This window comes from Macrotis lagotis, chromosome X, assembly GCF_037893015.1.
Source record: "Macrotis lagotis isolate mMagLag1 chromosome X, bilby.v1.9.chrom.fasta, whole genome shotgun sequence".
Classification (NCBI taxonomy): domain Eukaryota; kingdom Metazoa; phylum Chordata; class Mammalia; order Peramelemorphia; family Peramelidae; genus Macrotis; species Macrotis lagotis.
Genome location: NC_133666.1, coordinates 516097763 through 517251195, shown reverse-complemented (window position 1 = coordinate 517251195; position 1153433 = coordinate 516097763). Strand labels below are relative to the sequence as shown.

Here is a 1153433-nt window from a genome sequence, read left to right as displayed (position 1 = left end):
AAATTTGATCTCAAAATTATCACAATTTAGTTTGCCATTCCCATTTTAGAGTTAATAAGATCATAGATTTAGAGCTAGAAGGAAATTTGTTTGCTGTTGTTCAGTTGTGTCTGACTCTTCATGATTCCTTTTGGGGGTTTTCTTGACAAAGCTACTGGGAATAGTTTGTCATTTCCTTTTCCAGATGAGGAACTGAAGCATACAGAATTAAGTAACTTGTCTAGGGTCACATTAGCTAGTCAGTGTCTGAGGCTGGATTTGAACTCATGAAGATGAGTCTTCCTGATTCTAAGATCAGAGCTCTATCCACTATACCACCAAAGGAAACCTACAAATTATCTAGTTCACTCCTTCCTCATCTTACATTGAGGAAACTGGGGCCCAGATAGGTTGTTACTTACTCATAGTCATATAGATGGTCCATGGGAGAATATGAATTTGAGTGCAGGTTAGCTTTACTTGAGAGTCAGGACACTTTCCATTGTGACAATGAAGAGACTGAGACAAGGTCCAGGTTGAAAGGTGAGTGTCCAGAGCAGCTTTTATTATTAAGCTACTATTGATAATAGAACCCACAATCCTATCTTGTATTCCCCATCCCAATGCAATTCAGCACTATAAGCAACAAAATATTTGCCTACCAGAGCATTCTTCAAAAGGGGATTCTTCTGTTTCCTCTACCATATAACTAATGGGAGTAGAAAATTATAGTTAAGCAATGATACATTTGTGACATCCTGCACCTGCAGTTTAATAATGATCAGGCTTGTAAGCACTAGATTCAACAGGGATTGAAAGATAAGGGTTATGTATTTTTTCCTTTTGAAATATTATCTCCCATGACTCCAAATGGAAGTCAAAACCCACCAAAAACTGGGTCTGATTTCAACACCTTAACCAAAAGAAAAACTTCAGTATTCATTGAATTTCACTTTAAAATTTGAATGAACCTGAAACAATCCAACATGATCTAAAACCTTTCAACTCAGGGGTGGCTAGGTGGTGCAGTGGATAGAGCACTGGCCCTGGAGTCAGGAGTAACTGAGTTCAAATCTGGCTGCAGACACTTAATAATTACCTAGCTATGTGGCCTTGGGCAAGCCATTTAACCCCATTTGCCTTACAAAAAAGCTAAAAAAATAAAAATTTAAAAAATAAAACCTTTCAACTCAACTATTTAGGATGACCACACTATGCAGAGATTGGAAAATATAAGTTCACCTAATAAAAGAGAAGCTCCATGAGGGCAGGAACTTTTTTTAAAAAATCTGTAACTACCAACTAGCATATTGCATGGCATAAAAAGTACTCTATAAATACTTATTAAATGGATAGACAGATAGATGGATGAATATCAAATTGGACTTGGTCAGGCTATTTCTACTAATCATTAAGCAATTATTTCAGTTGTTCAAAAGGAGATACATCTAACATTTTCCCTAGCCCCCTTAAAAAAGAATGCTTTACTCTTGAATATTAATTCATCATTTACAAAGTCCTTACACATTCATTATCACAATGCATCAGCACAAATTTCATAATAACCCAAGATGATAATAAGTTGGATAAGTTGTTACTGCTATGTTAATTCTTAAGTCCATTTCACAGATGAGGAAACTGAGGTTCAGAGATATTAAGTGACTTCCCTGAGGTTGCACAACTAATAAGTACTAAAGATAGAGTTCAAATTTATTTATCTTGACTCCAAATCCAGTGTTCTACCTATTAGAGTTCAATACTTCTTTCAATCTATGAATTAACCAGTACAGATTACAACCTATCCAACCTTTATCATTCTATCATGTCTATCTTCCATAGAAGATCTGTCTATCATGCCAAATTTATGTTTCACTTTCTTGTTCACTCAGGGCAGCCCTGAGGTGTCAATGTATTATTCTTCATTCTCCATAAGAGTCTAGGCCACTCCTTTTTTCTAGATGATATTGGGGTAATTTCCTGAACATCTTTTCTGCCATTTTTTACATCCAAATCTTCATTGGTAGTGCACTACCCCTACTAATACCCATCATTTGTCTCTCTATTGCCCTTTGGATATTCTACAAGTTAAAATTTTTGGAGATTGATGTTCTTTCACGATTGTGAGCTATAAAATATCACAATGTTTCAAAAAGGGGGAATGGAAAGGTATATGTATGGTAGATATGGCTAGACTGCAACGCATAACAAATGAGGATTTATATAGGATTAGGAATATAAAGGATGTCATGAGAGAGATGCATGGAAAGAAAAAAAAGAGACCAATAGCAAAAAAAGAACAAAGGATGACCTGTATGGTCAGCCAATGACCACCCAATATCCAGAGATCTAGAGGAAAGCCTTCAGCATTTTGGGAAAACCTCCCATTAATGATTTATGGGAGGTCATATGTTTTGATGGGTAATGAGGGTCAGATGTTTTCTGAACTGATGCAATATCTCCACATGGAGAGACTAGGGAGAAAACTTCTGGAATAATCATGAAGATGTATAAGGGAAATACTTTGAAGAGAACTTAGAACAAGTATAGGTATTCTGTAACTGGTTCTGCATGACTCACCATGAGGTTACAAAGATGCCCCCAATTTGACTGATCTTGTCCCTCTTTCTCTCCTGCTCCCATAGAACAATAACTACTGCTACCATAGTACCTCTGTCACATACCATCTCCTCTCCATGTGCAGGAGTCACGCTCCATAGAACTGCCCTCTGTCTCCACTGCATTAACCACTGACTTTTTCTAGCACTGGCAAATTTAGCTTTTTAAAGAACACCAAGGACATGACAGATCTTTTGGCCAGCCAATGGTAAACTGCCCTGGGAATTCCATCTGGGAAACTTCTTCACACTTCATAAAATGAACAAGTCTTTGCACTTCCTTTAACATATTAACACCTCATTATTTCTATTGTCCTTATTTTCTGTAATTACACCAACCAAGCTGGTGGGGAAGGAGGGGAAGGTGGTGTGCCTGGCCTTGGATTTGTCAGGGATCGGATTCCCCACTCTGCAGGTCTGTGCTGTATCCCTTGATTGAATTTCGTTTGCTCCTTGAGGCCATAGAGCCTCAGTTTGGTCTTTGTATCACCAATGCCTAGTACATGACAGGCAAAGTAGTAAAAATTAAATGAAATTCTTGGTGATTGATCAGTTGATTGTGTAACTTTGAGCAAATCTCTTAATCTCTTGAGTCTTTATCTGAAATTCAAAGGAATTGTATTAGATAATCTCAATGAATCCCTCCAAGAATAGTTGGGTGGCACAGTGGATAAAGTAGCAGGCCTGGAACAGGAAGACCCGAGTTCAAATCCAGACAAACACTAGCTGGGTAACTGTAGGTATGCCACTAAACCCTGTTAACCTCAGTTTTCTCATCTATAAAATGAGCTGGAAAAGAAAATGGCAAAGCACTCCATTATTTCTGCCACACCAAAAAAACTCCAAATAGTGTCAAAAGAGTCAGCAACAATTGAAACAAATGAACAATAATAATAACATGAACCCTTTCAGATTTAAATATTATGATGATATCATAACCAAAGGGTTATTAATAACCAAGCCTTCAGCATTAAGACATAGAGAATCACACTCCAGAGTTTCTTTTGAGAACTCCAATTTTACAACTTGTGAATAAGCATAGACAATTGTAGTGTAACAAAAGGAGTATTTGAATCCTAATCCCAGCTTTTCCACAAAACAGCTGCTTCAGCTTGTGTTTAGCCTTCTTCCAGATAAGGAAACTGAGTATCAAAATGAGAAAGATCTATTCAATGATTGCTTCAACTTTCTAATTCACATCAGAGAGTGTCCTTAACTTTGTTCATCAATCTCCCTTTTCCTTCTTATTTTCCCTCTCCCCCTCAAAGCCATGATAGAATGCAGGGGAAGAAGAGGGAGCGAGGGAGGGAATGGGACTGGAAGAGGAAAAATAATCTTGGCTCTCCTCAATCACAGAACCCATCACAATCAAACTCACCAATTCTGTCTCTCTACTTAAAGTCATCAGGCTGAGCTATTATGGCACTGGGGAAAATATGTCAAGAGGAAAAAAATTGGTATCACAGGAACTAAGTACTAGTTATGTGATTGATGGGTATCTTATTTAAGTCTCATCTTACCTTTCTACACCTAGTTTCCTTCTCTGTAAAATGGGGATAATGATATTTATACCACTCTGTTTCTCAGAGTTGTTATAGAAAAAGTGCTTGGTGAAACTGAAGGCCTATTTAAATATAAACTTTCACCAGGAGTGTGCTGGAGCCAGTTTGAACCAGCTTGTGAGAGAAGATTGCTATATTTCCATTTATACCTCAAAAATCAACAAACACTCCAAATCAGGGCTTGACTTTATTTGTTTTGCTGATTTCTCTAGACTTAAGAAAATAATGAGAAAATGTCAAAAAAATGAAAATTAAACTTTAAAATGTTTCATACCTACCATTTTTTTCAGAAAGTAAATTATTAAACATTACTTAGCATACCTCCAATCATCACCATTACTTTTATTGGCTTGATAAGCTCTAGACATCCTTATCCCAACTCCTAACTCTCCCTGGCAAGTTGGGTGCCCAAAGTATTTTCTTCAAGTGTCTTTCTATGCTATTTGCTCCAGTCCCTGTTCCAATGTGTTCTCCCCCATATTAATTTCCAATTATGATTATCTCCACTCTAACATTAATTGACCCAGTGATTAGTGTCTCAGTATCATTTAAACATTATAACATTTAAACAAATAAATTAAACAAGTCTTTGACAAAATACTTAGCATATACAGCAATAACAGAAATACCAAGATATCCCCCCACCACCTGTGGGTTACACTCTTCCCCCTCTAACAAAAGCCCTTGGTAAGAGTGGGTTCAAAAAAAAAAGAGTGGGTTCAATGCTCCAAAGTATCTAACCAACAGAGTTCACGTCTGAATGTGTTATCATCACTGGATAAGTTGCTCCTTTGTGACAAGCATCATGTCTTAGCTGCTCTAATTCTGCCATTTTTATCTGCTGTATCCTCATCAGGTTCTACTGCTGGCAAAATCTGACATGAACTCTTGTCATTGGACCTCTCCTCTGATCTTTCAAAGTCTCACAAGGTGGAGACTTCGTGGTGGCTCTTGGTGAAAGAATGTTCCTCTTCTGCCCAGAGACCCACAGCAATTTGCCATGCTCTTAAGACCTCAACCAGCGAAGCAAAGAGTCATTGGAGCTCTTTGTCTGTACCCTCAGTTCTAGTTAAGCTGAGAGCTCCTCTTTAACAGAAGAGATAGGAAATGGTCATGGCATTCTTGTTTATATTCTTAAGTGGGGAAAGGAGCCCTCCATTTCAAAAACCCTAGGCTTATCAAACATCCACATAGAGGGGTAGCATCACTCTGAGCATACTCTTGAGGACTAAGTTCACTGTATGATCCCCTGTTACATTTGGAAAAGGAATAATTAGTGTTATTTTATCCTGCTTCACCTGATTAGATTAGAAAAGCTATGTTAACATCCATGTGTTTTTTGGAACTGACCTGCCCGTGAGCATAATGAAGGTGATCTAGTAGAATTTCTTCACAGCATCAAGGGCTACATCCTAAACTCTCTCAGTATTTAGTTAATATTAAGTTAATATCAATCTTCATCATGATGTGAATCTCTACCCCCCCACCTCCAGTGGAACCTAGTTGCTAAAGAATGACACCCTGCTCTCTCTTCCTTATGGAGAAGGGAGCTCTGGATGTGGTACATTACATATCTTGTCATGCTCAATTGGAATGGCTAATTTCCCCCTCTTTCTTTCTTTCTTTCTTGTTCTTTTAAAAGAAATGTGTCAGTAAGTAGAGTATGGGGAAGGGAGATTACTTTTATAGAATTGTGCATGTGTGTATGTCTATACATATATATATTTATAAATCCATTTATGTATATGTAAAATCTTCCTTCTCTCTATTCTACTCATTTACATATTTATTTCATATACATATATGAATTTGTACATGTATAAACATACAAGTAGAAATAAAAGCTAAAGATGTCAAATAATTTTAAAGGAAATAAGGAAGGCATCAAATAATTAATAATAGTCATTTATATAAACTGAGCCACCATCCAAACTATATTACTGATCTCTGCCTTCCATTCATGATTCAGGTTCAAACTACAGGCTCAGCTATGACTAGGAGCATGCATCATGGCAGTCAGGCACTTTGGGACCTTACAACCAGCACCCTTCCACAAACCAGGGGCACCAGGGCAATAATCACCCAGGCTGTGATGCTGGCCCTGCTGCTAGCCCACATGCCCTCATGCTGCTGCTGACTTTCCTTGAAAAGCCTGTGAAGTACCTTAGGATTGAACGACACACGCTGACAGCCCACACAGGCAAGAGGGGGAGGGAAAAGGGATTGGAGAAAAGCTGCCTATTATAGACCCATTAGTGGCCACAGCACCACTGGGCCAAAGTTAACAAGAGATGCTGAAGAATTCTCAGCCCTCAAATTGTGGCACAGTCACTTCAGAACCAAAAGTTGCCAAAATGAATGAGCCAGGATAGATGGTCCTTAGAATTCCAGTAGGCAGCAATTGGTTAATTGTATCCTGCTTTTCTCCTGACCTCTTAAATATTTGTTGATTTGATGTGATGTTATATTAAAAAATATCGAGTAGGCCTGTCTTATTGGGAAGTGAAGAGATAAATCACATGACTAGGTTTTATATTCATTCATTCAACTAATATTTATTGAGCAGTTAGTTACAGAGCCAGGCATTGCTGGGCACAATGAAGAATGCAAAGATTGAATTGAACAACAAATCTGACTCAACAACCATTTACCTCCTAGTAGAATGGGGCACAGAGGGCCCCATGTTTGGGGCAGGTAATACAGAAATGAAAAACAACAAGAAACTCACAATCCAGCAAGAGGCACAGGAAGTACACAAATAATTATAATACAAGTTAGAATGTGATTAAGACATATAGAGTCAAATAGAGAGGGCTGAAAAATTTCAGAAGGGAGGGAAACACTTTTTGCAGGGAAGATCAAGAAAGACGTCATAGAGGAGGTAGCATCTGAGCTGAGTATGGGGAAAAAATCAGTGTTTCAATAGACAGAGATATGAACGAAAGCCATTTGAAACATGAAGAACTGCTTATACAAATAAAATAAAAAAGCAACCCCCATGGTCTTCTCTGGATAGATCATTTGTGTGAAGATGGAGCATATACCAAGCTACCTTGGCTGCTTCCTAGAAGAAAGGGAAGGTAAAGTAAGGAAATGACCAGTAATCCAAATTGATTGCAGAATAGAAAATCTAAGGAAAAGTTCTGCAGAATAAGACCGGAAAGGCAATTTGGAGCCAAATTGCAGAGGGTCTTGAACAACAGGCTAAGGAGATTGTATTTAAGAGTTAGCTATGTGGTGCAATAGGTAGTGTTGGTCCTCAAGTCAAGAAAATCTGAGTTCAAATAAAACCTCCAATACATGATCACAGTTGTTATAAGAGGTGATTTATTTTATTTTAGTTTTTGCAAGGCAGTGGGGTTAAGTGGCTTGCCCAAGGCCACACGGCTAGGTAATTATTAAATGTCTGAGGCCAGATTTGAACACAGGTACTCCTGACTTCAGGGCCGGTGCTCTATCCACTGCACCACCTAGCCACCCCTATTTTCAAGAAAGAAAATCCTTCCAAAAAATGGCTGATATGAAAATTTAAATTGTCAATAAAACTTTTTAAAAAGAAGATTATGAAGAGAGGATTTGGAGAAGTAGATGAAGATTTCATTTTTAGAGATGCTGGATTCATGATCCAAGATAGGACGGCTAGGTAATGATGTCCTAATTGCAGATGGAAAATGGTACTAGAACTCAGGAAAAAGGTTGAGCCTAAAGACACATAATCTGGGGGGTCTCCAATATGGAGGTGATCATTGAAGCCTTGAGAGTTGATAAAATTGTCAAGGAAAAGACCAGAAAAAGAGGAAAAAAAGTTGGGAAAAAGCTGTTGTCAGGTCTTTAAATAAAATGTCCTCACTCAAAAAGGGAAAGAATATAAAGAACAAAGGGAAAGGACCTTAGACATAAGAAGTATCATCTGTATGAATGTTGATAAAAGGATAATAGCAGGATAAGAGGTGGAAAGGAAGGCTATAAGTCAGGTGCTTCAATTACTTTTGGTTTTTTTTTTTAGTTTTTACAAGGCAATGGGGTTAAGTGACTTGCCCAAGGCCATACAGCTAGGTAATTATTAAGTGTCTGAGGCTGGATTTGAATTCAGGTACTCCTGACTCCAGGGCCGGTGCTCTATCCACTGTACCACCTAGCTGCCTCTTCAATTACTTTTTATGGTGGGGTTTTTTTTAGATTCTACATGTTCAATCATATTAAATATATTTCCACATTAGCCCTGTGAAAGAAGAATAAGAACAAAAGAGAGAAAAAACAAAAAAAATGTTAAAAAGTAAAAATACTATGCTTTGGTCTGCTTTGAGGTGCCATAATTTTTTTCTCTGGATGCCGATATCATTTCCAATCACTGGTCTTCTACAATTGTCTCTGATCACTATTTTGCTGAGAAGAGTTAAATCCATCATACATGACTATCATACAATGTTGCTGTTACTGTGTACAATGTTATCCTGGTTTTGCTTACTTCACTCAGTTCATGTACATCTTTCCAGGTTTTTCTGAAATTTGCCTGCTCATGATTTCTTATAGAACAATAATATTCTATTACATTCACATATCACAACTTGTTCAGTCATTCCCCAATCCCTTCAATTTCTAATTCCTTGTTACCACAGAGTTACAATATTTTTGTACTTGTGAGTCCTTTTCCTCTTTTATGATCTCTTTGGGATAGAGACCTAGTGGTATTGCTGGATCAAAGGGTTTGCACAGTTTTATAGTCCTTTGAGAATAATTCCAAATTAATCTCCAGAATGGTTGGAATAGTTCAGCAATATATTAGTATTTTAATTTTTTCACATCTTCTCCAACATTTATCATTTTCCTTTTCTGTCATATTAGCTAGTCTGATAGGTGTGAAGTGGTGCCTCAGAATTATTTTAATTTGCATTACTTTACTCAATGATGATTTAGAGCATTTTTATATGTCTATAGATAACTTTCATTTCTTCATCTGAAAATTGCTTGTTCATAGCTTTTGATCATTTATCAATTGGAATCGGTGCTTAAATTATTGAGAAAGATTGAATAGTTAGTGATGATAGTCACTGGAGTTAGTGATGATATCACTAGTGATCAGAAGACAGTGGTACAATCAGATGCCTATACTGTTGTTTTTGTTCATCCTTCATCCTTGAAAGCTGTTGTCTTGACTTGCACATGAATTGAATATTAGTGAGTCAGAGCTGTTACAAAGTTATCATCAATCTTGTTCTCTCCTTCAGAGTCAAGGAAGTCCAGTGGCAAGAAGGACAAAAGGGTGATGACAGCTTAGCAAGAGTCTAGAAGTACAATAGTGGCAAGGAGGATCACAGATCTGGGATGTGAGGAGTCAGCATTTGCTACAATGTCTAGAGATGTAGAGTCTTCAGGGTAAAGCTAAATTAATGGGAAGAAATAGAAAGAATAGGAAAAGAAGAGGAGAATAAAGGGGCGTGGCTAGGTGGCACAGTGGATAGAGCACCAGCCCTGGAGTCAAGAGTTCCTGAGTTCAAATCCAACCTCAGACACTTAATAATGACCTAGCTGTGTGGCGTTGGACAAGCCATTTAACCCCATTGCCTTGCAAAAACCTTAAAAATAAAAAATAAAAAAGAAGTTCTGGAAGACAGTGGAGGAAATGAAAGACTATCAGGAGAAGTCAAAACTGAAGATATAGATTTAGCCATTATCCACATAGAAGGGATAGAGATACAGTAAATTGAAACTGAGCTGAAAGAGGACAGAGGAAACCTAGGGCTAAAATGGACAGAGATAAGAACAGGAGTAGAAGTTGTAGGGAGAAAGGTCTTACAATAGATTATCATTTTGGGGGCGGCTAGGTGGTGTAGTGGATAAAGCACTGGCCCTGGAGTCAGGAGTACCTGGGTTTAAATCCTGTCTCAGACACTTAATAATTACCTAGCTGTGTGGCCTTGGGTAAGCCACTTAACAACATTTGCCTTGCAAAAAAAAAAACCCTAAAAAAAAAACAGATTATCATTTTTGATGATGGGATTAGGGGGAGTAGAAGGTTGAGATATAAGTATATAAATATTCAAATAATGATGGCAACAATAATAACAAAATATTTATTATCACTTAGAGTTTGCAGAATAATTCTATTTTTTTCTTTTCATACTCATAACAACTCTTTGAGGTAGATGCTGTAATTATCTCCATTTTACAAATGAGGAAACAGAGACTGAAAGACCTAGCTAATAAATGTCTGAGGTAAGATTCAAATTCAAGTCTTTTTCACTCCACAGTCAGCATTAAAAATCATTACCTAATATGAAGGAAGACAATGAGGTTTCATCAAAAGAGCCATGAACTTTGAATTGGACATTGTCCACAACCCAGATCACAATCTTTCTATACATTATCAAACAATCTTCCTGTTGTCCCCAAAATTCATCACCTGGTGGTCAATTTATTCAGTACTGATGAGTCTTTCCAAATTTATCTAGATTAACCAGTCCTTGGATAGCAGATGATACTCAGCCTATATGTAAAAAGTTTATCCAGCCTGGAAGGACCTACTGGAGATTGTACTCTAGTGACACAGGGTCACCTCCTTGTCACAAAAGACAAAGAAAAAGAACTTCAATAAAAATTTTCTCTTTTATGAAGGGGCTGAGAGAAATGAGTTCAAAAGATAACCTAGGTGAGTGGTGGCCATGAGCAAGGAGGAAAATAGGGAGAGTGGGGTTCTTTAATGGGGGATAAAAAGGATCAATGAATCCAGTGATCAAACAAATTTTTGCAAGAATAGTTCCTACTTGTCTAATATAATGAGGGATGATGAATAGAGTAAAGTTTGTCCATGCCAACTAAGTTCTGTCAGCTGTTTGGGTGAAGTAGGCTTGAAAAATAAATGATTCTGAGTTTCTTTGGCAAACAGGCAACTTCTATAGTATTTATACCCCACAATCTCCCCTTGAAATCTTTTATATCTCTGGTGGTTCTTTGACCCCACATTGTTTGGCAAATGCTGCTGGCTCAAGCTTCTTTTCCCATACTACTGATAGAATGTAGTAAAACTCTGGGCTTGGGTTTAAAATCATAAATTTAGAACTGGAAGGGATTTTAGATCATCTAATCCAAGGCTTCTTAAATTTTTTTTGTGTCCCAAGCCCCTCTAATAATATGGCTAAGGATATTCTCAGAATTCTGTTTTTAAATGCAGAAAATAAAATACAGAGACTTGTAAAGGAAACCAATTATATTGGTATATATAATTAAAGTTCACAGACCTTAGGTCAAGAACTACTGATCTAGTCCAACCTCCCAGTTTGAACAATGAAAAAACTGAGGCCCAGAAAGTTTGAATAAGTTGCTCCAAGTCAGCTATATAGTGGGTGGCAGAGCTGAATCCTCTAAGTGCAAATTCAGTGTGGTACTTCCTTCCTTGCCAACTCTTCATCTTTGTTATCTTTTACTCTATTTCCCTGGCCCAATTGCCTTTTAAGGAGATTTGCAAGCAGGATGAGTAAAGGACTCAAGATGCCACACCACAGTCTGAAGCAGCAGCCTGGGCTAGCCCATGAGAGCAATCCCCAAAGCTTTTTTTTTGTTTCTGGGGTTGGCGAGTCAGACTAGTACTGGACTAAAGCATAGATTTTAAAGTGGGAACTTGAAGGAGATGGTTAGCTTGGAATGCTTTAAAATGCTGGGTTCTGGTTATAGCCTGTCAGTGGATTTTTGAAAATATTTATAATGCTTGTACACAATTTTTAGTCACCAGTTAAAGCAATCATTTCTCATTTCCTGTTGAATGTTTTTAGAACCAACATTTATTTCATTATCTTTAGTCCTTTTTAGGAAGGTTTTTTAAAATTATAAACTTAGTAACCATCATCAAAAACATTCAAGTAAACAAATAAAGTGAAGGGAGGAAAAAAAAAAGCAAATGATATATAAAGTCATAAACTTCAAATTGCTTACAATTTGATTTAAAATGTATAAATTCATTTAAATAGAGTAAAAACAAATGCATCTTGTTTGCTTCTATGTCCCTTTCTATTATCTTTATCTCTTACATAGCTTATCAGATTTTATTTTGTACAGCCTTTTTAGAAATAGTTCTTTTTTTGCAAGAAAGAAGAGAGATCTTTTTAATTACTAAAATTCAGAGCAGTTATTAAAATTTTCATGGAAATCTCTCAAATATAGATGTTTAAGGATATTTATTAATTCTAAAAGGTATTTATCTTCAATAAAAGCAAATGATTAAAAAAAAACTGAGTCAACTAATTTAATCTAATTTAGATTCCAGATTCCAGAACCAGCAAACCCTTATAGAATAAATCTTATTAAGAAATGTAAAATATTAATACTTAATTTTCTGACTTTCTGTATGAAAAAAAGAATACTGTGAACCAAAGAACTCAGTAAAAAGATCACTGAACTAGAAATTATAGGAGACTTGGGCTAGAGAGAGACAGTGTTGGTTTTGAAAGTAAGAGGACACAGATTTGAAGATATGATCTCAAATAAGTGACTTCACCTCAACCTCTAAAGTTCCCAGGCTACTCAGCTTCACCTTCTCATTGGGTGACCTTAGGTAAGTCACCTGAAGTCTCTGGATCTCAACTTTCTTCTTTGTAAAATGATGGAAGGGGGCCAGGGTGTGATGATTAGATGGTCTTTCAGATACAGTCCAGACTGGAAATTTTATGATTTGAGAAATCAATCCCAGTGAATTTCACACACATGCTGATCCCATTGGGAGACTCCCTCGGAGTCCCAGTGGATCCTGATTTATTTTTTAATAAACTCTAGTAACAGCAAAAGCATTTGGGAGCAATTGTTATACTGCTCTACTCACCATGATGTGTTTCCAAGATGAAACACAGTGGTTTAATTTATCTGTTTCCCAAGTAGACAGGTCTATACTGTATCTTTTTAATATGTCACAAATCCAAATGAGTTTCTTTAAAAATCCATTCCCCCCAGGGATCTTTTCTGTCTTTTATCAGCTTCCCTGTTTAATTTCCATGGCCCTTTTGTTTATTTCTAGGATGTGTTATCTAGGGAGCATTTGGTTTCTGTCAAATCTCTTTCACAGTACCATCAGTATTCAAGGTCACCCATGTCTTCAGTACATTTGGGGGCTGTGGAAGACTTCTTATTGAAGCTGAGAGCCCCACAGCAGTGACTCTTTCATTGGGCTGGCTGATTCCACTGTCAATGTGGGATTCTCTTGTATAAAAATAACCAGGCCTCTCTGATTGGCCATTAAGAGCTGATATTATTTTGGCTCAATACCCTGGGGCAATGGTGAAATTTACACTAAATTGCTTCCACAAACCTTTCTGAATTGAAAAAAAAAATTTTAAATCAACAGTTGAAACTAAGGAACCAAAATAACTATTGAATATTGGATGAATTTATTTGTAGGAGTTGTTTTGTTTTCAGTGAGGATCATAGAAAAATTGGGCTCTTTATCCCCTTTCAAAAGTCTTCCTTCAAAAAAAAACTGATTTGCCTTTCCCATTTCAGGGCTGGCCAGTAAAATTGCCCCAAGGGCACTGCAGGGAGTGGAGAGACAAGATGGAAGGGGAACCGGTAGCATCTAGGGGAATGGGGAACCCAGCACAGATGTGCTATATCTTCTCTGCATCCGGGAACCCAGAGGCAAGCAACCTATCCAGTCCCCAACCCCAGGCACCTACCCTTTGATATGAAAATTGATTACTGTGCATTGGTTAAAACTGGCAAGAGAGCAGAGACTCTTCAGCAGGCTTACCCATTACAAAGCTGCAAACTTCAAAGCCTGGTTTAAAGGGTTCTGGTCTAGTTCACCAAAAAGTTTTGTTATTTACAAAGAAGAAAAGGAAAAGCCCAACAAATTAGGGAGGAATCTTAAACACTGAAGCAGGGGCCCAGCTCAGGAATTAGGAACCAGTCCAAGTCATCGAAATGGCTTCTATCTGTCCTTAGGATGCAAATCATTTCCAGATGAGAACGTGCTTCTGATTAGGGTCCTGCAATAGTAGTTCTTTCCCTTATCAGGGTCTGATTGAAAGCTTTGCAGCATAGACCTGCTCCCCTGGAAACTATGGTATCAGAGACCCAGTGGTACTACCCTAGACTCAGGTCCCTTACTTAAATTCTAGCAGAGTGAGATGGCAAGCCAGCTCAGAATTGATCCCTCCACACAGTATCTGTCCTTCTCCAGCTTCCAAGTTTTCAGACAAGGTTTACTGGTGGATTAGTAGAGAAAGTCCAGAGCTAGGAGTAAGAAGACCTGGATTCACCCCAGTCCTGCATTTAATTTTATTGGCCACATGAATATGACCTCCTTCTACTTCCTATCCTTAATATGAAAGAGTTAGGCTGCTAATCAGCCCTTCCAGCTATCAAGAACTATTATCAGCAGTCACAGGATTGTAAAAAATTAAGGAGCCCCTCTACCCCAAAATATTTAATTGTCCTATTACCTTCACACAATTAAAGAACTTAGATGGGGTTTCCCCAAAGGATCAGATAGACCAAGAATGAATAAAGCAATTTCCCCCCCAAAAAAATTATAGCTTATTTTAGTTCACACAAGGGGAGGCACAAGGCCTAAGAAAAAACATTCAAAAGAAGAGCAGGGGAAGGAGCAACCAGGAAGGAGGTCTTAAGACAAAAAACAGAACCCCAAGAGCCACAACAGTAGATAAGTCAGTCTATGGGCCATAGCAGGAAGAAGGATAGGAGAATGGGGAGTTGAAAATTATTGAGAGTCTCCCAGAGAAGCTGCTCGTGACTTCAACACAGCCAAGGTCCTTGGTGTTCTATACTTTTCTTCCATATCCTTTTTGGGATACAACTGGGTCCTTTACCTCCTCATCAGAATAACTAACTGGAACAGCTGAAGGTTATAAATTTACTTCTATTGGTCTGACTAGATATTCTCACTCTTTGCTGGTTCATCATTAACTTCCTGCACTTTTAGACTGATTGAGTGTTTACTAAGACCTTGTCCCAAATATTTCTCTCTCTCTCTCTCTCTCTCTCTCTCTCTCTGTCTCTCTCTCTCTCTCTCTGTCTCTCTCTGTCTCTGTCTCTCTCTCTCTGTCTCTGTCTCTGTCTCTCTCTGTCTCTCTGTCTCTCTCTGTCTCTGGATATATAGATATATAAATATATGTATATATAGTTTCTTCTTTGGTGCCTCATCTGTTCCTATGGGTTCAATCATCACTATTAGTCTGTCAAATCTATGTATCTAGACCAGGTTTCTTTCTCCAACTGGAAGTCCCATCATCCTTTCAAATTCAACATGTTCAAAACTATCCTGATTATATTTTCCCATGCTTCACTTTATTCCCCTGCCATTTTCCCCTCTAATTCTAGAAGCATAATAATAGATTTTGAAAAGAATGTTAAGCATAATAATTTCACAAAACTATAATCCTGGTAAAAGATTGATTTCTTTAAAGAGTACTCAGCCTTCATTATCAGTCACCTTACCTCCCTAGTTAGAAATTAAGACTCCAAGGTATCTCCCCTATGTTAATTATAAACTTAGGAGGACAATGAGCAGGATACTGGGAGACTGTCCTGCCAGGAAGAGACAACAAGAGGCATTCAGATAGTATTATACAAAGATGATAGTCTTTGAGGAGTAGTACCCTTCTCTATGGTTCTAGACCATCTTAGCAAGTTTCCACACCATAGTATCCTTCCCTAACTTCCACTCACCTATGTGGGTTCTTTCAGTTCATTATTTTAAAAAGTTCTTTGAAAGAAGAGACAGTCCTCACTTTTATGTTTCTATTTCCAATCTAGCATGGCACTTGGAACATCATGATCTTTAATAAATGCTTTAGATTCATTCATTCATTTCCCTCTCAAACCCCCCATTTCTCTAAATTTCCCTATTTCTGTTGGGGACACCATAGTCCTACCAACTGCCCAGATTCATCATCTTAGTCCTCATTAACTTTTCAGTCTCCATCACCACCTGATCCCATGTGACTTGTCACTTCTACTTCTTCAATTCCCCTCTAATCTGGTTCCCTTCTCTCCACTCTCCTAGTTTCAGCCTCTCCATCTCTTCTCATCTGGACTATGCTAGAAGGTGCAGTGGATAGAGAGCCAGCCCTGAAGTCAGGAGGACCTGAGTTCAAATCCAGCTTCAGACACTAGCGGTGTGACCTTGGACAAGTCACTTAACCCTGATTATCTTGAATCCAGGGCTATCCCCAATCTGATTCCTGATTCCAATCTGGCCCCTGGATCCAGAAGACTCTGGAGGAGAAAGTGAGGCTGGTGACTTAGCACAACAAACACTCCCTTACTCAAATTCAATTCACATCCTTGTCAAGGTATCACCTCTCTGGTTTCATGGTCTTCTTAAAAAATAAAGGACAAACATTAAACATTAAATGGAAATAGCTTCCTAATCATTTTTTTATGTTGCTATTCTCTTAGCCTTCTCCAATCTTTATTTCACAACACTTGAGAAAATAATTTTCCTGAGGCCTAGTCCATGTTGTTTCTCTGCTCAAAAACTTTATAATTCACTGTTGCTTCCAGAATAAAATAAAAACTCCTCATATTGGCATGTAAAAGCGTCTATAATCTAGATCTGACCTCCCTTTCTAGCCTTATCTCACAATTATCATCCTTCACACACCTTTCATCCAGTTAGATTGAACTACTTGCTATTTTCCAAGCTCACTGTTATATCTTCTCTCTCGATGAACACATTGTGCATGCACATATGCCAATCTGCAATGTACTTTTTCCTCACTTGCACCTCTGAATCCTTCTCATTTATCCTTCCAGGCTTAATTTACCTTTCACCTCCTCTGTGAGAAATGGTCCTGATCTCTCCAGTCCTTAGGAAAGAGTTTAGAATTATGCAAAGAAAATAAGCAACATGTCAATACCCTTTGACCAAGAGATCTCACAGCTAGTCATATACCCAAGGAAACCAAGATAAGAAAGGAAGAGAGTGGGGGGGAGGGGGAAGAGAAGAGGGAGAAAGGAAGGGAAGGAGGGAGGAAGAAAGGGAGAAAGGAAGGGAAGAAGGAAAAGAAAAAAGGAAAGGAGGGAAGAAATGGGAGAGAGAAGGGGAGGAAGGAAGAAAGAAAGAAAAGAAGAAAAAGAAAAGAGAGAAAGTGAAAGAAAGGATACTATATATCAAAATACTTATTGTAGTGTTTTTGTGGTATTAAAGAATTGAAGGGGTGGCTAGGTGGTGCAGTGGATAGAGCACCAGCCCTGGAGTCAGGAGTACCTGAATTCAAATCCAGCCTCAGACACTTAATAATTACCTAGCTGTGTGGCCTTGGGCAAGTCACTTAACCCCATTGCCTTGCCAAAAAAACCCTAAAAAAAAAGAAATTGAAATAAAGTTCAAATTTTCCAATTGGAGGGATAAACAAATTGGGATGCAACAATATAATAAATATGCTATCTTAAGAAATGACCACTATGAGGAAGTTAAAGAAACAAAGACAAACTGTGAGGAATATGACAGTATCTTGGGTCCCATAAGAATGTGAAGGTAGATTGCTAGTTTACATTACAAGGACTGGGGTCTGCCTGTATTGGTGCCTATGGGCTGGTTTGTGAATATAAGACAAAAAACTTAGCCTCAACCTGATCAAAACCTGAGGTTAAATCAGGTCTATCCCACCTAGTTCTGAGTTAACCTAGCATCTGTTCCCTCCCCTGTTCCCTCCCCTGTGTTCAGTAATCTAAGGAGCAGGATGGGAAAAGTCTTGGGGGTGAATGTGATCAAATAGATTGCGACCCCAGCCAGTGACTGGTGTAAAGGGGGGAGGAACTAGCCTTTCAAAATGCATGTAAGACCTAGTATTTCTGGGATTTTGTGCCCCTCTCCCCTTAAGAGAGAGGTGGTCCTTTTTTGCAAAGCTATATTAAGAAAAGACCATTTTAATCACTCTGGACTAAGTATTCTCAAGCCATTTATAATACAAACTAAAGCAGAGAAAGGGAAGCAGGAAAACCATAGATAAGACCACCAAATAAAAAAGAATAAAAGCAAACAAAATATTCTTGAATGACAAGAACCAAGCTTAACTTTAAAAAAGACATAAGGAAAAGACTTCATTCCTTTTGACAGAGAGGTGGGGATTACTTTCTTTGTTACAAGAGAAGACTCATTGCCTGTGATATATAAAAACAAAAGGCATCAATAAAGCCTTTAAAGAAACAAAAGTAAGTAAATATGCATAAATGATCAAAAAAAGCACTTCAAGGGTTTGGGTGGTAGGAAATCAGTGATCTCCTTAGAATGCAGCAATTTTGAATTGTATTTTGTCAGGAACTAGTGTTTCCTTGAGAAAAGAGGACATTTTAGGCATAGAGGACTGCCTCTTGGTAAAGCCAGGAAGACAAGAAATGGAACTGTTATACACAGGCAATAAATAGAGTCCAGTCTGGAAGGCCCAAAGAGCATGTAAGGTCAGGTAAGGTGTGATAGGTCTGGAAAACCAGTGTGGTTTGAAATGCCAGGAAAGGGAGTTTTATTTCATCTTAAAGGCAGCTGAATGTCACTGAAACTTCTTGAGCAGGGGATTGGCATGGTCAGACCTGTGCTTTAGGAATATCTGTTTAGTGGAGTGTGAAGAAGAGATTGAAGGCAGAAGAGTTTATAGACAGGGAGACCATTTAAGGGGGAATTAGGCATTGGTTATAGAGACAGACAAAGAAAGACAGAGAATCAAAGACAGACTAACAGAGAAAGAGGCAACAAGAGACAGGGACTGAAAGAGATGTGAAAAGAGGGGAGGGAACTGATTAAAAAGATTCAAAGCTGCTGAGAGGGTAGAATGGATAGAATTTGGCAACCGATTGAATATAGTGTAAAAAAGTAAAGATAATTCCAGTAAGAATTTCTTCATCTGCTGCAGTAGAAAATAAATTCCAATGGGCAGGAGCGATCTTTAATTTGTATCTCCAGGGCCTAGCAAGTACACAGTAAGAACTTAATAAATGTTTATTGAATTGAATCTATAATTATTTTTAATCTAAAGATATTCTCTAGTGTGTCTGGCTAATAGGAAAGGGGTCTCCAAAAGGCAAAGTTTCTTCTGATAAGTCACAGCAACTACAATTAACCCCATTCTAAGAATTTCCCATGTGGAATTGGATCATAGGGTGGGTGATTTGGTTCACTCCTCAACAGGGGGTTCCTGGTTCTGAGGGGGAAATAGTGCTAGACTTATTACTGATGATTACTCCCTCCTCCTGAGTAGAACTTGTGACTCCTTAGAACAGCTGCTTCAGTTCTGAGCCCCACTAGGATTCCCTGGGGCATGTAACCTGTGAATGTTGCTCCTCCTTTGTCTCCTTAAGACAGAAAGAGAGTTTCTTCATTCATCTCTCCTATGCAAGAGCCAACCTTGCTAAGTAGACCTAGGTCTAGTGCACTGGCTTCTTAAACTCTCAAGCAACATAATCATTCTGGGGAGTAGAGTATACAACAATTAATTGTATAACAAAATTACCAAGCATTTCAGTGACCCTTGTTAATCTCTGATTAGATATAATATAAAAAGCAAGTCCACTGACAATTGAATCCCTGAGAGTTTCACATCCCAATTTACCTCTGAGTCCACTCCACCCACATGAATCTTAGCTAAGCATATTTCTAAAAATATGGAACTTGATCATTGTCACATGTTGCAAACTGCTCACACCCATTATTCTCTTCCTTGCCCTTGGGATGATCTTCCACTTTCAATTCTTTGGAGACTACTGTGTTCCAAGTCTTCCAGTCATTATAATTCCCATACCAAATTGGTACTGTATTTAAAAAGACAGACCTTAAAACTTCGGGTCATTCATTAGGTTTTTTGCACCAAATTGCATCAAAAGTAATCCAACCCATTCTTCTCCACTTTAATTCTGGGCCCAATTTGTGTCCATTGTTCTATCTATCAAGACATACACACTGATGGACAAGCTCTGTAGGATATCTTTACAAACATTGTCATAATTTGAACAATAGATGTTCTTCATCCTGTAATCTTTCCTTTGTGGTTCAGAAGAACTGGAGTCTTAGGAATGATTACTGATTGTTTCCAGGAGGCTCTTCAGTGATCCAGATCTAGACACAATGAGGCCTATCAGGCCTAAAGCCAAGCATTTGAAGGACCTCATCTGACTCTAGCACCAATCCTCCACACTACTTTTCCATCTAATACTAATGCCTGCAGTCCTGTAGCTGGGTGACACAATAGGTAGAACAAGGGACCTGGAGTCAAGAACACCTGAATTCAAATCCAAGCTCAGAAATTTAGTAGCTCTGTGACTTTAGGCAAGTCACTTCCCTCAGTCTGCCTCAGTTCTTTTAATCATAAAATAAGAATGATAATAAGTGTACCTATTTCTTAGGGTTGTTAAGAGGATCAAATGAAATCATATTTGTAATGCCTAGGCATTTAATACCTGTCTGTTCCTTTTACTTCCCCTTCCCTTCTCCCTTCTTTGAATTGATGAATTCCTCCATGGAATCTCCATTTGAGGAAGCCCTCACACCATCATGCTCATTTCCAATCTGATTCTGCACCTTTCCCCACTCCACCCTTTCCAGCTTCCTTTTATGTACCATCTCTCCCCCATTAGAATATAAGTTCCTTCAATAGGACTTCAGAAAAGCCTGGAAAGACTTGCATGAACTGATGTGGAGTGAAGTGAGCAGAACAAGGAGAACATCATATATAGTAACAGCAACATTGTATGATGATCCACTAAGAGAAACCTAGCTCTCCTTAGCAGTACAATGATCAAAGAAAATTCTAAAGGACTTATGATGGAAAATACTATCTATATCCAGAGATAGAACAATGGAGTCTGAATGCAGATCAAAGCATACTAGTTTCCATTTTTTAAATTTGTTTTATGCTTTTTCCTTCTTATGGTTTTTCTCCTTTTGTTCTGATTTTTCTTTCATAGCATGACTAATATAGAAATACGTTTAATATACTTATAGATGTATAACCCAAATCAGATTACTTGCTTTCAGGGGGGGCAGAGAAGGAGGGGGGAAAAAATGTGGAATTCAAAATTTTACAAAAAATGAGTGTTGAAAACTATCTTTACATGTAACTGGAAAATATAAAGAAAAATCACATTAAGAAAAGAAACTTGAGGGGCAGCAGTGGATAGAGCACTGGCCCTGGAGTCAGGAGTACCTGAGTTCAAATCCAGCCTCAGACACTTAATAATTACCTAGCTGTGTGACCTTGGGCAAGCCACTTAACCCCATTGCCTGGCAAAAACCTAAAAAAAAAAAAAAAAGAAGAAAAGAAACTTATGGACAGATCCTGTCTTTCTTTTTGTTTATTCCTAGTACTTGTTGTTTGATACAAGAATGAACCCCAAAATCTCAAATAATTTTAGAAATTTCTTTGGTAAAAGGAGAACTAGGAGAAAATGTAGTTCTCTGTGAGATTAAATTATATAGGTTTGGACAAGGACTTAATGACATTTGATTGATTGGTAGCAGTAGTTTGAAGAGAAAGTCAGTTTGAGGTGTATTGTTCAGTCATTTCAGTTTTATTGGCAGAGATAGAGTATTTCTTTTCCTTCTCTAGCTCATTTTACAGATGAGGAAACTGAGGCAAACTGGGGTAAGAGATTTGCTTAAGATCACATTACTAGTAAATATCTGAGACCAGATTTGAACTCACAAAAAGGAGTCTTCCTGTTTCCAGTCCCAGCACTGTGCCACCAACTACTCCTATATCAGCAGGTGAGTCAATCTCATTTAGGGAGCCCAAAATACAAGCATTGAGTGAACCCAAAACAAATCCTGGATGAGATTTTGAGCATTCCCTGCCGCTATCTGGTTTCCCTAGAGGGTCTCTGAAGTAAGGGAAATATTGGATAGAGAAATATGTTTTATAATTAATCTGTTCTCTCTATTCTGACCAGGTATCTTCCCTACTGCCAGCCCTTCCATTATTCAAGTTTTTGAGATGAGGTCAATGAATTTTAAGTAAAGTACCTGGCTTCTCCCTGAAACCTAATCAACAAACCAATGATCCCTTCGCTAACCTGAAAGGATTGTCTTTGAGCTACTGTTCCTCATCAACAAATCTCTCTTTACCTCATCTCGGCTCTCTGAGCTACCGCCCCGACATGTCTCCCTATATCTCCCTAAATCTTCCTACTTATCCTTTAAAACCTCACCCTCTATTCAGTTGGCTTGCTTGTCTTCCAGTGAAGCCAGCCCATTCTTGGGAAACATGATTCCCCACCTAACCTCTCTTGCTCCTAATACCTTTCCTTATTGCTCATCCCCTTGTGAAGGTTCAGATTGCTCAGGTTGCTTGGGATCAATGGTTTTCTGCCTTTAATCTTTCTGTCCCTTAGCCTGTTAATCACAGCAATACTTAAATAAACCATTTTTGTCCCTAAAATTTCTTCTGGATCAGAGTTGGTCTTTTACCTGAATTCTTTCATGCTCCTCCTGAACCTTTAGCTGGCTACAATTTTCCCCAGCAACAACTAACTTTTATAATAAATTTTTAAAACTTTTTTATTTATTTAAGGCAATGGGGTTAAGTGACTTGCCCAAGGTCATACAGCTGGGTAATTATTAAGTATCTGAATTCAAATACGAACTCAAGTTCTTCTGACTCCAGGGCCGGTGTTCTATCTATCCACTGTACCACCTAGCTGCCCCCCTCCTAAATTTTTGATTTAGATAATTTCTAGCTATATAAAGCTAGGTTCAAACATTAATAAATGATAAAAAAAAATTTCTATGTTAATACAATAACTGGCATATATTAAGCCTTAATAATTGATTTTTCTAGTCTAAGCACCATTCACAGAGAGTACGTTTCCAACTTGGTCTCTGCATTGGATCTTCTCCATAATGGTTAATATAAGCCAGTTTCCCCTGTCAATAGATCAATAACACAAATGAGTCTCTTTCCATGCTGAAATCTCATACACAGGTTTTACCATAAGTTCTTAAACTCTTTTATTAATTCTTCCAGAATTCCTCTTAACATGTGTGAGTCTTCTCCCAGTGAACAAAGTCTGAGATTAAGCACTAACCTCCTATTCTTTAAAATGTAATTTCTTGAAAGGAGACAACAGTTCCTTCACACTGGCTTTGGCAGGTCTTCTGATGATGGAAGCTTGCATTCCAGGCAGGCAGCCAGGTGTAGGGACAATGGTCTTACTTTCTTATGTTTTTAGCAGAGGGATTTTAGTTGCATTTTAGTCTCATTGATGTCTTTGAGGATACAGAAAATGCACATGAGGAAGTTTGAAGACAGGGTTGGTAGAGAATTTAATCTCATTGAATGAAAGTCAGTTTTACTCTACAGATAAACCTTCCATGTGCAGTTGACCTGTTGTTTTCTTTTAACATGTGAATTAGGAAGAGCACTTGGGCAGTATTCAACTAAAAATTTCTATTTAGATGTTGAATTGTAAAGTAAAATGTAAGCTCCTTGTGGACAATGGCTATTTTTCCTTTTATCTTTGCATCTCTAGCATCTAGCATATGCACATAAGATTGTTGATTTTTTCTGGAGTCTCTTATTTCTTCACTATAAATAGGAGCTTCCATATGCTCTGCAACCTATCACCTCAGAAAATTGTCTCGGGGTATTGAGAGATTAAGTGATTTACCTGTGGTCACCTCCCCAACATGTCATAGATTGGAATTGAACCTGGAATTTCCTGATTCCAAAGTTATCTCTTGCTTGCATATATGAGGTGCTTAATGCATGCTAGTTGGATTGCATTGGACCCCAAGATAAGCCACAGGAATTGCAAAGTAATGAGGTCTAGGGGCAGCTAGGTGTGCAGTGGTTAGAGCACCAGCTCTGGAGTCAGGAGGACCTGAATTTAAATGTGGCCTGACATTTAATAATTACCTAGCTGTGTGACCTTGGGCAAGTCATTTAATCCCATTGCCTTAAAATAAATAAAACTGAAGAAAATAAAAAAATAAAGAAAATTAATCTGTTACTGAAGTGAGGTCTGCTTTGAGCACAACATATTATATTTATTTTCCTCATTTGTGAAATGGGGAAAATTACCACACTTTCCTTCAAGGGTGTGCTGAAACCAGCTCAAACAGGCGGAGTCAATTGTTAAATTTTCAGTGTAAGCATTTATGCCTCAGATATTGGCAAATGTTATATATTAGGGTTTGACTTATGTTTTGTTGATTGTCTAGACTTAAGAAAGTGATGGAGAAAATATCAACAATGCTAATTAAACTTAAAAATGTGTCTTACTTTTCAGACAGTTAAACATTTACCAGCATTCCCCTCTCTACCTCCAAGGAGTGTTATGGTGATCAAATGAGATAACATAATGTGAATTACCTTGTAAATCTTAAAGCACTTTATAAATGCTTGCCATGATTATTCGTTATCATTACTAGGAAGTTCACATATCACATATAAAGTTGCTGTTCCCAAGAGCCCATTCCAGAAGTCACCCATCTTAAAACATAATTTGAGAAATAAGAAGTTAGTAGGATTTATAAACCTCCTCCTCCTGAGATAGTAAATTTAGGAATTAGAAAGTGTGGTGAACTGAAGAAGGGTGAGATTGTACTGACCAGTAAAAGAAGGAAGGGTGATGGTTACCATAGAGACTGGAAAGAAGAGAACTGGAAAGTAAGATTTTGTAGGTATTTTTTCCAGCACAGCCAAGGACAGTGCCTGGCTGGCCAACACAAATATATAGTATGTTTGGCAGGTATAGCCTTATAGTGGAGAAAGATGCTTCACCAGGCACTTGATGAAAATATACCCTAAAGGAAATCCAATTTCCTTTCCTCAGGTTCTGTTTTCACCACATAACCTGATCTTAATTAGATTTTTCAGGTAAGCTTCCTTATTGGAAAGAGAATGCTCTGACCAGCCAACACAAATATCCAGTCCCTCTCACAGTGATATTTCCTCTTTCTCTGTGACTATGTCCCTAATTGTCTGTACCACACATTTTGTCACTTCATTGTTTTTGTATTGTGTTAAGAGGTTCTTAATATCATCATTATGAGTTGACACTATTTTGCCTTCTGGCTAATTGGAAGAAGGCCATAACAAGGCACAGCCCTCCTCTGTTTAGATCTCTGGACCACAGTTTAAAATAAGAGTCAGGAATGTGGTATACCTAACAAGGTCAGATTTGTCTGCAGTCTTGCAAATTTAATCAAAAGGGCTCTGTGCTAAAAAAAGAAAAACTGCCTACCAAAGTGGACAACTTGATGGGAAACTGTCCATCAAACTAGATGTTATATTAAATAACTACAATGTAGAAAGAAGAGAGGAGGACCAGAAAGTCACAGAAGATAAAATTCAAGAAAGGATCCAGCAAGAAAAGTGGAGGGGGAAGGAGAAAGGAGAAAGGAAAGAAAAAAGCCAGACTCAATCTGGTATTATGGAAAGAATACTAAATTTAAGGTCAAACAGACCTTGGTTCTAATCTTTTCAGAAGTTTCCTAGTCAGTATAATTAGCCTCTGTAAACCTCTGGTTACTTACCTAAAAGATAGAGATAATAGTAATTACAGTGCTTGATTTACTTAATAGTAGAGCTCAACTGAGATTACATATGTAATATATGTATATACATTGTATTGAATATACATTATATATGTAATGTATGTATATACATTGTATTGAATGTACATTATATATGTAATGTACATTATATATGTAATGTACTTTTCAATCATTAAAGCACTGTGTAAAAATCAGATGTTGTTATAGTCAGAAAATATTCTCATCAACAGATTGAAGAACCAAAGAAGGAAAGTGTAGTGTAGTAGAACACTGGGCAAACACCAACAGAGAAAAAAACAAAGCAATATTGTCATCAGAGGATACTACATATAACCAGGAAAGAAAGAAGAAATAAAGAAATCTCAGAATGTGAACTCAAGTCCATCATGGAAACTTGTCAAATTCCTGAACTTATGCCAGAATTTTTTCTCTGACCAAAGTTGAGTAGCTAACAATTGGTTGGCATGCCTTGATAATAATTTCATATTTTAATAGATGGAAGAACTGATATTTTAGACTCAATTGTCACCAAAGTGAAACTGAGGTTAAAAAAAAGTAACCTTGAACAGAAGTGACTATTCTATTTTAGAATTTTGGTAGGAAGGGATAGGAAAGCTAGAAATAGTCTAACATGCACCCTAGATTTTTGGAGAGCAGATTTCAAAGAGAGCAAAAAAAAAAAAAAAGACAAGTAGAATCATGATATTAAAGCTTTTTATTTTATATCTTCAATGAACAAAAATGTTTTTGCTCTCTCACCTCCTCCCCTCCATTAAAAAAGAAAAAGAAATTCCTTCTTTGACTATATCCAAAAATATATCTTTGCCTTGACCCTATATTCTGAGTTCAGCACTTCTGTCAGGAGGTGAGAAGCATGATTCATCATTGTTTCTCTGAAACTGTGACTGATGGTTGTGTTGATCAGAGTTAAGTCTTTCAAAGTGTTGTCTTTAAAATACTGTTAATGTATAAATTGGTATGGTTCCATTCACTTCACTCTGCATCAGTTTTTAGAACATGAAATGAAGTTCTATGGAACAGTCCAAGTTCTAAGCCAACCCAAGAGTAATAAGACTTTCAGCAATGAGATTCTTTTTTTTCTGTATTTATTTTTTTTTCCAATTACAGATAAAGATAGTTTTTAACATATATTTTTGGTAAGATTTTCAGTTCCAAATTTTTCTCCTTCCCTTCCTTCCCTCCCCTCCCCTCCAATCAATCTGATATAGATTGTATATGTATAGTCATGTCAAACATATCTCCATATTAGTCATTAGTGAAAGAAGAATCAGAACAAAAGGAAAAATCACAAAGAAGAAAAAAAAAACCTAAGTGAAGATAGAATGCTTCAATCTGCATACAAACTTCATAGTTCTTTTGGATGTGAATGATATTTTCCATCACAAGTCCTCTAGAATTATCTTTCATCATTTTATAGAAATGAGATTCTGAAGACACCAAGATCATAATTCTGATGAGAAAGAAAAGGGGATGGGCTAAAGAAACATAGAAATCCAACCAATTTTCATTTTAAAATATGTACAGAAAATGGAACAAAGGATAAGGTAATTGAAGACAAAGGCATAACACAATCATGAGTGGTATCAGGAACTCGAAATAAGTTGAGACTGGCAAAAAAAACTAAGGAAAAATGAGTTGGGTTTAGTTGGGGGGTTTTTTAAGCTAAATTAAGAGATAGGATTGTTGCTAGATAGGGTGGTTGGGATGAAGAAAATAGATAATGGAGAAAGAATGACTATTCACCTCTTATTCTATTTGCTTTCTCTGACTCAAAAAAAAATGATCTTTAGACTGTATAGGATACAACAAAAAAAGGTAAAATCTAAGAGGGGAGGGGAGGGGGGAAAAGTGAAAAACACTCCTGTCACCCAATGATGAGTTCAAGTCCCATTCCCAGTTTGGAGTATAACAATGTCCTGAAGAAATAGGCATGTTGTTAATATGCTGTCAATATCTGAGCCACTGTTATTAATATGAATATCCTGAGAAAAGTACTGCAAAAATAGAGAAGAGAAAATATTACAATTAGGAGGGAGGGGAAAAGGAAGAGGATGAAATCTGCAAAAGATTTCCAAATTTTGACTTCTATCTCTAGCAAAATTCTAGAACATATTATTAAATGGATGGTTGATCAATACCTGGAGAAGGAAGCAGAGATAGCACAGCCAGAATTGCTTCATCAAGAACAAACAAACCTCATTTCCTCTTATTGACAATTATTAGACAAGTAAATTGGGGGCAAGTTATCAATGTCATTCACTCAGCTTTTATTCAATTATTTAACAAAATCTCTTATGTTCTTTTGAACAAAACAGAGTGAAATGGGCTGGATGATGGGAGGATTCCTAACTACTCAAATGTTAAACCCAAAGAAGATTTGTCACTGACAACATTTTTTGTGAAATAGAAGTCGCTGTAGAAATCCGTGTGTGGGTTTGTACTAGTTTTTCTCAGTGCCTAGGCTAAAAGCATAGATGGCATGCTTATCAGATTTGCAGATGGGTGATAACTAACATACTAGATAAGGGAGTTAGAATCCAACAAAAGATCAGAGAGTCATGAATTTAGGGCTGAAAGGGAATTTAGAAGACTATAACCTGGGGGCAACTAGGTGGCAGCTAGGTGGTGTAGTGGATAAAGCACTGGTGCTGGAGTCTGGAATACCTGGGTTCAAATCCGATCTCAGACATTTAATAATTACCTAGCTGTGTGGCGGCCTTGGGCAAGCCACTTAATCCCATTTGCCTTGCAAAAACCTAAAAAAAAAAAAAAAAGAGACTATAACCTACTTCTTTCATTTTACTGATGAGGAAACTGAGGTGCTGAGAGATTGGCACAACTAATAAGTACCTGGGATAGGATTTGAACCTAGATCTGCTTGACTCCCAAGTTCAATGCCCTGCCACTCTGCTAAAGATCTTGAGAGGCTGGAATATTATTAGTGTGGTGTGTCAGACTCATAGTCAGCCATTTCCATTTGAGTTTGATCCCACTGCTTTAGAGGACCGCAGGTTCAATAGGAGTCAATAAGTGTGATACAATAGCCAAGAAAACTAATCTACCTTTGCATTAAGAAAGGAATGGTGTCCAAGACAGGGACATTACAGGGCCTCTATACTGTGCCCTCATTCTAGTGCTGGCCTTAGGAAGGAACTGAACCTAGAGAACATCCAGAAGAAGGTGACCAGTATGATGAAGAGTCTAGAGGTCAGGCTATATGAGGCTCAGATTGATTGGACTGATGATGTTAAGCAAGAAGAAATAATGAGGGAAGGACATAATAGGCAAGGAGGTGATACCATAGGTAGAAGTTTGACATGGTCTGACCATCAGTCCTGTCCCTCTGATGCTTATTAGCTGTATGACCCTGGGCAAGGCACTCTTGGTTTCAGTTTCATTTCAGTAAAACAGAAACAATGACTTCACTTACCTTCAAGGTGGTTGTGAGGATCAAATGAGATAATATATAAAGCCCTGCACAAATCTGAAAGTGCTTTACAAATGCTAGCTCTTATAACAACTGTATTCAAGTGTTGCAAAGACTAGACTTGGGAGAAGCATTCACTTCGCTCCATTTGCCCCCAGAAAGCAGAATGCGGATGGGAAAAAATGAAAGGGAATTAGGTTTAGGCTAAGTTGTAAAGAGCATTTCTTAATTATTAGAGCAATCCAAAAGTAGAGGGATGGGGGTAGTAGGTTCTCCATCTCTAGAGGTCTTTTAAGCAAAGTATAGGTGATGAAATGTCAGACAGGTTGCCAAGGGAACCAAATGGCCTTGCCACCCTGAGATCCTTTGATCAAACAGCAATCCTGTAATCCTTCTACCATGGCAGATCTAGCCAGAGCAACTAAAAACCCAGAATTAGGAAACCAGTTCTCTCTGTCTCTGTCTTTCTTTCTCAATCTCTGTCTCTGTCTCCCCTCCCCATCCTTCCCTTTGTTCCTCTCTTCTTCTTCCTCCTTCCCAACCATACCATATGGCATATGTCAGTTTACCCCAGTAAGAATTACCCTAGGAGAGGTGTTGATTTGTGACATAATGCTATCGAAGGAATGCAATATAGTTATAATTTTAGGGTCATTTTTAAGGATCATAATCAGTTTATGTGTCATTCTTGATAAATATATGTTTATTATTGAATCAGAAATTGCTAAATGTCATATACTTGTTCTTCCTCATTAAATGCCCCACCTTCTTTCTTTAGGAAAACCCTTTCCATTTTACTAAAGGAGAAATTCAGTTCATCTTGCTCTTCCATTACTCAGTACAGGAAAGGGAAGTCATTTTAGTCCAGAAATCCCTTCTCAATGCAGTGTTGTTAACAATGTTCTCTAATTGTTTCATGTGTACATATTTTATCTCTCCAACAAGAAACTAATTTCCTTTGGAACTAAGACTGCTTTATTCTTTTTATTCCCCACTTTTCTCAGCATAATTCTAGTCAAATCATAAGTGCTCAATAAAAACTTCCTGAATAGAATTGAAAACAATTTAACGCATACACACACACACGTGTGTGTGTGTTTGTGTTCATGTAGCTCTCCACTCTGAGCAATTTCACAGCAGGTCAGAAAGGTCCCAGAAAATAGTTGATTATTATTTCCTTGAGTTCTACAGGTAACCCTGAGAGATTAGGGTTTCTTGCACTGTCAGTCACAAGCCCCCACCAACATGCTTCCCATTTTAATCAGCCAGTAGACATCAATTAGGCATCTGAGCTAAAGAATTTTACTAATATGAAATAGCAAGAATAGTTGCTTAACAATTCTCCACCCCTTAAACTAGGGTTACACTCTTCCTTTGAATTCATGAGGTCCTTAGAGAGAAAGGGTTTTCACTTGCATGAGAATGAAAATGAGAATTTCAAAATTCAACATTTTGAAAATAGAAGTTGGAACCAGACAGGGAATTTCGGGCAAATTCTATATACCACACCAGGAAAAGTATTCCTGAGCATGCTCAAAGGCAGGTGCTGTTAATCTGGAAACCATGAACTTCTTTTTAAAACTATTTTAATAATTTTTTATTAGAATTCATTTCTTTTTTTAACCTATGCATTTTATTTTTATGCACTTAAAAAATTATTCTAAGAAAGGGTCTGGAGGTTTTACCAGATTGCCAAAGGAGTCCATGACACTTAAAAAAAAGGTTGAGAATCTCTGTTCTGAGTAGAGAGAATAGCTCTTTAATGAAATGAGGACTTCCAAGCATTCCTAATGGAAAAAACCCCAGCTGCTAGAATCTTTGAAGTTCAAACACAGGAGTTAAAAGAAACATAAAGAGGTAGATATGAATGAATGCTATGGGACATAATGAACAAGAAGTTCAACTAAAACAACCTGACTACCCCTTCATAAACCCATTCAACTTTGGATTTCATTTCTAAGGTGAAAAGCACGACCAACAAATAGAGTACTTCCTTCTCAGATAAAAAGAGGAGCTGATTGTCCGTTGCATGATATTTCTCTGCAAGAATCAACAAAGTACTAGAACAGGTAGGTCAGTAAATAAAGTCATTTTCCTGATTCATGCTAGCAATCCTGAAATAACAGCAATGCACCTTCTCAAGACATATTCCTGAGAATGTGTCCCTCCAAAGGCACCCTTCTGAGATTACATCTCATAGTGACAAAACAAATGAATAAAATATTTCTGCCCATAAATATTTTTCACTAGCAGAAAATGGAACCAATGATTTTATAACTACCTCATAGCTTAATGTTTTTTCAGTGTATAAATAAGACATTGTATGATGGCCTGAGCCCTTCTAGCTTAGTAACCCTTATTTCTGCAATTATAATAACACTTAGCAATAGCTCTTATTTATATAACACTGTGCTGTGTTTTATAAGTATCATCTCATTTAATCCTCACAATATACTTGAAAGGTAATGCTAATATTTTCTTCATTTTACAATTGAGGAAACTGATGCAAATAGACATTATTACCCATGATTACTCAGTTAGGAAATATCCAAACTTGAATTTGAACTCAGGTCTTTCTGACTCCAGATCCAATGTTCTATCCATTGTGGCTCCATTGATGGAAACTCATTTACATAAATAACTATATTAAAGAGAAAGACCTTAGTGACAGTTTTTGCGATGTGTACCCAGATGTACCAATATTAAGTCCCTGTCTATTATTACCTAGGCTCCTTGCTTGCCTTTGATGGTGTCTTTGAATAAACAAAATTTATTCAGTACATTTAATAGATAAGAATTAACTTACTTGGTGATACAGAAGAGATATAGATTTATTTCCAATTACATTTATTATCAAAGGCTCTTAAGAGATTGGAAACACTAAGAAACTGCTCATATTTTAGGCAGAAAAGAATGGATCTTTTGAATTACACAAAAGTTATTTGAAGATAAACATTTTACCTTCCTAATTTCCACAACATTTCCAAGGGGAAAGATAGTCTTTTCCCTCTTTAATTCTGATTCAGCATTAAAGCCAAAACCAAATATCTCTATCTACTTTCAATTGAAAAAGAAATGGATTATTTCAAATGTCCAGGGAAACTAAAACCTAAAATCAATGATGATTTCATGGTTTGAGATCAACCAAAAAAACACCTTTTCTCTATTGAAGGTTCATCTGAAGCAATTTCATGATTTTCATAAAAAAAGTTAAAATTAAAATTAAAAAAAGAAAACATCTTATTTTGGATTTCCCAAAACCAAGATGGAACATATATTCACCAGAGCAGCAGGTGGAAATTGGAGAAACTGAAGGAATTGTCTGAATGCCAAATTCAGCTGTGTAGATTTATCTCCATTTACATTAGTGAGTAGTAAATCCTTTCTCCCATGAATGCTATTTAAACTTGCCACTGCATATTGATAGATGACCCCCTCAATAATCTTCCCTAGCTACCACATTCAAAACTGAATCCAAATATTTACAATGATCAGAAGCAAGAAGATTTTGAAGCCTATTCATAATAACCTGGGTTTTTAATCTGTCAGTACCTCAAGGACCTGTGATTTTGTCCATGTGTCAGTGTTTGAATTACCTCTACAGAGATTTAAACTTGTTTGTAATTTAGGATTGTCCATTTAGAGTAGGAAGGGGGTCTTAGAAATCATTCTAAACTGAATTCTCATTTTACAGTGGAGTAAACTCAATCTTAGTCACTTGAGTTTTCAGAAGGTTGACTTGTTCAGGATCACAACATCAGAGGCAACACACCCCACTGCTTCTCATGGATTTTTTTTAATTGTTGTTAAAGATTTCATTCAACTAAGAGATTATGGGAGAGGGAGGATTTTAATTGTCAATAAACTTTTCTTAAATTGTCCAGGCACTATGCTAACTGCTAAGATACAGATACAAAATTGAAAATACAGTGTCTGCCCTTGAGAAGCTTACAGCTAATTGGGCAAGATAATGCACAAAAGGAATTTGAAATAAGGTTGGAGGATGGAGATGGTAGAGAAGTCAGAGATGTCCCAAATTAGAACTGTTAGTTGAGAAATGAGGGGAAGTTCTAAGTTGAGCTTTCTCTTTAAATGGAAGTTTTGGCATTCATATTCCACCCTCTCATCCAAGTATCAGAGGATGGTGATAAGGTAGAATTCAAGACTGATAGACTTTTGTGAGGTTTTTCCAATCATGAACTTCCTTGGGGTAGTCAGAGTAGTGCAATCAGGTGAGGAAAAAAAGAGATATATACAACAGAGCACTTTACTTAATTAGTATCCTCAAACCTGTTCACTTCTTTGGAAATGGGAAACTCCATCCACTAATGCAGGGTATCAAGTCATCACTACAGAATTCTCTTACATATTGAAAAGATAAGGGGCAGAATTTGAACTGAGTCTTCCTGACCCTAGGGCTGACCTTCTAGCCACTACACAAAACTCTCTCTTAACTAAGCTGGCTACATTTAATTTGTTACATTGATAGCAATATTATTTTGATACCATATCAAAACTGTGCAGTTAATAGCATGAATGTAATAAAAATGCATTTTCCAACATTAATGTTGGAATGGAAGGATAAAATCTCCTCTATCTATTTCAGACAAGGTATCTTGGTGTGAAAGTACTGTACATGGTCTGAGGGGGATGGGGGGTAGGCAAGTTGGAGCCTTAATGTGAGAATTCTCAGACCCCTAGACTATGGATAGCTGGGTGTGTGTGGGGGAGTCATCTTTAAATTTGTATGGGAAAAAGGTTATATCTTTATTTTTCATTCATTTCTAACATTTCTTCCAATAATTCATTTTAAAAAATATGATTCTGAGAAGGGGTTCATAAGCTTCATGAAGCTGGCCAAAGGTCAAAGACACAAAATTGCTTGGGGTGGGGGAGAACGTCTATCTGGACCCTAATTTTAACACTTTAAAATCACAATTATGTCACCTTGGCGGGATTAATTTGCACTAACTAACCACACAAGAAACTGATTGAAAAAACAAAATTCACATTTATTGACTTACATGAATAAATATAACTGCCAAGGGGACCAGAATGCTCGGGGTGTCTGGCCAATATATTTTCTTCCCAGTAGGAAAACAGCACTATGATCAGAAGGCTGCTCAGAGAGTCCAGAGGCAGATTAAAAAGATTTGAATGACTTTTTTAAGGAAGTGTCATCAAGCTATAATATCCTGATTCACCCTTTTTTTTCTCCCCAGGGACCAGAATTACCTATCAGGTAATCAGGGCACCCCTTCCCTAGGTCTATGCTAAAAAAACTGACAAATTCTTATTCTCCAGTTCTCCTTATTCAATATTCCTTATCAGTCACCCAAAGCTGCTGTCATTATGGCATTGCCTCTTGACAGACATATTACAATTTCCAAGCTTGAGGCTTATCTTAACAATAGTTACATTTTAGGGGAGTTGCTTCCTGGTACCTTAATCCTAGGTAAATCCTAGGTGTCCAAATGACAGTATGATGGGTTAGAACTATTCCCATCCATTCATGGGCTGTTCCTTGTTGCCTTCAGTTTCCTACTTTATGTTCAAATTTGGGGGGTATACTTTACTTTTGTGACTTTCTATCATCCAATGACTATAGTAACTAATAAAAAGGTTCTTTCCAAACTTTCTCCCCCATCTTTGCCCATCAGTCCCACCTCACCCCCAATCTTTATGGAAGGTAATTCATGTAGGATCTAATTTCACAACATGACTCTCTTTGGGAAAAGGCTGAAATTCACTATTCCAAAGACATGATTTTTTAAAAAACTTTTGCTTTTTAAAAAATCAGTTTACAGGGTTATTCAATTCAATTCAGCAAATACTGAGTATTCATTTACTAAATATAAGGTGCCACGCTAGACCCTGAGGGACATACAAAGATAAAATGCTATTCAACATAATCAGATGGTGCAAAGAACAGAACCCTGAACTGAATCAGTAAAAGGGAGGGAGTGAGTATGCACCTACTATGTACCAGAGATTATGCTAAACTTTACAACTATTATTCACTACATCCTCCCAACAACTCTGTAAACTTAAGAAGACCTGAGTTCAAATCCTGCCTTAGATCCTTAAAGCTATGTGACCCTGGCATGTCACTTAACCAGTATTTGCCTCATTTGTCTCATCTGTCGAATGAGGATAATAGCATTTCCCTGCTGGGGTGTTTGTGAAGATCAAATGAGACAGTATCTATAAAGTCCTTTGTAAATCTTAAAGCATTATATCAATGCTAGATGTAATCTAACTGGTAAGTGCTCTTCTCTCAGATAGTCCCTTCAAAGGTGGTGCCATAGCCAGTGGTCTTGCTATAGGACTCTGATGATTCAGATTTATGTCTTGCCACAGTAGTCTGATGATTCAGGAACCTACCCAACAGGCTTCTTCCTCTCTTGCCTTGCCTTGCCCCTCCTCAGCAGAAGCCTCCAGGGTTTGCCCAGAGGGTACTAGGTGGTGTTTGCCCTGTCTATAAAAATTCCTAGGTAGGGCCCTTTTTCTTTAATAATAACTATATTTATAAAGCACTTATTGGGTGCCAGACACTAAGCACTTAATAATTATTATCTCATTTGACCTCAGGCAGGGTCAAATTTGAAATTGAGTCTTCCTAACTCCAAACCTGGAGTTCTGTCTTCTGGGCTTCCTAACTTACCCCTTCCCTGAAGTCTTGCCCTCCCTTTCACCTATTCATCCTTTGAAGAGCATTTCACATCCAATCCTCTCAGACTTTACTTGGTACTTAGCTTGTACCTAAATATGCATTCATTCTGTAGTAGAGACTTTTGCATACAACTCATTTTACTAGATTCTAAGCTTCATGAGGATAAGGGTCTTATCTTATCTAAACTGTATCTCTAGTTAGTGTAGAGCTAGTGTTAATACATAGTACAGAGGGCATAATTTGACCTCCCATGTTTTCTTTTTGTTTTGATTTCAAATCAAATACTTCAGTGTTTTGAATGACTTAAAATGAAGTCAGGAGAAAATGGGTCATTGTTAGACTTTAAAAATCTGTTTGAAACACTCAAGAGATTATCATGTAAAACATGATCTTAATAAAATAGCAAAGTGGGGGAGGGAAGGAAATGGAATCCAGATTAATTTCTATGAGTCTAGGAAATATTCAGTCTTAATAATAGCATGCAGAACTCTTTGGGCACAATACTGGAAAACTTGGCTTTAGGGTAGCTTTCAAGTCATAAAATATATGATCAAATATGATTCCAAGCATAAGTCAACTCCTCTTCCCTTACCCACTTTGAGTCCCATTTCATGCAGAATATTATTTTTTTTTTTTGGTAAGGCAAATGGGGTTAAGTGGCTTACCCAAGGCCACACAGCTAGGTAATTATTAAGTATCTGAGGCTGGATTTGAAATCAGGTACTCCTGACTACAAGGCCAGTGCTCTATCCACTGCACCACCTAGCCACCCCCAGAATATTCTTTAAATAACTCCATAGAAAAATGAATCAGCATTTGAATGTACTAGAGATGCATGTCAATATGTTGATTCTCCTTTATTTTTAGAGAGGATCAATGACAGCACAATGTTAGTGTATAGGGAATGTCTTGATTTGACCATGAATTGGTTTTAAGCAAGCAAAATTGCACAAGGATAGTAGGTGGCACAATGGATAGAGCAATGGACTTGGAGTCAGGAAGACTCATCTTCATGAGTCTTCAAATATAGACTCAGACACTAGTTAAGTCATCCTAGGCAAGTCATTTAACCCTATTTGCCTCAGTTTTCTCATCTGTAAAATAATTTGGAAAAGAATATGGCAACCCACTCCAGTATCTTTGCCAAGAAAATCCCAATTGGGGTCATGAAGAGTTGAATACAACTGAAAAAATGACTCAACAAGAATTATACAAACTCATAAGCCTTACTCTCTCTTCCAGAGTCATTCAAGTCCAATGGGCATGGCAAAAGTCAAGATAAGACCAATGATGGTTCAGGATGCAGTGATGACTTTGGCATCAGTGCCTAATAAAACTCTCAGCACTCTACAGTATCTGTTTCAGCTGCATTCATGGCCATTGGAACAAACTGTTCTCATCCACCCATTCTGCCAGGGAAAGGATAGCCATCCCCCTAACTCACCAACAGATTTGAGATAGCAGTTACCCTCAGAGTTGGCCTTGGAGCATTCTACAACTTCTGGGAGACGCAGATGAGAGATAAATATTGGTATAGTAGACGGGGTAGAGGTTTTCAAATCCCACCTCTGATCTTCTTGGCCATCAGGAATTATTTATCTTCTCTAAATTTCAATGAACTCTTCTGTAATATTAGTATTAAATGAGGCCTCATCCATTTATTATAAAAAGTTGAATGCTTTGCAAATTTAAGGTGCTATGTGTTTCATCTCATCCCACCGTCAGAGATTCTTCTCTTCCTTCAAGAGTAGCTAAAGGGGGCAGCTAGTTGCCCTTTAACCCTGGAGTCAGGAGGACTGAAGTTCAAATTTGAACTCAGACACTTAATAATTATCTAGCTGTTTGACTTTAGGCAAGTCACTTAATCCCATTGCCTTGGGAAAAAAAAGAGTAGCTAAAGCAGCATCTTCTAAATGAAATCTTACCATAAGATTTTAAAACCTAGTATCTGCCCTCTCAAGCTCCCATGTATTTATTTATTCTCTTTATATTTATCCTGCCTATATTTACATATGTTTATTGTCTTCTCCATTAGAACATAGGGTCCTCAGCAAGTAGGAATTATTTTATTTATTATCTTTGTATTCTCAGGACTTAACACAGTGCCTGGGGGATAGTAGGTACTTAATAAGTGATAGTTGATTGACTGATATTAATTATTATTGCCTTGAAAAAATTGTGAAGTTTGAATTTGGTCTCCTGCCTCCCTTCTCAGCACTCCTTTCAGATATCAATCAATAAGTCAAGCCAACAAGTATACATTAAATACATAATATGTACAACAGAGGCAGTTAGGTGACTCAGTGAATAGATCACAGGACTAGGGTCAGGAAGCTGTGTGATTGTTCAGTTGTTTCAGTCATGTCTGACCCTCTGTGATCCCCTTTGGAATTTTCTTGGCAAAGAAACTGGAGTGGTTTGCCTTTTCCTTCTCTAGTTCATTTTTACAGATGAGAAAACTGAGACAAACAGGGTTAAGTGACTTTCTCTGGTTCACATTGGATTTGAACTCAGTAAGATTAAGTCTATCCACTGAACTATCTAGCTGCCCCTGGAGTTGGGAAGACCTGAGATCTAATCTGCTCTCAGACACTCATTATCTTTTTTGACCCTGGCAAGTCACTTAACTTTCATTTGCCTTAATCTACTAGAGAAGGAAATAATATCTTTGTCAAGAAAACCCCAAACAGGGTCACAAAGAGTTGAACATGCCTAAAAATAACTGAATAACAAAAAATAGCAGACATTGTGCTAAGCATTGGGATCACAAAGAAAGGCCAGATCATGGTCCCTGCCCTTCAGAAGCTCATATATAGTCAAATAGGATAGACAATATGCAAACAAAAAGATAAGTAAAGTATAAATGGAAATAAGTTCTGGGGATATAAAGAAAGGTTTTTAAAAATATTCCTGCTTTCACAGTCTTTCATAGTCTTAAATGTAAGAAGCTTGCAAAGATTGGAAGTGACCAGGTTAGTAAAAGTTAACCAGAAGATATTAAATTTAATTCTGGAGGGAAAAGGTTGCTACTAGAATTGATGGAATGGGGATGAACAGGTATAGTTAGACCTATGTTTCAGAACGATCACTGTAACAGCTGAGTGGAGGATGAGTTAGGCTAGAGAGATATTTAAGATGGAAAACCAGCTAGAAATATATTCCAATGGTCCATTTATGATGTTATGAGAGTCTATCCCAGAGTGATCTCAGTGTCAGAGGAGAGGGGCATATACAAGAGATGCTAGGATGGTAGAAATAGCAGGACTTGGCTACCGATTAGATATGGGAGGTTAAAGAAAGCAAAGCTTAGAGAAATATCTAGGATACAAATCTGGGGGACTGGAAGAATGGTGCTTTTTTTCAATAATAGCAAAGTTAAGTAGAGATGAAGATTTGAGAAAACACAATGACTTCAATTATGGATATGTTGAGTTTAAAATGTCTATAGAACATACAAGCTTGAGGGGTCAATAGACAATTGGGATTTGAGATGAGTATAAAGCTAAATAGAGATGATAATTGAGTCCAGGGAGTTGGTGAGATCACCTAACAAAAAAAGTATTAAGGGAGAAGAGAAGGGGGGGGCGCAGGGGGAGGAGGGATCTTCACGGTTAGAAGATGTGACCTGAATAAAGATCCAGTAAAAGAGATTTTGAAGAAGTGGTCAGAAGTATAGGAAGAAAAACAGGATAAAGTCATGGAAAACTAGAGAGTAGAAATTATCAAAAATAAAAGAATGCAGGGCAGCTAGGTGGTGCAGTGGATAAAGCACCAGCCCTGGAGTCAGGAGTACCTGGGTTCAAATCCAGTCTCAGACACTTAATAATTACCTAGCTGTGTGGCCTTGGGCAAGCCACTTAACCCCATTGCCTTGCAAAAACTAAAATTAAAAAAAAAAAACAAAAAAGAAAAGAATGATCAACATTGTCAAGACAAGAAAAATCAAGGACAAGGATTCAGAAAAAAGTAAAATTAGATCTGGCAATTAAAAAATCATTGGTCACTTTGATTTTTTACACTGAATATGGATGGCATTGCTCAAAACCCCAATTTTTGAAGATCAAACACTGTCTGAGGGTGCCCCAAGACATTTTCTCCTTAACTAACTCAGGCAGGGCCCATTGCTTTGCTTTACCTCATAGGCAGTTAAGACCCAGTCCGGATGATGTCCTAGCTTTTTCCTAACCTGCCCCCAGAGATGAAGTTAAAAGGAGGAGTTGATCTCTTAATCCATCTCCTCATTACAATGTCCCCCAATCAGAGTTGCCAGAGAAGATCCAAATAAAGTATTATCATGACTCTCAGAAAGAAGACACACCTAGATATAATAAAGATTATCTCACTTAGAAAACTGCCTCAATCTGTTATTGCTGTTGTTCAGTCTTTGTAACCCCATTTGGGTTTTTCTTGGCAAAGATATTAGAGTAGTTTACGATTTCCTTTGCTAGTTCATTTAACAGATGAAGAACTAAGGGAAACAGGGTTGTGTCTTGCCCATATAGCTGGTAAGTGTCTGAGGTGAGACTTGATCTCATGAAGATGAGTCTTCCTGATTCTAAGTGTTGAAAGGTATGTTGGCTCAACATCCCATTGTTCTCAAACTGCTTATCAATCAGTTGGGGGGAGGCTCTGGTGGGCAAGGAGATACCAAGTCTGTAGTTTTCTGTATTACCTGCTCTTTGTCAGGTACCTCTACCTGCAAATTGTCAAGTTCCTGCTAACCTTGGTGGGGAAACTGAGATGGAAGGGTCCAAACAGCTGAGATGGACCTATCTGAATTGTATGAAAGTTACCTGTAAAAGTTGTCTCCACCTTGAAGCCAAATTGATCTTCAGTGATCTACCCCTCCACAGACTCTAGACACACTTATAATAAATTCCTTTTAATTCTCTTTGTCCTGATTTTTGTCTTGTTAATTAGGATGAAAGCTCAAATGAGGAAATATTCTTCAACACAAGCCCAGGGTTTTATTTACTGTGCCACCTAGCAGCCCCTAAATTGAGTTGCCTTACTCTGCCATTTGCTAAATTCTGGGTTTTTTTGTTTTATTTTATTTTTCTTTGCAACGCAATGGGGTTAAGTGGCTTGCCCAAGGCCACACAACTAGGTAATTATCAAGTTTCTGAGGCCACATTTGAACTCAGGTACTCCTGACTCCAGGGCTGGTGCTCTATCCACTGCGCCACCTAGCTGCCCCCCCCCTTTGTTAGAGTCTAGACCTTACATAACACAAGGAATGCATACTATGTCCTTCATTCTGTAAGAAGACTACTACATCAGGGAGGTGATGCCATGACATACATGTGCATTGGATTTGAGAGAGGAGGTGCTGTGCTAGGTCACCAACCTTATTTTCTCCTCCAGAGTCACCTGGGTCCAATGGCCAGATAAGAATCAGAATGACAGGAGATGGCCCTAAATGGGAGGAAATCAGATTTAAGTGACTTGTCCAAGGTCACAAAGCTAGGAAGTAGTAAGTGTCTGAGGTCATATTTTTGAGCCTGAAGTACAGGAAATATTGGAAAGAAAAGTATGTTCTATAATTTGTTTTTTCCACACTGACTTTGTATCTTTTAACTTGGCTCTAGGCAATATAGCCCCTCCCTCCCCAGCCCATTGTTCAAGTTTGTGAGATGAGGTCCCCGAACTTTAAATAAAATGCCTTACCCATTCCTGGCAAGGACAAGCCCCTATCAACAAAACAATGGATCCCTGTCCTAACCTGAAAGGATTAAGTCTTTGAACTTCTGCCCTTCATCAACTTATCTCTCATTAACTCCTCTCTGCCCTCAGAGCTACCTGTCCTCCCAACTATGACTCCCTATATCCTCCTTAAAAGCTCATCCTCTATTCAGGTAAATTGCTTGTCTTCCAGTGTGGCTAGCCTACTCTTGGAGAGCATAATCCTCTCATGCTCCTTTACTTTTCCTTACTGCTCATCTTCTCATGTCGGTTTATGTCATTGATGCAACTGCTGCTGCTGGCTTCCAACTATCCTTTCCCTTTCCCTTAGCCTCTGCCACACACACACACACACACACACACACACACACACACACACACACACACACACATTTTTCTGAGTCTTGAAGGAAATAAAGAATTCTAAGAGGTGAGGAGAGACTGCATTTCAGGAATGGGAGACAGAACAAAGCCATGAAGATAGATGAAGCATTCTCTATAAGGAACATTAAGAAAGCCAGTATGTGAAGAGGAGTAGGTATATTAAGGCTACAAATGGACCAAGATCAGAAGGGATTTTAAATATCAATAATGGAGTTGAAATTTGCTCTTAGAAGTAAGGAACCAAGGAGTAAGTAAATGAATAAAAATTAGATGGACAGCTAGGTGGTGTGCTGGTCCTCAAGTGAGGAGGACCTGAGTTCAAATTTGACCTCAGACACTTAAGATTTACTAGCTGTGTGACCTTGAGCAAGACACAACTGACTGCTTCACAAAAAAAGAAAAATAACAAATAAAATAAAATAGAAGCAGAAACCACTGGAGTTATGAGCAAGGGCAAGATTAGATCTGTACTTTAGATAAATCCCTTTGGAAGATATTGAAGGATGGATAGAAATGGGGCAAGGTGTGAGGCAATATTGCAGGCCAGATGTAATAAGGCCCTAAAACTAGGCTAGTGACTGTGTGGGGAGAGAGAAGGGGACAGATGCAATAGACGTAAGAGTTGGAAACATCAAAATTTGGCAACTGATTTGCTTTATGTGTCAAAGGAAAGTGAGGACAACAGCTGAGTTTCTAACCTGGTTCACTAGAAGGACAGTATCTGTGACAGTGGTAGAGAAGCTTGGAAGCAAAGATAAGAAAGCTGCATTTTGGACATGTTGAGTTGAGAAGTCTATGGGACATCTCATTCAATATGGCAAAAATACAGTTCTAGGTAAATAAACACACCAAAAAAAATGCCATATATTTCCCAATTCAACTGCCCATGTTGCTCAAAGAAAAATATCAACTTGGAGGAAATGGATTACCCAATGGAATGATATTAGCACAATAAAACAATGATTTTTTTTATTATGCCTCATGTTTGTTTTTCTAGTAGCTACAACAAATAAATGAATGAAACAAGGGGCTTAGTTGAATTTCAAAAGACCTTAACTTGTGAATTTTCAAATATCAAGATAACTTTTTTAAAAAAGAATACAAATGATCTGTATGACATAAATGCTCAGACTGAGAGATCATAAAAAAAAAAATACAGGGCTATTCTTCATTTATTGTGACAGGATTCCTCAATCTGATAATGAATAAATCCAAAAAGATTCAGGACATGAAGCACTTGAAACTGCATCAAAATCCCACCATCCCATCAGCTCCCATCAGTAAAGTGCTTTTTAGGAATCAAAGAACATTGCAGGAGCAAAGGATAGAGATTTTGAATTTACCTGGACTTCTCATTTTCTCCACCTCTTCTTTTGATAGATGTTTGCCTAAATGGAGGGCTCTCATTGCTCATCAAAGACTAGGTGGTGATTCAACAGCTAGCCAAATATTTTACTTAGATTCATGGTAACACAGTTCTGAAAATTATAATGTGAACAATGATAAATAAAACTCAATTTATAAAAATCTGTGATACAAATCACTCTTAAGAAACACCCGTACCTTCGAGGTATATCTATAACTATGGGCATAATTGAATGGGTCCTGATAGATCAAGCATTGGGTACTCAGAGCTGGATAGAACTATAATATTAAAAAAATTGAGAAGACTCATGATGAAACAGACTATCCACCTCCAGATAGTCAATTGAGTGTCAATTGACACATATTTAGAAGGTGGGAGGCAAAGAATATGACCATTGTTTTGCTTGACTGTACATGTTTGTAACCAGTTTTGTTTTTCTTGCTTTCTCAATGTGTGCTTGGGAGAGAAGTTAGGAGGAAGAAAACGCAAATCTGAAAATAAAATTAAAGTGAATTTCTGACACATAAAGATAAAGAAAGGAGGATCAATAAAACAGAGAAAAATATGTAAATGAGAAAAATCTAATGGGAATGACCTAGCACTAGAAGTTAGGAGGCCTCAACAATATATCATTCTAGCTCATTGCCACTCACTCTATGAAAACAATTTCATTTAATAGGTGAAGAAACTGAGGCCCAAAGAAGTTAAATCACTTATGGGAAGCATATTGGAAGCAAGTTTAGCATGGCCTTCCTCCCACATTCTACAAAGATGGACCAGAACTCATGTCTATTTTTCCATTAATCAAGTCTTTATATTAGACAGTTATATATATACATATACATATATATATATATATCTTACACCTAAAATAATGCAAAAAGAAAGTTAAATAAATAAAACACACAAATAAAATGTTGCATAAATTAAAATGACCAAGCTTAGCCCCAAGAGGAGATTTAAGGAAATTGTGTCTCCCTAAATAGTTGGGGGTCACTGATAAGGAATTTCACAAATTACTGAGTTAGACAGTCAGTCTGGTTGTTTGACAGAGAGAGAGAGAGAGAGAGAGTGATCTCACTGGGAGGGAATTTACCTCAATGATCCCTAGGCTTGCAGGTGTTGATTATCAAGAGATATATTGGAGCTAGATTCTCTTACATGTCTATAGCTCTGGGATCCAACTCTACCATTCAAAAGTCTGCAAATCTGAGGAGCAGCTAGGTGGCAAAGTGGATAGAGCACCAGTCCTGGAGTCAGGAGTACCTGAATTCAAATGCAGTCTCAGACACTTAACATTACCTAACTGTGTGACCTTGAGTAAGTCACTTAGCCCCATTGCCTTGCAAAAACAAACCAAAAAAAGTCTGCAAATCTCAATTCTCTCTCAATCAAACAGCATTAAATACCTTTCTCTGGCACATAATATTGAGGCTCAGTTTTCATTCAGTCAATCAGGAGTCATAATCCTTATTCACAGCACAAGTCAAATAGGTCTGTCCCTTAGGAAAACTTCTCTAGACTTGGCAGAAGTAGATTATACAGACATCATGCATATTTTTCTCTGCTTCTGTTTACTTCCTTCTGATGATTTCACACATTCAGAGATGTTTTTCTGAATTCTCAATATCAATTTATTTTATGGCAAATTAATATTCTATTACATTAATGTGCTACAATTTGTTTAAACATGTTCCCAATCAATGGGAATCTACTGTGCTTCTAGTTCTTTACTACCACCAGAATGTAAGCTCCCTGAGGGCAGGGATTATATCATTTTTTTTTCTTTGAATAGCTAGTATAATACCTAATACAGAGTAGATGTGTAATCAATATTTGTTGATTGATTTGGATGGGACCTTCCTTTCTGACTTTAATTTCTCTGAGCTATACTTTCATTACTTTTTAATATTCCTTGCTGCCATCTTTTATTAAATCAGACCTTCCTCCCTACCTAATTGGAACATTAAATGTAATTCACACCAAGATGAATTACTTCCTTTCTCTAATAAAAGCTTTAGGACATAAGGCGCATGAAAAGGTTAGAACTGAGAGGTTACATGTTGCTGTTTCCTTCAGACCCTGATAGTCAACAAGTCATAGCAACAGTGCAGCTACAGACAATATTTCTGGAGTTTGTAGAAGAGAGTCTGATAATCTGTGAAAGCTTCAGCAGTGTCTCAGCAGCAAAGCAACAGCTTTGATCGTAGGGTGTGTTAACATCCAGAAGGCACACTGTACTTGAAGTGTGAGGTTCAATTTTCCATTTTCATTTCAATTTAATTTTCATCTTAAATCTGTCCAAAGTCTGATTTCCTTTAGATCCTGAGCCTGTATTTATTTGCATGTGTTTAATCAGTTCACAGAATCGAAGAATTTTAGAGCTGGAAGAGACAAAATCCACACTAAATCCAATTTCATTTTACAGATGAGAAATCAAGGCCCAGAGAGGTTAAATCACTTGTTGGAAGGACGTTGGAAGCGAATCAATCGTGGTCTTCCTTCTACTCCCCACAAATATTGGTCGATCTCTTATAATATCTATTTATATCATCCATGAACCATGGCTTTATATTGGTTACCATACATATACTTATCTTACAACTACAACAATGAAACAGAAAGCATAGAAACACACAATTAAATGTTGTATGATTAAGATTACTAAACTTAGACCTAGAGAAGAGTAAAGGAAAATGTGTCTCCTTCCCTTGGTTACAGAGTTGGAGGTGACTAGTAAGGAATATTATATATTATTGCATCAGACACAGCAATCTGGTTGTTTGATAGAACTGCCTTTAGAGAGGGGGAGATCCTCTTTCTTCTTTAATCTTTATAATTAGCGTTACAATTTCCCCAAAGAAATCCAAATTCACTAACCTGAGAGATACTTTACTGACCCTTCCAGATTCTCTTAAAGAAAAGTTCTAACTTTTTGATACTACCAGGTCACCAGAGTTGCTAAGTGGTAATGATACATGTCATCCAACTGCCTTCAAAGACATAAAAGTGACCTTTTCACAAGGGGGATGAAGAGACTTACAGTGTAAGCAGACTACAATGTATGTATAAACATCAAGGAAACCCATGCAAGCACAAGTGTCAATAAATGTCATCAGAAAATTATAAGATAACAATAGATGAGTGATCTGGTTAAATGGCAAAAGCCAGAGATGATAAGAGGATAGCCAGAGCATTCCACTGACTCAGTTACATCATCAAGAGAAAGGAAAAAGATTGTCAGCACATTGGATGGATGCCTGTAATGAACTTCTAGGAGAGTATGACAACAGTTGAATAGAATGGGCAGGAATAAATGAGCTGCAACTTGATCATGGAAGAAAATATCTACATCAGTGAGATCACAGATCCATTTCAGTATCTAAGTTTTGTTAAACTTTTAAAAAATAATATAGAATTTTAAAGTACTGGAAGACAAAGGAGAGATAAGAAAAAGATCCCCTCTCTTCTTAGCAGAGGTGAGGGCCACAAGTTTGGAACACTACATAAAACATTAGGATTTTTTTTATAAAGCAGTAGGTTTTGCAAGGTATTTTCTTCTTACTAACTTTTTTCTTTAAAAAAGACTTTTTTTATATGGGGAGGAATAATGGGACAAAATAAGAACAAAGATATCAATAAAATGAATTTAAAATAGCAATAATGATAATTTTTAAACTAATAGGAGAAATAAGAGAAGCAGTCTGATGTGATAGAGAACAAGCAGCACAGGAGATCAAGCCCTGCCTCTGATTCATATTAGACTCTCAGCAAGCCCCTCTCAGTGCTCAAAGCAACTTTTTTAGACACTAATTTGTGTATCAGATGCTACTCTCCATTTAGAGGCATTTTTCTCTTTGGAAGTTCCACCACAAAAAAAAAAAAAACAACCCACTATCATCATCAACAACAACAACAAAAATGGGGGAAATCTAAATAACTCATTTATGCAGGCTTTAAGATTTACAAAGTATTTTCTACTCCAAAGAAGTGGTATAAACACATTTATCCTCATTATGAATGTAATAGAACATTAGGAATCAATGCTGATTGGTGCTCAGGAAATCCCAATATCCTGTTAGATGCAAATGAGGAAACCTGCTCAATAAGTTAAGTGACTTGCCAGGGTCACGAAAACAAGTTATTACTGAAACCAAGCAATCAAAACCTAGGTCCTCTGACTTCCAAGCCACTTCAATATACTTGCCACTTCTTATTTGAATAGGCAAAGAATAAAATCCACTCTTCTCCCCTTTGACGAACTAAGATACTAGTGAGGAATGAGTGGGCCCATAAGGATGGTGCTAATTAATATAACTAGCTAGTTTAACAATATTGCTGAGTCCAGCAAGATCACCAGGATGTTGCTAGTTTTGAGGTATAAGAGAACATTCTGTCAGCCCATGTTTCACTTCAGTTGTTACTACAGAGCCACAGGTGTTAATGACTGTTTTTATCTCCTGTTCTCTTTACCATGACAGCTGTATTTGTTCTGGGCCTGTGTTTATTTGACCAGCAAGTGCTGTAGAGTTTCCCCAAAATCATTATGGACACTGACAAGCATTTGTTTGAAGGCAGGTACAAGAACCAGCCGCATACTGTTGGAACATAAGGAATCTGCCAGAGATGACAGACTAGCAGAACTGAGAGAGAGAGAGAGAGAGAGAGAGAGAGAGAGAGAGAGAGAGAGAGAGTGAATGAGAGAGAGAAGAAGAGAGAGGCACTACCCCTCCCCCTCGATGCTTTTAGCCTTATCATTGTTGTCCATCACAGGCCTTCTATCAATAGGTACAAGACCTTGATAAAAACAGATTGAATTGTATTAAATACCAGATAGAGAAATACTTGAAGCCCCCTCCTCATACCCTCTAAATATGTGTCTTCAGATACACTAACTGTTGACATAATATATGTGCTAAAGCTGCTAGAGCAGACTCAGAATCAGAGATGTGGAAAGGACCTCAAGAAATCATCATTCCCTCCCTCTTCCCAACTGGTTCTTTCTCTGGAAGGCATTCAATTGATGGAGAGCATTGTGTGGAATGTTTAGTCCTAGAATATCAAGTCTGCCTTTTCTACCAAGCTATACATCATTGAAGGTAAGGATTCCTTTTTTTTAGGTTTTTTTTTGCAAGGCAATGGGATTAAGTGACTTGCCCAAGGCCACACAGCTAGGTAATTACTAAGTATCTGAGGTCGGATCTGAACTCAGGTACTCCTCACTCCAGAACCAGTGCTCCATCCACTGTGCCACCTAGCCACCCCTTTTTTTTGTGTGTGCTGTAGATCCCTCTTGTAGACTGATAAACCCTTCTAAGAATAATATTTGAAATATATAAAATAACACATGAATAATTTTTAATGAAATGAAATCAAAATGTCGAGGGTTTTTTAAGTTCATGGACCCCAGGTTAAGAACCCCTGATTTAAAGAAAATGATAGACCCTGCCAGTGTTTGTTTTCCTCAGTGGTTCAGAGTCTGGTACTAATGTGATCAAGATACTGGGCTTGATCCAAGTATGAACCAGTTAATTTTACTGTACCCTTCTCTATGATCAAAGACTAAACTATGAATCCCAAGCAGGTGGGTTGAAATGCTTGCTGTGGATGACAAGAGATTGTGATGAAACTGCTGGGATAGGTGAGTACAAATTCTTTACAAATAATGGGAAAATAGTTCAAAGTTCATATCTACATTGATAGTGGGTATATGTATTAAAAGACTACTTTAGATAGTTGCTCTTTTAGTTAGGTGCTAATTTACTTATTAAATACTTAATAGAGAGATCAAGATTGGCAGAAAAAGTTACTAGATTAAAACCAATGTTTATAGAGAATAAGAAGTAATTAAACTCTTTGAAATTATAATCTTAGTCAATGAGAAAACATGATTTGGCCTATTAAGATTCAATTTCCATTCAGCTTTTCATGAACATAACTATTGGGCAAAACAGGAATAAAGAGTCTTGCACAAAAAAAAAGATGCTCAATTTGATCCTGTTTGTTGAAGTGATACTAGTATGGTAGAGTGCAATTAAAAAAGCTGACTTCAAAACCTAAATTCTTGCACTGGATGTGCCCTTGAACAAATTGCTTATCCTCTTGACCCTTGTTTCCCTAATCTATAAAGAGTGAGAGTATTAGATTAAATGACCTCCAAGGTCTCTTCCAATTTTAAAAATATAATCTTATTGAGTTGGAAAGCAAAAGGTTTTTTTACATGTATCACCATGGATAGAAGCAAGACTTAAACTTTTCAATCTATAACTTTTTTCCATGGGGGTAGGTAGGGAAAGGTGGGGGTCCAGACCCATGGTTCCATTGGTATAGGGAATTTCATGTGAGGAAATGCCTTCTCTCCATGCTGCTAATGGATCAACAACTAAATTGCCTAGAGCACTGATAGGTTAAGGGTCACATAAGCCAGTATGGGTTTGAAATCAACTTCAACCCAACTTTCTCAAACCTTAGACCAGCTCTCTATCCACTACTCATGCTCTTTCTTTCTTTTTTTCCTTCCTTCTTTTCTTTTTTCTTTTAAAATTAAATGCTGTTTCTATTAACCAAACTCCAATGTAGAAAAAGAAGCCTAGTAAGGAAAGAAAGAAAATGGTACAGTTTGCAGATTCACACCTTACAAATTTTGTCCAACAGTCCAAAGCTTGTCTGAAAATTCCAGAAGATAAATATTCCCAACCTCACACACAAAAAATATATTACCTTTATTTTTTTTTGGGGGGGGGGTCATCGCCAAAGTACTTGAAACCTAAGTTCCCTAGCTCCTGACTTCAATATTAACTCACAAACTCTACACTTTCCCCATACACAAACTCCTTCTCCCTAATTCCTCCAACGAGTTTAAGGGAAAGCAGGCTTTTCCCTATATTCCCAAGCCTGGACCCATTCAGAGAGCCTTTGGGGGACTACAGATACACAGAAGAACTTTCCTCCCTTCTCAAAAAGTCTTATTGACAAAAGGTGAGTTGAGGGGATTTCTGAATGGCAAGGTGTTCTCTATTTACCAAGGTAGGTTGAATTCCTGTCTAAAATTCAGATTTTTTTGAGTGCAAAACCTATTTCTAGAGTATGGCAATATGAGTTACAGCCACTGAGAGTAAGCTGAGAAAGATTAATTAATGCACTTGCATTTGGGAGGACAAATGAATCTGACATAGCAACATGATAAATGTGTGTGGCTCTAATACTAATTAGCAATAAAAAAAATACTTATCTTTCTAAGTACATGGATCACATATTTTTTCCCCTGACAACTCATTCTACTCTTAATCCCTACACAAACATGTCTAATAATGTTCAGGTCAAACTGATGTGTCTTATTTTCTATCTTCTAAAATGTTTCACGACTTAAGCCACAAGGGGGAAAAACAGATACATGTTACAGCCCATTTATAAACATCTGGTCCACTAGCCAGGAGGAATGATCAGATATATACCTAGCTTAGCAGGTACAAATAGCTTTTGTTACTCACCAAGTCATGTTAACTGTCACCATTCCAAACCCACTCTCACCAAAAGGACAGAAACCACTGCTCCCAACTGGACTGATAGTAACAAATGCCCCAGATGCAGGATGAGCAGAGCCTAGAGGAAGAGCAGTTGACATGTATTTCAAAATATAGGCTATAGGAAACCAGGCATTGATCCTACACATTGCCAGTTCTCTTTTCTCATTTTTTTGGGGGTGCCTCGATTTACAAAATGTTTAAGCTCAGAGCTTAGACTATTGTTACAGAGGCAAGACCACAGGATTCACTATTGCTGCAGTTGTGGAAGAAATGTCCCTTTCCTCCAGCATTTGTTTCACATGCTAGCTTAAGTCACTTGCTTAGGACATGTTGTCTGTCATCTGTGTTTCCCTGTGGATGGAATATGCTGCTATGGCACACTTTTGTTTTACTGGTGTTGGAGACTGTGGTCCTTGAGCAACTAGCCTTAAGTTAGGGCAACTTGTATGACTGTGATGAGTCTTGATTTAAAAAGGAAGATGGAGTGATCTGAGCCCCCCTCACCTTTCCTTGAGAATAGTCAAGAGTACAGTTGGGGAACCAGTCAACTCATCAGTGTGCAAAAAGGCAGAAAAGATCCAAAGACAACTTAGTTCTTTCCTTGAATTCCTGTCAGAAATTCAGCCATGTCAGTTCTAAGATATAATCTCTAGAATCAAATATAAACTCCTCTGCTTGACTTTTAAAGCTCTTTACATCCTAGTCCTATCCTATGTTTCTAGCTTTATTACATATCATTTCCCTCTATAATCTAGTCTTCTTACAGATCCTCAAACAGGACCCTATATCTCTCCGTGTACTTTGTATTACTCAAGCCTCAGGCTATCACCCTGCTGAATGCTTTTCTTCCCTCATGTCTGAGGGAAGCAAGAACTCCTTGCTTCCTTGAAAACTCTTCTCAACCAACATCTTCTACACATATCCTTTTCCGACACCCCTCACTTCTAGTGCCCTGTCCCACCAAAATCACCTTGGACCTATTTTGAATATAATTCTATAAGTTCTTGTCTACCCTGATACAACTTCAACCCTATAAGTGAGGTTATAATTTTATTTTTGGTTTTGAACCCCCAATATCCCACATTGTCACCATCTACCAATGGCTGGCAAGTAATTGGAACTCAATATGTACTTGATAACTGACTGATTATATGCATGCTCCTTGATCCTATGGTCTCAATATATACCTAAGGAAATTACAAAAAAAGAAACAAAGAAAAAAAAGAAAAGAAGGAAGAAGGAAAGGAGGGAAGGAGGGAAGGAAAAAAGGAAGAAAGAAAAAAGAGGGAGATAGGGAAGAAAAGAAGGAAAGAACAAAAACTATACAGAGTTGCACTATTTGTAACAGAGAGAAAAATAAGAAGTGTTCTATGGGTCCAGCAAAGGAGAATAATTGAAAAAATTGTGGTATTATAAGACATAGCAAATATGAAAGATTCAGAAAAATACATGAGCAATTATATGAAGTGACTCAAAATGAAGCAAAGTCAACAATAAATATAAAGTCACAGCTATGTAAATTAAGATATTGTTAAATGAGCAAAAATTCAGGTCAAATTTAATAGACAACAATGATATCAAATCTTTAAAGTTAAAATACATTTTCTTCAAACAAATGATAAACTACAAAAATAGAATGGAGCATGTATACTCTTTTGTAATCAATTGTAGGTCATTTTGCTTAGCATTTTGGAGGGAATTATAGAGAGGTTATTTCTTTGAAGTGTCTGCTATATCAAATATACCAATGAAAAGTTTACATAGATTTTAAGGGGGAAGAGAGGGAAGGGTTTTTTTTGTTTTGAGTAACTTAGAAGAGTTTCTTATCATGATATATTTGCAAACAGCACAAGAGGAACAAGGGTTGAGAAAAGAGTACTGGGTAGTATATTCATTCACCATCTACTAAAGGTAAAAAGCTATTCAGAGCAAGGCAAAAAACCAGGAATACAAAAGACTGAGTATTTATAAAGAACTCAGGAACATGGAAGTAGCCATCTCAGCAAGTCTCATTTCTAGGTGCTTCAGTAAATCTGCAAAAGGACATTAACATGGCTTTTTCCCCTCCCATAAATACTTCAGTGTCATTTTAGGAAGTTTTAGAGGAAGAAGATAACTATCCCAATGATATACAAATTAAAACAACTTTGAGATACCATCTTATAGCCAATAAATTGAAAAATAAAAATAAAAGCAATGTAACTCAAACTTCTAGAAGTTTATAAAGAATTATTCTCTTCTGGTAGAGTTGCAAACTTGTAGAATCTTTTTGGAGAGCAATCTGGCAGTGCACAGAAAAAGTTACAAAAATAATCATAGTCTTTGACGCAACAATTCCATTGTTGGAAATACACTCTGAAAATGTTATCCAAAAAAAAAAAACCTAAAGAAACGATTCAAAAATTTTCATTGAAGTATAATTTGTAATTTTCTTAAAAAAGGCAACCCTGGAAGCAACCTAAATATCCCACAATAGCTCAGTAGATTATGCTATGTTAATGGAATGGAATATCATAGTGTATTTAAGGTTAAGAAGTTTGAGGGAATATAAAAGAATTGTAAGAAAGAATTCAAAATGAAAAAGCAGAAGTAGAAGAGGCAGTGAATGAGAAGAAATGGATAGCCTGACAGACACAGAGTGGGACCAAAAAGTTATATTTTATGTGTTCAAAGTATTTTATTTAAATGTAAATCATTACTAAGTAAATTGAATTAATTGTATTGATGTTCAATATGAAGTTTATCACTTGATTAAAAAGACAGAAAAAAATTACTTAAATGACTCCACTGCTGGTTCCTGCTACATACCCCCCTTAAAGGTACAGGCAGGATGCCTACTCCCCACCCCAAGGACTTTGCCCCTGTTGGGAAATGTTTGGGGAAGCATAGTAAGCAAGTGTGGAGGCTAGTCCTTGCTCTTATAAAGTGGTTTGACCTTTTATTTTCTTCCTGTCCTCCTTTAGGTACCTAAATAGAGTCAGGGGGTTATCCATCTTTCTACGGTGAGTTTTGGACTAAAGGGTGGATCAATGTTTTATTCATGATCTTAATTCTTACTATGGGCCAAACTACATAATCATGGTATCACTCACTTGAAATCTTGCACATATGGTTGCCTGACTGTCAGAAAAAAAGACTTTGAACTTTATGGTTGAATTTCTCCATTTATAAACTGACAATCAGATGTCACTTCAAATTTCTCTCGGAGTTAATTAGTCTTTGTAAAGCATTTTTAAATTCTTTGAAAGATGGCTGCATAGGCAGACCAAAAAGTACTAGTATGTCCATATCTGTGCAGATAATATTTCTATAAAATGTTTCTTTGTACTTTTCAAGATGTTTCTGTTGCATTTGGGAAACTACAGAAGATTCCAGCCTTCACTTCCTCAAATTGCACAATGTAGGAGACCAAGTGCCAACTTCCCACTTCATATTGTTCAAAATCAATGAAACTGAGAGTATTTATTAAGCTTGGAGTAGGATCTTATTCTCTGCCCCCCCCATACCCCCCAGCCTCACACCCTGAGATCCCTGACATGGCTGAAACGAATTAAAAAGTTTCCAGGACCATCTCCAATTCTGAAAAAGTATTTCTAAGCCTTCTCTTTTTTACTCTGTCCTTCATGTTCCTCCCTCACCCCTCCTTCCAACTCTCAGCACTCCTAGCTCCCTGCCAACCTGCCAATCCCCTTCTCTCCCTCTCCAGGAGTCTTTATCATTCTGAGCCAGGTGTGTACAAAGTCATCTAAACACTGTGTTCTGGACTGCCTGGGCACAGGAACAAGCAGGGGTGGGTGTTCCAGGTGCACCTGCTGAAGGTTCTGCATAAACATACGTCCTTTTTTGGCACCAGGTCCTTTTCCCTTAGCCAGCTTTTTCTCTCTCTCTGTCTCTGTCTCTCTCTTTGTCTGTCTCTCTCTCTCTGTCTCTCTCTGTCTCTCTCTTTGTCTCTCTGTCTCTCTCTCTCTCTCTCTCTGTCTCTCTCTCTCTCTCTCTCTCTCTCTCTCTCTCTCTCTGTCTCTCTGCCAAGATAGCTTGGATAAATAAATAATCAACTCTACTCAGCACTTTGAAATAGGCTATGCAGAAGAGTCTTGTCTTTCAGAATTCTCAGTTTGTTCTATTATATTTTTGAAATGATGGGAAAAATAATTGCTATTTGTTTACAAAAAATAACTCATTGCTTCCCCTTGATTGAACAGGTGAGTGATCATTTAACCAAGGTAGTTACTGCTAACAACTTTATTTCATAGACTTGTTCTTTCTGACCTGGATGGGTCAAAGACAATAGATGCACTAAGGTGGATTGGCAAGTACAGGGAACATATCCAAAGTACAAATTCACAAATGAAGGGAAGAATTGAACAATTCTCATCTTATATTGCTCTATGGAGTTTGAGAGGGGAAAAACAAAAGGGAGGACTTTTTTTCCTGTACTAGGAAAGAGTTATTCTGTTCAATTTGGGCCATGTGGGATCAGGATGCCTTGGCATTGCTCCTAGAGAATCATCCTAAAAGAAGATTTGGCCTGGGGAACTTTACTTAGAAAAAACTAAATCAATAAGCTTAGGTGTTGTTGATAAACTGGATTGATTCTCTTGTGTGAACTTCTTATTATCTCTATTCTTATACATTATTTCTAAATTTGTACAGACCTATGTCTTGAGAATAAACCCTTGGGGGGAAAAATGAGAAAAAGGGAAAGAAAGCAGGTTCTACCAAGCCTTTCTTCAGTGCAGAGGTGGGGACTATGGGTGTGGAATATTACACATATTATCTGATTAGGTGTTGGTTGGTTTTGCTAAACTGCTTCCCACCCTCCCCCCCTTTTTTCATTTTTGCTTCAAGTGATGTCTTTCTGGATAAAGGAGGAGGGAAGGAATATATATTCAAAATGAAAATATTAAAAACAAAAGGCATCAATAAAAACAGAAAAGGAAAGCAGAAGCTGGAACAGAGCCATAATGAGAGAGAGGCAGCCAAGGCTAAGATCCACATGCCAGTATTGGGGAGAAGGGGTGCTTTTGTCCCAGGAATGGTCGAGAAAATACTATGCTCAGTCTTCTGCCAATCTGTTCCCCAAGAAGGATTAGAGAAGGGAGGGCCTTGGGAGATTGTGAGGGAATAGGTCATGAGTCAGAAGCAGTAAGTGAAACTACCAGCTAGCACTTGACCTGAAGGAGTCAATGTGGGAAAAGTCAATCTTGGGGAGGAAAACAAGGGAGCAAGGCTGTAGGCCAGCAAGGGAGGAAGAATGGGCCAAAAAAAATGGGTTCTGCCATAGATGAAAATATTCCTAACGATACCTCTGTACTGAGCCAGGATATGTTCAAGTAGGAGAAGGGGAGGAAGGGAAGGAAACAAACTTTCATTTAAGTATCTACTATGCACTAAGCACTGTGATAAGTTTGTAAATATTTACAAATATTATCTCCTCTGATCCTCACAACAACCCCTTGAGGGAGATGCTCTTATTATCCTCACTTTAGGTACAGGAAACTGAGGCAGATAAAGTTACTTGCTCTGGGTCACCAACTAGAAAGCATCTGAGACCAGATTTGAACTTGGGTTTTTTTGCCTCTAGACCTAGCACTCTATCCACTGTGCCACCTAAAATACCTAAAAAGAAATTAGGGGCCAGATGTGATTACAGAGGCCATTTAATACAATCCTCTCATTTTACAGTGGAAGACACTCATGATGAAGATGTTTGTCCTTGGTTCTCAATGAAGATCATGGCATCAAGGAGATGATACCAGGACAAGTGAGTTGAATTTGAGTGAGGGGTGCTAGGCTAATTCACCAGTCTCACTTTCTCCTCAGGAGTCATCTGGATCCAGTGGCCAGATATAGATTGGAATGACTGGAGATAGCCCTAGATTTCACAGAGAGATCAGATATCTTGCTTGAAGTCATACAGGTTTAAATAACAGAGCCAGAATTTTAACCCAAGTACTCTAACTCCAACCTAGCATGTAACCCACAGTTCCTAGGGATGAATAATTAGAAAATAAATAGGGTGTAACTAGTCTCTAAATACAAGTGTAACTGGATTTGCCTATAGAGCTTGCCCAGATTGCCTCACTTGAAGGTAAACCTAGTGGGGGATTGCTTGGACATGCCCGGATATCCTATAATGGAGGCATTCTTCTTCTCTGACCATGGTAGGGGGTTAGGGGGTTGACCTCTAATTGACTGAATTACCAAGAAGTTGCATCTTTAAAACTGGGTAGACTGAGACTCTTTCTCTTTGTCTATTATTTTGTCTGGTATTAACTTTAATGGATCTTCTACTGTGCTCAGAGGGGGAAGCATGGACAACCACAAGCTTGGGCACCATAAACTCAACTGGGACTTCTTTCTCCTATTTTCCTCTTTTACCCTGGTTCTGAGAAATGGGCCTGGAATCTGTGATCTGTGTTGCTTGTCCTTCTCAGTTTTGGGTGCTGGTGGTGATCCCCACTGGACCCACTGTAGTTCAAGCCAGGATTCCAGGGAGGCCATGGCAGCCAGCCCAAATTACAGGGAAACCCTGAGAAGTCTGGTATCTAGGATTTGAGCCTAATGGTGGTTTTGGACTTGGAACAGGAACTACGCTCTCTAGAAACCAGTCTAAGCCGTGTACTTAGTTTCCTTTCTCTTCCCTGAGACTGAAAAAAGGGATTAGGGCAAAGGAATTATGCATTCCCCAGTTGGAGAAGTATGTTTCTATATTGGGGATTATGTGTTTTGAAGTAAATATTTCTTTATAAAAGCTACTTTGGGGGCAGCTAGGTGGCATAGTGGATAAAGCACTGGCCCTGGAGTCAGGAGTACCTGGGTTCAAATCTGGTCTCAGACACTTAATAATTACCTAGCTGTGTGACCTTGGGCAAGCCACTTAACCCTGTTTGCCTTACAAAAAAAAAAACTAAAAAAAAAGCTACTTTGGGGGCAGCTAGGTGGTACAGTGGATGGAGCACCAGCCCTGGAGACAGGAGGACTTGAGTTCAAATCCAGTCTCAGAAACTTAATAATTGCCTAGCTGTGTGACCTTGAACAAGTCACTTAACTCCATTGCCTTGAATAAATAAAAAATTTTTTAAAACTACTCTTAGTGGTTAAATGGAACTGTAGAAGGTCACTTCTATATTTAAGTGAATGTCATCAGTAGGAGCTGGAGCCATTGGAAAAGCCCCTAGATACCTCTACCTTTCCTTCAAGTTTATGGAAGAACCCTGTAGAAGGAGAGAAATGTAAACTGCTTGGCTTGTAAGCAATGAAGACCAAAAGGTGTTATAAAAGAAATCTCACAATCATGGGGTGGAAAGACCAAGAGACCCAGGGTTCATTCAGACTTGAGTGACCTTGAATAAGTCATCAACGGTCTCTTTATCTCCAGAATGAGGGGACTGGGTTAATTGATCTTGAATCCCTCCCAACTCTTATTCTATGGGCAAACTTTAGTTGGGTGGGATAGTTGATAGAACTGGGCTGCCTAGTTAGTTTAGGTTCCAAATAGTGCTGGTCAACAACTGAGGCTTAGAGATCAGCAAAGTTTAAATTAAAAATAGGGAGAATCTCAAGTGCCATAGGAGCAGTGTCCTCCTTTAATATGCTACACACACACACACACACACACACACACACACACACAAACACACAGACAGACATTATGCCATTTTCTTTCCTCCTAAAAATAGCTCTTCCTTACCCTACTGGTATAGAATTGGACTTAACTAGCTATATTATTAGCTAGATGACCTTAGAGAGATCACTTCATTTCTCAGTCTGAGAAAGTTGAATCAGGTAACTTCTAAGATTCCTTGGAGCCCCAGCATTCTATGATTCTCTCCTAGATACTCAAGGTCTGAAACTCTGTTACCCTTCCCCCATTAAACTCTGTGGCCAGGAAAAGAGCTTATAAACTCTCACTGTGATATAAATGGCTGATAGAGCTTTAATGCACTCCAATCAAGTGCTCCTCCAATGCCCCATCCTGGTTCAGAGGTGACCCTGGATTCTTGAAGACAGTGACAGTGGAACAGAAGATCTGGCAAATCCTAAGCAATGGGAAAGGCTTTGAGGGCGAGCCTAGTGACAAATGAATATGTGTGTCATCTGAGAACCAAAGTACCTAGATTCAGAGAGGGTGATAAAAAATTTAAAAAGAACTCCCAAAGACCAACAACAAAGTCATCCAGAGGGATTATTCTGGGTGAGTAAAGGAAGGACCTGTGCTATGAAATCACAGATGTTAAAAGTATTGAAATGTTTTTGTATATTTGCCTTTTAACCAAACAAAAGTCAAAGGAATAAAACTCTTAACTATGGCATTTGAGGTACTAGTTGTCAGGTTCAAGAGGAATATGGAAATGCCCTGGAGGTTTCTCAGAGCCTCTGAAATCAAATTTTTGTAGGCACTCTGCCTACTTGAAATGCCATTCTCACATTACCTCTTTTCTACACAATAGACAGATAACAGTAATAATAATATTATTAATTGATTGATGTTTGTCTTCATTCTCAAGAAAGACCATGACATCAAGGAGGTGATGCCAACAAGCAAGTGAGTTGGATTTGACTGGGGAGGGGGGGCTCTGTTAAGTCACCCAATCTCACTTTCTCCTCCAGAGTCATCTGGGTCCAGGGGCCGGATATGGATCAGGATGACTGAAGTTGGCCCTGGATTCAAGGCAATCAGGGTTAAGCGACTTTCCCAAGATTACACAGCTAGTAAGTGTCAAGTATTTGAGATTAGATCTGAATTCAGGTCCTCCTGATTCTAGGGCTGGTGCTCTACATGGTACAGTTGATAGAGCACAGCCCAGGAGTCAGGAGGACCTGAGTTCAAATGTGGCATCAGATACTAACTATGTGATCCTGTGCAAGTCACTTAAACCCAAGTGCCTCCAAAAAAAAAAGACTTAAAAATAATAACAATAGCTAATATATACTTTAAGGTTTGCAAAGTGCTTTACAAATATCTCATTTGATTCCTGGATCAACAGCCCTGGAAGGAAGGGGTTATTATTGTCCCTATTCTGCTGATATGGAAACTGAGGTATAGAGAGGTAAAAGGTCTTGCCCAGAGTCATTTAGTTAGAAAGTAGCTGATGTTCAGTATCTTAGATCTTGGTGCTTGAGTCCAATTCTATCCACTGTACCACCTCACTGTCTTCTAGTAGTCATCTTCGTTGTCTTTCCTTCTTTGTGGCAGCTAAAGATAATATCAAAGAACACACTCAATACCCAAGGAAGAACATAAACAATGGAACTACAAATTCTCTCTGATGAAGGCTTTGGTACAAATAAGAGAGGTCCCAATGTACCTTTCTTTGTGAGATGCTAATAAAAAACATGATGGGCAATGATAGCCAGGCATTTCAATCACAGAATGTTTGAACTGGAAGGGACCTTAGAGATCATCTAAACCAACCCCTCCGTTTTACAAACAGGAAAACTGAGACCCAGAAAGGGGAAGTTACTAAGGGAATCAGATTAGATAACATAACCAAGAGAGGCATTTTATTTTCTTTGTAAGGTTATTTAGATCTGAGATACTGGGCAATTTTCACTCAGGACAGGGATCTAGGGAAATCCCCTAAAATTATGACTCTTCTGAAAACTATAATCTAAGAAAGCCCTATGCCCTTTTCAACTTCATTAAACAGAACTTACTTAGTATAGATGTTCACTCAGCACAATGGAAGTAATGCTGGGGGTGGAAGGAGGGTACAATTGACAGAGCAAAGCCAACTCCAAAGCTTTTAATTGCTGGCCTAAATAATGTGGTACAACTGGCTTTAGTAATGTGATATATTTTATTAGGCCTGTATATGCTTGTAACAAATAGACATTAGACTTCATGATTTTTAAGGCATTGAGCCTTGGAATTATTTAAAAGAAGAAATTTGGGGGAGGGGAGGCTCTGGTAGCTATTTAAACCCCCATTTAAATTATCCCATGAGACCAATGAGGTTAAATTAACATCAAACATGTCAAACACAGCAAAGATATTTAATACACAATGAGTCTGCCAAGTCATCTAATGTGTTGGAACATTTCTGACCCATACTAAACCTGCCAGTTTTCCTGTATGCAATTTATGGGACTGACCTATGATGAGTTTGGGTGTCCTCTCCATAAATGTTTCACCCAATGATTCATGAGGAGAAGCCAATAAAGGCTAGTGATTCCAATATTCAGAAATGCTTGTCGTTCTTTGCTCCAACTCAGAGAACTTTTTCTTCCCCTATTTATCTATTCTGAAGGCTTCTTTGCCTTTGAAGGCTTCCATGGCAACTCCAAACTTGTATTGATGTAACCTGGGAGATAGTGGTGTGGAAAGGGACCCAGGGATGGAAAAGAGAAGTCATTCTCCAGGGATCCTTCCATTCCAAGCCTAGGAGGAGACTTTCCTGAGAAGGAGAGGAGGAAAAAAAGAAATAGATGTAAATAGAGATAATTCCACAATATGCTTTGGCCTATGTGGAAGATTAATATCAGGTCTTGATAAAGGACAAATGAAATTAAACCTGTATCCCTTTCCATACCTGTCCCCATGAGCACTGCATTAGAAAAAAAAAATGGCCCCTGAATCAAGATGAATGGTCTACTCAGTATATATTAAAAGGAGTGACTACACTTTGGCCCTCTCACTTGATTTTTCTTCTTTGTGTGGCTTGAGATAGCTCTCTCACCTAAACCTCCTTTGAGGGGGACAAAGGGTTCTCCCCTCTACTCAGCAGCTATGGGTGACAAAAAAATGTGTGGTCTAGGTTAAATGGGAACCTGGAACTTCCACTGCTAACTGCCCCTTCTACCTTGTGCTTCTTTCTCTAAGCATAAGTGATCAAAGAGCTCTTATGTGATGGCCTGAAGGCATTCTTGTGAGTTCGTGGCCACAAACTCCTGGGCCCCTCAGCTGGAATTGACTGACAGCAGAAAGAGGCAGTTCTTGTTTTTACAACTATTCTCTTCTCAAGAAGATAACCACAGATAGAAGGTTGATCTCAAACTAAGCACTGACTTACCAGAAAATTTTTACACTGAGAAAGTTACTCAGATTGTAAAAAAAAAAAAAAAAAAAGACAAAGGTAAAGGGGCTGTTCAGCAGTCCCACAAAATGTCTCATGAGCTGATGTTTTAAGTATCAATCTCCAGGCAAAAGACAATAGAAGTTATGGGTCATTCCGTTAAGTTTTGAATCTTTTGTCAAAAACATATATCTGAGAGATTCTTGTGTTTAAGTATTTCTTTTAGGAGGTGAAAATGAATGACCAGCCCTATACCTGATCTACATTTTACATTAAGTACCTTCCTATTTCCTTTTGATGACAACCTAAAAATAAACCAAAACTAAATTTTCTTTGTCTCAGGCTCCAGGGTAACAGAGTAAAGAACCAGAGTCAGTAACAAAGAGCCTGACTCCCCTTTTTTTGAGGTCTGACATTCCCCAGAACTGATACCAGTCCAGGTGAGTCTAGAGCTGAGGTTTCTTAAAGGGGCTGCTTTGGCCTTAAGGAGGTCTGCTCTTCTAAAGAAAAACAAGGATCAATTAATTGCTAGAGTATCTGGTGTCATACTCTTACTAATTGCAATGACAGGCTATGCAGTTGATTTGAGGCAACGAATTTGAAGTCCAAGAACTCAATCTTTGAAAACAAGAGAAACAAAATTGCTAACACATATATGAGTAACAAACTTCAAATGACTCTCTAATAAACCAAGCATTTGATAAGCAGCAGCCAGGGAAGTTGAGTACTTCACTTGGGATCCATAAGATCTAGTGTGAAATCCTTCCTCTATTTCTATTAGTTGACTTTGACAAAGCCTTTGTTTCCCCCAACTGTGAAATGAAGGGAGATAATGTCTGGAGTTCCTACCTCAAGGGATTGCTTTGAGGATCAAATAGATCAGATAGATTAAGCATTTAGTAAGAGATTACTTACCATGTACCAGTCACTGGACTAAGGGATACAAAGAAAGATAAAAGCAATCTTTGCCCTCAAGAAGCTTACATATTAATGGAAGAAGATAAGACATAAAAAAAGTAGGTAAAAAGAGCAGAGTGAGTTGCCTACTTTGAAGTAAGGCAGACAGTGTATAGGGCCATGGGTCAGAGATTGAGCTGGCAGGGAAATGTACTTGTTGGTAGGACTTCTGGTAATATGGAAGTTCTCTTGCAAGACCATCAACTGAGATTATATATGCACAGCACTCTATTGACTATAAAGCACTATATAAATGTCAACTAATATTGATATAGAGATTATGCTTCTAAGCAAACCAAAAATACCAAATAGGAATGATTCTGGCAAGGCCACTTTTTTTCCCCTCCCTAAAATATAGAGTGGCTAAGTTTGTTGGGGGATTTCTTGCAGGAAATGCTCAGCGATCCATCTAAAATTTCAGGAAATGGTACCACTAACCTCTTCTACTATTAAAAACCCTAATTAAAAAAAAGAGAGAAGAATTTGGGATACTTAAAAACCATACTAACTGATGGAATATAACACTATTCAGTCCTTCTATCATACTATTATGAGCATGGATTATATGTTTCACAGTCAGGAAGGAACTGCACAGAGTTCCCTCTCTGGACCATACAATGCAGTTTTTCCCCTTACCTCCCTTGACAAGGCACCAGACTCTTCATAGGATGGGTTCATTTTGATAGATCCCTCCCTCTCTCTTCCCCTTTCTCCCTGTGGTATTTAAGCATGAACTAGTCATTTGTTTGGAAACACTGTGCTCCACCACTACTCATAACAACTATTATTAATAATATATCTATAGCGCCCATCTCTAAGGAACTCAAAGTACTTTACAGACATTATCTAATTAGTCTTCACCACATCCCTGGGAGGAACAGAAAAACCGTGCTTGAGAGTGATCATCAGGGAAAAGAGCACTGAACTAGAACTGTTCAGGGACAGAGGCATCCTCAGAGCTCTTAGTGAGGGCAAAGAGGGATGAATGTGAACTCTCAGTTCAGAAAAGCAAATGGAAAGGAAGGCTATTCCTTCAAAATAGACAGAATCTTGGTTCCCCAAATTCCTCACTAAAATAATCCCAGGACCTCTTTCCTTTCCTCTCCCCTTATGAAAGAGTATTGGCTTTATTTTATTTTTTCTCCTGTCTTTGTGTATCATCTTCCAGTCAATAATATATCATCATGCTAGAAGATGTCATTTCTGTACCTAAGAAAGCCTTCACAATATTTCCTACTGCATGCCGTCATGGTGGTCCTTGTGATTGTTTCTCAGATATGGCTAGTCTTCCACCATTCTGAAGACTGCAGCAACCTGGGTTTCTCAAGTCCTTTCTATTGGGACTTATTTCTGCTACAATCTCCTTTGCAATCTCAGCAAACCCTGGGATGGGAAAAACATGTTCCTGCTAGGTGTGTCTCTGTTTCTTGATGCTGCTAGTAGAGAAGACATTTAGTAATAAAGAAAGAAAAGGCATGGCAGAATAGGTGATGATTTCCTGCTGAGGGATAGCTGATAGGGAGCCTCCCAGATGAGGAACATTTCTAGTGACTTATGTAGGGACGACTAACACGGTCACACAGTACATATTTATAGGGATTATGAAGTGCTAGGCAAGAAACTGAAGACCATAGAGGTCTAAGTGGTATTTTCATTAGTTCTGCTGATTGGGGTTTCAGAAAAAATAAGAGTCTATTGAAACTGAGCAGCTGGTTAAGAAGGTGGAGTCTGGTAATAAGATTTTAATTTCTGGACCAAGTCTTAAGATAAAGGAATAATGAACCCTTTTACTGAGATGGAGTACAGCCAATTAAAAAAACCAAAAAGATGACATGAGGTTCTGATTAAAAAGGCTTTAAATTGAAAATATAGGGGGAGGAAGAAAATTTCCCACATATACCTATTACAGATTCATGACAGAGGAAAAATGAATTCAGTAATATAGGAGATGACACCTGAGAAGAGCAATAATAACACACAGGGTTTCAAATGTCAACATTAGAATGTGAGTACTTGGATGATTTCTTTAAAGTAATCTAAAGATCTTATGGCAAAATCATTGTAAAGAGGTAAATTTGAATTCAGAGATATTTTGAGATTTTATTTATGACTCATTATTGGATCACAGTAGTGAAAAATTCAGCCTTATACCAAAAAAAAAGTTTCATTAAAAAGAATTATGGAATGAATGGAGCTGTTTATGTTTATTAAGTTATACTCACCCAAGATCACACAGGGTATTGATGGCAGAACTTTGGTTTTGAAAGCAGGTCATGTGTCTTCAAACCCAGACCCCTTTCAACTGTACCAGACTGCCTCCCTTCATGCCTGAAATTTTTAAATTGGATGCTTTTTCTTTAACTACTCAATGCTCTCAGCACTCTCTGGTGCTGATCTACCTCAGTAAAGGAAATTTCCACACCAGGAAGTAACCCATGCCAGTGAAATAACTGGTCTAGCCTTGATCCCTACCCTTTGGCTTAAAGCCCAGGTCCTTGTTAAAATGCAAATATCCAGGGGAAGGGGAACACTTTGAGCTTCATCTGTAAGTTATACTTGCATATGAATGGTTAGATATTTTAAGAAGAATAGAATTAATATGGAGAATATGAACATGAGAACGCTAAGTACCAATGGCTCTCAGAAGGTCATTGAAAGAGGAAAAGGACATAGAGAAGAAGCTGGGAACACAAAAGACAAACTTTTCTTGACAATTTTGCCTCAGAATAGCCTTGGTTGATGCTTTTGTGGTGTATCTCCTGAGACCTGGATTCAAATAGTGAACGGATCAGATCTGAAAATTAGGTTGATCAAATGAATATGGACCCTTGGCTTTTCATTTCAACTCACCAGAGATGCTTGTGAGAAAAACTTGTAGAGAGCCTTAAAAACTCAGTTTCAGCCAGTGGGACAACTGCTTGTACTCCCCTTTTTTTTTAATTAAAAAAAATTAGAGTGATATGGAATCATCATATGAACACTAAGGCTAGCAAAACATTTTTTCCAATCTATATTCAATAGCAACTGGAGCAATTATAAAATAAATTAGGTATCTTACCTGAGCTTTCTTGCCTTGGTGACAGGAAGAAAATTAAAACCAACTAGAAAGGGGAGGGGCTACCAATCTCATTTCATATAACTCAAAGATAAACAAATAAAAAAAGTAATAGACTTTTTCATTTGTTACTAGAACCAAATGGGGCAAAGAGAGGATGTTCAGTCAAGCCAAGTTATCTCATGACTAAAAAGATCATAGAGTCATAGTCCAGGGGAAATGTCAGCAAAACTAGGCCTCATCATAATTAGGCAAGACTGACACTGAATAGGATATAGACTTACAATAGAAAAGGACCTTATAGGTTATCAGGTTCCACCTTCTCTTTTACAGAAAAGGAAACAGATTGAGAGATGTTGTGATTTTTTTTTTTTTTTGCCTTATAAGGTCAAACACTTAGTGAATTAGCCAGGAGATTATCAAGGTCTGTCCTATAAATCCAACCCTCTTCCAATCGTCTCTGGGTTAGCAAGTTCAATATTTCCATCCATCAACTTCCCAAGTGAATCTGAAGGGGCAGCCAGGTAGTGCAGGGACTAGAGCACTAGCCCTGGAGTCAGAAGGACATGAGTTTAAATCAGACTTCAGATACTTAATAATTACCTAGCTGTGTGACCTTGGGCAAGTCACTTAGCCCCATTGCCTCACAAAAAAAAAGTGAGTACTCGGCTCTCTCCTCTAGGTCTCCTATTTAGACACCAACAGCCCTTTTGCAGGGATGTAGGATGTATGCAGGTAAGACTAGTATATCTGGTGTTGGAGCCACTGAGTCCTTCTCAGAGCTGCTCAAACACCTTTGATTTCCAACTGATACATCCAGTTCTCACCTGCAGCTTCAAGAAACTGCATCATGTACAGTAGCCAGACCCCAAGAAACCTTTTGAGCAGATGGACTAAACCAGGTTGAGGGTAACCACAGGGTCTGGAATCCTTCCCTGAATCGAGGTATAGGGTGTCTACCCCAAGCATGAGTAAATGAGAACAATTTGTTCCAATGGCCAGGAAGTTGACTGAAGCAGGCATGGTGGAGCACTTAAAGTTTGGTTAATTATCTAAGTCACCAAGGACTGCATCCCAAGCCATAACCAGTCATCATGAATTGGTCTTCCTGCTCGACTTCGATGACTCTGGAAGAGAGAGTGAAAACTTGGCACACCTCTGCCTCACTTAAACCCAATTCATGCTTGAATCAAAAGATATCACATATCATTTTACCATTTTTACCTATTTGGAATCAATTGTGTGACAGGAAAGACTGGCAAAGGACCACCCAGCATTAAAGAAGGCATTGTGTTCTATGAGCAAAGTAGGATTGCAATAGATCAAAAGAAACAAGAATTACACAAATCTAGAGGTATTTCCACTCCAAATATTCATATGGACTATTTGTGCTGGATCTTGTTAGAACTAGTATTGTTCAGACACGCACTCAGTACCTTGACTCCAGTATGGTGATGTCATTTTGGTCCTCTCCAAAAACAAAGGACAGCAACCAACCAGCCCTCCAGCTTCTCACCTGTTTGTCCCTCATTTTTACTCCACCACCCCCCCCACACACACACACACAGGTATACACACAGACACCAAATACCCACCTTCCTGGCAAGGGTTATTATCTTGGTCGTTTGCATCATAATGTGAATTTAAGTCAATAGATTGTTTCTATTTGCATTGAAAGCCTTATCTTTCTAGTAGAAGGAAAGTATTCTTCAGGTCCAGAGTTTCAGGTTTGCTTGAGAAGATAGTGAAGATTTTGTCTTTTTCCTAAATACAATCAATTCACCTCAAAGCCCTTGAATTCAAAATTAAATTGCCTTTAATTCCACTAATCCAGAGATTCTTAACCATGAGTCCCATGAACTTGGGTGTACATAAAAATACTCAATATCTGTCTATCTATACACATATATACATATGAATATTTGTGTAAGTATATGTGTATATAAAAATATATTTCAATACAATTTATTTTCTTTCTACCTATGTGTTTTATGCATTTAAAAATGTGATTTTTAGGATTCACCAAACTGTCAAAGGAGTCTATGACAAAAAAAAAGCTTCAGAATCCCCAAACTCCTAAATAGTTTTGGTTCTGGTTATGACTTCTTTGTCCCCCTAATCCATTGAGAGGTCACAGATAATTATTATCTATCAGAGTGATTCTACGGGAGTGGGGGCAGGGTGGAGGAGGATTCAGAAATAGCAGTTGGGATGTTTTCCCTCAGATTTATCCCTTGGACTGATCATCTAGGACCAAAGTTGGAAATCTGTGAGGATCCCCAGTGAGGTTCTATTAGAAAGTGCTCCCCTTGAAATACACAGCAGCTTAAGCTGTAGACTTTCAGGTACTCCAGCTACTGAGATGGTCATTAGAAAGGCATGTATGGACAAACTATGTAAAACAGATTGTGACTAAGTCCTTAAGGAATTTATTCTTTAGGCAGTTTCCAGTAGTTCACAGCTCAGAATCACAAAACTGAATTGATATGAATTGATATAGAAGAAAATGATTGTTGAAGTCCTTTCCAATTCAGAAACTCCATATTCCTGAGAATCTCTTAGAGCTAGAATCTTCTTTAGAAGTATCTAATCCAGCACATTCATTTTACAGAGAAGGAAACAAAGACCCAAGCAAGTGACCTGACCAAGATGGCAGAAAATGGGCTAAAACTCAGTCCCAATTTCTTCTTAATTCAAAAACTTTATTCTTATTTACCTATTCAAGTGTTAGTTTTGTTCCCCAGTCTAGCTCAGAAACTCCTTGGAAGGAGGGCTCTATGATATCTTTCTTTTCTATTTTGTCTGGATTTTGCACAGCATTTAAAAATAAACAAACAAAATAGCTAAATTAAAGTCATTAATACTGTATGTTGGATGTAATCCACTAAATGTCCTCAGTGGGATGACCATAATATCCTCAGTGGGATGAGAATTCCATTCACCTAACAGAATTCTGGCTGGGTAGGGCATACCACAGTAGTAGAAGGAAAGAAATGCATTTTAAATCTCAAAGTTATTCTTCTTCCTAACTTCTTTTGCTATAGTATAGAAAACTTTTCCAGAGAACAAGTCACCTTGGATAGGGGAATGAGATAGACTCTAAAGACTTGACCCTGGGTCCCAACTCTGATGCAATGTTACCTTTCAGAGTTTCAATTCCCTCATCTGTAAAATGGAAGAGTATTTGCTCTACTGACTTCACAGAATTGCTATCCAGAATCAACTTTGTAATGTAGAGGCAGCTTTGTAATTCCTGGGATAGAGTCCCGGACCTGGAGTCAGGAAGTGGTGTGTTGAAGCCAGTCTTAGATATTTACTAGTTGTATGAACTTGGGCAAATCACTTAACTTCTGTTTCAGTTGTAAAATGGGCACAATAACAGTACCTGCCTCAGAGGGTTGTTGTGAGGATCAAATGAAATGATAAAATGTAAAGCATTTTGGCATAAAATGTTTACTCCCTTGCCCTCTAATGTGTAGTATAAACATGCACAATTATTTAAATCCCCTTTTAACTCTTGTAAGGGATTCTTAACCTGGAATGCAAGAACTTAAAACTATTTAGATAACTGTATTTCACACAATTGGTTTCCTTGGAATCATGAATATCTTATTTTTTGCATTTAACAATTTCATGATTCTGAGGAGTCCCAGAGGTGACACCAGACCGCCAAAGTAGTTCATCACCCCCAAAAGTTTAAGAACCTTTGCTCTTCATCCAACTCATCTCTTCCTCTGGTTTCAGTTAAAGCAAGAACGACCCTTCTTACAAGACAGATGGCATCCTCTAAAGGAAAACTAGGCAAACCAAGGCTAAAGTGTGCAGGAAGTTAAAAAAGCATCAGGAAGTAAGCAACTTTTGGAACCTGGAAAGAATCTTGCTGGTTCGGTTTGCTTCTAGAGAGAAATTCCTGCTCTATTGTCATTCCATCTCTGCCCTTCCCAAGGCTTTATCTTTGCTTTCCAGGCAGACTGCCACCAGAGGCTGAGGTTGGTTTCATTCACTTATTTCCTAACCCATTGCTCTTGCCGTCTCAGTGGGATGGGTGTTCTTTGGGTTGGAACACCTTTATGCTGCTGCCGTCTCCACACAGCTTCTAAAAAATAAATAAACCTGCTTCTTATTCCTTCTTTCTTCCTCCCCATACATATACTCATGGCTCCTTAAAGAAAGAAAAAAAAAACACCCTCTCAGGGAATCATAATTTCCTTTCTCTGCTGAGAGAGAAGACTTTGAAGATATTGGTTGATTATCTGGGACAAGGCAGAGGCTGCCATCTGCCTACAAGCTGATGCTTTCCTGGAGACTTCTCTCAAGTCTATGCCCAATTCCAGTCCCACCTCCATCCCTAATACTTTTGGTAAGAGGGCAGGATTTGACTGCTACATCCACAGATTATAAAATTCAGACATAATGACAGCAACAATCAGAAGTATTCTTATATATAAGAAGTATTCCTGATGGGGAGCACCCTAGAGTTTTTTTTCTGGGAAAGGTGGGAAAAGGACTTAAAAAGTTTAATAAAGGCAGAAAGGTTGAATGACTTCTGAGGGGGAAGATCAGTGGGAGAGGCCCAGATCCATAATTATACAAGGCTTTTGCAAAATTTAATTAAAACTTGAGAGGAAACAAAAACAAGGGCCATTAATCATATTAAAACTCTGACAAAGGTAAACATTGAAACAAACTCAAAAAAAATTGGGGGGGGAAGGAAGAAAGAAAAATGGAAAGACTAGTGATCACTCTTGATATCAAGGAAATCAAATTACCCTGAAGCCCCAGCTAGACACATGCATTAATCATCGGTTATCCCAGCTGCACACCTGTAAAGAAAGGAGAACCTGGAGCACTCAAGATGACTACTGCTGACGGTCTGTGAAAGCAGCTTCTGACAGACTGGATAGCAGAAAGTTCTTTGCTAAAATGAAGGGCAGCAAGGAGATTTGGGGTGCTGAATATCTTCTCCAATCTCTCCCAGAAGTGGAGACGTTGGTTTCCAGAGGCAAGTGCAAATTCTCAGCTTTACAATAGGATATTTTTTTTTTCAGTAGGGAGATGGGACTAGAACAGTGCTAGTTTAAGGGACATTTTGTATTCCCCCTCAGAACTCAATAGATCTGCTTGACCATAATTGTTAAGAAACTTTGCCTGTGATAAGCATAGAATTAACCCAGAGCAGTTCCAAAAACTCTCTGCAATGAGGCAAGTAGCTTGGCAATAGGGAGTTCTTAGGACTAGAGTCTGAAGGGATCTTAGTGATTGTAGAGTTATAATAATAACTCACACAAGGGTCTCTTCTTACAAAAGAGGAAACTGAGGGCCAAGAAGGCCACAGAGGTTAAAAAAATTTCTCTGAAGCCTCTCACTGTGAGATAAGTTCATATTTTTACAGATTAGGAACTTGGAGTACTTAAATGACTTATGTATAGTCACACAGCTTGCAAATGTTTGGACTGGGATTCCCCAAATATGTCTACTGACCCCAGGTCCAGCACTCCACCCACATTCCACAATAACATATCATCTCTCTAATTAGCAAGAAGTAGCCCAGAAATCAAATCAGAGAGCCTCCTCCATTCAATGATATTTCCATTATACAAATCTATTACTCTCATTTTATCTTTCTTTGTTCATCAAATTCATGGTGGTGCAGGTGTTGGGGTCATGGAACCCAAAGAATATAAAGCAAACTTAAGTCAAAATGCCCTGGACTTCCTGATGAATATGATAGCCAATCCTTGCTCACCCATCCTCCTGGCTCCTACAGAAGGGGGAAGGGAGAGGAAGTGTGCACTCATAGTTCAGCAGTCAAGACTGGGAGCTATTTATCTTTGATGAGAAATTCCTAGTGGGAACCATCTGAGTCTATGGCTCTGAGAAAGCATGAGAAGGGAACAAATGATTTATTATTAGATTTCTACAAACTCTCATTCCAATAGGAAAGAAGCTTCATTTTTTTTCTTATCATTCAAACTTTAAAGGGATAAAATGCAGTTGTTCTCTTATCCTGATCTGTAAAGGAGTGAGGTCCTAAATAGTCAGTGGGCTTAGATCTTTTGGTCTCTGAGTATAACAATATGCACAAACTGACAAGATTCAAGGGAAGTCACTTTGATGTAAAGCAAGAGAAGTATTCTAATCCAAATGATATTACTCTTTAATGTCTGCTTTCCCTGATTCAGAAAAGACCTCATCCAGTTAGAAAGGGCTCAATGGAAATGAGTGTGGTCAGCCTTTTAGGAAGTAATTGGTTTGGAGAGTGTAGATTCCTCAGTTGGAATCTTGTAAAAATAATCTTACAAATAAATCTAGGGAAAGAGAAACTTGTCAGTAATAATAATAATAATAATAATAATAATATCTAGCATTCATACTGTGTTAAGCACTTTGCAAATATAAATTCATTTGCTCCTCACAATAACCCTGTGAAGTAGGTACTGTTATTATCCCCATTCCACAGTTGAGGAAATTGAGGCAGAGGTTAAGTGATTTGCCCAAGGTCACACTGCTATTAAGGATTTGAAGCTGGACTTGAACTCAGATCTATCCACTATGCCACTTAGCTGGTTTCCTGATTGCCTGGCCAATAAAACTAAACTCTTTAGCTTGACCTTCAAGGCTCTTCAAAATCTAGTATCTCCCTATCAGCCTAAGATAATATTTGTAAAGGGCTTAGCAGTGTGTATAGTATATAGTAGGTGTTTAATAGATGCTTATTCCTTTCCTTGCCTTTCCTTTCCAGTCTTAGAACATTCTACTTTCCATAAGTACAGTCATAATATTTATGACCCAATCTTTTCTGCCTCCAAATCTTTTCTCAAATCATTCCAATTCTATTCCTCATAAATGGAATACATCCTCCACATCCCCATCTTTGCCTTTTGAAAAAATTTATCTATTCTCCAAAAACCATCACATCCTCAAGGAAGCCCTCCCTGAGACAACTAGTTGAAACTCATCTTTTCTTCTCAGTCTTTGTATGGAACTTTATACTTCTTATCTAATATTTTGACATTGCAATTATTTCATTGCATTTCAATTAATAAGCACTTATTTTTTCCTACATTCCAGGCATCAGAAGCAAAAATAAAACATTCCAGGTGCTCCATGAATCAACAATGCGGAAACTGAGACCCACAGAAGTTGCCTAGATCACTTAGACTCTAAACATTAGGCTCAGTTTTTGAAGCCAGGTAGTTGACTCCAGCGACAATTCTCTTCCCAATGCATAGATGAGTAATGAAAAATATATGCAAAAAAAAGAAAAAATTAGTTTCAGGGTTCAGAGAACACTAAGTGGGAAGATCAGGAAAGGACTCATTTAGGAGTCAAGTCTTGAAGGAACTATTCAATCAACAAATATTTATTACTCTGTGACAAACATAGTTCTAAAAGACAGAGATGAAGATAGAGTGCATTCCAGCTTGGGGGACATGTGCAAAAGTTTGGAGGTGGGAGATGGACTGTCATGCAAAGCAAGTAAACCAGTTTGACTGGAATGTCAAGTACTGGATGGTGGGTAATGTGAAGTAATTCTAGAAAACTTAAACTGGAGTCAGATCAAAAAGGGTTTAAATGGCAAATAGAAGAGTTTGTTTTCTCTAGAGTCAATAGGTTGTACTGAAGATTTTTTTATTGTCTTAAGAAAAAGTCATTTGTCTTAATACCATAATTCATACCTTCCCCACCCCTGCAGAATACATACTGCATGAGGTCAGAGAGAATATCTCAATTATCTTTCTATCTCCCCCAGTAACCTAGTACAATGCTTTGTATATTGTGCATGTTTAATAAATGGTTGCTGAAGCTGAAACAGGGGATTGGCAAATGGAATCCTAGTTTTTAGAACATTTATTCTCTCCCTGCTGGCAACTTTGGCGGAGCCTTGTTGAAACTACTTCCAGAAAAATGTGATAGTGAATAGTGGAGGAGTCTTGCCCCTGTTCACAGAATGGAAAAATATCCTTTGACCTTTATCTGATTATTTTGTGATGACAGAAAGCCATTTAAATGTCTGCTAAGTTGGAAAAGAATGTGTATACAAAAAGCACAAACACCTTGCTCTCTTCTTAGTGGCTCTCCAGTGAAGAGAATGAAAAACAATAAAGACAGAAGAAACAAAAGGTGCCATATCCCAATGGGCATATGGAAGCCTGGGGTGGAGAGAGAAGGCAACCAGTGGTAGTACCTGCTACCTCTATCCGAAACAGATTACTTACACAATTTCTTCCTTCTTCCTTGAAAGTTGCTAGGGAAAAGAGCAAGCTTTCTTCTATGCTTTTCGTATTCACATTCAGTTCTGGTTTAACAGCCAACAGAAAGTCTTCACAAAGTAGTTTGACAGGAAGCAATCAAAGAATAACTATAAATGATCTGAATGGGGGGACAGGGTCCATTATGTGCTGTTGCTGTTGATTCTCTTCAGTTGAGTCTGTCTCTTCATGACTCCAATTGTGTTTTCTTGGCAAGGATACTGGAGTGGTTAAATTTCCTTCTCCAGCACATTTTACAGGAAACTGAAGCAAACAAAATTAAATGATTTGCCCAGGGTCACACTGCTAATAAGTGAGGCTGGATTTGAACTCATGAAGATGTTCTGATTCTAAGCCCAGTGTTCTACCCACTGCTCCTCCTAACAGTCCATAAAGTAGCATTATGTACTATCACTTATTTCCAGAAGCAGGATCACTAAACCTCCACTTGGATTACCTATAAGCAAAACATGCTCCAATGATCAGGATCCTTTTGCTTAGTCAGTCCCCTATTACATATCCATGAAATCGAGATAATAGCAAGTGTATATTAAGGACTTATACATGCCAGGCATTGTACTAAGAGCTGAGGATACAATCACAAACAGAAAAAAAAAAGTCCCTGTCCTTAAGGAGCTTATATTCTAAGGGGAGGAAGAGGAAATTCATAAAAGGAACCTCAAAAATGAGGAAGGAGGCCTTTGAGGAAGACCAGGGCATAATGGAAAAAGTATAAGTCAGAAACAGAGCCCAGAAGGAAATGAAGGTATAACTGGTCTGGGCACTTTCCCTAAAATGCAGGTCCTGGGAGACCAACCAATAAGAGGAAGGGGCCATAGGGACAGTGTAAACTTTTGGAGTGAGAGTCAGGGGTGAATGAACTTCCAGGGTAAGAAAACTGATATAGCATGGTGGAGAATAGCAGTAGATTCGAGACTGGAGCCTAGAGAGGAACATGCAAATGAATAACAGAATGAATAAGTAGTTCTTCCAGATAGCCAAAATTATCTGGAACCAAACCAAAATTTTAGTCTAACCATTTTTGATGGAAGTAATATTTGTTACATATGTTCCTTCAGTGCCTTCCACGGTCACTTGAATCTGGAACATGTCAACTCTTAAGCCAGGAACATAAAGAAATACAAATAGCAACGCAAGTGCCCCTCATTCAAATGAGAACAATCTAAGAAAATCTGGGAAAAGAAGGAAAATTATCAAGATAGACATTCCTTGAAATGCAGAGATGGTGCCATTAAAAAAAAATCTTGGTAATCAAAATATAATCAGAATTGAAAAACTTTGTTAAATTATAAAGTATGATCTAAACATAAGGTATTATTATTATTATTATTATTATTATTATTATTATTATTATTATGCTATAGTTTGTTGGGGTGGGTGGCTAGTGCAGAGAATACTATATTGTTTATGTTTCCTTTTCACCTCAAACTCATAACAGCCAATATTTCTAGCCTGCACCAGTGAAGCCCTTTTAATTAAAACCAAACCATTTTACTAGATACTAACATTTCTGCTTTGCCTTCAGGTCAGGCTTTGAAAACATAGGAAGTCTCAGCCTTGAGTGCTCTAAGAGCACACACAAAAACATTGAAGGAATTCATTTGACACCCGAACACTAGTACAGGTCAGATTCCATTACAGGGAACTCTGAAGGACTATCCTCATTTTCCTGTTGTGCCAGGATTTTAGGGTATAAAATTTGTCTTGAAACAAATGGGCCAAAAAGAAAAGAAAATTTTTTTAAAAAGGAAAGAAAGCAATGGGGGGAGGTGAGGTGAAGAAATTGGAAATTGTTATGTAAAACAAAGAACTTCATTGTTATATACTAGCTATAATAGTATTTTGCTTATATAAATTAGAGAGGAAATGTGCAATACCACCAGACCACTGAGTGTGGATGTTTAACAAACATTTTTTAAATACTAATACCTGCTGTCCTTTATCTCCTAAAGCCTGCTCAAACTCTATAAACATAGAATGGAATTTAGTATAAGATGGGTCTGTCTTGGACCCTATCCAGGGACTTTAGTTAATTACTTGAGAACCATGTTATAAAACTGTCTAGTCTCATGGGTTAGACTCTAAGGAATCATATTATAATAAGACTCCACTATAGCTTTTTTCATAATGTATTTTGATCATTGGAATTGTACACAGAGTCAATACGGATAAATAAGGCCAGACAATCTCACAAAAGTTTTTCTTTTGATTATGGCTTATAACAATATCTACCTGTCTATACTGCCTGGTCCAGGATGTCTAACATGTCTAAGAATAGTAACAATGATACAGGGGAAAGATGAAGAGTATTGTGAATGTAGAACTTCGGGAGAGATATTTTTGACTACCACCCACTCTTGAGATGTAAATTGACTTGAAGTAAAGGAGTATGATTGAAACAGAAACAAAGAATCAAAAAAACAAAAATCTTAAAAGGCTGCTCAAATTGGGTGGAGATCCCCATTACTATTGATTCATTGTTTAATGTAAAATTTGTATCCTTTTCCTTAGGCTTTACCCTCTACCTCATTCCATAGGGGAAGGGAGTTCACCTTTTGCCCTCTGGATGAGAGGCAAGACATTAAAACCTAGGTTTGACCAGAGCTCAGGGCCCCCTCAATCTTCTCTGACAATGGCCCAGCCAATACTGCTTGACTGCTTGCTATTCTTCTCTCTCTCTCTCTCTCTCTCTCTCTCTCTCTCTCTCTCTCTCTCTCTCTCTCTCCCTTCCTATATCTTGTAACCTTTTTAATAAATTTTTGCTTTATTTCCACCCATGCTTTCCTGAGTCTGAATAATAATTTCTTATAGGCAGAACGGAACTCAAGTAGCCAGCAGCTACAACAATGATAATAATGATAGCTAGCTTTTATATAATACTTTGAGGTTTGCAGAGTACTTTACAAATAGCATACATTTGATCCTCACAACAATCCTGGAAGGTAGGTGGTATTAGGTAGTATTAGATATATTTGGAACTATAAAGTCATGTGCTGAGAAGACTACCACCAAAAATGCAGAGGGTCAAGGCAGGGTGATGCATGAATAGAGCAGGGGGGAAGTCACCTTGAATAAGAACTTTGAGTGAGGAAAGACTTTAGATTCATTTTCTTGGTAGAAGATATCCTCAGGCCACTGAAGCTACAATGATTCCTGCTGTTGTGGGAGTGGTGCTTACTAGGGAGATAACAGCCAGCCTGGAGCCCAGATATGAACCCTTTGGAAACAATCAGAGTAACAATCCAGAGGAGCATTGTACCCTTTGATAATCCTGAACTTTTCTCACAAAGCAAATTAATAATTCTCTTTGCTATTCTGGATATGATTTCACAGAACACAAATAAGTGACTTGAAGGCCAAGGACTTAATTACAAAATGTGCTTAATATAAGACTCATTTTGAAGTAAGTAAAATTTCTGGGGCATGTGGTTCTATAAATGTACCCCTCTATCAAACCACCCCATGCCCAACTAAAACCTGCCTTTAATTCCTTGAAATAAAAACTTTTTATTTGAAATTCCAAAAAAGAAGAAAAGGCAGAATTGAGGACAAGGGACTATCTCTTTTTTTTTTGGCACAGTAGTAGATACTTTTTAAATACTTCTTGTTTGATTGGCAAGAACCACTTTTTAGCTTGGTTTCCCCCTCTCAAAAAAAAAAAACATAAGCAAATGGACCTCCATCCTTTCATTGATGGGATGAGGGATCTTGAACTCAAATATTGCTTATATTGTCAGATATGGTCTACTCCTTAGCTAGTTTTGCTGAATTTCTTTTTCTTTGTTAACCTTTGTAACAGGGGAAGGTTTGCCCAGCCAGGGGAGAGGAAAATATTTGGAAATAAATGTGATATCAAAAACAAGAATTTTAAAATAAATAAATATTTAGCTATTCCTGTTGTATGTGCATTTTTTTGGTAACAAAAGCACATTTCCTTAAGTCCTTTAATCAACAAGAATTCATTAACTGCCTACTATGCACCAGATACTGTGCTAGATAAGGAACCACAAATACAAAAATATCAACAAAACTGACTTAAAGGAGCTTATGTTATAATGGCAAAATATAAGGGCAAAATAGGTTTCTATTGCAGTTTTAGATTTACAAAGTGATTTCCTCATATGGAACCACCTTAACATAGTGGATAGAGAGTTGGAACCTTAAAGGAAAGAAGATGTTAGTCCCACATCTGACACATGCTGGTTTTGTGACCCTGGACAAGCAACTTAAAACTCTAAGGTCTCTAAAATTATAAATTACAGAGAAAGAGCTGTCTAGCAAAGTAGAAAACATTTCTTCATTTGGGAATTTATTCTGCCACTGAAATCACAATTCCAATCTCTATTCCTTTCCTCATATCAATCCTGCAAATGTATATGATACAAATATTTTTCCATTTTAGAAATGAGGAAACTAAGGCTCAAAGTCATGTTAGCAATTGTTGGAGCTACAATCCATATTCAGTTCACTTTTCTACTATTCGATTACAAAAAAAGGACTCAGCAAGCATGGCCATGATGGGTTTTACAAGGGGCCCTGATCAATGACTCCAAACATCCCTATGTACTTTCTAGTGCCACTACCTCCCCTACCCAGCATAATTACATACCACATGGTGAAAGAACAATCCTTACAAAAGCACAGTCAAAAAATATCAGGCTGACCTATCATATGCTAATAACACCAAGCTAGCAAAGCTGAAACAGCCAGTCTGTGTGATGGTGCTTGTGCATGGTTAGATATGTTCATATGTCTCCCAATAAGATTGTTTGGGGGAATCAGGGAGGTGGAGGAGAGAGGGCAGGAAAACGGAAAGGCCATTAGGAATTGTGAAGGGAAAAAATGGAGGCATTTACTTCCAAATGACACCTCTTCATCTTTGTCCATTCATAGCATTTGTTGACAAGCTGTTCTGTCAAACTTCGTTGGTCAGAGAAAGGGAGACCCTCATACTCACACAGGCAGCCTGAGCCTTGATCTTTCTGAGTGGGAATTCAGAAGGCTCCCAGTAAGCACTAAGATTCCTAATGGGCAGAAATACCTCCGGGACTCTGAATTTGACAGGGCTTGTCAAAACTGTCAAACAGTGCCTTAGAGAGTGGCTTTTATTCTCCCATTCCTAATACAGGAAGGGAACAACTCTGTGGGTTGTGTTAGTCCTTCGAGGACAAGAGCTAAAACCAGAGGGAGAAGTTGCTGCAGCATTAGCTGGCTTAGACATAAATCAGGTTTATGAAAAAACCTGGGTTGAATTAAACAGGTACAGCCCTAGCACATGGCGTTACCTCAGCAAAGTAGGCACCGAATGTGCTTTCGTTCAAAGGAGAGAGGGAGACTTGGAGATTTCCTATCACTGGGTAGCAGTAAATTAAAATTGCTTGAGAAATCAAGCATGAGGTAATCACCTTCCTGGTAGATAAAAGTTATCTGAGGATTCATCCCTGTGCCTGCTACATTGTCGTCCTCAGTTTCACAGCTCTGTGTGGATGAAAATCAGCAGTACTAAATGGTACTGTCTTTTTCTCAAAAGAAAAAGATACCTAAATCCTCCAACTGCAGATAGAGGAGAGTAAGTCAGAGGAACTGCCTCTGGGTAAAAAGGGTCAGATCCTCTCTCCAGCATCTGACCTATCATGAAGGTACATGTTGTTGGGGACCCTTGTGACCTTAGGTAACCTTACCTGTCCAAGAAAAGCTAAAACAATGTTCCAGGAGAGAAGGAAGGTGATTTTTTTTTTTAGGTTTTTGCAAGGCAAATGGGGTTAAGTGGCTTGCCCAAAGGTAGGGCTAGGTAATTATTAAGTGTCTGAGATCAGATTTGAACCCAGGTACTCCTGACTCTAGGGCCGGTGCTTTATCCACTGCGCCACCTAGCCGCCCTGGAAGGTGATTTTTTTAGGATTGGGGAGAAGGTTATGTTGGCAGTAGGGGTGCTGACTGGGACCTAAAAGATTTGAACATAAAAGTGAAAAAATGAGAAAAGCTGAAACCAGACACACACACACACACACACACACACACACACACACACACACACGGACATGCACATTTCCTAAAGAAAACCTGCTTTTTTTACTCTAAAACTTGACTTCCATTAATTTGAGCTTTAAGAATGAAGCTATCCCTGCTGACTGATTACAGGAACTTGCTTATTTTAAAATATATAGTTTTAGTGGGGCGGCTAGGTGGCGTAGTGGATAAAGCACTGGCTTGGAGTCAGGAGTACCTGGGTTCAAATCCGGTCTGACACTTAATAATTACCTAGCTGTGTGGCCTTGGGCAAGCCACTTAACCCCATTTGCCTTGCCAAAAAGCTAAAAATAAATAAATAAATGAAATATTTTTTCTCCTTAATAGCTTTCATTCCATGTATCATTTTTGAGGTTTTGCCACAGAGGCACAGAGAATAGCTAGTACCTTGGTGCAATTCCAGAACAAGAAAGAACTCCTATAAATACACACACACACACACACACACACACACACACACACACACATACACACAGACTTACAAGGCCCACCCCCTACAAATGCATAATATAAGACACAGCTGCATTTGGCTTTCTAATTGCTTCACTGTCTAATTCATGCTAACACAGCAATTAGTGATAAAGCTCAAAACACTCATACACATTAGCCTGACGACATTTAATTATGACATTAGATATATTGCACTTCATGAGATATGTAGCTTAGCAAGTAATAAGATATTTTCACGTAAGACCCATCTAAATGACAATGTAATAAAAGTAAAGGGAAGTCATGAAGTCCTCACTTTGCCATTAAAACAAAATGTTTTAACGGATGCATTTTTATGGGAAATATGCCATTTCCAGATGCTGACTGGGAACCTGGGCTCCCGAGCTCAGGGAAATTGTAGAAATTTTATAGTTAAGAATCTACTCAAGTCCACTAATGGGTAGATAATCAATTGTTGCTTGATATGAGTGTGTCTGTCTAAGCCTGCATCCTATACCTTAAGACATCTACACATGACAGGATAGAAAATGTGACTTTTTTTTTTTTGCTGTGACCAGCCCTGAGCTATGCCATTTATTGTTGGTTTACATGAGGCCCTATTCATAAGACATGATTAATAGCTCATAGACACTGCCAAAAAGCACATAAATCTGGACATCCACAATGTAATTGACACACGGCTTGTCTTGCGCTCTCTTATCTCCATCTAATCCCCAAGTGGCCACATGAGGCAGCTGATTATGCCATGAACAATTGCTGACGACTACAGTTTTGGGGTCTGTTACTTATAGGACCCAATTAGCAGGCATATAAAACCCAGCTCCCCTTGATCAACCTTGACCAGGTGTTAAACACCTTCAGAATGAACAAAGATCACTAGAGAAGTGGCCATAGGAACATCCAGGCCCAAGAGTTTAGCCTGTGCCCAGGGTTTAATTGGAGAAGCTGTGTGATTTAATGGAGAGGGACCCCCAGGTGAGACTTCAAGCCTCTTGAGTTGTGAAATGGGCCCTCCCCTTGACTTTCGGCTGTAGATATCCCATAAGGTAGCAGCTAGCGCAATTGTCTAATAACTACACAGTTGAACCAGCCAGATACTGCCACGAATATTTTCTTCTCTCTCAATGCCTCATTTCCTCACTGTCCATAACAAGTCCTATGTTGTTTTTTTTTAGGTTTTTTTTTTTTGCAAGGCAAATGGGGTTAAGTGGCTTGCCCAAGGCCACACAGTTAAGGAATTATTAAGTGTCTGAGACTGGATTTGAACCCTGACTCCAAGGCTGGTGCTTTATCCACTGCACCACCTAGCGGCCCCTACAAGTCCTATGTTTTCTAAACTAAAATCTAGCAGGGTAATGTTGTCTAGGTTTGTGATCATTCTTCAGAAATGGCCTTACCTTAGTATCAAAATTCAGAAGTCATGAAGACCAATTCTATCTTTATTGGAAATGAACAAAATCATCCTGACTTACCCACAGTCAGTACTGCAAACATTAAAGATTACATAAGAACAGGTATACAATCCTCTGAAGGTACAAAATGTGGTAGAAGGAATTATTATCATTGTTATTAATCACTTCAGCTCATCACATACAGTAAACATAAGATAATAAAGAGGGATATCTTAAATGCAGGATCAGCAACAGGCCCCATTTATTACAATGCTATTTACTCAGATTCCATTACAGTTATAAAATTTTAAGCTCATCTAGCACTTTTCAACTGAGAATGTGGAAGTGCTGTACAAGCACTGGCTCTAATTTCAATAATCCACACAACGGGACTCAGGAGAAAGGGCTCTCTCTCAGTTGAATAACTTGCCTTCTAAGCAAATCCTGTCCAAACTTCAAAATATCTTTCCACCTCAGGAGGTGGCTGAATGACATAGTGGAAAGAATGATGACACTAAAGTCATCAGGGTTCAGATTTTAACCCTACTTCTTGCCACCTTTGTGACGTTGGGGAAGTCATTTCATATCTCTTGGCCTCAGTTTTATCATCTGTAAAATGAGGAGTGTCTACTAGATGGTTTCTAAATTTCCTTTTAAGTTTCTCTGTGATTTTAGAAGAGTCTGATCAACTAATTTTGAAAAGTTTATTCAAAGCATATATTTCAAAATATTTGGTGCCACATAAGCAAGATATCTGAATATCTGACTGATTCCTAACCCCATCCCCAGCTTTGAGTTGAGTGTTGGGAATTGTGGTGGGTATGCTCAAGGTCTTTCAAATTACACACAGACTGAGCTGTACCTTTCTAGCTATCCTATTGTCATGTGCACCAGATAGGCTAAAGAAAAAGTCTTCTGTATAAATAATGACTCATAAATTCTCAAGGTTTGTAAAGCACTTTCCTCACAACCATACTGCAAAGGATGAAGATAAGAATTACCCCTACTCATTTTACAAATTGAGAAGCTGAGTTCCAGAGAAGTGATATTATTTGTGTCACAGACAGAATTTGAATCCAGATAACTTAACTAGAGGTTCAGAACCCTTTCCATGCTACCAGTTTCTACTTGTGGAAGTAATCATACAATTAATATTGAACCCAGATCACAATTCATGGTCATATAAAATTGGGAAGGCACTGAATCCACTATACAACCTGGAGGCTTAGAATCTCACCTGGGGTCCCCTCCATTAAATCAGACAGCTTTTTCCAATGAACTATTTTCTCCATGTAAGGTTCATCCTGTAAGTTCCAACTTCAGGTATTTTTTTGAAGTATTTCCAATTGTTAATGTTTTCATTGGTAGTCATATGGCAATAGGCAAATTGCCAGATATCAGTTTTCATGGTAACCCACTATTTTCAGCTCTAACATCTTGTCATCTGCCCTTCTGTTCCCCTTTTCTCACAGGAGAGAACATGCACAGTCTACCTTCTAGACTAGATCTTTAGAAACCACAAACCATGTCTCCTCCTTCCCAGTCCCTCAAGGTTCTCATCCACTCACCTTTGGATATCCACCAAAGGATTGAGCTGTCCTGATGGGTGAGTGAGTGCAACTTTATTCTAGCCACTATATTTAACCAACCCTAACTTTGTTACATATGTTGTCCAAACATTCTCCAAGAAACCTAAAGCTATTTTAGCACCATTGCTGAAATCCAGTCTCTCCCCAATTTCCTTCTTTATACCACATGCTCTAGGAACAGTAATCAAATAAATTATAAAGGACATGACAGTCAACTGCTTTATAGTTCTATTCACAATCTCTCTGACTCCCTGACCAAAACTTTCTTTCCAGATCCCTACTTTCCTATTCTTGCCCATTAGAGTATAAATTCCTCCTGGACAAGAACTATTTCACTTCTGTATTTGTATCACCAAAGCCTAGCACAGTATCAGGATAACTATGTAATAAAGTGGATGACTCTGAGCCTGAGTCAGGCAGACCTGAGTTCAAATTCAGACTTAGACAGTTACTAGCTGTGTGACTCTAGGCAAGTCATTTAACCTTGTTTAACCTCAGTTTCCTCATCTGGAAATTGAGCTGGAGAAGGAAATGACAAAACCACTCCATACTTTTGCCAAGAAAACCCCAAATGAGAGGTCATAAAGAGTTGGACACAATTTAACAACAACAAAGCACAATGTCTGAATTGTAATAGATAATTTTAAAAAATACTTTTTAAATTCATTTGTTCATATATTAGGGACAGATTATTTAAATCTTTGGCATTTTACTTCTCCCATGAAGTGCTTTCTTATTGAGCTGTGGTAAAAACAGATTTTTTAAAAATGCTTGTAAAGTACCTTTTTTGAAAATAGTTATATTAGGACAAGACTGTAGACCTATCTATTTCCCAGATTAGACTACTATATGGGGAAGGGGAAGGTTATGTAATTGTTAAATATATACATATATATATATATATATATATATATATATATATATTAGGTTTATTAAAGACTATTTATTTGGAAGAAAAGGTAACTTTACTAAATCAAACCTCAAATCATCATTTTAGGGCTCATCCATCTATAATTAGTAATGATCTTGGGTTTCCTTATAATGTTCCTAATCATATTGAATCACAATCAGGTAGGTTAATAAAGTAGTTTAGGAAACCAGAAACTAGAGTAGAACTGACAGGGTTGGGGAAAAGGGAATGTTAAGTCTTTATGTTCTCTCCATAGTGGGTGGGATGGACTGAACAATGGGAGTCCAGCCCTCAGCATATGCAAAGGACTATCTTCCCACTGCCAACCCACCTGGAGCATTTAATGAGTCTGCTTCTGCAAATGTGTTATGTCACGCAATTGGTGTCCAATTGATCCACCAATTGATCCCCAATTCAGAACATGTATAGGTACTATCATTGCTTCTGTCTGTTTCCTTTCCTATCCTGTATGGGGGGTGGGGGGTGGGAATTCCTTTTAATTGGTTGCTAAGAGTGCCTACAAAAAATATCAGTAGAAATATATCTCTTTTTTCTAGTAGTGATTGAGTTAAGAACTGTTATAAGTCTCTGGGTGGGGAAAGAAATGAAGTCTCTCTCCCCATACTCATCAACATATACCTGTGAACACACAATGCTTCATATTCTTTGTCTGTTTATGTTGGTTCTTTCTTCCCCTTAGGTGAATGAGTATCAAGACAGAATGGATCAAGCTGTGACCTTATGAGTTTCGAAAGTTTGGAGAGATCCCAAGAGATCTAGTGGTAGAAGCCAAAGGCAAAAAAATGTAACCTCCCATAGCCAAGCAAGACAAAAAACCAAGCATCCCTAAGAAGTTACCTATGTGACCATCTGGCAGTTAGGTAATACCTCGAAGTGAACTTGGTAGAGAATTGGTAGAGAATTACCAACCACTCTTAAATTCGATCCCACTCCCCCAGGGACCTAATTGATAGGGGGCAGTACATGTGCCACTTTGGGGGGGATTTATACATCTTGGTAAATATTCCTTTATAAAAGCTATTTCATATTGACTAGTTATCAGCAATGTTAAGGAGATATCAAGGGATAAAATGGCATTGGGGTGCTAATCCCTGGCAACGATATTGATGATACACTGCAATTAGGCTTGAGTCATTAGCATAACCCCTCTCACCTTCTATGAAACCCCCCAGAATCCTGAAGCTCTGGACAGTCAGCTATTCTTTGGGTAAATGACCTTCTAGTGAATATATTAGAAAAGTCACTTCAGGGGCTATAAGGGTTATACCTACATTTGATTTGGGCAAATGTGCTCCCAACAAAACGAGAGAGCTACAGCTTCCTATCCTAATTACAAATGAATAATAAGGAGGTGGTAATGTAGGGAACATTTAGAGATTTTTCCTCTTCTAAGACATTTCTTTGAATGATGCAAATCAAAGGAAATTAAAAGTCCCTTGTCTTCTATATTTCTTAGTGACTAAAAAACAAAATAAAGAACAAGATGATGATGGAACTGTATGAAGGAATTCTCATTTTGGCACATTTGCTTTCTCATTTTCAGGAAAGTTTAAACAAGTCAGGCCCAGTTAGTAATCACCTAGTGAAAAAGACTGCTTAATTTAGCCTTTAATTGAGTTCCCTAACTAGATCAGGGCAGAGCATCCATAGTATATAAAGGAAATTCCCCCCTCAGGTATATCCTCCTGGACCTCTCTCACCAGCCCTAACCTCCTAAGGAATATGCATATATGAGGTGAATCTACCCCAATTCCCTCTCAATTGTCAACTACTCTTCTCATTGAAGGATTCCCGTAGAGCAGCCACTGAGCTTGACAGAAAACAACAATAACAACAAAAACCCTGCCTGGAAAATGATGATTTTTGTACACAATACAAACCAGCTTTGGAGATAGTTTCCGAAACAATGAGCAGTCCACAAAATTTTTCACTGGCCCTGCCCCCCATTGGGGTCAAGTTTACCCTCAGGGTTCACAGCATTGATTGCCTATTATTCCAGTGTATTCAAACAAAATGACACACTAAAAAGCAAGCTGTCCTACATTCATGTCAACAAATACTATTATGGAAAGTAACCCAACCCCCACAGGATTATAAGAAGGGAAAATAAAGTTGGTTTCCTTTTTAAAAAAAAAATGTATTTATTTAATGCAATGGGATTAAGTGTCTTGCCCAAGATCACACAGCTAGGCAATTATTAAGCATCTGAAGCCTGATTTGAACTCAAGTCCTCCTGACTCTGGGGACTGTGCCATCTATCTGCTTAACATTATTGCCTAGTGACCAGGCTCTGCAACTTTGCAGTCTTACGCTTAACTACCCAGCTTGGGAAGTGATATCAATAGATTCATTGAAAAAAGATCTCTCTACACTTGAGTATTGCTAAGGAGAATGCTTATTCCATCAACAAGTAGTGATTTTATTAAGTCCTTCCTATATGCTTAGAGTCAGGAAGAGAGCCTGGTAAATTGAAAAGAATGTAAGATTTGGAGTAAAAATGCAAGAAATTAAATCCTGTTTGTGTCATTAAATGACCTTAAGCAAACCAGTTAACTCCTCTGAGACTCAATTTATTCATCAGAAAATCATTTAACTTCTATGGAGTTAAATTTGTTCATGAGTAAACTCTCTCTGCTTTAAATCTATCATACTAAGTCCTATCATACATATATTGGCTGAGTCAATGATATATAGTGAGGTATATGGGATATTCAGGGAGGACTAGTACCTCTGGTGTGAGAGCTGCTGAGTCCTTTTCAGGGCTACTCATCCACCTTTGGCGTCCATCTGTCACTCAATCTCACTTGTGGCTCCCAGAAACTCTAACATGCTCAGCAAACACACCCTGGTAAAAACATCTCAGGAGACAGGCTACATCAGGTTGAGGATAACCAGCAGGACTCAAACCCTTCAGTGAGTTAATAAAGACTCCCCCCCAGTAGGATGGGAAGATGAGAACAATTTATTCAGTGGCAATGTAGGTGTCTGTAGCAGGCTCTGAGGAATGCTTAGAGCTTGATCAGACATAAAAGACACCAAGTCATTCACAGCATCCTAAGTCTTCACTAGTTTTCCTGACTTTTGTCCAGCTACTGGACTTTAATGATTCTGGAAGAGAGAGTGAGTTTGATGACTTTATGCAACTCTGCCTCACGTAAATACAATTCATGCCAAAGTCAAATCATCACTCCCTATGTCATTGATCCTCTTTGAAAGGAAAAACAAACAAATGACTCTGTGATCACGAGCAGACTACTTAAACTCTCTCAGTATCCACTAGATAATTCTCTGAGACTACAAATTCCAGGTGAATTGCTAATCTGAATGACTGATGGAAAAAATGGAAAATAAAGGACATTTGTTTCTAAGATGAGCCTAGGGAAGCTGAGCCTTCCTACTCAGTATGCAACTTTGAACAAGTCATTATTCAATGCCTCAGTTGTCCTTTATGTATAAGGGTTGACATGAACAAGAGTTACAGAAGATGGATATGTAAAGGTGAGTTGCAATTTGTGTCACTGAAAGCCATGTCCAAAATAATGACTTCACAAATCTCTTTGAATTATATTTTCAAAGGCATCACAGATGTGATAATGATAACATGGAGAAGGACAAGTACTACCTGATGCAGATTGATTTTATTATCCCTCTGTTAAAGGATGCCTCAATCGCTTAACTTTTCAGTACTCTAGTAAATTCTTTAAGACTTCAAGTTACAGAAAAAAATGTCTACCTACATGACAGAAGAGGTTTGCTTAGGTGGAGTTTGCTAATTCTTATTGTTTGGGTCCCCCAATGAAATCAGAGGTGTGATCAGGAAAAAAAAAGCATAAGAGTACTATATGCTATAGCTGAAATTTTATCTGCCCTACAGGGCAATGTGAAAAATAAGGAAATGACATAGGTCATGTTCTTAGAACTCCTCAGAGAGAAGTATTTTGTAAGTGAATATTACCTGAAGATGCTAAAAGCCTTAGGGAACTTTAGGCACCACTCCAGGGTATCACATGCCATATCTGTCATCAAATTGATTACCTAATTACAGCAAATCAATTGCAATTCTTCCCAAAGGACAATATCTCTCCTCTGGCAAAGGTGGACAGGATCAGGGGAATTAATCTTTAAAAGTACTACTAGTCCCATTTCTGACATGAAGTTGGTAATTTAGTGTTTCTTGATATAGTGGAAAGAACCCGAGTTTGAGTCTGAGGAACTAGGTTTGAATCCCCCTGACCTTGAAGGTACTTAACTTCTGTGGGTCTCAGTTTCCTTATATGTAAAAGGAAGGGAATAGAAAGAAACCTGATGACCTCTAAATCTATGCATTTACAAAAGAGATCAGCATTCTCCTTTCTGGTAAAGAATGAAATCCTTTCCAAGATTCTTAAATAAATACAATGATACAGTTATAAAATATCCATCACATTTAAGTTAATCCCAAAGACAACATGAGAATCAATGTTCCAAAAGAACTATGAGGTCTTTATTTGAGAAATAGCAGGTAAAGAAAATATTATTAGGATAGTTTTCTGCCCAGAACCATACTTTGAGTCTTCTATTAATCTATGATCCCATTGATAAGAAGACTCTGCTCCAACCCCCACTGAAAGCAACATGTGACAATTCAACCATTCCTTCTTATCCTGTATGATTCTTGCCACATTCTCATATAAATCCTCCACAGAAGGTTACACCATTTTTTTCTGGGAGATATCCCCTAAATCCCTTGAAATTTAATGGATTTTGGAAGTATGAACTGATCTGGTCATTCTGGAAAGCAATTTGGAATTATCTACTATATGTCCTTTAATGACTTCCTCTACTTCTAAAATCAAATAAGAAAGAACTCTCCTGTTTGGCATTTAAAGCCCTTTATAATCATGTTACATCTACTTTTCCAAACTTATTACTCCCCTTTATATACTCTACCATCCAGTCAAATTGGCCTTTTTTGTTGTTTCTCAGAAAGCTTTTTAGTCCCCCTGGACATCTCTGAGATACTAAGTATAGGAAGAATACTGTAACTCCTGTTTGGCAGAAAGACTGCTAGAAGGGAGAAGCAGAGAGGATATGAAGAACCATATGAGCATGGAGAGATGCCAACACACCACCATGTCCTTTGATTTTCAGTACCTATAACTCCAGAGTCTAAGAATGCACTCCCACAATAAAATTGCTCTCTTCCCCGTTGAACTGAGATTCGACTTCATTCCTTTACTCTTGTATATTTAATTGCCTAAACTAATCTGTGTAACTTCCCTGATTACTGTTTTACTTGCTACTTTGATAAATAGGTTTGCTTGCTGTCCATGATTATCTTTTGTATAATAAGCACTTAGTGAAAAAAGATCAAAGCAATTGATTGAGAGGTTACCTTCCAGGTCTGGGGTGTAATTATTCTTCCACCCACCTCTCCAGTGTCCAGGGAAAGCACCTTTTATCCTGAGTCCCCAAAAAGAATTATACCCTTTGACTGCAAGTAGCTGATGTGTGATAGATATAATTCTAAGTTCAATATCCCTTTTGAAGCTAGAAGAGCAAGGGAATGATTGCTAAACTGTGGCCATCCTTTTGTTCCCCACAAAAACAGAACTTCAATCTCATGGAGATAAGAAATGGAACATTCTAAATCTATCTATAAATGCCTGTTCAACATAGGTTCCCCAGTCCTATTATGCAGTCCTTATATTATACTCACATTCAATATTCCATTTCTTAAATCTTTGCTTTTGTGAAACTGCCTTCTATGTCTGGAATCAATCAATATTTATTAAGTGCCTTTATATGAACCCTTATCTCCATTTCTTAGAATTCTAAATTCCTTCCATTTCTAGTACATTTCCACCAAAATTTATACAAATATATATATATATATATATATATATATATATATATATTGTTGTTGTTATTCTTCATTCTCAAGTGAATCAAAAAGGCATCACTATGTTGGGGTCAAAGTATAGTGTATCCAACTGTGGCTGATCAGAGAAATATAAGCTCTGAAGACTCTACCACAAGTTGGACACAAAGTCCATATGAACATTTAGAGTGGAGATGTCTCTAAATTTGTATATCTCATGTTTCTTTTGATCTACTGCATATACACACACACACACACACACACACACACACACACACACACATTCTCTTCCTCCTCTGCTCTGACTTCTGACCTCCCTAATTTCCTTTAAGATCCAATTAAAATACCACCTTCTGTAGGAAGTCTTCCCCAACCCCCTCTTAATTTCAGTGCCTTCCCTCTATTATTGATTTCCTATTTATCCTGCATATATAAGACTTTGTATATATTTGTTTCCTTACTGCCTCCCTCATTCAATTGTAAGCTCCTTTAGGGCAAAGACTATCTTTTGCTTCTTTTTGTATTCTCATCACTTGTCAAAGTACCTAGCACATAATAGATGCATAATAAATGTTGATTGATTGATATTTATTTCCCCAATAGAATATAAGCTTCTTGAAGATGGAAATGATTTTACTTTTGGTTATTTCCAGGCCCTCAAGTAATTCTTGGAGAATAATATTTGCTTAAAAATACTTTTGATTGTTTATTGATAGAGGTAAACTCTTTTGGACAACTTATGTAAAGCATTCCCCCAAAAAAGCTTACCTCAGACCTAATATTTCTATATATTTCAAGTATATGGGATGTTCAAGGAGGATTAGCCTTTTTCAGAGCTGCTCATTCACCTCTGGTGCCAGAAACAATGTAACCTGCCCAGCAGTCACGTTCTGGTAAACTATAGAAGCAGAAGGCTAAAACAGATTAAGGGTCTATCAATGGACTTCAAAACCTTTTGTGAGTTATGGAGATGTCTACCCCCAAGCAGGTGAAGATTTCCCTTGGCAGAATGGGTAGATAACAGCAATTTGTTCAATGGTCATAAAGAAATGCCTCATAAAACTATAGGCATATTGTTTTGTGAGACATGGAAGATAAGAGAGGCATTGGTGGGTGCTGCCAACCTGTTGCTTGCACTGTAGACAGTTGAGAACTTGGTCAGGGACTGAAGATAAGAAGATCATCCACTGCATCCTGGGCCATAATTGATCTTTTCTTGACTTTTGTCTTATCCATTGGACTTGGATGACTGGAAGAGAGTTGGGTAACTGTGCCTCATTCATACCCAATTCACCTATGAGTGAACACATTACCCCATGATGTCATTAGACCTCTTCAGAAATGAAGGGAAAACAACATATATTATTTTAACTTAAGAAAATGCTGGTTCAGCTACTTGCCAATCCTCCAAACAACGTAAATGTTCCTGACCAGTTGGTTGTGGTTCTCAATCTTCAATGTTATCATGGATCATAATCAGCCAGCAGCCACTCACACACAGGCCCTCACCACAGTTCACAGGGAGAGATACAGAGACAGAGAGACAGAGAAAGACAGAGACAAAGATGCGTCACAAAAATTTATGCATATTGTTTTGTGAGGCATGGAAAATAAAGAAGGCATTGGTGACTGTTGCCCACAAGCTACTGGGAGAGAAATCATATAACTTTCCATCCCTCTATTCTCATATTGTCGGCACTTTGCTCTTCCTCTTTCCCTCCAAGAGATCTTTTCATTCTCCCAAAACAATATTGACTCTTCTTGCCATAATAAATTTCCTTAATGTGGGTTTAACAGATGATGCTTACTAAGGGGAAAAGTTTGAATCGCAGTCTCATGTTTAGATTTCAATGCATTGTTTTCTTCCATTAATACAGAAGCAGAATTCTATTTCCCTTCAATGCTGTGAAAGATTTCATCAGTGTAAACACACTTTCCACTGAAACAGACCACAGTCAATATAGCCCAGTCATTAACAGGGGACCTTCACAAGTGACTATAGATGGAAAATTTGACAACTCATGACCAGCTTTTTCTTTCTGAGTTTTTCATTTAGCTAAGCTGATCCCCAAACAATCCACACAGCTAGGCCCATACTCAAAGTCATTGTCTCTAGTATGTGAAGACTCCACTTAACCTTTGAGAAATGAGCTTTGTGTACAATTAGCCATTAGATAAGCATTTATTAAATGGCTACTCTTGGGGGAGTTATTATGCTAAGCTCTGAAAATACAAACAAAGTAAAGAATTTGGGTCCTGGGCCTTTTGCTGAACAAAGGAAGATTCAAAGACCAAAATGAGAATTTTCCTGCTCTCAAGATGTTCATAGTCTAATGGGAATAGATCTAAAAGGTCAAGATATACCATCGTATCTAGGCCAACACTAGTCTTCCTGATCCTAATATATCAGGTCACTGTGTTCTCTGGAAGTGATAATAAGAATGGAATCTTTATAAAACATCCCTTCACTTTAGTCAAAATTATGTGCATGTTGTGACATCATTGGACTTGATGTCATGGTCATGTTTGAGATCCAAGAACAACTTACATATATATCTTGTACAAACAAGAAATTTTCAAGTTAAATTGGAGATCATCCAGTAGCATTGCACCAACATTGAGAGGGATAGGGAAAGACCTTTTGCACATAATGGGATTTTATCTGAGATTTGAAGAAAGTCAAGGAAATCAGAAGATGGAGATAAGAAAGGGGGGAAAAAAGAAAGCAAAAAGAGACCCTGCCTTCAAGAAGCTTACATTTGAAAAAAGAAACAAGATATATTAATCAAAACACGCAAAATCAAGAGGTAACCCTGAACAACCATTCTAAGAAAGTACAGAAATTAGATGATCTTAGAACAACCACTCTAAGTGTCATCCAAGAATAGAAGCTGGGGAACCCAAAAAAAAGAAGATGCATTTGAGCTGAGTCTTAGAGAAAGTTTGGGATTCTGAGAGGCAGAGGTAAGAAAGGCAGCTTTTCCATGCACTATTGTGTATGAGTCAATAAACTAGCCAATCTGGCTAGATTAGAAAGTTCATGTAGAATGTTCTAATATTAGAAAGTTAGAAAAGTTAGAAAGTTAGAAAAGGGTCAATGTAAAGAACTTTTAAAAGCAAACAAAGGGCTTTAAATTTGATCTCCAAGGTAATACAGAGTTTATTGCATAGGAGAATGATACTGTCAGATTCATGCCATAGGAAAATCACTTTGGCAGCTAAGTAGATGAGAAATTGCATTGGGGAAAAACTTGAAGCAGGGAGACAACAGTCCAGACTGAGACACAGCAATGCACAAAAGTAGGCAGAGTTTCAGTAGAATGCCTACCATATTTGTATTAAAATATAGTGGGCATTTCTTGAAAGCCAAGGTGCTGATCAAGTGGGATGCAATATAATGACTTGAGAATTAGTCTCTGAGTCTAGAAGATCTGGTATCAAATCCTATTTCTGAAACATGAAACATACCCCTGGATTAGAGAAAAAGCATTTATTAAACCACTATTAACTACCAGGCACTTTAAAAATAGCTAACATTTCTATAGCATTATGTGGCAACTGCTTTTGTAATTATTACCTCATTTGATCCTCACAACAAGCCTGTGAGATAGGTATTCATTTTACAGAGGAGGAAACTGAAGCAAGAGGTTAAGTGACCTGGCCAGGGTCACACTGTCTGAATTTGAATTCAGATCTTTCTGACTCCAGGGTCTGAGCTCTCTGTCCACTCTACCACCTAGCTGCCAAATCTGCTCCCCCAACTCTTCTATAAGACCCTAAAATTACACAGTAAGTACAGATCTGCATTCTTGAAAGCAATTGTCTCACTAAGAATTTCTTATATTAAAGAATAAAATTACAGATTAGTTGGAGATGGGGGGAAAGAGGGAACAGAAGGAATTGATACTATGCCAGAAATAATTTCTCCCTCCTTCTTTATTAATATTTGACCTAAGGGAAAGCCTTGACTACAAACCTCAAGGGATACATACATTTCTATTTGGCATGTGTCCCTGGCTTAAATACATTTCTAGGTACTTTTAAAGACTCTTAGCACTGTTTTGCAACCAGTTTAGGGGACCCAAAGAGTGATATGGAAGGGAGGGTTTCCTGAATTACAGCTGTTTTTTATTTAAACCAAGAAGTGTGGATGTCAACATTATAGTGAGTTTCTGAAATCAAACACCTTCCTCCCATCTATGTCAGCACCAACTGAGTTACAACTAAGTGAGGTCTGCCTGTTGGCGAACATTCTGGAAGCAGAAGTTATTTGACATTGATTTCTTTGGGCTTTTGGTTAAAAAAAGAAAAAGAAAAAAGAGAGACTCTTGTGAAATAAGTATTTCTGTTTGTCTTTTTCCCAAAGTAGGACTGAACCCAAGCTATAAGAAGCCTTTGTATGGGATCCAATAATTTCATTGACACCCTGTTGGCCTTGCTATCAGACCAATGTAACACAATTTACTAAAACTAAAAGTTGAGGTGTCCTTCATGTTCCAACCACCTCAGGTTCCATTGACTGACAAGTTGGAACCCTAGTGGGGAAAATTACTTAATCACAACCTTTCCATGCCAATTAGAACTATAAGAGGGAGGTTAAAAAAATGTGTATGTGTGTATGTATGTGTGTGTATTAGTGTCTAACCTTACAGGGCTTACATGATATATCTCAGCTCCCTCAGTGTAGGAATTTTCAAGGTTTTTTGTGCAGAAAGATGAAAGGTGGTGTTCCCCTTTGGCTACAAATCCAACCCCTAACCCCAGCCCCAGTGGCTACACACACACACACACACACACACACACACACACTCCTTCTATTATAGCCCTAAAGGTAATACAAACCCAATATAGATCTAACAGCAATAAAATACACTGACAGTTATTCTCAACACACATGTTTGTCCTGTTGATGGGGGAAAAAATAGTCAGTATCTAGCTCCTAGATGACAGGAAGGTTGGATTTCCTATCTCAATGTAGCACAAATATGGAGGGAAAATATGAGTGCAAATAGCAAGTCAACTTTTCATATCCTCATTACTAATTTCAGGGATAGCCTGCTTCTCTCCTGGATGGTTTGATTGAGCTGCTGAAAATGCCACTCACAGTAGGCTACATATGTGGTGACATCTCTATCACACTGAAATTGCTATCTCTAACACCTTTTTCCCCCTCCTGCTGTTTCCAAGGAAAGGGGGGGGGAAATCATGCAGCAGAAAAAAACAAGGAAACTGTTCAGGATTTAAGCTTTTTTGTCATCCTTTTCACTATCATCAAAAGGCACATTTTTTAAACAAGCATTTGCCTAGTATACCTGTGCCTAGTATAACATCCTCATGTCATACCCTCAAAGAACTTACAGTCTAAGATGGGCAACATTGAGAGAAGCAGGCATTAAAAAAAAGATGAGGTAGTGATAAGTACTAAAAAGGGATGCTAAGTAAGTAAATTAATAACATTTGGTCAGCACCACCTCCTAATGTGCAGAAATGGAAAATCAATAAGGATGACTGAAGACATGGTAGATTAGGAAAGTCCATGACTAGAAAGGAAAAGACAGGAAGAGCAAAATTGAGGTTCCTATTCAGTCAAGAAATAAATGATAGGAGATCCTAATCTGATAGAGATTAAAGCTTCTCATAGCTAGGATCTCAACTCTTTTTTTTAAGGTTGTTTGTTTTTTTTTTTGCAAGGCAAATGGGGTTAAGTGGCTTGCCCAAGGCCACACACCTAGGTAATTAAGTGTCTGAGGCTGGATTTGAACTCAGGTACTCCTGACTCCAGGGCCAGTGCTCTATCCACTGAACCACCTAGCTGCCCCAGGATTTCAACTCTTAATGGGGCAGGAAGCCTAAAATTCCATCTTTCAAAGTTATAATGTTCTCTTTCCAGATAAAAAGGGAGATCTGATTGAATCTCCTCACATCAAAATTTCAAAAACTTAGCTGATACTTGTTATAAAATAGAATAATAGATCAGTGGAACATACTTGATGAACAAGAATTAGAAATAATTGAAATCAATAATCCACTGTTTGATAAACCTGAAAACATAAATTGTCTAGGAAAGAACTCCATGTTTACAAGAATTTCTGGGAAAACTAGAAAGCTATCTGGCAGAAATTAAGTTTGGACCAACATTTATATCACATCCCCTGTTGTGAGCTGGTAAATGTTTAACAACTAGTTTTCTAAGAGGTGGAAATGTGTACACAACACACTTTTAAGTTTAATTTGCATCATTAACATTTCTTCCATCACTTTCTTTCTTAAGTCTAGACAATCAGTAAAACAATAAATCAAGTTCTAATTTGGAGGATTTGCCAGATTTCTGAAGCATAAATGCTCAGACTGAAAATTTAACAAGCCACTCAAGCTGGCAACAGCACAGCCTTGCATGACATATCACATAAACAAAAAAGAGACATGTGACCTGAATTTTATCCTACAATTTAAAAAAACAGATAGAAGAGAACAAAATCAAATACTTTTCTCAGCTATGGTTGGGGAGTAAATTCTGTTACAAAATATAAAATAGATAATTTTGATTTCATGAAATTAAAAAGTTTTTGCATGATCAATAATCTGGCTAACACTTACTGTCAGGGGTTCTTCACTGCTCAGAAGTTTCCCTGTATGGTAAGTCAAGTCATTTAGGAGATGAAGCACCTTCCTTGGGTGAAGAATGACTGCTTAAGCTTAGAGATAATCAATATAATGATATGGATAAAGTTTGTCTTAAAGTTTCTCAATCAGCCCATCTAATGTTGTTCCCCTCCCCCCATTCTTTTGAGTCTCTTCCTTCCCAAGTCCTCAAGGTCTTCATGATGGCCTTAGCCCTCCACAAACCTGGTGGCTCCTATTCCCAATTCTATGTGGTGCTTTTTCTCTGTTTTACCTTGATCAAGACTTGCCTGGAAATTGTCTTTGATCAGAAGCCTGTTCTCTAAAATATACTAATTTATTTTTGTCTTCCAGCCCTTAGCACTGTATCTGGCACATAAGTGTTTAATCATTGTTTGATTTATTGATATAGTACTGTCTGCATATTTTTTTCCTTTCTATACAGAATAATCTCAATTTAGAATTGAAAAATCCCTTAGGATCATCTCATCTACAACCTTAATAGACTTGCTCATACCATCAGTGCAATAATCAGGGACAATTTTAGGGTATCTGTGACAGAGAATACCATCTGTATCCAGAGAAAGAACTATGGGGTTTAAACAAAGACCAGAGACTATTACCTTTAATTTTTTTTTTTTAAATTGTCTTATGTACTATATAATTTTGCTATCTCTAATATTTTATTTTTTTCTTCAAGGATATGATTTTTCTCTCAACACATTCAATTTTGATCAATGTATAGCATGGAAACAATCTAAAGATTATCAGATTGCCTTCTGTCAGAGGGAGGAGGGAGGGAAAGGAGGGTGGGGGGAAGATTGTAAAATTCAAAACATTAAAAAAAATCTTAGGTAGAAACTATTTTTGTATATAACTGGAAAACAAATAAAATATTTATAAAAAAGAAAGATTAAAGATTTCAGCTTTAAAAAAAAGAATCATCTGATCTAATTTAGTCATTCTTCATGCGACAAGACTGAACTCAATACATATATAGGAACAGATAGAAGAAAAAGTATATTCTTCAATGTCCACTGCTACTTCCAATGGCATTCAATTATTCACCCCATACAGATTCTTGACAATGTCACCTACTCATCTCCAGGACAGTCTCCCACCTTCCTCAATCATTGTTTTTTTTTCCAAACTAGTTGACAATCTTCATCTCTATGACAAACTGACCTCAGTCAATTTCTTATTCACATGGATGCTTCTAACAATCTAGTTCCTCCATTTAAACAACCATTTCTGCTCCAATTAGCTTTCGTCCTTTTGCTTTAGCCACTCACAACAAGATCCAAAACTATTCTACCTCAAAAAGTATGATTTCTGAAATGCCTCTATTTAGAACAATAACAAAAATACCGCACAAATACATATATATATATATGGTGCTTTCTTCACAACAGCTCTGTCTGAAGATACAAATATTATTATCTGTATTTTGCAGATGAGGAAACTGAGGCCATGAGAGGGCAAATTATTTGCTCAGGACCACAGAACTGATAATTGCTGGGGTTGGTATTTAAGTCCAGTTCTCAACTCCAAATTAAATGTATTCCAACACACCTCAGTATCTTTGGATAACAATTTTCTGTTCTTCTATATCTCCCCCTACTTTATAGGGTCATACAAACAGGGATTACAGCTCTCTTTAATCATATTTTAATCCTCAAAGTGCCCTGTTGACTCTAGATCCTTCATTGTCCTCTCCCTCTATCACATTCAGTCTTATACCCTTCACAGGCTTGAAGAGTCATTAGAATCATTTCAACTTTTCATTTATTTATATAAGGCAATGGGGTTAAGTGACTTACCCAAGGTCACACAGGCAATTATTAAGTGTCTGAGATTGGATTTGAACTAAGGTCCTCCTGACTCCAGAACTGGTGCTCTATCCACTGTGCCACCTAGCTGACCCATTAGAGTCATTTCAACAAGACATTTCTCTACCCTGTTTCTCCTCTTATACTTCCATTGTTTCTGTATTGATAAACCCTCACCCTGCAAATTTTAGTCTTATTCAGTTGTCTGAATACTCCCATCAAATCATACATCAAATCTCTCCTCTTTTCTCCCTCCCAACCAGAGCTACCAAATATCATGGTAGCCCACCTCAAAAGATGTAGAGTAGTGAGTCTGAAGTCAGGAGACCAGAGTTCAGATCTAGACCTCAGAAACATCCCAGTTTTGTGACCTTTCACAGGTCATTTAAGAAGGAAATGGCAAACCAGTATTTGGCAAGAAAACCCCAAGGACAGAGATTCATGAAATAATGAAGATTTAGACATAAATGAAACAATTAACACCAACATTTCTTTTTTAGGATGCAGCTAGATGACCCAGTGGATAGAATCCTAGGTCTGGAATCAGGAAGACTTAAGTTTAAATCCAGCTTCAAACATATATGTGTGATGCAGGGCAAGTCACTTTAGCCTCTATATGCATTAATCCACTGGAGAAGGAAATGGAAAACCACTCCAGTATTTTTGTTAAGAAAACCCCATACTTTAGGTCCATGGAGTCAAGAAAAGTTAGAGACAGATGAACAGCAATGATAGCAACATTATCCACAGAGGCTATTCCAAAAATTTACCCCTTCACAAGCTTCAATGCCAACCTCATCATTCCATCACTTAGAAGATGACCTTACTTCTTTTACTTAGGAGTGTGAGACCTTCTGATGAGTTCATTTTTCTTTCCTTTCCCTCTGTCCATTCCTGATTCTATTTCATTGCTCTTCTTCATCTCTCTCTCTAGCCTAGAAGCATAATGAAACCTTTCCCCTTATCCAAAATGGAGCCTTTCTCCATTCTCTCTCCAGACTTTTCTATGTTAATCATTCTCTCTTGTTTTCCCATTCTCTCCTATCTCTCACTTTCTACTGGATCTTTCCCCTCTACCTATGAATAGGTTTGGGTTTCTATGACCTCAAAAAGAAACAAAAAAAGTCATATTTTCCTTTACTTCTGTTACCCCTTAAATCGTCATACTTCCTCTTTATTAAGAAATCTATTAAGAAGATGTCTCCCTTACTAGTTATCCATTCTCCTGAAACTGTTCCCTATAAGATATACAATGAACTCCAAATTGTCAGATGCAATGACTTTGTTTCAATCTTCATCCTTCTTGACATCCTTGCAGTATTTTGCAATACTGATCAGTTTCTTTCTCTTGATCCTGTCTCCCTTCTTCAACAGCTCCATTTTGGTTTGCATTTACCTGTCTGTTTTGCTTAACTGTTTTCCTTTATTACCAAGGACAGCTTAGATGTTAGAAAGGAGGGATGGGTAATTGGTTAAATACTATACTAAAAAAGCAAAAATCAATAGAACATTTAAAAATAAAGCATATAGAGGAGTGAGGCTTATGAGAGAGTAAAGTCACTAAACCATTCTGAGCCTCAGTTTCCTTGTTTCTAAAATGGAGAGGATGATAAGATATGTACTAGTAAAGTTTAAAGTATTATGTAAATTACTGTTGCTGTCATTGTTATCCATTGTGTCTTAGTCTGCTCTTGTGTATCTGGAATAATCTGGATACAAATCCTTCATTGGACCACTAAACCATGTTTATCTCATGGTGTGAATTAAGGCCAGAAACCATTTGTTGTTGTTGTTTTTATTTTAATATGTGAGAGTTGATGTAGAGTAGTGAATAGAAAGCTGTACAGTTTGAGGAGGAGTCTGGAGTAAAAAACTTCTCTACAGAAAATCATTTTAGAGACCAAAGAAATAGAGTTTGGGGGATTATGTAAAGAGAGTCCCTTGGACTGAATTTCAAGGACAAAATGAGCGTTACTGATTTCTATCAGAAGGCGGTCTCCCCTATCTTAGAGATTTCCTGCCCCACCAGGCTAAATTCAGAGAAATTCATTATATCTCACTGGAACAAACCTGATTTTTGCAATTCCTGAGACCCCAAGGTTAGCATGTTCTATTTCTAAGGTTAACACATTCTCTCCCAAATCATCTGACACCCTGAGGCTATTATTCAATCTTCACCACCACCACTCCCACCCCCTACCCCCAAATAAGGATAGTGGCTAAGGAGCCCTATGGAATAGCTAGTTTTGCCTCTGGAAATGTCACCCTAAGGCTATATAAAATTCCTATATAACTGTGTATCTCTCTTTCTTCTCTTCTTTGCTGTATGCTAGGCAATTGTCCATTAGTTTATGTTAAGTAAACTTTTTAATCTTCTGCCCTCCCTCTAGATTTATAGATCTCCAGTTAAATGGACCCTAGGTGCGAAGAATTATTTACTCTCCTGGAGGATCCTGGGATCTCTGGCTTGAGGATTTTCTCAACAGACCCTTCCTTGGCAAATCACTTAATTTCCCAACTTTCCAAGATTATAAATTGCAAAGAAGATAACAGACATGCACTGGTTCCTGTCCACAAGTTTCTTACACCTATGATTGCTTCTGCCCCTGATGCTATCTATTTCTATTGAATGGGTTAAAAAGTATGGGCATTGCTATTCTCTGAAGGTGCAGAGAAAAATACCCTTAGAGGTCTTTGCTCCCCAGTAGTTTAATATGTAAGACAGACAAGGTCGAAATAGATAAACATATGGAGAACATACAAATAATGAAGAAGATGGTATAAACAGAGATGACAAACAGGTAATAGATTAGAATAAATATTTAGATTATCTACTGGCCAGGGGTTAAGTACATTAATGGAGTGATGAGTTAGGAAGAGTCATGGAAATTCCATGTTTAGACAGAATGGGGGGTGGACTGCCTAATTTATAGAACTTCCTGTCCAAACAGCTCTCACGGCACTCACAGCCTGTGTTTGAATATGAATATCCCGTTGCCCTTTTTCAGAGAGCTCAGAGTGAACTACACAGACAGGCTTTCACTGAACTTTACAACATCCTGGTGAGTTAGGTCACCAAGACTATTATTCCCAATTCCCTTGAGAGGAAACCAATCCAGACAGGACAGTGGGAAATGTAGAAATCATTCCCAGTGACCCCAACACCCAATCCAGGTTTCTATTCCCTAGGAACAGTTCATGACTCCCTGCAGTGTTTGACCAATTAAAACAAGCATCAACAGATTCATATTATAATATCATTTGTGATGTCTTACCTCAAAGGAACAAAAATTACAAGTTGCCTTGTAATTAATTGTTCCCCACATGTTGTTCAGATGTGCTTTGTATGCTCTACTAGACAGGAAGTTTCTCCAGGGCAAGAATCAGGGCTTAAGTTTTTGTTTTTTTTTACTTTTTTATGAAGCTTTTTTTTTTGCCCAACTCCTAACTTAACTTGAAACCCCTTATACTGGGTGACTGGTAAGAATGCAATAAAAACTTGTTGCCTGAGTCAGCAAAAAACTGCAATGAAATAGCCATCCTCAACCCCATTCATTTTATCATCTCATATCCATTTAAAATTACTGTGATGAAGTAATAATAGGTCTGTGATTCACTTTGCTGCTCCTATTATCAAGGGCTTAACTCTGTTGTTTATAATGCCAAACAGGGGTTACTCAGGAAGAACTATAAGAAGGGCCCAGGGATTGTGTTTATATCTTATCTGTGCTCTTATCAAATAAACTCTGACTCTGAAAGAAAGCTCCAGGTTCAAATGTAGTCTGACCATTGTGTGTGCCTATTCCTATGTTCCAATGTTTGTCAAAACAGAGCTAGAACTGTTAAATTCTACAGGAGTCAGAAGAATTGGGCCCACCTGTATTCACATACTAACCTTCTATCCAGATACCCTCTCCCCAGAACAACTCTGAATTTCTTCTTGATACATATTTTATATAATCAAAGACTCTTCTTCTCAATTTTAATTAAAATATTTTTTTTCCACTACAGTACAATTTATTTTATGCCTTAACCTATGCTTTTAGGTTTGGGCTAATTTGCAAACTGCTTTTAATTGATTTTGGTATCTACTCACCTGTTATCTCCTATTATACAATCCAATTCTGCCTTAGTGAAATTAAATAAGGCAACTCACCTTTGCCTGTAACCAATCACCTTTGTTATTAGGATGTGATCCAGTCTTACAATGACTCAGATAGAATCAAATGTTCCCAGTGATTGCCAGGTGTGGGCAAATAGGTAAGTGACCTTTAAACACCCTTTAGTTAGGTGTAGTCTGCCTGGCAGTTTCCTATTGGTGTATCCTACCTGGAATATTGATATCTTCCTCTCAACCATCTGTTTCATTTTCTGCTCCTTTATTCTCTACCATTTGCTGAGTAAGATGAGTGGGTAATTTTTTGGACTTTTCTGCCTTTGTCCCCACCACTGCCATTCTCATAGCCTTTCTTCTAAACCTGATTTTCCAAAGCATTGACTTCTCCGTAACTCAAACTCATTTGTGATTTTGAAAATCATATAATAATTATTATTATATCCCATGAACTAGTTGCTGAACAAATTAAAAAGAAACATCATTTTCTAAGGTGCTTTGAAAGACTGACAAATGCCTTTTATGAGTCTACAAAAAGAAACCTTTAGTACAAAATGGCTCTGCTTCCTTTGGCAGTGCAATAGTGGAATTTGTTGAAGAGCTGTTAGGAAGTTCTTCACTAGTTAAAATATTTCTTGAAAATAAAATCTGGCAAACTGAGTTCATTGTTGTGGTTTTTTTTTTCTTTTAAAACTGAAAAATATAGACAGCATTCGGGTTAGGTGTTTTAAGAGTCCTTTGCACATCTGTTTTTTAAAAGCACAAAGGAAGGCATGCTTTCAACTACAAATAGATAAAATATGGAATAACAACTATGTCTTTCTGGGCTATGGATTTGCTAAGTAATAGGGATTTGCATGACTAAGCTTCTACTATGCTGACATATGCAAAACTCCCATGCAATCACTCTAGTTGGACAACATTTAAATGAGAAACAATTCCTCCACTTTGGTCCTGAACACTTCCCAATTTGAACAAGAACATCATTTCATTCTGCAGAAGTAATTTGAAAAGAGGTATATTTAAATATTAGGTCTCCTTATCTAGAGACCTTTGGGTAGTGATTCTAATTATGAGAACAAAAGGTCAGTAGGGATTAGACTAAGGCAATCAGCCCCAATTCATCTGAGACCTCCCCCAATGTCAATTCTGAAACCTTTTATTCTCTCAGCAAAAGGCTAAAACCTCTAATCTAAAAGAGGTTACATACAACCTGAATCTCTCTCTCTCTCTCTCTGCATATATATACATATATATAATATATATATAAATATATATATATGTATGTATAAGGGGTGTGTGTGCCTGTATACACATATGTATGTCTCTCTCTCTCTTACTCCCCCTTATGTTTGTATGCATATATACATGACATACTATATATTAAATTACTCTATATAAAATAATTATGCATTAAATGCATGGCATTTTTCTTCTTTTGAAAGTTCTTCCTAAAAAGTTAAAGTGGACCATCCAGTTAAAGAGTAAAATTAAAAATAAAAAATGCATTAGTGGAAGTATTATAAAACAAATGGAATGTCAGATTTAGAGGTGGAAAAACCTGGATTCAGCTAATAACAGGGAGGTTTATTCATTGTATGACCCAGATTGAATCTAAACTGGATGAGGACATTGTAAATTGTTCTTAATAAACGACAGTTGATTGATTGACCCTGGGCAGTCACTTAAACTCTATTTGCCTCAGGCAACTCCCTAGGATTTATCTACTAAATGATAGACAATTCTTCTAAAGGCAGTTTCCTGCACTGAAACCACAGATTATTTTGTTTAAGCATAAAAAGCAGAGGGGCAACTAGGTGGTGCAGTGGATAGAGCACCGGCCCTGGAGTCAGGAGTATACCGGAGTTCAAATCGAACCTCAGACACTTAATAATTACCTAGCTGTGTGGCCTTGGGCAAGCCACTTAACCCCATTGCCTTGCAAAAACCTAAAAAAAAAAAAAAAAAATACAAATAGAATACTTTACTATTTTAGCCCACATAAGAAGATTCACATGGCAAAGATATAGTTAAAACTAAAATTGACAATGAAGAATTGCTAAACCAAGTAGAGAACTTCCTCTGCCATCTCTCCCACTTAGCTCCTCCCAACAAGTTGTTGCTGGCCAGTGAGCTGCTGGCCTAGACTGAACCCAGATTTGAATTTTCAATCTAGGTCTTTTCTCATCTCATGGGGATATAAATGAGTAGTCTACATTTGAGACTTCTGAGTTCCTACTAGGAGAATCAGTCAATAGATTTATCAATAAATGTTCATCAATCAACCACCTACTCCAATGCCATAAATTCTGCAAAGCACTAGAGATACAAAGGCAAAAATTCCCCTCAAAGAACTTAGATTCTCTAAAAGAAAAAGCAAAAACATACATATACATATTTAATAAATACATATTTAATAAACACTAGTAGATGGGATAATTAGAAAAGGTCTCATACAGGAAATAGAATCTGAGTTGAGCTATGAAGCAAACTAGGGATTCTAAAAGGTCAGAGTTAATTTAAGTAAGGAGTATATTCCGGAATGGGGAACAAAAGCAAAGAAATTGGAGATTGAATGTTATATATGAGGAAAAGTAAGAAGTCCAATGTAGTTGAATTATAGACTATATTTTTAATAGATAGATAGATAGAGCATTCATTAAGTGTTTGCAATATGCCAGATGGTAGGCTAAATGTTGAATATAAAAATACAAGGAAAAAAGAAAATCAAATCCTACCCTCAAAGAACTTAATTATGATCTAAAGCGATTCTCTGAAAAGGATGAAGATGTAATTGTTTAGTCAATAGTGTCTGACTCTTTAGGACCCCATTTGGAGTTTTCTTGGCAAATATACTCTAGTGGTCTGCCATTTCCTTCTCCAACTCATTTTACAGATGAGGAAACTGAAACAAAGAAAAGTGACTTGCCCAGGGTCACATAGCTAGTAAGTATCTGAAGCCAGATTTGAATTAAAGTCTTCCTGACTCCAGACCCTGTGTTCTATTCACTGAGTCACTAGCTGCCTAAAAAGGAATCAAATTAATGGTCTCCAAAATATCTTCCAACTTTTAAATCCTATGATCCAGTTTGGACCATCTCAGACCCTAAAATTTACCTAATCTTTTATTATTTTTAATTTTCTGTCTTCTGGAGAGGTTTTGCTAACAAAGTTTATCTTATCCTATTAGGAAGGGCAAAAGTAAATTAGCAACATGCCAGTCAGTGTTCTTGGTCAAGGACTTCCAAAATTCATCTTTCCAGGGAAAGCAGGCTATCAGTTCATGGAATGACTAGAAGAGCTTTGTTCTTATTAGTAATCAATATTGTAAATTGTCAAAGTCTAGAGTTCCATCTATTCAACCTTCTGAGTAACCAACCTTCCCAAAAACCTATTCCTAGCCTACCATGCAAGTATAAAATAATATGGAAGGTCCTTTGAGTAGGGAGAATAGTCTGTCCCTTTGACCTCATTGATTTCCAAGACCTATCTGGTTAGCAAAACTTCACAGATTTATATTTGTTTCCATAGTGAAAGACCAAATCTTATACTCTGTACCTCAAGGTCTTTCTCAAGGTAAAGGAGATTACTTACTCCATTTAAATCTTTTAGATTTTATATTTTTTTCTGTGGAAAATTCCAGATCACTTCCCTGATACTATATTTCATTCTTGGCAGGATTTCAAGGCATTTCCATCTTGGTCAGGATGAATGCCAAATGATCTCAAATCTTGTCTATCCAGATAGCCTCTTGCTATTCTCCCAAGATTATGATGACTATGGGTCAGAATGACATTTTGTCATTCCTCCAAGACTGTAAGGCCAGGTCAAGATCAGAGTGGCCTTTTGTCATTCATTCTCCATGAACATTTGTTCCTCAGTGATCGTCCACTATACATCTAGATTTATTTGCCCATAAATTATATCTTATCTATTCATACTTCTGTTTTGAATTCCTATTACATAATTGTTTCAAATCTTGTTGTTATTTGTCCTTCTCAAAAAAGACCAAGACTTTAAGGAGGTGATGCCACAATATGCAGATGAGTTGCATTTAAGTAAGCAAGTGCTATGGAAAGTCACCAACCTCACTTTCTACTCAGGAGTCATCTAGAATCACTGGCCAAATATGGATCTCAAGACTACTGGAGATGACCCCAATAGAGTAGGAGACTTTGACTTTTTAAAGCTAGGTCTACCCCAGATTGACTGAGACAACATAGAGGCAGCTAGGTGGCACACTAGCTAGATTGCTGGGGCTCTAGTCAGGAAGATTCATCTTTCCAAGTACAAATCTAGCCTCATACACATACTATGTGACCCTGGACAAGTCACTTAACCCTGTTTGCCTCTATGTCCTCATCTATAAAACAAACTAGAGAAGGAAATGGCAAATCACTGCAGTATCTTTGTCAAGAAAACCCCTAAATGGGGTCACAGTGAGGTGAACATGATTAAAATGAATGAACAACAAGTTCTCTAAGCAGGAAATGTTTCCTATCCTACACATACACTTGAAGTACTAGTAGATATAGACTGCTGTGCTCAATTACATAGTATCTGCCTTATATCTTTATAGCATAGTTAGCCTCTAAAATAGATGGGTTTTTTATTCCTCTTAACACACCCCAGAATTACAACTCAGTGTGGAAAGAAAAGAATTGAACTTGGAGCTGGACAGTCAGTAAATATTTATTAAGCCCTTTCTATGGGACAGCCAAAGTGCTAAGCACAGTCCCTGCCCTTAATGAGTTCACAGTCTAATGAGGGAGATAACAAGCAAACTAATATGTACAAACAAGTTATAAATTCAAGATAAATAAATAATTAAGAAAGAGAAGGGACTGGAATTATGAGGGGTTGGGAGAGACTTTTTTTAGGAAAAGGATAGGAGCCTTTTTTCCTGTCAAGGGCTGTTTGAATATTTATAACATCATTCATGGGCAATACAAGATTAACAATTTAAAAATTAACCTGCTATATTTGCTCAAACATTTAATTTCCCCTAAAAAACTCCTAGATTTATTGAATTTCAAGTTCTGCCTGAGGTTGCCATGATAGGGCCAGACTAATTGATTTCATGGACTTTATATGGGTCATGGACCAGATGCTCTTTGCCTCATGCTTTAGAAGTTAGAGTTTTAGTTGGAACTTAAAAGAAAGCCAGAGAAACCTGGAGTCAACGATGAGAAGGGAGAACATTCCAGGTATAGAGGACAGCCAAAGAAAATGCCCTGATGCAGAGAGGGAATATCTTGTGAGTGAAACAGTAAGGATACCAGTGTCACTGGATCAAAGAGAACATGATGGTGAACAAGTTGTAAGAAAACTGGAAAAGTGGGGATTAGAAGAGCTAGATTATGGAGAACTTTCACTGACAAGTAGAGGATTATTCATTTGATTTTAGAGTTGACAGGGATCTTGAGTCTAATGAGTAGGAAAGTGACATGGATAGATATGAACCTTAGGAAAATCTGAATAGAAAATTGATTAGAGTAGGGAGAGACTTGAGGCAGGCAGGCCCACAATGGCCTGCACCAGGGTGGTGGCAGTGTCAGAGTAGAATAAGGGGCATATGTGAGAAATATTGTAAAGGTGAAATCAACACACTATGACAAGAGATTGAATACAGGGGATAAGATATGACTGAGTAGTCAAGGATGACACCTATGTTGAAAGTTTGAAGGCCTGAGATGATGGTGATGCCCTCAATAATAATCCAGAAGTTTGGAGGAAAGGGACAAAAGTTTAGTTTTGGACATGTTGAGTTTAAGATATCTACTAGATATTCAGTTTGAGATGCTGAAAGGAATTTGAGATGCAGTTAGGAAGGATAGGTAGATTTGAGACTCAGCACAGAGATGATGATTAAATTGAATCTCAAGAGAACTCATGAAATCACCAAGTGAAATAGGATGGAGGGTGAAGAGCAAAGAGACTAACATAGAACCCTGTGGGAAAACTTCAGTTAAAGGTTGTGAACTGGATAAGGAACCAACAAAGGAGACTGAAAATGAGAGGTCTGATGAGTAGGAAGAGAACCAGTGATGTCCCAAAAACCTAAACAGAATATTAAGAAGAAGAGGATAATCAACAGTGTCAAAACAGCAGAGAGGTCAAGGAAAATGAGAATTGAGAAAAGACCATTGTATTTTTTTTATTTTTTTAAATTAATTTTTATTAAAGATATTATTTGAGTTTTACAATCCCCCCCCATCTTGCTTCCCTCCCCCCACTTCCCCATGGAAAGCACTCTGTCAGTCTTTACTTTGTTTCCATGTTGTACCTTGATCCAAATTGGGTGTGATGAGAGAGAAATCATATCCTTAAAGAAGAGAAGTCTAAGAGGTAACAAGATCAGACAATAAGATATCTGTTTTTTTTTTTCTAAATTAAAGGGAATAATCCTTGAACTTTGTTCAAACTCCACAGCTCCTTATCTGGATACAGATGGCACTCTCCTTTGCAGACAGCCCAAAATTGTTCCCAATTGTTGCACTGATGGAATAAGCAAGTCCTTCAAGGTTGAACATTACTCCCATGTTGCTGTTAGGGTGAACAGTGTTTTTCTGCTTCTGCTCATCTCACTCAGCAGCAGTTCATGCAAATCCCTCCAGGCTTCCCTGAAATCCGGTCCCTCCTGGTTTCTAATAGAACAATAGTGTTCCATGACATACATATACCACAGTTTGCTAAGCCATTCCCCAATTGAACGACATTTACTTGATTTCCAATTCTTTGCCACCACAAACAGGGCTGCTATAAATATTTTTGTACAAGTAATGCTTTTACCCTTTTTCATCATCACTTCAGGTTATAGACCCAGTAGTGGTATTGCTGGGTCAAAGGGTATGCACATTTTTGTTGCCCTTTGGGCATAGTTCCAAATAGCTCTCCAGAAGGGTTGGATGAGTTCACAGCTCCACCAACAATGTAATAGTGTCCCAGATTTCCCACAACCCTTCCAACAGTGATCATTATCCTTCCTGAAGACCATTGGATTTTGCAAATAGATTTGAAATCTGACTCTGCCACAAATTAACTATGTGACCTGGGTCACTGATATAGTCTTTCATAGTTAAGTCACTAACCACTTCATAAGTGCCTACTGTGTACTGAGTATTGTGCTAAGTAGTCAGGATTCAAAGAAAGGCAAAATTCTACTCTCAAGTAAAATGAGAGAAGTAGACTAGATGATCTTGAACTTCCTTTCCAACTCTTAATCCTAAAGGACATGAAGAAGAGTATAAGTGGAATTTTGATCATAGTTTGTAGTTCCAGAACTGAGGGGAAAGAGGGAGGGAGAAGATAGGCAAAGGAGGAAAAAGGGGAGAACAGCAGGAAGGGGGCAAAGTGGTTGTGAAAGAAGAAGCAGAAGAAGAGGAAAAGATTAGAGTTGAGTAAAATTAGCTATGAAGGTATTTTTCTCAAATAACGGTGGAACAAGGGTGATATCCATTTTGTGAGACCTGCTTCCCAGAGTAGACGTTTCTCCAAAGTGGCAAGGCAGTTGATGAAGAGGAGAAGAAAGAAGAGGAAAAAGGGGAGAGTCGGGAACAAGTCATAATGATGTTTGTCCATTACCTGGGAACAGGAACTTTGAAAAACAGCAGATAGGTCCCACCTATTGCTGGTTATTATAGCCAAAGATTTGCCCCCAGAGGTTCATTGAATTATCTATTATAATAACAATTAGTTTGACTCATGTTAAATGTTTGTCAAACAGAACCATAAAATCTGAGAAATCTAGCCCCCTGCTCCTTCGGGGATACTCCTCTTTTCCTTCATGTCTGAGTTTCATGTACCCTCACTAGAAGCAGGAAATTTGGAGCATAGAGAAGTCATCAATATTCCCCAGAGAAAGAGAAAAAGTAAATATACCTAACTGTGTATGTGTTGTTTCTCTCTCTGCAGAATATAAACTCCTTGAGGGCAGGAACTATTTAATTTTTGTCTTTTAACACTAGAAACTAATGCACCATCTGGTACATAATAAGCATTTAATAAATGATTGTCCAATTAATTAAATGCTGATCTAAATATACTGGTAAAGGTCAGTGTCAGTCAGTGTCAGGTGTATGCAAGAAACAAGTACAAATGGTCTCTAATGAGGCTTGACTCACAGGCACTCATAAGAAACAGAGAAATCTTTACCTGTAGTCAGAAAGAGAATGAGAAAAAAAAAAGAAATAGAATGAGGAAACCCTAACATTAAGGAAATTTTTGTCCACTAGAATAAGCGGGAAAAGTTATCTGTGGGTGTTTCATGAAGGGTAATTTTAAATTTACTAAGAATAAATTTTAAATCCTATATTAGAAAGTTGGCATTCAGTGGTCCGGTAACCCTACCTTAACCATTAAAGTAATATCATAATGGATAACACTTCAGCATCTTTTTCCCCCCCAATTTCTAAAAAAAACCATCTTGAAAATAAATAATAATTCTTCAATAAGCTTAGAGATTTGAAAAGATGAAAATATACCATTATTTCATATTATCCTTCCCTCATTCTTCATCTATCAAATAAAGAAGTTAGACTAGATAATCTCTAAAGTTACTTCCAGCTCTAAACATTCTGTGATTTCTGTCATTCTCTCCCTTTTGGAGAACAGCATTCAACTAATTCACTTTGAAGAAATTTAGAACAATGAAATTTTCATTCCTTCTCTAAGGCCCTTGTCAACCCCCCACTCCCTGAGAATAATGGTTTTGTGGAGGGTTGGTTGAAATTTTCCCCTTAAAGTATTACAGAATGAAGAATGTCTATTACCTAAGTCCAAATCTGAAACAGTTGTGCAAAATGGAAAAGTTAGGACTAATACTAAATGGGAAAAGAACAAAGAACTGGATTGTTTTAGAGATTATAAAACTTCATCTTTGAATTCTAGACATTTTCAAGTATTCCAGACTTCTCTCATAGTTCTCCAATTTTGCAAAGATGTAGAGGAAAAACCATTTCATCTCTTCTTCAAGATACTCCATCTTCCAACTCCTGATTTTTTTTTATTGACTATTCCTTATTCCAGGACTTATCTCCTTACCTCCACCTTCTGACTTCCCTTGCTTCCTTCAAGGCTCTGCTAAAATCCTCTGCAAGAAGTCTTTCCCATTTCCCTTTATTCCCTTTCTCTGAGATTATCTACATTCTATCTCATATATATGTATGTATATATAGATATATAGATAGATGTGTGTACACACACACACACACACACACACACACACAGCTTATTTGTACACAATTGTTTACACATTGTTTCCTTTCCTAGTTTGTGAGTTCCTTAAGAGTTGAGATAGTCTTTTTCTTTATTTGTATACCTCACACTTACCACAATAGTAATATGAATTAGGTATTCATTAAATACATGGACCAAACTTCCTCATTATCACAGCATTAAGCTATGATATCTTTGTAATTATTCTTTCCATTTATATTTTTGTATCATTTTGCATATTGCTTCTCTGGTTCTGCTAACTTTACTTTGCATCAGTTTATACAATGGAATAATCTAATCCACTGATGTACCACAATTTGTTTAGCCATTCCCAACTGATGTGCAACTGCTTTGTTTCTAATTTTTTGTTCCTGCAAAAAGGGCTACTATAAATATTTTGGATTCTATGATGTTGAGTCCCAGTTCAGATATCATCTGTTGAGTCCCTGTCAGGACTCCCTCAATCTTCCCCAGGTGAGTGTTGGAGGAGCAGGAGACAAGGAAGACAAGGATGACAAGTTCTCCAAGATCCCCAAGTACTCCAAGGTCTCTGTTTATTTACAAAAACACCAGTGCTTAAATACCTCCCCAGTCTCTAATCCACCCCCTCTTCCACAGCACCTAGTAAAACAAGGCTCTGGTGCTCAAAGACAACAAGTGATGATAGTTTAGAGTGCTCCCTCACACAACAGTCCTTAACACTATGAGACTCATTTTTTTTTAAAAAGAGTTCAATTTTCCTGTCAGAGTTGTTATATATCTACAAAACATGGAATACAATAGACACCAAAGAACTGAAAATGACTATCACACAGAGGGCTGTGGAGAGGTATTGTGGTATGTGTGAGCAGACTACAACATTTAACAAAATAAGGAATTTCAAAGAACCAGAGTAATACATAACATTAGAAAAAAACATTATCAAAAAAGAATATTGGCTAGTCAGTAGTAGTGGCAAGGTATAGCAGATAGAAAGCCCTACTGTTAAAGATAAGCCTGAACTTGCAATTTGACTGGCAATAGGGGACTTCTATTCCAGGCAGTTATTTACAAAGACTGGTTAACACTATCTTTGCAATTAGAGTCTTATAGAGTTACCTAGAACTGCGGTGTCATAATGCAACCTTTGAGTGCCCCACAAAACTCCTAAGTGAACCATATTCCTCTCTGATTTAATGTGTTGTTTAATTTTAAAAAATAATAAATATATAAATGCATGGTTTTTATAAATCGATATGTGGTCCACAGGGATCCTTACATAAGGTTTAGTGGCCCTTGTTTCTATTTTAGTTGAATAGCACTGGTTTTAACCACTAACAGGCTAGATGATTAGCCACAATGTGTCAAAGGCAGGACCTGAAGCCATCTTGCTGGCTTAGAGATTTGCTTTCTGCCCATTTTTTCCATGCTTCCTCTCAAATCCTTAAATTGTAGGGATAAACAAAGAATGCCTCCAAATTAAAGCATGGCTCTCCAGTCATGAATTTATGAGTGACCATGGACAAGAATGGAGTAAGATGAGTAAGCATGAATGGATTGCTATCTGCAAAGTCTGAAGGAACATCCAAGATAATGAAATTGCTGATCAATGAGGATACCTAAGTATTTTAGTTTTCTCTTTCCAATTATATTGCAAGGCCCAGAGAACCTGCCTACCTAGTAGAGGGAGTTCCTCAATAATTATTTATTCATTAAATGAATGAACCAAGGAATGGGCCAATGAATGAAAGCAGAAAATGCCTGAGTGCTTGAAGGTGAATATTTATAATTGGGGGCAGAGGAAGTAATTTACTACAACATTAAGAACTACAGTGTTCACCACAAAAGTTTGAGTTTTAGGCTTTCATGGCCCATAGAATTTCTAACAGGCATAATAAACAGAGAACTGTTTTGCTTCTTTTTTTCATGATGGCAGTTTTAATCAAAATAGAAAATCACATTCATATTTATTTCCTCTGGTATTTGAGCAATAATTTCTAGCAATAATTTTGCTTCTTTCTAATTTATAAAATTGAAAGTATATAGAATTTAAATAAATTTGAAATCAATGTTAACCCCTGGTCAACCAAAGAAAATTGATAAACCCTATCTGCGATCACATTCCAGTTATGTGTTCTCCATACAGACTCATCTTTCTTCCCTGACTAGTTGGTTTTCTGCTATCAGTATATAACTATTAAAGCCAACTTTATCACATTATTACTAAACCCTAAAGAAGATGGACAGACTCCTTGATAAGGAGAATTTCAGTCTTGTAAGTTGGCTAGACCAACACCTGATTATTGCTTTGGTTGACAGGAGACAAATTTAGAAGGCAATGCAATAATTCAAAATATCTAGATTATATTTTAAAATTTCTCTTAACCTTTCCATTTTAACACTCTTCCTCCAATCACAAATGGAGTTCAGAAGGGTTAGCACCTTAAATGGATTATGCTGGCAAAAATGAAGACTCTGCAGCATTGAGTTTATAGCTATGGTTATTAGTATTATTGCTCATCAATATCTGATGAGATCTCAAGGACCTGATTTTCAACCAGCTTCCTGTCATGTGAACTGTGTATTCCATAAATTTAGCATACCAGTGCATTCCAGACAACCTCCTGCCACGCTAAGAAAATATACTCCTTTCCCTTTTTTTCACCAAACTGCCCTGGGAACAGTAAAAATCAATATTATCATTCCTGGATTGATCCATTGTCCTCCTTAGAGCCTCTCACCCACACTGGAATTTACCAAATCAAAATACTCCTGCCTGGGTTCTAGTATATATGTCATCCTCTATTAGAATAAGCTTCTTGAAAGCAAGGACTATATTGTTTTTTGATTTTTATATATTTGCATTCCCAAATACATAGTAAAGATAAATACTTTTTCACTCATTTACCCATTCTTCATTGCTTTCCACCCTCACTCCATTCCTTCACCTCTCTTTGCTGTCCATGTTACTTTTAGTTCGTTTTGAAGGCAATGGTGTTGTAACTTATCCAGAATCACACAGTTAGTAAGTGTCTGAGGCTACATTTGAACTCTGGTGCTCTTGACTCCAGGGCTGGTCCTCTATCCACTTTACCACTTAATTGTTCCCCCCACACCCATATTATTTTGTTAATTCTTATAAATTTTATTTATTCATTCATTATTTATTTATTTTTCCCAATTACATGCAAGGATAGTTTTCAACATTCATCTTTTTGCAAACTTTTGAGTTCAGCATCTTTCTACCACCCTCCCTCCCAAATTACTTTTTAATAAAGATAGACAAGAGGGGAAAAAGTCAGAGCAATATTAGCTGGGAAGAAGCTGAATTAGAAGAAGAAGATGTTTTCCCCTTCCTCTACTAGAGTCTCAGTTGCTACCAATAGTTGCAAGATAATTTTTTAATATGGTTTGGTTGTTTGTATATAATGAAATATGCCTGCATTCATTTTAATGGTTCCTGAATCTTCAAACTGATTCTCCCTTCAATTTAAAGATGTTTGTTAACTCTTTTGGTTTATAAATTTACTTCTAAGGGATAAGGCAGAAAGTGGCATAGTCCAAAAAAAAAAACCTGTTGGATAACACCTTCCAGATGGTGGTCTTACTCAGCAAAACATGAGGATGGATAGAACTGCTCTTTAACTACCACTGAGTATTAATTGTAGAACAGAGAAGCAGCTTGTCAGTCCTCAAAAAAGAAGATACAAAGTGTTAAGGTCTTGTTAGAAAGTACTTAAAGTTCTTTCCTTAGAATAATCAAAATAATTAAGTGCTGAAAAAAAAGAAATCTTTCAAAAGATATGACTATCAACCCAAAGTATTTTATATCTTATCTCTTAGTCCACAGAATTTTATATATGTATGTATGTATATATAATTATATAAAGAAGATATTGTCCAAAGCATTTCTATATAGGACTAGTATGCAAGAATTTCTCTATGTCTCAACTGTAGGACTTATTAATTCTAAGTATACTTATTGTACTTTCCTATTCTACAAATGCCTAGTTTGTGTAAATCATTAGTTATCTATTGGGAATACAAAGACAAACAAAACAGTACTTTCCCCTTTAAAAACATTTAATCCAATTCAAACAGCATTTATTAACTACCTGCTATTGCGATTTGTTGGGGATTGCTAACAATACAACGACAAATGAAAGAGTAAGAGTAATCCCTTCACTCAAGGCATTTCCATACAAGTAATTTAAGAAAAGATGAAGTGGTGACAATTGGGGCTCAAAAGAGAAAACAAGATAGAAGTGGCACCCCAGCTGAACTTTCTAAAACAAAAGCATTCTCTGAGCTGAGATGAGAGTTTAACTGGAAAATGTCCAAAGTCCCTTTCAGCTTTTAAGTTTATGATTCTAAATCTAGGACAAGATACATTCTATGCAAATAGAACTTAATGTCATGGGCCTTAAATGATGCAAAGCAAAATTTTTATTAATTTCTGCTTTACTCTTTCTTCTAGTTTCTTCTAAACCTTTTTCTTCCTTAATCCAATGCCCACTTCCCTTTTTCCTTTCCATTTCCCTATCCTAGTCGTGTTTTCTGGTTAACTCTTAAACCTGGAATGCCCTCCCTTCTCATCTCTTCCTCTTGGCTTTTCTGGTTCATTCAAGTACCCACTAAAATCCCACCTTCTTGTTGCTGGAAAAATGTGTGATTGGCTAAAGTTTTCAGGGGTTCAAGCAAATATGAAAGAATTCACTTAAAAGACTCTGACCCAGAATAATTTAGGGACCAAAAAAAAAAAAGTTTGTTTTCATATTGCTGTGATTAACCAGAACTAAGAAAAAGAGAGATTATTAGTAGCAGCAGCAATAGCAGCCAATATGAGAGTTTAAACAGTAAGGAAAAGTATAGGACCATGAAAGGGTATCTGGGAGATCATACTCCTCAAGAATGATTGGTCTCCCAAAAGAAGATGTGCAACTCAACTGAATAGATGGTGAGTTTTCAAAGGGGCAAGAAGGTGAGGTAATTAAGTTTGTCTTGATGGGGACAGTAACTCAGCAAAAGATGAGGTAATTGGGGATATGTAGATAAGGGGTGGCAGTTCATTTTGACATTTATAAATTTTATCCAATTTTGTCACATTATTTTTGAGCTACATGATCTCTTCAGTGGTATTAAATGACACAGAAATTAAGGCCCCTCCACAAAGAGAGCAGCTTTCCCTCCTCCCTTCTACCTCTTGCTTCCCCTAGTTCCTTAAAAGGCTCAATTCAGGTGCCACCTCCTCCTCACATTATTCCCTCAGATATGAGTAATTTCTCACACCCAAAGAACTGCTTTGTGCTTAGTTTGTATTTATTTATCTCTAGGTAAGTTTCGTCTCCCACACCACCCCCCAATAGACCTTAAATACCTGGAGGGCTGGAAGTATCTGTGATGAGCCTATGGAGGAGCTGAGCATTCACTGATTTATCATTCCCACAGGTCCCTTCCTAACCAGAAAAACTTTGCTAATATTCTTTCATTTTCTAGTCCTTTTCATTTTTCCTAAAACCACTGAAGAAATGTACCTTAAGCAGAGCATTTGTATTAAGTATCATTCCAAATTATAGCAATTGTGTTACAATGTCCTTGCAATTTTTTATCATAACAAAGTAACGTTTGTCCCTCATTCTCAAGAAGACCTCCAACCTCCACATCAGGGAGGTGAATTAAAGTGACCTTGAAATACTGAAGGAATTATAGTTAACTCAGAACTGAATTGAACTTTTCTTTTTTGCAAGGCAATGAGGTTAAATGATTTGTCCAAGATCACACAGCTAGGCAATTATTAAATGTCTGAGGTCAAATTTAAACTCAAGTCCTCCTGACTCCAGGGCTGGTGCTGTATCCGCTGCACCACTTAGCTGGCCCTAGTTGCCCAAATTCAATGTGAGAGGCAAAGCTAGAACTCCACACCTGTTCTCCCTACTTCCTCCCAATTACAGTTTCTGTTTCTAAATTGTGCTTCCCCACTTCATTCAACACTACTACATTTTCTAAGAGTCCTTAAACCTAAAAATTCAGGACTCTCAGAAAAACAACAGACATTCACCACCCTGGCTTTCTTTTTGACCAGTCTTATTCAGCAGTGATTGGACTGAAAGTTGGAAGGGATCTCATTAGTTATAAATTGCAACCTATACAGGAAAGGAATCTTCTCTAAGACATAGCCAATGAGTGCTCAACTAGCCTCTGTTTGAAGACTTCCAAGAAGGGTCACCTATCACCTCTGAGGCAGTTCATTACACTTTGAAATAGCTGTAATTTGTAGGAAGTTTTTCTTGACATCTATCTAATTAACCTTTTCACAACTCCTACCCAAAAGAAAGCAAAATAGTTCTCTGATGAAAGTTTTACAAATAACTGAGGAAAAAAGGAAAGGGAAAGGAGAAAGGGAAAGACATACCCAACTGAATGCAGAATTACAGAGAATATTGAGGAGTAAGATTTTCTTAATTGAGCAATATGCAAAGAAATAGAAGAAAATAATAGAATGGGAAAGAGAAGAAATCTCTTCAAGAAAATTAAAAGTATCAGAGGAACAAACATTTCAGGCAAAAATGGGTTTAATAAACAAGAAAAATGGTAAGGACTTCACAGAAGTAGAAGAGATAGCTAGAATATACAGAACTAGTGGAGAAAGATCTTAACATCACCATAGCCATGATGTAGAGCCAGACATCCTGAAGATTGAAGTCAAATGGAACTTATGAAGCATTGCTAACAATAAGGCTAGTGCAGATGATGGAATTTCAGCCGAGCTATGAAAAATTCTAAAAGATGATACTGTTAAAGTCTACACACAATATGCCAGCAAATTTGGAAAACACAACAGTGGCCAATGAATTGGAAAAGATCAGTTTATGTCTCAATCCTAAAGAAAGGCAATGCCAAAAAAGTTCAGATTTTTTTCACTATTTCACATGTAAGCAATATTATGCTTAAGATTCTGCAAACTTGAGCAATATGTGAACCAAGAATTAGCAGAAGTATAGGCTGTTTTTGTGGAGAAAGCAAGGGAATTCAAGAAAAACACCTACTTCTGCTTCATTGACTACACTAAAACCTTTGTGTGTATCACAGCAAATTGTGGCAAGTCTTCAAAGATCTGGGAATTCCATATCATCTTACTTGTCTACTAAAGGAGCCTGTACACAGGTCAAGAAGCATCTTGAACATAAAACGATTGATTGGTTTAAGATTGGAGAAAAGGTGTGACAAGGCTGCATACTGTCACCTTATTTATTTAACTTACATGCAGAGTATATCATGTGAAATGTTAGGCTGATAGGTTGGATGAATCAAAGGCTGGAATAATTTATGCTGGGAGAAATATCAGCAATCTCAGACATGTAGATGATATCGTGATAGCAGGAAGTGAATTAAGAAGCCACTTGATGAGAGTGAAAAGAGGAGACTAAAAAGTTGGTTTGAAGCATAACATTTAAAAAACCAAAATCTTGACACCTACTCCCGACACCTCCTGGCAAATAATAGGAGAAGAAATGGAAGCAAAAACAGATTTTATATTCTTGGGCTCTAAGATTACTGTAGACAGTAAGTACACATGAAATTAAAGGACTCATTCCTTGGAAGGAAAGTTATGGCAAATTTGAACAGCATATTAAAAAATAGAGACATCTTGCTGACAAAGATCTGTATAGTCAGGGCTATGCGTTTTCTTGTAGCAATGTAGATCTGTGAAAGCTAGAGCAAAGTAGAAGAGACACACTCTCAATTTCTGGTGCTAGAGAAGACTTTTGAGAGTCTCTTGAACAGCAAGATCTAAGCAGGCAATTCTTCAAGAATGAACTCAGTCTATTCATTGGAAGGATAAATACTGAAGCTAAAACAAATTCTTTGACCACATATTGAGAAGGGACTCATTGAAAAAGACTCCAATATTGGAAAAGATTGAAGGAGAAAGGATGAAATGGATGGATAGTGTTATGGAAGCAACAAACATGAAGTTGGACAGACTGTGGGTGGTAGTGAGGACAGAATGACCTGGCATAGTATGGTCATTGGGATAACGAAGAGTTGAACACAACTAAAGGGACTGATCTTCACACAACATGGAAGACTCCTTACCATCTCCTTCACCTTCTTCTGGACATTTTCTCACTTCCTTCCCATGTCCTTCTCAAACTATGGTGATGCCCAAAACTGAGTTCAGATGAAGTATGATGAGGACAAAACAATGTGGAATTATTACTACTACTGTTAGTGATTATTATTATACTACTTCTAGCATAAATAATCACCACTATTGTAACTGATTATAGATTATTAATACTGTGGTTGGTTGTTACTTTACTACTATCATAGATTAAAACTATTACTGTTATTGATTATTACTATACTCCTACTCCTACTACTATAGATTGTTACTTCTGTAAATATTATAAATATCAGTTAATTATTATATTTGTAATTATAATAATAAATAATAATTATAAATATTGTTACCCTACTATTATAAATTTCCCCAACTGTTATTGATTATTAGTTTAAATACTCTCATTAATACTTTTAGTTACTTTATGACTTTTAAATATATTACTATACTGTTATTGATTAGAAATTATTCCTTATAACTATTAGACTATTACTAGTAAAAATGATCACTACTACCTATTACTAATTATTAGTATTATAGAATAATTATGGTAGCGATAATCTATAATAGTAGATATCATTACTATTGCTAATATTGATTGGAGATTGTTATTACTACTGCTACTGATTATTACTATGCTACCAGTATAGTTATTACTATCTTCCAATAGGATAGCATATTGCTACTACCATCACTGATAGTAAATTAATACTATTTATTATTATTACTATTACTATTGTAGATTGTTACTACTACTCTTACTGATTAATCCTATCCCATTAGTAATACTGCTGATTACTACCACTTTTCCTGGCAGCTGTGCTTCTCAATGTGGTCCAGGCTGATATCAGCTTCCTTAACTAATAGTAACTTTTATAGACAAGGGAAGTGAGATCTAGAAAGCTGGAATGATTTCTTCCAAACTCCCAGGAGACTTCAACAAAGATAAGTTTTAAATGAAGTCTTCTTTGCATTCCAAATTCAGTTCTCTTCCAGGGATTCTCTTCTCATTTCATCCAATGAACAAGTATTTATTAAGTGTTCATGATGTAACCTCTTATTCATGATACAACTAGCTTTGGCTACTTTTCTTTCCTTTCAGCAGTCAATGTAAATGATGGTTTCTGTTTTGTTTTAATGTGGGATAAAGAGTGGGGGTGGTGAGAGTGGAGCAAGACATGCTCCAAAAGAAAATCTAGACATTACCCATTACCTCATCTTCCTGGGGAAGACCTATGCTATGGAGCTCTTTCATAAGCCTATCACTTCAGTATGGAGGTTCCCATGTGAGGTTGTTGGACTTGTTTTAAATTGACGTTATGTGTTTTCACACTCTGGCAACACCCGACAAAGAGTGTGTGCACTGATGCTTATAAAAACAATGATTCATTGTTAATCCTTTTTTTTTTAAATGAACCTATGTGACAGGAGTTCTCCTCCCTGAATCCACATCTCAGCCACTACCTCTTTATCTTCCAATGCCTTTTTATTCTCACTTGTGTCTGAATTGGCCTATTTGTTTTCTAATTCTGTATCTTTTTTATATTACACTCTAAATTTAGCATATAAGAATCATCTAATTGTAGAGATGCATACATTTTTCTGCATCTCTAATGAATGTATGTATTACAGTTATCTATGTTTTTATTTATTTCCATGCTAAATAGTAAGTAATCTTCTTGAGGAAAGAAATGTGCCTTATCTAAGTATTGAATGTCCTCTGGGTATAATGCTTTTACATGTGCTCTGATTCATGAAGAGGTTTAATAAATATCTGTTAAAAAGGGAAAAAGAGCCATAGAATTTTTGTCCAAGCCCTGCCTAATTACAAGAATCTCTTTGGCCACATCACTAAAAAAGGACTCATTCAGCTTTTTGTTGTGTAAGATTATAAAATCTGTAGACCAGGGGCTAAGATGTCATTTCCCACTAAGGGCGTCAGACTCCAGGTTACAGAATACCAGGTTTATCCTTGGGAAAGTCTGACCCAAAAGCACAGAGCATCAGGAATTTTCCCTTTTACTCTTTGGTTCTGTGAAACCTCTATTCTGAGTTGATGCTGATTCAGGTCAGTCTCCTAGTTGCTTGTGTTTGATACTAAAATAGAATGAGACACTCATAGGTCTTTCAAGAATTAACAAAAAGGAGACTTATTAAACATAGGGAGGAAAAGGATATTAAGCTGCCCTTGGTGGCACAGTGGATAGAATGCTAGCCCTGGAGTCAAGAAGATTTGAGTTTAAATTTGGCCTCAGACACGTGATGCTGGACAAGTCATCTCTTTGCTTTCCTTCCCCCTTTCATTTCCCCCTTCAGCAATGAGAGGCATTGAAGATACCTCAAACAGAGTCGGATGAGTAAAACTCCAATTGTATTGTGACCTTCCATGCCAAGCATTAGAGCCCACTAGGAGTGTGTTTTGTATTCTGGTGACTAGGAAATAATGTCAGCAACCAAACCCTTTAACCTTTTTAATTAACCAAATCTCCAAGATGGTCCCAATACCTTTTAAAGAAAAATTTGTCTAAGGAGTCAGTGATTAGGATATTTCTCGGGGCGGCTAGGTGGCGAAGTGAATAGAGCACCGGCCTTGGAGTCAGGAGTACCTAGGTTCAAATCCGACCTCATACACTTAATAATCACCTAGCTGTGTGGCCTTGGGCAAGCCACTTAACTCCATTGCCTTGAAAAATCTAAAAAAAAAGAACTCAGAATATTTCTTAAACAAAGCTTAGGTTTGTCATGTGTCTAGAGTATTATCAAAAGGGATTAATAGAATTCCTTCTAGAAATACACAAAGAAGTGTACAAAGTAGATTAGGTTTAGGACATCTATTTATTTCCTCCAGCACAAAGAAAAGCTTAAGACACAAAAGATTCATAAGCACACATTGACAAATATGTAAAAGGTGATCCAGTAACCCATCACACAGTATATATTCTCCAAGGAGGTTGATTATTTAAACATTAAAACATGAAATACTTTGTAGGACTACTAAGCAGGCATTTTCACTTTCACCTCCAATATGAATTACCCAAACAAACTCAATCAAGACCCATAACTTGTGGCAAGCCACGGATTAGTTTATGCTTTCTTAATTCTTTCATACGTAATATCTTCCCAATGGTGATGATTTCCCCTCCTCTAAGTTATTATGCAGATCACTTCCCACTTGGCAACAAGCTCCTGGATCTTGAAGTGCCAACCTCTCTACACATGGGGTTGTTACCTAGGCTAGAAAATTCTTTTCAGAGTTGCTATTCAGCCACTTGTGCTTGGGGGAAAGAAATACTTAGTAGAAAGCATATCTAGGGCTTTGAAGTACAGGCTTAGGTTAACTTAGGCACTTAGTCACCAAACTACTGCTAAGGAGGGGAAGGGAAATAATCTCTTTCCCATAGAAGTTCAAGGGAGTCTCATATTCAAAGAGTCAGATAGACAAACAGACATCCAGAAAATGGAATCACTCTTCAAAAATCTACTAAACAGCAACTCCTGTTTTAATGACCAATTCTCTTTGTTAAGGTCTCCCTCTTATCAGAGGGACAAAGGGGATCAATAAGGTTTTGGGGCATCATCCCAAAGTAAAAGTAGTTTAGCACTGGTCATGTATTTCTATAAAAGTAGTCCAGAGTATACCAAGAAAACTCTGTGGAATGCTCCAACCCTCAAAAGCTTCTGTCCAGCATAATGGGGACAAGGTTTCCCCCAGATTACTCCTAGTACAGCTGCACACCTCCAGTAACGGGAAACGCACTATTTATCCACCACTACCAAAAATTGTCCTTTCTATTTTATTTGACCTCAATTGTTCAACTCAGTTCAACATGTAAATATCAAATACCTACTGCATTCAAGACATTGTAACTTGAAGAAAAATGAATCTCTGTCCTCATAGAGTTTACTGTTTGCTTATGGTGGGGCATGGATAGAGATGCAGTATGTACACAATATTAATACGGGGGGGGGGGCGGCTAGGTGGTGCAGTGGATAGAGCACTGGCCCTCAGGAGTACCTGACTTCAAATCCAGCCTCAGACACTTAATAATTACCTAGCTGTGTGGTCTTGGGCAAGCCACTTAACCCCATTGCCTTGCAAAAAAAACTAAAAACTAAAAACAAAAAAACTAAAAAAAAATATTGATACAGTATAGAATTAATGGGAACAAAGAAGACATTCACAAAATGAATCTAAGAATGTTTGAGGAGGGAGAGATCCATTTTAGAAAAGGTTATTAGGGTATGTTCCATGGAGAAAATTGCAATTGAGAAAGGCCTTTGCACTAGAAGCAACATCTATGCTACATAATTTATGCAGGAGAGTAGACTTAAATTGGCTTACTGGTCTTCTAAGGCATAAAAAAGTTAGCGCTTGGGGAGCACAGTGGCTAGAGCACCAGCCCTGGAGTCAGGAGTACCTGAGTTCAAATCCGACCTCAGACACTTAATAATTACCTAGCTGTGTGGCCTTGGGCAAACCACTTAACCCCATTGCCTTGCAAAAACCTAAAAACAAAAATAAAATAAAAAATAAAAAGTTAGCACTTGAGGAGTAATAGATTCCCAGACTTGGCAGACAGGGTCTTGTGAGTCAGTACACCTTTCTATAGCAAGAGCTGCACCCAAGTAAACCAGTACCTCATTTTTGCTTAATATCCTTTTTATGTTATTTTTAAACTAACTCCTTTTGTAAAATGCAATATGCCCTATGAGTATCCCACTTCATTCCAGTTCTTGGACTGAACCACAGTACTGGCCTGAGTCAAGCCTAGCCCAGAATAGCCTTGAAAGAAAACAGAGATTTCATCAGTAAAGATTAAGAAGAGTGTCTTCCACAGGCATGGTATTTCCTGATTGAATGCAGAGGGGAAGAAGCATTTAGGGTAAGATTTGAGAAGTGCAGTTTAACTCTAACAAAAAGTAAAGGGAATTGTGTGAAACAAGACAGGAAAAATTGATTTGGAGCAAGACTATTAGAAATTTCTTTTAAATATTGGGCCGAAATCTAATTCCATGCAACTATCCATTTTCAAACTATCTAATTTCAAAGAAGACCATAAAAATGGATAGAGGAAAAATGCTAGGGTGACAGGAGATGCTGCATGTATTTGCTGTTAGACATAGGCAGTCAATGACTCCCAATAGGGCTCTTCATTATTCAAAAAAAAAAAAAAAAACAACTGTGTTCTTGGCAGGAATCCACCTCTATTCAGAAAATCAGGTTTGTCTTGGTTGGCCAAACTCCTCTTGAGATACAAACACAAACATAAATTATGTTGAGATACATATCTATATCTAACTTAAACTGTACATTCTAGAAAGAGTATTGGCTTTACAACGAGCAGTACTGAGTTTGAACTATAAACTTCTAAACTGATTGTAACAGATCAGGAAGAGGAGAGATGGGCATAGATTTGGAGCTGCATGTTTCCAATGAGCTTCATTCACTTTCTGACAGTTGCCACTAATTCAGGAATAAGAAGCAGGATGAAGAACTTATCATTCCTAGTATCCTATCTGATACACAAGCTGTCCCAAGAAGTTTTCAGTGTGACTACAAAAGATGTTTCCATTCCAATAGTTTTATTTCATTAAAAAAAAGCATTCTTTATACCCAAAGGGCTATAAAACTATGCATAGTCTTTGTTCCAGCAATATCACTATATACATATATATATCCCAAAGAGATTTTTTAAAGGGGATAGGGGAGAACCTATGTATATAAAAATATTTATAGCAACTCTTTTTGTGATGACTAAGAATTGGAAATTGAGGGGATGAACATCAATGATAGAATAGCCAGACACGATAAGATATATGATTGTAATGGAATATTATTGTGCCATAAGAAATAATGAGCAGGGTGGCTAGGTGGCATAGTGGATAAAGCACCAGCCTTGGAGTCAGGAGTACCTGGGTTCAAATCCGGTCTCAGACACTTAATAATTACCTAGCTGTATGGCCTTGGGCAAGCCACTTAACCCCATTTGCCTTGCAAAAACCTAAAAAAAAAATGTAGAGAAATAATGATCAGGATGGTCTCAGAAAAATCTGGAAAGACTTATAAAAACTGATACAGAGTAAAGTGAACCAGAATATTATACATAGCATCAGCAATACCATATGATAAATAACAGTATATGACTTAGCTATTCTCAGCAATAAAGCATTCCAAGACAATCCTAAATGACTCATTATGAAAAATGCTATGTGCCTCCAGAGAAAGAACTCTTCTTTCTTCTTTCCTTCTTTCTCTTTCTTTCCTTCCTTCCTTTTTCTCTGCCTTTCATTCTAGATTTTTTCTCAACAAAATGACTAATATTGAAATGTTCTCCATGATTAAACATGTATAACCAATATCAAATTGCTTACCACCTCAGAAAGTGGGAGAGAAGGGATAGATAGAATTTGAAACTCAAAATAAAATTAGGAATATTAAGTATATGTAATTGGGGAAAAATTAAAATATTAAAAAATTTTAAGCAGTCTTTTTTTCTACCTGTACAACAATCCACAAAACAACAAATATAAAAGAATAATAGTTGAATTTCAACTTGCCCAAGAATCATTTCTATCTAAACTCCATTGAATAAGGAGACCCCTAGTGAATAGAGCACTGGACCCTGAGTCAGGAGGACCTGAGTTCAAATCTAATCTCAGATAGCTGTCAGCTGTGTGACTGGGCAAGTTGCTTATCCCCATTGATTCTGAAAAACAATGACAATAAAATAAACTTCATTGAATTAAATCAAAAGAATGAAATGACAAAAAATAATAAGATGGAGAGAGAGAAAAAGAAAGATCCTGGAGAGAAAAAGAGAGACAAAGAAGGAGGGACAGAGGAGAGCAGGAGAGAGGGGGAAAAGAGAAAGAGAGAGAGACACACACATAGTCAGAGACAGAGATAGACTATCAGGGTCAGGAAGACCTGGATTCCTGTCTTGGCTCTGACAGGTACATATTGGCTATGTGCTTCTGAACAAGTCCCTTAAGTTTTCAGTGTCCCAGGCAATTTTCTAGGACCATAAATTGCAGAGCAATTGCCATCTGGATAGTACCTACACAGTAAAATCAAAGGTTCAGACAAAAAATACTAATAATAACTCATACTTATATGGTGTTTTAAGATTTGTAAAATATTTTACATACATTATCAAATTCAATTCTCCTATAACCCAATGAGGACGGCATAATTATTATCCTCTTTTACAGATAAAGAAGCTAAGATTCAGAGATGTTTAGTGAGTGGCTGAGAGTCAGTCACATAGCTAGTGAGTACCAGAGGTAGGACTGAACCTATGTCTCTTGTCTCCAAATCTACTATTCGCTTTTTATCATTTTTATCTTGCCTCTTCTCCTGGTATAGAGGGAATAATAATTCTTGCCAGGGAAAGGGAAGTGAGAGTATAAATTTGGGAAAGAGTGGGTATAATCTGAAAAAACAGGCTAGGTGAATGATCAAAGTGCTTATGGGGCACCTAGAACCAAGGTACTGAGGAGAGTGTGAGCCAGTCCATAGTCAAACAGAAATTGAAAGCTGAGAAGTTCAAAGGGAGATTAAAAAGTCAAAGTTCAAGGAGTATCAGGAAATTAAGATGTTTCTCCAATTGGACTTGTTTCCTAAACATATTAATCTTTTCTTGTCATACCTTGATGCCAGCTGGTACTGATGCCTCTTATCTAAACTGCCTCTGAATCAGCCATCCCCAAGAAACCTTAGATCCAACAATCCCAGTCATGCATAATGTAGTAGCAGGTATAGAGGGGTGACCACCTCATCTAGGCTACAAGAATGGAGTGGTTGACCCTGAAAAGGGCAGTTTAATAGACTTATACAAAAATAAAACAAAGTTATTGGGAGTGGGGAGGCAGAGGGAAAATACTGGTATTTGTAGGATCAGGAAGGCTGAACCTCCAAGGAAACTAGGAATTCCTAAAAGTAAAAGTGAGGACAGAGGGCATTCCCCAGTAGGAACAGGCAAAGTAAGGCACACAGACAGACAGGACATAGAGTCCTGTGTATGAGAAACAGAGAGAAGGCCAGAAGTATATGTGAACTGGAATTATGTGCAATAAGGATGGAAGGGGACTTTGGGACCAGATTATAAGAGAGAGATTTAAAATACCAAATAAAAGAAGGTGTGTAGGAGGGGAGTCATGGCCAATAAAACTGGAAAACTAGGTGGAGTCCCTCTTGTCAAGGACTTCAAAAAACTAAACAGAGGAGTTTGTATTTTATCTTAGAGGTAACAAGGTGTTTATTTAGTAGGGTTAGATTTATACTTATGGTATATCACTTTAGTATGCATTTATATAGTCATCTGCCTAGCCCATATCTAAAAGAAATCTCTTTCCCAATGAATGGTCAACCAGACACTTGCTTGATTAAACTCCAATGGGAGGGAACCCCTCTCACCTGCTCACTTTGTTTCCAGTTTTTTGTTACCACAGAGTGCTACTATGAACAATGTATTACACGGCATCTTTCTGTTATTGATCTCTTTGGAGTCTAGATTCTCATTGCCTCTCCCCTGAACTACTGTAATGTTCTCCCATTCAGTATCCTACTCAAGTCTCTCCCTACTTCACAACTGCCAAACTGATTCTTTTAAAACATAAGTCTAACCCTGTCATACCCCTGGTCAATAAATTCCAATGGCTCCATATTACTTGAAAGAGAAAATAAAAATTTTTCTGTTTGGCATGCTAAAAATTCTTCACAATCTGGTCCAAAGTACACTTTCCAGCCTTATTAGACATTATTTCAATTCCACCTACACCACTGGACTTCTTCCTGTTTTTCATCTGCCACATTGTATTCCTATCTCTGCCTTTACCTGCTTCTCTCCCATGCCAGGGATGTCCTCAGCCCCACCTCTTGGAATCCTTAGTTTCCTTGAAGACTCAGTTCAAATGCTTTCTTCTAAATAAAGCTTTTTCTGAACCCCACAGGTACAGTGCCTCTCCAATGCAACACACACACACACACACACACACACACACACACACACACACACACGGAAACAGTATTAACTTGTATTATATATACCTATGTAATAAAACTTTTCAGGGTCAATTACTCCATGTGGTTAAATAAATATTATTCATGGCATATAACCTAATCCATGCTCCAATGGTCTGAGAATCATTGATCTTTCACTGTTCCACTAGTCTAGAATTCTCTCTCTCTCTCTAATGGATCAGAGTCCTTATTCATTCTCATCCTATCTTCTAAGGTAATCAAGAGAATATTTTGATAACTCCATATTAATTACTAAAATTGCAACATCTTTCTCATTAATTAAATAATTAGTTCTGAGATCCCAACCCAGTTTATAAAATATTCATATTCATTATTTAATAAACTGGAGATAATTTTTCCCATTTCTGAGAGAGAGAAAAGAGTGTGAGAGGAGAAAGGAGAGAGAAAATAGAGAAAAATCAACTTCCTAAACTAATAGACTTAACATTAACAATACATTTATTGATTATTCTGTTGGTTAACAGTGCAAAAAAAGTTTTTAAAAGGCATAAATATTAATTTATGAAAAAAGTCAAAGTCACCTTGAAACATCAATATAAATTCTGACTTCTCAGTTCTGGAAGCACAATCCCACTATTCAATTCTTTTAATAAAATAGTCAAATTTTCTATGTTTCTTTATAAGCATTAAACAGTCCTTCAGGACAATTCTCTTCATCCTCTTCTCTCTTTACCTTATCCAGTCTCTGGCAAGTAATAGTTTCTTCAGAATGAGGGTTAGTTAAACCATCAGTCTCTCAAGAGTTTATTGTCCCTTAATCATAATCATAATATCATAATAGTATCTATTATGGGGACAAGCTCTGGAAGCTGGTGTTACACCTTTTTAAGAACCTGTTGTGTGTCCCCTGGCTAAATGTAAGCTCCTAAGGGCAGACAAGCTTTGACTGTTGTCTTTCTACCTCCTGCATCTACCACAGATTCTAGCAAATAGAGCTTAATAAATGTCACTTGAGTTAGAGTGAGATTGTCGAATCAAAAGATATGAACAATCACTTGATAGTTCCAAATATTCCTATCTTTGTATAGCCCCTCCAACACCCTTTCCATTTTTTTTATCATCAAGTATTTCCACTTCTCCATGTCTTGACTTTTCTAGGGTTTTCTCTATCTACAACAGACCCACACCCATCTTGAAGTCCCACCATGTCCTATAGTATATAAGTCTTTATGGAAACGGGATGTTCTCTGTTAAGCTTTTCTCCCCATAGCTACTTTATTGAAAACCAGTAGTATTCCTGAAATAAGTAATAATAGTTCACATTTACATAGCACTGTAGTATCACATTCTCTAGGCTCAAAAATTTTCAATGGTTTCCTATCCATTCTTAGGATAAAATAAACTTGACATTTAAAGCCCCTTTTACAATCCAATTATAGCTTGCCTTTCCAGGCTTAAAACATACCACTGACCTCGTGAGTCCCAGGCAAACTGGCCTCCTTGCTGCTTCTCACAGGTGACATTTTCTCTCTTATTTATATTCCTTTGCACTCATTGTCCCTCAAGCTTGAAATGCCCTATCTTCCACCTGTACCTGTAAAAAACTCTAGTTTCTTCAACATCTAGTTTAAATGCCCTATCCAATAAGAGACCTATTTATTGAATATCTAATTTGCATTTGCTTATATGTTTGCATGTTTTTTTTTCAACCATAGAATGTAAGTTCTTTGAGCACAGTTAATGTTTTGGTTCTGTCTTTGTAAGCTATAGGAGTTTAAAACTACTGCTGATAGATTAATAAAGCTCTTTCCTGACATCTGTGAGGTCAGTAATACAAGTGTTATTGTGCCCTTTATTCAATGGTGGGTGTGGGGAAAATTATTATATTATTTTGAAAAATTATTATACTTCTTAAATTCAACCTCATGTGATCTATATCTAGGGTGTCACCTGAACTCATTAACTCTCTAGGAATGTCAGAGATGGCTACAAGATATTTTGAATTCCCCCTGGTCCAGATCTTGAAGAATCCTTTCAGAGCCTAGAAAAGAGAGAGCCAGCTTACTCTTCTCTACCAAATGAACTAATATATTTCTCTCTAAAACTATTTCAGATTTGAGGCTTGTTATGGCAAACAAAGAAATCATAGAGATTTTAGAAATGTAAGTTATGAAGGAACAACTGTCAGAAACAGGACTGGAACCCATTTTCTGACTATTTTTTCAGGGGTGGGTTGCAGTAAGTAAACATTTTTTTATTATCCTAAAATATCAGGTCTATGAGATGACATGAAGCAAAGATAAATGACACTGGATTAATGATCAGTATGAGTTTGCAAACAGTCTTATTACATATATATATATATATTTTTTTTTTTCTGTGTGTGAGTGTGTGTGTGTGTATACTAACTTGAACAATTAAGCTTAGACAGTTTTTCTCTGAAAAAAAAGAACCAATCTCACATTTAAAAAATATATATATATACCTTTATAAACATGGGACATCTACTTTGGAAGAAAGTTGGGACATTAGCTTACTTTCTTTTCACATAGCAGTCCAATAAATTCTTTAAAATGTCTCCATTTTTCCTGAATGTACACAGTAACTGAGGAAGACAGCTAGGTTGCCTAACTCTTCATGTCTTTCCTCAAGGCTCACAACAGTATGCTGAGCAGCACAAACCTACAGAGCAATTTGTTCTTTATTGATCAAATATGACACACACATCAACATAGTAGGGTGAAGAATTTAATCCTGAGAGATCAGAACTCAAGAAATCAAGGGATTATCCCCCACCCCTCAACTCCACTCAGGGAAGAATTTCTACTATCTTTTGGTGGTGATCAAGAAGTTATTATCAAAACCTCTAGAATAGTCTTAATTAAGTTATTTGAATAACATACTCAGACCTGGGAGGAACTTTGGAAGTTAATTAAACCACTGTTTTCATTTTAAAGGAGACAACAAAGACCTCAAAAAATTTCTTTAGAATTTCCTTGCACTCTAGCCAAAATAATAATGATAATAGGAGGCACACCTTTATACATTAAAACTCTTATTTTTCCTGGTATTTGTTTCACTCTAATTCCAGCTTTTCAACCCCAGGTAACTAGAGAGAAGACATTGATAAAGTCTCCAAAAATTCAAGGCCTCATTTCTGTGATCTAGGAGAGAAAAAAACAAACAAAACAAAAAACTACACTCACATTTCAAGTCCGAACTTTATTCTCAGTTATCTTTGTTCAGGGAGGATGGGAGAGACACTAGATTCAGGCAAAACCCAAAGAGGATGGGTGCTATAATGAAAAGAGCAATTGAATTAGAGTCAGCTGACCAAGGTTTGAATCTAAATTCTATTATTAGCTGAAGGTGTGACCTTGAGTAAGTCATTTATTTACCTTTACTCAGTTTCCTTTATTCAGTTACTACCTGCGTGACTGTGGCGGTTACTTAATTCTCTAGGCCTCTGTTTCATCTCTGTAAAATGAGAGGATTGGACTGCTCCAGAGTGTGCTAAAGCCACTTTAAACCAGCTTCTCCTTATGATCGTTAAGTTTATAGTGTAAGCATTTACAACTAAAAATTGGTAAATCCTATAAATTAGAGGTAGATTTATTGACTTTTTAAAAAATTCTTTTTTAAACTTAAGAAAGTGATTGAAAAGATGTTAATAACACAGATTAAGCATAAAAGAGTACTTTGTATATATGTTTGTGTGTGTGTGTGTGTGTGTTTTGCTGGTCAGTTTAACATTTACCTGCATACCACTGCTTCAAACTCTCTTGTCTATGACATTAAAAAACATTTGCATTTTTCTTTTTCATTTATTGCATGATTCCCTTGCAAGAGAATTCCTTCCTAATTATTATTTTCGCTTGGATTAATAACTTGGTCATTCTGTCTATTGCTTTTATCTTACCAGATTTTCTATTTCATTTGCTGTCAAAGTTTATGAATTCTTTTTAGATTTGGACATCCCTTTTATAGTCTGTTCCAAGATTTATATGTTGGAAACTCCACAAAAATACACTATATTGAAAGGCAGTAGTTTCTGGTTGCTGTAGACATAGGTGCACTTATACATACATATTTTAATTTCTCTCTCCTTCCTCTTTGCATCTTTCTATCACTATGTATTAGATAATAATATTCCTTTTTTTTGGCTCTGATTCACAGGTTTTAAGGAAATTTTTAAGTATTATCTGTAACAATCCTTTTAGTAGTTCAGATGAGTAAAACTCCTCATCTTAAAGATGAGACAGATAACAGACTTAAGGACCAAAATCAGAATCCTTAGCCTGATGAGAATAAACTCTACATCTCCTGACAAGTTCTCTAAGCATCTGGAACTTTCTGATCTTAATGTTAAGTGGGAGCTCAATTACATAGGCAGCTAGATGACAGAGTAGATAGAAACCTAAACTCAAATCCAGTTTCAGCCACTTTAAAAGTTGCATGATCCTAGTCAAGTCATTTGACTTCTGATTGTCTTTGTTTCCTCAACTGTTAAAATGGAGATAACAGTAGTACCTACTGTCAAGGATCGATCGAATATGATAAAATATATTAAGTGCCTAGTATATGGTAGGTAATTAATTAAATATTTGTTTCCTTCCTTTCTCTAACAGAATAGGTAGGCAAGGATATTTTCATGTAAAGAAACTTAGGAGGGGCAGCTAGGTAGTGTAGTGGATAAAGCACGGGCCCTGGCATCAGGAGTACCTGGGTTCAAATCTGGTCTCAGACACTTAATAATTACCTAGCTTTGTGGCCTTGGGCAAACCACTTAACCCCGTTTGCCTTGCAAAAACCTAAAAAAAACCCCAAAACTTAGGAACCCTGTCTAAATGAAAGAACTCAGAGCTAAGATTTACTTAAAAGTTCTTCCAAAGAGACTGCTTATTTACAAAATAAATCGACTCAAACAAACTTCAAAAGTAGATTTGGGATTGGATAAGTTTTGGCTTAAATCCTACTCTATAAAAGAAACACAGATTTTATGAAACATCTTGTCTCTTTATTTCCTAATTTCTAGCCTTAAATATATATATATATATTTTTTTTTCTTTTTTTTTAAATTCTACTATTATAATTAACTTCAAAAGAATTTGGGGAAAAAAAAGAATTTGGAACTGAGAATGAGGAAAAGAATCATCCAATCATTCAATGAGTTTTCAATGTTTGCTCTTTCTCAAAGAAGATCATGACATCAGGAAGGTGATGCCCTGACAAGCATGTGAATTGGATATGAGTAAGGGGGTGCTGTGCTAATTCATCAGCCTTACTTTCTCCTCCAGAGTCATCAGGGTCTAATTGCAAGCTATGAATCAGATTGACTAGAGATAATCCTAGATGTGAGACAATTAGGGTTAAGTAACTTGCCCAGGGTCACACAGCTCATAAGTATCTGAGGTCATATTTGAACTCAGGTCCTCCTGCCTTCAGGGCACCATCTAGTTACCTATAGAGCCCGGATAGCATACTGGACTTGAAGTTCAGTTCAAATCTTTGAGTTCAAATCTTACCTCAGACACTTCTTTAGTTGTATAATCCTGGTCCTGTCTCTTAATGTTTCAGCCTCAGTTTCTTCACCTGCAAAATGCAGATTATAGCATCTATCTCACAAAATTGTTGTGAGGATCTATGAAATCACATATACAAAATATTTTGCAAACTTTAGTTTGCCAGTGCAGCATAAATGTTAGCTATCATTACATTATTAGCCAGATTCTGATAGACTCTGGGGATAGAAGTACAAAGAATGAAACTATCCTTATTCACTTACTTTCTAAATAGAAAAACTACATATGTGTGTGTGTGTGTGTGTGTGTGTGTGTGTGTGTTATTGTTGTTGTTGTTATTTAATCTTTTTTCCAGTCTGTTTGACACTTCATAACCTCTTTGGGGGTTTTCTTGGCAAAGATCAGTGTTTTGCCATTTCCTTTTCCAGCACATTTTACAGATGAGGAAACTGAGAGGGTTAAGGGACTTGACCAGGGTAACACAACTAGGAAGTGTCTGAAGCCAGTTTTCCTGCCTCTGACTCTGGGTCCAGAATTGTATCTACTGAGCCACCATCCTGTCACATATGTGTGTGTGTGTGTGTACAATATACAGCATAAATATAAAGAGAACAAATACAAATAAGTGCAAAGTAGTTTGGAAGGAGGGTGGCAGCAGTAGGGAGGATCAAGAAAGTCTACATATAAAAAGTGGTACTTAAAGGAAAGAAAGAATTCTATGAAGTTGAGATGGGAGAATGCATTCTAAGTGTGCGTAGAAGGCTAGTGCAAAATCACTAAGATAGGAGATAAAGAGGCTATATCTGAGGAGGATAGAAGAGCAACTTTACCTGCAGTTGTAGGAAGGATGGAATGAAGCAGGAAGAAATCTGAAGCAAGTCTAATTAGAAGACTTTTGCCATAGGTCAGATCTGAACCCCAAGGAGACCAGTAATAGGAACATCTTGGATACAAGATATTCAAAATAGCACTCCTTATGAAAGCAAAAAAAGGAAATAAAGTAGGGAGGTCATGAGGGTTCTCCTTCATTGGGGGTCATCAAGCAAGATGCAACACTTTCATATAAATACTGACCTAGTTCCAATCCTTTAATTCTAAAAATCTGTGATTCTAGCATTCTGGGCACCTAGTGATTGAGGAATAGTTGAACAAATCATGGTGTGTGAATATAATGGAATATTATTGCATTGTAAAAATGAAAAATATGAATAATTCAGAGAAATTGGAAAAGGCTTCCATGAACTGATAGAGCAAAATAAGTAAAACCAGAACAATTTACTCAATGTTCACAATAACATAAAGGAAAATAAACACTAAAAAATATCAGAACTTAAGACCAATACAGTAACCAATCTTAATTCCAGTGGTCATTTGAAGAAACATAGCTCTTACCTCTTCTTTGAGGAATGAGATATATGATTTTAGACAAAGCTAATATTATAATTTGTTTGGATTAATTTTCCTTCTTTGGCAAAAGAAAGGATTCTGGATGGGGTAGGAGGGGTGTATTGGGAAATGACCTAATCATTTCAGTCACCAAATAAAGGAGAAAAACATCAATACAGTATTTTCTTAAAAAAAAAAGAGTGGGAGGTAAAGGGATGAGGAATCTTAGTCTCATCCTTATATTTCCATGCTGCTCTGCTTGGACATCCCTGAATTGTGAGCAGTCAAGTTCTCCCCAACCCTCATATTGCCAGGTCCCAGCTGAACCCCCATGCTTTCCACTTTCAAAGGAGTTAGCTGCAACAATAGCAATGCAGATATTAGAAGCAGAGCTTCACCCCCTCTCATTCCTGCCAGAGCTCTGGAATGAGGGGGTGGAAGGAGGAAAGGATTTGGACTGTCTGCCTCCAGATTCTTCCCAGTTCCAGCCATTTCACTCAGGCGCTAGCTTTTTTGGGAACAAAGCCACATACCAATGCTGTCATCACCTTCACCTGTGTCATCAGACCATTTCTCTTTGTTTCAGTTCCTCCTCCTCCTCTCCTCTTTCTCTTTACTCTTTATTGGTTAGACTTGTTTGTTTCATGTTATAGAAAAACAAATCTCTTGGGAAAGGGCATTTCTTTATACAATTGAGTACAATGTGAGTCCCATGGCTCTATTTATTTATGGAAAATGCTTGTGGAATCGCTAAGAATTTCAACCAAAAATTCTTTTACCCTGGGTGGCCTATTGGAGAGACCCCATTTGAGGCAAAGTGACTTTCAGTCCAGGTCTGAACTGAGCCAACAATGCACTTTTGGGCCACCAAGGCTAGTTGTTAGATTCCGACACATACATAAAAACCTAAAGGTCTTAATCATTAGCAAATGAGAGACTAAACTTCAGTCTTTCCATGTTATTAGGAGTATGTTAAAATCGCTTCCAGACTCTTTGGATTGACAATTCTGACAAAAATTTGTCTTACAAAACAAGACACCTGGTATAATAAGAATTTAGGGACTCTCCATTTTCTTTGCATCTAGATTTGCCTTGATACTTTCATCTACTATATTTCTTTATCTGGAGACTGGGGGAAGAATCAGTAAATTGTCTAAAACTATATTTTTTAATATGACAAATTCTCCAGTGAGACTTCTGAAAAGTTTATCTTGTGGAATTTAAAGTGCTAAAGAATAAAATGACCTCAAAAGTTGAAATGGATATCTTTCTGGTTTCCTGCCATATTCTGTAACATCTGTTGAGTGACACTTTCCAAAAGGAGGACTTGTCAGTATCCATAAGTAATTCCTCTTTCTTGAATCAAGTATCTCTGGAATTGTTGAAATGGAAATAGAGCTATAATTTACACAAGGAATGGAATGGAAATAGAATAAAGAAGAATAAAGAAAGGAATAAAGAAAAAGGTTCAAGTATAGTGTCTACCTATAGCTTCTTTCTGAACCTTCAGGGGGTCTCTTGGAACTTAGTAAAAGTCAGTCAGCTAGTTGTAGCCTGCTCAAGATCTCTAACTTTCTGCAATAGTCATGGTGTAGATAAAATCAACAAGACAGTTAGTTATCCTAGATATTTTCTCAGGAACTCTCAAAACTCCCCCAAATAAGATATATGCAAGAGGAAAAGGAATTGAAGTTAATCCCACAGGCCAAGACACAGAGAACTTTAATAAGGTTCCATCTCTGTCTCAAGCTATTGCACTCCTGCTCATCTTCTCCCTGATCTGACAGTCCAATATCTGTCAGTAATTTATTTATTTGTTTGTTTGTTTGTTTGTTTTTCTTAGTTTTTGAAAGGCAATGGGGTTAAGTGGCTTGCCCAAGGCCATACAGCTAGGTAATTATTAACTCAAGGACTCCTGACTCCAAGGCTGGTGCTCTATCCACTGCACCACCTAGCCGCCCCAGTCCAATATCTGTCAAAAAAAAAAAACAACTCCAAAAACAAAAACAAAATGAGTTTTGATAGAGGCAACTTGATGGCACAGTGGATAGAGCCTTGGATCTGGAGTTAGGAATTCAGCAGGAATGTTTTATTTACATGCTTCATTTTCATGAATGATTCATAGTCATGCCTCATGAGAATTTCAGTGGAGGGCATCTTTCCATAAAGGTATCTGACATCCAACTAGAACCTCAGTCATCTGCAGAAGATGGACTCTACAGAAACTTCTCAAGATTCAAGAGGCAGAATTCCCTTTGTCTTCGGATGGTGGTGGTGGTGACTTTCAAACAATCATCCTAGAGACAGCAGGGATCTGAGGAGGGCTAATCAGGAAAGGCCTGGGCAAAATCTCTGTTCTTGGAATTCAACAGGGATCAGCCAAGGAAGACAGCCTAGCCTGGATGCCAGCAGTCACTTTAGGACCCTAGTGGGGTGGGGTGGGGTGGGGAGGCTTGAGGTACAGTCCAATACTATAAACTTTGAAGCAGATACCATGGAAATGTCAGAAGACTAGCTGGGTAGCAACTATTGTCCTTTATAGGTCAACATCATCAATTCTGAGTCTCTAGTTGAGATGTCTTGTTTTTGGCCCAGAGATTGTTGCTTCCTCCAGTGGCTCTTGTCAGAGACCTGACCCATTCCACAAATGGCACACCTTGTCTATTAACCTCCTATAATCCTCCCAAAGGGGTTCTGCTTGATCATGTCCTCTAAGGGTCTGGTGAAGTTGGACAGGAAAGAAAAAGGTAAGGAGAGGGAAAGGGAGTCTTCTGGGGTGGGGGTCTGGTAGGGGCACTCTGGACTTGGATCTTCTTCCTCCTGTTGCAACCCTGGCAGCCCACTTATTTCTGTCTGCCCAAATGAGGATAATCTCCTGACCTTTTTAAAGGCCCATTCCCTGTCCTTTTAAACATCAGTTTAAGAACTTGCATTTATGGTGTTCCAGCAGTACAAACTGCAAACCCATCCACACCTTCTAATCCTTGCAACTACAGTCCATATCCTACTGTAAATCATCCACAAAGAGACCACTTAACATTCTGTGAGGCTGCCTCCAGATCTCTTGACAGTATGTATGTACCAGTGGAGCACAAAGGCTCCATTAATCCAGTAATCCCTTTCTTTTGTTATTGGTCCACTTACTCTTTTTGGTCCTACATCTTTTATGATGTTTCCCCAGCACAATTCTTTATTTGTAACCTGCTGCAGTCTATTTACACCCCTCATGCATCTTTCCATTGCCCTTTGGATGACTTCCAACTTTCTTTGGAAACCATAGTGTTCTATACTTTGCCTCCATATTGTTTCACAAGAAGACTTTTAAGCTATTGTAATGTAAACAAAAAGAAAAGTAAAATAAAACCAGATGCTGAGAAATTGTAATAACCCCAGAGGAGAGAGGAAGAAATATCTCACTGGGGGGAAGTGGTAGACAATGGTGGAACAACTACATGAGCTATCCAATGGTGACAGTATTGGTTTGCTTAATCATTTTTCTTTGTTACAAGAAAAGGCTCACTTTGGAAGAAGAGAGGAATAATAGATACCAAAACTATGTTTGATACAAAAATAATAACTACAACTTTAAAAAAAAAAGTCAAAGCATAAGCTCAGTGGTTGAGATTGTAAAGGTCTGCAGTAACTTTAAACTGAAAAATATATTTTCACCTTTTATATTCCCCCAAAAGAACAAGAAATACCTAACTATACAGCAAAAACACTTCAATCTGACCATTGTGTTAGGAACAGATTTCACATTGAGGGCCAAATCTTCATAATTAAAAGACCTGCATAGGTGAAACTGTGTCTGCTGACTTCCAAGTTCTCCACATGAATTAAGGAACTATCTATAGATTGACTTGGCAATTGTATCAGGAAAGCTGGGGTTCAACACTTTTTTGTGCTACTGATTAGCCTAGACCATGAGAAAGAAAACCTGCTGGATTATTTTTTAATTGCATAATTGCACATAATGGGCATCAAAACATAAATAGAGCTCAAATTGTCCCAGTCTGAAACAAGTACATATTTGCAATGCTATAGCATACATACCTTCCAAATATCCTTCACAACAACTTAAAGGATGTTTTCTCCTATAAATCAAGTACAATAAGAAGATTTAGAAGTTTCAAATGATGTACAAAGAGGGGAAACAAAAGAGCTGCCTTAAGAGCAGATGCTTCAGTAGAGGATGAATTCAGACTCAAAGCCTGAAAATTAAGGAGGGTGTTTCAAGCCTCACCTAATATATTTCTTGTTTGTATTTTTTTAAACATTTCATTCTACCTTAACTTTCTAGGGAATACATGTTAAATAATTCACAATTCTAATAAAGTAGTTAGTTGCATAATGGAGGGTCTTAACTCAGGTTAAAGTCTCCAGGTGTAATAAGAATAATACCAGTTATGATTATAAGAACAATAGTGCTTCTGAAAAACCCTTTATCCAAAACTTCAGTGTGTCTGGTACAGCTGGTATCTTATTAATCTTTTTTGAATTATGGGGGTGTTGAGTATTGTTATTTCCATTTATTCTGGTGAAACCAAAACTAGAAAGGATTAAATAACTTATCCAAGGTCACAGAACTACACATATGTAAAGGGAACTGAGAAAGCTCTGCTCTTTTTGTGCTCTTGAGTTGAGATAGAATACAGAGTGGAGAGAGCTAACCCAAGTCAAGAAAACCTGAGTTCAGTCCTGCCTGTAACAAGACTTTTATTCATGTTTCCTAGATAAGGTCCTTCACCTTTCAAGGTCCCAGACCCTGAGTCTCCAAGACCATAAATTTCATAGCAATAGTAAAACTGAATTTATAGAGAAAATTTCCAGCCTGGGAGTTCCCTCTGTTGATAAAATCACAGATAGTAGGAGCGGCTAGGTGGCATAGTGGATAAAGCACCGGTCTTGGAGTCAGGGGTCAAATCCCATCTCAGACACTTAATAATTACCTAGCTGTGCGGCCTTGGGCAAGCCATTTAACCCCATTTGCCTTGCAAAAACCTAGAAAAAAAAATCACAGATAGTGGGGGAAACTGGTGGGGTGGAAGAAGGTAGAGATTATTTAATCAATTTAAAGATTCACTCCATATTCAATTGTATAAGTTGATCTGAAGTGTCATTTTTGTTATGGACAAAAGACAATAGTAACTGTTATGAGAAAGTTACACTAAGGATGCCTATGAGGTAATCAGGGAGAAGGAAGGAGAGAAGGAGAGGTATGTTATTACTAAAATCAATTACTCTTATAATATTTAGTAGCTCAACAGAAAAGAATTTTCAAAGTCCTATGAAGTTCCCACACAATTTGGGTATTCAAAATAAAGTCATGCTCTTCATTCTAAAAGCTTGCTTTCTTTTTCTTATCCCTTCCTGCTTTTCAAAAGATTTTCCTATTTTCTGTTTTTCTCAAAAGGGAGATATTTTAAATTTATTTCAAATGTGAAATGTGTCCCTGATACAAAAAGGGGCAATTATTAATTATACAGTTACATTCATATACTATATATACTTATATAAACATATAAAATAAATTAACTCAAGCACAACTCACATTCCTCTAGTATTAAAAAAATCACCCTGGGAAACAGATCATGCAATTATTATTCCTACTTTAAAGATGAGGAGATTGAGGCACAGAGAGATTATATCGGTTGCCAATAGTATGACTAAGTGTTGGGACTTTGAACCCAAGAACCCAAGTCTTCAGACTTCACACCTAGTGCTTCTCTTTCCAGTCCTTTCCTCCCTCCCCCTTCCCATCACCTGGCTTTCCTCCCTTTCTGCTTCCCTTCCCCCAGTTTTCCTCCCCACCCTATCCATTCCTCCCCTCTGGTTTATCTCCACCCCATGCTTCCCCACTTCAATTCTTTCCTCTGCCCACCCACTGATACTTTCCTTCCTCTCCCCCTTGCCTTCCCCCACTCCATAGTTTTCCTCTCCCTCCTTTCCCACCTTCAGCTGCATATTCAGATTCCAAATAGTTTGATGCAGTTCAACAAGCTCTGATTACAGATTCCTTAATATATTCTACTATTACTATTGGAGTTCTGGTAACAATTGAGCTCTCTAGGATATTCCATCAGTGATTCTGATTTTTTTTATTTATCTTCAAGTTCAATTTCCAGGTGAATTTAGCAGAAAACAAGAGTGGAAACTACTGACTCACTTTTTTATTCATGCGAATGGGGCAAAATTCCACACTGTCAGAAGAGAGTCTTTGACTTTCCCACTTCCTCTAGTGAGGCCGTTGTCCAGTCTAGCCACCCAGAAGTATTATTAGATTACACAAATTGGACTTTAAAAAAAACTGAAAAGGCTTCAGGATCCCAAGAAATGATTCATTAATGAGGAAATCTCAAGACACTTTGACAAGCTGAGAAACACCCTTAGTTAGGTGAACCCTATTGGCTGTTCCTTAAATTATACATCCAAAATGACCAGTGATTCCAATAATTTGTAAGACTTAGGCAAGGAGACAGGGTAGAGGAAGTTGGGAAATATTTGTCCCTAAGGATAGTCACAGACCAGAAATTTTCAGAACTCCTAGTCCTAAATCAGTGAGCAGAAGGCCTCATAGCCCCCATAGCCCCAAGTATCACACTGATTCTTGCAGAAGTGGATGATGGTTTAAGCTTTTATTTGAATCTGCACTTGACCACTGAAAAGGTAAATCACATTTATAATTCAAAAGAAAACTTTAATCTCTCTTTCAGCTTGATAAAGGATGAGATTTACAAAAGAAAGTCAATCCTTGCCCTATGCAGATCTCAAAACTCTGCAAAGAATGTTTAGATTGTTTTTAAAAAGTCTTTGTGTGGGGGTGGCTAGGTGGTGAAGTGACCCTGCAGTCAGGAGTACCTGAGTTCAAATCCAACCTCAGACACTTAATAATTACCTAGTCGTGTGGCTTTGGGCAAGCCATTTAACCCCATTCCCTTGAAAAATCTAAAAAAAAAAAGTCTTTGTATGGATAGATGTAAAATCTTGTTCAAAAACATGGTTTTCATCTTCAATGCTTCATTTCTTTAGGTCAGCTAGCTGGTGCAGTGGATAGAGCACTAGTCTTGGAGTCAGGAGGATGGGAGTTCAAATTCAGCTTCAGACTCTTGATACTCACTAGCTGTGTGACTTTGGGCAAGTCACCTAACCCTGATTGCCTTACATCCAGGGTCATCTCCCTTCGTCCTGATTCTGGTCACTGGACCCAGATGGCTCTAGAGGAGAAAGTGAGGCACTCCCTCACTCAAATCCAATCATGTACTTGTCATGGCATCACCTCCCTAATGTCCTTGTCCTGTTCAAGAACAAAAGACAAATATCATCATCTATAGTGTTAACTTCTAATTGAAAGATATGATACATTTTAGCATATCTTTCCCATACAATGAATCAGTCTATGATTTAATCATTGGACATCTGTTCCCAATTTATGGCCTGATAAAAGTCCTGGACTTTGTGAGGGGAAGAGAGTGAGTGAACTGGGTTAGATAGTCAATAATGGGGCAAAAGCAGAAACTTGAAGCAGATCTTCCTAACTTTGAGGCTAGTACTTGGTCCATTGCATTATATTTTGCTTCTTTCCTGAAGCAGAATCTAATCAAAAAAGTATAAAAGTATTATGCACACCAGTTTCTTCTACCATCACCACCCCCACTTTAAGAAGCCTTATGGACGCCTAAGATTCTTATTAACCTTTATTGAATAAAAATTTATAGATCTGTCTTGAACTCATAAAACTACATTAAAGAATTGAAGGGCTTGGAATATGATTTTGCAGAAGGCAAAAGAGCTTGAATTACAACCAAGAATCAACTACTCAACAAAACTGAGCAAATTCTTTTGGGGGAAAAGATAGATATTCAATGAAATAGGAGACTTTCAAACTTTCCTGATGAAAGTAAGGTAAGACTGATTTTCATCACCCAACTATACTTAGGAAATGTATTTAAAGCCACCTCCTGTACCTTCATTAGAGTCTTGACCTCTCCTTGCAAATGTTTATTCCTTTGTGGCTAGAAGTCAGACATGGGATATCTCTTTAAGTCTATATTTATTAGGTAAACTATTGACAAGCCTCTTTTGGTCACAAATTCGTGTACTGAGTTCTTCAGTTTCTCTCCAGTGAGAAGTTTTAAGTGAAGATAGAAAATTCAGGAGATCTAAAATATTAAACGAAAAAAAAGCTATAATCAGTCCTCAGCAAACAATTTCACTACTTCAAGCATGCCGGGGATTTTATTAATAACCTCATGTTGCTTTTCATGGAGACATCGGGGCATATTCCTGACGATGAGCACTAAAAGCAAAAAAATGAGAGGCACAATAAACACAGGTTTATATTCCTAATTCCTGAAATTGCTCCAGAAAGTGCTAATGTAAATGATGAGGGAAAATACCAACAACAAATAGCCACTAGGATTTGTGTTGATCAGTTGTCATTTGAATAGTGTCATCCTCAAAAGAGAAAAAGTAATTGAGTGTCAGTGATAGAGGGAGAATATGGAGGAGGCCATGGGGAGTCAGGAACATTCAGATCCCCCTACCACCATGTGACTAATGAGTGAGTGAGTAGGTTGGGTGTGGGGGTGGAAAACTGCAAAAAGCAGCTAAATTTGTAAATAAATGAGATGGTGGTCACCCCTGGCCTCCTGCAGGCACTGTGGAGCAGCACATCCCACCCTTGCCACATTCTGCCCTCAGAAAGCAGCTGAGGTCATAGGGCTTAGCCTGGTCAGACCTGTGACTGGGGAAGCAGCCTGAGGTATATGCTTTTCACTGGGGAACAGTTCAACCACAGAGCCAAAAGGAGATTAGAGATAGTAGGTTGTCCCTTTCTCTTTTTTAACCTCAGGGTTTTTCTGGAATTATCACCCCTACCCCTCCCAATCCTTCCAGAATTGTTGTTCTTTCTACCTGCATTTTATAAGTTATTTCATAGTTATTGTGTTAGGAAAAGTGCACATTATAAGAATTAATGTTTTGTTTAAAGAATTGCATGCAGGGGGTGGCTAGGTGGCCGTAGTGGATAAAGCACAAGCCTTGGAGTCAGGAGTACTTGGGTTCAAATCCGGTCTCAGACATTTAATAATTACCTAGCTGTGTGGCCTTGGGCAAGCCACTTAACCCCATTGCATTGCAAAAGCCTAAAAAACAAAACAAAACAAAAAAAGAATTGTATGCAGAAAAAGTATATTTTCAGCAAGGGAGCAAAAAAATTATAGTTTTGGGTAGTCAGTGGACCCCCCCCCCCCAGTTCCCATAGATTCAAGATATAAACATTTGAGTTTTTTTTAAATTTCTGCTATTTTCTAGCAACTTTACCTTGGCCAAAGTTGAAGACTGACAGTATCTTTCTTAAGAGTAAATGAACACATCTACCGCTAACGTTAAGTAACAGTTCCATTCTAACCCTGATAGCAGAAAGAATTTCCAAAAAAATAGTTCACAATTTTAAAATGAAGAGATTTAAGAGAGGCAAACATTTATGAGTGGCCTACTCTGTGATCTAGGGTAAGTGACAATACCCTTGCCCTCAAGAAGCTTAGATGGGAGGCGGCTAGGTGGCGCAGTGGATAGAGCACCCACCCTGGAGTCAGGAGTACCAGCTTCAGACACTTAATAATTACCTATCTGTGTGGCCTTGGGCAAACCACTTGACCCCATTTGCCTTGCAAAATACTTTAAAAAATAAATAAATAAAAGTTTAGATGTATTTGAATGGAGGGTTAGGGAAACAGGAAGATAGGACAGAGAAAATTGAAGAGACAGAGCATTTCCAAGGTCTTTCTAAATTAACTTCACATTACTGCCCCTTATACGCAATGCATTAAAGATTTACTTGCAGGTCTTCAAACAGACCATTCCATCTCCTAGATTATCCCCATCTCTAAAATGTTCTTTCTCCTCCTCTTTAACCTCTTGGAACTCATTCAAGGCAAAGCTCAGGTGCCATCTCCAGGGGTGTGGTGGAGCCAACTTGTAACAGGCTTGTGAGACCAATGAAAAGTCCCAGAGATAGAATTTTTGGGTAATTAATAATAACTTTATTAAATAACTAGTTGATAATCAATAAATTGATATTCAGTGGTTTCTCTTAGTAACCAAAGACAAAACGATTGGAGATTCCTGAAAGTTTAATACCTCCTTTGGAAAAGGAGGTGCCTCCAGCATCAGCAAATCAGTGCTGAGATGTGAACAATTAATGAGGGGATGGACATATTAAAGAGGAGGTGAACTAAAAATCTTTAGTTTGTCCTGCTGAGACATGAGACTCAGCCACCTCCAGGAACATGGACAAAGGAATCCATTGCTATCCAAACCACTGTGGTTGATTTTTTTCCATCATGAGCTGAGTTCTTTTGGATTGCAATGTACTTATAATGTACAATGCAATGACATGAGCTTATTTTCCAAGGGCAAGATTTCACCTGTAGCTCACTATAAACAGAAGTTGGGTGAAGTCTATCCAGGATCATGGAGCATGTATCCTGAAGATTAGACCAATATCATCCATCTCCTTCAGGAGACTGACTAAATCACCTACAAGGACTGATCCCTGAATGAGGAAATAGAAAGGAAAATCCTTAAGCCCTGATTTAATAATTGGTTATTAATATAATAGGAAAATAATTTCTCTCACTTGAGAGAATTGTTAAATTTTTGAGATCAGCATTTATATCTTGGAAATCTTCAAATGCTACAAATAGGGGTTTGATTTATTTTGTTGATTTTTCTAGGCAAAAAAAGTGACAGAGAAAATATCAGTAAGATAGAGTAAACCTAAAAATATGTCCTGTGCAGATTTTTTGGGTGAGGATAGCTGGTTGTTAAGCATTTACCAGAAGCACTAGTCACCTCCCACAAGAGGCCTTTCTTGATTCCCAGTTGATAGTTTTCTCCTACCCATACTCCCAAGATCACTCCATTTATTTTGTTTACATTTCCTCTTTATTTGCCTGTATATAGTATTTTCCTTCTAGTAAAAGGTAAGATTCCTGGGGCAGGAACTGTTTTGTTTTTGTCTGAATGCTCATTGTTCAGTCTTAGCTTCTGGCACATAATGGGCATATAATAAATTCTTGGTAAATTGAATTGGAGGAGAGGAAGATAAGGGAAGTGGCCCTTCATTTGAGTCCTGAATTAAGGCAAGGATTCTAAGATGGTGAGCAAAGAGTGAATTCCAAGCATGAAAGATGGTATGTGTGGATTCATGGAGCCATAAGGTGGAGTAGATTTAGGGGTATAGTTCTTTGTCCAGTTTGGCAGGAAGTTAGAGTTTGTGAATAGTTCACTATAAGTCAAGAGGGAAAGCTCTTTCAAATTCGTATTTTTTCATTGACAGATAGCACTTGACCAGTTGTAGGACTGAGGGAAGGATGGATCATGTGGGAAGTATCTGAAAATTGTTGGGACGAAAGCCAGCAAGAAGTAAGGAGAGGTCACAGTAGAAAGAAAGCTTCATAAAACAGAATTCCCTGTCAGATGAGTGACTTAACCCATACTCATCAATACAGCTACATTCTGCTCTAATCCATGTTGCTTAGCTCTGACTCACTTTAACATATCATTTCTCTATATTCTCAGTAATTTTATCTCCTGTTCATTACTTTGGCATCACTCCTGGTTATACCAGTTCTGACTTATTTGCCCCAATTTCTTTCTCTAGCCATTGAACCATCTATTCTGAAATTACCTTTTTCAATTACTTTTGATTAAATTACATCTTGCCTACTTGGATGCCCTCTCCAAGGTGCCCCCTAAGGGGGTACTAGTAACTGGCTGGTAACTCTCTTTTCCTAGAGGTCAACTACTCAGAGTAGGAAAAAAAGCATCTGATTGGCTTACCAGAAACCAAGATTCCCTTCCTTACCCTTTGAAACTTTTGCCTTATTTCCTTGGGAAAAAAAAAAGAGACCATCACATTATTTCAGTCCTTTCATTATGATCTTTCTGATCATCTCTACCTCATTGAGTTCTACACCTTGGGCTCCCATGGGCTCAGCTGTATTTCCCATATTCTCCCAAGCACATTCACGAACTAGTACCCTTTCTTCCCTTTTACCTCTTTCCCTCCCTTTCTAGTAACTCGTTAAGGCAATGGGGTTAAGTGACTTGCCCAAGGTCACACAGCTAGTCAATTATTAAATGTTTGAGCTGGATTTGAACTCAGGTACTCCTGACTCCAGGGCCAGTGCTCTATCCACTGCGCCACCTAGCTGTTCTCCAGTAGCTCTTTATGTGTTGTCTTTCTGCCTTAGAAAGTAAGTTTCTTGAGGGCAGGAATCACCAAGCTTGTTTTTATATGTATCCTAGTCCTAGTACAGTGAATGCTGTAGTACATAGTGAATGCTCATTAATAATTTGTCTATTTATATGTCTATCAGATTGATTATGTAAAATCAGAATTAATTCTCAGGGATACAGGGTACCAAGTTGAGGAGTCAGAGGCAGAAAGCAGTCAAGATTTAACTCAATTCAACAGATATCATTAAGTACATCCTCTATACCAGACACTTTGCTAGACATGGGGATGCAAAAATCATCCAGAAACAGTTCCTATCTTCAAGGAACTTATACTCTATTGGGAGGAAATACATGTACATTGATAAGAAAATAGTAAATGCTAATTAGTCAAACTAATTAGTCACAAGTTCTTGGTGAAGGAGAGCATTGACAAATAGAGAGTCAGGAAAGGTGACCATTTAATTCCCTGCACTTGTGATAAGGGATTCCAAGAGGTGAAAGTCAGAGCATTTTAGGTATGAGGGACAGCCTGGCAAAGGCACAGAGGAGGGAGACAGTTTGTCTGGAAAGTAGAGTATATTCAGGGAAGCGATGTAAAATCTTAAGTAGTTGCTGATACAAGGATCAAACAGAATTTGAGAAATGAGCCAACAGATGTGATCTGGGGATTACACCCAAGAGTTCTCTACTAGAATAACAGAAAGGATCTGAGGTCTGCAAAAAATTTGTGACACATCATGTCTTGAGGGAGATCTGTGAATAATTTTATCCTGAGACTCTTGAGACTAGCTCAACTTCAGAGATTGCTTTAAATTAATCATAGCTAGACCATTCCCATCACCACATTCTGAAGCAGTATGGTTTGATGGACAGTCAGTCCACAAGCATAAACACCTTCTATATACCAGACACTGTGCTAAGCACTGGATATACAAAGAAAGGCAAAAACACACACACAAAAAAATACTAAAACAAAACAAAACAAAAAATGGTCCCTACCTTCAAAAAGCTTACAATCTAATAGGGGAAACATTATGGAAATAATGAGGCACAAAGACCTCTTATACAATGTAAATGTAAATTCATCTCAGAGAAAAGGCATTAGTAGTTAGAGGAAACCAATAAGGGCTCCTGAGATTTGAGCTGAATATTAAAGGAAGTCAGAGAAGTGGAGAAGCCACATGATAATGGAAAGAATTCCAGGCATGGGGGACAGTCAGTGAAAAGGTTCAGAGCTGGGAGGACTGTGTGTAAGGAACAGAGAGAAGGCCAGTGTCACTAAATCAAAAAGTAGGAGAGCAGTAAGTTGTAAGATGACTGAAACATAAGAAAAGCCTAGGTTAGACTGGGTTTCAACAGACAGAATTTAAAGACAATGAATTCTATTTGGGATATGTTGATTTTGAGATACCCACAGTCTATCCAGTTTGAGATGTGTACAGAAGAAAGATTAGGATTGAATATATAAATTTGGGGATCATATGTTCAGAGATGATAATTGAATCCAGGAGAGTCTATGAAATTATACTAGGTGATGAGATAGAAAATGAAAAGAAAACTCGGGCAGGGTTTTAAGGACACTCAGAGACCTAGATGAAGATCTAATAAGGGAGAATAAGAAGGTCAAGTAGGTAGTAGGAGAGATGGGGTGAGGAGTTTTGAAAACCTAGAGAGGAGAGAGTATCCAGGAGAAGATCAAAACTATCAAAGACTGTAGAAAGCTCAAAAAAAAATGAGAAAAATCCATTAGATTTGGTTAAGAGATTATTGATATCTTTGGAGAGAACTGTTTCATTTGAATGATGAGGTTAAGAGTCAGACTGCAGAGGATTTCAAAGTCTGTGAGAGGAGAGAAAAGTACAAGAATTCAACATAAATGGCTTTATAAGAAGTTTAGTTTAGAAAGACGAGAGAGACATAAGGCTTTTGGCAGTGGCGGATTAAGTGGGTTTTGTTTTGTTGTTGTTTTTGTTTTTTAAAAGAGGGAGCCAGTCCACAGATGACCACAATGGCTAGAATGGGACATTCCTTTAGTGCATATCATATAGGGGAGAAGTCACAGCTTCCCAACAGAATCTCAACCTGGACTTCTCACTCTGGTCTCTCTTAAGAATAGACTTAGCTTAATGGAAGAAAAAATAAACTCTGCCTCAAGCATCAAACACTCTGGACTCCTATTTACAGCTTTCAGTGCTTTCCCTTGACACACTAACTCCAAACATTTAGCAACAAAAAACAAAAAACAAAAAAAGTCAAAAAAAAAAAACAAACAAACCAGAAACCACAGCAAAAAGACCAAATTAGACCAACTTTCAAATAGTCCTACTCCACAAACCCTTTGAGCTTCTCCAGTTTTGATTGATGGGAACTATGCTGATCTGAGGAGGCAAAAGGGAACTGAACAATAGAGATTTGCCTTTGTCTGGTTCAATTAATTAACATAATAACTAGTACCAGACATGGGGTCAAGAACTGGAAATACAAAAAGAGAGGAAAAGATAGTCTCTGTCCTCAAGGAGTTTACAATCTACTAGAGAACACAACATGCAAACAAATAGATATAGTAACTATCAATTATTTTTTCAAGGCACTTATTTTCTCTGAGCCTCAGTTTATTCATCTGTATAATGTGTATAATGAAGAAAGTAGACTAAAGTCTCTTCTAGACCTAGAGTTTATAATTTTATTGAACCCATTTCATTGTAATTACTGTTATGAGGATACTTGGGAGGGGGGCCTCTTCCCCAATAAGTTATCTGATCATCATTAGCTAACTGTGTATGTATTTGGATTGGCTATAAAATCCCATTCTTGTTTTTATCCAGATTGGGGCTTTATGGTTTTATTAAGGCTTACTAGCACAGAGCTGCAGAATGAATAGCAAATTTGTCAGTTAACATTCAACAGATTGTATGTTCCTGAAGGCATTGATTTGCATAGGCTTGGTTCAGAAGGTTCATCTCATTTGATTAAACTCTCAGGTTCCAAAGTCTTTGAAGGACTGAGGAGACCCAAAAGAGTGTGATCCTATGAGGGGACAGATGTGAACAGAGTATTCTCAGGAAATGAATTGCTTAGCCATGAAAGACCAGTTAACTCTTTCCAGACACCAAGATAACCTTTGATTTAATTATCTTATCCAAGGTACTCAATAACACTCTGGTGTTACAGGAGGTTATAATTTATCTCCCAGAAGGGAACAGTTTGCTTACCCACCTTCATCTTAGCCAGATCAATTATAATAGCTTTAGTTGGGGTCTGGATCACTGATTTGCTGCTTAAAGAATGTAAAGAAGAGTCCATCAAACTTATCAAGATTGTTTTTAATTAAAACATATTATTCCCAGATTCTTCAAAGTATTTGAAATAAATGGACTTTAAAAAAAATCTGTACCACTCATTTTAAAACAATACTAAATATGAAATTGAAAATCCATTCTATTATAAAGTTCTTCAAAATATTTTTCATGTGACTATTAATATGTCTAGATGTTTAGCTTTCAGGTTTCAAAACCTATCAGTTAGAATTTTCTTTAATGCTTTCATTCCTTCTCCCTGAAACTACAAAGAAATAAGAAATTGGAAGTCAGCAATGACGAAGTTCCAATAGAAACACAAATACTTACATGTCAGTATAAACTACAACTATGGCTTTATGAATGAATAGTGAGTGGACAATTCATCTATGGAAGGTCTCTGATTAGATCATTTTAATAGTTTAGTGTTAAACTGTGAATCATCAGTTCACTCAAAGATTGAATGTATTCAGAGAACAATCTGTCTGATGATGATTTGGTCCCTCTACCAATCAGTCAATTCAGTTGAAAGATAGATCTGGTAGCCCTGTAGAGGTGTTGCTTATTAAAGGTACCCTTCAAGGTGACCTTGAGAAAACAAAACAATTATTTAAGCCCAGGGAATGTTTCTTATTTATTTTTGTGTCTTCTCTAAGCCTAACAAAGTATTTTAAATATAATAGCAATTTCATTAAATTATTGAATGAATCCTGAATCAGTTATGTAATTGATATCAAACTACTACAAAATGACCCGAATTTATTTTGTTTCTTACATAAAGGCAGTATATACTTTTTTACCCTAGAAAAACTAGATAGAATCTCTCACAATATCCAACAGTATGAGGTTGTATTTTTATACATTTGCATAATTACCAAAAATCTTATCAATTGGTTAATCAAGTATTCAGTAATAACTAGTAAGTTTTCACACTGTCTTAGGCCCTTTGCCTCTCAGGAGTTTTTGGTCCAGTTGGAGAACAGAGACACAGCTGAGGGATATAGTGAATAGGTGTCTGGGTTTGAGGGATATAGTGAATAGGTATCTGGGTTTGAGGGCTAGTTTTAATTCATCTTACCTTTTGTGACCAGTGGAAATTCATAAAATCTTTCCTATCTTCAGCTTATTTATCTCCTAAAATGGAGATAACACGGTGAGCAGGATGTGAACCAGGGTGCCAGAATTTGGAAGTCACTTAAATTATGTACAGTCCTTCAATGGAGGTTAAAGGTAGAAACAGCTGAGTTTAGCACCTAATTCCGCCCCCCCATCTGTGATTTCATTGGTAAAAGGAACTCCAAATGAGAAAAAGCCCACTACCAATGGATATCAGATACTGTTATGAAGATTTTGGATTTAGGTAGTGTCTAGGAACACTCAGAGGTTCTGTGTTACTCAAGGACCCAAAGTATATAGGAAAGACTGAATTTAAACCTACAGTCTGCTCAACTCTGAGGCCATCAACTACTTGAGATTGTCTTTTAGTTAGTTAACAAAAAAAAAAAGAAACAAACCCAAAACTTGAGGTCCTGAAGGCATTCCTTTTAATACAGCATAGCCTACCCAGGCAAGCCCTTCCTGGGTACCCGGGGAAGCTTCCTCCCTGCCCTGACTTCCTGCAGTACAACTCCTCAACAGGGCCTCCATCTCCATGAACAAACACACATGAAATAATTGGAAAGGAATTAGGGATTGCACTGTATAATCTGGACCAAAGAGTGTTGGAGTTCAGAGAAAGGAGAGTTCAGAAATAAGACTGAAGCAGAAAGGCTTTATGGAAACATGACACCAGATATGGATCCTTCTGGAGTAGCAGGATTTGAGGAAGAGGGATGGGGGTGAGAGTAGGACACTTTATGAGCAAGGATAGAGAGGAAGAATCAAGTATGGATATATGTGAAGAGGCAAGATAGGCAAAATGGTCTGGAGAATCAAAGGCAGACCTAGATGGCTAGAAGGAACCTCAGAAAGAATCTAGATAATTGCTCTGCCTTTGATCATAATTTCTGTAAAATGAGAAAGTTGGAGGGAGACTCAATGTGATGTTGTGAATAGAACACTGAATTTGGAGTTTAAAACACCTGAAACCCAAAACTGACACTCTTCTACCTTTGGCAAATTCCTTAATTTCTCTTGACCTCAATTTCCTCATCTGTAACAGGAGGGGTTTGGGCTAGCTGACCAATAAGGTCCCTTCCAGTTCTAGAATCATGTGATCCTATGAGCTAAATCATTCCTGATGGATGTTTAGAATGTAAGCTATGAGATAGACATTGAAAACAAAAATTAAAAACAACTGGTAATTCAAACTAGGTCCTCAATCTTTCTAGAAGAAAGGTATCATATGCCATAAATATTCACTATCTCATTTCTATAGTCTGCTTGATATTCGAGTTGAACTATGAGTTCACTGAATTTCTTCCTAAGAAAGTTGTTTTCTTCTACATAATAAGCAAAAAATGAGTTAAGTTCCAGTCAAATTACAACAAACCTATTATGATACTAGCATCATGGAACTGAAGCCTTTCCTACTCCCTCCCTCCCCACAATTACCATTGCCTTACCTTTCAAACTAACTTGTACTTAACAACTTTGTATTTATTTGTATTTATTACTTTTATATATATGCTGTTTATATTTTTTGGATGTACTCATTGTCTGATTCATTAGGATGTATGCTAATTGAAGTAGAAATTGTTTCTTTGGATTTGTATACTGATCCATAATAAATACTTAATATTCACAAATCCTTGATGATTGATTGATAAGCCTCAAATTCCAAGATTTTCATGTTTCTCATTTTTCATAATGAGAGGAGTCCACCAGACAGGGAGGCAGGAGATTTGGGTTCTAGTCCATTTCTGCCATTAATTGTGGAATGCTAAGTGAGTCACTTCCTTTTAGGGGTTTCAATTTCATCCTCTCTGAAATGAGGGGATTTGAACTGTATAATTTCTAAGCTCCCTTCCTGTTGCATGACTTTTCCAATCTTAGACAATGGGTGTCCAAGAGTCAGTTGAGTGCAAGAGACTTGTGAGGATCAAACATTTATTTTTTTACTTCTTCACTTTTTAGTTTCCTCTTAAGTGAAAAGACAAAGAAAACATTCCTTGAAAAAAGCTTTCAATGTCAACTTAAAATGGCCATTATGAGCAATTCTTTGTGCAATGAAGGAACTTAAAGTTTAAGGCACCTTTTGAATCACCCCTACACTCCAAAACTCTTGGAGGGCACTCAATAAATATTAATGAATGGCTTAAATGAGATTTATACTATTTCATAAATATATTGTCCAGAGAAGTTTTTTTCTAATGCATTGCTTTTATTTGACTGGACTTTCAAAAGTTACCTAACTCTTAATGTTTACTTCTTTTTTTTTTTTTTAGGTTTTTGCAAGGCAAATGGGGTTAAGTGGCTTGCCCAAGGCCACACAGCTAGGTAATTATTAAGTGTTTGAGATGGGATTTGAACCCAGGTACTCTTGACTCCAGGGCCGGTGCTTTGTCCACTGTACCACCTAGCCACCCCTAGTGTTTACTTCTTAGTAAGCTCAAAGGCCAAATTTATTGAGCAGATCATTTGGATTCGGGATTGTACTACTAAACATGCAAGTAAACATGAATGAAATGTTGAGTGAGTTATATCTGCAGGGGCAAAACAGCCAGGGGAATAACCAGGGTAAAGAATTGCTGAGCCTTCCCACTCACTCACAAAAGACTTTGTAGCTACACAGTCAGGTTTCCCATAGACCATTTCTACCCATGCCTTAACTCCTTTATGAATCTAGCTCATTTCATTTCAAACTATCATCTGTTAAAGCACCTGCCTTATATAAAGAACTCTATGTTAGGTACTAGGGGAAATATATAAGATGTAGACATAAGATCCCTGTTCTCATGGAGCTTTCAGACCAATATGGAAATATGAGATAAGACATATATATATATATATATATATATATATATATATATATATATACAGAGAACTATAGTACAAGATAGGTACATTAAAATAATAATATAATAAAGTATAACATAAAATGTGCTGTGAGGTCCAAGATAGAAACAGATGCTTCCAATTAGAAAGATCATTTATATACCTTGTAGAGAAACACCTTGATTTTCTTTTCCCCTCCCTTGTCTCACATATCCTAATCTCATATAAGTCAGTTACCAATTCCTAGAGGTATAAATGTATCTCACAATTACATGCCTGTATTATTGCAATAGCTTCCTCCTTATAAATTTTTCTTCCACTGCTCTCTTCCCTTCTCCAATCTGCCTTTTTTTGTTTCTTTGATTCTTTTTTATTATTGAGTTGTTTCCGTCATATTAGACCCTTTATAACACCTATTTGGGGTTTTCTTAGCAAAGATCCTGGAGTGGTTTGCCATTCCTTCTTCAACCCATTTTACAAATGAGGAAATCGAAGCAAACAGGGTTAAGAGACTTGCTTAGGGTCGGTCACTCAGTGTCTGAGATCAGATTTGAACTCAGGAAGATGAGACTTCCTGACTCTAGACCCAGCATTCTATTCACTGTGTCATCTAGTTGCTACTCTTTTATTTATGTAGATGTTAATTCTTTTTGTTTTCAATTTTTTTTAATTTATTTAAGGCAATGGCTTAAGTGACTTGCCCAAAATCACATAGTTAGACAATTACTAAGTGTCTGACACCTGATTTGAACTCAGGTTCTCCTGACTCCAGGGCTGGTGCCCTATCCAGATGTCAATTCTTAATAAAGAATTATTATAAAAATATAATATAAATATAAAATATTATATATAATATATATAAAAACAAATTGTCAAGTGAAGTATATCAAAACATTGACTATGTCTGGTGTAGTGTAATGCACAACTATAATCCACCACCTTCCTGCTGAGGACTAAGAACTATGTGTCATCATCAGTCCCTCTAAGTCATAACTTTCTGTCACAGACATTCCTAGTTATAATGGAAATTCTGTAAGGGCAGATACTATAGCATGTCCTATCTTGGATCTCTTCTCTACCTCTAGCATGTTTTTTGCATATATTGGATAATTAGTGGTAATAGGCACAAATATCTAAACCCAGGAAAGGGACCTTATAGGGAGAGAGAGAGAGAGAGAGAGAGAGAGAGAGAGAGAGAGAGAGAGAGATAGAACATATAATACTCCATTCATTTTATGAATGAGGAAACTGAAGTCCAGGTCAAGTCATTTGACCAGGGTCACTTAGGTAAGTAAGTAACAGAGCCAGGTTCAAATCGAAGCTAGCTAACCCCAATCCAGGGGTTCTTTCCATTAGATCATTGCTTCTAGTCATTATTCTGAATGGATGTTGAATGTTGTTAAATTAGATTAAACGTCGAGTAGAAGTGAATGAAGGGGCAGCTAGGTGGTAGGGGCGGCTAGGTGGCATAGTGGATAAAGCACCGGCCCTGGAGTCAGGAGTATCTGGGTTCAAATCCGGTCTCAGACACTTAATAATTACCTAGCTGTGTGGCCTTGGGCAAGCCACTTAACCCCGTTTGCCTTATAAAAAAAAAAAAAACCTAAAGAAAAAAGAAGTGAATGAGGGTTTGCATCCATAGGTGTAATTGCTTTGGTTTAACCCATTTTCATGACTGTGATGCTAGCTGCCATTGACATTTATGTATCACTTTAAGATTTTCAAAACACTTATGAGACTTTTTTAAGTCTTATAAAAATCCTAAATAATGCCAACTATAAAGATAGCCTGCTATAGTGGATTGAATTAAGCAGAGGGGAATATCATAGCCCTGAATTTGAATTAGAAAGTCCATGTCCAAATATCATCTCAGATATTTGCTCGCTGCATGACCCTAGGAAAGAAATTTAACTTCTCTGAGTCTCAGTTTTGTCACTTGTAAAATGAGATGGCAGGAGGAGGGCAAGAGGAGCAGTTAGTGGTACAGTTGATAAGAGTCCTTGAGTCAGAAAGTTCTGAGTTCAAATCAAGATTCAGACATTTGCAAGCTATGAGACCCTGGGCAAATCACTTAACCACAATTGCTTTCCAAAAAAATAAATAAAATAAAATGAAAGGGTTGAATGTGATGAACTCTAAGATCTCTTCCACATCTAAATTCATGATGTTATAAGTCAATTGTTCTCCTAGTGGAATCATAAAATTTTCATGTGACTCATAATTTGTCCTTTTCTAGAATTAGTAATAAGTATTTATTTTTTTAATTTATTACATAAATTAATAATTTAACTATTTTTTTGAAAGGCAAACGGGGTTAAGTGGCTTGCCCAAGGTCACACAGCTAGGTAATTATTAAGCGTCTGAGATTGGATTTGAACCCAGGGCCTCTTGACTCCAAGGTTGGTGCTTTATCCACTACGCCACCTAGCCGCCCACAATTTAACTATAATGTATAATAAAAATCGTCTATTGCTCCATTTGTTTTTCATCAAAAGTACTCATTCTTCCCACTAAATTTAGGTAAAGTGTTTTGTCTATTTTTGTGTGTGTATGTGTGTGTGTGCACATGTGCCTGCATGCATGCATCTGTGATGATAAGCAGGAAAAGGGAGATTATGTTGGTTGCTTTTGTCTTTTCCTGTAATGAATGGCCCATTGGACAAAAAAGTTAGAAAAATACTTTATGAACGAACAATCCCTGAGAAAGTCCACATAAAATTCTCATCACATTAAACAGAGACTATTACAATAAGCTTCTGGTTGGCTTCCCTGCCTCTGGTCTATCCCTACTTAAGGCCATCCTCCACTCAACCATCAAATTAATCTTCCTAAAGCACAGATCTGACCATGTCACCTTCTATTCAATCAGCTCCAGTGGCTCCCTGTAGCCTCCTGGATCAAATATAAAAATATTCTAGTATTCAAAGTCCTTCATAATCTGGCCCCCTGCCTAGAAGTAACATATCTCAAACTATACTACAAAACTAATTGTCAAAACAGTTTGGTGCTCTCTGCTGTTCAGTGGAACAGATTAGGTGTACAATATCCTGAAACAAATGAGCACAGTAATCTAATATTTGATAAATACGAGAATCCTAGCTATTGAAATAAGAATTCATGATTTGACAAAAACTTCTGGGAAAATGGAAAGTAGTCCTGTGGAAAGTAGACATAGACCAAGAACTCATACCATATACCAAAACAAGCTGAAAAATGGGAATAGGATTTAGACGTAAAGGGTAATATCATAAACAGATTAGTGGAGTTTGGAAAAAAAATTACCTATCAAATATTTGGATGGGGAAGAAGAGTCCATGGACAAACAAGAGATAGAGAAGCTCACAGGAGGTAAAATAGATAATTTTATTTTACATAAAATTAAAAAGGTTTTTCACAAATAAAATCAAGGCAGGAAACTGAGGCGGGGAGGGGAAACCAGAATCTATGTCTTTCTTTCAAAGGATTCATTTCTAAAATATATAGGAAACTGAGTAAAATTTACAAGAATAAGAGCTACTCCTCAATTTAGAAATGTTCAAATGATATGAAGAGGAAGTTTTCAGATGAAAAATCAAAGCTATCAATAGTCATAATAAAAAAATTCTTTAAATCACTAATAATTGGAGAAATGCAAATTAAAACAACTGAAGTTTACCTCACACTCCTCAAATTGACTAAAATGACAAATGAGGAAAATGTCAAATACTGGAGGGATATGTGAAACTAAGCATACAATTGTACTATTGACAAAGCTATGAACTAATCCAACCATTTTGGAAAGCAATTTGGAACTATACCCAAAAAGCCACTAAACTTTGATACAGCAATGTTGCTATGAGATCAAATAAAAAGGAAAAAAACCCATTTATGCACAAATGTTAATAGCATTTCTTTTCCTGTAGCAAAGCATCTGAAATTGAGGAGATGATTATCAATTGATGAACAAATAATAGTAAATGAATGTAATGAAATATTAATGTGCTTTATAAAATGATGAAGAGAAAAGCTTAAGGAAAACCTGAGAAGATTTATATGAACTGATACAGAGAAGTGAGCAGAACCAGGAGAACAATTTATATTGTAAAAATAACCAATTCTGAAAGCTCAAAAACTCTGATCAATACAATAACCAATCACGATTCCAAAGGAACCATGATAAAATATTCTGGCCAGCTCCAGATAGAAAATTTTTAGACTCAGAATGTAGATTGAAGCATATTTTCCTCTCTTTTTCCTTTTTTAATTTTTCTATCAAGGCTGACATGGAAATTTGTTTTGTACAATGACAAATCAAAAAAAAAATCTGGTTTAAAAAAGTAATGGCCTCCTTCTGCCTTTTCTTACAACTTATTTTCTCTCAGTGACTTTGACCTCCTTGCTGCTCCTCATTCATAAAAAATATTCTGCCTCCTGACTCTGGACATTTTTTTCTGACTTGCCCCAGTCTTAAATTTTCTCCATCCTCATCTCCATCTCTTGGCCTCTCTGGTTTCATTTTGAGTTCCACTTAAACTCCCACCTTCTACAAAAGTCTTTCTCTACTCCTTGTAATTCTTGTGACTTCCCTCTGTTGACCATCTCCAATTAATTCCTTATGTACTGTATTTGTATTTAGTCGTTTGCATGTTGCCTCCCCTATTAGATAGAACTCCTTGAGATCAGGGAGTGTTTTTTGTTTATTTTTGGTTTTCTGCCCTTCGGTCCCCTGAATTTAGCAAAGTGCCTAGCAATTTAGTGAATGCTTAATAGATGTTTGTTGACCAAATGAATGACAAAGAATGATTGGTGCTAGTAGGGATCATAGAGTTTATCTAGCTCAGGAGTTCTTCACCTGGGACTTAAAGGAAGCCAGAGTTCAATAGATGGAGCAGAGAAGGGAGAGCATTCCAGGTATGGAGGAAAGACAGCACAAAGAATTATTCTCAAACATGATATTTAGTTTTTTGGAAGGAGAAGTAGGGTGTTAAAAACTCAAAATCTAAACTAGAGTGTCACAACTCCCAAAAGGTTGGAATTTCTACCTAAATAAAAAAGGTCTGTTTGGTTTGATAGAGAGTGGAATTAAATAAATATTAATTCCAGAGATTCAAAAGTGAATTGCTAACCTAGTATAGATTTATCTGAAATTAACAATATTATTACCTCTGATTATTGTACAGAATGGCAGATTACAACTTTGCATTTAGTCTGATAGGTGAAGAAGATGCTGAGTCTCTATGGATGAGGCATGTCTCCTGTTAAGTATAATTAGGCCTCCTGAATGGAAAGTTATCTTGGTCATCACAAGGATTATGATTGACTCATTAATGTCTTATTATTTTAATCAGTAGGGAACAAACAATATGATTCCAGATCACTTCCCCCCACCCCGCCCCAATTAGACATAAGAATTTTCTATAATCCATTTGTGGGCAGAATTATAATAATATTGACAATTTTTTAAAAAGTTCTCTTTCTAGGGGGCGGCTAGGTGGCATAGTGGATAAAGCACCGGCCTTGGAGTCAGGAGTACCTGGGTTCAAATCCAGTCTCAGACACTTAGTAATTACCTAGCTGTGTGGCCTTGGGCAAGCCACTTAACCCCATTTGCCTTGCAAAAATCAAAAAACAAAACAAAAAAAAAAAGTTCTCTTTCTATAGATTGCCATTGTTGACTGGATCGACTCCCTTAAGAGAACATTTGTGGAACATGTTACCAAATATTCTGTTGCTTTTAAAACATAATTGACCTAGTAAAGGAAGGTCATGTACTTTTGGCACACAGATCTTATACAATGTTTTCTTTGTCCCGAAGAAGCGTTTATGTTGAACATGCCTGTCGCAAAGAATGGTAAGAATTTTAAACAATTCAAGCCCTTATCTAGCTCTGTGCTTTCAGAATTAAAATTCAAATCATGATAATGTTAAAAGGGGAGACTGAGTTCTACTTGGTCTTGATTCCCTAATTTCTGACCAACAATGGGAGTAATTCAAGGTGGGCAAAACTAGCATTTCTTTAAAGGTCTCAACAGAAGACTAAGTTAAAGGAAATGGCCTTAAAGTGAAATCAGTTTAGTAAGACCCAAGGAAGCCCTTAGGAACTGTCAGGGTGATTTAACATTGGAAACACTACCAAGGAATGCTGCAAAGCCTCCATCCCTAGAGATCTTTAAAAATAGGATGAACAAGCACATGCCTTGGATAATTTCAACCCGCAGGCACCCAGAGAAAGAGAGAGAGAGAGAGTAGCAAGCACTAGGTCAGATCTTTTATGTCTCTTTTAGCTTCTTCAGTCTATGAAAATATTTAAAATTTCCCACAAAAAGGTGACCAACCTGTACCTGTATCAGTCAGTCAGTCAACAAGCATTTATTAAGCACCTACTACCCTGTGCAATGCTCTGTGGTACAAATGCACAGAGGTACAAAGACAAAAGAAAAACAGAAACTAGTTGGTATCCCTCAAGGATCTCACAGTCTAATGAAGGAGACAACATGCAGACAACTATTTTCAAATAAAATATCTACAGAAAAAATCAAAGATAATCAACTGAGAGAAGGCACTAGCATTAAAGGAGCATTGGGAAAGGTTTCTTCTAGAAGTCAGGATTTTAACTGGGACTTGAAATGAAGCCAGAGAGGCCAGGAAGTAGAGATGAGGAGAGAGAGAATTCCTAGCATAGGATAAGATAGAAAAATGCCCCAGGGTCATTTAAAGGTATGTGGTCCTTATATTACATATGAAATATGTCATTGGGATCTTAGAATGACAGCTCCTAGAAGGTAACCATAGTAAAACATTTGTGGAATCATTAAGATTATGAGTACTCATAAAATATTAAACCAGAAAATCAATTCATAATATTGATTAAAGGGGGCGGCTAGGTGGTGTAGTAGATAAAGCCCCGGCCTTGGAGTCAGGAGTACCTGGGTTCAAATCCGGTCTCAGACACTTAATAATTACCTAGCTGTGTGGCCTTGGGCAAGCCACTTAACCTCGTTTGCCTTGCAAAAACCTAAAAAAAAACAACAAAAAAACATAATATTGATTAAAGATTGATAATGAGCTAGGACTAGGGCCTATATCTTTTTAACTTTTCTTAATCCAGATTCATTTGCTGATTCAACAAAAATGTTATAAATTCTTGCTAAGTCTAAACTTAATGCTGGGCATAGTAGATAAAAAAAACAAAATTATCCCTGACCTCAAAGAGTTTGAATTCTACTGGGGGAGGGGAGAGGAAGAGGATAGGATCTGAAAGGATAAAAAAATAGTGCAAAATTAAATACAAAATATTATTAAATATAAAATAACTTCTAAAGTTGGGGGAAAGTACCAAGATAGAAGGGGTATATGGTTTCCTGTAGGAAGTGGTCCTTGAACAGATCTTTGAAGGAAGTGAAGGCTTTTGAGAGCCTAGGGATAGGAGGTGCTATGTCCCAGACATAGAAAGACAAAGAAATGTGCAAAGAAATGGAGAAGGGAGATAGAAGATGGGATGTCCAATGTGGGGAGGGGGAAGTAAATAGAGCAATGTGGTTGGAATTTGGAGGGTAAGGGGATGAGTAATATACAATAAGTCAGAAAAAGTTGATAGAAGTCACTTTTTGAAATCCTTAAAAGCCAAACAGAGAAGACTTACTCTAGAGATAGTTACTTTTTGAGCAAGAGAGTAATATGATCATACCTATGCTTTAGGAATATCAATTTAGCAGTTTGGATGGGAAGGGGAGATGCCAATGACTGTCAGATCAATGATGAGATTATATAAAAGTCCAGGTGAAAAGTATACACATTGGTGCAGAATGTAAGTCCCCCAAGGGCAGGGACAAATGTTAACATGGTGCTAAGCATACAGTAGGTACTTAATAAGTGTTTGTTGACTGATAGATTGAGATAATGAAGGACTGCATGAGTGGAGAGAAGGGAACAGGACTATTATGGAGATAGAATCAAAAAGTTCTGGAAATCAATGATATCTCAATTGCCAAATCTAATGATTTTTTTTCTCATTCCTCAATCTTATTGGTTTTTCTGCTCCTTTGACACAGTTGATTACCTTCTTTTTCCTCTTGATACCCTTTTGTCTCTAGGTTTTCATGACTTTACTCTTTCTTGGTTAATCTTTCTGACCATTCCTTCTCAATCTCCTTTACTAGGTCTTTGTCCATGTCACACCTGGGCTCTATCCTGGGCCCCTATATTATTTCACTGGGTGATCTCCTTGACTCCCATTGTTTCAATTACCATCTCTATAATGATGATTTTCAGATCAACTTATCCAGCTCTAATTTCTCTTCAGACTTCCAGATTTGTATCTTCAACTGCCTATCAGATATCTTAAACTAGAATTCCTGCAGACATCTTAAACTCATTATCTTTCTCTTTAAACTCTCCTTGTTGTCTAACTTTCTTATTATTGTTTAGGGCACCAACATCCTCTCAATGATCCATCCTTGAAATCTAGATGTCATCCTTAATTCTTCATTATTTCTCACTATCCATTCCCATCCAATCCATTGCCAAGTCCCTATAACATTTCTCTAATATAACCCTTTCTTTCCTATGACACAATTACCATTCTGATGCAGATCCTCAAGTCCCCAAGTTCTGCCACTAAGAAGCTTCAGGATCTTGAACAAGGCTAATTCTTCCATTTTTGCCTCAATTTTCTTAACTGAAAAATGAGAAGCATATTAGCCACCCCACTATTTCAGAATTTTTATGCCTCATTGTGGTCAAAAGGTGACCCTGGCTTTTTGAGTCTTTTTTTTAAGTTTTTTTGCAAGGCAAATGGGGTTAAGTGGCTTGCCCAAGGCCACACAGCTAGGTAATTAAGTGTCTGAGACTGGATTTGAATTCAGGGACTCCTGACTCCAGGGCCAGTGCTCTATTCACTGTGCCACCTAGCCTCCCCGACCCTGGCTTTTTGAATGCTGCCATTAAAGCAAAAATACCTGTTAGGTCCTCAGAGGGAGGCTTCATCTCCCCTCAAGTTTCAGGGAGGCCTCGAGATATTGGGGTATCCTTCTAGTGCTCTTACCCCTTATTCTAATATGCTCACCATGATATCAGTCACTAATACTAATTATTATCTTGTGTAATTATCATTTGTTCCCCAAATCATTATCCAGACCCAAAATTGTTCACCTAAGTGACATCAATCAGCTTTTAGAAAGGGAATATTTTACAAAAGGGATATTTACTGAAAAGTTAGCAAGAGAAAAAAATTCAGGCAATTTCCAGTAAATAATTCTTATGATTCACAATGTGCCATGAGTCTTCTAGATCTCTTTACATCATTATCCATTTTTTCAATACAAGACTTATTCCACTCATGAAGCAAAGACATAAGAAATATGACATGATTTTTTGCACATTCAAACAATAAATGCAATAATAAACACTTATGAACTGAATTGAATTAACATTCTATTTTACTTCATGGACATTGCCACAGCAAGAATTAAAATATTTTATATTAGGAAATCATGAAATGGTACAGGAGAATTTTTCTTTTTTCCTTCTTGCTTCATATTAACCTGAGTATGAGTCAGAACATTCTATATTTCAATTTATCATGAGTTATCTCTATTATAGTTGAATTTAGAAAAAATTTACCCTTATATATTTTTATTTGATTGTTTTTTGATGCCAGTCAATAAATTAAAAATCTGAATAAAAATGTAATTATTTGAAATTAAGCAACATTTTAATATTTCATAGCTGTTCTGAACAATCTGGCTTATTCTGTATGTTGTACCTTATTTTGATCACTTTATACAAAATTTTATGGCATAATGGAGAAATTAGGAGAAGAAAAATTTTAGGTGCTTTCTTTGCTAGTAGCTGAATGGGGATGGTTTCTTTTGAGTTTGTTGTGGTAAGTTACTAGAATAATAGAAGAGAAGGGAAAGTTTGTAATGTGAGCTTTTTGTGTTGTACTCTACTAAGTCATGACTTTCTATTAAGCATTGGAAGAAACAAGTTTCCTCAGAGTAATGATCAAAAATAATGGAATCTCCCTTACTAATTTCTAATGTTCTCCATCTGTTTTTGTGCTCTGCTGGACTAACTTGTGTTGTAAATCAATTAGAAATGGCCAGAAATATAAGCACGAATCCCTGCACAGACACGTACATGCATGAAAAAGAAATATGTCAAGTCTTCTGGCTTATGCTGGCCATGCCATTCTCTTCAATAACATATACCTCCTAATTTAAGGATAAATCCACAAGGAATTGTAAAGGCTTTACTATATTCACCAGACTAAACTGATTGTGATTTGGTTAGGAAAACGGCTGGTCTTAAGATCAGAATAATGCCACCAGAGGACCTTGAGTTAGACAAATGTGTGAACTAGGGAGAGCTTTAGTTTTCACATCTGTAAAACAGGGATAAAACTATATAATACGCATACTACCTCTGCCTCCCAGAGTTGTTGAGTGGTTCAGATGAAATAATATCTCTGAAAAGGCTTTGTCACTGCGAAGTGTTATCGAAATGTGAGCAATTATTGATATTATCACAAATAATAATACTACTCACCAAAAAAAACATGACTATTAAATTCATCCATTAAGTTCCCTTTTAGATTTAGTTTTCCATTAGGTCCAAGCTTGGTCCAGAGAAACAATGTAATTATTAATGGAAGTGGCTTGAAAATTACTACCATCTCTCTGTTCTACCTCCATTTCAAAAATTATTCAAAAATTTGAATTAGTATTAAACTCTTTAATAATATTATTCCAGCATTTTTGCACAGATAACCTTAATCTCCTGGCCACTTCTTCCTTACTAATAGACTACTCCTTCTGATTCTACAGAGAGTAGAAGAGATGGGTTACTTTAAGTACCCTAAAGTGAATTTTTGGCTGTTGGCCTAACAGAGATATGTCCTTAGAAGGATATATTATTTTTAAGTATCAATATTCCAAATCAATTCCCTCCTTTCTATTACTATATTAACTTTAAATTATTTTAGAGGAATCTTCATAAAAAAAAAACAACAGCATACAAAGGCAACTCTAAGACTTAATTTAAAACAGTTTGTCTGTGAAAGGGGTCCAGTTGACACAAAAATAGTTAAGAATTCCTGATTTAGTCCTACCCCTCATTCTGAGGATAACTAGGGTCCAAAAAGACAAGTCAAGCCAACACACATTTATTATGTGACTAACAGGTATCAGTTCCTGTAGTAAGTATTGGGGATACAAAGAAAATTTAAAATTAGTCCCTGTTCATAAGGAACCTACATTCTTATGGGGGAAACATGTAAACAACAATGTACAAATAAGATATACACATGGTGAATTGGAGGTAATCTCAGAGGGTTGACATTGAGGGGGATGGGGAAAAGGCTGAATTTGAACAGCCATTAGAAGGAAGCCAGGAAGGAGGTGGTCATGAGGAAGGAGAGAATTTTAGGCATGGAGACAATCAATGATAAAGCACTGAACCAGAAAACAGTTATAAAGTGCAAGAAGACTAGGTAAAGGACTTAGAAGTCAAACATTTGAACCTGGAGGTAACAAGGAGCTATTGGAGTTTATTAAGTAGGGAAGAGTCATGATCAAACCTAAGCTTTAAGATCACTGTCCTCAAATGAGGACAGATGAGTCAAGGAGATCAATCAGGTTGCTGAAAGCATGTAGGCATGAAGGGATAAGAGTGGTGATTGTGTAGAGAAGACAAGAGGACATAGACCAAAAAAATGTTGCTAAAATTGGTAATGGGACTTACCGAAGTTCACACAGTCAGCTAATGATGGAGTCAAAACTAGAATTCTTACAATTAATAGAAAATCTGGAAGGTGAAAATAAATATGCTGAGAAAATATGAATAAAAAATTAATAAAAGTAATAGGAATGCTAGATTGTATTTTTATTCTGTGCCCATACCTGAATGCCCTCTCAAGAACTCTCAATCAAAGAAACTAGAGATATACCTTATGCTGAGGAAGCACTAAGTGGCCCATTTCCAATTGCAGACTTTGCATTCTCTTATCTGGAGATTAAATGATAAAACCCATTAGAAATCACTTTACATAACAGCATGGAGAGGCAGTGTGGGGCTATGGAACAGGGCCAGAAGCTAGAGTCAGTGGTCTGAGTTCAAATACCAGCTCCTCTATTTGTCTTCTATCCATTCTTAAACAAGTCAACTTGCCTCCCAAGGCTCCCGGTTCCTCATCAGTAAAATGAGAGGGCTGGACTCCTTGACCTTCCGAAGTCTCTTCCAGCTTATATTTATGACCCAGTAATTCATGACCCAGTCCACTCCTTCCACTCTCAAACATGGGGAAAGGAGTCTTCACAATATCCAGCACACAGCACACACAAAGCCAAATTATATTTTCAATTGGGTTGCTCCCAAGTAGACTGCTTAATGTTCCTCCATTTGTAACAACACAGCAAAGCACATACCTGCTTGTATCTCTAAGGCTACAAAGCGTAGCCAGAGGGCTAAGCAGGGATCGGACATTTCAGGTCAGCAGGAGGCCAAAGCAGTGAGAGAACACAAAAGAAAAGTGACTTCTGGGTGAAGTGGATGTGATTAGGGACGACTGTCATCTAAAAAGCATCCTTTTGAGTCTGTGTGTGTTCATACATGTATGTGTATATGAAAAGGAATGAATTTGGGGAGATACCATTCTAATGGACTACATTCACATTAGCGGTGGCACCAATGTATGTAATGGATTTTGCAAAGCCTTTGAGTGATATATAAATGTAAGTCATCATCATTATCATAATTTACTTGTCAGACAAGAAGATGGGGAGGTGGGGAACAGAGAACAGCCCCAGAAGATAAAGAGACAACCGCTGGATATTAGAATGGGCTCAAGTTCTGGGGTTCAGAGAAGCTGGGTTTGAATTCTGCTCAAAATCTCCATTTCCTCTTCTGCAAAGTACAATTAATTGCATCTACTTCACAGGGCTGCTTCAAGGAAGGATCAACAGAGATGACCCCTATAGCCAGGTGAATGAAGTAGCAATGGAACCAGGAGTCAGAAAGACCTGAATTGAAAGTCCATAGCCATGGGACAGAGGTCCTTATATCAATAGCTCCTACAGGAACAAAGCTTTTTATAATAAATCAGCCAAAACAGAACAGGTGGGGAAAGTTCTCCAAATAGTACTGGAGACCACTCCAGTACCAGAAGAGAGAGAGAGAGCAAAGTCACTCCTTTGCATTTCAGAAAGTCCCTTGAATTCTTCCTAAACTGTAAAATAAGGTGGTTGAACTAGATGACCTCTGAAGTCCCTTCAGTTTTAAATTTATGAGCTAGTACTTGCATTTTCTTAATCTCAAATAAAAGAGGGGGGGGGAAGAGTCTTTACTATGCTCAGTGTATATCACACACAGGATCAGATTATATTTTCATATAGGAACTCCCAAGCCACTTCTTAAATTCCCTAATTCATTAGCATGGCAGAGAAAGGGAACATCTAGTTCATGCTTATAGAAATGCAGTTGTGATAGGAAGATTTCATTTTATTTGCCTGGAAAATAGGAAAGAAATATCCCAGATAGTGAGGCAGAAGTACAAAAATCCTTGAAGTACTGTGGTTTTTTCTGAATTTGTATGCCATTAAGACCCATATTCCTCATCAGTACCATGATCTTGTCATTCAGACATTTTTCAGTTGTGTCTGACTCTTCCTGACCCATTTGGAGTTATCTTGGCAGAAATACTGAAGTGGTTTGCCATTTACTTTGTCAGCTCATTTTACAGATGAGGAAACTGAGACAAACAGAATTAAATGACTTGCCAGGGTTACACTAGCTAGTAAATGTATGTGGTCAGATTTGAACTCAGGAAGATGTGTCTTTTTGACTCTCAGCCAGGTATCTACTCCCAGATGGGTCTGGGGGATGGAATTATTCCAAGAACAAAAGAAATGAAACAGGGCAGCCAAATATAACACAGTGAATTTATTCCCTTGGTCTCTCAGAAAACTTACATTATGGGAAATCAAGACTCTCTTGATATGATTTCAATAGTTTGGTTCTGATACCCAGATAATAAAAATGAGGTCTTTTAACATAGGTATGCATAGAATGTGCCAAAATAAGGTCTATTATCATAGATCTGCATTGGTGTGTGGGCTGGTGATCCTCTCCAGAGGATGGCCCCCAAAGGGGAAGGGGAAAACAAAACCACCAGTAAGTTGCCTCATATCTATGCAAAGATTATGCTCTCTGCTGGTTGGCCATGCTCCAGGGTAGATTTTTTAAAAAATTCTGATAATCTATAGTTCTGCTGTGTTTCTTCCCCTGAGAAGAATCCAAGTGGCAATTCTTATTTGTCCCAGGGTTTGCTCATACCCCAAGCCATGATTTTTTAATCAGCAAGCATTTATTAATAATCTACTACTCGCCAAAAACACTTCTAAGCCCTGGGATCAAAAGACAATATGAGAAAGTTGCCTGCCCTTAAGGGCAGGCCTTTAGCAAAGGTGAATAATCCCAAGCTTCATATAACCCAAAGAAGTTATTATTTAGCTTTTTGGAGGAAAATAATTGCCCAAATCAAGTCTCTGAAGAGCATTAAAGCAACACATCTTGTTGGTTAACTGTGGGTGGGGTGATGATCAGCCCAAATTAACTCCTACTCTTTCAAGTCATTGTGACTGGCATCTAAGCCATTTTTCTAGACTAGAATAGACCTTAGACTATGTTATCTGGTTTGAAAGGAGCTAAAGCCCTTTCCCATAGGAGGGAGGAATCACTGGCATCCTTGGAGGAAGGAAAACTTCCACACACCCAAATCAGAAATCCTCTAGTTTCATCAGTCCTTTGAATTTGCAAAGGCCTGTCTTAGCTCCCTCCTGAAATGAATCATGACTAATAACAGCCACAGGGTGAGAAATTACAGTCATGCCTTATTACTAAAGAGGAGTTCTCACACTGGCTGATGATGACAGAGATGACGAAGCATTTCATCAAACTGGGGAGGGAAAGAAGAGACTAAAAAAAGCCCTACCCTCAGAAATGCAACAGCCTGTCCCTGGAGAAAGGCGAGGTGTGACAAAAAAAAAAATCACTGGAAGCCCACTGAAAGTGTCAGCCTGGTAATTCCACTGTGTCACTGTACCTACTATTTATTAAAGGTACATGATTCAGCTTTGTATCTTATTCATGGGGGAGAAAAAGAGAATTCAAAAAATTATGTTAAAGCTTAATTTCTTGTCACAAAATGAATCTAAATTACCTTCCACTTTTAGTTGAAAGCATAGCATAGGAAATTTCTATGCATTATTCCACTTCTATCAGTTTTTCTTAAACAATCAACTAGATATAAAAATGTTGACATTTCAGAGTGGTCACCACATGCAGCTAGGTGGATTAAGGTTAGAGAGGCTTTTGGGGAAAGAGTTGGAATTTCCTTCCCTTGGTTGCTTTTCCTTAGAAGCCTAGGCACTGTAATAACTCTATTTTCAATAGAAAAGAAATATAAGCATGGGTAGCAAATTTGGAGTGGCATAGGACAATAAAATATAAAAGGGAAAATTGTCTAAGCAACCCATTAAGCTTTAAGTTCATTTTTTCCCTTCTCCCCCCTCCCAACCACCTTGGCTAGAGTACTAATGTTTTTGTCATAACAAGTGCAAATGAGGCCCATTCATTCTACCAAGTCTGGTTTAGCTTGACCTCTTCACTAACTGTGAGCAGTGGATTGTTAAATCTAATAAGCATATGCACATTTGTACTAGGAACATTTGCATAGCTTTGGGGTATGATGCAGGGTGACCTGAAATGAAAATAAAATATTAAGTACTTAACATTTTACCATAAAGAGTTGTCTAATGTCAAATTGCCTGGGATTTGGTGTTTTACAGTTTGATCAGCTTCAATTATTTTCTAGCCCTGAACTTCTCCATCCTTTCCCTTTAAATGGCACCTACTTATCAGTATTCAATAGGAAAAAAAGTAGAGGTTTTCCCTCTCAGTTCAAGATATGAATATATATTTCCTCCCTTTCCCTAAGTTTATAGCCAAATGGCAAACTACTGCATTTTTTTTAAAAAAAAGGAAAAAAATTCACAGAAATGCACAAGAGACCTGGAATAGAAGAAAAACATCTTTAATCCTAAAGTCTGAAGAAAGGAATACCCAGAGGGTACAGCAAGCCATACAGATCAGGAAAGATAGGAGGAAAAGACTAAATGATTCAAAATCCTGAAACTTCTTTTTTTCTTTCCAGACCAAAGGTTGTAGCAGACAAGGTCTCCTAGGTTTGCTTACCTTAAATGTCCTTTCTTTCAGAAAGACAATGGGCATTATCCTAGCTCTCACTTTCCTAACCCCAAACTCTCACTACAACAAAGCTTGAATAATTATCTCTACTATAAGCCTTTAAGAAAAGAAAAGAAAAGAAACAAAGTTCCTTCTTTTTAGAGATATTTTAAATACTTCAAAGAATTATTTTATTAGCCTCCTCTGTGGTCTATGGATAAGGATGCTTTTTCTGATATAAGAATGCTGGATTTTATTGAGGAGGGAAAGCTCTCCAAAGGTTAAATGTGCTGCTGCAAAATGATTTCAGAGTTCTAACTTACAAACTTACACTTAACTGTTGCTCATAGTCAAAAGACAATTCAAGAAGTATTTAAAAAGGACCTACCAAGATACTACTTACCCATACAAAATGCAAGAGATAAAAAAGAAAGATAAAAAAGGACTTCACATTTTAATTGGAAAGGCAAAATGTAAACAATTATGTACATACAAGATATATGGAGGGTAAATGGGAGGTAATATTAGAGGAGATACTAACTTTAAAAGATATTTTACAAAGGGTAAGATTTGAGCTACGTTTAGAAAAAAGTTAGGTGATAAATACAAGAGAGCATTTCAGACATAGGGGGAACAGTCAATTTAAAGGTACCCAGGCAGGAGATGGAAGATCAAAAGAATCTAAAAGATAGAAGGGCCACTAGAGATATTTGAGTTTTTAGTCAAGAAGACTCATCTTCCTGAGTTCAAATCAAATGACTATGTGATTCTAAGCAAGTCACTTAACCATCTGCACAATGAGTTGGAGAAAAACATGGCAAAGTTAGTATTATTGCCAAGTAAACCCCAAAAGGGGCCACAAAGAGTTGGACACAACTGAAAAATGACACAACAAAACACCTAGCTGAAACCAAAGATGCAATGTGCTGAAGCCCTACTGTACAACAAGATTCACTTTAGCTTTCTTAGAGAGTTTTCAACCTGCAAATTAATGAAGGAAGGGAACAAGTGGTTTTTAAGCTTCTACTATGTGCAAGATACTGGGCTAAGTATTTTATAGCTATTATTGCATTTAATCCTACAAGGAAAATGGTTTTAATGATAGTTGTGAAGTATCATCATAAGCACTTACTATAAATGCTCTGTTAAAATAGCAGACTTTCCTATAGTGATAGGAGGGCAAGGTCATGTACCACCAGAATACCTCTGAGCCAAGAGTTGGAAAACCTGGATTCTAATCTGGGCTCTGCCATGAATCTTCAGATATGTTGACTGATTGATTTGATTGATCTTGTTTGAAGTTCATAAAACTGCTTTGAGGAACATATGACAGATTTTATCATCTCTATTTTATAAAGAACCTGAAGCACAGATCACATGGTTGGTTATTACTAAAAAGTCAGCATTTTGAACTCATACTTCTTATACTGCCATGTGCCTTCTCAAAATGGAAATATTCCATGAAGGATCTATATCAGAAGGTTATTAATGAGACCATAATTAATGAAAGACCTGTAAAAGTTTATAAAAAGTTTTTAGAAAATATTATTTGTTATTCATCATTATCTGGAATATAGGACTATGATAATCATGCATTTAAATTTAAATTCATCATTCTTAAAGCACCTACTATGGTAATAGATTCAGTGCTGAACTAGAGATAGAATAAAACATAGTCCCTGCCTTCAGGAGCAAGTTCAAAAGTAGTATCATCAATGAATTACCAGTCTCAAAGAATTAGTACAGTATAGACTTAATGCTAAAAATGTACAACATTTTTTAAGTGCCTGATGTTTGGAAGATTCTGAGCTAGTTTATAAAATTATAAAATTTAATAATCCATATGTTTGGTTATTTGATTGTCTTCTCCATTAGACTCCTAAAGGGCAGGGATTGTTTTTTGCCTTTCTCTTTAGCCTTAGCCCTTAGTAAAGTAGGTGCTTAATAAAAGCTTACCTTTGGCTTGACTTTTGGATGATAGACTACTTAGATAAATAAAGTAATAATACAGGAGGGAAGGAGGCACTAACCATTGGGGAGGAGAGGGGGGCTCAGAAAAGACTTCATAAAGAGAAGACACCTAAATTGAGCCTTGAAGGCAAGGATATTGCTAATGATGAATCAGTCTTGTGATTCAGAAGTTCCTTTGGGAATTCACAGTATCTCTGGCTATTCATGCCGAACATCATTGTTTTAGAGTCTGGTTTACAGTACTTGAGCAAGCATCCTGCCAAAATCCACCAAGGTGAGCAAAGTGAACAACCCCTCCCACCTTTAAGATCTGATCAGTAGTCCAAATGAAGGTCATACTACATACCCTCTTATATGTCTGTGTTTTAACTTGTATTCAGTGCTGTCTACAAAAATATGCTCCCCTGTACCCGACTGCTCCTAATATGGATGAGATAGGGTTGCCCTTGGGACTTCCCCACCACCTCCACAGGGCAAATCCCCTGGAGGTATGTGGGAGTGGCAACATCTGTGAACATCCTCCTCTGTGAACAGACAGTTGGTCATGGTATGATCATCTCTTCTCTGTCTTCTTAACCTCCTTAGGTATGTTTCTGATCCTCATTCTTGGTTTCTACTTGGAACTTTGTGGTATTTTAATTGGGGGTAGCGCAGGCAGTCAGTAGTGTTGTCTCTTTTCCCAAGGTTTTTTTGGCCTTGCCTGTGGGATGGTCTCTTGGCTGACAGCCTAGTTCTACATGGCCTTGGAAAAACTTGTTATCTTATATAGGATGGGGTTTCCTTTAGGAATATTGTTAAGCAAACCAAGGCTTTACAGATATATACATATATATTTCTTTTAATCTAGAGCCTGTCTTGGGGGAAAAAAATCTCCCAAAGCAAGCCAAACCTTAACAGATATATATATATTTCTTTTACTCTAGCAAGTGTGTTGGGGAGGAAATCTCCCAAAGAGGGAGGAAGAGGTATTGCTTTTGTGGCTACTTAAGATGCATGATAGCTTTTTTGAATTTCAAGGTAGAATGAGGTGTTGACAGAAATAATATAGGAATTTTATAGGAATCCTGAAAGAGAGGTTCTTGAATAGTACTTGAACACCTATATGGGAACTATTCAAACCATCCAAGACTTTGGTCTCTTTAACAATCTCCTTTGGGGTCTTCTTAATCAGTCAATCCCAACACAATCAATTATGACTGCACTTGTGAAAACAGAAACTTCCAGCCAATAGAGCTTTGGCTGTCAGAATTGCTAATGGAAAATTCATTGCTATATTTATACAATAACCAATCAATATTTAAGTACCTACCACGTTCCAAACACTGACAAAAAACACTGTAAAAATGAAAGATTTAAGAATTCTGAACTATGAAATGGCTAATTATAATTCCAGAGAATCTTTGATGAACAATGTTCTCCACCTCCAGAGAGAGAAATGATGGACTCTGGCTGCAGACTGGGATATGCTTTTTGGACATGCCCAACATGGCAATTTGTGGAACCATGTTAAAAATCTTTTAGGAAAACTAAAAAATAATATTTTTCTCTGCCAAAAAGTTTCTAAACTTTTAGTTAAAAATAGTGGAACAAAAGCTAAAGTCTTTCTTTGGGAAATGAATTAAGGGTGAAAACTAAATTTAATTCTTATCTAGTTAAGAATCTTAACTCCCAGAATCCTCTTTTCTATTCTAGATTAAGATATTGATCTGGGGAAAGCAACCTATTTTCAGTCTTCTGAAGGGAATTATTTTGGAATGTTAACCTCAAATTGTATTTCAACATTTTATGATTTTCCCCCCCTTGTTCAAGATTCCTATAAATTATAATTATTCCTATAAATTCCCCAAATAATATTGGGGCAGAGAGACATGTCAGAGGCCATAAATGGACTGTGCCAGTTCTCTCTCTCTCTTTTTCTCTCTTTTTTCCCTCTCAGCTAGAAATGCTTAGATATATAATAATGTTAAATAAAATTGTTTCTGGCAAACTTTTGAAAAAAAATGGTTTTAATGCTTTTTCTTCGACAGTTTGATTATAAATAATTAAAGGGCTGTCTTTTTTTTTTCTTTTCTCAATAAGGGGTGGGATGTGGGAGGAAAAGAAGACAGATTTTTTTCTGTAGGTTTTTTTTTTCTTTCTTTTTTTTCAAGGTAATGGGGTTAAGTGGCTTGCCCAAGGCCACACGGCTAGGTAAATTATTAAGTCTGAGGTCGGATTTGAACCCAGGTACTCCTGAATCCAAGGCCGGTGCTCTATCCACTGGGCCACCTAGGCATCCCTTTTGTAGGTTTTTTTTTGCAAGGCTATGGAATAAGTGTCTTCCCCAAAGCCACACAGCTAAGTAATTATTAAGTGTCTGAGGTCGGATTTGAACTCAGGGACTCCTGACTCCAGGGCCAGCGCTCTCTATCCACTGTGCCACCTAGCCACCCCCATAAGAAGATAGATTTTTAAGTGAAAAAATAAAAGATAAACCACTATTACCATATCTCATCCTTACTATGCATCCTTAAGTGACTGCCCTACTCATAGATAGTTGTCTCTAACACTGTCATCCATGAAAAGAGGACTTGTAATCACAAAGGAAGAATGTTGATAGTCTGCTACAGGGCTGTCCTACCTTACTTTTAAAAGTTTTTATTGAAACAATAGACAATACATTTTGACTTACTGTTTTAATGAGAGGTCTGTGGTAGCTGGGCTTTGTTTACTAAAGCATTTAGTAAACCCACATGGGAGCCGCATAAAATTGTCCTGTGGGCTCTGATCTGCTCATAATGTTGGCATACTACTAGATATGATATAAAAATTAATCTCAAACATGACATAGTCTCTTTCCTTCAATAAACCTTAAAATTTAAAAATACCAGACAACATGAATGACTATCATATTTTGCCATTAGAAAGGGAATCAAAAGATTTGATTTTTACTTCTATTCCTGCCACAAATAAGTTCTGTGAGTTTGGGCAACTCTTGTTGAACGACTACAAAGGACAAACAAATTCTAATCCATAAATGATCCTTCATAATTCCAGAGAGCTGACCAAAAATAATGTCTACTTCCTGAGGAAGAGATGACCACTAATATGCAGAATAAGGAATGCATTTTTGGATGTGAGCAATATGGGGATTTGTTTTTGTTTGTGTTCATGGTATGAAAGGCATTCTTTCTTTTTTTTTTCTTTCATTTGTTCTTTCTTCCTTTCTCCCCCCTCCCCATCCCCATGGATAGGGTAAAGTAAGAAGGTAGGAGGAAAAAAAGAATACTAGATGACTTATTTTTCAATACTTTCCCCTTTCTTTTTTTATATTAGTATTTTCTTTGTTTTCCAATAATATACAATAGTAGTTTCTACCTATCATTTTCTGTAAGGTTTTGAATTTTACAATTTTTCCTCCCCCCTCCCTTCCCTCCCCCCATCCCCCCACAGAAGGCAGTCTGATAATCTTTACATTGTTTCCATGGTACACACTGGTTGAAATTGAATGTGTTGGGAGAGAGATCATGTCTTTGAAGAGAAAATAAAATATTAGAGATAGCAAAGTTATGTAGTATGACACTTTTTAAAAAAAAATTGAAGGTAATAGATTTTAGTCTAATTAAACTCCACAATTCTTTCTTTATCTGGATACAGATGGCATTCTCTGTCACGGGTACTCTAAAATTGTCCCTGATTATTGCAATGATGGAATGAGCAAAGTCCATTAAAGTTGATCATCATCCCCATGTTGCTGTTAGGGTGTATAATGTTCTTCTGGTTCTGCTCATCTCACTCAGCATTAGTTCATGCATGTCTTTCCGGGCTTCTCTGAAATCCTATTCCCCTTGGTTTCTAATAGAACAATTATGTTCCATAACACACATATACCACATTTTCCCTCTTTCTTTAAAAATATTTGTTACAAAGGATGGTTTAGGGGCGGCTAGGTGGCATAGTGGATGAAGTTCCGGCTCTGGAATTCCCTGAGTTCAAATGGGACCTCATCCACTTAATAATTACCTAGCTGTGTGGCCTTGGGCAAGCCACTTAACCCCATTTGCCTTGCAAAAAAACCTAAAAACAAAAACAACAACAACAAAAAAGGATGGTTTACTGAGTAGGGAAGGAGGAAGACTATACTAAAAAATGAATAGGAGATTAAAAATAAAAGATATCAATAAAAATTATATTAAAATAAAGAAATTAGATTCTAATAGGAATAGTCTGTAGTTCCATCATCTTTTTAGATTCTTCCCTATCGCCCCAGATAACTGGTACTAGTTTTCCCCTTAACCTCTCCCCCCCAATACTATTCCAGAAGTCTATTTCTTTTACTCCAGAAAGTCTGATTCTTCTTAATTTTAACTTTCCTGTTATTGTCTTTTTTGCTTGTTTTTTTTTTGTTGTTGTTTTTTTTTTGCAAGACAATGGGGTTAAGTTCCTATTATTGTCAAGAACCATTCTCCTAGTCAACCAAGCTTGCAATTTAGGTATTAGCCAGGATTCCTTACTCTCTCTCTCTCTCTCTCTCTCTTATCTCCTATACCCCATCAACTGTCAAGACCAGTTGATGTTATCTCAGTAACATCTCCATGCTTGCCCCCTTCTATAATTCTTGCACTACCACCATCACTAGCTCCCTGGTTCAGGCCCTCATCACCTCACATCTAGACTATTACAAGAACCTGTTGGTCTCCCTTCCTCAAGTCTTTTCCTGTTGGCCACCATCCTTTCTTGTCTATGTCATCCCATACTCCCATCCAATCAACTCCAATAGCTCCCTATTGCCTCCAGGGTTGAATATAACATTCTCTGTTTGGCATATAAAACCCTCTGTAACCTGGTTCCTTCCTACCTTTCTAGTCTTATTATGGTTTTTGCCATCCTTTCCCCATACTTTGTGATCCTGTAACACTGTCCTTCCAAAATAACATTTCATCTTCCCATTCTAAGTGGAATCTTTTCACTGGCTGAACCTTTCTGGAACTTTCTCCCTCCTTCTCTTTCCCTCCTACCTTCCTGACTTCCTTCAAACCCACTTTCTGTGGGCAGTCCCTCCCTAATCCTTAACACTAGAGCTTTCTCTCTATTTATTATCTCCAATTTATCCTATTTATAATTTGCTTGTAAATAGTTGTTTGTATATTCCCCTCCCACCCAGTAGACTGTAAGCTCCCAGAAAACAAGGAACTGTTTGTGTTCTCAGTGCAGAGTATCGTTCTTGGCTCATAGTAGACCTTAATAAAATCTAATTGACTTGACTATGGCTTTGGAGGTTATGAGGAAGGTTTGGTAGGCAAGTACTACTTTTATTTCCAAATGTGGTATGAGACATCTTATTGTTATTTTCAGAGAAGATGGAGTGGATATATACCATTTTCTGAAGTTCTTTGAAAGCCAAGGCAGCAGGCCTTCCTGGTTGGGTATTTCCCATAGGGTTGATGAGGTAGCAATAAAAGACAGAGTAGAAAGCCCAGTTAGTTGGCCAGGTCCCAACCCAACTCAACTGTATTCACTCTAGCCAAAGCAGAGCCAAAGGTTGGACTGCCTTGGTCTGCCCTTAACCCTAATGTGCAGCCTTTCCAAGCTGGAAAGATGTGGGAAGGTGTCTGATCTGTTTCCTCTGACATGTTGTCCTAGTCACCAGCCCAGGTAAAGGGCTCTTTTTTTAAATTCAAAGTGAATAATTACATCATGGCTGAAGTAAAATTTAGCTCATGTCCCCAAAGAACAAATTGCTCTTCAGGAAGCATATTATTTCATGAAGCCAATCCAGGACACCAGGGAATCTGAATGCATGTGATTCCAGTCAGGCAAGTCTGTCAGGAAGCCCTAACTCTTGGATTAAGGACTCCCCAGAAAAACAAACTTGCAGCCAACTGAATATAGCTCTCTGGTCTTCCTTCAACTGCAGCCAGGGAGGACAAGAATGGAATGGTGAAAATGACCCAAATTACCTCACCTTAATTTTTGTAGTTTAAAATCTAAAACCAATTTGCTTATCAATGCCTTAAGGTCTTGGCCAATCTTCAGTCATATAGATATAAATATAAAAGGGAAAGGGTGAGAGGAAGAGTTATTAGGAAAAGCAAAGTCTATTACTAGATCCCAAAAGAATCTTTTAGGGGAAGGAAGATCTATTATCAAATATTTCCAAAAACTAACTCATCAACTATAGACTTCACCTCTACACTCCTAACTTCTTACCTGAGAAAATTGACTTTCTTTTTCTGTCAAAAGTGACATCATGGTCCCTTCTATATAGCATAATATATTGGAGTTATCACTAATTCTATACTCTGACATTTCTTATATCTAAAGAATCATAAAGTCCTGATCATTCTTTTTTTTTAATTTTATTTAAAAATTTTTAGGTTTTTTTTTTCAAGGCAATGGGGTTAAGTGGCTTGCCCAAGGCCACACAGTTAGGTAATTATTAAATGTAAGGGGTCAAATTTGAACTCAGATTCTCCTGACTCTAGGGCCAGTGCTCTATCCATTGTGCCACCTAACTGCTCCTATTCTTTTTTTTTAAAGGAATGTTATTGATACCTTTTATATAAACACTGGTAATTTCAAGGTATTATCCCCACCCTCCCACCAAATGAACCTTCCCTTGAAAAAAAGAAAAAAAAAGTCAAGCAAAATCAATTGTTAAGGGGTGGCTAGGTGGCGTTACTGGATAAAGCACTAGCCTTGGAATCAGGAGTGCTTGGGTTCAAATCCAATCTCAGACGCTTAATAATTACCTAGCTGTGTGGCCTTGGGCAAGCCACTTAACCCCATTTGCCTTGCAAAAACCTAAAAAAAAAAATCAATTGTTAGAGTCTGTGCCTAGCCACGTAAGTAACTTTCAGCACTGGTGGTCCCTTCATTACTAGTTCAAAAGGAGGGAAATGCTTTCTCATCTCTTTTTTAGTGTTCATTCTTCTTTTAGAATGTCTCAGGTTTATCCCTTACTTTCAATTTCCATTGCCACCCACCTAAGTTTAGGAATTTTCCAGGAATATTCCCTAGTTCTATCATCATATTAAAGCCCCTTGCTTAGTCAAGTATAACTGCTACTAGGCTATTTAGATATCAGATTATGGAACAGGTAGAAGTAAATTTAAGGATTGATGGTGAGAGGTCATCCGATCCTATAACAATTAAATTTCTACTCCATTACCAATGAACCAGGGATTACAGCAACATTTTCTTGTCTGGTTTCTTTGCCTCCATTCTTCCCCCCTTCTAATTTATCCTTTGCACTATTGCCAGAGAAGTATTCCTTTTTATCAAAATATCCTCTTGTTCAAAATTTATTCAGTGGATTCCCAAACAGGATCAAATCCACACTCTTTTGCCTAGAATTCAAGGAGTTCTAAGAGGATGCTGTTTTTTGGCTTCAGTATTCTTCTTGGCTAGGAAGAGAAACATGTATCTTTTTCATACTCTCTAATGTCTTTTCCCCTCCATTTCCTTTTTCCCTCTTTATTCCTTTTTTCCCTCCTTCTCTCCTTTCCTTTTTTCCTTCCTGCTTTCTTTCTTTCTTTCTTTCTTTCTTTCTTTCTTTCTTTCTTTCTTTCTTTCTTTCTTTCTTTCTTTCTTTCTTCCTTCCTTCCTTCCTTCCTTCCTTCCTTCCTTCCTTCGTTCCTTCCTTCCTCTTTCCTTTCATCCCCTCCTTGTGGACATTTCAAATGCAATCATATTTAAAACTAAACTTATTATCTTTCCCTCTAAATCTGACCCTCCTCCAAATTGCCCCATCTTTCCCCACTACACCACCACCCCATTCTCTAGGTTCATCCTTGACTTTTCCATTTCCTTCTTGCCTACCAGGGGTAGAACAGTGGAAAGATTGCTGGGTCTGGAACCAGGAAGATCTGAGCTCAAATCCAGCCTCATACATATTAGCTGTATGACCCTGATCAGGTCATTTAATCTCTCTATTTGCCCCAGTTTCCTCTTCTGTAAAATGGAGATAATAATAAAATCTACCTCCCAAGGTTTTTGTGAGGAACAAATGAAATAATAATTATAAAGTACTTAGTGCCAGCCAGCTACATAGTAAGCACTATAGAAATGTTAGTTATTATCAATAAACAATTCATTGCCTAGTCTTGTTGATTCTGCTTCTGCCTGCCTCCACTCTATTCACACAGTCAAGATGATCATTCAAGCTCTCTCTCCTAGATTATTGCAATGGCCTCCTAATTAGTCTCCCAATCTGGTTTCCACCCCTTCCAACAAGATGTTTTATGCATCACTGACGGACTTACCTTCCTAAAAGCACAGTTCTAATATACTGTGATCAAAATTCTGGAATAGACTCCTTTGCTTAATGAAATAGGTCCAGACTCCCTGTGGCCTGCATTCAAGGTCCACCACAAAACAACTGGAACTAACTTGTGAATTTTATCTCTTACTACCCATTCCTTATTCTCCAACCAGACTAAATTTCTTATTTTTCTCTGGGCATGCCAAGTGTCTATTTTCCCTCTCTCTCTCTCTCTCTCTCTTGTTCCTTGACTATCACTTGCTATTCCCTAGAAAATAATTTCTCTCACAATCTTTCAAAATCATTGTCATCCTTTAATGTTCATATCAAATACCATATTCTGCAGCATATGAATCCTTGCAGGATTTTCTTATACTTTATGGCAACTAACATGTTATCCCTTTTATTGTAGTAGTTATTTGTGTTCATTGTACACAAAAGTCTCCTCTAAAATGTAGACTGCTTCTTTGGAAGCAGGGACTACATTTTATAAAGCTTATAAAGGAGTCCTTCAGACTCCTAGCCAATTACAAAATATAAGTGGGTCTATTAGACAGAAATCCTCCCTGCCTACTCCAGCCCATTTTGATTACCATCTTCTCTCCTCTTTATAGTATTTTTGTTGTAATATTCACTGAAACATTTGCTCATTGCCCTACATAGTTACTGTATATTACTTATATGGATAAGGTAAGGATAAAGGTGAGTAATATTCATAATAATATTAATTCAAGGCTCAAGTCAGCTGGAGGGAAATAATACCAATTGTAATTAATTTTCCTACTTTCCATGTAAACTTGCCATCCCCCTCCCACCTATACCAGTCCCCCCAATCCCTGCCCTTTAACCTTGACAGGATCAGTTTGACATTAAAAGAATCATCCAAGAGATCTGTCCATCATCATTCACTCCATTCACTCCTTCAATCAATCCCCTTTCAGGATCTGCATTCGTTTAGACATGATCCAGTGGCACTTTTAAGGGAAATTTTCATACTTGCTAGTGGAAAAAGATTGCTTTGGCAGCAACCAAGTGATGTCATGGGGCCCATAGGTGAGTAATTGGTCCTAATGACTTGGAAATGAGTTTGAATTCACTTTGGGTAGGCTGTATAAATATATACTGTATAATTGCATGCTCGTGCTTTTGGTGGGGAAGGGGTGAAGGGGAGGAGGGATTATTGTTGTGAGCCACCCTACACAGCTGGTGCTATTCCCCACTCTCTTCTGCTCCCCAGGCTGAATGACATTATGTTAAAGGAACTGCTGAAGCACAGACAATGAGCTAAGAAAGTGGCAATTCACAGCCTATTAACCTTGGATTTTTTGGAAGTTGTGCCACTCCCATAATTCCCTTTTGCAGCTGGCTTTTAAAAATCACAGCTTCTTGAAACATCTTTACTGATATAGAATGAGGATTATGATTTGGATTAAGAATGGCAAAAGAAAAAAAATAGGGGGACCTCCTAGCTGTTCAGACAAGGTGCTCTCAATCTCAGAAAGAATTCATTTTCCTCATTTTCTTTACTCCCCACATGCTCTATTGGGAAGGAGAATCAGTCCTATATCCATCCAGACCATCATCTCTATTTGGATGATTTCTAAATCCTCTTCATTCCCAGGCTCCAGGAGGGTTTTTCTAAGTGATTGTGAAGAAATGGTCCTTCCCTTTAATAATTAGTGGAGATTTCATGTGGGTATGACAATCAGTTGCTGTATGAATGTACATTCAATGTACCTACTGGGTTGTAAATCTCTCTAATTTTCCTGGGGTGGGGAAGGGTCATTACTCTGATGGAAATCACTCAGAGGAAAAGGGGTGGAGCCACAATAAAGTGAATGATTCCTAAGGTCTTCTTCCACATAGCCTCATGGCAGTCAGAAACTAGTGGGAGGGACCTTTCAGTTCTGTTTATTCTATTCCTTTAGTATTTCCTACATCCATCCCACATCTAATCCAATGGCCACTTTCCTAATTCAGGTCCTCTATTACTTTATCTGTATTATGATATTAGTCTCCTAACAATTGGCTTACCAATCTCTAGTCTCTCCCTCTTCCAGTCCATCAACTATAAGATGCCAGAGTAATATCCATCTATGAAGGGGTGGCCAGGTGGCACAGTAGATAGAGTACTGGCCCTGGAGTCAGGAGGACCTGAGTTCAAATCCAGCCTCAGATGCTTAGTGATTACTTAGCTGTGTGGCCTTGGGAAAGCCACTTAACCCAATTTGCCTTGCAAAAACCTAAAAACAAAACAAAATAAATATCCATCTATGACCAAGGAACCCCCTTATTCATAAGATTTCAATGGTTCCTCACTTCCTACAAAATAAAATTCAAAATTCTTAGCATGACATTGAAGATACTTCATGTTTCAACCTCAACCTATCTCTCCAGTTTTATCTCCTATTTCCCTATTTCCCTTTCTTCAGTCTAGTAAACTACTTGCTACCCTTCATGTATGCGTAGCACTCTCCCAACCCCATTGCTTTTACTCATACTGCTCCCTCGACTAGGAATATACTGAGCTTCAAAGCCTAGTTCAAGTATTGTTTCCTCCAAAAAGTCTTTCCTAATCTTTACCTCTCACAAAGTCTTCTTCCAGACCAGCTACAGTGTCTCATAGCACATAATATGCATTTTATAAATATCTATTAATTTTTTTTTGTTTCCATGATACTTTTTGCTTCTCCTTGGGTAGGTACTTTTCATATTCTGCCTTTAAGTGGCTTGTATTATATGTCATCTCTCTTACTGGATTATAAATATCTTTTCTACAGAGGTCAACTTTGATCATCCTTATTTAATTATACCTTGGATTTGGAGCTAAAAAGGATCTTAAAGTCCCTGTCATCATGTGAAAGAAACTGAGACCTAAATGAAGTGAAGGGGCTTCCTAAAGTTATCCTGCTAAAAAGTAGCTCAACTGGGATTTGAACATGGGTTCATTTAAGCATGGGTTCCTCAGGAGCAAGTTGTAGCATTGAATGTTGCATTGAATAAATTTATGATTCTGATAGTGCAGAAGGTTATATTTAACTCCTCTGAGGGCAAAAACAGAATGTGATTGTGAGAATCAAGTGTAATCTATATCTAGTAGAGTCTTTAATTCTGAAAAGCTGTTTATTATTTTATTTTTTAATTTTGCTTTTTAAAAAAACCATCTATTAATCCACTCAAAATAGAGGAAAAAGGAAATACAGAATAAATTCACAACTTATAGAAAAAATTTAAGTTGCTGTGCCTTATTTTAGCACATTATTTCCCTCTCCTTCCTCCCACCAATTCTACAGAAACTTGGAGGCAGGAATCCTTGGTTCTGGTCAATCTTTGCTCTGGTGCTCACTAGCAGGGTGATTATGGGTACATTGCTTAGTCCCTTTGAGTATCACTGTCTTCCACACAATGGGGATAATGATAATACCAACTACTTTATCTTGTGGAGATCAGATATAATGATATCTGTATGTGAAAGGATTTTGTAACTGTAAAGTACTATACAAAATGTCACTCAAGTCATTATTTTCAGACTTTTTCATATATCCCAATGCTCTAAGAACTATGGATCTCATCAGTAGGACATTAGCAATGGAATCTGGGGAAGAATATTTTTAAAATGATACCACTTCCAAAACTCGTTATTTTCAGGTTTCCCAAAGACTGCTAGCAGGCTGGGCTGGCTTCCTAGACCTAAGTTCTTGATGTTCTTCTGGCTGGCTAGTCATCTTCCTGGTCCTCCCCAAAACCTCTGAGACACTGAACCATTTAGGATATAATAATAATAATAATAATAATAATAATAATAATGACTGCCATTTATATAGTGACTTCTAAATGCTAAGCAGTGTACTAAGCACTTGACAAATATCACATTAGATCCTTACAAAGACCCTTAGAATTAGATCCAACTATTTTCCCTATTGTACAGATGAGGCAAATAGAGGTTAAGTGACTTGCCCCAGGTTATACAGCTAGTGAATATCTGAGATTACCATTCTTTGAATTTAGGTCTTCCTAAATCCCAGACCAGTGTTCTATCTACTGTGCTAACTAAATTCTCCTCTCAAGAACTCTTTTCCTCCAGGTCAGAGGTGAAACTCCCAATTAGCTTCTATAAACTCAGAAGATAGAAGGCGAGAGAGTCTAGAAGGGAAGACAAAAATATTTTAGACTGGTTTTTAGCTTTCTGCAGAAGAATTTTTTTTTACAAGGAAATGGGGTTAAGTGGCTTGCCCAAGGCCACACAGCTAGGTAATTATTAAGTGTCTGAGGTCGGATTTGAAACCAGGTACTCCTGACTCCAAGGCCAGTGCTCTATCCACTGCACTACCTAGCCATCCCTCTGCAGAAGAATTTGACTTACACTTTTTTTACCTTCAAAACTCACTCATCCTTCCAATTTCAGGGTCTTCATGTCAGATAGTAATGAGTGTCAGTAGCATGAGGAATCAGAATTCTTTTATTTTTAGTTGATCTATTTTATATTTTTTATTATTTTTATTTTATTATTATTTATTCTTCCTATCCCCCATATAGTTTATTTCAGACCTATGCTGACTACTTACAAGCATGAATGTTATTCAATTTCCTGTTGAAACATCACTTAATATTTTGATATTTTGCTAATATATTGATATTTGATATTTTTTGCTAATATATTGATATTTTTGATAATTTTGCTATGAAGTAATTTATAAGTCAAAGAGGAAATGCTATGCTGTCCTAAACTCTCTCTTTCTCTCTCTCTCTCTCTTTTTTAGGTTTCTGCAAGGCAAATGGAGTTAAGTGACTTGCTCAAGGCCACACAGCTAGGTAATTATTTGAACTCAGGTACTCCTGACTTCAGGGCTGGTGCTCTATCCACTGCACCTAGCCATCCACTAAACTCTCTTTAACTACATTTTTAGGCATCCTTGTACAGGTTGCCAATTCTCTAAAAACAGCACTAGTTCTGGAGAGAAATCAGTCTTCTTGTTTATACTTTTGAAGCACCAGCTTTAACTTTCCAAAAGGGAATCAAGGAGATAGGAACCTAATTTTAAATGCTATAATAATAATAATAATAATAATAATAAGAAGAAGAAGAAGAAGAAGAAGAAGAAGAAGAAAAGAAAAAATTATTTTAGACCAAGAAACATTTTTTTCTTTTTATTCCACAGAAAATAAAAACATGATCAAGGAAGAAATTCTTTCTCTACTCTGAGGTCTGTAAAGGTTATAGTTCATTTAAAAAATCCCTCTTGTAAATTTTGTTGTAGGGGTCTCTTGAAGTTAAAAAAAACTGGGTTCCAGTGCTACATTGATGATGGGTTTTACAATTAAGCAGTTGTGTGACCTCTGAGAAGTAACTTTAATAATGTTTCAGTTTTATCTATCCTATATAGAATCATAGCTTTAAAATGGGGAAAGAACCACAGAGGGAATCTAATCCAGTCTCTTTATTTTACAACTGAGGTCCTTGGACTCCAGAGTCAATGATTTTAACACAACCTACACTCTATTGTTCTAGGCATCTGTCAAATGATAGTAGTAATAAAGTTGCCCAGTGTTATAAGATAATGCATGTGAACATCTATTTTTATTATAAAGTATAGTGCATATATGTGTTATTATCATTATGAATAAAAAATCATAGCTAAAGGATTTGCCTGCTACTTTACATAGTTATGATTATATGTTGTGGAAAAGGAGGGAACAAAAGAATTCTGGGGAGATCCTGACACACATCTTCCTTCTCTAGTTTGACTTCTCTGACATCTATCTGCTTCAGTGTCTCAATCTTGGTCCTGAATGTGGAGAAGAGAGACCAAGATTGAGACACTGAAGCAGATAGATGAATCTTTGGATTCTTTGTTCTCCCTTTGTGCATGTCAAATTCGCACAGGGAACTCCACAATTTCTGGTGTTTTCCATATCATCATTCTTTTTGTGGTAGGATTTACTTTGAATCTAACAGTTAAATATAATTTTAGGAGATCGATGGAGAGCTGGTCTTGAAAGTCAAGAAGATCTAAGCTCAAGTTCAACTCATACTTATGGACTGTGTGATCCTGGATAAATGACTTAACCTTTCAGTGCTCTAGACATCTCTGTAAGACTATAAATTGAAGATCAGATGCCAACTTGAACTAGTAGAGGAAAAGTATTCACTCAAAATATTATACCAATGAAATCACAGGTCCAGGTCCTATCTTTATATTTATGCATATATAACCAAATATATTTTTAAAGTTCTGTTAATATCTGAGTAATAATGTACCTAGAGACATTGTTGCTGTGTTCTTAAGATATATAGAAGGGACTGAAGGTAATCATTTTCATTTCCAAAACACTTTGAATTATTGAATCGTTGAAACTCAGAGAAGGAAGGAACCTACCTCAAAGGTCATTTGGTCTAAGCTAAGCTCTACCCAAATCATGAGAGTACCTTGCCATACCAAGCAGGATTTTTGTTGTATTAGACTCCAAAATGTTTCCTGAGGAATGTAACTAAAATTTTTTATGAGAATCATTGGAAAAAATGGAATTCTACATATAGACGTTTACTTTACAAACAATCCTTGAAGTAAAAATCTGTTCTATCAAAGGGTTAGGGTCAACGATTTATGATTTCCTGTGTTTGGGAATTCCCTCTGCCTATGCAGATGGAGACCATTACAGAAATCTAAGAGGGTTGCCTTAAGGATCAAAGTAGCTAAGTGATTTGTTCATGGTTACATATCTAGTAAAATTCAATACTTGAGCTCTGGCCTTCATATTCAGTAAGTTAGAATGCCTCTTTTGATATCACTGATATCCAGTAACATTAGCGATAAAAGTTTGCAACATTTATATGTTTGACCTTTAGAAAGATTTATTATAATTTAATTTTCTCTCAACCACAATTCAGTTAGAGTGGAACAGATACTTTTTTCTTTCTTTTACAAATAAGGAAACTGAGGCAATGAAAAATGAATTGATATCCAACTCAGAAATAAGGGGCCTGTTTCATTTGTGTTTGTATATTCCCAATACCTAGCATTGCAACTGGCATGTAGCAGGCTTTTAATAAATGTTTTCTGATTGATTGATAATAAATTGATTGTTTCAAGTTTTTTTTTTATATTTTTTTTTTTGCAAGGCAATGGGGTTAAGTGGCTTGCCCAAGGCCACACAGCTCGGTAATTATTAAATGTCCGAGGCTGGATTTGAACTCAGGTACTCCTGACTCCAGGGCCGGTGCTCTGTCCATTGCGCCACCTAGCCACCCCATAAAAGTTTTTTTAATTCTTTTTTTTTTCTGAGATATTGGAAAGAATGATAAATTGATTTTTAACAATAATCAGGGAAAAGTTGCTATGACATTCTTTCATTTACTCATTCCTAGTACTTTGCTCCTATTAGTGTCAATCCTCTGTCTGAACCCCCCCCTTATACCTAATTCTTTCTTATACCCCCTTTGTCCTAAGGGTGTGGAAGTTCTCCCCTGGGGATCAGTTAGACCCCCCCCCCACCAGCATAGGTTTTCTCAAAATGATTCTATGAGGTAGGAAATTTAGGAACTATTACTTTTATTTTACAGAAAACAAAACTGAAGTCTCACAAAAAAATAAAATAAAAAAATTCCATCTCCCAGTTCTGGGCATTTTCTCTGACTATTCTCCATTCCTGGAATGTTCTCTCTTCTCATCTCTGCCCACTGATTTCCTGGCCTCCTTTTAAATTCCAACTATAATCCTACCTTCTACAGGAAGCCTTCCCTAATCCCTTTTAATTCCAAGGCCTTTCCTCTCTTAATTTTTTCCCATTTATCCTGCATATGGCATATTTGTACATATTTATGTGCTTGTTGTCTCCCACTTTAGATTTTAAGCTCCTTCAGAGCCGAAACTGTCTTTTGCCTCTTTCTGCAACCCCAGGATTTAGCACAGTGGCTTATAGTAGGTGCTGAAGAAATGGTTATTGATCAACCAAGAGGATCAATCAAGTATTATTACCTCCATTCTGTGGAGGTAATGAATAAATAAATAAATAAATAAACAAACAAACAAATAAAATACACCATCTGTGAAATGGAAGCTCACAAAATTGTAGTGATTTGCTCAAGGTAACAAATGGCACAGGGATTAAACCCAGGCCTGACTGTGCAATTTTACACTGTAAAGGTGAATAATAGAACATGTTTCCCTTAAGAGAGAGCATGGAGTTACAGTGGCATCCCTTCCACAGGAATTATAAAGAAGGACAAAAGTCAATCCCACCATAAAATGGTACGTTTATATTTAAAAAAAAAACAATGGAGAGACAATCTTTCAGATTAGCACAATTCTTTTTTATTATGAGGGATTCTTAACCTGGTATAACCTGGTATAAAAGCCCTTGAGTGAGGATACATGGACAGATTTCAGAGGGTATGTGAACTTTGATGGGGAAAAACCTATTTTCACTAAGTTCTAACTGAAATTTATCATTTCCTCTAATTATTTCAAACCTTTATTCTGAGAATGATTGGCTTTCCAAGCCTACCCAAGAAGGTCTATGATACATATTTTAAAAAAAGGGCAAGAATACCTAGTTTTTCCAGTCTTGGAATTAGGAAAGCCCATTTTCTGGTTTTAAATCTGTCCTCAAGGAACTTGGGAGAGGGTGGTGCAGGACTGTATCTTTGGTGACCATATTATCCTAACCCCATATCTTGGTAACACTTACAAACTAATGGTAGGTAACTGTCAATTAATCTATCTCTCAGTAAATCTCTAATGGTAGGTAGCTATCAGTTAATCTATCTCTCAGTAAATCTCTCAGAGTAAGCAACAGTCATGAATTCAGGGCCAGAACTACTTTTCTAGAATAGAGACTTGTGATGCCCAGCCTTGGGCAGAAACTGCAGCAGTTTGAGAATTCCTAAAGTTGACAGTTTCCAGACTAGGTAATATGTTTGCCTTTGTCTGATTGAGAATTTAATAATAATTTTTACATTGGAATGCACAGGCAAGTAGAGTTTTGCCTGATTAAATATGATATAAATTCCAAAATGAATGAAGAATAAAACTGATATCTGATGGAGATATTTCTGTTTTTAGTATTTTCTTGATATGATCCGCCCTTCCTCCACACCTGCATTCAGTAAATGTCCTCATTTGTCCTATACTAATTTGGACTTTCCATTTGTCTATTCCAAACATATACACTCCTGGTGGGTGTATCAGAGATAAAGAGTCAAGCTCTGGAGCATATGGCAGGGTGAAAAGAGGCATTATAGAAGTCCCAGGGGATGGACATGTCCAAAAGGAAGGGAGGAGTAGCTAGGTGGTACAATGGATAGAATACCAGAGTTGGAGTCAGGAAGACTTATTTTTCCTTAGCTCAAATCTAAGATATTTACTAGCTGTGTTATCCTGGACAAGTCACTTAACCCTGTTTGTCTTAATTTTTTATCTAAAAAATGAACTGAGAAAGGAAATGGTAAACCACTTTTATATCTTTGCCAAGAAAACCTCTAAAAGGGGATATGGGAAAGGACTTCACAATAACAGGATGGGGCTTAGCCAGTAGGAAGGTGGAAGAATGTGAAACAAACTCAGACCTATACAGACTTTTCTATACAAAAAACACAAGAAAATGGATCTGCAAACACATAACACAAGAAAATACACCATTTGTGGACTCACAGGTCCTACTCTCCTATCTCAGCATTTTTTTTTGATACTGCTAATTCCCCCCCCCCCCCCCCAACTGGATAGGGATGATGATTTCTTTAGAATGCCCTTGAGGGTAGGGACAATTTCAAGTTTTTGTCTTTGTATGCATTATACCTAACACAATACCTTGCCTAACACATATTAGATGCTTCATATTTGTTGAATTATATTGGATGCATCTAGCCTTAAAAATAGAAATTTGTTCATATGGTAGCTTAACTGTTCACAATAACCCTGTTAGACATCCTAATATTTTCGTTTTTAAAAATGAAGAAACTGGGTCTCTGAAGTTCAGTGATTTGGACAACTTCATAAAGCTAGTCAGTATCAGAGCCCATAATTCAAACTCACATCTTTTGATTCCAAGTTATGATAGTATTTTCCCGAGTTCAAAATTCAGAGTTTAAATCCAACTTTAGACAATTTCTAGCTCTGTGACCCCTAGGCAAATTACTTAATCCTGTTTGTCTCAGCTTCCTCATCTCTAAAATGAACTGGAGAAGGAAATGGTAAATCACTCTGGTATTTTTGCCAAGAAAATTCCAAAAGGGGACATGAAGCGAGTTTCAGAAACCTTGAAGAGAAAGAAAGAAGTTACAGCAGATATAGCCTGAGGTACATGGTTCTTGATAGTATGAATATCATAGATAAATATGTAGATATGTATGTATGTTGGTATCCTTAGGTAATTTTAAGCATCAATTCAGAAAGTCAGCTCTTCCTCACCTTCCTCATAATCTGCCTTCCTCAAAGTTTGTGGGATACACACACACACACAAACAAGATATAGTCCCTGACTCATTGTACCTGAGGGATAATTTTGCCAGAATGACTGATGTGTGTGTGTCTGTGAGTGTAATAAGGGTTAAGTGACTTGCCCAAGTTCACTTAGCTATTAAGTGTCTAAGGTTGGATTTAAACTCCATCCACTGTGTCACTTAGCTGTCCCTTGCCAGGGTAAGTACAGATTTGTGCCAGGAATAATTTATTACCTTTCTTATTTGCAAGGTTGTACTATGTAACCGTTGAGCTCAGCTGGTTAGAACATAGTGTTAAAAGGTTGAGACTTTGATCTCCACTTGGGTCATAGACTGTATCTTAACCTTGGCCAGACCTAGCTTGTGAAAATTTAGGTAACTGGGGGACAGAGTCAAAAAAAAAATCAAATGATCAGCAAAACCTATTCCCATTACTAAGAAAACAACTCAGAGCAGTTCCTTCTGACAGCTGGCCAGTAATTTCATTTTCATATATGAAGTATATTGCATTAAATTAAATTTGCAAGGCTGTAGATAATCTAATATCATTTGTCAGATGAACATGTCCATGCTGGCCTTGAGTTTTTGAGAGGCTGTTTGAAAAATGCCTGAAAATTCACATTGCTAAACTACAATGAATTTTGCCTTTCTATAAAACCTCTGTGAACATTTTTATAAGGGAGAAAAAAAAAGCATCCTGGCCAGAAAACTGTAGAATAGACTTATGAATATGATTTGTCTAATAATTTCACTTCTTAACCAAGGGGAACTCCTTCTTGGCATGATTCACATATGAAGGATAGTCTCAGAGGTGGAGAATTTGATCGTGAACAAAATAGGAATTAGACATTGCTAATATCTGTGTGGAAGGAAGGTGTGAAGTGGGAAGGATGGTCACAGGATGAAATGTTTTGCCTCCAGAGACCTGAAGGTTGATTTCGTTCCAACCCCTTATCAGGAATGTAGAAATAGATCTGAGAGTGGGGTGGCTAGGTAGTACAGTGGATAGAGCACCGGCCCTGGAGTCAGCAGTCCCTGAGTTCAAATTCGACCTCACCCACTTAATAATTACCTAGCTGTGTGGCCTTGGGCAAGCCACTTAACTCCATTTGCCTCACAAAAAAAAAAAATAGATCTGAGAAATGTCAGGTTGGTCTCCTCTTCTGGAGGTGATTCCAAGAGATCTGGCCCAGGGTTTGGTTACCCTTGTAAATTGACAGAATCTCTGAGAATTTAGGTTGGGTTTTTAGAGTTAGGGATAGTGTTTTGAAGGGGAGAGAGAGGTCACAGAAACCCTATTCTCTCTTTTTCTTTTCCAACCTCTTAATGCACCTTTGAAATGATTAAAGCCAACTTTGGGGCTAGCCTTAAGCTTGATATGATTATTGGAACAAAAAAGAAAAGATGCCCCACTGAAATATCTCTACCAAAAAAAGTTCCCTTTTGCCTGAAATTCCTTCAAAAAAGAGACAAAAACTTTTCAAAAGTAACTAGGGTTGCTTTTATTGATTTTAATATCTTGCAGGGACCACCAGAAATGTTGGTTGTTGCTGAGGTATGTTGAGAAGCTGTGGTCTTAGCAGTTACTATGGTTAAACCTGACTAAAATCATGGCAGTGGTTGGGGGAGGCAGACTCTGGGATTAGATGTCCCCTAGCCAAGAGGATAGTAGAAGATTTCCCCCTTCACATCCCCCTCCACAAGGAGTCAAGAATTTAGGACTCTTCATCTTTCCTCTTTCCCTGGATCACTCTGACAACCCCAGGAACTTCTCTAGTGCCTTAGTTTCCTCATAGTCATGTGTTCTTTTGGATGAGTTGAGGTGTGACTTAATAGTTTTCACCAAGACCCAAGTACAACCCTATTATAAACAGTAACTTCTATTCTTAGAAGCAGCGGGTTCCTCATCTTGGCCTCTTTACCCAGAGTTTCTGAATCTATGCCAATTCCATTTCAACAACATGGGACACAAACTAAATACACAAGAAGTGATGTCCAAATTTAAGATGAAAAAGGAATTAACAACCCTGGATCTCTCCGTGGAATTCTTAATTTATATGAATGGTGGTTAAGGTTGACCAGTATTCACAAGGCTGAATTTATCTATGTTTATGCATTTATGGGCATATTATATGGATATAATATATATGAATAAAGTATAGGAAACATATTTACATAGGAAATAAATATAAGAATATGTATATGCATATATATGTCTATGTGTGTATACATCCATCAATAATCTCTAGTTTTGAGGTTTGGCATTTAAGACCTTAATTCAGGGGCAGAAAATATTAAGAAGAAAGAACTAACATCTTTTTCACTGCCTTCTCTCCTGGTTCTCTGTTGTTTACTTCTTAGTTTACCTCCTGGTGCATTTAACAAACTTTATTGCAAATCCCCCTCTGCCTGAAATAGCTGTACTGCCTCTTTTCAACAGAAGCCCCCTCAATCTGAGTGTACTGATTTATGGCTATTTATAAATATGATCTCAAAGATTATTTTAACTTCTGCTCCCTCTCCCCCTTCCTCACTCCCCTCTTATAGACAGATCTACATAAAATGAGAAAGGTCACAGAGGTACACTGTGTCTTAGGTAAGAATGATTGTCAATCAACAAGCATTTACTCCTGTGCCTACGAGTTTCTTTCGTCTCATTTCCCTACATTCAAGTCCTTATTGACTTCTTCCACAACATCTCTTCCATCTGTCTTTTCTCTGTTCACATGGCCATCTCCCTAATTCACTTCTCACCTGAACTATTGTAACAGCTTAGATTTGCCTCCAATTTCTACCTCTTTTAACCTATCTTACACAGCAGCCAAACTGATATTCCTAAGGTAGGAGTGTGACCAGGTTGCTCTTGTTCTAAAAACTCTCCTGACTCCCTATTACCTCTAGAGTTGAATACAAACTCCTCTGACTTTTAAAGTCCTTTGCAATCTATTCTTTTCCAGGCTTGATACATGATACAACCCACTATTGAACAGACTAATCAAATTGGTTTACTTGCTATTCCTTGCATTCTGTATTGCCTCTTACCATCTAAAAACCTTTGCATAGATCCCAGAAAATGCTCTCTCCTCACCTTTGTCATCTGAAAACTCAATTCATACCTCACCTCTTCTATGAGGACTTTTCTGAGGCTTCCCTCTCCCCACCATAAGCGGTCTCATATCTATGCAAAGAATGGGGGGGAGGGAAAAGGTGTGTGTGTGTGGTGGGGGTGGGGGTGGGGGGTGGGGGGGTAAGTCCCCTGCTATACTTTTCTCTAGGAGAAATCAAAGCTGATCCGACAATGTCACATGTAGTAAGTGATTGATAAATGCTGTGTGTGTTCTCTTCTATTGTTTTTTTAGAATCACTGACTTCCTTCAAGCCTTACCTTAAAGACCACCTTCTAAAGAAGGTCATTTCCAGTTCCCCCAGTTTTTTTTTTTTTTTTGCAAGGCAAATGGAGTTAAGTGGCTTGCCCAAGGCCATGCAGCTAGGTAATTATTAAGTGTCTGAGACCGGATTTGAACCCAGGTACTCCTGACTCCAAGGCCGGTGCTTTATCCACTGTCACCTAGCTGCCCCTCCCCCAGTTCTAAGTGTTTTCCTTTTTTAAGTTTATCTTCCTTTTATTCTATATGTAGCTATTTTTGTCCATGCAAAATAGGGCAGCCAGGTGGTGCAGTTTATAGAACATTAGTCCTGGAGTCAGGAGGACCTGAGCTCAAATCTGTCCTCAGATATAACACTTACTAGTTGTGTGACCTTGGCCAAGTCACTTAACTCTGCTTTGCATCCACAGGCATCTCCAGTTGTCCTGATTCATATCTGGTCACTGGATCCAGTTAGCTCTAGAGGAGAAAGTGAGGCTGGTGACTTCCTTAGCAGCGCATCCCCACACTCAAATCCAATTCACTTGTATATCATGGCATCAGCTCTCAGATGTCATGATCTTCTTTAAGAATGAAAGACAAATGCCATCATCATTACTCATTTTTGCTCATTGTTCTCTGGATTAGAGTGGAAGCTCCTTGAAGACAGGGGTGGGTTTTACTTTTTAAGACCCCAGTAACTGACATATAATAGTTAAGTGCTTAATAATGATTACTGATTGATGTGTCATTATCTTAGGAAAAGAAACCACACTAGTATAATAGAAAGAGTTTTGGATTCGGACTTAGAAGACTCCTGGGTTTGAATTCTATCTCTGAACTTACTGTCTTTGTGTTCATAGACCAGGAAGTGACCTCATCTACAAAATGAGGGGAAATAGAATCTACCTTACAGAAACATTTTGAGGATAAAGATGACAAAGTATGTAAAAATACTACATTTGTATCTCTAGCATATGTCTCCCTTTTTCCACTGCCACAGTCTCCACCTGGCACAGGCTCTCATCACTTCATATGTGAATTATGGCCATGTCTGATGGGTGGTCTTTTCCTACTCTAGTCCATTTTCTACTTAGCTGTCAAACTGATCTTCCTAATGTTCAGGTCTGACCATGACACACTCCCATTCAAATAAACTCCTATCAGCTCTAATGACACTAATTCTATGACCCTGGGCAAGTCATTTAACTGATTACTTTACACCCAGGGCCATCTCCAGATTCATATTTGGCCACTGGATCCAGATGGCTTTGGAGGGAAAAAGGGAGGCTGCTGACTTAGTACAGTTCTGCCTCACTCAGAGTCAATTCAAGTGCTCCTAATGGTATCACCTCCCTGATGTCATGGTATTCTTCAAGATGAGGGACAAAAACATTATTGCTTCTAGGATCAAATATAGAATTCTCTATTATTCAAAGCCCTGAAAAACCTACTTTCCCTTTCTAATCCCTGGTACTCTTATCTCCCTCCTCCTCCTCCAGGTGAGCTCAGCAACATTGTCTTTTTTGCTGTTCTTTGAAGAAAATATTCCCTTTCCAATTTCCCAGCATTTTCACCAAATATTTCTCAAGCCTGAAATGCCCATCTCCATCTTTTGGCTTCTCTGGCTTCCTTCAAGACCCACCTTCTATAGGAAGTTTCCAGATCTCCTTTAATTCCAAAGTTTTTTCTCTCTTGATCAATTCCAATTTATCCAATAGATTGCTTATTTGAACAGTTGCTTACATGCTGTCTCCCCCATAAGACATAAGCTCCTTGAAAACAGATTGTTTTTTGCCTTTTTTTTTTGTGTCGCCCAGCACTTAGCAGACTGTCTTGTTTGGAGTAGATGTTAATTAATATTTACTGACTAATACTTTTTAAAAAACTGTGTAAATGTTGGGTCTTAGTGTTAAGCTTGAATGTGGAGTCATAAAGAGGTGGAAGGAGAAGGTAGTCTAGTCATGACATTAATAGAAATTAATAGAAAACTATATAAACTTTCCATAAATAATTCCTAATTGATTCAATAAGTATTTATTAAAGTCTATCTTATGCTCAGGGTTTAGTAAGGTTAGATTGAGGGGTACAGACAAAGAATGTGACTATTATCTGCTCTAAGTGAACTTTTAAAGTTGGGGAAATTAGACTACAGAGTTGTGACAACTAGAAAATAATGTAATAGAATATCATCCAAGGACCAAAAACATGCGCCATGGGTAATAAATACTATAGACAGACAGGAAGGGGAGAAGTTAAAGTTTAATGAAAACATTTGAAATGGGTCTTAAGGGATGTACAGTAATGTATAAGATTTGTCTAGTTAGAGAGGAGGAGGGTGAGGGTGTTTCAGTCTGGGACTGGAAGTGAATACACAATCTTAGCAGCAGAATGTTATTGACATGCTAAAAAAAACCCCCCAACATAGCATCAAAAAAGCAATTATAATACAAATTTATGAATCACACTGGGAGGGGGAAAGAAAATAAAGCCTAAGAATTAGGCTATTCCAGGGGTGGCTAGGTGGCACAGTGGATAGAGCACAGGCCCTGGAGTCAGGAGTCCGAGTTCAAATTCAGCTTCAAACACTTGATAATTACCTAGCTGTGTGGCTTTTGGCAAGCCACTTAACCCTACTGCCTTGCCAAAACCCCGCCCCCTCCAAAACTAAAATGACCTGCATCTTAGCTGAAGAGACAAGACACATGTATATACTTTTTTTCCCCCAAAGCAGTGGGGTTGTGACTTGCCCAAGTTCATACAGCTAGGCGATTATTAAATGTCTGAGGCCGAATTTGACTCCAGGGCCAGTGCTCTATCTACTGCACCACCTAGCCGCCCCACATGTATACACTCTTGGGAAATATCACAATATATAAAATATCAAAAACAAGGCAATACAAATTATGCATACTTGCCAAGGGAAGATAAATCAAGGGCACAATGAATGTGGGGTTGAGATTGGTCAGAGAAAACTTGTGAAAAAATGAGTCTCGAAGATGTTAAGAAATGAATGTGAATGGCTGGAAGTGGAAGTAAGAGACCAAGTCAGGGCTTTCCTCTCATCTCCCATCCATATTTAAAAATTATTTCACAGACTTTTATTGAATTTGATTGATTACTTCAAAGGTTATTTGATTTCCTAAGTGTGATTTCCCTTTTAGAGTAAGTTTCAAGGGTTGGTGTGTGCTCAAAAAACATTAATTTACTTTTGGCCAACATACCTGTGATAATCCTCTCAGTTTAGGTGGACTGGTCTTCCTACCATGGTTGGCCAAAGGACACAAAACCTTTCCACTTGCCAAAGGACTTGCCAAAGCTTGCTCTGAACTGAAACTGACTTTGCCAACTCTGGGTCATCTACCTTCCTGCTCACATGAGATACTAGAATAAGATCTTGGTGGAGGGTGGACACTTTTTATCTTCTATTAATTATAGTTGTCCCTTCCTGGTTATACTCTAATCTTTTCATTTCTGCTCCTCCCCTCCCCCTCCACGTGAAGTTGGACCTAGAGTGTAATTAAATATGACTACCTATTATTTGTTTTCATTAATTTTTTATTGTTGTTCCCCTATTCCCATTCTTTCCATTCTTTAATTTGTCTAACAGTGCTAAAGAAAGGGAGAAAAATGTAAAAGCAAGCAAACAACCCACCCAGAAAGTGCCAAATGGGTCTCCTTTCCCCATTTTTCAGAGGGAAAGAAAATGGTTTAAAAAACCCCAACAAACCACACATATATTCTAAAGGTCAGTGTTATAGTATGAAAGAAAGAGAGGGAGAGAGAAGAGAGAGAGGAAAAAAGAAAGTTGTTGGTCTTGCCAAAATAGCAAAGAAAGGAAGTTAATCAGGAGACAATTACCTCATTAACAGGAAAGGCTTTAGTTGCCTTTGAGGCCACTTTATTATCCTTCTCAAGCTGGGTTTATACAAGGGAAAACAACACTAGTCTATTCTAAATCTTTTGGAAATGAGTTAAATTCCTTCCTTCCCCTATTCTCAGCTTCCAGCAATCAAGATGGGTTTTAATATGCCATAATTTGGTGTCCTTAGCAAATGTAGATAACACCAAATAAATTATTTCAGTGGCCAAGAAGGGAGTGAGGAGTGAGTTCAATAGATGGTGCCCAGGCTTAGTTGACTGCAAACTGGAGAGCAGGAAACTCAACTTCATTTTTCATTTTCTAGATGTTCTTCTTGCAAGTTCCCTTTGCACTCTGAGAGGTTATATTCTAATAAGGGAAGACAATACATACTGGCAGGAGTGACCAGGAGAGAAATAGTGAGTTGATCTATATAGCCAAGTTAAGATGAATTTATCAAGTGTTTCTGTGTGCCAGTACTGTGTAGTCTGTGCCCATAAGAAGCTGATATTCTAATGGGAAGACAACATAAAGCAACCTCATACAAAACACCAGCATCTCACACACACACACACACACAAAAGTGTACAGCATGCAACAACAGTTAAATATAAGATCTCCACTCACATATGTATATAGTTATAAATGACACAAACCACTGTTGTACATAATGCTACCTAAATTCAAAGCACATATATATATATATACATATATACATACGTACACAACTATGTGCATAAGATATTGATACCTATATCTATATACAGAATATAAAGAAATTATATATACATTAAACAACTATGCACACACAAACTAGGTACATATATAAATAAAACAAACATGTTCACATAAATATATATACACTACATGCAAACAATTATGCAAACACAAGTTTAACACATACTATATACATATAGTAACAGATAATACAGAACATAACATATACAATTTATATACATACAAGCTATATAACACACATGCAAATGTGTATATAAATAAATACACAATGTAAGGCTATATGCACACAGCATGCCTGAATATAACATCTAATTACTTGCAGTATATCTATATTTAGCTATACACAGAGGGTAAATCACAATATATCATACAATGCATATATACATGTAAATATGCATATGTATGCATGTACACACATATATACTGTAGCAGATAATCTGAGAAGAAAGACACTAGTATTAATGGAGAACTGCAACAAGCCTCTTGAAGAAGATAGGACTGAAGCACCAGTGGAAAGCAAAGGAGTAGAGGATATAGTGTCTTGTTCAAGGTTGCCAGAAGGAAATGACAATGAATTGTAGACATCAAGGGGTGGGGGGTGGGGATTAGGTATAAAGAAGACTGGAAAGGTAGGAAGGGGCCAGATTGTCAAGTGTTTTAAAAAGTCAAACAAGATTTTTTAATTTGATCTTGGATGTAAATAGGGAGCTACAGTTTAGTGAATAGTTGACACGGTCAGATCTATATTTTAGGAAAAGACAACTTTGATAGCTGAGTGGAGGATTAGAGTGGGAAGAGACAAGTCAAGGAGAACTATTACAACAAACAGTGCAGGTCTGAGTTGAGCTGCACTAGGACAGCAGCTATATCAAAGGAGAGAGGGGGTCATATAAGAGATTATTTTGGGGGTAGAAATGATAGGATTTGGTAATAGATTATATAAGAAGGCAATCAACTGATGCTCCATTTCTAAGAACAATAGTAAAATAAAAGTCTCTCAAGAAGTCTAGAATGTCAACACCTCAGATACTTAGTATCTGAGTGACCCTGGATAAACCATTCAATATGGCAGCCTCAGTTTTCTCATCTGTAAAACAAGGAAAATAACATCTATACCTACCTTATGTGTTGTTGTGGGACTCAGAGATAATGCATGTAAAGTATTTTGCAAATATTTAGGGGCTATAGAAACTTTATTTTTTTTTCCCTGGAGGATATCATTGATGTCATTTTCCAATCTTTATATGCTATCTTGGTGAATTAAACTGAATTTTTGTAGGGGTGTTGGTAATTGATACAACTGAAAAGCACTTTAGAAAACTGGGTAGTAACACTAAAGATATTAAATTGGAGTGTATCTCTCCCCCTCCTTCATTCTCCCTCCTCCCCTTTATTTGGTCATTAACAAGAATGTGAAAACAAGAGGCAAAATTTCAGAGTAGGTAGATTGAGCTCTGGGATTGAAATCAGGAAGATCTTGGTTTAAGTCCTTCTTCTGCCACTTCTGGCAGAAACTTTTGTTTCATGGATCCTTTTGGAACTCTGGTTAAAGCTTACTTATGTCTCAGAAAGGAGTTTTTAACAGGATTTGCTTTTCTCTTAAGTGAACAGGAGCTTTGGTGCTTTAAATGGTGCTGTAAAATGGATGGGGAGATAGTAAGTCATATGGAGAGGTGGCAACCCCTTGATCTCCTAGTAAGTTTGTGGCTTTTTTTATTTTAGGTTTTTGCAAGGCAGTGGGGTTAAGTGCCCTGGCCAAGGCCACACCGCTAAGTAATCATGAAGTGTGTGAGGGCAGATTTGAACTCAGGTCCTCCTGACTCCAGGGCTGGTGCTCTATCCACTTCACCACCTAGCTGTCCAGTTTCTAGTTTTAAATTCTCTTATTCCAAATCTTTAAAATGTATCTCACAATCTCAAAAAGGCTTAATATTTCAGGGCTATTGTGGCCAAACATTTCATCATCTACCAGACCAACCTTCAGGAGATGATCAATCTGCAGATTATTTCCAGTTGCAGGGCAATATGGAGAAACTGAATAGTCACAAAAGGAGGTGGGTTAGTCATATGTTGAGACTAATGGACTGTCTGAACACTGCATTACTACACGCAAAACATAAAGATTTGTGGGGGATCTATGGGAGCATGAACAAGAATTGTAGAGAAGACAAAGAACTTCTGAATAAATGGATGAAATTACTCACATGAGTGAGACCACAGCTTAGTGGAAGTCAAGGTTAAATGGGGACTATTTTAAAAGTCATCAAAAGTTATGAGGAAACATTATTTCTGGTTAACGTCTTTTTTAAACTTCCAAAAAATGATGAAAATTCTAATTTAATGTTCCAGAGGGTCCCGAGGTCCCTAAACTCTTCATTTTTTAAAGTCAACATTCAAACTGGAGGAAAAATGTGAAATTGGGGAACAAACACATCATCGCTTCTCGTTCTCTATGCGGGACACATTTTCCCCCGGAGTTTCCCCCTCTGCCTTGGAGATTTAAAATGTTGCTCATCCCTGCCTGCGGCTGCAACCGAGTGGAACAATGCAGTCTCCACATCTGGCCCTTGACAAACTTGTGAGAGAAGTCCTGGCCGGGCCGGGCCGGGCCCCGCGCTCCCTGGCCCCGGGAAGCCGGGCCCCGCGCTCCCTGGCCCCGGGAAGCCGGGCCCCGCGCTCCCTGGCCCCGGGAAGCCGGGCCCCGCGCTCCCTGGCCCCGGGAAGCCGGGCCCCGCGGTCCAGCCCGGAGGCAGCCCTGCCCCGCGCCCCACGCCTCCCCGCGGCCCCGGGGGGCGTCATCACCTCGGCTGACGCGGGCCGGGGTGATTCCGGCGGGGCTGCAGTTCCGCCCCAGGCGGCCCGGCTCCTGCGCAGCCGGGGGCTCCCCGCGCCCCCCACCCTCTGCGGCTCCCCCCTCCGGCCGCGGGCCAGGTGCGCCGGGCCGAGCCGCGCGATTCCTCGAGCTCCACAGGCGGCGGCGCGCGCCCCGGGGTGGGGTGGGGGTGGGGCGGCGGGAGGGGAGCCATCGCGTGAGAGCGCAGGGGAGGGGAGGGGGCCCGAGTGGAGAGCGGGGAGTTCCTCGCTCGCGGACCACACGCTCTTCGGGCCAATCCGGAGCCAACCTCGGGCGCTGTCGCACGCGGGACACGTCCAAGCGTTTGTTGGCAAGGGGCGGGGAGGGGAGGGGGGGGAAGGAGGAGAGAAGGGGGAGGGGAGGGCGAGAGAGAGGGGGAGTGAGAGAGAAATAGAGAGAGGGGGGAGTGGGGGCGACGCGCAAAGCAGCCTGGGAGTTGTAGTTCCCCGCCCCCACGGCCATAGCCATTTTGTAGTCGGGGGACTACAACTTCCAGGAGATCAAGGGGACGATTCTAATGTGCCCCGGCAACAAGCGGCTCTCCCCTGGGGCGGGGGGCTCGGTGCACGCGCCGTGGGCTGCCCGGCTGCAGGTAGATGCGAGAGCCGCGGCAGCGGCTCTAGCGCGAGGCTCGCAGCCCTAGAGACAAGCTGGAGAAGGGGAGGGGAGGCAAGGGGAGTGGAGGGGGGAGGTGGAGCGATAGAGCGTGCCATGCAGTGAGCGAGGGAGTATCTTTCAATTCCACACCTGGATCCGGGGCCGGAGAAGCGCCCTGCGGGCTGTCCAGCAGCGACCTGTGGCGTTTCCTGCGACCTCTCGGATACGGTGTCGAGGGTCTCTTCTGTGCCCCTTGGGGGGGCTTGGGGGGCTGCGGCCGGCGCGCCTTCCGTAATCTTGCAGAAGAAGTTTTCGGCTGGGGTGCCGATGGGCAATTGCCTGAGGATCCCTAACTTGTATAAAAGCAGAGTCCATTTAAAGTTGGGCTGGAGACCGACTCTCATTGGTTAGGGTGCTTGGAAAAAAGAGACGCGGTGCAGCCCTTGCCGTGGGGCTGCTGCTGCCTCTGCCGCCGCCGCCGCCGCTGCTGGAGTTGACTCTTCTGGTCTCACTGCTGCTGCAGCATAAACGTGACTTCCCACATTTTTATTTATCTTTCTCTTTCCTTTTCCAAGATGTAACTACAGATCAGACACTAAGGACCTTCACGTTTTGCTGATGTAGTTTTTGGAGGAAAAAAGGGGGAGTGAAGGGCGTCGGTTTTTTTTTTGTGTATGTGTGTTTCGGGGGAAATTTTCCATTATGAGTGTTTTACTAAAGTGAATTTTTTTTTGTCTGCTTCGTCTTTGGCTTTTTTTTTTCTTCCCAATTTCGGATTTATTTAGAGGCGAATCTGGCTTTGGGGGAACAGGAAGAAAAGTCGGATTACAACCATCACCAACAACAATAAAAACCACCAGGATATTTTTTTTTGCAAATTTCTGACGGCTTAAATTCATGAAGCAATTGTCCCCTTTTGCAATCAGCATTTGGATCTCAGAATGAGCAAGGAAAGACCCAAGAGGAATATCATTCAGAAGAAATACGTAAGTGTTCTGAACAACACATCCTTTGACTTGCAGTTTTAAGCAATGGCTGTGAATGTCAAGTTTATAGATAATTCTGCAGCTGAAAGGTTTTAAATAACTGGGTCCGATAAGGCTGTTTCTTTCTTTCTTTCTTTCTTTCTTTCTTTTTTTTTTTGAGAGAGAGGGAGAGGGATTTTTCAAGCAAAGTCTGGTCTGTCCAGTCTGGTTACAAAAACACATTGGTGGAGAGATAGCCCAAGTGAATAAATTGACCTCAAATGACACAATCATAATCTAGTTTTAGATGAAAGGCAAAGCATTTCAGTGGAGCTTGAGGGGGTTGCAGTAATGTTACTAAACTGCATTCTCAAGCGGATTTGTCTATTGCACTTTGCATACAAATGAACCTTTTTATGATTACTCTTATTTTTTTTAAACTGGACTGTGTTGGAAGCCCTTTAAGTTGAAATCGAGTGTCCGATGATGGCGATCTTGTTCCTTGCACTGCCACATCAGATGTAATGTATGTGGTCGTTTTGCTTATCTGGTTCGCAATAGAAACCAGTTGGGAATCATGTTACGGTGAATGCATTTGTTGGGATTGACTTTAATAATGGGGCAATGGATTAGTTTTGTTTAAAAATTCATGATTTCCAGTTTTAGGGGAAAAGATGCCAGACTTAATGCTTGGAAGTGTGTGCCTGTGGATGTATGTAACTATAAATAATTTCACTGTTTTAACCGGGCTTCCGTCATTGGATAATCTTCAAAGATTTAAATGTTTGGGAATAGTTAAATATTGTGTTGATACAGCTCCATTTTGATTGGCATGAAGAGTGTTTTTGTTTTTGTGTGTGGTGGCTTTTTTTTTTAAAAGGGGGGGCTGAGAGAGGGAGGGAAGCAGGGAGACCTAGGGATTAGCCAAATAGGCACTCGAGCGATTGGTGATTTATCTGCATGCTTAAAATGAGAGAACCCATTTTTAAAAGACCACATCAGCATTCTAAGTGATGCAGCGTTATAAGAAAGTTTTAGACCGAGACGCCAAGTACATGTTTTCCATGTTCTTTTTTTTCCTCTTTTTTTCCTTCTCTCTCTGTGTATGTATGTATGAGGTGACCTTCGGGACACTACCTTTTTTTTTTTTTAAAAGGGACTTCATTTCGTGGAAAAGCCAAAAAGACTTCTCTCTGGAGTTAGACATCTTAAACTCTTAACTGTGCAGGGAGAAGGAGGGTGAATAATCAAGTGCAACTTCAAAGCTGTTCTCTAAAGAATTTACGAATTAAAAATACATCCGCATTGCAGAGGACTGGGTAGAATGGAGAAGACTAGTTGAAAAGTCTCGCAGCCTAACATTGCTCGGAGACTCCGCGGCGTCCGGGAAGGGTCTCTTAGGTCCTAGGCTGGCGGCCGCATTCACTGAGCAGATGGAATTGGGGAGAACTTGGAGGGGCGGCGGCGGGGGCGGGGGCGGCCGGCCCGGCTCCGCCGAGTTGCCCCGGGCGTCGCGTGAACAATGTAGCCACGCAAGTCCGGCGCGGGGCGGGCGCCGTCCTAGCGAGCCCGGGCCCGGGCCCCGGGGGCCCCCCTGCGCCGGCCCGCGTCTCCTGGGCTTCCCCCGCTCCGAGGCTCCGGAGGGAGGGCTCCGGGTTCCCGGACGGCCTAGAGGGGGCAGGTTTCCGGCTCGTGGGGAGGCTCCGACTCGCTCCCGGGTGGAAGGCCCGGGGGCGGCGGCGGGGGCAGGGAGCGGGGAGCCTGGACGAGCGAAGGCGTGCGAGCGCGCGGCCGCGTGCGCGGTTTCTCGTGGGGAGGGTGGGGGAGGGGGCGGCTGCGGATGGGGGGAGGGGGCCGCGCTCACGCACAACTGCAGCGAGTAGCGGACACGCACGCAGGTTGGAGCATGGCGGCCGGGGCCCCGCGGCGGCCGCCCCTGCCCCGGCCCGGGCCGGCGGCTCGGCCCCCAGCCTCCTGCCGACGCGCTAGCGAGCAACAGGTTAAAGCCGGCGAAACGTCAGTGCGGATGCCCCCTCCCCCGCCCCCTCCCCCGCTCCCCTCCCCCCCGCCGTGCACACTCCGGGCCTGGGCCGCGTTCTGTTGTCATTGTGACGTCACAAAGGGAAGGGCCCGGGTGGAATCTGTCCCTCCCTCCTTCCCTGTGACGTGAAAAAGTCAGGCGGGAGGTTCCAGGAGCGGCGGGGGCCGGCCTGGGGGCGGGGGGATGGAGGCGCGGGCGGCCCCGCGCGGCGTGGCCCGCCAGGTGAGAGCACCTCGAGCCGGCGGCCCCGAGGCGGCCCTGGACCGGGCTCTGCCCAGCCCGGGAGGGGAGGGGGAGAGGAGACTCCTCCTTCCTGCAGAACCGGATTACTTTCCATCCCAGGCCCCCTGATGGATCCTACTTATTATGGTAGTTCTGTTCCATTGCCGGTTTGTTTTGGTTGTTTTTTTTTTTTTTTAAAGAATGGAAACTTCCACCCAATGAAATTTTTGTCCTGTTTGGGGTGGTGGGCAGGGGGCCTTTTTTCGGACTTCCAACCGGTGGATGCCCTCTCGGCACGTTTAAATGATTGAGTGTGCCTCGATGGGACCCCCTCCCTCCTTTTGGAACGACACTGAAAGGTTTTCCACGTTAGTGGGCCTGGGTACCACAACTTGCCGTCTGCCGCTTTGGTTCCACAGCTTGGCTAGAATGCCCGGAGTTTGGGGAAGGACAGTCTTGGAGAGACACCTTTGGGGGAATGAAACGAATAGTTTGTATTCAGAGACAACCCTGACAAGCTCATCAAATGCATTGCCATCCTAAGCCGCACAGTTTTAATTGTTGGGCACAACTCCTGATGCAGTATCTTACAAGATTTGCCTTCCAAATGCCCCCATCTACTTGGACGATTGGGAAAAATAAAGAAAGAATTGAATATTTTGTAATTTCTACTCTTCAGCTTGTTTGGTAGAGTTTGATGTTGGTGGATGGACAGTTCCTAGCCCAAGAGGGGTTAGGTGGGCACCATCTACCCTGGGTACCTCTTGCCTTAGTCATGGTCTCGTACTCAGTATGCTTCATAACCAGGATGCATTTTTAGATTAATGCCTCTGTCACACTAGGATAATTTTTCCTTCTTACAGGAACATGAGCCTAATTAAGTTCGAAATGAGCTAATTCTTGATTTGAGCAGTTAGATTTTGTTGCTTTCTCTTCTCATTCTATCTACTTGAGAGCTAGTCCTTTGATCTTCTTGTATAGAAATAATAATAGCTCACTTTTATACAGCAAAAGCTTTACGTAACATTATATCATTTGATCCTCACAACAACATCCCATGAAATACTATCATCATTTCCATTTTACAGGTGAGGAAGCTGGTTCTGAGAGTTAAAGTGACTTGCTCAGGGTCTCAGTAATCAGTGTCACACAAGATTATATGAAGAAGCATTCTGACATTAAAGTCAACTATTTTTTCCATTTTGTGCCTTGTCAGATTATCTTTACTCCTTATATCCATTTACCAAATGGGGGACATTGAGGCAAAGAAAACTCATGCCTGTACAGTTCTTAAGGCTGGGTCTTTTCCCTGGTTATATATGTCCTTTCTGCCAGGTCAGTGCTGTAAATACTTTGATGTGAAAAGCCTAGATGACTGAAATTAAAGGAAAAAGAAGTTTTGCAACCCATAAAAGCAATTGGAAAAAGCCTCAAGGATGTAATATTAAAACTCAGACCAACTACAGCCTGATCAAGGTTACTAGCTAGACCTGCCTTTATACTAGACTAATAATTGACTTCTAAGTTTCAATCATCTTTCCCTTGCTTATGAAGCCAAAAAGAGTTGTTACTTTGTGAGACTGTCTGAAGTGGCTCCCCGCCCCCCCCCTCAAAGTATGTTAAAGTAGCAACCACTGCTTTGCTAAGGCCTGGTTGGCTAATTCTCTCTTTCTAGTATTTTAGAAAAAAAAGCATCAGTATTAACCCTAGTGGACATCCGGTGCTGAAAGTTATTTCAGTTTTCCACCACCAGAAAGATCTTTTGGAATAGCAGATTTAAGTATATTTCTACATATAAAATAAGACATGTTTTATTTTCCCTGTTTGTTAAGACAGTTAAAAAAAGAAAAATCCATATCCAGGTTGTGGTTTGCCCTTGACTTGTATGAGCTGGACAGTTTGACTTACCTCAATAAAGTATTAGGGGATTCAATAACAGGACATGAATTTACATTTTGTTTTACATATTATTTGTAGTTCACTATAAAATGAGCATAATTTTTTTTCTTCTTGAAATAAAAAGTATTTAGAAGATCTGCTTAAAATCACATGAAGCCTTAGAATGTCTTAGCTACATAGTTCTAATCCAGGTACTGATGCTGGTGCTCTGTAGAAGTCAAACTTTATTTAAACAGCACCTGCCAGTCTGCTAAACTTGGTTTATACAAAGTAAAGTAGCTTGCAGTGGAATTGGGGAGGTGGGGGGAATCGAGGAGAGGAAGGACACTTAATTGTATAATAATGGTCATTCAGGTAGTCATTGAGGTTGATTGTCTCAAAGATAAAAAGTTTTTGTGGTGTGCCTTGGATACCGGGGTGGGCTGTTTTTTGTAGAGCAGAAATATTGGTAATTTCCTTCTGAAATTCACAGCTTTTGAAAGTAATTGTCTTGATCTTAGTAGTTGCTTAAATGCTTATTGATTGATTGGGGGTCCACTTTATCATAGTTAGGAAGCATAATGTGTGTTTAAATAGCGAAGAGCCAGGCTTTTGTGGTTAATAGTCTCCTCTAAAATGTGCAGAAATAAACTATGAATTTCTTACTGCATTTCCCCCAAACAACTCTTCTATTTTCTATATGCCCTCCCCACCCCCATTTTACTGCTCCTCAAATCAAGCAAATTGCTGGCTTCTCATGTGACCCTGGCTAGCCTCTGGGCTAGGTACCCAGCGCTGATATATATCACTGTAAAGTATAATTAGGGTTGCCCTTGTTTCTGTGTTTTTTGACTGTTTGTATATTTTGCCTTGCCTCTCTTTAGATTATAACCTCCTGGTGGAATTCTGACATCTTTTGCCACCCAGTAGATTCTGCAGTTTTAAGAGTCTGTAAGATTACTTCCATTCAGTCCTTTTAAAAACTAGAAAAAACCCTTCAGACAAGAGGCAATCTATTTTGTATGGGCATGCCACGAAAGGTTTAGTTGAATGACCTCATTGGGACAAGGAGACTAGCCTGGGTTCTCTGATAGTGATGGTATGGTCTAAATCTAGGCAGACCCTGCCAGACTGGAGAAGGCATATTGATGATTGCTTGTCCGGTACTGTGGACCAGCTCAAATTCAGAAATGCCATCTATCTGGTGATTTAATTGTTTTATGAAAACTGCCTATTAAGGTCTATATAGGCAGTGATGGAGCTAAGAAGACCTGACATCTGGTAGCCATAATTGACCCAAGGACAAGTGAACCTCGTTTATTGACCAAGGCAGTTTTCTAAAGTGAAAATTATGGTTGTGAGTCCTTGGTTTGTGTCAGGAGAAGGCAATAACAGGGATTCTTAACCTGAGTGCAGATTTGAACTCTGCTCCTCCTGGGCTGGCACTCTGTAACCAAAGCATGAAATCTTTATGGAACTCAAGTTTTTTCATCTGTAAAATGAGGGGATTAAAGTAGATTAATCACTAAATTCTCCCCTTCCAATTCTAAATCTTGTGATCTTGGATATCTTGTCATCTAGGAGTTAGGGAATCATTCCTCCAAAGGGTACGAGGTTTATTAATAATAAATGGAGTTATTCCTTATAGAGCTCCTTCACAGGAGTGTTAGAAGGAAAGTGCTTTAATGTTTATAAAGTGATATATGACATTTGAATTATTACTTAGTCATGATTTCCTTATAGTAAGCCTGTGAAGTAGGTGACATTAGGAATATATTATTTCTAGTTTACAGATGAGGAAACCGAGTCTCAGAGAAATGAAATGACTTGCCTGTCAGGGTCACACTGTGATTGTGACATTTGGGACACAATCTGTGATTTTATTCAGTATGACTCCCAACAGGGATCTAGTCTCTCTTGCTGGAGACATAGCTTAGGTTTTGTTGTAGGAGACTCCCTTGATTCTGTCCTCTGCTGTTTTGAATCTTGGTTCTGATTTTTGGATCTTCAACAACAATTTTCTTTGTTTTTCTCCCACTTAAATGCAAAGATAGAAGAAGAAACTCCTGGCTCCTCTTGGTTTCCAAGCTATTCCTCCTATATCAGAGATGATTGGTGGGTAGAGAGGCTGCCACCTTCTGGTATTGTTGGCATTTGCTGACCCTGGCCTAGAAGAGGTCAGCCAGCTGCCCAAATTTGGTAGGCTCCTTGAATTGAGAACATGCAGCCACTCATTACCGAATCCACATTTCCCTAGGGGGAAAAGAGGTTTTAGCTGTCTGAACTGACTGCTGCCAATCTGACCTTACACTTCCAAACCAGATTTTCCAGGCACCTCTCCCTACTTCCCAACACCCAGTTAGCACCAGGGGTAGGGTTTATTCTGCCGTGGATTTGGGAGATCATAGGTTGCCTCATAGAATTTAAATCTGGAACTGTTTCATCATTATCTAGTTCTATCTCATTTTACAGCTGTGAGTTTCTATTCCTATCTCTCGTTGAGTCTCATGTCCCACAGAAATCAATCAACTCATTTTAAAAGAGTCCTTTGAGTTTCTGCTGGTTGATCCTGGACTTTCTCAATCTGAACAATCCTCTGGGTCAATTTTAATTTTAGGCCAGAGCTCTGGGAAATAGGTCTAGGGCTCAACCCCAATCTACCTCCTCACTCACCCTTCTCCATTCTTATTTGGGTGAAATCAGGTTAAAATGAACTTCCTGAACACCCTTAAAGTTGAAAAGGGCTACAAAGGTCAGCTTTAGGATCTAGTTTGGTTGGAGATCTGGTGTCTTTGTCTTGGTGAAGGAGGGAGATTTATGGGTCTTTGTATTTCAGTCGGCCTGAAGTTTTTTTATTTTTTTTAATCAGGAGCTCTTTCTTCTCAGCTGATAGGTCCTTTGAGTCTCTGAGTTTTGAGTTAAATTAAGAGTCCACTTTACCCTTGGGATGTGAGCTGGCTTTTGACCTTCACTCCTTCCCCATCGCTCCTGTTAAGGCCTGCCCCAGGCCTTAGCCTGGCTACTGCCTAAGCTGCCAGTTGCTGGGGTATCCAAGGAAGACAAACACAGAGTTCCCACAATATTCAAAAATTTTGTACAAGCAAAAGGCATTGTGTCTGAAAGGTTTCCCAAAGGTGGGAGAACAAATCAGGGATAATTTATCAAGTAGGAGGGGTAGAATGCTGCAGAGAGGAAGAGAGAGAGAGAGAGAGAGAGAGAGAGAGAGAAATTGATTGTGTGTGTGTGTGTGTCTGTACACGGACAAGGAAAGAAAACTGGAAAGGTAAGAAAGGGCCAGGTGATGAAGGGCTTTAAAAGCCAAACAGGATTTTCTAAATATTTGATCCTGGAGGGAACAGGAAGCTGCTGGAGTGCCCTTGGAGACTGTCTGGTCTGCCTTCTCCTTTACAGATGCTGATTCAGGGAGGTGAAGCCACTCCTTCAGAGACACAGACCTAGCTTGGGGTCAGCCAGAGAGGCAGATCGAGATCCTTCAATTCCAGTTTTATTGCCTTTCCCACTAGAGATAACTACCTAGAGCAACAACTGTTAATACTGGGGGGGGGCGTACTAAATCATTGGATTGAATAATTGTTTCATCTGTAATCAGATTCATCTATAATAACATCAGCATATTGGCTCCTGCCATTCAGCATCTTGTCTCTCCTATATCCTATAGGAACTCTCAGCCCCCCTCAGATTGTTTTAGAACACTTTTGTCTGCATCTTACCTCTCTACCCTGGTATCACACTTACTTGTTAAATGCCTGTCTCTTCCCTCTCTACCCCCTCCCTCTCTTAAGTAGTAAATACTCTACTCGTCCAGGAAGTTTTTTGGGGGTTCATTATATAATTCAAGGGAACAGCATTTATTAAGAACCTGCTATCTTATCTATTATTTAATTCTCAGGACAACTCTGGGAGGTAGGGACCTTTATTATCATCATCCCTCTTTTGAAGATGAAGCTAGCTAGGTGGTGGATAGAGGGACTGGATTTGGAATCAGGAAGACCTGAGTTCATATCTGTCTTCAGAAACTTAACTTATGTGACCTTGGGTAAGTTTCTCAGCCCTGTTTGTCTCAGTTGCCCCATCTGTAAAATGAACTGGAGAAGGAAATAAACCTCTCCAATATCTTTGCCAAGAAAATTAGGGTCACAGAGAGTTGGACACATTGAAACAACTCAACAGCATTTTGCAGTTGGAGAAACTGAGGCAGATGGAGGTTAAGTGACTTTTCCAGAGTCACGGAGCTGGTAAGAGTTTGATGCCTTTCTGACCCCAGCCCCAATGTGTGTACACTCTGCCTCCTAGCTAAAAACTCCTAGCTGGTCAGCAACAATTTTTTTTTTTTAAGATTTTATTTATTTTGGGGTGGCTAGGTTTTGCAGTGCATAGAGCAGTGGCCCTGGAGTCAGCAGTACTTGAGTTCAAATCCGGACTCAGACACTTAATAATTACCTAGCTGTGTGGTCTTGGGCAAGCCACTTAACCCCATTGCCTTGCAAAAAACCTTAAAAAAAAAAAGAAAAAAAAGATTTTATTTATTTTGAGTTTTACAATTTTCCCCCTAATCTTCCTTCTCTTCCCCTCCCCTCTAGAAGGCAGTCTGTTAGTTTTTATGTTGCTTCCATGGTATACATTGAGTTAAGTTGAATGTGATAAGAAGTTGTATACTTAAGGAAGAAAAATGAAGTATAAGAGATAGCAGCATTGTATAATAAGGTAACTTTTTTTTCTTTTCTTTGATTTTTGCAAGGCAATAATGGGGTTAGGTGGCTTGCCCAAGGCCACACAGCTAGGTAATTATTAAGTGTCTGAAGCTGGTACTCCTGACTCCAGGGCTAGTGCTCTATCCATTGTGGCACCTAGCCACCCCGATTTTTTCCTTTCTAAATTAAAGGTAATAGCCTTTGGTCTTTGTTCAAACTTCTTGATTCTTTTTCTGGATACAGATAGTATTCTCTATCACAGATAGCCCAGAATTGTCCCTGATTGTTGAAGTGATGGAATGAGCAAGTCCATCAAGGTTGATCATAACCCCCCTGTTGCTGTTAGGGTGTACAAGTGTTCTTCTGGTTCTGCTCATCTCAATTCATACAAATCCTTCCAGGCTTCCCTGAATTCCCATCCCTCCTGATTTCTGGTAGAACAATAGTGTTCCATGACATACATATACCAGTTAGTTAAGTCATTCCTCATTTGAAGGACATTTACTTAATTTCCATTTCTTTGTCACCACAAATAGAGATGGAATGAATATTTTTGTACAAGTGATAATTTTACTCTTTTTCATAATCTCTTCAGGGTATAGACCCGGTAGTGGTATTATTGCTGAATCAAAGGTTATGCACCACCAACATTGTATTGTCCCAGATGTCCCACATCCCTTCCAACATTGATCATTGTCTTTTCTGGTCGTACTGGCCAGTCTGAGAGGTGTGAGGTGGTATCTCAGAGATGCTTTAATTTGCATTTCTTTAATAAGTAATGATTTAGAGAAATTTTTCGTATGACTGTGGATCGCTTTGATTTCATCTGTAAATTGCCTTGTCAGCAACTATTTTGAAACTTAGTCTTTTAGAACTGCCCAGGGTCATACAGCCAGGATTTGTTAGAGGAGACTTGATCCTAGGTCTTGAAAGAAACTAAGTTGGTCCTATGTGTATCTCTATTAACTCAACCCTTCCTAGGTTCTTCCAGAGTGGCCCTGAAGGTCTGGCTTGGTTTCATAACTCCCTTAGTCTTTGAAGGGTATATACTTCTAATCAGGGATCACTTGGGTCTGGGTCTCATTCAAACACATCCCTCTCCTCCAAATTGTTTTATTTCCTGTAACTTTTTTTTCTTTCTTTTGTGTATTGCACTTACCCAGAGTTTCACTGGATAGGAATTGAACTGATGATGAACCTATGAGGATAGCAAATAGGGTTAGCTCTAGATCTCCTACCCAGTGAGAAGGTAGAGACAGTGGGGTTTTCACCATTACATTTTTACCTAGATGAACTGGCTAATGTTGGGGGCTTGGGGGCAGCATATTATGTTATTATTAGGAAACCTAGAATGCATTTAAGAGTATGATAGAAAGACCCCCCCCCACTGGAGGGACTTAGGTGTGGGGGTTCTTCAGAGCTAATACCTAATGGACACTCTCTTGAGAAAAGCTCTAGTCTGGATTTTCAATACTCATTTTGTAGGCCTGTCAAGCTTCACCACACATGAAGAGGAAGCAAGGCCAATGAACACTGAAAACATCATGAACAGCAGTTCTTAGTTACCATGAATCCTGGAAGGGCTTTAATAGATAATGCACGCACGCTTTTTTTTTTTTTAACCCCTCAATACTTCAGATGACATGTATGCTATCTCCTTTAAAACCAGAATGATTTCCAGCTGTGGTTTATTCATTTACTTATTCTTTTGGTTGGGGGCAGGAGATGGGGAGGTGTCTAAGACAAAACAGTAAAGAGACTATTCCCTCTCTTTCCCACTCCCCAACAGGAAACAGCAATGTTTTAATATCTGTAGCAACTGAACCATTTAGAATTTCAAAACTAGACATCATTAAATTCTCACATTGCTACTGGTTTGGCCTGGGCTTGGCATTTATATCAGTGTCCATTTTATAATATCTGCTTTAAGGACATGCACATGAAATTAGAACCTCTTCCTTTAAAAAAAGAAAAATCAAGGTATTTTTAAAAATAAACAAGTATTAATCACCATCTGGGTTATAGACACTGGGGACACAGAGATAAAAACTGAAACTTTCATTGTCCTTAGTGGACTTCTATTATTATGGGAGACGAGAAATGCATATGTAAATATATACCAAACAAATACAAGATAGTTTTGTAGAGGTCACTGGTGCTTCTGGGCAGCCAAACTGGAACAAGAATAAAAATTAATTCAACCTTGGAAAGCTTGGTTCTTTGTGTAAGTAAATGCTGAACCAAAGGATAACCACAATAAATTGAAATGTAAGGCTGGCAGTCATATACATGCTACTGTAATTAAATCGCCACATTTGGGCAAGCTCTGGCTAAACAACATCAAATTGGAGACATTTGACATGAGTTGGATCCTCTTGACTAAAGCTTTGTGTAACAATTGAACCAATCGAGATAGAGACTTTGCCTGTCAATGAATCAAGGATGCAACAAGCTATTTCTGTTCCCCTGGTATATGTGGGCATATTTTCTTTCCCAAAGAGAAACTTTGAAAAGGTAACCATCCAGTCTAGGAAGAGAAGTACATCTGATCCTGGGACATTTGGCTGGTGAATTAGAGATGGATATTGATGGATGAGTATGCCCAAGTCAGAACATCTCCTGAGTATTTGATGGATTTTCTTTGGCAGAGCCCCTTTTTTTCAATATCTAAAATATGTCAAAACCAATTCAACTGGGTCTAATATAACTTAGCCCAAAGCATTTTGAGTGTCCCAAGAGGGGAGAGCCGTTGGATAAGAGAGTTGGTTTAGGCCAAAGAGACAGCTATTTCAGAATCAGTTTTAGAGCAGAGAGAGAGAGAGAGAGAGAGAGAGACTCTAAATAGTAGTCTCACCATACTTTCCCATTTTACAGGCCCAGATGAGTTGAATAGGCAGAAGCTGGTTATTGGTAGAGATTGGAATAGCTTGGCACTTAGAATATCCTTTCCACTGTCAATGTACAGAAAGGAATGTAGATGAATGCCTTGAACTCTAGCAAATGGAGATTGTATCCAATTGCTTTACCTTAGAAGGTCAAAGTTCTCAGCCTGAAACTTAATTGTGTAACCTAAGTTTCTCTTATCTGAGAAATAGCATCAAAGTATCTGACCCATGTTAGGGGCTTAATAAATGCTTGTTCCTTTTTATAAGAGGAATAATACTTTTTGTCCTACCTCCCTTCTAGGATTGTGACTATTCCATAACTTCATTGGTTTCTTGCAATCATTTTGTATTTTCTCCTTCCTCAAATTAATTTGTTTTTATTTATCTGTGGCATCAAAAAAAAGTATAGCATGACTAGTTAATACGGTTTATAGAAAAGTCGATAAATTGTCCCTAAAATGGAATTTAAATCAGTTATTTTAAATCACATCCGTCTCTTAAGTTTATTAAAGTTAGCAAACTTTTCCTTTTTTATCTTCTCCCTTCCCCCAATTTTCAGCAAAGTAAAGATGAAAATGAGTAGGGAGGGAGAGAAGACAAGAACCAGATGATTTCCAAACTGCCTTGTCAGTCTGAGTAACTAATGCTTGACTCACTGTTGTTGGTTTTGTGTGTGATGTCTTTTTTTTTCTGAGGATCTGGGCCCACTTTCATGCTTTAAAGTCACTTGTAGACACTTAATTTCCACATTAATCTTGGGAAGTGCATGAGCTCCAGGGTCTGCTGAATCCAGCAGACCTGGGGTCAGAAGATAGTAGACATTGTGTCTGGCCATGCTCTGTGTGCTTTGTCATTGCCCTGGGCCAAATCTGTTTGCTTTTTTTTTTTAGGTTTTTTTTTTTTTGCAAGGCAATGGGGTTAAGTGGCTTGCCCAAGGCCACACAGCTAGGTAATTATTAAGTGTCTGACACCGGATTTGAACCCAGGTACTGCTGACTTCAAGACCGGTGCTTTATCCACTAGCCACCTAGCCGCCCCCTTGTTTGCTTTCTTAGGATGTTCCTTCACCCCCTTCTTGTGACATCTTTGGTACTTATGGACTTGGGCCTTTGGAGTTATGTAAAATAAAAAAATGAGTAAAATGTGAAATTTTTTAAACTCTGCATTTGAAAAGTCCAGATGACTTGGTTTGGACCTTCATTTCCTTGTGCTGATATTAATATTGTCCTTCACTTTGGAAGAAGACCACAACATCAGGAAGGTGATACCATGACAAGCACATGAATTAGACTTGAGTGAGGGGGCCTATGCTAGGCACCACCCTCATTTCTTCCTCCAGAGCCATCTGGGTCAGTGGCCAGATATGAGGACCCTGAATGCTGGACAATTGGGGTTAAGTAACTTGCCCAAGGTCACACTGCTAGTTAATGTCAGAGGCTAAATTTGAACTCCTGTCCCGATTCCAAGGTCAGTACTTTATACACTCTGCCACTTAGCTGCCCTGCTGATATTATGTGTATTGGTCAACATCCCAAGAAACAATTTGTGTATGTTCAGGAAAAAATTTTAAGTGAAACATGTAAGTCATCAGTTTTCCCATCTTCTATCCTGCTCCTCTCCATTTTAGTTAGGCAGGCTTCCATGACCCTTTAGAAATGAGGTAAAAACCCAACAACTTAATCCTGCATTTAAAAAAAAAAACAAGCCAAATTGTCCCCTTCCTCCCACTATTCTGATGCCCCAAGCTCTGAAGTTCTGTTTGTACTATTTTTAGCTTGTAACAATCTTGAGATGTTGGAGGATAAAAGGGCCTATGTGAATGTAAAGCATTTAATAAGGAGCCATGGTCTGTTGAATACTCTAGTTAAATTGGTAGCACATGGCTTTCATCTGTCTTGAGAGTTGTCTTGCCTTGAAGTTGTGGTATCATGACACCACAAAGCTTTGTCCTCTACATACAACTCCACTGTATGGCTATGACTGCTATCTAGGTAAATGCCTAAATGCAGTGATGGGTTTCTAATTGTAACATTTCTGAATTTCATGACATGATTGGCAATAATCCAATATCTTGTTTGTCATCATTCATATTAGCTGTACCAAAAATCTTGGTGCTTATGCTTTAAAGTTCACCAAGACTTTTGGAACACCCTGCATATTTGAAGTACAAGAAGTTGTGTTAGAGGGGGGTAAGACCAGGTCCTTGAGAATTTTAGTTGTGTTAAAGCAATTTTTGTTTCTGTGCTTTCTCAGCATGGGTCTTCATTCTAGTGGTGACATGAGATGCACTTGGCTCTCCTAGGAACAGATGGTTTTTTTCTTTGATCAGACTTAAGGGGAATTTGCCTTATTTCCAAATTCACAAGGTGAATAGATTAAACTTTGAGTAATCATCTGTGCAGCTATTCCAGACATTTGGTGTTTTTGGCCTTGCAGTTTTAGCTTGTAATTTTAAAAATTTAAAGTATTTAGTTTTGAATTAAAGGCAAACAGAAGCATTGCTATTACATCATAGGAGAGCTCTGAAAAGCATTTAAAGATTCATGAAAGTAATGACCATGGTGATCACATACTTGAGTGGCAGATATCACATTTCTAGTTAAATTTCTATTAAGTGAAGGGGAGGCCTAGGGAAGGTCTGTCTTTAATAGTGAATCAGGTTTGATAAAACTTAAGCTTTTTACCTTTTAGGGGAACAACTTGTGCCTGCGACTGTATGAATTTCTTTTGTGTCTTTAAAAATGTTTTTCAATAACCTTTTTCTGTACTGTAATCCTCGAAACTACTGTTAGGATTCCAAACCATTGTGGTTTAAACTAGCTGGAATCCGAAAGGTGGTTGACAGAATGAAAGGAAACCTCCTTTTAAATAAAAAACACATTTGGTTTGACTGATGATCCTGAAGTTTGAGCAGAGAAAGGCCAAGTCTCATAGCTAAAGGGAACAGGGCATCCTTGTTTCCTACCACTGGATCAGTTCCCAGCCCTATAACAGAGCTCATCAGTTGGGATCATTTGATCACAGATTTAGAGCTGGCAGGGAAGGGATCTTAAAGGCCATTTAGGCAGTTTGATCTTCTCTCAGTTTAGTTCAGGAAACTGAGCTCTCCAATAGTGAATTGACTTGTCCAAGGTCACATTAGTTATTAGTCCAAAAAATCTGGGATTTGAGCCTGGGTTCTATAACAAATTTGGTTCCTTTCCCTCTTCTGCCGTGTGACCTTGGGTTCTTATAGATTTAAAGCTTGAGGTAACCTTAGAGGCCTACATGGAATTCAACCCCTCCAGATTGTCCAGAGGACAAACTCTTTGGTCTCTTGGCTCTGTCCTAGGCAGCCAAACTCTGTAAAAAATTCAGAAGTTGCTGAACATAATGCCCTGATGGGTTGTCATTTTATCCAAGATAAGGTTAAATAAAACTATCCACCTAAAATAATAGCTCCATTGCTACTATGTGTGTTTATTTTTTTTAATTTTTTTTAGATTTTTTTTTCAAGGCAATGGGGTTAAGTGGCTTGCCCAAGGCCACACGGCTAGGTAATTAAGTGTCTGAGGCTGGATTTGAACTCAGGTACTCCTGACTCCAAGTCCAGTGCTCTATCCACTGCCCCACCTAGCTGCCCCTACTATGTGTGTTTATAACAAATCGTCAAAACTCTAGAGATTCTATTACTCAAGCACTTCTTTAGTCTAGGTTAGTCCAAAACAAATTTTGAAGAAGGCTGGTGTGGATTTGTACATGATTGGTTTGGTGACTTCTGAAATGGAGCTTTAAAGTTAAAGAAGGGGACTGTGTTTGTGTGTTTGTGTGTGTGTGTGTGTGTGTGTGTGTGTGTATGTGTCTGTAAGAGAATCCCTTCTTTATTCCGTTTTTCATTTAGTGAAATTTCTTTACAGTCAGAGACCTTACCCCCAATGAAAGATTTTCTTGCCAGGATAGTTGTATTCTTTTTCCTTCTTTCCTCTTTTTCCCTCTAAGAGGCTTGCTGAAGTTGTCATGTTATTTCTATCCAGAATTTATTGGAGTAGTAAGCAAAGTCTCAGGGGAATGTAAATAATGATGATTATAAAGGCGAATCAGTTTACCTAGGAAAGCCATTATCTTTGACTTGCAAAGCTTTTATAGCCATACTCTGTTTGCTTACAGTTGTTTTAATACAAATGGGGACCTTAATGTACCTTTTGTGAAAGGAGTCTTCTTGCTCCTTTGTAGGCAGAGGGCATCCCTAGAAAGAAAGATGTCATCTTGCCCAATCATAACAACTTGTTTCTTTGGACCTGCATGGTGCTGCAGTCAGAAGTAATGCTAAGTGAGGCTGCTTGTGAGTTTTCCCTTTCAAAGTAACTTGCTTTTAACTCATGAGAAAGAAGAAGCTTTCCATAATACTCCCTGCTGATTGCATTAGGATTTTAAAGAGGACTGTGCAACTCAAACAGCATTTATTGAGCACCAACTGAGTGAAAGAGTCCTTAATAGGAGATGACTACTTCATTTGGACTTTCTTCAAATACCACCCAATCTATACTTTTCCCCCCTCTATACTTCTCTATACCTCTCTCTACCTTTGCCCTTGATCACACACACACACAGAGAGAGAGAGAGAGAGAGAGAGAGAGAGAGAGGAGGAGGAGGAGAAGGAGAAAGGGGTAGGATCCTTATCTAGAGTGGGGGGGGCGCTTTCCTAGACTCTGATTTAAATGTGTCAAGATCCAGGGACTAGAAGGCTCACCTTCTCAATAATCAATTGGAAATTCTTGTGAAGGAAGAAACAGGAAACTCAAACTTGTAGTTTATTACATTTTGGTTTTGGTTTGCTCAATCCTCATATGGTTCATTCCTTTTGTCAAAAATTCAGATGATCCCTTCCATATTTAGGTTTAATGGAAGGAGCAGTGAACATGAAATCAGAGGACTAGCCATGCCTTTAACCTGGGTAGCCTTGGGCAAGGGCACATGCCATGACCTCCAAGGTTCTTTTGCTGTACATCTCCAATCCCAGCCTGTCCCATCCCTTTTCATGGCAATAACTCCATCTTTCTTGGGATAGTGATGAAGGGAGGCCCAGAAATAGGCAAGTCTTTCCCCATTTCTCCATGTGATGATTTTATTTGCCCAGCTTTTTACCCTCCCGTTCTCCCTGACATTGATAGTTTTGGGTACATTTTTCTTCACCATGTTCCATATAACTTAGTGCTAGGAGGGACACTGCCTTGTTTTTTTCTGCATCTTTGTACATACCACTATGGTGGTGAAACATTGGAAGGTAGGACTGATGCCCACCAACCACTGCTTTTCTCCCTGAGCAAGTAAGACACCTTTTAGGCTTCCCTGTATGCTTGAGCTTCATGTGAAATGTGCCTGAGAATGGCTCCTTTGGAATCAAGACCACAGAGGACAGTTTCCTTTTTTTTTTTTTTTTTAAATATTTTAGGTTTTTGTCAGGCAAATGGGGTTAAGTGGCTTGCCCAAGGCCACACAGCTAGGTAATTATTAAGGGTCTTGAGTGCCCGATTTGAACTCAGGTACTCCTGACTCCAGGGCCGGTGCTCTATCCACTGTGCCACCTAGCCACCCCAGTTTCCTTTTTTTCAAGGAACTCCTGGATCTTTTAAGTGCTTCTTAAGTTTAATCTTTGTCTTTGGATGGTGGAAGAAATTGTTCTTTTGCTCCATTTGCAAACTACAGAAATAATTTTATGTAAGTCTAGGCATAATATTGGAAGACTGTTTTCAGATATTGGACATTAGAATTTCAAATTGTGCTAATTTTTCTTTTTTGTGTATTTGTGGTTGTTAACTGTGAGTTTTTATTTAAATTGACTGTATTGGGGATACTAGGTGGTTCAGTGGATAGAGCACCGACCCTGGAGTCAGGAGTACCTGAGTTCAAATCGGGCGCTCAGACCCTTAATAATTACCTAGCTGTGTGGCCTTGGGCAAGCCACTTAACCCCATTTGCCTGACAAAAACCTTAAAAAAAAAAAAAAGAAATCTAAATTGACTGTACCAGTAGCCCAGTTCACTAAATGATGCCTCTCTTTCTGGAGATGACTTGAGGGAGATTAGACTTAGGTTGATTTGGGTTTTCTTCTTGAGTAGGAATCTTAATGGAGTACATGATATGATACATTCTACACCTTTGCCTTCCAGGTCCTCAGTCGAGTGAGGTTCTCCCCCCCCCCCTTCAGGCTTTCTTTTATTTATTTTTATTTTACTATTTCTTTCACTAATATTCTTTGTCAGGGAAGAGCTGGAATATAATTTGTTCTAAACAAACTACTTATTTATCTATTCATTTTTGCCTGCTCAGTTTTTTTTTGGACGGTGTATGTATGTGGATTTGTTTGGATGCATGGATATATGTAGGGGGGCAGTGCCATCTTTAAGAGGGAGAGTAGCATTTTTTTGTGCCAGTTGTTTAACTTTTATTTTCTTCTCAGATTGATGTGAAATTTGGCCAGAGGTGACACACAGAAAATTTAAGATATTTTTTCTATTTTTTTTTCTTTTCTGGTTAACTGTTTCTTTACCGCCTTGATAAAATATTCTGGAAGTGAGTAATGAATTAGAAGAATTGGGCAGGAAAGACTAGAAGGAAGCTTTTGCAGACATATTGAAGACACCAACAAGTTTGTCATCTTTTGTTTCTGAAAATGCTTCACTGAACTGCATCTCAGTATTTCTGGAATTTCAAGTCCCTTTGCAAGTTCTTCCTCCAACTTCTGATAGGAAAAATTGGTGGGGATGCACAGTGTTTGGTTTCAGTGTTTGGTGATGCTGTGTGATGCATAGGCTCTTAAGTTGAGTGCCAAGAGGATTTCTGTTGCTCACATCATGCGTTTTTGACAGCAAGAATTTCTGTTCCAAATTTACTCTGCTGTCGAGGTCATTAATTTGGCCTAACTAGTGGAGCGTTCTGACAGATGCTCGTATTAAACATTTTCTTCTTGATTCTCCAAGTAACCAAGAATTTTGTGGTTTGGTTGGGACCCCTCATTTTGAATGGGGAAAGTGTGTGCCTGTGGGTGGAACACTTGAAAACCTTAACTTGGCACTGATTAACTGAAAATTGGGTATTCTCCGATGCTTTTCTTTTGTGACTCTACATGCACCTATAACCTATACTCATACTTGTGCCACTTGCAAGCAAACATAGCTTCCGTATTTCTAAAATTACTTATTAGAGCTACTTTTAAGAATTGAGATCGAAATGTCCTAAAATGTAATGCAGAATATTTTTTTCAATAATGCCTAGGTTAACAATGATAGTCTTGCTGTATTGTGCAAAAAAGGCTTCTGTTCAGCCCCAGCTGGGTTTCAGGCTTAATTCATTGCTCTATGGTGGGATCACCACAGCTGCTGTGGGGCCTTTACAAATGCAAAAAAGCTGTCAGTGTTTGTTTCATCAGCTGCATAAGTGATGAGGCCAAGTTGAGGAATCCATTCCCCCAGCGCTCCGTGTGCAGGCTGTAAGCATTGTTGTTTACAGAATTAGTGTGTTGGAGCTTTAAAATAGTTGGCACATCGTCTGTCTTTTAAAAAGCACAAGACTAAGGAAAAGAACCAGTTGGTTGTCCTTGTACTGTTGGCCCGACCCTGCCTCATCTCTCTCTCTCTTTTTTCCTCCCTCCTCCTTAACAGTTACCTCTCCAGAGTCATATGCCAGCTTCTTCGGTCTTTGTTGGAGTGCACAGAATTCCCCCCTCCAAACTAGAACTGTCTTGCTTTTTTGGATTGCATCAGTTAAAACTACTGTCTAATTAACTGTTGACTTTGGCCTCTTTCCTATCTCTGGCCCTGGGATGTTTGAGAGGCCTCTGTGTTTGGACCATGATATTTAAAAACAACCAAACAACCTGCCTTTTCTTTTTGGTGGGTCTGTCAAGGGTATGGGGTTTTCTCTTGCACCTGCAGTATGGTTGTTGTATAAAAACGCACTGAATTTTTGAAGTCTGAAGACTTGAGCTCCAGTCCCTGACTTTACTGCTTAAGACAGTATGATGTGTTGGGTAAGGCATAGATCACTGAGAGCATCACTATCCTCCTTAGTAAAATGGGGATAATTGATCTCTATTGATGTGACTAACCAAAAACAAGGCACAAAAAAAGGACTTTTTAAGTGATGTGTGTTTTGTGTGTTTTTATATTATATATATGTATTTATGTACACACACACACACTATTTGTTGTTGAGGGAAATAAAGGTAATTTATTATTTTACTTTTTTTTTTAACCACATGGTGAAATGGGTTGGCTTTAGGAAAGGAACCCTGGACAAGGTATCTTCCAGCCAATTAAGGAGTAGCTCGGAAAGGCTGCAGAGGTTGCTGTCTAACAATATGAGGCATACTCTTTCCCTAGGGGCTAAGTGTGCTGTGTTGGCAGCACTTTGCAGTCCCTTTTGGGCTGAGCAGAAGATTGGGAATGGAGCCCAGGATCTCCAGAATGCTAGTGTGGAGTTATCCCAGGCTACCTTCATTTTAATTACGTCTGTTTTTCTTGTAATTTTGCCTTTAAAAATAACTACAAATAGGACAAAAATATAGGGGATTCTCGGGAGTGAGTGTCAGGGAAAGATATTGAGTTAATGTAAAAGGTTTCTTTTGCTAATACTTATTAGGGTGGGGACAATTGTGATTTTTTTTCTTTGCCTGTATTTTTTTTTACAATAGTGGTAGCAGTCTGTGATTTTAGACTTGTAGTAGGAACTGGGATTTTACAAGTTGCTAAGATTAAAAATATTCACCAAAAATAATGGCTTGTTCTCTGGTGGAGTTTCTGCACTGGGCTGGTCTACTTGAATGGCTCTGTAACCCAAACTCTGAGTGCCCCTCAGAGAATGCAGGTCTGCATTTTTAGAGGAAGTACCCTGTACCAATAAGTCACTGGTCTGATACAAAAATTATTTAAAGAAAAATTGAATGTCAAGGTACAGTTTCCCTCCCCCCCATTCTGTGAACTTTTCAGTACTGATCAGAATTAATTTCACTAACTTTGCAGACCAATAATCATCTCTCATGTTTAGACAAAGGTGTAACAACAAATAAGTCAGATGAATGGATCTGGTAATTGTATTTGTGTTTACAGAACAGAACTGTTGGGGGCCCTGGGAAGAGGGCTCAGGGATGACCTTCTGCTCACTCCCTCAAATGTTTTCACTTTTGGAGATGGTAGTCTTCCATTTGTTTCCTTTAAAGATTTTCATCTTTATATTGTTATCTTTGTATAAGAAATCTTATAGACCTCCTCCCAGAGATCCATCCCTCTATAGCAAAGCATCCTTTTAAAAGAAATAAGAAAATGAGGATAAAAATTCAATAAATCTAATCAACACATCAAAAAAAAGGTTACATACAATATTCCACACCTGTGGAACCCCCACCTCTTTGAAGGAGGGGGGAGAGTTTTCTGTCTCTTTGGGACCAAACTTGTTATCTTTCTCCACATTCAATTTGGATTGTTTTTCCATTGTTATTCTTTACATTTATGTTATTATAGCCATTGTGAGTATGTTGTTGGATGAATCTCTTAGACCACTATTCTGTTTATGAACCACTATTTGTTTATTTGTTTAGCTTCTCCCTAGCCAGTGGACACCTACTTTGTTTCCAATTTTCATCTACCACCAAAAAATGCTGCTTTAAATATTTTGGTGTATCTGCAGCCCTTTTTTTTTTTTGTCATTGACTTTCTTGAGGGTACATTTGGGACAGTGGAATCCCTAGATTTCCAAAGCTTACAGATATTTTTAGTTGGGATATATCAGTTTACAAGGCCCTCCACAATTCATTGAGGTGTCTGACTTTGCACAACTCTTTCAATATTGACTACTTGAAACATTTTTCATCTTTAATTTTCTGGGATTTTTTTTGGGGGGGGAAATCTCAGGGTCATTTTGACCAATCCTGCAAATAAATATACCTTCTCTGTTCTTGGAGAGATACAAAGATAAAATGGGGATCTAATTCTAATGGGGGGAATTTTACATAATTATTAAAATCCTGGTAATTTACATACATTTACGTAGAATTTTAAAAATTAATTTTCCTCCTGAGCTTAAACATCAAATAAAATGGATATTTACATATACATGGAATGGGAAAAAGAAGAAATTGTGTATAGGAAATGATGCATCTGTTACCATCATGTATAGCTGTCCTTCCAGGAAGCATAGTTGTGACAATAATGGTAATAAAGCAAACATGAAATTGGCATTCTGTGACTAATTTGCAAAATTTAGTTAAAAGCTTAGTAATGAAAGTCAAAGAGCCTTTGTTCTTTTAAGCCTAGTAATGCTTGATTGCACTTTAGGAAACTAGTTGCTCAACAGTGTTTCTTCTGGCCAGGTGTATATGTTTTTATCTTAGGTTGTGCTACCTAATCATCCGTTGTTCTCATTTTTATTAAGATTCTTAAATAATAAAATAGACGTTTAGCCTTGGAAGTTCAGTATTTCATAGGTGAATAAACTTGCTAAGGTCATAGAGACTTAACTAAGTCATAAAGCCAGGGGGTGGCATTTTGAATCACTCTTAGAAACATCTTTCAGATTGTGAAACATTGTTATGATTTATACTAAATTAATCTTTGAGAAGTATCACCAACACTTGATTTTAGATAATTTTGTGGTGGTGTCTTAAAAGGGATGGTTTCTTTTTTTTCCTCATTTATTGCCACAGCTGATAATTTCCCAACACAGTTCATTTTCCAGTAAACAATTGTTAACAGGAGGAATACATCTATTTACTTTGACCACTATATTTAACCAAAGTTTTGTTGCCTTTTCTTTATTTAGATTTCTGTAGTCATTATACATAAGATTATTTAATTTCTTCTTTCTGCACCACTTTATTCAAGTCTTTCAATGTTTCCCTGATTGATTAGATTTATCTTCTGGAGGCTCCTAGGCACAGGGATAACTATTGTGTTATGCCAATAGCTGATCTCACTCCTTTCCTCCTTTACTGTTATATCAATTTGCTTTTCTTTTAGGAGTTATGATCAAGGACAGGAGTTAAAATTGAAATGTTGCTTTGTAAAAAGTCTCTTGAGATCACAGTGGCAGCTCGGTTTGGGTTTGTTCTCCATGTTCTCAGTGCATAAATTGCAAGGCTCTTCTGGAGTTTCTGCCTTTTTCTCCCTGACCAGGTCTTTTACCAGAACTGTTAACAAATATTAGATTGACTGACTGATAGTTTGACTACTTCATTTCCCTGAGAAAAGAGCTGAAAGGCTGCATCCGGCTTTGCAATAGGAATTAAGGCATGGACAGTCTGGAAACTTGGGTCATCATAGCTAGTAATAAATGGCATAACTTGAAGAAATGGACTTTCTTATTTTGGGTCTGCTGTGCAGAGTGCATCTTTGTATAGCTGGGCAAATTTGAGCAGATTTGGGAAGGACTGCTGTCTGGTAAGCTGAGCTTCCCTTCCCTAGTTAGGATATCTTTATGAAGTTTTTTCTAAAAAAGTTCTATTTTTCATTTATTCTATGCAAACTTGATCTAATGATCCATGAATGCAGAATATTGACAGAATGAATGAAAGAGAGGTTTAATGAAAGAAGTGGTAAGATACTTAATTGAACTAACTCTGTCTGGGTCTCTTCTCTCTATTGCTCAGTCATACTCCTCTTTGAGCCTTACTGGAAGAAAAGTCCAACAAATGATAAATCCTTAAATTCCAATTGCTATTGCTCCCACTCATCGAATATGGAACCCATCTAAATGACGATGCTAGGGTGTGAGTGAGTGTTGAAGCCTTTAAGGGAGAGGGCTACCCCAGGAAAGCTTGCTGGTTTGGGCCCAGAATGCTCATGCATAATACTGGATCAGAACCTTGAAGTTTTGCCTTCAGGCTTAACAGAGGTTGTTAGTAATGTATACCTCTTGGCAGCAGTGTATAAAAATGTGGATTAAAAAAAACCTGCTATAGGGGAGGGTGAAGATTGGTGGGGTGCCATGAAATCGCATACTCAAGGTTTTAAGGTGCTTAAGTTCTTAGTGGAAATCTTGATAAAGGACTACAGCTGCATTTCTTTATCAGTTTTCTTCCCAGAGAATAACCCTCTAGCACATATTTCTTTAACAAAGAAAAATTGTCATATTTGACCCGGATGGAACTTCATGGCTTGAGTAGTTTTCCTGAAAGCTTCTTTAATATACCCCTCCACCCCCACCCCCCCAACACACACAATTACTAAGCTTGTAGCTAACTGCCTTTGGTTGGCTTGTTTCTAATAGACAATAAAGTTTGTTGGCCGGCCGGTTGACTTCTTCAGAGCCCCGCTTATATTGCTAAGACTTTATTAGGCCATGCAGAATGGTGGCCCTTGGCCTGCTAAGCTTATTTCCAGCGATCTTGGGCCAGATTTCCTGTAAGGAAGGGTAGGGAGATAGGGGCTACAATGTAGTACGACAGCTCATGCCCTCCCTGTGAAGAAGTCAGAGCAGTTCCTACTCACAAGAACAGTGGCTAGCCATTCTCCCAGATCTTGGGGGGGGGGGTGGTAAGTAGCTTCTAAAAGGGGGGAGGGGGATTTAGGTCACATGGGAGGGGAGTAGTATGCAGTGAAGCATGGCTAACTTCCAAAGGGCTCCTGAGATTTTTTTTTTTAAAGAACCTTCCTTTTTGCAAGTCTTTCACATGCACATGTCTCCCATTCCTTCCTCCATTCTCCCCCGCTGTCTTGTAAATCTCCCAGTTGGAAATTTTTTACATGGGAGAGCGTCTTCCTGTGTTGCAGTTGGCAGCACACTCCCACACAGCTGCGAGGAATTTGCTTTTTCCCTTTCTTTCACAGCTCCTCTCATTTAAAGGCATTAGTACAACCACAAAACAAAATAAAAACTTGAGGATTTTCAGAAGTTGGAGCCAAGTTTAATTAAAGTCAAGGAAGTTGGGGGTTCTGGCCCTTTTGTTAGACCTCTTAAGTCCGATGTAGCCGACAAGGTGGAGGGTGCTGGTGGCTGGGCCAGCATGAGGGAAGTTTAAACTTTATTGACTGCTGGGTTAGATGGTCCTGGGTGGAGTGTCCTGCAACTCATCAAAAGATGCTCAGAGCTGTCCCGAGGTGGCCCATAGAATGTTTTCTCATCACAGCATGTTGTGGGATTGTCTGCTGTGTTAGAGGGTTTAAATGACAACACTCTCTCCCCCCCCCCACCTCCAATAAAAAAAAATAACCACCACTGACTGGATGAACCATAAACAAATGGCTTGCTAGGACTCCCAAGATAAACATCCCCCCACCCCGCCCCCCAAACCAGTTGAGGTCATAGCTCATTTATGATTTTTATTATTTTGTAATTCTTAGCTCCAGCAACCTTAGAGAAATCCAAAAGTCTGAATAAAGCAGTTTCCCAGCTTTTGAATTTTAAGCTTACTTTTAAAGCTGTATCTGGAGATGTTAAAAAAAAAATTAAACCAAAACCAAAAAAACCTCAAACCTAACAAACCAGTGTTTTGGAGATAAAGCTGGGTAGATGGAAGGAGGGGAAGCTTTTTGGGAAATGTGTTAACATTTCTTACAAATACTCATAAACAACTTACTTTAACTATAGCCAAACACAGCCTCCCAGTGTTGTTCAGGCATCATTTATGCATGAGAAGCTTTCTTTGGTTGTATAGACTCTTAGCCAAATCAGTGTCTTCAGAAACCTCAGAGTAAAGTTGTGATGTCAGATAGACACCCCGTGCCCCCCTCCCCAATTGATTCATAAAGAATTTGGAATCTTAAAAAGGAAGTTCTGATATTTATACTATGTATTTCTTTTAAGATTAATATAAATACATAACTTCAAAGTTGGGAAGGTCTGAGAGGCCATTTAGAATTTTAACAGTAATCCCCTTTTCAATTTCTCAGGTGTTCATCTGTTTTAAAAGAGAACCTACTACTTTATTTAGGAAGTTTATCTTGATCCTTATGGCGTCACATGTCCTTTGTAGAAATATTTGTAGATGAGTTATTCTCTTCAACAGAATATATATTCCTTGAGGACCAGAATTTTTTGGGGGGGGCAGGGGAGTGGTTTACATATTCCAATGCCTAGGTGTTTGGGGCTGGATGGTTGTTAAAATAATGAATTTTGGATTTTAATTACCCTTAATAAGTCCCATTTATATGTGATTGTACTTCTCCACGAGAGATCACTGTAAGTAAACTTTGTATTCTCATCTCTCCTATCCTCGTAGGAAGATTGCTCTATCATGGGGAAGAACTTGGGAAGTGATGAATTGATTCCTTCTCACTTCAGCCACTTTTTGGGGTTGGACTAGGTGGTCTCCTTGGGTCTCCCTACAGATCTCTGATTCGGAGAATCATCTAATGATTTTCTTGTATTTTATTAAGGCTCTGTGGCATCCCATATCATAAGGGGAAGAACAGGATTTTTCCATGTGGAGTCAGGAAGTTTGTTGATCCCTTACCTTCACTTCCAATACTCCTCCTTGGAAAGTACTCGGCCATGACTTTTTCCCCTAATCCCCCAGCTCCTAGAACTATATTGACTACCCTATAAGAGCAACGTTTTTAAAATACTGAAGTTCCTTTAAGAAAATTAACATTTTAAAACAGTTGCTTTGAAGCATTTAAGAATAATGATTTTTCTACTGTAAAATTTAGGAGGACCTTGAATTGAAAAAATGTTTTCGTTTTCTAAAATTAGCTTCTATATAATTTTTGGAGGAGCATTTTTTTTTAGAAAGGGAAGTTATAATAAACTTCACACGAATAAGGGAGAATAGTCTTCCCAAATTATGATGATGAGTTCATAGGAAGGTGTGGGTTCTCTGAGCACGTTCAAGTTCCTTCATCTTTCCAGAACTCAGTCTCCTCAACTCTAAAAGGGGGGGGCGGTTAACTAGATGGACTTTAGGTTCCCTTTCAGTTCTAAATTTATGATCGTAATATAAGTGAGGTTCAGATGAATGTCATCTTTTTTTAAGCATAAATAAATGTTAGTCATTGGCTGAAATGTTTAAGTTCCAGTTCTGTGTAGTAACACATTGTGCTTGATTATGTCTGTCTGTGTCTACATATGGAGACCAAACCCCATCTTACCTCTTGTTTTCTCTTTATTGAAGTAATTGGTGTGGTTGTTTTTGGTCTGTTTCCTATTAATAAATGAAAGAATTCTGTTCGTTTTATCCTCCATGATAACATGGAGACCAAATGTTTCTGAGTTTTATCTATTATTCCATTCTGGCAGGAACAAGTTTTGTTCAGTTCAATGAGAATCTTGGAGGGTAAAGGGGGAGAAGAGGACTGGAGAAAGGGATGACAGTTATAATGGTGGCTTAAAAAAGCTCCCACACCTTATCTTAATTTATTTTCTCTCATCTTAGTAAGCTAAAGGAGATGTAAAAATTATACTTGCCAACTGATTTGTGAAGGTGAATTTCAGACCTTTTAAAAATTAAATAGTTATGTGGGAATACAAAAGAAGTTATAAAGTCTTTGTGCTTGATCATCTTATCTCTTGATCAGTATAAATAACTAATAATAACTTGCATTTCTATAGTATTTTCAAGCATACTTGATTCACACCCCCACACCAAACCAGAGCTTGACAGTTAAGTGAGTGATTAATTTATTTTAGGTTCTTGAAATTAGTATCTAGAGTGTAATCCAGTCCTTCTGACTATAAATCTAGTATTCTTTCTACAAATTCTGCATTTGAAGATTCACTGATCTTCCAGGCAGGGCAGATTCTTTTGAGTTTCTTGTTAAGTAACTTGTAGATGACTTTTTTCTTTAATGGGAGAAGACATATTTGGCTTTGATGTGATATGTCTTCTTTTCCATTACATTTTATGTCATTCAGTGGATTCATTCATTCATTCTCTAATTTTTTTTGGTATGGAATTGTAAATTTTATTGTTATTTAGCTGGACTGAAGATTTCAAGAAAATTGTAGTCCATTATTTACACTTGAAAAACTCCTATTTATCCACTTGATATTGTGCTATCAATCTTGTTTATTTTCAGATCTAATGATTCCAGTTTCACTAGGCAGAATATTGTAGAGATCTGTGACTCCATTTATTCTAAAAGTACCTATATAACTAAGGTTTCATATATGGTTTCAGAATCATCAGCAGTTTGTCAAGCTGGTATTTGAACAGCATTAAAATTGACTCTCTAAATATTGTCCAAAATGTTTATTTTGAAGAACTAAAGGTTCTCAGTGACTTGGTCTCCTCCCTACCAACTGATTACAGTAAAAAAAAAAGTCTTAGAAAAATATGAATAACTAAATTATAAGAAAGAAATAGGTTAATAAGGCCTTTAAAAAAAAAGACTATAAGGCCCCATTCCTCTCCATTAAAAAAGAATTGTGGTTTGTGAAAGTAGTTTCTTCACAATTAGTGTGAACTTCCTTTCTCTAATTTTTTTAAGAAGATCTACACAAAGTAATAGAATCCATCCTGGAATTCTTTTTATAATTACCAGTGCCAACTCTGTTGTTATCCTTTGTTCTGACTGTATGACTGGCTCATATCGTTTTCCAATCATAGGTTTCTTAAATGCTATTTACTGGGGCGGCTAGGTGGCTCAGTGGATAGAGCACTGGCCTTGGAGTCAGGAGTACCTGAGTTCAAATCTGGTCTCAGACACTTAATAATTACCTAGCCGCGTGGCCTTGGGCAAGCCACTTAACCCCATTGCCTTGCAAAAACTAAAAAAAAAAAACAAAAAAAAATGCTATTTATTTATCTTCCAGTGTAAAAAATCCTTGTGGGTGGGATGCTGAAGCCTGCATGTGCCACCACCCATCCTTTTGTGCTTTCTGGATCACCTGTATTTGTAATTTTTCTACCATCCTGCTGTTAACATCAGCAGGAAACTATAACTTTATATAACTTTAAAAAGGAACTACTTGAGTTGATCAGGGATTTTTTCATATTAGAATATTTATAATATTTCCTAGAGGGTTGTGAATGGTGGACACTGACCATTCCAAAGGTAGTATTTCTGTGATGTACTTCTTGGATGAGGGTGATCAGAATTTCAAGACTAGACAGCCATGAATAAATAGTAGTTGGGACTATTTTATTTTTCTTTTGAAATGTCTTCTGGTTTGATTACTTCTGACTTTTGCTCTTGGACACTTCACAGAAAACTTGGTCTTGTATTAACTTGGCTTCAGTCCCTTAGAAGAAAGGTTTGGGGAGGAGTGGGAAGCATTGCTAAAGGTCAGTTGTCACAGTCAGGAAAAGCTGCTTTATCATCCTGCAGGGTTGGTTGCCCTGTCGTTGGAAGATGGGGGTTTGCATTGATGCATAGATGGGTGATGGTCACAGAGACTGTGGAAGAAACTTTGCATCTGTGTCAGTGAAAAAACCAGGCATAGGCTAGTGGTTAGGGGACATTGACCAAGTATCCAAAGACTAAACTTGGAAAAACTTTTTCTCCCCATCCCCCAACTCTCCACACTGAGATTTCATAGGACTTTTAAGCTTTTTTTTTTCTTCTCCTGCCTGGTGGTGGTGAAGACTTAGGCACATGGCCATATTTTCAGAATTGGAGTCTTTTCCCCCTCCCCCCAAATGCAAGAAGTCTTTATTATAAATGTTGACTCCTTTAAAATAGCTGCTGAAGTAGCTTCTGTTACCCTGCTGACAGGATGTTCTAGTCAAAAACTTTAATAATAATAATAATAATATTGATAATCCAGTCCATTTTTCCCCAGTCTTTCACCTCAAATGAGCGTAGCTTTAAAATAATACATTGAAAATTTATATGAGCTTTTCAGTAAAAAAGGATTAAATGTAAGTTCAAAGGCTTTTCAGATGATATCATCTTCTCTTGTTTAATAATAAAGACTTTAACTCTGTACAGCAATTTCTTTTTCTCACCCTCACAACTTCCCTTCCACAGCAAGAGAAATCTTACTTCCATTTACAAAAGTTGAAGCTTTTGTCCTGGTCTTTGCTCGGGGGACACAGGAGTATTAGCTTAATTGCCTGTGTCACTCTCCAAGAGAAGGTGCCCCATGAAATGGGACAAGCAATTTTCTGGTACTTTTCGCCTAATGGGGTTTGCAAATTAAGCTGTGAATGGTGGGGCTTTGGGGCTGCCTACATCTTTTCTGGAAAGGGGGAAACAGTTTGTAGCAGTGCAGGCTGGTGTTTGTGGAGCCATTCTGTTCTCATGTAGAAGGTTCACCGATCGTTCTGTGGAAAACCAGCTTTGACCTGTATCATTCTTCCCCCATGAACATTATTTACATTTTAAAAAATGATTTAAAAATTATGAACTTGAATGCCAGTAACAAACATGAGCATTTCCATGTACCACATACAGGAAAGGACAGCAAATAAGATTGCATTTGAAATGGAATTTATCATGTGCTGCTTTTTTTTGGTCTCCTTCAAATTAGAAAATGGTTCTTCTTGACAGAACATTTTTCTGCAGTTTTCGTGTATTTAAAAAAAATTAATTGATGATCCCCTCCCCCTTTATGGCAGCATAAGCAAAAACTTTTAGGTTGTATTGATTTACATTTGAAAAATGTTCACCAGCCCCCACTACCATCACTGGGTTTATCATTGTATTGATTAAAGTTTTTTAAGTTTCTTAAAGATTTATACTTTTGAGATGGAGAAAAGGAGACTGAGAGTTTTAGAGGAAAAGGAGATAAGTTGATTTTATCAGCTGCAGCTCTCCCTTTTGGTCTCCCCCTCACCCCCCCCCCCTTCCAAAAAAGAAAGCCATATTGCACATTAACTTGGATGGATCAATTTAGGATTAATGCTTCTTTTAAAACCTTAATTTTTCTTTTTTTTGGTTCCTATACCTCAGTATGTTCCTGCCTTAGGTTTAGGTCCATAGACCTAGAGGTGTGGACTCTGTCCAAATTCTGGGTTATACTTGGTTAGCCAGGCTCCTAGGAAGACAGGGTTATTCAGCAGATATTTGACTATGACCTCTGTGGTCCCATTCCAGAAATTGTATTTTGAATAAAGGCCCAAGTCAGCCATCCCTTTTATTCTCTGGGACCATCCCCTCTTTTGGGTGTCTCCCACTCCCCTCTCTCAACTCCCCTTTTATGTGTTCCCCAACAGAATGTAAGATCCCTGAGGGCAGGGACTGCCTTTTTAACTTTTATTTGTATCTTTATGCCTTCATAGTTCTCACATAGTCAGCCCCTAAATACTCCTTGTAGAAAGACCTAGAGCTTAGAAAGAGGCCTTGGAGGTGAGGGCAGTATAGGTCAGGTAACTGAAGCTCAGTGCTCTGACCAATTTGAGATATAGGGAGTGTTAGGTGGAACCAGTATTCAGACTCTGGTCCTGTGCCTGCTTCTTTCTGAAAGATTCAACTGCCAGTAAGGCAAGTTATCACATGATTTCTGTCTCCGAGGAGTTTCAAAGAGAAAGCACTTAGAGGGGAAAAAAATGTGCAAGACATCTTGCCTATCAATGCTTTAGCATGCTGCTAGGCAGCAGTGTGGTAGAAAAACATGGGATTTGGGATTCAAAGACCTGGAGCAGTCTCTCTTCTGTGACCCTGGGCCAGCTAGGAGAGCTCCGAGACTTGGTATCCTTATCTGTGAAATGGAAATAAAAAACCTGCATTGCATTCTTCAAAGGATTATTGTGAGAAAAGTGCTGTATAAAAGTTATGGTATGCTGCATCAAATTTTTATTATTAAGAAGAGTAAGGAATTTTTATTATTAAGAAGAGTAAGGAATATGAACTAGACTAGTGATTTTATTGGTAGTGGAAAGTCCCAGTGAAGAGATTCTCTTTATCAATGGAGGTCAGCCCCTGATCAGCATCTGCTGCTTTGAGAGGTTCTGTGGCTCACCCAGGTCACACTCAAGCCAGTTTGTGTCAGAGGTAGGATTTGAAACCAAGGCTGTGCTGTTTGGAGATCAGCCTTCTCACCTGAGCTCTGAGCTGCCTTGTCTTTCAGTAACAGCAGCAGCAGCAGCAGCAGTAGTAGTAGTAGTAGTAGTAGTAGTAGTAGTAGTAGTAGTAGTAGTAGTAATAAAAAAGTGGTCCAGCTGTAGACTTAACTGACTTTTAGCTTCTGCTCTTGTGTCTGCTCTGAGATCCTTAATCCTGTTCTTCCTCCGGATGGCTTCATTCCTCAGAGAGGAGTGATCTTCATGGGGTTGTTCTGGCCCTCTCGGGAATACTTCTGAGATTAGGCGTTTAGAGGTATGCCATGAAACCTGTGTTACCGAACCTGCTTGTCTCAGTTTTCCCATTTTTATAAATGAGGAATATTGACTTGATGTATCCAAAAGTCCTTTCCAAGTCTTGGATCCTGTGCACTCCAGAGTTCTTTGCTGAAGATAATTCTTGAAGTGCTTATCCCTTTTATAATGCCAGTCGATATTGTGGTATCCAGCTACTGACATTTATATATCAGGGAACAAATTTGATAGATCAAAGCTCCATTAGTGTGAATTCCATTACAAACATCCTGCTAGGTTTTGAAAGATGATTTACTGGGTTTTGTTGTTTAAATTTCAAATGATTATTATCCAAAGAAATTAATGCATCATGTCCCCTTCTTTTTGGTCTGAGACCATGCAGAGAATCTTGGGAAAAATACCTGCATTGCTGTTGAAGAAGGGTATACCGTTTTGTTACTCTGCCATTAATACTGTAATTTCCATTCACTGTCTTTTCATTGGTGGTATCTAAATCATCTAGTCACCTCTACCTGGAAAAAGAAACTTCGGTTTCCAAGTCACTCAGCTAAAACTATCCAAAACCACTTAAAAGATTGAGGAATTTATGGAGAAAGTGTGTGTGTGTGGGGCGGGGGTTAGGTGGTGGAGTTTACAAGAGCTAATTTATTTGAGTAAAGGGCCCTTACTTGGCATCTCAGAGTTGTGAGACCTTAGAGATTGTCTGGTTAGTCTGTCCACAGGTCCTAGTCTGATCCCCAAGCTTGCATCTTTTTCATCGCTGCTAGAAAGACCTTCAGTGAGACAATTCATTACCTCTTATATTGTTGTGAATGATAGTCATTTTTTTCTTTTAACCTCAAATCTGCCAGCCTCCTTATGACATCCACCTTTGTTGCTCCTTTCAGATAAACAAAAAAGGACCCTTCACAATTTGAAGAGGACTGTGTTTTATTTGGAGAGTCATCTTTTCTCCTAACCAAAGTTGCTCCTCATTTCCCTCCTTTGTAGTCCTTGTTTATTGAAGCTTTATTCAGTAAGCATTTATTAATAGGCCCTATGCTGAAGACCTGGAGATATAAAAACAAAAATAGTAACTTCTACCTTGAAAGAACTTGAAAGAGGAGACAACACTCACATACAAAAATAGTACAAGGATTTTAAAGGAGGGCATTCAGACTTCAGTAGTTGAGGGTGATCAGTAAAGACCAGGAGAGACACTTGAGCTTAGCTTTGAACCTAGCTAGGGGGTCTAATAGGTTGGGGTAAGTAGAGAATGTATTTCAAACATATGCAAAAACATGGAAATGGAGGTGGTGGAACAACCAGTTTGGCTTGAAGAGAAAACATTTGTAAGACTTTTCTTCATCCTAGTTTGCCTTCTTGGACCCAGCCCAGTTTATCAGCCTCTTTGTAAAACTGAACACCATAACCAGGGCATTTCTCTTATTTTAGATGCTAAATATCTATTAATTTTAAAAGCTTACAAATTTACTTTTAAGTTTGGGCATTAACCTGTTTGATCCCTGAAAGGCTCACAGTGTGATTTTTGGCAGTATAAGCAGTGTAACCCATTTCTAGTGCAAGAAGGCAAGATTTTGAGGGATTTATTACTACCCTACTCACCCCAACACATAATGGACTTTGAGTCCCACATTAAAATATTAAATGGTCTTTGGCTCTTGGTGTATATATTGATGATTTCAGGTAGCTTTGTGAACTGCTTTAGGCTATAGAGACAAGTAGGGGACTGTAATGACTTCTTCAGGCACATTTTGGTTTCCAGATCAAACTTCTTGCAAGGAGTTTCATGTGGGGAAGGCTTAAAGGAAACTTGTTGGGAAATATTAAGTACTCCAACACTCTTAATACTGAAGAAAAATTATTGATTTTAGAGTCCCAGGACCTGGGTTCAGATCCTGCCTTTGTCTCGTAGGACTTGTGTGACTTAATACTGGTCAGTTAACTTAGCAGTCTTGGGTCACAGGGCTTCAAGTTGCTTTGAGTTCTCTAGATCAGGGATCTTACAAGACCTGCCTATTTCTTTCTTCTCTGTTCTCTGGGTCGCCCCAGCTCAGCTGCAGCAACTTCAGATTACCCTATCACAAAACCCATGGCTTCCCCCCTTCCTTACTTTATTCTCCACCCCCCCCCCAACCTCTCTACTCAATATTGAGACTTTGCTTTTGCCAAGCTTAAGTCATTGAACCAGGGGTAGGTGAATGCTTTCAGGAGCAGCGGTACTTACCCCAGATGAGGTAAGGAAGAGACAAAGGGATCCCTACATTCAGAATTGGGGCAGGAAGACAGAATGTATCTTACTGAAAGAAAATAGAAGAAATGGTGAGGGCAGGGAACCTCATTGTTCCCTGTACATTATGTATTCTAACATTTCTCAGTTTGAAATCAAGTAACATTTACAAACTTGTGAATTCTTCAAAGAGCAAGTGTAGTGAGGTTGGATTAGCACTCAGAGCACAACCCAACACACTGTGTTCCACCTTAGGCCAGCTCTGTGTTGCGTTTGTCATCAACTAATTTGGAGATTGTTTGGAAGTGTGATCCAGTGATGGGCATTTACTTCTGATTGCTTAACAGTCATCCAATATGGTATCCCATAACACATGGTGGACATTCTCTCTCAGCATAGTCTATATAAATAAGTAATATCCACATTATCTTTCTTAAAGAATTTCCAACTTGGAGGAGATTTCCAAGATGATCTTTTCTGCAATGTCCACATGGTCATTTTGCCTGTACTTGGAGATCTCCAGTGAGGGGGAACTCACAGTTTCCTCTGACCCTCACTTTGGTTTTTGGATAGATATGATATAGGTAGTTTTTCCTGTCATCAAACCTAAATCTGGCTTTTTTTTGCCGATTGCTCTCCACCACTCTTTGTTTTCACTTTTAGGACCAAGGAGGAAAAAAAAGTTTATTCCTTTCAGATGATAGTGCAAAACAAAAATTTACCTAAAACATTTTTGCACCAAAATCAGTTTGGATAATTGGGGTTAAATTAGGAAGTTGGAAGAAACAAGAATTAAGATGTATGTTAATGATTAAGACTTTAAAGATAAAAGAAATATATAGAAACTTAGTTTGTGTAGAAAATCCAAAATGGGGAGAAAGTATTCTCTCTAGATTCAGATAACATGGTTTGTGTCATGTGAGCATATTAAGAATAAAATATTTCTTAGGCTTTGACAGAAGATTGCAAGCAGATGATATGGTAGATCGAGAAATGGAAAAAGACTGGTTCAAGTTGCTCCTGTCACATTCTTGCTGTAGCCGCCCCCCCCCCCCCCCCTGGATCTTATAATCATTGGAAATGGAAGTTGCCTCCCTGAGAGTATATACTAATGAAACCCACAAAACTATAAAAGAACAAAGATATTTACAAATTACAAACAATATTTACAAAGATATTACAAAATTTAAAAGTTCTATTTTGATTTAAATTAATTGGATCAGCTAAAATAAGTATTTTCCAAAATTGATTTAAAAGAGAAGAAAAAAGCACAAAGTGAGTAGTTGACAGTATCGTTGATTTCCCAGTTACAGAAAACTTACTGATAGGAAACTATCAACCATACAACCATACAACCAAGTGTATGTGATTATCTTAATATTTGGAGTAAAATTGATCTGAAAGTAAGGGATTTAAAACAAAAGTCTGCCTTATTATAATATGGCACTATTAGTAGCAGATATTGCAAAGTATTTTGTTGAAAGGTTTCTCCTGAAGCTTTATTGAAAGTGAAGGGTGTGGAGTGTAAAATGTTTGAGGATTGTTAGACTAAAGGAAGTCTCTGGTAGCTAGTGTTTGTAGGAAGGAGGAAGGTGATAAAATCTCATTCATACAGTACTTCAAAATTTCCAACTTATTTTGAAGGAGGAGGTAGGGTGAGTTGGTAAAGTGGGAAAAGGCCCAGGAATGGCTACTCATTAGTTGCTTTTAGCCTTGGGCAAGTTCCTTAGTTTGCTAGTCCCTGTGACATGAAGGAATTACATTGCATTTCTAAGGTTCCTTCCAGCTGAAAAAAATCCTGTAATTCTTGTTAGGGTAATAGGAAGTGTTATTCCTATTTAAGAAGGCAGAATTGGGTCTCAGAATTTATTCAGGTTGCCCAAGGTTGACCCTGACATTGTTCCACCAGTAATTTTATTCCTCTTGCACAAATCTGTTCTGGTTTTACTATCATGAGATAGTCCACAGTCCTGACTGTTTGCAGTCCTATTGCTAGTATAGTGTACTTTCTTCATCAAAGGTTGCACTTTTTGGGGGTAGACTTAATACCAAGATATGCTTAGGTTTTTTAAGCTTTAGGCTCTTAAATTGAGGTTGGAAATCATGATTCTCCACCTTTCTTTCTGTGAAATAGTTAAAAGGCAAACCTTGGAATTGGATCTGATGACTCCTCTTAGCCCTGTTCTCTTTCCATTTTACAATACTCTTCTATACCATGAAGATTATGCCAATGCATTGGAAGGAGGAGGATTGAACCTGTCTGGAGAGGTAGAATAGGATAGAAGTCATTCATTCTGTGTTTAAGCACCTGCTATGTACAGAGCACTCTTTTGTCCTAGGATAGGTATAGACAATCTATTATTTACCTCAAAATCATGGACCTCCTATAGAAATTTGTTTTGTAATCCCACCATTGTACTTCTATAATATCATGAAATCATGTATTACAGCTGTGTTGGCTTAGGACTGGGTCTTAGGTTGTGAATATGATGCATTTCTAAATTCAAAGGGGAATATACTTGATCCTGGAATCCAGGGTGTTATATATCACCTGTTTTTATTATTTGCAAAAGGCCATCTAGGTATAGTGGATTATTGGAATAGAAGAGAGAGGACTCTGGATTCTGTTTCCTTTGCTTTTTTTGTGGTTTAGTTTTTTGTTATTGACTATGATTTTCACTATTTTCTGTCTTTTTGTCGACCCCATTTTGTATTTTCTTGGCAAAGGCACTGGGGTAGTTTACCATATCTTTCCAGTTCATTTTACAGATGAGGAAACTAAGGCAGACAGATATTTAAGTGATTTGCCCTGGGTCACATTACTAGTAAAAATTGAGACTGGATTTGAATTCCTCCTGACCCACAGGTCTGGTGCTAGGTCTACTGCACACCTTGCTGCCCCCTCCTTTGCTCAACTAAGTGTGGATTTGGGACATGTTACTAGGGGTTAGATCATTAGTGGTTAAATCATTTTACTTGGCTCACACAGTCTGTATGCATCAGAAAAAGAATTTGAATCTAAGTTTTTCTGGGTTCTTTCCAGCAGCACAGAATGGCAAACCAGTTTGAGCCTTCCCATGCTCGTGAAGGAATATCTCAGACTAGAGGGTCTCACCTTCTGGGTCTCAATCTTGTGATTCTTAAAAGGTCTCTTTGACCTAAAAGTACTGTTTAGGTGGCCGTCTCTCTTACTCTTTTTCTTTTTTAACCTTCTCTCCAGCTGATGGATCAGGAATAATTTAGTTTGTGGATAATAAATAGTATGTCTGAGTGTAGGAGATCTCTTTCTTCCTCTCTTCGGTGCCGGAGATCACAGAATGTTGGAGCTGGCGGAGACTTGCCTCTAGGAATTCTGGCTAACTTGATTAACAGCATTTGACTGATGTAAAATTCTGATTCTATGATCACTTGCTTTTACTTTTCCCAGCACATCTCCCAAAGAGCTCTGGTACATAATTTGTACTTGCTTGATTCAATTCAGCAAACATTTATTAAGTTCCTGTTATGTGTGTGAAGCACTATGTTAGGCCCCCGTGTATATTTTGTTTCCTTATCATAATAGATTGGTGAGAGGCAGCAGGTTGGCCCAGCAGTAGAAGGGCTGGGGCTTAGAGTCAGACCCGTTTTTAAGTCTTACATTAACCTGGACTCTGAAGTTCTTGTTAGCCTAGGCAACTTAGTTAAAAATGATAAGATACAAAAGAGTTGTATGTAGTTAGGCATTGGTTGTGAGAGTTTCCATACCAGGAGTTCACTGCACAGATAATACAGGTCTAGATCATCCAAAATATAACCTGTAATAGAATGAAGTTATAAACCATCATTCATTTCCCTGCTCTGATGACAAATCTTTCTTGAAATATTACTACTTATGGGATGGTAAATTGTAGACACACACACACACACACACACACACACAGACACACAGAGCTAAGTCTGACTGAAAAAAAGCAAAACAAACCCTTTAGAGTGATGGCATCAGCTCAGAGAGCCAGATCCCTGTGGGCATCATGTTGACTTTGGAAAATCAGATAGTCACATTATCTATGGTATATTGGATTTTTATTTATTTTGTTAAACATTACCCAGTTCAATTAATATTTTAATCTGTTCCAGGTATACTTGGGTTATTAGTTTGCTTTAGAGCAAAGAAAAAATTTACTTTGAATAATAGCCCTTTCATGTTGTGAAGTACTTTCACATTTACATCATGTTTTGAACCTTATTACAAACTGGTGAGGTTGATAGAATAGGTGATATCCCCATTTTTCCGATAAAGGCATTGAGGCCCAAAGCAGTTTTGACTTATATTTTTCTACATAACTGAGCTGGGACTACAATCTGGTTTTTCTCTGTAATTTTTATGGGTTAGGAGTGAGAGGCTCTGTGCTGCTTAGTGGGACATTAGAGAAAGAAGTGTAATACTTAAATGAAATTCCTCCTTTCTTCCATTCCTTACAAACTCATGAAAGCCTCTGTTTGTCAAAGTCTCTTGTTTCCATTCTCAGTGGAGATAAATCCTGGCCTTCTTATTTCATTGGTAAAAATATGACCCCCATATTAGATATTGAAGAATCTTCCCCAAAGTGTCAGAAACATCATGCCTTAGTTTCCTCATCTGTAAAATGAGACAGTTGGACTTGATGATCTCTAAGGTCCATTGTATAATCGCAAATTAGAATTATTTATTTATATGTAGCCTTCGTTTGCCAGGTATAGTTCTTTGTTACCTTAAGTCTACCTAAACTCTCCCCCTCCTGAGCTCTTGGAACTATTCCGGAGTGTCCTTGAAGAGGGCTGTAATAAGCAGGCCACTGCTCCTGTAGCAACATTGAGTAATAGTAGTAGTAGTAAAAAATAATTTCAATGACTGGTTCTTTTCTGCCAAAGTAAATGTTGGCTCCTTGTCAACTGGAGTAATGTAGCTTCTCTAAATTTGTTGGAGTTAAACTAAAGCAGGGCCAAGTTGGGAAATTAGTTTCTCGGTTTAGCTGCTTCCAATTTAGGGAGAGAGAACTATAGGTTTTGGGCTCTGACTTCCACATAACTCTTCCTTCAAGTGCTAGGCTTAAAAAGATGGGCCCTAAAGGTTAGACTGAGTTGGTACAAAGAGCTGGTTTCTGGAAATTCCAAATGGTTGTTAGCATTTATCAAGTTTCCATTGTCTCAGCCCTCCCCCATTCCCCCTCCTTTTTAAGGGTGAGGATGGTGGCCATGTGATCTCAGTTTTAAAGCCCAAAGGTATGTTTAATTACACTTGAGTAGTTCAATAAAAATGTCCTTAAATTCCCTAGGTGATAGTTAGTGGGTACACTTACACTTAGCACTTTCTTGTTTGACATGATTTTGTCTTATTACAAAATACATTTTCACTGATGACTCGGTGAAAGAATGTTTTGAACAACAAAAAAAAACTGAAACACAAAATGAGCTTGTTTGCATGCTTTTTAAAGCTCCTCACCCTTTTATTCTTGATTCCTTCCCCCCCCCCCTTTTTTTGGTTGTACAGAAGGTGATTCTGAAATAAATAAAAATGGGGTTGGAGTTTTGGATTCCTGACTTGGGCCATTTCTGAAAATTTGATTCTCTTCCTCCCCCGCCTTCCCTAGTTTGGCAGATAGAAACTGTAGTGTCAATCAAGGCCTGGTTTAATTCTTAATCATTCAAGGGTGGGTTTAATTCTTCACACTCCCCTTCCCCCTTGTCATTTTTGGGATTTGTTCCCTCACAAAGGAGGGGGCAAAAGTGCCCTGAAATATGTTATGACTAGAGCAAAAGGAGGGAGGACACCTTATTTTCTATAGCAAGAGTGCAGGATTGGACCACCCATAGAATCCCCTGCTTGAACTTTAAAGGAGGACATAGGAAAGTGACTTAGGATTGGGAGGCATACTTAGTTTTTCTGTCTTGAGTTAGCACATGTGTGAGATCACATATCCTTCAAAAGATCAGAGTGATTTAAATCTATCACACAAGACAGTTGCAACTGTAAAAGTCTGGTTTATACCATGAGGCCAGATGTTATATTTGGAATTATGAAACATTTTGAAATTTTTAACTAACACAATTTTGGGGTGTGAGCCTCGAGGTTGTGGCTAATGACCATATTTCCGTCTCATGTTTTGAATTTCACATATTCCTTTTTGTTGATTTCCTCTCTCATCTCCATTTTCCTTATTTCCTCTCTCATCTCCATTTTGCTTTCTGGGGCTCCATGTTGACTCATTTTAGGAATGAGTGGGGTGGGCTGCACTCCTTTTCTCCGAATCCATCAGCATAGCTGGAACCTGATTTCTTTCTAAGTCAAAGAAGGTACATTTGGGGGATATTTTCCAGTACCTGTCATGTTTCATAGCTGAAGTCTAAATGAAGCCAAACCTCTTGGGGTCGATGCTTCCCTATTTCTTAGTAAATCCCTCCCTCTTCAAAGGGAAGCCTCTTCTGTGCTTGGGCCTATTTCTGTGAAATAGAATGGTCAATGAGAGACTGAATGGCCTCATAATTGAGGTAGACCCAATAGGGGCCTGCTTTTAGATCTCCCTAGGAGCAGTATATTTAAATTTAAAAAAGTGAAATATTCACGGAACTTGGAAGTATTTTAATTTATTCTCAGTCTTTGCCTGTAGTGTTGTAAATACAAATAGACGTTTTTTTTTTTAAATGCCTGGGAACTAGAAGGCAATGAATCCTTTACCTTGAGAAGCAGCTCATTTTGCCAGCCCAGGCTATCCCTGACTTTCCTTATAATCTAAAAGTTTAAAATAGTTTGGATCTCTCTTGCTTTCTCCCCTCCCTCCCTTTTCTCTTTTCTCCCCCCTCCCTCTCCAATAAAGAAGTCTGATTAGGTGAGAAACCCACACCCCTCATCCACAAAGAAAATTTATGGCTGACCCTCCAGGGTTGGTTGTGCTTTTGTACTACAAAAAGCTGAGTAGCCTGACCCATCTGAAATTCTTGACTTTACTTGGAAATATTTAAGAGACTAAATGCTCTTACTAAGATTCTGCAGAAGGAGGTGTGACTAGGTGTGGCCACAATATAGTGCTACTCTTTCTGTTCTTTGCTGTAAGATTGGGCATCTCCTAAGAAGGTAGGGAAGTATTCTGGATGACTTCCATTAAAAAAGGAGGATTGGTGCTTGAGGAATACAACTCATCTCTGAAAAATTAAGTATCTGAAAAGCAATTCTTCAGTGACCTAATACTGTGATATATTTTGATATGATCGTTTTGTGTGATTCTATTCTGTTTAAAAAGAAGAAAAAAAGTGTTTTTTGTTTTCTGAATAGTCTCACAAGAACCTGTTAAAGAATGTTTTCTATCCTGCTTTATAAGAAGAGTGAAGAAATCCATGGAGATAGTCTCCTGTCTTCAAGGCAAAGAAGGGTTGCAGTTTTTGTGGGTAGGAAGGTAGGAGTTTACCTTCCTTCACATAGTTCAATGGAACAAACATTGGCCCTGCAGTTCTAGCAACTGAGTTCACATCCCAACACTGATACTTAGGACTGGTATATGACCTTGGACAAGTCAATCACCTGGTTTGCCTCTGTTTCCTTAGCTATGAAATGAGGTTAGCTATGGCACTTGTCTCACAGATGTTGTGAGGATCAAATGGGATATTGTTAAAGAGTTTATAGCACAGCTCCTATAGGTACTAAATAAACACTTATTCTCTTCCCTCTCCCCTTGTAGGTCTAACTATATGATCCTCTAGTCCCAGTTCTTAGAGTTGATAAAAATCATCTGTGCTTGCAATATTGAAATGTCTGCTATTTATCATCTCTTCCAGTCAACTGACAATGTCTGGTGGCATATGTAACATTTCCCACAATAACCCTTTATCTCTCCAGGGAGAGAAAGAAGGGAGGTACCTTTCATAATCTCTCTGGGACCAAGATTGGCCATTATAATTAGACAGCCTCTAGTAACTTCTCTTTCCTTCTCTTACATCCTTGTCATCACCACATGCGTTTGTTTTCCTAATAATACTGCTTGTGTTCCTTTGAATCTGTCACCTGTCATTTGGTGTAGCCTAGTAAAATAGTGAGTTAAATTCACATCGCAACTTGTTCATTATGGGCACACTCACTTTCCGTGAGACTGGAAAGATTTAACCTATTGCTTTTGTTACTTTGGGTGAGTTTATTTGGGTAAGTTAAGTTGGCTTTTCACCTTGGGTGAGTTTATTTCACTTTCCTCTGGCTCCTTTTTTTGGTCATTTGCTGGTTTAAAAAACTCTGATGTTGTTGAACTTGTATCAATTAAGTAATAGTTAATAATTGCTAGTATTTATATAATGTTTTATATTTTGTTAAGAGCTTAACTACCTTACGTCATTTGATCCTTTACAACAAGTCTAGGAAATAATTGCTATTATTAGCCTTATTTGTAGATTAGGAAATTGAGACTGAAAAGTATGAATAGTACATGGTCACATAGCTAAGGAAGTATTTGAGATGTTCCTGCCTCCAGTCCAGCCTCACTGGTCATGTTGGTCCCCAGCTATCTAGCTCAGTTAGTATCTAAAAGGGAATAAAATTTTTGAGAATGAATGCATTTATTTTGGTGACTCAGAGGCCTCCTATTAGCTTCCTTTTTGGCTCAGTTCCATATAGGTTGATTGCTGGATGGTGGAAATTCTGGATAAGAGTGAGTTCTAGAGGATAGGAAAAAGGATGGAGGAATAATGTGGGTTTTTTTAAAAATAGACTTCTTCTATTGGCTCTAAAAGTACTACATTTTACTTGCTAATATGCTTCAGAGAAACTGGTGTCTACTAGGAATATGATTATTCTCTTACTCTTTTAGCAGTGCATTCATTTGAACAAGATTCCATCACTGTAAAATAATTTGGATATCCTCTAGAATCTGAAGGATCCTTACACTTCCTTTGTAAACTGTTTATTGTATGCCAACCTTGAATGTTAACCCATTTTTATTAAAAAAAAATAGCAAAATTTTTTGAGGGTTTCTTACATTCAGCAACCTTGAAAGAACACTGCTTTAACAGGGAAAAATGAATAGTCTCTAAATGTTTAAAGCATTTGCCTCTTCTCTTCCTCTTTTTTTTTTTAAACACCAGTCATTTTTGGATTTCTATTTACCAATCAGCAAATATTAAATACCCACCATGTGTGTCAGTCACTGTTCCAAGGATCTGCTTTACTGTCATTTCTCATTCAAAATAATCTTTGAATTTTTGATGTTGCAGCAGGTTGGCATTGCTGCAGCTAGGAGAGGTGGTTGGATTTCCATATAGTACAGTTTGATTTTTTTTTTCCCTCCACAGAAAAACAAAACCGAACCCCTTAACCACGACCACCCCATCCTAAGACCAAGCAATTTAGATCTCTAAATCTGTAACTATCTGATATAAAGTCCATGTTTCCATGATATTGGAAAGGATGGCTTAAGATTTTTAACCATTACCTCTGTGAGGTTTTTTTTAAGAAATTGTGATTTTTCCAACACTAAATGAGTAGTGCAGTTGTGTAGAAGAGAAGAGAGATAGAGCTATAAGTTAAAAATTTATGGTAATCTTCAACTTTGGCCCATATCAGCTTTGTTAAGGGGGGGAAGGGAATTGTTGTTGGTTAAATTGATTTCCTAGGAAAACATCAGGGGCAGTTGGGTGGCACAGTGGATAGAACATTGGCCCTGGAGTCAGGAGGACCAGAGTTCAAATTCTGCCCCAGGCACTTTTTATTACATATCAGTGGGCAAGTCACTTAACCCCATTGCCTTGCTAGGGGTGTGGGTGGGGAGAGGAGGGAAAAAAAAAAAGAAAACCTCCAAGAAGATATTTGGTATTAAGTGGGGGATTATGTGGAAAATATTTTTATTTAGTTTTATTGTTGCTGCTGCTGTTGCCATTAAGCAATAACCTGGCTTTGGATCCTAGGACCTTGTTCCTTGCTTGGCTTGAGTAAATTGCTTCAGTTCTCTGGATCTCAATTTCCTCATCTACAGACAACAGGTTTGGACCTTCCAAGTGAGCTATATGCAACATGTGATTCAGATACTGGCATATCATCCAAATAAGAAAAGCAGTAAACATAACAGTACCTATACTGGGTGCAGCAGGTGAATTTGTTTTCCTAAGGAAATGACCTTTAGACCATAATCATTCTTTGCCTATTGGCAACCTGATGAAATTAGAAGGGAAGACCAAATGTTGATTGTTGGTGAAGTATTTAAAATTAGACAGCTCAGAGGGCTGTCATATTTTTTTTTATTCTTTTTAAATTAAAAAAAATATTTATGGCATTGGCGTTAAGTGACTTGCCCAAGGTCACAGCTAGGCAATTATTAAGTGTCTGAGGTAGGATTTGAACTCAGATCCTCCTGACTCCAGGGCTGGTGCTTTATCCTCTACACCACCTAGCTGCCCAGGGCTGTCATATATTCTTAATATCCTACTTTTGAAGAGGTTGGAACCATTTCCCGGGCTCGTACATATCCTTTGTATCATTTGATTCCAGTAACCCTGTAAGGTTATTGGTAGGGTCTGGTTGGTTGGTGCTTATCTTTTGTTATTGAAGAAGATCAAAATGACATCACTATGTTTAAGACAAATTGCAGTATGTCCAGCTGTGGCTGATTAGACCAATACAAGCTTGAATACTCTACCTCAGGTCTGCCACAGTTTGGACTCTAAACTGACACTGGATGTGACAGGCTTGGGTAGTAAGGTGTTGATAGGGTGAGAAGTTATCATCCCTGTTTTGCAGATGAGGAAAGTGAGTCTTGGAGAGTTTTGAGGAACTTTGAAGAACTCAGAAGTCAAGAAACTCGTCCTGAAATCTTACATTTCAGTTTTAAAAAATCATACAGAAATGTTTGTATAAACAACAGGATGGGGAGGAATATGTGTGATGATGAGGGCATCATTTGGATCTTTTTGTAGTTTACATGTGTATTGCACATGAGTGAATGCATATGATCCCACATTATGTACAAATCATTTTCCTCAATGGAATATTTGCTCCTTGTGGGTTGGGTCAGTTTAATTTTTATTGCCTCATGTTTTGTCACGTTTTGTCACCCAGGGGTGACAAAGAATTCACTGCCTGCCCCACCTTCACTCTCCTGCCCCTCCACGCCTACTGCCTCCAAGTCCATTCCATTCTTTGGCTGCATTTCTGGCTTTCACCTCCACAATGACTTGAACAGTTCCAAATCCCTAGTTCTGTTTTGACATCAATCAAAGATTGATTGATGAAGCACTTGTTGTGTGCTGGCACTGAGAACATATACAGCAACAAAAATCAAACTGACCCAACCCACATGGAGCTCATATTTCACTGAGGTTGTTTGCAACTTTGAGATTCAAAGGTTCTGATGTAATTCTCTGAATTAGAACCTATGGTTCCCCTCCTCTTCCCTCCTCACACCCTTTGGTTAAAGCTGGGGTTGGCAACTTCTACCTTTACTTGAAACTTTTCTCCCTGGGGCAATGAAAGGAATATCTCAGGTGGTGGGGGGGGTTTGTTGGCTGCCTGCAAATTGCTTCCTCATTTTGGCTCTTCTCTCACACCAAGCCTTGTTTCTTTCCCCTCCATCAGAACCCAAGTTTAGCATTGAGGTTTAGGGGAAGGCATTGCCCTTGGAGAAAATGCCTCAATTTCAGTCTGAACTACATAAAGAAAAAAGCTTTTAAAAGAAGAATGGAAAAGAAAATCATTGGAGTCCTGGTTCCACTGTTATGTGTTTTTGTATCAATCTCTTCCCTTTTAAAAAAAAGTGGATATTGCCTTAATCTGGAAAATCTCTAAACCAGTGAACCAAAAAGCCTAATGAGGACTGAAATGGGAAGGATTGTTTACAAGACTTGCTACAGTTAACAGCCTTGTACCTTTTTTTGTTGTTAAACGCTCTGTGGTATCTGGCCAGATTCAAGTGTCTGTGATGAGGAGTTAGTGAGATGGTTTGTGGATGGGTTATTAAAAAAAAAAAATCAATTCTCATTAAGTTCAGCGGTCACTTGTGCTGTGGCTCAGTCACTACTTGTTTTCTGTTTTTTAAAACACATTAAAAAGACAAACCCAGAAATAACAACAGGCCACAAAAACAGGCCAGTCTCCTGTTTTCAGAATAACTGTTCTTGCCTTCCCCTATCCCATTTATGGAGCATACTTTGGTTTTCTAGGGTTTTATTCAGTTTTTAATTTTAATTTGACTCTCCTACCCCCACCCCTTTTTACACAAAAGCATGACCACATCTGTCAGGCCAGTGACTATTTTGTTTGGGTCACAGAAGTGGGGATAAATGTAGCCTTTGAAAAAGAGAGCATTTCAGAACCCTTATATATTCACACAGAAAGGTACCCTTTCAGCTCCTGTCATTTCATAGCCTTTTCTGTTCTTACTGTAAATAGGCATCTCTTCATACTAGATTATAGTGCTTTACAAAAAAATCTTTCCCCTCTTATCTTTGAAATAGCCCTTGGACATCAAAACAGAAGATCAATGCCTAATTTAAAAGTAATAGTAGACATTTATATAGTGCTTTAAGGTTTACAAAAATACTTCAATACATTCTGTATCTCATTGATCCTTGTGAGGCAGATAATACAGAGGAGTAGGCATTTTACAGCTGAGGAAACTGAGGTTTAGTGGGGTTAAGTGATTTGTCCCTGGTCACCTAATTAGGCGGAGTAAGAATTTGAATCCAGGGTGTCTCCTGATGCCCGCAGGTCAGCATTCTTAGTGGTTTACCAAATTGCCTTTACCAGCTTTGTTAAGGCCCTGTGTTTTTTAACAAGTTCATTTAGGAGGAAAAAGCACATCAAACCAAATCTTCCACTAGGTAGTCAATGGAATGAGCACTACCAATTGCTTCTGATATTAAATTGTTGCTTGGGGCAAGTAACTTTTTTTTTTTTTTTAAGGTTTTTGCTAGGCAAATGGGGTTAAGTGGCTTGCCCGAGGCCACAGAGTTTAGGTAATTATTAAGTGTTTGAGACCGGATTTGAACCCAGGTACTCCTGACTCCAGGGTCAGTGCTTTATCCACTGTGCCACCTAGCCGCCCCTGCATGTAGCTTTTTTGGGTTATACTTTTATTTATTTTTATTTGTACTTTTAATTTAATTTGTGTCTAATGGAATAATTCTCAAGATGCTTCAGATTATTCTAAGAGCCATTCCTTGTAAATTTACAAATACATAGTTTCACCTTTCCTGACCCCCCCTCCCCATCTCTTTTGTTTTTAGGTGGCAAAAAAGGCTTAAAATTTCTTGTTTCCTCCACTGAAGACCCAGGAGTTTTCTTGTTGGACACTGTAGTACATTCATGGGCTGCAGCATGTCTAGAGCAAACTTTCACTGTGTTGAAAGGAAACCATGAAGGAAGTGGAGATCTTCAGTTTGGAGGAAAGAAGATTTGGGAGACAAGACTCTCAGATCTACCTAAATGTGATTGAAGGACTATCACATTATTATGTGGAAGAGGGACTTAGAGTTTTGATTTCTTTGGTCCCAGATGACTAAGCCTGGGTGGAAGTTGAAGAAAAGTAGCTTCTCTGTCCCTAGAATTCTTCTAACAAAGATTAGATGATCACTTGTAGGGGATGCTGAAGAAAGAATTTTCATATTATTTGCAGTATATAAACAATGTAATAGTTTTAGAAATTTTAATTTTTCTCCTGTATTTGACAGACAACAATTACTAACATTCATCCATAAGAAACAGAAAGGACTATATATGAAATTGCAAATATCTATTACTTTATACATCTTTTGAGTATATATAATGCAATATGTTAATAAACAAAACTGTCATGTCCCAGAGGACATTATTCAAGTATTGGTTGCATAGATGACCCCTAAGAATCTTTCAGTTCTTTTCACTTGTATTCCCAACTTTGCAGATTGCCCCTTCTTCCTCCCTTGTATATATATATGTATGTACATATGGGTTTGAGCAGAATTTTTTGATAGGGATGTATCTTGGCTCTGGTTTCTTTATATATCAGTTCTGAGCACTTCCATCCTAGAAATTTCTTCTTCCACTTGGAGAATGGTGTAACATTATTATAGACTCTTCCAGTTCTCACTGACTCCCTCCCCCTTCCTTAAAGCTTTTAAGTTTTGTGCTTTAACAAAGTTTTGTATGACTCTTCCTCCATAGTACCTGTCACAGGACTGGACATAGGGTCTAATTGACTAATTCACCTTGATTGAGAATATCCATTACTTTTAATAAAAGTCTTGCTTTCTCTTCTAATGAAATGATACTTCTAAGTATCTGCGATTTCTATCTTTGTGTATGCTTTTCAGATACAGATCTTAATTCTTCACTAACTTAATAGACTTAGGAGTTTTTAATCTTTTTTTTGGCAGACTGGTGAAATTTAATGACTCATTCTCAGAATAGTGTAAAAACATGCATAAAATAATACACAGAATTGCAAAAGAAAGTAATTAATTTGAAATATAGTTATTCATATTAAAAGAAAAAAGTCCAGAGACCCCAAGGTTAAGAGCCAGCTCTAAGGGTAACTGACCTTGTTTCTCTTTCTATCTCTGAAACTTTATTTAATATGTGGTCTTGGGCAAGTCATTAAACTTTCATGGTCCTAATTTCCTCAAATTAAAAATGAGGATTGAATGAGGGAAGAATTAAGTGGTCTCTGTTGCTCCCTTCCAGCTCTAAAACTATAAAAGTTCTATTTTACTGTAAATCAGGGACAGTTTCTAATGTTTCTATTTTTTATTTTTTGGTTAGAGCCCCTTTGTAAGTCTGAAACTTATGAACCTCTCTTTGGAATAATTTTTAAAATACATAAAATAATACATGTGATTACATAAGAAATCAATTATATTGAAATAGTTGCAACAAAATTTTTCTTTCTTTTTTTTTTTTTTTAAAGTTCATAGACCCCAGGTTAGGAACCATTTTAATACAGTTCTCATGAGTGTTTCTTTGGCCAAACATTTCATTACTCTGGCCAATCTGATGATCAGTCTCTCCAAACTTAGCTCAGCTGATCCTTAGGAAAAGGCAAAACCTTTTCTAGCCGTTGGACCTGCCAAGATTTGTGCTTCATTTGGCAGTGGAGTAGGCATTGAGAGTGAAATATTTTCCTGAATGACCTCCTAAGACCCAAACTTTTAAATGGAGCAAGACTGACTAGTCAGCATGTACAGGCTATATTTTTCTCAACCAATATGGTATTTCATAGCAGGACTATTTTACTGAGATTTTAATTCTAAATATGCATGTATGCTTTTTATGAGCTCTCAGAGGTGGTTCTAGAAATCAGTTCCACAGTGTAATTTATAACTTTTTCTTAGAGACTTTTGCCATCAGTTTGTAAAGTGAAGTTAGCTCTGAACCTGACATTTTGCAACAGAGATTTTGTCAATGGGAATTTCACCTAGCATAAAGCTTAAGATAATGAAGGTAAACATCTATTTCAGTTAAATGTAGTTTGATTTATTATTTTCTTACTTGTCTCAGATAGACTGTTAGGTCTTTTTCTTGATTATTTTTTCCATTTAGGAATACTTAAATTGTCCATATGTTATTCATATTCTCTAGAGCAAATTTCTCATTTTTCTGTGTTTAAAATCTCAAAGGAGTAGGAAAGTGCATTTTTAATCTGAGTAAAAATGTATGAAGGCAAATGAAAGGTGATGTATACAAAGGACATGAGGCTTTGGGGATCTCAGAGGCCTTGAATTTTCGTGTTCCCCCCCCCCCCCCACCTCCATAGGTGAGCACTATAACCTTAGGTCAGGTCACTTCACTTTTCTTCTCTAAAATGGTGGTTTGAACTGAGATGCTGCTGTTGTCCAGTTCCTAAAATTTTTGAGAGCTGTAATGAAATAGAGGTATAAGGGGCAGGTGTGGAAATGAGTTAGAAAAGACATTTGGAAATAGCTCTCCTAATGCCTCTAATTTATCTCTGGGTAATGTCAGCTTTAAGTAGCTGGGGTTATCTGTCTGTTCTGGGCAAAACTATCTGGGAAAAGTGTGGTTAAAATTTACCCACTTCAGGAAGCCCAAGAGCCATCATCCATCTGCTGCTTATGTTGTTTGAATATTTAATTTTCATTCCTCAGCAAAAGGGTCTGGAGGGGCATGAGTGGAGAAAGGACATTGGGTGAATTTTTTTTTTTATCCACTTCATACTTTAATGTGATTTCTAGAGGTTCAGATTGTTTCATTAGTCATCATTACTGATAAACAGTTTATAGTTAGGACTTTGAAACTATTAATGCACTAGTTTTGGGGGGAAATTACACAACTTCAGATTTCAAGAACTGGATTCCTGTTCCTTTCCTTTTCCTACAATTAGTTATTATGACTCTTTAATGCACAGATTCTACTTTTGTGTTTATGAATTAGTAAGGGAAAGATGTCCTCTATTAATCTGTTGAGACGTTGCAATAAAAAGAATGATATTCTCTCATCCCCCCCCCCCCAAAAAAAAATCCCAGCAAAAGGTCTTTATCAGAAATGAATCCTTCTAAAGTCAAGGACTGATCTGGAGAAAGTAAGTCTGAATGTAGAAAATAATGCACTTGATTGAAAACACAGTTTAAAAGACTTACTTAAATGATTGATTAATCAAGGCATTCTAGACTTGAACACTTGGACACCCCCGCCCTCCCCCCAAGATCATCATAGCTGTTCTTAGCTCATTCAAAAGTAATAAACTGCATCAGTAATTTAGGGGCTGCACTAAGGCTCTCCTTAACTGCTTGCAGCCAGGAGAGTAATGACAGCATTTAAAATTACAGACAGATAGCTCATTTCGGCCCCTTTCCGTTTCAAGTTATGAATGGAATTTATGAACCAATTACTTGGCAGTGGAGTCTATTTGGAAAGACCAAGTGGTCATGTGAATGTCTGAAGCTTATTATTATTATTTTTTTTTTGGTGTGTATGTGGGGGGAGGGGCTGGGGGGTTGGGGGAGCCTTCATTCAGCATCTTCATGCACAGTTTCCTGTGACAAACAAGACTATATTCTTTTCTTATAATTTTTTTTTTTTTTGCAAGGCAATGGGGTTAAGTGGCTTGCCCAAGACCACACAGCTAGGTGATTATTAAGTGTCTGAGGCCGGATTATAAGTGTCTGAGGCCAGATTTGAACTCAGGTACTCTTGACTCTAGAGCTATAGTGCTCTATCCACTGTGCCATTTAGCCACCCCTAAGACTATATTCTAATGTCCAATTTAACTTTTTGGGAGAGAGGTCAAAGTTGCTCAGCTTTTGCAAAGTTATCAACAATACAAATGAATATACCTTTTTTTCCTTTAAGAATTTTACGTCGGTATCCTGTTTTTGCTTCATCTTCATTTCCAAATATGTCCTTGCCCCACTTTCTCCTCCTCTTTCCTTTAGTAACAGATTTATAAGGAAAAAAATTTAAAACACCACAACATCCATTTTGCCTATTTATTTGTGATGATTGGTAATTTCCACTCATCTCCCTTCCAGCAAAAAAAAAAAAAAAATCCAAGCCAAAACAACAAAAGTGAATATTTTAAGTCAGTTATTTTTTTTAACTTTTTTGTTTGTTTTTTGTTTTTGTAGCTATGCTTGCCCAAGGTCACACAGGTAATTATTAAGTATCTGATGGCAGATCTGAATTCAGGTCCTCTTGACTCCAGGGCTGGTGCTCTATCTACTATGCCACCTAGCTGTCCCTTGAAGTCAATTATAAAGGACAATATGAAAACAATGTTTATATACTTGAAATTCTTTCCAATTCCCAAATCAAAAAGGGGTGCTTTTTTCCCTTCAGATCAAAGATATTTAGAATTCTGAAGGAACTACAGGGCAAAATAGTATGGGATAGGGTGAGATTTCAACTCCTTAATATGTGTTTTCAATTTCACTTTTTTTAATTTTTAAAATTTTTTTTCGGTTTTTGCAAGGCAAATGGGGTTAAGTGGCTTGCCCAAGGCCACACAGCTAAGGTAATATTAAGTGTCTGAGGTCCGATTTGAACTCAGGTACTCCTGACTCCAGGGCGGGTAAATTCAGTTTCATTTTTGCAAAGATCTTGGAGAGTGTTGTGTGAAGGAGCCCTTTATTTAAAAATGCTTTTAGAAACAAGAGTGCTTCATCATAGGAATTTCACTTTCTATATATTAAGTCTAGCATTATGGGTCTGAAATCAGTCATCTGTGGGTTTTTTAGATAATTGTAGAATTGATTTCATCTCATTTTTCTGTGACCCTCTTCCAGCTATCTTGCTTGTGATTGGAACTATCTGTCCTTCCTTGACCTAGTATAGAAAATGGGGAATAATATAATTACTCTCTTTATGTGACTCTTTAGTGCTCTGTCCAGTTCAGGAAATGGAACTTAATCCTGAGATTTCTGCTCTCTCTGGCTAAGAACTGACTTTCATTAGCCAATAAATGCAGTTTTCAGAATGCTCCAATGTATTGAGATGGAGTTGTGTTAGGGAAAGTTGGAAACTTTTCTGAAATCATGAGCACATTTTAATTAGCATAAGATTAGCACTATCTGTTGTTGACACTTAAGACAGGGTCAGTGGTGATTAAAAAAGTAAGAAAATGCAGTTTCTACTGAAAACAGAGATAGGTGTTGATGGTAATTATGTCTCCTGAGGAGCTTGTGTACTCAGTAGGTTAGCTGTAAATGCTTTTTGATGTTTTCTGCACAAAAGATGGTAATTCATGATCCTCCTTAGAATGACCATTATCTTGGTCCTCAGCAGGTTAGATTTACTACCAACAGTTGCTCTAGAGGATGGGTTTTTGTTAAAGAAGATTGAGGAGAAGGAAGAGGAAGCTTTTGTTGGTTGCCACTTTGGTTTGGGTAGTAGTAACTGAGGGACTTCAAATTTAGTGGGTAATTTTAGTTTTCAGGCCTGTATTGGTAGGCTTTTTATGAGTTCTTTCCTAAAGACAGACAGGCAGCAGATTTTTTTCTCTTACTGTTAAAACCCGATATCCTCTCCTTCTTTGACACCTCTTATTTTATGCTAGTCTACTTTTGGTAAGTGGAAATTTTTCACATACACCTCTGCTTCAGAAAATAGAAAATGAAGGATAGGTCACTGATTTGGCTAATTTTAATGTTTAGTTTATGGCAAGCAAAAATGAAGCATCAGGCATGTATTGATGTCTCTGTCTCTGTCTCTATCTACCTATCAAACTTTTCTGTGGTCATGTGCCTTTCACCTTTAGAAAGAAGGTAAGTCCCTTGAGGGTAGCAATGATTTATTTGATGTCACTTTCCTTGTACTCCCTATCCCAAGCATGAGGTAGGTGCTCAATAAATGGATATTATTTGTTATTTTTAGAGCTGGTTGACAAGATAGGATGCCAGCACTGATTTGTTGTGAATTTTACCTCTTGGGGTAAGGAATACTATTTTATTTTGGAAATGGATTCCTTCTTCACACCTCATTTATTTATTTTCTAGAAAAGGTAGGATTTCTCTTGGTTGTGTGATTCCACTAAGGAGCGTGGACAGGGAAGACAAGAGAAGACCATCCCTGTCCTCCATCCCCACCTCCCAACAACTGTTTTTTTTCCCTGAGATAGTTCTTCCTCTGATTTTCAGTGAAGTTTTCTTGCCTGTTAGTGGAGTTATGAAGACACTAGCTATATGAACCTGGGCAAGTCAGATGAGGATGAGAGTAATAAACCCTATTAGGTTTGAATGAGAATAAAATGGGATAATATCAGTACATCTGCCTCCCTCCTGCTCTCCTTTTCCTTCTGCCAATTTGAGGCACACCTTTATAGAATCACTTAGGTTAGATTGGAGATGGAAGAAACCTCAGATCATTTAGTCCAGCTTCTTCATTTTACATATTAGTAAACAGGTCATAACCTGCCTAAGACAGCTACTAGCATAATTTTGTTCATTTAAATTAGCATAATCTTTAAATTTTGAGTTATGCTTACTTCCTTCTTGAGATATTTTGAAATAAATAAGATTTTTTTTTTTTTGCAGACTCTGGAAACTGATAAGTTGGAAAAGAAAGCAGAATATTTACAGTTAGGTAATTTATAGTTCCGCTTCTAGTCTGCTGGATCCTGGAGTAGTTAGAAACAAGTGATGCTGAAGACTTGAAAAGTATTTTTTTTTTTTTTTTTGTTGCAGATAACCTCAACTCCCTTTCTACCCCCAATTTACTGGTAACTGATTAGGATTTTGAAGAAAGGAAAATAGAAAAATCTTGTTTGAGGTACCTGGACTTCAAGGATCAAAAACTAGAGTTAATTGACTTGGGGGAAAGTTACCTTGTTCTCCTTCAGCTTCCCTTGGAGAATAGGGAGCAAAGAATGAATAGATTGTTCTCAGGGGGAGCAGTGACCAACTCCCTCTGAAACTCTGCACTGATTTTCTGATAGGAAGGAGGGATGCACTTTGTAGTTAGGATTTTTTTTCCAAGCTCAGGCTTTTGGTATTATGGTCCATATTTAGCAGAAATTTTTTGGGTTTGTGGAAGTTTATGTTTTTGAAGAGTCACTGTACCAGGAAAGATGAAAATCCATTCACTATCAAAGGTTCCTAAAGAAACTTCATAGCTCAGCTATTAGTCCAAATCAACCATTGTCCACTGTTGGGAAATTCTCTATTCTTAACCATTCAAACTTTACTTTGCATTTCCTGGAGTCAGTTCTTTGTGAAGGTTAAAAACTCCCAACAAAAAACAACCAGCTACTTAAAATATCTATGTAAAAATCCTGGATAACCTTATTATCCCTTGGCACCTGTTTGTTTAAGAATAAGGAAGAGGAAAAACAGTAAGCAAGGGGCAGCTAGGTGGCACAGTAGATAAAGCACCAGCCCTGGAGTCAGGAGTACCTGGGTTCAAATCCGACCTCAGACACTTTATAATCACCTAGCTGTGTGTGGCCTTGGGCAAGCCATTTAACCCCATTGCCTTGCAAAAACTAAAAAAAAAAACAAACAAAAAAACCCCAAAAAACCAGTAAGCAAAACTGATCAGCATATCTGAAAATATATACCATCTTCCATAACAGTGGACCAAACTGGAGTCAGGGATGAGGTGAGGAGGGAAGAATCTTTTCATATCTCTTTAAGAGCCTTTTTTTAAAAGATAATTTTGTCAACTTTCACTTTTTTGTGGTAGTGATTTTATTGACACTGTTATAGTCATTTTGTGTGTTGTTCTTTTGTCTCTATTGGATTGATTTTTGCACATGATTTGATTCATGTAAATCTTTCTTTGCTTTCTTTAAATCCCAACTAAAATCCCTTCTACAGGAGCTTTGTACAGGAAGCTTTCCCTAATCCTTCGTAATGCTCTCTGTTCCTTACTTCCTGTTTATCCTGTTTGCATATATGTTGTTTTCCCCCTTAAATTGGAAGCTCCTCCAGGGCTAGGACTGTCTCCAGTGCTTAGTCAGTGACTTGCCCATGATAGGGTGCTTGCTGCCTATTGTCATTGACCATTTCTTTTTTCTTTTTTCTCTTTTTTTTGCAAGGCAAATGGGGTTAAGTGGCTTGCCCAAGGCCACACAGCTAGGTGATTATTAAGTGTCTGAGACCGGATTTGAACCCAGGTACTCCTGACTCCAAGGCCGGTGCTTTATCCACTATGCCACCTAGCCGCCCCACACTGACCATTTCTTACTGCAGGGGAGTTATTGCAGAAGGATATCTGTTCCCTCCCAGGGTCATCTTTGAATTTCTTCTGAGTTCAGTCTCTGGCCATGGCTCTGTTTTAGAAGTATTACAGCCAGCCCTTGATCCGGAGTATAGTCTAAATATGTTATCTTTCCATCCAGTCTTTTAAATCTCAAGATCATAAAAGAAAAGGTAATATAAAGATTTGTTACACTATTGGATTATTAGCTGTGCTTTTGTTCTGTTCACTCAAGTGCATTTAACATTGTACAAGGTGCTAAAGTTACAAAGATTAAAACCAACAACAAAATCCACAAACCCTACTCCCTGCCTTAGAAAGAAAGAAAAGAAATAAATGTTTTTTAAACTTCTTACTGTGTACCAGACATTGGAGAATCTGATGAATGAAGGAGTCTGCTTCATCTCTCCCTCTCCCTTTAACAAGTCTTTCCTCTTGTATGATTTAATTGAAATCACCAAAGAAAAAATGAAACCCTGAATTTCCTCATGGAGCTGATTTGCAGTTGGTTCTGTCCTCTCCTCATCTAGTTCAGTCACCTGTGATCCACTGAGGATCTGTTCGAGGATAACCTTCCATGTAATTTAACCCTCACCTAATGATAGCCCACATTTTAAATGTAAAATACTTTATAAGAGGATTTATGTCTTTTCTAAGGGGAAATACATCTGAATCTCTGGTTAAAAAAAATTAATGGTAATGATAAAGTTGTAATGCTGTAGCATTGTAAAGCTGCTTATACAACAATACTGTGAAGCAGCACAAATAGGATTGTCCACATTTTTATAGGTGAGGAAACTGAGAATCAGAGGAATTAAGAGATTGGGTTGGGGTCTACAATTGCGACAGGACTTTTGAGTCTTGTGCTCTCTGCTGGGTCTCATGATGGCTCTCTCTCTTTGAGGAGTTTGTTGCAAGGTACATATGCTTGGAACCTATCCAAGGAGCTTTAATAATTGAAAGATCTTGGTATAGAATGTTTCTATTGTCATTCCCACAACAGAGACTCAGACATCTAGTGGAGCCTGTCACTTTGTCAGAGAAAAAGAAATTAGATGAATCTGACAAGTCCTTGGTGGTCTTTGTGTGTGTGTGTGTGTGTGTGTGTGTGTGTGTGTGTGTTTTGTGTTTTTTGGAAAGCCATATAGGTTACTTACCCAATTCTCACTCCTCCTCCTCCTTCATTCTCATTAAAGTAGTGTAACACCTGGACTAATTCTGTTAGTTCCTTATCACAAAAACAAGGTGTCCTACCTTCAGAGAAGTTCAATTCTAGTGCCTTACTGCTGTTGGCTGGTGGGCACTGGATTTTCATAGGTTACCCATTGCAATTGCCCTTTAGCATGAAGATGTTGTATTACACGGTCCTTGTCTGAGGACTTGTGTAGGGGGTTGGACACCAGGTGATGGAAAAGCCTATGAAGTAGGCCAAGAAGCCTGGGAACACTTGTGATTTGAGACAGTAGGCTGAGTTCATATACTAAGAAGAAACACATGCACCATAGAGGGATGAGGAAAGCACGGCCTCTCTTTAATAACTTCCTTCAAAGCAAATAGCAGCTTAGAGTATATAAAGTCCTTTGATGTGGTTCATGCAAGTATTATTGCTCTGTGTTCTCTGAGTTCTATCCAGCTCTAAAATCTGTTATCACAATGATTTATGTTCAAGAACTGGGACTCCTAGAGGTTGTGACTTTTTCAAGATGTGGTTGGCAATGGTGGGATGCCTCTTTTTCTGTTTTCAGAGAATTGTGCCAGTTTACTCTCCTCCTTCCACCCTGGAAAGTCCTTACTCTTGCCTCCAATTAGGAGTTAGTTTCCCTAATCCTTTTTTTTTCTTTTAATTAATTAGTCCTATTTAAGTGTAAGAACCTGTTTCCTGTATTCTGGGTCAGGCTGAAGCTGGAGAGTCCAGTCCTGAGTTGTTGAGTAGTTGGCATGCATTGCTTAATAAATTGTCATGTTCAGAAGCTCAGACCTGTTTCTCAGTCATGACAAAGGTCACGTAGCTAGTAAAATGCAGAAAGTTTGACCCATGTATTATGCTTTACCTAGTGCTCTTTTTTGAGTGTTTGTACTGTTAAAAATAATGCTACGTGGTGTGTGAGTTGACTACTTGCTAATTGGTAAAGGGATTTTGGTTAACTCACTTGCTAGCACCTTCTTTTTAACTCAGCTATTCTCCCACATATTGGGGTGAAGTTCTACTACCAGTTTTACTACGCACGCTGGAAGGTTTGCCTGTTTCTTTTTTTGAGACTGAGCCTTCCTATCTTACTCCAGCTGGATGGGTAGTGGCCACTCCAGGCCCTGTCCCTCTTCCCATGGCTGCTACAATGCTTTAGGACCTGGATTGTCTTCTTTTAGCAGCTGATGGTCTGGTCCCCTGCTTCTGGGGGCTTGCCATATTGACAGTGGATATCTGATGGGTTTTTGGAGCTCCTAGACTCCAGCTTTAAGGAGGTTCCCCTTGCCATGCCCCCTAGGTATTACAGATATGTGCCAACACAATTAGCACTCTAGTGTTTTCTTGGGGTGTGCATAGTTACAAAATCTGGTCTTGGTGCTCTTAACAAGAAGCTTTCCCTCTATTACCTGTGGTCATTGGCTATCTCTTAACACAGGACATTTTTATTGCATTCCTTAAACTTCAGTAGGGAGTCAAACTCATATTTTGTTGACTAGGTGACATCTGTGATGAAGAGGGACAGAAATATGTTCAGATTGGAACAGCCAGAGCTATTCCTTGAGAGGGTTCCTTTTTCATAATCAGTATTTGGCTAAATAGCCTATTTTACATAGAAAAGGGAGTCTGTAGAGGAAGCTTGTAGGAGGTAGAGAAATGCTTTTACTTTTTTGAAATAAAATTTGCCAAAGCTCTTATGTGCTTTTGGAGTTAAATTTGTTGTCAGGAGAAAGGAACACAGTGTAAAGGCTAAAAACCAAGATGCATATTGTAGAGTTGGACCTCTTTGATTCTGGAATTTTCCTTTTCTGTCATAAACCAAGGCTGTGTGAGAAGAGCCCTGCTTCACATAGTCTTCAGTACATAGATCTGTGTGGTGATTGATTTTTTTTTTTTCCTGGGAGGCAGAAACCAGCTGCACCCCCCCCCCCACCTCCCCCCAATCAGTTTCTGCCAGAATGTAACCTGGTTTAGGGTTAGAATTGGCCACATTCTCTGGTGTGATTAATGTTTCTCTTGTTTCCATATAAAGGAGTCCATCTGTGGGGGAGTTTAACTTTTAAGTCAGAATACGGGGTTGATGTATGAGAGTAAAAGAGTTTATTTCCCAGTAGACCACAGAGTCTTGGTTTGGTAATTGGCAGAAGGCAGATGTCATTGTAGATTGAGAATAAACAGAGTTCAAGGGGTCTTAAGGTTTCCTCAGTCTTGATTTCTCTCATCTCTTTGGAGCACTCCTTTAAAAATCTAATTGGCTGACATTTTGTATATGGGAGATTTACTTAGCAGTTCAAATGGAGCTGTTTGAGTTATTTGTATAGTTTATGTATGTTTTTATAGGGACTTTAAAAAATATTTGATGAGTTATTTGTATAGTTTATGTATGTTTTTATAGGGACTTTAAAAATATTTGAATATACACACACACATATATGTAACTATTTGGATCTTTATTTTAAGATGGCAGCAACTCATTAGCTGTTGTGGTTTTGGCAAACATTAAAGAATATAAGTTTAAACTTTTAGACTGGTGGTGGTTGGGACACTGACTGGTTTGTCTCTGTTCTGAGTATAGAGTATATATTATATATTATACTATGTGTTTGTATATATTTTAAAGTTGTATCAAGAGTTTCCAAGAATTTAAAAGCTTGTTTGAATTTCTTCATAGGCTATTATTTTAGATGTAATTAATTTTGAGATCAGAAATTGATAGTTCTTTATTATTCCTATGAATTTTAATATAACATTCTGGGACAAATTTGTGTGAATGTTTAGATGACAGTATTTAGTATTTAAAAGTATATTTCAATGGATCTGAAACAAAGCCAATTAGTTGTCTTTAGAATCCTTTTACAGGCAATTGAAGTCTAAAGTGAATTGACTTGCCCAAAATCATATGGTTATTTGGTGGAAACTATTTGATTCTTCTACTTAGTAGAGTTGAGATTTGATTCAATTTTAGTACTTTTATCTCTGTAACCTCAACAGGATTTGATGAGTGATTGAGGGGAAATCACTTATGTGTATCCACATAGAAAGATCAAGAGGGTCCCTTCTTGAGGAGCTCTAATTTGAAAAGACAACATATAAGAAAATTCAGATGTACAGTGGTTGGAAAGGTCAAGAAGTCCTAAGGACGAAAAAATTGCTTTGATGGCAAGGCCCAGGGTTCCTTAAGATAAGTAGTATGTGAAATATACTGGCAAGGCAGGTGATAAATCTGAATGACCCCTTAGGAAGCAGTAGAGGGTCAGATATTAAAACCTCCAGGTCATGGGAAGGAATGGAGTTGTTGACTCCTATCTCATCTAAGTTCTGGGTACAGACAAGCAGATAGCTAGGAGACCAGGATTCTGGGGAGAATAGGGCAGGGAGGGAGAATGCCTCCTGGGTCTTTGCTGCTCAACCAGTTGTGGGGGGGGGGGCACACACTTCTGATGATTGGATCTTTTCATTTGAGGAGACTGTAGATGGGTTCTGAGGGGAGGGAAGAAGGGCTTTCCTCTGGGGAGAGCTTACTTTCCTATTTCTAGTGGCAGTGGGTCTTCATCTTGGCTTTACCTGGTGCAGAATACCAATCTTAGATGCAGCACCACTGTAATGGTGCTGTTTTTATTCATTTAACTAGATTTTGGCCTATAAACTGGAATAGTGATCACTTTATAACAACTCAGTATGCAATATTTTGAATAAACATGCTTCGAAGCTTATTAGAGAAGGGGGAGGCAGAGGGTTGTACCACCTGTAAATATCACTTCCTTGCCTTATTTTGTGATATTTCTGAAAGAGAGCAGCAGGGGACAGAATACCGGAGCCCAATTAATATGCATGTGACTCAGGATCTGTGTTGAGCATGAAAGGGTTGTTGGAATGAAGAACTAATAGTAAGCAAGAAAGATTAATAGCTCTTCTTTTCTCCTGACCTTATTGCAGCACTTCAGAGTTTAAATGTGCATTTACTTTGTTCTGTTTTTAGTATATTGCAATTAGCATTTTCATTCAAGCTTTAAAATTCTTTGGACTACTGCCTAGGAAGAAGCTGTGCATTCCTAACTGACTTGCTAAAAAAACGATACATACACATCCCACTTGCCATGAAATGGTCAGGAATTTAAATAGTCAGTATGTGAAGCACTTAGATTTCTTGGAGCTTACCCCTTCTGACAATCCACTCCCATAAACTTCAGGAAGTTTTATGTATCTCTTTTGTACAGTGGCATTTTCTTTAGAGAAGTTAACTACATGGTTTCAGATTGATTATATCGCAGTATTACAAATCTACAGATAATGGTTCACATTTATATAGCAATTTAAGGTTTACAGAATGCTTTCTGCATAATCCTTTGAAGTATATAGTGTATGAATTGTTCCTTTTCTATCGATTGGGAAATTGAAGGTGGGAGAGCTAATGGTACAGTTGTATAATAGAAGATGGGCTGGATTTGGTGTCTAATAACTTGGGTTCAAATCCAACTTCCTTGGGCAAGTCACTTCACCTCTAAATAATCATTTTCTTCATCTGTCAGTGAGAAGGTTGTGTTGGACAAGATGGGTTGGCCTTTTCAGCTCCAAATCTATCACCCTGAATGATTGACAGAATTAGTCAGATTTCAATTTTAATTTGAAATATTCCCAGGATAGGAAAGCTGGTTGATGAAATCATCGTTTAGAAAAGGCCCTTCCCAACATTAGCTGACCTGAACTCCTGGTGGCTGTTCCTGGAAACACAGTTTCTCTTCCCCATCATCTCCTTTCTTCTCCCTTAGCAAGAATCTTGTTCATCCTGAATCCTCCCCCTTTCCAGTCTTATGTTCAATGTATTTTTTAAAACACTCACAGCTCAGTTAATTCCACCTCAGGAAATCCCTTTATCACAAAGGTACACCTGTCTCTAATCTCTTTGATTCTTTCCTTTTCTTGCCCAATTACCTCAGGATAATTCTCTCCCTCCTCCAAATATCCCTTTCCCTTCTATTTATGAGTTCCCTCGGCTTCCCTCGTAACCCCCCTCACCCCCCCCCCCTTCCCCCATGACCATAATTATGGCTGGCAAGGAGAAGAGTAGTGTTTGTGGTCCATTTATGTCAAGGAAAAAGAACAGCCATATGAAATTAGCCATAGTAATTGTGCCATCATCTTCTGAAGCCCTTATTGGTTAGAATCAAAAGCGTTTACTATTGAAAAAATACTTACAGCACTCTCTCTCTCTCTCTCTCTCTCACACACACACACACACACACACACACACACACACACACACATACACACATACACACACACACATTATCTCTCCTACTTTTTTTCATCTACCTCTACTTCCTCTGTTATTTTGTGTTCAGTTTCATTGTTTTTCTCCTGAGTTTCAATCCAGAGTTCTTTCCATAAAACTATGACCAGAGGTTTCTTAGGAAAAATAACATGAAAACAGGTGTCACTTAATTCAGTAATTTATTTCTGACATAAGGTTTGAATGAGGAAAAATTGCCTATCATTGTATGGAGGTTTTAGTTTTAGCTTCATCTGGCAATTTGTAGCTCTTTTTTTTTTAGGGTTTTTTTTTTTTTTGGCAAGGCAAATAGAGTTAAGTGGCTTGCCCAAGGCCACACAGCTACGCAATTATTAAGTGTCTGAAGTCTCCTGACTCCAGGGTCGGTGCTCTATCCATTGCTCCACCTAGCCCCTTCATCTGGCAATTTGAATGATTAATTTTCTCTTCTTTAGGCCCTTATACCTTTCACACCTGAAGTTTTGGATGGTTAAGTGACCTTTAGGCTTGATGAAAGGATAAAACTCTTAGGATTAAAGGTAACCAAAAATACAGTGTTTTATCTGGGAACGTGTAGTTTTTTTCACCCTCAATAAAAAGATGTTCATATATGATATGCTGCCATTCAACAAAAACTTGTTACAGAGGTGGGTTTTTTTTTTTGGGGGGGGAATAAGGAGAAGATTCTGACCTATGAATTCATTGATTTAAAGAATACTGGATGAGGAATTGACCCTTACCAATGCAGACCTGCCATTTATTTTATCATTCATAGTCTGTGCTTAGACAATGAGGTAGCATAATGTTTGAGAGTCAGAAATGTAACTCTTGAATGTGACTGTTGACCCTGGGCAAGTCATTTGACTTCTTAATCCCCAATTTTCTCATCTGTAAAATGGTAATAATAAAAATCCTATATCCCAGGATTGGTTATAATGATAACATTTATAATACTTTTGATATTATTAATAAATATTGTCTAGAGACACTGTGAGGGATTAACTGGGAGAAAGATTTACATTAGATTTCTCTGATGCAGGACTCATTTCTAGAGGTCATTATACAGAATGGATTTAAATTTTTAAGAATTATATTGATAATTGTTCAAAAGCTTACGAACAGGAAGTTTTCCAAGGAAGAAAGGCAACTATCAGCTGTCATAAAATATATTCCAAGTCACTAATAGTTAGAAAAATGCAAATTAAAGCTACTCTCATGTCCTACCTCATGCCCTAATAGTTATGATTGGTAAAGATGACAAAAAAAGAAAATGTGTTGGAAGGGCATTAGGGAAGAAGTTCACATTAATGACATATTTGTGTGACTATCAATTGGTCCCACCATTTTGAACAGGAATTTGGAACTCTGCCATCAAGCTTACTAAACTGTTATATATATATGTGTGTGTGTGTGTGTGTGTGTGTGTGTGTGTGTATATATATATATATATATATATTTTCATCTATCTATCTGTCTATCTATTTATTTGTTTGTTTGTTTATTTTCCCCTTCAGGTTGAGGTCTGTCATTAGGCATTTCTTTAGCTGTTGCCTGGTATTCAAGATGTGTTTCACCAGAAGAAGGTTGTTTGCAGGCCTGAACCAGTCACTTCCTACTTAGTAAACTCTGTCCACTTCTTATTGCCTCCAGAAACAAATGCAAAATCCTTTTGGCATTCAAATTCCTTGAAGGCCCTCTCTTACCTTTCCAAATCTCCTTACACTTTAACTTCCTACCTTGTACTCTTTGATTCATCCACACAAACCTACTGGCTAGTCATGAACAAGACTATGTGCTTCTCTGCTTGTGTCTGCTCTAAGTCCCAATCAAATTCCCATCTTAATAGGAAATCTTCCCCAACCTACCCTCTGTTAAATATTTCCGATTTATACCATACAAAACTTGCTTGATATATCTGTTTGCTTGTTGTCTCCTTAAAATATAGCAGTTTCTTGAGGTCAGGTATTGTCTTTTGCACATACCAGTACTTAATGAATGTTTATTGATTAATTGATAAAAGACAAAGTATGCAGTTTCTAACTCAATAGGGCTGGTCAGTCTCCTTTCTCAAATTCTAGAAAGTGCCTTGGTTGTGGAGAGGGGTCTGAGGAGGACGAAATTTCCCTGACAGATGGTTCCTTTTAAACATTTCTAGTGGGAACTTAAGAAAATTTATTCTTTCTCTGTCTATTAGTAGGTTCTTAAATTGTGGCCTAGTTGAGGTGGTGAGGCAGAGGGACCTGAGGGATCCTGTTGCCTAATCTGGACTACTCTATCGTTTTCCTCTACCTCTTTTAGATGTAGGGTTTTGTCTGGGGTCACAGAAGTGTCATTTTGTGCAGTTTAATTTCCTGAGTTTTTGCCTAAAAGTCTTTAAACCTCTTAGTATCCTCCTTGCAGTAAACAAGGATGGGGTTTCTGTAGGAAATGCACAGATGTGGCTTATTTGTCACAGCCTTGCACATAACTGTAAGAATGATACCGGCCTGCCTCAGGCAGTTTGTAGAATAAAATAAGGAAAATCATTATTCCTTACTACTTCCCTCTAGGCAAAAGGGTACATTGCTTTTCACCTTGTATCTAGCATCCCTGTCCAAAAGGCATTTAAAAAGCTCTCATACATATTTACAAAGGCAGGAGGGCTTTAACTGACATGACTCTGACTGTCTAGTGCAGGGGCCTGAGACAGTTGCTTGTCCAGCTGTTTTTTTCTTGGACACCACCATGACTTTTCCCACTGACTGCATGAGCCATCACTATCTGCAAGAGTTGCTGATGTCCACTACATCTCAAAGAGATCATGAAAATGGTGAAAGGACCACCAGGAACACAAATGTATCAGCTCTTTTTGTGGTGGCAAAGAATTGGAAATAGAGGGGATGTCCTCAATTGGGCAGTGGCTGAACAAGCTGTTGATTAAGAATGTTAAGAATGTTCTATGAGAAATCATGGGTGGCAGGGCTTTTAAAAAAATCTGGAAAGATTTGCATGAACTGATACTGAATGAAGTGAGCAGAATCAGGAGCTTAGAAGGGAGGAAAAATTTGGAACTCAAAATTTTATAAATTTACCCCCTCCCCCAAAGTTGCTGGTTGCTACAGTCTTTCTATTTGATGGTTAGTTGCCAGCATTAAACAGGGTCCCTTCCCCCAGCATCCTTAATATTGCTAATAGGCATCATGCCACTGTTCTCTAAAAATCTAGAATATTTTGCTTCACCTGTAAGTTGGCCCATATCTTGTTTTGGGAGTTTGTGTCAGATTCTAGGAGATTTTCAACTGTCTCAACTTTAAACCAGGATCACAGAATTTAGATTTTGAAGGCACTTTGGAGGCAATAAAAGGAATTGAGGCCCTAGAAGGGCAAGTAACTTCTCCTAGGTCACATAGGCAGAGTTGAAACAACAATTCTTTTGACTCCAAAAACAGTAGAAAAAGACATTTCTGTTATGGAGAAATATTGTGGAAGATTTCCTTTCTCTACACCCAGATCCTGTCAAAATTCAGAAATCAAATTTGGTTCCTTTCAGGTATTTGATAGGATACTGACACTTTTCCTCCCAAACAGTTGAGTAGAGGTGGTACACAGTCCTAAATCCCATTTTCTGCATAGGCTTGAGAATATAATGATCACAGACTGGAATAAATCTGAAGGTGAAGATCTGTGATTCTGTAGGAAGTATGTGTGTATTTTAATTCACTAGTGACTGCTAGTATTATTAATAATGATTATGGTCTTGTAACCTATTTAACTTTTTAAAACCAAACCAAACCAAACTAATCAATCCAAGAATTAAAATAGGTGAAAGACAGCATATTATCCTTGATCTGACATAAAGGTAAATTTCTCCCTCTGCTGTAGAACTGATTTTAGGCAAGAGGCTTTATATATTTATATTTTTCTTGAAATGTTCAATACTGTCATCATTAGGTCAGTAATTTCAGAAGAGAATATAAATTTGATTAATGATTAGTTAAAGAAACCAATTTTACTCTTTTTGATTCTCAGTATTAAAAGAATTCAACTAAAAGACAAGAATATATTGAACAGAACCACCTGATTTGGAGTCAGATGAGATCTGTGTTCAAATTCTGTCACTGGTCTAAACTTTTAACAGGAAAACCACTTGATTTGCTCACTTTCCTCTGTAAAATGGGTGGAATACTTGTCTTCCTGGCTTGTGAGAATCAAAAGAAATAATGCATTAAAGCATTTTCAAACCCTAAAACAATGGTGGACATGCTGTCATATTGTTCTTCATTATTAGATTGTATTCAAGGCACCAAGATGAGTACCTTGTTCTGCCTTTGTTTCTTGTAAGATTATTTTTCAATTAAGACTTGAAGTAGCTATGTATTATTACATAAATCAACAGGGTGAGCTCTATGAGAGGGCTAAAGGCTTTATTATCACAATTTATAGCAGAGAACCTCTGTCTCCTGATTTTCTTGGTTCCTTTGTGGAGAGAAGAAGGCAGATTCTGTTTATCCACCAGCCTGAGAATGTGTAGCATGAGGAAAAGAGGACAAATGTGAAATAACTAGTGGTTCACTTCTGATTGATGAAACCTGTGATGTGATTGGATCTTGGTGTAAAGTTGTTTTCTAGTGACTTTTCCCATTTGTTGTTGAGTGAGAAGCAATGTTCTCCTGAGCTCTTAGAACAAATTGTGAGCTGTGTGTGTGTGTGTGTGTGTGTGTGTGTGTGTGTATGTCTGTGAGAGTTTTGTGATAATAGGCTGACTCATGAGTAAGCCAGACTGTCTGGGCTGTGGGAAGCTCTGGGGAGTGGTGGGTTTTGTGAGGAGTGTTCTTGGACACCAGCTATTTGTGCCTCTTGATCAATGACTTGAAAGCTTGAGGAGTGACAGTTTTTCTGGGAAATTTTGCTGTCAAAACTTGAGATGATATTGAAATTGCAGTATCCCGGGTCCTTGTTGCTTAAACAGAATGCATAAATTGTCCATGTGAAAGTGCTTTAGAGTGTTGTTTAATTTTTTTGTAATATATAACAAAATGTATAGGGTGGATGGTGCTATTTTTTAGAGGATGAGGGCATGACTTGTGGTTGTTTATTGTTATGTTATTCATGTATAGGCCATATTTTGAGTTTCACTGGCTTCCTATTTCTTTTGAGCAAATTAGGGGAGTACTAGACATTTGAAATTGGCAGTAAAGAAACCCATTTTGTATTTACTACCTCTTGAATAAATTAACTTGTTGAACTTATCTTGTGCCTTTTAAAAATTATTCTTTACTTCATTTAGAAGTTTCTGGCATTGGAAATAGTTAAGTAAGAAGACTCATTGGGAGCATAGAAATAACAGTGAATCTGAATTTAGATACATAAGCAAAAAGAAAGCCAATCCTTAATCTCAATGAAGGGAAAGAGGACACAATTGAGTGGCTCTCTCTGCAGGAATGATAGAGAACTCTGGAATACAGCCTATGAGAAATGAGTGACCTGGACCCTTTCCCTGGAGGTTCTGGGTGGGAGCCATCGAACCATAGTGGGGAAAGGGGTATTCATAGGGTAGTGATATAAATTCCACTGCTGAAGTGATATGACAGGATGAAGAGATTTCTGGGGCATGGAAGAAATAGGTCTGGAAATGCAGTCTGATGAGAATGGTATTCTGGAAAAAAGTGATAGTACCCGGGTTCTTTTGTTCTATTGATCAATGTAGAAAGACCTCAGTATGATTAGTGGAAATATTGGTTCTGGTTTATTATGGGGAGGGAGGGAGGGAGGGAAGGAGAGAGGGAGGGAAGAAGAGAGAGAGAGAGAGAGAGAGAGAGAGAGAGAGAGAGAGAGAGAGAGAGAGAGAGTTTGTGTGTGTGTAAGTGTGAGTGTGTATGTCTGTACAAGAGTTTTAGGAAGGGCAGCTAGGTGATGCAGGGGCATATTATGGTCATTGGACTCAGATGGCTTTGAAGGAGAAAGTGAGGCTGATGACCTAGCACAGCACATCCTCACTCAAATCCAATTCATGTGCTTGTCATGACATCACCTCTTTAATGACAAAACATCAGCATCATGAGTCTTAGGTGCCATGTCATTTAAATTCATGCTTGAACTAGAATGTAACTAACATGTGTTGGTCCCTGGGGGTATTGAGAGGGGAGGTAGTATCAGGGGAATGATTGAATACAGACAACTCATTAACTTGGGAGGGATTTGATTCAATTTTCTTTTAGTGGTCAGATTATATTTATAGTATTGTGTTCAGTTTGGAGCTTCATAGCTTATAGTTAATACTGGCAAGCTGCATATGTGGGTCCAGAGGAGGGTGACAGGAATAGAATGTTAAATAACTTGAAACTAATCTATTGAAAGAAATATATTTAAATTGGAGAAAAAGATGACTTGGATAGGGGATGAAGAAAGGTTCATGACAACTGATTTTTGAACATTTGTTGTGTGTGATGTATTATGCAAGGCCCAACAAGGAGTCAATTTTTGACTCAACTTTTCCTTATTTCATGGAGGGCAGTCACAAACTAGAATAGCTTGCCTGGCACAGTAGTGAGTTTCCTATCACTAGAGATCTTTAAGCAGATGGTTATTTGTTGGAGTTGCTCTGAGTTTTCATGAACTCATTTCATGACATTGTATAAGACAATTGACTTCTGGCCTCAATTTACCTCCTGTACACCTTTCAGTTTGAGAGGCATATGAATGACTTAGAGTCACTTAAGAGGAACCTGAAATACAGTATTTAGCTTTGCTCTCTCCCAAGAACAGTGCAATAACTTTTATAAATCATGAAACTGAATGTGAAGACTGGCATTTTGACATACAGAGTCTCTTAAATGCAAAAAGTCTTTTTGGTCTTTGTGGAAGATGGCTGGAGAAAACCAGGGGGGTTCTGGAGTCCACCTAGAAATTTCAAATAATTAGGATGGGGAAATAACTACATAAACAAAACCTCTTTTGCTCATTTATCTTACTGACAAAGGACTTCTATTCCCATCTCTTTTGGTATTGCTAAGATTTTCCAGGAAACCAGTGAAGTCCCTGCTTAACTCAGCTTGAAATTTCCATGTAATACTATAAGCAGAATCAGGAAGGGTGTACTATGAACCAACTTCTGGGTCCAGACCATTTCCTAAAATATTCAGTACTTGCTGTTACTAAGTTTGGTATATAAAATTTTTTTCAAGAATCTTGGAAAGAAAAAGGTCATTTTAATTAATTCTTCTGCCATCTTTAAAAGATGCTTGATATTGACAGAGGGTATGAAATTGGGAGTTGTTAGTTTTTTACTCTTTGCCCAGAAAACTTGGATTGGAATGTAGAAGAAAATTTAGCTTCTTTAGGCAGATTCAATCTCTTTCTACCTCATTTTTTTGGGGGTAAAGGATTGGGTAGGAAGGGAAAGAAGAATTTGTTAATAAAGATTTTTAGCAGGTTTCTAACCTTCCAAATAAAGCCACTGTTTAAACCTTCTCAAAGTTCATTAGTTTGAAGTTTGATTATAGTGATGGGATTGGCAGCCTTGGTATTAATCAAGTCTTTAATTACTTAGTAACAGATCCTGTACCCAGGGGATACAAAGACAAAAAAATGAAGGCATCTGTGACTCTAAGAAATTTATATTTTATAAGGGAGGGGGAGATAACATGTATATATGTAAGTATATATATATATATTTTACAAATATTTGAGAGTATCATGGAAATTCTTAGAGAATTCACAGTTTAGGTTTTGCACCAAGTGATTTAAGAAATGGTACCTATACTTGCAAATCAGATAGATTAATTTTTCTGTCATGCCAGCCAGTTTGGAGTTGACCATAGCCACATTTTAGAGTAAAAGTTACTGCTTTAGTTCTTTGAAATTTGTTGCCCAGATTAGTGCTTCCTAAGCATAAATTGGATAAATGTTTAGAGAAGTAATCTGGTGAAGGAGATAAAGAGTGTTGTCCTGGAAGTCAGGAAGACTTCGGGTTCATATCTTTCTCTAACACATACTAACTGTGACCCTGGGCAAACCCCCTAACCATTGAACAGTGCTTTAGGGCAGCTATTTATGACTCTCAGCAAGTCCATCCCTTTCTAAATTAAATGTATTTTTTTTGGGGGGGAGATTGTTTATGAAAGTTTTGGAATGGGAGACAACAGCAATGCCCTCTCCTCTCCAACCTCTTTGGATGGCATAGACCTGGCTTGGATGAAGACAAAGTGAAATAGTTGCCACCAGAGTTTTGTTTAAAGGCCTATCTGGAGTCAGTGTTGGGAAGGAGGGTATTCAACATCTCTTTCTTTCCTTGTTTTTGTTCATTAGGATGATCAGCAAGAGTTAAAGAATTAGTAAGAATCTTTAATGGAGGAGGTTGAAAGCTAATCTGGGTTGCCCCACCTTCTAGAGCTTTCCAGTATTCCTGGTAGTCAAGTGAATTTACTGTAATAAAAATACGAACATAAGTTCTATAGAAATGACTAAACAGATGTTCCTTAGGCTTTTCACTTAACTCTTCAAAGAGAGAAACTTAAGTCTAGAGAAATACTGGTTGACAATGATCTCCCCAGCATATTTATTATCTCAAAACTCTAGGTTATAGATATAACCCGAGAAGGAAATAAAGGCCCATTAATCCTTTCTCAATGGGGGGGGAGCAAGTCCACAGAAGCTTGATATGAGATGTCTGTGAGTAATTTCCAGTTGAAGAAGGGTTCCTTCTCTAAAATGACAAGATATGACAGGGATTGAAACTAGAAGCTAAGATTTGTAGATCTGTACAATTCAGATACCCGAGAGGTGGCAGGACATGGCAGGACATACATAGACTAGGACATCTACTAGGACAGTAGGCACATTTAGCAAGAACTATCCTTCTATCGAAAGACCTTTGTTTTCTGTTGCTTGCTTATATGAGAGTAGTAACTTCTTACACTGACATAGCAGAGTTTCTGGGAAATAAGGGCAGACAGAGGAAACCACAGTCTTATGACTTGTTGCACTCAAAGGCCTGGCCCTCTATCAATGCTCCCCCCCCCCCCCCAAGATAGCAAAATCTGTTGTGTGGGGGGGATTTCAGGTGGCCAAGAATTGCAATAAGATGTGTTGATGAAAAGATATCTCTCTCCCCTTCACCCCTTTCCTTTCAGACATATATAATTAATTACTTATTGGTCATTTTCATCTGTTTATGGCTACTTCTTTAGAAATACTTTTTAGAGCGTTAATAGTGTGGGAATGGGAGGGAAAAGGGGTTCCTGTCTTGGAATTCCCCAACTGGTCAGAATGTTGTAAACTCTAGTGCTGGGCTTCAAGGTCTTCAAAAGACCATAGTATTGACTAAAGAATTGACAATAACTAAATTTAGCCTTTTCCATTCATTTATATATATTCTGGTCCTTGACTAGTATTGTTTAAAGAATAGGGGAATAAGTAAACAGCCCAGACAGATTCCCGGTTCCAGTCTTTTACTGTACCAAGACCAATAGTTTCCTCCCCCATCAGAAAAAGAGTGACTCTTTTTGGTTTCATGTTCCTTCAGTTTTCTTACAAATGTTTTCCTTTATGTTATGACCTGGAACTTCCCAAAGGAGAAAACCAGAAATCGAGTCCAGTCCTTGAAAAGGTATCAGGGACATTTTGCATGAATTGGACTCTACATGAGCTAATGGGATACTCAGAATTTTTGCCATATTGGTTGACCACAATGTGGAGCAATCATATTTAATATATTTTAAAAGTATCCCTTTTTATTGTGGTTGCTGCCATCTTTTTGGTTTGTTTATATTGTAAAACAAAGCTGACCCTCAAACCATTCTTGAGATTTGCCCTGTTTCCTCAGTGGAGGGAAGTTGAAGAAAGGGAAGTTTTTAGAGAGAGGCAGCATGTGGGCATCAGAGACCTTGGAGATGGTAAGACTTGTTGACTTGGTTTCAAGGTCTGCCTCTGACATTGTTAACTGTTTATGACCAGGAAATTCTTTAAATTTAGTGGGCAGGCCAGGTGCCAGTCTTCATTGGTAGAGTACGTTCTCTTGTACCAACCACTTCTCAGAGCTTGTTCCAAAGAAACAAAGAAAGCAGGGAGTTGGAAGAGATGAAATGTTAACCTGACTTTTCTTTGATAACTCACAAGGATAATAGCTCACAGATGAGAAAAGATGAGATAATTAACAGTTGTAAATTGTGCACATTTTGGTGCAACAATCAAGCCTCTTGCTTCTTTGCATCAAGGTCCCTTTCTAAGTAACCCTTCCTCTCTGTTCAAAAGCCCATGTCTAGAACCAAGTAAATGTTAAAGTTGTTTGGTTACTTGACTGGTCAGAAAAAAATGACATATATAGCTCTAGTAGCAGTATAAGGTTATAGTCATTTAAAAAAATATTCTTATGTATAACTTGGAGTTTCTTGAACTCAAGTGTCCCCAGGGTTTCTCAGTAGTGGTTCTTGGGTTTTATTATGTTCCCCAAATGGAAAGCATGTGTGTTGGTAGGTTTTAACTGTTGAATTGTATAAGTGCTTTACTGAAGACTAGTTTATTACAAAGGCTGACTGGAGGGACCTCGGATTGTGGTTTTGCAGACTTATAAATAGAATGGGAAATGCACTGCATCTTTTTCTCCATAATACCAGTGCTGAACCATTTAATTAAATCTCAAGTAAAGTCTTTGTTACATGCCAGCTGATGCTGACTTAGGTTAGCCCCTCTGTGTTTCCCCCCATCCTATCTAAAATGGAAATGGGAGACCTTTCATTTAACTAACAAAAGGGGATTTTGAAGTTCATAGAATGCCCGAGGGCAAAAATGAAAAGTACCTAGGTTCTGGAAAAATAGAAGTTCTATGCTTGTAGATTCGAGTAATTCATATTTAAAAAATGTAGTAGGCCAGAGATGTTTAATTTAACCTGGGGTGCCCTTCTAGGGGAGTTGAGAGAAGGCCGAAGGTGAACTGTTGATGCTCATTAACTAAAGGCTACATAAATGTAATAACTGGACTGTTTTTAAAGCTACTGTACTTTCAACTCATCTGGTATGCATTACGATGGGGTTGCTAAACAAGATGAAACTGTATAGCTAATGACATGAAATGTTTCCTCCTTATCTAATCAGGAATCTGCCTTGAGCTGCTAGATTAGATGTTATTCAGAAAGGATAATATAGGAAATAAGTACTTACCATATTTCATTTTAGGAATTAACCACATGCTCTCTTAACTATTGCCTTTTTTATACGTATGAAAATGAATCCAGCAGGGAGAACAACCTGCAGTGGTTTCCAGTAATCACCACCTCTCCTGAAGAATGCAATAATGTTCTGTTCATTGCCTCATCCTTGTTTGAAATATATTCTATAGTCTTTTTCAGGAGTCCATTTTTTTTCTTGGAGGAATTTGTCATCATTGAGACAGTGGTTTGGTGGAAAATGTAGAATTTAGAATCAAAGCACTTCAGTTAGAATCCTTGGTCAGCCACTTTCTTCCTACTTTCCACCTTGTCCCCACTTAGACCTAACTTCAGGTTTCCTCATTTTTTAAAATAGAAGGGGAGGAAGGAGGGGTTAGACATTAGATGCCTCATCTCTAAGATGCCTTCAGTACTTTATCTATGATGCTTATTTTTTATTTTCCATGATGAACAGTTGTTTCCATGCCTTTTGGCCATCTCCTAGCTAAGAGGTGGATAGCATGCTTCATCAAAGGTTTGTCATTGCTTTGGTCAGACTTATTATGAGTTTTTTGGAGTTATTATTCTTTGCAATGTTTTTTCTTGATATAGTCTGTTCTTAATTCGATTCATTTCACTCTGGTAGTTCATATCACTTAGAATTTCCTGAAATTGCCCCTTTTTGGATAGTGTTATATCAGAATAATCTATTCCATGACATTCATATGCCATAATTTTTTTGGAAAATTTCCACTCAGAGGGCACCCTCTTAGATTTTAATTGCTTTTATTTTGTTGTCTCCCATTTAATTCTCCTTTTAGGATCAGGGAATTTGTCTCCCACCTATCTTAGGTTTTCTTACCATGATAAATTTGCTATAGTTCTAAGCATATATTCTTGTGAAGTGCTTGAAAATATAAGTATTTTATTAGATTAAAAGCTACTTTTTGGTTGGAAATAGGGAATTTTTAGTACAATTGTGAGTATGGTAAATTCCATATTTGCCAACTTTAGAAGGCTACATATTTATAGGTATATACATAAAGGTGGGATATACTTAGATACATCCTTGGTGATTGGTGAAAGACATTGAATATGAGGAAGTATGGACTTCAAATAGTTAATCTTCAGTTATCTCTAACTGAAGGCTACTGGTTCTTCTCTGCTTGTTGACACTACTGTGGATGGGAGGAGAAAGGTAGGTTGTGGGAATAAGTGTTTGTGAGTTGTCACTCTTTGAATGGATGTCTGAGTTTAATTTGACCACTGTCCAAAACCACATTGAAAGAATGTTTTGGATTGTCCACAGTTCTTTCAGTTTTATGAGTAATCATGTATAAATAAGTCTTGGCACTCTCCTGAGAAGATATATTCTAAAAGGAATCCCCTCATCTTGAAGATGAGAAACAAAAGTTGTCATGCTTAGTAAGCAGAACAAATGTAGTTTTGTTGTCCTAATACCCCCTCCCCCCAACTTGTAGGTAGAGGAAAAAATCCTTGAGAATAGTGCCCCTTATGACACTATGACTTCAGAGTACTTTACTTCCAGTATCTCTTTTGTCCTTCACAGCAACCCTGTGAAATGGGCATAAAGTTTTATTATCCTTATTGAATATATGTAGATATTCCTGAGAGATTGTGACTTAAGCGATTGTATGACTTTGAGGTTGGCCCAATTGGTTTCAACCAACATATATTAAATATGATATTTAATGGCTAGGGTCAGTAAGGTATGTTTAAGGCTAAAGAGATAGTGTACACATGTCACAGGATTTATATAAGGAATATAGTCGATAGTTCTAAATAAGAACCTAAAAGCTGATTTGTCATTGTAGAGGAGATGGCTAGAGCTAGGGGCTGGCTTTTTTCCTGAATGCCTAATGCTCCTTTGGATGGCAAAGAACATCTCTATAGTCTCTACTATCCAGCAGCTCTGGCAGAAGTCAATTCCATATTTTCCAACTTCCTTCCATTGTGTGAGGTGCTGGGGTTTACATATACAAATGAGAGACAGTCCTTCCCTAAAGGAGCTTTAGAAGGCTACATATTTATAGGTATATACATAAATGTGGGATATACTTAGATACATCCTCGGTGATTTGGTGAAACTTAAGGAAATTGGCAAAGGTCTCTTGAGAAAGATGTCACTTGAGGGATACAGTGGGCTCTGGATGAAGAGGTGAGGTGGGATCTTGGCAGGGAACCAAAGTCAGTGTTTTTTCTACATGGAGGCAGATGGTTGTATGTTAGTTTAGTTTAGTTTTTTTTTTTTTTTTGCAAGGCAAATGGGGTTAAGTGGCTTGCCCAAGACCACACAGCTAGGTAATTATTAAGTGTCTGAGACCGGATTTGAACTCAGGTACTCCTGACTCCAGGGCCGGTGCTTTATCCACTGCGCCACCTAGCCGCCCCTTGCTTGTATGTTATATAGGGGCCATAGCATAGCACAGACTGGTTGGAATGTAGAGTAGAAGGGAGAATAATAATACCCCCAAAGAAAGGCCAGAACCAAAGTTGAGAAGAACTGTAACTCAGAATGGCTTGTTTTCTATTTTAAAGGCAGTAGGGATTTGCGCCATCTTTAGCAGAGGAGTGACATGCTGAGATCTGCAATTGGAAGAGGAAAAATAGCTTCTTTGTAAAAGTGATATTAGAGAGTGGAGGGATTCAGATTTTAACCTCTATTTTTATTCCATGCATTTTTCCAGTGGATTCAGGTATAGAAACTTTTAGTGTGAAATATATATATATATATTTCCAGTCCAAAGAAAAAACAGCAGGAATTGTAGAGAATAATTGCAATATTTGCACCTTGATAATGTATAGGCTTACTTTCTCTCATGTTGTTTTGTTTTCTATATGTTTTTTTTTGGAATATTAGTTGCATCTTACACCAATAAATCCCCAAATATGGATTAGCCAAACCATGAAAACCAACCTTGTAGATGTTTATTTTATTATATAAATAAGCTTCTGTCCATGAAATAATATTTAAGATTACTAACTCTTTTAGAAATAAGACTTTTGTACTGGAACAAGAAAGATGTTATTAGTAGAAACTTTTTTTCCTTCTTCTACTTCTCCCTCCTCAATTCCTAGCTGCAGTGATAGGTGAAGATGGAATTAAATTGTCTGACATTTTAGTTTGTTGCTAACCCAGAGAACCTGAATAACCTGGTTTTCTATTTGAGAATCTCAACAAGGGGAAGGAAGGAGAGCACCATGAACTGTCTGTATTATTGACTGCCATACTGTCTACTTTGCTTTCAAACTAATTGCTGATTCTTCTCTTAAAAGGTAGCCTTCTAGCTCTTTTTTTTAAACCCTTTACTTGAACATGAAAGAAATTAGGTTAATGATTATAGAATATGAGGAGAGAAACAAAATTATATAATAATTATATTAAAAAGATTCTTTGAAACTGGAAGGTATCTTAGAACACAAGCCCAGGTCCAGGGCACCAGTTATATCAGTAAGGTAGACATTAGCAAGCTATATTGACTAGCATTCTAAGCTCAAGCTTTCTGTAGCTTACCTGTTCATACATACATATGGGTCATTCCTATTCATTGTATAGAAATGTCTCTGTAGGAATTGGCCTCTAAAACCAGTATTTTATTATGCTGGTGTTTCAGTATTGGTATATAATATTTTAAAATAAAGTAGACAAAATTCTGTTGGGTGCTTCTCAAGATTTTTGTGAAAGGTGAATGGGGAGAATTTGTTGGTAACAAATAATTTCCATATTGCATTCTTTAGTGGAGAGACATGAAAAGAGGGCAGGTCATGATATGGGATCTGTTGACACCAACCTCCTTCTCCTTTAAAATAAAAAAGACTGTCAAACCCTATAAACAGTACCCCTCTCTGGCCATTGTAGCATCATATTTCATTTAATTAAAATTTGAAGTTGACTTCTGCTAGAGCTGCTGGATAGTAGAGACTATAGAGACGTTCTTTGCCATCCAGAGGACCATTAGGCATTCAGGAAAACAGCCAGCCCTTAGCTCTAGCCACCTCCTCTAGAATGACAAATCAGCTTTTAGGTTCTTATTTAGAACTATCGACTGTATTCCTTATATAAATCCTGTGACATGTGTACACTGTCTCTTTAGCCTTAAACATACCTTACTGCTCCTAGCCTAACAGGGTTTCTTTTAGCCCCATATCCTTGGTGACTTCCTCTCAACCAGGACAGATATGAATCAGAAACATTTCAGGCTTAGGGCAGTTTATTTTTGGCTAGGGTGAGAGAGATGTCATGTATACCGATGTCAGTAGTGAAATTGGGGCACAGGAGAATTAACTGAGGGTGGTATGGGGTGGGGGAGAATTTGAATGAAAGATAAGAATGGAACAAATCTTACCCACAAGGAGTTTGTATTCTATAGGAATGGGAGTGGCAAAAAGAAAAGAAACTTGCTATTTTTTTAAGTTGTTTTCAGTTGTGTCCCACTCTTTTGTGACCCCATTTGGGGTTTTCTTGGCAAAGAGAATGGTGGGGTTTACCATTTTCCTCTTTAACTCATTTTACAGATAAGGAAACCTAGGCAAACAAGATAAAGTGGCTTGCTTAGGGTCATATAGATAAGTGTTTTGAGATTGAATTTAAACTCAAACCTTCCTGATTGCAGGCCTGGCACCACCTAGCTGCCCCAAATGGGAGACAAAAAAAATATAAAAAAATCTAAAGTTATTTGAAGAGAGAGAGAGAAGTATTGGCACGAAGGAAGGATGGGAAGAGGAGAATAGGATAGGATCAGGAAAGACCTTGGGGTTAGAAGACCTTCTAAAAATTTGAGGGGTGTGTGTGTGTGTGTGTGTGTGTGTTCCCATCTCCATCCATGTGTGTACACACGTGTCTGCTAATCTTGGGATTAATCCCAAGATGATTTGGCCTCTCCTACCTATTCCCAACACTGAGCAACAAACCTCTCTATGAGTGGTAAATATTACCTTGGGACTAAAAGTTGAAAGCAAAACCCAATTCACAACCTCGTGTAGGTTTTATGGAAGCATATAAGTGATTGCTGGAGATGAATTATAGTTGGCTGACCCTTCCACGTTTAGCAAGTTGAGGAGTCTGAGAGCTGCCAAGTTTCTCTTGGACAGGGTTTCCAGATTGAAGAGAAGGCTTCTTGAGGCCTTTCCCATTCTGGTATAAATCCTTGTGAGTCTCAAAGGACAAATCTCCAGTAGCAGGGCAGTTGGAGACTGGGGTCCCTGCATCCAGGCCCATTTAAGTACAGGCATGGCTCTGAGGCATTTGTCAGAGCTGGGAGACAGTCTTCTGAGGGCCAATTGGCCAGGGCACAGGAATGACCATTTCTGTACTCATTGTTTTTTGGATCCTCTTGACTTTGCTACATATTAATATTCGAGACTCTTAGTGGCCTTAAATGGAGATGTTTGTTGTTGAGGGGAGAGAAGCTATGATGGGCTAGTGCTCATAATTAACCCAAAGATGCCCTCTGGGTGGTGACATTTGGAGGTTTTGGTTATCTCCAAATGGACAGACTTTTCAGCTTGGATACTCATAAAGAACCTGACAGTAGCCAGCCTTGACAGAAGCTACTTTTATCTTGGGTCCAGGAGAAGCATTAGGATTTTCAAATGTTGGAAGAAAAGCAAGCAAATTTATGATAGCTCAAGTACAGTGTGCTGTGCTTCATAGAAAACTAGTAACTTTTAACATTCTAGCAAAAAAAAAAGAATTCTAATAAGCTATAAGGCAAGGTTTTTTTTCCTGATAAGTGGAGACTTGTAAAATGAAGGTTGCATTTGTAGTTTCAGGATTAAATAAGTAATAATAATAATAGTCAAAACAATATCACTAATTTTGACCACATAAGTGAATCACACTATCACTTTTATTGCTATTGTTATTACTTTCAAGCCTATTTGACTCTTCATGACCCCCTTTGAGGTTTTCTTAGCAAAGATTCTGGAGTGATTTGCCATTTCCTTCTCCAGTTCATTTTACAGATGAGGAAACTGAGGCAAATGGAATTAAATGACTTGCTAAGGGTTACACAAACCAGTTAGTGTCTGAGATTGCATTTGAACTCAGGAATATGAATGAGTTTTTCTGACTACAGGCCTGGCATTCTTACTCAAGGCGCTAGATAACAGGGAGGGGAAGTGAGGGAGAAGCCCCAATTTTGAGACCATTTATATTCCTTCTCACTTTTTGGGGGAAGTTGTAATACTTATAGGGCCAGTTTTCCTTGGGAAAATGTATGGGAATTTGAGAGTTTATGAAGGAAATGTTCAGGAGAGTCTAGAGAATTGAGATGGGAAAAAGCCTTGAAACCAAGCTTACTGCAACCCTATGGTGAACCCCACTCTGATATCTTAGACAAATGAAGGCTCATGTAGATCACACTTGAACAGAGTTTTGACTGAAATATGGGATTGTGAGAAGGAGAGGAAGGTGAGGAGGGAATGAGTTCTCTGGTCCTGGTGCAGCTGGTGCAAAGTCCTGGAGGGAAGGCAATGTTTGAGTAGGTTGGGGTCCAGTTTGTGTTTTTTTATTTTTATTTTTAATATGTCAAGAAGTAGGGAGATTGAGTTGTTAAGAGCCCTTGGGAAAAATCTTTGATCACATGTAGCTTAAGGGGGCACAAGGTGTTCAGGGCTAGCAGCTAGTATTTATGTGTGTGCACTGTGTGCCAATCATCATACTCAGCAGTATACAGTTTCATCCTCATCAGAAGCTGGAAAGTTACCACTCACATTTTACAGTTGAGGAAACTGAGGCAGACAGGTGAAGTTCTTTGTTCAGGGTCCCGTACTAATAAATACCTGTTACTTTGTAAAAAAGTGGAAACCTTTAATGCCATGTCTGGCAGTTTATACTTTGTTTATTAGGTAATAAGGAGTCACTGATAGAGCTTTAATAATTCATTTGCCATGGTCACATATTGTGTGGAAGGCAGGCTTTTCTGGCAAGTGTGGAGTGGTGTTGGAGGGGCAGAAAGGGCAGCCAAGAGTGCCTGCTTCTTCCAGAAGTTAAATCAAGGAAATGGTTTGATTCTAAGAAGAGAAAGAAGGAATGGATGGAGATTCCCATCTGCTGGGGAATGGAAATCAGTCTACAGGCTTGGTGCATCAGCAGTGGTGACTGTGCCATCTCTGGGAAGAGCGACCAAGACAGGCAAAAAGGACTGTCCTTGGGAAAGGGACCCACCAAGAGCAGCAGCTGCCCACTGACTGAAAACAGAAGACAGATGGCAATAATAATAATAATAATAATAATAATAATAATAATAATAATAATAATAATAGTGATAATGCCATATCAAATGAGATGATGGTAATAATAGCAAAGGTCTTGATGTCATGCTTGGAAACCTAGTAAGCACTATATAAATATTTTGCTAAAATAACAAGAACATTAAGGTTTGGGTTGACAACACTTTTAAGGTTTAAAATGTGCTTTATATGTATCTCATTTGATCTTCAATATAATCCTAGGATTTTTACAGTTGGGGAAACTGAAGCGGCTGGAGGTTGTGACTTGCCCATCTTAAGTGTCTTGAGTCATGTCTGAGCTTGAATTTGAACTTTGAGGCAGCCACAATAGGTCTTACACCAAAGGTCAATTTGACATAGTGGTTATATTACTGGATTTTTTTCAATCCTGGTTTCAAATTCTGCCTCAATTTTCTTCAGTGCCTTCAAGCATAAAATGAGTAATGATTCCAGCACTCATGTCCCTGGACTGCTGTGAGGATCCGATGAGATGACTCATGCAAAATACTTTTCAAACCTAAGAGAGCTATATAAATGTTACTGTGATCTTTTCTCATTTAAAGACTTGCTAAATCTAGAGTCTTCCTTGTCTAAAGACTCTTGGAGATTTCCATTCTTTTCCCTCTCCCATTGCAGGGTGAATGCATTTTTATCTTCCTCTCAAATCTTCCTCATACCCTCTCTCCTTTGGGCCTCCAGGTATCTTGGTAGAAATCCTGCTGCCCTTCAGCCCTGGCCTTGGGGTTAAATGTAAAAGTCATTTGGCTCACCTATAAAGTGGGGATGATAAGCTTTAAAAGTGCTATGTTATTTATTAAAATGTTATATAAATGGTAAACTTTTATTAGTTCCTGTGCTTTTACAAGCTTCTCCCAGGTATTTTCTTTGGTTTTTTTTATGTCTGCCTGGTTTTATTTAAGTAAATAGCAACAACAAACCCTCCACCCTTTAGTCCTTTACAACCTAGACTGGATATTACAGGCTCTGTCTTTCCCCATGAAGTTCCCACATTCTTTCCACAAGCATATTTAAAATTTCCCACATTTACATTTCAGCCCAACCGGGTTATATCCCCTCCCTCCCCTTAGCTGATAGTCAGAACCTGAGGAAATGCTGGCTCATCAGAAAATATTGGAGCTCAGGGTGTGATCCCTTGAGTGAAGTTTTATTTATTTTTTTGCTGATGATACTGCTCTTGGGTCTACTAATTGTGGGTTTGTTCGCCAGCAGAGGCAATTGGGGAAAACCTGAAGTTTTTTTCAGCAGAGGCCTCTCTGGCTTTGATGCTGAGGCCTGTTCTTAGCGGAAAACTGCCTTTTGTCATTCTCTCCTCCTTTTTGAAGTCTATCTCCTCCCACTCCTCTTGGGATTGACATTTGTGTGTTTGTGTATGTGTGTGTGTGTGTGTGTGTGTTTGCGCATGTGTGAATGGATGGCACTCAGAAGACTCTCTCCACCCACCCCCCATCATGTAATGTTTAGTTGGGATCTATGCTTTGATGAACACAATTTTATTTTTCTTCTGGGACTGGAGAAGGCAAGGATCATGAAAGAATGAGATCTGGATAGTTCAGTGGGGTAGACTGATGAACCTATAGTAATAGTGGTAGTATTATCTTGTAGATGAAGAAAAAGCTTGAGAGGTTAATAATAATAAAATATAATTATGTTTATTTCATTTTTTTGTGCATATATAGTGATAAAATATAACTCAAAATATGTATATTTTAACATTTACATAATGCTTTATGGTTTGCAAAGTATTTTATATATGTTGTCTCATTTAATATTCAACAAACCTATGGCCCTATTCTTATCCTCATTTTGCAGATGAAGCAACAAAGGCACAGGGAAGTTAAACTACTTGTCTCTAAAACTGGTTAAGAACTTTCTGGATAAGTTTTCCTAAATCCAAATCAAAGACTTCCTTTGCTACTTGCTGCTTTAGAGCACATTCTAGCTTCATATTCTTTTCAGTGTAAATGGATTCTGGATTTGGTTACACATGTTCAGGTTGTATTCTATTACACAAAAGTTGTGTCCAACTTTTTATGACCTCATAGACCATATGGAGTGGTTTGCTATTTTCTCCTCCAGTGGATTAAAGGTTAAATGACTTGCCCAGGGTCACACAGTTGGTAATTATTTAAGGCTGTATTTGATGTCTTCTTGACTCCAGGCCCAGTTCTCTCTCTATCCATTTTACTACCTGGCTGCCTCCATAAATGTTGAGTGTGTGTAGAAAGGCACTGCTGCTTCAGTAGTGTTCAGATTGGACTTGTATGCTGGTAGGTATTTCTTGGAAACCCAGGAACTTTTGGACAGTCCTCCTGACATTAAGCCTTGTTGTTGTACCCCCCCCAAAAAAACACAACAAAACAAAAATGAAAGCTTCAAGTTTTCAGTTTCCTACACTGATGATACTGTGTTTTCTTTCTGTATGATAGTATGTAGTAGCAGTCCTAAGAGAATTACTGTGGTTGAAACATTCCTTACTTGTGGCCAACTTGATGCTTGTCCAGCTTATTAAAGTTCTTATACAGGTTTATATTCTATTAAAGTAGTGGAGAGGGAAGCTGCCCATAATGATATAAATCTATGCAGTGATAAACTGATCTGTAATTTATAGTAATTTTTACTTACCTTTTTCTTTTATGGCATGCCTGGAAATTTCTTTAAAAAAATATCTAAACTCTTTAGGGGAGGGGTGGAGAGAGTGAAGACATAGAAATAAATTGGTGGGTTTAGGGCTATGAAAATTGTTGAGTGTAGGTCTGCTGGTAGAAATAGCTAAGATTGTAGATGGAAAGGTTGATGGAGGGATACCAGAAGACCCAACTGCCAACTCTGGCCGTGTCATCTACTTGCAGCATCAATCTTGGGCTAGTCCTTGACCTTCCTGTCTATCAGCTTCCAGTTAGACCATACCTGTTTTAACCTGTAGTGTAATGTGAAAAGTGACTCCTCAGCAGTTTTTCTTAGCTGACTTTGTCTCTTCTTAGGAATGAAACCATTCTTTAGGAATGAGACTTAAAAAGATGTAAGTGCAACTTTCCCAGAGTCATAGAAGGATATTGTCTGATGTGGGATTTCAATCAAGGTCATCCATCTTTGAATCCAACATTTCTTGGGATTGGATTAGAAATCTAGAATATCTGTAAGGTCCTTCCCAGCACTCAAGGAAAGAGGAGATAAGAAGGAAGTCCCAGTGAATGCTCACTCCTGGCTTTTGATCTTACAGGTTGCTCAGGCCTAGGGCCTAATTCAGGAGGCTGATAATGAGCATCAGTGGATTTTGTGGGAGGTGACAGATGATGCAGAGTGGGGATTAGACCTGCAGCTTTGCGTGTATGGGGGGGGGAGGTGAGGGGGCGGAGGAATTGAAGTGGCTTACAACACAACTCCCACAGTGTGCTTGCTGTAACATTAAGAGATTTGGCAGTTGAAAGGCATGGAGTATGTATTTCCATGGAGATACCTATATACACAGGCATCACATCACCTACGCAAAGATCGCTTTAGGGTTTTGCTGTTCATTCACTAGTCATCCTCAGGAGTAGGATTTTTTTTTTTATAGTAGATTTTAAAATACTGCTTTAAATTCTGGGCAATTCATTGTTTTAAGAAAAGGATCAGCCTCACCATAGGAGGATTTGCTTATGCAAATTTATACCCTTCTGCTTTGCATTCTGTGCAACTAACATATTTGGGGAGAGGGAAGCAGGGAAGTGGAGTGTTTGTTGCTCTTTTGAGAGGCGACTAAAATCAGTCAGTTGGGTCTTCATTTACTTTGGTTTTGGGACAGATTTGGACTGACCTTATATAGGAAAACCTGGATTCACATATGAAAATATTACCGAAAATAAAAACCCCACAGAGCATTATATGTCTACATCCTTTTTGGTTGTCCCTATGACAGTATACTACTGTAGAACTCTACAGTGTTTCCAAAGTATGCTTTCCTGAAATCGGCTTCATGAATTCAGTATTGTGATGGTTCTTGATCTCCATGTTAAAGATGAGGAAACTAAGACTAGAATGTTTTATATTTTGTGTTAGAAGGCAGCACCCCTGGGTCCATCTAACACTTAGAGATGAGGAATGTTGTTGGCCCAGAGAGGTGAAGGACTTTGTCCAAAGTCATGCAGGTAGCATAACTACCTGTGCTAAAAGTAGAGTGAGAATTCTAGCCCATGTCTGTTCTTTTTAATTCATTCATGCTTTTAACAGTTCCATGGGTTGATCACATAAGCAACTTGATAGAGCCTGGATTCTGACAGATTTTTATTGGTAAGAAAAGAATTTAGAACCAAAGAAGATACGGAGAACATTACTAAATGTAAAATAGAGAATTTTGATTATATAAAATTTAAAAGTTTTTGCAATCAAAATTATAAGGAAAGTAGAAAATTGGGAGAAAATGGTGTAACAGGTATCTCTGATAAAGGCCTCATTTCTTTACAATATAGACAATTGAGTGAAATTTATAAAAATATGAGTAATTTTCCAATTGATAAATAATCAAAGGAAATGAAAGGTACTTTTCAGACAAAGCTATCTATATTCATATGAATAAATACTCTAAATCACTATTGATCAGAAAAATGCAAATTAAAACAGCTCTGAGGTACTATCTCTCACACCTATTAGAGTGGCCAGTATCATATAAAAGTAGAATATTGACTGTTGAGGAGATATGGGAAAGCTAGGACATTAATACAATACACTGTTGGTGGAGTTGTGAACTAATCCAATCATTTTGGAGCTATGTTCAAAGGGCAATAAAACTGAATATACTCTTTGATCCAGCAATACCACTACTAGTTCTGTGTCATAAAGACTTTTTTTTTATAGGTTTTTTGCAAGGCAAATTGGGTTAAGTGGCTTGCCCAAGGCCACACAGCTAAGTAATTATTAAGTGTCTGAGGTCAGATTTGAACTCTGATGCTCTATCCACTGTGCCACCTAGCTGCCCCCAGAAAGACATTTTAAAAGAAACGGGAAAAAGGACCCATTTGTACAAAAATATTTATAGCAGCTTTTTTTTTTTTGTGGTGGCTAAGAATTGGAAATAAAAGGGATGCCCATCAATTTGGGAATGACTAAACAAGTTTTATATATGAATGTAATGGAATATCATTGTGCAATAAGAAATGACAAGCAGAATGATTTCAGAAAAAACCTGGAAAACTGATGCAATGGGGAGTGAACAGAACCAAGAGAATGTTGTACACATAACAGAGATATTGTTTGATGAAGAACTGTGAATGGTTCTGCTATTCTCAGCAATACCTAGCTCCAAGATTATTGAAGGCTAATGAGGAAGCATATTCTCTCTCTCTCTCCAGAGAAAGAACTGATAGTGATTAAATATAGACCAAAGCAGGTTATTTTTTGCTTTCTTTCATTTTTTTCCCTTTTTTTTTTGAGTCTTCTTGCACGGAATGACTAGTATGGAAATGTTTTACATAGTAGCACATATATAAGCTATATCAGATTACTTATTCTAACAAGGAGGGAGGAGGAAAGGGAGGCAAACACAGACTTTGGAACCCAAAACTTTAAGCAAAAATGTTAAAAAAAAATTGGGGGGGTGGAATTAGAAATTCCAAAGGGGAAAATCCAGTCCCACAGGATATAGCTGGTATCATTGCCAGGGCTAGATATGACTCTCACATCTTTACTGACTCCATATCAATCTTCCCCTCTTATCATAGCAACTTTTATTTCCTTGTCTCGGAGTTTTGCTATCTTCTAAGAAGGTTTTTAAGTAACTCTGGAATACTTAGAGACCTTAATTTGGTAGGGCTGGATATGGTGCTGTTAGACCTATAGTTCAAACTAGATAGAACTTAGGAAAAAAGGTTAAAGAAAGAGGCATTTATTTGTCTGTTAGACCTATAGTTCAAACTAGATAGAACTTAGGAAAAAAGGTTAAAGAAAGGCATTTATTTGTCTTCATCTCTCCTTTACTTTGCCAGATTTAATCCACCAAAATTGATAAAGCTAGGTAAGTGCCTTGAATTTTGTTGGTTGTTTCCCCTCTGTCAACCAAAACAAATTAAAGTGTACATATAGATTCCTGTCACCTGGGAGTTATTGTTATCTCTTGTTTCTAGACCAACTGCTTCTGATGATATTGTGGCTGGCCTGGGGAGGCTTGTGGAGGCCAGGAAGCAAATGATTCAGTCCAACTTCTCTCTATCTGGGATTCTGTGGGACTGCTGATAGGGTTCGTAGGAATAATTGACAGCAAGCTTGACTCAATACAAAGAACAATGTTTGAGCATGATTATAGTGATGGGCTGAAGTAAGCGGTGTTATGATTATGCTCCTACGTTCTTGGCAGCCTTATTGTAAACTGAAGGAAATGTGTTTGTTTGTGCATACTGTATATAATGTATGCATGTGTGCATGGCCCCCCTCTCCTTCCGAGGGTAGGCAGATTAGTTAATGTCTGCCTTTCATGATCAAGAGCTTTCATCCTTAATACTAGGGTTAAACTGTTTGCAAGCAGTCTGCAGTCTGTGAGGGTCTCATAACCGTTCTGATTTTTGTCTTCCTATCTTCAAATTTATGCCAGACTTTTTGTGGGAGTGGACTTAGTGCACTTAGGGTATTTAAAAAGAAACTTTTCTTCCTTAAAAAAAAAAAAACTGCTTTCTTTTGCTAGAAGTATGGGGAGGGCTAGTTTGAGGGCAAGAAAAATCAATGTTGATTCTGTTTTAGGACATTCACTGTGAACCTTAATAAAGGATTTTTGCCCTCCCCCTTCTTTACATCCTCGGTTTCTCCCCATCCTTCCCCATCAGCCCATTTTGATTGGAAACACTTGTGTATTTCATTGAAGATAGGGAAAGGAAGAAAAAGCTTCCTGGCTCTTTAAACAGGCAATCTTGGAAGTAGATTATGATGGCCATGGGAAGACCCAGCAGTGGATGTCATCTGAATCTGCTTCGGACCTAAGGGAGAGAGGGGAAGGAATCTGTTCCCAGAATGTATGTTCTGTGAGAGTATTCTGCTGAGAACCACTTACTGGCCTGCCCATTCTTCTTCCTCCCAAGTTTTTATAAGCACATGGTCAAACTTTCAAAAAACAAAAACCAAGAGCCCTGTAGTATGCTCCCCTCTCTGTGCCCCCCCCCCTCCCCCCGGTCTCTGTCTCTCCCTTTCTCACCATTCCCCAGGTTATACACAAAATGATTCTTTGTCTGGCTTTGCATTCCCCATCTGGTTACAAAGCCAAATTAGAAATTGTGCTTATTTTAATGATTTCCCGCTTGTGTGGTCAGGAGGTTATTTGGTCTGGCAAGGTTATAGTATAGGCCTCTGCTCTCATTAGTACCACCTTGTCCACATCCTGCACAAGTACAGGAATTGTTAAGTTTATCCACTTGTGTGGCCAGTTCTTGATACAACACAGTGGTCAGGACTTAAAATTGCTAGAGGAAATGTGGTGTCTGTGTGGTGATGTTTCCTCCTCTGCTATTCTTCCAATAATGTTAATTACTTAAATACATCTTTTCTTCCTCAGCAGAAATATGATTTCTTAAAGCAGTTTTTCTGTCATCATCCAAAGTCATTCTTCTCAGAGTATTTGGATTTGTGTGTTCTTCATTTTATTAAAAGAATATTTTTGTAGGCTAGCAGATTTTATTTTTAGATTATATGAGCAAAACCAGAAAGTAAAAGAAATTTGTCTTGTTTTTTATATCTTGTATTATAATAATTTAGGTACTTTTACCCATTTTGAATATTGGAAGTATGATCATAGTATACAGGTATTCATTAGAAGCACACAAAACTATATTCATTGAAATCTGATTTCATTTCAAAAAATGTATAAAAATCTGCATTTTTTTAATACAAAGAACTATTTAGTATAGAATCTGGTCCTTTTTTATTTTTCCCATTTGACCCCATAACTTCCATACTTTTCCTTTAAACAGACTACCTTCTTTTGGGGGGCTTTTTTGAAATGACTTCATCCTAGGAGTGATCAGGGACACTTGGGAAATAGGAAGAGGAAATAGCCAACTCTGGACCTTGGTAAAAGGCAGCCTTACAAATCTAGTGATTTAGAGCCTTACCAGGTACACAGTTTTCCCTGGCCTTATGATTTGCCCTTCAAGTTGTTAAAAGGCCTCTGGTTTTTACGTTGTTCAGATCAGACACAGCAGAGTTGAAAAAGAGCATGATTTCTATGATTTTAATTAGAAAGTTTTTTTAATTTTTTAAAGTACATATTTTAATGTTAAGAGAACATTTACTTTTATCACTCCTTTATGACCTGGTCTCTGAAATTTAAAGGTTGGCATAATTAGAAGGAAACAGGAAATTCATTGAATAAATTTGCAAGTTGCCTTCTAAATATGACTGTTTACCTATGAGATTTGGAGATAGTGTTGCACAGTGGGACTATAGTTACTTTATCCAGATCTTTTCAGGGAAGAGTGGGTGAAGGGGGGTCAGCTCAGGAAAGAACCTTGATGGTGGTATCACAAAAGAATGATTTGGAGGACCGAAGGGAAGGACATAAGTTTAGTGATTCAGGAGGTCCTGGAAAATGGAAATTTCATTGAATCAGTTGGCAGGGAGGCAGGTAATTTCCCCAATCCTGGAATTCTTTGGCTAGTAGGAGCTGTTAGAAGAAAATGATAGAAGTAGGCACCAATTTAATATTTTTACCTACATAAGCATATCATTATCACAAAATCACATAAAAAAGGTGCTGATTACTTTTTTTTTTTTTTAGGTTTTTGCAAGGCAAATGGGGTTAAGTGGCTTGCCCAAGGCCACACAGCTAGGTAATTATTAAGTGTCTGAGACCTGATTTGAACCCAGGTACTCCTGACTCCAGGGCTGGTGCTTTATCCACTGCGCCACCTAGCTGCCCCTGCTGATTACTTTTAAAGGGCAAAAGAACTAAGAGCTATTCGACTTATAAACCTGGGGTTCCTGCTGCCTTCATAGACCTCTGAAATAGTGGATAAATGAATTTCCAAGAATTTTGCCCTGTTGGGGTTAGGGTGGTGATTGGAGAAAAGAAAAGCCTCCCAAATCCATCACCACAAGCATTCCCCCAAAGATGCTTTGTTTGTTATATGAAAAGGTATGCTTTGTGTGCCTGTGTGTGTGTAAATACATGCATGCAAGGGAAAAAAAGCACCTTATCTGACTGAGGGAAGACATGGCAGCCTCCTCTAATTAAAGCCTCTTGATGACATTAAACTGTGTGGCTTAATTGCAATAAATGTTACATTAACGGATTTGTGTCTCTGAAGAGGCAGCATCAGTGTGCTGCATAATGGAATGGGATTTGACCTTGGAGGCACATGGGTTTCCTACAGGGTGAGTGAGCATTGTCACTGTGGGGCAGGGGAGACACATTTCAGTTTTCCCCAAGTACCCTGGTTTGGAGAGGCTGTGCATTTAAAGTAGCCGAGTGGCCACCCGGGGCTGGAATGTAGGCGTTAAAGATGTACAGATGGGAGTCACTTTTAATTCATGTTTCAATAATTCATACTTAAAGGTTTGCAAAGCACCCACCTCACAGCAACCCTGTGAATTGAATTGTGTGAATAGTATTCCCCCCCTTTAGGAGGAAAGGAAATGGAAGCTCCAGAAGGGTGACCAGAATTTGAGCCAGTTCCCTGCATAGGCCTACTTCTGTGCTCCTCTACACACTAACATTTTTTTGAATGAATATGAAATAACTTAGTTTGTAACTATCTGAATCGAGAGTTATATAAAATGTCTCATTTTCTCTCTCAGTTCAGGTTGCCATTTCCATATTTTAGGCGACAAGGGGTGTGTGGCTATTAAGGACAAACTCTTCAAGACCCCATTGGTGGTTTTCTTGGCAAAACTAATGGAGTGGTTTTCCGTTTCATTTTATTCATTTATCATTCGTTTATTTGTTTTCATCCATATGCACATGTATATTTTTAAGTTACAAAATTTCCTTACACCTTCCCTTTCCTCCTCAGCAGTGAACATTGAACATACATACTTTGGATAAATGTGTTTGCATATTAGTTAACCATTTTTGGTATGAGTTAAGATTAAGGGAAAGAGATACATAAGAGATAATTTTATAACTGTTTCCTTTTGGAGCTCATTTTATGGATGTTGAATTGAGGCAGATGGGATTAAATGACATACCTTTAGATGACTCCGGGCCAGACTTTGTGACACTACCTACCTTGCCCACCCCCACCCCCCACCCCCACTTCCCCACCCCTACCCCTGTGCCAGGCCTTCTAGGCATTGTCTAGTATAGTTTTCTTTGCTCCTCCCCTCTCAGTCCCTCAAAACCTCATCTAGTCCACCTTGGCCTTACAAAGGATACCTCCTGGCCTGTACTCCCCTCCCAGAATTTCTTCTATTTGTTGAACTCTACTGAGAAAGTAGCAAAGCTTGGATAGAACATTGTGTGGTTGCACTCTGAAGTTTGGCCTGCTTGGGGAATACAATGCCCATAGAAATAATTGTGCTTCCTTCCCATTTTCTGGATTCCATAAGAATGGAGGGAACTAGACTTTACTGCTAGTTATAGGAGTTTGGCTGAAACAAAAGATTCTCCTTATTCTTTACTACAACTCAAATTTAGGCCAGTGGGCTGAGCTTAAGTTGGAATTTGGAAATACTGTAGTCACTGTATGAAACCTCCTGATTTCCATTTAAATAGCCCATGTGTCACAGTTGAAAGACATCAGCCAGGATCATTGCTTCTCTCTTTCCCCATTGGTTTAGTTTTTTAAATTTTCCCTTGGCACTATTAATTGTACTAGAGTTGATCAGCAGGTTAGGCTGATTTTTTTTTTTTCCTTTCTCTTCCAATAATCTGGGTCTCTGGACACTTTAAATAACTCCTCCCCACCCTGGGATCAAATACATAATGTTTGTAAAGCACTTAGCCCAGGGTCTGGCTCGTTTGGCACTTAATATACACTTGTTCCTTGCTCCTTTCTTCACCAAAATCCAGTCTATGAACTGTTCTTTTCACATTGTAACAGATGGCTATACCACCCCAGAAGTAATGCTGAGCCCTTGTCTGGACCTCTCCCTTGTGTGACCTTGGGCAAATACTGACCATGAGAAATCCCTGAGAGGGCATGGGACAAGCTCCTGCCCAGGGTGGCAGTTCACCTTGCCCAGGCTACTAGCTTTTTTTGAGGTCACACACTTGGGAGCACATTGGAAAAGACTTTATTCAAAATCTGTACTAGAATGCCCCCCACCCTTTTGAGAATTAGGTTATTAGGAAGAACTAGTAAACAGAACACATTGATTTCATTTCACACATTCAGATGGAGAACTACAGGAGTTCATGGTCAAGTCAAGTTTTTAATTTTATAGTTGCAGAAACAGACCCACACAAGGGGGTAATCGATTCCTCTTAGACTTTCAGGTAGTGGAAGGATTTGAATTCATGTCCTCAAATTCAAAACAAACACTACTCAAGCTGCCTCGATCACCTGGGGTATAAATAAATACCCGTCAGGACCTAATCTCTCTTCCTCCTTCCTCCCTTGCTTTTAGTAGCCAATTTATTCTGTATCAGTGAGAGTTGCTGTATGTCATTATGGTTTTTTAAAAGATTAATCTTTTAAAAATAATAGTTCTTTGTTTCTTAAAATAGATTTATGTACTAGATTCTGTTGCCTCCCCAGGATGCCAGAATAGGGGAGAGCCATTTATAGATTTACTCTTATCCAAATCTCCTCACATTGTCCAGTGACTCATTTCCTTTTGCTAATTTCTCTTTGCTCACAAATGCTAGTCCACACTGTTTTGATAGTAGGAAGGGCTCATCACCTATGTGGTTTGTAGCTTCAAACAGAATCCCAACAAAAAGACAAACAGATTTACTTCTTGCTGGGAAATTTGCCATGCCAGTCTTTAACAGACTAATCTTTTTTCTCCCTTTTCATTCAGAAAATAATACTTACTCTCCATGTGCAAGGAGTTGAGATAAGACATTTATTGTAGATGAAGGACTGTTTGCCATATAAATTGGATCTAGATGCAGAGAGAAGGCATCAGGCATCAATCTTAAAGGATTGAGAGGAGTTTTTGACATGGGAAGATGACCTCTTAAGCAAAGAGAATAACATAGGGGATAGATGGAATGTTTCAGAGAAAGAAGGGTCCAACAAGATCCCTTAGAGGAAGTAGATAGCTACCCATTTGTTGAAATCTCTACTGAGAAAATAGCAAAGTTTGGATAAAGCATTTTGGTTTTTTTTGAAGTTTGGCCTGCTTGGGGAATCCAGTGCCTATAGAAATAACTCTGCTTCCTTCCCATTTTTTTTTTTGAGATGCTACAAAGAGCATTTAGGGGCAGCTAGGTGGTACGGTGGATAGAGCACTGGCCCTGGAGTCAGGAGGACCTGAGTTCAAATGTGACCACAGATACTTAATAATTGCCTAGCTTGTGTGACCTTGGGCAAGTTATGTAACCCCATTGCCTTAAATTAAAAAAAAAATTAAAAAAAAATGTTTAAAAAAAGAGTATTTGGAGAAGATTTCTTGGTGGATCATCTGCTGAGAGAATAAGGGTAATAATTTGGGGGTAGGAATCAATGGAGATGTTGATTAAGTTGGATAAGTTTGTGGTAGACCCATTTTAGGGAAGTAAGGTATGGACATAGAAGATTAGGGTCCAGACTATATAGACACATTGAATCCAGAAGACAGTGTGACAACCTTGGGAATAGAACAGGAGTAGGAATGAAAGGATCTGAGATTGTGGTCAGGAGGTAAGAAAGAGGATTGGGAAAGATGGGAATCAAGAAGTTAACAGATGGGAAATACTTGAAAAAAATTGATATATTTTTGGAAATTGGAAAAAAAATTTTGAAAAGGATTCAATTTGAACTCCTTAATTTGAATGTTCTTTCCAGTGATGGAGCTAGCAGCCCATTTATGCCTGCGTGTCCTAGACCACTCTTATCCATGTCTTCCCATGAATTTACTACAAGAAAGGTGTGTGTGTGTGTGTGTGTGTGTGTGTGTGTGTATGTGTGTGTATGTGTATACATATATATGTATATATCCAGTATATTGGAGTTCTTCCTTATTTCTTTTTTCATAAAGTGATAGCAGTGGAGCACTTTCTTCCTCCCATACTTTTCTTCTGATGACACCTTTAATTCTATTCTTAAAAGTTCCTCATATGTTAGATATTGTAACCTCCTAACAGCACCAGGAGCCTCTCTGGTGCCCTCTTTGTGGCATGATAATTTTCATTTGTTTATTTAATGCAATATTGGATCCCATGTTTTGCAGGCATACAACACTATTCAAGAATTTACACCAATGATGAGTGGTCTTGGAAAATGCTTCTTTCTTCCTCCTCACATCAGTTGTTAATTTCTGTCTCTCCTGCTTCGGAAATGACTGTCTCCCAACTTACTGCTTAGATAGCCATCATCCTAGTACAAGCCTCATTTATTAGACTATGGAAACATTATCACTCTTATCCCTGTCTTAGGCTTTCCCTTCCTCACTTTATCCTTCTTCAAACTTTAACAAAGCTTCCAAATTAGCAATCCTGTTGCACAGGCCTGTGCTTTCTATAACCCCAAATGATGCTTAGGTGCTCCAACTGGTTAAAATTCAAATTTCTTAAGGATTTAAATAATCTACCTCCAAGGTACTTTTTGCAACCTTAATTCACCCTGTTCTCCTTAGTCACTTTTTCAGCCAACTCTTCACTACCCTCTTTGCACAGTTTGAGTACTACTAGAACTAACCTTTTTGTTTTTGTTTTTGTTTTTTGCTTGGCAAAAGGATTAAATGGCTTGCTTGCCCAAGGCCACACAGCTAGGTAATTATTAAGTGTCTGAGGTTGGATTTGAACTCAGGTACTCCTGACTCCAGGGCCAGTGCTCTATCCACTGTGACCCCAGAACTAATCTTGAAGCATAAATCAATAACATTTTCTTTCAATGAACTCTTGTCCCCCCAAAGCTTTTAATCTTATTATATAAGCATCAGAGCAATTTTGACGAAGGTAAAACTGAGTCTGGAGTATAGTTCCTTTTTTTATTTTTCCTCTCAGATGGAGTGGTGGTGGTGGGGGCTAATATTTCTGCCTCTATAAACTTCACTGCTTAAAACTTCAAGAAACAGTGTGTGAGGGTTAGGAGTTCCACTTGTGGGGACTGTTATTCTCTATTATAAACTTGCTGACTGTTGCCTGTTTTTCTTCATTTAGAAGAAAGAGAGGAAACTCTATTTTCAAAAGGACAACTTTCCTTCTACACCCACGCTCTACTTCCCTCTGTTGTGTTGCCATATACCAGTTATTTCCAGTGTTACACAAAGGTCCTTGACTGTTTTGTTCTATAAAGTTGGGATATTCTTCTGGATGGAAATATCTCTTGCGGTTTTTATATAGAAACTAGGCATTGTGGCTGTTGCGTGTTGCATGTGTGTTTTTCCATTAGCTCTCTTGTTCTCATCTTTGTAGGTTCCCCTCCTACTCCTATATTTTGACAAGAAAGTCAAGAAGTGGCCCCTCTTTCCCCCTCCCTTTTACCAGTCTATGATAATTATGCTTTATAACAATGTCCACAGTGCCAGTAGGGGATCCTCTCTAAGAAGAATGGGAGTTGCCTTTGACAGGACGGAAGGGATAAATAAAGAAGCATCAAAGTGGAAATAGTGAGTTCTTTCTTACTCGTTCCTATATTTTATATCTTTGCAGGGAAATTCCTAGCTCCCTGGTATTTTATGGTTTTTAACCTTTGGTGTCTGTTCTCAGTAGTGAGTTGGGGCTGTTCTGTAGCAGCTGCCTAGGACTTTTCTACCTGGTCCAAAACTGAGAGGAAATTCTAAATGTAGATGTGGATACTTTTATTTAGTACTAGAGATTCCCCCATTCCTCCCCACTCCCCTAAATAGGCAATAATCTCAATCAAAGGCATGGATTTTTTCCCCCTTATATTTTAAAAAAGATTATTAAATGAAAGAATTGTTTGAAGATCCATATGGCAGTAAGCCACAGTTAAATGGTAAAAGGGGGGGGGTACAAGTCCTCACTAAAGTTGCTTAAGTTGCACAATAACCTACTTCCTACCTCCTTGCTCTTACCCCACCTTATCCCAACTCGAGTCTGGCACAAAATATTTAATAGTATGAAACTGAGGAGGAAAAAGAAGAAAATCATTGAAATATGATGACCAATATGTAACCCTTAGAATGATTCAAATATATGTTGACCTTTGTAAAAGCAGTTGAATGCAGTTATTTCGTAGGTCTTTCTAAAAATGTTTATTTGACATATGTCTGCCTTTGTCTTTCAATAAGACATTTGACAGAGTGGACCATGCTATTCTTGTGGGCAAAATAAAGATGTGGATTAGATGATAATAGAATTAGGTGGATTTTTCTGTGGCCACATTCCGAAGTGCATTAATAAATGTGAGGTAGGAAGTCTGTAAGTGGAGTACTACATGAATCTTTCCTTGAACTTACTATGCTTTATGGTTGATGCCTTGGATGAAGCTGTAGAAGAAATGCTTATCAGATTTGCAGATCTGAAAATATTTGCTCATTGAGTGCCAGAGGATCCAAAAAAAATCTTAGCAGTCTTAAATAATGTCCCTACTTGAGTAAGATATGAAATTTAACAGAAATAGAGAAAAGTTTCAAGAAAACAACTTCACAAGATGGAGATGTCATTAAGTATACATAATGAAAGAGACCTGGACACTTTAGAGTCTGAAAAACACGATTTGAGTTGGCGACAATCAAAAAACTAATCCTATGCTAGATGCAGGCTGAGAGTGTTCAGGACTAGTGGGGTGATGGTTTTGTTTAATTCTGACCAGATGTGGAATATTGTGTTTAATTTTAAGGGCAGGGTAAATTTGAAGCTGACTGGTCTGATAAAAGCCCTATGTCATACAGGTATAGGTTAAAGAAACTAGGGATATTTATTTTTAAATCTAAAATTTTAAGTCAGCAAGGCATTTATTTGTTCTCTCATTGAGAACAATTATAAGCAAAATAAATTTGCACATTGTCCATATCCAAAAATATCTGTGTCCTCAGTCTGCATATTTTAGTTCATTACCTATCTGTCCAGAGGTCAGTAATATATGTTATCATCCATTGCCTGAAATCTGGGTAGTCATTACCTTGATTGAAGTTCTTTCAAAATCTTTCCAAGTTTTGCATCTGGTCTTTTCCCCTTCATTCTTCATGAGTTCAAAAAAGTCTTCATAAATTTCACTTACACTCTTCCTTTAGTCATTTCTTACAAGTACAGTTGGATTCCATTATATTCATGTAAATAGTTATTCATTCTCCACTTGATGGTCTTCTGTATAATTTCCTATTTGTATAGCTATATAGTCTGTAGAAATGAAGTCTTAGTGGAGTGTTTTTTATCTGTATCCCCTCCAAAACTGCTAATTTTGATATTTTTTCCTATTAAAATTATATTCCCACTCCCTAACTTATTCACATATTCTGCTTAAGGTAATCCCTAGGTGATACTGTGGTTAAGAATACTAGACTTGGGTGGCTAGGTGGCACCGTGGATAGAGCACCGGCCCTGGACTCAGGAGTACTTGAGTTCAAATATGGCCTCAGACACTTAATAATTACCTAGCTGTGTGGCCTTGGGCAAGTCACTTAACCCCATTGCCTTGCAAAAAGGCAAAAAAACAAGAAAGAATACTAGACTTAAAAAAAGTCAGGAAGACCTGAGTTCAACTTCTATCCTAGATACTAAAGCTGAGTTGTGTTGGGTAAGTCCCTGAATCTGCCAACTTAAAATCCTTCATCTATAAAATAATAAGATCTATCTCCAGGGTTGTTGTGAGAGGATCAAATCAAAAAATAAGACATATGATGTACTTTATAAACTTTGGAGTGGTATATAAATATTAACTATTATTACCATTAAACATTTCTTAATCAAATCAGCAATTTATTTTGGATTGCATAATATTAGAGTCAGAAGAAATTTTGGAAGTAGTTTTCTAAAAAGGTATTCTGAAACATGGTACTCAATCCTCCCACAGTTAGTACTAGAGCCTAGTCATTTCATACTGATCTGATATTCTTTCCATTATGGCATATCACTTAATGGATTCTCCAACAATCTATAATTAAAAAAAAACTTTATGGAACACTCCTTATAACTAATTTTAAGCAACTTTGATTACAAAGTTAAACAAATAGAACTGGTACAATGACCATATGGAAAGGAGGGAGATGTGTGCTATCTAATTTGGCTCTCTTGTTTATTAAATGTTAATGCCTGTATTACATCCAGACTGTGATGATGATGCCAAGAAAAATGTCTGAGGAAACAAAGGGATATTGGGAAATTTCAGACCACTTATTTTGCATACTGGAGTGTATATTTAATTTTGTGACTTTCAAGGATTTCTTTCAAAATGTGTAAGTGACTTGGTTTCCAAATTTCAAAACAGAATTTTCATTTTGATTAAAATCAAGGAGCTTTCATAGTGTTGTGATTTGTGGCTTTGAATCAACGGATGGTGATAGGATAGCATAGTTCTAAAATCATTCCTGGTCTTAATTATGGCCACCTAAATTAGGGAAGATGACTTGGGTTATAGTGTAGACTGGAGTGTGATATTTTTGTGGTCTAAAATGAGACAACTTCACATCAAAGAGACCTTCTTTAAAGGAAGTTCCATCACAGTCTGAGGTCCTGGCTGGGGGCAGAGGCAGAGGCATTTTGGTATTTCTCAACTTTATGTCCTGTCACTCCTATCCCCCAACATTTAGCAGATGTTCCCTTAGTTAATGTCGCTTTTCAGTTATCTTTGACAGAAGGCAGAGTCTGCTTAAGATCAGTGTGTTTAGACTAATGTACATTGATCTTGGCAGAAAGAACACAAGACTTCAGAAGCTTGCTCGACTGTGCAAGTCAACAAATTGTTATATGGAAAACAAAGCAATTAATAAGTAAAGAATATCTCCCCATTGCCCTTTTCATTTTGCATTATTCTCAAAAGCAGTTGTTAACTGAAAACTTGAAAGACACTACTCAATAGGAATTAAGGTCTGCTTTTCCAACTTTTCTTTTCGTAGACCCTGAACTCACTTTGTTTAATGTTCTGGTGAAGCTGCAAGCACACCTGAATACATACACCAAGAGTACCACCGTTTCTTTGAGTCTAGGGAGAAGAAGTTAGAAATAGAGTATTATTTGTGTGGTTGGAATTGAGATGAAGTGGTTATTTTCTATGGGATGTTATAGGGGTTTCATTTAGTCCATAGAACCTTTTGGTTGATCATTTCTTCAGAATCATGTATAGAGGATTACCTCCATTCCCACCTTTTCCCAGACTTGGCCATCATCTGCTGCTTCTTCTACTTATTGGAAGGGAATTGATTTGTGATGGTTGAAATATACACCTAGGCCCACCTCAGCCCACCTCCCTCTTAACCCTCAAAAGAATGTAGATAATTAGGATGTTTTTTTTAAAAAGGTCTTCTTTTGTTAAAGTGAGATTTTTGCATTCCATCCTGTTTGACTTTCTTCTTTCCACACTGTAATTATTCTCTTTGTTGAGAGGCACCTCCAAAATATCAAAATGCTTCCTAATCATCTAGAGTAGTCCCCCTAGGTGACTCTCTGTTGAGGAATTCAAATTATCTTTTCCCCGGCCCTAGGTAGAGTTGTGCTCTCATAGAAAGCTATTTTTTAAAATTGATAACCTATCCTGTATGGTATAGGAAAATTGTGTAATATAAAGCATATACTGCTCTTAAATTTTTTTGGTAATATTTATTTTTGATTATCTTTGTAATATTTCTATGTATATTGGAGAATTAATGGTGGTTTCAATAATTACTATGGAAAATATAATTAGACATGTAAATTTCAGACCACTTATTTTGCATACTGGAGTGTATATTTAATTTTGTGACTTTCAAGGATTTCTTTCAAAATGTGTAAATGACTTGGTTTCCAAATTTCAAAACAGAATTTTCATTTTGATTAAAATCAAATTTTGCTGCTGCTGCAAAATTATAATGAATGCCAAAGACAATATAACTTTACTAGCTATGTCATGAGGGGCTTGGACTAGATGATTTTTAAAACCGTTTTCTATTCCAAATCTCCTGATCCTGTGACTTATCTGAGGGGTCACTACTGTTTAAATATTCATTCATTCACCAACCATTTGTTGCAATGTGAAGATTCTAAGAGAAAGATAATGAAGACATGGTCCCTTTCCCTCTAGGGGTTTAGAAGTATTTGTTAGGCAGCTGTCCTCTATTAATGGACATCACAGAATTGGTGGATATTTTCCCTTCTCCTTTCAAGCTCTTAAAGAACTAGTAGGTTTTTAGAGGAGGCATTCTTAACCTGTGATCTTGTTCTTTTGATATCTTTATAATTGTATTTCAGTATTATTTCTTTCCCTTACAATCCTACATATTTGTGTATTTAAAAGAATTATCCTTAGAAGGAGATATGAAGGAATATCCAGGTAAGCAGAAATTCAGTAATCTCCATTTCTCTGAGCATCAGACAAAAGGCAAAATACAGCTAGTTTTTGGGATGAGTAAATAATCTGAGGATAAGACTAGGAACTACTAGATGGAGCCTTTTCTGTTATCTTATTTCATATTATCTTTCCTAATATTCCATGCTCCATTAAAATTAGGATATCAGGTATTCTTTGATCTCATTCTGTTCTTTGCTACCTTTTATGTACATACTATTGGTATTCTCCCCCCCCCCCCCATAGGAACACAACAGAATTTCCCTATATCATTACTTTCTTCAATAGAATCCTGTTCAAGTATTACCATGAGAGTCTCTCCTAGAAATACCATTCCCTTAGTTTTATAGGCTAGGTTGTTTGTTTTTTTTCCCCCAAAGGACCAAGTCTTAAACCCAAATCACTTTGGTTTTTACTGATTGGCCAGCAATGAGTTTCAGCCCAAGCCTCACTTAGTCACTGTTTTGGCCTGAAGCCTTGAGGTCTTAATTTCAGAGATTGATTTTATTTTTTAAATCAGGTAAAAGAGGTCATTTTTTGGTCTCATTTCTTACCTAACTTTGATAGCTGGAGGGGCGGTGTTGCCTCATATGAACTTAAGAGTTGGGGAAGACCTAAGTTTAAAAAGGCCAACATCTGCCACTGCATGGGGTGATCTCCATTTATCCTGATCTATATTATGCCATTGGACCCAAATGGCTCTGGAGGAGAGAGTATAACACCTTGTTTCACTTGCATCCAGTTTCTTGATATCATTGTCTTTTTCCACAATGAAAATCAAACAAAAACAAACTTTTATAGTTTATATGCTAATTCTGTCCAGTTAAAAAGTTTTTTTTTTTATAAAGCTCACTCTCACTCCCTTTTGACCCCATGAAGGTAAGGACTAATTTTTAATCTCTCCAGTTGTTTCTGATGCTTTGTGACCCCTTTTGGGGGGGGGTTCTTGGCAAAGATCTGGAGTGGTTTGCTATGTCTTTCTTCAGCCAATTTTACAGGTGAGAAAACTGAGGTAAATAGGGGTTAACCAACTTGCCCACAGTAACAAAGTGTCTTAAGACAAGATTTGAACCCATAAAGATGTGTCTCCCTAATAATTATCAAATAACTCTTTGAACTAAGTAACTGATTCTTGTTTTTATTCATATCCTTTTGAATGCAGGTTTATCTAAATTATGTGCTTTTCTGTCTTCTTAAGCAGAGCACTTTGAACATAAATTTAGGTATTTCTTGATGACCAATCACTAAAATTAAAAAAAAAAAGCCCTAGACAATTTGTCCAGTTGCCTCATTTTATAAATGAGTAAACTGAGACATCTCAATTGACTTTGACTTGCTATAACTGCCAGTGTTGGAATTCTAGTTCAAATCCAGTGCTTTTTCCTTGCTGTCTGAAATTTATTTCCACTGTTTTGCTAGTGTCTGTCTCATGCAGAATGAACAGTTCCCCTTTCATTTGGGTTGCTTCTAATTTGTGCCCTATGAAATTTAGAAAACCAAACTTTATCACAGGAGCAAATAGTATTTTGTGCAAAGCTAAAGTACATAATTTGCAAATCTGGACTTGAGTTTCTTGACTTTGAAGAACAAATTAAATTTCAGTTTAAGCAGTTTTGGGACCCCTTTTGACTTCACGGGGACCTTTTTGAACTTCTTGTTAACTTTTCCAGGTGAGGTTTCCAGACAGGTGACCTTGGTAACCTTTGGACAAGTGACCTGTTATGATAGTCTTTCTGTTTACCCCTGCAATAAGAAATTAGTAATTGCTTTCAGAAATATGTGGAGATAAAGCTTACCCAGGAGAGGAATGAGCCTTTTGCTCTGTGAAATAGACAATTTGTCTTTCTGGGATCTATTGCCAATAAGCTAGGGTGGGAGAAGGACGAAGACCTCAGTGGCTTTTTGAGGTTGCTTTAAGTACTGTGATATAATTTAGTGAGAGTTATGGTGGCCACCATCGGCCACTATACTAATTGTTTCCTTAGAATAAGCATTGATGACAACTGGCTGAAGTATCAAAGCAGATCCTCTTTCTGGATGTTTCATGTTCTGTAAATATTGTATATTTTAATTTTATTGGGCCTCAAATTTTTCAAATTTTAATGAAGTTTAAAAGTGGAAAGTACAGATAAGGTGATTGCTTTTATTTTTACCTAATAACTGAACTTACACAGTGCTTTTGTATAAAATGTTTTTTCCAGGTCAATGTGTTTGAAATAATAAATCAATTGAAAGTGAATTATTTATTCTACCACAAATATATTTATGCTTGTCTCTTCTGCCGGCTCAAACAGGGATTCTTACCCTGAGTCCTACATATTTAAAGAATTTTGATAACTATTTCACTCTAATTGTGTCTTTTGTAATGTCTTGTGTTTTATGCATTTAAAAACATAATTCTGAGGAAAGTTCCTTAGTTTCAGGAGACTATCCAAAAAAAAAAAAGAATTTACAAACTGTCTGACCCATTATAGTAACTTATACTTCTCTGCACCAGTTATTTCCTAAATGTTATTGCAGCATTTAGGGCAGCCTCTTCAAGGTAGACAATGGAAGAATTCAATCATTCTTTATCACACAATAGTTTTTAGCAGGTGTTAGAACCTCCTGTTGCTCTTACTTGTTGAACTCAATATTTAGCATTTTTCCTCCCTTCATTGTGTGCCATCTTGTGGTTTTTTCAACTATTTATTCTTATTTGTGATGTATAGTGGAAGTAATTTAATCCCATCCTCCTCCTCTTGTTATAAATGTGTACACCCTTTTTACAGTTGGTCTTCTTCATCTCTTTTTTTAAGCATTCCTAGATTCTGGTTCTAATTAACATACTGATAGGGCTTTCTGTTTATGGGGTAGATTAGTGGGCTTTAGTGTGGCTTTTTTTCCTTCTTCCTTCCTTTTTCTGCATTTGGTGGATACACCTGTGTACACACATAGCTGCTGCAGGAGAAGATTTTAACATTCTCTGGCCATGAGGATTGGGGATGGGTGCTGGTAACCTGGAAGAGGAGAAATCAATCATGCTAGGCCCCCTCTTTGGCAAGGGCATTGTTTTAATTTAGTTTTATTCTGACTGTCCTTTTGGATGGATGTTGCTTGTACATTTGCTAAACTGTTTCCAGCCATGGCTTTTTTTTAAATTAATGCTCAAAATCCTTCTTTCTCCTCCTCCTAGGGAGAATAGGGATCATTCTTTCACATCAGAAGTCATAAAAATAAAGGATACAATGGGTTTGTTGACCCAAACAGCCAGGAATCTATAGAATGACATAAGTTCCGCTGAGACCTGAAAAGAAAAAATGGTTTCCCCAAAGAAGCTGTTTAGGGAAGATTGTGTTCAGAAACTCTATCTCTGTTCTCCCTCTCCCCTCCCCCATATATCGCAGGCAGATAAGCTCTTTGGGGGTAGACAGAGTGTGTGTTTATGTGTGTGCATCTGTCTTTGTATCTACCAACTCTATTATTATAATTATTATTTATTTTTTTTTTTTTGCAGATCATCCAAAGGTTTCAGACTTATGTTATTGTTGCAAGGATCCTCTGTGTCAGTTTCTTTGACTATCTCTCTAGTCTGGAGAAAGATGTTTGTTGTTTCTGTGTGTTTTTGTAAAGAAATAGTTGTTCATTTATCTTTTCTCAGATTTCCTTTAACTGTTGAATTGGAAGCATGACGGAAACACAAGGGACAGAATCCAGTCATTTGACTTGCAGTGACTTTATATTTTACACATAGCTTCCTGATAATCAATTTAAAGTTGATCTCTTATTCTGATCTCTTTGCTTGCCCCCTGCTCCCATCCTCCCTTCATTTTGCCATATGCCAGTTCCTCAAATAAAATACTTCCCTTGGAGAAACTCCAGATCTCTCCACTCTGCAGTATGACAGTACAGTAAAGATTATAGATAGTGGCAGCCAGATTTACACTTTATTTATGCATCATTTCCTGCCACTACACTGTAAACTCAGCAGAGGCGTGACAGGTATTAGTAGTTTATCTAATTTTTTTCTCCTAGAATAGCTAGCAGAGTGATTTTCACCTAGTAGGTCTGTAATAATTACTGTTGAGTTAAAGAATAAAGTTTATTCTTATGAACTTTAAAGCAGCTTCCTTGAGAGTGAATTTTGAATAACACCATTTAACATTTTTTGAACATCTATGTGTGCATGAGAGAGAGAGAACAGAAGGAAAATTCTATGTTTTGTGTAATGTATTTAAGAAAATATGTCACACAGTCCCTAAGTGTTTTTTGCATGGTGCTTTCTTTAAGAGTTAGAATAAAAGGGAAGAAATGGGATGAGAATTTATTCACTCAACATTACAAAGTATGCTTTGTATTTTATTTAAATTAAAAACAGTATTTTAAATTAAAAAAATTTAGGGAGACATTATGGTCTTAATGGATAAGTCTTTGTCTTTTCAGATTCACTCTCAGAATTGGGGTTTAAATCCTGTCCCTGACAGTTTTTAACCTTGGGCAGTTCACTTAACCTCCAATGCCCCAGGCAACTCTTCTGTGAGGTACTGTATTACCCAGGAGTGTTGCCATATGAGCGGCTGTTCTGGTGCCTCTCTGCCTTAGAATTCTCTGCATGGATATAAGAGAGTTTCCCTACACACTAAATCACAGGTCTGCACTTTTCTCCTTTATATTTTCCATGGAAGTGAACAACTAGTTTTGAGTGTATTTCTGCATTTACACCATAGGTGATTTTTTTTTTTTGTCAATGTATTCATTTTGAATTTTATTAAAAATTCTGTAATGTTTACATTTGAATAGTTCAAGCCCAAGTGATTTGCCAGAAACATTTCAAGTTGAATTCCATTAATTCTTTCATACTGGAGGAATGGATGGATGAGTATTGATTTAAAGGGGTAATGTGCCAAAGTCTGGCCAAGAACTAGAGATCCTAGTCTCTGGATGCTTACCTTTTAACGGTGATAGACCTTAGGGGAATGAATGGCGATAAGGGAAAAGTATTTTGGTTTGAAAAGTTAGTGGAACCTTTGTGCCGACCCAGTTGATTTGATTATAGCTCTATAACAGGATGAGGAGAGTTGAGAAACAAGAATGGTCTAAAGGTTGTTGGTGAGAAGATAGCTACCAATAGGGGTGGGGGGAGGTTGAAGCAATGCTAGGGTGAAGGGGTTAATTCCTCTTCTCAGTCATGGTTCCTGCTTAGGGTGGCATGCTATGGCTGGGAAGAAAATGGTCATGGAATAAAAGATTCTTCTGGGTTTTCCTCTGCCAAATGTGAAAGTATCCTGTGAGAGTATCCCTGTAGTATCTTCAAAATGTATGACAATATCAACTTAGAAGTCTTATTTTATTTTTAATTAACTCTATTTTTGCGTGTGTGTGTGTGTGTGTGTGTGTGTGTGTGTGATGTGTGTGTGTGTGTGTGTGTGTGTGTGTGTGTGTGGTGCATGCTTAACAAATCCAATCCTGAGCTGAACTCTATTAGCAGAGTAAGTCCTGTTGCGGCTTGGAAAAGAAATCTCAGCTGAAAAGATATGAGAAGCAGTTGTAATTCAAGAAAAGGGTGCAAATATCTAGCTACTCTTGCTGCTGCATGGAGGTTTAGTTTCTGTGATACTTTACTATTGACTACCTCCTTCCGATTTGGAAAAGAAAAGGAAATTTATGAAGTTGGTAAGAAGTTTTCCTCTCTGATACTGTTTTCTTAAGATAGTTTATCTTTTTTTCTAAGATATTCAGTATCATCTGAAGTTATTGTTAAGGTAATTAATGTTACATAAAGAGCTCCACTGATACAGTTTTAAAAGGTTTTGATTGTTAGTGGTGTGCATTTGCATTAAAGGATGATTGATTTTAATGTATATATAGCAAGCACTATGGAAAATACTACTTTCAGCAAAGTACTATGTGATGTCACAGAGTGTACAAATATTTTTTTAAATGTATAATCTCTACCCTGAATATAGGATGTTTATAGAATTAAATCTGACACAAGGCAACCTAGGAGCTGTCTTGGATTCCTTGCTCTTTCTCATCTCCCATAGGCAGTTATTTCCAAGACTATTGATTTCAGCTCTGTAGCATCCCTTGGATAGGTCCCCTTTTCTGCCACAGCTACCACTCTAATGCAGGACCTCAACACCTCAGTCTTGCTGACTATAGTAGCCTGCAGGTGGGTCAACTTGCCTCCAGTCTTTCCCCACTCCTGTCAGTCATTGAATCAATTTTCCTAAAACATAGGTATCATTATGTCACCCTCCAGTGTCTCCCTGTTGCCTCCAGGATCAAATACAAAATCCTCTGGCACAAAGAGACCTAAAATGTTTTTGTAACTCAGTCCCCCCCAACCTCTTCCTACAGTGGTCTTACACCTTACAACTTTTCTTTGATCCAGTGATATTGGCTTCCTTGCTATTTCAAAAATAAGGGAGGTACTCAGTTCATTTCTGTGCGTTTTTGATGACTGGCCCCCTATAACTAGGATATTCTCCCTCTTCATCTCTGCCTCCTGGCTCCCTTCAAATTCCCATTAAAATTCCCATCTAACAGGGATCCTTTCCCATTCCCTCTTAATTTTAGGGTTTTCTTTTCTTTAATTTTTCCCTCTTTATCCTATAAATAGCTTGTTTGTGCATGTTTTTTCTTGTTGCTAACAAATTAGTTCTTAGGAACTATCTTTTAATTTTAATGTATATAATATTGTGTATTCACTGTGCCTAACATATCCTGGACACTTAATAAATGTTTACTGAGCAATAAGTCAAAATATAATGATGACAAAAAAAATGTCTAAATAAATGAAGGTGCTGTAAGATAGAGAAAAGGACAGATATCCCTTTTTTGACAAGGATGTTCTGTTTCAGGGAAGACTACATGGTGGAGGTGATACCTGAACTTGGCATAGCATCAGAAGAAAATAAATGAACCAGAGATGGGGCATAGGCTATGTTTGAAGCTTCACAGAATCAGGTTGAGATCACAGTAAAGCCACTGATCCACTGCTGAGAGTGTTAAAAGTTGGAAAAGTTGGTCAGTAAGGGGGGGGGTCTCCCTATCTATTCCAAGTTTTGAAATTTACTCCTGATTCTGAATTGCTGTAGCAGTAAATATCAGATTTGAGATGAGGATAATACTATTTTTTGCCTTATTTATGTATTTTGACACCCAGATTTTTACTAGACTGTAAACCTTTACAGCATCAAGACTGTATGTGTATGTATACACAGACACAAAGGCAGACACACACACACACACACACACACACACACACACACACACACATATCCCATTCCACCCCTACCTTTCCTCAACATCTAGCATCATCCCGTATCTTTTAGTTGCTCAACAGATATTTGTTTGGTTAGAATACCATGAATACATTTCTGTTTTAATTAGACCATTGGTATTAGTCTGGCATCCCATTCTTAGAAAGTAGCCTGCTTCCAATAGATTTATGGCATCATGTGATGGATGACACCCTTCACAGTAGTAGTTCTTGAAAGGAATATCCTGGGTAACTTAGCCAATTCAACAAACATTCATTATTAAGTAACTTTTGAGAGGCCTCGTGGGTTGGGGAGAAGATAGAGAGATATAGGTTATATGTAAGTTTAAGTAAGGATAAAGAAAGTAAGTACATAACAAAGTAAATATAAAGTGATTTTGAGGGATATTAACTAGATATTTGAGAGAGATAACAACCTAAATTTCAAGTGGGTCCTCAAATTTAAAGAAGACCGAGATCCAGAGGATTTTAAGTGATTTTTATTGCCTGTGGTTGCACAGTTTGTAATTGTATAAGGTGGGATTTGAACCTAGGTCTCCCTGACTTCAGATTCTGGGCTCTATGCAGTTTCTAATGACTTGGGGTCCTTCTAGATTCAGGACACCAGAATTCAGTTGCTAGTACAAATGCCTCGAGTCCCTACAGATGCAATTTAAGGGAAGCAGCAGTACTGGCCATTTGGACTGGGGATGGTGGGATGGGGGAGAGACACACATAGACAGAGAGACAGAGACAGATATACACTCTGTGTGTGTGTGTATGTGTGTGTGTCTGAGTGTTAGATGACTTAGTGCCAGTGTAGACACTTTTGATTAAAGAAAACTAAAATGCAGGTAAAGCAACTAAAGGTTTTGTTTCATTCCTTTTTCTAAGTTTAGCTATTAGCAGTACCAGTCAGAGCTTTGTGAATATAACTTGATCTGGAAGGAAGGATGTAATTTTAGTAATTCCATCTGCTACTCAAATTAGTTCTTGTCTGTATTTTCTATTTCACTCGCTGTATGAAGTTGGGCTAGTAGGTTAAGAGGAATTAATAGAGATGGGCTTTTATAGGGAGAGCTATTTCCATAAAGGTTGAAAATTTCCACTTCTATTTTCAGAATGTGCAACCCAGAGGTAGAGCGCAAATTAAAGAGCCCTATTTTAGAAGGGAAGCTGGATCGTCAACTTGATAATTGCCATTTTGGCAAAAGATCATTTATGGGTTTTGGCTTGCCAGACGTGAATAGCTATTCTTCAACAGCTGAAGGAAAGAGAAGGATACCATAAAGGGAAGTTTAAACTTGTGAGGGAAACGCCAGCCCACCCAATTCCCTTCTTAGTCTGAAGTTTTGTTTACACCAACAAAACCAAGAAGAAGTTAAAAATCTGCTGGATCAAAAAGCAATTTCCAATCTCCGGCCCTGGTTTTTAATCATTGACATCCTCCCTTTTTTAAAATCCTGAGCTATTTTCCCATCTAAGACAAAGGAGGCATCGTTTAAATTTACTATTTTAAAAAATGCTGTCATTTCCTCCTAAACATAATTGACCTTTTCAAAATTTAGGTCAGGTCAATTATATCTTCCCTTCTTAGTTAGAAAAGAATAAAACGAAGCTCCTTGGGGTCAGGGGCCAGGTTTTTTAGTTTTCTGTGGTTCACGCCTACAGCCTGGCACAGAATATGTGGTGTTGTTTTTTCCTCTTTCTGAAAGATGCCTGTGACATCAGGAAAGTGATGCCATGATAAGCATGTGAATTGAATGAGAGATATAAAAGAGTAAGTTTAAGTAAGGATAAAGAAAGTACATAACAAAGTAGATATAAAGTGATTTTGAGAGATATTAACTAGAGAGAGATAACCTAAAATTTTAAATTGGTGATAAATCTAGAGGTCCAGAGGGTTTTAAGTGATTTTTATTGCCTGTGGTTGTAGTGAGTCATTAGCCCTACCTTCTCCTCTGGATCTGGGTCTGGGGGACAGATGTGAATCAGGATGTCCCCTGGCTGATAGGGAAACTTTGGTTTTTTGTTTGTTTGTTTTTTGCAAGGCATTGGGGTTAAATAACTGTCCAAGGACACTCAACTAGGTAATTGAGTGTCTGAGGCTGAATTTGAATTCAGGTCCTCCTAATTCCAGGGCCAGTACTCTATCCACCAAGCCTGCTCCTAAGATTCCTGAATTAAACATGTTTTTCTTCTTGCTCTACACAGGATTCTATAGGAACCATTCCAGTTTGGCCTTTGAGGATTTTGACATTTATTTAACTTTAATTAGGGTTCATCTCAATGTTTTCTTCTGCATCCCCTTGCTTGCTACCCCCTTCTTCCTATGCCACCCCCCCCACCTTGGTTTCATACCAAGCTACCCCTTGGGCCAGCCATCTCAAAAAAAACATGGAACTTGATTTAGGGTGGACCCTGGATGGAGGTGGGGAGGGGAAGAAAAAAAGACAGATGGGAGCAAGCATGATGGGCAACTTCCTTAAGCATATTAGTAGCATATTACATGCTACTCTTGCCTCTTCCCCTGCCTTCCATCCAGAAAAAATCTTTTACAGTTATTTGGGTATAGATTGTTTCTCTCTCTTCCCTCCTGTCTTCTCTCCACCATTCTTGTCCCTATCTTTATTTCCAGTTAGATTTGAAAAGTTTGGAGATGGTGAGATGTTATATATGAGTATATGTATAAATTAGACATATATTTGTGTCTGTTTAAGTAAGGCCTGGTTTTCCCTTACCTTGTTCTGGCGGAACATATATAGGCACTATCTCACACTGATCCATATAGAAGCTTTGCCTGTTGGGTTTTGGACTTGAGTGAGTTGCCTGTCCTTAGGCAGCCTGGTGTGGCCCACCCAACCTCCCTCCCCAAGTGGACTGTTATATTAGTGATAGACTTCTTGAAGACATCCAGTTCTCAGGTTTCAGGAGTTTCAGGAGGGATCCATCCCTGGGGTACTGGTTTTTAGGAGACTAAGTTTAACTGTCACAAAATCCTCGTATTTATCACCTTCTTTATTTGTGACTATCCCAACAGTTTGATTATGATGTGACATCCTTTAATATTTCAGATCTGTCCTTTATTGTGTGCTTGCTCACACTTTTTCCTCGAATCATCACAGTAGGATATGCATTAGTAGCTTTTATGAAACTTTGTGTATGGTTTAACCCTTGCCTAATCAATAAGCATTTAATGCTTAAATATTTTACTGGAGTAATTTGTTTTTGTATCAGTTATATTCCTCTCACTGGTTCTCAGTGACCCATGACTTAATACAAAGAATAAAAAAGACGGGAGAAAACAAGTCCAACATAACCAATTCCTATATCACACAAAACCACAAAGTATAAGATGGAGTTTCACATCCATCTATCTTCTTTGGGACTGACCTGGGTTATTAGAATTTCACTGTATTCTGTTTTTCAGCAAGGATTTCTAAATCACCTACTATATGCTGAGTTTACAAATTAACCAAGGAGCTTATGTTTCGTTGAAGTCTTTTATTTAAAAAGGACATGCCACAATCCTTGTAATAAACTTTAACAAATGATTTTAAGTGACTAAAAATGATCTTGAAGATCTAATTTAGTTCTTGAAGGAAGAAGAGGTTTAAAAAATAACAGGTTGTGTGCTATTCTCCCTGACCCTTGAATTTTACTGATTTAGGGAGGTCTACTATGGAATTGCTCATGGAAGTAATGGTATGCATTGCTCTTGTCTTCAAGAGTATAATTTTTCCTATAATGCTTTACAAAACACTTAACTCTCATAATATACCTCACTGAGGTTTATTATTTGCCTAGGAGTCATTTGGTTACTTGAATGTTCAATCAAGATTGAACCCCAATTCTAACCTTGAAAGAAGTGAACTCAAAGAAAAGGGTAGAGCCATGCGGAGTTGAAGCATCAGGGAGGCAGTCTTTTTGGATTTGTCTCCAGATTTGGGATGGAATTGCAGAAGGCAGCACCAGTATGAACAAAGGGAATGGGATATTTAGTAATCTTGGTGGGTGGAAGATTTGGAGTTAATGGATAGGTGAGAAGAAAAGGGTTAGGTAATGATTTCTCTTTTTGAGTGTTCTGGGGTGACTATAAGAAGAACCTTCTGCTAGTTTGAGGGAAAGGGCAGTTTATTTCAGTTATCCCTTAAGATGGGGGGTGGGGGAATGGAGACAAACTTCCATTGATGAGAGCTCCTAAGAGTAAATATAAGACACAGCTTGTTGACAATCCTCACAGCCCATCTCTAACTGGGGAGTGTGAGGCTGTGTGTTGGGGTGGGTAGGTGACAGAATATTGCATTCTCTTTTGTGCGGACAATGTGAAATGGCTTCTGATCTGGCAAGATACAGTGTACAGTTTTGAGGGCACAAACTTCCTATTCCCTGTTACTTTTGCATTTGCTGATTATTTAAAAGCAAATGCTTCATGGGTTAAATTGGGCCAAGCCTTTCCTAGATTTCTGTAAGGTTGCTGTGTGGTCCTGTTATACACACACTTTAGTGTCACCGTTATAAATTGGATGTTTTGGCATCTGTAGCTGCTTCATTTGGCAGGGAGATGTACAGCTCTTCTAATGCCTGAATCACTTTCCCTAGAGCTCTTTCCCCCTCTCCGGTGCCCCCCCCCCCCCCCAGTTTCTCTGCTAATCACATCCCTGGTGTTTCTCTCTCCAGATTAGTTATGGCCTGAGTGTTGATTCAGAGATGCTAATATAGGTGATAGTTTTCTTTTTTAGTTAAAGGAAACTACTTTGCAAAAATCTGAAACTATTTAAATAGTTCATTCCTGTCCTCATTCTCCTTCACCCCTGCCCCCCTCCCCCAATAAAATTGATGGGACCAGCTAGCTAGACTATACCTCCTATAGCAGAATTATCTTTTCCTAGAGGATAGATACGATTTCAGAGACCTCCTTGTATGCCTATGGTATCACTCCCCTTCCCCCCATAGGACCCTCTATGCTCCCCATCCCCCAATGTATTTCTTGCTATGAAATTAATTTAACTGATATGTAATACTGACTATCTATAAAACCTTAAAGGCAACTGCACAACCTAGCAATCATGCCCAATACTGACCAATCAGAGTGAGATTCTGAATGGCACCAGTGTAGGTTTTAACAAGAAAAGCTCTCTGGGTTGTTAACATGAAAATTGCTCTAGATTTTTTTTTTTTCTGAACAGTAATGTCATGATGTCCTCTGTAAGCAAGTTGTTTCCTAGTAACAAATGCAGAATCTATGTAGGTGAATTTATTTTTCTAGCACAGTGCTGTTCAGATATGGAATTCTAAAGAAAAGGATTTGCTCTACAGATGGTGTACTTCCTAAATACCTAAGAATTATTAAGGAGGTAAATATGGTGTGGACGATCAAAGGGCATATTTTGAAAGGATGACTACTCAAAGAAAAAATGCTGGATATACGTTTTTTCCTTGTGAGTCTGTTCCCTCCCTCTTCCCCCTCCTCAGTCCCCCTTCCCTCCCCCTTAACCTGATGTAAACATGAAGTTGTCTGAATGTCTATTAAGCAGCTCACTTTGCTGTCCTATCACGTACCTAACAGACAATTGATGGCGTGCTTCCAGCTGGCAGAGCAGTGGAAAGGTAGTATGCAACTTCAACTTTTTTTTTCTTTTCAAACATGATTGTAAGTCTAAATTCACTGGAGAGTAAATATTCATTGAATATGCAAAATAAAGAATAAATCTGAAATTAGCTTCTCTGAATAAACATATTGCTGCACTATGGAGGTAGTTTCTGATTTTAAACAGGTGCAATAGGCATAGAGATTTATTTTTTCTTCCAAAAGGATGTGATTGCCACCTAACTGTAAGCCTGGTCTATTAAGTAGACTTCATTGTCTTCTTTTTTTACTCTATTTAAACTTCACTTATTTCTACTCTGCCAAGAGATTAGAGGTGTGTTTCATAATGAGAATTGCTCTGAATAAGACTGCCTTTTAATGTTTTTATTTGTTTGTTTATAGTCACTTTATGTTGTTTGGCACAAACAGTGCCTGGCTAGGAGGAAGTACTCACAAAATGCTTTTTGACTGCACTTGGTTTTCCTTGCTTTGCCCTGTTCCTCTGAATTCCTTTTTCAGTGTTTCTTTTGAGTCAATAATATTCCATTATGTCAGTATACTAGAGTTTATTCAACCATGTCCCTACTGATGGGTACCCACTTTGTATCTAGTTTTTGCTGCCAGAAACAGCAGCACACATTTTATATAAAGAAGATTCATGTGGTATAGGTTTAGTTTGTTCACAGGAAGAAGATAAACCTGATGAGTGCTTATGACCATAGTGTAAGAGGGGAAAGAAATGAGCCAGTGATTTTTTTAAAATGCCTACTCACTAGGCTCACTCATTTTTTTTAAATTTTATTTATTTGCCCAAGGTCACACAGCTAGGCAATTAAGTGTCTAAGGCTGGATTTGAACTCAGGTCCTCCTCACTTCAGGACCCGTGCTCTATCCACTGTGCCACCTAGCTGCCCCTCATTCATTCATTTTTTTTAAGGTTTTTTGCAAGGCAAATGGGGTTAAGTGGCTTGCCCAAGGCCACACAGTTAGGTAATTATTAAGTGTCTGCGACCGGATTTGAACCCAGGTACTCCTGACTCCAGGGCCGGTGCTTTATCCACTGTGCCACCTAGCTACCCCATTCATCCATTTTTAAAAATATTTTTTGAATGCCTGTTGTGTCAAAGGACAAAGTAGCATTTTGCCCTGGTCAGTTGGAAAAATTGTTTTAAATTCACATCCATCTCTAAACTTATTCATTCAACATACTTTAGTATACTGAATATTTAATTTTTGCTTAATTTAAAATATTGAACTTTTAACTTTTTTCACTGTGTAAGGAACAGCTCAGTCTTGAATTGTTTAGAGCATTGGACCTGGGATTATCAGGAAGATCTGAGTTCAAGTCTAGCCTCAGATCCTCAATAGCTGTGAAATCCTAAGTAAATCACTTAACCCTGTCTTCTCAGTTCCTCAACTGTAATATGAAAGGGTAAACCACGCCAGTAGCTTTGCCAAGAAAACCCCAAATTCACGATGAGTTGGACATGACTAATAACAATGAAAGATCTCTGCAACAATACCCCACTTTTCAGTTGCATAAATTGTCTCTTATAGGATACACTTAACATTCATAATCATTATTGATTCTTACAACCAGCGCTGTCAGATGTCTAGTTCCGTCATTGTTATCCTTCACTTAACAGAAGAGGAAATGCCAGGTTCAGGGACCCTAAATGAGTTGCTCCAGGTGGATAGCTATGTTACAGATCTAGATTGAGGCCTTGGCTCCAGAGATAGTGCTAACTCTGGTAGACCTCACCTAATTCTTGGCTTGAGTTGTGAATTATTTCATTTATATGTACTTAGACTTAGCCTCTGTTCCTAAGTCAGCTTCTTTGCTATCTGGATCAGTTGGGTTGAGGGTGGGGTAGGGGTTGGAGACTGGCATGTAATGGTGGTGTCTGGTAGGTGGGGAGTGTATATGTGCATGAATGCACTGAGGGCATTACCCCTGCCAAAGTGTTGTGAGTCTTGCAGGTCCCCATGATGAATTAGAATTTGAAATAACTTCTAATTATAGAGTTAATATGATAATAATGTTAATGGTGATCATTAGAATTTTAAAAACAATTTACTTTACCTCCATCTCAAGTCTAGTATCTAATGAACTCTACAATTTCCACCAACTATTTTTAAAATTCCCTAGTACAATACCTGGTACAGAAGCAAGTCTTTAATCCTTCTCTCCCTCCCAATGTAAGATGTGGAATAAAGTAAGATTTTAAAATCTGATTCCATTTGGTGGGAAAGAAACCTTTTTAAGCAAAATTTTCTGTCAGGTGGATCAGTTGCTTCCTAAGTGAGGGATGCTACTCAGGGTTTGGTCCTGGCCCTCTTCTCAGTTTTTGTTACTTCACTTGGTGATCTCACCGACTCCCATAGATTTAGTCACTACCTCTATGCTGAGGACACCTATACTTACTCTGTTCCTCCAACCTCACATTCCCCATTGATTTTCAGACTTCTCAGACCAGATGTCCAATAGACAGCTTGAATTTAATTTTTCCAGTGCAGAACTCCATATCTTTCCTCCACAACCCCCCCCCCTTTACTATAGAGGACTATACCCCCCCCCCCCCAGCCCCTCAGGCTCTCAAGCTAAAGGGTCTTCCTGGATTCTTTATTTTCTCTTAGGGTCTGCTGATAGTACCTCTGTCACATCTCTCTATTATGCCCCCCTTCTTTTCTCTGATACTGCCACCAGGCCCTTATCATCTCTCAAAGCCTGGAGGTCCACCTGCCTCAAGTTGCTCATCCTCTATTTAGACCCCAAAGTGATTTTCCTAAAACAGAGATCCAACTCTGTCCCTCCTCCCCCCCAAAAAACCAAACCAAACCAAAACAAACAAACAAAAAAAAAAAAACCCAAAGCAAAGCTCCAGTGACTTCTTGTCCCCTCCTGGAGCAGATATAAAACAATCTTTTTTTTTTCTTCATTCAGAGCTACTTTCTAGTCTTCTTAAGTTTACTTCCCAACATTTACTTTTCTTTTCCCTGGACACTAGATTCCTGGCTAGTTCATGAATAAGACACTCCTCCCACTGGGCTTCTCTCTCCCCTTCTGCCATTTCTCTTCTCTTCTCCTCTCCCCTCCTTCTCTTCTTCCCTTTCTCTAGCCCTCACCCCCTTCCCTGCTGCCATTTCTCTTCCTCCAGTCCTCTTGGCCTATCACCCTCCCTGACTTCTTTAAATCCCTACCATCTAAAATTTCATCTTCTATAGGAAGCCTTGCTACCCCTTTTGTTATTTCCTATTCTTCTTGTATAAAGACCTTGTATTTCTCTTTGAGTACCTGTTGTCTCCTTTGTGGGTCCTTTTTGTGTTTCCAGTGCTCAGCCATATAATAGGTACTTATTGATTGACAATTAGATTTAGTTTATATTTAAGGGAAATTCAAGATTTCTCTTTCTTTGACAAAAAAAGATTAAAAAACCTAATCACTTCTCCCTAGTCAATTTTCTTCTGTTTTCAGATCTAGAAAAGACCTTTTAAACTATAACACTCAATTATCCCCTTGTATCATCTGGGAACTAGACAACAAAAAAAGCTTAAGAGGGTAGAACTTTTGTACATGAATCTGCTTGAAGAATCACAGTTTCACACCTTACTCTGTTCTCTGAGGTATTTATACCTATTAGTAGGTGTTCATACCAGAGGCTGTACAACTGACTGTACAACCATTTTGAAAATAAAGCCATAAGGAAACCTATTTCTTCAACACTATGCAGGACTCCTACCATTGGCTGAAGAGAATAGAAAAGGGAGAATTTGAATAATATATATTTCTTCCAAAACTTGGCATGTAATGAACTTTTTGAAAAGGAATTTCCATTCCCATTTACAAGTTATTAGATTGAGGCAAACTTGCTGAAAATATTTGTTCTGTAATTCCACTCAGGAAAATACAGTTCCTTTAAAAAATAATTTTAGCCCCTTCCTTTTCCCCAACCTTTCTGCTCAGTATCCTTCCCCAGTTCTCTTTGAGGACATCTAAGACAGTGGGATCTAGGTTTTCTCTAGGATCTTAGAGACTACCTTAAATCACTGGTAAATTGTTATTTGATTGTCTAGTTTTGCTTTATTGTTCATATATCATTTTAAGATTTATAATGTACTTGTCCCACATTCACTGTATTATAGGTAATAAGGTAAGAATCATTCCCCACTTCACAGATGAAGTCAAAATGAGTTCAAAAATCGTAAAGGTTTGACTCATGTCAAACAATAACTGAGAATTCTGCATTTTGAACCCACCTTTTTCCTGGTCAGAAAACTTCTTATTCCCTTTGATACTTTATATTCTTTAGAACTTAGTGAATATTAAAACTTTAGGAGAAGCATAGGCTTATTCTACAATGTGGGTTGAGCAAAGGATGGAAGTCCATTTCTAAAAATGAGGAAACCATAGCCAGAAAAGGTAAATGACTTGCCTAAGATTGATAGTTTCTTTTATGAAACAGTTTTAACAGTATCTCAAACTCTCCTCCTTCCATATCTTTCCCCAATATCTCAACCCTAGGTGCATGCCCTGTCCTTCTCCCAGTCTGGACTTGGACATGTTTGTTTTTGTGCAGTTAAGTAGCAGCTCCTTTGATTTGCAGGTTTTCCCATTTTTATAAGATAATAGTAAAATAGGGAGCATTTGTTTTTAGGATGAACCTTTTAAACTCACATTGATTATACTAGGGTACTTTGGAATGGGAAAGGAAGGAAATGTTTTTTGTGTCTTTAGGGTTTTTTTTTAAACCTATGAAGCCTTTGAAATGATGATTACCCTGAAGCAGTGTCCTCTAATCAGCTCTGTTCTATTCCTCTTGCTGCTCTGCTTATCTAAATCCTACCTTCTTTCAAAGGCTTCAGCCCACTGCGATTTCCTCCTCCTCTTGTAAACTCCCTTAGAGTTAGTTGTCTGTACCTTGCTTTTAGCCCTTAGTAAATATGCTACCTTGCATTGTTAATCACTGCTTTTATCTGCTTGTCCTATCCTGCTCCCCAACTGGCTTGTAATTTCTTGAAGGCCCAGTCCAGGCTCTGCTCTTACTTCTTTGTGAAACTTTAGCTGCCTTGCACACAGTAGATGTTCAGGAAAGGTTCAGTTTTATAGATTGGTCCTCCCTGAATCCCCGTAACTTTTTTTCTTTAAGTTTGACCCTGTCTGTCTCTACACCCTGCAATTCTTGAATTTCTCTTCTCAAATTCTGAGTTAGTAAAAACCATCTCCTTTCTGTTATTATGGTAATTACTAGAGATTATTTTGTTTAGGCCCCTGGGGAATGCCTGCTGTGTTTCTCTGTCTGTGTATATGTGTGTTAAAATCTGAAAGTGTTTCCTTTTGAGGAGGTCAGTGGGGGTCATTTTGGGTAAGGATACTTGCTTTTGTAAAATGGTTTTAGAAGGTTTTTGAAAGGCTTCCTGATTTTTCTAAAATTGAAAAAAAAAGGATTGTGGATTAATACCCCCTTCCCCCCCAAGCATTTTCATTATCAGATTGAAGAATAGAATGAATTTCCTACATGTTCCTATATTTTCTAGAAGGAAGGGGGAAGGAATCCATTAGTAGGGAAGTGAAGGAGTGGGGGAAAGGAAATTTAAGAGCTGTCATACTTACTGGGATGGATTCTAAATAATAATTAGCAAAGACTGACAAACTTTTACAATAATTTAGCCTTTTTTCAGGAAGAGAGATAGTTTATATACCTAATAAATAGTAAAATGCATGGGAAGGTGCTATGCAAACATGAATGGGAATTATTGGACCTTTTTTTGGGACAGCTTGCAAGGAAGCTGTTAGTAAGAAGACAGGAAATTATTACTGATGTAAAAACTTAAGTGATATAAGAGGGACAGTTTTTAAGTTGAAATTTATTTTAAAATATTTTCAAAGAAAGTCAGTAATTTCTTTTATAGCAACTCCACGCTATAGAAAAATAGGAGTAATTAGCATTTCTTCTGAAATTGGGAATATAATGAATGAAAATGAATTTCTCCTCCCACTTACAGGGGTTATTAGATTAAAGTAGGTTTGCTGAAAATATTTGTAAGATCTATAATTCCACTCAGAAAAATACAGTTCCTTTTAAAATAATTTAAATAACCATTTACTTTATCTTCATGTATATTCTCATATTTAATTAAAAGTAAAACAGACTCTTCACTCTTAAGTCTTCAGAAGATGGACTGATCGAATGTATTTAAGTTTCATCAATTGGTCTTGCCTCTAGATAAATGATGTTCAGATAACTCTTCCAAGGGTTCTTTTATCTATTTTTGATAAAACAGTGACTCTAAACCTTGAGAAGAAAGGACCATGTTGTAGAGGTAGATTGTCCTTGTTAGGCCAGCTGACAGTAGAGAGTACTGAGCCCAGAGTCAGTAAGATCTGATTTCAAATCCAGCTTCATATACTTACTGACTCAGTGATCTTGGGCTTGTCACTACATCTGTTTGCCCCAGTTTCCTTAGTTGTAGTATTGTGTAATATCAGCACTTAACCTCTAGGATTGACATGAGGCTTAAATGAGATATGTATAAAGGGTCTAGCGCATAGTTAGTGTTATACAGATGTTAGCTATTATATCTATCTTAAGAAATAGGAGCCAGTATACTTAGAAGTGAGAACCCTTGTCTAACTCGGGATATTTGATATTGGACATAGACTTTCCTTGCTCTGTACCTCAATATCTTCATTGCTTTAAAATTAGGAGATTTGGATAGGGATAATGCATATTTCCTAGAGATAGAAATATGTGATTTTTAAGTTCCTTTTCAGTCTTAAAGTTTTAGGAGTGCATCTGTGAGCTACTTAAAAGCAATAATTTTGACTCCCTATTCAGTGGGGGGGGGGAATCACATGGTTGAGATGCATGCTACAGGAAGGAGTAAATGAAATGCCTGCTACTAAGATGATTCTTTGACACTCTCTTCTTTCTCCCTCTGACAGCCTTCCTCAATGACTGGCTTCTTGTTATGTTTAAATAGGTCAACACATAGCTTTAGCCCAGAGGTCCAAAGAGAAAGAAATTGTGGGTTTAGTCTAAAATGGTTTCATAGCACAGTGTTTGTTTATTTTGTATGCCACCCCCATCAGTTTTGTGACTGCTTGGTCCGGTGTCTGCTCTAGATCAGCCACCACTTTTGCCGTCTGTCACCTCCTGGGACTATTTTGGCTTGTGGTGAAGGAACTGAGAGAGCCAAGCTGCTCTAGCTTTCTCTGTTCTTAGGGGCCTGCTTCCTGCCTGCCTCCTAACATCACCTTGCTTCTGGTTAGCTTGAGTGAGTCAGAAACTGGATCAGTCAGTCATTTTCTTACTTATTTGCTAAGCCTAAATATACAAAAAGAATAGATGGGTGTGTTATTTATGATTTCACATGGTTAATTGATTTATCTTGCACTGATAATCTACTAGGTAGAGATATATTCAAATACCTCTGTATTAAGGTGGTTGAATTGAGGCTTCTACTCAGCATAATTTGCTGACCAATTGTCCACTGCTTGTGAATTATGATCAGGACATCAGTCACAGGGGCTGGAAGGCTCTTGAATCTTTCTTCTTCTTTGGTCCTTTAACATATCCAGGTGAGTCTACCCATCCTAGGCTACTCTCTTGTCTCATGGGAAAAGATTTTTAAATGAATCAGTCTCTGGGGCACATATTATTTTAGGTTCCTTAACAGTTGAGTCTTACTTCTCAGGTGGTTTTAACCTCTTTCCTGGCCCCTATCCTCTCAGTGACCAGGGAGAACAAGTCACCAAATTTCTCTTGATTTTTTTCCCTAACTTTTGCATTGTCATGTCAGACAGTTTGTGGTGCATATCGTCACACTCCCTCAAATGGCTTTATCAACCTCCCAATGAATTTTTGAGCAAATCCAATTAGCAATTGTTCAGCCAGGGCTGGATTGCTTAAAAGGTAGGTTTCACACTGTGTGTGTGTGTGTGTGTGTGTGTGTGTGTGTGTGTGTGTGTGTCTGTCTCAGAGAGAGAGAGAGAGAGAATGAGAATATAATCATGATAACAGAATCTAGGCAGAAAAATGAGATTTGGGATTTTTTTTGGGGGGAGTGATGTATATGTTGATGTGAGTAGGTAGAAATAAAGAGGACTCTAACCGACCTACTAGATAAATTTTTATTTTTATTTTTTAAATATTTTATTTATTTTGAGTTTTACAATTTTCCCCCTAATCTTGCTTCCCTCCCCACCCCCGCAGAAGGCAATTTGCTAGTCTTTACATTGTTTCCATGGTATACATTGATCCAAATTGAATGTAATGAATGAGGAATCATATCCTTAAGGAAGAAAAATAAAGTATAAGAGAGAGCAAGATTACATAATAAGTTTTTTTTTTCAAAATTAAAGGTAATAGTCCTTGGTCTTTGTTCAAAGTCCCCAATTCTTTCTCTGGATAATATTCTCCATCATAAATATCCCCAAATCGTCCCTGATTGTTGCACTGATGGAATGAGCAAGTCCTTCACAGTTGATTGTCACTCTCATGTTGCTGTTAGGGTATATAGTGTTTTTCTGGTTCTGCTCATTTTGCTCAGCATCAGTTCATGCAAATCCCTCCAGGCTTCCCTGAATTCCCATCCCTCCTGGTTTCTAGTACTACAATAGTGTTCCATGATATACATATACCACAGTTTGTTTAGCTATTCCCCAATTGAAGGACATTTTACTTGATTTCCAATTTCTTGTCACCACAAACAAGGCTGCTATGAATATTTTTGTACAAGTGATGTTTTTACCCTTTTTCATCATCTCTTCAGGGTATAGACCCAGCAGTTGTATCGCTGGATCAAAGGGTATCCACATTTTTGTTGCCTTTTGGGCAGAATCCCAAATTTTTCTCCAGAAAGTTCTGCATGAGTTCACAGCTCCATTAATAATGTATTAGTGTCCCAGATTTCCCACATCCCTTCCACCATCATCATTGCCCTTTCTGGTCATATTGGCCAGTCGGAGAGGTGTGAGGTGGTGCATATCCTTTGACCATTTGTCAATTGGGGAATGGCTTTTTTCCTAAATAAATTTAAAAAATCTTTATGATTATAACAATCATTTCTTGTTATATTGTAGTTATGTAACAAATCTTCTTATATTGTAACCTCTATCCTCCCGATAGTATCATCTCATTACAAAGAAAAGCACTTCAAGTAGGCCCTACCCATACAGACTACAAGTGTGGAGCAGTTCTCATGGCCCATTATCATTTTTTCTTTCTCCTCCCCCTCTGCCCTTCTCTTTATTGAGAGATATGTTGTGTAATATATATTATGTGCGTATATATGTAATAGAATCATATTGATAACTTATGTGCTGTAATATAGTATACCTGAATGTGCCCTGGTGTGTAAAAAATGTTGAAAGTTCAAAGAAAGTAGAGTCTGTTATGGGGCAGGGGGGGAGAAGGTAAGGCTTCTTTCAGGGGGTTGCATTTTAATTGTGTACTGAAAGAAAATAAACAGAAATTGGAACTGAGCAGGGGATCAGGCATCCCAGGTAGAAGGAAGAGCTTCTGAGGGAAGCAGCAAACTTTGGTGGCATTTGGCATCTGGGTTAGCGGTCACTTGGACTGAGGCATGTTAGGATTGAGAAGTCTGCAATAGGCACTGTTTCAGCTGCAGAATCACTGCCTTGATTTTTACTGTTTCCTAGGCAGGCGTGTGACAGTGCAGGGAAGGATCTGTAGGTGTCTAGGTTTGGGGTCAGCCCTGACCAGAAGGAAATTAGTCCATCCAGGTGTGGTGTCAATTGACCTTATTTAGAGCTTCCTCTGTTCAGAAGATACAGTAGTAGAGGTAATGAAAGTGTGGACTAATGGAGAATATGCCACAGACATGTGCTTCAGTTTTCTGTGAAAGGGAGTCTCATCCATATGTTTCTGGAGGGGGAAACACATTACCAGGAATTAGCCCCTCTTAGAGCTGTGTGGCTGGGAACCAGCAGCATGGAGGACATGGTTCACTGGCTACCAGTCTTCCGCTTTTGTCTGGTCTTAATCCTAGTGGTTTTAATTGTAGCAGATGCCCTAGAATAAGATTTGGAGGCCTAAGAAAATCCGTATCTTCAAGGCTTCCTTTGGCTGAAAGCGCTGGTACTTTGTTCTTAGGGACATGGTCTCCTTTGGTTAATGTCTAGCTGGGGAGGCTAGCTTGGGAATCTCCTCATCTGTAGGCTAGTGATCAGGAAAATATTGTGAATGTGGGTTCATATTTGTTTGGTGCCTGCAGTTGGTTTCTCCTCGTGCCACTTTCCATTCAGGCCAGGCTTCCCTTGTGGATCTGTTTCCAATCTCTTGAAACAGTTAATGTTCTTTCTAAGAAATCAAGAGGCACACTTGGGAAGGCTCAGCTCCTCCGAAGACATGGCTAGCCTTTAATGAGCACATTAATTTAGAATATTAATTTTCTTTTAAAAAAAGAATTAAAGGCACATTTTTATTGAGATTCCCCCCCCCTTCCCCACCCCTTTTTCTTTTCTTTTTTTTTTTTCCTAAGAGCCAAATCAATTAGAATTCACTTGGTCTGTACTTCATTCGTGGCCTCTGTTTTCTTCTGACTGCTGATAATAATGAGCTCTAGTGAGCTCTGCTATAGTGCATGGCATTCTCATTTTCTTCATTGGGGGTTTTTGATTACACTGTTTCTAATGAAATCGCTTCAATTTTGCATTTCAGTCTCAGAAGACAGAGGGTTCAGGACCTAGTGAGCAAATGGTGTTCAGTCTCTTTCTCTGTTCTTCTCCCCCTCCTCCCCCAACTTTCCCTATTGGCATTCTAATTTGTGTTCAAATCTGGAGGAAAAAAATCCTGACACAGTTATTGGGTCTTTTTTGATTATGCTGAAGAAACTAAACTGTCAGATCAACAGCTGTAGGAGGTTTTACCTCTGTGTTTCGTGGCTCTCCCTGCTCTGTTTCTGACTGTACCATTTAACCAGAAACGTGTAGGGCTCTGGATGTCACGGCCCATGCTGCTGCCTTGACTACTGTCTCAGATGTCTGACATGCTCAGACTCCAAAGAGCTGACTTGGCAGCTGCCCAGCAGACTTTTATAAAGGCTCAGTTGGTGGCCCGAGATTCAGGCTGTCAGAGTTGTGTTATGCAATAAATCGTTTTCAGCAAAAGTTATTAATCCAATTTCGGCTGTAGCTTTTTTTTTTAAATAGACTATAATCAAAGATAAATACACATTATTTGATGGGAGTTTGGTAGAAGTAAAACTTTTCATGTGCAAGCATTTTCTGTCAGTTTACTTGAACCTGGGAAGCCTGGCAAGGCTGAAGAAGCCTTCCTGCTTGGAAAGCTTTTAATTTAAAGGAAAGGTAAGGGAAACATCAGTCATGCATGTTCAGTTAAGTTGGATGCTTCTCCTATGTTCTCAGATATTTGTTTCTTCTTGCAAATATTTCTCTCCCACCCCTTGCCTTTTTGTTATTTAAATACTGCTAATTAAAGCATTTTCTCATCTATTTTATGGATGTTTGGAGAAAGAGAAAATTTGGGTTTTATCAAGTTTTTTTACAAATTTTCCTTATTAGGATCTTTGATATGAAAACATGAATAATAAAATTATCTATATTAAAATTAATAATATGATATGATTAAAAACCACCTAATCTGGTTTGTCTGTGTACACTTCAAAATTTCTGTCTATCCTTTTATGTGAATTTAACAACGTTCCTTGAAACTTATTCTTAGACATAACTCCCCCCACCCCTTTACCCCTCAACAAACCCAATCCATGAATTGACTATGCCAATACATATATGTCTCTTTCTGCATCTCTGGTTCACTTTCTTTCTATCCAGATACGGAGTCTGATTCATCTTCTTGACTTACTATTATTGGACACTGCATGGATAAGAATGTGGTTGTCTTGCAGACTTTGCTTTGGAAATTATGTGAATTATTCTGGAGCTGCTCAATTCACTCTGCTTTAAATGTTCACACAGTGTTTGGTTTTCTTGAATCTCTATGGCTCATCATTTCTAATAGTTTATCACATTTTTAGATCATATTTGTGAGCCAACCCTTCTGTAATTTTTGGGACCTGAAGATCTGCATTTAGTTTTATTTGTTCTTGCTCAAATTAAAAGCCAGGAATGGTATCCCTTACCCCCTGAGAGAGGAATCTGGATATCTAACTTCATCATCGATGGAAGTATCCTTCAGTTATCAACAAATTTCGTTAAATAAATTTTGATGAGGCAACAGTGAACAGATCCAACTACATTGGATTGCATCTGTTCATGCCTCTGGTTCAATTGCCATATTCAGCATTACTCAAAATTGTGTAAGGGGAGGGGGTGAAGAGAAAGTGAAATTGTATTTTAGGTTGTCTTTAATAGAAAATAATAGATTAGCAACAAAAAAGTGGCTTGAATCCATCCTTCTTTTCTTTCAATTTCCAATGTCTCCAACCAGGCAAACTGAAAAAAGAAAAAAACAATAAACAAAATCCCAGAGAATTCTAACTCCATTTGACAAAACTGAGCTCTTTTGTTATTTGTAGCTGGTCAGAAAATTTGCATCAAATTCTCCAATTCCTTTTCAAGTTCCCCTTCTTTGCTCTTTAATCTCATGTCCCTTGAAGTCCCCTTAAACACACGTGTGCACAAAGGCACACACATACATCATGTAATTTGCTTCCCATGTATTTAGTTGGTAACAGGGTGATTTTATTTGCACTTTAAGATCTGACTCTCTCCCCCACCAAAAAAAAAGGGGGAAAGAAAAGGAAAAGAAAAAGAAACTATTTTAATGAACTCCTTGTAGATTTGTGTTGCTTGTTGAGGCTGACCTTTTGAGCTCTGGTTTCAGGAGAACAAGAAAATCAATTAAGCCGACAATAGTCGTAGAGGTTGCATTTAGGACCAATCCTGCCAGTAGTGAGCTTTGAAGGGTCAGTCTAATTTTGATAAATGAGGAAATTTAAACTTCTTTCTTCTTCTAACTGATGCTGTGTTCTTGCTTCACCCCCCCCCCCTTCCTCTACCCCCATCAGGATCTCAATTTTCCTTTAAATGTTTATCTTGGCAGAATGAATCGGGGGAGCTTTGGTGGTTGTGTCTGGCGCCCCCCCCCCAATTTCTCCACCACTCACTGTGTGGAGCCTTCACATAAGTGCATAGTGGGGGTATCAAGTTCTATTAAATGCTACATTCTCTTGGAGGCTGCGTTTATAGTTTTACATGGAGCTTAATGCCGCATGTAACTATATTACCTTTCTCCCTCTGTTGATTTATGACCCTGGTATAAACTAAACCAGATCAGATACTTGGGATTGCATGGAAGATTTTTGATTTTAACTCAAAATACAGGTGTGCACAACCTCTTAAGCTTTAATCTCAATGTGGTTTTCATATCAGCTTCCTTTTCATTTGAAGGTTGCAGAGAAAGGCGATTATTAGATACAGTGACTTCTCTTTGGGTACAGATGCTTAAGGAGAAGAAAGAAAGAAAAATCCTAACCATCTTGTGAGAATTGTTTGTCCATTGTGGCTCAAAGCATTTGAATTCAAACTGTATTTTGCATGCAAAATTTGCATCTGCAAGATCTATTCTGTAATTGTAAATTAGTTCATAGTTGGGAGGAATCATAGAGTAATCCAGACCAACCTCCATGCAAAATGAAAGAATATTCTATAAAACCTTTCTGTTTATTAGAATGCTTGAGTAATGTGGGTGATATGTTGCTTTTTTTTTTATAACATATGAATGTAGTTTAATTGTGCATATGCCAGAGCAAAGGTCTTATAAGACCTCCACTAAGCTTTGCTTATTTCAAGGGAGATTCTGGGACAGCTCAGGTCATTCTTAAAATCTTAAGAAATAGTCTTGGGCTCCCAGACTAGACCTTTTGATGAATAGACTGAGATACTAGATAACTTGTGAAAATACTCAAGCTTAGATAATCAGACTTTCTCCTACTGCCAGGCTTTCACCCCCTTCCCTTTCCCCTTTATTCCACCTTCTCCTGTGATTTATTGAATATCATTGAGTCTGAAGTCAGGTAGACCTGAGTAGTATTTTACCAAGTCTGTGACATTGGCTTAGTCAGGTATGAACTTCAGTTTCTCTAACTATAAAATAGTTCTAACAATAGCTGTGGTGTATGCTTGAAGGATTGTTTTGAGGTCCCAAGTGATATAGTATAAGTGAAGAGCTCAGCAAACTTCATTTATTTATTTATTTATTTTTTTAGGTTTTTTTTTTTTTTTTTTTTAAGGTTTTTAAGGCAAATGGGGTTAAATGGCTTGCCCAAGGCCACACAGCTAGGTAATTAAGTGTCTGAGACCGGATTTGAACCCAGGTACTCCTGACTCCAAGGTGGGTGCTTTATCCACTACGCCACCTAGCCGCCCTTGAGCTCTGCAAACTTTAAAGAATTCTTTAAAGGTTAGCTTCATCAGTTTTGTTGAATTACTTCGTTGCACTACTATATTGGTTATTCAGTCAGGATTGTGCATGGGCTCTGAATACACCCCTAAGGCCAGAAGGAGGACCATCTTGTCAGTGAATTTGGTATCCCTTGTACTGGAAGACAGCCTGCAGTCCAGACCCTCATCCCCAATATGATCCAGTGCAGTTTATAACTTGCACCATCAATAGTCCATGTTTTTTAAAAGCTTCCAAATTTGTATTCAGACAATAAATTGTAAGAACTCCTGATGCAGTTATGTTATATTGAATCAATAATTCTGTTTTTAAAGTCTCAAGTATGTAGAAATATATTTTGAATTCTCAGTCAATTTATTCACACCAACTATTTATTAGATTTCCATGGTGCCTCATTTCAGGCTTTATTTAAAGAATATTGATTTGATTTGACACTGGCCCTTAAGTCCAGTATTGAGGACAAAGTATAAAGAGAATGTTATACTTGTTTGTTCTTTGAGTGTGTGCTAGTGCCCTGTCCCTACCTTCCCAATAAGCAAAACCAACCCCAATGGCAAGTTGTATTCATCTTAGGCATGCTTACATGCACAGGGTTATTGTGCGGATCAAATGAAATACTAATTATAAAATGCTTAGCACAATGACTGGCACATGAGAGATGTTTAGTCATTGTTTATTCCCTTCCTTCCCCTTGTCTTCACCCTTCTGTGCATATTTGAAAGGGGAATAAATCATGTCTTTCTCTGGTTACTCCGGCATGATTAAAGATCATGTTAAATCTGTTGATCATCATCTTGTCTTTTTTTTCCCTTTTTTCACCTCTATCTTTTTCAGCTCCTTCACCTATATCTCATCCCCCAATTCCCTCCCTCTGTTTTGTATGTCTATTGGTAAGAGTTGGATTTCAGTTCTGAAAAGTGAAGGCAGTGAGGGCACTTAGTTTAACTCTTGTTATCCAAAGATACTTAAATATGTCCTTTTACATTTCCAAGGAATTACTTTATTGCCAATTTACCAATTCTTTTATAAACCATCATATCAATAAAAATGAACAGAACTTTCTCTCCCCTCTTGTTACATGAGGAGCCTGGGTGTTTATTTGAATTTGAGAAGTAGGATTGGGAAATATATCATTTTTTGAACCCTTCTTTTGTCGTTTATATTATTTTACATTGTAAAGTGACAAGTTAGGTCTTCCCACCATTGCATATCTCTATTTCATTCATAGTGATTTATCATTTTTGATCAAACAAGTTTGGAACGTTGGTGCTGTGAATAAGGTCTTGACTTGTAATTAAGTGTAATTTGGGTTTGAATTCAGCCTTAAGCCCTTATCAGTTATATGGCTATGGGCAAGTTACTAAACCACTGCTTGCCTTGGTTTCCTAATTTGTACAATGTAGATAATAATAGCATCTCCCTCACCCCTGTTGATATGAGGATAAAATTAGAAAAATATTTATAAAGTGCTATTGAAATGCAAGCTTTTATTTATGATTTGTGGAAATAAAAATCTCCATTTGTGTAAGCAAGACCATCTGCTGTGGACTTGTTAGAGACCAATTAATATTTCTGGTAAATTGATCTCTTGCTTTCAAATCTTTGCTGACTTTTGACTAGGGGACAAAGGAACCCAAAAAACCATTTTCTAGCATGGGTCTCAAATACAATGTGTAGAATAAATATTTAGTTAAGTGAATGTTTCTTAAGTTTTCCTTCGAACTATGCAGGCTGTAAAGAGCAAAAGGGAGGGAGTTAAGTTCTTTGATAGAGTTTGTTTCAGATCTTAGATTACCCCAAATTTTAGTTTAAGTAACCTGAGATCTTTGCCCAATCAAGTTGATCACTATCCCTTACTAATATGAATGGGTGAATGAAATTGTTTCATGAATTTTGTGTGTGTATGTGTGTGTGTGTGCGTGTGTGCGTGCACATGCGTGCACACACACATACATGAAATATGGATGGAAGTTCCAAAAGTATTTAGGAATTCTAAGTTATAAATGATTGCTTTGGGTGGGGGAGGTCAGCAAGGAAGCCAGGTGGAAGTTTATAGACCAAGACAATAATAACAGGTGATTTATAAAGTGCTTCAAGTTTTATAAAAGACTTTCATTATAGTGGGGTAGGTCTTACAAGACTTTTTTACTCCATTTTACAGATGAAGAGAGAAGGTCTTGAGTGGGAGAGAATGATTTGCTGGTGGTTACACAGCTAGTAAGTGAAGGTTAAAGGAGAAATTTCTATGACTACATCTTTCATTCCTGCCAAACTGACTTATTATAGCAGCTTGTGGGTACACACAGCTATTCATTGAAGACCCAGAAAAGAAGATTTTTTTGCCACCAAAATCTTTGCCCTAGCTAAATGATTCTGGAACTGATAGGTCATAGGGAATGACATTTAAGAAGAGGTTTCATCATCTGTTTTATCACTTAACTCTTAAAGTCAAAGGGTCCTTACCTCTACTTGTTACTGAAGCTTTTCCTGTATTGTCTATCCCATTAGACTTATTAAGTGCTTGATACATTCATTCATAGTATTCTCTAATCTTCTTTCTCTATACCTGTCCATGGAGTGCCTCTGCTGCCTAGAATATACTCCTCCCTTTGCCTTTACCTTTAGAGACCTTGGCTTCCTTCAAGACTCTGTTTTGGTGCCACTCCTTATGCCTTTTGCTCAGCCTTCTCCCCTTTCCCCTTCTTCATCCAAGGATCTACAGCATAATGTAAACTTATTCATGTTTTCTTTTTTATCTCTGGGCCCTCAGTGTCTCACAACGGGGCATATATACATATATGCACTTGGACACATTATCTTATATTTGATACTTAAATAAGATGCTAATTTGAGAGGTGATGTTGTAAATTCTTTTTTTTTTGAGGGAAAATTATGTGGCAATTACTGAGCCCCTTATGGTTCAGCTTTTCGGTTGAGTTATAAACAGTAACATTTTGATGAAAACTTAGATAAAGTGCAAGATGTGTTTTTAAATATTTTTTTGTATTATATCTAGACTTGGGGAGAGTTCTCTTTTGTACTGTTTTCCCTATCTCAGCAAAATGTAAGTGGTTGGGAGTTTTCATAGGATTAAATGGAGATATGTTTCTAAAACACCTTCATCTTTGGTTTATATGTCTTAAGAAATCTCTCTTAGTGAGATATGTTAAGAGGCTATTCATCATGAGTTTGAAGCCTCAAAAGTCAATTTTATTTTTAATATTGTGAATTATTGCCACTTTTGTGAGGGTATGCTGTAGGATCATATCAACAATATCAATTTATTATTAGATTAAATTCTGGGTTTTGATGGTTTGGTGCTTTATCTGTCCAAGTCCAAGTATGTGGAAGGAGAAGGTGAACTCATTTACATGCTGGGATGGATAATAAAGTCTTAGCCTGGTTGGGAGACTACTCCCAACTCACCTCCATCTCAGTACCTAGAATTTTCCATCTCACAATTGTGACTGCAAGTTTGCCTAGTGGTTTTGAGCAGTCATTTTTATAGGTAGAAGATTAGAGAAGTCAATATTTTGTCAGTAAATAAACTCCATAAATCTTTTCCTTTCTAGATTTTTAAAAATAATTCTTCATGTTACGTCGCTTAACTTAAACACTTGATGTTGACTTGATGGTCGCCTAAAGTCACTAGTTGGTGCAGGAGTTGGTGTTTCCTTTTTAATAGCCAGTGTTAGAATAAAAACCCCACCTAAACAGAATTGAGTAGTTGGTCTGTACAGATTCATATTAAAAGGTGTTTTTCACTTTTAAAACTTATAATCTTTATGCATGCATGCATATAATAGTGTTCTTCCCTATGGTGTAGTGGATGGAGCACTTAGGAAAATCTGGGTTGAAATTCTAGCCTGGTGACTATGAACAAATCAGTTAACTTTTCTGTCTTAGTTTTCTCATCTGTAAAGAGGTGTTGGGTTAGAGTGCTGGACTTGGATCATGAATTTTATCAATGTGACCAGGGCAAGTCACTTAACTCATTTGCCTAAGTTACTTATCTGTAAAATTAACTGAAAAAGGAAATGACAAAAATTCTATTCTCTTTGCCAAGAGAACCAACCCTAAATAGAGTCATGACTGAAGAACAATAAAAAGTGGGAATAATAGTATCACCTACCCCCAGTGGCTTCCTATGAAGATTAAATGAGATATAACTTGTTGCTGTTTGATCTCAAAGAGGAGTAGTGGTGTTAGGAAGGTGATGTCTTTTATGGTTGAATTCGATTTAAGTGAGGCAGGACTGTACCATGTCAGTCAGCAGCTTCACTCTCTCCTCCAGAGTCATTGGAGTCCAGTGGTAAGATCAGAATAAAATAAGATAACAGATGTGAAGGGCTTTAAAAGCCTTAAAGCTCAATATGAAATGTTAGTAATTATGATGATGATGATGATGATGATGATACTGACACTGATCTCAGCTTCTTCTGGTTCTCTATGCAAAGGTTATGAGGTTATGAAAAAGAATCCTGTCAGAATCAACTAAAAACTCCATTGAATTTTGGTTTAGGAGATACCTGTTCCCTCTCCCTGGTAATGTAATAGACCTGGGATGCTTTTCCCCTTCTTTTTTTCCTCCCCTCCTTTCCTTCTTCTCTCAAATTTTCTTTTACACTAGATTCTCTAAAAGAGGATTGTATCTGAAATGGAATCTTGTCTTCCAGGTTTTTTTTTTCTTTTATGACTATAATTAATTTTTCAAACTTGTCTTGTTAATATTTTCTTTTGGTTTTTAGTTCTCTTATGCATTAAATGCTTCCATAATCCCCTGTAATTCTTTCTTTGACAATCTCATGAGTATTTTTCAATTCCTCCACCTTCTATTGAAAGAAAACACAAATCAAAACTAAAAATCCTGGTGAACACAGTCAAGCAAAATGGATTTATTTCCTTGTTGGTTACATCTTTCTGTCTGTCCAATTCTCTTTCTGTCAAGAACTGGGGAACATCAGTCTTTTGGAATTATGTTTTTTTCATTTCCACTAGAACAATTCTGAGACTGTTGAAAGTTATTTGACTTTTCAAAGTTGGTATTCCTCTTTTTTTATTCACTTTTCTTCAGTTCTTAAAGTTCTTCCTAGTTTTCTCTGAAACCATTCTGTTTTGTATTTTTCTGACAAAATAAGATTCCTTTGTATTTTTAAATAGTCTTTTTTATTTTCAAAAACTGCTTCTTTTGATAACCCATGTGATTATTTTTATTATCTATTATATTTCTTACTTGTGTTATTAAGAAAGCCAGTTACCAGGACTTGACCTACAGTTTTATCATTGTAGAGATCTGCTAGATTGAGGTGAGTACCATTACTACTTTAGGTTGGCATTCAGTGGATAAATAACCTAGCATCAGAGATTGCACCTTAAAAGCAAGTCTTCTGGATTGAGGATAACCCTGTCCACTAAGCCATGACAATCTGACTAACTTGATCATAGTATGTAGCTTTTTGATGTTGCTTTATCAAACTCTTTGCTAACTTATTTAAATTTTATATAAATATTAATACATATTGTGGTCTATTGTTTTCTTTCTCTATTTTGTCTCCCTTGCCTTTGGTATCAAGAGCATATTTGAATCATAGAAGGAATTTGGTAGTGTCTCTTCTGCTTTTTGAAAAATAATTGGAATAAATTAATTTTTGAATGTTTGATAGATTTCATTTGAAAAGCTTTCTGGCCCTAGTATTTTTCTTTTTATTAGTATTATTATTATTGTTGTTGTTGTTGTTGTTGTTGTTTTTGCAAGGCGGAGTTAAGTGACTTGCCCAAGGCCATACAGCTAGGTAATTATTAAGTGTCTGAGACTGGATTTGAACCCAGGTACTCCTGACTCCAGGGCTGGTGCTTTATCCACTGCGCCACCTAGCCGCCCCCTAGTATTTTTCTTTGGGAGTTCATCTATTGCTTTGTTTTTCTGAAATTGGGTTAGTTAAAATTCTTTCTTTTTCTGTTTATTGAGACATTTTATGTTTTTGTAAAGATTCAAACATTTCTTTTAAGTTGTTAGTTTTTGGCATTTAATTGGGCAAAGTAGCTAGTAACAATTCATTTGTTGTGAAATTTTTAATTTTTAATACTAGTGATTTAGTAGATAATGATTTCACAGTGGATAGACTTCTGTGCCTGGAGTCAGGAATACTCTTCCTGAGTTTGAATCTGACTTCAGATAGTTACTGTGTGATCCTGGGCAAGTCTTTTATCCCTGTTTCCTTCAGGTTCTTTATCAGTGAGTTGGAGTAGGAAATGACAGATCACTCCAGTTTCTTTGCTAAGAGAATTCCAAATGGAGACACAAAAGAGTCAGGCACTATTGAAAAATGATTGAACATCTTAGTTTTTCTATGAATTTAGTTATATTTTTTATTTACAGATTTTAAAATTTCATTTGATTTTTCATAATTTCAATTTTGAGAATTGTTGGAATTTTATAAAATGCATTTCTAGTCTTTAGTTGAACATTCCAATTTATTGATTTTTTTTGTTGATAAGTGTTCATAGAGTTTTAATTTTTTCCCTTGAAACGGTTTTCGCTACAAACCAAAAGTTTTAATATTTTCTCATCACCCTTCTTTGGGAAATTAATTATTGTTTCTGTAATTTGATTTTAGATCTACAACTTTTATTTTTTTAAATTCAGATTTATGATATTTTGAGTTCTGAAATGCTCTTTTCATCTCTGTGGTCTCCTTTGAGATGCACAAATGAAAACCCATTACAAATATATAGCTAAGTAAAATAAATTACTCAATTAGGAATGCCTTCCAAATAATGCTTGTCTGTTTTCTGTTTGTGAAGGGTAGATGTTTTATCATAAATCTTCATTTTAAAAATTGTTTATATTTTCAGTATCATCATGATTATTATTGTTAATGTTATTCAATAAATTGTTTTCCTGATTCTGCTCATTTCACTCTTGTTCTCCCCCATTACTATTGATCTACATGGCACTTCTCCTTTGGAATAGTATTGTATTGGTAGGCAAAACAGATCTTAAACTTTGAATTTGAAATAGAAGGAAAGAAAATAATAGTGCATTGCTCAAAAGTCTTCCATCAAGAGGAACTTAATGTTTTTTGAGTGCTTGAAATTTTGGTAGAATTCTTAAATAAAATGTAATTTGTATTTACTTTTTATAGAAGTATGATTCTTCAATTGAGTAACTTGGGAGTTTGTTTTCCTTGTGTTGAATGGAAGTGATTATCTAGTTATCTAAACTATTCCTCTCTCTAAATAGTTTGTAAATTAACTTCCTCAGATTTCTTCTTGGGTTTAAATTAGAAAGTTGACAGATGCTCTTTTTGAAGTTTGTTAATCTATACATTCTGTAGACATCTCAGCGCACGCGCACCTACACACACAAAGAATTTAATTCTATTCCTTTGCTATAATAGTCTAGTTTTTCTAATTCTTAATCCTTACCTGTCATACAGAATCATAGATTCAGGTATAAAATCTGCCTGGGTATCTAATCTTGTTCTCTTTATTTTTTAGTTGAGTAACTAAGGACCAGAAAGTTAAGTGGGATTCCAAAATGTGTTTTTCTATTACTAGTTTCATGGGAAACTTACTTATTAACTTCCTACTGCTTAAATTTTCAGAGGAGCAATTTGAATTAGATGGGTTTTGAATTTCCCTCCAATTCTAAACTAGCAAGTTGTTCTCCCCATCATGTTTCCCTCTTTGTTTTTTTTCCTCAAACTTTAATTTCTTTCTGGAATTCCAGTTGTTTCTTTTCCTAACTTTCTTGATTCTAATACTAATAACAGTAATAACAATGAATATTATTTATATGACACTTTAAAATTTGCAAAGGACTGAAAAAAATCTCATTTTATTTTTGTTAACAAACCTGGGGAACTAGGTTCATTTGTTATCCACATTTTATATATGAAAAAACTGAGGTAAAAGTGAAAGGACTTGTCCAGAGTTCTGTTTCTGAGACTAGATTTGAACTCATTTTCCACCTACTTGACTGTGGACTAGAACCACATTTTCTTTCTTTCTTTCTTCCTTTCTCTCTCTCTCTCTCTCTTAAGTTTTTGCAAGGCAATAGGGTTAAGTGGCTTGTCCAAGGCCACACAGCTAAGTAATCATTAAGTGTCTGAGGTCAGATTTGAACTCAGGTACTCCTGACTCCAGGGCCGGTGCTTTATCCATTAAGCCACCTAGCCGCTCCTAGAACCACATTTTCTTAATGGGTCCCCCAGCCTTTCAGTCTTAAATTTAATGTCTTTTTTCACTCAGCTACCAAATTGATGATCTTGAACACAAGTTCGACAATGTCAACTTCTTGTCCTTTTTGAGGAAAAAATATGCCTAATTATTCCCTCTCTCTAGACTTCTACAATTCAGGTTATCTTCTAGATCTGCAGTTCTTCCCTTCATAACAGTTTCTATTTGCATATGCTTAATTCTGTACATGTTGTCATCTTGTAACTATACTGGTACCTGTGGAGAATGGAAACTGTTTAAGGGAATGATGGTTGATTCCCCCTCCCCCCTCCTTATTTTTCTTAATTTTGCTTTTTGAGAACCTAGTATAGTGTCTGGCATGTAGTAGCTACTTAATTTTTCTAGGGGGAAAATATCTTTTAACCTTCCCTTGTTAAAAAAAAATTGAAGATGCTTTGGAATTTGCTGTATTGTCATAATACTCCTTGAATTTTTAAGTCCTGCTCACAAAATGCTTGGTATTTCTGATTATCAGGATTTAAGGGAAGCTTGCTCTGGTTAATGTTTGTTTATTTTTAAATGGTCCAAGAAAAACCCTGTTTGGTAGAATGGATGAAGCTATGTGGTTAATTTTGTTGCCTAGATGGCTGAAATCTCACAGCCGCCATCCCTCCCTGTGTTATAATACTTTCTGACATCCCGGACATGGTTATTGGACACAGTTTTTCCTCTGAGAAATTTTCTTGGATTTGAATCTGAAGACTTGCCTAATTCTTTTAAGTAACCCCCCCTTTTTTTTTCTTATCTCCCCCTCCCCCTTTCTTTATTATCTTCAGGATGACAGTGATGGGATTCCATGGTCAGAAGAAAGGGTGGTGCGAAAAGTCCTTTATTTGTCTCTGAAGGAGTTCAAGAATGCACAGAAGAGACAGCATGGTGATGGCATTAATGGGAGCCTGAAAACAGTGAATGGTAAGTTGACTCTTCTCTGACTCAGGAAAGATCTCTCTAGTCTCAATTTAAAGAAGTTGTTGTGGACTTTGCAGCTTCCTAGGAGAAAATCTTTAATTCTTCCTTTCGGGCATGCTACTCTTTTCCTCTGGTGTAAGTGGGCAGTGAAGGCACATAAGGACCTTTTTTTCCAGTACTGTGGTTGTTCTAGGGCAGAGGGTTCTCTCTGTTCTGCGTCTCTTTCCCACTAAGCCCCAGTCATTTTTGAGTTCTCAGCTGAAGGCCACATCCTCTTCATTTGATAATGGTATGTGCCTGATAGAAGTCTTGGGATTTGTCTCTGAAGATCCAATCTACTGTGACAGAAAACCCTTTGCTCTTGTTGAGGAACATTTTCTTCTCTACCTTTCCAAGGGCATAGAGGACAGCACAAGCTCCCTTTTTTGGATGGATATCACCTGTTGGTGTGGGCTACACTTTGCTATTACTCATCACCTTTGAAAACTTTAAAGTCTATTCATTTATTTAGCTCATAGTTCTTTCTTCTTCACCAAGCAGGTCAAGGGACTTTATAAACATATCTGTTGTTGTGTTGCCTAAATTCCACAGGATCCTGTGGAACCTGGAAAGACTGGGTGCCCTTGATCCATGTTCCTATTTGAGTTTATGGCCTCCTCATTTTTTCTTTGGTGACACAGATTGTAGTGTAGGAGGTTAAGACACTTGGAGCAGGGGAGAGCTGAGTTAAAGGTTGGGGACTGTTGTCTCACAGCCTCGGGGGACAGTGGCTTCGGGGGGGGCGACTCATTTGTGGATAAGGGGAGCACCATGAGCCAGTGGGTTGGTTTGTCCTTGTAGAGAGTAGAAAAGAGGCCCCAGACCTCCTGCTGCCTGAACTCTGGCTAGGCGGAGTTTTCCCCTCTTTGTTATCCCATGCTTGAAAAGGCAATCTAATAGTTTTGATCATGATCTGGCCAAGGAGCAAGATATGGGGTCTAATTCCCTCTTAGTTAGCTGTTAGAGGATTGTTTGGAAACCTCTGGGGAAAGGTGGTCTGTGTTTGCTTTTTTGTGGCTGTATACAAGCTATGGCATGTGTTCTTCTCTTGATGTAGAGATAGAGCTGTAAAATATTGACCCTTCTGTTTTGCCTTGATGGGATATGATACTTAGGAGCTTTTTGACCCTGGACTTTCCACTGAATTCCCTTCTTAACTGCAGTATTTTTTTTTTTAGTTCTTTGTTTGTTGAATTTTACAATTTCCCCCACAATCTTGCTTCTCTCCTTCCACCTCCCACAGAATGTAGTCTTGATAGTCTTTGCATTGTTTCCATGCTATGCATTGATCAAAATTGTATGTGTTGAAAGAGAAATTATATTCTTAAGGAAAAAAATAAAATATAAGAGATAGTAAAATTATTTAATAAGATAGGCTTTTTTAAAAAAAAATTAAAGGTAATAGTTTTTTTTTTTAAACTCCACAATTCTTTCTTTGGATACAGATAGTATTCTCCATTGCAGATACCTGAAAATTGCCCCTGATTCTTGCACTAATGAAATGAGCAAGTTTATTAAGGTTGGTCATCACCCCCATGGTGCTGTTAAAGCTATACAATTCAACTTCAGTATTCTTATCTGTAAAATGGGAATAAATAATCAAAGAGGATTCATTTTGTACCAGGAAACATTAAGGTGAGTAATGATGAAGGTTGATGGTGATGACCACTCAAAGACTTGTTAAGAGTTATATTAGATAATGAATTTTTGTAAATCTATTTATGTAGTGCTATTACTTCAATGAGTTAGAGCCACTAGACTATGTCTCTCTTGACTGAGATGTGTGTTTAGAATTAAATTCTCATTTTGGGAATAAATTCTGTACAGATAGAAGTGAAGGAGGGAATAATAATATATATAGTATTACTATACAGTGTGTTGGTTTAGTATCTAGGAAAAGAATTGTTGGGGTCTGGTCACTGAGGTAGAGAAAGAGCCTTCATGACTTTTTTCTGTATCCCTGTCAATTCATTTACGTTGTTAGCCCCTTGGTCTCAGAGATTGGGTGCTCTGGCCTAATCATAGTGATGCTTATTAGTGCAGAATGGCTCAACTGGGTAGTTGGATGCCAGTTGTAACAATGACCATCTATTCCCTCCCACTCTGTCTGATTTTTGTCTGAGTAGACAGTAGATGCAGGTCTGGTAGAGCCTGAGTCTAGAGACCAGGAGCATATGCTCCATGAGTTTTGTTTTGTTCAAAAGGCTTAGCTGCAGTGGAAGATGAACGTTAGGATGGTTTCTAATCACATGAATGTTACACAGACTCCTATAAATCTCCTTTTGAACTTAAGGGTGGAAAAGAAATTTTCCTTTAAAATTGATCTTCCTATGAAGTGTTCAACAACAATTCACAACAGCAGATGTTTATCACAGAATAAACACTTGAGTTTAGGTAAAAAAAAAAACAACAAAAATGCTAACTTCATCCATTCAAATGCTGACAGCAGTGGCTTAAGAGAGCTCTTTTTTTTTCTTAAAAGTGTTGCCATGGACCTCACAATATTAAGGAAAGAATTCTAAGAAAAGCTGGCAAAGACATCTCCATCTTCCCTTTTGCTGGAAATTTTAAAATGCACCTTACACTGACTTAAAAAAAAGTTAGTTCTGATGAGAATAATCAATCTGGTTCCTTCTCTGAACACCTCTTCTCTTTCCCTCTCCCCCAAAAGGATGTAATTGTGAATTTTGGCCATCTGAGACATGAAATCTTCTTTCTTCTAGTTGTGAGATGACTCATGTGTCTGTTTCTATTTAATCTTAATTAGTTTTTCTTCAGGCTAAAGGAAATTTAGCCCTTTTTTGGACAGAAAGCTTATATTCTACCAGTAGTTCTTATTAAATAAGGATATGCATTTATAGGATTTGGATAGCTAGTTTTAAGGGTAATGGGGCCTCCTAAACAAAACCCATTGCTCTGCTTTCCCTCACTATCCAGAAAGAACTTGTTTTACTTTCAAGAGAGTGGGAAGAGAAGCAGACTGAAGTAGAGTGACTTGGCTGTGTCTACATCCCTGGAAACTCTGGATGATGCATTCCAGGATCCAGAGCACCAGACTGGGTTGTGGCAGAGGCTGTCTTCATGGGCATTAGTAGCCTATGCCATTAGACATTCTTTTTGCTAACTGTTTTAGAAGCTTCTTTTCCTCGTTCCTTTTAGGATTTGGTTGGTAAGCAGGTAGATTGTGAATATTCATAGGGATCTCTGCCCTTATACAATGCATCTTTGTTCAATTTTTATTTGTATTTCCCCTTTGTGGGAAAATAGAATCAGAAGGAAGATATTTCTTTTATTTCAGGAAGCCCTTTATTATACTAAATGGGATATTTTCCTTGGATTATTGAAACAAGTTGAGGTCTGGAAAACACCATGGATTGATACATGCTGTGTGTGGTGGTTACCTTGATATTATTACTATTGTTTTTCTTTCTCATTTCTGTCATTTCTCTGCTTCCTTTCCCCCATCTAAAGTTTGTATGGGGATATCACAGAAATATTTTAATTAATGGTAGCCCCAAGTCTGAAATACAGAGTAATATTTTGAGAATAGAAAGAATCCTTGGTTATGTAGTCTAGAATTTATCAATAATTTCTTGATGAATATTTCAAGTTTAAAATCCATTGATAGAAAATATAAAATGTTGACTTGAGGACTATGGAATACCACTGGGATTAAGAGGAGGAGATTAGATTTTGGATCAAAATAGAACAAATGAAGCTTATTTTAATGCAAAATTTTTCTGCATATAATTTTAGTGTATATATAATTTATAATTAATATTTTAGAGCTAGGTTCTAAATCTTGGTTTTCTTGGACTAAATCCAGCACTCTTCTATAGAACTATGTAGTTCTGACCCTACCTTTTATAGATGAGGAAACAGACCCAGTGATTATTGTTATTTGTTGTGATTTCAAGTGAATTGGATTTTAGTGAGGTAGCGCTGTGCCAAAATCACAGAACAAGTTAGTGTCAGACTCAAAAACAGAATCCAGGTCTTCTTCATTCTTATTTCAGTATGTGTTGCAGTTGTTGCAGTTATAAGACAATACATTGAGAGAAATAATGAAGTACAGTTCAAAAATTTTAATATCTTACTATTTATTTAAAAATCTTACATTTAAAAATATTACATTTAATAGTGATGACTGGCCTTGTCTTCCTCTTCTTCCTCCTTCCTCCTCCTCCTTCCTTCTTTTTTCCTTTTACCTCTTCTTTCTTCTTCCCCCTTCTTCCCCTTCTTGAAAAGAATTTTGGGTTATGTCACATGTTGCTTTTATTTCCCTTTATTACATTGAACAGAGTTCTTGAAATCTTTCAAACTTGTTTTCCTTTACATTAATTTCAGAAGCCATTCCTAAAATTTGAATATTTGGCATTTAAAAAACTGGGTTGTTGGCAGAATATTCCTCTTATTTCCTTCAAGTCCTTCCTCAGTTACTATCACTGCCAGCCTAGTATCAGACACGTATGTTTCTTGAAAATTAATTTGCTGTCCGGTTTAAAAAAGTAACTGAAACCTCAGCCTTATGGTCTATCTGTGGTGGTGCTGGCTCTCGCAGTCTTAGTTGAAGTAACAGTAAGTTTTGTTGGCACAATCCTCTGCCTGGCTCCAGCTGAGGAAGACAGAGTGGGTCATCCATGCCCTGGATTTTCTCTCTTCCCTCTCAGGATTCTACAGTGAGTGGGAGAGTCAGATGTTTTAATCAATTGAAATCTCGTGGTTTTTTTTTTTTTATCATCTTTGCAGGTGACAAGGCCAGGGTTACATCTGGGGCTCTTGAGGAGGAGCAGATGAGAGAATGGGGAGTCTATGAGTTCTGCAGTCTCATTGTGAACCCGTTTTCTGTTTCTAACGTTTAATTGACAGTCACTTCAGAGTCCTAGGAAAGGGAAAATGCGGCGGAGATTACCATAAGCTGAAAATGAGGCCTCCTTTTTTCAGGGCTCAGCGCTAACGAGGCTGTTTTCTCTTTTGCCCTCAGAGCCCTTGGCCTGCTAGGTCCAAAATTAGGGACACTTAAATAATAACATGGTACACAAATAATTACACAGTAATAATGGGTACACATAATTATAGTCTAAGTGAGGAGGGAGTTATTAGCTGTATTTGAAATTCGTTTACTTTCTATAAATAGCATCTGAGATCCAACAGCTCCTCTGGCCTGACGAAGAAATCTGGACTAGATTGTAGAATGAAGCCATGTACGATTTTTCTGATGCCCCAGAGAGGGCGTTTGCACCATTGCTTTTTAGGGTAAACAGAATTTTGGAACCTCTTGAAGAAATGCTAAGTTAAATCTAAGAGTAGGCAGCAAAATATGCAGAACCGTACTTGGAGAAAGAGACATGGGAATGTGGGAAGAATAATTTCTTAATGTAAGGAGTGTTCGTAGGTGGTTTTGGTGTAATTACCAATAGTTGAATTGGGAGGCAGACAGAACTCGATGTTTTGCATCTCCTTTCTTTATTCATAGGCACAAGTGATTCATTCATTGTTTTTAATCTTTTCTCCCTGACTTAGGTCTGGATGGGTAATAGCTGGATGCTTATTCTCTCATCAGTCATGCAGCTGCATCAGGTATTATGAGAAGCCTCAGAGGGGCTCTGACTTTTAGCCTGGCCACGATTCTGGTCAGAGTTCTATTTTATCATTCAGGTATATTGTTTCAGGCCCTCCTTTATGCCTCTTTACATGACAGCATTTGAAGGAACCCAGGTGGTTCAGTTTGGTTTTGAGGCTTCCTAAATGGTCATATCTCTTCTGAAGTGGATTCTTATTGCCTCTGATCTCCTTATTGCTATCGAATGGTCTCTTTCACCTGGCCTACCTTCTCTTTCCTATTCTATTAACTCACATTTACTATCATAAAGTGCCTGTCTTTGACATTCTTTTGAGGTGGAAGGGTAACTAGCCTGAATGAATAATGAAGCAGCTTGCTCTGTTGATAGGACTTTTAAACTGAAGTTCTTAGAAGTGCCACCTACCCTAAAGTCTCTATTTGGTTTCCTCTTTTTTTCCCCCCTCTCCCATTTTTTGACTACTCTTCTTTATCCATTTTTGGTATGCAGTCAGGTTCTAATTTTCATTATAACTTGTATAAACCTTGTCCACCAATTTCAAGGGACAGCTAGGTGTTGCCATGGATAGAACACCAGCCCTGGAGTCAGGAGCACCAGAGTTTAAATCTGGCCTCCGACACTTAATAATTACCTAGCTTTGTGGCCTTGGGTAAGCCACTTAACCCCACTGCCTTGCAAAAACCTAAAAAAAAAAAAAATAATAATCTGGAGTCCATAAGTATCTACCCTCTTTTTTAGTTTATTTTATTGCCCATCATCAGTGAACTGGAAGACTACCTGGCTATTCATCCAACACTCTTACAAACTGTGCCTTCAGGTGTGATTAAAAAAAAATGGTTGGAATTCTTTAACTGGAAATAATGTTTCATTTTCTCTCATATTCCAATATAAGAGTCATTTTGTTGATATCAGAGATAGTTGCGATAAGGATAAAATTCTTCCTGGATAACTTTTATTCTTCTTTTGAATATTAAGGGGAATTTTATCATCTTTATATCCAGGAACACCATAGGGTTTAGAAAACTGGGTGTCCTGTGGTTGAGTTCTATTCAGACCTAGATTTTGGTTTGAAGGTGCAGGGCAGGTTGATGTATCATAATGGAGGAGAGTTTGATCATGTACTAACTCTTCAAAATTACTGGATTTTCCCCCCCATCATGACTCTTAGATTTATTTGTTCTCCCAGTGTGTAGATTCATTTGTCATAAAATTATAGTGTTTTTTTTTTGTTTTCACTGGGAAGGCAATTGAGAGCCCATCCTGTCCAAATAATTCTGCAGATTTGTTGGGGACAGTAGGGAAGTTAGTTAGCTTATCTCTTCCTGGGAAAATCTGGCTCATCCTAGATCATTGTTGGTGCTAGAAAACCAATGTATTACTTTATTAGTCAGAACGTTCCTTTGCAATTTGGAGAATTCTTGGTGAGGATATGAAATTGAGGATAATGAGGTGACCTCAGGCTGTAACAGGTCTTATTCTCTCAATGGACCTCAATCCTGTGTAGCAGATCTTGTATCCTAGGATCCTTGTTCTAAATTTGGAAGGAGACCTCAGAAGCTATTCAGTTTTACCTTTTATTTTATAGATGAGGAGAGGAAGATCATTTGAGGACACAGGAAATGGGATTTAAATCCAAGACCATTTTATATATTTGGAAGTATTTTTCTTCTCTGAGGAATGATGATCTCTTTGAGAGAGAATGAATGATAATGGGGGGGGGGGGATTGGGTGGGGAAGGAAATGAGAAAGTCATCCCAAATGGGCAGAAAGTCTTGGGAAGCTGAGGTTCTTGCTGCATTTGGCTAGCTAGAAGTCTCAGCTTGGATTCATACCCAGTCATATCCCATCTCCTCCTCTAATAGAGTTCATTGCTATGGCAAGTCTGCCTTGGGGATCTGACTATTTCCAAGTTGGAATCCACATTTAGTTCTGGAAGTGCTTATTGCTGGAGGGTCCAGTCTCCTGAAGGGATCTCTTACTGTTCTGCCTTTGAAGGTTTCCCTTGATCAGACTAATATTTTTGTAATCCTAATTAGCTTGGTAGTTCTGGTAACTAAGTGTATTTGTCTGTCTGTTTGTCTGTCCATCATCCATCCAGCTGCCTGTCTCTTTTCTCCTCTTCTCTCCTTCCCATCAGGCTAATCTGGAATCATTAGACACCAGATCTTCAGAGATTCCACCTAGTCGTGCTTCCTAAAAGCAGGTTTTTGACCCTGCTGGCTTGGCACCTGGGGTTTAGAGTTACCCTGACTATTGTGGGGTAGTGATAATTGGAATTGATTGTATTGCTTGTGTCTTTTGATAGTTTGATGTAGTCCAAAATTTGGGCTTAAACTTCAATGTATCAGTGAATGTTTACTTTTTTATGGTGTATTTTCAAAGTGCTTATGTTCCTAGGACAATTCCATTGGCATGCATGTTAATTTTAAGATACTTTCCTTCCCTCCCTTCTCAAATGAATGTTTTTTAGGTTCAACCCATTCATTTCCAAATATTACCCCCTGCCTCCCACACCCCTCTTAGTTAGACATCCATTTTTAACAGATTCAAAAAGAGAGAAGAGACAGTTTGGGGAGCCAGTTACCAACACATTTCTGCTAGACTATTTGTACCAATTCAAAGAAAAAGCTTTATTAAGAACCCACTATGCCCTAAAACACTTTTCTGAGTGATGATACAAAGAAAGGCAACAACAGTCCTTGTTCTGGAGGAGCTCAGATTTTAATGGGGAGGGGGCATATATACAAGATATACAAAATAGATGGAAGCTTTATCTCCTGGGGAAGCTATTAGCTGAATGACCATTTCTGACAGTCTATTTCACAATCTTCAGCTTTTGCAGTGAAATGTTGCATTCTCTAGGGCTCTGCTTCACCTAGGACTAGGTCTGGGTTTAGTTTCATTTTCCCCTTTTTTACTTTATTTGTGAATTGTTTTTATGGTTTTTCTTACTCCATTGTACATCATTTCCTATAAATCTTCCCGTGTCTCTAAATTCTTAATGTCTTATAGTTCAGTAATATTCTGTTAAATTCATTTACCGCAATTTTAGCAATTCTCCAAATTGATAGGTAATTGTCTTGTTTCCTGATCTTTCCTGCCTCAGAAAGTGCTCCTGTGACTCTTTTGATACATATACAATCTTTATTTCTGTTGACCTCTTTGGGGGATATTTAGCAAGCAGTGGAGTTTTTATAACAAAGAATATACACGTTTTATTCACTTTTTGGGAAAGCAGTATTACAAATTGGTTTTCAGAATGGTCAGACCTTTTCCAGCTATTAATGAGACACATTCTGTTTTGCATATTTGTTCTCCTGTTGGCACAGCATGGTGCCTTGCACATGGTTCAATAAGTACTTATTGAATGAATGCATACAGACTAAAAGGTAAAGAAATCCTGCCATGCAGAACCCTGCCCTCTTCACTGACACATGAGTTCTTAACCTGGGTTCTATAAGCTTCCTATTTTATTTTATTTTATTTCTTAATATAGCATTTAATTTTTTTCCAATTTCATGTAGAGGTAGTTTTCAGTTTTCATTTTTGTAAAATTTTCTCCTCCCCTTCTCCCTCCCCAAATAGTATTACTATTAATAGTATTACTATTAAAATAATATTTCTATTAAAAATCAAAAAACTTCTTTTGATTACTGTATTTCAACATATTTGGTTTGCACTGAAAATTAATTTTATGTTACACATTAAGAAAGCCGATTCTGAGGGGGTAGACTGAGCCACAATGCCTAAGGACACCAAAATGATGGGCAGTTTCCTAGTCTGTCCTAATGTATTCTTTCCTTCTGAGCTGTTGTGGCAGGCTAGGCCAGGCCCACATGGAGGCTTTTATGGGCATTGGCTTCAGTTTTTTGGTGGTGCCGTTAAGCAGAAGTTTATACCTGAAAATTTCATTAATGTCTTGGGAATTTTTCTGAGTGACAAAAGTGACATTTATATGGGATAAATCTGAAGCCCAGTCAGCAGTTTGGGATTTTGCCAAGTTCACAACACAGAGAGAGAGAGGAGTATTTTGTTTTTAGGATAGTGCCTCGTGCCGCTGCCCCCCCCATTTTTTCTTTAATTGATTTTAGAGATAAATATAACTTTCCTCTCTGCTCAGAGGAAGTAAGAAATTGTGACTCGCTGACAAGTGATTATGTTTATTTTTCTTAATATGTGTGGAGGAAAAAACCCTTTGTAGCCACAGAAATCACAGAGAACCCTTTTGGTTTCCATTTAGGCAGGTGAACATGAGTTTGTGATTGGGTCGCAATTGGTGGGAACAGGTCTACTGCCCAATGTTCTACTTTTCTTCTGGGTAAGAGGGCAGAATGTTACTTCTTTGACACTGACTGGGGCTGTGGTCTTTTTTAGGAAGAATTGTGAGAGATCTAAGTTGAGAAGTGTGCTTTATGCCTTAACTCAGTGTTGTTTCACTTTCTATTTGTCTTCTCTTTTTTGGTTCGGAATTATTTTAATATTACATTTAGAATTCTTTGAGAGTTCCCACATTCAGTCAAAAAACACTTACTTAAAAGTATGCCCTACCGTGTTGCCAGACACATTCAAGAACAATGAACCATTGGAGTGTGAGTGCCACAATCCATTTTTTAAAGGTGGCTTTTTAAAATAAATGATCCTCCTCCCAAAGAGCTTATCATTTATAACAAGGAATAAGTTAAGAAAAAATAGTCCAGTCAAAGCTACCAATATATGGAAAAATCTGTTGTTATTATATGCTCTATGTTTTTCTAATCATATGCAGCTTGCATTGAAGCTAGTATTATCTACTGGAGTAATTACTGAACTTTGTACCTGACAGATAGTGAGTTTCTTTGAGCAGCACTTAGAGAAGTATAAAATAAAGAAAGATAGTTTAAATGTGTTGCTTTACCAAAGATTTTACTGCAGTCTTTTTGAAATTTGTTCCAAAGGCAAGTTTTTTAGAAAACACACCAACAATTTTTCTAATCTGCCCCGTTACAAGAAGACTATTTTGTTACTTGTGTTGTTTATAATCAAATCTGATTCCTGTAAATTCCACAGAACCAGCTATTACTTGTAAATTTATTTTTTGCAGTAATGGAGGTAGGGAGGGTATTGGTTGTAGGTTCTGTCCAATTTTACTTGAAATAAGTAGGATGTTGTCTGATGTTTTGAATTTTTTTTATTATGAGGATTTTTTGTTTCATAGAATTTGACCCTTTTGCCAAAATGCAAAGATTATGACTTAGTAATAATACTGACATAGAAATTGAGTTAAACAGATTAAGTGACTTGCCCATGGTCATATACCTGGTAAGTGTTAGAGACAAGTCCAGGACTACCCTCTCTGGAGATTTCCTTGCTCTCTCCGGGATACCCCATTGTCTCTTAGTGTAGTTGAATGGGCAGTCCATTGAGGGTACCCATCAGCACATTACATCCCAGGAAGTTTTATAGATGGTAATGAGCTGAGTCTTGATCTGAATAGATGGCTGAGATCAGGCTTGATTGCATTTAGTAAATCATATAGTGACTTATTCTTATCATGAAAATGCATCTTTCTCTCTTGTTCCTATGCAGTATATGTGATGACTAATCACAGAGGCCCCCCCCATAATCTTTTTTTTTTTTAAGGTTTTTGCAAGGCAAATGGAGTTAAGTGGCTTGCCCAAGGCCACACAGCTAGGTAATTATTAAGTGTCTGAGACCAGATTTGAACCCAGGTACTCCTGACTCCAGGCTTGGTGCTTTATCCACTGTGCCACCTAGCTGCCCCCCAATAATCTTTGAAGAGTCAAAATGGCAGTTTTTTGGTTCAACATAGAGAAAAGAGATAGGAGAGCTGCTATAGTTTTGTACTACTGTCATGCAATGTGGGGCGTTGTGGAAGGCCTTCATGGAGAATTCATGGGATATATAGATGAGAATTGCTGGCATAGGGAGTTTACAGTCTGTACTATTAAAGGCAATTACCTGCATTGTGGTTATGGATCTACTAAATCTCTACCAGTATTCAAAGATAGAGCATTTATTAAACTCTCACAATTGCCAGACTGGGAACTTGGCTCTTGAGATTTAACTACAAGCAAGTAGCATGGCAGTCCCTGCCTTCAAGGAGATTATATTCTAATTCTCAAGATAATTAATAAAAAAGGAGCTCAAGTGGAAGGGGGTGGTGATATAGGATTGGAGACAGAATGCAGAATGAACCCTTGTGTGGCAAAGTAGTGGGTTCAAGAATTGAGGATGATGGGAAGTCTTATTTGTGATCACTTTCCTTCTGATGTGTATTGAAATAGCTTTTCCTGTGATTTATCTATGAATTTAGCTCTGAATTTGACTCCTTATCCTCTGCTCCCAATCCATTGCTATTATTCCAGTTGGCTCTCTTTACCTGAAACATTACATATATTATTGATTCATTAGCTTCAATATTTGAGGTTTTCCTAATACCATGTATTTCCATAATATCATATATAATTAGTGCAGATTATAATTTTTCTTTTCTGGAGTCTTTAGAAGTTTCTGTGCTTCTTTAGAAGCATATAGATTCAGCAGATTTCTCTCAATGTTTAATTTCCCCTCAATTTGTACCTTTACTTTAGGTCCCTCCTTTCTAGTTTCTGAAAAGCCACTGAGAGTCTGTGCTTGGTTGGCTTATAGATTTTTTATAACCCAGAATCATTTCTGTACCACCATGGAACATCAGATTGGGACTTCCTTGAGAAACATAGATTAAGCTTCCTAAAACATAACTCTGATGTAATTTTCAGCTCTCAATTTCAGATTCCTTTTGGTTCTTCCAACATTTTATTTCTTATTTGCCTCAGCAATAACCTCTGAAGCATTTTCCCCATATTCTTAAAAGAGAGAAGTGTTCCCAAGACTGGAGAAAGAGGAAATGAGAGTCTTAAGTCTTTTGCTGCTTTGCTTCATTCTACTTTATGTTGACCTTAGACAAGTCACTTCCACTATCTGTTCCCCTACAGTTTCCTGGTCTTCTTTAATGAGAAGGACTGAACTAGAGGAAGTCTTTATAGTATCTTTATCTTTATTTCTCCACATTAGGCTTCTTGCCTTTATTTTCATGGTTATGTCTCCTTATTTTCTTCTCACCACTAAGCTTCCTTAGTTCCTTCCTTCCGGAATTAATTCCTTTCTTGTTCCTATGAACTTGAATACTTTTATGCATTCTACCTTAGATTAGATTCCTAGCATCTTGTAACTGAAAGTGTCTTTAGGGACTTGACTAATCTGTTTTTGTTTTCTTGATTATTTGTCCTTCAAATAACCATCCTTGAGTAGTAGTAGCCGCCCACTGGGGACCCAACTGGCTAGTTCAGGTTGGCCAATGCAGCCTTGTTCCTCCTTCCTTCCTTCCTCCCCTCTTCCTTTTCATCCTCCCTCCCTCCCTCCTCCTCCCCTCACATCTTTACCTGCAAGTGCTCTGTACCTGCATTCCTTTGGGGAATATAAATTTTGATTGCTGGAACCATACAAGATATCTTGGTGTTTATGGGCTAGATTTCTTTTTAAGGATCGTACTTTGAACCGAAATCACTCTAGCTCTCTCACTAATTGGTCAACAGTAGGTCCCAGTTCAATCTTCATTTAGTCATTGTTTGGTCTCTGATGGCTCAGAGTGACTGTAAATTGCAATTATTTCTGTTTTGGCCAGAAGCACTGAGGATCTTTCCCTCTCAGATTGATTTTTTTTTTAAATCAGGTAATAGAGATCATTATTTGCCTCATTTCTTACCTAGCCTTAATCACCAAATGGGCCTTGCCTCAAGTCAAACTGAGACCTAGAAAAGACCTTATCTTCTAAAAGGCCTTGGCCTCTGGAGGAGAAAGTAAGACTGGTGACTTTGCACAGCCCTCCCTCATTTAAATCCAATTCACTTGCCTATTGGGACATCACCTTCCTCTTGTCTTTGGTCCTTTTCTAAAAGGAAAATCAAACAGCAATCCTGTTTTCTTAGAGGAGAAGAAACTGAAGACATCTACAGGTAGCTCCCATAAAAATGACGTTACCTGCTGCGTTATGCTACACACTTTGCAATTGTTATTTCATGAAATCTTATCTTGAATCCAGATGAATGCTTCCCACCACCCCTTGCTGTCTCCAGGGAATGTCTTACATCTTTTGCCTTCATTTTAACTCTGTGTGGAGAGACTGTCTTTAGAGTTTTGAGCATATTAGGTACTAAGTAATTATTTGTTGAATCAATAAAATTTTAAGTTTGACTTAAATTGTTTATCTCATACAGCACATGATTTTTCAGAAAATGCCTTGGACTCCAAGGAGACACCTCCGTATCCCCTCTACTCTAGCCTCTTGAGACTTTTCTCTGAACTCTCATGAACAAGAACCACCAGGAGAGCCTGAAATTGTCCACAGAGGTCCAGTGCTTAGCTGATGGTCACATGACATCCCCCCAGTTTACAAAAAAAAGGCATTGTCCCTGATTGAATGATTTCCCAGTTACATTTTGACAAGTTGCAGCAAGTGTTAATTACTTCATGCTGGACCTTCCATGACTTGGGGTTCTTTAGTGTTCCTCTCAGAAGTGCATCTCCCTTACAGTCTCTAAGCCTTACTGACTCCCATAACAATGGTGTTTCATCCAGAGCCCCAGTTCTTATTTTTTTTTTGCTTTGAGACTTCCTTTGGCTACATGAAATTTGGGGATCCCTTTTCAGAAGGTTTCTAAAATGCATCAAATAAAATATATCTGATTACAAAGGAAACAAATTAGATTAAAATGCAGAGGTGTTTCTGTGCTTAAGCTCTTTTTAAATATTATCTTATTAGATCCTCACAACCACCCTGTGAGGCAGGTGCTGTCATGCCTCCTTGACAAATGAGGAAAATGAGGCAAAGAGATTAAATGACTTGCCCAGAGTCATTCATCTTGTAAATGTCTGAGGAAGCCCTTGAATTCAAGGTTTTCAGATTCTAATCCTAGCCCTCTATCCTCTGTGAAGATTTCTTTTAGTTCAACCCTTTTCATTTGCAAACAACCAGATAACTTGCCTAAAGTCAGCACAGATAGAATGTATCAAAACCACAAAAGACTAGATTCTCATTTCCTCTTTTTCTAGTCTTGGGAACAACTTCTCTCTCTTGGCTCCTGGTATTCTGTCTCTTCCTCCACGTCTCTGTCTCTGTCTCTGTCTCTGTCTCTGTCTCTGTCTCTGTCTCTGTCTCTGCCCCCCCCCCCCCCCCCCCCCGTTTGGAACTTGAAGTTGTACTTCAAGTTACAAACCTCTTTATTTATGGTAGCCTTCATCCTAGTGACCTCTGTTGAACCAGACTTTAAAAAAATATATTATGCCCATGGGCTGTGTTCTTCAGTGGTTTTACCCTAATAAGCCAAATTGTCACTATGGTAACTGTTGATCATTGCCTAAACTGGACCTGAGTCTCCTGTTCATTTTGTCTTTCTGTCTCCACCCCATGCCAGCTTGGCTGAGTTTGACAACTGTGTTCCTCTACCGAGTTGCCCTTTACCCAACTTTTAACTCATGTTCCTGGTGGTTCTGTTTTCTCTTTGTTTGCTCAAGGGATGATTATTAAGCATAGAACTTTTTAGACTTTTCAATTGGATCCTATGCTGTTTTAAAAAAAGTTTTATTGATTCCTTTCATTATATATATCTATAATCTATATCTATATCATCTATATCTGTATCTGTATCTATATATCTATCTATCCATCTATATCTATATCTATACATACATACTACAATCATTTCTTAATTCTTCACTATTCCTTGCTGAACCTTCCATGTGGAATAAGATTCAATAATTAGGATTACAATAATTATTTTGTCTCCTTGTTCCGCAAAATGACCCTGTTTGGTTTGAGAGGCACCACTTGCATACCTATAAGCTCCCATCTCTCTCTAATGTCTTTTTGGTATCAAGATTAGTCGTTTAGCTAGACTTTTGGTGATCTGGGAGGATCGTATTTGAAGTGGTTTATCTTCCCTATTCTAAAGAGATCTGGCAAATTTGAGGAGAAAGAGTAGCCTGTTCTCTGTTAGGTATGTAGAAACAAGGGCAATAAAGTCAAGCAGGAAATTAGGTTGACTGTTTTTGGGAAACTATCATTATCTAGTTAAGCAAAAACACTATTGTAATACTACTCTTTCTGCCAGCATTCTCTTAGAGTTTTTATTGGGCAACAATAAACCTTACTCTCTGAAAGATACTCTTTGATCTAGTGACATTGGCTTCCTGACTGTTTCACTGACAAGATGTTCCATCCCTCTGCCTCTGGGCATTTTCTCTGGCACTGATCCCCATTTCTAGATTGTTCTCTCTCCTCCCCTCTGACTCCTGACCTCATTGTTTTTTTTGACCAAAACCTCACCCTCTTTTATTCTGGTGTCTTCTCTCTATTAATTATTTCCTGTTTATTCTGTTTGTATATATTTGTTTGCATGTTATCTCCTTCATTAGACTGTAAGCTCCTTGAGGACAGAGACTGTTTTAAGACTTTTTTGCTTAGCAGAGGGCCTGTCAGTAGTAGGTTTTTTAATAAATGTTGACTGATTAAGATGAATTGAAGATTACTAGAGATCTTTGGAGAACCTCCTGTTACTGATTTCTCAAAATCCAGATGACCACAGCATAGGTAACCTTTCATTTTGTTCTTTTGCTGTGGAGCATTTCTCCTGTACTCCAGGCTTCATCCACAGCATGGTGATTCATTTTTCTCCTTCTCCATGTGAAACAAATGGAACCTCCTGCTCCTCAGGTATTCCTTGTGAACTGAGCATGTGTTATGTGGTTGTATGTGGAAGTTCCAGAGAGAAGAAATATGCTCAGAAATTCACAGAAACCTGCATTTGTCTCATCTTTCCTTCTCCTGATTTGAATTTTCCTCCAGGAGAGCCAGTCATGGACAACTTGACTTGAATGTGATGAATTTGATTCAAGTAGGCTTAAAAAAAACAACTTTGTCTTCTAAGTTGAGTCTGTTTGGGGAACATTTATTTCAGCTGCCAGACCATGTGGAGACCTCATTTGACTTTGTGGTAGCTTCGTAAAGGAAGATTATTGGAGATGGAGAAAGGGGAAAGAAACTGCTCTGAAAGGGAAATGATCTTTGAATCTGGGGAACTTTAGGAAAGCAGAGATACTTTATTTGTACACTCATATTTATATGTTACCCTCCTGGTCAGACCTGTTTTTATGTTACCCTTCTGACCATTGCTGTCATGGAAAGATTCCAAGGTAGTGGGTGAATATCGCCATCAAGTGGCTGCCTTTAGTAGTGGAGAGGGTCCTTCCCTTGTCTCCTACCCCTACTTAAAAACCACTTCAAAGGGACTCGGGCTGTACTAACCTGGGGATCCTGATGGACTGGAGGTTTCCAGTCCATCAGGTTTTCCTGTGATCCTTCCCAAAACAAATTGATGTTAAAGACTCATGATTCAGATGCCCTCATTCTCATGCCCATGCTATTGACTTGGAAGTGAGGTTCAGTTCCATTTGTGGGCACCTTATGGGTCAAGAAGTCTTCTTGTTTGCCTTGATTTGTACTAAGCATTCTGCTATCTTTGTGGTCCCTCTCCTGTGATAGGAAGAGAAGGAGTTGTTTTGAAAGGGAAGTCATCTGCCTCGTAGCCCCTAGAGTAGAGTCCCATGGGGGTTTCTCCTTCTGGCTTTTGCAGCAAGGTAGGAGAGATTTCTTACTGGAAAGGAAGTGCTTCATTCTGCCAGCATCTTCTGAAACCTGTAGATATTCCTTTTATAGAAGACAGCTGCTATGTTTTAGAAATTGTGGATTGAGGCCTTAGGCAAGTGTGGAGGGTGAGGGTCAGGGCCTGGAAATGCCCTAGAAATCTCTGAGTGAATTAGGACTGTTTATAGAAGGGGGAGCTCTATTTTTAAGAATTGTTTTCTTATTTGGGGATGCTGTGGAGAATGGTAAAAATGTTATAATGCAGGGCCAAGGTGCTGAAGAGGATTAAAAAAAACCCAAAACAAATGACTAGATATTTGGTCTCCATGACCCAAGACAGCAGGCATAAAGTAAGAAACATAAAAATGTGAAGTAATACTAGGGTAAGGTGGAAGCATGTGATCAAGTGACAAAATGATGGAAAAAATAAGAAAGACATCAGGAATTCAGACAAGTAGATGTCACCATGGAGGGCTTCATGGAGAAACTCAAACTTCAACTGGGTCTTGAAATTAGCAGAATTTAGATAGGTGTTGATTATAGGAAAGGGAGAGTTTTGGGGGAATCAGCCTTAGCTGGTGTAGTGCACTCCCACTGTTAGGGTGGCAGAGGCAATTTAAGACTAAGGAGTTGAATTCAGTTCTGGAAGAGTTGAGTTTCTTTAGTTTTTTGGGTAGGGGGGTGGTAAGGATCTGTGCAGATGCTATTGTGGCTGCTGAGAGGACAAGGACAAACCAGTAGGAGAGAGTGTGTAGCTAGATGTTATACATGATTCTGCCATTTCTTTCAGTAGCCTTTCTATTCATATCCATTAGTCTGGGAGCTCTATGGCAACTGAACTTACAGCATTCAAGAGAAAGGGGGGTAAGGCTCCTTATGCCATATTCCTCTGAGGTTTGAGGATGCCAGCCCTTCCTTGTCTCTGAACCTGTTACCAAGTTGCTCAAAAACTTTGACTAATTGTTCTAGGTTATGAAACAAATACAATCCTTCAATGTGAAATTAGGAGAAAGGAGGAGCCTTTTAAGTAGAGAGGCAGAGGCATTCTTTGGGTCTGTTGTAAAATAGTTTAGTAGTTCTGTATTTAAAACAGGCATTCTTAATTGGGGTGTGTGTCCACTTGTTTTTCGAAATAGTTTGATATTCCTGTATTTCAGGATAATTAGAGGAAGGAGTAGGGAGTAAGAGTAAGAGTATTATAGTCTCTAGTACATCCAGGCACTTTTTCAAATATTTATCTGATTTTTTTTCCCTCACCACCACACTTCCAGGTAGGTCCTGATTTTCATTTGCAGAGACTGAGTCAAAGTGAGCTGAAGGGACTTGCCCAGGATTCCAACAAGTGCCTGAGGCTGGATTTGAGCCATCTAGTTGCTAATTTTCCTTTGAAATCCTATATGATAACTGTTAATTAGTTTTCTTTGTAATAGTCTGCATTGTTTTATTTAAAATATTCTGAGAGGTGTTCATCAGTTTCATTAGATTGCTGAAACAGTCTGTGAAACCAGAAACTTTGTGAACTCTTGCTTTGAGGCAACATTCATTTATTAAGGGGAGAACATTGTACAAGATGTTGGGGAATTTCAGAGTTTAGTGGAGATCTTGTGCCTTTTCCTTGTCATCTTTGGGAGCAGCCTTGAAAGGGACCAGCCATTTCCACCATCTGCTGACCAGCTGCCACCAAGTGAGTCTGCCTAGCTGAGGGAGATGAGGGAGCAGAGAGGTGAGATGGAGGAGGAGAGGTGAACCGCTTGTCATCTCTTTCCCATTAGACTTTGGTGGAGACATCCTGGGATGTGAGCCCTCTGAATCCCAGAGAACTTGCTTGTGGATCACCAGCTTTTGACAGGCTGGGGGCAGCCATCCTCATAGGGAATAGCCCTTATAGAAAAGGGGTCTCTGTTTTGCAACATAAACCTCTAACCTGTGACCACTAGGCAGTAGTCCCAGGCTTAGCTGTATCCTGGTTCCAGCACAGTCCCTAGTGTCATTTAGCTGGGGGGGTTCTCTCCTATAGTGGAGATTGGACTTAGCATGTGGCTCAGTAGCTACAACCTTTTCTCTGTTCTGCAGCCAAACCACTTGAAGATTCAGTAAAGCACATTTTCTCTACCAAAGTTCTTGGAGCTGTCAGGCGACTCTGTACCAGAAACTGTTAATGAAATTAAAGATGTATTACAGTCTGCTTTGTCATTGTATTCCTAAGGACCATGGGGTCTTTCATCCGATGGTCCAGTGAAACTTTTGGATGATGCCTCCACCTATTAGGACATGAACTCCTTGAGACCAGAGATTCTTTAGTTTTTTTTTTTGTTTTTATCCTTATTTTCCAATCTACTGTTTTGTATATAACATTTATTGAATGAGTTTTTTTCCTTTGATTTAATAATAAAGGTTGAACTGAAAACCTGTCAGTTGAGAAGATGTGACTGGAATAGGTGGTCTGGTGAATGAGTAGATAAATGTATAGGCAAATTATATCAAATGTTTAAGGAAAAAATTACTATGTATTTTATAAAAAAAATTTCTAAAAAAATGAAGCAAGAAGACACTATTATTCTTTACAAAATAAATAGATTCTTCATACTTGAATCAGGGAAGGATTAAGCAAAAAAAGGACTAATGATTATTGATTAAAAAGTTTTAAATAAATCTTAGCAAATTAAACTAGCTGAATGGATTATCTACCTGTTTTCATTTTGTTATTTTAGTGCTTTTGGCCATTAGTATACATTAGGGAATAATGGAAGATAGATTGGACCAAATTGTGGGAGGGGGATATGGCTACCTCCTAAATCCTGGCTATGGAGTTTGGGCATCTTCCAAAAGTTGGACATGAAATTTTAAGATTATTGGTATGATTAGGTGGAATAGGTTGGAGAAAAGCAGAACAACAGAGGCAGGAATGGAAAAACAGCAAATCCAGTCATAGGAAGAAAGAAAATCAGCACTGAATTAGATTTTGGGAATGCAAATTACGTCTATAATTTTGAGTAGATATTTTCATATTCTTTGGATAGTATTGCTCTCTAAAGGTAGGAAAGGCTATGACATGACATCAGCCATTTGTCAGTATACTGCCCCACAATCTTATGTGCATAATTTCTGGTCTAATAGACTCTTCACCCAGGAACACAGAATAATTGAATGAAAAGAATGCTATTGATTAGTGGAAGTGCAGTTTTGAGGGATTTGTCCTGCTTGGACCTTTGAGGTTCTTTCAAAGTCTCATCTGTGTAACTTTGTTCTTTTACTTTGAATAATCCTTTGAACTTTGCCTAGAACTTTAATGTATATGTACAGTCTTCATCATAATGGTATTCATTAAGCCATCTCAGGCCAGGTCATCAAAGAGTTCTAAATCATTACTAATTGGATTGTAAAATAATAGCTGAGGTTACTGCGTATTTTACATTTTGTTTGACTAGTCTTGTGCCATTGGAATGGAAGAAGAAAACGTTTTCTATTTTGTTTTGATGTCAGCATACATAGGAATACAATACATACAATCAATATGATAAATACCTTTGTAGAGCACACTGGGCCAGGCACTAGAGGAGGGGCTACGAAGTTTAGATAAGTCTCAGTTTCTGTTTTTTAAAACCTAGATTATGTTGTATATAATAATAATACGTAATAGTTGTATACTTGTATTACAAATCAATATTCAAGTACGGAAAAAACTTGTTACTTCTTAGATTGACGGAGACATGGAAAGAAGGGAGTTAGGGAACACTTCCCTGAAGGATTTGGAATTTGAGATGAGCTTTTAAGAATTAGTCTTGGAAGTAGTAGACATCAGTACACTAGTTGAATATTTAGCACATTCAGCCATAGAGAATGAAGATATTGTGTGTGTGTGTGTGTGTGTGTGTGTGTGTGTGTGTGTCTGTCTGTCTGTCTGTCTTTTCCCTCCCCAGGTGTAGGGTGCTTGCTCTGTTCAGAGTTGTCTAGTTATATAGCATGTGCACAAGGAAGATGGTTCCATGTTGTGGAGAGCCTTGAATGCTTCTCAGGCAAACTTGACTTTTGTTTGATTGCCAGTTGGATATCATTGAGGGTTTTCAGACTTATGTTTTTAGAGGCATCTAGGTGGGACCAGGTCAGGAAGACAATAGTTCAGGCCAGCCTCAGACACCTACTCACCTGGGCAAGTCACTCACTTCATGGTCTTTCTCAGTTCATCCATTAGACAACTGCCTCCCAGGATTGTTGTGAGATCAAATGAGATTATATTTGTAGAGCATTTAGTCTCTGGTGAGTAGTAGCTAGCCTCATATAAATGCTTATTATCCCCTATGTGCAAGAAATCTTATTTAGTTCACAATTCCATGTAGTCATTAGAACTAAGAAGACCTGTTGTTCAGTATAGGAAGACTTGACAAAATGTGGCAGCAGCTGGAATCCACAGGATCTGGTCATGGACTTCCTTCATTTTAACCTTAATTCCAGTCAGAGATCAACTCCAAGAATACAAACTGGAGTGCCATAAAAAGAAATAGTGAAATCTGGAGGCAGTGCAGATTTAGAGGGAAATATGATTAAAACACTGTTTTGGATATGTTGAGTTTTTATTTAGTCTGGAATAGCCATATCCAGATCTTCATTTGGAGATGGGATCATTTGCATCTCTGAAGATAAACTAGGACTCTGACAAGTAAAATAGGGCATTTAAGAATTGTTTATTGGATTGTATTATTGGATATTGGGAAGAATGAAAATAAGATGCAGTTCATCATCCCTTCTCTTCCAGAGGCTATTGGAAGGCACCATCTATTTTGATAGTTGTTTTTTCTTATATTTCAAAATATGATGAGAGTATATTAGCATCAGGTCAGATCAGTACCCCTCGGACTGGTGGGGGAGTGGGTGTGTATATAAGGGAGGAAGGATTCTATATTTTCATTTATTCATTGTAATAGTTTTGTGAAGAACTATTACTATACTATACTTTCCTCTGTCCTTTTTCCTTTTTCCTTTTCCCTCTTCCTTTATTTTTTGCACTCACCTTTATTCTCGAAAATGAGAATTTTGATTGGTTTGCCACTGGGTAATTGATATATAGTTATTGTCAATGGTTGGCAGATTTGGAGAACTTTCTTCTATAAAGACTGGTGGCAAGCAGGGGCTTTGAGAGAGCTGGGGGGATAGGTTAGAAGTTAAGAAAAGATACTTGACGACATAGGAGTGATTAAATAAATTGTGGTACACTTATTTAATAGAGTACCCCAATTCATGGAAACCAATAAGTTTGAACTAAACTTTTGAGAAATGCAAAGTTTAAAAAAAATAAAGGCCAAGCTCATGTCAACAGCTATTTAAAAGAATTCAGTGAGGAATTCCAATCAAGGTTTCAATGAAACTGTTAAAGATTTAAAGGAGAGTGATTGAAACACTGTTAGAATGTTTTATGCATTAAAATTAACTAACTAAGCAAGTTAGAAGGTTGTGTTGATGTTCAATGTTAACCCTTCTTTAAAGATGTAAAAATAAGTCGTTAAACTGTGAAAAATTAGAACAGTGTAGGATCCTTCACCTAGGTGGTTGGTGGTGGTTAAGCCAAGCACAAATCAACCTCCTCATTCTTTATTCATCTGCTTCTGTATTTAAGGATATTTCCCAGTTTGTTGGTCCCCACCTCCACTTTTCATCCTGCCTTTTGAAAAGTAGACTACTACCATTTGTTAATGTATACCGGTTTACTCCAAGTATATAGTAAATTGTTGGTTCATCGGGGCTTTGGTATTTCCCAAATTAAAGATAATCCTATCAAACAACTTGGTGAGTTCACTAATCTCTAGTTATGGGGTCTTTCCTCTTCTAATCCTCTGTTGTACTTTTTTTAATCCCACTTCATTTTTCTAGATATACAGATTTGATATGTTTTAGGCCATAATATATTTCGTTGATTCTTAATATTTTATCTAAATACTATTCTTTCCTTTTCAATTTTTTTATTTTTTATTTTTATTTTTATTTTTAGTTTTAGTTTTTGCAAGGCAATGGTGTTAAGTGGCTTGCCCAAGGCCACACAGCTAGGTAATTATTAAGTGTCTGAGTCCGGATTTGAACTCAGGTACTCCTGACTCCAGGGCCGGTACTCTATCCACTGCACCACCTAGCCGCCTCTATCCTTCTCTCTCTCTCTCTTTTTTTAAAATAGATACTTAGAGAAGAGGTAAAAAACCAATTTTCCTTGTGCTGTTTGCAGTTTATATGTCTCCTAAATCACTTATCTCAGTTTGTGAAATTCTATCACTGCAGTAATTTAGTTCTCTCAGTAGATATAGTTTAAGCTGTCCCTTTGATTATTTGAGTTTGTGACCTTGGGGAAGTCATTTTTATATTTTAGGTTGCAGTTTTTCATTCTTTTAAGGCCTTTTCCCAGCTCTAACATTTTATAATTCTGTTATTAATCAGCGTTTTCATTTGTGGAGTAGTCTAGATCTTTCCAGTCTATTGGTTATTCTTTTCTCTTTGGCATTCATCTCCATAGTTGAGATCATTTCTTTTTTAGACTTCTGGGATCACTGGCACCCAAAAATTCTAATAATGTGGCTCCAAACTACACTTCCAGGCTAATTAATTACTCATTATTTTTGCTTATTTTATATGACATTTTGCAATTTATATTGTAAAAGATGAGGACCATTAGCTGTTTTATGGAATGTAGCTTTCTGTCAATCATCCTATATCCTGTGTGTCCCATTATTTGCATGTACTTTGTCTTCCTTCATGTCTCAGCACAGGTACCAGCATCTCCAAGAAATTTCCCCATATTTACTGTGTTCATGATGCATTTTTTTGCCCCTATTAGAATATAAGCTCCTACTGGGGGTAGGGTACATATGTCCTAAATTCAGATCATAGGAAAGGCTTTTATGTATAATTGAGGCTTAAAAGTTTATTGAATTGAACTAAACTGAATATAGCTTGCCCTCCTTGTCTCAAACTGAGTTCACTCTTGCTTCTAGCAACTCTAGGTTGTTGTTGTAGACCATGAAATGATTGAATCAGCAGGAGTTGCTTTTTTGCAACAGTCTTGCCAAAGGCTACACTCAGCCTGGTTTTTTCTTGGCAAATAGATTGGTACTATTCCTAAATCTAGGCCCCCCCATCTGATATGCAAAAGGCTGCCTACTTATTGTCCTCTCTCCTTCAAGCTTCACCATGCAGTCACCTGGTTTAAAAAAGAACAAAAACCAACTTCTCATTCAAACCTTTTTCCCCCCTCCTTAAATTTTCTTAAATAATGACTAAGATAGTTTTGTACTTTGATTTGCTTTGATTTTTCAAGCTAACCTGTGGGAAATAGAGATATTATATAACTATTTCTTTTTGTTTTTATTTTTGTTTTTGTTTTGTTTTTTACAAGTCAATGGGGTTATGTTCAAAGGTTTTCTGACCCTAACCTTAAATTCTTTCTATTACAGTTATTGCTTACTTTGTACTTTTCAACTGATATCATTTCTAAGAAGGTGAAATCCTATGAATTTTGTCCTGAGTTTCATCTCATTTTACTTGAGCAATTCTTTCCAAAATGTCAGGATAACTTTTTCTTCCTGAGTCCCAAAATATTAACACATTCCATCTTTTGGCAGCCATTATCAGCACCATCATTGATTTTGGTTTTTGCAAGACAGTAGGGTTAAGTAATTTGCTGAAGGTCACCCTGCTAGATAATTATTAAGTGTCTGAGGTCGGATTTGAACTCAAGTTCTCTGGACTCCAGTGCTTATTCTCTATCCACTGTACCTCCTAGCTGCCCCTAGCATTAGTTCTAAAAATATCAGGAGGAGAACCTGCTGGTTTTTCTTAAAAATATAAGCTTACTAAGGGAGCGATCAAATTTTTCCAACAAACCTAGTGCCATGCTTTATACAACTAAGATTTTAACAAATCATATGAAACTGGTACAAATGAACAGTATAAGGGCCCGTTTGCCAAGCACATTAAAGTAATTTATTGTTGAGATACATATCACGCAATGTTATATATATACCGTATTATGACATTTTAAAGATAGTTTTCAGCTTTTGCTTCATCAAATTCTTAGCTACCATAAGGGAAAACTACTCTTCTTATGAGATCACATAATCTTTGCTTTGTTATTCCTTAGTGCCCATATTTGTATTAGCTGTTCTGCCAGAACTACAAGGTTCCTTTTCCCCCTTCCTCAGTGAAGATACCAAGATGATTCTATCCATAAATTATACTTAGTAATTTTTATTATAGTCAGATGTCTAGTCAATGACAAAGAGTGGTTCAGTTGTGATCCTGTCCTGCTTACTTGATGCTATAGCTATTTTCTTTACTGGTCTTAGGCGTTTTCTTTAAATATTGTGTGAATGGTAGTTGTTAGAAAGTGGCCTTGGTCACTTGGTTACTACTTCTGGTTGATTCACAATAGTTAATTTAGTATGTAGTTAGTTGTTCATGTTTTGTATCTCTTTTGTAACTTTCTGCCCAACTTTTCATTTATTAATACCATTATTAATTATTAAAAACAGCCCCATTACATTTTACTTTTCGTTCATGCTCTAATGAACATTTGGATGAAATTTTAATAAAATGCAGTTCCTTTTGATATTCAATAATAATCAAATCACCCTAATGTTATGCAAAATTCTGCTTCATAGACCTGGAGAAGACTTGGATGAATGTAAGCAAATCTCTATTATTTTTTCTCTTTGGCATTATTATTACTTCTTCTTTTCCTAGTATTTATTGCTGTAATAAATTGACTTCATGTTGTGGTTATACTTTTGAAGGAGTAGAGAGATTTTTCCGTACTGAATTACACTTTACTATTGACTTTCCTAGCTGCTGATATTCATATAATGTTTAACAGCATTCTAGACTCTATGCTAAATGCTTTACAAATATTATCTTATCCTCACCACATCCCTGGGAGGTAGATGCTTATTATCACCTTTATTTTATAGATGAGGATACTGAGTCAAGAGTCACAAAGTAGTAAGTTTCTGAAGCTGGATTTGAACTTAAGTGTTTTTCTTGCCTTCAGATGCAGTGTTTTTCCTACTGTATTACAAAGCTGCTATTTATAATATTCATTATAACATGGAAGCTGCATTCTTATGCCCCTAATTTTATCCCAATATTACAGATTGTTCCTTGAAATACATTGAAATACATTTGCTCCTGTCCTTTTCATAAAAGGCCATTACATTCATGTTTGAGATCAATTGTAACTTTGGAATGCATACTTTTCTGTTGAATGCAGAAAGTAGAATGTTTAGACCATAGAGTGAGAGGAGAAATGGAGGTGCACCAAAAGTGTAAATAGTAGTTTGGAGCTCTGCTTCAGAAAGTCACTGTCCACACCTACTTACAAAATTACAAATCCTGGTGATACCGCAAATAAATCCAAAGTCATCAAAGAAAACAGAAAAGTACCCATATACAAAATATATATGGAATGGCAAAAGAAATTAAGAAGGGATCCATCCTTTGAGGAATGATTGAACAAATTAGGGTATGTGAAAACACTGAAGTACTATTGTACATAGGGAATGGTGAAATAGATGGCTTCAGAGAAACTGGACAAGACTTGAATGAATGTATACAAAGCTAAGTGAGCAGAACCCTCAGAATAGTTTATACCAACTTGAAAAAGTTAAGAATTCTGAACAATGCCATGGCCAGACATGATTCTGGAGGACTAATAATCAAAGATGTAGCTAACCTCCTGATAGGGGTTTTGCCCACATTATAGAACAAGACCCTACATTTTCAGATATGGTGAATGATTGAATTTATTTATTTGATCAGCATATTTTCCCCAAAGCTTTGCTTTTGCTTTTCCTCTTCCATTTCCTTCTCATCCCTTGTCGCCAGTTTGGAAAGATGAAAGAATTGAAGGCAGGAATAGGATTCCTCAAGATTAGGTAAGAATAGGGTAAAGACCAGCAAGAGGCAAAGATAAGCAGGCAAACTTTGTAAGTTACACTTTAAATTTATTATATTCTTTTTTTTTTTTTTTTTTTTTTTAGGTTTTTGCAAGGCAATGGGATTAAGTGGCTTGCCCAAGGCCACACAGCTAGGTAATTATTAAGTATCTGAGGGCGGGTTTGAACTCAGGTCCTCCTGACTCCAAGGCCGGTGCTCTATCCACTGTGCCACCTAGCTGCCCCCAATTTATTATATTCTTAAAAGCAAATTAACACCTACAAAATAGGTATTTGCAGTTCCCTGTACAACTCTCTCCTATTCTGCACTTCCATTTAGATTTTAAATTCAGAATAAGAAGAAAATAAGATGGGGGAAAAAGGGCAAACTGATAACTCTCAAGTATCATATATATATATATATATATATATATATATATATTTATTATATATATTTATTATATCAGTTAGAGTTTGTCATGTTTATAGGTAGTAGGGAAGGAACTATTAAATATGAAAATACTGAAGATTAGAGAGAGATAGAAACAATGAGAATGAAAGAGGTCATTTTTTCGGAGAAGACAGGACAGGATGATGTCATAGTTCATGAAAAGGGGTTTATATAAGGAGAGGAGTCACTTTTTTCCCAAAAAAGGAGCCAGTAGTGGAGAACTGCTATCTGTTTGGTGGTGGTTGTTTTTTGTTATTTGAACTTTATTTCCCCTTCTTCCACTTCTTCTTCCCCTTCCCCTTCCCTTTTTCTTTTGTTTGATCTTTATTTTTGAAGAGGACCAGTGACATCTTGAAGGTGGTGATATCTTGGTTTGCAATGGAATTGAAGTGAGGAAGGACTGTACAAATCTCAAGGGGAAGCTAGGTGGCACAGTGGATAGAGCACCAGCCCTGGAGTCAGGAGGACCTGAGTTCTAATGCGGCCTCAGACACTTAATAATTACCTAGCTGTGTGGCCTTGGGTAAGCCACTTAACCCCACTTCCTTGCAAAACCCCCAAAAAAGAAAGTCACCAACCTCACTCTTCAGGAGCCATCTGAGTTCAGTGGCACTATGTAGTTCAAGATGACTGATGGCCCCAGATGTGATGGAAGACCTTGGCCCTTTTTTCAGTAGATACGGTAGAATGAAGGGCTTAAGAAATGAGTAGTAGAAAGGAGATGGAGCTCAGGGAATGGCATCAATTTTTTTGCTTTGGTCAAATTTACTTTGCACAAATGTGATTTGGTAAACTGTACATTGACTTTTTTAAACTTCACATGAATTTTGTAGAACCACTGGAGTACTCTCTCCCTTTCTTTTTTGAATGAGGAAGTAAGAAGATCCACTAAATTAAAGATATTATCCTGTAAGAAAAGCAAGGAAGAAATGATTCCATACTCTTCCTTACTTGTTGATGTTATAAAAAAATTATTGACTTTGTTCAGGGAGGAACTTTACGAATCTGTTATTCCCAGATATCAAGAAATTGTTATAAAGAGAAGTTAAGTGATATTGCTTTGATCCATGGGGCAGTTAAGTGCTGAACCTGGGCTTTGACAGCAAGTCTTTAATGTCCAGATTTTTATTATGTGCAACTAGGTGATGTAGTGGTTAGCTCATTAGCCCTGAAGTCAGGAGGACCTGAGTTCAAATGTGACTTCAGACACTTGACACTAGCTTTGTGACCTTGAGCAAGTCACTTAACCCTGATTGCCTTCATCCAGTTGCCTTGATTCATATCTGGCTACTGAACGTAAATGGTTCCATAGGAGAAGGTGAGGCTGGTAACTTCGCCCAGCACCTCCTTCATTCAAATCCAATTCACATGCTTGTCATGGCATAGCCTCCCTGATGTCTTGGTCTTCTTTGACAATGTATGACAAACATAATAAATATTTTGCTGCTGCATCTCTTCTAGAATACATCTAATTGGAAAGGAGTAAATTAGACAAAGACCAATTAAGTGACATCCCATTAGATTGTAAGCTTCCTGATGGCAGTCATGGCAGTATCTACAGCCTAACAAGGTGTTTTTGCATGATTCTATTTTTTAATAAATGTTTTTGAATTACATTGAATTGAGATACTAAAAGAGAGAATTTGTCTTATTCTATTACTGTTATAACCATGTGATACTGTGGAAAAGAAGTTGAGGATTCAAATCTTGCCTCTAGCACCTTGGGCATTTTCAGACTTTATAGGCCCTATTTTTCTTAGCTTTAAATTGGATTGGTCTAGAACCCTGTAAAGACTCTTTTCAGAGCTAGATCTGTTATTATTTGGCAATATAGTTTCTTCCTGCAGTTTGAACATACTTTATTTTTCTCTGGTGTTTCAGTTGTTTAACTTTTCTTTAAAGCTCAAAGTTTTAAGAGACTACAGAGATTATATTTTTTTCTTTGTACCCCATCCCTAGTCATTAAAAAATAATAACAATAAAAATACTAATGTTTCTTTCAAAGAGGAGTACCTGGTACTTAGGCAAACATCAAAAGAAATTTCAAGTAATAAAAATTCAATTAGCAAAACAGCAAAAGTTGTCATGAAGCAAGGCAGGTTTGGTGTAATAAAAAGGACCACTAGTCTTGGAGTCGGAAGTTGTGGAATTATTTTCTTTATGATCTTATAGAAACCATCTAAATTTTTTTATGCCTTACTTTCCTCATTGGTGAAATTGAAATAATATGTCAATAGATTCATTAGAAAAATATTTTTATAAAACATAACTATATTTCCATTGTTTCAGTTGTATTAAGTGCCCTGTACTCTTTGAGGTTTACTTAAAATAGAGTGATGTTCCTTTGTTCTCTCTCTCTCTCTCTCTCTCTCTCTCTCTCATAATTATTCATTGCTTACTCCTGTTTTGTTATTCTTCCCTGCATTTATTAGTATGACCAATGATACTTACTTGAATTACCAGTATTTTTTCAAAACAAACTTATAAGACAATCATATTTAGAATAAGGAATCTAGGTTTTCTTTTTCTATCTCTTTGGTCTTAGTCAAAATCTAGTCAGAGTTAATGTATAGATTTTAGTCAGATTGTTCCTAAATATTATCATACATTAATATGATAAACATAGATGATAGGACTTAGGCCTTATCTGTGTCTAGGCTAATAATGAATTTTGGACATTCAAGTTTCATGTCAGATAATACCATGGAAAGCCAACTTTTGTTGCTTTCTCATTTTTAAAATTACAACAGTATGTTGTTACTAATTTTAGGTAAGTGAGAGAGGGGACTAACAAACCTATGGTATAATTGTTGAACATTGTAGGCATAAATTCCATGGTAAAATGGTCCCTTAGCTTCCATTCTTTAAGACTGCTTCCTAGGTGAAATAATTATAAATCTGCCCTCTTCCTGCTGTACTAACCTCATCCGCTTAAGGGCACCATCATTAGAGTGTAGAGTTATGGTAAAGATGGTGCGTATTTGTCTAACAAAGTCTCATTTGCGCTTTCAGTTTTCACATGCTCCTATGGTGTAGAGGTCTTCGATTTTACTTCGTCCAAGTCTCTTATATTACAAATAAGGAAACTGAGAAATAAAAGGGACTTGTCCATATATAGTAAGAGTCAGAATTGAGATTTAAATCCAGATCAAAGTACTCATAACTCAACAAACTCCTTTTCCACTGTGCCTTTCCTCTCATCCTCCTAGAGCAGGGGGATTCTCAACCTTTCTTGTGTGTTTGTTTGTTTTGATTGTCTTGCAATCTGTTCAAACCTGTTGGACCCCCTTTTTATAATACCTTTTTCTTTTAGAATGATGGTTTTTAAAGCATAAAATAAAATACACAGAGGAAACCAATCAGTAAAATTATTATTAAAATATTAGAATCACACACAATGCCATGGATCCCAGATTACTAGCAAGCAGTCTTAGAGGAATAGTAGACATCACAAGAAGTGAGAAAATTATCTTGGTTTTTATGCTTTCACAGATCTGTCTGGGCCTCGGTTTCTTCTGTGATAGGAGGAGATTGGACCAGACAATATATAAGATCAGTGGTCTTAGAAGAAAAGTAGGGAAGGGGTTGTGTGCTTTTAAACAAGAGGGAGATACTGGGTTATAAAAACATCTTTCAGGCTTTTGGGGAAAAGAAATATAACTTTTTTGGGGGGAATAGCAAGATTTCTTAGGGTAGGATGCTTGGAGCTTATGTTTCTTGTCCTCTTAATCATGGCTATATTTTGGTGCTTGCTTGAGAAACAAAATTTTGAAACCAAACCCTTGGGTTCAAATTCACATGCCAGATGGTTTTGGTTGCAGTGGGTGTTTCTTGAAATGATGTGGGGCAGAGTGAATTGATATATCTCCTCTTGTCTTGTTGCTTCCCCTCCCTCCTCCCTAATTCCCTGCCCCCCCCCCCCAACCAGCTGACAGGCCACAGATAATTGTTTTCTGGAAAGACTTTTGCTTAGGGGAAGAAAAGATGGGGAGAAAACAAGATGCAATTTATTAGATGAAATCAATTTATGTATATTTTGGCCAAGCTGGGTAGCAGTGGCCCATGTCTGTTTTGTACTATTAGCTCATTTTGTAGCTAATGAAGCACCATGGTGGCTGGAATTGATGGGAAGGAGGGTGTGAGGGAGGAAGGAAGGAAGGAAGGAAGGAGAGGGAGGGAGGAGCCTAGAGGAGCATGTGGAAAGAGATTTCTGCAGTCTGTCTGGAGAGATGCCCAGATTTCCCAGCCAAAAAAACAAATAAAAATAAATAAAAGGCAAGTGCTGAATGACACAAATTATGATATTAAGTAGGGATATGTTCTTGAAAATGTGTCATTCAGCCAGCTCGATGCTCGTGGGGGTGGTGGGGCAAGCTCTGGGGTTGTGTTGTTGTCTGGCGAATCAGATCTGCAGACAATTAAACTGAATACTCTCCTCTCTATGGTCTTTCGAACTGGGTTGTTGGTTTTTTTTTTTAATGCAAATGTTACATATTCCAGGGATCTGATTTGTGTGCCGCTCAGATTTCTTTTAAAAAAAAAAAAGGCAACCCATGATAATAAACCTTCTGGATTTTGCTTCTGTCATTTTTTAATGGGGAGAGGGGGGGCGTATTCTAGAGACCTCCTCTTTGGTGTTAGCTTCTTTCCATCAACATAAATAACCTTTTCTCTCCCCTCCCCCTCCCAAGCCATTGCTATTCCTGCTGTCCTATTGCTGTGCTGAATCTGCACTGCCGGCTGCTTATTACGTTCAGCAGGAGGATTGTTGACAAGTGCTCTGAAGCCTGCCTCTCGCTCCCTCTGTCTGTCTCTGTCTCTCCCTCCCTCCCTCCCCCTCTCCTTCTCCCTCTTTTTCTCTCTGCAATGATCCGGCTCTGAGGATGGCTGTTCCACGGGTCTGTCAGGTGCACTGTTTGGTGGCTTGTCTTGAGGAGCCTGGGATAGAAGGTGTGTTCCTATAAACAAAATGAAATCGAGCTCTAGATTTTGTTTTAGTCTGATGTGGCTTTTGTTGAGGAAATAGGCCTTTGTGGGTTTCCCTGCTGGAGTCCTGATTAAATCCATTATGGATGGCAAGGTACTATAGAGGAGTATTGTGATTTGCTTAATATTAATATTCTTTCCTCTTTGATCTCCTCCCTGGGGGGCAGTGCCGGGGCCTGCAAAGGTGCTGTGGAAATTTTCAAGGGGAGAATTCCTGCTGTTAGCTCTGTTGACCATTTTGGTCCAAACTGCAGTGTTAACCAGGCGCCCGTAGGATTGAACATTCCTTTCAGGACCTGTCAGGCATCTAGCTTTATCAGCTTTCTTCAGTATTAGTGCTTATTTAATATCAATTTAAACATTGTAGATAAATACATAGAACAGGATGCAAAATGCATTAGCTCACTGGCTGTAGTCAGGGAAGTAGAGATCATATGATTTCATCTTCCCTCCCCCCCATTTTTCAAATGGTGGTGGTGGTGGGAAACTGAGGCATATTTAGAGATGTTTTTATTGAGTGATTTCTTCATAGGGAGAATGCCTTGAATATGGAGAATAGAAATGGTCTTGTTATTTCTTTAATATTGTATGAATTCAATCTTATTGAATAGACTGGATCCTGGGTCATTCAACTACTTGGAGATATTATCTATTGGAATAGATCTGCCAGGTACAGACAACCCCCTGCATCTTTACAAATTCAATTTATTTCTGTATTACTGTAGTTCTATCTCCTTCCTATCCCCCTGTTTCCAGTATAATTGACTTGAATGAAATTTGGTTTAAGAGGCGGTAGATGCAGGTCTAACTGAACTTTGAGGTAGTCACCTCATTAATGCCTTTGGGCTACCACATTCTGTCTTATTTCAGTCATTTTGGAGAATGGATAAACTCTGTGTGTGTGTGTGTGTGTGTGTGTGTGTACACGTACATATTAATGTGTGTATCTCGCTCTCTATATATACATACATATACATATATGAACATATGTAAATGTTTGGTGTACTTTTCTCCACTGATGCCAGTGGAGGACAGTAATAAAATAACCACAAAAAACTGAGGACTCCTTGGAAAAGACTTTGTATAAAGTTCTTTCTCTAGAAGCCCTATAATAACTGGTAAATGCTGTTTTCTGGATTGGATTAAACTTGCCTTTGTTTGTTTATTTTCATAAAGGAGGGGCAGACCTGTATTCAGATCTGATCTGCAAACTAGATTAGTTTTGTGAGCCCCACTTAGCAGCTCATACTCCTCTTTATTGGTATCTCCCTTTAGAATGCAAACTCCTTGAGAGGAGGACTTCTTTTATCCTTTATGTTTGTGTCCCCAGTGTCTCCTACAATGCCTGTCATAATAAGTACTTGATAAATGATTATTGATTGATAACTACTCAGAAGATCTCTGGCAGCCTGAAGTCAGGTGTATGTTCAGTGGTATATTAGTGTCAGTCCTTGTTTTCTTGTAGGTGCTTCAAGCTTTTAGGATAAACATAAAATGGCACAGGTGTCCCTGGCTTTTTTCCTAGAAATTTGAGTATTCAATGGAGTTTGTATAAATTAAATGAGATTTAAAATGCTGAGAATATTTGAAAAGAAATTTGTGTTGATTTTTCAAAAAAGTAAAGTATTAATTTTTATAAGCTTAATCATCAAGATCAAGTATTTCTGTTATGTAACTTCTTACCTGATATGCCATATTTTCAGAAAGTGAGGCACCACTCTGTTTTCTAACTCATTTTTTGAGGCAAGTCATCTTCTTTCTTTTCTCTCTCTGTCATTATGTACCACGATAAAGCCATAATGATTCATTTTCCCAAAGCTTCTTAGGTTTAGTCCTAAGATTTTACAGATGGCTTCTTTTCCTTTGGTCAACTTCTTTTTCTTTTTCTTTTTTCTTCCCATCAGGCTGATTCTTTTGGTTGGTAGAATTGTGGTTTTCCTTCTGGGGTTGTACACCTCATAGGATTACTCAGCTCAGTTGCTTGTCATTGCTTTCAAGGCATGTTTGACAAAACTGGGAACTTCTCCATTTATTGCTGTGTTCACAATGAAAAGAAATTAGTGTAGAATGATGAGCATGGGATTGGAGAATGAGGATGAGTCAATGGATTCTGTCACCCTCTTTGTGACCTTGAGCAAATAACTCCTTTGTTCCTCACTTTTTTCATCTGTAAAACAGGGAAATTAACTCTGGCATTGACAATATCACTCTCCAGCTCAGATATTTTCTCTGTCTTTTGCCAGAATTTATCTCCCCCAGTTTCTCAGTGTTTGGGTTGTAATATGTTCCTCCGAAGGGTTGCTGGAGTATCAGTGGGAGATATAGACAGTGGGGAAATATAGAGACGGGAGCTTTGGATAGTAAGGTTGGAAAAAGCTAATAAATATAACCACATTCCCTTAGAGACAATAGCCTACCAAAGACTTCCTTATCCTTCCCCATTTTGCCCAGAAATCAGATGAAAAAGGGTAGATGTTTCCTTGGAGAATTTAGAAGTGTGATAGGGAAGTCAGAAAAGAAGAGAGTCAATTCATGAATTAAACAGTTGAAAGAATAGGGGTTCTTGACCTTTCCGTGTCATGGAGCCCTTTGACCTTTAAGCGATTGAAATCTATGGACCCCTTCTCAATAGTATTTTAAAATGTAGAAAACAATTCATAGGATTATAAAGAAAACAATTATTTTGAAATACCATTCTTAAAATATTGAAATTTTAAAAAAACAAATAATTTCATGGGCCCCAGATTAATTAACCAGGACCAAAGGGAGTGTCACTATATATAGCAATATAAAATGAAAACCAAACAAAACTACATGTATTAATAACAACATTTTTTAAATTATAAAATTATAAATTGTTGAAGATTTCCTTTTAGGGATAGAACTAGGATCAGGTTTGGAAGAAACCATTTATAGGCCTGTATTTGCCTTTGTTAGGCAGAGCAGAATTTAAATAGCTTCTTTAAATAGTCCTTTTTCTATTGGGTCTAAGAAACCTTTCCTAGAAATTGCTGACTCCAATATACCCCCACCCCAGAGACATGCATTTGGCACATTTTTGATGACTTTGGTTCTGTTCCATGGTTGTAGAGTTCAAGAGAGGTGTTCCTATTCTTTGTCATGCCCCCCACCTGTTAAAATGATTATGATCATGTGTATCCTGTATCCAGGTATTTGAGGCAGTCAGGGAATCGCTTTCTTGGTCTCTCCCCCTTTCCCTCTTAAATTGCTAGTTCCTTTCCTTTGAGTTTGCTTCCAATTTACAAATCTCTTGCTGTCTCTTTGTAATTGTTTTCCGTTCCTAGATCTAGAGTTTCTTGAGGTCAGGAATGGTTTTGGTTTTCTCTTTAGTATCTCCAGTGCTTAGTGTAGTACCAAGTTTATAGTGAGGCTCAATAAATGCTTGTGACCTTAGAGATTGTTCTTATTTACTTACACGTGTGTATCAAGACAAATCAGAGAGAGAGATACTGTCTCACTTTGCTCATTGTAAACCTGTTTAGAGGGGTAGGAATGTATCAATAGTGATACTAAATCTCCTACTTTACCTGTGTAGTTCAGGCCCCCTCCCACCCGTGCCCAGAAATGTAAGGAATGATTGATTAGGTCACTAATCACTGGAGTTGACTTTTGGGGTTATTAGAGAATGCCCTCTGTGAAAGGGGCATATGCTGTCTTGGACATGGTAGGTGCTTAGGTACTGAAAATAATAGAAGGATCCAAGATACAATTCAACGCACTTTTGTTGTTGAAATAAAATTATTTGCTGACCTGGAGCTGTAGGCTATTTTTCAGGGATATTGAGAAATGCTTGTAGATAAAATTTTCCTGACTAGAATGCAAAATTTAGAGACAAAGGGAAATTGATAGCCTGTTTCATTCCCTCTTCTTGGTAGCCATTTTCACTAGGGAAGGTAATAGCTCTTTCTTATAACCTGAGATAGCCTGGCTGCCATTCTTCTCTCTGTCTCTCTCTGTCTTTGTCTGTCTGTCTCTTTGTCCCTCTCTGTTAGTCTGCCTGTCTGTTCATCTCTCCCCTCCCCCCATTTATACCTTACATTTTTGAATGTAAGGTATAGACAAACCCATCTGATCCGTGCTGGCCACGACAAACTCTGTCAGCCTTTGATGTGGTGACCATCTTGCTCCTTGTCAGAGTTCGACTCTTCCCTTTCCTTCTCTACTTACCTTCATTTTTACCTTGAGCTTAACCAGGTGACCTGACTGTATACAGTGACAGAGATGAGGTCCCTGTGTTTGGATCAGCTTTCTTGACTTTTAGGTCCCCGGCCAGGATTCCAATAATGACACCCAAATTGTTGAACCTGTGAAGCTATCCTTCCCTGCTCTGCCTGCCTCATGGACCTTCTTGTTCTGAAGTCTCTGGGCCAAGTCAAGGGAACCAAAATAATTGTTCATGGTGTCATCTTTTTTTTTGTTTTAAATTCTTCACTGGGTCTTTTATGGTAGAGGTAAACTGTGCATATTCTGCACACCTGAGCACCTTGAGATGCAGCAGCCTTTTCATTAAGAGGTCATACTTTGACTAATTCTGAATTTACACTTATAAAAGAAAGATTGGGCAGCAACTGTTGGAAACCTCAGGATGGAAGCTTGCCGCCTGTTAAATATGTAATGTGATACCTTGTCTCACAATGACAAGGTGACAGATGGCTTTGGCTCTATAAAACAGAATTACCTTTTGTGTATCTCTTGCACAACGAACTCATACAGTAGCTCTCCCTAATATGCTAATTATTTGGGTGTGCTACAGATGTTCTAGAAGTCTTGGAACAGCTTCAAAGATCTCATAGTTTTTTCCCTTTATTTCTAGTCCTTTTCTAGGTCAGGATTCCAGAGAGTGGGGGTTGTGGGGGGAGGTTGGAGGCTTTTGAACACAGGTGATTCTTTTGATATTATTTGAATTGTTTTATGGATGTGTTGTATAAGTTGGGGGTGGGGTGGGAGGATAGGCTGGACACAGTTCTAATTTTTCCCCACAGTAGAAAAAAAAATGACAGGTTAGTGAGAAAAAAAGAATTTCCTTCAAACATTTGTAATCTGAACCTTTAGGCAGAACTAAAACTAAGCCATCTTGCATTTTTAGCTATAACTTCCTAACCTCTTTTGTGTTTGAGCCAAAGGGCAGGAAAATGCTAATATATGTATAACTTCAGCTGGCCTCTCTTGCCAATAAACGGTCTCTGCACAGCCCCATAACCTTTTTGTTCATTCTTTTTCATTGCTGGGGGGGAAAAGTGGAGCTCAAGTTGATATGTTGAGTTGCCAGGCTTTTGTCGGCATTTCATTTCTTGCTAATTTGGATCTCCGAAGGGAAAGCTACTGGACTTGGCAATCATTGCTGATTATGGGGTGCTGTTTTCTGTTTGTTTTTCTTCTGGGTTTGGAGAGTGTGTTGTAAAGGGTTGACTTGAGCTTTGTGGTCTGGGCTCAGTGGAGCTGTATCAGAGTCCTGTTACAAAGATAGCTTCTCCAGTTTGTCTGTGACATGGATGGGCCTTTAGTACGAGCACCAGTTGGACCTGGAGGCCTCCTCTGTGCTTGTCCTGCAGCACCTCTTTCTTTATTGAAAGATGAAATGGAAGTGTTGAAATCTGGTAGATATTATTACAGAGAAAGATTGAAGTCTGGAATTTTCCTTTCTTCCTGAGAAAAGAAACATGGGGTGGGACCTAATTAAAATGTAGGTAGGAAATTTGAAGGATGGAGTCTTTTGAATTAGTTTCCCTGACTCAGGCTAAAAACAATTGGACAGAAGAACACCTGCCCTGCCTCTCTACCCATCAACCCCATTTGTATTAATGGGAAAAGCTCAAAGGCATTATCTTACTGACTTAGATCATGTTATAATTATGTCTATTCTGCCTGGTGGCATTAGTCCCCATCGTGCTGACCAGCTGTTTGGAAGGAAAGAAAGGCCATGTGGTCCTGGCTGTGTTGGCTTGTATTGAAATAAATACTCAAGTTAAATCAGTAGACAGGAGAGACATAAGTAAGGCCTAGTCAAATGTCTAGGATCATTGCCCAAGGATAAAGCTGATTTTCCTTTGCCACAGTATGGGAGATTTTAATGGAAGATGATTCACCAATTAGTTAATGTGTTAATTCTTTGTCTTCCAATGATGTTAACCCTCTTCCATCCAGGCTAGAGAAGGTAGGGTTTGTCGCAAAATGTAATTCTGAATTTTTTTTTTTGTCTCTAATTTGTGATAATCTGTATGTTCCCCAAGTGGTATATGGGATATTTATTAGACTTTTAGATTACAGTTTTATTATTTGTGGAATGAATGGGTTAGGGGCAGCTAGTAGTGGACAAAGCACCGGCCCTGGAGTCAGGAGTACCTGAGTTCAAATCCGGCCTCAGACACTTAATAATTCCCTAGCTGTGTGGCCTTGGACAAGCCACTAAACTCTATTGCCTTGAAAAAAAAGAAATGAATGGGTTAGAATGTTAAGGCCTCTTGTAGCCATATGACATGAAAGATAGAAGACTAGATATGGATTCTGCTCCTACTCCCGATGTTATTGGAATATCCTATGACAGACACTTGTTTCCTCATCTTTTAAATGGGGGAAAAAATATTCCCTACCTAACAAGGTGGCTATGGGATTTGAATGACAGAATGAATCTAAAGTACTTTGCAGAAGCTGAAAACGTTGTATTATTTAGTTAGCCACCATTAACATCATCTATAAATTCACTTCAACCTGTTGAGCAACTACTATGTTCCAGATGCTGCACTTTGTCAATAAATAGTGACATCAGCTGATGGTTACATGGACTTAAGGGTGAACCTTAATGTTTTCATCTTAGATTATAGTTATTAATGGCATGCAAACTCATAGGCAAATGCCATTTGGCCACATTTTCCATTTATATGAAAGTAACTGCAGTAGTGAGGCTGCCATGTTTGTTATTCCTACCACTATCATCAGTCAATGGAGACTTTACCAAGGACTTCATTGGGGAGATATATTCAAAAGTTGCGTTTTGGGGCAGCTAGATGGCGCAGTGGATAGAGCACCGGCCCTGGAATCAGGAGTACCAAGTTCAAATCTGGCCTCAGACACTTAATTACCTAGCTGTGTGGCCTTGGGCAAGCTTAAAAAAAAGTTGCATTTTGTGAGCTGATGAATATTTAGACCTGAATTCCAAAAATATTTTGGTATCCCAAAGGTCTGTCTTTTTCCCCCTTTTTTATATTCTTTGAAAAAAATTTTTTTTAAAGTTTTATTTATTTAAGACAATGGAGTTCTTAAATGACTTGTCCACAGTTACTCTGTTAGGCAATTATTAAGTGTCTGAGGTCGCATTTGAACTCAGGTCCTCCTGATTCCAGGATCAGTACTTTAACCACTGCAGCATCTAGCTGCCCCCTCTTTTTAAATATTCTTTAGTGTAATCTAAAATATAGTTGTATAGGTAATCATAAATATAGACATTTAAAATATATTCTTTGCTAATACTCTATAATCTAAAATGTTATTTAGAGAATTATAAAATACAGATTTATAAGCTCATCATCCAGAGTTGGAAAGTACTATATTGGTTATATAGTTCTCCCCTCTCTTTTTCCCTGTTTTTTTCTTATTTGCAGATAGGAAAACTAGAAGATTATATAAAAGTTATTTATATAAGACGATACTACTTCTATGCAATGGAACTGGGGTTCAAATTGAGAGTTTTAACTTCATTTTCTATTTTCTTTCTCTGACACTTTCCAAGGAATTGTAAAATCTTAAGAGTTGGAGAGAGCCTTAAAGAAATCACATAATAAAAACTCCTGAAAGCAGGAATTTATTCTACATCATGTACTTAACAAGTAATCATCTTGCTTCTTCTTAAACATTTTCATAATAGGTGGCCAACTATGTCATATGACAAGTCTTTCAATTTTATTCTCTATAAATGTTTTATTGGTGCTCTTTTTTTCTTTTTGCAAGGCAGATGGGTTTAAGTGGCTTGCCCAAGGCCACACAGCTAGGTAATTATTAAGTATCTGAGACCGGATTTGAACCCAGGTACTCCTGACTCCAGGGCTGGTAATTTATCCACTACGCTACCTAGCTGCCCCTTGGTGCTCTTTTTTAAAAACATAATTATAACTTTCCAATAACTTCTTTTCCCTACCAACCTCCCTTTCCTTTCTTGTATCAGATTTAATCAAAGAAAACAAATTGATCTTGTCTGAAAATGTATTCCTCCCTTCTTACCTGTAACTTATCACCTAACTCTTTTCTGGGAGGTAGGAGGCATATTTCTCCATCGGGTCCCAAATTCATTCTTGGTTATTGTATCGATTGGTTCTCAGAAGTCTTTTTTCTTTATACTATTGTGCTTATCAATTAAGTTGTTTTCTTGCTTCATATTTTACTTTGTATCTGTTCATACAAGCCATCTCATATTTCTGCTTTCTTACTATTTATAAATTTTATACCAAAGTATTCTTTTGTTAGTATAGCCAAATTTACTCCACCATAGCTAATGAATTTATCACAAATTTCTAATTTCTTTGCTACTACAAAAAATACTCTTAGAAATATTTGTTTATAGTGACATTTCATTCTTTCACCTTCTAGGGAATAATCTAGGCCCAATAATGGTTATTTTTTTTAATTTTTTTTAAGCTTTTAGTTTTTTGCAAGGCAGTGGGGTTAAGTAGATTGCCCAAGGCCACACGGCTAGGTAATTATTAAGTGTCTGAGGCCGGATTTGAACTCAGGTACTCCTGACTCCAGGGCCAGTGCTCTATCCACTGCACCACCTAGTTGCACTGCCAGTATGTTGTTTAAAAAAAAAGTTGAGTTAAAAATTGCTTTCTCTTACATTCACTCAATGATGACTATTCTTTTAGGTAATGACTGTCTTGAAATATTGGAAAAATTCCCACAGATTCACAAATTTTCTTTATCCAGGACTTACATAACAAGGTTTCAGGATCATTATTTTCTTTGGGACTCCCCCTAGAATTTTTCTTTGTCTTCTAACATATGACCTACAGTAATGGAGTGTTGAAATCTCTCTCTCTGTCTCTCTCTCTCTCTCTCTCTCTCTCTCTGTCTCTCTCTCGTGTGTGTGTGTGTGTGTGTGTGTGTGTGTGTGTGTGTGTAAAATCATATATAGTTGAAATCAATTGGTGTTTTTTGTTTTTTCTTGAATAGTTTCCCTTTTTATTTGTTATCACAAGGAATGACTTGGAGAGATATTGCAGAGAGGTATGTTCAAAAATAAAAGTATTTTAAAACCAAAAGTGTTAAAAAAATGTGGCAAATATTGTTTTAACACAAAGAATAATGGTAATATTACTTTCCTTCATTTAGAAATGGCATTTTTTGTTTCTGTAGCTTAATTATGTTAGATTTTTAAGCAGACATCACAAAGTTGTCTCATTCTCCACTTACAGTAATCTAAAATCTTCACAAAATTTTTGTTAAGCCAGGTGGTTTTTTTTGTTTTGTTGTTGTTTTTAGGTTTTTGCAAGGCAACTGGGGATAAGTGGCCTCCCTGAGGCCACACAGCTAGGTAGTTATTAAGTGTCTGAGGTCATATTTGAACTCAGGTACTCCTGACACCAGGGCCAGTGCTTTATCCACTGCACTACCTAGCCACCCCAAGCCAGGTGTTCTTTATTCTACTTGTGCTGTTGTATATTTTTTTTAAAGGCTAAATGTAAGATTTTACTTGTATCTTTGTTAGCTTTTCTTATCAACCTGAAAGTTCTTGTCTCTCAGGACCTTTTGGTCATCCATTATACTTTTTATCTTTCTCAGCTTTGTCATTTGGAAACTTGAGGAGCCTTCCTTTTATATCTAAGTCATTTATAAAATTGTTGAATTGGACAGGACTAATTATAGAGCCTTTCTTTTTGACAGTCGAAACTTTTCCCCTGACTTAAGATTATTCCATTTATCAGCACTCCTTTGGGTATGATTTTTTAGTCATTATATATGAACTCATAATAATTTTTGTCCTTCATTTTTTAAGAAGACCACAATATCAGGGAGGTGATGCCATGACAACAAGCACATGAATTAGATTTGAGTGAGGGGGTGCTGTGCTAGGTCACCAACCTCACTTTCTCCTCTAGAGACATCTGTGTCCAGTGGCTAGATTTGTGAAACAGGATCAATGGAGATGGTCCTAGATGCGAGGCAGTCAGAGTTAAGTGACTTATCCAAGGTCACACAGTAAATGGCAAGTGTTTGAGACTGGATTTGAACTTCTATCCTTCTGACTCTTAAGACCAGTGCTTCATCCACTGTGCCACCTAGCTTCCCTGTTTGTGTATTTGTGTTTGTGTGTGTGTCTGTGCACCACAGGAACAAGATGCATACATACATATGTATATGTATGGATCCATTTTATTCACAAGATATTATTATTATTATTATTATTATATTTTTGTGAGACAATGGAATTAAGTGACTTGCCCAAGGTTACATAGCTAGTAAGTATCAAGTGTTTGAGGTCATATTTGAATTCAGGTCCTCCTGACTCCAGAAATGGTCCTCTATCTCAATCCATTGTTTCCCTTGGCTACTCCATTCACAAGATATTATAAAAAAAGATTTTCTTTTATTCCAAAGATGATAAGCTACCCTTCACTTGGCAGATATGTTCTTATTGGACCTACGATGGGTTCCTAGAGATCTGTTACTAAAAATTGATAGATTTGGTAAATCTCCCCTTTTATGTGATAGATTTTATGATAATAAAAGATGTAAAGTCAAAAATGTAATCACCTGACAACTTCTATTACATAGCACTATATTTTGCATTTATTTCATATTTTTTTGATTTTTTTTTCAGTTGTCAATTTTTAAAATTCAGTTTTATCTGATTGCTAAGGAATCATCCATGGATCCTACTTATAATTTCAGTGTCAAAATCTTGATGTTCTATGATTTCCATAGTTTTCCTAATCTCCCTTTTTTATCAGACAAGGAAGAAGAAAACTACCAAAAATAATAGAGTAGTGCACACTGACTAGATGATAATGTAAAGGAAATACAAATACATGTCTTTTCTCTTTAGTGGTGAAGCTAGAGAGAGAGAGACAGAGGTAAAAAAAGATCATAGAAAAGTAAAAGGTCTGTAGATTTGGATAGGCTTGATGAGGGTATTTGTAGGGGAAGGGGAAAGAAAGTATTTTCTAGTTTATTGCCTAGGCCAAGGGAGAGGTGAAAGTAAATAAAGTTATTGTCAGAATGACCAATTTCAAAGTTTGATATCTTAGGGACAGTGGTTTTAGGTGATTGTAGAGGGTGTGACCTAGAGTAGGAAGTGGAGAGCTTATATTATTAGTCAATGAGAATAGAACTTGCAGAAAATATGTATTGTGGTTCACTTGCAAAGTGAATTTTCAAGTTATGGAGGAAGATGTCAAGAGACTGGCACAGATACACTGTAAACTATCTATTTGCTCATTGAGGACAGTTAGAGAAGACTTTGTATTTCATGAGATGATTGAATGATAATAATAGAGTGAGGTTACAGGAGGTTTCTTAAAGTTTATGTACGCTTCTTCCTTCCTTTGTGTGTCAAGGGTAAGAAGTGTAGTGTTCTGTGAGCCTTGGAAAGGTGCCTGGAGATAGAATGTCCTAAGGGGAAAGTCAGAGTTCGGTGAATTCTGGGGAAGTGCTTGTTTGTGCTAGCAGGAGAGAGTTAATTGACTTCTTAAAGAGTGTGAGTCCAGAAGAGCAGAGAAGAGGGGAATAGGGCTGGGGTAGGGCAATTATGAAGCTGATTTAAGGTCTGGAAAAATTATTTGTACCTTTGTAATAGTGATGGTTTGGAATTGGTTTGAGAGAAATTGGAGTAGGGAGGTAGAAACTGACACATTGAGAAAAAAATATGTGGAGTTATTGAGAGTAATTCTAAGTTTTTCAATAAATATGATCAGATCAACCCTGGTTCATGAAGTTAGAGGCTGAGTTGATAAAGGGGAAGTAGTTTGAGTGGAGAGGAAGGAAAGTCAAGGAGGCAACACCTTTTCTTTCATTATTGTTTATCTAAAATCTACTAAAAAAATAAAAGAAAATCAAATTTAGTGAATAAACTGGCCATGTATGACCAATTCCCTCTTTTTAAGGGTTTTTTTCAAGGTAATGGGATTAAGTGGCTTGCCCAAGGCCATACAGCTAGGCAATTATTAAGTGTTTGAGGCTGGATTTGAACTCAGGTCCTCCTGATTCCAGGGCCGGTGCTCTATCCACTGTGTGCTACCTAGCTGCCCCTGGACTGTGTTTTAAAAAATTTTTTTATAAAATTTATTTTATTTTATTTTTCTAATGCAAAGATAGTTTTTTTTAAACATTCATCCTTTTGCAGGCTTTTAAGTTACTCATTTTTCTGCCTCTCCTTTCCCTTCCCCCCCTCCCTATGGCAGCAAAAAATCTGATATAGGTTGTACATGTAGAATCATTTAATATATTTCCATATTATGTTGAGAGAAGACTTAGATTTAAGGGGGCAGGGAACATAAGAAAAACCATAAAAGAGTTGATCATCTCCTAATGTTGCTATTAATGTATACAATGTTCTCCTGGTTCTGCTCATTTCACTTAGCATTAGTTCATGCAAGTCTTCCCATGCTTTTCTGAAGATCTGCCATTCCATCTATAACATTCATATACCATAACTTGTTCAAACCATTTCCCAGTTGTTGAGCATCCCCTCAATTTCCAGATCTTTGTCCCTACCAAAAGAGCTGCTACAAGGATGTTTGTAAATGTGAACCATTTCTCCTTTTTTATGATTTCTTTGGGATATAGAGCTAGTAGATCAAAGGGTATGCCTTTTGGGCAGAATTTTAAATTGCTCTCAGAATGGTTGAACCACTTCACAACCAGTACCTTTGTTTCCCAGTTTTCCAACATCCCTTCCAACATTTATCATTTTCCTTTTTTGTCATATAAGAGCAAAGCAAATTAAAATCACTCCAAGGTACCATCTCCTGCCCTATCAGTCTGGCTGAAATGAAAAAAAAAAAAAGAAAACTGATCAATTTTGAAGAGGATATAGGAAAACTGGGACACTGATACCATAATTTTTAGAACCATGTTGTGATTTATCTTTTGTGATCATTGAGAAGCTCCAAGTATGTTTTTAAACTGGAATTCCCAAAAATATTTTTGAGTTATGGCAGCATCATTTTCCATGAGAGGCCTCAGGGAAGGACTTTAAGGAAGATTCTAGATGATGAGGTATCAAAGGTCCTGATGTCAAATTCTGGCTCTTCCACCTACTTGCTTGTGGATTGGGCAAATCTCTTAAGTTCTCTGAACCTCAGTTCTTCTCTATTATAAAAACAGGGTGTTTGTTCTATTGGATTTCTGTGTTCCCTTCTAGCTCTAAAGTTGTGATCATGTTAAAATTATATCATTTATATTTCATAAATATACTTCATCATTCTGTGTCATCTTCTCAACTACAGGATGATTGGTGGATGTTGCTGAAGTATAGATAGTTTTCCAGCTAGTTGCAAAATTTATCCTATCATTTTGTTAGAATTTTTATCCTTCTTGTTGAATTGCTTTCTCATTATGGATTTATTTCTTTATTTTCCTCCAGATACGAACAGTAGGATTAAGTCCCACCTTTCTAAAACCTTTTAATTAAATAATTAATTATTCATTATCTTTTGAAGCTTTTACTTGTCCAAATTCTGGTGTCCTTCCAGGCTGCAACAAACTCTCAGCACCCCAGTATGCTGCTCTCCAGTGTTCCTTTTAACCAATATGATATTCCCTTTTCTCACCTGTAGGGCTCCTCGCTAATGGCCAATCTAAGGGATTAGGACCAGCATCAGAACAGTCAGAGAATGAGAAGGACGACGCATCACAAGTGTCCTCAACTAGCAACGATGTTAGTTCTTCAGATTTTGAAGAAGGGCCATCAAGGAAAAGGTCAGTGTATGTGAGAAAATTGATTACCGTAACAATATGCCATAACCATATGCCACATCAGTACTTACAAATGACCACAGTAGCAGGACCAAAAGGGGAAATCATGTTTGATCATTTTTTTTCATTAGAGTTCCCTATCGTCTTTGTTCTATCCATTTCATTGTACATCAGTTCATACAATTCTTCTAGTTTTCTTTGAAGCTATTTCAGTATTTTCCAAATATAATAGTATTTTATCAAATTAATTTGAGAAATAATTTCCTTCTGATTTGTTTGTGATGTCACTCTTTATGTCTAGGTCATGTGCCCATTTGAGGATTATCTCTGTACATTGTGAGTTCTTGCTCTTTATCTAGTTTTTGCCAGTCTCCTTTCCAATTCCAGTTTTTGTCAGTTAGATTTTATCTGAATAGATGAGATATTTGAGTTTGTCAAACACTAAGCTACTGGTTTTATTCATTTCTGTTGTTTACCTATTCTCTTCCACTGATTGACTTTTCTATTAACATTTACTAAATTGTTTTGGCGATTACTGTCAAATATCATCTCACAACTCAGAAGCTCAAATAATCACCTGGTTCTTGATCCTTGTATTGAAAAACAAAATATCAGGTTAAACAGGATTGAAAGTGCTTATCTTAAGATCCTCCATAATTTTGTTATATTATTGATATAATAATATCTGTGATTGATAGCTATCTTTTCTGGGAAAATGGGGTGATTCTGGTCAGATGACTCTACCTGAGAAACTTTGAAGGATGTTTTTAGGCCATGTTGTTAAAATGATGGTCTGTATGTACTGATGTTCTTGGATATTTTCTCTTGTCCTTTCCTACTTTTTTTATTTTGTGAAGTCATAGATTCCTCAGACTTCAGATTTACATTCTTATCTAGCTGAAGACCAATTTATTGAAACCCCCCCCCAACATTTTGTGGTTGAAGAAATGGAAACCGTGATTGGCTGTTGATCATACAAGTTATGTCAGATGAAAGGATTGATCCCAGTTTCTGCGTCACTTCCATCATTCTTCTCTTCTCTCATAATGTTACTTCATTACAAATTTTATATGTAAAGACTGTTAACGCATTGAAATTTTCAGAAGATGAATTTAGAATCCTGCATCATAGAATCACATCACCTGATTACCGTATTATTTACTTCCCCAGTTTTATATGGTCTGAAGGAGTGAGAGGCAGAACCCTGGTGAGGTTTGATCTTTGTAGGGTCAAGTGAATAGCTCCTTAGTGGTGGTCCAGGCATCTCATAGTGGCTGTGATATTTGTATTTTCTCTCACATTTGAATATATAGCTCCATGGCAACCTTCTCTTCACGCCACCCCCCATTAGAAAAAATAAAACAACATAAAAACATTCCAAAAAACAAAACAAAACCAGTATCCCTTTCCACTCTTTACCTTAGTTTCCAAAGTATGGGGATAAATATTCTTAATGTATGTAAGCCTATATAAATTTTCCCTTTATTTGAGTGATCAATGGTAGATTGAATCTTTATTGATCTTTGAAAAGTAGTCTTTGAAATTTCAATAGAATTATGAGCTTGTTGTAATGGAAGTTTTTTCTACTGAAAAAACGAGTACAGTTATTAGAGGTAGCATGTGGATTCGATACCAGTGTTACCTGGATTTGAATCTTTCCTCTGCTCCTTAATATCTTTGTGCTTTTGGATCCCACACTTAATCCCTCTGGGTCTCAGTGTACCCAACTGTAAAATGAGATTGCTGTCCTCTGGGGTCCTTCTAAATCTATACCTATGGTCTTTTGAGAGTCTTGCTCTAAATTTGGTGGCTGGTGGCGGTAGTGGTGATGATGCATACAGATTAATTAAATAAGTCCAAGGTCCTATTTTTATACAACTATTCATCTGTCTGGGAACCTATGTATGTATATCTCTACACATATGTGTAGAGATATACATGATCATGCATGATTAGTGTCCAAAGTGTGGCATAGAGTCGGGAGCAGTGCAATTATCTTTATTCATATATAACTGTTCTAGACAAAGAGAACTAGTAAAGACAAACTCATCTGTTTACCATCTTAGCAAAAAAAAATATCCTTGGGCAGAGCTTGGGCACAGCATTTGTACTCTGTGTACTCTTGTCTTTTGAAAGTGGACACCTGTATCCTCCTGGCATTATCCTTGTTTTCACATTCTCCATTCCTCTTCCCCTGTATTATACATTTTATTTTAAAGACATCAGTAGGGTATTAGGACATAAATTGTGTAACCTGAATCAGAGACCCTGACTTCAAATACTGGCTCTACTTTTATCGCTATGTGACTTAGGGCAAATCATAGGTTTTCTGGGTCTCAGTTTTCTCTTATAAAATCAGGGCTTCAGACTATTCTATCTCTCTTCTTTCCCCTTCTATTCCTCCCTAGATTTGTGGTTTGGGATAGGATGGAGAGAATTTGTGTATCAATTAAAACTCATGGCACATCCCATATGTGTTGTATTCTGTATACACTGCCCACTTTGTTTCCTCCTAGTCCAGTCTTTAGGATCTGTACCATTTCAGTATTAGTTCCAATTGGTGATTGGTTTGAATTTTCTGTCGTTTGAAAACTGGTAGCAAACCCTTTTGAGCAGATCATGTTTGTTCCTATTTTTCAGTATCAGTGCACTTTTTCAATTCAGTTCAAATCATTTGGGTCTTCCTTGGCAAAGATACCAGTTTTGCCATTTCCCACTCTTACAGATGAGGAAAATGAGGCAAAAAGGGTTAAATGACACTTACCCAGGATCGCACAGCTTGTAAATGTCTGAGACTAGATTCATGAAGATGAATCTTCTGGGCTCCATCTACTTTCTATAATAGCTGCAGCCCTCTTCCCCCTGCAGAATCACACAGCATAATAATTCCAGTCTTATGCTTGGAATAGGTTACTAATTGGCCCGGGAGATAGTGTGCTTGTCTTGGAGTCAGGAAGATCTAAGTTTCAGTTCTGCTAACGTCATTTATTAGATGTGGGACCTGAGGCAAGTCAGTCTCAGTTTTCTCATCTCTAAAATAGACATAATAACACTATCTGTCCCCAGGGTTATCATGAGCATCAAATGAGAAAATATTTAGAAAGCATTTTACAAACTGTAAAATGATATTTAAATACTAGTTCTTATTATTAAGCCCCCGAAGCAATACTCATAAGCTTTTTTTTTTTTTAATTTTTCAATGCAATGGGGTTAAGTGGCTTGCCCAAGGCCACACAGCTAGGTAATTATTAAGTGTCTGAGGCCAGATTTGAACTCGGGTACTCCTGACTTCAAGGCCAGTGCTTTATCTACTGCGCCACCTAGCCACCCCTACTCATAAGCTTTTGCTCATGTTTTGGGTATTGGACATTAGATATCTCTTGAACAGATAGGAAGAAATATGAACTATTCTCGACAATTTGACGGTTATTTTTGTCCAGTGTTTTTTTTTTTTTTTAAAGATAAACAGAAGTATAAAGATCACTTTCTGATCCTATTAAAATAAAAAGACACCCCCATTGTGATGGAGGTTTGCTCTCTGGTTTTTTGTTTTTTTTTAATTTGGCAACCAGACAAATTAGAGCAATAAATCTGCCTTGGAGAAGTCAGTGGAGAGGACACATTGCCTGGCATGAAGACTTTTATTTCAGTCACCTTTTGTGATTATTTTCTTTTGTCATACATTTGTATACCTTTGGCTGGTGGAACACAGGTGTTTTGGAAGAATTTACTACATGGACTGGCTCTTTAAAAAATTGATGGTGGTTCTAGTTATTGCCCTCCATCCTTCTCTCCCCACTCTCTATTTTGATCTGTTGTTAATTATCTAAATTACATTATCCAAGAAGAGTATATCTGGCATAGTTTTTAAAAGCCCAGAGCATTAATATACTATTTTGTAAATAGTACATAATTGGAAACAACCAATTTTTGTCATCCTTGATTGTAATGGAAGATTTCTGTGCTCCTAAGAAATAATGTGTATGATGACTATAGAAAAGCCTGTAAAGGTCCATCTGAATGAATGCAGAGTGAAATGTAGAGCTCGAAGAACAATATACACCATATCTATAGCAGTGTAAATGGAAAAAAAAACCCAACTACATCCCCCCAAATCAAAAGTTAAGACATGCACATCCACATCCACACACATTATGTTTGTGAGACATCTGTTTTATCTAAACCAGCATGTTGCACCCATGAATAAGTTCTGTGTGTACGTGTGTGTGTGCGCGCGCGCATATATGCTTCTCTTTTTCTTCCTTTCCACATTGAAATAATAAATTGAGCACAAGTGGGGATGGACAAAAGGGAGGACTTAATTCTTTTCAAGGTCATGATTCACAGGAAGAGTAGTATGGAATGCCCTTGAAAAGGGGTTTGGTGGGAGTTTCCTGTTGTACAGAGTCAAGGCTTAACTGTGCACATGCCTCTAGAGATAAAGTGACTCTGTGGTTTGAAAAGTTGTGGGTCTGATGCTATTGGTGGGTGGTTGATATTCTTTGCACCTACATTTTTGTCATCTCTTCCCCTCTAGCACTTAATCTCAGCAGAATTTTTTTGGAACTTAGAAGCCTCATATTTCTTTGAACTGTTAGGTTTTTTTTTTTTACTTGCTAAAATGTCCAAAAGTAAACTAAAAATGTTTTGAATCTTCTGAAAAGGTGAGGTTGAACTTTTTTTTGTCAGACAAATTGTTTTCTTTTGATGTTAACAAAGAAGAGAATTATTCTAGACCTTTGATGCTGCTCTCCCAACCATGCCTAAAGCTGTTTAATCCCATTAAATATGTTGATTTTTAAATATAAAGTATTTTTTCTTTTTTTTAAGGGAGTAAGGAAGCCATAACTGAATGCCATTTAGCTTCCTAATGTGAAAAACTAGGAGTTTTTCCAGCTTTCAGTGGTAACAGGTGATCCTTCATCTATTGTAACTTTTCCATATTATTTCTTGCCTTTTTTCTATGTGTTTAAACTTCTCAGAGATTTATTGAACATATTCCATGATTTTGCAATAATACAGGTCGAGAATAATTAGATTTTTTATTAAGTAAGCTACTTTAGGAAGAATTAACCACTCCATCCTTAGTGTTTTTGAAATCTGACATGATTATATGTTACTCTAAAGAAGTGGCTTTTAACTTTGTTTCATTCTGATGAGGTGTATGAACACCATCTCAGAAGAATATTTTCATTTAAATTTTATTTTATATTTTTCTTAGTCATGTGTAAACATTTTTAACATTTCTTTTAAAAAAAATTCAGGTCCTCCCTCTTTGCTTTCCCTACTCTTCCCCATCCTTGGGATGGCAAGCAATTAGATACAAATTTTCCATGTATTCTCATGCAAAACATTTTCATATTAGCCCCATTGCAAAAGAAAAAGCAGATGAAAAAACCCTAAGAATAAGAAAGTTTTTTTTAAAAAGTATGATTTATTGCATTCAAACTCTTATCAGTTCTTCCTTTTGAGGTGGAGAGTATTTTTCATGAGCCAGTTAGAATTATCTTGGATCATTGTTTTTCTGAGAATAGCTAATTATTATGTGTCTGAGGTCAGATTTGAACTCAGGTACTCCTGACTCCAGGGCCAGTGCTCTATTCACTGCACCATCTAGCTGCTCCGCGCCCCCCCCCCCCCCCCCCGCCCCATCCATTGAAATAGATATTTTCTCATGAACCCCTTGAAGACTATGTATGAGTCTTTGTGGGTCCACAAACTCTGTATGAAGGACCCTGTTCCTTTGCGTATAATTCCATTATTTACTGAAAAGAAGGCAGGAGATATATTTGGAAGATTTGTACTTCACTGTCTTTTTCAGACATAGACTGAATTACTCTCAGACTTACTACTTTCCTTCTTCAGTAAATTAGAGGTAATTATGGTGTCATCAATGTTAAATTAATAAGTAAATGTATGTATGTATGTGTATAATTTTTGATACTTTGTGAGGTCAGAAGACAAGTTATCACTACCTCCAGCTCCGTCATTTTAGTAATTTTTATATATATAATTAGCATTTTCTATCTATAATGTGGTATATAAATAGCATATTGTTCATTCTGTTGTATAATCTCAGTATTCAAACTATGGAGGTGCTTGTATTAAAACAAGACCCCTTTCTACCTGTGTATGTGTGTGTTTTAATTTTATTGCAATGCAAGAAAACTATTTCTCCAGAAAGATATTAACACTATGATAACTGGAAGTTTCAGAGGTGGTTTTATTGGGAATATATCTTCTAATTTAAGACATATAAAAACTGTTAGAGATTGTTGAAATAGATGATAATATGTGAGTGTATTTCAGTCATTTTGTTGTGAAAATAGTGAAACAGTCTCTTTAAATTGCCCCCCCCCCCCATTTGCAGTGAGAGTGAGAGAGATAGAGACAGACAGAAACTCATAGAATCAACACAGGAAACATAACCACTGATTGCCCTTTAGCATAGTCACATGTCTCTTAACCCACACATTTCATTCAGCTTCCCCATTCATTTATAAAGCATACTCAGTACTTGAAAATATTGAATGGAAAGGAAAATATTGCCCTGGGCAAAATAAAAGGCATAAAATGAATAAAGAGGCATTAGAAGACTAATATCTATCAATAAATCTGACTCAGTGGCAGAATCTTCAACTTTGAAAATGCAATTTCCTCCCTTGATCATTCCCTAAAATGGGAATTTTAATTGGTATGCTAGTAAGGATGGGCTGATTACGCAGTTAACTAGGTTAGTTGCCTCAAGTCATCAAGATACCTTCTGATTTTTAGAGCTAATTTTAACAACAGCAACAAGACCTAACATTTTTATGTTTTCCATTTACAAGGTATTTTCCTCCCAATTACCTTGGGAGGCAGATAGTGTTCCCATTTTATAGATGATGGGAACCATGTCTTACAGATTAAAAGGAATTTACAGTTTTCCCATCCCCCTCACTTTACAAAGTAGGAATTGCCTACAAGATTCTTTGATATACTCAAATTCATACAGAGAATAAGACCTAGGGCTGGGCTCAGAATTGAAGTACTTTGAATCCAAATGCAAATGCTCTTTAATGAAATGACTTGTTTAGGATAACACAACTAGTTGTTGTCAGAGCTGAGGTTAAAACTCAGATCTTTGACTTTCCTATCCTGTGCTCTTTCCCACTATGACTGCTTCCTAGGAATGCTAATCAGAAAACAAAGATTGTCCTGTAACATTCCCTGCCCCCCCCCAACCCTCCAGGAAATGGAATATCACCATAATTTAAAACTTTCAGATGAAATGTTCATGTAAAAGGCTAACTGTTAACCTTTTGTGAGTAAATTTTTCTTTTCCAAGCATCATGAAAATATTTTAACATCCACCTTTCTTAGTCTTTAGGGGATGAATGGGAAAAGATGGAAATGAAGTTTGGATCCCATTTTCCCTCATCTTTCTTGGTGATTTCCTTTGACCTTAGAGAGCCACTCGTTTAACAAAGAATTTTCATAAGAAATTAAAGAGGAAGAAGGAAATTCTCCCTCCCTATTACAAAACAAATCTATACATCAGAAGAATCTGACATTTTTTACAGTGTTCCATCCCTGTGTACTGTGCCCTCTTTGACTCAAGGAAGAGCTGGTGTCTAATCATTTCTCTTTTATGGCACCACATTTTGCAATATTTATCCTTTTTTTGGGGGGGGTTGCAAGAAAGTGGGGTTAAGTGACATGCCTAAGGTCACACAGATAGGTAATTTTTAAGTGTCTGAGGCTCGATTTGAACCCAGGGCTGTGCTCTATCCACTGTGCCACCTAGCTGCCCCCCAAATACTTTAAAAAATTTTTTTTTTATAGTTTGTAAATTTTACCCTGATGGACCTGTTAGGGAAAATGACAATCCATTTCCCAGAAAGAAAAAAGAAAAAACAAAAAAACTCTAACAATAGGTAGTCTTAATGTAGACCAAACCATACTGTGTTTACTTTATAAAATTTATTCTTTTCTTTCTTGTTTTTTCCCTCCTTAGTTCTAATTCTTCTTTCACAACATAATATGGAAATATGCTAAACAGAATTCTACATGTACAACTTTTACCAAATTGGTTGCTGCCATGGGAAGGGGAAAGAGAAGGGAGGGTGGTAGAAACAGGTGAAACTAAGAAACTTGGAAATGGATGAATATTGAAACCTACTGTTGCATGTAATTGGAATAAAAATAAAACTAAAATTAAAAATGCATGTAAATTTTTAAAATTTTTATTTAAGTCAGTTGGGTTAAGTTGACTTGCTCAAGGTCATACAGCTAGGCCAGATTTGAACTTGCATCTTCTTGACTCCAGGGCCTGTGCTCTATCCACTGCAACAACTAGCTGCCCCCTTTATGTAAATTTTTAAAGAAAATATTGCCATGATTTCCCCAAATATATCTCTTCTTCTGTCCTCTTGGGAGAGCCAACCCTAGATATGATACTATTTTTTAAAAAAGAGATGACAAAAATCCACATAATTGATAAATTTATTTAAAATGTCTGAAAATATATGCAAAGCACTCACTTATGGTTCTACGACATCTGCAAAGGGATGAAGGGTATCTTTTCTCTCCTTCTGAGCCATGCTTGGGGTGTGTGTGTGGGGGGGTGTTTTAGAGGGGGCTTTCCATTTACTTTGTAGTAGTATATATATATATATATATATATATATATATATATATATATATATATATATATACACACACACACACACACACACACACACACACACACATACACACACATATGTATATATATATGTTATTTTAAATTCCACTAACTCTATCCTCCATTGGTTCATGCCTTTCCATGCTTTTTTTTTAAATTTATTTAAAGCAATGGGATTAAATTAACATACACTTGCCCAAGGTCATATAGCTAGGTAATTATTAAGTGTCTGAGGCCAGATTTGAACTCAGGTACTCCTGACTCCAGGCCTGGTGTTCTATCTACTGCACCACCTAGCTGCACCCCCCTCCTCCCATGCATTTATTATAGTAATCATTTCTTGTAGCATGTATCACGGTTTGTTTAGCAATTCTCCCATCAGTGAACATGTACTTTGCCTGGAGTCAGGAAGATCTGAGCTCAGAACTGGTCTCAGCCTTTCTAGCTGTGTGACCTTATCACTTATTTCTCTATTTCTCTTAATCCAATGTAAAAGGAATGAAGCAACTACTCCTGTCTCTTTGCCAAGAAAACCATATGGACTGTATGATGCCTGGGGGTCACCAAGAGCCCATATTGAACACCAACAAAAGTGCCAGTGCCTTATTATGATATTATCTCATTTAAACTTCTCAACCACACTGGAAAGTAGTTACTATAATATCTTCATTTTACAGTTGAGGCAACTGAGGCAAATAGGATAAGTGACTTACCCAGCCATATGGTTAGTAATTGTCTGAACTAGATTTGAACTCAGGTTTTCCTACTCCCAGATTAGTGCCCTTATCTCCTGTGACACCTAGCTACTTGATTTTTATCTATTGAGTTTCTTAAAGTCATGCTGAGGAGGAAGCTGAACCCCAGAAAATCTTTGAACCAGTAAGTAGAAATTTTGCTTTTAGAGTGAAGGAGCCCTTCCTTCATTCAGTCTAGATTGATAATGTTAGTTTTAGTTGGTCTGATCTTGTAGTTGGAAACAACTGAGCACATCATTTCCCCATAACTAACAAATTAAATTTTTTGGCAGCATAAAAAGAGAAGGAAGATTATTGTATCCCAGCTTGGATCATTTAAAACGAAGAGTAGATATTTTGGCTGACAGAGAATAGAGAATTAAATTTTTTGAAAGCTATATCTGTAGCCTTGGTGGAAAGTGCTTGTGTCAGTTTTTCAATACTTCCAGGATTTAACATTTCCCTGGTTGTCATTTTTTCCACTGATGGAGATGGCTAAAATGCTTCATCTCTCACCTAGTAAAATGACTTTATTGAGTTGGAGTGGCCAAAAATTTTCATGTTCAAGTAGCAAAGCTTTTGAAGACAGTTCCTTGAACTTGGCTAGACGGCCCTCAGATGATGGATATATAGTTATAGAACATTGTTAGACCCACATTTCATACATCTTTATTTAGTCTTTGGGTGTATCCTTTGAGAATCCATATTTTCCATGTTTTCTCGAGGAATCCTAGTAGGACTTAAAGAGGAGGAATTTAATTCATTAGTATATTTTGAGGGGAATTATATTGATCTGGTATCATCTCATTGATTAAGTCAGTGTTGCTTAGGAGGATTAAATTGAGAACTGGGCATCAGTGTTTTCTCTCTCACTTTTACATTTGTTTTCCTGCGCAACCTGATGAAATTGTGCATTTCTTTCTTCCTATTATTGGCATGTCTCTCTCAACAAGTGGTGACATAGCTTGTTAGATTTGAGTTGCTGGCTTGGAGAAGGGCCTGTATTTCTTGGGATAGAACTGAAAGGGGGAGAGAGATTTTTTTTGTTCTTGATAACTCTTGAGAACACATTTTCAGATGACAATCTGATAAATATATTGCATTATATTTTCCTCTTTATTCTCTCTTCTTCCAACCAGATGGAATTACTAGCTGATTTTTTGATCTATCTTCTTGCATTTATACAGACTATTTCCTATATCTGGAATAGACTTTACTTTGTTGAAACCTTTCTCTTCTTTTAAGATTTTTAGCTCAGGTGCTGCTTCTTTTTGACACCTTCACTGATTTTCTCTCTCTCCCTCTCTTTCCTCCACCCCCCCCCCCCCGCTTTTATTTTTTTGCAGTTGTCAGTCTTTCATTTCTAATTTTTTGACTCTTAGTTTCTTACTATGGTAACTTATCCTACTTGGGGAAAGGGGTTCTGTCATTTTTATCTTCTTATTCCAAAGGCTTAACATACAAACAAACCCCAAAATGAACTCTTAGCATTTGAATTTAGAAGACCTGATTTCTACTCTTGACTACCATCTAACTGTATGACTTTTGATTGTCAAGTTGTGCCAGCTTTCCCTTTTTAGTCCTTAATTTTTAGGCCCTGGACTGTGGAGTGAGGGATCCAAATATATCATCTCTGAGATCGCTTCCAGTTCTAGAACCTATGCTTCTTAAATCACCTCACTCCATGGGGTGGCTAGCTGGCGCAGTGAATAGAGCACTGGCCTTGGAGTCAGGAGTAGCTGAGTTCAAATCCAGCCTCAGACACTTAATAATTAACTTTGGCAAGCCACTTCACCTCATTGCCTTGCAAAAACTAAAAAAAAAAAAAATCACTTCACTCCCAATATATTCATAGTTTTTAGTGAATCTACCATACCTTCTTTATTTCCCCTATAGCAGTAGAATATTCTTTCTATTTTACTGACAAGCTATGCCATTGTCTTTTTAGTGCCCTTGCCCTTGCCCTTCCCCTTCCCCTTCTTTATAGCAGCACTTCTTGACATGGGTCCCCCTTTACTCTGATGAACAGACCTCCTCCCCAAGGACTGTATTTGTAGTGTACTCTTTCTTCCAGCATCTGCCTTGATCCATAATATCTTTATCTCTCACTCCCTACCCTTTCATTTCAATCACTCTTACAAATCAAAGTGCTTTTCTAAAGCAATGACTTTTGTCACTTCTGCTTTCAGATTTTTAGGTGTTATTATCTCTTTGATCAATTATAAACTTTTCCGTTCCACAATCTACTTTATTTCTACCATTCCAGACTTATTAGACATTAGACTTCTAGAAATCTAAGATGCACCTTACCTGGCCTACTCTCTATCCCTCAGATGGGACATTCCTTCTCTGACCTCTGACTCTGCACAGGTTGCTCCCTGTTAGAAAGGTAGTCCTTTCACACTTTTACCTTTGGTAATACATAAATTTTCTTGAAAGCTTAGTTCAAATACACAATTTTTTTAAAAGCTTAGTTTTAAACACTATATTAGTTTAGACACTGAAATTAGAGGATACTTTGCTTGCATTTCTCTAGGTGTTAATATATCTAACCTCCCAAATATATTTATTTTGCATATATATTTGTATTCATAGGTGCGTTGTGTATCCTTATGCCTCCTATATCCTCTTCCCTTGTAGACTGTAAGCTCCCTGAGGGCAAGGCCTGAACAATTTTTGTCATTGCATCATTGTACTTCACACAGTAACTGTGCTTACCTGGTAGTATTTTAAATACATTTTGCTTGTCAGTTGATTCCCTGGCCTCCTCTGTGAGCCTCCTTTCCTTTTTTACTTCCTTTGAGAAGGAACTTCATCTTTGAGGCACTTTCCTTACTTTGGAGACCATTTCCTTTATTTTCTCTATTTCTGGTACTTTGTTACCTTGGAGATCAAATCCTGGAATTTCACTTCCGCCTCCCATGCAAATTACTGTCTAGCACTGCTTTTGTGGTTTCCATGGAGATAGCTAAGTACCAGTCTTGCCCCTCCTCTTTGCATCAGAGCTTTTTTCATTTTCTCTGAACATGTGTCTTTCTGTTACTAGCTGTTTCTATCACCTTTCCTCATATTTTTTTTCCTTTTTCCTTTTGCCAAAAACAAATAAAATCTGAAAAATCTCCCTGGTCTTTGATCTCTCAGTAGTTACCTTCACTATTGGCTAGTAACTAGCATCATTGGTGTCACTGTAGAGGTTAGTGGGAAAAGAGAATTTTGTTAACTACAGACTTTAGAAAGAAGAAGAAATTCTTACCTGTAGTTATGTCCTATGCTTGTTATGGCAATTCATGATTTTGTTCAGTATCTCAATTAAAAAGCATACACATTGTTTTGATTATGATAAAGGGCAAGGGTATTGACCTGCAAACACCCCCCCCCCCCCAAGCTATTAATATTGGTAGGAAGATATTGATGATCGGGTTTGTATTCTTTGTGGAAAGGACCTGGAAGTATCTTAAAGCAAGCAAGCCAAATGGATTTGGGGAGAAGATTTTAGTTAGCCTCCACTGTTAGAAAACTGATAATAGCCTCACAAGAAAAGATATAGGGGATCACTGAAGCAGGAGGCTCTCAGTATGTTTCTTAGATAATTGACTAATTGAGCTTGGATATTTTCCATCTTCGTTTTGTCTTAAATGAACAAATATTCATTGACTACCTTCTTTCTGAAGTGATGCACTTGGACTAGAGCATACAGTCTAGGTATCATATTGAAACTTGGGTGACTTAAATATTAAAGTAGGAGATTCTTGCTCTCACTGCATTGGCCCATGTATTTTGTGTGTGTGAGAGAGACAATCATCGTGTCACGAAGATTTTTTATGGAGTCTTAAGAAATCTGACAGGTCTTATATTTGATAGAAGTCTCTCACTAGCCCCAAACCTCTAGTATAGAATGAACAAAATCAATCTTGATTATTTGGTAGATGGTGCTGCATCTTGATAAACCTCTTAAAGCCCTATTCATCCTGTAAAAATAGTTATAATAATGGCATCTCACGGTTTTTGTGATGCTCCAATGTGATCGTTGATATAATATGCCTACTGCTCCTTTTTTTTTTTCCTTTTGGTGTTAGGGCCAGTGGGTTTAAGTGATTTGCCTAAGGTCATACAGCGAGTAGGGATTTAGTGCCTGGCATTTGAACTCAGATCCTACTGACTACAGGGCTAGTGCTCTATTGACTGCACCAATTACCTTCCCTTGAACTTTATAGCTCTCAAGGCATTATGCAATTGGTAGCTTTTGTTTCATAAATGATAATATTAAAGTGTGGTAAATTCTTCATCCTTTATGTAATTCTATTATATCACCCTTTCTCAAGCTGCAGCCAGTTGGTGTTCAAGACAGTGTCTACTTGTTTTAATAGGAATACATCAAAACACAATTAGAAGCAAAACATAAGGCATCTCGAAGCCAAATATGTTACTTTTAAATTATCTACTGTTTTGATTTTTGCTAATCCTATGTTCCAACACAAGTATAGATGATTTTGTGTGTGTGTTTGTGTCTGAGGCGGAGTGGGGGTGTTGATCAGACTTTGGCATCCTAACCTGCTTTTATTGAGCCACAATATAGTATCAAGTGTACTGGATTTAGAGTTAAGGGAATTAGTATTCTTTGTTAGGTTAGTATTCTCTGTTAACCTTTTACTACTTGTGTAATTTTGGGCAATTTATTTGAAATCTATGGTCTTTTTTTTGTAAAAAGAGGATATTAAAGACCCTTCTACCTCAAAAACCCTATAATCAATCCTGTGTGATTATGATGCTCTAATATAGTCAGATATCTGTGCATGTTAGAGATTACTTAATTTTCTTTTTAGCATAATTTCAGTTGTTTTATTCTTTCTACCCTCTTTCGCCAAAACAGTATTATCTGACCATTGAGTTGTTCTTCCTTCCTATATTCAGTGCTCCAAGTTCATCATCACCTGGGGCCCTCTTTTGCCTTTCTAGTCTTCTTAAATCTCACTCCCTGTCTCATTCATGATGCTTCAGTGATACAGGTCTCCTTTCTGTTTCTTAGATATACATATTTCATTTTCTTATTTGTGTATTTTTATTTTATTTATCCTGCATTTAAAATTCAGATCTAAATTTGGGGAGATATTTGAAGGAAAAAAACCAACCAAACAGACTATTTCCACAGTCCTGTTATGAGAGGCTGACCCAGAATTGTGTCTGAGGACATTGGCCTTATGGACAAATGTTAAAACGTTGTTTTTGTTTTTTTTTTTAAATGTGGGAAGGAGTTGAGGATGATAGCCAGGTTGTGAGCCTGGGTAAAGGCAAAGATTGGTAATGCCCTTGACAGAAATAGGACGGATGAGAAGGGAAATATTTGAGGTTCTTTGTGGATATATTACATTTAAAAATATCAACAATAATATAGAGGGAGAAAAGCAGACTAACCAGCTTAGAATCCCAGGTAAAATTTCACCTTCAAGGTCCAATTCTTTTAAATTTAGTGTTTTCTTTCTGTTGATTATTTTCTAATTTATCCTTAAAAAAAATTCTTCTGTCTACATACTAGTTTGAATATCACAAAACCATCATCAGAAGTTAAGTAGATTATTGCCAGATGTCTTACCACGATGGGCTTGGAGATAGATCATGTGTTCACTTACTGAGCTAACCTTGACATATGATAGATAACCTTATGATGGCTATGATTTTCTCCTCTAGTATAAACCAGTTCAGAAATGTAATTAAGTATTATTTGGCTGAATAATTAAGAATTATATTTTAAGCATCATTCAAGTCTTCTCTCATTCTCATTTCATGTTGTGAGGCATGATTGTGACTGAGCCTGTTCATACATGGTCAAACCAATTGCTAAATTAGCTAAAGCTACAGCTATACCAGAGCTTGATTATTTAGATTTGATGGAATGATTCGAGAAAATGTTAATAATGCAGATTAAACTTTAAAAAGTGTGTTGAGTATTTTTTGAAAGTTGATTGTTAAACATTCACCTATCCATATATCCCTTGAATAACATGTGATAGACTTTCAGAAAAATGTATGCAGTTTTCTGATTTATAGGGAAGTAAGCAGAGCCAGAACAACAGTTTATATTATTATAGAATTAGTATTATAAAAAATGAACACTTTAAAAGATTTATAGATTGATGAAAAGAGAAATGAGCAGAATCAGGAGAGTAGTTTGTTCAGTAACAGCAACTGTAAAGGAAAGCAACTTTGAAAAGTGTAAGAACTTGGATCAGTGAAATGACCATCCATCTTTCCAAAGTACCAGTGACAGAGAAACGATGAACTGGGGGTGGGGTTAATGTGAATATTTTTCATATAACCAATGAAGGAATTTTTTTGCTTGACAATGTTATGGTGGGTTGGAGGTAGAATAATAAGATTTATTATTCTTTTAAAAATTGAAACATAATTTGGAGATGCTACAAATGTGGGATGGTGAATATACTTTAACATAAAGTTATTAATTTTACTTTGTTCTATGAGACTTTTTTTTTTTTTTTTTTTTTTGCGAGGCAATGGGGTTATATGGCTTGCCCAAGGCCACACAGCTAGGTAATTATTAAGTGTCTGAGGCCCGATTTGAACTCAGGTACTCCTGACTCCAGGGCCGGTGTTCTATCCATTGTGCCACCTCGCCGCCCCTTATATGAGACTTTTCACAAAGTAAAGGTAATCTGTAAATAGAATATTTTTTAAAAAGTCTTCATAAAGCTTTAAAAAAAAACCAAAAAGCAAATTGTATCTGCTATAAATGACTGATTCTTCTTCATAAACTTTATGAGTTAGGAATATATAAGGAACAAAAACAAGTCCACATTCAAAATTTTTAAGAAAGCTATTGCTGATATCATTCTAAAGAAAAAGAGGTGTGAAAAGCGGTGCTTTTAAACAGTATTATTTTTTATAAACTATTTATAAAATTATATTTCTCAGTTGAAAAAAATTCTATTTTTCCTCTTTCCCTTCACCCCTGAATGAAAAGTAAAGAAAAAGCATGTCCTTGTAACAAATATGCATAGTCTGTAATAATAAATTTCCACATTGGCCATGTCCAAAAAAAAAAAAGTCTAAATTTCTTCCTAGAATCCAAAATTTTTCTGTCAGAAGATGGACAATCTACTTTATCCTTCATCTTCTGAAATGGTCAATGATTTTTGCATTGATCAGAATTTTAAATCTGTCAGATTTGCTTGTCTTCACTCTTCACTGTTCATACAAATCTTCTAGATTTCCCTGAAAGTTTCTTTCATCATTTCTTATGGCACTATAGTATTTCATTACATTAATATGCCATAATTTCTCCATTTGTTCCCTAATTAATGGGCAGCCTCTTAATTTCTAGCTCTTTCCTGCTTGAAAAGAAGGACTTTACGGTGGGGGGGCGTGTTTGCAAGGCAGTGGGGTAAAGTGACTTTCTCAAGGTCACACAGCTAAGGTAAGTATTAAGCATCTGAGGCTTTTGAACTCTTAAGTCCTCCTGAACCCAGGGCCAGTGCTTTATCCCCTGCACCACCTAGCAGCCCCAAGAATACCAATTTATATTTTGTAAATATGGCTTCTTTTGTACCTCTTTGGTTTCTGTGGCATATCAGCCTAATAGTATCCTTGGCTTAAAGCTGTGTTCAGCATATTAACATTTGAACTTTTATTAACATTTCTGAATGACTGGAACAATTCACAGAAACACATTAATGGCATGTTCTTATCTCAAACTAGAAGAATTCTCCTTCCAATCAAAGCAAAATATACCAAAAACAAACTTATTGAAGTGGGTGGATAGGAATTGTTGCCAAGATTCTTTCAGAAAGATCTTCTCAGTTTTACACTTGACTTGTAGTATGTATTAAATAAATGCCTTACTGATTTTTTTTTATAAGGAATGATAACAGTCTAACTTTTCCTCTGATTTTAAAAAATACTCAGAAATTAGCTCACTGTGAAGAATGCTATGGAGATGTGAAGGTTTTTCAGATGTGAAGGTTTTCTTGGCCCTTCTGTTCAGTCTTTTCTAGTCACAATACTTTTCCTAGGATTTAGCTTCCAATTTGCCCACCCATTTCAGGTCTCTTGAAATATTACTTCTTGGGACAAACTTCAGCTGTTGAGGCATGATGTTGTAACATTATCATGTCAATGTACTATATAATGTATTATATCTGAGCTTGGTTCTTAAAGATGGTGATTGTCCCATTGCCCAATTGAGGTCACTGTGCTATATTCCTCTTCTTCCTCAGTACTGGACTGCTGCCCCATTTCTGCTTAAAAAAAAATAGGACACCTTTATAAAAATTAAGGAATCTTTGCTTCATTTTAGCCACTTTCTACTTAACTCTTGTTGTCTCCAGGGGGAGAGACAGCAACTTCAATCTTTACTCCTGTGACATTACAGAAGAAAAATATTATTTCTTATTCTTCTAATATCCTAAGTTCATTTGTACTAAGACATTTTAATGTTAAATAACTTTATGGGTATATGTTATATGGGAAAAGAAAGTAGTTCATTCATGACTTCATCGTGAAGATAATATCTAAATTAAGAATTTTCTTAATGTAAATGAGCATCTATTATTCTTTTAAAACTTTTTGATTAAAAATACATTAACCAAATCTTATTTTCTCCATGCTGTGTTAAAACTTCAAGCTGATTGAGCGTGCTTCCTAGGTTTTTCCCTTTTTTGAATGTGATTTCCATTTATGTTTTTCCCTCTTCTATTTAACAGTATAGTAAGACTTTGTGTTAGCATTTTGCCTGCGGACCAAATAGGCTATTTTCACAAGTTGTCAAGTATTGTTCTATATATGAAGTCAGTCATGATTGCACTCAGCTGCTTCTTCTGGGTTTTCTTTCTTATGGTTTTCTAGTTTCTTTAGGTATGCAATATTTGTATTATTATTTACTTCATAGAGTGATTATAAGAAAAAGACCATCTTTAAAGTATAAAACACGTTATAAATTTGAACTTTTCCTATTAGATGTCCTGAATTGAGTCCATCCATGAAATGGTAGATAGTAAAAGGCAGAAACTTGCTTCCCTCATAATTGAAGTTTACTTACTAGAATTTCTATTTTCAAGAATAATAATGATTGCTATTATATAGTCCTTATAAGGCTTGCAAAGAGCTTTATAAATGTTACCTCCTTTTATTCTTACAAATCCCTGGGATTCACCCCATTTTACAGATGAAGAGACCACAACACACAATAGTTAAGAATGACTTTCTCAGGATCATTAAACTAGGAAGTTATCTTGAGACTGAATTTGAATTCAGATCTTCCTGGCTTCAGATCCAGAGTTCTATCAGTAGTATGTCACCTAGTTACCCTTGAAAAATCTTACGTATCTTTCTTATAAACATGATGATTATATTATCTTTACATTTGAATTAATTCTTTCTAAACGTCAAATATGATGATGACTGACATTGGGAAAGGGAAGGGTATCACAGATAATCCTTGTTTCTGCCTCTGTCTCTTTGGAAATGACCTCTGAAGTCATCTATTTTCATTGTACAAATAATTAGACTGAGCCTCACAGAGACTGACTTGTCTAAGCTCATATAAGTAGTAGAGTTCCTTTTCTTTTTTCCTAAATATTATAATTGTTGTTGCAACAACTGTATATAAAGGCAGCTGATCTCCTACAACACTTTATTATTCACTCATTGTGTATTATTCTGTATTTTGGTTTATATACATAACCTAACATATTAGATTGAAAGCTTCAGGAGAATAATCTTATATTTTTCAATCTCTCCCAATATAGTCATATTTTATTAAATGAACATTTCATATATGGTGGTAGCACAGTTGATAGAATAAGTACTAGGCCTGATATCAGGGAGATTATTTTCCTGATACTTACTAGCTGTATGGCAAGATGAGTGTTTGCCTCAGTTTCCTCATTTGTAAAATGGGCTGGAGAAGGAAATGACAAAGTGCTCCATTTTTGTCAAGGAAACTCCAAATGTTGCTATGGGGAGTTGAATAGGACTGAATAACAACAAATTCTAATATATTCCAGGAAACAGAGGGAGACTTTCAGATTTCTTCTAAGACTTAAAAAAAAATGCAGAGGAATATCCTGGAAAGAAGGTGTAGTGGGGTTACAAGGCAGACCTTGGAAGGAGTCTCCTTGCCAGTGTAATCACAGAACCATAAAGGTATATAGAGTGATCTGATGACTGGCCAAAGTGTATTCTTTGGGTGGTTGTACTAATTAGGATTAAGTTGTGTGCCTATGGACTCTGATTTTTTAGGTGTTTCTTTTCTTTTGTCCCCCCCCCCCCCCTTTTTTTTTCTTCCTAATGCTGCTCTGCTGAATCAAAGAGGAGTGAAAGGAGAGGAACAGAATAAACAATGATTAAATGCCCATTTTGGACCAGAGTGTCTTATAAATGTCCTATTTGATCTCTACAAGAACACTGTGGGGGGTAGTGACTAATATTGCTCCCCATCTTACAGTCAAAGAGCAGGCCCTGGTAAAATGACTGGCTTAGAGTCACCAAGGTAGTGAATGAGGCTGGATTTGGACATGAGCCCAAGCTCTTCATCTATGAAATGCTAATGTTTGTAAAAGTTCACTGCAACTAAATTTAGTTTTGATGGCTTGCAGAACAGCATGAATCATATCCTCCCCATCTCATCCCAAAGGACCATGTACCTTAAAAGTTTGCACTGAAAAGAGTGATGACTAAGTGGATAGAGTGCATAACTTTCTCCTCTCAACCAATATTGTTCTTACTTCCTTTAGCTTTGGGACTTGAATCACAAATTTAACAAAGGGGGAGATATTTATTGGGGACTGGTTCAAAAATATCTTCCTAATACTCTTACTACCCCTCCCCCAAATAATGGGGAATTACATGAAGTTCTTAGAGTATGCTCAAATCTTGGCTACTTTTCTTGTGCTTACTTATTTTTTATCATCTCATCTTTTTTACCCCAAATGTTTCCTTCTGTAGGTTTTTTGGTGTGCGGGTATCTCTACCATGGGCAGACATAATAACAATAATAATAATAATAATAATAATAATAATTTAAAATTTTTTTGTCATTTCTTTGAAGTTATTTGTTGAATGTCTTCTTTCCCCATCCCCCCCATGTCTTTTCTTTCTTTTGATGGTACGTGTGGTATGTTTAGTTTTTATAGATAATCCTTAAAGCTATGACTGCTGAATATAAAACTTCTTTTAATTTATATGTAGACTTGATCTCAGCGTAGATAATGTTCCAAAAGCATTTATTATGTGTTTTCCTATGTGCTGGTCAACTATGCTGTCTAATTTCTGGGAATAGTGAGAATGGCAGACAGTTTGATCTTAAAGGGACTCAGTCTAAGGGGAGAGGGAGGGAGACAACATGAAAACCATGGGCAAAGAAGATGTGTTCAGAATAAATTGGAGTTGGATTTCTTATGGAGAAATAGGAGCAAATGCCTGTAGTTTACATATAGGTATTAATTCTATGTCTTTAAATAACTTAAGTCTTAGCCTTTAAAAATAATTTATGTCCTTTTACACATAAACATTGCTATTCCAATTTCACATGGATTTCTTTATTTTAGTTGACATTGACAAGTACAGGTTTTCAAACATCTGAATATGATGAAAAGAAAAGGTAATTGTGCATGTTGCTTTTCACAGATTGTTAAACAACAAAACTTTTAAAAATGTTTACATTGACAAGAAATTCTGCTGTCATATTTCATCTTAACATTTCAAGAGATGATCAGATTTATGGTTTTTTTTTTGTTTGTTTATTACATTTTTAAAAATGAATTCATTGAACATTTCCTGTAGGGATAATAGTAGCACTGTAACAAGGTTGTACTGTTCAAGCGAAAATGTGTGTGTGTGTGTGTGTGTGTGTGTGTGTGTGTGTATGTGTACTGCATACCCATAAAGTTCTTTGTAGATCTTAAAGCACTTTATTATTTTTTTCTTGTATTAATAACCAACAATTCTGTGCCTTTGGGTGAGTCAGTTTCCTTCTGTTTGCCTTTTTTTCTCTCCTGTACAACTTAGAAATCAGACTCTTTGATTTAATAGGTTTTATCTTCCTTCCAGCTCATATGACTCTTATTCTAGAATTGTGGATCATTTAATCCTTTTGAGCTTAAAAGAACTATAGATGATAGTAATGTTATTTTTATTTCTCTATGCCATAAAGTTTTTCAAAAATATTTTAACAAGAATTTCAGTAGAAAATACAAACCAATCTCCTCATTTTAAAGATGAAGGATAAAGCTGAGGACAAGTAAATATGACTTATCTAAGGTCCATCAGCAATTATTCTGGAACCTAGTAGTCCTAGTTCAGTATCTGTATGTAGTGCTTCTATTATTTCAGGATGTCTCCTTACACTAGAGAGTTTTTGAGCTTTCAGTCTTCCCCCATTTGTTATTTGGTTAAATAATTTAGGGTGAAAAACATGAAGATGAATAAAGTTATTATTATGCTCCATATGGTATATTTAAAATCTCATTCTATGCTTTCTGTTAAATTTTCATACAATTTGTCCTGGGAACTGTGCTGAACTCTAGGGATTGAAGGATTTAAAAAACCTTTCTTTGTTCTTAAGGGTTTATATACTTGGGAAAGGATAATACATGTATATAAAATTAGGAAAAAAATTAATCTGGAAAACAGCTGGGTCATATAAATTTTATTTTTTTCACTGTGGGTATTTCTTCCATTTTATCCTTGTGTGTGTAATATATACCATTTGTATATGTATATAGTGTATATACTTCTGTGTGTAATATATACCATTTGTATGTGTGTGTGTATATAGTGTATATACCTCTGTGTGTAATATATACCATTTGTATGTGTGTGTGTATATAGATATACACACATATATTAAATTTGTGTTCAGAAACCCTTATTACATGTTGTTGCATGATGCTTAATATCTGCAAAGAAGTATTATTAAGTTGATTTTTTGGAATATATCTGTCCCCAGATCTGTCCCCAGACTTGGAGGACTTGGAAGATTTCTTACTCACTAGGAACTGCCATATCTTTTGTATGTACTTTGAAGAACCCAGGATCATGAGACCTCTATGTTTCAAGGATATATGGGCGCTAGGAACTTAAGTGGAGAACAGAAAAAGCCAAACTTATATTTAGATAGTTGAAGCAAGGCAGAATCACCCAGGTTATGAATAAGAGTAAAACAGAGCTGCATGATAAATTTTGAGATGTTAGGATCACTTCTTCTTTGGATGGGGGAAGAGTTAAGGAAGATTTCTTAAAAGAATATGACAAACTAAAAGAATTTTCCCAGGTGTAGATGTATAATGATGTCCCATATCTACAAATTTATTCATATGGCAAAAGGTAAGTCACGTTCCAGAGATGAGAAGCAGCAATTCATGTTGAATAGAGTGTAGAATATAAGATGACGATTCTGACATAGAAAGATAAGTTAAAACTAGACTTTGGAGAGCTTTGAATGTTAACTTGGTGACTTTTTAAAAAAAATTGGAATCTCTTGGGGGATAGGGTGGGATGAAGATTTGAGAAGGGGAATGATGTAACTAAATTTGTAAAATTATTTTGGCAGTAGTATGAATAAGGGTGGATTCCAGAGGAAATACTAGAAGCAGAGAGTCTGCTCCTGAGTCGAAGTAATATAGGAGACAGTGATGGATTAACCTCTTCTTGCAATAAGATTAGAAAGAGGGAATGGATTGAGACATGAGGTAGGAACCTAAGACTGGGATTAAAAATTGATTGCTGGGTAGGATGAAGCTATAAAAAAGTTAGTTAAGAGAGAGGTGAGTGGATAGATATAGGGCCTGGTCCACAATCAGGAAACTCATTTGTGGGAGTTCAAGTAGGATCTCAGACACTAACTGTGTGATCCTGGGTGTCACTTAACCCTGTTTGCCTGAATTTCCTCATTTCTAAAATGGACTGGAGAAGTAAATTGCAAACCACTTCAGTATCTTTGCTTAATAAAACCTCAGTTAGGTTTACAAAAAAGTTGGATGCAAAATTGCAACAAAATCTTCATCTTTTCCAGGATGCAGGAAGATTAAAAACAAAGGTGCCCGCTAGGAAATGTTTATAAGAAAGATAGTAGAAGTCACTGCTGGTGGGATAAGAGGCCGGGAGGTGGTGGTAGTTGTTATGGTAGAAAGGTCATTTAGGGTCAATATCTTAAGGGCATTTTGGGCCTGAGATCCCTTAAAATTTCTCTCTTTGAGGAGGCATATGGTATCTGGCACCTGAAATTGTTCTGATTTATACATGGTTTTAAGTGTGGAAAGAGAGTGACTCTTTTGCAGAGCTGATCTTTGGCGGGGAGCCTGTAGTTTGGCAGTCTATTGACACAGTTGATGATGGATGCCCCTTTGATCTAAGTGAAACCATTAGGATGTGTTTAGGCTGGAGGAGCTAAAGAGACTTATTGTAAAGAGACTGGCTACAGCTGCCTTGTGCTTCTTGTCACTCCCAGCTTTATGAATACTAACCTGAATTTTACCATTGTTCCTGCATAAGTAAGCATTGCTGAAGCTAGCAGCTAGGAGGAAGAAAACAAATACTTAATTGCTTTTGCATCTAGGTAAGCCATGAGCTGCTGGGTAGCTCAGATGGTAGTTTTCTGGGTTGCCATAGTTCCCATGCATGTCATTATTTTCTGGCTACTCTAACCACCATTCAGGAAGAACTGAAAAGGCAGTGTGTGCTCAGGAAACCTCGAAATTTTCTACATTTTCTTTTTCCTTCCTCTTTAGGGGAAAATTTTTCTCTTCCTTTGAACCTCCTCCTCTTCTCTTTTTTCCCTATTCAGGCACAGCCCGGCTTGTGGTAGTGTTGCTGCATAACTTGAAAAGAGGCAGGAGGAAAGTTGATTTGACAATGGTCTTTGTCTGCCCAATTGACTTATAGAGAAATGGCTATTCCAGTTCTGGTTGGGGGGGTGGAGTTGTAGAGTGGAGAATAGCATCATAGGAAAAAAATTGGTGGATAATGATTTGATTTGGTGGATAGCTTAACTAAAAGTAATGATTCCAAGTGTGAGAAAAAGGTTGACAAGGTTGGAGAATATCTTTTGAATTCTTTAACTACCCTTTCCCCTTTAAACTTTCCCTTAAACCCCTCCCCCCCATCAGTTATAAAAGGAAAGACTACTCATCTTGATGTGGGGGAATGAAGGGGGGGCTTGTAATTACAGTCCTCTTGGCTAATTTTGATTTTATAGCTCATTTGTTTTCATTGCTAATAGTCTTTGTTGAAAGATTGTAAATGATGATCATGTGAAATAGGTCCTTGTTATCATAAACCTCCATACTTTCTCTCCTTTCCTCAAAAGGAGGCAGAGGAAGGAGCTAACTTTGTGATTTCATGAGTTTAAAAAATGTTCATCATGTGTAACACATTCCTTCTCTTGCATAGCCTCTTTCCTCATCTTTCTTCTATCATTTTTGTTTCCTAAAGGAACATAGTGAAAGAATTAGTATTGTGTCCTGTTTTTTTTTGAGCTCTCAGATGTCTTGAATGAAATAAAAGAGGGAGATGCTTTGATGCTGAAATGGTTCTCCTTCTCTGAGATTAGCTGCCCCAAGCAGCCTGACCTTGTGACTTTATCATTTCCTGCCTACAAACAGGGAAATGGGTGCCAACAGTCACAATTAATGAAGGGCTCTTTCAAAGCCTTTAGTGTTCCTAAGGTGGTCCATATAGTAGTGTCTCTGCTGGGCTTGTTTCCTCCCCCACTCCCTGAGCATGGCTTGAAAGGGTAAGGATTATTTCTGGTTGTCTGTCGAAACCAGCATCTTTGTTCACAGGACTACAATATTTGGAGAGAAAAATTAATAAGAAGCCTAGTTGGTCGGAGACTTTACCATTTTTTTTGTCATGTATCTGCTATCCTCTGTCACAGAATTATACTTTCCTTTTACCACATTTTGCTCAGAGCTTTTGAAGTGTCTGCATGTTAGATAGAGATCATGTCCCAAGGAAGATAAAGAAGATTGGGAGAGATTCTGTTACTAGACTTTGTTTAGTTATGCTGTCGTAGAACAGTTACACATAGAGAGACATCACATCCACTATGGGAGAAGAAAGGTCTAGCAGTTGCTAAGTTGAATGCCAGCCAGGGACAACTTTTTTCCTTCCTTGTTGAGAAATTTTCTTGTAATGCTAGTAAATTTTATTCAGAGAAGTCAGATTCACTTGCCAGGCACCAAGTAAATTTGGGATTCTTTTAATAGATAGAATTCTGCCTTAAGTACATGATTGAGAGGTTTTCTCTATCTTCCTTGCTCCTGTTACTTGGACAACTCTTCCTCACTTATTTGTCCAAATGGAAAAAGAGATTAGCAGATTGCAACCTGAGATCTTAAAGGCAATGAGATGGGTTAATCAAAAGCATCACTTGTCTTCTTTAGTGTATTTGCCTTTCCCTCAAGAGCCTGGACCAGTGCTTTGTGCTAAGCTACAAGCTGCCTTGATGTTTATTGAATTGTTTTGTTTACAAAAGACTGGCCGGTCTAGGAGGTGGGTATAATTATAGTAATTTTCTAGAAGGTGAAAAGAATTGCAACACTAAAAGTATGTGGGAAGGGGAGTAGAGGGGAATCAAATTAACTTCAGGGGTTTCCAGATTATGGTTAGAATTTCATGTTAGGTCATTCTGGTTCAATGACTCAAAGCCTTTTGGCTGTGGATATGTTTCCATGTTTGCCAGTGAAACTTAGTAACCCTCTGTAACCTTGAACTGTTGAAATAAATGAAAACTTAAAATGGGGTTGTTATTCTTGCTGTTGGTGCCATTCCAGGCATTATTTTAGCAAGACCAGTTCGTTCTGTGGTTTTATTTCATTTGCTTTCTCATTCTTTTTGTCCTTTTTGGAGGTGGCACAGCTGTCCTCTGATGTTCTAAATTTCTGGTTCGATGCCGTGACTCCTGTAATTGGCAGGGCCAGAGACTAATAGCCTGTGATCCTGGAGATCAGAAACTGCAGCATAATCAGCTTCATCAGTGGGAAAAACTGAGGATGTGTTTTTGTTCTAAAGTATCATTTTGGAAAGGGGCTCACAACTGAAAATCCGGAACAATTACTCTTCTATAATAATTACTTATCAGTACATTCATTTGGGTCATAACTAAGTGTTTTGTTCTTTATGAACTTCTTTAGGTTTTTCCTTATGAAATACTCTGCAGATTTCACGGGGCCTTTATTACTCAGGAAAAGATATCTTTGTGTGGGGCTGTGTCAGCAACAAATTACATTTCTTGGTAGAATAACTTAAGATCCCTAAAGAGTAACTTTATGAATAGAATAGAAGCCAGGGATGTTTTGAGCTTGGGCTGATTCCAGAGAAAGTGAGAATAATAGGATCATACATTTAGAGCTGGAAGAGATCTCAGAGATTTTCCGGTTCAACTTCCTCATCTTATAGTTGAGGAAACTAAAAACAGGAGACCTGTGACTTGGCCAAGGTCACACAGGTGGTAAGAGGCAAAGCCAAGATTCACACCTGACTCCAAATTCAGAGATCTTTACACTGTACCTACTATACAGGGTCACATTACTACCTTGCTATTCCTGCTTTTTATTTTTATTTTTTTATTTTTTGCAAGGCAATGGGGTTAAGTGGCTTGCCCAAGGCCACGCAGCTAGGTCGTTATGAAGTGTCTGAGGTCGGATTTGAACCCAGGTGCTCCTGACTCCAGGGCCGGTGTTCTGTCCACTTTGCCACCCAGCTGCCCTGCTTTTTTTTTTTCCCCTTTAGATGCCAAACACTTTAAGATTTGTTCTTTTTAAATTTTACTAATCCATCTAATGGGGCAGCCCAATGCAGAAATTTGTCCAGCTAATGGGTTCATGGAGAAATTTTATGTTTCCTATTTGTTTCTTTTCTTTTCTTTTCTTTTCTTTTTAAATTTAAGAGGGTGGGAGAAGTGGTGGTAATGACAACAATTTACTGTTGTTTTTATGAATGTGCATCAACTCCTAGAAAGGCAAGCCTCTCAGGAGCAATTGGACTGAGCGGACTCCTCAAGCTGAAGTGAACAGTGTGGGTGTTTCCTCAATTCCTCCCAAATCTACCAATTTCAGTTCCAGTTCTGAAATACAGTCATCAACAATAAAAACATTTGACTTGGAAACAAGGCACAAAATGGGCACCTGAGGGATTCCTTCTAAGTCATGACCCTATTTGCTGTCCTGGTCTGAAGACTCCACTGCCATCTGTTGACTCTTGTTGGCCATTGCAGGAACTCAGACAAAATGGAGGAGTTGTTGCTTGACTCCCCTCCTCACCATCCCTTCCCCAATCTGTCTCAGAGCTAGGGAATGTGGGAGAATGTCATCATGGAAGATTTTCCTGTGCTTTCAAACCTTCTTCCCATGACTTGGTTGAAATGGAAATAGTAATTACTCTTGGCCAAGTAGGCATTAAAAAGGGTGTTACACTCGAGACAGGACAAAGTTCTGTAGTTTCTCAGTTACGTTTAGAGGTATTCCTTTGATGAAAGATGGTTTTTCAGCCAATCAGACAACAGCGATCATTTATTAAGTTCCTGCTTATTATGTGCCAGACACTTGAGAATACAGTGCTCTATATCTATAATTCCTTTCTTTTTCTAGGAGATAATCACTTGATACTCAAAAGGGAGGAAATAAAATTACAAAACTCACTTCCCCATATCTCTTCCCTTGATCTTAAAGACATGAATTTTTCCAGAGTTAAGGAATATAACGATCCTAGCAGTTTGGCACTGCTTCTCTTGGAATTGGGTGACTATGAGTAGAACAAACTATGGATTGCTGGGTGTTGAACTATTATTAGAAACTGTTGTTAGTGCGACTGACTAGTGCTAGGGTTATGATGAAATAAAAGATCAGGGTGTTTAGCATTTGAATCTGACCATTCCTTAATTTATTATTAATTCTTTTCAAAGTGGATTCCAGCTTCTAGTTTCTGCCCTCTTTTTCACATTGTTGCTGAAATAGATAAAGTCTGTGCCTGTTACTGAGAACTCCTTTATAAGGGCATTCTCTCTGCTGATGCAGGTTGGCATCTTTTTTCTTTTAAATTTTTTTATTAAAGGTAGTGGGGTTAAGTGGCTTGCCCAAGGTCACACAGCCAGGCAATTATAAGTGTCTGAGGCCTGATTTGAACTCAGGTCCTCCTGACTCCAGGGCTAGTGCTCTATTTACTGCACCATCTAGTTGTCCTCAGCATCTTTTTTTGCAATGTATATCAAAGAGTTAGCTAGATTGCACACAGTTAAGTGACTTATCCAGGGTCATATTACCAGTTTGTATATAGAGGCCAACTTAAAATTTCAAGTCTTCCTGACTGATGCCAGCTGTCTTCCATGCTGTCAAAATAATTTCCTGAAAGCATTTGTTTGTCCACATCATTCTCCTGTTTCACAGATTCCAATAGCTCAATACTGCCTCTCTGATAAAATATAGACTTCTCAACTTGAATCCTTTCTCATTCTGTTTCTGCCCCACTTTTCCATGTTTATTGTATTTTGCTTTCCATTCAGATTGTTTTCTCTCCATACTGCAGTCCTTATTGTTTCTTGAACTCTGTACTCTTTGTTTTTCCAGAGTTTTTTCTTAATGTTCTTCCCCTCCCTCATCTCTTGAAACACACTTTTCCTCTTCATCTGTCTAGGTGCCTCATTTCCTTCAAGTATCACTTCACCTGTCTCCCCATCTGAGCTCCTTAGTCATTAATTCTTTCTTCATTTCTTCCTTAAAGTGAATGGTTTTCTTCTGTTGATTAGCTTTAATTTATTTTCCCTCTCCCCTCCCTTCTCTGTATTTCCCTTCCTGTTTCTTCGAGTGCATACAAAGTCACCTACACACATATGTTATTGGTGCATTATTATTGGTACAAGTTATCTTCCTTATTAGACTGAGCTTCTTGAGAGTTTTTGAGATCATGGATTATATTTTGCTTGTTTTTCTATCTCCAACACTTAAGAGTAGGGATATTGATGTAGGTAATGAATAATTGCTTATTGACTGACTGATTCAGATGATCTCATATAAATTTAAACTGTTTATGTGCCCATTCCCTCAGTAGAAGCCACACTTCTCTAGGTACCATCTAGATTTGTCGTTTTGCTTTGTTATTCTAGTTGTAGTATTTAGCACAGCATTTTTAACATGCTGCTTACTTATAAACATTTATTACATTGGCTTCGACTTGGAGACATATTTTTGTTATTTGGGCAATGTACTTATTAGATAATTTCTTTGCAACTTGAAACCTAAAAATACATGTCAAGAAATCTTTTAACCAAATACTGTCTTTTAGTGTATTTTGGAGCATGCTATAATTTTAAATTGTCCGAAGTGTCCTTGCGACCCAGCTTATTCATACCCCATTTAATTTCGTCTTTTGGCCTTCTCATTCCTGCCTAAGGCTTGCTTGCCATTGGGTCTCATTGTTGAGAATAGCCCTCACAGTGCCTCACTCCTCATTGGGAACCAGGTCAGTGATGAGAACGGGGTCATGCTGCCCTGGTGAAGCCAGACTTTGCAGCTTTTTTTATGGCTAATAGAACAGGCAGTATTCCCATCTAATAGAACAAAAGTCCTCTGCCATTGTTTCAAAGATGGCTAATAATGATCCCCCTCACGCCTGCTAGAATTCAAATTTCAGACAGTGGCCATTGTTATAGAAATTCTAGCATTGGTCTTTGTGAAAAGTCTAGGTTTTTATGTGAGATGATTGCTTTCAAGGACTTTCATTTTCCATGCATTTGGTTAAATTTTGATGTGCATGTTCTTCAGTGCCTTAAATGTTGTGGTTTTTGCATGTCACTGAACAAGACAAGCTGTACTACTTGGCAAAAGTATCTTCACTGACACATTAGCTTGTTTCTAGTTATCTGGGTGTTGATGAAAAATCCAACCCCTTCCTCCTACATTCAAAACAAAAGAACTTTTTTATTTTGAACCTCTGGAGAGAGGCACCTATGATATAAAGCAAGCCACCACAGTGTATCAGTTTTAAAACATTGGGAACAAAGAATGTGGAAGTGAAACATTATCACAATCCAGTCACTAGTTTTATTGGAGAAGATACTGAATGAACTATTGTACTTTTTTAGCCTGGTCTTTGGTCTCTTAGGATTCCTTATTTCTGTCTCTCCCTTCTCTCTGGAGCTCCACGTTGCCCCAATACAAAAGGTCCCTGTGTTACAAGGGTCATTCCTCTCGGTGCTCAGGGGGTAGGGAAGGTGAGTTGCTTCATGATATTTAGGATCTTACTATTTCTTAAAATAGGAAGAACTGCAAGTACCTTCTTAGCCTTCATTGGAAAGATTGTTCTGGTATATTGTTTGGGAAGTAATAATAGCTAACACTGATGAGTATGTGAAGTGCACTAAGGCCTTTACAATTATTGTTGAGTTTGACCCACCCAGCTGCTCTTGTGCTTTTTCTAGTCCCAACTTCCAGATGGGAAAATTGAGATGGACAAAGGTTAAGACTTGCTCAGGGTCAACACAGTAAGTATTTGACACTAGATTTGAATTAAGATTGAATTAAGATTCAGGGCATCTAGGTGGTGCAGTGGATAGAGCCTGGAGTCAGGAGTACCTGTGCTCAAATGTGGTCTCAGACACTTAAAAATTATCTAGCTGTGTGGCCTTGGGCAAACCACTTAATCCCATTGCCTTGCAAAAACTAAAAATAAATAAATTTAAGAAAAAAGATTGAATTGAATCTATTGTACTGCCCAACTGCCTTGGTATCCATCTAGTCTGACCAGTCCCACTACTCCTTGTGGCAACCCATTCCATTTTGGGATGTCTCTGCTTCTGAGAAATGAAATGCTTGTAATTTTCATTTAAAAATTTTTTTCCCATATATTGAGCTTGCTTGATGTCTCTCAGCAGCTTCTGCCTCTTGTTCCTATTTCAGATAGTGGAACAAGACCAATCATATTAAGATTCCACCTTTTCAAGGTCAAGATCCTTTGTCCCTTGAGCTCTGAGACTCGGTGGGTAGAGTCTTCTATAAGGGTCAGAAAGACCTGACTTCACATGATGAAAAGGGCCAGTGACAGATCCTCTGGATCACTCGGCTCGAGGTAACCTCCCTCCTCTACCATATTCATTCATCCCCACTATTTACTCCTTTTTGTATCATTCAAGCTATTGTGCATTTCTCTACCTTGTACCATTATCTTGTCCTGAAGGATAATATGAGATACTCTTCAGTGCTTTGGTGAAATCCAGGTTTACATTGTCTGCAGTTTACCTGTGACCCACCTAGCTGCTGTGTATTCTTTAGTGGTACTCTGCACTCATTGAGATGGATATCCCCTTGGGTACATGCCAAATGGAACCCATTTGCCCATACTGTGGACTCTTACTAGTCTAATAACCCTGTCAAAAAGGAAAATGAGATTAGGCTCTCAAGGTCTAATAGGGAGAAGGGAGAGGGACAGACCAATACCTTTGTCTCTTGACTACCAGGTCCAATGCTATTTACTGATCTCAGATTGTTTCTGTGATTCTGTTGGGGAGGCTTGCTGTGTGGATGGTAAAAGCTTGATAACAGCTCTCAAATCTAAATCAGGAGCCACTGTCCCCTAAGGAAATCCATACTGCTTTTCTCTGTGCTGAGCTGTGTTCTACATAGACAATGGATCAGGTTTGTTGTTATTGTTAATAGGGATGTCTATGAATTCTGTGTTTTGAAGCCATATACTCCAATTGATCTGATGAGCATCTTTCATTTTAGGGGGAGAATGATTGATTTCTCCACTTCTTAAATGAAAACATAATGTTGAATCACTATATGTGACACGGACATTTTTTTTTGTCGTATCAAAATTTCTGACTTGTACATTACAGTACAGACTTTGAGTTTTGATAAAAGCTTAATCATAGGGAGTTGTCATAGATGTATCATCTAGATTAGTGTGATGTCTTAGTCTTTAGTCTCCTTTGAGGTGGTTTCTATTGTCTTCACCCCCACCCCTTTTTAAAGTATTCAGAAATATTAGAAGCAACATTTTCTTAATTTTTTTTTTTGGCATTTGAATTTGGGGAACTGTTTTTCCTATGTAATGGACATCTCTTCTCCCCCTGATTCCCCCCCCCCCCCCACTTCCATCATGCAGACATGAACCAACTCTTATTCTTGTGAGAAGTTGCCAGATTTGTAGTGTGTCTGTTTGGTGGTGGAATAGAGTGGGTAATTATTTTGGGGATGGAAACACAGGAAATTTTTTTGAATAGGCCTTTCAGTAACTTGGCAAACCTACAGAGCTTGCTCCCTTACTCATACAAAGAGCGCAGCCATGCTGGTCATTCTGCCTTTGCCAGACACAAAGTGTCTTGTTTTTGAATGAACAGAACCTCCCCTCCCACCCATTCTGCTGCTTTTGTTTAGAATTGATATGTAATCTAAATAATTGGATTTACCAGCTTAAGTTTTTAATATTGGAAAATTAAGTTAATAAAATGGTGCTTTGGATCACACACCCCTTGATAAGAGAACAGCTGTGTATGTTGTATGTTGTGAATTGTGCTTCCCTGAGTGGAGCCTCTTCTCCCCCCCCCCCCCCCCCCCCCCCCAGCAAAACAAAAACTAAACCAAACCTAACAACCAATTTTGTAAACTTTCAAGGATTACAAACTATGGCATATCCTGAATAGAAATGGAATTTAATTAGCCTAGAAATTATTATTATGCCATGTTTAGTACTACTCTGGAGATTAAGTGCATAGATGTTAATAAGCTGGTTAATTCTATACTCCCAATAACCTGGGAGGAAAATCGGGGAAGCAATGCCATCCCTGAGTATCTCCTGATGGCAGCTTGCCCAGGAACATTGGAAGTGCCAGTGATTTCAAAAGCAAAACAATGGACAATTTGGCACAAGTTCTATCAGTGGGGATTGGTGAACTCTATTTACATAACAACTTTTGCCATTTGCTCATTGAATTCAACGAAGTGCTAATCCCCCCCCCCCCCCTTTTTATATGGTTGTTAAAGGTAGCATTTTGCCACTGTTCTGACATACTGTCAGGGAGTCAGTTTTTCATTTCCAGGTTACAAAGGACAAATGGTCAGACATAGTACCCTGTATCTCTAATAACACTCTACGTTCTTGAAAAGAGGTCATTGCTACATGGATGATGTATCTGGGAGATAATGCCTCTTCCCAAAGATCCCAGGGGGTGATGGAGAAGAGAAGAGTTATGGGACAGGAGGGAGAGAATTGTTTTGAATTCTGGCCCCAGGAGGAATAAGTATACTACCAAGTTGGTAGAGGTGCATTCTGAAATATTTGTGTTTTGTTGGGGGAGAAGGTTATCAAATAGATTATAGGTTTCATATGTATTTTATATATTTTAAAAATAAAGCATCTGAAATACTGTCACACCTGTTATCTTATATCTTTATATAATATTCCTTTAAGGCAGAACTTGGAAATTAAAGTATTTCAGTTTATGGATGAAAAGTCTTAACACAAAGATTTAAGGTCTCACATTGGGTTTCATGCTATCTCTAAGCCATTGTTTTTTAATCTGACCCCTTGTTTCTCAATCTTTTTTTTTTTTTTTTTTTTTTTTTTTTTTAGTTTTTGCAAGGCAATGGGGTTAAGTGGCTTGCCCAAGGCCACACAGCTAGGTAATTATTAAGTGTCTGAGGCCGGATTTGAACTCAGGTACTCCTGACTCCAAGGCCAGTGCTCTAATCCACTGCGCCACCTAGCTGCCCTCAATCATTCTTAAACATGACAATTCTATGAGACTTGAGGATAAGGGAAGTGAAGAAAAGAGAAGGATTTTAAGAAGAGAGTATTTCTGTTAAATGGGCAGCTAGTTGCTACAGTGAATATAGTACCAGGATTAGAGAGAGAGGAAGATTCATATTCTTGAATTCAAATCTGACCTCAGACACTTCCTAGCTGTGACCTTAGGCAAGTCACTTCACCCTGTTTACTTCAGTTTCCTCATTTGTAAAATGACTTGGAGAAGGAAATGACATTACTTGAGTATCTTTGTCAAGAAAATCCCAAAAGGGGTCTGGAAAGGTCAGACATGACTGAAACGACAAAACAATTTAAAATTTGGTATAGCCCCATCACCTAACAATAAATAACTTCTCATTATTAGCCCCCCCCCCCCCCCCCCGGAGGACTATATCAATGTGAAGTAGGGGGGAAAATTAGACTTGAAATTGGAAGATCTGGTTTCTACTTCAGTCTCTGAATTTCCTTAAATATAGTAATACAATGCTTATCTGTCAGTTGTTGAGGTCAACAATTTATCTATATGTGATTCCTGCCCTAATAGAATCTGGAAAATAGTAATTATGCTGTAAATTTTGTTCTCTTGATTATTAATAATAAATAAGTTAGTGTCTATCTATTTTTGAAGTGAAGACTTAGTTTCCATATAGTTAGCCTTCTTGCATTTGAAGATCTCCCCCCACCCATTTTTCATGTTTGTGTTTAAATGAGTGTGGATTCTGTTTGTCCTAGTCATTTCCACCTCCATTTTGATATTGAATTATAGTTACTGAATTAGCAGGGGCCCTTGAAATTGCTAATCAGAATGACATCTCTAAGGTTCTTGGCAAATGGTTCTCTAATCTTCATTTAAAAATTTTTGCTGATGGGGGAACACCACAGTCTTTCAAATCAGCCCACTTCATTTTGGATGGTTGGTTGTAGTTATTATGAAGTTTTTTTTCCCCATTGACCTGAATTTTACTTCCCATTAACTTGAGTTTGCTCTTAAATTTTACTTCTAGTGCCAAATAAATTAGTAATATGGCAGGTCTTCAAATATTTGAAGATAATTGTCATATCCTCCTTTAATCTGTAGGCACTGAACATGATATGATTGATAATATGGGTTTTTTTTTAAAAAGATTTATTAATGCCACTTCCTGATAACTAGTATTAGGAAGATAATAACTTTTAATACTACCTCTCCCAGTAGAACTTCCTCTTTTAACAAAGAAATAAAGTTGTAAAAGAAATGAACATATTGCCAGTATCTGACAGTGTGTACTAATATTCAACATCCATATTTGGTTAAGAGTTTGGAGATTTTTTTTTCATTATTAGTTCTCTGGAGTGATTAATTATTGCATTGATTTGATTATTGATATCTTTAAGCATTACTTTCCTTTACCATTGTGATTAATTTGTATATTGTTTGATTTTGGTTACTTTAAGGTCTCACATAGCTATCTAGCACAGTGGATAGAGCACTGGCCTTGGATTTAGGAGGATGAGAGTTTGAATCCAGCCTCAGATACTTGACATTTACTAGTTGTGTGACTTTGGGCAAGTCACTTAACTCTAATTACCTCGCATCCAGGACCATCTCTGGTCCTGATATGTCCTGATCTGACCATTGGACCCAGATGGCTCTGGAGGAGAAAGTGAGGCTGGTGAGCTAGTACTGGAGCCCCTTCCTCAAATCTAGTTCATGTGCATCACCTTCCTGATGTCATGTTCTTCTTTGAAAATGAAGAACAACAAAAAATTATCAGTTGGTAATTTATGTTCTTGTTCTTGGTCTGCTTGTGTTACTCTGTATCCATTTAAACATTTCCTCAGGAATTTTTCAAAACGTCCTAGTTTCTTGTGACAAAATAATGTTTTTATTACATTGTGATACAATTTGTTCAGCCACATCAGTGCTCACCCACTTTACTTCTAGTTATTTTTGCTTCTTCCAAAAAATACTATTAAAATATTCTGATAAGGTCTTTAATTCTCTATTATATGCCCAATTGTGATTACTGGCACATTGGTTATGTATTAATAATTTATTCACTTTTCTAGCATAGATCCAAATTGTTTTCCATATGGTTGGGCTAATTTCTGACTTTGCCAGCATATATTCCTTTGAGTATATTTCCCCTGCTCCTCCAATATTGGCGAGCTCTCTCTCTGCCCTTCACTGTCTCACTATTGTAGATGGTATGAGGTACAATTTCAGAATTGCTTTATTTTTAATTTCTCTCATTCATGGTGTTTTCCACATGTTAGATGATGAGTTTAATTTCTTCATTTGAAAATTGTTGATATCTGTAGACCACTTATTTTTTGTAGGAATTTATCTTAGTTGAATATTTGTGTATGTACCTTTGAAGTATATCTTAGTAGAACCTTAGAAATAATGGAAATGAAAGATTTTTTCCATATAACCATTTCTTTTGTTTACAATAATTTTGTATTATTGTTTTTAAAATTGACATGTATTTTATATATATATATATATATATATATATATATATATATATATGTTTGTTTGGATATTAGTTTTCCCCTTAAACATATGTTCCCAAAGTATTCCTGTTCATCTTAAGATGTTATATAATTCAAGTTTATTTTTTAAAGATAAATTTTATGGCTATCTTTATTTTGTCCACCTAGAGAATGTTCCTGTATAACAAAGATTAAGTATGGAAAAAAATTACATACTTTGGCAAAATTAACCAGTATGAATGGAGGAAAAAAAAATGTGATTATATTCTGTGTCCCATATCCTTTGTGACCTTTTGATCTCCTTATGGTCAAATATGTAGTTTTCAATTTTATTATTTTGTTCTTGTTCCTTTTATTTATAATAGTCACGATATTGATGATTTCATTGCTTCTCCTTACTTCAGTTTTTATACATTCATACTAATCTTTTCATGATTTGCTGTATTGCTTATGATCTGTTATAGCACAATGATAGTACATATATTCATGTATTACAACTAACAGCCTTTGTTCATCAACATGTACTTTATTTCTAGATCTTAATAAGCCAATATAATGCCGCTATAGATATTTCAGAGTACAGGGTCTTTTTTGGGCTACATACCTGGAAAATTTGAAGTTTATTTTGGAATTTGGTGTAAGAAATTGTTCTAAACCCATTTCTGCCAAATTAACTTTACAGCTTTTCTATGGTTCTTGTCAAAGTAGTTTGTATACTTTATCGAACATATGGTTACAGATGGTGATTGTCTTCTCTATATATTTTCTTCCTTTGATTTACTTTTAAGCAGAATACAATGGTTTTGGAATTAGTTCTTTAAAATGTAGTTTTAAGATGTTGTCATAATAATACCCCTGCCACCTTTCCTACTTTATTCCATTATTTGTCTTGAAATTTACTTTCATTTTCCAAATGAATTTTGTTATGCTTTAGCTGAAGTTCACCTATGTTGTTTTCATTCATCATTAATACATTCTAGCATTCTAGACTAACACATATACCCCCCCAACCTTGTGTCTGTCTCTCTCTTTCCATACATATGTGTATATATATACATATATAATATTTTTTCACAAATATCCATGACCAGATAAGCTTCCCCATATATCTTTCTGCATTTCTCTCTATTCATCTCGCATATCATTTCTTTTAAGACAGTAATAACATTCCATTTTATTCAGGTATCAGTTGATGGACATCTATTTTCTTTTTAATTCTTAACTATTACACAGATTTCTACTATCAATATTTTGGAGTATATAGGACTTTATATTGATTGGCTCCTTGTAATATTAACTCAATAATGGAGTCTCCGATTTAAAGGATACAGATACCATTTATTTGCATAATTCTATATTGCTTTCCATAATGGTTATAATACTTCGTAGTTTAACCTACAAAGTATTAGTGTGCCTATCATTCTCCAACCCCTCCAACTTTTAGTATTGCCATTTTTTGGTCATTTTTTGCAAATTTGCAATTTCGGTTTGCTTTTCTCTCATTAATTAGTTGGAACATTCCTTCTGATGGTTATGAATACTTTGTATTTCTTTTGAGAATTATTTCTTTTTATGCTTTGGCTGCTTACCTATTGAGGAATGACTTCGTCTTTATACATATTTATAAAATTAATTGTTTATCTTGGGTAAAAACCACTAGAGAAATTTGAGAGATTTTTCTCCCCTACCTTCTCACCCCCAAATCAGACCTTCTTATCCTGGATACATTAATTTTGCCTGAGCAATAACTTTTCAGTTTTACATAATCAAAATTATCTCTTTTATATTTGGGAATTAACCCAATATTTTTTTAGTAGTGTGATCTTTAATATTACTTCATGTATCCATGTAGAATGTGTTATGATATACGAACCCTTAAAAAAAACTCTGTCTCCCTAATCTTGTACTTGTGCATTTAATTTTTTTGAACCGTGAAATGACTTTGGTTTATCACTATCAATATTAATCTTGTTATATTTAGTCTGTTTTTCTGGCTAAGTGGGCAACATTTTGAATCATTTCTTTGTTATTTGATATCTCAGTTTTGCATTATCTGCAAATTTATTGAGTATTGTGCCCTCTAATATCTATGCCCCAGCCTAATAATCAGTACAGATAATGAAAAGAATTTGACCAACTCAGTGTTTTCTTCTCTTGAAAGAATTTTCAAAGGGACAAATAAACCTATAGGGCATATAGTTTAGTAGAATCTTAGATTATAAGTTGGAATCTAGTTAAAATGATTTGCTTCCATCCCAAAACCCAAATTTGAAAGCTACATGGCAGTCTGACATAGTGTAGGAGCATATCATGTCTTACTCAGGATGCATTCATAATTGACCAAAGTATTGATTGGAGAACAATACAATAAACCTTTTTATTAATATTTGGGACATGGATTTTCCTTGACTTCATTCAGAACATATTGATGATAATACTTCTGGTTTTGTGTTTAGCTAACAAGTTCCCCACCCCCCACCCACCTTGCTCAAGTTTAGACTTGTTCCTCTCACTTTCTGACATGGGAAATGAAAACAATCTCTATGTTAGGTTTTTTTTTTATAAATCCCCTTTCCTCCTTTCTCTAGTTGGCAAAGATCTGATTTTGAGATGATTAACCTTTTCTGTGTAGTTGAATCTACTGCTAGTGCATCTAACCAGTTGTTTGATTCCGATATGGTCCAGCAAGTATTATGCCAGAAGTGAGGGAAATAAGAGATAAAAAGGAAGCTGATCTCATTTTACAGGAAATTCTAATTTTTTAAATCTCATTGAGTTGCAATATTGAAATGTGGTACCGCTTTCCCAAGGTCAAATTTATTTATAGTGAATATGAAGAGAATAGTGAATATAATGGAAGAAGGGAAAAAGAAGGGCTGTTAAAAAGAAGTTTCATAAGGAAAGGGAAAATATTGGTTGAGAAATGTACTTCTATGTAGTTTAATATCTAAGGTATTCAATCACCAGAATCTAGCCCTATTCTGTATTCCCTATTACATTCCATACATTACTGTCAGTCTGAATGCTTTCTGAATTCCCCTAATCCTTTGTTGGTCCTTTCTTCTCTTTCTGCATGTGTAACTTTTGAAGTCTTTCCTTTCAGGTCTAACTCAAGGTCAGTTTCTGTGACTCCTCAAGAAATGAGAACTGTGCAGGAAAACCATCTTGTCTGAGTTCATCTCTGGTAGATCATAATTCACTGGTATCAAATGACAGTGTCTAGACCTGTCTTACCTTTACTTTGTTCTTTCTCAGGGATTGTCCTCATCTACAGAGAACCATGTGATCCATTGAATTACAAGTGATGTTTCCCTCCTGTGCCCCTAATCTCAGGCCCCTTTGTTTTGTCTCTGCTCTTAATTATTTTTAACTTGTGTTGTCCTTATTTGCATCATTGTTTACACTTTTGGCTGTAATGTAATGCCTTCTGTTTCATTTAAAGCTCCTGTTGTCCCCAGATCTGATATAGCTCCTACTTTCTCTTCTAAGCTTTATATTTATAGTCTACAGTCTTATCACATAGCAGCTTATCCTTCAATGGCAGTGCGGTAACATTTGTTGTTGTTGTTGAGTTGTTTCAGTTGTTGAGTTGTTTTAGTTGACTTGTCATTACCCTATTTGTGGGTTTCTTAGCAAAGATACTGGAATGGTTTGCCATTTCTGTCTCCAGCTTCCTCTTCCAGAGGAAACTGAGGCAAACAGACTTGTCCCTGGGGTCACACAGCTAGTATAGATCTAAGTCCTTATTTGAACCCAGGAAGGGTGAGTCTTTCTGATTTCAGTCCCTGCATTTTATCCACTGCCCCATTTTATCCGCTGCCCACCAGTGTGGTACACTAAAAAAAAAAAAAAAAAATCAAAGATCCTGGAGTCAGAAGACTGGTTTTTGGATCTCACCTCTGACCTTGAACTAGTTATTTAGTGTTCTCCAGCCTTGTTTTCCTCATGAATAACATGAGAATGCTGGAGAAGATGCCCTCTTGGTCTTCTGCCTGCCTTAGATCCAGGATCAGGGCTCATTTCATTTCCAGAGTCATCTTAAGCCATTCTCATTTGTTATATGCAAATGTAACTGATGTGGTTTTTCCAACTATCTTTTGATATTGTTGTCCAACACGTAAGTCTGCACCTCCATAGACTCTGGGGACTGTCCTTTGATATTGTTTCCCATAACATAACACTTGACTCATGTATGGCTCTTGGTTCCTTTTGGATCTTGAGACTAGTTCAGGTGTATCCTGGGTGCCCAGAAAATGTTTTCTGCTTGGAGTCTACTGGATTACAGTCCAATTTACACTTCTGATCTTAATTGCATTACACATAAATGAAAGTATTCTAGTTATCCTGCTTAAGGGTGTGCTGGGGCAAAGGAAGAGGGCAGTGAGGGAACTGAACTGAGGATAGAGATTCTTTTGAGATACTAAATAATGAACTCTCTGGCTAAAATCACTGAAATTATAGTATTATTAAATAGCCTTTCTTCCTGTTTTTATGGTCCTTTTTGGATTAAGTCAAAGTCTGTATCAGCATCAAATGGACAGTTTCAATAACTAAATAAAAAAGTATTTATTAAGTACTTGGCATTTGAAACTCTCTGTGTTCAGTCCAGTGGAAGGCCTGGGGGCAGGGGAAGCATGGCATACAAATAAAAAAAGTTTCAGTCAGTTCCAAATCTCCAGGAGCTCATGGCTGAATGGGGGACACAACACATAGGTTTTAGCTGTGAGTCAGACGATGTGATCTTTGGTGTTCATTGACAAGGCTTCTGCTTATACATTTTTGGAATCATTTCAGAAAACATAGGCTTCTGTTGCTGAACCGTTTAACCTGGCCAAGGACCTTACAGTCTTCACTAGCTAAGGCATTTGAGTGGCTAAGGACTGACAGAGTGGATGATGAATGTTACCCTGGAGTCAGGACGACCTGAATTCAAATGTGGCCTCAGTCGTTTACTAGCTGTCTGACCCTGAGCAAATTACTTAACCTGTTTGCCTCAGTTTTCTCTTCTAGAAAATGAATTAGAGAACCTGCTTCAGTATCTTTGCCAAGAAAATCTCAAATGGGGTCAACAAAAACATGACTAATCATGGCCTCTCTTCTATTCTCACCTCTCCCCCCCAGCTATTGTCTCATAAAAATTTCCAATCTTGTTATGCATAAGACTATATATGCTTGCCGTATTGTATTTGGATAACTTAATTCAGAATATTAGACTGGATGGTTTAATGAGTTTCAGGGATTAAATATCAGTATCATGGATTACTGGAATATCCCAAATTAGAAGAATAAAGAATCTTTATTTCTAAAACCCAAAATCTCTTAAGTAGTATGAACTGCTTATAAGTTTATTTATTTCAGCTATCATTCTGACGGGTTTTTATTAGTGCTCTGCCAACATAAAGGATAGCTGTCTCTTTGCCTGTTAGAGTCTCACATTACCATTGATTATCACCAACACAAAATTCATCACCAGGTGGCAGACCTTCTGGTGATGAGCTTCTGGAATGAATGGCTGTGGCGTCCTGCAGTTTGGACACACCTGTCTTCGAGCATGAGCTCTCATAGCAAATCCTTCAGGAACTCCACATCTTCATAAGGTTTCAAAGTAGGTCGTTAATGAAAGATGTTTGCCTTAACATGTATGATATACATTCCTATACCTTCTAATTTTCTCCCTCTGTGAAAGTAGATGGACCTGAAAGTTATTATAGTATTCTGATACATTAGAGCCAGAGTCATCTTGTTCAACACATAATGTAAACCTTTCTCTCTCTGACACTCTTTTCACATGGCCATCTAGCTTCTGTTCATAAACTCTGATTTACTGGGAATTTTCTCTTTTAAAGTGTAGCTTATGATATTTTCTATAAACTATATATTTCTATATATTCTATAACTACTTTTACTATATAAAAGGAAAGATTCTAGTTGTGGATTTATTTTCCATTGTTAAGGAGATAAATAATATTCCCTTTATTTTAAATGGTTCTTTCTTTAGTAACCCATGTATTAACAAAGGGTAGAATCCAAAGGAAAGAATGTGTGGGAATCAGGATATGTATCTTGGAAATAATCGAAGCCATCTATGAATGGACGAACAAACAAAAGAATGAATGAATGAATGAATGAATGAATGAATGAAAAAGCATTTTTCATGTGCAGACTCTTGGCCTATAATTAGAAAAGTTAAGTTGAGCCTTGCTCTCAAGGATCTCTTACATTCTGACAATAGGGAAAAGTGTGAGTGTATATTTATGTATATGGCATATGTGTTTAGGGGTGTGTGTGTGTGTGTGTGTGTGTGTGTGTGTGTGTGTGTTTTCTGTCTATCTAATTTATCTAACCAGTTACTTATATGTATTTTTCATCTACAAGTCTCATCATTCTTAGGAGGGGCAATGATAAAGCAGATACTAATGCATCGTTATTGTTATTTCTACTGATAAAATCATATTCATTTCAATTGTTGAACTATATGCCAAGGATTTTGGTGGCAAGAACCTTTTTTTTATTATCTTCACTAGTTGTGATTGATGTGAAGACCAGGGCACACCTCTGTAAGGATCGATTGTCTCCATATTAACTGCAAGAGCTGATCTGGAAGTGGGGATCTGTTATGAGAGGCACTATTCTTCCTGGAACTCTTGATAATCTGAATTTCCCTACATTTTCTTCATTATGGTTGAGGGAAAATGGTGCTTGAATGATAGCAGTTGACTCACTTCTTCCAATTCTGCCTCCTAAATCTCTCTTTTCCTTCAGGAGACTTTTCTTTTTGTGCTAAGCTGTCTATTTAAGAATTTTATTTTGTTTTGTTTTGTTTTCTTAATAGTATTTTATTTTTTCAAAAATTTTCAGCATTCCTTTTATAAGATTTTGAGTTCCAAATTTTTCTCCATTTTAAACATATTTCCACATTAATCATGTTGTGAAAGAAGAATCAGAACAAAGGGGGAAAAACTATTTGAAGGGAAAAAATATGTGAAAAATAGTATTTTTGATTTATATTCAAACTCTATAGTTTTTTCCCTCTGGCTGTGGTTAGCATTTTCTATCACTAGTCTTTTGGAATAGTCTTGGATCATTGTATTGTTAAGAATAGCTGGGTCAGTCATAATTGATCATATGGTGTTGTTGTTGCTGTGTTCTATGTTCTCCTGGTTCTGCTTACTTTACTCAGCATCAGTTCAAATAAGTCTAAACTGGCTTTATTTTTTAACCTCTGATCAGTTGGTGGTAATGACTGACACTCCCCCCTCCTTTTTTTTTTAACACAAACCTTGGAAGCATTGCTAGTGGTTTGGGGGGCTGGTGCTGCCTTTCCTGGGCCTTTTAGGTTTGCCCAGCCCTTGATGATGATTGGGTACCAGTTTGGAACCATTCCATGGCTTTTAGGCTGTCTCTGGGTAAGGAGAGGTAATGATGGAGATGGTTTTGACTCACCTCTTGTTTCTCCCCTTGGTGGCTGTCTGACTTGACTAGACCCTTGGCCTTTGTGGCATATTTGCTACAGGAAGGATGCTCTTACTCATATTTTCACCACTATCGTGTAATGGGGAGGTTACACGCTACCCTGCACCCGTGGTGTGGTCATACTAGCACCTCATACAAGTGCAGTAGTTTTGGGAACACAGGCCAAGACCATTAAATATTGACATAGATGGTACAAGCTGGCTAGGTTGGAGAAGTTGTCTTGTCAGCAGTTTTCTTAGTGTGTCTCCTGTTCTCCAGCATGGCTTCTTGGCATTGCTGCTTCTAGTTGCGTCTCCCTGGGTTTTGGGTATTTTGGTCTAAAATTTGGTCTAAAATTTACTGACCTGGATTCTAATTTGAACCCCACCCTTCTTTCCCCAGGAGATACAGATTTGCTCATCTCCAGTAATTGCCACAAGTATGGGCGGCACTTGGTGTTGTGGCAGGGTGAGAGTTCAGGGCTGGTTAACATGCCATCCACGTCTCTATTTCATTTGTAAACATGAACACAATTGGGCCAAGCCTGGCACCTCATGGCATTTTTCTGCAAGCTTTCTTAAGCAGTTGGCATAGGTTCTCTAATCAGTACATTCTGCTCCTGGTCATTGCAAAGTAGTTTCCAGTCCAGCTTAACTGTCCTTTCTTCTAGATTCTAGTTTTTAATCTATCTTGTCTACAAAGATGGAGTGAGAGAGGGAGTTGCACCTGGCTTACTTTAATCTGAGTAGACAGTATCTTTGACATCCCTGATCTAGTAACCCTATTAAAGAATAAGATTAAAAGGTCAAAAAAGGTTAGTCTGGCATGACTTCTTGTGGATGAACCCATGCTGTCTTTTAGCAATCATTGCTTTCCTTTATGAGCATTCTGAAACCTTTATAAATTGTTAAAGAGTTTTCCCAGGATATGAAATCAGGTTTCCAGTCCTATAGATTGAAGAATTTGCTGCCCAGCCCACCTCCCTAAAAAAATGGGACATTTGTATGTTGGAGGGGATATTGAGCCCTGCTTCCCTAGGGAAGATGGGCGAGTATCTTCCACAGCTGCAGTGTCCTGAGCCTTTTTTCTGGCAAGAATCTTTATTTACCCTAATGGGTAGCTTCTGTCCATCCCCACCATACCCTCATGCAATTTTCCTTCTCGATGGTTCCTTAATGCTGCTAGTGAATTCTCCTTTTTCTCCCAGCTCTTCTCTAGTCAGTCTAGAACTTTCAGCATCCTCTTTTATTTATGTCTTGTAATCAAGTCTTAAGAACACATCTTACCACACTGCTTCGGGTGTCGAACTTCGGAGGTCACACATTTTTATTCCTCGAGGATCAAAGGCTGATCTTCCCTGGTAGGGTCCTTGAGCTTCCTTACTTGAGGGAGGCACGGTTTGCTTTTCTTACTATGACCAGCTTGAGGCTTAGCTTCCTCCATTAAGGTTTTTGATTGATTTTTGCTGATTTTCCTGATCCTGTTCAACATTTTGTCTCTGTTTTATTTTCCACCCCCCCCCACCCCCCCCAAGGGTCTTCCAGCCTGAAGTGCCTTTTCTTCAAACAGGAGGAGGAGGAGTTTAGAGTGTAAACTATCTTATGGTATCCCACTCTGTCATCTGCTCTTCATCTGTGTTTGTGTGTTTGTTTTTCATTATGGCTGCGCAGGCGTCTCATAATGTGTGGCATTTGTTGTTGCTGACTTTTCAAAAAGCAATAAACACATAGCATCCTGTTCACATGCAGACAGTATTTTTGTGAAATTTCTGCATTGCTCAGAGACTATAAATCATAGTCTGTAGCCTCTAAATGGTGATATATGGGGGGGGGGATTGGCATAGTCCCTTTATTTTTCTGTAGGAAAGGTGATGGGTGCATAATTCCCAGGGGAGGAGAGCAATCTTCCTTCTCTCCCCTCTGAAAGAAACACAGATACAGACACACTCTCCTTCTCTTTATTTCATCTATCTCTTCCTTCTCCCAGACCCCCACGGAAACAGGAGGGGACTGATCTGTGTAATTTATTCCATAAGGTAACATGTACCTACTACATACATGTTCAGCGGTGCTTTGTGATTTGTGATTTGACCTTGCTTTTGGAACCAGAGAGATATTTTGGCAACTTTTCCCTATTGTCTGCAGTAGCCCAAGTTTAGAGTTCTTCTATAGCATCTATATCCCCTACCTATCGCCACCTGCATGCATATATCTATCCATTCATACATACATTTACACATATGTGACCACCCATTCCTATGAATTTGCTAATAGGAACTGTATACCCGAATTTGTGGGGTTATCAGTATTTGTTCTTTTTTAGAATGCATTGTGTATAAAAACACAGAAGAGTCAGGCAGGAGACTTGGTTTGGGGGGCACATTCAGATAAGTTTGATTTTGTCCTGTTAAATTCAAGGGGATACTGAGAACACACAAATGGTAGGCCTAGAGGCAGGAAGATCTGAGTTCAGACCCAGCTGTAATCACTGAGTAGTAGCTCTCTGGTTCTGGGCAAATCACTTAACCTGGTTGCCTCAGTTTCCTTATCTATAGAATGAGGTGAAGAAGGAAATGGCTAAACCACTCGAGCAGCTCTGCCGGGAGAGCCCAAGTGGGGGTCATGTATAGTCATGATTAAAATGATTAAACAACTTTCACAACAAATGAGATTTTTTGTTTTGTTTTTGCCAGGCAATGGAGTTAAGTGACTTGCCCAAGGTCACACAGTTAGGTAATTATTAGGTGCCTGAGGTTGGATTTGAACTCAGGTCCTCCTGCCTCCAAGGCAGGTGCCCTATCCACTAAGCTACCTAGCTACCCCCACAAATGAAAGTTTCAAGGAATACCAGGCTCAGAAAGTATTCTAGTGAAGCAGGTAGATGGTCCGGTGGCAGATCTGTGGGCCTGGAGTTGAGAAGACCTTCAATATGGCCTCAGACATTTCCTCCCTGTGTGATCTCCTGGACAGGTCATTTAACTTCTTTTCATTTCCAAAATAGGCAACATAAAGTAGATACTAGATTATGCCTATCTCCCAGGGTTGTCGCGAACATCTAATGAGGTAACCTGGCTAAGCCAGGAGCCTGCCTGTCCATAGGTCTTCAGTAATGCTTCCTTCCTCTGCCTGGTGACATGAGAACCAAAGGCTCTGTTTCCCAAGGAAAGTCTCTGATGGGTGTAGCATTCTCCAGAGAGGTGGGACAGAAGGCAGGCCCAGGAGAGACCACTGGCTCTGTGGATGCTGACATTTGAGAGCGTTCCAGGAGACAATCCATCTGAGATGGGGGGGAAGGTTTGTTGGGGAGATCTCAGTAGGGACTTTGCGTAGGGATTATAGATTCTCTCTGTAGGTAACTTTACAGAAAGTCCATAATTAGGGCTTTTCTTTCTACCTGAAAGATGTGATGGAAGTGTTAGGTAAATGAGGGATGCTTGCAGGGCATTTATCATAGAGATGCAGTGGTCTATTCTTGCCCAGGGAGATAATGGTTTAAAAATGTGCTTTGAAGGGCTGAGAGCTGAGAGCCGGGGGTTTTTTTACTCTATACATACTTTGTTGGCACAATCATTGTATTTTGCATCAAAAGTAAAAAACCAGTTTGAAGACAATAATCTTGGTTTGCCAGACTCCTGGCAGGGGCGATGTCCCCAGGCATGGGAATACCTCGCAGGTGGATACTTTGCTACCACACCCTCACATACATTTCAAATATAGTCATGCGTGACCCTAAGCAAAGTTCTTAAAGCTTCCCAAACATAGGCAAAGGGAGTGGAACCTGTTTGTGACTGAGCCCCTTCGTTGGAAGGAGCTGAAAGGCATTCTGCCCTTCCTACTACAGTGTGTTCTCCCAGATCACTGGGTCTGTTTGTAATCTTCTTTTGTTTCCACAGGCCCAGGCTTCAAGCACAAAGGAAGTTTGCTCAGTCCCAGCCCAACAGCCCCAGCACAACTCCCGTCAAGATAGTGGAGCCGTTACTGCCCCCTCCGGCCACTCAGATTTCTGACCTCTCTAAAAGGAAGCCGAAGACGGAAGATTTCCTGACGTTTCTCTGCCTTCGAGGTAGGACTAGGGGAGAGCAGGGGCCTTGAAAAAGACCCAGAGTTCTTCAAACTTGTGTCTTCCTTCCTTTTTGTCCTCCTTCTCTTTGTTCTGGTCTGGGTTACCTGGCCTGGGCCAAAGGAGAGTGACTCCTGAAAAGATGGTTAGAGATGGGGAAGGGGACCTATATTGCCTGTTAGGTGGCAGCCCTGGGAAAAGGAACTTTCCTGGATAGAGACTTAGATGAACAGACTTAGGAGGGGTCTTCTTCCTTCTTCACCCACTCCTTGCCCATCCTCCTTCCTTCTGCAATACTCATTCATCCACCTTTTCTACAACATTGTCAGCCATGTAGTTTCACTGTGTTTTGACGCAGTCTAATCAGTCTTACTGTAAAGTCACAATTGGCTAATTGCTTGTGAGGTATAATGGATGATTAAAGTCTGAGCATTGCAATATTATCAGTCAGTGTATTTGGGTTGATCATCATCAGAAGAACTGAAATTGAGAGTGTCCACTGGGACACCGGGAACATTTTCCATCTTTTTCAGGGTTTCAGTTTCCCCTTCTATGAAATGATGAGAGAGTAGAGCTAGATAATCCCTAAAACTCAATCAAGTGATCAAATGAGTTCTATCAACCCTCTTCTATTAAACACCTTCAGGTGGTTGAGACTATTTCTTCACCTATTAATAGGGCTTAGGGGTCACAGTGGATAGAGTGTGGGACCTGGACTAAGGAAGACTCATCTTGAATTCATTACTGGCCTCAGACCTTAGGCAAGTCACTTCACTTTTGCTTTTTGTTGCTTATCTGTAAAATGAGTTCAAGAAAGTTTCTTTTAAAATAATTATTTTTTTTTAGATTTTTACAAAGCAATGGGGTTAAGTGGCTTGCCCAAGGCCACACAGCTAGGTAATTATTAAGTGTCTGAGGCTGGATTTGAACTCAGGTACTCCTGACTCCAGGGCTAGTGCTCTATCCACTGCACCACCTAACCACCCTTAAAATAATTTTAATTTGAATTTTTTAACTCCCTAGAAAAAGAATGAAATATGTTTGTTTTATTATTAGTTACAGGGATATGAAGCATCCTTTGCTTTTAAATCACATGTTTTTGTTTTTTGTCCTCCATTCTTTTTTTCTTTTTTTTTTTTGGATTTTTGCAAGGCAATGGGGTTAAGTGGCTTGCCCAAGGTCACACGGCTCTAAATTATTAAGTGTCTGAGACCAGATTTGAACCCAGGTCCTCCTGACTCCAGGGCTGGTGCTCTATCCACTGCGCCACCTAGCCGCCCGTGTCCTCCATTCTTGAAGAAGGTCACAACATCAGGGATGTGGTACCATGATAAGTACACAAATTGGATTTGAGTCACCAGCCTCACTTTCTCTCTCCTCCAGAGCTGTCTGGATCCAGTGACCAGATATGGTGCCTGGAGACCACCCTGGATGTGAGGCAATCAGGGTTAAATGATTTGCCCAAGGTCACACAGTTTGTTAAGTGTCTGAGGGTGGATTCACACTCTGGCCTGACCAAGACCAGTGCTCTATCCACTGTGCTACCTAGCAGCCTTAAGTCACAAGATATTAAAGACTAATGCCTAGTTGGGGAAAAAAAAAGTGAGCTAGGGAGGGAAATGCAAACCATTCCAGTATTCTTGCCAAGAACTCTTTGTGGCCCTCCAAGAAAGAATAAAATTTGCCGGAAAAGAAGGGGAAATGATGAGAATTACTTAGCATTACATATCCAATCACTTTCCACTGTACAGTGGTATACAATGAAGTTGACACACATAGCAATGGTAGTTTTTTCAAAATTCAGTCAGTCATAGATTTTAAATTGAAGTGATTTGAGAAATCATGAACCCCACTATCTCCAAGGCCCATTTTACAGAAAACTTGTTCAGTTGGAGTGGCTAGGTAGCGCACACCGGCCCTGGAGTCAAGAGTACCTGAGTTCAAATCCGGCCTCAGACATTTAATAATTACCTAGCTGTGTGGCCTTGGGCAAGCCATTTAACCCCATTGCCTTGCAAAAACCTAAAAAAAAAAAACAACTAAAAAAAGCCTAAAAAACAACCCCCCCCAAAAAAAAAACTTGTTCGGTTTTTTTTTTTTTTTTTTTTTTTTTTTTTTTTGGGTTTTGCAAGGCAAATGGGGTTAAGTAGCTTGCCCAAGGCCACACAGCTAGGTAATTATTAAGTGTCTGAGACCGGATTTGAACCCAGGTACTCGTGATGCCAAGGCCAGTGCTTTATCCACTACGCCACCTAGCTGCCCTCAGTTGTTTTTTCAGTCTTGTTCAGCTCATGACCCCAAAGATAATTCCTTTTCCACCTCATTTTAGAGATGAGAGAACTGAGGCAAGCTAGCAGGAGTGAGTTGTCCCTGGTCACACAGCTATTTATTGTCTGAGGCTGCATTTGAACACTGGAAGATGAATCTTCCTGTCTCCAGGCCTGGGACTCTATATATTATGCCACATTGCTGCCCTTACAAGTATTTTACTTTTTCAATATTATAGTGTGATATAATGGGATTTGATTTTAGAGCCAAACCTGGCTTCAGGTTTTGTTATTTTTGGATGTATAGTCATGAACAAGCCATAGCCCGGTAAGTGATGGATTAAGTTTGCAGATCTGAATCTAGATACAGAAGGTTTTACTTATGATAGATAATTATAGAAATTATAGCTCTGATCTACATAGAGCCAAAAATAAAGAATAAGTCCAATATGAGGTGAAATTAAGTAGAATTTTGAGTTTGTGGACTTGGAAAGAAAGAAAATTCTATGAGCCATTGTAGAATTGCAATCAGGAATGATTTAATCATGGAGAAAGGACATTAAAATTGTTTGACAGATGGTAGCCCTGGGATCACTTGCATGGAGATTGGAGGATTGGTCTCTGTATTTGATTTGGAATAGATTAAAAAAAAAGGTACCATGCCTCTTTAGAGGGAGTGGATTGTATGGTTTAGGTTTTTCAATCCTGAAGTTCTTGTTATTGTGACTATTTTGATGGAGAGAGTAGTAGATAGATCTTTTTAAGAGGGAAGAAAATGGCAGAAATAATATGTCTGCTCCTTGTAGATCTTGCTTATGTTTTGTTGGATAATACACATCCCTCTTTTTTTTTTTGAAGTGTCTGAGGCTGGATTTGAACTCAGGTTCTCCTGACTCCAGGGCCAGTGCTCCATCCTCTGCGCCCCCAGCTGCCCTGGATATTACACATTCTTGATCTTACATTGGCAGAGATTCTCTTGGGGTTTATTTCTCAGGTTGTTCATGTCATCAGGTGAATCATTAAATTTCATAGGGAGAGAACCTTTCCCAGGCAAGAGTTAGGTAATGGATAGCCTCTGTTTCTGGAACCCCAATTTTTCCTTTTCCTTATCAATTCCAGATGTTGAAAGCTTTATAAAAGTGAGTCCTTCTGTTTACTTGTAGTTGGAATTAGCAAAGAAAAAAGCTCTTCTTTTTGCTGTTCATTTCCCCAAAAGTATACAGCTAAGATATCAGTTTGGTTTTTGTTTGCTTTTGTTTTTTTCAAAGAGAGAGAAAAGACAGAATGCATTTGAAATCCTGGCACAGCATCCTTGTATGTAATATGATTTGAATAGCATTTCTCTTTGCCTCTGTCTGTCTGTCTGTCTCTCTGAAAAATTCAGGGGGTGGGGGTGGGGAGGAGGTAGGAAGAAGAGTCTGGAGAGATGTCACTGGCAATGTCGGATTTCAGTGTAGACTCTCATTGTTGCTGCCTTGGGATGCTTGAACATCATGGAATCTCAAACATTTTTAATTTGCCTTCTCATCCTTGTTCTAGTTTAGAGAGGCAGTTATAGAGGATATTTCTTGAGGGCTGTAAAGAGTACAACGTAAATCCCGATTTGGCTAAAGAATCCAGTCACAGCAATCAGTGGCCTTGGAGACTTCAATAGAAAAAGCATTTTGTATCTGTGTGTAATTTTGATGTTTTTGAGTTTGGGAAGACCACCTTCCTTAGGCAATTTTTAATAAAGTAATCATTGTTAAGAAAGAAGTTCTTTGGTGCAGGACTCCCTTGGATAGAGAAATCAAAACAGGGCTAGAAAGAATGTTTCCCATAAACATGCGCAATTCCATTTGGGGTAATATAGAGAAGATAGCAAAATCCATAAAGGAAGTGGAATAAGGGAATGTTTTAGCTTAGTAATATCTATTTGTGGTCTACAGAATAAAGTTCAGAGAGTTAACAGAACATAGCCTATCTTCCTCTCCTCCCCACCTCTCCAAGTCACATTGGCAGGAATCCTATAAGGTAAATCTGGCACTTAAACTGCAAATAAAGGTACATACATACCTACTCTGGTATTTTATAAGACCCCAGAAAAATCTTGTTCTAAGACATTTGGAGGTCAGTCAACTAAATTTGGCCAGGGTCTTTCTTTGTTTTCTTGTTTTAATATCTTGACCCAGAATTTTTAATGGAAGGGATAATGGAGCCAACACGCAGAGATCTGCCTGGTGTTTTCAGAGTTCTTACCTCTAAATAGCTACTTTGCTTGGGCTCATTTTGCCCTTTGCCAAAGGCATAATTAGTATCTTTCATTGATGCATGTGGAGAGGACATGTGCTTGTTTATCCTTACCATTGTTGTATTTCCTATCATCAGAATGAAATCATTCTTAATAGCTTCTATCATCTTTATTCTAGTCTGGTTTTCAATTACTTACAGATTAAGGGGGAAAGAAGAACTAAAATTTATCACTGTAGACCCCTGACAATCAGAATTTCTCTAACTCATTTCTGTGGAACCCTGGTGACCCATACAATCTAAATAGAACTTTATTTTTTTTTATTAGTATCTTATTTCAATTACATATAAAGACAGTTTTCAAGTTTTCACTTAAAAAAATTGAGTTACAAGTTTTCTCCCTCTGTTAAAAAGTAAGAATTTTAAATAAGGTTATTTATGTTCAGTCATGAGAAATAATTTCCATGCTAGTCATGTTGTGAGAATAGGAATAGACCAAAAGGGAAAAAGATAAAAGAAAGTGAAAATGGTATGCCTCAATCTGTATTCAGACTCCATCAGTTCTTTGTGGATAGCATTTTCCTTCCTCAGTACTTTGGCATGGCCTTGGATCCTTCTGTGGCTCAGAAGAGCTGTTATTCAGAGCTGATCATTAAACAATGTTACTGTTACTACTAACAATGTTCTCCTGCTTCTGCTAACTTCATTTTGCTTTGGTTTGTCTTTCTAGGTTTTTCTGACTGCTTATCTTTTTTTTTTAAATGGGGCAGTGGTGTTCAGTGACTCACCCAAGGTCACATAGTAAATATCAAGTGTCTGAGACTGGATTTGAACTCAGGTCCTCCTGGACTATGGTGCTCTATCCGCCGGACCACTTACCTGCCCCTGATTTATATACCACAACTTGTTCAGCCTTTCCTTAATTAATGGGCATCCTCTTAATTTCCAGTTTTTTTTTGCCACCACACACAAAAAAATGCTGCTTTAAGCATTTTTGTACTTTGTAAGTCCTTTTTCATTTTTTATGCTCTCTTTGGGGTACAGACCTTGCAGTACAGTGGTATTGCTGGATCAAAAGGTATGCATGAGTGGATTGTCCTTTGAGTTTCTCTTCATTCTTCTTTTCAAGACAATGGGTTTAAATAACTTGTCCTAGGCAGGATTTGAACTCAGATCCTCTTGACTGCTGGAGTAGTGTTCTATCCACTGCAACACTCAGCTGCCCCATTTCTCTTCATTCTTAAGAATTTATTTACTTAGCTGTGTGGCCTTGGGCAAGCCACTTAACCCCATTGCCTTGCAAAAAACTAAAAAAAAAAAGAATTTATTTTTTCTACTTGAAATATTTAATCTTTTAATTTTGCCAATTTTTGGTGTGGAGATAGCCATGAGTTCTTGCATGCTCTGCTAGTGATGGGGAAACTGGCAGGGTCTGTCAGCTGTAAGGGTTTCTATGGATGGGGACTTTTGGATATATCAGCAGAAGACACTATTCAGTTACCAAGTTGTTCACAGAATGAGGATGAATTTCTTGGTTTTACAGCCCTCCACTTATGACGTTGTAGAGTATTGCTGACTTTGTCCTTGGAGGGAAGGTATTCATTTTGTTGGAATTCAGAATCTTTTTTTTTAAGGTTTTTGCAAGGCAAATGGGTTTAAGTGACTTGCCCAAGGCCACACAGCTAGGTAATTATTAAGTGTCTGAGGCTGAATTTGAACTCAGGTACTCCTGACTCCAGGGCCGGTACTCTATCTACTGTGCCACCTAGCCGCCCCTGAATTCAGAGTCTTTGAGGGCAAAATAGTAAATAGTAAATCATTGAAGGCAAAGTAGTAAATATTAAATTATATACGTATCCATCAGTAGTCGAATGTATTGTGTAGGCCATTTTTTGGTATGAAAATAGAATTAATTTCCATGTGCACAAAAATGTCTCTGACCCAATTCTTTTCTCCTCTCACTACCTCCTTTCCCTCACATCATTTATAGAGTCCCATCTCATTTCAAATATCCTGGCCGAATAAATTTTGTTGTCTTGTACATAGTGTTTCTGTTTACTCCCATCTTTTCGGGGGATCACTTCAAAGAAAAAGATTCCCCAAGGAAAATCCTGAAATGGTACTCCAAGTTGCTAGGACTTGGCATTGAGTCTCTTTGATGGAGATGCCCCATATTGTTTTGAAAAATAACAATTAAAAGAATCTTTAGAGCTGCCATTTAGGGGCCTTTTTTCTAGTAATTCTGGGCTTTCTTTACCTTTATGGTCCAGGTGCTTCCATAACAGGCTGCCTGCCAGCCTCCAGTTGATAGAAGCAGGAGAAGGAAAGGGATGCCCTGAGTTCTCTATGAAAGTACGGATGCTTTCCCCTCCAGAGCACATTTTACCATTCAGTGGTGACTTTGAATATTATGGGAGAATGAATTCTAAGTAGGGCAGATGCCTGGGGTGATATAGTGGTCACATAATGAGAGGGGATTAACCTGCTCAAAAGCAATTAAACAATCCCTGAGCACAGAAGGAACCTTCTGGAACAAGATGGGAATACCTCACATTATATAAACTAGTTTGGGAGGGGGAAAGAAAGCCCTTTCTGAGATGGATATACAACTCCCTCAATGATCTCTCGTGAATTGAGACCCAGTCTCTCTCTAGTTAACTTCTCTTGGGGGGGAGGGGAAGCTGGTGAAATGGCCTTCAAAATCTTCTTCTTTCCCTTCCTTAAACCCCAGACTCCTGGCTTCGGAAATGCTCTTATTTTCCCATGGATGCTCTGCTGTGCCAGTGGGTTAGATCCCGCTGAGTAAGCTGTTTCCTTGCTAAGGACAGGTTTATCAGGGTAGTTATGAAAGAAGATCCTTGAAATATTTCTACTTGGGAAGATGATCCATTTTAATTGCTTTGTGACCTTGATGAGTTCTTAGAGACTGTCACCAGGAGGGGCTCCCTGGTTTCAGGTGGATTCGTGGCTCTTTTTGGTTTTCCCCTCCTATAGAGGGGTGGGCAGGCTCCTTGTTTGTTGTCTCTCACTGGTTCCAGACCTAGCTTGCCATGTCATCCCTGCCCTGTCCTTGTCCCTTGTTCCCTTGGTACCTCCCTCTTCTTACAGAGACCCATTTAGAGAGACTGGGAGCCACATATTTTAAGCAAATCTGGCCTACTTTTGATTTGTAATGGACCGTGTCTTCAGCAGTTCTCCATTGTCTTACAGCTCAGACTAGTGGAATGGGAACCTCTGATCTGGAATGTGTTGGCAAGATGGACAATTTAAAGACTTAAAACAACTTGCCCAGGGTCATTCAAGGCCATCTGGATTTGAATCCAAACCTTCCTAATTACAAGTCTATGCAGGTTGCTTCCTCCCTGCCAAATTAATCTGTTTGTCAAGCAATAAACACATTTTAAGGAGTAACTCCCATGGTGGTCCAGTAGACAGGAAGACTCCTCCTGACTGGGCTCAGACACTTGCTAACTGTATGACCCTGGGCATGTCACTTAACCTGAGGACCTGAGTTCAAATCATGCCTTGGGCAAATTACTTAACCCCTTTGTTTTGCAGAAACAGCCCAAGGGGAGTTGAAATGACTGAAAAATACTGAACATGTATAGTAGGTGTCAAGAAAACTCCAAGTAGTAGTATCTTGAAGAGTCAGATGTGACTCAACAATAGCATGAATTGACTAGGCACTATTGCTAAAAATATTTATAAAAGAAAACAAGAACAGTGGAAGAAACTTAGCAGTTCTCTTTGTTCCCTATATATATATATATATATATATATATATATATATATATATATATATATATATCTGTAAAAGCATTTTTAAAAAGTTTTTTTATTTAAGGCAGCAGGGTAAAGTGACTTGCCTAAGGTCACACAGTGAGACAGTTATGTGTCTGAGGCTGGATTTGAACTCCGGTCCTCCTTACTCCAGGGCTGGTGCTCTATTTACTGCATCACCTAGTTGCCTCTGTAAAAGCATTTCTTACCTAATTTGGGAAGTGTTTATTATGCTCCTATGACCTTGGGAAGTATTATCAGTTCCATTTTATTGTTGAAGAAATTGAGGCAAGTAGGTCTTCTAGCAAGTGAATATTTGAGGCCAAATTTGAACTCCAGGTCCAGCTCACAACAGTCATCTTTGTATTTCAAGGACTTATCACACACTATAAATACTTGTTAAGCCAAATTAAATAAATGTTTGTTAATTTTAATTAATTTTTAAAAGTAGTGTCTGTGGATTTAAAATTGATTGGTTGTGTGTATGTTTGAGTTCTAAAATCACAAACTTAAGAATGAGGCAGTTGAAAGATTTTTTTTTAGGACATATGGAAAAGATTGTGGGTGAAGAGGACCAGCTTTAATTATAGGTATTTTCCCCTTTCTCATCAATTGCACGGAAACTCAAAACCAGGTCAGTGAAGAAGATGGGGGTACTTAGGGATTCTGTATAAACCTAAAACTCAGCCATCAAGTCCCATTCTGCTCATAATGGGGTCACTGTTCTATCCAGGGAGCCAGTATGTTCTTTATTCGGAATTCTTCTAGGAAGACCTCTCTTAGTTGGTTGAAGTCAGTGAATAGGGAAAAAAGACCTGGTTGTGTTCTGGAGGGTGTGTCCCTGTGTGGCTCTGTTTCACTGAGGTCAGGAATGTTGATGAACCAAGCCGTACTGGTGTGGGACATTACTTATTACCCATCCTTAAAAAAATTCTTATTTGGCCAAGAGCCCTGTGTTTCCAGATGTGATAGTGCTTCCCAGTTATCCTCATGTTCAAGACATTTAGGCAGGTTATTATGTCGTTGTTTGTTCTCCTTCCTTTCTCCATTATTATCACTCCTTCTTTCTACTCTGACTTGTGTATTTTCAAAACACATTGATAATACATTTCCAGACTGTGGTTTACAAAATAGAGCATGAGGCTTTTCATACTATTGCCGCAGGTTTTTTTCTTTTTCTTTCTTTTTTTTTTTTTTTTTTTTTTTTTTGGTGGGGAGGGTGGTTGCTCTTTTAGGCTACAGTTCTGCATTAATCTACAAGAGTTCTCTTTGATTTTGATTTCTGGCTATATGGAAAATAGCTCTTGAATTTATTAGCATGTTTAAGTATGCAAGTTGTATTTGTATAAATGTCTATAGAAGTGTTTATGAAGAAGATATTTATGTGCTCTGCTGAGAAAGAAGGTAGATAGATAGTAATTTAGTTAGAATGAATTTTTCCCATTTAGAGAGGTACATCCTAGTCCTAGGTAAAGTAGAACTTTAACCCTTGAGGTGGTGGAATAATATGGGACCTAGGGCTTGACACACCTGATTTCCAGGATCATCAAAACATCTTTGAATGGTAGTGCTGCAAAGGGCAGGCTCTCCCTTCCCACCTCTAACCTCCAATCTGCTACTGATTTGTATTGGGAGGTGTCACACTAAACCCAAGTTTTTGGATTTTGATCCATTTTGATCAGAATAGCGTCATTCTTTTATTAAGTAAATGGGTCAAATTCTAACTTCTATCTTGATGGACTCTATGGTCATTATCGCTAGCCAGTTTTTATTGGTACGGTCCAAAGAATTTGAACAACCAGCCTTTTCTAAATCTCACCTATGTGTAATATGAATTATTAGAGGAAAATTTTTCTAAAGCAAAGATGATCTATTTGTCAAATGGTGAGGGGGGAGGGAAGAGAGAAGGGGTTGAGGGGTTTGTCTTGTCAACATGCTTTTCTGAGAAGGATCCAGTTTTACAAAAACCACAGCCTAAATTAGAGAGAGCAGGCTTTTGGATTACACTGATTTCTGTTGTGGTTGTAACATACCACAGTTTGATTTTTGTCCAGATGAAAACATTTGGTTTGCACTTCAGTAAATATTGCGGAGACATTGCCAGCTAATGCTGAAAAGTAATGAAATACTGCTTTGGCAAAACGCAGATGCTTTCATTGCTCCTGATTCCACTGCTCTCATCCAAGTTCAGATTTTTTTCACATTTGCTAATGCACTTTAAATAATCAGAGACGGAAATCTGCCTCTAATTGTTATTGAAAAAAACAGTGCGTGAAAGAGAACTTTAATTCCATAGATTTTTAAAAGGTAATTCATTTTTGAGAAATCAGAGCTTTGGCACCTAACACTGCTCTTTCATGGGTTACATCTCTAAAACCACCAAGTGTCAGGTGGCATGTGCTACCATTCTGTAGAACAATCAACCTCTGTAATTTGTTAATTAAGGTCATAAACCAGGCTTATTTTGTGATTAAGGTTGAATGTTCAGGATTTTGTTACCCATAGAATACAAGAGCTGTGTCAGAAAATTAAAGCTGCTCAGCCTCCCCCCCCCCCTTTCAATGATCTCTTTTTGAATCTCATGTTTTTCTGGAGGACAGTCCCCATAATGGGAAGGTAAGGTACTTTCCACCCTGGTAGTGCCTCTTCTTTCCCCTTCCCTCCATCCCCCAGTTTTGTCACTTTGTAATTTTATTTTGTCCTTTTTCTCACTTTAAAAAAAATCACTTTCACATGTAGGCCTCCCAACCTGCTCATTTCTATCCCTGGGTTTCTTAGTTGATACCCTTGTGTCAACTGGGTATCTTTCTTGGTTTGAGTAGTTGACTTTTTGCTATTTAAAAGAAACCCTTGCTCTGTTTTCCAATTATTTTTCTATAATTGACTCAGCCCCTTTCCTGAATAACTTTTGGATAAATGTACACCCTGTCTTTTGGTTTGTATTTGCTGAGTGATTTGGTGTTGGGCACAGCACAGCTAAATCTTCTGAATTTTTTTTTTCTTTTTAATTTTAACTTCTATTGAAGACTTTCCACAGGAAAGCTTTTTCCTTCCTTCATCTCCACCTGGATTCTAGTCATAGAACCATAAACTTATACCCTGTAGGCATCATCAGAGGGGACAATTGTATTGACATCCACTGGCTTAGTATTACATAGTGAATTTGTGATCAAGGGAAGATTGAGGCCCCTTGAACTAGTCCTTGTGTCACATCCAAGTCATCCCCCTCTTTTCTCCTTGGACCCTTTTTAGAAGCATCATTTTCTGTAGTGGTGAAGGATTCCTCTTTTTTATTCTTTAAAGGTTGAAAATGTGTTTTTTGTTTTGTTTTGTTTTTTGATCTTAATTTTTATTAAAGATATTATTTGAGTTTTACAATTTTCCCCCAATCTTGCTTCCCTGCCCCCAGAAAATGTGTTTTGCAGTAGAGGTTTTCGGGTAGAATTTTTTTCAATGTAATTTCTTTATTGATTGACATATTTGACATAGTGAGCAAAGACTTAAATGACCCTCCCTACAGTACTGAAGAAACACTCAGTATCTGAAAGGTTTTTCTGACTAACAGTTATTCCATTTTTCTACTTTAGTCTTTTATTATTTATTAAAAGAAAAGGAAAGGAAACCACTCTGACTCCAGTGCCTTCCATTGTATTTGACCAGAGTTTTGTAGTCTTCATTAAGATTGTTGTATTCTTTGTTTTGTTTTTTTTTTCTGCTTTTTTTTACTCTGAAACACTTCAATCAAGTCTTCTAAATTTTTTCCCCTAATAAAAAAACTAAGACATCCTGCAGATTGATTTGTTGCTTATTTCCCCTAATCATGGTGTCCCCATTGCCTTTTTTCAATATTTTCCTGGGGGGGGGCAAAAATAATTTCCTTTCTCCATTCCAGCCCAACATCTGAGATCCATCAACAGTGTCCTTGGACCTGGGGGGCATAGAGAAGATAACTAAGTCTTGGCTGAAGCAGCATAGAACTACGGGCAGTAGGTCTTACTTATTTGAGCATAACCACAGCACAGGTGCACAGGTCACCCAGTACATAAGGGAAGTGAATGAAACTGTTGACTCCGATAGGTGTGTTGATTTATTCCTCTAAAGTGTGAACATTCTTTCTTCCCCACTTCCTTCTATTGTTTCAGTAACTTTCATGAACATAATTCCTCCCCTTTTTGTTTTATTTCCCAAATTAGGATGTATTTTAAAGGCAGAGGCAATCTTTGCTTTTTTGTATATAGGTCTCCCTCCTTTTCTCTCTCTTCTGTGGTCCTTAATGAATATTTGAAATGTCTTGTTTAAAATCACCATAAATGAATTGGCATTTATAGACAGTGGAGGCTCTGCTTTAAGCTCTATTTTTGAATAATGGAATAGAATTTAGAATAAACAGAAAATATACAGTATTGTGTAATTCTGATTTGACCAACCACACAGTCTTTTCTTTCTTAGCCTTGACCTTTTTTCAAGCTACCATCTAGCTTTACCCAAAATTGAATGGGTATAAATGTATCATGTCAGGGATAGGAACTACCACTCTAGGCTTAACATTAAAGCACAATTCTCTGCATATTATATATTTTTCCAGCCCCAAGAGATGACCCACTTATGTCAAAATAACATCAGGGATGCCTTAATTCAAGAAAAGTGCAATGTAGAAGAATTCTAACTTGTTAAGAGGATAATGTAGGATAATATAAACAGTCTTAAACTTTACAAAATCTGCCACATAGAGATCCTTTAAGAAGTTATTATTGAACTGACAAAATTTCATGGACAGCATTTTCATCAATACTGTGTTAACATTCATCTCTTTCCTGTTGGAGAAGTGAGGGAATTACAGGTGGTGAATATTTTATACAGGGTTAGAAGTGGTAACTGTTTTGCTCAAAACATATTCCTTCCTCTTGTTTTCCCTCCCCTCTTTTCTCCTAAACCCCCTATTTTCCTTCTCATTTTCCCTTCCTTTTTTCTTATCTTGTTTCTTCTTCATTCTCTTTCCACTTTATTTACCTGGGAAGAATCCCTGGTAGTCGACATTCCTGAAAATAACTGTGATGTGAGAACAAATGTTTTTGAGATGTGTTTTTTTCCTTATTTCCTTTATTTTGCTGTAGTATATGTATTACTATTATTATTATTATTATTATTATTATTTGCAAGGCAATGGAGTTAAGTGGCTTGCCCAAGGCCACACAGCTAGGTGATTATTAAGTGTCTGAAGCTGGATTTGAACTCAGGTACTCCTGACTCCAGGGCCGGTGCTCTATCCATTGCGCCACCTAGCTGCCCCTAACAAATATTCATTTAAAAAATGATAATGGTTTCAATATTTGAACTTGTTCAAGAAAAATAATAATAATAATCATTGGTGGTAATGGTGTTACCCGTTTATATTCTTGCCTTTTTTGAAGACTATACAAGATTATTTTTTACTCATTCCATCCTATCTCCCTTCTCTAGCCCTTTCCTTTCAAATCACCATTAAAAAAAATTATGTCAGTTTTCTTTAGAGGGTCATGCATTTTAAACCTTAAGTAGGTTAAATTTACCTCAGGCTATATTGTGAGGTTAAATTAAAGAAGGGTTCTACTAAAATCCTCTCTAAAGTATAATATTGAACATCTGATCCTTTGGAGTGCATTTCTCTTCTCCCCCCCTCCCCCCTTCCAGTTTGGACAGGAGGAAAAAAAGAGCAAATCTGAGATCTCCCAAAGATGAAAAAATTTAAGTTTGTGTAGCACAATAGATGCACACTTGCCAAAAAGGCTCGTTTATGGAGAACTCAACACAGGGTAAGCTCTCACATGGGGGTCAGAAAGAAGCGATACCAAGACACCCTGAAGGTCTCATTGAAGAACTTCAGAATTGATTGTCCACAAGGGAGACACTGACACGGGCCCACCCAGCATGACTCAATTTGTAAGTTTAGAGAACCCACCCCAGGTGTTCACATGGACTGTCTGTGCCCCGACCTGCGGTAGAACATTCCAAGCTCATATTGGTCTGATTGTCCACAGTTGGACACACTCTAATTTGTCTCAGACTTAGTGATGTTAGTTTGGTCTTCTTCGATAATGAAACACAAGAACCAACCAAACATTGCTGATTCTCAAGCTTGGTACATGATCCCTTTGGGTGCTTAGTGTTGTAGAAAGAGGCTTGTTCTTAGATGAACCAAGAAATTATTAGTAACTCTACTTTGTAGAGCTTTAGCAAATATCTTCCATCACTAATTTATAATGATCTTCTAGCCTACATTTAGCAGTCTGTTCTCTAAAACTTGTTCCCAACTCTGTCTATCCTAATGCACTCTTGTATCCTTTAATGACAATGTTGCTTGTGGGTGTGTATGCTTCCTACCCTCCTAGTCCTTTTTAATTTAGTAATTTCCTTGTTTACTTCAACTTTTGAGTAGAGTGCTGTTCCACCTTTCGCTTTTTAAATTAGGTAGTGCCTTGTTCAGCTGTGATTCCCATCCTGCTAAGCCCTGGCTAGAGTTGCCTCTGAGGTCTGACTCACCGCCTTGCATTAGGATCATTTTTCCTTGTGACTCAGTTTTTCTATTTGTGTTTCGATGTCTAGATCCACGGTTGTTACTGCTGGCTCCTTGTTTGGTTATTTTCTCCATAAATTCCTGGTATTGCTAACTCTTATTTTTCTCCCCACAATGTAGTTGCTCTCCATGGTATTTGGTCCATTCGTTATCATTTGTTTTTCTCCTTATTCCCAGTTTTTTATTTTTTGGGGGGGGGGGTTGTCTGCTTGGTTTCAAGTCCTTTTGATTAGCTTTATTTGCAAAAACCTAGGAAAATTCATTTATAAATAGAAATAGTTATAAAACAAGTTGGCCTTGTTACTGTTTAATATTCAGTTTATAAGAAATCATTTAAGACTTGCAAAAATAAGTTAAGTTGATCCTTAGAAAACTTTCTAGGAATTTCCTCCCTAACCCCATCTTTTTGTCCTTTTCCCCCACTCTAACCCTTTCCTTATTATATCAACAAATCCACCAGTCTGTGTTAAGTATAGAACCTTCTAAATAGAAGCTCTGCCTCTGATTCCTAAAATAAATAGCTCTCCTTTAAAATTGAATGTCTAGCTAAGTTTTTTTCCTAATAAAAAGAATTTACTCTTTTCTTCTTCTATATTTACTCATGTTTGTCACACATATTTTTAGGGACATTAGCGAGTCTGTTAATGATGATCCTTCAATCTAGATGGAGCAAAGAGAGCAAGGCAGAAGGGTGGTCAGTGGCTGGGCCTGCAAGTAGATGATTTTAGTGAGCAGCTGCAAACAGTGTTCAGGAACCTTTGCATCACCCTTGCTGTGTACCCTGCAAGCAAGTGTCAGTTTCTTCAGATAGTACCATTAACTCAAGGTTTTTCTGAATCTTTTGGGAATTGTTGAACATTTTTTATGCCACACCTAGCTTCTCTAACCCCCTCACCTTCTTCTCAATCAGCCAACCCCTCCAACATTTTAAATGAGCCAGTGGCCACCAAAAAGACCACTGCACAGGTTGCTATTAGCGAATTAGCAGTTTGTATACCAAATTCCACTTCTGGAACTCTCTACCTGTGTGCTGAGGGAAGGAAGGCATGTTTCCTAATCAGCTCACCACAACCAGAATTTTTCATTACAGTTCCTCTACTGCTTTCTAGAATTGCTATTGTTTGCATGATTGTATTCATTGTGTATTTTGTTGACTTATGCTTTCTTCATTCTGCATCATCTAATTCTTCTTTCTCCTGTGATTCTAGTATCTCTTCACATTCCCTCACCATAGTTTGTTCAGCCATTTTACATTACCATTCATCTTACCACTCCCCAATTTTTTGCTAACACAGAAACCTGCTGTGAATGTTTTAATTGTATGTAGCAGTGTTCTCCCAAAGCAGAGACGAGTGGATTTACTCCCCAAAGTTCTGAAATTCTCCAGCTGAAGGTTGGAAAGATGGCTTACCTTTATTGGAATAGCCAGTGGGATTTGTCTTCCACCCCAAACCACTTACCCGTATCCTCCAGTATGCTCTCCCTCTGCAGGTCTGTTTCACAAGGTCTCAGTCTCTTCTCTCTCCATCATTCTTCTCAGACTACACAGAAAGCATTGCATTATTCCCACTGAAAATTCCCCATCCCCTTCTCTTCCTCCCCCCCACCCCCCTTTATCTCCTGGCTCTCTGACAGGTGACCCTCTGAGAGTTGCTTTTATGCTGGGAGCAGTGACTGGTAAGTGAGAGTCTTCCATTCTCATTTTGATTGAGATTAAAAAAAAACCCCGCAGAAAGAGCAGATGTGTTTGCCCTGTAAAGTATATTTTCACTTCTCCCCAAACCCATCCACTCAATGCCCATCCCTCCTTCTTCCTGATAAGGACCTTGATCCTTGTTTTGTTTTTCCTCAACACCATTTCCTCTTTCCCAGGTCAGACAGCCCGGGCACTACCCTATCTCAGACACTGATTGCTTCTTGCATGGACTATTAGATAAGCTTTAAAACAAAGCAAAATACAATCAAAAACCCCTTTACCTTTTGTTTTTCACATCATCTAATTTCTTCAGGTATTCTTCTCCCTAAGACCTTCTAGAGAGGTCCCTTAGAAGGGGACAAGCATTTTTTAGTCCCTACTGTGTCCCAGATCCTCTGCTAATCACTTTGTACGATCAGGATCTCATGTGATACTTGCAAGCATCCCTGGGAAATGGGTACTGTGATTATCACTATTTTATACATGAGTACATGGAGGTAGACACAGAAGTGTCTTGGGGTCATAACTGCCCCTTGGTTTGTGTTCCACAGCCACAGACACCCATGAGCCGGGCACTTGTCTTCTCTACCTCCTTGTTTGCAAAGGAGTGCCTTCTCCTAGTCCTTCTTTGGGGCCAATCTTATTCTTTATGATTTCCCACCATTAATTTTTCATCATTTGTTGTTTCTATTTATTTTGTGTACTCTTCCATAAGTTCTCTTGTCTCTGCTAATTCTAATTTCCATTAGTTCAGGTAATCCTTTACAAGCTTTTAAAGAAATTTAACATATGTATTTTTTTAAACAGGGTAATATTCTATTGCTTTCATTGGTTGCAATTTGTTTAACCATTTCCAAATTAAATTAATCTACTGTATTTCTAATTCATTCCTACCATAAACGGGATTTATATAAATATTTTTGTACATATGAACCTTTTTTTCACTTTCCAGTGGCCTCCTTTAGGGTATACATCTAGTAGTGTAATCTCCGAATCAAACATTGTGTGCATTTTAACTAATTTATTGGCATTATTTCAAATTGCTTTCCAGGATGGTTATGCCAATTCATAGGTCTTTTAAAATGTGTTAGTGTGCTGTTTTTTGCCACAACCCCTCCAACACAAGAGTATGGCAATTTACTGATTGTGAAGTGAAACCTGAGAGTTGTTTTCTTTGCCATTTATTTTATTACTAATGATTTGAGTTCTTCTGTATTGTTAATGGTTTGTAATTTTTCTTTTGAGACGTTTTGGTTCATTATCTTTTGATCACTTGTTTGTTAGGGAATGACTTTTGGTATTGTAGGCTTCCTTTGAGTTTTTTGTTTTTGTGGGACTGTGGGGTTCGTTGACTTGCCCAAGGTCACATAGCTAGTAAGTTTCAAGTATCTGAGTTCAGATTGGAACTCAGGTTCTACTGACTTCACGACTGGTGCTCTATCCACTATGGCATCTAGCTGCCCCTCATGTTACAAGCTTCTACTAGCTCTCCAGATATCTTGGATAAACATTAAGCTCCCAGAATTATTTTACTAAATAGAAAATTCCATTTGGCCATTATCTCATCCTTTTTAGTTTTTTTGTTTTATAAAATGTACATCATTATTAGTATATATAATTTTTAAGTCAGTAAATATCCACATCGGACATGGGTGCTTGAAAATTTTTTACTGTCATAGGTGCTTTATCAAAAAATCTGGAAACCCCTTGGGGGGGTGGGCTTGGGATACATGCTGAGAATTGACATAGTAGCAAAAGGAAAGGAGATAGCAGAGGGACTTTTTTCTTCCCAAAAATCACAATTCTTTTCTAAAGTGACTTCTCCCATCCTGAACCATGACTTAGTGCCTCTACTAGAATTGACTATATCATGGGGGTTTTTGTTACTCTAAAGTCTAGAACTTGTTTAAGTTGGACCCCAGAATGACTTGTTATTCTAAATAAAAAAGATTAAGTGAACACACCATTCTTCTTTCATATTCCTTTATTTTATATTATTGAAGGAATTACTGAAACCATTGATACACGTATAGTGAAGGTTAAATAGTTTTATTTTCTTTGGTATGAAATAATAGCAGGTAGTGGATTTCCTTAGATGACAATTTTTTTTTTTTTAGTTTATGTTCACTGTTTAAAGGATTGATATAGTTACACATACACACCTCCAGTACCTGTCAGAACACCTGAAGGATCATCATTGTTCCCAGCCGTTCTAGGCTCTGAACTAATGAGACCCCTTTCTATTTCCAGGTTCCCCAGCGCTGCCCAACAACATGGTATATTTTGGAAGCTCTCAGGATGAGGAGGATGTAGAAGAAGAGGATGAAGAGACAGAAGATACTAAAGCAGCCACAAACAATGCTTCATCTTCATGTCAGTCAACCCCCAGGAAAGGAAAAACACATAAACACGTTCACAACGGACATGGTGAGTATTTGGTGAATGGTAGACAGAGAGATTGAAGGGAGGTCAGCCTTCATCCTGATCAGCTCCGCTTCCTCTTAGTGAAGAGATTCAGTCATGACTTGTCCAAATTCTCACACTGCATCTCAGACCCATTGACTCCATAGCTATTGTCCATTCCCTTATCCCAGCGTCTGCTCAACCTTACTTGGCCTAGGTGGTTTTAGTTCCACCTTCATGTGTTACCAGACTTGGCCCTGCTTGGCTTCTGAAATCTAGTGAGACCAGATATGTTCAGAGTAGTGTGAGAAGGAGAGGGTGTTGGTTGAAGGAGCCTGAGAAACCTTTCCTCATTTCATAGAAAAGGAAAATGAAACCAAGGGAGATTGTGACTGCCTGGGGTCTCACTCACATGTTTCTATTGGTAGAGTGGGGGAAAGAAAAACCAGTTTTTCTAATGCCTAATCCAACGTTCTTTGACCTGCTTTTTGATATTAATCTTTATTAAGCTCTGACCCCTGATAAGAAGGAAACTGGTATGATTACCTAGGTGCAAGATATGAAGAGTTGGATGAATTTCTTAAGACTTCTTGTTTTCATAGCTGCCAAAAATTAGGGTTATTTACAATAATTAAATAGATTTTAATATTATCTCTATTTTTCTCATAGATTTTTATTATGAGGCACCTTTTGTCATATGGTTGCAAAAGTTAAAGGTACACAGATAGGAGCTTAGGGGACTGCTTAATTTTTGTCTTTTTGTGTTGTGTTCCAGCTTTTAAGACAAAGCTTGGTACATAAGATTCTTAATGAAGTCTTTTTTTTTTTTTAAGGTTTTTGTAAGGCAAATGGGGTTAAGTGGCTTGCCTAAGGCCACACAGCTAGGTAATTATTAAGTGTCCGAGGTCAGATTTGAACTCGGGTACTCCTGACTCCAGGGCCGGTGCTTTATCCACTATGCCACCTAGCCGCCCCCTTAATAAAGTCTTTATGACTAATTGATCAGTTAGTTACTGTGGAAGATATTGAAAAGATTTAAGTCATTATCCAGTGAAGTTATATATAGTTTAGTTGTAGAAATAAGACCTCTACAGGAAAACTTACAGCCGTTTGTTTAAAAATTGTGTGGTTAAATTCTCAGCTTTATAGTGCTGACAAGAATTCTTTGGAGTCCCAAAAAATATTTTTCTAACGAAACATTTTTCTAAGATGAAGGTCCTTCACCTTTACCAGAAGACCAGAGGGGTACATGATCCAAAGAGGTTAAGAACCCTTGATCTAAAAGAAATTATTAAATGTCCCCAGATCCTCTTTTGGAAACTTTTGATTTGAAATCCTGAACTGGTTTGAATTAGTAAAAAGTTTGACGTGTGTACCAAGGAAGGGGAGGAAAAAGTCATAGATAATTTACCCATTTCAGTGTTGGTTGTCTGGAACCAGGAGGGTACAGTTGCAGAGAAATAGGGTCTGGTTTTGTTTGTTTTTGTGGGAGAAGAATGTCACATTGATTTGGTATTAAGTTGGAGCTAGAATGAGATGTTAATACTGGAAGTAAAGATGTTCATCATTAGAGGTGATAAGTAAAACCATGAAAATAGGTGACCCCTCTTAACAGACTATAGAGAAAGAGAGATGGACATTTTGAATGTTTTCTTTTCATCCTGAGGAAGAATTAATTTTCTTGTTTCATTTACAAAAGGGCAACAACTATGGTTGTGTGAAAATAGGAACTGAACTTGTTTCCTAAGTTTTGCTAAGTAATAATTATCAGTATAGATCACACTGATTTCTTCCCCAAAGACAGTCTTAGTCATAATATAGTCTAATTATGTTGCTTTTGCAATGTGGGTTAGTCAGGTGAATGAATCTGTCATGTTGCTCCATTTGCTAGGTACTTGTTGAAATATGGTTCCTTTGAAAAGGGAAAAAAACAAACAAACTCTCTCCTCTCCCTGCTTACTTGATGCTAGAGAAAAGACTATACATGTTTTTGAAGACAACATTCTGCTCTAATGCCAGATACCATACTACATGTGCATGGATCTCATTAAGTTGGTTTTCTTTTGATATTGTGTGCTTCAGTTTTTTTGTGGGAAGAAGGGAGGTGAATCACTTGGCATCATTTCACAGGAGCTTTTCTTGGGATGTGTGGGGTTGGGACATTGCTGTGTCTGTGGTGGGGGGTTGATGGTATTAATGGTGTGACTATTTTTAGTTCTTGGATGTTATTTTTTGAAATGCTTTTAAACATTGGAATTATATTTAAAAGCAAAACCACTTATAACCTAGTGAATAGAGGAATTTTATTTCCATGTCTCACTGTCCTTGGGGGCTGGATCTCAGAAGCTATCTTAGCCCCCTCCCATGGTGGGTAATTCATTTTTCATATGCCTCAGCCTCTGAACCTAGTGACCTCTGGGTGAGGGAAAAACTCTTGAGTTCTTTGAGTCACTCACACAACACACATGGTCATCTCCACTTTGAGGTATCTTTTCATTCTGAATTAAGGAATGGCTAACCTGTGATTTGGATCATTGGACAGATTTTCTGTAGTCTGTTAAAAAAAATTCTATGAGGTCATACCCCCATGAGTGCCCTGGTTATTTACATGAAACACACTTTTTAACATCTTTAAGGGGAAAATACCGTAAAATACAAGAGGTGAAAATAGGTCCATGAAATTTTGATTCTTTCAATTCTATGTTTCTCTATTCCTCTTGTATTTTTAACCTCTTTCTTTGGAATGTTTTACTGTGCTGTTGTGTGCCTCACTTTCTGTCTTATTCTTTCCCTTTTCACAATTTCTTTTCTCCAACTGTTTCCTACTCCTCTTTTCTGCCCTCTATTTTGGTGCCTTTAAAGGGTGAGACAATTTCCCCATCCCAAAATTGTTATTCTAATGACCTCAAATAAGCATATTTTAAAATGCATTTTATACTTCCTGTTCTTATTGCAAATGGACATATTTATATTTCTTGCTTTTAAAAAGAAACTTAGTTTTTTTTTTTAGAGTTTTGTAACCTATAATTCATAAATAGCTGTCAAACTTCCCTTCTAAGTAAACAGCATTCAGAGATGTTCTACTCCAACTCCATGAAAAGCAATTTAGCAGTGGTGGAAATTACTAATACACGATAATAGAATTTCTGATGGGCTTTTTAAATGCATAGTAACTTTCACGATATTCAAATTTTGTTGGACATAGGAAAAATGGTTGAAAAGTGGTTTGTTCTGAAGTGTGATTAAAAAACAACTCAGAATCACTGAGTAGGTGCCCATAAAGGGACTCTGAGGAGTCTCTTCTTTATTGTCCACTAAACGCAATGATACAGTGATTATATTTAACTGTGGTCACAGGTATTAGAAACTTAAACTAGTACACATGTCCTGAGCATGAAGGGGGAAGTTATCTCATTATCAGCTTTGCCAAGTTGGTATGCTAAACCAAGTCACCATGTTTAATTGACTGCTTGTCTCTGAGATTTCATCTCTTCTGTGTGGATAGGCTTTTGAAGTCCATATGGCAATAACAAAGCCTTTCATAAGTAATATTGCACCATTATGTTAATGAATACAGTGATACCTTGGCTATCTATCACCTAGCAGCTTGTTTCCCATAAGTATCTGGTGCCACAAAGAGGTAGCCAGAGTTGGCATGTCCTATCTGTTTATTATCCTTTGCTTTTTAGAAATGCCACATGGTTCAAATCTTAAATAGAAAAACTCTAGAATTACATAGGGTGATAATATTTTCCCATGAAAATAACATAAATTAGATAAATTGCTCTCCTAAATTGATGATTTAGAAGTTTCCTTCATTTACTTTTTGAAAAAGGTTGCAGTTAAAAAGCTGATATTTGGCTTTAAAATCAACTTGTTTATTTTTACACTTTTCTGTCCTTAGTGATTTTTGGATCAATGTCTTGTTTGATTCTTAGAATTGAATATATTGAAAGAATTTAAGCAAATCATCATATAAATGGGACATCATTTCACAAAAGTGCACATTGAAACCAAGAAAGGTGAGGTGCTTTACCTGAAATCACAGTTAGATAGTAGGAGAATTAGATTGAGTCTCTTCAGCCAACCTCCCCTTATTCCTTCATGAATGAAATTTCTTTGCTTTATTTGTGAGCTGGTCAAGCAAGATTCTTTTGACACTTCCTTTATTTCTCCATTGTCTGAGGCTGCACTCATGGCAAGGAGAAGTTGTGATGACTGCGACAAGATCAGCAAAGAAATCTTTGATAGTGCTAACAAGTGGTTAGGATTATTAAATAGTCTCCACAGACACAGCCAGGGTCTCCTCATATCTACTGATGATTGAGTTGGGTCAGTGATGTGCTAACTGAATAATCAGATAGATTAAGGTCATTCTTCCCCCCCCCCCCAAATAAAACAAAACCATGCAGTCTACTTGTACTGCCTCATATTTCAAAGATTTTACCTTCTGCTATTGTTAGACACTTGTTAAATGGTCAGTTAATTTCACATTTAAGAAAAACCTACTATGTGCCAGTAACCATGTTGGATATTCTAGAGCAGGGATGAAATCCCCACATATTTAGTAGTGTCCTGGTGTGCCCATCTGCCAATCCCAGGGGTGCTTCTGGAGATGCTCAAAGGAGGGAAGAACAAGACTGGCATAATGATTAGACAAGAGGCATACATCAAGTGTCATCTCATCTCAGCATCTCCTTGGTGCATCCAAAGACTCCATTTCCCAGATATCAATCCACTGTCTGTCTAGACCAGCTTTTGTTCCCAGATATATAAGAATGAATTGGTGCATTCAGAGTATTTTTCCCTAGCTGGTTAAAGCAGAATCATCAACTTTGATTTAAGGTTTTGTCATTTTTTTACGTGAGGTTACATGCAACTGGTTCCACTGAAGTGACTTTCACGTGGTCGCTTTGGAGTCTGTTTTGTCTCTGAAGGCCCTCCTCACCTCCATCTGAGCTTGTGTCACCTTCCACCATGAGGCTTTTCCTTCTTTCCTATAGCTTCTGTTGCATCTCTTATCCCCAACCCTGCACACCCCCTTCCAGTCTTGTTTATATATTTATTTTGTGGATGTTGATTCTGTGATAGAACATGTTCCTTAAAGGAAGGCACTTTACTCTTTTTGATTCTAAATCCTGAACTCCTAGAATGTAATAGATTCTTTTTTTTTTTTTTTTTTTTTTGCAAGGCAATGGGGTTAAGTGGCTTTGCCCAAGGCCACACAGCTAGGTAATTATTAAGTGTCTGAGGCTGGATTTGAACTCAAGTACTTCTGACTCCAGGGCCAGTGCTCTATCCACTGCACTACCTAGCCACCCCCCAATAGATTCTTTATAAATATTGGTTGACTGATTTTTATGCTCCTGAGGACATCCTAAGATTTACAAGACAAAATGTTTTGCCTTCCAGGGGCATCTCAAGGTGTTTCAGGGATGGCAACCCACAGAAGCCTTGGCAAGAGACTAGTTTCATTGTCATAGTCTTTCTTCCATGCTAAGATTTTTTTATTTGTGATGAAGGTCCCAAGTCATTATGAAAAGGCTGGATTCAGTATCCCCGTTCACTTAGATAGGGAAATATATAATTTCTGTCAAAACCTCAAAAATCATCCAAAAAATGGTTGTGACCTAAAAGATTTAGTTATTGGTTATAGAAAAAATGCCAGACTACAGAGTACCTTCTTCTTCTACTCTATCTGACAACTTAACTATGTGACTGTAAGACACCCCCCCCCCAAAAAAAAACCCCAAAGAAACCATAATTACACTCAGATTTTCCCCATTTGCTCAGTTACTCTAAAAGATAGATAGGGAAGATACTCCTTGCTATCAGAAAAACTGAAATAATTTTCAGATGCTTCTAGCTCTGCTACCATAACTAGGTGTTTGACATTGATCCACTTGCTTCATAAACTCTCTGGACCTCATTTTTTTTTTCCATCTGTAAAATGAGGCATTTAGCCTAAATGAGTTCTAAGATCACTTCTAACTCTTCAGTCCTCCATTATGGTCAATAATAGATTACACAGGGTGCCCAAACATCATGAGTGCAGTTTAAACTGCAAAATCTTAAAAGTTCACTTAGATTTGGGAGGGCACCCTAAACTTGGGTTTCCTGCCATGGACAAAATCTCTCTTTTTTTGCAGAGGGCATCTAGCTCTTAGAATATGGAGCATCTGCAGAACTCATTCAATCCAACACCTTACTTTTAAAGTGAGGAAACAGACCTCAAGAATGGTGGAATGATTTCTCCAGTTCACACCATCAGAAATGAGCAGGAACTGGTGTTCTGTCCTAAGCCCCCTTGTTCCACATTCAGCAGTCATGAAGGGTGCCCCATTGATATCTGTTCTAATATCATTGACTTGGCCAGATTACATGTTTATTTGACACTTTTCTTGTGCCTGCATTTGGATGACTTGACTAAAGGTCCATTGACTTTTTCATTAGATTGTACCAACTTCTTGGTAAATCGATTTATTCCTCTAGTCATCTGTTCCTTGATTAGCTAAGTCCTTATTTTTGTGCTTATCTCTGATTCCCGGGAAAAATTCTATATTTAGAGCAGGATGGCACCTGTGTATCTAGCCCAGCCAACTCATTTTACAGATGAAGAAATTGTGAAAACCAAACATTCCATTTCCAATGAGTTTTACATGTCTCTGGTGTGACCAAGCAGAGGAAATGAAATGACCCCTTCTCTGTAGAAGCTTAATTCTGTTGGGGAAATAGAATGGGCATCTGAGATGATGCTAGCTAACACTGATATGGTACTTTATATGTTCAAAGTAATATATGAACTCATCATATATACTTTCTGTTTTGATCCAACATCCTTGAGAAGCAGATTCCATTCCTGTTCTCATTTTAGAGATAAGGAAATTGGGGCAGATCGAGGTAAAGTGACTTACCCAAGATCTCACAGCTAGTAATTTTCTAAATCTGTACAGAATAACCTAAGGCAGTTTCGGCACGAGATAGTAGCTTTTGGGGGGGAATTGGAATTGATATGATCCTGGGAAAAGCGATGTGACTACTTAATCAAGACCATTCTGGTAATGAGTGGCAGAAATGGGATTCAAGTGCCATGTGGCCTCAACCCTCCACTGTGCTAACAAAATGTGAATTTTTTCAGGAGACTCAGCAAATCAAAATAGTTATTACCATAGGTCAAAAAACAGATTCCTGGAGTTCATAAACAAGAAGTCTCCTGAAGATTTTTCTCTGTCTCTGTCCCCCCCCCCCCCTTTTCTAACCCTATTGCCTTGCCTGGGAGTTGTGCAGAAGTTCATTTTATTTTTTCTTTGAAGAAAGTAGGTTCTGACCTTATGAGGGGGCAGGTAGAAAAGGGGAAAGGTCACATGCTTTTATTAAGTACCAACAAGCTCCAACCCTGGATGTGTTCTTGCACTAGTGCCTGCCTATACACTTGCAGACCTCAGAGAATGGTGATTGCATCTATCCTGGACAGAGGAGGGCAGTTATTCAGGGTCAGGATAGGCCAAGTATTCTTGTGAAGGAGTATAGCCAAGCCTCTTAACTTGATTAGGTTTGCCTAGGCATTGCCACTAATTACCTCTTAATGAATAGTTGAAGAGATTGAGAAGGTGCAAAGAGCACAGAGGGCAGCATTACCACTCACCTCTGCCCTAGAAAAGCTTCATAATTAAAAGGGCCCCCCCCCATGTGTTACACCTGTAAAATGGGGGGGGTGGGAAACTCACAGATAGAATGCGGTTTGATTCCCTTATTTTTATTGCTTCACTCCAATGTGTTTTCAAAAATCAACTTAAGAAAAGAAACTTGTGGATATTTAAACTTGTGCAACTGATTAGAAATGGTTATTGTAGATTTGGGGTGAGAGATTAAAACCTCTCTGTCTTCCTTTATTGGTCTTCTCCAGTGTACTGAAGGTAATTACAGAAACTTATTATCCTTGTGTTTTTTGATATCTGCCTTGGCTTGACTTGAGTGAGTAGTGAATGTATACTACATAAGGTAGCTTTTTGTCATCAGAAAGGACCTGAAAGAATTACACACACACACATAAACACACACACACACCCTGCTCTGGCTTTAAACGATCATTTTTTGCTTAAAGGGGCAATGACAAAACCACATGGAAAATCTGCTTCCATATAATTTCTCCATTTTATTAGAGTGACTAGCCACATTTAACTTCCTCTTCACCTTTGGATAGGATGAATGAGTTGTAGTAAGGCAGGAAAGTTCCTAAGGTTCACAGAACTATTATGATAAATATAAAGCTTTCTAGTTCTATTTGCAAACAGTATAGAAAAACCATTTTCCTCAGTCCCCTAAAACTTCCAGCAGCATACTCCATCTCAGTACAGAATGAAATTTAATTGTGCATTTAGTTATTACCAGGATTTATCACAAAAGCATAATCTTTGAATAGCAAACTTTTCTGAAGTAACTTAAATTGCCTGTTTCTATCCCAAGGAAAGTGAAATTGACCAAAGGAACCAATAAATTAGGAATGAATTTAATTTTATTTAGATTCTAGACTATGACCTAGCTTTAATTTTATGAAATTCTTCAGGATAAATTCATCACATACTGCCTGTGCCTTTAAATGTGTGTCACCTTAGCCAACAATAGGAAGAAATCACAGGGGGCTTGCTGGCAAGAGGGCATTTCCATGTAGACTTTTTAAACTGAGCATGTCATTGGACTCCCAGCTGGAATGATTTAATTGCTTTTGGATTCACACTGGGGGCATGGTGTTTAAAGGCCAGAAAGCAATCATTTGAACTACTGTACCAAATTTCTGCTTGGCATTGCCTGGGTGGAGCAGTCAGCTGCCTCCTGGGGGATGTTTCATCAGCTCACAGTGACAGAATGAAGAGATCTCTAGCTTTCTACATTTTAAAAATCAGGCGCTTTCTCCAGTGTTCCCTTTTCCCTTTCTAATAATATCAGTGATGTTCTATTAAGACCAGCGAGTTTCCCAGAATTTTTATAAGTGGTGGGCATGCTAATCTTTGGCAAGCAAATTTAAATGTGGAACTAAGTTTATGAATATATTTGTAGACTCAAAAGATAGGGCTGGATGATACTTTTGGGGATTGACCCTATTTTTCTTTTTTAGATGAAGAAATTGAGACCTAGAGATGTTCACTGGTATCGAGTGGCAGATTTGAAATTGAGTCCCCTTTCTCTTATACTATCCCTTCCACCCTGGACATTAGGACGCTTTGTAGCTTTTTCCATGGTAGCAGCTCTTAATGAAATATGCTTTATGCTAATATCTAGACCCCAAATAAAACATGTGTTCATGGGCTTCAAATTATAAACCCCACCATTCCTCCCTCCTTCACCATAGTAACGGATCGAGAGGACTAGACTCTTGTAGACTCTCTCCAATGTAAACCTTCTCATGGGAGCAGCCATCTAGTGGGGGGAAGGGAACTCAGACCCCTAGTCCATCTGCCTCATTGTATTGATGAGGCGGGTGTATTCTTTCTTTCACAGGTAAAAATCTGGGATTGAGATTGGAACCATAAAACACAGGGTTCCAGAGCCTTTGTCCCTTCCTATTTACCTCACTGTCATTTTACTGTATTTTTAATCTTCTTTTTGCCTTTCAGGGCTGCCTTTCTGCATGATTTTTAAACAGATTTCACCCGTGTTTGCAGAAATCCTAGTTTGGAAGAGGTGCAGGGTTATGTTGAGGCCTGTTCTAACTAGCAAGCTGATACTCAGTGTGAACATTTAGACCTCAGAAATCTGGCAAGTGCTGCAGACCAGGGCTTGGCTTATTGTTTTATTGATCATAAGCTTCAGAAAGTGTTGATAATACAGATTAAACTTAAAAGTGCAAGTGCTTTTTTGGGGGGGGAGGGTAAGAACCTATTTGTTGACCAGTTAGCAGATACCTCTGTATTTCTCTGTTGTTCATCAGAAGTGAAGTTGAAGGCCCAAAGAATGAAATCATTATCAAACTAGAGACCTGGAGACTATAGGGTAATTAATAACAACAGGAATAACAAAATTACCAACAGTAATAATAACTGACCTTTACATATTGCTTTAAGGTTTACAATGGGTGTTACCTCATTTGAGCTTCATACTATCTCTTCCTGCCTGTCATAATGGAATTTATTCCATTCACTTTACTTTCCTCAGAATGACCTTTGTATATCCAGAGTTGTCTGTCTCCGTTGAGTCCTCTGCAAAAGCAAAGAGCTCATTGTATAGGGCAGGGAACATTTTTTCTGCCCAAGGGCCATTTGGATATTTGTTCAAATGCTATATTTAGTCATTTAATTTATTCACAACCCCCACCCCCCACCCCCCCAAAAAACCCTGCTAGTTTTACTGAATTTCAAGTCCTGTCTGTGGTTGCTGTGGTCACGCCAGACCAAATTATTTTGGCAGGTCAATCATTGCCAGCCCGGCTTAGTGTGGAACTCACAACCATTCATTCATTCATTCATTCATGGCAATGGGGTTAAGAGTGATTTGCCCAAAGTCACACAGCTAGGCAATTATTAAGCATCTTAGGCAGATTTTGAACTCAGGCTCTCCTGACTCTAGCTTCTGGTGCTCTATCCACTGCACCACCTAGCTGCACCACAATTAACTTTCTACGTGCTGTATTCCATATTAAATTCACTATTGAGTGACTCTACTTCTGGCACTTTGAATAAATTTCAAGAGGTTGTTCAAAGGCTGTGTGTGTGTGTGTGTGTGTGTGTGTGTGCTAGATTTTGAGTGCTGTCTTCTCTATCTATTTTTCAGTGACCAGGGTACAGATTGCTTCTTGTTACACATATATACAATTAGAAAGAAACCCCAGTTTATGATTGAGAATCATTAATGATTGGGGATCTGAGTCTCTCATTCCATTTCTGAATACCTCTGATTATTATGAATTTTCCCCTGTCATTTCTGTGTAATTCTGCCTTCCTGTAGCATCTACTCATTGGTCATTGTTTGCTAAAACTTTCATTCCAGAACAACTTAATAATATGAATAGGAAGAATAAAGCCATTTTTGATAACTCTACTGGGAGGTATCTTTTATAAAGTTTTTATTGTACCAGTATCAAGATATACTTGGCTAGCTATGTGACTCAGGGGATAGAACTCTGAGTCAGGAGGAGTCAGGAGGCACTTATCTTCTGGGTTCAATTCTTGACCTCAGATACTAGCTGTGTGACCCTGGGCAAATTTGCCTCAATTTTCTCATCTGTAAAATGAACTGGAGAAGAAAGATGGCAAATCACTCCAGAATCTCTGTCAAGAAAACCCTAAGTAGGATCATTTAGAGTTGTACACTACTGAACAACAGCATTCAAACTATAGATAATATCTGTTATTTTGTCAGCTTTTTAAAATCATTTTTTCCTTTCCCCTTTAGTGGATAATTTTGGCAGAAACACTAGGAAGAGTCACTCAATCCTTTAAATGGAACATTGATAGTGTTCTATTTTCTTATATTAAAAGGAAGCTATTTTAGTGACTAATTGCTTTGTTGGGATGTTTAGAGAAAGTTCTGAATAAGCATTGGTTAAGTGCCTACTATATGCTAGCCACTATACTAAGTGCTTTATAAATATTGTCTCATTTGTTTCTCACAATTTTGTGAAGTTCTATTATTAACTCTATTTTACAGTTGAGGAAACTGAGGCAGACCAAAGATAAGTGACTTGCCCAGGGTCTAGAACATGTTTTGAGACTGAATTTGAGCTTGAGTCTTTCTGACTCTGAGCTCAGTGCTTTATTCATTGAACCACCTAGCTGTTTTTGAGGAGAGGAAATGTTTACCTTTAAGAGCAGCTAGTATTTTTCCCTGCCTTGTTTTTCCTTTCTCTGTGTTGAATCAAAATCATTTTGGGGGAGTAAAAGCCCCAACTTATAATGGTGGAAGTTAACAGAACAAGGAAATATATAATTGAAGATGTATCTGAAAAGAGCAGCCTTCTTCTTGTAAATCCTTTGTTAGAGAAATGCATTTTTTGTATTTTTTTTTTACTGGAAGCTCAGATGTTTTTACCATAGTCTGTAATAAATATCCTTATACCATTCAATGGTAAGACTGAAACTAAAGTTTCTTTGTCTTATATAAATTATATATGTAAGAGAAGAAGCCTACATTATTGTAATAGCATTGTCTTGATACTTTAGAGAACATTTTTACTCATAAGAAAAAATACATTGTAGACTTTTACATGGATGGATGTTAATGGCCTGAAAAGATATCAGATGAGACAAAACATATACATTTAGCCCTTTCACATAGCCACTTTCCCCATCAAGTTTTGATATAGTGACAGTTGATTTGCAAAATTAAGTGGGAAATTTGTGGAAGTGTTGTGGAAGCTGTAGATGACACAGAGAAAGTTTAAAAGCTCAAAAATGCATCAGATATATGTATAGCATTGTAGAATATCAGCATGTTTTATTTTTTAATACCATAATAATTCAGACTTCTTTTCTGATATAAAGAGAAGAGAAATTCACAAAAATTTTGAAGTTAATTTTCTAGATTTTCCACATCCCTGATCTTCATGCTGGTGAAGGAATAACTGTAAAGTGCTTTGTTTAAAACAACAATAACAAAGCATTGCTTTAGAAATATTATCTATTAGTAAAAATAATAAGTATCTGATATGTATAAGGAATTTAGTTACATAGATGAAAACACCCCCCCCCCCCCCACCTCAAGGAGCTTACCTTCTCCTTATCCATTTGTACCTAAGTCAAAATTAGGTACTTTAAAGATATCTTGAATGAACCTTAAACGAAGCAAGCTAAAGATTCTAAGGTAAGGGAGGAATGTATTCTTGCTAGAGAGGGCATCTTGTGGATATGCATGACCCAGGGAGATAGAATATGTGAACCCAGGCAGATACAGAGTATGTGAATAGGCATGGGAAGATATAAGGCTAGTAAAAGGGTAAGTTAGTCCCAGGTTCTGGAGTTTATTAAACCCATAGGCTGTAGAGAAATGCCACTGTTAGACTTATACCTTAAGAATATCATTTTGGCATCTGTGTATGTTGAATGAGCATTTTCTTAGTAAGTCATGATCCACTAAACAGGTATTACCAATTTTTTACTGGAAAATTTTGGAATCTATTTATATTGAAAATATTTAGGCATATTTAATTGTTTTTTTGTTTGTTTATTTTTTTAAAACCAAAATTACCAGTACCCTTGTAATTTGAACAATTTTAAATGTAAAAGAGATGCTTTGCATTTTTTCAACACTTGGAATTGTTCCCCCCCCCCCCCCCCACCAGGTATTTCTTTCAGTTTATTGGTTTGTAGATAGTCCCTGTCTCTGTCACCCCAACATGCTGCAATAAACCACAAAAGCAGAATCATCCAAATCTCAGACTTACAAGAGACTTCAGAGGTTAACTAGCGTGACCCATGTCTGAGGAGAAATCAATTTTTTCTACAATACTGTCGTCAAGTAGTCATCTAGCCTTTGCCAGAAAATCTCTAGCGAGGGAGAAAGTCCAGTGCTCCCCAGATCCACTCTTGGAGTCTTATCATCCCAATTAGTCTTAAATTTCCACCTGTATAGACCTTTTAAAAATAATGGTAGCTGACAACTTTAAAAGACTTTGTGATCGAGAACTTCAATGCTAAGTGTTCATTGTTCTCACTGTTAAAAAAAAAAAGGGCATAGTTGACCCTTTAGAGTAGTCTGGATCTATAATGTTTCTCCCCCATTTGTGGAAAAGCCTTTACCCCTGGAGAATGAATCCTTGTTTGAACATGTTGGTTTATCTTTTGGACCATTGCATGCAATTTTCATGTGTACTTCTAAAGTTTCGTATATGCATTCCTATTCCACATGCTCAACCAGCTGGACTAAATTCATTAAATTATTTATTAAATTGAAGCTAATTTATTAAGGGTAATGCCCACATTGTGCTCTTTTGATAAACAAAAGACAGTAATGAATTGGGTGTCAGAGGGCCTGGGGGTGAATCCCATTTCTGCTGCCTCCTTTTGGCCTTGGTGTTTGTGGCTGAGTCTTTTCATCTCTAAGCCAACTGGGTTCCAAGCTGATCTGTATCTTCTGTCAGCACTCTATTCCCAGAATCCTAAGCCATCTTGTCATCCTTCAGGATCCTCAGAGTCTAGTAGAGGACAAGGTAAAATTGAGATAATGTCAATTCATTTGAAGTCCATATTAATTCTGAGAGGCTTTTGTTTTTCTTGGCTAAAGCACTGTCCTGAGACCTTGGGAAGAACTTGACTCTGATGTGAACTGTGTGATTCTCTGAGTTAGTCTCAGAAACATGGGGAAGCTGCCTCTGCATTGACTGAGGCAGGGTCCTCATCTAGGACTTCCTCCATCAATAAAATCACAGTTCCATTCCCTATTAGTGCTAAGCAGAAAATTCTGTTCCTCATCATATAGGTTTTAGTCATACTCATAACCTCAGTTATTAAAATTTAGGATGAGTATAATACATGAACCTTCGTAAGTATCTACACCTCTTGTAACACCCTCTTGGTATAACCCTGTTCAGGGTCAACTCAACAAATAGTAAGCACTTAGCTGTGGGTAGGCGCTTGGTCCTCTTCTCTCCACCAGGATTCTCTCTTACATGAAGATCTCTCTCTGATGCTGTGTCTTATATAACTGTATCTGTGTCCTAATGAGGAACTTGATAGCTGGACTTCTGCCTACTTCTGGGTCTGTCTCTGGTTCTAAAGTAGGAGCCTGGCTTTTGCTTCGGACAAATTGGGTTACTTATTCCAATCGCACACGCTGTATTAAAATCCTTTTTGACCTGTTGGGACAGGTTGGCAGACATTCCATTGTTTTCAGACAATAGGGCCTCCAAGTTGAACCGGCTCCAGAAAACAAGTGCTGCTTTTGTACAGTAACACGAATTTAATGCCAGCGAGTTGATTGATTCTCTGTCATGTTGCTCCCCACCCCTCCCCCTCCCCCCCTGGATGCCTTGTAATGACATGAAGCTTGCATTTAAATTTCTGGCTCATGATCAGAAACTTCTTCTTGCTCTGCAATGTCATTCTTCCTTCATTTAAATTCCTTACCGTCTCACTCCTTGTGGGGTTGGTGATTGTCTACTATTTGATTTCTGTGGAAATAAGTATTTTTCTGTTAGTCCTGATAGTGTGACACATTCTCACATCAGCATCCTTCTGGTTCATCCTATTTTGCTGCTTTTGATCTATCCTACCCAGGCTAGTTCACTGGCTATATGGAGGCCAGAAGGCTTAGGGGCAGGCAGGGGGGAAATTATCTGTTGTAAATGGAAAGTCCACTGATTGAATAACTTTTTTCTTTTTTCTCTCTATTCAATTTAAAAACAAAATAATCCTCCAAAAAGCAGGGTTGTTATCTCTTGGCATTTGAACATGGTATTATCATTAGTATGTTTGAAATTTTAGGACTATGTAGTCTCTGCTGTGTTCTTATACCACAGAGATGAGAGGATGGAGAGTGATGGGTGCTTGTCAGCTGTATTGGAAAAATAAGTTAGTTATTTTCCTTTGGGGGATAACAGTAGCTTTTACTGATCACCTGTCTTGTGTTTGCATAATGCCTTTATCCAGAAAATAAAAAAGTTTGTATAGATTTTGAATGTAAGCTTATAAATATTCCTTTAGGAGAAACAGGGGATATAATTTTATAATTTTATAGGATTTATCACTTAGGCAGCTGAGGTACACATAAAGTTTAGTTTTACAAGTTGGCAGAGGAATTGAAATTTGAATATAATTGGTTATCTTCAGAAGAAATACAGCTAATGTAGTTTTCCATAGATGGGACCAAAGTTTTGGGAATGTATCTTTTGGGGAAACTTTGAAGCAAAAACTGCATTGACTTTTGGAAAATGTAGCAGGCCTCCATTTTAATGATGACAAGTAAGTTCCAAGACTTTTCTGAGAGTATTTTATCTTCTTTTCCCCTTTTCTGGCTATTTCTTAATGTATGCAAAGATTCTTATCTCTGCTGGGTTGGGATGACTTTAAATTGAAATGCTAGGACTATTGGTTTAAAGAACTGGCTTGAGGTGGTATGCAAACAGTTGTCTAAATGCCATTTAACTCTGGAGTATGTGTCTACAAATCAGTATATTTGTCTCTGCTCATTAATATAAAGCTGTTTGTGTATGAGTACAACACAATTTCCTAATGCTGTTCAAAGCCATGAAAGGAACTGGTCCAATTATTTCTTTTAATTAGGGACAGTGTGACAAGGATTTCTTTACATCAAGCTTTCTCTCTCTTCTCTTATGTTCACAGGGTTTTAGTCTTTTCCTGTGAGAGTGAATATTTTTTTCCTTTCCCTCCTCTCCCCCTCTCAAGAATCTTACAAATTAAGACAAAAGATAATTACTCAGAAGAGTAAAACTGGCAGGTTCCCACGACACTTAAAATTAATGAGCTGTTGAGTACAAAATATACCTTGTCTTGGGTTCAATCTCCTTTGCCCCCTGTACCTCCCTTTCCTCTCCCCCTACTCCCACCCCTTTTTAACACAAGATTTGACTTTTTGCCTGTGTTTGCTATTTTGGTGTTTTACAGCAAAGAAGTAGCAACATGATTTAGAAAGCTGGTCTGTTTGAATCCAGGTGAAGCCTGATAAAGCCTGATTCTGCCACTTCCCCCCGACCCTTCTGCCTCCTCACATTACATGCCTTTAGTATCTGGCAGCTTTCTGGTTCTTCCTGGTCTTTCTTATCAAATTCTGTTTGCTTTGTGTTACTGATTTTATAAAAATTCAGTCATTCCATCTACTTTAGTGACACTTTGTACAAAGGTTGCTATCCTTTTTGTCCCCCTTTCCTCCATAACCTGTTCTCTTTATAGTTTGTAGAAAGCCAGGGATTGGCAGAATGTGTTAAATGATGAAAATGGAGTATTTTAGCATTGATTAGTTAGCATTGAGATTAATTAGAGACACTTTTACCAATATGTATTAACAAGTTTTTGACATTGTTTCCTCCTTCCTTTCCCCCTCTGCCTCTACTTCCTCAAAAGCCATCTCATATAATAAAGAATATGTTTTAGTAAAGAAAAAGGAAGATTACATTAAAAACAGTCACTGTCTTGATAAAATTTGAAAACATAATGTTTCACCCCATGGCTCTTATGGTTCTGAGGAGGTGTTGGGGAAGGCATCTTATCATATTTCTTCTTTGAGGCCATGCTTGTTCTTTGTAAGTTTTAGACATTTATTTTCAATTTTTTGCTACTTTTTTTTTCTTTTCCATTCCCTCTTTTGGGGGAGAGGGTCAAAATATTTATCATTTTTAGGCTCTGCTTACTTCACACTATCAATTCACTCAGTATGTATGCTGTGTTCAGTATATTGGTAATTTCTTAAAGCACAGTAATATTTCCTTATATATTCATGGACAATAATCTGTTGAGTGATTGCCCAGTTGATGGGTATAACCGCTTTGTTTCCAGATCTTTGCTTCTCCCCAAAATATTTGCAGGAACTATTTTGAGTGTATCTAGAAAATCTATCTGATTTTAATATTTATTGTGGAGTGGGATAATTATTTATGGTGATGGTAATATACTCCTAAAACCACTTAGAATGGGAACTGCCTGTCTAGTGCCTTGACTTTGCAAAGGAACCATTACATAATTGATCATACTTTTTGGGATATCTGGGGATAAAAGGAGAAACAATTTTTTGGTCTTTCATATATGTTTGCTTTGGTGGTACTCTCAGAGGTATTGGTGAGAAATAAGACTAGTATGGCAAATAAAAAGAAGTAGAAGGAATAATAGACTGAGAAAGTAGGAAAAATCCTTAGAATGTGAAGGTGGGGCCAGGGGTGGGAGGGGGAAGGAACATGTAAAACCCCTACTATATGCCAAGTTTCACAACTATTTTGTCATTTGATAACCAGGGATTTTGGTTTGAATCCCATTGGTCTTGGGCAAGTCACTTTTCATCTGGTAACTTGAAGGATTTCTTCAATTAAGTGATCTTTAGGGATTTCAGGATTGCGCTGATTGCATTGATTTTGCATCAACAAAAGACATCATGGTAACTGTTCATAAAACCCATAGACTCTCTAAAATGACTCAGTTATATAACATGTTTACATAGTACTTTACTCATCTGTGAAACAGAGAGTATAATTACGGTAGTCCTTTTAAAAAGAGGAACAGACTGAGATGTTGAGAAGGTAAGTGACCTGCCTGGAGTCAGATGGACATCAGTCTCTCCTGACTCCTGTGCTCTTTTCATTCATTAATACTGTTTGTTACTAGGTAGAAGATTTGAAACAAGAGGGAGCACTGGAGGCAGAGAAGGACATATGTGATCCGACTTGTACTTTGTGAATATGAATTTGGTGGCTGTTTCTTTTGTAAAGCTTTTCAAACCTACCTTCTCAGGGGATACCTTATTTCCCCCAGCTTCATGCATTCAAGGATGCAGCCAGACCAGGTCAATTTGTTGTTCCTTATAAATATCATTACATCTCTGGTTTGGTCTTTTTTCTTCCTGGATGGCCTTCTTTGCCCAGCTTCCTTCAAAGGTCACCTCAACTCCTACCTCTTCTCTGAGACCTTTTCCTGACTCCTTCACCCCACTGAGATTAAAATTTTTTGTATTTACTTTCCATATATTTTGTGTCTGCTTTTCTGTTGTTCCCCCCCAATAGTGCATCAGCATCTTAAAGACTCAAGGACTGTTTGAATTATCTTTCTTTATTTGCAGCCCATTAAGAAAGGCTGCTCATTGTGGCTGGAATGCATCCTAACTCCCTTCATTTTTCTCCATGAGGGGACACAGACCTTGAGAGTTCCCTGTGTTCTCTCCCACTCATAAATAGATTGGTGCTCAAGAGGCATTTTAGAGTCTTGATTTTTATCTTTCTAAATCTCATTGTTCTTGGATTCCTTTAAAATGTTGCTTTCTGTTTTTCTCAACAGATTATTCTGCTGCATATTCCACTAGCTAGGGTGTTATTGATGCTTTCTGATTGATGCTTAGGTAAAATGAGTTTTCTGACCTGCAGTTTTTAGAATATGGCTCTCTTTTATTTTCCAAGTATTTTTACACCTCAGAAGAGCCAAAAACGAATTACTCAGGCATCAAGTTGAGGGTTGACTCACTGGTTTTTCCCCTGAGTCTCAGGGACAATGCTGAGGAGGGACATAAAAGAGGTATGACTGGGGGGTGCCTAGGTGGCACAGTGGATAGAGTCAGGAAAACCTGGGCTCAAATCTGACCTCAGACACTTAATAATTACCTAGCTGTGTGACCTTGGGCAGGTCACTTAACTTCATTGCCTCGCAAAAACCAAAAAAAAAAGTTATGGCCAGGATTGGAGGGAGAGGAGTCTTTAATTGTTCATATGTAAAGGGGCATTGGTGGGACTGGAAGCTAAATAGGAAATAAGAAAACGCCATAAAACCTTCCAGTAGCAGGTTTAAGGAAACATTAACAAACATTTGTAACTGTCATATTAATTTAATATACAGTAAGTTAAGACATCTAATAGAATTCTGATCCATAAAATAGGTGCCCTGCTGTGTAACCTATAGATGAGTCAGATAATGCTTTACTGACTCAAATCCAGGCTCTTAACCAGGCAGCACACCCACCAGAATTAATAAGAACATGAGACTCTGCCATATTTGAAAACAAATGCAATTCCTCCTATTAATTTTTTCCCAGTAATATATCAAGAGGATTGCATAATTGTCTGCTATACAATGGAGGTAGCATGGTGAAATGAGTAAATTCCTTCCTAATTTGAAGTCAGACGATGAGGGTTCAGATCTTTGTTTTGTTCCTTTTTTAAACCTTTATACCTTTCTGGACCCGAGTTTCCTCATCTCTAAAACTATAAGGTCTTACTTTGATGATCCTCTGAACCTTGTAAAATTACTATTTTTCTAGACCTCATTTATTCTGTGATACTGATGATTGTGCTGAAAATAAATCTGTCATGGGCTGCGCCTGGGGTTTGGAGGGGGTGGGGGGGAGTTTGTCCTCAGATTCTTCCACACTGGAATCTGTTTTCTTCTGCCTTAGCTGAAGTTTTTGATTCTGACTTTTATTTGCATCATTAAGCTTGGGTGGGGGGTAGTTTCTGAAAGTTTGCTGTGTGCTTACCTTTGGACTTTGTTTCCTTTATTCACTGAAGAGAATTTTGAACATTAAGATACCTGGCAATTTCATTTGTTTTGGGTTAAGGAATCTGTTGAGTTATTTCATTCTTTGTTGTTTTTTAAAAAATTGACTTGTATATCTGCCTTGGTATTTGTGGAAGTCTGACTTATTTAACTTGCTGCAACTCTGTTCATCTCTTAGTTTTCAATGGGTCCAACAAATCCTCAAAGGAGAAGGAACCTGCTCCGAAACACAGAAGCAAAGAGGCCACGCCAGGGAAAGAGAAGAACAGCGACCCCAGGGCTGAGAGCCGGAGGGAGCAGGCTGCTGCTACTCATCCCCCGGCCGCAAACACGGGCTCTTCAGCTAAAGGGCTTGCTGCTAACAACCACCACCACACTCTCCACAGATCGGCTCAGGACTTAAGGAAACAGGTAACTGCCAGGACTGTAATTCAGATCATGGTCGCAGGGCGGAGGATGCAAGTGTGTGGTTGGTGGCATTCCTCCTCACCGATCATTTTACAGGGCAATTGGAGGGAGAGCGAGAGACACAGACAAACATTATATAACTACAAGATACAGGCCAATCACCTCTATTAATACTCTCACTCTAGATCATGGACACTAATAACATTTTAATCATCCCTGAGAGAATACTGGGACATTGCACTCCTTGTAGCCAGGAGGGAGCTATAGCAGTGCAGATGAGGAAAGACTGTTCGGCTATCATATTGGTACCTATTTTAATACCAAGCTGGCCTAAGGTTAGAGGAATAGAGAGCAGTTATTTTTCCTCTCTGAATGATATTTCATTTTAATGGAAAATGGTAGCTTGGATTATATTCAAACAATTAGGATATCTGTGTCCAGCTGATTGTTTTAAAATTTTGTTTTGTTTATTCAACACCCCCTGCCCCAGCTCTATGTAAAACTTTTGAGTTCCAAATTCTCTCCCTTTCTCCCCACCCCACTTGCCCTCATTGGGAAAGCAAATTATTTGGTATAGGTTAAAAATGTACAGTCATGAAAAACTTGTAAAAGTAAACACCCCCCCCCCAAAGGCAGGATATAATAATAATAGCTATATTTTGTGTGTGGGGTGTGTGTGTGTGTGTATTTGTGTGTGCGCGCGTGGCGCGTGTGTATAAAATAGCTCAACACTATTGGATGGGGTCTTTAAGAATGCCCCCTCTGTTTTCACTGTCCACAGTTTTCATAAGGATAACCAATAACACAGAGGCCCTACCTCATCCTAGGAGTCCTTGGTCCAGAGTGGTGTGAATAAAGCAGTTACATGTTGTGGGTCACAAGTCACAAGGCATTTCAGTGACAAAGTTAAGATCATGACCTAGGCTTCCAGGGTCACCACTCCTTATTCATGTAGTGAGCCATGCAGTTTTGTTGGACTCTCCTTTTAATTCCATTTCGCATGGAAATCTTTCTTCTCTGTGAATCTGTTTTTGGAGTGAAGGGGACTGATTTCCCACTATTTTTTGGAGGGGAATGGGGAAAGATGTCATGCTATTCTCCAATGGTTTATAAGAAGATAATAATATGGGTTGAAAGTTTTTGGTTCCATATTTTTTGTGTACAATGATCAGTCTGTCTCTCTTAAAAATCATGAGTTGGGGAAATAAATGTGTTGCCCCAGTTCCTACTGAACCTTTATAACATTTATTATCTCAAGTGGTTCAAGTAAGTGGGTCTTGGAATTTTCCAGCTTTTGGCTAACATCTTACCAAAAGCCAAACCTTATCTCACACCCCTCTTTGTTGAGAGATTTGGGGAGGGAAGAACCCAGATGTCTAGTCCTGTCTAGTACATCTTTGTTTTGGAGTGCCTTATCTATAGACTCCCATGAGATAACATACTTAAAGTTCTTTGAAAATTTTTAAGGCACTTTTAATGCCATTTCTTATTATTTGGTATGGAAATCAATCTAAAAAAGTATTTTTAAACAATTCTCATGAATGAACAGAAATGTTTTTTTACTTTGATTTTCTTCCTCTCCCTTTTCTGAAAGGAAATTAAAAAGAAAAGAAAACACATCCCTTGTCAAGCATCACTAATTCCCACATTGGCCATATCCAAACAGTACATATCTCAAGACTACACCCTCTGACGATACTAATCTGAAAGGTTGAGAAGCATGGATCTTTGGCTTTAGGGAGATTGTGCTAAAGTTTGCTTTTAGCAGAAAACAAGATTTACTTGTTTTGGGCTTTCAGAACTCTTTGGAATTGCTTCATAATCCAGATCCATTAGTTTAAGGGATGGACAGCCCTTCCCCTCTGGCAAATACTGTAGAATTCTGCTATAAATACATTTATTTTCAGGAATCACATGATGACCAATATAATTTTTTCTTTTGGCCCCTGGTTTTTCATGCTCACTCAGTTTGTATTATAGTATATATTCTATTATATATACATTAAGATGTATTTCTGGCACTGTACTTAGGGCTGGGAGTTAAAAAAAAAAGGGCAAAAGACAGCTCTGGCTCATTCCCAATGGAGAAGACAACATGCAAACCAAAGTGTTCAAACAAAATTGAAAAATTGATCAACAGAGGGAACAGGGGCAATCAAGTAAGGTTTCCTTTGGAGGATAGAAGGCAGACTTCCTGCCCCTGAAGGGCTTTTTTAAAGGATTTTAAGGAAACCAAGAGCTGGAGCTTGAGTGCAACACTCTGGAGATAGGGAATTGCTGTCAAGGTACCCAGGTAGTGTACCTTGCTACCTTTGAAGCCTGGAGACCCCTGTGCACAGTAGAAAGAAGGCCACTCTGAGCTTATTTATTCCCTGTGCCAGCTTGGGCAAATCATAAAGCTTCTATGGACCCCGTTTTTCTCAAGTGTAACATTATGGGGTTGAGTAACAAATGTGGAATAAGTACAGGCAGGGTAAGTGGAGGGTCTTGGACATAAACATTATTGACCTGGCCTTGCTTCTGTGGCTTATAATATGTAGATCTCCCCTTCCCCCCCACTCCCCTCCCCTTTATGTTCGTTCTCTCTCTTTTCTTTCTGCTCTCTCTCTCTCTCTCTCTCTCTGGATGTCTCCACCTAATATTAAACTCTATAACTAGAGTTGTGCTCTAGTTGGGTGGCTTGGATTCCCCAAGCATCTGCAGAATGTGGGCTTTCACTATATATGCAATGTAGACTTTGGTTATTGTGCCTGTACAGTGTTTTGAAATGTTGAAGTATGTCTTTAAAGGTAGGAGTGCTCCAGACGAATGTCTTCATGGGTTGTGGCTCTCCTTGTGCTTCCTATCCCTGAAGGGCAAGCATTAAAGCTTGATGATCTAGAGCATGGGTTCCTGAACTTGGACAACCATGAATTTTGTTTGATGGTTTGGTTTTTAAAAAATAAATCTCGATCCTTGTTTTTCATTATAATCAGTTTCTTTTTGCAATCCTATGTATTTTTATGCCTTTAAAGACATTATTCTCAGAGAAGGAAGGGGTCCATAGTCTTTTGTAATGGCCAAAGATAACACTTATTTTTAGGAAATCACTGGAAATTAGAGGGATCCTAATCTCTTAGTCCTGTCCCTGACACTTACTATTTTTGTGATCCTGATTCCTCATTGCTTCTCAATTGGAATTTGAGAAGTCATTCGTAAAACTGCATTGTGAGTGAGCATTTTGCCAACACAGTGCTGATGAAAGCTGTTGATAACAATAACAATGACAATAATTTTTTAAAATGACATCTGTGTGGTGTTTTAATGTTTGCAAAGCTTTTTAATACCTTATCTCATACTGATTCCCTGGTCTAAATGAAGACCATTTTAGCTGTCAACTGCTTACAGATTGTAGGCCTTTAAGGAATTAAACCTTTGCAATCTAAATGAGGCCAACTGCTGTTGTGTGTGTGTGTGTGTGTGTGTGTGTGTGTGTGTCTTGAAAGCACAGTATTAGAGGGATTTGCTCAATACCATGGTATTGCTTGATGATAGATAATATTAAGGGTATAGATTGGTGAGCAATGATGGACCCTTCTTGATAAATGTCATCAAAGAGAATACTAAAATAGATTCATATGACTTAAGAAAATTAAAGTATGTTGAGTTTTACATTGTAACCATAGACCTAAGCTCGTAGGAATAGGAGATTTCCTCTACCCTACTCCCCCTACTCTGGAGGGACCTGTCTCACCCTCTGCTTTTTCTAGTACCTAACATTGTATTTTTGTTAGAGGCAAGTTAATACTGCTTGTCATAACAATAATGCTTTAATTGCCATCGCTGCAGTATACACTTCCTCTCTTCAATGTTTTGGGTGTGCTAGGTTCTTCACAATGGCACTAATGATGTTTTCCCTTCTGTTGCCTAAAATAGCACCTCATTTCAAGTGCAGTAACAACTTCAACAAGGTAAAACAAATGAGCTTACACCTAGGGAAGGTTTGGAAAGAACAGATGTATCCCTGGGATTATAATGAGGATTTTTTACCTGGATAAATTTTGGGCACCTGCAATGAGCCAGCCAGATTGGAAATAGATTTCATAGTTGTTTCTGCTGGGGTTGTGAGGTCCCTCTGTTTTCATCCTGAACTCTCCAGAAGTGGGCAAGGAAAAAAAATCCAATTTTATCTATCCTTCAGCAGATGAAGTAGGCTGCAAAAGAAGTTGAAGTGGTATCTTTCCAAAGTTGAAAAATAATTTTGTCTGAAGACCACAGATGAACAGATGATGTAGCAAGAATTTCCTTTTTTACTTTGTGTTTGCTAGTCAGTGGTTTAAGCCTTCTTTCTTTCCTTCTTTCCTTTTTCCTCACTTTCTTTTCCTGTTTTTATTCCTTTCCTTTTCTTCCTTTCTTCGAAAAGTGATATTTATTTTCCTTATGTAAGGACAGTAGGATTGAGAGATATGTAGGGATGAAGCATGAGAAGAGAATTTCAACTCAAATTGAAGAACTTATCAGTTTTTTAAAAGATGTTGCACAAATATTTTACTTAGCAAGTACATGTCTTACATTTGGGCTTTTCTCTGCTGAATGAAGCAGAAGTAGGCTGCTGTAGATAGAGCTAGTGATACTTTGCAGGTATCAGTTTTAGTTGAAGAGTATAAGGTAAAACCTTAGCTTGACCATTGGCTGAGAAAGGCTGATTTTGTTGTTGCGGAATCTTTAACATCTATTTAAAAGAAAAGAACTCTTTGAGTTGCCAAGATTCCTAGCACATTTTCTTATCTGATGACTTTACATTCAAATTTTTTTGGACTGAGGGGAAGAGCAGAGATCCAAATTGAAAATAAGGTATAAAGCACCACTGACTGACCACCAAATGTTTCTCTCTAGCTCACTGGGTGTTTCTTGGCAGCAGTTGGGTTGATAAATTCAGCTCAATAGTTCCCTCTCGTGGCACAAGAAAGCAATTTAAAATTCCCCCGTTTTTTTAATGTATGATTTATATAGCCTACCTGCCTTACAGAAAACTTCAGAGGATCAAAATATTTCTATTCACTCAGCCAAAAGTTGCTTGTAAGCATAAATTCATTGTTATGCTTATTTTTAAATCTCAGAGTTATGAACATGTGTTTCTACAATCAAGTGGAATTCATTGCTTTGTTGTATTGAGTATATCTAAAAATTGGAAGGGATGGGGGGGTGTCATAAACTTGAACTAAACAGATTGCCATTTGTTGGGTGTTGGTTTTAAAATGTAAATTCTTTTATCAAGGGCCAAAAAGGGCAAAGGGATCTTCATGGCTTGAGGCATTTCTTGTAACTCATCTTTATGTCCTCACTGCAAGAAAATAAAGGTATTGTTTTACTACAAGACTGAGTGAATGTTGATTGCATCAAGTACCATTTAGAAAATGTCTCAGAATGATGAGGAGAAAATACACTATTCTAATGGTATTTAATTCAAACTTGACCATAAGAAGGGAAATTTAGTTTAGTGATTAATGTGATTGGTCATCCCAACAACACCTGCCACACCAATGTGGTTAAGGGTTTTATCCAGAAATTTAAAGTGATAACATAGTTATTTGGGTGATGGGTGGGTGGGTGGGAGTGGGGTCTAGAAACTATAGAGAAATCTTATGAATTGGGTCTCTTAATTTGTGATCAAATATGTAGCTAAGAGTTCTACTTGGAAGACTTGAAGCTTTATGGTTGTTCTTCTTGGAAGAACCTGGGGCCAGGTTCTAGTGGGCTTTATTACAAGTTTTTCCTTCCCTTGGACTCTGACAGAGTAACCTTCATGAGAACTTTCCTTGAAGATTCATGAGGAAATGGTTTTTCCCCATGATCTTTCAGACACCATATTTTTCACCTTTTTAGGTATGGGTGAGGGAGAGTAAGTTTTTAAAGAAAAAAATGTGTGTGTGTGTGTGTGTGTGTGTGTGTGTGTGTGCGCGCGTGCGTGTGCCAAGAGACAGGTTCCTGCTCCAGAAATGAGAGTAATTCCAGGAGAGGTTATCACAATTGTTCACACCAAGGTTGGTTTTAATGAGGTGCTGAAGGGTTCTTGCCCTAGCCAGCTTCATGCTAATTCTTGGATAAATTAAAATGCCTTCCCTCTTATGTGCTCAGTGTAAGCACTGCCTCTGGATGTGGATCAGTGACACCACAACCCCCTGTGGTGAGCTGGCTATGACCTGTGCACTTTGTTAAGCTAAAGCTCAGGGTGTGTGTGTGTGTGTGTGTGTGTGTGTGTGTGTGTGTGTGTGTGGTTTTGAGGGATGGCAGTGGTTGGGGGGCTAGGGTGGGGGGACCATCAGTAACAAGGTAGGAAAATGACTTACTAAAATTTCTTTGTTTTCTCTGGCAAAGAAATGTTGAATTCTCAGTGACAAGCACAGGCAAAAGAATGTCTATCTTATTGTTGGGTCCCAGTTTTTGCCATCCAGATATGTAGATGTCCTCTTGTACCATTTCCTCCATGCCTTTTAAGGATGCTGGTTCAACCTAGCTTACTGGGGGGGGGGGGGGGGGGGGGGGGGGGATTTCCTTTGTACATGTGATTCTTGCTTGGGGTATCTACTGGTGATCTCTGTAGGTGATATGATGTTGGGAGGTGGGTTTGGGGCCAAAGAGAATAACTAAATGAAGTATGTCCTAGTCTAATCTTGGTGTAGTATGATGCCCCTTCATTCCTCTTTCAAGTCAGCCAGATAGTACAGGAGGGGTAAAGGGGGAGTAGGAATCCATTTTCTTTTTAAGTTTGCTCTGTTGGCATGCGTGTACAAGTTTGTGATGGACATTATTTAAATAAAGTTTTTTAATTAATGAAACAAAGGGGGAAAAAGGGATGCATTGTCTAATGTTTCTAATAGAGTACATTTTTAGGACATAGATGCATTGTCTAATGTTTCTAATAGAGTATGTTTTTAGGACATATCCCAAATAGATAAAAGATATTTTAAAATTTTATTTGAAAAAGAATGTTAGAGATAAATTTTTGGTGTGTCACATTTTTATAAAAGATATCCAAAAATGCCACCTTTTTTCTCAGTAAAAAAAAATGTTAGCAGCAAATACCTTTTACCATGAAGAAGTATGTATTCCCTGAGTCTACCAATATTTTTCCTTCCCTTTTACCATATCTGATTGTATGGAACAAAGAGAGCAGGATAGCATATGATTCTGGGCAACCAGAGTGAGCTGGAAAGGGGGTACTTCACAATCTTATAGTTGAACATTTTTACAAATAAAGGCTATCATTGATAGAATAGTTTAAGGTATGCTTTACATTTATTATTTCATGTGATCCTTCCTATAACCACCTTCAGAGGAGAAAAACCAAGGTTGGAAAAAAATAAAGCATTGTATTGAGGTGGGGGGGGTTGTCACACAGTTGATAATTACGATTCCCAGTCAAGACTTACTGACTTTTAAATCTGGTGCTCTAACATGACATTAGTTTCCCAGAGAAGTATAATGTTTTGCCCGAGGGTCATTTGCTAAAATAGCTGGGCACCAGAACCTAGGTATTTTGATTCTTGCTTTATTTATTTATTTTTTTTTAGCTATCCTATTCTTACCATCCTGCAATGCCCTGCAGGGAAGGAAGTCTCTGCTCACAAAAGGTAATGTGAGCCCCAAACACAGTCCAAACCCAGATGTTCATCTTACCCAGGAAACCTAGTTGATTGGTCCATTACTGGATATTTTAATGTTATATAATAAGCCTAGAGATGTAGAAAGATTATTTTAAATATTTTTTTTTATCCCTGAACCTTAATAAATTGGCACAAAGGGTACAATGTAGTAAAAAGGCCTTGAACCTAATTGGAGTAGTTTCCTAAAGATAAATACACTATGGTAGTTTAGAGAGGGGGCAGAAGACCAATTTAGTGATGGATATTAAAAATAGATTCTAAGGATGTTTCCCCCAGTTCTTGTTTTGATTTAGTTCTCATTTTCAGAATTAAAGTTTGAATGATGCAATTTTTAAAAATTCCAATTCCAGAGATCATCCAGGCTAGCCTCCTTATTTATAGATGAGGGAATACTAAGGTCCAGAGAGGGATTTAGAGTTGGGAGGGACCTTAAAGTAACTATCAAGTCTAATCCCTTTATTTTACAGATATGGAAATTGAGACCAAAAGAGATTTTCCTGAGATCACAATTAGTGACAGAAGTGTGATCAAATTCAAGGTCCAATATTCCAATTCCAATGCTGTCTCCACTGCACCATAACTTGTGTGCTTGTCCAAAGTCTAAGTTAGTTGTTGACCCATCCAGAACTAGACATTTGACTTGGATGACAAGCTCTTGGGTTTCATTGTTTTGAAGTTATGACCCTTTTGGTGCTCACTAAGGGTGACTGTCTCCTATTCTGAAAATTGAGTCCAAGCTTCTTATTGCCATGGCAGCTCATCCATCAATCTTCTTGTGCCCCATATGTGAGCATCTGTGCTGGTTCCAGGGTGCCTTTATTTTCCTTTCCCTCTTCAACAGTGTAAGTGAAGCTTAATATGGAAGATTGGGAGAACAAGACCCCATGTGTGAAGGGTGGTCAAGGATTACGAGAATATTTTGACTGGACTAGAGAAGTTAGGTGCATCTGTTTTTTCTTCAGGGAGCTTTTCAGAGCCCAAGATCACAGTCAACATTTATGGATTTCTTCCAAGTTAGAAAGAGTTTTACAAGTATGATCTCAGAGGTGAGAAGAATCAGGGAGAGAGAATAGAGACCCTTCAATCCATGCTCCCACCCTTTCCAAGTGCATTAAGACTCGGGAGTGTTTGGCTTCTAGTTTTTTTTAATCTTTCATTTTTTGTACATGTGTCTACTTTTCTGTGGGGGGGAAAATAAGAGAAATGATGTTGAAGATCATATTCTGGGCTACCACTGGTAGCCACATGATGATCTATAGATCTATAGATTGAGATACATAGATATTAGCATTGATATAGGTGTAGCCACATGTCTGTATACATGAGTCTTTATTGAGACACAAATCATTATAGTTTAGATCTTAATATTTATGTGAATATCAGTATAGTCCTATATGAGTTTTTGTATCTATATCTTAAGAGTATTTTCATACCTCTGTACCTTAAGAGTATTAGCTTTTATATCTATATCTTAAGAGTATCTTCATATCTATATTTTAAGAGTATTAGCTTTTATATCTACATCTTGAGTATTTGCATTTCTCTGTATCTTAAGAGTATCTTCATATCTATATCTTAAGAGTATTTTCAGATCTCTATATCTTAAGAGTATTGGCTTGATATTTTTTTTTTTGCAAGGCAGTGGGGTTAAGTGGCTTGCCCAAGCCCACACAGCTAGGTAAATTATTGATTGTCTGAGACTGGATTTGAACCCAGGTATTCATATATCTTTATATCTTAAGATTATTTCCATTTCTCTCTATCTTGGTAGTATTAGCTTCCATATCTCTATATCTTTTCTGAAAAGGCAGCTAGCTCAGGGAGCAGCGGGCGGGCAGGGTGGGCAGGGGGCTCGGACCCAGCGCCACCTTTGCTCACCGTGTCTTCTTTCTCCCCCTCCCCCCAGGTTTCTAAAGTAAATGGAATCACTCGAATGTCCTCTCTGGGTGCGAGTGCAGCCAGTGCCAAAAAGATGCGCGAAGTGAGACCTTCACCGTCCAAAACTGTGAAGTACACTGCAACGGTGACAAAGGGGACTGTCACGTACACCAAAGCCAAGAGAGAACTGGTCAAAGACACCAAACTCAATCACCACAAGCCCAGTTCGGCCGTCAACCACACAATCTCAGGGAAACTCGAAAGTAGCAATGCAAAAACCCGCAAACAGGTGCTATCCCTCGGAGGGGCGCCCCGGGCCGCGGCCCCCGGCGCCAAGGTCAATGGCAAGTTGAACCCAAAGTCATGCACTAACAAGGAGGTGGGCCGGCAGCTGAGGGAGGGGCTGCGCACCTCCAAGAGGCGGCTGGAAGAGGCGCCCCCGGCCGACAAGGCGCAGCCCCCTCCCAAGAAGGTCAAAGGCCCCGCCGAGGCGCCGGCCAGGAAGGCGGCGGCCGCCGAGAGGAAGCCCCTGCTGAACGGCCACGTCCGCAGGGAGGTGCCGGACAAGAGCCTGGAGAGGAGCCGGCCCAAGCGGGCGGCGGCGGCCGGGGCCGGGGCCGGGGCCGGGGCCGGCCGCAGCCCGCCCGGGAGACAAGCACACGGCGGCAGAGCCGAGGCCGCCGCCGCCGCCGCCGCCGCGGCCGCGGCCGGGGATAATCGTTCTACCTCGCACACGGAGTCCTTGCACAAGCCCCCCGACTCCGCGGGAAAGCACGAGCGGGGCGGCGCGGGCAGGCCGGGCTGGGCCGGCACCCACGAGATCCCCACGCTGCGGCCCTCCGCCAAGGAGTTTCACGACCCGCTCATCTACATCGAGTCGGTCCGAGCTCAGGTAGAGAAGTACGGCATGTGCAGGGTGATCCCGCCCCCGGACTGGAGGCCCGAGTGCAAGCTCAACGACGAGATGCGCTTCGTGACCCAGATCCAGCACATCCACAAGCTGGGCCGGCGCTGGGGGCCCAACGTGCAGCGGCTGGCCTGCATCAAGAAGCACCTCAAATCTCAGGGCATAACCATGGACGAGCTCCCGCTCATAGGTAAGCCTCCCGGCTCTGGCGCGCATGCCCGGCGGAGCCCGCCCCTCCCTGTGGTGCGCATGTGCAGCCGAGCCCGCCCCTCCCCTCTGGTGCGCATGCCCGGCCGGGCCCGCCCCTCCCCCTCTGCGCATGCCCGGCCGAGCCCGCCCCTCCCCCTCTGGCGCGCCCTCTCTGTGGCGGGGGGTGGGCGGAGCTTGTCTCGGGGTGGGCGGGGCTTTCTCGGGCCAGGCTTGGTTTCAGCAGCTTCAGGGGAGAGCGGGGAAACTGAGGCTGTACCTGGAGCAGGGACCTGTGAGTCTGTGTCTGTCTGTCTGTCTGCCTCCGGGTCTCCGTAATGCACGCGCGTATGTACATATAAAATGCTGTGATAAATAATGGTACTGTGCTATATTCTGTTGGGATATTACAGGGCACTATCTCCTATGGTGACCTTTTAGAATATATTTGATTCTATCCCAGCATGCTATGATATGTTTTGTCATCCTATGTTATATTGTTATCTATTCACGTTTATTGTATGTTGCATTATGAAAAACGTATTTTTATTGTGATGATTCAATCAGTTATATCATATTATGTGATATATTCTATTCCGATATATTTTATTCCATTATGCTATAATCAATACTACTGTGATATATTTTAAGAGATTCTATGTTATGATACATAAAGTCTATATTATGTTATAATCATATAGCATAAACACAAAATCACAACATTCTATCCATAGATTATATAATTAAATAATATGAATTTTACATTACATAACTATAATCATATATAACATCAACATAAATCACATATTGAAATATATTTTTTGATAATATTTCAATATAATTGGTTTTCTTTGTAATCCTATGCATTTTTTTTTTTGTTTGCATTTAAAAACATGATTCTGAGAAAGATGTCAAGAGTTTCAATAGGCTGCTAAGGAAAATCGAACAATCCTTTGAACAAATGTGATGGAATGATTGACCCTCTTCCCACAGTGGCACACTTGGGCTTTTGGCGATAAGGGAGGATCTCAGGAGAAGAGCCCACTTGTGTTGCTGGGCTCTCTTCAGCTTGACTGCTTTCCCAGCCTGGAGTAGAAAGGGAAGCGCAGGGCCCCTTCAGAGACCCTTGCCTCTTCTCAATTTTTGTATGTCATGGGGCACCCCCCCACCCCCCAGTTTTGTCCAAACTGCCGTGTTTGTAACATCTTGGGCTGCAGATGAACTTGTGTTCATTATTGGTCAGCTTGATTGGAGAGTTTCCTCCCAGACCAGGTGCAGTGCAGCTGGGTCCATCACCAGCCTGATCCCTGGGTGCACACGAATCCTGGTGATGTATCACTGGTCTCCCACCCCTAGACTGTCCTTTCTATAGACTGCCCAACCTCACAAATGCCCTCCCCCTTTCTATTTTTTAAACTTCCTCTGTGTCACTATAGACCCTACTCTGTTGGTAATTGTATTTTTCATGTTCTTCAGATTGAATTATGCTATCAGATACTAATACTTGACAGTATGTTTCACCCTAGCTAAAGGCCGTTCTTCTCTCTCAGCTGGAGGGGTGCTATACAAGTTGTCACATTGGCTCCCATTTGGAAAGCCAAATTCTGACGATCACAGTTTTTTCCACGACAAGCAGACATTTAACAATCATTAAGTGTCAAGAACAGGCAGTAAAACGAGGCTCATTGCAAAATGGAGGTTTCATTATTCCTCTCGGCAGGGGGCTGCCAGGGCTAATGCCTGAATGAGAATCACTTAATTTGAAAGAATTCTTGGTTTACAGTCCGCTGTCAAGTATGGCATGTGATAGGACCGTCACAAAGAGCTGAGAGAACACACATGCTTGGGGGTGTGTTTGTGTGTGTCTGTGTGAAGGCGTGCTGATGTGGGGACCATAGCCCCTCCAACTCACAGAGCCCTCGCCGTCTGACTCTGTTGGCAAAGCAGGCCTCGTGTCATTGAGCGTCTCTGGGCCCTGGAGCACTACGCCGTCCCAGGAGAACCAAGAGACAGTCCTAGCCCTGCCCTAGCCCTGTTGGAGATAGCTTAATGGAATGATGATAGTGGCCCCACCACCTACCTCATTAATGGTGAAGAGTCAATGAGTTTGGTTGGGGAGAAAATCTCCTTTTTGTTTCATTTGGCTATTTCTTACTCTTGTGTGGCATAGTGGTTTGGAGTGTTGGATGTGCAATTGAAGGCTCTCGGTTAATGTCTTTGAGCCTCAGTTTCCTCCTATGTAAAATGAAGAGGGTGAACTGGATGGTCTCTGAGGTCTCTCAGGGTTAAGATCCCATGATTAGAAATTGGCTCCCCTTCCCTTACACTGCAGATGTCTGGGACTCTGGCTAGAAAAGTATGGGGCATGATTAGATAGCTCTCAGGCCAGACTCTAGAGATAGCTTAAACATTTAAAATTGTTTCCAATAATGACTCCAAAATTGATAAAAAAAACAAACAAACACAAAACATATATCTGCTTACAGGTGGGTATAGTGTAGCTTGTAGTTTAGAAATACAGAGAAGAATTGTGTCTTGTAGGAGGAAAATGATGAAGCATTCATTCCATCTGTCAGAACTGATTTCAGTCAGACAGACTTATTTTGAGAACTGACTGACTGACTGAAACCAGAGTGGCTTCAAGTGTTGTTGCGGACTTACAAAGTTTTGTTCAATTCCATTGGCAAAACCTTTAAGTTCCTGCCATGTATGGTAGGCTTGAACAATAGGAAAGAAATTGTGTGTGTGTGTGTGTGTGTGTGTGTGTGTGTTAGACAGAGACAGAGAGATACTGGACAAAGCAGGTTGTGTTTCTGGGTGATGAGGGGAGTCTTGACACAGTGTCCCTTGATACTTTTGTGAATCAGAACAAAGCACTTAAACTTTCTGGAGCTCAGGTTCCTCCTGGAAAATGAAGGAGTCAGACCTTTCATCTAAGATGTTCTGCGACTCAATGTTCAGAAGTTAACCCTGGTTTTCATCCTCGGAGCCCTCTGTGATTCATGTCTATTTTTCATCTGTCTGCCATTGGACACAAATATTCTTCAGTTTTGCACATTTGAAACTCCCATTCTCTCCCTTCTTTTGCTTGTTTTTTTTCTTTTTGTTTGTTTGCATGTTTGTCTGTTTTGTTTAACTAGATATTATGTTAAAGATACCAGAAATGTTAGGGGAGTGGGAGTGGCATAGTATTTTATTTTTCAGAGTGATAATTTTTTTTCCAGTTTATAATCAGACAAAGAATAATCAGAAAGGTGAGATTTGCCTTTAACCTGGATCATTTTGGTCCTCACTCACCTGTTTGGAGTTTGACATTGTTCAACTCTTAGTTGTATAATCTCTTGCTAGTTTAAGTTGAACATGTCAAGATGAATAAGAACTAAATTACCCTGTGGTTTGCAGAAAAGAACAGAAAAAGTATTTGCGCACACATTCAAATCGTTCATGTCCAAATATTGACCTTTTAGCTGGGGAACCCAGTGGTTTAAGTATATTAAAAAAAAAAAAAGATTATTTTCCTCTTCTTGCCCTCCCTGCTTCAACCTCTCCATTCATAGGCATTACAGAAAGGCTGTATCCCGCCTCCCATCTTTCTCTGTCATTCCTTCCCTTCCCCTGCTGTAGCATAGGAAATTCAACAGTGTTTCCTTTGAGAAAACATTAAGAGTTGTTCTTCATTATTGACATAATAATAACAACCTGGAGAACTACACAACTCCAAAGTTGATTTAGTTCATGTGTGTAGTAACTGGGGCACCTTGGAGACCTGGACTTTGCCAGTCCTCTCATAGAGGCTTTGTGCCCATTTTCCTCATCTGGATAATGGGGAGTAACACCTTCTTGTTTCTTTCCTACCTCACAGGGATGTTGTGAGGAATTTTTTAAAGAGAACAAAATCTGCAATTGGAGAAGTCATTTGTAGCCTAAAATTCTGGGGGTGGGGTGAGTTCTGTGTTCACTGGTGACCTTTGACCTGATTGTTTCCTGTCCCCCCCCCCCCCTTTCTCCCGCACAAAATGCTGTGCCCACTTTCCAGGAGGCTGTGAGCTGGACCTGGCCTGCTTTTTCCGGCTGATAAATGAGATGGGCGGAATGCAGCAAGTGACTGACCTCAAAAAATGGAACAAACTTGCAGACATGCTGCGCATCCCCAAAACTGCCCAGGACCGGCTGGCCAAGCTTCAGGAAGCCTACTGCCAGTACTTGCTGTCCTACGACTCCCTTTCCCCCGAGGAGCACCGGAAACTGGAGAAGGAGGTTCTTCTGGAGAAAGAGATCCTGGAGAAGCGGAAAGGCCCCTTGGAGGGCCATTCGGAGAACGCCTATCACAAATTTCACTCCCTGCCCCGGTTCGAGCCCAAAAATGGCCTCATCCATGGTGTGGTCCACAAGAATGGCTTCCGGAACAAGCTGAAGGAGGTGGACCACACGCAGCTCAAAACTGGGAGGCGGCGACTCTTTGCTCAGGAAAAGGAGGTTGTCAAAGAGAAGGAGAAGGAGGAGGAGGAGAAAGGGGTCCTCAATGACTTCCACAAGTGTATATATAAGGTAGGAGGACCCTTGTTCTTGGCCCCCCTTGTTTTGGTGATGTCACATGGGCTTTCCACTGGGCTTTGACAATTTGTTGTGTCTACAGAGGGTGGGCAATAGTGATTGTTGGTTAGTGAGCTCAGATTCTATGCAACAGTTCCCATGGGCGATGTCAGAGGAGGGGAGTGAAGGGTCCAAACCCCTTTTGTTGGGAGTATAGCCTTCAAGTCCAGGAAAACAACCCAGAACAGGGAACTGGAGGGTGGCATACTGGGGAATGGGCCCTGCATTGGGAGCCAAGACACCTGAGTCCTAGTCTTAAAAATTTAACCTTGCTAGTTACTCTGAATTTGAGCCTGAAAGATTTATCACTTTGAAAAATAACAGTCCTGCAATAGATCAATTTGGCATTCCTTTTAACTAGCCAGTCTTGGGGAAATCACTTCTCCACTCTCTCTCTCAGTTTCCATACCTGTTAAATAGTAAGGTTAGGCTCAATGATTTCTTAGAGTTCCATCTTGCTCTAACACCTTGATGGAAAACTTTGAAAAATCCCCACAGTGGATATTGATTTCTTCCTTCCCCCCCCAACCCCCAGCTGGTGGTTGCAAACTGCCTAGGAAAGAATGATTCTCAGCCAAAGATCCATGAGGAGGCTTCTGCAGTTCTTCCCATAGTACACAACCCTAACTTCATAAAAATATTTTTTTTCTTTCCCTCCCTATTTATATTCAACACAGTCTCCCGCCACCCAGCTCCTAGTTGCTCTGCCAGGTCCTTTTATAGAGAAAGAGAACAGGCCCCGATAAAGCTATCAAAACGTATCTCACCATTAACGTGCTAGTGGAATAAAACAGAAATTGAAACACGTACAATGTTTTCTCCATTTCTGCCAAATCTTGTTTAAGTGCAAGCCATCCTGAGAACACTTACTTCTCCAAGAAGTGAGGCGTGTTCATCCGCAGAGCGGCGTTGACTCTCTCACAAACTCTGCTTGGCAGCCACCCCTCCTCTGCAGAAATTGGCACCAGGGCCAAGAGCATAATGTTTGAGTCAGGCTCAGTGATCTAGCAAAACTGCATGGAACCGCGGGCCCCCAACCCATGACAGGGCTGGCTGCCTCTCATCTCTTACCTAAGAAGCGAGAACCATGTGATGGAGGGCTCATCTCTCTTTTGATCATTGCCTCCATTAATACGAAACAAAACACAACTGCCCAGCATTTTTGCTGAATTAAACCTGTAAGACCCTTCTTCCCAGATTTGGATAGTCCTGTTGATTTTCCATTAGTGAGATTAATTTCTGGCCTGAGTCACAGGCAATTTGATCTGTACTGATTGGGAGTAAAACTTTACATAGGTGTAAAGTAATGAGCACTTCCATGATGTATGGAGCAGCCTGACAGCAAAAAAAATGATATGGCTTGAGGTTCTCCCACCTAGATTCCATCTTTTGGAAGAGGTCTCTAAAGTCTTCTGGTCCTGATTCCCTAATGGAGGGTGCTCAACCAAATGTGATCTTCCAGACCTCAATCCAGATTCATCTCATTTTACAGATTAGGAAACCTAGACACAGAGTTACTCATTGCTTGAGGTGTGTGCTGAACTCAGACCTATTATGTGTGCTTGACTTAGAGCAGTTTTTCTCAAAGTTTAGGGACCCATGGAGTTCTCCCAAGACCCTTTCAATGGGCTCTGCAAGGTCAAAACCCTTTTCATAATAAGGTTTTAATTTTTAATATGATAAATATTGAAAGCCATAAACTACATAAACAAAAGTTCTTTTAGGAGTCTTCTGTAAATTTTGACAATATTTGGCTAGTTCTGCTGATTTCTCATTAGTGAGATTAATTTCTAGTGTGAGCCACAGGCAGTTTGATCTGTTCTGATTAGGAGTAAAACTTTACCTAGGTGGCTTTCCTAGTGGCTTCTATGAAACAAAAATGACCAAAGCCCCTGCTTTCCAGAGGATTTTAATCTACTCTGAAGTGGGTAAGAGGTTTAGTGAGATCTTCACCAAGAGGCACGGTCAAAAAAGAGAGATGCAGACAACAGAGGGAAATTTGTATTAGGTTGCCTCTGTTGTCCTTTTTTGGATTGACTGCTAGGCTCAGCCTTGCATCAAGTAAGGGAGGCTTCAGATAGGCAGAGGGACCAGCCAGGGCAGAAGTACTTGAGGGCCTCCCGAGGGGCGTCCACTGAGCTGAGCAGTTTCCAAATGATCTCATTTGACAGAGAGAGACAGAGACACAGAGACAGGCAGACACAGGCAGAGGCAAGTGGACAGACACAAAGAGATGGAGAAAGATGGATGCTGTTCATTTTGTTCAGAAAGCCAGCTTCTTTCTTTGAGCAATAATTTCTATTATTGGAACCATTCGATCAGATAGTTGTTTTTGTTTTTGTTCCATGTTGGTATGATTTGGTCTTATCTTAAGAACCACTTCACTTCTGTACCCCTCAGACCCTGTTTGGTTCATTTACCAAGGCCAGGAGAGGAGCAGGAGCCATCCCCATTCTCCCCCCCCCCCCCCCCCCCGCTCTCCCAGTTCCAAGGGTTATGAAAAAGGATGGTGGTGCAGGAACTTTAGACCAACTTTAATGATATTTTTTGGTAAGGGAGGCTTCTTTTGTTATCACAGTTTAACTCTTCTCCACCCACCCCCCCTTCCTTTGATCTACATTCCCCTAACCAAGAGATGATCTTTAAAGATCATGAATTAGAAGTGGGTATATATCCTAGGCAAGTGGGTGGCTCAATGGATAGAGCTCAAGCTTGGAGTCATGAAGATTCCTCTTCCTGAGTTCAAATCTAACTAGGTATGTCACCAGATTCTAGCTATTTCTGCCAAGAATCCCCTAATGGAGTCTCAAAGAGTTGGTCATGACTGACCAAGTAAATGTTTACTCAGTGTCTACTGAGATCATTAATATTTAAACTCTGATTCCTTTCTTATACATATTTAGAAAAAAAATAATTCTAAGAGAATTTTATTTTTATTTAGAAAGATTTTATTTGAGTTTTACAATTTTCCCCCCATTCTTGCTTCCCTCCCCATCCCCCACAGAAAGCATTTTGTTAGTCTTTACATTGGTTCCATGTTATACATTGATCTCAGTTGAATGTGATAACAGAGAAATCATATCCTTAAGGAAAAAAAATAAAGTATGAGACAGTAAAATTACATAATAAGATAACCTTTTTTTTTTCTAATTTGAAGGTAAGTCTTTGGTCTTTGTTCAAAATCCATAATTCTAAGAGAATTTTAAAAAAATATCCTTATAATAATTTTAGATTCCCCTAGAATTTGTCATGGAGAAATTCTGGCTTGAGAATGAAAGATATTTTTTATTAGACAGTTTCAAAACTAAACATACTCCTTTTTTGTAGTGTTATTGTATATAGCTTTGTTTGACTCCTGTTAGGGTTTTCATGGCAGAGATAGTGGAGTGGTTGGCATTTCCTTCTCCAGTTCATTTTACAGAAGAGGAAACTGAGGCAAACAGGTTTAAGTGATTTGCCCAGGGTCGCCTAGTTAAGTGTCTGAAACTGGATTTGAATTCACAACTTTCTGATTCTAAAGCTGACACATTATCTACTATGGCACTTAGTTGCCCTTCTATGAGGGACAAGTAGCACCTTAACTGAGCTTTTTTTGTGGTTGTTGTTTTTCACTTGTATCTAACTCTAACCCCATTTGGGCTCTGTCGTGGCACAGATACCGAAGTGGGGTGCCATTTCCTTCTCCAGCTCATTTTATAGATAAGTAAACTGAGGCAAACCCAGTTAAGTGACTTATCTAGGATTATGTAACTAATGGTTGGATTTGAACTCATGAAGATGAGGCTTCCTGATTCCTTGTCTAGTGCTCTGTCCTCTTCACGACCTAGCTGCCCCATCTAGTGCTTGACTACCTAAATGGAAGATTCACTATCTTATGCTCTCTGCTTTAGTTAAGGCATCATTAATGTAGATTCCCCTACCTTTTTCAGGTCAATAAATTTTGACACTTCAACTGATCAAATATTTTCAGAAGTTAGAAGGATATAAAGGGTAATGCAGGGGCATTTTTATGAGGGGATATAGGGTCCCATTTGATAACTCGATGTCAAGCTTGTTTGGAGGCTGGTAGACAGACGCTTTCATTACATCTGGGACAATGCTTGGAAAGTTACTCAGCCACATTGGACCAACATCAGTCAGATTGTTGACTTTGGCCAGGTGTAAACTACAGCAGTTAGTGCACAAGGAGGCAGAGGAAGTGTTATCTTGGAAAGCCCCCCTCTGAGAAAGCCAGATTTGATATTGAGCAAGGGTACTTAGCATTTTCCAGACAGGACCTGAAGCAACTTATCACTTGTGAAAAAGGCAATGAGTCAACTTTTTTTTTTTCCTTTTAGGAAACCAATGACTTTGTCTTTGCTCTTTCCACAGTGACTTGTAGAGGGAGGGTTCAACTTTACTAGCATTGGTTTTTCACAGTGGGGTTTTAACTCTTACTGCCTTCTTCAGCTTGGGGCTATACCCTTCTTCATTTTTGTACCTGTAAATCCACCCACCCAAAAAAGTGTCAGTAAAAGGCAGTACTGGGTCACATCACTAGAGTGAGTTGGGTCATTTGACAGATGAACAAAGGACTCCTTTCAAATTCAGTTATTTAGCTTGAGTTTACAGGAAATGTAAAATGTAAAAATAATGAGGATGTTTATAAGTATGCATAAGTATAAATATCTATAAATAGTTGATCTTTTGGGGGATAACTTTTGACCTATATTTATAAGCAAAGATGCCCTTTAAAGAGTGATTTTTTAAAAAGGTGTTGTGTTTCATATTATGTATATCTATAGATTTATCTGTAAATGTAGATCTTGATCTGTCAAGGTATGTACTGTTAATGTCTTGTTCCCAGTTATTGACAGAATTGATTTGGGGAAATAGAGAGATGGTTCAGAAGCCTTGTGGCCTAAGCTTCATGAAGCCCTTTGTGCAGAGCAACCAAAGACCTCTCTGAGGGTATTTTTGAGTACCTTACCACTTCACATGCTTATCTATTGGGGGGGGAGTAGAGAAATAGAGAGGTTCGAGATGAACTAGAAACAAAGTGATGGGGTCATAGAAGCCACAGCTGGTGTTGTTTTCTGGGTTGGAGAAGTATTTGTTTGCCTTTTTTAAGCTATGTATCTTTAAGCCTTTTGTTTCTTTTTTTCTCCCTTGCCCAGGGAAGGTCTGTTTCTTTAACAACCTTTTATCGAACAGCAAGAAACATCATGAACATGTGTTTCGGTAAAGAACCTGCTGCAGCTGAAATAGAGGTGAGGTGAATGGCAAACTCCATAGAGGTTTGTGGGTTGTTGGTCCTTTCGAGCTGCATCTTTCTCTGACTTGCTTCATCATCTGGATAAATCTTGAGTAGGGATAATTTTTCAGATTCACTTTGGTGAACAGGGTTTGAGTAAGTGGGCCTGGGGATAACAAGTTCTCATATGTCACCCATTTCAACTGGCTCCAAAATGGGAACCAAATAAGGTTTACTGAAATTAAGAATTCTGTTTGATAGACTTCTGGTTTTTAATCCCATAGTTTGGGCACATTGGGGTTAAATGCAGGACTGTCAAAAGTGGGAAAGTAGAGAGCACAGGCTGAGGAACAGAATTGCTTCTCTCACATCTGGCTCAGAGTCCTTTGTCTTATGCTTAGTTTCCCCACATTTCATTCTTAGAGTGCATCATGCAAGAAATTGATTGGAATTCCTTGAAACGTGTGTGTGTGTGTGTGTGTGTGTGTGTGTGTGTGTGTGTGTGCACATACATATACATACTCTTTATGGGCCTGGCAGATTTCCATTTTTGTGCATCAGCCAAATCTCTTCTTTGGGTTAGAGTGAGTTTAAAAAGACACTAAGCACTCTCTGCATATACCAATTAGGGGTGTCTCTGTGTTAAACACTTCAAGGACAGAGACCATGTCTGTTTACCTTATTTCTTTGAGTGCTTAGCATGGCAAATAGGTACTTGGTAATGCCTTTGATCATGGGGAAGTACACTGGTATTGGGATATTACAGCCAAGTTTATTAGTCATCTAAGGGAAATTACATTAGTATCTAGAGAGGGAAAAAAAAGAACACTGCCTTTACCCCAAACTATTTCAGACGGTTAATGGAAAGTACCAAGCAAGGAGCTAGAATTTATTTTGTTCCCAGTCTGCTTTTGAAGCAGAAAAGGCTAAGAAGCATCTTCCAGTACCTTTATTGTGTATCATGCCTGGGGAGATGGCAGCTTCTCCTTTATCTCTAGATGGAGGCTCCCTAAAGGTCTGACTTCCTGTCTTGGACACCACCCATATGGTGACTTTGGGATGGTCACTTGACCTTTTTGAAAGGATTGCATCTCTAAGGTGACTTCTGAATCAGCCTCTAATTATCCCCAACCCTAGGTGTTCGATATTTGGTAGGAATTAAGCTTGCTACAGTTTCTGCTTTGGCACTGAATTTAAAATTGGGTTTTTTTCGTGGAAACTTGAAAATTATTCCCACAGAAGAACCTTTCAGATGTTTTTAAAAAAAAGATGTTGACTGATAAGATCTTGGACAGCATTTTCCTGTTTCAAGTCCACGTCACAGGGATAATGTCACTGATGACACTTATTTATTTTTCACTTTAAAAAATCAAATCGTCAAATAAAATCTGAATATTTTGAGGGCAGCCAGTTTCTTTAGGACAGGGCTTGCTTTCCAGGGTAGCTTTGCATGAAGTTAAGTTTATGAGAATGTCTTTGAACACCACACACTGCAGCACACTTCTGTGTTCCCCTCTCTTGGCACTGAGGGTGCTATACAACCTGGGATTTACATTGTCTTACGCCCCATCAACCAGATTGTCAACTGAGTCCTGATTCTGGAACACACATGGCTGTTTCACGAGGGAGAGGGAACGCCGTCATGGCTCGGCTTTCAGAGCTCAGGTGCTCGTTGTGCCGCTGGTGTTGGGGTGGGGCTCTGGGAAATAATCCAGATTTGTTAGTGCTGCAGATTTGAGTAGCAAGTCATTGTGTTGAGGAATTGGAGGTGGAATAGAATCACAGTGAAGTCATTTCATGCTGTTGGATGGGGGGTGGAATTGCATTATTCCCCAATCCTGATGCTTCAGAGTTAATGGTGACTTACAGGTGGGTTCTTCTGGTTTTTTTCCTCTCCAACCTGCCTATGTTTCTTGGCAAGTGAAAGATGTATGAAATATTAAAACAGTTTTAGCCTGGATTCTTTCAACTTGGGTCTCTTGCCTTTCCCAGGGATGCTGGAGTTTTTCTTGGCTCTAAGTTTCTATAGCAGTCTACTATTTCTTTTAAGTTAATTTTCCTTGATAACTTTTCTTTTTTAAATCACTTAAATTTTCTCCTTTATTCTCTCCAGTACCACTTCCCAGAGCACCACTTAAAACAGAGAATAAAAAGAAAAAGTAAGAGTAAAAAATTGAGCAAAAATCTTTAAATAGTATTGTTAGATACACAAATAACTATGTCTACCACTTTTTTCTTTTTTTGAATGGGATTAAATGACTTAACCAAGGTCACAGCTAAGTAAATTAAGTGTCTGATTCCGAATTTGAACTCAGGTCCTCCTGACCCCTTGGACTAGTGCCCTGTACCACCTAATTGCCCTGATGTCTGCCACTTTGAACATTGACTGAACATTCTCTGCCTCCATATTAATCCATTGAAGGCTATTCAGAAAGAAACTGTATTGTTGAGTGTAATGCAGTTTCTCACCACTTAACCACAGCACTAATTCACAGTGATCCTATTTCACCCTATAACCACCCAGGTATGTGGATAGTAAGACTTGGGGACATAATTAGCCAGCAATGTATACTTGTAATCTGTTGATTCTTTTCCTACAGCAGGAGAAAATTTGGCTGTTAAACCAAACCAAATTTGGTTGTTAAACCAGATATTAAAACTGATGTAAGTTTGGTTCATGTCTAGGTTTCCATTATATTCTGGGTTTCATATTTCCTTAAGCAAAAAGTACTAGAATCTATTTTGCCTAAGACGAGATACTCTTTAATAAGTACCCTTCCCAAAATCTATATGCCAGAAAATATATTTCATGAAAACAGTCAATCCAAAGAACACATCACTTTCCACTTTGACTTTTTTGCTAATTTTACCTATTGTATTGTTAGCTTTTTACTTAGTTTCCATAAAACTAAACAACATATTCTGTTTATCTAATATTATATGCAGTGTTCTATACTTCTAGTCAGTCTTTTACTTCTACACAGAATTAGGGAAGAGGTATCTTCTTTTCTTTGAAGGCCTATTTTGTCATTTTCATCTGAAAGCATTCATTTTTAATTGTTATTCTATTTCTATTGTTGCTATTTACTTATTTCTATTGTTTTATTTACTTCACTTTCCTTTGGTTCCATGCTTCTCTGAATTCATTCTGTATATCATTTCTTAAGGCATGGTATGGTAATATTCCATTGTAATCATGTTCCATAAATTTTTAGCCCTTCTGGATTTGTTTGACTTCTTTGCTACCATTGAAAGCGATGCTCTAAATATTGTTTCCTTTCTTTAACAAGATATTAGGGTGGCTAGGTGGCGTAGTGGATAAAGCACTGGCCTTGGAGTCAGGAGTACCTGGGTTCAAATTCAGTTTCAGACACTTAATAATTACCTAGCTGTGTGGCCTTGGGCAAGCCACTTAACCCCATTTGCCTTGCAAAAACTAAAAAAAAAAAAACACAAAAAACAAAAAACAAAAAAACCCCCAAGATATTGATGTACTTATCACCATTTAAAATGACTTTAAGCTCAATTTTACAGTACAATGATGTTTATATTATACTCACTTTACTAAAGGGTGTTCACATCTACCAAATGAATTTGATATTTTTATCCTATATTTTCTTGCCACATTTATGTAAGGAGATGTTGGGCCTCTCATAATAATTTCAAACAAACCAAAAAGATCTACAATGTGGAGAAAACTGAACATGTGCCTTAAGAAGGTTGCTAGCATCTCTCCTTCATTAGGATAATGCTTCACACATCAATATATGGATGTTGGCTTATTTATATTCTTTACAGATGAATCTAAGATTAGATTAGATAATTTAAGATTATGTAAGCCTCTATTATTGACCATAAATTGTGTCTAATATACATGCAATTTTAGATTTCGTATACCCCAAAATGTAAGGTTTGACATTTATGTTTTGGATTTAGGAGCTATATTATTTGTTGAACTTTCAAAGGAAGGAAAAAAAATGGTGTCATGTCATCAGACATTGGTTTCTCGTGCAGGTTAACACAGAAATTATAGTTATCTCAAGTTTGTAGAAGTATCTCATTAATTTTTGTGTAAAGTCTCAAGAAGGGACTACTAGGGCAGGATCCCTCTGGGCCATGCACATACAGCATGAGTAGAAGTCCCAGTAAATCTGCTTTTTAAAAAAATATTTAATATTCATTCTCATTTTATACAAATAGTGTTTTTTATACATTATTAAAGTATTGTTGTTTAAGAGTAAATGAAATACCCCCTCCTTCCATAAATATAGACCCGCTTAAGCGATAAAGGGGAGAGAAAAAAATTAAAATTAAAAAAATAGTAATAATTGTAGGTATGGCCAGGTGGCGCAATGGACAGAGCACCAGCCCTGGAGCCATGAGCACCCAAGCCCACATCCGGCCCCGTACACCCAACAATCACCCAGCCGTGTGACATGGAAGCCACCCGAACCCTACTTCCTGCAAAAACCAAAAAAAGAAAAAAAAGACCCAAAATAAAATAGTACTAATAGTAGGGGAGGCTGAGTGGCGGACAGAGCATTGACCCTTGAGCCAGGAGCACCCGGGTCCAAATCCAACCTCAGTCACCCAATGATCATCCTGCTATGCAGCCCCAAGCAGGCCACCCAGCCCCATTTGTCCTGCACCCCCCCCCCCAAATAATAATAATAAAAAGTGTTCTTGAGTCTTTGTTCCAACACCAACAACTCTGTCGTGGGTAGATCACATTCTTTATGATAAGTCCATGGCAAAAGTTACTTCCATATTTTTCCACTGTTGCCATTGCTGATCACAACTCCCTCCTTTCTTATTTCTCCACTACCATGTACTGTATTTTCTCTCTCCTTTCACTCTGACTCTGCTGTAGGGTAGCTGAGTGGTGCAGCAGACAGATCCCTGGCCCTGGGGCCAAGAGTCCCTGAGCCCCCATACCACCCCTTAGACCCAGCATCCACCTGGCCCTATGGTCCTGGACAGGCCTTCCAATCCCAGCTCCTTGCAAGAAGTAAAAAAGAAAATGTGTTATATCTGACCACTCTCCCCCCATGGTCCATCCTCTCCTCCTTTATTCACATCCCCCCCTTCCCCCTGGTCCCCCCTCCTTCTTACTCCAGATTCCTATACCCCATTGAGTCTATATGCTGTTTCCTCTCCTAGCCACCTCTGATGAGAGTGAAGATTCCCTCATTCCCCCTTGCCTCCCCCCTTCCATATCATTGCAATAGCTCATTGTAATAAAGAAAAATTTATTATATGAAATGTCTTGGCCTATTCCCCCTCTCCTTTTTCTTTCTCCCATTCCATTTCCCTTTTTTTCTAGTGACTCCATTTTTACACCATATTTTATCTTCAAATTCAGCTTTCTCCTGTGCTTCAACTATAAAAGCTCCCTCTACCTGCTCTATTAAATGAGAAGGTTCATAGGAGTATTATCAGTGTCATTTTTCTATACAAGAATACATGCAGTTCATCATTAAGTCCCTCATATTTCCCCCCTCTCCTCCAATCTCCATGCTTCACCTGAGTCCTATATCTGAAGATCAAACCTTCTGTTCAGCTCTGGCCATTCCAACAGGAACATTTGAAATTCCCCTGGTTCATTGAAAGTCCATCTTTTTCCCTGGAAGAGGACATTCAGCCTTGCTGGGTAGTTCATTCTTGGCTGCATTCTAAGCTCTCTTGCCTTCCGGTATATTATATTCCAAGCCCTACAAGCTTCCAATGTAGTTGCTGCTAAGTCCTGTGTGATCCTGACTGCAGCTTCCCTTACGTTTTAAGGGAGAGTTCATCCCATTCACATTCAAGGTTATGATTACTAATTCTTTATTGCCCTCCATGCTATCTTCCCTCTGTTTGTATTTTTCCCCCTTTTCCCCCCTTTATCCATATTCCCCAGTCTTTTGCTTCTGAAAACCACCCCCTTCAGTGTTTGCCCTCCTATATCATGCCCTCCCCGTTCTTTCCCCTTTCCCCTTTCCCTTTTTCCCTTTTCCCTTCCCTTCCTTTTGTTATTTCCCCTTATTTCCCCCACTCCCCTTCCCTTTCTCTGTTCCCCCCTCCCCTTTTCCCCTTTTAATACTTGAAAGGTTAGATGCTTTATAAGTTAACTGAGTATGTGTAGGTTGACTTTAAGCCGAGTCTGATGCGAAGAAGATTCAGGTGTTTCTCCTCTGCTCCCTTCTTCCCCTCTATTACCATAGGTTTTTTGTAGCTCTTAGTGTAATGAGATTTACCCCATTCAATCCCCTCCCTCCTCCCATCTCTTTCCTGTTCCCCTTTTTAGGGCAGTAGTGTTTTTTTTTTTTTTAGATCATTCTATCTGAATCATAGAAAATTCTAAGTGTCTGGTCTGTCCCTTTTAGTTCTGTATATTCTATCGAATAGAGTCAAAAATTCCTAAGAGTTATTAGAGTCTTTCTCCCAAGTGGGGTTAAAGCCAGTTACATCCTATTAGATAGTAGTCTCATGGATAGGTCATGAATGTCCATCATTTCTGGCTAGGTGTATTCTCTCTGTTAGAGTTACATTTCTCAAAGTTTATGAGAATTTTTTTTTTTTTACCCCATGCTGGGATATAGCCAGTTTCAGCTTACTGGATTGCAATTTTTTTTTCCTTTGACCTCCCCCCCCTTTTTTTTTTACCTTTTCATGTGTCTCTTGAACCTCCTGTTTGATGCCCAAATTTTCTGTTTAGCTCTGGTCTTTTCATCAGAAATTTTTGGAATTCTTCCATTTCGTTAAATATCCATATTTTTCCCTGGAAGAGAAGGCTCAGCTTTGCAGGAAAGCAGATTATTGACTGCATTCCAAGCTCCCGTGCTCTTCGAAATACCTCGTTCCAGGCCCTTCGATTCCTTAAAGTTGATGCAGCCAGGTCCTGCGTGATCCTTACTGTGGCTCCTTGATATTAAAATTGTTTCTTTCTGGCTGCAGGATTTTCTCTTTTATCTGATAGTTCTGCAGTTTGGCCACAACATTCCTTGGTGTTTTCATTTTAGGATCTTTTTTCTGGTGGGGATTGATGTACTCTTTCAATAACTACTTTGCCCTCTGATTCCATGATATCAGGGCAGTTTTCCATCACTAAGTCCAGGCTTTTTTTCTCTTCAGTGTTTTCAGGTTGCCCCTCCTCGATCTATTCTCGAGGTCAGTGGTTTTGTTGATGAGGTATTTTACATTTGCTTCTATTTTTTCTATTTTTTGATTTTGTTTAACTGACTCTTGCTGTCTCATGGAGTCATTAGTTTCTGTAGACTCCATTCTGTTTTTGGGGGAGGAGTTTTCTTTGTTAACCTTTTGCAACTCCTTTTCTAATTGGTCAATTCTACTTTTGAAAGAGCTTTCCATTTGACCAATTGAGGTTTTGAGAGAATTAATTTCTTTTTGCATTTGCCCATTTGAAGATCTGAGAGATTTGCTTTCTTGTTGCAAGGTATTAATTGTCTCCCCCCAAATTTTCTAGTTGATTTTTAAACTCCTTCCTTATTTCTTCAAGGAAGTCTTTCTGTGCTGGAGACCAGATTGTATTCTCCTCAGAGGTTCCAGGTCTCTCTGAGCTAGTGTCTTTCCCTTCCAAGAATTTTTCTATGGATCCACTTTTCCACTGGCCCTTCTTCATTTTGCTGAGACCTGAGTTGGGGAGGAGCTGGTTCACAGGGGCTTGGGATGGCTTTACTCATTGAGTGCAGTTTCTCCGGCTGGCCAGTAGGAGGTGCTGGTTGCTTTCTCTGGAGTGTCTGTGACCTTGATTGAGGCCTTCTCCCTTTCCTTGAAGGCAGGGGTTGGAGCTATTGGATTCTTTTGCCTTCAATCAATGGTGGGCTTTACCCTGGCCTGAGGTCGTTCCTCAGCTGGGCTGGTTCCTCTGCTCACACACCTGGGGCCCGCCTGAATTCAGCCACAGCTCCTGCTGGAGACAAATCCCGAGGTAGATGTTCTTTCTCTTGGCTTTTCTTTCTGGGTTTTTTTTTTTTGAGTCGGATTTCTTTTAAGAGGTTTGTTTCATGTGATAGATGGGGAAGAGATGAGGAGACTTTCGAACTGTGCCTGTCTTCTCTCCGCCATCTTGGCTGGAAGTCTCTAGCATGCTATTTTCTTCAGCATTTTTTTTTGGATTTCCTTGACTAGGCTGCTGACTTCATTTTCATGTTTTTCCTGCATCTCTCTCATTTCTTTTCCCAGTTTTTCTTCTAACTCCCTCATTTGATTTTCAAAGTCTTTTTTGAGCTCTGTCATAGCCTGAGCCCAATTTCTGTTTTTCTTGGAGTCTTTAGATGCAGGAGCTTGTGCTTCCTCATCTTCAGACTGAGTATTTTGATCCTTCTTGGGTTCATATGCAAAATATTTCCTCAATGGTGTTCTTCTTGTTTCTCTGCTCATTTTCCCAGCCTTGGCCTGGTTTTGGGGGTGCTTCCTGAGCTTTTGGGACACTCCCACAAGGGTCTCAGTGTGTGAGGTTCTGTCCTCTCTCCTGGTCTGTGAATGACCATATGCTCCCCCCTCTGCCACGGGGCTGAGGTGGGGGCCCTGCTGTTCTATGGGCGAGGGGCCTAGACTGCAATCAGGATCTGAATGTGGTCAGAACCCCAGTGTCCTGTTCCAGGGGGACAGAGCTCTGCAGTCTCTCTCTTCACTCCCCTCCCTCAGCTCAATGGGCTCATGCCCTGGGGGCTCCTGCTTACCAGCTCTGCTTGCTTCTGTTCCTGGATCTGGGCTGTGCTGGCCACTCCGCTCCCTGTGTGCCCTGAGGGCTGGGCTTCATGTGCTCCCTCTGGCAGAGGTTACCCTGCTGTCCCCCTACTTTGTGCCCAGTGCTCCCCGGGGCATAGCTCAGGTAACTCCCCTGCTGCTGTGAGCTGTTGCTCCCAGCGCCCTGGGGCTGCCGGGGGGGGGTGGGGGGGTTGAAGTTCTTTTTCTTTGGCAGGCCGCCCCTCCGGCCCTGGGGAGCAGAGCCTTTCTACTCTTTTCTTGAGTAGGAGAGCTGCTTCACTGGGTCCCTCTGTGGGTTCTGACTCTCCAAAATTTAGTTAAAGTCCTTAGTTTCGAAGATTTATGAGAGAGTGCCTAAGACAGGATCCATTCTTGTCACCATCTTGACTCTGTTCCCTAAATCTGCTCTTTTAAAGTACTAGAAGGAAATAGGGTAGAATATGAGCCCAATTTGGAACATGCAAAGTTTCCAAAGGAGTTCTTATGTCATCATCATAATAAAAATGAATTCTTAAGTGGATAGATATATTGTATTTGTGCTTAAGCAGTGCTTGGTGATATTACCCAGGATGTACTCAGTGTCATGATAAATTAGTAACGTCTTTGCTTGCCTGGGATTTGGGGAAAAGTAGTATGAGGGCCATTAGAAACCTTTTAGGCCTTTCTATCAATGAAACCAAGTTTTTTGCCGTTAATGATTTCCTAAAGTAATTCCTATTGTAAATATTAGAATAACTGATGTACTACACCATCACATTTAGCCAACATTTATTGAACAGCTATTACATGCAAAGGACTGAGCTAAATCTGACATTATTGCTTCTTTCTAAGAATTCACAAAGTTAAAAAAATTACATTAAACACAATGTGTGTGTGCTCACGTGTGTGTGTATGCATTTATCTTTCCTACTGCAGTCACTTACATCTCGTATTTCATGGCATATTTAATGTAACCCCTTAGAGAACCATTGCTCTTTTGTCTTTATGAATTTTCCTGCCTACTCCTTCTCCCCCCACTCCCCCAGTCTTTTTTTCCCCCACTTCCTTGGTGGGTGCCCTTATGGTGCATAAGCCTCTTTAAATTGAGCTAGGCTTGTCTTCAGGTGACAAATGCTGCACCCTGTTTCCTGTCCTATGCTTGAAGGTCTTCCAGCTTGGTAGTCTGCTGGCATCACTTTGAGAACCTAAGGTCATTTCCTTCTGCAAAGAGGCACCAGAGTAGGACTTTGGAGTGGAAGTAGTTGTATCCAGTTAGAATGTGCAGGTGTAAGAGAGATATAAGAGTGCTCATAAGGGGAAGAAAAGATCACCATCAGGTGGGGCATTGTGCTTATGCTGACCAAACCATAACATAGAGGAAGGATCTCGAAAGGCAGGAATGGGGTTGGATATTGGGGTGAGGAGACTTTTGGAGCTTGAAGGGGGTGGCACGCCACTCTTAGAGTCAGGATAGCTTAGGGATGTCTTTGTGGACTTGTAATTGATCCAGAGTGTATGTGAAGGGAAAAGTTGCATGAGATAAGACTGGGAAATGTTTCCTGGTCCATAATTATATAGGTCTTAAAAGTACATGATTTTAAAATGTTATATGATCGTCATATATGCAAGGGCTGTTTTGGACTTCCATAGTTCTGTATATGTGAAAACTAAATCAGCAGTCCACCAAGTGGTACATTTATAAATACCCAGCTACTGAGATATTTAAATAATAATAATAAATAATTTATATGGTATATTTATATAGAGAAGCATCCACATTTGTATTAATATTATCCAAAATATTAATATGAATATTATTAATAATAAAATATAATATTCACATAATAATAAAAAGGGGAAACATCTTTGGCGCTGTTTCTATGGGCCGTCTTTGCCATTCTGAATGTGACTCGATGACTTCGCTGAGCGCTTTGTCCCCTCACTCTGGTCTCAGTTTCTGCTTTTGCTTGCAGCAAGAGTACTGGAAGTTAGTGGAGCAAAAAGAATGCCATGTAGCAGTGCATTGTGGGAAAGTGGACACCAACACGCATGGAAGTGGATTCCCAGTGGGAAAATCAGAACCATTTTCAAGGTGCTGTTAATTTTCTTTCTGTGTTATTCTGATGAAATTCTAAGGCTGTGTGGGCTTCCTAGAGCCCATCTCAAGGCAAACACTTCTCTCATGCTCCGGTAGAGTGTAAAGCTCCTTGAGGGTGGGAGAAGCTTTATACTGGCCTTTGTGTCCCTGCACCCAAAGGATGCAGAAGACCTTATGGAGTGGGGACCTCCTGGTGTGGGAGCTCCATCTGCCCCCAGGTATGACTTGATTTGGCAGAGACAGACCTGAGCAGTTGAATCATGACTCCAGAGCCAACCTGGCTAGGCTGTCTTGATCTTGGCTGGTGTGCCTTAATTATTGGTGCTTTGGGAGTGTCTGGCCTGCAGGAAGGCCAGGGACCCAGATCTGGCCTCTGAGGTTTCTGTAAACAACCCTGGTGTACAGCAGGATTAATCTTTGTGACCTCCTTTTCTAGGCATGGGTGGAATCTCACGGTCCTTCCCAATAATACCGGATCCATCCTGCGTCACCTTGGTGCTGTCCCTGGTAAGACAAAGTCCTTTCTCACTGTTCTTTGGGGTTGTTTCCATCATTGGGCAGCAGTGAAGGGTTCCTGTGGCTGAAAGAATTCTATCCAGAGATCAGTCCAAATAAATTATCATTGGAATAGAGGGATAACTTTCATTTATTTATTTGTTTGTTTGTTTGATTATTTATTTACTTATTTATTTGCAAGGCAGATGGGGTTAAGTGGCTTGCCCAAGGCCACACAGCTAGGTAATTATTAAGTGTCTGAGACCGGATTTGAGCCTAGGTACTCTCCAGGGCCAGTGCTTTATCCACTGTGCCACCTAGCCGTCCCTAGGGATAACTTTTAAAAGAACCTCAGATTCTACTGACAACTGGGGAAGGAGGGATTTGATGAACATTTATAAACATGAACATTTATAAGGTATGAATAGGAGGCTGTACCTGAAATTGTATATCAAATCCTGAAATTCTAAATCTCTAGAGGTTGGGAAATGCATTAAAGCAGGGATTTTTTTTTAACTGGAGTTAAAAAGGGTGGGGTTGAAGGTATATTTATGAGCTTTAAAAAAAAAAGACAGAACATGGGTCAGCTCAGTGATGTTATGGATAGTGTACTGGCCCAGGAGTTGGGAGGACCCAAGTTCAAATCCAACCTCAGATACTTAATAATCTAGCAGTGTGAACTTGGGGAAGTCACTTAACCCCACTGCCTTGCAAAAACAGAAGACAGAACACCATGTTTTCCCTTGATGATTGAATTTCAATATAATTGGTTTCCTTTGTAATCCTATATATTTTATTTTTTGTATTTTTAAAAAAATATGTGATTCTGATAAGGGGTCCATAGATTTTATCATTCTGCCCAAAGGATCATCCAAAAAAAAAAAGTTTGCTTTAAGGATTGAAATGCATATTTTAAAGTGAAACCAAGTTGATGTGTACCCTTATATATATGAGGTAATTAGTAAAGGTCCAGTCTCTTTATATGGTACTTATGTGGGGAGAGATTCAAGAGAAAATTTTAGCCAAGTTCATGAAAAGTAGAGCCTTAAAATGTGATTAAGATATACAAAGTAATGTTGACCTCTTTTTTTGGTGCCATCCTATAAAATATTTCTTGATAGAGAGATAGAGCTTTGATCCAAATGGACCATTTTTTTATTCCTGTCATCTCTCTGTCAGGCAGCCTTCTGTCTGCCTCCCAAAAGTGGCATCTTAAAATAAAGATGACTTCCCCTCCCCCCCTTCATGGCTTTAGAAGAGCTCCAAATTTTTGTGTTGGTGGACTTTGATCCCCACTTTTTTATCTTTCCCCTAAAAGATACATTTTTAGCCAATTGATTAAAAAAATATGAGGTTATTATCTTGTACACATGTCCTAAACTGAGGCATGGAAATTCATTGTATCAACATGCTCCACTAATTGATCAGATCCATTTTTTTTTCCTCTAACAGTGTCTGAGAGAAACTGTGTTTCTGAACTTCATAAAAAAGTCATTTTTTCTGACTGAATTTTTGCCTTCTTCTTCCCTGCTCATTATTTCCCCTTTCTTTTCTTTGTCTCACAAGAACAATGTAACTTGTTTGTTGTTAACCTTGACACATTTCCTTTTCTTCCAAATGACATTTGTCTAAATCTAAGTCATTCCCACCCTTTCTCATGGCAAAGCAAAGCAGGGCCTATTATAGCAAGAAACCTTGTCTGACAGGTTGTACAATGTTCTGTTCCAGTATTCCCCACAACTCACTGAGAAATGGTATGACAATTTATATAAAAATGTATTTTCAACCCTTATGTTTTAGGAGTGACAATTCCCTGGCTAAATATTGGCATGGTCTTTTCTACCTCATGCTGGTCTCGAGACCAAAATCACCTTCCATACATTGACTACTTACACACTGGTGCTGATTGTATTTGGTGAGTATCCCTGGCCTCAGCCACCCCTTTTTTTGGGTAGTCTTCTGTGGACTCTGGGTAGCCCAGCACACCTTGCCTATGAACTTTTCTCCCAGGCGTACAAAGGGATCCTAGTGAGAGGATCTCTACCTTCTGTTCCATCTCGTTCTGTCTCTGGTCTTCAGGCCCCACTTGGACATCTCTTTAGGGACTTGGACTGGCTTTTGGGGACCAGCTGTATCCTGGCTGGGCTCAACTTGCATGTCCCATCTTTTAGAGTCAAGTCTTCTGTATTTGGTGGGAGTAGATGGTGAGCCTGGCTTAAGCACTTTGTTTTTCTCCCCCTTTCTTTTTCCGATCTTAAAAGACCTGCAGGTCAAGCAGACCCAGACCTACTTCAGGAGATCCAAAGTTTTCTATGTCTTTAATGGTAGCACACCATAAAGTCTGAAATTCATTCTCCCGGCCACCCTGCCAGTCTTCTCCCTACTCTCTGGATGGTTCTTGTTTTGTAGAAATAGGCCAGCTGCTATTGTTCAGCCTGGTTTTTTAAGAGCCCAGGTGTTTGTAACCCTAACCCAGCGATTGTATGTGTTCCCAGGATTGTCCCAGCAGCCTCCCTCGATGTTGGGAAGTTTCACATTTTGTGTCTCTACCTTGGGACTGCTTTCATCCTTCAGTATCTGCCATGAGGGAGACTGAGGAGAAGGGTTGGACTTTTTCTCTGCATTTGTTCAGCAGTGGTCTATGGGAAGGCATTGCAAAAAGACAATTTTAATACTTTCATATGCCATTCTTACAGTTGGCCAGTCTACACATTATTACACAGTAACTATGCTATCGACTTAATGAACTGATTGAACAGTCTTTTTAAAACAAACAAACAAACAAAAAAAAGTCTAAAAACAATCTTCTTCCAAGGAGTCTATGTCTCTGGGAGGTCATTTTAAAATTCACTTTGTAGGTGGCAAGTTACAGCAGGCAATAAAATACAAATATAGCTCACATGGAATGTCCATTTGTTTTGTTGTTATACTTTTAATAATTCTCTTGGCTCTTTATCTGTGACTAAGGGAGATGGTATTGAACTTCCTGCAGGATGTCCTTAGATGTAAAGTATAGATTAGCAGATTTTTCCATTGAATATGATCTAAAGGACCAGGTTGGGGATGGCAAGGTAGAGAATGACCAGACTGGCTTGCTAGAGTTCTGACTAGTTGGGTAAATACTCTTTCAAGATGAGAGGCTGCTTTTTTAATTAGGAGCTCTCCATGTGTGGACCTTTCTTTGTGACATCCCTGGGACATTTGGAGGGCTGTTGCTACTAAGTCTTTTTCCCATGGGCTTTTATCAGTATGGAATTATATAGAATGGGAGCAGGGATATTTCAGAGGATTGTATAGAACAACCAATCCTTTGGCCTGCTCTAACTGAGGAAGGGGGGAAGAAAGAGAGATGTAATCAGAGTATTTAATGGTGTGTGGTTTTGCTTCAAACATATGATTTTGGTTAGAAACATGGTGTTTAAATCACAAATCAGTAACAGAAAATGCTGGAGTTAAAATAACATTTGAAAAAATTTAAGCACAGTGACAGGATACTCCCATCACCAGCAACTGTAACTGAATATGACCCTTATGAATAATGATGTCATCACAAGCACCTAAGTATGGCTTAGGTCGGGAAATTGCCATATGGCTCTTTTAAAACATGGAATCTGTCAAAAAAGGCCTGTCCAGTAGGTTTAAAAGAAGAGAGAGAATCCAAAACTTAGTGTAAGAATTTTTTTCTTTGAATCTCAAAATTGAGAGAAGCAGTTACTGTCCTAAAAGGGACCTGGGGAGAAAAGACAAGGACTTTTCTGAAATTCCTTCTCCTTTGCAGGTCCAGCACCAGTTCCATTTGCATTGGTTTATTAGTCTGCTATCTAAAAGCACAATTACTGTCAAAGTAGGCAGCAAGTTTCTTTCCTTCTTTCTTGTTCCTGTACCCTCCTCTTTTCTCCATCAGGATCCAATGCAAATAGATCTTTGTACCCCAAGGCTCATCAGCATGTTCCTGCTGATACCTTCTGGGTGTGGTGGTGTTTTTATTTGAGGCTTATTAACATTCCTGATTCAAGTTCACCCTTTCACCCCTGTCCTCTCTGGTGGGGAGAGTTTCCATTCTTTGAAAACAAAGCAAATAGAAACTTTTGGACATTTTGTTTTTTGAGGGGTTTTTTGGTTTGTTTTATTTTGTTCAAAATCTGCAAAGCAAAAAGTTATACTGGTGATTTACAGCAATTTGGAGACTGGCTTGTGGACTAAGTGGTTCATCATCATAAATGAAATGGGCATTGATGTACAAAGAGTGAATTGTTAGCACAGAGCTTACTCAGATGACACCTCTTTGCATTTCCCCTGTCTAGTGAATTTGATTTCTTGGTCAATGACACTTTTTTCTTAAGTTTCACTACTTCCTAATTGAAACATAAATGGCATTCAAGACCCTCTAAGTTCTGAGTCTCCTGCCTTTTCTCTCATTACTTTCATGTATAAGACCTCAATCCATTACTTCCTACCTTAATATGGCATCTGTATTCTCTTGAGGCAGCACTGTAGATACGGTGCTGGACTTGTGGAATCAGGAAGACTTGAGTTCAAATTAGACCTCAGACACTTAGTAGGTTTGTGACTTTGGGAAAATCATTTATCTTTGAAAATGGGATCTTTGTAAAGTGCTTTACACACATAAAAGTTCTATAAAATGCTGGTGGGTATCACCATCATCATCACATTATTATTATTATTATTATTATTATTATAATTATTATTATTATTATTTTCTCTACACCGTTGGATATGCTGTTTATATTTGAAATTTCTTCCTTCAAGTCCTCCATTTAGTCTTTCTTTATAGCGAAAACTGTAGTCTTCATCATCATCATCAATCTGGCGCTTATTTATAATTACTTTTAATACCTCTTCCCCTTTTCCCCCAAATAGATTGTAGTCCTCTTGCCTGTATGACATAAGTATAGACCAGAGGTGTTAAACAGACTAAATGTAATTAAGAAATGTTGTTTGGTGTTTTTTTTAAATAGATCTAACATATACAATGTTAATTTGTGGTTTTCTAAGTCCTTATCGGTCCCCCGATCTGTTTGAGTTTGATACCACTGATGTGTAGCCTTTACCCACATGCAGAGTGCTTTACTTATATTTCTTTTTCAAGCCTCATGGAGGTCCTGTGTGCAGTAGGAATTGTGGTTGTTGTTTTTTTCTCCTCCCACACTTTGAGAGTTCACAGTCTTGTTCCTTCCTCCTTTAGCCAGAAAAGTGGGTCTCCCACAGTCTTAAAACTTTTTGTTTGCTGGACTCTCTTTACTTCTTTCATTTTCTTTGACAACATTCTTATCCCTTTTACTACCCACCTTGAAGAGTTTTAGGGGAAGAAAGTGATTTTTAAAATCTAGAGCAAGATAGAAATGTGATTTCTAACAGAAATATCATTCAATATTGAACATAGAGACCAGGACCTTGTCTCTTAGCACTGGCCTTTTCTCCATCCAAAGAAAGGAAGTTGTGAAAGGCCTTTTTTAAAAAAAATCCAAATGTATTTTATTGGTATAAATTACTTTTCCTTTTCCTTCTTTTTGACAAAACCTTGTCAGAAATCATCACAGGAGAATAACCCTTAATTGTATAGATATATGTGATCCTGGCCTTTCATGACATTTCAGAACTTTGAGGTCTAATTGGAGTTGGCACCTGGAGTTAATCCTGGATGGGGTGGTGAGGTGTACCTGGAGATTCCTTATCTGGGAGCCCTGCTCCTGGACCATTGCCCTCTCTTAAGTGTTTGTGATCTCATCTGTAGCAGACAAAGTGTAGAAACCGAGTCTGCGCCTTAGCCTGAAAGAGGCAGAGTTGGAGGGCTGACCAGAGGCTGCTTGAACCCACAGATGTGTCTGTTTCTGATTTATGGGCATTTTTAAACATCTGTTTTGAGTTTGAAAGCTTTCTGGCTTGCAGCGTAGGTCAGATATACATAAAAGATGAGCAATCTGAATCACTGGTGGGGTTGTGGCTTGGCTGAGTGCTTGGTGGAAGCCGCCGAGAGAGGCCTCTGGGAATTTATGGCATTGCTGTGTGAAGTGGGCCCGGGAGCTAGGAGAATGAATTACCGAAGGCTGTGTTTGGTGGATCCTGCTGACTGCCGAGTAGAGTCCAAACCACCCCCTGCTCCCTGGGTTTGAGGCGACTTGCCACAAGAACCTGTTCTTGGTTTCTCATCTATACATTCAGCACAGGATGGTTGGGCCCAGGCCTGTGGGACAAAAGGTGGAAGAGTGGCTGAGTGCTGGGATAAAGTAGGTCTCTCTCTGTCCCAGGTATTGCATTCCTGCTGAGGAAGAGAACAAACTCGAAGACGTGGTACATACCCTGCTGCAAGCCAATGGCACGCCGGGGCTGGAAATGCTTGAAAGTAACGTCATGGTATGTGCTTGCCCCTGCCTGTGCCATATTTCAGAACTGGGGGGGATAGTAAGACTTTATTAAATTCACAGTTTTTGTTTTGTTTTACATTTATGTTTCAAAAACAAAGGAAAGTACAGACTTGTGCTAAAAGCTTGAGGTCCCTAAAGCTTCCTTTGGAATGAAGGAAAAATAAGCAAACAGGAGGAGTTCCCTCTTGTTGCATGAGAAGAAAATCCTGCCCTAAGTCAATGGGGTTCTTTTGAAAATTTGGGGATTGAAGTTTCTTGGTTTCCTGTTTCTTAAGTCCCTGGTCATTTGCTGTAACCCTGTCCAGGCCTAGTTTTCTGGCCAGCATTCTCCCCTGAACTTCATTTCCATCTGCCTTTCTCTTCTATTCTCCTCTCTGCCATCCCCAGAAAGGTATTTGAACTGTAGCTTGGAGAAAGATGCCTCAGTCCAAAGATTATCTCTTTACTCATTTCCAGAAAGCAGGTGGCGATGAAGATGAGTTTTGCTAGCTGTCTCCCCCTTCTCTAAAGCTACCACCTCTTGTCCAAGAAAGCTCCTTGACCAGCCAGATTTATTCATTCATACTTTGCTCGAGAACAGCCGTTTAGTTATATGCATACGTAGCGAGTGGAAGAAACCATTGTGAGGTTTCCTATTGGGGCTGGTTTGAAGGATCATCACCCCCCTAGTAAGGGAGTCAGTGTAGCCTCCAAGATCTTTGCGTGGAACAGAGAGAGGAGGAAACCTTTGGATCCCCAGACCGAGAAAATGATGGAGGCGCACCATGAGAGGGGTTTTGGCGAATTAGAGTCCAGTCACTCAGATTTTGATTTCCCTTTCTCTATGGATACCTGTTTGGGTGAACTAAATTAAATAGAAAAATGAGCAAACTAGGCACAAACTAACAGGAAAAAAGCAAAGTGACTTTTGAATGCTAGGACCCTCCCTCAGTTAATTGTTTCCTATTTGTCCTCACCTAGTTGCTTTGTATATACTTGTTTTTGTGTCGTCTTCTCCGTTAGGCTGTAAGCTCCTTGAAGGCCGGCCTTCTGTGTCTTTGCACGGGGGAGTAGCTGCTTAGTAGAAGTTGACTGGTTTTCTCAACATAGAGAAGCGGAGCCTCTGGCTGCTGAGACTTGGAGCCAGGGAGTCGCCGCCCAGCGGGGTGGCCAGGCCCAGTGTGAGGACGCCTTTGTTTCAGGCTGTTACGCGTCATCTCCCTCCTTCTTTTCTCCTCCCTTCTCCCTAGATCTCCCCAGAGGTGCTGTGCAAAGAGGGGATCAAGGTGCACCGGACTGTACAGCAAAGTGGCCAGTTTGTCGTCTGTTTTCCGGGCTCCTTTGTGTCCAAAGTGTGCTGCGGCTACAGTGTTTCTGAAACTGTGCACTTTGCTACCACCCAGTGGACAAGTATGGGCTTTGAAACAGCCAAGGTACAAATAACTTACAGTGGACTCAAAAACAGACTCTCTTTTGCTCCTCCTTCCCCTTCCCCTTCTCTTTTCCTTCTCTCTGTGAATGTATATGCATGTCACGCTCCCTGCAAACACTGGGGAAGACTCCAGAACAGCTATCCTCCCAAAGGAAGATTCTTGAACCCCGGCTTTTCCAGGTGTAACGGTAAATCCTAGGAAGAATTTAGTGCATTGTTTGTTTGATGATTATATTACAGCTGCTCAGATCCCCTCCAGGATCAAGCGCAAATGCTCTGTTTGACGGGCAAAGCTCTCTAAAGCCCAAGCAGAGCCTTGTCTTCCCAGCCGTGTTCCCCCTTCCTCTCTGGATCTGGTGACCCTGGCGTCCGGGCCGTCTCACCACCGAGCCCCTCCAGCTGTCTGCTCCTGGCTTCTTGATGTCCCAGCTAACGTCCCATCTTGTACAGGAAGCCTCTCCTAACCCTCTTGGGTCCATTGCCTTCCCCTTGTTAACAGTTTCCTGTTTATGCTGTTACTCCTTGGCTTTGTATCTGTTGGGGTCCTATTCCTGTTGTCTTTCTCCTGGAGGGCAGGGCTGCCTTCTTCCTATTTTGTGTCCCCAGCATTTACCACAGGCCTGGCCTGCCCACAATAGATGCTTCATACCTGTTTATTGATCCTTGAGGAATAATCTGTGAGGAGGCTGTTGTAGGTTTCATATTCTCCTATTTTAGAGCAGCAGTAGGCTGCTGCTGTGGGGTGGTTTTACCCAAAGCATGAGTCTATTAATTAATGAGTCTGTTCTTTCCCACTGGAAATGTTCATTTGAAAAATTATAGACAATCCTTTTTAATTCTTTATATGAACCTCAGTTGCACTTCCAGTTGATATTTCTGTCAGTTCTCTTTAAATAAAAAGTTCCATTGTCCCTAGATCTTTTCTGTCATCTTCCAGTTCCCTTTTCCTTAAAAAACAACACCAACAAAACACCATCCAGCAACTCCACCTAAACCCATACAGATCCCATATTATTAACAGTTTTTTTTTTCAGGAAATGAAGCGTCGCCACATAGCCAAGCCATTCTCCATGGAGAAGTTACTCTATCAGATTGCAACAGCAGAAGCAAAAAAGGAAAACGGTCCCACCCTCAGTACCATCTCCGCTCTTTTGGATGAGCTCAGGTAATCCAGATATGAGGTTCTTCTCCTTTTGCCTCTGGAATCCCTTCAGTGGCTCAGCAGGGGGGGGGGGGGGGGGGGTGTCTTAGCAGTAGAAGCAAAACTAGTGAACCGCCACAGGCCAGTCTCCCTTCGGTCATAAGAGGACACCGACACTCCTTCATGTGTGCTGTGCAATCCCCAACTTCCGTTACCATCAAGGCTCTTCTTTGAGCACCTTGGTGGGTTTTGTTCTTTTTTCCCCCTAAGGTGGTTATATATTTTTAAGGGTGATGGAGTTTTTCCTTCACCTTCCCTTTTCTTTGGTGGGAGGAGTCAGAATTTCCTGATGGGGCCCTTGATGTTAATCCTCTAAGAGGGAATGAATAGAATGTTAGCCTTTAACTCTTGACCACTTTAGGCCTTAGCAGTCTTGTTTATTTCAAAACAAGAGAGATTCATGGCACCAGGGACTGGCATGTGTACCAGAGAAAGTGTGAGGTCCTAGGGGAAGTGAGCGTGGCCGCAGAATCTGGGCAGCTTGTCCTGGTGACCAGGCCTGCTGGCTGGGTGCTCCTCCCAGCTCCTGGTGATCTCAGGTTTTTTGTCCCACAGTGGACTAAGGATGAATCTCTTGGGCCTTGTCTAGTTAAGGCCAAGAATCCAAAAGGCAAAAATGAAGGCTCAGTCATTCAGCTGAAGGGGATGGGGGCCGCTTGGCCGCCAATGTAATCCTTTTCTCTTTTCCCCTACTGCTTAGTGTTGCTACCTCTCTCTCAAGGGGGAGACACAGCTGGGTGACGCTGCTTGGTGGACAGGGGTTGGTCGAACATTTGCTGATGAAATCAACAATTTGTTTAATCTAAGCATTGATATGGAGTTAAAAAGGAGGAAGGGGAACCCCCCCCCAATTTACCTGTACATGTGTTTGTTAACGAACCAAGTTTATTCTATTAACTTTCACAGCTAGGGGAAAAGATGGGCTGCATGACTAAGTGAGACTTGCCTAATGGGCATCTGCTTTCTCTTGTTTTTGGACAGGGATACAGAGCTAAGGCAGCGAAGGCAGCTTTTTGAAGCTGGCCTCCATTCGTCTGCACGTTATGGCAGCCATGACAGCAATAGCTCAGTGACGGATGGGAAGAAAAAGCCTCGAAAGTGGCTGCAGTTAGAGACGTCAGAGAGGCGGTGTCAGATCTGTCAACACCTCTGCTACCTTTCCATGGTGAGGGCATGGCTCTGGCATCCCCAGCCTTCTTTCCTCCCTGGCTGCTGAGCTCTCTGCTGCTGGTGTCCACCACCGTTGCGTGATTTTAAATCTTAGCTGGACCCTACTTCTATTAGCTGGATCTTTCATTCTTTTCATATTGATGCAAGTTTACATATTTCTGGGGATCTGAGGTGAACTTTTCCTCATCTCCTTAAACCACTACTTTTCTTCCACTTTAGAAAACATAGCTTCTACTTTACTAATGTAAATGTCTACTTTACAGTGTTCTGTGGTCAGTCAACAAGTTTATTTGATTTCTTTCCATCTTAGAAGTGGCAGAGTCCTTCTCTCTGGTGACCTTTTCCTCCATCAGTCAGTCCTCCTTACCTCTAATCTCTTCCTCTCCAATGGGGCTTTCCATTTTGCTTGTACAATATGCTCAAGTCTATTTTTTCTTGTAAAAGAGAACAAAGTAGCCCCCCCCCCCCAAAACCCCAACAAAACTCCCTCGAAACCATCTCTCTCCAAATCCCTCAGAATAATCATTTCTTTGCCCTGTTGCCCAATCCTCTTTAGTTTCTATCTTAACTCGTGCTCCATCCTTTTGTCAACAAACTCCTCCCATTTACTCCATTTAGTATATTCCATTTGCAGCCCTCTCCTAAGGCTGCTGTCAGTTGAAAAATGATTTTGTAAATACCATTGGAAGAATTTGACATACAAAAATGGTGAGTTCCCTGTCATGTATTGTTCAACCAGCAGGTGCAGGTTGCCTATCAGGGACCTCCTTTGAGGGATTTTTGATTTATGAGTCTGTCATTTTTCCAGTCAGTAACTATAATGGCCCATTCTCAGTCTTTTTCCTCCTGAATCTTGGAAGACTTTGACACCAACTGCTGCCTGTTGAAATTTCCTTCTGTCACCCTGCTTTCTCTTCTTTTTTCCTCTCTTACTTGATAATGTTACGCATCAGGTTTTGTGTGTGTGCATGTATGTGTGTGTGTGTGTGTGTGTGTGTGCATGCACATGTGTGTACATAGGTGCTTGTACATATACACACTTGCATGTCCGCAATGTTCCTTTCATCAGGCTTCAGCGTCTTTATACCCAAGAACACCTGATTGGCAGTTCTGGCTTGCTCTCAATCTATAAGGACAACCCCTGGCTCTAGAATGCTTCTAGGGGGCTTTTTTAATTACAGGTAAATAAGTTTCTGCCTCTGGGAGTAGGAGCTGGAAAGTCTTAGCATCTCTGTTGTCCCAATAAGGAAATTGAGGTTTAGAAGGCAAATAAATGAGTAGAGACCGTGACTTTGCACTCATGGCATGTGACCCAAGCCCAGAGATCTTTGTAGTATACTGCTTTGTATTTTAACTTTTAGACTGGTTAATTAAGAAGCTGATTCCTTCTGCTGAAGAGATGAGGACAAGTCCCTTATCTTCCTTCCCCATCTCTTGATTCTCCTTTCTCTTCCAAAGTTTCTTGGTTGAAACATTAGGAAACTGGGAGGAGCGGGTGACTTAAAAATCAGCCCCAGTTCAGCTGGGACAAATAGCTTACTTAGCACAGACAGAGGAGACTATGGAATGAGCTTGTAAAGTCTCAGTAATAGATGGGGGTATATATCCTTTAACCTTCTGGTTCAGTTCTGGGCCCTTTGGGGGGGGGGCTCTTGGAATAAGACCTAGATCAAAGTCAAATAGAAACAGATTCAAGCAAACATATATTGGCTTTTGAAAACCATCAATTAATGTTATTTTCAGTTTTGCACATTTCCCAATCGCATTTCAATCTTGTTCCATATTGCATATATAATTATACTGCACAATATATTCATTCAGAAACTTGTGCTCAGTGTTTGAGTGTGTGTGACAAATGAATTATTTTTAAAATCATTGCCAGGCACATAATTTCATTTAGGATGGCATTCCATACCTAGAATCTAATCCATTCTATTCCTGGCAACTTTCTAGGATCCTAGAATCTTAGAGCTGGAAGAAAACTGTAAAAGGTTATTTATACTGCCCGATATCTGAACAGTAGTTCCCTCTAAAATATCTACTTGAAGTCTGGGATAACTTAATTGCCTCCCAAAGCTGCCTAGACCACTTGGGCTAGCTCTAATGGCTGACAATTCTTGCCCTTAATTACACATGAATTTGCTTCTTGGAAGTTGTTATCTACTGATTCTAGTACAGCAAGATTAATGCTTTTTACAGATGATCATCTTTCAGATTTTTGAGGACTGTTAATATTTCTTTTCTGGGCCAAGTTACCTCAGATTTGTCAACCAGTTCTCAAATGGCATGATTTCCTCAGAATGGACTCAGAACTGACATTGATGTTGCAGATGTATCCTGATCATGTCTGAATGTGATAGATCTTCTGTCTCTTCCATACCTCTGTTAACATATTGTCAATATGCAGCTAGATGGTGCAGTGGATAGAGCACTGGTCTTGGAGTCAGGAAGACAGGAGTTCGAATCCAGCCTCAGACACTTGGCATTTACTAGCTGTGTCAAGTAACTTAGGCTGGGCAAGTCACTTAACTCTGATTGCCTCGCATCCAGGACCATCTCCAGTTGTCCTGGTTCACATATGGACACGGGACCCAGATGGCTCTGGAGGAGAAAGTGAGGCTGGTGACTTAGGACAACACCCCCTCACTCAAATTCAATTCATGTCATCACCTCCCCTAATGTCATGGTCTTCTTTGAGAATAAAGGACAAACATCATCATTATTATTATAATATATCCTCAGACTGCATTATGGTTTTGGGATAATTATGTCATGAAGACATTTTTTATCTCCCATTTCATCCATAAATTTGATCTACATTCTCCAGAATCATTGTTTTTAAAATGTTAAGAGTAGGACCAATGATAGAAGGCTTTAACCATACACATTCTGTCTTGTTAAAGAAAAATCCTACTGGTATGATCTATAGACAGAAGTCACCAGACTTCTAGGATTATCAGTGTCTCAGATGATAAAATATTGAAGTCACATTTATTTCCTCAAAGATCTGTGGGCTGTCCTTTAAGAAATTGTTTTTTTTTCCAATTCAAAAGAGCTCCTAAGTATTCTCACCTTCCATTTGAAATTGAATAGAACTTGAAGCATGATTTGTACTCCATGGCAGCTCCCTGAATGTAGCAGGTGCTCAGTAATAACTTTCTTTTTTTTCTTTTTTAATTTTTAAAATTTTTTTTATTTAAGGCAATGAGGTTAAGTGACTTGCCCAAGGTCACACAGCTAGGTAATTATAGTGTCTGAGGCCTGATTTGAACCCAGGTACTCCTGACTCTAGGACGGGTGCTCTATCCACTGCACCACCTAGCTGCCCCTCATTAATAACTTAATGACTGAATACATGTTATGTTGAGAATGATAGAAAGCAGCAGTGTCCCATTTGGCAGTTGGGCTCCGTGGGAGCCTTCTTGCTGCTGGCACCGGTCTCCTGTCCTTGGGTCCTGTGAGAAAGCTCTGCCTTCATTCACCACCCTGAGTATTCCCACAGTGAGGAATGGTTTGGGAGTGAGGCTGGAAGGAGTGGATTGGGAACAACTGCTACGAATGATGTCCTTACAGCCTGTCTGGTATCTTTCTCATTTATAAATGAGGAAAACAAAATTTCAAAGAAATTGTGACTTGACAGGGTCACCCAACTCTGGGTTAGAGGACACGCTGAGTTCTAGCTTCCAAGGATGATGTGGTCCATGATCCTTGACATCATATTGTACATCAAGAGTGGGTAAAGGGGGCGGCTAGGTGTCGTAGTGGATAAAGCACTGGCCTTGGAGTCAGGAGTACCTGGGTTCAAATCTGGTCTCAGACACTTAATAATTACCTAGCTGTGTGGCCTTGGGCAAGCCACTTAACCCCATTTGCCTTGCAAAAACCTAAAAAACAAAACAAACAAACAAACAAAAAAAAAAGAGTGGGAAGAGTTCTCTCCCGGGAGTCACTAGCAGACCATACTGACCTGGCTTCTGCCTCCACCTCTTCCATTTTCCCATTGTGTGACTGGCACTGGTTTGTCTGAGTTCTCTGACCCTGTGTTCTCCTGTGTCCCATAGGGATGATGTTGTCTGCCTTGCCCATATCTTTTCTCTTTGGGTGTAAGTAGAGGTCTTTTTAAATTGTAAGGGATGGTTCATGCTCCTTAGGGGGTTCCCTGGGAAGCAAGCCCAGCAGACTCTGCCTTGAGATTCAGAGCCACCTGCTGGCAGCCCCTTCTTCCCTTTACTCTCCTCCCACCCTGACCTGCTCCTCCCCACATTTCAGGTTGTACAAGAAAATGAAAACGTCGTCTTCTGCCTGGAATGTGCGCTGCGTCACGTGGAGAAGCAGAAATCCTGTCGGGGACTGAAACTGATGTACCGCTACGATGAGGTCAGTGCCTCGGGGTTCCTTGATCCCCTGAGGAAGGTTATACCCCTCTGGGGGTCACTGGGCTCACCTGCAGGATGCTTCTGGATGGGGAGCAGCTGAGGTGTCTAGGGCTGGAGTGAGGCAAGCTAATTGAAGCTGTGACTTCCACTCCTGGGAAGACTTTCTCTCTCCACATTGGTCTTGCTGCGGCCCCAGTTTTGGGCTGTGGTAATGACTGGTGATTCCTAGTTTCCTCTCTGGGTAGGACCAGTCTTTAGGGTTACCTTTAGGACCCGGGGAAGATGGAGGGGCAGCACGTGTCTCAAATCCCCTGTGAAATCTCAGTTTTGCCCTTCCCTGCCTAAGACTTCGATGCTGGCCAGCCCTTCCCCAGGCTCACCCTCTTCTTCATCCAGATACCCATGACCTTGTGAGGGGCCTGTCCAGCTCTCGGTCTCTGGTTCTAAAGCTGTCTGTATTTGGGGCCTGGCATTCTGCCTTGGTCTGCTTCCACTCAGGCCATCTCCACTGCCCCTGGCAGAGGTAGCCTCTGGTACAAAAGTGAGGATGAGGGGCTGGTGCTCAGGAGGGGTGGGTGCTGGTCCCGACTGGCCATCGTTGCTGGGCAGCCCTCTCTGCTTCATTTGCAGAGGTGACATTCAGCCACTGGGACCCTCAAAGTCTGCTTGGACGGATGATTCAACTTTTGCTTGAACACTTCCTCTGAAAGTCACTCAGCATCACAGCGTTCTTCCATTCCATTTTTTGCGTATCTCTAATTATTAGGAAATTCTTCCTCACATTGAACATAAGTCTCTCCCTGTCATTGATGATGATTGATTCTAACCACAGCACAAGAGGGCTTCTCTTTTGTGGAGCATCCCCTTATTGGAAGACCTCTGTCCTTTTCCACCTCATTATCCTTCCTTGGCGCCGACCAGATTGCTTCTTCTGCACACTTTCCACGTGGGGGACCTGGAAGCTCTTGGGGTTTCTGTCTCACTTCTCAGGTTTCCATTTCTCTTTGTTCAGTGGTCAGTGCTTCTTCCCTATTGCCAGGTAGCTGGATGAGCTCAGCCTCCAGTGGACACTTCTCTTCAGATCCTTCCTGTGGACTTCTGACACAAGTTTTGGGGTGTCACTCTTGGGAGATAATTGGAAGTTGTCTGGGGGGAGCGTTTGGATCCCTGCACTGGGGCAGACACCTCCCACCGCTGACTTGGGGAGCGTTGTCAGTGAGCACAAATCATGCAGAAGAAGGGGGTGTGGGGAGGGGGATGAGGCAGTGGGAGCGACAAGAGTTTTCTCTGGCTGAGAAACAAATGTCCCTATATATTGGTTAATTTAGTCACCAAGTGGAGCTTCAGCCCTGGAGCCTAGCTATTCTGGAGCTTTCCATCCAGAAACTCTTTGCATTTAGGGGAAATACAAAACACCATATGTGAAAGCATGGTGGTTTTAATATTTGGAATATTTGTCTCTCTTCTCCTCTCCATTTCTCCCTTTTAGTTTAGGTTTTGGGTAGAATTCAGGAATGTGCTTTGAAGTACAGCCCTTGTACTAAATTCCATTCCCTTTTCTCTTAATTAGTGGAAAAGTACAGGAGCCCTCTTATACGCAAACTACCTCCTGGCCTTTGGTGAGGCCTCTCTGGGGCTGCAGATTTTTTTTTTTTAATATTTTTAGTGGGAAATTTCTTTCATGTAATATTCTTGAAGTGATATAGGTGAGATCTTCAGTCCACCATAGACTTCTCTTCCTTTGCCACATTGGAATAAAAACGAGCCTGTGTTATTATGCTGAACAAAAGGCTGAGACCTCTGATGGGAGTTGAGAGGAGGGTAGACTGATTATTTTTGTTGCTCTGACTTCAAATACTATTGGAAATTGTTCTCACCCTCTCACTTGTCTAATAAACCAGTGTTTTGGGGTGAAGGAACCAGGTTCACAGTCAAAAGACTGTGCTAAGAATGGGTTCCTTGGGTCAGGTCATATTGTGCTTTCCACATGCACATCAAGGACTCGGGCAGAGGATGTGTGAGAGCCAGTCGCCCCAAGCCTGCGCTGGTGCGCCCCTCCACCTCTCGGGTGTCCGCAGGCCCCGCCTCCAGTCTCTGCTGCTTCTGTGCCCCGGTCATGCCCGTCGGCTTCAGTCATGCCCTGGGCTGTCTTTGAGTGTTGTCTTTTGCTGACCACACTCCCTGTTGGCCCCACAGACCTTTCCTCTCTCAGAGGAGACCCAGACTTTCATGGTTCTCATTGCTTTTGCCAGTGAAGAAGCCCTGACCAGTTCAGTCTCTTTCTATTCTAAGGCCCTTGGACAGCTCAGTTGGTATTTTTGGCAGCCGGGGCTTCATTTACAAGGGATTTTGGAGCGTTTCTGTCTGCATGGGTCCTGGTCAGGCTGGTTGTGCTTCTGAGCTTGCTGCCCCTGCTGTAGAAGGGTGGGCTGGGGCCAGATGAGGTTGGAGAGGGTAGGGGACGTGTTAGGCCAAGGATTCAGTCCCAGCTGCAAGCATGAAGCTGGCTAAGTAAACACTGGTTGTTGCTACCAGAGGGAAGAGTGATTATTAGGGCCAGCGTCCTCACCTTCCTTAGGCCCACACTCTGAAGCCTGGACCCCACTTCTGGCATAGCCCTGATCTACCTGTGTGCCCTAGGGATGGGGACCAGGCCTGGTCCTAGGAGGAGAATACACCCCTCACCCCTGCCCCCCCCCAGGCGACTCTGGCTGAGGGAGTGACCCAAGACCACAAGGTGGAAGGTCAGAGAGCGTTGGGCGAGAGGCTGGTCTTGAGTCCAGGAGCTTGGGCTTTGTGGGGCTGGACAGCCATCGAGGAGACTGAGGTGGGGCGCTGAGCAGTGGCCCTCGGTCAGAGGATCCCTGGTCCCTGCAGGGATCTGGGATGCCCCTTCCTTACAGGGCCTTGTGTTTAGAGAGTCTGATCCCCAAATATGCAGAATCTCATTGTGGACTTCTGGTGCGTGTCCAGTAAGCCGAACTCTGTGTCAGCGGCACCAGGGGCGGTGTAGCAGGGAATATCTCCATGGTTTAGGTGATCACAAGATGGTCCTTTGCTTCTGTTGGTCAAGAGAAAACAGTCTGTAGTGACAAAAGCAAGCTGGAGGCCTTTCCTTATAAATGAGTCCCCGCTGCCCCCCGGGCTTGGTCACCAGGACAAGGAAATACAGGGGTCACTCTCATGGTCAGCCCTCATAGCTCTGGGAGCTAACATGTAGATCTTATAATCCCTGTGGATCATGTTCAGTTGATTAATGCTGATTGGAATAGAGAAGGGATCCAAATGAATTATTTCTCACATTTGAGACCAGTCTCTCCAGACACCCTGGAGCTGCTGCATCATGCTCCACAGGGAGCTCCCACAAATGTTAGCTTCCCAGGGTCTCCAGGTCTAAATCTTTATCCTTAAAACCCAAGAACTGGAGGAGATAGTCTCAGGGTCACTCCCAGTTCTAAATTTGTTATCTTGCATGTGTCATTTTTATTTTAGTGTCTTGAGTGGTTTGCAAAAGAAAGGACTGTGGACTTTGCTTACACTGTTCATGGAGCCAATGAATCAAATGATCCAGATGTAAATTGAATACATCTTAAACACCCCTTGACTCGATTGTAAGCAAGGGTTCAGATGTGGACCGCCATCCTTTCTGTGCTGCACTGGGCTGCTGTCAGCTGTTAACATTTGATTAACCAAACCACATTCTATTCAGTTATGAAACAGTACGGTTCTCATTTTATTGTTAATAAATTCTTGTTTTCCTGTAGACTCCCATGGAGAATAATGTGGTACTTTTGTTAATAGCCTCTCAGATCTTAAAAATACCTAAGACTTCATCCTATATCAAGTTGTACTTGTTAGAAAGCTGTATTAAAAGGGGAACCTTTTAGTAGGTGATGCTCTCAAAGAAGTAGGTTCATTGCCTTATTTTTTTATTACAAACATCTGGCATAGCTACCCCTTATTGCTTTTTTCTCATTCAATAGAACAAGAATATTGTGGTCTTTGGGAGCCATGTTGCAACACGGATAGCTCTGCAAAGCTCAGCAGTGTGTTGATTAGTGAATTCCCACTAATAGGAAGTTATTCCTAACAGAATGATATCCAGATACTAAAAATTGGATTTCTCCTTGAAGGGGTCTCTCTCATCTCCAAACTCTGAAGGATTGATTTAACCTTGTGTGTCCTTGACAAGCTAAGCAAGATAGAGTAGACCTCTCACTTTGACCTCTGGTCGATAATGTGTTGGCGCCTTGCTCTTATCTATTGCACAACCAGATAGTGAGTACACCCTTAATCAAGTCTAGGAGCTCACTGTGGGAGAAATGTTTTTCTCTCAGATACACCCTGGTTAGTGATCTGGCTTCCTTTTTGTCTTCTAGTTTGGGCTGTGGTGCTCCAGTTGGGAAAGGGATCATTAGGAGGAATCTTCTTCCTACTTTCTCTCCCAACCTTCTTCCCCCTAGACACATCCATGGACAGTTGTGACAGAAAGGATTGAGTGTCTGAAAACAAGTCTTCATTTCTGCAAAGTAAAGGGTTAGCCTTAGGATTGGGGTAGGGGGTGCTGTGGGACCTTTTAGGGAATCTACAGGTTCAAAACTGTATTCATATCAAGGTGTTTTAATTGCTAGTATGCTAAATATTGATAGAACCCATATGAACAAAAGCTTTTGGGGAAGTCCTTCCTTTTTAAGAATAAAAAGAATAGGGATGCTAGGAGGTGCAGTGGATGGAACACCGGCCCTGGAGGCAGGAGTACCTGAGTTCAAATCCAGCCTCAGACACTTAATAATTACCTAGCTGTGTGGCCTTGGGCAAGCCACTTAACCCCATTGCCTTGGGAAAAAAAATAAAAAAAAAAGAATAAAAAGTCCTTCCTTTTTAAGAATAAAAATGAGGCTAGGTCCTTAACTATCATCTCTAGCTTCCAAGATCATGTTTAAACCAAGTGGTAGAAAAATGGAACTGTGTGATCTGGGCTCTTACTCTAACTATTCTTTCCTCTTCTTATGCCAAATCTGAAACATCTATCTACTCATCCATCCATTCTTCTATCCATCCTTTCTGTTGTCCACCCATCCGTCTGTCTGTTCATCTGTCTATCCATCCATCCGTCCTTTCATTCATTTGTCCATCCATCCTTTAATTCCCCCTGCCCATTTATCTTCCTTCCTTCCTTCCTTCCATCCATCCATCCCTCTGTTAATCCTTTTTGCATGCCAGAATCCTAATGGGAGAATATAAATACTCGGTACACACACACAGGAAGAGGAAATTTAGAAAAAGCTTTAATGGCTTCTGGAGTTGGTTCTGGGATGTCAGAAGAGTCCCAGTAGAAGAGCTCTTGTTCTGCCTCTTAGGTGTGGTTGGAAGGTCAAGTCAATTCATATTTATTAAGTAATAACTGTGTACCAGACACTTGCTGAATGCTTGGAATAAAAATATTCTCCCCCACCCCCCAAAAAGAGAAGATCCCATCCTTCAGGAGCCTCACGTCTAATGGGGGAGACACCAGGCAGGGGAGCTGAGAAGTGGGTAGAGGTTGAGGGGTCTAGGGCCCAGTGAGAGAGTCCTTCTTTGGAGGCTTGATGTCTGAGGGCAGAGGGAGGATGGAGGCTGGTGCAGTCTTAGAGGATGATGAGGTTTTTCCCAATAATGAGCTTGTTGGGGCATTTCATGGACTCAACACTTAGGGTAGTGAAACTTAAACAGCCCCTTATCTGTAATGCATTTTTACTGAGGGTTAAGAACAAAAAGTCCTCCAGGCTCTCTTCAGAAACCATTGGTTGGTTTTCTTCTCTCATCAGAGGCGCAAACTGTTTATCATTTATGGCACAAGATCTGAAGGTAAGCCACAAGAGTAGTTAGTTGGCAAGGGCAGTAGGCTGCTTGTCCAAATAGGATGGGGCAGAATTACTCAGCTTTTGGCTAAATTATAAGATTGGAAAGCTTAAAATAGCCTTATTTGCATCTCTTTTGTTTTTTTAAAAACATGTTCAGTGAAGGCAATAAGCACTTTGTCTCCTCTTTCTTTACTTAAAGAGCAAATGCCAGAATATGGTTAAAAATAAAACTTAAGGATATTCATCAAAGCACTAGCCCAGTACTTCTTGATTCAACCTGAAAGGGATGGCTGTCTTCCTGGGAACACATTGAAGCAAGCTCTAGGAAACACAGGCCCAGATTTTTACCAATCTCTTGACACTTATAAGTTTCTAATTTAACAAAGCCTCAGAAAGGGTGAATAACTCCATAAGTAACAGCAGTCTAGCATGTCAAGCATTTGTGTTTTATTCCTAAAAAAAAATGAGGATTAGGAATGGGTGTCATTTGATTTAATGGGAATTAAATTGCCCATGGACTATTTCAGAGTAAATTATGATTGGTGATGACTTCCATATTCCATAATTTGGTTCTAGCTCTTTATCCCTCTTCAGAGTTGTGGGATTTTTGGATGAGATAAGAAGAGGTGATGGTTCATCTCTTAAGAGGTTAAGACATCAGGTTTGAAGCCTGGTAGCCACCAAAGACAAGAATGTTCCAGCCCCCATGATGAGTGGTCTTTTCTTTAGATGGTCCTGCCACGCAAAGTGGCTTCATCAGATTAAGACTGGATAAAACAACAATAACCTGTAGCCTTCTAGATTCAAGGACTGTGGGGGAAGAGGTCATGAGAGAGCTTTTGACACATTGGTTTTACCCATATAAGCTTCCCTAGTCAATTAATGTTTCATCAGTTGAGTTATGTTTGTAAAAGATTAATGTATACTTTATGAAGTTCAACTTTTGCTCTCAGTTTCCATAGTCCTGGACCATAACCATTGTAAAGCCAGTAGGTATAATCATTTCATATCCTGGTCCATTAGTCATGGATGCATTGGTGAAGATACTGGATGGATAGTTTGCCACTTCCTCTCCAGTTTGTTTTACAGATGTGAAAATTGAGGCAAATAGGGTTATGTGAGGCATTAAGTGTCTGAGGCTGTATTTGAACTCAGGTCCTCCTGACTGGTAAGGCTAGGGCTCTGTCCATTGTACCATCTAGCTGCCCTAATTATGATCTTATCTTCATTGTTATTCCCTCCCTTCTTTCCTGAGCATTAAACACTATATTAGGCCCCGAGGGAAATTCCCTGGCCTTGGGGAACTGATAGTCTGCTAAATATCAACTCATTGCTAGAGGCAGTATACCTTTAGATATGTGTGAGGGCTCTTCTAGCCAGGTTAAATTGAAGCATTCCGGTATGTCATAAAATGTCTTTTTTTCTGGACAGAAGATTCAAACTTGGTTCCCAGAATGAGAGCTTCCTTTTTACAGCCTGCCCCAACCAGAGAAGTTTATTAAGCACATACTAATTACAGTTCTTAAGGAGTTACAACATGTCCACAAATGGGAAAAATCCAAGGAGGGAGGAAGGGAGGAAACACAAGAACTGAGCTTTGAAGAAAGAGATTCTTTAGATCTGGAGGAAAGCAGGGGTGCATTGTACAAGAGGAGGACACAGCCTGGAGAAAGAGATGGTTGAGGGTGAAGCAGGGGTTGGTAGTGAGGGAAGAGAAGGTTACAAATTGTGGAGTTAAAATGGATAAGACCTGGATTAGATTAGAATCGGACAAATGGTGGATTTCAGGATAGACTGAGGGATCTGAGATATTGCAGAGGTCCAGGGGGCAGCTGGCTATTTAAGGAATTCAGAAGAGAAATAGGGTTGGAGATATGTATGTATAAATTTGGTAATCATTTGGATAGAGATGATTCATGGGAGGAAGAGCTCTCTCAAAGATCGTTTTTTAAAAAACTAAAAACAAGGACACTGACTTTTTAGAAAAATTGTTTCATGATTAGAGTGTTGGAAAAGGATAATGACAACTAGAAGGAAAACTATCCAGGAAGTTAAGGAAAGGAAGAATGGATGGCCTGTGGTGGTGAGCTCAGAGCCCAGCTGGGATAGAGGCAGCAAAGCAACCTTTATTGATCAGATGATCATTAGTGTTCTTGGATGGAGGGACTTTAGTTAACTAGTGGGATTGGAAGCCAGATTATGAGGCATGAGGACATTAGAAATGAACTTTTTCTAGGAGTTTGACTGTAAAAGGAGGGAAAAAAAAGATAGAGGATGATAGGTCAATAGAATCAAGAGGAGGAGGTATTTAAGGATAGAGCAGACCTGGACCTGTTTCAGGCAGGGGGGGAAGATATATTTATAATACATTTTGTCAGTATGGTCATGTGACTGATTCCAGAGTTATTTGTCACTGAGAAGGGGAGACAACAGATTCAGAATTGGGTCTTGGCAAGAAATGAACCAAACCACATTGTGGCACTCTTAAAAGTTTTGATTGACTGAACTCTACATACCCTTGACCCAGTGATAGCAATTCTGTAGTCTCAGGCTATAGGATCATTGAAATCAAAGACAGCAAAGAAAGAGGAAAACAGCCTCTATATGTACAGTAATATATATATATGTATATAAAGTTTTTTGTGGTGACAAAGAACTAGAAAGAAACAGTGTCCAATAGAATAGCCTCTTAATAAAAGTTTGTTTTCTTTCTTCTGTCATTTGGGGAAGCACTGAACAGATTGTAGCATTTGAAAATAAAATATTACTTTGCTGCAAAAAAATGAAGAGATGATTTCAGAGAAACCTAGGAAGACTTGTATGAACTGATTCGGAGGAAGTAGAAACAGAAAGACAATATTGATATTACATAAAATAAACATTTTGAAAGAATTATAAACTCATCAGTGCAATGATCCATAATGCTTCCTTAGGACCAAATATGATATACATATTCTGACTGAGATGATATACTATCATCCAAAATTAGACATCTTTTTGAATATAACTTATATTGGGGATTTGATTTGACTTTTATTTGCTGGAGTAGTTTTGTATCTTCCCCCATTCCCACTCCACAAGATTGTGGAAATATGGGAAGAAGTGAAAGAAATGCTTGATTGTTGAAAAAAAAGGTTGTTTTTTTTTTTAAAGTAAGCTAGTTGTAAAAAGGGAATTTTAATCTAGAGGGCAGTGTATTATTAAATAGTCAATTATTGAATAAAGATTATAAAGTGAGGCCACTGAGGGCTGATGGAAGAGACAGTAATTAAAGATAAAAGTTATGAAATGACCTGGGGGAATAGATTTGGAAGAAACAAGGCAGAGGAAGACTAGGGAAAAACAGGGAGGATTTTGGGCATTCAGGATCATGTTGAGTGACAGGGAGATTTAAGATATGCAGTCACTATACTCTTTGTTTATCCTTTGTTTTTGAAAAACACCAGTGACATCACAGATAATTTCTGTGATGGCCATTGGAGCAAATTGTTCTCATCTATCCATTCCACTTGGGAATATCTCCTAACCTGCCAGTAGATTTGAGTTGTTTGATCAGCTGTCTAGTCATCTAGTAAAAATTATTTTGTGTAAGCTAAGATGATCTGTCCTAATTTAACTTTAAAAGACCATTTCAAGAATTCTGAGCCAAAGGCTTGTTGTGATTTCTAAGCCTAACATTTCTCACAGAAACTATTTCTAATCATAAAATAATTTAAAGTTTTGGCTAAAATATCTCATTTCAGCCCCAAACCAACCAAAGTGAGTTTGTTTCATGTAGTACTTGGGGTTGTTCTTTTGCCTTTATTCAATCTTCAGAGAACAGGATTGCCATTCATCTTTAATGTAAATATTAAGACACATAGTGTTTGTCAGACTTTGAATAAAGCAGTTGGCTTTGCTACTGGATTTGGGGTGCTGTAGGCCTAGGAAGTAAGGGGAAGGAACAAGGTCATCCCAGATATGTCCATTTCAATCTCTTCTCTTCCTTCCACACAGGAACAGATTATCAGTCTGGTCAATCAGATTTGTGGGAAAGTATCTGGGAAAAATGGCAGCATTGAGAACTGTATCAGCAAGCCGACACCAAAAAGAGGACCCCGCAAGAGAGCAACAGTTGACGTGCCATCATCTAGGCTTTCATCCTCCAGTTCATCCAAAAGTGCTTCAAGTTCATCATGAAGATGCCAACACTCATTGTCAATTTATATATATTTTTTTGTAATTATTATATCCTAGTTTGGAGTACTTGCTGTAGAATACAAGCTGTCTTTGCACTAGCTCTAAAGAAGATTTTCTTCTGGTTTTAGAGAACTAATTTTGTTTTAGCATTAAATTGTTGAAATTTTTTTTGTACTTAGGATAGTTAGATACGGCAGTTGGATTTTTGGAAACTGCCGTATATTCACTGTTTTAAAACCCTTAAGGGGATGAGATATTAATTTGTATCACCCCTTTGGCTAGGCAAAAGCCTTTTTTGTTTGTTTGGGTTTTTTGTTGTTGTTGGATTGGTTTTTTTTTTTTTTTTTGCTTTTTTTGGTGGGATTGTTTTTGTTGTGGGGGATTTTTTTGTTTCTGGTTTTTATTTTTATTTTTTTCGTAACTGGGGAAAAAGACTTTTAACCCATTTTTAATAGGTTGAAGTTTGATGTATTTTATAATTTGTTCTCCAGTCATGTGAGCAGATTTTCTAGAGAGAAAGGGGATAGGAGACAAAAAAAAACTTGAAGAAGTTGCTTTACTTTGGCTGTCTTTTCTTCTGTCATGTGCAAGATGAGTTTTGTAATTTTTTTAAATTGGAAGATGCCCGTTCTTTTTTTTTTTTGGGAGGTTATGGCAGCTGAAGGTGGACTTTATTTCCTAACCATAGGCAAAATGGTGAGATTTGGAGTGACGAGGTTCTTTTACCAGCACATCACTATGCATCTGTTTAAGGGGGAAAAAAAAAAGAGAGAGAAAGAGAGAAGAAAGACTGCCTACCTTGGAGGGGTCATGTGAGGGAAAACTGTGCCTGATTTCATTAGGAAATCCATTCTGTTATTTTTTTGGTGCTGTTGGCTACTTTATCAAAAAAAAAACAAACAAAAACAAAACAAAAAAAACAACCCTTCAATAGCATCCTTACAAGAAAAAAAAAAGGAAAAAAAAATGATTGAAGCCCTAAGTGCTTCTTTGTCATAGACGTGCAATCTTTCTGACATTCCATTTTCATCCCATGGCTATTGTGGTTTCATATCTTTACACAAGTCAGCATTAATCCTTTCTTTTCTGAATTTGTTTCATTTCTGTGATCACATTTAGAGCCACTAGGAGGTCTGCATAGTTGTTTTTGAATGTGAAAATGCATCTACGCTCATCTTGTCTATTTTTTTCCTCTATGTTGTAACAAAACAGAACAAAACACACACACACACACACATACACACAAATACATACACACAGACACACAAGAAGTCCCATCCCTTTTTGTACATATGCCTGTAAATTGTTTTAAATACTTGAGCCTTTTTTCTTGGTGGGGAGGGTGGGAAGGGCGGCAAAGGGACAAGATGAAGAAAAGCCTTACGTTTCCGTTTCTTCATCGGTTGGATTGGACTGGATGCTTACAGGGTTTTTCTTGTAACATTTATATAAGTGCTGCTTACGTCACTGAACAACAACGAAAAATCATAATGGAGTAGCTGTTGCCCTCTTCTGGTTGTGTGTACAGTCTGTGTGGAATAAAGAAGGGAAACTTTTCACAAGCTGTCCTCTGTTTCATAATTGAGTTCAACAAGACCGTAGCTACCCACCTCACACCAGCTTGCAGTGGGGACTTGTCAGGGAAGTCCTAGAATACAATTTGTTGGCTGTTGTTGTTGCAGAAGACTGAACTGTTTTTTGGAATATTGAACAATAACATAAACAAGTTGAGTGTTTTCCAATGTGGTTGTCCGGTTTTTATGGCCTTGCTGTGTACTTTTCCCCTCTTTTTTGACAGTAAACTTCTGACTATGGCTTACAGTTGGACATTTAATTTATTAGCGCTGCTCTGCTCTCTTTCCTTGGAAGGAAAGACTTCATTGTTGTTTATTGCCAGTTTTTTTGTTTACTTTTCAGGTTTGTACTACAAGGTTTAATAATAAAAACAGTTTTTTGGACATTTGTCTGTCTTGTGGAAGATGAGTGAGTGGAACAAGCTCTTTCTTGCCCAACAGAGGGGTGCTATTTCATCCCTGGCATTCTTCCCTCTCATGACCATGGTAATCATGTTAGAGAGAGGGGAGCAGCCCTTTTCACATGGCCTGTCTGAGGTGCCAGCAAGAGGTGAAGTTGTCTGTGGTTCCTGCTGAAGCCATGCTGTCTAGTTGTCGGCATCTCCACCTCTCTCTGGGCTGTCCCCCTTACTTGCTTTACTGTTCACCTTCCTTTCAGCAAGCCAACTTCCCATCATCCCCTGCATGACAGCCTTGGAGGCCAGAGACCAAACTGGAATGCAGGCCTAGAACCTCAGAACAGATTTGATCGACAGTTCTAGAACAGCTATCATCTTGGTAGCCGTTGTTTTTCCTCTATTTTTTCCCTTGCCAAAGAAGTCAAGGAGATGAGAGTGTATTTGCTGTAAGTTCAAGTCTGCTTCTTTGTCCATTCCTGCTAAGTTTAAAGCAGATCTTGTCCACAGAGGTGTACAGAATAGTTTGAAAGGAGAGTCTGGATGGGGTGAGTGTTAAATCTGTTCTATTTTCAGCTGAGCACCATCTTAATGAGTAATTGATGATAAACTTCAATAGCTACTGGCTTGTTTTTCTGACCAAGACAGAAATGACACCTGCATTTTAGAAGTCCCCTTGAGTTGGAAGTATTTGGTGCCACCTACTTCCCTTTCAAAATGTAGGTGCTTCAGGCTCATGCCAAAAGGAACAATCTTTTCAGCATAAAATAATTCCATTCTAATGTATAACAAATACACAGAAAAAAAGGACTAAGAGCTTCAGAATTTATTTGCTGTACAAAGTTTAATAATGCTCAAAGTTCTCAAATTTTATTGTTAGAGAAAACTGTGCTTTTAGGCAACTCCCACTCATTATTGGCAATTTTATAAAAGTCTAGTATCCCCATAAAACAAAGACTTCAGGCAGGCTATCTGGTCAAAACTTGAGCTGTCTTCATTGAAATACTGTGTAGTCAAAGAATGAAGGCCAGGTTTCATGGAATTTAAGAGTCACTTTCATCACTACCATCTGACCTGGACTTCATAGTGGCCAGAGCAGTGTCTACCTGGACTTCTTCCTCATCAGACTGAACAATAGGGGACTCTGCACTTTCACTGTTCTCCTGGGTGGCAGAGTCAGTGCAGACTGAGGATAAGGAAGACAGTTTGCTTCGAGATGCAGAATGATTGGGAACCTCAAGACTTATTTCATTTTGACAGGTACTGGAATCAGGCCCTGAAAAAAGAGCAGAAGAAAAGTTTAATTCATCAGAAGAAAGATGCTAAATTGATTCTGGAAATTTCTCCCTCTGAAGTGAAATAAGTTGGGGGGAATCAAAGGCAATCACATTAATTTATATATAATAGTTGTGTAGTTAGTCACTATAATCACTGTTGTGCCCACTTCTAAGTTACCACTGAGCCACTAGCTAGGAAGATCAGTACCGTGCTAAGGTAAGGTTTGGCCTTTATATATTATATATAATGGTTATGATTCTCTTCTATTATGTCATTGGATTTTCAACAAGCCTGTGTTACAGGTAATAGATCTAGTGTTACCAGTTTCCCAGATGATTAAACCAAAGGTCAGAGCTGAAATATTTATCATTGCCCACACAGCTACTAAGTATCAGAGTGCAGATTGAAGGTCCAGGCCTTTGGGAGTCAAGATCTAGCCAAGTTTATTGGACCTGCCTTTCAAAAAGCAAAAAAACGCCCAAAAGCCCTTCTATGTTTTTTCCTATGGTTTCTATTCTTTTCTCACCTGGTGTCCCATGTCCCAGGCAAGGAATACTGGGTTTTTTCATTACACTGACAAGTGAATGGTTTGAGACAGGCATATGCAAGTGGGCTAAGGATGTGCTGTTATAGCATGTGTGGCCCTACATAGGCAGAATAAGGGCACAGACTTAGGCCTAACTGGGTGGGGAGAGTTTCCATGCTGTCTTTGCCTTCATTTCCTGGTGTTAACACAGGAACTAGCATCAATTCTGGTGCCAACATCTCATGCACAAGGACAAATGGTGGAAGCTATTTGTGGCCAGGTAAGTTAACATGGTCCAGGTCCTCCCTCATACACTGACTCTTCAGCCTGTATTTATCTACTCATAAGTCTCAAGTTTTCAGACCTTTTGAATCTGGGCTCTCTTCTAACATTAAACATCTAGAAAAGGAGATAACTCCCACCACTTTCCTGGCTGCTACTGATTTTTAAGGAGCAGCAGAGAAAACCAGATTTCAGAATAGATTTTGAAGAAAAAAATTTTTTCTTCAGAATAATAAAGGAATAGAGCCTTCAATCAGGAGGTGTTAATGTAAGGTCTAGTCCAGGCTCTGGTTCCCTCTGGAAACCTGATTTTCTTTCTCTGTAAAGCTAGCTCCGGCTCTAGAGGCAACTGGAGACCTTCCAGCTTTTTTGCCTTGGATTTGTCATAAAAACTGGGTGTGTATGAACTCAAGTGTCATGGATATCGTGTGGCTGGCTGGCCATGGTCTGAACAGACACTAATCTCAATGACCAACTTGGGGAGCCTGTCCCTGATGCTTGGTGTTTTACGCATTATAAGAATAGCTAAACAGCTGTTGTGGTATCACATGGCTGGTAGGGGTCAGTCCTTAACTTAAGCTCTAGCTTCTCAAATAGCTCACTGAAAAAGGTAAACATTTCAGCCTTTTCACCTCAAAATTCTAGATGCTTTAAAATCTAAGTTGTGTAGACTAGGAGGCTTTGGGAGGGGCCCAAGAGCATTTGCTGGGTGACCTTTGGATGCCTGTGCTCCACAAGCTGCTGTGTGTGTGTGTGTGTGTGTGTGTGTGTGTGTGTGTGTGTGTGTGTGTGAGAGAGAGAGAGAGAGAGAGAGAGAGAGAGAGAGAGAGAGAGAGAGAGAGAGAGAGAGAAACAGAGAAACAGACAACTCGAGAGAGATACTCCCTTGGGACAAGAATGCAGTCTATACAAGCAATTAGTGCACAGTTTGTTTTGGGACAATGGAGAATTGATTTTTAGTTAGTTAAAACTCACACCTTTTGTACTGAAGTCAAAACAAGGCCCAAACTGTCAGCTGGTATTTTTAAAGTGGAAAATTAACACCCCCCCCATCTTTTTGAAGAAAAAGTATATATGCCAACAATTAGACTGATTCTTTTTTCATTTAGGCATGAGATGAATGCCATCCAAGTCTCAAATCTGGCTCATACCTAATCCAGGAGATAGTATGTTATCTTCTCCTCCTGAGTTCAAAAAGACATCTAGGGCCTCTTGATCAGACATATCCATTAGATCCATCTGTTCCAGCATGTCTACATTTACTTCCATGGATGACATGCTACCAATGGGTTCTGTAAACAAATAAAACAATGAATTAACCAAAATGATTGTTTAAAGAGAATATGTAAAAAAATGTAGAAATTACCTATTCACTACAGGCTAATAGTTAAAAATTACATTAGCCTTCCCTTCAAAGCAAGGCAGATGTAAAAAGAAAATTTACTCCAAAAAACAGCTCCCAAGTAACAATCCTTGTTAACTTTTTTTTTTTTTTTTTAGGTTTTTGCAAGGCAAATGGGGTTAAGTGGCTTGCCCAAGGCCACACAGCTAGGTAATTATTAAGTGTCTGAGACCAGATTTGAACCCAGGTACTCCTGACTCCAAGGCCAGTGCTTTATCCACTATGCCACCTAGCCACCCCGCTTGTTACCTTTCAAAGAAGAATCTCATCTGCTTCTGTTGTTTTTGTTTTTTTTAAATTCAATTTATTGAAACAAACTATTCATGCTTTGTTGATTCACAGTTGATTTCAGCCAGACCAGAAAGTATTGGAGATCTGTCTGCAGAGCTTACAACTACTGTTCTTTGACAGAAGTGTCAAATCAGCAAACCTTTTACATCAGAGGTCTCTCTTCTAACAGCTCAGGAACTTGGGCTTGGAACAGTCCTGGTTAAAATGGCCAGCTAATAACCACACTGGGATTCTCATATACAAAAGAAGTGGAAAGATCTAGCTAAATTACAAGAGCCCTTTCTGGATGCTCTGGAGCAAGGAATCTGTTTTCTCCCTTGATTCCCATGTAGAAGTCTCAGGTTAAGGTGTTTGTTTTGTTTTTTAGATGCAGGACCATGTAGAACTTCCTTCTTGTTTTCTCCCAAATAGTTTTTTTAGATTGGAGCAGGGATTTTGATCATATTCTTCTCATCTGTTCAAACTTAACAATTTTATAACTTGTGTTTAAGATTTTCTTAGATAATAACCTATGTTAAAAAAAAGTCTAGTTTTCAATTCTAACATCCCTCTGTTTGAATTGTACTGTTAAATCTTTAAATAATAAAAGCCTTGCAAGTTATGATGGTCCTTAAAATGCTTAAGTCAGAGGGGTTTTTAATCTGTGATTTTGTATTTAAAATTTTTTTGTTATTATAATAGTTGATTTCCCTTGTGATTCTATGAATTTTATGCATTTTAGAACTAGAACTTTTTTCTTTTTTCTTTTTTTCTTGTCTGTTGCTTTGGTACTGTGATTTCCTCAGCAAGGGAAATTATCTCTTCCCATACAGCACCTGCCAAGCATATTAAAGTCTTGGAGAGTGCACTAAGATGCACTAGGAGGTTGTGACTTGTTTACAGTGACATATAGACAAGAGCACTAGTCAAGAGATAGTCATACAGAACAGATGCTGAGCTTCCTCCAGCCCATAAAATCAAAGCAAACCCTGAATCATAGATTTTGCTAAAAGGTATCTTTGTGACATCATGCTCAACCCCCTCATTTTACAGATTGAAAATAAAAAACTAACCCAGATTAGTTAAGAGACTTGTCTAAATGTTATACTGCAGATAAGTCTGAGTGGACTAAAAATAACAGCACAGGAGTGGAATTCATAACTCAGTTCTACACCTTAAATAATCTTTAAAAAACAACAACAAAATAAAACTCAATTGTCACTGATTTTGCTCTAGTCCCTTGCCAAGGCCAAATCTATTCTCTCTTATACTTTTTTTTCAGAACATACAGCTCCACTGTATTCTTTACAGATAGGCCAAGCTCTCTTCTTACCTGAAAATCCATTCAATTGACCTCACTGCTCCAGCCAAAGTAGTAGGGGTCTTCCATCCTCCACTTCTTCACCTCCTCCCCTCCTCATTTCTCAAACCCTTTGACTCTGACTCCTGACCTCACTCACTACAAGTATTCTTACCAAGATTACCATAAATAAGATCTTAATTACTAAATCAAACAGCCCTTTCTCAACCTTGATCTGGTTCACTGAGGCATTTGATATCACTGATCATCTCTTCCTTGGACACTCTTTACCTGAATTTTTATAAGTACTCTTCTACCTCCTACCTGTTCCTCCATGGGATATCATCCTTGTCCCATTTCCTATGTGGCTCTAGGGCTCTACTTTTTCTCTTGCTGACCTCCAGGTCCTATTTCTATGATTCCCAGTCTAAATATCCATCCAGCCTTTGCGGAACTAAAGTCTTGTCTGCCAGACTTCTCAAACTCAACAATTTAAAATGAATCTCAGCTTCATCTCTAACCCATCCTCCTCTTTACCATATAAACAATTCTTGTCAAAGGCACTATTCCAGTTATTTACTTTTACTACCTAGAGGTTATCTTTGGCTTCACTTTTCTTTAAGCCCCCATCCAATTGTTTGCTAAGTACTATTGATTGTTTCTCCACAATATATCTTAATTTGTCTTCTCTCCAATAGCCTCCTAATCAGACTCCCTGTATTTTGGCCAACTTGCTATTCCCTAAACTTGACCAATATCTTGAATGCTCACCATGGGATTCTTCAAAGCTCCATCCTGCCCCCCCCAACTTCACTTAATAGATTTATTAGAAACCATGGTTTCAATAATCCTCTTCTTGTGGAGATGGGTGGGTGACTCTCAGATCTACCTGTATATAGACCTAACTTTTCTCCTAACCTCCAATCTTTCCTCCTCAATTGCCTATTACAGGTCTCCAAATGAATGTCCTATAAAAATACTAAATTCAACATCTTCCAAAACTGAATTCATTACCTTTCCCCTTCAAATCCTCCTCTTCCTGACTTTCCAGTCTCCCAACCTAGGTTCACTCTCAACACCACACTCTCATTCATATCCAACCAGCTGTTAAATCCTCTCATTTCTGTCTTTATAATATCTCTTCCCTATGCCCTCTTCTCCAACACTATAACCCCGAGTACAGGCACTCATCACGTCATGCCTGTTGGTTGGGGTCTCTCTATTCTAATCCACACTGCATTCAACTGTCAAACTGTTGTTTAAACTCTAACCTGATCATATCTTCTTTCACTGCCCTACTCCCTACCTGCCCCCAATTCAATCAACTCAGTCATTCCCTATTACTTCCAGGAATTCTGTTGGTTTTTAAGCCCCAAAATGACCTCAAAGTTATAAAACTTGCACATACTCTATTGATGCAGTGACCTGACTATTGATACTTGTCTAAAATACTACAACTTTGAAGGTTTTCACCAACTTTTCCCCCATTCCTGGAACTTTCTTCCTCCTCTACCTCTGAGCCTTCCTGGCTTCTTAGTTTCCTTCAAGTCCTTTCTTCTGCAAGAAGCATTTCCCAGACTTCCTTAATCTTACTGCATTACTTCTGAAACTACTTCTAATTTATTGTGAGAGTGTTTATTTTGAATATAGCTATTTGCATGTCACCTCTCCCTTTAGACTGCAAGCTCCTTGAGGGCAGGGAATATTGTTTTGCTTTTGTCACCTTAGCCCTTAACACCCCCCCCCCCCCCCCCCCCCCCCGCAAACAGGAAGCAGTGACTACATTCTAGTTGATGAGGGCTCTGCCCAGACTGGTGCCAGGCCCCAGATGCCCTCTGCTGTCCTCTTTTGGAATGCCTAGCTCCATTCCAGACCCAGGGAGAAGTGCTGCCCCTTAGAGAGGCCTCTCTTCAATGTTTCAGGTTTACCCCATCTTTGAAAATTATTTCATAGTAGAGTAGATCTTACTTTTGTCTATGTTGGGCTATTTTTCCCTAGCAAAATTTAAGCCCCTGAGAGTAGGGGTTACTTGTCATCTTGGTTTTCTTTCCAAACACACAGAAGTTCAAAAAGTGAATGTTGAATTGAAGAATAACTTGAATGATTTAAAGAGAATATTATTTGTCAGAAGGTTATAATGAGAAACTCATTCTTAGTTCAGAGGCACTCTGAAAAGTCTCTAAATTGTACTATAGGAATACTCTAGAAATAGACTTGGTGATCATTTTCATATTCTTTGATTTAAATAAGAATTCAGTTATATGCATCAAAAACATTTCACAACCAATCAATTCTCACATTCCATTCTCCATATTATCCAACATGTTTCCTTTGTCAGTAGATTGGGCTTTTGGAAAAGATATTTATTTTATATATATTATTGTCATCTTTTAACACTGGATCATCCTATTATATGAGTAACTCAATGCCTTGTCACTGATGACTTTCAATATTATGTAGAAAAAAATAAGATTGCAGCACAGTATTATGGAAGAGCCCCCGAATGGGGAGGATTAGGCTCAAGTTCTAGCTCAGCCTCCAAATTACTCTATAATTTGCATAAATCAGTGTGAGTCCAAGTTTCATCATTCAAAGTAAGGGAGATGGATCACATGGTCTCTGCTTTAAAATTAATGTCTATTTGCACTGAAAAAATTACCTTATGGTAATTTAATCTCGCATATCTAAGAAGCCACAGTGTATTCCTGTAACCTTCACACTCCAGTTCTTCTGAAAGCTTTGTCTAACTTTAGGAACCAGTTGGAATAAATACTGGCTAATAGGATGACAACTATAATATGATAATAACATAACATAATATAACATAATATAACATAATATAACATAATATAACATAATATAACATAATATAACATAATATAATATAATATAATATAACATAATATAATATAATATAATATAATATAATATAATATAATATAATATAATATAAACAGAACTGCACTATTACTGACTGGTGTACCTTGTACAGGACAAGTCATGGGACAGGCACTGTGGAGTAACTGCCCTGCCCTATCTTTCATGCCCTCAAACCTCCCCTCTCCCCTCAAGGGTGCCAAGCACCTCTGAGAGCGCAGAAAGTGGCTGCTTTTCATTCTGTGGACCAACTGGTCTAGCTTTTTGCCATGGTCCAAGTGGCTCTTTGAAAGCCCTTCCCCCCCCCAGTAAATATAGAATGTTCTATAAATAGCCATCTTTTGAATATAATTTTCCTTTTCTCAATTTCAAAATGAATATGGGGGGGAATGTGACAGAAATTCAACCTACTTTTCATTTAATGGTATGACTAAAATGTCTTGATATATTTTTGGATTATTCCTAATTAAATTTCTTCACATTCAATTTTGAAATGAAAAATCTTCCCCAAGAAGGGGCAGCCTGGACTGTCAAAGCAAGCACCTTCCTCCCAGGCTTGTTGTGAGAATCAAGTGAGAGCTTCTTGAAACTGATTATCCCTTTACCTAGAACATGGCAGTCTATATAAATTTTAGGGGATTTTTTTCCCTCAATCTTTGCCCCCCACCCCATAACCTACAATCACAAAATGTTGTCTCTCTGTGCTGAAATACATTGACATTTGAGAAAATTATACAAGAGATAATCTGGAATTGCCAAAAATCAAGTTTTTTTTTTTTTTTTTTTAAGCCACAATAATCTAGTAGATTGTACAGAGCAGACATCTCTATTGTCCTTATTCTGTGTCAGGTGTCTCAGACCTGGGCAAGGCTGGAGGCCTCCCCCCCCCTTGGTTTCCTATCATGTGATCCAGGAGCACTTCCTCCCCCAGGGGAGCAGCTCTTTGCTACCTGGCCAACAAAGCTCTCTGCAGGAAGACTATTTTAAGAACATTTAGAACAGAACATAATGACAAATTGATTAATTCTGGTTTTAGCACCGAGTGCTGGATGCTCTTCTCACACTAAGTTTAATACTGTTTTGACAAAGATTTTAAGATCAGAAAATGAATTACATTAGAATGTGATTTTCTTGATCCCTTCACCTGTTAGTGTCTCCCTTCTGAGACTTCATCTTGTATTTATTTTATATATATTTTTAAACATACCTATGCCCAAGACTTCTCCTTTATAGAGTTTTATCAGGTCCTCAAGGTTAGGAGGTTCACTTTGGGTTCTTGTATCCCTAACATCTAGCATAGGACCTGGTACATAGCTGGTATTTCTTAAATGCTAGTTGACTGATCAGATATAATGGGGAAGAGATGACACCTCTGAAATTTCACCAAATGACCATTTAAAATGACACAGTAGTATACTGTTTGTAGAACACAATTTTCCTTAACACAAAAGAATTTTGTTTTCTTGACTCCTGTATTTCAAAACAATCAATCTATTTACACAAAGGCTTCCTGCATATGGCAGTGGCATCATTTATCATTTTGTATGTTAACACCATGATGATTGTGTTTGCTTTCCTTCCCTTATTCTAGCTGCCATTAGGACTGAATTGGTTCTCCCAACAGCCTGGACAGATTTGCACTAATCCATATCCTCTTGCTTCCTTCCTCTTTGCGACATATTTGCAAGAGAATGGGTAACACTGAGGGTAGCTGTTCTGTGGCCATGGCAAAGTACAGAACTGATTTATACCAGGTTCTATTTAGACCTCATTAGCGCTATGTTCTAACTAGTTTTCAGCTAACTAATCTAACAGTGTTTATTTATTAAAGGGAGAGTTAAGAGCTGTGTCCTCAAATAAAAAGGTTATATATCTCACAATGGATTTGGCAGTAGCTGTTTCTTCTGTCCACACATCTGTGGAAGAGGAAATCATAGAGAGGTGATTTCCATGTCATAAGGATAAACCATGTTTTAAGAGGCTCTTCCCCTTCTGGGAGCAGTCTTTTCCCAACTATCCTTGGCTGTACTGTGATAAGAAAAACATTATCTTGGAGAGGTAAAGTGATGTAGAAAGTTGAGGCACTTAGGGTATAGAAAGGAAATTTAACTTTCTACACCCTCCAATCAAAACAAAAACAAACTCATTGTTGAGGGAAAAAGATTGTTTCTGCCAAAAATCATGCAGCTTAAGCTTTCTATAAGAGTCCTATAAGTCATATTACTAAAATCACAAAATCTGTTAAGAATAAAATGAGGTCATCCTTCAAAATGGCTTTTTAAAAATTCATTTCTCTATTTTGCACAGGGAGTATTACACTTTCTTGTCCTGTTACCATTTCTACAACTGCTACATCCAATAACTCAAGTGTTGGAAGGGACTCAACAACCATCCTGGCTAACCTGCAATCAAAAGGAATTTTCACTGTAATATGTCTGTTTGGGGTCTTCCAGTGAAGAGGAGCTTACTACCCCTCAAGGCAGCTTATTGCACCTCTGGATAGCTCTGGTTCTTAGGAAGCTTTTCCTCATGTTTAGCTAAATTTGCTTTTTTTCTTTTGCAACTTTCACATGTTGTTCCTGGTTCTTCCTATTGGGGTCAAATTGAACAATTCTAATTCCTTTTTCAAATGACAACCCTTCAAACACTTGAAGACAATTATATCTCCCATAAGCAATCTCTTCACCAGGTAAGACATCCCCAATTCTTTCCAACTAATTCTGATATGATATGAACTGGGTCCTTCACTCCCTTGGTTGCTTATCTCTGGACACTCTCCAGCTTATCAATATCCTCTAAGCTCAACATGATACTGTAGCTGTGGTCTGACAAGTGCAGAGAAGAGAGAGACCATCACTTCTTATTCCTGGAAGTTCTGTCTTCCACAATATAACCTGGGATTGTATTAACTCTTTTGGCTGCTACATCACACCAGTGACTAACATGGAGTTTGCTGTCTACTATCCTTCTCCTCTATCCCTAAGATGTTCAGTTTAACTATGCCTTCCTAATCCTAAATTTGTGAAGTTCATTTTCTGAAACTATGCGAAAGACTTTTACCTTCAGCTCTACTGAATTTTATCTATTAGATTGAACCCAGTGATTTAGCCTATTATGATCTTTTTGGATCCAGATCCCATTCTTTGATATGTTAACTATTCCAATTATTCTTTTATCATCTAATTTTGTTATTGATAACATAGGGGTGGAAGTGTCTCAACAACTTGACTCTAGCCCATAAATACAAAGTAAACCTTGGGTGCTTCATGTCATTGGATTACCTTACACAGCAAGAAGTTCAGGAATGAGTTTTTCAGAGGAGGAATTAAAGTATCTTTAAAAGCTCCACTAGGCAGTTAAAATTTCCCCCATTTCCTAGAGTTTAGGGATAGAGAAAGTAATGCTGGAAAGTAGCTCTAGGTCAATAAGCTGAATATTTGAGTAATATAAGTTCTATGACAAACTCAGCCATTAATGGCTCTGTTCCCAATCATTGGGTGAGATGGTAATGTGTGCCACATACAGATACATATGTGTGTGATGAAAACCCATCCAAACTTGCCTCGTCGTTCAGCTATCTGCAGATAGCCTGTGGAAAGGTATTGTTCCATGTCCTGCTGGAAAGCTTCTTCAAAGAATTTCTGACGTTCCTTTAGTTTCAGCTGTTGACTGTGCTCCATATCTAGCACCTTCTGAGTATGTCCTGCATCTAGCTCAGCTGAGAAAAGAGAAAGAACACAACTTCAGGGAGGGTTTTAACAAAGCCATGGAATATAAAATCTCTGCCAGCCTGACACTGTTTAATGCCTGGATGTGGCATTATAAGTATAGCACATCAATGCTCTTGGTGGTCTTCTATACCAGCCCAAGGCACCCTCACACCCAGTCAGAAATCTAACTTACTCTTAATCACCTGAATTTGCACATAAGACCAATGACAGTGGATTCCTGATCACATAATACATCTGAGAATAAAGTTATACTGAAGCTGCAAGTGTTCACTGTTAATCACAGAAAAGACAGTACCATCTCTTGTGATACTGAATTCAATGTCATCATTATGTTTCACCCACTACTGCAGAAGCAGCAAGTAAACAGCATCACGTTCTCCATCTGAAGATGCATCCAACACTGAAGGACACACACACACATACACACCCCACTGACCCAACCCAGTGTCAGGGAACAGTTTAGGACACTGACCCTCCTCTACAGGTTCAGTTCTCCTTAGGGGTTCTTTCATCCCTAATTCTATCAATACAGTTTATTCCACATGGGCAGGGCATTTCAAGTCAATGAAACAAACCTGTACAAACCTGTACCTGGTCCCAAAGCCAGCAGATGTCAGAGACAGGATCTGAAACATCTTTAGATTCTACATTCAGCATTCGCTCAACCATAGCCCCCTCTAAACTCCTAAGGAATGGCAAGCAATAGTAGACAGGGTCCTTTTGTGTAAGTTTTTTTAAACCAGCCTTCTAAGTTTTGGTGGGGGTGGGAGGCAGTATCAAGGACCTGTGATTGCATCAGGAATAAGGAATTCCCTATACCAATGTAGATAAGCAAATATTCTGCAAATGACAAGAGAAGTGCACGCCCCTAAGAGGTTTGGTGACTCCCCCAGTTAGCCTGGGGCAGAAGTGAACCATAAACTCAGGTTTTTCTGACTTGGAGGCTGACTCTTTTATCTACTAGGCCAAACTGCTTTTCTGGCCTATAAATACTTTAAATTCATTTAACCCTTTCTCCAAGAGAGATATAAGGGAAGCAAAAATGAATAAAATTACACTTCCTATGATTCACTAGCTAACACAAGTCATGGCTTACCCTGGGGCAAGTTGATGTCTTTATATTCCTTTAAAGTCATAGTTTCTTAAAACTTTTATACATCACATTAATATGTAACTATTAATCTATTTATCACTTCCTACCCTGCAGAAATTCTTAAACTTTTTTTGTTGTCATGAAACTCTATGGAAGGCTGACGAATGCATGAACTCCCTCTTAGAATATTTTAAAATACATTAAAATAAAATCCAGAGGATTACAGAAGGAACTAGTTCTATTGAAGTAAACATGTAGTTTTTTCCACCGTCTAAGTTCATGGAAATATAATTATCAAAAAAATTTTAAAACTGTTTATAGATCCTCAGGTTAAAAGGACTCCTGTGCATTTGACTGTGTCTACATAAATTCCTAACCAAGCCTGAATCTAGTCACCGATAGTAACCTAGGTGGTATGATAGAGTAATATAAGATAATTACCAATAGTCTGTTTTTATCTCTGTCATTCCAAAAGACTCTGCTACTAAATAAGTAGAGAATTTCTATTACTGAATTCATTTGGAATAAACGAGAATTCCATATAAAGAAAGCTATCTCACCTTCAAAATAGGATCACCTGAAAAAGTTATAGATATAAGGTATGACTATAAATTAATAAGAAAGCTTTTAAAAACACTGAAACATGTTTTAAAAGAGTATTGCCATCTTTGGGAGACTATTCTTAGTTTAATGATTAATTTTATCTATCTTCATTTCTAGGCTTGTCTGTTCAAAGGAGCTTGTAGAAAGGAAAGAAGATATATTTTACAAATATAATTGTGATTGCTTATTGTGCAACATCAAATATTTTAAAAAATTAATGTTTATAATAAGGCTAAAGATTCATTTAGAAGAGAAGTGAATTATTATTATATTAATAGAATTTTGAAAAAAAGTAACAGCTGGTGAGAAGATTCCATCAATGCCAAATAGATGACTCAAACCTGTGTGGGTGCACATGTGCCTGCAGATTACACACACACACACACACACACACACATATAACACATACACACACATATATATGTGTGTGAATATATGTACACACACACACACAACTTGATATGGCAAGAAGAGTATACTAGATATGGCAAGAAGAGTATACTAGAAATACAGACATGAGTATATTGGTTGGATGAAACTGGCCAGAAAGCACAACTAATTATGTTTATAAATACATGTTTAGAAAGAACAAGATTGTGGCATTGCTCCAAGACTTCAACACTGTTTGCACCTTAATATTTATTAGATAGGAATCTTCAAACATGTGAATCCTATGATCACACTAAACAAGCCTTCCTCTCCTGTCCCCCATTCCCCAACTATGACCAGGCTTGCATTTATTGTTGTGTACTGGATCAGCTCTTCCTGAGGCTCTATTCTGCCTCATTCAGTCTGAACAGCTGTTAAAGAGCTCTGAAGCCCAGGTGTCTGGGAAACTCTTGGAATTCTTCCTGCTTGCCCAAGGAGCATCAATTTTCAATCTGAGAAACACTCATTTAGTAACTGCTTGCCCATCTTGTATAACACCCCAAACTTGCACAAGTTCACCTCTACCTCACTTTATGTATTAGAGATGTTTCTGAAAAGCTGTATTCAAATCATTTTTTACTGCAATAAGGATTCTGTCCTCTATTAAAAAGAAATCTGTTGGCTAATTTTGTTGTAAAGGGAATAATCACCCTAATTTGTTTTTTATAAACACAGCTCTTCCAGCATATTATAGAGTGGTTGTGTATTTGGTGATAAAACATAAAGGAGCTGAATCCAATTGCCAGTGCTTTTCAAATTACTTATTTTTTTTATCTTGTCAGAAGCTGTGGATACCTTAATTTTTTTTTTAAATGGCATGCATTAAGAATACCATCAGATAGAGGTTTGTGCTTCAGTACTGCAGGTCTTTGTGCTTTTAGTGGCACTTTTTTTCTCTTTTCCCACCCACGTAGGATCGCAAATCTTCCACACGGTAGCAGATGGTTCTTCAAGAGTTGCTAGGATGAAAAAGTTGTCAAGTGATAGCCAACCTTCTGTCATCAACTCATACGCAATATCTTTCCAGTTGAGAGGACAGAATCTGCAAGAGCTAGAAGTCCTCTGGAATCACCTCAAGTACCTCAGGGCAATTCTACAGCATGAGGTTGCATCTGAGAGGGGCTGTGGCAGGGAATATTTATTTAGCACTCTAAAATCCCAAGACAATATAAGAATCACAATCATTAACATTCTTATTGTTTTATGAAATTAAATTAACAATGGCAGAGTATTTGTATGGTATAGCTTTTCTTAATGGAAATTTTTGAAAAAACAAAAGTTTTTATAACATTTCAATGGAATATAGGTCAATACAACCTTAAATACATGTTTAGAAGTCTAAAGGGGATTATGATCTTCCAATATTGCAGAAGAGGGACTTAACACAGCTACTTATTCCTAGAGCAAAGGTTCTTAACACAAGGATCATGAACTTTTTTAAAAATCTCGATAAACTGCTTCAGTATATCTGATTTCTTTTGTAATCCTATGTTTATTATTTTATGAATTTAAAATATTCTGAGAAAGGATTGTCTAGAACTATAAAAGGAAATGAACACAGAAAAATGGTAAGAATACTTGATCTAGAGGGGAAAACTTAGTAGTAGCAGAGAGGGAAGTAACAGGAAAGCAAATTTCAGTTTAATATGAGGAAAAATTTACTAAAAATCAGAACTTCCCTAAAGTGGAAAGGTAGTATTGGGAGTTAGCTGAGTTCCCTGTTAATTAGGAGTTTTCAAAGGTCAGACCAGATGATCACTTTTGAAAGATTCAGTTTTTTCGGGTTTTTTTTTATATTTTTTGCAAGGCAATGGGGTTAAGTGGCTTGTCCAAGGCCACACAGCTAGGTAATTATTAAGTGTCTGAGACTGGATTTGAACCCAGGTACTCCTGACTCCAGGGCCAGTGCTTTATCCACTGCGCCAACTAGCTGCACCAAAGATTCACAGATTTAAGGAAATTCATGTTTTGAATCCAAGTTGAATTAGATATCCTCTGAGATCAAGTTCTAAGATTCTATAAATTTAGTAATATTTTTTTAAAGGACACAAGTCAGAACAAAATCAATTATTTTTCATATTAAACATTTGGTTAATTTACTGATGTGAATGATATACTGAGGGGAATGACAGAGGATTATGAGCTGTACTACTTGCCAACAAGTAGTAGAGGGAAACAAGCTTGCAGAAAAGTTTTGGTGGGACTCAGGGACACTAAAATATTCAAAAGGCATTTACTGATGAAATTTTCAGGAAGAGAATGAACAAATATAAAACAGCTACAAAACTTCTGCGGTGGCCTACTTTAATCATTGATAATAGTGGCATATTGAATTGCAACACCCAACACCCAGTAAGTCAGATGAGGAAATAGAAACTGTGCTAATGATTAAGTTGAGAATATCATCTGGATTTCAGAAAAATATATACAGAGAAAATATGCACTTAAAGTGGCAATTTAAAAGACTCTCAAGAATTAATTTTTCCTATTTCAAAGAGAGTAATATTCCCCCAAAATGAAAAAAGATAATCTACAGAATTATACTCTAAAACTCAAACGATCTGTGATTATAGACTGAGCTGTTCCCTCCAAAAATTCAGATGGCAAACCATCTATGCCTGCTTAACCCTGGGCAGCTGGCTGGACAAACCACCTCCTTCCTCCTCAAGGACCACAACACATTCAGATTGACCCCAATTCACAGTAACACAGTACCCGGGCAGGCTGGGAGCCTGTGCCAACAAAATGTATACACTGAATCTCCTAATCACCTTTCTTCATCACTGGACCTGCTATTCAGCTTAGTCTCATTCTCATATGGCTTAGCACACTCCCAACTCCCTTAGATTACTCCTTTCCCTGTGACATTAACTCCCCAATCCCCAATGAGGAAAAAGAAAATCCTCTCTCTCTCACAGCTTCAGTTGTGTGTCTACTCCTCCCTCATTCCCAAACCCTGTCCTCTTTTCAATGTCCTTTTCCAAAACTTCCCTTTCCATGATGTCCTCTGGAACACCTGTTTCCATAATCAAGAAACTTATTTTCATCTTAAATCTCTTCCTTTCACACTCCTTCCATTTTCTGGCTCTTGAGACCTGACTTCCTATTAATGACTTTGGGTTCCCTGACCCCTGGCCATTACTGGTTGAACTTTCACTTATACCACTTACTGGTTAGAGTTGGAGGAAGGGAGTTGGAATACTCCCAACTCTACATTGCCACCTTCAGACTTTTCTTCCAACCCCATCTCTCAACAACCACTTCTTTAACATTCATTCAATCAAAATTTTATCAACAATCAACTGACACCCTGGAGATTCCTTTTCCTTTCAATTAGTTTGGTGACTAACTCCTTCTTTTCCTTAAAATATTTCAATAGGAGACTTCAAAATACAAGTTGGTGTTCTTCAGCTATCCTAACTTCCCAATTCCTCAATTTATTCAAATCCGTGATTTACTCAGTAACACACATATATATCATTGGTTTAAGAACATTAAATTTTCTTTATCATAATCATTTATCTTTTCATCTTACCATATGCTTCATTTCTTCTAAATATACTTTTCATCTTTCCCACGACTTTCTCTCCATCCGTACTAATCTTAATGACTGCTTTGCTATATTCTCCTCCCTTGCCAACTGACCTCTTAGGGAACTGTTATTCACCACTCAAGACTATCCTATTTCCTTGTCCTATCATTAATGTATTCTTTGCCACAGTGTAAGCCCTTAATGAATATTTACTGACTGACATTTATATGCCATGCCAACTCAGTGCTAAGGGTACTTCTACCATCTGCCTTCCATGCTCCCTCACTAAACTGTGCTATTTGGGATCAAATTTAGCCAGCTAATATCTCAACTGGGTTCTCTTTACAGCAAGGCAATTCTACTACTCCTCCATAACTGATTCCCTACCAACTAATCACAATGGCAATTCTGAATCTCATATTCTCTCCACAAGCCTCCAAACACATTCATTCTCCCTGCCAATAATCATCCTCATATTTCACACCTTGTATTTCACTGAGGATCAAGTTCTAAGTTTCTATAAATTTGTTGGTATTTTTTTTTAAAGGACACAAGTTTGAACAAAATAAATTATTTTCCATATTAAATATTTGGTTAATTTACTGTTGTGGATAATATACTGAGGGGAATGACAGAGGATTATGAGCAGTACTGCTTGCCAACAAGTAGTGGAGGGAAACAATCTTGCAGAAAGTTTTGATGGAACCCAGTCTCCTTTATTTCAATCTCTGATGAAGAGATGATGGGACTTGCTGAATTCATTTATTATTATATATCCTTGATCTCTTCTCCTCTTCTATCACATTTATCCTTACTTTCTGCCCAATCTTCAAGTTGTTATTGGTTTTTCACCAGATTCCTTCCATTCTTAGAAGCCCTTGCTAAACCCTGTCTTGGATTTGCCTTCTGGAAGTTTTTTTTTAAAGTTAGTTTAAAAAAAATTTTTTTTTGATTTGCCTTCTTGAATGTCACGTCTGTCCTCTTTTGTTAAAGATTCTTCTCTTTTTGTTAAAGATTAATAATTAAAAAACAACACTAAGTAATTTGTAGACAGGCAGCTAGGTGCTGCAGCAGATAGACCACTGGCCCTGGAGTCAAGCAGACCTGAGTTCAAATCCAGCCTTAGACACTTAATAATTAACCTAGCTGTGTGACCTTGGGCAAGTCACTCCACTGCCTTACCAAAAAAAAAAGTATTTATAGAGAACTTTTTAATTATTATCTCATATGATCTTCATCATAGTCTGAGAGGTAGATATTATTATTGCTATCCTCATTTTACATATTAAGAAACTGAAGCAGGCAGCAGTTAGGTGATACTAAGTGTCTGAGGCTGGATCTGAACTCTTGCTAATAGCAAGCCCATGTCACTCACTGCCAACAATGTGGTGCAGACTGTGCCAGCCACAGAGTGATAAGTGAATCTTCATTCATTTGTGACATAAACTACTATATAATACCATATTTTACAATTTCCTCTGAGCAAATTATTTTCCTTTACTTGTTGCATATTTTTAAAAGGACAGTAAAACTATCTTCTTAATATTATGCCCACTTTATCCCCTAGTCATGATCTGTTCCCCATTTCCACAAGTCCAGTCAGTATGAACTGAGAGAAGGGTATGAATAGCATTATATATGGACCAAAGCAAAATATAAACAGGAATATAAGTGTCTAAGCAAAAAAGCAAAAACTCATATTCATAAAATCTTTCAGAATTAAAACTATATTATTTCTCATTGCCCATGTTTTGGATAACTCCTATCACTGCGCCTCTTTTAAAAAAATGCAATCTGAATATGACTTCTGGCACCAGCTTTTAATAAAAGAACATGAAAGAACAAATATTTGAAAAAGGGTAGGGGGGGTGAAGGGAGGTTTGAAGTAGAACACTGACACAGATGCCAGGATTGACAGTGACACTGAAAATCACCCTTGGCTCCAATGAATCAGAAACATCAGAAATGCTCTTCTCCTTTATATAGCCTGCAAGCAATTCAGCATGCATGCTTTAAAAAGAAAAAAAAATCAGTGAACTATTCAGGGACGTCTTCTCATTTTCAGTTCAGCTGTCAAAGTAACTGTTCAAATCCTTCATGACTGCAAAGATATTAGAATGAGTCGAAGTTAAATGCCTAAATATATTACGCATGTTTTAGGCACTTCAGAGAAAGTTTGGTAAATCTGTTTGCTTTTTTAGTCATTCCAGAATTAGCTGCTCAAAAATACAGATCAATGTAGGCAGTGCCATAATGGGGTTTTAATTAAAGAACAACTATCTTGTTCTAAGTAATACAAAAGAAAGGCAGTAATTTTCAGGAAGTGATTTTTCTTCTCCATAGAACTTCTTGCCTCTCTCTAATTTTTTATTTTGACCTGTGGTGGGGTACAGTTGGGGGAGGAAGGACAGCTGGTTTGTACCTCAGAGGCCCTAGTACAATTAGTGGAAAATAATGATTTAAAATAAATTACTCTTCTTACTACACTGACAAAAAAATTAAACCACAGTTCACTAAGTTATTTAAAAATTTTGTGACAACTTTTCAAAATAATGATAGCTATTCAAAGTCACACAACATATGAATTTAAAAATAAATTCAGGGGTGCCTGGGTGGTGCAGAGAATAGAGCAATGACCCTGGAGTCAGGAATACCTAAGTTCAAATTCAGCCTCAGACACTTAATAATTACCAGCTGCATGGCCTTGGGCAAGTCACTTAACCCCATTGCCTTGCAAAAACCTAAAAAAAAAAAAAATAAATTCAATGGGGGCAGCTAGATGGTGTAGTGGATAGAGCACCAGACCTGGAGTCAGGAGAACCTGAGTTCAAATCCAAACTCAGACACTTAATAATCACCTAGCTGTGTGTCTTTGGGAAAGTCACTTAACCCTATTGCCTTGCAAAAACAACAAAAAATTCAACATGTCTGCATGTGAGTTTGGTCTATGAAAAGATGATTACTACAGTATTTTTGTATAAGGAAAAATTTACTAAGAATAGAAGCAGGAAGACCTGGATTTGAATTCCAGATCTAATACTTAGTAGCTATTTGACTCTATGAGCCTGAGTTTCTTAATCTATAAAATGGAGATGATAAGATGTTATGACAGAGTGCTTTGCAAACCTTAATTGAAACACACACACACACACACACACAATGTATATATAAGTATATATGCATATGCTAACACAATGCATGTTTATGAAATTTAAAGATATATATATATATATAAAAATACCATACTAGGCTCTCTGAGGCAAGATATTGTTATGTTGGTTACCTCTACATTGCATTTAATGATGTCTAGCTTTTTACTCAAAAGAAAGAGCACCAATAGACTATGATATCTTTAAAATTTTCATTCATTCATTCATTCATTCATTTATTGGTTTTGCTAGGCAGGGGGGTTAAGTGGCTTGCCCAAGGTCAAACAGCTAGGTAATTATTAAGTGTCTGAGACAAGATTTGAACTCAGGTACTCCTGACTCCAGGGGTGGTGCTCTATCTACTGCACCACCTAGCTGCTGCCCCCCAATAGATTATGATAAAGGAAAATCTTAACTAAACTAACTGAAAATATTAACTGACTTTGTACCTGGGTAAACTAGAGAAGAAAGAGTTTCTAAATAACTGTATTTTAGACATTTTAATTGTGAGGCATATTCTGTCAAGTAAAAACAGTTCCAAATTCACACTTTAGATTATGTTGATGAAAGTCAGAACCAACACTACTTATTGAGGTCCTAAATAGTCTTGTGAAAAGTAGAAAAAACTGAAGCATAAAAAGATGAATTATTTTCATTTTTGTTTTTCCTGGTGCTCCTTTAAACCCTTTGTCTACTAGAACTGTTTTATTTCAACTTCAGATCATCACTCAGGTTTTATCTGGTTCCAATGTCCTCTGCAGCCACCAGGAGCTATTCCAAATAGATCACAATCCAACAAAAACCCTATTACACATAGAAGGTGGTACAATCAATTCTCACTTATCTGCTGTAATAGGACATAAGGATAACAGAGATATATGAAACCCACAGAACATTTAATGAAGTTATTTTTTATCAATACTTTGAACCTCTTTCACAAACAAACCTTTTAGCACATCTATTGAGGGAAATGTACTGTGAGTTAGTTCTCCCCATTATCCTCCTAGCCTCTGATAAAGCACTATCAACTACCAAAATAAGTTCCAAAATCAGGGAGCATTAGGGAAAAGGAGACCTCTGAAAAATCAAAAATAATAAACAAATGGGACTTAATGTTATGATTTTAATAGAGTTGGACAAAATTCATTTATTGAAAAAAGATTTTAAAATAAGAGAATTGATGGATGATTTCAGTACCAAAGTGACTAAACCATTAGGAAGATTTAGTTTCTCAACCACTAGGAAGATTTTTTTTCCTATCTTTAAATAAAGGTCGCTTAACATTTAAAAATCAGATTAGTGTACTTAACTGATTCTGTTTCAAGTATTTCTGAATTAGGTGATCAATGGAAAGTGAAACTTGAAAATTTTACCAAAAGGATAACAGCAAAATTCTTTCATTAATCTGTTAGTCTGTCAGGAAGGAGATAGATGCTTTTTCAAAGCTAAGTAAGTTTGACAGTTTGTAGAATTGCAAAATTCTTATAGTCTCATTTTAGAATATGGATTTCAAGTATAGAGAACAGAGATTAAGGTTAGGATAGCTTTTATTTCCTTAAATCACTTTGTACTCTTCCTTCATTCCCCTTTCTCTAATTTTTTTTTTGTAAGGCAAATTGGGTTAAGTGGCTTGCCCAAGGCCACACAGCTAGGTGATTATTAAGTGTCTGAGACCGGATTTGAACCCAGTTACTCCTGACTCCAGGGCTGGTGCTTTATCCACTACACCACCTAGCCACCCCTCTTTTTCTCTAATTCTTAAGAAAAAAAACTGAAGAAGAATGGTTAGTGAGCAAATTAAAATACAGAATAAAATAATACAACAAGCTTTCTAAGATCCCTTCTAATATTTTCTAACTATGAGTTCAAAAAGTCCACATATCAATTGTTTTATGATCATCTGATATATATTTTGACTCTTTAAAATAATGTAAAAAATAAAATAAAATGAAGTGTATATAAAGTTATTTCTTTAATATCTCAGTCTGGCTCTCCCCATTCCAACAATTAAATACAATTTGCTCTGAATTGGAGAAAACTCATTCATAAATATTATTAGCCTCCTGGAACTGTTATAGCAAGTTCAGTGATTAGTTTACATAGTTATTTTAGTTTTTACACTGTTCTTTAACATCAAGATGTTTCTAGAGTTTTTCACAATAATTATTTCTTAAAACTTCCATATTTTTTTAAGATTCAGAAATAGCATCAAAATCTTGTAAAGTTATTAGCTCAGATTTGGAGAAATAACATGTAAATGCAACTATTAACATTTCAGAAATACAAAGTCAAAAGTCTCTTACCAAAAAAAAAAAAAAACCCCAACCAAGAACCAACAACTCCACTTAAAATCCTATCAGTTTACAAAAAGATCATTCTATTCCCTTTAGAAGTAGTTAAGAAAGGAATAGACTTACCTAGAATACAATTATTAGAAATGGCAGCTTTTGTAGAGTATCAGGATTAATAACTATCTCATACAAAAAACAACTCATAGCTACTCCTCTGCTGTCTTATATACTTCAGGCTATGTGAGCAGCTGGTAGAAGAGCGGCTTCCCAAGTAAATTGCAGGAAACACTACTCTAGTGTCAAACTTCCGGGAGACTTTTCTAATTTCCCTCAGTTACTTTGAAGGAAATGACTACTATTTAAGGCTCACAAAATGTGCCCCACAGAAATATAAAATGATGTGTCAGTATAAAGTCCACAGAACATCAAGTTTAATTAAACATACCAATTAATTGGATAAAATATATTCTGATTTTTATAACAGCTCATGGTGGACACAAGGAACATTACACCAAATCAAAAGATTATCTTTGGGCTGATACTGTGACTTTAATTAAGTCACTTAATCTTTCTTAGACTCAGTTTCCTCATTAGTAAGATGTAAAATTTGTATGTTAGGATAGACAGGCAAGATTTAATAACCCATACATTTGTGGCCATATGACAAAGAATGGGCTAGGAAATCAGGACTTAGAAACTTTGAATTTCCTTTGAATGTTCACCTTAAGGAAGCATTAGCAAACTACCATTTAAAATTTCAGAGTTCAAAAACTTTAAGTACCTATTACTGGCTTTATTTGCAAAGGCATCTTAATCATTTCACTGCTTGAAAAATAGTTGGGTCCAAACTCCTCATACACTGGCTACCTGGTGAATATCTCTAGGCTATAGTTTTAGGAGTAGTCAGTAACACTTCATCAGTATTAAAATTGCAGCTAACAGTAGCTTGGAAGGTGTTCCCTTGTACAAGTTGTGTCTATTTTTCAAGAAGGAGCTTAGGTAGGAGTCAGACTCACAGGGTAAAGGATGTGCCTCATGAATATTACTTGAGACCTAGGGATATTTAACCTGGATAAAGAATGTCAGGAATGGAATCCTTGCATTAGAGATGGGCTCCTCCTCCTTGGAGGTCTTTAGACAGAAGGGGTGACCACATGTTGGGCACACTGGAGTGGGTATGCCTCTATCCTTCATGTAGGTATCTAACTGGAATGTTTCTGGGGTTCCTCACCTCAACCCCATATTACTGGGATTGTTAGTTTAACAACATCAAGTTTTCTGGGGTGGCTAGGTGGTGCAGTGGAAAGAGCACCGGCCCTGAAGTCAGGAGTACCTGAGTTCAAGTCCAGCCTCAGACACTTAATAATTACCTAGCTGTGTGGCCTTGGGCAAGCCACTTCACCCCATTTGCCTTGCAAAAACCTAAAAAAAAAAAAATCAAGTTTTCAACTTCCTGATTTGTCAATACAGGACATTTTGTTCAAAACTAGCAATGTAGAAAAATGTTCTGTAAATTATCATTAATATGGCATGTTATCTTATTTTTTAGATTTTTTTTCACACCTCATTTTTCCCAACAGACTATAAATATTAACAACAAGCAGGAGACTTTAAAGTAACATGTATTTATACAATGGCTTGGTTGTACAGAATATTGCTTTTAAGTAGCATTTGCTATATAAATACATTCATACTTTACTGTCCTACTTATATGACTACTGCTAAATAAAGTTGAAGTATTTAATTAAGCAAAGCTATTTTGATCTAAGAGATAGTTTTATTAGTGTTGATTTGAAAATTCCTCCCTAAAAATTCTGACTGAATAGTCTGTGAACATGAAGGTGTCTTTCTGAGGATTTCTTTCACCCTTATCCCTTAATTGTTATTCCTGCTAAGGGTTTATAACCTCAATAACTTCAAAGAGCTCCATGGATAGATTTATGGAGGTCTGTGAACTTGGCAAAAAAAAAAAGATGTATCTTGATTTCAATATAATTGGTTTCCTTTGTAATCTATGTATTTTATTTAATGCATTTAAAAATATTCTGAAGAGGAGCATAAAGGCTTCACCAACACTGCCAGCTACCCAATATAAATGTATTCAAGACATATTTTAAGTTTAATCTGTATTACTGATATTTTTCTCTAACATTTCTTTAAATCTACACAAGCAACAAAACAATAAAAACAAGACCAAATTCATAGATTTCTGAGGTGCAAATGCTCACACTGAAAATTTATGCATTGACTGGGGTTTGGAACTGGCTCTAGTCTTCCCCTGAATTATGTAGTTCTAGCAAAGAACCAAAAGGGATTTATTTTTGAGACAACACAAAAACATGATTGCTTCTCAGAGTACTTAGCTTGACAATGACTAGCTTCATGTGTTATCTATTCTTTGTTTATAATATTCTTTTCTCAGTCTCAATTTCTTTATCTTGCAAACAATTATAGCATCTTCCTCTCAGTGTTGTTTTAAGGATCAAATGAGATATTTGTAAAGTGCTTGCAAATGGTAAATGCTAACTTAGAGTTATAAATACCATTATATTGTTTTTGTTACATAACTACTTTGTATACTTACATACTACAGTAAAACTAGTTTATCTAGCATCCTAACAATCTATCAGTAGATACTGTTTTGCCTTGCCAGAATAACAACAAACACCTAGACCTTTGGGATCAACTTTTCTTTTGCCATCAGATCTTAAAACTTAGCTCTCCAGCTGCTACTGGGGAGGTCTCTAAATGCCCATTATTCTCTCTCCTTTCTAGGCTCCTATCTTCCCTACACCTAGTTTGATTAGGCAGGGAGGATAAAAAGATATTTTCTTCTGCTCCTGAAAAAAGCATTCAGTTTTCCTTGAGGTATTTTAAAAACCAAGCATTACAGGGAAACATTTGGAGTTGGAGAAAGGGGCAGTTAAAATAAACCAAGGGGGAGAAGTTACAAAGTTTATTGTTATTTCCTTAGTCTATGCTAGGATTTATTCTTAACCCGAAAATAAATTCTCCTTTTTCTTTTCCCTTTTCATCTGGCTCAACACCTATTTTAACTTAATTTCCACAATCCTCAATACCTGGGGATACCAATCTCTTACTAAGTCTATTCCTCTAGTCTAGTGAATTCAATTGTTTTGGTAAATGTAGACTGTTAAATCTACATCCCCAAACCACAATCCCTAAGACATCATAGGCCTTAAGAGAATTCCCTTTCTTTTGTTCTAAATCCTTCTAAGCTCTTGGACTTCAGGTGGGGGAAACTCAGCCCAAGCAGTGAATGTGCTAGGTTTTTCTTACTATTCTTCTACTTTGTACAGTGTCAGACACACAACAACTGCTTAATAAATGCTTGCTAATTGTCTTTATCCTCTCTTTTGCTTCTTAAAGTAAAAAGACCCCCTTCTCATTTTTTACTTCTTTAAAAATATCCCTGGTTTAGCCTATTCCCTGAAAACATGAGATAGAACAAAAACTCTCTTCTCCTCCATTCCCAAACCCTAATATCTAAGAAGTGGATTTCTGGACCCCTTAGTATCATACCTTAATGCATTTATCTGTGAAAATGAGATTAAGTAGCTTAATCTGCTGGTAATGATTACTTTCTGCTTCTCTAAAATAAGACCCAGGTATAGGAAGGTTTTAAATCCTACCAAGTAAAAATACTTTCACAGAACTCCGAGGAAAGGAATGGGGAAAAAGGTCAGTATTCTAAAAACAAAGATTTTATGTTAGTATAAATTCATACAATATTTTAATTCAATAAAATAACTACTTCACTTCCAATACATTTGACTGCCCCATTCTGGAATTAGGCCAAATTCTATGTGAACATTTGGTAGAATAGCTGTATTTATTTTTGAGCATCTTCAGCTACAAATTCTCAATCAATAAAAGTGAAATGAAATATATGATGAGGAATTCACGAACCAAGTCCTCTTGCCTTTTTCTTACCATTGCACTGAAACAAGCACTTGCATATTGGCTTACAATTTTAAATCGGTTTATTTTAATGAACGAAATTATTTTAGTCAGTTTATCTTTTTTTTAAAAAAAAGCTTCCTTCCTTCTATTCACTAATTTGACTCTATTACTCTCATTCCATCAGCTTTCCTTCTGTGCACTCACTATTTGTTCCTCATAGGCACATTTCTGAAGTTATTTAACAACTCTAATAACTAGAAGGTAATTTCTCTTTAATAGTAAGACAGGCTTGAGTTACTAATTCAGAAATGAACTTTAAAATAAATCTGCTCACAAAATATGACACTGAATAAAATAAATTTTAAATAATTTGAAGGAAAAGAAAAAGGTAATAATATTCTTTAAAATGCAATGTTATGACTTCAAAAATAGTGTAAAACCATGCATAGAAACTGTTTTCAACCTGACAAATTTTTAATCACAAAAGAAAAATATTCAAGAGCTAGATCCTGTGTTTAAATTTTTATTAACTATTAATAATTTACATACCTATAATCCTTTTTTCCTCCAGGGATAGGCAACCATATGAAAACTCTTAATTTATTTTTATAACATGCTTGTGTTATTAATGGTAGTATTATTCCCATTTTAGACTTGGAGTAACAGATTCAAAAAGTTCAAAGGTTTTTGCTGTTGTTAGTAGAACCAAAAATATAATACAGTAACAGAAAACCATTATTTCCAATTGTTTTACAAATATATATGTACATACATACATATTTGTAAGGAGGAAAGAGGGAGAGGCAGAAATATTAAGCAGCTATTGTGTTAGGCACTGTGGTAAGGACCTTACAAATATCTGATCCTCACAATGTCCTTGAATGGTAGGTATTGTTTTATTTCCATTTTGCAGGTGAGAAAACTGAGACAGTATCACACAGCTAATACTTATCTAAGGGCTCCATGACTCCTGGTCCAGCTCTCATTAATCTACTGCACTACCCATGTTTTATGTGACTCTATTGCCAGAGCAATTTCCTCCTCTACTGAGAGCCACTGTGAAAGTGAAGCATCTCTAACAGGTTTCTTCCCCTGTTCTCTTAATGTAGGCCCAGTCTTGCCAGATATTATGAATCCCAGAATACATGGCATCAGATTTTTTTTAAATTTTTTTTTTGGTTTTTCAAGGCAATGGCGTTAAGTGACTTGCCCAAGGTCACACAGCTAGGTAATTATTAAGTGTCTGAGGCTGGATTTAAACTCAGGTCCTCCTGACTCCAGGGTCAGTGCTCTATTCACTGTGCCACCTAGCTGCCTCAGCATCAGATGTTTTGGAGGGAAACTCTGGGAAGGCATGTTTGTAGGTAAATAGAAATGGTTCACAGAGAGATATGGGAAGGAGGTAGAAGCTCAGAGAGAAAATGAATTGGAGAAAAGTAGAAGTGTGCTCTGTCCTGAGGAAGAGACATATGGGTAGCAAACTATCAACTTGTTTCCTCTTCAGGCTTACACTCAGAATGACTATTAGACTATAAAACTGCAAAGACTTAGCTGTGAGAACAGGGGAAGAAACCTGTTAGAGATGCTTCACTTTCACAGTGGCTCTCAGTAGAGGAGGATATTGCTCTGGCAATAGAGTCACATAAAACATGGGTAGTGCAGTGGATTAATGAGAGCTGGACCTGGAGTCATGGAGCCCTTAGATAAGTATTAGCTGTGTGATACTGTCTCAATTTCTTCACCTGCAAAATGGAGATATAACAATGCCTACCGTTCATGGACATTGTGAGGATCAGATATTTGTAAGGTCCTTACCACAGTGCCTAACACAATGACTGCTTAATGTTTCTGCCTCTCCCTCTTTCCTCCTTGCAAGTCAGAAACTAATGTACTAATAAACTTCCTCCAATCTGTGAATCAACATCCTCTAACACCAAGTGCTCTATTCTCTATCTCATCATTTCTCTTCTCTTCTCTTTTCCCTGAGATACAAAATTAATACAGTATGCTAACCTTGGTTGTTTAATTATTTGAGAGTGTGCTAGAGTTAAAGGACACAGAACTAGTCTGGAATAAATATGAGAAAATCTAGTACTCTAGTAGGGAAGCTGATATTGGATTGGCAAACAATGGGCTCCCCCTGGAATTCATCAATCTCATAAAACAGCAGGGTATGACTACTTTCTAAAATAGTCACACAAGGTCATAAGCAAGAGAAATAAAGACAAAGAGGGTGATTTATAATCAAATCTGAATTTCTCCTAGACAACCTACATATATATGATATCTAATAAGCACAGTATATAAGACAATAAAAAAAGAGGAAATTAGGAGCCAGAAGATATTAGATATTTTCTGGGGTCCTCCACCCTGGTACTCCACCCAAGGTAACACATGGGGACTTTACCCATCTCCCTGGTAGTTTGTGCAAAATGCTACGTATGTATGCATGCATGCATACACACACACACACACACACACACACACACAAAATTAAAGAGTGTAATGACAGAAATCCTTTATCTTAAATGGCCATTTTCCATACTCTATAGGTGATTCTACCTCAAAACAATCTTTTTGGTCTCTCCCCATTTCTTTATTTCAGTTGCCATTATTTCAGTAAAAAGCATTTCTTATTACCTGTCTTTAGCCTCCTAATAAGGTCTTCTGCCTGTACTCTGCCCCCTTCAATATATTTTTCACATTCCTTCCAGATTAACAGTTCATACACATATCTGTTCTTGCTACATTCCTCTACTTAAAATCCCTTTTTTGGTGATTTAGTTGGGGTTAAATGACTTGCCCAGAGTCACATGGTTAACATCCATCAAGTGGTGTAAGCTGTATTTGAACTCAGGTTCTCCTGACTCTAGGGCCAAAACTCTATCCATTGTATCACCTAGCTGCCTACGTAAAACCTTTCAATAGTGTCATTCTCCACTTGATAAATGGTCAAAGAATATGAAAAGGCAAATCTCAGATGAAGAAACTAAAATCTATAATTATAAGAAAAAATGCTTTAAATAATTATTGATTAGAGAAATGCAAATTAAAACAACTCTGTGGTACCACCTCACTTCTATCACATTGGCCAATATAACTATAAAAGAAAATGATCAATGTTGAAGGGGTTGTGGGAAAACTGAGACACTAATACATTTTTGGTGGAGTTGTGAACTGATCTAACCTTTCTGGAGAACAATTTGGAATTACACCTAAACGGCAATAAAACTGTGTATATACCCTTTGATTCAGCAATACCACTACTAGATCTGTATGCCAAAGAGATCATGAAGAAGGGTAAAAAACTTGTATGAACAAAAATTTTTAAAGTGGCTCTTTTCATAGTGGCAAAGAACTGGAAATTGATGGGATGTCCATCAATTGGGGAATGGCTGAACAAATTATGGTATATGAATGTGATGGAACACTACTGTTCTATAAGAAAATGAGGCACAGATCTTCAGAAGAACCTAGAAAGATTTGCATGCCTAATGAAGTGAGCAGAAACAGAAGAACATTGTACATATTAACAGCAATATTATATGATGGTCGACAATGCTGGACTTATTCATTTTGCCAGTACAATAATCAGAGATAATTCTAAAAGACTTATAATGGAAAATAACATTCATACCCAAAGAAGAAACTATGGAGTTTAAATGCAAACCAAAATTTACTATCTTCAATTTTTAAAAGTTGTCTTATGTATTGTCTTTCTTCCCCCCCCCCCATTTGGATTTGATTCTTCTTTCACAACATGATTAATCTGAATTTATGTTTAGTATAATTACACATGTAGAGCCTTATATTAGATTTCTTTCTGTTAGAGGGAGGAAGGAAGGGAGGAAGGGAGAAAAATGTAAAACTCAAAACCTTGCAAAAAACAAAATGACTGTTGAAAACTACCACTACATGTAGTTTGAAAATTAAATAAATAACATTTAAATAAAAAAACTTTTAATTGTTTCCTACTACTCACTGAATAAAATTCATTCTCTATAACTCAACATTCAAGGCCCTTCATAACTGGGATCATTTACTTTTCTGGCCTGATCTCTCCTACTTCAATTGGTTCTTTGACTTTCCTGACAAGCCTTTCAAGATTCTCCTCAGAAATCTTTCTATCTTTCCCCATTCTTTTCCAGCTTCTTAAATATGACTATATTTATGGTCATATAGATGACTATTCCCCTAACAAGGGGCTTATCCAAGTTCCTCTTTTCTGTGTCATCCTTTATGAGCTTATTCATTATCTTACACTCAATGATTGTCTCTTTGTAGATGACTTTCAAATCTATACCTCTTCCATTCTCCTTCTCCCCCCCAAGGCATCAGTCCAGTATTTCCAAATACCTCCTAAAAGGTTTCACCTGGATGGCACTTCAAAATCAATACAACTGAGACAACTCATTAACTCCCCCAAACCTATCCTTTTCCCTAAGGGACTTCCATTTTCCCAGGTTTAAAAACTTGGAATCATATTTTATTCCAAAATCCCTTATGTCCCTTTATGTCAAATTATCTAATAAATTACCAAGTCTTACAGATCCAACCACATCATCTCTCCCATATGTCTTTCCTTCTCTCTCCTCAGGCTCCCATCTAGTTCAGGCCCTCATCACCTCTTTCTAGGATTACAGCAGTAAGCTTCTCAACTAGTCATCCTACCTTCAGCCTCTCACTTCTCCAACTAATCCCTCACAGAGCTACCACAATATATGTCCTAGGGAAGGCTTGGACCTTGTAAATCTCCCAATCAAAATCCTTAAAGAGTTTCCTGTTTTCTATAATAAAATATATACTTCCTATCTAGGCATATAAGGTCATTCACCATTTGATTTTAAACTACCTTTCTAAGCTCTTTTAAAATCATTCCTGTTGACAATGCCAATGTTTCCTGTTAAAATGACCTGCATATATATACATATATATATATATTTATTTGTTTATATGTATTAGAGCCATGAATCAAACCTCCTTAAATCTCTATAATACATAAAAATTATTTGAGGGCAAGGATTGCAAACTGTATTACTTTTTATTTTTATATCACCAGTACTTATCTCAGCATTATACAGAGAATAAGTACTTGATTTTTTTTTAAATTAAGGAATAAGGTAATGATTTTTTTTAGCTAAAAATTTCAGGTAGATCATATTCTGGTATCAAAAGAACCACATTTATGTCTCACTTCTCACACAGGATGTGCAGATGGTAGACTATGGAGGTATATGTTTTTTACACTGACATCAAGATTTTTAAGTCAAGAACTCATATTGGGGGCAAAAATTACAATAGAGTAATTCATTCTGAAATTACACTATTATCTGAGGCTGTGTTAAAAATGCAAATAGCCTTCAATATGAGGACCAGGAATGATAGTCTATATTTTGTTCTGGTTAGAACATAGCTGAATTATTGTATTAGTACTGCGTTAATCTTATTGATTAGGATTATTGACAGGATTAACAATGATAAACTAGAGATCATCCAGAGGAATATGATGAAAGGCCTCAGTTTCATACTATATGAAGACTAGTTGAAGGAAATGGAATGTTTAAGCCTGGAGAAAAGATGAATTTGTGGGGACATGAGAGCTCCCTTTAAGTGTCTTAAGGGCTATCATGTCAAAGACATATTAGACTAGCACTGTTGGGTTTCACTAAGCAGAACTACAATTATTAGAAATTGCAGAGAAGACAATTTTAGCTTAATGTAAAAGAAAAGCTCATCATGATGAGAGGAGTCTAAAATTAGGAGAGGCTGCCTAAAGAGACAATGGCTTCCTCTCATTAGTGGTCTTTGAGGGAAGGCTCAATCACTGCTTATGTTGGAAATGATCTGAAAGAAAATCTCACTTAGGTGTAAGTTGGGTAGATGACCTCTGGAGTAACCTCTGACATTTGATAATTCTTTGGGAAAGAGTTAAAAAAAAGCAAGAGAAGGCTACTGTTAGAGCTAGAGCCTAAAATTTTAGACTTTCCATTGTAGTCTCATGAATTTTATGTAAATATATTCTTACATTTTGGAATGTAAAACTGTTTGAAGTAGTTTTATCAGGAAGAAATGCAGGTACTCTGGTGAAAATAACTGAAACTATTGGAGAGATAGGTGGATCTCAAAATAACTTTTTTTAAAATAGGTGTGAGTTTAGTGACAAAATGGCAAAAATAAATGAGCCATGCAGGAAAATTATAAAAAATTGACTAAAGAAATCAACTCCTTTAAAAGTAAAAAGGAAAAAGAATGCAACTCATTTAAAACTCAAATCAACCAACTGGAAAGGGAATGAACCTCAGCAAAAAGTAAAATTAACCAACTAGTAAAGAAAACACAAAAGCTAACTGAAGAAAATAAACCCCCCCCCCAAATCAGAATTGGACAAGTAGAAGTTAATGAATTCATGAGACACCAAGCATTCATGAAACAAAATAAAAAAGCTGAAAATATTGAAGAAATTGCAAAATAACTCTTAGGAAAAAACAAACAACCTTGAAAATAGATCCAGGATAGATAATTTACAAATTACTGGCCCCACAGAAAGCCTAGATTAGGAAAAAAGAGCTCATAAAATTTTCTTTCAGAAAATTATCAGGGAAAAATATTCTAATATCAAGAAGACAAAAATAGTTCTTGAAAGAACACACAGAACAACAGAATAAAAACTACAAGGACTATCATAATTAAATTCCAGAATTCTCACAAAGAAGCAATTTAAATACAAAGAAAGCACAACCAGAATTACACAGGATTTATCAGCTTCAACATTAAAGAATAGGAGGGCCTGCAATATAATTTCTGAGAGCAATGGACCTAGGATTATAACCAAGAACTCAACGCCCTGCAAAATCAACATATTCTGGTTTAGGGAAAAGATGGATGAGCAATGAAACAGAGGACTTTTTAAGTTTCCAAATAAAAAGATCAGAACTGAACAGAGAATCTCATCTTCAAATACAAGGTTCAAGAGATATATAATAAGGTTAATGGACAGGGGAAAAAACCTAAATGTTAGTTGAGAAATTAAAATGCATACAACCCTACAAGGGAAGATAACACTTGTTATTCCTAAGAATCAAATTACTCTTAGGATAGTTAAAGGGTTGAATATAATTGAATAAATTATACTTAGAGGAAATGGGTATGGTTGGTTTTTGTCCTTTGTTACTGAAAAAAGACCAAAATGACATCACTATGATTGAGGCAAAATACAGTACAACTGACTATGACTGATCAGTCCAATATGAACTCAGAATGTTCTACCCTAGGTCAGGCACAAATAGTCCAGGTGAATATCTGGGGTGTTTAAACTATGTATCTCACATTTCCTTTGAGCTACTTTAATTCTGCCTTGCTTGCTCATTGAGTTTAGCACTTTCTTTGATGTGGCCACCCTATAATAAGTGGTCCTGGGCCAGTGTTTCCCATGCCTTACAATCATTCTGAAGTTCTTAAGCAAGATCTTCAGGGTGTCCCAATACTTAGAGTGCTTAGGGCTCTATGCATAATTTAAGAAGGAGTGATCTTATTTTACTAGATACTTAGAGGTTTGTAGTCCAATAGAGGCAGAGGCTGGGAGATTACTTAAAAAGGTTGGGCATAAAGAAATTAGGAAGTGGTCTTGTCTTAATCCATACTTAAGTTAATGAGGGTTTAGTACCATGATTGGGGTGCTAAAGGGATAGTTCCAGATACTTTGGTTGGGGAAGGTTGTAGGGCAATGGTTAGAATACTATATAGGGAGAGAGTATACTTATTGGAACTAGACATGAAAACATCATGCAGAGATTTTGCTTTGCTTGGTGCTCTGACTTCAACTGGAGGGACTGTGCTTGGGGGTGGGTATAAATGGTTCAAGAAATGATTTGGCGTTGGATGATGCTTTGGCTCATGAGGACTTGTGTCTATGGAGGGTACTTTAAAAGTATAAAGTGATTAGATCTGATGTGACTCATGACTCTTGAGAAGTGTATTTCTAATGAGATAGAGGAGGAGAGGACAGTTAGTGACTATGAAGCAATACTGCTTATTGATCAATCAAGTAATCAATCAATCAACCTTTGAGAATAGTACTTCTATCAGGACAGATAAAAGGAGTATATTTTGACAAAAGGAATGTAAGTACAAGATAGGCTTAAAATAATAAAAATAATTACCCTAGGAGAAGGCCAGGCAGCAGTAGATAAGTAACACCAAGTGAAGACACACAAAAACCTATTATAATAGAGGGAAAGAAGGAAGGGTGTGAACTCTGAGTAAATCCTACTCAGAGATATTCCCATATTGGATTTAAACATATATATATTTTCCCAACTGTGTTCAGAAATTTATCCTACCCTATAGGGAAATGAGAAACTATACTGTCTTAAGAGGCACCACTGGCAATGAAGTCATGTCATTATTAAACATATATACACCTATGGTATAGTGGTATAGTGTTCAAATTCTTAAAGGAGAAGTTGAATGAATTATAAGGAGACACAGACAACAAAACTATAATAGTGGGGTAACTCAACCTCCTTCTCTCAGAACTAAATAAATCTAACCACAAAATAAACAAGATGGAAGCTAAGAAGGTGAATAAAATCTTAGAAAACTTAGATATGATAGACCTCTGGAGAAAACTAAAAGGGGATAGAAAAGAATATATTTTTTCCTCTGTAGTCTGTGGCACCTATTCCAAACTAATCATGTACTGGGGGGAAAAAACCTTGTAATCAAATGAAGAAAGGCAGAAATAATAAATGCATACTTTTTAGATCATGATGCAATAAAAATTACAGGTAATAAAGGACCATGGAAATATAAAACTAAAAAATTAATTGGAAACTAAATAACTTAATTTTAAAGAATGAGTAGATCAAACAAAAAAATCAAAGTAATAATCATTTCAACCAAGAAAAGATCAGCCTTGAGACAACGTATCAAAATTTATGGGATGTAGTCAAAGCATTTTTAGGGGAAATTTTATATCTCTAAAAATGCTTATATAAATAAAATAGAGAAAGAGGAGACTGATGAATTAGGTATGCAAATAAAAAGTTAGAAAAAGAACAAACTAAAGATCCTAAATTAAATACCAAATTAAAAATTTTAAAAATCAAAGGAGATTGATAAAATCAAGAGCAAGAAAATCATTGATGTAATAAATTAACAGAAGAAGAAATAACATACTTAAATAACCCCATTTCAGAAAAAGTCTCCAGGTCCAGATGAAATTACAAGTGAATTCTACCAAACATTTAAGAAACAATTAATTCCAAGTCTACATAAACTAGTATAAAAAAAATAGGAGTTCTGTCAAATTCCTTTTATGTCATCAATAGTGCTGATACCTAAACTGGGAAGGGTCAAAACAGACAAAGAAAATTGTAAATTCATCTTCCTAATGAACACTGATGCAAAAATCTTTAAAAAAATTTTAGCAAAGAGATTTTGCAAGTTATTACTAGGATAATACACCCTGATCAGGTAGGATTTATACCAGGAAGGCAGAGATAGTCTAATATTATGAAAATACTCAACATAACTGAACATATCAATAACAAAACCAAATGATTATCTCAACAGATGCTGAAAAATCCTTTGAAAAAATTCCACATTCATTCCTACTAACAACACTAGAGTAGGGGCAGCTAGGTGGCGCAGTAGATAGAGCATTGGCCCTGTAGTCAGGAGGACCTGAGTGCAAATCTGATCTCACACATGTTAGTTTTAGCAATAAGAGTAGAAAAAGAGATTAAGGGGAGGCTAGGTGGTGCAGTGGATAAAGCACCGGCCCTGGAGTCAGGAGTACCTGGGTTCAAAAATGGTCTCAGACACTTAATAATTACCTAGCTGTGTGGCCTTGGGCAAGCCATTTAACCCCACTTGCCTTGCAAAAAAAAAAAAAGAGATTAAAGGAATTAGAATTGGCAATGAGAAAGCAAAACTTTTACTCTTTGCAGATGATATGATGGCATGCTTAGAGAACCCTAGGAAAATCATCTAAAAAATGACCTGAAATAATTAACACATTCAGCACAGTAGCAGAATATAAAATAAACCCACATAAATCACCAGCATTTCCATAAAGGAACAACAAAGCCCCAAGGGCAAGGGATAGAGAAATTCCACTTAAAGAAATTACAAACATAAAATACTTGTAAATCTACCTCCCAAGACAAACTCAGAAACTATGAACACAATTACAAAGCACTTCTCACACAAATAAAGTCAGATCTAAACAACTGGAAAAAAATGGCAACTGTTCATGGTAAGGTCAAGCTAATATAATAAAAATGGCAATTCTACCCAAAATAATAACTTATTCAATCAGACTGCCAAATAAGTATTTTACTGAGCTAGAAAAAATAGTAACAAAATTCATCTGAAGCAACAAAAAGTCAAGAATATTAAGGGAATTGATGAAAAAAATATAAATGAAGGTGGCCTAACTCTACCAAATCTAAAACTAGACTAAAAAGTTACAGTCATCAAAACTGCCTGATACTGGTTAAGAAACAGTAGTAAATGACTATAGTAATCTATTGTTTACAAACCCAAAGATATTAGCTTATGGAATAAGAACTCACTATTTGACAAAAATAGATGGGAAAACTGGAAAATAGTATGACAAACAAACATTAGGCAGAGATTCACATCTCATACCCTATACTAATATACGGTAAAAGTGGATAAAGGACATGAAGGGTGATAACATAGACCAAATCAACATATCAAGAAATATGGAAAGGGGATTAATTTAGGATCAAATAAGAAATATAAACTGCAAAATGGATGATTTTGATATTTTAAATTATAAAGATTTTGCTTGTTGCCAAGATTAGAAGGAAAACAGAAAGCTAGAAACAATTTTCACAGCTGGGGGTTCCAATAAAGGTCTCATTTCGAAAATATATAAAGAATTGAATCAAATTTTAAGGTTACAAGTCATTCTCCAACTGCTAAATGGTCAAAAGATATGAACCAGCAGTTTTCAAACCAAGAAGTTAAAGCTATATATAATTATATGGAAGAATGCTCCAAATCATTATTGATTAGAGAAATACAAATTAAAACAACTATGAGGTACCATCTCACAACTATCTGATTGGCTAAGATGACAAAAAGAGAAAAACATTAATGCTATAGAGGTTATGGGAGGATTGGGTCATTAATACACTGTTGGTGGGAGTTGTTATCTAATCCAGTCATTCTGGAGAGCAATATAGAGTTATGCCCAAAGAACAATAAAACTAATCACTCTCTTTGACCCAGCAATACCAATACTAGGCCCATCCAGAACAAATTAAAAAAATGGGAAAAGTCCCACATGCTCCAAAATATTCATAGCAGTTCTTTTTTGTAGTGGCAAAGATTTGGAAATTCAGGTGATGCCCATCAATTAGGGAAATGGTTGAACAAGTTATGGTATCATATAAGTATCATTGTTCTACAAGAAACCATGAATGGTCAGACTCTAGAGAAACCTGGAAAGAATTACAGGAACTAAAACTGAGTGAATGGAGCAGAACCAAGAGAACATTGTACACATTAACTACAACACTGTGAGTTGATCAATTTTAATGATGTAGCTCCTCCCAGCAGTTCAGAGAACGAGGAGAACCCTGAGAGACCTCTTTTGGACACCATCCACATCCAGATGAAGAAAAAAACAAAACAAACTACAGAATCTGAATGAATACTATATTCATTCTTAAACATTTCTCTTATGTTTTTCCTTTCTATTCCATGGTTCACTTTCTTTTCCCTTAGTCTTAATTCCTCATTCAGAAAATGATTAATACGCAAACATGTCAAACACAAATGTACATGTACAATGTTCATGAGACTATTCACTGCTGAGGGGAGAGGGGGCTGGAAGAAAATTCTTTAATTTATAAATATGCATAGAGATTAATATTGAATAGCTTTCATAACATGTAATTGGAAAAAATAAAATAAGACACTTAAAATAACTGATCTATTATTTCCTGGAATTCTGATTTGCATCTGGATCAGCCTAATGATCATGTTCACAACACCATTAAAAATGTGAAACTGATTAATGGCATAGCATCAAACATGGACAAATATTAGGCTAAGCATTATTGAATTCAAACTCAAATAAATCTGAGGAAAAGCATGTCATGATGGAAAGAATAGGACAATTATAATTGTTAAGTCCTGATTGAATTTCAGTTCTAATACTTAATAGATATGTGAACATAAGCAAGTTAACTCTGACCTTTTTTTTTAAACCTATATATGGGTTAATATAAAAGTACTACCTTATCTAAATGAATTGCTGGAGATCTGTAAATCTTAAAGTGTTGTATAAAAGTGAATTCTTCTTATTTTTCTCTTGAAATGTTTTCCCTCCAGGACAAATTTAAAGGCTCAAAAAAATCTGGAGAGCTGTCGGTTAAAGAGTGATTTCGCTATGATTGGGCCCCAGCATTTAAAAGTTTTTAGCACAGAGCAGGTTTTTAATTATTGTTTATCGATTATCATTTGGGTCATATAGCAATGAAGTACTTTAAAAAGCAGACTTGAACTAATGATGCTTCTAAGCTAAAACATTTTTATAACCGAAAATCCAATACTAGGAAAAATCAAAACAGAATTTTGCTACCTCAATTATATCATTCTCAAACAAGTTAAACAGATTTAAAATATCATGGAATTTCGGGGCATCTAGGTGGCACAGTGGATAGAGCACCAGCCCTGGAGTCAGAAGGACCTGAATTCAAATCTAGCCTCAGACACTTAATTTCCTAGCTATGTGACCTTGGGTAAGTCACTTAACCCCATTGCCTTAAATAAATAAAATTTTTTAAAATATCATAGAATTTGATAAAACAATTGTCAGGCAATGCATTTTGAGCAAAATAGAAGGGTTAGAATAGATAGTTTTCATAATGTCCCTTTCAGCTCTGTCTAGATGGATGGACCTATGTTATAAATCAACATCCTAGAACAAAACTCGCACACTATTCTGAATATCAAATGCCAAAGGAAAGGGGAGTAGAAGCGAGGCAAATGGAAGTAACTGTCCCTGCAATCTTTAGGAGGTGGCTCTCAATAAGGAAGACAAGTTTTTAGGATACCCTGAAACAGAAGAACAAACAGAACATGACAGCTTAGAAAACTGCAGTGGAGGAGGGGATCAATAAGTTGTGGCAGAAAAATGGAATAGAGAACTAACAGTATTAGAAGAAATAAATAGATACAAAAAGATATGAGGTGTTGCAAAGTGAAGTGAGCAGAACCTTATGATAAATTAATACTATAAAAATTATAAAAATGAACATTTTTAGAAAGCTATAAGATGATTCAATGATTCTGATGATGAAACATACTGTTCACATCCTGACAGAGGTGATAAATTTAGGACACACATTCCCTTCATGCATATATTAATGTTTGTGTGTGTGTGTGTATATACACACACACACACACACTATATATATGTTTATATATATATATAAAATTATAAATTCATTTAATTATCTGTTTGTATACAATCAATGAGAAGATTTGGGTTTTTTTTTTGCCTATCTATACTTATTATAAGAAATATGCTTTTTCTTTTTATTTATTTATTTAGGTTTTTGCAAGGCAAATGGGGTTAAGTGGCTTGCCCAAGGCCACACAGCTAGGTAATTATTAAGTGTCTGAGACCGGATTTGAACCCAGGTACTCCTGACTCCATGGCCAGTGCTTTATCCACTGTGCCACCTAGCTGCCCCAGGAATATGTTTTTCTTTTCTTTTTTTCCCCCTCAATGGAATGGGGTTGAGTGGGAAGAAAGAAATATATATATATATATACATATATATACATATATATATATGTATATATATATGTATTAGGCAATGGGGTTAAGGAGTTGCCCAAGGTCACACGGCTAGGTAATTACTAAGTGTCTGAGACTGGATTTGAACTCAGGTACTCCTGATTCCAAGGCTGGTGGATCTATCTACTACAACACTGATGTTAAGCTAATATTAGATGAAGAACACTGTTTGATTCTTAAAAAAAATTATAATTATATCATTTGATTTAAGTCACAGACTTTCTTTAAAAAAAGCCTCTTGATTGATTTCTATAACAATGTTTTATATAGTAAATAATTCTAGAACTTTTTTGATGTGTACAAAAAAATAACTGTGATCAGGATGTTTTTATATGCATTAGTTAAATATTGTTCTTGTTTTTAAGTGATATTCCCCTATTTCAAAAATCATTTATCAAGCATATGATACATTGAAAAAAGTATTGTATTTCTATTAAAGGACACTTTAGGGTTCAAATCCAATCTTTTTTTTTTTTTTGCAAGGCAATGGGGTTAAGTGGCTTGCCCAAGGCCACACAGCTAGGTAATTAAGTGTCTGAGGCCAGATTTGAACTCAGGTACTCCTGACCCCAGGGCTGGTGCTCTATCCACTGTGCCACCTAGCCTCCCAATTCAAATCCAATCTTGATACTTGTGTGAATTTGAGGAAATCATTTCCTATGATATCTGACCCCACTTCTCTGTAGTCAAGTCAAGTCAGGTCAATAAATTATTACATACTTACTAAGGTTGGACCAGGCACATTGCTAAGCATCAGGGAGCCAAAAAAGGATAAAAATAGCCCCTGTTCTCAACATTTTAATGAGGGAACTGCCACTCAAACAGGGGAAACAACGTAAAAATATGTACAAATGAAATAAATATGGGATAATCCTAGAGGAAAGGTGCTATCATTGGGGGAGGGGGAAGGGACAAAGGAGACTGATCTAGGAGTGGTGAAGAGCCAGGAAAATGCATGGAGTCAGAGGAGGACGAGGACAGAGGAACTGCAGGGGGGAGCATGTGAAAGGGACAGAGGCATACCCTGTTTAAAGAGGTAGGAAGGGACCAAATTAGCAAAATCTAAAAATCAGAGGTGACAGAGTATATATTGAGGCTGATAGCTGAGAGCCTGGAGAATGGGTATGGGAGTTAGGTAAAAGGAAAGGTTTGAGAGGAAAGATAGCAGGTTCAGCTGTGGACAGTTGCTGATTAAGAGAGCAGGGAGAGAAGCAATACATTACAAAGCCTGATAAGACTCAGAGAATGGGACAAGGTAGTAGCAATTACTTTACAATTTCCAGATTTAATATGATACCAGAGTGGTGGCTAGGTGGCGCAGTGGATAGAGCACTGGCCCTGGGGTCAGGAGTACCTGAGTTCAAATCCGGCCTCAGACATTTAATAATTACCTAGCTGTGTGGCCTTGAGCAAGCCACTTAACCCCATTGCTTTTGACAAAAACTAAAAAAAAAAAAAAAAAAAAAGATACCAGAGCCAAATAATTGAAGAGCCCCTTTCTGTTCTAAAGCAGACCCACAAGATTCTCCTAAAATTACATTTATACACAGTAAACAAATCTCCATTCATCATAAAGAAGCATTTCCTAAGAGCCACCTAAAAGTAGTTGCCTAGGCATAAGTTCAAGTTCCCTAGGCAGGAACACAGTTATAACTGGTGGTGGTGGTGGTGGGGATTGGGTTGGGCTACCCTAAAGCAGGGAAGAAATCACTAGCAAATCAAACAAAGGCAAGTGGTAAGACCAGATCCTGGTCCAGCACAAAAAGCTTGGTACTATACCCCCTGTGCCCTAGGAGTAGAACTACCACAATGAGCAAAAAAACCCAATAAAGTGTTAATCATAAAAAACTACTATTCTGATAAGGATGATTAAAACCCCAAAACAAAAGAGGAAAGCAATGACAAAATGCCTACCTTTGAGGTCTCAAAGAAATTTATAAATTGGTCTCAAATCCAAAGACCCCTTAGAAGAGCTCAAACAAGGATTTTCAAACCCAAAGAAGAGAGAAAGAAGAAAAATGGAGAAAAGAAATGAAAGTCTTTTAGTAGAATTATGAAAAATTGAATGAAGATAATACCTTTAAAATAAAATTGGTCAAATGGGAAAAGAAACCAATTCCTTTAAAAGTGAAAAATGGACAACTGGAAAAGGAATACAACTCATCAACCACTAAAACAACTAAAAGTGATCAAGTAGAAAAGAAATACAACTCATCAAAAAAGTAAAATTAACCAATTGGAAAAGAAACACAAAAGATAACTGAAAAATGAAAACCCTAAAAATTAGAATTGGACAAAATTGGACAAATGGAAACTAATGAGAGACACCAAAATTCTATGTAAACAAAGTCAAAAGGCTGACAAAATAGAAGAAAATGTAAAGTACCTCTTAGGAAAAATGACCAATACAGAACATAGATCCAGAAGTGATAATTTACAAAATATTAATCTACCTGAAAGTCATGAACAGAAAATAAGCCTAGAAAATGTCTACTGGGAAATATCATAGGAACTGCCCTAGTAATCTTAGAAAAAGAAGATAAAATAATCCTTGAAAGAATCCACTGATCATCTCAGAATGAGACCAGAAAATAAAAACTCCAAGGAATAACATAGCCAAATTTCAGAATTCTTAGCTAAAGGAGAAAATGCTACAAGTAGATAAAAAGAAGCAAATGAAATACCACAGAGCCATAGTCAGTATTACATAGGATTCATCAGCTTCAACATTAAAGGATCAGAGGGCCTAGAATTTTGATATTTCAGAGGGCAAAGGAGCTTGGATTACAATCAAGAACCAGCTACCCAGGGGCAGCTAGGTGGCACAGTGGATAGAGCACTGGCCTTGGAGTCAGGAGTACCTAAGTTCAAATCTGGCCCCTGACACTTAATAATTACCTAGCTGTGTGGCCTTGGGCAAGCCACTTAGCTCATTGCCTTGCAAAAACAAACAAACAAAAAACAACTAAAAAGAACCAGCTACCCTGCAAAATTCAACATATTCTTTCAGAGGAAAAGATGGATTTTCAATAAAATAGAGGACGTTCAAATTTATCTGATTAATAAAAGACCAGAAATGAACAGAAAATTTGATCTTCAAATGCAAGACTCAAGAGATGCATAAAAAGATAAATGAAGGGAGCAGCTAGGTGGTGCAATGGATACACCACTGGTCCTGGAGTCCGGAAGGCCGGAGTGCAAATCCAGCCTCAGACACTTAATTACTTAGCTGTGTGATCTTGGGCAAGTCATAGAACCCCACTGCCTTGCAAAAAAAAAAAGATAAATGGAAAGGGGAAACAATTTTTAGTCAATAAGACTAGATTGTCTATATCCCTAAAGGGAAGACAATACCAGTAACTTTTGAGAATTGTATTTCTCTCAGCACAACTGAAAGGCAGACAATTAAATAGAGGGTGTAGGTAGAAATTGACTGTGATGTAATCAATCTTGAAGGTTTTATATTTCTATTGGGACAGTTAAAGAAATATAATGATCCTTATGGGTCTTGAGAATTATATTTGTAATGGGAAAGTTGAGGGGAGGGTAATGGACAGAGGGTATCAATATGAAATGATTAAAATTTGATGGAGCTTATCAATCAATCAATCCTTGAAAACTGTACTTCCAGCAGGTCAGATAAAAGGAGTATACTTTGACAGAGTACAAGACAGGTATAAAACAAGACATGAAAAAGAAAATTATACTGAGAGAAGGTATTAGAAGGCACTACATAACAAAATTCAAAGGGCCTATTTTATAGTAAAGGGAAAAAAGGGAGGATGTGAACAATGAATAAAACTTACTCTCAACAAATTTGGTTCAAAGAGGGAATAACAGACTTTCCCAACTGAATATGAAATTTACTCCACCCTACAGGGAAGTGGGGGAGGGGAGGGGAAATTAGGGGGAAGGTGAAGTTGATAAATGGAAAGAGAAAAGTAAAAATAAAGGTAAAGATAAAGCTAAAGGGAAAGGAGAGGGCTGATAGAAGGGAGGGCAGATTGAGAGAGGCAACATTTAGAAGCAAAACACTGCAAGGAAGGGGAAGGAGGAAGGAGAAAGGAGAGAGAAAAGTACAAAGCAGGGAGAAATAGTCATCTTAACTGTGAATATGAATGGAATGAACTCTCCCATAAAATAGATTGTTTACAAGAGACACATTTGGAGCAGAGATGCACATAGGGTAAGGGTAAAAAAGGTTGGTGCAGAATATAGTATGTTTCAGCTGAATAGAAAAAAATGGGTAGCAATTACTTGTACAGCTTATATCAGAAAATCTCAGACAAAGCAAAAACAAATATAGATCTAATTAAAAGGGATAAGGAAGGAGAAAGACATTGTAAGGCTAAAACTAACTAATGGGAATTATTTGTGAAATTTTGTGAAATACTCTTTATGATACCTATCATTTGAGGAATAGCTGAACAAGTTATGATGTATGAATGTTATGGAGTACTATTGCTCTGCAAGAAACCAGGAGCAGCTGACTTCAGAAAAGAATAGAAAGACTTGCATGAACTGATGCTGAGTAAAGCAGAATCAGGAGAACATTATATACATTAACAGCAACATGGTGAGATGATCAACCATGACAGAAGCAACTTCTTTCAGTAGTTCAGTGATCAAGGACAATCCTGAGAGACCTATAAAGGAAAATGCCACCCAAGAAATTATGGATTTGAGATGCAAAGCAAAGCATACTATTTTCATTTTTAACAACTTCTTTTTAAGTTTTTTCTTTCTTTTTCATGTTTTTCCTCCTTAGTTCAAATTCTTTTCTCACAACATGACTAATATGAAACTATGTTAAACACAATTGTACTTGTACAGCTTATATCAAATTGTTTACTGCCATGGGGAGGATGATAGAAAAAAATGTGGAACTCAAAAGCTTGCAAAAGGATGGATATTGAAAACTATCTTTGCATGTAATTTGCAAATCATTAAATAAATGAACATTTCCATATTACTCATTTTTGTATAAGAAAATTTTGAAAAAAGAAAATGAAAAATAGCATGATTCAGTCTGTATTCAAATAATATTAGTCCTTTCTCTGGGGATGGAGGGAATATTTTATCATTAATCCTTTGGAATTGTCTTAGATCACTGCATTTCTGAGAATAACTAAGTTATTCACAATTTCTTTGAACAATATTGTTCCTATATACAGTGTCCTCCAGGTTCTATACATTTCATGTTAAGTCTTGCCATCTTCCTTATGATTCTCATCTCCATTTATCCAGTTCCACCCTCTGCTGCTATCTTATCTAACTCTGTCTCATCAACAACTGCTTATTAGACATTAGACATTATCAGTTGTCCTGTAGATCAAAAGTGTCAAACTCAGGAGCTACAAAACTCACAAGGGGGACCACAAAAAGGGTTAGAACTAGATTATAATGTAACTGGGAAATATATAATAAAATAAATAAAAATGTAATCTAATATGGATAACATCAATTTGTAGTTTTCTAATTTACTGGCTTCTGTTACTATTTGATATTACTGACTGTAATTTTAAAACTCAAAATTAATAAAAACTTAACCATTATCCTTCCCCTCAAACTTTCCTCCTTTCCAAATGATGGAAATGTTGAAATTACTGAGGGTACCATCAACCCTATCCCCCAGGTTTGCAATCTAGTTACCATCCTTGACTCCTCACTCTTTCTTACTCCCCCCATGTCCAATCTGTGGCTAAGGTCTTTTTTTTATTTTTAGTAACATATCTGGTATGCACCCCCTTCTATCCTCCAGCAATGCCACCACTTGGCACAGTGGTTCCAGCTCACACCTAGGTTATTACAATAGCCTGTTTATTACAGACCTCCTGGTCATAAGTCTTTCCCACTCCAGTTCATCCTCACTCAAATTTAAAGTTATTTTCCTAAAGCACAAGTATGATCATGTCATTTCTCTATTAAAGTGGCTTCCTATGGTACACCTCCAGGATCAAATATTAAATCCTGATTGGCATTCAAAGCTCTTCATGACCTGGCCTATCTTCCTTTTCTAGTCTTCTGATTATGCCCTGTTCTTCCTCTCAGTCCCCCAAGAAATTCAATCACTAAACTTTGGCATTTTTTCTTGCTGCCCCTTATTCTTGGACTATTAGTCCTTTTCCAACCCCTTTTAATTCTAATGCCTTCCCTCCATATATATTTCTATATAGCTGTTTGCATGTTTTTCCCTTATTAAATTGTGAGCATCTTGAAAATAGAGACTAAGTGCTTAAAAAATGCTTGTTACCTGACACTGCAGCCAAAGTAATTTTCCTTACATACAGATTTGGTTATGTGATTTCTCTATTTGATTAATTCCAATGACTTCCTATTCCTAAATAAAAATCCTTCTATTTTGATTTTAAAATTGTCTTTCTAGCTTCACTGTACACCACTCCACATTCCTTACAAACTGGCCTTCTCTCTATTCTTTACATGACATCCCTTCTCACATGTGCACAACTTTTACACTAGTCATTCTCGATAGTCTACAATGCCCTCTTCTCTCACATATTGCTGCACAGAATTCTTGTTTTCCTTTGAGACATAGCTCAAGTATCACCTTCTACACGAAGCCAAGATTCCAATCATCTAATGCCCTTTTTTTAAAACTACTCTGTCCTTAAATACTTTATAAAATGTGTATTTATTTGCTTTATATTGGTGCTATATATATTTTACATGTATCTGCTGTCTCCTTCATTAGAAATTCTTTGTGAATAGGGATTATTTCATTTTTATACATTATCTCCAGTGCCTATCAGTATGTTGAATACTGTCAGCATTTTAATAAATGTTTGTGTACTGAATTGTAAAATGAAACTTATCTGACTATAAAGCATGAAAAGTCATTTTGTCATTAATACTTAATCTAAAATTTGGGGTGACCACTAAGATTCTTTTAATTCTAGTTCTATGATTTTAGGATCTCTCTCTCTCTCTCTTTCTTTCTTTCTTTCTTCCTTCCTTCCTTCCTTCCCCTTCCCTTCCTTCCTTCTTTCTTTCTTTTTGCAAGGCAATGTGGCTAAGTGACTTGCCCAAGGCCATACAGCTAAGTAATTATTAAGTGTCTGAGGATGAATTTGAACTCAGGTACTCCTGACTCCAGGGCAGGTGCTCTATCCACTGTGCCACCTAGCCATCCCTTGGATCTTTCTTTATAAATTATGTTGTCAGCATTTTATATCATTATAAAAATTAGCACAAAGAGCCTCAGAACCCCACAAACAAGAATCTTAAAGGATATTTTTAGTAGCAAAATTTCTAAAGCAAATAAAAATCACACATGAATTGACTCTGTAAGTCAATCTTAACTTTATAAATTTAAAGATAAGATGGCAAAAGTAAGCAAGAATTCTAAGGATAAGATCTATATTATACAGATTCCCTATTCCCCCCTACCCACCCACACAGAGTCCAAAATTGTGATATTAGATTTCTCAGAGTATCACTTCTCAAGCAAACTTGAAATAACAGTTGCTGTTACACATCTTATGTTTTTGGTAAATAAAAATTTGAAATATGATAATACAATCTGTGTATGACATACAGCCTGTTCTCTTGATAAGAAACTGCAAAAATAGTTTTGTCAGGTGAACAACAATCCTGATTGAGAGTTCATAATGATGATTTTCTGAGTAAAGATGACATGTACAAAGTATCAAATGAATCATGTATTCTGATGTTCTCTGAATAATAATTCAAAAATTCTAAAAATCTTGGAATAAGGATTGTTACTTATATTTCAGTTTCATTTCAAACACATTTGTGTATCATTTTGGGAGAAATGATCAGTCTCATGAACTCACTTGTGCCAATATGATACAATATGCATTCTACAGTGGAAAATTTACATTCAATTCTTTACTTTTTTAAGAGATTATAAATCACATATTCAACAAATGTCTGATACATTGAAGGGAGAAAAGTCCCTGTTCTTCAATGACCTTAAAGTCTAAGAATGGGAAATAGGAAGACAATAAATATATAAATGAGAACAATATTGATAAAGTCCAAATAAACTGAAGATCCTTGTTCCCAGACTCCCAATCTTCTTTTGAATCTTGGGTCCCAGAGCAAAAATACATTCCCACCACAAGGTTCTAGCTATATTTCTGAGGGGTTGGGGTGATTTTCTAATACCCTCAGATTAAGTTCATACCATTGTGTACTTCCCCTAATATTATCAACTGAGAATTACTTTAGCCAGTCAATCTTAAGTAGATTTTAGGGAAAAAAAAGGAATTTACCAAGATGGATAGCTAGAAGGCATAGTGGATAGAGCACTGGTCCCGGAGACAGGTGGATCTAAGTTTAATTTCAGCTTTAGATACTAGCTGTATGATCCTGGGCAAGTCACTTAACCCTATTTGCCTCAGTTCCTCATCTGTAAAAATAAGCTGGAGAAGGAAATAGAAAACTTCTCTAGTTTTTTGCCAAAAAAGCCAAATGGGATCACAGAGTATCAAATACAATTGAAACAACTCAACATTTACTAAGATAGCACAGTAATGTGAAATACTTTTTTTTCTTTTTGCAAGGCAAATGGGGTTAAGTCGCTTGCCCAAGGCCACACAGCTAGGTAATTATTAAGTGCCTGAGGCTGGATTTGAACCCAGGTACTCCTGACTCCAGGGCTGGTGCTTTATCCACTGCGCCACCTAGCTGCCCCTATGTGAAATACTTTTAAAAGGACGTGTCTAAGTGAACTCAGCTTTAGAGGGCTCATGTAGCAAAAGGGGTAACACACAGCTCTCTCATTCATGGGGTACTCAGAAAGTTTGCCTTAAATAGAGTGAACATGTGTCCAGTTTGTCCAAGGCTTTAATAAGGGTTTTACTTCTTATGCTAAGTTAATTCCCTTTCCAATTTCTTCTTTAAAAACTCCCTTTTCTAATTTTTCCTCCTCAAGTTTTCTCATTGAAGTGAAATATAAGGTATATATTTAATTCTTAAAAGATAACAATAGACTTGCTTAAAAAAACCACTCCTTGTTCTTTGGCCATAGAAAAGGGAGAAAAGACAAAAAGGTGTTGGGGGAGACAGTGAGACAGGGTATTGTTTCCTCCTTCCATACACTGGCTGTTCTCTCTGCTTCATATCTTCTATATTGAAGCTTCATTTAGAGACACCTTCTTTCTCTGCTACTTCTGTGCCCAAGCACAATACCACAGTAACTATATAAGGAAACTGTGAAAGGAACAGAAGAGAAGGGTGGCACTGGGATTATCACAGTGAAAGTGGCAGCACCAAATTGTCTAGCAGTGTAGAAAATAAAAATCTGGCCAAAGGTGAACAGATGGATAGCAGCAGGACATGGGCAGCAAACTCTAGGTGGTACCCAGGCATCTCTGCTTCTCACTCAAGCAATAAGCTCTCTGTAAAGAGGCAAGAAAATTGGTTGACTATAGATATTATCTACACTGAAGGCATCTTGTAGGCAAGGGAAAGATAGGATTCAGGCCACTGAATATCAGGAACATGCTTCCCCCAAAAGAAACCAGATGCCCATCAGCATCACAAAGATCATCTGGTAAGCCTTGATCATCCCTCTCTGGGGAAGCTGACAAATCTGAAAATTATACCCTGGTACCAACTGCTGAGGATGCTGGAAAGACTAGCAAAGGACTACTGGCATATATGTGTTCTATACTGGGGCGGGGTGTTTGCTGGACATGTACCACAGGCCTATCACTTTGGTTCATCAGTGTCAGAACTGGGGGTCATTTGAAACACTTTCTTGGCACTGTATCTGCAGTCCCACAGTTCCATGTCACTCTTCTCTGTTATAGTTCAAACCAAGTCAGGTGTGCTATCTGAAGCAGCTTCAGGACCTGAATTCAGGTGGTTTCTGTCAGCTCTGCCTGGAGCTTGTCCAGAGGCCTGAATTCATTATTAAGTTTGCAGTCCCAAAACACAAGGATGGTTCCTATCCCAGGAGGATCAGATTAGGAGGTAGTGAGGCACCATAAGACTGCCACAATCAGTAATATTCACCAGAATCTAAAGGACCAGATCAAGTTCTTCAGAAACCTATCCCTCACAGTTACACACAATATACACCAGTTGTAGGCTGACTAGGACAATTTCTTTTATTATAATTATCATGCTCTTATAGCAGCACCCTAAATCACATTAATTTTTTTGGCTACCATGTTATTGAGTCTCACCATTAAAACCCCCAAGATTTTTTTTTTTTAAGTTTTTGCAAGGCAATGGGGTTAAGTGGCTTGCCCAAGGCCACACAGCTAGGTAATTATTAAGTGTCTGAGGCCGGATTTGAACTCAGGTACTCCTGACTCCAGCGCCGGTACTCTATCCACTGCACCACCTAGCTGCCCCCCCGCAAGATATTTTCATACTAACTACTGTCTAACTCCTTCTCCTTCATCCCACACCTGTGCAATTTTTTTTGAACACAAGATTTTAAATTTATACCTAATAAATTTCATCTCATTTGATTTAATCCATCATTATGTTCGGATGATTTTTTTCCCCTTAAGATCCAGATTTTATCTTCAATGAATTACATTTCTGAAACCGGTGTCATCAGTTAATTTGATAAATACATCATTTATCTTGATATCCTGAGCACCTATGCTTTCATCCAAGCAACTGACTAAATTGTTGACAATATATCCATAGAGGAAGGTTGGAGAAACTCTCCTCAGGGGGATATTCATTAATTACTCTGGATACAGTTATTTGACCAGTTTTGAAACCCAACTGATAGTACTCTATCCTTGAGTCCATATTTCTCTACTAATCCCCTTCTCCTCTCTATCCCTATCTACAGATTCCAACTTGTGATATCACTGGCCAAAGGAATTTATCCTTAGGAAATTTCCAGGGCATTTCACCAGCTATTCAGTCATTAACAATCTTTGAAACTTGCTTAGAAGTTCAGAGAAATGAAGATTTTTGCCTTGGTTGACATTGCCAGTCTCTGTTAGAGATGGGATTGGAATCCACACATTCCTTATTAGAGACCAGCTTTCCATATATTACAATTCTCATCTAGAAGCACTTTCAGAGGAAAACCCATAAGTCTTCACTGGATTCAAAGCTGCACAAGACCTAAGAGATCATCTAGTTTCTGTTCATTTTAGAGAAAACGAAACTGAGGTCCAGAAAGGTTAAATGCTATCCAATCTTATGTTGGATAATGTCAATGGCAAAGATGGGAACTTGATTACTAGTTTACTGTTCTTTTTACTATACTATGCTGCACTCTATACTATGAAAATTTAATAAAATACTCCAATAATAAGTATTTTAATGCCTCAATCTGAGAAATCTAACCTTAAGTCGTATCTACCTCTATTGTAAGAACAATTTTTAAAACCTTGTATATTTGATCAAAGGTAAGGTTTTAGTAAGGCACAGAACAAATTTATTCAAAGACCTGTCTATCTACTTAAATTATAGGCTTTACAAAATGTATTATGCTGTCACAGTAAATCTCTGTCTTAATCCCTTTGAAAGACTTTAGGTCACTGATCCATGAGGCATTATCTCCATCCTCCCCTCTTTTTAATGCTTTCAACTTCTCTTATGTTTTCAAGAATATTTGTACTCTCTATATTTAGAGAAAAATAAAGGTTCAGAAAATACATTTACATCTAGAAGTGAACTTAAGTGATTATCTAATTAAAATCCCTTACTTTACAGATGTATTAAGTGCTTTGACCAAATTCATGCAGGTAGGTGAGTAGTGGAGATCAAATTCAGAAGTAGTATGTGTATGTCTATGTGTCTATACGTGTGAATGTCTCTGTGTGCATGTATATAAGTATATAAGTATGTATAAACATGAGTGTGGGAGATATATGTATGTATATATGTATGTATGTGTATAAGTGGGTGTTGGGGAGTAGGTGCATAGTGTTGTGTGTGTGGCAATGAGGGGAGGTATATAGTGTACTATATAACTACTCTCCTATACATTGCAGCACAATCATGAATTCTAGATAAAACATAAAATATAAGAATGATGAAGACATAACTATACAAACATCTGTAAATCAAGTATTCAACTGGAGAAAAGAGGTTCAACTCCAAAAACACCCAGAAATGTATTCTATGCCTTTATAAGACATCTTCAAATGATTTAAAATAGTAAATACCTCAGCAGGGAAAATCTATCAAATAAATTGCTTCCTACACAAAATCTTGAAAAATAGTAAAATAGTGTTGAATTCTAGTCTTGTGCTTGATCAAGCTTTCTTATTATGAAAAGCCTACTAGCTAACCTAAAGATAGGGTTAGGAGCCAGATTGAGCAGTAGTGTATATATAGCATTAGCTACTTCTAGAAAACTATTAGCCTGAAGAAATTTAGTTATTGAAGGCAGCTTGGTCAGAAGAGTTGAGTTCAGGTCTCTGACACTTATCAGCTGTGTGACCCTGGCCAAATCACTCAATCTCTACTTGCAAATCCCTTCAGTATCTTTGCTCCCCCTCCCCCAAACCCTTCTATGAATGGTACGGTCCATGAGGCACAAAGAGTTACATATAAATGAACAACAAAGAAAAGACAAAAACATTAAGATTTATTTGACTGGTAGACTATCAAACAAGATACAGAGTCCTTGAAAAAATGAGATTGGAAACAGCAACAGCAATGGTCACTTACTACTGAAGATATATGCATCACAACCTTCTCATCATGAACTCTGTCTTCCATTTACTTAAATGCAAAAAAACTTCCTAGAGGTACCCCCCAAAACAAACATTGGCATCTAACAAACTAATGAGATTGCAATGAGAAGAGACCAACATGATATGAGAGTGATATGTGCGGTGCAGAATGCTGGACTGATCCCAGACTCATCCTCTCCCAAGCTAAATATTCACATTCAACTGAAGTTGTGACCCCAAGTCAAAATGACTATCAGAAGAATTAAGATCAAAAGATTTGAGTGATTCTCTGAGCAGGAACAGTTTATAGCTAATTTGTATAAAAAGTAGAGCCCACAGATAGTTGGCAACAGTGGAACAGAGAGGGAGTGGACAACTTTCAGAGAATTGGTGTGTATAGACCAACATTTGCTCATCTAGTTACCTAGCAAACATCAAGCCTAGTTTGTAGAAAATGATGGGGAAATAAATGAAAAATGGGAACACAGGGCTTACCAGCAGGAGAGTTCATCCATTTCTAAGAAGGCAGCAATTAATTCTATCAAAAGTAAAGTACAACTGAAATGCAGAATTGGCTCACTAAGAAGCCAGATAAAATTCAGTAACAATCCAAAGTGCTTTTATGATGCCTTTAAAGTTATTTATGATCCAAAGACATAGGCTGGTCTCAACTACTCAGTGCTGATGGAGCCACATTGATCAATGATATAGGGACATGATCCTAGAGAGATGGGCTGAACATCCTAGAGAGAAGGGCTGAATGCTTCCTTAGTGTTCTTAACAGACCATCATCAGTCAATGCAGAAGTCATTGACCGTTTTATCCCAAGTTGAAGTCAATCCCTAGCTAAAGTTTCAAATGAAGAAGAGGTTTTGAATGCCAATAGGCTCCTTTCATGTGGCAAAGCACCTGGTGAAGATTCTATTCCAGCTGAGATCTACAAGGTAGGGAGTCCATTTTTCATACAAAAGTTGACTGAAATTTTTCAGGTTCTTTGGCATGAAGAGATTAACTTTCAGGAGTTCAAGGATGCCTCTACTGTCCATTTATTTATTTTGACAATCACAGGGTTGGTTTTCTTTTAGTCACTGTTGGTAAGATTCTTGCCAGAATCCTCCTTAATAGGTTGATCTTCACCTGGAAAATGGTCACCTCCCTGAAAACCAGTGCAGCTTCTGAAAGGCTCAACAAACAGTTGATATAGTGTTTGCTGCCCAACAACTGCAGGAAAAATGCCAGAAACAGAACAGGGGTCTTTATACAACGTTTGTAGATCTGACGAAGACTTTTGGTATTGTCAGTCATGAGGGCTTATGGAAAATATGTCAAAATCTGGTTGCCCATAGAAGTTCTTGATGGCATGCTTGTCCAGGTTCTGAATAGTGGATGATGCTCTTGAGATTTCCCAGTCATCATTGGAGTAAAACAAAGATGTGCCCAAGCTCCCATACTTTTCAGCATGATGTTGTCAGCCATGTTATCAAATGCCTTTACTGAGGATGAACATGGCCTCAAGGTCAGCTACCACTCTGCTGCTAAATTCTTCAACATGAAGAGGCTACAAGCCACAAAGTAGAGGGAGTGTTGGTACATTTTGATCTGTAACAAAGTATGGATGGATTCTCTGCTACTTGTGCTAATTTTGGTCCAACAATTAACACCAAGAAAATACAGATGTTCCATCAGCCGGCACTACACCATCTCATTTGTGGAACCATTGAGTACCATGGACAAGTTCATTTACCTAGGCAGCATCCTTTCCAAGGAGGTACATATTGATAATGAGGTTGACACTTACATCGCCAGACCTGGTTCAGTATTTGGGAGGCTCCGAAAGAAAGTGTTAGACTATTAATTTCATCAGAGAAGTATTAGAAGTATTAGACTGGCTACCAAACTGAAGGTCTATAGAGTTGCTGTGCTAACCTTATAGCTATTTTCCTGTGAAACCTGCACAGTCTACCAGTGCTATGTCCATTTAATTTTCTTAGGAAGGTTCTGAATGAAGATCATCTGGCAGGAGAAGATACAAGACACTGAGCTAAACTGTCAAGTATTCAAATGTTACTAAAAAGAGCACAGCTGTGATGGGCTGGACATGTTATAATGCAAGACATGTGCTTGCCAAAAAGACTATTTTATGGAGAACTTACAGAGGGCAAGTGCTCACAGGGAAGGTAGAAGAAGCAATACCAGAAGATTCTCATAATTTCTGGAATTGATTGGGTACCATGGGAGACACCTGCACAGGACCACCAAGCATGGCATCCCCTCATCAGTAGGGGTGCTGCACTCTATGAGCAAGGCAGAATTGAAGCAGCTCAAAAGAAATGTGAGATGTGCAAGCCTACAGAATCAACCATGATGTTCACAATGGACTATTTGTGTCTGACCTGTGGTAGGGCATTACATGATCATATTAATCCGATCAACCACACTCAGACATACTGCAGTTTGACTAACATGGTGATGTCATTTTGGTCCTCTTTGATAATGAAAGACAATGACCAATCAATCAACTAGTATTTTAAACATTTCATTTACACTTCCTCAAAAGGAAAAAAAATAGATTATACTATATTTTTAACTTAGAATGTTTTAGATTTAGAATATTTTAGTCTTCAGAAGCTCAACCCCCCCAAACATAAAACCAAATAAGACCCTAACAAACTAAAAAACATAATATTAAAGCTTAATGAATCATTTGCTAAACCATAATATTAATGAGTTTTTCTTCTTAATCTCTAATTCTATGGAAGAAGAAAGTTTTGACTGAATGCTAAACTTATACAGGAAAAATTATGACTAACAATTTCAATGACCTGAACATTTTTTCTCAAATTAATAGCATTATTTTACATTTTCAAGTCTATGAGTTGAATGATTATAAAAATACTCTAAGCAGAAAGTTTGGGGATATTCTGAAAATTAACAGCAGGGGATTATCATTCTATAAATATTTTCATTAGTTATTCTAAAGCAGTATACTCTACATTTAACATAAAAGGTGGCTTCTTTCTGTCTCTAAAGGTTAACAATTCAATTAGAAGAACAAAAAAGAAAAAGTCAGGTATATATATATATATATATATATATATATATACATATATATATATATATACCACACACACACACACACACACACACACACACACACACACACGATAAACTGAACAGTGATGTGAACAGAAATGTGAAAATCACTCAGTTTTAGATATGTTTACACCTCTGGAGGTTTACACAACAAATGAGTTTACGCATATTTGAAAAATACAAAAATTTTACATTGTCTTTTTATATTTCTCTTCTTTCTCCTCCTACCCCTCAAAAAATGTTTGCAAAAGACAGAGAAGATTTTGATCTCATATTGTGCACAATTTTTTCTCTTTTTTTTAGGAGATAAAGATGATAGATGAAAAGAGACATTTCCAAATCAAGAAGCTGAATTAAGTTAAACATAGTACTGTAAACAAAAAAGAATAGGAGAAAGGGAAGCAAAAATAAAGCAGAGACCAGGGAGAATTAATGCAGAGACCAGACTAGAGAATTAAAAGTAATGATCCAAAGTAAATCATCCATATCAGTTTGAAAATCCTATTAATTTCATCAGAGAAGTTGAATACATACTACAGCTAGCAAACAGGAAGAGGAAACACAACAGTGCTGTAGGTCATTTCATTTTTCAAATATACATGAATTTATTCAAATACATCAAGTTCCATTCCTCAGGACACTTGCATAAACAGTGAATGTTGATAAATATTCAATGATGGTGATGAAGGAGCATCTCTAGATTTAAAATAAAACAAAGCATAAAAAAATGAATATTTTTTTGTAATAAATAGTTATATTTCCACTCATTCTGCCTTGGATTATTAAGTTTTCCACCAGTGTTCAGATCTAACCTTGGATAGATATTCTAGGTTGTATTTATGGAAGGACATAGACAAAGAACATATAAGATGGAAATGTCAAGATGGGCTATGATATTTATCAGTGGAAGAAACTCCTTTTTGATAGGATAACAGAATTTGAAATGTTAACTTCTTTTCAGAGAGGCCCCTGGAGGGAGAGAGAAGGATTTGGAGCATGACTGATTGTGTTTTTCTTTCTCCCTGAGCAATGTAGACTACTCTGATTTCTGCTCTGGGTGCAAGGGCAGTAAAAAGACCAAGATTGACTTCCAGCATGCAAATGTTTTTAGATTAAGCACTGAAGCTGGGGCAGGAGTACTTGAGCAGCAAATAGTGGTATTGGCATGTGCATCTGAGCAGCTGAGGCAGGAGACTAGAGCCTGAACAGCAGTCTCTGGAGCCACTGCCAGAGCCTTAGTCATTAGAGCTTTTCTGATTGAGTATGGCAGAAGTTGCTTACAAAGATTACTCTGTTCTACAATGGTACTTTTTGATTAATTGATTTTTGGATAAATTTCTCCAAAGGCAGAAAGAAACTGAATCTGGGTTTTGCTGTGTTTTTTTTTTTTCTTTACTCCAGGCTAAAAATGAGCCATTTCTAGTTTCAGGGTCAAATATGGCCTCACTTATTTCATTTTTCTTGACCTACACAAATGTTTAGAGTAGGCAATCCACAGGGCTGGAATCCAGGACTCCAAGGTATAAGAACTTGGTGGGGGAAGAGAAGAAAGAGATATGGATGAACATGGCTGGCACCCATCACAATCTAAAAGTCAGGGTTAGACATGAGAATAAATACTTTTTCCCTTTCAGCTTCTCTAATTTTGAGTGTTCCCAAAAGTTCTGTCCTGGGTCATCTTCTCTAATTCCTCTGTTATTTCACTTAGTAATCTCACTGAATCACATTTATCAACAATATAAATCTTATCTGAAACTGAAATTGATTTATCTAGCCCTATCTTCCCTCCTGATTTTCCAGTCTCATGTGTCCAATTTGCCTTTTGAACATCTTAAACTCAATATATCAAAAAATGAACTTATTCTTCTCCTCTGAACTCTTTAGTCTTCCTAGCTCGCATATTACTGTCAAGGACACCATCATTTTTCCAGTCACCTAAGCTCCCAAGCTAAGTGTTATCCTTGACTCTTCCCATCTGTCCCCCCCCATATATAATCTTGCTAAAGTTTATCAAATTTACCTTGGTTAATTCCTCTTGTAAAGACCCATTCTTCTCTACTTTATTAATCCTTTTCAGCTACCACCACCCTACTAGTTCCTTAGATTTGAAACTTCAGTACTATCTTGTTATATTCAGAATATACCTCATATATATTTCTTTTTCACACAGCTACCAAACTACTTTAAATCTCCTACACCTCTCACCTCAACTATTATCAACTATTACCATTTCTACCTGGTCTCTCAAGTCTTTACAGAATCTAATAGATGCTCTACTTTGTTACATATATGATTCTTTTAAAAATTAGATCTGACCACATCATTGAAATCCAGGTGCTCCCTCTTATCTCTAGATCAACTAGAATCTACTGTGATTGTCATTTAAAACTTTTCAAAACCTGATCCTTTTCTATCTTTCCAGGCTTCTTAAGACCTCATTCCCTTCCACGTAGTCTAAGTTCCAGCTACACTGACCAATATACTATTCATCAAAAATAACACTCATCTCTCATCTCCACACCTCTGCACTGTGTTTGCTTGAATGCTCAGCCCCCCCCCCCCCACATTCCAAAGTTCTTCAGTAAGACCTTGTTGTCCTTGTATTGCTTCTTCTGATCTCCATGGAAGCACCTGACTTGTGTGTTCTCCATAAAATAGTCTTTTAGGCAGACACACATTTGCTATTCAAGCAATAGTTTGAATGCTTGGCAGTTTCCCTCAAGAAAGGACCTCAATTATCTGCAATCTTATCTTGCCATCTTCAGAATATTCCTATTCTGAAATGGAAGACATTCAGTTTCAGTTTACTGGCAGACTAATCAGGTTTCCAGGCATACAACAAAGAGGACAACATAATAGCTTTGAGGACCTTCAGTCTGATAGGCAGTCTAATATCTCTTCTCTCCCACACTTTCTTTCAGAGTTTCCCTAACACTCCCAAACAGCTCTGGCAATGTACACAGAGACCTTATCATCTATATGCACATTTCTGGAAAGTATAATGTCCAGGTAAATGAACTTATCCACAGTATTCAAAACTTCTCCATTTGTTGTAACTGATGGTTATATATATATGTATGTATATGTTTTACTGGTAGAGAAACTACTTTAATGGTGTTGTTAGACCAAAAATAACATAAGCAGCAGAGAATCTAACCATACATTTTTGCACACAATCATCTTGAAAGAATCATGCATCAACTTTCTTGATACTTTTGTCTTTCAAGTTAAATAGTTTGCCACCAGTGCAGAAGCTGATTTTGATGCCATTTTTTTGTCATCACTGAAGAAGTCTGACAATATTGCTGAAAAATAACATAAAATGCACGGGAGCCGGCAACAGCTTTGTTTCACTCTACTCGTGACTGGGAAAACACGAGAATATTAACCATCATCCACAATCTGTGTAAGCACACTGTTATATACAATACTGATGAACTTCTCTGGGGAACCAAATTTTGGCATAATTTTCCATAGGCCCTCATGACTATAGCCTTGGTTGGATTGGCTATTTCCTCAGTAAGTTAACCTCACCCAGCTTCTTATCCTTCACGAACCCATGTTCTTACTCCTAACTCTAAATAATCTTTATCCTATTCCTCAACTCAGAACTCTTATCCAAACTGCTAACCACCACTGGTCACTGAAGACATCTTAAGTGGTAGGATAGGGAAAATTCCAGTTCCCCATATAGAAATGTAAGGTATTATGTTCCTGGCATTCCAAGTTGGAACTTGGCATGTGTTTGGAATGTATCAATATTCATAAATATCGATAAGGCATTACATTACTATTAGTATTTTAATTTTGTATACTATGGGTCAAATAAGCTTATGTGAGTTGATCTTGCAAACTAATCATTTGAATACCTTGTTCCTATGAGGAAATGTATTCTGACTTGCTTGACAAATAAACTTCTAGAAGATATCACTTTGGAAGTTGTCAATTTTGTTAATTTAAGACTACCTGCATGGAGAAAGCTGAAGTACATATCAGAAAAAGAGGGAACTGGGAATAAAGTTCTTCATACAACAAAACTACAAAATTCAAGGTTAAAAATCAATTTTACAAGAATTTGGGAGAGCACTGATTTGATATTTATATAAAAAGATCTGCAGGGTTTGTTGACCACAAGTTCAGTATAATCAAAATGTATGATACAGTTACTATAGATTGAACAACAAAAGCTAAGTAGTTTCATTAATAGAAATACTACTTCCAAATAATGGAAGAAAACAGTAAGTGGTCAGACTACATTTGATTGTTGAATTCATATCTTTAAAAAGGATCTTAATGATCTAGTGAGCCTTCAAAGAACAGTAACCAGGTGGTAAAGAGTCTGAAAACCATGTTGTAGGAGGAATGGAAGATGGGACTAGATATATTTATCCTGGAAGACAGAAGATGTAATTCTTTTCACATATTTTTAGAGCTGTCATGAGGAAGAGCATATATGTCTTCTACACTGCTTTAGGGGACAGAATTAACGCCAATGGGTGAAAGCTATGGGAAAATAGGTTTTGGCTCAATATAAGAAGAACTTTGTTTAAAAGACAAAAAAAATATACTATATATTTATGTATCTATGTCTTCATCCCATCTCAACTACTATTTGGTAAGCACCTACTATGTATAAATCACTGTGTATATGGTATGCAATTTCACTTGAATTTCCTAGTATTATGAAATAAGTTTTAGACAATACAATTTCATTTGTCAGGAAAAGAAGATTTTATATTAAAACCTATGTCAAAATGTCCAAGAAGAATTATTGCCCCAAATCTATAAATCCTCATTTTTTTTCAGAGATGATCTGTATTCCTAGAAAGATAGAAAGAACTTAATATTTTTTAAGGTTTTGTTTTTTTTTGCAAGGTAAATGGGGTTAAGTGGCTTGCCCAAGGCCACACAGCTAGGTAATAATTAAGTGTCTGAGACCGGATCTGAATTCCTGACTCCAGGGCCGGTGCTTTATCCAATGCACCACCTAGCTGCCCAAGAACTAAATTTTTGAAAAAAAAATTATTTTAGTGTAAAAAACAAACAACAATTAGAATTATTCACAAATGCAATTGCTGCTTCAGAAACTAATGAAATCATTATCATTAGAACTACTCAAAAAGAAGGCTGGCTGATACAATGATAAGGATATAACAGAAGGAATTTCTATTGGTTAGGATATTAGAACTGATAAGGTCTAAGATCCTTTTCATCTCTAAAGGTCTTTCCATTTCTTAGAATTAATGATTTTATGATAGATGACATAATCTACATAAAAAGCACAATCAATTCAGCTGTTTGAAATGGAAAGCCTTAATTATTTTTTAATGGCTATTCAGATATAGTTCAAGTAGTCTTAAAAATATATCACTAAAAAAAATCAATAAAGTTAATTACAGTAGGAAGTCTCTCATATTAGAGCTGGTACCATTTTTGTTGTTTTTTAATCCAATCAGAAAGTCATATTCAGTTGGCAAGAACAGGAGGAAAATTTTCCTCTGAAAACAATAAATTTATTGAAACTAAAAAAAATTAAAAATTAAAACACACTCAAATTAGTGTTTTGCATTATTTACTAAATGTTTGGTCTGAACAACACAGTTTAAATGTGGATTACACATTCAACTCAAATTCAACAAATAGTTATTAAGCACTTATTATGTACAAGGTACTGCAGCATGCATGAGGGAATTCAAAAGTGAAAGTCCCTGTCCTCAAGAGACTTACATTCCTTGCAAAATAGGAGCTATTCAATAATTACTGATTGAATTGTCCAATGTAGTGCCAAATTGAGTAACACAGGAGGGAAGAGAAGGAAATATGCTAAAAAAGCAGTACATGGAAAAATTTGAGGAAGCCAACAAATTTCCCAAATTAGTTTTTAAAGTCTTCTGCTATTATTGGATAGATTTCATTTTGTTAAAATTTTAATAGAAATCAGATTATTAATAATTGAATTTTTGCATTGATTCTGATGCTATAAATACTATATCTTATTAATTTAACTAAAGATAAGTATAAATAAAACATTCTGACTAAAGGTTTACAAGTTCAAATACAGGTTAACAGATTTTATGTTATTATAAAACAATTTTTTGTCCACAATTCTCATGGAATCAATGAGATCAGTGGGGGCTGGAGAGGGGGAGGAAAGTGTTTGTAATGTGCATCAGAGGGAAAAAATTGCTGATTAAATAATACTTTTGGAATAGTATGAAATTCAATATTCATATAACTATTCGAAGGAAAAGCTATTATATTTATTATTTCTGATGACAAACAATAAGGTTGCTTAAGTAGGAATGCTAAATCTTCCTAAAAGAAGCCTTTTGATTTTGCCATATCTTAAAATTACTAAATTTATCTCAAATGCTTCTTACAATTAGGATTACAATGTCAAAAATAAACAACATTGACTAAATACCTATTTGTTAACACAATGTACAAATGTTTTTAAGTACATTTTTTTAAAGGGGAAAAGTAAAAAATTTCAAGCAATTTATAGAATTCTACATTGTTACATTGTAAAACAATGTTATTCTTTATAAATACTCAAATTATGTCTTAACTTTCCTCCATTTATCTGTTTTCTTTCTATAAGGAAAACAGAATTACCCCCACAAGGAAGGTTAGAGGAATAACCCATAATAATGAAACTCCAAAATGAATAGCACATTTAACTCCTCTCTTGCCCTAGAAACATATGCTCATCATGTGTGTGTGTGTGTGTGTGTGTGTATGCATGCAAAGACCAACTTTTAGGATAATATAAATCTTCTCTATTAAATCTTAGACACAAAAAAGGAAAAAGTTCCAAATGGAATTCAAAAATCTGAGAGAATAGTTTTCTAGTAACTCAACCAATTACTTCTTTATTTAGACAATTTTAACAAAGTTTTCAGTTTTCATGGAATCTGACTTTGTCTTTCCAAAAACTAATTTTTACAGTCAGATGCTCTAGGAAATGGTAGTGAAAGAAAATGGCTATATCTGCATATGATTTCAAATATTAATCCTTCCTTTACATTGAAAAAATCACATAGCATTTATATTTTGAGAAACACTATGAATGAAATAATTTCTATACATTCAATAGTATGATTATTTTTAAAAACCAAAAGGGTAACATTTGACTTAAATGCCAACCTCCCCAAAGAGTCTATATCAATCAGCATAATTTCTAAACAAGTTAATAAATGGAAAGCTCACAAAATACATGAGGTCACAATCTAATATAATATTAAAAATCAATTAATTTCTTAAGATAAATAACAATGTCATAAGATATAACTATTTGTATCTTATGTTACTCATTTAAATTATATATAATTACCAATAATACAAATATGAGACAGCAAATTTTGAAAGACTATTGCCTTTCAAATAAATACAAGGTTTTTATATTAGACAAATATACAGGTGTGTTTATTTATTAAATTTGAAAGCAATAAAAGCTGAAGATAATTATCTTGGGCTATTCTGGAATATAACAAACATAAATATTATTTCTAGTGTGATGTCCCTTAGTCAAATCTGGTAGCATGATAAAAAAATTTATCTAGATAGGCTAAGGTTAAGCCAAATACACACTTCCTATTTTTTTCTTTAAAAATTCACAAAAGAATTCTCTCCACCATGTTATGATTAACAGCACGTCAAGATACCACTTATCTTCTGCCATTTTAAAGATATACTATAGAGTCCTTAAGACTTTTAAAAATTGTAATAAATAACAAATTATTCCTCATCTATAACTATAGAAATATTAATAAATTATTCAATAATTAACTTCTTTTAAAGGCATCAAAGGTATTAAAGAAATTCATCATTAATCTAACTTTTCTATGTAAATACCTCACACAGAGATAATCTATTAAAACCATGGTCTCTGTCCAACAGGTGCCAAAACATAGTAACTGCTTTAATAGTTTTTTATCTCTGAAGTTTTAGTGTCTATAAAAATATTATTATGTTTAAATCTTTTTATTATGTATGCAAATAATTCCAAGGAAAAAATGTTATAAAATCACTTAAATAATAATAGGAACTAAATTACCAGGACACACTGTAATTAGATATGGCTCATTCACATGTTCAATTATGTTACTTCTCATAAAAAGAACAACAAACTGGAAAGTGAAGGAAGGAAGCTGAGTTCTCTTCTAGCTATTCACCTTAAGAGCTGTGCTCATTTAACACCTGACCCTATCTTCTTGATAAGCTTTATTTTATCTATCAATATTAATTCAGTCTCAAAAAAGTCTGTTTTTTCACCTGATATTATAAAATGAAGACCTCACTTGATGACATTACAGAAAGAAAATCTCAATAGTAAAAGTCCCAGTTCTCTATGCTACATTCTTTCATTGGTTTTTTCTTTGCATTAAAACTTGATCCTTAATTTTTAGTAATGAAAAGAAACTAACAATATTCTCATTAAGATGTACAACTAGCTACTCATTTTATTCAGTTCCAATCAAATTTAATTCCATCCATTTAGCAATATATTAAAAACCAAGCTATATAAATGCTATAGTGCACTTCAGCATTGAGATTTTGTTTTAAAAATTAATTTAAAATAAAGACATCTGAGGAAAAAACAGAAAATAAAGTTCCACCTACAAGTATTCCTCTGACTATTTTCCGTGGGTCCTGGAGATGACATGGTTGTGAAAAGTGAACAAGTCAACAGAAACACAGAGCTGTCCAAAAGAAACCTCCAGTCACCAGGCAGTCCCACTGGTGTACATCTTCTGGGCTGGAGAACAAAGGAAGGGAGGCTGACACAAGAAGCTGGTTTTTCCCAAGGAACTATATGGAGTCTTCTAGTTTCCAGTTTGTCACTTATACAACCAAAGAGATGCACTGAAAAGCTGTGAACCACACTGCCTTCTAAAAGCTAAATGCAAGCTGTTAGGATCTCTAGTGTACAGGGATATATGCACAAATCTGGGGATGTACCAAATGCAGTTCAAGAAGGGGGGGGATTGAAAAGGCTAGCAATCTGTCAAAATAGACAATACAAACACAAAGATGCAGTTAGCTTGATAAACAAGAGGAGACCTGACTTTTCAAAGAAATCATGATAAAGCTAAATAAACGATTCATTTCAAGAGATTCTATTTACATGGATCCTCCCATTTCACTTTAAATAGAGCTTAGCCATTAAGGCTTCTCCAATGCAGCATAATATAACCACTGGCTTAGAAAATGCTATGTATATGTAAATATATATTTAGAAACTTTAAATTAAATCATCACAATGTTTATAATTATGAACACCATATCTGCTAAATGAAAAATATCACATTATTTAAAATAGTATATTTAATTCTTATGTATGAACATTATATCAACTATTACTCAGTCACATGGGTACAGAACAAGTTTATCTCTGGTGAGAAAATGCATTCATAATGGTCTAAAGGCTGCCCAAAGCAGCAGAATCTTTTACAATCTAAAAGCTCTTACAGCAGTTCTAGCCCAGTTCTCTCTTATAAACGTTAATTTCTGTCTACAGTCAAAATGCCAGCTTGCATCAGAATTTAGACTACAACACCTGCCTGATGACCCTAACCACCACTTTTTAAAAAAAATTTATTTTTCCAATTAGGTGTTATAAAAAATTTTCAACATTCATCCACTTGCATGTTTATAAAGTTACACATTTTTCTACTACCTCCCTTCACACTCCACAACCCTCCAATGGTAAATAGTTTGGTCACAGTTGTGCATGTACATTTGTGTTTAATATGTTAACACATATTAGTCATTTTGTGTTTGAGGAGTTAGGACTAAGCAAAAAGAAAGAAAACTATGTGACCCACCAGTCTTTATACTATAGCAGTGGTAAGAAACTAAGAGTTCAGGCCTAGAGCTTTTGTGCTCCCTCTCAACACAGAGCCCTCTGCCATTCTTTGTCCCCATTTATCAAGAAAACTTCCTGCCCCTTCCCTCTCTTCTGCCCAGATCAGGCCCTCCCTGTCTTCCAATAAACAAATCTGACAAAGCCAATTTATCAGTGCACTACAAGAGATCCTCTGGCTCTTACCCTAGTTTTTAGGACTCTAAACATTGTGAGATCTTAGAAATCATCTAGTCCAAGAAACTGAGGTATTAAGAAGTAGAGTAATTTATCTCAGTCACAGAGATAGTAAGTGGCAGATTTGCAAAAAGTAGTGTGACTAAAAGAAAAAGAGGAAGGAAAATTCAGTCTTCCAGTTCTGTGACTGATATAACCATTAACCAAAACATTTGTTATAAAAAAATGATTTTTTCTTTAAGAAGACTTCTACACTCTGAAACATTGCCTCTGATCTCTAGCTAGATTAGTAGAAGCAAGACAAAGTATTTTTCTCCACTCCAGTGAGGATGTATATAAAAACAGAATCATTTGGATCAAACACAATTGGGTCTTGTAAGTATGCAATACTCCTAAGTGGGACTGAACCATGTTAAAGTGTAATTGGGAAATATTTAACAAAGTAAATAATGATAATTACAATAAAACACAGATAATGTAGTATTTTAAACTAAGACAATATACAGCCTTTGGGGATTCTTATGTATGAACTAGGATTCTATTTTAATTTGAGTTTGACTCTACTGAAAGACTATACAATCTTAATTTTTTGGTTTACTTTTTTATGATTTGATGACATTCAGTGAAATGACAAATGAGTTATATGGAAATGGAAGACAGGCCAAAGAAAAGGGAGAAGAGGATATGAGAAGGAAAAAACCTCACTAACTTTTTTGTGTAAAGACTAACAAGTCAGTGAGAAAAACTATGTTATGGACTATTTTAGTAGTAAAATACAAAAAGCAATTGATATTGTAACAACTGTCAGAAAACAACTTTGGCAGAAAAACAGTCCAAAAGTAGAAAGAGACTCAGGCCATCCATGCCCAACTCCTACTGTAAAAGAAACACTATGCATCCTGAGCAGGTGAGTGTCCAGACTAAAGACAGCTCATGAAGAAGAAGCTACTGAGAGAAAACTCATTCTACTTTGTAGACTATTTTCTTATAACAACTTAAATAACACCTCTTTTGCAACCTTCACCCTATTCTTAGTTTATAAGGTGCTCTGGTAACATTAACTCATTTTAGCTTCATAAGTCTTTGATACAGATGCCATATGGTATCAGTAACTTCACTTTACAAATAAGTGAACAGTTTTATGGAGGTGAAATCATTTCTCCAAATCACACACAGTAGTCCTAAGAGCCACTTCTGGCCTAGATTTGGACTTTCCAATTCTAGATCTCCTAGTACACTGAACATAGTGAAAGGCATAGAGTAAAATTCACCAAGAAATGTGAAAGAATCATTTATAATTACTATTATCACATTTAAAAGTAGTGTGACTAAAAGCAAAAGCGAGGGAAGAAAATTCGGTTCTCCAGTTCTGTTGTACTAATTAGCAGTATCATTTTGGACATGTAATTTAACTTCTTAGACCTTCAAATTTTTATCTATAAAATGTGATGGTTAGGCTAGATGATCTCTAAAGTCTCTTGTAACTTCAAAACTCTAGGATACTGCCTTACATCTTAAAGCAATATGGCTCAAATAGATATTTCTAATGTGTTTGAAAAGTTTATATTCTTAAGTAGTTTCAATCACTCTGTCCATGGCCTTATTTCCACTAACAAGAACTAGAGTCAGGCCAGCTGGGTGGTGACATGCACTGGCCTTGGGAGTCAAGAGGATCTGAATTCAAATCTAGTCTCAGACATGTACTAGTTAAGTGACCCCAAATCACTTCACCCTGATTACCCCCCACAACTAAACTAAACCAAAAGCGTTGGAGCAAGAGTTAGATAGGCATAGGTTCAACTTCTGCTTCTGAAAACTAGTTAGGGTCTTACTCTGTGATTGACTAGGTTTGGGACCTAGTGGAAAGCTATGCCCTTGGATTTATACTAGGGATTCAATAGGGATTGACTATTAGGAAAATAAACAGTATAATAACAAACAACAAAAATGTATAAAACAACCTGATTACTTTTCATTGTTCATATTAGAATTGGCAAAGGGAACTGAGTCCAATCAATAACTATTTATTGAAAACTTAATATATGCAAAGAACTGTGATGGAGGCTGATAGGAGATAGCGCATGGTGCAGTTTGGGTTCTCTTCAACACAATTTCACAATTCTTCCTTCTATACCTCAACTTTTGTCCTTAAACACAAAACTAAATTAACTAATTTGTGCCAGAACAGATGCATGGACACTGTCTAGGTAAGTGGAGGCAGCAATGCATTATGGTTTAATGCAAAGAGTGCTGACTTTGGAGTAAATGATAGGGATCTGAGTAACTTAACCTCTCTGGGCCTTTGCACCATATCTGTAAAATGGTGGTGGTGGGGGAAGGAAGCAAACAGTTTTTAAGGTTCCCTCTAACTCTAAATCTCTGATCCCTCTCTCAGGGAAAGCAATCAAATAAAAAATTCTCTCTAAAATCATGCACTTATTCATGCAAAAATCCTAAAAAAAAGCACAGGCATATAAAATTCTTTCCTGATATGTAAAAAATAAATACCTAAAATGAGAAACACTAGCATTATTAGTAAACATGGAAACCAGAAGTTTTCCCAATCATGCTTCTTTTCTCACTTTTAGAAATGTTAAGGAAAAGAATTGAGAGAGAAATTAAAAGTATTAAAAACTAGCAAAAAAACATGCTCAGATGATAGTTTATTTAGAATCAATGAAGAAAGTAAGATAATTAATATTAAAGTAGGACATAAAATGAATTCATAAAAATCATTAGGACTTCAATAAAATATTGACAAAAACCAGAAAAAAAAGACAGCAAAAGAAATTCCATTCCAAACAAGTACAAAATTCATAAAATATTTCAGAGCTAACCTAGAACTAATATAGATATATAACAAGAAAAAAAATCTTCGTTTGTTAAAACATAGAAAAACTTAGAGAGACTTATAATTACAATAGTTTCATGAACTGTACCAATATACTATAAATAGCAATACTACCTAAATTAATTTACAGATTTAGGGCTATATCAACCAAAATACTAACGGGTTACTCTATAAAATTAGACAAAATAATTTAAAAATATGAAAGGTCTAGAATCTAAGGGAAAACAAGGGTGGAAAGAAAAATGAAGGATTTCTAGCATTATTAGATTTCAAACTATATTATAAAGTTGTATATTTGATTAGTTGAAAAGTAGAAAAGTACATTGGCGGAATAACCTAAGTAAGAGAGCCCAAAAAGCAATGGAATTCCATATTGTAATTTTCAATAAGAAATAAAAACAAGTTTTCCACAGAAAAGGTTAAGATTTGCATTTTAAGTCATATACTATGACAAATTGATTACAGAGTTCTCTATATGTTAAAATATATATACAAGATTTAAAAAACTGGTCAATTTCATATTCATGATTAGAAGGGGAATTTATTAGGAAACAATAAAGGACAGGATAAAGACCCCTATATTAAAATATTTAGGATCTTTAGAGTTTGGGGGCAGTTCCTTCCAATGATAAAAATTACAATCCATCCTTGTCTGACCATTTTGAGTGATTCTTGAGCATGTCCTTCAAAAACTTCACCACAGGACATACACTGAACATAATGGAGACCTTCCTCTGTTTCTGTTGAACATGTTCTTGCCATGTAATCTACCATTTCCCCCCTATTATATGAGCCCTTGACAATGTCTTTTGCTCCTATTCTTGACAGAAGCTGTAGGCTGCAGCTACTCATACCCACCATACATTTTTCCACTGACCACCAGGTGAAACATTTATTTCTTTAGTGACAACTGTATTCCATGTCTTTCTGAAATTCAGCAGCATGACTTAGTAATTGAAAAGATATATCTTCACTAATACATTTTTGGTGGAGCTGTGAACTTATTCAACCTTTCTGGAGAGCAATTTGAAATTACACCCAAGGGGCAACAAAAATGTGCATATGTACCCTCTGATCCAGCAACACCACAACAGAGTCTATACCCTGAAGAGATTATGAAAAAGGGTAAAAACATCACTTGTACAAAAATATTCATAGCAGCCCTGTTTGTGGTGGCAAAGATTTGTAAATTAAGTGAATGGCCTTCAATTGGGTAATGGCTTAGCAAACTGTGGTATATGTATGCCATGGAACACTATTGTTCTATTAGAAACCAGGAGGGATGGAAATTCAGGGAAGCCTGGAGGGATTTGCATGAACTGATGCTGAGCGAGATGAGCAGAACCAGAAAAACACTGTACACTCTAACAGCAACATGGGGGTGTTGATCAACCTTAACTGACTTGCTCATTTCATAAGTGAAACAATCAGGGACAATTTGGGGCTATCTGTGATGGAGAATACCATTTGTATCCAGAGAAAGAATTGTGGCATTTGAACAAAGACCAAAGACTATTACCTTAAATTTAGGGGGGGAAAAAGTTATCTTATGTAATACTTTATTTTTCTTCCTTTAAGGATATGATTTCTCTCTCATCACATTCTACTTAGACCAAGGTATACCATGTAAACAATGTAAAGACTAACAGACTGACTTCTGTGGGGGGTGGGAGGAGAGAAGCAAGAATAAGGAAAAATTGTAAAACTCAAAATAAATGGAATCTTTCTAAGAGAACACTAAAAAAAAAAAAAAGAAAAGTCCTTGCTTCCGTGAAAAGCTTGTGTGATCAATAAAGGAGTTTCTCAATTTCTTAAAATCACTTCAACCCTTCCATTCCTCCTTTTCAACTCTGGACTTAACTTGATGTTCATTTACACTATGTATATGTCCCAGTTATATATACTACTGAATAAGTTTTATATGGTATCCATTCAAATACATGTTGAAATCTGTGCTGTGGTTGTTTTGCATCCATAGGTCCTTTCTCTATGAATAGGCAGGACAAATTCTTTTGAGTAATTACAGATATCTTTCAAGAAATTTGACCATGTTCTGAGACTTCATTCCATAACCTCAGAATATTTGAAGAACTTTATTAACAGGAAATCTCTATCTGAACTGAACTCTGAGCTGATGTCTGAAGGAAAGGAAGATATCAAAGGCATTTAAAAAAATCTCTGACCTCAAAGAGATCACAAAATAAGTAACTACAAATATATAAAATTAAAAGAAAGACAAAGTGTTGACCTTCAAGTCTGGAAAACTGATTTAAGTCCAATCTGATACATAACTGATGTGTGACACTGGGTAAGTCAGTACTCCAGAAAATTAAGTCAAAGATGATACCAATCTGCACTGGTAGACAGAGTTCTCTAATGAAATTACAGGTCCTGATACTACTGTTCTCTAAGAAATGATAAGTAAGCAGATTTCAGAAAAATCCGGAAAGACTTAGATAAACTGATGCTGAGTAAAGTGAGCAGAAACAGGAGAACACTGTATATGGCAACAGCAACATTGTACAATAATCACCAATGACAGACTTAAGTTCTTTTCAGCAAAACAATGATCAAAAGTTAATTCTAAAAGTCTTGAGATGGAAAATGCCATCCCCATCCAGAGAAGGAACTATGGCATCTGAATGCTGATTAAAGCACACCATTTTCTACTTTTTAAACTTATTTTCTTCCTTCTCATGTTTTTTTTTCCTTTTTGTCCTAATTTTTCTTTCTCAACATGACTAATAAGGAAATATGTTTAACATGATTGTGCTCCTATATCAGATTGCTTGTTGTCTTGGGGAAAGAGGGAAGAAGAAAGGGATTGATTTGTTGAAAAGTATCTCTATATGTAATTTGAGGAAAAAAGACATTAAGATTTTAAAAAAATTATAGATCCTGTCCAAAAAAAGTTTAAAAACACACACAGAAACAAAAATCAACACGACTAGAATAAGGAGGGATATTTTTGAGTAGGGGAAAAAATCTTTATATCAGATACCTTTGATAAATAGCATATCTAATATAAAGTCATCAAATATGAACAAAAATTTTAAAAGAAGACAAAATCATACAAAAAATAACAATGCTAAGACTTAGGTATCATAGAAAATTTAAATCAATATTGTTGAAAACAAGAGGCTTGCACTACAGGCGTTCACCTTACAGAAAGGAAAATATGGGGCTTCTGAGGATCCTCAGAATTGGTACACAAAGGCAATGGCAAAGATAAGAAGAGAATGATGCAACCAAAATCTTTTCATTAAGTTTTGATAGGCATTGTGCAAACAAAGGCAAAGACATGATCCCTGTGCACATTCTAAGGGGCAAAATAACATGTAAATAACTTGTTACCTACAGGACATATGAAGAATAAATGAAAAGTAATCTCTGAGAGAAGGAATGGGAAAGGAAGAGACGGAAGAGACTGAGAAAGAACTGCAGAAAGCAGCATTTGACCTGAGTCAAATGAGAAAGGATTCTGAGAAAGCCCCCTGGGATGAGCATAGCCAGAACAACAGTGAGATGAACAGTTTGGCTGGATTACAGAATATGAGGAAGGAAATAAAGTATGAGAAAATTGGAAAGGTTAGGAAGGTTGTGGAAGACTTTAGAAGACAAACAATAGAGTTTATATTTTCTTCTAGATGAACTAGGGAACCATGGATATTTTTTTTTTAAGGTTTTTGCAAGGCAAATGGGGTTAAGTGGCTTGTCCAAGGCCACACAGCTAGGTAGTTATCAAGTGTCTGAGACTGGATTTGAACCCTGTTACTCCTGACTCCAGGGCCAGTGCTTTATCCACTGTGCCACCTAGCCGCCCCTACTGGATATTATTGATTAGGAGGGTTTCATGGTCAGACTTGAGGACTTTCTAGTTCTTGTTCCTTGCGTCCATCAGTTTTCCCTGAATTCTTTTTTTTTTTTTTTAACATTTTTGCAAGGCAGTGGGGTTAAGTGGCTTGCCCAAGGCCACACAACTAGGTAAATATTAAGTGTCTGAGGTCAAATTTGCATTCAGGTACTCCTGACTCCAGGGCCAGTGCTCTGTCCACTGTACCACCAAGCTGCCCCTTTCCCTGAATTCTTGAGAAAACCTGTTAGTCATGAATTTTTGCATTTTTTTAAAGCTGACCTTTGGTTTTATACCTCAATCATTTCCTAGCAAAATGTCCCATCTTTGAAGCTTCCCTTGTAATAACCATTCACAAAATCTCAAAATAAAAGAATAGATTTAGGGTATATATTATAAACTTAAAATGATATATAAATGCTTCCTTTCCTTACTGTTAAACAAAACCAATGAGTAGGGGGGCTGCATCTAATAGCATATACAATATGCCCACCCATGGTTTCCTTCCTCTTTAATGAAAGGAGGTATAGGTTTCACTATCTGTTCTCTTGGGGCTAAGATTAGACATTGCAATAAATGTGAGTTTGGTTGCTAATTTTTTAAAAAATTTACTTTATTGCACTTACTGCATATAACATTGTCTCGGTTCTGCTTTTTTCATTCCATCAGTTCATACAAATCTTTCTGAATTTTTCATACTCCTTGTTTATGTTTTAATGGGGTTAAGTGGCTTGCCCAAGGCCATACAGCTAGGTAATTAAGTGTCTGAGGCCGGATTTGAATTCAGGTACTCCTGACTCCAGAGCTGGTGTTCTATCTACTATACCTACTATACCACTGAGCCACCCCTAATTCTGAATATTTTAATATATTTATTGAACCTTTCTATATCTGACTTCATTAGGGCTATATTACCCTTAGAATCACTGCCTCAGAAGGTTTGAGCAATTTAGTCACTTTTTCTTTTTCTTGTTTAGCAGAACATTTGGATTACTTCACAGTTCCACCAACAGTATATTAGTATGCTTGTCTTCCCACAATTCCTCAACATAAACTATTTCTATATTTTATAATCTTTGCCAATTTTGTGGGTGTGAGATAAAACTTCAGAGTTGGTTTAATTTATATTTTGTTTATTATGAGAGGGAGTAATATTGAAAAACCCATAGGTTTTTAGGTCTAGTTTTTCTTTTGATAAGCTGTCTCTATCTTAAGACATTACTTTTTCCTTCATGGTTCTCTCTACCTCTTCTTAAAATCTGCCAGTTGCCCTATTCTAGTACTTTCATCTTTTTTTTTTAGGTTTTTTTTTTTTTTTGCAAGGCAAATGGGGTTAAGTGGCTTGCCCAAGGCCACACAGCTAGGTAATTATTAAGTGTCTGAGACCGGATTTGAACCCAGGTACTCCTGATTCCAAGGCCAGTGCTTTATCCACTATGCCACCTAGCTGCCCCCTACTTTCATTTTTTATTATACCTGCTGATTTAAAGCCTCCTTGGTTGTGAAACTAATGGCTAATCAGATGTTTCAACACAAAGCCACAAAAGGTCAAAGTGAAATAATTTTCCAGTCTAAGACAATCTATATCAGCAGGAAAGATCTGCACAGGCGTGAGAGTGGAGCAAAATGTCTAGAGCTCGATAAAGGAAACCAGCAGCAGGTCTTGGGGGGGGGGTGCTAAATCAACCATAGCAGCAGCAGCTGCTTCCAGAACTCTCAATCCATAGATGATAAGGGGGTCAGAAAAGTCAGAAGACTATAGGGGTCATTTTGCTGGCCTTGGGTACAAGACTGTTGGATTACCCCTATTTGGATCTGGGTCACAATACCAAGAAGAAGAATTCTAACATACCAGTTGCAGGGACCCTGGTTACATTTCCAAGCCAGAAAAGAATGCTCTCAGACAAAAGCACAAGCCAGGATAGTAGTAAATACACCTTTCTTTAGATTGTACCACTAAGAATCATCTCCTATTGTCTTGATTCGCAGGTGACTATTTGGTCTCAGATGACTCTAGAGAAGAAAGTGAGGGTGGTCACTTTGTACGTCAGGGCATCACCTTCATGATGTTATGGTCCTCTTCCAAGGTGATAGAAGAACCAAAAGCTTACAGACTCCCAAACTAGCTCTAAGAAAGCTGCACAAAGCTGAAATTTGGACAATGCCTTCTCCATCCCAGAAGCAGAGTCCAACTATAATATAAAGTTATAAATCAAGAAATAGTATGGAAAAATGAATAATCAATAACAAAATCCTGGCTTTGGAAAGTTACTATGAAGACAGGGAAGATGAAAACACATACTCAGAAGAAAACAAAATAAAAAAAGGCAAATCCAAAGGTTTAAAGAAGAATGTGAATTGATCTCAGAGCCAAAAAGAACTTCTGGAAGAGCATGCTATGAATTTAAAAAAAGAAATGAATGATGCAAGAAAATAATGAAAAAAGTCAATAGCTCTGGAAAGGAGGCACAAAAAAAATACTGAAGAATATAATACTGTTAAAAAACAGAATAAGGTCAAATGGCAAAAGAGGCACAAAAAAAAAATTCAAAAATGACTGTAAATTCCCAAGTAAAGTAGATGAGAACTTCTGCTGAAAGAGAAATGGTTAAAAGGTGGTATAGATGATTTAAAGAGAAAAAATTTGGAATAGAAGTAGTAGGAAATATGATAGGTAACAGGATGAAAAAAAAAGATTTCATGGAGAAGTTGGGATCCTAATTGAGGTTAGCTAACAAATTTGTAGTAGACAGAGGCAGCCTGACTGTGTCAATAGCAAAATTCTACAGTATAAAAGTATACTTGAAGAGAAGAGAGATGGGGTGATAGGAATAATCCAGGGTTGGTGTCTGGAATAATAAGACAAGGCGGCAAAAGATTTATAGGCAGAAGACAGTATAACATTTAGATGATTAACAATGTCATACAAATGGGAGTGAGACTGGGGAAAGTGGATAAAATTATGTACTAGAAGTTTGAGTAATGATCTAGAATAGATTTTGGTGAGGTGAGGCATAAGAAGAAATGAAGGAGTAAAAGGCTGAGGTCAAACTGAGCAATTTCAGAGTTCTGAACTATGGAGGTGGAACCCTTGTGCCAGCAAAAATACACAATGCAATTTTAGGATACATTAAAATAAATACAGTGTTCCAAACAAGTGTAAGAACGTGGATAAGAATAACCAGAAAAACACTGTAGACCCTAAAAGCAACATGGGGGTGATGATCAACCTTAAAGAATTTGCTCATTCCATCAGTGCAATAGTCAGGGCACAATTTTGGGCTATCTGCGATGGAGAATACCATCTGTATCCAGAGAAAGAATTGTGGAGTTTAAACAAAGACCAAAGACTATTACCTTTAATTAAAAAGAATTATCTTATTAAGCCACCTAACCCCATTGCCTTGCAAAAAAAAAGATTAAAAAAAAGATATGATTTATCTCTCATCACACTCAATTTAGATCAATGTATACCAAGGAAACAATGTAAAACTAACAGACTGCCTTCTGTGGAGGGTGGGGGAGGAAAGCAAGATTGGGGGAAAACTGTAAAACTCAAAATAAATAAAATCTTTCTAAAAAAAAAGAAAAAGAAAATGACATTAAAGAAGCAAAAAATAAAAATAAAAAAGAATGTGACAATTCTACTATACTCTTCCTTGGCCAGACCACATCTGGTGCACTGCTTTTATTTCTGACTGCCATATTCTATTTTCAAAATTTTTGTTTTTTTCAGAACTTATGATAAATTGAATATTTTCCTATTAATAGCAGAATAGAAAATAAAAATTCTTTATGAGACCACTAAACTCTATTATTTGCAGCTTGCTTGTCTTTTTAAATATATAATAAATTCAACATATTGTTTTTTAATCTGCTTGTTTATTTATGATTAATTCTGGTCTTTCATTTGTTCTCTTCTGTGCATTTTTAAAAATGTGCTCAAGAACCTTCTATCCTTTTTTATCTTTTTTCTTATTCTTATCTCTACTTTCCCCTTCTTCCTTGTAATAAACACACACATAATCAAGCAAAATGAATTCTTATGCTGGTCATATCTGAAAACACCCGTCTTATTCTGAATCCATCACCTCCCTGTCAAGCAAGCTTCATCAGTTCTCTGGAATTGTGGATGGTCACTATATTGATCAAGAGTGCTCAAGTTTTTTTTCTTTATAATGTTGTTATATAAATTGTTTTGATTCTATTTACTTTATCCTGCATCAGTTTTAGTCTTCCCAGATTTCTTTGAAATGGTCCCTTTAATCATTTCCTATGGTGTAATAATATTATGCAATATTTCCAAACCATAATTTCTTCAGCCATTCCCCAACTGATGGTGAGTGCCCCCAGGAGGGCAACTAGGATAATGAAAAGATTGAAAACCCTATCTCATGAGAATCAAGTGAGAGTAATCAAATGGAATTTGTTCCACCAAACTTGGTGGGAAAAAGAATAAGGAGGGGCAGGAGTAATTATAGCTGACATATGAAAAAAAAAAAGATTAGATCTGTTCTGCATGATTCCAGAGGAGTAGATGGCCACTAGTCAAATGTTACATAACTAAGACCTTTTCTCAAATAAAGATTTAATTGGATCACTCCCAAGTCCCTTTCAGCTCTTAGATTCAGAGATTAAAAGGTAAGGTATGGAAGAAGCCAGTATATACAATCAGCAACATCTAACAGTAGCCCTCCTCACCTTTATTTCCTTCTCAAACTTCTATCAAATTCTCTCATTGCCAAATCTATCAAATAACATGTAAACATGATTATCAGAATTGAGAGAGATGAGGAGATAAATTATTGGAATAGGCAAAGCCTAATTTTAAGACAGAGACAAAGAAAAAGAAAATCAAGCAACCCATATTCAGGTAGTCTTATTTCTTTTCCTACACAAAACTTATATCTCTTACAATACAAAAGCTGTCATATTTATTCTAGCAAATTTTATACTGTATCAGAAGTCATACATTTTAATTATTAGTCACAGTGCTGTTGATACAATTTAATATATGCAAATGACAATAAAATTAATACTCTTTAATACCTTGTCATTAATTGCAGATTTTTAGACATGCGTAAATAAATATCCTTAAAATTATATGAAGATGCATCAATAGGATAATAAAAACAGTATCTTTTTGAAAAATTGCTAATGATTAAGATATTTTTAAAATGAAAGCAAGACTATATAAAAGCCACATTTAAATGAGAAATCTAGGGCGACTAGGTGGATAGAGCACCAGCCCTGTAGTCAGGAGTACCTGAGTTCAAATCCAACCTCAGAAACTTAATAATTACCTAGCTGTGTGGCTTTGGGCAAGCCACTTAACCCCATTTGCCTTGTAAAAAAAACAACAAACCTAAAAAAAAATGAGAAATCTTTCTTTTTAAGAATCATGGAAACTTCATTGCTTCACATGTAAAGACAAATGAGGTATTACATTAAAAAGTATACAACCGCGGCGGCTAGGTGGCGCAGTGGATAGAGATATGGTCCTGGAGTCAGGAGTACCTGAGTTCAAATCTGACCTCAAACACTTAAAAAAATTATCCAGCTGTGTGGCCTTGGGCAAGCCACTTAACCCCACTGCCTTGCCAAAACCTTAAAAAAGAAAAAAAAAAGAAGAAAAAGTATACAGGATTTCTGAAAACTTTTTTTCTACTGCACCCCTATAAAGTTTTGTATATTTTTATGACTTGCATGAACTATTTGCCTCAATTGGGCAAAAGAAAGCATTCTTGTTGCTAAGATACAGAGCCAAATTATTTCAATAACACTGCTTAGTCAACTCATATGTGGAATGGGTAGAATTTGAACTTGACCCTTATGAAAGAAATGCACTTGGGAAATTTTGGAACCTAGTCAATTAAATTTAGTTTTAACTATCTGCAGTGCTAAATTTGCTCTTTAGAGGATGTTGGGAGGGGAAGAATGCAGGAAATTCAAAAGTGGTTTTAAAATAGCTATTTTTGAAAATTTTTTGGAGATCAATTTTTTTTTTAAGGTTTTTGCAAGGCAAAAGTGGCTTGCCCAAGGCCACACAGCTAGGTAATTATTAAGTGTCTGAGGCTGGAATTGAACTCAGGTTCTCCTGACTCCAGGGCCGGTGCTCTATCCACTGCGCCACCTAGCTGCCCCAAGATCATTTTTTTTCTTCAATTACCAAAAACGTCTTTTCTTTACTATTTATTTCTTCATTGGAAAAAAATTTAAAATAAGATCCTTGAAACATAAGTACTTTTAAGCAAAATTTAAGGATGGTGGAAAAAAATTAGAAAGTTTTAAAATTTTTTCTTGTGTAGTCGGATAAGGAAAAATACAACATTCTGGAATATATTTGGATGATTAAAAAGTTTTTAATAGCTTGGACTAATATTCAAATTTCTGGTTTTCCTGTACCATCTATATGTCAGTTACTCACTGTAAAATGAAACTGCCAAAATATGAAAGGGGAAAACCAGTTACTAATATAACTCCATGCAATAGCATAACTGTCCCAAATCAGTTTAGTTTTTTTTCCAATGTTCAATATAAATTTGATGTGCTGTTCAACATGGCACCTCTATAGGGGATGGTATTTAAAATCAGTATGTAGTGCCTAAATTTAGTTTTTTAAATTTTCTAGGCTTTTCTGATATTTAGTTATTAGGAAGACAATGAATGTAAAAAACTAGACAAACGTGAGCTGTTCAAATGTTGCCACAATTATGAAAGGAATAAAACTGACATTTTATATGATCTGTGCCCCTTCTGTCTGTTCAGATTAATTTAATTGTTATTTTTCTTCTTTAAGCTAAACTAGTCAATCAAAATAAAAACAACCCAGAAGCTAAGGACACTTGGGAATTTCCATATTTTGAATTATTTTTCTTTATTTGCAATAAGTTGTTGACATAAACAATGATATGCTAAGTAAGAGATTCAATATATAAATTTCAAGTGACATTCCACGAACTTAATAATTTGCTACAACTGTTTGATAAAGTATCTAGTCAAAAAGAAACCTAAGGCCAGAGCAGCGGCAGCCGCGGCAAGGCAGCACTCTGCAGGCACCGGCACTGGGGCACGCCTGCCATGGTGCAGAGAGGCCAGCCAACGCCCCCCTCCCCCAGGAGAACCTGCAGGGCTCTTGGGTGGAACTGCACTTCAGCAGTAATGGCAACTGTTATAGTTCAGCGCCATCCTCAATTTCAGCCTATAATGGCAACATGGAAAAGATTCTTCTGGATGCCCAGTATGAGTCTGGATGGAGCAGCTCCAAGAATTCTCACTGTGACAGCCCACCTCAGTCACAGACACCCAAGACATTAACTGAATTTCTGAAACAGATACTCACAGCATTGGAGAAAAGAACAGCTCCCAGTCTGAAGAAAACAACATGGAAAGATGGAAAGAAGTGGAGAGCACCCTGAAGAAAAACTCACACTGGATCTGGGACTGGTCCAGGTTTCAGGCCTGAAAATATCCCCCCAAAGGAGTTTCTTTTTAAGCACCTGAAGCGTTTGGTCACTCTCAGCATGAGAAACACAAGCGTCATGAAAAAGGGGGGCATCTTCTCGGCAGAGTTTTTGAAGGTTTTCCTTCTGTCTCTGCTGCTCTCTCACTTCCTCGCCATCGGGCTGGGGATCTACATTGGAAGGCGTCTCACCACCTTCATCAGCACCTTCTAGGGCAGTGGGGCTGGGAGTCTGGCCAAGCAGCAGGCCACCATCTCTGAGCATGCAGGGTGGTTACCGCAGGAAGGCCGTGCGTCTGGCCGTGAGTCTGGGATGGCTCCTGCGACTTGTGCTCATCTGTTGTGTAAATGTTGTGTTCCTAGTTCAGTAGAAGGGGAGCATAATAGCTGTCTTCACTCCTTGGGCACCACATGGGGAGCAGGTCCAACTGATTGGCCTCTCCTCCCTGTCGGCGTAGCCCCTCGAGTTCTCCCCATCCTGAGGCTCCCTGGACTCCAGGAAATCCCCACACTTCCCAGTTCCCCACGCAGGGGCTACTTCTTTGGACAAGTGAATCGTGTAATTTTTTAACAGCATGATTGTTAAGGGCTTGTGGTCCTAGAAGACCCCCATGCCTATTTTCCCTGGTTGGAGCAACCACTTAGGGAAGTCTTCCCCTCCATTCTGCTGGGTGGTCTTCCTGGGCAGATGGGAAGAGAGGAGGCCTCCAAGGTGGTCCAACCAACCCTGATGTTGAAGTCTCTGTGTCCTCCCCTTGTTTTCCCTCCTAGGGCCTGGTATGGCCTGCAACGTGTCCGGGAAGCTGCCCCTGTTAAGCCTGCTTGCTTCCCTGTGTTCCTCACTAGGTCCCTACCATGCTTCTTGGCCCTGCCCTTTGTTGACTTCAGCCACCACAGCCAGAATGAGAAGAATTCTATTTGCCAAATCCCCCAAGGTGCCCATCTCCAGGTCCAGTTCACCAGTGTCATAAGCCTGCCGTTTTCCCTGGCGCAAATTATTTTCTGAAAGGAGGCCATATCTTTGCTGTGCTGGACACACTCAACATTTGTTTATATCTGTCCCTGATGAGCCCCCTAGTCCCCCACCCCATCTGGGATGAAATAATCAACCTTCCAATTTGAAAAGCAAGCCCCTCTCCTTTGCCCTCTGCCCCTTCCTCCCCTGCAGAGGTGGTCCAGGTGCTTATTGCCCTTCCCAGCTCAGCCACTAGGCTCTCCTGCTTTGGTCAAAGCCCATGGAGGGGGTTGCCTCAGACACAGCGTTGCATAAGCCAAGGGAAGGAACACAAAGCAAGGCCTTGTCTCTGGCCAGTCCCCTCTTCAGCCAGCAGCTGGAGTGATTGCTGTGCCCTAGCACCTTAAATAAAATGAAGGTTCTTTTGTTTTCTATTCCCTTTGTCCTGAGTAGTTAGTCCCTCTCCTACCCTTTAACCACTTCTTGTAACAGAATAAAGGAGCATTTCAGCCAAGAAAAAAAAAAAAGAAAAAAGAAACCTAAGTAACAATCAAATCAGAATAATAGCAAAATTATAGTAGCAAGATGTTTCTATGTCTTTTTAAGTAGTAGAAATTTTAAAATTAACCAATAAAGTACACATAAACATCATAATAAATAATATGCAAGCAATCATTTAATTACATAGGAACATCATTGTTCAATGAAATCAATCAAAAGCCATTAAGTTAGTCTGTAGATAAACATTTATTAAATATTAAATATCATGCCCAGGCACTGTGTCAAGGGCTGGGTATGTAAAAAAGACAAAGAGACAGTCTCTGATCTAAAGGACCATATTGCTTAAATGGAGAAGACAACATGTAGATAGCTATATACAAACTAGATATATAAAGGATGAATTGGAGATACCTAGTAAAGGGAAGATACTGGAATTAAGGAAAATTGAGCAAAGTTTCCTGTAGAAGGAGAGATTTGAAGGAAGTCAGGAGGTGATGAGGAAGGAGAGCATGAGACATTCTAAGCTTGGGGCTCAGACAGTATCAGGACATGGAGTGTCTCATTACAGAAATAGCATGGAGGCCATTTTCAATGGACTGAAGAATACATGGGAGGCTATAATGTAAAAGAAGACTAGAAAGGTGGGAGTGGGAGCAGGCCATGAAGGACTTGAAATGCAGCAGGATTTCAGATATGATCCTGGAGGTCATAGGGGTGACTGAGTCTGAAATCTTAGTAGAGGTGACCAAGTCAGATCAGTGCTTTAGGAAAACCACTTTGAGTGCTGAGTTGAAGGATGGATGCGGAGTGAGAAGAGACTAGAGGCTTAGACCACTAAGCAGGCTACTGCAATAGTCAAGGTGGTAAGAGAGAAGGAAGCTTATGTAAGAGACACAACCACGGGAAAATCAAAAGGCTTTGGCAACATATTGGACAGGGAGGCTGAGAAAGAGAGAATAGTCAAGGATGACTCACAGGTTGTGAGACTGGGTGACTGAGAAGCTGTAGAAAGTACAAAGTGTGCAATAAGAATAAACCAAAGGAAATTTTTAGAGTTATTCCAGTTTCCATAGCCATAGAAACAATTCTTCTCTGAGAATGTAGATTAAAGTGAAATTGTAGATGCACGTAACCACATTTGCATATTAAAGAGACCTGGGCATCAGAAAAAAAAAATCTGTCCTATGTTTCTTTCTCTTTCACCAAAAATCTTTGTGATCAGAAAGGGATAACAACACTAAAAATTCACCTTCATTTCTTCTTCTTTGATCATTACTGAAAAGGTATATAGGATTTCTGCAGATCTTAAAAGATCTGGAATGAACCCTTGGAAATTATATAGCCTCTCAATTGTACAGATTTTGAATTTATAGGAATTTAAGAACTAAAGAGGTTGAATAACTTACCCAAAATCACAGTCAGCAAAGATGGGAGGAAAGACAGTTATTATATGGTAAAAAGGGCTTGGAATCTGAGATAATTTTATTCAAATCCTATGTCTAACAAATACTGTATAACCCTACACTAGTCACTTAAAATTTTAATTCCCCAAACTATCAACTAAGACTACAACTTGCAGAACAATGGTTCTGTTAAGTGTTTTGGTAGACAGAATTTTCTCAAGGGGAGTTCCTTTAACCAATGATATCTAAAAATGAAAGTGACAATAATCCTTGTGCTTTCCTACCTCAGAAAGGTACTTGCACAAAAGATGCAGAAAAAAATTAGATCTTTTGGAACATAGGAAGAAGAAAATAAATTTTAGATGAAAAAGGAAAAGATGCAGGGAAAACCTTAGAAAAGGTAATGAGCCAAACTAAAAGATGATTAAAAAAAAAGAGCCAAAAAACATAAGGTAATTTTTACAAATTTTAGCAGTAAACATGCTCTAGTCTAATGATGCTAGGAAAAAAGAAAGGGAGAAGGGGGACAGAAAGTTTTTTTTTAACCTCCAATCCTGCAGATGCGGTGGGGTCTCTGGAGAAAAAGGCAATCTCAGAGTTACAATCCAATCCAGATGGCAAAGCAATTTGGAAGTCTCAAGAGAAATCTGGGAGGTCCTAAGGTGAGAAACCAGTATAATGGATGCCCTGTCAGGACAAAATCACTCCCATCTCAGATTTGTAAGGGCCTTTAGAGGTCTAGTGCAGGTCCAGTCTAGGCCACAACTCTAACTAGCCCATGAATTCCACAAAAACGTGGTTATTCAACCTCTGCTTAAAGATTTTCACTAGGAAAGAAGGAAGAAAACCAATTGCTCTATGAAGTATCCCATTTCACCTCTTAATAAAGCTTTTATAGAGACTTCCAAAGAACCAAAATCTGCCTCTCAACAACTTCCCACTGTGGATCTTTGTTCTATTTCTGGAGAAAAGCAAACAAATCTCTTCTAACCCCACCTTCCAAGTGACAGCTCTTCAAATACTTGGGGACAGTTTTCATGTCCTTCATTCACACTCCCCAAATTTTCTATTGGCAAAATAAACCCATTTCTTTCAATTGGTTATTTAACCATATGGTTCATAGTCTTTTCATAGCCACTAGACAGCCTCCGCTTAGTGACACTCAGAATTAAGTACAATTCTTCAGCTGAAGTAAAGAATCTAGTAGTTCTGGATGCTATTCTCACAATGGAAGGATGGAAGAAAGGAAAGAAGGAAGGACTTTTTAAAGTGATCATTATGTTTCAGACACTGTGTTAAAGCACTTTACAAATAAATATTTCATCTGATAATCTCACCAACTTTAAAATGAAAGTAATATTAACTATCTCCATTTTACAGTTAAAAAATGTGAGACAGAGAATAATTGACTTACCTGAGTCATACAACTAGTAAATGTCTAAGGATGGTTCTTAACTCATCTCTCTGACTCCAGAACCAAAGCCTTATCCACTGACCCACCTACATATGTGCCTCTAAGATCCACTTAACATAACATTAGCTTTTGGGGGGTTGTTCTGTGACTATTGATGTATTGTGCAAGTAGAACACTAAAATACTCTCAAATTTTTCACATGAATTAGTGTATATCATGCCTCTCTCATTCTATACTTGTGAAGTTTATTTTTTAATGCCTGTTGGCCTTTGTGCTTATCTGTAATTAAATCTTACAAGACTTTATCACTTTAGTTATCAGTTTCTTTTAGCATCCTTCTTTTAACTGTATGCTTTCCATTCCTTCATGCAATCATTATGGAAAGTGTCAAACAGCACAGGTGAGAAACCAATATAATGGCTGCCCCTTTGGAACAGATTTGTAAGCAACTTCAGAGACCTAGTCTAGGTTCATTAGAAGGACTGGTATGTAGAAAGACCAACCCTTCTACATGAACCTTTGATGCTATCCCTTTCTTCTGCTCTTATACCCCTGATTTGCTAATTTTTCTTAGAAATATACTCACAAAACATTCTTTAAAAACACTCACAAAATCCTAACACCTCTGCTAGCTAATATGACGACAACTAAACTTTTTTTTTTGGGGGGGGGGACATTTGTACTCAGTGTCTCCAATTCTCTTCTCACTCACTTCTAAAAACTCTACAATTTGGCTCCTGATTGGCAGCATTCAACTGAAAGTATATTGTTCAAAGTTATCAAAGCCAAATCTAATGGCCTCTCAATCTTTCTTGATTTCTCTATAGCCCTTGATCTCACCTTCTGGATACTCTCTCCTCTCAGGAATTTGGTGATACTAATCTCTCCTGATTCTTCTTTTCCTGATTTCTTCTTTGCTGGTTCATTATCAAAATCACTCTCCTAACCTTGACCTTTCCTCAGAGTATCCATCCATTCAGATATTCAGTTAATTCACAAGTTGTCTCCTACAGTAGACTGTAAACCATTTGAGAGAAGGGTATGGCTTTTTGACTTTTTTTTTTTGTATCTGTAGTATTTAATTGATACTCTGTTGATTGATGACTTTACCCTTCTCCACACACACACACACTCTATCATAGCAACACTGAGCAACTTGCTAGTTCTCCACCCTGACAGACATTTCACTATCCTGTATCTGTCCTTGGTGCTGGCTCTCTGCCATGCAAAGAATGCTCTGTCCTCTTTTTTTTTTTGGTCTCTTGGTTTTCTGGGATTCTTTCATAGCAAGTTCTACCTTCTGCTGAAAGTCTGCCTTCTTCAGGTTCCCCAGCTGCTCAGATTATCTTTCACCTTCTCTGAATAGATTTTCTAAGTGTCTAGTTATTTATATATTGTCACCTCCATTAGAATATTTTTGAAAAATTTGTTTTTTTCCTAAATGCATGTAAAAACAATCTAACATTGCTTTTTAAAATTGATTTCCAAGTTCTCTCCTTTTCTCCCTTCCCTCCCACCTCCCTGACATGGTGAGCAATTTAATCAGGATTATATGTGTGTGTGTATACATATATATATATATATATATATATATATATATATATATATTTCAGTATTAGTCATGTTATGAAAGAAAAGAAACCCAAAAAATCCACATAAAAAAGTGGAAAAAAAAAAACATGCTCCAATCAGCATAGAAAAGAGTCCAAATAAAAAACTCATATAAAAAAGTGAAAAATAGAATATATGTTACCTGAAGGGCAGGGAATAATTTTACATTCCTTAAAAAATCCCTAGTGTTTAACTAACAGTGTGCTGAGCATTTACTACATGTTTTCTGACTCTGAAACCATGGTAGTTTTTAAGTGATCCCTGGTTTCCCTTCCTAAATGTTCATGAACCATACCTAGTGGAAGGAATCAACAGTTGAGCTTTCCCCAAACTACTCCACAAAGACCTGGAATAACAAGTCCTGATTCGGAAATTCAAAAAAATCTATCTATCTATCTATCTATCTATCTATCTATCTATAGAATAGAAATTTTAAATAGACACATAGGAATCAAAGAACCATAATAGGGTCTTTTGGTTGTTATTGTTGCTTTTTAAAACAAGTTAATAAGAGATTAAATAGGGATCAAGTATCTACATTCTCACATAGGTGATGATCTATGTGTCTCTTCAGAACACCATCATCATTTGGGATTATGGAGTTAAAAAAAGACAGAGAGTCTGGGAGTGTTTTGTTATGTTTTGAGGATTTTATTTAATCTTTTTATTTTTTAAGTTTTTTGCAAGGCAAATGGGGTTAAGTGGCTTGCCCAATGCCACACAGCTAGCTGGATTTGAACTCAGGTACTCCTGACTCCAGGGCAGGTGCTCTATCCACTGAACCACCTAGCTGCCCCTGTTTTGATGGGTGGGGTGGGGTGGGGTGGGGTGGGGTGGGAAGGGAAGGGAAGGGAAGGGAAGGGAAAGGAATACATTGGAAGCAGAAAAGGGTAGGGAAAATTATCTCATATGTTATCTCAGATAATTTGAGTGGCTAAGTTGAAGAATATCTAAACTTTGAGAAAGGATAGGGGAGAGCATGGGACCCTTGGGCCTCAGTTTCATCTGAACAAGTAAAAGGGAAAAAGAATGCATGAACAAAGTTTGGAGTAGAAATATTTTTCCCTTAACTGAGAAAGAAGGGAGGAGAAAATAAGGAAAAATAAAGTAGAAGAGGAATTAGTCCCAAGGAAAATAAAATTTAATGAAGAATGGTAGATCTCAAAGATGGATTTAAAAGGAAAGAAAGAAAAGATAAACCTGTGAGTGAGCTCTAGAAAAGAGAAAGGGAAGCAGAAGAAAACTGGATGAAATCTAGAGCACTGATTTTGAACATACTCTTTCCCTCTCACTAAATCAAATCAAGTTGACTATAAAGAGGTTAATTCCAGTCAACTCATGATAAAACATATTAACCACCTCCTTAGATAGAAGTGATGAACACATACACACAACCACACACACCAATATACACACAACACACACAGACACACATATTCAAAACACACACACACACACAAACACATCCCTTGCAAGAATTTGTTCAACTATACATATAAACGTTTTCTTTTTTTTTCTTCAGGTGTATGGAAGAGGGTGGATGGGGGTTGGTGAATGACTGAGTATTTCGAGGGAGAGAAGGGAGAATCATCGCAGCAAGTTTCTGTTAAAATTCTCATTTCCAAAATATATAAGTAACTAATTCAAATGAATGAGAATAAGAATAATTCCCCAAATGATAAATGGCCAATAGATATATTAACTGGCATTTTCTATGGAAGACATCAAGTTATTATATGGTTATATGAAAAATATTCCAAACCAATACTAGCTAAAGAAATGCAAACTAAAGCAACTCTGAGGTTCCAGTTCATACTCATAAGATTAGAAAAATTAACAAAAGAGGAAAATAATAATTACTGAAGAGGCTATAGGAAAAAACCTTTAATGAAATATTGATAGAACCATGAATTGATTCTGTCTTCCTAAAATGGCACAGCATATAGAGTACAGGGCTTGAAGACAGGAAAACTCATCTCCCTCAGTTCAAATCTGACCTCAGGCACTTACTAACTGTATGACCCTGGACACTTAACTCTGCTTCAATTTCTTAATCTTCAAAATAAATTGGAGAAGGAAATAGTAAATCACGCCAGTATCTTTGCCAAGAACATCCCAAATGGAGTCATGAAGACTCATTAAATTATACATGTCCTTTGGTCCAGCAATGTAACTATTAGGCACATACCACCAAAGAAATAAAAGGAAGAAGAAAAGGATCTATTTTCAAAAAATATTCATAGTTGCTCTTTTTGTAGTGACAAGGAAGTGGAAACTAAGTAAGTACCCATAAAATGGAAAAGGCTGGACAAATTATGATATATGAATGAAAGAGAACATCATTGCACTATAAGAAATAAGGAAAGGGATAATTTCAGAGAAACGTGGAAATATATGTATGTACTGATACAGAGTGAGATGAGCAGAACCAGGAGAATAACTTATCTATTAATGTATGTATGTATGTATGTATGTATGTATGTATAATGTATGACAAGTTATATACATTAGAACAACAACTCTGGAAGATTAATGATCTCTGATCACTGTAATTACAAACCACAATTCTAGAAGACTGGTGATGAAGAAGTACAGAATGGGACATGTATTTGTACATGGCCAATGTAGGCATTTGTTTTGTCTGAATATGCATATTTTACAAGATTTTCCCCCCACAATGGGGAAGGAAAATAAAAGCTTGTTCACTGAAAAAATAAAATAAAAAAAAAATTTGCACCTTTTTTTACTCTTCTCCAGTTGTGTGACATGCTCAACTATTCTCCTTAATCTTTCAAAGACCATCAGTGATAGGACAGGAATCACATTTATTATTTTTCCTCCCAGTATCTTGGAATGTAATTCGTCTGGGACTGATGAGATGAATTCATTGAAAGCAATTACTTGCTCTTTCCTCACTTGTCTTGGATTTTAACTTCCTGGAGTTAACCATTCCATAAATCATTTAGAATATTCTATCATTCCCAAAATCAATTTCTTTGAAAGACAAAACAAGCAAAATAAACTGAAGTGATTCACTCATCTGTATCATTATCATTATCACCCTAAAAAAGTGGTTTTACTCTTTTTAAATTTTTATTTTATTTCACCAACCAAAGTAAAAAACAAAAAAACATAACAACTTTTGTAGAGTCCCTTAGCATTTTTTTTACCAGCTCAATTCCTTCTGGGCTTTAGTACTGACACAATTCATATAATTATCATGTTATTTTTAAAAATTCATCTTTGTGGGTAATGGAAAGATGTGTCTTCTAAACCAGAGCTCTTTCAATCACTTTAATTTTGCAATATAACTTTTTTTTTTATTTATTTTATACAAAAGTTACTTTGAATAAACCTTACTACAAAATACAATTAAGAAGGGGGGAGAGTTAAGATGATCAAATATTAGCATAAAGGAAATATCCTCCCCTAGATCAGTGCCAATGGCTTGCTGATGACAAGTGAAGGACTAATGCCCTAAATTGAATTCATGATCATGAGCAATTGTAGCCTTGTTTGGATTACTGATTCATTTGAGCAATTTACCAGGAAAGTCTTGCAGGGACCTTGACTGCTCGTAGTACTGGGATATGATGAATTTATTCCTCAGCTCTGCTGGGAAAACTGGTGTTGCTTAGTTTCATAAATTTGCTGCATGTACTTTTATAATGCATTTAGTCTTCAGATAAAGAGAAGCTTATTTTAATATTTTAAAAAACTGGAAGGAGAGAGAAAAAAAGAGGGAGAAAGAAAAGAAAGAAGGAAAGAAGAAAGGAAGGAAATCTTTTAATTTTACAGTATGGTATTAACCCTGACTGCAGTATGGTACCTGTGTTTTATTGCTTCCACATTTATATGCATGTTTAGATTTTATTTACATTATTGCATCTTTTAAAAAAATGAATTTTATTTTTTTCAATAAAAATGTATTTTCTTTCGTCTCTATTTCCTCTCAATTAAAAAAAAACAACAGCACCTGTTACTAATATGAACAATCAAGAAAAATACACATTTTTGTATCAGCTATGTTCAAATATACATCTCATTCTGTACCCTGAGTCCATTACCTCTCTGTCAGAAAGTGAGAAGTAGAGTAGATTCTACTTTTTGTAAAGCTTAGAGACTAATAGTCTAAGGTAATGTGAATTATTTTCAATTCATAACAATTGGCAACCCAGGGATTCAAAAAGCCTTGGTCCCAGCCACAGTCATTCAGCCTGGACCTCAGTTTCCTCATTCAAAAGAGGAAGAAGTGAAAGTGATGATATTTGCAGCCCTTTCAAGCTCTTTTCAATGAATGTCTTACCTTACAGTTTTAACGGTCAACTTATATTTTCTTGGCTATTATGCCTCTAATACTCATTAGCAGAAACTATTATGTTGTTCATGCTGAGTTCTATTAGATTATTAATACCACAGATATTGATGCTTAAATTCAATTTATAAAACCATATTAATGTAAATTTAGTATATTTTAATTTAAGGAAATATATCTTGTCATGCTTTGGCAGACAGGTGGTGCAGTTGATCGAGCTCTGTGTTTGGAGTTTGGAAAACCCAAAGTTTAAATCCATCTTCAGATGCTTTCCTAGCTATGTGACCTTGGCAAGTCAATTAATCTTTTTATCAATTTTCTCAATTGTAAAATGGTGCAGCAACTCCTTTTCAGGGCTACTTTGAGGACCAAATAAGATATTTAAAAAGCACTTGGCACAGTGCCTGACATATAATAGCTGTTACATAAATGCTTGTTTCCTCTTTCCTTCCCTTTCCCATCCCTTCCCCCCAACAAATCAATTAAAACACAACTATCTTAAATTCAGAATTAGGCACAAATTACCTTTGAAGGCTTCAAGTTCCTTCCTGTTTAAAGATAAAAACAAAATGGTAAGTAGAAAATAATCTTCATAATTTAAAATTCTATTTTTAAAATGTTTAAACAAGATTATTTTATAAAAATTCTTAAGTGTTTTAACTTACTTTTCATGTACTTCCCCCAAATTAAGACACAGGTGGCCCAAATGATACTAAAATTTTATAATTTTTTTAGTTATGTTATTAACAATGCAGGTCTATCTATGTAAAAATTAAATGAAGCCAGTATTAGCACAAAACATTACTACACACACACACACACACACACACACACACACACACACACACAGAGGAATCAGTTGAGTAAATGCATATAAAATATAAATGCTCTTTTGGGTAGATTAACGCAATTTTCTCTTAGAACTGACAAATATAAATTATCTAAATTCTTCAATGAAGAAGAATCAAGAATGAAAATTAACACTTTCCTTTCAAAATAGTAAATGCTTATGAAACTAGTTTACATCTTTGGATTGAGTCCTTTAATTGATTTGTTACTTTGTCAATGTCAATTAGGAATGTCAGCATAGTTTCCCCTAAGGAAGCAGACAGCTGCAGGAAATAGATGAGCAAACAAAATGAAACAATATAGGCTTCTTTGTCAAAAGCAAGAAATATTTATAGGTCTCTCAGACCAATAACAAAAAAAATTAATTTTATTTATAATATTCTGATAAGTGTTAATGTATAACTCCTAGTTTTGTTCAAAATCTGCTAGTATTTATAATTCTTAAATTATTCAATATAAAACTAATTACAAAACCTCCCATATTCCTGAATGATTTAAATTAACAGCTAGTAAGAGGAACAGACAAGTTGCTAAAAGACCAAAACAGATAATGTTCTAGCATTGGCCAGTCTAAAGGTTCTTGAATCAGAAGGTCATAAATTTCCTAAACATATTTTCCATAATCCTTATATTTCAAAAACTAAGGAAAAGTACAAAAACTCTAGTGCTATAGGCAAAAAAGATTTTTTTCTCTCCACAAGAAAAAAATATCATTTTAAAGAAGTTAAGCAGATATATATTAAACATGTTTAAAACATATTCCCTGCTCCAATAACATAATAAAAGCTGAAATGCCCAATATAATGGTAGTACATAAATATACTCCATAACCCAGAAATAAGAATGCCATGGAAACACCTTGAAGAGATTTCCTTCTTTTTGTCTCACTGTAATCCTAAAATTAGCAAATCCCTATCACTTCTGTTCAAAAAGAGAAGGAAAATACCTGTAGAGATTATGGCAACCTTTATTTCTTTTACTACAGGGATAATAACTTTTAGTTATTTTAACCTGTTTTTCTTTTTTAATGTATTTTGTTCAGTACAGATTAATGGAATGTGTTCTTTCAAAATGCTAAGGCTCACAATTGTAACAATATTACATATAAAAATCATTCTAAATAGTATCATTTACATGATAATTAGAATAATGAAGTAATTTGCATTTCTTTTTTTTTTTTGTAAAAGGTGCCCTTTTATTTAGGTATGATAGTAGTTCTTGTTATCCTTCTCGTCCATTTCCACCCAACAATAAGGAACTCCTACTGAATTATGGAAAAGTGGGCTCCCTGAAAGCATAGAAAACAGTTCCAAATTATCATTATCTAAACCCTGCTGTTCTCCTATTTCAGGTACCAAGAGATTTCACTTTTGGCTTTAGACAAAATAGTGACTATCCTTGACTTTCTATTACTGGTAACAGGGAAGCTGGAGGTAGGGGTGGAATGGGAAAACCTTTTAAGTAAAATTTGCTTTTTTTACAGGATTTAAGAACTGAATTGACAAAGTACGGCACAAAATCATTTTACAGAAATGGAAACTACAAACTTTTCAGAGTAGAAGTAATCTTATGTTAAGATATTAAAAACTATAGGAAAAATGGGATTGTAGCAGGCTAACTATATACCCAGATTGGAAGAAAAAATGAACCCAGAAGCATAAATTTTCAGAAATGGAAAGGAATTGAAGTCCTCCTTATGTTTCTGACAATTATAATGTTCCACTCTATACTTTATTAACTTCTAATAGTAACAGAATCAGAGGACTCATTCTGAAGGGAGCCCATTCTACTTTTGGTCAACTCTACTTTAGGTCACCTTTCTTTTAATCAAACCAAAATCTGCTTTTCTACAACTTCTACCATGGTTCTTAATTGTTCTCTGGGGCCATGTAGAACAAGAATGGTCATTCTTTTACATGATTAGTCCTCTAGTATTTGATGAAAGTTATAGTATCCTGTCTTTGCCCCGTCCCAAAATTATCTCCAAACTAGTGTTTTCAACATATTTTTCTATGGTTTTATTTCTAGTTTGGGTTCCCCCCCCTAATTTCCTTGGAATGTCCTTATCTGAACATACTCTAGTTTATCAATATCCCTTCCAAAATATGGAACCTGGAATTGAACACAATATTCCTAATGTGACCTGACAACATAGTACAAAAAAGAAACACTATGGATTTGAAAAATCTCATTAATTTCCTTGGACTTCTTGGTTACATTGTTGACTCATTAAGTTTGTAGTTCTCTAAAATATCAAGAAATAATAAAGTCTTGAATATATTAAGGTAGATGAAAGTTGAGGAACAACAACAAAAAAGAGCATTTTTTTTAAGCTACGTTGATGGCAAGAAAAAATCAATTAAGAGAGATGACTTTTGGGTTGAATGGGATGTTGGATGATAGTGAGAAGAAAGAACTACTAACATCTCCTTTGCTTTTTTTTTTCCTCTACCAAGGAGAGTGGCAGAACAAAAATGGTTAAATGTGAGTCTGGTCCCAAGCCATCTAGCTAATTAAAAAAAAATACTTGTTATCTGTCCAGGTGAACTACTCCCTAAGTTATGGAAAATAATTAGACTGCTGGCTTCCTTTTGATGAACTTTGAAATAATAATTATCAGTTACCATTTATTTAATTCTTTATGGTTTAAAAAGTACTTTGCATACATTGTCTCATTTGATCCTGTGATCAACAATCCTTGTGAAGTAAGTATAATTTACTTCTGTTTTACAAATGAGACTGGTTAAGTGACTTGTCCAGAGTCACCCAGGTAGTAAGAGGACTGGAACTGAAGTTTTCCTGACTCTAAGTCAAACATCTTGATAGTTCTTCCAGGGAGGTGTCAAATAACTGGAAAAGGGCAAATGTATAGATTTTCAAAAAAAAGCTACTTATGAGCAATAGGTTGATGAGCTTGATCTCCATTGCTCACAAAATTAAAGAAGACCCTATTAAAGTTTTATTAAGATTTAGGTTGTGAGTATTTAGGAGAGGGAAGCAGTAATTACTAAAGGCTTGTGTGGCATTCATCAGAAACAGGTGAGGCCATGCTAACCTCATTTCTTTTCCTGACAAGGAAGCTCAAGGGAATACAACAGACCAAGGATTCTTTACCTAAGGTCCACAGAGCTTTTTAAGGAACTGCTAAAAGAATTCAAAGGGTTTATGAACTTGAAAGGGGAAAAAATTACATCTTTATTTCAATAAGACTAGCCTCTATAATCTTATTCTATTTTATGCATTATGGTGAAAAGGGGTTTACAGGTTTCACCAGACTATCAAAGAGGTCCAAGTCACAAAAATGATCAAAACCTCATGCCATGAACATGAATTTCAGCAAAGCATTTGACAGCTTCTTTACTAAAAAGTTAGAAGATGAAGATTAGATGGTTCATTTAGATGAAATAAGAACTGGGTGAAAAGCTGGACTCAAAGGACAGTCACTAATGAGTTGATGTTGCCTTGGAAGGTTTTTATGGAAGACTCCAAGGATCTGTCTTTGTTCTGTTTTCAATCCATGACTTGAATAAAGGTAGATAGCACAAGAGTAGGAGGGACAGCCAACACATTGGATGATAGGATTCAAACAAATATCCACAGGGTCAAATGATGGACTGTCCAATCAGGTAAAGTTTAATTAGGACTAAGAATAAAAACAAACACTCAAGTATTAGGTTAAAAAATTAATTTCACAAGAAGACTGGGGAGTCATAAATAAGTAACAATTTATATGCAAAAATCAGAGTTTTAGTGAAATTATGTTTAATAGGAGTTAACATTAAGACAGAGCAACCTAAAATAATGAGATCTTTGGCTAAGGTCCATGGAGCTTTTAAGGGACTGCTAAAAGAATTCAAAGGGTTTGAGGGGCATGGCATCCAGAATATGGGAGATGATGATCCCATTGATCTCCCCTGCTCATAACTACTTCAGAATCCAATGTTTCATTCTCAATCCACTGTAACAATAACAAGACAAAGGCTGTCCAGAAGAGGCCAATCAAGATGGAGAGGGGACTGGAAATGATGCTGCTAAGAATTATTTGATGGAACTGAGAGTTTTTAGAGTGGAGAAGAGAAGATTTAGGTGAGTAACAAGAAAATCGCTTTTAAGTATTTATATAAGATTGGAGTTCTGCTTGTCTTCATTAGATAATGGGAAGAATTAGAAGCAAAGATACCAAGGACAGAAAGGAACATTTAGGCACATAAGGCAGTGATGAAAATACATCTTTTTAGCAATAAGAGTTGTCAGAAATAGTCTTTCTGGGAGGGAGTTGGTGCCATCTGATGAGAGCTAGATGACCATTTTTTGTAACTTGTCAAAAAGGATTTTTTTGTCAAATACTGAAAGTTCTAAGTGCCCTCTCAAGTTCTTTAAAAGAGATTCCATTATTCACTAAAATTTTATCTTGTTAGATATGGTTCACTAGTCTAACCAACTAAGACATTTTTAGATCATGATTCTGACTTCCCATCTGCTTCTTTCTTTGGTCCACTGACACCAAATCCATATTCCCTGCAAAGGGAAATAGATGAATTCAGACTCCTCTTTCAATTTTGCTTATCCGCAGTATTTTCCATATTCCTTTCTCTAGTTACCAATCTTGTTCATTGATAATACTGAAGCACTGATAAGAATAGCAACCTGAAAAAGTATAATAGAGTACTACAATTTATTACTTTTAAGAGAAATCAAAACCTAATTGATAACTTGCACAATTTCCTTCAGGTCCAATCTGATTTCTCTCAGACTCTTAGTTTGAAGGTCATTACTAATTTACATGACTATACAAACATATATGGTTTTGTCCTTAAAAAAAACTTTAGTAAAAGTAATTTTACTGCCTTAAGTGAGTTTATATGCAATTTTGAGACCATTGGAATCAATTATAATTCAGTTGTATAACTCAGTTGTAACCATGTACTATTTCTCATTTGTAAACAGAGTAACTTTTTTTCTTAAGAAAACTCATAAGGATTCACTAGTGGTGTTTCAAAGAACTTGCCATGCTTGATAAGAAAGCACAGATTTCCCTAGTCCCCATAAACATACCCAGCTGTCAATTTTTTTCAGGATAATATAGAGTTGCAGATTATTCATGTCCTTACTCTTCTTTATTTACCCTACATCACAATCATTTGCCCATTCCTATGGTTTTATTATAGCCACTAGGAGACTGTAACAGGAGTATGTTCAATCTTTTAGCTCTTCCAGGCCACATAGTCCAAAAAAAAAAAAGTCAAGAGAATTCAACACCCATTCATGAATACAATGCAATCCACACCACTGAGCACAACAAAAACATTATCCTATCCTCCTCATGATGGGTCCTGAAAAGTTACTTCCACCAGCAGGTTGGACATACTTGCTAGTAGGACTTGAAGGTATGAAATCAATTGAATTCAAAATTATTCTGTTTTTTAGGTCTTTTAAAGGTGAGATGAGCAAGAAGATGCCTATTATTAGTTCCACTCTTACCCATCAATGGCATTCTTGGTTTTCATAGAATGTTCATCTGGGTCCTAATCTAGCCAGATGTCCTAGTTTAGAACTCCTGTCCTGGATCCTCTTTCCTCATTATGATTGCTCTGTTGGTGATCTTATCAGCTCCCATGGATTCAATCTTCATTAAGATGACTGCAAAAAATCTACATTCAGTTCTAGCTTCTCTCCTGAGCTCTAATCACATACCATCAACTACTTGCCCACTAAACAAGAAAGCTCATAAAAGGACATTGAACTTATTGCTGCAGGAGTTGTGGACAAGAGGGGTGTGATGGGAAATAAATTTTGTATAAGGAAAAATATTGTCTGTGCCTATCTGGGGAACTCCCTACTGTTCCAAGTGACTCAATTGTTGAATGTGAATTCCTCAAGATGGGAGGGGCCTTGGCTCATTCCCCTTCCTCCAGCCTCTGGTTTTCAGTCTACCTGACCTTGGCCATTGATGGGTCAAGCTTATTCTGGCATGACAGGAAATAACACGTTGGATTTAGAGGTCACGCATCTTGGGACAGTGAAGACCAGCATGTAACTATCCTATAGGAAGAATACCTGGAGGCAGGTGCTAGACTACTTAAGGGCCACCCTTGAAGCATTTAAGTTGAAGGGAAGAGAAGTTGGCTTGCTCTCTCTCTCTCCTTCAGCCTATCTTCGTCTTGCAAGGATGAGGAATCTCTCTTCTTAAGGTGCTACCTTCATGCTCCTTCCTGGCCTAGGCTAGAGAACCATGGGCCCTTATACCACGTGGCTGCACTAAGCCAGCCCTGATGGCTTCTTTCCTTTTCCCTCTCACACTCTGCTCAGCCAGTTCTCCTGGCTGTCTCTTACTCAAACTTCACCTAGCATTTTGTTATTCGGTCCTGCCCTCAAAGAGTTTACAAGCTGTTTGCTGTTTCTCCAAGAAGAGAAAATATTTTAATCTGTATATTTTGCAGGTTTATAAAATAAATCCTGAGCAGTTTAAAATCCCAGAAGATGAATTCTTTCACCTTCAAGGCCTCCCAAATCTTAATTTGGCATGCCCAGCAACATTATCATCAGGAAAACCTGGGTTCAAATCTCATCTCAGACACTCACTAGTTGGATGACCCCAGACAAGTCACTTAACTTCTCTGTGCCTCAGTTTACTCATCTGTAAAAGTGAGGGAATTAGACATAATGAAGTCTAAGGTTCCTCCTAGTTCTAAATCAATGATCCAGTGAAAAAATATCTAAATATCCTACAGGAACCTCAAAAACAAAACAGAATTCATTATCTCTCTTCCCCTAAATTCATTCCTCTTCCTCCTCACTTTACCATTTATTCTTCCATTCACCTAGAATCATAACTTCTGAGTCATCCTTAACTTTCCATTCTCCCTCACCCTTACAGAGTCAAATGACTGTCAAATCAATTCCACCTCCTTAACATCTGCATCTTTCCCCTTTGCTCTGCTCACAAGACAACCCTTAAGTCCTGGTTCCTATCACTGTTCTTGACTCCTAATTGGTCCCCTGTATCTACTTTTTCTCTCTTTTTCAATCTAACCTTCCACATAAGATCCAAAAAGTTATCCCTGAAACACAGGTCTTATTGTTATTTTCTACTCTAAAAAATGAACTAGCCAAATGATGAAGGTCTTTTATAAGCTAAATATAGACATCTATTTTAAAAGCAGGGCCTGCTTTTTGCTTTTTTTGTGACCTCAATGTTTAGCACAGTGCCTGAAATATAGGAGTGGTTCGTCCTTGCTTTTAGGTTAAGTTCAGACTCCTTTATTTACCATTTTAAAGTCATATGACTCCAGATGATCTTTCCAGGGTTATTACAAATTACTTTCCTTCACACACTTCCTCTACGCTGAGCCACCCTGGCTTAACTTGCTGTTACAGTTTTCATGTTGCTGGCTGATAGGTGCACTGGGGACTTGTGAAAGACTGTGAGTTCCCCAAAATGGGGAATGAATTCACACAGTTCTCTGATTTGGGAGTATAAGAATTTACAGTTTTTATTTTACATATTTCTACAAATGTTTAAGGTAACATGTATCAAAGTACAGAGATTTGGATGGCAAAATGGACTAGAAAACTCACAGAGTTCCTTAATAAAATTGTAGCAGCCAGAAAAGAGGGCAAGACAACTCTTAAGACCATACTTGCAGCTAGGCTGGTAAGGGTAGCAACCTGGCAGAGAGGAAGAGCAGAGCTTTTAAAAGGGATGGAACATGCTATCTGTGTTGGGGAGAGTGGATAAGGGAGGCCCTAAGGAGCTGCCAACTCCTGAATGTGATCTATCAGACATGTACCTTGGTGAGGGGAACAGACCATGTGGTACATGCTAGGAGAAGGGTAGGGGAGGAATTGGAGGGGTGGGCTTGAGATTATCCCTATTAACCTAAGAAAATCTGCTAAGAGGTTGTGGTGATTCCCACCATACAACAGGTGGGTTTGGGGAAAAAACTAAAACAAAAAAACAGATAAACAAGAAAGGCTAAGACATTTACATTTCAGCACGATTTTTGGATGGATGAATACAGACAAGAAATGAAAGTTTTTACATTAATATGATCTTTGTGACCCACAATGGGGCTATTTATCTAGATAACAATGGAATAGAAATCAGATGACAGGATGTACCAGGTGAGCATATAATTTTTCTTAATATGTTCTCTTTATCATTCATACACAACATTTTATCACCCATCTCTGTTCCTTTGTCCAGATGCCCAGATCTTCCTTTCTTGTGTGAAATGTTGTTCAACTCCTGATAGAAAGATAAAGCACTCAGCATGCAGAATGAGACTTTTTTGGTGGCAGCTGAAGTAGAAATTTGTTTTGCTTGATTTTATATGTCTGTAACAGGAACTTTGTTTTCTTTTATCCACAATAGCAGGAAAAGATGGGAGGGAGAGAGGAAGATTTTTGCTGATAAGGAAATACACACACACACACACACACACACACACACACACACACACACATTTATATGTATATGATTTAAAAAAAAATAATTGAGACTACCCTGGAGTCTTGATTTCTTCAGGGATGGAAGGCTTATGTTACTGACATAATTTCCTCATTGCCTGAGTGTAAGGCAGTTCAAGTCCTAACTAGTCTATGATTGTAACTAGAAATCTATTTTTGTTTTATCCCACATTAAAAACATACAATATAGTAATATATTTTCCATTGATAAGCAGACTATACTGAAGGTATTCAATCTCTATTCAATATGTGATAATGTTATATAGGATCATTTTCATACATTACATCTACACATGTGAATGTAAAATTTGTATGAATGTATAAAAATTCTGAAATATGACTGAAAGTTATTTTTAAAAACATGCTCTAAATTAAAAAAAATTCTTTTGTGAAATCTAGAACTAGGAAGACTGCTTTTTTCTTTACCCTGTTCTAAATAATTAAAATGATACTTAGAGACACAGCAAAGCTATTTTTCAGTTGGTTTTGGGATGTATTTGTGTACTTAAGATTTTATTCTAAAAAAGAAAGGATACATTCTTATAATTTTAATATGTAAATTTCATGTCTACCTACATTAAAAAACAATTAGGAAATTATTTTATATAAAAAAGAACAAATCCTTTCTTGATGATGTGCTTATAATTTTGTCATAATTCAGTCCCATAAAAGTCAAGTATCAACAGTATTTGAAGTTTTACATTTCTGTATTAATGTGGTTAAAGATAGAATAAAGAAATAATGGAGATAACTCATTTACATTTTATCATTCTTGGAACCAACTCATTAATTTTATTTTTCTAAACTTTTAGCCTAGCAGAGGTATTATGAACAAAATAAATACAAAGCAAAACAAAATCAAGTTCAATACAGCTACTATAACATAGCTAATGGGTAAACAAACATTTTATCATTTTCCTCATGATGCAGAGAATTTTGAATATAGGAAAATTGTAATTAGAAACAAATTTTGTAATCTTTTATGGTGTTAAAGTGTAGAATACTATCTGCTTCTGAGATGTAAATTGATTCCTATTGTTCCATTGTTATATAAAAAATTTGTACTGGTCTTCTCATTCCCAACCCCCAGCTTCTAACCTAATTGGTTTCATTCAAAAAGGGGGGAAGTAGGGATTTTCCCTTTGCTCCCAGTACCCAGATAATGGGCAAGACTATAAAAACCCAGCCTAAACTCCCCTCTAGGTCATGCTCTCCCTGGCTCAGACAGCTCTTCCTTGACTGTCAAGTCTCTCTTTCTCTCCTTATCTCTATCTGTTTCTGTCTGTCTAGCCTTTTCTTATTCACTTCTGCCCTCAAAATAACTGTCACTTCCTCCAAGAGGAAAAAAAGTTTTAATCTGTCTTTTTTAATCTGTAGCAATATATAATAAATCCTGAGCAGTTTAAAATCCCAGAACTTATATGAATTCATTCACTAGTTAAGGCCCCTCAATCTATTGGAGACCCCAATTCTCATCCATAACACTCATAGGGAATGAATTATGAGATAAGAATAAAAACAAAATGAGATAAGAATAAAAACAAAATAGAGTATCACATTAATAAATAAATCTACAGTGTGTTGAATAGGAATGCATTAAGTCTGCCCATACATATATATATAAATCAACTACGATAGTCTCGGATGCAGGTCTAATAAATTAGAACCACTGGACAAATGTCTTCATAATCATTTTAAAAATGTGAATGCTAAATCACTTCTCTAATAGAAATCCGTGACAAAATGCTAAAAAATTCTATATATTAAAATATTATGTTCAAAATGCTACATAAAAAATATATCTTCATATTGTTGCATTAAAACAGTGGAAGTAGCCAAAACATCAACCAGCCTCTCCATGAATTTTTTTAGTGATGGGACATATTTACTATTTTACAAGGTTGCCCAATCTATTTGGGGTCAGTAATTAAAATCAGCTGAAGGGAGTATTTATTTCGGAAATATGATGGAACTATAATGATAAAAATGAAATAGTCCCTGACATTTTTAACTGCAGGAAAATAGCACATTCAAAAAGGAAATACAAAGAAATTTTTAGAGATGAGGATTGTAGAATGAACAACTGAAAGGATCAGCAGAGACTTCTAGAAAGCACTTTGCTGCTAGGGGAGGGTTCTCAGGACAAGGAAGTGAAGAGGAAGAACATTCATTGGGGTGTTGGTGTAGGGGAGCAGCCTGAACAAGGGTGCAGAGGTAGGTGATGTGGAGGAAATGGACAGGAACCAAGCATGAGGCCAGGTATGCTAGATTGCAATGTGAATGAGAGGGAATAAAGTTCCTTCTCATAATAAAGCAAAATTTACCTTCATTTAACTTCTATTCTTATGGTTCCAAGTGCTATATAAACAATGTGTTAATATATGTTACTTTTATGCATCTTTGATTTCACTATTGTAGGTACTCCATACTATGAAACAAAATCAACACTTACCTAAGTTGATCATAAATTCACCAAAGGGAATGGGGATGGATCAGGCACTATGCTAAGTATTTTACAAATATTATCTCATTTGAGCCTTACAATAACCCTTTAAGATAGGTATTGTTATAATCTCAATTTCACAGCTGTAAAAAAAATTTCACAGTTGTGGGAAACTGAGACAAACAGGTTAAGTAACTTGACCAGCATAATACATGTAAGTCTCTAGGTCCAATGCTCATTTTTCTTACAGGCCAGTAATATTCCATTATATTCATTTCATTTATTGTTTGTTTTTTGGAGGGGTTTGTGGGGCAATTTTCCCAAGCTGTATATGGTATAGCTAGTTATTATCAATTATCTGAGGCCAGATGTAAACTCAGGTCCTCCTGACTCTAGGGCCAATGCACTATCCACTGTTTACCTAGCTGCTTGCACCACCATTCCCCCCCCCCCCATTATAGTCATGTATCACAATTTTGTCATTCATTCTCTAACAGATAGGCATGTACTTTTTTTTAATCCCTTGCTAATATTAAAAATAATGTTAGAAATATTTTGATATATATGCAGCTTTTCTTTTTATCAATGATTGCCCTGGTAGTGAAATTTCTGTCAAAGTATATGGACAGTTTCACCACTTTATTTGAATAATTCCACATTACTTTCTAGAATAGTGGTCATAGGTCTACCAATAATATGTTCATGTGACTGTCTTTCCACTAATAAAATTATGCATTTATTTATTCATTGGCACTGGCTGCCAAGTAGAAAACCCAATCCCCAACTTCCTCAACTAAATATTTTATCTTTATTATCTCAGATCCTACCCCTCCTATATCCTATTCTAGCTTTTGTCTTTCTTTCAGTCCTTTGAAAATAACAGACTTCTCTTCATCTTAGACCTTGCCTCCCTTTTATATTCTATTTTACTTCATTTGAAGCAAATAAGCTCTCCCAACTATATTGCATCTCTCTTTTGGTTAGATGAAGGATTATTAATGGATCCATGAAGTTCTTTATTTTAATTTTGATGCCTGTATTTTAAAATAATTGGTTTCTTTTGCAATCCTATCTATTTTATGCATTTAAAAATATTATTCTGAGAAACAGTGCAGGGATTTTATCAGATTGCCAAAGGCATCCCATGACACTAAAAAAGTTAAGAACTCCTGGGCTAAGAGTAAGCACCCTCCTTGTTATGCAAACAAAATCATTTGGTTAGTTCCAAACCTTCTCTCTGATGCCAGCAGTCAGCAACACCTACATTGACATTCACTCTTCCCAACTATATTGCCTTATATGGAATCCTTGGTTTCAGCCTTTTTTCAGCCATGTCTCACTCTCTGTGACTCCATTTGACTCCTGTCTCTGATTGAGAAACCATATTTTTACCCCTCACAGACATAGAATACATCTTTGTGGAGAAGGGACAAGCCATCAGCACCAACTGCCAACTAATTGTCACAAATGGGCAGGCAAGCCAGTCTAGCTGAAGAAGCAAGGCCCCAGGAGGCATATAGGAGAAAGCTGGTGCCAGGCAAATCAAATTATCCCCACCCCTTGACTTCAGACACTAATGTAGACAACCCAAAAAGATCTTGAACCTGAAAGAGAGAACAGGAAGGTTTCCAACCCTCTTTCCTTAGCCATCATCTTCAGAAGTCACCCCATTCCAGGTGCAGCCTAGCAACTGTTCCCTCAGGTGATCCTGCAGTCATAACTACTGAACACCTAAAAAAAGAAAATTCTTGCCATCAAAATTCTTGCATTATCAAATGCTTCAACATTAAAAATCGATATGATTTTATCCATTGAACTGAAATTAAAGAAGATGTACTGACCGACATGTGTTTGGTGTGAGATCTTACCATATGATTTGCAGTTGAAATTTCTATATGCATATCTCCCCCATTAGAACATGAACTCCTTGAGAGAAGGGACTGTCTTACTTTTCATTTGTATATCTCAGGCTTAGCATAGTGCTCTACACATAGTAAGTATTAATGAATGCTTCTTTTATCCATCCATCCATCCTTCCATCCATCCAAAATATGCAATTTAGTGTGCCCAGTTTTTCCACAATTCCTTTGATACAGATTATTTCCATCTTTTGTCATCTTTGCCCATTATTTTAAAAGATTTCCAAGATTCAGTTACAATCAATATTCACGCCAAAAAATAAACCTCCCCAAACCTTAATCTTAGACTTTTTATAAATATATTTCTGAAATTATGAAAAGAGTCTGTTTAAAATATTTGTGTCCTCCCCAAAAAATAAACCTCTCCAATCCCAAAAGTAACCATTAAATTCTATTAGCTCAAACAGTGATGAATCCTATGTTTCATTGTCTTGGTGCTGGGTAGACTCTTAGGGAATTATGATCAGAAAGGATTTTATGATCAGAATGAATCACTGAAAAGTTTTCATAAGCTTTTCCTGCCTATTGTTAACCAAATATCAAACCCAGTGAAAGATGGTTAAGAATTATAAGTCATTTATTAATTTATTTATAATTAAGTAAACCGGTTAAATCTTTTTTTCTTGGAAAAGCTCTATTTTAGGAGAGATACTAGCTTCCTTTTCTCCAAAGAAACCTTTATTCCAAAGGGAAAATGTATAAAAATGACTGTACATTTAATCTAGAAATGAAAGTTATCTTTTAATTAAATTGCATATTTAGAGATGATCAAAGCATAAGAGAATTATTTGTAGGGATGTGCTTGTGTGTGCGTGATTGTGTGTGGAGAACAGCCTTTATTTCTTTATTTTACCCCACAGAAAAGGCAAAAGACTCACAAAAGACATAAGCAATAAACCCTGACTCCACTACAGGTGTTTTAAATAAACACTAAAAATACAGCATATACTATACAACTCTGTAAGGAATGTTCTGTTATGCTAAAATTGTATTTTTAAATATGTAGAAAAGTCTCCCTTCTTTAAGAAACATTTCTCACTAAGAAAGAAAGCTGTTAATTTTTAAGTCATAGAAGCTGTGAATTTGAGTTAAAAAGTAACCTTAATCTGTGTTTTTATCAAGGGGAAGAAATATTATGGCGTTCACTATCCATATTTTGAAGAAAAAGTAGCCTTCACAAAGCAATGTCTGAGGTAGGATCTGAACTCATATGAATCTATTGCAGCCTCCATTCTGTTCCTCTTTTAGTGTGGCACAAGGCAGACAATGGCAGGAGTTTAATGTACAGATGATAAGTGGGAAGGAAAAAGTTCTCTGAGTAACAAAAAGTCTTTGGGAATAAAAGAATGTAGTTCCATCCAATTTATTCTAAATAAGTGATCAAGTTAAGCCTCAGTTGCCTAAAGTAAGAGAAACAGGAGTATTCACATTACTTAAAAGTTCCAAAGGATCTTCACTAAGAAAAAAAGAACTTAAATGACTTATGGTCTTCAGACAGGATTGAGAATGTAATCTATTTCTGCCTAGAAAAACACCCAAGTTGGACTTAATACAGAAGAGGAGGCTAATAATAATAATAATAATAATAATAATAATAATAATAATAATAATAATAATAATAGCTCTTAATTGCACAACACTTTATAGTTCAGAAAGTGTTTTCCTTGCAACAGTCTCGTGAGACTGATGGTAGACAGAATTTTATTACCATTTTAAAGAGGAGGAAACTGAGCCTCAGGGAGGTTTTGTGATTCTAAATGTCTATGCTGGTACTCAGGTATATTCTTACTCTTATAGTCCAGCACTCTTTTCCATTCTACTTTGCTATCTATCTATCTATCTATCTATCTATCTATCTATCTATCTATCCATACACACACACACACACACACACACACACACACACACATTTTCAAGTTATAGTTTACTGTTTGGGCTTCTTCAAATCTTAATTTATATTTTCTCTCTTAATTTATACATTCCTTACATTATTTAGTTAAATAATTTATGGGGCTATTTTCAATATCTATTTTTACAGAAAATGCAATTATTATGGAAATAGGTATTTTGTCTTTCCCTTTCTTCTATTATCCAGCTCTAGAGACTGCATATATTACAATCACAGAATCTTAAAGAGAAAGATTATAAAAACAATTCACATTTATATAGTGTTTGAAGATTTCTAATGTTTTTTTCTACAATGAAGTGGTACAGTGGTACATCAATGGATTTAGAATTCAAATGGGTTCAAACTGTACCTCTTACTACTTGAATCACTTAAATTCTAGGTACTTCGGTTTCCTCATTTGTAAAATGAGAAAGTTGGATAGGATCAAGAGTTCATAACTTTTTTTGCACTGGACCCTTTCTGGCACCATGGTAAAAGTTATGCACTATTCCAAGATGTTTTTAAATACATAAAATAAAATTTTACAGTATGACAAAAAAAATTGAACTATACTGAAATAAGAATATTGGAGAAAAACTCCATCCAGGTTCACTGATCATTACTCCCTACCCCAGGTCCTTGGATCTGGGGTTAAGAACTCCTTGACTAGAGGTTCTCTGAAGTCTTTTCCAGCTGTGATCCTGTGCTCCTATGAATTCCATGAAAAAGGTATTTAAAAATATTATTCTAATTTTATGGGAATATTGAAACCCAGAGATACCCAAGATCACAGTGCTAATAAGTTGCAAAACTGTGACTCTTGACTTTCTTTTCACTCTGCCTCACAACTCTGTCCAAAACTAATTATTTGTGAGTAGAAAAATGGCTCCATTCTTATTTCTAAATGACTAACTATAATATTATATATATATTTTATGGTTTACTTATACACAATTTAAGACCTAGCAAGCCAACCCCATGATGTTCAAGAGGCTTCCACCTGATCAAATACAAAATAATTTTAATATGAATCTCAAAACAGCAGCAGTAACAGCATCCCTGAAGACAGTTAGCTGGTCAGTCAACCAGTCAATATAGATCTCTCAAGCTTATTATGTCCCAAGCACTGAATGATATAAATATCATGAAGGTCATGGGGAAGATGAAAATTACTGGTCAATTTCATTCATCTACATTATTCTCATTAACATTTTTAAACTATGACTTTTAATACCTCAGAACAGGCAGAAAATTTGTTGGGATGCTTCATTCAATTTCTTCTTTTTTTTTTTACATTTTTTTTTCAAGGCAATGGGGTTAAGTGGCTTGCCCAAGGCCACATGGCTAGGTAATTATTAAGTGTTTGAGGTCGGATTTGAACCCAGGCACTCCTGACTCCAAGGCCGGTGCTCTATTCACTGCGCCACCTAGCCACCCCTGCTTCATTCAATTTCTGCTCATTTTTTATTCTAAGAGTAAATTCTACAACTTGACTACATAAACGAACTAATATTGCTTTTAGAAATCTTTGCAAACACTTATCATAGTATGTAAGATGTTCAAAAAGATGTTCATCTGGTATTGAAAACTCTTAAATTATTTTGTGTCATATTGTCACACAAATATAACCTGCTATTTTGAATAGCATCATAGAATCTATTAGAGAGACATGTCACACAGAAGCTATAAGTTCAGCTTTTATACTATCTAGAATTTGTGTTTTCCTCATTAGTTATGGAGATCATTCTACTACCAAAAAGCTCTTGAAACTTTAAAAGCTTCTATTTCTTGCCAGTAAAATATTCAAAGTATTATAATCTATTACTTAAAATGATTGCTGTGAGTTTTTCTTCCTGTTAAATGACATTCCTTTCTTTTCACTGTATTTAAGCTGGGGGGGGGAATGATTGGAAAGGGATGATAGGCATTGAGATCCAAAGCATTTTATATCTATTCTTAAAAGTTCCTTGATTTCTTTTCATGACATGTTCCATCAAAAATCTCCTTCCTATTCCCCATGCATCTTTAATCTCTCTCTTCTTTTAGTCATCTGTTAAAAAATATGTCTAAGGTGTCTCCATTGTAATTAAACAAGACTTTTGTTATCCTGCTACCCACCTCCTTAAGCTATTTTTTCCTCACTCTCTTCTGTCTTTTATTGTCAAATTTCTACAATTTCTATATTTGTTTAACTTTCACACCATTTATCAGTCTTAATTACTAAAAACATGGTTTCCACCCTCTACCATTCCACTGAAATCCTTACTTTCAGCTTCACAAATAGCTTTACCAAATTGAAAAGTCGTGGTGGGGTGGCATACTGAAAAGAGTTCTGGATTTAGAGATATTAGTTACATCTTTCCCCTATTCAAAAACTATAACCTCCTTAAAACCTTGTGAGTCTTATTTAACTCTTTATTCTTTATCACTCCACTTCCCATATAAGCTGTTAACTCCTTTCAATTTTACTTCCACAACATCTTTTGCATTTATTCCCTTTTTACCATTCATATAGGAGCAACCCTAGTTCAGGTCCTCCTCAACATCTTCTCTGAATTTTTATAAGTCTTTAAAATTTTTTTATAAAGTTTTATTGGTTTTGTTTTATATCATCATAGTTTTCCCCAGTATTCCTCTCTTTCCTTCCCAGAAAAGTATCCCATAACAAATAGCAATTTAAAAAAAATCAGCATAACTGATTGATGCATTGAAAACATTTGAAAATATATGCGATGTACAATAACTATGGACTTCCCACCTATGTGAAAAGCTGTAGGGTTGGGGGTATTTCTCATTTCTCCTTCTTCAAACTATACTTGTTCTTTAGAATTTTTCAACATTCACTTTTGCTTTTCTATGTGTATGAGGTTTTCTTCTATTTTCACTGTGTTCTTTGGCTCTGTTTACTTCATTCTACATCAGTTCATGCAGAACAGTTTGTGTAGCTCTTTTCATGTTTCTCTGTTTTCATCATAGTTAGCACATTTCTTACAGCATAGTAGTATTGCATTGCATGTATGTATCACATTTCATTCAGCCATTCCCCACTAATGGGCATCCTCTGATCTACCTTTCTACTTCTGAGTTTTTTTTTAAACAGACAACTGTTGCTATATATTTTGAAATCTGGAAGTGGTATTTTCCATTTTCCCTTCAACCCTAATTATTTTCATCATATCCTTTCAAATTCTAGATTTTTTGCTTTTCCAAATGAATTTTATTATTTTACAAGTTTTGTTTCATTGGCCCAGCCCAGCCATGAGCAATGAAAATTCCTTCAGTTATTTAAGTTATTCTTTATCTTTTCAAAGAGCATTTTGTAACTAAAGCTATACAAATTTTTTTGTTTGCACTGGTGAATTTGATACCAAGATACTTTATGTATTTTGTAATTATTTGAGATGGCATTTTCCTTTTTCTATTATCGTCTCTTGGATTTTTGTTATATTTATAGTATATATTATACGTTATATTATGTAATTGGTTTTTGAGGATTTTCTTATTTTGTATCCTCCAACTTTAATGAAATTATTGGGGCAATTAGTACCTTTGTGTTTTCTCTGGGATTTTCCAAGTATATCATCATATTGTCAGCAAAAAGGAGTTTTAGCTACACTTTGCCAATATCTTAATTTCTTTTTCTTATTATTGCAGTTCTAGAACTACATCAAAAAATAATGGGGAGAATGGAAATCCTTGCTTCATTCACTCCTGCAGAGGATTTCCACTGCATATGATGCTTATTTTTGGTTTTAGATAGATGCTTTTTAAGATAATAAAAAAAAGGTTTGTCTATGACTATACTTTGTAGGAATTTTAGCAGAAATGAGTGTGGTTCCTTTATCAAAGTCTTTCATTGCATCTATTAAAGTTTTCATGTCTGATCATTTAATATTTTGGGTTTTAATGATTAATTATGTTGATTAGTTTCCCTAATGTTGAACCATCTATGTATCTGTGGTATAAATATAACTTGATAATAATGAATGATTTCTTGAATAAATTGCTGTAGTTTCTTTGATACAATTTTGTTTAAAATTTTTGAATAATATTCACTAGTGATATTAGTTTACAGTTTTCCATTATAGTTTTATTGTTCCCTGGTTTAGGTATTCAAACTATATTTGTCTCATAAAAGGATTTTAGGAGGATGGGGTTTTTAAATTAATTTTTGAGAATAATTTGTATAGTACAGGCATTAATTGTTCTTTAAGAGTTTGGTAGAATTCTTTCATGAATTCATTAGGACCAGGAGTTTTTTTTTTCCTTTGGCATTTCCTTCATAGTTAGTTCAATTTTCTTTTGTAAGACTGGGTTATTTTAAGATTCCTAATTTGAACTTGTCAATTTGATACTTATATTTTTGAAGGTATTTTTCTATTTCTTTTGTGTTCTCAATTTTCTTAGTATATAACTAGATATAATAGATTCGGATTATTCTTTTTACTTTTCCTGGCTTTGTTATTTTACCTTGCTCATTTGTTATTTTATTGATCTAATTTTCTGCCTTCTCCTTTGTAATCACTTAGCCAAAGGCTTTATCATTTAGTCTTTTCAAAGAAATAGTTTTTATTTTTATTATTTCCGTGGAAATTTTCTGGCTTCCACAATCCAGTTTAGTTTCAGGGGGTTTTTTGTTTTGTTTTAAACTAAACTGTATAAGTTACAAAGGGTTTAAGATTATCCAATTTGTGGTATATGATAGGGCTTCATGATTTTATTCCCTTACAGTCTAGTTTGGGAGTCAGGGCAGATTCCTAGAATAGCCAATGTAATCTAGAAATATACTTTTCTAAAAACATACCTCTACTCTAAATATTCAACCTCTAAAATGTGTTAATTGTTTTTTACTGGAGCAACACCTAGATAATATAATTTTGATAATAAGTAAGAGAAGGAAAGGAACATTACAGAATAAGAAGGAATTTAGGGGAGGAACACTGGACTGACAAAAGTATCAGAATGTTCCTGGAAATCTGAGAAAGAAGAAGGGAAAGGAAGGAGTAAGATGCAATCAAGGAAGTACTCTGTCTCTACTTTGTCCAGGTACTTTACCTGCCACTAAAAATTATTTCTGAACTTTCTTAGGCACTTACCATTACCTAAGTTAGAATAATGTGTATGGTACGAAGGACTAGAAGTTGGTTCAACCCAGTCAAGTTAGTCTAGAATTCTCCAGACTAGCACCAATGTCTCTCCACACAGTCCCTATTCCTCACTCTTGGTAGAAATAACAAAGGAGAAAAAGAAAAAGACACACACACACACACACACACACACAATTAATTCACTACAGAAAAATTAGACCAGACACCTCTTTTTGTGCAACACTGTCTCTTGAATTTTCAAGGTCCATTCCTCCCTTCAACTTGCTATGGTCCTAGTAAACTCCTCTTCTTGTTGAGATCTATAAAGCTTATACAACACAAATCAAGGCCTTTCTATATAACAACAACAACAAAAAAAAAACAAACCTGCTAGGATATGAGGAAAGTCTCAATGAATAAACAGGCAAAAATAAATAAATAAAGGAAGGTTTCATTTGTCATTGAGTCTTGTTACACCCAAATTATTTTTAATCAGTTTGGTCAACAGTGTAATTTTCACAATTTACACAACAGTGTAAATTTCACAAACTTACCTTTTATTTTTCTTGTAATTTTCCAGCTGTTGTGTCTGTAGATGTTTGTATCTCTCTAATTCATACTGTCCACATAAGTCCTCCAAATGCAGCAAGTGGTTTTCTACCTCTTCAAAATTAGCTTCTAACTGAACTGATAGAATCAAGAAGAAAAAAAAGAATAAAAAATTATTCTTGTTTGCACATTTATATCATTTCTCATCAAACTGTCAGATACAAATGTTAATATGACTGATCATCATAAAATATACTCCAAACTGTTTTCCAAATATTATCCAACATTATCCAATACAGCCAAGAAACAGAATGTTCTGATAATTAAAGGTAATATATAGGAAGTTACAGATAGTACTATACATATTAAACTGTTAAATTACTTAGATTGAATGTACAATGTAAAATTAAATACAATAAAATATAATTAACACAGGATATTTAGTATAATTTAAGTTTTCTTTGGTGACATGGAAGCCTACAAGGATCTCGTGGTATCTCAAAAATATTATACTGAATGCCAGTTATCATTGTACCTGAACCCAGAGACGGTAAAAGATCATATAAACCTGGGGACACAGTGGGTCACTTAAATCATTTAGACTAACCCATCTATTTTCAAGTTAAGAAAAGAGCTGTTTATAAGGGCTAAGGTCACAAAGTAAGTAAATGGCAAAAGTGAGACTGGAACCTAGTTTAGAAAAGACCACTCATGACATTCATAATTATTTTGCCACTTTGGCATTTAAGAATGTATCATTGCAAGCATGTTATTTAGAGGAGATAGGGAATTACAATAGAACTGAGAGGAAAACAAGGTTAGGAAAAATCTTCTTTTGGCTTCAGAAATCCTATGAGGGCAATATAACCATGAAAAAAACAAATGTCCATTTAATTTAATGGTTCAATTAATACTGAAGAACAGACAGTTATTCCACAGGAGTCAAATCTCAGGCTAATCCTTAAAAGGAAAATGTTGTGTTCAAATAACAGCAATTTAAAACCCTCTCTTGAATTATTAGGCAATATGTAGAAATCAAGAAAATCTTGTGTAAGAAAATAATTTCATTTTCTTTTGACATTCATATAACTGATAATGTCCACAAAAGTTCTATTCTAAACAATCATTTAACTCAATCTAACTAAAACTTAACAAGTATCTACTATTTACAAGGCACTATGCTACAATCTGGGGTTATAAATTTGAAAATCAAATGACTCCCTCAAGGATCTTATATTCTTCTGGGGAGAATTTGAGATAGAAAAGATTATTAACAACTGTGAGAATCAGGAGGTGGCAGTAGACTGAAAAATAGAGTTGAAAGAGTATAAGTAATTCAAGAGGAAGTTTGTTGGTTCTTTCCATATATGTATCCATTATTATCTATTTACTTTAGAACATTCTTTTTTCATCCTAAGTGCCTGACTGATAATCTTCTATCATAATTTATTCTCTCATCTAAGGGATATCAATGTACAGTATGGTGCTCCCTCAAAGACCTTAAAATTCCAGTTCCTCAATTTACTCCACTCCATCTCAACTACACAAAAGTTATAATGCTTCTGGATCTTGCCACTTCCCACACTTCCATGTTCATGGATTCTTATTTTGCTTTACTGTATTATTATTGTTCCAGTTTTCCCTATGCCTTATGACTCCTGATCTTGTTCTTTGTCCTTTATATGACCTCCAATTTCTCCATTCCTCTGTTTTTACCCAGTCATCACTCTGCACTGGCTACATTCTCCTCTTCCCTAGCTTGATTCTTGATTCCTGTACCAATAAATCCCTGACTCCATTGTCCAATCATTGATCATGCACTACCCAATCCCATCCTTGCATTACTCTCACTCTGTCTCCTATACTCCTACATATCGTTGAATGTAGTTAGAGAAAGCCAGGGTGGCTAGGTGGCGTAGTGGATAAAGCATCGGCCTTGGGGTCAGGAGTGCCTGGGTTCAAATCCGGTCTCAGACACTTAATAATTATCTAGCTGTGTGGCCTTGGGCAAGCCACTTAAACCCATTTGCCTTACCAAAAAAAAAAAAAAAAAAAAAAAAAAAAAAAAAAAAAAAAGAACGCCATGAAACTATACTGACAAAGTTTACAATCCAAACATACAAGCTATAAATCTCAGCTAAGTCCTTCAGTGCAACAGGTAGTTGCAATCTTTTTATGCATCCCAAACCAATTTGCAATTCCATTTACCATGGTGACTATTCCTAACTTTGTCATCCCTTCTCAAAAACCTCCTAAAGATTCCCCTCTGCTTACCCTCTCATGATGTTTAGGATCTTTCCTCAAAGACTTAAAAATTGAGGCCATTTGCCAAGACTTCTTTTTTCTCTCCCATATCCCTTTTCTCAGAATAATTCAGGTGCCTTTCCTACCCCCCCATCTATCTCACACAAAGGGGGGTGGAGTTACTTCATCTGTTCAAGCAAGTCACACCCCACCATCCTCTTCCTTTCATTTCCAGCAGTAGATTGCCACCTAGTTTATTCTCATGCTCTCACTAATATTTCTTCTGCTAGCTTCCTTGTTGCCTACAGACCCTTGTTTCAATCATCTTTCACTTCACTCATTTCTAAACTCTTCCTGCTCTTGTTTGTGATCTTGTCATTCACCTGAAACTGACCTCTCCAAAGTTACCAATGATCTGACAACTCTAATACGCTTTTCTCAATCTTCAGGATTCCTCAGTCTCCTTTACTGGAACTTCTGGTAAGTCAACCAGTGGCCCTCTAAGGTTTCATCCTGTATGCCCTTCTCTCCTTCAGCCCAATACTATTTTGCTTGGTGATTTCCTCAGCCCCTATGGGTTCAATTATCATCTCTATGCAGATGATTCCCAAATCTATTAAATGAGCCTTACCTTTGCCCTACAAACTAGTCTTCCATCATCATCATCTGGATTTGCATGGCCTCTAGGCATCTCAAACTCAACATCTCCAAAATGAAACATCATCTATTCCTTCAAATCCTCTGCTCTACCAAATCTCCTTTATTGTGGAGGGCCAATAATTCAGATTTTTAACAAATATGTATAAAGATAGAAGCAACATGGGGTGGCTAGGTGGTACAGTGGATAGAGCACCGGCCCTGGAGTCGGGAGTGCCTGGGTTCAGGTCCGGCCTCAGACACTTAATGGTCGCCTGTCTGTGTTGGCTTTGGGCAAGCCACTTAAACCCCATTTGCCTTGCAAAAAACCCCCAAAACCTAAAAAAAAAGCAACATCAGATAACATAAATATAAGATTAAGCCAATTCTATAAAAATTGTTTCAGGAGTGTTAAAACTCAGCATAGGCTGAGATTGTCAAGGGAAAGCAAGAAAAACAAAAAGATGTGATTGTTAGGACTTAGTTGGTTACACTGGGAGAAAAAAGAAGTGTCACAAAAAGGATAGGATTGTTGTTGGTGGTGAATGAAACAATGATAACTGACCACTAAGGGAAGGCAGAGTTTGCTCAATTCTCATTTTGCTTCTGCTACTCTTGGCCAAGGAAATGATAGAACAAAAATGGCTAATGAGGAATTAACACCAAGATAAAGAGATAGTAAGAGGTTGTCCTTGATGAATTCAAGTCACTTGGCCAAGATGAATTTCAACTTTAGCTACTCAATGACAGTAGATATGATATTGTTAGTGATATATGAAAAATTCTGGAGAACAGCAGAAATATTACATAACTTTAGAAAAGCAATTGTTATTTCAGTTTTCAAAAAAGAGAAGATACAAAGTCAAATATAAACAAGTAAACCATCAGGCTGATGTTTATTATCAGATCAAGTTAATAGGCTCAGATGAAAAATATCTCAGGATAATGAAAAAAATGCAGCAATGCAATAGGAGCAGCATTCTGATAACACAACTTTCTTTAGTCCCATATGTTGTAATACAGATGCCCCCCCCCTCTACAAAATCTGATTGAATCCTGGTACTTCAATATACTCCCTTGATTGAGAAGCATTAAAACACCTAAGCTGCAAGCGATCTTAGACTCTCAGACTTGGGTGCCAGAGACCACAAAACTAATCTGACTCCCAAGAATTTATTGACCAAATCCTGATGACTTACTGACCAGAAACATTTTCAAAGAACTTCAATGCTCCTATAACCTTGCTTCATATTCTTGCTTCACTAGATCAAAATAAGCCTCCTTCTTTGTTAAATATTCAATTCCAGTGCCTCATGTCACAGCAACAGTGGGGATATTGGCTTTAGAGTCACACAAACAACAGGCAGCTATGATAGCAAAACCACCAAAGCTTTAACTGCTTAGTTATCATCAGTAATCTTTGAAAGATAAGGAAAACTGGGGAGATGCAACAAGACTAGAACTGGAAAAATATGCCAAAATTTTAATATGTGAAGGGAGTGTACTCTACTCTATAGAGTATACTCTATAGGTTGATGAGTGACTTTAATTCCTGGTCAAGGCAAATTGACCAAGCATTCCCTTTTTGATTTGTTCTTCGTTCTCAAAGAAGACCATGACATCAGGAAGGTGATATGAAAACAAGCAAGTGAATCTGAGTAAGGTAGGGTGTTGTGCTAAGTCACCAACTCCCTTTTTCCTCTGGAGCCATTTGAGTGCAGGGGCCAGATAAGGATCAGGATGACTAGAGATGGTTCCAAGATGCAATGTTGAATTTGAATGCAGGTCTTGCTGACTCTAGGGCTGGTGCTTTATCCACAGCACAACCTAGTCTCCAATCCTTTAGACAGGGTTACTAGAATTGTAGATGGTGGAAATGTTGCATATATAGAGTACCTAGATTTCAATAAAGCATTTTCATGAAGTAAGATGGAAAGGACTAAACCAAATGATAGTAGATGAATTAAGAACTAATTAATAATATCAATTTATAGTGTTCTGGTTTCAAAAACATTTGTTAACACAATATTATATGAAGTATAGTTTCTTGTCCTCTTTTTACAGATAAGAAAACTAGAACTGAAGTAGTTTTTATTAAGTGTCTGAACCAGAACTGAGTCTTGCTAAGTCTCAGTCTAGCATCCAATCCACTATGCTTTACTGCCTTCTAACTTTGTGACTGGACCAAGCGTAGTCATTAAATAGTTTGATAAAAATTTGTCTAGATCACCTCATCCTTGCCATCTCTTCAGACTATCCCATATCTCTCTTTCCCTCTATTTCCAAAATCCTAGAAAAAGCCATTAACATTCTCCTCTACTTTTATACCTCCCACTTCTCAATTTATTGCAAATCTTTCTTCATCTTCTACATAACTAAAACTGTTCCTGTCAAGATTATCAGTGATTTTTTAAAAATAATTTTAATGATAACTCTTATTCTTATATCACTTATATTTCTCAATGCATCCCTCTTCTCAATCCTCCCAGAAAGTGGTCTTTCATAACAAAGACTAAAAAGAGAAGAAAATCAATCTAGAAAAACTAATTAAAATAACAAAAAAGAGATCCAGCATGGTTACTAAATAGTTCATTGAACCTCTACTTTAAAAACCTGTATCTGAATCCTTCCCCAAGTGCTTAATAGCTCTAAATCATGGACAAACCATTTAATCTCAATGAGGTTTAGGTTCATCATCTGTTAGATTATAACTAAACAAGTTGACTTTTAAGGACTTTTCCAGCTCTAATCTATGATCATTTAAAAATGAGTTTTCCAATTCTGCAAAACAAAACAATAACAACAACAAACAACCAGGGAGAAGTGCCATTCATACTTTCACTGCTAGCACTCAGTTTCAATTTTTTTTTGTGGTGGTTCTACTTACAATATTGGATTCATTAAGAATATTACTAAATGGCTAAATTCAATAGCATTTTAGTCTTCATTCTTTTTGAGAGTTGTGCAGTATTTAACACAGTTGACTATCTTTTCCTCCCTGGATAATACCTTTTCTCTGGGTTTTTGTGATGCTACCCTCCTTGGATTCTCTTCCTACCTATATGATTATTTAGTATCCTGGATTATCATCCATGTCTTGTTATATGTGAGTAGATGTTCCCAGGACTATTAAAACTACTATTAAAACACTGAAATCATTTTCAGATGTATTCTATAGAATTATACCTCCCCTTCATCTTTGTAAAAATGTTTTGAAGATCAATATATGACATGATTTCCTACTGAATTCCATTTTATTTGATGTGACCCAATGCTCTGGCCTGCTAAGATCTTTTTAGACCCTGACTTTGTCGTTCAAAATGTTACCCATTCCTTCCATTCTTTGACATCTGCAAATCTCCAGTCACTGATTAAAAGTGTTAAATAGTGGTACTTCACTGAAGACTTCTTCGCAAGCTAACATTAAATCATTAATGGTACCTCTAAGTTTGGCCATTCAACCAGTTCCAATTTCATATAATTATATTAGCATCAAGTCTTTTTTCACAAGAATAGCATGAGATAATTAAATGCTTTAACTTTAAATGAATCAAGTACAAATTTTACTAATAATATTAAGCTATCTGAATGCTAATCTGAATAAAAATCACATGAAACATCTTGAACATTATAATATTCAATTTTGTAAGAGGGATAAATCCAAGCACACTAAGCACATACATGAGAGAGCTTCCCTAGAACTTAAAAGTTTGAACATCAGTTTAGGTACTAGTCAGCAGGGTCACCAAAGATAAAGGCTGAAACCCTCTCTAAAAATAATAATAGTAATGATAATGATGATAAAAGACAAGTTTCAGAAACTGTTAGAAGATGAAAAAGACAAGCAGAGGAAAAGATTTAGGATGAAAGAAGTTTGTTGTCTAAAGAACAGGCATTTCAGAGGACACAGTGGAAGGGGTAGATGGCAAATCACTGAGTCTTCAGGCAAGGAAGGATGAATTAAGGAATCAAGAGGTAGAATATGAAGTTTATGATTTGAATAATGACCTACATGGGATCAGAATCAACGAGATGTTTAAGGAATGATCAAACATAAGAATGTACATCATTAAATGGAAAATGCCACTCTTCCTCCTAGAGGGGGATGGAACTCAGGCAGTAAATAAGTGCAGGATGAGATAGAAAGCAAATGATGGCCGGACAGGAGGCCCTGTTTCACTATTCCTCTTTCCTTGACAGCTGCAGATTACTAGGAGATAATAGCAGGAGATGGAAGTCATGTTTTCCAACTACTTTTCTCTTCCCTCAAATGACAGAAGGCCTGAAGTCAAGGGTACCCCACTTCACACTGGAGGCTCTCGACAATGGGAAATCAAGCTAGAAGTTGAAAGTGGAAGTTGTCTTGTCCTGGTGGAAATAGAAGTTGTGCTTCACGTCCCTAGCAGTTCCCCTAAGGGAATAAGCAGAAAATGGAAAAGTATAATCTCCTTGCTGCCTTCCCTAGTGGACCCAGTGCAGCAAAAGATCAAAGGCTCCCAGTTTCAGTAACAAGAATTAGTTGCTCTCTTTCTGTAGCTTTGTGGGGGTAGAAGAGCAAGTAAACAAGAATGGCTAAATTGCATGTGTGTGTGTGTGGGGGGGAGTAAATAATAAGAAACTTGGAAAGATAGCAAAGGGGCCAGGATATGAAGACATTTAAATAGTTAAAAGATAATTTTATATTTGATCTTACATGTAATAAGGAACCACTGAATTTTGAAAAGGTGGGAAGATGGGTCAGACCTATACTTTAGAAAAATCACTTTGATCACTGTGCAGAAGATAGAACTGAATAGAGGAGTTAATAGGTTATTACAGTAATCGAAGTGGACAATGATGTGGGTTTGAACTAGGGTAGCAATGATTGTGATGATGAGGGTATGAGATGTAGAAAAATAAACAAGAATTGGTAATTAATTGCTTATGCAGGTTTAGTAAAAGTAAGGAATCAAGAATAGATAACACAATGGTTAAAGATGACTATGTAAAATTAAATACTTTTATATAAAGAGAGAAAGAATCTAAAATATATATATACATACACACACACACACACACACACACACACATAAACAGCTTTGACTACACCGAATTTCACTTAAAGCATGTCTGATTTTTCATTATGCTAAAACAGTTATTCTAAAATGATCTGGTGGCTGGTACTGCTAACACATAGAGAAAAAATATTCAATTCAAAATGCTATAACTGAGGAAAAGAAATTCTGCTGTTCCTTGAATTATACAAAAGATTATCATAGGATTATTTGATGGGTTCTGGAGTATTTAGCATTTAGCTGTTGTTCAGCCATTTCAGTCATATCTGGCTCAATGACCATTTGAGGTTTTCCTGGAAGAGACACAGTTATTTCCCATTCCTTCTCCAATTCATTTTACAAATGAGGACATTAAGGCAAATAGGATTTAGTGACCTGCCCAGGGTCACAAGGCCAATCAGTGTCTGAGGTTGGATCTGAACTCAGATTTGAAGAGGACACTTCCTGACTCCTGGGGTCAGGCTCTCTCTCCACTGCAGTACCTCACTGATTCACCAGCACTGAACACTTAGAATTCAACAACTCCACTGTAATGTGCTCAGCCTGGTATAAATGACATTACCATGGTTTGTGCAATGCCTCCCATTCTGAAGCAGAGTGTGAGTTTTCTAAAGACAGCATGCTCCTGTGTATCCAGTACAGAGAACACAGGTTCCATTACACAGAATTGGTGTTATTTAATAAACATTTATTGAGACTCTAAAACTGCAAAAGCCCTTTGATCCAGTGACGCCACTCTTAGACCTGTGTTCCAGACATCAAGACAAAGTGGAGATGGAAGGGGTGCCCCTCAACTGAGGGATGGCTGAACAAGTTGAGGTTATGACTGTAATGGAATAGGACTGTGCTCTAAGAAGGCCACAAGCAGGATGATGTCAGAGGAACCCAGAAAGCTTTCCATAGACTGATGCCAAGTGAATGACGAGAACTTTGTGTATGCGAAAAGCAACATTGTTAGCTGAAGAACTGCAAGTGACTTAGTTGTTTTATGATTTAGCAAGACCCTAAGGATCCAGAAAAACCTGAAAGGATTAATGATGAAGCAAGCAGTCTCCACCTCCAGAGAAAGACCTGATGACTGAATACAGGCTGAAGTCTGCTATTTTTAACTTTCTTTTTTTTTTTTCTATTGAGTCTTCTTGTATAAAATTACTAATAGGGAAATGTTTTACATGATTACACCTGTATAACTTATATCTAATTGCTTATTGTCCCAGGGAGGAGAGGGGAAAGAGAGAAAGAATAGTATTTGGAACTGAAACTTTTAAAAAATTTTCTTTAACTTATAATTAGAGAAAAAATAAAATATATAAAAAGAAAGTGATTTCATTTTTATCTTAATACAACCTAGGTTAATAATTAACTACTGTCATATAAAACCTCTTATGAATTTGGGTCACAAATAACTGATCTAACAGATTGTCTTGTTATTACTCTCTAGAAATCAACATTTTTAGTTTAAATTTGGGCTTATTATACTCCTGGACACTTAAATAGGAGAGAGAGAAAAAAACCTCAGCTGAAAAATCACCATTATTTCTCAAAATAGAATTGATAATAAAATTAATGAATGCTGTATATAAAATTATCTGATTTTTTTAATCTTTTTGAATTTCACTTGAACAGATGGCAATTACATTTAGATTCTACTTCAATTGGCTTAGCACAATAGTAATGAGACCAAAGTCACGAATTTAATACCTAGATAGGCAGTTAACTTTTCACTGAAAGAAACTGTAATATACTTAAACTATTCTTTAGAGAGACATCTAGGATAATAGAAAGAATGTTAGATTTAAAGTCAGAAGAAGTTTCAAACCACAGCTCTGCCACTCATCATCTGTATATTCTTGTTTAAATTACAATGTCTTTGGGTCTTGGTTTCCTCATCTGCAAAATGAGGGTACTAGCTTAGATGACCTCTAAAGAGTCTTCCAAATCCAGAGCTATGAGTCCACTTCCAACATTAGTCATTCATAGATTAGTCATTAGGGAATTAGTCTTTTATAGACCACTACTAAGAAATTGAGATTATATGACTCAATGATAATTAGTTGCTATCATTTAACTGAAAATGCTAGGGATGATTTTAAGTCATATTATTTTTAACCACCAAAAATGATTACTTAAAAATAATAATCAAGACAATAAATTTATATATTTAGATTCTATTTAAATATTAATAGATTTTTAAAACCACTTTAAAAGAACTAATAAGATTTGGACATACGTTATTCTGAAAATGATGCAATGACCCTTAATGTATCAAACAACTCACGAGTAACATATCACACATCATTAGAAACAAAAAATATGGAATTTTAACCTTTAAATGTGCTTTACAGCTGAAATTAATAGTTGTTAATGTTCCCTACTCAAAAAATCATCATATATTTGCATAAATGGTTATAGTTTGTATTTATTTATTTATTTTTGTTCATATCCCTTCCCCCCATTTTACTCCCTTGCCCCTAGGAAGTAAAATCCTTGAGAAAAGGATCATTTTGGTCTTAGGCCGGTAGATAGAGAGCATTAGGAATTAAAAGTTCTGAAAATTTTCTTGAATCTGATTTATAATTTGTTCAGAACAAAACCAAGGATTTTGGATGTTGGTAATTTTGGGTGAAAAAAAACTCTCATTTCCAATGTACGTGGACAACTTTTGCAATATGGATGGAATGTTTGATAGTCAAGAAAATCTGAGTTTAAATACTACCCCAGATACTTAATAGCTTTGGTTAAGTCACTAAGTCTTGGTCAGTCTAGTTTCCTCATCTGTAAAATAGGAATAGTAAGAGCTTCTATGTCATGGGATTGGTGTTAAAACCAAAAAACATAACAGACTTAAAGCATTTTGCAAATCCTGAAGTGCTATATAAAAGCTAGCTATTATTTTTTAATATTCAAAGAGATTAATAGGATGATTGGTAACAAAGTACAGTCTTATTAAATGCTTGCAGAAAGAATGAAGAAGGATGTTAGAGATTTTTATAAATATAAAATCAGACTGCATCCCTCCTCTATCTGGGTATCAATAGAACTCAGGGGAAAAAATAAGTATTATAATGGGTATTGCAATAAATGCATTTAGAATTTAAAGCCCTCAGAACTTATTCATTTTCTATTACAAAAAGTTTTAAATATAACATTAAAAGATAAGCAAATATAAACTTGTAATCTAAATTAGAATTAGTGTACACAAAGTAGCAGTAAGCATACATATGTATCAAAACACTTTTTATGAGAAGAATAAACTTCACCCTATTTCTTGTAATAACAACAGAATGTCATATCTAGGCAATCAATGGAAAAGAGAAGTAGAATCTAATTGTGAAAATTCATTAGTGAATGCTTGACAGCTGAGCATGAAACAACTTTACAAATTCCAAGAGAATTTCCCAAAGGAGCAGTGATTTCATTTAGGATTTTTCTTTATGCCATTTTTGGGGTACATATTATTTGCAGCTTGCCAATGATATAAATTTAACAGCATACCAAATTTAATTATAAGGAATATTATTTTACACTCATTTAGTACACCAATAAGAAAATAATTCAGATTAATGAAACAAAGAACAATCATTTGGCTTCAGGCCAATGGTGGAGAGATGAAGTATAATTCTTTTGTACTGTGTTTTAGGGCACTGACAACTATCAATAAACCAGATTCTCTAAACACTTAAGCTACTCCCTGGTGGTGATATGGAAACTTAATGGGAGCATTAGTTCTTAAAAACTATCACGGTACTAATTAGTTAGCTGTAGCAAGAGTACATTAAATGCTATCTTTAGTCAATTTATCTCCTGAAGAGCCTAACTCACCAGCGGGAAGTAACATGGGTAGCAGGAGAATCTCATTCATTAGGCACTAATAATTACGTAACCATCTTGTGAGATAGCCAAACAAAAAACAATTTATAGAATTATTAAAGAGATGGAATTAGAACTCAAAACTTTAATTTAAAAAAACTATCATTCCAACTTTATTTACAAAAAACAGAACATAAAATACTATGCCATAGGAGAGTGTATTTTCTGTTCTGATTAAATCAGCCTTATTAAATCAGCAAGATCGGAGAAAACTTGGACCAATAGAGTTAAAGAATTAGAATACCCTCTAGTGGCAATTAAAAAAGATACAACATAGATTTCTGAATCTTACCAAATTTCCCATAAATAATCTATCTCTATTGGGGTAATTTCGGTGAAGAAGAAAATGTTTCATAGGATCAGAGTTGGAAGAGTAAGTACTAATCTAATCCAATTTCCTCATTTTAAAGATGAAGAAACTGTAGCAAAGAAAAATTAAGTGACTTACATAGGGTCATATAGGTATTAAGCATCAGATGTTGAATTTGAATCCAGGTCCTCTATAGGAGCCAGGATTATTTTTTCCCATAGGAACAAAATTCAGTGAATTTGCATACGAAAATTTCTCTATACAAAGTGAACCCAAAGCCTAAGTGTAGTTAAAAACACTATTACAATTTATAATAAGACTCTGGGGACACCTGATACATATACCAAACTCTGTCAGCAGAGAATCACTTTTCTAATTGCAAAAATAAGACCATTTCCCTCATTTTATGAACCTTTATTCTCTAAAGTAACAAACTCTGCTAATCAGTACTAACTAGATTTTTTTTTAATGCCTAGAGCATGCCTGTCCCAGTAAATCTAGGTCTTGATTAGGACTTTGCCAAATACCAAGGAATCATACTTTTTTAAAAGTAAAAAATAAGTAACACCAACACCCAGCCCCTCCTCCCCATACGTACACCTATTCTCTTGATATTCTAGACTCCCAAGTAAATCTGCTTCAACATAGCCTTTCCTCTTCAGAACCTTCAGACTTTGTTCTCACTGCATCCTCCCCGTTTCCAAAAATATCCAGATATCTCAAAAGAACCTTTGTTTGACCCTGTGACTTTCACTATCCTGATTTACCTCATACCTCTCTGACTTAGCCTTCCCAGTTATAGCTTTATTGACTCCTCTTCCTTCAGAACTGTCCTTCCCTCCCCAAACCCTCTCAAGGTATCTGTTTTCTTTCCTTTTTAAATCTTTGGAGTAATCATCCACATAGCTTCAACTATCAATAAGCTGATCAGAATTTTTAAACCTAGTCCTCAAACTCAGACTTGAGTTTTCCATAGTCTACTTCACTTAAAACTGTCAATTTCTGATTCTCTTCTCTTCTTTTTGTATAACAAACTCTTCCACTATTATGACTTCAACTACTACTTCTAAGATGATTTCCAAATCTATAGTTATAACCTCTAGTTCTAGGGCCTCCCATGAATGTAGGGGGCCAACCCCTGTCCATAAGAACAATTGGATTAGAAATATAAGATTCATAGGTCTATTTGAGGCATCCTGATGTACTGATGAAGATTTTGAATAATTAGCTTACAATTCACTTTTTCTTAATTAGTATTTTGACTGAAAAGGTACAGATCTGAAATAATTGTCTAAATTTGGATTACTATATTTGTATTCCACCAAAAGGGTTATAATTCTGATCAAAGTGCATAACTACTATAGTTAAAAAGTGAATCCTTTCATCCATTATCCTGGGAATTCAGAAGGCAATCTTTTGTCAGATATTCCAACAAAACAGTTTATCCCATTAAGGCACAGTGAACTCCCATGGGGTCCATGCCACAAATAAACATTGTTTCAATTCCACAAAATGTTTTCAAGACCATTTCTACATCATCCTAGGTATAGGAAACATCCAGAAAAATTCCCAGAATGGCAAGATAGAACATCTTATTTGAGATACTATTGTCAGTAGATCAAAGAATGTGAGGAGTCCTATAAGGTCTGAGAAGACTAGTAAGGTAAGGATGGGACAGGGAGAGTTAAGAAGGTGAGCAGGAAGTTAAGGGCTTTGAATACCAAACAATGGATTTTCTATTTGATCCAGGAAGTGAAAAGGAGATACTAGAGTTTATTGAGTTCAGAAGGAACATGATCAGACCAGCACTTTTTTGCAAGATACACTTTGAGAGCTTAATGGAGGATGGGAATAGACCTGAGGCAGATAGATCTAGCAGTAGACTACTGGAATAGTCCAGGAGTGAAGTGAAGGCCTGAACCAGTGAAGTAATAGTGTCACAAGGAAGAAGGGAGCATATTCCAGAGAGGTTACAAAGAGAATCATGGCAATAGATTGGATAGGGGAAGGGGGAAATGAGAGATAGGGAGGGGTAAAAGATGATACCTAGCCTTCAATTACAGAAGACAGGAAAGATGATGGTATTCTAAATAGTAAGAGAAAGTTTAGAAAAGGTGGGGGGGGGAAAGATGAGTTCAGCTTTGGAGATACTGAGTTTAAAATATCTATGGGACATTCAGTTCAAGAGTTCCATGGCAATTCTTTTTTTTAGGTTTTTTTTTTTTTGCAAGGCAAATGGGGTTAAGTGGCTTGCCCAAGGCCACACAGCTAGGTAATTATTAAGTGTCTGAGACCGGATTTGAACCCAGGTACTCCTGACTCCAGGGCCGGTGCTATGGCAATTCTTTAAGGCAGTTGGAGATGCAAGTTTAGAGGCTGGCAGAAAGGTTAGCACTGGATAAAAAGATATGAAAATCATTAGCATTTTTTAGATGCTAGTTGAATTTATGGGAGTTGAGACCCTTGAGTGAAATGATGAGGAAAAAGTCAACACTGGGGACACTTAATGGGTTAGTAAACATAAGAAGATTTAGCAAAGGAAACTGAGAAGAGGTCAAATAGGAAGAAGAACCAGGAGAGTAGTGTCCTAAAAACTTAGAGAAAAGAAACTATTTTAGAGAAAAATGTATGATCCACATTGTCAAAGGCTGCAGTGAGGTCAAGGAGAAGAACTGAGAAAAAGTCAGTTGATTTGGCAATTAGTGACTTTGTAGTTAACTTAATAACTTTGGAAAGAGCACTTTTGGATGAAATCAGAAGTGGCTAGAGCTAAAGAGAATGAGAGAGAAAAAAAAGCGTATCAGTCATTGAAGGCAGCCTGCTCAAGTATTTTAGTTACAAAACAGAGAAGGATATAAGACAAGAGCAAGACTGGATCAAGTGGGTCCTGAGGGAGAGGAAGACATGAGAATATTTGTAGGCAGTAGGGAAGCAGTCAAGAGAGGGAGAGTGGAAATGATAGGACAATCCTAGAAACAAATAGAGGACACCAAATCAGAACATAGAAAATATGTGACTAATTTCAGTATTTAAAGATTTATGTTCACAAAATGTACATTTTCATATATATCTGAAATGTACCTAAGACGTCAAAAGAAAATCCTCAAATTCAATAATGTCTAGGTACTTTATTCAGGTCAGAAAATCAGAATTTGATTGTTCAGGTTGTACACACTCTAAATGTTTGGCTGTGCCTGACTGCTAGCATAGCTTTAATAATTTAACCACATTTCTCAGGCTACAGGATCTGGAATTATCCTATTTATTCCAAGAAAACTGACTGCCTTTAATTCAGGTATATATAGATGTTTCCATATCCCATACAAATACAACTCATTTGGTTGTACATAGGTCATTCATAATTACTTTTGTTTCGTTCTGTATATTTCATTTTTATCTTTGGTTTATTTATTTTATATTATCACAATAATTTTGTTATGAGAATAAACATAACCCTCCTCCCCTAAGAAAATGAGAAACCTCAAGAACAGTGAGAGAGGGGAAAAAAATGTACTTCAGTCTGTGTTCAGATTCCAATGGCTGTCTCTGGGGTGAGTTGTCTTCTTTATCTTAAGTCCTCCAGAGAAGTTGCTTCAATATTTCTCCTACAGTTGCTGTTACGAGCTGTATTCCCCTCCATTCTATTCCTCCCCACTCTCATGTATTCTATTCTCTCTCTCCTTTCATCCTGTCCCTGCTCTATCTGAGTACCCTCTCTCACAATCTTCCCTATCTTTGAATCACTATTCCCCCCTTCCCTCCCCACGTTCCCCTTATCTCATCCCTTTCTGCTCATTTTTCTCTAGGGTAAAACAGATTTCTATATCCTATTATGAGTATGTTATGTCCTCTCTGAGCCATTTCTGATGATAATGAAGGCTCACTCATTCCCCTTCACCTTCCCCCATTCCACACTATTGAAAAAGCTTTTTCTCGATTCTAATGTGAAATATCTTAGCCCCTTCTTCCTCTCCTTTCTCTTCCTCCCAGTATTGTCCTTTGTCACCCATTGACTCCATCTTTTTATACCATCATATTCTGCTCCTTACTGTGCTGTTTATATATGCTCCTTCTAACAGCTCTTACATGACAACGTTCATCTGAGTTATCAATATCTTATTCCATGCAGGAATACAAACAGTTCAGCAACATTAAATTCATCATAGTTCGTCCTTCTTGTCCACACCCCCCACTATGGTTCACCAGAGTCCTGTACCTGAAGATCAAACTTTCTGTTCAGTTCTGGTTGTTTCAATAGGAAAGTTTGAAAGTCCCCAGTTTCATTGGAAGTTCATCTTTTTCCCTGGAAGAGGATGTTCAGTTTTGCTGGGTAGTTGATTCTTGGTTGTAAATAAAGATCTTTTTCTTCCGGAATATCATATTCTAATCCCTACAAGCCATTAATGTAGATGCTGCCAGATCCTGTGTAATCTGGACTATAGAGACATGGTAGTTGAATTGTTTGTTTCTGGAAGCTTTTAGTATTTTCTTTTTGACCTGGGAGTTTTGGAATTTGGCTATAATATTCCTGGAAGTTTTTCTTTTGGGATCACTTTCAGGAGGTGACTGGTGCATTCCCTCAATTTTTAGGATCTCAGTGCAATTTTGTTGTATTATTTCTTTTAAAAAATGAAGTCTAAGCTCTTTTCCTGGTTGTGATTTTCAGGTATCCCAATAATTTTTGAATTGTTTCTCCTGGATCTGTTTTCGAGGTTGGTTGTTTTTCCAGTGAGATAGTTTACATTTTCTTCTAAGTTTTGGCTTTTTTTTTTGGAAGTTTTATTTCTTCCTGATTTCTCACAAAGTCATCAGCTTCCTTTAGTTCCATTCTGCATCTGAAGGAGCTATTTTATTCAAAGATTTTTGTCTCCTTTTCCAGCTGGCCAATTCTGCTTTTTAAGGCATTCTTCTTCTCATTTAACTTTTGTTTTGCTTTTTCCATTTGGCCTAAATTAATTTTTAATATATTATTTTCTTCAGTATTTTTTTGTATTTCTTGCACCAAGCTGCTGATTTAATGGCTTTCGTGATTTATCTGAACCACTCTCATTTCTCCCTCCACCTCCGTTAATTGCTTTTCAAAGTCTTTTTTGAGGTCATCCATAGCCTGAGCCCATTTTCTATTTCTCTTAGAGGTTTTGGGATACAGAAGCTTCAAGTTTGTCATCTTCTGAATATTTCCATGAGACCACAGTAATTTTTCTATGGTCAGATTCTTCTTTTTCTTTTGTTTGTTCATTTCCTCAGCCTAAGACTAATTTACTGCACTTCCAGTGGGACATCCACTATTAAGAGTTCAGGTTCCCCTTTAAATTTTGGGTGAAAGAGAGTGAAATTGCATAGGATAATCAAACATGAATGAATTATAATCAACATTGCTGATTCTCACACATTTCCTGATTTTCTACTCAGTCTTCATTCATACTGTTTCCTTTACTTGGGACTGTATTCATTTGCCCTTTCCGTCTGATTCCTACCCTTTGGTCTAGGTCTCTGGCATTTCTTCCTTGAAGCTTTCCCTTCCATTCCCCACAAACCATAAAATTACCTCTCTTCTTTTTACAGAAGTCACCAAAACCTTGCTGAAACAGTCATCAGGCCATATAATCTTCTACCATACCTGAATGAGGATCTTCTCTACAACATACCTCATAAGTGGTCATCCAACCTTTTAATGAAAACTTACAGTAAGAAATAACTTATTTTCTCCTAAGATAACCTATTCCATTTTTTTGGATAGGGCAAATAATTAGGAAGGTTTTGTTTTGTTATGTTTTAATATCAAACCTAAATTTGCCTCTTTACAATTTTCATTCACTGCTCCTAATTTGGCCCATTGGGGCTAGGCAAAACAATTTGAATCTCTGTCCTAAGTTCTAGTCCTTCAGAGACTATTAGCAATATCAAATGTCTTCTCTATCACCTTCCTCTCCAGATCCTCTCTTTCCCAGACTAAACGAATCCAGTTCCTTTGACCTATCTTTATATGAAATAGTCTTGATGATTACAGTTACCCTTATCTAAACAGTTTTTATCTTATCAATGTGCTTCCTAAAACATGGTGTCAAGAGATTTTATGATACTCCAGATACACTCTACAAGAATAACACGAGTGATATTAACAAATGCTTTGCTAACTATTTAGATCAAAAATATCTGCAATATACAATAAGCCTGTGAAAACATTTCAAGGTTAAAAATTCTTGGTAATTATCAGATCTTTTTCTAGATGTTCATTATCTCTTTGATAATGTGTTACAGAATTTTATAAGAAATCAAAGTCAGGGTTACTTGTTTATAGTTTCCTGATTTCATTCTTTTTTTTTTAAAGGTTTTGGGTTTTTTTTTTTACAAGGCAATGGGGTTAAGTGGCTTGCCCAAGGCCACACAGCTAGGTAATTATTAAGTGTCTGAGGTTCGATTTGGTACTCCTGACTCCAGGGTTGGTACTCTATCCACTGTGCCACCTAGCTGCCTCAATCTCTTCTCCTTTTTTGACAACTTGGGACAAACTTTGTCTTTCTGGATCAATCTATCCTGAAGAGCTACTCCTTTTCTGATCTTTCAAAGATTACTGAGGGTAACTCACTAAGTATAGGCCTGTTCTTTTAGTGATAGGATATAACTCATCTGAGCCTGATGAAATGCATTCATTAGGAAGATAGCAAGATCCTCTCTCCTTGTACTTCCCTTGGTTAACAATTTCCTGCTATTTTTATCCTTTTAAAAAAGTTTCTTTAACTCCACTGCATAATGGTTATTTGTGTTTGTGCCATCTCCCCTCCTAGACTACAAGTATCATGAATAAAGAAGATATTCTTTTTTTTTATTATCCCCTTGTGTCTAGCAAAAGATCTTTAAAAAATTATTTAATTCTTGTTAGTACCACATTCTAAAATAAACAGTAAAGACTTATGGAAAAGAGTTAATGGCAGAGATCATATCTTACAACTCATCTATTTCCCACAATTTCCACCAGAGTGTTAAATACATAGATAAGTATTCAATAAATTCTTGATGATTTACTTCTATTTTTACAATGACTTCTTGACTCTTTGCCTGGATAAAATCTGAAATACCTATACTACTTTTTATGGTCCAGCAACATATCAATGAATTTCTCAGAAGTCCTTTAGAATATTAATTGAAGAATATCATTGTCTACTGAATTTTAGAGCTATAAAGCACCTCAGAGACCTAATTTCACAGAATGGAAAAAGCAGCTGGAGGCTGTCGAAGTTAATAAAATGTGAAATTGCCTATTGGTAGTCAAGAGAAGACCCTAAAGGTATAAAAAGGTATAAAATTAAATATATACATTTTTAAAAAGCTTTATCACTTGAAATTCTGCAGGAAGAGGAAAGCTAATAGGTTAAAAAGTCCCATTTAATTAAAGAATTCATGTTGCCCCATATGTTTGCTTCACCTCTCCTTGATAAGATTCTAAGTAAATAAAAAAGTGTTAACTTGAACTTTTTTTCTTATTAAAGATTTTTTTTATTTTGAGTTTTACAAATTTTCCCCCAATCTTACTTCCCTCCCCTCAACCCCTCAACCCCCCCCATAGAAAGCAATTTGCCAGTCTTTACATTGTTTCCATGTTGTACATTGATCCAAATTGAGTGTGATGAGAGAGAAATCATATCCTTAAGGAAGAAACAAAAAATATAAAAGATAACAAAATCAGACAATAAGATATCTGGTTTTTTCCCCTAAATTAAAGGGAATAGTCCTTGAACTTGAAGTATGACTCATATAAAGAGATTTCACTTTTTCCCTTTTCAGATGAAGTTAATATTTCTTCAAGAATACATCCCACAACTTCAGGGGTGGAGTGTGAAACTAATAAGCTCCTGGAGCTTTTCCTGAACAACATTAAATGAAGCCTCTGCACATGACTACAGATCCCATCAAATAAAAAAAGATCAAAACAAGTTTTCAAATGTTGTCATTATGACAGATCATCAATGAAGGTCTCTCTCTTCAGGGGAAAAGGGGAAGTAAAGCCCAGTTAGGCAGGAGAGTGGGAAAGCCAGGGGGAGGTTTCTAGTCACAGTGCAGTCCAAGTTCCAGCAGTTAAACAGTAACACAGGTTCCCAGTCCAGCTAGATAGTAAGTCAAAAGAAGAGTCCCATCCCCAAACAAAATTTGGACCCTGGAAACTGGGGCAACAGACAGAACTGGGCTGGGAACAAACTGCATAGGCAAAACTAGAACAAACCAGAGCCTGGACATAAAGAAGGAAACAAACTTCTGCATAGGCAACATCTTAGCAAATGGTTAGTCAAGGATCTGTACCTAGCCCTAGCACAAAAAGGTTGGGACCATACTCCCTATATATCCCAGGAGCAGAGCTCAGAATCAAAATGAGTCAAAAAACTGAAAGAAAACTAATCGAAGAAAGCTACTATAAAGATAGATGATAAAAATGCCATATCAGAAGAAAAAAGCAGTGACAAATTAAGTACATGGGAAGTCTCAAGAGTTTATGAATGGGTCTCAAATACAAAAATCTCATAAAAGAACTTAAAAAATAGTTTAAAACCAAAGAATAGAGCAAGAAGAAAAAAAACCAGAAGAAATGAGAGCCATGTAGAAAAATTATGAAAAACTAACCAATGAAATGAACTCTTTAATCAACTGGAAAAAGAATGTAACTCTTCAAAAAATAAACTCTGCCAACTGGAAAAGTATTCATCTAAAACTCAAAATGACCAATTGGAAAGGGAAAAAAAATTGAAGAAAATGTAAAGTACCCTTTGGGAAAAAAACAACCTGGAAAATAAATCCAGGGGAGACAATTTACAAATTATTGGTCCACCAGAAAGTCTAGGTCAAAAAAAGAGCCTGAAAAATATCTTTCAGAAAATTATCATGGAAACTGTCCCACTGTCAAGAAGACAAAAATAGTACTTGAAAGAATACGCAGAATAACTCCAGAAAGAGACCCTAGGATAAAAATTCCATGGACTATCAGCCAACTTCAAATAAAGGAGAAAATACTGCAAGCAACCACAAAGAAGCAATTTAAACACAAAGAAAGCACAATCAGAATTACACAGGGACTTATCACTTTCAACATTAAAAGATCAGAAGGCCTGGAATATGCTATTTTGGAAGACAGGAGACCTTGGATTACAATAAAAAATTTACTAACCTGAAAAATTCAGTATTTTATTTCAGGGTAAAAGATGAATATTCAGTGAAATACAGGACTTCTTAACAGAGAACTTCAGGTTGTCCCAGGACTTAGAGTACTTAGAGGATTTATATATAATTAAATTAGAAGTGACCTTACTATATTCCATATCTAGAGGTTTGTAGTACAAAAGAGGTAGAGGATGGGAACTAACTTAGAAGGGATGGACATAAAGAGATTAGGAAGTGGTCTTGTTTTAATCCATACTTACGTTAATGAGGTTAATACCATGATTAATATACTAAAGTACCCAATACTTTGGAGTTCTATGGAGACAGAAGGAGGAAGTATATTAAGAGGGACTAGACATGAAAACAGCATGAAGAGATTTTGCTTTGGCTACAAATGGAGGGAGTATACTAGGGAAGTAGGATATAAATTGTTTAAGAAATGACTTGGCTTTGGATGATGCTTTCGTTAATGAGGATTGTATGTCCATGGAAGGTGCTTGAAAGGGGTAAGGTAAAAAGTGATTATAATTTGATGTGATTCATGACTCTTGAGAAGTATATTTCTAATGAAACAGAAAAGAGGAAAGTATTTAGTGACTTATGAGGCAATGCTGCTTATCAAATAAGCAATCAATCAACCTTTGAGAATAAGACTTTTATCAGGTCAGATAAAAGGAAAACATTTTGACAAAGAGGATGTAAGATACAAGACAGGGCTAAAATAAGTATAACATAAAAAGAAGGACTATATTAGGAGAAGGCTAGGCATCAAGGGAAGAGGCACAAAAACCCATTATAGTAGAAAGAAAGAAGGGAGGGTGTAAACACTAAATAAATCCTACTCAATAACTTTGACCCAGTAAGGGAATAACATACATTCTCAATTGGGTTTAAAAATCTATCCTAACCAACAGGGAAGTGGGGGAGGGGGACCAATAAATGGGAAGGCAAAGTGAAAGTAAAGTTAAAGTCAAAATTTAAAAGAAAAGTTAAAGGGGAAAGGGAGCAAAACAATGGTGAGAAGGAATAAGAAGAAAGGGAAGAAAAAAGTACAAACAGAGAAAGCTATCATGGAGGGAAAAGCAGAATTAGTAATATTAACTGTAAATGTGAATGGGATGAACTCTCCCATGAAATGGAAACAGCAGAATGGACTAAAAACCAGAATCTACAATATGCTGTTTACAAGAAACATATCTGAAACACAGGGTAAAGGTAAAAGGCTGAAGCAAAATATATTTCAGGAGATGTAAAAAAATCAGGGGTTAGGAATCCTAATCTCAGATAAAGCAAAAGCAAAAACAGATCTCATTAAAAGGAATAAGGAAGGAAAATACAGGGCACCATAGGCAATGAAGTTAAATCATTATTAAACATATACATATGTGTGTGTGTGTGTGTGTGTGTGTGTATACCTAGTGGTGTACCATCCAAATTCTTCGAGGAAAGGCTAAATGAATTATAAGAAGATATAGACAGCAAAACTGTAATAATAGGAGATCTCAACCTCCCTCTCTCAGAATTAGATAAATTAACCCCAAAATAAACAAGAAGAAAGTCATATATTTCAAAATATTTGTAGTAGTTCTTTTTGGAATGGTAAAGAATTGGAAATTAAGGGGATGCCCATCAACTGGGGAACGGTTGAACAATGTTATGTTATATGAACGTTATGGAATACTATTATTCTATAAGAAACAATAAGTGATCAGACACTAGAGAAGCATGGAATGAATTACAAACCCACAGAATCTGAATGAACACTATATTCACTTTTTTCAAAATTTCTCTTACAATTTTCCTTCCTATCCTATAGTTTTCTTTCTTTTCCCTTAATCCTAATAAGTCATACACAAAATCACTAATATGTAAATATGTTAAACACAAATGTTCAAGTTCTACATTCACTAGACTGTTCACCACTGAGGGAAGAGGGATAGGAGAAAATTGTGTAACTTAAAAATATGCAAATGGATAAATGCTGAAAAACTTTCAAAACATATAATTAGAAAAAATTTTAAAAATCCATTAAAAAGAATACATCCCACTCCTTTGTCTCAATCCCCACTGGCCTCCTCTTAGCCTCAGAGGGATAAGTGTTAATGTTGCTTTTATTTTGGCATTGTTACAGGTAACTAAATTCACTGTCATTTCCATTGCAATCAGAATTTAGGAAATACTTTCTTCCAGGCTGCAGATATTTCCCCTATATTTCTTGCCCAGAGTCCTCTTTAATGGCCAGAAAGTCATAGTGGGATAGATAACTCAATAATTATGAGTGTAAAAAATTCCTTTATAAAAAGATTAAGGACTAATCAGGAATGCAATTATAGATAATGGCTGCTTATAGGTACATTTCAGTCCTGTACATCTTCAAAGTTCAAATTTCGTTTGATTTTAGATCCTACTGTCTAGTCACCCTAAATTTGGTTTGAAATAAAATTGAATAAAATAATTACATGAATATTAATAGATATTTGTTTGTATTTTGTGGCCTTTAAAAAAAGCAAAATGAAAAATATATTAACATTAAAGAAAGGGGGAATCTGGAGAAACTCAATTAAGAAGTAGCATAAAAGATGAGTTTTTTGATGGAAATTTAAATTGAGTTTTATTGGTTTGCATTTAAGAGTTTTAATTTTTGTTCTTTTGACACAAGAAAGCTAGATGGTGCAAAGGATAGAGCACTGGGCCTGGAGTAATGGAAAATCTGAGTTCAAATCTAGCTATATGACCTGGGCTAAGTCACATAATCCCTATTTGCCTCAATTCCTCCTTTATAAAATGAGGACACATGGGAGAAGGAAATGGTAAACCACTCTAATATTAATTAAGAAAACCCTGCCATCAATGTCCATGGAGGTCACATAGAGTCAGACACAATACAATAGTAAAACAACTATCAGGTTTACATGACTCGTCCAAGATCACATAGCCAGTGTCAAGTGGCTGAGGCCGAATTCAAACTTCTGTCCTCTTAATTTCATTCTTTTTCTTTCTTTTTCTTTTTTAAGTTTTTGCATGGCAATGGGGTTAAGTGGCTTGCCCAAGGCCACACATCTAGGTAATTATTATGTATCTGAGGCTGGATTTGAACTCAGATATTCCTGATTCCAGGTCCAGTGCTCTATCCACTGCACCATCTAGCTGCCCCTGTCCTCTTAATTTCAAGGCCAGTGCTCTATCCACTGTGCCACTTTTAGATGGAAGCCTTTTTCATTCCTTAGAAATATTCATCTCCAAAGTTTTAGAGAGGGAAATCAATGAATTGTATCCAACAATGTCAATAAAGACTGCCTAACCAGTATTTTAATCAATGTTAGCAATTATCTGACCTGAGTATGTGGTTTAATATAGTTAGGATCCCATTCAAGCAACATGGTATAGTTGGAAGAACAGTAGACTAGGTATTAAGTCACAGCTATGACCTAATGAGACATTTGTCTCAATTTCATCTGTAAAATGATCTTTGACATTCCTTCTGTTCTAAAATGCACTGATTCTAAGGTTTAATTGGGGTACTATGAAATTTTTATATAAGGGCCAGAAAGAAGGGACAGACTCCAAGATAATTTGCTTGAAGAACATTTTTAGCAATCAAGGATAATCAAAATGAAATGTCAAGTTCAGCTATCACAACACATGAACATAAGTATTTTGTCATTCAGCAGATGCCTACATTAACAAAACGGGTAAAAAGTGAACCCTCAAATACCTCATATTCCATTGTCCACTCCATCTCATCATTTTCCATATGGCTATACTCCCCTGAACCTCATCAATGCTTTCCATCCTACATGATCATATCTGCTTAGTAACCCCTGTCCTTCCCCTGATTGGAGAGAGTGGAAGATAAACAGTAGTGAGTATCTTCTGGATCCTCCACTTGAGGAGAGCAGTCATCTCATCATTTCCTATTGACATTCCTCTGGAAGTCATCATCCTCCCATCCTAGTTACCCTCTTTGTTCCTCCCTCTGCTTTTCAGTTTCTTTTTAATATGTTTTCTTCCCCTTATTAGATTGTGAACAACTCGAGGCTAAAGGAAAGGTCTTTTGCCTTTATTTATGGTGCCTAACACATGGTGCTTAATAAATGTTTATCGACCCTTCATTTTCTGGGATATGCATGCTTGGCACTTAGGCATGGGGGTTTGGGAGTAGAGAATGGAGAAAAGAAGAAGACAGAATGCTGGCCTTAGAGTTAGGGAGAGATGAATTCAAGACCTAGTGACACATACTACTAGCTGTGTGACAATGGGTAAATCACATATGAATCTCTAAGGCCCTAAGTTACAAAGTAGTTGCTATATTTTTCTGCATTAAGATTTTCCCAAAACAATGGAAGTCCTGCACCTACAAAAATGTTTAAGTATTTAAATGCTTCTAGACACAAAAAACAAACGAAAGTAACAACAGGTAACATTTATATAGCTTCTACTATATGCTAAGCACCTTTATAAATATTATATCTTTTGATCCTCCCAACAACCCTGGTAGATAAGTGCATTATTTTCCCTATTTTACAAATGACTTGCCCAAGGTCACACAGATGGGAAGAGGTCACATTTGAACCCCTATCTTCCTGACTCCAGGCTCAGCTGCCTCTAAAGGGCTACATCAGTAAATAATACTTCCTTCCTGACCTAAAGTTCACCCACCTTTATAAGCCTGTCAATTGGGACATTAACAATCTAATTTTTTTGCAAGGCAATGGGGTTAAGTGATTTGCCCAAGGTCACATAGCTAGGCAATTATTAAGTGTCTGAGGCCAGATCTGAACTCAGGTCCTCCTAACTCCAGGGCTCTATTCACTGTGCCACCTAGCTGTCTCCAACAATATAATTTTTAAAGAAAAATAACCTTTTTATATATAATAGAATTGATCTTTAAAATGTTTTGGGGGGATCCTTTGATTGATGTTTCCTCAGGTTTTAAGGAATATAAGCCTTAAGCATAATTATAATTCAAACAAATTAATGATTTTATTACTTTACATGCTAGATAGAACTCCCACACCAAAAAATAATATATCTATCTACACACATACATGTGTTTAAATATATGTAAGTGTAAATATGTATGTGTATGTATTGTATGTCATGTATATACAAATATATGCTCACATTCACATATATAGAGACGTACATATATAAAATCAGTAGACTGCCAATTTTGAATCTGTAATCTTGAATAGTCAGTAAACAAATCTTTTATCAAAATCAAACCAAAATATCTATATGGCCAAAATGCATCAAAATTCCAGGATATTAATTTCTCATAAGTTCTTTAATATTTAATAGGAATAAATTAGAAAAAGATTTGCTAAATTAGGCCGGAGGAGTCCTCATTTGGTTGAGTATGCACTCTTGCTACTAAAAGATCAACATTTCAAGAAAATAAAGAAAAACAAAAATTAAATATAAATAACCTTTATCTTAATTTCTTTTTTGCTGGACAAATTTAAAATCTTACTGAGTTATATCAATGAGATTAAAGATTCAATTTTAAATTGCAGCAAAAATCAAATAGCTCATACTAATATGCAAATAATATGCTAAATGATCATGATAACTAAAACAATCTAAATACATTTATATAATGTATTAAGTTAATGCCAAAAACCTATATTTTCCATTAATTACATATTTCAATTTGGTCAAGGAAAAGTTCAATTTAAGTATATTCTTCCAAGGAATTTAAGAAGTCAAGATTTTCCAATTTTAAAAATATTTCCTTATTAGTTGTTGCTAGATTAAATTAAATATTTATTTTTACTACCATAGATAAATGAAAGGTAGTTCCTTTCTAACAACAGTCAAATAATAATAGATTTTAATCAAAAGTGGTAGTAATTTAAAATACCAATGAGTAAAGAAAATCAGGTTAGTAGTATTGGTAAATATTAACCTAAACCAAAGGGATATTAATTTTTTTAAGGAATTGAAATTGGTTTATCAAGAAATGTCTATCACAGACTAGAGAAAATAACACTATCAAAAATTTAAAGCAGAAGTGATATACTCTGATCATAAAAGTATTTGAGAGTCAACATGGTCTACTGGATAAAGCATTAGACTTAAGAATCAGGTATACCTAGAAATTCTGCCTCAAACATTTACTGGCAATTCAACCTAGAGAAGTCATTTAACTTTTCTGAGATTAGACTGAATACTGACTTGAGTAAAGGTCCACAGTTCAAATTTCACTTTTGATGCTTACTATTTATGGGACCTTGGGAGAACTATTTAACTTCTCAAGGTTTTAGTGCTATTATCTGTAAAAAAAGCAAAATAGGGACTTGTATCCTTTGCTTTCTCATTCCTAAAAGTAATTTAATGTAAATTATAGGATATATTTTTAATCTCTTTCCAAGTAGTAAATTAAATTTAAATTTCTCTGAAGAACTTCAACATTATTCTTCTCACATCTCATCCAAAAAAATAACAGAATCCTAGTGCAGTAAGGCACAATGAGCTACCAGTTCATTCTGGATACAATCCACTCATGCTACTGCTCACAGACTAAAGACAACTGTAATGAAACCACTGCTTCCCTACTTGTCCTATTGACCATAGAATATTTTAATGAACTGGAAAATTTGCTGACTTGGAGTTTAAGGAAAATAGAAATATATTCTTTTACCAAATGAAAGAAAACTGTATTCTCTAATAAGAAGCATTTCTAGTATTTGAATATAACTTCTCAATTCTAATCACAGACTTTTCAAATGATCATTTAATGACTTATGATCTTTTTGCCTTAACTTCCTCTTTTAAAAAATAAAAAAATTATATAAATCAAGTGGTAGTGCACTAGACTGAGAATAATTTATTTTTACTCTCTATTTAACAGCTTTACAGTCATATTAACTGAAAATAGTACTCTTGCACAATAGTACTCTTTCTCTTTTAAAATTAAATGATTTTTATTATGAACACAATTACCAACAAACAACAACAAGAAAGAGGAATCTGAACTTCTGTTACATGCAGTTTTCTTCTAGGTATAAAATGATTTCAACAAGGTAGTGACTTCTACTTTTCCACTAATCCTTCCATTACAAATATTATCACCAACTTGTTAACTACTCTAAATTCCAATTCTTAAGAAAATCAACATTATCCTAAAATGTCTGATAATTTGACAATATCAAATATGAAAAGAATTTTCTTAAAATATAAAGAGAAAAGAATATGAATAAGATATGATAAAGTCTAACTTACAGATATGGAAGGATAGATATGTATGTCTAGATAGCTAGAGATAGTTGTAACAAACTTAAGAACATATTATTTTTATACCTCAGTGCAATAAATCTTGATTTAGTGGCACCCAATTATAGGTTAAAACCCTCAGTTGACCAGAATTTTTTTCCCTACTAAGCCACCATAAGGAAGAAAAAGCTAATTACAAGAAAACATTCTGAATATGGAATTAAAAAAAGGAGGACCTTCCAGGGCATGTTTTAGGATCAGCATACATTTAATCCCATTTTCTACATATAAATTATTGTGCATATCATTGTGATCTCTACAATATCAATATAATCTCTTCAGTATTAACTGATGTTAATAAGACAATCCTGAGGTAGTACAAGAGCTTCTATCATCAAAGAAAGATTTGTTTGTTTACTGAATTCAGACAGTAAATCATAGTACTATGTTTTGAGAATATTTTTAATATATGTTGAAATAAAGATTTTACACTTTAACCCACTTCTAAATAATAATTTAAATTAGACAGAACATTTAATTCCTCACACATTCTATTTAACCAAGTTTCTATTATACTCTAAAAGATCACTGAAATTCAATCAGGTTTCTGTCTTGATCATTTTGGGTCCTGCAAGGAATATGTAGAAAAACAGAAAACTTACTCAAATTTGCAGTCATAGATTCTAGATCTGCTAACAATCCTGGAATCTGCTGGAGCTGTTCTTGTAACTCTATTAAACTTGTTCTCTTTTTCTCCCAGTGTACTGAAAGCATCACCACTTCAGTATCTACTCGCTGCAATAAATAAGAGACATAGCATATCACAGATTTTAAATATTAAAAAAGATGGTTTCCACAAAAAATATTTTGCCCATGTTACTATCTTTAACAACTGCTTACCAACTAAAACTGACATCATCCTGCTAAAAAGGAAACTGACATAATTCTCTTTTGCTGAAGTGATCATTTTTAATAAGCAGTGCAGGAAACCTCAAATCATTGCTTATTCCAAAAGGGCTTAATCAAGAGAAGAGAAATCTAAGGGCTGGATCTAGAAATTGGCTCCAAATGTAGTCTGCCTTAAGCAAACTGTATATTTAAACATCCAAACTTATGCCCTCCCCAAAAGGGATAATTGTGTTTTTTTTTTTTAAAACAGGAGCTCCCCTAGGTCATTTAAAAAGTGAGTGAATTGGGGCAGCTAGGTGGTTCAGCAGATAAAGCACCAGCCCTGGAGTCAGGAGTATCTGGGTTCAAATCCTGTCTCAGACACTTAATAATTACCTAGCTGTGGGGTCTAGGGCAAGCCACTTAACCCCATTTGCCTTGCAAAAACCTAAAAGTGAGTGAATTTATAAAAATATTTTTTACACACAACATTTTGGAAACAGGCTTACCATATTTAAGTAAAAATGAAAAAAAAATCCCGAGATTAAAAACATGGAGCTCACTCTCCAAAAACACATGACATATTTCCAAAAACACATGACATATCCTATTCTAAGAGGTTTCTTAACTTAAACTGATATTTTCTTTGTTTTGTTTTGTTTTTAGGTTTTTGCAAGGCAAATAGGGTTAAGTGGCTTGCCCAAGGCCACACAGCTAGGTAATTAAGTGTCTGAGACCGGATTTGAACCCAGGTACTCCTGACTCCAGGGTGGGTGCTTTATCCACTGCGCCACCTAGCTGCCCCAAACTGATATTTTCTAATGAATTGATAAGGATTCCAGACTTTTAGCACAGGAATCAGATTTGCTTTAGCATCATAAAATTTGAAGGTGGAAGGTATCTTAGAAATGATCTATCCTTTATTATAGAGATTTTGAGCGAAATGCTCAAGATCAAAGAGATAGTAAGCAACAAAGTTGGGGTTTGAAGCCAGGGTCTTCAACATCAAATCTAGCTGTCTATTATACCACAAGACCTCTTCTTTGACCTGCTAAGGGCTTAGAGTAGTTAGCTACTCATTTGAGGAGCATAATCTCTTAGATGAACAATTTTTAAAAAGTAATTTATTGTGTTTCATCAGCCAAAATCTACCTTCTCACTCTCTTATCCTCCCCTCTGCCTCTACCATCATCACTACCAAATGAGAACACAAGAAAAACAAACCCCAATACAAATATTTATAGTCAATTTAAACAACTTTTCACATTGACTATGTTCATAAATTATTTGTCTCATTCTGAAGCCTTCACTTCTGAGGTGGGTAACATGATTCATTGTTATTCCTCTGGAATCATAGGGGTGATTACACTGATAAAACATTCAGCACAATCATATATCATCATATTTATATATCATAATTTGTATATCAATTCCTCAATTTATAGATAGCCCCTCAGATTCTCATTCTTTGCTACCTCAAAAAAATTATAAATATTTTTATATTAAATATTGAATTTGCTGCACTTAGAATAATCAGTCTCTTAATCTACCCTCCCTCAAATTCTCCCTTCTCCACTTTCCCTCCTATTTCTTGTACCCAACATTTTGTGTGTGTGTGTGTGTCTGTGTGTGTGTTCTTCCTTTTTTTATTTTTAGCCAGTTCAGATGACAGTGAGGTTTGAGTGTCAACAGCAACCTGTCCCAACATCTCATTTGAATAGATATTGCCCTTACAATGGGATTATGTGAGATGCTTTTCCCTAAATTTCCTTTCCAGTGTATTTTTCTTCTCTCTCTCTCTCTCCATTCATTTCTCAGGATCATCAAGACATTAAAGAACTACTCCAGACTCTTGTCTAATTGAATTTTTTCTAAGACCTCTGATGATGATAGAATTCAGGAAGAATACATGTTTCATCTCTCCATAATAGAGTCAACACTTCATTCTTCATTCTTCATTCTTCTCTTAAAATTTTTCATTCATTTTTATCTTTTTTGTGTTTCTCTTTATTTTTATGTTTGCACTTCAAAGCTCCCAGAGTTTTGGTCTATTCCTAAGGTATTCTTGGAAGTTCTCTATATCATTAAAGATATACTTTTCTTCCTGTTGAATTATAATCAATTTTGTTGGATAAATTATTCTTTTTTTGTAAGCCTCTACCCTTTGCCTTATAGAATATAATATTCCAAATTCTCAATTCTAAATCTTGTCTGATTATTTTGAGATTTTTTTTAAGCTTTTCAAGGCAATGGGGTTAAGTGGCTTGCCCAAGGCCACATGGCCAGGTAATTATCAAATGTCTGAGGCCGGATTTGAACTCAGGTACTCCTGACTCCAGGGCCAGTGCTCTATTCACTGTGCCACCTAGCTGCCCCCTGCACCACCTAGCCACCCTGAGATTTTTTTTTAACTATGATGTGAAGTTTTATTTCTTCCATCATGATTTTCAAAGTACTCAATAATTCTTAAGTTTTCTCTCCTCAATCATTTTTTCCAGGTTAGTTACTTAGTTACTGTTGCTATGAGATATTTTAATATACATACATATATATATATATATATATATATATATATATATATATATATATATATATATATCTTGATATCTCTTGAAATCATTAGCTTCTATTTGGTCCATTCTCACTTTCAGGTTTGCTGCTTGGGTCAGTCAACTAACATTTAATAGTCACCTACTCTATTCTAGGAGCTCTGTACCAAGTGATGGATAAGGTTTTACACCTCTTGTGCCAAGTTAATTACCCTTTAAATTCTTTCTTCCATAACCCCCCCACATCATTCCTTTTTGCCTGTTTTCCTTGATTACTCCCATCTCGTTTTTAAAAATATATTAAACTCTCAAGAAGTTGTTTTGCTTCATCTCTTCTAGGAATTCTAGATGAACCAGTAACTAAGTTGTATTTTTCTTTGAAGCTTTTCATGTAGACATTTTGAAGTCATTCTCTTCTCCTGGATTTGTATCTTGAGTATTCCTCTGACATTTAAATAGATTTTTTTTTTTTATGGTGGGATTCTTTTTTTGCTGTTGTTGTTGCTCATTTTTCCAATCCCAGGGTCATACTTCTCACACTTCTGAAAAAAAGTCTGTGCTGATCCTGCTGCTATTTCTCTGAAGAAGTGAATCGAGTATTATTCCAGGATCTCATGGACAGTTCAAGTTGGGGACCTGAAACTTGCAGTGCTCCCCATGTGGCCTGATCCAGAGAAAAATGTGATTAATTTCTTTATGTTTTGAACTTGACAAGTTTTTGAGGTGGCTTTAGGTCAAAGCAACACACTTGTGGTCTAGCTCCTGGTTGGAGTTCCATTAAATTATTGCTGAACTCAGCTATTATCAACTAGCTGGAAAGCTCTGCTGGTTCAGACTGACAGAACTGCAGGTTCCCCTATAGTTTGGGATTTCTTTCTTTGTTATAATCTTCAATATTGGTTGGAACTAGAATTGAGACTCTGTCCCTGCCACCCTCACTCTGCTTTAATATCTGTAAACAATAGTGACACAATAGCCTCCTGCTTCTGAACTTGCTCCTTGCTCAGTACTCAGTTTAGGGTCCTTAACCACTCCTTACCTTCTAACACCATCTAAAGTGCATGCAGGCCCTAATCTCAATCCTTCCTGGATCTGTCACATAAAATTGGATGGTGAGCAGTAGGTCTTCCAGGGACAACTTTCCTACACCCTCTCTGTTTGGGATTTGGAAGTTTTTACCCTCCCCCGCTGCTGGAATGCTCCTCAAGGTTGTCTCCTAGCAAGACACTAAATGGTCGTCTTGTCTATCTCCCTATGTGGACCTATGCTGTAGAAATGATTTTACTAATTTTTTTCATAAGATTTTAAGATCAGGACTTGGTCAAATACTTTTCCTAGATTTCTGTGGAGCTATGGTAGGGAATTCACCTGTTTATCTTCCTGTTACTTCTTAGTTGAACTTTTAATAAATGTAATCTTGACATAGAATTTGGAGCACTTATTCTTCAAAGAGTGAATAATGTTACAAATAAAAACATGATTTGTTAAAGCTGACATATTTCTAGAATTCTCAAACACCTATTTTTCTAAAGGGTGAAATTCTTAGTTAAATACTACCAAATATTTGAGAGTACTGTCAAATTGAAAAACAAGTATTCTAAATCCTTAAATAACAAGATTAGACCAGATGTATCATTTCTATCAAAAGTCTCATTTAACTCTAAAATTTTATGATTCTGGTAGTGCTACCACCTTCAGGTGTAATACAATGAATCTTGCTGAGGTAAGTAAAATGTATCAGTAAGTGACAAAGAATCTTTTACTCTGGGGTATGAGCTTACTATATTTCCAAGAAGTAACTTAAGGGGCGGCTAGGTGGCACAGTGAATAGAGCACCAACCCTGGAGTCTGGAGTACCTGAGTTCAAATCCGGCCTCAGACACTTTAATAATTATCTAGCTGTGTGGCCTTGGGCAAGCCACTTATAACCCCATTGCCTTGCAAAAACTAAAAACTAAAAAAAAAAAAAAAAAAGTAATTTACGCAGTACTTTGGAAATTTTCATTAGATATGGACATAAAAAATTCTTCTCTTCACATATAACATAATTTGAAATTTTAATACTTTAAATATTATAAATGTCAATAGTATATACAATTTAAAGGAAATATATTTTTGTGACTGATATTTATCATCTTTTTATCATAAATATCTATGAGAACATGAAATAAAAGATTGCAACTAAATTTAAATTCATTATTTGGACTGAGGGGATAAACAGCATAAATCAGAGATTAGTCTGTCATAGATTTTTTTTTAAAGAAAAGAATTATCATATTTTCAAGTACATTAGGCTAAACAGGCAGTAAGTACACAATCTTAGGAACCAACTTTGGAGTCAGTGGTACCTGAGTTCAAATCTGGCCTCAGACACTTAATAATTACCTAGCTGTGTGACCTTGGGAAATAACTCCATTGCCTTAAATTAAAACAAATTAAAAAAAAAAAGAAGTTAGTAGTCCTTGGTCATAATCCCTTCAACTTGGTTTCCAATATGTATTTTCTATTCTCTTGAAAATATTTTTGTAAACAGTGAGGAAAACTAAACAAATTAAAACAAATTCTAAATTAGTAGGTCCAAATCAATGCCAATAACTAAGTTTATACATAATGGTGATCTTATGACCAGACTGTTATTGACACTGTATCTAGATAGGGCCTTAAGGAACAAGTCAAAATTCTTTAAGCCAAGAAGGATTAGTCTACATTCCAAAGAGACTTTAGAGATTGTGAAAATGAACTTTGTTCAAACAGGTTTACAATAATTTATTAAATTCCATTTCAGAAATTCTATATAGGGCATTTTAAAGGAAGCATTATAGATTAAAAAACCCCAGAAGTATAAATTCTCTACCTCTCCAGCACTTGCACATTCCTTTGCTCTTTTGTGAAGGGCAGCCCACGTATCTTCATATCTAAGGAGAAAACAATTATTAAGGATATATATATATATATATATTTTTTAAAGCTTGAAAAAGAATACAATTGCATAAATGCCTTGACAAATGCATAGATTTAAATTAGCAGTATCATTCTCAGGGTAGATGTACATTCTCTGAAAGTTAACAGGGAGCTAAAGAATTTTTTCACACATTTGAAATGGAAGAGAAAACCAACTGGATAATGAAGACAGAATATATTCAAATTTATAGAATAAGGCAAAATATAAAATTGTCAATTATCATTTAATCATTTACTCTATGGAAAACTTCAAGAGAGTTTAGAGAACTTTTAGATAATTCGTGAACAGAATAGCTAATTATATTTCATAACTTTGAGGCCACTAGTTGGCAGAGTGCTTAGAGTGTTGGTCTTGGGTGTCAGGAAACCTTTAGTTTGAATCCAGCCTCAGGCACTTACCAACCATATTACCCAGTCTGCCTCAATTCTTCATCTATAAAATAGGAATTATGATGGCATCTGCCTCAAATGAGATAAGTGCAAATTATCTTGCAAATCTTAAAGTGCTAAATAAATACTATGATTATTATTAATATTATTATTATTAGAAGAAATTGAACTATACAAATCCCCACATCCTAAAACAACCCTATAGAAACTGAATTAATGCTTACTGACTATACTTAACCAATTGAAACTGAATTGAAAACTGTAGATTTTATTTTGGTATACCAGTCATAGGTATATCTTCTTAAAATTTTTTTATTTATTTAAGGCAATGGGTTTAAGTGACTTGTCCAAGGTCACATAGGTAGGCAATTATTAAGAATCTGAGGCCACATTTGAAGTCAGGCCCTCCTGACTCCAAGGCCAGTGCTCTATCCACTGTACCACCTTGCTGCTAGCCATGGTTATATCTTTAAGGAGAACTAGGTAAGTGTTATAATTCATTCAGGCAATGCCCTTGTGGTAATGTGGAATCTTCATTTGCAAAGAACCTAAGATCCATCTCCATGTGCCTAGTCTGAAAACCAAACTGTCTAAAACCTTTCTCCCAAAACATGCTCCTTTTTTTGACTTCATCATTTCTGCTCATAGCACCAATATTTATATTATTTCTAACTCTTCCATCTCCTTAACATCCCACATCTAGCTGCTAACTTCACCTCAGCAATCTCTTTTACCTAAGTCCTTCCATCCTTTTCCACTGGCATACTCCATTGTCTGTCTAAACAGAGAACCAAAAATTGACCTAAACTTCAATCCTGTATCTTTCTCTTGCACAAGTAGAGAGATTAAATTTGTAAAAGAATAACATACCTTTTCTCTGTTACTTGAGAAAATGAGAAGAGAATGGGTGATAATGCTGAGAAATTTTAAGCATTAAGTGAAGAGCATTGATAGAACTATTTTCAAAAGGCCTAAATCAGAGGGACAAAGGATTTAGAATTGAACTAGTAAGTATTCACTTCAGCTTATAAGCACTGGACTAAGTCTAAGATTAAAGAAGAGAGGGACATTGGAAACACTATAGAGAATTGAAAGAGAAGTTAGAATAAGGTAGCTCCTGCAAACAGCAACCTGGATCACTCTGTTCCTGAGCTTTTCCCACCTGGTTCTTTTGTTTTAGTTTTTATTTATCTAAGGCAATGGGGTTAAGAGTGACTTGCCCAAGGCCATATGGCCAGGCAATTATTAAGTGTCTGAGGATGGATTTGAACTCAGATCCTCCTGACTCCAGAACCAGTGCTCTATCCAATGTGCCACCTAACTGCTCCCTTGGTTCTTTTTTTAGGTTGTTTTAGTTGATCCTCTCCATTTTTACTTCTACTATCTGTAAAGTCAATCCAAATGCAATCTCACCCATGAAGTAATCCATAACTACCTTTCATTTGCATATAGCCAAAATCACTTTGTTTTGCTCATTTCCAATGTATTTATCTTGTATTATTTAATATGCAATGATTAGCAATGTCACATTTCTGTTTTCTCATCAATCAAATGAGGGAGCTGTAATACAACATTCTAAGGCTGTAAACACTATGAATGTCTTTAGCTAAATTCTGCATTTACCTCTGTGTGGTATATTAGTAAGCAAGGCCTTAATAAAATTTTGTGGAACTAAATCAATCTAAACTTACCAAGTCTAAAATCAAACTCCTTTCCCCCAGCCAAGTCCTCCTTGAGTTATCTCTGTTTCATTCAACAGGACCATTATTTCTCCAGTCTCAAAAATCTAGAGTCAGCCTAGATGCTTTCCTCTTTTCCCACATTCAGTAATTTCCCATGAATGGAAAAGGAAAAGTAAATGTAAAATTGAAAGGCTACAGGTGAGTGAATCAGAGAGTAATTTTTGCACAGTTTTTTAATGTATGACCTTGATATATCTACACATAAATTGGTGACAAAGTAATATTGATGGCAGAAAAATTAAGAACATTATTATATTAACATCATGAAGATCTTAAGAACCCTTAACAGTCTCTTATTCAAAAAGTCACTTCTGTTTTAATTAAAAGTTTATATCAGTTACTGTAAATACTCCAGTCAACTTAACTAATGAACCCATCTCTCTGGCTTTTTGGTCACCTCTTAAGGTTCACAATAGATGTCAATGAGGGCAGAAGATCTTGATGTCACTCCATGTTTCCTAGATCTGTTTTTAAATAGTTCAGAAATCTGTTGGAGTATCACCAGCATGAAGCAAGGAAATAAATATGCCCTCTCCTACCAAGAGCTAATTATGAAGACAGTGAGAAAAGTTTGTAAAATATACACTTTACAGTCATTTCCCTGGCCAATTACAGGATTTTCTCTTTGATCTGATAATTCTGGAATTTGGCTACAATATTTCTTGGCGTTTTGGGGATCCCTTTCAAGAGGTGATCAGTGGATTCTTTCAATGACTATTTTGCCCTCCAGTCCAGGATATCAGGCAATTTTCTGAAGGCCATCCAGGTTCTTTTTTGATCATGGCTTTCAGATAGTCTAATAATTCTTAAATTATCTTTCCTGAATCTCTTTTCCAGGTCAGTTGTTATTACCAATGAGATACTTTATAGTTTCTTCTATTTTTTAAATTTTGTTTTAACTGATTCTTAGTGTCTCATGAAGTCATTAGCTTCCACTAGCCCAGCTTATTCTTCAAGGAGTCATTTTAAGTAAGCTTTTGCATCTCCTTTTCCATTTAGTCAATTCTATATGTTAAAGGAGTTATCTTTTTCCATTTGCCCAGTTGTATTTTTGAAGGAACTATTTCCTTTTTGCATCTTCTCCATTGTATTTTTAAAGGATATATATTCTTTAATTTCCTGTTGCAAGACGCTAATTTTTTCTTATATTTCTTTTCTCAATTTTTCCATTTGAATTTAAAAATTCTTATTGAACTATTTCAAGAAGTTTTTGTAGGCTGAAGACCAATTCATATTCTCCTCTAAAGTTTCACATATAGCCCCATCCCCACTCCCCATCCCTGGCCTTCCTTTGAGATAGTGTTTTGTCCGATCTTATCTCCAAGGTAACTTTCAATAGATCTATTTTTCTCTGACCTTCCTTACTCATTTTAGAATTTGTTATTGGGCACTATCCCAAAGTGTTTATATTGGGGAAGAGGCTTGCTTCCTGTCCTGGAACCGTCAATGCTAGGAACTCCAGGTGGTTGTACAGTGGATAGAAATCTAAGGAATGCAGAAGCTCTCTCTCTCTGGACCATCAGTCGCCTATTCCCTGAGTCCCTAAACACTTGGTGGGAACACTTGGGGCTGTCTCTGAGCTGTCTGCCTGGAACACTAGGCTCTCTGGGTTAGGAACCCCATCATTAGTTCAGCTCATCCAGTCCAGCCATGCTGAATGGGGAGTCCTGGGCACCCATGTAGGGGACTCTCCCAGTCCACTCATCACGAACCCAGAGTCCAAAGTGAGAGAGCCTCCACTAGAGAGCTCTTCCAAAGCCAAGGATCTTAGGTTAGTCCCTGCCTCGCCCTGCTGCCAGTGTACTAGTTTTCTGTTCTCTGTCCTGGGCACACTCACACTCCCCCTGTGCAGACCTTGCTGGAAGATGTTCCACTTTGTTCTTTTGTGGGTTCTGTTGCTCCAAAATCTGTTTTAACAGGCTTAATTAATGTCATTTCTGAGGGAAACTTAGGAGAGTTTAATAAAGTTCCTGACTTCTCTTGACTACAAGTCCCTCCCTAGATTTCTTATTACAGTTATTTTATAGAATTATCATTGAAATTTCCTAAGCAACTGAACAATAAATGTAAAAATAAAGTTTTTTTACACAGAAAAGAAAAATCTCTAACCCTGAACCACATAAAGATAAATCTAATAAAATATCTAAAGAGAGAAATTTATATGTAGGTTTAGGTATTAACAGGGAAATGAAAACAAATTATAAACAAAATACAAGATTACTGTTTCCCACTCAATTCCTAGATCTTTTTCATAGTACATTAGACCTATGTCATTGAATCACTTGTATATAACAAATACTTTATAATCCAGTCTACACCAGATTTTAACATAAAATGGCAGAAGAGGATGTACAAGAAAATATTAATAACTTAATTAAAGAGCTAAAACTTGTAAGAAATAAAAGTATATATTCTTCTGAGACAACAGGGAAACCGAAAGATGCCAGATAAAAAAATTAACAAAGATAATCTTGACATCCCTAAATAGAATGATTAAGTAATCTTTATACCAAAAAGTGTCACGTTTCTCAAAAGACAATGAATGTGTAGCTCTATTTTAATTTAATTCACCAAATAATACAGAATCATACCTATAAAATGTAAAATTTTAGAAAAGAAATAGCTAAAGGTAAAGTATTGGAGTCAAAAATGACATTTACCTGCTAAGTAGCTCAAGTCCAGCAGAGAACTTTGGTAAATACCGAACAGTCCTGTCAAAATAAATATTTAATTAATAAGACTGAATTTTTGATGCATGCTGAAACTACAAAAACAAGAATTTTGGCTCTGCCATCCATGAAATTAAAATTTAAAAATCAATAGTTGCAATTTCACTAAACATTAAACTTTAAGAGAAATAAATTAAAGTAAGGTTCTACTTCTGTTAACATAATGTATTCAAGTACCTAACTCCCAAAGACACATTGTTTTTTGGCATCTAAATATACACTTCATTAGAAATGTAGCTACCAAAAGAAAATCTGCATGATTAAAGTGCTTCTTCTTCAGGTTGGAAATGAAATCCAGACACATACTTTATTTTATGTTGAAAATTAAAAAAAAACCTGAAAACTAATACTGATATGTTTTCAAGCTATGTTTTTCCAAAACTATTTACTTTCCAAGTACTATTTCCATTATTAATGTGCTTTTCTGTGGTACAAAAATTCTTCTTTTGGTTCTTCATTCTAAAATGGAAACTATGATAAATAATTATGAGATAATATTTATTCACCAAACTTCTTTGAAATTCAAGTAGGGGGGAAAAACCCTTACCAAAATAAATCTGTAAAAACTAATCACTTTTATCTTTTTTCTACTGCAGCAGTAATTTTAGGAGAATACTATTTACTATTTTAGGAGACTATCCAGAATAGGCAAATTATTATTTTTTTTAAAGGTTTTTGCAAGGCAATAGGGTTAATTAGCTTGTCCAAGGCCACACAGCTAGGTAATCATTAAGTGTCTGAGGCTGGATTTGAACTCAGGTACTTCGGCTCCAGGGCTGGTGCTCTATCCACTGTGCAACCTAGCCACCCCCAGAATAGATAAATTTAAAAAATGTATTTCTGAGACTCAGGAAACACAAATTTCATTAATAGAACTCAGAGGTATCAAACTCAATGACAAAATATGCAGACTGACCCAGATTAAAATATAATTGAATTGTTTAACAAAATAAATAAAAATACAACACAGATAATGCTGTTTTAGGGTTTTTAAGGTTGCTCACAGGAATTGATTTCTACTTGTGTTTGATACTATTGATATAATTTATTATTAATAAAATAAAATGTAAAATTTTAATTGGGTTGAAAGCAAATGGGTTAAGTTAAAGGGAATTATTGAACAGTATTATCTAAAAATAGGATTCAACAAAAAAAATTTAGCAGTCTTACCTTTGTTTGCTTTTTACTTTTGCTTCTCTTGACTTGTCACTTAAAGACTTCAGCCTACAATTGAATATAAAATTATATTAATGAATTTTTGTATTACTTGCAAAGAAATGTTTTCAAAAATAGATATTTCATAATAATGTAATATTACTATCTGATAAAACTAAGTCTAATTTTTAATTTTAAAAATGTGTATCTGTCTATAAAGAGCAATCCACTCTTATTTTTGCAGGAGAAAAATTCTTTTCATATCACACTGTCAGATTGACCATAATCCTTTAAATTCAATTTTATTTTATTTTCAGCTCCAAATTGTCCCCTTCCCACATTACGAAAGCAAGAAAAATAAAATCTCTTTCAAACGTGTATGATGAAGCAAAACAAATTCCCACATTAGTCATGTCCAAAAAGAAAAAAAAATAATTGACATTCTGAGTCCATCATCTCTCTAATTGGAAGTGGGCAGCATGTTTCACCATGGTCTTCTACAATTGTTGTTGGTCATTGTGTTGATTAGTTGCTAAATCTTTCAAAGTTGTTTGTCTTTACAATATTGTTGTTATCGTATACAGTCAATCTTCAGCTTTTGCGGGGATAATGTTCCTAAAAAACAGCGTGAAAGTAAAAAAAAACATGAATGTTGATACATTGAACCTATGGGAAATAGTGGGTTAGGTTCCTGTGACCACCAAAAAACTTTCAATCTTTTGCTAAAGAGACTGTTGAAAATATACTTTTCTGCACACAATTCTTTAATAACAAAACATTAATTCTGATAACATGCATTTTTCTTAACACAGTAATATTAAAATAACTCATAAAATGCTGGGAAGAGGAGTGGCAAGGCCTGACAGGCTTGGGAGGGACAGGGGCTGCTGATGCCAGAGGAATCTTGAGGTTAAAAAAGGGAAAGGGACAATCTGTCATCTCTAATCTCTCTTTTGGATCTGTGCTTGAACTGTTCCTGATGAAAAGCACATGCCTCAGGGTGAGTCCCTAGCCCTGGTCAGAGCTCAAAACTCCTGCCCAGGGAGGCTTGGGGCCCAGCCTGGTGCAGCTCTCAGAGGAGCCTGGTGGCCCAGGCAGTGGAGGAGACAGGATGCTTTCAAGTGCTTTCAGAGGGCAGGGGCAACTACCATCTCATTTAGTCACAGACAGCCACTCTTCCATTTTTTTCAACCCCCTCATTGCACTTGTAAGATTACTTTAGCACTTTTTGGAGTAGATTCATGATCACATTTACAAATACTTTCCTCTTCAGTGAACATAAATTTGCATACATTGTGCCTCTCATTTTTTTTCTCAACTGTGCATAGCCATGAATGAGTGTGGTTGCAACACAAAAGCAAAAATGAAGTTAGTAATAAAATCACATAAATGCTTGAAGTCACAAAAATTAAACCTATGATTGTGGAGGATTAACTATAAATTGTTCTTCAAGTCCTATTCACTTCACTTTGCATCAGTTCATACCAGTTTAACCAGGTTTCTCTGAAATGATCTTCACCATTTTGTATAAAACAAAAGAATTCCAACGCATTCTTACGCCATAATTGGGTCAACCATTCTCCAGTTGATGGGCAAGTCCTAAATTCGAGAGCTACTATAAAAATATGTATACATAAGGGTCCTTTCCCTCTTTTTTTTATCTCTTTTAGATAATGACATAGCAGCAGTATTACTGGTATGAACCATAATAGCTTTTTTAGCAGTTAAAAACCTGCTTCTCAGAAGCTGTTCCAGTTCATGGTTCTATCAGCATTACAGTAATGTATCTAGTTTCCCACAGCCCCAGCAGCATGCCATACAAAGGATATGCTTCTTTTTTGTTAACTTTGCCAATAAGATTGATATGAGGTAATACCTCAGATTTATTTTAATCTGAATTTGTCTAATTAATAGTGTTTTAGATATTTTGTATGGCTATTGATACCTTGGATTTCTTACCTCCAATCCCTCTCCAAAGTGCCTATTCTTCACTTAGATCTGTTTTTTTTTTTTATGGAAAGAAAGTTTTGTAATTGTGTTTAAGAAATTCCTAAATGTGTCTGATCAGGTAGCCTTCAAGTATTTCATACTATACAAGTATTTTATATTTCATACTTATTTTAATTGAAATTTGCTTTCTGTATTTTCCTGCTGGATAACGTTGGCAATATACAATAATGCTGATGTTGATTTCATTTTATATCTTGCAATTGTGCTGAAGTTGAACTTTTTAGTTGACTCTTTAAGGCAGGAATTGGCAAACTATGGCCCAATACCTGTTTTTATATGGCCTACAGCTGAATGATTTCTATATTTTAAAATTAAGTTTTATATTTATTTTTTTTTATATTTTAAAATGCAAAAAAATTATTCTCTAGTAGAATATATGACAACAGGCAGCAGATCAGATTTAGCCCAAAGGCCTTGGTTTGCCAATCCCTGGTTTCCTAAATAAATCATCATATCAAATGCAAAAAGTAGTAATTTTGTTGTTTCCTCCTTGTCTATGCCCATTCCCTTGATTTCTTTTCTTATTGCTATAGAAAGCATTTCTAGTACCACACTGAATTGTGATGATAATATATATCCGTGTTTTACCTCTGACATTGATGGAAAGACATCTAATTTATCCTTATTAAAGATAATGCTGGCTCTTGGTTTTATATTAATATTACTTTTTATTTAAATTGAGGAAAGCTATGTTTATTCCTATGCCTCAAATACTTAAACAATAAGTATTGTAACTTCTTAGGAGCTTTTTCTACATCTATTGTTATAATTACATTTTTGTTGCTTTTGTTGTTATTATGGTCAATTAAGCTTATAGTTTTCCTACATTCCCAGTATTAATCTGGTTTGGTCATACTATATACATGGTGATATGTTGTTGTAGTCCCCTTTCTAATAATTTATTTAAAATTTTTTTGCATCACTTTTCATTAGGAATATTAGTTTATAGTTTTTTCCCTTTTGTTTTTGACTCTCACTGATTTAGTTATCAAGAGCATATTTGAGTCAGAGAAGCATTTTGGTGGGACCCTATCTTTTTCCTAGTTTTTCAAAAAGTTTAAATAGTATTGGAATTAATTATTCTTTAAATGTTAGAATTTACTTATAAATCCAACTAGACATGGTTCTGTTTTCCTCCTTTGAAATTTCACTTATGTCCTGTTTGATTTCTTTTTCAAAGATAGGGTTACTTAGTTATCTATTCCCTGGTTCTGTTAATCTGAGCAACATATCTCTTGGTTTTGTTTTTTTTTTATCAGAGCTAAGGATATAGTTTCAGGATCATCATTATTATTTTGAAGTTGTTCCTATCCTGGAGTTAGGAAGACCTGAATTCAAATTTGGTCTCATATTTATTATCTGAGCAAATCATTTAACTGTTTGCCTCATTTCCCTCATTTGTAAAATGAGCAGAAGTATTTTTTCCAAGAATATATTAACCGGGGGTCACAAAGAATCCAACACTACTGAAACAACAGAATAACAACAACAACTGTTACTTCATACTGCTGTTAGTGTCTGTCAGTCCTCCTTCCTCTCATTTGTTGTTGCTAATATTTATAATCTGTAGTAAGTTAACTATCCCTCAAAAAAATACACCCATGCCTGTCAGAGTTGTGCATAAAATTAGTAAGTAGGCCTTGATTAAGGGCCTGTAGAGATTCTCAAGTCTATGAAATATATGAGCTTTTTAGTAAGCAGATTTTGTGTAATCTACTTTCTGAAGCCTAGATATCTTTTATTGTTTATTTCCCAGTTCTTGGTTTTGTTCCAGTATTCAAGCTGCTGAATAAATTTTCAGGTTACTACATTACTAAATGTTACTTATCTAACCATCTCAATAAATAGTTTATTTTGAATACAGGCTGAAAGTTAGGGCTTTCATTATGCTATCAACAATACCTGGTATAAAGCTATGAAATCTGAGAGCAATTCATAAAGTAGAATGATAACTATGATATGATGGCATATGAGACATATTCCATTAAATTGGAAAGTAAGATCTACTAAAATGCACTTGGAATTTTAGATGAATACAATTATAAAACACACTAAAGCAAATAGTGAGATATTAATTGTTCTTGGCTGAGCCATGTCAATATTATAAAAATGAAGATGCTAATAACTCAATGAATTTACAGAATCAGTATCATGCTAAAGAAATACTTTTTAAAGTAGAAAAATATGGACAAAATTCAACAGAAAGACCAAAAAAAGACAAGAAATCTCAAGGGAACTAATGGAACAAAAAGGATAAAAGAGAACTAGGAAAAAAAGAAAGAGACCTTGAATTATTAGGCATCAAACTATATTATAAAAATAAATGATCAAAACTATTTAGTTGGTTGGTTAGTTCTTGTCCTATGTTATCAAAGAAGACCAAATAGAATGTTTGGTACTTATTTTAAAAAAAACAGAATAATAAATGTAACAGATTAAATAAGAAAGATGAAGAAACAAATGAAATACTAGCATAGGATTCAATAAATCCATGAACACTAACTACTGGGCTCAGGACAACTTAACAGGACATACGACAAAAACTGCTAGGGAAAACTGGAAAACAGTAAAGCAGAAATAAGACTTAGACAAATACTTATACAATGTACCATCATCAAGGTTCTAACACACCTGACTTGAATCAGAACAACAGCAAAAAAATTACTACCATATTATTTTTGTTCTGTGAAAGTGTTTTTATATCAAGTATCTCCCTGGATCCTCCCAGACCCCAGGAGATGTACAAGACAGATTTTACAGATGGAGAAAATGAGGCACAGAGTACTCTTTAATCCCTAGTCAACAATTCGGTGATCGAGCATAGCAAACTAAAACTCAAATCTTCCACCTCTCAGTGCACTGTTCTGTACCAAGTCACCACTTTGTGAAGCTATAGTCCTTGTTCTGATCTTTTAGTCAACAAATATCTATGGTGCTCTTTCTGCATGATTGGCATTGTAAGATAGCTAAATACTCAGAATACAAAGAAAAGCAAAGAACAGCTTCTATCCTCATAAAAGCTTTAGTCCAAATGAAGGAACTGCAATTCTCTATCAGGACTGATGTTTACCCTGGGCAGCTAATTCCTAGAAGACAAAGAAATTTCTGAAGTCTTAGTCTGCCATCTGAATTTCATTAAACTACATCCTTCAGGATTGTACACATAACCTGGGTAATGGGATTTTTTTCTTTTATTAAAGCTAATTAACCTGCATATATAGCTGCCTCCTTTAAGGCAGTAGTTTCGAAAGTGAAGTACACAGGTTGATCTACTAGGTCACAGAAAGAAAATATTAAAATCTGTATTTTTATCTAAAATTTAACAAATAATTACACCTCACTAATATTTAATATAAGGATTGACACTGTTATCCTAACTGGATTCATAAAATAAAAGCCATGATATATGATGCATTATACAAAAGCAATCTTAAGGAAAAACACAAGAGACCTTGACCATGGTATGCTCATTCATTTGTTCATTTGTGGCACAAATGCAATTCATGTGTACCTGACTGAATGGATCTATAGCTTATATTATCTAATTTTAATTAAACTCACAAAATGGAAGAGTGGTACTAAAAGATTCCTGCAAAGAAACAGTAGATTGAAAGCAAAAGTTAAGTACAAAGGAATAATAAGAAAATAGCAGAAATGATGCTAATGAGATCTGATAAGAAGTCAACTAAATTATTCAAATTAGTAAGATTATTAGAAATATAGATTTACAGACACTCTCAATGATCAATCCTGCATAAATGTATATCCTGGTTTGTGACATAGGCTAATAATAGAATGAAACCATTATGAGTAGTAAGAAATTTAAAAATTAAGCATTTAGAACATGAAAATAAACTTATAAATTTTTGGTTATGACATCTAATCAAACACCTAACAAAATTTTACTGTACTTAATGGCATGCACACAAATAATCATATAGGAGTATATTAACACAGTTATAATGAAGATGGAAAATATATTGGGTTGTAAATAATAGCCCAATTTCCTCTAATCCACCTAAGTCCCTCCTGCACAGGGTTGGGCTGGTCCAGTCAAAGATCTCAAGGAACAGAAAGAGACTCACCCCATGATTTATTGATAAAATGCAACTCTCCCAACACATACATACACAAGAGATATAAGGAGACCTGTGAAATCAGTTTGATAGATATTTGGTTTCTCAAGGAACAAAATTAGGAGGTAAAATAGCCCACTTGGTAGTTCCAGGAAAACCAACCCTGTCCAGAAATAGAGATTTGTCCAAATAAGCTCAGTGGTTATGGCTACTAACATTCAGGAGGCCAAAGGAAATTAGAACCTTTTTCAAATGTACACATGTATAAAATGAGGATAATAATAGCAACCAAATAATGGGGTTGTTGTGAGGGTCATATGAGATAATACAACTTTTAAACTCCATATCAATGTTAGATATTTACTACATCAGAGTCATGTCATATTGGTAAGGAGATGCTAGGAGACACCAAAAGCTAAGAAACAAATTGTGTACCTACATCATACACACCATGATGAAATAAAAATTCACTAGTTCAACAAAACAACATAGGGTACTTTGATTCAATCATCATTTTGTAGCAATTACTAAATATTATGGATATGAAAAAGAAGTCAAAATGTCCTCAATGGTTTTTTCTTTGTATTGGGGAAAGGGGAGGAGGGAAACGCATGCAAATAAATACAAAAAAAAAAAAAAAAAAGAAAAAGTAAACTTTGGGAAGACAGAAACACTATCATAGAGCAAAAAAAGAAAGGAAGCAACTCAGGCCAAACCTGGGAGGGAACACAAGTTCCAAGAGGTAGAGGTGAGAAGGGGGAGCATTCCAGACATCAGGCACTGAAACAGAATGTTGATTATCTGAAATGACAAACAGGACAATTTGAATGTGAAAAGGAATAATGTGGAAAGTCTAGAAAGATAGGCTAAAGACAGATTATGAAAGATTTTTAAATAGCAGAAAATTTTATATCTTGTTGGAGAGGCAATGAAAGCCACTGAAAATTCCTAAGTATAAGAGTGACATGGTCAGCCCTATGCTTTAAGAATATCAATTTTCCAGCTCCTAAAGTACCTGCGCCCCATTTGGATCATCAAAGGAAGGTTACAGAAATCAGAAGATGATGGGAAAAAGTATCAAGAGCTCTTGGGAATCAACCTCTTTTTCAGTTTATTACTTTAGGGTGATAATAAAAACCCTTGTTGCTGCTCAAACCATCCCATGTAGGAACCTAACAACATTGAGTTCCCAAGGAGATGAAAAATGTTTCTTCTCTAATAATGACAATGAAGTAATCTAAAGAATTTGCTACACTTTCTCCCCTTAAAACAATCCAGTATAGCCTAAAAGACAGTTAACGTTCACAAAAAATTGACAGTGTATGAATACAAATTGAAACATCATTTTTTAACTTTATTTTTCTTAAAGTTTTTATTTTTCCCTGTTTTCTTTCACAAGATGACTATTATGATAATGTTTTGCTTGATTATATATGTATAACCCTCATAGAATTGCTTGCTTTTTCAATGGTAGATGGGGAGGAAGAGAGAAAATTTGGAACTCAAAGTTTTAAACATAAATGTTACAAATTGCTTTTACATGTAATTGAGGAAAATAAACTACTAAATAAATTTTTTAAAAATAAGGAAAATTTGAATGCAGGTTTAAATACACTATTTAAAAAAAAAAGTAGATGTCACCTGTCAGCTTACCATGGATTATGAGGAACTGAGCAAGGTCATTGTGCTCAATCACTATAAGACTTCTTGACATCAAAATTAATGAGCCCAGGCTCAGGGTAAATAGTATGAGTTTATGGCCCTTCCCAATTTTTTTCTCTTCTTATGGATGAGACTAGTCAGAAATAATTCCTTTCCACCTGGAAAGGAACTCAGTATATTTTCACTATCCTTCCCCTGAGCTACCTCTTCTTCCCCTCAAGCTGACATATGCTGGTCCTATAGGTTCTGATGTATTCCACCATGTTGACTGGGTAAGATGAAGTCATGATCTGAGCAAAGATTTACAGTGGATGATGGTACATATGAAGGCAAAGTTGAGAAATCAACTTTAAGAAAATCTAGCATCCAATTTAGTCAAGTTTTGGTGAACACTATCAGTAGGGGAACCCCAGAGGACTCCAGACTCAGTATGGAATAAATTATTGACACCCATTTCCCCCAAATCTAGGGAATGTCAGAGGTTTATTAGACTCTTTAGGTTATAAAGAACCCATTTCCCCATCTAAATATCCTGATGGTTCCCATTTATTGTGTCATCTGCAAATCTATCTCTTTCAAATGGGGCCCAGGTTTTAGTCCTAGAAGATCTAAAATAAGCTGTCTGATAATCTCTCTCCTTATAAGGTCTCCATCCATAAAGAGGAGATTGTGTGAAGCCTCTGGCAGACACCAAGTGCAGCCAGAATGATTGTTCTTGAACAACAAACTTTCCCAAGTGGCCTCTCACCATACCATTTTTAAAAAGCAGATGCTCCCTGGTTACTGGGCCCTAGTTGCTAATGAACAGATGTATCACCTTTTGTTGAGAAGTGATGGAAACTGGCTCTCTGTCACGATAGGGTAGAAGAGGCTTCTGTTGTTAAAACGAAGTCATATATTGAAAATCGTACTTGCTAGGATCACTCTAGTTAGTGTCCTTTACAAAGTTGAGACTTAAGACTTGCAGTTCGATCTGGAATCCTGCCTTCTCCATTAGGCCAATAGGACCATATCTATAATCCTGAGGATCCTGAGGAACGGTTTTCATATGGACTAGTGCAGACTGTATCTGCTACAAGATAACTATATACACTAGACTTCAGAGGCCACTAATCCAGTAAGAGGAATGAAGGTTCTAGCAAGTCCTTCAGCTGACTGAGGTTCAGGCTGCTTTTAAGGGATGGGACAAAAAATATCTTCATCTGCAGTAATTCCTAAGTAATGGGGGGGGGGTTATCAAGCTGGTACCTGTTATCTGGGACCTGATGAGAACAGATTTGGCCCTTTGGGGTCAGGACTGAGGATTAATTTTTCTGATACCAAAACTGCATAGTTCTTTGTAGGGCATGTCAGCATTTAACCAGACACAGCATATGTTTTCCACTGAAAGGCATTATTATAAAAATAGCAAAGGTTAGAGTATGAATTTCTTGCTAATCTGAACTTGGATACAATGATGGCATTGATGAAGTGGAAATACTGGGCAGAAAGCAAATTGTTAACTTGTACTTTTCCATGCTACCTTTCTCCCTATAAAGTTCATCATGTGTGCTATGTTTTTCTAACATCTCTGGGAAAACTTGTTTTGTGTCTCTCCATGAGCTGAAAGATTATTTCATATTCTCACATACTCTATGATCATAAACTTCCCCATAGCATCTGACCCACTGAAGCACACAATAATGAGATAATATTATCCGAATAATGAACAAACTATCCTTGATTTTTTTCTGACATGATTCTCTCAAGCACTCTTCTTGCTTGCTTTTGTTCCTTTAAAAGTTCTGTTTATTTTCCCACAAGTTGCTAGTTCTTTCTCAGAACTACTTGAAGAAACTATTGCTCAAGTGTAAACTATCTGTTACGCATAATTCTGGGTCATTGAGCCTGTGAATTCTTCACTGCTCAACCTGAAACTAAACTCCAAACCTATGTTATGCAATCTTCCTAAGCATGAAGCAACTATTTGTGCCCAATTGGGTTACTTGTGCCCACTGGATGTTTGTTCCAGCTAATCAAGAGCTACATCATAATGCACCTGACTCCCTGGTCCATTAGCTTCTTGAATTCAGTCTTGTTAAAAGCTTACTTAATGTGAATGGACTGCTTTTAAACCAAGTTCTCATTGATCCTCTCCAGCTCTTTCTCATCCCTTCCCTAGTGCAGACTTTTGGGTCCACTCAAAGGGCTGTGTACACCCTGGAGAATTAGCACAGGTTCTCCTCAATTGGCATGCTTATTTTCTTCTGGGATGGTTCAGATGGGGGCCAAAAGGTGCTATTATTTACAGATGCCTTGCTTTCTAACAGCAAAGGAAAAGTGAAACTTCTGCTATACAACTATGGTAAATATATAGGATGTATGATGAAGGAGAATCCATGACTATGGTGGAAATGTCATCATCTATGCCCAGGGCCACTTGCAGCCTGCAGTGCAATTTTATGCAGCCCCCGTGGGTTTACTAAGTGTTTTAGTAAACGAAGCAAAGATACCTCAGAGCTCTCACTAAAATGGCAAATCAAAATATTTTGCCTATCATTTCAATAAAAACTTTAAAAAGACTGGGCAGTCCTGATCTGTGTCATGGCCCCAGTATTTCTGGTACTACTACTGTTCATTGTCATCTTAAATCAAAAAAGGAAAGGTGAATGAAGGAAAGGGAAAGATTTTGCACAGCACCCCCTTCACTTGCATATCATGGCTTCACCTCCCTGATGTTTTAGCCTAGACAAGAATGAAGGACAAATAACACTATCAACAGCAAATTTGAATTCAGACTCAGTCATTTACTAAGTGAGTTCACTGGGCAAGACAGAATCCCTTTCCTAGCTCAATTCCCTTAACTTTAAATGAGAGCATGTGTCTTACAGAACTGTTTTGACCAGGGGCGGCTAGGTGGCACAGTGGATAAAGCACCGGCCCTGGAGTCAGGGATACCTAGGTTCAAATCTGGTCTCAGACACTTAATAATTACCTAGTTGTGTGGACTTGGGCAAGCCACTTAACCCCATTTGCCTTGCAAAAATCTAAAAAAAAATTGTTTTGACCATCAAATGAGATGCTATTTAAAGCATTTTGTAATTCTTAAAATAATAGAACACCTAATAGCTAGTTATCCTCATTATGACTTTGTAATCCATAATAAAAGGAAGCAGGGAGTTTCCAGTTACTCAAGGTATTCACCCTCTCCCTACCCCAGGAACAGCAAATGTTAACAATAGGAAATGATACACAATGCCACAGGGAACTTGGAAATTGATTTTCTGAGCGTAGACAATTACACATAAAAGTTAGTATGGGTTTTTATGCTAGTAAAATGCATTAAAAATGCTTCATCAATCTGCCCAGTATAGTACCATGAAAAGAACACTGAACTTGGATCATAGGACCTGATTCAAATTCTGAGTCTGTCAGTGACACTTCTGTGACCTTGGTCAAGTCACAGCCTCTATGGCTCTTCAGTTTCCTGATCTGTAAAATAATGGTTGTCCTAGAAGATCTCCTAGGTCCCTGCCAGGTCCCAAGAGTCTATGAACTCTCCTTTACCTTTTCCATTTTATCAACTGTCAAAGGTCTAGCAATTATCTAGGGTACACTAAGTTCCTAAATGATTCAGAAGTTCCCTGATACATATTTATATACCTTATGTTACATGAGATGTCAGTCATCAAAATTTCATTTTATGTCAGCAGCAGGATTTCAGTGGTTCTGTCACCCTCCTATCCTCCCTGCTTCCCATATCCTACTATCTTCAACATCTAATTTATGGCAGAATTCTGCAAAGATTTCCTTCCTTTAGGCTTTGCCTATAATTAAGTTTTTTGAATCATTTACAATTTAGAATTTAGGTAACTAGGGTGAAGATGCAACTCACAGGGCAGAAGCTCTCTTGTTTTGAAGTTGTGCTAAAGGCCAGACTAGCTGTGAATTTAAGTTTTATTTATATGACAAATATCAAGAACTTATGGTTCTGTACATAGAAAGCACCGGCTCATTACACGTTTAAATTTACCTTAGAAATGCCTCAGAAGTATGAATCAAGATGAGAATCATTACAGAGCATATACTTCAGCCCTTAACTGCTACTTGAAGATCATGCTCACCTTAAAGATATATCTGGAAGGTCCTCCAGGGTAATTCCAAAATTTGATTGTCCCTGTGCAATCCTGCAGAGTTAATATCAAACTAGTGGATATGAAACATGAAGGTCCCCCAAAGTTAATTTACTCTCATTCTCAAAGACCCAAGACCAGTCAGATCCAAAAAAAAGAAAAATGAAGGATTTTTAGGTCTTTCCTATCAATTTGCCTATATTATACCCTTTCAAAACTTTAGTATATCTTCTGATTTCATCAATGTAGTTATCTTCACTAGGTACAGATTTTAACTCATTTGGACTTGTATCAGGATCACTGTATATTAAGACAATTCTAGAATCATACTGGGGAAGCATAGGGAAGTGTTTGGGTGAAGACTAACAGATATGATACCATCACTAGAACATTCCACAGATCAGCTAGATAGTAAAAGTAAATATGAGGCAGAGAGACAGGTTACATAAGCCTAGCTCAAAGGCAAGATGTCGTAGTTATAGAGAATTTTTCATTACTCAATTATCTGCTGGAGCTCTGTGACAAAAGTCAAGCAGCTAATAATTTAGTAGTTAACCCATATATATCATCCATTAAGAGATGTCATAAAGAGAGTTACACAGTTCATCTGAGGTTCTCTGGAATCACAGTTGAGCATTGTACTAAAATTTTAAAAGGCATAAAAATTTAAAAAGCATAAAAGGCAAAAAAATTTTAAAAGAAAACAAGGATAGATAGTGGTATGTAAGTACAAAAATATACCCTTAATATATGCCAAAATAACCAAAAGGTTATTGTAAGAAGTTCAGAAATCTAAAGTGAACTGAAACTGGCAAGGAAAGTTAAAAATAGAACAGGGTTAGCAGAGCAAAAAAGAAGGCTCAAAGAAGAGATAGACCTGTAAGCTGGGCAGAAAGGGTGGCAATAACAGATTTTGGAAAGATAATGATGGTACTCAAATAACTGATGAATGGAACTGTGATTTTTGAATGACCATGAACAATGAGAAGTGTCTTAAGACCAAAGAAGCACAAATGTTTTACTTTTTTTTAAATAGGAAGAAAATGTAGTCTCTTTAGGCCAGTGTACATGTCTTAATGATTTCCAGAAAAATTGTATAATATTTTATCAAAAGACTAGTAAGTGAATATCAAGAAAATGATGACGCTAAGATTACTGAGTTAGCATTAGTTTCATCAAAAATAAGCCAAGTAAAGGTCTGACTACACTTGTTTCCTTTTTTTCCTTCTTTTTGGACAGGACTACTCTACTGGGAGACATAGTTCATCTAGATTTATACAAATCATCTGGAAAGTAGAAAGGGAAAGAGGGGGAGGGTTTCACATACTTGAAACCAGTTATGCACAAGTGGAATTAGATTTATTATAACTAAGAGCAGTGAATAGAAGCTGTAGAGAGTCAGTCTGAAGAGAAAGAATTATCCAAAAATGGAACAATTTACCTTGGAAGGAAGTAGGTTGCTAATCAATAGAGAGCTATAATCAAAGTCTAGATGTCCACTCTTTGGGCAGGACTGGAAGTCTTCTGAGGACCCATCTAAAGTAGACTCTGTGAACTAACTGCCTGACCACAAGCATGAAACATTCTATGTAGTAGGAGAGGCTTTCTTTAAAGTTATATTTTGCTGTGAGTTGTGTTTTTTCTATAATAAAAAATCAACAAAAACCCAAAAGCTTCTTGTATTCTATGAGTTAGTCAATTGTAAAACTATAAAAATGTGTTCTGCCATTAAAAACTGTTTGCAAAACCTGTTTCCCTTCTAATATTTTCATCAAGAATAATTTTCACATATGCAAATATGCGAAGTTCATTCTCACAAACAACAGAATGTAGAAATCTAGTTCAATAGATGATAACATTAATTATAATAACAGCTAATATTTAGTATTTACTATCTGCCATACTAGGCTAAGCACTTTACAATCATTATTTCATTTGGTCCTCACAACAACCCTGCCAAATAAATATTATTATTACCCTTATTTTACAGATAAAGAAACTGAGACAAACAGAGGTTTAAGTGACTTGCCCTGGGTCACGCAATTAATAAATATCTGCGACCAGATTTGAACTAAAGTCTTCCTGACTCTAGGCCCAGGGTTCTTATCCACTGTACTATCTACTTATTGTTTTCTAAATCAACCTTTGGGGTAATAACATTTTATGATTTTTTTTTTCTATTTTATTAGTATTTTCTTCTTAAGAATCCTTAAGTATTAGTTTATCTTTCAAAAATTTTAACACCTCCAGCATGGAAAAATTTCCTAACTCTACCCTTGGTCTGCCAGTCATCCTTCCTAACTTTGTTTCAAGTGTCATTTCAACTTCTTCAAACAGCACATCAGGAAAGGAGTTTACAAAGTCTAAATATGGTGGCTGTGTCACAGATAATGAAAAGATTTCAGAACTGCAAATTAGTTCCTTTTCCTATTTGTTGTCACTCTACTGGTTTTATCCATAAATGCTCTTGGGATATTATTGACTCAGGTGGGTCTCAGAGGCCATTTTTCTGAATACTTGTTTTTATGGTCCACTGTTTTTATTTTATGAGTTGATATAGATCACAATCTTTTATCATCTTTCTTCATGTTTTGTGAACAACTTTGTATTTGTAACTGGAATTACCTTTGGCTGCTCTGCCACTCCACTTCCCAAAGTGGACAATTATCTTTTTTTTTTCCGGCAAGGCAAATGGGCTTAAGTGACTTGCCCAAGGTCATATAGCTAGGTAATTATTAAGTGTCTGAGGTCGAATTTGAACTTAGGTCCCCCTGAATCCAGAGCTAACGCTCTGTCCACTATGCCACCTGGCTGCCCCTCTTGAGTACTTTTGACCTCCCTATTATGGGTATTCCTTTATACTGGCTATACTGGCAGGAAATATTGATAATACAAATTAAAATAGAGTTTTTGTTTTTTTATTAAATTTCCCAATTTTTTAAATAGTCCATTCCAATAGGTCAGATTGAAGTTGTTAAACTAGAATGACTTCTTATCTTTATCCTTCCTTCAAATTTGATGTTAATTTTAACCTTTTACCTAACTAGTTGACCTGATATAGATGGACAGCTGATTTTTATAAATTTCCATATCAGTAAACAGCTATTTCTTCTCTGTTAGACAGAATTAATTTTATTTTTTAAAGGTAATTTGGTCCTCACTGGGACCATTCCTTTTCTTTTTTTTAGTTGTTTTTTTTTTTTTTGCAAGGCAAATGGGGTTAAGTGGCTTGCCCAAGGCCACACAGTTAGGTAATTATTAAGTGCCTGAGACCGGATTTGAACCCAGGTACTCCTGACTCCAAGGCCGGTGCTTTAACTACTACGCCACCTAGCCGCCCCAAGGACCATTCCTTTACAACTCATGACTTGTGCTATGTGGATGCAGTGCTTATGAGTAATCCATTAGTATTTGACTTTTTTCCTTCTCAAACCAGAGTTAAATTTTTCACCTTCACCCCTTTGTTGCCACATTCATCCTGAAGTTAAAAAGTATTAAAATAAAGGTTGATTTAACCAGAAATTATACAGAATTAAAAAGTCTTGTACAAATCCCATCACCAGAAGTATCCTCAAATCTCTCCAGGCTTCAGTGCATCCTCTACACTGCTACTGACAAAGTGATTTATATTAAGTGCAGATCTAAATTTTAAGCACTCATTAAATCCAGTGGTTTCCTATTATCATTAGAATCAAACAATCTACTCTATCTTAAAAGTTTTTCACAACCTTGCTCCTACATATCTCTGTCTCTGAGACAGGACAGATCAGTGGCACAAGAGATAAGAGCACTGGCCTTGAATCAGGACAGGAGTTTGAATCCAGGCTCAGACATTTGGCTCTTCCTAGCTGTGTGACCTTGGGGAAGCCACTTGATCCTAACTGCCTCACATCTAGAGCTATCTCCAGTTGTCCTGATTCATATCTGGCCATTGGACCCACATGACTCTGGAGGAGAAAGTAAGGTTGGTGACTTAGCACATCATCCTCTCTCTCAAACCCAATTCACCTGCTTGTCATGGTATCATCTCCCTGATGTTGTGGCCTTCTTCGAAAATGAAGGACAAACATTATTCTCGTTCAGTCAGACTGATACTCCATCTCCTATTTCCTCTGCCTTTGCTCTGGTTCCCCCTGCCCCATGCTTACAACACACACCCTCTTTATCTCTGCCTGAATCATTCTCTTCCTTCAAAAATACAGCTCAAGGGGCAGCTAATAAAGCACCAGCCCTGGAGTCAGGAGTACCTGGGCTCAAATCCGGTCTCAGACACTTAATAATTACCTAGCTGTGTGGCCTTGGGCAAGCCACTTAACCCCATTTACCTTGCAAAATCCTAAAAATAAACAAAAAAATACAGCTCAAGCAAAACCTACATAAAACTTTTCTTGATTCCCTCAACTATTAGTTCCTGCATGGTCAAACTACTGTGTATTAAACACAAATCTTTACGTATTTGTATTTACTCATTGTGTTTATCAACTTGTCTAATGTAAGCTCTTTGCAGATAGGAGCTATTTCATTTATTAAATCTGTATCATCAGAGTAATGAATAGTGCCTGGCAAAGTGTCATTTCCAGTTCTGATCCAGTCACCACTCCCAACTAAGTTTCAAGTACCATCGATTAAGCACTTATGATTTATTTCTAGACATAAAAGATCAGTTCCTTCTCTGGCTTCAAATATATACCACCTGTCAGTTAATAGTCAGCTGGTGGTGACTCATTAGTTCATTAACTGACTGGAAATGGATAAAACAAACCACTAAGGACAGGGGTTTGAATCCAGTCTGAAGTGATCCCAGGGAAACTATCCCTAAAACTGGCCTGTTTAAATAACCTGCAAGAAGGGGCAGCTAGATGGTGCAGTGGATAAAGAACTAGCCCTGAAGTCTGGAGTACCTGAGTTCAAATCTCACCTCAGACACTTAATAATTACCTAGCTGTGTGGCCTTGGGCAAGTCACTTAACCCCACTGCCTTGCAAAAAAAAAAAAAAACCCTAAATAAATAAATAAAAATTTAAAAAAATATCCCCCAAGTTGAAAGATTGGTACTCAAAGCTGTCCTCAAGAAATTCCTATCTATACAGATGCAATCCTAACACATAAGAAATGTCAATTATTATTAATTCTCCTCAAGTCAAATTCCCATAGTGCCAGATGCGACACCATAGTTCTGTAATAGATATCCATCAATATGCCCCCTATGAGAAATATGACAAGAATTCCATCATTTTCAGCTAAGAGAAAAGCTGAAGATATCACAGTCAGCTCTAATGACAGCACACTCTTAGTTCATTTCCATTTTGGGACAAAATCAAGTGCTTATAAATAATTTAAAAATCCACGCAAGTAAGCTGACTCTGACCTAACCCAGAAAGAATATGTAACAAACATACAGTGAGGGGCATCTAGGTGGTACAATGAATACAGCACTGACCCTGGAGTCAGGAGGATTCAGTTCAAATGCAACCTCAGACAGGTTACTAGGCAAATCACTTAATCCTGACTGCTTCCCCCATAACCCACTGCCCAAAAAAGAGAAATAAAAAACACCAACCCCATACAGTGCACTTGACTTTCCTCATCTCCGCTTGGAAACGTATCTGGTCATCAGGGCAGAATGTGGTTAAGGACAAATTTCACCTGCACTACAGAAATTCACCAAGTCCAAAGGGCCCTGTATTCACAGCTCCAGCTATTAATGCTTTTAAGTTGTCACTGAAAAGAGCATTTTTATAAATAGTAAGGCTCTCCAGATGCTCCTGTTCTGATAGTCACTGGACTCTGCCCGACAACCAAAGACCTTCTTTGTTCTCATCATATCCTCCAATCTCTCATCCCATTAGATTATGAACTCCTTGAAGGCTGAGACTGTCTTTTGAATCCCTAGTGCTTAAGCAGTGTCTGGTACACATTTAATAAATGTTTATTGACTGAAAGTTCTTTTAGTTCTTTTAGAGATCATTAACCCCGGCAGTAGCTACAATTTCCCTCCTTCCTTTATTTAAAAACAAGGTCAACTCTACAGTGTATTCTTCTCTTGAATCTCTTGCCCCCCCCCCATTCTGTTGTGAAAGCCTCAACTTCTTTAGCTGTACGTCTATGAAATGATGGGGTTTGACTAGATCAAGGTTTTGTAGACGGGATCCATGAACTTGAACAGGAAAAATTTTACATCTTACTTGCAAAATAATTTGTCTTCTTTGTAATCCTTTGTACTATGTTGTTTTACTCATTTAAAATATTATTCTGATGGGATGCGGTCCAAAGATTCACCAATTTAGCAAAAGAGTCCATGACACAAAAAGCTTCAGAATGGCTGGAATAGAGAGAGGGTCACTGAGGTCCCTCCCAGCATTCAACCCAAGCGCCTATGAAATTCTATCTGAAATAACCAAAAGACAGGAATTTCTTGGCCATTCTTTCTATTCAGAAACTTAATAACGCAGCAAGTGCACACTCTCCTTTGAAAAGTCCTTACAAGGGGCAGCTAGGTGACGCAGTGGATAGAGCTCTGGCCCTGGAGTCTGGAGGACCTGGGTTCAAATCCGGTCTCAGACACTTAATAATTACCTAGCTGTGTGGCCTTGGGCAAGCCACTTAAGCCCATTTGCCTTACAAAAGCATAAAAAAAAAAGTCCTCACAATCCAGGCAAGTTTTCCAAGAGAATTTGCAACTAAAGACAACTGAGAGGAGCCATATTTGCCTAAGAAAAGTTTTGTCTCACAATCAATATGCATTAGTGGTAAGACTTGAACTCAAATCTTCCTGGCTTTGAGGCAAGCTCTCCATGCAACATTATGTTTTCTTTCCTAATATAAAGAGAAATACAATTCAGAACAATCCTAAGAATGGAGGCAAAAACGTAAAGCACTGAAGGGTAAGGCGGCTGTGGAAAGGCAGGCCGTATACACAGCTGGTGGGATTAGTGAATTAATACAACTGTTTTGGAAATCAATTTGGAATGGGGCAAAAAAGTGACTACAGCGTCCATCGGGCTGCTGGGCTGTCAGACAGAAGGCACAGTCGGCGAGCACGCGGGCCAGGTTTCCTGGGGACCCTTCAGGCTCCGACTTGTCGGCAAGTTGTTCTGGGGTGCGGGCCCGGGGGTCGGCACGCGTGGGCTCGTGGGGGAGGGGAGGGGCCGGGCGCTCCGGGGCAGCCCCCGCCCGGCCGCGCTCAGGATGTCCGCGGGGGTCACGTGACGGCAGCCGGCACCTGCTCGGCTCGCCGCAGCCCCGCGGGGGCGCGCCGGGGGCGCGCTCCCGAGGGAGGGGAGGGGGCAGGGCTACGGTTGGGACACAAGTTGCTCCAGCCCTGACGGGCTCGGGGAAAGTTGGCGCCTGCGGGCCGCTTCTCGGCCCCGGCGCCCCGGCGCGCCCGCCCCCCGGCCCTCTCGCTCCGCGCCCTCCCGCGCCCGCACTTGACCCACCCGGAGGTGAAATCCTGCTGCACGCTCAGCAGCCGCTCCCTCAAGGTCTCCAGCATCTTCGCCGCCGCCGGGCTCTCCTCCTCCTCCTCCCGCCGCCGCCCTCCGCTCTGGGTCCGGGCCGGCCCCTACCCCGCCGCTGTCACCCGCGTGCCCATCCCCACACCCAGGGCCCGGCTCCCGGCCAGCGGCCGCGGCCCCCGCCTTCCGCGTTCTCCGCCCCGCCCCCGCCGGCCCCGCCCCCGGCGCGCCCCCACGCAGGCGCGGTAACGCCCGCCCGGGCTCCGGAACGGCCGAGGCCGCAGCGCGCGTGCGCGCCCCGCCGCCCGCAGAGCCGACCCCGACGCCCTCCTCCCGCGCCCGTGCCCGCGCCTGTGGAGCGCCCCCATCTGTAAAATAACCGGGAGCGGGCGCGGGGTGACTGCCCGGACTGCCCGGCGCCCACCGGAAGCCAACAAGTCGGAGGACGCCAGGGGGAGCCTCGGCGCCGGCTGCTCACACAGGCAAGGTGAGGCCTCCGGGCGTCGCCACCAACCAGGCAACTGAGGCAGGGGACGAGGGGCCGCTCCGGAGCTGGCGCCGGGAAGCAGGCAGAGCGAAGCAAGAGATGGAGGGAAAACTTTCCTGCCGAAAGTCACCGAAGACAAGCATATTAATAATTAATTAATATTAACCATATAAGCACCCGGTAATAGACGTTCTCAATTTTTGAAGAAATCGAATGTCACAGAAGGAAATAAATAATAGAACTATGGGGTGGGGGGGTTCCACTTTGCCTTGTCAGAATGAGATGCATCTAACCAAAAAATAAGAATTTAGAGGTTTTTAAAAAAGTCTGGAAAAGTTAGATACGATAGATTAAGAAAATTGGATGGGAATTGAAAGGAGTATATAGCTTTTTCTCAGTACTCTATGGCAAACATAGATGAGGACATAAAAACTTCACAGTCAAAAGCAGAAAGAATAAACACATCCTTTCTGGATCATAATGCAATAAAAATTACATTGAATAACGGACAATGAAAAGAGATTAAAAATTAATTGGAAATTAAATAATCACAGGAACAAATCATAGAAACAATTGATAATTTCATTATGAGACAACATATCAAAATTTATGTGATGAAGCCAAACTGGTAATTAGGGGGAAATGTATACCTTTGGTTGCTTACATCAATAAAACAGTAAAAAAGCAGATCAATGAACTGGGCATGCAACTAAAATAAACTGGAAAATGAAATTAGAAATCCTCAAACAAAATTGGAAATCCTGAAATTCAAAGGGAGCTTAAGAAAATTGAAAATAATAAAACCAACTAATAAATACCACTAGAAAGTGGTTTTATTAAAAACCAATAAATAGATAAATCATTGGTTAATATATATGCATATATATATATTCATTTATAAAACATAAATATCTACAAAAATAGAAATTACTCAGATTAACAGAGGAAGAAATAAATACTTAAAAAATCCAATCTTAGAAAAATTAATTGAGGGGCAGCCCAGAGTCGGGAGGACCTGAGTTCAAATCAGAGCTCAGATACTTAATAATTAATTAGTTGTGTGATCTTGGGCAAGTCACTTAACTCTATTGCCTTGAAAAAACAAATACATAGAAAAAGTTTAAAACAAAAAAAAGAAAAAGAATTTGAACAAGCCATCAATGAAATTCCACAAGCAAATTCTACCAGACCTTTAAAGAACACTTAATTCCAATACTATATAAACTATTTGGAAAAATAGGCAGAGCCCTAACAAATTCCTTTTATGACCCAAATATGGTGTTGATATCCAAACCAGAAACAGCCAAAAAATTATAGACCAATCTCCCTAATGAACACTGAAGAAATTTTAAAAAAGGAAAAGACTAGCAATATATCACAAAGATAAGGCCAGGTGGGATTTATACTCACATTTATACCCACATATACCCATATGCAGGTTTGGTTCAATATTATAAAAAACTATTAGCATAATTGTATCAAAAACCCACAGGAATCATATGGTTATCTAAACAGATGCAGATGTCTTTGTGCTATGATTGTAATGTAACATCACTGCTATATGAAATTCATGTAGGATGATTTCAGAAAAACCTAGAAAGACTCATATGAACTGATGCATAATGAATTGAACAGAACAGGAGAACATTACACATAGGTACAGCAATATTGTGAATGACTTAGCTATTCTCAGCAATACAGTGATCTGAGATAATACTAAAGGATTGATGAAGCATACTATCCACCACCAGAGAACTGATATTGATTGAATACACATTGAAATATGCTAATTTTCACTTTCTTTTTTTCTTATATTTATAGATTTTTGTAAAAAATTACTAATATGGAAATGTTTTACATAATTGCACATGTATAACCTCTATCTGATTGCTATCTTGGGGATGGGGGGGAGGGAGAGAGAATTTGGAACTCAAAATGTTAAATAAAAATATTTTGAATTTTTTTTAAATGAAAAGAACAACAACAACAAAAAAGATCTGCAACATCCTGTGTATGCCTATCAGCACATGTACATATGTATTAAACACAATGCACAGGTAAGTATTTGTTTATTCATAATAATCTATACACATATGTATTTATCTTTCCTCTCCTCTCCTATCTTCTCCTTTTCACTGACATCTCCTTTTTACCTGTACTTCCTCTGTCCAGAGGAATGTAAATTTTGATCTCTCAAACCTGAGAAGTTATCTTGGGGTTTATGGGTCTCAAATCACTCTAGCTCTCATCAATTGTCCAACTATAGGTCCCAAGCCAAGCCCCATATGGGACTTGATTGATTAAGAGTGAATGTGAGGGGCAGCTAGGTGGCATAATGGATAAAGCACCAGCCTTGGGGTCAGGAGTACCTGGGTTCAAATGTGGCCTCAGACACTTAATAATTACCTAGCTGTGTGTCCTTGGGCAAACCACTTAACCCCATTTGCCTTGAAAAAAAAAAAAAGAGTGAATGTAAATAGCAATTGTTTCTGTTTTGGCCAGAAACCCTGAGGATCATCCTCTTGAAGAGTCGTTTTTTTGAGGGGAGGTAGTTAGAGGACCTTCTCTACATTATTTCTTTCTTACTTAACCTTAATCACATATTGGGAATTGCCTCAATCAAACTGAGAACTGTTAAAGTCCCTGTCTTAGAAAAGGTCAACGTCCTCCACTGCATGCAATTCACTGTATGTCAGGGCATCATCTTCTTGATGTTGTGATCATCTTTGAGAACTAAGGACAAACAACAGTACATTCATGTATAGGCCTACATGCATACATATACATGTTTATATGTATGCAAGCATATAAATGTGTTATTCCAAAAGTCTTAATGCAGTTTTAAATTTAGCCTTAGTTCAAAATGCTTTGAAAACTTAAAGAACTAGGCAATATTATCATTATCAAAGAGGTTGAACTTATGTATTGTTGCTGCATATCCTAGGTGGCATGAGTTGCTTCACCAAGGAGGATTTTTGAGTTGTGCATTCAGTTCCTGATCTGCCTTATAGAACTGACAGGCTGTCTTCATTCTAACATTTAAGGACAAGATGATGTATTTTATTATTTTACTCACTAGGTGGCAGGCTATTCCAGTGGTCTCAACTCCCCAAAAACCTGCCTCCTCCCACTCAAGCCTAAGGGCTTTAAACAGCTGGTCAAAGAAAAGCCCTTGTGACCTGGTTTCTCAATGGGTCTAGACAATGATCCAAAATGTTTTAGAACTCCCATCCTTGCTTGTCTAGGAAATTTTCTGTTCTCTGTTGTTCCTCTAATATTGATGATTTACAGGAAAGCTACTTTTCTGAGGCTACCTGGCTTATTAAACAACTATAAAGTTTTTTACATTGCAAAGAAAATGTAAACCATCTGCAAACACCATTTATACTTCTTTTGGGTCCTTAGGGAATAGTCCAGTGTCACCTACTACTACAAATCAATGAAGGAATTAAAGAAAGGTAATTCTGGTTTAGGGATCTTTAGGCAGAAAGAATCCTAAGGAAGTAAGAGAATGAAAGTTATAATTCTGGAACAATTACACTTTTTTTTGGTAAGCTGCCCTTATTTTCTGACTAGTACAAACTTAGTTCTGTATGCTAGCTCCCAACTGATCACTCTGGCTTCAAATTTGTTCAAACTCCACAGTTCTTTCTCTGGATACAGATGGTATTCTCCATTGCAGACAGTCCCAAATTGTCCCTGATTGTTGCATCAGTTGTCCATCAAGGTTGATCATTGCCTCCATGTTGCTGTTAGGGTGTACAGTGTTTTTCTGGTTCTGCTCATCTCACTCAGCATCAGTTCACACAAATCCCTCCAAACTTCCCTGAATTCCCATCCCTCCTGGTTTCTAATAGAACAATAGTATTCTGTGACATACATATATCACAGTTTGCTAAGTCATTCCCCAATTGAAGGACATTCACTTGATTTCCAAATCTTTGCCACCACAAACAGGGCTGCTTTGCATATTTTTGTACAAGTGATGTTTTTACCCTTTTTCATGATCTCTTTCAGGGTATAGATCCAGTAGTGGTATTGCTGGATCAAAGGGTATGCACATTTTTGTTGTCTGGGTTCAATTTGATCAGTTTTGCCTCTACTCATTTTCTAGGGACTATTGGCAGAAAAGTAGGTCTCACCAACAATGCTTTCTGAGGTCTTTACCAAGGTAAATAGGAAGATAGGCATGGCAGATTTTTCTGGTTGGGAGGAGTAGAGAAAGGAGACTCTAGATATATTCTACAGTATTTTCCTCTTATCTCCAACAAATACTGCCTATAGAGTTTAGAATAGCAGAGGCACTTATCTTGAGGGTTGTAACTTGGTTATAAATTGCATATATAAAAGAAAACCAAATCATTACTTTTGGGTATAAAAGTATAATGATGATGGACTGTTAGAAATTCAAGTTACTTTTGACAGAAGCAATGGAACATTCTGAAAATAATTCCAATTGGAGGAGGAAATTTTGTTAACCATGAGGCTGTTACTATGACTAGGTATGACTGTTACTATTACTATCCCTGAAGAAATACAATCATAAAATTTCAGAATTGGAAGAAATTTGAGAGACATCAAGTCCAACACTAAAAAAAAAAAGATGAGAAAACAAACCCAGAGAAATTAAGTTATTTATAAGCTATAAGAAAGTAATTTAGACTTCCAGCCAAGATGGTGGAGAGAAGCCAGTGTGCTAAGGTCTCTTGGCTTTCCCTCAGAACTAATATGAATCAAGCCTCTTAACAGGATTTTGATCAATAAAACCCCAGAAAAAGAAGCTAGGAGAAGAACCTCTGCCACCAAGGTCTGTCTCAAGGGAGCGTGGGTGAGCTGGGGGAAGAGAGCAGAGAGCCAGCATAGGGGTAGTGAGGTGAGGCCCAAGGACCAACGTAAGAACAGCCACGCAGGCTTTGGCTGTGGGAGCAGCAAACCGGTACTCAAGCAGGGATGGAGGGGGAATTCCAGCACAGCAGGTGGGAGAGTTGCAGAGTGTAGCTAGACATGGCTCTGCTCAGCTTAGCTGGTCTGGAGGACCAGGGCTAGGCCCTGTATTTTTCATTGGAGTCCTTGTGTTTCCAGTTGAGTCCCCTCTCCCCCATCCCTGTGAGAGAAAGCAACTCTTCCCAGAACAAGCACAGGCTCAGGCATGGGCAGCAGATATCTCTCAGTAGAATAAGGAGATTAATTATCTAGCCTGAGGGCCCAGCCTACATTGTTCAAGGATAAGAGTATCCAGCTGTGCTCCCCCCCCCCCCCAGGGAGTGGTCCATAAATCAAGGTCACAGATATTCCAGGGAAATCCTCTAGCACCCCCTACTGGCCCACCCACTTGGAGTTACTAAACTCAGCTAAGCTCCAGGGAATTCAACTCCAATGGTCTGTGAACCAGCCCCTCCCCCAATACAAGATCCTTACAAAATGAAAAAAAAAGCCAGCGGAAGGGATCTATAGAAAGCTACCTTGAAGAAAAAAGATTCTATGTCAGATCTAGAACTTCTGAGGAGAATATGAATTGATCTCCAGCCCAGAAAGACCTCTTAGAAGAAATCAGGAAAAAGTTAAAAAATCAATCGGAGAAATTAGGAAAAGAAACATAAGAGAAAATTAACATCTTGCAACAAGAAAACAAATCCTTGGAAAATATAACTGGTCAAATGCAAAAAGAAAATGATTCTCTCAAAACAACATTTGGGCAAATGGAAAACTCCTTCAAAAATAGAATTGAACAACTGGAAAAGGAATGGAAAAAGTAACTGAAGAAAATTGTCTAAAAAAAAGAATGGAATCTGTGGAAACTAATGACTTCATGAGACAATAAGAATCTGTTAAATAAAACCAAAAAATCAAAATAATAGAAGAAAATGTAAAATAACTCATCAGCAAAACCACTGACCTTGAGAATAGATCCAAGAGAGAGAACTTAAGAATCATTGGACTTCCTGAAAACATTGAAGATAAAAAAAAGCCTGGATCAATATTACAGGGTTTAGTGATGGAAAACTGCCTTGATATCACAGATCCAGAGGGCAAAATAGTTATTGAAAGAATACACCGGGGGGCTAGGTGGTATAGTGGATAGAGCACCGGCCCTGGAGTCAGAAATACCTGAGTTCAAACCCGGCCTCAGACACTTGATAATTACCTAGCTGTGTGGCCTTGGGCAAGCCACTTAACCCCATGTACCTTGCCAAAAAAAACCCTAAAAAAAAAGAATACACCAATCCCCTTCAGAAAAAGATCTCAAAAATGAAAACAGCAAAGGAATATTGTGGCCAAATTCCAGAACAATCAGATAAAAAAGAGAAAATCCTGCAAGCAGCTAAAATAAAACAATTTAGATACCAAGGAGCCACAGTAAGGATTACACTGGACCTGTTTGCATCATTAATGGATCAAAGGGCCTGGGATACAATATTCTGAAGAGCCAGGGAGTTTGGAATGCTCTAGCCAAGAATCCACTATCTGGCAAAACTGAGCCTTCTCTTCCAAGGAAAAAGATAGACATTTAATGAAATAGGAGACTTCTCACTTTTCCTGATGAAAAGACCAGAGGTAAATAGAAAATTTGGGCTTCAAACAAGAAACTCAAGAGACACGTGAAAAGCTTAAAAAAGGGAAAAACAAAAAAAACTGCTATCCAATAAGATGAAAATGGCTATATCCCCACCTGGAAAAAACATTCTTATAACTCTTGAGAATGGTAACTCTATTAGAATATTCTTAGCCAGAAATAATGGACACTCATGATTTGTCTGTGACACTGATAGAATGATTAAAAATCAAGAGATGGTACGATGGAGGAGACTGAATGGGTTAAATCATATTACATGAAGAGGTACAAAGGACCTATTGAAATAGAGGGGAAGAAGGGAGAAGGTAAGAATTGCCTGAATCTTACTCTCATCATATTTAACTCAAAGTTAACATGAACACATTCAGTTAAGAAACTTATCTTACATTTCAAGTATTAAAAGGGGAAAGGGGGAGGAGGGTGGATAAGAGAAACTAATAGAAGGAAGGGAAGGGGGAAAGTAAGGGGAGGGAGGTTGGATATAAGGGGTCAAACACACTGAAAGAGATGATATTCAGAAGCAAAATACTGGAGAATATGAATAAAGTGAAAAAAAGGGGAAAAATACAGAGGGCCAATGGTTTGGAGGGCAATAAAGAGTTAGTAATTATAACTCTGAATGTAAATGGGATAAAATTTCCCATAAAACATAAGCAAATAGCAGAGTGTATTAAAAATCAGAATCCTACAATAAACTGCTATATGGCTTACAAGAAACTCATTTGAAGCAGAGAGATACATATAGAGAAAAGGTAAGAGGTTGAAGCAAAATACATTTTGCTTCATTTGAAGTGAAAAAGGCAGGGGTAGCAATCCTTATCTCAGACAAAGCAGCTGCAAAAGTAGATCTCATTAAAAGAGATAAGGAAGGAAACCATATCCTCCTAAAAAGGTACCATAAACAGTAAAGCAATTTTGATACTAAATATGTATGTACCAAGCAGTATAGCATCCAAATTCTTAGAGGAGAAGCTGAATGAATTACAGGAAGACATAGACAGAAAAACTCTATGAGTGGGAGACCTCAACATCCCTCTCTCAGATTTAGATAAGTCTAACCATAAAATAAACAAGATGGAAGTTAAAGAAGTAAAGAGAATGCTAGAAAACCTGGACATGAGAGACCTTTGGAGAAAACAATGGGGATAGAAAGGTATATGCTTTTTTTTTCTGCAGTACATGGCACTTACACAAAAAGTGACCATGTGCTAGGGCACAAAAACCTTTTAATCAGAAAAGCAGAAATAGTGAATACTTACTTCTCAGATCATAATGTGATAAAAATCACATGCAATAATGAGCCATGGGGAGATAGACCTGAAATTAATTGGAAACTAAATAACCTCATTTTAAACAATGAGCGGATTAAATAACAAATCATAGATGGAATTAATGATTTCATCCTAGATAATGACAATAATGAGACAATATAGAAAACTTATGAGATACAACCAAGGCAGTTGTCAGGGAATATAATATATCTTTAAATGCTTACATGAGTAAATTAGAGAAATAGGAAATCAATGAACTAAGAATGCAACTAATAAAATTAGAGGAAGAACAAATTAAAAATCCAATTAAATACCAAATTGGAAATTCTAAAAATTAAAGGAGAAATTAAAGAAACTGAAAATAAGAAAACTATTGAACTAATAGATAAAATCAAGAGTTGGTTTTATGAAAAAACCAATAAAATTGATAAACTTTGGGTTAATTTGATTACAAAAAAAGAAAATCAAATTGCCAGTATCATAAATGAAAAAGGTGAACTCACCACCAATGAGGAGGAAATTAAAATAATGATTAGGAATTATTTTGCCCAACTATATGCCAATACATTTTATAATCTAAGTTAAATGGATGAATATTTACAAAAGTATAAGTTGTTCATGCTAAATGAAGAGAAAATTAAATATATCAATAACCCTACCTCAGAAAAAAAATTCAACAACTCATTATTGAACTCCTTAAGAAAAAATCTTCAGGGCAAGATGAATTCACAAGTGAGTTCTATGAAACATTTAATGAACAATTAGTTCCAATTCTATGAAAATTCTTTGAAAAAAAATAGGTGAAGACGGAACTCTGCCTAACTCCTTCTATGATACCAATATGGTGCTGATGCCTAAACCAGGAAGCATCAAAACAGAGAAAGAAAAGTATAGACCTATATCCCTAATGAATATAGATGCAAAAATCTTTTTTTTAAGGTATTTTTTTTGCAAGGCAATGGGATTAAGTGGCTTGCCCAAGGCCACACGGCTAGGTAATTATTAAGTGTCTGAGACCGGATTTGAACCCAAGTACTCCTGACTCCAAGGCCGGTGCTTTATCCACTGTGCCACCTAGCCACCCCCAATGCAAAAATCTTAAATGAAATCTTAGCAAAGTGATTACAGCAAGTTATCACTAGGACAATATAATATGACCAAACAGGATTTATCTCAGAAATGCAGGGTTGATTCAATATTAGGAAAACTGTTAGTATAATTAACTATATCAATGACAAACCTAACAGAAATCATATGATTATCTCAATAGATGCTGATAAAGCCTTTCACAAAATACAGCATCCATTCCTACTAAAAACACTAGAGAACATAGGAATAAATGCATTGTTCCTTAGAATGATAAGCAATATCTAACTGAAACCATCAACAAACATCATATGCAATGGGGATAAGCTAGAGGCATTCCCAATAAGATCAAGGGTGAAACAAGGATGCTCATTATCACCACTACTATTCAATATTGTATTAGAAAGGTTAGCTTCACAATAAGAGAAGACAAAGAAATTGAAGGAATTAGAATTGAAAAGAAAGAAAACTTATTCTTTGCAGATGACATGATGGTATAACTAGAGAATCCAAAAAAAATCATCTAAAAAACTACTAGAAATAATTAGCAACTTTAGCAAAGTCACAGAATATAAATTAAACCCTCATAAATCTTCAGCATTCTATATAATACTAGCAAGATTCAGCAGCAAGAGCTAGAAAGAGAAATCCCATTTAATATAACTACAGACAATATAAAATACTTGAGAGTCTACCTGCCAAGGCAGACTCAGAAACTCTGTGAAAACAACTATAAAACACTTCTCATGCTAGCAAGATTCAGCAGCAAGAGCTAGAAAGAGAAATCCCATTTAATATAACTACAAACAATATAAAATACTTGGGAGTCTACCTGCCAAGGCAGACTCAGAAACTCTGTGAAAACAACTATAAAACACTTTTCATGCAAATAAAATCAGATTTAAATAACTGGGCAAATATCAACTGCTCATGGATAGGCCGAGCTAATATAATAAAAATTACAATTCTATCTAAATTGTACTACTTATTTTGTGCCTTACCAAACAAACTTCCATAAAATTACTTTAATAAGCTAGAAAAAATATAAGTTAATTCATATGGAGAAACAAAAAGTCAAGAATATCCAGGGATTTAATGAGAAAAAGTGTAAAAGAAGGTGGCTTTGCCCTACCAGATCTAAAATTATATTATAAATCACCAGTCATCAAAAATGTCTGGTACTGGCTAAGAAATAGAGTGGTAGATAGTGAAATAGACTAGGTGCAAAGGAGGTAGCAGGGAATGATTATAAAAATCTGCTGTTTGATAAACTCAAAGAATTCAGCTACTGGGATAAAAACTGTCAGGAAAATTGGAAGTTAGTATGGCAGAAACTTGGATTAGATCAACATCTCATACCCTATACCAAGTTAAGATCAAAATGAGTACAAAATTTAGACATAAAAGACTACTATAAGCAAACTAGGAGATCAAGGAATTGTTTACCTGTTAGATCTATGGAAAGGGAAGCAGTTTATGACCAAGGAAGAGATGGAGAACACTGAAAACAAACTAGATAATATTGATTACATTAAATTTAAAAGCTTTTGTAACAACAAAACCACTGTAACCAAGATCAAAAAAGATGTAGTAAATTGAGAAACAATTTTTACAACTAGTATTTCTGACAAAGGACTCATTTCTAAAATATATATAAATCACTGAGTCAAATTTATAAAACAAAAACAAAAAAGAAGCCGTTCCCCAATTGACAAATGGTCAAAGAATATGTAGAGACAATTTACAGATAAGGAAATCAAAGTGATCCATAGCCATATGAAAAATTGCTCTAAATCATTACTGATTAGAGAAAAATGCAAATTCTCTGAAGTACCACCTCATACCTCTCAGATTGACCAATATGACCAGAAAGGACAATGTTCAATGTTGGAAAGGATGTGGGAAATCTGGGACACTAATACATTATTGGTGGAACTGTGAACTGATCTAACCTTTTTTGGAGAGCAATTTGGAAATATGCCCAAAGTGCAATGAAAATGTGCATACCCTTTCATCCAGCAATAACCACTACTGGGTCTGTTTCTTGAAGAGATCATGAAAAAGGGTAAAAACATCACTTGTTCAAAAATATTCATAGCAGCTCTGTGGTGGCAAAGATTTGGAAATTGAATGAATGTCCATCTGTTGGAGAATGGTTGAACAAATTGTGGAACAGTATCGTAGTATTAGAAATGAGGAGGGATGGAAATTCAGAGAAGCCTGGAAAGATTTGCATGAACTGATGCTGAACGAGATGAGCAGAACCAGAAGAACATTGTACACTAACAGCAACATTGGGTTGATGATCAACCTTAATAGACTTGCTCATTTCATCAGTGCAATAATCAGGGACAATTATAGAGTATCTGCAATGGAGAATACCACCTGTGTCCAAAGAAAGAATTGTGGTGTTTAAGAAAAGGTGAAAGACTATTGCCTTCATTTTTTTAAAAAAAATGTTATCTTATGTATTTTGTAATTTTGCTATCTCTTATATTTTATTTTTTTTCTGTAAGGATATGATTTTTCTCTCAACACATTCAATTTTGATCAATGTAGAGCATGGAAACAATGTAAAGACTATCAGACTGCCTTCTGTGGGAGGTGGGGGGGAGGGAAGCAAGGTTGTTAAAAAAATTGTAAAATTCAAAAAAAAAAAAGAAAGTAACTGACCTAATTCTAAATCCAATGTTCTTTCTAAGTATATCAAGCAAATAAAAGATAACTTATAGAACTGTCTAGTATCACTTATATGATATACATTTAAAGTCTATATAAATGTGAATAACTATTATAACTTACAAACTGAAGAGTACCAGGCCTATCAAGTCCTGAAAGACTTGGAAATTGTTGCTTCATTCATTTTCTCTGTGTAAATGTAGTATCAAAGTGTTAAAAGTAAAAGAGATTTATGACATCTAATCCAACTCCCTCATTTTATAAATTAAGAAATTGAGGCATAGAGCAGAGAAATGACTTTCCCAAAGTTGTACAGGTAATCAGTAGCAAAACTAGAATTTAAACCAACGTTCACTGGCTAAAATTCCAATCCCCAGGGCAATGTATCTAATATTGTGTGACATATTAGTGCCATGGACAGCACCAGGAGCTACATTTCCTTACACAGACTATAATTTGAATTTTCTTTATGGACAGAACTTAACTAAAGGCACAGTCTAGTACTAGACTAGTACTAGAAACTTGGAAAGTCTTTGTTGCCCAGGAATCTAAAATCAAACAGGCTCAAAAAACCCTCTTGACTTCCTGACTGAGATTGGAAATTTGATCCCCTTTCCTACTTTTATGAAAAATGAAGTAGGATTCAGAATGGTAAGGAGTGATTTAAAAAAGAGTTTTCAAGTATGGGTATAACTATAAAAATGGTGTTTTTAATAACTGAGTAATGAGGGAATTGATAAACTTCTTAATTAATTGATTTACATACCTCTCCCCTAGTTCACTTTATATACAGAAAACAAAGGACAGAGAGAAAACATCAAGAAGTTAATATGTTAAATGCAAAAACTGGAATGGGAGGAAATAGATTGACTCTTACTAAAAATCCTTGTTATTTCTTTTTAAAGTTTGAAAAAAAAGTTTACCTGTTAAAATCGAAATGGGAGCCCCTAACTCTCTGTAAAATTCCCCTAGTAACTGAGCAGCCTCTTTTTTCTAGTTTTTTTTGCTACCTCTAAAAAAAAAAAGAATGACATCACTTTTTTCAACTATCTTCCTACAGATGAGAATTTTCATGCAATTATATATCACTACTCTCTAGGCTCACATAGAACCCTCTAGAAAGTGTAGTTAAGAGAATTTTTTCCCAAGAAATGATGATACTTTGCCCTTATCATTGTTGGGGTAGCAATTTTGGGAACCACTACTACAGTGCCTCAAGCCAAAATCTGTCTCTCTTTGCAACTTCTACTCATTTCCTCTAACTTTATATCTGAAGCCTAGTAAAATAGCTCTGAGTCTTCTTTCACATGATAATTCTTCAAACACCAAAGGCAACCATATGAAGATGCAGTCATTACTTTAAGTGCTATAGTAATAGCTTAAAAAATGCACAATTTCTCAATGAGGCATCATTCAGGGAACATTTTGTGGAACCTTAAAGGATAAGTTGGCATTGTGTCAGTAGAGAGAGAATATTCTAAAAAGCACAGATTATATTTGAGTGCATTGAATAATGAAGTTTGACTGGAATAAAGGATGTGTGAAGGATAGCAATGGGAATAAGGCCAAATTGGACCCCAAGTAGAAGTAGTGGTAACAACAGTAGTTCAAAATTCTTGATTCACTGCTACATGGCCCTGGTACTAGAGAGTGGTACCTATAAACTTCAATAAATCATATAAGTCTGACCCTGCTGTATCCTTATAACTACCCTGTCTGCACCCACTCTAGACTTCATAGATAAGCCATTGAAATTGTCTACTGAGAGAAATGTAATCAGAATAAACCCATATTAAGTAAGATCAGATTTAAAAAAACAACAAATCTCTTTTTGAAAGCACTATCTACCCTCAAAGTTCTTTGGAAATTAGCCAACAAAAATATAGCAGTGCACATACTAATTACAGGTTTTCTGCCAACAGAACCCATAGAACTTGACTCATTTAGTTTCCCAGAAATTTAGGACTACAATGATTTATGCCAAGCATATCATATTGAATGAAAACTTTAATATTCCAAAATTAAAAAAATCTTAAAGCCATTTTATTTTCCCCCCTACAAAATTGAAACTTCCAACACATTTAAAACATCTATTCAAAAAAGCACTTTTTTTTAAAAAAAAAGAAACTTCCCCAAAGTGGTAGGTTGCTACAGAATTTTCTACAATTACACTCAGGAGGCCATATAATTTAGAGTTAATGGCTTATTTTTTGACTTGGTTTATTGCTACCTGCTTCTATATTCATTCTTCCCCTTCAGCTTTGCCAAAAACAAAATTAACAGTTGTTCCTACTCAATTGTAAAGGATGACAAATTAGAGAACAATTCTGAGTTCTGACTTTGACTAGTACATTTATTTCACCGGGATCATTGACTGCTTAGAACAAATCTGTCTGTCGAAATCATCATTGAACCTAAGACCTAGTCTATAAGTATCTATTTTTTTTCTTTACCTAATCATCTAGTTGATCAGAAAGCTAAGGAGGAAAATGCGTTCCTTCAGACAAACAGAATTATAGAATATTAGTATGAAAATGATGATGATATTTGTCCTTTGTTCTCGAAAAAGACCAAGACATCAGGGAGGTGATGCCATGACAAGCATATGAATTGTATTTGAGTGAGGGGGTACTGTGACTAAATATGGGGAGCCATCTGTTAAAGACATTCTTAGTCTTATGCCCTTACTTTTTCTATAACCATCTCTGTCTGGAACTTTTCAGGTTCCATCTCCTATGTTAAAACAGTCCTGATGCCACTCTAACAATTGTATCAAAAGTGGAAAATTAATAAGATTCATCTAGCTGTACTCCACTTCTCCCTACAAAATATCTGTCCCTCTTCAGTTCTTCTTCCCTGAGCTGCCATAATGGCTTGAAAAGAGACCTTGGAGACTTACCTATTGAATATGAATGACAATATATTGGCTCGTTGATGCCTCGGGTCCAAAGATAGTCTTCTCTCAGGACTATTGTGAATTTCCATCTCCTGTCCTAACCTGAAGCTCACTGTGGCTAAGGTGCTAGCAATATCTTTAGTAGTGGTTCTTTCCTGTTCGGTTCCCTTTTCTAGGTATCAGCTGTTATTTTTATTCAGGTGTGGTTGCTTCTCTGATTTTGGAGGCAGCATCTACCATACCAGTTTGAAGGAGAATTGCTACCCTAAAGCTTCCCTTCTTGCCACTACCTCCTCCTCCTCTATGATTCTAAGCTTTACATCTTTACTTTGTCTTCCCTTAAAAATGAAAACCTATTGCTTTTCAGTGAGTGATAAGTCTAATTTGAATTTTTCTGTGGAGGCATTTTTAAGTTCCTGAATTCACTTCATTGGATTGGAATCTTTAGAACTTGAAAGGACCTTAAAACTATTAAGGCATAATTTAGCTCCTGAGTCTCACTGATAGAAATCTTACTAAGGGAGTAGGGACCTTTTTTATTTGATTTCATCTTCAAAAAACTTCTGTACACCTCTGATGGGGAGACTGAGATACATTACTAATTATAAAATTCACAAAAATTTCAATGTAATATGAAGTAATTTTTGGTTTAGTTTCCATACAACACATTCAATATTCATATTCTTACTAATTTAACTGACTTGCTCTTTCTACAAACCTTTAATTCAAATACAGGTGATCAAATATTAAAACATCCCTTGGTACTTTTCTGACATTTACTTCTTAAGTTCATGGATGATTCAGTAAGATAAAGTTCCTATTGGGCAAACCTGGTTCCATTTACTTTATAATATGGAGGATAAAATGAGTCAATGTATATAAAGCACTTTGCTGATCTTAAACTACTACATAAATACTAGTTATATTATAGTTCCTCTTTCTTAGCTACTCCAAGCTTCAATTAGTTAACCAATCCCCAATCAGAACTACTCCCTAACAATCTATTAATCAATAACAACATGCATTTATTAAGCAGATACTTCCTATATTTCAGACACTATGTTAGGGATTAGGCATATAAATATTAAAAAAAATAATTCCAACTCTCAAGGAGCTTACTTACATTCTAAAGAAAGAAAATGTTCCATAGGCAAAAATTCTATCCATATATTTTTGTATAAGGCCATACTAAATAACATATGAATTTGAAAGCCAAAGCTATTTAACAAGAAACTAAATCTGCTACTGTTTGCTATGATTGTTTTCAAGAACAAAGTAGGAAAGAAAACTTTCACAAAACTAATGAACAGATAAATGGATAGATAAATAAATGAATGAATGAATAAAAATCATTTATTAATGGCTACATACATGAGTCACTGTGTTGCACACTGGGGAAACAAATAGAAAAGAAAGACAGTTCCGGCTCTCAAGAAACTCATATCATAACAAAGGAGACAACAAACAGAAAGTTACAGATGCAAGTTAGATGGAAGGATCCTGCCACAGTGGCAAAGCAAATGGTAATAATGTATCTTTTTAAATGTGATTTCAATTGATAAAAACTATATATTTCTAATGTTGAATCATTTTACAGTACCAAGGATTTTGGTGGCAAGAACTTCTTTTCTGGATATTCAGTACCTGTGGCTGCTACAAAGCCATGGTCTATAACACCTGCATAAGCAATTGGCAGGTGTTATCTTTGCTAGAGTTGCTTCTGTGGATGATGGCTGAAGATACTGAGTTAGAAGAAGGACTGATGGGGATTGGGGGAGGGGTGCATTGTTTCCAGGGCTCTTAGTATCAAAGTCTTAATTTGAAGAGAGATGATGGCAGTAGTCTGATTTGCCTTCCACAAATTGTTTTCTATTAATCCCTTAGGTATCTTGCTGCTTCAACTGGATTGGTTTGCCTGTTCTTTAGGTGGTAGTTTCTTGGCAGTTGATGGGAATGCCAGGATACTTTCTGCATAAATTGCTTTTCTAGATGGTGGCTGAAAGTACAGAACCAGTGATCTGGGTAGGAATGGGAGGAAAATTGCCATTCTTGAGACTCTTGTGTTTAACTAAACTAATATATATGTATATATATAATTATATATTCATATATATATGATTGATAATTTTTTTAAATTTAAAAGTTTTTAAACAAAAAACTTATAGCCAAAATTAAAAGGAAAGCAGGAAACTAAAAGTGGAGATTGGAAGATTCACAGTAATTTTCTCTGATAAAGGTCTCTTTTCCCAAATATGTAAGTGAATGAGTCAAATCTAGAAAAATAGCCACTCCTCAATTGATAAAGGGTCAAAGGACATGAACAGTCTGTTCTCTGAAGAAGAAATCAAAGTTATCTACAGCCAAGAAGAAAAATGCTTCAAATCACTACCAATCAGAAAAATGAAAATCAAAACATCTCTGAGATACCACCTCACACCCAACAGATTAGCCCACATAAAAGAAAAGCAAAATGACAAATGCTCCTGAAACTGAGGAAAAGTTGCTATACGAATGCACTGCCAATGGAGTTGAGATCCAGTCCAACCATCATGGAGAACAATCCGGAACTATGACCAAAGGACTAGAAAACTGGACCTCTGACCATCTGAAACTTGATTTGAACTTGTTGTGGGTTAGTCTCTTCTTCAGGGTTTATCTCTAGATGACTGGTTCTAAGGAGTTTCTGAATAAATTTTGTTTTCTTTGATATATTCATATCAGTGGCCTCAGTATCTTGACCACCATATTTTAAAAATTTGACATAGGCAGTATTCTATACATTTAGTCCTCTATATCTTCAAAGAAGTAGGATTAGTTGTCTTCTCATCTTTTTGGGGGGGAGGGCAAAGCTTGATTAGCATACTTTGGAAACTTGGTTTTTTTTTATTGTTTTGTTGTAGCAATAAATATAAATCTTTTAATGCTTCCCTATTTTCATCATGTTTCTTAAAGTCTAGAAATATTTCAGTACATTTATGTGTCACAGTTTTTTTCTTCTAATTCCTTATTGCTGAGCATTGACTTTCTTCTAGTTTTTTGCTACCACAAAAGTACTGCTATAAATATTTTCGCATATAATGGGGTCTTTCTTTGACAACCTTGTTGTATATATCTAACAGTGGAATCACTGGTCAAAGGTTATGGACATTTTAGTCATTTTTTTTGCCAAATTCCAAATTGATTTCCAAAGCAGTTGCATTAATTCATTAATTCTACCAACTGTATATATGGCCTGTCTTTCCACAGCCACTTTACCTTCAATGATTTACATTTTTGCCTCCATTCTTGGGATTTTTCTGAATTGTATTTCTCTTAATATTAGGAAAGAAAACATAATGTTGGATAGACAGCTTGCCTCAAAGCCAGGAAGATTTTAACTCAAGTCTTACAACTAATGCATATTGATTGTGAGACCCTGGGGAAATTACATAACTTCTCAGTATTCTAGGCAAATAAGTAAGTTGAATATATATATATATATATATATGTGTGTGTGTGTGTGTGTGTGTGTGTGTGTGTGTGTGTGTGTGTGTGTGTATGTATGTATATATGCAATATATAAGTTGCAAAGAAGATATCAAATTGCATCAGAAGAGTAAGTTTCCTTACTTGGGAATTCCTGTATGTATGAAATCTTAGATCTATTCCTTAGCCTATAGTATTAATGATTTTGCAAATTCTTTAATATGGTCAGTAGTGACTTGCAGTTCTAATCTTTGCCTACTCACCTATTGGGGAATGACTTTTTCTCCCTTCCATACTGTAGTGCATCAAAGCCTTTTCACTTTTTGAGAATACATTCAGGTGGCATTACTACATTATAAGTTCTCACACAATCTTCTGGAAATTATAGTCTATAAAATTTCTCTCAACTAATGAAGCTTCCTTAATCCCAAACATTGTGAGAAATGGAATCTATAATTCTGTCCTTTGTACTTAAAAAACTTTGGGATGCTATGGCTATGTAATTCAGTAATAATTGATAATAATAACTAACATTTATAATATTTTAAACTCTGCAAAGTGCTTCACAAATATTAACTCATTTTCTATTTACAACAACCCTGGGAGATAGGTGCTATTATAGTTTCTAGTTTCCATATGAGGAAACTGAGACAGTCTTATCTAGGGACAGACAACTATTAAGTGTCTAAACTAGTAAGTGTCTAAGACCGGATTTAACTTAGGTCTTCCTGATTCTGGGACTCCCTTTCTATCCACTGTACCACCTAATACAGGGACATAGGATTTAATCAGTAAGACTCTACTGTAACACTAAAAATAGGTAGGCAAACGAAAAGAAAAAAACATGCTAACAATATTTTCTAAGAAAGAGACAGGTACTGTCATCTTATTTTAGCCACTAGTGAAAACAAGAGAACTGGAAATAATCCTCATCTTAAATATTTATGGTGACTACAACAGATGTATCAATAATTTTGATATTGCCTTCCACAAGATACAGCAATAGTCAAAACAAAAATAAATCCTTTAGTATATGAAAAAATAAACAGCATGTGGGAATGAAACTTGGCAAAAAGCTTCCCCTCCCCCATATTTTTGTATGGATGTCAAAAACAAGTGTGATTTAGTTATAATCATCAGATGCAAAAAAAAGCAAGTAGGTGGGGAGTATCACACATTGAAAAATGCATTCAACTGAGGGTCCTATTTCTCCTGACACACAGTATTGGATAAATGAGACCAAAACAATATGTTGAAGAGCATCCATATTATCAATAGAGAAATTAAAAAAGAATCCATATGCCACTTGTCTTACCTACTATAAGAAAATGGTTAGCATTTCAGTGAAGGGTTAGATACTTCATTTTAGAATAGTGCATTCTTTCAAATGATTTACCTTTAATTCACTAGAGTAAGACTTTTTTAGAAGGGGAAATAGTCTAGCCCAATGGATAGGTACCTTAGATGTTACTCCTATCACACACAAGCAATACAGCCCTTAAGAACAAGGTATTAATGGTCTTCTAGAGGACATTACATTATTTAAATGGTCTTAAGAGTTATTAGTGTAGTCCATGTGGGTTCTGAACATTCCTATACTAAATCCCACTCTTGACAAATTAGGTCCCTAGAACTTGTCTTTCTACACTTCCCCATCATGGTCCTTAGTCTACACCAGAAAGTTTAAAGGTGATTCTCTAATGTTTTTGGCTTGAACCAATAAGAAAAAACAAGAAACTCTTGTAACTATTAGTCAGTGAAACTCAATTTTATTAGTTTAAACTCAGTCCCCAGGATAAATGAATGCTAAGACTTAACTAACCTAGGAATCTGACATCACTTTCCCTCTTCTCAAACCCTCCATGTTACCCCCTTATTCTTGCCAACCCTTGCTGCTTTTGTGTTTTGGCAATTTAGAGTTAAATTTTCTGACTTCTTAATTTACAATCCTTATTAGACAAGTCAAAGACTATCATAATTTCACTTGTCCAATTTTACCTTGCTTTCTTGCCCCACTGCTGACAGCTCTGGATAAAAATTCTAAATTTGAGTAGGGCAGCTAGGTGACACAATAGATGGAGTACTGAGTTTGGAGTCAGGAGGATGGGAATTTGAATCCAGCCTCAGACACTTGCTATATCTCATACTATATGTTTCTTCCTTAAGGATATGATTTCTCTCTTATCACAATCAATTTATATCAGTGCATACCATGGAAACAACATAAAGACTAACAAATTGCCTTCTGTGGGAGGTGGGGGGGAGGGAAGCAAGATTGGGGGAAAAATTGTAAAACTCAAAATAAATAAAACCTTTCTTAAAAAACAAACAAACCTGGTGGCCAAGAAAATGTTGTTCTTTTGAAAGAAAGACCTTTGTGTAAACTTACCATGCTCTCTCTAAAGCTCATATTTCTATTAGGGCCTATTTTTAATTAAAGGTAATAGTCTTTGGTCTTTGTTCAAACTCCACAATTCTTTTTCAGGATACAGATAGTATTCTCCATCGCAGATACCCCCAAATTATGCCTGGTTGTTGCCCTCTTGGTATGACCAAGTCCATTAAAGTTGATCATCACTCCCATGTTCTGTTAGTGTGTATGTACAATGTTCTTCTGGTTCTGCTCGTCTTGCTCACCATCAGTTCATGCAAACCCCTCCAGGTTTCCCTGCATTCCCATCCCTCCTGGTTTCTAATAGAACAATAGTGTTCCATCACATACATATGCCACAGTTTGTTAAGCCATTCCCCAATGGATGGATATTCCCTCAGTTTCCATTTCTTTGCCATCACAAACAGAGCTGCTATGAAGATTTTTGTGCAGGTGATATTTTTACCATTTTTCATAATCTCTTCAGGGTATAGACCTAGTAATGGTATTGCTAGATCAAAGTGAGCCACCAGGTTAATCTAACTCTTTCTTTAATATCTGAACCTTTTAATTACCAGAACACAACTCTCTGTTTGGGTTACAGATGCATTGTGTCTGTGTCATAGATGAGGCAGTCAGAGTAAATAAAATGCAGAGTAAATAAGAGATACTAAAATAACTAGTGTGTGACAGAAGGGCTCAATCAAATTATATGGAATTAAAATAAACATTTGTATTTATTATAGCATTGCTCAACCAGAACTCTTAAAATGAAAGCAACATATAAAATCTTTAATTATAAACATTTTAATATAACTAGTGACCATTGTGTTCCAAAATTGCATTTTTAAGTAGTTTATTTGGGATGTATAACTCATTTTCCCTTAGAAATAATGTTAGAGCTGGTGGTTAGATTGACACAGAAATGAATTTATTTACCCTATAAAGTAGTGAAATGATAAGGTTAACTAAAGCAGCCTGAATTTTGGATCATGTCTACAGGTGAGAGGAGGAAGCAGAGTAAAGGAAGAAGGAAAAGAATTTCCATCTCTTTTTGTGGACAAATGGGGCCAAAGGAAAAATTTTGAAAGTTTGCTCTTGGCATCTGTGAAGATCATTCTACAGACTTCCATTTAAATCAGTTTTTAGTAATGCAATTTTGCCCAGTCTAGGGAAAGGAGTTTGTCCATGGAGGTGGCAGTCTTTCTTCCCATCCAATTTTTCACTTTCATTTTGGCTGAGCTCCAAGATGAAGAGCAGGATCTGAGAAAACACAGTACTGTAAAGATAGGTGCCATTTTTTAAATGCAGATTTCTTTTAGAAATATTTATGTAAAATAAAATTTGCATAATGCAAATTTACATAAAGTGAGAAATATCTACACTCACCTTTCACCTCATGTAGTCTTTCTCTGTAGGCCTTCAAGTCTTATACTCTCAGTTTGCCTTAAATTCCCCAACCCCACTGTGTTAGCATCACATTAAAGCCTTACCTACTACATCTGTTCTCAGTAAAAATTTTCATTTCCTCAATGAAGTTGTTTTAGGTAGGTGGTAAGAGGGAAAGTTATACAATTGAATGAATTTTTATTAATAGGTATTATGACAATGCCCTATTCTTCCTAAAACTGTTTCTTAAACAAAGATGCTAGTTAATTTAAACTGTTTTTTAATTCATAGAATTATGAGCAGATTAACATTCAGTTTAATCTCATTTGACAGTTGAAGAGACTGTGGTACCAATGTAGTCAATGATAGTCAGGATCTCTCTCTCTCTCTCTCTCTCTCTCTCTCTCTCTCACATACACACACACACACAAACACACACACACACTCGTACTCGCACTCAACCCTTATGAAATATATAAGTACATTAGAATCCTACTCTCATGATTCATCTTTGGAGTTCCTTAAAGTGATGTCTATGGAACACAAATGTTAGCAGGTTTTACCAAGCTGAGAGTATTTTGGGTAGGGTCTAGTGTTGAACTGCATGTCTTATCTCTTATCTTGTTAATCTGGAAAAAGTCCATCACAAGGTGGTTCCAAAGTGATTACTTCTTGTATATCTTCAAGTGAACGGGAGAACACAGAACCAAGAACCAAAATCCTGAGTTAAATTTTAGGGTAGACTAGAAACCTATAGATGATCTTATCCTTTCCATATATCAAAGAGCAGAGGGGTTGAATTTGAATAACAATCTATACTTTCAATATATTTCAGAGGGATGTGGTAAATAGTAATAAATGCTAGCAGATCACTTGTCATTCCTTAAAGAATAATGTTTTATATAGAGAAATGTAGGCCAGTATGATTAAGTGACTTTCCTAGGATCACACAAATGTCTGTTGCTGTATTTGAACTCAGGTCTTCCTTACTGTAGACCCAGTGCTCTATCCATTATTCCATCTAACTTATTGTTGTAAGAAATTTCATTTGAAATTATTGGATTAAAGTTCAATGTAGCATATAGAAATTGTTATGATTTTATTATCTTATACTATTAATCAGGGAATTGATCTACCTAGCAATACCAGGAAAGAATATTATTTTATAATTATCTCTATTGTGGTAGTTATAGGATAGTTATTGAAGATTTGCTTTTTTTATTGATTAAAAATATGCTAAATATACTAAAGCTTATTCTTTATTTTGACTACAGAACATCCTTGAAGGTAGCTTTCATTTTTAGCCAATCCACTACCCCATCCCATACTTCTAATATTAATATAAGATGGATGGTTTCAACAAAGATTAAGGTAGGTAGGAGTAAAGTCAGAGAAATGTAAATAGGGAAGCATTCCACAATTCCAAGTGAGCCTGAGACTGAATAGCTTAACTGAATATGAAAAGCCCAGAAAAGTAAATTAATTGATGTCAGAGCACAGACTGCCCCACTCTTTAATCCATAAGTGTGCTGGAGCCAGCTCCATCTGGAAGGTGTGAGCAGATTGTTAAATTTTCAGTTTGAACATTTACATCTAAGAAACTGGCAAAAAGCTTCAAATCAAGATTTGAATTATTTTATTTTTTATTTAATGTCTAGATTTTATAAAGTGTTAATAATGCAGATACAATTTAAAAGGAAATCTTTTCCCCTTTGAGATACAGGTGTTAAACATTGGCCAATGTACCTCAACCCTTATCCCCAACCACAGATTTTCATAAGATCCCAATAAAAATAGGAAGTGTAACTGATGATCAGTAAGTAAGCATGAGGTTCCTCACTGAGGGAACCTAGCTGAAATAAGAATTGCCAAACAGGAGTGGCTAGACTGCTCTCACCTACTCCCTTAAGGTGACATCTCAGAGGCAAGGCCCTAAGAAAGTAAAGGAGGTGGATTTTTAAAAAATTATTGTCTAAGAGGTGCTACCCTGGCTAAAAACACACAGTAGTACCAGACTGAAAGAGCACAGTAACAGCCAGTCAAACTAGAGGATGGAGGTGGTAGAGACTACAGCTGCCAAATAGTGGGACCATGGAATCTAGCAAACCAATGCTTCCCCAAAAAGATGCTATGCCCCTGAAGAAGCTAGTGGTCTAGCAATCTTCTCCGTCAGACCTGGGCAGCAGCAGCTGACTGAATGACCTTCCTGGTCTAATTGGGCAGCATGACTGAGTAATTTACCTGGCTTGGCTTGGATAATGAGCTGAGTGAGATCTGTCTATTAAAATCTGGTGGCACTTATGCCTGAAGGATGATCAGTCTTCCAGTCTAGCCCAACTGATGGCTGAGGCCAGTGAGGAGCAAACTCAGCAGGCCCAGCAACCTATTTGACCCAATCCCAGTACTGAATCAATTCAACCAAGAGAAAATAAAAGTCCAGTTGAGTCCATTGTCCAGTGATGAAGCTTGTAACTTCAAGGTTCCTCTATTCCAGTTGTAAGTTATCTTAGTCATGGATGTTTCCTACACTTTTGCCTCATTTTCATTGTTGTTTTCAGTCATTTTCAGTCATGTCTAACTATCTGTATCCCGATTTTAAACTCCAAATTGGGTGAAGACATTGGAGTGTTTTGCCATTTCCTTCTCCAACTCATTTTATAGACATGGAAACTGAGGCACACAGGGTTAAGTAACTTGTCCAGGGTTGGAGTTAGTGAATGTCTGAGAACAGATTTTAATTCAGGAAAATAAGATGATTTTAGGACCAGCACTCTACTTTACCACCTCAAAGCTCCACTTTCATTGTAATTTAACATAATTCTCATTCTCCCACACACAAAAAACTCTGTGTATTTGTGGGAGAGTTAGCACCAGGTTTTGGAGGTAATACTTTGAGATAAGGAAGGAGGAATTCAGAAGTTAAGTTCTTATGGATAATAGTAGTTCACCTGTGGTATATAGATTATAATTTGGATTCATTATTAGGTAGTTTAAAAGTATCTTAAAAGTGTAGTACAAAGAAAATGACATTCACATTCTCTAAAAGCTTAAATTTTTTTTTTCATTTGGGGGTTTCTGGGGTTTAATTTATAATATGACATCTTGTATAATGCAGTTTTTTCCCCCACTTGATTTATTTTTTAATGAGTATATAAACCCAAGATACTGAGTACTTGGTAGTAACTGAAGCCACTGGGGCTCAGAGTAATAAAAATAAAATATGAATTACAGTTATCAAGGGAAAGCAGAAGCATAAGAGCTTATGTATCAAACACTATTCTAGAATCAACTTAAGCTAATTGAAGTTGAGAAAACACCATAAAGTAGCTACAGAGTTTGAAACTTAAAAAAAAAGGAAATAGGCCATGCTTATATCATTCTCTAGCTACATTAAAACTAGAGAAATTCTCTGGAGAAATTCAGCTATTCTCTGGAGAAATGAAATGTGTCTTAATTACCCAAATAGAAAGCTTCATTCTCCTCTGGAGAATAAGGAAAAACATTATCTAAAGTTTATAAGAAGGAAAGTCTCTAGAGGAAAAACTTCTCAAAGTTTGTCAGTATAATTTGAGTCAGTATGGGAATGGATCAAAGAAGGGTAGGGATGGCAAAATATCCTAGATTTCTAGAAGTGACCTCAGGGTCACTTGTTGTTGACATTCTTCAGTCATGTCCAATCCCTTTTTGGGGTTTTCTTGGCAAAGGTACTGCCTTCTCCAGTTTATTTTACAGATGAGGAAACTGAAGCAAAAAGGGTTATGTGACTTCCCCAGGGTCTCCCTGCTAATAAGTGTCTGAAATTAGAATTGAATTCAGAGAGATGAGACTTTCTGACTCCAGGCCCTGTATTCTATTCCCTGAGTCACCTAGCTGATTTTATAGATGAGACAAAGCCCAGAGAAGTAAAAAAAACTTGCCCAAGGACTATATCTAGTTAAATAGTGAATCAGACCTTGACACTTGGGCTTCCTGACTTTTTGCTTTAGTACTACACTCTGTTGCCTTTAGTATTATTCCCCTAACAAATGCCATGGCTTTGATAACTCATTTGATTATTTTGTCAATATTTAACATTTAATAAACAATTTTGATTAACTGATTAGGCCTTTATATATTCATCTATCAATTTATTTCTAAGGCTTCTAACCTAGACTAATTCTGAAATTCTATGATTCTGAACTAGTATTGCATTAGTATATATGGTATATTATAAGTTAAAGTCTTAGTTTCCCTGACCTAGGGAACATGGTCCATAGATTTAGGGTTGGAATTGGACCTAAAAACTATCTAGTTCAATATTTTTATTTTATATATGAGAATCCTGCCATGCAGATTGGTTATGAAACTTGCTCAAGAGTTAATAAAGGGGCAGAATTGGGATTTGAAAGTTGGCTCTCTGACTCCAGAACTAGTGTTCTTTCTACCATGTATCAACCTCAAGGCAACTAGATGGCATAGTGGATATAGTGGATAGAGATCTTTTTGAGTTCAAATCTAGCCTCAGACACTCACCAGCTCTGGTAATAGGTAACTCTGGTATTAGGACTTACTAGAAATGTATGCTGGTTAGTTGTTTCTTCTTATTTTTGAAGAGGACCAATGATATCACAATGTTGGGATATAGGGAATGTCCTAATTTGCCCATGAATCTTTTTTTTTTTTTTTAGGTTTTTGCAAGGCAAATGGGGTTAAGTGGCTTGCCCAAGGCCACACAGCTAGGTAATTATTAAGTGTCCGAGACCGGATTTGAACCCAGGCACTCCTGACTCCAGGGCCGGTGCTTTATCCGCTGCGCCACCTAGCTGCCCCCCTGAATTGGTTCTAAAAGCAAGGCAGAATTTAAGCAAGATAAAGGGCAGCTTGGTGTCACAGTGAATAGAGCAATAGGCTTGGAGTCAGGAAGACTCATCTTCCTGAGTTCACATCTGGCCTCTGACACTTACTAGCTATGTGATACTGGGGAGTCACTTTACCCTGTTTGCCTCAGTTTCCTTATTTGTAAAATTAGCTGAAGGAAATGGCAAACCCCTCTAGTATCTTTACCATGAAAAGAGTAGGACCCAACTGAAACAGCTAATCAATGTCAAAGTATCCCATATACATATATGAGGAGGGGATCTAAAACTGATTGCCCTTACCTTTTCTAACAATTAGAGGGATTTCATGGGAAATAAAAGGGGAACAGTGTCACATCTCTCAAGTTGACTAGTTTGATCCAGCTGTACATTTTAAAATAACTTCTACCTTTGCTATTCTAATTTATCTTTGTCTTTTGGGGGAAAAATTGCTCCCTCTCAGAAATGAGTCTTCTGAAGTTCCAAGAAATTAAACCCTCACTTTTAGTTTGATATTCTGATTGCTACCAGTCTTTCTAACAATCCTATGTCTTTCTATTTCCATTCTCTTCAACACTCATACTCACACATAACCCTCCATTTATGTAGTCTTATCTATAGGCAAAAAATGTGTTGTTATGGGAGAAGGATGGCCCTTTTATCTGTGATAGAATCCTCTGTAGAGGCATTAAACTTTAATAGAAACAATTGCTATTGAAAAGCATATAGGGGGTAGCTAGGTGGCGCAGTGGATAGAGCACCGGCCCTGGAGTCAGGAGTGCCTGGGTTCAAATCCGACCTCGGACACTTAATAATTACCTAGCTGTGTGGCCTTGGGCAAGCCACTTAACCCCATTGCCTTGCAAAAACTTAAAAAAGCATATAGGGATCCCTGCAGGCACACAATGACTTAGAAAAACTCATATTCACATTATCCATGCTTTATTGTATTTTTACCTATCATTAAAAATTTCTCAATTACATTTTAATCTGACTCCTGAAGAAGCACTGGGAGTGTTGTAGACAGGCCCTCAGGTCCTGTGTTTGGCACCTCTGAGGATATTATTAATAATGCAAGATATTAGATTTCCCAGATTTTGAGATGTGACCTTTCTCAACATCAGTTGTTATCTTGGTTCAGAAAAATAAAGATAAAGTTAATATCCCTTATATTGTATTACTGAAAAATAAGAGACATTTGTAGTGAAATTTTGACACCATACAAATAAATGCATTATTATGTGGACAGAGGGAGAATAGGGAGGAAGAAAGGAATGGAAGGAGGGAAGAAAAAGAGGGAAGGAAAGGCAGGCAGGAAGGATGGATTTTATAAAAAATTTTTTCATATTGCATTATTAACATGGTGCTTTACAATTAATAAATGCATTTTGAAATGACTTGTTGAATATTTCTTAGTTTCTATTAGTACTTACACATACTAGTATCATAGGATTTTAGAACTGGAAGGATTCTAAGAGATAATGCAGTTTAATCCCCTTATCATTAGATTGCAAACTCCTTGAGGGTGAGAACTATCTTTTGCCACTTTTTGAATCCCCAGAGCTTAACATAGTGCCTGGCACATAATAGGCACTTAATAAATAATGATTGATTTCATAGAAAGATAAATTAAAATAGAGAGTACAATGAATTGCCTATGGCATGCAAGTAGTAAAAGAAGAGGTAGGATTCAATTCATTTCTTCTGACTGTAGACCCAGTGATTGTTGTGCTCCATCATGAGTGAGAAATACCACTTGGTAAATATTTACTGAATGGATGCCTTAATATTATTCAGGTTAAGTTCATTTTTTTTCTTTTAAAATGTTTTTATTTTATTTTTCTCAATTCATGTAAAAACAATTTTTAACATTAATTTTAAATAATTTTTGTGTTCTAAATTCCCTTTCTACCTCCACTCCCCTCCCCCTTCTTTGAGAAGGCAAATACTTTGATGTATATTATTTTTATGTGCAGTTCTGATTTCTACCTTACTGGCAAGAAAGAACAGAAACCAAAAAGAAAAGAAGGTAGGAAAGAAGGGGAATATATCCCAGGAAAAATAAAGTGAAAACATATTCTTCAACCAGCATTTAGAATCTATCAGTTATTTCTCTGGATGTGGCTAGTATTTTTCATCATACTTCCTTAAAAATTGTTTCATGTTGTTGTATTGCTAAGAATAGCTAACACTCAAAGTTGTTCATTGTATAATATTGCTATTTCCATATACAATGATTTCCTGGTTCTTCTCACTTCATTTCACATCAGTTCATATATGTCTTCCCATGTTTTTCTGAAATCATCTTGCTCATATTTCTTATAGCACAATAGTATTTAATCACAATCATATACTACAACTTGTTCTGCCATTCCCCAGTTGGTGGGCATCCCTTCAATATACAATTCTTTGCCACTATAAAAAGGAGTGGTGTATATTTTTCTACATATAGGACCTTTTCTTTTAAAAATGCATTAAAATAATAAAGTACATTTGGTTTTGTCATTTCAAAAAGCTTGCTTCAAAATTGTCCTGAATATAACTAATTTTTCTACAATTCTATTATTTAACTATAAGCATAGTTTTCTAATACCATAAAGATTTTCATTAAACAATTCCAACAATACTGCTCTTTCTGCTTCTACAGAGCAGGCCAATATTTATGAACCCAGGCAATCATATCTCCTACAGATTTAACAAAGAAGGCCTCTGGTTTTCATTCTCAAATCAATCATTCCACAGTGAGTGTATTTAGAAATTGTTTCTGTTTCAGCCAGAAACCCGGATTGATTTTTTTTGATTAGGTAAAAGAGGTCATATTTTTTCCTCATTTCTTACCTAGCCTTAATCACTGAATAGGCATTACCTCCTTCAAACATGGGAAAGTCCTTAAACTTAAAAAGGCAAGGCCTAACAGTGAATCTGGGGGTCATTTCCAATAGTCCTGATCCATATTTAGCCATTGGACCCAGTGGCTCTGGAGGAGAAAGTGAGGTTAGTGACTTTGTATTCCCTGCCTCACTTAAAGCCAATTGATTTGCAAGATCACCTTCTTGATGATACTGGTCCTCTTCAAGAACTAGGGAAAAACAATAATGAAGGATCAGAAATAAACTCTAGTATTTAAAGCCCTTAACAGCCTACTTTTCCTGCCCTATTCCACCAAATTGCCCTTCATACATTTTATGTTTAAGTCAAATTTAAGGTTGATTGTTTCTCTTACTTATGTATTTCCTGTCTCCATTCCTTTGTCCTCCAAGCTCAGAATGCAACTTGTCTTCTAAGAATAAATGTATAGGGCATCTGATAACTGTATTCATAAAGTGGGGAAAAAAGATATCTTGCCAACTGTTGCTGCTTTTTGTTTACCCTTCATTTTCAAAGAGGACAAATAACATCATGGGTGTTGTCTTGATTCAAACATGAATTGGATTGTTGGGCACAAAATCATCAATCATCCTCCCTCTCTCTTCTACAGTCATCATAGCCCAGTGGCAAACAAAAGTCAAGATGGCAGAGATGATCCAGGATGCAGTGGATGGCCTTGACTCTCAGCACTCCACAGCACCTGCTTCAAATGCCTTCCTGGCTGTTGGAACAAATTGTTCTCATCTACCCATTCTATAAGTGCACATTTTCACATGTTAGGGTAAACATCCCCTTAATTTACCAATAGGTTTGAGGCCCAAAGGTTATCTTTAGCCTGATTTAATCTGTCTGCAAAGAGAATTTTTATTAGGGTTTAGTCACTGCACATATTAAAGTTTCCAGGAGCCACAGGGGAGAGTAAGTACCAAGGAGACCCCGCGGTAAATGAGCAACCCTGAAAAGGCCTTGGCAAACCCTCATAACAGAGATGTTCAAACAACCCTAACTTCTTTAGTCATCTAGAGAAGAGTTTGAAACTTTCAATAGACTATCATTTGGGAGAAAATGAGTACCTAGAAACTGGCCATTTTTTTTGCCCTCAAGTTACTTCTTTGTAAGAAGATTATCATTTAAGGTTAAATGGGAGACGTCAAAATAAAGGGTTTTTGCTTTCTTAGTTTTTGTTTCCACTTTGGGGGGGGGTTGACAAATACTCCAATCACCTTAAATGTAAGCACTTATGTGGAAGATACTGGGAACCTGTTCTGATATGCATTTTTGAAGAAGACCACAACATCGAGGAGGAGATGCCATGACAAGCATGTGCACTGGATTTGAGTGAAGGGGTGCTGTGCTAAGTCACCAGCCTCACTTTCTCCTCCAGAGCCATCTAGGTCCAATGCCTAGATATCTATCAAGAAGACTGGAGATGGCCCATGTGGGGCAATCCAGGTTAAGTGATTTGCCCAAGGTCACACAGCTAAGTGGCAAGTGTTTGAGGCTGGACATTGTATATTTGTTTTCTAAGTGGTAGGAAGTAACCTTTTTTTCTGTTGGCATGACATAGCCATAACTGTGTTGGTCTTTACATCTACCTGACTTTTTTTCTGCATTTATGTTTAGGGATGATGACTCATTCAGAAACTGAAGGTTTGAATAAGAGGGAAGGGCCTGATAGTCATCTTCTCCACTTCTTCCCCATGTCACCTTGAAGAAATTATCTTGATGTTTTGCTCTTGTTTTGTTTGGTTTTTTGAGTTCACTGTGGAGGTTTGGAACTTGGAGGATTTGAAGCCTAAAATTCAAGGCTGAATGTTAAAGTCACTGGGTCCTAAAATGGAGCAAAACCCAATTGGTGGAAAAGAAGAGAGACTCCCTCTCCCAAACTCCTCAGTGTAATGGAGAATTATGGAGGGGGAAAATGTAGGAGGTAGTGCAAGTCACGACTTTTACTTAGAGTTTAATGTATAAATGATCACATATTAGCATAGTTCTCACATTTTTGGCCATTTCATACATTTTCACAGTTCTCAACCTCAACACAATAGTTTCTTATAACTTTTAACTTCTCTCAAAGACATTGTAACTGATTGATTTCCTAGACTAACATTTCCCAAACTGTTCCATGGAATCCTGTGATTCTGCCTAAGAATAGTGATTTTGTAAAAAGAATTTCAAAGCTAGTGAAACCATACTCATATGAAACTATAAATTTATGAAATATGTATTTTATCTATACCAAAATTTCATCAGTAAAAATAAGCTAATTGCCACCTATTTTGCTTTAAAAATTTTCAAATGTGTAGCTCCGAACTTCCAGCCAAGATGGCAGAGAGAAGACAGGCACTGTTCTAAAGTCTCCTGATCTCTTCCCCATCTATCACATGAAACAACCCTCTTAAAAGAAATCTGACCCACAAAACCCAGAAAGAAAAGCCAGGAGAAAGAATATCTACCTCAGGATTTGTCTCCTGCAGCAGCTTTGGCCGAATTCGGGAGGGTGAGTCTGGGCTCAGAGGGAGGATCAGCCCTAGATCAGCCAGATCAACAGCTGAATTGGAACCAGGAGTTTGAGGGCCCGAGAGCCAGACCTGCTGGATCAGAGGTGGGGCTGGACCACGGGGGCATTAGTCGGCGGGGGAGCAGAGGCACTGGTGTTGGAGCTGTCCCCTGGGAGATCCCAGACAGGGCTGGGGGGAGAGTTCTGGAGCAGAAAGGCTTCGGACACCATCCCTGGGCTCCTCTGGTCTGAGTCCCATTACAACTCAGACTTCTTCCCTAACAAACAAATGCAAACTACTTCTGCCTCTCGCCCAAGTGTGTGAGCAGAAGAACCAAACCCACTGAGGAATGACCTCAGGCCAGGGTAAAGCCCACCATTGATTGAAGGCAAAAGAATTCAATAGCTCCAACTCCTCCCTTCAAGGAAAGGGAGAAGGCCTCAACCAAGGTCACAGACACTCCAGAGAAAACAACCAGCACCTCCTACTGGCCAGCCAGAGAAACTCTCAGTGAGTAAAACCTTTAGCAATCCCAAGCCCCTGTGAAACAGCCCCTCCCCAACTCAGGTCTTAGCAAAATGAAGAAGGGTCAGCAGAAAGGTGGATCCATAGAAAAATTCCTGGAAGGGAAAGACCCTAACTCAGAGAGACCTGGAACCTCTGAGGAGAATACAATCTGGTCTCCAGCACAGAAAGACTTCCTTGAAGAAATAAGGAAGGAGCTTAAAAATTTGGGAGAGACGATTAATACCTTGCAACAAGAAAACAAAACCTTAGAAAGTACAATTGGACAAACACAAAATGAGAATGAATCTCTCAGATCTTCAAATGGGCAAATGCAAAAAAGAAATTAATTCTATCAAAACCTCAATTGGTCAAATGGAAAGCTCTTTCAAAAGTAGAATTGACCAATTAGAAAAGGAGTTGCAAAAGGTTAACAAAGAAAACTCCTCCCCCAAAAACAGAATGGAGTCTACAGAAACTAATGACTCCATGAGACAGCAAGAGTCAGTTAAACAAAATCAAAAAACAGGAAAAAATAGAAGCAAATCTAAAATACCTCATCCACAAAACCACTGACCTCGAGAATAGATCGAGGAGGGGCAACCTAAAAATTATAGGACTTCCTGAAAACATTGAAGAGAAAAAAAGCCTGGACTTAATATTGCAGGATCTAGTGATGGAAAACTGCCCTGATATCATGAAATCAGAGGGCAAAGTAGTTATTGAAAGAGTACATCGATCCCCACCAGAAAAAGATCCTAAAATGAAAACACCAAGGAATGTTGTGGCCAAACTGCAGAACTATCAGATAAAAGAGAAAATCCTGAAAGCAGCCAGAAAGAAACAATTTAAATATCAAGGAGCCACAGTAAGGATCACACAGGACCTGGCTGCATCAACATTAAGGTTGAAGGGCCTGGAATTAGATAATTCAAAGAGCAAGGGAGCTTGGAATGCAGCCAAGAATCTACTTTCCTGCAAAGCTGATCCTTCTCTTCCAGGGAAAAAGATGGACATTTAATGAAATGGAAGAATTCCAAAAATTTCTGATGAAAAGACCAGAGCTAAACAGATAATTTGGACATCAAACAGGAGGTTCAAGAGACACATGAAATGATAAAAAAAAATGGTGGTGGTAAAAGGAAAAAAAAATGCAATCCAGTACGTTGAAACTGGCTATATCCTAGCATGGGGGGAAAAAGATTCTCATAAACTTTGAGAAATGTAACTCTAACAGAGAGAATATACCTAGCCAGAAATGATGGACATTCATGACCTATCCATGAGACTGCTATCTAAAGAGATGTAACTGGCTTTAACCCCACTTGGGAGAAAGACCCTAATAACTCTCAGGAATTTTGACTCTATTTGATAGAACATACTGAATTAGAAAGGACAGACACTCAGAATTTTCTATGACTTAGATAGAATGATCTAAAAAACACTACCTCCTTAAAAAGGGGGACAGGAAAGAGACTGGAGGAGGGAGGGGAGTGAATGGGACAAATTTCATTACACTAAGAGGTACAAAAAACCTATGGTAATAGAGGGGAAGAAGGGAGCAGATGAGAAACACCTGAATCTTCTTCTCATCAGACTTGGCTTAAAGTCAACCTACACATACTCAGCTAACTTATAAAACATCTAACCTTTCAAGTATTAAAAGGGAAAAAGGGGAGGGGGGGATGGAGAAAGGGAAGGGGAGTGGGGGAAAAAGGGGAAATAACAAAATGAAGGGAAGGGAAAAGGGAAAAAGGGAAAGAGGAAAGAAAGGGGAGGGTGTGATGTAGGCGGGCAAACACACTGAAGGGGTGGCATTCAGAAACAAAATACTCAGGAATATGGATAAAGGGGGGAGAAAGGGGGAAAATAAAAACAAAGGGAAGATAGCAGGAAGGGCAATAAAGAATTAGTAATCATAACCTTGAATGTGAATGGGATGAACTCTCCCTTAAAATGTAAGGGAATAGCAGAGTGGATTAAAAACTAGAATCCTACAATATGCTGCTTACAAGAAATTCATTTAAAGCAGAGAGATACATATAGAGTAAAGGTAAAAGGTTGGAGCAAAATATATTTTGCTTCAGCTGAAGTAAAAAAAAGCAGGGGTAGCAATCCTTATCTCAGACAAAGCAGCAGCAAAAATAGATAGTGTTAAAAGAGATAAGGAAGGAAACTTTATCCTCCTAAAAGGTACCATAGACAATAAAGTCATTTCAATATTGAATGCACCCAGTGAGACAGCACCCAAATTCTTAGAGGAGAAGCTGAAAGAACTACAGGAAGACATAGACAGCAAAACTCTAGTAGTGGGAGACCTCAACCTCCCACTATCAGATCTAGATAAATTGAATCATAAAATAAACAAGAAAGAAGTTAAGGAGGTAGATAGATTGTTAGAAAAATTAGATATGGTAGACTTATGCAGGAAACTGAATGGGGCTAGAAAGGAATATACCTTTTTCTCTGCAGTACATGGAACTTATACAAAAATTGCCCATGTACTAGGACATAAAAACCTAATGATCAACTGCAGAAAGGCAGAAATAGTGAATACATCTTTCTCAGATCACAATGCAATAAAAGTCATATGTAATACTGGGCCAAGGAGATATGGACCCAGAACAAATTGGAAACTGAATAACCTCATTTTAAAAAATGAGTGGACCAAAAAACAAATTATAGAAAGAATTAACCATTTTATCCTAGATAATGATGATAATGAAACAACATACCAAAACCTATGGAATTCATTCAAAGTGACTCTCAGGGGATATATTATAGCTCTAAATGCTTACATGAATAAATTGGAGAAAGAGGAAATCAATGAACTAAACATGCAACTAAAAAAATTAGAGAAAGAACAAATCAAAAATCCCCAATTAAATACTAAATTAGAAATTATAAAAATTAAAGGAGAAATTAATAAAATTGAAAGCAAAAAAGAACTATTGAAAGAATAAATAAAACCAAAAGTTGGTATTATGAAAAAGCCAATAAAATTGATAAACCTCTGGTCAATTTGATTAAAAAAAAGAAAGAAGAAAACCAAATTGCTAGTATCATAAATGAAAAAGGTGAACTCACCACCAATGAGGAGGAAACTAAAGTAATAATTTGAAATTATTTTGCCCAACTCTATGCCAATATATTTGATAATCTAAGTGAAATGGATGAATATTTACAAAAATATAAGTTGCCCAGGTTAAATGAAGAAGAGATTAAATACCTAACCAACCCTATCTCAGCAAAAGAAATTCAACAAGCCATTATTGAACTCCCTAAAAAAATCTCCAGGGCCTGATGGATTCACAAGTGAATTCTACCAAACATTTAAGGAACAATTGGTTCCAATTCTGTATAAACTCTTTGGAAAAATAGGGAAAGATGGAACTCTGCCTAACTCTTTCTATGAAACCAATATGGTGCTGTTACCTAAACCAGGAAGAGTTAAAACAGAGAAAGAAAATTATAGACCTATTTCCCTGATGAATATAGATGCAAAAATCCTAAATAAAATCTTAGCAAAATGATTACAACAAGTTATCACTAGGATAATACATTATGATCAAATAGGATTTATTCCAGGAATGCAGGGCTGCTTCAATATTAGGAAAACTATTAATATACTCAATTATATCAGCAACAAACCCATCAGAAATCATATGATCACATCAATAGATGTGGAAAAAGCTTTTGACAAAATACAGCATCCATTCCTATTAAAAACACTAGAGAATGTAGGAATAAATGGACTGTTCCTTAAAATAATTAGCAGTATCTATCTGAAACCATCAACAGGCATTATATTCAAAGGGGAGAGGCTAGAGGCATTTCCAATAAGATCAGGGGTGAAACAAGGGTGCCCATCATCACCACTACTATTCAATATTGTATTAGAAATGTTAGCATCAGCAATTAGAGAAGAAAAAGAAATTGAAGGAATTAGAATTGGGAAGGAAGAGACAAAACTCTCACTCTTTGCAGATGACATGATGGTCTACCTAGAGAATCCCAAGAAATCATCCAAAAAACTATTGGAAACAATTAGCAATTTTAGCAAAGTTGCAGGTTATAAAATAGACCCTTATAAATCCTCAACTTTTCTTTATATGTCTAGAAAGATACAGCAGGAAGAGCTAGAAAGAGAAATCCCATTCAAAGTAACCTCAGACAATATAAAATACTTGGGAGTCTATTTGCCAATGAAGACTCAGAATCTTTTTGAAAACAATTATAAAACACTTCTCACACAAATTAAATTAGATTTAAATAACTGGGCAAATATCAACTGCTCATGGATAGGTAGAGCTAATATAATAAATATGACAATTCTACCAAAACTAAACTATCTGTTTAGTGCCCTACCAATCAAAATTCCAAAAAATTACTTTAATGAGTTAGAAAAAATTGTAAGTAAATTCATATGGAGAAATAAAAAGTCAGGAATTGCCAGGAGCTTATGTGATATAAAATTATATTATAAAGCATCAGTCATCAAAACTGTTTGGTATTGGCTAAGAAATAGAGTGGTGGACCAGTGGAATAGACTAGGTGTAAAAGCAGGAGATGATTACAGTAATCTGCTGTTTGATAAATCCAAAGAGTCCAGCCATTGGGATAAAAACTCCCTCTTTGATAAAAACTGCTGGGATAATTGGAAGTTAGTATGGAAGAAACTTAGATTAGACCAACACCTCACACCCTTTACCAAGATAAGATCCAAATGGTTACAGGACTTAAACATAAAAAACAATACTATAAGCAAATTAGAAGATCAAGGACTAGTTTACCTGTCAGATCTATGGAAAGGGGAGCAGTTTATGACTAAGGAAGAGTTGGAGAACATCACCAAAAACCAATTAGATTATTTCGATTACATTAAATTAAAAAGCTTTTGCACAGATAAAACCAATGTAACCAAGATCAAAAGAAATGTAGTAAATTGGGAAACAATCTTTACAACTAATGATTCTGACAAAGGACTCATTTCTAAAATATGCAGAGGACTGAGTCATATTTTTAAACCAAAAAGTCATTCCCCAATTGACAAATGGTCAAAGGATATGCAAAGGCAATTTACAGATGAGCAGATCAAAGCAATCCATAGCCATATGAAAAAATGCTCTAAATCATTAATTATTAGAGAAATACAAATTAAAGCTTCTCTGAGGTACCATCTCACACTGCGCAGATTGGCCACTATGACCAAGAAGGATGGTGATCATTGTTGGAAGGGTTGTGGGAAATCTGGGACACTATTATACTGTTGGTGGAGCTGTGAACTCATCCAATCCTTCTGGAGAGCTATTTGGAACTATGCTCAAAGGGCAACAAAAATGTGCATACCCTTTGATCCAGCAATACCACTACTGGGTCTATACCCTGAAGAGATGATGAAAAAGGGTAAAAACATTACTTGTACAAAAATATTTATAGCAGCCCTGTTTGTGGTGGCAAAGAATTGGAAATCAAGTAAATGTCCTTCAATTGGGGAATGGCTTAGCAAACTGTGGTATATGTATGTCATGGAACACTATTGTTCTATTAGAAACCAGGAGGGATGGGATTTCAGGGAAGCCTGGAGGGATTTGAATGAACTGATGCTGAGTGAGATGAGCAGAACCAGAAAAACACTGTACACCCTAACAGCGACATGGGAGTGATGTTCAAACTTGAAGGACTTGCTCATTCCATCAGTGCAACAATCAGAAACAATTTTGGGCTGTCTGCAAAGGAGAGTGCCAGCTGTATCCAGATAAGGAGCTGTGGAGTTTGAACAAAGTTCAAGGAGTATTCCCTTTAATTTAGAAAAAAACAGATATCTTATTGTCTGATCTTGTCACCTCTTTGAGTTCTCTTCTTTAAGAATATGATTTCTCTCTCATCACACCCAATTTGGATCAAGGTACAACATGGAAACAAAGTAAAGACTGACAGAATGCTTTCTGTGCGGGTGGGGTGGGGGGAGGGAAGCAAGATGGGAGGAAAATTGTAAAACTCAAATGATATCTTTAAAAAAAATTAATTAAAAAATTTTCAAATGCAATCCCCCCCTTTTTTTTGTTGAGAACAGGTCTCCAGCATCTCCCACAAAATGGGTAAGAAGTATTATATTCCCTTCCCATTCTTTCCTTCCTTGAGGGTTCTACTAATAAATTTCAAGATCTCAAAAGTTCCTTGGCTAAATTACTTAGGTTAATGCTGTCCTATAGCTGCCAGTAATAAAACTGAAGCCCATTTTTGACTCAGTGGTTCTCTGTTTCTGATTCTTTCTCTGTCTTTTGACTCTATTTCTGTTTCTGTCTCTGTCTCTATCTTCTTCTGAAAATCCAAAGGCAGTGGCCATTCACAGGCCCAATCTTACTGCTGAGTGGCACTGAAAATTTTACTTGCTCATTTTCTTACTTAGATAAATTTATTCTTCTTTAACTCCTGTAGTGGCACTTCCCTGCCCCCCAAATTAGAGGTTTGTCACATTAATGCTGAACTTAGTGAACCCAGCTTTAATACTATTGCAGCTCAGAACTCCTGAGCTTAAGTGATCCACCAATCTTAGGGACTCCACATGCCATCATGCCAGATCTCTCTTCCTTTAAGTGACATGTTAGAATAGAGTTAGATACTCTAGTGAATACCATAAAAAGTTGAATGGTGTTTAATTGCTTTAGCTAGTGGATTGAACCAGAGAATTCAACTACTCTTCTGAGCACTTATTGCTTATCTATCTATCTATCTGTCTATCTATCTATCTATCTATCTATCTATCTATCTATCTATCCATACATCTACCTATCTTCTCTCCATCCATCCATCTGCATATCTATCCATCCATTCATCTACCTATCTATCATCTATCTATATATCCATCCATCCATCCATCTACCTATAATCTATCTATCTATCTATCTATCCATCCATCTATCCCATATTTCAAAGAAACTTATGATGAGAGTAGCAAGGAAGAGCCCAGGCTTCCAAATGTATTTCTTGTTACAAATCAAAGACTTTAAACTCATACTAATGTACAAAAAAGTATCAGAAATAATAACATCAACTACTTAAGATGATTTTTTTAATTAAAGATTTTATTTATTTTGAGTTTTACAATTTTCCCCCATCTTACTTCCCTCCCCCCACCCCCACAGAAAGAAATTCGTCAGTCTTTACATTGTTTCCATGTTGTACATTGATAAGATTATTTTTCTTAACTGATAAATTAGCAAGAAATAATTGACTAACTTCATGTTCATTTTTGTGTTAGACCACTGCTAAATTCTCATAAATATGTCCTATAGTATCCTGTGCTAAATAAAATCAATGATTAATCTTTTTAAACAATGCTTACTTCCCAGTTCCAACTTGTCTGGATAGAACTATCCCTTAAAACAAATTAATATCAATAAGCAAAACAACTCAATACATTGACCATGGCTGACCATGTAGGTCTTATCTTTCCAATAGGTCTCAGTGATTGGGACTGCCCATCTAACCAGGATGAATTGCTCTGGTAGATGGATTTCACTAATGGGGACTGCCCCTAAGATTAGCTCCAGATCTATCATCCTAAGATCCTATGAGCTCATAATAGTGGGAAGAAATGACCCTTTGAAATTTCCTACAAAAAGGAATTAACAGACTAGCTGATGCCCTTTTCCTTTACTTCCTCTTTTCTTCTGGAGAAATTCTGAGGTGTACAGCAGGTTTAATTAGAGCAGAGAGAATATCTTCACTCACCTGTTATTTTTGGCCTTGGGGTAGAAATACATAGGGGCTCCAGGTGCTTTACCTAATTGTTCCAATTGTTTCAGAATTCTTTAGCAAGGTCAAATTCTTAATTCTAAATTTTTGGGAAGCAGTGATATAACCTATCAACCACATGGCAACTATAAAGAAGGGGACCATTTGATCAAATAGAGAATTCCTGGGGTTTACCCCACTACAGTCCCAAATTTGAGCATCTCTCTGGGTTTCTAGACAGAGAAGACAAATTTCCTTTATTTCTTGTTTGCTTTTAAACTTTTTTATATATATACACATGAAATTCTTCCTTGGTCTTTTATTTATAATGTTTCTCCTAATGTCTAAGACATTTATCTTTATAGAGTATATTTTCATGTACTATGGGAAATTTTGATCTATTTTCTTTTTTTAAAAAAATTTATTTATTCTCATTTTGTACAAATAATGTTTTCTATACATTAATAAAATATTCTTGTTTAAGAGTAAACAAAATACCCCTCCCCCCAAAATATAGATTCACTTGAGCGATAAAGGGGAGAGAAAAAATTAAAATTAAAATTAAAAAATAATAGTAATAATTGTAGGTATGGCCAGGTGGCACCGTGGATGGAGCACCAACCCCAGAGCTAGGAGCACCCAAACCCAAATCCGGCCCCATACACCATACTCTAATTTCTATGAGACCAGTTCCAAATTTTCCCACTGATTTTGGTTGAAGAGTGAGTTCTTCCAGAAGCCTGGAGTTTGGTTAGTCAAACATTATGAAACCCTAAGCTATTTAGTTGGTTTACTTCTTTGTGTTAAGTATCCAAGTGTTTCCACTAGTTAACTTGTCTATTTCTTAAGCGGTTCTGAATTGTTTTGATGATTACTATGTGATTTCACATCTGGTACTGCTAGGCCCCCTTTTCTCCCTTTTCCACTATTTTTTCTTAAATTTTTTTACATTATGTTCCTCCAGATGATTTTCATTATTTTTTCTAGTTCTATAAAGTTATCTTTTGGTAGCTTGATTGATATGGAATTGAGGAAGCAAAAAAAAATTATATGGTATTTTCATTGCATTATATTGGTTTGTTCTCTCCAAAAAACAATTACTATTTTTCTAATTCCTTAGCTCTGATTTCTATAATAATTAGATTTGGTAGGTATACTATACATTTATACTTATTTAAAATGGAATTTATCTTCTTATTTCTTATTGATAAATATTGCAATATATAAGGAATTCTGAGGATTTATATAGTTATTTCATTTTTCTAAATAATAAAAAAATTTTATTTATCCTCTGAGATTCATTAAATATCTCTAAGTATAATTAAGATTATGTCATCCACAAAACTCAACAATTTCATCTCTTCTTTACCTATACTTATTCTGTCAATTTATTTTTTTGTCTTCTTGCTACAATGAATATTTCAAGCACTATATTAAGTAATATTGTCATCCATGCTTCACCCTTGATTTTATTGGAGAGGATATTATTCCCATTATACAATTATAGCTTTTGGTTTTAGAAATATACAATTTACTATATTAAGGAAGGTTTCATTTACTCCTTTGTTTTTATGTATATATTTTTTGGGAATGTGTGTGTGTGTGTGTGTGTGTGTGTGTGTGTGTGTGTTTTAAATGGAATTGGTATTGTTCATTGCAAAATGTTTTGTCTCTATCAAATCTATACTATTGATATAATCATATATTTTTTGTTCTTTCTATTAGTATAGTCTATTCTTTTGTTTTACTAATATTTATTATACTAATATTTAAGCTTTATTACTTATATAAAAACTTCCTGGTCTTGGATAGTTTCTTGAAATATACTTTTTTTTTTTAGGTTTTTGCAAGACAAATGGGGTTAAGTGGCTTGTCCAAGGCCACACAGCTAGGTAATTATTAAGTGTCTGAGGCTTGGATTTGAACTCAGGTACTCCTGACTCCAGGGCTGGTGCTCTATCCACTGAGCCACCTAGCTGCCCCCTTGAAATATACTTCTAAAATTGTTCTAAGGGTGTCCAGTGGTGTTTCAGTAGCCAGTATTTGGCCCCAGTTCTCTTCACCTAGCATAACTAGTGAGTTCTGAACTTCCCTTGTTCTGGGCTGAGAGCTTAGTTCCCAGACTACTCTGGAGGTCTGTCCTAAACTTTTTTAGGAGCTCATGGGACAGTCTTAGATCCAGTCCCTCTCTATTTGCAGATATGAGTGCAGAGCTAAATCTGGGATCCTCTCTGGGCAATCCACTCATTGATATTCTATTTCTATTTTTTGCATTTTTTAGCAGTCTCTGAGATAGCTGCTGAGAGATCCTTGCTGCTGGCATTAGCTCCCTTCTTGCAAAGTCCAGAGTTGAACATTCTATCTGCTCTGATCATTTTCCTGATATGATCTTGGATACACAGTATAAAATACACAGGGTAAAAATGATATCTTAGATCACCCATTTACTACTCAGCCTGTGGTTTGTTTGAGATCTTAGGGCAGAGGACAAGTAATACATCCCAATTCCCACAACTGTTCCAGCAAAGATCTCAGACAAATAGCAGACTGAATAGTCATTAGTAAATCACACACATATGTATATGTTCGTGTGTATATATGTATGCATGTATGTATTTATATATGTATATGTTTACAGACATTTATGTATGGAATCTTTCCCTTTGTCTTTTACCTCCTTGTGGTATGTGTTCAATAGTGATATAAGGTCAAAATCTATGTATAGTTTAGTGATTTTTCAAGTATCAGTTCAAATTGTTGTTCAGCATGGTTGGACTAATTCATAATAAATCTAGATATTACAGGTTTGGTAAATATCCTAACAAAAATCTGTATAGTTTTAACAAAACACAGGGTTCATCACTCTAGGGCAGCTATAAAAAATACCTTCCTTTGCAAACAGAAGAGAAATGATAGACATTGGCAGAACACAGGATAAACAGGTCAGAAGCTTCTTTTTTTATTTTTTTTAAATTTGTGGAGACAATTAGAGTTGTATCTTCCCTAGGATTACAAAGCTAGTATGTGTATGGGGCCTCATTTGAACTTAGATCTTCCTGATTCCAGGGTCAGAGCTCTAGCAGGTCAAAAGCTTTTAAAATTACATACGAAACCCACAGGTATAACCTGAACAAACAAGAGTAGAGGTTAATGGTGGAAAAATTTCCACTGGATTTGTCAAATGCTACTGAAGGGATTGAGTTCCAAACAGAGCTTATGAAATGGCTAAGATGCAAGATTGGAATCAAAAGGCCTTCAGTAAGGAATATCACCTGAACTGGACTGAACAATCATATATTGAGAAAGAATCATGGAGTTAAGTGGATGAGTTGTATCCATTTATAAATGTTTAACGATCCACTCTCCTTTAAAAAATCTACCCATGACATATGTTTAGGTTTAATATGCAAAATTAATATTTTGTCTATTACTCTTCAATCTAGGTAATCAGAAAAATAAACCAATCTATGATTTGTAACATTTGCCAACCTCCAAGGTATAAAAGTTCACACTGAAAATTTAGTAATCAGTTCCTATAACGCTATATGAATTGACTTCAGCACAATCCTGGACCTAAAAGAAAAAATCAGAGATAAGATGGAGTGCACATCAATCCTGTCATCTTTGGTACTATTAGAATTATCTCAAAGATTCTTTTAGTGAATCTAAAGAAGGTGAGCTTGCATCCCAATACTACTATTCAATCACAAAAGCAAATATTTTGTCTACTTAGGCAACAGTCTATGAAACATTAAATAAAAAGGGATAATAATAGGGTAACAACTTGTCCCAGTATTGTTTCTATCAGGACTTCATCAACTATACAAATGAGAAGAATGAGATTAATTGTTATAATAATCTTTTCTAGCTAAATACAACTAGTTCCTTCAATGAATTTTTATATATGATGGATTTGAGACCTTTCATCAGCCTGTCAAACCAATCATACTCTGAAACTGGAAAGGAAAGAATCTAAAATATAGTCATACACTATAAGAATATCTGAATTTTTTTTCAAAAATGTATTTGGGTTGTTTTCTAGTTTTTCCTCTTGTTAGTTGATCTTTCTGTATTGGGGTAATTAAATGTTACTTTAGAAAAGAAACCCTAACTCAGAGAGAAGCTTTTTCTTACAATGAACAGTATCTTTCCAAGAGATATATTGGTTGTATCTATAACCACTAGAGGTCAGACCTTATCCTGAAAACAACCAGTGCTACCTTGCTATAATAATTCCTTTTACTTTCTCTGGGAGTCTCAAGGGAGCTACTTTTCTCCATAGGCATGCACCAGACTATTGATTCATTCTACATTCTGCCTAGCTTTCTGCAAATTGGTTCTTGTGTGAGCTGGGGATGAAATAAAAGTCTACATTGATTAAGAAGAAACATTAGGGAAGAATTTCAAGGAACACCTTGTGCTCACAGAAAGAATAGGCATATAATTGTGTCATTAAAATAACCCAGAAGATTCTCCTCTTTGGGATTCTAGTTTCTGTAACTTACAAAGAGATGTGAATCATTATCATCATCAGCAAAGAATTCATTAATTATATGTACAATTGCTATGCTTTTCTGGACACTGTACTGCAAATTTTAAACATGTTATCCTTGTTTGATTTGATTGACTTTTTCAGAGATGACTTTTTCAGAGATGAATGCCTATTTTGTCATTTACCAAAAATAGCACATTCTTCATGAAGTTTTCATAAGCTCAAGGATGCTTATCTTAACTCCTACTGACTGATTTATTAGGTTCCCCCAGAACAAGGCTACATCTTGCCCTCAGAATTTTAGGATAAGACACTGAAATTTTAGGCTAAGACACTGTTTTCAGGATAAGACAACCTCAGATTTCGGGATAAGGCAACCCTTGAGAGCATGGGTTGTCTTTCTAATGCCATCAATGCGCTTTTCTATTCTGGGGTTGGGTTATTCTCTTCCATATTAATCTTCTACTATAGTTAAACTCTCCTTTACATTAGCAATACTTCATAGTAATGAATACCTCTGTTTCATGTATCCAATGAATATCAGCTAGCTTTTACAAAGGAATATTTACTGAAATACATACCAAGAACTGAGGACTAGGACCAGTGGACTCAAACTTAAAGTAGTTAAAAAATAGTTAAAAACAATAGCCCCACAAAGTTTATTTCCAAATATAACATAGCTGGTAGATGAAGTTTCCCTTGCAAACAGTGTCTTGTCTGCCTGGTCCTATTTGCTGTTAGACTAGTACCAACTGTAGACTGTCTTTAGTGCTTTCATTTGATCTTGAATTCTCTGACTTCAGATTTCAAAATGGTTTAGCCTAGTGTGCTCTAGCTCCAATACTCTTTCCCTTAAGAGGAGTAAAGAATAGACAAGACAGAGAGAGAGAGGCATAGCTATTGCATTCTCTCATGGGCCATAAGCAACAGTATGGCTATGCACTTGCTGACCACATGATGGCAGCATGGGTGGAGAAAAAAAGTTCTAAAGTCTTTCTTCCTATCTGGAAGCCTACTTAATACATCTGGTTTCCACATAGGAGCAGGCAGAAGCATTCAAGTAATGCCTTTAATAAATGTATTTAGTTCCGTCTTCTTGGCCATTCCAAATGTTCTCATTTTTCACATAGCAAGCAGGACTAGAAACAATATCCGCACACATTAAAGTCCCCAATGGAGATTAAATTAGTCAGAGCATTCTGCTCATGCTTAGTAAGGGTTGGGCTGGTCTTGACTAGTCCCAATCTTCCATAAAATTCATTGAAAGGGTCACAATAGAAGGTATTCATTAGGCTACTGGATAAATTCTAAATTGCCCTCAGGGGCTAATTATGGAATCTTAGAACTTGAAGGGTTCTATGTCTCCATTTTACAGATAAATAAACCAAAGTTCTAAGAGGTAGGTGACTTGCTCATAGGGACATAGCTATCACATGGTAGAGAACAGAACCCAAGTCTTCTAACTCCCAACCTAGAGCTCTTTCTATAGTCCCACAATGACTCCTTGAATGATCCTGGGTCAAAGAGACAAGTCTTTTTTCCTCAGGGAAACATTTAGAGTCTTAAAGAATGACAATGAGATATAACCTTTAATCCTTAATCAGGCTATTCTTTAATAATCATATTCCAGTTTTTCTAGTCCTAAATCTACAAAACTACAAACATAGTGATGCCTTTACCCAATGTCTTGGGAGTTTTCTGGGAAGGCAGAATATGTTGTTCTATGAGTCTTAACTCCTTTAAAAAAATCAGGTTTTCTATTCTAGAAAGCTTTTTTTAAGTAAAAAAAGATTAATTATCTGGGTCTGTATTAAGTACTTTTATTTATGAAAACGTATTTTAGGTCTATAAGCAGAGGAATGGACTAAATGAATGTGTGGGGTCCATTTCTTCTCTATCACAGTATGAATACTGATTGTCATACTCAAAATTCAAAAATATTTTAGCTTATGGTATTCATTCTTGATTTTTCCTCTTTTGAACCAATGTCTTTGATAACTTGAGATTTTACAAAAGACCCCCAAAATAATCTACCCTCCCTATTTTTACTTTGGACTCATGTTTCAAAAAGGACTTCAATGTTGAAAAAAATCCTGTTACCTTTCCTTAAAAATATCATATCTTCTTTGCTACAGATTATATCCAATGGTATAAGGTGCAAATTCTAGAACTCTACCAAGGAGAAATGTTGTATATAGTATATTACTATTTTATAGGGCAACACAAAATCTGATATGTGTTCTACTCTAGTGCATGTTGGATCTTTATGTTATCCAAGTCTGAATTCTTGAAACATGGAAGATCTCCTTTGACAAAAGAGATGATAAGAGCACTGGCCCTGCAGTCAGGAGGACCTGAGTTCAAATCTGACCTCAGACACTTAATAATTCCCTGTGTGACCTTGGGCAAGTCACTTAATCCCATTGCCTTGTAAAAAAATAAAAGCAAAAAAAAAAAAGACAAGGGAGGTGGTAATTGTCTTTGGAAGATCTGATTTGGCCATTTGTTTTCTACAGAAACCATAACCCTGATGCAAGTGATCTTCAAAGTATATGGGAAAGTAATCTTTCACCAATGTAAATTTTATCTTTCCTCTATACATTTAAATTTAAAAGTATAGCTTTTCAAAAATCAATTAATTTCTTCTCTAGATACTATGCCTATAATTTGGATAGCTGCTATGTGAAGATAATGAGAACTGAAATATGGTTTCATGTTTCAGAACAGTCAGATTTCTAGAAGGTGGAGTTAACTGAGTATTGTATTATACCATACATTTCCAATATTATGGTTTTTCTATAAAAGAATAAATTTTATTAAAATTACAAATTGAGCTTCCTATTTCTTTGATATTTTAATTAATTTGTGATCTTACTGCTAATTATGCAGATTGCTACTCATCCATTCTTGCCTATCTTGTGCAACTTTGGTTCATATCTTTTTAACAGTTGACCATAGGACACACCAACTTTGCTATAAGCCTTCCTCAAGATCTTCCAATCATTATGCAGATATCAGTTTAGTATATGAACTGGTAGTCATTCAACCATCACTCTCATTATATGACTAGTTAGTTTTTTCCCTCTCAGAAATACATCTCTGACAATGTGGTAAACACTACTTCTGGGCAATTTCTAATTTGCAATATATTGTAATATGTTGAGGACTAAAACCCTTTAGAATGAGGAGTTTGATTTTTTTAAATTAGCAGTAAGAAATCCTGGGCCCCACAACATATAATGCCTTTCATAGAAAACTCCCATGACATTGGCTATACAAAGATTTCTCTATTTTTAGTTCTTCTCATGCCCACCATGTACTTTTCCACTGACCTTTGGGTGGTTTTCAACTTCATTTCTTCAGAAATTATGGTATTTGGTGACTTACTGTTATGCAATATTACCAGAAGAATATTAGTGTTTCAGAAAGGATAGGGTAATTTAAAAAATGCAGCAATTTCTTAAAGGTGACCTTGTTCACTTTTCATCCTATTCAATTCTGTTTATTTTGCAGTATCTGCCCAAGATATAGTTACTAATAGATGAACTCTGTGTTGCTGCTCATTTAAACTGTCATAAACCAGACAATAGGTGCTTTTCATCCACTTACTTTTCCCAGTATATACTAGTAGACTGAACTGTTTTTGCAATGATTAAGGATTTTATTTAAGAGGATTTGTAATATTTCTGGGTCTGATTTCATTAGTATAATGTTAAATGGAAACAAGAACACCTGGAGGGTCTCATAATCTATAAAGAATACTTCTTTCATTTGTCCCCTTCTTTGGACATCTTCCATAACAGTATAGCACACTTAGCAAATACATTTCTCCCTTTTTTGGGCCTCACTTGAGATTGATATATATATATATATATATATATATATATATATATATATATATATATATATATGATTTTTTTCAAGGCAACGGGGTTAAATGGCTTGCCCAAGGCCACACAGCTAGGTAATTATTAAGTGTCTGAGACCGGATTTGAACCCAGGTACTCCTGACTCCAAGGCTGGTGCTCTGTCCACTACGGCACCTAGCCGCCCCCTCACTTGATATTAGTGGAGAAAAAGTTCTATAATAAAATTGAGAATAAAGAAGAGCCTTTATCAGAAGGCAATTTTATAGTACAGTGGTTAGAGTCCTGGAACTAAGATGAAATGTGACCTCAGACACTTACTAGATGTGTGACCTCATGTGAGTCACTTAATTTGTTTGCTTCAGTGTCCTCAGCAATAAAATGGGAATAATAATAGTGTCTACCTCCTAAGGGGGATGGGAGGATAAAATGTGACAATGTTTGTTAAGAACTTGGCGTGGAGCCTGACACAAAGTAACTGCTTAATAAAAGTTTGTTTCTATCCATCCATTCAAATACTTTTTACAGTATCATTTCAATTTTCTCATGCATCAAATCTAGATCTGTGAAGTCAGAGTCCAAATGTGGTGGTTCTATATTCCTTGATAACTAAGAGTTTTCACAAAAATATTTACAGGTCCTTCCCCTTATTTCATTTCTTCTTTTTTTGTTCATTCTTATATGTCTTAGGATTCAACTTTGCATAGTTGAATCTTTTGCCAAGCTTTCTCTAAACTTGGGTTTTCATGTGTGTGTGTGTGTGCTGTTTTTGTTTCTCCTTCCCTCTCCTGTTTCTTTCTCCTTGTTTTAATGGGACAGCATTATTTAAATGTAAGCTGCCATCTCACGTTCCTCTCAGTCACTCAGATTCCTTACTTGTGTAGACCTGACCTTTTTCTATGTAAATATCAAAATCCTTTCCTTAACTCCAGTTACATGCATACTCTTGGGGACTCTGTACTTACACTTTCAGCCAAGGTCAGAATGAAAGAGTGAAACTTTTAGTATTTCTCTCTGTAGTTCTTTTCTAAAGTGTTGGTGCCTTTATAACTCAAAAGAAGCATGACTCACCCTTCAACTGAAGAATTTTACTTTAGGTCATGATTCTTTGTGAGACAAATAATGTCTTTTTCATATTCTGGAAAAACATTAAATTAAGGATGACAATCAAAAGCAATTATTGCATAATTAAATTATTCAGAGCTGCCCAAAGAGAGGCTACACCATGCCAGTTTAGCTCTCTGTGGAGTAGAGCAGTTGTATTATTGGCTGACTCCATATGTATGATAATCATGTAATTATGCCTTTAAATTTTGCTTTTCTGCTTAAGATTTTTTTTTAACTGGGAGTTAGCTATGTTTGGGTTTTGCAGATCCCTTCTAGAAATAAAATAAATTAGGGCTTTCCTGTCACAAGTTTCTCTCTGCCCCTTGTACCTCATCTATTTACCTAAGAGATCTGTCACAAAGACTACTAGTACTTTTCCATCCACTCCTCCCTTGAGGAAGGCTATAAGCCTAATGAGCAATGGGGTAAGTGCTTTGCATACACATTTCATAACAGCGGTGCTCTGGCATGCCTTGGAGAACAGGAAGCTGAGGGTTGTAGCTGGCAGGACTATTCCAAAGGGGCCACCACTTCAGGCTTAGGAAGAATGGATCCATTTGTGGCAAATTTCCACCTCATCTTAAAGGTCCCTCAATCTAGGCTGTAAGCTTGGTAACCAAGAGTCTTTCCTCATAGTTATTTTTATCAAAAAAGAAATCAGATTGCTGATTGGTTGGTCTATTACATTGGCTATCTCTTACAGATAATAGTATTCTACATATATATGTTGTTTTTAATAGAAAAAACCACCCTTGTCAAGTACTAAATTAAAATATTCCAATAAAGTGACAGAAAAAGATACTGAAACACTGACTTGATATTGTATTTAAATTAAAATATGATCTCTTTGAAGTTTCCCTCATGTGGAACAAAATCACCTAGTAGCATGACTTTGAAGCCCCAGGTATTTTCATTTCCCACTGATAAGTCTTCAATTGAAAGTGTCAGAAAGACAGTGAGTAGCTTGTATCCCCATTAAATCATATTACTTTGTGATATTTAGAGAGTTACTGGGGCTTGGATTAAATAAAATCATGTTTTCACTACTGGTATGCTAAACTACACCAGTTTCTAATCTCTAGGGGGAAACACACAATTTGTAATGCCTATTATTTTTATGTTATCAAATTCATCTCTCTAAATAAGATCTGTAATTATTAAGCAGAAATGCAAAATAAGATTGGATAATTACAAGGGAAAATGAAGCCAAATACTCTAAATTTCTTTACTGATGCTCCCTAGTGATGGTCATTGACTACAGTGTGGTTATTTGCAAATAATTTGATTGAAAAAGGAATGTGCTTTGGAGAGGTTCAGTAATATGGTAAGAATTCTCAAGTTCTTATTTAAAAAATTTTAATTGTCTATAGGGGAATATCTTTTTCCCAACATAGAATCACAAAATAACAGAACTTGAAAGTTCTGTATGACCTCAGAGGTGATCTGGTTCAAACCCATCACTTTAAGTTCAAGACGTGAGGCTTCATGGAGGAGCCCAAGGTCATAGAGCTAATCCATTTAATATTGAAAGAAATCTAGAAAAAAATCTATCCCTCAATTTTACCATTCTCAGTTTGAAAAATCCTATTTTAGAGTATTATGATTAGTCACAGTTTACATAGAAAACTTCTATTTCAAAACTAATGAGGTTGTAAAAAGTCCTTTGACCAGATTTTATTGATAGACATGAAGAAATGAAGTCAAGAATACTTGGGTTGAAATCTCTCTACCCATGTGACTCTCAACAAGTCACAATCTATCTGGGCCTCTGGTTCCTGAACTATTAATTGATGAGGTAGACTCTGAAATTTAAACTCACTTCTAGTTCTAAATCTATTAGCCTATTTAACATCTGCTTTTTTGGGAAGTACTCTTTCTAATATTTACAATTATTTTTATTGGATGCCTCTAATTGAAAACCAAGCTTCTATGTTATAATCTTATGATCTTTGTGCTACCTCATCAAGATTTAAAGTGTTAGAACAAGTTCCTGAAAATGACTGCTCATCTGTTTACATTGAAACGATTTCTATTCATAACATCAAAAATTCAGTTTTCAGAAGAGATGTAAGATGGATACATCTCTTTAAGATGGGTGAAAGTGAAGACTATTTCCCCTTCAGTGTTCAGGGATGCCTGTAGAAAAAAGAGTCTGTGTAGTAAAAGAGGAAGTTTTGTTTCAGAGCCAGCAGGGGACTCATTATGAGCAATCAATCAACAAATATTAATTGGACACCAACCATGTGCAAGGCACTGACACAGTCAACAGAGTGGGATGCTTTTGTCTTCCACAGTTTCCACAAAATAATTCAGGAAAACGTGGGAATCTGGCCATTAGAGGAATCAACTAAAAATATATAGCAATTCTTTCAAGTTGCAATTTATTCTTACTTCCTTTTCTGAAAGGAGTTCAAAGCCTTCTGCAGACACTTTCTCATTGCTTTTCGTCACATCACCATGAAATACAGAAGATTGTGCTTCCTCTATAGGTTTCCTTTGACCAGCAACTCTCTCCAACTATTAGATCCAAAGGGTGGATGCCCTATGAAATTTTCTGAGGACCTAGTTTCTCTTGCTGACACTTTGATGGAGGAGATTGTCAACCTTGCCTGAATGTCCTTTCTTTCTTATATTCTTCTCTTTGAAACTCTCTTTACAAGGCTCTAGATTGGCTCTTCTCTAAACTGGACAGGTTAATTCTAGATAAAGAGCTGGTTCAATCCTTACCCTCACATTTCTTTCTAGGTTCAGCTGTTGGCTTGACATCATTCAGCATGGTAATGGCCTTTGCATGTGCCATTTCTCTCACTAGACTGTTCTAACTTACTTTAAAACATACTTGAGAACATATCTTTAAGAAGTCTTCCCTAATTAACTCCATTCTACTTGAATAGAGGTAACATTTATAGGCACTCAACTACATACCTAACTTTGCAATTATTATCTGTTGATCTTCACAACAACCTGGGAGGTAGCTATTATTATTATGACCATTTTATAGATGAGAAAACTAAGATCATGGGAGGTAAAGTGATTTGTCCAGGGTCACATCCTTAGTATGAGGCAGGATCCAAAATTGGGTATTCCTGACTCACCTAGCTGGGCTATCTCTATTTAAATCATCAGGCCCTTGAGGACAGGAATAATGTCTATTTCTTATGTGCCACCCATAGTGCTTGGTCAATTCTCTGCTAACAAACTAATGCTGACTGACAACTTCAGTATTCTGACCCCTCTCTGTAAGGAATATTCTGCTCCTTGTAAAGAGCACATCTCATTTTAAACCTCTCATCATCTAAAAGGTTTTTTAAAATTTGTTTTTGCATTTTAGACTAGATTTTTATGCCAAACTCCTTCTCTTCATTGAATTAACTCTTTCCCTTTTCACATTCTACAATGGTTCCAAAGAAATACTTCCCTATACTGTTAGTAGAATATAATTATTATGCTCAAATAGATACTATGTTCTTTCCTTTAAATGCCTACAAGTTCTGGGAAGATTGTTCTGAATGACCTTATGTGCTTGAAGATGACAGAAAGTTATATGATAGTATTAAATATGTTTCTGGCTCATTTGCCAGACTGACACTCATCCTTTCACTAAGTGCATTTCCATTCTCTTCCTGTGCTTGATTATGCCAGGCTTTGCTTGTGAACCCTACATGCAGAGATCATGGCTGATTATATGCTTTATATAATACTAGCATACTGCTCATAAATCACTAAATAAAAAATATAGTAAGAAGTATTTACAATATTACATATATATATGTGTGTGTGTATGTCTTCTCAAATAGCTTTCAAACTCATTCATTTTAAAAGTCAGTAAAGGCATTAAAATATTTTCAAATACCTGAAATATTTTCGTAGACTTGGCAAAACTGACATGAACCGAGACCTATTTTATGCTGAGATTGGCATTTTATTTTCCTGGTAAGTAATCTTGACATATGCGATACTTTCTTGTTCACTGATTGTTGCCAAGGTTTATATCTTATCCCTCTGTCAAGGTTTTTGTGACCTCTGACCCAGAGAAAAGAACTCAGCAGGTATTGTTAAAGATATGGCTATCACCATCTTTGTAGTAGAAGCATCACTGCCTATCCCCTTTTGAGTAACTCTGTCTAAGGTCTCAGGCCTGTTTCTCACAATGCAACCTGGTACATGACTTCCGCAGGAACAAGTTAAATGGGGGAATATAAAGACCTACTGGGAAAAACCATTCAGGAACAATAGACCCTTGAGGCTGTGCTACTCTCACTTGACTCACAATTATCTCTCCTCTTCTTCTTTGGATGCAAGCAGTTTTACAATGGGGTCATGATAGGCCAATCCAATCTCCATGCTATTTTTTTTAGGGTTTTGCAAGGCAAATGGAGTTAAGTGGCTTGCCCAAGGCCACACAGCTAGGTAATTATTAAGTGTCTGAGAGCGATTTGAACCCAGGTACTCCTGAATCCAGGGCCGGTGCTTTATCCACTGCGCCACCTAGCCGCCCTCCATGCTATTCTTGATGGACTCCAAAGATCCTCAGAAGAGAAGAAAGAATGGTGTTCTCGTTAGGGTTATTGTAATTACATGCACCTTTATATGACCTCAGAAATATTATGACTTGTTCCTGGGGCAGGCAGTAACAAAAATACCATCAAATCAACTTTTTAAAGATAAATACAATTGCACCTAAGACAGACTTTTATGAGGGAATCATTCTGGAAAGATTTCTTGGGATTGAAAAATAGACATCCTGGTCTACAGTGAGATCCTGGCCACTATAGGGGGATTTGGGAAGGATCAGGCTAGAGATAAATTTACTTGGGATGTAGCTATGGAGGATTGCAAGCTATCACCTAGTAATTTCTTCTTTTAACTAATTTGTTACTGCTAATTATATATTAAACTCAGTGGCTTCTATCTGTTTCTAAGTCCTGGCAATCTCACCATAATTTTGGATTCTGTACCCTTCCCCTCTCACAACAAATCGAATGATCTAACAGCTTTGATTAGGCCACCAATCAGTACCAATGAGCAATATTTGTTTTTTTTTAAAAACCACCAGTGCTTATTATAATCACAGGATCACATAAATGATCTTATGAAAATAGACTTAGAGCTTGAAGAGACTTTTAATGTAGCTGGAATACAGGTGGAGTCTCTCTGAATTTAGCAAGGCAGATTTTTAGAAGGTAAACTTAGTCTATTTTCAGGATTGCTGTCAAAACCTTTTTAGTATGGTGAAACTTTCCAGACCTGGCATTCTGATGAGAGTGGCCTTTGAGAAAACACTCTTTTACCTCAAGGCCATATTGAGTTCTCAGAGTATCAGAAGTTATTTAAAATGGACAAAACATATATTTTGGCACTTATATCAAGAATTAGCCTTTCATTTTTATTAACTTAGAAAAATCACTTTATTGGGCATTTGAGGAGAAGCATGTATTTTTAAAAAATTTATTTAATTTTAGGGGGGAAAGAAAGGCTAATATTCCTATTGAAAAAAGAAAATGTCCTATACCAGTGTTCAACCTTCTGGGGTTCTATTTATAGTTGAGTTGATCAAACCCATTATTGGCAAACTTAGCTAGTTAAAGGTTGGAGTCTTTGTTCATTTTCATGGCTCTAACAAAGAATGGGAGGGGTTATGTTCTTTCTTTCAAACATTCCAGAAAAGACTCATTACATATAATTATCATCACCATGTTTTTCCTCCAAAAAAATCCATCTGATTGTAGACTATGAAAACAATGGGAGAAAAGGGGAAAGTAATGAAAAAAATTCCCAACAGATTGGACACTTTTGAAATCATTAAAAATTCTTGAAGAAATTGAGAAAGAAAAAGAAAAATGTGTCATTATATAATTCATAATATTTAATAATGAAATACTAGGAAAAATGTTATGCTCAACCATGTTTTAAACTCAGAATTGCTATTGTTTGCCTGAGAAAAGATCTGACATGTTAGTGAGAGAGACATTATGTAAAAAGATCAAAGGAAGATTTTTCTACCTGACTACAGAGGGCATATCTAGGAGAAATGGGTAGAAATTTTGGAAAGGTAGATTTTGATTGTGTCTAAGAGGAAAACTTACTAATAAGTGGAGTTGTCCAAAAATGGAATGGTTTCCCTCTGGACATAATGAATTTCCCATTGCTATTGGTTTTCCAAGGCAGAATATATGACCACTCATTAGGGATGTTTTAGGATGTTAGAAGATGCTCTTGTTTCAATATGGGTTGACCAAGAGGACATTTCAACAGAACCATAACTAGAAATTCTTATGCCCAGGACAAATTTAGCTAGTGGGAGTGGGTTAGCACAGAGGATAGGCCCCCTGGGTATAGTTTTGCTAAGAGAGTGGGGGTATTCTATCCCCAGAATACAGCTAAACTCCTAGAGCATGACTTGAACCTATGATACCCTTGGGTGGGAATAGAGGAAAGGGAGATGGAAAATGTATATGTATAGGTGAAGAACAGCTATAATGCAGTAAACAAGGTGGACTTTATGAAAGCGCTACAACCATAATTATACCATGAGAGTGGCAGGTTGTAGTTGGATGAGAGAGTGAGTGGGCTGTATAGGACCACCAATAAAAGGTACCCTGATTATTGGCACCCTGGGCTAGAGAGGAGCCAGTGTAATTCAAGGTTTGGGTTAGAAGCCTGATGGAAAGATTAGAAGTGATGAGCTTCAACTTGGAGAAAGGGAGCAGATTGGAGGGAAATCTAAAAGGGACTTTTTAGATACAACTATGATCCTCTAGTCATTTTGGAGGTCAAATTCCAAACTAACAATGTTCCATAATTTCAGTATATGGAAAAATTGAATTCAATTAAACATATATCTTGAATCCCAGATATAAATACATAAGCCCTTGTGCTTGGTGATAAGCAGATAGTTCCTACCTACAAAGAGCTTATGGTCTAATAGGAAAGATAAGAAATGTACATAAATCAATGAGATAGAAAGAAAACCAAGGGCCAGGAGAATTTAAAGAACAAAAGAGGTCTTATAATGGCTAGAGAACTCTTCTCAGAGCTAGGAATGTCCATGTTCAAGTCACACATCCCTACTGACTCTGTGACCCTGGAAGACACTTAGTTTGTCAGGGTTCTAAATACCTCTCTAAGACTAGTTGAACAGAAGATGCTATCCTAATTGGATATCCCCATACTAATACAATCAAAGGTCCAGCCTAGTCCCTTTCCTAAATTTCTCTAAGATAAGCTGACAAGATTCAACTCTTTTACTCATGTTTTTATGTCAACATCATTAAAAAAAGTGCTGATAACTATATGTATTCCTTTATCAAGATGGATATATCTCACTAAAGAAGAAAGCATCTACTTTCAGAGTCAATTTAAAATTCAAACTTTTGCAGGTTTTTTCCTTCCAAAAGGAACAAATTATTGTTGAATTGCTTTAAAATTAATTTCTGGAAGAACTGCTATGAACATATTTTCAGAGTAAAACAATTTGTTGTTTATTATTGATATTTTAGAAGAATCCTGAGAAAATTAACAGAGGGTGACATTTTTTTCAAATGATACTTGGCTTCACTAAGTGGTACCACAGGATTCTGTCAAATTCTATGTACTATTCCCCTCAGACATTCCTTGGTTTTTCTTTTTTTCTTTTCTTTTTTTTTTAGGTTTTTGCAAGGCAATGGGGTTAAGTGGCTTTCCCAACACCCCACAGCTAGGTAATTATTAAGTGTCTGAGGTCAGATTTGAAATCAAGTACTCCTGACTCCAGGGCTGGTGCTCTATCTACTGCACCACCTAGCCACCCCTATCCCTTGGTTTTTGTTTGTTTGTTTTTATTTTTTTCCCTCTATGCCTAGAATGCTCCCTGAGAATTAATGTGATTCCCAGGACTTATACATACACATACATACATACATACATACATACATAAACTCAGGGAACCACATGAATGTACACGCACACATATTTTCATTGTATATTCATTGTTCCATGTCTATGAGGTGAAATTCTCTATTTCCTCAAGACCCAGGAAACTTTGCATAGTTCCTCATCCTCTATTGTCGGGGAAGGCCTGGAAAGTTAAGGAGCGGGGTTCAATCAACTGTCTGGGAGAGAAATATGACATTTGGTAGCATCCTGTTTTAACTAATTAATCTGGTTAATTAAATAGTAATCTCAGTTCTGTTCATGGTTAATACCTCTAAATTGCAGTGCCCTAAGAGAGAGTTCTATTTGTCCCATCATAGTTACAATTCTGTCAGCCAGCAAATACCCAGTCTCCTTGTCAAACATGGAGATAGTGGTAAAGCGCAACATTATTTTATCTATCTATCTATCTATCTATCATCTATCTATCTATCTATTCATTCATTCATTTATTTGTTTATTTATTTAAAGATTTCATTTATTTTGAGTTTTACAATTTTTCCCCAATCTTACTTCCTTCCCCCCACCCCCCCATAGAAGTCAGTTTGCCAGTCTTTACATTGTTTCCATGGTATACATTGATCCAAATTGAATGTGATGAGAGAAAAATCATATACTTAAGGAAGAAACATAAAGTATAAGAGATAGTAAGATCAGACAATAAGATATGGTTTTTTTTTCTAAATTAAAGTTAATAGTCCTTGGCCTTTGTTCAGACTCCACAGTTTTATCTCTGGATACAGATGGTATTCTCCATTGCAGACAGCCCCAGATTGTCCCTGATTGTTGCACTGATGGAATGAGTGAATCCATCAAGGTTGATCATCGTCCCCATGTTGCTGTTAGGATGTACAGTGTTTTTCTGGTTCTGCTCGTCTCACTCAGCATGAGTTCATGCAAATCCCCCCAGGCTTCCCTGAATTCCCATCTCTCCTGGTTTCTAATAGAACAATAGTGTTCCATGACATACATATACCACAGTTTGCTAAGCCATTCCCCAATTGAAGGATATTTACTTGATTTCTAATTCTTTGCCACCACAAACAGGGCTGCTATGAATATTTTTGTACAAGTGATGTTTTTACCCTTTTTCATAATCTATTTAGGAGGGCAACATTATTTTAGAATACAACCTCATTTGCAAAACATGGCAAAAGGGTAATTAGGTGGTGAGCGTATAGGACCTGAGTTCAGATCTGGCCTCAGACAATTATTACCTAGCTGTGTGACCTTGGGAAAACCCTATTGCCTTGCAAAAACCAAAACATACAAACAAACAAAAAACATTATGGCAATGGATGATGGAAGCAACACCGCTTCCCCAAATGAGTTAAGGGAAACATGAAACAGAAGATGCCTTAATAAATATCATGGTAAACCAAATGATCTCAAGTATATTTGTAGATGAGACTGGAAGGAGGATTCCAAATAGGTTTGATATAGAAAATATACTTTGGCATTATTTTGATACTGTTTAGTGATGATCATGGACCCAATCAATGCATTTAGATGCTTCTATTATAGCACACAATGTGAGGGAGTACAAAAGTATCTAAGATAAAGTTGTATCATCATGAAAAGATCACACAAAGTTTGGATGTAAATTATAGAGAAGCTTATTGTCATTGAGTCCTTTTTTCTATCTATTTTTTAAATTTAACAAATACCAAATAAAATGGGTACTTACATATAAATAGTAGAACATTTTATATTTAGAATATTTTATATGAACTTGAAGATTTTTATTCTATACAGGCTGCCTTTTCTTTTTTTTAAGAAAAAGAACATTCATCCTATAGTTTTTGAATCTCTTACTTGTCTATTTTTTTCTTTCTTTGCCAAGTAAGTTATGAATATAGATGATTTCCTGCCAATATAGAAGTAGAAAAAAATTAGAGGACAGTCTTTTTGGGTTTGCAGCTGACTTTAGAAGTAGGGTAGATATTTGTTAATCTGCCATTGGCTTCTGGTGAACCACTTTATTTTGCCCTTGGATTGCAGAGGAGAAAATCTAGGGAAGAAAAAAACCCCTAAAATATGATGGGGGTGGCATGAAGGATAGTTTAAAGATGAAGCCACTATATGGAGAGGGAAGATATTGGTCTCTCTTTCTTTGCCTCCATGATTAGGAAGAGTATCTGGACCTGATCAGGCTCATCCTGAACAAATACACGCTGGAGGTGACATGCTTTCAAGATGTCTCAGAAACAGGATTGTATCAGGAAAGTCTAGATAAGTAGGGAGAAATGAAAGATGTTCCCAAGGTTGTTGAAAGGAAAGTGGTTTGTAAAGCAAAATGTCTTATTGTTCAGTTGTTATCATTCATGTTTTTTTTTGGGGGGGTGCAAAGATCATTTTATAGATGAGGAAGTTGAAGCAAACAGGGCTAAATGACTTACCAGGTTACACAGCTAAATATCTGAGGTCAAATTTGAACTCAGGGAGTTGGATCTTCCTGACTCCACGTCCAGCACTCTATCCACTACATCACCTAGCAAGTAAACTATTATAAAACCTTCACCAAAGTCCTCCTCTGATACTTGTTCTAGTGCGGAGCTGACCTCAGTATAGTAGCCTCAGTTATACTGATAAGAGTACAACACAAAAGACTTTAACTATGATCCTGGCAATGCTCTCTTTCTTGGTTAATTTGGGAGGTTCAACTCCAAAAGGCTGGTTGAACTGAAGCAAATGACCAAAATTTTGAACATAGCAATTCCTAAAACTGCCTGCTAAGGTGTAGAGAACTTAAGATTTGAACAAAGGGAAGAAGTGATTATTATCACAGATCAACTTAACAACTTAAGTTATCACTTAACAACATCTTTATATTTAAATGCACTGTTGTCATATACCATTCCAATATATATAATGAAGAAGATAGGATGGAGAAAGAAACTCTTAAATACTTATTCTCAGGCAAACTTTCTGAGAGAGGCAGCATGGTATATTGGTTAAAGAGCTGGCCTTGGAGTCAGGAAGTCATACAGCTAAGCCTTTCCTCTGACATTCATGATGGCATCACCCCAAACAAATAATTTAACTTCTTAGTGCCCTAGGCAAGGTCTCAATAAAGATTTTTAACATAAGGAATGTGGATTTTTTTAATAACTAAATTTCAATATTATTGATTTTCTTAAATATTTCAGATATTTGATTTTATTCATTTAAAAACATGATTCTGTGAAGGATCAATAGGCTTTGCTGTCTGCTAAAGAACCCTGTGCTACAGGAAAGGATGAAACCCTATTCTAAATTATAGTGAAGGTGCTGATCTTCATTGGAAGAGGAGGTTTTTCTCGCCAAGAGTTCCCTGTACTAATGAAATCACAGATCTAGACTATTTTTCCTTTTTTTCTTCCTCCTCCACAAGATTACTGAAATGTAGAGATACTAGCAAAGTTTTTTTTTTTATTTTTAAATCCAAGTAGACTCTAGAATATATAGTTGTATAAGTATTTCAACTGCAAGCCCAGGTAATGGTTATCTGAAGCTGTTTTTATATCCACATGATATGACAAAGTAATTGTGTATAGAACTAATTATAAAAATATGATAGGAATACAGTTCTTTGAAAATACCCTCTTTTCTTGAACAAAATCCTCAAATATTTTTGCAAATAATATACTTTTTTGTGCCAGTATATAAATAGCCTTAGCATTTTACAATACTGAAAAAGTTGCCAGTGCTGTTTCTACATTGACAAGTGAAACAGCTGGCTTGGAACCTTTGCTAATTAACAGTTAGTGCAGAAATGTGTCAGGATCAAGAAAAACATACCAATAATAAAAGTCAAAAAAGAATGGGTCAAAAAAGAATGCCCTCAAAGTCACCTTACATTGTCTGTAAATTGTCTGTAAATTACAATTGTCTGTAAAATTTCTTTATTTGGGCTAATGTTTTTGTGTGAGTAATTATCCCAGAGTGTTTAATAATTTGTTTAGCTCATTGACACATATGTAAATTTTCTAGGAAACACTTTCTTGAAAAACCTATATTGTCCATATGTTAAGATTTAGGGGTTTCAGTAGACCACAAAGCCAGTTGACTTTGTGAACTACAGTATCATATGGCTACCAAAAATCTGCTGCAGTCTTTTTCATTTTTGGGAACAGACCTGATTTCATTGGTCAATGGAACTCCTGGTAAGGAATTTACTCTGCCAATGCCATTTAGCATCTCTTCTACAACTTTCAACTTCAGAGAGTTGCATGGTGGCATAGTAATGTTTATATATATATATATATATGCATATATATATATACACATATACATACATGTATATATATATATATACATGTATGTATGTACGAATGTATGTTTGCCCAGTATGTAGCAGAGGTCAGGACATGAACTCAGGTCTTTTTGACTCAGGCTAGTTCTCTTGACTATGGCATATGATCATCATCTTGAATATATCATCTTATATATTAATATAAGAATAATGACCAAACCAGGAAATGCAATAGTTGCAATGTGCACTGTTCTGGATAGATATTTGAAATATTGCTCAGTTCTTGACACTATATTTTATATTGATAAACTAAAGTATATCTAGTAGGGTGAAGAGTTCAGAAATTTTTGAGTGAGGAATGATTGAGAAAATGGTTGATGTTTAGATCAGACAGTAACTTGGCTTTATTGTACAGAAAATCCCAAAGGCCCCCTGGTACAAAATGATTTGTCTGCTCAGAGATAATGAAATTACCCCCATTAGAATTTTAGCTTCCCAATTTCACATACTTCCTTTGTCCTCTAAACTAAAAGGCTCAAAAATACAGATTATAAATAAGATTCATAAAATGCTCTGAGTTCCCAGGTAATTAATTACCAGTCAGTTGAATTTGTTGTAATCCATTACCAACATTGTGTCCCTCCCTCCATGGCCACATATTCTCTATGAAAAAAATACAACATCAAGATGCAAATAAAATTATTTGTTGCTTATTAAAAATAGCCAGTAAGTAACCTTTAAACCTTTAAAACCTATAATGAATCATACCACTTGCATTGCAATGAAACAGAAAGGAAAAACAAGAGTGATATAAATTCTTCATTATTCCATTGGTTTTTTTGATTAGTTTCAAAGTGTAACTCAATCATTTCCTGCTGGATTTTTTTTTACATTTGTTATAGAGTGATTCATTTTGAAATATTATTTATATAACTAAGACAGTCCTATTTTCTGTTCTTCCCCATGTGGACTAATCACAGCCCTATATTTAATTTTTGTTCTTTAATTAGTATTTTCCCAATTGTACATAAAGACAATTTTTTTAACATTTATAAAAAAAATTGAGTTTCAAATATTCTCCCTTCCTCTCTCACCTCCCTTTTTCCAGATGCAAAAAACAGTTTGGTATGTTATCCATGTGTAATCATTCATTTTAGATTAAAAAAAATTAAGCTGAAATGTGAACCAGGGAAAGAAAAAAAGACTGGGTTTAAAGCTTAGAGCATCTTCTATCTGTTGCTACTGCTGCCAACACTCTCCATTTCTCCAACTTTTTTCCCTTATGTTCCTCTTCAGAGAGATTTAACATCTGACACTGTGGCAAAACAAAAAAATATAATCTCCATTTCTAGTACCGAGATAACTTCCTTCCTGTCTTCTTGAGATGGAAAGAAATATAATTTCTAGAATTTATAATTATTTTGGCTCTCATACAAGGCAGTCAGTTCAAGCCTTGTCAGAAGGATTGTTAATGGTATATGATATTAATCTTCAATTGGATTAGAAAACTTATATAGAGAGTTTAAGTGACATACTCAGAATCATGAAGTTAGTAAGTGTCTGTGGTGTGGACCTGAATTTAGGTCTTCCTAACTCAGACTCAAGAACTTTTTCTATTGCACCACCAAGCTGAGAGATAGGGTTGGGGAAGAATTCTGCTTCAGGCATGACTTGGGCAAAAACATCAAGGCAGAAGATTTTGAGAAAGGGTTAAGTTTAGTTGAAGAAATGTGAAAGAAATCTGCAAAGGATGGTTGAGGCAAGATTGTGAACTGCCTTAAATGACAGGTTGGAGATTTCGTATTTTTATGTTAGAGGTAGGAAGGAGCCACTGAAAATTTTTGTGCACAGGAATGACATGGTCACAAAGGACCTTTTGGGAGCTTGTGTGGATGATGGATTTCAGAGAGGGAGGCTGGAAGCAGAATGTACAATAATCTAGTGCTAGGATAGTGGCTATGTGAATGGAACAAAGGACATGGGTATGAGGGGTGTGGTGGAGATAAACAATACAGGACATGACAACTTCTTGATATGGGCATTGAGGAAAGGTGAGTCTCCTTCCAGGTCATGGAAGTTCTATGCACCCTATGAAGCATGGGAAAGTTCTATCATTTGGGCAGAATTTGAACCTTGGATGACTGGAAGAATAGCAAAGTTCTAACAAGTAGTTAAGGGGGTAGAATAGTTCTGTGTATCTGCATACTGCTAATAGAAGTTACAAGAAGGCAGACTTTCAGTTAAGATATGGAGAAACTTTCTTATCATTACAGCTGTTCCTAAAGAAAGGGAAAAAGAAACATTAAGGGAAAGAAACATTAGATGAGTTTAATTCCTGACTTGGTGAGTGTGTGACTATAGGCAAGTTACTTAACTTCTTTTACTCAGTTTTATTATCTATAGAATAGAGATAATATTTTTTTCTGCCTGTGATTATAGAGTGATTTATTTTGAAATATTATTTATATAACTAAGAAAGTCCTATTTTCTGGTCTTCCCCATGTGGACTAATCACAGCCCTATATTTAATTTTTGTTCTTTAATTAGTATTTTCCCAATTGCACATAAAGACAATTTTTTTTAACTTTTATAAAAAAAATTGGGCTTCAAATATTCTCCCTTTCTCTCTCACCTCTCCTTTTCCAGATATAATAAACAGTTTGGTATGTTTTATACACACACACACACATACACACACACACACACACATATATATATATATATATATATATATACAGACATATATATAATCACATTTTTTTCACAGTGTTTTTGTGAGGGGAGTGTTTTATAAACCTTAAATTATTTCATAAGTGTGAATTATTGTTAATCATATAATGTTAATAACAAAGTGGAATAGGTCACTTTACAAAGTACTAAGCTCATTACTAAAGTGTTCAAATGAAAACTATTCATCAGGGATTATTTAAGTGGAAAGTTGGGCTGGATGCTTAGGAGTCTACTAGCTTTTAGAATCTGTAATAGAGCTTAATTATTATGCTAAGGAAAGCCTTATTCAAGAGGAAACTCTGATTGTTTAATCAATCAATCCATAAGATTGATTTAATAAGTTTCAGAGACTCTGCTAAGCACCATGGATGTAAAGAAAGGTCAAAATATGTTCTCTGCCCTTAAGAAGCTCAAATCCTAATATTTAGGAAAGGGAACAGAGTGTTTCAGTGATAAATTATGGATTGTTGCTTTACAAGTCAGACTGGTTGGGGTTAGGAGAAAGAATCAAAGGATTTAGAAACTGACTGAACATATAGTCCAACAGTCTCAATTTATAGATGAGGAAACTGAGACTCAAAGAAATAAAGTAACTTACCCAAGTAAGTAGTAAATGGCAGGTCTGGACTTCCAAGCCATGTTCTCTGACCTCCAGATTCAGTGTCCTTTTGATAACCTCAACCTACAAATTCAGGAAAATAATCATCTAAGAGAGACAGTATTAGTAGCCTTGGAACTGTATCCTTGGCCCTGGATTGGGCCAGTACAATAGCAAACCTAGGGGTTGGTAGATTGTTGATCCCAACTTAAGAGACTGTCAGTTTTCTGTCCTGCTTTTAAATATGCTTCTTCACATGGGCAAAGAGGTTGAACAGGTCTTTCTTTCTCTGCTACTTTCCAGAGTGAGTCAGGGTCTTCAATAAGTGGCTACTCCCTTGTGAATCTTTCTTGGTGCAACAAGGAGGAAGGACAGTGTGGCCCTGACTGGTGACTGAGGAAGTGGGTCAAGTTTGCTGGGCTAATTAGAACAATGGGGTTTAATTGCCCTAATATTAGTTATTGCCTCCATTCACTTGGAATCCTTTAGAGGACCAATCAATTAAGAAAGGCAATTTCTTTTCTCTTGAAGGACTACTCTTCAGGGCCCAATTATTTAGGTAACTGTAAGAAAAAGCACCATTTTAACTTCTTAGCTTGGTAGACTGGGTTCAACACACACTGACTATCAGTAATCTTCCTGGTAGGTCTGCCAGGTTCCTCCTCTTGGGGAGTTTCACTAAAAACGAATTGGCAAAAGAGAGACTTGAAAGCAGCAAAAGACAACGGAGAGCTGAAATCTAGGAAGAAAGAGAAGATTAGAAAAATCTGAGACTCATTCAGGGGACTGTTATAGTGTCACACTAAAATGTCCCAATGAATTTTACAGACTCCATAGAGACAGAAGGAATCCAGAGGGATCATCTAACATTCTCAACATTGTTAGGAATGAAAGCTTTCTATATCTTGGATTTTTTAATGGTAGTCCCAAAACACAACCTAGTTCTTTAAGACAGCAAATTAACAATCCTATCCAATTGAACTTCAGTGGATGTAGAGTGTAGCAAAATATTTTCAGATTCAATAGAAATATCTGGCTTAGAATTAGGGTAGGACAAAGCAAGGCACTGCTTTGTCTGTTTTAGTTGGAGACAGGCAAAGTAGTTGCCTTTAATGGTAATAGAGATGCTGAGCTAAGGTTTTCATCCTGGCTATAACTTGCATATTATTTTGAATGTATCACTTTGTTGTGTTTCAGATATGTCCTAATAGACTCTTGGATAATGTCAATGTATGCTGTTTAAATTGAGTGATGGGGCAAATTTTCTGACATTTGTTTTATCCAAGTTGTGGTCAATGTTTTCTTAAAATGACCTTATTTATTATTATTACAGATTCAGCTCTCACTAAAAAAATGATCAACCACTTCCTCCCCTCTCTAACTCCAACCACTGGTGATGATATTAAACACTACAATACAGCAAAAGATTCCTGAGAAAGGAGAAAAATAGGCCCAAAGTATTGCTTCCCTAGCTGCTTCCAGATGTCAGTCAACTAAAGAAGAGACATAGACACATAGTTATTTTAATAACAATTCCCAGGACCACCAGACATTGCAAATGCCTCCTCCTTCCAGGGTCTCAGAGTCTTGGTTCTCTGAATAATCCAAGATTTCTAATAGTACCAAAGTTGGTGAGTCTACCTATTAGCAACCAATAACAGCTCTTCCAACTATATATATATGTATATGAAATGTATGTATGTATGTATATGTATATATGTCCCTGATGATTTTTTTCCTCCACATTTCAAAAACCAAGACAAAATGCAGCCTAACTATGGCCAGCTCTATAACTTTTCATCACCAGAGTGCTAAAGCTCCTGCTGCTTTTAGCCAGGGTGTTGTAACATCGCAACACACAGAAAGACTCCTGCCTCTGGAAACTTCTATACCAATGAGTTTTTGAATTGGGTCAACCATTCCTAAGGTGTCCTTGGAAAGATTTGAGGGGGTCCATGAATTTTTTGTTTTGTTTTTAGGTTTTTGTAAGGCAAATGGGGTTAAGTGGCTTGCTTGCCCAAGGCCACACAGCTAGGTCATTATTAAGTGTCTGAGACCAGATTTGAACCCAGGTACTTCTGACTCCAAGGCCGGTGCTTTATCCACTATGCCACCTAGCAGCCCCAGGTCCATGAATCTGTTTGGGAAAAAAATGGACTTCTTTAATTTCTTTAACTTCTCACTGAATGTTACTATTTCTTCTTATTATGAATGTAGAGGAATCCATAGATTTTACCAGACTGTCAGTGGGGTCTGTTACACACAAAAATGGTTAAGACCTTCTGGTCTAGAGACAACAAAAAGGCATCAGAATAATTTAATAATTCCTATAGAAGGTGCTGGTGTATTGGAGAGCTTCTCTCCTTTTCCTAACTATCATCCCAGAACCAAAGCTTACAGAGGGAAGGGGAGAGAGATATCTCAGTGATAAGAGATGTCTCTGAGATAAGAATGTATTTGAAATACTCTTAGAAGTGACAGTGGCAACCTCTGGGACTCTTCTTTCACAACTGCCTCACCACCATGTCTATTATATTTTTAGAGTGATAAATGGGGATATGAAGTTTGATGCCTGTATGTGGACATTTTCCAGCTTTAATGATCTTATTTCCACATCATATTCTTCACATGATGTAAAGTCAGGGACCACTGTGATCTGTCTTGTCCTGGGCATTTTCATAATTTGATATTAATAGAATAATGCATAAGTAAATATTTTCTTTTCTACAGTTCTAGAAATAGTAATCTAATAAAAACAATTCACATTTATTTGACACTTTAAGGTCCAATGATGAACTGTGTGTCTAATATCTGAGGAAGTTCAGCCCAATTAGATTGGGAAAGGTTTATCAGCAGATTTAAGAATCATAATTTTTTTAAGTTTAGCAACTCATCAAGACTATCTAAGAAGTCATAAAAAGATTAAGATCTATTGTAGTCCTTATGCCTGTTTTGAAGGGCAGCTAGATGTCGAAGCAGATAAAGTACTTGGATTTGGATTACTCTTCCTGAGTTCAAATTTGACTTCAGACACTTATTAGCTGTGTAATCATGGGTGAGTCATTTAAATCTACTTTGTCTCAATTTCTGATCTGTAAAATGAGCTAGAAAAGGAAATGGAAAATCATTCCAGTATCTTTGCCAACAAGACTGCAAATGGGGTCACAAAGAAGTGGATATTACTGAAACACTCAAAACAAAACAACAAAAATCCCTTTCTTCAGATAGTTGAGGTTCAGATTATAGAAAAGATAACCTTTACTTTATCTCTAAGATGGAGCAATGGATAGAGCACGGGCCTTGGATTCAGGAGGATGGGAGTTTGAACCAGGCCTCAAACACTTGCCACTTACTAGCTGTGTGATTTTGGGCAAGTCACTTACTTTAGCCCTGATTGCCTCTCATCCAGGGCTGACTCCAGTCATCTTGATTCATATCTGGCCACTGGAACCAGATGTCTCTGGAAAGAAAGTGAGGCCGGTGACTTAGCACAACACCACCCACCTCCACTCAAATCCAATTCATGTGCTTGTCATGGCAACACCTCCCTGATTTGGTGGTCTTCTTTGAAAATGAAGGACAAACATTATAAGGTTAATATTATGATTTGTGGAAGTAGAAATAATGATAAGTATTTATAGAACAATTGGGCTAAGAATAAAGGAAAGAAAAGTAATTTTGTTAAAAGGGTAGGATACATACCATAGGACAGAAGAAGGAAATAAATGAAGAGTTTGGAATTCATCAAAACCCTGGAATGGAGACATAAATAGTTATGGTGAGGGAACATCAATTACCCATGTGTCAACTAGAGTTCTCTGTCAAAGACAGAACAGAAAATAACTTTTTGATTTATCTTTTTCCACTCTTTTTATAGTTTATTTATTTTATATTATTATAATAATCTTGTTGTGAAAATAAACATAACCTCCTCCCTTTCCCCCCCCCAAAAGATAGAGAAATCTCAAGAGAAGTGAAGTGAGAGAAAAAAGTGTACTTTTGTCTCTGTTCAGATTCCATCAGCTCTGTCTCTGGGATGAGTTGCCTTCTTTACCAGAAAAGTTGCTTTGATATCTTTACTAGAAAAGTTGCTTTGATATCTTTTCCCAGAGTTGCTATTACTAGCTGTATTTCCCTTCATTCTAATCCTCTCCACTCTCATTTACTCTATTCTCTTTCTCTATCCACCCTGTCTCTGCTCAGAAGTGTGTTGTATCTGATTACCCTCTCCCATGATCTTCCCCTCTTCTATCACCTCCTCCCCCTCCCCCATCCTATTCCTTTCCTTTCCTTTTTCTCTAGGGTAAATAGATTTCTATTCCCTATGAAGTGTGTATGCTATTTCACTGAGCCATTTCTGATGAGAATGAAGGCTCACTCATTACTCCTCAGCTTCAGAACCCTTCCATTAAAAAAAACACCATGATTCTTAGATCTGCTGATAAACCTTTCCAAATCTAATTGGGCTGAATTTCCTCAGATTTTAGATACACAATTCATCACTGGAACTTAAAGTGTTAAATAAATGTGAATTGTGTTTACAAGATTATTATTTCTAGAACTGTAGAAAAGAAGATATTTACTTATCCACTATTCTATTAATATCAAATTATGAAAATGCCCAGGACAAGACAGATCACAGAGGTCCCTAACTTTACTTCATGTGGAGAATATGATATAGAAATGAGATCATTAAAGCTGGAAAATGTTCACATAAGGAATCATCCTTCATTTCCCCATTTATCACTTTAAAAATATAATAGACACGATGGTGAATTAGTTGTGAAAGAAGAGTCCCAGACATTGCCACTGTCACTTCTGCAGGTTCCTGCCACAGGTTCCCACCACAGGGCTGCTCTGAGGCTGGCTCTGACTGGGGCTCTGTGCTCACTCTGGTGCTGCAGAGTTCTCTCACTGGCTCTTCAAGCCATCCTGGTGATCCCTGAGTCAAGAGGTCTGGAAACTGCCCCCTCTGCCAGCTACCCTGTGGGCTGTTCCTGGAAGGTTGGAGCAGGTTTGTTCCAGTCTGGTTGTGCTGTGGCACTTCATTGCAGCTCTTTCCAACACCTGGTCCTAGTGAAGAACACCTTTCCTGCAGATCTTCTAAATTGTCTTGGATTGGGAAATTGTATCTATCACTCAGTCTTTCTGTGGGTTCTGCCCCTCTAATTTTTGGTTAGAGTCATAATTTGATGCCTTTTGGAGTTTTGGGGGGATGAGTTTCTTGGAATTCCTGTCTTCATGCTGCCATCTTCCCCCCCCAGCCCCCACCCCATCTTGGCTCCCTTGATTTATCTTAATGATAATTTAATCCTTTAAAAGTCAGAGGAATTAAAGGGGGAATGGAATTCTGGATCTCATTCTTACCATTCTTAGATGATGATAGTGATGATGACTATAATAGAACTTTTAAGATTTTCCAAGTCAGTTACTTTGGTGTTAACAATAACAACAACAACCAATCAATCAACCATACTTGCCTTAGGCTGAGAAGGATAGGTTGAAAAAGGAGGAAAGGACTCAGGGGGACATGGGAAGACAATATAGGAATCTTCAAATATTTGAAAGGTTGTCACATGGAAGGGTGAATTGACATCTTTTTGCTAAAACACTAAAAGTAATTGATAAAAGTTATAGAGAAAATGATTTAAGCTTGCTATCAATTATAATTAGCACTCTCTGAAGTAGAATGATTAACCTGCTTTGGAATGATAAGGATAAATGAATTTTAACTATTTTTGGAGGAGATAATCATTTATTCTCATATTCACATATACTTATATTCATTTACTTATATTACCTGCTTGTTGGGGATCCAACAAGCCAAATAGAAGAGATTCCTTCTTCAGGTAGTAGGTGATTTCTGAAATTCTTTCTAATTCAGAGATTTCATGGTACTATGAACATTCCATAGTTCTATGAACATTCCACATATATATGAACAAGCATATAAAGATCTTCTCTTTACTTCCCCTAAGATGGTTCATAAGGCAGTCAGTGTCTGTGAATAGAGCATGGGGTCTGTAATCAGAAGATTTGAATTCAAAACAAGTCTCAGATGCTTCCTAGCTGAGTGACCTGGGAAAGTCACTTAACCTTTGATTACTTGACAAGATAGTCCAGTAGAGAAGTAAAATGGCAAACCACTTCTATATCTTCACCAAGAAAACCTCAAATGGGATTAAAAAGGGTTGGGCCTGACTGAAACAACAGAACAACAACAAAAATTAGTGCAAAGAATAATCATATTTAGAGCAGAAAGGTCCTGAAGTATTCCTCTGGTCCAACCCTCTCATTTCATAGATGAGGGAATTGAGCCCAGGGAGGTAAACAACTCTTCTAATATTGCACAAGTAATTAATAGAACTGGGATTCAGACCCAGATCTCTTGATTCTCAGTACATTCCCTTTCTATTAAATCTGGCTGTCTTGTGGTACTAATATTCTTGATATTGAATGTATTGTCGATGATTTACTAATTTCTTATATATTAATTGCAAGGTGAGACTGAAAGGTTTATTATACCCAGCATTCATAGAGGCTTCAGAGATAGGGTTTGGTTATCAGCTGTGTTTTCTGCCAAAGAACACTCTCTAGTTTCTGTTTAAAGTAAACAGATGTTTTAGTTTCACATCACATATCACAAGTCCAAAGTACCCTCAAGGCTAAAATATGAGAGTCAATTCTATTCGAGCTAATTTAATGCAATCAACATTTATCATAGGTTTACTGTGTCCAAAGTACTGGTCTAGATGATGGGGATGGAAACGAAGGGGGGAGGGGAAGTGGAAACATAGTTCTTTCTCTCAAAGAGTTTATATTCTGCTGATGAGAGAAGGCCATACTTATACTTTAAAACTAGATTGTAGACGATCTGAGTAAGTTTCTGCTAGATTGTCGGCATCTCAAACACCCTAATAAAAATAGCTAACACTTCTATTGCTTTAAGATTTGTGAAGCACTCTCTATATATTATCTGAAGGATCCATTATTATCCTAATTGAGGCTCTGAGAGGTTAATTGATTTACTCAGATAACACATGTAAATTATTTTTATTTTTACTTCTTACAAGTAAAGATGGTTTTCAATGTTCATTTTTTGTAAGTTTTGAGTTCCACATTTTTTTGTCTCCTTCCCTTTCCTCCCCTCCTCCCTTCATGACAGTGACTTATCTTTTTTAGGTAATGCATATACAGTGTTGTTTAACATATTTCCATATTAGCCATGTTGTGAAAGAAGAATCAGAATAAAAGTGAAAAAAATAAGAAAGTAAAAACAAAGCATTTAGACATCTAATTTGATGTTTAGGATGCTTTTCACTAAATTGCGCCAATCCCTAATAGTACACAAGTGAGAGGGAAAAAGAAGTATCCAATCAGGTTCAAATGGGTACCAGATCTAAGTAAGGGAAACCAAAGAACCATACCATACTATGTAGCTAACAATAGCTTTCTGCAAAGTAAAATGAGAAAGTACCATATTAGGTCCTCTGAACTCTCACTAAAAAAGGAAAATACTACTTGGTGCCTAAGAAAATAACATCCATAGGTAGGACATTGATGGAATGAACCCTTTGCCACTTTTTAAATCAAGGTTCAAGGGACTACTGTCTGAAAGGAGCATAGCCTTCTATGAAACTTATTTTCTTATATCATCTGGCAGAAACATTGAATTTCTTTCTGGACACTAGTTCCTGTAGCAGTGAAGGACTCACATGCTGTATCTCTCCACAAAAGGCAATAAATTACATGTCACTGAAGTGTACAGGATGGATGTTTTGGTTCTAGTAAAAGACATTTCTTCAAATCTACTTTTCAAAGCATTTTATTATATCATTTCAAGTCTGGTGAATCAATAATATCTGGAGAAATGACAGAATTAATTAAACTCCATTTGAATCAGCTTTAAAAAATAAAATATGGTGACAATATAACTAAAGAGTTTAGAGTTGGAAGGGATCTCAGAGGTCAGTTAGTTCAACCAAACCTGAAAAAAGATCATTTTGTAATAGCTCTCACAAGTGGTCATTCATAATCAGTCAGTCAATCAATCAATAAACACTTGGTAAATACCTGTTAGATGACAGGTACTGTGTTATAAATTGGACATGCTTTGCTTGAAATGTTCAAATGAGAGGCTTCCCCTTGAGCTACAACTCTACTTTTGTAAGGTTCTGGTCATATCAAGTTTATATTTGCAACTCTTAACTCCCACCCTTTGCACACAGTTCTGCCCTCTGGGGCCAAGAGGGTTGTCTAGTCTCTCTTCCACATATCAGCCCCCTAAGTTATTTATTTATTTATTTCCAAGTACATATAAATATAGCTTTGAATATATATGTATATATATATATATATATATATTTTTTTTTTTTTTTCAAGGCAATGGGGTTAAGTGGCTTGCCCAAGGCCACACAGCTAGGTAATTATTAAGTGTCTGAGGTCATATTTGAACCCAGGTACTCCTGGCTCCAAGGCCAGTGCTCTATCCACTGTGCCACCTAGCCATCCCTGAATATTCATTTTTTTGATAAGCTATTGAGTTCCACATTTTCCTCCCTCCCTCCCCTTCCCCTTTAAATGACAGTAATTTGATATAGGTTATACACATACAGTCTTGTTTAACATATTTTCATATTAGTCATGTTGTAAAAAAAATCTGAGTGAAATAAAAAAATAGAAAGAAAAAATACAAAACAAATTTTAAACGTGAAAATAATATTCTTTACTATACATTCAGGCCATAGTTTTTCCTTTGGAGTTAGATGGCATTTCCCATCACAAGTCTTTTAGAATTGTCATTGTTCATTGAATTGCTGAGAGGAGATAAATCTATTATATTTGATCATCACACACACGGTAGCTGTAAATGTATATAATATTCTCCTGGTTCTGCTCACTTCATGCAGCATTAGTTAATGTAAGTCTTTTCAAGCTTTTCTGAAATCCACTTGCTCATGAATTCTTACAGAATAATAGTATTCCATAATTTGTTCAGTCATTCCCTAATTGATGGGTATCTCCTCATTTTCCAATTCTTTTTCACTATAAAAAGAGCTGTTATAAATATATTTTTGTACATGTGAGTTTTTTTCCAGTTTTTTATGATCTCTTTGGGATACTGATCTAGTAGGGTCCCTTTCTAGATCCTTAAATTCTTGAAAATAGTTTTCATTTCTCCCCAAAGTTTTTTATTCTTTGGGACAGTTATTTCTAGTTTCTTTAACTAATTATAAAAACACAATTTGGACAGTTTTCACTCTCCTAGTCACCTTTCTTTTGATAATCTTTAATTTATCAGTGCCCTTCCTAAATGTGAGCTCCAGAAAAAAGCAAGCTACTTACTCTAAGAGAAAAATAAAGTAGAATAACCATTTCTCTTATTTTGCTTTTCAAACTTCTTTTAATGTAGCCTAGGATAACTTTAGGGTTTCTGTTGTAGCCATTTAACACTCACTAAACCCCCTTGCCTTTTTTTTCAGACAAAATTCTGTCTAGTCACATCCTTACTGTCAACTTGCATTTGTGAAGTTAATTTTAAAAATTAAATTTACATTTATCCATATTAAATTTCATCTTAATAAATTTTGTCCAATATTCCCATCTGTTGAGTTGTTTTTGAATCCTCCCTCTATCACTCAGTGCCAGATCAAATCAACAAGTATTTATTAACCACCTACTATATGCCAGGTTCATAATCACTCTAATGCTGATGACAACCTGCAACCAACTATATACAAATAAAATATATAAAGGATAACTGGAAGAAAATCATGAAAAAATGGTACTAATATTAGTAGAGATAAGGAAAAGCTTCTTGCAGAAGGTGGCATTTTAGTTATACTTGAAGGAAGCTGGGGAAGCCAGGAGGTAGTGGATAAGAAGGAGTGGGGCGGGGGGGAGAGTAGGTTGGTTATCCTTTCTAACTTTACAACATCTGTGCATTTGACAATGTATTTCATCTGATTTCATCTGAACCAAAGTTTATTAACTATGGATAGATTTAAGAGGATTTGTGAAATTGGATGGGAAAAATTTACATTATTCTTTTCACTAACCTCTATTATCATTTCTTTCAATTATTTAGAAATATTATTCTGAGAAGGGGTCCATAGACTTCTAGAGTCTGACAAAAGTGTCCTTGTCACAGAATAGGTTATGAACTCCTAATCTAAGTGATGTATACATGCATGCACACACATGCATATTTATATGTAAACATGTGTATAAGTATGTATATATACAGATTCCTGGGTCACTTCACTAAAGAGAACCTTCAAAGTTGGGGCCACTACTGATTCCTTGGTTCCAGTTCCACATTCACCTAGCTTTACTATTATCTACCTTAACCCTCTCTACTTTGTCACAAGGATAGCCTTGCTGTAGAGCAATCTAGTAAACTGCCAAAATAGGAAATTAAGTTTGTCTGGAATAACCTTCTTCTACAGAGATGTCAGTCCAGGAAGAATGGGAAGTTTTCAGGAATGAAGTTCTGAAGATTCAAAAGAACCAGTTTCAGTTGGGGGGTGGGAAGGGGACTTATTTGAAGAGACTAGTAGAGATACATGGAAAATTTATTCAGCAATTTTGATTTTTTTAACTTATTTTTTCTTTAACATTTTTATTAACTTTTATTTTTATAATACTTTTTCCTAGTTTATTCGCTTGGTCTTACACTGTCATTTGATTCCTTTTGCCCAATTCTAGTTATCAAGGAATTATTATATTTTTTTTTAGGTTTTTGCAAGGCAATGGGGTTAAGTAGCTTGCCCAAGGCCACACAGCTAGGTAATTATTAAGTGTCTGAGACCGGATTTGAACCCAGGTACTCCTGACTCCAGGGCTGGTGCTTTATCCACTGTGTCACCTAGCCTCCCTGAATTATTTTCTTAAGATTTTTTTTTTCCAATCAGTTAACTTTTCTTTTAATTTTCTTGGATTGGTATTACTTCTTCCCCCCCCCCCCGCCCCCAGTCATAGGGAGGGTAAGAAATAACTATTAGACAGTCTTTGTGCTCCATTAATACCATGCTATAGCAACATATTTATGGGATCCAGAATAAGGCAACTAAGTGACCCAGCATCTAGAGCACAGAACCTGGAGTCAGGGAAGAAGTGATTGCCTTGATCTCTCTTATTTGATATCTGAATTTTTTCTAAAGTTCTTCCAAACATTCTTTTTTGGGCTTGTGCTATTTTTTGTGCTATTATATTTGATCATCACACACTGTAGCTGTAAATGTATATAATATTCTCCTGGTTCTGCTCACTTCATGCAGCATTAGTTCATGTAAGTCTTTTCAGGTTATTCTTTGGGGTAGGAGTGGCTTTTTTTTTTATTTAACCTACCTCTGACTATCCACTCAGATCTCTTACAATATAGTAGCTAGTTAAAATCAGGTTCTTTTTTCCCTTAGCTTAGGTATTTTTATTTTTATTTTGTTTTATCTTTAGCAGCTTATTATTGCAATCAGGTTTTAAATCCTAATTGAGGGTAATGGTACCTCAGGTCTCAGGTCCTCCTTACTGTTACTTTTTGAATTCCATCAGGACTCAACCTTAGGCACTTCTCTCCTCCTCTAAGCCATAATTAGGACCCCCAGTCAAGCTGCCCCCCAAAATATTCTGACTCCTTGAGGTCCTACACTCATGCAGGAGGGTGTGCTCGCTTCTCATATCTGGTCCACACTTCTAGGCCTGGTATCTAGAAACAGCAGGGGTGGGGTGGGGGTGGGATGGAATCCCTGTCTTCCTTCTCTCAGCCATCTGATTCCCACACTATTAGAAGAAAGTTTGTGACATTAAAATTCATGAAGTGAAATTTTCTTGAGGCCTAGTCTGCTTCCTGACAGAGCTGCCCTCAGGGCCTGCATTTTGTTGATACACTGTATTTATTACTTTCTCTTTATCTCTACTTGCCCAGATACTGACCACTACTCTCCTTTTCTCCAGTCTCTGATAAGCAACTCTTTTCTTTGCCTTTTACATGTGCCTTTGATCCCATCCTCTCCTATCTTCTAAATATTGATCACATATTATCCCCTCTAATATTTGATTTCTATTTATTGGTTCCTACTCTGCTGCCTACAAATGTACTGAAGTCATCCTGTTTTAAAACAGAACAAAAAAAAACTTCCCTCACAACCACTGTTCCCTTAAGCTATTGTCCAATAATTCCTCCCTTTGTCAATTAAGTTCAAGACTTAGAAACAGTTTTCTACATTTCCTCTCACTTCTAAACCCTTTGCAATCTGATCTCCAATCTTTCCACCAATCTGAAACTGTTCTCTCCAAAATTACCAAAAAGATCTATTTGCCAAGTTTAATGATCTTTTCTCAGATCCTATCCTTCTTCTCCTCTTTGCAGTATTTACAACTATTGACCATTTTCATTCTGAAAATTCCCTCTACTCTGAAGTTTCCCTGATGTTATTTTTTCCGGGACTGTCTTCCTACCTGTTTGATCATTCCTATTCAGTTTCATGTTATTATCTTAGTATATTTGTATCTGACAGAGTATCTCAAGGCTTTGCCCTGGGTCATCTCTTCTCCCTCTATTCTCTCTTGGTGATCCCATCATCTTCCAGGTCTTCAATGGACTCATAGATTATATATGTATATGTGTAAAAGTATGTGTATATGTATTTATCTGTCATATATATATATATATATAGACATATAGATACATATTATGTAATATTTTCTATCATCTATCTATCTATCTATCTCTGTAGCAGTTTCATAGCTCTTCTGACTTATAACTTCACATCACTAACTACCTATTGGGTATTTCAAAGTGAATGTCTTGTATTTCACATTCTATTTGGGTAAAAAGAATTCGTTGTTTTTTCCTCCTAAATATAGTTTTATCAAGCTTCTTTATTTTTGCCAAAGGCAATATCCTCATTTTTCTCACCCTACAAGTTCAAATCTTGCTATTTCTACTACTAAAACAGAACTCACATCCAACGCATTCTCTTTCACATAGCCATACCTTAATTCAGGCCTTCATAATCCTTATTCAGGAGTACTACTTTGACAGTGGCCTCCTCTCTTGAATTTGTGTCCACTCTAAAACAACCTCCAGGCACTTATCAAAGTGTTTTTCTTAAGTCTAGATTTCACTATGTAATTTTCCCACTCAATAAACAGACTATTGCTTCCAGGATCAAATATATGTAAATCCAGCTCCAAAATTTATTGGAAAGGAACTCTTTTCTCATTGATGGAGATAAATGCTTGCTCCTGTGAGGAGTTGGATGGAGTCATCAGGAGCAAAAGAAGAGAGTTCTTCAGTCTTCTTTGAGTCACTGAATCTCTATAGACTTCAGGTGCTTTTGGCTTCCAGAGAGAAAATGGATGATACCAAACTCTCCTCAGGTTGTTGAAGGAAAAGATTCTGAGAAGAAGCCAACATGAGAGGAGTTGTCAGTCTCTATCATATCCCTATCACTAGGTTATTACACTAGAAATTTTAGGAACTTCCTCTTGGGTGAGATCTAGGACTTCTTTCTCTTAGTCGAGCTATTTTGTTCCTATCAATTGGGTTAAGTCCATTCCTCAAAAATGCAGAGAAGACCAAGCTGGTTTGAAAGCAGAAAACCTTTATTAGGAAAAAATCAGGACAGTTTGGAGTGGGGATGGGGAACACAGTTCATCAAGGTCAGTCAATGAACATCAGCAAAAATATCTGGGAGTAAACTTTTGTTCACTTGATCAACTATGATAGACCTAGCTCTTGCTAGCAATACTAATCAAAGTCAATTTTTAAAAGATTTGTGAGGGAAACTATCATCCACATTCAGAGAAAGAACTATGCAGCCTGAATGCAGACCAAAGTATACTATTTTTACTTTTAAAAATTTGTTGTATATTTTTTCTTTCTCATGATTTTTTATCTAGATTCTTCTTTCACAATTTGACTAATACAGAAATATGTTTAACATGCTTAACATATATGTGTAACATATATCAGATTACTCCTTATTCAGGAAAAGGGTGAGGGAAGGAAGAGAAGGAAGAAAAATGTGGAACTCAAAATCTTACAAAAAATGCATGTTGAAAACTATCTTTACACATAATTTGGAAAAAAGAAAGTTTCAAAATAAAACTGATACGATTTAAAACAAAAAGACTTTGGTTCACTGAAGGTGTCTGATTGGCTCCTTTCTTAGGGTTTTGAGTTTGATTATGAATGCCACAATTTAAAAAGAATATTTTTGAGTTAGAGAGTACCCACTCAGAGGAGGGCACATAGGATGACAAATGCCTTGTGTTTGTGTCATATTAGGATTGATTGAAGAAATTGTGGTGCTTAAACCTAAAGAAAAGTATTAATCTCTTCAAGTGTTTAAAGAATTGACGGGTGGAAGAAAGCTTAGACTTGTTCTGCTTGGTCCCAGTAAACAGAGAATAGGGTGGAATTTACAAATAGTAAAAGAAGACTTGCTATAAGGACTTTTAAAAATAATTAGAATTCCTTACAAGAGGCAACTTTGGCATGGTGAATGGGCCCCTGGTCTTGATGTCAAAAATCTGGGGTTCTACCTTGTCTCTAACATACATTGACTAGGTGATTCTGAGGAAAGTTGCTTCACCTGACTAAACACTAGAGACAGTACTCTAATGTGGTAAGTTAGAGAGAGAAAACAAACTTGGGTTGATAGGAGCTTCCTTACCTGGGGGTTTATTATACCATGAAATAGCAGGTAAAATCCCTGTCTTGATCCTTATTAAGTATAATGTCATATCTTGAGTTCAAGCAAAGCCTGAATGACTGACTATTTGTTGCCTGTATTATAAAGGAGATTGAGGCATGGATTGGTCGAAATGTCTACAAAGCTAAAGTCCAACTCTGAGATTCTGCATGGGGCAATTTTGGCTCTTTATGATTAAATAATATGTTTCAGACTTTACTAGACACCAAAATCAGTTATTGACTATTTTTGGCCTATAGTTGGGGAGACTTTACTCTTTTCTTTTCTTTTTTTTAAGTTGGGAACAACATTTACTCTTCTCTCCAGTCTGAGGTCGTTATTTTCTTGCATTTTTCTAATACCACAAATATGGCTATCCTTACTTCCTTTTCTTCCATATCCCCTCTCTGTCTCCCTGCATTTCTGCAGTTGTTATAAATTCTGTTTTTAGTGCATCATTTTTATCCAATGAAAACTATATATGTAGATGAGTGTTTGTTCAGATACATTTTTAAAAATAAATTGAGCCTTCTTGGAAAAAGATGTCTTGTATACAAATCAATGACCTCTATTAAAACAGAAATTCATGGGAAATAACTTGGACATATGCTGACTGCTAAAACATGCCAGTTAACAGCTAAATAGCTGCAGTTGGGTCATCAGTTTTTGTGACTAGGTTCATAGTTAAAACACATGTTTGGGAAATGAGAAGAAATAAGTTAGACTATCTGCATATATTTCCCATTGGATTCACTGTTTAGGATAGCCTGAGAAACCAATTAATGCACATACTCTTCTATATTATCCTCTTTTAAAATAAACCCCAAATTACAGAGCTACCATTTTCCCTTGTCTATTGATAACTGTGAGTGATTTAAAAAATTGGAAGTTAAAACATTATAACATTCAAGGTGGCTAGGTGGTGCACTGGATAGAGGACTGGCCCTGGAGTCAGGAGTACCTGAGTTCAAATCCGACCTCAGACACTTAATAATTATCTAGCTGTGTGACCTTGGGCAAACCATTAAACCCCATTGCCTTGCAAAAACCTAAAAAAAAAAAAAAAAGAAAAAACACTATAGCATTCAAAAGACTTTCAGACAGGGAAAGCATATTATGGTGTGGGGATGCATTACTAGATGCCTTTTATTAATAGGAAGCTCTCAAGTACATTATTGCATGGTTTCCATTCCCATGTTCAATTTCATGTTTAAGAATATATGGAATAAGGGGTGGCTAGGTGGCGCAGTGGATAGAGCACCGGCCTTGGAGTCAGGAGTACCCTGGGTTCAAATCCGACCTCAGACACTTAATAATTACCTATCTGTGTGGCCTTGGGTAAGCCACTTAACTCCATCGCCTTGAAAAATCCAAAAAAAAAAAAAAAGAATATATGGAATAAGAAATGACTAAACAACTTGTGTTACATACCAATGATAGCTAACACTTATATAGTGCTTTAAGGTTTACAAGATGCTTTGTCTGTATATATGTATATGTATATGTATATGTATATGTATATGTATATGTATATGTATATGTATATCTATCTATCCACACTATTTCACATGAAATGCCCAAGAACCCTGAAAGGTATGTTATATTATTATTATTATTAATTTTTTTCAGATTTTTTTAAAACAAATCTTTGAATAGATACATTTCATACACACAAAAAACAAAAAATAAACAAACCTACAATTTTTCCATGCTGCCATTAGGTGGAGAGAGTGACTTGGTTGCTTTATGCTCAAAATGTGATTTAAGTCTATTTGTCCAATGCTATAGAAGGGGGATTGTGTTCAAGTTCAACTCTCAGACTTTTTTTAGTTCAACCATTAAAATAGATGAATATGAACAATGTTAGTCATTCACTACCTTAAGAAATAATATTTTATGGCAACTTTTAAAGAAATATAGGATCTCTGAGATCATTTCTGTCTCTAATGTTCTACCATATATAATCATCATTCTAAGGTACAAGGCAGTACCTTTCTCACTAGCCCAACTTTTCTTTTATCACTCACAGTGAATGCTAGTTTGATGCCAAAAGTTCCCTACCTAAAGCTAGTTTCTCTCTCAGGATGATCTTGTACTACCCACCTCTCATCAGTTTGTCAGCCTTACTTCTGTGCCATTTTATTTCAACTTACCTAGGCCATTCCATTTATTTAAAGGTACAACTTTTTTTTTTATCTTTCTAGTATTTAGAACTTTTGCTTTCTATATCTAAATGTGAAGTGAAGGGGGTAAGATTATTAAGTAGAGCATTATTTAGTGGTGATATGAATTCTCCTTTGACATTCCCCCCCTAAATTAGGAGGAAATAATTTTCTATTCTGTGTGTTTTTTAAAATTTAGTAGTCTCTCCCTAGCCCAAATATTTATTTCTAGGGAGACATGCTAGAAATAGATGATTTGCATACAGTACTTATCGCTGTTTTAAAATGATTTCAATTTGTCAAATGATTTTAAAATGATCATAGCTTCCACACAGAATAAAACATTCTGAGCAAATTTCATGCAAAACTTTTACATAAGTGCAATGGAGCCCATGTATGGATCACCTGAAAGTAAGGGTACTCATACAGGAGACTCCAGGGACTTGCTTTTTGGAGAAGACGTTCTGTTATGTGGACAGGAACAGCTTTTTTTTTTCCCATTGTTTGTGTGGCCAGATTGGGACAGTCACTTTCTCCTTTTTTTTTATCTATCTGCATCTAGGGAGAAGGTCCTGTTCACCCAAAGGATAGGTACAGTGTGTTAACCTGGGTGGGGAGGGAGGACGGCTACCTTTGCCTTTTCCCTTCTGGTTCTGTTGTCTCTTAGAAATGAACTTTGGAGCTTTGATTTTCTTTTTCATTTCTAGGTCCATGTGGTGAAGCTAGACCAGATGCTTCTAGCCCATTAGGGAATCCCTGAGAAGCCAGGGTATTAGATATCACTGGACTTGGAATTTGTTGGGTCTCTGCTATGTAGGAGCTGAGTTAAGCTGTGAACCCAATTCCTCATCTTTCCTAGATCATGAGGAGGAATAGAGAGGTTATACCCTTGGTGCTGAGGGAGTTAGGGATGCTTGTATGCCTTCTAAATGGTTAAAAGGTACTGGGATGCCAGTGACTCTAAAACTGAAAGAACATTCTCAGTAAGGGCTTGAGTCAATGGTACAGACTAAACACCCCATACTCCTTAAAGGTATCAGAAAACCCTGGCACAGGGATGAAATTTAACATACCTCTTCAAGCAGAAGGGGCTTTGGAAATCACTTTTGCTGTTCAGTTATTTTAGTCATACCTGACTCTTCATGACCCCATTTGAGTTTTTCTTAGCAAAGATTCTAGAGTAGTTTGCCATTTCCCACTCCAGCTCATTTTACAGTTGAAGAAACTGAGGTAAACTGAAATAAGTAACTTGCTTGGGGTCACACAGGTAGGAAGTAACCAAGGCTGAATTTGAACTCAGGAAGATGAGTCTCTCTCTCTCTCTCTCTCTCTCTCTCTCTCTCTCTCTCTCTCTCTCTCTCTCACATTCAGGGTGCCACTAGCTGCCCCACAGTAAGCATTGAAACACATTAAATTAGGATGATGCCATTAGAGTCATTTGAGCCCTGGTACCATTAGTACCAGACAACTGCAGAGAGGTAGCACGTGTTAGATTAAGAGTCAGAAAGATCTAAGTTCAAATCCTGTTTCAGACACATACTAGTTTGTGTGACTTTGATCAATTCACTTCATCTTTCAGTCTTGGTTTCTTAGCCTGTTAAATGGGGTTAATAATGGGACCTACTTCACAGAGTTATTGAGAGAATCAAATGAAATATACATAAAAATACTTTGCTCCATCTATATCACTTTGTTTCTTCTCTCTAATTAATGTCAGACAATTTAGAACCAGATTTTTCTAACTTTGGGTCCAGTGCTTACCTGTGCTACCTACCTGACTGTTGTTCTAACCCAGGGGTAGGGATGTCTGGCCTGCCTGCCTGTCTAAAGTCCACAAAATCATTTGGTCTCTGTCAAGACTATCACAGGTGGGACTCAAAATTCAATAAATTTAGGAATTTTTAAAGGGTGAATTAATTAAATATTTTACCAAATATAACAGGCTAATTTTTAAACTGATAATTTTTTATGATCCTCTAATGATGTTACAAATATTCAAATGACCCTTGGTAGATAAAAAAGATTTCCCACCCCTGCTCAGCAGTCTAATTATACATAGATATCTTGTTTAAGAGAAAAGAGGTTCTTTTTTTAGGTCATTATATGCTAGCCAAACCCTTTATCAAGAATCTCTACCCAGGGTTCTTAGCCTTTTGTGTGTTGTAGATTCACCCTTTTGCAATTGGAGAAACCTATACACTTATTTTAGATGATATTTTTAAATGCATAAAGTAAAACAACAAGGATACAAAGAAAACTAGTTATAATGAAATGCCATTATCAAAATATTTTGAAAAGATTTAAGTTCATAGACCTCCAGGTTAAGAATCCCTATACAGAATTATATAGATTGTATAGATTCATTAATTTAAAATTGAGTGTAGAATGATATGGGTGGATTATTTCTTCCCCTATTAAGCATGTGTTCAGTACCACCCTGAAATAATGTGAAGAAAACAAAAACCATTGTAAGTCCTTAATTACAATAATATAACTGGGGAAAAAAGGTGCATCTGAAGTTAAACAGAACAATGCAAGAGAATGCTTCTCATTTTATATGGACCAAGCTTTGGTTTGATATAGTATAATAATTAACAACAGAAAATATCCCAAGGTCATATTCACATTGAGTCTTGTGGGGGAAACTGTTCTCTAGCAGTCTTACATTGCCTGTCACTGGCTGACTGAACTATCAATCAATGTCAAGCTATCAAGTGATGATAGAACAACCAATTAAAACTGTTGCTCTCTGGGCACAGTACTGACAGCTTGGTCAGCCAGTGACATTGATCAAAAGAGGTAGAGGATATAGATTCTTCTTCTATTTTAAACTGATCATTTTTATGTATTTTATGATTATCCTGAATGCCCATTGTAGCAGCATTTCTTCATTTATCCCCAAACCCTCTAGAAATAATAATGATAATAATAATAAAAAATAAAAATACCTGTCATTTATATGTCTACTAGCTCTTTAATAAATATTATCTCATTTGACAGGTGCCATAATCATCTCCATTTTATAGTTGAGGTAATTGAGGCAATCAGAGGTTAAATGACTTGTCCAAGGTTATACAACTAATAAATATCTAAGGCTGAAATGGAACTCAGCTCTTCCTGATTCTAGGCCCAGGACTCTATCCATTGCACTGCCTCACTGCTTCAGCTCATACTCTTACTGGCCATGTCTCATCATGCACACTTTGATTTGTTCCAGTTACACACAGTCTCTGATAGAGTTTCAAGCCCCTTCTTCTTAAGAGACTTCATCTCAGTCTAATCAACATGCCCAGTTTTGGATAATCATCCTTTAATATCTACTCTACTTTGTGAGCTGTTATTTAATATTCCTCCAATAGAATAGATACTGTTTGAGAACAGGGACTATTTTTAAATTTTGTCTATATAAACCCAGTCCAATGCTTTACCCAAAGCAGATGCTTAATAAATAATTGTTGAGTTGGATGCTAGCTCCAGCATTATACAGATTCACAACCAAAAGCACTGAGTGTGTGTATGTGTATGTATGTGCTTGTGTGTGTGTGTGTATTGACTTTGAAACTGTATATCTAAAGTAGTATGATAAGAAGCAGCATTATAACAAGACTTTATTATGTTTACCAAACAAAATATATTGAATCAATATTGAAATCACCTTTTGGGAACAGATGCCAAGAAGATGAACCTCTGTTGAGATCAGATGGATGAGGTTCAATTATCCCTTCCTTGAGGACTCATCCACATTGCTTTTGCTACCTCTACTTGGTTTCAATGTTTGGTTGGGGAACAAAACAGATACTTGGTTTTAATATGCACCACTAAAATCCTCCTGCTTTTAGTGAAACTGAAGTATGAAGTTCCAGTGCTGACAAAAAAAGGACCCATGTTTAAAACTATTAGAACACCTGATACTAGTCAACCTGCCTTGGTAGCTTTTGTTGTTTTCCTTGTTTGATCATGTCCAACTCTTCATGATTCTATTTGATTTCATTCTCTAGTCCATTTTAGAGATGAGGAAACTGAGGTAAATGGGGTTAAGGGACTTTTCCAGGGTCACACAGCTAGTGAAATAACTGAGACCAGATTTGAACTCAGGAAAATGAGTCTTCCTTACTTGAGGCCTGGCACTCTATCCACTGAGCCACCTGGCTGTCCCATCATATGGCTTAGTTGGCTGTGAATGGTACTGTTATTACTTTTCTGAAAATAGCCCTTGCTTATAATTTTTTTAGTGTTGGATGAAATCAGACCTTTCCTGCCTGCCTGCCTATACAGCTGTTACTTGTACCTTTTACTGCCCACATTTATGAAGAACAGAAGAGACTGTCACATTCAGGAGTGCATGCATTCAAGCTTCTGGAAGTGAGACAATAATATGACAGTTGTGGAATTTCCCCCTAGAAATGTGATGGAGAGCTTTGACTACATTTGTGTGACTGAAAGGATACAGGATGTTGGCAGTCCTAGCAGATCCAACAGACAAAAGCTGTCATTTGGCTATGACCAGTAGTTGGCATGCATGTGTCTGTATGTGCATGTTGTGTACAGTCTTTTCTATCTTTCTCCTTTCAAATATGGTTCAATTGTTCTGTGATTATATTACCATTATTAAAAAAGAAATCTTCAGGAATGGAATGGGAATTAATTTGGTGGTCTTAGGAGACTGAACTAGCGATAATAGTATGCACTGGAAGTAAAGATATTTAAAGATGATTTTTCAAGAAAGATTCCAGAACTAGGCAATTTTGATTAAATTGTGAGATGCAGACTCTCAGGGTGAAGGTACTGAAAGCCCCATTCCTGGGATTCTGTGTAATTGGAACAAATAGAAATGTCCAACAAAATGCACAATGAGGAATGGTCGGTTCTTTGTAAGAGTACTAGAATGAAAAGGGGGTGATTGGCAGAAAGGCAAATGTAAGACTTTTATACCAATGGATCCCAGACCTAATCACAAGATAGATAAAAATGAAAAATTTAGAGGGAAGAGACTATATCCTTTTTTTTCCCTGTCAATGTCATTGACTGATTGAACTGTCATTCAGTCTCATACCTAAAAAGTATAATTTTTAACAGCCTGTGAACAGAAGAATCTCTCAAGGTCTTTCAGAACTTGGAATCATGAGACATGGGAGATATTGGCATGGGATCATGCAGAAGAGTGTGTCTACAACAAAGGGGGTGCTGTGCTCTGTGAGCAAAACAGAATTGTAGCTCAAAGAAACATTAGATGCACAAATTTTCCACTTTTTGTGCCCACTCTTTGGTAAAGCCTTCTGAACTCATATTGGTCTAATCAGCCACAGCTGAACACACTGTACCTTGATCTCAACATAGTGATGTCATTTTGGTCTTCTTCGAGAACAAAGGACAACAAGCCATCAACCTTATACCTGATATTTGAGAAAAGAGTAGGGAACCAGGAAAAACCATAGAAAGTGGCATATAAACCAGGGATTCCAAAAGGCAAAGGTTAGAAGGATGGGCAGGTAGATAGAAGAACAGCCTATTCAAAGTCACAAAGTGGAGTTAAATGCTAACTTTGGAGAAAAGCAAACCATGAAGTACTAGTTAGCTCATATAGACCAATTTGAATAAATTTATTATATTTCTCAGGGTTCAACATGTGTGAAGGATAATAATGTATAATAAAAATAGAAAAGTAGCCTGGAGTCAGATAATAAAGGACTTCAATTCACCCCTTACTAATTATCTTTACAGAGTCATAAAGCTACCTAGAAGAGGAGGTGTGTCTTAGGTAGGAACAATGAGTGACAGGTAAGATATAACTTTGCCCTTACCCAAAATTCCAAAAATTATCAAAATAAGTTAAAGAAAAGAAAAATTAGGAGAAGAAAAGGAGACTTCTAGCAAGATAACTGAGTGATGAGTTGGGATTAAATCTAGCTCACATCAATAAAGTAAAGAAATAATAATAACAAGAAACTAAAAAATAAAAGAAAGAACTTATCACAGAAAGTATATCAAAGAAAATTCAGCAAAAATATTCATAAAGAAAAATGAGCAAATAAATGTGAAAGGGGGTCAGCTAGGTGGCACAGTGGATAAAGCACTGTTTCTGGAATCCGGAGGACCTGAGTTCAAATCCAACCTCAGACACTTAATTACCTAGCTGTGTGACTTTGGGCAAGTCACTTAACCCCACTACCTTGCAAAAATAAAAAAAAAACAAAAAACCCCCAAAAAATCGTGAAAAGGAGTCAACAAAATAAGTATTTTAAAGGTAAGAAACCCATAGATGAAAGGAAAATATCACATGAATTCCATGGAATCTCTGGAAATGAAACTGGAAAAACTGGAAGATCCTCTAGAATATTTCAAAAGAAAAATAAAAAATTAAAAGAACAAATACAATTTTAAGAGGAAATTAAGACAGAAATTTGAGCTCTCAGAAAAGACAAATAAGATAGTATAGATTTGTTAGTGAAACAAATAAGATAATAGAAATTTCAAACAAAGGATAGAGAAAATCTCTAAAACAGTGAATTCTATTTTAAAAAAAAGTATGAAAGATTTCCAAAGATGATAGATTGAGGGGGCAGTTAGGTGGTACAGTGGATAGAGCACTGACCCTGGAGTCAGGAGGATCTGAGTTCAAATTTGACTTTAGACACTTAATAATCACTTAACTGTATGACCTTGGGCAAGTCACTTAATCACATTGCCTTTTTTTAAAAAAAGATAGATTAAAGGTTGGAAAGGACTTTAAAGGACATGTAGTATTATCTGCCTCAATTTATAGAAAAGAAAATTTAGGAATCTTGTCTTATCTTGGATTTGAACCCAGATCTTCTAATTCTGAGTCCAATATTCTTTACAACACCATGCCACAGAACACAAAACTATAGAGGTGAATAAAAAAAATGAATCAAATGAAAGACAAGATTTAAAATACAAGTAGACTTTGTGAAAGCAAAAAAACCCTGAACTTTGAGGTAAGATGAAAAAAGATAATGTAATAATCATTGGTCATCCAGAGAATGATAGCGAAATAAAAAAATCTAAATACATATTTGAGGGTCTCTAGGTCTATGATAAAAACAGGAAGTCTATACAGCATATGGACTAACTTGAACTAATTTACTATACTTGTCAGTGTTCAAATTATGAATCTAAAGAATGGTTGTTATAGGAGCGAGAGACCACTGAAATTAGATAACCAAGGGAAAGAACATACATATATGCATTGATAGGCAAAGGAAAGTCAATATGGTCTGTACAAGACTACACTTCAGTTGTAGGAAATCATAAGAAAGACTGTAATTTTTATTCCAAAAAATCAAAATCAAAGGAGGTTGCTTTGCATATCACAGTAATGTATCTTGTGGAAATAAGCTTTATTACCTCTACCCAGTCATTTCTTCATTATGTTAGCTTTGTGAAACTTATTTTTATCTCATTTCTTTACGGATGAACTTGCCAGATTTAGCCTTCCCCAGAAAAATTTTGGAAAATTCAGGTTCACCAGCATGTCATATTGTAGCTTAGAAGGAGAACTCTGTGGAATGTTTAATTCCATAAAAATAAAAAATTGATTAAAAATAAGGTAAGATACAAAGAAAAATATATTTGAGAAAATATGACAATGTAACTTTAACTTCCAAAATTTAAGAAGTGCTAAAAATATTAAAAAGTAGGGTCATGTTCCCCAACATATAAATGATTACAAACAGGCAGTTTATAGGAGAGAATGTATAAATTATGAGCTCTACCTTGGAAAAAGCTCAAGTAATAATCAAAGGAATAAAGATGAAAACAATTGAGATATCATAGAGGACCTCAAAATCATCAAACTTGGCAAAGCAATTGAACAATAACAAAGTCCAATGTTGTTGGGGTTGTGGAGAAACAGATTCTTTTTTTCTATTTATTTATTTATTGATTCTTATTTTTGTACAGATGATTTTTTTTATCCATTACTACAATATTCTTGTTTAAGAGTAAACATAACCCCCCCCCAATATAGACCTACATGAGCAATAAAGTAAAAAGAGAAAAAGATTAAGATAAGAAAAAAAGATAAAGTAAAGAGAAAAAATTAAAATTAAAATAATAGTAACAACAACAACAACAACAACAACAACAACAACAACAATAATAATAATAATAATAATAATAATAATAATAATAATAATAATAATGATAAGTGCAGCCAGGTGGCGCAGTGGATGGAACGCTGGCCCTGGAGTCAGGAGCACTGGAGCCCAAATCTGTCCCCAGACACCCAACAATCACCCAGCTGTGTAATACCAGGTAAGCCATCCCAACCCCATTACCCTGCAAAAATAAAAAAAAGACCCAAAATAAAATAAAATAAATGATAATAATAATAATAATAATAATAATAATGATAATAATAATGATAATAATAATGATAATAGGGGTGGCCAGGTGGCTCAGTGGACAGAGCACCAGCCCTGGAGCCAGGAGCACCCAGGTCCAAATCTGGCCTCAGACACCAGATTATTGCTAAATTGAGAACTTTTTGTAAGGCTGATTAGAAGTAACTTCAAAAGTTTCAAAAACAGATACTTTTATGCAATATGGTAATAATATGCTCTGGGAGAGATACTGAATTTTTAAAAGGAGCTGTATTCTTTTTTAAAAAAATTTTATTAAAGATTTTATTTATTTTGAGTTTTACAATATTTCCCCTAATCTTACTTCCCTCCTCCACCCCCCACAGAAGGCAATTTGTCAGTCTTTACATTGTTTCCATGGTATACATTGATCCAAAATGAGTGTGATGAGAGAGAAATCATATCCTTAAGGAAGAAACATAAAGTATGAGAGAGCAAGATCAGACAATAAGATATCAGTTTTTTTCCTAAATTTAAGTATTAATAGTAAATTTGAGTAATTAATAGTAAAAGGAGCTTACAGATGTTTATGATTGCATTATTTTCTAATTGCAATAAACTGGAAAAACCTGAGTATCTACCAGGAGTATAGCTGAATAAATTATAGAATTTTAATGCAATAGAGCATAATAATATGATTAAAATGGATTTGATGGGGAATATTAAGACATCTAGAAAGTTCTTCATGACATATTGTGAGGTGAAGAAAGCAGAACCAAGACAGTATATATTTACTAAAACTACATGAAAATAAAAATGTGTCAGAATGAAAAAGCAAATAAAGACAAATTCAGAAAGAGAACAAGAGCATTTGTTATAAGTCTTTTAAAACATGAATGATAATAAAATAGGTTTAATTGGTTTTCTTGATCTTTATATTTAAGTCTGTAATACAATTATCCTGTAAAATTATTTTAAAGTTTCTGTAAAGTCTGAGATTTCAGTGCATTAAAATCTCTTATCTAAAACCTCATGGAATGAATCATCCCAGGGAAGAAAGTATTCCCAGATGGTTAAGGGTTAACTTCGAAAGAATCAGAACTTACTTAAAATTTTTTTCTGCAACTCTCCCTAAAATGAACTAAGTAATTCCTTGTCTTCTTAAGAAGATTATCTAGGTTACACTTTAAAATTTTCTTGCTCAGGGCCATTATTAAGAACATCTGTAACTGTTCTGTTATAGTTATTCAGTTGTTTTTAATCATGTCTACTTTTTTGGGGCCCATTTAGGGTTTTTGTTTGTTTATTTGTTTTCTTTTTGGTAAAGACACTAGAGTTGTTTGCTATTTCCTTCTCTAAATCATTTTATAGATGAGGAAACTGAGGCAAACAGGGTTAAGTGACTTACCCAGGGTCATAAGTGTCAGAGACCAGTTGTGAACTCTGACCTGGCACTCTATCGACCGTGCCATCTTGCTGCCCCCGTTATAGAAAAAGATAAAATTCCGCCCATAGTGAATTCTCCATCATCCTAGGTGCTGAAATCCTTGTTCATCTTTGCCTTACAAATCCTGCCCAAAATCTTTCCTGACCTTCACACCCTCTCACCAAATTATTTTATTGGTTTCACCTCAAATTGCCTTCTATTTTCTGATCTGGCTGCATATCCTATCCTTGTCCCTTCTCCCTCCCTTCTTCTCTCAATGCAGAATTCTTAAAGAAAAAATTGACTTATTTTGTATCTTCATTTTCCAACACAAACCCTTGCATGTATCAGGTGCTTAATAAAGGAGAGTGTAACTAGTGAGATTGTGTGTTTCACTGGAAAGAGTGCAGGATGGGTAGTTAAACACTCAAATTCTGACTACACTTGTTTGTTCCCCTTGAGCAAGTCACTTTAGTCAACAAACATTTATTGAGCATCTTTTCTGTCCGAGGCACTACACCTGGTGATGAAAAGTTATATATGAAAGGTTACCATTGGAGACTCGCATAAACTAAAATATGTCAAAAAAAGAAAAAAAAACAGGAATCTGATTTTGTCAGTGAGAAAGAAAAGAGATAATAGCTCTAGGAGGACACTTTTTATAAGAAGAACACTAACACAGGCCTGAAAATGAAAATTACATATTAGAATTTAAGGCATTAAATCTTTATTACTTGATAAAGTGGAAACATCAATATTCCCTCATTAAAACTCTTCCCCCTGGAGTCAACTAACAATACTTTTGTAGTGATTTTAATTTGATGAAGATTTGGAGAGTACTATTTCTTTGGGTCTAATTTTTCTTATCTTTAAAATGAAAAGATTAGACCAGATGCTCCCTAAAGCTCCTTTTGAGGTAACCAGGTTACGCAATAGATAGAGCAATAGCCTTGGAGTCAGCAATCTGGCCTCAGACACTAACTGCATGACCCTGGGGTAAGTCATTTACCTTCAGTTTCCTCAGCTGTAAGGGTATATATGTATATGTATATATATACATATACATATATAAAACACTACCCATCTCTCAGGATTGTTGGAAGGAAAAAATGAGATAAAATTTGTAAAAGGGGCCAAGCATGATGCTAGATACAGTTTATTCTGGTCCCTTTCCTTTCTAGTTTTAAATCTAGACTCTAGTACCTGTGTGGCCTTCATGCCGCAGATCAGAGCTGTTATAACCCTTCAAGAAATATAGCCTTGAGGTATAGATGATTGTTTACCATTTCAAGGTGATCCTTTCTCTATTGTGACTCTTACTGTTGACTCTCTTCACCTCTATGTCCATGCTACTCTTGCTACTGACCTCTGAAGCTTTCCTCCTATCTCTTTTCATTTTTCTTTCTTCCTGCTGCTCTTCCCTTCTTCATATTTCTTGCTTTTTATTTGGAAAGGGGAAAGTTTTCTAGACATTATCAGTCAAAAATTTTCTGTTAAGAGACCATACAAATCATAGTAGCTAGATGAGGAAACAGACAGAAGTTAAGTGACTTGCCCAAGGTCACACAGTATCTGAGGCAGAACATGGACTCAAGTCTTCTTGACTCTAGGCCCAGGGCTATTACCTGCTCCTTTGTCTAGTTGTCTAGATCTTAAGTCAATAATTCTTTTTTTCTTTTGTTACTGATATTTTATTTTTCCATTTACATGCTAGTAGTTTTTCAACACTTTTCATCCAAATTTTTTCTATCCTTACAATGAAGTAATCTAAAGAATTTGCTACACTTTCTCCCCTTAAAACAATCCAGTATAGCCTAAAAGACAGTTAACGTTCACAAAAAATTGACAGTGTATGAATACAAATTGAAACATCATTTTTTAACTTTATTTTTCTTAAAGTTTTTATTTTTCCCTGTTTTCTTTCACAAGATGACTATTATGATAATGTTTTGCTTGATTATATATGTATAACCCTCATAGAATTGCTTGCTTTTTCAATGGGAGATGGGGAGGAAGAGAGAAAATTTGGAACTCAAAGTTTTAAACATAAATGTTACAAATTGCTTTTACATGTAATTGAGGAAAATAAACTACTAAATAAATTTTTAAAAATAAGGAAAATTTGAATGCAGGTTTAAATACACTATTTAAAAAAAAAAGTAGATGTCACCTGTCAGCTTACCATGGATTATGAGGAACTGAGCAAGGTCATTGTGCTCAATCACTATAAGACTTCTTGACATCAAAATTAATGAGCCCAGGCTCAGGGTAAATAGTATGAGTTTATGGCCCTTCCCAATTTTTTTCTCTTCTTATGGATGAGACTAGTCAGAAATAATTCCTTTCCACCTGGAAAGGAACTCAGTATATTTTCACTATCCTTCCCCTGAGCTACCTCTTCTTCCCCTCAAGCTGACATATGCTGGTCCTATAGGTTCTGATGTATTCCACCATGTTGACTGGGTAAGATGAAGTCATGATCTGAGCAAAGATTTACAGTGGATGATGGTACATATGAAGGCAAAGTTGAGAAATCAACTTTAAGAAAATCTAGCATCCAATTTAGTCAAGTTTTGGTGAACACTATCAGTAGGGGAACCCCAGAGGACTCCAGACTCAGTATGGAATAAATTATTGACACCCATTTCCCCCAAATCTAGGGAATGTCAGAGGTTTATTAGACTCTTTAGGTTATAAAGAACCCATTTCCCCATCTAAATATCCTGATGGTTCCCATTTATTGTGTCATCTGCAAATCTATCTCTTTCAAATGGGGCCCAGGTTTTAGTCCTAGAAGATCTAAAATAAGCTGTCTGATAATCTCTCTCCTTATAAGGTCTCCATCCATAAAGAGGAGATTGTGTGAAGCCTCTGGCAGACACCAAGTGCAGCCAGAATGATTGTTCTTGAACAACAAACTTTCCCAAGTGGCCTCTCACCATACCATTTTTAAAAAGCAGATGCTCCCTGGTTACTGGGCCCTAGTTGCTAATGAACAGATGTATCACCTTTTGTTGAGAAGTGATGGAAACTGGCTCTCTGTCACGATAGGGTAGAAGAGGCTTCTGTTGTTAAAACGAAGTCATATATTGAAAATCGTACTTGCTGGGATCACTCTAGTTAGTGTCCTTTACAAAGTTGAGACTTAAGACTTGCAGTTCGATCTGGAATCCTGCCTTCTCCATTAGGCCAATAGGACCATATCTATAATCCTGAGGATCCTGAGGAACGGTTTTCATATGGACTAGTGCAGACTGTATCTGCTACAAGATAACTATATACACTAGACTTCAGAGGCCACTAATCCAGTAAGAGGAATGAAGGTTCTAGCAAGTCCTTCAGCTGACTGAGGTTCAGGCTGCTTTTAAGGGATGGGACAAAAAATATCTTCATCTGCAGTAATTCCTAAGTAATGGGGGGGGGTTATCAAGCTGGTACCTGTTATCTGGGACCTGATGAGAACAGATTTGGCCCTTTGGGGTCAGGACTGAGGATTAATTTTTCTGATACCAAAACTGCATAGTTCTTTGTAGGGCATGTCAGCATTTAACCAGACACAGCATATGTTTTCCACTGAAAGGCATTATTATAAAAATAGCAAAGGTTAGAGTATGAATTTCTTGCTAATCTGAACTTGGATACAATGATGGCATTGATGAAGTGGAAATACTGGGCAGAAAGCAAATTGTTAACTTGTACTTTTCCATGCTACCTTTCTCCCTATAAAGTTCATCATGTGTGCTATGTTTTTCTAACATCTCTGGGAAAACTTGTTTTGTGTCTCTCCATGAGCTGAAAGATTATTTCATATTCTCACATACTCTATGATCATAAACTTCCCCATAGCATCTGACCCACTGAAGCACACAATAATGAGATAATATTATCCGAATAATGAACAAACTATCCTTGATTTTTTTCTGACATGATTCTCTCAAGCACTCTTCTTGCTTGCTTTTGTTCCTTTAAAAGTTCTGTTTATTTTCCCACAAGTTGCTAGTTCTTTCTCAGAACTACTTGAAGAAACTATTGCTCAAGTGTAAACTATCTGTTACGCATAATTCTGGGTCATTGAGCCTGTGAATTCTTCACTGCTCAACCTGAAACTAAACTCCAAACCTATGTTATGCAATCTTCCTAAGCATGAAGCAACTATTTGTGCCCAATTGGGTTACTTGTGCCCACTGGATGTTTGTTCCAGCTAATCAAGAGCTACATCATAATGCACCTGACTCCCTGGTCCATTAGCTTCTTGAATTCAGTCTTGTTAAAAGCTTACTTAATGTGAATGGACTGCTTTTAAACCAAGTTCTCATTGATCCTCTCCAGCTCTTTCTCATCCCTTCCCTAGTGCAGACTTTTGGGTCCACTCAAAGGGCTGTGTACACCCTGGAGAATTAGCACAGGTTCTCCTCAATTGGCATGCTTATTTTCTTCTGGGATGGTTCAGATGGGGGCCAAAAGGTGCTATTATTTACAGATGCCTTGCTTTCTAACAGCAAAGGAAAAGTGAAACTTCTGCTATACAACTATGGTAAATATATAGGATGTATGATGAAGGAGAATCCATGACTATGGTGGAAATGTCATCATCTATGCCCAGGGCCACTTGCAGCCTGCAGTGCAATTTTATGCAGCCCCCGTGGGTTTACTAAGTGTTTTAGTAAACGAAGCAAAGATACCTCAGAGCTCTCACTAAAATGGCAAATCAAAATATTTTGCCTATCATTTCAATAAAAACTTTAAAAAGACTGGGCAGTCCTGATCTGTGTCATGGCCCCAGTATTTCTGGTACTACTACTGTTCATTGTCATCTTAAATCAAAAAAGGAAAGGTGAATGAAGGGAAGGGAAAGATTTTGCACAGCACCCCCTTCACTTGCATATCATGGCTTCACCTCCCTGATGTTTTAGCCTAGACAAGAATGAAGGACAAATAACACTATCAACAGCAAATTTGAATTCAGACTCAGTCATTTACTAAGTGAGTTCACTGGGCAAGACAGAATCCCTTTCCTAGCTCAATTCCCTTAACTTTAAATGAGAGCATGTGTCTTACAGAACTGTTTTGACCAGGGGCGGCTAGGTGGCACAGTGGATAAAGCACCGGCCCTGGAGTCAGGGATACCTAGGTTCAAATCTGGTCTCAGACACTTAATAATTACCTAGTTGTGTGGACTTGGGCAAGCCACTTAACCCCATTTGCCTTGCAAAAATCTAAAAAAAAATTGTTTTGACCATCAAATGAGATGCTATTTAAAGCATTTTGTAATTCTTAAAATAATAGAACACCTAATAGCTAGTTATCCTCATTATGACTTTGTAATCCATAATAAAAGGAAGCAGGGAGTTTCCAGTTACTCAAGGTATTCACCCTCTCCCTACCCCAGGAACAGCAAATGTTAACAATAGGAAATGATACACAATGCCACAGGGAACTTGGAAATTGATTTTCTGAGCGTAGACAATTACACATAAAAGTTAGTATGGGTTTTTATGCTAGTAAAATGCATTAAAAATGCTTCATCAATCTGCCCAGTATAGTACCATGAAAAGAACACTGAACTTGGATCATAGGACCTGATTCAAATTCTGAGTCTGTCAGTGACACTTCTGTGACCTTGGTCAAGTCACAGCCTCTATGGCTCTTCAGTTTCCTGATCTGTAAAATAATGGTTGTCCTAGAAGATCTCCTAGGTCCCTGCCAGGTCCCAAGAGTCTATGAACTCTCCTTTACCTTTTCCATTTTATCAACTGTCAAAGGTCTAGCAATTATCTAGGGTACACTAAGTTCCTAAATGATTCAGAAGTTCCCTGATACATATTTATATACCTTATGTTACATGAGATGTCAGTCATCAAAATTTCATTTTATGTCAGCAGCAGGATTTCAGTGGTTCTGTCACCCTCCTATCCTCCCTGCTTCCCATATCCTACTATCTTCAACATCTAATTTATGGCAGAATTCTGCAAAGATTTCCTTCCTTTAGGCTTTGCCTATAATTAAGTTTTTTGAATCATTTACAATTTAGAATTTAGGTAACTAGGGTGAAGATGCAACTCACAGGGCAGAAGCTCTCTTGTTTTGAAGTTGTGCTAAAGGCCAGACTAGCTGTGAATTTAAGTTTTATTTATATGACAAATATCAAGAACTTATGGTTCTGTACATAGAAAGCACCGGCTCATTACACGTTTAAATTTACCTTAGAAATGCCTCAGAAGTATGAATCAAGATGAGAATCATTACAGAGCATATACTTCAGCCCTTAACTGCTACTTGAAGATCATGCTCACCTTAAAGATATATCTGGAAGGTCCTCCAGGGTAATTCCAAAATTTGATTGTCCCTGTGCAATCCTGCAGAGTTAATATCAAACTAGTGGATATGAAACATGAAGGTCCCCCAAAGTTAATTTACTCTCATTCTCAAAGACCCAAGACCAGTCAGATCCAAAAAAAAGAAAAATGAAGGATTTTTAGGTCTTTCCTATCAATTTGCCTATATTATACCCTTTCAAAACTTTAGTATATCTTCTGATTTCATCAATGTAGTTATCTTCACTAGGTACAGATTTTAACTCATTTGGACTTGTATCAGGATCACTGTATATTAAGACAATTCTAGAATCATACTGGGGAAGCATAGGGAAGTGTTTGGGTGAAGACTAACAGATATGATACCATCACTAGAACATTCCACAGATCAGCTAGATAGTAAAAGTAAATATGAGGCAGAGAGACAGGTTACATAAGCCTAGCTCAAAGGCAAGATGTCGTAGTTATAGAGAATTTTTCATTACTCAATTATCTGCTGGAGCTCTGTGACAAAAGTCAAGCAGCTAATAATTTAGTAGTTAACCCATATATATCATCCATTAAGAGATGTCATAAAGAGAGTTACACAGTTCATCTGAGGTTCTCTGGAATCACAGTTGAGCATTGTATTAAAATTTTAAAAGGCATAAAAATTTAAAAAGCATAAAAGGCAAAAAAATTTTAAAAGAAAACAAGGATAGATAGTGGTATGTAAGTACAAAAATATACCCTTAATATATGCCAAAATAACCAAAAGGTTATTGTAAGAAGTTCAGAAATCTAAAGTGAACTGAAACTGGCAAGGAAAGTTAAAAATAGAACAGGGTTAGCAGAGCAAAAAAGAAGGCTCAAAGAAGAGATAGACCTGTAAGCTGGGCAGAAAGGGTGGCAATAACAGATTTTGGAAAGATAATGATGGTACTCAAATAACTGATGAATGGAACTGTGATTTTTGAATGACCATGAACAATGAGAAGTGTCTTAAGACCAAAGAAGCACAAATGTTTTACTTTTTTTTAAATAGGAAGAAAATGTAGTCTCTTTAGGCCAGTGTACATGTCTTAATGATTTCCAGAAAAATTGTATAATATTTTATCAAAAGACTAGTAAGTGAATATCAAGAAAATGATGACGCTAAGATTACTGAGTTAGCATTAGTTTCATCAAAAATAAGCCAAGTAAAGGTCTGACTACACTTGTTTCCTTTTTTTCCTTCTTTTTGGACAGGACTACTCTACTGGGAGACATAGTTCATCTAGATTTATACAAATCATCTGGAAAGTAGAAAGGGAAAGAGGGGGAGGGTTTCACATACTTGAAACCAGTTATGCACAAGTGGAATTAGATTTATTATAACTAAGAGCAGTGAATAGAAGCTGTAGAGAGTCAGTCTGAAGAGAAAGAATTATCCAAAAATGGAACAATTTACCTTGGAAGGAAGTAGGTTGCTAATCAATAGAGAGCTATAATCAAAGTCTAGATGTCCACTCTTTGGGCAGGACTGGAAGTCTTCTGAGGACCCATCTAAAGTAGACTCTGTGAACTAACTGCCTGACCACAAGCATGAAACATTCTATGTAGTAGGAGAGGCTTTCTTTAAAGTTATATTTTGCTGTGAGTTGTGTTTTTTCTATAATAAAAAATCAACAAAAACCCAAAAGCTTCTTGTATTCTATGAGTTAGTCAATTGTAAAACTATAAAAATGTGTTCTGCCATTAAAAACTGTTTGCAAAACCTGTTTCCCTTCTAATATTTTCATCAAGAATAATTTTCACATATGCAAATATGCGAAGTTCATTCTCACAAACAACAGAATGTAGAAATCTAGTTCAATAGATGATAACATTAATTATAATAACAGCTAATATTTAGTATTTACTATCTGCCATACTAGGCTAAGCACTTTACAATCATTATTTCATTTGGTCCTCACAACAACCCTGCCAAATAAATATTATTATTACCCTTATTTTACAGATAAAGAAACTGAGACAAACAGAGGTTTAAGTGACTTGCCCTGGGTCACGCAATTAATAAATATCTGCGACCAGATTTGAACTAAAGTCTTCCTGACTCTAGGCCCAGGGTTCTTATCCACTGTACTATCTACTTATTGTTTTCTAAATCAACCTTTGGGGTAATAACATTTTATGATTTTTTTTCTATTTTATTAGTATTTTCTTCTTAAGAATCCTTAAGTATTAGTTTATCTTTCAAAAATTTTAACACCTCCAGCATGGAAAAATTTCCTAACTCTACCCTTGGTCTGCCAGTCATCCTTCCTAACTTTGTTTCAAGTGTCATTTCAACTTCTTCAAACAGCACATCAGGAAAGGAGTTTACAAAGTCTAAATATGGTGGCTGTGTCACAGATAATGAAAAGATTTCAGAACTGCAAATTAGTTCCTTTTCCTATTTGTTGTCACTCTACTGGTTTTATCCATAAATGCTCTTGGGATATTATTGACTCAGGTGGGTCTCAGAGGCCATTTTTCTGAATACTTGTTTTTATGGTCCACTGTTTTTATTTTATGAGTTGATATAGATCACAATCTTTTATCATCTTTCTTCATGTTTTGTGAACAACTTTGTATTTGTAACTGGAATTACCTTTGGCTGCTCTGCCACTCCACTTCCCAAAGTGGACAATTATCTTTTTTTTTTCCGGCAAGGCAAATGGGCTTAAGTGACTTGCCCAAGGTCATATAGCTAGGTAATTATTAAGTGTCTGAGGTCGAATTTGAACTTAGGTCCCCCTGAATCCAGAGCTAACGCTCTGTCCACTATGCCACCTGGCTGCCCCTCTTGAGTACTTTTGACCTCCCTATTATGGGTATTCCTTTATACTGGCTATACTGGCAGGAAATATTGATAATACAAATTAAAATAGAGTTTTTGTTTTTTTATTAAATTTCCCAATTTTTGAAATAGTCCATTCCAATAGGTCAGATTGAAGTTGTTAAACTAGAATGACTTCTTATCTTTATCCTTCCTTCAAATTTGATGTTAATTTTAACCTTTTACCTAACTAGTTGACCTGATATAGATGGACAGCTGATTTTTATAAATTTCCATATCAGTAAACAGCTATTTCTTCTCTGTTAGACAGAATTAATTTTATTTTTTAAAGGTAATTTGGTCCTCACTGGGACCATTCCTTTTCTTTTTTTTAGTTGTTTTTTTTTTTTGCAAGGCAAATGGGGTTAAGTGGCTTGCCCAAGGCCACACAGTTAGGTAATTATTAAGTGCCTGAGACCGGATTTGAACCCAGGTACTCCTGACTCCAAGGCCGGTGCTTTAACTACTACGCCACCTAGCCGCCCCAAGGACCATTCCTTTACAACTCATGACTTGTGCTATGTGGATGCAGTGCTTATGAGTAATCCATTAGTATTTGACTTTTTTCCTTCTCAAACCAGAGTTAAATTTTTCACCTTCACCCCTTTGTTGCCACATTCATCCTGAAGTTAAAAAGTATTAAAATAAAGGTTGATTTAACCAGAAATTATACAGAATTAAAAAGTCTTGTACAAATCCCATCACCAGAAGTATCCTCAAATCTCTCCAGGCTTCAGTGCATCCTCTACACTGCTACTGACAAAGTGATTTATATTAAGTGCAGATCTAAATTTTAAGCACTCATTAAATCCAGTGGTTTCCTATTATCATTAGAATCAAACAATCTACTCTATCTTAAAAGTTTTTCACAACCTTGCTCCTACATATCTCTGTCTCTGAGACAGGACAGATCAGTGGCACAAGAGATAAGAGCACTGGCCTTGAATCAGGACAGGAGTTTGAATCCAGGCTCAGACATTTGGCTCTTCCTAGCTGTGTGACCTTGGGGAAGCCACTTGATCCTAACTGCCTCACATCTAGAGCTATCTCCAGTTGTCCTGATTCATATCTGGCCATTGGACCCACATGACTCTGGAGGAGAAAGTAAGGTTGGTGACTTAGCACATCATCCTCTCTCTCAAACCCAATTCACCTGCTTGTCATGGTATCATCTCCCTGATGTTGTGGCCTTCTTCGAAAATGAAGGACAAACATTATTCTCGTTCAGTCAGACTGATACTCCATCTCCTATTTCCTCTGCCTTTGCTCTGGTTCCCCCTGCCCCATGCTTACAACACACACCCTCTTTATCTCTGCCTGAATCATTCTCTTCCTTCAAAAATACAGCTCAAGGGGCAGCTAATAAAGCACCAGCCCTGGAGTCAGGAGTACCTGGGCTCAAATCCGGTCTCAGACACTTAATAATTACCTAGCTGTGTGGCCTTGGGCAAGCCACTTAACCCCATTTACCTTGCAAAATCCTAAAAATAAACAAAAAAATACAGCTCAAGCAAAACCTACATAAAACTTTTCTTGATTCCCTCAACTATTAGTTCCTGCATGGTCAAACTACTGTGTATTAAACACAAATCTTTACGTATTTGTATTTACTCATTGTGTTTATCAACTTGTCTAATGTAAGCTCTTTGCAGATAGGAGCTATTTCATTTATTAAATCTGTATCATCAGAGTAATGAATAGTGCCTGGCAAAGTGTCATTTCCAGTTCTGATCCAGTCACCACTCCCAACTAAGTTTCAAGTACCATCGATTAAGCACTTATGATTTATTTCTAGACATAAAAGATCAGTTCCTTCTCTGGCTTCAAATATATACCACCTGTCAGTTAATAGTCAGCTGGTGGTGACTCATTAGTTCATTAACTGACTGGAAATGGATAAAACAAACCACTAAGGACAGGGGTTTGAATCCAGTCTGAAGTGATCCCAGGGAAACTATCCCTAAAACTGGCCTGTTTAAATAACCTGCAAGAAGGGGCAGCTAGATGGTGCAGTGGATAAAGAACTAGCCCTGAAGTCTGGAGTACCTGAGTTCAAATCTCACCTCAGACACTTAATAATTACCTAGCTGTGTGGCCTTGGGCAAGTCACTTAACCCCACTGCCTTGCAAAAAAAAAAAAACCCTAAATAAATAAATAAAAATTTAAAAAAATATCCCCCAAGTTGAAAGATTGGTACTCAAAGCTGTCCTCAAGAAATTCCTATCTATACAGATGCAATCCTAACACATAAGAAATGTCAATTATTATTAATTCTCCTCAAGTCAAATTCCCATAGTGCCAGATGCGACACCATAGTTCTGTAATAGATATCCATCAATATGCCCCCTATGAGAAATATGACAAGAATTCCATCATTTTCAGCTAAGAGAAAAGCTGAAGATATCACAGTCAGCTCTAATGACAGCACACTCTTAGTTCATTTCCATTTTGGGACAAAATCAAGTGCTTATAAATAATTTAAAAATCCACGCAAGTAAGCTGACTCTGACCTAACCCAGAAAGAATATGTAACAAACATACAGTGAGGGGCATCTAGGTGGTACAATGAATACAGCACTGACCCTGGAGTCAGGAGGATTCAGTTCAAATGCAACCTCAGACAGGTTACTAGGCAAATCACTTAATCCTGACTGCTTCCCCCATAACCCACTGCCCAAAAAAGAGAAATAAAAAACACCAACCCCATACAGTGCACTTGACTTTCCTCATCTCCGCTTGGAAACGTATCTGGTCATCAGGGCAGAATGTGGTTAAGGACATATTTCACCTGCACTACAGAAATTCACCAAGTCCAAAGGGCCCTGTATTCACAGCTCCAGCTATTAATGCTTTTAAGTTGTCACTGAAAAGAGCATTTTTATAAATAGTAAGGCTCTCCAGATGCTCCTGTTCTGATAGTCACTGGACTCTGCCCGACAACCAAAGACCTTCTTTGTTCTCATCATATCCTCCAATCTCTCATCCCATTAGATTATGAACTCCTTGAAGGCTGAGACTGTCTTTTGAATCCCTAGTGCTTAAGCAGTGTCTGGTACACATTTAATAAATGTTTATTGACTGAAAGTTCTTTTAGTTCTTTTAGAGATCATTAACCCCGGCAGTAGCTACAATTTCCCTCCTTCCTTTATTTAAAAAACAAGGTCAACTCTACAGTGTATTCTTCTCTTGAATCTCTTGCCCCCCCCATTCTGTTGTGAAAGCCTCAACTTCTTTAGCTGTACGTCTATGAAATGATGGGGTTTGACTAGATCAAGGTTTTGTAGACGGGATCCATGAACTTGAACAGGAAAAATTTTACATCTTACTTGCAAAATAATTTGTCTTCTTTGTAATCCTTTGTACTATGTTGTTTTACTCATTTAAAATATTATTCTGATGGGATGCGGTCCAAAGATTCACCAATTTAGCAAAAGAGTCCATGACACAAAAAGCTTCAGAATGGCTGGAATAGAGAGAGGGTCACTGAGGTCCCTCCCAGCATTCAACCCAAGCGCCTATGAAATTCTATCTGAAATAACCAAAAGACAGGAATTTCTTGGCCATTCTTTCTATTCAGAAACTTAATAACGCAGCAAGTGCACACTCTCCTTTGAAAAGTCCTTACAAGGGGCAGCTAGGTGACGCAGTGGATAGAGCTCTGGCCCTGGAGTCTGGAGGACCTGGGTTCAAATCCGGTCTCAGACACTTAATAATTACCTAGCTGTGTGGCCTTGGGCAAGCCACTTAAGCCCATTTGCCTTACAAAAGCATAAAAAAAAAAAGTCCTCACAATCCAGGCAAGTTTTCCAAGAGAATTTGCAACTAAAGACAACTGAGAGGAGCCATATTTGCCTAAGAAAAGTTTTGTCTCACAATCAATATGCATTAGTGGTAAGACTTGAACTCAAATCTTCCTGGCTTTGAGGCAAGCTCTCCATGCAACATTATGTTTTCTTTCCTAATATAAAGAGAAATACAATTCAGAACAATCCTAAGAATGGAGGCAAAAACGTAAAGCACTGAAGGGTAAGGCGGCTGTGGAAAGGCAGGCCGTATACACAGCTGGTGGGATTAGTGAATTAATACAACTGTTTTGGAAATCAATTTGGAATGGGGCAAAAAAGTGACTACAGCGTCCATCGGGCTGCTGGGCTGTCAGACAGAAGGCACAGTCGGCGAGCAGGCGGGCCAGGTTTCCTGGGGACCCTTCAGGCTCCGACTTCTCGGCAAGTGGTTCTGGGGTGCGGGCCCGGGGGTCGGCACGCGTGGGCTCGTGGGGGAGGGGAGGGGCCGGGCGCTCCGGGGCAGCCCCGCCCGGCCGCGCTCAGGATGTCCGCGGGGGTCACGTGACGGCAGCCGGCACCTGCTCGGCTCGCCGCAGCCCCGCGGGGGCGCGCCGGGGGCGCGCTCCCGAGGGAGGGGAGGGGGCAGGGCTACGGTTGGGACACAAGTTGCTCCAGCCCTGACGGGCTCGGGGAAAGTTGGCGCCTGCGGGCCGCTTCTCGGCCCCGGCGCCCCGGCGCGCCCGCCCCCCGGCCCTCTCGCTCCGCGCCCTCCCGCGCCCGCACTTGACCCACCCGGAGGTGAAATCCTGCTGCACGCTCAGCAGCCGCTCCCTCAAGGTCTCCAGCATCTTCGCCGCCGCCGGGCTCTCCTCCTCCTCCTCCCGCCGCCGCCCTCCGCTCTGGGTCCGGGCCGGCCCCTACCCCGCCGCTGTCACCCGCGTGCCCATCCCCACGCCCAGGGCCCGGCTCCCGGCCAGCGGCCGCGGCCCCCGCCTTCCGCGTTCTCCGCCCCGCCCCCGCCGGCCCCGCCCCCGGCGCGCCCCCACGCAGGCGCGGTAACGCCCGCCCGGGCTCCGGAACGGCCGAGGCCGCAGCGCGCGTGCGCGCCCCGCCGCCCGCAGAGCCGACCCCGACGCCCTCCTCCCGCGCCCGTGCCCGCGCCTGTGGAGCGCCCCCATCTGTAAAATAACCGGGAGCGGGCGCGGGGTGACTGCCCGGACTGCCCGGCGCCCACCGGAAGCCAACAAGTCGGAGGACGCCAGGGGGAGCCTCGGCGCCGGCTGCTCACACAGGCAAGGTGAGGCCTCCGGGCGTCGCCACCAACCAGGCAACTGAGGCAGGGGACGAGGGGCCGCTCCGGAGCTGGCGCCGGGAAGCAGGCAGAGCGAAGCAAGAGATGGAGGGAAAACTTTCCTGCCGAAAGTCACCGAAGACAAGCATATTAATAATTAATTAATATTAACCATATAAGCACCCGGTAATAGACGTTCTCAATTTTTGAAGAAATCGAATGTCACAGAAGGAAATAAATAATAGAACTATGGGGTGGGGGGGGTTCCACTTTGCCTTGTCAGAATGAGATGCATCTAACCAAAAAATAAGAATTTAGAGGTTTTTAAAAAAGTCTGGAAAAGTTAGATACGATAGATTAAGAAAATTGGATGGGAATTGAAAGGAGTATATAGCTTTTTCTCAGTACTCTATGGCAAACATAGATGAGGACATAAAAACTTCACAGTCAAAAGCAGAAAGAATAAACACATCCTTTCTGGATCATAATGCAATAAAAATTACATTGAATAACGGACAATGAAAAGAGATTAAAAATTAATTGGAAATTAAATAATCACAGGAACAAATCATAGAAACAATTGATAATTTCATTATGAGACAACATATCAAAATTTATGTGATGAAGCCAAACTGGTAATTAGGGGGAAATGTATACCTTTGGTTGCTTACATCAATAAAACAGTAAAAAAGCAGATCAATGAACTGGGCATGCAACTAAAATAAACTGGAAAATGAAATTAGAAATCCTCAAACAAAATTGGAAATCCTGAAATTCAAAGGGAGCTTAAGAAAATTGAAAATAATAAAACCAACTAATAAATACCACTAGAAAGTGGTTTTATTAAAAACCAATAAATAGATAAATCATTGGTTAATATATATGCATATATATATATATTCATTTATAAAACATAAATATCTACAAAAATAGAAATTACTCAGATTAACAGAGGAAGAAATAAATACTTAAAAAATCCAATCTTAGAAAAATTAATTGAGGGGCAGCCCAGAGTCGGGAGGACCTGAGTTCAAATCAGAGCTCAGATACTTAATAATTAATTAGTTGTGTGATCTTGGGCAAGTCACTTAACTCTATTGCCTTGAAAAAACAAATACATAGAAAAAGTTTAAAACAAAAAAAAGAAAAAGAATTTGAACAAGCCATCAATGAAATTCCACAAGCAAATTCTACCAGACCTTTAAAGAACACTTAATTCCAATACTATATAAACTATTTGGAAAAATAGGCAGAGCCCTAACAAATTCCTTTTATGACCCAAATATGGTGTTGATATCCAAACCAGAAACAGCCAAAAAATTATAGACCAATCTCCCTAATGAACACTGAAGAAATTTTAAAAAAGGAAAAGACTAGCAATATATCACAAAGATAAGGCCAGGTGGGATTTATACTCACATTTATACCCACATATACCCATATGCAGGTTTGGTTCAATATTATAAAAAACTATTAGCATAATTGTATCAAAAACCCACAGGAATCATATGGTTATCTAAACAGATGCAGATGTCTTTGTGCTATGATTGTAATGTAACATCACTGCTATATGAAATTCATGTAGGATGATTTCAGAAAAACCTAGAAAGACTCATATGAATTGATGCATAATGAATTGAACAGAACAGGAGAACATTACACATAGGTACAGCAATATTGTGAATGACTTAGCTATTCTCAGCAATACAGTGATCTGAGATAATACTAAAGGATTGATGAAGCATACTATCCACCACCAGAGAACTGATATTGATTGAATACACATTGAAATATGCTAATTTTCACTTTCTTTTTTTCTTATATTTATAGATTTTTGTAAAAAATTACTAATATGGAAATGTTTTACATAATTGCACATGTATAACCTCTATCTGATTGCTATCTTGGGGATGGGGGGGAGGGAGAGAGAATTTGGAACTCAAAATGTTAAATAAAAATATTTTGAATTTTTTTAAAATGAAAAGAACAACAACAACAAAAAAGATCTGCAACATCCTGTGTATGCCTATCAGCACATGTACATATGTATTAAACACAATGCACAGGTAAGTATTTGTTTATTCATAATAATCTATACACATATGTATTTATAAATGCAAATCTTTCCTCTCCTCTCCTATCTTCTCCTTTTCACTGACATCTCCTTTTTACCTGTACTTCCTCTGTCCAGAGGAATGTAAATTTTGATCTCTCAAACCTGAGAAGTTATCTTGGGGTTTATGGGTCTCAAATCACTCTAGCTCTCATCAATTGTCCAACTATAGGTCCCAAGCCAAGCCCCATATGGGACTTGATTGATTAAGAGTGAATGTGAGGGGCAGCTAGGTGGCATAATGGATAAAGCACCAGCCTTGGGGTCAGGAAGTACCTGGGTTCAAATGTGGCCTCAGACACTTAATAATTACCTAGCTGTGTGTCCTTGGGCAAACCACTTAACCCCCATTTGCCTTGAAAAAAAAAAAAAGAGTGAATGTAAATAGCAATTGTTTCTGTTTTGGCCAGAAACCCTGAGGATCATCCTCTTGAAGAGTCGTTTTTTTGAGGGGAGGTAGTTAGAGGACCTTCTCTACATTATTTCTTTCTTACTTAACCTTAATCACATATTGGGAATTGCCTCAATCAAACTGAGAACTGTTAAAGTCCCTGTCTTAGAAAAGGTCAACGTCCTCCACTGCATGCAATTCACTGTATGTCAGGGCATCATCTTCTTGATGTTGTGATCATCTTTGAGAACTAAGGACAAACAACAGTACATTCATGTATAGGCCTACATGCATACATATACATGTTTATATGTATGCAAGCATATAAATGTGTTATTCCAAAAGTCTTAATGCAGTTTTAAATTTAGCCTTAGTTCAAAATGCTTTGAAAACTTAAAGAACTAGGCAATATTATCATTATCAAAGAGGTTGAACTTATGTATTGTTGCTGCATATCCTAGGTGGCATGAGTTGCTTCACCAAGGAGGATTTTTGAGTTGTGCATTCAGTTCCTGATCTGCCTTATAGAACTGACAGGCTGTCTTCATTCTAACATTTAAGGACAAGATGATGTATTTTATTATTTTACTCACTAGGTGGCAGGCTATTCCAGTGGTCTCAACTCCCCAAAAACCTGCCTCCTCCCCACTCAAGCCTAAGGGCTTTAAACAGCTGGTCAAAGAAAAGCCCTTGTGACCTGGTTTCTCAATGGGTCTAGACAATGATCCAAAATGTTTTAGAACTCCCATCCTTGCTTGTCTAGGAAATTTTCTGTTCTCTGTTGTTCCTCTAATATTGATGATTTACAGGAAAGCTACTTTTCTGAGGCTACCTGGCTTATTAAACAACTATAAAGTTTTTTACATTGCAAAGAAAATGTAAACCATCTGCAAACACCATTTATACTTCTTTTGGGTCCTTAGGGAATAGGTCCAGTGTCACCTACTACTACAAATCAATGAAGGAATTAAAGAAAGGTAATTCTGGTTTAGGGATCTTTAGGCAGAAAGAATCCTAAGGAAGTAAGAGAATGAAAGTTATAATTCTGGAACAATTACACTTTTTTTTGGTAAGCTGCCCTTATTTTCTGACTAGTACAAACTTAGTTCTGTATGCTAGCTCCCAACTGATCACTCTGGCTTCAAATTTGTTCAAACTCCACAGTTCTTTCTCTGGATACAGATGGTATTCTCCATTGCAGACAGTCCCAAATTGTCCCTGATTGTTGCATCAGTTGTCCATCAAGGTTGATCATTGCCTCCATGTTGCTGTTAGGGTGTACAGTGTTTTTCTGGTTCTGCTCATCTCACTCAGCATCAGTTCACACAAATCCCTCCAAACTTCCCTGAATTCCCATCCCTCCTGGTTTCTAATAGAAACAATAGTATTCTGTGACATACATATATCACAGTTTGCTAAGTCATTCCCCAATTGAAGGACATTCACTTGATTTCCAAATCTTTGCCACCACAAACAGGGCTGCTTTGCATATTTTTGTACAAGTGATGTTTTTTACCCTTTTTCATGATCTCTTTCAGGGTATAGATCCAGTAGTGGTATTGCTGGATCAAAGGGTATGCACATTTTTGTTGTCTGGGTTCAATTTGATCAGTTTTGCCTCTACTCATTTTCTAGGGACTATTGGCAGAAAAGTAGGTCTCACCAACAATGCTTTCTGAGGTCTTTACCAAGGTAAATAGGAAGATAGGCATGGCAGATTTTTCTGGTTGGGAGGAGTAGAGAAAGGAGACTCTAGATATATTCTACAGTATTTTCCTCTTATCTCCAACAAATACTGCCTATAGAGTTTAGAATAGCAGAGGCACTTATCTTGAGGGTTGTAACTTGGTTATAAATTGCATATATAAAAGAAAACCAAATCATTACTTTTGGGTATAAAAGTATAATGATGATGGACTGTTAGAAGTTCAAGTTACTTTTGACAGAAGCAATGGAACATTCTGAAAATAATTCCAATTGGAGGAGGGAAATTTTGTTAACCATGAGGCTGTTACTATGACTAGGTATGACTGTTACTATTACTATCCCTGAAGAAATACAATCATAAAATTTCAGAATTGGAAGAAATTTGAGAGACATCAAGTCCAACACTAAAAAAAAAAAGATGAGAAAACAAACCCAGAGAAATTAAGTTATTTATAAGCTATAAGAAAGTAATTTAGACTTCCAGCCAAGATGGTGGAGAGAAGCCAGTGTGCTAAGGTCTCTTGGCTTTCCCTCAGAACTAATATGAATCAAGCCTCTTAACAGGATTTTGATCAATAAAACCCCAGAAAAAGAAGCTAGGAGAAGAAACCTCTGCCACCAAGGTCTGTCTCAAGGGAGCCGTGGGTGAGCTGGGGGAAGAGAGCAGAGAGCCAGCATAGGGGTAGTGAGGTGAGGCCCAAGGACCAACGTAAGAACAGCCACGCAGGCTTTGGCTGTGGGAGCAGCAAACCGGTACTCAAGCAGGGATGGAGGGGGAATTCCAGCACAGCAGGTGGGAGAGTTGCAGAGTGTAGCTAGACATGGCTCTGCTCAGCTTAGCTGGTCTGGAGGACCAGGGCTAGGCCCTGTATTTTTCATTGGAGTCCTTGTGTTTCCAGTTGAGTCCCCCTCTCCCCCATCCCTGTGAGAGAAAGCAACTCTTCCCAGAACAAGCACAGGCTCAGGCATGGGCAGCAGATATCTCTCAGTAGAATAAGGAGATTAATTATCTAGCCTGAGGGCCCAGCCTACATTGTTCAAGGATAAGAGTATCCAGCTGTGCTCCCCCCCCCCCCCCAGGGAGTGGTCCATAAATCAAGGTCACAGATATTCCAGGGAAATCCTCTAGCACCCCCTACTGGCCCACCCACTTGGAGTTACTAAACTCAGCTAAGCTCCAGGGAATTCAACTCCAATGGTCTGTGAACCAGCCCCTCCCCCAATACAAGATCCTTACAAAATGAAAAAAAAAGCCAGCGGAAGGGGATCTATAGAAAGCTACCTTGAAGAAAAAAGATTCTATGTCAGATCTAGAACTTCTGAGGAGAATATGAATTGATCTCCAGCCCAGAAAGACCTCTTAGAAGAAATCAGGAAAAAGTTAAAAAATCAATCGGAGAAATTAGGAAAAGAAACATAAGAGAAAATTAACATCTTGCAACAAGAAAACAAATCCTTGGAAAATATAACTGGTCAAATGCAAAAAGAAAATGATTCTCTCAAAACAACATTTGGGCAAATGGAAAACTCCTTCAAAAATAGAATTGAACAACTGGAAAAGGAATGGAAAAAGTAACTGAAGAAAATTGTCTAAAAAAAAAGAATGGAATCTGTGGAAACTAATGACTTCATGAGACAATAAGAATCTGTTAAATAAAACCAAAAAATCAAAATAATAGAAGAAAATGTAAAATAACTCATCAGCAAAACCACTGACCTTGAGAATAGATCCAAGAGAGAGAACTTAAGAATCATTGGACTTCCTGAAAACATTGAAGATAAAAAAAAAGCCTGGATCAATATTACAGGGTTTAGTGATGGAAAACTGCCTTGATATCACAGATCCAGAGGGCAAAATAGTTATTGAAAGAATACACCGGGGGGCTAGGTGGTATAGTGGATAGAGCACCGGCCCTGGAGTCAGAAATACCTGAGTTCAAACCCGGCCTCAGACACTTGATAATTACCTAGCTGTGTGGCCTTGGGCAAAGCCACTTAACCCCATGTACCTTGCGCAAAAAAAAACCCTAAAAAAAAAGAATACACCAATCCCCTTCAGAAAAAGATCTCAAAAATGAAAACAGCAAAGGAATATTGTGGCCAAATTCCAGAACAATCAGATAAAAAAAGAGAAAATCCTGCAAGCAGCTAAAAATAAAACAATTTAGATACCAAGGAGCCACAGTAAGGATTACACTGGACCTGTTTGCATCATTAATGGATCAAAGGGCCTGGGATACAATATTCTGAAGAGCCAGGGAGTTTGGAATGCTCTAGCCAAGAATCCACTATCTGGCAAAACTGAGCCTTCTCTTCCAAGGAAAAAGATAGACATTTAATGAAATAGGAGACTTCTCACTTTTCCTGATGAAAAGACCAGAGGTAAATAGAAAATTTGGGCTTCAAACAAGAAACTCAAGAGACACGTGAAAAGCTTAAAAAAGGGAAAAACAAAAAAAACTGCTATCCAATAAGATGAAAATGGCTATATCCCCACCTGGAAAAAACATTCTTATAACTCTTGAGAATGGTAACTCTATTAGAATATTCTTAGCCAGAAATAATGGACACTCATGATTTGTCTGTGACACTGATAGAATGATTAAAAATCAAGAGATGGTACGATGGAGGAGACTGAATGGGTTAAATCATATTACATGAAGAGGTACAAAGGACCTATTGAAATAGAGGGGAAGAAGGGAGAAGGTAAGAATTGCCTGAATCTTACTCTCATCATATTTAACTCAAAGTTAACATGAACACATTCAGTTAAGAAACTTATCTTACATTTCAAGTATTAAAAGGGGAAAGGGGGAGGAGGGTGGATAAGAGAAACTAATAGAAGGAAGGGAAGGGGGAAAGTAAGGGGAGGGAGGTTGGATATAAGGGGTCAAACACACTGAAAGAGATGATATTCAGAAGCAAAATACTGGAGAATATGAATAAAGTGAAAAAAAAGGGGAAAAATACAGAGGGCCAATGGTTTGGAGGGCAATAAAGAGTTAGTAATTATAAACTCTGAATGTAAATGGGATAAAATTTCCCATAAAACATAAGCAAATAGCAGAGTGTATTAAAAATCAGAATCCTACAATAAACTGCTATATGGCTTACAAGAAACTCATTTGAAGCAGAGAGATACATATAGAGAAAAGGTAAGAGGTTGAAGCAAAATACATTTTGCTTCATTTGAAGTGAAAAAGGCAGGGGTAGCAATCCTTATCTCAGACAAAGCAGCTGCAAAAGTAGATCTCATTAAAAGAGATAAGGAAGGAAACCATATCCTCCTAAAAAGGTACCATAAACAGTAAAGCAATTTTGATACTAAATATGTATGTACCAAGCAGTATAGCATCCAAATTCTTAGAGGAGAAGCTGAATGAATTACAGGAAGACATAGACAGAAAAACTCTATGAGTGGGAGACCTCAACATCCCTCTCTCAGATTTAGATAAGTCTAACCATAAAATAAACAAGATGGAAGTTAAAGAAGTAAAGAGAATGCTAGAAAACCTGGACATGAGAGACCTTTGGAGAAAACAATGGGGATAGAAAGGTATATGCTTTTTTTTTCTGCAGTACATGGCACTTACACAAAAAGTGACCATGTGCTAGGGCACAAAAAACCTTTTAATCAGAAAAGCAGAAATAGTGAATACTTACTTCTCAGATCATAATGTGATAAAAATCACATGCAATAATGAGCCATGGGGAGATAGACCTGAAATTAATTGGAAACTAAATAACCTCATTTTAAACAATGAGCGGATTAAATAACAAATCATAGATGGAATTAATGATTTCATCCTAGATAATGACAATAATGAGACAATATAGAAAACTTATGAGATACAACCAAGGCAGTTGTCAGGGAATATAATATATCTTTAAATGCTTACATGAGTAAATTAGAGAAATAGGAAATCAATGAACTAAGAATGCAACTAATAAAATTAGAGGAAGAACAAATTAAAAAATCCAATTAAATACCAAATTGGAAATTCTAAAAATTAAAGGAGAAAATTAAAGAAACTGAAAATAAGAAAACTATTGAACTAATAGATAAAATCAAGAGTTGGTTTTATGAAAAAACCAATAAAATTGATAAACTTTGGGTTAATTTGATTACAAAAAAGAAGAAAATCAAATTGCCAGTATCATAAATGAAAAAGGTGAACTCACCACCAATGAGGAGGAAATTAAAATAATGATTAGGAATTATTTTGCCCAACTATATGCCAATACATTTTATAATCTAAGTTAAATGGATGAATATTTACAAAAGTATAAGTTGTTCATGCTAAATGAAGAGAAAATTAAATATATCAATAACCCTACCTCAGAAAAAAAATTCAACAACTCATTATTGAACTCCTTAAGAAAAAATCTTCAGGGGCAAGATGAATTCACAAGTGAGTTCTATGAAACATTTAATGAACAATTAGTTCCAATTCTATGAAAATTCTTTGAAAAAAAATAGGTGAAGACGGAACTCTGCCTAACTCCTTCTATGATACCAATATGGTGCTGATGCCTAACCAGGAAGCATCAAAACAGAGAAAGAAAAGTATAGACCTATATCCCTAATGAATATAGATGCAAAAATCTTTTTTTTAAGGTATTTTTTTTGCAAGGCAATGGGATTAAGTGGCTTGCCCAAGGCCACACGGCTAGGTAATTATTAAGTGTCTGAGACCGGATTTGAACCCAAGTACTCCTGACTCCAAGGCCGGTGCTTTATCCACTGTGCCACCTAGCCACCCCCAATGCAAAAATCTTAAATGAAATCTTAGCAAAGTGATTACAGCAAGTTATCACTAGGACAATATAATATGACCAAACAGGATTTATCTCAGAAATGCAGGGTTGATTCAATATTAGGAAAACTGTTAGTATAATTAACTATATCAATGACAAACCCTAACAGAAATCATATGATTATCTCAATAGATGCTGATAAAGCCTTTCACAAAATACAGCATCCATTCCTACTAAAAACACTAGAGAACATAGGAATAAATGCATTGTTCCTTAGAATGATAAGCAATATCTAACTGAAACCATCAACAAACATCATATGCAATGGGGATAAGCTAGAGGCATTCCCAATAAGATCAAGGGTGAAACAAGGATGCTCATTATCACCACTACTATTCAATATTGTATTAGAAAGGTTAGCTTCACAATAAGAGAAGACAAAGAAATTGAAGGAATTAGAATTGAAAAGAAAGAAAACTTATTCTTTGCAGATGACATGATGGTATAACTAGAGAATCCAAAAAAAATCATCTAAAAAACTACTAGAAATAATTAGCAACTTTAGCAAAGTCACAGAATATAAATTAAACCCTCATAAATCTTCAGCATTCTATATAATACTAGCAAGATTCAGCAGCAAGAGCTAGAAAGAGAAATCCCATTTAATATAACTACAGACAATATAAAATACTTGAGAGTCTACCTGCCAAGGCAGACTCAGAAACTCTGTGAAAACAACTATAAAACACTTCTCATGCTAGCAAGATTCAGCAGCAAGAGCTAGAAAGAGAAATCCCATTTAATATAACTACAAACAATATAAAATACTTGGGAGTCTACCTGCCAAGGCAGACTCAGAAACTCTGTGAAAACAACTATAAAACACTTTTCATGCAAATAAAATCAGATTTAAATAACTGGGCAAATATCAACTGCTCATGGATAGGCCGAGCTAATATAATAAAAATTACAATTCTATCTAAATTGTACTACTTATTTTGTGCCTTACCAAACAAACTTCCATAAAATTACTTTAATAAGCTAGAAAAAATATAAGTTAATTCATATGGAGAAACAAAAAGTCAAGAATATCCAGGGATTTAATGAGAAAAAGTGTAAAAGAAGGTGGCTTTGCCCTACCAGATCTAAAATTATATTATAAATCACCAGTCATCAAAAATGTCTGGTACTGGCTAAGAAATAGAGTGGTAGATAGTGAAATAGACTAGGTGCAAAGGAGGTAGCAGGGAATGATTATAAAAATCTGCTGTTTGATAAACTCAAAGAATTCAGCTACTGGGATAAAAACTGTCAGGAAAATTGGAAGTTAGTATGGCAGAAACTTGGATTAGATCAACATCTCATACCCTATACCAAGTTAAGATCAAAATGAGTACAAAATTTAGACATAAAAGACTACTATAAGCAAACTAGGAGATCAAGGAATTGTTTACCTGTTAGATCTATGGAAAGGGAAGCAGTTTATGACCAAGGAAGAGATGGAGAACACTGAAAACAAACTAGATAATATTGATTACATTAAATTTAAAAGCTTTTGTAACAACAAAACCACTGTAACCAAGATCAAAAAAGATGTAGTAAATTGAGAAACAATTTTTACAACTAGTATTTCTGACAAAGGACTCATTTCTAAAATATATATAAATCACTGAGTCAAATTTATAAAACAAAAACAAAAAAGAAGCCGTTCCCCAATTGACAAATGGTCAAAGAATATGTAGAGACAATTTACAGATAAGGAAATCAAAGTGATCCATAGCCATATGAAAAATTGCTCTAAATCATTACTGATTAGAGAAAAATGCAAATTCTCTGAAGTACCACCTCATACCTCTCAGATTGACCAATATGACCAGAAAGGACAATGTTCAATGTTGGAAAGGATGTGGGAAATCTGGGACACTAATACATTATTGGTGGAACTGTGAACTGATCTAACCTTTTTTGGAGAGCAATTTGGAAATATGCCCAAAGTGCAATGAAAATGTGCATACCCTTTCATCCAGCAATAACCACTACTGGGTCTGTTTCTTGAAGAGATCATGAAAAAGGGTAAAAACATCACTTGTTCAAAAATATTCATAGCAGCTCTGTGGTGGCAAAGATTTGGAAATTGAATGAATGTCCATCTGTTGGAGAATGGTTGAACAAATTGTGGAACAGTATCGTAGTATTAGAAATGAGGAGGGATGGAAATTCAGAGAAGCCTGGAAAGATTTGCATGAACTGATGCTGAACGAGATGAGCAGAACCAGAAGAACATTGTACACTAACAGCAACGTTGGGTTGATGATCAACCTTAATAGACTTGCTCATTTCATCAGTGCAATAATCAGGGACAATTATAGAGTATCTGCAATGGAGAATACCACCTGTGTCCAAAGAAAGAATTGTGGTGTTTAAGAAAAGGTGAAAGACTATTGCCTTCATTTTTTTAAAAAAAAGTTATCTTATGTATTTTGTAATTTTGCTATCTCTTATATTTTATTTTTTTTCTGTAAGGATATGATTTTTCTCTCAACACATTCAATTTTGATCAATGTAGAGCATGGAAACAATGTAAAGACTATCAGACTGCCTTCTGTGGGAGGTGGGGGGGAGGGAAGCAAGGTTGTTAAAAAAATTGTAAAATTCAAAAAAAAAAAAAGAAAGTAACTGACCTAATTCTAAATCCAATGTTCTTTCTAAGTATATCAAGCAAATAAAAGATAACTTATAGAACTGTCTAGTATCATTTATATGATATACATTTAAAGTCTATATAAATGTGAATAACTATTATAACTTACAAACTGAAGAGTACCAGGCCTATCAAGTCCTGAAAGACTTGGAAATTGTTGCTTCATTCATTTTCTCTGTGTAAATGTAGTATCAAAGTGTTAAAAGTAAAAGAGATTTATGACATCTAATCCAACTCCCTCATTTTATAAATTAAGAAATTGAGGCATAGAGCAGAGAAATGACTTTCCCAAAGTTGTACAGGTAATCAGTAGCAAAACTAGAATTTAAACCAACGTTCACTGGCTAAAATTCCAATCCCCAGGGCAATGTATCTAATATTGTGTGACATATTAGTGCCATGGACAGCACCAGGAGCTACATTTCCTTACACAGACTATAATTTGAATTTTCTTTATGGACAGAACTTAACTAAAGGCACAGTCTAGTACTAGACTAGTACTAGAAACTTGGAAAGTCTTTGTTGCCCAGGAATCTAAAATCAAACAGGCTCAAAAAACCCTCTTGACTTCCTGACTGAGATTGGAAATTTGATCCCCTTTCCTACTTTTATGAAAAATGAAGTAGGATTCAGAATGGTAAGGAGTGATTTAAAAAAGAGTTTTCAAGTATGGGTATAACTATAAAAATGGTGTTTTTAATAACTGAGTAATGAGGGAATTGATAAACTTCTTAATTAATTGATTTACATACCTCTCCCCTAGTTCACTTTATATACAGAAAACAAAGGACAGAGAGAAAACATCAAGAAGTTAATATGTTAAATGCAAAAACTGGAATGGGAGGAAATAGATTGACTCTTACTAAAAATCCTTGTTATTTCTTTTTAAAGTTTGAAAAAAAAGTTTACCTGTTAAAATCGAAATGGGAGCCCCTAACTCTCTGTAAAATTCCCCTAGTAACTGAGCAGCCTCTTTTTTCTAGTTTTTTTTGCTACCTCTAAAAAAAAAAGAATGACATCACTTTTTTCAACTATCTTCCTACAGATGAGAATTTTCATGCAATTATATATCACTACTCTCTAGGCTCACATAGAACCCTCTAGAAAGTGTAGTTAAGAGAATTTTTCCCAAGAAATGATGATACTTTGCCCTTATCATTGTTGGGGTAGCAATTTTGGGAACCACTACTACAGTGCCTCAAGCCAAAATCTGTCTCTCTTTGCAACTTCTACTCATTTCCTCTAACTTTATATCTGAAGCCTAGTAAAATAGCTCTGAGTCTTCTTTCACATGATAATTCTTCAAACACCAAAGGCAACCATATGAAGATGCAGTCATTACTTTAAGTGCTATAGTAATAGCTTAAAAAATGCACAATTTCTCAATGAGGCATCATTCAGGGAACATTTTGTGGAACCTTAAAGGATAAGTTGGCATTGTGTCAGTAGAGAGAGAATATTCTAAAAAGCACAGATTATATTTGAGTGCATTGAATAATGAAGTTTGACTGGAATAAAGGATGTGTGAAGGATAGCAATGGGAATAAGGCCAAATTGGACCCCAAGTAGAAGTAGTGGTAACAACAGTAGTTCAAAATTCTTGATTCACTGCTACATGGCCCTGGTACTAGAGAGTGGTACCTATAAACTTCAATAAATCATATAAGTCTGACCCTGCTGTATCCTTATAACTACCCTGTCTGCACCCACTCTAGACTTCATAGATAAGCCATTGAAATTGTCTACTGAGAGAAATGTAATCAGAATAAACCCATATTAAGTAAGATCAAATTTAAAAAAACAACAAATCTCTTTTTGAAAGCACTATCTACCCTCGAAGTTCTTTGGAAATTAGCCAACAAAAATATAGCAGTGCACATACTAATTACAGGTTTTCTGCCAACAGAACCCATAGAACTTGACTCATTTAGTTTCCCAGAAATTTAGGACTACAATGATTTATGCCAAGCATATCATATTGAATGAAAACTTTAATATTCCAAAATTAAAAAAATCTTAAAGCCATTTTATTTTCCCCCCTACAAAATTGAAACTTCCAACACATTTAAAACATCTATTCAAAAAAGCACTTTTTTTAAAAAAAAAGAAACTTCCCCAAAGTGGTAGGTTGCTACAGAATTTTCTACAATTACACTCAGGAGGCCATATAATTTAGAGTTAATGGCTTATTTTTTGACTTGGTTTATTGCTACCTGCTTCTGTATTCATTCTTCCCCTTCAGCTTTGCCAAAAACAAAATTAACAGTTGTTCCTACTCAATTGTAAAGGATGACAAATTAGAGAACAATTCTGAGTTCTGACTTTGACTAGTACATTTATTTCACCGGGATCATTGACTGCTTAGAACAAATCTGTCTGTCGAAATCATCATTGAACCTAAGACCTAGTCTATAAGTATCTATTTTTTTCTTTACCTAATCATCTAGTTGATCAGAAAGCTAAGGAGGAAAATGCGTTCCTTCAGACAAACAGAATTATAGAATATTAGTATGAAAATGATGATGATATTTGTCCTTTGTTCTCGAAAAAGACCAAGACATCAGGGAGGTGATGCCATGACAAGCATATGAATTGTATTTGAGTGAGGGGGTACTGTGACTAAATATGGGGAGCCATCTGTTAAAGACATTCTTAGTCTTATGCCCTTACTTTTTCTATAACCATCTCTGTCTGGAACTTTTCAGGTTCCATCTCCTATGTTAAAACAGTCCTGATGCCACTCTAACAATTGTATCAAAAGTGGAAAATTAATAAGATTCATCTAGCTGTACTCCACTTCTCCCTACAAAATATCTGTCCCTCTTCAGTTCTTCTTCCCTGAGCTGCCATAATGGCTTGAAAAGAGACCTTGGAGACTTACCTATTGAATATGAATGACAATATATTGGCTCATTGATGCCTCGGGTCCAAAGATAGTCTTCTCTCAGGACTATTGTGAATTTCCATCTCCTGTCCTAACCTGAAGCTCACTGTGGCTAAGGTGCTAGCAATATCTTTAGTAGTGGTTCTTTCCTGTTCGGTTCCCTTTTCTAGGTATCAGCTGTTATTTTTATTCAGGTGTGGTTGCTTCTCTGATTTTGGAGGCAGCATCTACCATACCAGTTTGAAGGAGAATTGCTACCCTAAAGCTTCCCTTCTTGCCACTACCTCCTCCTCCTCTATGATTCTAAGCTTTACATCTTTACTTTGTCTTCCCTTAAAAATGAAAACCTATTGCTTTTCAGTGAGTGATAAGTCTAATTTGAATTTTTCTGTGGAGGCATTTTTAAGTTCCTGAATTCACTTCATTGGATTGGAATCTTTAGAACTTGAAAGGACCTTAAAACTATTAAGGCATAATTTAGCTCCTGAGTCTCACTGATAGAAATCTTACTAAGGGAGTAGGGACCTTTTTTATTTGATTTCATCTTCAAAAAACTTCTGTACACCTCTGATGGGGAGACTGAGATACATTACTAATTATAAAATTCACAAAAATTTCAATGTAATATGAAGTAATTTTTGGTTTAGTTTCCATACAACACATTCAATATTCATATTCTTACTAATTTAACTGACTTGCTCTTTCTACAAACCTTTAATTCAAATACAGGTGATCAAATATTAAAACATCCCTTGGTACTTTTCTGACATTTACTTCTTAAGTTCATGGATGATTCAGTAAGATAAAGTTCCTATTGGGCAAACCTGGTTCCATTTACTTTATAATATGGAGGATAAAATGAGTCAATGTATATAAAGCACTTTGCTGATCTTAAACTACTACATAAATACTAGTTATATTATAGTTCCTCTTTCTTAGCTACTCCAAGCTTCAATTAGTTAACCAATCCCCAATCAGAACTACTCCCTAACAATCTATTAATCAATAACAACATGCATTTATTAAGCAGATACTTCCTATATTTCAGACACTATGTTAGGGATTAGGCATATAAATATTAAAAAAAATAATTCCAACTCTCAAGGAGCTTACTTACATTCTAAAGAAAGAAAATGTTCCATAGGCAAAAATTCTATCCATATATTTTTGTATAAGGCCATACTAAATAACATATGAATTTGAAAGCCAAAGCTATTTAACAAGAAACTAAATCTGCTACTGTTTGCTATGATTGTTTTCAAGAACAAAGTAGGAAAGAAAACTTTCACAAAACTAATGAACAGATAAATGGATAGATAAATAAATGAATGAATGAATAAAAATCATTTATTAATGGCTACATACATGAGTCACTGTGTTGCACACTGGGGAAACAAATAGAAAAGAAAGACAGTTCCGGCTCTCAAGAAACTCATATCATAACAAAGGAGACAACAAACAGAAAGTTACAGATGCAAGTTAGATGGAAGGATCCTGCCACAGTGGCAAAGCAAATGGTAATAATGTATCTTTTTAAATGTGATTTCAATTGATAAAAACTATATATTTCTAATGTTGAATCATTTTACAGTACCAAGGATTTTTGGTGGCAAGAACTTCTTTTCTGGATATTCAGTACCTGTGGCTGCTACAAAGCCATGGTCTATAACACCTGCATAAGCAATTGGCAGGTGTTATCTTTGCTAGAGTTGCTTCTGTGGATGATGGCTGAAGATACTGAGTTAGAAGAAGGACTGATGGGGATTGGGGGAGGGGTGCATTGTTTCCAGGGCTCTTAGTATCAAAGTCTTAATTTGAAGAGAGATGATGGCAAGTAGTCTGATTTGCCTTCCACAAATTGTTTTCTATTAATCCCTTAGGTATCTTGCTGCTTCAACTGGATTGGTTTGCCTGTTCTTTAGGTGGTAGTTTCTTGGCAGTTGATGGGAATGCCAGGGATACTTTCTGCATAAATTGCTTTTCTAGATGGTGGCTGAAAGTACAGAACCAGTGATCTGGGTAGGAATGGGAGGAAAATTGCCATTCTTGAGACTCTTGTGTTTAACTAAACTAATATATATGTATATATATAATTATATATTCATATATATATGATTGATAATTTTTTTAAATTTAAAAGTTTTTAAACAAAAAACTTATAGCCAAAATTAAAAGGAAAGCAGGAAACTAAAAGTGGAGATTGGAAGATTCACAGTAATTTTCTCTGATAAAGGTCTCTTTTCCCAAATATGTAAGTGAATGAGTCAAATCTAGAAAAATAGCCACTCCTCAATTGATAAAGGGTCAAAGGACATGAACAGTCTGTTCTCTGAAGAAGAAATCAAAGTTATCTACAGCCAAGAAGAAAAATGCTTCAAATCACTACCAATCAGAAAAATGAAAATCAAAACATCTCTGAGATACCACCTCACACCCAACAGATTAGGCCCACATAAAAGAAAAGCAAAATGACAAATGCTCCTGAAACTGAGGAAAAGTTGCTATACGAATGCACTGCCAATGGAGTTGAGATCCAGTCCAACCATCATGGAGAACAATCCGGAACTATGACCAAAGGACTAGAAAACTGGACCTCTGACCATCTGAAACTTGATTTGAACTTGTTGTGGGTTAGTCTCTTCTTCAGGGTTTATCTCTAGATGACTGGTTCTAAGGAGTTTCTAAATAAATTTTGTTTTCTTTGATATATTCATATCAGTGGCCTCAGTATCTTGACCACCATATTTTAAAAATTTGACATAGGCAGTATTCTATACATTTAGTCCTCTATATCTTCAAAGAAGTAGGATTAGTTGTCTTCTCATCTTTTGGGGGGGGAGGGCAAAGCTTGATCAGCATACTTTGGAAACTTGGTTTTTTTATTGTTTTGTTGTAGCAATAAATATAAATCTTTTAATGCTTCCCTATTTTCATCATGTTTCTTAAAGTCTAGAAATATTTCAGTACATTTATGTGTCACAGTTTTTTTCTTCTAATTCCTTATTGCTGAGCATTGACTTTCTTCTAGTTTTTTGCTACCACAAAAGTACTGCTATAAATATTTTCGCATATAATGGGGTCTTTCTTTGACAACCTTGTTGTATATATCTAACAGTGGAATCACTGGTCAAAGGTTATGGACATTTTAGTCATTTTTTTTTGCCAAATTCCAAATTGATTTCCAAAGCAGTTGCATTAATTCATTAATTCTACCAACTGTATATATGGCCTGTCTTTCCACAGCCACTTTACCTTCAATGATTTACATTTTTGCCTCCATTCTTGGGATTTTTCTGAATTGTATTTCTCTTAATATTAGGAAAGAAAACATAATGTTGGATAGACAGCTTGCCTCAAAGCCAGGAAGATTTTAACTCAAGTCTTACAACTAATGCATATTGATTGTGAGACCCTGGGGAAATTACATAACTTCTCAGTATTCTAGGCAAATAAGTAAGTTGAATATATATATATATATATATATATATATATATATATATATATGTGTGTGTGTGTGTGTGTGTGTGTGTGTGTGTGTGTGTGTGTGTATGTATGTCATATATGCAATATATAAGTTGCAAAGAAGATATCAAATTGCATCAGAAGAGTAAGTTTCCTTACTTGGGAATTCCTGTATGTATGAAATCTTAGATCTATTCCTTAGCCTATAGTATTAATGATTTTGCAAATTCTTTAATATGGTCAGTAGTGACTTGCAGTTCTAATCTTTGCCTACTCACCTATTGGGGAATGACTTTTTCTCCCTTCCATACTGTAGTGCATCAAAGCCTTTTCACTTTTTGAGAATACATTCAGGTGGCATTACTACATTATAAGTTCTCACACAATCTTCTGGAAATTATAGTCTATAAAATTTCTCTCAACTAATGAAGCTTCCTTAATCCCAAACATTTGTGAGAAATGGAATCTATAATTCTGTCCTTTGTACTTAAAAAACTTTGGGATGCTATGGCTATGTAATTCAGTAATAATTGATAATAATAACTAACATTTATAATATTTTAAACTCTGCAAAGTGCTTCACAAATATTAACTCATTTTCTATTTACAACAACCCTGGGAGATAGGTGCTATTATAGTTTCTAGTTTCCATATGAGGAAACTGAGACAGTCTTATCTAGGGACAGACAACTATTAAGTGTCTAAACTAGTAAGTGTCTAAGACCGGATTTAACTTAGGTCTTCCTGATTCTGGGACTCCCTTTCTATCCACTGTACCACCTAATACAGGGACATAGGATTTAATCAGTAAGACTCTACTGTAACACTAAAAATAGGTAGGCAAACGAAAAGAAAAAAACATGCTAACAATATTTTCTAAGAAAGAGACAGGTACTGTCATCTTATTTTAGCCACTAGTGAAAACAAGAGAACTGGAAATAATCCTCATCTTAAATATTTATGGTGACCACAACAGATGTATCAATAATTTTGATATTGCCTTCCACAAGATACAGCAATAGTCAAAACAAAAATAAATCCTTTAGTATATGAAAAAATAAACAGCATGTGGGAATGAAACTTGGCAAAAAGCTTCCCCTCCCCCATATTTTTGTATGGATGTCAAAAACAAGTGTGATTTAGTTATAATCATCAGATGCAAAAAAAAGCAAGTAGGTGGGAGTATCACACATTGAAAAATGCATTCAACTGAGGGTCCTATTTCTCCTGACACACAGTATTGGATAAATGAGACCAAAACAATATGTTGAAGAGCATCCATATTATCAATAGAGAAATTAAAAAAGAATCCATATGCCACTTGTCTTACCTACTATAAGAAAATGGTTAGCATTTCAGTGAAGGGTTAGATACTTCATTTTAGAATAGTGCATTCTTTCAAATGATTTACCTTTAATTCACTAGAGTAAGACTTTTTTAGAAGGGGAAATAGTCTAGCCCAATGGATAGGTACCTTAGATGTTACTCCTATCACACACAAGCAATACAGCCCTTAAGAACAAGGTATTAATGGTCTTCTAGAGGACATTACATTATTTAAATGGTCTTAAGAGTTATTAGTGTAGTCCATGTGGGTTCTGAACATTCCTATACTAAATCCCACTCTTGACAAATTAGGTCCCTAGAACTTGTCTTTCTACACTTCATCATCATGGTCCTTAGTCTACACCAGAAAGTTTAAAGGTGATTCTCTAATGTTTTTGGCTTGAACCAATAAGAAAAAACAAGAAACTCTTGTAACTATTAGTCAGTGAAACTCAATTTTATTAGTTTAAACTCAGTCCCCAGGATAAATGAATGCTAAGACTTAACTAACCTAGGAATCTGACATCACTTTCCCTCTTCTCAAACCCTCCATGTTACCCCCTTATTCTTGCCAACCCTTGCTGCTTTTGTGTTTTGGCAATTTAGAGTTAAATTTTCTGACTTCTTAATTTACAATCCTTATTAGACAAGTCAAAGACTATCATAATTTCACTTGTCCAATTTTACCTTGCTTTCTTGCCCCACTGCTGACAGCTCTGGATAAAAATTCTAAATTTGAGTAGGGCAGCTAGGTGACACAATAGATGGAGTACTGAGTTTGGAGTCAGGAGGATGGGAATTTGAATCCAGCCTCAGACACTTGCTATATCTCATACTATATGTTTCTTCCTTAAGGATATGATTTCTCTCTTATCACAATCAATTTATATCAGTGCATACCATGGAAACAACATAAAGACTAACAAATTGCCTTCTGTGGGAGGTGGGGGGGAGGGAAGCAAGATTGGGGGAAAAATTGTAAAACTCAAAATAAATAAAACCTTTCTTAAAAAACAAACAAACCTGGTGGCCAAGAAAATGTTGTTCTTTTGAAAGAAAGACCTTTGTGTAAACTTACCATGCTCTCTCTAAAGCTCATATTTCTATTAGGGCCTATTTTTAATTAAAGGTAATAGTCTTTGGTCTTTGTTCAAACTCCACAATTCTTTTTCAGGATACAGATAGTATTCTCCATCGCAGATACCCCCAAATTATGCCTGGTTGTTGCCCTCTTGGTATGACCAAGTCCATTAAAGTTGATCATCACTCCCATGTTCTGTTAGTGTGTATGTACAATGTTCTTCTGGTTCTGCTCGTCTTGCTCACCATCAGTTCATGCAAACCCCTCCAGGTTTCCCTGCATTCCCATCCCTCCTGGTTTCTAATAGAACAATAGTGTTCCATCACATACATATGCCACAGTTTGTTAAGCCATTCCCCAATGGATGGATATTCCCTCAGTTTCCATTTCTTTGCCATCACAAACAGAGCTGCTATGAAGATTTTTGTGCAGGTGATATTTTTACCATTTTTCATAATCTCTTCAGGGTATAGACCTAGTAATGGTATTGCTAGATCAAAGTGAGCCACCAGGTTAATCTAACTCTTTCTTTAATATCTGAACCTTTTAATTACCAGAACACAACTCTCTGTTTGGGTTACAGATGCATTGTGTCTGTGTCATAGATGAGGCAGTCAGAGTAAATAAAATGCAGAGTAAATAAGAGATACTAAAATAACTAGTGTGTGACAGAAGGGCTCAATCAAATTATATGGAATTAAAATAAACATTTGTATTTATTATAGCATTGCTCAACCAGAACTCTTAAAATGAAAGCAACATATAAAATCTTTAATTATAAACATTTTAATATAACTAGTGACCATTGTGTTCCAAAATTGCATTTTTAAGTAGTTTATTTGGGATGTATAACTCATTTTCCCTTAGAAATAATGTTAGAGCTGGTGGTTAGATTGACACAGAAATGAATTTATTTACCCTATAAAGTAGTGAAACGATAAGGTTAACTAAAGCAGCCTGAATTTTGGATCATGTCTACAGGTGAGAGGAGGAAGCAGAGTAAAGGAAGAAGGAAAAGAATTTCCATCTCTTTTTGTGGACAAATGGGGCCAAAGGAAAAATTTTGAAAGTTTGCTCTTGGCATCTGTGAAGACCATTCTACAGACTTCCATTTAAATCAGTTTTTAGTAATGCAATTTTGCCCAGTCTAGGGAAAGGAGTTTGTCCATGGAGGTGGCAGTCTTTCTTCCCATCCAATTTTTCACTTTCATTTTGGCTGAGCTCCAAGATGAAGAGCAGGATCTGAGAAAACACAGTACTGTAAAGATAGGTGCCATTTTTTAAATGCAGATTTCTTTTAGAAATATTTATGTAAAATAAAATTTGCATAATGCAAATTTACATAAAGTGAGAAATATCTACACTCACCTTTCACCTCATGTAGTCTTTCTCTGTAGGCCTTCAAGTCTTATACTCTCAGTTTGCCTTAAATTCCCCAACCCCACTGTGTTAGCATCACATTAAAGCCTTACCTACTACATCTGTTCTCAGTAAAAATTTTCATTTCCTCAATGAAGTTGTTTTAGGTAGGTGGTAAGAGGGAAAGTTATACAATTGAATGAATTTTTATTAATAGGTATTATGACAATGCCCTATTCTTCCTAAAACTGTTTCTTAAACAAAGATGCTAGTTAATTTAAACTGTTTTTTAATTCATAGAATTATGAGCAGATTAACATTCAGTTTAATCTCATTTGACAGTTGAAGAGACTGTGGTACCAATGTAGTCAATGATAGTCAGGATCTCTCTCTCTCTCTCTCTCTCTCTCTCTCTCTCTCTCTCACATACACACACACACACAAACACACACACACACACTCGTACTCGCACTCAACCCTTATGAAATATATAAGTACATTAGAATCCTACTCTCATGATTCATCTTTGGAGTTCCTTAAAGTGATGTCTATGGAACACAAATGTTAGCAGGTTTTACCAAGCTGAGAGTATTTTGGGTAGGGTCTAGTGTTGAACTGCATGTCTTATCTCTTATCTTGTTAATCTGGAAAAAGTCCATCACAAGGTGGTTCCAAAGTGATTACTTCTTGTATATCTTCAAGTGAACGGGAGAACACAGAACCAAGAACCAAAATCCTGAGTTAAATTTTAGGGTAGACTAGAAACCTATAGATGATCTTATCCTTTCCATATATCAAAGAGCAGAGGGGTTGAATTTGAATAACAATCTATACTTTCAATATATTTCAGAGGGATGTGGTAAATAGTAATAAATGCTAGCAGATCACTTGTCATTCCTTAAAGAATAATGTTTTATATAGAGAAATGTAGGCCAGTATGATTAAGTGACTTTCCTAGGATCACACAAATGTCTGTTGCTGTATTTGAACTCAGGTCTTCCTTACTGTAGACCCAGTGCTCTATCCATTATTCCATCTAACTTATTGTTGTAAGAAATTTCATTTGAAATTATTGGATTAAAGTTCAATGTAGCATATAGAAATTGTTATGATTTTATTATCTTATACTATTAATCAGGGAATTGATCTACCTAGCAATACCAGGAAAGAATATTATTTTATAATTATCTCTATTGTGGTAGTTATAGGATAGTTATTGAAGATTTGCTTTTTTTATTGATTAAAAATATGCTAAATATACTAAAGCTTATTCTTTATTTTGACTACAGAACATCCTTGAAGGTAGCTTTCATTTTTAGCCAATCCACTACCCCATCCCATACTTCTAATATTAATATAAGATGGATGGTTTCAACAAAGATTAAGGTAGGTAGGAGTAAAGTCAGAGAAATGTAAATAGGGAAGCATTCCACAATTCCAAGTGAGCCTGAGACTGAATAGCTTAACTGAATATGAAAAGCCCAGAAAAGTAAATTAATTGATGTCAGAGCACAGACTGCCCCACTCTTTAATCCATAAGTGTGCTGGAGCCAGCTCCATCTGGAAGGTGTGAGCAGATTGTTAAATTTTCAGTTTGAACATTTACATCTAAGAAACTGGCAAAAAGCTTCAAATCAAGATTTGAATTATTTTATTTTTTATTTAATGTCTAGATTTTATAAAGTGTTAATAATGCAGATACAATTTAAAAGGAAATCTTTTCCCCTTTGAGATACAGGTGTTAAACATTGGCCAATGTACCTCAACCCTTATCCCCAACCACAGATTTTCATAAGATCCCAATAAAAATAGGAAGTGTAACTGATGATCAGTAAGTAAGCATGAGGTTCCTCACTGAGGGAACCTAGCTGAAATAAGAATTGCCAAACAGGAGTGGCTAGACTGCTCTCACCTACTCCCTTAAGGTGACATCTCAGAGGCAAGGCCCTAAGAAAGTAAAGGAGGTGGATTTTTAAAAAATTATTGTCTAAGAGGTGCTACCCTGGCTAAAAACACACAGTAGTACCAGACTGAAAGAGCACAGTTACAGCCAGTCAAACTAGAGGATGGAGGTGGTAGAGACTACAGCTGCCAAATAGTGGGACCATGGAATCTAGCAAACCAATGCTTCCCCAAAAAGATGCTATGCCCCTGAAGAAGCTAGTGGTCTAGCAATCTTCTCCGTCAGACCTGGGCAGCAGCAGCTGACTGAATGACCTTCCTGGTCTAATTGGGCAGCATGACTGAGTAATTTACCTGGCTTGGCTTGGATAATGAGCTGAGTGAGATCTGTCTATTAAAATCTGGTGGCACTTATGCCTGAAGGATGATCAGTCTTCCAGTCTAGCCCAACTGATGGCTGAGGCCAGTGAGGAGCAAACTCAGCAGGCCCAGCAACCTATTTGACCCAATCCCAGTACTGAATCAATTCAACCAAGAGAAAATAAAAGTCCAGTTGAGTCCATTGTCCAGTGATGAAGCTTGTAACTTCAAGGTTCCTCTATTCCAGTTGTAAGTTATCTTAGTCATGGATGTTTCCTACACTTTTGCCTCATTTTCATTGTTGTTTTCAGTCATTTTCAGTCATGTCTAACTATCTGTATCCCGATTTTAAACTCCAAATTGGGTGAAGACATTGGAGTGTTTTGCCATTTCCTTCTCCAACTCATTTTATAGACATGGAAACTGAGGCACACAGGGTTAAGTAACTTGTCCAGGGTTGGAGTTAGTGAATGTCTGAGAACAGATTTTAATTCAGGAAAATAAGATGATTTTAGGACCAGCACTCTACTTTACCACCTCAAAGCTCCACTTTCATTGTAATTTAACATAATTCTCATTCTCCCACACACAAAAAACTCTGTGTATTTGTGGGAGAGTTAGCACCAGGTTTTGGAGGTAATACTTTGAGATAAGGAAGGAGGAATTCAGAAGTTAAGTTCTTATGGATAATAGTAGTTCACCTGTGGTATATAGATTATAATTTGGATTCATTATTAGGTAGTTTAAAAGTATCTTAAAAGTGTAGTACAAAGAAAATGACATTCACATTCTCTAAAAGCTTAAATTTTTTTTTCATTTGGGGGTTTCTGGGGTTTAATTTATAATATGACATCTTGTATAATGCAGTTTTTTCCCCCACTTGATTTATTTTTTAATGAGTATATAAACCCAAGATACTGAGTACTTGGTAGTAACTGAAGCCACTGGGGCTCAGAGTAATAAAAATAAAATATGAATTACAGTTATCAAGGGAAAGCAGAAGCATAAGAGCTTATGTATCAAACACTATTCTAGAATCAACTTAAGCTAATTGAAGTTGAGAAAACACCATAAAGTAGCTACAGAGTTTGAAACTTAAAAAAAAAGGAAATAGGCCATGCTTATATCATTCTCTAGCTACATTAAAACTAGAGAAATTCTCTGGAGAAATTCAGCTATTCTCTGGAGAAATGAAATGTGTCTTAATTACCCAAATAGAAAGCTTCATTCTCCTCTGGAGAATAAGGAAAAACATTATCTAAAGTTTATAAGAAGGAAAGTCTCTAGAGGAAAAACTTCTCAAAGTTTGTCAGTATAATTTGAGTCAGTATGGGAATGGATCAAAGAAGGGTAGGGATGGCAAAATATCCTAGATTTCTAGAAGTGACCTCAGGGTCACTTGTTGTTGACATTCTTCAGTCATGTCCAATCCCTTTTTGGGGTTTTCTTGGCAAAGGTACTGCCTTCTCCAGTTTATTTTACAGATGAGGAAACTGAAGCAAAAAAGGGTTATGTGACTTCCCCAGGGTCTCCCTGCTAATAAGTGTCTGAAATTAGAATTGAATTCAGAGAGATGAGACTTTCTGACTCCAGGCCCTGTATTCTATTCCCTGAGTCACCTAGCTGATTTTATAGATGAGACAAAGCCCAGAGAAGTAAAAAAAAACTTGCCCAAGGACTATATCTAGTTAAATAGTGAATCAGACCTTGACACTTGGGCTTCCTGACTTTTTGCTTTAGTACTACACTCTGTTGCCTTTAGTATTATTCCCCTAACAAATGCCATGGCTTTGATAACTCATTTGATTATTTTGTCAATATTTAACATTTAATAAACAATTTTGATTAACTGATTAGGCCTTTATATATTCATCTATCAATTTATTTCTAAGGCTTCTAACCTAGACTAATTCTGAAATTCTATGATTCTGAACTAGTATTGCATTAGTATATATGGTATATTATAAGTTAAAGTCTTAGTTTCCCTGACCTAGGGAACATGGTCCATAGATTTAGGGTTGGAATTGGACCTAAAAACTATCTAGTTCAATATTTTTATTTTATATATGAGAATCCTGCCATGCAGATTGGTTATGAAACTTGCTCAAGAGTTAATAAAGGGGCAGAATTGGGATTTGAAAGTTGGCTCTCTGACTCCAGAACTAGTGTTCTTTCTACCATGTATCAACCTCAAGGCAACTAGATGGCATAGTGGATATAGTGGATAGAGATCTTTTTGAGTTCAAATCTAGCCTCAGACACTCACCAGCTCTGGTAATAGGTAACTCTGGTATTAGGACTTACTAGAAATGTATGCTGGTTAGTTGTTTCTTCTTATTTTTGAAGAGGACCAATGATATCACAATGTTGGGATATAGGGAATGTCCTAATTTGCCCATGAATCTTTTTTTTTTTTTTTAGGTTTTTGCAAGGCAAATGGGGTTAAGTGGCTTGCCCAAGGCCACACAGCTAGGTAATTATTAAGTGTCCGAGACCGGATTTGAACCCAGGCACTCCTGACTCCAGGGCCGGTGCTTTATCCGCTGCGCCACCTAGCTGCCCCCCTGAATTGGTTCTAAAAGCAAGGCAGAATTTAAGCAAGATAAAGGGCAGCTTGGTGTCACAGTGAATAGAGCAATAGGCTTGGAGTCAGGAAGACTCATCTTCCTGAGTTCACATCTGGCCTCTGACACTTACTAGCTATGTGATACTGGGGAGTCACTTTACCCTGTTTGCCTCAGTTTCCTTATTTGTAAAATTAGCTGAAGGAAATGGCAAACCCCTCTAGTATCTTTACCATGAAAAGAGTAGGACCCAACTGAAACAGCTAATCAATGTCAAAGTATCCCATATACATATATGAGGAGGGGATCTAAAACTGATTGCCCTTACCTTTTCTAACAATTAGAGGGATTTCATGGGAAATAAAAGGGGAACAGTGTCACATCTCTCAAGTTGACTAGTTTGATCCAGCTGTACATTTTAAAATAACTTCTACCTTTGCTATTCTAATTTATCTTTGTCTTTTGGGGGAAAAATTGCTCCCTCTCAGAAATGAGTCTTCTGAAGTTCCAAGAAATTAAACCCTCACTTTTAGTTTGATATTCTGATTGCTACCAGTCTTTCTAACAATCCTATGTCTTTCTATTTCCATTCTCTTCAACACTCATACTCACACATAACCCTCCATTTATGTAGTCTTATCTATAGGCAAAAAATGTGTTGTTATGGGAGAAGGATGGCCCTTTTATCTGTGATAGAATCCTCTGTAGAGGCATTAAACTTTAATAGAAACAATTGCTATTGAAAAGCATATAGGGGGTAGCTAGGTGGCGCAGTGGATAGAGCACCGGCCCTGGAGTCAGGAGTGCCTGGGTTCAAATCCGACCTCGGACACTTAATAATTACCTAGCTGTGTGGCCTTGGGCAAGCCACTTAACCCCATTGCCTTGCAAAAACTTAAAAAAGCATATAGGGATCCCTGCAGGCACACAATGACTTAGAAAAACTCATATTCACATTATCCATGCTTTATTGTATTTTTACCTATCATTAAAAATTTCTCAATTACATTTTAATCTGACTCCTGAAGAAGCACTGGGAGTGTTGTAGACAGGCCCTCAGGTCCTGTGTTTGGCACCTCTGAGGATATTATTAATAATGCAAGATATTAGATTTCCCAGATTTTGAGATGTGACCTTTCTCAACATCAGTTGTTATCTTGGTTCAGAAAAATAAAGATAAAGTTAATATCCCTTATATTGTATTACTGAAAAATAAGAGACATTTGTAGTGAAATTTTGACACCATACAAATAAATGCATTATTATGTGGACAGAGGGAGAATAGGGAGGAAGAAAGGAATGGAAGGAGGGAAGAAAAAGAGGGAAGGAAAGGCAGGCAGGAAGGATGGATTTTATAAAAAATTTTTTCATATTGCATTATTAACATGGTGCTTTACAATTAATAAATGCATTTTGAAATGACTTGTTGAATATTTCTTAGTTTCTATTAGTACTTACACATACTAGTATCATAGGATTTTAGAACTGGAAGGATTCTAAGAGATAATGCAGTTTAATCCCCTTATCATTAGATTGCAAACTCCTTGAGGGTGAGAACTATCTTTTGCCACTTTTTGAATCCCCAGAGCTTAACATAGTGCCTGGCACATAATAGGCACTTAATAAATAATGATTGATTTCATAGAAAGATAAATTAAAATAGAGAGTACAATGAATTGCCTATGGCATGCAAGTAGTAAAAGAAGAGGTAGGATTCAATTCATTTCTTCTGACTGTAGACCCAGTGATTGTTGTGCTCCATCATGAGTGAGAAATACCACTTGGTAAATATTTACTGAATGGATGCCTTAATATTATTCAGGTTAAGTTCATTTTTTTTCTTTTAAAATGTTTTTATTTTATTTTTCTCAATTCATGTAAAAACAATTTTTAACATTAATTTTAAATAATTTTTGTGTTCTAAATTCCCTTTCTACCTCCACTCCCCTCCCCCTTCTTTGAGAAGGCAAATACTTTGATGTATATTATTTTTATGTGCAGTTCTGATTTCTACCTTACTGGCAAGAAAGAACAGAAACCAAGAAGAAAAGAAGGTAGGAAAGAAGGGGAATATATCCCAGGAAAAATAAAGTGAAAACATATTCTTCAACCAGCATTTAGAATCTATCAGTTATTTCTCTGGATGTGGCTAGTATTTTTCATCATACTTCCTTAAAAATTGTTTCATGTTGTTGTATTGCTAAGAATAGCTAACACTCAAAGTTGTTCATTGTATAATATTGCTATTTCCATATACAATGATTTCCTGGTTCTTCTCACTTCATTTCACATCAGTTCATATATGTCTTCCCATGTTTTTCTGAAATCATCTTGCTCATATTTCTTATAGCACAATAGTATTTAATCACAATCATATACTACAACTTGTTCTGCCATTCCCCAGTTGGTGGGCATCCCTTCAATATACAATTCTTTGCCACTATAAAAAGGAGTGGTGTATATTTTTCTACATATAGGACCTTTTCTTTTAAAAATGCATTAAAATAATAAAGTACATTTGGTTTTGTCATTTCAAAAAGCTTGCTTCAAAATTGTCCTGAATATAACTAATTTTTCTACAATTCTATTATTTAACTATAAGCATAGTTTTCTAATACCATAAAGATTTTCATTAAACAATTCCAACAATACTGCTCTTTCTGCTTCTACAGAGCAGGCCAATATTTATGAACCCAGGCAATCATATCTCCTACAGATTTAACAAAGAAGGCCTCTGGTTTTCATTCTCAAATCAATCATTCCACAGTGAGTGTATTTAGAAATTGTTTCTGTTTCAGCCAGAAACCCGGATTGATTTTTTTTGATTAGGTAAAAGAGGTCATATTTTTTCCTCATTTCTTACCTAGCCTTAATCACTGAATAGGCATTACCTCCTTCAAACATGGGAAAGTCCTTAAACTTAAAAAGGCAAGGCCTAACAGTGAATCTGGGGGTCATTTCCAATAGTCCTGATCCATATTTAGCCATTGGACCCAGTGGCTCTGGAGGAGAAAGTGAGGTTAGTGACTTTGTATTCCCTGCCTCACTTAAAGCCAATTGATTTGCAAGATCACCTTCTTGATGATACTGGTCCTCTTCAAGAACTAGGGAAAAACAATAATGAAGGATCAGAAATAAACTCTAGTATTTAAAGCCCTTAACAGCCTACTTTTCCTGCCCTATTCCACCAAATTGCCCTTCATACATTTTATGTTTAAGTCAAATTTAAGGTTGATTGTTTCTCTTACTTATGTATTTCCTGTCTCCATTCCTTTGTCCTCCAAGCTCAGAATGCAACTTGTCTTCTAAGAATAAATGTATAGGGCATCTGATAACTGTATTCATAAAGTGGGGAAAAAAGATATCTTGCCAACTGTTGCTGCTTTTTGTTTACCCTTCATTTTCAAAGAGGACAAATAACATCATGGGTGTTGTCTTGATTCAAACATGAATTGGATTGTTGGGCACAAAATCATCAATCATCCTCCCTCTCTCTTCTACAGTCATCATAGCCCAGTGGCAAACAAAAGTCAAGATGGCAGAGATGATCCAGGATGCAGTGGATGGCCTTGACTCTCAGCACTCCACAGCACCTGCTTCAAATGCCTTCCTGGCTGTTGGAACAAATTGTTCTCATCTACCCATTCTATAAGTGCACATTTTCACATATTAGGGTAAACATCCCCTTAATTTACCAATAGGTTTGAGGCCCAAAGGTTATCTTTAGCCTGATTTAATCTGTCTGCAAAGAGAATTTTTATTAGGGTTTAGTCACTGCACATATTAAAGTTTCCAGGAGCCACAGGGGAGAGTAAGTACCAAGGAGACCCCGCGGTAAATGAGCAACCCTGAAAAGGCCTTGGCAAACCCTCATAACAGAGATGTTCAAACAACCCTAACTTCTTTAGTCATCTAGAGAAGAGTTTGAAACTTTCAATAGACTATCATTTGGGAGAAAATGAGTACCTAGAAACTGGCCATTTTTTTTTGCCCTCAAGTTACTTCTTTGTAAGAAGATTATCATTTAAGGTTAAATGGGAGACGTCAAAATAAAGGGTTTTTGCTTTCTTAGTTTTTGTTTCCACTTTGGGGGGGGGTTGACAAATACTCCAATCACCTTAAATGTAAGCACTTATGTGGAAGATACTGGGAACCTGTTCTGATATGCATTTTTGAAGAAGACCACAACATCGAGGAGGAGATGCCATGACAAGCATGTGCACTGGATTTGAGTGAAGGGGTGCTGTGCTAAGTCACCAGCCTCACTTTCTCCTCCAGAGCCATCTAGGTCCAGTGCCTAGATATCTATCAAGAAGACTGGAGATGGCCCATGTGGGGCAATCCAGGTTAAGTGATTTGCCCAAGGTCACACAGCTAAGTGGCAAGTGTTTGAGGCTGGACATTGTATATTTGTTTTCTAAGTGGTAGGAAGTAACCTTTTTTTCTGTTGGCATGACATAGCCATAACTGTGTTGGTCTTTACATCTACCTGACTTTTTTTCTGCATTTATGTTTAGGGATGATGACTCATTCAGAAACTGAAGGTTTGAATAAGAGGGAAGGGCCTGATAGTCATCTTCTCCACTTCTTCCCCATGTCACCTTGAAGAAATTATCTTGATGTTTTGCTCTTGTTTTGTTTGGTTTTTTGAGTTCACTGTGGAGGTTTGGAACTTGGAGGATTTGAAGCCTAAAATTCAAGGCTGAATGTTAAAGTCACTGGGTCCTAAAATGGAGCAAAACCCAATTGGTGGAAAAGAAGAGAGACTCCCTCTCCCAAACTCCTCAGTGTAATGGAGAATTATGGAGGGGGAAAATGTAGGAGGTAGTGCAAGTCACGACTTTTACTTAGAGTTTAATGTATAAATGATCACATATTAGCATAGTTCTCACATTTTTGGCCATTTCATACATTTTCACAGTTCTCAACCTCAACACAATAGTTTCTTATAACTTTTAACTTCTCTCAAAGACATTGTAACTGATTGATTTCCTAGACTAACATTTCCCAAACTGTTCCATGGAATCCTGTGATTCTGCCTAAGAATAGTGATTTTGTAAAAAGAATTTCAAAGCTAGTGAAACCATACTCATATGAAACTATAAATTTATGAAATATGTATTTTATCTATACCAAAATTTCATCAGTAAAAATAAGCTAATTGCCACCTATTTTGCTTTAAAAATTTTCAAATGTGTAGCTCCGAACTTCCAGCCAAGATGGCAGAGAGAAGACAGGCACTGTTCTAAAGTCTCCTGATCTCTTCCCCATCTATCACATGAAACAACCCTCTTAAAAGAAATCTGACCCACAAAACCCAGAAAGAAAAGCCAGGAGAAAGAATATCTACCTCAGGATTTGTCTCCTGCAGCAGCTTTGGCCGAATTCGGGAGGGTGAGTCTGGGCTCAGAGGGAGGATCAGCCCTAGATCAGCCAGATCAACAGCTGAATTGGAACCAGGAGTTTGAGGGCCCGAGAGCCAGACCTGCTGGATCAGAGGTGGGGCTGGACCACGGGGGCATTAGTCGGCGGGGGAGCAGAGGCACTGGTGTTGGAGCTGTCCCCTGGGAGATCCCAGACAGGGCTGGGGGGAGAGTTCTGGAGCAGAAAGGCTTCGGACACCATCCCTGGGCTCCTCTGGTCTGAGTCCCATTACAACTCAGACTTCTTCCCTAACAAACAAATGCAAACTACTTCTGCCTCTCGCCCAAGTGTGTGAGCAGAAGAACCAAACCCACTGAGGAATGACCTCAGGCCAGGGTAAAGCCCACCATTGATTGAAGGCAAAAGAATTCAATAGCTCCAACTCCTCCCTTCAAGGAAAGGGAGAAGGCCTCAACCAAGGTCACAGACACTCCAGAGAAAACAACCAGCACCTCCTACTGGCCAGCCAGAGAAACTCTCAGTGAGTAAAACCTTTAGCAATCCCAAGCCCCTGTGAAACAGCCCCTCCCCAACTCAGGTCTTAGCAAAATGAAGAAGGGTCAGCAGAAAGGTGGATCCATAGAAAAATTCCTGGAAGGGAAAGACCCTAACTCAGAGAGACCTGGAACCTCTGAGGAGAATACAATCTGGTCTCCAGCACAGAAAGACTTCCTTGAAGAAATAAGGAAGGAGCTTAAAAATTTGGGAGAGACGATTAATACCTTGCAACAAGAAAACAAAACCTTAGAAAGTACAATTGGACAAACACAAAATGAGAATGAATCTCTCAGATCTTCAAATGGGCAAATGCAAAAAAGAAATTAATTCTATCAAAACCTCAATTGGTCAAATGGAAAGCTCTTTCAAAAGTAGAATTGACCAATTAGAAAAGGAGTTGCAAAAGGTTAACAAAGAAAACTCCTCCCCCAAAAACAGAATGGAGTCTACAGAAACTAATGACTCCATGAGACAGCAAGAGTCAGTTAAACAAAATCAAAAAACAGGAAAAAATAGAAGCAAATCTAAAATACCTCATCCACAAAACCACTGACCTCGAGAATAGATCGAGGAGGGGCAACCTAAAAATTATAGGACTTCCTGAAAACATTGAAGAGAAAAAAAGCCTGGACTTAATATTGCAGGATCTAGTGATGGAAAACTGCCCTGATATCATGAAATCAGAGGGCAAAGTAGTTATTGAAAGAGTACATCGATCCCCACCAGAAAAAGATCCTAAAATGAAAACACCAAGGAATGTTGTGGCCAAACTGCAGAACTATCAGATAAAAGAGAAAATCCTGAAAGCAGCCAGAAAGAAACAATTTAAATATCAAGGAGCCACAGTAAGGATCACACAGGACCTGGCTGCATCAACATTAAGGTTGAAGGGCCTGGAATTAGATAATTCAAAGAGCAAGGGAGCTTGGAATGCAGCCAAGAATCTACTTTCCTGCAAAGCTGATCCTTCTCTTCCAGGGAAAAAGATGGACATTTAATGAAATGGAAGAATTCCAAAAATTTCTGATGAAAAGACCAGAGCTAAACAGATAATTTGGACATCAAACAGGAGGTTCAAGAGACACATGAAATGATAAAAAAAAATGGTGGTGGTAAAAGGAAAAAAAAATGCAATCCAGTACGTTGAAACTGGCTATATCCTAGCATGGGGGGAAAAAGATTCTCATAAACTTTGAGAAATGTAACTCTAACAGAGAGAATATACCTAGCCAGAAATGATGGACATTCATGACCTATCCATGAGACTGCTATCTAAAGAGATGTAACTGGCTTTAACCCCACTTGGGAGAAAGACCCTAATAACTCTCAGGAATTTTGACTCTATTTGATAGAACATACTGAATTAGAAAGGACAGACACTCAGAATTTTCTATGACTTAGATAGAATGATCTAAAAAACACTACCTCCTTAAAAAGGGGGACAGGAAAGAGACTGGAGGAGGGAGGGGAGTGAATGGGACAAATTTCATTACACTAAGAGGTACAAAAAACCTATGGTAATAGAGGGGAAGAAGGGAGCAGATGAGAAACACCTGAATCTTCTTCTCATCAGACTTGGCTTAAAGTCAACCTACACATACTCAGCTAACTTATAAAACATCTAACCTTTCAAGTATTAAAAGGGAAAAAGGGGAGGGGCGGATGGAGAAAGGGAAGGGGAGTGGGGTGGAAAAAGGGGAAATAAGAAAAGGAAGGGTAGGGAAAAGGGAAAAAGGGAAAGGGGAAAGAAAGGGGAGGGTGTGATATAGGAGGGCAAACACACTGATGGGGGTGGTATTCAGAAACAAAATACTGGGGAATATGGATAAAGGGGGAAGAAAGGGGGAAAATGCAAACAGAGGGAAGATAGCACAGAGGGCAATAAAGAATTAGTAATCATAACCTTGAATGTGAATGGGATGAACTCTCCCTTAAAACGTAAGGGAATAGCAGAGTGGATTAAAAACTAGAATCCTACAATATGCTGCTTACAAGAAACTCATTTGAAGCAGAGAGATACATATAGAGTAAAGGTAAAAGGTTGGAGCAAAATATATTTTGCTTCAGCTGAAGTAAAAAAAGCAGGGGTAGCAATCCTTATCTCAGACAAAGCAGCAGCAAAAATAGATAGTGTTAAAAGAGATAAGGAAGGAAACTTTATCCTCCTAAAAGGTACCATAGACAATAAAGTCATTTCAATATTGAATGCACCCAGTGAGACAGCACCCAAATTCTTAGAGGAGAAGCTGAAAGAACTACAGGAAGACATAGACAGCAAAACTCTAGTAGTGGGAGACCTCAACCTCCCACTATCAGATCTAGATAAATTGAATAATAAAATAAACAAGAAAGAAGTTAAGGAGGTAGATAGATTGTTAGAAAAATTAGATATGGTAGACTTATGCAGGAAACTGAATGGGGCTAGAAAGGAATATACCTTTTTCTCTGCAGTACATGGAACTTATACAAAAATTGCCCATGTACTAGGACATAAAAACCTAATGATCAACTGCAGAAAGGCAGAAATAGTGAATACATCTTTCTCAGATCACAATGCAATAAAAGTCATATGTAATACTGGGCCAAGGAGATATGGACCCAGAACAAATTGGAAACTGAATAACCTCATTTTAAAAAATGAGTGGACCAAAAAACAAATTATAGAAAGAATTAACCATTTTATCCTAGATAATGATAATAATGAAACAACATACCAAAACCTATGGAATTCATTCAAAGTGACTCTCAGGGGATATATTGTAGCTCTAAATGCTTACATGAATAAATTGGAGAAAGAGGAAATCAATGAACTAAACATGCAACTAAAAAAATTAGAGAAAGAACAAATCAAAAATCCCCAATTAAATACTAAATTAGAAATTATAAAAATTAAAGGAGAAATTAATAAAATTGAAAGCAAAAAAGAACTATTGAAAGAATAAATAAAACCAAAAGTTGGTATTATGAAAAAGCCAATAAAATTGATAAACCTCTGGTCAATTTGATTAAAAAAAAGAAAGAAGAAAACCAAATTGCTAGTATCATAAATGAAAAAGGTGAACTCACCACCAATGAGGAGGAAACTAAAGTAATAATTTGAAATTATTTTGCCCAACTCTATGCCAATATATTTGATAATCTAAGTGAAATGGATGAATATTTACAAAAATATAAGTTGCCCAGGTTAAATGAAGAAGAGATTAAATACCTAACCAACCCTATCTCAGCAAAAGAAATTCAACAAGCCATTATTGAACTCCCTAAAAAAATCTCCAGGGCCTGATGGATTCACAAGTGAATTCTACCAAACATTTAAGGAACAATTGGTTCCAATTCTGTATAAACTCTTTGGAAAAATAGGGAAAGATGGAACTCTGCCTAACTCTTTCTATGAAACCAATATGGTGCTGTTACCTAAACCAGGAAGAGTTAAAACAGAGAAAGAAAATTATAGACCTATTTCCCTGATGAATATAGATGCAAAAATCCTAAATAAAATCTTAGCAAAATGATTACAACAAGTTATCACTAGGATAATACATTATGATCAAATAGGATTTATTCCAGGAATGCAGGGCTGCTTCAATATTAGGAAAACTATTAATATACTCAATTATATCAGCAACAAACCCATCAGAAATCATATGATCACATCAATAGATGTGGAAAAAGCTTTTGACAAAATACAGCATCCATTCCTATTAAAAACACTAGAGAATGTAGGAATAAATGGACTGTTCCTTAAAATAATTAGCAGTATCTATCTGAAACCATCAACAGGCATTATATTCAAAGGGGAGAGGCTAGAGGCATTTCCAATAAGATCAGGGGTGAAACAAGGGTGCCCATCATCACCACTACTATTCAATATTGTATTAGAAATGTTAGCATCAGCAATTAGAGAAGAAAAAGAAATTGAAGGAATTAGAATTGGGAAGGAAGAGACAAAACTCTCACTCTTTGCAGATGACATGATGGTCTACCTAGAGAATCCCAAGAAATCATCCAAAAAACTATTGGAAACAATTAGCAATTTTAGCAAAGTTGCAGGTTATAAAATAGACCCTTATAAATCCTCAACTTTTCTTTATATGTCTAGAAAGATACAGCAGGAAGAGCTAGAAAGAGAAATCCCATTCAAAGTAACCTCAGACAATATAAAATACTTGGGAGTCTATTTGCCAATGAAGACTCAGAATCTTTTTGAAAACAATTATAAAACACTTCTCACACAAATTAAATTAGATTTAAATAACTGGGCAAATATCAACTGCTCATGGATAGGTAGAGCTAATATAATAAATATGACAATTCTACCAAAACTAAACTATCTGTTTAGTGCCCTACCAATCAAAATTCCAAAAAATTACTTTAATGAGTTAGAAAAAATTGTAAGTAAATTCATATGGAGAAATAAAAAGTCAGGAATTGCCAGGAGCTTATGTGATATAAAATTATATTATAAAGCATCAGTCATCAAAACTGTTTGGTATTGGCTAAGAAATAGAGTGGTGGACCAGTGGAATAGACTAGGTGTAAAAGCAGGAGATGATTACAGTAATCTGCTGTTTGATAAACCCAAAGAGTCCATCCATTGGGATAAAAACTCCCTCTTTGATAAAAACTGCTGGGATAATTGTAAGTTAGTATGGAAGAAACTTAGATTTGACCAACACCTCACACCCTTTACCAAGATAAGATCTAAATGGTTACAGGACTTAAACATAAAAAACAATACTATAAGCAAATTAGAAGATCAAGGACTAGTTTACCTGTCAGATCTATGGAAAGGGGAGCAGTTGATGACTAAGGAAGAGTTGGAGAACATCACCAAAAACCAATTAGATTATTTCGATTACATTAAATTAAAAAGCTTTTGCACAGATAAAACCAATGTAACCAAGATCAAAAGAAATGTAGTAAATTGGGAAACAATCTTTACAACTAATGATTCTGACAAAGGACTCATTTCTAAAATATGCAGAGGACTGAGTCATATTTTTAAACCAAAAAGTCATTCCCCAATTGACAAATGGTCAAAGGATATGCAAAGGCAATTTACAGATGAGCAGATCAAAGCAATCCATAGCCATATGAAAAAATGCTCTAAATCATTAATTATTAGAGAAATACAAATTAAAGCTTCTCTGAGGTACCATCTCACACTGCGCAGATTGGCCACTATGACCAAGAAGGATGGTGATCATTGTTGGAAGGGTTGTGGGAAATCTGGGACACTATTATACTGTTGGTGGAGCTGTGAACTCATCCAATCCTTCTGGAGAGCTATTTGGAACTATGCTCAAAGGGCAACAAAAATGTGCATACCCTTTGATCCAGCAATACCACTACTGGGTCTATACCCTGAAGAGATGATGAAAAAGGGTAAAAACATTACTTGTACAAAAATATTTATAGCAGCCCTGTTTGTGGTGGCAAAGAATTGGAAATCAAGTAAATGTCCTTCAATTGGGGAATGGCTTAGCAAACTGTGGTATATGTATGTCATGGAACACTATTGTTCTATTAGAAACCAGGAGGGATGGGATTTCAGGGAAGCCTGGAGGGATTTGAATGAACTGATGCTGAGTGAGATGAGCAGAACCAGAAAAACACTGTACACCCTAACAGCGACATGGGAGTGATGTTCAAACTTGAAGGACTTGCTCATTCCATCAGTGCAACAATCAGAAACAATTTTGGGCTGTCTGCAAAGGAGAGTGCCAGCTGTATCCAGATAAGGAGCTGTGGAGTTTGAACAAAGTTCAAGGAGTATTCCCTTTAATTTAGAAAAAAACAGATATCTTATTGTCTGATCTTGTCACCTCTTTGAGTTCTCTTCTTTAAGAATATGATTTCTCTCTCATCACACCCAATTTGGATCAAGGTACAACATGGAAACAAAGTAAAGACTGACAGAATGCTTTCTGTGCAGGTGGGGTGGGGGGAGGGAAGCAAGATGGGAGGAAAATTGTAAAACTCAAATGATATCTTTAAAAAAAATTAATTAAAAAATTTTCAAATGCAATCCCCCCCTTTTTTTTGTTGAGAACAGGTCTCCAGCATCTCCCACAAAATGGGTAAGAAGTATTATATTCCCTTCCCATTCTTTCCTTCCTTGAGGGTTCTACTAATAAATTTCAAGATCTCAAAAGTTCCTTGGCTAAATTACTTAGGTTAATGCTGTCCTATAGCTGCCAGTAATAAAACTGAAGCCCATTTTTGACTCAGTGGTTCTCTGTTTCTGATTCTTTCTCTGTCTTTTGACTCTATTTCTGTTTCTGTCTCTGTCTCTATCTTCTTCTGAAAATCCAAAGGCAGTAGCCATTCACAGGCCCAATCTTACTGCTGAGTGGCACTGAAAATTTTACTTGCTCATTTTCTTACTTAGATAAATTTATTCTTCTTTAACTCCTGTAGTGGCACTTCCCTGCCCCCCAAATTAGAGGTTTGTCACATTAATGCTGAACTTAGTGAACCCAGCTTTAATACTATTGCAGCTCAGAACTCCTGAGCTTAAGTGATCCACCAATCTTAGGGACTCCACATGCCATCATGCCAGATCTCTCTTCCTTTAAGTGACATGTTAGAATAGAGTTAGATACTCTAGTGAATACCATAAAAAGTTGAATGGTGTTTAATTGCTTTAGCTAGTGGATTGAACCAGAGAATTCAACTACTCTTCTGAGCACTTATTGCTTATCTATCTATCTATCTGTCTATCTATCTATCTATCTATCTATCTATCCATACATCTACCTATCTTCTCTCCATCCATCCATCTGCATATCTATCCATCCATTCATCTACCTATCTATCATCTATCTATATATCCATCCATCCATCCATCTACCTATAATCTATCTATCTATCTATCTATCCATCCATCTATCCCATATTTCAAAGAAACTTATGATGAGAGTAGCAAGGAAGAGCCCAGGCTTCCAAATGTATTTCTTGTTACAAATCAAAGACTTTAAACTCATACTAATGTACAAAAAAGTATCAGAAATAATAACATCAACTACTTAAGATGATTTTTTTAATTAAAGATTTTATTTATTTTGAGTTTTACAATTTTCCCCCATCTTACTTCCCTCCCCCCACCCCCACAGAAAGAAATTCGTCAGTCTTTACATTGTTTCCATGTTGTACATTGATAAGATTATTTTTCTTAACTGATAAATTAGCAAGAAATAATTGACTAACTTCATGTTCATTTTTGTGTTAGACCACTGCTAAATTCTCATAAATATGTCCTATAGTATCCTGTGCTAAATAAAATCAATGATTAATCTTTTTAAACAATGCTTACTTCCCAGTTCCAACTTGTCTGGATAGAACTATCCCTTAAAACAAATTAATATCAATAAGCAAAACAACTCAATACATTGACCATGGCTGACCATGTAGGTCTTATCTTTCCAATAGGTCTCAGTGATTGGGACTGCCCATCTAACCAGGATGAATTGCTCTGGTAGATGGATTTCACTAATGGGGACTGCCCCTAAGATTAGCTCCAGATCTATCATCCTAAGATCCTATGAGCTCATAATAGTGGGAAGAAATGACCCTTTGAAATTTCCTACAAAAAGGAATTAACAGACTAGCTGATGCCCTTTTCCTTTACTTCCTCTTTTCTTCTGGAGAAATTCTGAGGTGTACAGCAGGTTTAATTAGAGCAGAGAGAATATCTTCACTCACCTGTTATTTTTGGCCTTGGGGTAGAAATACATAGGGGCTCCAGGTGCTTTACCTAATTGTTCCAATTGTTTCAGAATTCTTTAGCAAGGTCAAATTCTTAATTCTAAATTTTTGGGAAGCAGTGATATAACCTATCAACCACATGGCAACTATAAAGAAGGGGACCATTTGATCAAATAGAGAATTCCTGGGGTTTACCCCACTACAGTCCCAAATTTGAGCATCTCTCTGGGTTTCTAGACAGAGAAGACAAATTTCCTTTATTTCTTGTTTGCTTTTAAACTTTTTTATATATATACACATGAAATTCTTCCTTGGTCTTTTATTTATAATGTTTCTCCTAATGTCTAAGACATTTATCTTTATAGAGTATATTTTCATGTACTATGGGAAATTTTGATCTATTTTCTTTTTTTAAAAAAATTTATTTATTCTCATTTTGTACAAATAATGTTTTCTATACATTAATAAAATATTCTTGTTTAAGAGTAAACAAAATACCCCTCCCCCCAAAATATAGATTCACTTGAGCGATAAAGGGGAGAGAAAAAATTAAAATTAAAATTAAAAAATAATAGTAATAATTGTAGGTATGGCCAGGTGGCACCGTGGATGGAGCACCAACCCCAGAGCTAGGAGCACCCAAACCCAAATCCGGCCCCATACACCATACTCTAATTTCTATGAGACCAGTTCCAAATTTTCCCACTGATTTTGGTTGAAGAGTGAGTTCTTCCAGAAGCCTGGAGTTTGGTTAGTCAAACATTATGAAACCCTAAGCTATTTAGTTGGTTTACTTCTTTGTGTTAAGTATCCAAGTGTTTCCACTAGTTAACTTGTCTATTTCTTAAGCGGTTCTGAATTGTTTTGATGATTACTATGTGATTTCACATCTGGTACTGCTAGGCCCCCTTTTCTCCCTTTTCCACTATTTTTTCTTAAATTTTTTTACATTATGTTCCTCCAGATGATTTTCATTATTTTTTCTAGTTCTATAAAGTTATCTTTTGGTAGCTTGATTGATATGGAATTGAGGAAGCAAAAAAAAATTATATGGTATTTTCATTGCATTATATTGGTTTGTTCTCTCCAAAAAACAATTACTATTTTTCTAATTCCTTAGCTCTGATTTCTATAATAATTAGATTTGGTAGGTGTACTATACATTTATACTTATTTAAAATGGAATTTATCTTCTTATTTCTTATTGATAAATATTGCAATATATAAGGAATTCTGAGGATTTATATAGAGTTATTTCATTTTTCTAAATAATAAAAAAATTTTATTTATCCTCTGAGATTCATTAAATATCTCTAAGTATAATTAAGATTATGTCATCCACAAAACTCAACAATTTCATCTCTTCTTTACCTATACTTATTCTGTCAATTTATTTTTTTGTCTTCTTGCTACAATGAATATTTCAAGCACTATATTAAGTAATATTGTCATCCATGCTTCACCCTTGATTTTATTGGAGAGGATATTATTCCCATTATACAATTATAGCTTTTGGTTTTAGAAATATACAATTTACTATATTAAGGAAGGTTTCATTTACTCCTTTGTTTTTATGTATATATTTTTTGGGAATGTGTGTGTGTGTGTGTGTGTGTGTGTGTGTGTGTTTTAAATGGAATTGGTATTGTTCATTGCAAAATGTTTTGTCTCTATCAAATCTATACTATTGATATAATCATATATTTTTTGTTCTTTCTATTAGTATAGTCTATTCTTTTGTTTTACTAATATTTATTATACTAATATTTAAGCTTTATTACTTATATAAAAACTTCCTGGTCTTGGATAGTTTCTTGAAATATACTTTTTTTTTTTTAGGTTTTTGCAAGACAAATGGGGTTAAGTGGCTTGTCCAAGGCCACACAGCTAGGTAATTATTAAGTGTCTGAGGCTTGGATTTGAACTCAGGTACTCCTGACTCCAGGGCTGGTGCTCTATCCACTGAGCCACCTAGCTGCCCCCTTGAAATATACTTCTAAAATTGTTCTAAGGGTGTCCAGTGGTGTTTCAGTAGCCAGTATTTGGCCCCAGTTCTCTTCACCTAGCATAACTAGTGAGTTCTGAACTTCCCTTGTTCTGGGCTGAGAGCTTAGTTCCCAGACTACTCTGGAGGTCTGTCCTAAACTTTTTTAGGAGCTCATGGGACAGTCTTAGATCCAGTCCCTCTCTATTTGCAGATATGAGTGCAGAGCTAAATCTGGGATCCTCTCTGGGCAATCCACTCATTGATATTCTATTTCTATTTTTTGCATTTTTTAGCAGTCTCTGAGATAGCTGCTGAGAGATCCTTGCTGCTGGCATTAGCTCCCTTCTTGCAAAGTCCAGAGTTGAACATTCTATCTGCTCTGATCATTTTCCTGATATGATCTTGGATACACAGTATAAAATACACAGGGTAAAAATGATATCTTAGATCACCCATTTACTACTCAGCCTGTGGTTTGTTTGAGATCTTAGGGCAGAGGACAAGTAATACATCCCAATTCCCACAACTGTTCCAGCAAAGATCTCAGACAAATAGCAGACTGAATAGTCATTAGTAAATCACACACATATGTATATGTTCGTGTGTATATATGTATGCATGTATGTATTTATATATGTATATGTTTACAGACATTTATGTATGGAATCTTTCCCTTTGTCTTTTACCTCCTTGTGGTATGTGTTCAATAGTGATATAAGGTCAAAATCTATGTATAGTTTAGTGATTTTTTCAAGTATCAGTTCAAATTGTTGTTCAGCATGGTTGGACTAATTCATAATAAATCTAGATATTACAGGTTTGGTAAATATCCTAACAAAAATCTGTATAGTTTTAACAAAACACAGGGTTCATCACTCTAGGGCAGCTATAAAAAATACCTTCCTTTGCAAACAGAAGAGAAATGATAGACATTGGCAGAACACAGGATAAACAGGTCAGAAGCTTCTTTTTTTATTTTTTTTAAATTTGTGGAGACAATTAGAGTTGTATCTTCCCTAGGATTACAAAGCTAGTATGTGTATGGGGCCTCATTTGAACTTAGATCTTCCTGATTCCAGGGTCAGAGCTCTAGCAGGTCAAAAGCTTTTAAAATTACATACGAAACCCACAGGTATAACCTGAACAAACAAGAGTAGAGGTTAATGGTGGAAAAATTTCCACTGGATTTGTCAAATGCTACTGAAGGGATTGAGTTCCAAACAGAGCTTATGAAATGGCTAAGATGCAAGATTGGAATCAAAAGGCCTTCAGTAAGGAATATCACCTGAACTGGACTGAACAATCATATATTGAGAAAGAATCATGGAGTTAAGTGGATGAGTTGTATCCATTTATAAATGTTTAACGATCCACTCTCCTTTAAAAAATCTACCCATGACATATGTTTAGGTTTAATATGCAAAATTAATATTTTGTCTATTACTCTTCAATCTAGGTAATCAGAAAAATAAACCAATCTATGATTTGTAACATTTGCCAACCTCCAAGGTATAAAAGTTCACACTGAAAATTTAGTAATCAGTTCCTATAACGCTATATGAATTGACTTCAGCACAATCCTGGACCTAAAAGAAAAAATCAGAGATAAGATGGAGTGCACATCAATCCTGTCATCTTTGGTACTATTAGAATTATCTCAAAGATTCTTTTAGTGAATCTAAAGAAGGTGAGCTTGCATCCCAATACTACTATTCAATCACAAAAGCAAATATTTTGTCTACTTAGGCAACAGTCTATGAAACATTAAATAAAAAGGGATAATAATAGGGTAACAACTTGTCCCAGTATTGTTTCTATCAGGACTTCATCAACTATACAAATGAGAAGAATGAGATTAATTGTTATAATAATCTTTTCTAGCTAAATACAACTAGTTCCTTCAATGAATTTTTATATATGATGGATTTGAGACCTTTCATCAGCCTGTCAAACCAATCATACTCTGAAACTGGAAAGGAAAGAATCTAAAATATAGTCATACACTATAAGAATATCTGAATTTTTTTTCAAAAATGTATTTGGGTTGTTTTCTAGTTTTTCCTCTTGTTAGTTGATCTTTCTGTATTGGGGTAATTAAATGTTACTTTAGAAAAGAAACCCTAACTCAGAGAGAAGCTTTTTCTTACAATGAACAGTATCTTTCCAAGAGATATATTGGTTGTATCTATAACCACTAGAGGTCAGACCTTATCCTGAAAACAACCAGTGCTACCTTGCTATAATAATTCCTTTTACTTTCTCTGGGAGTCTCAAGGGAGCTACTTTTCTCCATAGGCATGCACCAGACTATTGATTCATTCTACATTCTGCCTAGCTTTCTGCAAATTGGTTCTTGTGTGAGCTGGGGATGAAATAAAAGTCTACATTGATTAAGAAGAAACATTAGGGAAGAATTTCAAGGAACACCTTGTGCTCACAGAAAGAATAGGCATATAATTGTGTCATTAAAATAACCCAGAAGATTCTCCTCTTTGGGATTCTAGTTTCTGTAACTTACAAAGAGATGTGAATCATTATCATCATCAGCAAAGAATTCATTAATTATATGTACAATTGCTATGCTTTTCTGGACACTGTACTGCAAATTTTAAACATGTTATCCTTGTTTGATTTGATTGACTTTTTCAGAGATGACTTTTTCAGAGATGAATGCCTATTTTGTCATTTACCAAAAATAGCACATTCTTCATGAAGTTTTCATAAGCTCAAGGATGCTTATCTTAACTCCTACTGACTGATTTATTAGGTTCCCCCAGAACAAGGCTACATCTTGCCCTCAGAATTTTAGGATAAGACACTGAAATTTTAGGCTAAGACACTGTTTTCAGGATAAGACAACCTCAGATTTCGGGATAAGGCAACCCTTGAGAGCATGGGTTGTCTTTCTAATGCCATCAATGCGCTTTTCTATTCTGGGGTTGGGTTATTCTCTTCCATATTAATCTTCTACTATAGTTAAACTCTCCTTTACATTAGCAATACTTCATAGTAATGAATACCTCTGTTTCATGTATCCAATGAATATCAGCTAGCTTTTACAAAGGAATATTTACTGAAATACATACCAAGAACTGAGGACTAGGACCAGTGGACTCAAACTTAAAGTAGTTAAAAAATAGTTAAAAACAATAGCCCCACAAAGTTTATTTCCAAATATAACATAGCTGGTAGATGAAGTTTCCCTTGCAAACAGTGTCTTGTCTGCCTGGTCCTATTTGCTGTTAGACTAGTACCAACTGTAGACTGTCTTTAGTGCTTTCATTTGATCTTGAATTCTCTGACTTCAGATTTCAAAATGGTTTAGCCTAGTGTGCTCTAGCTCCAATACTCTTTCCCTTAAGAGGAGTAAAGAATAGACAAGACAGAGAGAGAGAGGCATAGCTATTGCATTCTCTCATGGGCCATAAGCAACAGTATGGCTATGCACTTGCTGACCACATGATGGCAGCATGGGTGGAGAAAAAAAGTTCTAAAGTCTTTCTTCCTATCTGGAAGCCTACTTAATACATCTGGTTTCCACATAGGAGCAGGCAGAAGCATTCAAGTAATGCCTTTAATAAATGTATTTAGTTCCGTCTTCTTGGCCATTCCAAATGTTCTCATTTTTCACATAGCAAGCAGGACTAGAAACAATATCCGCACACATTAAAGTCCCCAATGGAGATTAAATTAGTCAGAGCATTCTGCTCATGCTTAGTAAGGGTTGGGCTGGTCTTGACTAGTCCCAATCTTCCATAAAATTCATTGAAAGGGTCACAATAGAAGGTATTCATTAGGCTACTGGATAAATTCTAAATTGCCCTCAGGGGCTAATTATGGAATCTTAGAACTTGAAGGGTTCTATGTCTCCATTTTACAGATAAATAAACCAAAGTTCTAAGAGGTAGGTGACTTGCTCATAGGGACATAGCTATCACATGGTAGAGAACAGAACCCAAGTCTTCTAACTCCCAACCTAGAGCTCTTTCTATAGTCCCACAATGACTCCTTGAATGATCCTGGGTCAAAGAGACAAGTCTTTTTTCCTCAGGGAAACATTTAGAGTCTTAAAGAATGACAATGAGATATAACCTTTAATCCTTAATCAGGCTATTCTTTAATAATCATATTCCAGTTTTTCTAGTCCTAAATCTACAAAACTACAAACATAGTGATGCCTTTACCCAATGTCTTGGGAGTTTTCTGGGAAGGCAGAATATGTTGTTCTATGAGTCTTAACTCCTTTAAAAAAATCAGGTTTTCTATTCTAGAAAGCTTTTTTTAAGTAAAAAAAGATTAATTATCTGGGTCTGTATTAAGTACTTTTATTTATGAAAACGTATTTTAGGTCTATAAGCAGAGGAATGGACTAAATGAATGTGTGGGGTCCATTTCTTCTCTATCACAGTATGAATACTGATTGTCATACTCAAAATTCAAAAATATTTTAGCTTATGGTATTCATTCTTGATTTTTCCTCTTTTGAACCAATGTCTTTGATAACTTGAGATTTTACAAAAGACCCCCAAAATAATCTACCCTCCCTATTTTTACTTTGGACTCATGTTTCAAAAAGGACTTCAATGTTGAAAAAAATCCTGTTACCTTTCCTTAAAAATATCATATCTTCTTTGCTACAGATTATATCCAATGGTATAAGGTGCAAATTCTAGAACTCTACCAAGGAGAAATGTTGTATATAGTATATTACTATTTTATAGGGCAACACAAAATCTGATATGTGTTCTACTCTAGTGCATGTTGGATCTTTATGTTATCCAAGTCTGAATTCTTGAAACATGGAAGATCTCCTTTGACAAAAGAGATGATAAGAGCACTGGCCCTGCAGTCAGGAGGACCTGAGTTCAAATCTGACCTCAGACACTTAATAATTCCCTGTGTGACCTTGGGCAAGTCACTTAATCCCATTGCCTTGTAAAAAAATAAAAGCAAAAAAAAAAAAAGACAAGGGAGGTGGTAATTGTCTTTGGAAGATCTGATTTGGCCATTTGTTTTCTACAGAAACCATAACCCTGATGCAAGTGATCTTCAAAGTATATGGGAAAGTAATCTTTCACCAATGTAAATTTTATCTTTCCTCTATACATTTAAATTTAAAAGTATAGCTTTTCAAAAATCAATTAATTTCTTCTCTAGATACTATGCCTATAATTTGGATAGCTGCTATGTGAAGATAATGAGAACTGAAATATGGTTTCATGTTTCAGAACGGTCAGATTTCTAGAAGGTGGAGTTAACTGAGTATTGTATTATACCATACATTTCCAATATTATGGTTTTTCTATAAAAGAATAAATTTTATTAAAATTACAAATTGAGCTTCCTATTTCTTTGATATTTTAATTAATTTGTGATCTTACTGCTAATTATGCAGATTGCTACTCATCCATTCTTGCCTATCTTGTGCAACTTTGGTTCATATCTTTTTAACAGTTGACCATAGGACACACCAACTTTGCTATAAGCCTTCCTCAAGATCTTCCAATCATTATGCAGATATCAGTTTAGTATATGAACTGGTAGTCATTCAACCATCACTCTCATTATATGACTAGTTAGTTTTTTCCCTCTCAGAAATACATCTCTGACAATGTGGTAAACACTACTTCTGGGCAATTTCTAATTTGCAATATATTGTAATATGTTGAGGACTAAAACCCTTTAGAATGAGGAGTTTGATTTTTTTAAATTAGCAGTAAGAAATCCTGGGCCCCACAACATATAATGCCTTTCATAGAAAACTCCCATGACATTGGCTATACAAAGATTTCTCTATTTTTAGTTCTTCTCATGCCCACCATGTACTTTTCCACTGACCTTTGGGTGGTTTTCAACTTCATTTCTTCAGAAATTATGGTATTTGGTGACTTACTGTTATGCAATATTACCAGAAGAATATTAGTGTTTCAGAAAGGATAGGGTAATTTAAAAAATGCAGCAATTTCTTAAAGGTGACCTTGTTCACTTTTCATCCTATTCAATTCTGTTTATTTTGCAGTATCTGCCCAAGATATAGTTACTAATAGATGAACTCTGTGTTGCTGCTCATTTAAACTGTCATAAACCAGACAATAGGTGCTTTTCATCCACTTACTTTTCCCAGTATATACTAGTAGACTGAACTGTTTTTGCAATGATTAAGGATTTTATTTAAGAGGATTTGTAATATTTCTGGGTCTGATTTCATTAGTATAATGTTAAATGGAAACAAGAACACCTGGAGGGTCTCATAATCTATAAAGAATACTTCTTTCATTTGTCCCCTTCTTTGGACATCTTCCATAACAGTATAGCACACTTAGCAAATACATTTCTCCCTTTTTTGGGCCTCACTTGAGATTGATATATATATATATATATATATGATTTTTTTCAAGGCAACGGGGTTAAATGGCTTGCCCAAGGCCACACAGCTAGGTAATTATTAAGTGTCTGAGACCGGATTTGAACCCAGGTACTCCTGACTCCAAGGCTGGTGCTCTGTCCACTACGGCACCTAGCCGCCCCCTCACTTGATATTAGTGGAGAAAAAGTTCTATAATAAAATTGAGAATAAAGAAGAGCCTTTATCAGAAGGCAATTTTATAGTACAGTGGTTAGAGTCCTGGAACTAAGATGAAATGTGACCTCAGACACTTACTAGATGTGTGACCTCATGTGAGTCACTTAATTTGTTTGCTTCAGTGTCCTCAGCAATAAAATGGGAATAATAATAGTGTCTACCTCCTAAGGGGGATGGGAGGATAAAATGTGACAATGTTTGTTAAGAACTTGGCGTGGAGCCTGACACAAAGTAACTGCTTAATAAAAGTTTGTTTCTATCCATCCATTCAAATACTTTTTACAGTATCATTTCAATTTTCTCATGCATCAAATCTAGATCTGTGAAGTCAGAGTCCAAATGTGGTGGTTCTATATTCCTTGATAACTAAGAGTTTTCACAAAAATATTTACAGGTCCTTCCCCTTATTTCATTTCTTCTTTTTTTGTTCATTCTTATATGTCTTAGGATTCAACTTTGCATAGTTGAATCTTTTGCCAAGCTTTCTCTAAACTTGGGTTTTCATGTGTGTGTGTGTGTGCTGTTTTTGTTTCTCCTTCCCTCTCCTGTTTCTTTCTCCTTGTTTTAATGGGACAGCATTATTTAAATGTAAGCTGCCATCTCACGTTCCTCTCAGTCACTCAGATTCCTTACTTGTGTAGACCTGACCTTTTTCTATGTAAATATCAAAATCCTTTCCTTAACTCCAGTTACATGCATACTCTTGGGGACTCTGTACTTACACTTTCAGCCAAGGTCAGAATGAAAGAGTGAAACTTTTAGTATTTCTCTCTGTAGTTCTTTTCTAAAGTGTTGGTGCCTTTATAACTCAAAAGAAGCATGACTCACCCTTCAACTGAAGAATTTTACTTTAGGTCATGATTCTTTGTGAGACAAATAATGTCTTTTTCATATTCTGGAAAAACATTAAATTAAGGATGACAATCAAAAGCAATTATTGCATAATTAAATTATTCAGAGCTGCCCAAAGAGAGGCTACACCATGCCAGTTTAGCTCTCTGTGGAGTAGAGCAGTTGTATTATTGGCTGACTCCATATGTATGATAATCATGTAATTATGCCTTTAAATTTTGCTTTTCTGCTTAAGATTTTTTTTTAACTGGGAGTTAGCTATGTTTGGGTTTTGCAGATCCCTTCTAGAAATAAAATAAATTAGGGCTTTCCTGTCACAAGTTTCTCTCTGCCCCTTGTACCTCATCTATTTACCTAAGAGATCTGTCACAAAGACTACTAGTACTTTTCCATCCACTCCTCCCTTGAGGAAGGCTATAAGCCTAATGAGCAATGGGGTAAGTGCTTTGCATACACATTTCATAACAGCGGTGCTCTGGCATGCCTTGGAGAACAGGAAGCTGAGGGTTGTAGCTGGCAGGACTATTCCAAAGGGGCCACCACTTCAGGCTTAGGAAGAATGGATCCATTTGTGGCAAATTTCCACCTCATCTTAAAGGTCCCTCAATCTAGGCTGTAAGCTTGGTAACCAAGAGTCTTTCCTCATAGTTATTTTTATCAAAAAAGAAATCAGATTGCTGATTGGTTGGTCTATTACATTGGCTATCTCTTACAGATAATAGTATTCTACATATATATGTTGTTTTTAATAGAAAAAACCACCCTTGTCAAGTACTAAATTAAAATATTCCAATAAAGTGACAGAAAAAGATACTGAAACACTGACTTGATATTGTATTTAAATTAAAATATGATCTCTTTGAAGTTTCCCTCATGTGGAACAAAATCACCTAGTAGCATGACTTTGAAGCCCCAGGTATTTTCATTTCCCACTGATAAGTCTTCAATTGAAAGTGTCAGAAAGACAGTGAGTAGCTTGTATCCCCATTAAATCATATTACTTTGTGATATTTAGAGAGTTACTGGGGCTTGGATTAAATAAAATCATGTTTTCACTACTGGTATGCTAAACTACACCAGTTTCTAATCTCTAGGGGGAAACACACAATTTGTAATGCCTATTATTTTTATGTTATCAAATTCATCTCTCTAAATAAGATCTGTAATTATTAAGCAGAAATGCAAAATAAGATTGGATAATTACAAGGGAAAATGAAGCCAAATACTCTAAATTTCTTTACTGATGCTCCCTAGTGATGGTCATTGACTACAGTGTGGTTATTTGCAAATAATTTGATTGAAAAAGGAATGTGCTTTGGAGAGGTTCAGTAATATGGTAAGAATTCTCAAGTTCTTATTTAAAAAATTTTAATTGTCTATAGGGGAATATCTTTTTCCCAACATAGAATCACAAAATAACAGAACTTGAAAGTTCTGTATGACCTCAGAGGTGATCTGGTTCAAACCCATCACTTTAAGTTCAAGACGTGAGGCTTCATGGAGGAGCCCAAGGTCATAGAGCTAATCCATTTAATATTGAAAGAAATCTAGAAAAAAATCTATCCCTCAATTTTACCATTCTCAGTTTGAAAAATCCTATTTTAGAGTATTATGATTAGTCACAGTTTACATAGAAAACTTCTATTTCAAAACTAATGAGGTTGTAAAAAGTCCTTTGACCAGATTTTATTGATAGACATGAAGAAATGAAGTCAAGAATACTTGGGTTGAAATCTCTCTACCCATGTGACTCTCAACAAGTCACAATCTATCTGGGCCTCTGGTTCCTGAACTATTAATTGATGAGGTAGACTCTGAAATTTAAACTCACTTCTAGTTCTAAATCTATTAGCCTATTTAACATCTGCTTTTTTGGGAAGTACTCTTTCTAATATTTACAATTATTTTTATTGGATGCCTCTAATTGAAAACCAAGCTTCTATGTTATAATCTTATGATCTTTGTGCTACCTCATCAAGATTTAAAGTGTTAGAACAAGTTCCTGAAAATGACTGCTCATCTGTTTACATTGAAACGATTTCTATTCATAACATCAAAAATTCAGTTTTCAGAAGAGATGTAAGATGGATACATCTCTTTAAGATGGGTGAAAGTGAAGACTATTTCCCCTTCAGTGTTCAGGGATGCCTGTAGAAAAAAGAGTCTGTGTAGTAAAAGAGGAAGTTTTGTTTCAGAGCCAGCAGGGGACTCATTATGAGCAATCAATCAACAAATATTAATTGGACACCAACCATGTGCAAGGCACTGACACAGTCAACAGAGTGGGATGCTTTTGTCTTCCACAGTTTCCACAAAATAATTCAGGAAAACGTGGGAATCTGGCCATTAGAGGAATCAACTAAAAATATATAGCAATTCTTTCAAGTTGCAATTTATTCTTACTTCCTTTTCTGAAAGGAGTTCAAAGCCTTCTGCAGACACTTTCTCATTGCTTTTCGTCACATCACCATGAAATAAAGACAGAAGATTGTGCTTCCTCTATAGGTTTCCTTTGACCAGCAACTCTCTCCAACTATTAGATCCAAAGGGTGGATGCCCTATGAAATTTTCTGAGGACCTAGTTTCTCTTGCTGACACTTTGATGGAGGAGATTGTCAACCTTGCCTGAATGTCCTTTCTTTCTTATATTCTTCTCTTTGAAACTCTCTTTACAAGGCTCTAGATTGGCTCTTCTCTAAACTGGACAGGTTAATTCTAGATAGAGTAAAGAGCTGGTTCAATCCTTACCCTCACATTTCTTTCTAGGTTCAGCTGTTGGCTTGACATCATTCAGCATGGTAATGGCCTTTGCATGTGCCATTTCTCTCACTAGACTGTTCTAACTTACTTTAAAACATACTTGAGAACATATCTTTAAGAAGTCTTCCCTAATTAACTCCATTCTACTTGAATAGAGGTAACATTTATAGGCACTCAACTACATACCTAACTTTGCAATTATTATCTGTTGATCTTCACAACAACCTGGGAGGTAGCTATTATTATTATGACCATTTTATAGATGAGAAAACTAAGATCATGGGAGGTAAAGTGATTTGTCCAGGGTCACATCCTTAGTATGAGGCAGGATCCAAAATTGGGTATTCCTGACTCCCCTAGCTGGGCTATCTCTATTTAAATCATCAGGCCCTTGAGGACAGGAATAATGTCTATTTCTTATGTGCCACCCATAGTGCTTGGTCAATTCTCTGCTAACAAACTAATGCTGACTGACAACTTCAGTATTCTGACCCCTCTCTGTAAGGAATATTCTGCTCCTTGTAAAGAGCACATCTCATTTTAAACCTCTCATCATCTAAAAGGTTTTTTAAAATTTGTTTTTGCATTTTAGACTAGATTTTTATGCCAAACTCCTTCTCTTCATTGAATTAACTCTTTCCCTTTTCACATTCTACAATGGTTCCAAAGAAATACTTCCCTATACTGTTAGTAGAATATAATTATTATGCTCAAATAGATACTATGTTCTTTCCTTTAAATGCCTACAAGTTCTGGGAAGATTGTTCTGAATGACCTTATGTGCTTGAAGATGACAGAAAGTTATATGATAGTATTAAATATGTTTCTGGCTCATTTGCCAGACTGACACTCATCCTTTCACTAAGTGCATTTCCATTCTCTTCCTGTGCTTGATTATGCCAGGCTTTGCTTGTGAACCCTACATGCAGAGATCATGGCTGATTATATGCTTTATATAATACTAGCATACTGCTCATAAATCACTAAATAAAAAATATAGTAAGAAGTATTTACAATATTACATATATATATGTGTGTGTGTATGTCTTCTCAAATAGCTTTCAAACTCATTCATTTTAAAAGTCAGTAAAGGCATTAAAATATTTTCAAATACCTGAAATATTTTCGTAGACTTGGCAAAACTGACATGAACCGAGACCTATTTTATGCTGAGATTGGCATTTTATTTTCCTGGTAAGTAATCTTGACATATGCGATACTTTCTTGTTCACTGATTGTTGCCAAGGTTTATATCTTATCCCTCTGTCAAGGTTTTTGTGACCTCTGACCCAGAGAAAAGAACTCAGCAGGTATTGTTAAAGATATGGCTATCACCATCTTTGTAGTAGAAGCATCACTGCCTATCCCCTTTTGAGTAACTCTGTCTAAGGTCTCAGGCCTGTTTCTCACAATGCAACCTGGTACATGACTTCCGCAGGAACAAGTTAAATGGGGGAATATAAAGACCTACTGGGAAAAACCATTCAGGAACAATAGACCCTTGAGGCTGTGCTACTCTCACTTGACTCACAATTATCTCTCCTCTTCTTCTTTGGATGCAAGCAGTTTTACAATGGGGTCATGATAGGCCAATCCAATCTCCATGCTATTTTTTTTTAGGGTTTTGCAAGGCAAATGGAGTTAAGTGGCTTGCCCAAGGCCACACAGCTAGGTAATTATTAAGTGTCTGAGAGCGATTTGAACCCAGGTACTCCTGAATCCAGGGCCGGTGCTTTATCCACTGCGCCACCTAGCCGCCCTCCATGCTATTCTTGATGGACTCCAAAGATCCTCAGAAGAGAAGAAAGAATGGTGTTCTCGTTAGGGTTATTGTAATTACATGCACCTTTATATGACCTCAGAAATATTATGACTTGTTCCTGGGGCAGGCAGTAACAAAAATACCATCAAATCAACTTTTTAAAGATAAATACCATTGCACCTAAGACAGACTTTTATGAGGGAATCATTCTGGAAAGATTTCTTGGGATTGAAAAATAGACATCCTGGTCTACAGTGAGATCCTGGCCACTATAGGGGGATTTGGGAAGGATCAGGCTAGAGATAAATTTACTTGGGATGTAGCTATGGAGGATTGCAAGCTATCACCTAGTAATTTCTTCTTTTAACTAATTTGTTACTGCTAATTATATATTAAACTCAGTGGCTTCTATCTGTTTCTAAGTCCTGGCAATCTCACCATAATTTTGGATTCTGTACCCTTCCCCTCTCACAACAAATCGAATGATCTAACAGCTTTGATTAGGCCACCAATCAGTACCAATGAGCAATATTTGTTTTTTTTTAAAAACCACCAGTGCTTATTATAATCACAGGATCACATAAATGATCTTATGAAAATAGACTTAGAGCTTGAAGAGACTTTTAATGTAGCTGGAATACAGGTGGAGTCTCTCTGAATTTAGCAAGGCAGATTTTTAGAAGGTAAACTTAGTCTATTTTCAGGATTGCTGTCAAAACCTTTTTAGTATGGTGAAACTTTCCAGACCTGGCATTCTGATGAGAGTGGCCTTTGAGAAAACACTCTTTTACCTCAAGGCCATATTGAGTTCTCAGAGTATCAGAAGTTATTTAAAATGGACAAAACATATATTTTGGCACTTATATCAAGAATTAGCCTTTCATTTTTATTAACTTAGAAAAATCACTTTATTGGGCATTTGAGGAGAAGCATGTATTTTTAAAAAATTTATTTAATTTTAGGGGGGAAAGAAAGGCTAATATTCCTATTGAAAAAAGAAAATGTCCTATACCAGTGTTCAACCTTCTGGGGTTCTATTTATAGTTGAGTTGATCAAACCCATTATTGGCAAACTTAGCTAGTTAAAGGTTGGAGTCTTTGTTCATTTTCATGGCTCTAACAAAGAATGGGAGGGGTTATGTTCTTTCTTTCAAACATTCCAGAAAAGACTCATTACATATAATTATCATCACCATGTTTTTCCTCCAAAAAAATCCATCTGATTGTAGACTATGAAAACAATGGGAGAAAAGGGGAAAGTAATGAAAAAAATTCCCAACAGATTGGACACTTTTGAAATCATTAAAAATTCTTGAAGAAATTGAGAAAGAAAAAGAAAAATGTGTCATTATATAATTCATAATATTTAATAATGAAATACTAGGAAAAATGTTATGCTCAACCATGTTTTAAACTCAGAATTGCTATTGTTTGCCTGAGAAAAGATCTGACATGTTAGTGAGAGAGACATTATGTAAAAAGATCAAAGGAAGATTTTTCTACCTGACTACAGAGGGCATATCTAGGAGAAATGGGTAGAAATTTTGGAAAGGTAGATTTTGATTGTGTCTAAGAGGAAAACTTACTAATAAGTGGAGTTGTCCAAAAATGGAATGGTTTCCCTCTGGACATAATGAATTTCCCATTGCTATTGGTTTTCCAAGGCAGAATATATGACCACTCATTAGGGATGTTTTAGGATGTTAGAAGATGCTCTTGTTTCAATATGGGTTGACCAAGAGGACATTTCAACAGAACCATAACTAGAAATTCTTATGCCCAGGACAAATTTAGCTAGTGGGAGTGGGTTAGCACAGAGGATAGGCCCCCTGGGTATAGTTTTGCTAAGAGAGTGGGGGTATTCTATCCCCAGAATACAGCTAAACTCCTAGAGCATGACTTGAACCTATGATACCCTTGGGTGGGAATAGAGGAAAGGGAGATGGAAAATGTATATGTATAGGTGAAGAACAGCTATAATGCAGTAAACAAGGTGGACTTTATGAAAGCGCTACAACCATAATTATACCATGAGAGTGGCAGGTTGTAGTTGGATGAGAGAGTGAGTGGGCTGTATAGGACCACCAATAAAAGGTACCCTGATTATTGGCACCCTGGGCTAGAGAGGAGCCAGTGTAATTCAAGGTTTGGGTTAGAAGCCTGATGGAAAGATTAGAAGTGATGAGCTTCAACTTGGAGAAAGGGAGCAGATTGGAGGGAAATCTAAAAGGGACTTTTTAGATACAACTATGATCCTCTAGTCATTTTGGAGGTCAAATTCCAAACTAACAATGTTCCATAATTTCAGTATATGGAAAAATTGAATTCAATTAAACATATATCTTGAATCCCAGATATAAATACATAAGCCCTTGTGCTTGGTGATAAGCAGATAGTTCCTACCTACAAAGAGCTTATGGTCTAATAGGAAAGATAAGAAATGTACATAAATCAATGAGATAGAAAGAAAACCAAGGGCCAGGAGAATTTAAAGAACAAAAGAGGTCTTATAATGGCTAGAGAACTCTTCTCAGAGCTAGGAATGTCCATGTTCAAGTCACACATCCCTACTGACTCTGTGACCCTGGAAGACACTTAGTTTGTCAGGGTTCTAAATACCTCTCTAAGACTAGTTGAACAGAAGATGCTATCCTAATTGGATATCCCCATACTAATACAATCAAAGGTCCAGCCTAGTCCCTTTCCTAAATTTCTCTAAGATAAGCTGACAAGATTCAACTCTTTTACTCATGTTTTTATGTCAACATCATTAAAAAAAAGTGCTGATAACTATATGTATTCCTTTATCAAGATGGATATATCTCACTAAAGAAGAAAGCATCTACTTTCAGAGTCAATTTAAAATTCAAACTTTTGCAGGTTTTTTCCTTCCAAAAGGAACAAATTATTGTTGAATTGCTTTAAAATTAATTTCTGGAAGAACTGCTATGAACATATTTTCAGAGTAAAACAATTTGTTGTTTATTATTGATATTTTAGAAGAATCCTGAGAAAATTAACAGAGGGTGACATTTTTTTCAAATGATACTTGGCTTCACTAAGTGGTACCACAGGATTCTGTCAAATTCTATGTACTATTCCCCTCAGACATTCCTTGGTTTTTCTTTTTTTCTTTTCTTTTTTTTTTTAGGTTTTTGCAAGGCAATGGGGTTAAGTGGCTTTCCCAACACCCCACAGCTAGGTAATTATTAAGTGTCTGAGGTCAGATTTGAAATCAAGTACTCCTGACTCCAGGGCTGGTGCTCTATCTACTGCACCACCTAGCCACCCCTATCCCTTGGTTTTTGTTTGTTTGTTTTTATTTTTTTCCTCTATGCCTAGAATGCTCCCTGAGAATTAATGTGATTCCCAGGACTTATACATACACATACATACATACATACATACATACATAAACTCAGGGAACCACATGAATGTACACGCACACATATTTTCATTGTATATTCATTGTTCCATGTCTATGAGGTGAAATTCTCTATTTCCTCAAGACCCAGGAAACTTTGCATAGTTCCTCATCCTCTATTGTCGGGGAAGGCCTGGAAAGTTAAGGAGCGGGGTTCAATCAACTGTCTGGGAGAGAAATATGACATTTGGTAGCATCCTGTTTTAACTAATTAATCTGGTTAATTAAATAGTAATCTCAGTTCTGTTCATGGTTAATACCTCTAAATTGCAGTGCCCTAAGAGAGAGTTCTATTTGTCCCATCATAGTTACAATTCTGTCAGCCAGCAAATACCCAGTCTCCTTGTCAAACATGGAGATAGTGGTAAAGCGCAACATTATTTTATCTATCTATCTATCTATCTATCATCTATCTATCTATCTATTCATTCATTCATTTATTTGTTTATTTATTTAAAGATTTCATTTATTTTGAGTTTTACAATTTTTCCCCAATCTTACTTCCTTCCCCCCACCCCCCCATAGAAGTCAGTTTGCCAGTCTTTACATTGTTTCCATGGTATACATTGATCCAAATTGAATGTGATGAGAGAAAAATCATATACTTAAGGAAGAAACATAAAGTATAAGAGATAGTAAGATCAGACAATAAGATATGGTTTTTTTTTTCTAAATTAAAGTTAATAGTCCTTGGCCTTTGTTCAGACTCCACAGTTTTATCTCTGGATACAGATGGTATTCTCCATTGCAGACAGCCCCAGATTGTCCCTGATTGTTGCACTGATGGAATGAGTGAATCCATCAAGGTTGATCATCGTCCCCATGTTGCTGTTAGGATGTACAGTGTTTTTCTGGTTCTGCTCGTCTCACTCAGCATGAGTTCATGCAAATCCCCCCAGGCTTCCCTGAATTCCCATCTCTCCTGGTTTCTAATAGAACAATAGTGTTCCATGACATACATATACCACAGTTTGCTAAGCCATTCCCCAATTGAAGGATATTTACTTGATTTCTAATTCTTTGCCACCACAAACAGGGCTGCTATGAATATTTTTGTACAAGTGATGTTTTTACCCTTTTTCATAATCTATTTAGGAGGGCAACATTATTTTAGAATACAACCTCATTTGCAAAACATGGCAAAAGGGTAATTAGGTGGTGAGCGTATAGGACCTAAGTTCAGATCTGGCCTCAGACAATTATTACCTAGCTGTGTGACCTTGGGAAAACCCTATTGCCTTGCAAAAACCAAAACATACAAACAAACAAAAAACATTATGGCAATGGATGATGGAAGCAACACCGCTTCCCCAAATGAGTTAAGGGAAACATGAAACAGAAGATGCCTTAATAAATATCATGGTAAACCAAATGATCTCAAGTATATTTGTAGATGAGACTGGAAGGAGGATTCCAAATAGGTTTGATATAGAAAATATACTTTGGCATTATTTTGATACTGTTTAGTGATGATCATGGACCCAATCAATGCATTTAGATGCTTCTATTATAGCACACAATGTGAGGGAGTACAAAAGTATCTAAGATAAAGTTGTATCATCATGAAAAGATCACACAAAGTTTGGATGTAAATTATAGAGAAGCTTATTGTCATTGAGTCCTTTTTTCTATCTATTTTTTAAATTTAACAAATACCAAATAAAATGGGTACTTACATATAAATAGTAGAACATTTTATATTTAGAATATTTTATATGAACTTGAAGATTTTTATTCTATACAGGCTGCCTTTTCTTTTTTTTTAAGAAAAAGAACATTCATCCTATAGTTTTTGAATCTCTTACTTGTCTATTTTTTTCTTTCTTTGCCAAGTAAGTTATGAATATAGATGATTTCCTGCCAATATAGAAGTAGAAAAAAATTAGAGGACAGTCTTTTTGGGTTTGCAGCTGACTTTAGAAGTAGGGTAGATATTTGTTAATCTGCCATTGGCTTCTGGTGAACCACTTTATTTTGCCCTTGGATTGCAGAGGAGAAAATCTAGGGAAGAAAAAAACCCCTAAAATATGATGGGGGTGGCATGAAGGATAGTTTAAAGATGAAGCCACTATATGGAGAGGGAAGATATTGGTCTCTCTTTCTTTGCCTCCATGATTAGGAAGAGTATCTGGACCTGATCAGGCTCATCCTGAACAAATACACGCTGGAGGTGACATGCTTTCAAGATGTCTCAGAAACAGGATTGTATCAGGAAAGTCTAGATAAGTAGGGAGAAATGAAAGATGTTCCCAAGGTTGTTGAAAGGAAAGTGGTTTGTAAAGCAAAATGTCTTATTGTTCAGTTGTTATCATTCATGTTTTTTTTTGGGGGGGTGCAAAGATCATTTTATAGATGAGGAAGTTGAAGCAAACAGGGCTAAATGACTTACCAGGTTACACAGCTAAATATCTGAGGTCAAATTTGAACTCAGGGAGTTGGATCTTCCTGACTCCACGTCCAGCACTCTATCCACTACATCACCTAGCAAGTAAACTATTATAAAACCTTCACCAAAGTCCTCCTCTGATACTTGTTCTAGTGCGGAGCTGACCTCAGTATAGTAGCCTCAGTTATACTGATAAGAGTACAACACAAAAGACTTTAACTATGATCCTGGCAATGCTCTCTTTCTTGGTTAATTTGGGAGGTTCAACTCCAAAAGGCTGGTTGAACTGAAGCAAATGACCAAAATTTTGAACATAGCAATTCCTAAAACTGCCTGCTAAGGTGTAGAGAACTTAAGATTTGAACAAAGGGAAGAAGTGATTATTATCACAGATCAACTTAACAACTTAAGTTATCACTTAACAACATCTTTATATTTAAATGCACTGTTGTCATATACCATTCCAATATATATAATGAAGAAGATAGGATGGAGAAAGAAACTCTTAAATACTTATTCTCAGGCAAACTTTCTGAGAGAGGCAGCATGGTATATTGGTTAAAGAGCTGGCCTTGGAGTCAGGAAGTCATACAGCTAAGCCTTTCCTCTGACATTCATGATGGCATCACCCCAAACAAATAATTTAACTTCTTAGTGCCCTAGGCAAGGTCTCAATAAAGATTTTTAACATAAGGAATGTGGATTTTTTTAATAACTAAATTTCAATATTATTGATTTTCTTAAATATTTCAGATATTTGATTTTATTCATTTAAAAACATGATTCTGTGAAGGATCAATAGGCTTTGCTGTCTGCTAAAGAACCCTGTGCTACAGGAAAGGATGAAACCCTATTCTAAATTATAGTGAAGGTGCTGATCTTCATTGGAAGAGGAGGTTTTTCTCGCCAAGAGTTCCCTGTACTAATGAAATCACAGATCTAGACTATTTTTCCTTTTTTTCTTCCTCCTCCACAAGATTACTGAAATGTAGAGATACTAGCAAAGTTTTTTTTTTATTTTTAAATCCAAGTAGACTCTAGAATATATAGTTGTATAAGTATTTCAACTGCAAGCCCAGGTAATGGTTATCTGAAGCTGTTTTTATATCCACATGATATGACAAAGTAATTGTGTATAGAACTAATTATAAAAATATGATAGGAATACAGTTCTTTGAAAATACCCTCTTTTCTTGAACAAAATCCTCAAATATTTTTGCAAATAATATACTTTTTTGTGCCAGTATATAAATAGCCTTAGCATTTTACAATACTGAAAAAGTTGCCAGTGCTGTTTCTACATTGACAAGTGAAACAGCTGGCTTGGAACCTTTGCTAATTAACAGTTAGTGCAGAAATGTGTCAGGATCAAGAAAAACATACCAATAATAAAAGTCAAAAAAGAATGGGTCAAAAAAGAATGCCCTCAAAGTCACCTTACATTGTCTGTAAATTGTCTGTAAATTACAATTGTCTGTAAAATTTCTTTATTTGGGCTAATGTTTTTGTGTGAGTAATTATCCCAGAGTGTTTAATAATTTGTTTAGCTCATTGACACATATGTAAATTTTCTAGGAAACACTTTCTTGAAAAACCTATATTGTCCATATGTTAAGATTTAGGGGTTTCAGTAGACCACAAAGCCAGTTGACTTTGTGAACTACAGTATCATATGGCTACCAAAAATCTGCTGCAGTCTTTTTCATTTTTGGGAACAGACCTGATTTCATTGGTCAATGGAACTCCTGGTAAGGAATTTACTCTGCCAATGCCATTTAGCATCTCTTCTACAACTTTCAACTTCAGAGAGTTGCATGGTGGCATAGTAATGTTTATATATATATATATATGCATATATATATATACACATATACATACATGTATATATATATATATATACATGTATGTATGTACGAATGTATGTTTGCCCAGTATGTAGCAGAGGTCAGGACATGAACTCAGGTCTTTTTGACTCAGGCTAGTTCTCTTGACTATGGCATATGATCATCATCTTGAATATATCATCTTATATATTAATATAAGAATAATGACCAAACCAGGAAATGCAATAGTTGCAATGTGCACTGTTCTGGATAGATATTTGAAATATTGCTCAGTTCTTGACACTATATTTTATATTGATAAACTAAAGTATATCTAGTAGGGTGAAGAGTTCAGAAATTTTTGAGTGAGGAATGATTGAGAAAATGGTTGATGTTTAGATCAGACAGTAACTTGGCTTTATTGTACAGAAAATCCCAAAGGCCCCCTGGTACAAAATGATTTGTCTGCTCAGAGATAATGAAATTACCCCCATTAGAATTTTAGCTTCCCAATTTCACATACTTCCTTTGTCCTCTAAACTAAAAGGCTCAAAAATACAGATTATAAATAAGATTCATAAAATGCTCTGAGTTCCCAGGTAATTAATTACCAGTCAGTTGAATTTGTTGTAATCCATTACCAACATTGTGTCCCTCCCTCCATGGCCACATATTCTCTATGAAAAAAATACAACATCAAGATGCAAATAAAATTATTTGTTGCTTATTAAAAATAGCCAGTAAGTAACCTTTAAACCTTTAAAACCTATAATGAATCATACCACTTGCATTGCAATGAAACAGAAAGGAAAAACAAGAGTGATATAAATTCTTCATTATTCCATTGGTTTTTTTGATTAGTTTCAAAGTGTAACTCAATCATTTCCTGCTGGATTTTTTTTTACATTTGTTATAGAGTGATTCATTTTGAAATATTATTTATATAACTAAGACAGTCCTATTTTCTGTTCTTCCCCATGTGGACTAATCACAGCCCTATATTTAATTTTTGTTCTTTAATTAGTATTTTCCCAATTGTACATAAAGACAATTTTTTTAACATTTATAAAAAAAATTGAGTTTCAAATATTCTCCCTTCCTCTCTCACCTCCCTTTTTCCAGATGCAAAAAACAGTTTGGTATGTTATCCATGTGTAATCATTCATTTTAGATTAAAAAAAATTAAGCTGAAATGTGAACCAGGGAAAGAAAAAAAGACTGGGTTTAAAGCTTAGAGCATCTTCTATCTGTTGCTACTGCTGCCAACACTCTCCATTTCTCCAACTTTTTTCCCTTATGTTCCTCTTCAGAGAGATTTAACATCTGACACTGTGGCAAAACAAAAAAATATAATCTCCATTTCTAGTACCGAGATAACTTCCTTCCTGTCTTCTTGAGATGGAAAGAAATATAATTTCTAGAATTTATAATTATTTTGGCTCTCATACAAGGCAGTCAGTTCAAGCCTTGTCAGAAGGATTGTTAATGGTATATGATATTAATCTTCAATTGGATTAGAAAACTTATATAGAGAGGTTAAGTGACATACTCAGAATCATGAAGTTAGTAAGTGTCTGTGGTGTGGACCTGAATTTAGGTCTTCCTAACTCAGACTCAAGAACTTTTTCTATTGCACCACCAAGCTGAGAGATAGGGTTGGGGAAGAATTCTGCTTCAGGCATGACTTGGGCAAAAACATCAAGGCAGAAGATTTTGAGAAAGGGTTAAGTTTAGTTGAAGAAATGTGAAAGAAATCTGCAAAGGATGGTTGAGGCAAGATTGTGAACTGCCTTAAATGACAGGTTGGAGATTTCGTATTTTTATGTTAGAGGTAGGAAGGAGCCACTGAAAATTTTTGTGCACAGGAATGACATGGTCACAAAGGACCTTTTGGGAGCTTGTGTGGATGATGGATTTCAGAGAGGGAGGCTGGAAGCAGAATGTACAATAATCTAGTGCTAGGATAGTGGCTATGTGAATGGAACAAAGGACATGGGTATGAGGGGTGTGGTGGAGATAAACAATACAGGACATGACAACTTCTTGATATGGGCACGGAGGAAAGGTGAGTCTCCTTCCAGGTCATGGAAGTTCTATGCACCCTATGAAGCATGGGAAAGTTCTATCATTTGGGCAGAATTTGAACCTTGGATGACTGGAAGAATAGCAAAGTTCTAACAAGTAGTTAAGGGGGTAGAATAGTTCTGTGTATCTGCATACTGCTAATAGAAGTTACAAGAAGGCAGACTTTCAGTTAAGATATGGAGAAACTTTCTTATCATTACAGCTGTTCCTAAAGAAAGGGAAAAAGAAACATTAAGGGAAAGAAACATTAGATGAGTTTAATTCCTGACTTGGTGAGTGTGTGACTATAGGCAAGTTACTTAACTTCTTTTACTCAGTTTTATTATCTATAGAATAGAGATAATATTTTTTTCTGCCTGTGATTATAGAGTGATTTATTTTGCAATATTATTTATATAACTAAGAAAGTCCTATTTTCTGGTCTTCCCCATGTGGACTAATCACAGCCCTATATTTAATTTTTGTTCTTTAATTAGTATTTTCCCAATTGCACATAAAGACAATTTTTTTTTAACTTTTATAAAAAAAATTGGGCTTCAAATATTCTCCCTTTCTCTCTCACCTCTCCTTTTCCAGATATAATAAACAGTTTGGTATGTTTTATACACACACACACACACACACACACACACACACACACACATATATATATATATACAGACATATATATAATCACATTTTTTTCACAGTGTTTTTGTGAGGGGAGTGTTTTATAAACCTTAAATTATTTCATAAGTGTGAATTATTGTTAATCATATAATGTTAATAACAAAGTGGAATAGGTCACTTTACAAAGTACTAAGCTCATTACTAAAGTGTTCAAATGAAAACTATTCATCAGGGATTATTTAAGTGGAAAGTTGGGCTGGATGCTTAGGAGTCTACTAGCTTTTAGAATCTGTAATAGAGCTTAATTATTATGCTAAGGAAAGCCTTATTCAAGAGGAAACTCTGATTGTTTAATCAATCAATCCATAAGATTGATTTAATAAGTTTCAGAGACTCTGCTAAGCACCATGGATGTAAAGAAAGGTCAAAATATGTTCTCTGCCCTTAAGAAGCTCAAATCCTAATATTTAGGAAAGGGAACAGAGTGTTTCAGTGATAAATTATGGATTGTTGCTTTACAAGTCAGACTGGTTGGGGTTAGGAGAAAGAATCAAAGGATTTAGAAACTGACTGAACATATAGTCCAACAGTCTCAATTTATAGATGAGGAAACTGAGACTCAAAGAAATAAAGTAACTTACCCAAGTAAGTAGTAAATGGCAGGTCTGGACTTACAAGCCATGTTCTCTGACCTCCAGATTCAGTGTCCTTTTGATAACCTCAACCTACAAATTCAGGAAAATAATCATCTAAGAGACACAGTATTAGTAGCCTTGGAACTGTATCCTTGGCCCTGGATTGGGCCAGTACAATAGCAAACCTAGGGGTTGGTAGATTGTTGATCCCAACTTAAGAGACTGTCAGTTTTCTGTCCTGCTTTTAAATATGCTTCTTCACATGGGCAAAGAGGTTGAACAGGTCTTTCTTTCTCTGCTACTTTCCAGAGTGAGTTAGGGTCTTCAATAAGTGGCTACTCCCTTGTGAATCTTTCTTGGTGCAACAAGGAGGAAGGACAGTGTGGCCCTGACTGGTGACTGAGGAAGTGGGTCAAGTTTGCTGGGCTAATTAGAACAATGGGGTTTAATTGCCCTAATATTAGTTATTGCCTCCATTCACTTGGAATCCTTTAGAGGACCAATCAATTAAGAAAGGCAATTTCTTTTCTCTTGAAGGACTACTCTTCAGGGCCCAATTATTTAGGTAACTGTAAGAAAAAGCACCATTTTAACTTCTTAGCTTGGTAGACTGGGTTCAACACACACTGACTATCAGTAATCTTCCTGGTAGGTCTGCCAGGTTCCTCCTCTTGGGGAGTTTCACTAAAAACGAATTGGCAAAAGAGAGAATTGAAAGCAGCAAAAGACAACAGAGAGCTGAAATCTAGGAAGAAAGAGAAGATTAGAAAAATCTGAGACTCATTCAGGGGACTGTTATAGTGTCACACTAAAATGTCCCAATGAATTTTACAGACTCCATAGAGACAGAAGGAATCCAGAGGGATCATCTAACATTCTCAACATTGTTAGGAATGAAAGCTTTCTATATCTTGGATTTTTTAATGGTAGTCCCAAAACACAACCTAGTTCTTTAAGACAGCAAATTAACAATCCTATCCAATTGAACTTCGGTGGATGTAGAGTGTAGCAAAATATTTTCAGATTCAGTAGAAATATCTGGCTTAGAATTAGGGTAGGACAAAGCAAGGCACTGCTTTGTCTGTTTTAGTTGGAGACAGGCAAAGTAGTTGCCTTTAATGGTAATAGAGATGCTGAGCTAAGGTTTTCATCCTGGCTATAACTTGCATATTATTTTGAATGTATCACTTTGTTGTGTTTCAGATATGTCCTAATAGACTCTTGGATAATGTAATGTATGCTGTTTAAATTGAGTGATGGGGCAAATTTTCTGACATTTGTTTTATCCAAGTTGTGGTCAATGTTTTCTTAAAATGACCTTATTTATTATTATTACAGATTCAGCTCTCACTAAAAAAATGATCAACCACTTCCTCCCCTCTCTAACTCCAACCACTGGTGATGATATTAAACACTACAATACAGCAAAAGATTCCTGAGAAAGGAGAAAAATAGGCCCAAAGTATTGCTTCCCTAGCTGCTTCCAGATGTCAGTCAACTAAAGAAGAGACATAGACACATAGTTATTTTAATAACAATTCCCAGGACCACCAGACATTGCAAATGCCTCCTCCTTCCAGGGTCTCAGAGTCTTGGTTCTCTGAATAATCCAAGATTTCTAATAGTACCAAAGTTGGTGAGTCTACCTATTAGCAACCAATAACAGCTCTTCCAACTATATATATATATATATATATGTATATGAAATGTATGTATGTATGTATATGTATATATGTCCCTGATGATTTTTTTCCTCCACATTTCAAAAACCAAGACAAAATGCAGCCTAACTATGGCCAGCTCTATAACTTTTCATCACCAGAGTGCTAAAGCTCCTGCTGCTTTTAGCCAGGGTGTTGTAACATCGCAACACACAGAAAGACTCCTGCCTCTGGAAACTTCTATACCAATGAGTTTTTGAATTGGGTCAACCATTCCTAAGGTGTCCTTGGAAAGATTTGAGGGGGTCCATGAATTTTTTGTTTTGTTTTTAGGTTTTTGCAAGGCAAATGGGGTTAAGTGGCTTGCTTGCCCAAGGCCACACAGCTAGGTCATTATTAAGTGTCTGAGACCGGATTTGAACCCAGGTACTTCTGACTCCAAGGCCGGTGCTTTATCCACTATGCCACCTAGCAGCCCCAGGTCCATGAATCTGTTTGGAAAAAAAATGGACTTCTTTAATTTCTTTAACTTCTCACTGAATGTTACTATTTCTTCTTATTATGAATGTAGAGGAATCCATAGATTTTACCAGACTGTCAGTGGGGTCTGTTACACACAAAAATGGTTAAGACCTTCTGGTCTAGAGACAACAAAAAGGCATCAGAATAATTTAATAATTCCTATAGAAGGTGCTGGTGTATTGGAGAGCTTCTCTCCTTTTCCTAACTATCATCCCAGAACCAAAGCTTACAGAGGGAAGGGGAGAGAGATATCTCAGTGATAAGAGATGTCTCTGAGATAAGAATGTATTTGAAATACTCTTAGAAGTGACAGTGGCAACCTCTGGGACTCTTCTTTCACAACTGCCTCACCACCATGTCTATTATATTTTTAGAGTGATAAATGGGGATATGAAGTTTGATGCCTGTATGTGGACATTTTCCAGCTTTAATGATCTTATTTCCACATCATATTCTTCACATGATGTAAAGTCAGGGACCACTGTGATCTGTCTTGTCCTGGGCATTTTCATAATTTGATATTAATAGAATAATGCATAAGTAAATATTTTCTTTTCTACAGTTCTAGAAATAGTAATCTAATAAAAACAATTCACATTTATTTGACACTTTAAGGTCCAATGATGAACTGTGTGTCTAATATCTGAGGAAGTTCAGCCCAATTAGATTGGGAAAGGTTTATCAGCAGATTTAAGAATCATAATTTTTTTAAGTTTAGCAACTCATCAAGACTATCTAAGAAGTCATAAAAAGATTAAGATCTATTGTAGTCCCTATGCCTGTTTTGAAGGGCAGCTAGATGTCGAAGCAGATAAAGTACTTGGATTTGGATTACTCTTCCTGAGTTCAAATTTGACTTCAGACACTTATTAGCTGTGTAATCATGGGTGAGTCATTTAAATCTACTTTGTCTCAATTTCTGATCTGTAAAATGAGCTAGAAAAGGAAATGGAAATCATTCCAGTATCTTTGCCAACAAGACTGCAAATGGGGTCACAAAGAAGTGGATATTACTGAAACACTCAAAACAAAACAACAAAAATCCCTTTCTTCAGATAGTTGAGGTTCAGATTATAGAAAAGATAACCTTTACTTTATCTCTAAGATGGAGCAATGGATAGAGCACGGGCCTTGGATTCAGGAGGATGGGAGTTTGAACCAGGCCTCAAACACTTGCCACTTACTAGCTGTGTGATTTTGGGCAAGTCACTTACTTTAGCCCTGATTGCCTCTCATCCAGGGCTGACTCCAGTCATCTTGATTCATATCTGGCCACTGGAACCAGATGTCTCTGGAAAGAAAGTGAGGCCAGTGACTTAGCACAACACCACCCACCTCCACTCAAATCCAATTCATGTGCTTGTCATGGCAACACCTCCCTGATTTGGTGGTCTTCTTTGAAAATGAAGGACAAACATTATAAGGTTAATATTATGATTTGTGGAAGTAGAAATAATGATAAGTATTTATAGAACAATTGGGCTAAGAATAAAGGAAAGAAAAGTAATTTTGTTAAAAGGGTAGGATACATACCATAGGACAGAAGAAGGAAATAAATGAAGAGTTTGGAATTCATCAAAACCCTGGAATGGAGACATAAATAGTTATGGTGAGGGAACATCAATTACCCATGTGTCAACTAGAGTTCTCTGTCAAAGACAGAACAGAAAATAACTTTTTGATTTATCTTTTTCCACTCTTTTTATAGTTTATTTATTTTATATTATTATAATAATCTTGTTGTGAAAATAAACATAACCTCCTCCCTTTCCCCCCCCCAAAAGATAGAGAAATCTCAAGAGAAGTGAAGTGAGAGAAAAAAGTGTACTTTTGTCTCTGTTCAGATTCCATCAGCTCTGTCTCTGGGATGAGTTGCCTTCTTTACCAGAAAAGTTGCTTTGATATCTTTACTAGAAAAGTTGCTTTGATATCTTTTCCCAGAGTTGCTATTACTAGCTGTATTTCCCTTCATTCTAATCCTCTCCACTCTCATTTACTCTATTCTCTTTCTCTATCCACCCTGTCCCTGCTCAGAAGTGTGTTGTATCTGATTACCCTCTCCCATGATCTTCCCCTCTTCTATCACCTCCTCCCCCTCCCCCATCCTATTCCTTTCCTTTCCTTTTTCTCTAGGGTAAATAGATTTCTATTCCCTATGAAGTGTGTATGCTATTTCACTGAGCCATTTCTGATGAGAATGAAGGCTCACTCATTACTCCTCAGCTTCAGAACCCTTCCATTAAAAAAAACACCATGATTCTTAGATCTGCTGATAAACCTTTCCAAATCTAATTGGGCTGAATTTCCTCAGATTTTAGATACACAATTCATCACTGGAACTTAAAGTGTTAAATAAATGTGAATTGTGTTTACAAGATTATTATTTCTAGAACTGTAGAAAAGAAGATATTTACTTATCCACTATTCTATTAATATCAAATTATGAAAATGCCCAGGACAAGACAGATCACAGAGGTCCCTAACTTTACTTCATGTGGAGAATATGATATAGAAATGAGATCATTAAAGCTGGAAAATGTTCACATAAGGAATCATCCTTCATTTCCCCATTTATCACTTTAAAAATATAATAGACATGATGGTGAATTAGTTGTGAAAGAAGAGTCCCAGACATTGCCACTGTCACTTCTGCAGGTTCCTGCCACAGGTTCCCACCACAGGGCTGCTCTGAGGCTGGCTCTGACTGGGGCTCTGTGCTCACTCTGGTGCTGCAGAGTTCTCTCACTGGCTCTTCAAGCCATCCTGGTGATCCCTGAGTCAAGAGGTCTGGAAACTGCCCCCTCTGCCAGCTACCCTGTGGGCTGTTCCTGGAAGGTTGGAGCAGGTTTGTTCCAGTCTGGTTGTGCTGTGGCACTTCATTGCAGCTCTTTCCAACACCTGGTCCTAGTGAAGAACACCTTTCCTGCAGATCTTCTAAATTGTCTTGGATTGGGAAATTGTATCTATCACTCAGTCTTTCTGTGGGTTCTGCCCCTCTAATTTTTGGTTAGAGTCATAATTTGATGCCTTTTGGAGTTTTGGGGGGATGAGTTTCTTGGAATTCCTGTCTTCATGCTGCCATCTTCCCCCCCAGCCCCCCCCCCCCCATCTTGGCTCCCTTGATTTATCTTAATGATAATTTAATCCTTTAAAAGTCAGAGGAATTAAAGGGGGAATGGAATTCTGGATCTCATTCTTACCATTCTTAGATGATGATAGTGATGATGACTATAATAGAACTTTTAAGATTTTCAAAGTCAGTTACTTTGGTGTTAACAATAACAACAACAACAACCAATCAATCAACCATACTTGCCTTAGGTTGAAAAAGGAGGAAAGGACTCAGGGGGACATGGGAAGACAATATAGGAATCTTCAAATATTTGAAAGGTTGTCACATGGAAGGGTGAATTGACATCTTTTTGCTAAAACACTAAAAGTAATTGATAAAAGTTATAGAGAAAATGATTTAAGCTTGCTATCAATTATAATTAGCACTCTCTGAAGTAGAATGATTAGCCTGCTTTGGAATGATAAGGATAAATGAATTTTAACTATTTTTGGAGGAGATAATCATTTATTCTCATATTCACATATACTTATATTCATTTACTTATATTACCTGCTTGTTGGGGATCCAACAAGCCAAATAGAAGAGATTCCTTCTTCAGGTAGTAGGTGATTTCTGAAATTCTTTCTAATTCAGAGATTTCATGGTACTATGAACATTCCATAGTTCTATGAACATTCCACATATATATGAACAAGCATATAAAGATCTTCTCTTTACTTCCCCTAAGATGGTTCATAAGGCAGTCAGTGTCTGTGAATAGAGCATGGGGTCTGTAATCAGAAGATTTGAATTCAAAACAAGTCTCAGATGCTTCCTAGCTGAGTGACCTGGGAAAGTCACTTAACCTTTGATTACTTGACAAGATAGTCCAGTAGAGAAGTAAAATGGCAAACCACTTCTATATCTTCACCAAGAAAACCTCAAATGGGATTAAAAAGGGTTGGGCCTGACTGAAACAACAGAACAACGACAAAAATTAGTGCAAAGAATAATCATATTTAGAGCAGAAAGGTCCTGAAGTATTCCTCTGGTCCAACCCTCTCATTTCATAGATGAGGGAAATGAGCCCAGGGAGGTAAACAACTCTTCTAATATTGCACAAGTAATTAATAGAACTGGGATTCAGACCCAGATCTCTTGATTCTCAGTACATTCCCTTTCTATTAAATCTGGCTGTCTTGTGGTACTAATATTCTTGATATTGAATGTATTGTCGATGATTTACTAATTTCTTATATATTAATTGCAAGGTGAGACTGAAAGGTTTATTATACCCAGCATTCATAGAGGCTTCAGAGATAGGGTTTGGTTATCAGCTGTGTTTTCTGCCAAAGAACACTCTCTAGTTTCTGTTTAAAGTAAACAGATGTTTTAGTTTCACATCACATATCACAAGTCCAAAGTACCCTCAAGGCTAAAATATGAGAGTCAATTCTATTCGAGCTAATTTAATGCAATCAACATTTATCATAGGTTTACTGTGTCCAAAGTACTGGTCTAGATGATGGGGATGGAAAAGAAGGGGGGAGGGGAAGTGGAAACATAGTTCTTTCTCTCAAAGAGTTTATATTCTGCTGATGAGAGAAGGCCATACTTATACTTTAAAACTAGATTGTAGACAATCTGAGTAAGTTTCTGCTAGATTGTCGGCATCTCAAAGACCCTAATAAAAATAGCTAACACTTCTATTGCTTTAAGATTTGTGAAGCACTCTATATATATTATCTGAAGGATCCATTATTATCCTAATTGAGGCTCTGAGAGGTTAATTGATTTACTCAGATAACACATGTAAATTATTTTTATTTTTACTTCTTACAAGTAAAGATGGTTTTCAATGTTCATTTTTTGTAAGTTTTGAGTTCCACATTTTTTTGTCTCCTTCCCTTTCCTCCCCTCCTCCCTTCATGACAGTGACTTATCTTTTTTAGGTAATGCATATACAGTGTTGTTTAACATATTTCCATATTAGCCATGTTGTGAAAGAAGAATCAGAATAAAAGTGAAAAAAATAAGAAAGTAAAAACAAAGCATTTAGACATCTAATTTGATGTTTAGGATGCTTTTCACTAAATTGCGCCAATCCCTAATAGTACACAAGTGAGAGGGAAAAAGAAGTATCCAATCAGGTTCAAATGGGTACCAGATCTAAGTAAGGGAAACCAAAGAACCATACCATACTATGTAGCTAACAATAGCTTTCTGCAAAGTAAAATGAGAAAGTACCATATTAGGTCCTCTGAACTCTCACTAAAAAAGGAAAATACTACTTGGTGCCTAAGAAAATAACATCCATAGGTAGGACATTGATGGAATGAACCCTTTGCCACTTTTTAAATCAAGGTTCAAGGGACTACTGTCTGAAAGGAGCATAGCCTTCTATGAAACTTATTTTCTTATATCATCTGGCAGAAACATTGAATTTCTTTCTGGACACTAGTTCCTGTAGCAGTGAAGGACTCACATGCTGTATCTCTCCACAAAAGGCAATAAATTACATGTCACTGAAGTGTACAGGATGGATGTTTTGGTTCTAGTAAAAGACATTTCTTCAAATCTACTTTTCAAAGCATTTTATTATATCATTTCAAGTCTGGTGAATCAATAATATCTGGAGAAATGACAGAATTAATTAAACTCCATTTGAATCAGCTTTAAAAAATAAAATATGGTGACAATATAACTAAAGAGTTTAGAGTTGGAAGGGATCTCAGAGGTCAGTTAGTTCAACCAAACCTGAAAAAAGATCATTTTGTAATAGCTCTCACAAGTGGTCATTCATAATCAGTCAGTCAATCAATCAATAAACACTTGGTAAATACCTGTTAGATGACAGGTACTGTGTTATAAATTGGACATGCTTTGCTTGAAATGTTCAAATGAGAGGCTTCCCCTTGAGCTACAACTCTACTTTTGTAAGGTTCTGGTCATATCAAGTTTATATTTGCAACTCTTAACTCCCACCCTTTGCACACAGTTCTGCCCTCTGGGGCCAAGAGGGTTGTCTAGTCTCTCTTCCACATATCAGCCCCCTAAGTTATTTATTTATTTATTTCCAAGTACATATAAATATAGCTTTGAATATATATATATATATATATATATTTTTTTTTTCAAGGCAATGGGGTTAAGCGGCTTGCCCAAGGCCACATGGCTAGGTAATTATTAAGTGTCTGAGGTCATATTTGAACCCAGGTACTCCTGGCTCCAAGGCCAGTGCTCTATCCACTGTGCCACCTAGCCACCCCTGAATATTCATTTTTTTGATAAGCTATTGAGTTCCACATTTTCCTCCCTCCCTCCCCTTCCCCTTTAAATGACAGTAATTTGATATAGGTTATACACATACAGTCTTGTTTAACATATTTTCATATTAGTCATGTTGTAAAAAAAATCTGAGTGAAATAAAAAAATAGAAAGAAAAAATACAAAACAAATTTTAAACGTGAAAATAATATTCTTTACTATACATTCAGGCCATAGTTTTTCCTTTGGAGTTAGATGGCATTTCCCATCACAAGTCTTTTAGAATTGTCATTGTTCATTGAATTGCTGAGAGGAGATAAATCTATTATATTTGATCATCACACACATGGTAGCTGTTAATGTATATAATATTCTCCTGGTTCTGCTCACTTCATGCAGCATTAGTTAATGTAAGTCTTTTCAAGCTTTTCTGAAATCCACTTGCTCATGAATTCTTACAGAATAATAGTATTCCATAATTTGTTCAATCATTCCCTAATTGATGGGTATCTCCTCATTTTCCAATTCTTTTTCACTATAAAAAGAGCTGTTATAAATATATTTTTGTACATGTGAGTTTTTTCCAGTTTTTTATGATCTCTTTGGGATACTGATCTAGTAGGGTCCCTTTCTAGATCCTTAAATTCTTGAAAATAGTTTTCATTTCTCCCCAAAGTTTTTTATTCTTTGGGACAGTTATTTCTAGTTTCTTTAACTAATTATAAAAACACAATTTGGACAGTTTTCACTCTCCTAGTCACCTTTCTTTTGATAATCTTTAATTTATCAGTGCCCTTCCTAAATGTGAGCTCCAGAAAAAAGCAAGCTACTTACTCTAAGAGAAAAATAAAGTAGAATAAGCATTTCTCTTATTTTGCTTTTCAAACTTCTTTTAATGTAGCCTAGGATAACTTTAGGGTTTCTGTTGTAGCCATTTAACACTCACTAAACCCCCTTGCCTTTTTTTCAGACAAAATTCTGTCTAGTCACATCCTTACTGTCAACTTGCATTTGTGAAGTTAATTTTAAAAATTAAATTTACATTTATCCATATTAAATTTCATCTTAATAAATTTTGTCCAATATTCCCATCTGTTGAGTTGTTTTTGAATCCTCCCTCTATCACTCAGTGCCAGATCAAATCAACAAGTATTTATTAACCACCTACTATATGCCAGGTTCTATGAAGACACTGGGGAAACAAAGAAAGGCCAAAACACATATACAAAAATGGTCCCTGCCCTCAGAGAGTTCATAATCACTCTAATGCTGATGACAACCTGCAATCAACTATATACAAATAAAATATATAAAGGATAACTGGAAGAAAATCATGAAAAAATGGTACTAATATTAGTAGAGATAAGGAAAAGCTTCTTGCAGAAGGTGGCATTTTAGTTATACTTGAAGGAAGCTGGGGAAGCCAGGAGGTAGTGGATAAGAAGGAGTGGGGCGGGGGGAGAGTAGGTTGGTTATCCTTTCTAACTTTACAACATCTGTGCATTTGACAATGTATTTCATCTGATTTCATCTGAACCAAAGTTTCTTAACTATGGATAGATTTAAGAGGATTTGTGAAATTGGATGGGAAAAATTTACATTATTCTTTTCACTAACCTCTATTATCATTTCTTTCAATTATTTAGAAATATTATTCTGAGAAGGGGTCCATAGACTTCTAGAGTCTGACAAAAGTGTCCTTGTCACAGAATAGGTTATGAACTCCTAATCTAAGTGATGTATACATGTATGCACACACATGCATATTTATATGTAAACATGTGTATAAGTATGTATATATACAGATTCCTGGGTCACTTCACTAAAGAGAACCTTCAAAGTTGGGGCCACTACTGATTCCTTGGTTCCAGTTCCACATTCACCTAGCTTTACTATTATCTACCTTAACCCTCTCTACTTTGTCACAAGGATAGCCTTGCTGTAGAGCAATCTAGTAAACTGCCAAAATAGGAAATTAAGTTTGTCTGGAATAACCTTCTTCTACAGAGATGTCAGTCCAGGAAGAATGGGAAGTTTTCAGGAATGAAGTTCTGAAGATTCAAAAGAACCAGTTTCAGTTGGGGGGTGGGAAGGGACTTATTTGAAGAGACTAGTAGAGATACATGGAAAATTTATTCAGCAATTTTGATTTTTTTAACTTATTTTTTCTTTAACATTTTTATTAACTTTTATTTTTATAATACTTTTTCCTAGTTTATTCCTTGGTCTTACACTGTCATTTGATTCCTTTTGCCCAATTCTAGTTATCAAGGAATTATTATATTTTTTTTAGGTTTTTGCAAGGCAATGGGGTTAAGTGGCTTGCCCAAGGCCACACAGCTAGGTAATTATTAAGTGTCTGAGACCGGATTTGAACCCAGGTACTCCTGACTCCAGGGCTGGTGCTTTATCCACTGTGTCACCTAGCCTCCCTGAATTATTTTCTTAAGATTTTTTTTTCCAATCAGTTAACTTTTCTTTTAATTTTCTTGGATTGGTATTACTTCTCCCCCCCCCCCCCCCCCCCCCCCGTCATAGGGAGGGTAAGAAATAACTATTAGACAGTCTTTGTGCTCCATTAATACCATGCTATAGCAACATATTTATGGGATCCAGAATAAGGCAACTAAGTGACCCAGCATCTAGAGCACAGAACCTGGAGTCAGGGAAGAAGTGATTGCCTTGATCTCTCTTATTTGATATCTGAATTTTTTCTAAAGTTCTTCCAAACATTCTTTTTTGGGCTTGTGCTATTTTTTGTGCTATTATATTTGATCATCACACACTGTAGCTGTAAATGTATATAATATTCTCCTGGTTTTGCTCACTTCATGCAGCATTAGTTCATGTAAGTCTTTTCAGGTTATTCTTTGGGGTAGGAGTGGCTTTTTTTTTATTTAACCTACCTCTGACTATCCACTCAGATCTCTTACAATATAGTAGCTAGTTAAAATCAGGTTCTTTTTTCCCTTAGCTTAGGTATTTTTATTTTTATTTTGTTTTATCTTTAGCAGCTTATTATTGCAATCAGGTTTTAAATCCTAATTGAGGGTAATGGTACCTCAGGTCTCAGGTCCTCCTTACTGTTACTTTTTGAATTCCATCAGGACTCAACCTTAGGCACTTCTCTCCTCCTCTAAGCCATAATTAGGACCCCCAGTCAAGCTGCCCCCAAAATATTCTGACTCCTTGAGGTCCTACACTCATGCAGGAGGGTGTGCTCGCTTCTCATATCTGGTCCACACTTCTAGGCCTGGTATCTAGAAACAGCAGGGGTGGGGTGGGGGTGGGATGGAATCCCTGTCTTCCTTCTCTCAGCCATCTGATTCCCACACTATTAGAAGAAAGTTTGTGACATTAAAATTCATGAAGTGAAATTTCTTGAGGCCTAGTCTGCTTCCTGACAGAGCTGCCCTCAGGGCCTGCATTTTGTTGATACACTGTATTTATTACTTTCTCTTTATCTCTACTTGCCCAGATACTGACCACTACTCTCCTTTTCTCCAGTCTCTGATAAGCAACTCTTTTCTTTGCCTTTTACATGTGCCTTTGATCCCATCCTCTCCTATCTTCTAAATATTGATCACATATTATCCCCTCTAATATTTGATTTCTATTTATTGGTTCCTACTCTGCTGCCTACAAATGTACTGAAGTCATCCTGTTTTAAAACAGAACAAAAAAAACTTCCCTCACAACCACTGTTCCCTTAAGCTATTGTCCAATAATTCCTCCCTTTGTCAATTAAGTTCAAGACTTAGAAACAGTTTTCTACATTTCCTCTCACTTCTAAACCCTTTGCAATCTGATCTCCAATCTTTCCACCAATCTGAAACTGTTCTCTCCAAAATTACCAAAAAGATCTATTTGCCAAGTTTAATGATCTTTTCTCAGATCCTATCCTTCTTCTCCTCTTTGCAGTATTTACAACTATTGACCATTTTCATTCTGAAAATTCCCTCTACTCTGAAGTTTCCCTGATGTTATTTTTTCCGGCACTGTCTTCCTACCTGTTTGATCATTCCTATTCAGTTTCATGTTATTATCTTAGTATATTTGTATCTGACAGAGTATCTCAAGGCTTTGCCCTGGGTCATCTCTTCTCCCTCTATTCTCTCTTGGTGATCCCATCATCTTCCAGGTCTTCAATGGACTCATAGATTATATATGTATATGTGTAAAAGTATGTGTATATGTATTTATCTGTCCTATATATATATATATATATATATATATAGACATATAGATACATATTATGTAATATTTTCTATCATCTATCTATCTATCTATCTATCTATCTATCTATCTCTGTAGCAGTTTCATAGCTCTTCTGACTTATAACTTCACATCACTAACTACCTATTGGGTATTTCAAAGTGAATGTCTTGTATTTCACATTCTATTTGGGTAAAAAGAATTCGTTGTTTTTTCCTCCTAAATATAGTTTTATCAAGCTTCTTTATTTTTGCCAAAGGCAATATCCTCATTTTTCTCACCCTACATGTTCAAATCTTGCTATTTCTACTACTAAAACAGAACTCACATCCAACGCATTCTCTTTCACATAGCCACACCTTAATTCAGGCCTTCATACTCCTTATTCAGGAGTACTACTTTGACAGTGGCCTCCTCTCTTGAATTTGTGTCCACTCTAAAACAACCTCCAGGCACTTATCAAAGTGTTTTTCTTAAGTCTAGATTTCACTATGTAATTTTCCCACTCAATAAACAGACTATTGCTTCCAGGATCAAATATATGTAAATCCAGCTCCAAAATTTATTGGAAAGGAACTCTTTTCTCATTGATGGAGATAAATGCTTGCTCCTGTGAGGAGTTGGATGGAGTCATCAGGAGCAAAAGAAGAGAGTTCTTCAGTCTTCTTTGAGTCACTGAATCTCTATAGACTTCAGGTGCTTTTGGCTTCCAGAGAGAAAATGGATGATACCAAACTCTCCTCAGGTTGTTGAAGGAAAAGATTCTGAGAAGAAGCCAACATGAGAGGAGTTGTCAGTCTCTATCATATCCCTATCACTAGGTTATTACACTAGAAATTTTAGGAACTTCCTCTTGGGTGAGATCTAGGACTTCTTTCTCTTAGTTGAGCTATTTTGTTCCTATCAATTGGGTTAAGTCCATTCCTCAAAAATGCAGAGAAGACCAAGCTGGTTTGAAAGGAGAAAACCTTTATTAGGAAAAAATCAGGACAGTTTGGAGTGGGGATGGGGAACACAGTTCATCAAGGTCAGTCAATGAACATCAGCAAAAATATCTGGGAGTAAACTTTGGTTCACTTGATCAACTATGATAGACCTAGCTCTTGCTAGCAATACTAATCAAAGTCAATTTTTAAAAGATTTGTGAGGGAAACTATCATCCACATTCAGAGAAAGAACTATGCAGCCTGAATGCAGACCAAAGTATACTATTTTTACTTTTAAAAATTTGTTGTATATTTTTTCTTTCTCATGATTTTTTATCTAGATTCTTCTTTCACAATTTGACTAATACAGAAATATGTTTAACATGCTTAACATATATGTGTAACATATATCAGATTACTCCTTATTCAGGAAAAGGGTGAGGGAAGGAAGAGAAGGAGGAAAAATGTGGAACTCAAAATCTTACAAAAAATGCATGTTGAAAACTATCTTTACACATAATTTGGAAAAAAGAAAGTTTCAAAATAAAACTGATACGATTTAAAACAAAAAGACTTTGGTTCACTGAAGGTGTCTGATTGGCTCCTTTCTTAGGGTTTTGAGTTTGATTATGAATGCCACAATTTAAAAAGAATATTTTTGAGTTAGAGAGTACCCACTCAGAGGAGGGCACATAGGATGACAAATGCCTTGTGTTTGTGTCATATTAGGATTGATTGAAGAAATTGTGGTGCTTAAACCTAAAGAAAAGTATTAATCTCTTCAAGTGTTTAAAGAATTGACGGGTGGAAGAAAGCTTAGACTTGTTCTGCTTGGTCCCAGTAAACAGAGAATAGGGTGGAATTTACAAATAGTAAAAGAAGACTTGCTATAAGGACTTTTAAAAATAATTAGAATTCCTTACAAGAGGCAACTTTGGCATGGTGAATGGGCCCCTGGTCTTGATGTCAAAAATCTGGGGTTCTACCTTGTCTCTAACATACATTGACTAGGTGATTCTGAGGAAAGTTGCTTCACCTGACTAAACACTAGAGACAGTACTCTAATGTGGTAAGTTAGAGAGAGAAAACAAACTTGGGTTGATAGGAGCTTCCTTACCTGGGGGTTTATTATACCATGAAATAGCAGGTAAAATCCCTGTCTTGATCCTTATTAAGTATAATGTCATATCTTGAGTTCAAGCAAAGCCTGAATGACTGACTACTTGTTGCCTGTATTATAAAGGAGATTGAGGCATGGATTGGTCGAAATGTCTACAAAGCTAAAGTCCAACTCTGAGATTCTGCATGGGGCAATTTTGGCTCTTTATGATTAAATAATATGTTTCAGACTTTACTAGACACCAAAATCAGTTATTGACTATTTTTGGCCTATAGTTGGGAGACTTTACTCTTTTCTTTTCTTTTTTTTAAGTTGGGAACAACATTTACTCTTCTCTCCAGTCTGAGGTCGTTATTTTCTTGCATTTTTCTAATACCACAAATATGGCTATCCTTACTTCCTTTTCATTTCCATATCCCCTCTCTGTCTCCCTGCATTTCTGCAGTTGTTATAAATTCTGTTTTTAGTGCATCATTTTTATCCAATGAAAACTATATATGTAGATGAGTGTTTGTTCAGATACATTTTTAAAAATAAATTGAGCCTTCTTGGAAAAAGATGTCTTGTATACAAATCAATGACCTCTATTAAAACAGAAATTCATGGGAAATAACTTGGACATATGCTGACTGCTAAAACATGCCAGTTAACAGCTAAATAGCTGCAGTTGGGCCATCGGTTTTTGTGACTAGGTTCATAGTTAAAACACATGTTTGGGAAATGAGAAGAAATAAGTTAGACTATCTGCATATATTTCCCATTGGATTCACTGTTTAGGATAGCCTGAGAAACCAATTAATGCACATACTCTTCTATATTATCCTCTTTTAAAATAAACCCCAAATTACAGAGCTACCATTTTCCCTTGTCTATTGATAACTGTGAGTGATTTAAAAAATTGGAAGTTAAAACATTATAACATTCAAGGTGGCTAGGTGGTGCACTGGATAGAGGACTGGCCCTGGAGTCAGGAGTACCTGAGTTCAAATCCGACCTCAGACACTTAATAATTATCTAGCTGTGTGACCTTGGGCAAACCATTAAACCCCATTGCCTTGCAAAAACCTAAAAAAAAAAAAAAGAAAAAACACTATAGCATTCAAAAGACTTTCAGACAGGGAAAGCATATTATGGTGTGGGGATGCATTACTAGATGCCTTTTATTAATAGGAAGCTCTCAAGTACATTATTGCATGGTTTCCATTCCCATGTTCAATTTCATATTTAAGAATATATGGAATAAGGGGTGGCTAGGTGGCGCAGTGGATAGAGCACCGGCCTTGGAGTCAGGAGTACCCTGGGTTCAAATCCGACCTCAGACACTTAATAATTACCTATCTGTGTGGCCTTGGGTAAGCCACTTAACTCTATCGCCTTGAAAAATCCAAAAAAAAAAAAAGAATATATGGAATAAGAAATGACTAAACAACTTGTGTTACATACCAATGATAGCTAACACTTATATAGTGCTTTAAGGTTTACAAGATGCTTTGTCTGTATATATGTATATGTATATGTATATGTATATGTATATGTATATGTATATGTATATGTATATGTATATGTATATGTATATGTATATGTATATCTATCTATCCACACTATTTCACATGAAATGCCCAAGAACCCTGAAAGGTATGTTATATTATTATTATTATTAATTTTTTTCAGATTTTTTTAAAACAAATCTTTGAATAGATACATTTCATACACACAAAAAACAAAAAATAAACAAACCTACAATTTTTCCATGCTGCCATTAGGTGGAGAGAGTGACTTGGTTGCTTTATGCTCAAAATGTGATTTAAGTCTATTTGTCCAATGCTATAGAAGGGGGATTGTGTTCAAGTTCAACTCTCAGACTTTTTTTAGTTCAACCATTAAAATAGATGAATATGAACAATGTTAGTCATTCACTACCTTAAGAAATAATATTTTATGGCAATTTTTAAAGAAATATAGGATCTCTGAGATCATTTCTGTCTCTAATGTTCTACCATATATAATCATCATTCTAAGGTACAAGGCAATACCTTTCTCACTAGCCCAACTTTTCTTTTATCACTCACAGTGAATGCTAGTTTGATGCCAAAAGTTCCCTACCTAAAGCTAGTTTCTCTCTCAGGATGATCTTGTACTACCCACCTCTCATCAGTTTGTCAGCCTTACTTCTGTGCCATTTTATTTCAACTTACCTAGGCCATTCCATTTATTTAAAGGTACAACTTTTTTTTTTATCTTTCTAGTATTTAGAACTTTTGCTTTCTATATCTAAATGTGAAGTGAAGGGGGTAAGATTACTAAGTAGAGCATTATTTAGTGGTGATATGAATTCTCCTTTGACATTCCCCCCCTAAATTAGGAGGAAATAATTTTCTATTCTGTGTGTTTTTTAAAATTTAGTAGTCTCTCCCTAGCCCAAATATTTATTTCTAGGGAGACATGCTAGAAATAGATGATTTGCATACAGTACTTATTGCTGTTTTAAAATGATTTCAATTTGTCAAATGATTTTAAAATGATCATAGCTTCCACACAGAATAAAACATTCTGAGCAAATTTCATGCAAAACTTTTACATAAGTGCAATGGAGCCCATGTATGGATCACCTGAAAGTAAGGGTACTCATACAGGAGACTCCAGGGACTTGCTTTTTGGAGAAGACGTTCTGTTATGTGGACAGGAACAGCTTTTTTTTTTCCCCATTGTTTGTGTGGCCAGATTGGGACAGTCACTTTCTCCTTTTTTTTTATCTATCTGCATCTAGGGAGAAGGTCCTGTTCACCCAAAGGATAGGTACAGTGTGTTAACCTGGGTGGGGAGGGAGGACGGCTACCTTTGCCTTTTCCCTTCTGGCTCTGTTGTCTCTTAGAAATGAACTTTGGAGCTTTGATTTTCTTTTTCATTTCTAGGTCCATGTGGTGAAGCTAGACCAGATGCTTCTAGCCCATTAGGGAATCCCTGAGAAGCCAGGGTATTAGATATCACTGGACTTGGAATTTGTTGGGTCTCTGCTATGTAGGAGCTGAGTTAAGCTGTGAACCCAATTCCTCATCTTTCCTAGATCATGAGGAGGAATAGAGAGGTTATACCCTTGGTGCTGAGGGAGTTAGGTATGCTTGTACGCCTTCTAAATGGTTAAAAGGTACTGGGATGCCAGTGACTCTAAAACTGAAAGAACATTCTCAGTAAGGGCTTGAGTCAATGGTACAGACTAAACACCCCATACTCCTTAAAGGTATCAGAAAACCCTGGCACAGGGATGAAATTTAACATACCTCTTCAAGCAGAAGGGGCTTTGGAAATCACTTTTGCTGTTCAGTTATTTTAGTCATACCTGACTCTTCATGACCCCATTTGAGTTTTTCTTAGCAAAGATTCTAGAGTAGTTTGCCATTTCCCACTCCAGCTCATTTTACAGTTGAAGAAACTGAGGTAAACTGAAATAAGTAACTTGCTTGGGGTCACACAGGTAGGAAGTAACCAAGGCTGAATTTGAACTCAGGAAGATGAGTCTCTCTCTCTCTCTCTCTCTCTCTCTCTCTCTCTCTCTCTCTCTCTCTCTCTCTCTCTCACATTCAGGGTGCCACTAGCTGCCCCACAGTAAGCATTGAAACACATTAAATTAGGATGATGCCATTAGAGTCATTTGAGCCCTGGTACCATTAGTACCAGACAACTGCAGAGAGGTAGCACGTGTTAGATTAAGAGTCAGAAAGATCTAAGTTCAAATCCTGTTTCAGACACATACTAGTTTGTGTGACTTTGATCAATTCACTTCATCTTTCAGTCTTGGTTTCTTAGCCTGTTAAATGGGGTTAATAATGGGACCTACTTCACAGAGTTATTGAGAGAATCAAATGAAATATACATAAAAATACTTTGCTCCATCTATATCACTTTGTTTCTTCTCTCTAATTAATGTCAGACAATTTAGAACCAGATTTTTCTAACTTTGGGTCCAGTGCTTACCTGTGCTACCTACCTGACTGTTGTTCTAACACAGGGGTAGGGATGTCTGGCCTGCCTGCCTGTCTAAAGTCCACAAAATCATTTGGTCTCTGTCAAGACTATCACAGGTGGGACTCAAAATTCAATAAATTTAGGAATTTTTAAAGGGTGAATTAATTAAATATTTTACCAAATATAACAGGCTAATTTTTAAACTGATAATTTTTTATGATCCTCTAATGATGTTACAAATATTCAAATGACCCTTGGTAGATAAAAAAGATTTCCCACCCCTGCTCAGCAGTCTAATTATACATAGATATCTTGTTTAAGAGAAAAGAGGTTCTTTTTTTAGGTCATTATATGCTAGCCAAACCCTTTATCAAGAATCTCTACCCAGGGTTCTTAGCCTTTTGTGTGTTGTAGATTCACCCTTTTGCAATTGGAGAAACCTATACACTTATTTTAGATGATATTTTTAAATGCATAAAGTAAAACAACAAGAATACAAAGAAAACTAGTTATAATGAAATGCCATTATCAAAATATTTTGAAAAGATTTAAGTTCATAGACCTCCAGGTTAAGAATCCCTATACAGAATTATATAGATTGTATAGATTCATTAATTTAAAATTGAGTGTAGAATGATATGGGTGGATTATTTCTTCCCCTATTAAGCATGTGTTCAGTACCACCCTGAAATAATGTGAAGAAAACAAAAACCATTGTAAGTCCTTAATTACAATAATATAACTGGGGAAAAAAGGTGCATCTGAAGTTAAACAGAACAATGCAAGAGAATGCTTCTCATTTTATATGGACCAAGCTTTGGTTTGATATAGTATAATAATTAACAACAGAAAATATCCCAAGGTCATATTCACATTGAGTCTTGTGGGGGAAACTGTTCTCTAGCAGTCTTACATTGCCTGTCACTGGCTGACTGAACTATCAATCAATGTCAAGCTATCAAGTGATGATAGAACAACCAATTAAAACTGTTGCTCTCTGGGCACAGTACTGACAGCTTGGTCAGCCAGTGACATTGATCAAAAGAGGTAGAGGATATAGATTCTTCTTCTATTTTAAACTGATCATTTTTATGTATTTTATGATTATCCTGAATGCCCATTGTAGCAGCATTTCTTCATTTATCCCCAAACCCTCTAGAAATAATAATGATAATAATAATAAAAAATAAAAATACCTGTCATTTATATGTCTACTAGCTCTTTAATAAATATTATCTCATTTGACAGGTGCCATAATCATCTCCATTTTATAGTTGAGGTAATTGAGGCAATCAGAGGTTAAATGACTTGTCCAAGGTTATACAACTAATAAATATCTAAGGCTGAAATGGAACTCAGCTCTTCCTGATTCTAGGCCCAGGACTCTATCCATTGCACTGCCTCACTGCTTCAGCTCATACTCTTACTGGCCATGTCTCATCATGCACACTTTGATTTGTTCCAGTTACACACAGTCTCTGATAGAGTTTCAAGCCCCTTCTTCTTAAGAGACTTCATCTCAGTCTAATCAACATGCCCAGTTTTGGATAATCATCCTTTAATATCTACTCTACTTTGTGAGCTGTTATTTAATATTCCTCCAATAGAATAGATACTGTTTGAGAACAGGGACTATTTTTAAATTTTGTCTATATAAACCCAGTCCAATGCTTTACCCAAAGCAGATGCTTAATAAATAATTGTTGAGTTGGATGCTAGCTCCAGCATTATACAGATTCACAACCAAAAGCACTGAGTGTGTGTATGTGTATGTATGTGCATGTGTGTGTGTATGTATTGACTTTGAAACTGTATATCTAAAGTAGTATGATAAGAAGCAGCATTATAACAAGACTTTATTATGTTTACCAAACAAAATATATTGAATCAATATTGAAATCACCTTTTGGGAACAGATGCCAAGAAGATGAACCTCTGTTGAGATCAGATGGATGAGGTTCAATTATACCCTTCCTTGAGGACTCATCCACATTGCTTTTGCTACCTCTACTTGGTTTCAATGTTTGGTTGGGGAACAAAACAGATACTTGGTTTTAATATGCACCACTAAAATCCTCCTGCTTTTAGTGAAACTGAAGTATGAAGTTCCAGTGCTGACAAAAAAGGACCCATGTTTAAAACTATTAGAACACCTGATACTAGTCAACCTGCCTTGGTAGCTTTTGTTGTTTTCCTTGTTTGATCATGTCCAACTCTTCATGATTCTATTTGATTTCATTCTCTAGTCCATTTTAGAGATGAGGAAACTGAGGTAAATGGGGTTAAGGGACTTTTCCAGGGTCACACAGCTAGTGAAATAACTGAGACCAGATTTGAACTCAGGAAAATGAGTCTTCCTTACTTGAGGCCTGGCACTCTATCCACTGAGCCACCTGGCTGTCCCATCATATGGCTTAGTTGGCTGTGAATGGTACTGTTATTACTTTTCTGAAAATAGCCCTTGCTTATAATTTTTTTAGTGTTGGATGAAATCAGACCTTTCCTGCCTGCCTGCCTATACAGCTGTTACTTGTACCTTTTACTGCCCACATTTATGAAGAACAGAAGAGACTGTCACATTCAGGAGTGCATGCATTCAAGCTTCTGGAAGTGAGACAATAATATGACAGTTGTGGAATTTCCCCCTAGAAATGTGATGGAGAGCTTTGACTACATTTGTGTGACTGAAAGGATACAGGATGTTGGCAGTCCTAGCAGATCCAACAGACAAAAGCTGTCATTTGGCTATGACCAGTAGTTGGCATGCATGTGTCTGTATGTGCATGTTGTGTACAGTCTTTTCTATCTTTCTCCTTTCAAATATGGTTCAATTGTTCTGTGATTATATTACCATTATTAAAAAAGAAATCTTCAGGAATGGAATGGGAATTAATTTGGTGGTCTTAGGAGACTGAACTAGCGATAATAGTATGCACTGGAAGTAAAGATATTTAAAGATGATTTTTCAAGAAAGATTCCAGAACTAGGCAATTTTGATTAAATTGTGAGATGCAGACTCTCAGGGTGAAGGTACTGAAAGCCCCATTCCCAGGATTCTGTGTAATTGGAACAAATAGAAATGTCCAACAAAATGCACAATGAGGAATGGTCGGTTCTTTGTAAGAGTACTAGAATGAAAAGGGGGTGATTGGCAGAAAGGCAAATGTAAGACTTTTATACCAATGGATCCCAGACCTAATCACAAGATAGATAAAAATGAAAAATTTAGAGGGAAGAGACTATATCCTTTTTTTTTCCTGTCAATGTCATTGACTGAACTGTCATTCAGTCTCATACCTAAAAAGTATAATTTTTAACAGCCTGTGAACAGAAGAATCTCTCAAGGTCTTTCAGAACTTGGAATCATGAGACATGGGAGATATTGGCATGGGATCATGCAGAAGAGTGTGTCTACAACAAAGGGGGTGCTGTGCTCTGTGAGCAAAACAGAATTGTAGCTCAAAGAAACATTAGATGCACAAATTTTCCACTTTTTGTGCCCACTCTTTGGTAAAAGCCTTCTGAACTCATATTGGTCTAATCAGCCACAGCTGAACACACTGTACCTTGATCTCAACATAGTGATGTCATTTTGGTCTTCTTCGAGAACAAAGGACAACAAGCCATCAACCTTATACCTGATATTTGAGAAAAGAGTAGGGAACCAGGAAAAACCATAGAAAGTGGCATATAAACCAGGGATTCCAAAAGGCAAAGGTTAGAAGGATGGGCAGGTAGAAAGAAGAACAGCCTATTCAAAGTCACAAAGTGGAGTTAAATGCTAACTTTGGAGAAAAGCAAACCATGAAGTACTAGTTAGCTCATATAGACCAATTTGAATAAATTTATTATCTTTCTCAGGGTTCAACATGTGTGAAGGATAATAATGTATAATAAGAATAGAAAAGTAGCCTGGAGTCAGATAATAAAGGACTTCAATTCACCCCTTACTAATTATCTTTACAGAGTCATAAAGCTACCTAGAAGAGGAGGTGTGTCTTAGGTAGGAACAATGAGTGACAGGTAAGATATAACTTTGCCCTTACCCAAAATTCCAAAAATTATCAAAATAAGTTAAAGAAAAGAAAAATTAGGAGAAGAAAAGGAGACTTCTAGCAAGATAACTGAGTGATGAGTTGGGATTAAATCTAGCTCACATCAATAAAGTAAAGAAATAATAATAACAAGAAACTAAAAAATAAAAGAAAGAACTTATCACAGAAAGTATATCAAAGAAAATTCAGCAAAAATATTCATAAAGAAAAATGAGCAAATAAATGTGAAAGGGGGTCAGCTAGGTGGCACAGTGGATAAAGCACTGTTTCTGGAATCCGGAGGACCTGAGTTCAAATCCAACCTCAGACACTTAATTACCTAGCTGTGTGACTTTGGGCAAGTCACTTAACCCCACTACCTTGCAAAAATAAAAAAAAAAAACAAAAAAACCCCAAAAAATCGTGAAAAGGAGTCAACAAAATAAGTATTTTAAAGGTAAGAAACCCATAGATGAAAGGAAAATATCACATGAATTCCATGGAATCTCTGGAAATGAAACTGGAAAAACTGGAAGATCCTCTAGAATATTTCAAAAGAAAAATAAAAAATTAAAAGAACAAATACAATTTTTAAGAGGAAATTAAGACAGAAATTTGAGCTCTCAGAAAAGACAAATAAGATAGTATAGATTTGTTAGTGAAACAAATAAGATAATAGAAATTTCAAACAAAGGATAGAGAAAATCTCTAAAACAGTGAATTCTATTTTAAAAAAAAGTATGAAAGATTTCCAAAGATGATAGATTGAGGGGGCAGTTAGGTGGTACAGTGGATAGAGCACTGACCCTGGAGTCAGGAGGATCTGAGTTCAAATTTGACTTTAGACACTTAATAATCACTTAACTGTATGACCTTGGGCAAGTCACTTAATCACATTGCCTTTTTTTAAAAAAAAGATAGATTAAAGGTTGGAAAGGACTTTAAAGGACATGTAGTATTATCTGCCTCAATTTATAGAAAAGAAAATTTAGGAATCTTGTCTTATCTTGGATTTGAACCCAGATCTTCTAATTCTGAGTCCAATATTCTTTACAACACCATGCCACAGAACACAAAACTATAGAGGTGAATAAAAAAAATGAATCAAATGAAAGACAAGATTTAAAATACAAGTAGACTTTGTGAAAGCAAAAAAAACCCTGAACTTTGAGGTAAGATGAAAAAAGATAATGTAATAATCATTGGTCATCCAGAGAATGATAGCGAAATAAAAAAATCTAAATACATATTTGAGGGTCTCTAGGTCTATGATAAAAACAGGAAGTCTATACAGCATATGGACTAACTTGAACTAATTTACTATACTTGTCAGTGTTCAAATTATGAATCTAAAGAATGGTTGTTATAGGAGCGAGAGACCACTGAAATTAGATAACCAAGGGAAAGAACATACATATATGCATTGATAGGCAAAGGAAAGTCAATATGGTCTGTACAAGACTACACTTCAGTTGTAGGAAATCATAAGAAAGACTGTAATTTTTATTCCAAAAAATCAAAATCAAAGGAGGTTGCTTTGCATATCACAGTAATGTATCTTGTGGAAATAAGCTTTTATTACCTCTACCCAGTCATTTCTTCATTATGTTAGCTTTGTGAAACTTATTTTTATCTCATTTCTTTACGGATGAACTTGCCAGATTTAGCCTTCCCCAGAAAAATTTTGGAAAATTCAGGTTCACCAGCATGTCATATTGTAGCTTAGAAGGAGAACTCTGTGGAATGTTTAATTCCATAAAAATAAAAAAAAATTGATTAAAAATAAAGTAAGATACAAAGAAAAATATATTTGAGAAAATATGACAATGTAACTTTAACTTCCAAAATTTAAGAAGTGCTAAAAATATTAAAAAGTAGGGTCATGTTCCCCAACATATAAATGATTACAAACAGGCAGTTTATAGGAGAGAATGTATAAATTATGAGCTCTACCTTGGAAAAAGCTCAAGTAATAATCAAAGGAATAAAGATGAAAACAATTGAGATATCATAGAGGACCTCAAAATCATCAAACTTGGCAAAGCAATTGAACAATAACAAAGTCCAATGTTGTTGGGGTTGTGGAGAAACAGATTCTTTTTTTTCTATTTATTTATTTATTGATTCTTATTTTTGTACAGATGATTTTTTTTATCCATTACTACAATATTCTTGTTCAAGAGTAAACATAACCCCCCCCAATATAGACCTATATGAGCAATAAAGTAAAAAGAGAAAAAGATTAAGATAAGAAAAAAAGATAAAGTAAAGAGAAAAAATTAAAATTAAAATAATAGTAACAACAACAACAACAACAACATCAACAACAACAATAATAATAATAATAATAATAATAATAATAATAATAATAATAATAATAATGATAAGTGCAGCCAGGTGGCGCAGTGGATGGAACGCTGGCCCTGGAGTCAGGAGCACTGGAGCCCAAATCTGTCCCCAGACACCCAACAATCACCCAGCTGTGTAATACCAGGTAAGCCATCCCAACCCCATTACCCTGCAAAAATAAAAAAAAGACCCAAAATAAAATAAAATAAATGATAATAATAATAATAATAATAATAATAATGATAATAATAATGATAATAATAATGATAATAGGGGTGGCCAGGTGGCTCAGTGGACAGAGCACCAGCCCTGGAGCCAGGAGCACCCAGGTCCAAATCTGGCCTCAGACACCAGATTATTGCTAAATTGAGAACTTTTTTGTAAGGCTGATTAGAAGTAACTTCAAAAGTTTCAAAAACAGATACTTTTATGCAATATGGTAATAATATGCTCTGGGAGAGATACTGAATTTTTAAAAGGAGCTGTATTCTTTTTTAAAAAATTTTTATTAAAGATTTTATTTATTTTGAGTTTACAATATTTCCCCTAATCTTACTTCCCTCCTCCACCCCCCACAGAAGGCAATTTGTCAGTCTTTACATTGTTTCCATGGTATACATTGATCCAAAATGAGTGTGATGAGAGAGAAATCATATCCTTAAGGAAGAAACATAAAGTATGAGAGAGCAAGATCAGACAATAAGATATCAGTTTTTTTCCTAAATTTAAGTATTAATAGTAAATTTGAGTAATTAATAGTAAAAGGAGCTTACAGATGTTTATGATTGCATTATTTTCTAATTGCAATAAACTGGAAAAACCTGAGTATCTACCAGGAGTATAGCTGAATAAATTATAGAATTTTAATGCAATAGAGCATAATAATATGATTAAAATGGATTTGATGGGGAATATTAAGACATCTAGAAAGTTCTTCATGACATATTGTGAGGTGAAGAAAGCAGAACCAAGACAGTATATATTTACTAAAACTACATGAAAATAAAAATGTGTCAGAATGAAAAAGCAAATAAAGACAAATTCAGAAAGAGAACAAGAGCATTTGTTATAAGTCTTTTAAAACATGAATGATAATAAAATAGGTTTAATTGGTTTTCTTGATCTTTATATTTAAGTCTGTAATACAATTATCCTGTAAAATTATTTTAAAGTTTCTGTAAAGTCTGAGATTTCAGTGCATTAAAATCTCTTATCTAAAACCTCATGGAATGAATCATCCCAGGGAAGAAAGTATTCCCAGATGGTTAAGGGTTAACTTTGAAAGAATCAGAACTTACTTAAAATTTTTTTCTGCAACTCTCCCTAAAATGAACTAAGTAATTCCTTGTCTTCTTAAGAACATTATCTAGGTTACACTTTAAAATTTTCTTGCTCAGGGCCATTATTAAGAACATCTGTAACTGTTCTGTTATAGTTATTCAGTTGTTTTTAATCATGTCTACTTTTTTGGGGCCCATTTAGGGTTTTTGTTTGTTTATTTGTTTTCTTTTTGGTAAAGATACTAGAGTTGTTTGCTATTTCCTTCTCTAAATCATTTTATAGATGAGGAAACTGAGGCAAACAGGGTTAAGTGACTTACCCAGGGTCATAAGTGTCAGAGACCAGTTGTGAACTCTGACCTGGCACTCTATCGACCGTTGCCATCTTGCTGCCCCCGTTATAGAAAAAGATAAAATTCCGCCCATAGTGAATTCTCCATCATCCTAGGTGCTGAAATCCTTGTTCATCTTTGCCTTACAAATCCTGCCCAAAATCTTTCCTGACCTTCACACCCTCTCACCAAATTATTTTATTGGTTTCACCTCAAATTGCCTTCTATTTTCTGATCTGGCTGCATATCCTATCCTTGTCCCTTCTCCCTCCCTTCTTCTCTCAATGCAGAATTCTTAAAGAAAAAATTGACTTATTTTGTATCTTCATTTTCCAACACAAACCCTTGCATGTATCAGGTGCTTAATAAAGGAGAGTGTAACTAGTGAGATTGTGTGTTTCACTGGAAAGAGTGCAGGATGGGTAGTTAAACACTCAAATTCTGACTACACTTGTTTGTTCCCCTTGAGCAAGTCACTTTAGTCAACAAACATTTATTGAGCATCTTTTCTGTCCGAGGCACTACACCTGGTGATGAAAAGTTATATATGAAAGGTTACCATTGGAGACTCGCATAAACTAAAATATGTCAAAAAAAGAAAAAAAAACAGGAATCTGATTTTGTCAGTGAGAAAGAAAAGAGATAATAGCTCTAGGAGGACACTTTTTATAAGAAGAACACTAACACAGGCCTGAAAATGAAAATTACATATTAGAATTTAAGGCATTAAATCTTTATTACTTGATAAAGTGGAAACATCAATATTCCCTCATTAAAACTCTTCCCCCTGGAGTCAACTAACAATACTTTTGTAGTGATTTTAATTTGATGAAGATTTGGAGAGTACTATTTCTTTGGGTCTAATTTTTCTTATCTTTAAAATGAAAAGATTAGACCAGATGCTCCCTAAAGCTCCTTTTGAGGTAACCAGGTTACGCAATAGATAGAGCAATAGCCTTGGAGTCAGCAATCTGGCCTCAGACACTAACTGCATGACCCTGGGGGTAAGTCATTTACCTTCAGTTTCCTCAGCTGTAAGGGTATATATGTATATGTATATATATACATATACATATATAAAACACTACCCATCTCTCAGGATTGTTGGAAGGATAAAATGAGATAAAATTTGTAAAAGGGGCCAAGCATGATGCTAGAAACAGTTTATTCTGGTCCCTTTCCTTTCTAGTTTTAAATCTAGACTCTAGTACCTGTGTGGCCTTCATGCCGCAGATCAGAGCTGTTATAACCCTTCAAGAAATATAGCCTTGAGGTATAGATGATTGTTTACCATTTCAAGGTGATCCTTTCTCTATTGTGACTCTTACTGTTGACTCTCTTCACCTCTATGTCCATGCTACTCTGCTACTGACCTCTGAAGCTTTCCTCCTATCTCTTTTCATTTTTCTTTCTTCCTGCTGCTCTTCCCTTCTTCATATTTCTTGCTTTTTATTTGGAAAGGGGAAAGTTTTCTAGACATTATCAGTCAAAAATTTTCTGTTAAGAGACCATACAAATCATAGTAGCTAGATGAGGAAACAGACAGAAGTTAAGTGACTTGCCCAAGGTCACACAGTATCTGAGGCAGAACATGGACTCAAGTCTTCTTGACTCTAGGCCCAGGGCTATTACCTGCTCCTTTGTCTAGTTGTCTAGATCTTAAGTCAATAATTCTTTTTTTTCTTTTGTTACTGATATTTTATTTTTCCATTTACATGCTTTAGTAGTTTTTCAACACTTATTCATTTGCAAATTTATAAATTACAAATTTTTTCTATCCTTTCCCTTCATTTCCCCCTCCCCTTGTTGGCAAAAAGTCTGGTAAAAGTTGCATATGTAAATTTTTGTTTAACATATTTACATATTAGTCATTTTGTATAAGAGGATTTAGGACTAAGAGAAAAGAAAGAAAATCATGGAAGGAAAAACATAAAGAGAAGTTTTTAAAAAGTAAACAGAGTATATACAGATTCTGTGGGGGTTTTTTTTGGGGGGGGTTGTTTGCTTATTTTTTTTGTTTTTTCCTCTGGATGAGAATGGCATTATCTAAAACACATCTCCCAGGGTTGCCCTAGATCTCTGAACTGCTGAGAGGAGCTGCATCCATCCAAGTTGATTGGCCTCCAATGTTGTTAACATGCATAATGTTCTTTTGGTTCTGCTCCTTTCACTCAGCATCAGTTCATATAATTCTTCCCATGCTTCTCTAAAGTCTGGACACTCATGATTTCTTACAGAACAGCTGTTCCCCAATTGATGGAATCCCCTCAATTTCTCATTCTTTGCTACAACAAAAAAAGAGCTGCTATAAATATTTTGAATCAATAATTCCTGGGTGAAAGGCAAGCATGGTATAGTGAAAAGGTAGTTTTGATGTGTGAAAGCTTTGGTTCAAATCTGGTCTCACAATAGCATGACTTGGGCAAGTCATTGAATCACTCTATCCTCAGTTCCCTTCATTGATAAAGAGGTTGAACTAGATGGTCTTTAAATCCAGTTCAAAATCTATGATCTTATGGCTTAGATCTAGATAATCAGGGAATGTTCTTTTTCCACAAAAGGCATTTTGTAGTAGACTATTTCTGGGTTCTGGGACAATTTATCAATCAATCCATTAATCAATCAATAAATATTTTTTAATTCTTTTTTATGTGCCAGGCATCATATTAGCAGCTGAAGATAAAAAAGACAAAAACAGTTCCTGACCTCAAGGAGCTGTTAAGATGGATCTCTGGATTGCTGAAGTTTTACTGTAATTTCAAGCCCCATTAGCAAAGGCAGTTTGGATAAAAGATCAGATTATAAAGATTGCCAGAAGCCTGCATTTCTTACTAAAAGCATTAATGGAATGAGGCAAAATTGTTTAAAGGAAGGAATCAGGAACAATGGGTATGTATTTTAGGGCTTTGATAAGGCTATGCTTTGACTGTCAACAAGGACACATTAAACACCCTACTATGTAGCAGACACTGTTTTGACCCTTTAAAATAGGGCAAATTTTTTTTTTTTTGCAAGGCAATGCCCATTTGGAAATTTCTTTTTTAAAAAATTTAATATTTATTCTCATTTTGTACAAATAATTTTTTTACATTGATAAACTATTCTTAAGAGTAAATGAAATTACCCCCCCCCATAAATATAGACTTGCTTGAGCGATAAAGTAAAGGGCATTTGGAAATTTCTTGAAGTGGTTTGCCATTTCCTTCTCTAGTTCATTTTACAGATGAGGAAAGTGATCCAAACAGGATTAAGTGATGTGCCCAGGATCACACAGCTAAGATAGATAGATAAAGTATTTATTGAATGCTTAGGAAATAATAGGCACTGTGATACTACTAAAATTTTTCTCCACAGGTTGACAAAGGCCTAAGAGTGAAATTAACTCTTCTATGTAACATCTGTTTTAACTTTCATCTCCAGTCCCTTTCCTAGCTTTAGCCCCCTGGGTCACTATTTTATTTTGATTGCAAATAGTATTTTCATCTTCAGGACCAGGCTGAATCTGCTTTTTCTTGCCTTAGTTTTCTTGGTTTCCTAAGAAAAGGGACACATTAGGGGCGGCTAGGTGGCGCAGTGAATAGAGTACCGGTCTTGGAGTCAGGAGTACCCTGGGTTCAAATCTGACCTCAGACACTTAATAATTACCTAGCTGTGTGGCCTTGGGCAAGCCACTTAACCCCATTGCCTTGAAAAAAAAAATCTAAAAAAAAAAAATAAAAGGGATACATTTAATCTGGCACCTATACTCTTACTTCTACCCAAGTTTTACTAGGTTTAAATGTCTGTCTAATGTCTTAGGCATGGAGTAGAGAGTGGGGAGGAAGATCCAAAGTAGAGTATGGACCTTGACCTCCAGGAACTTGTCATCTTGCAGGAAAGGAACAAAGAAGATTTACTCAGGAGCATCAATAAAGTATATTAGATTGTGAAGATAGGTGAAATTCACAGATAAAATACTATGAAAATTCACAGCCAGGAGGGATGATGCCCAAGAAAACCAGGGAGAGCTCAGAGGATACTTCAAAGTCTCCACTATCAAAGATCCTGTGACTCCAAATCATCATTACCCAGTCCTCTAGCAAATACTTTGAATTTTTTAAAAAATCAGTTGGTCACTTGGTTTTGTACAGCATGTTCATTTTCTATTATATTTTACACAATGAACCCTCCCTATCACAAAGGAAATCACAAAACTGACTGACAAACAAGAATGACAATTTTTGCTACATTTTTGCTATAGTCTGCCACCTCTTTGCTAAGACTAGAGGGAAGTATATTTCATTACCTCTTTTCTGGTACCAAATTTGACCATTTAAGTTAACCTGTCTACTTTGTCATGTTATTTTTAGTTTATGTTATTGTTATTTATCCTGGTTCCATTTTTAATAACTCCAAATTAGTTCATATAGTACTTCTTAAATTTCCCATAATTCTTGATATTCATAATTATAGTTCAATAATATTACATTATATCGCTATATCAGTTATTTTCAATTAGAAGGTACCTTCTTTGTTTCCAGGTTTTTGTTGTTGTAAAAGGTGCCACTTTGATGTAAGAGAGAAGAGAGAGGAAGATAGATAGATAGATAGATAGATAGAGAGAGAGAGAGAGAGAGAGAGAGAGAGAGACAGAGAGAGACAGAGAGACAGAGAGACAGAGAGACAGAGAGACAGAGAACAGGGAGAGGGGAGCAGGAGAGAGGATGGAGAGTTGGGAGAGAGGAGAGGGGGAAGAAGGGGAGAGGGGGAGATAGAGAACCTTTCACCTCATAAAATTAGTTGGCATCTTCAAAGAATAATAACAGGCGGATAACTTTTTATTTTAGCTCATCACTGCAAATTATTTTCCAGAATGGTTGGACCAATTTCCTACTAAAGTAGTAGTATATCAGTATGTATCTATGCCTCTTTTCTGACCTCCAATATCAATTTGATTGGTGTTAGGTGAAATCTCAGAGTTATTTTAATATGCATTTCAATTATGTTTAATGACTTAGAATATGTTAAATATGATTATTGATAGTTACTATTTCTCTTTTTGAAAACTGTTTATATCCTTTGACTATTTATCTGCTAGAGAACGTTCTTGGTCACAAATATTTGTGTCAGTATTTTTTTTTTAGATTTTTTTGCAAGGCAAATGGGGTTAAGTGGCTTGCCCAAGGCCACACAGCTAGGTAATTATTAAGTGTCTGAGACTGGATTTGAACCCAGGTACTCCTGACTCCAGGGCCGGTGCTTTATCCACTGTGCCACCTAGCTGCCCCCAGTATTTTTTTAAAAGAAAGATTTTATTTATTTTGAGTTTTACAATTTTTCCCCTATTCTTGCTTCCCTCCCCCCCCCCCCCCCAGAAGGTAGTCTGTTAGTCTTTGCGTTATTTCCATGGTATAAATTGTTCTAAGTTGAATGTGATGAGAGAGAAATAATATCCTTAAGGAAGAAAGATAAACTATAAGAGATAGAAAAATTACACAATAAGATAATGGTTTCCCCATCCCACCCCCAAATTGAAGGTAATGATAGTCTTAGGTTTTTGTTCAAACTTCTCAATTCTTTCTCTGGATACAGATGATATTTTCCATTGCAGACAGCTCAAAATTGTCCCTGATTGTTGCACTGATGGAATGAGCAAGGTTGATCATCACCCCCATGTTACTGTTAGGGTGTACAATGTTTTTCTGGTTCTGCTCATCTCACTCAACATCAGTTCATGCAAATTCTTCCATGCTTCCCTGAATTACCATCCCTCCTGGTTTCTAATAGAACAATAGTGTTCTATGTGTGTCAGCATTTTTTAAAAATATCTGAGATTTTAGATGTTTATCTGAGTTTTTTGATACAAAGATATACTCAACATTTATTTTCTTATTCTATTTGCATTGATTTAACTAGAGATATTCTATTTTATATAATCAAAATTTTCTCTTCAGTCTTTTTCAATTAATTTATTCTTGAATTACCCTGAGTATGAATAATTTGTCACAGAGTTGAAATATACCTCCTTCCATTATTCTGTTTTGTTTTTTTATGATGTGACATTTGAGATTTAGGTCATTTTTAAGATGATTAACTAAACATATGTTCTTAAGATCTCTAATAGTCAAGACTCTGATGTTTACTCCCGTTAATAGTTTCAGCAATGTGGATGAGTTAGGAAACACTAGTTCAGAAACCTAGATTACATATATTACTAGAAATTGCCCATAGTCAACCTCAAAGGGAGAAAAATGCTGATAACTTTTATTAGTTCACTTGGCAGCAGATGTGGCTATTTTGTCCCATAGAGAAATGGTACTGCCTTCCTATATTGCAATCTTCCCACAGTTATTCATTTCCATTTCACCACTGAATTATATTAGCTTACCATTTTCAGTGCTTCTTGTCTTTCTATTGATGGTCTTTTGTGACTCGATACTATTCCTTAAGAAAAGTAGGACCAGGGGTCGGCTAGGTGGCACAGTGGATAGAGCAACGGCCCTGGAGTCAGGAGTACCTGGGTTCAAATCTGGCCTCAGGCACTTAATAATTACCTAGCTGTGTGGCCTTGGGCAAGTCACTTAACCTCAATGCCTTGCAAAAACTAAGAAAAAAAAAGCAGGACTGGACAAGGTTTTTGACTGTGAAGAGGATTTGGGGAATTGTTAACGCCAGTGACTTGGTTAACCCCTTGCAGGTAGCCTTGTTTATCTTTATCAAGGTAGTATGTAGCATTCATTTTGACTTCTGTAAAGGGATAGATCAACCAAAGGGAAAGTCCAACTATATTGAGAAGTTATTGAGATACCAAAGCAGTCCATACCAGTATGGTGATCTGAAGGGATAGATTTATTAGGGGAATTTATTCATAAGACCTTCTTGGGACAGCAACAGGACAAAATGGTGAAACCCTGCATCACTCTTAGGTTAAGGCAGTTAAAGAAACAGCACAAAGAACATATGATGTCAATGGTCACATGCAAGTTTTCCCATTGTCTACAATTGCTTTTTGCTGTTTATACTAACCAAGATACTTGAGGTCACATACCTGCAGTCTTGTTCACACCAGTGGACCTCTGGACTCTTCTCTTGAGTGAGGAGAAGATAGACTGTGTTTTCTAGAAAGGGAGCAAGAAAACAAGCTTACTAAAAAGTGATGAAAACAAATGGGAACAAAGGTAAGAAACAACAACAACAACAAACAAACAAGAAGGGTAAAGAATGGAGAGAGAGAAAGTAAGAAAGCAAAGGGTATAGTGGAGCAGTGCTTTAGATCCCCTCCTGCCCTTGATTCTATTAATGATGAGCAGATATTGAAGATTACTTGGAATCTCATGCAGCCCAGCTAAGGAGTCAAGGTTGAAGAGACATAGTGGTAGGGCAGGATATGAAGTTATTGCCAGTGAGGGAACTGGTTGCAGAAAGGACACAGCATCAGGACATAGCCTTAGTTTTCAGATTCCTTTGGTCTGACTTGAGTTGACCTCTAAGGAGACTATTAGAAACTTTGTGAAATTTGATTGGGGATATTTGCTAAATCCATAATTTAGGTATCCTGCTTAGTCCTGGTGGGAATAGCCAGAGATAAACTGAATTATTCAACAATGTCTTTCTTTAATTCCTGAGTTTATAGGATGCCTGTAGAGTGACTGGGGACAGAATGGGTTTGAGAACATCTGTGGGCCTAAAAGTGGGTTTTCAACAATTATCAATATGCATATGTATATTTTTAAGTTATAAAATTTCTTTCCACCCTTCTACCCCACCTCCCCTCAGCAGCAAACAGTCAGGTCAATATTGTACATATACATTTGTATTGAACGTGTTTACACATTAGTCATTTTTTGGTATGAGGAATTAAGATTAACAGTAAGAAATATGAGATAAAAAAATAAGAGATATTTTGTTTTTGCAAGGCAATGGAGTTAAGTGACTTGCCCAGGGCCACACAGCTAGGTAATTATTAAATGTCTGAGGTTAGATTTGAACTTCTGACTCCAGGTGCTCAATCCACTGTGCTACTTAGCTGTCCCATAAGAGATTTTTTTTTTAGGGTTTTGCAAGGCAAATGGGGTTAAGTGGCTTGCCCAAGGCCACACAGCTGGGTAATTATTAAGTGTCTGAGGTCGGATTTGAACCCAGGTACTCCTGACTCCAGGGCCAGTGGTTTTTCCACTGTACCACCTAGCCGCCCCCTAAGAGATACTTTTTAAAAAGTGGATGTAGTGTTCATCAGATTCTGAGAGGCTTTTTTTTTGGGGGGGGTTTGTTTGTTTTGTTTTCCTTCCTTTGAATGGGGATTGCATTGTCCATAGCTAGTCTAATACAGTTGTCCTATGTTATTTACAAGAAACACCTTTGAAGCAGAGAGATACATACAGGATAAAGGATGGAGCAAAAATATATTTTACTTCAGCTGAAATGAAAAAAATCAGGGATAGTGATCCTGATCTCAGATAAAGCAAAAGTAAAAATAGATCTCATTAAAAGGGAAAGGAAATAAATTTCCTTTTCTTTAAACGCACCATAGGTAATGAAGTTTTATCATTATTATACATGTATGCACCTAGTGGTATAGCATCCAAATTTATAGAGGAAAAGCTGAGTGAATTACCAGGAGACATAGACAGCAAAACTTTATTAATAGGGGACCTCAACCTCCCTCTCTCAGAACTAGGGGTGGCTAGGTGGTGTAGTGGATAAAGCACCAGCCCTGGAGTCAGGAGTACAGGAGTACCTGGGTTCAAATCTGGTCTCAGAACTAGATAAATCTAACCACAAAAAATAAGGAGAAAGTTAAGAAGGTGAATGAAATCTTAGAAAATTTAGATATGATAGACCTCTGGAGAAAACCTAATGGGGATAGAAAAGAATATACCTTTTTTCCTTGGTATTATATGACACCTGTACCAAAACTGACTATGTACCAGGGCATAAAAACCTTACAATCAAATGCAGAAAGGCAAAAATAATAAATGCATACTTCTCAGACCATGATGCAATAAAAATTACATGTAATAAAGGTTCATGGAAAGATAAACCAAAAACTAACTGGAAACTAAAAACTTAATTTTAAATCATGAGTGGATCAAATGGTAAATCATAGAAACAATCAATAATTATATCCAAGAAAATGATAATAATGAGACATCATGACAAAATTTATGGGATGCAGCCAAGGCAGTTTTGAGGGGAAACTTTATACTCTAAATGCTTATATGAATAAAATAGAGAAAGAGATCAATGAATTAGGTATGTATCTAAAAAAAGCTAGAAAAAGAACAAATTAAAGTTGCCCAATTAAATACAAGATTAGAAATTATGAAAATCAAGGGAGAGATTAATAAAACTGAAAGCAGAAAACCATTTATCTAATGAATAAAACTAAGAATTGGTTTTATGAAAAAGTCAATAAAATAGGTAAATCTTTGGTTAATCTGATTTAAAAAAAGAAAGAAGATAGTCAAATTACCAATATCAAAAATGAAAAAGGTAAACTATCCATCAATGAGGAAGAGATTAAAGAGATGATTCAGAGCTACTTTACCAAACTGTATGCCAAAAAAATTTGATAACCTGAATGAAATGAATGTTTACAAAAACACAAATTGCCCAGATTAACAGAAGAGGAAATAACATATTTAAATAATCCCATTTAAGAAAAAAAGAAATTAAAGAAACCATCAATAAACTCCATAAGAAAAAGTCTCTGGTCCAGATGGATTGACAAGTGAATTCTATCAAACATTTAAATAACAATTAATGTTCTACATAAACTATTTTTAAAAATGGGATAAGTTCTGCCAAATTCCTTTTATAACACCAACATAGTGCTTATACCTAAACCAGGAAGAACCAAAACAGACAAAGAAAATTTTAGATTAATCTCCCTAATGAACATTGATGCAAAAATCTTAATTTTAGCAATGAGATTACAGCAAATTATTACTAGGATAATACATTATGATCAAGTAGAATTTATATCAGGTAGGGAGGGATGGCTCAATATTAGGAAAACACTCAACATAATTGAACATACCAATAGCAAAACCAACAGAAATTATATGATTATCAATAGATACTAAAAAGACCTTTGATAAAATGCACTATCCATTCCTATTAAAAACACTAGAAAGTTTAGGAATAAATGGAATTTTCCTCAAAATAGTAAGTAGTAGCTATCTAAAACCATCAACAAATATTATATGTAATGGAGATAAACTTAGAGCATTTCCATTAAAAACAGTAGTAAAATAAGAATACCCATTATCACCATTACTATTCAATATAGAATTAGAAATGTTGGCTTTAGTAATAAGAGAAGAAAAAGAAATCAAAAGAATCAGAATTGTCATGAGAAAGCAAAGTTTTCACTCTTTGCAGATGATATGATGGCATGCTTGGAGAATCTGAGAAAATCATCTGAAAGACTCCTTGAAACAATGAACAAATTCAGGAAAGTAGCAGGATATAAAAGTAATCCACATAAATTATCAACATTTCTATATATGAACAACAAAAGCCCAAGAGCAAGATATAAAAAGAGAAATTCCATTTAAAGTAGTTGTAAACAATGTTAAATACTTGGGAATCTACCTCCCAAAGTACTTCTTGCCCAAATAAAATTACATCTAAATAATTGGAAAAATGTCAATTGCTCATGGTTAGATCAAGCTAATATAATAAAAATGACAATTCTACCCAAATTAGATTATTAGATTATTCATACCAATCAAACTATCAAACAATTATTTTACTGAACCAGAAAAAATAGTAACAAAATTCATCTGGAACAACAAAAGGTCAAAAAAGAGCAAGGAACTGATAAAAAAAATGTAAAGGAAGGTAGCCTAGCTCTACCAGATCTAAAACTATACTATTAAGCAGCAGTCATCAAAACTGCCTGGTACTGGTTAAGAAGTAGAGTAATGGGGTAGTTAGGTGGCACAGTGGATAGAGCACCAGCCCTGGAGTCAGGAGTACCTAAATTCAAATCCAGCCTCAGACCCTTAATAATTACCTAGTTGTGTGACCTTGGGCAAGTCACTTAACCCCATTACCTTAAATAAAAAAAAAGAAATAGAGTAATGGATCACTGGAATAGGATAGGTTCAAAAGAAACAATAGTTAACTAAAGCAATCTACTGTTTGACAAACCCAAAGACATTAGCTTCTGGAATAAGAACTCACTATTTGACAAAAATTATTGGGAAAACTGGAAAATAGTATGGCAAAAACTAGGCAGAAACCCACTTCTCACACCCTATACCAAAATAAGGTCAAAATGGGACATAAAGGGCAACACCATAGATAAATTTATAGAACAAGAAATACTGTATCAGATCTATGGAAAAGGGCACAAATTTATGACCAAACAAGAGAGTACATTATAAGCTGCAAAATGAATGATTTTTGACTATATTAAATTAAAAAGTTTTTGCACTAATAAAATCAATGCTGCCAAAATTAGAAGGAAAGCAGAAAGCTGGGAGATAATCTTCATTGTTTCCCAATTTTCTCATTTCTTAAACATATAGAGAATTTTTTCAAATTTATTAAGTTACAATCCTTGCTCCAATTGATAAATGGTCAAAGGATATGAATAGACAGTTTTCAAATGAAGAAATTAAAGCTATATATAATCATATGAAAAAATGCTCCAAATCATTATTGATTAGAAAAATGTAAATTAAAATAACTATGAGGTATCACATCAAACCTATCAGATTGGCTAAAATTACAAAAAGGGAAAATGTTGGAGAGGTTGTGGGAGGTTTGGAACATTAATGCATTGCTGGTGGAATTATGAACTGATCCAACCATTCTGGAGAGTAATATGGAACTATGCCCAAAGAGCAATAAAACTGATCTTACTCTTTGACCCAGCAATTCCAAGTCTAGGGTTATCCAGAAGAAATTATAAAAAACAGGAAAAGTCCCATATTTTCCAAAATATTCACAGCAGTTCTTTTTAGTGGCAAAGAATTGGAAATTGAGGGAATATCCATCAATTGGGGATGCTTAAACAAGTTATGATTTATGAATATTATGAAATACTGTTGCTTAAATAGTATTAAATGCTTGGAGTCTAGAGAAGCATGGAATGAATTACAGGATCTGAGGCTGAGTGAAGGGAGCAGAACCAAAAGAACAATGTATATATACATAATAACAACATTATGAGATGATCAACTTTGATGGATGCAGCTTCTTTCAGCAGTTCAGAGGGCTGAGGAGCCTTCTTCCAGAGAAAATGTCATGAAAAGTTTTATGGAACATGCACTGAATTCTGCAATTGGTTAAGGTCTAATCTTGTGATGATGAGGAGCTTCTAGGTAGCACAGTGGCTAGAGTGCTGTGTCTGGAGACAGGAAGACTCCTCTTTAAAAGTTCAAATTTAGCTTTAGACCCTTACCACCTATGTGACCCTGGGCAACTCATTGAACCTGGTTTGCCTCAGTTTTCTCATCTATAAAATTGGATGGAGAAGGAAATAGCAAACTCTTTCAGTATCTTAGCCAAGAAAACCGTGAATAGGTCACAAAGGGTCAGATAGCACTGAAAAATGGGAATAGAAATAAAAAGGTACTAGTTAGTCAGAGTCAGTTCTTTTGGTCCAGGTTCTTTTTTTTTTGACATGCTGGCATTGGAGAAAGAAAATGAGCTGCTGAGGGACTCTGGGTAGGGAGGGTTTCCCTGAAATACCATAAAGCTGAGCTACGTGACTTTACCTTTGTCTCCCCCCCTAAATTTGTTAATTCTTTCCTATTTCTAGGAGGAGATAGGAGATGGTTGTGTCCTGGAGAGTGCTTCCAAAGATCAGGATATAGAGTCATTAGGAGGAATGGCATGCTACACTGTCCTGATATTCTAGGGGATTACCTTCAGAATCCAGGCCAGCAGATATTTAGGCAGAAGCCAATGGCATTTGTAAATTCACTAGGTAGGACCACTGCTCTATTGAAACAATGTTCAGTCTTAGTCCAGTGTCTCTAGGGACCAAAGTAATATGGGGAAAGTTTGATCCCAGGGATTGGAGGGGAAAAATGTTTGTACCTTGGGACTTGCTATCTCTGAAATCAATATCACTTTGGAAAATCTAATTAATGTTAATTAATTATTTTGACCTGGAGAGTTCATCACTAGTGGCTGACAGTGGGAGAAACACATTGTAATAGGAAAAACCCCCACAACATTAAAGAAAGACCCCCCCCCGCCATTTCATTGATAATCCTAGGACCTTGAGGAGAAGATATAGCCAGCTTCTCCCTGGAAGAATATGGCCAGAACTAATCACAGAAGTTAAATATATAGTATGTTGTAAAAGTCTTAGAGTACTCAGTAATGATATTATTCTATTGATTCTTTACTAACTTGGCATCTGGGATCATCACCAGTTCTCTTGACCTATGTCTTTCCACTGGAATCCAGTTACTTAGGAGAAGAGTGAGACTAATGACTTTGTACAGCCCTACCTCACTTAAATTCAATTCATTTGCAAGACTAGATGTCACCTTCCTGATGTCATTGGTCCTCTTCAAACAAAAAAAGGAAAACAATATTGCTATGAGTTAAGGAACTGTATAATACAGTTAGCATGATTATATGCGTGCTTGACATGACAAATTCCATTGTACCATGTTCTTGTAATCTGGGTTATTTAGAATACAACAGAGCCAGGGATGAAGTTAGAATTTGAGAGCTATTCTGATTGACTACATCTGCCCTGACTCTATCTTCTTAGACTAATGAGAGCAACAGTTGCCATGCATAAAGGATGAGGGCCAGGACTAGAAGCTGGAATTTTCTGAGAATCACAGTGTGACACTCAGATACCTTCTGATGTTAGAAAACACAACCTCTGAGGCAGATAAGACATTGACCAATAATCTGACTTTTACTGTGAATAGGAACAAGTGAGTGCCCCACCCCCTGCCATAACTAAATGTGACATAGGAAGATTAGTAGTCTAGTGACCAAGAGCTCTGGATTTGGATTTAGGGGACCAGGATTGGTTCCTACCATTTATTCTCTTTACCACTTTGGGTCTCATCTTTAAAAATGAGAATAATGGGTTAGAAGATCTGAAAAATTCTCCCATAATCATAGAGAAACTTTTTTTGATTTGGAAATATTTTTTCTTTTTAAAAATTTAAATAAAAAAACAAAAACAAACATTCACACATAGAGACTTATCTGCATGAGAACTGGTAAAGTATTAAAAAGAGAGGAAGGTTGAAAAATGAAAATAATAACTGGAATATTCCCAATAAAATCATTTCAGGGTTAACATTCCTAGTGAAGTCCTCTCTGGATTAAGAAATATTAAAGAAAGAACAAACTATTATTCTTAAATTATTTCTAGAAGAAAGCCCCTTGTATTCCAAACAGGTGACTCACTCTGCTAACTTTTGATAAGACTACTTTTACTGACTACTTGAAGGATAGTAGACTTTTTTCCCATGAGAAAAACCTTGCATACCAAAGAAACTCTTAAGCCTCCTCATTTGATAAGTACTGAATAAGAGGATAGTAGATTGTTCCTAGACCTTTCCTTCCAAGACAAGTTATATTGCTTCAATAAGATAGTTATAATCCTGAAGGTTATTCTCACCATCTGGATGGTGAGGTAATATTTTATGAAAACCGTTCATTCTTTTCTTTGTTTCTGGAGTAGATTTTCACAAGTAGAATGTAACCCTGAAGACTAACCAGTGAGTCGACAGAGAGGGACCATAGGGAGGAGGAGGGGATCCAGTTAAGCCATATAATCTTACTTGACTGTCAATTTGAGGCAGCTCCTTGATCTTCACTACCTTTGTGAGACTTGGAGTGTGCCCTTCTTTTGAGAAAAGCCAAAATAAACTTTTTTTTTTTTTGCTCAGAGAAGTCTCAATTTTTTTGTAAGTAGAATTGTATCCCAACAATAAAAAAACCCAAATAATGTCAAAAATAGTTGTATCATTCTTAAATATCTGAACCATATTATTAGGAGGCATTCTTCTCAGGTCCATATCTGTAATATAATGGAAAATACAAAAAAGAAGAAAAAAATCAGATACTGCAATTTCTTTAAAACCCCAGCTTCATTTGACTGACAAAGAAATCTTTCATTGGAAAACTATGATGCATCCTTGACTTTCTCTTCCTCTTGGCCTTTCAAATGTTTTGGTCCTGCTCAATTTTGTGTTGTGATTGTCTATAAATGCTTTCCATTAGAAGGAAAGGGACTTAGGATGTTGATGATTATTGTATAAACACTGGACCCAGAATTTATTAATTGTGTTAAATTTACAATTACAATTGTGTTTTATTTTTTTTTAGGTTTTTGCAAGGCAAATAGGGTTAAGTGACTTGCCCAAGGCCACACAGCTAGGTAATTATTAAGTGTCTGGGGTCAGATTTAAACTCAGGTACTCCTGACTCCAGGGTCAGTGCTCTATCTATTGCGACATCTAGCTGCCCCAAATTGTGTTTTATTTTTGCATATAATTTCATTTCAGTAGAACATTGTAAATATATCTCATATATGTAGGAATTTCATTATTTTGATAAGAATTTTGAAGGAATCTACTTTGCATTAGGTAATATTTAGTCCAAATGAATTTGATAATTTGTAATTCTGGTCCTGTTATAACACTAATTAAAGATCTTTGAGCATGCATTTCTTTTTTTTCTTTGATCAGATCTATGATTTCATCTAGGTAGGAACTTCTTAATGAGAAAATTCCTTTACTGATGCAGACTAGAATCTTCTTCATAACTTAAAGTCTAAGAAAAATATCTGGGTTAAGTGACTTGTCTAAGGTCACAGAACAAATCTATGGGCTTTGAACCCAGATTTTCCTGATTCCAAGGTCAGCATTCTAACCACTATGATGTCTATGATTAATCAATATAAAATTATTAAAATGTACATATACAGGTGACAGAAGTAAGGGACCTCAGCTCTAAATTTTTAAAACTGGGACTGAAATATGTAGATTTAACATTGCAAGCACATTTTTTGTTTATTAAAAGTCAATTCTCTTGATAATGGGAAATTTTAATTTATTATTTGTAAGGATGATTAAGAAATGATTTACTTTCATCCCATTTTCTAACAGGGAGAAGCCCAAAGGTGAATAATCTCCATCTTCTGTCAAGTTTTGGCAGCTGGAGTAACAATTTTTTTCTACTGCAATTCCCTGGGATGATTCCTGGGAGATCATTTCCTTTACAAGTTTACAGATGAATAAACTCCAGTTGCTAATTATGATCCAGCTTACTCCTAATCAACTCACATGATAGAGAAAAGTAAGTCCTTTTATTAATGGTTTTGGGCTAGAGCTCCAACTATCTTGAATTAAAAAAAACCCCAACCCCAAACTTGTTTCCTACTTACTAATTTAGAGCTGTCACCTGGGTCTTGCTGTGTTTGCTGGAGACTAGTAAACAAGCCTGATACTGTAGTTGCTGGCAATTTGTCCCCTACTTAGTCCAAGAAATGCCAAGCAAGTTTTATGCATTTCTATCAAAGATGGCCCTGATTATTTTCCATTAGCTAGGAAAACAAGGGGACAAAATGCTTTGAAATACAGATCTGGGATCTCCTTTGAATATAAGATCAAAGATTTAGAAGTGGAAGGGACCTTAGAGAATATTTAGTCAGATCATATAATTAGAGCTGGAAGGGGCCTCAGAAACTAGCAAGTTCAACCCTCTCATTATATAGATGAGGAAGCCTAGATCTAGAGGGTAAGGTGATTTAGCTGAGGTCACACAGGTAGTAATGACAGTGTTCCAAACAAGAAATTTACTAATCATTTGTACAGTGAATGAGATCAATAAGAATAGACTGCAATAAGAACTGCCTATGCTATTTTTCTATTTGGAGGAATAATTTCCTTATGAAAGAAAATTAAAATTATTCTTGTTTGATCTCATCAGTTGTAAAAAAAATAATTTTAACCACATGCAGACAGATACAGACTAATTCTGTCATTTAACAAATAGGAAATCAAGGTTTAGAGAGGAGGTGATGTGCCTAAGACCAGATGAATGCAAGAGCCAGCATCTGACTCCAATATACCAAGGTGAAGATAAGGACTAACTTCCCTATCCCTGTCAATAGCATTATCATTTATCTAGTTTTATGGGGACTTAAAACTTTTGGCTCATCTATTTTCTTCCTTTTATTCTTATCCCTTTCTAAGCCCCTCCTCTTCCCCTCTCAATAAAAACCTTGTTAAAGGTTTTCCTTAAAGGTATCTCTTTTCATTGCTCCATTTCTACAAATTTTCATTGCCAGCATGCTAGTGCAAGAGCCTCATGCTTGGATTATTGTAATAGCCCCCTGTCTGGTTTCTCCAGCCTCTCCTTTCTCAAATTAGTCAACAAGCATTTATAACAGGCTTACTATGTGCCAGAAGATGAACAAAGAACTGGTAATATAAATACAAGTCAAAAAAAGAGCCTTTACTTTAAATGAACTTGCCCTTATTAGGGGAAGGTAGCACTAAAAAGAAAGCCAAAAGGAAATGGAAGAGATGGGATGAGAGAGTTCAAAATAGAGAGGACTGAAGACCAAAGACCTCAGTCCCTTCCTTAAATGGAAGTTTTGGGAGGAGCCATTCAATCAGAAGAAGGTGGCAGGAGCTGAGGGTATTTCCAAGGTGTGAATACCAGGGCTAGAGTGATTTTCTAGGATTAAGAGTTTGGGGGGCATATTGGAAGTAGGAGTGCAGCCTGGTGGAAGATGAAGGACATGAAATCATACACAATGTTACCAGATTAATCTTCTTTCACTATTTTCTTGATCTTACCACTTTTCTGCTCAAAAATTTTCAATGGCTTCTATTTTCTGTTATTTTTAAATGGAAAAATACTTCATACTTTTTCAAAGCCCTCCATAATCTGACTCTGTCTTACCCATTTCTCATTACTGTATTTCTCATTACTGCACAAAGTTCACCTACTTTAATCAGGATACTGTCAAATGAAAACTAGACTGATTCCAATATCTTTGTCATTTCTCTTATTATTCCATCTTCTCACATTTCCATGAATGTCCTCTTTATTTTCCTGCCCTTCCTATAAGGTAGTATCATGGAAGGAGCTATGTAGTTAGGGTCTTGACTGGGACATTTACTAGCAGTTAAACTCTACCATTGATTCTCTTTCACCATAAATTGCTCATATATAAAATGGAAAATAAAATACTTGTCCTACCTACCTTAAGAAGTAGTGTGATATAATGGACAGAAGAATGACCAGGAGTCAGGAAAATCTAGATTCATGGCCTGTCTCTGACATACACTATCTGTGTAACTTTGGGCAAGCAACCTAACTATCCAGTATCCAGCAGCTCTTTAAGATAACAAGGGATGGAAATAACCAAAGCAAAACAACAACAATCCTTGCACCATAGAGTTGTTGACCGGGAAATATTTGGTAAATCCCAAACAGCTAAATATAATCTATTTTTATTATCCAACCCCTACACTGATGTGCAAAATTACTGGGACAAAGAAAAATAATTAAATTTATTGATTTATGCGATAGATCTCACATCTTTTAAAATCCTTATAACTTTCAATTGACAATATGTTTTCCTTTTGGTATACTTACTACTTTTTTACAATTTGCTTTTAAGGTTATAAGATTTTTTAATATTCTTTAATTCTTCATTTCAAGTTTACACTTTTATCATAGTGGATATGTATGTGTTTAATATTTTTATTTTTATAGCTTTTTATCTTTCACACTATTCCTACCATTGAACAATATTTAAAAAAAACTCTTTAAATGTGAATAATCTTATAAATTCCTACATAGGACATGTATGTCTCATTCTTCTCAAGTCACCTCTCTATCAGGAGATATAGCATGCTTTCTTTTCTGTCCTTTGAAATAATTGCTTAATTATTGGATTGATCAGAATTCTATCATCTTTCACATTTGTTTTTCTCTATAATATTGTTACTACTATATAAATTATTCTTCTAGTTCAGCTCACTTTAATGTATCAATTCATAGTATTTGGTTTACTCTGAAATTGTCTATTTTAAAATTTCTATTGGTGCAACATATCATTCCATTTATATACCATAATTTGTTTAGCTATTCCCTAATATGTGGGTGCCCTCCTGGTTTTCAGTTTGAGGCCCTTACAAAAAGGGATGCTGCAAATAGTTTTCTTTTATTTCTTTAAAGTATAGATCTAGGAGTATCTCATTGGATAGTAAGCATAATATGCACATTCTTTTTCCAAATCTACATTTAATTATAGCTATTAGGCTTTCCATGAGGTTTATATGAGTTGAACTCTCAGCCTAATGAAGCATATTTATCTCTTCAATGCATTTCTTAAACTTTCAAGATGTGTGGAATGATGGCAACAATCTTTCTCTAATTATGTATAACACCTCCGCGTGTTATACTCCTTCACTTCTCCAACTCACCTTAACAGATTGGGTTCCCAAAGAGGTGATTGCTGCCTTGGGTTCATAGGGCAACCCTATAAACTTAATACTGTTATATTAATACTTCATACTGTAGGACACAAGCTCCTATTAATGTGCTTCCATTTAACAATCAACCAGTAGACTCAATTAGCTCATTTATTAAAGAGGCACAAAGCAGTTTCTCCCAAACTTGAGGTACATCGTTCCCACAAAGACCACCTTCAGGTGGGTGGCAAGAAGACACAGCAGGCTTCTCTTCCACCTTGCTTTGCATTCACTGACTCTTAAACTACCCACACTCAAACAAGGCAGGGCAGAAGAAAGAATAACATGGCTCCTCATGTGGTTTAGATAGTTAGGAGTACTATAATACTTATGGTTTCCTCCAACCCTCCTTTCTTCCCAACTACTACTGTTGAAGCTACCACAATCTTTCTAGTCACTAAGGCTCATAATCTTGATGTCACCTTTGGATATTCAGTCTCATCACACATATAAAATCTTGCCAAATTATGTCAGTTCTATCTTAGCAACATCTCTTACATATTCTTCTTCCTGCTCATAGCCATCATAAGGTTAGACCTTCATGATATCTCATCTAGATTATTGCAACAGCCTTATAATTACTGATCTTTTTACCTCAAATTTCTTCTCACTTCAATCCATCCTTTACTAAATTTTAAAAGTGACTTTTCTAAAATGTGCTTTTAGCTGTTTCATCCCCTCCTGCTTAAAAAAAAAATAACTTCATTGCTTTCTATTATCTCTGGGATAAAATAAAAAGTACATATGGACTGAGTTTCTCTTATTTTTTTTTCTCAGAGCATCCCTGTGAAGCTGGGTTTGTGGAAGGAGATCTCCCACCTGATTAACTGTTTGAATAGAGAAGTAATTTCTTCAAATGGTTGTAGACTTTGAGAGAGACAACCAAGAGAAGTAAGAAAACTCCCTGGAGCCACAGATATGAGTGGAGCTGGCCTCCAACAAATCCTTTGGCTTTCAGTGCTTGCATCCCTAGGAATTTCAAAGAGTAGATTCCTCTTGGTGAGATCATTCTCACCTTAATTGAGCTGAGATTTTATCTCATTCTTAGCTAAAGAAATTCCTTATTTCAGGGAATCCTTTGGTCAATTCCAATCTGTATAACTCCTCCAATTTCCTTTCTCTTTCCATAAAGAGGTTGACTAATTATTCATGATGGTCTTTTATATAACTAGCATTTGATGGGAGGGAGTTATTTGACTATTGTACGTTAAATATTACCTTTATCTTGAGAGTTATCAGGGGAAATGGCATCCTCTTCTTGAGCCCTTCCAGACTACAATTTCTGAGGTGTGGTGTAGAGATATAATTCTAACGAAAAGAAGCTAAATCATGACCTGCTCCTCACAAAAGTATAAATCATTTGTGTCTTGGGGAGGGGTGGAACAGATTTCAGGTCAGATATTTATCCATGCCATGATATGAGTCCCACTGCCTTTATATTCCAAAAGCATATAAACACAGCCTACATGATTTGTATCTCTAGTGCTTCATCCATTGTCTGGAACATAGTAACTATTTAAATGCTTTTTCCCTCATTCTTTTTTTTTTCTGCTCTCTGACCCAAACGGAATTCTTGAAAACCTTTTCCTACTGATGTTTTACTTATACTTTTGTTTTTTGATTTCCTAATATACTTATGTCTGTTTTTAATCTCTTTGGGGTATTTGTCCAGCATAGTCTTTAATATCTAATTCCTAATTAGAACCAAACTCCTCTGACACTCTCTTCTTCATCTCAGTTTTTAGAGCCCTCTCCATAAAAGCATGGAGAATTAATCTTATCCCCCCTTTATTGCAGATACTTTCTAAAACTATTCTGTGCCCTTGGCAAATAATGGAAATGCAGCAAATATTTCTGCTATTGTCAACAATGAGATTTAGCTTGCCCTTTAGACTTGGGTATGAACTCATTTTCTTTGGGGCAATAAAAGTAAACACACTGTATTGGCATTATTGTCTTGGCTATTAACTCTTTTACATTTAAGACTATGCTAATTTGGCTACCAACTGTCTTACATTCCTTTATATGTCCATTTGCATAAATCTCACAGGAGATACATCTGGTCTTCCATAATATTCTGTCCCTTAAAAAGGATTCCTACCACTATAATTTTTTAACTGGTTGACTTAGGAACTAGTGAATAGAATTTCTTAATCTGATTTTGAGCCCAAGACTCTTCTGGCTTTTCCAACCTTGACTGATCTGTATAACAAAAGATTATTAATCTCTGTTCTAGTATTATGATTAACCACAATAATAATACATTTATGTAGCCATTTAAAACTTACAAAGTAGTGCAGCTAGGTGGCAGTGTATAGAGCATTGGCCCTGGAACCAGGAGAGAATGAGTTCAAATTTGACCTCAGACACTTAATAATTGCCTAGCTATGCGACCTTGGACAAGTCACTTAACTTCATTACCTTAAATAAATAAAAAATTAAAAAAAACTTACCAAGCACTTTCCTATAACACTGGGAGGTGGATAGAGGAAGTATTATAATTTCTATCCTATATATAAGGAAATTGAGACTTAAGTGAATTACCCAAGTTACATGATTAGTAAGTGCTAGAAACTGGTGTTCAAACTCAGTTCACCAAGTTCAAATTCAGGCTCTGTTATCTCAAGGGATAGAATGGTGATAAAAAAATCTTTCTTATTTTTGCATCAATACTTTATTTGGTTATATGGCAAGTTAAGTCTTTGGTGCCAAATACAATATCTGCTCCATGTGGTGTATACACTATATGGTTTCACAAGATTTCCTGACCTAGAAGAATTTCTTAACCAGTTTGAGCTCTGTACTCTTCTGAATTCTGATGGGTGTAGCAAGAAGGTTCTTAATCTCTCTACTAGTATCATTATCAATAATAATAATAATAATAATAATAATAACTCACATTTATATAACAATTTAAAACTTACACAACACTTTGTAAAATATTTTAAAAATATTTTATTTCTGCTCTTTTTTCTCTTTTTAATATTGATCTAAGTTCTCAAAGAATCTGGTTGGTTCTTGTTCTTTGTTTTCAAAGAAGACCAAAATGTCATCACTATGTTTGAGACAAATTACAGTGTGGTTGATCTGACCAAGATAAGCTTGGATTGCTCTGCCATAGGTTAAGCACATGTGAACACCAGGGGTGGGTACTCTAAACTTATGGATGTCGTGTTTCCTTTGAACTTCTTCAGTTTTTCCTTCCTCATGGAGTGCAGCATCTTCACTGATGAGGGCACACCATGCTGGGTGGTCCTGTGTTAGGTGTCTCCCATGCTGTATGATCAACTCTAAAGTTCTTCAGTGAGACCTTCAGGGTTTCTTGGTATTGCTTCTTCTGATTTGTTTGTGAGTGCTTGCCCTGTGTGAGTTCTTCATAAAATTGATTTTTTGGCAAGCATTCATCTGGCATTCTAACATATCTATGTCATTGTAGTTGCACTCTCTGTAGTAATATTGGAATGCTAGATTATTTCAAGAAAGGACCTTAGTGTCTGGTATCTTCTCCTGCCAGGTGATCTTCAGAACCTTTCTAAGATTTAAAAGGAAGCAATTCAGTTTCCTGACATGGCACTGGTAGACTGTCCAGGTTTCACAGGCATATAGCAATGGGGTCAGCACAACAGCTCTGTAGATCTTCAGTTTGGTAGTCAGTCCCCTATCATCTCCTTTTGACCAGTTATCTAATGCCCTTACTATCTGTGGACTGAGAGTTCTGCTTTGAACTAGAGGCCTTTGAACTAGAATGACTTGTAAAGATAGGTTGATGGAACTGTCATACACCAGGGATTGTCTATTAATTATCAATCAAGTTGATAGTGATAGCTGGAGCATGTAGTTTTCCCGTACCTTACTAAGGAGGAGCCACATGTGAGGTGCAAGTGGGGTGGTGAATAGAGGAAAGATCTTTGTTTCAACCTTGGCCATTTCCCCTCCTTTGGATTGGAAGAGGCCCGTCTACCTTCAGGATCCTCTGAAGGACGTTAGCCTCCCTCTATTCCTATCATTGTCTGAAATGGTATCTCTGTATGAGCTCATGGCAGTTCTGTATCATTTACAGCCAAGGAAATACTGGAGGCATAGTTCCACAAGCAACCCATAAAAAGGTAGATTTATAAGCAGAACCATTGAAAACCTCATGGATGTGAGAAAATAATTTTTATAAAACAGATTTCTATCAACCAACTACTTCTATCAAGAGTTACCCCTTAGCTATTATGTACTTTCTAAACTTGGTTCCACTTTCCCTTAGACTATGTTATCTATTGGTAGCCAAGTGTGATATAGACTTCTGGAGGGATGATTTGTAACATCTGTTCATATTGTACCAATTGAGTACATATCCATTTCTGAAAAACTGCTTAAGCTAAATAAATGACTTTTACTTGATAATCTGGGTTGGGGAAGGGGTAGGGAGAAGTACCCTAATGGAGACTCAAGCCAATAACATTTAAGAATCTCCCCCAATTTCCTAGAATACTCTAGAGCCCTGAAAGGAGACTATTGCCAGCAATTGTGTAGAGACTTTGGAATGAGGATACCTCAGAATCTACATAGGCTACACATATAATTTAATTGCATTGCCTTATTGATGCGCTTACAATAATTGATAGAGCAATTTTATTGAGACAACATATATATATATGTATATATATATATACATATATATATATATGTACAACAAAATGAAATCAGGATGTCCAAAATGAGTCACAAATAATGATAATGGAAATTAGTTGAAAAGATGTCCTTTTCCCATATTTCCCTCTAGAGAAAATCTGACCTTGGCAGAAATAAAATAATTCACTATTTTGTCATTTATCCTATTTATGTGACTATTTCTCATATCAAATTTTTTTTTCATAGATTTATCACTGAGGAATAGCTAGCAAGAGAGACTTTAACTTCAACCCTCTCAGAGATAAATTCTTAGAGTCATCATATTTAGAAACTGGAGAGGACCTTAGAGATCACTTACTTTAATGTTTTCATTTTATTGTATCAGTATTCACTTGTTTAATAAATTTAGGTCATGTCTTAGAGGGAATTCTACTAGATGACCTTGTGGAGATTCAAAAATTATGATTCTCCAAGTCTCTCCAAAGAGGAACTCCTCTTAATTTTAGGATACTTTATCATCTGATCCTCACTCATTGAAGTCTCATTGTTCTGTGACTACAACCTTGGGGGGAGGCATGGCCTTGTTGTTAATGACAATATGAATTTGTATGAAGGGAGGTCAAACATATGGCTCTGACATTAAAAAGAGATAAAAGTCAAACCTCTGTAGTTATTATAAGCAAATACCCCAAAGTAACATAAATATGGAGATTAAAATACAGATAGATGAGTTTTGAAATTCCCTTATCCTATTAAATGAAATAAGTAATTTACCATCCAATTAGAGTGGAGTTTGTTCATAATCCTATTAGCTCAGGCTACTTTAGTAGCAACTTGATCACTTTCTATCTATATACTACATAACTCCTTGTCATTTGACAGTCTCAAAATCTCTTTGTGAGTAGAGTTGTCAGGCATGAAACAATTATAGGAAAAAAAAGGCCATAGAATTTGAACAACAATTTTTTTTCTTCCTAATGTTTTTACAATTCCAGGTAAGCAGTGACCAACAACTGAGTCAGTCATAGCCTAGAAATAGCTTGATTGGACAGGTTTAGGAACTTTTTTTTTAGGTTTTTTTTTTTGCAAGGCAATGGGGTTAATTGGATTGCCTAAGACCACACAGCTAGGTAATTATTAAGTGTCTGAGGTCGAATTTGAACTCAGGCACTCTAAGGCTTGTGCTCTATCCACTGTGCAATCTAGCCACCCCCCAAAATATGCTGTTTGATACAAAGAAAGACAAAAAGCATTTCCTACTCTTAATAGACTCACAGATTAATGGGGGAAATTATTTAAAATTTGTGTACAAACAAGCTATGTACAGGATAAATTAGAAATAATCGAAAGAGGAAAGGCACTAGAATTAATGGAAATCAGGAAAGATTCCCTGTGGAAGGTAGGATTTTAACAGGGACTTGAAGGAAGACAGGGAAACCAGGAAATAAATATGAGGGAAAGAATCCTAGGCAAGAGGACAGCTAGGGAAATGACCTAGAGTTGGCAGATGGAGTGTATTGTGCAAGAAACAGCAAGGAGGCCAAAGACTAGAAGAGAGGTAGATTTGAACTCCAAGCTGAAGACTTTACATTGGATTCTGGAGATAAGAGGGAGTCATTGGAATCATTGAGTAGAGGGGTAACCTGGATAGATTCTTCACTGAGCCTATGGAAAAGGGTAAGAGAGTGGGGAATCAAAGATAATACATGGGTCATGAGTCTGGGTTCAGGGAGAATAGCAGTGCCTTTGACATTCTCCAGTGTAAGGAGAAAGGTTTTTGGGGAAAAGATGATGTGTTCATTTTTGGAAATAGGAATCAGAACTCAGCCTAGGGGAAAGAACTGAGACAAAAGCATGGGTGAAATTGAGTCTACAAATGGTCCTGAAGCAGTCAGATGGTCAGTTGGTCTATAGATAATGAGCACATATTCTGCCAGGTACTAGGCAAAAAAGGCAAAAATAAGGTCCCTGCTATTTGTGAATTCTTTTGAGTCTTCTCTTATTTTCTTTCTTCAGAAGTTATGGGCAGTGTTCTTATATTATTTCTTGCATATGGTGTTCAGGTTTTTTGATTTATGTCCTTTTGGAACAACTGTAATCTTAAAGTTGTATTAAAGTACCTTTCTTTTGATGCTATTTTTTTGCTTCTCTTCTTTCAGATTGTCCTTCACTTCTATGTATTTATATTCCCAATAAGCTATTCTCTCAGTCCCTTTGTCTCTCTGTCTCTCTCCTTTTCGGTGAGACTTACCGCCATGGATTCAAGAATTTTCTATTCTTCCATGCAGGACTTAAATCTGCCCTCACAATTCTTTTTGAAACTAAACAGGAACACCTCCTTGTGGTTTCATGGTTCTCTTCAAAAATTCATAGAGTGCTTTGCCTCATCTGTTTTGAACCATTTTCCTTTATTTTTTAGGTAATTATTCCTAGATGACAAAAAGTGTTTACTAGATCTGGAGGTTATATTTCCTTTTGCAGTTAATTGCTGGTTTATCTGATAATGCTCAAAGGCCTTGAGTTTTCTTCTTTTTGAGATAATTGGTAATTTTAGCCCTTCCTCTCCTCCCACCCCCACCATATTTCCCTCTATTGCTCAGTTTCTTACTCTCACTCATCTGATGGTGTTTTTGGATCTTCAAGCATCTCCACGTCCTTAAACAGTGGACAATTCACATTTGACCAGGTTAAGTCTGTCTTAAAGGATTTTATGGAAACAAATCTGGCCCCAACTGGATACTTGGTTCTTTCCCTCAGACTTAGAGGAGTACTACAAGAACCCCATAAATGGAATAGATAGTGTCAAAAGAGGCAGAGAGGTCAAGAAGATGAGGACTGAGAAAAGATCAATTGATCTGTCAATTAAAAAATCATTGAAGACTTGAATCATAAAATCAGAAGTCAGATCACAGATATTTAGGATTAGGTCAGAGAGTAGAAAATGGAGACACAAGATGTAAATGACTTTCTCAAGGTGTTTAGTCATGGAAGAGATAATAGATACAGGATGATGGCTTGCATGGTAGGCTCATGCAAAAGTTTAAAGTTGGGGCATGTTAAAACATGGGCATGTTGGTAGGCAGCAGGGAAAGAATCAGTAGGTAGGAAGACACTGAAAAGAGAGAAAATAGGTAGGATAGAAATGATGATGTGCTGGAGAATATGGGATCAAAGATTCATGTAGAAAGACTTATCTTGGCCAGGAATAAGGTCCCTTTTCATGTGAGACAGGAATGAAGTATTAGATGATGGGGAAAGATATCTGAGTAGGATGAGCTTAGGAGGAAAAAAAAAGTTGGTGAATGGTCTCATTTTTTTTTTTTTGGTGAAGTTTGAGGTATGGGCCTTTTCTGAGAAGGTAAAAAGAAGGGATGACCTGGGAGGAATACCCTTGGGGAGAGATTAAAAAGTCTGCAATGGTGAGTGAGAGAATAGGAAGAATATGTGGCAGTAGAAGTATTCCTAACATATAATAAAATTCAAATCTATTCAGGGTACAAAAATAAAAGAACTGTGAAGTTATCAACTCATAATGTTGAACATTGGTGAAGACTTTTTTGGAGGTCCATGACTTTGGGACATGAAAAACAAACAAACAAAAATGTCTAAGTGGCTTTAAAATATTTTTAAATAAATAGTAAAGAACTTGGTTTTATATAGTCTGAAAATAACAATTCTTTTTTTAAAGAAAGATTTTATTTATTTTGAGTTTCACAATTTTTCCCCTATCCTTGCTTTCCTTCCCCCCACCCCCGAGGTAGTCTGCTAGTGTTTACATCGTTTGCATGGTATACATTGATCTAAGTTGAATGTGATGAGAGAAGAATCATATCCTTAAGGGAGAAAAATAAAGTATAAGAAATAGCAAAATTACATAATGAGATAATGTTTTTTTTCCCCAAAATTGAAGGTAATAGTCTTTGGTCTTTGTTCAAACTCCACAATTCTTTCTCTGGATACACATGGTATTCTCCATCACAGATAGCCCCAAATTGTTCCTGATTTTTGCACTGATGGAATGAGCAAGTCCATCAAAGTTGATCATCATCCCCATGTTGCTGTTAGGGTGTACAATATTTTTCTGGTTCTGCTCATCTCACTCAGCATCAGTTCATGCAAATCCTTCCATGCTTCCCTGATTTTCTTGTCTCCAACTCTGGCATACTATCAATTCCACTACACTGCTTTTCTGAAGTGACTGCACCACCTGTTTGGATTCTGGAACTCCTTTCAAAGTCTTTTATACCTTTGTGCTAGCAACATTATGTGGTCTTTTTCTCTACTAAAAATTAAATCAATAATCCCAAATTAAATTTTGAACCTCCTCTACTTGGCCTCACATAAATTCATACCTCTCAACACAAATCTCTAAAAGGATCTCCATCATCTTTTGTGAATTTCAAAAGTTGTGAAAAATCCTATTCTGTGCTGCTATACCTTTGCTGGGGAATTCTAAAATGTACCAATGTAATGATTAATTCAAGTGTTTCAGCTCTGTTAATGAAATAAAATCAGAGCTCTTCCATATGCTCATCTGGATCTGACAGTAGCCCCTCTGGCTCTGTTCTCATTTTGGCTGCCTTTTCTGTCCTTGCTTTTATTAACCAAACAATAGAATTGTGATTTCAATAAGCTAGAAGACATCTCAATAGGTCAAACTATCCAAGCCACCAAACTCCAGACAGAACCTTGAATCAGTTATTCAGAACTGACATATTTTGTTCCTATTAAATATCTTCACTGTTACACTTGGTTAATCAATTTCAATGTCTGGGAGAAAATGCAAAGAAGCATCATTGCACATCCTATTTATATTTGAATGTAAATAATAGAAAGTCCTTTAACTTCCTTTTCCGGTTTCCAACAGGATAGATAAGGCAAGTTTGAAATTAATCATTGTCAGCTCCTTTTTGAGTTGGTTTTACCTTATATTATTTTGAAACTCATCATCCCAGGCTCTGGGAAACTAATTCATGCTAACCAAGTTCATAGAGACCTCTTTTTATTTTTTTAAATTTGTTTGGCAGGGCAATGGTGTTAAGTGACTTGCCCAAGGTTACACAGCTAAATAAATATTAAATGTCTAAGATTTGATTTGAACTCAGGTATTCCTCACTCCAGGGCCAGTGCTCTATTCACTGTGCCACCTAGCTGCTCTGAGACCTATTTTTAAAATAGAATATATACTTATTTATTTTTAATGATTGTTGCTCTTCACTCTGCTATTATCATGGTATATTCCTTCAACTCAGGAAACCAAGTTATAGGTTAGAAAATGGTTTGATGACATAAAAAGGAAATTGAATTCTGTTATAGGGAAAGTCACAATAATAATGAAAATACTGGCCTTTCTATGTGTTATCTAAGCTTGTAAAATAATTTCAATAGAATATATTTGATCAAGCTATCCTGATACCAGGCCCTGGTCAGTGCAAGCACATTTGACTAACTGATTTTTTTTTAGATTTTTTTTTCAAGGCAATGGGGTTAAGTGGCTTGCCCAAGGCCACACAGCTAGGTAATTATTAAGTGTCTGAGGTCGGATGGATTTGAACCCAGGTACTTCTGACTCCAAGGTCGGTGCTCTATCCACTGCGCCACCTAGCTGCCCCGATTTTCTTTTTTTTTTCAATAATTATCAGTCATCCAAGTTATTGATCATCGTTACATTTTGTCATGCTATAATGTCCTAGATCACAGGTGATCTATTTTCTCTAAAACTAATTTTATGAGAACATTTTTAATAAATGTAGTGTAAAATGAAAAATGTATCTGTTTTTTAAATTGAATGGAAGATTCTTGCTAATGGCCAAATTCATTCATTGTTAATTTATAGACCTTGTTCTCATATTTTAGAGCTAGAAGTAGTTTATAATTTGTCCTATGTCCCCAAAATCTTACTTCAGTATTTCAAGATAATGTGAGTTCTCAAAGGCTATGCCAGCTGAAGCAAGTTCTAGTATATTCTACCTATTTGGAGAAGAATAATTTATGGGTTCAACAACAAGAATGTGTTTTATATCAAAGAATCAAACTGGCTAAAAATGAATAGGCTTATCTCCAAAGGATTGTCAATTGCCATGTTGTCTTGATTGTCCTGTGGGTTTTTTGAGTTGTGTAGACAAAAATTAAAATGAAATTCATAATTGTCTTTAGTAGTCATACTCTACTGCTTCCATAGTGATGGATGAGAGAATACTGACCTAAAGAAGGAGAATAAATGAGTATTGGTCAACCATAGTGGCTCATATTTGTAGATCTTTTAAACAGGAAAGGCTGAGGCTAGTGAATCACTTTATTTTAGTAATTCTGAATTGCAGTTTGGCTAAAGCTGATTGATTGTAAGTATGAATTCTGAACTGTTTGGCACCAATAATTGGGAGCAAGGGGCCACTAGGTTGCATAAAAAAGGATAAATGGCCCATGTTGGAAATAGAGTAAGTCAAAGTTTCCAGGGGGGGTCTGTGAGTGTCATTTCCAATCTGAATGAGATGGGGAGAGCCAGTTAAAAAAAACCCTCACTACTAAAGCAAAATATTAAAGAAAGTATGAGCCTAAAAATAATATCGGATGTTCATGGGTTAAACAATCCATTAACAATGATAGCTAATACAAAAACAGTTTTTAAGATTTGCAAAACACTTTTAATATATATCATGTTTTGATTCTCACAATAACCCTGTAGGAGCTATTAGTATCCTCACTTTATATATGAGGATACTGAGGCTGAGAGAGGTTAAGCAAGTTGGCCAGGGTCACACAACTAGTTAGTTTATGAGAGAAGATTTGGGCTCATGTGAGCTTTTTCTGCTGTTCTATTTGTATCCTTATTGCATTGCACATAGCAATCATTTAATAAATGCTTTTTCATTCATTCATTCATCTTGCAGTACACATCTTATACCATTTTAAAGATAAATTTAGTTCAACAATTAACACAATCAGGAGACCCAAAGAATCTGGAAAATGTCTCAATCAGCATACTATTAATTTCCTTGCCAAATGGAAAAACATGACAACTAAAGGCAGTATCATTTTGGTGTACCTGCTAATTTGTGAAACATTACAGAGATAGATTTTTGGAATATTAGGAGCAGAAGAAGATGAGGGAACAGAGCCAGAGAGGTGAGGAAGTTATATTACACCAAACAAGGAGAGTCAGGATTTGAATCCAGATCCTCTTGACTCCTAATCTAGTGTTCTTTCCATTATAAACATTTATAAGTGAGCCCAGAATCTAGGCAAAAATTTTGTTTGCTGCCATTTCTTTGAAGCTTTTCTTATCACTAATAATAGATAAACTTGTAGTTATTGTTCTGGACTCTCCCAGAACAATGGCAGCTACATTTTCTTTCAGATTTTCAAGGGTACCCCTGAGGGATAGGAGTTGTCTCTATTAACAATGCTATTGGCTAAAGTCCCCATTTTGTCATCATCTCCATCTTCTTCCTCCTCTTCTTATCTTCCTTCTTCCTTTCTTCCTCTTCTTCTTTCCTTTTCTTCTTCTTCTTCTTTCTTCTTCTTCCTTCTTTCTTCTTTCTTCTATTTTCTTCCTCAAGGTGACTCCTTACTTCAGGACAGGAATCTATCAACTGCATCACCTAGCTGCCATATCCTCTCTACACATGGCATTGTCTCTTATCAGACTATAACAAGGCAAATAAGAATCAGACAGAAAAGGGGGCATGCTCTGATTAACCTTTGGAATATACCTCAATGTCAGCTCTTCGACAACCAATAATCAGATGCCCATTTATTGTTTCAGGCTTATTACTGGTTATTCATCATCATGCACTCTTTGGTCTAGTCAAATTGATTTTCTTGTTGTTGCTTATATACTATGTTCTGTCTTCCACATTGGTGTTATTGCATGAACTGTCACTCATATTTGGCACATACTTCCTCTTCACTTCCACCTTTTAGAATTCCTGGTTGTATGTCGAACTCAACCCAAGTTCTTCCTCCTATATGAGAATTTTTCGTATTCCCTCAGTTGCTAATTCTCTCCCTCCAAAAATTGACATATTTATTTAGAGTCAAAGAGCTAAAAGAAATAAAATAATAAAGACTATTAGGTTAAAAAAATCCAAGAACCATCTATCTGAAACAATTATAGCAGAGAACAAATGACTTAAAAACAACCTCTGAAGGACTTTGAATTCTTCTCTGAACCTCCCAAAGGAGATCTGAAGGAATATTGACATCATTTAACTAAAAATTTATTTCACTTTCTTTTAACTTCAAACTTAAGGAGAGCCCAGCTACTGAAAACACATGACTGATACTGAAAATTCAGAACCATTTTTTTTATAATTGTTCATACCCTCATTTTTTCTTTTTAAAATATATTTAGTTTTTTTTTATGTGCCATGATCTATCTCTTTCAGTATACTCCAAGGATGGAATGCAAATTACTTATTCTGAGAAATTCTGACTTTCTTTTAAGCTCTGATGATTGGAAAAACCAGCTTAGTTCTCTCCATGCTACATAGCTATTCCCTTGGACAAATTCTAACTCCCCACAGGCTCATGAAGTGAACAGAAAATCCTGAAGGCAGAAAAATCTGAAGATGCCAAGTGGTGATACCCAGGTTTTAAGGTCAATGAACCAAGCTAACTTTTTTTAACTTTGGAAGAATTCTTTTTATTATTTTGCGACTTAAGGATAGAGGGTTTTGGAAGAGGGGATTAATGTGGCTGGGAAGGCAGAGCAGTGAGGTCATAGCTACCACTTACTGTAATTGTGTATAATATATGGGAAAGGAGGAAAATATTCCACTGTCAAGTGATGTCAAGAGGCTGGGTACTTACTGTATTCACTGGAAATGCGGATGAAGATTTGTAGCATGTTAAGCAAAGGCGTAGTTCTGCTGTGGTTTCTATCATCATTTCCCCAGAGGTATTCATAAAGTAATTCCAAAATATCAGATAACTTCATGCAACTTAAGTGTTTGGAGAAACTCCTTTGCTATCCTTAACTCCAGTTTTGGCTCTTGTTCTGGTACAGGCTGTTGTCAGGAGAAGAAGTAGAACACTGCCCTCTCCAAGCTTTTGTTACACTGTTCTCTATTTCTGTTTCTCTATTTCTATACATCTTCTCTTGTCCTACCTCCCCCCTTTTTGTCAGTTAAATTCCCACCCATTCTTTAAAGACCAACTCAAAAGCTGTCTCCTCTAGGAAGTCTGTCAGATCTGGTCTTCTTAGTAATAATAGCTAGCACTTTAAGATTTGGAAAGTACTATATAGCTATTATCTTATTTCATCTTTACAACCCACTTGGAAGATAAATGTGATTATTATCCATATTTTACAGATGAGGAGACTGAGGCAGGCAGAAGTAGGTGCTATCATTAGCCCCATCTTATAGATGAGGAAACTGAAGTAGGCAGTAATTCAATGACTTGCCCAGTGTCACAAAGCTGTATGAGGCTGGATTTGAACTTAGGTCTTTCTGACTCCAGGTCCAATGTTCTATCCATGGAGACATCCAGCTGCCCTAGTAAAGACCTTTCTGCTCAAGTCTCATTTTTGATCTGTACTCCCAAATGTACTTATTTTATTATATTACACATATGCTATGATATAGTATATTATATTGATTATATAACATATGGATTATTATGTAATATTGTATATCATAATTATTTTTATATATTAAGTCATAGTTAATCACACTGCCTTAAAAAATTATTGAGCACCTACTGGGGTTACAAAGAAAAGTAAAAAACAGTACCTGTGCTCACAATCTAATCAGTGAAAGCAGTACATAAAAGGAATCTGACAAAGATGAAGGGAGAGGAGGGATAGAACCTGGCACAAGTTGGGAAATAATGGGGAGTCTTCTCTGAGTCATCTCTCATTAAGCTGGAGATCTGGGAGGAGTTTTCCAATGTCTCGCTTCCACCCTTTCCAATGAGAGGTGAGGTGGTAAAAGGCAGTGCATAGTGATGAAATAAGAATTTCAAAGTTGATTGAATCTTGCAGGTCTGAAGGAGCTGCCAAGTGGGAAGTGGTGCATAGAGAGCCTGGATCAAAGTTAGGAAGACATGCAGTTCCTCAGTGGAAGTTCTCCATACCTATGAAATTACAGGTCTGGTTCCATCCCATCTCTAGTTCTCTGAATTGGTGTCTTATTCCTGTACTAGACTATAAGTTCCATGAGGCCAGGATCATATTTTATTTAAATGTTCTATCTTATTCCATGGGATCATCCCTAGTCCACTGTTTACATCCTAGACATTTAACAAATAATTGTTGAATTGAGTTGGAGTATCATAACAGTTAAGACTTTTTTCACCTTCATTTCTTCTGTGACAAAGGACAGTAACTGAATACCTATATTTGTAGTTACCCTTGGTAACAAATTTACCTAATTTACCAGTTCACTTTGAAAACAAAATATCCTCCCCCGGGAAGTACATAAAGGATAAGATAAAGGACAACAGTTATATGCCCTACCTGCTCTACTAGAGTCATGAATCATTCAACAATGAATTTTACAAGATGAATTTAAGATTCTGAAAAGAATGATTTATGTGATGGAGACAGAGGACCAAAATCAGCACCTAGATCTGGGGGAATTTTTCACCAGTAGATGGACATCAATCAAAAATGTATAGAACTTGAACTTTACTTGTTGATCCCCAAGGCTGGGGTTGGCACCTCTCACTTCCTTCACTGCACTAGGATTTCTGGGGAGTAAGTGGGGCATATTAAGCAGGGATTTCAAGACTTTGGGGAAATTGGGTAGAACTTCCTTCTCACATATAAAAAAAGTTGGAGAGCAATACTTGTCAGTATTAAGAAGTGAGATAGAACAAAATGCCACTCCTTACTGTCCATCCTTATACATCATTTTTATTGCTGTAAAGTCATTCTCTGTGGACTAGTTCTAACTATTGGTGACTCTTGATTCTCAAAGACTATGCTAGGAGAGTTTAAGCTCTGCATGGTTCTACTAAACTAGAAAGGCTTCAAATATAGTCTTGTGTTGGACTTCCATCATTGCACACATTTATAAATGCTTTTCATTCATTCATTGCTAGAAGTTGTTCACTTGTCAACTGATAGATTTTTGATCAAATAGTTTATGAGATGATTTTCTAAGACACAGAAGGATTGCAATAAATATCTGTTAGTAAAAAAGCTATACTATATTGTATTCTACCCTACCATACCATACAGTATTTACTGTACTGTACTACACTATAGTATACTATCCTGTCCCATCCCAGCCCATACTGTACTTACTGTACTGTACTATACTATAGTATGCTATAGCATACCATGCTATAGTGCACCATAGCATGCCATAGCATACCATAGTATACCACACTATACCATACTGTACTGTACTATACTATAGTACCATACCATACCATATCATACTATACTATACACATACTAAATATCAGGCATTATGCTAAGCACTAGGGATACAAAGAAGCCAAAATTCAAATTCTAAAGGGAGAGAAAACATACAAGCAGTTATGTTCATGTAAGATTTGTGCAGAGTAAATGGAAAGAAATCTCAGGGATAGAAATTAGTGATAAAACCTCTTGCATAATATGAGATTTGAGTCAAAACTTGAAGGAAGGCAGAGAAACCAGTCAGCAGAGAAAAAAAGAGGGAAAACATTCCAGATGTTTGGAACAGTCGGTGAAAAGACTTAGAATTGGGCAATGGAATGTTTTGTTTGAGGAACAGCAAAAAGGCTGGTGTTAAAGAATACAGAGTATGTGGAGGAAGTAAAGTGAAAGAACACTGGAAAGATAGGAAAGGGCCAACTTATAAAGAACTTTGAATGCCAAGTAGAAAATTTAACATTTGATTTTAGAAGAAATAGGGAGCCATTGGAATTTATTGAATTGAAAGTAACATCATCAGATCTCAACTATAAGAAAAATCTCTTGTCAACTGAGTGGAGGATAGATTTGTGTAGGAAGAAATGTGAGTCAAGGAGACCAAGCAGAAGTCTATTGCAATTGCCAAGCATGAAGTGATGAGAGTCTCATAATGGTAGTTGTGTGAATGCAGTATGCTGGTCTTATATTAAAAATTTTTTGAAAAAGCAGAAATAGCCAGACTAGGCAACAGTTTGGATACATGGAATAAATTAAATTGAAGATTTGAAGAGGATATCAAGATTTTGAACCTGAGTGATTGGGAGTGAGTGCCCTCCATAATTATAGGGAATTTGGGGAGAAGGCAAAGATGAGTTCTCTTTGGAACATGTTTAATTTGACATGTTTATGAGATATCTAGTTTGAGATGTCCAAAAAGCAGCTGGTGATATGAGAGTGGAACTCAGGAAAGAGGTTAGGGTTTGATATGTATAAATCTGGGACTTATTTGAAGAGAAATGATAATTAAATCCTTGGGGATTAATGAGGTCACCAATAGAGAGGAACATAAGAAGATAGCTCAGGGAAGAATGTTGGGAGATATTAGTGAGTATGACTTGAATAAAGAACCAGAAAAGGAGATTGAGAAAGAGTGGTTACACAAGTAGGAGGAGAATGAGAAAAAAAATAATGCCATTGAAACCTAGAGAGGAGAGAATATCCAGGAGAAGAATATATCAAAGTTTCAGCAAGGATGAAGACTGAGAAAAAACCACTGGAGTTGGAAAATCAGAGATCACTGGAGAGAACAGTTTTAACCAAATGATGATTTAGGACTCCAGATTATATAGGGTTTTAAAAGGAGAGGAGATAAATGGAGTCATTGAGTATAATTCTTTTCTTTTCTCTTTTTTGGTAGCATCTAAGCAGTTTTATTTTTTGACAAGTTAATTTTATTTTAATATTTTATTTTTTCCAATTATATATAAAAACAATTTTTGGCCCCCCACCTTTGAGTTCCAAATTCTCTTCTACTCTCCATTTTCTCCCCTCCTATGGACAAGCAAGCAATTTGATAAAAGTTATACATGTGTAGTCATGAAAAACATATTTCCATATTGTGAAAGAAAACGTTGACAAAAAACCCAAGCAAAATAAAGAAAGCTAAAAAAATCCTCAGAATACTTTGTATTCAGTGGTGGATAGCATTTTTCATTGGAGATCCTTCAGAATTTTCTTGGAGCTTTGTATTGCTGTGAATAGCTAAGTCAGTCACAGATGATCATTGAACAATAATTCTATTACTGTAGTCAGTGTTCTCCTGGTTCTGCTCACTTCACTTTATAACAGTTCATGTAAATATTTCCAAGTTTTTCTGAAAGCATGCTGGTCATCATTTTCTATGTCATAACACTATTTCATCACAATCATATACCACAACTTATTTAACCATTCCCCAATTGACATTTCCTCAATTTCCAATACTTTGCCACAAGTACAGCACATAGGAGTGGTAGGAGTGATCTAAGGCTGAGACTTGGCTGGGTGTAATTGGTGATATTTTAAGGGGACTACAGAGTTGAAAGAGGAGGATAGTGTAAAGTTGAATGGGTTCATCAAGGAGTACGTATAGTTTTTGTTTTGTTTTGTTTTGTTTTTTAGATTTTTCAAGGCAATGGGGTTAAGTGGCTTGCTCAAGGCCACATGGCTAGGTAATTATTAAGTGTCTGAGGTCAGATCTGAACCCAGGTACTCCTGACTCCAAGGCCAGTGCTCTATCCACTGCGCCACCTAGCCACCCCTGACGTATAGGTTTTTAAAACACCTTTTTAAAATCATCTCTTTGGGTTAGAAACCTAGTAGTGGTATTGCTGGATCAAAGGATAAATGCAGTTTGGTAACTCCTTAGGTATAGGTCCAAGAATGAATGAAGTTGCAGCTAGTACTGAAAAGATCAGCAAGAGAGGCTGTGTCATCAGGGAGAAGTCCAGATTTTTGAAAGAGTTGATAGATGGAAGAAGGGGGAGAAGAATATGAAAGAAAATGAAAGGAAGTGCATGACTATGGAACAGGCATTGCAGAGGGCCTGGTGGAAGGACTAGATAGTATTGAGTTGAAACTTTGGCATGGGAGGATTAAGGAACATAGGAAAGAAGAATTGATCAGTAGGCATGAGGAATGGGGTTTGGATGAGGATCTGTAGGAATTCAGAGTCACTGAGATGTGAAGGATGTGACCATGTTCATTGTTTAGTGGAGAGCACCATACCTGTTTAAAGGTCAGGTGCACAGGAGAAGGGCTGAAGCTGGAGGAAGGGTTGCTTTGCTTTACACTGCAAATTTTCCATTTGGGAGACTAGGTTGGTAGGAGGAGATAACAGGTGCCTTGTGCTAGTGCTGAAGGAAATGATTGCTTTGAAGGCAAATGGAAGATGCCCAATCTGGTCCCTAGAAGTTTTTCCACAGGAATACATTGTACCCAATAGGAGATTGAGGGCTTAAGATGCTAGTGTATCTGCCATCTAAGGTCTTATCTGAGGAACAAGGGTTGGTTGATGGATCTGGGCATGTAGGCAAGAGAAGTAGACTGTATGTGAAGATTATTTTTTAAGATATTTTGTGGAAGGTTTTAGATTTGCTTTTATTTGGCCCTAGAGGGCAAAAGTTGGAACAATGAGTAGAATATGCTGAGAATCAAATTTAAGCTAAATGTAATAGAAATTTATTTATAGTTAGAGATGTTTCAAAGTGAATGGGCTCTCCAGTTGAATTGAGGGAAATCTGTATTAATGAGTTTCTTCAAGCAAAAACTGGAGAACTACCTGCCATGGACTAAACAAGCAAGTGGAGTTTGCCCTTGATAATAAGAGACAAAAATGAAGCATGCCCTTATTGGGGGAGTTGTAGAGAAGATTCCTATTCAGGTAAGGCTTAGAATAAATGGTTAATTGGCCCTTCTGCCTCTAAGCTTGTGTGAAAAATAGGTTAAAAGTTCAGCATGAATCTTGAACATCCTTTTGTTGAGTAGTATGATTATTATATATTCAGGCTTATAGATTTAGAGAACTGAACTGTGAGATAGTCTCTTTTATTACCATATGTGTTCAATACTCTATCCCATTTCTCCCATTTTTTTTCTAAAGCAGTAGTTGTAGCATCTAATTCTTAAGGGTAGTAGCATTGAACAGGATGTGTAGGTTTCATCTAGTGTTTGAGGAAGATGGAGCTTTTAATATGAAAGTCACTGAGGTTACAGCCCTTAGTAATTGTTCCCCAAAGTGCCATACTTTCTTCTGAGATATGTATATTAAATGTTTAGAATTACTAAACAGTTACCTCTTCTACAATACTCATTAAGCAGAGTAGTCTGTTTTAATTAGACTTAAATGTCACTAGTGAATCATTGATGCTTTAATAAATTAATCTGATTTAATCATCAGGGCTGTAATTTGTTCTGTGAAGCCCCAGATTGATTGTTTCTTGGATCCACACAAGGGTGTTGCTAGGAATACATGATAGTATAGGATGTATATATATACCAAATAGGTGGGAATTGTGTGTTTTCCAGTATCTGCTACAATTTTATGAACATGATCCATCAAACATAGTTGTCCATTCAACACTTCAATTCAATTACTTGAATGTCTGCTTTTGGTCAAGGCCCTATTATAGGTGCTGGGTGTATAAAAACAAAAACAGAACAATCTGTGCCTTCACAGAACTGGCATCTTGAAATAAGGACCTGATAAATAAATACAAAAAAAATTTCAAAAGAAGGTGAGTAATGTAAAGTGGAGAGGAATAGGAAATGTCTAGAGAAGGACCTTATGCAATGTTCTACTTGCCTAAGTTTCCTCATCTGTAAAATGAATTTGAAAAGGAAATGGCAAACCATTCCAGTGTCTTTTCCAAGAAAACCATAAATTGAGTCACCAATAGTTCAGCATGACCGAAAACAATCAACAATAAAGAGGAGGAAATAGTACCTGAAAAGATACTTGAAAGAAACTAACAACTCTCAAAGGCAGAGGTAAGAAGGTAGGACATTCCAGTCTTTGGAGTGTTGTCTAGGCAAAATCATACAAAAGTTGAAGATGAAATGTTTTGCATTGGCAACAGCAAGTAAGCCAGTTTTCCTTGAATTCAGTTTGCTTGAGAAAAACTAATGTGATATACAGTTAGAAAGGTAAGCTGGAGAAGATTGTGAAGAATTTATATTTTACCCTAGAAGCAATAGGGAGCTACCAAAATTTCTTGACTAGAAAAGGGACATTATGGAACTATTTAGGCAGCTGTGTGGAGGGGGAGAGGTGGTTAGAAAGGAGAGGGACTGTTGTGTCCTTTCTTTTTCTTTAGTTTGGGAAGAAGATAGAATTAATCAGGGACCAAGTAAGGAAAACCCAAGTTCAAACCTTGACTTTTATTAATTTTGTGACCTGGGCAAGACACTTAACCTTTGTTTGCCTCCGTTTCCTCCTCTGCAAATTGGGGATAATCTTAGCACCTATCTCTCAGGTGGGTTGATGTGAGGACCATCTGAGATAATAATAGTAAAGTACTTAATACATAATTGTTGTTTGTCCTTTGTTCTTAAAGAAGGCCATGACATCTGGGAGGTGATACCTTGAGATGCACATGAATTAGATTTGAGTGAAGGTTAGCTGTACTAAGTCACTAGCTTCACTTTCTCCTCCAGAGCCATCTGGGTCCAGTGGCCAGATAAGAATCAGGATGACTGGAGATGACCCTGGATGTGAGGCAATCAAGTCACACAGCTAGTTAGTAGCAATTGTTGAGGTTGGATTTGAACTCAGACCCTCCTGACTCCAGGGTTGGTGCTCTATCCACTATGCCACTTACTCATTATGATGATTTTAATTATTCAACCTCAATTTCCCGATTTATTAAAAATAAATGATGGAGTTGGACTCAATGATTCCTAAAATTCTTTCCAAATTTATAATTCTATGAATTCAGGGAGATCACTTGGGAGCTTATTGAAATGGTTAACAAAGACCTGAAACTGAGGTCTTGACTTGCATAAGTGTAAAATGAGCAAATGCATATGGAAGGTAAAGGAGAGTGAGGAGTTACATATGATACTGAAGTTACAGGTCTGGCTACCTGAAAGGTACCAGAAACAATTTCCTTAGGTTGAGCACTTTTAAATAAGGGCTTGAAAAGCTCATTTGTTGCCATGGCAGATTTCTGTTCTGGCATTTACATTGTAATTTGATTTCTTTTTAAAACAATTTAGATAATTTTCATCTGAGGACTTAAATTTGAGAGAAGCATCATGGTGTAGTGAAGAGAGTGATGGATCTGGAATCTTTGGTCATGAGTCACTTACCACCCATATGACCTTGAGCAAATCACTACTTCTCAGTTTCATTAATTGTAAAATGAAGGCTTCTAGGTACATGGGCAGTTAGGAGGCAAAGTGGATAGAGAACTGGGTCTGAAATCAAGAAGACCTGAGTTCAAATGTGACCTCAGACATTTATCAGCTCTATGATCCTGGCCAAGTCACATAACCTTGTTTGCCTAAGTTTCCTCATCTGTAAAATGAGCTGGAGAAGGAAATGGAAAACCATTCTAGTTTCTTTGCTAAGAAAACTCCAAATAGAGCCACAAAGAGGTGGACTGGACTGAAATGATTAAACAACCTCCCAGAGTTATTATAAGGATCAAATGAGATAATATTTTTAAAGTGCCATGCAAGCCTTAAAGATTTACATAAACGCTAGTTATTATTAATATTGTGATTCAACATAGTCTTTCTGTCATTATTAAGAATTAACCTTTCTTCTCTACCACTACTAATCTTAACTGTCATGCCCAAACCCCCTGCTAAACATGTTCATTTTTCTTTTACAGATGTGTAAAGAAAATAGAATTATTTCTGTATGTTTTTTTTGAACCCCCTCTCAAGTGGCCTGGCAGGAGAGCCCTTTCCCTCTCACCCCCAGGCAGGTCCTTGTGACTGCCCTAGCAATCAAAAACAGCCAAGTGGCAGCTGTAATCACAGACTTGCTTTTCTAACCCATTTCACAATCTGTGCTTGGCCAGCAAGAGCATGTTTTACCTTTATAACTGCAGATGCCTGGCCTGGAAAAAAATTGAGTGCAGCCTTTCAATTACGCAGTCAGTTCCTTCCCAATATAAAAAGTGATTTCACATTACCAACACAATTTATCAGGGTGGGGGGGCACATCTGCAGGCTCCAATCTAAATTATAGAGGAGGTCCTGGTGGGGGTGGAGAAGATCTGAAATTCAGATATAATGAAATTGAATGAAGCTGCTATTACTCAGGCTCTAAATACAAAGTTTGTGCTCACCAGGCATCCTGATGGAACACTCAAGTCAGAACCACAGTCTCTTAGAGCTGTGCTCCTTAGCTCTAAGAGAGCAGGGACCTTGCTCCATAGTAATACTAGTAATAACTCACATTGCATCTTAGATTTTGAGTTAAGTAGATTTTGATCATTTCTCCAAAGTGATCAAATACCGGGGGCTGCTCTACAGTGGGTAGAGTTGTTCTTGGTTCCCATAGAATCCTCTTTCCTTCCCTCTTTTGTATTTGGACCTGCATATTCTCTCCAGCCTGCTATCAGTTCTTTTTTTCACATATTAGTCAGAAGTTGATGGTGTCTTCAAATTTCCAAGCCTCCAGGCCTCCTGGCATTTTAATAGAAATCTAGGATTTCAGCTAAAGGAATGGGGGCAGATTAGTATCAGTGTATTAGTAGTAGGAAGAGGAAAATATGTCTCAGTTCTTAGTTCTGACAGTGTCACTCACTAATAGTGAGACCTAGGTCCAGTCAATTAGTATTGGCTTCAGTTTTTTGTTTTTCTTTAATTTGTAAAATGAGGTGACAACTATTTTAGAATCAATGTTCAGTAATATTAGACTCAAATGGAAACCAAGCCATTAAACCATATATACCTGTGAGTCAGAGAGTAAAAACCATACATTAACATTAACTATGTTATATTGTATTTTATTTATTTTGTTAAATATTTGACAATTAAATTTTAATCTGATTTGGCCACTCTGGGAGAGTTGCTAGCCTATGTTACTGGTATCCATCTAACCATTTTACAGATGAGCAAACTAAATGATCTTGCAGGTTCTTTCCAGTACTTGTATACTATGAGACCTCAGTTAACTAATGTTTAAAGATTTGGGAGTTGGGGATTGTGGAAAGGGACCAAAGCAGCTGCTTTCATCTCATTACCACATCATACCTATCCCTAAAGTAACTTTGCTTGTGATGTTTGATCGCAAAGTACTATAACTCCAAGGAGACTTGATCTAGGGGAAGCAGGCCCCTTCAATTTACCAGAGGACTCTTCATAATGTCTTTAAGAGTTCAGCTCCCAGTTTTCACTATAAGCTATCAGGCAGAAGTGTCTACACATAGAGAAAGAAACAAATGTTAGGAGGAATAAACTATAGGGTATTAATTGAGGGATGTCACTATAATATTTCTTTTCTTTTAAAGTTAGATTTTATTTCTTTCAATTAACAAAATATATTTAAATTAACAAAAATACTATTTTTTCCTCCCATTTCTCCTCTCTCTTTTGAAAAAATAGAAAAGAAACAGAGAAACTTTGTGGTAAATATGCAAAAGTAAGCAAATCAAATTCCTTCATTGGTCAGGTTCAATAATATCTGTCTCATCCTGTGCCAGTCTATCACTTCTCTGTTAGGAGGTAGGTAGTATGTTTTATTAGTAGCCTTCTGGAATTACGGTTGAACATTGCATCAGTCAAAATTCTTGTCTTTCAAAGATGCATGTCTTCATAAATTGTTCTCCTGGTTTTGCTCACCTCACTTTGCCTGTTTCTATGTAATCTTTCGTTACTTTCTGGGAGCTATAGTATATTTCATTACATTTATATACCATAATTTGCTCATTCCTTCCCTAATTGGCATCTCCCTTATTTTCCAATTCTTTGCTACTACAAAAAAGCTGCTCTCAATATTTTGTACACATGGATACATTTCCTCTTCCTTTGATCTCTTTGAAATATATCTATATAGATAAATAGTTTTTCTATATATACCATGTATATATATGTGTGTGTGTGTGTGTGTGTGTGTGTGTGTATTTATGTGTTTTATAATGAATGTATGTATGTTTGTATGTATGTGCCTAGAAGTAGTATTTCTATTCAAGTTTTATTAATTTTTTGGTCATAATTTCAAAATCCTTTCCATAATGGTTGGATCAGTTTGCAGTTCCACTAACAATGTATCAATGTGCCTGTATTTACACAGTCCCTACAATATTTCTTTTTTGGAAAATCTGGCAATATGATGGATATGAGATGGAAATTCAGAATTACTTTAGTTTGTATTTCTCTAATTATTAGTGATTTGGTTAATTTTTTAACAGTATACCCTAATATAGCTACCACTTTCTTTTCCTCATTGATGTTTGAAATTAACAGGAGGAAGTCAAAGAATAATAAAATCTTAAAATTGAAAGGCTCTTTCTGATATACTACCAATGCATGAATCCTTTCATTCCATGTTTGGAAAGGATTCAAATTTGAAGATTTGGTACAGTGAAAGATCACTGGACTGACCATTAGGAAACCTGGATTCTAGACTTGATTTGCCATTAAGTAACTGTGTAATTCTAAGCAAATTACTTGAATGACTGGGCCTGTTTCCTCTATAAAATTCCATCTTCCATTTCTATCCCTTCACTAGGGCTGTCCTCTCCACCTGGAATGCCTTCTCTCCCCAATTCTACATCTTATAATTCTTTAATTTTCTTTAAAGCTCAGTTCGATTGCCATCTCCAGCATAAAATATTTTCTTGTTGCAATCAGTTGAAAAATGTTTATTAAATACCTACTAGGTAGCACAGGCACTGTGCTAAATGTTTTCCATCAGGTAGTCCTTGCCTCCGAGAACTTACAATCTAATAGAGGAGAAGAAGATGCAAAGAAAAACAGCCCTGGACTTCAAGAGGCTAACAATCTAATGGGTGAAGACAACATGTGAACAAAGACAAGGGGTTTACAAACTAATGAGAAAGGACACCATGCTAAAGAAGCTAAAAGGTGGGGGGTGGGGGGAAGAGAAAAATCCTGGTATGGGAATGATGGAGAAGTCTAGAGTACAGCAAAGTGGAAATTAAGATGAGGTTGGTTTGGATGTCATCTTTAAATGGAGGTTCTGGTTCTCTACTTTTCAATTAGAGGGGCCCCAGGGGCAAGAGTATTAATGAGATATGAATTCTTTATCAGTATTTATTTTCTATTTACTAATATGTGTACATTTTACCTGAAGAAACACAATGCTTTCAAGCATTTCAAGCATTTCAAGACCTTTTTATTTTAATCTTCTGTATCTCTATTACAGGGTAGCACAGAGTAGGCCCTTAATAAATGCTTCTTGATTTACTCTCTGATAAAATGTGGGACTTAGACAATGACATATAAGGTCCTAATGTCAGCAATCTTTGAGATCAAATTTCCACTAAGGTGTGATGGAATTATTGATCCTTCATGGAGACCACTCTTTTCATAGTAATAGGAATGGAGAGAGTTGGAAGGCAATTGGAAGTTCAAGTGGGTCGTTGCAGGGAAAAGTGTGCCACAGACAGGAGAAATGGACACAGGGTACTCAAGAAAAATATTTGATTAGGGTGAAACTTGGGTATTAGTTTTCTGTTTTTAATACAATAACTGAATGGGTGGCAGGGAGGGGGAGTTTTTGGCACTACAGTGCTCATCAAGAGGTGCCACTACACCAGAGTCATTGGTACCAGAGAATGTGCATTAGCAAAGGGAAGGGAAGAAGGAAATAGCCTACTGTTTGACAGGCACTCTGCTAAGCACTTTTTACAAATATTATCTCATTTGATCCTTACAAAAACACCTGAGAGACAGATGCTATTATTAGCCTCCATTTTATAGCTGAGAAAACTGAGACAGAGGTTAAATGACTTGATCAGAGTCCCAAAACTAGTAAGTATTTGAGTTTGGATTTGAACTTAGGTCCAATGCTCTATCCTTTACACTACTAGTTGCCTCAAAAAAAGGTTCCCTAACTAAGTGGCATTTGTTCTCATTTTTCAGTTGTGCCCAACTCTTCATGACCCCATTTGGTATTTTCTTGGTAGAGATATTACAGTGGTTTGCTATTTCCTTCTCTCACTCATTTTTCAGTTGAGGAAACCAAGGCCAACAGGATTAAATGACTTGGTCAGGGTCACATAGCTAGCAAGTGTCTGGGGCTGGATTTGAACTCAAAAAGACTTGTCTTCCTGACTCCTGACCTAATTCTCTATCCACTGTGTCACATAATTGGCCCACACCAGCACCAGCACCAGCACCAGCACCAGCACCAGCACCAGCACCAGCATCAGCACCACCACCTTCATACAACATACAACAGCAATAATAATTGACACATTAATTATGTTAATTAATAGAACTTTAAGTTGTGTGTGTGCAAAATGCTGTAAATGAATTATCTCCTTTGACCATCTCAACAATCCCATGAAGCAGGTTTTATTATTATAACATTTTATAAATGAGGATATTAAGGTTGAGAGTTCTATCACTTGTCCAATATCACACAATTATTAATATTTAAGTACAAATTTGAACCAGGTTAACTTCTTTCTTTTACTACAAGACAGAGAACAATGGAGTCCTGAAAACAAGACCACTAGGGGCAGTTAGGTGGTCAGGAGGACGTGAGTTTAAATCCGATCTCAGACACTTGATAATGACAGACACTTGATAATGACCTACCTGTGTGACCTTAGACAAGTCACTTAACTCCATTGCCTTACCAAAAAAATCTCCCCAAAACCACAGGCTAAGGCATAGGCCTGGAAATTTGGGATCTCTCACCCAGCTGCTGGCTAACTCTGAAACTTAAGACATCTATTCTCTGTGAGTCTTACTTAGTTTTCTGCTTTGGAGATGGGGCAAATGCATTTGTCCTTATCTGACTTAATGATAATTTGTGAAGGTAAATGAGATCCCAGAGTGTATTGGAAAGCATTATTTTGAGTTATTTGGAGGAAAAGCATGCCAATTATCATTACTGAAGTAGCACTTCCTTCATTGTAGCTTCTAAATGAAGTGGCCAACTTTTATTCTTTATCATCTTGGGAAGAAAATGCTATTCTCACGTCCTGAGGCCTATAAAAATCTTTTTAAATTATTCATGTGAAAACCACTTTGAAACATACCCAAAAAACCTTCTATTCCCAGAAGGAATAAAACTACAGAATCTTATCCCTCTCTTGCTCATATATGTATATACATATATATATATATATATATATATATATATATATATATATATGTTATATAAGAGTATGTCTGGTCTCATGCTTAAAATTTCAATTAAGAATCAGGGATGATGAGTTCTAGTTCTCATTCATTTGAAATGGAGATTCTAAATGTGGTTAGGTTTCTTCCAGGTTGTCAGAGGGGCTTTGGGTTAGAGTGCTACCCTTGATGTTGGGAGATGGGCTTAAATTCTATCATAGCCACTTAGTTGTTTGATCATGGGCAAGGATATTATTTGCACTGATGTTGGGAGCCAGGGTCTCTAAGCTGTTTGACACAGTTACAGCAAGAAGACTCAAGACAGTCACACCGCCTGATAGAACAACATTTCCTTCTTCTATGTATATATATAGATTTCATGCATACCAATATTTATAGGTTTATTATTGATTACAATATTTACTCACCCTAATGCTGCAATGACTATAAAGGAAGGATTTCAGAAAAATTCCTTGAATAAAACAGATTGTAAACTCTGTCCAAATTTAACAGGACTGCCTCTCCCTGAGGCATATAAAAGGCTTCAACATTATGAAATCTCTGGAAAACCCAAAACTGGAAATTCCAAGGAGATGCCAGAATCTATACAGGGAAAACAGATACAAGATGGGTCAGATAGAATTCCAGGGAAATTAATAGTTTTGCCTCCCTTGGCACCTCTTGAGGAATATATGAAAAAGATGGTGAGAAAATACTTAGTACAGGTGACTGATATGTGAACTCCAGCAGCCTTAGTTTCATGGGAAAGAATAAAAAAGTCACAGAAACTGTGGTTTCTACCAACAAGGCCTGAAAGAAAAATTGGTTATTGTAAGAGTTAACGGATGGGTGGACAAGCATAAAGACCCTCACTATAGATTGTTAAGGATGTGTATCTAAAAACATTACTTATACAAAAAATATAAAAAAAACTTTCCATCAAAATTAATTAATGACTTTAAATGAATTAAGAATTATACAATGTAGTAATAAATAAGGTAACATAAATAAGGTCATCATGGTCCGAGTAGGGATAAGAAATCAATTAACTATATAATTATTACTTAAACTTGTAATCACATGATTAAAAATTGTAACCATATGAACTATATGAATTATGATGAAAATTGTACACTTTTGTAACCAAGGAAATGATCTTACCTTGCTTGCTTGAAACATACATGATTCTGAGACTATAAAAATAAATCCAAGCAGCTGAGTCAGTCAACCTGCTCCTGCCTTTAACCACTTGTTGACTCAACTCATTTGTAATCACATGATTAAAAATTGTAACCATATGAACTATATGAATTATGATGAAAATTGTACACTTTTGTAACCAAGGAAATGATCTTACCTTGCTTGCTTGAAACATACATGATTCTGAGACTATAAAAATAAATCCAAGCAGCTGAGTCAGTCAACCTGCTCCTGCCTTTAACCACTTGTTGACTCAACTCATTTCGCCGACTATATCCCTCCTGTCAGGTTCCAAGGACCTTGTGGAGGCTGGACCCCCCACACACTGAATTAAATTTGTTATGAGAAAAATGCTTCATAAAGCTATAGGTATTTGTATAAATGAGGTTCTTTCAAAGAATCTGATTTTATGCATCTCACATTTAATTCTGTGTTAAAAGTGACTTGCTAATCGTTAGGGCTCCTCATCAACAAACTAAAGAGTCATGTATTACCAAGAATATTTCTTTCTACTTCATTATTTACTATATTAACTTTGACTTCATACAATGGCAACATCAAGGATCTGTGATTTTTGTTGTTGTGAACAATTTTTCCATTGATACTGTTAGTAACTCCTCTGGACTAATTATTCCCTGAATCCACTCTGCAAGAAGATTTAGCCTATCATTTGATGTCCCCTTTATCTGCTGCTTCTTTGAAATCCTAGATCCCAGGCAGCTTTCTGATTTGTGATTATACATTTCCTTGGAATTCCTGTTATATCCTTGATTGTGAGTCTGTGTTCCTACAAACTTATTTTAGGAACTCTTTCACCCCAACTTCCAAACACCCCTTCAGGAACTGGTTGGGGGCTGAATTATAGAAATTAACTTCATAGCCAAGATCATCTTTGAAAGGCATGCAAATAAAGATAGAAGAAGGAAATTAGTTCACTTCACTGATGCATCTAGTCATATATTGCTTAGAGTTATCCTAGCCCCTTGGACAGTGGTCTGATGTTCTGACAGCTTCATCTGTCCTTATCTTTCTTCCCCATTTGCCCTTTCTCAGAAAGGAAGGCTTCAAAAATAGAAGGGTGCATAAAGCCAGACTGATATATAATAGAATTTTAGTCATAGAGGTTCCTGAACACAGTAAACATTTAATAAATGTTTTTGGATTGATTGATTACTCAGCTCCCATCCTGATGTCCTTTTTGCCCAAAGAGCTATAACTGAGAGAATCATCCAATATTTCCATAATGCTCTACTCTACAAGCTGTTGTGAGTGTGCTGTCTGTTTCCCACTCCTAATTTACTGGAAGATAGCATTATATGGCGTTTATATTAGGGATGCCTTTTCTCTACTCCCACACTTTGACCAGGAAGCAATAGTTTAGAACTAGATTCTGTTCTGAGGGGGGGGGGGTTGTTTACCTTGGAGGGATAGACTGGGAGAATAAGGATTATTTCCCTTTTGTCTCTTGCATTTAGCTGTGCTATGATGCAATCTAATTAAATAATTTGCTGAATTATGGCCTTCCTTGAGGAATAAGTGATTAAAGCAAAGGAATGGGTCTGGAAAGGGAGAGATTAGGTGGTATGGGAGGGGGAGGGCAGAAGCATATAAATGACGCATTCTGATACATGCACTCTCAGGTAGCAATGAAGATGGAGTGTGTACCAATTAATAGCTATCTGCCCCAGGGCCCTGACTATTGACAGAACATAGGAAAAAAAAAAACAAACCACAGTTATTCTTCAAAGCCCAATTCTATCTTTCAGGATACTTTCTCCCTTCCTCCTACTAAATAACAACCTTTCTCCTTAGACTTCACACAGCAAGTATTTTAGTACCCTATCTAATGCATTTTTTTTTAGGTTTTTGCAAGGCATTGGGGTTAAGTGGTTTGCCCAAGGCCACACAGCCAGGTAATTAGAAGGTGTCTGAGTCCAGGGCTGATGCCACCTTGCTACCCCATAATTCATTTTTCATGTAATATATTTTATAGTAATGTTTATATGCTGTATCTTAACAATTTTCTTCAATGTTTAGCAAAAAGTAGGCACTTAAGAGTTTTATGAACAAATGAATGATCATTGTAAGAATTGAATATCATCACATTATTTCAATTAGCATGAACTCCAATGACATTGATAGACTCTAAATAAGTTATAATTTCAGTATCTGTAAACTAGCATTTCTTAAAAATCACTACTGCTAAGAGTTAGCTTATTTAATAAATTTATCTTCTCACCTTTCCTCATCCTACACTTTTTAATATGTTGAAATCTGGTCTAGTCTAGTGGGTAATTGAACATTTTGCCTATGATCTGTAAGTTAATATGGACTAATATGCCAACAGATTTGCTTTTTGAGTGATGAAAAAGGAAACCACAAGGATCTATTGCACCTGGAAATACTTTCTGAATATCTAACATTATAATTTGAGGAGGTCTCTAATTTATTAAGAGAAATTAGATGTCTCTAAAGACACCTCCTAGAAGGGGAAAAAAGATATGTAAAAGAGCTGGAAAATCCATAGACTATCAGCCTCTGCTGCACTCCTTTTGAAAAATGTCAAGAAATTTGAGCCACAAAATAAAAAAATGCATTGTACCTCCTATAGCCAGGTTCCCTAGTGTCATACCCACCTTACTTGGAGGTCACTGAAATTTCCAAATATAAAACTACATACTAGATTAGAAACATTATCAAGTGCTTTGAAAACCTAAAAGTGTTATATAAATATAAGCTGTTATTGAGCTTATTATCACACTCACACTTCCTGGTGCTAGAAGTCACTCTTGAGATGTGCTACATGTTCAAGCTCACTGACAATAAAACTGCATTATGGATTTAAAATTCCATATCCTCATTCAACTACTTTTTTTCAGTCCTTGTTTCCAAATTGTAACTTAACAGGCTGTCTCCATGGAAACAAGACATTTCTCCCTTAGGAACAATTCTCTCCTTGAGGATTTGTCTCATCCATCTCTTGATTATGAACAATGAAAGGCCAGGGCCAATTGAGACATACACATGTGGAAAAATCTATAAAATGCTTTGAATTTAGAATTTGCTCATGAATTGCCCTGTTTTCCTTCTGCACCTACTATGGTTCCATTTACAATAAATGAGACAGTTGCTTCTTCTGGACAGGAGTAGAGACTTCAATTTTTCAAGTAGTACTCAGTGCTGGGTAAGTGTGTTTCTGGGTAAGTGCTAAGCATGTGGAAGCTATAACCCATTCTTATTCCCTTCTGGGGAAACCCTCCCTCTAAGTCTGCCACAGACTTTCCTAGGGGCAAGGGATATATATATATATATATATCTGGGTTTTGCAAAATTGTTCTCAGTGGCATGTTGGCCAAGCATATTGGCGAATTTTTGTGAGTTAGAGATTAACACATTATATTTCCTTCTATTATCTGAAATCTATTAGATATTCCTTTGTTGTCCTATTTCCAGCCTCCTAACCTGGTCAAATTTATGGCCCTTTTATTTGAAATGTGAGTATATAATGCTTCTGAGGAAGGATTGAAGAAAGTATTGAATGGGTACCATTGTAGTCCACTGATGTATATCCAAAGCCCCTATATGTCAAGGAAAGAATGAATATACCTACAGGGTTCTGCTCTCAAATTAAAATAATAAGGCATACATCCAAGGGTTCTTGATAGCTATGCCTAGGTTCAAGGAAGTCTTTAAGTCAGCATCCATTTAAAATGATAGATCACAAATCTATCCTAGTGATATTTTTTGACAAGACCAAATCAGAATATACATTAATTTACAGCAAAAACATTTACTTAAACCCAGGAGCAAAGGTAAACAATGCAGAAAAATCTCACCATCACATACACACTCTGGGACACTCTCCAATAGATTCTTACATCACCAATGAGAGGAAAGCATGCACCTTGTACATTGAGACTCCTGTACTCTAACTACTCTAACTCTCTGCCTCCTACATCTCCCTGTGTTGCTTCCCTCAGAGCTGTGGATATCCTCTGATGGTCTGTTAATGTTGACCCCTGGGCTTCTTTGTCCATTGAGCTAGGAATGGCTTGATGCCATTTGCTGAGCTGCTTTCTCAACTGAGCTGTCACTTGCTGTTTCTCTGCTTAGCTCTTAATGCTATCTGTTCCTTTCCCACTGAGTTGTAGTTATTTGGTATCCATTTTCCTACTGGGGGGGCACTTTAGTTCTTTTGTGAGTTAGTCCAAAATCTCGGGGCCTTTACAGATATTCTGTGAATCAGACCCAGGTACCATGTTTCTAAACTGTAAAGGGAGGCAGTGTGGTGGTGATTTAGGGTTGGAGGACCTGGGTTTGAATCCTGACTTTGCTGCTTTCTAGCTGTTTGATATTGGGCAAATCTTTATGAGTCTTAGTTTATTTATCTGTAAAATGAAAGGGTTACTCTAGATGATCTCTAAGTTTCCTTCAAACTCAGTGTTTAGGATATTATGTATTAAAATTGGAATTAAACCAGAATTGCAAACTTTATTTTGAGTTAAAAGATTTTTTTCTTGATATAACTTTTCTTGAATAATTGAATCCTTCCTTAGGGCATGGGTAAACAATTAGTGAAACTATCAAAGTGATCCAGTTTGATACTACATGAAACACACTATACATTACTAATCCCAACCTGCTCATCCCACCTGCCTATCAAGAAGAGGTGTATTTCATTATCTCTTTTCAGAGATCAAGATTATCCAGTGAAATGCATTTAAGTTCAACTATTGTTCACATTTTAGAAGTAGATCATTTCCCACTAGTGTGTACTGCCCTGAACTACCTTCCAGGAAACTCTCCATCTTATAAGGTCCCTTCAGCCCTGGAACTCACATCTCATCACCCTCTGCTCCTGAGATCCCTCATGTTGATTGAAGGGCAGAGAACTTATTCAAGAACCTCCATTTCAAGATGATGTTCCAGGAAGTCATCACTTAATTTTCCAGGTAGAACTCTTACATGAATATCTCTGTCATGACTTGGCAGTGGGTAACTTCTTTTCTTCCCACCCATCCACTTTAAACTTCCATTTGTGTATTTTCATCTTCTATTAGAATTTAAGCAACTTGAGGTCAAGGACTATCTTCCTTTGCCAATTTGTATTTTTAGTGCTTAGCACAATGCCTAGCTCATAATAGCATTTAATAATTTTTTTGACTGATTGACTGATAGGTCAAAGGCAATATAATCTTGGTTGTTCATGGCTGACTCACCTGAATATTGGGAGCAATGAAGTCTAGCCCAGAACCAACACTTAAATAGTTTAGCTTGTTTTTATACTAGACATAGAATAGTTGAGTGAAGTCTTGTGTTTTTGTTATTCATAATGTTTATCTCTCTCAAGTGTGTTTGACAAGTCATAAGACAATATGAATATGTCTCACAGATTGAAATCATAATTCACTTTCTTTGAAATTCTAGTTATTTGGGTTTTTTTTTAACAAAAAAAGTTTCTTTTTAATTTCTTTCTTTTCTAGGCATCTAAGGCATGGAAGAGTTCATGGCACACAGTTTGGTTTATGGCTCACTATCCTAAAATATCTCACTTGATGAGTATGTCTCACTGTCCTAAAATGGTTTATAGAAAACAGATTTTATTTTAAAGGGTAATGCCAAACAATAGACAGATTAAGGGCTATTTAGGACAATCAGCTAAGATAACTTGGATTTATAGGTCCTTTTTTTGATAAGTAGAAAATATTCCGTCATTCAAAGGAAAGTACATTGGGCTATGACCCAGAAAACTCAAGTTCCAGCAACAGATCTCCTGACTACTGTCCATGTGACCACCTGTAAGTCACCTAATAACTTAACAATTAACATACTAAGTGCCTTTTTATGTGCCAGATAGGTTCTGGTGATACAATGATAAAAATGAAACAGTCCCTATCTTCAAGGAGCTTACATTCTTGTTTTTTTAGGGCTTTTTTTTTGCAAGGCAATGGGGTTAAATGGCTTGCCCAAGACCACACAGCTAGGTAATTATTAAGTGTCTGAGGTCAGATTTGAACTCAGGTACTCCTGACTCCAGGGCTGGTGCTCTATCCACTGCTCCACTTAGCCACCCCACATTCTTTTTTTTTAAGCACACATATAACTACATACAAAAGGTAGGCATAGAATTACAAAGGTAAAGGTGAAATAATTCATTCCCCTGAAGGAGCTTACATTTTAAAAAAAATTTTAGTTTTCACTTGATTATCTTTATTTGAATAATTTTGAGATCCATCATTTTTCTTCCTAAATGCTAAAACAACTTTGAAATTATCTTTCTGTAATAGATCTGTAGTCCTGATTTCTTAAGGAAGTTTCAAGGCATCTTTTATTCTTTTTTAAATGTTAGGACATATTTTAAGTTCAACTGCAAAGGTCTCTTGTTCAGTAAATATCACAGAATTAAAGAGTGTTTGGAATGATGAAAATTATTTATTATCCATCAGGGCTCGAACCCCTATGGGTTTATCTATTTTTATGAAATAAATTATTTTTCCCAAATTGCATGTAAAATAATTTTCAGTTTTCTTTTAAAAAATTTTGAGTTCCAAATTCTCTTCCTTCCTCCCTTGCCCCCCATAAAGTTTACATTCTTTAAAAGTATACATATATGCAATATGTAGCCCCCACCTAAAAGAATATAGTGAATAAACATTTATTAAATGTCTGTGCACTTAAGAGCCATGCAATATACTAGTATCAGGGATACAAAAAAAGTTAAAAAACAGCCCCTGCCCTCAAGAAGCTCACAATTTAATGGGAAAAGACAACACATAAAAATAAGTTGCAAAGGGGAATGAAACAAACCACATGATGAAGACTTGTATCTGGATGGGAAATAATGAAATAGCTGCAGTGAGCCTCCTTAAATGGGGATTATGAGAAGAACTCTTCAATGTATACCTCTACTTGCTCCAACCAGAGGGAAGAGGGGTTTCAGAACCAGGGTCAGGAGGTTCTGAGGAAAGTGATTTATTTTTCTCTTGATTATCTTTATTTGGGAAATTTTAAGATCCATTCCTCTAGGATTCTCCAAATGAGTTGCTATTATGATTTAGAAAGAGAATCCTCTACTGACAAGCAGGCATCAGAGTCTGGGAAGACTTTATTCATTAAAATGGCATCTGAGCTAGGCTTCACAGGAAGAGAAGATTGGAAACAGGCACAAGCAAGGGGGAAGTGTGATCCTTGCAAGACAGATGATGATGCTCATAGTCTGAAAAGGCAGGATGAGATCAGTTGATACTCCAGTTTATCTGGTAGACAGCATGTATGAATGTAAGAGTTTACTATATATTTATATACTCTAAGAGTACTGTATAGGTGCTGTGATACAAAGACCAAAAAAAGTCTCTGCCTTCATGGAGTTCACATTCTGGTAAGGAAGATAACATAGAAATGAGCAATACACAGAGCCTACAGAATAGATGGGGTGTGTGAAGGTGTGATGAAATAAGGCTGGAGACGATATGATGGACTCATATGAAGGAGAGTCTGGGCTCACACTCAAAGCTTTTTTAGTAGAGTAGGGCCTTTCAGGGTCTCCACTGGCATTGCCTTCAAAAATTCCTGGGTCACCTCCAAAATTTAATGAGGACTCATTGGAGGATTTTCATGGACCTTCTGAGGATTAACTAGGAGAATGCCTTTGAAACACTTTGAAATAAAGGTACTCTAGAAATTCATGATTTATTTTTATTTTTGCAATTAAATTGCATTTGAATCAGTTAGAACAGCTGCTGTTCATTATAATAAGCTAATGAGTATCAGTGAATAGTTTCTCTTGGTGACTCATGCTAATGTGCAGAAGTAAATGTTAACAGTTGAGACTAACATATCCCCCAAATTAAGGATACTACCTTTTTTGTCCCTCATAGACATGGAAAAATTCTGCAGCCCAGAAAACATTTCCTGCAAAACATTTAGCTTATAAAATCTTATGTGGGTATAGTTCTGCAGCAGCAGAGATCACAAATGGCTCTCACACCTCATCAGAGCATGTGTCGAGGAATTTGATGAATAGTCTGTTGCTTAGGTTGGTGGTATAGTTGGACTAGACCATCCATTAGAGCCAATAAAATTGAACAGACAGCTATGGGGATATGGAATAGTGCATGAAAGCCACTGGGTAGGCTGTACCATCTGCGATTCTTTTCTGAATGTAGAGTACAGAACATCCTTGGGATTGAGGTTGATAGGTTGTACAGCAGATTTTTAGAAGTACAGAAATAAATGGAATGTTTGCAAAAACACACACATACATAAGACCATTGAAATCAGGGATAAGGATGACTAGATCAACTGTATGACCTGTGGCTGAGTCTTCCACCTACTAACTGAATTATACAGTGGTATTTATTTTCCCATTTAAGGGCAAGATACCTCTACTTGTATAAAATAGGGTCAGTATTAGAGATTCCACTCTCCCCTTTTTCAAGGGAGAAATCAGGAGGTTAGGATGATAGTAGAGTATAAGGAAATTCTCTTGTATCATTTTTTGTGTACAGAATTCCAGAAAAACCATTTAAAAGCATGTACTGTATTAGTACAATAAACATTTCTTTCCCCAGGATTTTTTAGCTTCTTGAAAGGCTTCCACTTAGGATCATAGAATCATATATTCAGAGAAGGAAGGACTCTTTTAGATAATCTAGGGGATCTTTTCCCTCACCCCAACCATCTTATTTTACACTTTGGAAATCAAATGATCTACCCAAGGTCACACAACTGAGATATGAACCTAGTTCCTTTGACTCCAAAACTAGCACCATTTCTCCTACATCATACTGGTTCCCTACCTTCTCCTTCTGACTATATATACATATATATATATATATATATGTATGTATATGTATATGTATATGTATATACATATATATGTTGTCCTCTATATAACTTCTGACTATATATATACATATATATGTATATATATATGTATATATATTGTCCTCCTAGATAACTTCTGACTATATATATATATATATATACATATACATATATTGTCCTCCTCCTATATATCAATTCATGTATCTGGGTTTTATTTTTGTTTTGCTTTTTATATTGGCTTAAGGTTTTAATAGAATAGAGAAAGTGAGAAAACTTCCTCTACAATGCAGACCAATAGCTATCCTGTAACTTATGGTCTGAGAGGCACTTCTTTGAGGCTCACTTTCTACAGACTACATCTGCTGCCTCCATCTCTTTGTTAAGGTATTAAAGTAAATGTTAACAGCTGATATCAAAAACAAACAAACAACAAAAACATACAAAAATTCATTCTCCCCTACTCAGTACCCAAGGAGAAATTCCCAGCCTTGAGCAGAATATACCTGCAAGAAAGAGACGGGTTTTAGTGGAATTGTCTCAGAGGTTGATGCTGACCTATAGAGTTGGGATAGTATTTACTTACCCATATTAGGACATTTTTGTTCTTCCTTGCATTTTTGCATTTTTGCATCTTTTCATCTTTTATTTTATTTTTCAGGCATGGCATTAGGTGGTTCTCCCTATCATCTCACTAAGTACACTTGAGATTCTCTGAAGGTGTCATTTCTAGATCTAATTTCCCTAGTCAACTGATGCTTACTAAAGGAGGCAATGTATTCTCAGTGTTTGAAATACATATACAAGAAAGTTTTATGAGAACCCAGTTTTACCACTTATTCAACTGAGAAACTCAGCATCTGTTACAATGTTTCACGAGTGGTTGCTAAATTAAATGGAAACTATTACCTACCTTAAGGTGAGACATGTTTTGACAAGCCTGAAAAGAAGGGATTTTATTTCAAGAAAATGTACTTTTAAAAGAGGAAGTTCATGCCTGATGGTTTTCTAAGTTGTGATAAAACATCTTCCTAGGATTTAGGTAGGAAATTCAATGCCACCTACTGACTTAGAAGTTATTGAGTGTCATTGGATGGGAAAAAAAGGTTGGAGGGAAATAATACAATGGCATTCTATCAGAGATTCTAGAATAGCTCACTATCAATTCTGACTTAAGATAAAAAATATTGTTACTCAATATCTAGACCACTAAACAGAGTCAGAAAGACCCAAATTTGAATCCTGTCTCAGAACCTTTCTAGTTGGTTGACCTTGGGCAAGACTCCCTGACCTCATCTTTAAAATAAGGAAGTAAACAGAATGACTTCTCAGATAACTCTTAGCTTTAAATCTGTGTTAGTGTTTGTATCACAGAAATGCTGACATTGAAGTTATATAATTTCAGTGTTAGAAGAGATTTTAAAATAATGTAAATTAACTATTTTCTTTTTTACAAATGAGGAAACAGACTCAGAGACCCTAGGTGGTTTAACCAAAGTCACACATCTAGGTTTTAGAAACATTAGGACCAGGTCTACTAGAGACACTAAGTTATTGTAATTAATAGACTGCTGGGTTCAAGTCAAGTGAATAGGAGTTCAAATCCACTTACTAGTTGTGTGACCTTAGGGAAGTCACTTAACTTCTGTTTGTCTTAGTTTCCTCATTTATAAAATGGAGATAATAGAAGCATCAACCTTGTGGGGTTGTGATTATCAAATGAAATAAAAATTGTGAAGTGCACAATATTATTATTGTTATTAGAATCAGGGAGATCTGAGTTCAAATTCAGCTTCAGACACTTACTGTTTGTGTAACCCTAGGCAAATCACAATCTCTGCTTCAGTTTTCTTGTCTGTTAAAAATGGCAACTATCTCTAAGATTCATCATGATGATCAAGTGAGATGAAATTTATAAATTATTTAGCGTGTTGTCTGGTACATAATGGGTGCCTAAAAATGCTTGTTTCTTTTCTTACTGCATTCAAGTTCAATATTCTTTCTATCCCATTGTTCTGCCTACAAAGTAAAGGATATTAAATTGAAAGAGCAGAGATAGTTGGTAATTTCATGAAGGACATTGATGAATTTGGCTCTTGGAGGCAACTTGATTCAGTAAAGAATGACTGCATGGAGGGGGGATGACTAGAAGATTTAGACTTCTGTGGCAAATGGTAAAAATTTCAAGAAGATTGTGATTGCAAACAAAAAGCTGTTTGCTCCCCTGAATTCAGATATTTTATCTAATATGTTGTTATATTGGTGACAGCAAGACTAGAAGATAAAGAAGTTAACATTAGTAGCAGTGACATGGAAGTGATTAATGCCCAGGATGCCTGGAGCAGAAAAGGTGGGCTTATGAGATGCAATTAAGAAGATAAAGAATTAGAAACAGCATCTCAAACTGCCTGGCAGGAGTCGGGTGACAGGCAGGAAAGATGGTGCCTGTCTCTTGCCCTACAGAGGCTGCACATAAGATGTGGAGGTGAGTTATGAGATTCTGTCAGATTTCATCTGGACAGAGAAGAAGAGCGACTGTTAAGACCTGGGTATTATTTGGCCTCCTTCTCAGTAATGGTAGGATCACTGAGGCAAAAAGCACATGACTTAAAGATTAGGAATTGGACAGGACCTTACAGATGATTTAGTCTAGGGGTTCTTAACTTAGGGTCTATACACTTCTAAAAATGTATATTTATTTAAATATAACTGGTTTCCTTTGCAACCCTATAAATTTTGTGGATTTTAAAACATTATTTGGAGAAGGGGTTCGCAGGCTTCACCAATGACATAAAAATAAAGTTATAGACCCTTATCTAGTCCATACCTTCATTTTATAGGTGAGGAGACAGTCTAGGGAAGCTTGGTGACTTACCCTAATGCTTGATATCCATTATGCTTGTTCTGTTTTGACCAGTAATCAACAAGTTCAGGTAAATCACCCAAAGGATATACTTTGTAAGTTTTCCCTCTCCTCCCAATAATAAAGACCCATATAATATATATACAAGACCAGTACCAGGCAGAATTTTGAAATATGCTTTTAATGCTCTTCATTTTTGCCTTTCCTTCTCAATATTCCAAGAATCCTCATCCTTCTAATTCCCAGGCATTTTCATGTCTTTTTCATACACTTTCTTTCCTAAATCAACAGCTATTGCTTTCACTTTGTGATTTTCCTCATCACAGTTTTGATACATCACAGGATGGCATAGTAAATTAAAGAAATTTTTTTTTGTAATTTTGTGGAAGCTGCAGATAACACTTGAAAGCTACTAGAAAACACAGAAAAAGTTTAGTAACTCCCAAATGCACAACATATATGCATAGCATTGTATAATAACAACATATTTATCTTTTGATACTATAATAATTTAGACTTCTTTTTTTGGTACAAAGGGAGGACCAAATTTTTTGTATGTATTCTACAAATTGTGTATGCTCATATCCCTAACCCTGGCAACATGATAAGTATAATTGTACTCTTATTTTATCTAGACTTTTCCTTCCTCTGGGAAGTATCCCATATTCTAAAATGAATCTTCCTCCCTATTATGTCCCTCATCCAAAATCCCATTGCCTCAGGTCCTTTTTTCCAATAAACTATAACTCTGGGTATAAAAATACAAAAGTAGATATTTCCGACCTTTAAGTGAGGTATGAATAACTAGTTATTATAGATTATGACCCACAAGATGACCTAAATCTTGAAAGAAGACTCTTAGACAGGACAAAGACTCAACTTATAGGCATAATTCTCTAAAGTTGCAATTCCAAATTTTGTAACAGACTACTTAGGGAAGGTAACTGAGTCAAAGAGCCATTCCCTTGCCTCTTTTTCATATCCCAGAGGTATTCCTGCATTTTTCTGGACCTAAATTTTTTGTTTCTAAACCTTCCTTGAGCAATTATTCATCATCATCAAATGCCTAATGTTGACAGAATAAATATGAATTTATAATTTTATAATCAAAATAAATTATAATAATGCTTGTTGAATGAAAAAGTTCTTGTTGAATGAATGAGTGTTCATTTTGTTTGTACATAGTTGTTTCTATTTTGTCATGCCTTTTAGACTGTGAACTATTTGCTAACAAGGGCCATTTTGGGGGAGTTTTTTTACTGCTTAGCACAGTTTTTGATACATAGTAGGTAGTTAATAAGTGCTTATTAACTAACTGATCAATCATAACCACTAATTCAAAAACCAGTACTACAATTAATAAAGGACTTGTCCAGCATTCATAGTCTATTAATTTCCAGATAATTATAGATGTTTACAATCTCATATGATCTACTAGTTCTTTAATAGAAAATAGTACCATAGAATAGCCGTTTTGTAAAAGCTCTGTAACTCCCATGTTCGGAGTACATCCTGAAGTCTAGAAAAGATAGAGTGTATTAAGTACCCAAAAGGTAGAGGACATATGTCATTTGGATAGCATTTCCCATTTAAGAGAGATTGGCACATTGCCAGATCAAACTGTCATTCAGTTTGTTATTCTGTTCTGTGTTCCTTTCAGTGCTTTGGTTGTCTTGATTCATTTTGTTTTATTTTCTTGGCTTGTTCCAAAATGCCATTTTTACTTTTGACATTCCTGGTCCAGATCTCTCTTCTGCCATGGTGATTCTTTCCCCAGATTCTCCCATAATGATTGGCCTGCTGCCTCATACTATGACTATGACTTTGCCTCTGGTAGCGATTCAGCTACCACCCAATCTCAATCTGTCCCATTTCCCCCCATTACTGTATAATATACCTGGCTCTTCAGGAACTCAGCATCTTCACTATTATTTTTTGTCTGACTCACAGTAGAACTGGGTATGAAAGTTAGGGAACAATGGGGAAAGTATTTGCAAATGCTTATCCAGAACTTGTGACTATATATTATACACATATATTTTGCATGTACGTATATGAGATGAAATATTGCATAGTGAATAGAGAATTACCTTTAGAGAGGGGAAGAGCCAATCTCACCTTACTTCTGAGGCATGTTAACTGTGAGAACAAGAACACATTATATATTAATGGAGGGATTTTCCATCGCAGGAGTTTTCTATGTCAGTGTCTATTCCTCTCCACCCAATTATACATGGTGGCCCAAAAATTATAGTGAATTTTTAAACTTAATAGTTACTTTACTTTTATATACACACCGAATCAATTTATGTACATATGTACATTTGTAACATCTTTCAATTTATCAACCACTAGTATTTATTAATCATATAAATTTATTTATCAATTATTTATCAATCATATTAAAATTAATCATTTATTTATGGGCTAGGCCCTGGGTATATAAAGACAAAAAAGTCCCCAATCTTAAGGAATTTATGTTCTATTAAGGAAAGCAATGTGCACATAGATAATAAATATTATATTTTAGATGTATTCAAAAATACTTATCAAGTGGTTGTTTAGAACTATGTCCTACCTTGTTATAAACCCTACAAACTTTCCTGTGATTCTCTTTGGATGTCCCAAGTGCAGTTGGAGAAGTACTAATAGAATGAACATATCACAAGGATATTAAGGATTGCAGAATATCTGCAGGATTGTTCTGGGGTAGACAATAAGGGGGGGTACTCTTCTGAGAGTGATTATTGTTGCACCATGTCTGTTTTATAATAATTAATAATATTTATTAATTCTGCATGATACATAAAGTTGCTTAGTGTTTTCCCTTTTATAAACTTCCAGGTCTGTTCCTTTTGGACTAAAACTGTAAAAGATACATTTTTTCTCCTCTCCTCCTCTCAATATCATAAAGATTATGCCTTAATAGGCTATTGAATGCAACATCGAACTGAGAATCAGTTGACCTAGATTCTATTTTTATCTTTACCTTTGGTTTCCATTACAGTCTTAGACAACTAAGAACATTTTATGCTTCAGTTTATCACTTGAAAAGATGGAGTTAATACCCAATCACATAGAGCATCCTCTGAAGCTACAATTGGCTATTGGTGAGGCTAATGACCAATCAATTGCTAAAATCTTTGGTATTTTGATGCTGAAGAGATCTCAGGATACCATCATAGAAATGGCAGCTTTAATAGAACAAATGTGGCTGTGACTTTTGAAAGAAAAGGTATCTTCAGGTGGTGAAAGAGAATACCTAGATGGAAATTCTGGTACCGGGTTTCAGAAATCAGATTTTGGGTCAGGGCAAATCACATTGTGCCTTCCTTCCAACATTTTAATACATATGAAATGAGATTAAAATGAGAAACAAGAAAACTTGAATGGAAAATAAGATCAGAAAAGTTATAGTCAGAGAGAAGGGAATACTTTGGCAGGGAAGATACAGTCCTACATTTTTTACTGGGTGAGGGAGTTATGTTTCTTCTGGATTGATTTCATTATATAAGCCTCAGGATGTCTATAGAATGATCTGGCCTGAAAGTAACAAATGTTGAAGCCACTAAAATTGTGTCTTCCTCCAATATGTATTGTTTCCTTGAGTTGCCTGCTGAGGTCACTACCCAATGGGATAAACTTGATACCACCTGAACCCCATTGCCTTCGCCCCTCTCCTGGTAGTGTCTTTATGTCTCTTGGCTAATCTGTTGGATTCAGGGCAGCCCAGAGTCATCTGATGCCATTGCCTTCTTTCCTTTGTATTCCCTTGACTACCTCTCATAAACCCCATAATCTAGAAACCCATCCGATCTGTTTGACTATTTATACTGTTTGGATAAGACTCTTTTCCTTCTAGGGAGTTGGAAGACTATTAGACTTTGCCATATGCCCTGACTTTATGTCCTCTATATGCTTAACACTGTTATTTGATCTCCTGATCTAAGAATCTCTGGTCCTCCCCATCCATCCTACAACTGCATAATTAGGATTTTGGTTTCATATGTTTTTTTCCTCAATTGAAGTTTGAGCTTCCTGAGAGGAAGGTATATTTTGCTTTTATCATTTTTATCCCTATTGCTTGGCACAAAATAGGAAATTAAATAGTAAATTGATTGTCTTCAAGACAGAACTAACCAAAAGTGATTTGGGTTCTAGATTATGAAGTTTAAGGGAGACAGTAAAAGGAACACAAAGGAAAAAGGTCAGATTGACCAGAAGGCATAAAGACCTTCTACCCCCAGGGGAAGGGGACAAAGAAAAGTAAATCAGGAATAAGGGAGGTAATATGAGTAAGAACATTGGACAAAAAGATGATCATAAAATTAGACTTTCTCAAAGTGACTTTGAGACCAAAAATGGAAATAAAGTGAAATTACAGTTTTAATGGAATAAATATAAACTTATAGCTGGCAAAGGTGGATATTTTGTAGACAAATTATTTTAAATGTAGAACTGGCATTTGAATGCTCTCTACAACATGCCATTTTGTAGTGTTCAACTCTTCTGTAATCATGCTTTGCCTACCTTGTGTTTATGAAGTTCATTTTTTTGAATCCAAGTATATGACTATAATTATCTCTATTAAATTTCATTTTATTGGATTTTAATAAAAACATTTGACAGAAATTCTCAGGCTATTCTTATAGACACAATGGAGAGGTATGGGCTAGTCGATTGTTCAATCAGATATATTTGGAAGTGACCAAATGGTTGATACCCAGAAATTAATCATTGATGTCTTGATGTGAAATTGGAAGGTCACTGGTAAAGAATTTGCTCTTGCTTCTCTGTAGTTCAATATTTTTATGAATGACTTTGATAAAGGCATTTATCATACAACAAAGTTGCAAATGACACAAGGTTAGTGTGTTAGATGACAGTCGGAACCCAAGAAAGATTTCAACAGACTACAAAGTTGGGCAGAGTTTAATTAGGTGAAATTAAAAAGGGATAAAAATAAATTTTTCACATAGATCCAAAAATGTCAGCTAGTAGGCAATTGCTATGAAATAAAAAAAAACGACCCTGTAGGTTATTGTAAATGGTAAGCTCAATGTCAGCTAACATTAACCAGTGATGATCTGACTATAATCTGCCCTGGAAGAATTACCTATTGAGTATAGTGGCCTTCACTAGAGAGTAGATTTTAAGAAGGACAAAGACAATATAGATAACATCAAGAGGAGAATGAATTAGATGGGGCTGGGTCTAGATATGATGCCTACCATTTGAATACTGATCAAAGGAAGTAGAGATGTTTAGCCCAGAGATAAAAAAGACTTATTGGAGAAATGATAATATTTTCAAATATCTTAAGGATGGTCACATGGAAGGATTGGCAGTGTTCTGCTTGATCCTATAGATCAGAAACAATAATGGTAAGTAGGCAAATTGTACAAAGGAAAATTTAATTTTGTGAGAAAAGTCCTATCTTTCATACCTCCTTATATACCTGTCATTTCCCTGATGTCCACAAAGAACAAAACAGTCCTTACATCCCTATTACCTAGCATTTTTGTGTTTCAACTTTCCTTTTCATTTATACTTGAAAAAGTCATCTCCATTTTCTTTCCTCTTACTCTATTCTAAACCCTCTGACTTTCAAATGCATTATGCAATGGAAACAACACTCTCCAAAGTTACCAGTATTATTTTATTTGCAGATCTAATGGCCTTTTCTCATTCCTCTTCCTAACTTACCTCTATGTAGCTTTTTTTAGTTTAGTCAGACCATTTGTTTTCCTTCAAAGGCAATTATAAGCATTAGAGGAAAATACCATATATTAACAGAATAATTTAAACAGGAGTTCATATCCTAACTTATTACCATTAGTACAGTCATCTGGGAGACATATTCAATTCTCCTTGGCACATACAAACATTTTAGGAAGGCTGTTAAATATCCATGCAACATTTCATCTTTGTTGACATTGTTCTAATTGAATGGCTTAGTGATATTTTGGGAGGCCTCTCTCTAGTGGTGACCTCTTCCCTTGGTGGCGACCTCCTCCTATTACTGCTGGCTAGGCTCTCTTTTCCATTGTTTTTGAAATTTGGGAAGATGCTAGCTGTAGACCTTAGAATATTCACAAGATTGATGCTAAAGGAAGCAAAGCCACAAGAAAGGAAAGAATAGGTAGGACTGGCAATGCAAACACATATAATTCAGTCCATACTTCATGAGGAAAATGGTGTCCCCTGTTGGATTAAAAAGTGGATGTCCTCCACACCTCACTAAAATCATTTCTTATCACTGAGAAAGTTGTATTCAAGAGGGCTTCCAACTGAAAGCTATCTATTCTTCTACCAGGCATGCCATTGCACATTTTTAGGTCTTTTATCTCATCAGACAGTTAACATATAAAATTCTCTAATGGTTACCTGCTAGTCGAGTAAGTATTGAGGAAGGGAGAGGAGTAGGAAAGAGGTAGAAGAAAGAAGCCTAGTTACACTTGGAGTCCATAGTGTTTCTAAATCTGCCTCTGACAAGCTATGTGACCATGGAGGTTATCTTTTTTATTTCTTTGCTTAAAAATAATTTTCTTGATGTATTTTGCTTTAAAACATTATAAAATTTACATATTAGTCTTCCTTCATGAGAGGTTCTTTGAAGCAAAGATAATGCTACCCAAATTAATTTATTTAGTGTCATATCAATCAAGCTACCAAATGATTATTTTATAGAACTAGAAAAATAATAACAGAAGTTCATCTGGAATAATAAAAGTTCAAGAATATCAAGGGAACTAACTAAAAAGTGAAGCAATACTAGATCTCAAACTATATTACAAAGTGGTAATCATTAAAATAGTCTGGTACTGGATTAGAGAGTAGTTGGTCATTGGAATAGATTAGGTAAACAGTATACAGAAGTAAATGAATAGAATAATCTAGAGTTTGACTAATTAAAACTATCCAAACTTCCTGGGACAAGAACTCACTATTTAACAAAAAGTGCATGGGAAAATAGAAAACAGTCTAGAAAAACTAGGTAGAGAACAAAATTTCAAACTATACCAAGGTAAGGTAAAAAAATTACATGATTTAGACAAGAATGAAATAAGAAAATTATGGGAGCATAGAAAAAGATTACCTGTCATATCTGTGGATAAGGGAAGAGTTTATGATTAATAAATAAGTATAGTGGGAGGTAAGATGAACAATTTTGATTACATGAAATTAAAGCCAAATATGGTTAAAATTAGAAGGAAAGTTGGAGAAAGGTTAATAGATGACAAAGTTCTATTCACAAACAATTGGACACGTGCTTGCTAAAGCATTTATTTTTCTTTCTTTTTTTTTTTTTTAGGTTTTTGCAAGGCAAACGGGGTTAAGTGGAAAAGCATTTATTTTTCAAAGAAAATAAAATAGTTTCCATTCTCCATTTCCTGGCTTTCATACTGGTTTTTTTTTTTGGGGGGGGGATGGCTAGAGTCAGGAAGACTCATCTTTATGAATTCAACTCTGACCTCAACCATTTACCAGGTGTGTGTCCCTGGACAAGTCACTTAGTCCTGCTTGCTTCATTTTCCTTATCTATAAAATGAGTTGGAGAAGGAAATGATAAACCATTATCTTTGCCAAAAAAAGATCCCAAATGGGGTCATGAAGAATTGGTTGTGACTGGAAAACAATGACAACATCACTGGATCACTTAAATAACAGAAAATAGACTCCCAATAGGCTTATGATCCCTATCCTTTGTTTCTGATTTAGATTTGGGGTGCTTCCATTGTCTTACATTTTACTCCGAGATTCATGGAATTCTTTTTTAAAAATAGGAAATAAATATTTTATTGATACTTTTTTTTACATTTCTGTTGCTTCCCAATGACTAGCTTCTGCCTTTGTATCAAAGAAGAAAAGTCAAACTAATCAAACTCCATTTGTCATATCTGGCAATGTATATTTCTTTCTTTTTTTGAAAGGCAATGGAGTTTAGTGACTTTCCCAAGGTCACACAGCTAGGCAAATATCCAGTGTCTGAATCTGGATTTGAACTCAGGTCCACCTGACTCCGATATTGGTGCTTTATCCACTGAACCACCTAGCTGCCCTCTGGCAACATGTATTTCATTCCACAACATTAGTTCTCCATTTTGTTTTCTTTGCCAAGAGCCAAAGAAAGGTTATTCTGATGCAACTAGTCAGAGTCAGGAGCCAAAAAAGACCTTAGATGTCATCAACTGCACTCTTCATTTTCTAGATGAAATGACAGTTAAGTGGCTTAGTAAACAGAATGCTGGGGCTGAAGTCAGGAAGGCTTCTCTTCATGAGTTTAAATCTGATCTCAGACATTTATTAGTTGTATGACCCAAGGCAAGTCATTTCCCTCCATAATGCAAAATGGATTACATAAAAATTAACTGGAAAAAGAAATGACAAACCATTCTAGTATCTCTGTCAAGAACACCCCAAAGTAGATCATAAAGTATTAGAGAACTGAAACAACTGAACATTTGCACTACCCCCCACCTCCACAGATATGAGGAAAAAAGATTTGTACTCTGAAAAATTCTACATTAATAGTGACCATTTACATATTATTTGTGATTTTTTATGAGAGGTAATGAGGTAAAGTGATTAAAGAGTGAACTTTGAAGTCATGAAACCTTGGTTCAAGACCTGTCTCCAATACAGTCTGATTGGGTAACCCAAGCAAGTTACATTCCCACAGTATTCTTGCATTTCTAGAATTATAAACTATTGAAAAGTTGTATATCTACACTGGTAGAGGAAGATTCCTCATTGGGCAGGTAGGTAGGTACCACAGTGAATAGAGTACTGGGTCTGGAGGCAAGAAGACCTGAGTTCAACTCCAGCCTCAGATAGTTCCTAGTTATGTGACCTTGGAAACATCACTTTCTTTACCTCTGTCTTCCTCAGTTTCCTTAATTGTATAATGAGGATAGTAATGGTATCTGCTTCATAATGTGTTTGTGAAAAATCAATTGAAATACTGTTTTGCAAAATGCATTACTGTCAAGTGTTTAATTAAAAAACTCATTCCCTCTAAACCAATGAAACTACAGGTTTTCTTAAAAATAAAAAAATTACATTATTGTTAGATTGTACAGGGTATTTCAAAAGTTTTAATATTGTTTTAAACTACTTTAAAGCTTAAAAACTGCACTAAAACTTTTGGGACAATCTATATATTAAACCTAGGCAGATAGGTTGCATAACTGAATACTCATGTTGGAATTAGGAAGACTTGTGTTTGAATCCTCCTTTAAACACTTACTGGCTAAAGTCCTAAATATTTTTTGAGCCTCAATTTCCTCATTTGTAAAATAGGAATTAAAAAAAGCATCTGTCTCACAGGGTTGTTTAAAGGATCAAAGGAAATGGCATAAGTAAAGCACTTTACCCATCTTAAAGTATAGTGTAACTGCTAAATATTATGTCATTATGTCATTAAATGCATATTTATTCATTGTCTTGGGATAAATTCATTCATAGACCAATTAGCTTCTTTATTTCCTATTTCTTCCTTCCTCTATTCATTCTCTTTAAATCTCTGAGGCAGAAAGATCCAAATGTTAGAACCTGGTGCATAGAGTACATTTCCATATTTCAAGGATGTATTGGTTCATTAAGTTAGGCTTTCCCCTGTATGGATGCCAATCACAGACCCTCCACATCTTTTAGAATATCATAATAAAAGTTCCAGATGATGAGAAGAGTATGGTTGGATGGGTTGCCATCTTCATTGATGTATATGTTTGTGCATTGAGAGTAAAATCATTCTTACCTATAATCTGTTCTTAGATCAGTTAGATTCCTTATTTTTTTCTATTCCTTAATCCTATGGTCACTTTACTTGGATCACTGAGGACAATACAAATATGAGAACCTGATGCACAGAACACATTTCATTATTTAGTTTCATTCATGTAGTTTCTCTCTTCTTGGATGCAACTGTAGCTCCTTCCTCACTTTAAAAGTTTCTATAAGTTGCTGTGTTTGAAACACTTATCATCTGGTGGTCTACCTCTGGTGTTCAGCTCTTCATACTTAAATAAGACCTTAGTTGAAAGACTTAGAGACTATCTCTGAACCTAGAATTGAAGGTTTTTCATCTAAGCAGTCTCATCAGAGCTTGTGCTCCCTGCCACAATGAGGCATAAAGAGGAAGGAAGAACTCATGTCATCTAGGAGATTATAAATAATGACATAATTGCAACAGATAAGCAGAATGATAGCATTTATAGTATGCCAAAATGGATAGGGTTGGAATTGGTGTCGGAGAAACCCAAGTTAAAATCCTGCTTCTGAGATCTACTAGTTGAATGATTCCAAGAAAGCCATAATCTCTCTAAATTTCAGTTTTCTCATCTGTAAAAATAGTAGGGTTGGATTAGGGAGTGTCTAATACAGTTAGGCAATAGAATGCATAGAGAATGCTTGGACTACCAAGACTGGAAGGCATGAGATTGAATTCTGCTTCAGTTTCTTAGTTGTGTGACTCTGAGTAGGTTACTTAATTATTTACACCTGTACACCTGAGGATCAAATGAGATAATTAATACTTACAAAGTTCTTTGCAAATTAGATAGATTCTGGATGTTTGTATTCTAAGGTTCTTTCCAGGACTGTCTATGAGCCTTTTTTTAACCTATTTTCCTGTTCCTGGGCCCATTTTTAAATCATTTACAACACGTTAAAACATCATGCAATAATCAAAATTGAATATCAGACAGAAAATGAATGTGGTCATAGACTTATGTGATAAAAATTCTACTTCTTCAATTTCAAGTTAGATGAGTGGATTTAAGTTCTTATTGAAGAGGGTACTGCTTCCAATAACAAAGAATGCAACTCATCCATACTCTTTCCATTCCATGGGCCTTCTTATCCATATCAGCCCATACATTTTTCCCTTGTAGATTCACCCAGTGCTCTGGGGATCTTCATCTAGTTCTCTTGGATTTGTGCATTTACCAGAGCTGCATACAAACTGATCATCTGTTACCCTCACTTTCCACCCATGCCCAACTTATTTTTTCCTATTACCATGGACATAAATAGAAGAAAAAATATGAAATAAATAAAAACCATTCAGTTCACTCCCTCTTCACTTCTATAAACCAAATTTCTATAAACATCCATAATTATTTTTCCTTATTTTATAAACAAGAGTTCATTTCAAGGAAGCACTTATCTAGCAAACCCTATCTTCAGTTCTTCTATTTAGGCCCTAAGTCTCTATGAGAATTCATTTTTAGAACATTGAATATCAAATCCTGGACTCTGAGTTTCTGAACAGTTGCAAACTAAATCCAGAGGTGATTTTATATTTGGCGAAATGTAGCTTCCTCTGGGACTCACTAAGTCATGAAAGACTTGTAAGATCTCTTGTAGCTCTCCCTATGCCAAACTGGGCTCATTTGAATGGTCATTTCCATGACAAATTGAAAAGAATAAACATGACAGAATCATGCAGATTCCATTTTCTCTAAAAATAGGAAGAATTCTCAAGCCACAATATTCTTGAGACATCAATGAAACCAAGCATGGTAGGAAACATTTGGCAATTCCAAAGGCAGTTGAATATGACTATCACTGGTGTTTGAAGATCTAGCGCTCTGGTCAATTAGGGTCTGTGCACCCTTTGTAAAAGTGAACACAACAGATTGTTAGAGGCGCCTCTCCGTCTCTTAAATCGGCCAACCACTGATTCCCATGAAATCACAGCATCTTGGAGGGCTTTGCAGTTCAATACAAAAGAGGATAAGTGAGTCCCTCCCCCTTTCCCTTCCTAGTGACAGAGAACATGTACAGATGGCTATAAACCGTCTGGAAGAAATGGGCCCCAGACACTTCCCTTCATATCTCTTGTCCTTGTCATAAATAGGTATCATTTTTATATTATTGTTGCAGCAGTCAAAGCTGTAGTTGGGCATCATTTTCTTATCATTTATGCTGCTCCCTTCCCTTCATGTCATCTAATCAGAATCCTGTGATTACCCACCTGCCAGCACTCAGGCTTCCAACACTATCAGAGTTAAAATACAAATAAATAGATTTCTGTAATGAGAAAGGACAGTCTTCAGAAATGGGTCTCTTGAAGTTGGGATTTGCAGGCACATTTCTCAGGTGCTCATTACAATGCTAATGAGAATTTACTGAAGTGTTAGAATTCTGATTGTACCCAGGATCTGGAATACATTGGTGAGGGCCAGACTCTCAGGTAGTGCCCATAGGTTATGGCAATTAATATAACATTAACCATCTGCATAATCAAGATGGTTATTGTGAGAGGTAGGCAGGATGATTATTTTTTTACCTTATGCATCTGTAAGCTTGATTTAACTAATCCTTGTTGATGTTTTAATTGTAGGTAATCCCCTGGCTGATAAATAGGAGATTTATGTGAGCTCCTTGAAGACAGGGATAATTTTTGGTCTTTCTTTGAATCCCCAGCACTTGGTACAGCTCTAAATTTTGGGAAGTTCTTATGTTAATGTGAAATTGCCTCCCATATTTTTATCTATTTAAAAAATAAACAATAAATATTCATTAAGCATTTATAACTTCTTTTGCCTCAGTTTCCTAACTATAAAGTGGAGAATATAATAGCATCTATACAGGTTATTGCAAGGATCAAATGAGGTTGTTGCAAGGATGAAAAAAAATTTTAAGCATTTAGTATGATGCCTATCACATAGTAGACACTATATAAATATTTATTCTGTTTCTGTTCCTAGGGAATACTAGGTACTCTACACTATTCTAGGTTCTAGGGATAAAAAGCAAAATAGTCTTTCCTTTGAGGAGTTTACAATTTAAGAAAAAGGATAATGTGTATACAGACATATACATGAAAAAAAAAAATAAAGGAATGCTTGGTTTGAGGTTTCCTCTTCTCATTAATGACTGCCTTTCCTAAAACAGCATTTCAGGAAAGTCCCAACCATGCCTTACTTCACCATCTCCCCACTGGCCGCCTTCCACAGCTCTGTAGTGCTCTGAAATTCCTTTCCTCTATATACCCTCTCCAGTTATGGGAAAAACAAAGAACAAAAAAAAAACCAAAACCCAAAAACCTTGAGCAAATCAGCTCTGCCCTTGTTCAGGATAAGTATGCCATTTGTTTCCCTATCACCTTGTAAATGTTTTTACCCTTCATAGTGTGTTACACAGGATACCTACAGCTGTTATGGTTAAAAACAAAATAAAAACTAAGAATTTGTGCGTCTCTCTGAGGCTCAAACGTCCTCCCATCAGACTTCCCTTGCTTTAGTCTTTGGGGATGAAGCTTCTTTCTGCCTTCCAACTGTGCCTTGCCATTTTTCTGGAAACTTCCAAACTATATATTCTCTATTCTCTATTTCTCTATTGCTATATTCTCTTTTTTGATTCTGCATTTTTGCCAATATCTAGCATTTCCCTGCCTAAAAAGCATCCATACCTACTTGGGTGAGAACCAGCTCCTACCCTATAAAACTAATGTCCTTTGGCTGTCTTGGGGAACTGTCCTGTTGTGAAGGTTATTGCAACAATCCAACATATTAAATATGAAGAATTATGAGGGTGACTCCCCAAAGGACATTCCACAGTGGATCCTCCTCTTTTCTCCCAAAGATAATCTGAATGAATGCTTCCTTTATAGCTTGGATCTTGCTTGCTCCCTACACTCAGGTGTTTCACTTTATGCCCCACCTCTTCTTTTGTGTGAGTTAAAAAGTGCCAAAATGAGAGGCACATTCCTCCACATTTACACATTCCTCACTGGGCTGAATCTTTGAAATTCTAAAACAGGTTGAGAATTTGAATGTAACTTTCAATATTTAAAGTCAGCTATCATGTCCCCAAAGATATCTTTTCTCTACCCTATATAGACTCAATATATCTGAGTTGTTTAAAATGAACATAGTTTTTGAACCTCTTACCCCTTGATTGCTCTTATCTAGAATTCCTTCAGTTTTTTGCCATTTATTGTTAAACAAGAGGTCCAGAACTGAACCAAATAGTACAAGGTGTGATCCGACAACACTGCACGAATATCACTTGCCTCATTTCAATTGTTTTCTTCTTGTAACCTGAAACTGAATTAAATACAAGTGAACATGTCAACACTGCATATTCCTCTTGGGCTTGTACTCAACCCAGTGTATCTGTGATCTCATCAATGAGGAGGTATTTTTCAGTTATGCTGATTTCAACTCATTCCTGTATTTTCATCCCATGTGGCACCTGATCATGTGCACTCTTGCTCATATTTTTTCACAAATTCAACAAGTAGATGTACCAGTATTTAGGAGCCTTCCTTCCTTCCTCTCTCTTTACTCTGAGTCCAGAACTATGGACAAACATCATCATCATCATCATTATCATGCTTTTATCATTTCTATAATGACGACTCCTAAATATGAATACAGGCATATGAAGACACTAAGGAGTTATTATTTTTTCCATCTATATATGAGTAGCTCATAAGATAACTGATGTGGAGTTAGATGAGATCTCACAGGGTTTGAGTATAATCCTCTAGCTTTAGAGATGAAGAAACTGAAGATCAGAGAAATCAAGTGACTTATCTAGGATTACACAACTAGAAAGTATCAGAGGTGGGATTTTGAGCCAGGTCTTCTTGACTTCAGCCCTAATGCTTCATTCACTACCACACACACACACACACACACAAACATATATACATGCATACATATATATTTATACTTGTGAATATGTATATTGTGTATATAAATTATATATATATATATATATATATATATATTTTAAGGCAATGGGGTTAAGTGACATGCCCAAGGTCACTTAGGCAGCTAGGCAATTATTAAGTGTCTGAGGTCACATTTGAACTCAGGTCCTCCTGACTCCAGAGCCAGTGCTATATCTACTGTGACACTTAGCTGCCCCAAATATGTATATTTTAAGGTAATAATTATTCATTTAATCATTTTTTAATAAACATCAGCAGATCAGAATATATTTTTCATGTTATAAATATCAAGTTCATGTGTTCATATATATATATATGTATATATGCATATATATGTATTAATATCAAGCTATAGAGAGATCTGTTATCTCATCATATTCCCTTCCTCTAGTGATGCAGATATCATGGCTCATCTGTTCCTGCTGAGCTATCTAACTCCTACCTCTGACTAAACCTTGCTCTTTGTATAACCATGGGCAAGTCATTTGGCCTTTTAAGGCTTCAGTTTCCTCATCTGTAAAATGAGGGTCTTGAATTAGATGAGACCTTAAGGGTCTCAATCTATGATGCTGTCAAAAATATATTCTTCATTCAGTTTTACAGTGGATCTACCATGGTGCTGGGGGTCTTCTTGATACTATGAAGATAAAAATGGAAAACATGGGCTATCCATTGATTATCCTTTAGTCACCATGTGACTAGACTACATTTCTTTGATGACATCCTTTTACATTCACAATAAGAATTTCCATTATCTTTTAAATGATATTCTCTTTTAATTTTTGAGGGGCTGTGGCATTTTGGTTCTTTTAGAGAACTGCAATTTAAAAAGATGGACCTTTGTTGCTGACAGATATGTGGGGTTGTTAAAAGAGATTTGGGATTTCTCTTTTCTCAGTCATTATCCTTCCTGACCTCTTTATAGTTTTTTTGACAACGTTGGTTACTATTTTCTCTTTAATATTCTTTCTGATTAGGTTTTCATGATGTTGTTCTCTCCTGGTTCTTCTCTTACTTTTCTGACAGCACCTCAGTCTCCTTTGCTAGATTTTCATCTGCATCTTTCTTGTTACAATGTCCTGGACTTCCTTTTCTTCTCATACACTATTTCACTTGACAATCTCATTAGCTACCATGGATTCAACTGTCATCTCTATGTTAATATTTCTCAAATCTTATCTAGGTCTAACCTCTCCGCTGACCTTCAATCTCACATCTCCAACTGTCTTTCAGACACATTGAACTAAATGTCCCATTAACATCTTCAGTTCTACATGTCCAAAACAGAATTTATTATCTTTCTTTCCTTTGATCACATTTATTAGAAAAGAACTAGTCATTTGTATCAATTTTTAGATATCAAGATATTTAGGCATCTTCAAATCTTTATTCTCTCTATTATCTCCCATATCCAATTGGTTTATACATCCCAAGTTTATACATCTCTTTTATACATTTCTTTCTCTACTATGACACTGCCATCACCTGAGGTTCAACACCTCATCCCTTCCTGCCTGGACTATTGCAGTAGCCTACTGAATGATGTCCTTGTAGCATCTCTCCCTACTCTGATTTATTCACTAATCACCAGAGAAATTGAAATACCTAAAATGCAGATCTAAACTTATCACACTTCCTCCCTATTACTTCCAGAATTAAATTAAATATAAAATACTTCTGCCACTGTAGGCTTCTTACTTCTCACATTCTACTATGTTTTCTATGATCATGTAACACCAGGCTCCTCACACTAGACACTCCATCTCTTGATTCCAGACATTTTCTTCTTGCTCCTGCCCTTCTCCTCACCCCCTAACACTCTCCCTCCTCATCTCTGCTTCCTAACTTCCCTGATTTCCTTCAAGTTTTATCTAAAATCCTAACTTTCTGCAAGATAACTTCCCTGTTCCCTCTTAATGGTAATGTCTTCCTTTTCTTGACTAACTCCAGTCTATTCCTGTGTATATCTTGTTTGTATATAATTTTTCTATATTTTCTTCTCTGTGCATCTAAGCTTTTTGAAAAGAGAAACTGCCTTTTGCCTTTTTTTGAAGAAATACTCTGTGCTTTACATAATCTAATATGAAAAAGGTGTTTGTCAAATAAATGTTGTCTTTTTGTAACTTATGTCTAAGATGAGAAAGACAGACAAGAAAGAGAGGCAGAGAGAGACAGAGACAGAGATAGACAGACAGACAAACACCATACACACAAAACACACACACACACACACACACACACACACAACACACAAACATACAGAGAGACCTGTGATTTTGTTATAGGGACTCCCTTGAAGGAATTCCCTCTAGTAATGGTTTTAGTATTTTCTTTGCAACTTATGGTCTTAGAAAGTTCAATTAATCAAAGTAAATCAATGGTTATTGGGACATATGACATAAGATGTTAGTCTAAACTTAATTTATGGCAGACTGCTTTTCAGTTTTTACAGAAATTTTGGTCAAATAGAGTCCTTATCTCAATAACTGCTTTTGCCAAATACTATTTTGTTTGTTTGCTTCTATAGATTATTTATCTAATTTATTCCATTGATAAACTATTTTAACTACTATTAAATAATTTTTAAATAACTTTATAGTATGATTTAAGATCTGGTCTGCTAAGCTCACTTCATTCTCAAGTTTTTCATCATTCCTCTATATATTCTTGACTTTTGTTACTCCAGGTGAATTTTATTATTATTATTATTTTGTCTAGATATATAAAGTGATCCCTTGGGACTTTGATGAGTATAAAACCAAATAGGCAAATCAATTTAGGTAGCATTGTCATTTTTATTTAGAGGCACAGCTTATTCATAACTCTCCAATTATTTATTTCTTTTACTGTTATTTCTACAAAAAAAAGTGCTGTGAAGCTTTTGTTTGTTTTGGTGAATTAACTTCTATATAATTTGTGCATTTTTCACTTATTAGGAAGGAAATTTCTCTTATTATTTCCAGTATTTTGCAGAGATAATGATTTTGTGATTTATTTCGGATTCATTTGTTTTGCTGAAACTATCAATTGACTTAATTAATTTCTTTAGTAGTTTCTTAAGTTTTCCAAATGTATCTTAATGTTTTCTGCAAATAAAAATAGGTTTTTCCTCTTTGTTATTTTTTAATACCTTTAATTTTGTTTTCTTGTTTTCTTGTTATAGCAAGATTTCCTAGTATTAATGGGAAAAAATCCTTGCTTTGCTCTTGGTCATACCTGGAAATTGTCTTCATTTCTTACCTGAATTCTCACCTGGAAATCTGGATTTCTGCATCATGTAGCAGGAACCTCTTCATCTTGGAAAATCACATCAACCCTGGAACTCATACCTTATCTCTCTGACTGTAGGGCTGCTTCCCTTCCAGAACCTGGATTTAAGGAGGGAGCCTAGATTAGCTATCTCTTCATTCCTGAACTGACTCCACTCTTCTAGACTTCTCCATCAATCCCCTAATCTCCATCAGTCTTTTTTGGGGGGGAGGCAGGAAGGGTGTTTTTTTTTTATATGTTGCTTTCCTTCAATTGATTGTAAACTCCTTGGAAGTAAGGACTACCTTTACTTTCTTTGTATACCCAACTCCTTAACAAAGTGCCTGTCCCATATTACCCAATCGTTAAATGCCTATTGATTGACTGTTTTTCTATTACAAATAATTATAACTTCATTTTAGATGAAATTGTTCTGATCATATTAAATAGGGGTACTTTTACATCATACTGACACCTTTGTATGAATCTATTTTAATTATTATGAATTATTATCTGGTTATATTGCTTCAATATTCTTGTAAGGATTTTATTCAAAGTTTTGTCTCATACCAATATTCATTGATGGGATTGACATATATTCTTTCATTGAGCTCTCTCTCTCTCTCTCTCTCTCTAACTTTCTCTGATTTAGGTATCAGAATTATATTTGTTTCATAAAAGGAGTAAAATAGAGTGACTTTTTCATTGAGAGTGATTGTCATAGGAGACAGGGGAAGGGGCTAGAATATTATTTTCATTGGTATGAGGAGATCCAGATTAGGAAATTTCCTAAGCCTTTTAAGCTACTGTACAGTTAATTTATTAATCACATGAACCATTTCTCTAAGACAGATTTTAAACAGTGGATAAAATTCACATGCAAATCCAACTGATCAAAAATCCTTCCTTTCAGCTATATTCATTAATGTCTCATTTGTTTTCTTTTTCTGAGCTTGGCTAGTTAAAAATCTCTGTTTATTCTTTTGTTAGTTTGATTATCGGATTTGTTTTTTTTTGAAAGTTCCTAGTCAATTTCCTTTGAATTCTTAATTTTGCTGACATATGATTGATAATTCCTTATAACTTTCTTGGGACTTCTTTGGAGGATTTATGGAAGGATACGGACAAGAACCACATAAAATTTAAGGGTGGAGCTGAATTATGATCTACAGTAATGGAGGCAGTGTCCAGGTTAATATGATCATGAATCCATTAAAATGTCTTTTTCCCATATATAATTCAATTCCTTAGTCTCAGTAATTCCTATGCAACAGCCTCTGGCTAAGTGTGGCTAAACACATAGACTTAGGATCTGTAGTTCTTCCTAACTTGGGAAGAGAAAAAACTGAAGTGTAGGAGGGAAGTTTTCTAGAGGACATGATGAGGAGAGAAGGAAAAGAAAATGGAGAAGTCACAGTCATTCACCCTTGGCAAAAATGTGACTGTGGAGCCAGTGTCTGCTACATCTGTGATTCTTCTCTTCAAGACTAAATGGAGAGGAGAGAAACCAGTTTTGAGAAATAATCACTGTAGCCTGACCTACCTTACTTTTACCTAATTGTTTTATTTTTAAATTCTGTTAAATTTACTGGATTTAATAATATTTCATATAAACATCTGTGGTTGACCCAGTCTTTATGTCCATTTGTTTACTGCTAGAAGGCACAATGGGAACCCACAGGAGAGAGCAATCTTTTTTTTTTTTTTTTTTTTTTTTTTTTTTTTTTTTTTTTTTTTTTTAGCACAGGGCTGAGCTGAAGTAGAGTTTTGCTCACTTCTGTGGGACATAAGCATGTCTTTTTATAATTACACTTCCAAGTACAGAATTACTATGAAAATAGGCGAGTTTTAAAAAATCTGTTCCATATAAAAGAGCCCAAGAATAACTGAAGGCACCAAGTGGCAACTGGGAGACCCAGTGTTAAGAACTAAAGTCAGGAAAAACTGAATTCAAATCCACTTGCAAACATTTACCCACTGTGTGACCTTGGACAAGTCACTTAACTTGTCTACCTCAGTTTTCTCAACTTTAAAATGGTGATAAAAATAGTACCTCTCAGAATTATGAAGCTCAAATGAGATTTACTGTAACAGCATTTACGTTCCTGGCACATATTTGGTACTTAATAAATGCTTATTTCCTTTCTTCCTATACCTCGTTTTCAAATTTGTCCGGGAAACTTCTAATCAGTGAGAATCCTCCTACTTGGGGTTTTCTTGACTCTCTTTTTCCATTGGTTCTCAAGAATATTTTTTTCTTTGAAATGTCATATTTCTCTTAAGCAGTAGTTTTCCATGCTGGGACTTAACAATTATTTTGCACTCATTCTTCCCATCTTCTTCAAATTTCCTTTGATACATTTGCTTTTGCATATATTCTATTTTGGGTTTGAAATTTGGGAAGGGCATTAAAATCTCTCTAGTTTTTGCTTGCCAACTTTTAAAATTTTTTTTACATCTCTATTATATTCTGTTCCATATAAAATTCTTTATTTTTACTCCTTTAAAAGGTTTCAACCCTTCTTACAATGATTGCAAATAGGAAATAGGATATTACAAAATTCTCTGCTTCTCTATTCTTTGGATATTTAGTGGTGTAGTAGAAAATACATTGGATTTGGAATCTGAAAGACGAGTTCCAACCTACATCATACACTTGACAGTCCTGAGTAAATTACTTGTCCTTCCCAGCCTCAGTTTCTTCATCCATAAAATAAGGATAATAATAGTACCTCTTTCCTAGGGTTGTTGAAGGATAAAGTGAGATAATACTTGGAAAGAACATTGCAAACTTGAATGCACTATTCAAATACCATAATTATATTCCAATAATATAATTGTAAACATTACTCTGGTAAAAATCCTGTGATTTGTCTCATTTAATAATTATTTATCAAGATGCTGCTGCTCTGTATGAGATCTGTGTGTTAGGTACTGAGGGACAAACAAAGACAGAAGAGGGGCTGAATTTGAAAGGTGGCCAAGATTTCAGGTGGAAAGGAAGGAAATTTCCAGCTAATTCATTCTGACCTACTGTAAGAGAAACCTAACTGCCTTTTAATCATATTGGCTTTTCCAGCCTCATTATCCCATAACCCAATTAAAAAGCACTCAACTAAAATATCATGCAGTTTTCTGGTGGTAGGTAGATATAGGATATTTGTTTGTTTTAAGGAATTTAAGTTTTGATGAGGTAGTGTGTGTGTGTGTGTGTGTGTGTGTGTGAGAGAGAGAGAGAGAGAGAGAGAGAGAGAGAGAGAGAGAGAGAGAGAGAGAGAGAGAGAGAGAAAGGCAGAAGGAAAGGGAAAGGGAGAAAGAGAGAGGGAGAGGGAAAGAACTTTTATATTTCCTTGGACTACAAGTCTTACATCTTCCTTGGCCTCCAGCTCCTCCTCCTCCTCCTCCTCTGCCTTTTGTGTTGAATTATTCTTTTATTGTAAAATATATTCCTGGGTTTTAAAGGATTTTTCTGTTCTGCCCAGTTTGCATTTTTTCATCCTTAGGCCAATTTCATCTTTCCTTACTCATTGGTTTATAACTTTAGAACTGGAAGAGACCAGAAGTTATCCTGTCAAACTCCCTCACTTTTCCAGTTGAGGAACTGCAGTCAAGCGACTTTTCCATGATTCGCACAGAAGTAGGTCAAAACCCAGGCCCTCTGATCTAGTTCTCTTTTTTCCATAATATTTTGTCTTTTTTATTGCTCTTAGAGTCACATGGTTCTAGAATTCTAGAGCCAAATTCTAGACCAAGGATGTGTGAGGATTCAATATATTAGTATGTTATTATTAAAGGAGCCACCCTGGGGAAAAAAATCCCCAAACCAAAAACTAAGTCAAAAAAACCTCCTCTCCTAGGAAAAAACCATGCCCAGATATGAGAACTGCAAGGTAACAATACTGATAAACTATGGCATTGTACTGTAGGGCCCCCTGACCTGAAAACTCTATCAGAATTAAGAGAAAATATCTGTTGAACTCTCATTTCACTACGAATATGTTGAGATAAAGAAAGGTTAAGTGGTCACATAGCTATAAATGATGGGTTTAAAACCCAGATCTTCTGGCTTTCAAAGATGATAATCCCATGCTTTATATTTTTAATTTAATCTATTCATTCATGATTGGAATGCTATTCACAATTTCATATTGTATGCTTCCTTCAGAGAAATCACAAGTGTAGATGATGACTCACAGACTTGCCCTAGTTTAAAGGAGGAAATTCCATCTGAAGTCTATAAAATTCTACAGAATTTCTACAGAAAACCTGTAGAAGGTTTTCTTCTGATTGAGGCTCATTAGACAAGCTGAACACATTATCCTTTAGACACGATGCTATTTTCTAAGGTGAATAAGTCATCTACACTATTTTTTAATAGTATATGCTATTGAAGACTAGTGCCCCATGTTTCATCCAGATCTAGATTCCTAATAGTATTTGTGGAATAATTGTTTGAAATAATCTAGAAATTGCATTCTCATAGACTTTGGGGAATCTACTTTCTGAGTAATCACTTGAACTCATCTTTAAACTAAAGAGTTTAACAATTTTTTTCATTGTAAATTAGTTATTTTTTCTTTTAAAAAAAATCACCTTAAAAATTTCAACCAGTCTACCATTTTTTCCAATCTCTTTTCTTTCTTTCTTAAAGCTGAGTAAAAAATATCTCTTATTTATAGAATTATAGAATATAATATAGAATTCTATATTAATTATATAGAATTAGAGTGGAAAACAGAGTTGTGTTAGTATATATTTAACAACTGACTTCCCAAAAAGAAAAAGAAGGAATATTTGCAGGACATTTTTAAGTTTACTGCTTATTATTATTCCCTCCTCCACTTTTTAAAAAATCTAGATGCAATCAATAAAATTATAAAACAAGCCATGATTAGTAATATTTGCTGATTTCCAAAGTGTAAATGATTACAGTGAAATTTTAAAATTGGTTTTCTCTGGCCAATTTGAGTTGACTCTAGCACACCCTGATAGGAAGGAACCAAAGAGGAAATTTGACTAATAATTCCCTCTATCATATTCCTGACTAGTGATTATTTGGTCTTTTCTTAAAGACCTCCAGTGAAAGGAAGGAAATCCACAATCTTCTAATCCACTTATATCAAACCTCATTTATTTATTTATTTATCTATTCATCTATTTATTTATTTATTTATTTATTTGTTTATTCGTTTATTTATTCATTCATTTATCTATCTATATCTATCTATCTATCTATCTATCTATCTATCTATCTATCTATCTAATCTTTTTCTAGTTTCCACCTATTGCTTCCAGTTCTGCACTCTGAGGTCAAGCAGAGCAAATCTAATGAATCTAAGAAACAGTGCTTCAAATACTTGCACATCTCAGGAGAACTTTATGAGGAATTCAGAAAAGGAAAAAAAATAACTTCCATTTGACCAAGACCTATTAAAGAACCCCTTCACCACATGTGCTTTTTAAGCTTGGGTCTACTTCCCCCAAAACCTATATGTATTTGTGGGAGAATGTGTCTTTTTTTGGGAAATATTATACTTTGATGCATGCAATATTTTTTAGCAAAAATCTCTTTGTAAAAATTGTTTGAAAGATATTGACTGGATAAATAATATTGCAATACATTAGATGGGGGCTCATGAAATTGGAAAATCCTAATCCCTGAGCATTAACTCTAAAACTATGAGAGAAATAGCAGTCACCTGTGCTTTGGGATCCCAACATCTAGGTGTTAGTTAAAGATTGGTAGAGTGAATCCAAAGCCTGCACTACCCTTGAATATTCTAGAATTTTATCAAGAATCTGAATCAAGGTCAGTGGCCCAAAGTTTGCAGCCCTCATTATCTTTCCTTTTGGGGGAAATTTGGGACATCTGCTTAACTCTAAACCTGCAGTATCAATTTGATCCTCCACAGTCTTTCAAAGATCCTTAGTGGTGGTTTGGCACTGACTCTTTTTGGTATTTTTAATACCTAAGCATGTAGGATAGTTGGAAGTCATAACTTAAAATCAGAGGTGTGACTAGATTCCTTCTTATTATTTTCCTTCAGTCTTGAGGATCAGTTTCCTAATATTCATTTTTGTCTGTTTATTTCCAGTACTCCTTTTCCTGTATATTCCACATCTGGTAAGTTAATAGTCCTATCAGTTCTACACTAGCAGGGTCCCTTGTATTGGAAAGGCTGCTGAACTTGGAATTGGGAGAGATGTGGTTTCAAATTTAATTTCCATATTACTATAAACAAGAACAAGTGATTTAATATTCTGATTCTCAGTTTCCTCATCTGTAAAACAGGTTTTAAAAATATCTGTCATTCTGGGGTTATTGGGAAGATCAAAGAAGGTTATGTATATAAAGAGCTCTGCAATCTTTAAAATTCAGTGTAAGTATACATTAAAATTATTATCATAATTTTTTGAGTGGTTTGGTCTGGGTTTGACCAGATTCTGTCTTTTAATATCATTTCTTTGTCTTCCATAATCTTGTGTGTTTCAGTATATTTATAGTTAAATCCTTATTTCCTATATTTGCATCCCTTTTCTCCTTCTAATACCCTGCCTTTCTTTAGTCAGATTTTCTTATTTATTCTTTAATCATTACTATTTGGGTAATTTCTTTCAGCTCGTCTTGTTCCTCTTGTCAATATTTTCCTGTAGGCACCTCATTACTTCTATATACCAATGTTGATTCCCAAATTGGCTTACATTGATCCGCCTCCTTATTGCTTCCTTTATATAGTTTCTTCCCCCAAGTAACACCCATCAATCTTTTTCTTATTGAAGGGAGAGTGCTGTTTGCTCTTTAATTATCTGACTTGCCTTCATCTTTGTCTCTTTCTGTCCAAAACAAATTTTACTGTATCAATGTCCTTTTTTCATTTTTCCTACCTTAATGACTAGGGGATACTCAATATGTGACAATAGTTATATAAAAGAATAGAGTAGTAGAAAAGCAGAAAGATTTTTGAACTTAGAGTCTAGAAAGACCTGGGTTTGCATCCGGCCTCTCACACTAATTATGTGACCATGGTCAAAGCACTTAACTTTTTCATCTATAAATGGGGATGACCTGAAGTAGGGACTTCAAAGGACTGATAGGTGGATCAAATGAAATGATATCCTTAAAATACTTTGTAAACCTTAAGATACAATACAAAGTACAGTACATTAGTAGAAAGATACATTACAAAGTACAAGTATTGTAGGCCTTAATAAACATTTATTGACTGACTGAATGATATCTTTTAGTATCATAGCGTTGTTAGCTCTTCATGCTATAGTATTTTACAGATACCATCTTGAAGAAGCACAGTGTAGTAGAAGGAGCACTCCCAAATTAAGATACCAAAGTTCTAGTCTGGGCTTGTGATCTTGGGTAAATCAATTAATCTCCACAGGATTTAATTTCCTCGTCTATAAAGAGGATGGGGGGGCTGGATTACATTATTTTCTGTTGCTAAAATCTTCCCATTCTAGATTTTATCTTTTCAGTTTGCCTTTGATTGCCTCTTAAAAAGGAATTCTCTACTACTACTACTTCTACTACTACTACTACTACTACTACTACTACTACTACTACTCTGTCTTATGAATAAAAATATCTAGCTATTTTGCCTTATATATGATTGACTTTTTTCATCTACTATTACATTGACTTTTTGGTAACACCCATAATAATCACTTCCACATGTGGCAAAAGGTATGTATGTATGTATGTGTGTGTGTGTGTGTGTGTGTGTGTGTGTGTGTATATATCAATATAAATACATATATATCAGCAAATATCCAAATATCTAATCTCTCACCCCCCAACATTTGTTTAGGTGATGTATAATTCTATTTTTTTTTCATGCGAGCCTCTTATATTATCAATATTCTTATAATGTCTCAAAACAAGAAATCCTTGAAATGCAATCACTTCAGATACTGAAGACTATTAGCATAGTGGAAAGTCAATTAGGAATCCTGAAAACTCTCTTGGAATCTTAGTTCTTACTAGCTATTGTGATGGTGGGTAAGTCATTTAATTTTTCTAAGTTTCAGTTTCTTCATCTATAAAATATTGATAATACTTTCATGTAGGCCTATGGTGAAGAGAACATTTTGCATAGTAAGTCCTATAAAAATGTAAGTCATTATTGGTGGAGTGAACCAAATACTGTGGACAGTTTGTGGTCCATCAGGAGAAAGACAATAGTCTGGCCTTTTGGTTTAACTCTTAAGCTTATTCAGATATATTTACCAAAGTAAAAGGATTTGGACTGGGGGGAACCTGAGGGCTTCAAAAAAAGTTGAGATATATAGTCCCAGGGAATCTCTTGGGTAGAACCCCTCAAAATGAATGTTAGGGAACAGGAGCCCCATAAAGAAATGAAATGGGAACTCCAACTTTCTAACCCTACATTGGAAGAGGAAGGAATAAGGATGTGACTCCTCCTGACAGGAAAAAATAAGTTTAGAAAGTATTAGAATATTTTAGTTTGACTTTTGGCTCTTATTCAGGTGTAGTGGCTAATAGTATTATATTAATACAGACCCCTCTATCCAGAGATAGCTCACTACACTTCACTGGAATGTTTACTTTTAGTACTCTGCTAATGAATGCAATTAGGTTAAGACTAAAACATTTAATGAAAAGAAAGAAAATAGAAGGAAAAATAGCAACCCCCCCATCTACCCCCACCTCAAACCTTGGAAGGGGAGTGAGAGGTGAGATATTTGTACATATACACACACACACACACACACACAGACACACACACACACACAGACACACACACACACACACACACACACACACACACACACACACACACACACCCTCTTGCACATTATGCCACATGTGGAAGAGATTATTATGGTGTTACCAAAAAGTCAATATAATAGTAGATGAAAAAAGGTGATCATACATAAGGCAAAATAGCTGGATATTTTTACTCATAAGACAGAATTAAGATACAATACAGAGCTTTCTAGCCAGTGCACCATAGCAAACAGAAGTCATAGTAACCAGCAGATATCCTGAAGAGATGGAGCCAGGAAACTAGCAGAGAGAAGTGTTCACAAGATCTTTGGAGGTATTAGACCATAAGACAAGTAGAGCATTGGTAACAAGTGATACCTGCAAGAAGAAACATCAGGCATAAATTTCATGACTCTCAAGATTAGTGTAAAAAAGACGCAGTACTTGTGTTTTTATAATAAATGGGCTAGTCAGGAGGAAATGCAAGCAGTAGCATCCATCCTCCTTGCCTTCCCATCACCCCTTTTCCAATAACTTCAGATCTTATCTCAAGGGAAAGAAGTGATGATTGGATCTCATTTTTTTTTCTTGCATGATCCTTATCCCTCCATTTCCTGCCTTAAGACCTTATCACAGCATCTGGGCAGTGCAAGTTGTATACCATTCACACTGCTGCTGCATCTCGAAGTATTCTGGTCTTTTATTATCTGCAGGCTGCCAGGCTCTTCAGATCTCTAGGCACTATCATTTGATCTACTGTTTATCCTAAGGATGACTGGACTTTTCCATTTATTCTATTTCTGAATTCCTAGGACAAAACTTCTGGACTTTTCTGGATCTTGTAGCTCTTCTTTGTGATATTTCCTCTGTTGAGAGATAGTGTGAGCTTCTTGAGAATAGGTATTGCCTCATTTTTTTTCTGTTTTTCCAGAGCTTAGCACAGTGCTTGATAGGTAATAAGCACCTAATCAATACTTTTTAATTCATTCATTCATTCTTTTTTTTTTTTTTTTTTTTTTTAGTTTTTGCAAGGCAATGGGGTTAAATGGCTTGCCCAAGGCCACACGGCTAGGTAATTATTAAGTGTCTGAGACTGGATTTGAACTCAGCTACTCCTGACTCCAGGGCCGGTGCTCTATCCACTGCACCACCTAGCCGCCCCCATTCATTCATCTAAAGACATTTGTAGTTCCACCATAAGGAAGTCACAAATTTTCCCTGCATATGAATACTGTGGTCATTCTTTTCCTAAATGTTTGCCCTTCCACAAGTATGTCTTGGGCTTGTCTAATTTTCCTACTGATAGAAGGCATATTTGTCCTTCAGTGTGCCCAAGGTTTTTTTTTTTGGGGGGGGGTTAGATGGTTTTTTTATTCTATTTTTCTTTCCAGGTCATTTAATGTCTTTGTTTTAACCTAATTGCATTCATTGGAAGAGTACTAAAAGTAAACATACCAGTGGAGTCTAGTGAGCTATATAGTTAAGTGGATGAAATCCCACATAAAACCGAGAATCTAAGGTCTCTTTCTTGATTATTTGGCATACAAAGGAAGGATAAATACCTTTGCTACAATAATCATTGCTGGTTTCTTGTAACAGTATAGTTTCTAAGTGTTTTTTAGATGTTAGTGCTACTCTTTTACAGGAGGCTTTTTGCAAAATTGTTGATTGCATAAGGATAGTCCTCAGTGGTTCAACTTCCTCCTCCACTCTTGATATCATTGTTTTACTCTGTCAGGTAAAATGATTACATTGCTGCAGACACTTACTCATCCCAGGTAAGATAGTTTCATTTCAAGACTGTCCTAGAGATGTCATCTTAAGGCATAAAGGTGAATTTACTGATGAGTGCTTCAGGTACTACGTTAGACCTGGGATGATGTGCTTTTTTCTGTCCTATTCAAATTTACACTCTTCTATGTCTTTAATTTTATTCTGAAATAAGTTTACCATATTCTGAATAAATTTACCTTAGATTTAATCAGCTTCAAGTTTCAGAGTTCATTTAAAACTCTCCCACATCTATTTTGTTGGAAATAGCTCATATTACTTCTAATATTGCTTCCCCCTCGCCTTGTTTTCCTACTTTTTTTGGCATTAGCTGAGAGTGCAATTTTTTTTGGCTAGTAGAATCCTTTAGCTACAGCATCCTTGAAACACTTTGCAGTGTACCTCAGTTAACCTTATCTCTGCCTATTATTCCTATTCCTTTCCTTTTCTCTACTACTATGCTGTCATCCCTACTTTCTCTGCCTTCTCCCTTAACTAAGGGTCTTCTACCATCCAATTCCCTTCTCTTAATGGATTATCTAAATTTTCTTTGAATTTGTGAATCCTCCATCTGCTTTCCCTCTAGCCAAAGTTTTGACTTGAGTAATTAAAATAAATATGACCTTCTTTGGAACCCAGTTTTGGCAAGATGTTTTGTTTCTACATTATATCAATATATTTATGTTCAATGAGTGAATACATTATTATCTCGTGACTGAAGCACTCATGTGATAGGCATCCAAAACTTAAATTCTTAGCTGGACCTATGTTCATGTGAGCAAGAAAACTGCCCAATAAATAGCAACCTCAGATGAAAGACTGACATATAATGTGGCAATGTCTCTCCAAGTATATAACGAGATTTTTCTCTTGCAGCAGAAACATTTCTTTAAAAGGTTTGTGCTATTTGTATCTTGTATCACAGACCTGAGTGATCAGCTGGCTAATTATATCATTGTTTACCCCATTTCTAAGATTTCCCTCATATACTTACCATTTTTGATATCTGAATTATTGGTGATCTTTTTAATAGGATTAGGTAGATTAGTAAGCTAAAATATTGGACACCAAGGTCCTTTTTTTCAACTAAACTGCCAAACATTCAAACTCTATTACAGAAAGTACAACTCTGATGGGCTGACTATGTTGTTTGAATGCCAATCTTTTGTTGAACTTAAAATATTATTTTAGGGAGAACTAACACAGGGCAAGGGTTCTCACATGATGGTTAGAAGAAGTGATACAAGGACACTCTCAAGGTGAATCTGAAGACCTTTGGAATCAATTTTGAAATATGGGAGACACTGGTATGGGACCATGCAGTATGACATGCCCACATTAAAGATGGTGCTGCATTCTATGAGCAAAGTATAATTGCAGGAGTTCAAAGCACACATAGGATGTACAAATTTAGAGACACCTCCATTCTAAATGTTCATATGAACTGTCTGTGTCCAACTTGGGTTAGAGGCCTTCATATTGATCTGATCAGTTATAATTGGGCACACATCCCAACATAGTGAGGTCATTTTGGTCCTCTGAGCACATAGGACAACAACCAAGCAATGCACTCATTGAACACTAACTGATGTGCCTTGAATATTATTTTGATATTAAACTGAATTATTCTGATATTAAACTGATATTAATTCAATCAATAATTATTTATTAGTTATAGGATTTAGATGTGTGGGAAGCTATCTAAAGATATAGATATGGCCCATGAAAGGCATTGAGAGATATAGTTTGAGGTCTGACCCTTAAACAGAGGGTAGGAGGAGGGCTGTACCTATACATTCAGAATCCCAGGAGAGGCAGGATGAACAGATAAACTCTTTCATTTAGGAGTTTATAGTTTAGGAACAAAAGTAATTTTCCTCCTTGCATTTAAGGCAGGAGGTAGAGTTTTACTTACTCATTAGTTTATCTCTTTCCCAAAAAGACATTATCATGAATAGCAAACAGCTATCCAAGTGAAACAGCAAATATAAATTTGAGATACATAGATTAGAATATGTTCATTAAAAGAACACTTCAGATTAAAGCAAAAATAGAATCTCTTTTTAAATTAGGAAATTTCTTCTGGAGGAAGTTCATCTTCAGTAGGCTTTAGAGCTGCTAGTCTTGGAGGTCAAGGAACATGATGGAATTGACATCCAGTCTATTTGTTGCAGGCAATTCATCTATACCTTCTCCTCCTAGCCTGAACTAGAATCCTAGCAAATATTTCACATATCCTAGAACTTTTGGCTGCCAGTAGGTAACTAATGCCTGGGCAATAACCCTTCCCAAATCACTGACTACTTCTTAGAACTTAGGACTGACATGCTGACCTGCCTTTAACAAGATCCACCACCAGAGAGATTTCTGTGACTGATGTAGCTATCTGTTCTGCACAGATGGAAATAGCAGTTTATTTTACAGAGGCTAGCAGATGAGAATGGACGGGTTTATATTTTAGGTTTATTGAAGTGAACCTCTGAAACTTTTTTTAAACTTAAGACTTTATGAGTTTTTGTTCATCACATTTATTTTTTTTTTTGTTTTTTTTGTTAGGTTTTTGCAAGGCAAATGGGGTTAAGTGGCTTGCCCAAGGCCACACAGCTAGGTAATTGTTAAGTGTCTGAGACCGGATTTGAACTCAGGTACTCCTGACTCCAGGGCCGGTGCTCTATCCACTGTGCCACCTAGCCGCCCCTCATCACATTTATTTTTAAGAAGCTTCCTATACCTTACCCCCAATCTATGTTCTAAATGCTTGCTTTTCTGAAGGGAATTTAATCTATTTTATTTTTCCAAATAAGGAGGAGAATTTGCAATGCAAGCAATAAAGACTGTTCTCAGAAAAATGAATAATTTTGTCCTGGTTTCTAAGACAACCTGGGGAATAAAATAAAACAATACAAAGCACCAGGAAACTAGTAGCCATAAAGAAATTGCATCTTTAAAAAATTTGAAGTCCATAAATTTTGGATTATGGGGGTCATTATACAATGGGGTCATATTTTATTTAATGCACTGAACCATTCATTATCTTCAGCTTGATGGGGAAAGGTATCATTGATGTTCAGATAGAGATACTGTAGAGATTGAAGGTCAAATCCTTATTTTTCTAAGCTAAGTTGTCAGATGCAATAAAGGGTACCCCCCCAAGTTTATTTCATAGCTGACATCACATAACATTAACTACCACATTTTTCTTTGGAGCTCTAACAATGACAATCACAGGCTGCTCAGATGGTATTTGCAGCAATATTAATGAATCTCTGAGAGTCATTCCTGACGTATTTGATGGAACATCAATTGCTAATGTTATTTTCTGGCAGGATTTTCTATTTAACCTCAGCAATAATTAAATGGAAAACTAAGCAGGAGATTATCTAGTTTATCTTTGAAAACTACCAAGTCGTCAAGGAGTGGCAAAACTATGGTCTAGTGCACACAAAGAATGGTTTTCTTTTTCATTATAGCCAGACTTGATATGTATTAATGATGGAAGAATTCTGGGATGAACCTACAAAATGGTGAAGGATATAATTGCCTACATGGTGTGAGTAGGGGATTCAGAATCATTCTCAGAATCTCATGCTGTGAATACCTGAAATTCCACCATTAATAAATAGAATTACCTTTGCATTAAGTGATTCACCATCTCTGTCCAAAATACATTTATTGTTGTTCAGTTGATTTTCAGACATATCTGACTCTTTATGACTCCATTTGGGATTTTCTTGATAAGGATATGAAGTGGTTTGACATTTCCTTCTGAGAACACTGAGGTAAACAGGGTTAATTGACTTGCTTAAGGTCATACAATTAGTAAGATTCTGGATTTGAACTTAGGATGAGTCTTCCTGAATTCGAACCCAGAATTCTATCCATTATGCCACCTAGCTGCCCCTCTAAAATACATGTCAAATCATTAAAGTTAGAAATGGAAGGGAGCTTAGGGGATCATCTAATTCAACTCCCTTATTTTTCAGATGAGGAAAGAGAAGCCCAGGGGAATGAAATGATTGACCTAAAATCAGAAAACTAAGCAAAGTTAATAAATTGAGTCCTTAAATAGCATTGAGTGATTGTATTGTCATACTTCTTTCTTTTTTGAGAGACTAGACCAAGAGAGGATTCAGTTTCTCTTCAGGTAAGATGGGGAGAAGGATGGTTAAAAAGAACAATGAGAAGAGTCAGGGAATTGTGAGTGAGATGAATATCTCTTACTTTACATTAGTTTAGATCAGTTTAGATATATTTTGCATGTTCTGAAATAAGATGTAGCATTGTCTTGATGATGCTAAGAAGATCATAATGCTAGAGAGGAATGCTAGTTGGTTTGAGCAAAATCACTTCAGCATTTCCCTCCTCAATCCTTGAGGGAATTTTTCTTAACCTGAGGATTACTGTAAGGGGCTGATGTGATTAATATATCTGTCCTCTGAGCCCAAGGGATTGTGGACAGTTGAAATAGTATCAACCATAATATATTCAGTGTTGGGGAGGATGTTGGGTCAGATCATGCATGATAAATGTTTGGATGGATATTCTGTTGCTGAAAATATCTGACTATTATAGACCTAAGCAATAATTCCTCAATTTTCTCTTCTTTTTCTCCTCTTTCTGCTCTCCCAAGAAATTATGTGCCTGAGCAATGAAGTTTTTCTTTGTTTCTTAAACTATATATTTGCCTTTATATTTTCATATATAAGCCAGAAATTATGATAAAGATGGTTAACAACTTCATTACTAGGCTGCACGTGTCATTCATTCTTTGCTCAATGATAATAGTAAGGGGACATAAGAAAATGTCCAGAAGAGGAAAAAGAGATTTACCACTATGATATTTTGCCAAAGTCCTTCTCTGCCAGGGGGATCAGATCTGGAAAAAAAAAGGAATTATGGATTCATTTTTATTATAGTTTCCAAGAGCATGAGAAAACCCTCTATAGGCAATGAGGAGGTCAACAGTCTGATTGAGGATTATAACTAGGTGGGTTGGTATTAGAGACAGAACTTTTACCATTTAAGAATTTTTAATTTATTTTAAACATTCATCCTTAAAATTTTTTAGTTCCAAATTCTTCTTTCTCCTCTTCCATCCATCTAGAAAAGTAAGCAATCTGATATCAATTTTATATGTGAATCACACAAAAATTTTCTATATTAGCCATGTTGCAAATAAAAAAAGAAAAGATAAAGTCAGAAATATAGAGTTTAAAAAAAGTATTCTTCAATATATATTTAGAGTTTATGTTTTCTTTCTGGAGGTAGATAGAATATTTCATTATGAGTTCTTTGGAATTATCTTGGATTGCTGTATTGATAAGAGTAGCGTAGTCTTCCACAGTGTATCATCATTGCAATATTGCTATTATTGTGCATAATGTTTTCCTGGTTCCACTCACTTTGCTTTCTATCAGTTCATTAAAGTCTTCCCAAGTTATTTGAAATACATGCTGCTCATCATTTTTTATAGTTCAATAATCTTCCATAACATTCATTCCTCAACTGATGGACATCCCCTCAATTTCTAATTCTTTGTCACCATAAAGAGTTTCAATAAATATTTTTGTAAATATAGCCCTATATTTATCTATTTTTATTTTTAAATATTTACCTATATTATCTATAAATATAGAACCTAAACCTAGTAGTGGTATTGCTGGTATTGTTTTATGCTTCTTTGGATATAATTCCAAATTGTTTTCCTCCTCATTTCACAGCTCCACCAACCGTTTATTAGTGTACCTATTTTTCCACATTCCCTCCACCACTTATCACTTTCCCTTCCTGTACTGTGAGCCATGTTGATAGATATAAAGTGGTACCTTGGAATTTTTTTAATAAGCATTTCTTTAATCAGTAATGATTTAGAGCATTTTTCATGTGACTTTTGATAGCTTTGGTTTCTGCCTGTTTAGACCCTTTGAATATTTATTAACTGAGGAATGGTTCTTATTTTTATAAATTTGGCTCAGTTCCTAATATATATTTATGAAACAAGGTGCTTATCAGGAAAACTTGCTGTAAACTCTCTTCACCCACCCCCCAGTTTCCTTCTTTCCTTCTAATTTTGGCTTCATTTGTTGTTTCTGCAAAACTTTTAAAAATGTGTCCCAAGCTACTATTTCTTGTTTTGTCATAACTGTTTCTCTTATCTACATATCTGACAAATAAAATTTTCCAAGCTCTCTCTATTTACTGATAATTTCACTCTTTATGTCTTAATCCTTTATTTATTTTGACCTTAATTTGTTAAATGGTGTGATACCATTGTTCTGCTTTCCAATTTCCCTGATTTCTTTGTCCCAAAAGATTGGATCTTTGAACTTATCAAACGTGAGATTATTGTGGTCATTTACTACTCTATATTATGTACCTAAACTATTCCACTGACTCACCACATTAAGCCTATACCAGATTGTTTTCATGATTACCACTTTGCAACTTAGTTTGAAATCAGGTACTGATTTTCTTCATTTTTTCCATTGAATTTCTTGATATTCTTGATTTTTTGTTTTTCCAGTAAATTTTATTACTGTTTTTCCCAAGGTCTAGAAATAATTCTTTGAAAGTTTGATTGGTATGACACTGGATAGGTAAAATTGTCATTTTTATCTTATTGACTTGGTCTATCCATGAGCAATGATTATTTCTCCAATTGTTTAGATATGACTTTGTGTGAAAAGTGTTTTATAATTGTGTTTTTATAGTCCCTGGGATGAGTAGACTCCCACGTATTAATGACTACATTTATTTTAAATGGAAGTTCTCTTTCAATATTTTCCTTCTGGGTTTTGTTGGTAATGTATGAAAATGCTAATATTCTTTTTAGGCTTATTTTATTTCCTGCAACTTTGCTGAAGTTGTTATTGTTTCAGCTAGTCTTTATAATTGATTCTCTAGGGTTTTCTAAGTATAGTATCATATTGTCTCCAGAGTGACAGTTTTGATTCCTTGTTGTCTATTTTTATTCCTTCAACTTCTATTTGTCATACTGCTATAGCTATCATTTCTACCACAATATTAAATAATAGTGATGATAATGGACATTCTTGCTTCAACCAATTGGGAATAGTTCCAGCTTATATCTATTACAAATAATGCTTGCTTTTTGTTTTAGATAGATACTACATAGCATTTTAAGAAAGACTCCATTTATTTATTCTTATGTTTTCTAATGTTTTTAATAGGAATAAGTATTTTGTCAAAAAGTCTTTGCTTCACTTATGGATATAATCATATGATTTTTTTATGTTTTTGCATTGTTATGGTCAATTATGCTAATAGTTCTCCTAATAATGAACTAGTTCTGCATTTTTGGTATAAATCTCAACTGATCATAGCATATTATCTTTGTGATGTATTGTTGTAATATTCTTGCAAATATTTTGTTAAATTTTCTGCATCAACATTCATTAGGAGGAATAGTTTATAGTTTACTTTCACTGTTTTCCCCTCCGTGGTTTAAATTGTAAAAGCACATTTTTGTCATAAAAGAAATTTGGTAGGACTTTATAAGATTTTTCCCAAAGTGTTTATGTATTATTGCGATTGATTGTTATTTAAATGTTTGGTATAGTTCATTTGTAAATCCATCTGATCCTGAGGTTTTTCCCCCTTGGGAAGCTTATTTAAGGCTGGTGCATTTTCTTTTTTTCTTTTCTTCTTAATTTATGGAATTGAACAAGCATTTCCATGATATAGTATAATAAAAAAAGATGATTGCACATGAAACTGAAAGTCTATTACATAGAACTTTCTATTTCTTTTAAATATATATTATCATGTAAACTCCTTTCTTTCCTCTTTTTCTCCCTTCTCTCCTTACCCTAGAGATGACTATCATTAGACAAAAATATTTATGTACACATATTTGGCTAAATATATATGAATATTTATTTCTAGAAATACTTCTGTTTATCAGTTCTTTCAGTGGATATAGTTAGCATCTCCCTTCATATGTCCATTGTAGTTAATTTGGGTATTTATAATAGTCAAAATGACTCAGTCATTCAAAGTTGTTCTTAAAACAATACTGGTGTTCCTGTATTTAATGTTCTCTTGTTTCTGTTCATTTAGTTCTGCATTATTTGTGCATCTATTCATGTTTTTCTAAGATCACCAAGTTCATTGTTTCTTATAGCTCAGAAGTATTCTAACACAATCGCATCCCACAATTTGTTTAGTCATTCCCTAGTTCATGGGTATCCCTGCAATTTTCAGTTCTTTTCTACCACAAAGGAGGCTATTATAATAATGTTTAGACCATATAGGTTCCTTTCCTTTTTCCCTAATTATCTTTGGAAATTGATCTAGTAGTGGCATTGCTTGGTCAAAGGGTACAAGTAGCTTAAAATCTCCTTGGGCATAATTCCATATTGTTCTCTAAAATGGTTGGGCTAGCTTATAATTCTACCAACAATGAATTAGCATCTCACGTTTTCCACATTTCTTCCAACATTTGTCACTTTCCCCTTCAATCATTTTTGTCAATGTGTGCAAAATGATATCTCAAAGTTGTTTTATTTTCCATGTTTCTAATCAATAATGATTTAGAACAGGTGTGTCGAAACTGGGGCCTGCAACCCACACAGACCCTGTAGGGTCCATTCTCCTGTGGCCTCTGGGTTGCACTGTATTCATGAATGGGTGTTGAATTTTGTATGTGGTGCTTGGGGGCTTTTTTTGGGTAGTGTGGTTCAGAGGAGTTAAATGGTTGGACACCCCTTATTCAAAGCATTTTTTCACATAACTATAAATTATTTTGATTTCTTCATTGGAAAACTGCATGTTCATATCTTTTGACTATTTATTGTTTGGGCAATGACTCACATTCTTGGAGATTTTACTAGCTTCTTCATATATGTGAGATGAGATTTTTATCTGAGAAACTGTCTTTAAATCCCTCCCCCTGGAAATTTTCTACTTTCCTTCTGATCTTGGCCACATTTGTTTTATTTGTACAAAAGCCTTTTAATTTAATGTAATCAAAATTATTCATCTAAGATTTTACTCTGCTTTCTATCTTTTGTTTATTCATAAATTATTTGATCCATGATTCTTATATGTAATATTTTCCAAGTTCTTCCAATTTATTTGTAATATTTCTCCTTATATTTATGTCATGTATACATATAGTTGGGCAAAATAGCACCAGGTAATTGCTTTAATTTTGTTAAAGTTGTGTATTCATGTTTTTTATTTTTGATGCTCTCATTCTTTTCTTGTTGCTATTTGCTCATTTTTTCAGTCATTTTTTTTCAACTGAAATTTTATTTTATTTTTCCCATTATGTGCAATGGTAGTTTTTCAACATTCATCCATTGGCAAAGTATTCCATCTAAGGATTCCACATTTTTCTATCACTTTCCCTTCCTTTCCTGCTCCCCATGGTGGCAAAGAGCTCATTAAAAGTTGAATATGTACTTTCATGTTTAACATAATTCCAAATTAATCATGTTGTGAAAGATGAAGTAAAGCTATGGGAGAAATATTAGAAAGAAAAAACATGAAAGAAATTTAAAAAAAAGTAAACATAGCATGTTTTGCTCTCCATTCAGATGATAGTTTTTTCCTTTGGATGTGAATGGTATTGTCCATAACAAGCCTCTCAAGATTGTCTTTAATTTCTGAACTGCTGAGAGGAGCTGCATCCATTACAATTGATCATCTCACCATACTGTGATTAATATGCACAATGTTCTCTTGGTTCTGCTCACTTCACTTAACCTCAATTCATATATGCCTTTCCATGTTTCTCTAAAGTCCAACCATTCCTGATTTCTTATAGAACAGTAGTACTCCATGGCATTCATATATCATAACTTGTTCAGCTATTCTCCAATTGATAGGCATTCCATCATTTTCCAGTTCTTTACCACTACAAAAAGAGCTGCTATAAATATTTTTGAACATGTGAGACTTTCCCCATTTTTAAATGATTTCTTTAGGATATACATCTAATATTGGTAGTGCTAGATCAAAGGGTATGACCAACTTTATTATTTTATGACATAGTTATAGATTAATTTCCAGAGTGACTAGATCAGTTCACAATTCCACCAACAATGCAGTAATGTCCCAATTTTCTCACATCCTCTCCAACACTGATCATTTTCCTTTTTTTTTGTCATTTTAGCCAATCTGAGAGATGTGAGGTGGTATCTTATAGTAGCTTAAATTTGCATTTCTTTGATCAATAATGATTTGGAGCATATTTTTTACATGAGTCTGAATAGTTTGATTTCTTCATCTAAAAACTGCCTGTTCATATCCTTTGACTATTTTTCAATTGAGGAATGACTTGTAATCTTATACATTTTATTAAGTTCTCTATATAGTTTAGAAATTGAGTCATTTATCAAAAACACTAGTTTTCTATCTTCCTTCTAATCTTGGCTGCATTAGTTTTATTTGTGCAAAAACCATTTTAATATAATCAAAATTTATAATTTTCTCTATTTCTTGTGTGGTGATGAATTTCTCCCTTCTCTGGAGATCCGACAGATAAGAGTATTTCTTGTTCTCCTAATTGGTCTTTGGTATCACCCTTTATGTCTAAATTGTGTATCTATGTTGATCATATTTTTGTATAGGGTATGAGGATATCATTTTTGCCATACTATTTTCCAGTGTTCTCAGTAGTTTTTGTTGAATAGTGAATTCTTATCCTTAAAACTAATGTCTTTGTGTTTGTCAAACAGTAGATTATTATTGTCATTTACTATTGTTTCTTTTGTACCTCCTCTAACCCACTGGTCCATTACTCTTTTTTTTAAGGTTTTTGCAAGGCAGTGGGGTTAAGTGGCTTGCCCAGGGCCACACAGCTAGGTAATTATTAAGTGTCTGAGGCCCGATTTGAACCCAGGTACCCCTGACTCCAGGGCCAGTGCTCTATCCACTGCGCTGTCTAGCTGTCCCTCCTTACTCTATTTTTTAACAAGTCTCAGGCAATTTTGATGACTGCTACTTTATAATATAGTTTTGCATCATGTAAATCTAGGCCACCTTCTTTTGCATTATCTTCATCAGTTCCCTTTATATTTTTAAACTTTTGTTGCTTTAGATTAATTTTGTAACTATTTTTTCTAGCTCTGTTTTAGCTAGTTTGGTATGGCGCTGAATGAGTTAATTTAATTTGGGTTAAAAGTGTCATTTTTATTATATTAACTTGGCCTAACCATGAGCAATTGATGGTTTTCCAATTGTTTATATTTGACTTTATTTTTGTGAAAAGTATTTTGAAATAGTGTTCATATAGTTTCTGAGTTTATCATGGCAGGTAGACTCCTGAGTACTTTGTATTGTTTATAGTTACTTTAACTTTAAATGGAATTTATCTATCTCTTGCTGCTGTTTTGTTAAAAAGTATATGGAAATGCTAATGATTTATGTGGGTTTACTTTATATCCTGCTACTTTGCTGAATTTGTTCATTATTTCAAGAGTTTTTAGTTAATTTTCTATAGTTCTCTAAGCATACCATCATATTTACAGAGAAAATTTTTGCTTTTTCATTGTCAATTCTAATTCCTTCAATTTTTTTCTCTTATTGTTAAAGCTAACATTTCTAATACTATATTGAATAGTAGTGAGGATAATGGATATTCTTATTTCACCCCTGATCTAATTGGAAATGCTCCTAGTTTACCCCCCATATAATGCTTATCAATGGTTTTAGATAGATACTGCTTATTTCAAGGAAAACTTCATTTATTCCTCTATCTCTAGTGTTTTTAATTGGATGTTGTATTTTGTCAAAAACTTTTCAGCATCAATTGAGACAATCATGATTTCTGTTAGTTTTGTTATTGATATGGTCAATTTTGTTAATTACTTTTCTTATATTGAACCATCCCTGCCTACCTCATATGAATTCTACCTGATCATGGTGTGTTATCCTATTAATAATTTGTAGTACTCTCATTGATAAAATTTTATTTAAGATTTTTTCATCAATGTTCATTAGGGAGATTGATCTATAATTTTCTTTGTCTGTTTTGGTTCTTCCTGGTCTAGGTATCAGTACCATATTGGTGTCATAAAAGAAATTTGGCAGAACTCCTCCCATTTAAAAAAATAAATAATGTAGAATAGTTATGTAGAACAGTTTATGTAGAACATAATTGTTCCTTAAAGGTTGGTAGAATTCACTTGTAAATTCATCTGGGTCTGGAGATTTTTTTCTTAAGGAGATTCTTACTGAAATTTCTTCATTTTTTTCTGAAATAAGGTTATTTAAGTATTTTATTTCCTGTTAATCTGGGTAGCTTTTATTTTTGTAAATATCTATCCATTTCACTTAGACTGTCAAATTTATACAGTTGGGCAAAAATAGTTCAAAATTATTACTTATTATGATTTTGAGAAGTGTATATCTAATGGGGCAGAAGAGGTGAGTGTACTTAGATAGTAACTATGAGGCAATGTTGCTTATCAACCAATCAATAAATCTTTGATAACTGAGTCATAAATAATATCAAATTTTAAGTAATTTATCCTACACCCTATTTCAAATATCCTCTATAGACATACAATCCTCATGAACTAAAGTATAAAACCAAATCACTTCATGAACCATTTTTACCTTCTCCAAGTACATTCCTTTTTATTGTAGGTAAAGTATTAAGTAAAGCAAAATCACTTCATGATCTATTTATGTCCAGTCGCTCTTAGTACACTCTTTCCCTCTTTTCCTATTGTACTACACTCCTCTTTGACTAAAGTATCAAGTATACTCCCTTCTTCTGACTCTATACTTATACAACCTTCATTAACTAAAGCATCAAGTAAAGCAAGATCAGTTTATTTTATATTTATGTACAGACCTTCTATGTACAATCCCTGCATCTTTATTCAACCCTCATTTACTCAAGTGTTGTCTTACAGCTCATCACTTTCATAATCATCCATACCCATACCCTCTCTCTTAAGTATGTTTCTTTTAACTATCCTAAGAGAAATACAATTCTCAAGAATTATAAGTATTATCTTCCCTTTTGGGGGATGTATTCAATTGATGTTATTGACTAGTGTTTCCCCCTTTCTGTTTACCTTTTTATGCATTTCTTGAGTCTTGTATTTGAAGACAGAATTTTCTGTTCAGTTCTAGTCTTTTTATCAGAAAATTTTGGAAGTTCTCTATTTCATTGAAAATCTTTGAGACCCTGAAAGAATATACTGATTTTTTCCAGGGTAATTTATTCTTGGTTGTAATCCAAGGTCCTTTGCCCTCCAGAATATCATATTCCAGGCCCTCTATTCCTTTAATCTTGAAGCTGATAAGTCATGTGTAATTCTAATTGTGATTCCTTGGTATTTAAATCACTTGTTTTTGGTTGCTTGCAATATTTTTTTCCTTTAGCTGAGAATTTTGAAATTTGGCTATAATATTCCTTAGAGTTTTTATGCCAAGATCTCTTTCTAGAGGTGATTGATGGATTCTTTCAAGATTTATTTTGTCTTATTGTTCTAGGATATTAGGACAGTTTTCCATTATAATTTCCTGAAAGGTATTTTCCAAGGTCTTTTTTTTTGATTGAGGCTTTAAGATAGACCAATAATTCATAACTTATCTCCCCTGCAACCTTTTTCCAGGTTGTTGCTTTTCCTAAAAGGTATTTTACATTTTCTTGTATTTTTCAGCCTTTTGGTTTTGTTTGATGAAATCTTGGTGCCTCATGGAGGCATTTAGTTTTCATTTATCCAATTCTAATTTTTAGGGTTTTATCTTCTTCAGTTGGCTTTTGCGTTTCCTTTTCCAGTTAGTTAATTTTATTTTTTGATGAGTTGTATTCCCTTTTCCAGTTGGTTGATTTTATTTTTGATGATTTAAATTCTTTTTCCTGTTGATAATTTTTACCTTTAAAGGAGTTGATTTCTTCAGTCAGTTTTTTCATAATTCTCCTGCATGATTCTCATTTCTATTTTCTATATCTCTTCCTCCCTTCTTTGGTTTTTAAAATCCTTTTTGAGTTTTTCCAAGGGATTTTAGATTTAAGGTCAATTCATAAATTCCTTTAAGGTTTGACATGTAGGTAATTTGTCACTGCTTTCCTCTTCTGAGATATTTTTATCATTTCTATCAGAAAAGTAGCTTTCTGTTGCTAGTGCTCTTTTTTGATTTCTAGTTCATTTTGATAGCTGACATTTGCTTCTGGGGTACAGGAAGTACAGTCCCAAACTTTTTGTGTGGGACAGAGATCTGGCCCCTGGTTTATTGCTTGCATGAGTATTGCCTATGTAGCACAGGCTTTGCATAAGCAGAGGTTTGTTTCTTCCTTTATGACAAGGCTTTGCCTATTCAATGGTTTCTTCCCTATACAACTGTGTATTGCACCAGAGCTTGGACTTTGTCTACTGATCTGGAGTTAGGACTCTTACTGCTGGCCTGCTGTCTAGGTGGTTTGCTGAGCTGGAACATGAGCTGTGCTGTGTGCCTTAGAGTCTCTTGCTGACTTTCTTGATCTCCCACTTACGTTGGGCTATATTTCCCTTTTCAGACCTTTACTGAAGAACCTCTTGATGATATATTGAATTGAGAACTTGTTTCACTCTTTTTTTTCGGTGGGATCTGTAACTTTAAGGATTCATTTAAAGTTGTTTTGGGAAAAGCTCTCGGAGCTTTCTAGCTTCATGCTGTAGCCATCATGGCCCCACCCCAAAAGTCTTCCCAGACGTTTGGCATTTATTGGCATTGAACTTTACATTCAATTTGGATTTTATTCCCTGGTTTGGGGAGAAGAGTATTGGTTCCAGTTTAAGGCTTTTTCCCCCCACTGCTGGGGAGAGGTGTAATCACTGCTTTTCTGATCTGAACTCAAGTTCTTACTCATGATGGGCCCCCTGACACCTTGCAATCACAAATAATACTGCTCCTCAGGACTCCTGCTTCCTTAGATCAGCAAACAATAACTGCTCCTCAGGGTCTTTGATCTCTTGGGACTGAAAGCATTCCTCTCCACCCTGAAATTGTGACCCCAAAGTTCATCTGTTTGTCAAATAGTACCCAGCCCTTTGGCAGTGCTAGCAAAAGTTGCCCTATAATCTCCAAGTGATTGCCAGATCCCTTTACCATCTCTGTCTTAAGAGTGCCTGAAGCAGCTGCTGCTGTTGCTTCTTCCAAAGTCTACAGCCAGTGATGACACCATGTGTACTTTGGGGAGCCCCTACCATGGTGTCATAGACCTAGGTTGTTTTGTAGTGGGAAAATTTCTCACCCTTCTCTCTCCTTCTCCCCCTCCTCCTCCCCTCCCCCTCTCCCTTCCCCTCCCTCTCCCTCTCTTGATTCATGGCTTCAGTATATCTTTTGAGGTGATGAATATTGGGAAGGTTCAGTTGTTTACTCAGCCCTTGGAAGTCAATTATTTTTCTTTCCATTGTTTCCCAAAGTTCAGTTTGAAAGGAAAACTATTCCATTAGAAGAAAAGAATGGAATGAATAGCTTTAGAGAAAGTCAATTGTGGCTGAAAGTAGTGGCCCAAACCACACAAGAATCAAATAAAATAGATAGCCAGACAACCCAGCTCCATTAGCACAGCACCACACAACTGTTACACAAGTAAAACAGAAAAAGAAGTCCCAAGACTTTTTACTGCTTAATTATATTAGCTATTATTTAAAACTTGCCAATATACCTGGACAATGTGTATAAGATAAAGCTTTGCTTTTCCACAAAATTTCTTGCTCTTAATAATGAGTAAAATTAAAAAAATGGAAAGAAACATATTCATCAGTAATAATCATGTCTAATATGTGTGTGCTTTGTGAAGAATTTCTCTGGATATTTGTTTGGAAATATTTATACCAGCTGTTCTCAGAGTATGATCTGAGAATCCCTATGGGTTGTTGAAATCTTTTTAGGGGATTTTCAATAACCAAAACTATTTTCATAATAATACTAAAATATTTTAATTTCTAATATGATAAATTTTATATAGCTAAAATACCCAGAAATAAAGGCTTTGGGGGTGGAGGCTTGCAATCATCTTAAAGAGTATAAGAGGTCCTGGGACCAAGAAGTTTGAGAAACACTTAAATAATAATTTAACCCATTATCCACAGAGATTTAGTTTTAAATCAAGGAAGTTAATTCCAAACATAATTTACGTCATGTCTCATCTCATTCTGTCCTCCTCCACTTATTTGGCTCAACTGGGGACTTTTTTTTAATTTTACTACCAGACTTGTGATTTTATCAGTATAGGTACTTCCTGGTAAAGTAGTCCTACTAATGCAAACTAGCAAATACTCTGCAAATTAAAATCTTAAGAGAACTCCCTGACGGGACTGAGAGGTTGTCTTTCCCAGGGTCACATAGTCAGGATGAGTCAGAAGCAGGACTTGAAATCAGTCTTCCTGATTCCAATTCTAGTTTTTTAAAAAATTATTTATTTTATTTGGAACATAAGAAATAAAATTAGCATTTCCATAACCTAGCAGAATAGGAAAAAAGATGATTGTGAGCAAAACTGTAAATCTATTATGTTCAACTTGCCATTTCTTTTAAATATATAATAAAGTTATCATGTAATTTTCTTTCCCATCATTTTTATTTCTCCTCCCTTTGACCCCAATAGTTTTCTACCCACTGTATCAGAGGCCTCTCAGCTCAAGTAAGAACTTACAATGTCAACTTTGATACCTTTACATATTTCAGAAGAGGGAGTGTAACATCATTATTTTTCTTTCCCAGAATAACTTAGGAAAAAAAGACCCTCAAAAGTCATAAACCTCTGGAATGGGAAAAGAATGGCAAAGTCTCTAGGGTATTTTAATAGTCTGGGCAAGCTGGTCCCTTGACATTTTAGGTTAGAAACTGGAAGGAAATGAGACTCATGAACCATCTAATAGTTAATAAAAGGAGGCATACTTAGACATATAAAGGGAAAGGAATGGTCATCCAGAAGAAAGGATTGATTTATCTGAGCTCAGTTTCCTGGTACTGTTTCTGCTTATAGTAACCAAGGGACTATAGTGGGTCCACTTTTGCTATTTTTCAAGTAGCTCATTCTGCTGGGATCGATATCAGTGCAGGTTTTGCTGCCACTGGGACCAGTTCTGTCTGCTTTTGAGGACTGAGCTCACTTGCCCTTTGCTGAGTCTATAATTGCATGTACATACATCCTTCCCTTTTCTGGAACCACCACTAAAGCTTGCTTTTCCTTATGCTGGGGGTACTGCTTCTTCCCCTTTGTCTTGGCCCTGTCACTGCTGGTACCAGAACCTGGTCAGGTGTTACAGATCAGAGTGTCACTGCCTCACTGGTGCATCAGTCAAGAATGACCAAATAAGAGGGCTCAGGTAACTTCATGGTATTCTGGCTTATCATGCCTGGACTTAGATGCCTCTTTCTTAGAACTCATCCTCTTCAATGTAGAGCATTCTTCCTGCTGCCAATCATTTCCCACTGAGGGACCAAGGAGTTTCTGATATTTCAAAATCATAAGGTTGCCATTTAGGTTAAGTGGCAACCACTAAGGCTAGGAATGAACTGCTCAGGATTGACCATTTATGCTCTGAGAAAGAAACACGAAACAAAAACAAGACAAAAATCTATACTCTTTTGGTTTAGCACATGTCCTTTGTAAACCATAACTATTTCTGCCAGCATGGCAGAAGTCCTGTCCCTCAGCTCAGTGAGTGCTTTTCAATGGAAATGAAGGAGGAGAAAGCATATGGAGAGATAAGGGAGGGTGGAGAAAGTGTAGAGAAGGATAAAGGGGGAGAGAAGGGAAGAAGAGAAGTAGAGAGATGAAGGAAAGATAAAGAGACAGAAGGGAAAAGGAGAAAAAAGGAGAGGGGAGAAAGGAAAAGCAGAAAGAAGAAGAGAGGCAGAGAGAAGGGACAGAAAAAGAGAAATAAGGGGAGGGGGGAAGCAGAGACAGAGAGAGACAGAGAGACAGAGAACCAAAGAGAGACAGAGACAGAGAGAGAGAGAGAGAGAGAGAGAGAGAGAGAGAGAGAGAGAGAGAGAGAGAGAGAGAGAGAGAAACAGAGACAGAGAGAGAGACAGAAAGACAGAGAAAGACAGACAGAGAGGAGGAAGGCAAAGAGAGGGAGGGAGTGAGGGAGGAGGGAAGGGAGGGAAAATGACATATAATTTAGGAGCAAGAATGGAACAAGTCTTTTTTAAACTTTTAAAACTGATGCTGCACCCTTTTCCTTAATAAATCAGCTGGAGTAAAATTCCATCTTTGTATATATATATATATATATATATATATATATATATATATATATATATATATATCCCAAATTCCAGAAACATTTCTGAGATCCTGGGAAAATCAAACATCCTTTCAAGTGCCTCCCTTAGTACCTTGTACCAGAGAATCACAACCAATTGTTGTGACACAATTCCCACTGGTCTTTCAAATGCCGTATTAACAAATATTTCAGTACAACATAGAAGTTGTTGTACTGTTGTACTGTTGTACAAAATCATGCAGGGATTTTGCCTTTATGATGCCAAAGCTCTAAAGGAGTGGCCTGTATTAATAGCTCTTTGCTTTAAATTAGAGACAAAGACTAATTATTGAAGTGTCAGAAGTTCCTTTTGATAATGAATTGTTTTTTGTTGCTATTTGTTTTGTTTTTGATCTTTGAATTCACAGCACTTAGCATAAAGCCTGAAACCTAATAAAAACAATTTTTGTTGTTTATAATGATGAAGTAATTACTGTATGTGACTGAGGAAATTTATCAGCTGGAAATGGTGATTGACCTGTTGTTGAGTCATTTTTCAGTCTTGTCTAACTCTTTGTGACCTGAATTGGGTTTTCATTAGCAAAGATACTGGAGTGGACTGTTATTTCCTTCTACAATTGGTTTTACAGATGAGGAAACTGAGGTAAACAGTTAAAGGTCTTATCCAGTGCAACACAGCTAGTGTTTGAAACTGGATTTCAACTCAGGAAGATGAATTCTTTTTATTCCATCTCCTTGTCTCAGGGACTGCACTGGATGGTCTCTTAAAGCCCCTTTCAATACTAAGATTCCTTAATTCTGTGAAGTTTACTTTGTATTGAACTTCCTGTAGAGTCAAAGGATCTGAGTTCAAATTCCATCAAATTCCATATTTATGATTTTTACATGCCTCAGCCTCAGTTTCTTCAGTCTCTCAGATTCCTTCCAACTCCAGGTTTATGATCCAATGAGTCTGACTTCAAGTTGAATCAAAGCATCATTTCCTGAAATGTATGTGTTAAGCAGAAGAATCCATTGATTGATTTCCTCCAATTCTGTTAAACCAGCCCCGACCATTGTGGTTGTTGTCCTTGGCCATCAAAGAAGATCAAAATGATATCGTTATATTGTAGCCAATGTATAGTGCTCCAGCTATGGCCCATTAGAAAAAATATGAGCTTGGAAGACTGTATCACAGGTCTCACACACACACACACACACACACACACACACAGTTCATATGAATATTTGGAATGGAGATATCTCAAAATTTGTACATCTCTTTTGAGCTACTCTAATTTTTCTTTGTTCATAGAATATATATACCCTTCTTTGATGCAGGCACACTATGATGGATAGTACTATACTAGAATACCCCATGTCTCACAATCAATTGCAGGGTTCTTCAGAGAAACAAGATCAACTCTATACTCCCTGTAAAGCAAGGCCTCGAGTCAGGAAGAACTGAGTTCAAATCTGAATTCAGATACTTACTGACTGTGTGACCCTGGATAAGTTGCTCAATGCTGTTTGCCTCAATTTCCTCATCTGTAAAAATGAAAATGGAGAAGGAACCACTCCAGTATCTTGGTCAAGAAATGGGATCAAAAAGAGTCAAATACAACTGAAACAACTGAACAAATATTCTCTGTCAAGTTTTTTGCCCTGTCTAGACCAGTCTGCATCTCGTTCCACTCATTCCTGTCTTTGGGCTAGCTTCCTGCTCGCAAACTCATTTATTTAGCTGTTTTAAGGGCTTTCAGTATCCCTGGGCCTCTGGTTACCTAGAAGTTTTGGCCCATGTTAGATCTCCATCTTCTACCAGATCATGCGCCCCTCTTTCTCCTTACCTCCTCTTCCTGTGTTCTGGCCATGTACTAGAAGGCCTGTTGTTATTTTGCCCAGTCATTTTTCATAATTATTCATACTAGATAAGGTATAATTTTATTAAGATTATATATATATATATATATATATATGCTATTCTGAAACATCAAATAATTGAAAAAATGAAATGTATCTTGTTTCTAAAAACAAGGAAGTTTAAAGGAAACCTTATTGCCCAATTCATACAGTCTCCATAACAAGTTGTCATCTAAGCTTTGATTGAAAGCTATTACTGAGAGTGACTCATTTCTTCCAAGTATCCCCTTTGCATTATTGGATAACATTACCTGGTAGGTGAGAGGTAGCCCTGGCATAGTACATCGAGAATTGATGAAATTGAAGAAAACCTGGGTTTAAATTCTTCCACATCTTGGTCATATGGTCTTTGCCAAGTGTATTAACTGCTTGGTGCTCAGACATCTTTCTAAGATTATATATTGCAAAACAGACAATTGATGGAAGGAGTTATTCATCTGGAGAAACCCTACATTGATGAAATCACAGGTCAAATTAATACAAGCCCTACAAAATTTTTCTTTATATCAAACTGAAGACTGTCTTTCTGCAGCTTCCACCTGTGGTTCCTACTTCTGATCTCTGGGGCCAAGTATACAAATTTAATTCCTCTTTCACTTAATGGTCCTTGAAGATCACTATCATATCCTTCCTTCCCACTCCCCAATCTGATTTCTCCAGGTTAAATATCCTTTTTCCTTCTTGAGGCTCTTTATCATCCTGACTGTGTTCCTTCCAGATTGTCAATGTACTTACTGAAATATCTTTCCAAAACTGATTACCCCACTCCTGATATGATTTAACAGAGTACAGAAGAACCATTATCTTCTTTGTTCTGGACTCCATTTCTTTACTAATAAAACTTAAAAATCACATTCCCGCCTTTGCTTACAGGTTACACCTTTGCTTCATATTGATGAAATCCAGTTGCAGATGTTAACAATCTAACATGAAGGGGCTTGTGGAAATGACTCTGACATTCCCCAGCACTGGTTCCACCCTAAGAATTTCCCAGCATCTATAGCCTTAGTCCTGTGGAGTTTTGCCAACTTATCTTTGTTTAGCATTGACTAGTATCAGGATTCTCAGATAAAGAGATCTAGGGTTTGAGCTCACTTCTCAACAGCTCTTGGCAAAGAACAAAATTCAAAACATTTACTGGTGCAAGTGTTTTTACGTGAATGTTGTCTAAAATGAATTTCATGGGCTTGGTTTTGAAACATTACCCCAATACCCACACTCTTGCCAGGGAAGTCAGTAGCCCATTGCCAGCTGTGACACTGCCTCTTTAAGAAGTTAGGAAGCTATAGAAGTACTAACAACCAGTTCCTTAATCAGACTGTTCCTCTCCCCTCACCTACTTAAGCTATTTTTAGAAATGAAATCTGGACACGGAACTTTATTCAGGCTTAAAAACAGAAACCAATGCCTCTCTCATTGTTGGGTTGTATTAGTTCATTATAGGTTGATAGGTTGTATTAGTTCAAGACTATAGCTTATTTGGCTTACCACTAATAACTCATTTTTAGTGATTTTCTTACAATAGCTCTATGTGTAGCATAGATATTGTTACTCCATTTTACAAATCAGGATCTGACAGGATGAATGATTTGCCTCTGATCCAACAACTAGTAAACCTAATTTTTAGGCCTATTTTTTCCTTATTTCAAGTTCAGCTCCTTCCCCCACTATTAAGCTATTCTGTTTTTTGATGGAAGATCAACTCTGTCATTCCATATCAACTAGGAAAACATTCTGCTTCCTTCTTCCAAAAAAGAAGCAACAAGGGAAATTGGGGGCAGGGAGGAAGTTTTATTTGATTTCATTATTAAAAAAGGAATCTGTCTGGACCCACAATTTGCTCAGGATTATAGAGTGGTCAAAAGTCAAACAGGAGTGTTGTCTTTTGGGGATTTCTCTAAACCAATTTAGTTAACCCGCACTAGTCCTGGCTTCCCTTATTAGTTTTTTTCTTTTTTTCTTTTTCTTCTAGAATATTGCCATATAATTAGGAAATTGAATGAAATGATGAAATTGAAACAAACTTTAGTCCCATAGCTAACAAACCATTGATGAGTTCAAAGAATAAATTGTTCCAACATCTGCAAGATTAGGTAATATTATTTCATTATTGACAATCACACTGGTGATTTTAATTTCATCATTCTCTATAGGAATATGGTAATATAGATTTATTTTTACCTTTCTTGGATGAGACCAATCACTTGCAGTGAATTTGCCTGTGCCAGTGACCTGAGGAGACCTTTACCTATAACCTAAATACTTATTTTGATCTGCTAGACCTGGATGTCCAGCTGAGAGTCCCTTGTAGGAACAGAAAAATGAGACAAAGTTAGCTCTTCTGGGAGGTGTGGCCTTAGGCAAAACTGTGAGGTCAAGGGTTAAGCCTTGCTAACTCACTAGCTCCTTTGCATACATTGACTCATCTTTTTTCCTTATAACCTCCTTGCTCCTATCCTAGAGTCAAGTGGCTTCATGCTTCTTAGCAAGCTGAGCCCTCTCTAACCTTTATTGATTGTAGTATCCCACCAAAATTTACCATCTCTCACACCTAACACTGGGGATCTTCCATCACTGATTTATTGTTTGTTTTGTACCTTTTCTCCCATCAAAAATTACCCATTTTATTTTCTCAATATTTTGTGGTCTCCAAACTTTTTTGGATAAATTATGCACTCATCAATAACAGCAAATTAAGCCTACACTTCTGTGTGATTAATGGTTTTAGTTCAGATTCCCACCTACAATAAGATACACTCCAAAAGGGGAAAAATAGGAACTAGTTTATTATTATTATAACAAAGGTAAGGTCAAAGGAAGCTTGCAACAACAATAACTAATGATTTCTTAGAGGATTAAAAGTGTAACAATTGCAATTAAGATCATGAAAGAGATAGGAAACATTATCAAAGGTAATCAAAAAAGATAGAAAGTTTTATCAAAAATAATCAATCAAGATACCAATCAGACAAGCAGGATCTGGGAAGCATTAACTCATGTATAATACCCCAGCCTGGGATACCCCAGTTTTCAACAGCCACATCCACAGTCTGGATCAGAAGGGTCCCAGGCAGAGCATCCTCTCCATGGGTGAAATTCCAAATGGGTCTGAGAAAGACTTGTGTTATTATAGGATTCTAAACAAAGAAGGCAAGGTGCCAAGTATCTACGTGACTCTGGACTTGGAAGATCCATCCGGAAATTGGCCAAGTTTCAGGAGGCATGTCTTGTGTCCAGATAATTGGGGATGGGGGTGTGTTTACAGAACTGGCCAAGTTTGTAGTAAATGCTCCCCTCCGTATTGGGGACTGGCTAGGTTCCCAATTATATGAGTGCTTTATTACAAAGTCACCATGCCCCATCTTATTTACTATTTTTTTTCAGGTTATACTAGGGACATGGAATAGCTTCATTGATTAATCATTCAAGTTTATATATATATATATATATATATATATATATATATGAAATTTTATATTATATAATATATAACAATACAATATAGAATATTATACATAATATATACATATGCTATGCTCTGTACTATGCACATCTCCTATTGCACTATAATTGGTGAATAGGACTAAAAACAAATAATATGGTTTATTAATATAATCATAATTTACTATATTTCATATATTATAAATACACTCAAATGAATCTGATATCATTGATTGTTGAAATTCCTCCAGTGATACAAATGATAATTTACCCATTATAAATATATAAATACATACATATATATATATATATATATATATATGAATGAAAAACAAAATATTTTTTAAAAATACTTATTTCATTTGTTAATGGCAGCATGACAAAATGGATAAAGAACCTAAGGGCCAGGAAACCCTGATTCAAGTTCTTTCTATGATCCAAAATGACTATGTTCTTGGACAAGTCATTTACACCTCTCAGTATAGTAGATCACTATCTATGGTTACCAATTATAGCAAAGGTAGACCTACATTGTTAGTGGGAGTTTCCTAATCTTAGAATTAATTCTCTTCATCAATAAAAATCACAGGTCACTTCCTATCCCCATCTTATTAATGGTACAAACAAACCTAACTATCATTATCACTATATAGATGTCAATAGGTCCTGAAGTAAATAGCTATCATACTTTATAAGAATTCATGGATCCAGATAGAGGAAGTAAATTATGATTATATTAATAAACCATATTATTTGGTTTTAGTCCTATTCACCAATTATAGAAAAATATTTTGTTGAAATTCAGCTAGTAAATTTTCATTATTCCTTATATCAATCAGTTGTTCTTAAAAAATGTTGAATCTTTATATTTTTGGCAAATAGGGTCCTAACCAACTGAATCTCTTCATTTGCAAAATTTTTTAAAAACAGGATAGAAAATTCTGCTATTTAAAAATGAACTCTTTACAGATGTTATATTACTTTGGGTAATAAAAGCTTAGTTTTTAAAGCATCCTTTGTATCTTGATAGTTTCATATAGTCATTGGCTAATATCTTATTTTTCATAATTTATGATTAGATTATTCATTGATATTAATCTTATGACTAATGACCAGTGTGGACTTGAAGGAAAACTATAAGTTTTGTCATTTTCTTGTTGTTTGTTTATGTGAATATTATTAGTTTTATCATTCATTCATGATTTCATTGCATGAATTTTTTTTTAAATCAGTTGTTCATCTTCTAAATTTAACTTTAGTTAAAGCTAGGTAACATATTCTGTGAATCCACTTGACACATAAATTACAATGCACCATGATATGGTGAAATTAAGTAAATGAGTGAGAGGGCTGTGAAATTCTCATTCTTCCTACTGGACATCTCATATACTATTTGTGATGTAATATTCTGATAGAAGGAAAAAGTGAAAGAACAAGTTTCAATTCATGCATTAAATATTAATATAGTTCAATATTTTCTCTATTCCTTTGTTCTCTCTCTCTCTCTCTCTCTCTCTCCTCTCCTTTCTCATTAAAAAATGTTACTGATGGCTATAGTTTGTTTTAGGAGACCTTACCATTTGTCTTGAAAACAAAAGCTACCTCTCTGGCATTTTTCCTCCTTAGAAATATGATGTCTTCCTTTCTCCTTCCTTGTTTTGTGCTTTCTGCATGATACCTTTGGGATGAAATCTCTTTTCATACCATCATCATGACTATCACTTTACTATATCTCCTACATGTAGTGTTGGCCCTATCTTCCGGAAGCTTCCACCATATTGTTTCCACCATTTTGTTAGTAGTTCTTTTCTTTCCAAAGCTTTGGGACTCAGTGTGTATCATTAGCATTGAATTGGTATCAATCTTTCCCATCAAATTCATATTTATCAAGTTTATTTTTCATATTTATCATCAAGTTCATATTTATTAAACATATGCCTCAGAGCAACTGTGTAAATTAGTAGCTTAAGCAGAAATAATCCCCATATTAGAGATGGGAAAACTGAGGTTTAGAGAGATAAAGTGACTTGCCTAAAATCACACACCTAGTTTAGAGCCATATTATGAACTTGAACCCAGATCTTTAGACTTCTAAATCCCAGTCCTTTTCTTCCTAGTATCAATGGCTGGCTGCCATCACCACTAATTAGAGCAGAAGGAATTTCATTCAGGAAATTTCCTTTATCATTTTCTCTAGTGGTAGAAGAAAGCAAATGTGAGGATTAAGTGTCCTGTCATTGTTTACTTGCCTCCAAGACATAAAATTGAGCAATGATTTGTTAAGGAGGCACTACAAAATCTTTATGAGGAAACAAAAAGCTGTCAAAGGGAAATAGTCTTATATTAAAACTATTCTTTCACCTTTGGGGCTTTAGAATAACACCTCAATATCAAGCACCCCAAAATGTCCTTCCCCGTCCCCCACACCCTCCAGCTCTATTCCTTATTGGTTCCCAAAGGACTCATTTATGAGGAATCATTTGTTTATTTCTCCCCTGCCTGAAATAAGCATTAAACATGGAAAAGTTAATATAGGTTATAATGGTAAGTCAGGGGTTTAAATGAGCAGAGAAATCTTGCTGAGGCAAAGCTTTTAAATGGCTTTTGGAGTCCTAATAAGGTCCCTAGGTAAGCAATGAAAATGAACTCACTCACCAAAGCACTGACCTGGGAGTGTGTCTCATTGCTTAAATTATTATTATGACTTTGTGAACTGCATTTTATTAATGAGCACTAAATGGAAGTGTTTATCTCAGGTAGCGAAGGCTGCTGCTTTTCCTGTCCCTAGACCCACACTAAGCATCCTAATTGATATGAAGCTTCTTCGCAGGTGACTGGAAAGCCCTGAAGCCTTTGTCACATTGACAGGAACTGCTTAGAGCTGTTATGGACCCTGTCAAAACAAACTCCTTCCTTGACGAGCCTGTCCCAGATGTTTGCCTTCTTTGTCTGCTTTGGATAGTCAGAGGAGCTCTAGGGAAGAAAATCTCTTTCACAGAGGCAGCCTGACTTACCTACAATGTGGTATGATTTAGGAGGCTTCAGGAGTCTCCTCCATCTCTAAATCTCTTCCAACTAGGATGCATTTTTTTCTTTTCCTTTTTCATGCTTCCAGAAAGTCTTCCACTTTTTTGGTTTTGATCCTCTTCCTCTTTTATTCGGTCAATTTATCAATAAACTTTTCCCCCCCTGTTTTTCTTTCTTTTTTCCAATTACTTGCAAAGATAGTTTTCATCATTCATCCTTTTGCAAGCTTTTGAGTTCCACATTTTTCTAACCACTCTCCCTTCCTTCCTCCCTCCCCATGGCAATGAACAATCTAATATAGGTTATACATGTAAAATCATGCTTAACATATTTCCATATTAGGCATGTTGTGAAAGAAGAATTAGAATGAAGGGGGGGATATCATGAGAGAAAAACAACCATAGAAGAAGTTTTAAAAAGTGAACACAGTGAATACTCTACTTTCAGACTCCATAGGTTTTTCCTCTGGATGTGGATGGCATTTTTCCATAGCAAGTCTCTCAAGATTGTCCTTGATCACTGAGCTACTATGAGAAGCTACATTTATCTATCTTAGTTGATTGTCTCATAATGTTGTTGTTAATGTGTGCAATATTCTCCTGTTCTTCAGCATCAGTTCATGCAAATCTTTCCAGGTTTTTCTAAAGTCTGACCACTCTTTATTTCTTACAAAACAATAGTATTTCATAGCATTCATATATCAAAATTTGTTCAGCCATTCCCTAATTGATGGACATTCCCTCAATTTCCAATTCTTTGCAACTACAAAAAAAACTGCTTTAAATATTTCTGTACAAGTGGTCCTTTCCTTCATTTTTTTTTATGATCCATTTGAGATAAGATCTAGTAGTGGTATTGCTGGATCAAAGTGTATGAACAGTTTTATTGCCCTTTGGACATAGTTCCAAATTGCTCTCCAGAATAGTTGGTTCAGTTCAAAAGTCCACCAACAGTACAAAAGTATCCCAGTTTTCCCACCTCTTCTCCAATGTTGATCATTTTTCTTTTTTAGTCATTTTAGCCAATCTGATAGGTGTGAAGTAGGACCTCAGATTTGTTTTAATTTGCAATTTTCTAATCACTAATGATTTGGAACAGTTTTTCATGTGATTATAGATAGTTTTAGTTCCTTCATTTGTAAGTTGCTTGTTCACATCCTTTGACTACTTATCAATTGGGAATGACTTGTATTCTTCTAAATTTAACTCAGTTAAATTTTAGAAATGAGTCCTTTATCAGAAAGTGAAGATGTGAAAATTGTTTCCCAGCTTTCTGCATTCCTTTTAATCTTGGTTGCATTGGTTTTATTTGTTCAATAACTTTTTTCTTTCACATTATCCTATCTTCCCCCATTTGTACTTTTTTTCTTCTTTTCTCTAATCCTTCCTCATGAATATTTTGTTTTTGACTGCTACCTGCCTCAAACTATCCTTTCCCCTGTTCCCTCCTACTTCCCTATAGGGTAAGATCAATTTCCAAATCAAACTTAAGCATGCATTTCATTACTTTTTTGAGCTGAATCTGTTGAGAGTAAGATTTATTGAGCATGTACACTTTCCCTACTTTCTCTCTACCATAATGGTTCTTTTGTGCCTTTTCATGTGGCGCTAATTATTTTCTAAAGCTTCCACCTTCTTCTCCCAGTGTAATCTTGTTTTCAAGTTTTAATTGTCTTATACTTGTCTTGTACCCACATCTTCTGTCAAAGTATATCCTTTTCAATTGTCCTCATAGAAGCATAATTCTCAAGATCCATAAACATAATTACATCATAATCAATTTTACTCATACCATCTGTCTTATTATAATCCTTTCAACTATGCTAAGAAAAATACAAATCTCAAGAGTTACAGATAGTGTCTTTTTGTTTAATCTTATTGACTTTTTTCTTTCCATTTATCTTTTTATATATTTCTTAAGACTTGTATTTAAAGATCAAATTTTCTGTTCAGTTCTGGTCTTTTGATCAGGTAAATTTGAAAGTCCTTTATTTTGTTGAAAATCCATCTTTTCTCCTGAAAGAATATGCTGAATTTTTCAGGAAGATTGATTGTTGGTTATAATCCAAGTTCCTTTACCCTCTGGAATATCATATTCCAGGACCTCCATTTCTTTGATATTGAAGTTCAAAAGTCCTGTGCAATCCTGACTGTTACTCCTTTGTATTTAAATTGCTTCTTTTTGGCAGTTTGCAGTAATTTTCTCCTTTAGGTGAGAATTCTGAAATTTGGTAGAATATTTTTTGTAGTTTCTATTTTGGAATTGCTTTCTTGTGTGTGTGGGTAATTAATGGATTCTTTCAAGTATGCTTTTATCTTCTTGTTCTAGGATGTTAGGGCAGTTTTCCATGATACGTTTCTGTATGATATTGTCCAGGCTGTTTTTCTGATCATGGTTCTCTGTTTTTTAAGCTTTTGATTTTGTATGATGTAATCTTGGTGTCTCATTAGTTTCCATTTGACCAATTCTAATTTTTAGGGTTTTATTTTCTTTAGTTTTCTTTTGTGTTTCCTTTTCTAGTTGTTTAATTTTATATTTAGATGAGTTATTTTCCTTTACTTTTTGATGAGTTATAATTCCTTTTCTGCTGATCAATTTTACTTTTTGATGAGTAATATTCCCTTTTCCAGTTGGCCATTTTTTTAGAGTTGATTTCTTTTTCCATGGCCAATTTAACTTTTTTTTAGATTTTTTTTTGTAAGGCAATGGGGTTAAGTAGCTTGCCCAAGGCCACACAGCTAGGTAATTATTAAGTATTTGAGGCTGGATTTGAACTCAGGTACTCCTGACTCCAGAGCGGTGCTCTATCCACTGTGAAACCCAGCTGCCCTGTCAATTTTACTTATAAAGATATTGTTTTCTTCAGGTAATTTTTCATAATTCTCCTATATGCCCCTCATTTCTCTTCTCCATTTTCTTCTTTATCTCTTATTTAGTTTGAAAATCCCTTTTGAGCTCTTCCAAGAGGTCTTTTTGGATTTGAGACCAATTTGGAGACCCCTTTGAGGCTTCATCTGTATGCACTCCACAGCACCTGCTTCAGTCACCTTCATGGCCTTTGGAACAAACTGTTTTCATTTACCCATTCAACCTGGGGAAATCTTCCCATACTTGGGGGGAGACATGCCACTAATTCACTGATGGGTTTGAGGCTGATACCATCAGTTACCCTCAACCTGGTTCAGCCCATCTGTAGAGTGACTAGTGAGCATGCTACAGCTTCTTAAAGTTACATAAAAGCATTTGCAGTCAGGTAGATACAAATGTGGATAAACAGCCCTGAAAAGGGCTTTGACAGCCTCACACTGGAGATGCTAGTTCTTTCTGAATACTCTATATCTCCATAAATCTCATTACAGAACCTTGGAGGACTCACACAGTTAAAAGTCCAAAGACTTGGATGAAAAGACTGAGGAATTTGAAGAAGAAAAAGAGTGTCAGTAAAACTTATAGTACAAAGAATATCTTGAAAAAGGGTCAACAGAATAAAGACTGAAAAAAGAATATTCTGTAAGTATTTTGAATGGAATTTCTTTTTCTGTCTCTTCTTGTAAAAGGTTGATATTTTGTATGGTTTATTATATATCATCTTATTCTGATAAAGTTAATTTTTAGTTGACTATATATAGTTTATAATATGACATTCTCTATGCAGACCATGTTACCTTCACAAAGCAATAATTTTGTTTCCTTTTTGACTGTGCTCATTCCTTTAATTTCTTCTTCTTTTTAATTCTTTTGGCTTATATTTATATAATCATATGACATACTTTTAATTATTAATATAGTCTATTATGAATTAAAGCCAGAACATTTGAAACAAAAACATGAAGCTATTTTGAAAAGAAATCTACCAAAATTAATAATACAATAGTTCTGTTAAAAATCAATACAATGTCAACTAAGATTTCTCAGATACTTCTCATAGAAAAATAGATACCTTGAGTGGGTTATACTGTCTTTTATATACCTGAATCAATTCTAGTTCTAGCAAGTTTTCCTCACAGAACTTCCATTTTAAGGAAAGTACCTAAGTCATCCCTATCATCTTTCCTTTCCTAATCATTTTCCTATCTCTGAGTGTTTTTCCCACCATGCCCTTGAATGGATACCTTCTCTTTCCTCTTGTTCCCTTTTCAACTTCCTTTTATGTGTTGTCTTCACTCATTAGAATCGTAAGCTCCTTGTGGGTCAAATTGTCTTGCTTTCTAATTTTACTTGTATCTTTAGCACTTATTGTAGTGAAATGCTTGTTGAGTTTTGCATAATCAAAAGGATATAATAACTATCTTTTGAAATAAAATTGCAACTTATCCATAAAAAGCATTTTAAAGACATATAACTCATACTGACAACTTGTTTGAATTCCATGGGCAGTTTCTTAATTGGGCACTTTTCCGATGCTCTGTGCAAAACATAAATAAATTTGATATCCCATAAAGTTAACTGTGATATTTAAGTAACCAAATAATTGTTCTAGAAAGGTTTTATAACCTCATATTTCAAAACATCAAAATTTCTAGTGAAAATGGCAAACATAATTGTTTATTTATAGTAGAAGGTGTTCAGGATATTGGCTATCAACACTGCTCTTCTAAGTTTGTGATCAAGGATATAGTCATAGGTTCTGGACAAAATGTTCCAGAAAAAGTCATAAGTAGTATAGCACAAACCAGGTTATTCATCACAATTTGCCTAAAGGTACTTGCTTTTCTGTAGGAGGTGAAAGCCTTGGTTAAGACTTAAATAGCCTAGACTTGACAATATGGATTCTTCCCATCATTCCACAGGAAGGACTTATTAACTATGTTTTGTATACTCCCTATGAAATGACAAGTTCTTTCAATCCTGTTTCAAACTTCTATTGTAGTAATAACTTAAAGGTGATATTATTATTATTATTATTATTATTAATTTTAGGAAAGAACCCATTTGAACCTTATGGTTAGCACATATTGTACACCCATTGTCATAGAGAGATATAAAGTTTCCTAATGCTTGCAAAAAAAGGACTTCATTATACATTTCTGTGTTATTTCCTTCAATAGATGGTATTCTTGAATAGAAATCAGGGAAGGTGTAATATCTTATAACAAATATGATTTCAATATCATAAGGAAAAATGATATCTATATTTGTATCTATCTATCTATGTATCAATCTATCTATCTATCTATAAGTTTATGGTTATTATAAAAGACCAGTCCTCAGGAGGCTATCTTGGAGGCAGTCTTGGATTTAGGATTGGAACATTAGATTTTGAAAAAGTTCTGTTACTTTTTTCCTGTATAACTTTATAGAAGATAATTCACTAGTTCTCAGATTTGTCATCAGTAAATTGAAGGATTTGGATCCTTCCAGTTCTAAATCCCATTCTCTTTTGATTTGAAGATTATAATAGTTTGTTAACCTACAAAATGTCCTACTACTAGCAAATCCAGTCATGTAGAACACTGTAAATGATAAGAAGTGGTTCAGCTATGACTCCCTTGTGTATAAGGCATGCATAAAAGAAAATGAGTGATGGTGAGAAGATTTGAAACTCTTGCTTTGCTTTTAGAGTGATGTGGAACATATCATTTAAAGTTCAAAACATACTGGAAGTTTCAATTGTTGTAGTTAAGTAGAGCACTTGGAGACTAGAAAACAGTTTCAAAGCAATACTTACTAGTATATGACCCTGGGAAATTCATGTATCATCAATAATCTACACTTTCTTCACCTTAAAAATGGGAAGAATAAAATACCTACCTCACAAAACTGCTATGATCCACCATCCCTTTAATCCCTCAATTTCTACAATCTAAGTGTCATCCTCAACTCCTCCTCACTCTTTCTCTTATCCCGCATGCCTTCTGTTGCCAAGAACTATTCATTTAACTTTGGCAACATCCCTTGAATATACCCCCTTCTCTCCTATGATACTAGTACTGCCACATCATTAACTCAAAGCTGGACTACTATAATATACTCCTTTTTTTGTCTTTGTCCTCTTTGTCTGTCTTCTACAAGTCTCTCTCTCTTTATTCTGTCTACTCTCCATTAAGCTACCCAAGTGATTTTCCTAAAACACAGATCCAATCAGGTCACCCATCTACTCAATAAACTCCCTATCACTTTCGGAATCAAATACAAAATACTCAGTTTGTCATTCAAAGTTTGTTATTCAAAGTCCTTCATAATTTGCCCTACCCCTGGAATACTAGGAATCAAAATCTCCCTGAAAAATCCAGAAAAATCCAAAGGGAACAGAAATTCTGAACTACAATCATTTACATAAAATTGTCCTTCAATGGTTTAGGTATTGTTAGTTTAGAGAACTATAATAATTAATCTTTTATTATTAGTTATTGATAAAAAGGCAAAGTCATATTTTGTAAAAATATTTTTTCACATCTGCCTTTCTCTTCTTTATATTATCAATCTTGCTTGCCTATCCAACTGAATTTATAGAATAAACCCAGTGAGAAGCAGGTGCTATTCTTCTCTCTCCCAACCTTCCTGGAAATTCAAGGGTTCTGAAAATGCAGTGACTCTTACTTCCTTCTCAAAGGGAAGGTGATGGGGAGAATGTAGTTAGTACCCAGTCAGGAGGGCAGAAAGGCTGTATATTATATGCCCTTCATTGCACCCTTTCAGAACTGTTTGACCTTGACATTGTATTTGCCATTATGCCATATGTACTCCTGAGCCTTTCCTTCTGGGTCTTTCCATAAATTTTTAACTGAACCCTCTATTAGTTGTTGCTTATTTAAAATGGGAGCTCATTGAAATGCTAAAACTATTTTTCTTTTCTATTTGTATCCCCAGCTTTTAGTATAGTGCTTGGTAAATAAGAAGTTCTTAATAAATATTTTTCCTCAATTCTTTCATTCATGCATTTATTCACAGCACAAATAATGAAGAACTGATTGATTGAGACATTTGATATGGATACTAGTCAGAAATTTCATGTTAGAATTTTATATTAAATAGGTACCAGAAATAATTTAGGGCACATATTTGTGGAAATGATGTTAGGAGCTAGAGATCTGGCTATTTAGTTCTTTTTTCTCATAGCTACTCTTTGTTTCTTGTTCTGATGTCAATTTATTTTTTTAAAAAATTATATAAATATATTATTTTTCCAACTACATACAATGGTAGTTTTTACAGTATTTTTTGCAAGGTTTTGAATTTTTCAATTTTCTTCCCCCCCCAACCCCTGACAGAAAGCAATCAGATATAGGTTTTACATTTGTAACTGTACTAAACATAGATTGAAATTGAATATGTTGTGAGAAAAGAATCAAATCCAAATGGAAGAAAGAAAACATTAGAGATAACAAAGTTATATAATAAACAAGAATATAATTTGGTCTTCATTTAAATACCACAATTCCTTCTCTGGATTTTCCATCAGAAATCCCTTAAAATTGTCTTTGATTATTGTACTGCTGAAATGACTAAGTCCAGGATGGCTGATCATCACCCCATGTTGCTGTTAGTGTGCACATTGGTCTTCTGTTCTGCTCGTTTTACTCAGCATCAATTCATACAAGTCTTTCCAGGCTTTTCTGAAATCCTATTCCTCATGATTTTTCTTTCTTTCTTGTTTTTGCAAGGCAATGGGGTTAAGTGGCTTGCCCAAGACCACACAGCTAGGTAATTATTAAGTGTATGAGCCCAGATTTGAACTCAGGTACTCCTGACTCCAGGACCAGTGCTCTATCCACTGTACAACCTAACTGCCATAATCTTTTTTTTAAATTTTTAAAAAATTTTTAAATATTTTTTAAATTTTAAATTTTAAATTTTTTTTAATTTTTAATTTCTTATAGAGCAGTAGTGTTCCCCCCCTCTCCCTCTCTCTCTCTCTCTCTCTCTCTCACACGCACGCGCACACACACACACACACACACACACATGCTATAATTTTTTTCAACTGATGGCAATTCCTTCAGATAACTTTGTTATTTGGTTTGCTCATTATTCATTAAAACAGTTTAATTAAGGACTTTATAGACTGAAGTTTCTTGTATTATTTGCTGAAGAGAGGAGGGTTATGTCAACTGGTTAACTTCTAGATTTATTAATCTAGTTTCTAAGCCTTTGAATATAAAAGCTCCAACAAAAAAGACCTATTCTGCTTCTTCTTGGAAGCATGGAGATGATCTGGATTCTTGAGTTTTATGGAGTAATGCCAGGAACTATGTTAAGTTCTGGGGATAAAACGAAATGCCAAAATACAAAAAAAAGTACTTGATTTCAAGGAGCTTACAATGAATGAAAGTCATAAAATTCAAATTAATAGATTCATCCAGAATATAAGAAAAAGAACCTTAGAAGTGAAGATCCAGGAGCTGTGCACAGAAATGATCTCTTGGAGAAAGTATTGTGGAGCAGTCTTGACAGAAGTCTTGGAATATCAAGGTAGAGGTGAGCAGGAGAATAACAGTAATGAGGATTTAACCTGCAAAGACACAATGATGAATAGTCATGGAGCTTATAGCTGGACTAATAGAGCAAATAGAAAGGAATACTGCATGAGAAAGACTGGAAAGATAGAAGGGTTATAAAGAGTCTTAAATATCAGAAAAAAGAGATTTTGTATTTTGTTTTGGAGGTAAAAAATGTGTCAGGGTTGTTCACAAAGCAGAAATAGGATAACACCTTAGAAAAATGGAGGATAGTGTGGAATGGAGAGAGACTTGAGGTAGGAAGTCCAATTAGAAGGTTATTTTAATAGTCCAGGTGAGAAGTGAAAAGTGTCTGAGTTATGCTGATAGTCATGTGAGTAGAGAGAAGGGTATTTAAGGGAGAAATATTGTGAAGGTAGAAATGACAAGATGAAAACACTGATTGGAGAGGTGAGAAGAGTGAGAGTGAGGAGTCAATGAGGACTCTGTGAGTCAAGTAAGGACTCTGACTTTGTTGACTTAGGAGACTGAGTGAATGATGGTGGCTTCACTAGAAATAGGGAAATTTGCAAGAGGGTAGAGTTTGGGAGGAAGGAGGACATAGTTATTTCTATAATGGAAATGTTAAATTTGATGTGCTTTTGGGAATCCAGTTGAAAATGTCCAAAATTCAGTCTAGCAAGGTGGTGAACCTCCAAGGCAGAACCAAGATGGTGGCATGAAGCTAATATGCCCCCTGACCTTTTCCCTATCAAAGAAAAATGAAGCCTCTGCACTGATATTCAAGTTACCAATCCCGCCAAGAAAAAGAGAAGATACAAAAAAAGTTTTCAAGAGTAAACATCATGGAAGATCATCAGTGAAGGTCTGTGTCTTTGGGTGAAAAGAGGAAGTAAAGCCCAGGAGGTGAGAAAGCAGGAAAACAAGTGGAAGGCTTTTAGCCACAGACCAGTCTAGGTCCCAACAGCTTGACAACAGCAGAGGTCCCAGAAGTTAGGTAGCAAGACAGCAGAGAGGGGTCCCATCCCCAAACAGAATCTGAACCCTGGGAACACTGGGGTAAAAGCCAGGACTGGGTTGGGAACAAACCACTGCTAAGTCAGAACTGGAGGAAATAAACTTCTGCAAAGTCAAGGCCTGGACTACATAGGCAACATCTTGGCCAATGACAAGCCTGGGATTAGACCCCCAGCCCCAGCATAAAAAGCTTGGATCTATATCCTATACCTCAGGAGCAGAGCTAAAGCAACAAAGATGAGCAAAAAAGCTAAAAGAGCTCTCACTATAGAAAACTACTTTGCAGATAAAGATGATAAAGAAGAAGAAATCAGTGATAAATCACTCACAGGGGAAATCTCAAAAGAATCTATGAATTGGACTCAAATCCAAAAGCTCATAGAAGAGCTTTAAAAAAGAATTTAAAAACCAAAGAAGGGAAGAAGAAAAATGTAAAAAAAATGAAAAAATGAACAGAGAATTCAATACTTTAAGAAGGAAACAAAAAAAGGTAATTGAAGAAAATAACCCTAAAAATTAGAATAAACAAATAGAAACCAATGAATCTATGCGATTAGAAGTTTCCATCAAACAAAATAAAAAGGTTGGAAAAAACTGAAGAAAATGTAAAGTATCTTTTAGGAAAAACAAACGACCTGGAAAATAGATCCAGGAGATGTAATCTATGAATAATCAGTCTACCAGAAAGCCTAGATCAAAAAAAAAAGAACCTAGAAAACATCATGTAGGAAATTATCAGGGAAAACTGTCCAAATCTTCTAGAACAAGAAGACAATATAACCATTGAAAGAATACCCTATATTGGAGGGCAAATGGCCTGGGTTTACAACCAAGAATTTACTAACCCTGTAAAATTCAGCATATACTGTCAGGGGAAAAGATGGATGTTCAACAAAATAGAGGACTTCCAGAATTTCCTGACACAAAGACCAGAACTGAGCAGAGAATTCAATAGCCAAATACATTACTCAAGAGATGCATCAAAAGGGGAAGGAAAAACCAACAAAACAAAACAAATGTTAGTCAAGACCATCAAATTGTATACAACTCAAAAAGGGTTGCAATTTTGGTATAGGAGCTATGTACTGTTGAGGAAAATGTATATTCTTTTCTATTGCCTATTAAGTTTTCTCCAGAGGTCTATCATATCTGTTTTCTAATATTTTATTAACCTTCTTAATTTCCTTCTTGTTTATTTTTTGGTTAGATTTATCTAGTTCTGAGAGAAGGTTGAGGTCCCTCATTATTAAAGTTTTGCTGTCTATGTCTTTTTTTGTAATTCACTCAGTTTTTCCTCTAGAAATTTGGATGTTATGTCACCAGGTACACACACGTGTTTAGTAATGATGTAGCTTCATTACCAATGATGACTTTTAAGAAGATGTAGTTTCTTTCCTTATACCTTTTAATGATATAAATTTTTGCTTTTACTTTATCAAAGATCATGATCACTACGCCCTGATTTTTTTCACTTGAGCTGAAGCATAATATATTTTACTCGTTTCTTTTACCTTTGCCCTGTGTGTATCTCTCTGCTTCAAATTTGTTTCTTTTAAACAACATATAATAGGATTCTGTTTTTTAATCCATTATGCTATCTGCTTCTATTTTTAATGGGACCATTCATCTCATTCATATTTACAGTTAAGATTCCTAATTCTGTATTTCCCCCATGCTCTCTTTCTCCATTTATATTTTTCTCTTTCCTTTTCTCTTATTCCTCCTTATCAAAGTTTTAATCCCTTTTTTTCCTTTAACTTTTCTTTTAAAATTTGGTTTTCACTTATACCTTCACCTTCTCTTTTATCAGTCTCTTCTTCCCTTATCTTTCCCTTCCCCTGTCCCCCCCTTCTCTGTACAGTAGGATAGATTTTTAAACCCAAGTGGGAATGTATCTGATTTTGTCTTTCTGGGTCAATCTAGTGAAAAGAATTTACTCATTGTTCACACTCTCCTTTCTTTCCCTCTAAAATTATAAATCTTTACGCCTCTTCACCTGGTGTTATTTATCACGCAAGGACTATTAATCAGGTATCATCAATCACAGCTTGATTAATTGATTGCTTGATAAGCTCAAAGCCTTTGATTACTGGATAACTTTTTGGAATCTGATGAACATTTTATAAAAAAATCTGTGGTATATCTCCTTCCCTTAATCCTAATCCCTCATACCAAAAATGACTAATCTGTAAACATGCTTATCACAAATATGTATGTATAATGTTAACCTGACCACTGCTGAGGCGAGGGGGGGTAGGAAGGGAAGGTGGAAGGAAAATTTGTAACTTAAAAATATACATATATATGTATATATATACATATATATGTTGAAAAACTTTCATAACATGTATCTATAAAAATAAAATATCAATAAAAAAGTTTAGCAAGGTGGTTTAGCAAGGTGGAATTAGAATTCAGAAGAGAGATGAGGGCTGTTATCTAAATCTAGAAAACATCTTAATAGAGAGAATAGCTGAAGTTATAGGAGTTAGTGAGACTATTTTAAGCTGACAGTGAAAAGAAAAAAAAAGAAGGGGGTTCAAGATTGAGCCTTTGGGGAATATAGGGTAGGGAGTATGGCAAGGATAAAGATCCCTCAAAAGAAACTGAGGAATAATAAGAAAGGTAAAAGAAGGAACAAGGAAGACCAGTGATATATAAATCAAGGGAAGAGAGGATAGCAAGGAAGAGAAGATGATCTGCAGAATCAAAGATAACACATAGATAAAAGAAGATCAGGATTAAGAAAAGGTCATTAGATTTGGTGATTAAGATACAATACATAACTTTGGGGAGACCAGTTAAGATGGAAAGTTGAGGCTTTAAATCAGATTGCAGAGGAGTCAGAAGAGAGTGAAAAGGAAGGAACTGGATGCACCAAATACAGACACTTTTTTCCAAGGCAAGAAGAGAAGAGGAGATATATAGGATGATAACAAGATTAGTAGGATCAGGTAAAGATTTTTTGAGGATGGGGGAGAAAAGAGCATATTTATAGGCATCAGTAAAACATTTAGTGGATACTAAGAAATCAAATTAGAAAGAGATTGGGGGAATGCAATGATGGGGGACATTTTGCTATATAATATTCCTATTGGATAGTGGTTGGATCAAAGATCTAAGTAGAGGAGGACAGTTTATCACCAAAAATTGAAGTGGAAAAGTGGTAGATAATTTACAGGGTTATGAGATGAGAAAAAGAGAAAAGAATCTTGTTAAATTGCTTCAAATTTGGAGTGAAATAGAGGTAAGGACTTAAGATAAGGGATTAAGGAGAGGAATTATTGTGAGAGATTTTTAGGAGAGGTAAGAAATTTTGAAATAATCACTGTGGTAAGTAGGATAGAGAATCAATTGGGGAAAAGTAGAAGGATTGATTTGGTAATGTGAGGTGCTAGTTGAAGTTATTTGACATAAATTTGTGGAAGACAATTTATGTTTTCTTTTTTCTTTTTTAAAAAAACTTTTTAGTAATATTATTTTATTTCTTATATCAATATAGTTATTACATGTATTCCTTCCCTTCCTCCTCCTAGAAAATGATATTGTTTTAGATAGTGTTTTAGAGAAAAAAAAAGTCAGACTAAGGGGCAGCTGGGTGGTTTGGTAGATAGAGCGCTGGCCCTGGAGTCAGGAGGACCTGAGTTCAAATTTGGCCTCAGACACTTAATAATTATCTAGCTGTGTAAAATTGGGCAAGTTACTTAACCCCATTGCCTTGCAAAAACAAAACAAAAAAACAAAAAAAATCAAACACTGAAAAAATCTGAAAACATATTCAATGTGTAACGATTGTGGTCCTGCCTCCTCCAAGAAGGAAAAGGTTGGCTCTATCTTCTCATGTTTTATCATTTGAGTCTTGTTTGATCTTTATAATTTTACTACATTTATTTTTTTTAGTGCTAGTTCCATTTACATCTTTGTTCTCACTGGGTGTACTATTTTGTTGACTCTGCTTATTTCACCCTGTGTCAGTTCATATTGGGTAGCTAAGTGGTACAATGGATAGAGTGCCAGGCTTAGAGTCAGGAAGACTCATTTTCTTGAGTTCAAATCTGACCTCAGATACTTACTAGTTGTGTGACCCTAGGCAAGTCACAATTTCCTCATCTGTTAAATGAGCTGGAGAAATAAATGGTAAACCACTCCAGTATCTATGCCAAGCAAACTCCAAATGGGTCATAAAGAATCAGACATGTGGGGGGGCGGCCAGGTGGCGTAGTGCATAAGGCACCTGCCTTGGAGTCAGGAGTACCTGGGTTCAAATCCAGTCTCAGACACTTAATAATTACCTAGCTGTGTGGCCTTGGGCAAGCCACTTAACCCCATTTGCCTTGCAAAAAACCTAAAAAAAAAAGAATCAGACATGACTGAAAATAAACTGAACAACAATCCATTCATTTCATTCTTTCCATGCTTCTCTTATTCATCTCACACTTCATTTCTCACATCAAAGTGATATTTCATTATATTCATATATCACAATTTGTTTAGCTATTTCCCAGTTGACAGTTGACTTTGTTTCCAATTCTAAGGTATTAACAAAAATGCTGCTCTAAATATTTTGGAGTATATGGAAACTTTTCTTATTGATGTCTTTCTTGGCAGTATAAGTTCAATAATGAAAATTCTGGATCAAAGAATATGGGCATTCTGGTCATTTTATTTGCATAATTTCAAATTGCTTTCCAATATGGAGGCATTTTATGCCTCCATCAACAATATACTAGTGTGTCTACATTTTATTTTTTTTCACAAATCCTCCAACATTGCCTATTGTTATTTTAATTTTATTGCAATTTGCAGGATGTGAGGCAAAATCTCATTATTGTTTGTAGTTGCAATTCTCTTTTTATCAATGGGTTGAAACATTTTTAATGAGATCATAAATACTTTGCAGTCCTTTTGAGAATTGTTTATTCAAGTCCTTTGATCATATATGTACTAGGGGATGATTATTAGTCACATATATGTTATATAAGTATGTGTATTATACATATATACATATATATATTATACACACACACACACACACACACACACACACACACACACACACACACATATACTTTGCTTATATATCTTGGATGCTTAACTCTTATTAGAGAAATCTGACCCAAAGATTTTTTTCTCCATTCAAATACTTTCTTTCTTATTCTAGATATATCAAATAATAAAAATTATCTATTTAATCTTTTGTGATTGCATCTATCTCTTATGGGTTTAAAAAATACATCTTCTGCCTAGCCTATACAATTGAGAGATAAATGATCTATTTTTCTTCTTTTTATGGTACAGAAAAATTATAAATAATTCAAACAATGCTTCTTTTAAAGATCAAATAGAAGAAAAATAATAATCAATATAGTGTATACAAGCAAAATATTATAAATTAAAAGAATCAATTATGAAATACTGAATAATGAATGTGTCAAAGAATAAATCATAGAAGCAATATTAAAAAGTCATAACAGTGAAGCAACATATCAGAATTTTTTATGTATCAGAAACAGTTTTCAGAGGGAAAATTATTACTGAAAACTCACTTTAACAAAGTAGAATTAGAAATGATTAATTAACTAAATATGCAATTTAAATCTAGAAAATAAAAATTCAAAAATAAATGCAAAAGATGAAATCTTACAAATTAAAGAAGAAACAGATAACAATGAAAATTAAAAAGCTGGGGGGGGGGGCAGCTAGGTGTTGCAGTGCAAAAAGCACCAGCCCTGGAGTCAGGAGGAACTGAGTTCAAATTAGACCTCAGACACTTAATAATTGCCCGTGTGACCTTGGGAAAATCATTTATCCCCATTGCCTTAAATAAATAAAATTTTAAAAAAGAAATTAAAAGGCTATAGAATCATAGACACAAAACAAGTTTTTTTTAAAAAGACCAACAAAATAATTAAATTTTTAGTTAGCTTTCATAAAAAGTGGAGGGAATTAAATCAAATGATCAAAATAAAAAACAAACAAGGTGAAATCCTGGCAGAGAACACTAAAATAATCATTTATTAAGTATTTAATATAAATCAAACATTATGTTAAGTTCTGTGAACACAAAGAAGTGAAAATAGTTACTGCCTTCAATGAGTTTATATTCTAATAAGGGAGGCAATATTTAAATAACTAGGTACATATACAATGCATACAGAGTACTCTTGTTATACATAGTTAAATGTCAGCAAAGCTGACAATCTGAAAAAGGTAAGTTAACTATAAAAATGCAACATGCACAAATGAAGGAACATGAAATAGAGATCTTAACAAAAATCTCAGGAAAATAAAACCAAGTATGGGTTCTAGCAAAGAAAAGCTTCTGATCTAGAAGGATCTACAGATGAATTTTGTCAAGCATTAAAGATCAATTAATTGTATTTTGAAGTTGAGAAGTAAAATGTGCTACTAAACTACTTTTGTGTATCTGCACATAAGCATATAGGTATGTATGTATGTATGTACGTATGTATATATGGCCCTAATGCCCAAACTATGGAATGATAAATCAAAAGAGAACTGCAGACTAAAATATCTAAAGAATGTTGATGCATTTTCTATTTTCTTTTTAATAAAAATCTGAATTCAGAATTCATCAATTCTCTCTCTGAAGTGAATAACATTTTTCATAATGAGTTTCTGGAATTGTTTTAGATCCCTGTCTCAATCAGAGTAGCTAAGAATTTAACAATATTGCTATTTCTGTACAGGTACAATATTCTTCTGGTTCTGTTCATTTCACTTTGCATGAGTTCACATACATCTCAGGTTTTTTTCTGAAACTATCCTGCTCATCATTTCTTACAATACAATAGCAGTCTATCACAATCATATATCACACTTATTCAGCTAATCCTCAGTTCAGGGGCATTTACTTGATTTTCAAATTTTTGCCTCCATAAGAAAGGGAGCTATACATATTTTTGTAAACATGTTTTTTTCCTTTTCTTTGATTTCTTTGAAATAAAGCTCTAATAGTGGTATTGTGCATCAAAGAGTAGGTACAATTTTATATCTCTTTGGACATAATTTCAAATTGTTCTTTGGAATGGTTGGACCAATTCATATCACTACCAATGGTTCATTATTGTCCCCATTTTTCTATATCCCCTCCAACACTTGTCATTTTTCTTTTCTGTCATGTTAACCACTCTGATAAATGTGAAGTGACATCTCAGAGTTGTTTTAATTTGAATTTCTCTAATCAGTAGTGATTAAGAGCATTTTAAAATTTGGCTATTGATAACTTTGATTTTTTCTTCTGAAAACTACCTATTCATATGCTTTCACCATTTCTCAAGTAGGGCATGGCTCTCTTTTTATGAATTAACTCAGTTCCTTATATATTTGAGAAGTGACATTTCTTGCTATATTTTTTCCTAGTTTCCTGTTTTCCTTATTATTTTGGCTAAAATTAGTAATTTTTGCTCAAGTTTTAAAAATTTCATGTAATCAAAATTGTCTTTTGCCCCTTGTTATTCTTCAAATCTCTTTGAGCATAAACTTTCCCCTTTTCCATATATCTGACAAATACATTTTTTCATGCACTTTTAATTTGCTCATATCACCTTTTATGTCTAAATCATTTATCCATTTTGACCTTATCTTGGTGTATGGTGTGATACATGTCTAATTTCTTCCAAATGACCTTCCAGTTTTCCCAGAAATTTTTTTAGGTTTTTGCAAGGCAAATGGGGTTAAATGGCTTGCCCAAGGCCACACAGTTAGTTAATTATTAATTGACTGAGGTCGGATTTAAACTCAGGTACTCCTGACTCCAGGGCCGGTGCTCTATCCACTTTGTACCTAGCGCCCCTTCCCAGTAATTTTTGTGAAATGATGAGTTCTTATCACAAAAGGTTGGTTCTTAAAGTTTATCAAATACCAGATTATTATGAATATGTACTATTGGATGGTTTGTACCTAATCTATTTCAATGATCTACCTCCAATTCTTAGCCAGTACCAGATTGCTTTTGTGATTACCACTTTGTAAAATAGTTTGAAGTCTGAAAGTGCAAGGCTAACTTCCTTCACATTTTTTTCATTGATTCTCTTCATATGTTTTACCTTTTCTCTTCCAAATGAATTTTGTTAATATTTGTTAATATGTGTAAGTATTTGTTAATATTTTTGTTAATATTTTGTTAATATTTTTTCAAACTCTATAAAATAATTCTTTGGTAGTCTGATTGATTCGACACTGTATAAGTAAATTAACTTGAGTAGAAATATAATTTTTATCATTTTTATTATTAACAATATTGTTAGTTCAGCATATCCACAAGCAATTAATAAAAGCTCCAATTGTTTAGATCTAGCTTTATTTGTTTGAAAAGTATTTTGTAATTATGTTCACATAATCCCTCAGAAGGCTGATTCCAAAATATTTAATAATGTTCCCAGTTATTTTAAATAATTTTTTTCATTTTGTTTCTTGCTGCTAGCTTTTGTTGATAGTATATAAAAATGCTAAGGACTTGTGTTGATGCAATTTTTGGTTAAATTCTAGCATAAAGATATTAAAAATAAAACACAATGACCAATTTTTATTTATACTAGAATTGCAAAAATGGTTTGACATTAAGAAAATAATAATGCTAATAGTTTTAAAAACAATAACACCCCACACATTATTATAGCAATAGAATCATAAGTTCTTTGACAAAAGATATTATTGTACTTTGACAGAATATATCATTCATTTATGCCTAAAACATAGGCATAGAAAGGTCATTTAAAAAATCATGAAAAATATAAAATCAAAAATAATATTTGGCTTGTGATTATTGATATAATGTCCAGTTTATAGTCATCTAGTTTAATTCTTATTTTACAGATGAGGAAACTGAGGTACAGAGAGATAAAGTGATTTGCCCAAAGTCAAACAAGTATTAAATAATAGATTAGGATTTGCACCTAGGTCATCCTAATCCAAATTTAATGTTTACTACTTAGATATGGCACTAAAACTGTTAAAAATAAGATAAGAAAAAGAAATTAAAAGCTTGGATATGGGCAAAAAAGAACATTTTTCCTATTTGTAGAAAACATGATGATTTACTTAGAAAACTCCCAAGACTTATTAAAAACCAAAGACAATTAAATTACTACAATGAAGCAGTAGAATTATGTAAATAAAGTATAAAATAAATCTGCAAAGATCATAAGAATTTCTATGTGGAAATAATGAAATCTAGGAAAATAATCTCATCATCAATTAAATTGTGGATTAATCACTTTCTGTAAACCTTTTCAAGCCTTCTCCCTGAAAAGGAAGGAAAACTAAATTACAGATAAACCAACAAGATAAGAAGAGAAAGTAAAAAGTTGTAAGGCAAATGAAAACATTATGAATTCACTTCAGCGAACCTGATACCTAAAATTCTCACTTCATTCAGTGACCTATCTCCAATTGCCTCTAGCCACACATAAAATAACAAAACCTTGAAGGAAGTGAAAGAGAAGTCACATTAAAAATACCTACAAAATTAAAAAATGTTAACATTATTGTAGATTTTATGTATATAGGTTAGCCATTTTTTTTAGTTAATTCCAAAGTTCTCTCCAGACTAATTAGACCAATTCACAACTCCACCAACAATGCATAAAAAGTTCTACCTTGGGGCAGCTAGGTGGCGCAGTGGATAGAGCACCGGCCCTGGAGTCAGGGGTACCTGGGTTCAAAGCCAACCTCAGACACTTAATAATTACCTAGTTGTGTGGCCTTGGGCAAGCCACTTAACCCCATTGCCTTGAAAAATCTCCTCAAGTCTTTCAACATTAATATTCCCAATTTTTTTTAGGTTTTTTGCAAGGCAAACGGGGTTAAGTAGTTTGCCCAAAGCCACACAGCTAGGTAATTATTATTAAGTGTCTGAGGCTGGCTTTGAACCCAGGTACTCCTGACTCCAGGGCCGGTGCTCTATCCACTGCGCCACTTAGCGTCCCTAATATTCCCATCTTTATCATTCTTTGCCTGTTTTTGGAGATGAAGTAAAACCTGAGAATTATTTAATTTGCATTTATCTTATTATTAGTTATTTCTGTAATTTAAAAATATGATTGCTAATCATTTATACTTGTTATGGGAATTGTTTATTCATATGTTTTGACTGTTATCTATTGCAGATTAGTTTTTAATTTTTATTCAGTTCTAATAGTTATTAATGTAAAATATCAGAGATATTTGATGCAATGGTTTTTGCAAGTCAAACAGTTCCTTTCTCATTCTCATTTCATTAATTTGGTTCATGCATATGCTTTTCAATTTCATGTAATATAAATGATCTATTTTATCTTTTGTAATCACTTTTACACATTGTTTGGTTAAGATTTCATCCATAGAAACTGTTGTGAAAACTAACTGATCTGTTTCTCTTCAGAATCTCTTTTGATTCTTTAATATTTGGGGCATATTTTGAGTTTATTATAATATATGGTAGAAAATATTAGTTAAAAAACTAATTGTTGCCAAACTGTTTCTTATTCCCCCTAGCTATTCTTGTCAAATACAGAATTCTTTCCCAAGGAATTTATGTCTTTAGTTTTACTGAATACTAGGCTATTTAATTCTTACTTATATAGCCTTAATATCAGGTTGTTTGGATGATTACTTCTTTTTAATTTAATTTAAGACCAGATAGTGCTATTTTTCTCCTTCTATTCTAATTTCTTTGTCATTATTTTCTTTGCTATTTTAGAGCTTTGATTCCTCTAAATGTATTTTGTTATTATTTTATCTAGCTCTGAATTTCCTTAGTAGTTTGATTCATATAACATTTAAGCTGTAAATTAATTTTTGGTAGTATTACCATTTAGTTATATTGTTAAAACTCAATCATGAGTACTAAATGTTTCTTGAATTATTTAAGTATGAATTTTATTTTTTATTTTTATTTTTTTGCAAGGCAATGGGATTGAGTGACTTGCCCAAGGCCACACAGCTAGGTAATTATTAAGAGTCTGAGGCCAGATTTGAACTCAGGTACTCCTGACTCCAGGGCCAGTGCTCTATCCACTGTAGCACCTAACCGCCCTGCATTTTATTTCTTAAAGGAGTATTATGTGATTGCATCAGGCAGCACAGGAATTAATTCTGTCTTGAGATATTGATTCCCAAATAATTAATGCATTTACCATGGTTATTTTGAATAGGACTTTCTTTTTTTTTTAAATTACTTACCAGTTTTTGTTAATGATAGAAATGCTGCTTCTTGACTTCTCCTTGACTGGCATTTTGGTCTCAATTAGTTTCTTTGATGATTGCTTAAGACTTTTAAAGTAAATCATTATGTGATCACCACATTTTTGTTTCCCCTGAGCCTACCTATGGTTTATCTTTGGCTTCTTTTTCTTGTCTAATGGCCATCACTGCCATTTCTAGAACAAAGTTAAGTAAAAGTGGGTAAAGTATGTATTTTTACTCTATCCTTATACCTATGAAAAAATTCTAGTGTTTGTCCGTTTCATATAATCCTTGTTTTTGATTTTAGATACATATCTTTTTAACATGTTAAAATGCTTTTATGCCTATTTTTGTGGAGTTTTTAGCATAAGTGAATATTGAGATCAAATGAGATGATATTTTAAAGAACTTAGTCCAGTGCCTGCTTGCATTTTTTTTAGACTTCCCCTCCCCTCATATCCATTGATACAGAATCATATGGTTTTAGGATGCTTTCATGTTTAATATAATTAATTGTGCTAATTTTTTTCCCCGTAATGTTGAGCCATCCTCACAACTCACTATAAATAAAACTGGATCATAATGGAGAATATTTTGGATACATTGCTTTTTTTTTTGCTAAATTTTCTTTAATATTTCAATTGATAGTCATTAATTAAATTAGCCTATATTTCTTATTCTTTGCTTTATTTTTTCCTTGTTTAATGAAAAGAATAATATTTGTTCAATAAAAAAGTTTTGTATGTTGATTAATTTTTTCTAATTTTATTTATTTAATGGGGTTAAGTGACTTGCTCAAGTTCACACAGCTAGGCAATGATTAAGTGTTTGTGGTTGGATTTGAACTTAGGTCCTCCTGACTCCAGGGCCAGTGGTCTATCTACTGTGCCATCTAGCTGCCCTGACTCATTGTTGATTTCTGTAAAAAAATTTTTTTAGAATTTTTTGGAGAATTTGTAAAATGTAAATATTATTGTCCTTTCAAAATTTGATCAAATTTTCTTATAAAATATGGTCCCTTGGACTAAATGGATTTTTGTAGTGCCTTTTTATTTGTAGTATCTTAATAGCTAATTCATTTTTTTCCTGAAATTGCATTATTTATGATCTCTATTCAGTGTTCTGTTAATTGGCTGCAGGACCTGATTATTTATGGACATTCTATGAAGAAAATTGAATAGAAGTTAAGATACCTTTTACAGTTATATTTTGAGGAAAATTCTTATGTAAACAAGGTTCAGAAGATAGTGTTAATTTTGTTCATATTAAATTGAAAAGCAGGAACAAAACCAACACAAGGTAAACAGGGAGGTATAAAATGGAAATCTTTGTCTAAAATATCTTTAATGATTTAATATCCAAGACATATAGAAAACTAGTAGAATTAAACAAAAATAAAAGTAATTTTCCTGTGGGGAAAATGGTCATAAAAGATGAACTAACAGCTCTCAAAAGAACTATACAGTGTAAATAACCACAGGGCAGCTAGGTGACATATAAGAAGACTCATCTTCCTGAATTCAAAAGTGACCTCAGACATGTACTGGGCAAGTCACTTAAGTTTATTTATTCCAGTTTATTCATCTGTAAAATAAACTGGAGAGTGAAATGGAAAACCCCTCTTACTAAGAAAACTCCAAATGGGGTCACAAAGAATCAGACATGACTAATCAACTAAACAATAACAAATAACAACCACATGGAAGCTTGTTCCAAAGTAATTTAAAAAAAAAGAAGCAAATTCAAACAACTTTTGAGGACCCTCATTCTCCGCATCCAGGCAACATTAAAAAAAAAGATGAAATAGTTGATACTAATTGACTGAAAGTTTAATAGTGTATTTTGGAAAGCTGGCTAGAACTAATTCCAGAACCCCTTATTAGAAATTTTTTGATTCCCAGCCCTTTTTTCACCACACTAGACCCTATAACACTTACTGTTGTTTGGTCTTCATTTTCAAAGTGTTCTAGTGTCATCATAAGATAATGTCTTGACTTGTATATGAATTGTATTTGTGAGGCAGGATTGCACAAATTCTTCAGTCTCACTCTCTCTTCCAGAGTCAACTAAGTCCAGTGGCAGGACAAAAGTCAAGATGCAGTGGATGACCTTGGGGTCTTTGATATCTGACCAAGCTCTAAGAATGCAACAGTACCTGCTTCAGCCCCCCCCCTTTGGCATTAGAACAAATTATTCTCATTCATCCATTTAATCTGGGGAAGTCTTCACATGCTTGGGATCACCAATGTGTTTGATGCCTGTCAGTTATCCTCAAGCTGGTTTAGTCCATCTGATGATACAGTTTTGGGGTGTGGCCTCTGGGAATGATACAGCTTCTTGAAGTCACAGGTGAGAATTGTGTGAGAGGTGAACCCCAAAGGTGGATGAGCAGCCCTGAAAAGAACTCAGCAAGACCTCCCACCCAAAAGCGCTAGTCCTCCCTGAATACCCCATATACCCATGTCACTTAAATTGTAAATATATAGAGCTAGAAGGGATTTTAAAGATCATTTAGTCCAATTTACTCATTTTACAAAGGAGGAAACTGAGGTCCAGTGAGTTTAAGTTACTTGCCTAAGATCACACAGGTTCTAAGTAGCAGAAGGAAAAGTTGGATCCATTCCTCTGATTCCTAATTCACTGCTCTTTCCAGTGTACTGTTTGTGAAATTTGCCCAATGAGAACATTCTACAGATAATATTTCTTTAAAACTTTTTAAAAATTAATTTTAAAAAATACCATCCATTCACTAAAACAGAGGAGATTTCCAGGGAATCTGCATCTGTTAAGACCACTGTTCCTGATGTAAAATCATAATTGATATGTCCTTAATAATTATGGGGCATTTAAACTACAAATGAATCTTGTTATTTTCCTCACAGCAAAAACCATGCAGAACAAGATTCAAATGATAGCAAACTATGTTCAAGAAGAGTGTTTCTTTCCCCCCCTGCAAAATTTAATCAAAAAGTTGTTCCTAATTAAAACTTATAAAGTTAAAAAGAAAAAACCTTGATACCCAACACAACAGTTTTAATTTATATGCCACTAAGGACAAAACTCAAATTTGTTTCTCAGAGTAACAAGAGAAAATGCATTCTTTAGAGAAACAGTTGCTTTTCACAAAAGGAGAGCAAAATAGTATCTTAAAAGTTGATCAACATTTTCAGAATACATTTCCATGAATATGGTAATCTAAGTCATTGTAACAAGCAGTTGCATGTGAGGGTTCACAGTAGATAAAGTGACAACTTTCTGGTTTAATTGATCATACTCTGGCTTAACTGTGTGATCTGGTAATAAAGGCTACAATTGCTCACCTTCCAATCTGCAAAGGATTTTCTTCTGAAGAGAGGAAGGAAATAAATGAAAAAACTGAATGCAGAGTCAAACATGATGTGAATCTCAGTTAGAATGTCTGATTATTTTCTTTGGTAGAATCACGTAGAAGTTAGCCAACCTCTCTCTAGTAAAGGATGAGGATGTGCTGGAGCCAGCTCAAACTGGCTCATCATGAGAGGCAATATAAACTTTTGTACTTTGCAAAGTAGTAAATACTAATAAATCAGGACCTGATTTAATTAATTTATTAAATTTATTTGTTTAATTCTTTAAATGATCAATCAAATTACTAACTTTGGTTTCATTAATTACCTAGATTTAAGAAAAAGATGAAGAAAACAGTAATATTGCAGATTAAACTTAAATGTGTATTATGCCCCCCTTGTATTTGCCCCTAGAAGACCAGCCCATTGCTAAATGGAACTTCTGTGATGCTGTCAATGTATGTAATAAGGATAGACCATAGATCTAAAATCTGTGGAAGGAGTCTCAGTAACCTTTTTATGAGTGAAGGGAGCATGAGGTTAGCAACAGATTAGTTGCCAAAGAGAATTAGGGCACAAATAAGTGGCTGGAAGACTGATCAATGTGTGTGAGATGGAGGAGGGAAGGATCGGTTCTGCTAAACGTTTGAGTTGGGGGAGAACATCTGTGACTCCTCAACTGGCAGGTGGGTGTGTAGAGTCTGTTGTAGTGCCTAGGGGTAAATTTTGAACGTGTTGAGGAGTATATATGTAACACTAGTAATATAGAAATGTGCTATGTGTGCATAAGTAGGTGGGTGGATGATTATAATGTATAATTCAATGACAAATGTCCTAACCAGTTTTGGGAAACAGATCCTCCAGTAACTGTAGTGGTGGTGTTCAATTGTTTTTCATTCATGTCTGGCTTTTCATGACCCAATTTGGGACTTTCTTAACAGAAATACTGGAATGGTTTACTATTTTCTTCTCCAACTCATTTTACAGTTGAGGAAATTGAGGCAAACACAGTTAAATGACTTGCCCAGGATCACACAGCTAGTGAATGTCTGAAGCCAAATTTGAATTCAGGAAGAATATTCCTGACTCTAGACCCAGATATCTGACTTAGTTGCCACCATAACTGTAAATTGCATAATTATGTTGCAATGTAGAGTGCCTTGTATATAACAGATATGTAATAAATGTTTGTTGAATCAAATTGAATTGCGAGAGAGGGAGAGAGAGAGAGAGAGAGAGAGAGAGAGAGAGAGAGAGAGAGAGAGAGAGAGAGAGAGAGAGAGACTTAGATTTGAAGTTAGAAGACCTGGGTTTAAATTTGACTGTGCTGATGATTGTCCTTTGATGGTCTTCAGAGTCTCTCTAATTGGATTGGTCTTTCCTATCCAGGACAATTCCTCTAATGTTCACTCATCCCTCAGGTTGGGTCTCCAGAAGAGTGAAGTCTATATACTTTTTTAAGGACTATATTTTTAGGACTATATACTGAACATTGCAGCTCACAAACCTTCAGTAGCATGCCTCCCATTAGTGATCAGCCAGAAGACTCATTCAGTTCTTAACAATATCATAGCAAAAACAATAATTATAAAAGATTTTCCCCAAAATCCTGGGGCAATCTCTTCCACAAATGCATGGAGTTCAGGGTGCAGGGACAGAGTGGGCATGAACTTAAGATATAATGGTGGTGAGGTACACATGTAGAAGTCATTGGTGGCAAAGACAACTCATAATCCAGAACTGCAAAGACTTAATATCCTTTCTGTCTCTCCAGAGTTTGCACACAGTTCAGGAGGTGGCATAGGCAAAGACAGTCATGTAACTTAGCTGCTGGGCTAGGATGGCTCCTCACAGGTTAGCATAATGGGGCTTGCTCTTCACAGGACACTGTCTCTGCAGATTGGATTTATCTGCTGTCATGCTGGTCCAAGTAAGCTGGTTGGTGACTGGTCATGGAATCTGTGCTAAATGAGTTCATTCGCTGGACTCTCAGGTCTTGACTTTAAATGAGTAACTGTAGTTTCCAACAGTTCCAGCTTCAAGCTTTGCTAGGTGCTCTGGGTTCTTTCCACTTGAATGTTACCATACTCTTTCAGAAAGGACAAGATCGTTAGCTGAGGATTAGCAAAGAAGTCTATCAAATTCTGCTCCATCAAGACCTCAGCTCTGAAATTTGTCATTGGGAAGTCACAGTAGGAGAGGTTAACCACTTCTTTGTGACTATTCTTCCTATTTCAGAGCTGGGTTTCCTTGGTGAGAGATCTCATCCTGGTTGCTGGTTCTTGTCCTTTATTATCAAAGAGGATCAAGATGACATGACTATGTTAGAGATGAGTTACGGTGTTTGACTAGCTGATAAGACCAATATGAACTCAGAATGCTCTACCACAGATCAGATCTAAACTTAATTCATCTCACATTTCTTTTGAACTGTTTCAATTCTGCCCTCTTACTGAGCCAAAAAATCCTGAATCTCTCTAATTTCTCCTAATTTATAGTGACCATTCAGCTTATTATCTTTCCTTCTAAATACTTTTCTCTTCCTAACTTTCCTATTTATGTCCTGGATATTATCATGGTATTAATCACCCAGATTCACAACCTTAGTGTCAATCTCAATTCCTCACACTCTCTCACCCCCACATATACAATCAGATATAAAGTCTTGTCATCTGTACCTTTGTTACATCTCTCCTATAAACTCTTTTCTCTCTTCTCATACTATCACCACCTGATGCAAACCATCATTATCTCATGCCTGAACTATTGCAGTGATCAACTGTTGAGTTTCCCTGCCTCAGGTCTCTCCTCTCTCCAATCCATCCTCCAATTTGCTGCCAAATTGATCTTCCAAATGCATATGTGACCATGCTACTCCCTGCCCTCATTCAATTTACTTCCAGGGGCTTCCTATTGCCTTGGGGATCAAATATAAAATCCTTTTTGGATTTTAAAATCCTCCATAACCTGATCCTTCCCACATTTCCATCATTCTTTACTCTTCTTCCCTTCCACCTCTTCCATGATCCAATGTCACTAGCCCACTTGATGTTATTCAAAATGACATTTCCTCTCTTGATCCAGTGCATTTTCACTGGCTGTTCCCCAATATCTGCAATCATATTCTTCCTCTTTTCTGCCTCCTGGTCCCCCCAGTTCCTTTCAAGTCTTCACTAAAATCTCACTTTTGTAGGAAGTTATTTTTTTGCCCAGTAGATATCTTATTTGCACAGAGGTGTTTATATGTCATCTGCCCCATTATCTGTGAGTTCTTTGAAATCATAGTTGATACTTAATAAACTCTGATTCACTTGCCTTCACTCACAAAAAATTACTAGAATCAGATTTGCCATCTACATATTTGCAAATATGTCACAAATAAATGATTTTGTTATTGTAGCAACCCCTTCCACCAAAACAGATTACTACCACCGCTGTTTGAGGCATATAGATATTAAACAACTTGCTGAGGAACATATAGTTAGGAATTATTAGGGGCAGGATTTGTAGACAAATCTTAGTGTAGTTTCTAAGCCTACACCAAGCACCCTCACTCTTATACAGCCTCTACTATAATAAACACCCAAAATAGTAAATAATAACAAAGTTGATCAAATATTTGAAAAATAGAAATTTGGTACATGCTATTCATGGAGGTTAGCGATCTTGAAAGATAATTTTTGCTCATTGGTAGTGATAGTCACAAATAATATGTTGTTATTTTCATCTAAGATTTCAATGGATTCATTTACTCTCTGCATAAATGTCCCTAAATCAACTTTTCTTTCTTTGGCAATACCTATTCATCCCTCTGTTTCTATTCCTGTGACTGAAGACTTCAAATTAGTTGCTAGATTATATCTATAATTACTGTTTTGTGATTATACAATATTCCATCACATTAGACTATAAAGAAGATTTGGACATTGTATTCTGTGGATGTACTAAGCAAACAAAAGTTGTTTTGTTTCTCTCTGGTAAGCCTGTGTGTAATAACACTAATTCTAAAGAAGTTTGGGACTGGAAAATCACGTTGCCATGTTACATTTATTTGATCTATTTTCTTTGGACTCTGTTAGGGTGGGAAGGGAGGGGGACCCTGTTGTTTTGTTTTTCTTTTGTAAGAGTGGAAGAGAGTTGGAGGTTTAGGGCACTAATAATGGGAAACAGCTTAGTATTTCTGGGTAGAAATGATAAACTCTGGTTTGCCCTGAGAGTCATGAAGCCTTACCACTGTTATATACCCCTGGTGACTCAGGAGTTTGTATAAAAGCAAATTGTTAAATTCAAACCTTAATATAGTGAGAGCCAATTTCTTTTAGAGTTGAGATACTATATTACCATATGTCAGTGCTATTAAAGTAGATTAACTTTAATTTCATTTTGGGATTTAATTTTATTTGGAGAGAATAGCATGATATGTGGGGGTGAATTCTGCAAAGACTTGGGTTAGAATTCCAATTGTATCACTTCTTCTGTGTTCCAAAGTCCCTTCCTTTTCGAGAAATCTATGAATCATTCTATTTCTTGGAACTTTAGTTTTCCTATCTCTAAAATGGAGCTAATAATATTTGTATCACTTGTTCCACAGGATTCTTTATATTCTTTTGCCTACAAATAGTTGGAATTGAATTTCCTAAAGACAGAGTAGCATAGTGAATATGCTGAACTTTGTGTTAGGAAGACTTAGGTTCAAATCCTGCCTCCAACTTTCAGTAGTTGCCCTACTATGAGTAAATCACTTAATCTCTCTGAACCCCAAATATTCCACTTGTAAATTGTGAACACAATTATTTGCAGTACTTATCCCATGGAGCTATTATGATATATCAATGGAACTATGTCTATAAAATAATTTGCAAATCTCAAAGCACTATTATAATGTCCTTGCTGTTAGCAACTTAAGCACCACTCTTATTTGACTCTTAATGTATATATACTACTATATGATTATTATCTTTTTGTGGCCATCATATTATCTCCATACAGACTGTAGAAACTAAAAAGAAAGTGTAGAGTATGATACTTCATTGTATCCTTTGTAAATGGCGCTTCAAATCAGAGATTATATTCATGGAATATTCTGTCTGTCCATCTGTCATCCTTTGCCAGATATGCCTCAGCATACCTTTCCATTAGATCTAGCATTGATTTCTACCCCAGCTTTGGTCACACACAGCATGGAAGATCAGATAGTTACTATTATCTTGTGCCAATAACTTTTGTGAATACTGAGAGTCTCACTCCTACTATTAATCCTATGTCTATCAAATTCATACCAACTATTACTTCCCTTATCTTTATATAGTTCAATCACTATTCATTTAAGAGGAAAACTACCTCCACCCCCCACCTCCTATTCTCTCATTTCCATTTTTCTTAACCTTACTCTTCCTATGTCCCACTTCAACTCTGTATACCCCTTTCATTGTGCCTTCTGAATTTCCCATTCCATAATAAATAAACTTGCCTTCATTCTGTCTTTCCCCAAATAATATTATATTATTCTTCATCATTTCTACCACTGGCAGTTCCTTAACACACCCCTCCCAAATCATGGGTTTGAAGTGGAAGTTCTTGTTCCCCATTGCCACTCTAAGACTCTCCTTTTGCTCCCATTACTGTGTGTGGGATGTCCAGCTTCCCTGCTGGTTCGGTGAGGAGTTGAAGAGAAAAGACACAGATCAGGCGGGAAATGCAAGAGAGCGATCCATTTATTTTTCAGAGTCAGAATATTTAAAGGTAATGACCATAGAGCTATTTAAGCAAAGATGCAAGCTTATGAGAATTGTACCCTCTGATCTGGTCACAGACATCCGTACACTCTTTCTCACATCAGGATTTGTTTTGTTTAACTCTGTTCTAGTTTCTACACCTGCATAACTGTGTATAATAATTTCAGGTATATTTTCTACCCAAGTCTTGTAGCCACATCCTTGTTCTTTGGTTACTCCCTCTGTTCTCAGGGTCCTTATCTAGCATTGCATTAATCTTCAGGGTTCATGGAGAACTGTTGTGGAGCAATCTTTGAGCATGATTCACATGACCTGGATGACTATGTAACTTCTATTCATTTGTAGTTCATGCTTCTAAAATTTTCCATTATTTATAAACTCTGGTGGCTATTGTCTCCGGCTTCCAAGTTACTTTCCCTTCTTTCTCAAGTTGTTTAGTGCCTGGTTCACTGTCTTCTAATTTCTCAAACTCCTTCCCTTATGCTAAATTCCTTTACTAAGGACCTTCCATGTTCATACTGATGCTTTTTCAAACACCCTTAACTCTCAGTTCCTTAATCACTTAAAAACTCCCAACCTACATACTCCTGCAGTCCACACACACAAGTATAATCATAACCTGGATTTCATCATTACCCATGAGTGTTCCACTTTCCATCAGACTATAACCTCCTATCATTCCATCTCTTCCTATGCTTAACACTTCCTAAATCTTATCTTTACCTTCACCCCTCAGGATTTTCTTTGGTCATTGCCATGTTATGACTCTACTTTCTTTCCTTCCCAATTTAACTCCACAATTAATCAATTCAGTTCTATGCTGCCCTCTACTCTCAAATTCTTCATTCCTTTACCAGTCATACCTTGTCCAACTCCAGCCCCAAATTACTTCCACCACATGAAATGAGAGGGGGAAAAAGTTGTACAACTATGCTGAATGTATACATTCCAAATTTAGGCTATCCAACTTAGCTGGGCCCCCTTTGCAGCAAGATAAGTTTTTAATGCTTTCCTAACTGGTCACTTAGCTTTGCACAAAAAATTATTGTAAACCTCTTCTTTCCTTAAATTTCCCATATCTCATCTCCTCCTTTACTCTCAGGTAACTACCTCTTGCCTCTCATGTTACAGATAAATTTGAGACCATTTATCATGAGTTCCTTCTCCATTTTTCTTCATCTCAAAATTTCTTGACATCAGTTCCCTTATATATTCCTTTCCTTTCCCTGCCAATCCTAACCCCTTTAAATGTGTGGTCTCATCCCTCAGATAACCTTCTTAAACTCTCTCTGTCTGTCTGTCTGTCTGTCTGTCTCTCTCTCTCTCTCACACACACACACACACACACACACACACACACACACACAAACCTCATCAATTTCTTTTCCTAGAGCTTCGGTTTAGCATAACCAGTCAATCTGTGAACAAGTATTTTTTAAGCTCTTACTACATGTTAAGCATTGTGCTTAGCACTGGAGGGACAGAGAAAGACAAAAAAGTCCCTGCTTCCATATCTAATGGAGGAGTCTCCATAGTTGTGGACAACTTTGTTCTAACAAGATGTAAGCAAGATGAATGGGAGATTATTTCAGAGAGAATGTATAAAGATTAAAAAAGGGTTGGGAAAGTCTTCTTGAAGAAGGTGACACCTTAAATGAGACTTGAAGAAAACCAGTTTGCTAAGAGGTGAATATGAGGAAGAAGAGGGCTCTAGGCATGGGGAGCAGCCATTTCAAACTGTCTCAAACTCCAAATCTCCCAAACAGAAGATACCGTCTTTCCCTTCAAGTCTATCATCCTTCTAAAGTTCCCTGTTTCTAGCAAAGATCTCACTATTTTTCCAGTGTTCCAGGTTTGTGATGATGCAACCCTTCACTCCTCCCCTAGCTCACCCCACAAATACAATGTTTCCAAACGTGTTTCTATTTCCATTCTATTTCTCACACCCAACAGCATCTTTTTGCTCACACAGACCTCACTTTAGTTCCAACCCTCTATGCCTCTTACCTAGAGTATTGGAATGGTCTTCCTATCTTGGGTTTATACTCCATCCAATGTATTCTCTACTCAGTTACTGAAGTAATTTGCCATGACTATCATTCTTCTACTTGATAAACTCTTCTTATTGCCTCTAGGATAAAATATAAAAACCTCTAATCCTTCCCAACTTTGTCTCAACTTCTTCTAAGCTCATTGTACATCTCAACATGCCAGAATTAATTTTTTCTTCTGCTCTGCTTCATAGAACCTGTCTTTTCCTTCAAGATGCAGTCTTTTCTGACTCCTTCATCAAATCATAGCTCAGGGAAAGAAAGAATTCAAAAATCATCTAGTCCAACTACATTTTATAGATGAGGAAACAAGACTCAGAGTAGTCACCTTATGGACCTTAGTCACACAGGTCAATTCCTAGCAGCTGAACTAGGACTTGAATCTATGATCAGTGTCTTCTGATCCCATATCCCAGCCTCTTCCCACTATCAGATTTGAGACCAGCTTAGTTACAGTGGCCCTGGTTTAGAGAGTATAGGAAAATTCAGTTAAATTTAATAGATATTGGATTTGTGTTACTTTCTCCAAGGTATGGAAGGTACAGAGACAAAAATGAGAAAGTCCCTGATCTCAAGAAGTTTATATAACATTTGTATAAATATATCATGTACACAAGTACTAAGTATAAAACAAAGAAAAACAAAGCATTTTAAAGTGGAGAGAACTTAAGAAATAAAACAAGCATTTTCATAACATAGTAAAATAGAAAAAAAGATGATTGTACTTGAAATAGCAAAACTATTATGTGCAACAAGCTATTCCTTTTAAATATACAATAAAGTTATAATGTAACTTTCCATTTTCCCCTTTTATTCCTTTTTCTCTAGACATGGCTATCATTAGACACAAATATGTATATGTATGTCTGAATGTGTGCTTTATATATAAAACCATTGATACATATTCTTTTTATCTGTTCTTACTATGGATACCAATAGCATCTTCCTTCATATGTCCTTTGTAGTTAATTTGGATATTTATAATAGTCTTTCAACTTCTTGGAATATATAAATCGAACTCAATAAATATCTCTATCCTTTGATTAATGGTTGGTGGATCTTTATTTATTGAATTCAATTTATAGATACTAAGAAATTGAAAGACCACAGATTACTGGTTGACTTTCTCTCTTATAGGTAAGCAGTGTGCAATTCAATTACATTAGTGGCAATTTGGGAGGGAAAGGAGGGTGATAGAAATATGTAGAATTCAAAAGCTTACATAAGATGAATATTGGAAACTATCTTTGCATGGAATTAGAAAATAAATTAACTTTAAAAATAGATGGTTCTTGGTTTCTAAAAGAAGCTTAGGGTATTTTGGAGTTTTGTGAACCCCTCTCTACCACCAAAAATACTGTCAATTCTTACTATATGAAACAAAGAAAACTATCTCTTTACATAGACACTTGGGGAGTTCACAGACCAAAGTAAAAATGAGTGTTCAGATTCAAGTTTGGAAGATGAAAGTCTCAACTAAATAGTTAAATGTCAAAGAGGAATCAGAATTCTAGAACTAGATGTCAAAGTTTAATGGATAAACAGAAAGTGCTTGTGACTAGTATCAATTTCCAGTATTTATCTACTAAGTCCTTTCCCATTCCTGAGGGAGAAAGAAGAAAAGTGAAAGTCATGAAATCATAGAGATTGCTAGTGAGGAGAAGAGAGAAGCCTCTCCTTTAGCACCACTGCCAGTGATAATACCTTTTACATGGCCATCTAGTAGAAAATGATGAGACAAAATATTGAGTTGAACTATAAATCAGTTGCTGAGTGGTTGTTATCATTCTTGCCAAAGCCAACAATGATGACAACAGCTATCATTTTATATGACTCGTTAAGATAAGCAAAGTGCTTTATAAATATTCTCTCATTTGATAAACAAAACTAATGAATCATCTTCATTTTTTTTTTTGCTTTTTCTGAAGAGTACTGATCTATATGTCTGATTGTCATTCTACAGGAATTGTGTTTACTTTTTGGGTTTCTTTTAAAGCAACCATTTCTGAATAATGAATCTCTATTTCATTGCTGTGTTATTGTTTTTAGTTCATTGCTGACTTATGTATGTTTCCTCTAAGGTCAAACAGCTGAAAGGGAAGCAACTGTATGATGAGTCACCTAGAAGAAGCAATTATTGGTGATCCATAAATATTGGTGCTGAAATTATAGGGTGGTTCTGTGGCATAATGGATAGAACACTGGTCTTGGAGTCAGGAGAACAGGAATTCAAATCCAGTCTCAAACACTTGACACTTACTAACTGTGTGACCTTGGGCAAGTCACTGAACCCTGCTTGGCTCATATTCAGGGCCATCTCCAGTTGTCCTGATCCATTTGTGGCCACTGGACCCAGATGACTTTAGAGGAGAAAGTGAGGCTGGTGACTGAACATAGCAACCCCTCATTCAAATCTAATTCATATGCTTGGCATGATACTGCCTCCCCTGATGCCATGGTCTTCTTTGAGAGTAAAGGACAAATATCATCTATGATCCAACCTGAGACATTCCCTGGACAAAATAAATAAATGAAAGCTTGTAACTATGCATAAAGATATATTACTGATTCAAATTTCATAATTCTCTAAGAGCAGAATAGATATCACATGAATTAAATTCAAATGAACCTAGACACATCCTGAGTTTAAATTCATTTACATAGGGAAAAAGAAGGGAGAAAGGGGGAGGGGATAAGGAGGGAAAGGAAAAGGAAGTGGTACAGAGATGGAAGTGCAGTAGATCAATCCCTTTTTTTCTGAGGTCCTTTACTTTTAATCCTTCTGTTCTGCCTAGAAAACTTTAATTCAACTAAACAATCTTGAAGCATTTATTATGTGTTCAATATGTGCTAAGCATTACCGCAAAGAAATGCAAAAAAAAAATCTCCTCCAAGGAAAATATATTCTAATAAGAAAGACACAACTAGATGCATTCAAGAGATTCATAGAAGATGAAGGTAATGTGAAAGAGGAAGGAAACCACAAACTCAAAGAGGAAGCTAAAGTTTGGAAATAGAACCACCAACAGAGAGTGACTAGTTCTCCTGCTGAGCACTATCATCAACTCCACCTGTGATGATGATGATCTTTGTCCTTAGTTCTGGAAAAAGACTTTGACATCAGGGAGTAGATGCCATAAGAATACATGAATTAAATTTGAGTGAAAGGGTACTGTGCTAACAACCTCACTTTCTCTTCTAGGGCCATCTGGGTCCAGTGGCCAGACATGAATCAGGATGACTGGAGATCGTCCTGGATGTGAGATAATAAGATTAAGTGACTTGCCCAAGGTCACAGCTAGTAAGTGACAAGTATCTGAGAGTGGATTTGAACTCAGGTATATTAATCATCATTTATTGGATCTAGTCATGAGGTTAGCATACAATTATTCAATTTACATTTCCCCATCTTGTCCATAAATTTAGAGATTTTTAAATGTTCTTCTGAAATCCAGGTATATTAAATTGATGAGAATTCTTTAATCAGGATTAGAGGATCATGGTCCACAGTTACCTCAATTACCTCATTTTACAGAAGAAGAAATTGAAGTTCAGCATTTAAATGACCTTTGGAGGCCATATAGATAGTGACAGCCAAGATTTGAACTCATATATTCTGGCTCTAATCCACAAATCTTTCTCATATACCAACCTAGGAACTTTGTGAAATGACAAAACAAGATTAATCTACCATGGCAAGTTCTTAATGAACTCATACTTCCTCTTAATAGTTACTACTTCGTTATCTAAGTACTCAGAAACTCACATTTTCTTAAAGTCTATCTAGATTTCCTACTATTTTTCCAAGAATCAATCCTAAGTTCATAGTTATAGAAGAGAAAAATCTATTTTCTTTTTTAAATGGGAATAGTGTCCACTAATAATGGGGCCAGCTAGGTGGTAGAGCACTAACACTGGAATGAAGAGGACGTGAGTTCAAATATAACCTCAGATACCTATTTGCTATATGACCCTGGGCAGGTCACTTAACCCTGATTCCCTCCAAAAACTTAAAAAATGAAAAGAATAGTAACAAAGATGCAGCAATTATACACTTACACATCATGCCATTATCCTGGCCTGTGTTTCTATTCAGGACAGGAACCTGACTTATTCAAGTTAATTCAGTGTTCTTTTACTCTCCTTACATTATTTGAGGGGGGGGGTTAATTTAACTAATCATTTTCCTTCTATTTTTCCTAGTCCAATAACATTGTTCTTGGAGGAGTAAATGGAAACAAAATAGGAATTGAGTATTTTTATCTTATTTCCATAGTCAATTCTCATTGTTCCATATGCTCCAAGCAGCCGTTCCATTGTCTTAAATCTTTGTGTCCCCAGCAAAGTTAAAAAGAAGTTCATAGTATAGTCTGTTTTTCCATAGCTTCTATAGCCTACTTTAGTTGCTTTGAACTTTAATGGTCCTGAAGTTATTCTTAAAGGACTCTGCAGCACTTTTGCATTGTATATTAATCCCCAGATGCCCTTGTTTCTGCAAACTATCCTTTTTTAACTTCTATCACATCTGTGTTTTCATTGGTATTAGAAGATTTCAATGAGAAATTTTCTCTACTAAATGCAGATTGACTTCTTCACTGAGATTTACAATTTTATATGCTTGGGAACATCAAGATGTTGAATATCTTGCCAAGAGTCACAGTGTCAATACAATGCAGAAGCACATGAATCCAGGTTTCTAACTCAGAGACCAGTTCATTGTCCAATTTGCCATATTTTGTCTCTATACTTCTATATATACTTCTTCAGAAATCTGAGCTTGTCCCATGAGTTCTTGAAGGAAGTATATTAATCTTTTTAGACTGATTCTTTTTTTTTAATCAGAGTATTTGTTTTAGTCATTAGAATTTCCTTCTTGCAAGCATCTCATCTTTAAGTTGGCTGGCTGCCCCAATTCAGTATCATCTTCTGACATCTTACCTGTTTTTTCCTGAATCCTTTAAACCATCAGATTATGCTTTATATTCCTTTCTTTTTCTATCATGAAGTCTAGATGAAGTGATTCGTTTCTCACTTGGTTCTAATTGTTTTCTCTTCCTTAACAAATTCCTCCATGTAGGTCAGAGGAATGATCTGTTTCCCTGAAAAGAAGAGATGCCTCCCTAAGAAATCAAACTATGTTTAATAGAAGAAGACTTTGCTCTCATCTCCAGCACTCTGCACTGCTGGTATTGCTGTTTTCCATGATAAGAAATGAATTCCACTATAGTTAGGAATTAGTTGGATTAGACAGTCTCCAAGACAAACTGCAGCTAAGGAAAAAAAAGGCAAATCTGTGAATTTTGGAATGGCAAGAGCTGGGTTCCATATGATGAGGAGAATTTCAGACTAAAAACTAAGAATTGATTACACCTCAACCTCAGCTCCTCAAGAGGATGTTTCTGGTTAGAGAAAACCAAATTTTCCCATATCATTTTTAGAAAGTTGTTTCTAGCCCTAGCCTTTAGCTTTTACAAAAACCTTTCTGTGAAGAGAGCATCCTTTCTGGTAATGTGCTTTAATTAACAAACTCTCCTCCAATCAGTTGCTGGTGCAGACTTCAGAATTGCTCACCCTTCCTGTTATTTTTTAAGCCTTTCCTGCTCCCCTGAACATTTTGCTATTCCCTCTTTAATTGCAGCTCACTCATGACTTTAACAAAACATGATTCTCTGTTTAGGGATGCCATTTGGGAACCCCATTGTTATTTTTTACCCCTCCCTCCCTGTTTCCCTGTGGGATTCTGGAAAATTACCTCTCCAAGTTAATTTTCCCATTTGTCAGATGTTTTTGGATGAAAGGCCTTGTGTTGGTTTAACCTACTGAAAAACAAATGTTCATAACCACTTGGGTCAATAAAACCCTAAATTTCCTCACTTGATTGCTAACAATAAATAGCCTAAAGGAGTTATAAAAGTTCTTAGACTTAGAGAATCTTGAGGATTTAAGGGTACAAAGGTCATTGAATCTTTTCTTTTGTCTTCTGTGTTGGCATAAAAAATGATTCATAAAAAATGAGTTCTAGTTTCCAAAGAGTATGCTCCCACCCCCATATTGTTTTTCATTCCAAAATTTTACCATTTTGAAATTAGGCAACCTTCAAGTCAAACTCATAGTCCTCTACCAGTAGTCTAATCTTTGGCTTTTGTACCCACTGGAGACTCAACTCTGAATTATTGGTAAATTAGGTCTAAGCCCATGAAAGAATTAAAGAAATCTTCCATATTTGGCCTTCATTCTGGAGATAAAGATAACTAACTATTCAATTCTCTAATCCAAACTGTCCACTTAAGTCAGGATCATCCGTTTCCTAAATTCCCACTACTCATTTCAACCTCTACCCTTTAACTCATTCTGAACCCCATGTAGAATGCTATATTTCCTTTCCTGTACCAAAGTGGAAAACACAATGTTGCAGGTTATTAGGGACCCATCAGGAGCTTGTCATTGTCAAAGGTCAGCAAAGGACTAGTCAAGGCAGCAGAAGCCACATGGCCATTTGTTTGAGAAGGTGATGATCCAGAGCTAGCCAAGACTGAATGGGATGAGGGGAAAATAAGAAGTCTATGTTTATTTTTGTTGCCTGGGATTTTAATCAAGGAGGATCAGGGAGAATAATGAATCACTAGAGTCTAGTGGAATCAGAACAAAATCACTAAAATACCAGTTAGAAAGTTATCATAATAGAGAAGCAAGAATAGAATTATTGTAGTAAACAAAGTGAAACAAAATGACCTGAAAACATCCAAATTCCAGAATTTTATAATCTCTGACTCACAAAAAAACCTCATAGATAGAAGGATCATGGAGTCTAGTTATTCTAATCCCTATCCAAACAAGAAATATTTCTATAAAATACCCAGCATATGATCGTCTAAGTTATGTTTGAAAATGCAGAATGAAACACCACTCTGAAGGATTCACTTTCCACATCTACACAACTTATGTTGGTGTTCAGTTGTTTTTCAGTCATGTACCACTCTTCATAACCCCATTTGGGGTTTTCTTGGTCAAAATACTAGAGTTCTTTGCTATTTCCTTCTCCAGCTCATTTTACAAATGAGGAAACTAAGGCAACCAGAATTAAGTGACTTTCCTAGGGTCACATAACTATATGGGTTTAGGACCAGATTTGAACAAATGAAGATTACTCTTCCTGACTCCAGGGTACTCTGTGTACTATGGCATCACTTAGCTGCTGAAAAGATTAGACTAGACCATTTTTAAGACCCCTTTCAGTTCTAACTCCTACAAGGAAATGATAGGTCCCTTATATTCTACCCTGGATCAAATCACCTCTGGAGCGGCTTTGTTCTTAGTTCCACAATATGGGAGGACCGAAGACAGAACCTGGAACAATGGATAGAAATAGAAGAGAAGCAAATTTAAACATGATATCAGGACATTTTTCCAAACAAAGCTATTTAAAAGTGGAATGGACTGGCTTGGGAAGTGGTGAATTCCTTTCAGTACAGTCTTCAAATAAAGACTGAATAATCATTTGTCTGTTTCATTTCCTTGTATTTATTCCCTTTTGGATATAGTTTAGACTGGGTGACCTGGTAAATAGAGCTCCAGACCTGGAGTCAGGAAGAATCATCCTCCTGAGTTCAAATCTGGCCTCAGATACTTACTAGTTGTACTTCTTTAGTCAAATCACTTAATCCTATTTGTCTCCATTTCCTCATCTGTAAAATCTGTAAAATGAGCTGGAGAAAGAAATGGCAAACCATTCCACTATTTTTTCCAAGAAAATCCTATATTGACAAGATCATGAAGAGTTGGACCTGAGCAAACAACAACAACAACAGGTTAGATAGGCACCAAGAAGACCTCACTGTAAAATTCTGGGATTCTGGGATTTTATTATGACTGTATATTTGGGGAGATAAGTGCAACTAACCTCTATGGGACAGGTCATTGCTCTAGTCCCACTGTTTGAAAGAAGTCCTCACAAACATGGGGCCACTCATCTTTGTCATTCTCCTCTGTGAGAGGTAGTGGGGGAGAATAGATGAGCAATTTGCCATAGCCACAGAAGCATGGTGGGGAAATGTCACCCCTGAGAGCACTTTTCATCTGAAATTTTACACTGCCTTCCACAAATGAGGTAATTCTTCAGTGACAGTCAGGGCTATTGAGGGAAAGTTGCACTTGGAAGGCAGCAAGAAAAATGATTTTTAAGAATATAAGTCCTTTACAGCCATTTTAATAAATCAGCAAGTCATATTTTGTGATCTCTCTTGCAACTTCTTTAATCTGAGGATTTCAGAGGCCATCAATCAAGAGCCATTCCTAACTAGTGTAACAGAGAACAACTCCATATAGTTGAGAGCTTTCACTTCACCCAGAAATTTCCCTATGGATACAGTCACCAGGATTGCCTCTCTTTCCTTTCCCCTCCCTCTGAGACAATGTATAAAGTGCATTTAAAATGTTCATTTTATCAAAATTGGGATTATGGTAGAGAGAGAGCCTGTTGTTCTTTTGTTTATTTTTTCATGGCCATCAGAGTTAAATGACTTACCCAGGGTTAGACAGTTAGAAATAATCTGAGGCCAGACTTGAACTCAACAAGAGAGGTCCTTCCTCCAGACTCAAGGGTTAGTGCCATTGAGCCACTTAACTAGTCTACCTATGATTCTTACCTCTCCCAGACTAAATGTCAAGAGAATACCATGAGAGTGCCTATACTTCCTATCAATATAACCATAGAGTCTTGGGATTATTCATGTAGAGTTGAAAGGAACTATATATTTAATCTAATCCCCTCATTTTTACAGGTCAAAACTTAGGTCCAAAGATATTTAAGTAATATCCCCAATTGGAATTCATGCTCAGAGATGATGAGATTTTTTTTTCAAACCATCGTTTATGGTATCAGGAAAAGTGGAAAATCTCATTAGATTTGACAATGGGCCAGGTTATAAAGATCATTTGGTTTAGCACATTCTTTTTTAAAGATGAAGAAATTGAGAGTAGAGAGGGAAGTGTTTCATCCTAAACTAGAAAGTACTGGGTGGGGGGTTTAACCCAAGTTCCTTGGTTCCAAGATGACTCTTTTACCAAGTTCCCCTCATTCCATTATGGAGAACCATTGGAGGGTCTTTGTTAAGGAATGGTCAGCTTAAAAGAGGTTTTTAAAATTAGAATTGGGAAGGACCTGAGAGATCATCTGATCCTACCTTTTCATTTTACAAATGAAGATGAGTGAGTACCAGAGACATAAACTGATTTGCCTAGGGTACAACAATTTGTAAGTACCAGAGTCAGAAATAGTAAAGACACAATAAAGGCTCCCCTAACCTGATTCTAAACTACCACTGGAAATTAATTTGTTTGAATTAAACTGTCTGTCTGTCTCCTCTCTCTCTCTCTCTCTCTCTCTCTCTAATAAACCTCACACACACACACACACACACACACACACACAAACATTTTAAAAATACAAATTCACCAAAACAGCACATTAAGACCAGTTATGAGTCACCCATATCTAAAAGGAATTAGTTCAGATCATTTTTCTTTAACTGATTGATGACTTAGAATAAATATAAATAACAATTGTTTTTTGTTTTGGTGAGTAATTTTGGGGTCTTCCTCTTCCTTAATGATATTTTTTGTGATGGTCAACTAGGCCATCTTTTACATCAATTCTTATGTGGTCCTTAGTCATTGAATGGGTCTTGCCTCAGACAAACTAAATGCTGGGAAAGACCAAGAAAGGCCAAGATCTTCTCACTGAATGCTGGGCCATCATCAGTCATTTTGACTTTTGTCTTGCCATTGGATTTTGATGAATTTGGAGAGAAACAGAGGTTAATGATTTCGAATTTCTGCCTCGGTTAAATCCACTTTATGTATAAGTCAAGACATCCTCCTTGTGTTGCCATTAATCCTCTGAAAATGAGGAAAGAAGAACATAACAATAGCACAATGTGATGAGATTAGTCACAAAAGGAGAATTTTGACCTGGGTGGGGAGGGTCCGCATTGGCCATGGTTCATTTCCTTTTTTTCTGTTCCTCTGACACTCATCTTCACCACTAGGTCTACATGAAGGTTCTTTCCCCTCCTTCAACCCCCTTTTATGTGTTATCTACCTCCTCCCCAATTATAATGTAATCTCCTTGAGTATAGAGATCATCTTTCCATCTATCTGTCTGTCTGGCTATCTGCCTATTTGTCTGTCTTTCTGTCTAAGTAGCTAGTTAGCTAACTAGCTATCTGTCTTATCTGTCTTATCTTTCTGTCTATCTGTCTATCTATCTGTATATCCATCTATCAACCTGCCTTTCTGTCTCCTCAGATTTTAGCAAAGTGCTAGCATTTAGTTTATTAAGATCAACACTTATAGACTTCAGGTGCTGGTTTCATAATTTTGACTCCCTACATCTGACTGCCCAAATGTATTGAGAGCAGAATCATTCTTGAATAAAATCAGACTTGGAAGGGATAAGCTGATTAAAAAGATCCCACCAAAGGGCTCTCTGTCTCTTTGAGACAGAGGCTCTGGTCAATTCCATCTTCTACCATTTCTTCCCAAATAGGAAGATCCTCCTGATACTTCTAAAAACTGGATATTTTTCACTTTCGATTTATGTACTAAGTTTAATCAAGCAGAGTATTCCTGTATCTACTTCTACACAGACATGCTTTTAATCTTGCAACCAGTCAGCCTGTTATAATGGATGCCACAACTAGGGAAGAGGAAAAATAATTTTCTTCAGGGTCTGCAACAGTCGCTGTTCAAATACTCTGACAATTCAGGAAAGTCTGCATCACTGACTGTGTCTTTTGGAAAGTTACAAAAAGAATTACCAAGTCATTTTAAAGCTGTACTTTACCTGGGAAATAGATTTTTACAGTTAAAAGACAACTCATCTGACTTCCCAGTTCTTTCTGATTGGTATTAAGATTTAAGGAGAGTTATTTCTCCAGTTTCTGGATCATTTTAATTGGGGCCAAGGTCTCTCTGAAAGATGATAGATGGAAGAAAGGAGGAGATTCTGGATATATTTCTTTAGCCTCAATCCTTCCTTTATTTCCCCTGTGAAACCAACTTATGCTGTCCACTTTCTCCTCTGACCTTTTCACTTACTTCTTTGGAAGATTCTAGATATCTGGTCCAGACTATGAGGTATTTATTCTTTTTTTTAGGTTTTTGCTAGGCAGTGGGGTTAAGTGGCTTGTCCAAGGGCATACAGCTACATAATTATTAAGTGTATGAGGCCGGATTTGAACTCAGGTACTCCTGACTCCAGGGCTGGTGCTCTATTCACTACACCACCTAGCCGCCCTGGTATTTATTCTTTTGCATCTCTCCAGTCATAACCAAATGGGCCCCCTCATGAGTTCATAGAACCATTAAATACTAAATGGGAATAACTACAGACTTTGAAAAAAATGCGTCTTCTGAATATAAATGTCAATTTAACGCTGACTTGAGAGAAATAGCAATTGCCTACATAGAGACATGGAGACAGCTGAATGTGCCATTTGATTTAAGGGCCATCAAGAAGGTAACCCTGACTGATGATGTAGTTCTAGGTCTGGTTTTTTTTTAGACAATATGATGTGTTTCCTCCCTTCAAGGTCAATTGTGATTACAAAATTTTTGCAAAGACCTGTTCAGAAAGAATCAATTAATGAACCTCAGATGACTTAAACGGATGCATGAGGGCTAGAACTTTGGGTCTGCATAGTTATTTGCTTTGTAGAGCTCAAGTCAAAAGCAAATTGCTTAATTTGTATGTGTGTGCGCCTGTGTGTGTGTGTGTGTGTGTGTGTGTGTGTGTATACAAATGGCCCTAAATGATTGTTCTTCTCTTCAACAAGGAACACAAGGTCATTACTAGATTAACCAATCAAGAGTCTACCATGTATCAGGTACTTTGCTAGGGACTGGGGCCACAGAGGTAAAAATATAAGCCCCTAAAAAAGTTTATACCCTACCAGGTGAGTGCTAAGACATGATAAGGCTTTAAACATTCAATAGTAATATTCTATTCCCCTTAAGGCTACTCTTCTTTAAGTTAAAGTTCCCTTGTTCCAGACTGCTCCTACCTCATATATTTGAATTGAATTCTTTAGTCAAGGTCTTGCTCACTTCCTGTTATCTCCATGAAGACTTCCTTGCTTTCAGCAGCCTAACAATGCCTATTTCAAATTGTATTACAAGGCAATAATTATTAAATTCATAGTGGATCTATGGAATAGAGTAGGTACACAATATGTAGTAGTAATCTAGCCTCCAAGCTTTTGGGGTTAAAAAAAAACATTTGACAAAAATTACTGGGAAAACTGGAAAGCAGTTTGGAAGAAATTAGGCATAGAGCAATTACTTTATACCATATATCAAAATAAGGTCAAAATGGATAATTAGCAATAAAAGATGATATCCTATACAAATTAGGGGAGCATGGGGAAATGTACCTGTCAAATCTATGAATAAGAGTCAAACCAGAAGTAGAATCAAAAAAGATAAAATGGATGATTTTGATTACATAAAATTAGAAAGCTATTTGCATAACCAAACTAATATCATCAAAATTAGAAGGAAACAAGAAACTATGAAAAATGTACAACAAATTCTCTGATAAAGGTTTCCTTTCTCAAATATATAGGGAACTGAGCCACGTTTATAAAAATAAGATCCATTTCCCAGTTGATAAATGATTAAAGGATATAAACAGTTAGTTTACAGAAGAAGAATCAAAGTTAGCAATAGTAATATAAAAACTCTTTAAATAATTACTGATTAGAAAAACACAAATTAAAACAACTCAGATACCATCTGACACTATCAGATTAGCTAATGACAGAAACGGAAAATGACATATGCTAGAGAGGAAATGGAAAAATTGGGACATCAGTGAACTTCTGTGGTTGTAAACAAAATAAAATTGAAACGTTGTCCAGAGAAATATAGAAACTTTGATGCAACATTATGACTACTAGGTCTTTATCTCAAAGAAATCAGACAAGAGAAAAGGACCTATATGTACAAAAATATTTATAGCAATTCTTTTCATGGTGGCAAAGAACTGGAAATTGAGGGAATCTTCATGAATTGGGGAATGGATGAACAACTGTGGTGTATGGTTGTGATGGAATACTGCTGTGCTAAAGAAAATGATGAGCAAGATGCTCTCAGAAAAACCTGGGAAGATTTCTATAAACTCTTTCAAAATAATGATTATCAACTGTAAAAGATTTAGCAACTTTCATCAAGACAATGATCCAAGACAATTTCAAAGGATTTGTGATGAAAAATGTTATCCATATTCAGAAAGAGAACTGATGAACACTGAATGCACTTTGAAATATTTCTTAACTTTATTTTTCTTGGTTTTTATCTATTTTCTTTTGCAATATGGCTAATATGAAAATGTGTTTTGTGTGATTTCATATATATGTATATATGTATGTGTATATATATATATATATATATATATAATTGATATCAAATGCTTTGTCTTTTTAAGGTAAGAGGAAAGGAGAGAATTTATCACTCAATTTTTTTAAAATTCAGTGTTATTTTTACATATAATCAGGAAATATTTAATGAAATAAATAAATATATATTTAGAAAATATTTCCTTTTCTTCAACCTCAAGACTGCCACCCTATTTTCTTTTCTGATCTATTTGAAACTTGTCATATGCTACCTTTTTTGTTAGTTTTCTCTTCACTTATATGTCTGTCTCTACATTCTAAAGACTCCTGAAGGGAAGTATTGGATGAAACAGGTCTGATTTTCCATATTTTACTTGTTGATAGGAGAAGGCACAAACACTTTGGAATCCCAGTGCTATCCCATCCTAGCTATGTAGTAGTAGATAAATCATTTGACATCTCAGCCATAGATACTGAATCTCTAAAATGAGAATAATAATTCTTATAATGTTTATAGTCACAGGATTTCTATTCATTCAATTTTGAGGAACCAGTGATGGGTAACTATACCCATTCTTTCTCCTTACAGGCCCTCTGTTTTGTACATGTGATCTGAATCTGGATTATTGGTGTCCAACCTTTTAGCTCTTGGCCTCATCACCTGAAAGAAACTTGCCAAAGGTCAGGAAAGAAACATGACTACAATGCAAACCCATATTACTAATGAATATAATCATAAAATGTAATAATATAGTAAAATATAATAAAATAATAATAATAAAACATTTACTTTTTAAACAAAAATAAGAATATTATTTTTTTGATTTTCAAGGTTATTTATTTATTTATTTTGAATTTTACAATTTTTCCCTTAATCTCACTTCCCTCTCCCATCCCCCACAGAAGGTAGTCTGTTAGTCTTTACATTGTTTCCATAGTATACATTGATCTAAGTTGAATGTGATGAGAGAGAAATCATATCCTTAAGGAAGAAACATAAAGTATAAGTGATAGCAAAATTATATAATAAGATAATTTTTTTTAATTAAAGGTAATAGTCTTTGGTTTTTGTTCAAACTCCACAATTCTTTCTCTGAAAGTTTATTAAGGTTGATCATCACTCCCATGTTGCTATTAGGGTGTACAATGTTCTTCTAGTTCTGCTCATCTCTCTCAGCATCAGTTCATGCAAATCCGTCCAGGCTTCCCTGAATTCCCATCCCTCCTGGATTCTAATAGAACAATAGTGTTCCATGAAATACATACCACAGTTTGTTAAGCCATTCCCCAATTGATGGACATTCCCTCAGTTTTCATTTCTTTGCCACAACAAACAGAGCTGCTATGAACATTTTTGTACAGGTGATGTTTTGACCCTTTTTCATAATGTCTTCAGAGTATAGGCCCAGGAGTGGTATTGCTGGATCAAAGGGTATGCACATTTTTATTGTCCTTTGGGCATAATTCCAAATTGCTCTCCAGAAAGGTTTGATAAATTTACAGCCCAGCAGCAATGTATTAGTGTTCCAGATTCCCCACATCCCTTCCAACATTGATCATTGCCCTTTCTGGTCATATTGGCCAGTCTGAGAGATGTGAAGCGGTATCTCAGAGATATTTTAATTTTCATTTCTCTAATAATTAGTGATTTAGAGTAATTTTGCATATGATTATGGATTGCTTTGATTTCCTCATCTGTAGGCTTGTCATTTTTTTAAAAAAATGTGACTTAGCAGTTTGGAACTGTACCCCAAGAGCAACAAAAATGTGCATACCCTTTGATCCAGCAATACCACTCCTGGTCCTATACCCTGAAGAGATTATGAAAAAGGGTCAAAATATCACCTGTACAAAAGTGTTCATAGCAGCCCTGTTAACATGTGGTGGCAAAGTAAATGTCCTTCAATTGGGGAATGGCTTAACAAACTGTGGTATATCTAGGTCATGGAACTCTATTGTTCTATTAGAAACCAGGAGGGATGGGAATTCAGGGAAGCCTGGAGGGATTTGCATGAACTGATGCTGAGTGAGATGAGCAGAACCAGAAAAAACATTGTACACTCTAACAGCAATGTGGTGGTGACGATCAACCTTGATGGCCTTGCTCATTTCGTCAGTGCAACAATCAGGGACAATTTGGGGCTGTCTGAAAAGGAGAATATCATCCGTATCCAGAGAAAGAACTGTGGAGTTTGAACAAAAACCAAGGACCTTTTAGAAAAAAAAACTGCTATCTTATTCTTTGATCTTGCTATGTCTTTTACTTTATGTTTCTTCCTTAAGGATTTGATTTCTCTCTCATCACATTCAATTTGGATCAATGTATACTATGGAAACAATGCAAAGACTAGCAAATTGCCTTCTGTGGGGGGTGGGAGGAGGGAAGTAAGATTAAGGGAAAATTGTAAAACTCAAAATAAATAAAATCTTTAAAAAAATTTGACTCAGTTCTCTGTATATTTTAGAGATGTCAGAAACACTAGTTACAAAAATTGTTTCCCAATTTACTACATTTCTTTTGATCTTGGTTACAGTGGCTTTGCCTGTGTAAAAGCTTTTTAATTTAATGTAATAAAAATTTTCTAGTTTGCTTTTAATAATATCCTCCATCTCTTCCTTGGTCATAAACTGCTTCCATTTCCATAGATCTGACAGGTTAGACTACTCCTTGATCTTCTACTTTGCTTATAATATTGTTTTTTATGTTTAGATCCTGTATCCATTTTGATCTTATCTTGGTATAAGGTGTGAGGTGTTGGTCTAATATAAGTTTCATCCATGCTAACTTCCAATTTTCCCAACAGTTTTTATTGGAGAGAGAGTTTTTATACCAATAACTGGACTCTTTGGGTTTATCAAACAGCAGATTACTATAATGATTTCCTGCTAATGCACCTAGTCTATTCCACTGGTGCACCTCTCTATTTCTTAGCCAATACCAGTTTTGATAACTGATGTTTTATAATATAATTTTAGATCTGGTAGGGCTAAGTCACCTTCTTTTGCACTTTCCCCCCATTAAATCCCTGGAGATTCTAGACATTTTTTTTCTCCATATGAATTTATTTACAATTTTTTTCTGACTCATTGAAGTAATTTTTTGGAATTTTGATTGGTAGGACACTAAACAAGTAGTTTAATTTTGGTAGAATTATCATTTTTTATTATGTTAGCTCAGGCTATCCATGAGCAGTTGATATTTGCCCAGTTATTTAAGTCTGATTTTATTTGTGTGAGAAGTGTTTTGTAATTGTTTTCAAAGTTTCTGAGTCTGCCTGGACAGGTAGACTCCAGGTATTTTATATTGTCTGAGTTCACTTTGAATGGAATTTCTCTTTCTAGCTCTTTTTGCTGCATCTTGCTAGTTATATATAGAAATGTTGAGGATTTATGAGAGCTTATTTTATATCCTGTGACTTTGCTAAAGTTGCAAATTATTTCTAGTAGTTTTTAAGATGAATTTTTGGGAATTCTCTAGGTATGCCATCATGTCATCTGAAAAGAGTGAGAGTTTTGCTTCATCCTTCCCTATTCTAATTTCTTCGATTTCTTTTTTCTTCTCTTATTGCTGAAGCTAACATTTATAATATGATATTGAATAATAGTGTTGATAATAGGCATCCTTGTTTCACCCCTGATCTTATTGGGAATGACTCTAGCCTATCCTCGTTGCATATAATGCTTGTTGATGGTTTCAGATAGATACTGTTTATTATTCTAAGGAACAATCCATTTATTCCTATGCTCTCTAGTGTTTTTAGTAGGAATGGGTGCTGTATTTTGTCAAAAGCTTTTTCAGCATCTATTGATATAATCATATGGTTTCTGATAGGTTTGATATAATTGATATAATTAATTATACTGACAGTTTTCCTAATATTGAACCAACCCTGCATTCCTGGGATAAATCCTACTTGTTCATAATGTATTATCCTAGGAATAACTTGTTGTAGTCATTTTGTTAAGATTTTATTTAAGAGTTTTGCATCTCTATTCATCAGGGAGATAGGTCTATAATTTTCTTTCTGTTTTAACTTTCTGGTTTAGGTATCAGCACCATATTTGTGTCATAGAAAGGATTAGGCAGAGTTCCAACTTCATCTATTTTTCCAAATAGTTTATATAGAATTGGAACCAGTTATTCCTTAAATGTTTGATAGAATTCACTTGTGAATCCATCTGGCCCTGGAGATTTTTTCTTAGAGAGTTCAATAATGGCTTATTAGGCAACTTATATTTTTGTAAGTATTCCTCCATTTCATTTAGAGTATCTAATTTATTGGCATAGAGTTGGGCAAAATAATTCTGAATTATTACTTTAATTTCCTTCTCTTTTAGTGATGAGTTCACCTTTTTCATTTATGATACTAACAATTTTGTTTTCTTCTTTCTTTTTTTAATCAAATTGACCAGAGGTTTATCTATTTTATTATTTTTTCACAAAATCAGCTCTTGGTTTTATTTATTAGTTCAATACTTTTCTTGCTTTTGATTTTATTAATTTATCCTTTAATTTTTATAATTTCTAATTTGGTATTTAACTGGAGGTTTTTAATTTGTTCTTTCTCTACTTTTTTAGTTGCCTATTTAATTCATTGATTTCCTCTATCTCTAATTTATTTATATAAGCATTTAAAGATTTAACATATCCCCTGACAGCCTCCTTGAGTGTATCCCATAGGTTCTGGTATGTTGTTCCATTATTGCCATTATCTAGGATAAAATAATTAATTTTTTCTCTAATTTGTGGTTTGATCCACTCACTCTTTAAAATGAGGTTATTTAGTTTCCAATTAGTTTTGGATCTAATATCTCCCTGGCCCAATATTACATATGATTTTTATTGTATTATGATCTGAGAAAGATATATTCACTATTTCTACCTTTCTGCAATTGATCATTTGATTTTTATGCCCTAGTACATGGTCAATTTTTGTCCAAGTGCCATGTACTGCAGAAAAACGTATATTCCTTTCAATCCCCATTCAATTTCCTCCATAAGGCTATCATATCTAGGTTTTCTAACAATTTATTTATCTCCTTAACTTACTTCTTGTTTATTTTATAGTTAGATTTATCTAAATCTGAGAGTGGGAGATTGAGGTCTCCCACTAGTAGAGTTTTGCTGTCGATATCTTCCTGTAACTCCTTCAACTTCTCCTCTAAGAATTTGGATGCTATACCATTGGGTGAATACATATTTAGTATTGAAATAACTTTATTGTCTATGGTACCTTTTAGGAGGGATATAGTTTCTTTCCTTATCTCTTTGAACATTATCCATTTTTGCAGCTGCTTTGTCTGAGATAAGAATTGCTACCCCTGCTTTTATCACTTCAGCTGAATCAAAATATATTTTTCTCCAACCTTTTACCTTGCTTCGGATGAGTTTCTTATAAGCAGCATATTGTAGGATTCTGGTTTTTTAATCTACTCTCCTATTTGCTTATGTTTTAAGGTAGAGTTCATCCCATTCACATTCAAAGTTATAATTAACTCTTTATTGCCTTCCATGTTATCTTCCTCTGTTTGCATTTTCCCCCTTTCTTCCCCTTATTCATATTCCCCAATGTTTTATTTCTGAATACCACCACCTTCAGTGTGTTTGCCCTCCTATATCCAACCCCCCTCCCCTTTTTTCCCCCTTTCCCTTTTCTCCTTCTTTCTTCCCTTCCTTCTGTTGATTTCCCTTTTCCTCCCCCTCCCCTTTTCCCTTTTTAACACTTTAAAGGTAAGATAAATATCTTAAGTTAACTGAGTGTGCGTATGTTAACTTAAAGCCAATCTGATGAGAGTAAGATTCAGGCAGTTCTCACCTCCTCCCTTCTTTCCCTCTACTGCAATAAGTCTTTTGTACCTCTTAATATAATGATTTTTACCCCATTCAGTCTACTCCATCCTCCCATCCCTTTACTGTCCCCCTTTTAAAAAAAGGTTTTGTTTTGAAATTATTCTATCTGAGTTACAGAAAGGTCTTGAGTGTCCATCACTTCTGGCTATTCTTTCTACTAGAATTACAATTATTGAGACTTATTAGAGACTTTCTCCCAGGTGAGGATATTTCCAGTTTCATCTTATTAGGAAGCAGTTTTTCAAATAAGTCATACATATCTATCTCTTCTGGCTAATTATATTCTCTCTAAAAGAGTAACAATTCTTGAAAGTTGAGAAAATCTTTCTTCCAGGTAAGGATATTGCCAGTTTTATCTTATTTGATAACAGTTTTTTTTCCCTTCCTCCCCCCCCCTTTTTAATTTTACCTTTTTATGTGTCTCTTGAGTCCCTGTTTGTAGTCCAATTTTTCTATTAAGCTCTGGTCTTTTCATCAGCAAAAGTTGGAAGTCTCCTTTTTCATTAAATGTCCATCTTTTGCCCTGGAAGAGAAGGCTCAGCTTTTGCCAGATAGTGGATTCTTGGCCACATTCCAAGCTCCCTTGCTATTCAGAATATTACATTCCTGGCCATTTGATCCCTTAATGCTGATGCTGCCAAGACCTGTGTAATCCTCACTATGGCTCCTTGGTATTTAAATTGTTTCTTTCTGGCTGCTTGCACGATTTTCTCTTTTATCTGATAGTTCTGGAATTTGACAACAATATTCCTTGGTGCTTTCATTTTTGGATCCCTTTCCAGAGAGGATTGATGTATTTTTTTCAATAACTATTTTGCCCTCCAGTTCCATGATATCAGGGCAGCTTTTTCATCACTAAATCCTGTAATATTGAGTCCAGGCTTTTTTCTCTTCAATGCTTTCAGGAAGACCAATAATTTTTAGGTTATCTTTCCTTGATCTATTCTTGAGGACATTGGTTTTTTCTTATGAGGTATTTAATATTTTCTTCCATTAATTTTGTTTAACAAATTATTGTTGTCTCATGAAGTCATTGGTTTCCACAGACTCCTTCATTTTTTTAGGGAAGAATTTTCTTCCTTTATCTTTTGCAACTTCTTTTCCAATTAGTCAATTCTATTTTACTAAGAGTTCCCTTTGATCATTTGAGGTTTTGAGAGAATTATTTTCTTTTTGCATTCATCCACTTTTATTTTTCCAAGGATTTGTTTTCTTGTTGCAAGGTGTTAATTTTCTCTTGGGTTTCTTTTCCCAAATTTTCCAATTGATTTTTAAACTCTTTCCTGATTTCATCAAGGAAATATTTCTGTGCTGGAGACTAAATCATATTCTCCTCAGGGGTTCTACGTCTCTCTGAATTAGGGTCTTTTCCTTCCAGGAATTTTTCTATGGTCCCCCCTTTTCACTGGCTTTTCTTCATTTTCCTAAGATCTTGTGCTGGGGGAGGGCCTGGTTCACAGAGATTGGTATTGAGAGCCCTAGAGGCTTTTCTTACCAAATGTAATATCTCCTTCCTGCCAGTAGGGGGTGATAGAGGCTTGAACCTACCCTCCAGCCCTTCCTGTAAATCCCAGATTGTTAATCCCATGGCCATGCCTTCACTCTCTGGTTGTTTCTCAGAGATTGGAGTAGTTCCCACAGGGAAGTGTTCCCACAGTGAAAGCCCCTGGGGCTGATCTTAGATTAGTGCTGCTCTCACTCCTCCCCCACTAGCTGTCAGCACTCTGCACTCACCACACCCCTGATCCCTGAAAAGAGACCTTGAGGTACCTGTTGTTCTTTTAGCTTCTCTCTGGATTTTGTCGATAGGACTTCCATTGAGAGGTTGATTTCATATTGTTTATGAGGGAAGATCATCCTTAGCACAGGACCTGGCTTCTCTCCACCATCTTGGCCATGAGTTTGAACATGATATTTTTAATGTGAACACTGAGTCAGCTTTTTTGATAGCAGTGCATCTACATCTGGTTTGATAGAGGATACAGTGATGCAAAAACTACATTCAATATGCTTGTCTGAAATTTCTGTCTTATTTTTATTTTTTATATGCTTCATAGGGGAAAATAAGCTGCTCAAAAATATACATTCTTTCCTTAAGAGATATCATGAACAGGGCATCTTCTTGAAATACTGGCTATTTTTCTTTATGCAAGTACCACTTATAAAAGTCTAATAAAGACATTTGAATAAAGTTTTTTTTAAGTTGCATATCTGATTCCAACTCTATACATTCTATTTGCAAGATTTCAGGCAATGTGTTGATGTTCACTGAGAATAGAGAAACAAATATACAGGAATTCATTTGGTGTTTTCTAAACTCTTGAAATATATCTCCAAAGTCCTGTGATAAAATAACAATTAATGTTTCATATAATAAAGTTGTCTGTTGCAATTACATTGAATCATATAACATTTTAAAACTAGGATTATAATTCATATATGTTCATCTTTTGTAAAAAAAAATCTCTGAATATCATGTGAGAATGCACAATGCTAGTTGAGTAAAAAAGTAGATCTTATTTTGAGGACTAGATTCTCCTTTCTTACATTTTTCAACTTGTTAAACTTCCACCCCCAATGTTGTGGAGAAAAATTATTTAAAGCTTAGATTTTGACCAGTCTAGAGCTCCACAAGGGATAAAACAGTCCATGGTATAAATCTAGAATGGTAAAGGCATTTATTTACTGCTTGTGAAAAAAATAGGAAAGACTTAACAGTGTTTGCCATATACTAGCAAAACACCAAGTCTTCTCAGTCATGAGTCACCACAGAGGAGGAAGCAACCAGGGAGTTTTTCATTTCTGAGACCCCTAAGAGATGAATCATGCATATTGTCAGTTGGAAGCAGGCAGGAAATACTCTCTATAAAGAGATTTACAAACTTGAAAGAATGATACAAATTTAAGTTGTTATATAATTTTCTATTTTGTTTAGTGATAGGATTTGGAGCCAGAAAAGACATTAAAGATCTGATCCAACTGCTTCATTTTATAGCTAAAACTGAAGACAAAAGGTATTAAGTAGAGAAACTGAGATTTTGACTTCTAATCCTGGTTCTTTCCTTATGCTTAACACAAGATAAAACTCAATGACAACCATCCATTTAGAGAACACTTTAAGGTTTATAAAATGTTTTTCCTTGCAACCTCTGAAATAATGTAAGTATTATATCCATTTTATAAATGGGGAAACTATATATCAGAAGTTTAATAACATTCCCAGAAAAACATGGTCACTAGGTATCTGAGCTAGAAATTGAACCCAGATTTCATTTTGTCCACCAGGTCAATATTATTCCCATTACATCATACTGTCTCAAGAGAATAATAACTCATACTCCAATTGTATTTTTTAAGATTTTAGAAAACTTTATTTGGCAAATATATAGTGATTTATCCTCAAAGGTTATAGAGGCAACAAGGTGGTGCAGTGGATAGAATGCTGCACCTGGAGTCAGGAAGACCTAAGTTGATAGATGTGTGTGCCTGGCATGGCACACTTCTGTTCATACAAGATTCCTCAACTATGAAATAATGATAATAATAGCATTTATCTTAAAGTATTTATGATGAGGAGGCAAAGAGATAACACAATTTACAGAGTTTTGTAAACCTACAGTGCTAAATAAATGTTTATATTTACTTTTACTATTGTTAGACTATACAGAACTGAGTCCCAGAGAGGTAAGTATGCCCAGGGTCACAGAGTTTAATATAATACACATTCTCTAATTGTAGGTCACCTGGCTACAGCTCCAACATTTTTTTTGATACATCCCAGTATCACCTTTCATACCCCCAGTAAATATGGGTTGATGATGATGGTGATAACTAGACGGCTTCACCTAATCCAATCTAATTTCATCATGGACTCTATGCTCTGAGCAAGTTTCATTATTCATATTCTCTGATCCTGAGTTTTCCTGCCCTTCTTTATACTGTCATTTATACTTGGAGTGTCCTTTCCCTCCACAGGATCTGTAAAGGGAAGAGTCCTCCTAGATCTATTCCATCTCTCTCATTTTATAGATGTGATAAACATAAAGTGGTATTTGAACCCTGATCTACTGACTCAAGAGTCAGTGTATGGCTTTCTCATCACAACCACTGTCTTCTATTTAACGAAATGCAATGAAATTTCATGAATGCACTCCCATAGCAAACACTGACATCTAACAGACTATGTGATTGTAAGGAGAAGAGACAGACAGGATGTGAGACTGACAAAAGCAAAGTGTGGTACCAAGGGCTGGACCAATCACAGACCCATCTTTTTCCAAGTTAAGTATTCAAACTAAGCAGCAGCCCCAAGGCAAAATGACTACCAGAAGAAAAAATGTCAAGAGATTAGAGTGCCTCTCTGAGGGGGCAACAGTTTGTTGCTAACTTGGAGGGAAAGTTGAGCAAACACACAACTGGCAGTCATGGAGCAGAAAAGAAGTGGGCAGTTTTCAGAGATTTGTGTGAACAGCACTGTAATTGTTCATTCGAGTCAGAACACTGTCAAATATCAAGACTAGTTTGATGAAAATGATAGGGAAATACAGAAGCTGCTAAATGAAAACCAAGAACTCCCCAGGAGTTTATCAGCAGGATAGTTCATCCATTTCTAAGAAGTCAGCATTTAATTCCATCAAAAGTAAAGACAAGTGAAGCTTAGAGAGATGCAGGATTCTTGGTTCAGAAAGAAGGCAAATGAAATTCAGTTTTATGCAGATAGTAACAATTCAAAGTACTTTTATGATACCCTGAAGACTATTTATGGACAAAGACATATGGTGCATCTCAACTACTCAGTGTTGATGGAACCACATTGATTAGTGTTAGGCATAAGTTTCTAAAGAGATGGGATGAGCATTCTTTAGTGTTCTTAACAGACTGCCATCAATCAATGCAAATGTCGTCCCTTAAGTTGAAGTCAATCCACCCCTAACAGAAATTACAACTGAAGAAGAAGTTTTCAATATAATTAGGCTCCTTTCATGTGGCAAAGTATCTGGTTCTGGTTCTATTCCAGCTAAGATTTACAAGATGGGGAGTCCAATGTTCATACAAAAACTGAATGAAATTTTACAGGTTAAATGGCATGAAGAGGTTATCACCAAGGAATTCAAGGATGCTTCTATCGTCCATCCCTATAAAGGTAAAGGGAATAGATTGTTCTGTGACAATCACAGGGTTGTTTCTTTCCTAGTCATTGCTGATAAGATTCTTGCCAGAGTCCTCCTCCATAGGCTGATCCTTCACATGAAAGATGGTCACCTCCCTCAGAGCTAGTGACTCATGAAAGGGTCAAGGAATAGTTGATATTTTTTTGCTGCCTGCCAACTCCAGGAAAAATACCAGGAACAGAACAGAGTTCTATATACAATGTGTTTTTTAGGTTTTTTGCAAGGCAATGGGGTTAAGTGGCTTTCCCAAGGCCACACAGCTAGGTAATTATTAAGTGTCTGAGTCTGGATTTGAACTCAGGGATTCCTGACTCCAGGGCCAGTGCTCTATCCACTGCGCCACCTAGCCGCCCCATTGTATATGATGTTTATATATCTGATCAAGGCCTTCGATACCATCAGTCATAAGGGTTTATGGAAAATTATGTCAACATTTGATTGCCTGGAGAAGTTCATCAGTATTGTATGTCAGTCTCATTCCAGCATGTTTGCCCATGGTCTGGATAGTGGATGATGCTCTTGAAATGTCCCAGTTACCAATAGAGTGAAACAAGGATGTGTCCTTGCTCCTATTCTTTTTTAGCATGATGTTTTCAGCTAGGTTATCAAATGCCCTCACTGAGGATGAACATGGCTTCAAGGTCAGCTACCACACTGATGGCAAATTATTCAACTTAAGAAGTCTACAAGTCAAGACCAAAGTAGAGGAAGTGTTGGTGCATGATCTTCTGTTTGCAGATGATTGTGCAGCCTCAATGCAGCCTCTGAAGCTGAGATGCAACAAAGGATTGTTTGATTCCCTGCTACTTGTGCTAATTTTGATCTAACAATTAACTCCAAGAAAATATAGGGGCTCCATCAGCAAATGAATACTGTGAATAATTTCACTTACCAGGAAGGTACACATTGGCAATGAGGTTGACATACACATTGCTAGAGCAACTCAGTGTTTGGAAGGCTCCAAAGGAAAGCAGGGGAGAGAAGATGCATTAGACTACTACCCAGCTGAAGGTCTACAGAGCCATTGTGCTGATCTCATTGCTATATGCCTGTGAAACCTGGACAATCTGCCAGCACAATGCTAAGAAACTGAATTTCTTCCATTTAAATTGTCTTAGGAAAATTTTGAAGACCACCTGACAGGAGAAGATACCAGAAACTGAGGTCCTTTCTAGAACTAAACCATCAAGCATTCAAATGCTACTACAGAGAATTGATGGGTTGGGCACATTTTTAGAATGCCAGATATATGTTTGCTGAGAATTCACACAGGACAATTGCTCACAAGGCAATCAGAAGAAGTGATACTGGGTTGCTCTGAAGGTCTCTCTTAAGAACTTTGGAAATGATTGTGTGGCATGGGAGATACTGGCACCAGACCACCCTGTATGGTATTCCCTCATTGTTGAGTCCCTTTTCTGGACTCCCTCAATCTTCCCCAGGTGAACGTTGGAGGGGTGGGAGACAAAGAACACAAGTTTATCCCTATATACCAAGGTCTCCAAGGTCTCCATTTATTTTCCAAAATACCAGTGCTTAAATATCCCCCAGTCTCTAATCCACTCCCATTCCCGTGGCACTTAGTAAAATAAGGCTCTGGTGCTCAAGGACACCAGATGAAGATAATTTACAATGCTCCCAAGCACAACAGTCCCTAACACCTCAATCAGTGAGGGCTGCACTCTATGATGAAGGCAGAATTGAAGCAGCTCAAAGGAAACATGAGATTCATAAGTTTTGGAGCAATTACTCCAGGTGTTCACATGGACTATATGGCTCACCCTGTGATAGAGTATTCCAAGCTTGTATTAGTCTGATCAGTCACAGTTGGACACACCATAATTTGTCTCTAATGTAGTGATGTCATTTTGTCTTATTTGATAACAAAGGACAAGAATCAATCAGTGTTCCCTCCATTTGACCATATTGCCTATCCCCGTTGCCTGTCTCTACCCTATAAGATCCAACCCAAATGTCACCTACTCCTGGAAGTCCCCTTATTTCCCAAGTTGAACATAACCTTCCCCTCTATTTGGTCTCCATACTACTTTGAGATTCCCTCCTTAATCTCTTCTATCACTTATCCAATTCTTCAAGCTATCAAAAAAGGTTTTTTTTTGGGTGGGGGTAGGAAGCAGGAGTTGGTATTTGCTCTCCTGGAACAAAAACACATCTTTACAGTTTCGCCCTTGTCTAGTAGATTGTCTTTCATGTAACAGGTTCTTGAGAATAGGGCATAGTTCTCTTCAAATGACTTGTAGTTCTTTTAATAGACTTTTTCCTTCAAGCAGAATAAAACTAGTTGTATCATGAATGGATTCTAGATTCATAGAGTATTTTAAAGTTTATATAGTGTTTCCTCATATAGTTCTGTGAGACTGGATAGGCACAACCACTGAACATTTTACAGATGAGTAAACTGAGGCTTAGTGTGATTGAACAACTTGTCTGACTAATAAGTATCAGTGATAGGATTCAGACCTAGGTCTTTCAGTTTGAAGATAATTGTCTTTCCACTTCACCACTCTGCCTAGGGAACTATAGGAACATGGGTGTGATCCCTGGAGGCTTTTCTTCAAAATGGGTCAAACATAGGCTAACTACTACAGGGGAAAGGGTGCCCAGTTCTGAGCTGTCTTTTATCCTTCCTCATTAGTCATCTGGCTTCTACAATTAGGTGGGCCCTTAGTGGACATTTACATACCCTTGACATTCCTCTGTCAATTTTCATCATGTTCATGGAATACCCCTAAGAGTCCTCTTTTAAAATAAAGATATGCCCAGTGACAGTTGGGTTTATACTTTTATACATTCCACACTAGGGATTTCAGTAAATAGCCACTTCAGGATTTATAGAGTAACATGACCCAGATCTTCACAAGCCAAAAAGCTGGGCCTGGTGCTCAGCCTTAAATCAAAATAAGATTCTAAGGTCCACACTGACAATTTTTCTTTTCAATTCTAATTTATTTTTTATTGAAATATTTTTAATGGAGTTTCTCACCTTTCTTCCCTCACTTCTCACTTTAATTCTTCTGAGAAACCATTATTTTTCAGTCAACTAATTCAGAAACCTCCTTAGACTGCTGTATTTTACATTAACTAACTCTCTCATCAGACATCTTGCTGCAATAACATGTGTTAACATGTGCTTTTGGAGGGCTTGAACCCAAATCCTGCCTTGCTGTTTTCATTCTGCGATGTATTAAAAGTTCAACAGACATAGTTTCTGGAAAATTAATCATTGTTAGTGAATAATTAATAAAAGGGTCAGTGGCACTCAATGCTTATATGTCTTTAAAAAAGAGGGTGCTGGGGCGGCTAGGTGGCATAGTGGATAACGCACCGGCCTTGGAGTCAGGAATACCTGGGTTCAAATCAGGTCTCAGACACTTAATAATTACCTAGCTGTGTGGCCTTGGGCAAGCCACTTAACCCCATTTGCCTTGCAAAAAACCTTAAAAAAAAGAGGGTGCTATTGAGGGTAGCAATCAATTCTGATTGGTTAACAATTAATGACAAGAAAAAACAATTAATGAGAAGAATAGATATTATAATGGGCTAATTCTAATATGGGACTAGGGATGTGATTTTGATTTTTCACCCTCCCAGACCACCTGCAACCTCAGGCAAACTATACAAGGGATCTACCTCTACTCTAACTTGGCTGAGTGGAAAGAAATGGGTAAAATTCACCTTAGATTAAATTCTTTGTAAGGTTCTCTCGTTGGGTGGGGTATCTCATCATCTCCCCTGCCTTTCAGAGAACTTAGTTTTGACCCAATCTCCAAATGAGGAGGAGAAAAAACCCTTGATTTCCTCAATATGAATAGTTAGTTAGTTATCTATTAATCGTTTCTCTCAATTCCTAAGAAATCAATGTCATTTCTGAGGATAATTTACATCCCAAGTTTTCTTATCTTTTCACAGTGCTTTCTCATTGAGTAATAAGGCCCATATTATTTCTATTTTAATTAGTTTGTTCCAAATTGGAGAAGTCACTCTTGTCCTACTGAAGTTATAGGCTTCATTTTCCTCATCTGCAAAAGGGACAAGATGATCATTTTGGTAATTAGAATTCCAAGTTTAATCACCCATACTCAATAGTGAAGGGCTTCAAGAAATGGGGCCTAGTGGAAAGGACATTGACTTTAGAATCAGAAAATCTGGATTCAAATTCTGAGTTGTCTACTTTCTCCTTGTGTAACCTTAGGCAAATCATTTCAACTCAACTTTATCTCTTTCATGTGTAATATGAAAGGGGTTGAATTAAATGATCCCTAAGGTACTTTCCACTCTAAAACTTACTTTCCTATGCTATTATTTTTATTTTCTGTTTAAATTTTAAGGTGGGGGCAGTTAGATGGTGCAGTGGATAGAGCACTGGCCCTGGAGTCAGGAGGACCTGAGTTCAGATCCAGCCTCAGATCCTTAATAATTACTTAGCTGTGTGACCTTGGGCAAGTCACTTAACTCCATTGTCTTAAATAAAGAAAACATTTAAAAATAAAAAATAAATTGTAAGGGGAGGGGAGGAGGGGGTGTCAAAGGGACAGAGCAAGGAAGAGCCTGACAAATATGATGAGTTCTTCAAACAACTTAAAGAGATTTCAGGCTAGGAGTCTGTTTGAGCCATCTGAGGAGTGCTTCCCTATATCCATGACCATTATACTGAGAGGGTACTGCTTTCGAGAGATAAAGAGCCAGGAGACTCAAGTAATTTATTCAAATTATTTTCCCAAAGAGTCAGGTTCATTCCTTGATGTTCCAAGAGTGTGTCTATATTGACACTGACCTTCCAAAATTGAATAACACATTTTAAAAAAATCAACTTTGCCACTTTGTTAAATTTGAGGTGAAATGTTTTCAATGTTTGCATTTGAATTTTTCCTTATAATTAATATTTGGGGCAAGTTGCTGCTGAACCACCAACAGGCATATTAGTACAGAAACTTTGGGATAGCCGGCTCCCATCTCGTTTGCCCCTCCTCCAACCTGACTACTATTCTATTTCTGCTTTTCAGACCATCCTTCAGAACCATCCATTATCTGTACAACTAGCTCCTCTGGAGGAGTCAGTTATGACAGTAACTGTTCAACCAAATGTCACCTATGTGGTAAGCAATCCATCCAAGCTAAAGTAGTAAGTCATTTCTATGAAAGAGACAGTCATATCACCCCTACCATTTGACTGATATTCTGTCCAGAACTTGATGGGGACAACCTGGTTCCATGAACCAAGAGTCTTGGGAATAGTAATGCTTTCCACTGTCCACAATTATCATTCAAGTAAACAACCCTGTGGACATATAGTCTGGGGGACTGCTCCTGAAAATGTTATTATCACATTTATTGAAGACCAAGAAAAGGTAGTTCTTGCAACCAAAATTCTTGGCACTATCAAATGGTTTATCATCAGAAATTCATACAATTTTTATTAGTGAAAATAACATTACCATTTGCTTTGCAACTATATCTCAAGGACCATGGGATCTTTCTATTTGACTTGCAGCTGGAATTTTCCATCTATGTTGTCTCTCCATTATAGTGAGCTCCTTGAGAGCAGGGCTTGTTTTATTTTCCTATTTATATCCCCCTAGTACTGAGCATATAATGCTTTGCACAAAAACCATCCATTCACTCTTTCTATTCTTTATATACTTCTCAGGCATTGGTAATGCAAAGATAAGAACAGAACAGTCCTTATCTTTAAGATGCTTTCTTGGGAGTTGGGGGATCCAATACACATACAGATCAGCAATACAGAGAAAGGAGTCAAGGCAACAAAAACAAAATACTTTGGGGAAAATTGATGTGGCAGAACACCCTGACAATTTTTGCATTCTGCAAATATGGGGTTCTGTACATTTTGCTGTGAATGTGTGGGGGTGAGAATTCTTAGTGGAGCTAAAGTTTGACATTCCTGGAAAAGTCAACTTTCAAAGTGCCCATTTGCCTTTCTTATTTCTCTTCTTCAGTCATGGGACAACCCTTTTAGACAGAACTTCCTAAGTGACTGCCCTGTAATTCTGTCCTCATTTACTCAGATGTAGGCAATCAGAAATGAAAATGATTCTGCTTATCAGGTATTACTGAAACAATCAGCAAACCTCAGACTAGGAACTAGAATATTTTAAAAAAAAACACTTGCCAGTTCCTAGCCTTTTTCTCTATTGGGCAATCTAGTTCTATCTGACACTTAACTTTGGAATTAAGGCTTCCTTAAAGATGATTAAATATTAGATAACCATCATCAATGGAACATGGAATCAGAGGACTTTAAGATTTGAAGAGACCTTAGCAAAACTTTGGCTTAATCCCATCTTTTATAAGTGATATGCAGAGCATCCAAATTATTTGTCCTACATTACAAGGCTAAGAAGTTATAGATTTATGATTTGACCCTCATCTTCTGATTCTAGATTCTTTCAAGTGTATTTTAGTTTAGTGGTATGTACAAATTCACCTGTAGTCTCCCCTAGCTTTTAAAGGACTGCTGGCTAATATAAACACTCTGTCAAACCCAGAGACACCATATCCTATCTTTCCAGAACTTGGGTTTAGCAAAACCTTGAACCAACTGTTTCTATTGTACTTCAAGTTCCTATCTGAATTCTCTGAGAATCATCTATTCACTGATAGGTCTTTTTGTTCTGCTTTCTGCTGCAAGTGAATTACAGTAATGTTGAATTATTTGACTTAAAAGGATGTTGCTGTCCTTCTATTGGGGAATGGCTTAGCAAATTGTGGTATATGTATATCATGGAACACTATTGTTCTGTTAGAAACCAGGAAGGATGGGAATTGAGGGAAGCCTGGAAGGATTTGCATGAACTGATGCTGAATGAAATGAGCAGAACCAGAAAAACATTGTACACCCTAACAGCAACATGGGGGTGATGATCAACCTGGACGGACTTGCTCATTCCATCAGTGCAACAACCAGGGACAAATTTGGGGTATCTGCTATCTCCTACTTTATTTTTCTTCCTTAAGGATATGATTTCTCTCTCATCATATTCAAATGAGATCAATGTATACCATGGAAACAATGTAAAGACTAACATAATGTATTCTGTGGGGGGTGGGGGAGGGAAGCAAGAATGGGGGAAAATTGTAAAACTCAAAATAAATAAAAATCTTTCTGAAAAAAGGACATTGCCAATCCAACAAAATGAGTCATTTGTTTTATTTTTATGGTGTACTTGGAAGGAATGAATTTCAATATGATATTCAAGCAACCGGCAACCCATTTCTCCAATGGAGTAGAGAAAAAAGGTAATGTTCAAATGATGCAAACCTACATCTCTCAAAAGTTGGCTCTTGGAATGGCTCAGTGTGGGATGAGTCAGACAAAACTATGTAAGTAGAACTAAATTGTTATCAAAGAGTTGCCTATCAACATTGTCAATCCAATCTGACCACTAGTCAGCTCCTCCTAGCCTGAAAGTGAATCTCTGGAAAGAATTTGAATATAGGATGTGTGAAAAGTAAAAGTAGAAAAGCAGTTTAGGGAAAGCAAAACCAAACCAGATAGTTTCCTAATAAAAGATAGGATAAGGTTCCATGCTCAGACCATATTCTCTCTTCAGCACTATCCCTAACTACTTTCAGTCATTTCCAATGTTATATCTGACTCTTCATGATCTCATTTGGGTCTTTCTTGGCAGTGATACTGGAGTACTTTGCCATTTCCCTCTCCAGTTCATTTGACAGATGAGAAAACTGAGGTCAACAGGGTTAAGTGACTTGTCTAGGATCACACAACTAGTGTTTCAGATCAGATTTGAACTCAAACTTTTCTAAATTCAAGTTTGGCACACTATCTATTTACCTTATCTTTGGTTTCCTTCAAACCTCAGCTTAAGTACCAGTTCCTACATAAGACCTTTCCTGATTTTCATTAAGTACTCATGATATATTTTTACATATTTTAGACAAACACAGAAAAGCCCCCACATTCTTCATTTCACACTTGGTCACCTCCACTGACCCCGTCACCAACAGGAGGGAACCATGTTCTTGAATGTACTTCTCTATGGACCTCATTATAATCCCTATACTTTTCTGAACCAAGAAGGTGGTCCTACCTGACCACTTCTTCCCTAAATGTGTGGTTTCTCTCACTAGATTGCAAACTTATTGAGGGCAAGATTCCTTGCCTTTGTATTTTTATCCCCTTAGCACAGTCCTAAGGACAAAGTAATTATTTTTTTAATATTTTATGATCTTTTATTTTCAACAATGAATGCTATTTCTTATTGGTTTCTTTCAACCTTGAACAGGAGTTGATAATAAGGAACATAATATTTTATCAATCTATTTATAGCATTTGATAGGATTTTAAATTATTTTTCCAATTATATGTAGAGATAATTTTCATCATTCATTTTTGTCATATTTTCTTCCTCCTACCCAAGGATAGCAAGCAAGTAATCTGATATAGGTTTCATATATATATATATATATATATATATATATATATATATATATATATACACATACACAATCAGCACACAGTAATTCTTTTTGTTTGTTTGTTTTAAGTTTTTGCAAGGCAATAATGTTAAATGACTTGCCCAAGGCCACCCAGCTAGGTAATTATTAAGTGTCTAAGGTTGGATTTGAACTCAGGTCCTCCTGACTCCAGGGTAATGCTCTATCCACTGTACCACCTAGCTGCTCCCTCATAGTAATTCTTAAAAAAAAATTGAAAATTTTGTTTCTATTTACTCATTTGTGCAATTGTTATTTTCCCCTTTTAGAATGAGAGTTCCTTGGCGTCAGGAATTATTTTGTTTTACTTTTCTATTACCACTGTCTAACTTAGGGGCTAGCACAAAGTATGTGTTTTATAATTGCTTATTGAATGAATGTTAGGGAGAAAAAAGATAGTTTTTGACAAGAAAGCACAACATGAAATAAAGTCATAGCTGAATAAGAAAAGCCTGTTTATTAAAGGCCAAAGATTTAAAAAAAAAAAAGAAGTTTAACTGGAGAGGAAAAGAGTACAGAAGCTATGCATCTCTGGTTAAGGTGGGTGGAAAGTACTAAATTTGTTTCCTGCCTGGCCTGTAAAAATAGAAAGGAGAAGAGAAAAACTCAAAAGGAAATACAACTCTATTCACACATATGCTGTCAGCTCCTTATATACTGATCCAATCCAACCTCCTCAACAAGAGTCGACCCTCAGAAAGATGAATTGGGTTTTTTTACTCTGTTTATCATTAAGATGCTCTCCCATTGGAGCTACCTATCAATAAGACTTATTTGTAATGATGATGGTGGAAATTAAACTATTAAACAACTGGTTGCTAGGAACTAGCAGTTCAGTTTCCAGTCTTCAAAAATAGAACAGTTTCAATAGAATGCTTCCTTTCTCCAGAGGTGGTAGGAGTTCCCACAAAACTGATCACATCCAACAAATCACATCGCACACACATTTAGGACAGGGAGCCAAACCAAAAAAAAAATCCTTCTTGTCTGAACTAGTCAATAGAACAATGCAAACTAATAAACAAGATTTGATTGGTAAATTTCAATGCTGAGATAGCCCAAGTCACTCCTTCACTCCAGAAATTTCAATGATTATCTATTATCTCAAGGATTAAATGTAAACTTTGTTTGGCATTTCAGGTTCCTTCAATTTCTTCTGTTCCTACCTTTCTAGTCTTCTCATATATCATTTCTGTCCATAAAGTCAGTGGTTAAGTCATGTGAACTACTTGCTGATCCTCAGATTTCATGCTTTATCTCTGAACTCTAAGTCTTTGTTCGGATGGTCCCCTGTTTCTGGAAGATTCTTCCTTTACATCTCTGTCTCAAGTAATTCTTGATTTCCTTAAAGACTCAGTTAAAGCAAGACTTTGGGCAGGAGGCTTTTGTTGGTCTCAAAGGAAAGATTCTTGAGGTTCTATTCTCCTCCCTTGCATTCCCTTCCTGTGACTTCTCCTCTCTTCCTTTCCTTGCCTCCAATTCCCATCTCTTCTTTTTTTCACCTATGTATACACTTTCCCTTGGCAGTCTCATTCTGGCCACAACCTCTCTCTTGTTGACATCCCAATATTAATCTAGAGCTCTGACTCCTCTCCAGAGCATTCCTTTGTGAACGCCTTCTAGAAATCTTCTTAAGAAGGTCCTGGTGGAGGAGGGACGGGAATTCAGGGAAGTCTGGAGGGATTTGCATGAACTGATGCTGAGTGAGATGAACAGAACCAGAAAAACACTGTACACCCTAACAGCAACATGGGGGTGATGATCAACCTTTATGGACACACGTATTTCATCAATGCAATAATCCAGGACAATTTGGGGCTGTCTGCAATGGAGAATAACATCTGTATGCAGATAAAGAATCGTAGAGTTTGAACAAAGTTTAAGGACTATTCCCTTTAATTTAGGGGAAAAAAAACTGCTATCTTATTGTCTGATCTTGTTTTCTCTTATATGTTTCTTCTTTAAGGATATGATTTCTCTCTCATCACATTCAATTTGGATCAATGTACAACATGGAAACAATGTAAAGACTGACAAATTGCTTTCTGTGGGGGGTGGGGAAGGGAAGTGAGATGGGGGGATTTTAAAACTCAAAATAAATAAAATCTTAAAAAAAAGGTCCTGGTGGACTTGAAATTACTGATGTTCAAAACTGAGTTCATGATTTTTTCCCTTCAGAATTAGCTCCTTGTCTTGGGTGTTCAGAGGGAGTCCTAGTAACCCATGCCCCAAATCTCAATGACCTTTGATTTAGTCCCTCTTATTTATTCTCTTTATCCAATGTGAAAGAAATAATAGGAAGGGCACCTACAATGAGCCAGCCATTGTTAGTGCCACACAGTTTTATAAACAGTATCTTATTTGACTCTCACAATAAACTTTTGAGGTAGATGCTTTTATTATTCCCAATTTACAGATGAGGCAAACAGAGGTTAAATGACTCATCAAGGGTCATATGACTAGAAAATGTCTAATGCTGAATCTGAACTTGTCTCTCTGACTCCAAGTCCTATATTCTATACACTGAACCACCTAGCGGTCTCAATGGTTCCAAGTTCTATAGATTCTGCTGTGGAAATATATCTTGAATCTCTCCCTTCTTTCTTTCCCATAATTACTATCACCTAGTTCAGATTTTCATTCACAGCTTTTCTCCCTGCCCTCTCACTTATCCTGTATATTTTCATTAGACTAATTTTCCTAATGCTGATCATATCAATCTACCTTTCACAAACCTTCAAGGGATTCCCATTTCATTCAAAATTAAGTCCTTACCTAGCTTTTCAGGACATAATACCTCAATATGGTGCAAACTGCAAAGAATCCTGGAATTTGGGACAGGAGACAGGTTCAAAATCCAGTTCAACTAATTACTCCTTCTGCAATTCTAGACAAGTCATTTAACCAACTAGGCTGCAATCTGTGGGCCTAAAATATGATGATCTGAATATGATCACAACTTATTTTAATTGTAGATTATTATAGTATTATTATTCATTCAATAATAGATATCATTATATTATTTATTTAATATTAATATAATTATATAGTTTATTATGTTAGTTTATTATGTAATTTACTCAACAAATATATTTTATATAAAATATCATATATACAATTTTTATAAAATAATATATAATCATATTTAATTTATAGTTTATATTATTTAATTCATATCATTATTAATTATTATGCATTATATATGCTGTTATATTGAATTAATATAATATATAATTGCATACTATATACAAATTAGTATTAATACAGTATAATATATAACATTAATAATATATAATTATCTATAGTTATTATATTAGTGTTATTACATAATATTTTATTTAACAAATATGTAATATATGATTATATAGATTATTAATATGATATGATATATAATTATATTTAAATTATATGGTTTGCTATAGTATTTATTTAATAAAAATATCACTATTTATTACTCTATATTATTTATTATTATCCTGATCTAATATAATATATAATTATATACAAATTATGTACATTTTTATATTTTTTAAAATAAATAATGCCATTGTTTATTTCTCCATGTTATATGTACTGTTATATATAATTACATATTATATACTAAATTATATGCTGTTTATAATATTATTTATTTAATTTCCTCATCTAATATTCCTAATGCATCTACCATAATCTTCTCACACATGCATCTTATGTTCTAGCCAAACTGGGTGACTAAGTTTCCTAAATATCCCCTATGCTTCCCTGCCTTTTAGAACTTTTGCCCATGTAGTTCCCACCACCTGCCTGGAATGCTCTTCTTCCCATATGTGTCTTTTGAAATATATCTATTATTCAGTGTAGTCTAACACAACCACTTCCAGAAAGCCCTGCCTCATTACAATGCCCAGCCAGATACAATCTCTCTCTCTTTTTATTAAATGAAATAATATTTGTAAATTGCTTAGCACCCTTCCTAGCATTTAGGAGGTTCTATTGAAATGTTTCTTCCCTTTCTTCCATCCCCTTCTGTGAAGTGCATAGCATTTAAGGATCAACACTGAGAACTAACTAGATACTACCCACTAACTACCAGATCCAAAAAACTTGACAAGTTACAGCATGCATTGAACTGAATTTAATAAGATGAAATTCATGACAATAATTCAGAATGGCTCTTTTGTCTTTGTTTTTTATTTTATTTTTACCCATAAGAGCTCTTTTATGACATATCATCTTTGTGTTATTATTATTTGTGTACATATTTCATTTCTCCCATTAGACAGCCAGATTTTTAAAAATGGGAAATATATATCTTCTAGCATCTGAATCGTTGTCTAGTACATAGTAAATACATGTAATGAATTGAAGTGATGTGATTCAGAAATGTCTCCCTCCACTGAGGCTCTGCTCAGTATATGTAGACAAAAGTCTCTATTATACTCTCACAGAGAGTCTTCCCCACAGTCTTGGCTTCTTTCCCTCTTTAGCCACAACATACAGCAGACAACATATTTTCTTTTCATGAGCCCCAAAGGTCGGCATATAAAGACACAAAATTTCAATATTCAATAATGAAAATTAGTGTTCTACCAATCCCTTGACATGGCTAGACACCAGAGACTCCTGTGGGTCTCTTGCTAAGAATGAGTTTGTCTATAGTGAACCATTTTTAGCATGGTGTCTATCCTATAGAAAAACTTAATAAATGATGAAATTTTTATTCTATTTTTGTAATACTTTGTCATCTTTGACCTACTCTCAACATTTCTCCAGGCCTGAAAGAATTTAACTATAAAAATGTTTTATGACTATAAATATGTGAATTATTATTAAAATATCCTAAAATATTATACCTATAGATTGCTTATTGAATGATTCGTAACTTCAGTCCTCTGTGCAAAGAAAGAGAAAAGGACAGCAATTTGGTAGGAGCAGAATTGGCTTGGGAAAAGAGATGAGATTGAATCTACTGCCTGTCTTAATTTGCTGAAGGAGGACCCTGTTCCTAAGGCATTTGTACAATAATTGTAGAGACTGGATTAGGTTCTCTAATCTTTGGAAATCTTCCTCTGCTGGTCTCCCTACACACATTCTTTCCTCAATCCAGTTGCATCTATATGATAAGGTCCTACAGAGAATTCAAGAATAAGGATATCCAGAATACAAAACTGTTAGAAGACCAAAGAACCAACTAACAAGCACAGGACAAAGGTGTGATGCAAAAATAGATTTAGGGTTACAGGTCCTGAGTATGAATTTGGGCTCTGTCATTTACCACCTGTGTGACCTTAGGGAATTTATATCACTATTATGAATTTTAATTTTTTTTCATTGGTTAATCAAGGGAGTACTGTGTGGTGCAAATGAAAAAAAAATACTGTATTTGAGGTCAGAAGACCTGAGTTCAACTCTAGATCCTTTCACTGCCCTACTTACCTCCCAAGTCACTTAACTTCTCTTAGACTCCTTTTCCTCATCTGTAAAATGAAGATGATCTCTGAAATCCCCTACAATTCTAAATCTATAATCTGACGACTAGATGAGCTCTATGGACTTGTAGTTCTAAATCTAGGATTCTTTGATCCCGAATATGATTCATAGCCATTGATAGATAGTCTAACACATCAAGGGTTTTTTTTTTTAATTTGGGGGTTTTAGATTCTAAAGAAAAGAGTGATCTTGTTTTATTTGCTTAGCTAGCCTGGCGAGCATGCAGGCAATGAAGTTATTTTTAGCATGGTATGGGGCTGATGACTACCCTTGGAGAAAGATCAGATGTGGGTTTGGAAAATGTTTTTGTAGAATGATTTGAACTACTTGAAAATTTTCAAAGTGTTTACAGAATATCCTAGTTCATATCAACAATAAGAGAAATGCTAGAGATTCTACTTGCTGCTGCTGTTCCAACATTTTAATTGGCAAACATGTGTTTCCAATATGCCAGTGATTGGCTTAATTATACTTAATTAATTCTGGGCTTATGTACATTGCAGGAGATAGCAGATCCTGAAGCTTTATTTATTGACACCATATGGTAGTTTGGCTTTAAAGATGGACAAACAGAAACTCGAATGAAGGATATGAAATGATTTGCTCCCATGTTTGCAAAATGGACTTTCAGGAGCTAACTACTCTGACTGGGGTTAATGGACCATGGTGTTGAATATTGTGCAGAAATATTCACCTTCAAACCTGCATGTCCTTGTGACAGAGGTTGTGAGTAACCTCAATTCATAAAAACAGGGGTTTAGAAATGGCACAACTATAGGTGATTTTTCACTATCTTGTATGATGGCATCAACAAGGTCTTCTCATATCTCATTGTAGCATGAAAGTCAACCTGATTTCTCAGAGGCTGTGTCAGTGAAGCACAATCTCTAGTGGTTCTGCTATGCTGGAAATCTTAGGCCCTAGAAATATCCAAGAAATAAAGAAAGAATACATCTACACAAAAATATCTATCAAATCTATTTTGTGTTGGCAAAGTACTGGAAGTTGGGAGAGGCATCAATTGGGGAATGGATACATAAGTTATCATAAATGAGTTTAATGGAATACCATTAAAATAATTTTACAAATGATTCCTAGGAAACCTAGGAAGACTTCTATAAACTGTAAAGTAAACAGAATCAGGAGAAAAATTTATACAATAGCAACAACATTGTAAAGACAAAAAGGGGTGAAAGACTTAGCCTTGATCAATAAAAAAAACAACCACACTCTAGAGAATTGATCATCAAGCAGGCAACTCACTCCTAGGAGACAGGTGGTAATTTCAGTATATAGAATGAGATGTATATTTTTGGGAAATAGTCAATATAGAAATTTATTTTGTTTCACTATGAATATTTATTACAAAGGTGTCTTTTCACGATGAAGATGGGGAAGTGGGAGGGGAAAATAAATGCTTAATTGAAAAAAATAACTTAAGATAGAAGAAAGTATTAAAACATAAAAAGGAAGAAAAAACAAAGGAAAAGAAGGAAAAGGGAAGCAAGGAATGGAGGAATGGAGGGAGGGAGGGAGGGAGGAAGGGAGGAAGGGAGGAAAGAAGAAAGGAAAGAAGGAACTTTGAAGGAAGGATATGGGGAATGAACAAGGGATTGGTTCTATTCTCCTAAGGACCAACGTTGTTAACAAAAAACTCATTACTTGAAGACTGCTCTTCAGGTGATAAATTCTTTGCAGTCATTATAACTATGGAATGAATAAAATCATGCATGCTTAAAATACTAAAATGCAATGCCATGTTCACTAATTCACTTAAAGACCATATCCAATGTTAGTGTTCTTAGAAGCCTGAAGGTCCTCTCCTCTCTCAGATAGACTTTATATATGATTCTTGGGGTTTCATTTCTCACTTTGGAACGATTGCTTAGTGAACTGATTCTATCTTCACATTTGCATGGTTAATGCTTCAAAAAGAAGGTCAAATATGATTGGGTTAATATAATTGGAGCTCTAATACTGAAAGATGGCATGCTTTGGTTTTAGTGCAAATTTCAAATAAAAGTGCCTTTCCACAATTTCCACCCATTCCTCCTAGTTTCTGCATTCAAGGGAGAAATAATACAAATTTAACCTCTCCTCCACATTGACAAACCTTCAATTTTTTTTTAAAAGAAAGAAAACCATGGGATAGGAAGGAAAACATAAGAGCAATCTTAAAAAAGTGAACATAGTATCCATTCAGATTTTGAGAATTATTTTTTGTTTTGAAGTTTTTTTGTTTTTGTGTTTTCTCTGGATGTCGATAGTGTTGTCCATATTCCCTTCAAATATTTACATACAAGTACATATCCCCACTAAGTCTTCTTTTCTCCAGGCTAAACATTTCCAATTCTTTCAACTGATCCTTATATGATCTGGACTCAAGTACTTCCTTGTTCTGGTCACCTTCTTCCACATACTCTCTAGCTGTTTATCTTTTTAAATGGAGCCCTCATAAATGAACATAATAATATCATCAATAATGAGGACAAAAGAACTATAACATCCTCATTTCTGGTAGCAATGTCTAAACACAGTCCAAGATCATATAATCTATTCTGGCTGCCATATCACACTGTTGACTCATTTCAAACTGGCAGACTTCTTTAATAGATAAACTACTCCCTAACCATGTTTGTGTCATCTTGAACTTATAAAAATAATTTCTTTAGTTTATACTTATCTGTTAAATTCAACTCAATGCCCTAACTCATGAAGCCTTTTGGATCTTGTAGCCAGTATGTTAGCTGTCCTTCCTAGGTTTTTGTCATCTGCAAATTTGTTGATCTATGCCTTTATCTCAAATAATTATTAAATGCTAAGCAGCACAGGACCATGAACTAAGAATATCATGGGATATTACAATGCAGGGTACCTATCCCATTAATATTAAACCACTAATGACTTTTGATTATGTCCAGTCATCCAACCAGTTTGAATCCAACTAATTTCAGTATCCTTTACTTCAGTGGGATCAAATTAAAGGATTGAAAAGAAGAGATAATAGATCTTACTACCAAACTGAAGGTCTACAGAGCCATTGTGCTGATCTTATTGTTATATGCCTATGAAACCTGGAGAGTCTACCAGCACCATGCTGGGAAATTGGATTTCTTCCATTTAAATTGTCTTAGGAAGATTCTAAAGATCACCTGGCAAGAGAAGATGCCAGACACTGAGGTCCTATCTCAAGCGAAACTTCCAAGCATTCAAACAGTGAGTGCAACTATGACAGACTGGGCATGTTTTCAAATACCAGGCATATGCCCAACAAAAAGAAAACTCACAGGGCAAGAGATCATAGGGGGGTCAGAAGAAGTGATAAAGGGATGCTCTCAAGGTGTCTCTGATGAACTTTGTAATTGATAATGCAGCATGGGAGACACTGGTACAGGACTGCCCATCATGGTGTGCCCTCATCAGAGGTTGTGCTGCGCTGTATGAGCAAGGCAGAATTGAAGAAGCTCAAAAGAAAAATGGGATACTAAGTTTAGAGTAACCACCCCAGGTGTTCACATGGCCAATTTGTACCAGATCTGTGTGTGGTGGAGCATTCCAAGTTTGAACTGGTCTGATCAGTCACAGTCGGACACACTATAATTTGTCTCTAATATAATGATGTCTTCTTTGATAATGAAGGACAAGAACCATAAGTGTCTGAAGGCCAAAGACCATCTTTTTTTCTTTGTATTTGTATTTATTCCCAATTCTTTGTACAGTATCCATCACATAGTAATAAGTGCTTGCTGACCCACTGATAGCATACCAAACAAAAACCTGTTATTATTCTTACAGGATATTGCCATGTTCTTATAATCATCCTCTACTACCTGACCTTGCTTTCAGATTTCATTTGTATATTTTTCCTAGAAATATAAACCCTGGGGCAGCTGGGTGGCACCATGGATAGAGCACTGACCCTGGAGTCAGGAGGACCTGAGTTCAAATCTGGCCTCAGACACTTAATAATTGCCTAGCTGTTTGACCTTGGGCAAGTCACTTAACCCCATTAAATAAACAATTTAAAAAAAAAAGAAATATAAGCCCCCACTCCTGGGGAATTCACCATAGTGATGCCAGATTTAGCGAGGAGTCCCAATCAGATTGATCCACTGCAACTCAGCACTCATGAACCCAAGCAATCTATCAGCCTCAGCCTCCCCCAGTATCAAAGATAATAGGTGAACATTACCATTCCTGTCTCATTGTGTCCTCAAAATATCATTCTTTAGCATCTCCCAAACTCCCAAAGATGACTTTTTGAGCTAACATTTTCGTTCATGCCTATCCTTCCTCTAAACTTCTTGAAATGTGCTTCTCTAAAATCTGGGGTGCATGACAGACTGTGTCTACCTTTCTTCCCCTCAACCACAAACTCCAGAAGAAAATGATCACTCCCTCTTATTATTTCCACCCTAGCAACCAGTTCCTCCTTATTAGTAAGAGTCAGATCCAGAATAGAATTCCCTCTGGTTAGTTTCTCTACCTTTTGAAAGATAAACTCATCATTAAGACAAGTCAAGAAGTTGTTTGCTGCAAGGGTTTTGGCACTTATCAGAACATGTTTCAAATTAATGCATGCTTAATTAATTATTGTTGGAATAGTGAGTGAATCAAATGAATGAATAATGGCTTCACAAGTGACAACTGCATTTTGACAGGAGTCTTGTTATCTTAACTCAAACTTGAATTTTTTTGTTCATGGTCTAGTATTATTTTTTATCATGAAAAATGCTTGAGACCATGGGGAATAAATATATAGATGGATATGTGTAACTTTATCTATGTAGCTAGTGTTACACGTATCTATTTATATAGGTGTGTTGTATATACATTTGATTCCAGTGTGGATTCTTATCAATTCAAGGTTCATCTTGAGCAGCACTTCTTTATCTCAAAGGAATGAAGATGTGAGAGAAGTCCTGGTTTTTGTGATAGGAGCAGTGATTGAGTTATTTTTTGTCTAGAAGGTCTTTTTGTACCATTCATAGCTTATCACATGGCTGATTGGCTATCTATTCTGTCTAAGAACCTTTAGGTAACTCCTGAATAGAGATCATCCAAATAAATTAGAAAATATGAGTTTTGCATGTTTTTGTGTTAGTCAAGAATGATTTGAAGATAGTTTCTGAACTACCTTCTTATGTGTTTTAACTACCTGTTTTATGTGTCAGTCAAGTATTTATTGTTTAAATAATAGAAGCTGGCATTTATGTAGTGCCAACTCTGTGTCAGACAATGTTCTAAATGCTTTCTAAATATCTCACATCAATTCTGGGATCAAACCTGGAAGATAGGTGCTATTTTTATCTCCATTTTACAATTGAGGAAACTGAGGCAAATAAAGGTTGAGTGACTTGATCAAGGTCCCAAAGTTAATGTATGTCTGAAGATGGATTTGAATTCAGTTCATTCTGATTGCAGACTCAAGGATCTATCCAATGTGCCACCTGACTGTCTCACAGTTCTTTCATTATTCCAGGCACAGTGATAATAGCTGGAATCAGTTCTTAATTTTTTTCCATTTTTACTCCGACTTTTGATTTCATTGCTTTGGTAGAGTCCTGATGAGGGAAACTGCCTCCACTCTGAAGACTGGTACCTGCACTGCAAATTTAATTTTGGAGAATGATCTGGGTGGGTGGGCAGTGAGAGGTTAAATAATCTCTTGAATTTGCAAATCTCTTAAGATTTTGCAAAGCCTTTTTGAGCTTTCTTGATTCAATTCTCATTTCAAAATTGAGACTATGGTCCAAGGAGAAACTGTGTTATGTGCAGAGGGACCCAGATCAGGTATCTAGGTATCTACAGACTGAAGAATTTTTTACCACAATGCCTCTCAACATGATAGATCCTATTAGATAAGTATTTATTAAGTGCTTATTATATGCCATATATATATATATATACATATATATATATATATATATATATATGTAAGGAGTAGTAATACAAGCCAAAATAAAATTAGTTCAAGCCTTTTCAGTGACCATTTAAATGGAGTGAGATAATACATAAAAGGGGGGGTAAAAAGGGGATGAAGGGCTCTCTATCTCTATGGGGGCAACATAGAAAAGAAGCTAGGAGACACATGAGCTGAGCCATGTTCTGGGTTGAGCATGGCTAGCAGGGGACATTCCTCAAGTGAAGGTATTGAGTAAGATTGGATCAATCAGAGAAAGATGCTGAGAGGGAGGGAGGCAGCATCTTTAGAGTGAAGTCACAGGGGCAGGGTGGAAAAGGTGTCTGATGAGTAAGCAGCAATCTACTAAGATATAGAGAAGTCGTCACATCCAATGATGATGCATTCTTATATTTGAAATCACAGGTCTTTCAAATGTGAAGGATATAAAGATACCTAGGTCAGTTAATTATAACTAGCATTTATACCACATTTAAGATTTATAGGGGTGGCTAGGTTGCACAGTGGATAGAACACTGGCCCTGGAGTCAGGAGTACCTGGGTTCAAATCCAGTCTTGGACACTTAACAATTACCTAGCTGTGTGGCCTTGGGCAAGCCACTTAACCCCATTTGCCTTGCAAAAGAAAAAGATTTATAAAATATTTTGTTGTTACTTATTCACTTTTCTAATCGTGTCCAGTTCTTTGTAATCCCATTTGGGGTTTTCTTGGCAAAGCTACTAGAGTGGTTTGTCATTTTCTTCTCCAGCTTATTTGACATCTAAAGAAACTGAGGCAAACAGGGTTAAGTGACTTTGCCAGGGTCACACAGTCAGTAAGTATCTGAGGTAAGATTTGAACTCAGATCTTCCTGACTCCAGGCCTGTCCCTCTATCTACTGCACCACCTAATTGTCCAGTAAAACACTTCACATACCTCTTTTGAATTTCATAACTAGTCTGTGAGATAGGTATTATCATTATCCCCATTTTACTGATGAGATAATAGAAGTTGAAAGCAATTATGACTTGCCCAGGATTACCTGGGCAGGATTTGAATTCCTGACCCTGGGTCCAGTACTCTATCCACTGCAACACCTAGATCAGGTATTGCTTAATAGGCAAAATCTCTAGCACATAGTGAAGGATTATGATTGGCCAAAGGTTCACAAACACAGGAGTCAGGCCTCCTGAACCCTAATCTAATGCTTTTTTCCTCATACATACATACCTACCAAAGAAAGTTTATGTTAACAAAAGGGGAGGAAAACAACCTCCTGTATTAACTTATAACTTCATACTAGTCCTTCTCTGATGCTTCATAACCTGGAGATGAATGAATTCTCAAGGACAGTGTCAATCCAACCATAGACTTTTGTGGGGTCTATTCAATTGGAAAAGCTTCAGGTCAGAGTCCTGGCACAACACACTGTATTGTTGCTTGTGTTTGTGTGTGTGTGTGTGTGTGTGTGTGTGTGTGTGTGTGTGTGTGTGTGTGTGTGTTGTCAACAGTATCTTAATATATTGGCCTCTTCACCAGTTTGCCAAGGACTCCTGCTTTAGAGCAACTTAAGGAAATAAAAAGTATCAATAAATTAAATATGTGCATCTTTATTTCCTAACCCTTAACCTTATCTTATTATTGAAAAAAAAAACTGAGGGCAATTTAAGCATAAAATGGAGACTGAAAACAAAACGGAGCTAGCTAACTCAATAAAGGTTGCCTCTTTTCTTATTAAGGTACTAAAACTACAGACCTAAGTTCAAATGTAGTGTTAGTCATTCATACCTCAATGTGGATGAGCTCAATCAGAGTGATTTTCTCTGAAAATGAGGCTGATATTGGCTACCCTGAGAGGATTGGAGTTTTGACTAGGGAAGAGAGAAGGTAGGCAACTTTGGAGCACAGAGTACTTTGGAACTAAGCTAGGCCTGAATGAGGTACTTGATGTCAGTTTAGGCTGGATGGCTACCAACTCTTAAATTCTGTGATTCTATGAAATGTATTTGGAAGTAGGGAAGAGGTGAATAAAGGGAAGTTTGAAGGATTCCACCTTTTCTTCTAGGGATATAAAGATTTATTCAATTGAATTGATTTGTTGAAATTTATTTTAGCTCTATTTCTTTTTCCTCTCTACTTTTTATTCATCTCCTTTCAATCTTTCCTCCTCTTTCTTCTATTTTCCTTCCAGTTTATACTCCCTGTTACACAGTGTTATCCCCCTGTTTTCAGGACCATATACTCAAAATATAGTAGTCTTAAGTTTTATATATAAGCTTTATCATATATATTATATATATTATATATTATATATATATATACACATATATATTATATATATATGGAGAGAGAGAGAGAGACTATATATAGTATGACTATATATACAGTTTAAGTATATTTTATATATATATATATATTAAAAGTATCTATATATAGTATGAGTATATGAGTTAAATAATTTACTATGGGCTTGTTTGAGAATTATGTTACCATCTGTAACATGGCATCTATGGGATAATAGATTCCAATTTATAAAAATTTATGTGAAATACATCCTGTTCTGGATTTGAGGGTTGTCTGTGCAATGCTTTGGTTCCATCTCTGAGTTTTTCCACTAAGATATTTCACCAAAGAGAAATACATCTGCATTCATCTGTTTAAAAGAATTTTATTTAGCAAAATAATTCCAAAGACTTTATGATAAAATATGCTATCCACCTCCAGAGAAAGAACTGATGGAGTCTGAATGCAGATCATAACATATTTTTTAAACTTTATTTTTCTTGAGTTTGTCTATGTTCTCTTTTGCAACATGACTAATATGGAAATATGCTTTGCATGACTGCACATGTATAATTTATTTCAAAGTGCTTGCTTTCTCAAGGTGGAAGAGTGAGGGAGGGAATTTGGAACACAAAAATTATTTTAAAAAATGAATGTTAAAATTGTTTTTTACCTGTAATTGAGAAAAAAATATTTTAAAAATTGTATCTAAATAAGTCAATCAGATTCTTTTATCTAATGAATCCATAAGCTAATAGAGGAGCTTAGAGATAATTAGCCCTTTTTTTTCCCAGATGATGAAACTGAGGTCTATTGACATGAAATAATTTGCTCAAGTTACACAGTTTTTAATTGGCAAAGCCAGAACTCAAACTCAGATATTCTGATTCCCAGTCAAGTGACTGTTATTGAAGGAACACATTTATCTTTCCATCCTTGTTCACTGATGTCATTTTGCTACAGATGGTACTTCAGCAGTATAGACTGACTGGGATGAATGGTAGATGGATTTTGAAAAGTTCTACTTTGCATGACATGGCAAAGAAGATTTTATCCTTTCTGATAGTATGAACTTTATTTACCATTTAGAACAATGGGATATGCAATTAGTTGTCATTTCAAGAATGACATTTCTTATTTTTATTTTTTTTTGTTTGTTTTTGTTTTTCTTAGATTTTGTAAGGCAATGGGGTTAAGTAGCTTGCCCAAGGCCACACAGCTAGGTAATTATTAAGTGTCTGAGTTCGGATTTGAACTCAGGTACTCCTGACTCCAGGGCCGGTGCTCTATCCACTGCACCACCTAGCCACCCCACTTATTTTTATTTTTAAAAAAAGATTTTATTTTCCCTCAATTACCTGTAAAAACAATTTTAAAACATCTGTTAGAACTTTCTTTGAATTCCAGTTCTTCCTTCTCCTCTTCCTGAGATGGAAAATGATCTGATATAAATTATATATTAGTAATCATGTAAAGCATTTCCAAAGGTAGGAAGAGATGAAAGTAGCAAAGAAAGAAGGAAAGGTCTGTTTTTGGTCTATATTCCGATACTATCAATTCTTTTTCTGGAGGCTGATAGCATTTTTCAACATGAGTTGTCTGAAATTGTCTAGGATCATCACATTGCTGAGAATAGTTACATGATTCACATGTTGTTCATGATAAAATATTTTTTGTTACTATATACAATGTCCTCCTGGTTCTGTTCACTACATATCAGGTCATGTAAATTTTTCCAGGTTTTTCCTGAAATAATCCTGCTCATCATTTCTTATAGCACAATAATATTCCTTTATAATAATATGCCACAACTTGTTCAGTCATTCCCCAATTTATGGATATCCCCTCAATTTTTAATTCTTAGCCATGACAAAAGAGCTGCTATAAATATTTTTGTACAAATAGGGTTTTCCCTTTTTTTGATCCAAAGAACTTACATAATTTAAAGGAATAAAGGGAAACACATGCATATATAAATACACACACACACTCACACATGTATATATACATATTTAAAGTGATCACAAGATACACAAACAAGTGACACAAGGTAATTTGGGGGAGAAAGGCACCAGAAGCTGAGTGCTCAGAAGGTGTTATTTGAGTCTAGACTGCAAAGGAACAGAGGAAGCCAGGGGGAAGAATATTCCAGTGCAAAGGCAGAGAGAGGAGTTGGAAGGCTATGTCTGAGGAACAATAAGCAGATCAGGATGGATCATTATATGGCTGAAAAGTAGGCTAGGATTAGGTTGAGAAGAAAACATAAATCACTGTAATACATGTCCATCTCCCATTCATTTATCATAGCATCACATTAGAGTTGAGAATGTACCTATAGATGACTCCAACTTCCACTTGGCTTCAATTACCCCAGATTCTAGTTATTCTATAGATACCTTGAACTCCTAAAGCTATGACTTACAAGCTCCAACCAATGTGTTTACCTTTCAATAATCAAAAAACAAAAGTTCTTTACTAAAATGGCATGGTAAGGAAAGGTATCTTTCTTAAAGTACACTTTTCCACTTGTACAGCTTCCATCAAGAGGGCAAGCTATAATATAAGGTCAAAATTAGAATGGCCCACAATAAGCTGCATCTTAGCTGGCCATAGTCTTCAATCCTTCTGACTTGGGGGCCACGACTTCATACTTAAGATAGGAAGGATGCTGCCCAGAAATCAAGGGAGAATTTTTTTCCTTCAGCCAATAGTAGGATACATCAAGAACTCTTTAGAATAGAGGTGACAAACACATGTCAACAGAATATTGTCCAAACAAGAGTAAATTCTAAGTGTGAAATATTTGACAAAACAAAATATACAATAGAACATAGACAACATTTGTGTGATTTCTTTAAGTCAACATGCAACCCACAGAGATCCTTGTTTACTGTTGAGTAGTACCATTTCTATATGAGTTTGACATCATTCTTTTAGAACACTCAATGTCTAAAACTCTCAAACCTAAAAACTCAAACTTGCAAGTTGACCACATGGATTCTCTCAAAGTGAATGCCATCTTGTAACTCTACATTATTGTCTGAGAAGTTTGTTGTGGGATAGAGCTCTCTATGGAAGTCAAATCCCCTTCCCTTTACACAGGATGTTGGGGCTCAGGAAATGATATCCTTGAAAAGAATGACATTTCCAAGGAACAGTTTTAGTTATACAATCTTCCTGTCTCTCAGTCATATCACAGAAATGTCTGACAATAGCACTTTGTTTTTTTTAGCTAGTATTTTTCCTGCTAAGGTAAACCATACCTTAAATTCTCTTGTATTAGCTAATCGTGCAATTAATAAGGCTAGTTATGATAGCACCTTTCTAGTTGGAACTCTCAACTCTACTTACTGACTTCCTTGACTCTAAGTTCCAACTGAAATCCCACCTTTTTACAGAAAGTCTTTCCCAATTATTTCTTATTTATCCCATATATATAGCTTTCTCTGTATATATTTGTCTGCATGTTGTCTCCCTCATTAAACTGAAAGCTCCTAGAGGGCAGGAACTGTCTTTTGTCTCTTTTGGCATCTCTAGAACATAGCCCAGTATTTGGCACATGGTAGGCATTTAATAAATGTTTTTGATTAATTAATTATCAATCAAGAAGGCTATAGCCTTCTAGATTTCCCTGGACTTTCCTTTTCTTTCTAATCTAAAAGATATTCCCCTAAAAAGAATTTAGTAAGAGAATGACTTCTTTAGCTTCAGATTAATGAGGGTATAGTGGAAGGAGGAGGTGCTCAATATGTCCCTGGTGTGTATGCACTCAAAATTCTCAGGATTAAAGATGCCTCTAGTCTCCTACTAGTCTCCATGTTAACTTTGCTATAGTAAAAAGTCTGGGCATGGCTGAATGTCAAAAATAACATGATCAGAATAGTAATAGCTTAGTCTTTAATAATACTTTCCTCACAATAATCCTAACAAATCTAAGGGTGAAAGGATAGGTAAGGTAGTGTAGAAATTGAAACTCAGAAAGATGAAAAAATATCTAAGATTACACAGCTAATAAATTTTGGAGTCGGGTCTTGAATCCTGTTTTAGTCCCTCATTCAGGGCTAACTGGTTGAAGAAGTTTCTACATAGTAGAGGATGAACACTGGCAGACAGACGGGCTGACTTGCCCGAAGACGTATCTGAATGAAATTATCTGAAGGTATAGAATCAAGGGAAAGGTGAAATGACTTAGTATACTATAAAATGTTTCATGTTTTGGAGTTTTAAGTAATAATAACGATACTAATAATGATGATGATGATGATGTTTTGTCCATTTACACAGAAGACCATGACATCAGGGCGGTGATGCCATGACATGCACATGAATTGGATTTGATGAGGGAGTGCTATACTAAGTCACAAGTCTTACTTTCTCCTCCAGGGCCATATGGGTCCAGTGTCCAGATATGAATCAGGATGACTGGTGGTAGCCCTGGATGTGAGGCAATCAGGGTTAAGTGACTTGCCCAAGATCACACAGCTAGGGGCGGCTAGGTGGCGCAGTGGATAAAGCACCGGCCCTGGAGTCAGGAGTACCTGGGTTCAAATCCAGTCTCAGACACTTAATAATTACCTAGCCATGTGGCCTTAGGCAAGCCACTTAACCCCATTGCCTTGCAAAAACCTACAAAAGGAAAAAAAAAGAACACACAGCTGATAAGAATCAAGTGTCTGAGAGTGGATTTGAACTCCCATCTTCCTGACTCCAAGGCCAGTGCCCTAAACCACTACACCATGATTACAATAGTTTTAAATTATTATTATTATTATTAATGCATGATAGAGTCTTTGTATATATATGATTGTGAGTATCTTGTTTTAAGCATTTCTTTTATGTGGAGGAGACAAATATTTGTTTTGTATCTGATTAACTGTGAGTATCTTGTTTTAAGCATTTCTTTTATGTGGAGGAGACAAATAGTTGTTTTGTATCTGATTAACATTGTATATTTTAAAAATTGATTTGTGTTTATGAACAATTTTAATTTAACAGAGCAGCCAAACATAAATTTGCAAATCTTACTTCCTTGAAAACAAATAAGCAAAATAACACTGTTCAATAACATAAATGAAAATTGTGCTTTTACCTTTGCAAAGTGGTACCATTGTGCATTTGTGGTAAAGCCTTCTAAGCTCTTATTGCTCTGATCAGCTATAGTTAGACAAGCTTTGACTCCAACATTGTGATGTCATTCTGGTCCTCTTCAAGAATGAAGGAAAACAATTAACCAACTATTTCGAAATGGAGAGTCTTCCTATTCTTATTCCTATCCTCAACATGAACTTAAATGTTAACCAATTTTCCCTGGGTGGGAACATGAGAATATGAGAAAGAGCCTGACTCCTTTCTTTAGAGACACCTTCCTCCCCATTCCAACCCAAGACTGAATCCAGTTAACATAATTGGCCCAAACATGATGAGGGCCCTTAAAATTTTTTTAATCAAATTTCAAAATTAGTACTTTTAAAAGTTGATTGGTTGGTTCTTGTTCTACATTATCAAAGAAGACCAAAATGACATCACTATATTTGAGACAAATTACAGTGTGAACATCTGTGGCTGATGAGACCAATGTGAGCTTGGAATGCCCTACCACAGGTTGGTCACAAATAATTCTTGTGAACACCTGGGGTGGATCTTCTAAACTTACATATGTCATGTTTCCTTTGAGCTGCTTCAATTTTGCCTTCCTCTGCATCACCCTCCCTGATGAGGGCAGGCCATACTGGGCAGTTCTGTGACAGTGCCTCCTATGCTGTACAATCAATTCTAAACTTCTTCAATGTGTCCTTCAGGGTATCTTGGTATCACTTCTGATCCCCTTGTGAGTGTTTTCCCTGTGTGAGTTCTCTATAAAATAGATTTTTTTTAGTCAAATGTAAATCTGCGCATTCTAACAATGTGTCCAGCTCATCGAAGTTGTACTCTCTGTAATAATGTTTGGCAGTTTAGCTTGAGAAAGGACCTCAGTGTCTGTATCTTCTCCTGCCTGGTGATCTTCAGAATCTTCCTAAGACAATTGAATGGAAGTGATTTAGTTTCTTAACATGGTGTTGGTAGATTTGCCAGTTTTCACAGGCATACAGCAATGAAGTTAGCATGGCTCTGTAGAACTTCAGTTTGGGTAGTCAGTCTAATACCTCTTCTCTCCCCACACTTTCTTTTGAAGTCTCCCAAATATGGAGGTAACTGGCAATGCAAGTGTCAACTTTATTGTCAAAATGTGTACCTCCTTGAATAGGACGCTGCCAAGGGTAAGTGAACTTGTCCATAGTACTCCAAAAAAACTTCTCCATTTGCTGTAATCAGTGGTTCCACATATGGATGGTGTGATGCTTTTAAAGGTAGAGAGATACTGTATATGTGACAGTGTAATATAGATTTTGAGTTCAATTATGGAGCTGCTACTTACTATCTATTTGTATGATTCTGAAGTAGTTACTTACTTCACTTAGTTTAGTTGTTTATAAAATGAGGAAGCCAACTGAAAGACCTCTGAAGTCCCTTGCACATCTACATTTGGAGTTCTTTAAATACTGTATCACCTATACCTGCCTATTCTTCATTTTCTATAATGACGTTACTTGAAGATACACAATGTGACATGGTGTAAAGAATGTACATTTGGAATCAGAGGACCTAGGTTCAAATTTGATTCTACTTATTAATTTCCTGTGTAACCTTGGATGAATAATTTCATCTGCAAAATGAGGCAGATAGTCACTAAGATTCTCTCCAACTCTAAATTCTTGGATTGATGATTGACTATGGGGAAATTATTAATTTTTCTCTGTTTCGGTACCTTCATCTGTAAAATGAGGCTGCCAAAATCTGTCTTGTCTATCTTATAGGGTCTTGAAGAGCAAATGGAATAATCCTAGTGTGAATAATCCTAGTGTGATATCAGAGCCTTCTAAATGGCTGAGGGCAAGAGAAAAGAAATTTCCATCAATGCTTGATGGAATTGTTACATTTGACACAACAATTTCTTCCCAATAAACAAAGTAAAGCAAAACCTCTATTTATTATTCTCCCCCATCACACTCTGTCTTCAAACAAAGAAAAAAATTCCTATTAAATCAGTTCATTCCAGATTACTTCAGGTTCTCCTCAATGAATTCCTTACCTAAAGAACAAACTAACTCAAATATTCCTGCTCTGACTGCTAGACCACATACAAACACTATTATTGTCAGAATCTTCAACGGAATGTTGATATTTTAGACTCGATTAGAAACATTAGACTATTTGATACAACCATATCTTTTGATTGCCTGTGCGTTAATCCTAGCACTTATACAGGCATACTTCATTTTATTGCCCTTGACTTCATTACACTTTGCAGGTATTATGTTTTTTTTTACAAATTGAAGGTTTGTAGAAGCTCTGCACCAAACAAGTCTATCAGCCCCTTTTTTTCCCAGCAGCATAGGCTCACATAAAGTCTCTGTATCACATTTTTGATAATTCAAAAAACAGTTCAAAATTTTCATTATTATTATATATGCTATGATGATTTCTGATCAGTGAACTTCGATGCTACTATTTAATTGTTCATGGATTTTACAACCTTTAGTCACACAAGATGGTGAGTTTAATAAATATTAGGTGTGTTCTGACTGCTCTACCCACTAGACACTCCCCACCTCTCTCCCTCTCCTTGGTCCTCTGTATTACTGAGATAAAAAAATATTGAAAATAGTCCAATTTATAACCATACAATGACCTCTAAGTGTTTAAGTGAAAGGAATAAGGAATGTCAATCAATAAAAAAAATCATTGCTGTCCTTTTTTAACAAATTGTCCCCATCACCCCAACTTCCAACAACCACCATCTTGATCAGTCAACAGACATCAACATCATGGCAAAAGGCAACATCCATCCACAAAAAGATTATGATTCAAGGGATAGTTAGAATATTTTAAGCAATATAATATTTTTAATTATAGTATGTACAGTATTTTTGTTTTTAAACATAATACTATTGCAAAATTAATAGATGTAGATGTAAACATAACTTTTAATTATTCCAGGAAACCAAAAAATTCATGTGGCATGCTTTATTATGATACTTATTTTATTTCAGTGGTCTAGAATCAACCCTACAATATCTCTAAGGAATGCCTATATGTAATAGAAGCTAAGCTGCTCAAAAGCACAGTTGGATAGCATCGACTGGCATTTATGGTCCACTCAGTAAGGAGGATGAGGTCTGGTGTGGGGGGTAGGAAGAGGGAGCCTGGAGCAGAGCAGAAGGGAATAACTCCCCTCCTGTCAATCCCTCTTAGCCAGATCATTCAGAATCTATGAAATATCAAGCAACATAATTGAATTGGGAATGAGTTGTGTCCACTGTGAGCACTGAAATGCTGAAGGCAGAACATAAATGCTCAAGAAAGAGAAATGAAGTCTATTTTCAGCAATTTAAGGTGGAATGGTACTCTTTGCTTTTCCTTCCCCTTCTCAAAAATAAAACAAACTTGCAGCAAATAAATCATAATTCTCTATTTCTCTTTGTCTCTATCTCTGTGTGTCTTGTCTATTTGTCTTCTTTCTCTTCCCTCTCTTATCCACTATAACAGACATCATTTGTTATGGATAAAATCACCACAAAGAAATTTGAAATGCTGTTCTCCAAAGAGACCCTGCTAAGGCCCTGGCTGTAGATCCAGCTGCAGAACCTTGTCACACAATGAGCAAGGAGACTGACATGCCCGCCCTGAAGCTCTCTCAAGTACCATCATTTACACTGACTTGCACCACTGACTGGATTTCAGCCTTCTAAAGATTGACAAGCCTTCTTGCAGCCTCCCACTCCCTCCTCCCTCTGGCTCTGACTTTTTTTGGATTTCACAGACCTGAACACCAATTACTGCCACTTGAAGCAGCAAATGGGGCTTGAAGCTGTTTGAAAATCTTTTTAATTAGATCTAAAAAAATAACAGGTCAGGATTCCCTTAACTGTTTTTCACTTATTCAGAAAATCATACATTTTACAGAATCAATCGAGCATAAAAATGTCCTTGGAAGGGGGCTAGACTCAAAAAGAAAGATATAACATTCATAGAATCACAGACCTAGAGTTGGAAGGGACCTCACAGGGAAATTAATTCAACCCCATTTTAGTAGAGGAAATATTAGAAAGAAAAATGTTATGACAAATATTATTCCCTTCTTTGTGGGCCTTGTATATCCTGTGGGATATGATTTCCATCCCACTGCTACCTAGAAAAATAGCTCCTATAGTGAGCCACCCGGAACCTATACTTGAAAAAATTATTTTACTAGAAGGGGAGGTGGCATTCCCATCCTTTATGTTTTGATATTCAGATAAAGATACTTGAAGTTGGGTGTCCCAAAATCTATTACATCAAAAAGGAGTACTGAGATACAAATATCCTTTCCCAAACTCATCCCTATCCCTATCCATTCCCAAACTCATGCCATCAAAAAGGAGTATACTAACTCCTCCCTTACTCCTTTTTTTCAGCATGTAGTGCTCCCCTATATAAATCTCACCTTTCCCCCTTGCTGGTTGCTGATTCAGCCTGGTTGCAATCACCTTGCAACCACCTTTTACTTATTCTTTACTTATTCTTTCTCTCTAAGATTTTGCTAAATTTTCTCAAGAGATCTAGCCCTTATTACTGCTTAATTTAGGAACTTCCTTGTTACTTTTAAGCTACATATATATATATAATATTATATTTATATATTATAATATATAATATGTTGTATTATATATTAATAATATATAATAAACTTTCATCCCTATACCTCCGAGTCAAGAATCTATGCATGGAACTCTTTCCTGATTTTTGGAAAAATCCAGTATTCTTTCTCAATTTCATCACCATCATTTTATGGGTTAGAGAGCTAGGAGGCCAAGGGACTTGGCCAGAAGACCAGAAGTGGGACTTGAATTCAGGTCTTTTCACAGCAGTCAGTATTCTTTCTATCTCCTGCCTCACATGGTACTTTCATTTGATCTACTGATTGATCAAGTAAAATGTCATAAATGGTTTTATTTAACTGTATTTCGAAATCCCAGATCTAGAGTCAGGTAGAATTTGAAAGAATCTCTGTTCCAAAGCTCATGGGCCACACACCCACCAGGGTCAAAGTGAGTGGTTTCCCAAAATTGCTGAACACCTGTTTTCATCAGCTAGTTGTGCAAGTTGTAGCATGCATGTGCTACTTGGAGTTAATATCCACTCTAGTCTATAACTGAAGGAAGGAAGGAAGTAGGAAGGAAAGAAGGAAGGAAGGAAGGAAGGAAGGAAGGAAGGAAGGAAGGAAGGAAGGAAGGAAGGAAGGAAGGAAGGAAGGAAGGAGAGGAAGAAAAAAAAGACATTAAGCAAATTCTAAACTCTTTAGAAATATTTCATTTGATCCTCTCAATAATACAGGGAAGTAGCTGCCATTAATATCCCCATTTTAAAGCTGAGAAAATATTTTTAAGGCAAACAATGCTTAAGTGACTTGACCAGGAACATACAGTCATTAAGTGTCAGAGGCCATGTTTGAATTCAGATCTTCTTCCCTCCCAACCCAGTATTTCCAGTGTATCTCTTAGCTACCTCTTGGCAGCAAAGGTCTAGATAACTCTGACATAAGATTAGAACTTTTCTGTCTGGTTCATTTGATATTCGATGATCCCATTTCTAAGGTAGTTAATGGATTAAAAATGGCATCTAAGTAGCATCACAATTTTAGAGCTAGAAAGGACCTTCAGAGTCCTATAATCACACTCCATCATTTTAGAGATGAGGAAGATGAGGCCCAGAGCTCAATGAGTTGACCAAATTTTCAAAGGTAATTAAATGGCTGAGTTTGAATTTAAATCCAGATGTTCTCCACTCACAGGGGTCTTTCCTCACACTGTACTAAGGACAAAGCCTAGTCTGACTTCGATTTCATTAGATTCAACCTGTCCTGAAGTTATAACCTCTATTTCAAAATTGTGGCATTTCTCCTTTAGTTTATAGACTCAATGTGAAAATTTGGAGGCTTTAGCATCCTAGGAGAAGGGAACTAATGTCACCATGGGTCAGTGGTACTTGATTTCATTTGAAGCATACAATCATTAGTGTAGAACAATTGAGTCAAATAGAAGGTCTATGGGCCTGCAATACTCTTAGTACAGCCAGAATTAGATTAAAATGTAATCTGGAAATATTTAACAAAATTAATAAAAATATAATAAAATATACATAAAATTACTTTTTAAAAATTAAATCAATATATAGCCTTAGATCATTAAAAGAAACAAAGATAAAGAAGACAATATCTCCACCCTCAAAGAACCTAATTTTTAAGGTAAAATTACATGTGTACAATGGTTGAGGTAAAGTCTGCCTTCAGGTAGGTTCAAGTGCTATAAAAATGAGTTATGAGTTAATATATCCCTTCAATATCACTATTTGAATCTCTAGAGACTGTTTTAAAACTTAATATTTGGGATTATTATTCTTAACTTTGCTTAGAGATAGCTCAGGGTATTTTCAATGATTCCAATGGGTATTTTAAAAATGCAAACAGTCTTTCGATGGTATTTGGAAAGGGGGGGTTAAGTCTGCAACATTTATATTTCTGTAGTTTTAAATTTAAAACTGCACTAAGATTTCTAGGTATATTAGGGACCATAGAAGAAAAAGCAACTTATAAAGGAAAATTTCTCTAGAGTATATTTTAATAAACACAGATGTGAATTAAGAGTTATCTTTCAATCAATATTCAACAAACATTTCTTCATTCCTAGGTTATTGGAAGGAATAACGTTGTCACCCTCAAAAGGAGGGTAAAACTAAAAAAAAAAAAGGAATTAAATTTCTTAGATAAAAAACATGCTTACAATGGTTGGGGCAAAGTTTTCCTTCAGGGAATTCAGACGCTTTAAAAATTAGTCTTTGTTATCTCTATTTAAATATAATCTTTGAGAGTACACCATTTTGTTTAGAGGCAGTCCAGGGTATCTTCAGTGATCCCAAAGGGTATTGCAAAATCCTGTAAAGAATTTTAACATTACTTTAAAAATATATACAGTCATATAGAGTCTTTCAGAGTGGAAATAAGACACATAATAGAGTCAAAGCCTTGCATTAAGGTAGTAAGAAGGAACAAGAGAATATAGAGAATCCAAAAAATTTGGGACTCACTGCCCTGTAGTCTGGGATCATGTTTTGTCTTACATAGCACTAGGGTGGGGGGATGGGGAGGAGGGAGGCACATTCAGTAAGCCAATGAACAAAAAAGCTTTTACTAAGATAGTGTTCCCTATAATTTAACAACATGGGTTTACGATCTCATACTATTTCCCAGTATTTTTAGTGCTACTTGGAGTCAGTATCTACTCCATTTTATAACTTTGAGACCCAACTGCTGGAGAAATAATGATGACACCAGGGAGGTGAAACCTTGACAAGTATATGGATTGGATTTGAGTGAGAGGTTGCTGTACTACGTCACCAGCCTCATTCCTCCTCCAGAGTCATCTGGGTCCAATGGCCAGATGTGAATCAGGACTGGATTCGACCCTGGGAATTAGGCAGAGTTAAGTGATTTACCCAAGATCATACAGCTAGTAAGTGTATGGTGTCTGAGGTCAGATTTGAACTCAAGTCTTCACAACACCAGGCCTAGTGCTCTAACCACTGCTCCACCATCCATGTACACAGGATTACTATCCCCTACAGATTCTCCGGACACTGGGGGAGAACAGTTGCTCCTGGAGATCTTTTGATCCTAGATGCTGCTAGGTTAAACTACTGTTTTCTATTTTTCTGAATTGTTGCTGCTGGTTTGCTTCTCTGCTGCTGGCATCTGCTAGTGAGCTTCTTTCGGCTGAGCTGCTGCTAGGATCTGATCTGTGACTGGGCTGCTTCTCTGTTGAGCTGATGCTGCACTCTATTGTTGTCCCCACCACCACCACCTTGGTTGTTATCAGGGGAAGGAAGGAAAGAAGGAAGACAGAAGAGAGGAAAATGGAAGGAAGGAAGAACACACAGAGCACATGTAAGTTTGCTTTGCATTTTGAGCATTTTATTCACCATTCACTTAGTCTAGAAAATTGACAAGACATTAAATACAGGTCTGATTTATAGTTAGTCAATTCATCATCTTCCAAGGGCCCAAAGAAGCTAGCAGTAGTACACCACTACTTGCTAATATTGTCTCCAGCTGGGCTGCTTCAGATGGCTACAGGACTTCTTCTTTGGTTCCCTCTACTTCAAAGAGAAGTTATTGATCTTTTGTGAGCCCTTACATGCTGAGGGTTATTTTAGTTCTTTGGTGAGTCAAGCTCAGAGCTTGCACCCCCAAACAACATGGAAAAAAGTTGCTTCAGGTCAAGATTTTTCTCTCAAATAATCTTGCTCCATTTTAGCAAGAATTCTCTCAGTCCTGATTGATATTTAGACTTATGGATAAATTTCTTTTAATTCCTCTCTTATCTTTGTCAGTTAGGGCTAGGATAATGCAAACTAGTCTAGATTTTATATGCTTTAGGAAGGAATTTGGTAACTATTCACTTTAGACCTTTATATTTCTGGTCATGGTCTCTGTATGCTGAGGAAATAGTGTTTAAGAAACATTTGTTGAATTGAAAACTTTTTGTTATCTGATTATTTATGGACTCATTTGGGTGTTTTCTTGGTAAAGATACTGGAGTGGTTTGCCATTTTCTTTTCATTTCATTTTTACCTTGAGAAACTGAGGCTAACAAGGTTACTTGACTTACCTAGAGTTACATAGCTATTAAGTGTCTGAGACTTTATCTGAACTCACAAGGTTGAGCCTTTGTGATGTTGGACCTATCACTCTATCCCCTGAACTCGGTTAACTTATTAAAATGTAACCATTCAGAAGTCTTGACTCTCAGAGTTAGAAAAGACCTCAAAAGTCTTCAAAACTAACTTGTACCTGGGAGGGAGGACTCTCTGCAATATTATCCATAAGCAGCTATTCAGATATACTTAAAAACTGGCAATGACAAGGAATATACTTTTTTGATGTGGTTGCTAGAGTGGTATATGTATGTGTACTTATAAATATGTATTTAAATTTGCATATATAGCTATGGGACATCATTCATAGTGGAGAGGAGGGAGGAAAGGGACAGGTTGTAAAGGATTTTTAAAATAATAATAAAAACAATAATAATAATAATAATAATAATAATATTTTTAAAATAGCTAACATTTATTTAGCACTTACTATTTAGGCAGCTAGGTGGCACACTGGTTAGATTTATCTCCTGAGTTCAAATATGGCCTTAGATACTTAATAGTTATGTCACCCTAGCCAAGTCACTTTACACTATTTGCCTCAATTTCCATATCTGTAAAATGACCTGAAGAAGGAAATGGCAAACCAGACCAGTATCTTTGTCAAGAAATTTCCAAATCACAAAGATTTGGACACAATTGAAATGACTGACCAACATTGGGCTTAGGAAGCACTTTACAATTATCTTATTTGATCCTCACAACACTGATAGAGATAATTATTATTTCCATTTTACAGATGTGTAAACTTAGACAAACAGAGGTTAAATGATTTGCCCAGTGTCATAGAATCACCAAGCAGGCCATGCCACCTAGGGTTTGATTAAAGAAAAACAGATATATGTATGTTATAGAACACTATGGAAACCAAAAGGAATGTGAATTCAGAGAAGTCTAGAAGGATATGCATGATGCTAAGCAACATGAGCAGAACCAGAAGAACACTGTATACCATGACAGCAATATGGGGTTGATGATCAATCTTAATGGACTTATTCATTTCAGCAGTACAACAATCAGGGACAATTTTGGGGTATCTGTGATGGAGAATACTATTCGTATCCAAAGAAAGAATTGTGGAGTTTGAACAAAGACTGAAGACTATTACCTTTAAGTTTAAAAAAAAAGTTGTCTTATGTAATTTTGCTATGTCTTGTATTTTATTTTTTTCCTTAAAGATATGATTTCTCTCTCAACACATTCGATTTTGATCAATGTATAGCATGGAAACAATGTAAAGATTATCAGACTGCCTTCTGTGGAGGGGGTGAGTGGAGGGAAGTGAGATTAAGGGAAAAATTGTAAAATTCAAAAATAAATATTTTTTAAAAAGGCAACAGGGACCAACCAGTGTTTATTAAGGAGGGATGGGACAAGATCCAACTTGTGCTTTAGGAAAATTAGTTTGGTAGCTATGAGTAGGAGGGATTGGTCTGAATTGAGTCCAATCCATCCTACTCATAGCTACCAAAATAACTGTGGTAAGGTAGTAAAGCCAAATAAAAACACTAGCCCAGGAAAGAGATGAAGAGAATCTGAACAAGGGGGCTAGATGTGAATGATGTAAGAGGCATTGTAGAGATAGAAATGACATAAGTGATCTAACTGAGTGAGGGAGAATGACAGTATCAAGGATGATACCATGGTTGTGACCTTGAATAACTAGAAAGTACACTTGACTGTAATAGGCATGGTCAGAACAGGGATAGGTTTGATGGGAAAGATAACGAGTTCTGTTTTGGAACTAAATAGTTTGAGGCACCAATGGGACCAGTTCAAAATGTCTAATAAACTGTCATGTGCAATGAGAGCTCAGGAGAGAGACAAGGACAACATAGAAATTGGAATTGAAACTGTGGGAGATACCAAATGAGCATATCAAAAGAAGAGCTTTGGTCTACAAGAGAAGTTGACACACAGCTGTTGGGCATGAGGCAAATAAGCCAAAAAGAGACTGCAGAATAGTTCAGTAAGTAGAAGATGGAAGAGAGAAGAGTGTCAGGGAAAGCTAGAAAGGAGAGAACGGTGCTCACTAAATGTCAAATGCTGCAGAGAGGTCAAAAATGTCAAGGTACTCTCTAACATACTTCAGGTTGTGTAATGGGTGGGTGGGGGAGGAAGTTTGATTTCAAATGCTTCATTTATACAAGGTCTAAGTATCTACTTTTAGCAAATAGAATAAAAATAGCAAATAGAATTTAAAAAGTGCTTTTTTAAAAAAAAGTCTTAGTAAAAAGGGAGGAGCCAGGAAAATTCTTCTGGAGTTCAAATCTGGTCTCAGACACTTACTAGCTCTATGACCTTGGATAAGCCACTTAACCCTGTTTGCCTTAGTTTTTTTTTTTCCATCTTTAAAATGAACTGGAGAAGGAAATGGTAAGCCACTGCAGTATCTTCACCAAGAAATGGGATCACAAAGAGTCAGACATGATTGAACAATAGTGATAAGGGAGCACAAATATTTTGTGTTCTATGACTTGGGCAAATCATTTACTCTATTTGGCTACCCTAAGTTTAAGGTGAAGATGATAATATCTGTTTTCCCAGCCCCCACAGGGCTAACGGCAGGTCTAGGGCAAGTATAGGAAAGGACTGAGAGCCAATCCTGAAATGGACTGTGATGTCCACAGGATGATATGGTTCAGGTGGTGCTCTCTATAGTGCTAAAAGTTCTTATGATGTAAGTCAGAAGCAAGGAGAGCAAATAGTGGAAGCAAAAAGGGTCAGGTATCACATGGGAGTTAAATAGGCAGAGTCAGGTTGGTGTCCCAGAACTAAGACTACAGGTGAGTTACACATCAGAATCAGGAGCTAAAGGCAAATATGGCATAAGATCAGGCAAAGATCCAAGGAACCAGCAATTCAAATAAGTTTGTGAGTGTACAATACATGTGTTTTATATTTGAGTTGCTCAATGTGGTAACTGGGCCAATGTTCTTTTGAACTTGAGCATATGGGATCAACATTGCCTTTTGACAGGGATGGTTGGCCTCCCAAGTTACAGCTGGGGGTGGGTGGGAATGGGGAGAAAGATTTTGTGCCCTTCTGTGGCTAAAGACTTGCTTTTCCTTTTAACCTAAGTAAAGGAAATTTAGCATTTTAATAAATGCAAGGAATATTTTAAAGAGAATATATTTCATAGTTAAAAGCATGGAGGGGAAGACAAGGAATGAAGATGAAAGGAATAGGATTAAAAAAAGAGATAGCAAGGAAAGAAGAAAACTCATCAGGAAGGAGGAGAGAAGGATGGGTAATGTGACATTTAAAAACTTCCATAGACATAATTTCTGGGTAATTTAATCATTTTATCAATATACCACGTTTTAATAAAAGGACAGTCATTCTATCATTTCTCTCTTATACCAAAGATTCTGTGTTTGTGGACTCACAGTTTATGTGCCCTTCAAAGCATAGGGCCTAACCAACTCTGATTGGTTAAAAATTAATGAAAAAATGAATATTATAATGAGAGATTGGGCTATATTACAAAGAGGTCTTGGTGTACATGACTTGAGTCATCCAAAATCTTCCTCAAAGAAACCTACAATTACCCTGTCACCTGTTTGACAAAAGGAAGAATTAACACTTCTCCAGACCTGTTGGAGCAAACACAATGAGCAGTAAGGCACCATTAGCCCAAACTTAGAATTTCTTTTCCTATCTGATTAGATCTTTGCCTGGGTACCTCTCTGCCTAAGTCATCACACACTCTTTGGTTTCTGGAGGAGAAAATAGAAAAAGGGAAAAACTGGTCCTAATATAATAATTAATCGTTAAATACAAGAGAGAAATACTCATTTCTCACAGGAAAAAGAAATAAATTCATGGAAAAAGAAAGGCATACAAAGAGAAGTAGTTAACCATGATAAAGGAAGACAAACAGTAGAACTGTGGGGTAGGAATTTACATTGATCAAATAGAAACCATGAGCATAACTTCTAAAGTTTACTCATTTAAAAAAGTTCTTTGTTTTTAATTTATCTGGGTTGGTCATGCTCTTCTCCAGACCATTAAGAGTATATATATATATATATATATATATATATATATATATATATATACATATATATATACACATATATAATTCCTGACAAATTTCTCCAGGACCATTACCTAGGATCTACAGGACAGCTCAGCCACCTCCACTCAGTCTTACCACTAGGCCTGGGCTTAGCCTGAAAAATTATGCTTTTTTATGATTCTGGGGACATCCTTTTATTTCAGCATACATACTCTGTGTGTGTGTGTGTGTATAATATATATATATATATATATATGTATATATATCTAATATATATATATGAAATGTACATAAATATTTCTACATCTTCCTTATCAGAATGAGAGCTCTTTAAAAGAGAGCAACATGGTTTTACCTTTCTTTTTATGACCCCAGAGCTTTGAATAGTGGCTGACACATAGTAAGAATTTAATAAATACCAGTCGACTGACTGGCTCTACCAAGAAGACCCTTGCTTGACATGTACTTTATTCTCCTAAAATATTTTTAGTGATTAAAAAAATAGAAAACAGAAAGGAATATACCCCCTTTCTGCATCATCTCACCTGGCTATATTTTGTTATTTTTCCTTTAGAATATTTAAATTTAATGATTATACATGTATAATGTCATGGAGAGGGGGAAGAAAGGGAGGAAGAAAAATGTAGAACTCAAAAGCTTACAAAAAGATGAATGTTGAAAACTATCTTTGCATGTAATTGGAAAAATAAAATAAAACATTCAAGCAAAGAATCTTTAAGTTTAGAGTCATAATGCATATTGTGTTATTTATTAGCACCAATACACTGCATATATTACATAGCATGATTAATATTAATATTTTAAGTAAATAATGCTAAAAAACCAATTATCTTCCTTGCTAATTGAAGTAAACTCCCATTATTTCCCTCATATACAATGAATATGTTTAGGGTCCACCTTTTACCTTTTTACAATAGGAGAACTTGGTCCTCAGTCTGATAGGCATCTCTGAATTCAGTCACTTTTAGAAGGGAAGGAGGCAATTTGCCACAGTGAGGAGAAATTGAAATTTAGAGCAGAAGAAAGAATTTAAGAAAAGAGAAGTGATCTGGACATAAGGAAAGAGACACAGAAGATGAGAGGTTCAATAATGTCTAACATGTTGACCATGGGTTCTGGATCTTCAAGTGTTCTTTTCATTCACTGAAAATTCAACCCAGGCATTGAATATGCTTCTGATTTTAAAAAAGCTAATAAGAATAATCCAATGAGGAAGGGAATTTTTTTTAAAAAAATGTCTTCAATCTCTTATGTGTATGTTACCATTGTTCTGTCATTATAAGTCTACAAATGCTGTCTGACATCCTGGTTCTTGTCATTTTCATCTCCACAAAATCTCTTCTTAATCAATCACAGACTGCTTCAGTTTGGACCCTTATTATTTCTGCCTAGATCATTTAGCAATGGTTATTAGCTGTTTACCAAATGACTCCTAATTTATCTGTCTACTTTCTTCCCACTCAAATTCATCCACAACATAACCTAAAGGCTATGAAGCCCTAAAATATAGATCTGACCATGCACCTCCACTAAAGGCATTTCTGTTGTTTTATTGTTTTCAGTCTCATCCAACTCTTGGTGACCCCATTTGTGGTTTTCTTGCCATTTCCTTCTCCAGCTCATTTTACAGATGAGAAAACTAAGGCAAACAGGGTTAAATGGCTTGCCTAAGGTCACACAGCTAATGTTTGAGGTTGGACTTGAACTCAGGAAGAGGAATCTTCCTGATTACAAGCCCAGGGCTCTATCAACTGTGCCAGGCCTAGAGTCAGGAGAACCTGAGTTCAAATTTGGCTCCAGATACTTTCTTAGCTATGTAACCTTGAACAAATCACTTAACTCAAAATTCTATAAAAGCATTTCTGATTTTTAAAAAAACTAACAAAAATAATCCCATGAACAAGGAGTTTTTTTTAAAGGGTCTTCCATCTCACAAATGTATGTCCCATTGTTCTGTCATAATTCTACAGAAGCAATCTGACATCCTGGATCTTGTCATTTTTATCTCCACAAAATCTCTTGAGGAAGGACAGGGAAATGTCAAACCATTATAGTACCAAGAATCAAGAAAACCTCAAATGGAGTCATGAAGAGTTGGACATGGTAAAGACTAACAGATTGCCTTCTGTGAAGGTGGGGGGAGGGAAGCAAGATTAGGAGAAAAATTGTAAAACTCAAAATAAATAAAATTTTTCTAAAAAAAAGTCACCTGAAAAAAAAGAGTTGGACATGATTGAAATAACTTACACAACAACCCTGTGAGTTTGTACCATTATAATCTCCTTTTTATAGTTGAAGAAACTAAGACATAAAGAAATTAAGTGATTTGGGGGCCATACAACTGGTAAGTGCTTAAAGTCAGACTCAAACTATTACTATTAATAATAGCTAAGGTTTTTATAGTGCTTACTACAAAGTCAGGCACCTTGCCAACTTCTTTATAATGACCATCTCATTTGATCCTCACAATCACCCTGAGGGAGGGAGGTGCTATCATTATCTTCACTTACAGATGAGGAAGCCAAGACAAACCGGTTAAAATGACTTGCCTTAAGTCCAAACAACTGATGAATGTCTAAAGTCACATTTGAACTCATGTCTGCCTGACTCTAGTCCTATCATTCTACCTATTGCATCACCTAGCTGCCTTGCTAGGACAAATATTATTATTCCCATTTCACAGATGAAGAAATTGAACTTTAGAGGGACGCAGTGGCTTTTCCCTGTTCATAGAGCTAAGAAGTATTCAAGCTGAATTTGGAACTCAAAAGAGCAAGGTAGGGAAGGCTAACCTTGCTAATCTATTTTCTTCCCCAATAAACCACCCTATTGCCCTGTATGGCACCTGTGGGATCTGTTTTTTCAGCATCATTTAAGAAAGTCTCCTATTCCTCAGCTCTCTTTCCACATTCATATTCCCACACAAAGCAATTACCCCAGATAACTTTCATGTACCAGCAATTTCAAACATCAGGGTGTTTTTCTTCCTATTTATTAAAGTGTTATAGGCTGAGATGATTTTCCTTTGTTTCTCATTTCTCATTGTTTCCATGGCCTCAAAAATGAGAACAGCAAATGCTTTGATAAATGGTTTGAAAGGTAGTCTTGTTTTACTGCAGTTTTTGTAATTACCTTGGCATCCCCTGCAGAAAAGCAATAGGGTAAGTCCTTCCACAGGGTCTTGGGAAAGCTGGGGGGGGGGCGGTGATGATGGGAGAATTTCAGTGGCTTGACCTGTGAATAGTCTGAGTCCAGTTGTTATTGATTGTTCGGTCAGGTGGACAAGGCCCACTGCCAAGCAGAAGGCCCAGGCCCCGCAAATGTCAAGAACACTGGATCATTCATTTAGCATGTTCCTGAGGAATGAGTATATTCAGAAGCAAACCCTTTGGTTCCTGACATTTATTGGGGGATGGTGAACCCTATCCCTTCCCCAAAGTGGAATTCTATAGGAACTAACTGCCAACTCACATGTTTGCTATACCTTTTAACTTTTTTCAAAGAGATTTCATATGTTTTACTTTATTACAACAATCTTGTGGCATACTGATTCTCAAACATGCTACCAATATGACCCTGGACTAGCAAATCACTTAAATTCCCCTGGGCTTCAGTTTCCTTGTCTGTCAAACAAGGAGATGGTATCAAAACCCTCTGTGGAACCTTACACATTTCTCTAGAGATATGAACTTATAATATAATTTTGTTGTTATTATTCAGTTGGTTTGGAATTTTCTCAGCAAAGATACTGCCATCACCTTCTCCAGCTCATTTATAGATGAGGCAAACAGGGTTAAGTTACTTACCCAGGTCGCACTTGAACTCATGAAAAAGCACCTTCCTGATTCCAAACGCAGTGTTCCCTCCAATGGACCAGCTGCTCTATAAATATTGTCTTCCCTTTCCCCTTCCCTAGAAGAATTTACTTACAGCCCTGAGCTGTCATTGTCACTCCATATCTCCAACAACAGTTCTCTATCTTTGAAAATTCAGTCCTTTTGTGATGAGTTCCTGTGCTGACCTTAACCCCTTTTTATTAGCCCTGCTTCATGCTTAGCAAAAGCATTTTCATTAATCTGTGAATCCCTTGAGGCAGAGACTTTCTTTTGCCTCTCTTTTATCCTCACCACTTAGCACAGTTCTGAGTGCTTAGTAAAAACTAGTTGACTGGTTTATTGAAGATTTCATACTCAATGGTGACATGTAAATGGCTAAGAGTTATAGAATTTTGAAGTGTTGGGTTGCATTTATCACCAGCACTGCTAAAATTCATTATAACCTGGAATCTCATCTTAAATCATTCCCTGGGAACTTAACTCATATAAAAAATATTGTAATCTTCCTCCACCACCATATTAACTGTAATAAAGCAGCTCTAAATTTTGGCTAATTAGGCTGAAAATTAAACTCTGATCTCATTGTGAATACAGGTTTCAGTTTGCTGAAAACTATCTCTTTAAACAGCTAAATTAATTGAATATTGAATTGGGAGGAGTCTAATTAATTCATCAAGGGAAATTAAATTTTTTTGTTGACTAGAAACACTGTATCCTAGAAGAAAAGAATTTAACTTCACCTAAGGTAAGAATAAAACTTCCAACAGGAGGGGACAATTTAAATTGCCTTTTTGTAAGATGAAAATAGACCAAGCTGTATGCTGTTTACTCAATTAAATGAGGTGAATATAATCATCTCCATAGAAACATGTTATATGGAAGGTTTAGAGTTAGGGAAGATCAACAGTCTCATGTAATGGAAGGTTTGTGTGTAGGTTACTTTAATCAAATTATAGCATTTCTTACCATAGCTATATAGTCCTATATGTACCCAATGTTCTCTAGTATGCACTTAATACTGCTCATTAAATCTGAACCTGTAATTTTCTTGAAATTCAGGTGTAGAGGAGAACAAAAGGAGACTGACAGGTTATGAGAAGAAATAGGTACGCCAGACAAGCACAATTTTTCAAAGATGTAAATCGTGTTATTTTATATGAAGCATTTTTGCATTTATTGTCATTCTCTTGGGAGGGGGATGGAGATCATTGACAGGAGGCATTGGGATCCTACTAAAAGAGCTTGAAATCAAAATTCAGTTCTGCTTGCTAATCATGTTGCCTTAGGCAAGTTATTTAACCTCTCTGGCCTCAGGTTCTTCATCTGTAAAATGCCAGGTTGGACTAAATGACCTCTAAGAGCCCTTCCAGGTTTAGATCTATGTTTCATTAAGCCAGATGTTTCCAATAACAGTAGCTTACATCTAATGGAACATGAGATGATAATGTGGGATAGAATTGAGAAAGATTGAGGATGGAGGGAGGGGTGACTTGTAAGTATACAGGAGTTCTGTCTGAACCCATGAAGGGTCTTTGGCAAAAGGTGTTTCATTTATCAGAATTATTCAGTCAGTAATAACAAGTCAGGGGCAGGCAGAGAATTCTGGTTTTGCACTTACTATCTGGGGGTCCTAAGTCAGTCAATAAACTTTTAATAAGTACCTACTATGCGCCAATCATACATTTGTTTTAGTTTGGTAGTAATTAAGTCCTATTCAAATCTTTGTGATCCCTTTGAGTTTTTTTCATGTCTAAGATACAGAAGTTATTTGCCATTTCCTTCTGCAGTTTAATTTGCAAATGAGAAATAGAATGTAAACAGGGTTAGTGACTAGCTCGGGGGTCACACAGCTTGTAAGTATCTGAAGCTGGATTTGAACTGAAGTCTTCCTAACTCCAGGCCCAGGACTGTATACGCTTGCCACAGTTGGCAGAAAAAAGAAAGGTAAAAGACAATACCTGCTCTCAAGAACTCACAATCTAAATGGAAATAATATGCAAATAACCTTTACATGCTAGCTACATATAAAATAGTTTGGAAATTATCAATAAAAAGGATTGGGGTGGTCTAGGTGGCACAGTGGATAGAGCACCAGCCCTGGAGTCAGGAGTACCTGAGTTCAGATCTGACCTTAGACACAATAATTACGGAGCTGTGTGGCCTTGGCCAAGCCACTTAACCCCATTTGCCTTGCAAAAACTAAAAAAAAAGAGGGGTCACTAGAATCAAGGAAGATCAAGAAAGGCTTTTTGTAGAAGGTGGGATTTTAGCTGGAACTTGAAAGTGGGTAGTGGAAGGGAGAGATAAGCAGGAAGAGAATTCCATGCCAGTCACTTTAATTTTTTATTTTTTTTTAGGTTTTTGCAAGGCAAATAGGGTTAAGTGGCTTGCCCAAGGCCACACAGCTAGGTAATTATTAAGTATCTGAGACTGCATTTGAACCCAGGTACTCCTGACTCCAGGACTGGTGCTCTATCCACTATGCCACCTAGCCGCCCCTATGCCAGTCACTTTAAGCCACTCTTTAGCTTCCTCATTTGTAAAATTGAAGGAATTCAGATCATGCCTAAGTTTTTTCCTAACTCTATGAACCTAGAAACCAATAAACAGCTGAAGACCAAACTAGAGATAGACCTCCCTCCCAGATTCCCTTTAAATCCCTCCTAAACTGTCTTGTATTTGGCTACTTTGTATAGATGTATTTAGTCACTTTATACTTCTGCAGGGTATTTTTATAAAGGTAGTTCCTGTGAGTAGGGATCATGTCATTCTTTATATTTGTATTCCCAGCACCTAGCAGAAAGAGGGTACTTGCTGATTATTGATCTCCCAAGGTCTCCCACGTTGTAAGCAACATCAAGACCTTATTGAACTTCATTTTCCTCCACCTTCTCTTCAGGCTTATCACATAGGTAACAATTTTTTTTTAAAAATTATTTATTTAAGGCAGTGGGGTTAAGTGCCTTGCCCAAGGTCACATAGCTAGACAATTATTAAGTGTCTGTGGTCTGATTTGAACTCAGGTCCTCCTGACTCCAGGGTCAGTACTCTATCCACTGCACCACCTAGTCATCCCTCATAGGTAACAATTTGACAAATCACCAGATGTCCAAGATGATATCAAAATGCTAAACTATCTGAGAGATGTAATGAAGTGTACTGGAAATGGAGGCTAGACGTGATATATATAAAATGTTCTCATGATACACCTAGAGTTTCTCATAGCCTAAGTTATATTTGTGAACTTTCTAACATCTATAGGCTTTGGGAAATGTTTTTAGAAGTATGAATTGAGCAGAAGAAACAGCCATTGTGGAACCACATGGAAACTCTGACAAGGAATCATGTCAAGATAAAAGTATGGGAAGAAATGATCTGTTCTCTGCAGAGTCTCTCTGGGCTAACTCTCTGAAGATCCAGAGAGGATGGGCTTAGGAAGGAAGGTGATTTTCCAGTTAGTCACCAACAGGGCTGGTATTTACCATGCAAAGACAAAGACTAAGTGAATGTTCATTGAACTTTAAGTATGTTAATGACTATATACTATGTTATGTATTTATCCCACCAACATTGTACTGATACACTGTTCACACTTGTGGGGATTCGGAAGACCCCCCCCAAAAAAATCTTGGCAGGAAATAATTACATTTTATTTTCCTTGTCAGACAGGGGTGAGAATTTTACTAGATTATGAAAATCCCCTATGTAATTAAAGCAACTTCTATTTTTCTGATGCTTTAATTCCCATATCAATGAATTATTCAGTCATATTTGCTGAGTGTCTTCTCTGTATGGCACTGGATACTAAGTGATAGAAGCCATAATCCTTGCCCTTTGGAAGCTGATCATTAAACCCCAACCAAAATCTCACCTTCTACAAGAAGCCTTCTCCAACCCCTCTTACTTTCAGTGCTTTTCCTTTTTTAATTATTCCTATTTATCTCCTATAGATTTTAATAAATTTATTAATCAATGAATTCCTTCATCTATCATCTCCCTATGTCTACATCTGTCTCTATATCTATATCTATTGCTATGTCTATATCTACTATCTTTAATCATCTATCAATCTGTCTATATTTATCTTTCTATATCTCTGTCTTTCTATTACATCTACCTATCTGTCTATCTGTCTGTCTAGCTATCTGCCTGTTGACTCCACCATTAGATTGAAAACTCCTTGGGGGGCAAAGAATGTCTTTTGCCTCTTTTCATAGCCTCAGTGCTATGAAAATCACATCTGGTGATTTGTCAAGATAGCATAGTTCAGTGTGTGGCACATAAAGGATTTTTGATTTATTTAGTTAAAAAGGAAAAGGAGGATTGTGACTGAATCAAAGAAGAGAGTGTCTGAATTTGTCAGGTTCAACCTGTTAGGTGCCTCCAAGGCTTTAAAGCAAGGGTATGCAACTCTAACTTTGATCTTCTGGAGGAACCACATCTGTGGGCAGCTCTTATCTTGTTTCCCTAAAGGGAGGCAGCTGTGTCAAGAAATCCAGGCAACTAACTGGCTGATAACATACACTGTTTAAACAGCTCTTCCTGTATTGCCTATGGCTTTACTTGGTAGCATCACTTCTAATTTGGAATTCTACTCAAAAGAAAGAACCAAACCCCAAAGATTTGGGGAGAGAGAGAGAAATGAGATGGTAAAGAGGTTATGTCAATATTTGCTGCCTTTGTCTCTCCAGAGTGAGTAATCTAATCCCATAGGATTATCCCATGGGATAATTTAGCCATATTTATGTCCCCTTTGTCCAAAAGACTATTATTCAGGCTAGACATTCAGGAACAATTCAACAATCAATGAACATTTATTAAGTATCTGTCAGATACTAGAAATACAAAGAGAGGCAAAAGACAGCCCCTGCCCTCAAGAGGTTTATAATCATAAAAAAAATGCAAACAAATATTGACAAAACAAGTTATGTCCAAGATAAATAGTAACTGATGAAGATGGATGGCAATGAAATTAAGAAGGGCTAGAAAAGACTTACTGTAAAATGTGGGATTTTAGCTGGGATTAAAGAAAGGAAGTTTATCAGTAGGTAGATGAAGAGTAGTTAGAATAGAGAATATTTCAATAGAGAAAATACAGCCAAGAGATGGAGCAACCAGGAGGCCAGTGTCAGTGGATCGAAGAATACATGTTGGAGATTAAGTTTTATCAGACTGGACAGGTAGACTGAAAGCTGTCTCTGAGCAGTGCAGAGGCAGGAAGTTTCACTCAGTTGAATCAATTTTAGTGTTCTTACTGTATGTATATCTGTGTTTATATGTGTATAACATGTGTGTACACACACACACTATATATATATGTATGAACACATATCTTTGTTTAACAAACTTCCCTTGCTATTTCTAATTAAATCTTTTGTTAACAGTTTGATGAACTATGAGTTTCTTCTTTCATTATAATATAGAACCCTACCAAGAGGATTGACTTGAATTAGACCTAGTTCAGGACACTTGAACTATATATTCCTCTTCCCTCCTTCCATCCTGAGGTCCCATTTCCCTCATCTGTTAAAAGCAGGGTGGAAAGTGTAGTGTTGAACTGGTTGACTTCCAAAGATCCTTCCAGTTCTAATAGTCTATTACTTTATGGCATATTTATGATTTTAAGAACCAGGTAACATATAGAAACTACATCTTAATATATAGAATTATATATTATTATGTAGAATATATTACTTCATGGAATTCTGCAGCATCTATTGTTGATGTGTTCACTTGTTAAAATTAGGTTCTAAGAATGACCCTGAAATTTTCTGAGACTGTTTCATCCTGGGACAGACAGAAGATTCTATAAGAGAGACCATTCAAAGGTCTCTAAATGAAGGATGGAGAGAGATATATTGAGAAATAAAGGTAATAGAAAAACAAAAGATTCCAATAAAAATTTGAAAAGAAAACAAAAGGGAAAGGTAAGGACATTTAAAAATCACAAATTAAATAAAATATTTATATAAGATCATCACATAAAACAGTGCTATCCAAGATTACAAGTCTTTAGAGAGGATAGAGTAATGGAATTACCAATGTAAAAACACCTCATTTTAAAATGATAACTATTTGGAGTCTATTTTTTTCAGTTTTAGCCAGAAAGCTCCATGTGTACACCTGCATTACCTTTTGACTTTGTTAATTATTTGGGGACTTTGTACAGAGGTTTGAACAGACATACCAAAGACACAAGAGAGAAATGCCGGCCACTAACTAAAGGCTGAACTCAACTGCTCTTACCATGCTTTATAGGTTCAGAATTTGATTCTGTGGTCTAAAACTTATTCCTCCTAAAAGGGAATCTCAAGTTGAAATCTATATCCTCCCCATCTAAGAAATAAGTGGGCTGAGTCTTTCTGTACCAGTGCTCTCAGTTAAAAGGAATAGAAGCTCTTTTTTTTCAGTGTTTAATGGCCTCTCCACATACTATTTCATGCACCATTAACATAAGTGAATAATAAAATTGATTTTTCAGAAAATAACCCCTTCATCCGTGTAAAGTATGTGTAAGTAGTGACAATTATTAAGCTGAGACAGGAGAAGGTGGCAAGAGAGGACAAAAGAGCAGTTGAGGCCATATTTGGAATGTCATACCAAACTCCACATTATTCCCAGAGCAGTGATGATTCCAGAGTCAGGCTTCTGGAACATACTCTAAGATTGAACCTTTTGTTTTTCCTTGCCTTCTCTTGCCTTCCCTTCTCGTCCTTTTCCTTTCATTCCCTTCCCTTTCCTTGACTTTCTTCTTTGTTCCAAACATAACCTTTTTTCTTTTCCTACGCCCATTCAAATCTGCAGCCAATACCCACAAGCAGATCAACCAACTGACCAGGGTTTTAGAGGTCAATTAGTCTAAGTACCCTCTCTCCCTATCTCCCATTTTAACATTCAACCTCTAAGAGACTTCTTAGCTTTAAAACTGAACTGCATTGGATTTACAAATAGAATTCTGAGTGGTGGCATATCCACAGAGAAAGAAAGAAAGAAAGGAGGGAGGGAGGAAAGAAGGAAGGAAAAACAAGGTAAGGCAGAGATTAGAAAAGCAAGAAAGGAAGAAGGAAAGAAAGGCTGGAAGGAAACTGAGAAAATAAAGAAGGAAAGAATAGAGGAAGGAAAGAAGGAAAAGAAGGAAGGGGAAATAAAGGAAGGAAAAGAAAGAAGGACTCTGCTGAACACTAGGGAGACAAATACAAGCAGAAAGAAAAATATTCCCTGCTCTCAAGGACCTTACATTCTAATAGAGCAAGCCAGAACACAAAGGGGAGTTAAAACTGGGGGAAGGAGTTGAAGGCACCCCATTGTGGGAGATGACTGAAGTACAGAAGATAAGAAACAGGGCCAGGACTTGAATCAAAGCAAGCTTTAGAGGCTGCAGGAAAAACTCACCTCTGGAAAGCTGGCCTCATTTTAAGCCTCACTGTGAATTTTGTCTACTTTGTGATCTGAAATTTTAACTTCCATTCTCTGGTCAAACCTCTTCTCTTTCAATTCAATTCAACAAATATTTTATAGGTAGCTATTATCTGCAAAGCAGTACTTTGGATGCTGGAGATACAAATGCAAAAAAGAAATAATCCTTGCCCTAAGAAGCTTACATTCTCCCTCTTCCATTCTCTCACTCACTATAAACCTATTCTTTGCTCTATTGTGACTCATGGTTTCTTGACCCGTGGATGTTTTTCCAAACCAGCTAACATGCCCCCTGTTTTGACTCCATATGCAGCAAAGCCCCCATGGCCTTACACTTTAATGAATCACTAACTGCTACCCTAGAATTGCTTGACTGCCTGGACTGTTACCATTCCTACTTAACCTATTGGGAGAATTGTCAGACTTCATTTCCTCAAATTCTGTTCTGAGACTCTGTGGAGAGGGTCACAAAATAAACTGAATTTATCCATTACAAATTTATGCTGTATAATTTTTGCTGGGGCATTACTGTCGCTTTACTATCCTTGTTCATTAGCATTAAGAACAACCACAAATTTCTTTTCATGTGTTATCTCATTTGATCTTCATGCCAATTCTGTATAGAAGATGCTATTATTAAACCCATTTCACAAATGAGGAAATTGAGACCCAGAGAGATTAGGTTGCTCAGAGTCACACAGCTAGTCATTGTCTCTGACAAGATAACAGTTTGTCATGTCCATTTTACAACTGTGTCTTTGTGATATGTTGTTTGATCTTTCTTACATCTGGCCAGATAAATATTTCTTGCTTTATATTTTTGCTGGTGGGGGACTATGTCTGTCTGCCTTGCTATATAAAATGAAGTGACAGATATAAGGAAGAAAGAAGATTTAATAAAGTGGAGTAGTTGAGCTAAAAAGAGACCTAAGAATCCATCTAGCCCAGTGGTGTCAAATTCAAATGGAAACTGATTTTTGAAACAACATCTTAACTTGGGAAACCCTATATCAATATTATCTATATTGTATTATATTTTAGTTTATTTTGTTAAATATTTCCTGATTATATTTTAATCTGGTTGGGAGCACTGGGGAGTTTTGCTGATATGTGTTCCTTTATCTCTAAACTTTGACACCTTTGAACCAGGCTAATCCTCTCATTTTGTTGTGGTGTTTTTTTATTTGTCATTTCAGCCACGTCCAACTCTTTGTGACACTATATAGAGTTTTCTTGACAAAGATCTTGAAGTGGTTTGTCACTTCCTTTTTCATTTTACAGGTGGGGAAACTGAGGCAGAGGTGCTCAGAGTCACACAGAGCTGGATTTGAGCTCAGCAAGATGAGACTTTTGGACTCTAGGCTCAGCACGCTGATCACTATACTAACAAACTGCCTCTCATTACAGTTGGGGAAATTGAGGATTTGAAAGATGGAATAATTTGTCCAAATTCAGAGTTAGTTAATGGAAGAACCCTATTATGAGGTTTCTTAATCTCTCCATTTACAGCTCTTATTTAAATGCTGCTGCCACATATGCTATTAGTCCTTGATTACTTAAAAAAAAATCATTCCTTGCGGGAGCTAGGTGGTACAGAGGACAGAGCACTGGTCTTGGAGTCAGGCGGACCTGAGTTCAAATTCAGACTCAGACACTTAATACTTACTTATCTGTGTGACTTTATACAAGTCATTTTACCCCATTGCCTTGTAAAAATTTTAAAAGAGAACATTTCCTAATCTATGTCAACACAATAGTGCAGCATAACAAGTTACGGTTTCCCCCTTCTTCTTTGGTACTTTTGTCTCAGGTGGATGAGGTAAGCATTTTTACAGAGAGAGGAAGGATAAAACATGTCTAGTGTACATACGTACTTATGTGTTTACATGAATATACATGTATCTGTGTGTATGGGCATGTAGATGTGATGAGAAGATATAACTATTGTATTGATTTGATGCCCACTCCACCCTCTATTTTTTTGCCCCAGCAAGTTAATTAGGGAGTCTCAGAGATGATTAAAAAAAGTTCTGAAATATAACAGTACAGTGTACTGTAACTATAAATCCAAAGCCAGGATTCTTTTTTCTGCCCATGAAGCCGTGAAAAAATGAACTGAACACCTATAGTCCCCCTGAGAAGTCTCTTGACACAAATCCATGGTCCAAAAATATAATCAATAGCTCCTCATCATATCTTTATCATCATCATCATCTTTATTATTAATAACATAATCATTGTCAACATCATAATTATAAAGGCGTCATTGCAAGGCCTATGGTGCTTTATCTCCTCCTCAGCCCAACCGAAGTCCAACCTGCGCCTCGGGTCTTAAAGCAAACAACCTAGAATGGTTCATCAGGAAAACTGATGGGCCAGAGTCCCTGGAGGGAACGTGTCACCGGCGCAAACAGCCCAGGGGGTCCGACAGCGCCAGAGTGCTGCCAGCCACGGGGCCAGAGGGGAAGGATTGTTTTGATTGCAAGTCAAAGCTGGAATGCCATGAATAAGGTGGCTATTTCCTCTGAAGCCTGTTCCTAGTCTGATTATTCCTCCAGAGACATTTTGATTCAGGTCCCAGGAATATGCTTTGAGATTATTAAAAAGGTTTCCTACAAAAACTAGCCAGGAAGGACAGTGATCAACCAGTCCCCAGAGTGTATACACTGAGAGGCTTTGTGCCGACCAGAAAGCCGACGCTACGGGAAAACTTGCTTGGGAGCCAGGGGTTTCAGAAGAAAACGAGCCCGAGGAAGAAAACATCTTATAGGGGAAGTTCAATGTCAGTCCGAACACGCCCAGTACAAGTTTGACATCCAAGGGATGTTTCCGAAGGAAGGGTGCCAGTGGCTTAATTCTACTGCTTTTCCTCTGCATGGTAAGGAGGAAAAGGAGGGCGTTATCAGAGACAGACAGAGATAGAGAAGTCAGAAGAGGTTTATTGAGAAGTGTGAAAGAAAGAAGCGTAATGCAAAGGTTGATATTTCACATCATTCTAAAGTGCAATGACCCCGCTGTCATCAGGTATGACTGGCGTTCTAGTTGGGGCTGAAAGGACCTTTGCCAGTAACTAGGTGGTAGGGGTTGGGGGAAAAGCCTGTCAAAAAGGAAGACCATAGAGCGGCTAGGTGGCACGGTGGATAGAGCACCGGCCCTGGAGTCAGGAGTACCTGAGTTCAAATCCGGCCTCAGACACTTAATAATTACCTAGCTGAGTGGCCTTGGGCAAGCCACTTAACCCCATTGCCTTGTGAAACAAAAAACAAAAACGAAACAAAACAAAAAAAGAAAGAAAACATTGAGTGTGTGAATAGACAAAAGTGTATATATACACAGACATAAAGACTGCATGCTTACATTCTTTACACATACATGATAATCCTTGTAAACTCTAGAGTTCTTTAGTCTCATTCTCCCTCTCACTGGCAAATTGAATCCCCAGGGGTCTTTATCTCAACTCTCACTTTTACTGGCAAGGAGGGGTCTCAGAGCCAGATTATCTACATTTCCCACCAAAGATTACATTCTAGTGTGTTCTTTCCTATATCAATTGCTAGTATCTGTCATTGATTGACCCAGTGATCAAGTATCATTTAATCATCTAAAACTAATTTGCTTTTTCAAATTGTATTTCATTTTAATTTGTGGAATAAATCAAGTGAATAAAAGAGATGGTTGTACATGAAACTGCAAATCTACTAAGTACAATTTGCTATTCCTTTCAAATAGACAACAAAATAATCGTGTAAATTTCTTATTTGCTCTCCCCTGTCTTTCTGCCTTAGAGATGGGACTGCATTCAACACAAGGGGCATATGTGTGTATGTGTGTATATGCCCACATATGTGTATATATGAACATGTACATGCATCTATACATACACATGTGTATACACATACATATATAAAATTATTATATATACTTCTATTTATCAGTTCTTTTGCAGGATATATATATATATATATATATATATATATATATATATATATATACACTATTCTCTAGGCTCTGCTCGTTTTGCTCTTCATTACTTCATGCAAGTTTGTCCATGTTTTTCTTTAGTTGTTGAGCTCATCATTTCTTATAGCACAATAGTATTCTTTCATGATCATATACCATAACTTTTCAGTCATTCTTCAGTGGGTAGGCATCTCTGCAATTTCCAGTTCTTTGTCGCCACAAATAAAGCTGCTATATACATTTTAGAACATATAGGTTCTTTTCCTTTTCCCCTAATCATCTAATTTGCTTTTACAAAAGACAGAGAATATATAGTAAGAACAGACAAACAAAATATTGTGTCTCCCTCCCTCCCTTCTATCACCTCAGTCCCTTGGAAGAGTGAGCTTGAATGTACAGTTGCTACAAACCCTTCTACTCTTCAAATACAGTCACAAATATGACAGAGCTAAAAGACTAGTCACTTCCTCTTGACTGCCTGCCAGCCATCACAACACTGGGCCAAACAGATCATTTGGGATTTTGCTCCTCACCAGGTTCAGCTGCCTTCAAACTCTGGAATGAACCTCCAGTCATTGTTGGCTTGCTCTTCTGGCTTGTTGAAACTCATAAGTCACAGAGTCCTGTGCCCTTTCTGTGTATAATACTCCAGACTTTGGAGAGATAAGGATAGATAAAAGCAGAGACAAGAAGCACCGCCAATGCTGTGTATTCATTTCAACTTCAAGTGGGAAGAGCAGGCCCAGTGGTGTGGTTCAGTCAATTAACACAGTTCCACAGAATTGATACCTAATTTTATGTTGAGTTCAGCCAATCAGTTTTTAAAATGGCATTGTAATCAGGGTTCTAAGTTGGGTGCCTGAGCAGCCACCCAGTGTGGAAATCATAAATGTACATTTCTTACTCTTTATTTAACATTCATCTGTGCAACAGCAGAAGATCCCATAGTAATATCCATTCCATCCATCCATAGGTGAAAAAAATTGACCAAACTATGCTTGTAATAACTATTTATTCATTTCTTAAAACTCATTATGCCTTTGATGAAATACTACATTTTAATTCCCTCATTTTTGTTACTTCAGTAGACAAATATATAAAGTAAAGAAAAAGGGTCAAACAACCAGAGTCCTTTGTTTTTCCTCTTTGTTTTGTGCCCAAAATTTCTCTGAGATATTATGAGTGTGCTGGTGTTCCCTGAATGGTAAAATCAACAGGAAACTGGGGCACAATAAGCCAATAAAAATATAGATTTCAAGGGCTATCTTAACACCCATTTCAGAAGTCAAGGAAGTAGAAGGAAAAAAAAGAGTTAGAATAGGTAAAATGAGTTTTGGTTCTGTATATGTTCCAACACTGGCTGCTGTAATCCTGTGGCTACTTTTGCTCCATAAGGATACATTTGTTTACTAACATAATCTGGTTTTGTGTATCTCTTTTATTGTTCTTATTTGAGTATTAAATGCATGAAATATTAAACTATCTTTCATATATCTTTTTGTATACTTAAAATGATCATTAGGGCAGAGAGCTGGTTGTTAATTTATTTGAAACCTACTCCTGAGTAGACCATGGGCACCTTCCACATTTAGGAGCTTGAAACATTGAGATCCTCCTCATAAACACATGCAGGCTACTACTAGTATCAAAGAGTACTACACCAACCAACCAACCAACCAACCAACCAACCAACCAACCAACCAACCAAGTTATTGGTGACTTGAGTTGCACAATAATGTTTTTTAAAGTAGAGGGCATGCTAGAAAAGGTATCCTCATTTTCCTTTACCAGAATTGTTCCACCCCACGGATTACTAGGAGACAGGACTATTTGAGATGATGGGGCTGCTGCCTTAAATTGGTCTCTTGGTCTTAAATTGATTTTGCTTCCTCCTGTATCAGCAAGGCGCCACAAGTACATCCAAGCAGAGAAAGAGAACATGGTAAGGTTGTGGGTATCTTTTTTTGTATGTATGCTTGATTCTGATTTAGAAGCCAGTCTACAGTCCAATTATTCACCATGTCTCTAGCAGACCTCAACATATCATTGGGGAACCTCTGGAGAGCAGGGTTTTTTCCATTCTATAGCCTCATGTTCTTCCGGAAGTAAGCTCATCAAATGTTTATACTCTTAAATCTGAGTATGCTCATTCTTGTGGATATGGTTTTTCATATATATATATATATATATATATATATACATATATACATATGTATATATATATATATATATATATATATATATATATATATATATACAGAGAGAGAGGGAGAGAGAGAGAGAGAGAGAGAGAGAGAGAGAGAGCTGGAGGGTCCTTATAGGCTACCTAATCCAAAACCCTATTTGCCAATGAGAAAACTGGAGAAACTGAATGACTTACCCAGGGTCACACAACTAAGATAGGATTTGGACTCAGGTTCTCCAGACTCCAAGGCCAGTGCCATAGACAATGTCAATATACAATGCTAACTCTTAGATTTTACAAGTATACATCTCTTTACCCTTCACTCCTGTATGTCAAACTATATAAACATTCCAAGGGTGTGCTGGGGCCAGCTTAATAAGTTTAAACCATTATTAAATTTTCTTAATAGTAAAATAATTTTCCTAAGGACAAAACAATTAGCACACTGGAAAGGATAAAAGAAAAATGGTAAAGAAAGAATTTAAATACAAAATACTTGACATAGCAAGAATATCTAGGTCATTGAATTCAAGTCTCTGAACCAGATGAATGTCTAGGGATGGGTTGGAGTCAGTTCCAACAAAGTTGAGAGAACTGATTGTTAAATTTTCAGTGTAAACACTTATACTTGGGGAATTGACAAGCACATGGATTAATATCATGTTTTGTGAATGGTCTAGACTTAGGAAAGTGATGGAAGAAAATGGTAATAATGTAGATTAAACTTAAAAGGATGTTTCCAAACATTTTCCTGGAGTGTCAGTTGTTAAGTATTTATCAACATACTCCTATGTGCACAGATAAGTATATATATACATATATATATATATGTGTGTGTGTGTGTGTATGTGTGTGTATTCATTTGTGTATATGTATGTTCAGATATAGATAGAGATATATAGATATAAATATATACATAGATATAGATATATACAGAAGCAGTGTGACCAAATGGCTAGAAATTAGGTTTAACAACTAGCATCTGGGAAGACTTATTTCAAGTTCCATTTCTTTCACTCAACTTTTTAGTGTTCCAAGCAGCTATTTAAGTTGCAGAGAAGTGGCCAGCCGATATCAGGACAGGAAATTTCCACTCTGGGCATTTACAAGTACAGTGACATAAGAGGGTTATATAAAATAAAATTATTTATCATATATATTTAAAATTTCATTTTATATGTATGTGTCTTATGTGATTTCATTATGTATTATATAATTTCATCATGTATGTGCATATAAATGAATTATATATATCAAAATCCATTAAAATCATAGAGTTGTATGAAATATATAATCATTATTTAAATTATTGTTTGTTTTTTTGGCTAGGCAGTGGGGTTAAGTGACTTGCCCAAAGTCACACAGCTAGGTATTTATTGTCTGAGGTCACATTTGAAGTCAGACCCTCCTGACTCCAGTTCTATCCACTGTGCCACCTAGCTGCCCCCTTCTATTTAAATTATATAATTATATTCCTGTTACATTATTTTTTAGTCATGTCTGACTTTTGTCACCCCATTTGGGGTTTTTCTTTGCAAAATTACTGGAGTGGTATGCCATTTTCTTCTTCAGTTCATTTTGCTAATGAGGAAATAGGCTAGCAGGATTCAGTGACTTGTCCTATAGCTGAGGCCAGATTTGGACTCAGGAAGAAGAGGAGTCTTTTTGACTTTAGGCCTGTTTCACTGAATCCATTATGTTTATATATAATTATATGATTATTATTATATAATTGTGATTGCATATTTATATACTCATATATATAAACTATATATATACACACAGTAAAAACAATAATAAGTTCTCATAACTATATTGTGATAAAGATTAAGTCCCTTGAGAAAATATTAGATGTATCACATCACCTTGCCTCATTAATTAGAAATGAAGACTACAAGTGTCTCTCTGCGTTAATTAGAGGTCTAGGAGAACAATGGTCAGGATACAGGGAGATCACTTGTGAGGAATATGAGAGTGTTTGGGTTCCACAAGAATAAGAACAGAAAATTGTTAGTTTACATTACAAAGACTGGAGTCTGCCTGTATTGTTTGCTTTTGGGCAGGTGTGTGAGTTAAATCTTTTGTCTCATCTGATCAAAAAAACCTGAGATTAAGCCAGGTCTTCCCCACCTAGTTCTAAGTTAACTGGGGTTTCAGTTCCCTCCTTTGCACATACTCAAGGAGGTAGCCATTCTTGCTCAATTATTTATATACTGTGAACCCTAAAATTGTAAGAACCTTAAAAACAGTGCAGGACAGGGAAAACATGGGAACAGATTATTTCAATTAGATTGTGATCCCAACCAATGACTGGCATGAAGGGGCAAGAGCAAAGTCTTTCAAACTGCAAATAAGGTCTAACATTTCCTGGATTCCTAGTCCTGCTCCCCCTTAAGAGAGAAGTATGCCATTGATTAAGATGTCTTAATAAGGGGCAGCTAGTTGGCACAGTGAACAGAGCACCGGCCCTGGAGTCAGGAGGACCTGAGTTCAAATCAGCCTTCAGACACTTAATTGCCTAGCTGTGTGACCTTGGGCAAGTCACTTAGTCCCACTGCCTTGTAAAAACAAAAACAAACAAAGATATCTTAATAAAAAACCACTTTAATCACTCTGGACTAAGTATTCATGAGCCATTTATAACATACCTTCCCAAGAAGAGATAAAAAGATGATAATCTTTGTGGAGACCTCTTGGATAGCAATAATCTATGTTTAGGCCACTAAGGATGGTTAATGATTTCTATTTTTTGTTTTTGGATAAAAATGCCTATATCTTCCTCAGTTCCTTGTGACCTTCTTGGGAATAATTTCCAATACATTACCCAGAGGTCTATTAGTAAATCCAAGAGAATAAAACTTCATGTCTAATCTATATTTTTCTGTTATGTTATTTTATGTTTTTAAGGTTCTTATAATTTTAGGGTTCACAGTACATAAGTAATTGAATAGCAAACAAGGATTGGGACTGGAGAATATAATAAATAAATTGCTATTTTTAACAAAAATCAGTAGTTTAATTCTTACCATAAACAGCATTAAATATTTTGTAATTTTGAGTGTTTTTTGGATGTTGTAAAATTCATAATAGTTTTGCAAAAATATAACTTATAGAATGTCAACTTCTGTCTTTTCTATATCAGAAGACTTTTATTCCTTTAAAAAAGCATTTATCAATGATTTAGCTTGACTTGCATAACTGTGATCTATGCCTTTTTAACATTTATTGACTCATCCAAAGGATAGTTATTAAGTTCTGGTTCTAAAAAGCCAAGTGGAGGAAATAATGGTGAGCAAGGGTATCCTATCCCCACAGACCTTACCATCTAGGAGAAAAGTGTGGCAAACTTGAAAAATGCTGAAATAGGAGGTAGACTGCAATAAATGTCATAGAGATAACAGCCTCAGAGACCATCAGAGTTGGGAGCTAGTACTTTCTACCTCTTTTGGGGAGGAAAAGTTCTTTATGAGACATTGAAAGGTAACTTGATTTATTATAAAATAGAAATGGGAGCCACTAATCCATATATAAGGATCCCAGCTGCCCATTATTGGCAGTTTTAAAATATCTACATTGGGGCAGCTAGGTGGCACAGTGGATAGAGCAGCAGCCCTCGAGTCAGGAGTACATGAGTTCAAATCTGACCTCAGACGCTTAATAATTACCTATCTGTGTGGCCTTGGGCAAGCCACTTAACCCCATTCCCTTGCAAAAACCTAAAAAAAAATAAAATATCTACATTGTATTGTATTTTTATTTATTTTGTTAAATATTCCTCAATTGCATTTTAGTCTGGTTCTGGTCACATTCGGGAGTATTGTGGGCTGCCTAACCTGGAATTAAGATAATCTTGCTCAGATCTTATTTGCTCTTGACCTTGGGTAAGACAAGACTCCTCTGGGTATCAGTTTCCTCTCCTGTCAAAGAGTGTTGCACTTAATGAATTCTAAAAGGCTTTTTTTATCTATGATTCTAGGCAGTGTAAGGACGAGTTCTTATTACCCTGGAGATCATTTCATCCAATGACTTGACCAAGGTCACTGAGCAAATTCACAACAGAGCTGAAACTATGATTCAGGTCTCTCATGCCCCTGAGGAAAGTCTCTTTACAAGACACCAAATTGCCTTTTTATAAGCAAGGTATGATAGGGTAGAAGGGAAGAAAAGGTTACTTTTTAGTTGAAGATTCCTGGAAGAGGCAGCATTTGAGTTAGGACTTAAAGAATATGCAAAATTTTGACATATGGAGGCAATTATACTTTTATCATAGATCTATTTTATGCCATTCAATTTGAAGTCTCCAATTTGCATGAAATTCCTGAGTGACTTGTTTACTGATTGCAAAAAATGATCTGCAAAGTGCACCTGGGAACTGAAATTGGACGTTATTCTCTCATGCAAATAAAAGAAAAAAGTCTGGGTGAGAAAAGGATTCTTAACTCCATTTGTGTTCTGGGCCTCTTTGGAAACCTGGTGGGGTCTAGGGATGCCTTAGTTTGAAATGCATACAATAAATTACCCAAGAGTACAAATGGAATCAATACTATTGAAATACAGTTACCAAAATACATATTTTTTTAAAAACCCATTTCACAAATTCTAGGAAGAGAACCTCTGGTCTAATGAAGGTGTGCTAGACTGGAACTTAGAAATCAGGATAAGATATAGTGCTGGCTATGTCACTAATTGTAAATGTGTGCAAATCCTTTTTCCCCTCTCCGAGTCTGTTTTCTCATCTATAAGACTGAACTAAAATAATCTGTAAATCCTTTCAATGCTCTGCTATTTTTGTTAATTTTGGCCTGACAATCAACATCAAGAAAACAAAGGTTCTCCCCCAATCAGCACTACACTGGGATTAGAATCCAGATCTTTGGATCTCATTTTGGTGCCTCTGTCTACTACTACAGGTAGAGCTGAATAAAAATAAACTTATGCAGATCATTCATATATCCAAGAAAGCTCTGGAGATATAAAAGATGTTCGATAAAGAGATATTGCTCAGCTGAGACAGCTAAGTAATGCAGTTGATAGAACAATGAACCTGAAGTCTGGAAGACCAGAGTTCAATCCAGTCTCAGACACTCACTAGCTGTCCCTGGGTAAATCACTTAATTTCTATTATCATAATCCACTAGAGCAGTAATTGGCAAACTACTCCTGTATCTTTGAGAAGAAAACCACATGGACAGGATTATCCACAGGGATACAAAGAATCAGACACAACTGAATGACAGAACAACAAATAAATAATTATTCCTTTCTAATCTATTGGCTGGTTGCTGTCCTATGAGGATCAAAAAGATATCACTATGTTAGAGTCAAAGTAGAATGTGTCTGACTGTGGTGATTGGACCAATATAAGCTTGCTCTACGACAGGGCAAGCACAAACAATCCATGTGAACATTTGAAATTGGGTATGTCTCTAAACTTACATATCTTGGGTTTCTTTTGAGCTATTGCAATTATGTTTTACTCATAGAGCAATAGCACCTTCTTTGATGTTGACATCCTAAGGTCTCCCATGTCTTACAATTGATTCCAAAGTTCATGAGAGAGATCAACTCTTCTGATCTCTGTGGGCAAATGCACATTTGGCATTTGAACAATGTTGTCAGCCCATCAGAGTTGTACTTTCTGAAGTGGAGTTTGAATGCTTGGCAGTTCAGTTTCAGAAAGGACCTCAGTGTCTGGTACCCTCTCGTCAGATGATCTTCAAAATCTTCCTAAGGAAATGCAAATAGAATTAATTCAGTTTCCTAGCACGGTGCTGGCAGACTGTCCAGATTTCAAAGGCATATAACAATGAGGTCAGCACAACAACCTTGTAGACTTCAGTTTGAAAGGCTATCTAATACCTCTTCTCTCTCACATTTTCCTTTGGAGCTTTCCAAACACTAAGTTAGCTCTGGCAAAGTATATGTCAACCTCATCATCTTTGTGTAAATTCCTGAAGAGGTTATTACTAAGGTAGGTGAATTTGTACAAAATATTCAAATTCTTCCATTTGCTATAATCAATGGTTCCCCATATGGATGCTGTAGTAATGTTTGGTAGAAATTTAATGTTTTCTTGGTGTTGGTTGTCAGACCAAAATTAACACAAGCAGCAAAGAATTGACTTATCATCTGTAGCATCTCAGCCTCAGAGGCTGCATTGAATGAATAATTATCTTTGAGCAAAATGTCATATATTACCTCTCCCTCCACTTTAGTTCTAGCTTGTAGGCTTTTCAAGTTAATTTACTGCCACTGTGGTAACTGACCTTAATCCCATTTTCATCCTCATTGAAGGCTTCTGACAACATCACTGAAAATATCAGGCTAAAAAGCATTGGAGTAAACACACAGCCCTGTTTCACACCACTGCTGTATGGTAAAGTATGAGAACACCATCCATTATTCAAAATCCAATATAAACATATATATATATATATATATATATGTATATATATTGTATATAGACCTCTGCTCTGCTCCTAGCATTTCTCCTGGAGTAGTTAGGCAGCCCTTTCTGAAGTGATGCTGGTTCTTGGGTAGATGATCATCTTTCAGGTAAAAGATCAAGATCATCCTATTTAGGAGGACTCTGGGAAGAATCTTGCTGGCAATGACTAAGAGAAATGCATACACACAGACACACACATACAAATACAGACACACACACACACACGCATACCCTATAATGCCACAACCTATTTCCCTTTCCTTTATAAAATTGTACACTGAAAGCCTCCTTGAACTCTTGGTGGTTAACCTTCTCACCCCATATACTCCCCAAAATTTTCATCAGCTTTTGAAATGAGTAGTGGACCTCTTGCTTTATAAACCTCAATATTAGACACATTGCCACATGAAAGGAATATAATGACATTCAAAACCTCTTGTTCTGCTGGAAGTTCAACTAGAGAGGGATTGACTTCAACCTGAGGCAAACTGTCAATGGCTTTTGCATTGGTTGATGATAATCTGTTGAGAACACCATGGAAGTGTTCAGTCCATTTCTCCAGGATCATAAATTTATCAAGAGTCAATGTGATTCCAACAGCCCTGAGTAGTTGAGAGTCATCAATGAATTGTTGGGCCATAAATAGTCTCCAGGACATTATAAAAGTGCTTCAGGTTGTTACTGTCAGTATAAAACTGAATTTTTTCTGCCTTCCTACTGAACCAGGAATTCTGCATCTCTCTAAGTTTCACTTGCACTATACATTTGAGAGAGTTACATGCTGCCTTCTTAGAGTCTCACAAACTATTCTGCTGGATAACTCCATGGAATTCTTGTTTTTTTAGCAGCTTCTGTCTTTCCCCATCATTATCATTATACTAATTTTGATGTTAGCAAGTATTCTGGCCCAGATGAGTAAATGCAATGCTGAACACCAAATCTCTGAAAACTGCCCACTCCTTTCCTACTCCACTATTGCCAATTATGTGTTGGCTTAGCTTTCTCTTCAAGTTAGCAAGACAATTCACAATTAGAGAAGTCTTCTAATTGGTTGACATTAAGTCTTCCGGTAGTTGTCTAACCTTGGAGCTACTGCTCTTTGTTGAATGTCTACTTTGGTGAAAATAAATCTTTGATCAGTTCACCATTGTGATGCCACACATTGCCTTCATCACTTTACATCCTGTATGTCTCATCTCCTTGCAATGAAATAGTCTATTAAATGCCAGTGTTTACAGAGAGGGTGCATCCATGAAGTTTTATTGTATTTAGGTAAATGAAGACAGTGTTGGTCATGAAAAAATCATAAGACATACAAATCTTCAGTAGTAAATGATCATTGCTATTGCTGTCTCTAGCTCTATTCCTCCCAAGGACTCCCTGCCACATCTGGTAGTCTCTGTCTAATCTGGGGTTAAAGTCATGTGAATTTCAGGCTAGTCTTCTTTGCTGATAAAGATCTCCAGGTTTTAATAAATTTTTTTTTAACCTCATCAGGGTTTGTCAGGGTGAGAATAAATATACTGGTGACAGGGCTTTTCTGCAAGTGGCAATCACATTGTGATAAGCCTGTCATCCAGTCTTTGTTTTATTGTGTGTTGAATGGATTGATTTTGATGGCAAAATCCATGTCAGCTTCATTGTGCTCCCCATCTCTGGGGAACTTCAGAAAAATGTCTATCTAGCGTTGACTTCAGTAATCTGGCCCCCATTTGCCAACCTTGTTCTAGACAGGACTGATATTTAAATGTGAGATCTACTGAGTTCTCTGGAAACAAGAGATTTCATGTCTACTGGATTTTGTTTAGTCCCTAAATCTATGCATTATCCCATGTACCAATGATGAATAGGATAATCAAGGTTTTGGTACAATTTTTGTGTTTCAACTGCAGGTGAATTTCCACTTGCCATGGTAATTAGATCAGGGTTTGGTGAAGCAAAAAAAAAAAAAATTTAGGACATTTTCTAGATCTTTCCTCAAGTCAGAAAGTGATCAGTGGGGTCCTACAAATGGTTACTCAGACATCCAGGAGCTTCCAAATCCCACTATTATTCAGTCCAGTGAGAAGACAACCCTATGGCTTGGACTGTCCCTGTACAGGGTTGTGACTACAGCTACCTGTATAATGGAACTTTCTACTTTACTTGCCTATTACCACAGAATATTCAATGATATGGGTGATATCTTATGACTCATGCATAAAATGGATTTAAGTATAGTCAAGTGCATGACATCATTGGCACCACTCTCTCCCAGAGCCATTGGAGTCCAGTGCAGACAAAAGACAAGAAGATCAGTGATGGTCAGGGATGCAGTGTCTTGGTGTTTTCCTTAGCTAACCAAGCTCTAAGCACTCCGAAGCACTTGCTTCAACCACTTTCAGGGCCATTGGAACAAATTGTTCTCCTCTGTCCATTCTACCAGTGGAAGTTTTCACATTTTAGGGGGTGGATACCCCCCTTAACTAACCTTAACTGTACTGAATTTGAGGTCCCTTGTTTCCCCCTCAGCCTGGTTTAAGCCATCTGCTAAAATGGCTTACCAGATGTGACCAACTGAGCATATTACATTTCTTGGAACCTCAGGTGAGAGTTGGATGAAAGGTGGACACCAAAGGTAGAAAACCATGAAAAAGCTCAGCAACCCTCATGCTAGAGGTACTAGTCTTTCCTGAACACCCATATATACCAATTAATTTATTATAGTCAGTAGAATATCCCCTCTTTTCCTCCTGATACATTTATCATTCATTTCTCCTTAGATATATAGAGGGAAATGGTGATTTCCCCCTTTCTTTCCTATCCCCAGGATCTAAAATCTCTCAATGGAACCTTAATTATAGACTCTTGTGTGTTATACCAGATAGTATAACATCTGGTTATACTATCTCTGGTAAGGAAAACCTTCCAAAAAATTAGAGTTGCAAAGAAGTAGAATGGCTGACCAGGGAGATAGAAGGTTTCTCATCACTGGAGATCTTCCAAGGGACACCCCAGAACCACTTGTTAGGAATACTGTAGAAGGGAGAATATTGAATACATTGAGGTAGAAAGGTAGCACAATAGGTAGAATGTTGAACCTGATGTCAGGAAGACCAGGATTCAAATCCTGCCTCAGACACTTATCTGTGTGACCCTGGGCAAGTCATTTAACTGCTGCCTGCTGAGGTTTCCTCATCTGTAAAATGAAAATAAGAATAGCAATCCTGGGATAAAATGAGATAATATTTGTAAAGCTTTGAAAACTTTAGAAGATTATTTAACTATTATTATTTGAGTCTCTGCCTCATCACTCTATGAATTTATAAACTTCTGAAGGTTGAGAACTTCTCCGACCTTTGTTCTTAGTTCTCACAATATGGGAGGACTGAAGACAGAACTTGGAACAATGGGATAGCAATAGAAGAGAAGCAAATTTAAACATGATATCAGGACATTTTTCCAAACAAAGCTATTTAAAAGTGGAATGGACTGGCTTGGGAAGTGGTGAATTCCTTTCAGTACAGTCTTCAAATAAAGACTGAATAATCATTTGTCTGTTTCATTTCCTTGTAATTTATTCCCTTTTGGATATAGTTTTAGACTGGGTGACCTGGTAAATAGAGCTCCAGACCTGGAGTCAGGAAGAATCATCCTCCTGAGTTCAAATCTGGCCTCAGATACTTACTAGTTGTACTTCTTTAGTCAAATCACTTAATCCTATTTGTCTCCATTTCCTCATCTGTAAAATCTGTAAAAATGAGCTGGAGAAAGAAATGGCAAACCATTCCACTATTTTTTCCAAGAAAATCCTATATTGACAAGATCATGAAGAGTTGGACCTGAGCAAACAACAAACAACAACAGGTTAGATAGGCACCCAAGAAGACCTCACTGTAAAATTCTGGGATTCTGGGATTTTATTATGACTGTATATTTGGGGAGATAAGTGCAACTAACCTCTATGGGACAGGTCATTGCTCTAGTCCCACTGTTTGAAAGAAGTCCTCACAAACATGGGGCCACTCATCTTTGTCATTCTCCTCTGTGAGAGGTAGTGGGGGAGAATAGATGAGCAATTTGCCATAGCCACAGAAGCATGGTGGGGAAATGTCACCCCTGAGAGCACTTTTCATCTGAAATTTTACACTGCCTTCCACAAATGAGGTAATTCTTCAGTGACAGTCAGGGCTATTGAGGGAAAGTTGCACTTGGAAGGCAGCAAGAAAAATGATTTTTAAGAATATAAGTCCTTTACAGCCATTTTTAATAAATCAGCAAGTCATATTTTGTGATCTCTCTTGCAACTTCTTTAATCTGAGGATTTCAGAGGCCATCAATCAAGAGCCATTCCTAACTAGTGTAACAGAGAACAACTCCATATAGTTGAGAGCTTTCACTTCACCCAGAAATTTCCCTATGGATACAGTCACCAGGATTGCCTCTCTTTCCTTTCCCCTCCCTCTGAGACAATGTATAAAGTGCATTTAAAATGTTCATTTTATCAAAATTGGGATTATGGTAGAGATAGAGCCTGTTGTTCTTTTGTTTATTTTTTCATGGCCATCAGAGTTAAATGACTTACCCAGGGTTAGACAGTTAGAAATAATCTGAGGCCAGACTTGAACTCAACAAGAGAGGTCCTTCCTCCAGACTCAAGGGTTAGTGCCATTGAGCCACTTAACTAGTCTACCTATGATTCTTACCTCTCCCAGACTAAATGTCAAGAGAATACCATGAGAGTGCCTATACTTCCTATCAATATAACCATAGAGTCTTGGGATTATTCATGTAGAGTTGAAAGGAACTATATATTTAATCTAATTCCCTCATTTTTACAGGTCAAAACTTAGGTCCAAAGATATTTAAGTAATATCCCCAATTGGAATTCATGCTCAGAGATGATGAGATTTTTTTTCAAACCATCGTTTATGGTATCAGGAAAAGTGGAAAATCTCATTAGATTTGACAATGGGCCAGGTTATAAAGATCATTTGGTTTAGCACATTCTTTTTTAAAGATGAAGAAATTGAGAGTAGAGAGGGAAGTGTTTCATCCTAAACTAGAAAGTACTGGGTGGGGGGTTTAACCCAAGTTCCTTGGTTCCAAGATGACTCTTTTACCAAGTTCCCCTCATTCCATTATGGAGAACCATTGGAGGGTCTTTGTTAAGGAATGGTCAGCTTAAAAGAGGTTTTTAAAATTAGAATTGGGAAGGACCTGAGAGATCATCTGATCCTACCTTTTCATTTTACAAATGAAGATGAGTGAGTACCAGAGACATAAACTGATTTGCCTAGGGTACAACAATTTGTAAGTACCAGAGTCAGAAATAGTAAAGACACAATAAAGGCTCCCCTAACCTGATTCTAAACTACCACTGGAAATTAATTTGTTTGAATTAAAACTGTCTGTCTGTCTCCTCTCTCTCTCTCTCTCTCTCTCTAATACACCTCATACACACACACACACACACACACACACACAAACAAACATTTTAAAAATACAAATTCACCAAAACAGCACATTAAGACCAGTTATGAGTCACCCATATCTAAAAGGAATTAGTTCAGATCATTTTTCTTTAACTGATTGATGACTTAGAATAAATATAAATAACAATTGTTTTTTGTTTTGGTGAGTAATTTTGGGGTCTTCCTCTTCCTTAATGATATTTTTTGTGATGGTCAACTAGGCCATCTTTTACATCAATTCTTATGTGGTCCTTAGTCATTGAATGGGTCTTGCCTCAGACAAACTAAATGCTGGGAAAGACCAAGAAAGGCCAAGATCTTCTCACTGAATGCTGGGCCATCATCAGTCATTTTGACTTTTGTCTTGCCATTGGATTTTGATGAATTTGGAGAGAAACAGAGGTTAATGATTTTCGAATTTCTGCCTCGGTTAAATCCACTTTATGTATAAGTCAAGACATCCTCCTTGTGTTGCCATTAATCCTCTGAAAATGAGGAAAGAAGAACATAACAATAGCACAATGTGATGAGATTAGTCACAAAAGGAGAATTTTGACCTGGGTGGGGAGGGTCCGCATTGGCCATGGTTCATTTCCTTTTTTTCTGTTCCTCTGACACTCATCTTCACCACTAGGTCTACATGAAGGTTCTTTCCCCTCCTTCAACCCCCTTTTATGTGTTATCTACCTCCTCCCCAATTATAATGTAATCTCCTTGAGTATAGAGACCATCTTTCCATCTATCTGTCTGTCTGGCTATCTGCCTATTTGTCTGTCTTTCTGTCTAAGTAGCTAGTTAGCTAACTAGCTATCTGTCTTATCTGTCTTATCTTTCTGTCTATCTGTCTATCTATCTGTATATCCATCTATCAACCTGCCTTTCTGTCTCCTCAGATTTTTAGCAAAGTGCTAGCATTTAGTTTATTAAGATCAACACTTATAGACTTCAGGTGCTGGTTTCATAATTTTGACTCCCTACATCTGACTGCCCAAATGTATTGAGAGCAGAATCATTCTTGAATAAAATCAGACTTGGAAGGGATAAGCTGATTAAAAAGATCCCACCAAAGGGCTCTCTGTCTCTTTGAGACAGAGGCTCTGGTCAATTCCATCTTCTACCATTTCTTCCCAAATAGGAAGATCCTCCTGATACTTCTAAAAACTGGATATTTTTCACTTTCGATTTATGTACTAAGTTTAATCAAGCAGAGTATTCCTGTATCTACTTCTACACAGACATGCTTTTAATCTTGCAACCAGTCAGCCTGTTATAATGGATGCCACAACTAGGGAAGAGGAAAAATAATTTTCTTCAGGGTCTGCAACAGTCGCTGTTCAAATACTCTGACAATTCAGGAAAGTCTGCATCACTGACTGTGTCTTTTGGAAAGTTACAAAAAGAATTACCAAGTCATTTTAAAGCTGTACTTTACCTGGGAAATAGATTTTTACAGTTAAAAGACAACTCATCTGACTTCCCAGTTCTTTCTGATTGGTATTAAGATTTAAGGAGAGTTATTTCTCCAGTTTCTGGATCATTTTAATTGGGGCCAAGGTCTCTCTGAAAGATGATAGATGGAAGAAAGGAGGAGATTCTGGATATATTTCTTTAGCCTCAATCCTTCCTTTATTTCCCCTGTGAAACCAACTTATGCTGTCCACTTTCTCCTCTGACCTTTTCACTTACTTCTTTGGAAGATTCTAGATATCTGGTCCAGACTATGAGGTATTTATTCTTTTTTTTAGGTTTTTGCTAGGCAGTGGGGTTAAGTGGCTTGTCCAAGGGCATACATCTACATAATTATTAAGTGTATGAGGCCGGATTTGAACTCAGGTACTCCTGACTCCAGGGCTGGTGCTCTATTCACTACACCACCTAGCCGCCCTGGTATTTATTCTTTTGCATCTCTCCAGTCATAACCAAATGGGCCCCCTCATGAGTTCATAGAACCATTAAATACTAAATGGGAATAACTACAGACTTTGAAAAAAATGCGTCTTCTGAATATAAATGTCAATTTAACGCTGACTTGAGAGAAATAGCAATTGCCTACATAGAGACATGGAGACAGCTGAATGTGCCATTTGATTTAAGGGCCATCAAGAAGGTAACCCTGACTGATGATGTAGTTCTAGGTCTGGTTTTTTTTTAGACAATATGATGTGTTTCCTCCCTTCAAGGTCAATTGTGATTACAAAATTTTTGCAAAGACCTGTTCAGAAAGAATCAATTAATGAACCTCAGATGACTTAAACGGATGCATGAGGGCTAGAACTTTGGGTCTGCATAGTTATTTGCTTTGTAGAGCTCAAGTCAAAAGCAAATTGCTTAATTTGTGTGTGCGCCTGTGTGTGTGTGTGTGTGTGTGTGTGTGTATACAAATGGCCCTAAATGATTGTTCTTCTCTTCAACAAGGAACACAAGGTCATTACTAGATTAACCAATCAAGAGTCTACCATGTATCAGGTACTTTGCTAGGGACTGGGGCCACAGAGGTAAAAATATAAGCCCCTAAAAAAGTTTATACCCTACCAGGTGAGTGCTAAGACATGATAAGGCTTTAAACATTCAATAGTAATATTCTATTCCCCTTAAGGCTACTCTTCTTTAAGTTAAAGTTCCCTTGTTCCAGACTGCTCCTACCTCATATATTTGAATTGAATTCTTTAGTCAAGGTCTTGCTCACTTCCTGTTATCTCCATGAAGACTTCCTTGCTTTCAGCAGCCTAACAATGCCTATTTCAAATTGTATTACAAGGCAATAATTATTAAATTCATAGTGGATCTATGGAATAGAGTAGGTACACAATATGTAGTAGTAATCTAGCCTCCAAGCTTTTGGGGTTAAAAAAAAACATTTGACAAAAATTACTGGGAAAACTGGAAAGCAGTTTGGAAGAAATTAGGCATAGAGCAATTACTTTATACCATATATCAAAATAAGGTCAAAATGGATAATTAGCAATAAAAGATGATATCCTATACAAATTAGGGGAGCATGGGGAAATGTACCTGTCAAATCTATGAATAAGAGTCAAACCAGAAGTAGAATCAAAAAAGATAAAATGGATGATTTTGATTACATAAAATTAGAAAGCTATTTGCATAACCAAACTAATATCATCAAAATTAGAAGGAAACAAGAAACTATGAAAAATGTACAACAAATTCTCTGATAAAGGTTTCCTTTCTCAAATATATAGGGGACTGAGCCACGTTTATAAAAATAAGATCCATTTCCCAGTTGATAAATGATTAAAGGATATAAACAGTTAGTTTACAGAAGAAGAATCAAAGTTAGCAATAGTAATATAAAAACTCTTTAAATAATTACTGATTAGAAAAACACAAATTAAAACAACTCAGATACCATCTGACACTATCAGATTAGCTAATGACAGAAACGGAAAATGACATATGCTAGAGAGGAAATGGAAAAATTGGGACATCAGTGAACTTCTGTGGTTGTAAACAAAATAAAATTGAAACGTTGTCCAGAGAAATATAGAAACTTTGATGCAACATTATGACTACTAGGTCTTTATCTCAAAGAAATCAGACAAGAGAAAAGGACCTATATGTACAAAAATATTTATAGCAATTCTTTTCATGGTGGCAAAGAACTGGAAATTGAGGGAATCTTCATGAATTGGGGAATGGATGAACAACTGTGGTGTATGGTTGTGATGGAATACTGCTGTGCTAAAGAAAATGATGAGCAAGATGCTCTCAGAAAAACCTGGGAAGATTTCTATAAACTCTTTCAAAATAATGATTATCAACTGTAAAAGATTTAGCAACTTTCATCAAGACAATGATCCAAGACAATTTCAAAGGATTTGTGATGAAAAATGTTATCCATATTCAGAAAGAGAACTGATGAACACTGAATGCACTTTGAAATATTTCTTAACTTTATTTTTCTTGGTTTTTATCTATTTTCTTTTGCAATATGGCTAATATGAAAATGTGTTTTGTGTGATTTCATATATATGTATATATGTATGTGTATATATATATATATATATATATATAATTGATATCAAATGCTTTGTCTTTTTAAGGTAAGAGGAAAGGAGAGAATTTATCACTCAATTTTTTTAAAATTCAGTGTTATTTTTACATATAATCAGGAAATATTTAATGAAATAAATAAATATATATTTAGAAAATATTTCCTTGTCTTCAACCTCAAGACTGCCACCCTATTTTCTTTTCTGATCTATTTGAAACTTGTCATATGCTACCTTTTTTGTTAGTTTTCTCTTCACTTATATGTCTGTCTCTACATTCTAAAGACTCCTGAAGGGAAGTATTGGATGAAACAGGTCTGATTTTCCATATTTTACTTGTTGATAGGAGAAGGCACAAACACTTTGGAATCCCAGTGCTATCCCATCCTAGCTATGTAGTAGTAGATAAATCATTTGACATCTCAGCCATAGATACTGAATCTCTAAAATGAGAATAATAATTCTTATAATGTTTATAGTCACAGGATTTCTATTCATTCAATTTTGAGGAACCAGTGATGGGTAACTATACCCATTCTTTCTCCTTACAGGCCCTCTGTTTTGTACATGTGATCTGAATCTGGATTATTGGTGTCCAACCTTTTAGCTCTTGGCCTCATCACCTGAAAGAAACTTGCCAAAGGTCAGGAAAGAAACATGACTACAATGCAAACCCATATTACTAATGAATATAATCATAAAATGTAATAATATAGTAAAATATAATAAAATAATAATAATAAAACATTTACTTTTTAAACAAAAATAAGAATATTATTTTTTTGATTTTCAAGGTTATTTATTTATTTATTTTGAATTTTACAATTTTTCCCTTAATCTCACTTCCCTCTCCCATCCCCCACAGAAGGTAGTCTGTTAGTCTTTACATTGTTTCCATAGTATACATTGATCTAAGTTGAATGTGATGAGAGAGAAATCATATCCTTAAGGAAGAAACATAAAGTATAAGTGATAGCAAAATTATATAATAAGATAATTTTTTTTAATTAAAGGTAATAGTCTTTGGTTTTTGTTCAAACTCCACAATTCTTTCTCTGAAAGTTTATTAAGGTTGATCATCACTCCCATGTTGCTATTAGGGTGTACAATGTTCTTCTAGTTCTGCTCATCTCTCTCAGCATCAGTTCATGCAAATCCGTCCAGGCTTCCCTGAATTCCCATCCCTCCTGGATTCTAATAGAACAATAGTGTTCCATGAAATACATACCACAGTTTGTTAAGCCATTCCCCAATTGATGGACATTCCCTCAGTTTTCATTTCTTTGCCACAACAAACAGAGCTGCTATGAACATTTTTGTACAGGTGATGTTTTGACCCTTTTTCATAATGTCTTCAGAGTATAGGCCCAGGAGTGGTATTGCTGGATCAAAGGGTATGCACATTTTTATTGTCCTTTGGGCATAATTCCAAATTGCTCTCCAGAAAGGTTTGATAAATTTACAGCCCAGCAGCAATGTATTAGTGTTCCAGATTCCCCACATCCCTTCCAACATTGATCATTGCCCTTTCTGGTCATATTGGCCAGTCTGAGAGATGTGAAGCGGTATCTCAGAGATATTTTAATTTTCATTTCTCTAATAATTAGTGATTTAGAGTAATTTTGCATATGATTATGGATTGCTTTGATTTCCTCATCTGTAGGCTTGTCATTTTTTAAAAAAAATGTGACTTAGCAGTTTGGAACTGTACCCCAAGAGCAACAAAAATGTGCATACCCTTTGATCCAGCAATACCACTCCTGGTCCTATACCCTGAAGAGATTATGAAAAAGGGTCAAAATATCACCTGTACAAAAGTGTTCATAGCAGCCCTGTTAACATGTGGTGGCAAAGTAAATGTCCTTCAATTGGGGAATGGCTTAACAAACTGTGGTATATCTAGGTCATGGAACTCTATTGTTCTATTAGAAACCAGGAGGGATGGGAATTCAGGGAAGCCTGGAGGGATTTGCATGAACTGATGCTGAGTGAGATGAGCAGAACCAGAAAAAACATTGTACACTCTAACAGCAATGTGGTGGTGACGATCAACCTTGATGGCCTTGCTCATTTCGTCAGTGCAACAATCAGGGACAATTTGGGGCTGTCTGAAAAGGAGAATATCATCCGTATCCAGAGAAAGAACTGTGGAGTTTGAACAAAAACCAAGGACCTTTTAGAAAAAAAAAACTGCTATCTTATTCTTTGATCTTGCTATGTCTTTTACTTTATGTTTCTTCCTTAAGGATTTGATTTCTCTCTCATCACATTCAATTTGGATCAATGTATACTATGGAAACAATGCAAAGACTAGCAAATTGCCTTCTGTGGGGGGTGGGAGGAGGGAAGTAAGATTAAGGGAAAATTGTAAAACTCAAAATAAATAAAATCTTTAAAAAAATTTGACTCAGTTCTCTGTATATTTTAGAGATGTCAGAAACACTAGTTACAAAAATTGTTTCCCAATTTACTACATTTCTTTTGATCTTGGTTACAGTGGCTTTGCCTGTGTAAAAGCTTTTTAATTTAATGTAATAAAAATTTTCTAGTTTGCTTTTAATAATATCCTCCATCTCTTCCTTGGTCATAAACTGCTTCCATTTCCATAGATCTGACTGGTTAGACTACTCCTTGATCTTCTACTTTGCTTATAATATTGTTTTTTATGTTTAGATCCTGTATCCATTTTGATCGTATCTTAGTATAGGGTGGGAAGTGTTGGTCTAATTCAAGTTTCTTCCATACTAACTTCCAATTTTCCCAACAGTTTTTATTGAAGAGAGAGTTTTTATACCAATAACTGGACTCTTTGGGTTTATCAAACAGCAGATTACTATAATCATTTCCTGCTACTGCACCTAGTCTATTCCACTGATCCACCATTCTATTTCTTAGCCAATACCAGAAAGTTTTGATAACTGATGTTTTATAATATAATTTTAGATCTGGTAGGGCTAAGTCACCTTCTTTTGCACTTTCCCCCCATTAAATCCCTGGAGATTCTAGACATTTTTTTTCTCCATATGAATTTATTTACAATTTTTTTCTGACTCATTGAAGTAATTTTTTGGAATTTTGATTGGTAGGACACTAAACAAGTAGTTTAATTTTGGTAGAATTATCATTTTTTATTATGTTAGCTCAGGCTATCCATGAGCAGTTGATATTTGCCCAGTTATTTAAGTCTGATTTTATTTGTGTGAGAAGTGTTTTGTAATTGTTTTCAAAGTTTCTGAGTCTGCCTGGACAGGTAGACTCCAGGTATTTTATATTGTCTGAGTTCACTTTGAATGGAATTTCTCTTTCTAGCTCTTTTTGCTGCATCTTGCTAGTTATATATAGAAATGTTGAGGATTTATGAGAGCTTATTTTATATCCTGTGACTTTGCTAAAGTTGCAAATTATTTCTAGTAGTTTTTAAGATGAATTTTTGGGAATTCTCTAGGTATGCCATCATGTCATCTGAAAAGAGTGAGAGTTTTGCTTCATCCTTCCCTATTCTAATTTCTTCGATTTCTTTTTTCTTCTCTTATTGCTGAAGCTAACATTTATAATATGATATTGAATAATAGTGTTGATAATAGGCATCCTTGTTTCACCCCTGATCTTATTGGGAATGACTCTAGCCTATCCTCGTTGCATATAATGCTTGTTGATGGTTTCAGATAGATACTGTTTATTATTCTAAGGAACAATCCATTTATTCCTATGCTCTCTAGTGTTTTTAGTAGGAATGGGTGCTGTATTTTGTCAAAAGCTTTTTCAGCATCTATTGATATAATCATATGGTTTCTGATAGGTTTGATATAATTGATATAATTAATTATACTGACAGTTTTCCTAATATTGAACCAACCCTGCATTCCTGGGATAAATCCTACTTGTTCATAATGTATTATCCTAGGAATAACTTGTTGTAGTCATTTTGTTAAGATTTTATTTAAGAGTTTTGCATCTCTATTCATCAGGGAGATAGGTCTATAATTTTCTTTCTGTTTTAACTTTCTGGTTTAGGTATCAGCACCATATTTGTGTCATAGAAAGGATTAGGCAGAGTTCCATCTTCATCTATTTTTCCAAATAGTTTATATAGAATTGGAACCAGTTATTCCTTAAATGTTTGATAGAATTCACTTGTGAATCCATCTGGCCCTGGAGATTTTTTCTTAGAGAGTTCAATAATGGCTTATTAGGCAACTTATATTTTTGTAAGTATTCCTCCATTTCATTTAGAGTATCTAATTTATTGGCATAGAGTTGGGCAAAATAATTCTGAATTATTACTTTAATTTCCTTCTCTTTTAGTGATGAGTTCACCTTTTTCATTTATGATACTAACAATTTTGTTTTCTTCTTTCTTTTTTTAATCAAATTGACCAGAGGTTTATCTATTTTATTATTTTTTCACAAAATCAGCTCTTGGTTTTATTTATTAGTTCAATACTTTTCTTGCTTTTGATTTTATTAATTTATCCTTTAATTTTTATAATTTATAATTTGGTATTTAACTGGAGGTTTTTAATTTGTTCTTTCTCTACTTTTTTAGTTGCCTATTTAATTCATTGATTTCCTCTATCTCTAATTTATTTATATAAGCATTTAAAGATTTAACATATCCCCTGACAGCCTCCTTGAGTGTATCCCATAGGTTTTGGTATGTTGTTCCATTATTGCCATTATCTAGGATAAAATAATTAATTTTTTCTCTAATTTGTGGTTTGATCCACTCACTCTTTAAAATGAGGTTATTTAGTTTCCAATTAGTTT

General features: G+C 36.8%; 2 protein-coding genes and 1 pseudogene across 4 annotated transcripts; 2 read left to right on the top strand and 1 right to left on the bottom strand.

Annotated features, from left to right (window-relative positions):
- Nucleotides 1-203952: 203952 nt before the first annotated feature.
- On the top strand, nucleotides 203953-533707 carry JARID2 (jumonji and AT-rich interaction domain containing 2). Of its 3 annotated transcripts, none has more exons than XM_074207417.1 (18): nucleotides 203953-204806; nucleotides 341126-341261; nucleotides 387692-387833; nucleotides 435799-435968; nucleotides 454741-454917; nucleotides 475207-475439; nucleotides 484989-486057; nucleotides 490090-490601; nucleotides 495803-495895; nucleotides 506544-506662; nucleotides 507105-507175; nucleotides 508964-509078; nucleotides 513433-513538; nucleotides 514779-514961; nucleotides 515995-516125; nucleotides 517143-517326; nucleotides 521601-521708; nucleotides 531547-533707. In XM_074207417.1, exons 1-18 carry the CDS (start codon nucleotides 204762-204764, stop codon nucleotides 531727-531729), a joined length of 3777 nt encoding a protein of 1258 aa, XP_074063518.1. In that variant the 5' UTR covers nucleotides 203953-204761; the 3' UTR covers nucleotides 531730-533707. The 3 variants fall into 3 exon arrangements, with proteins under 3 accessions (XP_074063518.1, XP_074063520.1, XP_074063519.1); XM_074207419.1 differs by lacking the exon at nucleotides 203953-204806 and adding an exon at nucleotides 317415-317470; XM_074207418.1 differs by lacking the exons at nucleotides 203953-204806; nucleotides 341126-341261 and adding an exon at nucleotides 368922-373868.
- Nucleotides 533708-534503: 796 nt separating this feature from the next.
- Nucleotides 534504-705910, bottom strand: DTNBP1 (dystrobrevin binding protein 1). The gene is made up of 10 exons (XM_074207420.1): nucleotides 705766-705910; nucleotides 686485-686538; nucleotides 685246-685296; nucleotides 680347-680407; nucleotides 674718-674850; nucleotides 645582-645714; nucleotides 624898-624920; nucleotides 545196-545351; nucleotides 536936-537076; nucleotides 534504-534974 (listed from the first exon to the last, which is right to left on the bottom strand). Exons 1-10 carry the CDS (start codon nucleotides 705819-705821, stop codon nucleotides 534742-534744), a joined length of 1041 nt encoding a protein of 346 aa, XP_074063521.1. The 5' UTR covers nucleotides 705822-705910; the 3' UTR covers nucleotides 534504-534741.
- LOC141502612 (BCL2/adenovirus E1B 19 kDa protein-interacting protein 3-like) lies at nucleotides 613792-614417 on the top strand (annotated as a pseudogene).
- Nucleotides 705911-1153433: the final 447523 nt, after the last annotated feature.

What these genes read in the sequence shown, in the direction of transcription:
- DTNBP1 (XM_074207420.1), bottom strand. Translation starts at nt 705,821, where the DNA reads ATGCTGGAGACCTTGAGGGAGCGGCTGCTGAGCGTGCAGCAGGATTTC. An exon ending in AATTACAAGAAAAATAAAAG is followed by an intron (nt 624,921 to 645,581) that starts GTAAGTTTGTGA and finishes ATCTTTAAACAG; the next exon opens with GAAGGAACTTGAAGCCTTCA. An exon ending in CATACTATCTCCTGGATTAG is followed by an intron (nt 534,975 to 536,935) that starts GTATGAGCCAGA and finishes CTCTTTTTTCAG; the next exon opens with GGCCTGATTCCAGTACCTGT.
- JARID2 (XM_074207417.1), top strand. Translation starts at nt 204,762, where the DNA reads ATGAGCAAGGAAAGACCCAAGAGGAATATCATTCAGAAGAAATAC. An exon ending in GAGCCTGAAAACAGTGAATG is followed by an intron (nt 341,262 to 387,691) that starts GTAAGTTGACTC and finishes TCTCACCTGTAG; the next exon opens with GGCTCCTCGCTAATGGCCAA. An exon ending in TCACCTTGGTGCTGTCCCTG is followed by an intron (nt 507,176 to 508,963) that starts GTAAGACAAAGT and finishes CTTATGTTTTAG; the next exon opens with GAGTGACAATTCCCTGGCTA.